This window comes from Bombus pascuorum, chromosome 12, assembly GCF_905332965.1.
Source record: "Bombus pascuorum chromosome 12, iyBomPasc1.1, whole genome shotgun sequence".
NCBI lineage: Eukaryota > Metazoa > Arthropoda > Insecta > Hymenoptera > Apidae > Bombus > Bombus pascuorum.
Genome location: NC_083499.1, coordinates 2,358,519 through 3,318,126, shown reverse-complemented (window position 1 = coordinate 3,318,126; position 959,608 = coordinate 2,358,519). Strand labels below are relative to the sequence as shown.

General features: G+C 31.8%; 30 protein-coding genes and 1 long non-coding RNA gene across 58 annotated transcripts; 16 read left to right on the top strand and 15 right to left on the bottom strand.

The window, feature by feature from the left end:
* The first annotated feature begins 477,371 nt into the window (after positions 1–477,371).
* Positions 477,372–774,005, top strand: LOC132912605 (neural cell adhesion molecule 1-like). Its single transcript, XM_060970151.1, has 14 exons — positions 477,372–478,451; positions 695,275–695,407; positions 696,766–696,974; positions 729,970–730,080; positions 731,314–731,517; positions 755,599–755,750; positions 760,266–760,410; positions 760,526–760,656; positions 761,618–761,777; positions 762,285–762,578; positions 766,111–766,419; positions 767,496–767,822; positions 768,425–768,612; positions 769,827–774,005. Exons 1-14 carry the CDS (start codon positions 478,328–478,330, stop codon positions 770,097–770,099), a joined length of 2,760 nt encoding a protein of 919 aa, XP_060826134.1. The 5' UTR covers positions 477,372–478,327; the 3' UTR covers positions 770,100–774,005.
* A 2,709-nt stretch (positions 774,006–776,714) lies between these two features.
* LOC132912607 (nucleoporin SEH1) lies at positions 776,715–780,046 on the bottom strand. Of its 3 annotated transcripts, none has more exons than XM_060970155.1 (7): positions 779,976–780,046; positions 779,245–779,458; positions 779,007–779,163; positions 778,683–778,944; positions 778,375–778,605; positions 778,015–778,302; positions 776,715–777,117 (listed from the first exon to the last, which is right to left on the bottom strand). In XM_060970155.1, exons 2-7 carry the CDS (start codon positions 779,353–779,355, stop codon positions 776,940–776,942), a joined length of 1,227 nt encoding a protein of 408 aa, XP_060826138.1. In that variant the 5' UTR covers positions 779,356–779,458; positions 779,976–780,046; the 3' UTR covers positions 776,715–776,939. The 3 variants fall into 3 exon arrangements, with proteins under 3 accessions (XP_060826138.1, XP_060826136.1, XP_060826139.1); XM_060970153.1 differs by lacking the exon at positions 779,976–780,046 and adding an exon at positions 779,641–779,946; XM_060970156.1 differs by lacking the exons at positions 776,715–777,117; positions 779,976–780,046 and adding an exon at positions 779,641–779,944 and having other exon boundaries at positions 777,708–778,302.
* A 387-nt stretch (positions 780,047–780,433) lies between these two features.
* LOC132912609 (dolichyl-diphosphooligosaccharide--protein glycosyltransferase subunit 4) lies at positions 780,434–780,689 on the top strand. The gene has a single exon (XM_060970160.1). It carries the CDS (start codon positions 780,434–780,436, stop codon positions 780,536–780,538), a length of 105 nt encoding a protein of 34 aa, XP_060826143.1. The 3' UTR covers positions 780,539–780,689.
* A 1,031-nt stretch (positions 780,690–781,720) lies between these two features.
* On the top strand, positions 781,721–784,531 carry LOC132912608 (protein PRRC1-B-like). 3 transcript variants are annotated; one of them, XM_060970159.1, is made up of 5 exons: positions 781,721–781,994; positions 782,414–782,845; positions 783,516–783,618; positions 783,695–784,052; positions 784,122–784,531. In XM_060970159.1, the coding sequence occupies exons 1-5, from the start codon at positions 781,904–781,906 to the stop codon at positions 784,233–784,235; spliced, it is 1,098 nt and encodes a 365-aa protein (XP_060826142.1). In that variant the 5' UTR covers positions 781,721–781,903; the 3' UTR covers positions 784,236–784,531. The 3 variants fall into 3 exon arrangements, with proteins under 3 accessions (XP_060826142.1, XP_060826141.1, XP_060826140.1); XM_060970158.1 differs by having other exon boundaries at positions 781,724–781,994; positions 782,366–782,833; XM_060970157.1 differs by having other exon boundaries at positions 781,730–781,994; positions 782,366–782,845.
* Positions 784,532–784,714: 183 nt separating this feature from the next.
* Positions 784,715–790,554, bottom strand: LOC132912606 (translation elongation factor 2). The gene is made up of 14 exons (XM_060970152.1): positions 790,405–790,554; positions 789,302–789,516; positions 789,043–789,236; positions 788,537–788,745; positions 788,215–788,448; positions 788,029–788,142; positions 787,676–787,822; positions 787,240–787,480; positions 786,885–787,052; positions 786,412–786,701; positions 786,128–786,337; positions 785,884–786,066; positions 785,543–785,800; positions 784,715–785,306 (listed from the first exon to the last, which is right to left on the bottom strand). The coding sequence occupies exons 1-14, from the start codon at positions 790,405–790,407 to the stop codon at positions 785,238–785,240; spliced, it is 2,535 nt and encodes an 844-aa protein (XP_060826135.1). The 5' UTR covers positions 790,408–790,554; the 3' UTR covers positions 784,715–785,237.
* Positions 790,555–796,964: 6,410 nt separating this feature from the next.
* On the bottom strand, positions 796,965–797,366 carry LOC132912493 (uncharacterized). The gene is made up of 2 exons (XR_009659218.1): positions 797,331–797,366; positions 796,965–797,238 (listed from the first exon to the last, which is right to left on the bottom strand). It is a non-coding gene; the product is annotated as an uncharacterized LOC132912493 (long non-coding RNA).
* Positions 797,367–797,373: 7 nt separating this feature from the next.
* On the top strand, positions 797,374–801,970 carry LOC132912476 (myb-like protein D). 5 transcript variants are annotated; one of them, XM_060969913.1, is made up of 7 exons: positions 797,375–797,510; positions 798,276–798,608; positions 798,680–798,810; positions 798,896–799,145; positions 799,208–799,323; positions 799,433–799,831; positions 800,276–801,970. In XM_060969913.1, exons 4-7 carry the CDS (start codon positions 799,000–799,002, stop codon positions 801,751–801,753), a joined length of 2,139 nt encoding a protein of 712 aa, XP_060825896.1. In that variant the 5' UTR covers positions 797,375–797,510; positions 798,276–798,608; positions 798,680–798,810; positions 798,896–798,999; the 3' UTR covers positions 801,754–801,970. The 5 variants fall into 5 exon arrangements, with proteins under 5 accessions (XP_060825892.1, XP_060825894.1, XP_060825896.1 ...); XM_060969909.1 differs by having other exon boundaries at positions 797,374–797,510; positions 799,433–801,970; XM_060969911.1 differs by having other exon boundaries at positions 797,374–797,510; positions 798,680–798,814; positions 799,433–801,970.
* LOC132912490 (uncharacterized) lies at positions 801,959–803,451 on the bottom strand. 2 transcript variants are annotated; one of them, XM_060969942.1, is made up of 4 exons: positions 803,337–803,451; positions 802,553–802,910; positions 802,364–802,482; positions 801,959–802,205 (listed from the first exon to the last, which is right to left on the bottom strand). In XM_060969942.1, exons 2-4 carry the CDS (start codon positions 802,554–802,556, stop codon positions 801,987–801,989), a joined length of 342 nt encoding a protein of 113 aa, XP_060825925.1. In that variant the 5' UTR covers positions 802,557–802,910; positions 803,337–803,451; the 3' UTR covers positions 801,959–801,986. The 2 variants fall into 2 exon arrangements, with proteins under 2 accessions (XP_060825925.1, XP_060825924.1); XM_060969941.1 differs by having other exon boundaries at positions 803,230–803,359.
* Positions 803,452–803,567: 116 nt separating this feature from the next.
* On the top strand, positions 803,568–806,630 carry LOC132912480 (adipocyte plasma membrane-associated protein Hemomucin-like). The gene is made up of 4 exons (XM_060969921.1): positions 803,568–803,709; positions 803,790–803,998; positions 804,230–804,515; positions 804,603–806,630. The coding sequence occupies exons 1-4, from the start codon at positions 803,600–803,602 to the stop codon at positions 805,708–805,710; spliced, it is 1,713 nt and encodes a 570-aa protein (XP_060825904.1). The 5' UTR covers positions 803,568–803,599; the 3' UTR covers positions 805,711–806,630.
* Positions 806,605–809,496, bottom strand: LOC132912485 (uncharacterized). Of its 6 annotated transcripts, none has more exons than XM_060969937.1 (6): positions 809,376–809,496; positions 807,743–807,851; positions 807,597–807,656; positions 807,324–807,525; positions 807,151–807,257; positions 806,605–807,084 (listed from the first exon to the last, which is right to left on the bottom strand). In XM_060969937.1, the coding sequence occupies exons 2-6, from the start codon at positions 807,812–807,814 to the stop codon at positions 806,821–806,823; spliced, it is 705 nt and encodes a 234-aa protein (XP_060825920.1). In that variant the 5' UTR covers positions 807,815–807,851; positions 809,376–809,496; the 3' UTR covers positions 806,605–806,820. The 6 variants fall into 6 exon arrangements, with proteins under 6 accessions (XP_060825920.1, XP_060825916.1, XP_060825915.1 ...); XM_060969933.1 differs by lacking the exon at positions 809,376–809,496 and adding an exon at positions 808,411–808,485; XM_060969932.1 differs by lacking the exon at positions 809,376–809,496 and adding an exon at positions 808,381–808,473.
* Positions 808,472–810,037, top strand: LOC132912484 (uncharacterized). Its single transcript, XM_060969931.1, has 3 exons — positions 808,472–808,607; positions 808,688–808,911; positions 809,163–810,037. Exons 1-3 carry the CDS (start codon positions 808,572–808,574, stop codon positions 809,902–809,904), a joined length of 1,002 nt encoding a protein of 333 aa, XP_060825914.1. The 5' UTR covers positions 808,472–808,571; the 3' UTR covers positions 809,905–810,037.
* A 17-nt stretch (positions 810,038–810,054) lies between these two features.
* Positions 810,055–827,532, bottom strand: LOC132912475 (RNA helicase aquarius). The gene is made up of 15 exons (XM_060969908.1): positions 827,015–827,532; positions 826,301–826,937; positions 826,028–826,206; positions 814,830–814,943; positions 814,380–814,483; positions 814,176–814,287; positions 813,880–814,093; positions 813,536–813,584; positions 813,227–813,462; positions 812,754–813,141; positions 812,422–812,670; positions 811,984–812,341; positions 811,638–811,894; positions 810,425–811,559; positions 810,055–810,346 (listed from the first exon to the last, which is right to left on the bottom strand). Exons 1-15 carry the CDS (start codon positions 827,096–827,098, stop codon positions 810,116–810,118), a joined length of 4,347 nt encoding a protein of 1,448 aa, XP_060825891.1. The 5' UTR covers positions 827,099–827,532; the 3' UTR covers positions 810,055–810,115.
* LOC132912483 (G-protein coupled receptor Mth2-like) lies at positions 816,213–821,670 on the top strand. Of its 5 annotated transcripts, none has more exons than XM_060969928.1 (8): positions 816,215–816,403; positions 816,810–816,897; positions 818,952–819,210; positions 819,598–819,890; positions 819,984–820,062; positions 820,141–820,301; positions 820,403–820,640; positions 820,773–821,670. In XM_060969928.1, the coding sequence occupies exons 2-8, from the start codon at positions 816,813–816,815 to the stop codon at positions 820,969–820,971; spliced, it is 1,314 nt and encodes a 437-aa protein (XP_060825911.1). In that variant the 5' UTR covers positions 816,215–816,403; positions 816,810–816,812; the 3' UTR covers positions 820,972–821,670. The 5 variants fall into 5 exon arrangements, with proteins under 5 accessions (XP_060825912.1, XP_060825911.1, XP_060825910.1 ...); XM_060969927.1 differs by having other exon boundaries at positions 816,216–816,403; positions 816,731–816,897; XM_060969926.1 differs by having other exon boundaries at positions 816,216–816,403; positions 816,726–816,897.
* On the top strand, positions 823,148–825,985 carry LOC132912481 (probable G-protein coupled receptor Mth-like 5). Of its 3 annotated transcripts, none has more exons than XM_060969924.1 (3): positions 823,148–823,518; positions 823,608–824,533; positions 824,658–825,985. In XM_060969924.1, the coding sequence occupies exons 2-3, from the start codon at positions 823,735–823,737 to the stop codon at positions 825,308–825,310; spliced, it is 1,452 nt and encodes a 483-aa protein (XP_060825907.1). In that variant the 5' UTR covers positions 823,148–823,518; positions 823,608–823,734; the 3' UTR covers positions 825,311–825,985. The 3 variants fall into 3 exon arrangements, with proteins under 3 accessions (XP_060825907.1, XP_060825906.1, XP_060825905.1); XM_060969923.1 differs by having other exon boundaries at positions 823,149–823,518; positions 823,603–824,533; XM_060969922.1 differs by having other exon boundaries at positions 823,149–824,533.
* A 194-nt stretch (positions 827,533–827,726) lies between the features above and the next one.
* On the top strand, positions 827,727–828,931 carry LOC132912492 (single-strand selective monofunctional uracil DNA glycosylase). Its single transcript, XM_060969945.1, has 3 exons — positions 827,727–828,426; positions 828,486–828,635; positions 828,709–828,931. The coding sequence occupies exons 1-3, from the start codon at positions 827,815–827,817 to the stop codon at positions 828,817–828,819; spliced, it is 873 nt and encodes a 290-aa protein (XP_060825928.1). The 5' UTR covers positions 827,727–827,814; the 3' UTR covers positions 828,820–828,931.
* A 106-nt stretch (positions 828,932–829,037) lies between these two features.
* LOC132912486 (tRNA-specific adenosine deaminase 2) lies at positions 829,038–829,791 on the top strand. The gene has a single exon (XM_060969938.1). It carries the CDS (start codon positions 829,046–829,048, stop codon positions 829,553–829,555), a length of 510 nt encoding a protein of 169 aa, XP_060825921.1. The 5' UTR covers positions 829,038–829,045; the 3' UTR covers positions 829,556–829,791.
* On the bottom strand, positions 829,614–832,107 carry LOC132912748 (probable tubulin polyglutamylase ttll-15). Its single transcript, XM_060970442.1, has 4 exons — positions 831,501–832,107; positions 830,239–831,410; positions 829,956–830,160; positions 829,614–829,883 (listed from the first exon to the last, which is right to left on the bottom strand). The coding sequence occupies exons 1-4, from the start codon at positions 831,513–831,515 to the stop codon at positions 829,785–829,787; spliced, it is 1,491 nt and encodes a 496-aa protein (XP_060826425.1). The 5' UTR covers positions 831,516–832,107; the 3' UTR covers positions 829,614–829,784.
* A 221-nt stretch (positions 832,108–832,328) lies between these two features.
* Positions 832,329–832,946, top strand: LOC132912491 (small ribosomal subunit protein uS14). Its single transcript, XM_060969944.1, has 2 exons — positions 832,329–832,481; positions 832,841–832,946. Exons 1-2 carry the CDS (start codon positions 832,420–832,422, stop codon positions 832,944–832,946), a joined length of 168 nt encoding a protein of 55 aa, XP_060825927.1. The 5' UTR covers positions 832,329–832,419.
* Positions 832,947–833,742: 796 nt separating this feature from the next.
* LOC132912488 (transmembrane protein 256 homolog) lies at positions 833,743–835,755 on the top strand. The gene is made up of 4 exons (XM_060969939.1): positions 833,743–834,102; positions 834,722–834,875; positions 835,127–835,245; positions 835,316–835,755. The coding sequence occupies exons 1-4, from the start codon at positions 834,016–834,018 to the stop codon at positions 835,457–835,459; spliced, it is 504 nt and encodes a 167-aa protein (XP_060825922.1). The 5' UTR covers positions 833,743–834,015; the 3' UTR covers positions 835,460–835,755.
* A 1,924-nt stretch (positions 835,756–837,679) lies between these two features.
* On the bottom strand, positions 837,680–855,679 carry LOC132912474 (E3 ubiquitin-protein ligase TRIP12). The gene is made up of 25 exons (XM_060969907.1): positions 855,374–855,679; positions 853,889–854,218; positions 853,449–853,757; positions 852,371–852,457; positions 850,078–850,429; positions 849,797–849,984; positions 849,527–849,700; positions 849,025–849,401; positions 848,667–848,951; positions 848,189–848,569; positions 847,943–848,115; positions 846,769–846,943; positions 846,451–846,679; positions 842,216–842,456; positions 841,725–842,130; positions 841,473–841,661; positions 841,198–841,383; positions 840,922–841,113; positions 840,624–840,829; positions 840,125–840,547; positions 839,798–840,050; positions 839,477–839,722; positions 839,066–839,395; positions 838,657–838,975; positions 837,680–838,568 (listed from the first exon to the last, which is right to left on the bottom strand). The coding sequence occupies exons 2-25, from the start codon at positions 854,187–854,189 to the stop codon at positions 838,372–838,374; spliced, it is 6,219 nt and encodes a 2,072-aa protein (XP_060825890.1). The 5' UTR covers positions 854,190–854,218; positions 855,374–855,679; the 3' UTR covers positions 837,680–838,371.
* A 1,659-nt stretch (positions 855,680–857,338) lies between these two features.
* Positions 857,339–860,756, bottom strand: LOC132912479 (zinc finger protein 525-like). 4 transcript variants are annotated; one of them, XM_060969917.1, is made up of 6 exons: positions 859,153–860,756; positions 858,995–859,080; positions 858,877–858,933; positions 858,618–858,765; positions 858,207–858,310; positions 857,339–858,148 (listed from the first exon to the last, which is right to left on the bottom strand). In XM_060969917.1, the coding sequence occupies exons 1-6, from the start codon at positions 860,318–860,320 to the stop codon at positions 857,426–857,428; spliced, it is 2,286 nt and encodes a 761-aa protein (XP_060825900.1). In that variant the 5' UTR covers positions 860,321–860,756; the 3' UTR covers positions 857,339–857,425. The 4 variants fall into 4 exon arrangements, with proteins under 4 accessions (XP_060825900.1, XP_060825901.1, XP_060825899.1 ...); XM_060969918.1 differs by having other exon boundaries at positions 858,618–858,762; XM_060969919.1 differs by having other exon boundaries at positions 857,704–857,854; positions 857,935–858,148; positions 858,618–858,933.
* A 64-nt stretch (positions 860,757–860,820) lies between these two features.
* Positions 860,821–861,866, bottom strand: LOC132912489 (follicle cell protein 3C-1). The gene is made up of 4 exons (XM_060969940.1): positions 861,725–861,866; positions 861,283–861,554; positions 861,104–861,175; positions 860,821–861,023 (listed from the first exon to the last, which is right to left on the bottom strand). Exons 2-4 carry the CDS (start codon positions 861,547–861,549, stop codon positions 860,913–860,915), a joined length of 450 nt encoding a protein of 149 aa, XP_060825923.1. The 5' UTR covers positions 861,550–861,554; positions 861,725–861,866; the 3' UTR covers positions 860,821–860,912.
* LOC132912747 (uncharacterized) lies at positions 861,726–863,599 on the bottom strand. The gene is made up of 4 exons (XM_060970440.1): positions 863,164–863,599; positions 862,919–863,086; positions 862,565–862,836; positions 861,726–862,519 (listed from the first exon to the last, which is right to left on the bottom strand). Exons 1-4 carry the CDS (start codon positions 863,270–863,272, stop codon positions 862,022–862,024), a joined length of 1,047 nt encoding a protein of 348 aa, XP_060826423.1. The 5' UTR covers positions 863,273–863,599; the 3' UTR covers positions 861,726–862,021.
* A 211-nt stretch (positions 863,600–863,810) lies between these two features.
* Positions 863,811–868,325, top strand: LOC132912477 (dolichyl-diphosphooligosaccharide--protein glycosyltransferase subunit STT3B). Of its 2 annotated transcripts, none has more exons than XM_060969915.1 (7): positions 863,811–864,239; positions 864,447–865,145; positions 865,219–865,529; positions 865,629–866,169; positions 866,263–866,724; positions 866,828–866,918; positions 867,039–868,325. In XM_060969915.1, the coding sequence occupies exons 1-7, from the start codon at positions 864,019–864,021 to the stop codon at positions 867,063–867,065; spliced, it is 2,352 nt and encodes a 783-aa protein (XP_060825898.1). In that variant the 5' UTR covers positions 863,811–864,018; the 3' UTR covers positions 867,066–868,325. The 2 variants fall into 2 exon arrangements, with proteins under 2 accessions (XP_060825898.1, XP_060825897.1); XM_060969914.1 differs by having other exon boundaries at positions 863,812–864,239; positions 867,074–868,325.
* A 1,246-nt stretch (positions 868,326–869,571) lies between these two features.
* Positions 869,572–874,639, top strand: LOC132912619 (INO80 complex subunit D). Of its 2 annotated transcripts, XM_060970188.1 has the most exons (3): positions 869,572–870,406; positions 870,891–872,405; positions 872,536–874,639. In XM_060970188.1, the coding sequence occupies exons 2-3, from the start codon at positions 871,028–871,030 to the stop codon at positions 872,700–872,702; spliced, it is 1,545 nt and encodes a 514-aa protein (XP_060826171.1). In that variant the 5' UTR covers positions 869,572–870,406; positions 870,891–871,027; the 3' UTR covers positions 872,703–874,639. The 2 variants fall into 2 exon arrangements, with proteins under 2 accessions (XP_060826171.1, XP_060826170.1); XM_060970187.1 differs by having other exon boundaries at positions 869,572–872,405.
* A 580-nt stretch (positions 874,640–875,219) lies between these two features.
* LOC132912620 (uncharacterized) lies at positions 875,220–877,758 on the bottom strand. 2 transcript variants are annotated; one of them, XM_060970190.1, is made up of 7 exons: positions 877,657–877,758; positions 877,145–877,275; positions 876,880–877,012; positions 876,298–876,805; positions 876,001–876,201; positions 875,700–875,938; positions 875,220–875,620 (listed from the first exon to the last, which is right to left on the bottom strand). In XM_060970190.1, the coding sequence occupies exons 2-7, from the start codon at positions 877,198–877,200 to the stop codon at positions 875,414–875,416; spliced, it is 1,344 nt and encodes a 447-aa protein (XP_060826173.1). In that variant the 5' UTR covers positions 877,201–877,275; positions 877,657–877,758; the 3' UTR covers positions 875,220–875,413. The 2 variants fall into 2 exon arrangements, with proteins under 2 accessions (XP_060826173.1, XP_060826172.1); XM_060970189.1 differs by lacking the exon at positions 877,657–877,758 and having other exon boundaries at positions 877,145–877,330.
* LOC132912622 (large ribosomal subunit protein bL9m) lies at positions 877,590–878,608 on the bottom strand. The gene is made up of 2 exons (XM_060970193.1): positions 878,466–878,608; positions 877,590–878,382 (listed from the first exon to the last, which is right to left on the bottom strand). Exons 1-2 carry the CDS (start codon positions 878,589–878,591, stop codon positions 877,660–877,662), a joined length of 849 nt encoding a protein of 282 aa, XP_060826176.1. The 5' UTR covers positions 878,592–878,608; the 3' UTR covers positions 877,590–877,659.
* Positions 878,609–878,911: 303 nt separating this feature from the next.
* On the top strand, positions 878,912–880,555 carry LOC132912621 (HSPB1-associated protein 1). Of its 2 annotated transcripts, none has more exons than XM_060970192.1 (4): positions 878,912–879,064; positions 879,257–879,543; positions 879,622–879,988; positions 880,074–880,555. In XM_060970192.1, the coding sequence occupies exons 1-4, from the start codon at positions 879,056–879,058 to the stop codon at positions 880,407–880,409; spliced, it is 999 nt and encodes a 332-aa protein (XP_060826175.1). In that variant the 5' UTR covers positions 878,912–879,055; the 3' UTR covers positions 880,410–880,555. The 2 variants fall into 2 exon arrangements, with proteins under 2 accessions (XP_060826175.1, XP_060826174.1); XM_060970191.1 differs by having other exon boundaries at positions 878,957–879,168.
* A 15-nt stretch (positions 880,556–880,570) lies between these two features.
* On the top strand, positions 880,571–881,625 carry LOC132912623 (ADP-ribosylation factor-like protein 2). Its single transcript, XM_060970194.1, has 2 exons — positions 880,571–880,753; positions 880,979–881,625. Exons 1-2 carry the CDS (start codon positions 880,689–880,691, stop codon positions 881,466–881,468), a joined length of 555 nt encoding a protein of 184 aa, XP_060826177.1. The 5' UTR covers positions 880,571–880,688; the 3' UTR covers positions 881,469–881,625.
* Positions 881,517–885,888, bottom strand: LOC132912746 (uncharacterized). The gene is made up of 6 exons (XM_060970439.1): positions 885,766–885,888; positions 883,711–883,950; positions 883,191–883,613; positions 882,495–883,002; positions 881,946–882,359; positions 881,517–881,885 (listed from the first exon to the last, which is right to left on the bottom strand). The coding sequence occupies exons 1-6, from the start codon at positions 885,886–885,888 to the stop codon at positions 881,641–881,643; spliced, it is 1,953 nt and encodes a 650-aa protein (XP_060826422.1). The 3' UTR covers positions 881,517–881,640.
* On the bottom strand, positions 885,792–942,242 carry LOC132912618 (protein jagged-1). Its single transcript, XM_060970185.1, has 6 exons — positions 940,999–942,242; positions 918,610–918,909; positions 901,421–901,712; positions 891,315–891,933; positions 890,035–890,675; positions 885,792–889,584 (listed from the first exon to the last, which is right to left on the bottom strand). The coding sequence occupies exons 1-6, from the start codon at positions 941,044–941,046 to the stop codon at positions 887,867–887,869; spliced, it is 3,618 nt and encodes a 1,205-aa protein (XP_060826168.1). The 5' UTR covers positions 941,047–942,242; the 3' UTR covers positions 885,792–887,866.
* Between the last annotated feature and the right edge of the window lie 17,366 nt (positions 942,243–959,608).

Genomic DNA, 959,608 nt, shown 5'->3' with positions numbered 1-959,608 from the left:
TATTAGCTTATAACGTATAACGTTATATAGTATTAGCTTATAACGTATAACGTTATATAGTATTACGGTATAACGTATAACGTTACGTACTATTACCTTATAACGTATAACGTTATATACTATTACCTTATAACGTTTGACGTTATATAGTATTACGTTATAACGTGTAACGTTATATACTATTAGCTTATAACGTATAACGTTATATAGTATTACCTTATAACGTTTGACGTTATATAGTATTACGGTATAACGTATAACGTTATATACTATTAGCTTATAACGTATATCGTTATATAGTATTACGGTATAACGTATTACGTTATATACTATTAGCTTATAACGTATAACGTTATATAGTATTACGGTATAACGTGTAACGTTATATACTATTAGCTTATAGCGTATAACGTTATATAGTATTACCTTATAACGTTTGACGTTATATAGTATTACGTTATAACGTATAACGTTATATACTATTAGCTTATAACGTATAACGTTATATAGTATTACGGTATAACGTATTACGTTATATACTATTAGCTTATAACGTATAACGTCATATAGTATTACCTTATCACGTATAGCGTTATATAGTACTACGGTATGACGTATAACGTTATGTACTATTACCTTATAACGTTTGACGTTATATAGTATTACGTTATAACGTGTAACGTTATATACTATTAGCTTATAACGTATAACGTTACATAGTATTACCTTATAACGTTTGACGTTATATAGTATTACGTTATAACGTATAACGTTATATACTATTAGCTTATAACGTATAACGTTATATACTATTATCTTATAACGTTTGACGTTATATAGTATTACGTTATAACCTGTAGCGTTATATACTATTAGCTTATAACGTATAACGTTATATAGTATTACCTTATAACGTTTGACGTTATATAGTATTACGTTATAACGTATAACGTTATATACTATTACCTTATAACGTATAACGTTATAAAGTATTACCTTATAACTTTTGACGTTATATAGTATTACGGTATAAAGTATAACGTTATATACTATTAGCATATAACGTATATCGTTACATAGTAATACCGGTATAACGTATTACGTTATATACAATTACATTATAATGAATAACGTTATATACTATAAGCTTATAACGTTTAACGTTATATAGTATTAGCTTATAACGTATAACGTTATAGAGTACGACGGTATAACGTATAACGTTATATACTATTACCTTAAAACGTTTGACGTTATATAGTATTACGTTATAACGTATAACGTTATATACTATTAGCTTATAACGTATAACGTTATATAGTATTACCTTATAACGTTTGTCGTTATATGGTATTACGTTATAACGTATAACGTTATATACTATTAGCTTATAACGTATAACGTTATATAGTATTACCGTATATCGTTTGACGTTATATAGTATTACGGTATAACGTATAAAGTTATATACTATTAGCTTATAACGTATATCGTTATATAGTATTAGCTTATAAGGTATAACGTTATATAGTATTATCTTATATCGTATAGCGTTATATAGTATTACGGTATGACGTATAACGTTATGTACTATTAGCTTATAACGTATAACGTTATATAGTATTACCTTATAACGTTTGACGTTATATAGTATTACATTATAGCGTGTAACGTTATATACTATTAGCTTATAACGTATAACGTTTTATAGTATTACGGTATGACGTATAACGTTATGTACTATTACCTTATAACGTATAACGTTATATACTATTACCTTATAACGTTTGACGTGATATAGTATTACGGTATAACGTATAACGTTATATAATATTAGCTTATAACGTATAACGTTATATAGTATTACGGTATAACGTATAACGTTATGTACTATTACCTTATAACGTATAACGTTATATACTATTACCATATAACGTTTGACGCTATATAGTATTACGTTCTAACGTGTAAGGTTATATAGTATTAGCTTATAACGTATATCGTTATATAGTATTACGTTATAATGTATTACTTTATATACTATTAGCTTAAAACGTATAACGTTATATACTATAAGCTTATAACGTTTAACGTTATATAGTATTAGCTTATAACGTATAACGTTATAGAGTACGACGGTATAACGTATAACGTTATATACTATTACCTTAAAACGTTTGACGTTATATAGTATTACCTTATAACGTATAGCGTTATATAGTATTACGGTATGACGTATAACGTTATATACTATTAGCTTATAACGTATAACGTTATATAGTATTACGGTATAACGTATTACGTTATATACTATTAGCTTATAACGTATAACGTCATATAGTATTACCTTATAACGTATAGCGTTATATAGTATTACGGTATGACGTATAACGTTATGTACTATTACCTTATAACGTTTGACGTTATATAGTATTACGTTATAACGTGTAACGTTATATATTATTAGCTTATAACGTATAACGTTATATAGTATTACGGTATGACGTATAACGTTATGTACCATTACCTTATAACGTATAACGTTATATACTATTACCTTATAACGTTTGACGCTATATAGTATTACGTTATAACGTGTAACGTTATATACTATTAGCTTATAACGTATAACGTTATATAGTATTACGGTATGACGTATAACGTTATGTACCATTACCTTATAACGTATAACGTTATATACTATTACCTTATAACGTTTGACGCTATATAGTATTACGTTATAACGTGTAACGTTATATACTATTAGCTCATAACGTATAACGTTATATAGTATTACCTTATAACGTTTGACGTTATATAGTATTACGGTATAACGTATAACGTTATATACTGTTAGCTTATAACGTATAACGTTATAGAGTACGACGGTATAACGTATAACGTTATATACTATTACCTTATAACGTTTGACGTTATATAGTATTACGTTATAACGTGTAACGTTATATACTATTAGCTTATAACGTATAACGTTACATAGTATTAGCTTATAACGTATAACGTTATATAGTATTACGGTATAACGTATAACGTTATGTACTATTACCTTATAACGTATAACGTTATATACTATTACCTTATAACGTTTGACGTTATATGGTATTACCTTATAACGTATAACGTTATATACTATTACCTTATAACGTTTGAAGTTATATAGTATTACGTTATAACGTATAACGTTATATACTGTTAGCTTATAACGTATAACGTTATATAGTATTACCATATAACGTTTGACGTTATATAGTATTACCTTATAACGTATAACGTTATATACTATTACCTTATAACGTTTGACGTTATACAGTATTACGTTATAACGTGTAACGTTATATACTATTAGCTTATAACGTATAACGTTATATAGTATTAGCTTATAACGTATAACGTTATATAGTATTACGGTATAACGTATTACGTTATATACTATTAGCTTATAACGTATAACGTCATATAGTATTACCTTATAACGTATAGCGTTATATAGTATTACGGTATGACGTATAACGTTATGTACTATTAGCTTATAACGTATAACGTTATATAGTATTACCTTATAACGTTTGTCGTTATATAGTATTACGTTATAACGTGTCACGTTATATACTATTAGCTTATAACGTATAACGTTATATAGTATTACGGTATGACGTATAACGTTATGTACTATTACCTTATAACGTATAACGTTATATACTATTACCTTATAACGTTTGACGTTATATAGTATTACGTTATAACGTATAACGTTATATACTGTTATCTTATAACGTATAACGTTATATAGTATTACCATATAACGTTTGACGTTATATAGTATTACGGTATAACGTGTAACGTTATATACTATTACCTTATAACGTTTGACGTTATATAGTATTACGTTATAACGTGTAGCGTTATATACTATTAGCTTATAACGTATAACGTTATATAGTATTACCTTATAACGTTTGACGTTATATAGTATTACGTTATAACGTATAACGTTATATACTATTACCTTATAACGTATAACGTTATAAAGTATTACCTTATAACTTTTGACGTTATATAGTATTACGGTATAAAGTATAACGTTATATACTATTAGCATATAACGTATATCGTTACATAGTAATACCGGTATAACGTATTACGTTATATACAATTACATTATAATGAATAACGTTATATACTATAAGCTTATAACGTTTAACGTTATATAGTATTAGCTTATAACGTATAACGTTATAGAGTACGACGGTATAACGTATAACGTTATATACTATTACCTTAAAACGTTTGAAGTTATATAGTATTACGTTATAACGTATAACGTTATATACTATTAGCTTATAACGTATAACGTTATATAGTATTACCTTATAACGTTTGACGTTATATGGTATTACGATATAGCGTATAACGTTATATACTATTAGCTTATAACGTATATCGTTATATAGTATTAGCTTATAACGTATAACGTTATATAGTATTAGCTTATAACGTATAACGTTATATAGTATTACGGTATATCGTATAACGTTACGTACTATTACCTTATAACGTATAACGTTATATACTATTACCTTATAACGTTTGACGTTATATAGTATTACGTTATAACGTGTAACGTTATATACTATTAGCTTATAACGTATAACGTTATATAGTATTACCTTATAACGTTTGACGTTATATAGTATTACGGTATAACGTATAACGTTATATACTATTAGCTTATAACGTATATCGTTATATAGTATTACGGTATAACGTATTACGTTATATACTATTAGCTTATAACGTATAACGTTATATAGTATTACCTTATAACGTTTGACGTTATATGGTATTACGATATAGCGTATAACGTTATATACTATTAGCTTATAACGTATATCGTTATATAGTATTAGCTTATAACGTATAACGTTATATAGTATTTGCTTATAACGTATAACGTTATATAGTATTACGGTATAACGTATAACGTTACGTACTATTACCTTATAACGTGTAGCGTTATATACTATTAGCTTATAGCGTATAACGTTATATAGTATTACCTTATAACGTTTGACGTTATATAGTATTACGTTATAACGTATAACGTTATATACTATTAGCTCATAACGTATAACGTTATATAGTATTACGGTATAACGTATTACGTTATATACTATTAGCTTATAACGTATAACGTCATATAGTATTACCTTATCACGTATAGCGTTATATAGTATTACGGTATGACGTATAACGTTATGTACTATTACCTTATAACGCTTGACGTTATATAGTATTATGGTATAACGTATTACGTTACATACTATTAGCTTATAACGTATAACGTTATATAGTATTACGGTATAACGTATAACGTTATTTACTATTACCTTAAAACGTATATCGTTATATAGTAATACCGGTATAACGTATTACGTTATATACAATTACATTATAATGAATAACGTTATATACTATAAGCTTATAACGTTTAACGTTATATAGTATTAGCTTATAACGTATAACGTTATAGAGTACGACGGTATAACGTATAACGTTATATACTATTACCTTAAAACGTTTGAAGTTATATAGTATTACGTTATAACGTATAACGTTATATACTATTAGCTTATAACGTATAACGTTATATAGTATTACCTTATAACGTTTGACGTTATATGGTATTACGATATAGCGTATAACGTTATATACTATTAGCTTATAACGTATATCGTTATATAGTATTAGCTTATAACGTATAACGTTATATAGTATTAGCTTATAACGTATAACGTTATATAGTATTACGGTATAACGTATAACGTTACGTACTATTACCTTATAACGTATAACGTTATATACTATTACCTTATAACGTTTGACGTTATATAGTATTACGTTATAACGTGTAACGTTATATACTATTAGCTTATAACGTATAACGTTATATAGTATTACCTTATAACGTTTGACGTTATATAGTATTACGGTATAACGTATAACGTTATATACTATTAGCTTATAACGTATATCGTTATATAGTATTACGGTATAACGTATTACGTTATATACTATTAGCTTATAACGTATAACGTTATATAGTATTACGGTATAACGTGTAACGTTATATACTATTAGCTTATAGCGTATAACGTTATATAGTATTACCTTATAACGTTTGACGTTATATAGTATTACGTTATAACGTATAACGTTATATACTATTAGCTTATAACGTATAACGTTATATAGTATTACGGTATAACGTATTACGTTATATACTATTAGCTTATAACGTATAACGTCATATAGTATTACCTTATCACGTATAGCGTTATATAGTACTACGGTATGACGTATAACGTTATGTACTATTACCTTATAACGTTTGACGTTATATAGTATTACGTTATAACGTGTAACGTTATATACTATTAGCTTATAACGTATAACGTTACATAGTATTACCTTATAACGTTTGACGTTATATAGTATTACGTTATAACGTATAACGTTATATACTATTAGCTTATAACGTATAACGTTATATACTATTATCTTATAACGTTTGACGTTATATAGTATTACGTTATAACCTGTAGCGTTATATACTATTAGCTTATAACGTATAACGTTATATAGTATTACCTTATAACGTTTGACGTTATATAGTATTACGTTATAACGTGTAACGTTATATACTATTAGCTTATAACGTATAACGTTACATAGTATTACCTTATAACGTTTGACGTTATATAGTATTACGTTATAACGTATAACGTTATATACTATTAGCTTATAACGTATAACGTTATATACTATTACCTTATAACGTATAACGTTATAAAGTATTACCTTATAACTTTTGACGTTATATAGTATTACGGTATAAAGTATAACGTTATATACTATTAGCATATAACGTATATCGTTACATAGTAATACCGGTATAACGTATTACGTTATATACAATTACATTATAATGAATAACGTTATATAATATTAGCTTATAACGTATAACGTTATATAGTATTACGGTATAACGTATAACGTTATGTACTATTACCTTATAACGTATAACGTTATATACTATTACCATATAACGTTTGACGCTATATAGTATTACGTTATAACGTGTAAGGTTATATAGTATTAGCTTATAACGTATATCGTTATATAGTATTACGGTATAATGTATTACTTTATATACTATTAGCTTAAAACGTATAACGTTATATACTATAAGCTTATAACGTTTAACGTTATATAGTATTAGCTTATAACGTATAACGTTATAGAGTACGACGGTATAACGTATAACGTTATATACTATTACCTTAAAACGTTTGACGTTATATAGTATTACCTTATAACGTATAGCGTTATATAGTATTACGGTATGACGTATAACGTTATATACTATTTGCTTATAACGTATAACGTTATATAGTATTACGGTATAACGTATTACGTTATATACTATTAGCTTATAACGTATAACGTCATATAGTATTACCTTATAACGTATAGCGTTATATAGTATTACGGTATGACGTATAACGTTATGTACTATTACCTTATAACGTTTGACGTTATATAGTATTACGTTATAACGTGTAACGTTATATAGTATTACGGTATGACGTATAACGTTATGTACTATTACCTTATAACGTTTGACGTTATATAGTATTACGTTATAACGTGTAACGTTATATAGTATTACGGTATAACGTATAACGTTACGTACTATTACCTTATAACGTGTAGCGTTATATACTATTAGCTTATAGCGTATAACGTTATATAGTATTACCTTATAACGTTTGACGTTATATAGTATTACGTTATAACGTATAACGTTATATACTATTAGCTCATAATGTATAACGTTATATAGTATTACGGTATAACGTATTACGTTATATACTATTAGCTTATAACGTATAACGTTATATAGTATTACGGTATAACGTGTAACGTTATATACTATTAGCTTATAGCGTATAACGTTATATAGTATTACCTTATAACGTTTGACGTTATATAGTATTACGTTATAACGTATAACGTTATATACTATTAGCTTATAACGTATAACGTTATATAGTATTACGGTATAACGTATTACGTTATATACTATTAGCTTATAACGTATAACGTCATATAGTATTACCTTATCACGTATAGCGTTATATAGTACTACGGTATGACGTATAACGTTATGTACTATTACCTTATAACGTTTGACGTTATATAGTATTACGTTATAACGTGTAACGTTATATACTATTAGCTTATAACGTATAACGTTACATAGTATTACCTTATAACGTTTGACGTTATATAGTATTACGTTATAACGTATAACGTTATATACTATTAGCTTATAACGTATAACGTTATATACTATTATCTTATAACGTTTGACGTTATATAGTATTACGTTATAACCTGTAGCGTTATATACTATTAGCTTATAACGTATAACGTTATATAGTATTACCTTATAACGTTTGACGTTATATAGTATTACGTTATAACGTATAACGTTATATACTATTACCTTATAACGTATAACGTTATAAAGTATTACCTTATAACTTTTGACGTTATATAGTATTACGGTATAAAGTATAACGTTATATACTATTAGCATATAACGTATATCGTTACATAGTAATACCGGTATAACGTATTACGTTATATACAATTACATTATAATGAATAACGTTATATACTATAAGCTTATAACGTTTAACGTTATATAGTATTAGCTTATAACGTATAACGTTATAGAGTACGACGGTATAACGTATAACGTTATATACTATTACCTTAAAACGTTTGACGTTATATAGTATTACGTTATAACGTATAACGTTATATACTATTAGCTTATAACGTATAACGTTATATAGTATTACCTTATAACGTTTGTCGTTATATGGTATTACGTTATAACGTATAACGTTATATACTATTAGCTTATAACGTATAACGTTATATAGTATTACCGTATATCGTTTGACGTTATATAGTATTACGGTATAACGTATAAAGTTATATACTATTAGCTTATAACGTATATCGTTATATAGTATTAGCTTATAAGGTATAACGTTATATAGTATTATCTTATATCGTATAGCGTTATATAGTATTACGGTATGACTTATAACGTTATGTACAATTAGCTTATAACGTATAACGTTATATAGTATTACCTTATAACGTTTGACGTTATATAGTATTACATTATAGCGTGTAACGTTATATACTATTAGCTTATAACGTATAACGTTTTATAGTATTACGGTATGACGTATAACGTTATGTACTATTACCTTATAACGTATAACGTCATATAGTATTACCTTATAATGTATAGCGTTATATAGTATTACGGTATGACGTATAACGTTATGTACTATTACCTTATAACGTTTGACGTTATATAGTATTACGTTATAACGTGTAACGTTATATATTATTAGCTTATAACGTATAACGTTATATAGTATTACGGTATGACGTATAACGTTATGTACCATTACCTTATAACGTATAACGTTATATACTATTACCTTATAACGTTTGACGCTATATAGTATTACGTTATAACGTGTAACGTTATATACTATTAGCTTATAACGTATAACGTTATATAGTATTACGGTATGACGTATAACGTTATGTACAATTACCTTATAACGTATAACGTTATATACTATTACCTTATAACGTTTGACGCTATATAGTATTACGTTATAACGTGTAACGTTATATACTATTAGCTTATAACGTATAACGTTATATAGTATTACCTTATAACGTTTGACGTTATATAGTATTACGGTATAACGTATAACGTTATATACTGTTAGCTTATAACGTATAACGTTATAGAGTACGACGGTATAACGTATAACGTTATATACTATTACCTTAAAACGTTTGACGTTATATAGTATTACGTTATAACGTATAACGTTATATACTATTAGCTTATAACGTATAACGTTATATACTATTACCTTATAACGTTTGACGTTATATAGTTTTACGGTATAACGTATAACGTTATATACTATTAGCTTATAACGTATATCGTTATATAGTATTAGCTTATAAGGTATAACGTTATATAGTATTATCTTATAACGTATAGCGTTATATAGTATTACGGTATGACGTATAACGTTATGTACTATTAGCTTATAACGTTTAACGTTATATAGTATTACCTTATAACGTTTGACGTTATATAGTATTACATTATAGCGTGTAACGTTATATTCTATTAGCTTATAACGTATAACGTTTTATAGTATTACGGTATGACGTATAACGTTATGTACTATTACCTTATAACGTATAACGTTATATACTATTACCTTATAACGTTTGACGTGATATAGTATTACGGTATGACGTATAACGTTATGTACTATTACCTTATAACGTTTGACGTTATATAGTATTACGTTATAACGTGTAACGTTATATACTATTAGCTTATAACGTATAACGTTATATACTATTACCTTATAACGTTTAACGTTATATAGTATTACGCTATAACGTGTAACGTTATATACTATTAGCTTATAACGTATAACGTTATATAGTATTACCTTATAACGTTTGACGTTATATAGTATTACGTTATAACGTATAACGTTATATACTATTAGCTTGTAACGTATAATGTTATATAGTATTACCTTATAACGTTTGACGTTATATAGTATTACGTTATAACGTATAACGTTATATACTATTACCTTATAACGTATAACGTTATAAAGTATTACCTTATAACTTTTGACGTTATATAGTATTACGGTATAAAGTATAACGTTATATACTATTAGCATATAACGTATATCGTTATATAGTAATACCGGTATAACGTATTACGTTATATACAAATTACATTATAATGAATAACGTTATATACTATAAGCTTATAACGTTTAACGTTATATAGTATTAGCTTATAACGTATAACGTTATAGAGTACGACGGTATAACGTATAACGTTATATACTATTACCTTAAAACGTTTGACGTTATATAGTATTACGTTATAACGTATAACGTTATATACTATTAGCTTATAACGTATAACGTTATATAGTATTACCTTATAACGTTTGACGTTATATAGTATTACGTTATAGCGTGTAACGTTATATACTATTAGCTTATAACGTATAACGTTATATAGTATTACGGTATGACGTATAACGTTATGTACTATTACCTTATAACGTATAACGTTATATGCTATTACCTTATAACGTTTGACGTGATATAGTATTACGGTATAACGTATAACGTTATATAATATTAGCTTATAACGTATAACGTTATATAGTATTACGGTATAACGTATAACGTTATGTACTATTACCTTATAACGTATAACGTTATATACTATTACCATATGACGTTTGACGCTATATAGTATTACGTTATAACGTGTAACGTTATATACTATTAGCTTATAACGTATAACGTTATATGGTATTACCTTATAACGTTTGACGTTATATAGTATTACGTTATAACGTATAACGTTATATACTATTAGCTTATAACGTATAAAGTTATATAGTATTACCTTATAACGTTTGACGTTATATAGTATTACGGTATAACGTATTACGTTATATACTATTAGCTTATAACGTATAACGTTATATAGTATTACCTTATAACGTATAGCGTTATATAGTATTACGGTATGACGTATAACGTTATATACTATTAGCTTATAACGTATAACGTTATATAGTATTACGGTATAACGTATTACGTTATATACTATTAGCTTATAACGTATAACGTCATATAGTATTACCTTATAACGTATAGCGTTATATAGTATTACGGTATGACGTATAACGTTATGTACTATTACCTTATAACGTTTGACGTTATATAGTATTACGTTATAACGTGTAACGTTATATAGTATTACGGTATAACGTGTAACGTTATATAGTATTACGGTATGACGTATAACGTTATGTACTATTACCTTATAACGTATAACGTTATATGCTATTACCTTATAACGTTTGACGTGATATAGTATTACGGTATAACGTATAACGTTATATAATATTAGCTTATAACGTATAACGTTATATAGTATTACGGTATAACGTATAACGTTATGTACTATTACCTTATAACGTATAACGTTATATACTATTACCATATGACGTTTGACGCTATATAGTATTACGGTATGACGTATAACGTTATGTACTATTACCTTATAACGTTTGACGTTATATAGTATTACGTTATAACGTGTAACGTTATATAGTATTACGGTATAACGTGTAACGTTATATAGTATTACGGTATAACGTGTAACGTTATATACTATTAGCTTATAACGTATAACGTTATATAGTATTACGGTGTGACGTATAACGTTATGTACTATTACCTTATAACGTATAACGTTATATACTATTACCTTATAACGTATAACGTTATATACTATTACCTTATAACGTTTGACGTGATATAGTATTACGGTATAACGTATAACGTCATATAGTATTACCTTATAACGTATAGCGTTATATAGTATTACGGTATGACGTATAACGTTATGTACTATTACCTTATAACGTTTGACGTTATATAGTATTACGTTATAACGTGTAACGTTATATAGTATTACGGTATAACGAGCAACGTTATATACTATTAGCTTATAACGTATAACGTTATATAGTATTACGGTATGACGTATAACGTTATGTACTATTACCTTATAACGTATAACGTTATATACTATTACCTTATAACTGTTTGACGCTATATAGTATTACGTTATAACGTGTAACGTTATATACTATTAGCTTATAACGTATAACGTTATATAGTATTACCTTATAACGTTTGACGTTATATAGTATTACGTTATAACGTATAACGTTATATACTATTAGCTTATAACGTATAACGTTATATAGTATTACCTTATAACGTTTGACGTTATATAGTATTACGTTATAACGTATAACGTTATATACTATTACCTTATAACGTATAACGTTATAAAGTATTACCTTATAACTTTTGACGTTATATAGTATTACGGCATAAAGTATAACGTTATATACTATTAGCATATAACGTATATCGTTATATAGTAATACCGGTATAACGTATTACGTTATATACAATTACATTATAATGAATAACGTTATATACTATAAGCTTATAACGTTTAACGTTATATAGTATTAGCTTATAACGTATAACGTTATAGTGTACGACGGTATAACGTATAACGTTATATACTATTACCTTAAAACGTTTGACGTTATATAGTATTACGTTATAACGTATAACGTTATATACTATTAGCTAATAACGTATAACGTCATATAGTATTACCTTATAACGTATAGCGTTATATAGTATTACGGTATGACGTATAACGTTATGTACTATTACCTTATAACGTATAACGTTATATACTATTACCTTATAACGTTTGACGTTATATAGTATTACGGTATAACGTATTACGTTATATACTATTAGCTTATAACGTATAACGTTATATAGTATTACCTTATAACGTATAGCGTTATATAGTATTACGGTATGACGTATAACGTTATATACTATTAGCTTATAACGTATAACGTTATATAGTATTACGGTATAACGTATTACGTTATATACTATTAGCTTATAACGTATAACGTCATATAGTATTACCTTATAACGTATAGCGTTATATAGTATTACGGTATGACGTATAACGTTATGTACTATTACCTTATAACGTTTGACGTTATGTAGTATTACGTTATAACGTGTAACGTTATATAGTATTACGGTATAACGTGTAACGTTATATACTATTAGCTTATAACGTATAACGTTATATAGTATTACGGTATGACGTATAACGTTATGTACTATTACCTTATAACGTATAACGTTATATAGTATTACGGTATAACGTATTGCGTTATATAGTATTACTTTATAACGTGTAACGTTATATACTATTAGCTTATAACGTATAACGTTATATAGTATTACCTTATAACGTTTGACGTTATATAGTATTACGTTATAACGTATAACGTTATATACTATTACCTTATAACGTATAACGTTATAAAGTATTACCTTATAACTTTTGACGTTATATAGTATTACGGTATAAAGTATAACGTTATATACTATTAGCATATAACTTATATCGTTATATAGTAATACCGGTATAACGTATTACGTTATATACAATTACATTATAATGAATAACGTTATATACTATAAGCTTATAACGTTTAACGTTATATAGTATTAGCTTATAACGTATAACGTTATAGAGTACGACGGTATAACGTATAACGTTATATACTATTACCTTAAAACGTCAAACGTTATATGGTATTACGTTATAACGTATAACGTTATATACTATTAGCTTATAACGTATAACGTTATATAGTATTACCTTATAACGTTTGACGTTATATAGTATTACGGTATAACGTATAACGTTATATACTGTTAGCTTATAACGTATATCGTTATATAGTATTACGGTATAACGTATTACGTTATATACTATTAGCTTATAACGTATAACGTTATATAGTATTACGGTATAACGTATAACGTTATGTACTATTAGCTTATAACGTATAACGTTATATAGTATTACCTTATAACGTATAGCGTTATATAGTATTACGGTAAGACGTATAACGTTATGTACTATTTGCTTATAACGTATAACGTTATATAGTATTAGCTTATAAGGTATAACGTTATATAGTATTACCTTATAACGTATAGCGTTATATAGTATTACGGTATGACGTATAACGTTATGTACTATTAGCTTATAACGTATAACGTTATATAGTATTACCTTATAACGTTTGACGTTATATAGTATTACGTTATAACGTGTAACGTTATATACTATTAGCTTATAACGTATAACGTTATATAGTATTACGGTATGACGTATAACGTTATGTACTATTACCTTATAACGTATAACGTTATATACTATTACCTTATAACGTTTGACGTTATATAGTATTACGGTATAACGTATAACGTTATATAATATTAGCTTATAACGTATAACGTTATATAGTATTACCTTATAACGTTTGACGTTATATAGTATTACGTTATAACGTATAACGTTATATACTATTAGCTTATAACGTATAACGTTATATAGTATTACCTTATAACGTTTGACGTTATATAGTATTACGTTATAACGTGTAACGTTATATACTATTAGCTTATAACGTATAACGTTATATACTATTACCTTATAACGTTTGACGTTATATAGTATTACGTTATAACGTATAACGTTATATACTATTAGCTTATAACGTATAACGTTATATAGTATTACCTTATAACGTTTGACGTTATATAGTATTACGTTATAACGTATAACGTTATATACTATTAGCTTATAACGTATAACGTTATATAGTATTACCTCATAACGTTTGACGTTATATAGTATTACGGTATAACGTATAACGTTACATACTATTAGCTTATAACGTATATCGTTATATAGTATTACGGTATAACGTATTACGTTATATACTATTAGCTTATAACGTATAACGTTATATAGTATTACGGTATAACATATAACGTTATGTACTATTAGCTTATAACGTATAACGTTATATACTATTACCTTATAACGTTTGACGTTGTATAGTATTACGTTATAACGTATAACGTTATATACTATTACCTTATAACGTATAACGTTATAAAGTATTACCTTATAACTTTTGACGTTATATAGTATTACGGTATAAAGTATAACGTTATATACTATTAGCATATAACTTATATCGTTATATAGTAATACCGGTATAACGTATTACGTTATATACAATTACATTATAATGAATAACGTTATATACTATAAGCTTATAACGTTTAACGTTATATAGTATTAGCTTATAACGTATAACGTTATAGAGTACGACGGTATAACGTATAACGTTATATACTATTACCTTAAAACGTCAAACGTTATATGGTATTACGTTATAACGTATAACGTTATATACTATTAGCTTATAACGTATAACGTTATATAGTATTACCTTATAACGTTTGACGTTATATAGTATTACGGTATAACGTATAACGTTATATACTGTTAGCTTATAACGTATATCGTTATATAGTATTACGGTATAACGTATTACGTTATATACTATTAGCTTATAACGTATAACGTTATATAGTATTACGGTATAACGTATAACGTTATGTACTATTAGCTTATAACGTATAACGTTATATAGTATTACCTTATAACGTATAGCGTTATATAGTATTACGGTAAGACGTATAACGTTATGTACTATTTGCTTATAACGTATAACGTTATATAGTATTAGCTTATAAGGTATAACGTTATATAGTATTACCTTATAACGTATAGCGTTATATAGTATTACGGTATGACGTATAACGTTATGTACTATTAGCTTATAACGTATAACGTTATATAGTATTACCTTATAACGTTTGACGTTATATAGTATTACGGTATAACGTATAACGTTATATAATATTAGCTTATAACGTATAACGTTATATAGTATTACCTTATAACGTTTGACGTTATATAGTATTACGTTATAACGTATAACGTTATATACTATTAGCTTATAACGTTTGACGTTATATAGTATTACGGTATAACGTATAACGTTATATAATATTAGCTTATAACGTATAACGTTATATAGTATTACCTTATAACGTTTGACGTTATATAGTATTACGTTATAACGTATAACGTTATATACTATTAGCTTATAACGTATAACGTTATATAGTATTACCTTATAACGTTTGACGTTATATAGTATTACGTTATAACGTGTAACGTTATATACTATTAGCTTATAACGTATAACGTTATATACTATTACCTTATAACGTTTGACGTTATATAGTATTACGTTATAACGTATAACGTTATATACTATTAGCTTGTAACGTATAACGTTATATAGTATTACCTTATAACGTTTGACGTTATATAGTATTACGTTATAACGTATAACGTTATATACTATTAGCTTATAACGTATAACGTTATATAGTATTACCTCATAACGTTTGACGTTATATAGTATTACGGTATAACGTATAACGTTACATACTATTAGCTTATAACGTATATCGTTATATAGTATTACGGTATAACGTATTACGTTATATACTATTAGCTTATAACGTATAACGTTATATAGTATTACGGTATAACATATAACGTTATGTACTATTAGCTTATAACGTATAACGTTATATACTATTACCTTATAACGTTTGACGTTGTATAGTATTACGTTATAACGTATAACGTTATATACTATTAGCTTATAACGTATAACGTTATATAGTATTACCTTATAACGTTTGACGTTATATAGTATTACGTTATAACGTGTAACGTTATATAGTATTAGCTTATAACGTATAACGTTATATAGTATTACCTTATAACGTTTGACGTTATATAGTATTACGGTATAACGTATAACGTTATATACTATTAGCTTATAACGTATATCGTTATATAGTATTACGGTATAACGTATTACGTTATATACTATTAGCTTATAACATATACGTTATATAGTATTACGGTATAACGTATTACGTTATGTACTATTAGCTTATAACGTATAACGTTATATACTATTTCCTTATAACGTTTGACGTTGTATAGTATTACGTTATAACGTATAACGTTATATACTATTAGCTTATAACGTATAACGTTATATAGTATAACCTTATAACGTATGACGTTATATAGTATTACGGTATAACGTATTACGTTATATACTATTAGCTTATAACGTATAACGTTATATAGTATTACCTTATAACGTATAGCGTTATATAGTATTACGGTATGACGTATAATGTTATGTACTATTACCATATAACGCTTGACGTTATATAGTATTATGGTATAACGTATTACGTTATATACTATTAGCTTATAACGTATAACGTTATATAGTATTACGGTATAACGTATAACGTTATTTACTATTACCTTAAAACGTATAGCGTTATATAGTATTACGGTATGACGTATAACGTTATATACTATTAGCTTATAACGTATATCGTTATATAGTATTACGGTATAAAGTATAACGTTATATACTATTACCTTATAACGTATAGCGTCATATAGTATTACAGTATGACGTATAACGTTATGTACTATTAGCTTATAACGTATAACGTTATATAGTATTAGCTTATAACGTATAACGTTATATAGTATTACGGTATAACGTATAACGTTAGGTACTATTACCTTATAACGTATAACGTTATATACTAATACCTTATAACGTTTGACGTTATATAGTATTACGTTATAACGTGTAACGTTATATACTATTAGCTTATAACGTATAACGTTATATAGTATTACCTTATAACGTTTGACGTTATATAGTATTACGTTATAACGTGTAACGTTATATACTATTAGCTTATAACGTATAACGTTATATAGTATTACGGTATAACGTATTACGTTATATACTATTAGCTTATAACGTATAACGTTATATAGTATTACGGTATAACGTATAACGTTATGTACTATTAGCTTATAACGTATAACGTTATATACTATTACCTTATAACGTTTGACGTTGTATAGTATTACGTTATAACGTATAACGTTATATACTATTAGCTTATAACGTATAACGTTATATAGTATTAGCTTATAAGGTATAACGTTATATAGTATTACCTTATAACGTATAGCGTTATATAGTATTACGGTATAACGTATTACGTTATATACTATTAGCTTATAACGTATAACGTTATATAGTATTACCTTATAACGTATAGCGTTATATAGTATTACGGTATGACGTATAATCTTATGTACTATTACCTTATAACGCTTGACGTTATATAGTATTACGTTATAAGGTGTAACGTTATATATTATTAGCTTATAACGTATAACGTTATATAGTATTACGGTATGACGTATAACGTTATGTACCATTACCTTATAACGTATAACGTTATATACTATTACCTTATAACGTTTGACGCTATATAGTATTACGTTATAACGTGTAACGTTATATACTATTAGCTTATAACGTATAACGTTATATAGTATTACCTTATAACGCTTGACGTTATATAGTATTACGGTATAACGTATAACGTTATGTACTATTAGCTTATAACGTATAACGTTATATAGTATTACGGTATAACGTATTACGTTATATACTATTAGCTTATAACGTATAACGTCATATAGTATTACCTTATAACGTATAGCGTTATATAGTATTACGGTATGACGTGTAACGTTATGTACTATTACCTTATAACGTTTGACGTTATATAGTATTACGGTATAACGTATTACGTTATATACTATTAGCTTATAACGTATAACGTTATATAGTATTACGGTATAACGTATAACGTTATGTACTATTAGCTTATAACGTATAACGTTATATACTATTACCTTATAACGTTTAACGTTGCATAGTATTACGTTATAACGTATAACGTTATATACTATTAGCTTATAACGTATAACGTTATATAGTATTAGCTTATAAGGTATAACGTTATATAGTATTATCTTATAACGTATAGCGTTATATAGTATTACGGTATGACGTATAACGTTATGTACCATTAGCTTATAACGTATAACGTTATATAGTATTACCTTATAACGTTTGACGTTATATAGTATTACGTTATAGCGTGTAACGTTATATACTATTAGCTTATAACGTATAACGTTATATAGTATTACGGTGTGACGTATAACGTTATGTACTATTACCTTATAACGTATAACGTTATATACTATTACCTTATAACGTTTGACGTGATATAGTATTACGGTATAACGTATAACGTCATATAGTATTACCTTATAACGTATAGCGTTATATAGTATTACGGTATGACGTATAACGTTATGTACTATTACCTTATAACGTTTGACGTTATATAGTATTACGTTATAACGTGTAACGTTATATAGTATTACGGTATAACGTGTAACGTTATATACTATTAGCTTATAACGTATAACGTTATATAGTATTACGGTATGACGTATAACGTTATGTACTATTACCTTATAACGTATAACGTTATATACTATTACCTTATAACTGTTTGACGCTATATAGTATTACGTTATAACTTGTAACGTTATATACTATTAGCTTATAACGTATAACGTTATATAGTATTAGCTTATAAGGTATAACGTTATATAGTATTATCTTATAACGTATAACGTTATATAGTATTACGGTATAACGTATTGCGTTATATACTATTAGCTTATAACGTATAACGTCATATAGTATTACCTTATAACGTATAGCGTTATATAGTATTACGGTATGACGTATAACGTTATGTACTATTACCTCATAACGTTTGACGTTATATAGTATTACGTTATAACGTGTAACGTTATATACTATTAGCTTATAACGTATAACGTTATATAGTATTACCTTATAACGTTTGACGTTATATAGTATTACGTTATAACGTATAACGTTATATACTATTACCTTATAACGTATAACGTTATAAAGTATTACCTTATAACTTTTGACGTTATATAGTATTACGCCATAAAGTATAACGTTATATACTATTAGCATATAACGTAAATCGTTATATAGTATTACCTTATAACGTTTGACGTTATATAGTATTACGGTATAACGTATAACGTTATATACTATTAGTTTATAACGTATAACGTTATATAGTATTACGGTGTGACGTATAACGTTATGTACTATTACCTTATAACGTATAACGTTATATACTATTACCTTATAACGTTTGACGTGATATAGTATTACGGTATAACGTATAACGTCATATAGTATTACCTTATAACGTATAGCGTTATATAGTATTACGGTATGACGTATAACGTTATGTACTATTACCTTATAACGTTTGACGTTATATAGTATTACGTTATAACGTGTAACGTTATATAGTATTACGGTATAACGTGTAACGTTATATACTATTAGCTTATAACGTATAACGTTATATAGTATTACGGTATGACGTATAACGTTATGTACTATTACCTTATAACGTATAACGTTATATACTATTACCTTATAACTGTTTGACGCTATATAGTATTACGTTATAACGTATAACGTTATATACTATTAGCTTATAACGTATAACGTTATATAGTATTACCTTATAACGTTTGACGTTATATAGTATTACGTTATAACGTATAACGTTATATACTATTAGCTTATAACGTATAACGTTATATAGTATTACGGTATAACGTATTGCGTTATATACTATTAGCTTATAACGTATAACGTCATATAGTATTACCTTATAACGTATAGCGTTATATAGTATTACGGTATGACGTATAACGTTATGTACTATTACCTTATAACGTTTGACGTTATATAGTATTACGTTATAACGTGTAACGTTATATACTATTAGCTTATAACGTATAACGTTATATAGTATTAGCTTATAAGGTATAACGTTATATAGTATTACCTTATAACGTATAGCGTTATATAGTATTACGGTATAACGTATTACGTTATATACTATTAGCTTATAACGTATAACGTTATATAGTATTACCTTATAACGTATAGCGTTATATAGTATTACGGTATGACGTATAATCTTATGTACTATTACCTTATAACGCTTGACGTTATATAGTATAATGGTATAACGTATTACGTTATATACTATTAGCTTATAACGTATATCGTTATATAGTATTACGGTATAACGTATAACGTTATATACTATTACCTTATAACGTATAGCGTCATATAGTATTACAGTATGACGTATAACGTTATGTACTATTAGCTTATAAGGTATAACGTTATATAGTATTACCTTACAACGTTTGACGTTATATAGTATTACGTTATAACGTGTAACGTTATATACTATTAGCTTATAACGTATAACGATATATAGTATTACCTTATAACGTTTGACGTTATATAGTATTACGTTATAACGTGTAACGTTATATACTATTAGCTTATAACGTATAACGTTATATAGTATTACCTTATAACGTTTGACGTTATATAGTATTACGGTATAACGTATAACGTTATGTACTATTAGCTTATAACGTATATCGTTATATAGTATTACGGTATAACGTATTACGTTATATACTATTAGCTTATAACGTATAACGTTATATAGTATTACGGTATAACGTATAACGTTATGTACTATTAGCTTATAACGTATAACGTTATATAGTATTACCTTATAACGTTTGACGTTGTATAGTATTACGTTATAACGTATAACGTTATATACTATTAGCTTATAACGTATAAAGTTATATAGTATTACGGTATAACGTATTACGTTATATACTATTAGCTTATAACGTATAACGTCATATAGTATTACCTTATAACGTATAGCGTTATATAGTATTACGGTATGACGTATAACGTTATGTACTATTACCTTATAACGTTTGACGTTATATAGTATTACGTTATAACGTGTAACGTTATATATTATTAGCTTATAACGTATAACGTTATATAGTATTACGGTATGACGTATAACGTTATGTACCATTACCTTATAACGTATAACGTTATATACTATTACCTTATAACGTTTGACGCTATATAGTATTACGTTATAACGTGTAACGTTATATACTATTAGCTTATAACGTATAACGTTATATAGTATTACCTTATAACGTTTGACGTTATATAGTATTACGGTATAACGTATAACGTTATATACTATTAGCTTATAACGTATAACGTTATATAGTATTACGGTATAACGTATAACGTTATGTACTATTAGCTTATAACGTATAACGTTATATAGTATTACGGTATAACGTATTACGTTATATACTATTAGCTTATAACGTATAACGTCATATAGTATTACCTTATAACGTATAGCGTTATATAGTATTACGGTATGACGTATAACGTTATGTGCTATTACCTTATAACGTTTGACGTTATATAGTATTACGGTATAACGTATTACGTTATATACTATTAGCTTATAACGTATAACGTTATATAGTATTACGGTATAACGTATAACGTTATGTACTATTAGCTTATAACGTATAACGTTATATACTATTACCTTATAACGTTTAACGTTGCATAGTATTACGTTATAACGTATAACGTTATATACTATTAGCTTATAACGTATAACGTTATATAGTATTAGCTTATAAGGTATAACGTTATATAGTATTATCTTATAACGTATAGCGTTATATAGTATTACGGTATGACGTATAACGTTATGTACCATTAGCTTATAACGTATAACGTTATATAGTATTACCTTATAACGTTTGACGTTATATAGTATTACGTTATAGCGTGTAACGTTATATACTATTAGCTTATAACGTATAACGTTATATAGTATTACGGTGTGACGTATAACGTTATGTACTATTACCTTATAACGTATAACGTTATATACTATTACCTTGTAACGTTTGACGTGATATAGTATTACGGTATAACGTATAACGTCATATAGTATTACCTTATAACGTATAGCGTTATATAGTATTACGGTATGACGTATAACGTTATGTACTATTACCTTATAACGTTTGACGTTATATAGTATTACGTTATAACGTGTAACGTTATATAGTATTACGGTATAACGTGTAACGTTATATACTATTAGCTTATAACGTATAACGTTATATAGTATTACGGTATGACGTATAACGTTATGTACTATTACCTTATAACGTATAACGTTATATACTATTACCTTATAACTGTTTGACGCTATATAGTATTACGTTATAACGTGTAACGTTATATACTATTAGCTTATAACGTATAACGTTATATAGTATTACCTTATAACGTTTGACGTTATATAGTATTACGTTATAACGTATAACGTTATATACTATTAGCTTATAACGTATAACGTTATATAGTATTACGGTATAACGTATTGCGTTATATACTATTAGCTTATAACGTATAACGTCATATAGTATTACCTTATAACGTATAGCGTTATATAGTATTACGGTATGACGTATAACGTTATGTACTATTACCTTATAACGTTTGACGTTATATAGTATTACGTTATAACGTGTAACGTTATATACTATTAGCTTATAACGTATAACGTTATATAGTATTACCTTATAACGTTTGACGTTATATAGTATTACGTTATAACGTATAACGTTATATACTATTACCTTATAACGTATAACGTTATAAAGTATTACCTTATAACTTTTGACGTTATATAGTATTACGCCATAAAGTATAACGTTATATACTATTAGCATATAACGTAAATCGTTATATAGTATTACCTTATAACGTTTGACGTTATATAGTATTACGGTATAACGTATAACGTTATATACTATTAGTTTATAACGTATAACGTTATATAGTATTACGGTGTGACGTATAACGTTATGTACTATTACCTTATAACGTATAACGTTATATACTATTACCTTATAACGTTTGACGTGATATAGTATTACGGTATAACGTATAACGTCATATAGTATTACCTTATAACGTATAGCGTTATATAGTATTACGGTATGACGTATAACGTTATGTACTATTACCTTATAACGTTTGACGTTATATAGTATTACGTTATAACGTGTAACGTTATATAGTATTACGGTGTAACGTGTAACGTTATATACTATTAGCTTATAACGTATAACGTTATATAGTATTACGGTATGACGTATAACGTTATGTACTATTACCTTATAACGTATAACGTTATATACTATTACCTTATAACTGTTTGACGCTATATAGTATTACGTTATAACGTATAACGTTATATACTATTAGCTTATAACGTATAACGTTATATAGTATTACCTTATAATGTTTGACGTTATATAGTATTACGTTATAACGTATAACGTTATATACTATTAGCTTATAACGTATAACGTTATATAGTATTACGGTATAACGTATTGCGTTATATACTATTAGCTTATAACGTATAACGTCATATAGTATTACCTTATAACGTATAGCGTTATATAGTATTACGGTATGACGTATAACGTTATGTACTATTACCTTATAACGTTTGACGTTATATAGTATTACGTTATAACGTGTAACGTTATATACTATTAGCTTATAACGTATAACGTTATATAGTATTACCTTATAACGTTTGACGTTATATAGTATTACGTTATAACGTATAACGTTATATACTATTACCTTATAACGTATAACGTTATAAAGTATTACCTTATAACTTTTGACGTTATATAGTATTACGGCATAAAGTATAACGTTATATACTATTAGCATATAACGTAAATCGTTATATAGTAATACCGGTATAACGTATTACGTTATATACAATTACATTATAATGAATAACGTTATATACTATAAGCTTATAACGTTTAACGTTATATAGTATTAGCTTATAACGTATAACGTTATAGAGTACGACGGTATAACGTATAACGTTATATACTATTACCTTAAAACGTTTGACGTTATATAGTATTACGTTATAACGTATAACGTTATATACTATTAGCTTATAACGTATAACGTCATATAGTATTACCTTATAACGTATAGCGTTATATAGTATTACGGTATGACGTATAACGTTATGTACTATTACCTTATAACGTATAACGTTATATACTATTACCTTATAACGTTTGACGTTATATAGTATTACGGTATAACGTATTACGTTATATACTATTAGCTTATAACGTATAACGTTATATAGTATTACCTTATAACGTATAGCGTTATATAGTATTACGGTATGACGTATAACGTTATATACTATTAGCTTATAACGTATAACGTTATATAGTATTACGGTATAACGTATTACGTTATATACTATTAGCTTATAACGTATAACGTCATATAGTATTACCTTATAACGTATAGCGTTATATAGTATTACGGTATGACATATAACGTTATGTACTATTACCTTATAACGTTTGACGTTATATAGTATTACGTTATAACGTGTAACGTTATATAGTATTACGGTATAACGTGTAACGTTATATACTATTAGCTTATAACGTATAACGTTATATAGTATTACGGTATGACGTATAACGTTATGTACTATTACCTTATAACGTATAACGTTATATAGTATTACGGTATAACGTATTGCGTTATATACTATTAGCTTATAACGTATAACGTCATATAGTATTACCTTATAACGTATAGCGTTATATAGTATTACGGTATGACGTATAACGTTATGTACTATTACCTTATAACGTATAACGTTATATACTATTACCTTATAACGTTTGACGTTATATAGTATTACGGTATAACGTATTACGTTATATACTATTAGCTTATAACGTATAACGTTATATAGTATTACCTTATAACGTATAGCGTTATATAGTATTACGGTATGACGTATAACGTTATATACTATTAGCTTATAACGTATAACGTTATATAGTATTACGGTATAACGTATTACGTTATATACTATTAGCTTATAACGTATAACGTCATATAGTATTACCTTATAACGTATAGCGTTATATAGTATTACGGTATGACATATAACGTTATGTACTATTACCTTATAACGTTTGACGTTATATAGTATTACGTTATAACGTGTAACGTTATATAGTATTACGGTATAACGTGTAACGTTATATACTATTAGCTTATAACGTATAACGTTATATAGTATTACGGTATGACGTATAACGTTATGTACTATTACCTTATAACGTATAACGTTATATAGTATTACGGTATAACGTATTGCGTTATATACTATTAGCTTATAACGTATAACGTCATATAGTATTACCTTATAACGTATAGCGTTATATAGTATTACGGTATGACGTATAACGTTATGTACTATTACCTTATAACGTTTGACGTTATATAGTATTACGTTATAACGTGTAACGTTATATACTTTTAGCTTATAACGTATAACGTTATATAGTATTACGGTATGACGTATAACGTTATGTACTATTACCTTATAGCGTATAACGTTATATACTATTACCTTATAACGTTTGACGCTATATAGTATTACTTTATAACGTGTAACGTTATATACTATTAGCTTATAACGTATAACGTTATATAGTATTACCTTATAACGTTTGACGTTATATAGTATTACGTTATAACGTATAACGTTATATACTATTACCTTATAACGTATAACGTTATAAAGTATTACCTTATAACTTTTGACGTTATATAGTATTACGGTATAAAGTATAACGTTATATACTATTAGCATATAACTTATATCGTTATATAGTAATACCGGTATAACGTATTACGTTATATACAATTACATTATAATGAATAACGTTATATACTATAAGCTTATAACGTTTAACGTTATATAGTATTAGCTTATAACGTATAACGTTATAGAGTACGACGGTATAACGTATAACGTTATATACTATTACCTTAAAACGTTTGACGTTATATAGTATTACGTTATAACGTATAACGTTATATACTATTAGCTTATAACGTATAACGTTATATAGTATTACCTTATAACGTTTGACGTTATATGGTATTACGTTATAACGTATAACGTTATATAGTATTACCTCATAACGTTTGACGTTATATAGTATTACGGTATAACGTATAACGTTACATACTATTAGCTTATAACGTATATCGTTATATAGTATTACGGTATAACGTATTACGTTATATACTATTACCTTATAACGTATAACGTTATAAAGTATTACCTTATAACTTTTGACGTTATATAGTATTACGGTATAAAGTATAACGTTATATACTATTAGCATATAACTTATATCGTTATATAGTAATACCGGTATAACGTATTACGTTATATACAATTACATTATAATGAATAACGTTATATACTATAAGCTTATAACGTTTAACGTTATATAGTATTAGCTTATAACGTATAACGTTATAGAGTACGACGGTATAACGTATAACGTTATATACTATTACCTTAAAACGTTTGACGTTATATAGTATTACGTTATAACGTATAACGTTATATACTATTAGCTTATAACGTATAACGTTATATAGTATTACCTTATAACGTTTGACGTTATATGGTATTACGTTATAACGTATAACGTTATATAGTATTACCTCATAACGTTTGACGTTATATAGTATTACGGTATAACGTATAACGTTACATACTATTAGCTTATAACGTATATCGTTATATAGTATTACGGTATAACGTATTACGTTATATACTATTAGCTTATAACGTATAACGTTATATAGTATTACGGTATAACATATAACGTTATGTACTATTAGCTTATAACGTATAACGTTATATACTATTACCTTATAACGTTTGACGTTGTATAGTATTACGTTATAACGTATAACGTTATATACTATTAGCTTATAACGTATAACGTTATATAGTATTACCTTATAACGTTTGACGTTATATAGTATTACGTTATAACGTATAACGTTATATACTATTAGCTTATAACGTATAAAGTTATATAGTATTACCTTATAACGTTTGACGTTATATAGTATTACGGTATAACGTGTAACGTTATATACTATTAGCTTATAACGTATTGCGTTATATAATATTACCTTATAACGTTTGACGTTATATAGTATTACGTTATAACGTGTAACGTTATATAGTATTAGCTTATAACGTATAACGTTATATAGTATTACGGTATAACGTATTACGTTATGTACTATTAGCTTATAACGTATAACGTTATATACTATTTCCTTATAACGTTTGACGTTGTATAGTATTACGTTATAACGTATAACGTTATATACTATTAGTTTATAACGTATAACGTTATATAGTATAACCTTATAACGTATTACGTTATATACTATTAGCTTGTAACGTATAACGTTATACAGTATTACCTTATAACGTTTGACGTTATATAGTATTACGGTATAACGTGTAACGTTATATACTATTAGCTTATAACGTATAACGTTATATAGTATTACCTTATAACGTTTGACGTTATATAGTATTACGTTATAACAAATAACGTTATATACTATTAGCTTATAACGTATATCGTTATATAGTATTACGGTATAACGTATAACGTTATATACTATTAGCTTATAACGTATATCGTTATATAGTATTACGGTATAACGTATTACGTTATATACTATTAGCTTATAACGTATAACGTTATATAGTATTACGGTATAACGTATAACGTTATGTACTATTAGCTTATGACGTATAACTTTATATACTATTACCTTATAACGTTTGACGTTGTATAGTATTACGTTATAACGTATAACGTTATATACTATTAGCTTATAACGTATAACGTTATATAGTATTAGCTTATAAGGTATAACGTTATATAGTATTACCATATAACGTTTGACGTTATATAGTATTACCATATAACGTTTGACGTTATATAGTATTACGGTATAACGTGTAACGTTATATACTATTAGCTTATAACGTATAACGTTATATAGTATTACCTTATAACGTATAGCGTTATATAGTATTACGGTATGACGTATAATGTTATGTACTATTACCTTATAACGCTTGACGTTATATAGTATTATTGTATAACGTATTACGTTATATACTATTAGCTTATAACGTATAACGTTATATAGTATTACGGTATAACGTATAACGTTATTTACTATTAGCTTATAACGTTTGACGTTATATAGTATTACGTTATAACGTATAACGTTATATACTATTACCTTATAACGTATAACGTTATAAAGTATTACCTTATAACGTTTGACGTTATATACTATTACGTTATAACGTGTAACGTTATATACTATTAGCTTATAACGTATAACGTTATATAGTATTACCTTATAACGTTTGACGTTATATAGTATTACGTTATAACGTATAACGTTATATACTATTACCTTATAACGTATAACGTTATAAAGTATTACCTTATAACGTTTGAGGTTATATAGTATTACGGTATAACGTATAACGTTATATACTATTAGCTTATAACGTATAACGTTATATAGTATTACCTTATAACGTTTGACGTTATATAGTATTACGTTATAACGTGTAACGTTATATACTATTAGCTTATAACGTATAACGTTATATACTATTACCTTATAACGTGTGACGTTATTTAGTATTACGTTATAACGTATAACGTTATATACTATTAGCTTATAACGTATAACGTTATATACTATTACCTTATAACGTTTGACGTTATATAGTATTACGGTATAACGTATAACGTTATATAATATTAGCTTATAACGTATAACGTTATATACTATTACCTTATAACGTTTGACGTTGTATAGTATTACGTTATAACGTATAACGTTATAAACTATTAGCTTATAACGTATAACGTTATATAGTATTACGGTATAACGTATAACGTTATTTACTATTACCTTAAAACGTATAGCGTTATATAGTATTACGGTATGACGTATAACGTTATATACTATTAGCTTATAACGTATATCGTTATATAGTATTACGGTATAACGTATAACGTTATATACTATTACCTTATAACGTATAGCGTCATATAGTATTACAGTATGACGTATAACGTTATGTACTATTAGCTTATAACGTATAACGTTATATAGTATTAGCTTATAACGTATAACGTTATATAGTATTACGGTATAACGTATAACGTTACGTACTATTACCTTATAACGTATAACGTTATATACTAATACCTTATAACGTTTGACGTTATATAGTATTACGTTATAACGTGTAACGTTATATACTATTAGCTTATAACGATAACGTTATATAGTATTACGTTATAACGTTTGACGTTATATAGTATTACGTTATAACGTGTAACGTTATATACTATTAGCTTATAACGTATAACGTTATATAGTATTACCTTATAACGTTTGACGTTATATAGTATTACGTTATAACGTATAACGTTATATACTATTAGCTTATAACGTATAACGTTATATAGTATTAGCTTATAAGGTATAACGTTATATAGTATTACCTTATAACGTATAGCGTTATATAGTATTACGGGATGACGTATAACGTTATGTACTATTAGCTTCTAACGTATAACGTTATATAGTATTACCTTATAACGTTTGACGTTATATAGTATTACGTTATAACGTGTAACGTTATATACTATTAGCTTATAACGTATAACGTTATATAGTATTACGGTATGACATATAACGTTATGTACTATTACCTTATAACGTATAACGTTATATACTATTACCTTATAACGTTTGACGTTATATAGTATTACGGTATAACGTATAACGTTATATAATATTAGCTTATAACGTATAACGTTATATACTATTACCTTATAACGTTTGACGTTGTATAGTATTACGTTATAACGTATAACGTTATATACTATTAGCTTATAACGTATAACGTTATATAGTATTACGGTATAACGTATAACGTTATTTACTATTACCTTAAAACGTATAGCGTTATATAGTATTACGGTATGACGTATAACGTTATATACTATTAGCTTATAACGTATATCGTTATATAGTATTACGTTATAACGTGTAACGTTATATACTATTAGCTTATAACGTATAACGTTATATAGTATTACCTTATAACGTTTGACGTTATATAGTATTACGTTATAACGTATAACGTTATATACTATTAGCTTATAACCTATAACGTTATATAGTATTAGCTTATAAGGTATAACGTTATATAGTATTACCTTATAACGTATAGCGTTATATAGTATTACGGGATGACGTATAACGTTATGTACTATTAGCTTCTAACGTATAACGTTATATAGTATTACCTTATAACGTTTGACGTTATATAGTATTACGTTATAACGTGTAACGTTATATACTATTAGCTTATAACGTATAACGTTATATAGTATTACGGTATGACGTATAACGTTATGTACTATTACCTTATAACGTATAACGTTACATACTATTACCTTATAACGTTTGACGCTATATAGTATTACGTTATAACGTGTAACGTTATATACTATTAGCTTATAACGTATAACGTTATATAGTATTACCTTATAACGTATAACGTTATATAGTATTACCTTATAACGTATAGCGTTATATAGTATTACGGTATGACGTATAACGTTATGTACTATTAGCTTATAACGTATAACGTTATATAGTATTACCCTATAACGTTTGACGTTATATAGTATTACGTTATAACGTGTAACGTTATATACTATTAGCTTATAACGTATAACGTTATATAGTATTACGGTATGACGTATAACGTTATGTACTATTAGCTTATAACGTATAACGTTACATACTATTACCTTATAACGTTTGACGCTATATAGTATAACGTTATAACGTGTAACGTTATATACTATTAGCTTATAACGTATAACGTTATATAGTATTACCTTATAACGTATAGCGTTATATAGTATTACGGTATGACGTATAATGTTATGTACTATTACCTTATAACGCTTGACGTTATATAGTATTATGGTATAACGTATTACGTTATATACTATTAGCTTATAACGTATATCGTTATATAGTATTACGGTATAACGTATAACGTTATATACTATTACCTTATAACGTATAGCGTCATATAGTATTACAGTATGACGTATAACGTTATGTACTATTAGCTTATAACGTATAACGTTATATAGTATTAGCTTATAACGTATAACGTTATATAGTATTACGATATAACGTATAACGTTACGTACTATTACCTTATAACGTATAATGTTATATACTATTACCTTATAACGTTTGACGTTATATAGTATTACGGTATAACGTATAACGTTATATACTATTAGCTTATAACGAATATCGTTATATAGTATTACGGTATAACGTATTACGTTATATACTATTAGCTTATAACGTATAGCGTCATATAGTATTACAGTATGACGTATAACGTTATGTACTATTAGCTTATAACGTATAACGTTATATAGTATTACCTTATAACGTATAACGTTACATACTATTACCTTATAACGTTTGACGCTATATAGTATTACGTTATAACGTGTAACGTTATATACTATTAGCTTATAACGTATAACGTTATATAGTATTACCTTATAACGTATAACGTTATATAGTATTACCTTATAACGTATAACGTTATATAGTATTACCTTATAACGTATAACGTTATATAGTATTACCCTATATCGTTTGACGTTATATAGTATTACGTTATAACGTGTAACGTTATATACTATTAGCTTATAACGTATAACGTTATATAGTATTACGGTATGACGTATAACGTTATGTACTATTAGCTTATAACGTACAACGTTACATACTATTACCTTATAACGTTTGACGCTATATAGTATAATGTTATAACGTGTAACGTTATATACTATTAGCTTATAACGTATAACGTTATATAGTATTACCTTATAACGTATAGCGTTATATAGTATTACGGTATGACGTATAATGTTATGTACTATTACCTTATAACGCTTGACGTTATATAGTATTATGGTATAACGTATTACGTTATATACTATTAGCTTATAACGTATATTGTTATATAGTATTGCGGTATAACGTATAACGTTATATATTATTACCTTATAACGTATAGCGTCATATAGTATTACAGTATGACGTATAACGTTATGTACTATTAGCTTATAACGTATAACGTTATATAGTATTAGCTTATAACGTATAACGTTATATAGTATTACGGTATAACGTATAACGTTACGTACTATTACCTTATAACGTATAATGTTATGTACTATTACCTTATAACGTTTGACGGTATATAGTATTACGGGATGACGTATAACGTTATGTACTATTAGCTTCTAACGTATAACGTTATATAGTATTACCTTATAACGTTTGACGTTATATAGTATTACGTTATAACGTGTAACGTTATATACTATTAGCTTATAACGTATAACGTTATATAGTATTACGTTATGACGTATAACGTTATGTACTATTACCTTATAACGTATAACGTTATATACTATTACCTTATAACGTATAACGTTATAAAGTATTACCTTATAACGTTTGAGGTTATATAGTATTACGGTATAACGTATAACGTTATATACTATTAGCTTATAACGTATAACGTTATATAGTATGACCTTATAACGTTTGACGTTATAAAGTATTACGTTATAACGTGTAACGTTATATACTATTAGCTTATAACGTATAACGTTATATACTATTACCTTATAACGTGTGACGTTATTTAGTATTACGTTATAACGTATAACGTTATATACTATTAGCTTCTAACGTATAACGTTATATAGTATTACCTTATAACGTTTGCCGTTATATAGTATTACGGTATAACGTATAACGTTATATACTATTAGCTTATAACGTATATCGTTATATAGTATTACGGTATAACGTATTACGTTATATACTATTAGCTTATAACGTATATCGTTATATAGTATTACGGTATAACGTATTACGTTATATACTATTAGCTTATAACGTATAACGTTATATAGTATTACGGTATAACGTATAACGTTATGTACTATTAGCTTATGACGTATAACGTTATATAGTATTACGGTATGACGTATAATGTTATGTACTATTACCTTATAACGCTTGACGTTATATAGTATTATGGTATAACGTATTACGTTATATACTATTAGCTTATAACGTATATCGTTATATAGTATTACGGTATAACGTATAACGTTATATACTATTACCTTATAACGTATAGCGTCATATAGTATTACAGTATGACGTATAACGTTATGTACTATTAGCTTATAACGTATAACGTTATATAGTATTAGCTTATAACGTATAACGTTATATAGTATTACGGTATAACGTATAACGTTACTTACTATTACCTTATAACGTATAATGTTATATACTATTACCTTATAACGTTTGACGTTATATAGTATTACGTTATAACGTGTAACGTTATATACTATTAGCTTATAACGTATAACGTTATATAGTATTACCTTATAACGTTTGACGTTATATAGTATTACGTTATAACGTGTAACGTTATATACTATTGGCTTATAACGTATAACGTTATATAGTATTACCTTATAACGTTTGACGTTATATAGTATTACGGTATAACGTATAACGTTATATACTATTAGCTTATAACGTATATCGTTATATAGTATTACGGTATAACGTATTACGTTATATACTATTAGCTTATAACGTATAGCGTCATATAGTATTACAGTATGACGTATAACGTTATGTACTATTAGCTTATAACGTATAACGTTATATAGTATTACCTTATAACGTATAACGTTACATACTATTACCTTATAACGTTTGACGCTATATAGTATTACGTTATAACGTGTAACGTTATATACTATTAGCTTACAACGTATAACGTTATATAGTATTACCTTATAACGTATAACGTTATATAGTATTACCTTATAACGTATAACGTTATATAGTATTACCTTATAACGTATAGCGTTATATAGTATTACGGTATGACTTATAACGTTATGTACTATTAGCTTATAACGTATAACGTTATATAGTATTACCCTATAACGTTTGACGTTATATAGTATTACGTTATAACGTGTAACGTTATATACTATTAGCTTATAACGTATAACGTTATATAGTATTACGGTATGACGTATAACGTTATGTACTATTAGCTTATAACGTACAACGTTACATACTATTACCTTATAACGTTTGACGCTATATAGTATAATGTTATAACGTGTAACGTTATATACTATTAGCTTATAACGTATAACGTTATATAGTATTACCTTATAACGTATAGCGTTATATAGTATTACGGTATGACGTATAATGTTATGTACTATTACCTTATAACGCTTGACGTTATATAGTATTATGGTATAACGTATTACGTTATATACTATTAGCTTATGACGTATATCGTTATATAGTATTGCGGTATAACGTATAACGTTATATATTATTACCTTATAACGTATAGCGTCATATAGTATTACAGTATGACGTATAACGTTATGTACTATTAGCTTATAACGTATAACGTTATATAGTATTAGCTTATAACGTATAACGTTATATAGTATTACGGTATAACGTATAACGTTACGTACTATTACCTTATAACGTATTACGTTATATACTATTAGGTTATAACGTATAACGTTATATAGTATTACGGTATAACGTATAACGTTATATACTATTAGCTTATAACGTATAACGTTATATAGTATGACCTTATAACGTTTGACGTTATAAAGTATTACGTTATAACGTGTAACGTTATATACTATTAGCTTATAACGTATAACGTTATATAGTATTACCTTATAACGTTTGACGTTATATAGTATTACAGTATGACGTATAACGTTATGTACTATTAGCTTATAACGTATAACGTTATATAGTATTACCTTATAACGTTTGACGTTATATAGTATTACGTTATAACGTGTAACGTTATATACTATTAGCTTATAACGTATAACGTTATATAGTATTACGTTATGACGTATAACGTTATGTACTATTACCTTATAACGTATAACGTTACATACTATTACCTTATAACGTTTGACGCTATATAGTATTACGTTATAACGTGTAACGTTATATACTATTAGCTTATAACGTATAACGTTATATAGTATTACCTTATAACGTATAACGTTATATAGTATTACCTTATAACGTATAGCGTTATATAGTATTACGGTATGACATATAACGTTATGTACTATTAGCTTATAACGTATAACGTTATATAGTATTACCCTATAACGTTTGACGTTATATAGTATTACGTTATAACGTGTAACGTTATATACTATTAGCTTATAACGTATAACGTTATATAGTATTACCTTATAACGTTTGACGTTATATAGTATTACGTTATAATGTATAACGTTCTATACTATTAGCTTATAACGTATAACGTTATATAGTATTACGTTATAACGTGTAACGTTATATACTATTAGCTTATAACGTATAACGTTATATACTATTACCTTATAACGTTTGACGTTATATAGTATTACGTTATAACGTATAACGTTATATACTATTAGCTTACAACGTTTGACGTTGTATAGTATTACGTTATAACGTATAACGTTATATACTATTAGCTTATAACGTATAACGTTATATAGTATTACCTTACAACGTTTGACGTTGTATAGTATTACGTTATAACGTATAACGTTATATACTATTAGCTTATAACGTATAACGTTATATAGTATTACCTTATAACGTATAACGTTATATAGTATTACCTTATAACGTTTGACGTTATATAGTATTACGTTATAACTTGTAACGTTATATACTATTAGCTTATAACGTATAACGTTATATAGTATTACCTTATAACGTTTGACGTTATATAGTATTACGTTATAATGTATAACGTTCTATACTATTAGCTTATAACGTATAACGTTATATAGTATTACGTTATAACGTGTAACGTTATATACTATTAGCTTATAACGTATAACGTTATATACTATTACCTTATAACGTTTGACGTTATATAGTATTACGTTATAACGTATAACGTTATATACTATTAGCTTACAACGTTTGACGTTGTATAGTATTACGTTATAACGTATAACGTTATATACTATTAGCTTATAACGTATAACGTTATATAGTATTACCTTACAACGTTTGACGTTGTATAGTATTACGTTATAACGTATAACGTTATATACTATTAGCTTATAACGTATAACGTTATATAGTATTACCTTATAACGTTTGACGTTATATAGTATTACGTTATAACGTATAACGTTATATACTATTAGCTTATAACGTATATCGTTATATAGTATTACGGTATAACGTATTACGTTATATACTATTAGCTTATAACGTATAGCGTCATATAGTATTACAGTATGACGGATAACGTTATGTACTATTAGCTTATAACATATAACGTTATATAGTATTAGCTTATAACGTATTACGTTATATAGTATTACCTTATAACGTTTGACGTTATATAGTATTACGTTATAACGTGTAACGTTATATACTATTAGCTTATAACGTATAACGTTATATAGTATTACCTTATAACGTTTGACGTTATATAGTATTACGTTATAACGTATAACGTTATATACTATTACCTTATAACGTATAACGTTATAAAGTATTACCTTATAACGTTTGAGGTTATATAGTATTACGGTATAACGTATAACGTTATATACTATTAGCTTATAACGTATAACGTTATATAGTATGACCTTATAACGTTTGACGTTATAAAGTATTACGTTATAACGTGTAACGTTATATACTATTAGCTTATAACGTATAACGTTATCTACTATTACCTTATAACGTGTGACGTTATTTAGTATTACGTTATAACGTATAACGTTATATACTATTAGCTTCTAACGTATAACGTTATATAGTATTACCTTATAACGTTTGCCGTTATATAGTATTACGGTATAACGTATAACGTTATATACTATTAGCTTATAACGTATATCGTTATATAGTATTACGGTATAACGTATTACGTTATATACTATTAGCTTATAACGTATATCGTTATATAGTATTACGGTATAACGTATTACGTTATATACTATTAGCTTATAACGTATAACGTTATATAGTATTACGGTATAACGTATAACGTTATGTACTATTAGCTTATGACGTATAACGTTATATAGTATTACGGTATGACGTATAATGTTATGTACTATTACCTTATAACGCTTGACGTTATATAGTATTATGGTATAACGTATTACGTTATATACTATTAGCTTATAACGTATATCGTTATATAGTATTACGGTATAACGTATAACGTTATATACTATTACCTTATAACGTATAGCGTCATATAGTATTACAGTATGACGTATAACGTTATGTACTATTAGCTTATAACGTATAACGTTATATAGTATTAGCTTATAACGTATAACGTTATATAGTATTACGGTATAACGTATAACGTTACTTACTATTACCTTATAACGTATAATGTTATATACTATTACCTTATAACGTTTGACGTTATATAGTATTACGTTATAACGTGTAACGTTATATACTATTAGCTTATAACGTATAACGTTATATAGTATTACCTTATAACGTTTGACGTTATATAGTATTACGTTATAACGTGTAACGTTATATACTATTGGCTTATAACGTATAACGTTATATAGTATTACCTTATAACGTTTGACGTTATATAGTATTACGGTATAACGTATAACGTTATATACTATTAGCTTATAACGTATATCGTTATATAGTATTACGGTATAACGTATTACGTTATATACTATTAGCTTATAACGTATAGCGTCATATAGTATTACAGTATGACGTATAACGTTATGTACTATTAGCTTATAACGTATAACGTTATATAGTATTACCTTATAACGTATAACGTTACATACTATTACCTTATAACGTTTGACGCTATATAGTATTACGTTATAACGTGTAACGTTATATACTATTAGCTTACAACGTATAACGTTATATAGTATTACCTTATAACGTATAACGTTATATAGTATTACCTTATAACGTATAACGTTATATAGTATTACCTTATAACGTATAGCGTTATATAGTATTACGGTATGACTTATAACGTTATGTACTATTAGCTTATAACGTATAACGTTATATAGTATTACCCTATAACGTTTGACGTTATATAGTATTACGTTATAACGTGTAACGTTATATACTATTAGCTTATAACGTATAACGTTATATAGTATTACGGTATGACGTATAACGTTATGTACTATTAGCTTATAACGTACAACGTTACATACTATTACCTTATAACGTTTGACGCTATATAGTATAATGTTATAACGTGTAACGTTATATACTATTAGCTTATAACGTATAACGTTATATAGTATTACCTTATAACGTATAGCGTTATATAGTATTACGGTATGACGTATAATGTTATGTACTATTACCTTATAACGCTTGACGTTATATAGTATTATGGTATAACGTATTACGTTATATACTATTAGCTTATAACGTATATCGTTATATAGTATTGCGGTATAACGTATAACGTTATATATTATTACCTTATAACGTATAGCGTCATATAGTATTACAGTATGACGTATAACGTTATGTACTATTAGCTTATAACGTATAACGTTATATAGTATTAGCTTATAACGTATAACGTTATATAGTATTACGGTATAACGTATAACGTTACGTACTATTACCTTATAACGTATTACGTTATATACTATTAGGTTATAACGTATAACGTTATATAGTATTACGGTATAACGTATAACGTTATATACTATTAGCTTATAACGTATAACGTTATATAGTATGACCTTATAACGTTTGACGTTATAAAGTATTACGTTATAACGTGTAACGTTATATACTATTAGCTTATAACGTATAACGTTATATAGTATTACCTTATAACGTTTGACGTTATATAGTATTACAGTATGACGTATAACGTTATGTACTATTAGCTTATAACGTATAACGTTATATAGTATTAGCTTATAACGTATAACGTTATATAGTATTACCTTATAACGTTTGACGTTATATAGTATTACGTTATAACGTATAACGTTATATACTATTAGCTTATAACGTATAACGTTATATAGTATTACCTTATAACGTTTGACGTTATATAGTATTACGTTATAACGTGTAACGTTATATACTATTAGCTTATAACGTATAACGTTATATACTATTACCTTATAACGTTTGATGTTATATAGTATTACGTTATAACGTATAACGTTATATACTATTAGCTTATAACGTATAACGTTATATAGTATTACCTTATAACGTTTGACGTTATATAGTATTACGTTATAACGTATAACGTTATATACTATTAGCTTATAACGTATAACGTTATATAGTATTACCTCATAACGTTTGACGTTATATAGTATTACGGTATAACGTATAACGTTACATACTATTAGCTTATAACGTATATCGTTATATAGTATTACGGTATAACGTATTACGTTATATACTATTAGCTTATAACGTATAACGTTAGATAGTATTACGGTATAACATATAACGTTATGTACTATTAGCTTATAACGTATAACGTTATATACTATTACCTTATAACGTTTGACGTTGTATAGTATTACGTTATAACGTATAACGTTATATACTATTAGCTTATAACGTATAACGTTATATAGTATTACCTTATAACGTTTGACGTTATATAGTATTACGTTATAACGTATAACGTTATATACTATTAGCTTATAACGTATAAAGTTATATAGTATTACCTTATAACGTTTGACGTTATATAGTATTACGGTATAACGTATAACGTTATATACTATTAGCTTATAACGTATATCGTTATATAGTATTACGGTATAACGTATTACGTTATATACTATTAGCTTATAACATATACGTTATATAGTATTACGGTATAACGTATTACGTTATGTACTATTAGCTTATAACGTATAACGTTATATACTATTTCCTTATAACGTTTGACGTTGTATAGTATTACGTTATAACGTATAACGTTATATACTATTAGCTTATAACGTATAACGTTATATAGTATAACCTTATAACGTTTGACGTTATATAGTATTACGGTATAACGTATTACGTTATATACTATTAGCTTATAACGTATAACGTTATATAGTATTACCTTATAACGTATAGCGTTATATAGTATTACGGTATGACGTATAATGTTATGTACTATTACATTATAACGCTTGACGTTATATAGTATTATGGTATAACGTATTACGTTATATACTATTAGCTTATAACGTATAACGTTATATAGTATTACGGTATAACGTATTACGTTATATACTATTAGGTTATAACGTATAACGTTATATAGTATTACGGTATAACGTATAACGTTATGTACTATTAGCTTATAACGTTTAACGTTATATAGTATTACCTTATAACGTATAGCGTTATATAGTATAACGGTAAGACGTATAACGTTATGTACTATTAGCTTATAACGTATAACGTTATATAGTATTACCTTATAACGTTTGACGTTATATAGTATCACGTTATAACGTGTAACGTTATATACTATTAGCTTATAACGTATAACGTTATATAGTATTACGGTATGACGTATAAAGTTATGTACTATTACCTTATAACGTATAACGTTATATACTATTACCTTATAACGTTTGACGTTATATAGTATTACGGTATAACGTATAACGTTATATAATATTAGCTTATAACGTATAACGTTATATAGTATTACCTTATAACGTTTGACGTTATATAGTATTACGTTATAACGTATAACGTTATATACTATTAGCTTATAACGTATAACGTTATATAGTATTACCTTATAACGTTTGACGTTATATAGTATTACGTTATAACGTGTAACGTTATATAGTATTAGCTTATAACGTATAACGTTATATACTATTACCTTATAACGTTTGACGTTATATAGTATTACGTTATAACGTATAACGTTATATACTATTAGCTTATAACGTATAACGTTATATAGTATTACCTTATAACGTTTGACGTTATATAGTATTACGTTATAACGTATAACGTTATATACTATTAGCTTATAACGTATAACGTTATATAGTATTACCTCATAACGTTTGACGTTATATAGTATTACGGTATAACGTATAACGTTACATACTATTAGCTTATAACGTATATCGTTATATAGTATTACGGTATAACGTATTACGTTATATACTATTAGCTTATAACGTATAACGTTAGATAGTATTACGGTATAACATATAACGTTATGTACTATTAGCTTATAACGTATAACGTTATATACTATTACCTTATAACGTTTGACGTTGTATAGTATTACGTTATAACGTATAACGTTATATACTATTAGCTTATAACGTATAACGTTATATAGTATTACCTTATAACGTTTGACGTTATATAGTATTACGTTATAACGTATAACGTTATATACTATTAGCTTATAACGTATAAAGTTATATAGTATTACCTTATAACGTTTGACGTTATATAGTATTACGGTATAACGTGTAACGTTATATACTATTAGCTTATAACGTATAACGTTATATAGTGTTACCTTATAACGTTTGACGTTATATAGTATTACGTTATAACGTGTAACGTTATATAGTATTAGCTTATAACGTATAACGTTATATAGTATTACCTTATAACGTTTGACGTTATATAGTATTACGGTATAACGTATAACGTTATATACTATTAGCTTATAACGTATATCGTTATATAGTATTACGGTATAACGTATTACGTTATATACTATTAGCTTATAACGTATAGCGTTATATAGTATTACCTTATAACGTATAGCGTTATATAGTATTACGGTATGACGTATAATGTTATGTACTATTACCTTATAACGCTTGACGTTATATAGTATTATGGTATAACGTATTACGTTATATACTATTAGCTTATAACGTATAACGTTATATAGTATTACGGTATAACGTATAACGTTATTTACTATTACCTTAAAACGTATAGCGTTATATAGTATTACGGTATGACGTATAACGTTATATACTATTAGCTTATAACGTATATCGTTATATAGTATTACGGTATAAAGTATAACGTTATATACTATTACCTTATAACGTATAGCGTCATATAGTATTACAGTATGACGTATAACGTTATGTACTATTAGCTTATAACGTATAACGTTATATAGTATTAGCTTATAACGTATAACGTTATATAGTATTACGGTATAACGTATAACGTTACATACTATTACCTTATAACGTATAACGTTATATACTAATACCTTATAACGTTTGACGTTATATAGTATTACGTTATAACGTGTAACGTTATATACTATTAGCTTATAACGTATAACGTTATATAGTATTACCTTATAACGTTTGACGTTATATAGTATTACGTTATAACGTGTAACGTTATATACTATTAGCTTATAACGTATAACGTTATATAGTATTACGGTATAACGTATTACGTTATATACTATTAGCTTATAACGTATAACGTTATATAGTATTACGGTATAACGTATAACGTTATGTACTATTAGCTTATAACGTATAACGTTATATACTATTACCTTATAACGTTTGACGTTGTATAGTATTACGTTATAACGTATAACGTTATATACTATTAGCTTATAACGTATAACGTTATATAGTATTAGCTTATAAGGTATAACGTTATATAGTATTACCTTATAACGTATAGCGTTATATAGTATTACGGTATAACGTATTACGTTATATACTATTAGCTTATAACGTATAACGTTATATAGTATTACCTTATAACGTATAGCGTTATATAGTATTACGGTATGACGTATTACGTTATATACTATTAGCTTATAACGTATAACGTTATATAGTGTTACGGTATGACGTATAACGTTATGTACTATTACCTTATAACGTATAACGTTATATACTATTACCTTATAACGTTTGACGACATATAGTATTACGGTATGACGTATAACGTTATGTACTATTACCTTATAACGTATAACGTTATATACTATTACCTTATAACGTTTGACGACATATAGTATTACGGTATAACGTATAACGTTACGTACTATTACCTTATAACGTATAACGTTATATACTAATACCTTATAACGTTTGACGTTATATAGTATTACGTTATAACGTGTAACGTTATATACTATTAGCTTATAACGTATAACGATATATAGTATTACCTTATAACGTTTGACGTTATATAGTATTACGTTATAACGTGTAACGTTATATACTATTAGCTTATAACGTATAACGTTATATAGTATTACCTTATAACGTTTGACGTTATATAGTATTACGGTATAACGTATAACGTTATATACTATTAGCTTATAACGTATATCGTTATATAGTATTACGGTATAACGTATTACGTTATATACTATTAGCTTATAACGTATAACGTTATATAGTATTACGGTATAACGTATAACGTTATGTACTATTAGCTTATAACGTATAACGTTATATACTATTACCTTATAACGTTTGACGTTGTATAGTATTACGTTATAACGTATAACGTTATATACTATTAGCTTATAACGTATAACGTTATATAGTATTAGCTTATAAGGTATAACGTTATATAGTATTACCTTATAACGTATAGCGTTATATAGTATTACGGTATAACGTATTACGTTATATACTATTAGCTTATAACGTATAACGTTATATAGTATTACCTTATAACGTATAGCGTTATATAGTATTACGGTATGACGTATAATCTTATGTACTATTAGCTTATAACGTATATCGTTATATAGTATTACGGTATAACGTATAACGTTATATACTATTACCTTCTAACGTATAGCGTCATATAGTATTACAGTATGACGTATAACGTTATGTACTATTAGCTTATAAGGTATAACGTTATATAGTATTACCTTATAACGTTTGACGTTATATAGTATTACGTTATAACGTGTAACGTTATATACTATTAGCTTATAACGTATAACGTTATATAGTGTTACGGTATGACGTATAACGTTATGTACTATTACCTTATAACGTATAACGTTATATACTATTACCTTATAACGTTTGACGACATATAGTATTACGGTATGACGTATAACGTTATGTACTATTACCTTATAACGTATAACGTTATATACTATTACCTTATAACGTTTGACGACATATAGTATTACGGTATAACGTATAACGTTATATAATATTAGCATATAACGTATAACGTTATATAGTATTACCTTATAACGTTTGACGTTATATAGTATTACGTTATAACGTATAACGTTATATACTATTAGCTTATAACGTATAACGTTATATAGTATTACCTTATAACGTTTGACGTTATATAGTATTACGTTATAACGTGTAACGTTATATAGTATTAGCTTATAACGTATAACGTTATATACTATTACCTTATAACGTTTGACGTTATATAGTATTACGTTATAACGTATAACGTTATATACTATTAGCTTATAACGTATAACGTTATATAGTATTACCTTATAACGTTTGACGTTATATAGTATTACGTTATAACGTATAACGTTATATACTATTAGCTTATAACGTATAACGTTATATAGTATTACCTCATAACGTTTGACGTTATATAGTATTACGGTATAACGTATAACGTTACATACTATTAGCTTATAACGTATATCGTTATATAGTATTACGGTATAACGTATTACGTTATATACTATTAGCTTATAACGTATAACGTTAGATAGTATTACGGTATAACATATAACGTTATGTACTATTAGCTTATAACGTATAACGTTATATACTATTACCTTATAACGTTTGACGTTGTATAGTATTACGTTATAACGTATAACGTTATATACTATTAGCTTATAACGTATAACGTTATATAGTATTACCTTATAACGTTTGACGTTATATAGTATTACGTTATAACGTATAACGTTATATACTATTAGCTTATAACGTATAAAGTTATATAGTATTACCTTATAACGTTTGACGTTATATAGTATTACGGTATAACGTGTAACGTTATATACTATTAGCTTATAACGTATAACGTTATATAGTGTTACCTTATAACGTTTGACGTTATATAGTATTACGTTATAACGTGTAACGTTATATAGTATTAGCTTATAACGCTTGACGTTATATAGTATTACGGTATAACGTATAACGTTATATACTATTAGCTTATAACGTATATCGTTATATAGTATTACGGTATAACGTATTACGTTATATGCTATTAGCTTATAACGTATAGCGTTATATAGTATTACCTTATAACGTATAGCGTTATATAGTATTACGGTATGACGTATAATGTTATGTACTATTACCTTATAACGCTTGACGTTATATAGTATTATGGTATAACGTATTACGTTATATACTATTAGCTTATAACGTATAACGTTATATAGTATTACGGTATAACGTATAACGTTATTTACTATTACCTTAAAACGTATAGCGTTATATAGTATTACGGTATGACGTATAACGTTATATACTATTAGCTTATAACGTATATCGTTATATAGTATTACGGTATAAAGTATAACGTTATATACTATTACCTTATAACGTATAGCGTCATATAGTATTACAGTATGACGTATAACGTTATGTACTATTAGCTTATAACGTATAACGTTATATAGTATTAGCTTATAACGTATAACGTTATATAGTATTACGGTATAACGTATAACGTTACATACTATTACCTTATAACGTATAACGTTATATACTAATACCTTATAACGTTTGACGTTATATAGTATTACGTTATAACGTGTAACGTTATATACTATTAGCTTATAACGTATAACGTTATATAGTATTACCTTATAACGTTTGACGTTATATAGTATTACGTTATAACGTGTAACGTTATATACTATTAGCTTATAACGTATAACGTTATATAGTATTACGGTATAACGTATTACGTTATATACTATTAGCTTATAACGTATAACGTTATATAGTATTACGGTATAACGTATAACGTTATGTACTATTAGCTTATAACGTATAACGTTATATACTATTACCTTATAACGTTTGACGTTGTATAGTATTACGTTATAACGTATAACGTTATATACTATTAGCTTATAACGTATAACGTTATATAGTATTAGCTTATAAGGTATAACGTTATATAGTATTACCTTATAACGTATAGCGTTATATAGTATTACGGTATAACGTATTACGTTATATACTATTAGCTTATAACGTATAACGTTATATAGTATTACCTTATAACGTATAGCGTTATATAGTATTACGGTATGACGTATAATCTTATGTACTATTACCTTATAACGCTTGACGTTATATAGTATTATGGTATAACGTATTACGTTATATACTATTAGCTTATAACGTATATCGTTATATAGTATTACGGTATAACGTATAACGTTATATACTATTACCTTCTAACGTATAGCGTCATATAGTATTACAGTATGACGTATAACGTTATGTACTATTAGCTTATAAGGTATAACGTTATATAGTATTACCTTATAACGTTTGACGTTATATAGTATTACGTTATAACGTGTAACGTTATATACTATTAGCTTATAACGTATAACGTTATATAGTGTTACGGTATGACGTATAACGTTATGTACTATTACCTTATAACGTATAACGTTATATACTATTACCTTATAACGTTTGACGACATATAGTATTACGGTATGACGTATAACGTTATGTACTATTACCTTATAACGTATAACGTTATATACTATTACCTTATAACGTTTGACGACATATAGTATTACGGTATAACGTATAACGTTACGTACTATTACCTTATAACGTATAACGTTATATACTAATACCTTATAACGTTTGACGTTATATAGTATTACGTTATAACGTGTAACGTTATATACTATTAGCTTATAACGTATAACGATATATAGTATTACCTTATAACGTTTGACGTTATATAGTATTACGTTATAACGTATAACGTTATATACTATTAGCTTATAACGTATAACGTTATATAGTATTAGCTTATAAGGTATAACGTTATATAGTATTACGTTATAACGAATAACGTTATATACTATTAGCTTATAACGTATATCGTTATATAGTATTACGGTATAACGTATAACGTTATATACTATTAGCTTATAACGTATATCGTTATATAGTATTACGGTATAACGTATTACGTTATATACTATTAGCTTATAACGTATAACGTTATATAGTATTACGGTATAACGTATAACGTTATGTACTATTAGCTTATGACGTATAACGTTATATACTATTACCTTATAACGTTTGACGTTGTATAGTATTACGTTATAACGTATAACGTTATATACTATTAGCTTATAACGTATAACGTTATATAGTATTAGCTTATAAGGTATAACGTTATATAGTATTACCATATAACGTTTGACGTTATATAGTATTACGGTATAACGTGTAACGTTATATACTATTAGCTTATAACGTATAACGTTATATACTATTAGCTTATAACGTATAAAGTTATATAGTATTACCTTATAACGTTTGACGTTATATAGTATTACGGTATAACGTATTACGTTACATACTATTAGCTTATAACGTATAACGTTATATAGTATTACCTTATAACGTATAGCGTTATATAGTATTACGGTATGACGTATAATGTTATGTACTATTACCATATAACGCTTGACGTTATATAGTATTATGGTATAACGTATTACGTTATATACTATTAGCTTATAACGTATAGCGTCATATAGTATTACAGTATGACGTATAACGTTATGTACTATTAGCTTATAACGTATAACGTTATATAGTATTAGCTTATAACGTTTGACGTTATATAGTATTACGTTATAACGTATAACGTTATATACTATTACCTTATAACGTATAACGTTATAAAGTATTACCTTATAACGTTTGACGTTATATACTATTACGTTATAACGTGTAACGTTATATACTATTAGCTTATAACGTATAACGTTATATAGTATTACCTTATAACGTTTGACGTTATATAGTATTACGTTATAACGTATAACGTTATATACTATTACCTTATAACGTATAACGTTATAAAGTATTACCTTATAACGTTTGAGGTTATATAGTATTACGGTATAACGTATAACGTTATATACTATTAGCTTATAACGTATAACGTTATATAGTATTACCTTATAACGTTTGACGTTATATAGTATTACGTTATAACGTGTAACGTTATATACTATTAGCTTATAACGTATAACGTTATATACTATTACCTTATAACGTGTGACGTTATTTAGTATTACGTTATAACGTATAACGTTATATACTATTAGCTTATAACGTATAACGTTATATAGTATTACCTTATAACGTTTGCCGTTATATAGTATTACGGTATAACGTATAACGTTATATACTATTAGCTTATAACGTATATCGTTATATAGTATTACGGAATAACGTATTACGTTATATACTATTAGCTTATAACGTATAACGTTATATACTATTAGCTTATAACGTATAACGTTATATAGTATTAGCGTATAAGGTATAACGTTATATAGTATTACCTTATAACGTATAGCGTTATATAGTATTACGGGATGACGTATAACGTTATGTACTATTAGCTTCTAACGTATAACGTTATATAGTATTACCGTATAACGTTTGACGTTATATAGTATTACGTTATAACGTATACCGTTATATACTATTAGCTTATAACGTATAACGTTATATAGTATTACCTTATAACGTTTGACGTTATATAGTATTACGGTATAACGTATAACGTTATATACTATTAGCTTATAACGTATATCGTTATATAGTATTACCTTATAACGTTTGACGTTATATAGTATTACGGTATAACGTATTACGTTATATACTATTAGCTTATAACGTATAACGTTATATAGTATTACCTTATAACGTATAGCGTTATATAGTATTACGGTATGACGTATAATGTTATGTACTATTACCTTATAACGCTTGACGTTATATAGTATTATGGTATAACGTATTACGTTATATACTATTAGCTTATAACGTATAACGTTATATAGTATTACGGTATATCGTATAACGTTATTTACTATTACCTTAAAACGTATAGCGTTATATAGTATTACGGTATGACGTATAACGTTATATACTATTAGCTTATAACGTATATCGTTATATAGTATTACGGTATAACGTATAACGTTATATACTATTACCTTATAACGTATAGCGTCATATAGTATTACAGTATGACGTATAACGTTATGTACTATTAGCTTATAACGTATAACGTTATATAGTATTAGCTTATAACGTATAACGTTATATAGTATTAGCTTATAACGTATAACGTTATATAGTATTACGGTATAACGTATAACGTTACGTACTATTACCTTATAACGTATATCGTTATATACTAATACCTTATAACGTTTGACGTTATATAGTATTACGTTATAACGTGTAACGTTATATACTATTAGCTTATAACGTATAACGTTATATAGTATTACCTTATAACGTTTGACGTTATATAGTATTACGTTATAACGTGTAACGTTATGTACTATTAGCTTATAACGTATAACGTTATATAGTATTACCTTATAACGTTTGACGTTATATAGTATTACGTTATAACGTGTAACGTTATATACTATTAGCTTATAACGTATAACGTTATATAGTATTACCTTATAACGTTTGACGTTATATAGTATTACGTTATAACGTGTAACGTTATGTACTATTAGCTTATAACGTATAACGTTATATAGTATTACCTTATAACGTTTGACGTTGTATAGTATTACGTTATAACGTATAACGTTATATAGTATTACCTTATATCGTATAGCGTTATATAGTATTACGGGATGACGTATAACGTTATGTACTATTAGCTTCTAACGTATAACGTTATATAGTATTACCTTATAACGTTTGACGTTATATAGTATTACGTTATAACGTGTAACGTTATATACTATTAGCTTATAACGTATAACGTTATATAGTATTACGGTATGACATATAACGTTATGTACTATTACCTTATAACGTATAACGTTATATACTATTACCTTATAACGTTTGACGTTATATAGTATTACGGTATAACGTATAACGTTATATAATATTAGCTTATAACGTATAACGTTATATACTATTACCTTATAACGTTTGACGTTGTATAGTATTACGTTATAACGTATAACGTTATATACTATTAGCTTATAACGTATAACGTTATATAGTATTACGGTATAACGTATAACGTTATTTACTATTACCTTAAAACGTATAGCGTTATATAGTATTACGGTATGACGTATAACGTTATATACTATTAGTTTATAACGTATATCGTTATATAGTATTACGTTATAACGTGTAACGTTATATACTATTAGCTTATAACGTATAACGTTATATAGTATTACCTTATAACGTTTGACGTTATATAGTATTACGTTATAACGTATAACGTTATATACTATTAGCTTATAACGTATAACGTTATATAGTATTAGCTTATAAGGTATAACGTTATATAGTATTACCTTATAACGTATAGCGTTATATAGTATTACGGGATGACGTATAACGTTATGTACTATTAGCTTCTAACGTATAACGTTATATAGTATTACCTTATAACGTTTGACGTTATATAGTATTACGTTAAAACGTGTAACGTTGTATACTATTAGCTTATAACGTATAACGTTATATAGTATGACGGTATGACGTATAACGTTATGTACTATTACCTTATAACGTATAACGTTATATAGTATTACCTTATAACGTATAGCGTTATATAGTATTACGGTATGACGTATAATGTTATGTACTATTACCTTATAACGCTTGACGTTATATAGTATTATGGTATAACGTATTACGTTATATACTATTAGCCTATAACGTATATCGTTATATAGTATTACGGTATAACGTATAACGTTATATACTATTACCTTATAACGTATAGCGTCATATAGTATTACAGTATGACGTATAACGTTATGTACTATTAGCTTATAACGTATAACGTTATATAGTATTAGCTTATAACGTATAACGTTATATAGTATTACGGTATAACGTATAACGTTACGTACTATTACCTTATAACGTATAATGTTATATACTATTACCTTATAACGTTTGACGTTATATAGTATTACGTTATAACGTGTAACGTTATATACTATTAGCTTATAACGTATAACGTTATATAGTATTACCTTATAACGTTTGACGTTATATAGTATTACGTTATAACGTGTAACGTTATATACTATTAGCTTATAACGTATAACGTTATATAGTATTACCTTATAATGTTTGACGTTATATAGTATTACGTTATAATGTATAACGTTCTATACTATTAGCTTATAACGTTTGACGCTATATAGTATTACGTTATAACGTGTAACGTTATATACTATTAGCTTATAACGTATAACGTTATATAGTATTACCTTATAACGTATAACGTTATATAGTATTACCTTATAACGTATAGCGTTATATAGTATTACGGTATGACGTATAACGTTATGTACTATTAGCTTATAACGTATAACGTTACATACTATTACCTTATAACGTTTGACGCTATATAGTATAACGTTATAACGTGTAACGTTATATACTATTAGCTTATAACGTATAACGTTATATAGTATTACCTTATAACGTATAGCGTTATATAGTATTACGGTATGACGTATAATGTTATGTACTATTACCTTATAACGCTTGACGTTATATAGTATTATGGTATAACGTATTACGTTATATACTATTAGCCTATAACGTATATCGTTATATAGTATTACGGTATAACGTATAACGTTATATACTATTACCTTATAACGTATAGCGTCATATAGTATTACAGTATGACGTATAACGTTATGTACTATTAGCTTATAACGTTTAACGTTATATAGTATTAGCTTATAACGTATAACGTTATATAGTATTACGGTATAACGTATAACGTTACGTACTATTACCTTATAACGTATAATGTTATATACTATTACCTTATAACGTTTGACGTTATATAGTATTACGTTATAACGTGTAACGTTATATACTATTAGCTTATAACGTATAACGTTATATAGTATTACCTTATAACGTTTGACGTTATATAGTATTACGTTATAACGTGTAACGTTATATACTATTAGCTTATAACGTATAACGTTATATAGTATTACCTTATAATGTTTGACGTTATATAGTATTACGTTATAATGTATAACGTTCTATACTATTAGCTTATAACGTATAACGTTATATAGTATTACGGTATAACGTATAACGTTATGTACTATTAGCTTATAACGTATAACGTTATATAGTATTACGGTATAACGTATAACGTTATGTACTATTAGCTTATAACGTATAACGTTATATACTATTACCTTACAACGTTTGACGTTGTATAGTATTACGTTATAACGTATAACGTTATATACAATTAGCTTATAACGTATAACGTTATATAGTATTACCTTATAACGTTTGACGTTATATAGTATTACGTTATAACGTGTAACGTTATATACTATTAGCTTATAACGTATAAAGTTATATACTATTACCTTATAACGTTTGACGTTATATAGTATTACGTTATAACGTATAACGTTATGTACTATTAGCTTATAACGTATAACGTTATATACTATTACCTTACAACGTTTGACGTTGTATAGTATTACGTTATAACGTATAACGTTATATACAATTAGCTTATAACGTATAACGTTATATAGTATTACCTTATAACGTTTGACGTTATATAGTATTACGGTATAACGTATTACGTTATATACTATTAGCTTATAACGTATAACGTTATATAGTATTACCTTATAACGTATAGCGTTATATAGTATTACGGTATGACGTATAATGTTATGTACTATTACCTTATAACGCTTGACGTTATATAGTATTATGGTATAACGTATTACGTTATATACTATTAGCTTATAACGTATAACGTTATATAGTATTACGGTATATCGTATAACGTTATTTACTATTACCTTAAAACGTATAGCGTTATATAGTATTACGGTATGACGTATAACGTTATATACTATTAGCTTATAACGTATATCGTTATATAGTATTACGGTATAACGTATAACGTTATATACTATTACCTTATAACGTATAGCGTCATATAGTATTACAGTATGACGTATAACGTTATGTACTATTAGCTTATAACGTATAACGTTATATAGTATTAGCTTATAACGTATAACGTTATATAGTATTAGCTTATAACGTATAACGTTATATAGTATTACGGTATAACGTATAACGTTACGTACTATTACCTTATAACGTATATCGTTATATACTAATACCTTATAACGTTTGACGTTATATAGTATTACGTTATAACGTGTAACGTTATATACTATTAGCTTATAACGTATAACGTTATATAGTATTACCTTATAACGTTTGACGTTATATAGTATTACGTTATAACGTGTAACGTTATGTACTATTAGCTTATAACGTATAACGTTATATAGTATTACCTTATAACGTTTGACGTTATATAGTATTACGTTATAACGTGTAACGTTATATACTATTAGCTTATAACGTATAACGTTATATAGTATTACCTTATAACGTTTGACGTTATATAGTATTACGTTATAACGTGTAACGTTATGTACTATTAGCTTATAACGTATAACGTTATATAGTATTACCTTATAACGTTTGACGTTGTATAGTATTACGTTATAACGTATAACGTTATATAGTATTACCTTATATCGTATAGCGTTATATAGTATTACGGGATGACGTATAACGTTATGTACTATTAGCTTCTAACGTATAACGTTATATAGTATTACCTTATAACGTTTGACGTTATATAGTATTACGTTATAACGTGTAACGTTATATACTATTAGCTTATAACGTATAACGTTATATAGTATTACGGTATGACATATAACGTTATGTACTATTACCTTATAACGTATAACGTTATATACTATTACCTTATAACGTTTGACGTTATATAGTATTACGGTATAACGTATAACGTTATATAATATTAGCTTATAACGTATAACGTTATATACTATTACCTTATAACGTTTGACGTTGTATAGTATTACGTTATAACGTATAACGTTATATACTATTAGCTTATAACGTATAACGTTATATAGTATTACGGTATAACGTATAACGTTATTTACTATTACCTTAAAACGTATAGCGTTATATAGTATTACGGTATGACGTATAACGTTATATACTATTAGTTTATAACGTATATCGTTATATAGTATTACGTTATAACGTGTAACGTTATATACTATTAGCTTATAACGTATAACGTTATATAGTATTACCTTATAACGTTTGACGTTATATAGTATTACGTTATAACGTATAACGTTATATACTATTAGCTTATAACGTATAACGTTATATAGTATTAGCTTATAAGGTATAACGTTATATAGTATTACCTTATAACGTATAGCGTTATATAGTATTACGGGATGACGTATAACGTTATGTACTATTAGCTTCTAACGTATAACGTTATATAGTATTACCTTATAACGTTTGACGTTATATAGTATTACGTTAAAACGTGTAACGTTGTATACTATTAGCTTATAACGTATAACGTTATATAGTATGACGGTATGACGTATAACGTTATGTACTATTACCTTATAACGTATAACGTTATATAGTATTACCTTATAACGTATAGCGTTATATAGTATTACGGTATGACGTATAATGTTATGTACTATTACCTTATAACGCTTGACGTTATATAGTATTATGGTATAACGTATTACGTTATATACTATTAGCCTATAACGTATATCGTTATATAGTATTACGGTATAACGTATAACGTTATATACTATTACCTTATAACGTATAGCGTCATATAGTATTACAGTATGACGTATAACGTTATGTACTATTAGCTTATAACGTATAACGTTATATAGTATTAGCTTATAACGTATAACGTTATATAGTATTACGGTATAACGTATAACGTTACGTACTATTACCTTATAACGTATAATGTTATATACTATTACCTTATAACGTTTGACGTTATATAGTATTACGTTATAACGTGTAACGTTATATACTATTAGCTTATAACGTATAACGTTATATAGTATTACCTTATAACGTTTGACGTTATATAGTATTACGTTATAACGTGTAACGTTATATACTATTAGCTTATAACGTATAACGTTATATAGTATTACCTTATAATGTTTGACGTTATATAGTATTACGTTATAATGTATAACGTTCTATACTATTAGCTTATAACGTTTGACGCTATATAGTATTACGTTATAACGTGTAACGTTATATACTATTAGCTTATAACGTATAACGTTATATAGTATTACCTTATAACGTATAACGTTATATAGTATTACCTTATAACGTATAGCGTTATATAGTATTACGGTATGACGTATAACGTTATGTACTATTAGCTTATAACGTATAACGTTACATACTATTACCTTATAACGTTTGACGCTATATAGTATAACGTTATAACGTGTAACGTTATATACTATTAGCTTATAACGTATAACGTTATATAGTATTACCTTATAACGTATAGCGTTATATAGTATTACGGTATGACGTATAATGTTATGTACTATTACCTTATAACGCTTGACGTTATATAGTATTATGGTATAACGTATTACGTTATATACTATTAGCCTATAACGTATATCGTTATATAGTATTACGGTATAACGTATAACGTTATATACTATTACCTTATAACGTATAGCGTCATATAGTATTACAGTATGACGTATAACGTTATGTACTATTAGCTTATAACGTATAACGTTATATAGTATTAGCTTATAACGTATAACGTTATATAGTATTACGGTATAACGTATAACGTTACGTACTATTACCTTATAACGTATAATGTTATATACTATTACCTTATAACGTTTGACGTTATATAGTATTACGTTATAACGTGTAACGTTATATACTATTAGCTTATAACGTATAACGTTATATAGTATTACCTTATAACGTTTGACGTTATATAGTATTACGTTATAACGTGTAACGTTATATACTATTAGCTTATAACGTATAACGTTATATAGTATTACCTTATAATGTTTGACGTTATATAGTATTACGTTATAATGTATAACGTTCTATACTATTAGCTTATAACGTATAACGTTATATAGTATTACGGTATAACGTATAACGTTATGTACTATTAGCTTATAACGTATAACGTTATATAGTATTACGGTATAACGTATAACGTTATGTACTATTAGCTTATAACGTATAACGTTATATACTATTACCTTACAACGTTTGACGTTGTATAGTATTACGTTATAACGTATAACGTTATATACAATTAGCTTATAACGTATAACGTTATATAGTATTACCTTATAACGTTTGACGTTATATAGTATTACGTTATAACGTGTAACGTTATATACTATTAGCTTATAACGTATAAAGTTATATACTATTACCTTATAACGTTTGACGTTATATAGTATTACGTTATAACGTATAACGTTATATACTATTAGCTTATAACGTATAACGTTATATAGTATTACCTTATAACGTTTGACGTTATATAGTATTACGTTATAACGTGTAACGTTATATACTATTAGCTTATAACGTATAACGTTATATAGTATTACCTTATAACGTTTGACGTTATATAGTATTACGTTATAACGTGTAACGTTATATACTATTAGCTTATAACGTATAACGTTATATACTATTACCTTATAACGTTTGACGTTATATAGTATTACGTTATAACGTATAACGTCATATACTATTAGCTTATAACGTATATCGTTATATAGTATTACGGTATAACGTATTACGTTATATACTCTTAGCTTATAACGTATAGCGTCATATAGTATTACAGTATGACGTATAACGTTATGTACTATTAGCTTATAACGTATAACGTTATATAGTATTAGCTTATAACGTATAACGTTATATAGTATTACCTTATAACGTTTGACGTTATATAGTATTACGTTATAACGTGTAACGTTATATACTATTAGCTTATAACGTATAACGTTATATACTATTACCTTATAACGTTTGACGTTATATAGTATTACGTTATAACGTATAACGTTATATACTATTAGCTTATAACGTATAACGTTATATAGTATTACCTTATAACGTTTGACGTTATATAGTATTACGTTATAACGTGTAACGTTATATACTATTAGCTTATAACGTATAACGTTATATAGTATTACCTTATAACGTTTGACGTTATATAGTTTTACGTTATAACGTGTAACGTTATATACTATTAGCTTATAACGTATAACGTTATATACTATTACCTTATAACGTTTGACGTTATATAGTATTACGTTATAACGTATAACGTTATATACTATTAGCTTATGACGTATAACGTTATATAGTATTACCTTATAACGTTTGACGTTATATAGTATTACGGTATAACGTATAACGTTATATACTATTAGCTTATAACGTATATCGTTATATAGTATAACGGTATAACGTATTACGTTATATACTATTAGCTTATAACGTATAGCGTCATATAGTATTACAGTATGACGTATAACGTTATGTACTATTAGCTTATAACGTATAACGTTATATAGTATTAGCTTATAACGTATAACGTTATATAGTATTACCTTATAACGTTTGACGTTATATAGTATTACGTTATAACGTGTAACGTTATATACTATTAGCTTATAACGTATAACGTTATATAGTATTACCTTATAACGTTTGACGTTATATAGTATTACGTTATAACGTATAACGTTATATACTATTACCTTATAACGTATAACGTTATAAAGTATTACCTTATAACGTTTGAGGTTATATAGTATTACGGTATAACGTATAACGTTATATACTATTAGCTTATAACGTATAACGTTATATAGTATGACCTTATAACGTTTGACGTTATAAAGTATTACGTTATAACGTGTAACGTTATATACTATTAGCTTATAACGTATAACGTTATATAGTATTACGGTATGACGTATAACGTTATGTTCTATTAGCTTATAACGTATAACGTTACATACTATTACCTTATAACGTTTGACGCTATATAGTATAACGTTATATACTATTAGCTTATAACGTATAACGTTATATACTATTAGCTTATAACGTATATCGTTATATAGTATTACGGTATAACGTATTACGTTATATACTATTAGCTTATAACGTATAACGTTATATAGTATTAGCTTATAACGTATAACGTTATATAGTATTACGGTATAACGTATAACGTTATATACTATTAGCTTATAACGTATAACGTTATATACTATTACCTTATAACGCTTGACGTTATATAGTATTATGGTATAACGTATTACGTTATATACTATTAGCTTATAACGTATATCGTTATATAGTATTACGGTATAACGTATAACGTTATATACTATTACCTTATAACGTATAGCGTCATATAGTATTACAGTATGACGTATAACGTTATGTACTATTAGCTTATAACGTATAACGTTATATAGTATTAGCTTATAACGTATAACGTTATATAGTATTACGGTATAACGTATAACGTTACGTACTATTACCTTATAACGTATAATGTTATATACTATTACCTTATAACGTTTGACGTTATATAGTATTACGTTATAACGTGTAACGTTATATACTATTAGCTTATAACGTATAACGTTATATAGTATTACCTTATAACGTTTGACGTTATATAGTATTACGTTATAACGTGTAACGTTATATACTATTGGCTTATAACGTATAACGTTATATAGTATTACCTTATAACGTTTGACGTTATATAGTATTACGGTATAACGTATAACGTTATATACTATTAGCTTATAACGTATATCGTTATATAGTATTACGGTATAACGTATTACGTTATATACTATTAGCTTATAACGTATAGCGTCATATAGTATTACAGTATGACGTATAACGTTATGTACTATTAGCTTATAACGTATAACGTTATATAGTATTAGCTTATAACGTATAACGTTATATAGTATTACGGTATAACGTATAACGTTACGTACTATTACCTTATAACGTATAACGTTATGTACTATTAGCTTATAACGTATAACGTTATATAGTATTTCCTTATAACGTATAACGTTACATACTATTACCTTATAACGTTTGACGTTATATAGTATTACGTTATAACGTGTAACGTTATATACTATTAGCTTATAACGTATAACGTTATATAGTATTACGGTATGACGTATAACGTTATGTACTATTAGCTTATAACGTATAACGTTACATACTATTACCTTATAACGTTTGACGCTATATAGTATAACGTTATAACGTGTAACGTTATATACTATTAGCTTATAACGTATAACGTTATATAGTATTACCTTATAACGTATAGCGTTATATAGTATTACGGTATGACGTATAATGTTATGTACTATTACCTTATAACGCTTGACGTTATATAGTATTATGGTATAACGTATTACGTTATATACTATTAGCTTATAACGTATATCGTTATATAGTATTACGGTATAACGTATAACGTTATATACTATTACCTTATAACGTATAGCGTCATATAGTATTACAGTATGACGTATAACGTTATGTACTATTAGCTTATAACGTATAACGTTATATAGTATTACCTTATAACGTTTGACGTTATATAGTATTACGTTATAACGTGTAACGTTATATACTATTAGCTTATAACGTATAACGTTATATAGTATTACCGTATAACGTTTGACGTTATATAGTATTACGTTATAATGTATAACGTTATATACTATTAGCTTATAACGTATAACGTTATATAGTATTACGGTATAACGTATAACGTTATGTACTATTAGCTTATAACGTATAACGTTATATAGTATTACGGTATAACGTATAACGTTATGTACTATTAGCTTATAACGTATAACGTTATATAGTATTACGTTATAACGTATAACGTTATATACTATTAGCTTATAACGTATAACGTTATATAGTATTACCTTATAACGTTTGACGTTATATAGTATTACGTTATAACGTGTAACGTTATATACTATTAGCTTATAACGTATAACGTTATATACTATTACCATATAACGTTTGACGTTATATAGTATTACGTTATAACGTATAACGTTATATACTATTAGCTTATAACGTATAACGTTATATAGTATTACCTTATAACGTTTGACGTTATATAGTATTACGTTATAACGTGTAACGTTATATACTATTAGCTTATAACGTATAACGTTATATACTATTACCTTATAACGTTTGACGTTATATAGTATTACGTTATAACGTATAACGTTATATACTATTAGCTTATAACGTATATCGTTATATAGTATTACGGTATAACGTATTACGTTATATACTATTAGCTTATAACGTATATCCTTATATAGTATTACGGTATAACGTATTACGTTATATACTATTAGCTTATAACGTATAACGTTATATAGTATTACGGTATAACGTATAACGTTATGTACTATTAGCTTATGACGTATAACGTTATATAGTATTACGGTATGACGTATAATGTTATGTACTATTACCTTATAACGCTTGACGTTATATAGTATTATGGTATAACGTATTACGTTATATACTATTAGCTTATAACGTATATCGTTATATAGTATTACGGTATAACGTATAACGTTATATACTATTACCTTATAACGTATAGCGTCATATAGTATTACAGTATGACGTATAACGTTATGTACTATTAGCTTATAACGTATAACGTTATATAGTATTAGCTTATAACGTATAACGTTATATAGTATTACGGTATAACGTATAACGTTACGTACTATTACCTTATAACGTATAATGTTATATACTATTACCTTATAACGTTTGACGTTATATAGTATTACGTTATAACGTGTAACGTTATATACTATTAGCTTATAACGTATAACGTTATATAGTATTACCTTATAACGTTTGACGTTATATAATATTACGTTATAACGTGTAACGTTATATACTATTGGCTTATAACGTATAACGTTATATAGTATTACCTTATAACGTTTGACGTTATATAGTATTACGGTATAACGTATAACGTTATATACTATTAGCTTATAACGTATATCGTTATATAGTATTACGGTATAACGTATTACGTTATATACTATTAGCTTATAACGTATAGCGTCATATAGTATTACAGTATGACGTATAACGTTATGTACTATTAGCTTATAACGTATAACGTTATATAGTATTACCTTATAACGTATAACGTTACATACTATTACCTTATAACGTTTGACGCTATATAGTATTACGTTATAACGTGTAACGTTATATACTATTAGCTTATAACGTATAACGTTACATACTATTACCTTATAACGTTTGACGCCATATAGTATAACGTTATAACGTGTAACGTTATATACTATTAGCTTATAACGTATAACGTTATATAGTATTACCTTATAACGTATAGCGTTATATAGTATTACGGTATGACGTATAATGTTATGTACTATCACCTTATAACGCTTGACGTTATATAGTATTATGGTATAACGTATTACGTTATATACTATTAGCTTATAACGTATATCGTTATATAGTATTACGGTATAACGTATAACGTTATATACTATTACCTTATAACGTATAGCGTCATATAGTATTACAGTATGACGTATAACGTTATGTACTATTAGCTTATAACGTATAACGTTATATAGTATTAGCTTATAACGTATAACGTTATATAGTATTACGGTATAACGTATAACGTTACGTACTATTAGCTTATAACGTATAACGTTATATACTATTACCTTATAACGTTTGACGTTGTATAGTATTACGTTATAACGTATAACGTTATATACTATTAGCTTATAACGTATAACGTTATATAGTATTACCTTATAACGTTTGACGTTATATAGTATTACGTTATAACGTGTAACGATATATACTATTAGCTTATAACGTATAACGTTATATAGTATTACGGTATAACGTATAACGTTATATACTATTAGCTTATAACGTATAACGTTATATAGTATTACCTTATAACGTTTGACGTTATATAGTATTACGTTATAATGTATAACGTTATATACTATTAGCTTATAACGTATAACGTTATATAGTATTACGGTATAACGTATAACGTTATGTACTATTAGCTTATAACGTATAACGTTATATAGTATTACGGTATAACGTATAACGTTATGTACTATTAGCTTATAACGTATAACGTTATATACTATTACCTTATAACGTTTGACGTTGTATAGTATTACGTTATAACGTATAACGTTATATACTATTAGCTTATAACGTATAACGTTATACAGTATTACCTTATAACGTTTGACGTTATATAGTATTACGTTATAACGTGTAACCTTATATACTATTAGCTTATAACGTATAACGTTATATACTATTACCTTATAACGTTTGACGTTATATAGTATTACGTTATAACGTATAACGTTATATACTATTAGCTTATAACGTATAACGTTATATAGTATTACCTTATAACGTTTGACGTTATATAGTATTACGTTATAACGTGTAACGTTATATACTATTAGCTTATAACGTATAACGTTATATAGTATTACCTTATAACGTTTGACGTTATATAGTATTACGTTATAACGTGTAACGTTATATACTATTAGCTTATAACGTATAACGTTATATACTATTACCTTATAACGTTTGACGTTATATAGTATTACGTTATAACGTATAACGTTATATACTATTAGCTTATAACGTATAACATTATATAGTATTACCTTATAACGTTTGACGTTATATAGTATTACGTTATAACGTATAACGTTATATACTATTAGCTTATGACGTATAACGTTATATAGTATTACCTTATAACGTTTGACGTTATATAGTATTACGGTATAACGTATAACGTTATATACTATTAGCTTATAACGTATATCGTTATATAGTATAACGGTATAACGTATTACGTTATATACTATTAGCTTATAACGTATAGCGTCATATAGTATTACAGTATGACGTATAACGTTATGTACTATTAGCTTATAACGTATAACGTTATATAGTATTAGCTTATAACGTATAACGTTATATAGTATTACCTTATAACGTTTGACGTTATATAGTATTACGTTATAACGTGTAACGTTATATACTATTAGCTTATAACGTATAACGTTATATAGTATTACCTTATAACGTTTGACGTTATATAGTATTACGTTATAACGTATAACGTTATATACTATTACCTTATAACGTATAACGTTATAAAGTATTACCTTATAACGTTTGAGGTTATATAGTATTACGGTATAACGTATAACGTTATATACTATTAGCTTATAACGTATAACGTTATATAGTATGACCTTATAACGTTTGACGTTATAAAGTATTACGTTATAACGTGTAACGTTATATACTATTAGCTTATAACGTATAACGTTATATAGTATTACGGTATGACGTATAACGTTATGTTCTATTAGCTTATAACGTATAACGTTACATACTATTACCTTATAACGTTTGACGCTATATAGTATAACGTTATATACTATTAGCTTATAACGTATAACGTTATATACTATTAGCTTATAACGTATATCGTTATATAGTATTACGGTATAACGTATTACGTTATATACTATTAGCTTATAACGTATAACGTTATATAGTATTAGCTTATAACGTATAACGTTATATAGTATTACGGTATAACGTATAACGTTATATACTATTAGCTTATAACGTATAACGTTATATACTATTACCTTATAACGCTTGACGTTATATAGTATTATGGTATAACGTATTACGTTATATACTATTAGCTTATAACGTATATCGTTATATAGTATTACGGTATAACGTATAACGTTATATACTATTACCTTATAACGTATAGCGTCATATAGTATTACAGTATGACGTATAACGTTATGTACTATTAGCTTATAACGTATAACGTTATATAGTATTAGCTTATAACGTATAACGTTATATAGTATTACGGTATAACGTATAACGTTACGTACTATTACCTTATAACGTATAATGTTATATACTATTACCTTATAACGTTTGACGTTATATAGTATTACGTTATAACGTGTAACGTTATATACTATTAGCTTATAACGTATAACGTTATATAGTATTACCTTATAACGTTTGACGTTATATAGTATTACGTTATAACGTGTAACGTTATATACTATTGGCTTATAACGTATAACGTTATATAGTATTACCTTATAACGTTTGACGTTATATAGTATTACGGTATAACGTATAACGTTATATACTATTAGCTTATAACGTATATCGTTATATAGTATTACGGTATAACGTATTACGTTATATACTATTAGCTTATAACGTATAGCGTCATATAGTATTACAGTATGACGTATAACGTTATGTACTATTAGCTTATAACGTATAACGTTATATAGTATTAGCTTATAACGTATAACGTTATATAGTATTACGGTATAACGTATAACGTTACGTACTATTACCTTATAACGTATAACGTTATGTACTATTAGCTTATAACGTATAACGTTATATAGTATTTCCTTATAACGTATAACGTTACATACTATTACCTTATAACGTTTGACGCTATATAGTATTACGTTATAACGTGTAACGTTATATGCTATTAGCTTATAACGTATAACGTTATATAGTATTACCTTATAACGTATAACGTTATATAGTATTACCTTATAACGTATAGCGTTATATAGTATTACGGTATGACGTACAACGTTATGTACTATTAGCTTATAACGTATAACGTTATATAGTATTACGGTATAACGTATAACGTTACGTACTATTAGCTTATAACGTATAACGTTATATAGTATTACCTTATAACGTATAGCGTTATATAGTATTACGGTATGACGTATAATGTTATGTACTATTACCTTATAACGCTTGACGTTATATAGTATTATGGTATAACGTATTACGTTATATACTATTAGCTTATAACGTATATCGTTATATAGTATTACGGTATAACGTATAACGTTATATACTATTACCTTATAACGTATAGCGTCATATAGTATTACAGTATGACGTATAACGTTATGTACTATTAGCTTATAACGTATAACGTTATATAGTATTACCTTATAACGTTTGACGTTATATAGTATTACGTTATAACGTGTAACGTTATATACTATTAGCTTATAACGTATAACGTTATATAGTATTACCGTATAACGTTTGACGTTATATAGTATTACGTTATAATGTATAACGTTATATACTATTAGCTTATAACGTATAACGTTATATAGTATTACGGTATAACGTATAACGTTATGTACTATTAGCTTATAACGTATAACGTTATATAGTATTACGGTATAACGTATAACGTTATGTACTATTAGCTTATAACGTATAACGTTATATAGTATTACGTTATAACGTATAACGTTATATACTATTAGCTTATAACGTATAACGTTATATAGTATTACCTTATAACGTTTGACGTTATATAGTATTACGTTATAACGTGTAACGTTATATACTATTAGCTTATAACGTATAACGTTATATACTATTACCATATAACGTTTGACGTTATATAGTATTACGTTATAACGTATAACGTTATATACTATTAGCTTATAACGTATAACGTTATATAGTATTACCTTATAACGTTTGACGTTATATAGTATTACGGTATAACGTATAACGTTATATACTATTAGCTTATAACGTATAACGTTATATACTATTACCATATAACGTTTGACGTTATATAGTATTACGTTATAACGTATAACGTTATATACTATTAGCTTATAACGTATAACGTTATATAGTATTACCTTATAACGTTTGACGTTATATAGTATTACGTTATAACGTGTAACGTTATATACTATTAGCTTATAACGTATAACGTTATATAGTATTACCTTATAACGTTTGACGTTATATAGTATTACGTTATAACGTGTAACGTTATATACTATTGGCTTATAACGTATAACGTTATATAGTATTACCTTATAACGTTTGACGTTATATAGTATTACGGTATAACGTATAACGTTATATACTATTAGCTTATAACGTATATCGTTATATAGTATTACGGTATAACGTATTACGTTATATACTATTAGCTTATAACGTATAGCGTCATATAGTATTACAGTATGACGTATAACGTTATGTACTATTAGCTTATAACGTATAACGTTATATAGTATTAGCTTATAACGTATAACGTTATATAGTATTACGGTATAACGTATAACGTTACGTACTATTACCTTATAACGTATAACGTTATGTACTATTAGCTTATAACGTATAACGTTATATAGTATTTCCTTATAACGTATAACGTTACATACTATTACCTTATAACGTTTGACGCTATATAGTATTACGTTATAACGTGTAACGTTATATGCTATTAGCTTATAACGTATAACGTTATATAGTATTACCTTATAACGTATAACGTTATATAGTATTACCTTATAACGTATAGCGTTATATAGTATTACGGTATGACGTACAACGTTATGTACTATTAGCTTATAACGTATAACGTTATATAGTATTACCCTATAACGTTTGACGTTATATAGTATTACGTTATAACGTGTAACGTTATATACTATTAGCTTATAACGTATAACGTTATATAGTATTACGGTATGACGTATAACGTTATGTACTATTAGCTTATAACGTATAACGTTACATACTATTACCTTATAACGTTTGACGCTATATAGTATAACGTTATAACGTGTAACGTTATATACTATTAGCTTATAACGTATAACGTTATATAGTATTACCTTATAACGTATAGCGTTATATAGTATTACGGTATGACGTATAATGTTATGTACTATTACCTTATAACGCTTGACGTTATATAGTATTATGGTATAACGTATTACGTTATATACTATTAGCTTATAACGTATATCGTTATATAGTATTACGGTATAACGTATAACGTTATATACTATTACCTTATAACGTATAGCGTCATATAGTATTACAGTATGACGTATAACGTTATGTACTATTAGCTTATAACGTATAACGTTATATAGTATTACCTTATAACGTTTGACGTTATATAGTATTACGTTATAACGTGTAACGTTATATACTATTAGCTTATAACGTATAACGTTATATAGTATTACCGTATAACGTTTGACGTTATATAGTATTACGTTATAATGTATAACGTTATATACTATTAGCTTATAACGTATAACGTTATATAGTATTACGGTATAACGTATAACGTTATGTACTATTAGCTTATAACGTATAACGTTATATAGTATTACGGTATAACGTATAACGTTATGTACTATTAGCTTATAACGTATAACGTTATATAGTATTACGTTATAACGTATAACGTTATATACTATTAGCTTATAACGTATAACGTTATATAGTATTACCTTATAACGTTTGACGTTATATAGTATTACGTTATAACGTGTAACGTTATATACTATTAGCTTATAACGTATAACGTTATATACTATTACCATATAACGTTTGACGTTATATAGTATTACGTTATAACGTATAACGTTATATACTATTAGCTTATAACGTATAACGTTATATAGTATTACCTTATAACGTTTGACGTTATATAGTATTACGTTATAACGTGTAACGTTATATACTATTAGCTTATAACGTATAACGTTATATACTATTACCTTATAACGTTTGACGTTATATAGTATTACGTTATAACGTATAACGTTATATACTATTAGCTTATAACGTATATCGTTATATAGTATTACGGTATAACGTATTACGTTATATACTATTAGCTTATAACGTATATCCTTATATAGTATTACGGTATAACGTATTACGTTATATACTATTAGCTTATAACGTATAACGTTATATAGTATTACGGTATAACGTATAACGTTATGTACTATTAGCTTATGACGTATAACGTTATATAGTATTACGGTATGACGTATAATGTTATGTACTATTACCTTATAACGCTTGACGTTATATAGTATTATGGTATAACGTATTACGTTATATACTATTAGCTTATAACGTATATCGTTATATAGTATTACGGTATAACGTATAACGTTATATACTATTACCTTATAACGTATAGCGTCATATAGTATTACAGTATGACGTATAACGTTATGTACTATTAGCTTATAACGTATAACGTTATATAGTATTAGCTTATAACGTATAACGTTATATAGTATTACGGTATAACGTATAACGTTACGTACTATTACCTTATAACGTATAATGTTATATACTATTACCTTATAACGTTTGACGTTATATAGTATTACGTTATAACGTGTAACGTTATATACTATTAGCTTATAACGTATAACGTTATATAGTATTACCTTATAACGTTTGACGTTATATAATATTACGTTATAACGTGTAACGTTATATACTATTGGCTTATAACGTATAACGTTATATAGTATTACCTTATAACGTTTGACGTTATATAGTATTACGGTATAACGTATAACGTTATATACTATTAGCTTATAACGTATATCGTTATATAGTATTACGGTATAACGTATTACGTTATATACTATTAGCTTATAACGTATAGCGTCATATAGTATTACAGTATGACGTATAACGTTATGTACTATTAGCTTATAACGTATAACGTTATATAGTATTACCTTATAACGTATAACGTTACATACTATTACCTTATAACGTTTGACGCTATATAGTATTACGTTATAACGTGTAACGTTATATACTATTAGCTTATAACGTATAACGTTACATACTATTACCTTATAACGTTTGACGCCATATAGTATAACGTTATAACGTGTAACGTTATATACTATTAGCTTATAACGTATAACGTTATATAGTATTACCTTATAACGTATAGCGTTATATAGTATTACGGTATGACGTATAATGTTATGTACTATCACCTTATAACGCTTGACGTTATATAGTATTATGGTATAACGTATTACGTTATATACTATTAGCTTATAACGTATATCGTTATATAGTATTACGGTATAACGTATAACGTTATATACTATTACCTTATAACGTATAGCGTCATATAGTATTACAGTATGACGTATAACGTTATGTACTATTAGCTTATAACGTATAACGTTATATAGTATTAGCTTATAACGTATAACGTTATATAGTATTACGGTATAACGTATAACGTTACGTACTATTAGCTTATAACGTATAACGTTATATACTATTACCTTATAACGTTTGACGTTGTATAGTATTACGTTATAACGTATAACGTTATATACTATTAGCTTATAACGTATAACGTTATATAGTATTACCTTATAACGTTTGACGTTATATAGTATTACGTTATAACGTGTAACGTTATATACTATTAGCTTATAACGTATAACGTTATATACTATTACCTTATAACGTTTGACGTTATATAGTATTACGTTATAACGTGTAACGTTATATACTATTAGCTTATAACGTATAACGTTATATAGTATTACCTTATAACGTTTGACGTTATATAGTATTACGTTATAATGTATAACGTTATATACTATTAGCTTATAACGTATAACGTTATATAGTATTACGGTGTAACGTATAACGTTATGTACTATTAGCTTATAACGTATAACGTTATATAGTATTACGGTATAACGTATAACGTTATGTATTATTAGCTTATAACGTATAATGTTATATACTATTACCTTATAACGTTTGACGTTGTATAGTATTACGTTATAACGTATAACGTTATATACTATTAGCTTATAACGTATAACGTTATATAGTATTACCTTATAACGTTTGACGTTATATAGTATTACGTTATAACGTGTAACGTTATATACTATTAGCTTATAACGTATAACGTTATATACTATTACCTTATAACGTTTGACGTTATATAGTATTACGTTATAACGTATAACGTTATATACTATTAGCTTATAACGTATAACGTTATATAGTATTACCTTATAACGTTTGACGTTATATAGTATTACGTTATAACGTATAACGTTATATACTATTAGCTTATGACGTATAACGTTATATAGTATTACCTTAGAACGTTTGACGTTATATAGTATTACGGTATAACGTATAACGTTATATACTATTAGCTTATAACGTATATCGTTATATAGTATTACGGTATAACGTATTACGTTATATACTATTAGCTTATAACGTATAGCGTCATATAGTATTACAGTATGACGTATAACGTTATGTACTATTAGCTTATAACGTATAACGTTATATAGTATTAGCTTATAACGTATAACGTTATATAGTATTACCTTATAACGTTTGACGTTATATAGTATTACGTTATAACGTGTAACGTTATATACTATTAGCTTATAACGTATAACGTTATATAGTATTACCTTATAACGTTTGACGTTATATAGTATTACGTTATAACGTATAACGTTATATACTATTACCTTATAACGTATAACGTTATAAAGTATTACCTTATAACGTTTGAGGTTATATAGTATTAGGGTATAACGTATAACGTTATATACTATTAGCTTATAACGTATAACGTTATATAGTATGACCTTATAACGTTTGACGTTATAAAGTATTACGTTATAACGTGTAACGTTATATACTATTAGCTTATAACGTATAACGTTATATACTATTACCTTATAACGTGTGACGTTATTTAGTATTACGTTATAACGTATAACGTTATATACTATTAGCTTCTAACGTATAACGTTATATAGTATTACCTTATAACGTTTGCCGTTATATAGTATTACGGTATAACGTATAACGTTATATACTATTAGCTTATAACGTATATCGTTATATAGTATTACGGTATAACGTATTACGTTATATACTATTAGCTTATAACGTATAGCGTCATATAGTATTACAGTATGACGTATAACGTTATGTACTATTAGCTTATAACGTATAACGTTATATAGTATTACCTTATAACGTATAACGTTACATACTATTACCTTATAACGTTTGACGCTATATAGTATTACGTTATAACGTGTAACGTTATATACTATTAGCTTATAACGTATAACGTTACATACTATTACCTTATAACGTTTGACGCCATATAGTATAACGTTATAACGTGTAACGTTATATACTATTAGCTTATAACGTATAACGTTATATAGTATTACCTTATAACGTATAGCGTTATATAGTATTACGGTATGACGTATAATGTTATGTACTATCACCTTATAACGCTTGACGTTATATAGTATTATGGTATAACGTATTACGTTATATACTATTAGCTTATAACGTATATCGTTATATAGTATTACGGTATAACGTATAACGTTATATACTATTACCTTATAACGTATAGCGTCATATAGTATTACAGTATGACGTATAACGTTATGTACTATTAGCTTATAACGTATAACGTTATATAGTATTAGCTTATAACGTATAACGTTATATAGTATTACGGTATAACGTATAACGTTACGTACTATTAGCTTATAACGTATAACGTTATATACTATTACCTTATAACGTTTGACGTTGTATAGTATTACGTTATAACGTATAACGTTATATACTATTAGCTTATAACGTATAACGTTATATAGTATTACCTTATAACGTTTGACGTTATATAGTATTACGTTATAACGTGTAACGTTATATACTATTAGCTTATAACGTATAACGTTATATACTATTACCTTATAACGTTTGACGTTATATAGTATTACGTTATAACGTGTAACGTTATATACTATTAGCTTATAACGTATAACGTTATATAGTATTACCTTATAACGTTTGACGTTATATAGTATTACGTTATAATGTATAACGTTATATACTATTAGCTTATAACGTATAACGTTATATAGTATTACGGTGTAACGTATAACGTTATGTACTATTAGCTTATAACGTATAACGTTATATAGTATTACGGTATAACGTATAACGTTATGTATTATTAGCTTATAACGTATAATGTTATATACTATTACCTTATAACGTTTGACGTTGTATAGTATTACGTTATAACGTATAACGTTATATACTATTAGCTTATAACGTATAACGTTATATAGTATTACCTTATAACGTTTGACGTTATATAGTATTACGTTATAACGTGTAACGTTATATACTATTAGCTTATAACGTATAACGTTATATACTATTACCTTATAACGTTTGACGTTATATAGTATTACGTTATAACGTATAACGTTATATACTATTAGCTTATAACGTATAACGTTATATAGTATTACCTTATAACGTTTGACGTTATATAGTATTACGTTATAACGTATAACGTTATATACTATTAGCTTATGACGTATAACGTTATATAGTATTACCTTAGAACGTTTGACGTTATATAGTATTACGGTATAACGTATAACGTTATATACTATTAGCTTATAACGTATATCGTTATATAGTATTACGGTATAACGTATTACGTTATATACTATTAGCTTATAACGTATAGCGTCATATAGTATTACAGTATGACGTATAACGTTATGTACTATTAGCTTATAACGTATAACGTTATATAGTATTAGCTTATAACGTATAACGTTATATAGTATTACCTTATAACGTTTGACGTTATATAGTATTACGTTATAACGTGTAACGTTATATACTATTAGCTTATAACGTATAACGTTATATAGTATTACCTTATAACGTTTGACGTTATATAGTATTACGTTATAACGTATAACGTTATATACTATTACCTTATAACGTATAACGTTATAAAGTATTACCTTATAACGTTTGAGGTTATATAGTATTAGGGTATAACGTATAACGTTATATACTATTAGCTTATAACGTATAACGTTATATAGTATGACCTTATAACGTTTGACGTTATAAAGTATTACGTTATAACGTGTAACGTTATATACTATTAGCTTATAACGTATAACGTTATATACTATTACCTTATAACGTGTGACGTTATTTAGTATTACGTTATAACGTATAACGTTATATAGTATTACCTTATAACGTTTGCCGTTATATAGTATTACGGTATAACGTATAACGTTATATACTATTAGCTTATAACGTATATCGTTATATAGTATTACGGTATAACGTATTACGTTATATACTATTAGCTTATAACGTATATCGTTATATAGTATTACGGTATAACGTATTACGTTATATACTATTAGCTTATAACGTATAACGTTATATAGTATTACGGTATAACGTATAACGTTATGTACTATTAGCTTATGACGTATAACGTTATATACTATTACCTTATAACGTTTGACGTTGTATAGTATTACGTTATAACGTATAACGTTATATACTATTAGCTTATAACGTATAACGTTATATAGTATTAGCTTATAGGGTATAACGTTATATAGTATTACCATATAACGTATGACGTTATATAGTATTACGGTATAACGTATAACGTTATGTACTATTAGCTTATAACGTATAACGTTATATAGTATTAGCTTATAAGGTATAACGTTATATAGTATTACCATATAACGTATGACGTTATATAGTATTACGGTATAACGTATAACGTTATGTACTATTAGCTTATAACGTATAACGTTATATACTATTAGCTTATTACGTATATCGTTATATAGTATTACGGTATAATGTATTACGTTATATACTATTAGCTTCTAACGTATAACGTTATATAGTATTACCTTATAACGTTTGACGTTGTACAGTATTACGTTATAACGTATAACGTTATATACTATTAGCTTATAACGTATAACGTTATATAGTATTAGCTTATAAGGTATAACGTTATATAGTATTACCATATAACGTATGACGTTATATAGTATTACGGTATAACGTATAACGTTATGTACTATTAGCTTATAACGTATAACGTTATATACTATTACCTTATAACGTTTGACGTTGTATTGTATTACGTTATAACGTGTAACGTTATATACTATTAGCTTATAACGTATAACGTTATATAGTATTAGCTTATAAGGTATAACGTTATATAGTATTACCTTATAACGTACAGCGTTATATAGTATTACGGGATGACGTATAACGTTATGTACTATTAGCTTCTAACGTATAACGTTATATAGTATTACCTTATAACGTTTGACGTTATATAGTATTACGTTATAACGTGTAACGTTATATACTATTAGCTTATAACGTATAACGTTATATAGTATTACGGTATGACGTATAACGTTATGTACTATTACCTTATAACGTATAACGTTACATACTATTACCTTATAACGTTTGACGCTACATAGTATTACGTTATAACGTGTAACGTTATATACTATTAGCTTATAACGTATAACGTTATATACTATCACCTTATAACGTATAGCGTAATATAGTATTACGGTATGACGTATAACGTTATGTACTATTAGCTTATAACGTATAACGTTATATAGTATTACCCTATAACGTTTGACGTTATATAGTATTACGTTATAACGTGTAACGTTATATACTATTAGCTTATAACGTATAACGTTATATACTATTACCTTATAACGTTTGACGTTATATAGTATTACGTTATAACGTATAACGTTATATAGTATTACGTTATAACGTGTAACGTTATATACTATTAGCTTATAACGTATAACGTTATATACTATTACCTTATAACGTTTGACGTTATATAGTATTACGTTATAACGTATAACGTTATATAGTATTACGTTATAACGTGTAACGTTATATACTATTAGCTTATAACGTATAACGTTATATAGTATTACCTTATAACGTTTGACGTTATATAGTATTACGTTATAACGTGTAACGTTATATACTATTAGCTTATAACGTATAACGTTATATACTATTACCTTATAACGTTTGACGTTATATAGTATTACGTTATAACGTGTAACGTTATATACTATTAGCTTATAACGTATAACGTTATATAGTATTACCTTATAACGTTTGACGTTATATAGTATTACGTTATAATGTATAACGTTATATACTATTAGCTTATAACGTATAACGTTATATAGTATTACGGTATAACGTGTAACGTTATATACTATTAGCTTATAACGTATAACGTTATATACTATTACCTTATAACGTATAGCGTAATATAGTATTACGGTATGACGTATAACGTTATGTACTATTAGCTTATAACGTATAACGTTATATAGTATTACCCTATAACGTTTGACGTTATATAGTATTACGTTATAACGTGTAACGTTATATACTATTAGCTTATAACGTATAACGTTATATACTATTACCTTATAACGTTTGACGTTATATAGTATTACGTTATAACGTATAACGTTATATAGTATTACGTTATAACGTGTAACGTTATATACTATTAGCTTATAACGTATAACGTTATATACTATTACCTTATAACGTTTGACGTTATATAGTATTACGTTATAACGTATAACGTTATATAGTATTACGTTATAACGTATAACGTTATATACTATTAGCTTATAACGTATAACGTTATATAGTATTACCTTATAACGTTTGACGTTATATAGTATTACGTTATAACGTGTAACGTTATATACTATTAGCTTATAACGTATAACGTTATATACTATTACCTTATAACGTTTGACGTTATATAGTATTACGTTATAACGTGTAACGTTATATACTATTAGCTTATAACGTATAACGTTATATAGTATTACCTTATAACGTTTGACGTTATATAGTATTACGTTATAATGTATAACGTTATATACTATTAGCTTATAACGTATAACGTTATATAGTATTACGGTATAACGTATAACGTTATGTACTATTAGCTTATAACGTATAACGTTATATGGTATTACGGTATAACGTATAACGTTATGTACTATTAGCTTATAACGTATAACGTTATATACTATTACCTTATAACGTTTGACGTTGTATAGTATTACGTAATAATGTATAACGTTATATACTATTAGCTTATAACGTATAACGTTATATAGTATTACGTTATAACGTATAACGTTATATACTATTAGCTTATGACGTATAACGTTATGTAGTATTACCTTATAACGTTTGACGTTATATAGTATTACGGTATAACGTATAACGTTATATACTATTAGCTTATAACGTATATCGTTATATAGTATTACGGTATAACGTATTACGTTATATACTATTAGCTTATAACGTATAGCGTCATATAGTATTACAGTATGACGTATAACGTTATGTACTATTAGCTTATAACGTATAACGTTATATAGTATTAGCTTATAACGTATAACGTTATATAGTATTACCTTATAACGTTTGACGTTATATAGTATTACGTTATAACGTGTAACGTTATATACTATTAGCTTATAACGTATAACGTTATATAGTATTACCTTATAACGTTTGACGTTATATAGTATTACGTTATAACGTATAACGTTATATACTATTACCTTATAACGTATAACGTTATAAAGTATTACCTTATAACGTTTGAGGTTATATAGTATTACGGTAAAACGTATAACGTTATATACTATTAGCTTATAACGTATAACGTTATATAGTATGACCTTATAACGTTTGACGTTATAAAGTATTACGTTATAACGTGTAACGTTATGTACTATTAGCTTATGACGTATAACGTTATATACTATTACCTTATAACGTTTGACGTTGTATAGTATTACGTTATAACGTATAACGTTATATACTATTAGCTTATAACGTATAACGTTATATAGTATTAGCTTATAGGGTATAACGTTATATAGTATTACCATATAACGTTTGACGTTATATAGTATTACGGTATAACGTGTAACGTTATATACTATTAGCTTCTAACGTATAACGTTATATACTATTACCTTATAACGTTTGACGTTGTATAGTATTACGTTATAACGTATAACGTTATATACTATTAGCTTATAACGTATAACGTTATATAGTATTAGCTTATAAGGTATAACGTTATATAGTATTACCATATAACGTATGACGTTATATAGTATTACGGTATAACGTATAACGTTATGTACTATTAGCTTATAACGTATAACGTTATATACTATTAGCTTATTACGTATATCGTTATATAGTATTACGGTATAATGTATTACGTTATATACTATTAGCTTCTAACGTATAACGTTATATAGTATTACCTTATAACGTTTGACGTTGTACAGTATTACGTTATAACGTATAACGTTATATACTATTAGCTTATAACGTATAACGTTATATAGTATTAGCTTATAAGGTATAACGTTATATAGTATTACCATATAACGTATGACGTTATATAGTATTACGGTATAACGTATAACGTTATGTACTATTAGCTTATAACGTATAACGTTATATACTATTACCTTATAACGTTTGACGTTGTATTGTATTACGTTATAACGTGTAACGTTATATACTATTAGCTTATAACGTATAACGTTATATAGTATTAGCTTATAAGGTATAACGTTATATAGTATTACCTTATAACGTACAGCGTTATATAGTATTACGGGATGACGTATAACGTTATGTACTATTAGCTTCTAACGTATAACGTTATATAGTATTACCTTATAACGTTTGACGTTATATAGTATTACGTTATAACGTGTAACGTTATATACTATTAGCTTATAACGTATAACGTTATATAGTATTACGGTATGACGTATAACGTTATGTACTATTACCTTATAACGTATAACGTTACATACTATTACCTTATAACGTTTGACGCTACATAGTATTACGTTATAACGTGTAACGTTATATACTATTAGCTTATAACGTATAACGTTATATACTATCACCTTATAACGTATAGCGTAATATAGTATTACGGTATGACGTATAACGTTATGTACTATTAGCTTATAACGTATAACGTTATATAGTATTACCCTATAACGTTTGACGTTATATAGTATTACGTTATAACGTGTAACGTTATATACTATTAGCTTATAACGTATAACGTTATATACTATTACCTTATAACGTTTAACGTTATATAGTATTACGTTATAACGTATAACGTTATATAGTATTACGTTATAACGTGTAACGTTATATACTATTAGCTTATAACGTATAACGTTATATACTATTACCTTATAACGTTTGACGTTATATAGTATTACGTTATAACGTATAACGTTATATAGTATTACGTTATAACGTGTAACGTTATATACTATTAGCTTATAACGTATAACGTTATATAGTATTACCTTATAACGTTTGACGTTATATAGTATTACGTTATAACGTGTAACGTTATATACTATTAGCTTATAACGTATAACGTTATATACTATTACCTTATAACGTTTGACGTTATATAGTATTACGTTATAACGTGTAACGTTATATACTATTAGCTTATAACGTATAACGTTATATAGTATTACCTTATAACGTTTGACGTTATATAGTATTACGTTATAATGTATAACGTTATATACTATTAGCTTATAACGTATAACGTTATATAGTATTACGGTATAACGTGTAACGTTATATACTATTAGCTTATAACGTATAACGTTATATACTATTACCTTATAACGTATAGCGTAATATAGTATTACGGTATGACGTATAACGTTATGTACTATTAGCTTATAACGTATAACGTTATATAGTATTACCCTATAACGTTTGACGTTATATAGTATTACGTTATAACGTGTAACGTTATATACTATTAGCATATAACGTATAACGTTATATACTATTACCTTATAACGTTTGACGTTATATAGTATTACGTTATAACGTATAACGTTATATACTATTACGTTATAACGTGTAACGTTATATACTATTAGCTTATAACGTATAACGTTATATACTATTACCTTATAACGTTTGACGTTATATAGTATTACGTTATAACGTATAACGTTATATAGTATTACGTTATAACGTATAACGTTATATACTATTAGCTTATAACGTATAACGTTATATAGTATTACCTTATAACGTTTGACGTTATATAGTATTACGTTATAACGTGTAACGTTATATACTATTAGCTTATAACGTATAACGTTATATACTATTACCTTATAACGTTTGACGTTATATAGTATTACGTTATAACGTGTAACGTTATATACTATTAGCTTATAACGTATAACGTTATATAGTATTACCTTATAACGTTTGACGTTATATAGTATTACGTTATAATGTATAACGTTATATACTATTAGCTTATAACGTATAACGTTATATAGTATTACGGTATAACGTATAACGTTATGTACTATTAGCTTATAACGTATAACGTTATATGGTATTACGGTATAACGTATAACGTTATGTACTATTAGCTTATAACGTATAACGTTATATACTATTACCTTATAACGTTTGACGTTGTATAGTATTACGTAATAATGTATAACGTTATATACTATTAGCTTATAACGTATAACGTTATATAGTATTACGTTATAACGTATAACGTTATATACTATTAGCTTATGACGTATAACGTTATGTAGTATTACCTTATAACGTTTGACGTTATATAGTATTACGGTATAACGTATAACGTTATATACTATTAGCTTATAACGTATATCGTTATATAGTATTACGGTATAACGTATTACGTTATATACTATTAGCTTATAACGTATAGCGTCATATAGTATTACAGTATGACGTATAACGTTATGTACTATTAGCTTATAACGTATAACGTTATATAGTATTAGCTTATAACGTATAACGTTATATAGTATTACCTTATAACGTTTGACGTTATATAGTATTACGTTATAACGTGTAACGTTATATACTATTAGCTTATAACGTATAACGTTATATAGTATTACCTTATAACGTTTGACGTTATATAGTATTACGTTATAACGTATAACGTTATATACTATTACCTTATAACGTATAACGTTATAAAGTATTACCTTATAACGTTTGAGGTTATATAGTATTACGGTAAAACGTATAACGTTATATACTATTAGCTTATAACGTATAACGTTATATAGTATGACCTTATAACGTTTGACGTTATAAAGTATTACGTTATAACGTGTAACGTTATGTACTATTAGCTTATGACGTATAACGTTATATACTATTACCTTATAACGTTTGACGTTGTATAGTATTACGTTATAACGTATAACGTTATATACTATTAGCTTATAACGTATAACGTTATATAGTATTAGCTTATAGGGTATAACGTTATATAGTATTACCATATAACGTTTGACGTTATATAGTATTACGGTATAACGTGTAACGTTATATACTATTAGCTTCTAACGTATAACGTTATATACTATTACCTTATAACGTTTGACGTTGTATAGTATTACGTTATAACGTATAACGTTATATACTATTAGCTTATAACGTATAACGTTATATAGTATTACCTTATAACGTTTGACGTTATATAGTATTACGTTATAACGTATAACGTTATATACTATTAGCTTATAACGTATAACGTTATATAGTATTACCTTATAACGTGTGACGTTATTTAGTATTACGTTATAACGTATAACGTTATATACTATTAGCTTATAACGTATAACGTTATATAGTATTACCTTATAACGTTTGCCGTTATATAGTATTACGGTATAACGTATAACGTTATATACTATTAGCTTATAACGTATATCGTTATATAGTATTACGGTATAACGTATTACGTTATATACTATTAGCTTATAACGTATATCGTTATATAGTATTACGGTATAACGTATTACGTTATATACTATTAGCTTATAACTTATAACGTTATATAGTATTACGGTATAACGTATAACGTTATGTACTATTAGCTTATGACGTATAACGTTATATACTATTACCTTATAACGTTTGACGTTGTATAGTATTACGTTATAACGTATAACGTTATACACTATTAGCTTATAACGTATAACGTTATATAGTATTAGCTTATAAGGTATAACGTTATATAGTATTACCATATAACGTATGACGTTATATAGTATTACGGTATAACGTATAACGTTATGTACTATTAGCTTATAACGTATAACGTTATATACTATTACCTTATAACGTTTGACGTTGTATAGTATTACGTTATAACGTGTAACGTTATATACTATTAGCTTATAACGTATAACGTTATATAGTATTACGGTATGACGTATAACGTTATGTACTATTACCTTATAACGTATAACGTTACATACTATTACCTTATAACGTTTGACGCTATATAGTATTACGTTATAACGTGTAACGTTATATACTATTAGCTTATAACGTATAACGTTATATAGTATTACCTTATAACGTTTGACGTTATATAGTATTACGTTATAACGTATAACGTTATATACTATTAGCTTATAACGTATAACGTTATATAGTATTACGGTATAACGTATTACGTTATATACTATTAGCTTGTAACGTATAACGTCATATAGTATTACCTTATAACTTATCGCGTTATATAGTATTACGGTATGACGTATAACGTTATGTACTATTACCTTATAACGTTTGACGTTATATAGTATTACGTTATAACGTGTAACGTTATATACTATTAGCTTATAACGTATAACGTTATATAGTATTACCTTATAACGTATAGCGTAATATAGTATTACGGTATGACGTATAACGTTATATACTATTAGCTTATAACGTATAACGTTATATAGTATTACGGTATAACGTATTACGTTATATACTATTAGCTTATAACGTATAACGTCATATAGTATTACCTTATAACTTATCGCGTTATATAGTATTACGGTATGACGTATAACGTTATGTACTATTACCTTATAACGTTTGACGTTATATAGTATTACGTTATAACGTGTAACGTTATATACTATTAGCTTATAACGTATAACGTTATATAGTATTACCTTATAACGTATAGCGTAATATAGTATTACGGTATGACGTATAACGTTATGTACTATTAGCTTATAACGTATAACGTTATATAGTATTACCCTATAACGTTTGACGTTATATAGTATTACGTTATAACGTGTAACGTTATATACTATTAGCTTATAACGTATAACGTTATATAGTATTACCTTATAACGTTGGGCGTTATATAGTATTACGTTATAACGTATAACGTTATATACTATTAGCTTATAACGTATAAAGTTATATAGTATTACGGTATAACGTATTACGTTATATACTATTAGCTTATAACGTATAACGTCATATAGTATTACCTTATAACGTATAGCGTTATATAGTATTACGGTATGACGTATAACGTTATGTACTATTACCTTATAACGTTTGACGTTATATAGTATTACGTTATAACGTGTAACGTTATATACTATTAGTTTATAACGTATAACGTTATATAGTATTAGCTTATAACGTATAACGTTATATAGTATTACGGTATGACGTATAACGTTATGTACTATTACCTTATAACGTTTGACGTTATATAGTATTACGTTATAACGTTTGACGTTATATAGTATTACGTTATAACGTATAACGTTATATAGTATTACCTTATAACGTTTGACGTTATATAGTATTACGTTATAACGTGTAACGTTATATACTATTAGCTTATAACGTATAACGTTATATACTATTACCTTATAACGTATAACGTTATATAGTATTACCTTATAACGTTTGACGTTATATAGTATTACGTTATAACGTGTAACGTTATATACTATTAGCTTATAACGTATAACGTTATATACTATTACCTTATAACGTATAACGTTATATAGTATTACCTTATAACGTTTGACGTTATATAGTATTACGTTATAACGTGTAACGTTATATACTATTAGCTTATAACGTATAACGTTATATACTATTACCTTATAACGTTTGACGTTATATAGTATTACGTTATAACGTATAACGTTATATACTATTAGCTTATAACGTATAACGTTATATAGTATTACCTTATAACGTTTGACGTTATATAGTATTACGTTACAACGTATAACGTTATATACTATTAGCTTATGACGTATAACGTTATATAGTATTACCTTATAACGTTTGACGTTATATAGTATTACGGTATAACGTATAACGTTATATACTATTAGCTTGTAACGTATATCGTTATATAGTATTACGGTATAACGTATTACGTTATATACTATTAGCTTATAACGTATAGCGTCATATAGTATTACAGTATGACGTATAACGTTATGTACTATTAGCTTATAACGTATAACGTTATATAGTATTAGCTTATAACGTATAACGTTATATAGTATTACCTTATAACGTTTGACGTTATATAGTATTACGTTATAACGTGTAACGTTATATACTATTAGCTTATAACGTATAACGTTATATAGTATTACCTTATAACGTTTGACGTTATATAGTATTACGTTATAACGTATAACGTTATATACTATTACCTTATAACGTATAACGTTATAAAGTATTATCTTATAACGTTTGAGGTTATATAGTATTACGGTATAACGTATAACGTTATATACTATTAGCTTATAACGTATAACGTTATATAGTATGACCTTATAACGTTTGACGTTATAAAGTATTACGTTATAACGTGTAACGTTATATACTATTAGCTTATAACGTATAACGTTATATACTATTACCTTATAACGTGTGACGTTATTTAGTATTACGTTATAACGTATAACGTTATATACTATTAGCTTATAACGTATAACGTTATATAGTATTACGGTATAACGTATTACGTTATATACTATTAGCTTATAACGTATAACGTTATATAGTATTACCTTATAACGTTTGACGTTATATAGTATTACCTTATAACGTTTGACGTTATATAGTATTACGTTATAACGTGTAACGTTATATACTATTACCTTATAACGTGTGACGTTATTTAGTATTACGTTATAACGTATAACGTTATATACTATTACCTTATAACGTATAACGTTATAAAGTATTACCTTATAACGTTTGAGGTTATATAGTATTACGGTATAACGTGTAACGTTATATACTATTAGCTTATAACGTATAACGTTATATAGTATTACCTTATAACGTATAGCGTAATATAGTATTACGGTATGACGTATAACGTTATGTACTATTAGCTTATAACGTATAACGTTATATAGTATTACCCTATAACGTTTGACGTTATATAGTATTACGTTATAACGTGTAACGTTATATACTATTAGCTTATAACGTATAACGTTATATACTATTACCTTATAACGTTTGACGTTATATAGTATTACGTTATAACGTATAACGTTATATAGTATTACGTTATAACGTGTAACGTTATATACTATTAGCTTATAACGTATAACGTTATATAGTATTACCTTATAACGTTTGACGTTATATAGTATTACCTTATAACGTTTGACGTTATATAGTATTACGTTATAGCGTGTAACGTTATATACTATTACCTTATAACGTGTGACGTTATTTAGTATTACGTTATAACGTATAACGTTATATACTATTACCTTATAACGTATAACGTTATAAAGTATTACCTTATAACGTTTGAGGTTGTATTGTATTACGTTATAACGTGTAACGTTATATACTATTAGCTTATAACGTATAACGTTATATAGTATTAGCTTATAAGGTATAACGTTATATAGTATTACCTTATAACGTACAGCGTTATATAGTATTACGGGATGACGTATAACGTTATGTACTATTAGCTTCTAACGTATAACGTTATATAGTATTACCTTATAACGTTTGACGTTATATAGTATTACGTTATAACGTGTAACGTTATATACTATTAGCTTATAACGTATAACGTTATATAGTATTACGGTATGACGTATAACGTTATGTACTATTACCTTATAACGTATAACGTTACATACTATTACCTTATAACGTTTGACGCTACATAGTATTACGTTATAACGTGTAACGTTATATACTATTAGCTTATAACGTATAACGTTATATACTATCACCTTATAACGTATAGCGTAATATAGTATTACGGTATGACGTATAACGTTATGTACTATTAGCTTATAACGTATAACGTTATATAGTATTACCCTATAACGTTTGACGTTATATAGTATTACGTTATAACGTGTAACGTTATATACTATTAGCTTATAACGTATAACGTTATATACTATTACCTTATAACGTTTGACGTTATATAGTATTACGTTATAAAGTATAACGTTATATAGTATTACGTTATAACGTGTAACGTTATATACTATTAGCTTATAACGTATAACGTTATATACTATTACCTTATAACGTTTGACGTTATATAGTATTACGTTATAACGTATAACGTTATATAGTATTACGTTATAACGTGTAACGTTATATACTATTAGCTTATAACGTATAACGTTATATAGTATTACCTTATAACGTTTGACGTTATATAGTATTACGTTATAACGTGTAACGTTATATACTATTAGCTTATAACGTATAACGTTATATACTATTACCTTATAACGTTTGACGTTATATAGTATTACGTTATAACGTGTAACGTTATATACTATTAGCTTATAACGTATAACGTTATATAGTATTACCTTATAACGTTTGACGTTATATAGTATTACGTTATAATGTATAACGTTATATACTATTAGCTTATAACGTATAACGTTATATAGTATTACGGTATAACGTGTAACGTTATATACTATTAGCTTATAACGTATAACGTTATATACTATTACCTTATAACGTATAGCGTAATATAGTATTACGGTATGACGTATAACGTTATGTACTATTAGCTTATAACGTATAACGTTATATAGTATTACCCTATAACGTTTGACGTTATATAGTATTACGTTATAACGTGTAACGTTATATACTATTAGCTTATAACGTATAACGTTATATACTATTACCTTATAACGTTTGACGTTATATAGTATTACGTTATAACGTATAACGTTATATAGTATTACGTTATAACGTGTAACGTTATATACTATTAGCTTATAACGTATAACGTTATATACTATTACCTTATAACGTTTGACGTTATATAGTATTACGTTATAACGTATAACGTTATATAGTATTACGTTATAACGTGTAACGTTATATACTATTAGCTTATAACGTATAACGTTATATAGTATTACCTTATAACGTTTGACGTTATATAGTATTACGTTATAACGTGTAACGTTATATACTATTAGCTTATAACGTATAACGTTATATACTATTACCTTATAACGTTTGACGTTATATAGTATTACGTTATAACGTGTAACGTTATATACTATTAGCTTATAACGTATAACGTTATATAGTATTACCTTATAACGTTTGACGTTATATAGTATTACGTTATAATGTATAACGTTATATACTATTAGCTTATAACGTATAACGTTATATAGTATTACGGTATAACGTATAACGTTATGTACTATTAGCTTATAACGTATAACGTTATATGGTATTACGGTATAACGTATAACGTTATGTACTATTAGCTTATAACGTATAACGTTATATACTATTACCTTATAACGTTTGACGTTGTATAGTATTACGTAATAACGTATAACGTTATATACTATTAGCTTATAACGTATAACGTTATATAGTATTACCTTATAACGTTTGACATTATATAGTATTACGTTATAACGTGTAACGTTATATACTATTAGCTTATAACGTATAACGTTATATACTATTACCTTATAACGTTTGACGTTATATAGTATTACGTTATAACGTATAACGTTATATACTATTAGCTTATAACGTATAACGTTATATAGTATTACCTTATAACGTTTGACGTTATATAGTATTACGTTATAACGTATAACGTTATATACTATTAGCTTATGACGTATAACGTTATGTAGTATTACCTTATAACGTTTGACGTTATATAGTATTACGGTATAACGTATAACGTTATATACTATTAGCTTATAACGTATATCGTTATATAGTATTACGGTATAACGTATTACGTTATATACTATTAGCTTATAACGTATAGCGTCATATAGTATTACAGTATGACGTATAACGTTATGTACTATTAGCTTATAACGTATAACGTTATATAGTATTAGCTTATAACGTATAACGTTATATAGTATTACCTTATAACGTTTGTCGTTATATAGTATTACGTTATAACGTGTAACGTTATATACTATTAGCTTATAACGTATAACGTTATATAGTATTACCTTATAACGTTTGACGTTATATAGTATTACGTTATAACGTATAACGTTATATACTATTACCTTATAACGTATAACGTTATAAAGTATTACCTTATAACGTTTGAGGTTATATAGTATTACGGTAAAACGTATAACGTTATATACTATTAGCTTATAACGTATAACGTTATATAGTATGACCTTATAACGTTTGACGTTATAAAGTATTACGTTATAACGTGTAACGTTATGTACTATTAGCTTATGACGTATAACGTTATATACTATTACCTTATAACGTTTGACGTTGTATAGTATTACGTTATAACGTATAACGTTATATACTATTAGCTTATAACGTATAACGTTATATAGTATTAGCTTATAGGGTATAACGTTATATAGTATTACCATATAACGTTTGACGTTATATAGTATTACGGTATAACGTGTAACGTTATATACTATTAGCTTCTAACGTATAACGTTATATACTATTACCTTATAACGTTTGACGTTGTATAGTATTACGTTATAACGTATAACGTTATATACTATTAGCTTATAACGTATAACGTTATATAGTATTACCTTATAACGTTTGACGTTATATAGTATTACGTTATAACGTATAACGTTATATACTATTAGCTTATAACGTATAACGTTATATAGTATTACCTTATAACGTGTGACGTTATTTAGTATTACGTTATAACGTATAACGTTATATACTATTAGCTTATAACGTATAACGTTATATAGTATTACCTTATAACGTTTGCCGTTATATAGTATTACGGTATAACGTATAACGTTATATACTATTAGCTTATAACGTATATCGTTATATAGTATTACGGTATAACGTATTACGTTATATACTATTAGCTTATAACGTATATCGTTATATAGTATTACGGTATAACGTATTACGTTATATACTATTAGCTTATAACTTATAACGTTATATAGTATTACGGTATAACGTATAACGTTATGTACTATTAGCTTATGACGTATAACGTTATATACTATTACCTTATAACGTTTGACGTTGTATAGTATTACGTTATAACGTATAACGTTATACACTATTAGCTTATAACGTATAACGTTATATAGTATTAGCTTATAAGGTATAACGTTATATAGTATTACCATATAACGTATGACGTTATATAGTATTACGGTATAACGTATAACGTTATGTACTATTAGCTTATAACGTATAACGTTATATACTATTACCTTATAACGTTTGACGTTGTATAGTATTACGTTATAACGTGTAACGTTATATACTATTAGCTTATAACGTATAACGTTATATAGTATTACGGTATGACGTATAACGTTATGTACTATTACCTTATAACGTATAACGTTACATACTATTACCTTATAACGTTTGACGCTATATAGTATTACGTTATAACGTGTAACGTTATATACTATTAGCTTATAACGTATAACGTTATATAGTATTACCTTATAACGTTTGACGTTATATAGTATTACGTTATAACGTATAACGTTATATACTATTAGCTTATAACGTATAACGTTATATAGTATTACGGTATAACGTATTACGTTATATACTATTAGCTTGTAACGTATAACGTCATATAGTATTACCTTATAACTTATCGCGTTATATAGTATTACGGTATGACGTATAACGTTATGTACTATTACCTTATAACGTTTGACGTTATATAGTATTACGTTATAACGTGTAACGTTATATACTATTAGCTTATAACGTATAACGTTATATAGTATTACCTTATAACGTATAGCGTAATATAGTATTACGGTATGACGTATAACGTTATATACTATTAGCTTATAACGTATAACGTTATATAGTATTACGGTATAACGTATTACGTTATATACTATTAGCTTATAACGTATAACGTCATATAGTATTACCTTATAACTTATCGCGTTATATAGTATTACGGTATGACGTATAACGTTATGTACTATTACCTTATAACGTTTGACGTTATATAGTATTACGTTATAACGTGTAACGTTATATACTATTAGCTTATAACGTATAACGTTATATAGTATTACCTTATAACGTATAGCGTAATATAGTATTACGGTATGACGTATAACGTTATGTACTATTAGCTTATAACGTATAACGTTATATAGTATTACCCTATAACGTTTGACGTTATATAGTATTACGTTATAACGTGTAACGTTATATACTATTAGCTTATAACGTATAACGTTATATAGTATTACCTTATAACGTTGGGCGTTATATAGTATTACGTTATAACGTATAACGTTATATACTATTAGCTTATAACGTATAAAGTTATATAGTATTACGGTATAACGTATTACGTTATATACTATTAGCTTATAACGTATAACGTCATATAGTATTACCTTATAACGTATAGCGTTATATAGTATTACGGTATGACGTATAACGTTATGTACTATTACCTTATAACGTTTGACGTTATATAGTATTACGTTATAACGTATAACGTTATATAGTATTACCTTATAACGTTTGACGTTATATAGTATTACGTTATAACGTGTAACGTTATATACTATTAGCTTATAACGTATAACGTTATATACTATTACCTTATAACGTATAACGTTATATAGTATTACCTTATAACGTTTGACGTTATATAGTATTACGTTATAACGTGTAACGTTATATACTATTAGCTTATAACGTATAACGTTATATACTATTACCTTATAACGTATAACGTTATATAGTATTACCTTATAACGTTTGACGTTATATAGTATTACGTTATAACGTGTAACGTTATATACTATTAGCTTATAACGTATAACGTTATATACTATTACCTTATAACGTTTGACGTTATATAGTATTACGTTATAACGTATAACGTTATATACTATTAGCTTATAACGTATAACGTTATATAGTATTACCTTATAACGTTTGACGTTATATAGTATTACGTTACAACGTATAACGTTATATACTATTAGCTTATGACGTATAACGTTATATAGTATTACCTTATAACGTTTGACGTTATATAGTATTACGGTATAACGTATAACGTTATATACTATTAGCTTGTAACGTATATCGTTATATAGTATTACGGTATAACGTATTACGTTATATACTATTAGCTTATAACGTATAGCGTCATATAGTATTACAGTATGACGTATAACGTTATGTACTATTAGCTTATAACGTATAACGTTATATAGTATTAGCTTATAACGTATAACGTTATATAGTATTACCTTATAACGTTTGACGTTATATAGTATTACGTTATAACGTGTAACGTTATATACTATTAGCTTATAACGTATAACGTTATATAGTATTACCTTATAACGTTTGACGTTATATAGTATTACGTTATAACGTATAACGTTATATACTATTACCTTATAACGTATAACGTTATAAAGTATTATCTTATAACGTTTGAGGTTATATAGTATTACGGTATAACGTATAACGTTATATACTATTAGCTTATAACGTATAACGTTATATAGTATGACCTTATAACGTTTGACGTTATAAAGTATTACGTTATAACGTGTAACGTTATATACTATTAGCTTATAACGTATAACGTTATATACTATTACCTTATAACGTGTGACGTTATTTAGTATTACGTTATAACGTATAACGTTATATACTATTAGCTTATAACGTATAACGTTATATAGTATTACGGTATAACGTATTACGTTATATACTATTAGCTTATAACGTATAACGTTATATAGTATTACCTTATAACGTTTGACGTTATATAGTATTACCTTATAACGTTTGACGTTATATAGTATTACGTTATAACGTGTAACGTTATATACTATTACCTTATAACGTGTGACGTTATTTAGTATTACGTTATAACGTATAACGTTATATACTATTACCTTATAACGTATAACGTTATAAAGTATTACCTTATAACGTTTGAGGTTATATAGTATTACGGTATAACGTGTAACGTTATATACTATTAGCTTATAACGTATAACGTTATATAGTATTACCTTATAACGTATAGCGTAATATAGTATTACGGTATGACGTATAACGTTATGTACTATTAGCTTATAACGTATAACGTTATATAGTATTACCCTATAACGTTTGACGTTATATAGTATTACGTTATAACGTGTAACGTTATATACTATTAGCTTATAACGTATAACGTTATATAGTATTACGGTATAACGTATTACGTTATATACTATTAGCTTATAACGTATAACGTTATATAGTATTACCTTATAACGTTTGACGTTATATAGTATTACGTTATAACGTATAACGTTATATACTATTAGCTTATAACGTATAAAGTTATATAGTATTACGGTATAACGTATTACGTTATATACTATTAGCTTATAACGTATAACGTCATATAGTATTACCTTATAACGTATAGCGTTATATAGTATTACGGTATGACGTATAACGTTATGTACTATTACCTTATAACGTTTGACGTTATATAGTATTACGTTATAACGTGTAACGTTATATACTATTAGTTTATAACGTATAACGTTATATAGTATTAGCTTATAACGTATAACGTTATATAGTATTACGGTATGACGTATAACGTTATGTACTATTACCTTATAACGTTTGACGTTATATAGTATTACGTTATAACGTTTGACGTTATATAGTATTACGTTATAACGTATAACGTTATATAGTATTACCTTATAACGTTTGACGTTATATAGTATTACGTTATAACGTGTAACGTTATATACTATTAGCTTATAACGTATAACGTTATATACTATTACCTTATAACGTATAACGTTATATAGTATTACCTTATAACGTTTGACGTTATATAGTATTACGTTATAACGTGTAACGTTATATACTATTACCTTATAACGTTTGACGTTGTATAGTATTACGTTATAACGTATAACGTTATACACTATTAGCTTATAACGTATAACGTTATATAGTATTAGCTTATAAGGTATAACGTTATATAGTATTACCATATAACGTATGACGTTATATAGTATTACGGTATAACGTATAACCTTATGTACTATTAGCTTATAACGTATAACGTTATATACTATTACCTTATAACGTTTGACGTTGTATAGTATTAAGTTATAACGTGTAACGTTATATACTATTAGCTTATAACGTATAACGTTATATAGTATTACGGTATGACGTATAACGTTATGTACTATTACCTTATAACGTATAACGTTACATACTATTACCTTATAACGTTTGACGCTATATAGTATTACGTTATAACGTGTAACGTTATATACTATTAGCTTATAACGTATAACGTTATATAGTATTACCTTATAACGTTTGACGTTATATAGTATTACGTTATAACGTATAACGTTATATACTATTAGCTTATAACGTATAACGTTATATAGTATTACGGTATAACGTATTACGTTATATACTATTAGCTTGTAACGTATAACGTCATATAGTATTACCTTATAACTTATCGCGTTATATAGTATTACGGTATGACGTATAACGTTATGTACTATTACCTTATAACGTTTGACGTTATATAGTATTACGTTATAACGTGTAACGTTATATACTATTAGCTTATAACGTATAACGTTATATAGTATTACCTTATAACGTATAGCGTAATATAGTATTACGGTATGACGTATAACGTTATATACTATTAGCTTATAACGTATAACGTTATATAGTATTACGGTATAACGTATTACGTTATATACTATTAGCTTATAACGTATAACGTCATATAGTATTACCTTATAACTTATCGCGTTATATAGTATTACGGTATGACGTATAACGTTATGTACTATTAGCTTATAACGTATAACGTTATATAGTATTACCCTATAACGTTTGACGTTATATAGTATTACGTTATAACGTGTAACGTTATATACTATTAGCTTATAACGTATAACGTTATATAGTATTACCTTATAACGTTTGGCGTTATATAGTATTACGTTATAACGTATAACGTTATATACTATTAGCTTATAACGTATAAAGTTATATAGTATTACGGTATAACGTATTACGTTATATACTAGTAGCTTATAACGTATAACGTCATATAGTATTACCTTATAACGTATAGCGTTATATAGTATTACGGTATGACGTATAACGTTATGTACTATTACCTTATAACGTTTGACGTTATATAGTATTACGTTATAACGTGTAACGTTATATACTATTAGTTTATAACGTATAACGTTATATAGTATTAGCTTATAACGTATAACGTTATATAGTATTACGGTATGACGTATAACGTTATGTACTATTACCTTATAACGTTTGACGTTATATAGTATTACGTTATAACGTTTGACGTTATATAGTATTACGTTATAACGTATAACGTTATATAGTATTACCTTATAACGTTTGACGTTATATAGTATTACGTTATAACGTGTAACGTTATATACTATTAGCTTATAACGTATAACGTTATATACTATTACCTTATAACGTATAACGTTATATAGTATTACCTTATAACGTTTGACGTTATATAGTATTACGTTATAACGTGTAACGTTATATACTATTAGCTTATAACGTATAACGTTATATACTATTACCTTATAACGTATAACGTTATATACTATTAGCTTATAACGTATAACGTTATATACTATTAGCTTATAACGTATAACGTTATATAGTATTACGGTATAACGTATTACGTTATATACTATTAGCTTATAACGTATAACGTTATATAGTATTACCTTATAACGTTTGACGTTATATAGTATTACGTTATAACGTGTAACGTTATATACTATTACCTTATAACGTGTGACGTTATTTAGTATTACGTTATAACGTATAACGTTATATACTATTACCTTATAACGTATAACGTTATAAAGTATTACCTTATAACGTTTGAGGTTATATAGTATTACGGTATAACGTGTAACGTTATATACTATTAGCTTATAACGTATAACGTTATATAGTATTACCTTATAACGTATAGCGTAATATAGTATTACGGTATGACGTATAACGTTATGTACTATTAGCTTATAACGTATAACGTTATATAGTATTACCCTATAACGTTTGACGTTATATAGTATTACGTTATAACGTGTAACGTTATATACTATTAGCTTATAACGTATAACGTTATATAGTATTACGGTATAACGTATTACGTTATATACTATTAGCTTATAACGTATAACGTCATATAGTATTACCTTATAACTTATCGCGTTATATAGTATTACGGTATGACGTATAACGTTATGTACTATTAGCTTATAACGTATAACGTTATATAGTATTACGGTATAACGTATTACGTTATATACTATTAGCTTATAACGTATAACGTCATATAGTATTACCTTATAACTTATCGCGTTATATAGTATTACGGTATGACGTATAACGTTATGTACTATTACCTTATAACGTTTGACGTTATATAGTATTACGTTATAACGTGTAACGTTATATACTATTAGCTTATAACGTATAACGTTATATAGTATTACCTTATAACGTATAGCGTAATATAGTATTACGGTATGACGTATAACGTTATATACTATTAGCTTATAACGTATAACGTTATATAGTATTACGGTATAACGTATTACGTTATATACTATTAGCTTATAACGTATAACGTCATATAGTATTACCTTATAACTTATCGCGTTATATAGTATTACGGTATGACGTATAACGTTATGTACTATTACCTTATAACGTTTGACGTTATATAGTATTACGTTATAACGTGTAACGTTATATACTATTAGCTTATAACGTATAACGTTATATAGTATTACCTTATAACGTATAGCGTAATATAGTATTACGGTATGACGTATAACGTTATGTACTATTAGCTTATAACGTATAACGTTATATAGTATTACCCTATAACGTTTGACGTTATATAGTATTACGTTATAACGTGTAACGTTATATACTATTAGCTTATAACGTATAACGTTATATAGTATTACCTTATAACGTTTGACGTTATATAGTATTACGTTATAACGTATAACGTTATATACTATTAGCTTATAACGTATAAAGTTATATAGTATTACGGTATAACGTATTACGTTATATACTATTAGCTTATAACGTATAACGTCATATAGTATTACCTTATAACGTATAGCGTTATATAGTATTACGGTATGACGTATAACGTTATGTACTATTACCTTATAACGTTTGACGTTATATAGTATTACGTTATAACGTGTAACGTTATATACTATTAGTTTATAACGTATAACGTTATATAGTATTAGCTTATAACGTATAACGTTATATAGTATTACGGTATGACGTATAACGTTATGTACTATTACCTTATAACGTTTGACGTTATATAGTATTACGTTATAACGTTTGACGTTATATAGTATTACGTTATAACGTATAACGTTATATAGTATTACCTTATAACGTTTGACGTTATATAGTATTACGTTATAACGTGTAACGTTATATACTATTAGCTTATAACGTATAACGTTATATACTATTACCTTATAACGTATAACGTTATATAGTATTACCTTATAACGTTTGACGTTATATAGTATTACGTTATAACGTGTAACGTTATATACTATTAGCTTATAACGTATAACGTTATATACTATTACCTTATAACGTATAACGTTATATACTATTAGCTTATAACGTATAACGTTATATACTATTAGCTTATAACGTATAACGTTATATAGTATTACGGTATAACGTATTACGTTATATACTATTAGCTTATAACGTATAACGTTATATAGTATTACCTTATAACGTTTGACGTTATATAGTATTACGTTATAACGTGTAACGTTATATACTATTACCTTATAACGTGTGACGTTATTTAGTATTACGTTATAACGTATAACGTTATATACTATTACCTTATAACGTATAACGTTATAAAGTATTACCTTATAACGTTTGAGGTTATATAGTATTACGGTATGACGTATAACGTTATGTACTATTAGCTTATAACGTATAACGTTATATAGTATTACCCTATAACGTTTGACGTTATATAGTATTACGTTATAACGTGTAACGTTATATACTATTAGCTTATAACGTATAACGTTATATAGTATTACGGTATAACGTATTACGTTATATACTATTAGCTTATAACGTATAACGTCATATAGTATTACCTTATAACTTATCGCGTTATATAGTATTACGGTATGACGTATAACGTTATGTACTATTAGCTTATAACGTATAACGTTATATAGTATTACGGTATAACGTATTACGTTATATACTATTAGCTTATAACGTATAACGTCATATAGTATTACCTTATAACTTATCGCGTTATATAGTATTACGGTATGACGTATAACGTTATGTACTATTACCTTATAACGTTTGACGTTATATAGTATTACGTTATAACGTGTAACGTTATATACTATTAGCTTATAACGTATAACGTTATATAGTATTACCTTATAACGTATAGCGTAATATAGTATTACGGTATGACGTATAACGTTATATACTATTAGCTTATAACGTATAACGTTATATAGTATTACGGTATAACGTATTACGTTATATACTATTAGCTTATAACGTATAACGTCATATAGTATTACCTTATAACTTATCGCGTTATATAGTATTACGGTATGACGTATAACGTTATGTACTATTACCTTATAACGTTTGACGTTATATAGTATTACGTTATAACGTGTAACGTTATATACTATTAGCTTATAACGTATAACGTTATATAGTATTACCTTATAACGTATAGCGTAATATAGTATTACGGTATGACGTATAACGTTATGTACTATTAGCTTATAACGTATAACGTTATATAGTATTACCCTATAACGTTTGACGTTATATAGTATTACGTTATAACGTGTAACGTTATATACTATTAGCTTATAACGTATAACGTTATATAGTATTACCTTATAACGTTTGACGTTATATAGTATTACGTTATAACGTATAACGTTATATACTATTAGCTTATAACGTATAAAGTTATATAGTATTACGGTATAACGTATTACGTTATATACTATTAGCTTATAACGTATAACGTCATATAGTATTACCTTATAACGTATAGCGTTATATAGTATTACGGTATGACGTATAACGTTATGTACTATTACCTTATAACGTTTGACGTTATATAGTATTACGTTATAACGTGTAACGTTATATACTATTAGTTTATAACGTATAACGTTATATAGTATTAGCTTATAACGTATAACGTTATATAGTATTACGGTATGACGTATAACGTTATGTACTATTACCTTATAACGTTTGACGTTATATAGTATTACGTTATAACGTTTGACGTTATATAGTATTACGTTATAACGTATAACGTTATATAGTATTACCTTATAACGTTTGACGTTATATAGTATTACGTTATAACGTGTAACGTTATATACTATTAGCTTATAACGTATAACGTTATATACTATTACCTTATAACGTATAACGTTATATAGTATTACCTTATAACGTTTGACGTTATATAGTATTACGTTATAACGTGTAACGTTATATACTATTAGCTTATAACGTATAACGTTATATACTATTACCTTATAACGTTTGACGTTATATAGTATTACGTTATAACGTATAACGTTATATACTATTAGCTTATAACGTATAACGTTATATAGTATTACCTTATAACGTTTGACGTTATATAGTATTACGTTACAACGTATAACGTTATATACTATTAGCTTATGACGTATAACGTTATATAGTATTACCTTATACCGTTTGACGTTATATAGTATTACGGTATAACGTATAACGTTATATACTATTAGCTTGTAACGTATATCGTTATATAGTATTACGGTATAACGTATTACGTTATATACTATTAGCTTATAACGTATAGCGACATATAGTATTACAGTATGACGTATAACGTTATGTACTATTAGCTTATAACGTATAACGTTATATAGTATTAGCTTATAACGTATAACGTTATATAGTATTACCTTATAACGTTTGACGTTATATAGTATTACGTTATAACGTGTAACGTTATATACTATTAGCTTATAACGTATAACGTTATATAGTATTACCTTATAACGTTTGACGTTATATAGTATTACGTTATAACGTATAACGTTATATACTATTACCTTATAACGTATAACGTTATAAAGTATTACCTTATAACGTTTGAGGTTATATAGTATTACGGTATAACGTATAACGTTATATACTATTAGCTTATAACGTATAACGTTATATAGTATGACCTTATAACGTTTGACGTTATAAAGTATTACGTTATAACGTGTAACGTTATATACTATTAGCTTATAACGTATAACGTTATATACTATTACCTTATAACGTGTGACGTTATTTAGTATTACGTTATAACGTATAACGTTATATACTATTAGCTTATAACGTATAACGTTATATAGTATTACGGTATAACGTATTACGTTATATACTATTAGCTTATAACGTATAACGTTATATAGTATTACCTTATAACGTTTGACGTTATATAGTATTACGTTATAACGTGTAACGTTATATACTATTACCTTATAACGTGTGACGTTATATAGTATTACGTTATAACGTATAACGTTATATACTATTACCTTATAACGTATAACGTTATAAAGTATTACCTTATAACGTTTGAGGTTATATAGTATTACGGTATAACGTGTAACGTTATATACTATTAGCTTATAACGTATAACGTTATATAGTATTACCTTATAACGTATAGCGTAATATAGTATTACGGTATGACGTATAACGTTATGTACTATTAGCTTATAACGTATAACGTTATATAGTATTACCCTATAACGTTTGACGTTATATAGTATTACGTTATAACGTGTAACGTTATATACTATTAGCTTATAACGTATAACGTTATATAGTATTACGGTATAACGTATTACGTTATATACTATTAGCTTATAACGTATAACGTCATATAGTATTACCTTATAACTTATCGCGTTATATAGTATTACGGTATGACGTATAACGTTATGTACTATTAGCTTATAACGTATAACGTTATATAGTATTACGGTATAACGTATTACGTTATATACTATTAGCTTATAACGTATAACGTCATATAGTATTACCTTATAACTTATCGCGTTATATAGTATTACGGTATGACGTATAACGTTATGTACTATTACCTTATAACGTTTGACGTTATATAGTATTACGTTATAACGTGTAACGTTATATACTATTAGCTTATAACGTATAACGTTATATAGTATTACCTTATAACGTATAGCGTAATATAGTATTACGGTATGACGTATAACGTTATATACTATTAGCTTATAACGTATAACGTTATATAGTATTACGGTATAACGTATTACGTTATATACTATTAGCTTATAACGTATAACGTCATATAGTATTACCTTATAACTTATCGCGTTATATAGTATTACGGTATGACGTATAACGTTATGTACTATTACCTTATAACGTTTGACGTTATATAGTATTACGTTATAACGTGTAACGTTATATACTATTAGCTTATAACGTATAACGTTATATAGTATTACCTTATAACGTATAGCGTAATATAGTATTACGGTATGACGTATAACGTTATGTACAATTAGCTTATAACGTATAACGTTATATAGTATTACCCTATAACGTTTGACGTTATATAGTATTACGTTATAACGTGTAACGTTATATACTATTAGCTTATAACGTATAACGTTATATAGTATTACCTTATAACGTTTGACGTTATATAGTATTACGTTATAACGTATAACGTTATATACTATTAGCTTATAACGTATAACGTTATATAGTATTACGGTATAACGTATTACGTTATATACTATTAGCTTATAACGTATAACGTCATATAGTATTACCTTATAACGTATAGCGTTATATAGTATTACGGTATGACGTATAACGTTATGTACTATTACCTTATAACGTTTGACGTTATATAGTATTACCTTATAACTTATCGCGTTATATAGTATTACGGTATGACGTATAACGTTATGTACTATTACCTTATAACGTTTGACGTTATATAGTATTACGTTATAACGTGTAACGTTATATACTATTAGCTTATAACGTATAACGTTATATAGTATTACCTTATAACGTATAGCGTAATATAGTATTACGGTATGACGTATAACGTTATGTACTATTAGCTTATAACGTATAACGTTATATAGTATTACCCTATAACGTTTGACGTTATATAGTATTACGTTATAACGTGTAACGTTATATACTATTAGCTTATAACGTATAACGTTATATAGTATTACCTTATAACGTTTGACGTTATATAGTATTACGTTATAACGTATAACGTTATATACTATTAGCTTATAACGTATAACGTTATATAGTATTACGGTATGACGTATAACGTTATGTACTATTACCTTATAACGTTTGACGTTATATAGTATTACGTTATAACGTTTGACGTTATATAGTATTACGTTATAACGTATAACGTTATATACTATTAGCTTATAACGTATAACGTTATATAGTATTAGCTTATAAGGTATAACGTTATATAGTATTACCTTATAACGTTTGACGTTATATAGTATTACGTTATAACGTGTAACGTTATATACTATTAGCTTATAACGTATAACGTTATATAGTATTACCTTATAACGTTTGACGTTATATAGTATTACGTTATAACGTGTAACGTTATATACTATTAGCTTATAACGTATAACGTTATATACTATTACCTTATAACGTTTGACGTTATATAGTATTACCTTATAACGTTTGACGTTATATAGTATTACGTTATAACGTATAACGTTATATACTATTAGCTTATAACGTATAACGTTATATACTATTAGCTTATAACGTATAACGTTATATAGTATTACCTTATAACGTTTGACGTTATATAGTATTACGTTATAACGTGTAACGTTATATACTATTAGCTTATAACGTATAACGTTATATACTATTACCTTATAACGTTTGACGTTATATAGTATTACGTTATAACGTATAACGTTATATACTATTAGCTTATAACGTATAACGTTATATAGTATTACCTTATAACGTTTGACGTTATATAGTATTACGTTACAACGTATAACGTTATATACTATTAGCTTATGACGTATAACGTTATATAGTATTACCTTATACCGTTTGACGTTATATAGTATTACGGTATAACGTATAACGTTATATACTATTAGCTTGTAACGTATATCGTTATATAGTATTACGGTATAACGTATTACGTTATATACTATTAGCTTATAACGTATAGCGACATATAGTATTACAGTATGACGTATAACGTTATGTACTATTAGCTTATAACGTATAACGTTATATAGTATTAGCTTATAACGTATAACGTTATATAGTATTACCTTATAACGTTTGACGTTATATAGTATTACGTTATAACGTATAACGTTATATACTATTACCTTATAACGTATAACGTTATAAAGTATTACCTTATAACGTTTGAGGTTATATAGTATTACGTTATAACGTATAACGTTATATACTATTACCTTATAACGTATAACGTTATAAAGTATTACCTTATAACGTTTGAGGTTATATAGTATTACGGTATAACGTATAACGTTATATACTATTAGCTTATAACGTATAACGTTATATAGTATGACCTTATAACGTTTGACGTTATAAAGTATTACGTTATAACGTGTAACGTTATATACTATTAGCTTATAACGTATAACGTTATATACTATTACCTTATAACGTGTGACGTTATTTAGTATTACGTTATAACGTATAACGTTATATACTATTAGCTTATAACGTATAACGTTATATAGTATTACGGTATAACGTATTACGTTATATACTATTAGCTTATAACGTATAACGTTATATAGTATTACCTTATAACGTTTGACGTTATATAGTATTACGTTATAACGTGTAACGTTATATACTATTACCTTATAACGTGTGACGTTATTTAGTATTACGTTATAACGTATAACGTTATATACTATTACCTTATAACGTATAACGTTATAAAGTATTACCTTATAACGTTTGAGGTTATATAGTATTACGGTATAACGTGTAACGTTATATACTATTAGCTTATAACGTATAACGTTATATAGTATTACCTTATAACGTATAGCGTAATATAGTATTACGGTATGACGTATAACGTTATGTACTATTAGCTTATAACGTATAACGTTATATAGTATTACCCTATAACGCTTGACGTTATATAGTATTACGTTATAACGTGTAACGTTATATACTATTAGCTTATAACGTATAACGTTATATAGTATTACGGTATAACGTATTACGTTATATACTATTAGCTTATAACGTATAACGTCATATAGTATTACCTTATAACTTATCGCGTTATATAGTATTACGGTATGACGTATAACGTTATGTACTATTAGCTTATAACGTATAACGTTATATAGTATTACGGTATAACGTATTACGTTATATACTATTAGCTTATAACGTATAACGTCATATAGTATTACCTTATAACTTATCGCGTTATATAGTATTACGGTATGACGTATAACGTTATGTACTATTACCTTATAACGTTTGACGTTATATAGTATTACGTTATAACGTGTAACGTTATATACTATTAGCTTATAACGTATAACGTTATATAGTATTACCTTATAACGTATAGCGTAATATAGTATTACGGTATGACGTATAACGTTATATACTATTAGCTTATAACGTATAACGTTATATAGTATTACGGTATAACGTATTACGTTATATACTATTAGCTTATAACGTATAACGTCATATAGTATTACCTTATAACTTATCGCGTTATATAGTATTACGGTATGACGTATAACGTTATGTACTATTACCTTATAACGTTTGACGTTATATAGTATTACGTTATAACGTGTAACGTTATATACTATTAGCTTATAACGTATAACGTTATATAGTATTACCTTATAACGTATAGCGTAATATAGTATTACGGTATGACGTATAACGTTATGTACTATTAGCTTATAACGTATAACGTTATATAGTATTACCCTATAACGTTTGACGTTATATAGTATTACGTTATAACGTGTAACGTTATATACTATTAGCTTATAACGTATAACGTTATATAGTATTACCTTATAACGTTTGACGTTATATAGTATTACGTTATAACGTATAACGTTATATACTATTAGCTTATAACGTATAACGTTATATAGTATTACGGTATAACGTATTACGTTATATACTATTAGCTTATAACGTATAACGTCATATAGTATTACCTTATAACGTATAGCGTTATATAGTATTACGGTATGACGTATAACGTTATGTACTATTACCTTATAACGTTTGACGTTATATAGTATTACCTTATAACTTATCGCGTTATATAGTATTACGGTATGACGTATAACGTTATGTACTATTACCTTATAACGTTTGACGTTATATAGTATTACGTTATAACGTGTAACGTTATATACTATTAGCTTATAACGTATAACGTTATATAGTATTACCTTATAACGTATAGCGTAATATAGTATTACGGTATGACGTATAACGTTATGTACTATTAGCTTATAACGTATAACGTTATATAGTATTACCCTATAACGTTTGACGTTATATAGTATTACGTTATAACGTGTAACGTTATATACTATTAGCTTATAACGTATAACGTTATATAGTATTACCTTATAACGTTTGACGTTATATAGTATTACGTTATAACGTATAACGTTATATACTATTACCTTATAACGTATAACGTTATAAAGTATTACCTTATAACGTTTGAGGTTATATAGTATTACGGTATAACGTATAACGTTATATACTATTAGCTTATAACGTATAACGTTATATAGTATGACCTTATAACGTTTGACGTTATAAAGTATTACGTTATAACGTGTAACGTTATATACTATTAGCTTATAACGTATAACGTTATATACTATTACCTTATAACGTGTGACGTTATTTAGTATTACGTTATAACGTATAACGTTATATACTATTAGCTTATAACGTATAACGTTATATAGTATTACGGTATAACGTATTACGTTATATACTATTAGCTTATAACGTATAACGTTATATAGTATTACCTTATAACGTTTGACGTTATATAGTATTACGTTATAACGTGTAACGTTATATACTATTACCTTATAACGTGTGACGTTATTTAGTATTACGTTATAACGTATAACGTTATATACTATTACCTTATAACGTATAACGTTATAAAGTATTACCTTATAACGTTTGAGGTTATATAGTATTACGGTATAACGTGTAACGTTATATACTATTAGCTTATAACGTATAACGTTATATAGTATTACCTTATAACGTATAGCGTAATATAGTATTACGGTATGACGTATAACGTTATGTACTATTAGCTTATAACGTATAACGTTATATAGTATTACCCTATAACGCTTGACGTTATATAGTATTACGTTATAACGTGTAACGTTATATACTATTAGCTTATAACGTATAACGTTATATAGTATTACGGTATAACGTATTACGTTATATACTATTAGCTTATAACGTATAACGTCATATAGTATTACCTTATAACTTATCGCGTTATATAGTATTACGGTATGACGTATAACGTTATGTACTATTAGCTTATAACGTATAACGTTATATAGTATTACGGTATAACGTATTACGTTATATACTATTAGCTTATAACGTATAACGTCATATAGTATTACCTTATAACTTATCGCGTTATATAGTATTACGGTATGACGTATAACGTTATGTACTATTACCTTATAACGTTTGACGTTATATAGTATTACGTTATAACGTGTAACGTTATATACTATTAGCTTATAACGTATAACGTTATATAGTATTACCTTATAACGTATAGCGTAATATAGTATTACGGTATGACGTATAACGTTATATACTATTAGCTTATAACGTATAACGTTATATAGTATTACGGTATAACGTATTACGTTATATACTATTAGCTTATAACGTATAACGTCATATAGTATTACCTTATAACTTATCGCGTTATATAGTATTACGGTATGACGTATAACGTTATGTACTATTACCTTATAACGTTTGACGTTATATAGTATTACGTTATAACGTGTAACGTTATATACTATTAGCTTATAACGTATAACGTTATATAGTATTACCTTATAACGTATAGCGTAATATAGTATTACGGTATGACGTATAACGTTATGTACTATTAGCTTATAACGTATAACGTTATATAGTATTACCCTATAACGTTTGACGTTATATAGTATTACGTTATAACGTGTAACGTTATATACTATTAGCTTATAACGTATAACGTTATATAGTATTACCTTATAACGTTTGACGTTATATAGTATTACGTTATAACGTATAACGTTATATACTATTAGCTTATAACGTATAACGTTATATAGTATTACGGTATAACGTATTACGTTATATACTATTAGCTTATAACGTATAACGTCATATAGTATTACCTTATAACGTATAGCGTTATATAGTATTACGGTATGACGTATAACGTTATGTACTATTACCTTATAACGTTTGACGTTATATAGTATTACCTTATAACTTATCGCGTTATATAGTATTACGGTATGACGTATAACGTTATGTACTATTACCTTATAACGTTTGACGTTATATAGTATTACGTTATAACGTGTAACGTTATATACTATTAGCTTATAACGTATAACGTTATATAGTATTACCTTATAACGTATAGCGTAATATAGTATTACGGTATGACGTATAACGTTATGTACTATTAGCTTATAACGTATAACGTTATATAGTATTACCCTATAACGTTTGACGTTATATAGTATTACGTTATAACGTGTAACGTTATATACTATTAGCTTATAACGTATAACGTTATATAGTATTACCTTATAACGTTTGACGTTATATAGTATTACGTTATAACGTATAACGTTATATACTATTAGCTTATAACGTATAACGTTATATAGTATTACGGTATGACGTATAACGTTATGTACTATTACCTTATAACGTTTGACGTTATATAGTATTACGTTATAACGTTTGACGTTATATAGTATTACGTTATAACGTATAACGTTATATACTATTAGCTTATAACGTATAACGTTATATAGTATTAGCTTATAAGGTATAACGTTATATAGTATTACCTTATAACGTTTGACGTTATATAGTATTACGTTATAACGTGTAACGTTATATACTATTAGCTTATAACGTATAACGTTATATAGTATTACCTTATAACGTTTGACGTTATATAGTATTACGTTATAACGTGTAACGTTATATACTATTAGCTTATAACGTATAACGTTATATACTATTACCTTATAACGTTTGACGTTATATAGTATTACCTTATAACGTTTGACGTTATATAGTATTACGTTATAACGTATAACGTTATATACTATTAGCTTATAACGTATAACGTTATATACTATTAGCTTATAACGTATAACGTTATATAGTATTACCTTATAACGTTTGACGTTATATAGTATTACGTTATAACGTGTAACGTTATATACTATTAGCTTATAACGTATAACGTTATATAGTATTACCTTATAACGTTTGACGTTATATAGTATTACGTTATAACGTGTAACGTTATATACTATTAGCTTATAACGTATAACGTTATATACTATTACCTTATAACGTTTGACGTTATATAGTATTACGTTATAACGTGTAACGTTATATACTATTAGCTTATAACGTATAACGTTATATACTATTAGCTTATAACGTATAACGTCATATAGTATTACCTTATAACGTATAGCGTTATATAGTATTACGGTATGACGTATAACGTTATGTACTATTACCTTATAACGTTTGACGTTATATAGTATTACGTTATAACGTATAACGTTATATACTATTAGCTTATGACGTATAACGTTATATAGTATTACCTTATAACGTTTGACGTTATATAGTATTACGGTATAACGTATAACGTTATATACTATTAGCTTATAACGTATATCGTTATATAGTATTACGGTATAACGTATTACGTTATATACTATTAGCTTATAACGTATAGCGTCATATAGTATTACAGTATGACGTATAACGTTATGTAATATTAGCTTATAACGTATAACGTTATATAGTATTACGTTATAACGTGTAACGTTATATACTATTAGTTTATAACGTATAACGTTATATAGTATTAGCTTATAACGTATAACGTTATATAGTATTACGGTATGACGTATAACGTTATGTACTATTACCTTATAACGTATAACGTTACATACTATTACCTTATAACGTTTGACGCTATATAGTATTACGTTATAACGTGTAACGTTATATACTATTAGCTTATAACGTATAACGTTATATAGTATTACCTTATAACGTTTGACGTTATATAGTATTACGTTATAACGTATAACGTTATATACTATTAGCTTATAACGTATAACGTTATATAGTATTACGGTATAACGTATTACGTTATATACTATTAGCTTGTAACGTATAACGTCATATAGTATTACCTGATAACTTATCGCGTTATATAGTATTACGGTATGACGTATAACGTTATGTACTATTACCTTATAACGTTTGACGTTATATAGTATTACGTTATAACGTGTAACGTTATATACTATTAGCTTATAACGTATAACGTTATATAGTATTACCTTATAACGTATAGCGTAATATAGTATTACGGTATGACGTATAACGTTATATACTATTAGCTTATAACGTATAACGTTATATAGTATTACGGTATAACGTATTACGTTATATACTATTAGCTTATAACGTATAACGTCATATAGTATTACCTTATAACTTATCGCGTTATATAGTATTACGGTATGACGTATAACGTTATGTACTATTACCTTATAACGTTTGACGTTATATAGTATTACGTTATAACGTGTAACGTTATATACTATTAGCTTATAACGTATAACGTTATATAGTATTACCTTATAACGTATAGCGTAATATAGTATTACGGTATGACGTATAACGTTATGTACTATTAGCTTATAACGTATAACGTTATATAGTATTACCCTATAACGTTTGACGTTATATAGTATTACGTTATAACGTGTAACGTTATATACTATTAGCTTATAACGTATAACGTTATATAGTATTACCTTATAACGTTTGACGTTATATAGTATTACGTTATAACGTATAACGTTATATACTATTAGCTTATAACGTATAACGTTATATAGTATTACGGTATAACGTATTACGTTATATACTATTAGCTTATAACGTATAACGTCATATAGTATTACCTTATAACGTATAGCGTTATATAGTATTACGGTATGACGTATAACGTTATGTACTATTACCTTATAACGTTTGACGTTATATAGTATTACGTTATAACGTGTAACGTTATATACTATTAGTTTATAACGTATAACGTTATATAGTATTAGCTTATAACGTATAACGTTATATAGTATTACGGTATGACGTATAACGTTATGTACTATTACCTTATAAAGTTTGACGTTATATAGTATTACGTTATAACGTTTGACGTTATATAGTATTACGTTTTAACGTTTGACGTTATATAGTATTACGTTATAACGTATAACGTTATATAGTATTACCTTATAACGTTTGACGTTATATAGTATTACGTTATAACGTGTAACGTTATATACTATTAGCTTATAACGGATAACGTTATATACTATTACCTTATAACGTATAACGTTATATAGTATTACCTTATAACGTTTGACGTTATATAGTATTACGTTATAACGTGTAACGTTATATACTATTAGCTTATAACGTATAACGTTATATACTATTAGCTTATAACGTATAACGTTATATAGTATTACCTTATAACGTTTGACGTTATATAGTATTACGTTATAACGTGTAACGTTATATACTATTAGCTTATAACGTATAACGTTATATAGTATTACGGTATGACGTATAACGTTATGTACTATTACGTTAAAACGTATAACGTTATATACTATTAGCTTATAACGTATAACGTTATATAGTATTAGCTTATAAGGTATAACGTTATATAGTATTACCTTATAACGTTTGACGTTATATAGTATTACGTTATAACGTGTAACGTTATATACTATTAGCTTATAACGTATAACGTTATATAGTATTACCTTATAACGTTTGACGTTATATAGTATTACGTTATAACGTGTAACGTTATATACTATTAGCTTATAACGTATAACGTTATATACTATTACCTTATAACGTTTGACGTTATATAGTATTACCTTATAACGTTTGACGTTATATAGTATTACGTTATAACGTATAACGTTATATACTATTAGCTTATAACGTATAACGTTATATACTATTAGCTTATAACGTATAACGTTATATAGTATTACCTTATAACGTTTGACGTTATATAGTATTACGTTATAACGTGTAACGTTATATACTATTAGCTTATAACGTATAACGTTATATAGTATTACCTTATAACGTTTGACGTTATATAGTATTACGTTATAACGTGTAACGTTATATACTATTAGCTTATAACGTATAGCGTCATATAGTATTACAGTATGACGTATAACGTTATGTACTATTAGCTTATAACGTATAACGTTATATAGTATTAGCTTATAACGTATAACGTTATATAGTATTACCTTATAACGTTTGACGTTATATAGTATTACGTTATAACGTATAACGTTATATACTATTAGCTTATAACGTATAACGTTATATAGTATGACCTTATAACGTTTGACGTTATAAAGTATTACGTTATAACGTGTAACGTTATATACTATTAGCTTATAACGTATAACGTTATATACTATTACCTTATAACGTGTGACGTTATTTAGTATTACGTTATAACGTATAACGTTATATACTATTAGCTTATAACGTATAACGTTATATAGTATTACGGTATAACGTATTACGTTATATACTATTAGCTTATAACGTATAACGTTATATAGTATTACCTTATAACGTTTGACGTTATATAGTATTACGTTATAACGTGTAACGTTATATACTATTACCTTATAACGTGTGACGTTATTTAGTATTACGTTATAACGTATAACGTTATATACTATTACCTTATAACGTATAACGTTATAAAGTATTACCTTATAACGTTTGAGGTTATATAGTATTACGGTATAACGTGTAACGTTATATACTATTAGCTTATAACGTATAACGTTATATAGTATTACCTTATAACGTATAGCGTAATATAGTATTACGGTATGACGTATAACGTTATGTACTATTAGCTTATAACGTATAACGTTATATAGTATTACCCTATAACGTTTGACGTTATATAGTATTACGTTATAACGTGTAACGTTATATACTATTAGCTTATAACGTATAACGTTATATAGTATTACGGTATAACGTATTACGTTATATACTATTAGCTTATAACGTATAACGTCATATAGTATTACCTTATAACTTATCGCGTTATATAGTATTACGGTACGACGTATAACGTTATGTACTATTAGCTTATAACGTATAACGTTATATAGTATTACGGTATAACGTATTACGTTATATACTATTAGCTTATAACGTATAACGTCATATAGTATTACCTTATAACTTATCGCGTTATATAGTATTACGGTATGACGTATAACGTTATGTACTATTACCTTATAACGTTTGACGTTATATAGTATTACGTTATAACGTGTAACGTTATATACTATTAGCTTATAACGTATAACGTTATATAGTATTACCTTATAACGTATAGCGTAATATAGTATTACGGTATGACGTATAACGTTATATACTATTAGCTTATAACGTATAACGTTATATAGTATTACGGTATAACGTATTACGTTATATACTATTAGCTTATAACGTATAACGTCATATAGTATTACCTTATAACTTATCGCGTTATATAGTATTACGGTATGACGTATAACGTTATGTACTATTACCTTATAACGTTTGACGTTATATAGTATTACGTTATAACGTGTAACGTTATATACTATTAGCTTATAACGTATAACGTTATATAGTATTACCTTATAACGTATAGCGTAATATAGTATTACGGTATGACGTATAACGTTATGTACTATTAGCTTATAACGTATAACGTTATATAGTATTACCCTATAACGTTTGACGTTATATAGTATTACGTTATAACGTGTAACGTTATATACTATTAGTTTATAACGTATAACGTTATATAGTATTAGCTTATAACGTATAACGTTATATAGTATTACGGTATGACGTATAACGTTATGTACTATTACCTTATAACGTTTGACGTTATATAGTATTACGTTATAACGTTTGACGTTATATAGTATTACGTTATAACGTATAACGTTATATAGTATTACCTTATAACGTTTGACGTTATATAGTATTACGTTATAACGTATAACGTTATATACTAATAGCTTATGACGTATAACGTTATATAGTATTACCTTATAACGTTTGACGTTATATAGTATTACGGTATAACGTATAACGTTATATACTATTAGCTTGTAACGTATATCGTTATATAGCATTACGGTATAACGTATTACGTTATATACTATTAGCTTATAACGTATAGCGTCATATAGTATTACAGTATGACGTATAACGTTATGTACTATTAGCTTATAACGTATAACGTTATATAGTATTAGCTTATAACGTATAACGTTATATAGTATTACCTTATAACGTCTGACGTTATATAGTATTACGTTATAACGTGTAACGTTATATACTATTAGCTTATAACGTATAACGTTATATAGTATTACCTTATAACGTTTGACGTTATATAGTATTACGTTATAACGTATAACGTTATATACTATTACCTTATAACGTATAACGTTATAAAGTATTACCTTATAACGTATAGCGTAATATAGTATTACGGTATGACGTATAACGTTATGTACTATTACCTTATAACGTATAACGTTACATACTATTACCTTATAACGTTTGACGCTATATAGTATTACGTTATAACGTGTAACGTTATATACTATTAGCTTATAACGTATAACGTTATATAGTATTACCTTATAACGTTTGACGTTATATAGTATTACGTTATAACGTATAACGTTATATACTATTAGCTTATAACGTATAACGTTATATAGTATTACGGTATAACGTATTACGTTATATACTATTAGCTTGTAACGTATAACGTCATATAGTATTACCTGATAACTTATCGCGTTATATAGTATTACGGTATGACGTATAACGTTATGTACTATTACCTTATAACGTTTGACGTTATATAGTATTACGTTATAACGTGTAACGTTATATACTATTAGCTTATAACGTATAACGTTATATAGTATTACCTTATAACGTATAGCGTAATATAGTATTACGGTATGACGTATAACGTTATATACTATTAGCTTATAACGTATAACGTTATATAGTATTACGGTATAACGTATTACGTTATATACTATTAGCTTATAACGTATAACGTCATATAGTATTACCTTATAACTTATCGCGTTATATAGTATTACGGTATGACGTATAACGTTATGTACTATTACCTTATAACGTTTGACGTTATATAGTATTACGTTATAACGTGTAACGTTATATACTATTAGCTTATAACGTATAACGTTATATAGTATTACCTTATAACGTATAGCGTAATATGGTATTACGGTATAACGTATAACGTTATGTACTATTAGCTTATAACGTATAACGTTATATAGTATTACCCTATAACGTTTGACGTTATATAGTATTACGTTATAACGTGTAACGTTATATACTATTAGCTTATAACGTATAACGTTATATAGTATTACCTTATAACGTTTGACGTTATATAGTATTACGTTATAACGTATAACGTTATATACTATTAGCTTATAACGTATAACGTTATATAGTATTACGGTATAACGTATTACGTTATATACTATTAGCTTATAACGTATAACGTCATGTAGTATTACCTTATAACGTATAGCGTTATATAGTATTACGGTATGACGTATAACGTTATGTACTATTACCTTATAACGTTTGACGTTATATAGTATTACGTTATAACGTGTAACGTTATATACTATTAGTTTATAACGTATAACGTTATATAGTATTAGCTTATAACGTATAACGTTATATAGTATTACGGTATGACGTATAACGTTATGTACTATTACCTTATAAAGTTTGACGTTATATAGTATTACGTTATAACGTTTGACGTTATATAGTATTACGTTATAACGTTTGACGTTATATAGTATTACGTTATAACGTATAACGTTATATAGTATTACCTTATAACGTTTGACGTTATATAGTATTACGTTATAACGTGTAACGTTATATACTATTAGCTTATAACGTATAACGTTATATACTATTACCTTATAACGTATAACGTTATATAGTATTACCTTATAACGTTTGACGTTATATAGTATTACGTTATAACGTGTAACGTTATATACTATTAGCTTATAACGTATAACGTTATATAGTATTACCTTATAACGTTTGACGTTATATAGTATTACGTTATAACGTGTAACGTTATATACTATTAGCTTATAACGTATAACGTTATATACTATTACCTTATAACGTATAACGTTATATAGTATTACCTTATAACGTTTGACGTTATATAGTATTACGTTATAACGTATAACGTTATATACTATTACCTTATAACGTATAACGTTATAAAGTATTACCTTATAACGTTTGAGGTTATATATTATTACGGTATAACGTATAACGTTATATACTATTAGCTTATAACGTATAACGTTATATAGTATGACCTTATAACGTTTGACGTTATAAAGTATTACGTTATAACGTGTAACGTTATATACTATTAGCTTATAACGTATAACGTTATATACTATTACCTTATAACGTGTGACGTTATTTAGTATTACGTTATAACGTATAACGTTATATACTATTAGCTTATAACGTATAACGTTATATAGTATTACGGTATAACGTATTACGTTATATACTATTAGCTTATAACGTATAACGTTATATAGTATTACCTTATAACGTATAGCGTAATATAGTATTACGGTATAACGTATAACGTTATGTACTATTAGCTTATAACGTATAACGTTATATAGTATTACCTTATAACGTATAGCGTAATATAGTATTACGGTATGACGTATAACGTTATATACTATTAGCTTATAACGTATAACGTTATATAGTATTACGGTATAACGTATTACGTTATATACTATTAGCTTATAACGTATAACGTCATATAGTATTACCTTATAACTTATCGCGTTATATAGTATTACGGTATGACGTATAACGTTATGTACTATTACCTTATAACGTTTGACGTTATATAGTATTACGTTATAACGTGTAACGTTATATACTATTAGCTTATAACGTATAACGTTATATAGTATTACCTTATAACGTATAGCGTAATATAGTATTACGGTATAACGTATAACGTTATGTACTATTAGCTTATAACGTATAACGTTATATAGTATTACCCTATAACGTTTGACGTTATATAGTATTACGTTATAACGTGTAACGTTATATACTATTAGCTTATAACGTATAACGTTATATAGTATTACCTTATAACGTTTGACGTTATATAGTATTACGTTGTAACGTATAACGTTATATACTATTAGCTTATAACGTATAACGTTATATAGTATTACCTTATAACGTTTGACGTTATATAGTATTACGTTATAACGTGTAACGTTATATACTATTAGCTTATAACGTATAGCGTCATATAGTATTACAGTATGACGTATAACGTTATGTACTATTAGCTTATAACGTATAACGTTATATAGTATTAGCTTATAACGTATAACGTTATATAGTATTACCTTATAACGTTTGACGTTATATAGTATTACGTTATAACGTATAACGTTATATACTATTAGCTTATAACGTATAACGTTATATAGTATGACCTTATAACGTTTGACGTTATAAAGTATTACGTTATAACGTGTAACGTTATATACTATTAGCTTATAACGTATAACGTTATATACTATTACCTTATAACGTGTGACGTTATTTAGTATTACGTTATAACGTATAACGTTATATACTATTAGCTTATAACGTATAACGTTATATAGTATTACGGTATAACGTATTACGTTATATACTATTAGCTTATAACGTATAACGTTATATAGTATTACCTTATAACGTTTGACGTTATATAGTATTACGTTATAACGTGTAACGTTATATACTATTACCTTATAACGTGTGACGTTATTTAGTATTACGTTATAACGTATAACGTTATATACTATTACCTTATAACGTATAACGTTATAAAGTATTACCTTATAACGTTTGAGGTTATATAGTATTACGGTATAACGTGTAACGTTATATACTATTAGCTTATAACGTATAACGTTATATAGTATTACCTTATAACGTATAGCGTAATATAGTATTACGGTATGACGTATAACGTTATGTACTATTAGCTTATAACGTATAACGTTATATAGTATTACCCTATAACGTTTGACGTTATATAGTATTACGTTATAACGTGTAACGTTATATACTATTAGCTTATAACGTATAACGTTATATAGTATTACGGTATAACGTATTACGTTATATACTATTAGCTTATAACGTATAACGTCATATAGTATTACCTTATAACTTATCGCGTTATATAGTATTACGGTATGACGTATAACGTTATGTACTATTAGCTTATAACGTATAACGTTATATAGTATTACGGTATAACGTATTACGTTATATACTATTAGCTTATAACGTATAACGTCATATAGTATTACCTTATAACTTATCGCGTTATATAGTATTACGGTATGACGTATAACGTTATGTACTATTACCTTATAACGTTTGACGTTATATAGTATTACGTTATAACGTGTAACGTTATATACTATTAGCTTATAACGTATAACGTTATATAGTATTACCTTATAACGTATAGCGTAATATAGTATTACGGTATGACGTATAACGTTATATACTATTAGCTTATAACGTATAACGTTATATAGTATTACGGTATAACGTATTACGTTATATACTATTAGCTTATAACGTATAACGTCATATAGTATTACCTTATAACTTATCGCGTTATATAGTATTACGGTATGACGTATAACGTTATGTACTATTACCTTATAACGTTTGACGTTATATAGTATTACGTTATAACGTGTAACGTTATATACTATTAGCTTATAACGTATAACGTTATATAGTATTACCTTATAACGTATAGCGTAATATAGTATTACGGTATGACGTATAACGTTATGTACTATTAGCTTATAACGTATAACGTTATATAGTATTACCCTATAACGTTTGACGTTATATAGTATTACGTTATAACGTGTAACGTTATATACTATTAGTTTATAACGTATAACGTTATATAGTATTAGCTTATAACGTATAACGTTATATAGTATTACGGTATGACGTATAACGTTATGTACTATTACCTTATAACGTTTGACGTTATATAGTATTACGTTATAACGTTTGACGTTATATAGTATTACGTTATAACGTATAACGTTATATAGTATTACCTTATAACGTTTGACGTTATATAGTATTACGTTATAACGTATAACGTTATATACTAATAGCTTATGACGTATAACGTTATATAGTATTACCTTATAACGTTTGACGTTATATAGTATTACGGTATAACGTATAACGTTATATACTATTAGCTTGTAACGTATATCGTTATATAGCATTACGGTATAACGTATTACGTTATATACTATTAGCTTATAACGTATAGCGTCATATAGTATTACAGTATGACGTATAACGTTATGTACTATTAGCTTATAACGTATAACGTTATATAGTATTAGCTTATAACGTATAACGTTATATAGTATTACCTTATAACGTCTGACGTTATATAGTATTACGTTATAACGTGTAACGTTATATACTATTAGCTTATAACGTATAACGTTATATAGTATTACCTTATAACGTTTGACGTTATATAGTATTACGTTATAACGTATAACGTTATATACTATTACCTTATAACGTATAACGTTATAAAGTATTACCTTATAACGTATAGCGTAATATAGTATTACGGTATGACGTATAACGTTATGTACTATTACCTTATAACGTATAACGTTACATACTATTACCTTATAACGTTTGACGCTATATAGTATTACGTTATAACGTGTAACGTTATATACTATTAGCTTATAACGTATAACGTTATATAGTATTACCTTATAACGTTTGACGTTATATAGTATTACGTTATAACGTATAACGTTATATACTATTAGCTTATAACGTATAACGTTATATAGTATTACGGTATAACGTATTACGTTATATACTATTAGCTTGCAACGTATAACGTCATATAGTATTACCTGATAACTTATCGCGTTATATAGTATTACGGTATGACGTATAACGTTATGTACTATTACCTTATAACGTTTGACGTTATATAGTATTACGTTATAACGTGTAACGTTATATACTATTAGCTTATAACGTATAACGTTATATAGTATTACCTTATAACGTATAGCGTAATATAGTATTACGGTATGACGTATAACGTTATATACTATTAGCTTATAACGTATAACGTTATATAGTATTACGGTATAACGTATTACGTTATATACTATTAGCTTATAACGTATAACGTCATATAGTATTACCTTATAACTTATCGCGTTATATAGTATTACGGTATGACGTATAACGTTATGTACTATTACCTTATAACGTTTGACGTTATATAGTATTACGTTATAACGTGTAACGTTATATACTATTAGCTTATAACGTATAACGTTATATAGTATTACCTTATAACGTATAGCGTAATATAGTATTACGGTATAACGTATAACGTTATGTACTATTAGCTTATAACGTATAACGTTATATAGTATTACCCTATAACGTTTGACGTTATATAGTATTACGTTATAACGTGTAACGTTATATACTATTAGCTTATAACGTATAACGTTATATAGTATTACCTTATAACGTTTGACGTTATATAGTATTACGTTATAACGTATAACGTTATATACTATTAGCTTATAACGTATAACGTTATATAGTATTACGGTATAACGTATTACGTTATATACTATTAGCTTATAACGTATAACGTCATATAGTATTACCTTATAACGTATAGCGTTATATAGTATTACGGTATGACGTATAACGTTATGTACTATTACCTTATAACGTTTGACGTTATATAGTATTACGTTATAACGTGTAACGTTATATACTATTAGTTTATAACGTATAACGTTATATAGTATTAGCTTATAACGTATAACGTTATATAGTATTACGGTATGACGTATAACGTTATGTACTATTACCTTATAAAGTTTGACGTTATATAGTATTACGTTATAACGTTTGACGTTATATAGTATTACGTTATAACGTTTGACGTTATATAGTATTACGTTATAACGTATAACGTTATATAGTATTACCTTATAACGTTTGACGTTATATAGTATTACGTTATAACGTGTAACGTTATATACTATTAGCTTATAACGTATAACGTTATATACTATTACCTTATAACGTATAACGTTATATAGTATTACCTTATAACGTTTGACGTTATATAGTATTACGTTATAACGTGTAACGTTATATACTATTAGCTTATAACGTATAACGTTATATAGTATTACCTTATAACGTTTGACGTTATATAGTATTACGTTATAACGTGTAACGTTATATACTATTAGCTTATAACGTATAACGTTATATACTATTACCTTATAACGTATAACGTTATATAGTATTACCTTATAACGTTTGACGTTATATAGTATTACGTTATAACGTATAACGTTATATACTATTACCTTATAACGTATAACGTTATAAAGTATTACCTTATAACGTTTGAGGTTATATATTATTACGGTATAACGTATAACGTTATATACTATTAGCTTATAACGTATAACGTTATATAGTATGACCTTATAACGTTTGACGTTATAAAGTATTACGTTATAACGTGTAACGTTATATACTATTAGCTTATAACGTATAACGTTATATACTATTACCTTATAACGTGTGACGTTATTTAGTATTACGTTATAACGTATAACGTTATATACTATTAGCTTATAACGTATAACGTTATATAGTATTACGGTATAACGTATTACGTTATATACTATTAGCTTATAACGTATAACGTCATATAGTATTACCTTATAACTTATCGCGTTATATAGTATTACGGTATGACGTATAACGTTATGTACTATTACCTTATAACGTTTGACGTTATATAGTATTACGTTATAACGTGTAACGTTATATACTATTAGCTTATAACGTATAACGTTATATAGTATTACCTTATAACGTATAGCGTAATATAGTATTACGGTATGACGTATAACGTTATGTACTATTAGCTTATAACGTATAACGTTATATAGTATTACCCTATAACGTTTGACGTTATATAGTATTACGTTATAACGTGTAACGTTATATACTATTAGCTTATAACGTATAACGTTATATAGTATTACCTTATAATGTTTGACGTTATATAGTATTACGTTATAACGTGTAACGTTATATACTATTAGCTTATGACGTATAACGTTATATAGTATTACCTTATAACGTTTGACGTTATATAGTATTACGGTATAACGTATAACGTTATATACTATTAGCTTATAACGTATATCGTTATATAGTATTACGGTATAACGTATTACGTTATATACTATTAGCTTATAACGTATAGCGTCATATAGTATTACAGTATGACGTATAACGTTATGTACTATTAGCTTATAACGTATAACGTTATATAGTATTAGCTTATAACGTATAACGTTATATAGTATTACCTTATAACGTTTGACGTTATATAGTATTACGTTATAACGTGTAACGTTATATACTATTAGCTTATAACGTATAACGTTATATAGTATTACCTTATAACGTTTGACGTTATATAGTATTACGGTATAACGTATAACGTTATATACTATTAGCTTATAACGTATATCGTTATATAGTATTACGGTATAACGTATTACGTTATATACTATTAGCTTATAACGTATAGCGTCATATAGTATTACAGTATGACGTATAACGTTATGTACTATTAGCTTATAACGTATAACGTTATATAGTATTAGCTTATAACGTATAACGTTATATAGTATTACCTTATAACGTATAACGTTATATAGTATTACGGTATAACGTATTACGTTATATACTATTAGCTTATAACGTATAACGTCATATAGTATTACCTTATAACTTATCGCGTTATATAGTATTACGGTATGACGTATAACGTTATGTACTATTACCTTATAACGTTTGACGTTATATAGTATTACGTTATAACGTGTAACGTTATATGCTATTAGCTTATAACGTATAACGTTATATAGTATTACCTTATAACGTATAGCGTAATATAGTATTACGGTATGACGTATAACGTTATGTACTATTAGCTTATAACGTATAACGTTATATAGTATTACCCTATAACGTTTGACGTTATATAGTATTACGTTATAACGTGTAACGTTATATACTATTAGCTTATAACGTATAACGTTATATAGTATTACCTTATAACGTTTGACGTTATATAGTATTACGTTATAACGTATAACGTTATATACTATTAGCTTATAACGTATAACGTTATATAGTATTACGGTATAACGTATTACGTTATATACTATTAGCTTATAACGTATAACGTCATATAGTATTACCTTATAACGTATAGCGTTATATAGTATTACGGTATGAAGTATAACGTTATGTACTATTACCTTATAACGTTTGACGTTATATAGTATTACGTTATAACGTGTAACGTTATATACTATTAGTTTATAACGTATAACGTTATATAGTATTAGCTTATAACGTATAACGTTATATAGTATTACGGTATGACGTATAACGTTATGTACTATTACCTTATAACGTTTGACGTTATATAGTATTACGTTATAACGTTTGACGTTATATAGTATTACGTTATAACGTATAACGTTACATACTATTAGCTTATAACGTATAACGTTATATAGTATTAGCTTATAAGGTATAACGTTATATAGTATTACCTTATAACGTTTGACGTTATAAAGTATTACGTTATAACGTGTAACGTTATATACTATTAGCTTATAACGTATAACGTTATATAGTATTACCTTATAACGTTTGACGTTATATAGTATTACGTTATAACGTGTAACGTTATATACTATTAGCTTATAACGTATAACGTTATATACTATTACCTTATAACGTTTGACGTTATATAGTATTACCTTATAACGTTTGACGTTATATAGTATTACGTTATAACGTATAACGTTATATACTATTAGCTTATTACGTATAACGTTATATACTATTAGCTTATAACGTATAACGTTATATAGTATTACCTTATAACGTTTGACGTTATATAGTATTACGTTATAACGTGTAACGTTATATACTATTAGCTTATAACGTATAACGTTATATAGTATTACCTTATAACGTTTGACGTTATATAGTATTACGTTATAACGTGTAACGTTATATACTATTAGCTTATAACGTATAACGTTATATACTATTACCTTATAACGTTTGACGTTATATAGTATTACGTTATAACGTGTAACGTTATATACTATTAGCTTATAACGTATAACGTTATATACTATTAGCTTATAACGTATAACGTTATATAGTATTACCTTATAACGTTTGACGTTATATAGTATTACGTTATAACGTGTAACGTTATATACTATTAGCTTATAACGTATAACGTTATATAGTATTACCTTATAACGTTTGACGTTATATAGTATTACGTTATAACGTGTAACGTTATATACTATTAGCTTATAACGTATAACGTTATATACTATTACCTTATAACGTTTGACGTTATATAGTATTACGTTATAACGTGTAACGTTATATACTATTAGCTTATAACGTATAACGTTATATACTATTAGCTTATAACGTATAACGTCATATAGTATTACCTTATAACGTATAGCGTTTTATAGTATTACGGTATGACGTATAACGTTATGTACTATTACCTTATAACGTTTGACGTTATATAGTATTACGTTATAACGTGTAACGTTATATACTATTAGTTTATAACGTATAACGTTATATAGTATTAGCTTATAACGTATAACGTTATATAGTATTACGGTATGACGTATAACGTTATGTACTATTACCTTATAACGTTTGACGTTATATAGTATTACGTTATAACGTTTGACGTTATATAGTATTAGCTTATAACGTATAACGTTATATAGTATTACCTTATAACGTTTGACGTTATATAGTATTACGTTATAACGTGTAACGTTATATACTATTAGCTTATAACGTATAACGTCATATAGTATTACCTTATAACGTATAGCGTTATATAGTATTACGGTATGACGTATAACGTTATGTACTATTACCTTATAACGTTTGACGTTATATAGTATTACGTTATAACGTGTAACGTTATATACTATTAGTTTATAACGTATAACGTTATATAGTATTAGCTTATAACGTATAACGTTATATAGTATTACGGTATGACGTATAACGTTATGTACTATTACCTTATAACGTTTGACGTTATATAGTATTACGTTATAACGTATAACGTTATATAGTATTACCTTATAACGTTTGACGTTATATAGTATTACGTTATAACGTGTAACGTTGTATACTATTAGCTTATAACGTGTAACGTTATATACTATTAGCTTATAACGTATAACGTCATATAGTATTACCTTATAACGTATAGCGTTATATAGTATTACGGTATGACGTATAACGTTATGTACTATTACCTTATAACGTTTTACGTTATATAGTATTACGTTATAACGTGTAACGTTATATACTATTAGCTTATAACGTATAACGTCATATAGTATTACCTTATAACGTATAGCGTTATATAGTATTACGGTATGACGTATAACGTTATGTACTATTACCTTATAACGTTTGACGTTATATAGTATTACGTTATAACGTGTAACGTTATATACTATTAGCTTATGACGTATAACGTTATATAGTATTACCTTATAACGTTTGACGTTATATAGTATTACGGTATAACGTATAACGTTATATACTATTAGCTTATAACGTATATCGTTATATAGTATTACGGTATAACGTATTACGTTATATACTATTAGCTTATAACGTATAGCGTCATATAGTATTACAATATGACGTATAACGTTATGTACTATTAGCTTATAACGTATAACGTTATATAGTATTAGCTTATAACGTATAACGTTATATAGTATTACCTTATAACGTTTGACGTTATATAGTATTACGTTATAACGTGTAACGTTATATACTATTAGCTTATAACGTATAACGTTATATAGTATTACCTTATAACGTTTGACGTTATATAGTATTACGGTATAACGTATAACGTTATATACTATTAGCTTATAACGTATATCGTTATATAGTATTACGGTATAACGTATTACGTTATATACTATTAGCTTATAACGTATAGCGTCATATAGTATTACAGTATGACGTATAACGTTATGTACTATTAGCTTATAACGTATAACGTTATATAGTATTAGCTTATAACGTATAACGTTATATAGTATTAGCTTATAACGTATAACGTTATATAGTATTACCTTATAACGTATAACGTTATATAGTATTACGGTATAACGTATTACGTTAAATACTATTAGCTTATAACGTATAACGTCACATAGTATTACCTTATAACGTATAGCGTTATATAGTATTACGGTATGACGTATAACGTTATGTACTATTACCTTACAACGTTTGACGTTATATAGTATTACGTTATAACGTGTAACGTTATATACTATTAGTTTATAACGTATAACGTTATATAGTATTAGCTTATAACGTATAACGTTATATAGTATTACCTTATAACGTTTGACGTTATATAGTATTACGTTATAACGTGTAACGTTATATACTATTAGCTTATAACGTATAACGTTATATAGTATTACCTTATAACGTTTGACGTTATATAGTATTACGTTATAACGTGTAACGTTATATACTATTAGCTTATAACGTATAACGTTATATACTATTACCTTATAACGTTTGACGTTATATAGTATTACGTTATAACGTGTAACGTTATATACTATTAGCTTATAACGTATAACGTTATATACTATTAGCTTATAACGTATAACGTCATATAGTATTACCTTATAACGTATAGCGTTATATAGTATTACGGTATGACGTATAACGTTATGTACTATTACCTTATAACGTTTGACGTTATATAGTATTACGTTATAACGTTTGACGTTATATAGTATTACGTTATAACGTATAACGTTACATACTATTAGCTTATAACGTATAACGTTATATAGTATTAGCTTATAAGGTATAACGTTATAAAGTATTACCTTATAACGTTTGACGTTATAAAGTATTACGTTATAACGTGTAACGTTATATACTATTAGCTTATAACGTATAACGTTATATAGTATTACCTTATAACGTTTGACGTTATATAGTATTACGTTATAACGTGTAACGTTATATACTATTAGCTTATAACGTATAACGTTATATACTATTACCTTATAACGTTTGACGTTATATAGTATTACCTTATAACGTTTGACGTTATATAGTATTACGTTATAACGTATAACGTTATATACTATTAGCTTATTACGTATAACGTTATATACTATTAGCTTATAACGTATAACGTTATATAGTATTACCTTATAACGTTTGACGTTATATAGTATTACGTTATAACGTGTAACGTTATATACTATTAGCTTATAACGTATAACGTTATATAGTATTACCTTATAACGTTTGACGTTATATAGTATTACGTTATAACGTGTAACGTTATATACTATTAGCTTATAACGTATAACGTTATATACTATTACCTTATAACGTTTGACGTTATATAGTATTACGTTATAACGTGTAACGTTATATACTATTAGCTTATAACGTATAACGTTATATACTATTAGCTTATAACGTATAACGTTATATAGTATTACCTTATAACGTTTGACGTTATATAGTATTACGTTATAACGTGTAACGTTATATACTATTAGCTTATAACGTATAACGTTATATAGTATTACCTTATAACGTTTGACGTTATATAGTATTACGTTATAACGTGTAACGTTATATACTATTAGCTTATAACGTATAACGTTATATACTATTACCTTATAACGTTTGACGTTATATAGTATTACGTTATAACGTGTAACGTTATATACTATTAGCTTATAACGTATAACGTTATATACTATTAGCTTATAACGTATAACGTCATATAGTATTACCTTATAACGTATAGCGTTATATAGTATTACGGTATGACGTATAACGTTATGTACTATTACCTTATAACGTTTGACGTTATATAGTATTACGTTATAACGTGTAACGTTATATACTATTAGTTTATAACGTATAACGTTATATAGTATTAGCTTATAACGTATAACGTTATAGAGTATTACGGTATGACGTATAACGTTATGTACTATTACCTTATAACGTTTGACGTTATATAGTATTACGTTATAACGTTTGACGTTATATAGTATTAGCTTATAACGTATAACGTTATATAGTATTACCTTATAACGTTTGACGTTATATAGTATTACGTTATAACGTGTAACGTTATATACTATTAGCTTATAACGTATAACGTCATATAGTATTACCTTATAACGTATAGCGTTATATAGTATTACGGTATGACGTATAACGTTATGTACTATTACCTTATAACGTTTGACGTTATATAGTATTACGTTATAACGTGTAACGTTATATACTATTAGTTTATAACGTATAACGTTATATAGTATTAGCTTATAACGTATAACGTTATATAGTATTACGGTATGACGTATAACGTTATGTACTATTACCTTATAACGTTTGACGTTATATAGTATTACGTTATAACGTATAACGTTATATAGTATTACCTTATAACGTTTGACGTTATATAGTATTACGTTATAACGTGTAACGTTGTATACTATTAGCTTATAACGTGTAACGTTATATACTATTAGCTTATAACGTATAACGTCATATAGTATTACCTTATAACGTATAGCGTTATATAGTATTACGGTATGACGTATAACGTTATGTACTATTACCTTATAACGTTTGACGTTATATAGTATTACGTTATAACGTGTAACGTTATATACTATTAGCTTATAACGTATAACGTCATATAGTATTACCTTATAACGTATAGCGTTATATAGTATTACGGTATGACGTATAACGTTATGTACTATTACCTTATAACGTTTGACGTTATATAGTATTACGTTATAACGTGTAACGTTATATACTATTAGCTTATGACGTATAACGTTATATAGTATTACCTTATAACGTTTGACGTTATATAGTATTACGGTATAACGTATAACGTTATATACTATTAGCTTATAACGTATATCGTTATATAGTATTACGGTATAACGTATTACGTTATATACTATTAGCTTATAACGTATAGCGTCATATAGTATTACAGTATGACGTATAACGTTATGTACTATTAGCTTATAACGTATAACGTTATATAGTATTAGCTTATAACGTATAACGTTATATAGTATTACCTTATAACGTTTGACGTTATATAGTATTACGTTATAACGTGTAACGTTATATACTATTAGCTTATAACGTATAACGTTATATAGTATTACCTTATAACGTTTGACGTTATATAGTATTACGGTATAACGTATAACGTTATATACTATTAGCTTATAACGTATATCGTTATATAGTATTACGGTATAACGTATTACGTTATATACTATTAGCTTATAACGTATAGCGTCATATAGTATTACAGTATGACGTATAACGTTATGTACTATTAGCTTATAACGTATAACGTTATATAGTATTAGCTTATAACGTATAACGTTATATAGTATTAGCTTATAACGTATAACGTTATATAGTATTACCTTATAACGTATAACGTTATATAGTATTACGGTATAACGTATTACGTTAAATACTATTAGCTTATAACGTATAACGTCATATAGTATTACCTTATAACGTATAGCGTTATATAGTATTACGGTATGACGTATAACGTTATGTACTATTACCTTACAACGTTTGACGTTATATAGTATTACGTTATAACGTGTAACGTTATATACTATTAGTTTATAACGTATAACGTTATATAGTATTAGCTTATAACGTATAACGTTATATAGTATTACCTTATAACGTTTGACGTTATATAGTATTACGTTATAACGTGTAACGTTATATACTATTAGCTTATAACGTATAACGTTATATAGTATTACCTTATAACGTTTGACGTTATATAGTATTACGTTATAACGTGTAACGTTATATACTATTAGCTTATAACGTATAACGTTATATACTATTACCTTATAACGTTTGACGTTATATAGTATTACGTTATAACGTGTAACGTTATATACTATTAGCTTATAACGTATAACGTTATATACTATTAGCTTATAACGTATAACGTCATATAGTATTACCTTATAACGTATAGCGTTATATAGTATTACGGTATGACGTATAACGTTATGTACTATTACCTTATAACGTTTGACGTTATATAGTATTACGTTATAACGTGTAACGTTATATACTATTAGTTTATAACGTATAACGTTATATAGTATTAGCTTATAACGTATAACGTTATATAGTATTACGGTATGACGTATAACGTTATGTACTATTACCTTATAACGTTTGACGTTATATAGTATTACGTTATAACGTTTGACGTTATATAGTATTAGCTTATAACGTATAACGTTATATAGTATTAGCTTATAACGTATAACGTTATATAGTATTACGGTATAACGTATTACGTTATATACATTTAGCTTATAACGTATAACGTCATATAGTATTACCTTATAACGTATAGCGTTATATAGTATTACGGTATGACGTATAACGTTATGTACTATTACCTTATAACGTTTGACGTTATATAGTATTACGTTATAACGTGTAACGTTATATACTATTAGTTTATAACGTATAACGTTATATAGTATTAGCTTATAACGTATAACGTTATATAGTATTACGGTATGACGTATAACGTTATGTACTATTACCTTATAACGTTTGACGTTATATAGTATTACGTTATAACGTTTGACGTTATATAGTATTACGTTATAACGTATAACGTTATATACTATTAGCTTATAACGTATAACGTTATATAGTATTAGCTTATAAGGTATAACGTTATATAGTATTACCTTATAACGTTTGACGTTATATAGTATTACGTTATAACGTGTAACGTTATATACTATTAGCTTATAACGTATAACGTTATATAGTATTACCTTATAACGTTTGACGTTATATAGTATTACGTTATAACGTGTAACGTTATATACTATTAGCTTATAACGTATAACGTTATATACTATTACCTTATAACGTTTGACGTTATATAGTATTACCTTATAACGTTTGACGTTATATAGTATTACGTTATAACGTATAACGTTATATACTATTAGCTTATAACGTATAACGTTATATACTATTAGCTTATAACGTATAACGTTATATAGTATTACCTTATAACGTTTGACGTTATATAGTATTACGTTATAACGTGTAACGTTATATACTATTAGCTTATAACGTATAACGTTATATAGTATTACCTTATAACGTTTGACGTTATATAGTATTACGTTATAACGTGTAACGTTATATACTATTAGCTTATAACGTATAACGTTATATACTATTACCTTATAACGTTTGACGTTATATAGTATTACGTTATAACGTGTAACGTTATATACTATTAGCTTATAACGTATAACGTTATATACTATTAGCTTATAACGTATAACGTCATATAGTATTACCTTATAACGTATAGCGTTATATAGTATTACGGTATGACGTATAACGTTATGTACTATTACATTATAACGTTTGACGTTATATAGTATTACGTTATAACGTGTAACGTTATATACTATTAGTTTATAACGTATAACGTTATATAGTATTAGCTTATAACGTATAACGTTATATAGTATTACGGTATGACGTATAACGTTATGTACTATTACCTTATAACGTTTGACGTTATATAGTATTACGTTATAACGTTTGACGTTATATAGTATTAGCTTATAACGTATAACGTTATATAGTATTACCTTATAACGTTTGACGTTATATTTTATTACGTTATAACGTGTAACGTTATATACTATTAGCTTATAACGTATAACGTTATATACTATTACCTTATAACGTTTGACGTTATATAGTATTACCTTATAACGTTTGACGTTATATAGTATTACGTTATAACGTAAAACGTTATATACTATTAGCTTATAACGTATAACGTTTTATACTATTACCTTATAACGTTTGACGTTATATAGTATTACGTTATAACGTATAACGTTATGTACTATTAGCTTATGACGTATAACGTTATATACTATTACCTTATAACGTTTGACGTTGTATAGTATTACGTTATAACGTATAACGTTATATACTATTAGCTTATAACGTATAACGTTATATAGTATTAGCTTATAAGGTATAACGTTATATAGTATTACCATATAACGTTTGACGTTATATAGTATTACGGTATAACGTGTAACGTTATATACTATTAGCTTATAACGTATAACGTTATATACTACTAGCTTATAACGTATATCGTTATATAGTATTACCGTATAATGTCTTACGTTATATACTATTAGCTTATAACGTATAACGTTATATAGTATTACGGTATAACGTATAACGTTATGTACTACTAGCTTATAACGTATAACGTTATATACTATTACCTTATAACTTTTGACGTTGTATAGTATTACGTTATAACGTATAACGTTATATACTATTAGCTTATAACGTATAACGTTATATAGTATTAGCTTATAAGGTATAACGTTATATAGTATTACCTTATAACGTATAGCGTTATATAGTATTACGGGATGACGTATAACGTTATGTACTATTAGCTTCTAACGTATAACGTTATATAGTATTACCTTATAACGTTTGACGTTATATAGTATTACGTTATAACGTGTAACGTTATATACTATTAGCTTATAACGTACAACGTTATATAGTATTACGTTATAACGTGTAACGTTATATACTATTAGCTTATAACGTATATCGTTATATAGTATTACCTTATAACGTATAACGTTATATAGTATTACGGTATAACGTATAACGTTATGTACTATTAGCTTATAACGTATAACGTTATATACTATTACCTTATAACGTTTGACGTTGTATAGTATTACGGTATAACGTATAACGTTATATACTATTAGCTTATAACGTATAACGTTATATAGTATTACCTTATAACGTTTGAGGTTATATAGTATTACGTTATAACGCGTAACGTTATATACTATTAGCTTATAACGTATAACGTTATATACTATTACCTTATAACGTTTGACGTTATATAGTATTACGTTATAACGTTTGACGTTATATAGTATTACGTTATAACGTGTAACGTTATATACTATTAGCTTATAACGCATAACGTTATATAGTATTACCTTATAACGTTTGAGATTATATAGTATTACGTTATAACGCGTAACGTTATATACTATTAGCTTATAACGTATAACGTTATATACTATTACCTTATAACGTTTGACGTTATATAGTATTACGTTATAACGTTTGACGTTATATAGTATTACGTTATAACGTGTAACGTTATATACTATCAGCTTATAACGTATATCGTTATATAGTATTACCTTATAACGTATAACGTTATATAGTATTACGGTATAACGTATAACGTTATGTACTATTAGCTTATAACGTATATCGTTATATAGTATTACCTTATAACGTATAACGTTATATAGTATTACGGTATAACGTATAACGTTATGTACTATTACCTTATAACGTTTGACGTTATATAGTATTACGTTATAACGTTTGACGTTATATAGTATTACGTTATAACGCGTAACGTTATATGCTATTAGCTTATAACGTATAACGTTATATACTATTACCTTATAACGTTTGACGTTATATAGTATTACGTTATAACGTTTGACGTTATATAGTATTACGTTATAACGTGTAACGTTATATACTATTAGCTTATAACGTATATCGTTATATAGTATTACCTTATAACGTATAACGTTATATAGTATTACGGTATAACGTATAACGTTATGTACTATTAGCTTATAACGTATAACGTTATATACTATTAGCTTATAACGTATATCGTTATATAGTATTACGGTATAACGTATTACGTTATATACTATTAGCTTATAACGTATAGCGTCATATAGTATTACAGTATGACGTATAACGTTATGTACTATTAGCTTATAACGTATAACGTTATATAGTATTAGCTTATAACGTATAACGTTATATAGTATTACCTTATAACGTTTGACGTTATATAGTATTAAGTTATAACGTGTAACGTTATATACTATTAGCTTATAACGTATAACGTTATATAGTATCACCTTATAACGTTTGACGTTATATAGTATTACGTTATAACGTATAACGTTATATACTATTACCTTATAACGTATAACGTTATAAAGTATTACCTTATAACGTTTGAGATTATATAGTATTACGGTATAACGTATAACGTTATATACTATTAGCTTATAACGTGTAACGTTATATAGTATTACCTTATAACGTTTGACGTTATATAGTATTACGTTATAACGTGTAACGTTATATACTATTAGCTTATAACGTATAACGTTATATACTATTACCTTATAACGTGTGACGTTATTTAGTATTACGTTATAACGTATAACGTTATATACTATTAGCTTATAACGTATAACGTTATATAGTATTACCTTATAACGTTTGCCGTTATATAGTATTACGGTATAACGTATAACGTCATAAACTATTAGCTTATAACGTATATCGTTATATAGTATTACGGTATAACGTATTACGTTATATACTATTAGCTTATAACGTATAACGTTATATAGTATTACCTTATAACGTTTGCCGTTATATAGTATTACGGTATAACGTATAACGTCATATACTATTAGCTTATAACGTATATCGTTATATAGTATTACGGTATAACGTATTACGTTATATACTATTAGCTTATAACGTATATCGTTATATAGTATTACGGTATAACGTATTACGTTATATAGTATTACGGTATAACGTATAACGTTATGTACTATTAGCTTATGACGTTTGACGTTATATAGTATTACGTTATAACGTGTAACGTTATATACTATTAGCTTATAACGTATAACGTTATGTAGTATTACCTTATAACGTTTGACGTTATATAGTATTACGTTATAACGTATAACGTTATATACTATTACCTTATAACGTATAACGTTATAAACTATTACCTTATAACGTTTGAGATTATATAGTATTACGGTATAACGTATAACGTTATATACTATTAGCTTATAACGTGTAACGTTATATAGTATTACCTTATAACGTTTGACGTTATATAGTATTACGTTATAACGTGTAACGTTATATACTATTAGCTTATAACGTATAACGTTATATACTATTACCTTATAACGTGTGACGTTATTTAGTATTACGTTATAACGTATAACGTTATATACTATTAGCTTATAACGTATTACGTTATATACTATTAGCTTATAACGTATAACGTCATATAGTATTACCTTATAACGTATAGCGTTATATAGTATTACGGTATGACGTATAACGTTATGTACTATTACCTTATAACGTATATCGTTATATAGTATTACGGTATAACGTATTACGTTATATACTATTAGCTTATAACGTATAGCGTCATATAGTATTACAGTATGACGTATAACGTTATGTACTATTAGCTTATAACGTATAACGTTATATAGTATTAGCTTATAACGTATAACGTTATATAGTATTACCTTATAACGTTTGACGTTATATAGTATTACGTTATAACGTGTAACGTTATATACTATTAGCTTATAACGTATAACGTTATATAGTATTACCTTATAACGTTTGACGTTATATAGTATTACGTTATAACGTATAACGTTATATACTATTACCTTATAACGTATAACGTTATAAAGTATTACCTTATAACGTTTGAGATTATATAGTATTACGGTATAACGTATAACGTTATATACTATTAGCTTATAACGTGTAACGTTATATAGTATTACCTTATAACGTTTGACGTTATATAGTATTACGTTATAACGTGTAACGTTATATACTATTAGCTTATAACGTATAACGTTATATATTATTACCTTATAACGTGTGACGTTATTTAGTATTACGTTATAACTTATAACGTTATATACTATTAGCTTATAACGTATAACGTTATATAGTATTACCTTATAACGTTTGCCGGTATATAGTATTACGGTATAACGTATAACGTCATATACTATTAGCTTATAACGTATATCGTTATATAGTATTACGGTATAACGTATTACGTTATATACTATTAGCTTATAACGTATAACGTTATATAGTATTACCTTATAACGTTTGCCGTTATATAGTATTACGGTATAACGTATAACGTCATATACTATTAGCTTATAACGTATATCGTTATATAGTATTACGGTATAACGTATTACGTTATATACTATTAGCTTATAACGTATATCGTTATATAGTATTACGGTATAACGTATTACGTTATATAGTATTACGGTATAACGTATAACGTTATGTACTATTAGCTTATGACGTTTGACGTTATATAGTATTACGTTATAACGTGTAACGTTATATACTATTAGCTTATAACGTATAACGTTATATAGTATTACCTTATAACGTATAGCGTTATATAGTATTACGGTATGACGTATAACGTTATATACTATTAGCTTATAACGTATAACGTTATATACTATTACCTTATAACGTTTGACGTTATATAGTATTACGTTATAACGTGTAACGTTATATACTATTAGCTTATAACGTATAACGTCATATAGTATTACCTTATAACGTATAGCGTTATATAGTATTACGGTATGACGTATAACGTTATGTACTATTACCTTATAACGTTTGACGTTATATAGTATTACGTTATAACGTGTAACGTTATATACTATTAGCTTATAACGTATAACGTTATATAGTATTACCTTATAACGTATAGCGTTATATAGTATTACGGTATGACGTATAACGTTATGTACTATTACCTTATAACGTTTGACGTTATATAGTATTACGTTATAACGTGTAACGTTATATACTATTAGCTTATAACGTATAACGTTATATACTATTACCTTATAACGTGTGACGTTATTTAGTATTACGGTATAACGTATTACGTTATATACTATTAGCTTATAACGTATATCGTTATATAGTATTACGGTATAACGTATTACGTTATATAGTATTACGGTATAACGTATAACGTTATGTACTATTAGCTTATAACGTATATCGTTATATAGTATTACGGTATAACGTATTACGTTATATACTATTAGCTTATAACGTATAGCGTCATATAGTATTACAGTATGACGTATAACGTTATGTACTATTAGCTTATAACGTATAACGTTATATGGTATTAGCTTATAACGTATAACGTTATATAGTATTACCTTATAACGTATAGCGTTATATAGTTTTACGGTATGACGTATAACGTTATATACTATTAGCTTATAACGTATAACGTTATATAGTATTACCTTATAACGTTTGACGTTATATAGTATTACGTTATAACGTATAACGTTATATACTATTAGCTTATAACGTATAACGTTATATACTATTAGCTTATAACGTATAACGTTATATACTATTACCTTATAACGTGTGACGTTATTTAGTATTACGGTATAACGTATTACGTTATATACTATTAGCTTATAACGTATATCGTTATATAGTATTACGGTATAACGTATTACGTTATATAGTATTACGGTATAAGGTATAACGTTATGTACTATTAGCTTATGACGTTTGACGTTATATAGTATTACGTTATAACGTGTAACGTTATATACTATTAGCTTATAACGTATAACGTTATATAGTATTACCTTATAACGTATAGCGTTATATAGTATTACGGTATGACGTATAACGTTATATACTATTAGCTTATAACGTATAACGTTATATACTATTACCTTATAACGTTTGACGTTATATAGTATTACGTTATAACGTGTAAGGTTATATACTATTAGCTTATAACGTATAACGTCATATAGTATTACCTTATAACGTATAGCGTTATATAGTATTACGGTATGACGTATAACGTTATGTACTATTACCTTATAACGTATAACGTTACATACTATTACCTTGTAACGTATAGCGTTATATAGTATTAGCTTATAACGTATAACGTTATATAGTATTACCTTATAACGTATAGAGTTATATAGTATTACGGTATGACGTATAACGTTATGTACTATTACCTTATAACGTTTGACGTTATATAGTATTACGTTATAACGTGTAACGTTATATACTGTGAGCTTATAACGTATAACGTTATATACTATTACCTTATAACGTGTGACGTTATTTAGTATTACGGTATAACGTATTACGTTATATACTATTAGCTTATAACGTATATCGTTATATAGTATTACGGTATAACGTATTACGTTATATAGTATTACGGTATAACGTATAACGTTATGTACTATTAGCTTATGACGTTTGACGTTATATAGTATTACGTTATAACGTGTAACGTTATATACTATTAGCTTATAACGTATAACGTTATATAGTATTACCTTATAACGTATAGCGTTATATAGTATTACGGTATGACGTATAACGTTATATACTATTAGCTTATAACGTATATCGTTATATACTATTACCTTATAACGTTTGACGTTATATAGTATTACGTTATAACGTGTAACGTTATATACTATTAGCTTATAACGTATAACGTCATATAGTATTACCTTATAACGTATAGCGTTATATAGTATTATGGTATGACGTATAACGTTATGTACTATTACCTTATAACGTTTGACGTTATATAGTATTACGTTATAACGTGTAACGTTATATACTATTAGCTTATAACGTATAACGTTATGTACTATTACCTTATAACGTTTGACGTTATATAGTATTACGTTATAACGTGTAACGTTATATACTATTAGCTTATAACGTATAACGTTATATAGTATTACCTTATAACGTATAGCGTTATATAGTATTACGGTATGACGTATAACGTTATGTACTATTACCTTATAACGTTTGACGTTATATAGTATTACGTTATAACGTGTAACGTTATATACTATTAGCTTATAACGTATAACGTTATATACTATTACCTTATAACGTGTGACGTTATTTAGTATTACGGTATAACGTATTACGCTATATACTATTAGCTTATAACGTATATCGTTATATAGTATTACGGTATAACGTATTACGTTATATAGTATTACGGTATAACGTATAACGTTATGTACTATTAGCTTATAACGTATATCGTTATATAGTATTACGGTATAACGTATTACGTTATATACTATTAGCTTATAACGTATAGCGTCATATAGTATTACAGTATGACGTATAACGTTATGTACTATTAGCTTATAACGTATAACGTTATATGGTATTAGCTTATAACGTATAACGTTATATAGTATTACCTTATAACGTATAGCGTTATATAGTATTACGGTATGACGTATAACGTTATATACTATTGGCTTATAACGTATAACGTTATATAGTATTACCATATAACGTATAGCGTTATATAGTATTACGGTATGACGTATAACGTTATATACTATTAGCTTATAACGTATAACGTTATATAGTATTACCTTATAACGTTTGACGTTATATAGTATTACGTTATAACGTATAACGTTATATACTATTAGCTTATAACGTATAACGTTATATACTATTAGCTTATAACGTATAACGTTATATAGTATTACGGTATAACGTATTACGTTATATACTATTAGCTTATAACGTATAACGTCATATAGTATTACCTTATAACGTATAGCGTTATATAGTATTACGGTATGACGTATAACGTTATGTACTATTACCTTATAACGTTTGACGTTATATAGTATTACGTTATAACGTGTAACGTTATATACTGTGAGCTTATAACGTATAACGTTATATACTATTACCTTATAACGTGTGACGTTATTTAGTATTACGGTATAACGTATTACGTTATATACTATTAGCTTATAACGTATATCGTTATATAGTATTACGGTATAACGTATTACGTTATATAGTATTACGGTATAAGGTATAACGTTATGTACTATTAGCTTATGACGTTTGACGTTATATAGTATTACGTTATAACGTGTAACGTTATATACTATTAGCTTATAACGTATAACGTTATATAGTATTACCTTATAACGTATAGCGTTATATAGTATTACGGTATGACGTATAACGTTATATACTATTAGCTTATAACGTATAACGTTATATACTATTACCTTATAACGTTTGACGTTATATAGTATTACGTTATAACGTGTAACGTTATATACTATTAGCTTATAACGTATAACGTCATATAGTATTACCTTATAACGTATAGCGTTATATAGTATTACGGTATGACGTATAACGTTATGTACTATTACCTTATAACGTTTGACGTTATATAGTATTACGTTATAACGTGTAACGTTATATACTATTAGCTTATAACGTATAACGTTATATAGTATTACCTTATAACGTTTGACGTTATATGGTATTACGTTATAACGTATAACGTTATATACTATTAGCTTATAACGTATAACGTTATATAGTATTAGCTTATAAGGTATAACGTTATATAGTATTACCTTATAAGGTATAGCGTTATATAGTATTACGGGATGACGTATAACGTTATGTACTATTAGCTTCTAACGTATAACGTTATATAGTATTACCTTATAACGTTTGACGTTATATAGTATTACGTTATAACGTGTAACATTATTTACTATTAGATTATAACGTATAACGTTATATAGTATTACGGTATGACGTATAACGTTATGTACTATTACCTTATAACGTATAACGTTACATACTATTACCTTATAACGTATAGCGTTATATAGTATTAGCTTATAACGTATAACGTTATATAGTATTACCTTATAACGTATAGCGTTATATAGTATTACGGTATGACGTATAACGTTATGTACTATTACCTTATAACGTTTGACGTTATATAGTATTACGTTATAACGTGTAACGTTATATATTGTGAGCTTATAACGTATAACGTTATATACTATTAGCTTATAACGTATAACGTTATATAGTATTACGGTATAACGTATTACGTTATATACTATTAGCTTATAACGTATAACGTCATATAGTATTACCTTATAACGTATAGCGTTATATAGTATTACGGTATGACGTATAACGTTATGTACTATTACCTTATAACGTTTGACGTTATATAGTATTACGTTATAACGTGTAACGTTATATACTGTGAGCTTATAACGTATAACGTTATATACTATTACCTTATAACGTGTGACGTTATTTAGTATTACGGTATAACGTATTACGTTATATACTATTAGCTTATAACGTATATCGTTATATAGTATTACGGTATAACGTATTACGTTATATAGTATTACGGTATAACGTATAACGTTATGTACTATTACCTTATAACGTTTGACGTTATATAGTATTACGTTATAACGTGTAACGTTATATACTATTAGCTTATAACGTATAACGTTATATAGTATTACCTTATAACGTATAGCGTTATATAGTATTACGGTATGACGTATAACGTTATATACTATTAGCTTATAACGTATATCGTTATATACTATTACCTTATAACGTTTGACGTTATATAGTATTACGTTATAACGTGTAACGTTATATACTATTAGCTTATAACGTATAACGTCATATAGTATTACCTTATAACGTATAGCGTTATATAGTATTATGGTATGACGTATAACGTTATGTACTATTACCTTATAACGTTTGACGTTATATAGTATTACGTTATAACGTGTAACGTTATATACTATTAGCTTATAACGTATAACGTTATATAGTATTACCTTATAACGTTTGACGTTATATGGTATTACGTTATAACGTATAACGTTATATACTATTAGCTTATAACGTATAACGTTATATAGTATTAGCTTATAAGGTATAACGTTATATAGTATTACCTTATAAGGTATAGCGTTATATAGTATTACGGGACGACGTATAACGTTATGTACTATTAGCTTCAAACGTATAACGTTATATAGTATTACCTTATAACGTTTGACGTTATATAGTATTACGTTATAACGTGTAACGTTATATACTATTAGATTATAACGTATAACGTTATATAGTATTACGGTATGACGTATAACGTTATGTACTATTACCTTATAACGTATAACGTTACATACTATTACCTTATAACGTATAGCGTTATATAGTATTAGCTTATAACGTATAACGTTATATAGTATTACGGTATAACGTATAACGTTATGTACTATTAGCTTATGACGTATAACGTTATATAGTATTACCCTATAACGTTTGACGTTATATAGTATTACCCTATAACGTTTGACGTTATATAGTATTACGTTATAACGTATAACGTTATATACTATTAGCTTATAACGTATAACGTTATATACTATTACCTTATAACGTTTGACGTTATATAGTATTACGTTATAACGTGTAACGTTATGTACTATTACCTTATAACGTATAACGTTATATAGTATTACCTTATAACGTTTGACGTTATATAGTATTACGGTATAACGTATAACGTTATATAGTATTACCCTATAACGTTTGACGTTATATAGTATTACGTTATAACGTATAACGTTATATACTATTAGCTTATAACGTATAACGTTATATACTATTACCTTATAACGTTTGACGTTATATAGTATTACGTTATAACGTGTAACGTTATATACTATTAGCTTATAACGTATAACGTTATATAGTATTACCTTATAACGTATAGCGTTATATAGTATTACGGTATGACGTATAACGTTATGTACTATTAGCTTATAACGTATAACGTTTTATAGTATTACCATATAACGTTTGACGTTATATAGTATTACGTTATAACGTGTAACGTTATATACTATTAGCTTATAACGTATAACGTTATATAGTATTACCTTATAACGTTTGACGTTATATAGTATTACGTTATAACGTATAACGTTATATACTATTAGCTTATAACGTATAACGTTATATACTATTAGCTTATAACGTTTGACGTTATATAGTATTACGTTATAACGTGTAACGTTATATACTATTAGCTTATAACGTATAACGTTATATAGTATTACCTTATAACGTATAGCGTTATATAGTATTACGGTATGACGTATAACGTTATGTACTATTAGCTTATAACGTATAACGTTATATAGTATTACCCTATAACGTTTGACGTTATATAGTATTACGTTATAACGTGTAACGTTATATACTATTAGCTTATAACGTATAACGTTATATAGTATTACGGTATGACGCATAACGTTATGTACTATTAGCTTATAACGTATAACGTTACATACTATTACCTTATAACGTTTGACGCTATATAGTATAACGTTATAACGTGTAACGTTATATACTATTAGCTTATAACGTATAACGTTATATAGTATTACCTTATAACGTTTGACGTTATATAGTATTACGTTATAACGTATAACGTTATATACTATTAGCTTATAACGTATAACGTTATATACTATTACCTTATAACGTTTGACGTTATATAGTATTACGTTATAACGTTTGACGTTATATAGTATTACGTTATAACGTGTAACGTTATATACTATTAGCTTATAACGTATATCGTTATATAGTATTACCTTATAACGTATAACGTTATATAGTATTACGGTATAACGTATAACGTTATGTACTATTAGCTTATAACGTATAACGTTATATAGTATTACCTTATAACGTTTGACGTTATATAGTATTACGTTATAACGTGTAATGATATATACTATTAGCTTATAACGTATAACGTTATATACTATTACCTTATAACGTTTGACGTTATATAGTATTACGTTATAACGTGTAACGTTATATACTATTAGCTTATAACGTATAACGTTATATAGTATTACCTTATAACGTTTGACGTTATATAGTATTACGTTATAACGTATAAAGTTATATACTATTACCTTATAACGTATAACGTTATAAAGTATTACCTTATAACGTTTGAGATTATACAGTATTACGGTATAACGTATAACGTTATATACTATTAGCTTATAACGTGTAACGTTATATAGTATTACCTTATAACGTTTGACGTTATATAGTATTACGTTATAACGTGTAACGTTATATACTATTAGCTTATAACGTATAACGTTATATACTATTACCTTATAACGTGTGACGTTATTTAGTATTACGTTATAACGTATAACGTTATATACTATTAGCTTATAACGTATATCGTTATACAGTATTACCTTATAACGTATAACGTTATATAGTATTACGGTATAACGTATAACGTTATGTACTATTAGCTTATAACGTATAGCGTCATATAGTATTACAGTATGACGTATAACGTTATGTACTATTAGCTTATAACGTATAACGTTATATAGTATTAGCTTATAACGTATAACGTTATATAGTATTACCTTATAACGTTTGACGTTATATAGTATTACGTTATAACGTGTAACGTTATATACTATTAGCTTATAACGTATAACGTTATATAGTATTACCTTATAACGTTTGACGTTATATAGTATTACGTTATAACGTATAACGTTATATACTATTACCTTATAACGTATAACGTTATAAAGTATTACCTTATAACGTTTGAGATTATATAGTATTACGGTATAACGTATAACGTTATATACTATTAGCTTATAACGTGTAACGTTATATAGTATTACCTTATAACGTTTGACGTTATATAGTATTACGTTATAACGTGTAACGTTATATACTATTAGCTTATAACGTATAACGTTATATACTATTACCTTATAACGTGTGACGTTATTTAGTATTACGTTATAACGTATAACGTTATATACTATTAGCTTATAACGTATAACGTTATATAGTATTACCTTATAACGTTTGCCGTTATATAGTATTACGGTATAACGTATAACGTCATATACTATTAGCTTATAACGTATATCGTTATATAGTATGACGGTATAACGTATTACGTTATATACTATTAGCTTATAACGTATATCGTTATATAGTATTACGGTATAACGTATTACGTTATATAGTATTACGGTATAACGTATAACGTTATGTACTATTAGCTTATGACGTTTGACGTTATATAGTATTACGTTATAACGTGTAACGTTATATACTATTAGCTTATAACGTATAACGTTATATAGTATTACCTTATAACGTATAGCGTTATATAGTATTACGGTATGACGTATAACGTTATATACTATTAGCTTATAACGTATAACGTTATATACTATTAGCTTATAACGTTTGACGTTATATAGTATTACGTTATAACGTGTAACGTTATATACTATTAGCTTATAACGTATAACGTCATATAGTATTACCTTATAACGTATAGCGTTATATAGTATTACGGTATGACGTATAACGTTATGTACTATTACCTTATAACGTTTGACGTTATATAGTGTTACGTTATAACGTGTAACGTTATATACTATTAGCTTATAACGTATAACGTTATATAGTATTACCTTATAACGTATAGCGTTATATAGTATTACGGTATGACGAATAACGTTATGTACTATTACCTTATAACGTTTGACGTTATATAGTATTACGTTATAACGTGTAACGTTATATACTATTAGCTTATAACGTATAACGTTATATACTATTACCTTATAACGTGTGACGTTATTTAGTATTACGGTATAACGTATTACGTTATATACTATTAGCTTATAACGTATATCGTTATATAGTATTACGGTATAACGTATTACGTTATATAGTATTACGGTATAACGTATAACGTTATGTACTATTAGCTTATAACGTATATCGTTATATAGTATTACGGTATAACGTATTACGTTATATACTATTAGCTTATAACGTATAGCGTCATATAGTATTACGGTATAACGTATAACGTTATATACTATTAGCTTATAACGTATAACGTTATATAGTATTACCTTATAACGTTTGACGTTATATAGTATTACGTTATAACGTGTAACGTTATATACTATTAGCTTATAACGTATAACGTTATATACTATTACCTTATAACGTGTGACGTTATTTAGTATTACGTTATGACGTATAACGTTATATACTATTAGCTTATAACGTATAACGTTATATGGTATTACCTTATAACGTTTGCCGTTATATAGTATTACGGTATAACGTATAACGTCATATACTATTAGCTTATAACGTATATCGTTATATAGTATTACGGTATAACGTATTACGTTATATACTATTAGCTTATAACGTATATCGTTATATAGTATTACGGTATAACGTATTACGTTATATAGTATTACGGTATAACGTATAACGTTATGTACTATTAGCTTATGACGTTTGACGTTATATAGTATTACGTTATAACGTGTAACGTTATATACTATTAGCTTATAACGTATAACGTTATATAGTATTACCTTATAACGTATAGCGTTATATAGTATTACGGTATGACGTATAACGTTATATACTTTTAGCTTATAACGTATAACGTTATATACTATTAGCTTATAACGTATAACGTTATATAGTATTACGGTATAACGTATTACGTTATATACTATTAGCTTATAACGTATAACGTCATATAGTATTACCTTATAACGTATAGCGTTATATAGTATTACGGTATGACGTATAACGTTATGTACTATTACCTTATAACGTTTGACGTTATATAGTATTACGTTATAACGTGTAACGTTATATACTATTAGCTTATAACGTATAACGTTATATAGTATTACCCTATAACGTCTGACGTTATATAGTATTACGTTATAACGTGTAACGTTATATACTATTAGCTTATAACGTATAACGTTATATAGTATTACCTTATAACGTTTGACGTTATATAGTATTACGTTATAACGTGTAACGTTATATACTATTAGCTTATAACGTATAACGTTATATAGTATTAGCTTATAACGTATAACGTTATATAGTATTACGGTATAACGTATAACGTTATGTACTATTACCTTATAACGTATAAGGTTATATACTATTACCTTATAACGTTTGACGTTATATAGTATTACGTTATAACGTGTAACGTTATATACTATTAGCTTATAACGTATAACGTTATATAGTATTACCTTACAACGTTTGACGTTATATAGTATTACGTTATAACGTATAACGTTATATACTATTAGCTTATAACGTATAACGTTATATACTATTACCTTATAACGTTTGACGTTATATAGTATTACGTTATAACGTGTAACGTTATATACTATTAGCTTATAACGTATAACGTTATATAGTATTACCTTATAACGTATAGCGTTATATAGTATTACGGTATGACGTATAACGTTATGTACTATTAGCTTATGACGTATAACGTTATATAGTATTACCCTATAACGTTTGACGTTATATAGTATTACGTTATAACGTATAACGTTATATACTATTAGCTTATAACGTATAACGTTATATACCATTACCTTATAACGTTTGACGTTATATAGTATTACGTTATAACGCGTAACGTTATATACTATAAGCTTATAACGTATAACGTTATATACTATTACCTTATAACGTTTGACGTTATATAGTATTACGGTATAACGTATAACGTCATATACTATTAGCTTATAACGTATATCGTTATATAGTATTACGGTATAACGTATTACGTTATATACTATTAGCTTATAACGTATATCGTTATATAGTATTACGGTATAACGTATTACGTTATATACTATTAGCTTATAACGTATAACGTTATATAGTATTACGGTATAACGTATAACGTTATGTACTATTAGCTTATGACGTATAACGTTATATACTATTACCTTATAACGTTTGACGTTGTATAGTATTACCCTATAACGTTTGACGTTATATAGTATTACGTTATAACGTGTAACGTTATATACTATTAGCTTATTACGTATAACGTTATATAGTATTACCTTATAACGTATAGCGTTATATAGTATTACGGTATGACGTATAACGTTATATACTATTAGCTTATAACGTATAACGTCATATAGTATTACCCTATAACGTATAGCGTTATATAGTATTACGGTATGACGTATAACGTTATGTACTATTACCTTATAACGTTTGACGTTATATAGTATTACGTTATAACGTGTAACGTTATATACTATTAGCTTATAACGTATAACGTTATATAGTATTACCTTATAACGTTTGACGTTATATAGTATTACGTTATAACGTGTAACGTTATATACTATTAGCTTATAACGTATAACGTTATATAGTATTAGCTTATAACGTATAACGTTATATAGTATTACGGTATAACGTATAACGTTATGTACTATTACCTTATAACGTATAAGGTTATATACTATTACCTTATAACGTTTGACGTTATATAGTATTACGTTATAACGTGTAACGTTATATACTATTAGCTTATAACGTATAACGTTATATAGTATTACCTTACAACGTTTGACGTTATATAGTATTACGTTATAACGTATAACGTTATATACTATTAGCTTATAACGTATAACGTTATATACTATTACCTTATAACGTTTGACGTTATATAGTATTACGTTATAACGTGTAACGTTATATACTATTAGCTTATAACGTATAACGTTATATAGTATTACCTTATAACGTATAGCGTTATATAGTATTACGGTATGACGTATAACGTTATGTACTATTAGCTTATGACGTATAACGTTATATAGTATTACCCTATAACGTTTGACGTTATATAGTATTACGTTATAACGTATAACGTTATATACTATTAGCTTATAACGTAAAACGTTATATACTATTACCTTATAACGTTTGACGTTATATAGTATTACGTTATAACGCGTAACGTTATATACTATTAGCTTATAACGTATAACGTTATATACTATTACCTTATAACGTTTGACGTTATATAGTATTACGGTATAACGTATAACGTCATATACTATTAGCTTATAACGTATATCGTTATATAGTATTACGGTATAACGTATTACGTTATATACTATTAGCTTATAACGTATATCGTTATATAGTATTACGGTATAACGTATTACGTTATATACTATTAGCTTATAACGTATGACGTTATATAGTATTACGGTATAACGTATAACGTTATGTACTATTAGCTTATGACGTATAACGTTATATACTATTACCTTATAACGTTTGACGTTGTATAGTATTACCCTATAACGTTTGACGTTATATAGTATTACGTTATAACGTGTAACGTTATATACTATTAGCTTATAACGTATAACGTTATATAGTATTACCTTATAACGTATAGCGTTATATAGTATTACGGTATGACGTATAACGTTATATACTATTAGCTTATAACGTATAACGTTATATAGTATTACCTTATAACGTATAGCGTTATATAGTATTACGGTATGACGTATAACGTTATGTACTATTAGCTTATAACGTATAACGTTATATAGTATTACCCTATAACGTTTGACGTTATATAGTATTACGTTATAACGTATAACGTTATATACTATTAGCTTATAACGTATAACGTTATATACTATTACCTTATAACGTTTGACGTTATATAGTAATACGTTATAACGTGTAACGTTATATACTATTAGCTTATAACGTATAACGTTATATAGTATTACCTTATAACGTATAGCGTTATATAGTATTACGGTATGACGTATAACGTTATGTACTATTAGCTTATAACGTATAACGTTATATAGTATTACTCTATAACGTTTGACGTTATATAGTATTACGTTATAACGTGTAACGTTATATACTATTAGCTTATAACGTATAACGTTATATAGTATTACCTTATAACGTTTGACGTTATATAGAATTACGTTATAACGTATAACGTTATATACTATTAGCTTATAACGTATAACGTTATATAGTATTACGGTATGACGTATAACGTTATGTACTATTACCTTATAACGTATAACGTCATATAGTATTACCTTATAACGTATAGCGTTATATAGTATTACGGTATGACGTATAACGTTATGTACTATTACCTTATAACGTATAACGTTATATACTATTACCTTATAACGTTTGACGTTATATAGTATTACGTTATAACGTGTAACGTTATATACTATTAGCTTATAACGTATAACGTTATATAGTATTACCTTATAACGTTTGACGTTATATAGTATTACGTTATAAGGTATAACGTTATATACTATTAGCTTATAACGTATAACGTTATATACTATTACCTTATAACGTTTGACGTTATATAGTATTACGTTATAACGTGTAACGTTATATACTATTAGCTTATAACGTATAACGTTATATAGTATTACCTTATAACGTATAGCGTTATATAGTATTACGGTATGACGTATAACGTTATGTACTATTAGCTTATAACGTATAACGTTATATAGTATTACCCTATAACGTTTGACGTTATATAGTATTACGTTATAACGTGTAACGTTATATACTATTAGCTTATAACGTATAACGTTATATAGTATTACGGTATGACCTATAACGTTATGTACTATTAGCTTATAACGTATAACGTTACATACTATTACCTTATAACGTTTGACGCTATATAGTATAACGTTATAACGTGTAACGTTATATACTATTAGCTTATAACGTATAACGTTATATAGTATTACCTTATAACGTTTGACGTTATATAGTATTACGTTATAACGTTTGACGTTATATAGTATTACGTTATAACGTGTAACGTTATATACTATTAGCTTATAACGTATATCGTTATATAGTATTACCTTATAACGTATAACGTTATATAGTATTACGGTATAACGTATAACGTTATGTACTATTAGCTTATAACGTATAACGTTATATAGTATTACCTTATAACGTTTGACGTTATATAGTATTACGTTATAAGGTATAACGTTATATACTATTAGCTTATAACGTATAACGTTATATACTATTACCTTATAACGTTTGACGTTATATAGTATTACGTTATAACGTGTAACGTTATATACTATTAGCTTATAACGTATAACGTTATATAGTATTACCTTATAACGTATAGCGTTATATAGTATTACGGTATGACGTATAACGTTATGTACTATTAGCTTATAACGTATAACGTTATATAGTACTACCCTATAACGTTTGACGTTATATAGTATTACGTTATAACGTGTAACGTTATATACTATTAGCTTATAACGTATAACGTTATATAGTATTACGGTATGACCTATAACGTTATGTACTATTAGCTTATAACGTATAACGTTACATACTATTACCTTATAACGTTTGACGCTATATAGTATAACGTTATAACGTGTAACGTTATATACTATTAGCTTATAACGTATAACGTTATATAGTATTACCTTATAACGTTTGACGTTATATAGTATTACGTTATAACGTTTGACGTTATATAGTATTACGTTATAACGTGTAACGTTATATACTATTAGCTTATAACGTATATCGTTATATAGTATTACCTTATAACGTATAACGTTATATAGTATTACGGTATAACGTATAACGTTATGTACTATTAGCTTATAACGTATAACGTTATATACTATTACCTTATAACGTTTGACGTTGTATAGTATTACGTTATAACGTATAACGTTATATACTATTAGCTTATAACGTATAACGTTATATAGTATTACCTTATAACGTTTGACGTTATATAGTATTACGTTATAACGCGTAACGTTATATACTATTAGCTTATAACGTATAACGTTATATACTATTACCTTATAACGTTTGACGTTATATAGTATTACGGTATAACGTATAACGTCATATACTATTAGCTTATAACGTATATCGTTATATAGTATTACGGTATAACGTATTACGTTATATACTATTAGCTTATAACGTATATCGTTATATAGTATTACGGTATAACGTATTACGTTATATACTATTAGCTTATAACGTATAACGTTATATAGTACTACGGTATAACGTATAACGTTATGTACTATTAGCTTATGACGTATAACGTTATATAGTATTACCCTATAACGTTTGACGTTATATAGTATTACCCTATAACGTTTGACGTTATATAGTATTACGTTATAACGTATAACGTTATATACTATTAGCTTATAACGTATAACGTTATATACTATTACCTTATAACGTTTGACGTTATATAGTATTACGTTATAACGTGTAACGTTATGTACTATTACCTTATAACGTATAACGTTATATACTATTACCTTATAACGTTTGACGTTATATAGTATTACGTTATAACGTGTGACGTTATATACTATTAGCTTATAACGTATAACGTTATATAGTATTACCTTATAACGTATAGCGTTATATAGTATTACGGTATGACGTATAACGTTATGTACTATTAGCTTATAACGTATAACGTTATATAGTATTACCCTATAACGTTTGACGTTATATAGTATTACGTTATATCGTATAACGTTATATACTATTAGCTTATAACGTATAACGTTATATACTATTACCTTATAACGTTTGACGTTATATAGTATTACGTTATAACGTGTAACGTTATATACTATTAGCTTATAACGTATAACGTTATATAGTATTACCTTATAACGTATAGCGTTATATAGTATTACGGTATGACGGATAACGTTATGTACTATTAGCTTATAACGTATAACGTTATATAGTATTACCTTATAACGTTTGACGTTATATAGTATTACGTTATAACGTATAACGTTATATACTATTAGCTTATAACGTATAACGTTACATACTATTACCTTATAACGTTTGACGCTATATAGTATAACGTTATAACGTGTAACGTTATATACTATTAGCTTATAACGTATAACGTTATATAGTATTACCTTATAACGTTTGACGTTATATAGTATTACGTTATAACGTGTAACGTTATATACTATTAGCTTATAACGTATATCGTTATATAGTATTACCTTATAACGTATAACGTTATATAGTATTACGGTATAACGTATAACGTTATATACTATTAGCTTATAACGTATAACGTTATATACTATTACCTTATAACGTTTGACGTTATATAGTATTACGTTATAACGTTTGACGTTATATAGTATTACGTTATAACGTGTAACGTTATATACTATTAGCTTATAACGTATAACGTTATATAGTATTACCTTATAACGTTTGACGTTATATAGTATTACGTTATAACGCGTAACGTTATATACTATTAGCTTATAACGTATAACGTTATATACTATTACCTTATAATGTTTGACGTTATATAGTATTACGGTATAACGTATAACGTCATATACTATTAGCTTATAACGTATAACGTTATATAGTATTACCTTATAACGTATAGCGTTATATAGTATTACGGTATGACGTATAACGTTATATACTATTAGCTTATAACGTATAACGTTATATAGTATTACCTTATAACGTATAGCGTTATATAGTATTACGGTATGACGTATAACGTTATGTACTATTAGCTTATAACGTATAACGTTATATAGTATTACCCTATAACGTTTGACGTTATATAGTATTACGTTATAACGTATAACGTTATATACTATTAGCTTATAACGTATAACGTTATATACTATTACCTTATAACGTTTGACGTTATATAGTAATACGTTATAACGTGTAACGTTATATACTATTAGCTTATAACGTATAACGTTATATAGTATTACCTTATAACGTATAGCGTTATATAGTATTACGGTATGACGTATAACGTTATGTACTATTAGCTTATAACGTATAACGTTATATAGTATTACCCTATAACGTTTGACGTTATATAGTATTACGTTATAACGTGTAACGTTATATACTATTAGCTTATAACGTATAACGTTATATAGTATTACCTTATAACGTTTGACGTTATATAGAATTACGTTATAACGTATAACGTTATATACTATTAGCTTATAACGTATAACGTTATATAGTATTACGGTATGACGTATAACGTTATGTACTATTACCTTATAACGTATAACGTCATATAGTATTACCTTATAACGTATAGCGTTATATAGTATTACGGTATGACGTATAACGTTATGTACTATTACCTTATAACGTATAACGTTATATACTATTACCTTATAACGTTTGACGTTATATAGTATTACGTTATAACGTGTAACGTTATATACTATTAGCTTATAACGTATAACGTTATATAGTATTACCTTATAACGTTTGACGTTATATAGTATTACGTTATAAGGTATAACGTTATATACTATTAGCTTATAACGTATAACGTTATATACTATTACCTTATAACGTTTGACGTTATATAGTATTACGTTATAACGTGTAACGTTATATACTATTAGCTTATAACGTATAACGTTATATAGTATTACCTTATAACGTATAGCGTTATATAGTATTACGGTATGACGTATAACGTTATGTACTATTAGCTTATAACGTATAACGTTATATAGTATTACCCTATAACGTTTGACGTTATATAGTATTACGTTATAACGTGTAACGTTATATACTATTAGCTTATAACGTATAACGTTATATAGTATTACGGTATGACCTATAACGTTATGTACTATTAGCTTATAACGTATAACGTTACATACTATTACCTTATAACGTTTGACGCTATATAGTATAACGTTATAACGTGTAACGTTATATACTATTAGCTTATAACGTATAACGTTATATAGTATTACCTTATAACGTTTGACGTTATATAGTATTACGTTATAACGTTTGACGTTATATAGTATTACGTTATAACGTGTAACGTTATATACTATTAGCTTATAACGTATATCGTTATATAGTATTACCTTATAACGTATAACGTTATATAGTATTACGGTATAACGTATAACGTTATGTACTATTAGCTTATAACGTATAACGTTATATAGTATTACCTTATAACGTTTGACGTTATATAGTATTACGTTATAAGGTATAACGTTATATACTATTAGCTTATAACGTATAACGTTATATACTATTACCTTATAACGTTTGACGTTATATAGTATTACGTTATAACGTGTAACGTTATATACTATTAGCTTATAACGTATAACGTTATATAGTATTACCTTATAACGTATAGCGTTATATAGTATTACGGTATGACGTATAACGTTATGTACTATTAGCTTATAACGTATAACGTTATATAGTACTACCCTATAACGTTTGACGTTATATAGTATTACGTTATAACGTGTAACGTTATATACTATTAGCTTATAACGTATAACGTTATATAGTATTACGGTATGACCTATAACGTTATGTACTATTAGCTTATAACGTATAACGTTACATACTATTACCTTATAACGTTTGACGCTATATAGTATAACGTTATAACGTGTAACGTTATATACTATTAGCTTATAACGTATAACGTTATATAGTATTACCTTATAACGTTTGACGTTATATAGTATTACGTTATAACGTTTGACGTTATATAGTATTACGTTATAACGTGTAACGTTATATACTATTAGCTTATAACGTATATCGTTATATAGTATTACCTTATAACGTATAACGTTATATAGTATTACGGTATAACGTATAACGTTATGTACTATTAGCTTATAACGTATAACGTTATATACTATTACCTTATAACGTTTGACGTTGTATAGTATTACGTTATAACGTATAACGTTATATACTATTAGCTTATAACGTATAACGTTATATAGTATTACCTTATAACGTTTGACGTTATATAGTATTACGTTATAACGCGTAACGTTATATACTATTAGCTTATAACGTATAACGTTATATACTATTACCTTATAACGTTTGACGTTATATAGTATTACGGTATAACGTATAACGTCATATACTATTAGCTTATAACGTATATCGTTATATAGTATTACGGTATAACGTATTACGTTATATACTATTAGCTTATAACGTATATCGTTATATAGTATTACGGTATAACGTATTACGTTATATACTATTAGCTTATAACGTATAACGTTATATAGTACTACGGTATAACGTATAACGTTATGTACTATTAGCTTATGACGTATAACGTTATATAGTATTACCCTATAACGTTTGACGTTATATAGTATTACCCTATAACGTTTGACGTTATATAGTATTACGTTATAACGTATAACGTTATATACTATTAGCTTATAACGTATAACGTTATATACTATTACCTTATAACGTTTGACGTTATATAGTATTACGTTATAACGTGTAACGTTATGTACTATTACCTTATAACGTATAACGTTATATACTATTACCTTATAACGTTTGACGTTATATAGTATTACGTTATAACGTGTGACGTTATATACTATTAGCTTATAACGTATAACGTTATATAGTATTACCTTATAACGTATAGCGTTATATAGTATTACGGTATGACGTATAACGTTATGTACTATTAGCTTATAACGTATAACGTTATATAGTATTACCCTATAACGTTTGACGTTATATAGTATTACGTTATATCGTATAACGTTATATACTATTAGCTTATAACGTATAACGTTATATACTATTACCTTATAACGTTTGACGTTATATAGTATTACGTTATAACGTGTAACGTTATATACTATTAGCTTATAACGTATAACGTTATATAGTATTACCTTATAACGTATAGCGTTATATAGTATTACGGTATGACGGATAACGTTATGTACTATTAGCTTATAACGTATAACGTTATATAGTATTACCTTATAACGTTTGACGTTATATAGTATTACGTTATAACGTATAACGTTATATACTATTAGCTTATAACGTATAACGTTACATACTATTACCTTATAACGTTTGACGCTATATAGTATAACGTTATAACGTGTAACGTTATATACTATTAGCTTATAACGTATAACGTTATATAGTATTACCTTATAACGTTTGACGTTATATAGTATTACGTTATAACGTGTAACGTTATATACTATTAGCTTATAACGTATATCGTTATATAGTATTACCTTATAACGTATAACGTTATATAGTATTACGGTATAACGTATAACGTTATATACTATTAGCTTATAACGTATAACGTTATATACTATTACCTTATAACGTTTGACGTTATATAGTATTACGTTATAACGTTTGACGTTATATAGTATTACGTTATAACGTGTAACGTTATATACTATTAGCTTATAACGTATAACGTTATATAGTATTACCTTATAACGTTTGACGTTATATAGTATTACGTTATAACGCGTAACGTTATATACTATTAGCTTATAACGTATAACGTTATATACTATTACCTTATAATGTTTGACGTTATATAGTATTACGGTATAACGTATAACGTCATATACTATTAGCTTATAAGGTATATCGTTATATAGTATTACGGTATAACGTATTACGTTATATACTATTAGCTTATAACGTATATCGTTATATAGTATTACGGTATAACGTATTACGTTATATACTATTAGCTTATAACGTATAACGTTATATAGTATTACGGTATAACGTATAACGTTATGTACTATTAGCTTATGACGTATTACGTTATATAGTATTACCCTATAACGTTTGACGTTATATAGTATTACGTTATAACGTATAACGTTATATACTATTAGCTTATAACGTATAACGTTATATACTATTACCTTATAACGTTTGACGTTATATAGTATTACGTTATAACGTGTAACGTTATGTACTATTACCTTATAACGTATAACGTTATATACTATTACCTTATAACGTTTGACGTTATATAGTATTTCGTTATAACGTGTAACGTTATATACTATTAGCTTATAACGTATAACGTTATATAGTATTACCTTACAACGTTTGACGTTATATAGTATTACGTTATAACGTATAACGTTATATACTATTAGCTTATAACGTATAACGTTATATACTATTACCTTATAACGTTTGACGTTATATAGTATTACGTTATAACGTGTGACGTTATATACTATTAGCTTATAACGTATAACGTTATATAGTATTACCTTATAACGTATAGCGTTATATAGTATTACGGTATGACGTATAACGTTATGTACTATTAGCTTATAACGTATAACGTTATATAGTATTACCCTATAACGTTTGACGTTATATAGTATTACGTTATAACGTATAACGTTATATACTATTAGCTTATAACGTATAACGTTATATACTATTACCTTATAACGTTTGACGTTATATAGTATTACGTTATAACGTGTAACGTTATATACTATTAGCTTATAACGTATAACGTTATATAGTATTACCTTATAACGTATAGCGTTATATAGTATTACGGTATGACGTATAACGTTATGTACTATTAGCTTATAACGTATAACGTTATATAGTATTACCCTATAACGTTTGACGTTATATAGTATTACGTTATAACGTGTAACGTTATATACTATTAGCTTATAACGTATAACGTTATATAGTATTACCTTATAACGTTTGACGTTATATAGTATTACGTTATAACGTATAACGTTATATACTATTAGCTTATAACGTATAACGTTATATAGTATGACGGTATAACGTATTACGTTATATACTATTAGCTTATAACGTATAACGTCATTTAGTATTACCTTATAACGTATAGCGTTATATAGTATTACGGTATGACGTATAACGTTATGTACTATTACCTTATAACGTATAACGTTATATACTATTACCTTATAACGTTTGACGTTATATAGTATTACGTTATAACGTGTAACGTTATATACTATTAGCTTATAACGTATAACGTTATATAGTATTACCTTATAACGTTTGACGTTATATAGTATTACATTATAACGTGTAACGTTATATAGTATTAGCTTATAACGTATAACGTTATATAGTATTACCTTATAACGTATAGCGTTATATAGTATTACGGTATGACGTATAACGTTATGTACTATTAGCTTATAACGTATAACGTTATATAGTATTACCCTATAACGTTTGACGTTATATAGTATTACGTTATAACGTGTAACGTTATATACTATTAGCTTATAACGTATAACGTTATATAGTATTACGGTATGACGTATAACGTTATGTACTATTAGCTTATAACGTATAACGTTACATACTATTACCTTATAACGTTTGACGCTATATAGTATAACGTTATAACGTGTAACGTTATATACTATTAGCTTATAACGTATAACGTTATATAGTATTACCTTATAACGTTTGACGTTATATAGTATTACGTTATAACGTGTAACGTTATATACTATTAGCTTATAACGTATAACGTTATATACTATTACCTTATAACGTTTGACGTTATATAGTATTACGTTATAACGTGTAACGTTATATACTATTAGCTTATAACGTATAACGTTATATAGTATTACCTTACAACGTTTGACGTTATATAGTAATACGTTATAACGTATAACGTTACATACTATTAGCTTATAACGTATAACGTTATATACTATTACCTTATAACGTTTGACGTTATATAGTATTACGTTATAACGTGTGACGTTATATACTATTAGCTTATAACGTATAACGTTATATAGTATTACCTTATAAGGTATAGCGTTATATAGTATTACGGTATGACGTATAACGTTATGTACTATTAGCTTATAACGTATAACGTTATATAGTATTACCCTATAACGTTTGACGTTATATAGTATTACGTTATAACGTATAACGTTATATACTATTAGCTTATAACGTATAACGTTATATACTATTACCTTATAACGTTTGACGTTATATAGTATTACGTTATAACGTGTAACGTTATATACTATTAGCTTATAACGTATAACGTTATATAGTATTACCTTATAACGTATAGCGTTATATAGTATTACGGTATGACGTATAACGTTATGTACTATTAGCTTATAACGTATAACGTTATATAGTATTACCCTATAACGTTTGACGTTATATAGTATTACGTCATAACGTGTAACGTTATATACTATTAGCTTATAACGTATAACGTTATATACTATTACCTTATAACGTTTGACGTTATATAGTATTACGTTATAACGTGTAACGTTATATACTATTAGCTTATAACGTATAACGTTATATAGTATTACCCTATAACGTTTGACGTTATATAGTATTACGTTATAACGTATAACGTTATATACTATTAGCTTATAACGTATAACGTTATATACTATTACCTTATAACGTTTGACGTTATATAGTATTACGTTATAACGTGTAACGTTATATACTATTAGCTTATAACGTATAACGTCATATAGTATTACCTTATAACGTATAGCGTTATATAGTATTACGGTATGACGTATAACGTTATGTACTATTACCTTATAACGTTTGACGTTATATAGTATTACGTTATAACGTGTAACGTTATATACTGTTAGCTTATAACGTATAACGTTATATAGTATTAGCTTATAACGTATAACGTTATATAGTATTACGGTATAACGTATAACGTTATGTACTATTACCTTATAACGTATGACGTTATATACTATTACCTTACAACGTTTGACGTTATATAGTATTACGTTATAACGTGTAACGTTATATACTATTTAGCTTATAACGTATAACGTTATATAGTATTACCTTATAACGTTTGACGTTATATAGTATTACGTTATAACGTATAACGTTATATACTATTAGCTTATAACGTATAACGTTATATACTATTACCTTATAACGTTTGACGTTATATAGTATTACGTTATAACGTGTAACGTTATATACTATTAGCTTATAACGTATAACGTTATATACTATTACCTTATAACGTTTGACGTTATATAGTATTACGTTATAACGTGTGACGTTATATACTATTAGCTTATAACGTATAACGTTATATAGTATTACCTTATAACGTATAGCGTTATATAGTATTACGGTATGACGTATAACGTTATGTACTATTAGCTTATAACGTATAACGTTATATAGTATTACCCTATAACGTTTGACGTTATATAGTATTACGTTATAACGTATAACGTTATATACTATTAGCTTATAACGTATAACGTTATATACTATTACCTTATAACGTTTGACGTTATATAGTATTACGTTATAACGTGTAACGTTATATACTATTAGCTTATAACGTATAACGTTATATAGTATTACCTTATAACGTATAGCGTTATATAGTATTACGGTATGACGTATAACGTTATGTACTATTAGCTTATAACGTATAACGTTATATAGTATTACCCTATAACGTTTGACGTTATATAGTATTACGTCATAACGTGTAACGTTATATACTATTAGCTTATAACGTATAACGTTATATACTATTACCTTATAACGTTTGACGTTATATAGTATTACGTTATAACGTGTAACGTTATATACTATTAGCTTATAACGTATAACGTTATATAGTATTACCCTATAACGTTTGACGTTATATAGTATTACGTTATAACGTATAACGTTATATACTATTAGCTTATAACGTATAACGTTATATACTATTACCTTATAACGTTTGACGTTATATAGTATTACGTTATAACGTGTAACGTTATATACTATTAGCTTATAACGTATAACGTCATATAGTATTACCTTATAACGTATAGCGTTATATAGTATTACGGTATGACGTATAACGTTATGTACTATTACCTTATAACGTTTGACGTTATATAGTATTACGTTATAACGTGTAACGTTATATACTGTTAGCTTATAACGTATAACGTTATATAGTATTAGCTTATAACGTATAACGTTATATAGTATTACGGTATAACGTATAACGTTATGTACTATTACCTTATAACGTATGACGTTATATACTATTACCTTACAACGTTTGACGTTATATAGTATTACGTTATAACGTGTAACGTTATATACTATTTAGCTTATAACGTATAACGTTATATAGTATTACCTTATAACGTTTGACGTTATATAGTATTACGTTATAACGTATAACGTTATATACTATTAGCTTATAACGTATAACGTTATATACTATTACCTTATAACGTTTGACGTTATATAGTATTACGTTATAACGTGTAACGTTATATACTATTAGCTTATAACGTATAACGTTATATAGTATTACCTTATAACGTATAGCGTTATATAGTATTACGGTATGACGTATAACGTTATGTACTATTAGCTTATAACGTATAACGTTATATAGTATTACCTTATAACGTATAGAGTTATATAGTATTACGGTATGACGTATAACGTTATGTACTATTAGCTTATAACGTATAACGTTATATAGTATTACCCTATAACGTTTGACGTTATATAGTATTACGTTATAACGTGTAACGTTATATACTATTAGCTTATAACGTATAACGTTATATAATATTACGGTATGACGTATAACGTTATGTACTATTAGCTTATAACGTATAACGTTACATACATTAACCTTATAACGTTTGACGCTATATAGTATAACGTTATAACGTGTAACGTTATATACTATTAGCTTATAACGTATAACGTTATATAGTATTACCTTATAACGTTTGACGTTATATAGTATTACGTTATAACGTATAACGTTATATACTATTAGCTTATAACGTATAACGTTATATACTATTATCTTATAACGTTTGACGTTATATAGTATTACGTTATAACGTGTAACGTTATATACTATTAGCTTATAACGTATAACGTTATATAGTATTACCTTATAACGTATAGCGTTATATAGTATTACGGTATGACGTATAACGATATGCACTATTAGCTTATAACGTATAACGTTATATAGTATTACCTTATAACGTTTGACGTTATATAGTATTACGTTATAACGTATAACGTTATATACTATTAGCTTATAACGTATAACGTTATATAGTATTACGGTATGACGTATAACGTTATGTACTATTTGCTTATAACGTATAACGTTATGTACTATTAGCTTATAACGTATAACGTTATATAGTATTACCCTATAACGTTTGACGTTATATAGTATTACGTTATAACGTATAACGTTATATACTATTAGCTTATAACGTATAACGTTATATAGTATGACGGTATAACGTATTACGTTATATACTATTAGCTTATAACGTATAACGTCATATAGTATTACCTTATAACGTATAGCGTTATATAGTATTACGGTATGACGTACAACGTTATGTACTATTACCTTATAACGTTTGACGTTATATAGTATTACGTTATAACGTGTAACGTTATATACTGTTAGCTTATAACGTATAACGTTATATAGTATTAGCTTATAACGTATAACGTTATATAGTATTACGTTATAACGTGTAACGTTATATACTATTAGCTTATAACGTATAACGTTATATAGTATTACCTTATAACGTTTGACGTTATATAGTATTACGTTATAACGTATAACGTTATATACTATTAGCTTATAACGTATAACGTTATATAGTATGACGGTATAACGTATTACGTTATATACTATTAGCTTATAACGTATAACGTCATATAGTATTACCTTATAACGTATAGCGTTATATAGTATTACGGTATGACGTACAACGTTATGTACTATTACCTTATAACGTTTGACGTTATATAGTATTACGTTATAACGTGTAACGTTATATACTGTTAGCTTATAACGTATAACGTTATATAGTATTAGCTTATAACGTATAACGTTATATAGTATTACGGTATAACGTATAACGTTATGTACTATTACCTTATAACGTATGACGTTATATACTATTACCTTACAACGTTTGACGTTATATAGTATTACGTTATAACGTGTAACGTTATATACTATTAGCTTATAACGTATAACGTTATATAGTATTACCTTATAACGTATAGCGTTATATAGTATTACGGTATGACGTATAACGATATGCACTATTAGCTTATAACGTATAACGTTATATAGTATTACCTTATAACGTTTGACGTTATATAGTATTACGTTATAACGTATAACGTTATATACTATTAGCTTATAACGTATAACGTTATATAGTATTACGGTATGACGTATAACGTTATGTACTATTTGCTTATAACGTATAACGTTATATACTATTAGCTTATAACGTATAACGTTATATACTATTACCTTATAACGTTTGACGTTATATAGTATTACGTTATAACGTGTAACGTTATATACTATTAGCTTATAACGTATAACGTTATATAGTATTACCTTATAACGTATAGCGTTATATAGTATTACGGTATGACGTATAACGTTATGTACTATTAGCTTATAACGTATAACGTTATATAGTATTACCTTATAACGTATAGCGTTATATAGTATTACGGTATGACGTATAACGTTATGTACTATTAGCTTATAACGTATAACGTTATATAGTATTACCCTATAACGTTTGACGTTATATAGTATTACGTTATAACGTGTAACGTTATATACTATTAGCTTATAACGTATAACGTTATATAATATTACGGTATGACGTATAACGTTATGTACTATTAGCTTATAACGTATAACGTTACATACATTAACCTTATAACGTTTGACGCTATATAGTATAACGTTATAACGTGTAACGTTATATACTATTAGCTTATAACGTATAACGTTATATAGTATTACCTTATAACGTATAGCGTTATATAGTATTACGGTATGACGTATAACGATATGCACTATTTGCTTATAACGTATAACGTTATGTACTATTAGCTTATAACGTATAACGTTATATAGTATTAGCTTATAACGTATAACGTTATATAGTATTACGGTATAACGTATAACGTTATGTACTATTACCTTATAACGTATGACGTTATATACTATTACCTTACAACGTTTGACGTTATATAGTATTACGTTATAACGTGTAACGTTATATACTATTAGCTTATAACGTATAACGTTATATAGTATTACCTTATAACGTTTGACGTTATATAGTATTACGTTATAACGTATAACGTTATATACTATTAGCTTATAACGTATAACGTTATATACTATTATCTTATAACGTTTGACGTTATATAGTATTACGTTATAACGTGTAACGTTATATACTATTAGCTTATAACGTATAACGTTATATAGTATTACCTTATAACGTATAGCGTTATATAGTATTACGGTATGACGTATAACGATATGCACTATTAGCTTATAACGTATAACGTTATATAGTATTACCTTATAACGTTTGACGTTATATAGTATTACGTTATAACGTATAACGTTATATACTATTAGCTTATAACGTATAACGTTATATAGTATTACGGTATGACGTATAACGTTATGTACTATTTGCTTATAACGTATAACGTTATGTACTATTAGCTTATAACGTATAACGTTATATAGTATTACCCTATAACGTTTGACGTTATATAGTATTACGTTATAACGTGTAACGTTATATACTATTAGCTTATAACGTATAACGTTATATAGTATTACCTTATAACGTTTGACGTTATATAGTATTACGTTATAACGTATAACGTTATATACTATTAGCTTATAACGTATAACGTTATATAGTATGACGGTATAACGTATTACGTTATATACTATTAGCTTATAACGTATAACGTCATATAGTATTACCTTATAACGTATAGCGTTATATAGTATTACGGTATGACGTACAACGTTATGTACTATTACCTTATAACGTTTGACGTTATATAGTATTACGTTATAACGTGTAACGTTATATACTGTTAGCTTATAACGTATAACGTTATATAGTATTAGCTTATAACGTATAACGTTATATAGTATTACGGTATAACGTATAACGTTATGTACTATTACCTTATAACGTATGACGTTATATACTATTACCTTACAACGTTTGACGTTATATAGTATTACGTTATAACGTGTAACGTTATATACTATTAGCTTATAACGTATAACGTTATATAGTATTACCTTATAACGTATAGCGTTATATAGTATTACGGTATGACGTATAACGATATGCACTATTAGCTTATAACGTATAACGTTATATAGTATTACCTTATAACGTTTGACGTTATATAGTATTACGTTATAACGTATAACGTTATATACTATTAGCTTATAACGTATAACGTTATATAGTATTACGGTATGACGTATAACGTTATGTACTATTTGCTTATAACGTATAACGTTATATACTATTAGCTTATAACGTATAACGTTATATACTATTACCTTATAACGTTTGACGTTATATAGTATTACGTTATAACGTGTAACGTTATATACTATTAGCTTATAACGTATAACGTTATATAGTATTACCTTATAACGTATAGCGTTATATAGTATTACGGTATGACGTATAACGTTATGTACTATTAGCTTATAACGTATAACGTTATATAGTATTACCTTATAACGTATAGCGTTATATAGTATTACGGTATGACGTATAACGTTATGTACTATTAGCTTATAACGTATAACGTTATATAGTATTACCCTATAACGTTTGACGTTATATAGTATTACGTTATAACGTGTAACGTTATATACTATTAGCTTATAACGTATAACGTTATATAATATTACGGTATGACGTATAACGTTATGTACTATTAGCTTATAACGTATAACGTTACATACATTAACCTTATAACGTTTGACGCTATATAGTATAACGTTATAACGTGTAACGTTATATACTATTAGCTTACAACGTATAACGTTATATAGTATTACCTTATAACGTTTGACGTTATATAGTATTACGTTATAACGTATAACGTTATATACTATTAGCTTATAACGTATAACGTTATATACTATTATCTTATAACGTTTGACGTTATATAGTATTACGTTATAACGTGTAACGTTATATACTATTAGCTTATAACGTATAACGTTATATAGTATTACCTTATAACGTATAGCGTTATATAGTATTACGGTATGACGTATAACGTTATGCACTATTAGCTTATAACGTATAACGTTATATAGTATTACCTTATAACGTTTGACGTTATATAGTATTACGTTATAACGTATAACGTTATATACTATTAGCTTATAACGTATAACGTTATATAGTATTACGGTATGACGTATAACGTTATGTACTATTAGCTTATAACGTATAACGTTATATACTATTAGCTTATAACGTATAACGTTATATAGTATTACCTTATAACGTTTGACGTTATATAGTATTACGTTATAACGTATAACGTTATATACTATTAGCTTATAACGTATAACGTTATATAGTATTACCTTATAACGTTTGACGTTATATAGTATTACGGTATAACGTATAACGTTATATACTATTAGCTTATAACGTATATCGTTATATAGTATTACGGTATAACGTATTACGTTATATACTATTAGCTTATAACGTATAGCGTCATATAGTATTACAGTATGACGTATAACGTTATGTACTATTAGCTTATAACGTATAACGTTATATAGTATTAGCTTATAACGTATAACGTTACATACATTAACCTTATAACGTTTGACGCTATATAGTATAACGTTATAACGTGTAACGTTATATACTATTAGCTTACAACGTATAACGTTATATAGTATTACCTTATAACGTTTGACGTTATATAGTATTACGTTATAACGTATAACGTTATATACTATTAGCTTATAACGTATAACGTTATATACTATTATCTTATAACGTTTGACGTTATATAGTATTACGTTATAACGTGTAACGTTATATACTATTAGCTTATAACGTATAACGTTATATAGTATTACCTTATAACGTATAGCGTTATATAGTATTACGGTATGACGTATAACGTTATGCACTATTAGCTTATAACGTATAACGTTATATAGTATTACCTTATAACGTTTGACGTTATATAGTATTACGTTATAACGTATAACGTTATATACTATTAGCTTATAACGTATAACGTTATATAGTATTACGGTATGACGTATAACGTTATGTACTATTAGCTTATAACGTATAACGTTATATACTATTAGCTTATAACGTATAACGTTATATAGTATTACCTTATAACGTTTGACGTTATATAGTATTACGTTATAACGTATAACGTTATATACTATTAGCTTATAACGTATAACGTTATATAGTATTACCTTATAACGTTTGACGTTATATAGTATTACGGTATAACGTATAACGTTATATACTATTAGCTTATAACGTATATCGTTATATAGTATTACGGTATAACGTATTACGTTATATACTATTAGCTTATAACGTATAGCGTCATATAGTATTACAGTATGACGTATAACGTTATGTACTATTAGCTTATAACGTATAACGTTATATAGTATTAGCTTATAACGTATAACGTTATATAGTATTACCTTATAACGTTTGACGTTATATTGTATTACGTTATAACGTGTAACGTTATATACTATTAGCTTATAACGTATAACGTTATATAGTATTACCTTATAACGTTTGACGTTATATAGTATTACGTTATAACGTATAACGTTATATACTATTACCTTATAACGTATAACGTTATAAAGTATTACCTTATAACGTTTGACGTTATATAGTATTACGGTATAACGTATAACGTTATATACTATTAGCTTATAACGTATATCGTTATATAGTATTACGGTATAACGTATTACGTTATATACTATTAGCTTATAACGTATAGCGTCATATAGTATTACGGTATAACGTATAACGTTATATACTATTAGCTTATAACGTATAACGTTATATAGTATTACCTTATAACGTTTGACGTTATATAGTATTACGTTATAACGTGTAACGTTATATACTATTAGCTTATAACGTATAACGTTATATACTATTACCTTATAACGTATAACGTTATATACTATTACCTTATAACGTGTGACGTTATTTAGTATTACGTTATTACGTATAACGTTATATACTATTAGCTTATAACGTATAACTTTATATAGTATTACCTTATAACGTTTGCCGTTATATAGTATTACGGTATAACGTATAACGTTATATACTATTAGCTTATAACGTATATCGTTATATAGTATTACGGTATAACGTATTACGTTATATACTATTAGCTTATAACGTATATCGTTATATAGTATTACGGTATAACGTATTACGTTATATACTATTAGCTTATAACGTATAACGTTATATAGTATTACGGTATAACGTATAACGTTATGTACTATTAGCTTATGACGTATAACGTTATATACTATTACCTTATAACGTTTGACGTTGTATAGTATTACGTTATAACGTATAACGTTATATACTATTAGCTTATAACGTATAACGTTATATAGTATTAGCTTATAAGGTATAACGTTATATAGTATTACCATATAACTTTTGACGTTATATAGTATTACGGTATAACGTGTAACGTTATATACTATTAGCTTATAACGTATAACGTTATATACTATTAGCTTATAACGTATATCGTTATATAGTATTACGGTATAATGTATTACGTTATATACTATTAGCTTATAACGTATAACGTTATATAGTGTTACGGTATAACGTATAACGTTATATACTATTAGCTTATAACGTATAACGTTATATAGTATTACAGTATAACGTATTACGTTATATACTATTAGCTTATAACGTATAACGTCATATAGTATTACCTTATAACGTATAGCGTTATATAGTATTACGGTATGACGTATAACGTTATGTACTATTACCTTATAACGTTTGACGTTATATAGTATTACGTTATAACGTGTAACGTTATATACTATTAGCTTATAACGTATAACGTTATATAGTATTAGCTTATAACTTATAACGTTATATAGTATTACGGTATTACGTATAACGTTATGTACTATTACCTTATAACGTATAACGTTATATACTATTACCTTATAACGTTTGACGTTATATAGTATTACGTTATAACGTGTAAGGTTATATACTATTAGCTTATAACGTATAACGTTATATAGTATTACCTTATAACGTTTGACGTTATATAGTATTACGTTATAACGTATAACGTTATATACTATTAGCTTATAACGTATAACGTTATATGCTATTATCTTATAACGTTTGACGTTATATAGTATTACGTTATAACGTGTAACGTTATATACTATTAGCTTATAACGTATAACGTTACATACTATTATCTTATAACGTTTGACGTTATATAGTATTACGTTATAACGTGTAACGTTATATACTATTAGCTTATAACGTATAACGTTATATAGTATTACCTTATAACGTATAGCGTTATATAGTATTACGGTATGACGTATAACGTTATGTACTATTAGCTTATAACGTATAACGTTATATACTATTAGCTTATAACGTATAACGTTATATAGTATTACCTTATAACGTTTGACGTTATATAGTATTACGTTATAACGTATAACGTTATATACTATTAGCTTATAACGTATAACGTTATATAGTATTACCTTATAACGTTTGACGTTATATAGTATTACGTTATAACGTGTAACGTTATATACTATTAGCTTATAACGTATAACGTTATATAGTATTACCTTATAACGTTTGACGTTATATAGTATTACGTTATAACGTATAACGTTATATACTATTACCTTATAACGTATAACGTTATAAAGTATTACCTTATAACGTTTGAGGTTATATAGTATTACGGTATAACGTATAACGTTATATACTATTAGCTTATAACGTATAACGCTATATACTATTACCTTATAACGTTTGACGTTGTATAGTATTACGTTATAACGTATAACGTTATATACTATTAGCTTATAACGTATAACGTTATATAGTATTAGCTTATAAGGTATAACGTTATATAGTATTACCTTAAAACGTATAGCGTTATATAGTACTACGGGATGACGTATAACGTTATGTACTATTAGCTTCTAACGTATAACGTTATATAGTATTACGTTATAACGTGTAACGTTATATACTATTAGCTTATAACGTATAACGTTATATAGTATTACCTTATAACGTTTGACGCTATATAGTATAACGTTATAACGTGTAACGTTATATACTATTAGCTTATAACGTATAACGTTTTATAGTATTACCTTATAACGTTTGACGTTATATAGTATTACGTTATAACGTGTAACGTTATATACTATTAGCTTATAACGTATAACGTTATATAATATTACGGTATGACGTATAACGTTATGTACTATTAGCTTATAACGTATAACGTTACATACATTAACCTTATAACGTTTGACGCTATATAGTATAACGTTATAACGTGTAACGTTATATACTATTAGCTTATAACGTATAACGTTATATAGTATTGCCTTATAACGTTTGACGTTATATAGTATTACGTTATAACGTATAACGTTATATACTATTAGCTTATAACGTATAACGTTATATACTATTATCTTATAACGTTTGACGTTATATAGTATTACGTTATAACGTGTAACGTTATATACTATTAGCTTATAACGTATAACGTTATATAGTATTACCTTATAACGTATAGCGTTATATAGTATTACGGTATGACGTATAACGTTATGCACTATTAGCTTATAACGTATAACGTTATATAGTATTACCTTATAACGTTTGACGTTATATAGTATTACGTTATAACGTGTAACGTTATATACTATTAGCTTATAACGCATAACGTTATATAGTATTACGGTATGACGTATAACGTTATGTACTATTAGCTTATAACGTATAACGTTATATAGTATTAGCTTATAACGTATAACGTTATATAGTATTACCTTATAACGTTTGACGTTATATAGTATTACGTTATAACGTATAACGTTATATACTATTACCTTATAACGTATAACGTTATAAAGTATTACCTTATAACGTTTGAGGTTATATAGTATTACGGTATAACGTATAACGTTATATACTATTAGCTTATAACGTATAACGTTATATAGTATTACCTTATAACGTTTGACGTTATATAGTATTACGTTATAACGTGTAACGTTATATACTATTAGCTTATAACGTATAACGTTATATACTATTACCTTATAACGTGTGACGTTATTTAGTATTACGTTATTACGTATAACGTTATATACTATTAGCTTATAACGTATAACGTTATATAGTATTAGCTTATAAGGTATAACGTTATATAGTATTACCATATAACTTTTGACGTTATATAGTATTACGGTATAACGTGTAACGTTATATACTATTAGCTTATAACGTATAACGTTATATACTATTAGCTTATAACGTATATCGTTATATAGTATTACGGTATAATGTATTACGTTATGTACTTTTAGCTTATAACGTATAACGTTATATAGCATTACGGTATAACGTATAACGTTATGTACTATTAGCTTATAACGTATAACGTTATATACTATTACCTTATAACGTTTGACGTTGTATAGTATTACGTTATAACGTATAACGTTATATACTATTAGCTTATAACGTATATCGTTATATAGTATTACGGTATAATGTATTACGTTATATACTATTAGCTTATAACGTGTAACGTTATATACTATTAGCTTATAACGTATAACGTTATATAGTATTAGCTTATAACGTATAACGTTATATAGTATTACGGTATAACGTATAACGTTATGTACTATTACCTTATAACGTATAACGTTATATACTATTACCTTATAACGTTTGACGTTATATAGTATTACGTTATAACGTGTAACGTTATATACTATTAGCTTATAACGTATAACGTTATATAGTATTACCTTATAACGTATAGCGTTATATAGTATTACGGTATGACGTATAACGTGATGTACTATTAGCTTATAACGTATAACGTTATATAGTATTACCCTATAACGTTTGACGTTATATAGTATTACGTTATAACGTGTAACGTTATATACTATTAGCTTATAACGTATAACGTTATATAGTATTACCTTATAACGTTTGACGTTATATAGTATTACGTTATAACGTATAACGTTATATACTATTAGCTTATAACGTATAACGTGATATAGTATTACGGTATAACGTATTACGTTATATACTATTAGCTTATAACGTATAACGTCATATAGTATTACCTTATAACGTATAGCGTTATATAGTATTACGGTATGACGTATAACGTTATGTACTATTACCTTATAACGTTTGACGTTATATAGTATTACGTTATAACGTGTAACGTTATATACTATTAGCTTATAACGTATAACGTTATATAGTATTAGCTTATAACGTATAACGTTATATAGTATTACCTTATAGCGTTTGACGCTATATAGTATAACGTTATAACGTGTAACGTTATATACTATTAGCTTATAACGTATAACGTTTTATAGTATTACCTTATAACGTTTGACGTTATATAGTATTACGTTATAACGTGTAACGTTATATACTATTAGCTTATAACGTATAACGTTATATAATATTACGGTATGACGTATAACGTTATGTACTATTAGCTTATAACGTATAACGTTACATACATTAACCTTATAACGTTTGACGCTATATAGTATAACGTTATAACGTGTAACGTTATATACTATTAGCTTATAACGTATAACGTTATATAGTATTGCCTTATAACGTTTGACGTTATATAGTATTACGTTATAACGTATAACGTTATATACTATTAGCTTATAACGTATAACGTTATATACTATTATCTTATAACGTTTGACGTTATATAGTATTACGTTATAACGTGTAACGTTATATACTATTAGCTTATAACGCATAACGTTATATAGTATTACGGTATGACGTATAACGTTATGCACTATTAGCTTATAACGTATAACGTTATATAGTATTACCTTATAACGTTTGACGTTATATAGTATTACGTTATAACGTGTAACGTTATATACTATTAGCTTATAACGCATAACGTTATATAGTATTACGGTATGACGTATAACGTTATGTACTATTAGCTTATAACGTATAACGTTATATAGTATTAGCTTATAACGTATAACGTTATATAGTATTACCTTATAACGTTTGACGTTATATAGTATTACGTTATAACGTATAACGTTATATACTATTACCTTATAACGTATAACGTTATAAAGTATTACCTTATAACGTTTGAGGTTATATAGTATTACGGTATAACGTATAACGTTATATACTATTAGCTTATAACGTATAACGTTATATAGTATTACCTTATAACGTTTGACGTTATATAGTATTACGTTATAACGTGTAACGTTATATACTATTAGCTTATAACGTATAACGTTATATACTATTACCTTATAACGTGTGACGTTATTTAGTATTACGTTATTACGTATAACGTTATATACTATTAGCTTATAACGTATAACGTTATATAGTATTAGCTTATAAGGTATAACGTTATATAGTATTACCATATAACTTTTGACGTTATATAGTATTACGGTATAACGTGTAACGTTATATACTATTAGCTTATAACGTATAACGTTATATACTATTAGCTTATAACGTATATCGTTATATAGTATTACGGTGTAATGTATTACGTTATGTACTATTAGCTTATAACGTATAACGTTATATAGTATTACGGTATAACGTATAACGTTATGTACTATTAGCTTATAACGTATAACGTTATATACTATTACCTTATAACGTTTGACGTTGTATAGTATTACGTTATAACGTATAACGTTATATACTATTAGCTTATAACGTATATCGTTATATAGTATTACGGTATAATGTATTACGTTATATACTATTAGCTTATAACGTGTAACGTTATATACTATTAGCTTATAACGTATAACGTTATATAGTATTAGCTTATAACGTATAACGTTATATAGTATTACGGTATAACGTATAACGTTATGTACTATTACCTTATAACGTATAACGTTATATACTATTACCTTATAACGTTTGACGTTATATAGTATTACGTTATAACGTGTAAAGTTATATACTATTAGCTTATAACGTATAACGTTATATAGTATTACCTTATAACGTTTGACGTTATATAGTATTACGTTATAACGTATAACGTTATATACTATTAGCTTATAACGTATAACGTTATATACTATTACCTTATAACGTTTGACGTTATATAGTATTACGTTATAACGTGTAACGTTATATACTATTAGCTTATAACGTATAACGTTCTATAGTATTACCTTATAACGTATAGCGTTATATAGTATTACGGTATGACGTATAACGTTATGTACTATTAGCTTATAACGTATAACGTTATATAGTATTACCTTATAACGTTTGACGTTATATAGTATTACGTTATAACGTATAACGTTATATACTATTAGCTTATAACGTATAACGTTATATAGTATTACGGTCTAACGTATTACGTTATATACTATTAGCTTATAACGTATAACGTCATATAGTATTACCTTATAACGTATAGCGTTATATAGTATTACGGTATGACGTATAACGTTATGTACTATTACCTTATAACGTTTGACGTTATATAGTATTACGTTATAACGTGTAACGTTATATACTATTAGCTTATAACGTATAACGTTATATAGTATTAGCTTATAACGTATAACGTTATATAGTATTACGGTATAACGTATAACGTTATGTACTATTACCTTATAACGTATAACGTTATATACTATTACCTTATAACGTTTGACGTTATATAGTATTACGTTATAACGTGTAACGTTATATACTATTAGCTTATAACGTATAACGTTATATAGTATTACCTTATAACGTTTGACGTTATAAAGTATTACGTTATAACGTATAACGTTATATACTATTAGCTTATAACGTATAACGTTATATACTATTACCTTATAACGTTTGACGTTATATAGTATTACGTTATAACGTGTAACGTTATATACTATTAGCTTATAACGTATAACGTTATATAGTATTACCTTATAACGTTTGACGTTATATAGTATTACGTTATAACGTATAACGTTATATACTATTAGCTTATAACGTATAACGTTATATACTATTACCTTATAAAGTTTGACGTTATATAGTATCACGTTATAACGTGTAACGTTATATACTATTAGCTTATAACGTATAGCGTTATATAGTATTACCTTATAACGTATAGCGTTATATAGTATTACGGTATGACGTATAACGTTATGTACTATTAGCTTATAACGTATAACGTTATATAGTATTACCCTATAACGTTTGACGTTATATAGTATTACGTTATAACGTGTAACGTTATATACTATTAGCTTATAACGTATAACGTTATATAGTATTACGGTATGACGTATAACGTTATGTACTATTAGCTTATAACGTATAACGTCACATACATTAACCTTATAACGTTTGACGCTATATAGTAGAACGTTATAACGTGTAACGTTATATACTATTAGCTTATAACGTATAACGTTATATAGTATTACCTTATAACGTTTGACGTTATATAGTATTACGTTATAACGTATAACGTTATATACTATTAGCTTATAACGTATAACGTTATATACTATTATCTTATAACGTTTGACGTTATATAGTATTACGTTATAACGTGTAACGTTATATACTATTAGCTTATAACGTATAACGTTATATAGTATTACCTTATAACGTATAGCGTTATATAGTATTACGGTATGACGTATAACGTTATGCACTATTAGCTTATAACGTATAACGTTATATAGTATTACCTTATAACGTTTGACGTTATATAGTATTACGTTATAACGTGTAACGTTATATACTATTAGCTTATAACGTATAACGTTATATAGTATTACCTTATAACGTATAGCGTTATATAGTATTACGGTATGACGTATAACGTTATGCACTATTAGCTTATAACGTATAACGTTATATAGTATTACCTTATAACGTTTGACGTTATATAGTATTACGTTATAACGTGTAACGTTATATACTATTAGCTTATAACGCATAACGTTATATAGTATTACGGTATGACGTATAACGTTATGTACTATTAGCTTATAACGTATAACGTTATATAGTATTAGCTTATAACGTATAACGTTATATAGTATTACCTTATAACGTTTGACGTTATATAGTATTACGTTATAACGTATAACGTTATATACTATTACCTTATAACGTATAACGTTATAAAGTATTACCTTATAACGTTTGAGGTTATATAGTATTACGGTATAACGTATAACGTTATATACTATTAGCTTATAACGTATAACGTTATATACTATTACCTTATAACGTGTGACGTTATTTAGTATTACGTTATTACGTATAACGTTATATACTATTAGCTTATAACGTATAACGTTATATAGTAATAGCTTATAAGGTATAACGTTATATAGTATTACCATATAACTTTTGACGTTATATAGTATTACGGTATAACGTGTAACGTTATATACTATTAGCTTATAACGTATAACGTTATATACTATTAGCTTATAACGTATATCGTTATATAGTATTACGGTATAATGTATTACGTTATATACTATTAGCTTATAACGTATAACGTTATATAGTATTACGGTATAACGTATAACGTTATGTACTATTAGCTTATAACGTATAACGTTATATACTATTACCTTATAACGTTTGACGTTGTATAGTATTACGTTATAACGTATAACGTTATATACTATTAGCTTATAACGTATATCGTTATATAGTATTACGGTATAATGTATTACGTTATATACTATTAGCTTATAACGTGTAACGTTATATACTATTAGCTTATAACGTATAACGTTATATAGTATTAGCTTATAACGTATAACGTTATATAGTATTACGGTATAACGTATAACGTTATGTACTATTACCTTATAACGTATAACGTTATATACTATTACCTTATAACGTTTGACGTTATATAGTATTACGTTATAACGTGTAAAGTTATACACTATTAGCTTATAACGTATAACGTTATATAGTATTACCTTATAACGTTTGACGTTATATAGTATTACGTTATAACGTATAACGTTATATACTATTAGCTTATAACGTATAACGTTATATACTATTACCTTATAACGTTTGACGTTATATAGTATTACGTTATAACGTGTAACGTTATATACTATTCGCTTATAACGTATAACGTTATATACTATTAGCTTATAACGTATAACGTTATATAGTACTATTACCCTATAACGTTTGACGTTATATAGTATTACGTTATAACGTGTAACGTTATATACTATTAGCTTATAACGTATAACGTTATATAGTATTGCCTTATAACGTATAGCGTTATATAGTATTACGGTATGACGTATAACGTTATGTACTATTAGCTTATAACGTATAACGTTATATAGTATTACCTTATAACGTTTGACGTTATATAGTATTACGTTATGACGTGTAACGTTATATACTATTAGCTTATAACGTATAACGTTATATAGTATTACGGTATGACGTATAACGTTATGTACTATTAGCTTATATCGTATAACGTTACATACTATTACCTTATAACGTTTGACGCTATATAGTATTACGTTATAACGTGTAACGTTATATGCTATTAGCTTATAACGTATAACGTTATATACTATTAGCTTATAACGTATAACGTTATATAGTATTACGGTATGACGTATAACGTTATGTACTATTAGCTTATAACGTATAACGTTATATAGTATTACCTTATAACGTTTGACGTTATATAGTATTACGTTATGACGTGTAACGTTATATACTATTAGCTTATAACGTATAACGTCATATAGTATTACCTTATAACGTATAGCGTTATATAGTATTACGGTATGACGTATAACGTTATGTACTATTACCTTATAACGTTTGACGTTATATAGTATTACGTTATAACGTGTAACGTTATATACTATTAGCTTATAACGTATAACGTTATATAGTATTAGCTTATAACGTATAACGTTATATAGTATTACGGTATAACGTATAACGTTATGTACTATTAGCTTATAACGTATAACGTTATATACTATTACCTTATAACGTTTGACGTTGTATAGTACTACGTTATAACGTATAACGTTATATACTATTAGCTTATAACGTATAACGTTATATAGTATTAGCTTATAAGGTACAACGTTATATAGTATTACCTTATAACGTATAGCGTTATATAGTATTACGGTATGACGTATAACGTTATGTACTATTAGCTTATAACGTATAACGTTATATAGTATTACCTTATAACGTTTGACGTTATATAGTATTACGTTATAACGTGTAACGTTATATACTATTAGCTTATAACGTATAACGTTATATAGTATTACGGTATGACGTATAACGTTATGTACTATTACCTTATAACGTATAACGTTATATACTATTACCTTATAACGTTTGACGTTATATAGTATTAGCTTATAAGGTATAACGTTATATAGTATTACCTTATAACGTATAGCGTTATATAGTATTACGGTATGATGTATAACGTTATGTACTATTAGCTTATAACGTATAACGTTATATAGTATTACCTTATAACGTTTGACGTTATATAGTATTACGTTATAACGTGTAACGTTATATACTATTAGCTTATAACGTATAACGTTATATAGTATTACGGTATAACGTATTACGTTATATACTATTAGCTTATAACGTATAACGTTATATAGTATTAGCTTATAAGGTATAACGTTATATAGTATTACCTTATAACGTATAGCGTTATATAGTATTACGGTATGATGTATAACGTTATGTACTATTAGCTTATAACGTATAACGTTATATAGTATTACCTTATAACGTTTGACGTTATATAGTATTACGTTATAACGTGTAACGTTATATACTATTAGCTTATAACGTATAACGTTATATAGTATTACGGTATGACGTATAACGTTATGTACTATTACCTTATAACGTATAACGTTATATACTATTACCTTATAACGTTTGACGTTATATAGTATTAGCTTATAAGGTATTACGTTATATAGTATTACCTTATAACGTATAGCGTTATATAGTATTACGGTATGATGTATAACGTTATGTACTATTAGCTTATAACGTATAACGTTATATAGTATTACCTTATAACGTTTGACGTTATATAGTATTACGTTATAACGTGTAACGTTATATACTATTAGCTTATAACGTATAACGTTATATAGTATTACGGTATGACGTATAACGTTATGTACTATTACCTTATAACGTATAGCGTCATATACTATTACCTTATAACGTTTGACGTTATATATTATTACGTTATAACGTGTAACGTTATATACTATTAGCTTATAACGTATAACGTTATATAGTATTACGGTATAACGTATTACGTTATATACTATTAGCTTTTAACGTATAACGTCATATAGTATTACCTTATAACGTATAGCGTTATATAGTATTACGGTATGACGTATAACGTTATGTACTATTACCTTATAACGTTTGACGTTATATAGTATTACGTTATAACGTCTAACGTTATATACTATTAGCTTATAACGTATAACGTTATATAGTATTACGGTATAACGTATTACGTTATATACTATTAGCTTATAACGTATAACGTTATATACTATTACCTTATAACGTTTGACGTTGTATAGTATTACGTTATAACGTATAACGTTATATACTATTAGCTTATAACGTTTGACGTTATATAGTATTACGTTATAACGTATAACGTTATATACTATTAGCTTATAACGTATAACGTTATATAGTATTACGGTATGACGTATAACGTTATGTACTATTACCTTATAACGTTTGACGTTATATAGTATTACGTTATAACGTCTAACGTTATATACTATTAGCTTATAACGTATAACGTTATATAGTATTAGCTTATAACGTATAACGTCATATAGTATTACGGTATAACGTATAACGTTATGTACTATTAGCTTATAACGTATAACGTTATATAGTATTACCTTATAACGTTTGACGTTATATAGTATTACGGTATAACGTATTACGTTATATACTATTAGCTTATAACGTATAACGTTATATAGTATTACGGTATGACGTATAACGTTATGTACTATTACCTTATAACGTTTGACGTTATATAGTATTACGTTATAACGTATAACGTTATATACTATTAGCTTATAACGTATAACGTTATATACTATTACCTTATAACGTTTGACGTTATATAGTATTACGTTATAACGTATAACGTTATATACTATTAGCTTATAACGTATAACGTTATATACTATTATCTTATAACGTTTGACGTTATATAGTATTACGTTATAACGTGTAACGTTATATACTATTAGCTTATAACGTATAACGTTATATAGTATTACCTTATAACGTATAGCGTTATATAGTATTACGGTATGACGTATAACGTTATGCACTATTAGCTTATAACGTATAACGTTATATAGTATTACCTTATAACGTTTGACGTTATATAGTATTACGTTATAACGTGTAACGTTATATACTATTAGCTTATAACGTATAACGTTATATAGTATTACGGTATGACGTATAACGTTATGTACTATTATCTTATAACGTATAACGTTACATACTATTACCTTATAACGTTTGACGCTATATAGTATTACGTTATAACGTGTAACGTTATATACTATTAGCTTATAACGTATAACGTTATATAGTATTACCTTATAACGTTTGACGTTATATAGTATTACGTTATAACGTATAACGTTATATACTATTAGCTTATAACGTATAACGTTATATAGTATTACGGTATAACGTATTACGTTATATACTATTAGCTTATAACGTATAACGTCATATAGTATTACCTTATAACGTATAGCGTTATATAGTATTACGGTATGACGTATAACGTTATGTGCTATTACCTTATAACGTTTGACGTTATATAGTATTACGTTATAACGTGTAACGTTATATACTATTAGCTTATAACGTATAACGTTATATAGTATTACCTTATAACGTTTGACGTTATATAGTATTACGTTATAACGTATAACGTTATAAACTAGTAGCTTATAACGTATAACGTTATATACTATTACCCTATAACGTTTGACGTTATATGGTATTACGTTATAACGTGTAACGTTATATACTATTAGCTTATAACGTATAACATTATATAGTATTGCCTTATAACGTATAGCGTTATATAGTATTACGGTATGACGTATAACGTTATGTACTATTAGCTTATAACGTATAAAGTTATATAGTATTACGGTATGACGTATAACGTTATGTGCTATTACCTTATAACGTTTGACGTTATATAGTATTACGTTATAACGTGTAACGTTATATACTATTAGCTTATAACGTATAACGTTATATAGTATTAGCTTATAACGTATAACGTTATATAGTATTACGGTATAACGTATAACGTTATGTACTATTAGCTTATAACGTATAACGTTATATACTATTACCTTATAACGTTTGACGTTGTATAGTACTACGTTATAACGTATAACGTTATATACTATTAGCTTATAACGTATAACGTTATATAGTATCAGCTTATAAGGTATAACGTTATATAGTATTACCTTATAACGTATAGCGTTATATAGTATTACGGTATGACGTATAACGTTATGTACTATTAGCTTATAACGTATAACGTTATATAGTATTACCTTATAACGTTTGACGTTATATAGTATTACGTTATAACGTGTAACGTTATATACTATTAGCTTATAACGTATAACGTTATATAGTATTGCCTTATAACGTATAGCGTTATATAGTATTACGGTATGACGTATAACGTTATGTACTATTAGCTTATAACGTATAACGTTATATAGTATTACGGTATGACGTATAACGTTATGTACTATTAGCTTATATCGTATAACGTTACATACTATTACCTTATAACGTTTGACGCTATATAGTATTACGTTATAACGTGTAACGTTATATGCTATTAGCTTATAACGTATAACGTTATATACTATTAGCTTATAACGTATAACGTTATATAGTATTACGGTATGACGTATAACGTTATGTACTATTAGCTTATAACGTATAACGTTATATAGTATTAGCTTATAACGTATAACGTCATATAGTATTACGGTATATCGTATAACGTTATGTACTATTAGCTTATAACGTATAACGTTATATAGTATTACCTTATAACGTTTGACGTTATATAGTATTACGGTATAACGTATTACGTTATATACTATTAGCTTATAACGTATAACGTTATATAGTATTACCTTATAACGTTTGACGTTATATAGTATTACGTTATAACGTATAACGTTATAAACTATTAGCTTATAACGTATAACGTTATATACTATTACCCTATAACGTTTGACGTTATATAGTATTACGTTATAACGTGTAACGTTATATACTATTAGCTTATAACGTATAACGTTATATAGTATTGCCTTATAACGTATAGCGTTATATAGTATTACGTTATAACGTGTAACGTTATACACTATTAGCTTATAACGTATAACGTTATATAGTATTACGGTATGACGTATAACGTTATGTACTATTAGCTTATAACGTATAACGTTACATACTATTACCTTATAACGTTTGACGCTATATAGTATAACGTTATAACGTGTAACGTTATATACTATTAGCTTATAACGTATAACGTTATATAGTATTACCTTATAACGTTTGACGTTATATAGTATTACGTTATAACGTATAACGTTATATACTATTAGCTTATAACGTATAACGTTATATACTATTACCTTATAACGTTTGACGTTATATAGTATTACGTTATAACGTGTAACGTTATATACTATTAGCTTATACGTGTAACGTTATATAGTATTACCTTATAACGTATAGCGTTATATAGTATTACGGTATGACGTATAACGTTATGCACTATTAGCTTATAACGTATAACGTTATATAGTATTACCTTATAACGTTTGACGTTATATAGTATTACGTTATAACGTGTAACGTTATATACTATTAGCTTATAACGTATAACGTTATATACTATTACGTTATAACGTATAACGTTATATACTATTAGCTTATAACGTATAACGTTATATAGTATTACGGTATAACGTATTACGTTATATACTACTAGCTTATAACGTATAACGTCATATAGTATTACCTTATAACGTATAGCGTTATATAGTATTACGGTATGACGTATAACGTTATGTACTATTACCTTATAACGTATAACGTTATATACTATTACCTTATAACGTTTGACGTTATATAGTATTACGTTATAACGTGTAACGTTATATACTATTAGCTTATAACGTATAACGTTATATAGTATTACCTTATAACGTTTGACGTTATATAGTATTACGTTATAACGTATAACGTTATATACTATTACCTTATAACGTTTGACGTTATATAGTATCACGTTATAACGTGTAACGTTATATACTATTAGCTTATAACGTATAACGTTATATAGTATTACCTTATAACGTATAGCGTTATATAGTATTACGGTATGACGTATAACGTTATGTACTATTAGCTTATAACGTATAACGTTATATAGTATTACCCTATAACGTTTGACGTTATATAGTATTACGTTATAACGTGTAACGTTATATACTATTAGCTTATAACGTATAACGTTATATAGTATTTCGGTATGACGTATAACGTTATGTACTATTAGCTTATAACGTATAACGTTACATACATTAACCTTATAACGTTTGACGCTATATAGTATAATGTTATAACGTGTAACGTTATATACTATTAGCTTATAACGTATAACGTTATATAGTATTATCTTATAACGTTTGACGTTATATAGTATTACGTTATAACGTATAACGTTATATACTATTAGCTTATAACGTATAACGTTATATACTATTATCTTATAACGTTTGACGTTATATAGTATTACGTTATAACGTGTAACGTTATATACTATTAGCTTATAACGTATAACGTTATATAGTATTACCTTATAACGTATAGCGTTATATAGTATTACGGTATGACGTATAACGTTATGCACTATTAGCTTATAACGTATAACGTTATATAGTATTAGCTTATAACGTTTGACGTTATATAGTATTACGTTATAACGTGTAACGTTATATACTATTAGCTTATAACGTATAACGTTATATAGTATTACGGTATGACGTATAACGTTATGTACTATTATCTTATAACGTATAACGTTACATACTATTACCTTATAACGTTTGACGCTATATAGTATTACGTTATAACGTGTAACGTTATATACTATTAGCATATAACGTATAACGTTATATAGTATTACCTTATAACGTTTGACGTTATATAGTATTACGTTATAACGTATAACGTTATATACTATTAGCTTATAACGTATAACGTTATATAGTATTACGGTATAACGTATTACGTTATATACTATTAGCTTATAACGTATAACGTCATATAGTATTACCTTATAACGTATAGCGTTATATAGTATTACGGTATGACGTATAACGTTATGTGCTATTACCTTATAACGTTTGACGTTATATAGTATTACGTTATAACGTGTAACGTTATATACTATTAGCTTATAACGTATAACGTTATATAGTATTACCTTATAACGTTTGACGTTATATAGTATTACGTTATAACGTATAACGTTATAAACTATTAGCTTATAACGTATAACGTTATATACTATTACCCTATAACGTTTGACGTTATATAGTATTACGTTATAACGTGTAACGTTATATACTATTAGCTTATAACGTATAACGTTATATAGTATTGCCTTATAACGTATAGCCTTATATAGTATTACGGTATGACGTATAACGTTATGTACTATTAGCTTATAACGTATAACGTTATATAGTATTACGGTATGACGTATAACGTTATGTACTATTAGCTTATATCGTATAACGTTACATACTATTACCTTATAACGTTTGACGCTATATAGTATTACGTTATAACGTGTAACGTTATATGCTATTAGCTTATAACGTATAACGTTATATACTATTAGCTTATAACGTATAACGTTATATAGTATTACGGTATGACGTATAACGTTATGTACTATTACCTTATAACGTTTGACGTTATATAGTATTACGTTATAACGTATAACGTTATATACTATTAGCTTATAACGTATAACGTTATATACTATTACATTATAACGTTTGACGTTATATAGTATTACGTTATAACGTGTAACGTTATATACTATTAGCTTATAACGTATAACGTTATATAGTGTTACCTTATAACGTATAGCGTTATATAGTATTACGGTATGACGTATAACTTTATGTACTATTAGCTTATAACGTATAACGTTATATAGTATTACCCTATAACGTTTGACGTTATATAGTATTACGTTATAACGTGTAACGTTATACACTATTAGCTTATAACGTATAACGTTATATAGCATTACGGTATGACGTATAACGTTATGTACTATTAGCTTACAACGTATAACGTTACATACTATTACCTTATAACGTTTGACGCTATATAGTATTACGTTATAACGTGTAACGTTATATACTATTAGCTTATAACGTATAACGTTATATACTATTAGCTTATAACGTATAACGTTATATAGTATTACGGTATGACGTATAACGTTATGTACTATTAGCTTATAACGTATAACGTTACATACTATTACCTTATAACGTTTGACGCTATATAGTATTACGTTATAACGTGTAACGTTATATACTATTAGCTTATAACGTATAACGTTATATAGTATTACCTTATAACGTTTGACGTTATATAGTATTACGTTATAACGGATAACGTTATATACTATTAGCTTATAACGTATAACGTTATATAGTATTACGGTATAACGTATTACGTTATATACTATTAGCTTATAACGTATAACGTCATATAGTATTACCTTATAACGTATAGCGTTATATAGTATTACGGTATGACGTATAACGTTATGTACTATTACCTTATAACGTTTGACGTTATATAGTATTACGTTATAACGTGTAACGTTATATACTATTAGCTTATAACGTATAACGTTATATAGTATTAGCTTATAACGTATAACGTTATATAGTATTACGGTATAACGTATAACGTTATGTACTATTACCTTATAACGTATAACGTTATATACTATTACCTTATAACGTTTGACGTTATATAGTATTACGTTATAACGTGTAACGTTATATACTATTAGCTTATAACGTATAACGTTATATAGTATTACCTTATAACGTTTGACGTTATATAGTATTACGTTATAACGTATAACGTTATATACTATTAGGTTATAACGTATAACGTTATATACTATTACCTTATAACGTTTGACGTTATATAGTATCACGTTATAACGTGTAACGTTATATACTATTAGCTTATAACGTATAACGTTATATAGTATTACCTTATAACGTATAGCGTTATATAGTATTACGGTATGACGTATAACGTTATGTACTATTAGCTTATAACGTATAACGTTATATAGTATTACCCTATAACGTTTGACGTTATATAGTATTACGTTATAACGTGTAACGTTATATACTATTAGCTTATAACGTATAACGTTATATAGTATTACGGTATGACGTATAACGTTATGTACTATTAGCTTATAACGTATAACGTTACATACATTAACCTTATAACGTTTGACGCTATATAGTATAACGTTATAACGTGTAACGTTATATACTATTAGCTTATAACGTATAACGTTATATAGTATTACCTTATAACGTTTGACGTTATATAGTATTACGTTATAACGTATAACGTTATATACTATTAGCTTATAACGTATAACGTTATATACTATTATCTTATAAAGTTTGACGTTATATAGTATTACGTTATAACGTGTAACGTTATATACTATTAGCTTATAACGTATAACGTTATATAGTATTACCTTATAACGTATAGCGTTATATAGTATTACGGTATGACGTATAACGTTATGCACTATTAGCTTATAACGTATAACGTTATATAGTATTACCTTATAACGTTTGACGTTATATAGTATTACGTTATAACGTGTAACGTTATATACTATTAGCTTATAACGTATAACGTTATATAGTATTACGGTATGACGTATAACGTTATGTACTATTAGCTTATAACGTATAACGTTACATACTATTACCTTATAACGTTTGACGCTATATAGTATTACGTTATAACGTGTAACGTTATATACTATTAGCTTATAACGTATAACGTTATATAGTATTACCTTATAACGTTTGACGTTATATAGTATTACGTTATAACGTATAACGTTATATACTATTAGCTTATAACGTATAACGTTATATAGTATTACGGTATAACGTATTACGTTATATACTATTAGCTTATAACGTATAACGTCATATAGTATTACCTTATAACGTATAGCGTTATATAGTATTACGGTATGACGTATAACGTTATGTGCTATTACCTTATAACGTTTGACGTTATGTAGTATTACGTTATAACGTGTAACGTTATATACTATTAGCTTATAACGTATAACGTTATATAGTATTACCTTATAACGTTTGACGTTATATAGTATTACGTTATAACGTATAACGTTATAAACTATTAGCTTATAACGTATAACGTTATATACTATTACCCTATAACGTTTGACGTTATATAGTATTACGTTATAACGTGTAACGTTATATACTATTAGCTTATAACGTATAACGTTATATAGTATTGCCTTATAACGTATAGCGTTATATAGTATTACGATATGACGTATAACGTTATGTACTATTAGCTTATAACGTATAACGTTATATAGTATTACCTTATAACGTTTGACGTTATATAGTATTACGTTATGACGTGTAACGTTATATACTATTAGCTTATAACGTATAACGTTATATAGTATTACGGTATGACGTATAACGTTATGTACTATTAGCTTATATCGTATAACGTTACATACTATTACCTTATAACGTTTGACGCTATATAGTATTACGTTATAACGTGTAACGTTATATGCTATTAACTTATAACGTATAACGTTATATACTATTAGCTTATAACGTATAACGTTATATAGTATTACGGTATGACGTATAACGTTATGTACTATTAGCTTATAACGTATAACGTTACATACTATTACCTTATAACGTTTGACGCTATATAGTATTACGTTATAACGTGTAACGTTATATACTATTAGCTTATAACGTATAACGTTATACAGTATTACCTTATAACGTTTGACGTTATATAGTATTACGTTATAACGTATAACGTTATATACTATTAGCTTATAACGCATAACGTTATATAGTATTACGGTATAACGTATTACGTTATATACTATTAGCTTATAACGTATAACGTCATATAGTATTACCTTATAACGTATAGCGTTATATAGTATTACGGTATGACGTATAACGTTATGTACTATTACCTTATAACGTTTGACGTTATATAGTATTACGTTATAACGTGTAACGTTATATACTATTAGCTTATAACGTATAACGTTATATAGTATTACCTTATAACGTATAGCGTTATATAGTATTACGTTATAACGTGTAACGTTATATGCTATTAGCTTATAACGTATAACGTTATATAGTATTAGCTTATAACGTATAACGTTATATAGTATTACGGTATAACGTATAACGTTATGTACTATTAGCTTATAACGTATAACGTTATATACTATTACCTTATAACGTTTGACGTTGTATAGTATTACGTTATAACGTATAACGTTATATACTATTAGCTTATAACGTATAACGTTATATAGTATTACGGTATGACGTATAACGTTATGTACTATTACCTTATAACGTATAACGTTATATACTATTACCTTATAACGTTTGACGTTATATAGTATTACGTTATAACGTGTAACGTTATATACTATTAGCTTATAACGTATAACGTTATATAGTATTACCTTATAACGTTTGACGTTATATAGTATTACGTTATAACGTATAACGTTATAAACTATTAGCTTATAACGTATAACGTTATATACTATTACCCTATAACGTTTGACGTTATATAGTATTACGTTATAACGTGTAACGTTATATAATATTAGCTTATAACGTATAACGTTATATAGTATTGCCTTATAACGTATAGCGTTATATAGTATTACGGTATGACGTATAACGTTATGTACTATTAGCTTATAACGTATAACGTTATATAGTATTACCTTATAACGTTTGACGTTATATAGTATTACGTTATGACGTGTAACGTTATATACTATTAGCTTATAACGTATAACGTTATATAGTATTACGGTATGACGTATAACGCTATGTACTATTAGCTTATATCGTATAACGTTACATACTATTACCTTATAACGTTTGACGCTATATAGTATTACGTTATAACGTGTAACGTTATATGCTATTAGCTTATAACGTATAACGTTATATACTATTAGCTTATAACGTATAACGTTATATAGTATTACGGTATGACGTATAACGTTATGTACTATTAGCTTATAACGTATAACGTTACATACTATTACCTTATAACGTTTGACGCTATATAGTTTTACGTTATAACGTGTAACGTTATATGCTATTAGCTTATAACGTATAACGTTATATAGTATTAGCTTATAACGTATAACGTTATATAGTATTACGGTATAACGTATAACGTTATGTACTATTAGCTTATAACGTATAACGTTATATACTATTACCTTATAACGTTTGACGTTATATAGTATTACGTTATAACGTATAACGTTATATACTATTAGCTTATAACGTATAACGTTATATAGTATTACGGTATAACGTATTACGTTATATACTATTAGCTTATAACGTATAACGTCATATAGTATTACCTTATAACGTATAGCGTTATATAGTATTACGGTATGACGTATAACGTTATGTACTATTACCTTATAACGTTTGACGTTATATAGTATTACGTTATAACGTGTAACGTTATGTACTATTAGCTTATAACGTATAACGTTATATACTATTACCTTATAACGTTTGACGTTGTATAGTATTACGTTATAACGTATAACGTTATATACTATTAGCTTATAACGTATAGCGTTATATAGTATTACGGTATGATGTATAACGTTATGTACTATTAGCTTATAACGTATAACGTTATATAGTATTACCTTATAACGTTTGACGTTATATAGTATTACGTTATAACGTGTAACGTTATATACTATTAGCTTATAACGTATAACGTTATATAGTATTAGCTTATAAGGTATAACGTTATATAGTATTACGTTATAACGTGTAACGTTATATACTATTAGCTTATAACGTATAACGTTATATAGTATTACGGTATGACGTATAACGTTATGTACTACTAGCTTATAACGTATAACGTTACATACTATTACCTTATAACGTTTGACGCTATATAGTATTACGTTATAACGTGTAACGTTATATACTATTAGCTTATAACGTATAACGTTATATAGTATTACCTTATAACGTTTGACGTTATATAGTATTACGTTATAACGTATAACGTTATATACTATTAGCTTATAACGTATAACGTTATATAGTATTACGGTATAACGTATTACGTTATATACTATTAGCTTATAACGTATAACGTCATATAGTATTACCTTATAACGTATAGCGTTATATAGTATTACGGTATGACGTATAACGTTATGTACTATTACCTTATAACGTTTGACGTTATATAGTATTACGTTATAACGTGTAACGTTATGTACTATTAGCTTATAACGTATAACGTTATATACTATTACCTTATAACGTTTGACGTTGTATAGTATTACGTTATAACGTATAACGTTATATACTATTAGCTTATAACGTATAACGTTATATAGTATTAGCTTATAAGGTATAACGTTATATAGTATTACCTTATAACGTATAGCGTTATATAGTATTACGGTATGATGTATAACGTTATGTACTATTAGCTTATAACGTATAACGTTATATAGTATTACCTTATAACGTTTGACGTTATATAGTATTACGTTATAACGTGTAACGTTATATACTATTAGCTTATAACGTATAACGTTATATAGTATTACGGTATGACGTATAACGTTATGTACTATTACCTTATAACGTATAACGTTATATACTATTACCTTATAACGTTTGACGTTATATATTATTACGTTATAACGTGTAACGTTATATACTATTAGCTTATAACGTATAACGTTATATAGTATTACGGTATAACGTATTACGTTATATACTATTAGCTTATAACGTATAACGTCATATAGTATTACCTTATAACGTATAGCGTTATATAGTATTACGGTATGACGTATAACGTTATGTACTATTACCTTATAACGTTTGACGTTATATAGTATTACGTTATAACGTCTAACGTTATATACTATTAGCTTATAACGTATAACGTTATATAGTATTAGCTTATAACGTATAACGTCATATAGTATTACGGTATAACGTATAACGTTATGTACTATTACCTTATAACGTATAACGTTATATACTATTACCTTATAACGTTTGACGTTATATAGTATTACGGTATAACGTATTACGTTATATACTATTAGCTTATAACGTATAACGTTATATAGTATTACGGTATAATGTATAACGTTATGTACTATTAGCTTATAACGTATAACGTTACATACTATTACCTTATAACGTTTGACGCTATATAGTATTACGTAATAACGTGTAACGTTATATAATATTAGCTTATAACGTATAACGTTATATAGTTATACCTTATAACGTTTGACGTTATATAGTATTACGTTATAACGTATAACGTTATATACTATTAGCTTATAACGTATAACGTTATATAGTATTACGGTATAACGTATTACGTTATATACTATTAGCTTATAACGTATAACGTAATATAGTATTACCTTATAACGTATAGCGTTATATAGTATTACGGTATGACGTATAACGTTATGTACTATTACCTTATAACGTTTGACGTTATATAGTATTACGTTATAACGTGTAACGTTATGTACTATTAGCTTATAACGTATAACGTTATATACTATTACCTTATAACGTTTGACGTTGTATAGTATTACGTTATAACGTATAACGTTATATACTATTAGCTTATAACGTATAACGTTATATAGTATTAGCTTATAAGGTATAACGTTATATAGTATTACCTTATAACGTATAGTGTTATATAGTATTACGGTATGATGTATAACGTTATGTACTATTAGCTTATAACGTATAACGTTATATAGTATTACGGTATGACGTATAACGTTATGCACTATTAGCTTATAACGTATAACGTTATATAGTATTACCTTATAACGTTTGACGTTATATAGTATTACGTTATAACGTGTAACGTTATATACTATTAGCTTATAACGTATAACGTTATATAGTATTACCTTATAACGTTTGACGTTATATAGTATTACGTTATAACGTGTAACGTTATATACTATTAGCTTATAACGTATAACGTTATATAGTATTACGGTATGACGTATAACGTTATGTACTATTACCTTATAACGTATAGCGTTATATAGTATTACGGTATGACGTATAACGTTATGCACTATTAGCTTATAACGTATAACGTTATATAGTATTACGGTATGACGTATAACGTTATGCACTATTAGCTTATAACGTATAACGTTATATAGTATTACCTTATAACGTTTGACGTTATATAGTATTACGTTATAACGTGTAACGTTATATACTATTAGCTTATAACGTATAACGTTATATAGTATTACGGTATGACGTATAACGTTATGTACTATTAGCTTATAACGTATAACGTTACATACTATTACCTTATAACGTTTGACGCTATATAGTATTACGTTATAACGTGTAACGTTATATACTATTAGCTTATAACGTATAACGTTATATAGTATTACCTTATAACGTTTGACGTTATATAGTATTACGTTATAACGTATAACGTTATATACTATTAGCTTATAACGTATAACGTTATATAGTATTACGGTATAACGTATTACGTTATATACTATTAGCTTATAACGTATAACGTCATATAGTATTACCTTATAACGTATAGCGTTATATAGTATTACGGTATGACGTATAACGTTATGTGCTATTACCTTATAACGTTTGACGTTATATAGTATTACGTTATAACGTGTAACGTTATATACTATTAGCTTATAACGTATAACGTTATATAGTATTACCTTATAACGTTTGACGTTATATAGTATTACGTTATAACGTATAACGTTATAAACTATTAGCTTATAACGTATAACGTTATATACTATTACCCTATAACGTTTGACGTTATATAGTATTACGTTATAACGTGTAACGTTATATACTATTAGCTTATAACGTATAACGTTATATAGTATTGCCTTATAACGTATAGCGTTATATAGTATTACGATATGACGTATAACGTTATGTACTATTAGCTTATAACGTATAACGTTATATAGTATTACCTTATAACGTTTGACGTTATATAGTATTACGTTATGACGTGTAACGTTATATACTATTAGCTTATAACGTATAACGTTATATAGTATTACGGTATGACGTATAACGTTATGTACTATTAGCTTATATCGTATAACGTTACATACTATTACCTTATAACGTTTGACGCTATATAGTATTACGTTATAACGTGTAACGTTATATGCTATTAACTTATAACGTATAACGTTATATACTATTAGCTTATAACGTATAACGTTATATAGTATTACGGTATGACGTATAACGTTATGTACTATTAGCTTATAACGTATAACGTTACATACTATTACCTTATAACGTTTGACGCTATATAGTATTACGTTATAACGTGTAACGTTATATACTATTAGCTTATAACGTATAACGTTATACAGTATTACCTTATAACGTTTGACGTTATATAGTATTACGTTATAACGTATAACGTTATATACTATTAGCTTATAACGCATAACGTTATATAGTATTACGGTATAACGTATTACGTTATATACTATTAGCTTATAACGTATAACGTCATATAGTATTACCTTATAACGTATAGCGTTATATAGTATTACGGTATGACGTATAACGTTATGTACTATTACCTTATAACGTTTGACGTTATATAGTATTACGTTATAACGTGTAACGTTATATACTATTAGCTTATAACGTATAACGTTATATAGTATTACCTTATAACGTTTGACGTTATATAGTATTACGTTATAACGTATAACGTTATATACTATTAGCTTATAACGTATAACGTTATATACTATTACCTTATAACGTTTGACGTTATATAGTATTACGTTATAACGTGTAACGTTATATACTATTAGCTTATAACGTATAACGTTATATAGTATTACCTTATAACGTATAGCGTTATATAGTATTACGGTATGACGTATAACGTTATGTACTATTAGCTTATAACGTATAACGTTACATACTATTACCTTATAACGTTTGACGCTATATAGTTTTACGTTATAACGTGTAACGTTATATGCTATTAGCTTATAACGTATAACGTTATATAGTATTTGCTTATAACGTATAACGTTATATAGTATTACGGTATAACGTATAACGTTATGTACTATTAGCTTATAACGTATAACGTTATATACTACTACCTTATAACGTTTGACGTTGTATAGTATTACGTTATAACGTATAACGTTATATACTATTAGCTTATAACGTATAACGTTATATAGTATTAGCTTATAAGGTATAACGTTATATAGTATTACGTTATAACGTGTAACGTTATATACTATTAGCTTATAACGTATAACGTTATATAGTATTACCTTATAACGTTTGACGTTATATAGTATTACGTTATAACGTATAACGTTATAAACTATTAGCTTATAACGTATAACGTTATAGACTATTACCCTATAACGTTTGACGTTATATAGTATTACGTTATAACGTGTAACGTTATATACTATTAGCTTATAACGTATAACGTTATATAGTATTGCCTTATAACGTATAGCGTTATATAGTATTACGGTATGACGTATAACGTTATGTACTATTAGCTTATAACGTATAACGTTATATAGTATTACCTTATAACGTTTGACGCTATATAGTTTTACGTTATAACTTGTAACGTTATATACTATTAGCTTATAACGTATAACGTTATATAGTATTACGGTATGACGTATAACGCTATGTACTATTAGCTTATATCGTATAACGTTACATACTATTACCTTATAACGTTTGACGCTATATACTATTAGCTTATAACGTATAACGTTATATAGTATTAGCTTATAACGTATAACGTCATATAGTATTACGGTATAACGTATAACGTTATGTACTATTACCTTATAACGTATAGCGTTATATAGTATTACGGTATGACGTATAACGTTATGCACTATTAGCTTATAACGTATAACGTTATATAGTATTACGGTATGACGCATAACGTTATGCACTATTAGCTTATAACGTATAACGTTATATAGTATTACCTTATAACGTTTGACGTTATATAGTATTACGTTATAACGTGTAACGTTATATACTATTAGCTTATAACGTATAACGTTATATAGTATTACGGTATGACGTATAACGTTATGTACTATTAGCTTATAACGTATAACGTTACGTACTATTACCTTATAACGTTTGACGCTATATAGTATTACGTTATAACGTGTAACGTTATATACTATTAGCTTATAACGTATAACGTTATATAGTATTACCTTATAACGTTTGACGTTATATAGTATTACGTTATAACGTATAACGTTATATACTATTAGCTTATAACGTATAACGTTATATAGTATTACGGTATAACGTATTACGTTATATACTATTAGCTTATAACGTATAACGTCATATAGTATTACCTTATAACGTATAGCGTTATATAGTATTACGGTATGACGTATAACGTTATGCACTATTAGCTTATAACGTATAACGTTATATAGTATTACCTTATAACGTTTGACGTTATATACTATTAGCTTATAACGTATAACGTCATATAGTATTACCTTATAACGTATAGCGTTATATAGTATTACGGTATGACGTATAACGTTATGCACTATTAGCTTATAACGTATAACGTTATATAGTATTACCTTATAACGTTTGACGTTATATACTATTAGCTTATAACGTATAACGTTATATAGTATTAGCTTATAACGTATAACGTCATATAGTATTACGGTATAACGTATAACGTTATGTTCTATTACCTTATAACGTATAGCGTTATATAGTATTACGGTATGACGTATAACGTTATGCACTATTAGCTTATAACGTATAACGTTATATAGTATTACGGTATGACGTATAACGTTATGCACTATTAGCTTATAACGTATAACGTTATATAGTATTACCTTATAACGTTTGACGTTATATAGTATTACGTTATAACGTGTAACGTTATATACTATTAGCTTATAACGTATAACGTTATATAGTATTACGGTATGACGTATAACGTTATGTACTATTAGCTTATAACGTATAACGTTACATACTATTACCTTATAACGTTTGACGCTATATAGTATTACGTTATAACGTGTAACGTTATATACTATTAGCTTATAACGTATAACGTTATATAGTATTACCTTATAACGTTTGACGTTATATAGTATTACGTTATAACGTATAACGTTATATACTATTAGCTTATAACGTATAACGTTATATAGTATTACGGTATAACGTATTACGTTATATACTATTAGCTTATAACGTATAACGTCATATAGTATTACCTTATAACGTATAGCGTTATATAGTATTACGGTATGACGTATAACGTTATGTGCTATTACCTTATAACGTTTGACGTTATATAGTATTACGTTATAACGTGTAACGTTATATACTATTAGCTTATAACGTATAACGTTATATAGTATTACCTTATAACGTTTGACGTTATATAGTATTACGTTATAACGTATAACGTTATAAACTATTAGCTTATAACGTATAACGTTATATACTATTACCCTATAACGTTTGACGTTATATAGTATTACGTTATAACGTGTAACGTTATATACTATTAGCTTATAACGTATAACGTTATATAGTATTGCCTTATAACGTATAGCGTTATATAGTATTACGATATGACGTATAACGTTATGTACTATTAGCTTATAACGTATAACGTTATATAGTATTACCTTATAACGTTTGACGTTATATAGTATTACGTTATGACGTGTAACGTTATATACTATTAGCTTATAACGTATAACGTTATATAGTATTACGGTATGACGTATAACGTTATGTACTATTAGCTTATATCGTATAACGTTACATACTATTACCTTATAACGTTTGACGCTATATAGTATTACGTTATAACGTGTAACGTTATATGCTATTAACTTATAACGTATAACGTTATATACTATTAGCTTATAACGTATAACGTTATATAGTATTACGGTATGACGTATAACGTTATGTACTATTAGCTTATAACGTATAACGTTACATACTATTACCTTATAACGTTTGACGCTATATAGTATTACGTTATAACGTGTAACGTTATATACTATTAGCTTATAACGTATAACGTTATACAGTATTACCTTATAACGTTTGACGTTATATAGTATTACGTTATAACGTATAACGTTATATACTATTAGCTTATAACGCATAACGTTATATAGTATTACGGTATAACGTATTACGTTATATACTATTAGCTTATAACGTATAACGTCATATAGTATTACCTTATAACGTATAGCGTTATATAGTATTACGGTATGACGTATAACGTTATGTACTATTAGCTTATAACGTATAACGTTATATAGTATTACCTTATAACGTTTGACGTTATATAGTATTACGTTATAACGTGTAACGTTATATAGTATTACCTTATAACGTTTGACGTTATATAGTATTACGTTATAACGTATAACGTTATAAACTATTAGCTTATAACGTATAACGTTATAGACTATTACCCTATAACGTTTGACGTTATATAGTATTACGTTATAACGTGTAACGTTATATACTATTAGCTTATAACGTATAACGTTATATAGTATTGCCTTATAACGTATAGCGTTATATAGTATTACGGTATGACGTATAACGTTATGTACTATTAGCTTATAACGTATAACGTTATATAGTATTACCTTATAACGTTTGACGTTATATAGTATTACGTTATGACGTGTAACGTTATATACAATTAGCTTATAACGTATAACGTTATATAGTATTACGGTATGACGTATAACGCTATGTACTATTAGCTTATATCGTATAACGTTACATACTATTACCTTATAACGTTTGACGCTATATAGTATTACGTTATAACGTGTAACGTTATATGCTATTAGCTTATAACGTATAACGTTATATACTATTAGCTTATAACGTATAACGTTATATAGTATTACGGTATGACGTATAACGTTATGTACTATTAGCTTATAACGTATAACGTTATATAGTATTAGCTTATAAGGTATAACGTTATATAGTATTACCTTATAACGTATAGCGTTATATAGTATTACGGTATGATGTATAACGTTATGTACTATTAGCTTATAACGTATAACGTTATATAGTATTACCTTATAACGTTTGACGCTATATAGTTTTACGTTATAACGTGTAACGTTATATACTATTAGCTTATAACGTATAACGTTATATAGTATTACGGTATGACGTATAACGTTATGTACTATTACCTTATAACGTTTGACGTTATATAGTATTACGTTATAACGTCTAACGTTATATACTATTAGCTTATAACGTATAACGTTATATAGTATTAGCTTATAACGTATAACGTCATATAGTATTACGGTATAACGTATAACGTTATGTACTATTACCTTATAACGTATAGCGTTATATAGTATTACGGTATGACGTATAACGTTATGCACTATTAGCTTATAACGTATAACGTTATATAGTATTACGGTATGACGTATAACGTTATGCACTATTAGCTTATAACGTATAACGTTATATAGTATTACCTTATAACGTTTGACGTTATATAGTATTACGTTATAACGTGTAACGTTATATACTATTAGCTTATAACGTATAACGTTATATAGTATTACGGTATGACGTATAACGTTATGTACTATTAGCTTATAACGTATAACGTTACATACTATTACCTTATAACGTTTGACGCTATATAGTATTACGTTATAACGTGTAACGTTATATACTATTAGCTTATAACGTATAACGTTATATAGTATTACCTTATAACGTTTGACGTTATATAGTATTACGTTATAACGTATAACGTTATATACTATTAGCTTATAACGTATAACGTTATATAGTATTACGGTATAACGTATTACGTTATATACTATTAGCTTATAACGTATAACGTCATATAGTATTACCTTATAACGTATAGCGTTATATAGTATTACGGTATGACGTATAACGTTATGTACTATTACCTTATAACGTTTGACGTTATATAGTATTACGTTATAACGTGTAACGTTATATACTATTAGCTTATAACGTATAACGTTATATAGTATTACCTTATAACGTTTGACGTTATATAGTATTACGTTATAACGTATAACGTTATATACTATTAGCTTATAACGTATAACGTTATATACTATTACCTTATAACGTTTGACGTTATATAGTATTACGTTATAACGTGTAACGTTATATACTATTAGCTTATAACGTATAACGTTATATAGTATTACCTTATAACGTATAGCGTTATATAGTATTACGGTATGGCGTATAACGTTATGTACTATTAGCTTATAACGTATAACGTTATATAGTATTACCTTATAACGTTTGACGTTATATAGTATTACGTTATAACGTGTAACGTTATATACTATTAGCTTATAACGTATAACGTTATATAGTATTACGGTATGACGTATAACGTTATGTACTATTATCTTATAACGTATAACGTTACATACTATTACCTTATAACGTTTGACGCTATATAGTTTTACGTTATAACGTGTAACGTTATATGCTATTAGCTTATAACGTATAACGTTATATAGTATTAGCTTATAACGTATAACGTTATATAGTATTACGGTATAACGTATAACGTTATGTACTATTAGCTTATAACGTATAACGTTATATACTATTACCTTATAACGTTTGACGTTGTATAGTATTACGTTATAACGTATAACGTTATATACTATTAGCTTATAACGTATAACGTTATATAGTAATAGCTTATAAGGTATAACGTTTTATAGTATTGCCTTATAACGTATAGCGTTATATAGTATTACGGTATGACGTATAACGTTATGTACTATTAGCTTATAACGTATAACGTTATATAGTATTACCTTATAACGTTTGACGTTATATAGTATTACGTTATAACGTGTAACGTTATATACTATTAGCTTATAACGTATAACGTTATATAGTATTACGGTATGACGTATAACGTTATGTACTATTACCTTATAACGTATAACGTTATATACTATTACCTTATAACGTTTGACGTTATATAGTATTACGTTATAACGTGTAACGTTATATACTATTAGCTTATAACGTATAACGTTATATAGTATTACCTTATAACGTTTGACGTTATATAGTATTACGTTATAACGTATAACGTTATAAACTATTAGCTTATAACGTATAACGTTATATACTATTACCCTATAACGTTTGACGTTATATAGTATTACGTTATAACATGTAACGTTATATACTATTAGCTTATAACGTATAACGTTATATAGTATTGCCTTATAACGTATAGCGTTATATAGTATTACGGTATGACGTATAACGTTATGTACTATTAGCTTATAACGTATAACGTTATATAGTATTACCTTATAACGTTTGACGTTATATAGTATTACGTTATGACGTGTAACGTTATATACTATTAGCTTATAACGTATAACGTTATATAGTATTACGGTATGACGTATAACGCTATGTACTATTAGCTTATATCGTATAACGTTACATACTATTACCTTATAACGTTTGACGCTATATAGTATTACGTTATAACGTGTAACGTTATATGCTATTAGCTTATAACGTATAACGTTATATACTATTAGCTTATAACGTATAACGTTATATAGTATTACGGTATGACGTATAACGTTATGTACTATTAGCTTATAACGTATAACGTTACATACTATTACCTTATAACGTTTGACGCTATATAGTATTACGTTATAACGTGTAACGTTATATACTATTAGCTTATAACGTATAACGTTATATAGTATTACCTTATAACGTTTGACGTTATATAGTATTACGTTATAACGTATAACGTTATATACTATTAGCTTATAACGTATAACGTTATATAGTATTACGGTATAACGTATTACGTTATATACTATTAGCTTATAACGTATAACGTCATATAGTATTACCTTATAACGTATAGCGTTATATAGTATTACGGTATGACGTATAACGTTATGTACTATTACCTTATAACGTTTGACGTTATATAGTATTACGTTATAACGTGTAACGTTATATACTATTAGCTTATAACGTATAACGTTATATAGTATTACCTTATAACGTTTGACGTTATATAGTATTACGTTATAACGTATAACGTTATATACTATTAGCTTATAACGTATAACGTTATATACTATTACCTTATAACGTTTGACGTTATATAGTATTACGTTATAACGTGTAACGTTATATACTATTAGCTTATAACGTATAACGTTATATAGTATTACCTTATAACGTATAGCGTTATATAGTATTACGGTATGACGTATAACGTTATGTACTATTAGCTTATAACGTATAACGTTATATAGTATTACCTTATAACGTTTGACGTTATATAGTATTACGTTATAACGTGTAACGTTATATACTATTAGCTTATAACGTATAACGTTATATAGTATTACGGTATGACGTATAACGTTATGTACTATTAGCTTATAACGTATAACGTTACATACTATTACCTTATCACGTTTGACGCTATATAGTTTTACGTTATAACGTGTAACGTTATATGCTATTAGCTTATAACGTATAACGTTATATAGTATTAGCTTATAACGTATAACGTTATATAGTATTACGGTATAACGTATAACATTATGTACTATTAGCTTATAACGTATAACGTTATATACTATTACCTTATAACGTTTGACGTTGTATAGTATTACGTTATAACGTATAACGTTATATACTATTAGCTTATAACGTATAGCGTTATATAGTATTACGGTATGACGTATAACGTTATGTACTATTACCTTATAACGTTTGACGTTATATAGTATTACGTTATAACGTCTAACGTTATATACTATTAGCTTATAACGTATAACGTTATATACTATTACCTTATAACGTTTGACGTTATATAGTATTACGGTATAACGTATTACGTTATATACTATTAGCTTATAACGTATAACGTTATATAGTATTACGGTATAATGTATAACGTTATGTACTATTAGCTTATAACGTATAACGTTACATACTATTACCTTATAACGTTTGACGCTATATAGTATTACGTAATAACGTGTAACGTTATATAATATTAGCTTATAACGTATAACGTTATATAGTATTACCTTATAACGTTTGACGTTATATAGTATTACGTTATAACGTATAACGTTATATACTATTAGCTTATAACGTATTACGTTATAACGTATAACGTTATATACTATTAGCTTATAACGTATAACGTTATATAGTATTACGGTATAACGTATTACGTTATATACTATTAGCTTATAACGTATAACGTAATATAGTATTACCTTATAACGTATAGCGTTATATAGTATTACGGTATGACGTATAACGTTATGTACTATTACCTTATAACGTTTGACGTTATATAGTATTACGTTATAACGTGTAACGTTATGTACTATTAGCTTATAACGTATAACGTTATATACTATTACCTTATAACGTTTGACGTTGTATAGTATTACGTTATAACGTATAACGTTATATACTATTAGCTTATAACGTATAACGTTATATAGTATTAGCTTATAAGGTATAACGTTATATAGTATTACCTTATAACGTATAGCGTTATATAGTATTACGGTATGATGTATAACGTTATGTACTATTAGCTTATAACGTATAACGTTATATAGTATCACCTTATAACGTTTGACGTTATATAGTATTACGTTATAACGTGTAACGTTATATACTATTAGCTTATAACGTATAACGTTATATAGTATTACGGTATGACGTATAACGTTATGTACTATTACCTTATAACGTTTGACGTTATATAGTATTACGTTATAACGTCTAACGTTATATACTATTAGCTTATAACGTATAACGTTATATAGTATTAGCTTATAACGTATAACGTCATATAGTATTACGGTATAACGTATAACGTTATGTACTATTACCTTATAACGTATAACGTTATATACTATTACCTTATAACGTTTGACGTTATATAGTATTACGGTATAACGTATTACGTTATATACTATTAGCTTATAACGTATAACGTTATATAGTATTACGGTATAATGTATAACGTTATGTACTATTAGCTTATAACGTATAACGTTACATACTATTACCTTATACCGTTTGACGCTATATAGTATTACGTAATAACGTGTAACGTTATATAATATTAGCTTATAACGTATAACGTTATATAGTATTACCTTATAACGTTTGACGTTATATAGTATTACGTTATAACGTATAACGTTATATACTATTAGCTTATAACGTATAACGTTATATAGTATTACGGTATAACGTATTACGTTATATACTATTAGCTTATAACGTATATCGTTATATAGTATTACGGTATAACGTATTACGTTATATACTATTAGCTTATAACGTATAACGTTATAGTGTATCACCTCATAACGTTTGACCTTATATAGTATTACGTTATAACGTATAACGTTATATACTATTAGCTTATAATGTATAACGTTATATAGTATTACGGTATGACGTATAACGTTATATACTATTAGCTTATAACGTATATCGTTATATAGTATTACGGTATAACGTATTACGTTATATACTATTAGCTTATAACGTATAACGTTATATAGTATTACCTTATAACGTTTGACGTTATATAGTATTACGTTATAACGTGTAACGTTATATACTATTAGCTTATAACGTATAACGTTATATAGTATTACGGTATGACGTATAACGTTATGTACTATTACCTTATAACGTATAACGTTATATACTATTACCCTATAACGTTTGACGTTATATAGTATTACGTTATAACGTATAACGTTATATACTATTAGCTTATAACGTATAACGTTATATAGTATTAGCTTATAAGGTATAACGTTATATAGTACTACCTTATAACGTATAGCGTTATATAGTATTACGGTATGACGTATAACGTTATGTACTATTAGCTTATAACGTATAACGTTATATAGTATCACCTTATAACGTTTGAACTTATATAGTATTACGTTATAACGTGTAACGTTATATACTATTAGCTTATAACGTATGACGTTATATAGTATTACCATATAACGTTTGACGTTATATAGTATTACGGTATAACGTATAACGTTATGTACTATTAGCTTATAATGTATGACGTTATATAGTATGACCATATAACGTTTGAGGTTATGCACTATTAGCTTATAACGTATAACGTTATATAGTATTACGGTATGACGCATAACGTTATGCACTATTAGCTTATAACGTATAACGTTATATAGTATTACCTTATAACGTTTGACGTTATATAGTATTACGTTATAACGTGTAACGTTATATACTATTAGCTTATAACGTATAACGTTATATAGTATTACGGTATGACGTATAACGTTATGTACTATTAGCTTATAACGTATAACGTTACGTACTATTACCTTATAACGTTTGACGCTATATAGTATTACGTTATAACGTGTAACGTTATATACTATTAGCTTATAACGTATAACGTTATATAGTATTACCTTATAACGTTTGACGTTATATAGTATTACGTTATAACGTATAACGTTATATACTATTAGCTTATAACGTATAACGTTATATAGTATTACGGTATAACGTATTACGTTATATACTATTAGCTTATAACGTATAACGTCATATAGTATTACCTTATAACGTATAGCGTTATATAGTATTACGGTATGACGTATAACGTTATGCACTATTAGCTTATAACGTATAACGTTATATAGTATTACCTTATAACGTTTGACGTTATATAGTATTACGTTATAACGTGTAACGTTATATACTATTAGCTTATAACGTATAACGTTATATAGTATTACGGTATGACGTATAACGTTATGTACTATTACCTTATAACGTTTGACGTTATATAGTATTACGTTATAACGTCTAACGTTATATACTATTAGCTTATAACGTATAACGTTATATAGTATTAGCTTATAACGTATAACGTCATATAGTATTACGGTATAACGTATAACGTTATGTACTATTACCTTATAACGTATAGCGTTATATAGTATTACGGTATGACGTATAACGTTATGCACTATTAGCTTATAACGTATAACGTTATATAGTATTACGGTATGACGTATAACGTTATGCACTATTAGCTTATAACGTATAACGTTATATAGTATTACCTTATAACGTTTGACGTTATATAGTATTACGTTATAACGTGTAACGTTATATACTATTAGCTTATAACGTATAACGTTATATAGTATTACGGTATGACGTATAACGTTATGTACTATTAGCTTATAACGTATAACGTTACATACTATTACCTTATAACGTTTGACGCTATATAGTATTACGTTATAACGTGTAACGTTATATACTATTAGCTTATAACGTATAACGTTATATAGTATTACCTTATAACGTTTGACGTTATATAATATTACGTTATAACGTATAACGTTATATACTATTAGCTTATAACGTATAACGTTATATAGTATTACGGTATAACGTATTACGTTATATACTATTAGCTTATAACGTATAACGTCATATAGTATTACCTTATAACGTATAGCGTTATATAGTATTACGGTATGACGTATAACGTTATGTGCTATTACCTTATAACGTTTGACGTTATATAGTATTACGTTATAACGTGTAACGTTATATACTATTAGCTTATAACGTATAACGTTATATAGTATTACCTTATAACGTTTGACGTTATATAGTATTACGTTATAACGTATAACGTTATAAACTATTAGCTTATAACGTATAACGTTATATACTATTACCCTATAACGTTTGACGTTATACAGGGTGCGCCGTTAGAATTCGGACAGAATTCAATTTGTAGTTCCCACCATATTAGAATTCAGATGTTTGTGCTGATTGACTCTGAAGTTAGTTAAATATGTCAATAAGTCTTCTATAACCTCAAAATGACAGAACTCGTTAAGCAAAACCCGGAATACGATAGAAGAGCGGCGATTATAGAAAGTCTTCGCGCCGGGAGAACGCCGGTCGAAATTATAAAATTCTTTAGCTACCCAAGATCGACGGTAATTTAATTTTGTTGTGGGCAAAACCAAATTTCCAGCAAGTGTTCACGTTTTGAGCGTTGTCTCAAGTGAGGGCGACGTCATGCCTCCGCACTTCTTCCAAAAAGGCGAAAGAATCACAAAGGAGGTTTATTTGGAGGTCCTGAAGACAGTAATAAAGCCGTGGATGGAAATTACGGCTTCTGGAAGGCCGTATTTATTTCAACAAGATGGCGCACCTGCTCACACAAGTCATCTTGTTCAAAATTGGCTCTCTGACAATGTGGACATGTTTTGGTCGAAAGATTTCTGGCCTCCTAACAGTCCCGACCTAAACCCATTGGACTATTACGTGTGGGGCGTTATCGAGAGACAAACTAATAAATGCAGGCACCCCAACGTCAACTCCCTACGAGCTGCTATCGAGTCAGAATTCGCGACAATTAAACGCGACCAGTTGAAGTCAGCGTGCTCGCGCTTTAGAGCAAGAATAGAGCAGGTCATAGAGGCAGAGGGTGGTTACATAGAATAAAAGTTCTCAGCAAGGACCCTTTAAATGAGATATAACAACATTTTCATGTGTTTTTGTGTATTGACTTAAATAAACAACTTTCTGCACAAAACTTCTTTTGTCCGGATTCTAACGGCGCACCCTGTATAGTATTACGTTATAACGTGTAACGTTATATACTATTAGCTTATAACGTATAATGTTATATAGTATTGCCTTATAACGTATAGCGTTATATAGTATTACGATATGACGTATAACGTTATGTACTATTAGCTTATAACGTATAACGTTATATAGTATTACCTTATAACGTTTGACGTTATATAGTATTACGTTATGACGTGTAACGTTATATACTATTAGCTTATAACGTATAACGTTATATAGTATTACGGTATGACGTATAACGTTATGTACTATTAGCTTATATCGTATAACGTTACATACTATTACCTTATAACGTTTGACGCTATATAGTATTACGTTATAACGTGTAACGTTATATGCTATTAACTTATAACGTATAACGTTATATACTATTAGCTTATAACGTATAACGTTATATAGTATTACGGTATGACGTATAACGTTATGTACTATTAGCTTATAACGTATAACGTTACATACTATTACCTTATAACGTTTGACGCTATATAGTATTACGTTATAACGTGTAACGTTATATACTATTAGCTTATAACGTATAACGTTATACAGTATTACCTTATAACGTTTGACGTTATATAGTATTACGTTATAACGTATAACGTTATATACTATTAGCTTATAACGCATAACGTTATATAGTATTACGGTATAACGTATTACGTTATATACTATTAGCTTATAACGTATAACGTCATATAGTATTACCTTATAACGTATAGCGTTATATAGTATTACGGTATGACGTATAACGTTATGTACTATTACCTTATAACGTTTGACGTTATATAGTATTACGTTATAACGTGTAACGTTATATACTATTAGCTTATAACGTATAACGTTATATAGTATTACCTTATAACGTTTGACGTTATATAGTATTACGTTATAACGTATAACGTTATATACTATTAGCTTATAACGTATAACGTTATATACTATTACCTTATAACGTTTGACGTTATATAGTATTACGTTATAACGTGTAACGTTATATACTATTAGCTTATAACGTATAACGTTATATAGTATTACGTTATAACGTGTAACGTTATATACTATTAGCTTATAACGTATAACGTTATATAGTATTACGGTATGACGTATAACGTTATGTACTATTAGCTTATAACGTATAACGTTACATACTATTACCTTATAACGTTTGACGCTATATAGTATTACGTTATAACGTGTAACGTTATATACTATTAGCTTATAACGTATAACGTTATATAGTATTACCTTATAACGTTTGACGTTATATAGTATTACGTTATAACGTATAACGTTATATACTATTAGCTTATAACGTATAACGTTATATAGTATTACGGTATAACGTATTACGTTATATACTATTAGCTTATAACGTATAACGTCATATAGTATTACCTTATAACGTATAGCGTTATATAGTATTACGGTATGACGTATAACGTTATGTACTATTACCTTATAACGTTTGACGTTATATAGTATTACGGTATGACGTGTAACGTTATGTACTATTAGCTTATAACGTATAACGTTATATAGTATTACCTTATAACGTTTGACGTTATATAGTGTTACGTTATAACGTATAACGTTATATACTATTAGCTTATAACGTATAACGTTATATACTATTACCTTATAACGTTTGACGTTATATAGTATTACGTTATAACGTGTAACGTTATATACTATTAGCTTATAACGTATAACGTTATATAGTATTACCTTATAACGTATAGCGTTATATAGTATTACGGTATGGCGTATAACGTTATGTACTATTAGCTTATAACGTATAACGTTATATAGTATTACCTTATAACGTTTGACGTTATATAGTATTACGTTATAACGTGTAACGTTATATACTATTAGCTTATAACGTATAACGTTATATAGTATTACGGTATGACGTATAACGTTATGTACTATTAGCTTATAACGTATAACGTTACATACTATTACCTTATAACGTTTGACGCTATATAGTTTTACGTTATAACGTGTAACGTTATATGCTATTAGCTTATAACGTATAACGTTATATAGTATTAGCTTATAACGTATAACGTTATATAGTATTACGGTATAACGTATAACGTTATGTACTATTAGCTTATAACGTATAACGTTATATACTATTACCTTATAACGTTTGACGTTGTATAGTATTACGTTATAACGTATAACGTTATATACTATTAGCTTATAACGTATAACGTTATATAGTATTAGCTTATAAGGTATAACGTTTTATAGTATTGCCTTATAACGTATAGCGTTATATAGTATTACGGTATGACGTATAACGTTATGTACTATTAGCTTATAACGTATAACGTTATATAGTATTACCTTATAACGTTTGACGTTATATAGTATTACGTTATAACGTGTAACGTTATATACTATTAGCTTATAACGTATAACGTTATATAGTATTACGGTATGACGTATAACGTTATGTACTATTAGCTTATAACGTATAACGTTACATACTATTACCTTATAACGTTTGACGCTATATAGTTTTACGTTATAACGTGTAACGTTATATGCTATTAGCTTATAACGTATAACGTTATATAGTATTAGCTTATAACGTATAACGTTATATAGTATTACGGTATAACGTATAATATTATGTACTATTAGCTTATAACGTATAACGTTATATACTATTACCTTATAACGTTTGACGTTGTATAGTATTACGTTATAACGTATAACGTTATATACTATTAGCTTATAACGTATAGCGTTATATAGTATTACGGTATGACGTATAACGTTATGTACTATTACCTTATAACGTTTGACGTTATATAGTATTACGTTATAACGTCTAACGTTATATACTATTAGCTTATAACGTATAACGTTATATACTATTACCTTATAACGTTTGACGTTATATAGTATTACGGTATAACGTATTACGTTATATACTATTAGCTTATAACGTATAACGTTATATAGTATTACGGTATAATGTATAACGTTATGTACTATTAGCTTATAACGTATAACGTTACATACTATTACCTTATAACGTTTGACGCTATATAGTATTACGTAATAACGTGTAACGTTATATAATATTAGCTTATAACGTATAACGTTATATAGTATTACCTTATAACGTTTGACGTTATATAGTATTACGTTATAACGTATAACGTTATATACTATTAGCTTATAACGTATAACGTTATATAGTATTACGGTATAATGTATAACGTTATGTACTATTAGCTTATAACGTATAACGTTACATACTATTACCTTATAACGTTTGACGCTATATAGTATTACGTAATAACGTGTAACGTTATATAATATTAGCTTATAACGTATAACGTTATATAGTATTACCTTATAACGTTTGACGTTATATAGTATTACGTTATAACGTATAACGTTATATACTATTAGCTTATAACGTATTACGTTATAACGTATAACGTTATATACTATTAGCTTATAACGTATAACGTTATATAGTATTACGGTATAACGTATTACGTTATATACTATTAGCTTATAACGTATAACGTAATATAGTATTACCTTATAACGTATAGCGTTATATAGTATTACGGTATGACGTATAACGTTATGTACTATTACCTTATAACGTTTGACGTTATATAGTATTACGTTATAACGTGTAACGTTATGTACTATTAGCTTATAACGTATAACGTTATATACTATTACCTTATAACGTTTGACGTTGTATAGTATTACGTTATAACGTATAACGTTATATACTATTAGCTTATAACGTATAACGTAATATAGTATTAGCTTATAAGGTATAACGTCATATAGTATTACGGTATAACGTATAACGTTATGTACTATTACCTTATAACGTATAACGTTATATACTATTACCTTATAACGTTTGACGTTATATAGTATTACGGTATAACGTATTACGTTATATACTATTAGCTTATAACGTATAACGTTATATAGTATTACGGTATAATGTATAACGTTATGTACTATTAGCTTATAACGTATAACGTTACATACTATTACCTTATACCGTTTGACGCTATATAGTATTACGTAATAACGTGTAACGTTATATAATATTAGCTTATAACGTATAACGTTATATAGTATTACCTTATAACGTTTGACGTTATATAGTATTACGTTATAACGTATAACGTTATATACTATTAGCTTATAACGTATAACGTTATATAGTATTACGGTATAACGTATTACGTTATATACTATTAGCTTATAACGTATATCGTTATATAGTATTACGGTATAACGTATTACGTTATATACTATTAGCTTATAACGTATAACGTTATAGTGTATCACCTCATAACGTTTGACCTTATATAGTATTACGTTATAACGTATAACGTTATATACTATTAGCTTATAATGTATAACGTTATATAGTATTACGGTATGACGTATAACGTTATATACTATTAGCTTATAACGTATATCGTTATATAGTATTACGGTATAACGTATTACGTTATATACTATTAGCTTATAACGTATAACGTTATATAGTATTACGGTATGACGTATAACGTTATGTACTATTACCTTATAACGTATAACGTTATATACTATTACCTTATAACGTTTGACGTTATATAGTATTACGTTATAACGTATAACGTTAAATACTATTAGCTTATAACGTATGACGTTATATAGTATTACCATATAACGTTTGACGTTATATAGTATTACGGTATAACGTATAACGTTATGTACTATTAGCTTATAATGTATGACGTTATACAGTATTACCATATAACGTTTGAGGTTATATAGTATTACGGTATAACGTATAACGTTATGTACTATTAGCTTATAACGTATAACGTTATATACTATTACCTTATAACGTTTGACGTTGTATAGTATTACGTTATAACGTGTAACGTTATATACTATTAGCTTATAACGTATAACGTTATATAGTATTACGGTATGACGTATAACGTTATGTACTATTAGCTTATAACGTATAACGTTACATACTATTACCTTATAACGTTTGACGCGATATAGTATTACGTTATAACGTGTAACGTTATATACTATTAGCTTATAACGTATAACGTTATATAGTATTACCTTATAACGTTTGACGTTATATAGTATTACGTTATAACGTATAACGTTATATACTATTAGCTTATAACGTATAACGTTATATAGTATTACGGTATAACGTATTACGTTATATACTATTAGCTTATAACGTATAACGTCATATAGTATTACCTTATAACGTATAGCGTTATATAGTATTACGGTATGACGTATAACGTTATGTACTATTACCTTATAACGTTTGACGTTATATAGTATTACGTTATAACGTATAACGTTATATACTATTAGCTTATAACGTATAACGTTATATACTATTACCTTATAACGTTTGACGTTGTATAGTATTACGTTATAACGTGTAACGTTATATACTATTAGCTTATAACGTATAACGTTATATAGTATTACCTTATAACGTATAGCGTTATATAGTATTACGGTATGACGTATAACGTTATGTACTATTAGCTTATAACGTATAACGTTATATAGTATTACCTTATAACGTTTGACGTTATATAGTATTACGTTATAACGTGTAACGTTATATACTATTAGCTTATAACGTATAACGTTATATAGTATTACGGTATGACGTATAACGTTATGTACTATTACCTTATAACGTATAACGTTATATACTATTACCTTATAACGTTTGACGCTATATAGTATTACGGTATAACGTGTAACGTTATATACTATTAGCTTATAACGTATAACGTTATATAGTATTACGGTATAACGTATTACGTTATATACTATTAGCTTATAACGTATAACGTCATATAGTATTACCTTATAACGTATAGCGTTATATAGTATTACGGTATGACGTATAACGTTATGTACTATTACCTTATAACGTTTGACGTTATATAGTATTACGTTATAACGTCTAACGTTATATACTATTAGCTTATAACGTATAACGTTATATAGTATTAGCTTATAACGTATAACGTCATATAGTATTACGGTATAACGTATAACGTTATGTACTATTACCTTATAACGTATAACGTTATATACTATTAGCTTATAACGTATAACGTTATATAGTATTACCTTATAACGTTTGACGTTATATAGTATTACGTTATAACGTATAACGTTATATAGTATTACGGTATAACGTATTACGTTATATACTATTAGCTTATAACGTATAACGTCATATAGTATTACCTTATAACGTATAGCGTTATATAGTATTACGGTATGACGTATAACGTTATGTACTATTACCTTATAACGTTTGACGTTATATAGTATTACGTTATAACGTGTAACGTTATATACTATTAGCTTATAACGTATAACGTTATATAGTATTAGCTTATAACGTATAACGTTATATAGTATTACGGTATAACGTATAACGTTATGTACTATTAGCTTATAACGTATAACGTTACATACTATTACCTTATAACGTTTGACGCTATATAGTATTACGTTATAACGTGTAACGTTATATGCTATTAGCTTATAACGTATAACGTTATATAGTATTACCTTATAACGTATAGCGTTATATAGTATTACGTTATAACGTATAACGTTATATACTATTAGCTTATAACGTATAACGTTATATACTATTACCTTATAACGTTTGACGTTATATAGTATTACGTTATAACGTGTAACGTTATATACTATTAGCTTATAACGTGTAACGTTATATAGTATTACCTTATAACGTATAGCGTTATATAGTATTACGGTATGACGTATAACGTTATGCACTATTAGCTTATAACGTATAACGTTATATAGTATTACCTTATAACGTATTACGTTATATACTATTAGCTTATAACGTATAACGTAATATAGTATTACCTTATAACGTATAGCGTTATATAGTATTACGGTATAACGTATTACGTTATATACTATTAGCTTATAACGTATAACGTAATATAGTATTACCTTATAACGTATAGCGTTATATAGTATTACGGTATGACGTATAACGTTATGTACTATTACCTTATAACGTTTGACGTTATATAGTATTACGTTATAACGTGTAACGTTATATACTATTAGCTTATAACGTATAACGTTATATAGTATTACCTTATAAAGTTTGACGTTATATAGTATTACGTTATAACGTATAACGTTATATACTATTAGCTTATAACGTATAACGTTATATAGTATTACCTTATAACGTATAGCGTTATATAGTATTACGGTATGACGTATAACGTTATGTACTATTAGCTTATAACGTATAACGTTATATAGTATTACCTTATAACGTTTGACGTTATATAGTATTACGTTATAACGTGTAACGTTATATACTATTAGCTTATAACGTATAACGTTATATAGTATTACGGTATGACGTATAACGTTATGTACTATTACCTTATAACGTATAACGTTATATACTATTACCTTATAACGTTTGACGCTATATAGTATTACGGTATAACGTGTAACGTTATATACTATTAGCTTATAACGTATAACGTTATATAGTATTACGGTATAACGTATTACGTTATATACTATTAGCTTATAACGTATAACGTCATATAGTATTACCTTATAACGTATAGCGTTATATAGTATTACGGTATGACGTATAACGTTATGTACTATTACCTGATAACGTTTGACGTTATATAGTATTACGTTATAACGTCTAACGTTATATACTATTAGCTTATAACGTATAACGTTATATAGTATTAGCTTATAACGTATAACGTCATATAGTATTACGGTATAACGTATAACGTTATGTACTATTACCTTATAACGTATAACGTTATATACTATTAGCTTATAACGTATAACGTTATATAGTATTACCTTATAACGTTTGACGTTATATAGTATTACGTTATAACGTATAACGTTATATAGTATTACGGTATAACGTATTACGTTATATACTATTAGCTTATAACGTATAACGTCATATAGTATTACCTTATAACGTATAGCGTTATATAGTATTACGGTATGACGTATAACGTTATGTACTATTACCTTATAACGTTTGACGTTATATAGTATTACGTTATAACGTGTAACGTTATATACTATTAGCTTATAACGTATAACGTTATATAGTATTAGCTTATAACGTATAACGTTATATAGTATTACGGTATAACGTATAACGTTATGTACTATTAGCTTATAACGTATAACGTTACATACTATTACCTTATAACGTTTGACGCTATATAGTATTACGTTATAACGTGTAACGTTATATGCTATTAGCTTATAACGTATAACGTTATATAGTATTACCTTATAACGTATAGCGTTATATAGTATTACGTTATAACGTATAACGTTATATACTATTAGCTTATAACGTATAACGTTATATACTATTACCTTATAACGTTTGACGTTATATAGTATTACGTTATAACGTGTAACGTTATATACTATTAGCTTATAACGTGTAACGTTATATAGTATTACCTTATAACGTATAGCGTTATATAGTATTACGGTATGACGTATAACGTTATGCACTATTAGCTTATAACGTATAACGTTATATAGTATTACCTTATAACGTATTACGTTATATACTATTAGCTTATAACGTATAACGTAATATAGTATTACCTTATAACGTATAGCGTTATATAGTATTACGGTATAACGTATTACGTTATATACTATTAGCTTATAACGTATAACGTAATATAGTATTACCTTATAACGTATAGCGTTATATAGTATTACGGTATGACGTATAACGTTATGTACTATTACCTTATAACGTTTGACGTTATATAGTATTACGTTATAACGTGTAACGTTATATACTATTAGCTTATAACGTATAACGTTATATAGTATTACCTTATAAAGTTTGACGTTATATAGTATTACGTTATAACGTATAACGTTATATACTATTAGCTTATAACGTATAACGTTATATACTATTACCTTATAACGTTTGACGTTATATAGTATTACGTTATAACGTGTAACGTTATATACTATTAGCTTATAACGTATAACGTTATATAGTATTACCTTATAACGTATAGCGTTATATAGTATTACGGTATGACGTATAACGTTATGTACTATTAGCTTATAAGTTATAACGTTATATAGTATTACCTTATAACGTTTGACGTTATATAGTATTACGTTATAACGTGTAACGTTATATACTATTAGCTTATAACGTATAACGTTATATAGTATTACGGTATGACGTATAACGTTATGTACTATTAGCTTATAACGTATAACGTTACATACTATTACCTTATAACGTTTGACGTTATATAGTATTACGTTATAACGTGTAACGTTATCTACTATTAGCTTATAACGTATAACGTTATATAGTATTAGCTTATAACGTATAACGTTATATAGTATTACGGTATAACGTATAACGTTATGTACTATTAGCTTATAACGTATAACGTTACATACTATTACCTTATAACGTTTGACGCTATATAGTATTACGTTATAACGTGTAACGTTATATGCTATTAGCTTATAACGTATAACGTTATATAGTACTACCTTATAACGTATAGCGTTATATAGTATTACGGTATAACGTATTACGTTATATACTATTAGCTTATAACGTATAACGTTATATAGTATTACGGTATAACGTATTACGTTATATACTATTAGCTTATAACGTATAACGTAATATAGTATTACCTTATAACGTATAGCGTTATATAGTATTACGGTATAACGTATAACGTTATGTACTATTAGCTTATAACGTATAACGTTACATACTATTACCTTATACCGTTTGACGCTATATAGTATTACGTAATAACGTGTAACGTTATATAATATTAGCTTATAACGTATAACGTTATATAGTATTACCTTATAACGTTTGACGTTATATAGTATTACGTTATAACGTATAACGTTATATACTATTAGCTTATAACGTATAACGTTATATAGTATTACGGTATAACGTATTACGTTATATACTATTAGCTTATAACGTATATCGTTATATAGTATTACGGTATAACGTATTACGTTATATACTATTAGCTTATAACGTATATCGTTATATAGTATTACGGTATAACGTATTACGTTATATACTATTAGCTTATAACGTATAACGTTATAGTGTATCACCTCATAACGTTTGACCTTATATAGTATTACGTTATAACGTATAACGTTATATACTATTAGCTTATAATGTATAACGTTATATAGTATTACGGTATGACGTATAACGTTATATACTATTAGCTTATAACGTATATCGTTATATAGTATTACGGTATAACGTATTACGTTATATACTATTAGCTTATAACGTATAACGTTATATAGTATTACGGTATAACGTGCAACGTTATATACTATTAGCTTATAACGTATAACGTTATATAGTATTACGGTATGACGTATAACGTTATGTACTATTACCTTATAACGTATAACGTTATATACTATTACCCTATAACGTTTGACGTTATATAGTATTACGTTATAACGTATAACGTTATATACTATTAGCTTATAACGTATAACGTTATATAGTATTAGGTTATAAGGTATAACGTTATATAGTATTACCTTATAACGTATAGCGTTATATAGTATTACGGTATGACGTATAACGTTATGAACTATTAGCTTATAACGTATAACGTTATATAGTATCACCTTATAACGTTTGAACTTATATAGTATTACGTTATAACGTGTAACGTTATATACTATTAGCTTATAACGTATAACGTTATATAGTATTACGGTATGACGTATAACGTTATGTACTATTACCTTATAACGTATAACGTTATATACTATTACCATATAACGTTTGACGTTATATAGTATTACGTTATAACGTATAACGTTATATACTATTAGCTTATAACGTATGACGTTATATAGTATTACCATATAACGTTTGACGTTATATAGTATTACGGTATAACGTATAACGTTATGTACTATTACCTTATAACGTTTGACGCTATATAGTATTACGTTATAACGTGTAACGTTATATGCTATTAGCTTATAACGTATAACGTTATATAGTATTACCTTATAACGTATAGCGTTATATAGTATTACGTTATAACGTATAACGTTATATACTATTAGCTTATAACGTATAACGTTATATACTATTACCTTATAACGTTTGACGTTATATAGTATTACGTTATAACGTGTAGCGTTATATACTATTAGCTTATAACGTGTAACGTTATATAGTATTACCTTATAACGTATAGCGTTATATAGTATTACGGTATGACGTATAACGTTATGCACTATTAGCTTATAACGTATAACGTTATATAGTATTACCTTATAACGTATTACGTTATATACTATTAGCTTATAACGTATAACGTAATATAGTATTACCTTATAACGTATAGCGTTATATAGTATTGCGGTATAACGTATTACGTTATATACTATTAGCTTATAACGTATAACGTAATATAGTATTACCTTATAACGTATAGCGTTATATAGTATTACGGTATGACGTATAACGTTATGTACTATTACCTTATAACGTTTGACGTTATATAGTATTACGTTATAACGTGTAACGTTATATACTATTAGCTTATAACGTATAACGTTATATAGTATTACCTTATAAAGTTTGACGTTATATAGTATTACGTTATAACGTATAACGTTATATACTATTAGCTTATAACGTATAACGTTATATACTATTACCTTATAACGTTTGACGTTATATAGTATTACGTTATAACGTGTAACGTTATATACTATTAGCTTATAACGTATAACGTTATATAGTATTACCTTATAACGTATAGCGTTATATAGTATTACGGTATGACGTATAACGTTATGTACTATTAGCTTATAAGTTATAACGTTATATAGTATTACCTTATAACGTTTGACGTTATATAGTATTACGTTATAACGTGTAACGTTATATACTATTAGCTTATAACGTATAACGTTATATAGTATTACGGTATGACGTATAACGTTATGTACTATTAGCTTATAACGTATAACGTTACATACTATTACCTTATAACGTTTGACGTTATATAGTATTACGTTATAACGTGTAACGTTATCTACTATTAGCTTATAACGTATAACGTTATATAGTATTAGCTTATAACGTATAACGTTATATAGTATTACGGTATAACGTATAACGTTATGTACTATTAGCTTATAACGTATAACGTTACATACTATTACCTTATAACGTTTGACGCTATATAGTATTACGTTATAACGTGTAACGTTATATGCTATTAGCTTATAACGTATAACGTTATATAGTACTACCTTATAACGTATAGCGTTATATAGTATTACGGTATAACGTATTACGTTATACACTATTAGCTTATAACGTATAACGTTATATAGTATTACGGTATAACGTATTACGTTATATACTATTAGCTTATAACGTATAACGTAATATAGTATTACCTTATAACGTATAGCGTTATATAGTATTACGGTATAACGTATTACGTTATATACTATTAGCTTATAACGTATAACGTAATATAGTATTACCTTATAACGTATAGCGTTATATAGTATTACGGTATGACGTATAACGTTATGTACTATTACCTTATAACGTTTGACGTTATATAGTATTACCTTATAACGTTTGACGTTGTATAGTATTACGTTATAACGTATAACGTTATATACTATTACCTTATAACGTTTGACGTTATATAGTATTACGTTATAACGTGTAACGTTATATACTATTAGCTTATAACGTATAACGTTATATAGTATTAGCTTATAACGTATAGCGTTATATAGTATTACGGTATGACGTATAACGTTATGCACTATTAGCTTATAACGTATAACGTTATATAGTATTACCTTATAACGTTTGACGTTATATAGTATTACGTTATAACGTGTAACGTTATATACTATTAGCTTATAACGTATAACGTTATATAGTATTACGGTATGACGTATAACGTTATGAACCATTAGCTTATAACGTATAACGTTACATACTATTACCTTATAACGTTTGACGCGATATAGTATTACGTTATAACGTGTAACGTTATATACTATTAGCTTATAACGTATAACGTTATATAGTATTACCTTATAACGTTTGACGTTATATAGTATTACGTTATAACGTATAACGTTATATACTATTAGCTTATAACGTATAACGTTATATAGTATTACGGTATAACGTATTACGTTATATACTATTAGCTTATAACGTATAACGTCATATAGTATTACCTTATAACGTATAGCGTTATATAGTATTACGGTATGACGTATAACGTTATGTACTATTACCTTATAACGTTTGACGTTATATAGTATTACGTTATAACGTGTAACGTTATATACTATTAGCTTATAACGTATAACGTTATATAGTATTACCTTATAACGTTTGACGTTATATAGTATTACGTTATAACGTATAACGTTATATACTATTAGCTTATAACGTATAACGTTATATACTATTACCTTATAACGTTTGACGTTGTATAGTATTACGTTATAACGTGTAACGTTATATACTATTAGCTTATAACGTATAACGTTATATAGTATTACCTTATAACGTATAGCGTTATATAGTATTACGGTATGACGTATAACGTTATGCACTATTAGCTTATAACGTATAACGTTATATAGTATTACCTTATAACGTTTGACGTTATATAGTATTACGTTATAACGTATAACGTTACATACTATTACCTTATAACGCTTGACGCTATATAGTATTACGTTATAACGTGTAACGTTATATGCTATTAGCTTATAACGTATAACGTTATATAGTATTACCTTATAACGTTTGACGTTATATAGTATTACGTTATAACGTGTAACGTTATATACTATTAGCTTATAACGTATAACGTTATATAGTATTACGGTATGACGTATAACGTTATGTACTATTACCTTATAACGTATAACGTTATATACTATTACCTTATAACGTTTGACGCTATATAGTATTACGTTATAACGTATAACGTTATATACTATTAGCTTATAACGTATAACGTTATATACTATTACCTTATAACGTTTGACGTTGTATAGTATTACGTTATAACGTGTAACGTTATATACTATTAGCTTATCACGTATAACGTTATATAGTATTACCTTATAACGTATAGCGTTATATAGTATTACGGTATGACGTATAACGTTATGTACTATTAGCTTATAACGTATAACGTTATATAGTATTACCTTATAACGTTTGACGTTATATAGTATTACGTTATAACGTGTAACGTTATATACTATTAGCTTATAACGTATAACGTTATATAGTATTACGGTATGACGTATAACGTTATGTACTATTACCTTATAACGTATAACGTTATATACTATTACCTTATAACGTTTGACGCTATATAGTATTACGTTATAACGTGTAACGTTATATACTATTAGCTTATAACGTATAACGTTATATAGTATTACGGTATAACGTATTACGTTATATACTATTAGCTTATAACGTATAACGTCATATAGTATTACCTTATAACGTATAGCGTTATATAGTATTACGGTATGACGTATAACGTTATGTACTATTACCTCATAACGTTTGACGTTATATAGTATTACGTTATAACGTCTAACGTTATATACTATTAGCTTATAACGTATAACGTTATATAGTATTAGCTTATAACGTATAACGTCATATAGTATTACGGTATAACGTATAACGTTATGTACTATTACCTTATAACGTATAACGTTATATACTATTACCTTATAACGTTTGACGTTATATAGTATTACGTTATAACGTGTAACGTTATATACTATTAGCTTATAACGTATAACGTTATATAGTATTACCTTATAACGTTTGACGTTATATAGTATTACGTTCTAACGTATAACGATATATACTATTAGCTTATAACGTATAACGTTATATAGTATTACCTTATAACGTTTGACGTTATATAGTATTACGTTATAACGTGTAACGTTATATACTATTAGCTTATAACGTATAACGTTATATAGTATTACGGTATAACGTATTACGTTATATACTATTAGCTTATAACGTATAACGTAATATAGTATTACCTTATAACGTATAGCGTTATATAGTATTACGGTATGACGTATAACGTTATATACTATTAGCTTATAACGTATAACGTTATATAGTATTACGGTATGACGTATAACGTTATCTACTATTAGCTTATAACGTATAACTTTACATACTATTACCTTATAACGTTTGACGCTATATAGTATTACGTTATAACGTGTAACGTTATATGCTATTAGCTTATAACGTATAACGTTATATAGTATTACCTTATAACGTTTGACGTTATATAGTATTACGTTATAACGTATAACGTTATATACTATTAGCTTATAACGTATAACGTTATATACTATTACCTTATAACGTTTGACGTTATATAGTATTACGTTATAACGTGTAACGTTATATACTATTAGCTTATAACGTTTGACGTTATATAGTATTACGTTATAACGTGTAACGTTATATACTATTAGCTTATAACGTATAACGTTATATAGTATTACCTTATAACGTTTGACGCTATATAGTATTACGTTATAACGTGTAACGTTATATGCTATTAGCTTATAACGTATAACGTTATATAGTACTACCTTATAACGTATAGCGTTATATAGTATTACGGTATAACGTATTACGTTATATACTATTAGCTTATAACGTATAACGTCATATAGTATTACCTTATAACGTATAGCGTTATATAGTATTACGGTATGACGTATAACGTTATGTACTATTACCTCATAACGTTTGACGTTATATAGTATTACGTTATAACGTCTAACGTTATATACTATTAGCTTATAACGTATAACGTTATATAGTATTAGCTTATAACGTATAACGTCATATAGTATTACGGTATAACGTATAACGTTATGTACTATTACCTTATAACGTATAACGTTATATACTATTACCTTATAACGTTTGACGTTATATAGTATTACGTTATAACGTGTAACGTTATATACTATTAGCTTATAACGTATAACGTTATATAGTATTACCTTATAACGTTTGACGTTATATAGTATTACGTTATAACGTATAACGATATATACTATTAGCTTATAACGTATAACGTTATATAGTATTACCTTATAACGTTTGACGTTATATAGTATTACGTTATAACGTGTAACGTTATATACTATTAGCTTATAACGTATAACGTTATATAGTATTACGGTATAACGTATTACGTTATATACTATTAGCTTATAACGTATAACGTAATATAGTATTACCTTATAACGTATAGCGTTATATAGTATTACGGTATGACGTATAACGTTATATACTATTAGCTTATAACGTATAACGTTATATAGTATTACGGTATGACGTATAACGTTATCTACTATTAGCTTATAACGTATAACGTTACATACTATTACCTTATAACGTTTGACGCTATATAGTATTACGTTATAACGTGTAACGTTATATGCTATTAGCTTATAACGTATAACGTTATATAGTATTACCTTATAACGTTTGACGTTATATAGTATTACGTTATAACGTATAACGTTATATACTATTAGCTTATAACGTATAACGTTATATACTATTACCTTATAACGTTTGACGTTATATAGTATTACGTTATAACGTGTAACGTTATATACTATTAGCTTATAACGTTTGACGTTATATAGTATTACGTTATAACGTGTAACGTTATATACTATTAGCTTATAACGTATAACGTTATATAGTATTACCTTATAACGTTTGACGCTATATAGTATTACGTTATAACGTGTAACGTTATATGCTATTAGCTTATAACGTATAACGTTATATAGTACTACCTTATAACGTATAGCGTTATATAGTATTACGGTATAACGTATTACGTTATATACTATTAGCTTATAACGTATAACGTTAAATAGTATTACGGTATAACGTATTACGTTATATACTATTAGCTTATAACGTATAACGTAATATAGTATTACCTTATAACGTATAGCGTTATATAGTATTACGGTATAACGTATTACGTTATATACTATTAGCTTATAACGTATAACGTAATATAGTATTACCTTATAACGTATAGCGTTATATAGTATTACGGTATGACGTATAACGTTATGTACTATTACCTTATAACGTTTGACGTTATATAGTATTACCTTATAACGTTTGACGTTGTATAGTATTACGTTATAACGTATAACGTTATATACTATTACCTTATAACGTTTGACGTTATATAGTATAACGTTATAACGTGTAACGTTATATACTATTAGCTTATAACGTATAACGTTATATAGTATTAGCTTATAACGTATAGCGTTATATAGTATTACGGTATGACGTATAACGTTATGCACTATTAGCTTATAACGTATAACGTTATATAGTATTACCTTATAACGTTTGACGTTATATAGTATTACGTTATAACGTGTAACGTTATATACTATTAGCTTATAACGTATAACGTTATATAGTATTACGGTATGACGTATAACGTTATGAACCATTAGCTTATAACGTATAACGTTACATACTATTACCTTATAACGTTTGACGCGATATAGTATTACGTTATAACGTGTAACGTTATATACTATTAGCTTATAACGTATAACGTTATATAGTATTACCTTATAACGTTTGACGTTATATAGTATTACGTTATAACGTATAACGTTATATACTATTAGCTTATAACGTATAACGTTATATAGTATTACGGTATAACGTATTACGTTATATACTATTAGCTTATAACGTATAACGTCATATAGTATTACCTTATAACGTATAGCGTTATATAGTATTACGGTATGACGTATAACGTTATGTACTATTACCTTATAACGTTTGACGTTATATAGTATTACGTTATAACGTGTAACGTTATATACTATTAGCTTATAACGTATAACGTTATATAGTATTACCTTATAACGTTTGACGTTATATAGTATTACGTTATAACGTATAACGTTATATACTATTAGCTTATAACGTATAACGTTATATACTATTACCTTATAACGTTTGACGTTGTATAGTATTACGTTATAACGTGTAACGTTATATACTATTAGCTTATAACGTATAACGTTATATAGTATTACCTTATAACGTATAGCGTTATATAGTATTACGGTATGACGTATAACGTTATGTACTATTAGCTTATAACGTATAACGTTATATAGTATTACCTTATAACGTTTGACGTTATATAGTATTACGTTATAACGTGTAACGTTATATACTATTAGCTTATAACGTATAACGTTATATAGTATTACGGTATGAGGTATAACGTTATGTACTATTACCTTATAACGTATAACGTTATATACTATTACCTTATAACGTTTGACGCTATATAGTATTACGTTATAACGTGTAACGTTATATACTATTAGCTTATAACGTATAACGTTATATAGTATTACGGTATAACGTAGTACGTTATATACTATTAGCTTATAACGTATAACGTCATATAGTATTACCTTATAACGTATAGCGTTATATAGTATTACGGTATGACGTATAACGTTATGTACTATTACCTTATAACGTTTGACGTTATATAGTATTACGTTATAACGTCTAACGTTATATACTATTAGCTTATAACGTATAACGTTATATAGTATTAGCTTATAACGTATAACGTCATATAGTATTACGGTATAACGTATTACGTTATGTACTGTTACCTTATAACGTATAACGTTATATACTATTACCTTATAAAGTTTGACGTTATATAGTATTACGTTATAACGTGTAACGTTATATACTATTAGCTTATAACGTATAACGTTATATAGTATTACGGTATGACGTATAACGTTATGTACTATTACCTTATAACGTATAACGTTATATACTATTACCATATAACGTTTGACGCTATATAGTATTACGTTATAACGTGTAACGTTATATACTATTAGCTTATAACGTATAACGTTATATAGTATTACGGTATAACGTATTACGTTATATACTATTAGCTTATAACGTATAACGTCATATAGTATTACCTTATAACGTATAGCGTTATATAGTATTACGGTATGACGTATAACGTTATGTACTGTTACCTTATAACGTTTGACGTTATATAGTATTACGTTATAACGTCTAACGTTATATACTATTAGCTTATAACGTATAACGTTATATAGTATTAGCTTATAACGTATAACGTCATATAGTATTACGGTATAACGTATTACGTTATGTACTGTTACCTTATAACGTATATCGTTATATACTATTACCTTATAAAGTTTGACGTTATATAGTATTACGTTATAACGTGTAACGTTATATACTATTAGCTTATAACGTATAACGTTATATAGTATTACGGTATAACGTATTACGTTATATACTATTAGCTTATAACGTATAACGTTATATAGTATTACGGTATAACGTATTACGTTATATACTATTAGCTTATAACGTATAACGTAATATAGTATTACCTTATAAAGTTTGACGTTATATAGTATTACGTTATAACGTGTAACGTTATATACTATTAGCTTATAACGTATAACGTTATATAGTATTACGGTATGACGTATAACGTTATCTACTATTAGCTTATAACGTATAACGTTACATACTATTACCTTATAACGTTTGACTCTATATAGTATTACGTTATAACGTGTAACGTTATATGCTATTAGCTTATAACGTATAACGTTATATAGTATTACCTTATAACGTTTGACGTTATATAGTATTACGTTATAACGTATAACGTTATATACTATTAGCTTATAACGTATAACGTTATATAGTATTACGGTATAACGTATTACGTTATATACTATTAGCTTATAACGTATAACGTAATAAAGTATTACCTTATAAAGTTTGACGTTATATAGTATTACGTTATAACGTGTAACGTTATATACTATTAGCTTATAACGTATAACGTTATATAGTATTACGGTATAACGTATTACGTTATATACTATTAGCTTATAACGTGTAACGTAATATAGTATTACCTTATAACGTATAGCGTTATATAGTATTACGGTATGACGTATAACGTTATATACTATTAGCTTATAACGTATAACGTTATATAGTATTACGGTATGACGTATAACGTTATCTACTATTAGCTTATAACGTATAACGTTACATACTATTACCTTATAACGTTTGACGCTATATAGTATTACGTTATAACGTGTAACGTTATATGCTATTAGCTTATAACGTATAACGTTATATAGTATTACCTTATAACGTTTGACGTTATATAGTATTACGTTATAACGTATAACGTTATATACTATTAGCTTATAACGTATAACGTTATATACTATTACCTTATAACGTTTGACGTTATATAGTATTACGTTATAACGTGTAACGTTATATACTATTAGCTTATAACGTATAACGTTATATAGTATTACCTTATAACGTATAGCGTTATATAGTATTACGGTATGACGTATAAAGTTATGTACTATTAGCTTATAAGTTATAACGTTATATAGTATTACCTTATAACGTTTGACGTTATATAGTATTACGTTATAACGTGTAACGTTATATACTATTAGCTTATAACGTATAACGTTATATAGTATTACGGTATGACGTATAACGTTATGTACTATTAGCTTATAACGTATAACGTTACATACTATTACCTTATAACGTTTGACGTTATATAGTATTACGTTATAACGTGTAACGTTATATACTATTAGCTTATAACGTATAACGTTATATAGTATTAGCTTATAACGTATAACGTTATATAGTATTACGGTATAACGTATAACGTTATGTACTATTAGCTTATAACGTATAACGTTACATACTATTACCTTATAACGTTTGACGCTATATAGTATTACGTTATAACGTGTAACGTTATATGCTATTAGCTTATAACGTATAACGTTATATAGTACTACCTTATAACGTATAGCGTTATATAGTATTACGGTATAACGTATTACGTTATATACTATTAGCTTATAACGTATAACGTTATATAGTATTACGGTATAACGTATTACGTTATATACTATTAGCTTATAACGTATAACGTAATATAGTATTACCTTATAACGTATAGCGTTATATAGTATTACGGTATAACGTATTACGTTATATACTATTAGCTTATAACGTATAACGTAATATAGTATTACCTTATAACGTATAGCGTTATATAGTATTACGGTATGACGTATAACGTTATGTACTATTACCTTATAACGTATAACGTTATATACTATTACCTTATAACGTTTGACGCTATATAGTATTACGTTATAACGTGTAACGTTATATACTATTAGCTTATAACGTATAACGTTATATAGTATTACGGTATAACGTATTACGTTATATACTATTAGCTTATAACGTATAACGTCATATAGTATTACCTTATAACGTATAGCGTTATATAGTATTACGGTATGACGTATAACGTTATGTACTATTACCTTATAACGTTTGACGTTATATAGTATTACGTTATAACGTCTAACGTTATATACTATTAGCTTATAACGTATAACGTTATATAGTATTAGCTTATAACGTATAACGTCATATAGTATTACGGTATAACGTATAACGTTATGAACTATTACCTTATAACGTATAACGTTATATACTATTACCTTATAACGTTTGACGTTATATAGTATTACGTTATAACGTGTAACGTTATATACTATTAGCTTATAACGTATAACGTTATATAGTATTACCTTATAACGTTTGACGTTATATAGTATTACGTTATAACGTATAACGATATATACTATTAGCTTATAACGTATAACGTTATATAGTATTACCTTATAACGTTTGACGTTATATAGTATTACGTTATAACGTGTAACGTTATATACTATTAGCTTATAACGTATAACGTTATATAGTATTACGGTATAACGTATTACGTTATATACTATTAGCTTATAACGTATAACGTAATATAGTATTACCTTATAACGTATAGCGTTATATAGTATTACGGTATGACGTATAACGTTATATACTATTAGCTTATAACGTATAACGTTATATAGTATTACGGTATGACGTATAACGTTATCTACTATTAGCTTATAACGTATAACGTTACATACTATTACCTTATAACGTTTGACGCTATATAGTATTACGTTATAACGTGTAACGTTATATGCTATTAGCTTATAACGTATAACGTTATATAGTATTACCTTATAACGTTTGACGTTATATAGTATTACGTTATAACGTATAACGTTATATACTATTAGCTTATAACGTATAACGTTATATAGTATTACGGTATAACGTATTACGTTATATACTATTAGCTTATAACGTATAACGTTATATACTATTACCTTATAACGTTTGACGTTGTATAGTATTACGTTATAACGTGTAACGTTATATACTATTAGCTTATAACGTATAACGTTATATAGTATTACCTTATAACGTATAGCGTTATATAGTATTACGGTATGACGTATAACGTTATGTACTATTAGCTTATAACGTATAACGTTATATAGTATTACCTTATAACGTTTGACGTTATATAGTATTACGTTATAACGTGTAACGTTATATACTATTAGCTTATAACGTATAACGTTATATAGTATTACGGTATGACGTATAACGTTATGTACTATTACCTTATAACGTATAACGTTATATACTATTACCTTATAACGTTTGACGCTATATAGTATTACGTTATAACGTGTAACGTTATATACTATTAGCTTATAACGTATAACGTTATATAGTATTACGGTATAACGTAGTACGTTATATACTATTAGCTTATAACGTATAACGTCATATAGTATTACCTTATAACGTATAGCGTTATATAGTATTACGGTATGACGTATAACGTTATGTACTATTACCTTATAACGTTTGACGTTATATAGTATTACGTTATAACGTCTAACGTTATATACTATTAGCTTATAACGTATAACGTTATATAGTATTAGCTTATAACGTATAACGTCATATAGTATTACGGTATAACGTATTACGTTATGTACTGTTACCTTATAACGTATAACGTTATATACTATTACCTTATAAAGTTTGACGTTATATAGTATTACGTTATAACGTGTAACGTTATATACTATTAGCTTATAACGTATAACGTTATATAGTATTACGGTATGACGTATAACGTTATGTACTATTACCTTATAACGTATAACGTTATATACTATTACCATATAACGTTTGACGCTATATAGTATTACGTTATAACGTGTAACGTTATATACTATTAGCTTATAACGTATAACGTTATATAGTATTACGGTATAACGTATTACGTTATATACTATTAGCTTATAACGTATAACGTCATATAGTATTACCTTATAACGTATAGCGTTATATAGTATTACGGTATGACGTATAACGTTATGTACTGTTACCTTATAACGTTTGACGTTATATAGTATTACGTTATAACGTCTAACGTTATATACTATTAGCTTATAACGTATAACGTTATATAGTATTAGCTTATAACGTATAACGTCATATAGTATTACGGTATAACGTATTACGTTATGTACTGTTACCTTATAACGTATAACGTTATATAGTATTACCTTATAACGTATAGCGTTATATAGTATTACGGTATGACGTATAACGTTATATACTATTAGCTTATAACGTATAACGTTATATAGTATTACGGTATGACGTATAACGTTATCTACTATTAGCTTATAACGTATAACGTTACATACTATTACCTTATAACGTTTGACGCTATATAGTATTACGTTATAACGTGTAACGTTATATACTATTAGCTTATAACGTATAACGTTATATAGTATTAGCTTATAACGTATAACGTTATATAGTATTACGGTATAACGTATAACGTTATGTACTATTAGCTTATAACGTATAACGTTACATACTATTACCTTATAACGTTTGACGTTATATAGTATTACGTTATAACGTGTAACGTTATATACTATTAGCTTATAACGTATAACGTTATATAGTATTAGCTTATAACGTATAACGTTATATAGTATTACGGTATAACGTATAACGTTATGTACTATTAGCTTATAACGTATAACGTTATATAGTATTAGCTTATAACGTATAACGTTATATAGTATTACGGTATAACGTATTACGTTATATACTATTAGCTTATAACGTATAACGTAATATAGTATTACCTTATAACGTATAGCGTTATATAGTATTACGGTATGACGTATAACGTTATATACTATTAGCTTATAACGTATAACGTTATATAGTATTACGGTATGACGTATAACGTTATGTACTATTAGCTTATAACGTATAACGTTACATACTATTACCTTATAACGTTTGACGTTATATAGTATTACGTTATAACGTGTAACGTTATATACTATTAGCTTATAACGTATAACGTTATATAGTATTAGCTTATAACGTTTGACGTTATATAGTATTACGTTATAACGTGTAACGTTATATGCTATTAGCTTATAACGTATAACGTTATATAGTACTACCTTATAACGTATAGCGTTATATAGTATTACGGTATAACGTATTACGTTATATACTATTAGCTTATAACGTATAACGTAATATAGTATTACCTTATAACGTATAGCGTTATATAGTATTACGGTATGACGTATAACGTTATATACTATTAGCTTATAACGTATAACGTTATATAGTATTACGGTATAACGTATTACGTTATATACTATTAGCTTATAACGTATAACGTAATATAGTATTACCTTATAACGTATAACGATATATACTATTAGCTTATAACGTATAACGTTATATAGTATTACCTTATAACGTTTGACGTTATATAGTATTACGTTATAACGTATAACGTTATGTACTGTTACCTTATAACGTATAACGTTATATAGTATTACGGTATAACGTATAACGTTATGTACTGTTACCTTATAACGTATAACGTTATATACTAGTACCTTATAAAGTTTGACGTTATATAGTATTACCTTATAACGTTTGACGTTATATAGTATTACGTTATAACGTATAACGATATATACTATTAGCTTATAACGTATAACGTTATATAGTATTACCTTATAACGTTTGACGTTATATAGTATTACGTTATAACGTATAACGTTATATACTATTACCTTATAACGTGTAACGTTATAAAGTATTACCTTATAACGTTTGACGTTATATAGTATTACGGTAAAACGTAATACGTTATGTACTGTTACCTTATAACGTATAACGTTATATACTATTACCTTATAAAGTTTGACGTTATATAGTATTACGTTATAACGTGTAACGTTATATACTATTAGCTTATAACGTATAACGTTATATAGTATTACGGTATAACGTATTACGTTATATACTATTAGCTTATAACGTATAACGTAATATAGTATTACCTTATAACGTATAGCGTTACATAGTATTACGGTATGACGTATAACGTTATATACTATTACCTTATAATGAATACCGTTATATACCATTAGCTTATAACGTATAACGTTATATAGTATTACGGTATAACGTATAACGTTATGTACTATTAGCTTATAACGTATAACGTTATATACTATTACCTTATAACGTTTGACGTTGTATAGTATTACGTTATAACGTATAACGTTATATACTATTAGCTTATAACGTTTAACGTTATATAGTATTAGCTTATAAGGTATAACGTTATATAGTATTACCTTATAACGTATAGCGTTATACGGTATAACGGTATGACGTATAACGTTATGTACTATTACCTTATAACGTATAACGTTATATACTATTACCTTATAAAGTTTGACGTTATATAGTATTACCTTATAACGTTTGACGTTATATAGTATTACGTTATAACGTATAACGATATATACTATTAGCTTATAACGTATAACGTTATATAGTATTACCTTATAACGTTTGACGTTATATAGTATTACGTTATAACGTATAACGTTATATACTATTACCTTATAACGTGTAACGTTATAAAGTATTACCTTATAACGTTTGACGTTATATAGTATTACGGTAAAACGTATTACGTTATGTACTGTTACCTTATAACGTATAACGTTATATACTATTACCTTATAAAGTTTGACGTTATATAGTATTACGTTATAACGTGTAACGTTATATACTATTAGCTTATAACGTATAACGTTATATAGTATTACGGTATAACGTATTACGTTATATACTATTAGCTTATAACGTATAACGTAATATAGTATTACCTTATAACGTATAGCGTTACATAGTATTACGGTATGACGTATAACGTTATATACTATTAGCTTATAACGTATAACGTTATATAGTATTTCGGTATGACGTATAACGTTATCTACTATTAGCTTATAACGTATAACGTTACATACTATTACCTTATAACGTTTGACGCTATATAGTATTACGTTATAACGTGTAACGTTATATGCTATTAGCTTATAACGTATAACGTTATATAGTATTACCTTATAACGTTTGACGTTATATAGTATTACGTTATAACGTATAACGTTATATACTATTAGCTTATAACGTATAACGTTATATAGTATTACGGTATAACGTATTACGTTATATACTATTAGCTTATAACGTATAACGTAATATAGTATTACCTTATAACGTATAGCGTTATATAGTATTACGGTATGACGTATAACGTTATGTACTATTACCTTATAACGTTTGACGTTATATAGTATTACGTTATAACGTCTAACGTTATATACTATTAGCTTATAACGTATAACGTTATATAGTATTAGCTTATAACGTATAACGTCATATAGTATTACGGTATAACGTATAACGTTATGTACTATTACCTTATAACGTATAACGTTATATACTATTACCTTATAACGTTTGACGTTATATAGTATTACGTTATAACGTGTAACGTTATATACTATTAGCTTATAACGTATAACGTTATATAGTATTACCTTATAACGTTTGACGTTATATAGTATTACGTTATAACGTATAACGTTATATACTATTAGCTTATAACGTATAACGTTATATAGTATTACCTTATAACGTTTGACGTTATATAGTATTACGTTATAACGTGTAACGTTATATACTATTAGCTTATAACGTATAACGTTATATAGTATTACCTTATAACGTTTGACGTTATATAGTATTACGTTATAACGTATAACGTTATATACTATTACCTTATAACGTATAACGTTATAAAGTATTACCTTATAACGTTTGACGTTATATAGTATTACGGTATAACGTATAACGTTATATACTGTTAGCATATAACGTATATCGTTATATAGTAATACCGGTATAACGTATTACGTTATATACAATTACATTATAATGAATACCGTTATATACCATTAGCTTATAACGTATAACGTTATATAGTATTACGGTATAACGTATAACGTTATGTACTATTAGCTTATAACGTATAACGTTATATACTATTACCTTATAACGTTTGACGTTGTATAGTATTACGTTATAACGTATAACGTTATATACTATTAGCTTATAACGTTTAACGTTATATAGTATTAGCTTATAAGGTATAACGTTATATAGTATTACCTTATAACGTATAGCGTTATACGGTATAACGGTATGACGTATAACGTTATGTACTATTACCTTATAACGCTTGACGTTATATAGTATTATGGTATAACGTATTACGTTATATACTATTAGCTTATAACGTGTAACGTTATATAGTATTACGGTATAACGTATAACGTTATGTACTATTACCTTAAAACGTATAGCGTTATATAGTATTACGGTATGACGTATAACGTTATATACTATTAGCTTATAACGTATATCGATATATAGTATTACGGTATAACGTATAACGTTATATACTATTACCTTATAACGTATAGCGTTATATAGTATTACAGTATGACGTATAACGTTATGTACTATTAGCTTATAACGTATAACGTTATATAGTATTAGCTTATAACGTATAACGTTATATAGTATTAGCTTATAACGTATAACGTTATATAGTATTACGGTATGACGTATAACGTTATGTACTATTACCTTATAACGTTTGACGTTATATAGTATTACGTTATAACGTCTAACGTTATATACTATTAGCTTATAACGTATAACGTTATATAGTATTAGCTTATAACGTATAACGTCATATAGTATTACGGTATAACGTATAACGTTATGTACTATTACCTTATAACGTATAACGTTATATACTATTACCTTATAACGTTTGACGTTATATAGTATTACGTTATAACGTGTAACGTTATATACTATTAGCTTATAACGTATAACGTTATATAGTATTACCTTATAACGTTTGACGTTATATAGTATTACGTTATAACGTATAACGTTATATACTATTAGCTTATAACGTATAACGTTATATAGTATTACCTTATAACGTTTGACGTTATATAGTATTACGTTATAACGTGTAACGTTATATACTATTAGCTTATAACGTATAACGTTATATAGTATTACCTTATAACGTTTGACGTTATATAGTATTACGTTATAACGTATAACGTTATATACTATTACCTTATAACGTATAACGTTATAAAGTATTACCTTATAACGTTTGACGTTATATAGTATTACGGTATAACGTATAACGTTATATACTGTTAGCATATAACGTATATCGTTATATAGTAATACCGGTATAACGTATTACGTTATATACAATTGCATTATAATGAATACCGTTATATACCATTAGCTTATAACGTATAACGTTATATAGTATTAGCTTATAACGTATAACGTTATAGAGTACGACGGTATAACGTATAACGTTATATACTATTACCTTATAACGTTTGACGTTATATAGTATTACGTTATAACGTCTAACGTTATATACTATTAGCTTATAACGTGTAACGTTATATAGTATTAGCTTATAACGTATAACGTCATATAGTATTACGGTATAACGTATAACGTTATGTACTATTACCTTATAACGTATAACGTTATATACTATTACCTTATAACGTTTGACGTTATATAGTATTACGTTATAACGTGTAACGTTATATACTATTAGCTTATAACGTATAACGTTATATAGTATTACCTTATAACGTTTGACGTTATATAGTATTACGTTATAACGTATAACGTTATATACTATTAGCTTATAACGTATAACGTTATATAGTATTACCTTATAACGTTTGACGTTATATAGTATTACTTTATAACGTGTAACGTTATATACTATTAGCTTATAACGTATAACGTTATATAGTATTACCTTATAACGTTTGACGTTATATAGTATTACGTTATAACGTATAACGTTATATACTATTACCTTATAACGTATAACGTTATAAAGTATTTCCTTATAACGTTTGACGTTATATAGTATTACGGTATAACGTATAACGTTATATACTGTTAGCATATAACGTATATCGTTATATAGTAATACCGGTATAACGTATTACGTTATATACAATTACATTATAATGAATACCGTTATATACCATTAGCTTATAACGTATAACGTTATATAGTATTAGCTTATAACGTATAACGTTATAGAGTACGACGGTATAACGTATAACGTTATATACTATTACCTTATAACGTTTGACGTTATATAGTATTACGTTATAACGTATAACGTTATAAACTATTAGCTTATAACGTATAACGTTATATAGTATTACCTTATAACGTTTGACGTTATATAGTATTACGTTATAACGTATAACGTTATAAACTATTAGCTTATAACGTATAACGTTATAAAGTATTACCTTATAACGTTTGACGTTATATAGTATTACGGTATAACGTATTACGTTATGTACTGTTACCTTATAACGTATAACGTTATATACTATTACCTTATAAAGTTTGACGTTATATAGTATTACGTTATAACGTGTAACGTTATATACTATTAGCTTATAACGTATAACGTTATATAGTATTACGGTATAACGTATTACGTTATATACTATTAGCTTATAACGTATAACGTAATATAGTATTACCTTATAACGTATAGCGTTATATAGTATTACGGTATGACGTATAACTTTATATACTATTAGCTTATAACGTATAACGTTATATAGTATTACGGTATGACGTATAACGTTATCTACTATTAGCTTATAACGTATAACGTTACATACTATTACCTTATAACGTTTGACGCTATATAGTATTACGTTATAACGTGTAACGTTATATGCTATTAGCTTATAACGTATAACGTTATATAGTATTACCTTATAACGTTTGACGTTATATAGTATTACGTTATAACGTATAACGTTATATACTATTAGCTTATAACGTATAACGTTATATAGTATTACGGTATAACGTATTACGTTATATACTATTAGCTTATAACGTATAACGTAATATAGTATTACCTTATAACGTATAGCGTTATATAGTATTACGGTATGACGTATAACGTTATGTACTATTACCTTATAACGTTTGACGTTATATAGTATTACGTTATAACGTCTAACGTTATATACTATTAGCTTATAACGTATAACGTTATATAGTATTAGCTTATAACGTATAACGTCATATAGTATTACGGTATAACGTATAACGTTATGTACTATTACCTTATAACGTATAACGTTATATACTATTACCTTATAACGTTTGACGTTATATAGTATTACGTTATAACGTGTAACGTTATATACTATTAGCTTATAACGTATAACGTTATATAGTATTACCTTATAACGTTTGACGTTATATAGTATTACGTTATAACGTATAACGTTATATACTATTAGCTTATAACGTATAACGTTATATAGTATTACCTTATAACGTTTGACGTTATATAGTATTACGTTATAACGTGTAACGTTATATACTATTAGCTTATAACGTATAACGTTATATAGTATTACCTTATAACGTTTGACGTTATATAGTATTACGTTATAACGTATAACGTTATATACTATTACCTTATAACGTATAACGTTATAAAGTATTACCTTATAACGTTTGACGTTATATAGTATTACGGTATAACGTATAACGTTATAAACTATTAGCTTATAACGTATAACGTTATATAGTATTACGGTATAACGTATAACGTTATGTACTATTAGCTTATAACGTATAACGTTATATACTATTACCTTATAACGTTTGACGTTGTATAGTATTACGTTATAACGTATAACGTTATAAACTATTAGCTTATAACGTATAACGTTATATAGTATTACGGTATAACGTATAACGTTATATAGTATTACGGTATAACGTATAACGTTATGTACTGTTACCTTATAACGTATAACGTTATATACTATTACCTTATAACGTTTGACGTTATATAGTATTACGTTATAACGTGTAACGTTATATACTATTAGCTTATAACGTATAACGTTATATAGAATTACCTTAGAACGTTTAACGTTATATAGTATTATGTTATAACGTATAACGTTATATACTATTAGCTTATAACGTATAACGTTATATACTATTACCTTATAACGTTTGACGTTATATAGTATTACGGTATAACGTATTACGATATATACTATTAGCTTATAACGTATAACGTTATATAGTATTACGGTATAACGTATAACGTTATGTACTATTAGCTTATAACGTATAACGTTATATACTATTACCTTATAACGTTTGACGTTGTATAGTATTACGTTATAACGTATAACGTTATATACTATTAGCTTATAACGTTTGACGCTATATAGTATTACGTTATAACGTGTAACGTTATATACTATATAACGTCAAACGTTATAACGTATAACGTTATATACTATTAGCTTATAACGTTTAACGTTATATAGTATTAGCTTATAAGGTATAACGTTATATAGTATTACCTTATAACGTATAGCGTTATACGGTATAACGGTATGACGTATAACGTTATGTACTATTACCTTATAACGCTTGACGTTATATAGTATTATGGTATAACGTATTACGTTATATACTATTAGCTTATAACGTATAACGTTATATAGTATTACGGTATAACGTATAACGTTATGTACTATTACCTTAAAACGTATAGCGTTATATAGTATTACGGTATAACGTATTACGTTATATACTATTAGCTTATAACGTATAGCGTTATATAGTATTACAGTATGACGTATAACGTTATGTACTATTAGCTTATAACGTATAACGTTATATAGTATTAGCTTATAACGTATAACGTTATATAGTATTACGGTATGACGTATAACGTTATGTACTATTACCTTATAACGTTTGACGTTATATAGTATTACGTTATAACGTCTAACGTTATATACTATTAGCTTATAACGTATAACGTTATATAGTATTAGCTTATAACGTATAACGTCATATAGTATTACGGTATAACGTATAACGTTATGTACTATTACCTTATAACGTATAACGTTATATACTATTACCTTATAACGTTTGACGTTATATAGTATTACGTTATAACGTGTAACGTTATATACTATTAGCTTATAACGTATAACGTTATATAGTATTACCTTATAACGTTTGACGTTATATAGTATTACGTTATAACGTATAACGTTATATACTATTAGCTTATAACGTATAACGTTATATAGTATTACCTTATAACGTTTGACGTTATATAGTATTACGTTATAACGTGTAACGTTATATACTATTAGCTTATAACGTATAACGTTATATAGTATTACCTTATAACGTTTGACGTTATATAGTATTACGTTATAACGTATAACGTTATATACTATTACCTTATAACGTATAACGTTATAAAGTATTACCTTATAACGTTTGACGTTATATAGTATTACGGTATAACGTATAACGTTATATACTGTTAGCATATAACGTATATCGTTATATAGTAATACCGGTATAACGTATTACGTTATATACAATTACATTATAATGTATACCGTTATATACCATTAGCTTATAACGTATAACGTTATATAGTATTAGCTTATAACGTATAACGTTATAGAGTACGACGGTATAACGTATAACGTTATATACTATTACCTTATAACGTTTGACGTTATATAGTATTACGTTATAACGTATAACGTTATAAACTATTAGCTTATAACGTATAACGTTATATAGTATTACGGTATAACGTATAACGTTATATAGTATTACGGTATAACGTATAACGTTATGTACTGTTACCTTATAACGTATAACGTTATATACTATTACCTTCTAACGTTTGACGTTATATAGTATTACGTTATAACGTGTAACGTTATATACTATTAGCTTATAACGTATAACGTTATATAGTATTACCTTATAACGTTTGACGATATATAGTATTACGTTATAACGTGTAACGTTATATACTATTAGCTTATAACGTATAACGTTATATAGTATTAGCTTATAACGTATAACGTTATATAGTATTGCGGTATGACGTATAACGTTATGTACTATTACCTTATAACGTTTGACGTTATATAGTATTACGTTATAACGTCTAACGTTATATACTATTAGCTTATAACGTATAACGTTATATAGTATTAGCTTATAACGTATAACGTCATATAGTATTACGGTATAACGTATAACGTTATGTACTATTACCTTATAACGTATAACGTTATATACTATTACCTTATAACGTTTGACGTTGTATAGTATTACGTTATAACGTATAACGTTATATACTATTAGCTTATAACGTTTGACGCTATATAGTATTACGTTATAACGTGTAACGTTATATACTATATAACGTCAAACGTTATAAGGTAATACTATATAACGTTTAACGTTATATAGTATTACGTTATAACGTGTAACGTTATATACTATTAGCTTATAACGTATAACGTTATATATTATTACCTTATAACGTTTAACGTTATATACTATTAGCTTATAACGTTTAACGTTATATAGTATTACCTTATAACGTATAGCGTTATATGGTATTACGGTATGACGTATAACGTTATGTACAATTACCTTATAACGCTTGACGTTATATAGTATTATGGTATAACGTATTACGTTATATACTATTAGCTTATAACGTATAACGTTATATAGTATTACGGTATAACGTATAACGTTATGTACTATTACCTTAAAACGTATAGCGTTATATAGTATTACGGTATGACGTATAACGTTATATACTATTAGCTTATAACGTATATCGTTATATAGTATTACGGTATAACGTATAACGTTATATACTATTACCTTATAACGTATAGCGTTATATAGTATTACGGTATGACGTATAACGTTATGTACTATTACCTTATAACGTTTGACGTTATATAGTATTACGTTATAACGTCTAACGTTATATACTATTAGCTTATAACGTATAACGTTATATAGTATTAGCTTATAACGTATAACGTCATATAGTATTACGGTATAACGTATAACGTTATGTACTATTACCTTATAACGTATAACGTTATATACTATTACCTTATAACGTTTGACGTTATATAGTATTACGTTATAACGTGTAACGTTATATACTATTAGCTTATAACGTATAACGTTATATAGTATTACCTTATAACGTTTGACGTTATATAGTATTACGTTATAACGTATAACGTTATACACTATTAGCTTATAACGTATAACGTTATATAGTATTACCTTATAACGTTTGACGTTATATAGTATTACGTTATAACGTGTAACGTTATATACTATTAGCTTATAACGTATAACGTTATATAGTATTACCTTATAACGTTTGACGTTATATAGTATTACGTTATAACGTATAACGTTATATACTATTACCTTATAACGTATAACGTTATAAAGTATTACCTTATAACGTTTGACGTTATATAGTATTACGTTATAACGTATAACGTTATATACTATTAGCTTATAACGTATAACGTTATATAGTATTACGGTATAACGTATTACGTTATATACTATTAGCTTATAACGTATAACGTTATATAGTATTACCTTATAACGTTTGACGTTATATAGTATTACGGTATAACGTATAACGTTATATACTATTAGCTTATAACGTATATCGTTATATAGTATTACGGTATAACGTATTACGTTATATACTATTAGCTTATAACGTATAACGTTATATAGTATTACGGTATAACGTATAACGTTATATAGTATTACGGTATAACGTATAACGTTATGTACTGTTACCTTATAACGTATAACGTTATATACTATTACCTTATAACGTTTGACGTTATATAGTATTACGTTATAACGTGTAACGTTATATACTATTAGCTTATAACGTATAACGTTATATAGAATTACCTTAGAACGTTTAACGTTATATAGTATTACGTTATAACGTATAACGTATAACGTTATATACTATTAGCTTATAACGTTTGACGCTATATAGTATTACGTTATAACGTGTAACGTTATATACTATGTAACGTCAAACGTTATAACGTATAACGTTATATACTATTAGCTTATAACGTTTAACGTTATATAGTATTACGTTATAACGTGTAACGTTATATACTATTAGCTTATAACGTATAACGTTATATAGAATTACCTTAGAACGTTTAACGTTATATACTATTAGCTTATAACGTTTAACGTTATATAGTATTACCTTATAACGTATAGCGTTATATGGTATTACGGTATGACGTATAACGTTATGTACAATTACCTTATAACGCTTGACGTTATATAGTATTATGGTATAACGTATTACGTTATATACTATTAGCTTATAACGTATAACGTTATATAGTATTACGGTATAACGTATAACGTTATGTACTATTACCTTAAAACGTATAGCGTTATATAGTATTACGGTATGACGTATAACGTTATATACTATTAGCTTATAACGTATATCGTTATATAGTATTACGGTATAACGTATAACGTTATATACTATTACCTTATAACGTATAGCGTTATATAGTATTACGGTATGACGTATAACGTTATGTACTATTACCTTATAACGTTTGACGTTATATAGTATTACGTTATAACGTCTAACGTTATACACTATTAGCTTATAACGTATAACGTTATATAGTATTAGCTTATAACGTATAACGTCATATAGTATTACGGTATAACGTATAACGTTATGTACTATTACCTTATAACGTATAACGTTATATACTATTACCTTATAACGTTTGACGTTATATAGTATTACGTTATAACGTGTAACGTTATATACTATTAGCTTATAACGTATAACGTTATATAGTATTACCTTATAACGTTTGACGTTATATAGTATTACGTTATAACGTATAACGTTATATACTACGAGGGTGACTCAAATATAAACGAGACTTTATTTTTAAAATAATTTTATTCAGTGAAATAACATAGCCAAGCACATATTATTTTTCAACATAGTCTCCTGCTTTGGAAATGCATTTTTCCCAGCGGATTGGGAGATTTTTGATCCCAGCATCGTAAAAAGAAGAGTGCTGTGTCAGAAGCCAATTGCGCACAAAGGCCTCCACCGCCGCGTCGTCTTGGAATCGTTGTCCTCCTAGTGCTTCTTTAAGCGGTCCGAAGAGATGGAAATCGCAGGGCGATAGGTCAGGACTGTAGGGAGGATGATCAAGTGGAGTCCACCTTATTTCCTCTAATGTTGTGCAGGTTAGAGCTGCTGTATGAGGCCTGGCGTTGTCGTGGAGGAGAATGACGTCTCGAATCGGTTGGTTACGCCTTTTCGAACGATAAGCAACCTTTGCCTCCCTCAAAAGCTCACAGTAATAAGCAGCATTTATTGTGCGAATGTTCTCCTCCGTAATGCTGGTTCGAGGACGACGATCATGTTCCACATTTTCAACCAGTTCACGTCCTTCCTTGAACTTCTTATGCCAGGCAAACACGCGAGCCCTTGACAGTATCTGATCCCCGAACTGTGCAGTCAATCTTTGCAGAATTTCTATTGGTTTGACGCCTTCATGTGTGAGAAATTTAATAATAATGCGTTGCGCAACTGAGAGGTGTACTTGTTGCTCTGACATCTTGAATACTACCGCCAAACGTGTCTGAACTGGACAACGGCCTGCTCTCCCCACTCCTGACATCCCAACCAATGCACACTAGAAGCGGCCGCTCGCTCCCTTTAAATTTACGCGCTCAGAAACAAAAGTCTCGTTTATCTTTGATTCACCCTCGTATTAGCTTATAACGTATAACGTTATATAGTATTACCTTATAACGTTTGACGTTATATAGTATTACGTTATAACGTGTAACGTTATATACTATTAGCTTATAACGTATAACGTTATATAGTATTACCTTATAACGTTTGACGTTATATAGTATTACGTTATAACGTATAACGTTATATACTATTACCTTATAACGTATAACGTTATAAAGTATTACCTTATAACGTTTGACGTTATATAGTATTACGTTATAACGTATAACGTTATATACTATTAGCTTATAACGTAGAACGTTATATAGTATTACGGTATAACGTATTACGTTATATACTATTAGCTTATAACGTATAACGTTATATAGTATTACCTTATAACGTTTGACGTTATATAGTATTACGGTATAACGTATAACGTTATATACTATTAGCTTATAACGTATAGCGTTATATAGTATTACGGTATAACGTATTACGTTATATACTATTAGCTTATAACGTATAACGTTATATAGTATTACGGTATAACGTATAACGTTATATAGTATTACGGTATAACGTATAACGTTATGTACTGTTACCTTATAACGTATAACGTTATATACTATTACCTTATAACGTTTGACGTTATATAGTATTACGGTATAACGTATAACGTTATGTACTATTAGCTTGTAACGTATAACGTTATATACTATTACCTTATAACGTTGGACGTTGTATAGTATTACGTTATAACGTATAACGTTATATACTATTAGCTTATAACGTTTGACGCTATATAGTATTACGTTATAACGTGTAACGTTATATACTATATAACGTCAAACGTTATAACGTATAACGTTATATACTATTAGCTTATAACGTTTAACGTTATATAGTATTACGTTATAACGTGTAACGTTATATACTATTAGCTTATAACGTATAACGTTATATAGAATTACCTTAGAACGTTTAACGTTATATACTATTAGCTTATAACGTTTAACGTTATATAGTATTACCTTATAACGTATAGCGTTATATGGTATTACGGTATGACGTATAACGTTATGTACAATTACCTTATAACGCTTGACGTTATATAGTATTATGGTATAACGTATTACGTTATATACTATTAGCTTATAACGTATAACGTTATATAGTATTACGGTATAACGTATAACGTTATGTACTATTACCTTAAAACGTATAGCGTTATATAGTATTACGGTATGACGTATAACGTTATATACTATTAGCTTATAACGTATATCGTTATATAGTATTACGGTATAACGTATAACGTTATATACTATTACCTTATAACGTATAGCGTTATATAGTATTACGGTATGACGTATAACGTTATGTACTATTACCTTATAACGTTTGACGTTATATAGTATTACGTTATAACGTCTAACGTTATACACTATTAGCTTATAACGTATAACGTTATATAGTATTAGCTTATAACGTATAACGTCATATAGTATTACGGTATAACGTATAACGTTATGTACTATTACCTTATAACGTATAACGTTATATACTATTACCTTATAACGTTTGACGTTATATAGTATTACGTTATAACGTGTAACGTTATATACTATTAGCTTATAACGTATAACGTTATATAGTATTACCTTATAACGTTTGACGTTATATAGTATTACGTTATAACGTATAACGTTATATACTATTAGCTTATAACGTATAACGTTATATAGTATTACCTTATAACGTTTGACGTTATATAGTATTACGTTATAACGTGTAACGTTATATACTATTAGCTTATAACGTATAACGTTATATAGTATTACCTTATAACGTTTGACGTTATATAGTATTACGGTATGACGTATAACGTTATATACTATTAGCTTATAACGTATATCGTTATATAGTATTACGGTATAACGTATAACGTTATATACTATTAGCTTATAACGTATAACGTTATATAGTATTACGGTATAACGTATAACGTTATGTACTATTAGCTTATAACGTATAACGTTATATACTATTACCTTATAACGTTTGACGTTGTATAGTATTACGTTATAACGTATAACGTTATATACTATTAGCTTATAACGTTTAACGTTATATAGTATTAGCTTATAAGGTGTAACGTTATATACTATTAGCTTATAACGTATAACGTTATATAGTATTACGGTATAACGTATAACGTTATGTACTATTACCTTAAAACGTATAGCGTTATATAGTATTACGGTATGACGTATAACGTTATATACTATTAGCTTATAACGTATATCGTTATATAGTATTACGGTATAACGTATAACGTTATATACTATTACCTTATAACGTATAGCGTTATATAGTATTACAGTATGACGTATAACGTTATGTACTATTAGCTTATAACGTATAACGTTATATAGTATTAGCTTATAACGTATAACGTTATATAGTATTACGGTATAACGTATAACGTTATGTACTATTACCTTAAAACGTATAGCGTTATATAGTATTACGGTATGACGTATAACGTTATATACTATTAGCTTATAACGTATAACGTTATATAGTATTACCTTATAACGTTTGACGTTATATAGTATTACGTTATAACGTATAACGTTATATACTATTAGCTTATAACGTATAGCGTTATATAGTATTACCTTATAACGTTTGACGTTATATAGTATTACGGTATGACGTATAACGTTATATACTATTAGCTTATAACGTATATCGTTATATAGTATTACGGTATAACGTATAACGTTATATACTATTAGCTTATAACGTATAACGTTATATAGTATTACGGTACAACGTATAACGTTATGTACTATTAGCTTATAACGTATAACGTTATATACTATTACCTTATAACGTTTGACGTTGTATAGTATTACGTTATAGCGTATAACGTTATATACTATTAGCTTATAACGTTTAACGTTATATAGTATTAGCTTATAAGGTGTAACGTTATATACTATTAGCTTATAACGTATAACGTTATATAGTATTACGGTATAACGTATAACGTTATGTACTATTACCTTAAAACGTATAGCGTTATATAGTATTACGGTATGACGTATAACGTTATATACTATTAGCTTATAACGTATATCGTTATATAGTATTACGGTATAACGTATAACGTTATATACTATTACCTTATAACGTATAGCGTTATATAGTATTACAGTATGACGTATAACGTTATGTACTATTAGCTTATAACGTATAACGTTATATAGTATTAGCTTATAACGTATAACGTTATATAGTATTACGGTATAACGTATAACGTTATGTACTATTACCTTAAAACGTATAGCGTTATATAGTATTACGGTATGACGTATAACGTTATATACTATTAGCTTATAACGTATAACGTTATATAGTATTACCTTATAACGTTTGACGTTATATAGTATTACGTTATAACGTATAACGTTATATACTATTAGCTTATAACGTATAACGTTATATAGTATTACCTTATAACGTTTGACGTTATATAGTATTACGTTATAACGTGTAACGTTATATACTATTAGCTTATAACGTATAACGTTATATAGTATTACCTTATAACGTTTGACGTTATATAGTATTACGTTATAACGTATAACGTTATATACTATTACCTTATAACGTATAACGTTATAAAGTATTACCTTATAACGTTTGACGTTATATAGTATTACGGTATAACGTATAACGTTATATACTGTTAGCATATAACGTATATCGTTATATAGTAATACCGGTATAACGTATTACGTTATATGCAATTACATTATAATGTATACCGTTATATACCATTAGCTTATAACGTATAACGTTATATAGTATTAGCTTATAACGTATAACGTTATAGAGTACGACGGTATAACGTATAACGTTATATACTATTACCTTATAACGTTTGACGTTATATAGTATTACGTTATAACGTATAACGTTATAAACTATTAGCTTATAACGTATAACGTTATATAGTATTACGGTATAACGTATAACGTTATATAGTATTACGGTATAACGTATAACGTTATGTACTGTTACCTTATAACGTATAACGTTATATACTATTACCTTCTAACGTTTGACGTTATATAGTATTACGTTATAACGTGTAACGTTATATACTATTAGCTTATAACGTATAACGTTATATAGTATTACCTTATAACGTTTGACGATATATAGTATTACGTTATAACGTGTAACGTTATATACTATTAGCTTATAACGTATAACGTTATATAGTATTAGCTTATAACGTATAACGTTATATAGTATTGCGGTATGACGTATAACGTTATGTACTATTACCTTATAACGTTTGACGTTATATAGTATTACGTTATAACGTCTAACGTTATGTACTGTTACCTTATAACGTATAACGTTATATACTATTACCTTATAACGTTTGACGTTATATAGTATTACGTTATAACGTGTAACGTTATATACTATTAGCTTATAACGTATAACGTTATATAGAATTACCTTAGAACGTTTAACGTTATATAGTATTACGTTATAACGTATAACGTATAACGTTATATACTATTAGCTTATAACGTTTGACGCTATATAGTATTACGTTATAACGTGTAACGTTATATACTATGTAACGTCAAACGTTATAACGTATAACGTTATATACTATTAGCTTATAACGTTTAACGTTATATAGTATTACGTTATAACGTGTAACGTTATATACTATTAGCTTATAACGTATAACGTTATATAGAATTACCTTAGAACGTTTAACGTTATATACTATTAGCTTATAACGTTTAACGTTATATAGTATTACCTTATAACGTATAGCGTTATATGGTATTACGGTATGACGTATAACGTTATGTACAATTACCTTATAACGCTTGACGTTATATAGTATTATGGTATAACGTATTACGTTATATACTATTAGCTTATAACGTATAACGTTATATAGTATTACGGTATAACGTATAACGTTATGTACTATTACCTTAAAACGTATAGCGTTATATAGTATTACGGTATGACGTATAACGTTATATACTATTAGCTTATAACGTATATCGTTATATAGTATTACGGTATAACGTATAACGTTATATACTATTACCTTATAACGTATAGCGTTATATAGTATTACGGTATGACGTATAACGTTATGTACTATTACCTTATAACGTTTGACGTTATATAGTATTACGTTATAACGTCTAACGTTATACACTATTAGCTTATAACGTATAACGTTATATAGTATTAGCTTATAACGTATAACGTCATATAGTATTACGGTATAACGTATAACGTTATGTACTATTACCTTATAACGTATAACGTTATATACTATTACCTTATAACGTTTGACGTTATATAGTATTACGTTATAACGTGTAACGTTATATACTATTAGCTTATAACGTATAACGTTATATAGTATTACCTTATAACGTTTGACGTTATATAGTATTACGTTATAACGTATAACGTTATATACTATTAGCTTATAACGTATAACGTTATATAGTATTACCTTATAACGTTTGACGTTATATAGTATTACGTTATAACGTGTAACGTTATATACTATTAGCTTATAACGTATAACGTTATATAGTATTACCTTATAACGTTTGACGTTATATAGTATTACGTTATAACGTATAACGTTATATACTATTACCTTATAACGTATAACGTTATAAAGTATTACCTTATAACGTTTGACGTTATATAGTATTACGTTATAACGTATAACGTTATATACTATTAGCTTATAACGTAGAACGTTATATAGTATTACGGTATATCGTATTACGTTATATACTATTAGCTTATAACGTATAACGTTATATAGTATTACCTTATAACGTTTGACGTTATATAGTATTACGGTATAACGTATAACGTTATATACTATTAGCTTATAACGTATAGCGTTATATAGTATTACGGTATAACGTATTACGTTATATACTATTAGCTTATAACGTATAACGTTATATAGTATTACGGTATAACGTATAACGTTATATAGTATTACGGTATAACGTATAACGTTATGTACTGTTACCTTATAACGTATAACGTTATATACTATTACCTTATAACGTTTGACGTTATATAGTATTACGGTATAACGTATAACGTTATGTACTATTAGCTTGTAACGTATAACGTTATATACTATTACCTTATAACGTTGGACGTTGTATAGTATTACGTTATAACGTATAACGTTATATACTATTAGCTTATAACGTTTGACGCTATATAGTATTACGTTATAACGTGTAACGTTATATACTATATAACGTCAAACGTTATAACGTATAACGTTATATACTATTAGCTTATAACGTTTAACGTTATATAGTATTACGTTATAACGTGTAACGTTATATACTATTAGCTTATAACGTATAACGTTATATAGAATTACCTTAGAACGTTTAACGTTATATACTATTAGCTTATAACGTTTAACGTTATATAGTATTACCTTATAACGTATAGCGTTATATGGTATTACGGTATGACGTATAACGTTATGTACAATTACCATATAACGCTTGACGTTATATAGTATTATGGTATAACGTATTACGTTATATACTATTAGCTTATAACGTATAACGTTATATAGTATTACGGTATAACGTATAACGTTATGTACTATTACCTTAAAACGTATAGCGTTATATAGTATTACGGTATGACGTATAACGTTATATACTATTAGCTTATAACGTATATCGTTATATAGTATTACGGTATAACGTATAACGTTATATACTATTACCTTATAACGTATAGCGTTATATAGTATTACGGTATGACGTATAACGTTATGTACTATTACCTTATAACGTTTGACGTTATATAGTATTACGTTATAACGTCTAACGTTATACACTATTAGCTTATAACGTATAACGTTATATAGTATTAGCTTATAACGTATAACGTCATATAGTATTACGGTATAACGTATAACGTTATGTACTATTACCTTATAACGTATAACGTTATATACTATTACCTTATAACGTTTGACGTTATATAGTATTACGTTATAACGTGTAACGTTATATACTATTAGCTTATAACGTATAACGTTATATAGTATTACCTTATAACGTTTGACGTTATATAGTATTACGTTATAACGTATAACGTTATATACTATTAGCTTATAACGTATAACGTTATATAGTATTACCTTATAACGTTTGACGTTATATAGTATTACGTTATAACGTGTAACGTTATATACTATTAGCTTATAACGTATAACGTTATATAGTATTACCTTATAACGTTTGACGTTATATAGTATTACGGTATGACGTATAACGTTATATACTATTAGCTTATAACGTATATCGTTATATAGTATTACGGTATAACGTATAACGTTATATACTATTAGCTTATAACGTATAACGTTATATAGTATTACGGTATAACGTATAACGTTATGTACTATTAGCTTATAACGTATAACGTTATATACTATTACCTTATAACGTTTGACGTTGTATAGTATTACGTTATAACGTATAACGTTATATACTATTAGCTTATAACGTTTAACGTTATATAGTATTAGCTTATAAGGTGTAACGTTATATACTATTAGCTTATAACGTATAACGTTATATAGTATTACGGTATAACGTATAACGTTATGTACTATTACCTTAAAACGTATAGCGTTATATAGTATTACGGTATGACGTATAACGTTATATACTATTAGCTTATAACGTATATCGTTATATAGTATTACGGTATAACGTATAACGTTATATACTATTACCTTATAACGTATAGCGTTATATAGTATTACAGTATGACGTATAACGTTATGTACTATTAGCTTATAACGTATAACGTTATATAGTATTAGCTTATAACGTATAACGTTATATAGTATTACGGTATAACGTATAACGTTATGTACTATTACCTTAAAACGTATAGCGTTATATAGTATTACGGTATGACGTATAACGTTATATACTATTAGCTTATAACGTATAACGTTATATAGTATTACCTTATAACGTTTGACGTTATATAGTATTACGTTATAACGTATAACGTTATATACTATTAGCTTATAACGTATAGCGTTATATAGTATTACCTTATAACGTTTGACGTTATATAGTATTACGGTATGACGTATAACGTTATATACTATTAGCTTATAACGTATATCGTTATATAGTATTACGGTATAACGTATAACGTTATATACTATTAGCTTATAACGTATAACGTTATATAGTATTACGGTACAACGTATAACGTTATGTACTATTAGCTTATAACGTATAACGTTATATACTATTACCTTATAACGTTTGACGTTGTATAGTATTACGTTATAGCGTATAACGTTATATACTATTAGCTTATAACGTTTAACGTTATATAGTATTAGCTTATAAGGTGTAACGTTATATACTATTAGCTTATAACGTATAACGTTATATAGTATTACGGTATAACGTATAACGTTATGTACTATTACCTTAAAACGTATAGCGTTATATAGTATTACGGTATGACGTATAACGTTATATACTATTAGCTTATAACGTATATCGTTATATAGTATTACGGTATAACGTATAACGTTATATACTATTACCTTATAACGTATAGCGTTATATAGTATTACAGTATGACGTATAACGTTATGTACTATTAGCTTATAACGTATAACGTTATATAGTATTAGCTTATAACGTATAACGTTATATAGTATTACGGTATAACGTATAACGTTATGTACTATTACCTTAAAACGTATAGCGTTATATAGTATTACGGTATGACGTATAACGTTATATACTATTAGCTTATAACGTATAACGTTATATAGTATTACCTTATAACGTTTGACGTTATATAGTATTACGTTATAACGTATAACGTTATATACTATTAGCTTATAACGTATAACGTTATATAGTATTACCTTATAACGTTTGACGTTATATAGTATTACGTTATAACGTGTAACGTTATATACTATTAGCTTATAACGTATAACGTTATATAGTATTACCTTATAACGTTTGACGTTATATAGTATTACGTTATAACGTATAACGTTATATACTATTACCTTATAACGTATAACGTTATAAAGTATTACCTTATAACGTTTGACGTTATATAGTATTACGGTATAACGTATAACGTTATATACTGTTAGCATATAACGTATATCGTTATATAGTAATACCGGTATAACGTATTACGTTATATGCAATTACATTATAATGTATACCGTTATATACCATTAGCTTATAACGTATAACGTTATATAGTATTAGCTTATAACGTATAACGTTATAGAGTACGACGGTATAACGTATAACGTTATATACTATTACCTTATAACGTTTGACGTTATATAGTATTACGTTATAACGTATAACGTTATAAACTATTAGCTTATAACGTATAACGTTATATAGTATTACGGTATAACGTATAACGTTATATAGTATTACGGTATAACGTATAACGTTATGTACTGTTACCTTATAACGTATAACGTTATATACTATTACCTTCTAACGTTTGACGTTATATAGTATTACGTTATAACGTGTAACGTTATATACTATTAGCTTATAACGTATAACGTTATATAGTATTACCTTATAACGTTTGACGATATATAGTATTACGTTATAACGTGTAACGTTATATACTATTAGCTTATAACGTATAACGTTATATAGTATTAGCTTATAACGTATAACGTTATATAGTATTGCGGTATGACGTATAACGTTATGTACTATTACCTTATAACGTTTGACGTTATATAGTATTACGTTATAACGTCTAACGTTATATACTATTAGCTTATAACGTATAACGTTATATAGTATTAGCTTATAACGTATAACGTCATATAGTATTACGGTATAACGTATAACGTTATGTACTATTACCTTATAACGTATAACGTTATATACTATTACCTTATAACGTTTGACGTTGTATAGTATTACGTTATAACGTATAACGTTATATACTATTAGCTTATAACGTTTGACGCTATATAGTATTACGTTATAACGTGTAACGTTATATACTATATAACGTCAAACGTTATAACGTATAACGTTATATACTATTAGCTTATAACGTTTAACGTTATATAGTATTACGTTATAACGTGTAACGTTATATACTATTAGCTTATAACGTATAACGTTATATAGAATTACCTTAGAACGTTTAACGTTATATACTATTAGCTTATAACGTTTAACGTTATATAGTATTACCTTATAACGTATAGCGTTATATGGTATTACGGTATGACGTATAACGTTATGTACAATTACCTTATAACGCTTGACGTTATATAGTATTATGGTATAACGTATTACGTTATATACTATTAGCTTATAACGTATAACGTTATATAGTATTACGGTATAACGTATAACGTTATGTACTATTACCTTAAAACGTATAGCGTTATATAGTATTACGGTATGACGTATAACGTTATATACTATTAGCTTATAACGTATATCGTTATATAGTATTACGGTATAACGTATAACGTTATATACTATTACCTTATAACGTATAGCGTTATATAGTATTACGGTATGACGTATAACGTTATGTACTATTACCTTATAACGTTTGACGTTATATAGTATTACGTTATAACGTCTAACGTTATATACTATTAGCTTATAACGTATAACGTTATATAGTATTAGCTTATAACGTATAACGTCATATAGTATTACGGTATAACGTATAACGTTATGTACTATTACCTTATAACGTATAACGTTATATACTATTACCTTATAACGTTTGACGTTATATAGTATTACGTTATAACGTGTAACGTTATATACTATTAGCTTATAACGTATAACGTTATATAGTATTACCTTATAACGTTTGACGTTATATAGTATTACGTTATAACGTATAACGTTATACACTATTAGCTTATAACGTATAACGTTATATAGTATTACCTTATAACGTTTGACGTTATATAGTATTACGTTATAACGTGTAACGTTATATACTATTAGCTTATAACGTATAACGTTATATAGTATTACCTTATAACGTTTGACGTTATATAGTATTACGTTATAACGTATAACGTTATATACTATTACCTTATAACGTATAACGTTATAAAGTATTACCTTATAACGTTTGACGTTATATAGTATTACGTTATAACGTATAACGTTATATACTATTAGCTTATAACGTATAACGTTATATAGTATTACGGTATAACGTATTACGTTATATACTATTAGCTTATAACGTATAACGTTATATAGTATTACCTTATAACGTTTGACGTTATATAGTATTACGGTATAACGTATAACGTTATATACTATTAGCTTATAACGTATATCGTTATATAGTATTACGGTATAACGTATTACGTTATATACTATTAGCTTATAACGTATAACGTTATATAGTATTACGGTATAACGTATAACGTTATATAGTATTACGGTATAACGTATAACGTTATGTACTGTTACCTTATAACGTATAACGTTATATACTATTACCTTATAACGTTTGACGTTATATAGTATTACGTTATAACGTGTAACGTTATATACTATTAGCTTATAACGTATAACGTTATATAGAATTACCTTAGAACGTTTAACGTTATATAGTATTACGTTATAACGTATAACGTATAACGTTATATACTATTAGCTTATAACGTTTGACGCTATATAGTATTACGTTATAACGTGTAACGTTATATACTATGTAACGTCAAACGTTATAACGTATAACGTTATATACTATTAGCTTATAACGTTTAACGTTATATAGTATTACGTTATAACGTGTAACGTTATATACTATTAGCTTATAACGTATAACGTTATATAGAATTACCTTAGAACGTTTAACGTTATATAATATTAGCTTATAACGTTTAACGTTATATAGTATTACCTTATAACGTATAGCGTTATATGGTATTACGGTATGACGTATAACGTTATGTACAATTACCTTATAACGCTTGACGTTATATAGTATTATGGTATAACGTATTACGTTATATACTATTAGCTTATAACGTATAACGTTATATAGTATTACGGTATAACGTATAACGTTATGTACTATTACCTTAAAACGTATAGCGTTATATAGTATTACGGTATGACGTATAACGTTATATACTATTAGCTTATAACGTATATCGTTATATAGTATTACGGTATAACGTATAACGTTATATACTATTACCTTATAACGTATAGCGTTATATAGTATTACGGTATGACGTATAACGTTATGTACTATTACCTTATAACGTTTGACGTTATATAGTATTACGTTATAACGTCTAACGTTATACACTATTAGCTTATAACGTATAACGTTATATAGTATTAGCTTATAACGTATAACGTCATATAGTATTACGGTATAACGTATAACGTTATGTACTATTACCTTATAACGTATAACGTTATATACTATTACCTTATAACGTTTGACGTTATATAGTATTACGTTATAACGTGTAACGTTATATACTATTAGCTTATAACGTATAACGTTATATAGTATTACCTTATAACGTTTGACGTTATATAGTATTACGTTATAACGTATAACGTTATATACTATTAGCTTATAACGTATAACGTTATATAGTATTACCTTATAACGTTTGACGTTATATAGTATTACGTTATAACGTGTAACGTTATATACTATTAGCTTATAACGTATAACGTTATATAGTATTACCTTATAACGTTTGACGTTATATAGTATTACGTTATAACGTATAACGTTATATACTATTACCTTATAACGTATAACGTTATAAAGTATTACCTTATAACGTTTGACGTTATATAGTATTACGTTATAACGTATAACGTTATATACTATTAGCTTATAACGTAGAACGTTATATAGTATTACGGTATAACGTATTACGTTATATACTATTAGCTTATAACGTATAACGTTATATAGTATTACCTTATAACGTTTGACGTTATATAGTATTACGGTATAACGTATAACGTTATATACTATTAGCTTATAACGTATAGCGTTATATAGTATTACGGTATAACGTATTACGTTATATACTATTAGCTTATAACGTATAACGTTATATAGTATTACGGTATAACGTATAACGTTATATAGTATTACGGTATAACGTATAACGTTATGTACTGTTACCTTATAACGTATAACGTTATATACTATTACCTTATAACGTTTGACGTTATATAGTATTACGGTATAACGTATAACGTTATGTACTATTAGCTTGTAACGTATAACGTTATATACTATTACCTTATAACGTTGGACGTTGTATAGTATTACGTTATAACGTATAACGTTATATACTATTAGCTTATAACGTTTGACGCTATATAGTATTACGTTATAACGTGTAACGTTATATACTATATAACGTCAAACGTTATAACGTATAACGTTATATACTATTAGCTTATAACGTTTAACGTTATATAGTATTACGTTATAACGTGTAACGTTATATACTATTAGCTTATAACGTATAACGTTATATAGAATTACCTTAGAACGTTTAACGTTATATACTATTAGCTTATAACGTTTAACGTTATATAGTATTACCTTATAACGTATAGCGTTATATGGTATTACGGTATGACGTATAACGTTATGTACAATTACCTTATAACGCTTGACGTTATATAGTATTATGGTATAACGTATTACGTTATATACTATTAGCTTATAACGTATAACGTTATATAGTATTACGGTATAACGTATAACGTTATGTACTATTACCTTAAAACGTATAGCGTTATATAGTATTACGGTATGACGTATAACGTTATATACTATTAGCTTATAACGTATATCGTTATATAGTATTACGGTATAACGTATAACGTTATATACTATTACCTTATAACGTATAGCGTTATATAGTATTACGGTATGACGTATAACGTTATGTACTATTACCTTATAACGTTTGACGTTATATAGTATTACGTTATAACGTCTAACGTTATACACTATTAGCTTATAACGTATAACGTTATATAGTATTAGCTTATAACGTATAACGTTATATAGTATTAGCTTATAAGGTGTAACGTTATATACTATTAGCTTATAACGTATAACGTTATATAGTATTACGGTATAACGTATAACGTTATGTACTATTACCTTAAAACGTATAGCGTTATATAGTATTACGGTATGACGTATAACGTTATATACTATTAGCTTATAACGTATATCGTTATATAGTATTACGGTATAACGTATAACGTTATATACTATTACCTTATAACGTATAGCGTTATATAGTATTACAGTATGACGTATAACGTTATGTACTATTAGCTTATAACGTATAACGTTATATAGTATTAGCTTATAACGTATAACGTTATATAGTATTACGGTATAACGTATAACGTTATGTACTATTACCTTAAAACGTATAGCGTTATATAGTATTACGGTATGACGTATAACGTTATATACTATTAGCTTATAACGTATAACGTTATATAGTATTACCTTATAACGTTTGACGTTATATAGTATTACGTTATAACGTATAACGTTATATACTATTAGCTTATAACGTATAGCGTTATATAGTATTACCTTATAACGTTTGACGTTATATAGTATTACGGTATGACGTATAACGTTATATACTATTAGCTTATAACGTATATCGTTATATAGTATTACGGTATAACGTATAACGTTATATACTATTAGCTTATAACGTATAACGTTATATAGTATTACGGTACAACGTATAACGTTATGTACTATTAACTTATAACGTATAACGTTATATACTATTACCTTATAACGTTTGACGTTGTATAGTATTACGTTATAGCGTATAACGTTATATACTATTAGCTTATAACGTTTAACGTTATATAGTATTAGCTTATAAGGTGTAACGTTATATACTATTAGCTTATAACGTATAACGTTATATAGTATTACGGTATAACGTATAACGTTATGTACTATTACCTTAAAACGTATAGCGTTATATAGTATTACGGTATGACGTATAACGTTATATACTATTAGCTTATAACGTATATCGTTATATAGTATTACGGTATAACGTATAACGTTATATACTATTACCTTATAACGTATAGCGTTATATAGTATTACAGTATGACGTATAACGTTATGTACTATTAGCTTATAACGTATAACGTTATATAGTATTAGCTTATAACGTATAACGTTATATAGTATTACGGTATAACGTATAACGTTATGTACTATTACCTTAAAACGTATAGCGTTATATAGTATTACGGTATGACGTATAACGTTATATACTATTAGCTTATAACGTATAACGTTATATAGTATTACCTTATAACGTTTGACGTTATATAGTATTACGTTATAACGTATAACGTTATATACTATTAGCTTATAACGTATAGCGTTATATAGTATTACCTTATAACGTTTGACGTTATATAGTATTACGTTATAACGTATAACGTTATATACTATTAGCTTATAACGTATAACGTTATATAGTATTACGGTATAACGTATTACGTTATATACTATTAGCTTATAACGTATAACGTCATATAGTATTACCTTATAACGTATAGCGTTATATAGTATTACGGTATGACGTATAACGTTATGTACTATTACCTTATAACATTGACGTTATATAGTATTTCGTTATAACGTCTAACGTTATATACTATTAACTTATAACGTATAACGTTATATAGTGTTAGCTTATAACGTATAACGTTATATAGTATTACGGTATAACGTATAACGTTACATACTATTAGCTTATAACGTATAACGTTATATTCTATTACCTTATAACGTTTGACGTTATATAGTATTACGTTATAACGTTTAACGTTATATACTATTAGCTTATAACGTATAACGTTATATAGAATTACCTTAGAACGTTTAACGTTATATACTATTAGCTTATAACGTTTAACGTTATATAGTATTACCTTATAACGTATAGCGTTATATGGTATTACGGTATGACGTATAACGTTATGTACAATTACCTTATAACGCTTGACGTTATATAGTATTATGGTATAACGTATTACGTTATATACTATTAGCTTATAACGTATAACGTTATATAGTATTACGGTATAACGTATAACGTTATGTACTATTACCTTAAAACGTATAGCGTTATATAGTATTACGGTATGACGTATAACGTTATATACTATAAGCTTATAACGTATATCGTTATATAGTATTACGGTATAACGTATAACGTTATATAGTATTACCTTATAACGTATAGCGTTATATAGTATTACAGTATGACGTATAACGTTATGTACTATTAGCTTATAACGTATAACGTTATATAGTATTAGCTTATAACGTATAACGTTATATAGTATTACGGTATAACGTATAACGTTATGTACTATTACCTTAAAACGTATAGCGTTATATAGTATTACGGTATGACGTATAACGTTATATACTATTAGCTTATAACGTATAACGTTATATAGTATTACCTTATAACGTTTGACGTTATATAGTATTACGTTATAACGTATAACGTTATATACTATTAGCTTATAACGTATAGCGTTATATAGTATTACCTTATAACGTTTGACGTTATATAGTATTACGGTATGACGTATAACGTTATATACTATTAGCTTATAACGTATATCGTTATATAGTATTACGGTATAACGTATAACGTTATATACTATTAGCTTATAACGTATAACGTTATATAGTATTACGGTACAACGTATAACGTTATGTACTATTAGCTTATAACGTATAACGTTATATACTATTACCTTATAACGTTTGACGTTGTATAGTATTACGTTATAGCGTATAACGTTATATACTATTAGCTTATAACGTTTAACGTTATATAGTATTAGCTTATAAGGTGTAACGTTATATACTATTAGCTTATAACGTATAACGTTATATAGTATTACGGTATAACGTATAACGTTATGTACTATTACCTTAAAACGTATAGCGTTATATAGTATTACGGTATGACGTATAACGTTATATACTATTAGCTTATAACGTATATCGTTATATAGTATTACGGTATAACGTATAACGTTATATACTATTACCTTATAACGTATAGCGTTATATAGTATTACAGTATGACGTATAACGTTATGTACTATTAGCTTATAACGTATAACGTTATATAGTATTAGCTTATAACGTATAACGTTATATAGTATTACGGTATAACGTATAACGTTATGTACTATTACCTTAAAACGTATAGCGTTATATAGTATTACGGTATGACGTATAACGTTATATACTATTAGCTTATAACGTATAACGTTATATAGTATTACCTTATAACGTTTGACGTTATATAGTATTACGTTATAACGTATAACGTTATATACTATTAGCTTATAACGTATAGCGTTATATAGTATTACCTTATAACGTTTGACGTTATATAGTATTACGTTATAACGTATAACGTTATATACTATTAGCTTATAACGTATAACGTTATATAGTATTACGGTATAACGTATTACGTTATATACTATTAGCTTATAACGTATAACGTCATATAGTATTACCTTATAACGTATAGCGTTATATAGTATTACGGTATGACGTATAACGTTATGTACTATTACCTTATAACATTGACGTTATATAGTATTTCGTTATAACGTCTAACGTTATATACTATTAACTTATAACGTATAACGTTATATAGTGTTAGCTTATAACGTATAACGTTATATAGTATTACGGTATAACGTATAACGTTACATACTATTAGCTTATAACGTATAACGTTATATTCTATTACCTTATAACGTTTGACGTTATATAGTATTACGTTATAACGTGTAACGTTATATACTATTAGCTTATAACGTATAACGTTATATAGAATTACCTTAGAACGTTTAACGTTATATACTATTAGCTTATAACGTTTAACGTTATATAGTATTACCTTATAACGTATAGCGTTATATGGTATTACGGTATGACGTATAACGTTATGTACAATTACCTTATAACGCTTGACGTTATATAGTATTATGGTATAACGTATTACGTTATATACTATTAGCTTATAACGTATAACGTTATATAGTATTACGGTATAACGTATAACGTTATGTACTATTACCTTAAAACGTATAGCGTTATATAGTATTACGGTATGACGTATAACGTTATATACTATTAGCTTATAACGTATATCGTTATATAGTATTACGGTATAACGTATAACGTTATATACTATTACCTTATAACGTATAGCGTTATATAGTATTACGGTATGACGTATAACGTTATGTACTATTACCTTATAACGTTTGACTTTATATAGTATTACGTTATAACGTCTAACGTTATACACTATTAGCTTATAACGTATAACGTTATATAGTATTAGCTTATAACGTATAACGTCATATAGTATTACGGTATAACGTATAACGTTATGTACTATTACCTTATAACGTATAACGTTATATACTATTACCTTATAACGTTTGACGTTATATAGTATTACGTTATAACGTGTAACGTTATATACTATTAGCTTATAACGTATAACGTTATATAGTATTACCTTATAACGTTTGACGTTATATAGTATTACGTTATAACGTATAACGTTATATACTATTAGCTTATAACGTATAACGTTATATAGTATTACCTTATAACGTTTGACGTTATATAGTATTACGTTATAACGTGTAACGTTATATACTATTAGCTTATAACGTATAACGTTATATAGTATTACCTTATAACGTTTGACGTTATATAGTATTACGTTATAACGTATAACGTTATATACTATTAGCTTATAACGTATAACGTTATATAGTATTACCTTATAACGTTTGACGTTATATAGTATTACGTTATAACGTGTAACGTTATATACTATTAGCTTATAACGTATAACGTTATATAGTATTACCTTATAACGTTTGACGTTATATAGTATTACGTTATAACGTATAACGTTATATACTATTACCTTATAACGTATAACGTTATAAAGTATTACCTTATAACGTTTGACGTTATATAGTATTACGTTATAACGTATAACGTTATATACTATTAGCTTATAACGTATAACGTTATATAGTATTACGGTATAACGTATTACGTTATATACTATTAGCTTATAACGTATAACGTTATATAGTATTACCTTATAACGTTTGACGTTATATAGTATTACGGTATAACGTATAACGTTATATACTATTAGCTTATAACGTATAGCGTTATATAGTATTACGGTATAACGTATTACGTTATATACTATTAGCTTATAACGTATAACGTTATATAGTATTACGGTATAACGTATAACGTTATATAGTATTACGGTATAACGTATAACGTTATGTACTGTTACCTTATAACGTATAACGTTATATACTATTACCTTATAACGTTTGACGTTATATAGTATTACGTTATAACGTGTATCGTTATATACTATTAGCTTATAACGTATAACGTTATATAGAATTACCTTAGAACGTTTACCGTTATATAGTATTACGTTATAACGTATAACGTATAACGTTATATACTATTACCTTATAACGTTTGACGTTATATAGTATTACGGTATAACGTATTACGTTATATACTATTAGCTTATAACGTATAACGTTATATAGTATTACGGTATAACGTATAACGTTATGTACTATTAGCTTATAACGTATAACGTTATATACTATTACCTTATAACGTTTGACGTTGTATAGTATTACGTTATAACGTATAACGTTATATACTATTAGCTTATAACGTTTAACGTTATATAGTATTAGCTTATAAGGTGTAACGTTATATACTATTAGCTTATAACGTATAACGTTATATAGTATTACGGTATAACGTATAACGTTATGTACTATTAGCTTATAACGTATAACGTTATATAGTATTAGCTTATAACGTATAACGTTATATAGTATTACGGTATAACGTATAACGTTATGTACTATTACCTTAAAACGTATAGCGTTATATAGTATTACGGTATGACGTATAACGTTATATACTATTAGCTTATAACATATAACGTTATATAGTATTACCTTATAACGTTTGACGTTATATAGTATTACGTTATAACGTATAACGTTATATACTATTAGCTTATAACGTATAGCGTTATATAGTATTACCTTATAACGTTTGACGTTATATAGTATTACCTTATAACGTATAGCGTTATATAGTATTACAGTATGACGTATAACGTTATGTACTATTAGCTTATAACGTATAACGTTATATAGTATTAGCTTATAACGTATAACGTTATATAGTATTACGGTATAACGTATAACGTTATGTACTATTACCTTAAAACGTATAGCGTTATATAGTATTACGGTATGACGTATAACGTTATATACTATTAGCTTATAACGTATAACGTTATATAGTATTACCTTATAACGTTTGACGTTATATAGTATTACGTTATAACGTATAACGTTATATACTATTAGCTTATAACGTATAGCGTTATATAGTATTACCTTATAACGTTTGACGTTATATAGTATTACGTTATAACGTATAACGTTATATACTATTAGCTTATAACGTATAACGTTATATAGTATTACGGTATAACGTATTACGTTATATACTATTAGCTTATAACGTATAACGTCATATAGTATTACCTTATAACGTATAGCGTTATATAGTATTACGGTATGACGTATAACGTTATGTACTATTACCTTATAACATTGACGTTATATAGTATTTCGTTATAACGTCTAACGTTATATACTATTAACTTATAACGTATAACGTTATATAGTGTTAGCTTATAACGTATAACGTTATATAGTATTACGGTATAACGTATAACGTTACATACTATTAGCTTATAACGTATAACGTTATATTCTATTACCTTATAACGTTTGACGTTATATAGTATTACGTTATAACGTGTAACGTTATATACTATTAGCTTATAACGTATAACGTTATATAGAATTACCTTAGAACGTTTAACGTTATATACTATTAGCTTATAACGTTTAACGTTATATAGTATTACCTTATAACGTATAGCGTTATATGGTATTACGGTATGACGTATAACGTTATGTACAATTACCTTATAACGCTTGACGTTATATAGTATTATGGTATAACGTATTACGTTATATACTATTAGCTTATAACGTATAACGTTATATAGTATTACGGTATAACGTATAACGTTATGTACTATTACCTTAAAACGTATAGCGTTATATAGTATTACGGTATGACGTATAACGTTATATACTATTAGCTTATAACGTATATCGTTATATAGTATTACGGTATAACGTATAACGTTATATACTATTACCTTATAACGTATAGCGTTATATAGTATTACGGTATGACGTATAACGTTATGTACTATTACCTTATAACGTTTGACTTTATATAGTATTACGTTATAACGTCTAACGTTATACACTATTAGCTTATAACGTATAACGTTATATAGTATTAGCTTATAACGTATAACGTCATATAGTATTACGGTATAACGTATAACGTTATGTACTATTACCTTATAACGTATAACGTTATATACTATTACCTTATAACGTTTGACGTTATATAGTATTACGTTATAACGTGTAACGTTATATACTATTAGCTTATAACGTATAACGTTATATAGTATTACCTTATAACGTTTGACGTTATATAGTATTACGTTATAACGTATAACGTTATATACTATTAGCTTATAACGTATAACGTTATATAGTATTACCTTATAACGTTTGACGTTATATAGTATTACGTTATAACGTGTAACGTTATATACTATTAGCTTATAACGTATAACGTTATATAGTATTACCTTATAACGTTTGACGTTATATAGTATTACGTTATAACGTATAACGTTATATACTATTACCTTATAACGTATAACGTTATAAAGTATTACCTTATAACGTTTGACGTTATATAGTATTACGTTATAACGTATAACGTTATATACTATTAGCTTATAACGTATAACGTTATATAGTATTACGGTATAACGTATTACGTTATATACTATTAGCTTATAACGTATAACGTTATATAGTATTACCTTATAACGTTTGACGTTATATAGTATTACGGTATAACGTATAACGTTATATACTATTAGCTTATAACGTATAGCGTTATATAGTATTACGGTATAACGTATTACGTTATATACTATTAGCTTATAACGTATAACGTTATATAGTATTACGGTATAACGTATAACGTTATATAGTATTACGGTATAACGTATAACGTTATGTACTGTTACCTTATAACGTATAACGTTATATACTATTACCTTATAACGTTTGACGTTATATAGTATTACGTTATAACGTGTATCGTTATATACTATTAGCTTATAACGTATAACGTTATATAGAATTACCTTAGAACGTTTACCGTTATATAGTATTACGTTATAACGTATAACGTATAACGTTATATACTATTACCTTATAACGTTTGACGTTATATAGTATTACGGTATAACGTATTACGTTATATACTATTAGCTTATAACGTATAACGTTATATAGTATTACGGTATAACGTATAACGTTATGTACTATTAGCTTATAACGTATAACGTTATATACTATTACCTTATAACGTTTGACGTTGTATAGTATTACGTTATAACGTATAACGTTATATACTATTAGCTTATAACGTTTAACGTTATATAGTATTAGCTTATAAGGTGTAACGTTATATACTATTAGCTTATAACGTATAACGTTATATAGTATTACGGTATAACGTATAACGTTATGTACTATTAGCTTATAACGTATAACGTTATATAGTATTAGCTTATAACGTATAACGTTATATAGTATTACGGTATAACGTATAACGTTATGTACTATTACCTTAAAACGTATAGCGTTATATAGTATTACGGTATGACGTATAACGTTATATACTATTAGCTTATAACGTATAACGTTATATAGTATTACCTTATAACGTTTGACGTTATATAGTATTACGTTATAACGTATAACGTTATATACTATTAGCTTATAACGTATAACGTTATATAGTATTACGGTATAACGTATTACGTTATATACTATTAGCTTATAACGTATAACGTTATATAGTATTACCTTATAACGTTTGACGTTATATAGTATTACGGTATAACGTATAACGTTATATACTATTAGCTTATAACGTATAGCGTTATATAGTATTACGGTATAACGTATTACGTTATATACTATTAGCTTATAACGTATAACGTTATATAGTATTACGGTAAAACGTATAACGTTATATAGTATTACGGTATAACGTATAACGTTATGTACTGTTACCTTATAACGTATAACGTTATATACTATTACCTTATAACGTTTGACGTTATATAGTATTACGGTATGACGTATAACGTTATATACTATTAGCTTATAACGTATAACGTTATATAGTATTACCTTATAACGTTTGACGTTATATAGTATTACGTTATAACGTATAACGTATAACGTTATATACTATTACCTTATAACGTTTGACGTTATATAGTATTACGGTATAACGTATTACGTTATATACTATTAGCTTATAACGTATAACGTTATATAGTATTACGGTATAACGTATAACGTTATGTACTATTAGCTTATAACGTATAACGTTATATACTATTACCTTATAACGTTTGACGTTGTATAGTATTACGTTATAACGTATAACGTTATATACTATTAGCTTATAACGTTTAACGTTATATAGTATTAGCTTATAAGGTGTAACGTTATATACTATTAGCTTATAACGTATAACGTTATATAGTATTACGGTATAACGTATAACGTTATGTACTATTACCTTATAACGTATAGCGTTATATAGTATTACCTTATAACGTTTGACGTTATATAGTATTACGTTATAACGTATAACGTTATATACTATTAGCTTATAACGTATAACGTTATATAGTATTACGGTATAACGTATTACGTTATATACTATTAGCTTATAACGTATAACGTCATATAGTATTACCTTATAACGTATAGCGTTATATAGTATTACGGTATGACGTATAACGTTATGTACTATTACCTTATAACATTGACGTTATATAGTATTTCGTTATAACGTCTAACGTTATATACTATTAACTTATAACGTATAACGTTATATAGTGTTAGCTTATAACGTATAACGTTATATAGTATTACGGTATAACGTATAACGTTACATACTATTAGCTTATAACGTATAACGTTATATTCTATTACCTTATAACGTTTGACGTTATATAGTATTACGTTATAACGTGTAACGTTATATACTATTAGCTTATAACGTATAACGTTATATAGAATTACCTTAGAACGTTTAACGTTATATACTATTAGCTTATAACGTTTAACGTTATATAGTATTACCTTATAACGTATAGCGTTATATGGTATTACGGTATGACGTATAACGTTATGTACAATTACCTTATAACGCTTGACGTTATATAGTATTATGGTATAACGTATTACGTTATATACTATTAGCTTATAACGTATAACGTTATATAGTATTACGGTATAACGTATAACGTTATGTACTATTACCTTAAAACGTATAGCGTTATATAGTATTACGGTATGACGTATAACGTTATATACTATTAGCTTATAACGTATATCGTTATATAGTATTACGGTATAACGTATAACGTTATATACTATTACCTTATAACGTATAGCGTTATATAGTATTACGGTATGACGTATAACGTTATGTACTATTACCTTATAACGTTTGACTTTATATAGTATTACGTTATAACGTCTAACGTTATACACTATTAGCTTATAACGTATAACGTTATATAGTATTAGCTTATAACGTATAACGTCATATAGTATTACGGTATAACGTATAACGTTATGTACTATTACCTTATAACGTATAACGTTATATACTATTACCTTATAACGTTTGACGTTATATAGTATTACGTTATAACGTGTAACGTTATATACTATTAGCTTATAACGTATAACGTTATATAGTATTACCTTATAACGTTTGACGTTATATAGTATTACGTTATAACGTATAACGTTATATACTATTAGCTTATAACGTATAACGTTATATAGTATTACCTTATAACGTATAACGTCATATAGTATTACGGTATAACGTATAACGTTATGTACTATTACCTTATAACGTATAACGTTATATACTATTACCTTATAACGTTTGACGTTATATAGTATTACGTTATAACGTGTAACGTTATATACTATTAGCTTATAACGTATAACGTTATATAGTATTACCTTATAACGTTTGACGTTATATAGTATTACGTTATAACGTATAACGTTATATACTATTAGCTTATAACGTATAACGTTATATAGTATTACCTTATAACGTTTGACGTTATATAGTATTACGTTATAACGTGTAACATTATATACTATTAGCTTATAACGTATAACGTTATATAGTATTACCTTATAACGTTTGACGTTATATAGTATTACGTTATAACGTATAACGTTATATACTATTACCTTATAACGTATAACGTTATAAAGTATTACCTTATAACGTTTGACGTTATATAGTATTACGTTATAACGTATAACGTTATATACTATTAGCTTATAACGTATAACGTTATATAGTATTACGGTATAACGTATTACGTTATATACTATTAGCTTATAACGTATAACGTTATATAGTATTACCTTATAACGTTTGACGTTATATAGTATTACGGTATAACGTATAACGTTATATACTATTAGCTTATAACGTATAGCGTTATATAGTATTACGGTATAACGTATTACGTTATATACTATTAGCTTATAACGTATAACGTTATATAGTATTACGGTATAACGTATAACGTTATATAGTATTACGGTATAACGTATAACGTTATGTACTGTTACCTTATAACGTATAACGTTATATACTATTACCTTATAACGTTTGACGTTATATAGTATTACGTTATAACGTGTATCGTTATATACTATTAGCTTATAACGTATAACGTTATATAGAATTACCTTAGAACGTTTACCGTTATATAGTATTACGTTATAACGTATAACGTATAACGTTATATACTATTACCTTATAACGTTTGACGTTATATAGTATTACGGTATAACGTATTACGTTATATACTATTAGCTTATAACGTATAACGTTATATAGTATTACGGTATAACGTATAACGTTATGTACTATTAGCTTATAACGTATAACGTTATATACTATTACCTTATAACGTTTGACGTTGTATAGTATTACGTTATAACGTATAACGTTATATACTATTAGCTTATAACGTTTAACGTTATATAGTATTAGCTTATAAGGTGTAACGTTATATACTATTAGCTTATAACGTATAACGTTATATAGTATTACGGTATAACGTATAACGTTATGTACTATTAGCTTATAACGTATAACGTTATATAGTATTAGCTTATAACGTATAACGTTATATAGTATTACGGTATAACGTATAACGTTATGTACTATTACCTTAAAACGTATAGCGTTATATAGTATTACGGTATGACGTATAACGTTATATACTATTAGCTTATAACGTATAACGTTATATAGTATTACCTTATAACGTTTGACGTTATATAGTATTACGTTATAACGTATAACGTTATATACTATTAGCTTATAACGTATAACGTTATATAGTATTACGGTATAACGTATTACGTTATATACTATTAGCTTATAACGTATAACGTTATATAGTATTACCTTATAACGTTTGACGTTATATAGTATTACGGTATAACGTATAACGTTATATACTATTAGCTTATAACGTATAGCGTTATATAGTATTACGGTATAACGTATTACGTTATATACTATTAGCTTATAACGTATAACGTTATATAGTATTACGGTAAAACGTATAACGTTATATAGTATTACGGTATAACGTATAACGTTATGTACTGTTACCTTATAACGTATAACGTTATATACTATTACCTTATAACGTTTGACGTTATATAGTATTACGGTATGACGTATAACGTTATATACTATTAGCTTATAACGTATAACGTTATATAGTATTACCTTATAACGTTTGACGTTATATAGTATTACGTTATAACGTATAACGTATAACGTTATATACTATTACCTTATAACGTTTGACGTTATATAGTATTACGGTATAACGTATTACGTTATATACTATTAGCTTATAACGTATAACGTTATATAGTATTACGGTATAACGTATAACGTTATGTACTATTAGCTTATAACGTATAACGTTATATACTATTACCTTATAACGTTTGACGTTGTATAGTATTACGTTATAACGTATAACGTTATATACTATTAGCTTATAACGTTTAACGTTATATAGTATTAGCTTATAAGGTGTAACGTTATATACTATTAGCTTATAACGTATAACGTTATATAGTATTACGGTATAACGTATAACGTTATGTACTATTACCTTATAACGTATAGCGTTATATAGTATTACCTTATAACGTTTGACGTTATATAGTATTACGTTATAACGTATAACGTTATATACTATTAGCTTATAACGTATAACGTTATATAGTATTACGGTATAACGTATTACGTTATATACTATTAGCTTATAACGTATAACGTCATATAGTATTACCTTATAACGTATAGCGTTATATAGTATTACGGTATGACGTATAACGTTATGTACTATTACCTTATAACATTGACGTTATATAGTATTTCGTTATAACGTCTAACGTTATATACTATTAACTTATAACGTATAACGTTATATAGTGTTAGCTTATAACGTATAACGTTATATAGTATTACGGTATAACGTATAACGTTATGTACTATTACCTTGTAACGTATAACGTTATATACTATTACCTTGTAACGTATAACGTTATATACTATTACCTTATAACGTTTGACGTTATATAGTATTACGTTATAACGTGTAACGTTATATACTATTAGCTTATAACGTATAACGTTATATAGTATTACCTTATAACGTTTGACGTTATATAGTATTACGTTATAACGTATAACGTTACATACTATTAACTTATAACGTATAACGTTATATTCTATTACCTTATAACGTTTGACGTTATATAGTATTACGTTATAACGTGTAACGTTATATACTATTAGCTTATAACGTATAACGTTATATAGTATTACCTTATAACGTTTGACGTTATATAGTATTACGTTATAACGTATAACGTTATATACTATTAGCTTATAACGTATAACGTTATATACTATTACCTTATAACTTTTGACGTTATATAGTATTACGGTATAACGTATTACGTTATATACTATTAGCTTATAACGTATAACGTTATATAGTATTACGGTATAACGTATAACGTTATGTACTATTAGCTTATAACGTATAACGTTATATACTATTACCTTATAACGTTGGACGTTGTATAGTATTACGTTATAACGTATAACGTTATATACTATTAGCTTATAACGTTTGACGCTATATAGTATTACGTTATAACGTGTAACGTTATATACTATATAACGTCAAACGTTATAACGTATAACGTTATATACTATTAGCTTATAACGTATAACGTTATATACTATTACCTTATAACGTTTGACGTTGTATAGTATTACGTTATAACGTATAACGTTATATACTAAAAGCTTATAACGTTTGGCGCTATATAGTATTACGTTATAACGTGTAACGTTATATACTATATAACGTCAAACGTTATAACGTATAACGTTATATACTATTAGCTTATAACGTTTAACGTTATATAGTATTTGCTTATAAGGTGTAACGTTATGTAGTATTACCTTATAACGTATAGCGTTATATGGTATTACGGTATGACGTATAACGTTATGTACTATTACCTTATAACGCTTGACGTTATATAGTATTATGGTATAACGTATTACGTTATATACTATAAGCTTATAACGTATAACGTTATATAGTATTACGGTATAACGTATAACGTTATGAACTATTACCTTAAAACGTATAGCGTTATATAGTATTACGGTATGACGTATAACGTTATATACTATTAGCTTATAACGTATATCGTTATATAGTATTACGGTATGACGTATAACGTTATGTACTATTACCTTATAACATTGACGTTATATAGTATTTCGTTATAACGTCTAACGTTATATACTATTAACTTATAACGTATAACGTTATATAGTATTAGCTTATAACGTATAACGTTATATAGTATTACGGTATAACGTATTACGTTATATACTATTAGCTTATAACGTATAACGTCATATAGTATTACCTTATAACGTATAGCGTTATATAGTATTACGGTATGACGTATAACGTTATGTACTATTACCTTATAACATTGACGTTATATAGTATTTCGTTATAACGTCTAACGTTATATACTATTAACTTATAACGTATAACGTTATATAGTATTAGCTTATAACGTATAACGTTATATAGTATTACGGTATAACGTATAACGTTATGTACTATTACCTTGTAACGTATAACGTTATATACTATTACCTTATAACGTTTGACGTTATATAGTATTACGTTATAACGTGTAACGTTATATACTATTAGCTTATAACGTATAACGTTATATAGTATTACCTTATAACGTTTGACGTTATATAGTATTACGTTATAACGTATAACGTTACATACTATTAGCTTATAACGTATAACGTTATATTCTATTACCTTATAACGTTTGACGTTATATAGTATTACGTTATAACGTGTAACGTTATATACTATTAGCTTATAACGTATAACGTTATATAGTATTACCTTATAACGTTTGACGTTATATAGTATTACGTTATAACGTATAACGTTATATACTATTAGCTTATAACGTATAACGTTATATACTATTACCTTATAACTTTTGACGTTATATAGTATTACGGTATAACGTATTACGTTATATACTATTAGCTTATAACGTATAACGTTATATAGTATTACGGTATAACGTATAACGTTATGTACTATTAGCTTATAACGTATAACGTTATATACTATTACCTTATAACGTTGGACGTTGTATAGTATTACGTTATAACGTATAACGTTATATACTATTAGCTTATAACGTTTGACGCTATATAGTATTACGTTATAACGTGTAACGTTATATACTATATAACGTCAAACGTTATAACGTATAACGTTATATACTATTAGCTTATAACGTATAACGTTATATACTATTACCTTATAACGTTTGACGTTGTATAGTATTACGTTATAACGTATAACGTTGTATACTAAAAGCTTATAACGTTTGGCGCTATATAGTATTACGTTATAACGTGTAACGTTATATACTATATAACGTCAAACGTTATAACGTATAACGTTATATACTATTAGCTTATAACGTTTAACGTTATATAGTATTTGCTTATAAGGTGTAACGTTATGTAGTATTACCTTATAACGTATAGCGTTATATGGTATTACGGTATGACGTATAACGTTATGTACTATTACCTTATAACGCATGACGTTATATAGTATTATGGTATAACTTATTACGTTATATACTATAAGCTTATAACGTATAACGTTATATAGTATTACGGTATAACGTATAACGTTATGTACTATTACCTTAAAACGTATAGCGTTATATAGTATTACCTGTATGACGTATAACGTTATATACTATTAGCTTATAACGTATATCGTTATATAGTATTACGGTATAACGTATAACGTTATATACTATTACCTTATAACGTATAGCGTTATATAGTATTACAGTATGACGTATAACGTTATGTACTATTAGCTTATAACGTATAACGTTATATAGTATTAGCTTATAACGTATAACGTTATATAGTATTACGGTATAACGTATAACGTTATGTACTATTACCTTAAAACGTATAGCGTTATATAGTATTACGGTATGACGTATAACGTTATATACTATTAGCTTATAACGTATAACGTTATATAGTATTACCTTATAACGTTTGACGTTATATAGTATTACGTTATAACGTATAACGTTATATACTATTAGCTTATAACGTATATCGTTATATAGTATTAGCTTAAAACGTATAACGTTATAGAGTACGACGGTATAACGTATAACGTTATATACTATTACCTTAAAACGTTTGACGTTATATAGTATTACGTTATAACGTATAACGTTATACACTATTAGCTTATAACGTATAACGTTATATAGTATTACGGTATGACGTATAACGTTATGTACTATTAGCTTATAACGTATAACGTTACATACTATTACCTTATAACGTTTGACGCTATATAGTATTACGTTATAACGTGTAACGTTATATACTATTAGCTTATAACGTATAACGTTATATAGTATTACCTTATAACGTTTGACGTTATATAGTATTACGTTATAACGTATAACGTTATATACTATTAGCTTATAACGTATAACGTTATATAGTATTACGGTATAACGTATTACGTTATATACTATTAGCTTATAACGTATAACGTCATATAGTATTACCTTATAACGTATAGCGTTATATAGTATTACGGTATGACGTATAACGTTATGTACTATTACCTTATAACGTTTGACGTTATATAGTATTACCTTATAACGTTTGACGTTATATAGTATTACGTTATAACGTATAACGTTATATACTATTAGCTTATAACGTATAACGTTATATACTATTACCTTATAACGTATGACGTTATATAGTATTACGTTATAACGTGTAACGTTATATACTATTAGCTTATAACGTATAACGTTATATAGTATTACCTTATAACGTATAGCGTTATATAGTATTACGGTATGACGTATAACGTTATGTACTATTAGCTTATAACGTATAACGTTATATAGTATTAGCTTATAAGGTATAACGTTATATAGTATTACCTTATAACGTATAGCGTTATATAGTTTTACGGTATGACGTATAACGTTATGTACTATTAGCTTATAACGTATAACGTTATAAAGTATTACCTTATAACGTTTGACGTTATATATTATTACGTTATAACGTGTAACGTTATATAGTATTAGCTTATAACGTATAACGTTATATAGTATTACGGTATGACGTATAACGTTATGTACTCATAGCTTATAACGTATAACGTTATATACTATTACCTTATAACGTTTGACGTTATATAGTATTACGTTATAACGTATAACGTTATATACTATTAGCTTATAACGTATAGCGTTATATAGTATTACGGTATGACGTATAACGTTATGTACTATTACCTTATAACGTTTGACGTTATATAGTATTACGTTATAACGTCTAACCTTATATACTATTAGCTTATAACGTATAACGTTATATAGTATTAGCTTATAACGTATAACGTTATATAGTATTACCTTATAACGTATAGCGTTATATAGTATTACGGTATGACGTATAACGTTATGTACTATTAGCTTATAACGTATAACGTTATATAGTATTAGCTTATAAGGTATAACGTTATATAGTATTACCTTATAACGTATAGCGTTATATAGTTTTACGGTATGACGTATAACGTTATGTACTATTAGCTTATAACGTATAACGTTATAAAGTATTACCTTATAACGTTTGACGTTATATAGTATTACGTTATAACGTGTAACGTTATATACTATTAGCTTATAACGTATAACGTTATATAGTATTACGGTATGACGTATAACGTTATGTACTATTAGCTTATAACGTATAACGTTATATACTATTACCTTATAACGTTTGACGTTATATAGTATTACGTTATAACGTATAACGTTATGTAGTATTACCTTATAACGCTTGACGTTATATAGTATTACGTTATAACGTATAACGTTATATACTATTAGCTTCTAACGCATAACGTCATATAGTATTACCTTATAACGTATAGCGTTATATAGTATTACGGTATGACGTATAACGTTATGTACTATTACCTTATAACGTTTGACGTTATATAGTATTACGGTATAACGTATTACGTTATATACTATTAGCTTATAACGTATAACGTCATATAGTATTACCTTATAACGTATAGCGTTATATAGTATTACGGTATGACGTATAACGTTATGTACTATTACCTTATAACATTGACGTTATATAGTATTCCGTTATAACGTGTAACGTTATATACTATTAGCTTATAACGTATAACGTTATATAGTATTACCTTATAACGTTTGACGTTATATAGTATTACGTTATAACGAATAACGTTATATACTATTAGCTTATAACGTGTAACGTTATATACTATTAGCTTATAACGTATAACGTTATATAGTATTACCTTATAACGTTTGACGTTATATAGTATTACGTTATAACGAATAACGTTATATACTATTAGCTTATAACGTATAACGTTATATACTATTACCTTATAACGTTTGACGTTATATCGTATTACGGTATAACGTATTACGTTATATACTATTAGCTTATAACGTATAACGTTATATAGTATTACGGTATAACGTATAACGTTATGTACTATTAGCTTATAACGTATAACGTTATATACTATTACCTTATAACGTTTGACGTTGTATAGTATTACGTTATAACGTATAACGTTATATACTATTAGCTTATAACGTTTGACGCTATATAGTATTACGTTATAACGTGTAACGTTATATACTATATAACGTCAAACGTTATAACGTATAACGTTATATACTATTAGCTTATAACGTTTAACGTTATATAGTATTTGCTTATAAGGTGTAACGTTATGTAGTATTACCTTATAACGTATAGCGTTATATGGTATTACGGTATGACGTATAACGTTATGTACTATTACCTTAAAACGTATAGCGTTATATAGTATTACGGTATGACGTATAACGTTATATACTATTAGCTTATAACGTATAACGTTATATAGTATTACGGTACAACGTATAACGTTATGTACTATTAGCTTATAACGTATAACGTTATATACTATTACCTTATAACGTTTGACGTTGTATAGTATTACGTTATAGCGTATAACGTTATATACTATTAGCTTATAACGTTTAACGTTATATAGTATTAGCTTATAAGGTGTAACGTTATATACTATTAGCTTATAACGTATAACGTTATATAGTATTACGGTATAACGTATAACGTTATGTACTATTACCTTAAAACGTATAGCGTTATATAGTATTACGGTATGACGTATAACGTTATATACTATTAGCTTATAACGTATATCGTTATATAGTATTACGGTATAACGTATAACGTTATATACTATTACCTTATAACGTATAGCGTTATATAGTATTACAGTATGACGTATAACGTTATGTACTATTAGCTTATAACGTATAACGTTATATAGTATTAGCTTATAACGTATAACGTTATATAGTATTACGGTATAACGTATAACGTTATGTACTATTACCTTAAAACGTATAGCGTTATATAGTATTACGGTATGACGTATAACGTTATATACTATTAGCTTATAACGTATAACGTTATATAGTATTACCTTATAACGTTTGACGTTATATAGTATTACGTTATAACGTATAACGTTATATACTATTAGCTTATAACGTATAGCGTTATATAGTATTACCTTATAACGTTTGACGTTATATAGTATTACGTTATAACGTATAACGTTATATACTATTAGCTTATAACGTATAACGTTATATAGTATTACGGTATAACGTATTACGTTATATACTATTAGCTTATAACGTATAACGTCATATAGTATTACCTTATAACGTATAGCGTTATATAGTATTACGGTATGACGTATAACGTTATGTACTATTACCTTATAACATTGACGTTATATAGTATTTCGTTATAACGTCTAACGTTATATACTATTAACTTATAACGTATAACGTTATATAGTGTTAGCTCATAACGTATAACGTTATATAGTATTACGGTATAACGTATAACGTTACATACTATTAGCTTATAACGTATAACGTTATATTCTATTACCTTATAACGTTTGACGTTATATAGTATTACGTTATAACGTGTAACGTTATATACTATTAGCTTATAACGTATAACGTTATATAGAATTACCTTAGAACGTTTAACGTTATATACTATTAGCTTATAACGTTTAACGTTATATAGTATTACCTTATAACGTATAGCGTTATATGGTATTACGGTATGACGTATAACGTTATGTACAATTACCTTATAACGCTTGACGTTATATAGTATTATGGTATAACGTATTACGTTATATACTATTAGCTTATAACGTATAACGTTATATAGTATTACGGTATAACGTATAACGTTATGTACTATTACCTTAAAACGTATAGCGTTATATAGTATTACGGTATGACGTATAACGTTATATACTATTAGCTTATAACGTATATCGTTATATAGTATTACGGTATAACGTATAACGTTATATACTATTACCTTATAACGTATAGCGTTATATAGTATTACGGTATGACGTATAACGTTATGTACTATTACCTTATAACATTGACGTTATATAGTATTTCGTTATAACGTCTAACGTTATATACTATTAACTTATAACGTATAACGTTATATAGTATTAGCTTATAACGTATAACGTTATATAGTATTACGGTATAACGTATAACGTTATGTACTATTACCTTGTAACGTATAACGTTATATACTATTACCTTATAACGTTTGACGTTATATAGTATTACGTTATAACGTGTAACGTTATATACTATTAGCTTATAACGTATAACGTTATATAGTATTACCTTATAACGTTTGACGTTATATAGTATTACGTTATAACGTATAACGTTACATACTATTAGCTTATAACGTATAACGTTATATTCTATTACCTTATAACGTTTGACGTTATATAGTATTACGTTATAACGTGTAACGTTATATACTATTAGCTTATAACGTATAACGTTATATACTATTAGCTTATAACGTATAACGTTATATACTATTACCTTATAACTTTTGACGTTATATAGTATTACGGTATAACGTATTACGTTATATACTATTAGCTTATAACGTATAACGTTATATAGTATTACGGTATAACGTATAACGTTATGTACTATTAGCTTATAACGTATAACGTTATATACTATTACCTTATAACGTTGGACGTTGTATAGTATTACGTTATAACGTATAACGTTATATACTATTAGCTTATAACGTTTGACGCTATATAGTATTACGTTATAACGTGTAACGTTATATACTATATAACGTCAAACGTTATAACGTATAACGTTATATACTATTAGCTTATAACGTATAACGTTATATACTATTACCTTATAACGTTTGGCGCTATATAGTATTACGTTATAACGTGTAACGTTATATACTATATAACGTCAAACGTTATAACGTATAACGTTATATACTATTAGCTTATAACGTTTAACGTTATATAGTATTTGCTTATAAGGTGTAACGTTATGTAGTATTACCTTATAACGTATAGCGTTATATGGTATTACGGTATGACGTATAACGTTATGTACTATTACCTTATAACGCATGACGTTATATAGTATTATGGTATAACTTATTACGTTATATACTATAAGCTTATAACGTATAACGTTATATAGTATTACGGTATAACGTATAACGTTATGTACTATTACCTTAAAACGTATAGCGTTATATAGTATTACCTGTATGACGTATAACGTTATATACTATTAGCTTATAACGTATATCGTTATATAGTATTACGGTATAACGTATAACGTTATATACTATTACCTTATAACGTATAGCGTTATATAGTATTACAGTATGACGTATAACGTTATGTACTATTAGCTTATAACGTATAACGTTATATAGTATTAGCTTATAACGTATAACGTTATATAGTATTACGGTATAACGTATAACGTTATGTACTATTACCTTAAAACGTATAGCGTTATATAGTATTACGGTATGACGTATAACGTTATATACTATTAGCTTATAACGTATAACGTTATATAGTATTACCTTATAACGTTTGACGTTATATAGTATTACGTTATAACGTATAACGTTATATACTATTAGCTTATAACGTATATCGTTATATAGTATTAGCTTAAAACGTATAACGTTATAGAGTACGACGGTATAACGTATAACGTTATATACTATTACCTTAAAACGTTTGACGTTATATAGTATTACGTTATAACGTATAACGTTATACACTATTAGCTTATAACGTATAACGTTATATAGTATTACGGTATGACGTATAACGTTATGTACTATTAGCTTATAACGTATAACGTTACATACTATTACCTTATAACGTTTGACGCTATATAGTATTACGTTATAACGTGTAACGTTATATACTATTAGCTTATAACGTATAACGTTATATAGTATTACCTTATAACGTTTGACGTTATATAGTATTACGTTATAACGTATAACGTTATATACTATTAGCTTATAACGTATAACGTTATATAGTATTACGGTATAACGTATTACGTTATATACTATTAGCTTATAACGTATAACGTCATATAGTATTACCTTATAACGTATAGCGTTATATAGTATTACGGTATGACGTATAACGTTATGTACTATTACCTTATAACGTTTGACGTTATATAGTATTACCTTATAACGTTTGACGTTATATAGTATTACGTTATAACGTATAACGTTATATACTATTAGCTTATAACGTATAACGTTATATACTATTACCTTATAACGTATGACGTTATATAGTATTACGTTATAACGTGTAACGTTATATACTATTAGCTTATAACGTATAACGTTATATAGTATTACCTTATAACGTATAGCGTTATATAGTATTACGGTATGACGTATAACGTTATGTACTATTACCTTATAACGTTTGACGTTATATAGTATTACCTTATAACGTTTGACGTTATATAGTATTACGTTATAACGTATAACGTTATATACTATTAGCTTATAACGTATAACGTTATATACTATTACCTTATAACGTATGACGTTATATAGTATTACGTTATAACGTGTAACGTTATATACTATTAGCTTATAACGTATAACGTTATATAGTATTACCTTATAACGTATAGCGTTATATAGTATTACGGTATGACGTATAACGTTATGTACTATTAGCTTATAACGTATAACGTTATATAGTATTAGCTTATAAGGTATAACGTTATATAGTATTACCTTATAACGTATAGCGTTATATAGTTTTACGGTATGACGTATAACGTTATGAACTATTAGCTTATAACGTATAACGTTATAAAGTATTACCTTATAACGTTTGACGTTATATATTATTACGTTATAACGTGTAACGTTATATAGTATTAGCTTATAACGTATAACGTTATATAGTATTACGGTATGACGTATAACGTTATGTACTATTAGCTTATAACGTATAACGTTATATACTATTACCTTATAACGTTTGACGTTATATAGTATTACGTTATAACGTATAACGTTATATACTATTAGCTTATAACGTATAACGTTATATAGTATTACGGTATAAAGTATTACGTTATATACTATTAGCTTATAACGTATAACGTCATATAGTATTACCTTATAACGTATAGCGTTATATAGTATTACGGTATGACGTATAACGTTATGTACTATTACCTTATAACGTTTGACGTTATATAGTATTACGTTATAACGTCTAACCTTATATACTATTAGCTTATAACGTATAACGTTATATAGTATTAGCTTATAACGTATAACGTTATATAGTATTACCTTATAACGTATAGCGTTATATAGTATTACGGTATGACGTATAACGTTATATACTATTAGCTTATAACGTTTAACGTTATATAGTATTTGCTTATAAGGTGTAACGTTATGTAGTATTACCTTATAACGTATAGCGTTATATGGTATTACGGTATGACGTATAACGTTATGTACTATTACCTTATAACGCATGACGTTATATAGTATTATGGTATAACTTATTACGTTATATACTATAAGCTTATAACGTATAACGTTATATAGTATTACGGTATAACGTATAACGTTATGTACTATTACCTTAAAACGTATAGCGTTATATAGTATTACCTGTATGACGTATAACGTTATATACTATTAGCTTATAACGTATATCGTTATATAGTATTACGGTATAACGTATAACGTTATATACTATTACCTTATAACGTATAGCGTTATATAGTATTACAGTATGACGTATAACGTTATGTACTATTAGCTTATAACGTATAACGTTATATAGTATTAGCTTATAACGTATAACGTTATATAGTATTACGGTATAACGTATAACGTTATGTACTATTACCTTAAAACGTATAGCGTTATATAGTATTACGGTATGACGTATAACGTTATATACTATTAGCTTATAACGTATAACGTTATATAGTATTACCTTATAACGTTTGACGTTATATAGTATTACGTTATAACGTATAACGTTATATACTATTAGGTTATAACGTATATCGTTATATAGTATTAGCTTAAAACGTATAACGTTATAGAGTACGACGGTATAACGTATAACGTTATATACTATTACCTTAAAACGTTTGACGTTATATAGTATTACGTTATAACGTATAACGTTATACACTATTAGCTTATAACGTATAACGTTATATAGTATTACGGTATGACGTATAACGTTATGTACTATTAGCTTATAACGTATAACGTTACATACTATTACCTTATAACGTTTGACGCTATATAGTATTACGTTATAACGTGTAACGTTATATACTATTAGCTTATAACGTATAACGTTATATAGTATTACCTTATAACGTTTGACGTTATATAGTATTACGTTATAACGTATAACGTTATATACTATTAGCTTATAACGTATAACGTTATATAGTATTACGGTATAACGTATTACGTTATATACTATTAGCTTATAACGTATAACGTCATATAGTATTACCTTATAACGTATAGCGTTATATAGTATTACGGTATGACGTATAACGTTATGTACTATTACCTTATAACGTTTGACGTTATATAGTATTACCTTATAACGTTTGACGTTATATAGTATTACGTTATAACGTATAACGTTATATACTATTAGCTTATAACGTATAACGTTATATACTATTACCTTATAACGTATGACGTTATATAGTATTACGTTATAACGTGTAACGTTATATACTATTAGCTTATAACGTATAACGTTATATAGTATTACCTTATAACGTATAGCGTTATATAGTATTACGGTATGACGTATAACGTTATGTACTATTAGCTTATAACGTATAACGTTATATAGTATTAGCTTATAAGGTATAACGTTATATAGTATTACCTTATAACGTATAGCGTTATATAGTTTTACGGTATGACGTATAACGTTATGTACTATTAGCTTATAACGTATAACGTTATAAAGTATTACCTTATAACGTTTGACGTTATATATTATTACGTTATAACGTGTAACGTTATATAGTATTAGCTTATAACGTATAACGTTATATAGTATTACGGTATGACGTATAACGTTATGTACTATTAGCTTATAACGTATAACGTTATATACTATTACCTTATAACGTTTGACGTTATATAGTATTACGTTATAACGTATAACGTTATATACTATTAGCTTATAACGTATAACGTTATATAGTATTACGGTATAAAGTATTACGTTATATACTATTAGCTTATAACGTATAACGTCATATAGTATTACCTTATAACGTATAGCGTTATATAGTATTACGGTATGACGTATAACGTTATGTACTATTACCTTATAACGTTTGACGTTATATAGTATTACGTTATAACGTCTAACCTTATATACTATTAGCTTATAACGTATAACGTTATATAGTATTAGCTTATAACGTATAACGTTATATAGTATTACCTTATAACGTATAGCGTTATATAGTATTACGGTATGACGTATAACGTTATGTACTATTAGCTTATAACGTATAACGTTATATAGTATTAGCTTATAAGGTATAACGTTATATAGTATTACCTTATAACGTATAGCGTTATATAGTTTTACGGTATGACGTATAACGTTATGTACTATTAGCTTATAACGTATAACGTTATAAAGTATTACCTTATAACGTTTGACGTTATATAGTATTACGTTATAACGTGTAACGTTATATACTATTAGCTTATAACGTATAACGTTATATAGTATTACGGTATGACGTATAACGTTATGTACTATTAGCTTATAACGTATAACGTTATATACTATTACCTTATAACGTTTGACGTTATATAGTATTACGTTATAACGTATAACGTTATGTAGTATTACCTTATAACGCTTGACGTTATATAGTATTACGTTATAACGTATAACGTTATATACTATTAGCTTCTAACGCATAACGTCATATAGTATTACCTTATAACGTATAGCGTTATATAGTATTACGGTATGACGTATAACGTTATGTACTATTACCTTATAACGTTTGACGTTATATAGTATTACGGTATAACGTATTACGTTATATACTATTAGCTTATAACGTATAACGTCATATAGTATTACCTTATAACGTATAGCGTTATATAGTATTACGGTATGACGTATAACGTTATGTACTATTACCTTATAACATTGACGTTATATAGTATTACGTTATAACGTCTAACGTTATATACTATTAGCTTATAACGTATAACGTTATATAGTATTAGCTTATAACGTATAACGTTATATAGTATTACGTTATAACGTATAACGTTACATACTATTAGCTTATAACGTATAACGTTATATTCTATTACCTTATAACGTTTGACGTTATATAGTATTCCGTTATAACGTGTAACGTTATATACTATTAGCTTATAACGTATAACGTTATATAGTATTACCTTATAACGTTTGACGTTATATAGTATTACGTTATAACGAATAACGTTATATACTATTAGCTTATAACGTATAACGTTATATACTATTACCTTATAACGTTTGACGTTATATCGTATTACGGTATAACGTATTACGTTATATACTATTAGCTTATAACGTATAACGTTATATAGTATTACGGTATAACGTATAACGTTATGTACTATTAGCTTATAACGTATAACGTTATATACTATTACCTTATAACGTTTGACGTTGTATAGTATTACGTTATAACGTATAACGTTATATACTATTAGCTTATAACGTTTGACGCTATATAGTATTACGTTATAACGTGTAACGTTATATACTATATAACGTCAAACGTTATAACGTATAACGTTATATACTATTAGCTTATAACGTTTAACGTTATATAGTATTTGCTTATAAGGTGTAACGTTATGTAGTATTACCTTATAACGTATAGCGTTATATGGTATTACGGTATGACGTATAACGTTATGTACTATTACCTTATAACGCTTGACGTTATATAGTATTATGGTATAACGTATTACGTTATATACTATAAGCTTATAACGTATAACGTTATATAGTATTACGGTATAACGTATAACGTTATGTACTATTACCTTAAAACGTATAGCGTTATATAGTATTACGGTATGACGTATAACGTTATATACTATTAGCTTATAACGTATAACGTTATATAGTATTACCTTATAACGTTTGACGTTATATAGTATTACGTTATAACGTATAACGTTATATACTATTAGCTTATAACGTATAACGTTATATAGTATTACGGTATAACGTATTACGTTATATACTATTAGCTTATAACGTATAACGTCATATAGTATTACCTTATAACGTATAGCGTTATATAGTATTACGGTATGACGTATAACGTTATGTACTATTACCTTATAACGTTTGACGTTATATAGTATTACGTTATAACGTCTAACGTTATATACTATTAGCTTATAACGTATAACGTTATATACTATTACCTTACAACGTTTGACGTTATATAGTATTACGTTATAACGTGTAACGTTATATACTATTAGCTTATAACGTATAACGTTATATAGTATTACGGTATAACGTATTACGTTATATACTATTAGCTTATAACGTATAACGTCATATAGTATTACCTTATAACGTATAGCGTTATATAGTATTACGGTATGACGTATAACGTTATGTACTATTACCTTATAACGTTTGACGTTATATAGTATTACCTTATAACGTTTGACGTTATATAGTATTACCTTATATCGTATAGCGTTATATAGTATTACGGTATGACGTATAACGTTGTGTACTATTACCTTATAACGTTTGACGTTATATAGTATTACGTTATAACGTCTAACCTTATATACTATTAGCTTATAACGTATACCGTTATATAGTATTAGCTTATAACGTATAACGTTATATAGTATTACCTTATAACGTATAGCGTTATATAGTATTACGGTATGACGTATAACGTTATGTACTATTAGCTTATAACGTATAACGTTATATAGTATTAGCTTATAAGGTATAACGTTATATAGTATTACCTTATAACGTATAGCGTTATATAGTTTTACGGTATGACGTATAACGTTATGTACTATTAGCTTATAACGTATAACGTTATAAAGTATTACCTTATAACGTTTGACGTTATATAGTATTACGTTATAACGTGTAACGTTATATACTATTAGCTTATAACGTATAACGTTATATAGTATTACGGTATGACGTATAACGTTATGTACTATTAGCTTATAACGTATAACGTTATATACTATTACCTTATAACGTTTGACGTTATATAGTATTACGTTATAACGTATAACGTTATGTAGTATTACCTTATAACGCTTGACGTTATATAGTATTACGTTATAACGTATAACGTTATATACTATTAGCTTATAACGTATAACGTCATATAGTATTACCTTATAACGTATAGCGTTATATAGTATTACGGTATGACGTATAACGTTATGTACTATTACCTTATAACGTTTGACGTTATATAGTATTACGTTATAACGTCTAACGTTATATACTATTAGCTTATAACGTATAACGTTATATACTATTACCTTACAACGTTTGACGCTATATAGTATTACGTTATAACGTGTAACGTTATATACTATTAGCTTATAACGTATAACGTTATATAGTATTACCTTATAACGTTTGACGTTATATAGTATTACGTTATAACGTATAACGTTATATACTATTAGCTTATAACGTATAACGTTATATACTATTAGCTTATAACGTATAACGTTATATAGTATTACGGTATAACGTATTACGTTATATACTATTAGCTTATAACGTATAACGTCATATAGTATTACCTTATAACGTATAGCGTTATATAGTATTACGGTATGACGTATAACGTTATGTACTATTACCTTATAACATTGACGTTATATAGTATTACGTTATAACGTCTAACGTTATATACTATTAGCTTATAACGTATAACGTTATATAGTATTAGCTTATAACGTATAACGATATATAGTATTACGTTATAACGTATAACGTTACATACTATTAGCTTATAACGTATAACGTTATATTCTATTACCTTATAACGTTTGACGTTATATAGTATTCCGTTATAACGTGTAACGTTATATACTATTAGCTTATAACGTATAACGTTATGTAGTATTACCTTATAACGTTTGACGTTATATAGTATTACGTTATAACGTATAACGTTATATACTATTAGCTTATAACGTATAACGTTATATACTATTACCTTATAACGTTTGACGTTATATCGTATTACGGTATAACGTATTACGTTATATACTATTAGCTTATAACGTATAACGTTATATAGTATTACGGTATAACGTATAACGTTATGTACTATTAGCTTATAACGTATAACGTTATATACTATTACCTTATAACGTTTGACGTTGTATAGTATTACGTTATAACGTATAACGTTATATACTATTAGCTTATAACGTTTGACGCTATATAGTATTACGTTATAACGTGTAACGTTATATACTATATAACGTCAAACGTTATAACGTATAACGTTATATACTATTAGCTTATAACGTATAACGTTATATAGTATTAGCTTAAAAGGTATAACGTTATATAGTATTACCTTATAACGTATAGCGTTATATAGTATTGCGGTATGACGCATATCGTTATGTACTATTACCTTATAACGCTTGACGTTATATAGTATTATGGTATAACGTATTACGTTATATACTATTAGCTTATAACGTATAACGTTATATAGTATTACGGTATAACGTATAACGTTATATACTATTACCTTAAAACGTATAGCGATATATAGTACTACGGTATGACGTATATCGTTATATACTATTAGCTTATAACGTATATCGTTATATAGTATTACGGTATAACGTATAACGTTATATACTATTACCTTACAACGTATAGCGTTATATAGTATTACAGTATGACGTATAACGTTATGTACTATTAGCTTATAACGTATAACGTTATATAGTATTAGCTTATAACGTATAACGTTATATAGTATTACGGTATAACGTATAACGTTATGTACTATTACCTTATAACGTATAACGTTATATACTATTACCTTATAACGTTTGACGTTATATAGTATTACGTTATAACGTATAACGTTATGTACTATTACCTTATAACGTTTGACGTTATATAGTATTACCTTATAACGTTTGACGTTATATAGTATTACGTTATAACGTATAACGTTATATACTATTACCTTAAAACGTATAGCGATATATAGTACTACGGTATGACGTATATCGTTATATACTATTAGCTTATAACGTATATCGTTATATAGTGATACCGGTATAACGTATTACGTTATATACAATTACATTATAATGAATAACGTTATATACTATTAGCTTATAACGTATATCGTTATATAGTATTAGCTAAAAACGTATAACGTTATAGAGTACGACGGTATAACGTATAACGTTATATACTATTACCTTAAAACGTTTGACGTTATATAGTATTACGTTATAACGTATAACGTTATACACTATTAGCTTATAACGTATAACGTTATATAGTATTACGGTATAACGTATTACGTTATATACTATTAGCTTATAACGTATAACGTCATATAGTATTACCTTATAACGTATAGCGTTATATAGTATTACGGTATGACGTATAACGTTATGTACTATTACCTTATAACGTTTGACGTTATATAGTATTACCTTATAACGTTTGACGTTATATAGTATTACGTTATAACGTATAACGTTATATACTATTAGCTTATAACGTATAACGTTATATACTATTACCTTATAACGTTTGACGTTATATAGTATTACGTTATAACGTGTAACGTTATATACTATTAGCTTATAATGTATAACGTTATATAGTATTACCTTATAACGTATAGCGTTATATAGTATTACGGTATGACGTATAACGTTATATACTATTAGCTTATAACGTATAACGTTATATAGTATTACCTTATAACGTTTGACGTTATATAGTATTACGTTATAACGTGTAACGTTATATACTATTAGCTTATAACGTATAACGTTATATAGTATTACGGTATAACGTATTACGTTATATACTATTAGCTTATAACGTATAACGTAATATAGTATTACCTTATAACGTATAGCGTTATATAGTATTACGGTATGACGTATAACGTTATGTACTATTACCTTATAACGTTTGACGTTATATAGTATTACGTTATAACGTGTAACGTTATATACTATTAGCTTATAACGTATAACGTTATATAGTATTAGCTTATAACGTATAACGTTATATAGTATTACGGTATAACGTATAACGTTATATAGTATTACGGTATAACGTATAACGTTATGTACTATTAGCTTATAACGTATAACGTTATATACTATTACCTTATAACGTTTGACGTTGTATAGTATTACGCTATAACGTATAACGTTATATACTATTAGCTTATAACGTATAACGTTATATAGTATTAGCTTATAAGGTATAACGTTATATAGTATTACCTTATAACGTTTGACGTTGTATAGTATTACGTTATAACGTATAACGTTATATACTATTAGCTTATAACGTATAACGTTATATAGTATTAGCTTATAAGGTATAACGTTATATAGTATTACGGTATGACGTATAACGTTATGTACTATTAGCTTATAACGTATAACGTTATATAGTATTACCTTATAACGTTTGACGTTATATAGTATTACGTTATAACGTGTAACGTTATATACTATTAGCTTATAACGTATAACGTTATATAGTATTACGGTATGACGTATAACGTTATGTACTATTACCTTATAACGTATAACGTTATATACTATTACCTTATAACGTTTGACGTTAGATAGTATTACGTTATAACGTATAACGTAATATACTATTAGCTTATAACGTATAACGTTATATAGTATTACAGTATAACGTATTACGTTATATACTATTAGCTTATAACGTATAACGTCATATAGTATTACCTTATAACGTATAGCGTTATATAGTATTACGGTATGACGTATAACGTTATGTACTATTAGCTTATAACGTATAACGTTACATAGTATTACCTTATAACGTTTGACGTTATATAGTATTACGTTATAACGTGTAACGTTATATACTATTAGCTTATAACGTATAACGTTATATAGTATTACGGTATGACGTATAACGTTATGTACTATTACCTTATAACGTATAACGTTATATACTATTACCTTATAACGTTTGACGCTATATAGTATTACGTTATAACGTGTAACGTTATATACTATTAGCTTATAACGTATAACGTTATATAGTATTACGGTATAACGTACTACGTTATATACTATTAGCTTATAACGTATAACGTCATATAGTATTACCTTATAACGTATAGCGTTATATAGTATTACGGTATGACGTATAACGTTATGTACTATTACCTTATAACGTTTGACGTTATATAGTATAACGTTATAACGTCTAACGTTATATACTATTTGCTTATAACGTATAACGTTATATAGTATTATCTTATAACGTATAACGTCATATAGTATTACGGTATAACGTATAACGTTATGTACTATTACCTTATAACGTATAACGTTATATACTATTACCTTATAACGTTTGACGTTATATAGTATTACGTTATAACGTGTAACGTTATATACTATTAGCTTATATCGTATAACGTTATATAGTATTACCTTATAACGTTTGACGTTATATAGTATTACGTTATAACGTATAACGTTATATACTATTAGCTTATAACGTATAACGTTATATAGTATTACCTTATAACGTTTGACGTTATATAGTATTACGTTATAACGTGTAACGTTATATACTATTAGCTTATAACGTATAACGTTATATAGTATTACCTTATAACGTTTGACGTTATATAGTATTACGTTATAACGTATAACGTTATATACTATTACCTTATAACGTATAACGTTATAAAGTATTACCTTATAACGTTTTACGTTATATAGTATTACGGTATAACGTATAACGTTATATACTGTTAGCATATAACGTATATCGTTATATACTGTTAGCATATAACGTATATCGTTATATAGTAATACCGGTATAACGTATTACGTTATATACAATTACATTATAATGAATACCGTTATATACTATTAGCTTATAACGTATAACGTTATATAGTATTAGCTTATAACGTATAACGTTATAGAGTACGACGGTATAACGTATTACGTTATATACTATTAGCTTATAACGTATAACGTCATATAGTATTACCTTATAACGTATAGCGTTATATAGTATTACGGTATGACGTATAACGTTATGTACTATTACCTTATAACGTTTGACGTTATATAGTATTACCTTATAACGTTTGACGTTATATAGTATTACGTTATAACGTATAACGTTATATACTATTAGCTTATAACGTATAACGTTATATACTATTACCTTATAACGTTTGACGTTATATAGTATTACGTTATAACGTGTAACGTTATATACTATTAGCTTATAATGTATAACGTTATATAGTATTACCTTATAACGTATAGCGTTATATAGTATTACGGTATGACGTATAACGTTATGTACTATTAGCTTATAACGTATAACGTTATATAGCATTACCTTATAACGTTTGACGTTATATAGTATTACGTTATAACGTGTAACGTTATATATTATTAGCTTATAACGTATAACGTTATATAGTATTACGGTATGACGTATAACGTTATGTACTATTAGCTTATAACGTATAACGTTACATACTATTACCTTATAACGTTTGACGCTATATAGTATTACGTTATAACGTGTAACGTTATATACTATTAGCTTATAACGTATAACGTTATATAGTATTACCTTATAACGTTTGACGTTATATAGTATTACGTTATAACGTATAACGTTATATACTATTAGCTTATAACGTATAACGTTATATAGTATTACGGTATAACGTATTACGTTATATACTATTAGCTTATAACGTATAACGTAATATAGTATTACCTTATAACGTATAGCGTTATATAGTATTACGGTATGACGTATAACGTTATGTACTATTACCTTATAACGTTTGACGTTATATAGTATTACGTTATAACGTGTAACGTTATATACTATTAGCTTATAACGTACAACGTTATATAGTATTAGCTTATGACGTATAACGTTATATAGTATTACGGTATAACGTATAACGTTATATAGTATTACGGTATAACGTATAACGTTATGTACTATTAGCTTATAACGTATAACGTTATATACTATTACCTTATAACGTTTGACGTTGTATAGTATTACGTTATAACTTATAACGTTATATACTATTAGCTTATAACGTATAACGTTATATAGTATTAGCTTATAAGGTATAACGTTATATAGTATTACCTTATAACGTATAGCGTTATATAGTATTACGGTATGACGTATAACGTTATGTACTATTAGCTTATAACGTATAACGTTATATAGTATTACCTTATAACGTTTGACGTTATATAGTATTACGTTATAACGTGTAACGTTATATACTATTAGCTTATAACGTATAACGTTATATAGTATTACGGTATGACGTATAACGTTATGTACTATTACCTTATAACGTATAACGTTATATACTATTACCTTATAACGTTTGACGTTAGATAGTATTACGTTATAACGTATAACGTAATATACTATTAGCTTATAACGTATAACGTTATATAGTATTACAGTATAACGTATTACGTTATATACTATTAGCTTATAACGTATAACGTCATATAGTATTACCTTATAACGTATAGCGTTATATAGTATTACGGTATGACCCATAACGTTATGTACTATTAGCTTATAACGTATAACGTTACATAGTATTACCTTATAACGTTTGACGTTATATAGTATTACGTTATAACGTGTAACGTTATATACTATTAGCTTATAACGTATAACGTTATATAGTATTACGGTATGACGTATAACGTTATGTACTATTACCTTATAACGTATAACGTTATATACTATTACCTTATAACGTTTGACGCTATATAGTATTACGTTATAACGTGTAACGTTATATACTATTAGCTTATAACGTATAACGTTATATAGTATTACGGTATAACGTATTACGTTATATACTATTAGCTTATAACGTATAACGTCATATAGTATTACCTTATAACGTATAGCGTTATATAGTATTACGGTATGACGTATAACGTTATGTACTATTACCTTATAACGTTTGACGTTATATAGTATAACGTTATAACGTCTAACGTTATATACTATTTGCTTATAACGTATAACGTTATATAGTATTATCTTATAACGTATAACGTCATATAGTATTACGGTATAACGTATAACGTTATGTACTATTACCTTATAACGTATAACGTTATATACTATTACCTTATAACGTTTGACGTTATATAGTATTACGTTATAACGTGTAACGTTATATACTATTAGCTTATATCGTATAACGTTATATAGTATTACCTTATAACGTTTGACGTTATATAGTATTACGTTATAACGTATAACGTTATATACTATTAGCTTATAACGTATAACGTTATATAGTATTACCTTATAACGTTTGACGTTATATAGTATTACGTTATAACGTGTAACGTTATATACTATTAGCTTATAACGTATAACGTTATATAGTATTACCTTATAACGTTTGACGTTATATAGTATTACGTTATAACGTATAACGTTATATACTATTACCTTATAACGTATAACGTTATAAAGTATTACCTTATAACGTTTGACGTTATATAGTATTACGGTATAACGTATAACGTTATATACTGTTAGCATATAACGTATATCGTTATATACTGTTAGCATATAACGTATATCGTTATATAGTAATACCGGTATAACGTATTACGTTATATACAATTACATTATAATGAATACCGTTATATACTATTAGCTTATAACGTATAACGTTATATAGTATTAGCTTATAACGTATAACGTTATAGAGTACGACGGTATAACGTATTACGTTATATACTATTAGCTTATAACGTATAACGTCATATAGTATTACCTTATAACGTATAGCGTTATATAGTATTACGGTATGACGTATAACGTTATGTACTATTACCTTATAACGTTTGACGTTATATAGTATTACCTTATAACGTTTGACGTTATATAGTATTACGTTATAACGTATAACGTTATATACTATTAGCTTATAACGTATAACGTTATATACTATTACCTTATAATGTTTGACGTTATATAGTATTACGTTATAACGTGTAACGTTATATACTATTAGCTTATAACGTATAACGTTATATAGTATTACGGTATAACGTATTACGTTATATACTATTAGCTTATAAGGTATAACGTCATATAGTATTACCTTATAACGTATAGCGTTATATAGTATTACGGTATGACGTATAACGTTATGTACTATTACCTTATAACTTTTGACGTTATATAGTATAACGTTATAACGTCTAACGTTATATACTATTAGCTTATAACGTATAACGTTATATAGTATTAGCTTATAACGTATAACGTCATATAGTATTACGGTATAACGTATAACGTTATGTACTATTAGCTTATAACGTATAACGTTATATACTATTACCTTATAACGTTTGACGTTGTATAGTATTTCGTTATAACGTATAACGTTATATACTATTAGCTTATAACGTATAACGTTATATAGTATTAGCTTATAAGGTATAACGTTATATAGTATTACCTTATAACGTATAGCGTTATATAGTATTACGGTATGACGTATAACGTTATGTACTATTAGCTTATAACGTATAACGTTATATAGTATTACCTTATAACGTTTGACGTTATATAGTATTACGTTATAACGTATAACGTTATATATTATTAGCTTATAACGTATAACGTTATATAGTATTACCTTATAACGTTTGACGTTATATAGTATTACGTTATAACGTGTAACGTTATATACTATTAGCTTATAACGTATAACGTTATATAGTAATACCTTATAACGTTTGACGTTATATAGTATTACGTTATAACGTATAACGTTATATACTATTACCTTATAACGTGTAACGTTATATACTATTAGCTTATAACGTATAACGTTATATAGTATTACGGTATAACGTATTACGTTATATACTATTAGCTTATAACGTATAACGTCATATAGTATTACCTTATAACGTATAGCGTTATATAGTATTACGGTATGACGTATAACGTTATGTACTATTACCTTATAACGTTTGACGTTATATAGTATAACGTTATAACGTCTAACGTTATATACTATTTGCTTATAACGTATAACGTTATATAGTATTATCTTATAACGTATAACGTCATATAGTATTACGGTATAACGTATAACGTTATGTACTATTACCTTATAACGTATAACGTTATATACTATTACCTTATAACGTTTGACGTTATATAGTATTACGTTATAACGTGTAACGTTATATACTATTAGCTTATATCGTATAACGTTATATAGTATTACCTTATAACGTTTGACGTTATATAGTATTACGTTATAACGTATAACGTTATATACTATTAGCTTATAACGTATAACGTTATATAGTATTACCTTATAACGTTTGACGTTATATAGTATTACGTTATAACGTGTAACGTTATATACTATTAGCTTATAACGTATAACGTTATATAGTATTACCTTATAACGTTTGACGTTATATAGTATTACGTTATAACGTGTAACGTTATATACTATTAGCTTATAACGTATAACGTTATATAGTATTACCTTATAACGTTTGACGTTATATAGTATTACGTTATAACGTATAACGTTATATACTATTACCTTATAACGTATAACGTTATAAAGTATTACCTTATAACGTTTGACGTTATATAGTATTACGGTATAACGTATAACGTTATATACTGTTAGCATATAACGTATATCGTTATATACTGTTAGCATATAACGTATATCGTTATATAGTAATACCGGTATAACGTATTACGTTATATACAATTACATTATAATGAATACCGTTATATACTATTAGCTTATAACGTATAACGTTATATAGTATTAGCTTATAACGTATAACGTTATAGAGTACGACGGTATAACGTATTACGTTATATACTATTAGCTTATAACGTATAACGTCATATAGTATTACCTTATAACGTATAGCGTTATATAGTATTACGGTATGACGTATAACGTTATGTACTATTACCTTATAACGTTTGACGTTATATAGTATTACCTTATAACGTTTGACGTTATATAGTATTACGTTATAACGTATAACGTTATATACTATTAGCTTATAACGTATAACGTTATATACTATTACCTTATAACGTTTGACGTTATATAGTATTACGTTATAACGTGTAACGTTATATACTATTAGCTTATAATGTATAACGTTATATAGTATTACCTTATAACGTATAGCGTTATATAGTATTACGGTATGACGTATAACGTTATGTACTATTAGCTTATAACGTATAACGTTATATAGCATTACCTTATAACGTTTGACGTTATATAGTATTACGTTATAACGTGTAACGTTATATATTATTAGCTTATAACGTATAACGTTATATAGTATTACGGTATGACGTATAACGTTATGTACTATTAGCTTATAACGTATAACGTTACATACTATTACCTTATAACGTTTGACGCTATATAGTATTACGTTATAACGTGTAACGTTATATACTATTAGCTTATAACGTATAACGTTATATAGTATTACCTTATAACGTTTGACGTTATATAGTATTACGTTATAACGTATAACGTTATATACTATTAGCTTATAACGTATAACGTTATATAGTATTACGGTATAACGTATTACGTTATATACTATTAGCTTATAACGTATAACGTAATATAGTATTACCTTATAACGTATAGCGTTATATAGTATTACGGTATGACGTATAACGTTATGTACTATTACCTTATAACGTTTGACGTTATATAGTATTACGTTATAACGTGTAACGTTATATACTATTAGCTTATAACGTATAACGTTATATAGTATTAGCTTATAACGTATAACGTTATATAGTATTACGGTATAACGTATAACGTTATATAGTATTACGGTATAACGTATAACGTTATGTACTATTAGCTTATAACGTATAACGTTATATACTATTACCTTATAACGTTTGACGTTGTATAGTATTACGTTATAACTTATAACGTTATATACTATTAGCTTATAACGTATAACGTTATATAGTATTAGCTTATAAGGTATAACGTTATATAGTATTACCTTATAACGTATAGCGTTATATAGTATTACGGTATGACGTATAACGTTATGTACTATTAGCTTATAACGTATAACGTTATATAGTATTACCTTATAACGTTTGACGTTATATAGTATTACGTTATAACGTGTAACGTTATATACTATTAGCTTATAACGTATAACGTTATATAGTATTACGGTATGACGTATAACGTTATGTACTATTACCTTATAACGTATAACGTTATATACTATTACCTTATAACGTTTGACGTTAGATAGTATTACGTTATAACGTATAACGTAATATACTATTAGCTTATAACGTATAACGTTATATAGTATTACAGTATAACGTATTACGTTATATACTATTAGCTTATAACGTATAACGTCATATAGTATTACCTTATAACGTATAGCGTTATATAGTATTACGGTATGACCCATAACGTTATGTACTATTAGCTTATAACGTATAACGTTACATAGTATTACCTTATAACGTTTGACGTTATATAGTATTACGTTATAACGTATAACGTTATATACTATTACCTTATAACGTATAACGTTATAAAGTATTACCTTATAACGTTTGACGTTATATAGTATTACGGTATAACGTATAACGTTATATACTGTTAGCATATAACGTATATCGTTATATACTGTTAGCATATAACGTATATCGTTATATAGTAATACCGGTATAACGTATTACGTTATATACAATTACATTATAATGAATACCGTTATATACTATTAGCTTATAACGTATAACGTTATATAGTATTAGCTTATAACGTATAACGTTATAGAGTACGACGGTATAACGTATTACGTTATATACTATTAGCTTATAACGTATAACGTCATATAGTATTACCTTATAACGTATAGCGTTATATAGTATTACGGTATGACGTATAACGTTATGTACTATTACCTTATAACGTTTGACGTTATATAGTATTACCTTATAACGTTTGACGTTATATAGTATTACGTTATAACGTATAACGTTATATACTATTAGCTTATAACGTATAACGTTATATACTATTACCTTATAATGTTTGACGTTATATAGTATTACGTTATAACGTGTAACGTTATATACTATTAGCTTATAACGTATAACGTTATATAGTATTACGGTATAACGTATTACGTTATATACTATTAGCTTATAAGGTATAACGTCATATAGTATTACCTTATAACGTATAGCGTTATATAGTATTACGGTATGACGTATAACGTTATGTACTATTACCTTATAACTTTTGACGTTATATAGTATAACGTTATAACGTCTAACGTTATATACTATTAGCTTATAACGTATAACGTTATATAGTATTAGCTTATAACGTATAACGTCATATAGTATTACGGTATAACGTATAACGTTATGTACTATTAGCTTATAACGTATAACGTTATATACTATTACCTTATAACGTTTGACGTTGTATAGTATTTCGTTATAACGTATAACGTTATATACTATTAGCTTATAACGTATAACGTTATATAGTATTAGCTTATAAGGTATAACGTTATATAGTATTACCTTATAACGTATAGCGTTATATAGTATTACGGTATGACGTATAACGTTATGTACTATTAGCTTATAACGTATAACGTTATATAGTATTACCTTATAACGTTTGACGTTATATAGTATTACGTTATAACGTATAACGTTATATATTATTAGCTTATAACGTATAACGTTATATAGTATTACCTTATAACGTTTGACGTTATATAGTATTACGTTATAACGTGTAACGTTATATACTATTAGCTTATAACGTATAACGTTATATAGTAATACCTTATAACGTTTGACGTTATATAGTATTACGTTATAACGTATAACGTTATATACTATTACCTTATAACGTGTAACGTTATATACTATTAGCTTATAACGTATAACGTTATATAGTATTACGGTATAACGTATTACGTTATATACTATTAGCTTATAACGTATAACGTCATATAGTATTACCTTATAACGTATAGCGTTATATAGTATTACGGTATGACGTATAACGTTATGTACTATTACCTTATAACGTTTGACGTTATATAGTATAACGTTATAACGTCTAACGTTATATACTATTTGCTTATAACGTATAACGTTATATAGTATTATCTTATAACGTATAACGTCATATAGTATTACGGTATAACGTATAACGTTATGTACTATTACCTTATAACGTATAACGTTATATACTATTACCTTATAACGTTTGACGTTATATAGTATTACGTTATAACGTGTAACGTTATATACTATTAGCTTATATCGTATAACGTTATATAGTATTACCTTATAACGTTTGACGTTATATAGTATTACGTTATAACGTATAACGTTATATACTATTAGCTTATAACGTATAACGTTATATAGTATTACCTTATAACGTTTGACGTTATATAGTATTACGTTATAACGTGTAACGTTATATACTATTAGCTTATAACGTATAACGTTATATAGTATTACCTTATAACGTTTGACGTTATATAGTATTACGTTATAACGTATAACGTTATATACTATTACCTTATAACGTATAACGTTATAAAGTATTACCTTATAACGTTTGACGTTATATAGTATTACGGTATAACGTATAACGTTATATACTGTTAGCATATAACGTATATCGTTATATACTGTTAGCATATAACGTATATCGTTATATAGTAATACCGGTATAACGTATTACGTTATATACAATTACATTATAATGAATACCGTTATATACTATTAGCTTATAACGTATAACGTTATATAGTATTAGCTTATAACGTATAACGTTATAGAGTACGACGGTATAACGTATTACGTTATATACTATTAGCTTATAACGTATAACGTCATATAGTATTACCTTATAACGTATAGCGTTATATAGTATTACGGTATGACGTATAACGTTATGTACTATTACCTTATAACGTTTGACGTTATATAGTATTACCTTATAACGTTTGACGTTATATAGTATTACGTTATAACGTATAACGTTATATACTATTAGCTTATAACGTATAACGTTATATACTATTACCTTATAATGTTTGACGTTATATAGTATTACGTTATAACGTGTAACGTTATATACTATTAGCTTATAACGTATAACGTTATATAGTATTACCTTATAACGGATAGCGTTATATACTATTACGGTATGACGTATAACGTTATGTACTATTAGCTTATAACGTATAACGTTATATAGTATTACCTTATAACGTTTGACGTTATATAGTATTACGTTATAACGTGTAACGTTATATATTATTAGCTTATAACGTATAACGTTATATAGTATTACGGTATGACGTATAACGTTATGTACTATTAGCTTATAACGTATAACGTTACATACTATTACCTTATAACGTTTGACGCTATATAGTATTACGTTATAACGTGTAACGTTATATACTATTAGCTTATAACGTATAACGTTATATAGTATTACCTTATAACGTTTGACGTTATATAGTATTACGTTATAACGTATAACGTTATATACTATTAGCTTATAACGTATAACGTTATATAGTATTACGTTATAACGTATTACGTTATATACTATTAGCTTATAACGTATAACGTAATATAGTATTACCTTATAACGTATAGCGTTATATAGTATTACGGTATGACGTATAACGTTATGTACTATTACCTTATAACGTTTGACGTTATATAGTATTACGTTATAACGTGTAACGTTATATACTATTAGCTTATAACGTATAACGTTATATAGTATTAGCTTATAACGTATAACGTTATATAGTATTACGGTATAACGTATAACGTTATGTACTATTAGCTTATAACGTATAACGTTATATACTATTACCTTATAACGTTTGACGTTGTATAGTATTTCGTTATAACGTATAACGTTATATACTATTAGCTTATAACGTTATATAGTATTAGCTTATAAGGTATAACGTTATATAGTATTACCTTATAACGTATAGCGTTATATAGTATTACGGTATGACGTATAACGTTATGTACTATTAGCTTATAACGTATAACGTTATATAGTATTACCTTATAACGTTTGACGTTATATAGTATTACGTTATAACGTGTAACGTTATATACTATTAGCTTATAACGTATAACGTTATATAGTATTACGGTATAACGTATTACGTTATATACTATTAGCTTATAAGGTATAACGTCATATAGTATTACCTTATAACGTATAGCGTTATATAGTATTACGGTATGACGTATAACGTTATGTACTATTACCTTATAACGTTTGACGTTATATAGTATAACGTTATAACGTCTAACGTTATATACTATTAGCTTATAACGTATAACGTTATATAGTATTAGCTTATAACGTATAACGTCATATAGTATTACGGTATAACGTATAACGTTATGTACTATTAGCTTATAACGTATAACGTTATATACTATTACCTTATAACGTTTGACGTTGTATAGTATTTCGTTATAACGTATAACGTTATATACTATTAGCTTATAACGTATAACGTTATATAGTATTAGCTTATAAGGTATAACGTTATATAGTATTACCTTATAACGTATAGCGTTATATAGTATTACGGTATGACGTATAACGTTATGTACTATTAGCTTATAACGTATAACGTTATATAGTATTACCTTATAACGTTTGACGTTATATAGTATTACGTTATAACGTATAACGTTATATATTATTAGCTTATAACGTATAACGTTATATAGTATTACCTTATAACGTTTGACGTTATATAGTATAACGTTATAACGTCTAACGTTATATACTATTTGCTTATAACGTATAACGTTATATAGTATTATCTTATAACGTATAACGTCATATAGTATTACGGTATAACGTATAACGTTATGTACTATTACCTTATAACGTATAACGTTATATACTATTACCTTATAACGTTTGACGTTATATAGTATTACGTTATAACGTGTAACGTTATATACTATTAGCTTATATCGTATAACGTTATATAGTATTACCTTATAACGTTTGACTATATATAGTATTACGTTATAACGTATAACGTTATATACTATTAGCTTATAACGTATAACGTTATATAGTATTACCTTATAACGTTTGACGTTATATAGTATTACGTTATAACGTGTAACGTTATATACTATTAGCTTATAACGTATAACGTTATATAGTATTACCTTATAACGTTTGACGTTATATAGTAGTACGTTATAACGTATAACGTTATATACTATTACCTTATAACGTATAACGTTATAAAGTATTACCTTATAACGTTTGACGTTATATAGTATTACGGTATAACGTATAACGTTATATACTGTTAGCATATAACGTATATCGTTATATACTGTTAGCATATAACGTATATCGTTATATAGTAATACCGGTATAACGTATTACGTTATATACAATTACATTATAATGAATACCGTTATATACTATTAGCTTATAACGTATAACGTTATATAGTATTAGCTTATAACGTATAACGTTATAGAGTACGACGGTATAACGTATTACGTTATATACTATTAGCTTATAACGTATAACGTCATATAGTATTACCTTATAACGTATAGCGTTATATAGTATTACGGTATGACGTATAACGTTATGTACTATTACCTTATAACGTTTGACGTTATATAGTATTACCTTATAACGTTTGACGTTATATAGTATTACGTTATAACGTATAACGTTATATACTATTAGCTTATAACGTATAACGTTATATACTATTACCTTATAATGTTTGACGTTATATAGTATTACGTTATAACGTGTAACGTTATATACTATTAGCTTATAACGTATAACGTTATATAGTATTACCTTATAACGGATAGCGTTATATACTATTACGGTATGACGTATAACGTTATGTACTATTAGCTTATAACGTATAACGTTATATAGTATTACCTTATAACGTTTGACGTTATATAGTATTACGTTATAACGTGTAACGTTATATATTATTAGCTTATAACGTATAACGTTATATAGTATTACGGTATGACGTATAACGTTATGTACTATTAGCTTATAACGTATAACGTTACATACTATTACCTTATAACGTTTGACGCTATATAGTATTACGTTATAACGTGTAACGTTATATACTATTAGCTTATAACGTATAACGTTATATAGTATTACCTTATAACGTTTGACGTTATATAGTATTACGTTATAACGTATAACGTTATATACTATTAGCTTATAACGTATAACGTTATATAGTATTACGTTATAACGTATTACGTTATATACTATTAGCTTATAACGTATAACGTAATATAGTATTACCTTATAACGTATAGCGTTATATAGTATTACGGTATGACGTATAACGTTATGTACTATTACCTTATAACGTTTGACGTTATATAGTATTACGTTATAACGTGTAACGTTATATACTATTAGCTTATAACGTATAACGTTATATAGTATTAGCTTATAACGTATAACGTTATATAGTATTACGGTATAACGTATAACGTTATGTACTATTAGCTTATAACGTATAACGTTATATACTATTACCTTATAACGTTTGACGTTGTATAGTATTTCGTTATAACGTATAACGTTATATACTATTAGCTTATAACGTTATATAGTATTAGCTTATAAGGTATAACGTTATATAGTATTACCATTATAACGTATAGCGTTATATAGTATTACGGTATGACGTATAACGTTATGTACTATTAGCTTATAACGTATAACGTTATATAGTATTACCTTATAACGTTTGACGTTATATAGTATTACGTTATAACGTGTAACGTTATATACTATTAGCTTATAACGTATAACGTTATATAGTATTACGGTATGACGTATAACGTTATGTACTATTACCTTATAACGTATAACGTTATATACTATTACCTTATAAAGTTTGACGCTATATAGTATTACGTTATAACGTGTAACGTTATATACTATTAGCTTATAACGTATAACGTTATATAGTATTACGGTATAACGTATTACGTTATATACTATTAGCTTATAACGTATAACGTCATATAGTATTACGGTATAACGTGTAACGTTATGTACTATTAGCTTATAACGTATAACGTTATATACTATTACCTTATAACGTTTGACGTTGTATAGTATTTCGTTATAACGTATAACGTTATATACTATTAGCTTATAACGTATAACGTTATATAGTATTAGCTTATAAGGTATAACGTTATATAGTATTACCTTATAACGTATAGCGTTATATAGTATTACGGTATGACGTATAACGTTATGTACTATTAGCTTATAACGTATAACGTTATATAGTATTACTTTATAACGTTTGACGTTATATGTATAGTATTACGTTATAACGTGTAACGTTATATACTATTAGCTTATAACGTATAACGTTATATAGTATTACCTTATAACGTTTGACGTTATATAGTATTACGTTATAACGTGTAACGTTATATACTATTAGCTTATAACGTATAACGTTATATAGTATTACCTTATAACGTTTGACGTTATATAGTATTACGTTATAACGTATAACGTTATATACTATTACCTTATAACGTATAACGTTATAAAGTATTACCTTATAACGTTTGACGTTATATAGTATTACGTTATAACGTATAACGTTATATACTATTAGCTTATAACGTATAACGTTATATACTATTACGTTATAATGTTTGACGTTATATAGTATTACGTTATAACGTGTAACGTTATATACTATTAGCTTATAACGTATAACGTTATATAGTATTAGCTTATAAGGTATAACGTTATATAGTATTACCTTATAACGTATAGCGTTATATAGTATTACGGTATGACGTATAACGTTATGTACTATTAGCTTATAACGTATAACGTTATATAGTATTACCTTATAACGTTTGACGTTATATAGTATTATGTTATAACGTATAACGTTATATATTATTAGCTTATAACGTATAACGTTATATAGTATTACCTTGTAACGTTTGACGTTATATAGTATTACGTTATAACGTGTAACGTTATATACTATTAGCTTATAACGTATAACGTTATATAGTATTACCTTATAACGTTTGACGTTATATAGTATTACGTTATAACGTATAACGTTATATACTATTACCTTATAACGTATAACGTTATAAAGTATTACCTTATAACGTTTGACGTTATATAGTATTACGTTATAACGTATAACGTTATATACTATTAGCTTATAACGCATAACGTTATATACTATTACGTTATAATGTTTGACGTTATATAGTATTACGTTATAACGTGTAACGTTATATACTATTAGCTTATAATGTATAACGTTATATAGTATTACCTTATAACGTATAGCGTTATATAGTATTACGGTATGACGTATAACGTTATGTACTATTACCTTATAACGTATAACGTTATATAGTATTACATTATAACGTTTGACGTTATATAGTATAACGTTATAACGTGTAACGTTATATACTATTAGCTTATAACGTATAACGTTATATAGTATTACCTTATAACGTTTGACGTTATATAGTATTACGTTATAACGTATAACGTTATATATTATTAGCTTATAACGTATAACGTTATATAGTATTACCTTATAACGTTTGACGTTATATAGTATTACGTTATAACGTGTAACGTTATATACTATTAGCTTATAACGTATAACGTCATATAGTATTACCTTATAACGTATAGCGTTATATAGTATGACGGTATGACGTATAACGTTATGTACTATTACCTTATAACGTTTGACGTTATATAGTATTACCTTATAACGTTTGACGTTATATAGTATTACGTTATAACGTATAACGTTATATACTATTAGCTTATAACGTATAACGTTATATACTATTACCTTATAACGTTTGACGTTATATAGTATTACGTTATAACGTGTAACGTTATATACTATTAGCTTATAATGTATAACGTTATATAGTATTACCTTATAACGTATAGCGTTATATAGTATTACGGTATGACGTATAACGTTATGTACTATTAGCTTATAACGTATAACGTTATATAGTATTACCTTATAACGTTTGACGTTATATAGTATTACGTTATAACGTGTAACGTTATATATTATTAGCTTATAACGTATAACGTTATATAGTATTACGGTATGACGTATAACGTTATGTACTATTAGCTTATAACGTATAACGTTACATACTATTACCTTATAACGTTTGACGCTATATAGTATTACGTTATAACGTGTAACGTTATATACTATTACCTTATAACGTATAACGTTATATAGTATTACGGTATAGCGTATTACGTTATATACTATTAGCTTATAACGTATAACGTAATATAGTATTACCTTATAACGTATAGCGTTATATAGTATTACGGTATGACGTATAACGTTATGTACTATTACCTTATAACGTTTGACGTTATATAGTATTACGTTATAACGTGTAACGTTATATACTATTAGCTTATAACGTATAACGTTATATAGTATTAGCTTATAACGTATAACCTTATATAGTATTACGGTATAACGTATAACGTTATATAGTATTACGGTATAACGTATAACGTTATGTACTATTAGCTTATAACGTATAACGTTATATACTATTACCTTATAACGTTTGACGTTGTATAGTATTACGTTATAACGTATAACGTTATATACTATTAGCTTATAACGTATAACGTTATATAGTATTAGCTTATAAGGTATAACGTTATATAGTATTACCTTATAACGTATAGCGTTATATAGTATTACGGTATGACGTATAACGTTATGTACTATTAGCTTATAACGTATAACGTTATATAGTATTACGGTATAACGTATTACGTTATATACTATTAGCTTATAACGTATAACGTCATATAGTATTACCTTATAACGTATAGCGTTATATAGTATTACGGTATGACGTATAACGTTATGTACTATTACCTTATAACGTTTGACGTTATATAGTATTACCTTATAACGTTTGACGTTATATAGTATTACGTTATAACGTATAACGTTATATACTATTAGCTTATAACGTATAACGTTATATACTATTACCTTATAACGTTTGACGTTATATAGTATTACGTTATAACGTGTAACGTTATATACTATTAGCTTATAATGTATAACGTTATATAGTATTACCTTATAACGTATAGCGTTATATAGTATTACGGTATGACGTATAACGTTATGTACTATTAGCTTATAACGTATAACGTTATATAGCATTACCTTATAACGTTTGACGTTATATAGTATTACGTTATAACGTGTAACGTTATATATTATTAGCTTATAACGTATAACGTTATATGTATAGTATTACGGTATGACGTATAACGTTATGTACTATTAGCTTATAACGTATAACGTTACATACTATTACCTTATAACGTTTGACGCTATATAGTATTACGTTATAACGTGTAACGTTATATACTATTAGCTTATAACGTATAACGTTATATAGTATTACCTTATAACGTTTGACGTTATATAGTATTACGTTATAACGTATAACGTTATATACTATTACCTTATAACGTATAACGTTATAAAGTATTACCTTATAACGTTTGACGTTATATAGTATTACGTTATAACGTATAACGTTATATACTATTAGCTTATAACGTATAACGTTATATACTATTACGTTATAATGTTTGACGTTATATAGTATTACGTTATAACGTGTAACGTTATATACTATTAGCTTATAACGTATAACGTTATATAGTATTAGCTTATAAGGTATAACGTTATATAGTATTACCTTATAACGTATAGCGTTATATAGTATTACGGTATGACGTATAACGTTATGTACTATTAGCTTATAACGTATAACGTTATATAGTATTACCTTATAACGTTTGACGTTATATAGTATTATGTTATAACGTATAACGTTATATATTATTAGCTTATAACGTATAACGTTATATAGTATTACCTTGTAACGTTTGACGTTATATAGTATTACGTTATAACGTGTAACGTTATATACTATTAGCTTATAACGTATAACGTTATATAGTATTACCTTATAACGTTTGACGTTATATAGTATTACGTTATAACGTATAACGTTATATATTATTACCTTATAACGTATAACGTTATATACTATTACGTTATAATGTTTGACGTTATATAGTATTACGTTATAACGTGTAACGTTATATACTATTAGCTTATAACGTATAACGTTATATAGTATTAGCTTATAAGGTATAACGTTATATAGTATTACCTTATAACGTATAGCGTTATATAGTATTACGGTATGACGTATAACGTTATGTACTATTAGCTTATAACGTATAACGTTATATAGTATTACCTTATAACGTTTGACGTTATATAGTATTATGTTATAACGTATAACGTTATATATTATTAGCTTATAACGTATAACGTTATATAGTATTACCTTGTAACGTTTGACGTTATATAGTATTACGTTATAACGTGTAACGTTATATACTATTAGCTTATAACGTATAACGTTATATAGTATTACCTTATAACGTTTGACGTTATATAGTATTACGTTATAACGTATAACGTTATATACTATTACCTTATAACGTATAACGTTATAAAGTATTACCTTATAACGTTTGACGTTATATAGTATTACGTTATAACGTATAACGTTATATACTATTAGCTTATAACGTATAACGTTATATACTATTACGTTATAATGTTTGACGTTATATAGTATTACGTTATAACGTGTAACGTTATATAATATTAGCTTATAATGTATAACGTTATATAGTATTACCTTATAACGTATAGCGTTATATAGTATTACGGTATGACGTATAACGTTATGTACTATTACCTTATAACGTATAACGTTATATACTATTACATTATAACGTTTGACGTTATATAGTATAACGTTATAACGTGTAACGTTATATACTATTAGCTTATAACGTATAACGTTATATAGTATTACCTTATAACGTTTGACGTTATATAGTATTACGTTATAACGTATAACGTTATATATTATTAGCTTATAACGTATAACGTTATATAGTATTACCTTATAACGTTTGACGTTATATAGTATTACGTTATAACGTGTAACGTTATATACTATTAGCTTATAACGTATAACGTCATATAGTATTACCTTATAACGTATAGCGTTATATAGTATGACGGTATGACGTATAACGTTATGTACTATTACCTTATAACGTTTGACGTTATATAGTATTACCTTATAACGTTTGACGTTATATAGTATTACGTTATAACGTATAACGTTATATACTATTAGCTTATAACGTATAACGTTATATACTATTACCTTATAACGTTTGACGTTATATAGTATTACGTTATAACGTGTAACGTTATATACTATTAGCTTATAATGTATAACGTTATATAGTATTACCTTATAACGTATAGCGTTATATAGTATTACGGTATGACGTATAACGTTATGTACTATTAGCTTATAACGTATAACGTTATATAGTATTACCTTATAACGTTTGACGTTATATAGTATTACGTTATAACGTGTAACGTTATATATTATTAGCTTATAACGTATAACGTTATATAGTATTACGGTATGACGTATAACGTTATGTACTATTAGCTTATAACGTATAACGTTACATACTATTACCTTATAACGTTTGACGCTATATAGTATTACGTTATAACGTGTAACGTTATATACTATTACCTTATAACGTATAACGTTATATAGTATTACGGTATAGCGTATTACGTTATATACTATTAGCTTATAACGTATAACGTAATATAGTATTACCTTATAACGTATAGCGTTATATAGTATTACGGTATGACGTATAACGTTATGTACTATTACCTTATAACGTTTGACGTTATATAGTATTACGTTATAACGTGTAACGTTATATACTATTAGCTTATAACGTATAACGTTATATAGTATTAGCTTATAACGTATAACCTTATATAGTATTACGGTATAACGTATAACGTTATATAGTATTACGGTATAACGTATAACGTTATGTACTATTAGCTTATAACGTATAACGTTATATACTATTACCTTATAACGTTTGACGTTGTATAGTATTACGTTATAACGTATAACGTTATATACTATTAGCTTATAACGTATAACGTTATATAGTATTAGCTTATAAGGTATAACGTTATATAGTATTACCTTATAACGTATAGCGTTATATAGTATTACGGTATGACGTATAACGTTATGTACTATTAGCTTATAACGTATAACGTTATATAGTATTACGGTATAACGTATTACGTTATATACTATTAGCTTATAACGTATAACGTCATATAGTATTACCTTATAACGTATAGCGTTATATAGTATTACGGTATGACGTATAACGTTATGTACTATTACCTTATAACGTTTGACGTTATATAGTATTACCTTATAACGTTTGACGTTATATAGTATTACGTTATAACGTATAACGTTATATACTATTAGCTTATAACGTATAACGTTATATACTATTACCTTATAACGTTTGACGTTATATAGTATTACGTTATAACGTGTAACGTTATATACTATTAGCTTATAATGTATAACGTTATATAGTATTACCTTATAACGTATAGCGTTATATAGTATTACGGTATGACGTATAACGTTATGTACTATTAGCTTATAACGTATAACGTTATATAGCATTACCTTATAACGTTTGACGTTATATAGTATTACGTTATAACGTGTAACGTTATATATTATTAGCTTATAACGTATAACGTTATATGTATAGTATTACGGTATGACGTATAACGTTATGTACTATTAGCTTATAACGTATAACGTTACATACTATTACCTTATAACGTTTGACGCTATATAGTATTACGTTATAACGTGTAACGTTATATACTATTAGCTTATAACGTATAACGTTATATAGTATTACCTTATAACGTTTGACGTTATATAGTATTACGTTATAACGTATAACGTTATATACTATTACCTTATAACGTATAACGTTATAAAGTATTACCTTATAACGTTTGACGTTATATAGTATTACGTTATAACGTATAACGTTATATACTATTAGCTTATAACGTATAACGTTATATACTATTACGTTATAATGTTTGACGTTATATAGTATTACGTTATAACGTGTAACGTTATATACTATTAGCTTATAACGTATAACGTTATATAGTATTAGCTTATAAGGTATAACGTTATATAGTATTACCTTATAACGTATAGCGTTATATAGTATTACGGTATGACGTATAACGTTATGTACTATTAGCTTATAACGTATAACGTTATATAGTATTACCTTATAACGTTTGACGTTATATAGTATTATGTTATAACGTATAACGTTATATATTATTAGCTTATAACGTATAACGTTATATAGTATTACCTTGTAACGTTTGACGTTATATAGTATTACGTTATAACGTGTAACGTTATATACTATTAGCTTATAACGTATAACGTTATATAGTATTACCTTATAACGTTTGACGTTATATAGTATTACGTTATAACGTATAACGTTATATACTATTACCTTATAACGTATAACGTTATAAAGTATTACCTTATAACGTTTGACGTTATATAGTATTACGTTATAACGTATAACGTTATATACTATTAGCTTATAACGTATAACGTTATATACTATTACGTTATAATGTTTGACGTTATATAGTATTACGTTATAACGTGTAACGTTATATACTATTAGCTTATAATGTATAACGTTATATAGTATTACCTTATAACGTATAGCGTTATATAGTATTACGGTATGACGTATAACGTTATGTACTATTACCTTATAACGTATAACGTTATATACTATTACATTATAACGTTTGACGTTATATAGTATAACGTTATAACGTGTAACGTTATATACTATTAGCTTATAACGTATAACGTTATATAGTATTACCTTATAACGTTTGACGTTATATAGTATTACGTTATAACGTATAACGTTATATATTATTAGCTTATAACGTATAACGTTATATAGTATTACCTTATAACGTTTGACGTTATATAGTATTACGTTATAACGTGTAACGTTATATACTATTAGCTTATAACGTATAACGTCATATAGTATTACCTTATAACGTATAGCGTTATATAGTATGACGGTATGACGTATAACGTTATGTACTATTACCTTATAACGTTTGACGTTATATAGTATTACCTTATAACGTTTGACGTTATATAGTATTACGTTATAACGTATAACGTTATATACTATTAGCTTATAACGTATAACGTTATATACTATTACCTTATAACGTTTGACGTTATATAGTATTACGTTATAACGTGTAACGTTATATACTATTAGCTTATAATGTATAACGTTATATAGTATTACCTTATAACGTATAGCGTTATATAGTATTACGGTATGACGTATAACGTTATGTACTATTAGCTTATATCGTATAACGTTATATAGTATTACCTTATAACGTTTGACGTTATATAGTATTACGTTATAACGTGTAACGTTATATATTATTAGCTTATAACGTATAACGTTATATAGTATTACGGTATGACGTATAACGTTATGTACTATTAGCTTATAACGTATAACGTTACATACTATTACCTTATAACGTTTGACGCTATATAGTATTACGTTATAACGTGTAACGTTATATACTATTACCTTATAACGTATAACGTTATATAGTATTACGATATAACGTATTACGTTATATACTATTAGCTTATAACGTATAACGTAATATAGTATTACCTTATAACGTATAGCGTTATATAGTATTACGGTATGACGTATAACGTTATGTACTATTACCTTATAACGTTTGACGTTATATAGTATTACGTTATAACGTGTAACGTTATATACTATTAGCTTATAACGTATAACGTTATATAGTATTAGCTTATAACGTATAACCTTATATAGTATTACGGTATAACGTATAACGTTATATAGTATTACGGTATAACGTATAACGTTATGTACTATTAGCTTATAACGTATAACGTTATATACTATTACCTTATAACGTTTGACGTTGTATAGTATTACGTTATAACGTATAACGTTATATACTATTAGCTTATAACGTATAACGTTATATAGTATTAGCTTATAAGGTATAACGTTATATAGTATTACCTTATAACGTATAGCGTTATATAGTATTACGGTATGACGTATAACGTTATGTACTATTAGCTTATAACGTATAACGTTATATAGTATTACGGTATAACGTATTACGTTATATACTATTAGCTTATAACGTATAACGTCATATAGTATTACCTTATAACGTATAGCGTTATATAGTATTACGGTATGACGTATAACGTTATGTACTATTACCTTATAACGTTTGACGTTATATAGTATTACCTTATAACGTTTGACGTTATATAGTATTACGTTATAACGTATAACGTTATATACTATTAGCTTATAACGTATAACGTTATATACTATTACCTTATAACGTTTGACGTTATATAGTATTACGTTATAACGTGTAACGTTATATACTATTAGCTTATAATGTATAACGTTATATAGTATTACCTTATAACGTATAGCGTTATATAGTATTACGGTATGACGTATAACGTTATGTACTATTAGCTTATAACGTATAACGTTATATAGCATTACCTTATAACGTTTGACGTTATATAGTATTACGTTATAACGTGTAACGTTATATATTATTAGCTTATAACGTATAACGTTATATGTATAGTATTACGGTATGACGTATAACGTTATGTACTATTAGCTTATAACGTATAACGTTACATACTATTACCTTATAACGTTTGACGCTATATAGTATTACGTTATAACGTGTAACGTTATATACTATTAGCTTATAACGTATAACGTTATATAGTATTACCTTATAACGTTTGACGTTATATACTATTACGTTATAACGTATAACGTTATATACTATTAGCTTATAACGTATAACGTTATATAGTATTACGGTATAACGTATTACGTTATATACTATTAGCTTATAACGTATAACGTAATATAGTATTACCTTATAACGTATAGCGTTATATAGTATTACGGTATGACGTATAACGTTATGTACTATTACCTTATAACGTTTGACGTTATATAGTATTACGTTATAACGTGTAACGTTATATACTATTAGCTTATAACGTATAACGTTATATAGTATTAGCTTATAACGTATAACGTTATATAGTATTACGGTATAACGTATAACGTTATATAGTATTACGGTATAACGTATAACGTTATGTACTATTAGCTTATAACGTATAACGTTATATACTATTACCTTATAACGTTTGACGTTGTATAGTATTACGTTATAACGTATAACGTTATATACTATTAGCTTATAACGTATAACGTTATATAGTATTAGCTTATAAGGTATAACGTTATATAGTATTACCTTATAACGTATAGCGTTATATAGTATTACGGTATGACGTGTAACGTTATATACTATTAGCTTATAACGTATAACGTTATATAGTATTACGGTATGACGTATAACGTTATGTACTATTACCTTATAACGTATAACGTTATATACTATTACCTTATAACGTTTGACGCTATATAGTATTACGTTATAACGTGTAACGTTATATACTATTAGCTTATAACGTATAACGTTATATAGTATTACGGTATAACGTATTACGTTATATACTATTAGCTTATAACGTATAACGTCATATAGTATTACCTTATAACGTATAGCGTTATATAGTATTACGGTATGACGTATAACGTTATGTACTATTACCTTATAACGTTTGACGTTATATAGTATAACGTTATAACGTCTAACGTTATATACTATTTGCTTATAACGTATAACGTTATATAGTATTAGCTTATAACGTATAACGTCATATAGTATTACGGTATAACGTATAACGTTATGTACTATTACCTTATAACGTATAACGTTATATACTATTACCTTATAACGTTTGACGTTATATAGTATTACGTTATAACGTGTAACGTTATATACTATTAGCTTATATCGTATAACGTTATATAGTATTACCTTATAACGTTTGACGTTATATAGTATTACGTTATAACGTATAACGTTATATACTATTAGCTTATAACGTATAACGTTATATAGTATTACGTTATAACGTGTAACGTTATATACTATTAGCTTATAACGTATAACGTTATATAGTATTACCTTATAACGTTTGACGTTATATAGTATTACGTTATAACGTATAACGTTATATATTATTAGCTTATAACGTATAACGTTATATAGTATTACCTTATAACGTTTGACGTTATATAGTATTACGTTATAACGTGTAACGTTATATATTATTAGCTTATAACGTATAACGTTATATAGTATTACGGTATGACGTATAACGTTATGTACTATTAGCTTATAACGTATAACGTTACATACTATTACCTTATAACGTTTGACGCTATATAGTATTACGTTATAACGTGTAACGTTATATACTATTAGCTTATAACGTATAACGTTATATAGTATTACCTTATAACGTTTGACGTTATATAGTATTACGTTATAACGTATAACGTTATATACTATTAGCTTATAACGTATAACGTTATATAGTATTACGGTATAACGTATTACGTTATATACTATTAGCTTATAACGTATAACGTAATATAGTATTACCTTATAACGTATAGCGTTATATAGTATTACGGTATGACGTATAACGTTATGTACTATTACCTTATAACGTTTGACGTTATATAGTATTACGTTATAACGTGTAACGTTATATACTATTAGCTTATAACGTATAACGTTATATAGTATTAGCTTATAACGTATAACCTTATATAGTATTACGGTATAACGTATAACGTTATATAGTATTACGGTATAACGTATAACGTTATGTACTATTAGCTTATAACGTATAACGTTATATACTATTACCTTATAACGTTTGACGTTGTATAGTATTACGTTATAACGTATAACGTTATATACTATTAGCTTATAACGTATAACGTTATATAGTATTAGCTTATAAGGTATAACGTTATATAGTATTACCTTATAACGTATAGCGTTATATAGTATTACGGTATGACGTATAACGTTATGTACTATTAGCTTATAACGTATAACGTTATATAGTATTACCTTATAACGTTTGACGTTATATAGTATTACGTTATAACGTGTAACGTTATATACTATTAGCTTATAACGTATAACGTTATATAGTATTACGGTATGACGTATAACGTTATGTACTATTACCTTATAACGTATAACGTTATATACTATTACCTTATAACGTTTGACGTTAGATAGTATTACGTTATAACGTATAACGTAATATACTATTAGCTTATAACGTATAACGTTATATAGTATTACAGTATAACGTATTACGTTATATACTATTAGCTTATAACGTATAACGTCATATAGTATTACCTTATAACGTATAGCGTTATATAGTATTACGGTATGACGTATAACGTTATGTACTATTAGCTTATAACGTATAACGTTACATAGTATTACCTTATAACGTTTGACGTTATATAGTATTACGTTATAACGTGTAACGTTATATACTATTAGCTTATAACGTATAACGTTATATAGTATTACGGTATGACGTATAACGTTATGTACTATTACCTTATAACGTATAACGTTATATACTATTACCTTATAACGTTTGACGCTATATAGTATTACGTTATAACGTGTAACGTTATATACTATTAGCTTATAACGTATAACGTTATATAGTATTACGGTATAACGTATTACGTTATATACTATTAGCTTATAACGTATAACGTCATATAGTATTACCTTATAACGTATAGCGTTATATAGTATTACGGTATGACGTATAACGTTATGTACTATTACCTTATAACGTTTGACGTTATATAGTATAACGTTATAACGTCTAACGTTATATACTATTTGCTTATAACGTATAACGTTATATAGTATTAGCTTATAACGTATAACGTCATATAGTATTACGGTATAACGTATAACGTTATGTACTATTACCTTATAACGTATAACGTTATATACTATTACCTTATAACGTTTGACGTTATATAGTATTACGTTATAACGTGTAACGTTATATACTATTAGCTTATATCGTATAACGTTATATAGTATTACCTTATAACGTTTGACGTTATATAGTATTACGTTATAACGTATAACGTTATATACTATTAGCTTATAACGTATAACGTTATATAGTATTACCTTATAACGTTTGACGTTATATAGTATTACGTTATAACGTGTAACGTTATATACTGTTAGCATATAACGTATATCGTTATATACTGTTAGCATATAACGTATATCGTTATATAGTAATACCGGTATAACGTATTACGTTATATACAATTACATTATAATGAATACCGTTATATACTATTAGCATATAACGTATAACGTTATATAGTATTAGCTTATAACGTATAACGTTATAGAGTACGACGGTATAACGTATTACGTTATATACTATTAGCTTATAACGTATAACGTCATATAGTATTACCTTATAACGTATAGCGTTATATAGTATTACGGTATGACGTATAACGTTATGTACTATTACCTTATAACGTTTGACGTTATATAGTATTACCTTATAACGTTTGACGTTATATAGTATTACGTTATAACGTATAACGTTATATACTATTAGCTTATAACGTATAACGTTATATACTATTACCTTATAATGTTTGACGTTATATAGTATTACGTTATAACGTGTAACGTTATATACTATTAGCTTATAACGTATAACGTTATATAGTATTACCTTATAACGTATAGCGTTATATACTATTACGGTATGACGTATAACGTTATGTACTATTAGCTTAAAACGTATAACGTTATATAGTATTACCTTATAACGTTTGACGTTATATAGTATTACGTTATAACGTGTAACGTTATATATTATTAGCTTATAACGTATAACGTTATATAGTATTACGGTATGACGTATAACGTTATGTACTATTAGCTTATAACGTATAACGTTACATACTATTACCTTATAACGTTTGACGCTATATAGTATTACGTTATAACGTGTAACGTTATATACTATTAGCTTATAACGTATAACGTTATATAGTATTACCTTATAACGTTTGACGTTATATAGTATTACGTTATAACGTATAACGTTATATACTATTAGCTTATAACGTATAACGTTATGTAGTATTACGTTATAACGTGTAACGTTATATACTATTAGCTTATAACGTATAACGTTATATAGTATTACCTTATAACGTTTGACGTTATATAGTATTACGTTATAACGTATAACGTTATATATTATTAGCTTATAACGTATAACGTTATATAGTATTACCTTATAACGTTTGACGTTATATAGTATTACGTTATAACGTGTAACGTTATATATTATTAGCTTATAACGTATAACGTTATATAGTATTACGGTATGACGTATAACGTTATGTACTATTAGCTTATAACGTATAACGTTACATACTATTACCTTATAACGTTTGACGCTATATAGTATTACGTTATAACGTGTAACGTTATATACTATTAGCTTATAACGTATAACGTTATATAGTATTACCTTATAACGTTTGACGTTATATAGTATTACGTTATAACGTATAACGTTATATACTATTAGCTTATAACGTATAACGTTATATAGTATTACGGTATAACGTATTACGTTATATACTATTAGCTTATAACGTATAACGTAATATAGTATTACCTTATAACGTATAGCGTTATATAGTATTACGGTATGACGTATAACGTTATGTACTATTACCTTATAACGTTTGACGTTATATAGTATTACGTTATAACGTGTAACGTTATATACTATTAGCTTATAACGTATAACGTTATATAGTATTAGCTTATAACGTATAACCTTATATAGTATTACGGTATAACGTATAACTTTATATAGTATTACGGTATAACGTATAACGTTATGTACTATTAGCTTATAACGTATAACGTTATATACTATTACCTTATAACGTTTGACGTTGTATAGTATTACGTTATAACGTATAACGTTATATACTATTAGCTTATAACGTATAACGTTATATAGTATTAGCTTATAAGGTATAACGTTATATAGTATTACCTTATAACGTATAGCGTTATATAGTATTACGGTATGACGTATAACGTTATGTACTATTAGCTTATAACGTATAACGTTATATAGTATTACCTTATAACGTTTGACGTTATATAGTATTACGTTATAACGTGTAACGTTATATACTATTAGCTTATAACGTATAACGTTATGTAGTATTACGGTATGACGTATAACGTTATGTACTATTACCTTATAACGTATAACGTTATATACTATTACCTTATAACGTTTGACGTTAGATAGTATTACGTTATAACGTATAACGTAATATACTATTAGCTTATAACGTATAACGTTATATAGTATTACAGTATAACGTATTACGTTATATACTATTAGCTTATAACGTATAACGTCATATAGTAATACCTTATAACGTATAGCGTTATATAGTATTACGGTATGACGTATAACGCTATGTACTATTAGCTTATAACGTATAACGTTACATAGTATTACCTTATAACGTTTGACGTTATATAGTATTACGTTATAACGTGTAACGTTATATACTATTAGCTTATAACGTATAACGTTATATAGTATTACGGTATGACGTATAACGTTATGTACTATTACCTTATAACGTATAACGTTATATACTATTACCTTATAACGTTTGACGCTATATAGTATTACGTTATAACGTGTAACGTTATATACTATTAGCTTATAACGTATAACGTTATATAGTATTACGGTATAACGTATTACGTTATATACTATTAGCTTATAACGTATAACGTCATATAGTATTACCTTATAACGTTTGACGTTATATAGTATTACGTTATAACGTGTAACGTTATATACTATTAGCTTATATCGTATAACGTTATATAGTATTACCTTATAACGTTTGACATTATATAGTATTACGTTATAACGTGTAACGTTATATACTATTACCTTATAACGTTTGACGCTATATAGTATTACGTTATAACGTGTAACGTTATATACTATTAGCTTATAACGTATAACGTTATATAGTATTACGGTATAACGTATTACGTTATATACTATTAGCTTATAACGTATAACGTCATATAGTATTACCTTATAACGTTTGACGTTATATAGTATTACGTTATAACGTGTAACGTTATATACTATTAGCTTATATCGTATAACGTTATATAGTATTACCTTATAACGTTTGACATTATATAGTATTACGTTATAACGTGTAACGTTATATACTATTAGCTTATAACTTATAACGTTATATAGTATTACGGTATGACGTATAACGTTATGTACTATTACCTTATAACGTTTGACGTTATATAGTATAACGTTATAACGTCTAACGTTATATACTATTTGCTTATAACGTATAACGTTATATAGTATTAGCTTATAACGTATAACGTCATATAGTATTACGGTATAACGTATAACGTTATGTACTATTACCTTATAACGTATAACGTTATATACTATTACCTTATAACGTTTGACGTTATATAGTATTACGTTATAACGTGTAACGTTATATACTATTAGCTTATATCGTATAACGTTATATAGTATTACCTTATAACGTTTGACGTTATATAGTATTACGTTATAACGTATAACGTTATATACTATTAGCTTATAACGTATAACGTTATATAGTATTACCTTATAACGTTTGACGTTATATAGTATTACGTTATAACGTGTAACGTTATATACTATTAGCTTATAACGTATAACGTTATATAGTATTACCTTATAACGTTTGACGTTATATAGTATTACGTTATAACGTATAACGTTATATACTATTACCTTATAACGTATAACGTTATAAAGTATTACCTTATAACGTTTGACGTTATATAGTATTACGGTATAACGTATAACGTTATATACTGTTAGCATACAACGTATATCGTTATATACTGTTAGCATATAACGTATATCGTTATATAGTAATACCGGTATAACGTATTACGTTATATACAATTACATTATAATGAATACCGTTATATACTATTAGCTTATAACGTATAACGTTATATAGTATTACAGTATAACGTATTACGTTATGTACTATTACCTTATAACGTATAACGTTATATACTATTACCATATAACGTTTGACGCTATATAGTATTACGTTATAACGTGTAACGTTATATACTATTAGCTTATAACGTATAACGTTATATAGTATTACGGTATAACGTATTACGTTATATACTATTAGCTTGTAACGTATAACGTCATATAGTATTACCTTATAACGTATAGCGTTATATAGTATTACGGTATGACGTATAACGTTATGTACTATTACCTTATAACGTTTGACGTTATATAGTATAACGTTATAACGTCTAACGTTATATACTATTTGCTTATAACGTATAACGTTATATAGTATTATCTTATAACGTATAACGTCATATAGTATTACGGTATAACGTATAACGTTATGTACTATTACCTTATAACGTATAACGTTATATACTATTACCTTATAACGTTTGACGTTATATAGTATTACGTTATAACGTGTAACGTTATATACTATTAGCTTATATCGTATAACGTTATATAGTATTACCTTATAACGTTTCACGTTATATAGTATTACGTTGTAACGTATAACGTTATATACTATTAGCTTATAACGTATAACGTTATATAGTATTACCTTATAACGTTTGACGTTATATAGTATTACCTTATAACGTTTGACGTTATATAGTATTACGTTATAACGTGTAACGTTATATACTATTAGCTTATAACGTATAACGTTATATAGTATTACCTTATAACGTTTGACGTTATATAGTATTACGTTATAACGTATAACGTTATATACTATTACCTTATAACGTATAACGTTATAAAGTATTACCTTATAACGTTTGACGTTATATAGTATTACGGTATAACGTATAACGTTATATACTGTTAGCATATAACGTAGATCGTTATATACTGTTAGCATATAACGTATATCGTTATATAGTAATACCGGTATAACGTATTACGTTATATACAATTACATTATAATGAATACCGTTATATACTATTAGCTTATAACGTATAACGTTATATAGTATTAGCTTATAACGTATAACGTTATAGAGTACGACGGTATAACGTATTACGTTATATACTATTAGCTTATAACGTATAACGTCATATAGTATTACCTTATAACGTATAGCGTTATATAGTATTACGGTATGACGTATAACGTTATGTACTATTACCTTATAACGTTTGACGTTATATAGTATTACCTTATAACGTTTGACGTTATATAGTATTACGTTATAACGTATAACGTTATATACTATTAGCTCATAACGTATAACGTTATATACTATTACCTTATAATGTTTGACGTTATATAGTATTACGTTATAACGTGTAACGTTATATACTATTAGCTTATAACGTATAACGTTATATAGTATTACCTTATAACGTATAGCGTTATATACTATTACGGTATGACGTATAACGTTATGTACTATTAGCTTATAACGTATAACGTTATATAGTATTACCTTATAACGTTTGACGTTATATAGTATTACGTTATAACGTGTAACGTTATATATTATTAGCTTATAACGTATAACGTTATATAGTATTACGGTATGACGTATAACGTTATGTACTATTAGCTTATAACGTATAACGTTACATACTATTACCTTATAACGTTTGACGCTATATAGTATTACGTTATAACGTGTAACGTTATATCCTATTAGCTTATAACGTATAACGTTATATAGTATTACCTTATAACGTTTGACGTTATATAGTATTACGTTATAACGTATAACGTTATATACTATTAGCTTATAACGTATAACGTTATATAGTATTACGTTATAACGTATTACGTTATATACTATTAGCTTATAACGTATAACGTAATATAGTATTACCTTATAACGTATAGCGTTATATAGTATTACGGTATGACGTATAACGTTATGTACTATTACCTTATAACGTTTGACGTTATATAGTATTACGTTATAACGTGTAACGTTATATACTATTAGCTTATAACGTATAACGTTATATAGTATTAGCTTATAACGTATAACGTTATATAGTATTACGGTATAACGTATAACGTTATGTACTATTAGCTTATAACGTATAACGTTATATACTATTACCTTATAACGTTTGACGTTGTATAGTATTACGTTATAACGTATAACGTTATATACTATTAGCTTATAACGTATAACGTTATATAGTATTAGCTTATAAGGTATAACGTTATATAGTATTACCTTATAACGTATAGCGTTATATAGTATTACGGTATGACGTATAACGTTATGTACTATTACCTTATAACGTATAACGTTATATACTATTACCTTATAAAGTTTGACGCTATATAGTATTACGTTATAACGTGTAACGTTATATACTATTAGCTTATAACGTATAACGTTATATAGTATTACGGTATAACGTATTACGTTATATACTATTAGCTTATAAGGTATAACGTCATATAGTATTACCTTACAACGTATAGCGTTATATAGTATTACGGTATGACGTATAACGTTATGTACTATTACCTTATAACGTTTGACGTTATATAGTATAACGTTATATCGTCTAACGTTATATACTATTAGCTTATAACGTATAACGTTATATAGTATTACCTTATAACGTTTGACGTTATATAGTATTACGTTATAACGTATAACGTTATATATTATTAGCTTATAACGTATAACGTTATATAGTATTACCTTATAACGTTTGACGTTATATAGTATTACGTTATAACGTGTAACGTTATATACTATTAGCTTATAACGTATAACGTTATATAGTATTACCTTATAACGTTTGACGTTATATAGTATTACGTTATAACGTATAACGTTATATACTATTACCTTATAACGTATAACGTTATAAAGTATTACCTTATAACGTTTGACGTTATATAGTATTACGTTATAACGTATAACGTTATATACTATTAGCTTATAACGTATAACGTTATATAGTATTACCTTATAACGTTTGACGTTATATAGTATTACGTTATAACGTATAACGTTATATATTATTATCTTATAACGTATAACGTTATATAGTATTACCTTATAACGTTTGACGTTATATAGTATTACGTTATAACGTGTAACGTTATATACTATTAGCTTATAACGTATAACGTCATATAGTATTACCTTATAACGTATAGCGTTATATAGTATTACGGTAAGACGTATAACGTTATGTACTATTACCTTATAACGTTTGACGTTATATAGTATTACCTTATAACGTTTGACGTTATATAGTATTACGTTATAACGTATAACGTTATATACTATTAGCTTATAACGTATAACGTTATATACTATTACCTTATAACGTTTGACGTTATATAGTATTACGTTATAACGTGTAACGTTATATACTATTAGCTTATAATGTATAACGTTATATAGTATTACCTTATAACGTATAGCGTTATATAGTATTACGGTATGACGTATAACGTTATGTACTATTAGCTTATAACGTATAACGTTATATAGTATTACCTTATAACGTTTGACGTTATATAGTATTACGTTATAACGTGTAACGTTATATATTATTAGCTTATAACGTATAACGTTATATAGTATTACGGTATGACTTATAACGTTATGTACTATTAGCTTATAACGTATAACGTTACATACTATTACCTTATAACGTTAGACGCTATATAGTATTACGTTATAACGTGTAACGTTATATACTATTAGCTTATAACGTATAACGTTATATAGTATTACCTTATAACGTTTGACGTTATATAGTATTACGTTATAACGTATAACGTTATATACTATTAGCTTATAACGTATAACGTTATATAGTATTACGGTATAACGTATTACGTTATATACTATTAGCTTATAACGTATAACGTAATATAGTATTACCTTATAACGTATAGCGTTATATAGTATTACGGTATGACGTATAACGTTATGTACTATTACCTTATAACATTTGACGTTATATAGTATTACGTTATAACGTGTAACGTTATATACTATTAGCTTATAACGTATAACGTTATATAGTATTAGCTTATAACGTATAACCTTATATAGTATCACGGTATAACGTATAACGTTATATAGTATTACGGTATAACGTATAACGTTATGTACTATTAGCTTATAACGTATAACGTTATATACTATTACCTTATAACGTTTGACGTTGTATAGTATTACGTTATAACGTATAACGTTATATACTATTAGCTTATAACGTATAACGTTATATAGTATTAGCTTATAAGGTATAACGTTATATAGTATTACCTTATAACGTATAGCGTTATATAGTATTACGGTATGACGTATAACGTTATGTACTATTAGCTTATAACGTATAACGTTATATAGTATTACCTTATAACGTTTGACGTTATATAGTATTACGTTATAACGTGTAACGTTATATACTATTAGCTTATAACGTATAACGTTATATAGTATTACGGTATGACGTCTAACGTTATATACTATTACCTTATAACGTTTGACGTTAGATAGTATTACGTTATAACGTATAACGTAATATACTATTAGCTTATAACGTATAACGTTATATAGTATTACAGTATAACGTATTACGTTATATACTATTAGCTTATAACGTATAACGTCATATAGTATTACCTTATAACGTATAGCGTTATATAGTATTACGGTATGACGTATAACGTTATGTACTATTAGCTTATAACGTATAACGTTACATAGTATTACCTTATAACGTTTGACGTTATATAGTATTACGTTATAACGTGTAACGTTATATACTATTAGCTTATAACGTATAACGTTATATAGTATTACGGTATAACGTGTAACGTTATATACTATTAGCTTATAACGTATAATGTTATATAGTATTACCTTATAACGTTTGACGTTATATAGTATTACGTTATAACGTATAACGTTATGTACTATTACCTTATAACGTTTGACGTTATATAGTATAACGTTATAACGTCTAACGTTATATACTATTAGCTTATAACGTATAACGTAATATAGTATTACCTTATAACGTATAGCGTTATATAGTATTACGGTATGACGTATAACGTTATGTACTATTACCTTATAACGTTTGACGTTATATAGTATTACGTTATAACGTGTAACGTTATATACTAATAGCTTATAACGTATAACGTTATATAGTATTACCTTATAACGTTTGACGTTATATAGTATTACGTTATAACGTATAACGTTATATACTATTAGCTTATAACGTATAACGTTATATAGTATTACGTTATAACGTGTAACGTTATATACTATTAGCTTATAACGTATAATGTTATATAGTATTACCTTATAACGTTTGACGTTATATAGTATTACGTTATAACGTATAACGTTATATATTATTAGCTTATAACGTATAACGTTATATAGTATTACCTTATAACGTTTGACGTTATATAGTATTACGTTATAACGTGTAACGTTATATATTATTAGCTTATAACGTATAACGTTATATAGTATTACGGTATGACGTATAACGTTATGTACTATTAGCTTATAACGTATAACGTTACATAGTATTACCTTATAACGTTTGACGTTATATAGTATTACGTTATAACGTGTATCGTTATATACTATTAGCTTATAACGTATAACGTTATATAGTATTACGGTATGACGTATAACGTTATGTACTATTACCTTATAACGTATAACGTTATATACTTTTACCTTATAACGTTTGACGCTATATAGTATTACGTTATAACGTGTAACGTTATATACTATTAGCTTATAACGTATAACGTTATATAGTATTACGGTATAACGTATTACGTTATATACTATTAGCTTATAACGTATAACGTCATATAGTATTACCTTATAACGTTTGACGTTATATAGTATTACGTTATAACGTGTAACGTTATATACTATTAGCTTATATCGTATAACGTTATATAGTATTACCTTATAACGTTTGACGTTATATAGTATTACGTTATAACGTGTAACATTATATACTATTAGCTTATAACGTATAACGTTATATAGTATTACGGTATGACGTATAACGTTATGTACTATTACCTTATAACGTTTGACGTTATATAGTATAACGTTATAACGTCTAACGTTATATACTATTTGCTTATAACGTATTACGTTATATAGTATTAGCTTATAACGTATAACGTCATATAGTATTACGGTATAACGTATAACGTTATGTACTATTACCTTATAACGTATAACGTTATATACTATTACCTTATAACGTTTGACGTTATATAGTATTACGTTATAACGTGTAACGTTATATACTATTAGCTTATATCGTATAACGTTATATAGTATTACCTTATAACGTTTGACGTTATATAGTATTACGTTATAACGTATAACGTTATATACTATTAGCTTATAACGTATAACGTTATATAGTATTACAGTATAACGTATTACGTTATGTACTATTACCTTATAACGTATAACGTTATATACTATTACCTTATAACGTTTGACGCTATATAGTATTACGTTATAACGTGTAACGTTATATACTATTAGCTTATAACGTATAACGTTATATAGTATTACGGTATAACGTATTACGTTATATACTATTAGCTTATAACGTATAACGTCATATAGTATTACCTTATAACGTATAGCGTTATATAGTATTACGGTATGACGTATAACGTTATGTACTATTACCTTATAACGTTTGACGTTATATAGTATAACGTTATAACGTCTAACGTTATATACTATTTGCTTATAACGTATAACGTTATATAGTATTATCTTATAACGTATAACGTCATATAGTATTACGGTATAACGTATAACGTTATGTACTATTACCTTATAACGTATAACGTTATATACTATTACCTTATAACGTTTGACGTTATATAGTATTACGTTATAACGTGTAACGTTATATACTATTAGCTTATATCGTATAACGTTATATAGTATTACCTTATAACGTTTCACGTTATATAGTATTACGTTATAACGTATAACGTTATATACTATTAGCTTATAACGTATAACGTTATATAGTATTACCTTATAACGTTTGACGTTATATAGTATTACCTTATAACGTTTGACGTTATATAGTATTACGTTATAACGTGTAACGTTATATACTATTAGCTTATAACGTATAACGTTATATAGTATTACCTTATAACGTTTGACGTTATATAGTATTACGTTATAACGTATAACGTTATATACTATTACCTTATAACGTATAACGTTATAAAGTATTACCTTATAACGTTTGACGTTATATAGTATTACGGTATAACGTATAACGTTATATACTGTTAGCATATAACGTATATCGTTATATACTGTTAGCATATAACGTATATCGTTATATACTGTTAGCATATAACGTATATCGTTATATAGTAATACCGGTATAACGTATTACGTTATATACAATTACATTATAATGAATACCGTTATATACTATTAGCTTATAACGTATAACGTTATATAGTATTAGCTTATAACGTATAACGTTATAGAGTACGACGGTATAACGTATTACGTTATATACTATTAGCTTATAACGTATAACGTCATATAGTATTACCTTATAACGTATAGCGTTATATAGTATTACGGTATGACGTATAACGTTATGTACTATTACCTTATAACGTTTGACGTTATATAGTATTACCTTATAACGTTTGACGTTATATAGTATTACGTTATAACGTATAACGTTATATACTATTAGCTTATAACGTATAACGTTATATACTATTACCTTATAATGTTTGACGTTATATAGTATTACGTTATAACGTGTAACGTTATATACTATTAGCTTATAAAGTATAACGTTATATAGTATTACCTTATAACGTATAGCGTTATATACTATTACGGTATGACGTATAACGTTATGTACTATTAGCTTATAACGTATAACGTTATATAGTATTACCTTATAACGTTTGACGTTATATAGTATTACGTTATAACGTGTAACGTTATATATTATTAGCTTATAACGTATAACGTTATATAGTATTACGGTATGACGTATAACGTTATGTACTATTAGCTTATAACGTATAACGTTACATACTATTACCTTATAACGTTTGACGCTATATAGTATTACGTTATAACGTGTAACGTTATATCCTATTAGCTTATAACGTATAACGTTATATAGTATTACCTTATAACGTTTGACGTTATATAGTATTACGTTATAACGTATAACGTTATATACTATTAGCTTATAACGTATAACGTTATATAGTATTACGTTATAACGTATTACGTTATATACTATTAGCTTATAACGTATAACGTAATATAGTATTACCTTATAACGTATAGCGTTATATAGTATTACGGTATGACGTATAACGTTATGTACTATTACCTTATAACGTTTGACGTTATATAGTATTACGTTATAACGTGTAACGTTATATACTATTAGCTTATAACGTATAACGTTATATAGTATTAGCTTATAACGTATAACGTTATATAGTATTACGGTATAACGTATAACGTTATGTACTATTAGCTTATAACGTATAACGTTATATACTATTACCTTATAACGTTTGACGTTGTATAGTATTACGTTATAACGTATAACGTTATATACTATTAGCTTATAACGTATAACGTTATATAGTATTAGCTTATAAGGTATAACGTTATATAGTATTACCTTATAACGTATAGCGTTATATAGTATTACGGTATGACGTATAACGTTATGTACTATTACCTTATAACGTATAACGTTATATACTATTACCTTATAAAGTTTGACGCTATATAGTATTACGTTATAACGTGTAACGTTATATACTATTAGCTTATAACGTATAACGTTATATAGTATTACGGTATAACGTATTACGTTATATACTATTAGCTTATAAGGTATAACGTCATATAGTATTACCTTACAACGTATAGCGTTATATAGTATTACGGTATGACGTATAACGTTATGTACTATTACCTTATAACGTTTGACGTTATATAGTATAACGTTATAACGTCAAACGTTATATACTATTAGCTTATAACGTATAACGTTATATAGTATTACCTTATAACGTTTGACGTTATATAGTATTACGTTATAACGTATAACGTTATATATTATTAGCTTATAACGTATAACGTTATATAGTATTACCTTATAACGTTTGACGTTATATAGTATTACGTTATAACGTGTAACGTTATATACTATTAGCTTATAACGTATAACGTTATATAGTATTACCTTATAACGTTTGACGTTATATAGTATTACGTTATAACGTATAACGTTATATACTATTACCTTATAACGTATAACGTTATAAAGTATTACCTTATAACGTTTGACGTTATATAGTATTACGTTATAACGTATAACGTTATATACTATTAGCTTATAACGTATAACGTTATATAGTATTACCTTATAACGTTTGACGTTATATAGTATTACGTTATAACGTATAACGTTATATATTATTAGCTTATAACGTATAACGTTATATAGTATTACCTTATAACGTTTGACGTTATATAGTATTACGTTATAACGTGTAACGTTATATACTATTAGCTTATAACGTATAACGTCATATAGTATTACCTTATAACGTATAGCGTTATATAGTATTGCGGTAAGACGTATAACGTTATGTACTATTACCTTATAACGTTTGACGTTATATAGTATTACCTTATAACGTTTGACGTTATATAGTATTACGTTATAACGTATAACGTTATATACTATTAGCTTATAACGTATAACGTTATATACTATTACCTTATAACGTTTGACGTTATATAGTATTACGTTATAACGTGTAACGTTATATACTATTAGCTTATAATGTATAACGTTATATAGTATTACCTTATAACGTATAGCGTTATATAGTATTACGGTATGACGTATAACGTTATGTACTATTAGCTTATAACGTATAACGTTATATAGTATTACCTTATAACGTTTGACGTTATATAGTATTACGTTATAACGTGTAACGTTATATATTATTAGCTTATAACGTATAACGTTATATAGTATTACGGTATGACTTATAACGTTATGTACTATTAGCTTATAACGTATAACGTTACATACTATTACCTTATAACGTTTGACGCTATATAGTATTACGTTATAACGTGTAACGTTATATACTATTAGCTTATAACGTATAACGTTATATAGTATTACCTTATAACGTTTGACGTTATATAGTATTACGTTATAACGTATAACGTTATATACTATTAGCTTATAACGTATAACGTTATATAGTATTACGGTATAACGTATTACGTTATATACTATTAGCTTATAACGTATAACGTAATATAGTATTACCTTATAACGTATAGCGTTATATAGTATTACGGTATGACGTATAACGTTATGTACTATTACCTTATAACGTTTGACGTTATATAGTATTACGTTATAACGTGTAACGTTATATACTATTAGCTTATAACGTATAACGTTATATAGTATTAGCTTATAACGTATAACCTTATATAGTATTACGGTATAACGTATAACGTTATATAGTATTACGGTATAACGTATAACGTTATATACTATTAGCTTATAACGTATAACGTTATATAGTATTAGCTTATAAGGTATAACGTTATATAGTATTACCTTATAACGTATAGCGTTATATAGTATTACGGTATGACGTATAACGTTATGTACTATTAGCTTATAACGTATAACGTTATATAGTATTACCTTATAACGTTTGACGTTATATAGTATTACGTTATAACGTGTAACGTTATATACTATTAGCTTATAACGTATAACGTTATATAGTATTACGGTATGACGTCTAACGTTATATACTATTACCTTATAACGTTTGACGTTGGATAGTATTACGTTATAACGTATAACGTAATATACTATTAGCTTATAACGTATAACGTTATATAGTATTACAGTATAGCGTATTACGTTATATACTATTAGCTTATAACGTATAACGTCATATAGTATTACCTTATAACGTATAGCGTTATATAGTATTACGGTATGACGTATAACGTTATGTACTATTAGCTTATAACGTATAACGTTACATAGTATTACCTTATAACGTTTGACGTTATATAGTATTACGTTATAACGTGTAACGTTATATACTATTAGCTTATAACGTATAACGTTATATAGTATTACGGTATAACGTATTACGTTATATACTATTAGCTTATAACATATAACGTCATATAGTATTACCTTATAACGTATAGCGTTATATAGTATTACGGTATGACGTATAACGTTATGTACTATTACCTTATAACGTTTGACGTTATATAGTATAACGTTATAACGTCTAACGTTATATACTATTTGCTTATAACGTATAACGTTATATAGTATTAGCTTATAACGTATAACGTCATATAGTATTACGGTATAACGTATAACGTTATGTACTATTACCTTATAACGTATAACGTTATATACTATTACCTTATAACGTTTGACGTTATATAGTATTACGTTATAACGTGTAACGTTATGTACTATTACCTTATAACGTACAACGTTATATACTATTACCTTATAACGTTTGACGTTATATAGTATTACGTTATAACGTGTAACGTTATATACTATTAGCTTATAACGTATAACGTTATATAGTATTACCTTATAACGTTTGACGTTATATAGTATTACGTTATAACGTATAACGTTATATATTATTAGCTTATAACGTATAACGTTATATAGTATTACCTTATAACGTTTGACGTTATATAGTATTACGTTATAACGTGTAACGTTATATACTATTATCTTATAACGTATAACGTCATATAGTATTACCTTATAACGTATAGCGTTATATAGTATTACGGTATGACGTATAACGTTATGTACTATTACCTTATAACGTTTGACGTTATATAGTATTACCTTATAACGTTTGACGTTATATAGTATTACGTTATAACGTATAACGTTATATACTATTAGCTTATAACGTATAACGTTATATACTATTACCTTATAACGTATAACGTTATATAGTATTACCTTATAACGTTGGACGTTATATAGTATTACGTTATAACGTGTAACGTTATATATTATTAGCTTATAACGTATAACGTTATATAGTATTACGGTATGACGTATAACGTTATGTACTATTAGCTTATAACGTATAACGTTACATACTATTACCTTATAACGTTTGACGCTATATAGTATTACGTTATAACGTGTAACGTTATATACTATTAGCTTATAACGTATAACGTTATATAGTATTACCTTATAACGTTTGACGTTATATAGTATTACGTTATAACGTATAACGTTATATACTATTAGCTTATAACGTATAACGTTATATAGTATTACGGTATAACGTATTACGTTATATACTATTAGCTTATAACGTATAACGTAATATAGTATTACCTTATAACGTATAGCGTTATATAGTATTACGGTATGACGTATAACGTTATGTACTATTACCTTATAACGTTTGACGTTATATAGTATTACGTTATAACGTGTAACGTTATATACTATTAGCTTATAACGTATAACGTTATATAGTATTACCTTATAACGTTTGACGTTATATAGTATTACGTTATAACGTATAACGTTATATACTATTACCTTATAACGTATAACGTTATAAAGTATTACCTTATAACGTTTGACGTTATATAGTATTACGTTATAACGTATAACGTTATATACTATTAGCTTATAACGTATAACGTTATATAGTATTACCTTATAACGTTTGACGTTATATAGTATTACGTTATAACGTATAACGTTATATATTATTAGCTTATAACGTATAACGTTATATAGTATTACCTTATAACGTTTGACGTTATATAGTATTACGTTATAACGTGTAACGTTATATACTATTAGCTTATAACGTATAACGTCATATAGTATTACCTTATAACGTATAGCGTTATATAGTATTGCGGTAAGACGTATAACGTTATGTACTATTACCTTATAACGTTTGACGTTATATAGTATTACCTTATAACGTTTGACGTTATATAGTATTACGTTATAACGTATAACGTTATATACTATTAGCTTATAACGTATAACGTTATATACTATTACCTTATAACGTTTGACGTTATATAGTATTACGTTATAACGTGTAACGTTATATACTATTAGCTTATAATGTATAACGTTATATAGTATTACCTTATAACGTATAGCGTTATATAGTATTACGGTATGACGTATAACGTTATGTACTATTAGCTTATAACGTATAACGTTATATAGTATTACCTTATAACGTTTGACGTTATATAGTATTACGTTATAACGTGTAACGTTATATATTATTAGCTTATAACGTATAACGTTATATAGTATTACGGTATGACTTATAACGTTATGTACTATTAGCTTATAACGTATAACGTTACATACTATTACCTTATAACGTTTGACGCTATATAGTATTACGTTATAACGTGTAACGTTATATACTATTAGCTTATAACGTATAACGTTATATAGTATTACCTTATAACGTTTGACGTTATATAGTATTACGTTATAACGTATAACGTTATATACTATTAGCTTATAACGTATAACGTTATATAGTATTACGGTATAACGTATTACGTTATATACTATTAGCTTATAACGTATAACGTAATATAGTATTACCTTATAACGTATAGCGTTATATAGTATTACGGTATGACGTATAACGTTATGTACTATTACCTTATAACGTTTGACGTTATATAGTATTACGTTATAACGTGTAACGTTATATACTATTAGCTTATAACGTATAACGTTATATAGTATTAGCTTATAAGGTATAACGTTATATAGTATTACCTTATAACGTATAGCGTTATATAGTATTACGGTATGACGTATAACGTTATGTACTATTAGCTTATAACGTATAACGTTATATAGTATTACCTTATAACGTTTGACGTTATATAGTATTACGTTATAACGTGTAACGTTATATACTATTAGCTTATAACGTATAACGTTATATAGTATTACGGTATGACGTCTAACGTTATATACTATTACCTTATAACGTTTGACGTTGGATAGTATTACGTTATAACGTATAACGTAATATACTATTAGCTTATAACGTATAACGTTATATAGTATTACAGTATAACGTATTACGTTATATACTATTAGCTTATAACGTATAACGTCATATAGTATTACCTTATAACGTATAGCGTTATATAGTATTACGGTATGACGTATAACGTTATGTACTATTAGCTTATAACGTATAACGTTACATAGTATTACCTTATAACGTTTGACGTTATATAGTATTACTTTATAACGTGTAACGTTATATACTATTAGCTTATAACGTATAACGTTATATAGTATTACGGTATAACGTATTACGTTATATACTATTAGCTTATAACATATAACGTCATATAGTATTACCTTATAACGTATAGCGTTATATAGTATTACGGTATGACGTATAACGTTATGTACTATTACCTTATAACGTTTGACGTTATATAGTATAACGTTATAACGTCTAACGTTATATACTATTTGCTTATAACGTATAACGTTATATAGTATTAGCTTATAACGTATAACGTCATATAGTATTACGGTATAACGTATAACGTTATGTACTATTACCTTATAACGTATAACGTTATATACTATTACCTTATAACGTTTGACGTTATATAGTATTACGTTATAACGTATAGCGTTATATAGTATTACGGTATGACGTATAACGTTATGTACTATTACCTTATAACGTTTGACGTTATATAGTATAACGTTATAACGTCTAACGTTATATACTATTTGCTTATAACGTATAACGTTATATAGTATTAGCTTATAACGTACAACGTCATATAGTATTACCTTATAACGTATAGCGTTATATAGTATTACGGTATGACGTATAACGTTATGTACTATTACCTTATAACGTTTGACGTTATATAGTATTACCTTATAACGTTTGACGTTATATAGTATTACGTTATAACGTATAACGTTATATACTATTAGCTTATAACGTATAACGTTATATACTATTAGCTTATAACGTATAACGTTATATACTATTACCTTATAACGTATAACGTTATATACTATTACCTTATAACGTTTGACGTTATATAGTATTACGTTATAACGTGTAACGTTATATACTATTAGCTTATAATGTATAACGTTATATAGTATTACCTTATAACGTATAGCGTTATATAGTATTACGGTATGACGTATAACGTTATGTACTATTAGCTTATAACGTATAACGTTATATAGTATTACCTTATAACGTTTGACGTTATATAGTATTACGTTATAACGTGTAACGTTATATATTATTAGCTTATAACGTATAACGTTATATAGTATTACGGTATGACTTATAACGTTATGTACTATTAGCTTATAACGTATAACGTTACATACTATTACCTTATAACGTTTGACGCTATATAGTATTACGTTATAACGTGTAACGTTATATACTATTAGCTTATAACGTATAACGTTATATAGTATTACCTTATAACGTTTGACGTTATATAGTATTACGTTATAACGTATAACGTTATATACTATTAGCTTATAACGTATAACGTTATATAGTATTACGGTATAACGTATTACGTTATATACTATTAGCTTATAACGTATAACGTAATATAGTATTACCTTATAACGTATAGCGTTATATAGTATTACGGTATGACGTATAACGTTATGTACTATTACCTTATAACGTTTGACGTTATATAGTATTACGTTATAACGTGTAACGTTATATACTATTAGCTTATAACGTATAACGTTATATAGTATTAGCTTATAAGGTATAACGTTATATAGTATTACCTTATAACGTATAGCGTTATATAGTATTACGGTATGACGTATAACGTTATGTACTATTAGCTTATAACGTATAACGTTATATAGTATTACCTTATAACGTTTGACGTTATATAGTATTACGTTATAACGTGTAACGTTATATACTATTAGCTTATAACGTATAACGTTATATAGTATTACGGTATGACGTCTAACGTTATATACTATTACCTTATAACGTTTGACGTTGGATAGTATTACGTTATAACGTATAACGTAATATACTATTAGCTTATAACGTATAACGTTATATAGTATTACAGTATAACGTATTACGTTATATACTATTAGCTTATAACGTATAACGTCATATAGTATTACCTTATAACGTATAGCGTTATATAGTATTACGGTATGACGTATAACGTTATGTACTATTAGCTTATAACGTATAACGTTACATAGTATTACCTTATAACGTTTGACGTTATATAGTATTACTTTATAACGTGTAACGTTATATACTATTAGCTTATAACGTATAACGTTATATAGTATTACGGTATAACGTATTACGTTATATACTATTAGCTTATAACATATAACGTCATATAGTATTACCTTATAACGTATAGCGTTATATAGTATTACGGTATGACGTATAACGTTATGTACTATTACCTTATAACGTTTGACGTTATATAGTATAACGTTATAACGTCTAACGTTATATACTATTTGCTTATAACGTATAACGTTATATAGTATTAGCTTATAACGTATAACGTCATATAGTATTACGGTATAACGTATAACGTTATGTACTATTACCTTATAACGTATAACGTTATATACTATTACCTTATAACGTTTGACGTTATATAGTATTACGTTATAACGTATAGCGTTATATAGTATTACGGTATGACGTATAACGTTATGTACTATTACCTTATAACGTTTGACGTTATATAGTATAACGTTATAACGTCTAACGTTATATACTATTTGCTTATAACGTATAACGTTATATAGTATTAGCTTATAACGTACAACGTCATATAGTATTACCTTATAACGTATAGCGTTATATAGTATTACGGTATGACGTATAACGTTATGTACTATTACCTTATAACGTTTGACGTTATATAGTATTACCTTATAACGTTTGACGTTATATAGTATTACGTTATAACGTATAACGTTATATACTATTAGCTTATAACGTATAACGTTATATACTATTACCTTATAACGTATAACGTTATATAGTATTACCTTATAACGTTGGACGTTATATAGTATTACGTTATAACGTGTAACGTTATATATTATTAGCTTATAACGTATAACGTTATATAGTATTACGGTATGACGTATAACGTTATGTACTATTAGCTTATAACGTATAACGTTACATACTATTACCTTATAACGTTTGACGCTATATAGTATTACGTTATAACGTGTAACGTTATATACTATTAGCTTATAACGTATAACGTTATATAGTATTACCTTATAACGTTTGACGTTATATAGTATTACGTTATAACGTATAACGTTATATACTATTAGCTTATAACGTATAACGTTATATAGTATTACGGTATAACGTATTACGTTATATACTATTAGCTTATAACGTATAACGTAATATAGTATTACCTTATAACGTATAGCGTTATATAGTATTACGGTATGACGTATAACGTTATGTACTATTACCTTATAACGTTTGACGTTATATAGTATTACGTTATAACGTGTAACGTTATATACTATTAGCTTATAACGTATAACGTTATATAGTATTAGCTTATAACGTATAACGTCATATAGTATTACCTTATAACGTATAGCGTTATATAGTATTACGGTATGACGTATAACGTTATGTACTATTAGCTTATAACGTATAACGTTACATAGTATTACCTTATAACGTTTGACGTTATATAGTATTACGTTATAACGTGTAACGTTATATACTATTAGCTTATAACGTATAACGTTATATAGTATTACGGTATGACGTATAACGTTATGTACTATTAGCTTATAACGTATAACGTTATATAGTATTACCTTATAACGTTTGACGTTATATAGTATTACGTTATAACGTATTACGTTATATATTATTAGCTTATAACGTATAACGTTATATAGTATTACCTTATAACGTTTGACGTTATATAGTATTACGTTATAACGTGTAACGTTATATACTATTAGCTTATAACGTATAACGTCATATAGTATTACCTTATAACGTATAGCGTTATATAGTATTACGGTAAGACGTATAACGTTATGTACTATTACCTTATAACGTTTGACGTTATATAGTATTACCTTATAACGTTTGACGTTATATAGTATTACGTTATAACGTATAACGTTATATACTATTAGCTTATAACGTATAACGTTATATACTATTACCTTATAACGTTTGACGTTATATAGTATTACGTTATAACGTGTAACGTTATATACTATTAGCTTATAATGTATAACGTTATATAGTATTACCTTATAACGTATAGCGTTATATAGTATTACGGTATGACGTATAACGTTATGTACTATTAGCTTATAACGTATAACGTTATATAGTATTACCTTATAACGTTTGACGTTATATAGTATTACGTTATAACGTGTAACGTTATATATTATTAGCTTATAACGTATAACGTTATATAGTATTACGGTATGACGTATAACGTTATGTACTATTAGCTTATAACGTATAACGTTACATACTATTACCTTATAACGTTTGACGCTAAATAGTATTACGTTATAACGTGTAACGTTATATACTATTAGCTTATAACGTATAACGTTATATAGTATTACCTTATAACGTTTGACGTTATATAGTATTACGGTATGACGTCTAACGTTATATACTATTACCTTATAACGTTTGACGTTAGATAGTATTACGTTATAACGTATAACGTAATATACTATTAGCTTATAACGTATAACGTTATATAGTATTACAGTATAACGTATTACGTTATATACTATTACGGTATGACGTATAACGTTATGTACTATTACCTTATAACGTTTGACGTTATATAGTATTACGTTATAACGTGTAACGTTATATACTATTAGCTTATAACGTATAACGTTATATAGTATTAGCTTATAACGTATAACCTTATATAGTATTACGGTATAACGTATAACGTTATATAGTATTACGGTATAACGTATAACGTTATGTACTATTAGCTTATAACGTATAACGTCATATAGTATTACCTTATAACGTATAGCGTTATATAGTATTACGGTATGACGTATAACGTTATGTACTATTACCTTATAACGTTTGACGTTATATAGTATAACGTTATAACGTCTAACGTTATATACTATTTGCTTATAACGTATAACGTTATATAGTATTAGCTTATAACGTATAACGTCATATAGTATTACGGTATAACGTATAACGTTATGTACTATTACCTTATAACGTATAACGTTATATACTATTACCTTATAACGTTTGACGTTATATAGTATTACGTTATAACGTGTAACGTTACGTACTATTACCTTATAACGTATAACGTTATATACTATTACCTTATAACGTTTGACGTTATATAGTATTACGTTATAACGTGTAACGTTATATACTATTAGCTTATAACGTATAACGTTATATAGTATTACCTTATAACGTTTGACGTTATATAGTATTACGTTATAACGTGTAACGTTATATACTATTATCTTATAACGTATAAGGTCATATAGTATTACCTTATAACGTATAGCGTTATATAGTATTACGGTATGACGTATAACGTTATGTACTATTACCTTATAACGTTTGACGTTATATAGTATTACCTTATAACGTTTGACGTTATATAGTATTACGTTATAACGTATAACGTTATATACTATTAGCTTATAACGTATAACGTTATATACTATTACCTTATAACGTATAACGTTATATAGTATTACCTTATAACGTTGGACGTTATATAGTACTACGTTATAACGTGTAACGTTATATATTATTAGCTTATAACGTATAACGTTATATAGTATTACGGTATGACGTATAACGTTATGTACTATTAGCTTATAACGTATAACGTTACATACTATTACCTTATAACGTTTGACGCTATATAGTATTACGTTATAACGTGTAACGTTATATACTATTAGCTTATAACGTATAACGTTATATAGTATTACCTTATAACGTTTGACGTTATATAGTATTACGTTATAACGTATAACGTTATATACTATTAGCTTATAACGTATAACGTTATATAGTATTACGGTATAACGTATTACGTTATATACTATTAGCTTATAACGTATAACGTAATATAGTATTACCTTATAACGTATAGCGTTATATAGTATTGCGGTATGACGTATAACGTTATGTACTATTACCTTATAACGTTTGACGTTATATAGTATTACGTTATAACGTGTAACGTTATATACTATTAGCTTATAACGTATAACGTTATATAGTATTAGCTTATAACGTATAACGTCATATAGTATTACCTTATAACGTATAGCGTTATATAGTATTACGGTATGACGTATAACGTTATGTACTATTAGCTTATAACGTATAACGTTACATAGTATTACCTTATAACGTTTGACGTTATATAGTATTACGTTATAACGTGTAACGTTATATACTATTAGCTTATATCGTATAACGTTATATAGTATTACCTTATAACGTTTGACGTTATATAGTATTACGTTATAACGTATAACGTTATATACTATTAGCTTATAACGTATAACGTTATATAGTATTACCTTATAACGTTTGACGTTATATAGTATTACGTTATAACGTGTAACGTTATATACTGTTAGCATATAACGTATATCGTTATATACTGTTAGCATATAACGTATATCGTTATATAGTAATACCGGTATAACGTATTACGTTATATACAATTACATTATAATGAATACCGTTATATACTATTAGCATATAACGTATAACGTTATATAGTATTAGCTTATAACGTATAACGTTATAGAGTACGACGGTATAACGTATTACGTTATATACTATTAGCTTATAACGTATAACGTCATATAGTATTACCTTATAACGTATAGCGTTATATAGTATTACGGTATGACGTATAACGTTATGTACTATTACCTTATAACGTTTGACGTTATATAGTATTACCTTATAACGTTTGACGTTATATAGTATTACGTTATAACGTATAACGTTATATACTATTAGCTTATAACGTATAACGTTATATACTATTACCTTATAATGTTTGACGTTATATAGTATTACGTTATAACGTGTAACGTTATATACTATTAGCTTATAACGTATAACGTTATATAGTATTACCTTATAACGTATAGCGTTATATACTATTACGGTATGACGTATAACGTTATGTACTATTAGCTTAAAACGTATAACGTTATATAGTATTACCTTATAACGTTTGACGTTATATAGTATTACGTTATAACGTGTAACGTTATATATTATTAGCTTATAACGTATAACGTTATATAGTATTACGGTATGACGTATAACGTTATGTACTATTAGCTTATAACGTATAACGTTACATACTATTACCTTATAACGTTTGACGCTATATAGTATTACGTTATAACGTGTAACGTTATATACTATTAGCTTATAACGTATAACGTTATATAGTATTACCTTATAACGTTTGACGTTATATAGTATTACGTTATAACGTATAACGTTATATACTATTAGCTTATAACGTATAACGTTATGTAGTATTACGTTATAACGTGTAACGTTATATACTATTAGCTTATAACGTATAACGTTATATAGTATTACCTTATAACGTTTGACGTTATATAGTATTACGTTATAACGTATAACGTTATATATTATTAGCTTATAACGTATAACGTTATATAGTATTACCTTATAACGTTTGACGTTATATAGTATTACGTTATAACGTGTAACGTTATATATTATTAGCTTATAACGTATAACGTTATATAGTATTACGGTATGACGTATAACGTTATGTACTATTAGCTTATAACGTATAACGTTACATACTATTACCTTATAACGTTTGACGCTATATAGTATTACGTTATAACGTGTAACGTTATATACTATTAGCTTATAACGTATAACGTTATATAGTATTACCTTATAACGTTTGACGTTATATAGTATTACGTTATAACGTATAACGTTATATACTATTAGCTTATAACGTATAACGTTATATAGTATTACGGTATAACGTATTACGTTATATACTATTAGCTTATAACGTATAACGTAATATAGTATTACCTTATAACGTATAGCGTTATATAGTATTACGGTATGACGTATAACGTTATGTACTATTACCTTATAACGTTTGACGTTATATAGTATTACGTTATAACGTGTAACGTTATATACTATTAGCTTATAACGTATAACGTTATATAGTATTAGCTTATAACGTATAACCTTATATAGTATTACGGTATAACGTATAACTTTATATAGTATTACGGTATAACGTATAACGTTATGTACTATTAGCTTATAACGTATAACGTTATATACTATTACCTTATAACGTTTGACGTTGTATAGTATTACGTTATAACGTATAACGTTATATACTATTAGCTTATAACGTATAACGTTATATAGTATTAGCTTATAAGGTATAACGTTATATAGTATTACCTTATAACGTATAGCGTTATATAGTATTACGGTATGACGTATAACGTTATGTACTATTAGCTTATAACGTATAACGTTATATAGTATTACCTTATAACGTTTGACGTTATATAGTATTACGTTATAACGTGTAACGTTATATACTATTAGCTTATAACGTATAACGTTATGTAGTATTACGGTATGACGTATAACGTTATGTACTATTACCTTATAACGTATAACGTTATATACTATTACCTTATAACGTTTGACGTTAGATAGTATTACGTTATAACGTATAACGTAATATACTATTAGCTTATAACGTATAACGTTATATAGTATTACAGTATAACGTATTACGTTATATACTATTAGCTTATAACGTATAACGTCATATAGTAATACCTTATAACGTATAGCGTTATATAGTATTACGGTATGACGTATAACGCTATGTACTATTAGCTTATAACGTATAACGTTACATAGTATTACCTTATAACGTTTGACGTTATATAGTATTACGTTATAACGTGTAACGTTATATACTATTAGCTTATAACGTATAACGTTATATAGTATTACGGTATGACGTATAACGTTATGTACTATTACCTTATAACGTATAACGTTATATACTATTACCTTATAACGTTTGACGCTATATAGTATTACGTTATAACGTGTAACGTTATATACTATTAGCTTATAACGTATAACGTTATATAGTATTACGGTATAACGTATTACGTTATATACTATTAGCTTATAACGTATAACGTCATATAGTATTACCTTATAACGTTTGACGTTATATAGTATTACGTTATAACGTGTAACGTTATATACTATTAGCTTATATCGTATAACGTTATATAGTATTACCTTATAACGTTTGACATTATATAGTATTACGTTATAACGTGTAACGTTATATACTATTACCTTATAACGTTTGACGCTATATAGTATTACGTTATAACGTGTAACGTTATATACTATTAGCTTATAACGTATAACGTTATATAGTATTACGGTATAACGTATTACGTTATATACTATTAGCTTATAACGTATAACGTCATATAGTATTACCTTATAACGTTTGACGTTATATAGTATTACGTTATAACGTGTAACGTTATATACTATTAGCTTATATCGTATAACGTTATATAGTATTACCTTATAACGTTTGACATTATATAGTATTACGTTATAACGTGTAACGTTATATACTATTAGCTTATAACGTATAACGTTATATAGTATTACGGTATGACGTATAACGTTATGTACTATTACCTTATAACGTTTGACGTTATATAGTATAACGTTATAACGTCTAACGTTATATACTATTTGCTTATAACGTATAACGTTATATAGTATTAGCTTATAACGTATAACGTCATATAGTATTACGGTATAACGTATAACGTTATGTACTATTACCTTATAACGTATAACGTTATATACTATTACCTTATAACGTTTGACGTTATATAGTATTACGTTATAACGTGTAACGTTATATACTATTAGCTTATATCGTATAACGTTATATAGTATTACCTTATAACGTTTGACGTTATATAGTATTACGTTATAACGTATAACGTTATATACTATTAGCTTATAACGTATAACGTTATATAGTATTACCTTATAACGTTTGACGTTATATAGTATTACGTTATAACGTGTAACGTTATATACTATTAGCTTATAACGTATAACGTTATATAGTATTACCTTATAACGTTTGACGTTATATAGTATTACGTTATAACGTATAACGTTATATACTATTACCTTATAACGTATAACGTTATAAAGTATTACCTTATAACGTTTGACGTTATATAGTATTACGGTATAACGTATAACGTTATATACTGTTAGCATACAACGTATATCGTTATATACTGTTAGCATATAACGTATATCGTTATATAGTAATACCGGTATAACGTATTACGTTATATACAATTACATTATAATGAATACCGTTATATACTATTAGCTTATAACGTATAACGTTATATAGTATTACAGTATAACGTATTACGTTATGTACTATTACCTTATAACGTATAACGTTATATACTATTACCATATAACGTTTGACGCTATATAGTATTACGTTATAACGTGTAACGTTATATACTATTAGCTTATAACGTATAACGTTATATAGTATTACGGTATAACGTATTACGTTATATACTATTAGCTTGTAACGTATAACGTCATATAGTATTACCTTATAACGTATAGCGTTATATAGTATTACGGTATGACGTATAACGTTATGTACTATTACCTTATAACGTTTGACGTTATATAGTATAACGTTATAACGTCTAACGTTATATACTATTTGCTTATAACGTATAACGTTATATAGTATTATCTTATAACGTATAACGTCATATAGTATTACGGTATAACGTATAACGTTATGTACTATTACCTTATAACGTATAACGTTATATACTATTACCTTATAACGTTTGACGTTATATAGTATTACGTTATAACGTGTAACGTTATATACTATTAGCTTATATCGTATAACGTTATATAGTATTACCTTATAACGTTTCACGTTATATAGTATTACGTTGTAACGTATAACGTTATATACTATTAGCTTATAACGTATAACGTTATATAGTATTACCTTATAACGTTTGACGTTATATAGTATTACCTTATAACGTTTGACGTTATATAGTATTACGTTATAACGTGTAACGTTATATACTATTAGCTTATAACGTATAACGTTATATAGTATTACCTTATAACGTTTGACGTTATATAGTATTACGTTATAACGTATAACGTTATATACTATTACCTTATAACGTATAACGTTATAAAGTATTACCTTATAACGTTTGACGTTATATAGTATTACGGTATAACGTATAACGTTATATACTGTTAGCATATAACGTAGATCGTTATATACTGTTAGCATATAACGTATATCGTTATATAGTAATACCGGTATAACGTATTACGTTATATACAATTACATTATAATGAATACCGTTATATACTATTAGCTTATAACGTATAACGTTATATAGTATTAGCTTATAACGTATAACGTTATAGAGTACGACGGTATAACGTATTACGTTATATACTATTAGCTTATAACGTATAACGTCATATAGTATTACCATATAACGTATAGCGTTATATAGTATTACGGTATGACGTATAACGTTATGTACTATTACCTTATAACGTTTGACGTTATATAGTATTACCTTATAACGTTTGACGTTATATAGTATTACGTTATAACGTATAACGTTATATACTATTAGCTCATAACGTATAACGTTATATACTATTACCTTATAATGTTTGACGTTATATAGTATTACGTTATAACGTGTAACGTTATATACTATTAGCTTATAACGTATAACGTTATATAGTATTACCTTATAACGTATAGCGTTATATACTATTACGGTATGACGTATAACGTTATGTACTATTAGCTTATAACGTATAACGTTATATAGTATTACCTTATAACGTTTGACGTTATATAGTATTACGTTATAACGTGTAACGTTATATATTATTAGCTTATAACGTATAACGTTATATAGTATTACGGTATGACGTATAACGTTATGTACTATTAGCTTATAACGTATAACGTTACATACTATTACCTTATAACGTTTGACGCTATATAGTATTACGTTATAACGTGTAACGTTATATCCTATTAGCTTATAACGTATAACGTTATATAGTATTACCTTATAACGTTTGACGTTATATAGTATTACGTTATAACGTATAACGTTATATACTATTAGCTTATAACGTATAACGTTATATAGTATTACGTTATAACGTATTACGTTATATACTATTAGCTTATAACGTATAACGTAATATAGTATTACCTTATAACGTATAGCGTTATATAGTATTACGGTATGACGTATAACGTTATGTACTATTACCTTATAACGTTTGACGTTATATAGTATTACGTTATAACGTGTAACGTTATATACTATTAGCTTATAACGTATAACGTTATATAGTATTAGCTTATAACGTATAACGTTATATAGTATTACGGTATAACGTATAACGTTATGTACTATTAGCTTATAACGTATAACGTTATATACTATTACCTTATAACGTTTGACGTTGTATAGTATTACGTTATAACGTATAACGTTATATACTATTAGCTTATAACGTATAACGTTATATAGTATTAGCTTATAAGGTATAACGTTATATAGTATTACCTTATAACGTATAGCGTTATATAGTATTACGGTATGACGTATAACGTTATGTACTATTACCTTATAACGTATAACGTTATATACTATTACCTTATAAAGTTTGACGCTATATAGTATTACGTTATAACGTGTAACGTTATATACTATTAGCTTATAACGTATAACGTTATATAGTATTACGGTATAACGTATTACGTTATATACTATTAGCTTATAAGGTATAACGTCATATAGTATTACCTTACAACGTATAGCGTTATATAGTATTACGGTATGACGTATAACGTTATGTACTATTACCTTATAACGTTTGACGTTATATAGTATAACGTTATATCGTCTAACGTTATATACTATTAGCTTATAACGTATAACGTTATATAGTATTACCTTATAACGTTTGACGTTATATAGTATTACGTTATAACGTATAACGTTATATATTATTAGCTTATAACGTATAACGTTATATAGTATTACCTTATAACGTTTGACGTTATATAGTATTACGTTATAACGTGTAACGTTATATACTATTAGCTTATAACGTATAACGTTATATAGTATTACCTTATAACGTTTGACGTTATATAGTATTACGTTATAACGTATAACGTTATATACTATTACCTTATAACGTATAACGTTATAAAGTATTACCTTATAACGTTTGACGTTATATAGTATTACGTTATAACGTATAACGTTATATACTATTAGCTTATAACGTATAACGTTATATAGTATTACCTTATAACGTTTGACGTTATATAGTATTACGTTATAACGTATAACGTTATATATTATTATCTTATAACGTATAACGTTATATAGTATTACCTTATAACGTTTGACGTTATATAGTATTACGTTATAACGTGTAACGTTATATACTATTAGCTTATAACGTATAACGTCATATAGTATTACCTTATAACGTATAGCGTTATATAGTATTACGGTAAGACGTATAACGTTATGTACTATTACCTTATAACGTTTGACGTTATATAGTATTACCTTATAACGTTTGACGTTATATAGTATTACGTTATAACGTATAACGTTATATACTATTAGCTTATAACGTATAACGTTATATACTATTACCTTATAACGTTTGACGTTATATAGTATTACGTTATAACGTGTAACGTTATATACTATTAGCTTATAATGTATAACGTTATATAGTATTACCTTATAACGTATAGCGTTATATAGTATTACGGTATGACGTATAACGTTATGTACTATTAGCTTATAACGTATAACGTTATATAGTATTACCTTATAACGTTTGACGTTATATAGTATTACGTTATAACGTGTAACGTTATATATTATTAGCTTATAACGTATAACGTTATATAGTATTACGGTATGACTTATAACGTTATGTACTATTAGCTTATAACGTATAACGTTACATACTATTACCTTATAACGTTAGACGCTATATAGTATTACGTTATAACGTGTAACGTTATATACTATTAGCTTATAACGTATAACGTTATATAGTATTACCTTATAACGTTTGACGTTATATAGTATTACGTTATAACGTATAACGTTATATACTATTAGCTTATAACGTATAACGTTATATAGTATTACGGTATAACGTATTACGTTATATACTATTAGCTTATAACGTATAACGTAATATAGTATTACCTTATAACGTATAGCGTTATATAGTATTACGGTATGACGTATAACGTTATGTACTATTACCTTATAACATTTGACGTTATATAGTATTACGTTATAACGTGTAACGTTATATACTATTAGCTTATAACGTATAACGTTATATAGTATTAGCTTATAACGTATAACCTTATATAGTATCACGGTATAACGTATAACGTTATATAGTATTACGGTATAACGTATAACGTTATGTACTATTAGCTTATAACGTATAACGTTATATACTATTACCTTATAACGTTTGACGTTGTATAGTATTACGTTATAACGTATAACGTTATATACTATTAGCTTATAACGTATAACGTTATATAGTATTAGCTTATAAGGTATAACGTTATATAGTATTACCTTATAACGTATAGCGTTATATAGTATTACGGTATGACGTATAACGTTATGTACTATTAGCTTATAACGTATAACGTTATATAGTATTACCTTATAACGTTTGACGTTATATAGTATTACGTTATAACGTGTAACGTTATATACTATTAGCTTATAACGTATAACGTTATATAGTATTACGGTATGACGTCTAACGTTATATACTATTACCTTATAACGTTTGACGTTAGATAGTATTACGTTATAACGTATAACGTAATATACTATTAGCTTATAACGTATAACGTTATATAGTATTACAGTATAACGTATTACGTTATATACTATTAGCTTATAACGTATAACGTCATATAGTATTACCTTATAACGTATAGCGTTATATAGTATTACGGTATGACGTATAACGTTATGTACTATTAGCTTATAACGTATAACGTTACATAGTATTACCTTATAACGTTTGACGTTATATAGTATTACGTTATAACGTGTAACGTTATATACTATTAGCTTATAACGTATAACGTTATATAGTATTACGGTATAACGTGTAACGTTATATACTATTAGCTTATAACGTATAATGTTATATAGTATTACCTTATAACGTTTGACGTTATATAGTATTACGTTATAACGTATAACGTTATGTACTATTACCTTATAACGTTTGACGTTATATAGTATAACGTTATAACGTCTAACGTTATATACTATTAGCTTATAACGTATAACGTAATATAGTATTACCTTATAACGTATAGCGTTATATAGTATTACGGTATGACGTATAACGTTATGTACTATTACCTTATAACGTTTGACGTTATATAGTATTACGTTATAACGTGTAACGTTATATACTAATAGCTTATAACGTATAACGTTATATAGTATTACCTTATAACGTTTGACGTTATATAGTATTACGTTATAACGTATAACGTTATATACTATTAGCTTATAACGTATAACGTTATATAGTATTACGTTATAACGTGTAACGTTATATACTATTAGCTTATAACGTATAATGTTATATAGTATTACCTTATAACGTTTGACGTTATATAGTATTACGTTATAACGTATAACGTTATATATTATTAGCTTATAACGTATAACGTTATATAGTATTACCTTATAACGTTTGACGTTATATAGTATTACGTTATAACGTGTAACGTTATATATTATTAGCTTATAACGTATAACGTTATATAGTATTACGGTATGACGTATAACGTTATGTACTATTAGCTTATAACGTATAACGTTACATAGTATTACCTTATAACGTTTGACGTTATATAGTATTACGTTATAACGTGTATCGTTATATACTATTAGCTTATAACGTATAACGTTATATAGTATTACGGTATGACGTATAACGTTATGTACTATTACCTTATAACGTATAACGTTATATACTTTTACCTTATAACGTTTGACGCTATATAGTATTACGTTATAACGTGTAATGTTATATACTATTAGCTTATAACGTATAACGTTATATAGTATTACGGTATAACGTATTACGTTATATACTATTAGCTTATAACGTATAACGTCATATAGTATTACCTTATAACGTTTGACGTTATATAGTATTACGTTATAACGTGTAACGTTATATACTATTAGCTTATATCGTATAACGTTATATAGTATTACCTTATAACGTTTGACGTTATATAGTATAACGTTATAACGTCTAACGTTATATACTATTTGCTTATAACGTATTACGTTATATAGTATTAGCTTATAACGTATAACGTCATATAGTATTACGGTATAACGTATAACGTTATGTACTATTACCTTATAACGTATAACGTTATATACTATTACCTTATAACGTTTGACGTTATATAGTATTACGTTATAACGTATAACGTTATATACTATTAGCTTATAACGTATAACGTTATATAGTATTACCTTATAACGTTTGACGTTATATAGTATTACGTTATAACGTGTAACGTTATATACTATTAGCTTATAACGTATAACGTTATATAGTATTACCTTATAACGTTTGACGTTATATAGTATTACGTTATAACGTATAACGTTATATACTATTACCTTATAACGTATAACGTTATAAAGTATTACCTTATAACGTTTGACGTTATATAGTATTACGGTATAACGTATAACGTTATATACTGTTAGCATATAACGTATATCGTTATATACTGTTAGCATATAACGTATATCGTTATATAGTAATACCGGTATAACGTATTACGTTATATACAATTACATTATAATGAATACCGTTATATACTATTAGCTTATAACGTATAACGTTATATAGTATTACAGTATAACGTATTACGTTATGTACTATTACCTTATAACGTATAACGTTATATACTATTACCTTATAACGTTTGACGCTATATAGTATTACGTTATAACGTGTAACGTTATATACTATTAGCTTATAACGTATAACGTTATATAGTATTACGGTATAACGTATTACGTTATATACTATTAGCTTATAACGTATAACGTCATATAGTATTACCTTATAACGTATAGCGTTATATAGTATTACGGTATGACGTATAACGTTATGTACTATTACCTTATAACGTTTGACGTTATATAGTATAACGTTATAACGTCTAACGTTATATACTATTTGCTTATAACGTATAACGTTATATAGTATTATCTTATAACGTATAACGTCATATAGTATTACGGTATAACGTATAACGTTATGTACTATTACCTTATAACGTATAACGTTATATACTATTACCTTATAACGTTTGACGTTATATAGTATTACGTTATAACGTGTAACGTTATATACTATTAGCTTATATCGTATAACGTTATATAGTATTACCTTATAACGTTTCACGTTATATAGTATTACGTTATAACGTATAACGTTATATACTATTAGCTTATAACGTATAACGTTATATAGTATTACCTTATAACGTTTGACGTTATATAGTATTACCTTATAACGTTTGACGTTATATAGTATTACGTTATAACGTGTAACGTTATATACTATTAGCTTATAACGTATAACGTTATATAGTATTACCTTATAACGTTTGACGTTATATAGTATTACGTTATAACGTATAACGTTATATACTATTACCTTATAACGTATAACGTTATAAAGTATTACCTTATAACGTTTGACGTTATATAGTATTACGGTATAACGTATAACGTTATATACTGTTAGCATATAACGTATATCGTTATATACTGTTAGCATATAACGTATATCGTTATATACTGTTAGCATATAACGTATATCGTTATATAGTAATACCGGTATAACGTATTACGTTATATACAATTACATTATAATGAATACCGTTATATACTATTAGCTTATAACGTATAACGTTATATAGTATTAGCTTATAACGTATAACGTTATAGAGTACGACGGTATAACGTATTACGTTATATACTATTAGCTTATAACGTATAACGTCATATAGTATTACCTTATAACGTATAGCGTTATATAGTATTACGGTATGACGTATAACGTTATGTACTATTACCTTATAACGTTTGACGTTATATAGTATTACCTTATAACGTTTGACGTTATATAGTATTACGTTATAACGTATAACGTTATATACTATTAGCTTATAACGTATAACGTTATATACTATTACCTTATAATGTTTGACGTTATATAGTATTACGTTATAACGTGTAACGTTATATACTATTAGCTTATAAAGTATAACGTTATATAGTATTACCTTATAACGTATAGCGTTATATACTATTACGGTATGACGTATAACGTTATGTACTATTAGCTTATAACGTATAACGTTATATAGTATTACCTTATAACGTTTGACGTTATATAGTATTACGTTATAACGTGTAACGTTATATATTATTAGCTTATAACGTATAACGTTATATAGTATTACGGTATGACGTATAACGTTATGTACTATTAGCTTATAACGTATAACGTTACATACTATTACCTTATAACGTTTGACGCTATATAGTATTACGTTATAACGTGTAACGTTATATCCTATTAGCTTATAACGTATAACGTTATATAGTATTACCTTATAACGTTTGACGTTATATAGTATTACGTTATAACGTATAACGTTATATACTATTAGCTTATAACGTATAACGTTATATAGTATTACGTTATAACGTATTACGTTATATACTATTAGCTTATAACGTATAACGTAATATAGTATTACCTTATAACGTATAGCGTTATATAGTATTACGGTATGACGTATAACGTTATGTACTATTACCTTATAACGTTTGACGTTATATAGTATTACGTTATAATGTGTAACGTTATATACTATTAGCTTATAACGTATAACGTTATATAGTATTAGCTTATAACGTATAACGTTATATAGTATTACGGTATAACGTATAACGTTATGTACTATTAGCTTATAACGTATAACGTTATATACTATTACCTTATAACGTTTGACGTTGTATAGTATTACGTTATAACGTATAACGTTATATACTATTAGCTTATAACGTATAACGTTATATAGTATTAGCTTATAAGGTATAACGTTATATAGTATTACCTTATAACGTATAGCGTTATATAGTATTACGGTATGACGTATAACGTTATGTACTATTACCTTATAACGTATAACGTTATATACTATTACCTTATAAAGTTTGACGCTATATAGTATTACGTTATAACGTGTAACGTTATATACTATTAGCTTATAACGTATAACGTTATATAGTATTACGGTATAACGTATTACGTTATATACTATTAGCTTATAAGGTATAACGTCATATAGTATTACCTTACAACGTATAGCGTTATATAGTATTACGGTATGACGTATAACGTTATGTACTATTACCTTATAACGTTTGACGTTATATAGTATAACGTTATAACGTCTAACGTTATATACTATTAGCTTATAACGTATAACGTTATATAGTATTACCTTATAACGTTTGACGTTATATAGTATTACGTTATAACGTATAACGTTATATATTATTAGCTTATAACGTATAACGTTATATAGTATTACCTTATAACGTTTGACGTTATATAGTATTACGTTATAACGTGTAACGTTATATACTATTAGCTTATAACGTATAACGTTATATAGTATTACCTTATAACGTTTGACGTTATATAGTATTACGTTATAACGTATAACGTTATATACTATTACCTTATAACGTATAACGTTATAAAGTATTACCTTATAACGTTTGACGTTATATAGTATTACGTTATAACGTATAACGTTATATACTATTAGCTTATAACGTATAACGTTATATAGTATTACCTTATAACGTTTGACGTTATATAGTATTACGTTATAACGTATAACGTTATATATTATTAGCTTATAACGTATAACGTTATATAGTATTACCTTATAACGTTTGACGTTATATAGTATTACGTTATAACGTGTAACGTTATATACTATTAGCTTATAACGTATAACGTCATATAGTATTACCTTATAACGTATAGCGTTATATAGTATTGCGGTAAGACGTATAACGTTATGTACTATTACCTTATAACGTTTGACGTTATATAGTATTACCTTATAACGTTTGACGTTATATAGTATTACGTTATAACGTATAACGTTATATACTATTAGCTTATAACGTATAACGTTATATACTATTACCTTATAACGTTTGACGTTATATAGTATTACGTTATAACGTGTAACGTTATATACTATTAGCTTATAATGTATAACGTTATATAGTATTACCTTATAACGTATAGCGTTATATAGTATTACGGTATGACGTATAACGTTATGTACTATTAGCTTATAACGTATAACGTTATATAGTATTACCTTATAACGTTTGACGTTATATAGTATTACGTTATAACGTGTAACGTTATATATTATTAGCTTATAACGTATAACGTTATATAGTATTACGGTATGACTTATAACGTTATGTACTATTAGCTTATAACGTATAACGTTACATACTATTACCTTATAACGTTTGACGCTATATAGTATTACGTTATAACGTGTAACGTTATATACTATTACCTTATAACGTTTGACGTTGGATAGTATTACGTTATAACGTATAACGTAATATACTATTAGCTTATAACGTATAACGTTATATAGTATTTCAGTATAGCGTATTACGTTATATACTATTAGCTTATAACGTATAACGTCATATAGTATTACCTTATAACGTATAGCGTTATATAGTATTACGGTATGACGTATAACGTTATGTACTATTAGCTTATAACGTATAACGTTACATAGTATTACCTTATAACGTTTGACGTTATATAGTATTACGTTATAACGTGTAACGTTATATACTATTAGCTTATAACGTATAACGTTATATAGTATTACGGTATAACGTATTACGTTATATACTATTAGCTTATAACATATAACGTCATATAGTATTACCTTATAACGTATAGCGTTATATAGTATTACGGTATGACGTATAACGTTATGTACTATTACCTTATAACGTTTGACGTTATATAGTATAACGTTATAACGTCTAACGTTATATACTATTTGCTTATAACGTATAACGTTATATAGTATTAGCTTATAACGTATAACGTCATATAGTATTACGGTATAACGTATAACGTTATGTACTATTACCTTATAACGTATAACGTTATATACTATTACCTTATAACGTTTGACGTTATATAGTATTACGTTATAACGTGTAACGTTATGTACTATTACCTTATAACGTACAACGTTATATACTATTACCTTATAACGTTTGACGTTATATAGTATTACGTTATAACGTGTAACGTTATATACTATTAGCTTATAACGTATAACGTTATATAGTATTACCTTATAACGTTTGACGTTATATAGTATTACGTTATAACGTATAACGTTATATATTATTAGCTTATAACGTATAACGTTATATAGTATTACCTTATAACGTTTGACGTTATATAGTATTACGTTATAACGTGTAACGTTATATACTATTATCTTATAACGTATAACGTCATATAGTATTACCTTATAACGTATAGCGTTATATAGTATTACGGTATGACGTATAACGTTATGTACTATTACCTTATAACGTTTGACGTTATATAGTATTACCTTATAACGTTTGACGTTATATAGTATTACGTTATAACGTATAACGTTATATACTATTAGCTTATAACGTATAACGTTATATACTATTACCTTATAACGTATAACGTTATATAGTATTACCTTATAACGTTGGACGTTATATAGTATTACGTTATAACGTGTAACGTTATATATTATTAGCTTATAACGTATAACGTTATATAGTATTACGGTATGACGTATAACGTTATGTACTATTAGCTTATAACGTATAACGTTACATACTATTACCTTATAACGTTTGACGCTATATAGTATTACGTTATAACGTGTAACGTTATATACTATTAGCTTATAACGTATAACGTTATATAGTATTACCTTATAACGTTTGACGTTATATAGTATTACGTTATAACGTATAACGTTATATACTATTAGCTTATAACGTATAACGTTATATAGTATTACGGTATAACGTATTACGTTATATACTATTAGCTTATAACGTATAACGTAATATAGTATTACCTTATAACGTATAGCGTTATATAGTATTACGGTATGACGTATAACGTTATGTACTATTACCTTATAACGTTTGACGTTATATAGTATTACGTTATAACGTGTAACGTTATATACTATTAGCTTATAACGTATAACGTTATATAGTATTACCTTATAACGTTTGACGTTATATAGTATTACGTTATAACGTATAACGTTATATACTATTACCTTATAACGTATAACGTTATAAAGTATTACCTTATAACGTTTGACGTTATATAGTATTACGTTATAACGTATAACGTTATATACTATTAGCTTATAACGTATAACGTTATATAGTATTACCTTATAACGTTTGACGTTATATAGTATTACGTTATAACGTATAACGTTATATATTATTAGCTTATAACGTATAACGTTATATAGTATTACCTTATAACGTTTGACGTTATATAGTATTACGTTATAACGTGTAACGTTATATACTATTAGCTTATAACGTATAACGTCATATAGTATTACCTTATAACGTATAGCGTTATATAGTATTGCGGTAAGACGTATAACGTTATGTACTATTACCTTATAACGTTTGACGTTATATAGTATTACCTTATAACGTTTGACGTTATATAGTATTACGTTATAACGTATAACGTTATATACTATTAGCTTATAACGTATAACGTTATATACTATTACCTTATAACGTTTGACGTTATATAGTATTACGTTATAACGTGTAACGTTATATACTATTAGCTTATAATGTATAACGTTATATAGTATTACCTTATAACGTATAGCGTTATATAGTATTACGGTATGACGTATAACGTTATGTACTATTAGCTTATAACGTATAACGTTATATAGTATTACCTTATAACGTTTGACGTTATATAGTATTACGTTATAACGTGTAACGTTATATATTATTAGCTTATAACGTATAACGTTATATAGTATTACGGTATGACTTATAACGTTATGTACTATTAGCTTATAACGTATAACGTTACATACTATTACCTTATAACGTTTGACGCTATATAGTATTACGTTATAACGTGTAACGTTATATACTATTAGCTTATAACGTATAACGTTATATAGTATTACCTTATAACGTTTGACGTTATATAGTATTACGTTATAACGTATAACGTTATATACTATTAGCTTATAACGTATAACGTTATATAGTATTACGGTATAACGTATTACGTTATATACTATTAGCTTATAACGTATAACGTAATATAGTATTACCTTATAACGTATAGCGTTATATAGTATTACGGTATGACGTATAACGTTATGTACTATTACCTTATAACGTTTGACGTTATATAGTATTACGTTATAACGTGTAACGTTATATACTATTAGCTTATAACGTATAACGTTATATAGTATTAGCTTATAAGGTATAACGTTATATAGTATTACCTTATAACGTATAGCGTTATATAGTATTACGGTATGACGTATAACGTTATGTACTATTAGCTTATAACGTATAACGTTATATAGTATTACCTTATAACGTTTGACGTTATATAGTATTACGTTATAACGTGTAACGTTATATACTATTAGCTTATAACGTATAACGTTATATAGTATTACGGTATGACGTCTAACGTTATATACTATTACCTTATAACGTTTGACGTTGGATAGTATTACGTTATAACGTATAACGTAATATACTATTAGCTTATAACGTATAACGTTATATAGTATTACAGTATAACGTATTACGTTATATACTATTAGCTTATAACGTATAACGTCATATAGTATTACCTTATAACGTATAGCGTTATATAGTATTACGGTATGACGTATAACGTTATGTACTATTAGCTTATAACGTATAACGTTACATAGTATTACCTTATAACGTTTGACGTTATATAGTATTACTTTATAACGTGTAACGTTATATACTATTAGCTTATAACGTATAACGTTATATAGTATTACGGTATAACGTATTACGTTATATACTATTAGCTTATAACATATAACGTCATATAGTATTACCTTATAACGTATAGCGTTATATAGTATTACGGTATGACGTATAACGTTATGTACTATTACCTTATAACGTTTGACGTTATATAGTATAACGTTATAACGTCTAACGTTATATACTATTTGCTTATAACGTATAACGTTATATAGTATTAGCTTATAACGTATAACGTCATATAGTATTACGGTATAACGTATAACGTTATGTACTATTACCTTATAACGTATAACGTTATATACTATTACCTTATAACGTTTGACGTTATATAGTATTACGTTATAACGTATAGCGTTATATAGTATTACGGTATGACGTATAACGTTATGTACTATTACCTTATAACGTTTGACGTTATATAGTATAACGTTATAACGTCTAACGTTATATACTATTTGCTTATAACGTATAACGTTATATAGTATTAGCTTATAACGTACAACGTCATATAGTATTACCTTATAACGTATAGCGTTATATAGTATTACGGTATGACGTATAACGTTATGTACTATTACCTTATAACGTTTGACGTTATATAGTATTACCTTATAACGTTTGACGTTATATAGTATTACGTTATAACGTATAACGTTATATACTATTAGCTTATAACGTATAACGTTATATACTATTACCTTATAACGTATAACGTTATATAGTATTACCTTATAACGTTGGACGTTATATAGTATTACGTTATAACGTGTAACGTTATATATAATTAGCTTATAACGTATAACGTTATATAGTATTACGGTATGACGTATAACGTTATGTACTATTAGCTTATAACGTATAACGTTACATACTATTACCTTATAACGTTTGACGCTATATAGTATTACGTTATAACGTGTAACGTTATATACTATTAGCTTATAACGTATAACGTTATATAGTATTACCTTATAACGTTTGACGTTATATAGTATTACGTTATAACGTATAACGTTATATACTATTAGCTTATAACGTATAACGTTATATAGTATTACGGTATAACGTATTACGTTATATACTATTAGCTTATAACGTATAACGTAATATAGTATTACCTTATAACGTATAGCGTTATATAGTATTACGGTATGACGTATAACGTTATGTACTATTACCTTATAACGTTTGACGTTATATAGTATTACGTTATAACGTGTAACGTTATATACTATTAGCTTATAACGTATAACGTTATATAGTATTAGCTTATAACGTATAACGTCATATAGTATTACCTTATAACGTATAGCGTTATATAGTATTACGGTATGACGTATAACGTTATGTACTATTAGCTTATAACGTATAACGTTACATAGTATTACCTTATAACGTTTGACGTTATATAGTATTACGTTATAACGTGTAACGTTATATACTATTAGCTTATAACGTATAACGTTATATAGTATTACGGTATGACGTATAACGTTATGTACTATTAGCTTATAACGTATAACGTTATATAGTATTACCTTATAACGTTTGACGTTATATAGTATTACGTTATAACGTATTACGTTATATATTATTAGCTTATAACGTATAACGTTATATAGTATTACCTTATAACGTTTGACGTTATATAGTATTACGTTATAACGTGTAACGTTATATACTATTAGCTTATAACGTATAACGTCATATAGTATTACCTTATAACGTATAGCGTTATATAGTATTACGGTAAGACGTATAACGTTATGTACTATTACCTTATAACGTTTGACGTTATATAGTATTACCTTATAACGTTTGACGTTATATAGTATTACGTTATAACGTATAACGTTATATACTATTAGCTTATAACGTATAACGTTATATACTATTACCTTATAACGTTTGACGTTATATAGTATTACGTTATAACGTGTAACGTTATATACTATTAGCTTATAATGTATAACGTTATATAGTATTACCTTATAACGTATAGCGTTATATAGTATTACGGTATGACGTATAACGTTATGTACTATTAGCTTATAACGTATAACGTTATATAGTATTACCTTATAACGTTTGACGTTATATAGTATTACGTTATAACGTGTAACGTTATATATTATTAGCTTATAACGTATAACGTTATATAGTATTACGGTATGACGTATAACGTTATGTACTATTAGCTTATAACGTATAACGTTACATACTATTACCTTATAACGTTTGACGCTAAATAGTATTACGTTATAACGTGTAACGTTATATACTATTAGCTTATAACGTATAACGTTATATAGTATTACCTTATAACGTTTGACGTTATATAGTATTACGGTATGACGTCTAACGTTATATACTATTACCTTATAACGTTTGACGTTAGATAGTATTACGTTATAACGTATAACGTAATATACTATTAGCTTATAACGTATAACGTTATATAGTATTACAGTATAACGTATTACGTTATATACTATTACGGTATGACGTATAACGTTATGTACTATTACCTTATAACGTTTGACGTTATATAGTATTACGTTATAACGTGTAACGTTATATACTATTAGCTTATAACGTATAACGTTATATAGTATTAGCTTATAACGTATAACCTTATATAGTATTACGGTATAACGTATAACGTTATATAGTATTACGGTATAACGTATAACGTTATGTACTATTAGCTTATAACGTATAACGTCATATAGTATTACCTTATAACGTATAGCGTTATATAGTATTACGGTATGACGTATAACGTTATGTACTATTACCTTATAACGTTTGACGTTATATAGTATAACGTTATAACGTCTAACGTTATATACTATTTGCTTATAACGTATAACGTTATATAGTATTAGCTTATAACGTATAACGTCATATAGTATTACGGTATAACGTATAACGTTATGTACTATTACCTTATAACGTATAACGTTATATACTATTACCTTATAACGTTTGACGTTATATAGTATTACGTTATAACGTGTAACGTTACGTACTATTACCTTATAACGTATAACGTTATATACTATTACCTTATAACGTTTGACGTTATATAGTATTACGTTATAACGTGTAACGTTATATACTATTAGCTTATAACGTATAACGTTATATAGTATTACCTTATAACGTTTGACGTTATATAGTATTACGTTATAACGTGTAACGTTATATACTATTATCTTATAACGTATAAGGTCATATAGTATTACCTTATAACGTATAGCGTTATATAGTATTACGGTATGACGTATAACGTTATGTACTATTACCTTATAACGTTTGACGTTATATAGTATTACCTTATAACGTTTGACGTTATATAGTATTACGTTATAACGTATAACGTTATATACTATTAGCTTATAACGTATAACGTTATATACTATTACCTTATAACGTATAACGTTATATAGTATTACCTTATAACGTTGGACGTTATATAGTACTACGTTATAACGTGTAACGTTATATATTATTAGCTTATAACGTATAACGTTATATAGTATTACGGTATGACGTATAACGTTATGTACTATTAGCTTATAACGTATAACGTTACATACTATTACCTTATAACGTTTGACGCTATATAGTATTACGTTATAACGTGTAACGTTATATACTATTAGCTTATAACGTATAACGTTATATAGTATTACCTTATAACGTTTGACGTTATATAGTATTACGTTATAACGTATAACGTTATATACTATTAGCTTATAACGTATAACGTTATATAGTATTACGGTATAACGTATTACGTTATATACTATTAGCTTATAACGTATAACGTAATATAGTATTACCTTATAACGTATAGCGTTATATAGTATTACGGTATGACGTATAACGTTATGTACTATTACCTTATAACGTTTGACGTTATATAGTATTACGTTATAACGTGTAACGTTATATACTATTAGCTTATAACGTATAACGTTATATAGTATTAGCTTATAACGTATAACGTCATATAGTATTACCTTATAACGTATAGCGTTATATAGTATTACGGTATGACGTATAACGTTATGTACTATTAGCTTATAACGTATAACGTTACATAGTATTACCTTATAACGTTTGACGTTATATAATATTACGTTATAACGTGTAACGTTATATACTATTAGCTTATAACGTATAACGTTATATAGTATTACGGTATGACGTATAACGTTATGTACTATTAGCTTATAACGTATAACGTTATATAGTATTACCTTATAACGTTTGACGTTATATAGTATTACGTTATAACGTATAACGTTATATATTATTAGCTTATAACGTATAACGTTATATAGTATTACCTTATAACGTTTGACGTTATATAGTATTACGTTATAACGTGTAACGTTATATACTATTAGCTTATAAGGTATAACGTTATATAGTATTACCTTATAACGTATAGCGTTATATAGTATTACGGTATGACGTATAACGTTATGTACTATTAGCTTATAACGTATAACGTTATATAGTATTACCTTATAACGTTTGACGTTATATAGTATTACGTTATAACGTGTAACGTTATATATTATTAGCTTATAACGTATAACGTTATATAGTATTACGGTATGACGTATAACGTTATGTACTATTAGCTTATAACGTATAACGTTACATACTATTACCTTATAACGTTTGACGCTATATAGTATTACGTTATAACGTGTAACGTTATATACTATTAGCTTATAACGTATAACGTTATATAGTATTACCTTATAACGTTTGACGTTATATAGTATTACGGTATGACGTCTAACGTTATATACTATTACCTTATAACGTTTGACGTTAGATAGTATTACGTTATAACGTATAACGTAATATACTATTAGCTTATAACGTATAACGTTATATAGTATTACAGTATAACGTATTACGTTATATACTATTACGGTATGACGTATAACGTTATGTACTATTACCTTATAACGTTTGACGTTATATAGTAACACGTTATAACGTGTAACGTTATATACTATTAGCTTATAACGTATAACGTTATATAGTATTAGCTTATAACGTATAACCTTATATAGTATTACGGTATAACGTATAACGTTATATAGTATTACGGTATAACGTATAACGTTATGTACTATTAGCTTATAACGTATAACGTCATATAGTATTACCTTATAACGTATAGCGTTATATAGTATTACGGTATGACGTATAACGTTATGTACTATTACCTTATAACGTTTGACGTTATATAGTATAACGTTATAACGTCTAACGTTATATACTATTTGCTTATAACGTATAACGTTATATAGTATTAGCTTATAACGTATAACGTCATATAGTATTACGGTATAACGTATAACGTTATGTACTATTACCTTATAACGTATAACGTTATATACTATTACCTTATAACGTTTGACGTTATATAGTATTACGTTATAACGTGTAACGTTACGTACTATTACCTTATAACGTATAACGTTATATACTATTACCTTATAACGTTTGACGTTATATAGTATTACGTTATAACGTGTAACGTTATATACTATTAGCTTATAACGTATAACGTTATATAGTATTACCTTATAACGTTTGACGTTATATAGTATTACAGTATAACGTATTACGTTATATACTATTAGCTTATAACGTATAACGTCATATAGTATTACCTTATAACGTATAGCGTTATATAGTATTACGGTATGACGTATAACGTTATGTACTATTAGCTTATAACGTATAACGTTACATAGTATTACCTTATAACGTTTGACGTTATATAGTATTACGTTATAACGTGTAACGTTATATACTATTAGCTTATAACGTATAACGTTATATAGTATTACGGTATAACGTATTACGTTATATACTATTAGCTTATAACGTATAACGTCATATAGTATTACCTTATAACGTATAGCGTTATATAGTATTACGGTATGACGTATAACGTTATGTACTATTAGCTTATAACGTATAACGTTATATAGTATTACCTTATAACGTTTGACGTTATATAGTATTACGTTATAACGTGTAACGTTATATATTATTAGCTTATAACGTATAACGTTATATAGTATTACGGTATGACGTATAACGTTATGTACTATTAGCTTATAACGTATAACGTTACATACTATTACCTTATAACGTTTGACGCTATATAGTATTACGTTATAACGTGTAACGTTATATACTATTAGCTTATAACGTATAACGTTATATAGTATTACCTTATAACGTTTGACGTTATATAGTATTACGTTATAACGTATAACGTTATATACTATTAGCTTATAACGTATAACGTTATATAGTATTACGGTATAACGTATTACGTTATATACTATTAGCTTATAACGTATAACGTAATATAGTATTACCTTATAACGTATAGCGTTATATAGTATTACGGTATGACGTATAACGTTATGTACTATTACCTTATAACGTTTGACGTTATATAGTATTACGTTATAACGTGTAACGTTATATACTATTAGCTTATAACGTATAACGTTATATAGTATTAGCTTATAACGTATAACCTTATATAGTATTACGGTATAACGTATAACGTTATATAGTATTACGGTATAACGTATAACGTTATGTACTATTAGCTTATAACGTATAACGTTATATACTATTACCTTATAACGTTTGACGTTGTATAGTATTACGTTATAACGTGTAACGTTATATACTATTAGCTTATAACGTATAACGTTATATAGTATTACGGTATGACGTCTAACGTTATATACTATTACCTTATAACGTTTGACGTTAGATAGTATTACGTTATAACGTATAACGTAATATACTATTAGCTTATAACGTATAACGTTATATAGTATTACAGTATAACGTATTACGTTATATACTATTAGCTTATAACGTATAACGTCATATAGTATTACCTTATAACGTATAGCGTTATATAGTATTACGGTATGACGTATAACGTTATGTACTATTAGCTTATAACGTATAACGTTACATAGTATTACCTTATAACGTTTGACGTTATATAGTATTACGGTATAACGTATTACGTTGTATACTATTAGCTTATAACGTATAACGTCATATAGTATTACCTTATAACGTATAGCGTTATATAGTATTACGGTATGACGTATAACGTTATGTACTATTACCTTATAACGTTTGACGTTATATAGTATAACGTTATAACGTCTAACGTTATATACTATTTGCTTATAACGTATAACGTTATATAGTATTAGCTTATAACGTATAACGTCATATAGTATTACGGTATGACGTATAACGTTATGTACTATTAGCTTATAACGTATAACGTTATATAGTATTACCTTATAACGTTTGACGTTATATAGTATTACGTTATAACGTATAACGTTATATATTATTAGCTTATAACGTATAACGTTATATAGTATTACCTTATAACGTTTGACGTTATATAGTATTACGTTATAACGTGTAACGTTATATACTATTAGCTTATAACGTATAACGTCATATAGTATTACCTTATAACGTATAGCGTTATATAGTATTACGGTAAGACGTATAACGTTATGTACTATTACCTTATAACGTTTGACGTTATATAGTATTACCTTATAACGTTTGACGTTATATAGTATTACGTTATAACGTATAACGTTATATACTATTAGCTTATAACGTATAACGTTATATACTATTACCTTATAACGTTTGACGTTATATAGTATTACGTTATAACGTGTAACGTTATATACTATTAGCTTATAACGTATAACGTTATATAGTATTACCTTATAACGTATAGCGTTATATAGTATTACGGTATGACGTATAACGTTATGTACTATTAGCTTATAACGTATAACGTTATATAGTATTACCTTATAACGTTTGACGTTATATAGTATTACGTTATAACGTGTAACGTTATATATTATTAGCTTATAACGTATAACGTTATATAGTATTACGGTATGACGTATAACGTTATGTACTATTAGCTTATAACGTATAACGTTACATACTATTACCTTATAACGTTTGACGCTATATAGTATTACGTTATAACGTGTAACGTTATATACTATTAGCTTATAACGTTTGACGTTATATAGTATTACGTTATAACGTGTAACGTTATATACTATTAGCTTATAACGTATAACGTTATATAGTATTACGGTATAACGTATTACGTTATATACTATTAGCTTATAACGTATAACGTAATATAGTATTACCTTATAACGTATAGCGTTATATAGTATTACGGTATGACGTATAACGTTATGTACTATTACCTTATAACGTTTGACGTTATATAGTATTACGTTATAACGTGTAACGTTATATACTATTAGCTTATAACGTATAACGTTATATAGTATTAGCTTATAACGTATAACGTCATATAGTATTACCTTATAACGTATAGCGTTATATAGTATTACGGTATGACGTATAACGTTATGTACTATTAGCTTATAACGTATAACGTTACATAGTATTACCTTATAACGTTTGACGTTATATAATATTACGTTATAACGTGTAACGTTATATACTATTAGCTTATAACGTATAACGTTATATAGTATTACGGTATGACGTATAACGTTATGTACTATTAGCTTATAACGTATAACGTTATATAGTATTACCTTATAACGTTTGACGTTATATAGTATTACGTTATAACGTATAACGTTATATATTATTAGCTTATAACGTATAACGTTATATAGTATTACCTTATAACGTTTGACGTTATATAGTATTACGTTATAACGTGTAACGTTATATACTATTAGCTTATAATGTATAACGTTATATAGTATTACCTTATAACGTATAGCGTTATATAGTATTACGGTATGACGTATAACGTTATGTACTATTAGCTTATAACGTATAACGTTATATAGTATTACCTTATAACGTTTGACGTTATATAGTATTACGTTATAACGTGTAACGTTATATATTATTAGCTTATAACGTATAACGTTATATAGTATTACGGTATGACGTATAACGTTATGTACTATTAGCTTATAACGTATAACGTTACATACTATTACCTTATAACGTTTGACGCTATATAGTATTACGTTATAACGTGTAACGTTATATACTATTAGCTTATAACGTATAACGTTATATAGTATTACCTTATAACGTTTGACGTTATATAGTATTACGGTATGACGTCTAACGTTATATACTATTACCTTATAACGTTTGACGTTAGATAGTATTACGTTATAACGTATAACGTAATATACTATTAGCTTATAACGTATAACGTTATATAGTATTACAGTATAACGTATTACGTTATATACTATTACGGTATGACGTATAACGTTATGTACTATTACCTTATAACGTTTGACGTTATATAGTAACACGTTATAACGTGTAACGTTATATACTATTAGCTTATAACGTATAACGTTATATAGTATTAGCTTATAACGTATAACCTTATATAGTATTACGGTATAACGTATAACGTTATATAGTATTACGGTATAACGTATAACGTTATGTACTATTAGCTTATAACGTATAACGTCATATAGTATTACCTTATAACGTATAGCGTTATATAGTATTACGGTATGACGTATAACGTTATGTACTATTACCTTATAACGTTTGACGTTATATAGTATAACGTTATAACGTCTAACGTTATATACTATTTGCTTATAACGTATAACGTTATATAGTATTAGCTTATAACGTATAACGTCATATAGTATTACGGTATAACGTATAACGTTATGTACTATTACCTTATAACGTATAACGTTATATACTATTACCTTATAACGTTTGACGTTATATAGTATTACGTTATAACGTGTAACGTTACGTACTATTACCTTATAACGTATAACGTTATATACTATTACCTTATAACGTTTGACGTTATATAGTATTACGTTATAACGTGTAACGTTATATACTATTAGCTTATAACGTATAACGTTATATAGTATTACCTTATAACGTTTGACGTTATATAGTATTACAGTATAACGTATTACGTTATATACTATTAGCTTATAACGTATAACGTCATATAGTATTACCTTATAACGTATAGCGTTATATAGTATTACGGTATGACGTATAACGTTATGTACTATTAGCTTATAACGTATAACGTTACATAGTATTACCTTATAACGTTTGACGTTATATAGTATTACGTTATAACGTGTAACGTTATATACTATTAGCTTATAACGTATAACGTTATATAGTATTACGGTATAACGTATTACGTTATATACTATTAGCTTATAACGTATAACGTCATATAGTATTACCTTATAACGTATAGCGTTATATAGTATTACGGTATGACGTATAACGTTATGTACTATTAGCTTATAACGTATAACGTTATATAGTATTACCTTATAACGTTTGACGTTATATAGTATTACGTTATAACGTGTAACGTTATATATTATTAGCTTATAACGTATAACGTTATATAGTATTACGGTATGACGTATAACGTTATGTACTATTAGCTTATAACGTATAACGTTACATACTATTACCTTATAACGTTTGACGCTATATAGTATTACGTTATAACGTGTAACGTTATATACTATTAGCTTATAACGTATAACGTTATATAGTATTACCTTATAACGTTTGACGTTATATAGTATTACGTTATAACGTATAACGTTATATACTATTAGCTTATAACGTATAACGTTATATAGTATTACGGTATAACGTATTACGTTATATACTATTAGCTTATAACGTATAACGTAATATAGTATTACCTTATAACGTATAGCGTTATATAGTATTACGGTATGACGTATAACGTTATGTACTATTACCTTATAACGTTTGACGTTATATAGTATTACGTTATAACGTGTAACGTTATATACTATTAGCTTATAACGTATAACGTTATATAGTATTAGCTTATAACGTATAACCTTATATAGTATTACGGTATAACGTATAACGTTATATAGTATTACGGTATAACGTATAACGTTATGTACTATTAGCTTATAACGTATAACGTTATATACTATTACCTTATAACGTTTGACGTTGTATAGTATTACGTTATAACGTGTAACGTTATATACTATTAGCTTATAACGTATAACGTTATATAGTATTACGGTATGACGTCTAACGTTATATACTATTACCTTATAACGTTTGACGTTAGATAGTATTACGTTATAACGTATAACGTAATATACTATTAGCTTATAACGTATAACGTTATATAGTATTACAGTATAACGTATTACGTTATATACTATTAGCTTATAACGTATAACGTCATATAGTATTACCTTATAACGTATAGCGTTATATAGTATTACGGTATGACGTATAACGTTATGTACTATTAGCTTATAACGTATAACGTTACATAGTATTACCTTATAACGTTTGACGTTATATAGTATTACGGTATAACGTATTACGTTGTATACTATTAGCTTATAACGTATAACGTCATATAGTATTACCTTATAACGTATAGCGTTATATAGTATTACGGTATGACGTATAACGTTATGTACTATTACCTTATAACGTTTGACGTTATATAGTATAACGTTATAACGTCTAACGTTATATACTATTTGCTTATAACGTATAACGTTATATAGTATTAGCTTATAACGTATAACGTCATATAGTATTACGGTATGACGTATAACGTTATGTACTATTAGCTTATAACGTATAACGTTATATAGTATTACCTTATAACGTTTGACGTTATATAGTATTACGTTATAACGTATAACGTTATATATTATTAGCTTATAACGTATAACGTTATATAGTATTACCTTATAACGTTTGACGTTATATAGTATTACGTTATAACGTGTAACGTTATATACTATTAGCTTATAACGTATAACGTCATATAGTATTACCTTATAACGTATAGCGTTATATAGTATTACGGTAAGACGTATAACGTTATGTACTATTACCTTATAACGTTTGACGTTATATAGTATTACCTTATAACGTTTGACGTTATATAGTATTACGTTATAACGTATAACGTTATATACTATTAGCTTATAACGTATAACGTTATATACTATTACCTTATAACGTTTGACGTTATATAGTATTACGTTATAACGTGTAACGTTATATACTATTAGCTTATAATGTATAACGTTATATAGTATTACCTTATAACGTATAGCGTTATATAGTATTACGGTATGACGTATAACGTTATGTACTATTAGCTTATAACGTATAACGTTATATAGTATTACCTTATAACGTTTGACGTTATATAGTATTACGTTATAACGTGTAACGTTATATATTATTAGCTTATAACGTATAACGTTATATAGTATTACGGTATGACGTATAACGTTATGTACTATTAGCTTATAACGTATAACGTTATATAGTATTACCTTATAACGTTTGACGTTATATAGTATTACGTTATAACGTGTAACGTTATATATTATTAGCTTATAACGTATAACGTTATATAGTATTACGGTATGACGTATAACGTTATGTACTATTAGCTTATAACGTATAACGTTACATACTATTACCTTATAACGTTTGACGCTATATAGTATTACGTTATAACGTGTAACGTTATATACTATTAGCTTATAACGTATAACGTTATATAGTATTACCTTATAACGTTTGACGTTATATAGTATTACGTTATAACGTATAACGTTATATACTATTAGCTTATAACGTATAACGTTATATAGTATTACGGTATAACGTATTACGTTATATACTATTAGCTTATAACGTATAACGTAATATAGTATTACCTTATAACGTATAGCGTTATATAGTATTACGGTATGACGTATAACGTTATGTACTATTACCTTATAACGTTTGACGTTATATAGTATTACGTTATAACGTGTAACGTTATATACTATTAGCTTATAACGTATAACGTTATATAGTATTAGCTTATAACGTATAACCTTATATAGTATTACGGTATAACGTATAACGTTATATAGTATTACGGTATAACGTATAACGTTATGTACTATTAGCTTATAACGTATAACGTTATATACTATTACCTTATAACGTTTGACGTTGTATAGTATTACGTTATAACGTGTAACGTTATATACTATTAGCTTATAACGTATAACGTTATATAGTATTACGGTATGACGTCTAACGTTATATACTATTACCTTATAACGTTTGACGTTAGATAGTATTACGTTATAACGTATAACGTAATATACTATTAGCTTATAACGTATAACGTTATATAGTATTACAGTATAACGTATTACGTTATATACTATTAGCTTATAACGTATAACGTCATATAGTATTACCTTATAACGTATAGCGTTATATAGTATTACGGTATGACGTATAACGTTATGTACTATTAGCTTATAACGTATAACGTTACATAGTATTACCTTATAACGTTTGACGTTATATAGTATTACGGTATAACGTATTACGTTGTATACTATTAGCTTATAACGTATAACGTCATATAGTATTACCTTATAACGTATAGCGTTATATAGTATTACGGTATGACGTATAACGTTATGTACTATTACCTTATAACGTTTGACGTTATATAGTATAACGTTATAACGTCTAACGTTATATACTATTTGCTTATAACGTATAACGTTATATAGTATTAGCTTATAACGTATAACGTCATATAGTATTACGGTATGACGTATAACGTTATGTACTATTAGCTTATAACGTATAACGTTATATAGTATTACCTTATAACGTTTGACGTTATATAGTATTACGTTATAACGTATAACGTTATATATTATTAGCTTATAACGTATAACGTTATATAGTATTACCTTATAACGTTTGACGTTATATAGTATTACGTTATAACGTGTAACGTTATATACTATTAGCTTATAACGTATAACGTCATATAGTATTACCTTATAACGTATAGCGTTATATAGTATTACGGTAAGACGTATAACGTTATGTACTATTACCTTATAACGTTTGACGTTATATAGTATTACCTTATAACGTTTGACGTTATATAGTATTACGTTATAACGTATAACGTTATATACTATTAGCTTATAACGTATAACGTTATATACTATTACCTTATAACGTTTGACGTTATATAGTATTACGTTATAACGTGTAACGTTATATACTATTAGCTTATAATGTATAACGTTATATAGTATTACCTTATAACGTATAGCGTTATATAGTATTACGGTATGACGTATAACGTTATGTACTATTAGCTTATAACGTATAACGTTATATAGTATTACCTTATAACGTTTGACGTTATATAGTATTACGTTATAACGTGTAACGTTATATATTATTAGCTTATAACGTATAACGTTATATAGTATTACGGTATGACGTATAACGTTATGTACTATTAGCTTATAACGTATAACGTTACATACTATTACCTTATAACGTTTGACGCTATATAGTATTACGTTATAACGTGTAACGTTATATACTATTAGCTTATAACGTTTGACGTTATATAGTATTACGTTATAACGTGTAACGTTATATACTATTAGCTTATAACGTATAACGTTATATAGTATTACGGTATAACGTATTACGTTATATACTATTAGCTTATAACGTATAACGTAATATAGTATTACCTTATAACGTATAGCGTTATATAGTATTACGGTATGACGTATAACGTTATGTACTATTACCTTATAACGTTTGACGTTATATAGTATTACGTTATAACGTGTAACGTTATATACTATTAGCTTATAACGTATAACGTTATATAGTATTAGCTTATAACGTATAACCTTATATAGTATTACGGTATAACGTATAACGTTATATAGTATTACGGTATAACGTATAACGTTATGTACTATTAGCTTATAACGTATAACGTTATATACTATTACCTTATAACGTTTGACGTTGTATAGTATTACGTTATAACGTGTAACGTTATATACTATTAGCTTATAACGTATAACGTTATATAGTATTACGGTATGACGTCTAACGTTATATACTATTACCTTATAACGTTTGACGTTAGATAGTATTACGTTATAACGTATAACGTAATATACTATTAGCTTATAACGTATAACGTTATATAGTATTACAGTATAACGTATTACGTTATATACTATTAGCTTATAACGTATAACGTCATATAGTATTACCTTATAACGTATAGCATTATATAGTATTACGGTATGACGTATAACGTTATGTACTATTAGCTTATAACGTATAACGTTACATAGTATTACCTTATAACGTTTGACGTTATATAGTATTACGTTATAACGTGTAACGTTATATACTATTAGCTTATAACGTATAACGTTATATAGTATTACGGTATAACGTATTACGTTGTATAATATTAGCTTATAACGTATAACGTCATATAGTATTACCTTATAACGTATAGCGTTATATAGTATTACGGTATGACGTATAACGTTATGTACTATTACCTTATAACGTTTGACGTTATATAGTATAACGTTATAACGTCTAACGTTATATACTATTTGCTTATAACGTATAACGTTATATAGTATTAGCTTATAACGTATAACGTCATATAGTATTACGGTATAACGTCTAACGTTATGTACTATTACCTTATAACGTACAACGTTATATACTATTACCTTATAACGTTTGACGTTATATAGTATTACGTTATAACGTGTAACGTTACGTACTATTACCTTATAACGTATAACGTTATATACTATTACCTTATAACGTTTGACGTTATATAGTATTACGTTATAACGTGTAACGTTATATACTATTAGCTTATAACGTATAACGTTATATAGTATTACCTTATAACGTTTGACGTTATATAGTATTACGTTATAACGTATAACGTTATATATTATTAGCTTATAACGTATAACGTTATATAGTATTAGCTTATAACGTATAACGTTATATAGTATTACGGTATGACGTATAACGTTATGTACTATTAGCTTATAACGTATAACGTTACATACTATTAGCTTATAACGTATAACGTTATATAGTATTACGGTATGACGTCTAACGTTATATACTATTACCTTATAACGTTTGACGTTAGATAGCATTACGTTATAACGTATAACGTAATATACTATTAGCTTATAACGTATAACGTTATATAGTATTACAGTATAACGTATTACGTTATATACTATTAGCTTATAACGTATAACGTCATATAGTATTACCTTATAACGTATAGCGTTATATAGTATTACGGTATGACGTATAACGTTATGTACTATTAGCTTATAACGTATAACGTTACATAGTATTACCTTATAACGTTTGACGTTATATAGTATTACGTTATAACGTGTAACGTTATATACTATTAGCTTATAACGTATAACGTTATATAGTATTACGGTATAACGTATTACGTTATATACTATTAGCTTATAACGTATAACGTCATATAGTATTACCTTATAACGTATAGCGTTATATAGTATTACGGTATGACGTATAACGTTATGTACTATTAGCTTATAACGTATAACGTTATATAGTATTACCTTATAACGTTTGACGTTATATAGTATTACGTTATAACGTGTAACGTTATATATTATTAGCTTATAACGTATAACGTTATATAGTATTACGGTATGACGTATAACGTTATGTACTATTAGCTTATAACGTATAACGTTACATACTATTACCTTATAACGTTTGACGCTATATAGTATTACGTTATAACGTGTAACGTTATATACTATTAGCTTATAACGTATAACGTTATATAGTATTACCTTATAACGTTTAACGTTATATAGTATTACGTTATAACGTATAACGTTATATACTATTAGCTTATAACGTATAACGTTATATAGTATTACGGTATAACGTATTACGTTATATACTATTAGCTTATAACGTATAACGTAATATAGTATTACCTTATAACGTATAGCGTTATATAGTATTACGGTATGACGTATAACGTTATGTACTATTACCTTATAACGTTTGACGTTATATAGTATTACGTTATAACGTGTAACGTTATATACTATTAGCTTATAACGTATAACGTTATATAGTATTAGCTTATAACGTATAACCTTATATAGTATTACGGTATAACGTATAACGTTATATAGTATTACGGTATAACGTATAACGTTATGTACTATTAGCTTATAACGTATAACGTTATATACTATTACCTTATAACGTTTGACGTTGTATAGTATTACGTTATAACGTGTAACGTTATATACTATTAGCTTATAACGTATAACGTTATATAGTATTACGGTATGACGTCTAACGTTATATACTATTACCTTATAACGTTTGACGTTAGATAGTATTACGTTATAACGTATAACGTAATATACTATTAGCTTATAACGTATAACGTTATATAGTATTACAGTATAACGTATTACGTTATATACTATTAGCTTATAACGTATAACGTCATATAGTATTACCTTATAACGTATAGCATTATATAGTATTACGGTATGACGTATAACGTTATGTACTATTAGCTTATAACGTATAACGTTATATAGTATTACCTTATAACGTATAGCGTTATATAGTATTACGGTATGACGTATAACGTTATGTACTATTAGCTTATAACGTATAACGTTATATAGTATTACCTTATAACGTTTGACGTTATATAGTATTACGTTATAACGTGTAACGTTATATACTATTAGCTTATAACGTATAACGTTATATAGTATTACGGTATGACGTATAACGTTATGTACTATTACCTTATAACGTATAACGTTATATAGTATTACCTTATAACGTTTGACGTTAGATAGTATTACGTTATAACGTATAACGTAATATACTATTAGCTTATAACGTATAACGTTATATAGTATAACGGTATGACGTATAACGTTATGTACTATTACCTTATAACGTATAACGTTATATACTATTACCTTATAACGTTTGACGCTATATAGTATTACGTTATAACGTGTAACGTTATATACTATTAGCTTATAACGTATAACGTTATATAGTATTACGGTAATACGTACTACGTTATATACTATTAGCTTATAACGTATAACGTCATATAGTATTACCTTATAACGTATAGCGTTATATAGTATTACGGTATGACGTATAACGTTATGTACTATTACCTTATAACGTTTGACGTTATATAGTATTACCTTATAACGTTTGACGTTATATAGTATTACGTTATAACGTATAACGTTATATACTATTAGCTTATAACGTATAACGTTATATACTATTACCTTATAATGTTTGACGTTATATAGTATTACGTTATAACGTGTAACGTTATATACTATTATCTTATAACGTATAACGTTATATAGTATTACGTTATAACGTATAGCGTTATATACTATTACGGTATGACGTATAACGTTATGTACTATTAGCTTATAACGTATAACGTTATATAGTATTACCTTATAACGTTTGACGTTATATAGTACTACGTTATAACGTGTAACGTTATATATTATTAGCTTATAACGTATAACGGTATATAGTATTACGGTATGACGTATAACGTTATGTACTATTAGCTTATAACGTATAACGTTACATACTATTACCTTATAACGTTTGACGCTATATAGTATTACGTTATAACGTGTAACGTTATATACTATTAGCTTATAACGTATAACGTTATATAGTATTACCTTATAACGTTTGACGTTATATAGTATTACGTTATAACGTATAACGTTATATACTATTAGCTTATAACGTATAACGTTATATAGTATTACGTTATAACGTATTACGTTATATACTATTAGCTTATAACGTATAACGTAATATAGTATTACCTTATAACGTATAGCGTTATATAGTATTACGGTATGACGTATAACGTTATGTACTATTACCTTATAACGTTTGACGTTATATAGTATTACGTTATAACGTGTAACGTTATATACTATTAGCTTATAACGTATAACGTTATATAGTATTACGGTATAACGTATTACGTTATATACTATTAGCTTATAACGTATAACGTAATATAGTATTACCTTATAACGTATAGCGTTATATAGTATTACGGTATGACGTATAACGTTATGTACTATTACCTTATAACGTTTGACGTTATATAGTATTACGTTATAACGTGTAACGTTATATACTATTAGCTTATAACGTATAACGTTATATAGTATTAGCTTATAACGTATAACCTTATATAGTATTACGGTATAACGTATAACGTTATATAGTATTACGGTATAACGTATAACGTTATGTACTATTAGCTTATAACGTATAACGTTATATACTATTACCTTATAACGTTTGACGTTGTATAGTATTACGTTATAACGTGTAACGTTATATACTATTAGCTTATAACGTATAACGTTATATAGTATTACGGTATGACGTCTAACGTTATATACTATTACCTTATAACGTTTGACGTTAGATAGTATTACGTTATAACGTATAACGTAATATACTATTAGCTTATAACGTATAACGTTATATAGTATTACAGTATAACGTATTACGTTATATACTATTAGCTTATAACGTATAACGTCATATAGTATTACCTTATAACGTATAGAGTTATATAGTATTACGGTATGACGTATAACGTTATGTACTATTAGCTTATAACGTATAACGTTACATAGTATTACCTTATAACGTTTGACGTTATATAGTATTACGTTATAACGTGTAACGTTATATACTATTAGCTTATAACGTATAACGTTATATAGTATTACGGTATAACGTATTACGTTGTATACTATTAGCTTATAACGTATAACGTCATATAGTATTACCTTATAACGTATAGCGTTATATAGTATTACGGTATGACGTATAACGTTATGTACTATTACCTTATAACGTTTGACGTTATATAGTATAACGTTATAACGTCTAACGTTATATACTATTTGCTTATAACGTATAACGTTATATAGTATTAGCTTATAACGTATAACGTCATATAGTATTACGGTATAACGTATAACGTTATGTACTATTACCTTATAACGTATAACGTTATATACTATTACCTTATAACGTTTGACGTTATATAGTATAACGTTATAACGTGTAACGTTACGTACTATTACCTTATAACGTATAACGTTATATACTATTACCTTATAACGTTTGACGTTATATAGTATTACGTTATAACGTGTAACGTTATATACTATTAGCTTATAACGTATAACGTTATATAGTATTACCTTATAACGTTTGACGTTATATAGTATTACGTTATAACGTATAACGTTATATATTTTAGCTTATAACGTATAACGTTATATAGTATTAGCTTATAACGTATAACGTTATATAGTATTACGGTATGACGTATAACGTTATGTACTATTAGCTTATAACGTATAACGTTACATACTATTAGCTTATAACGTATAACGTTATATAGTATTACGGTATGACGTCTAACGTTATATACTATTACCTTATAACGTTTGACGTTAGATAGTATTACGTTATAACGTATAACGTAATATACTATTAGCTTATAACGTATAACGTTATATAGTATTACAGTATAACGTATTACGTTATATACTATTAGCTTATAACGTATAACGTCATATAGTATTACCTTATAACGTATAGCGTTATCTAGTATAACGGTATTATCTAGTATAACGTATAACGTTATGTACTATTAGCTTATAACGTATAACGTTACATAGTATTACCTTATAACGTTTGACGTTATATAGTATTACGTTATAACGTGTAACGTTATATACTATTAGCTTATAACGTATAACGTTATATAGTATTACGGTATAACGTATTACGTTATATACTATTAGCTTATAACGTATAACGTCATATAGTATTACCTTATAACGTATAGCGTTATATAGTATTACGGTATGACGTATAACGTTATGTACTATTACCTTATAACGTTTGACGTTATATAGTATAACGTTATAACGTCTAACGTTATATACTATTTGCTTATAACGTATAACGTTATATAGTATTAGCTTATAACGTATAACGTCATATAGTATTACGGTATAACGTATAACGTTATGTACTATTACCTTATAACGTATAACGTTATATACTATTACCTTATAACGTTTGACGTTATATAGTATTACGTTATAACGTGTAACGTTACGTACTATTACCTTATAACGTATAACGTTATATACTATTACCTTATAACGTTTGACGTTATATAGTATTACGTTATAACGTGTAACGTTATATACTATTAGCTTATAACGTATAACGTTATATAGTATTACCTTATAACGTTTGACGTTATATAGTATTACGTTATAACGTATAACGTTATATATTATTAGCTTATAACGTATAACGTTATATAGTATTACCTTATAACGTTTGACGTTATATAGTATTACGTTATAACGTGTAACGTTATATACTATTATCTTATAACGTATAACGTCATATAGTATTACCTTATAACGTATAGCGTTATATAGAATTACGGTATGACGTATAACGTTATGTACTATTACCTTATAACGTTTGACGTTATATAGTATTACCTTATAACGTTTGACGTTATATAGTATTACGTTATAACGTATAACGTTATATACTATTAGCTTATAACGTATAACGTTATATACTATTACCTTATAACGTATAACGTTATATAGTATTACCTTATAACGTTTGACGTTATATAGTATTACGTTATAACGTGTAACGTTATATATTATTAGCTTATAACGTATAACGTTATATAGTATTACGGTATGACGTATAACGTTATGTACTATTAGCTTATAACGTATAACGTTACATACTATTACCTTATAACGTTTGACGCTATATAGTATTACGTTATAACGTGTAACGTTATATACTATTAGCTTATAACGTATAACGTTATATAGTATTACCTTATAACGTTTGACGTTATATAGTATTACGTTATAACGTATAACGTTATATACTATTAGCTTATAACGTATAACGTTATATAGTATTACGGTATAACGTATTACGTTATATAATATTTGCTTATAACGTATAACGTAATATAGTATTACCTTATAACGTATAGCGTTATATAGTATTACGGTATGACGTATAACGTTATGTACTATTACCTTATAACGTTTGACGTTATATAGTATTACGTTATAACGTGTAACGTTATATACTATTAGCTTATAACGTATAACGTTATATAGTATTACGGTATAACGTATTACGTTATATACTATTAGCTTATAACGTATAACGTAATATAGTATTACCTTATAACGTATAGCGTTATATAGTATTACGGTATGACGTATAACGTTATGTACTATTACCTTATAACGTTTGACGTTATATAGTATTACGTTATAACGTGTAACGTTATATACTATTAGCTTATAACGTATAACGTTATATAGTATTAGCTTATAACGTATAACCTTATATAGTATTACGGTATAACGTATAACGTTATATAGTATTACGGTATAACGTATAACGTTATGTACTATTAGCTTATAACGTATAACGTTATATACTATTACCTTATAACGTTTGACGTTGTATAGTATTACGTTATAACGTGTAACGTTATATACTATTAGCTTATAACGTATAACGTTATATAGTATTACGGTATGACGTCTAACGTTATATACTATTACCTTATAACGTTTGACGTTAGATAGTATTACGTTATAACGTATAACGTAATATACTATTAGCTTATAACGTATAACGTTATATAGTATTACAGTATAACGTATTACGTTATATACTATTAGCTTATAACGTATAACGTCATATAGTATTACCTTATAACGTATAGAGTTATATAGTATTACGGTATGACGTATAACGTTATGTACTATTAGCTTATAACGTATAACGTTACATAGTATTACCTTATAACGTTTGACGTTATATAGTATTACGTTATAACGTGTAACGTTATATACTATTAGCTTATAACGTATAACGTTATATAGTATTACGGTATAACGTATTACGTTGTATACTATTAGCTTATAACGTATAACGTCATATAGTATTACCTTATAACGTATAGCGTTATATAGTATTACGGTATGACGTATAACGTTATGTACTATTACCTTATAACGTTTGACGTTATATAGTATAACGTTATAACGTCTAACGTTATATACTATTTGCTTATAACGTATAACGTTATATAGTATTAGCTTATAACGTATAACGTCATATAGTATTACGGTATAACGTATAACGTTATGTACTATTACCTTATAACGTATAACGTTATATACTATTACCTTATAACGTTTGACGTTATATAGTATTACATTATAACGTGTAACGTTACGTACTATTACCTTATAACGTATAACGTTATATACTATTACCTTATAACGTTTGACGTTATATAGTATTACGTTATAACGTGTAACGTTATATACTATTAGCTTATAACGTATAACGTTATATAGTATTACCTTATAACGTTTGACGTTATATAGTATTACGTTATAACGTATAACGTTATATATTATTAGCTTATAACGTATAACGTTATATAGTATTAGCTTATAACGTATAACGTTATATAGTATTACGGTATGACGTATAACGTTATGTACTATTAGCTTATAACGTATAACGTTACATACTATTAGCTTATAACGTATAACGTTATATAGTATTACGGTATGACGTCTAACGTTATATACTATTACCTTATAACGTTTGACGTTAGATAGTATTACGTTATAACGTATAACGTAATATACTATTAGCTTATAACGTATAACGTTATATAGTATTACAGTATAACGTATTACGTTGTATACTATTAGCTTATAACGTATAACGTCATATAGTATTACCTTATAACGTATAGCGTTATATAGTATTACGGTATGACGTATAACGTTATGTACTATTACCTTATAACGTTTGACGTTATATAGTATAACGTTATAACGTCTAACGTTATATACTATTTGCTTATAACGTATAACGTTATATAGTATTAGCTTATAACGTATAACGTCATATAGTATTACGGTATAACGTATAACGTTATGTACTATTACCTTATAACGTATAACGTTATATACTATTACCTTATAACGTTTGACGTTATATAGTATAACGTTATAACGTGTAACGTTACGTACTATTACCTTATAACGTATAACGTTATATACTATTACCTTATAACGTTTGACGTTATATAGTATTACGTTATAACGTGTAACGTTATATACTATTAGCTTATAACGTATAACGTTATATAGTATTACCTTATAACGTTTGACGTTATATAGTATTACGTTATAACGTATAACGTTATATATTATTAGCTTATAACGTATAACGTTATATAGTATTAGCTTATAACGTATAACGTTATATAGTATTACGGTATGACGTATAACGTTATGTACTATTAGCTTATAACGTATAACGTTACATACTATTAGCTTATAACGTATAACGTTATATAGTATTACGGTATGACGTCTAACGTTATATACTATTACCTTATAACGTTTGACGTTAGATAGTATTACGTTATAACGTATAACGTAATATACTATTAGCTTATAACGTATAACGTTATATAGTATTACAGTATAACGTATTACGTTGTATACTATTAGCTTATAACGTATAACGTCATATAGTATTACCTTATAACGTATAGCGTTATATAGTATTACGGTATGACGTATAACGTTATGTACTATTACCTTATAACGTTTGACGTTATATAGTATAACGTTATAACGTCTAACGTCATATACTATTTGCTTATAACGTATAACGTTATATAGTATTAGCTTATAACGTATAACGTCATATAGTATTACGGTATAACGTATAACGTTATGTACTATTACCTTATAACGTATAACGTTATATACTATTACCTTATAACGTTTGACGTTATATAGTATTACGTTATAACGTGTAACGTTATATACTATTAGCTTATAACGTATAACGTTATATAGTATTACCTTATAACGTTTGACGTTATATAGTATTACGTTATAACGTATAACGTTATATATTATTAGCTTATAACGTATAACGTTATATAGTATTAGCTTATAACGTATAACGTTATATAGTATTACGGTATGACGTATAACGTTATGTACTATTAGCTTATAACGTATAACGTTACATACTATTAGCTTATAACGTATAACGTTATATAGTATTACGGTATGACGTCTAACGTTATATACTATTACCTTATAACGTTTGACGTTAGATAGTATTACGTTATAACGTATAACGTAATATACTATTAGCTTATAACGTATAACGTTATATAGTATTACAGTATAACGTATTACGTTATATACTATTAGCTTATAACGTATAACGTCATATAGTATTACCTTATAACGTATAGCGTTATCTAGTATTACGGTATGACGTATAACGTTATGTACTATTAGCTTATAACGTATAACGTTACATAGTATTACCTTATAACGTTTGACGTTATATAGTATTACGTTATAACGTGTAACGTTATATACTATTAGCTTATAACGTATAACGTTATATAGTATTACGGTATAACGTATTACGTTATATACTATTAGCTTATAACGTATAACGTCATATAGTATTACCTTATAACGTATAGCGTTATATAGTATTACGGTATGACGTATAACGTTATGTACTATTACCTTATAACGTTTGACGTTATATAGTATAACGTTATAACGTCTAACGTTATATACTATTTGCTTATAACGTATAACGTTATATAGTATTAGCTTATAACGTATAACGTCATATAGTATTACGGTATAACGTATAACGTTATGTACTATTACCTTATAACGTATAACGTTATATACTATTACCTTATAACGTTTGACGTTATATAGTATTACGTTATAACGTGTAACGTTACGTACTATTACCTTATAACGTATAACGTTATATACTATTACCTTATAACGTTTGACGTTATATAGTATTACGTTATAACGTGTAACGTTATATACTATTAGCTTATAACGTATAACGTTATATAGTATTACCTTATAACGTTTGACGTTATATAGTATTACGTTATAACGTATAACGTTATATATTATTAGCTTATAACGTATAACGTTATATAGTATTACCTTATAACGTTTGACGTTATATAGTATTACGTTATAACGTGTAACGTTATATACTATTATCTTATAACGTATAACGTCATATAGTATTACCTTATAACGTATAGCGTTATATAGAATTACGGTATGACGTATAACGTTATGTACTATTACCTTATAACGTTTGACGTTATATAGTATTACCTTATAACGTTTGACGTTATATAGTATTACGTTATAACGTATAACGTTATATACTATTAGCTTATAACGTATAACGTTATATAGTATTACCTTATAACGTTTGACGTTATATAGTATTACGTTATAACGTATAACGTTATATACTATTAGCTTATAACGTATAACGTTATATAGTATTACGGTATAACGTATTACGTTATATAATATTTGCTTATAACGTATAACGTAATATAGTATTACCTTATAACGTATAGCGTTATATAGTATTACGGTATGACGTATAACGTTATGTACTATTACCTTATAACGTTTGACGTTATATAGTATTACGTTATAACGTGTAACGTTATATACTATTAGCTTATAACGTATAACGTTATATAGTATTACGGTATAACGTATTACGTTATATACTATTAGCTTATAACGTATAACGTAATATAGTATTACCTTATAACGTATAGCGTTATATAGTATTACGGTATGACGTATAACGTTATGTACTATTACCTTATAACGTTTGACGTTATATAGTATTACGTTATAACGTGTAACGTTATATACTATTAGCTTATAACGTATAACGTTATATAGTATTAGCTTATAACGTATAACCTTATATAGTATTACGGTATAACGTATAACGTTATATAGTATTACGGTATAACGTATAACGTTATGTACTATTAGCTTATAACGTATAACGTTATATACTATTACCTTATAACGTTTGACGTTGTATAGTATTACGTTATAACGTGTAACGTTATATACTATTAGCTTATAACGTATAACGTTATATAGTATTACGGTATGACGTCTAACGTTATATACTATTACCTTATAACGTTTGACGTTAGATAGTATTACGTTATAACGTATAACGTAATATACTATTAGCTTATAACGTATAACGTTATATAGTATTACAGTATAACGTATTACGTTATATACTATTAGCTTATAACGTATAACGTCATATAGTATTACCTTATAACGTATAGAGTTATATAGTATTACGGTATGACGTATAACGTTATGTACTATTAGCTTATAACGTATAACGTTACATAGTATTACCTTATAACGTTTGACGTTATATAGTATTACGTTATAACGTGTAACGTTATATACTATTAGCTTATAACGTATAACGTTATATAGTATTACGGTATAACGTATTACGTTGTATACTATTAGCTTATAACGTATAACGTCATATAGTATTACCTTATAACGTATAGCGTTATATAGTATTACGGTATGACGTATAACGTTATGTACTATTACCTTATAACGTTTGACGTTATATAGTATAACGTTATAACGTCTAACGTTATATACTATTTGCTTATAACGTATAACGTTATATAGTATTAGCTTATAACGTATAACGTCATATAGTATTACGGTATAACGTATAACGTTATGTACTATTACCTTATAACGTATAACGTTATATACTATTACCTTATAACGTTTGACGTTATATAGTATTACGTTATAACGTGTAACGTTACGTACTATTACCTTATAACGTATAACGTTATATACTATTACCTTATAACGTTTGACGTTATATAGTATTACGTTATAACGTGTAACGTTATATACTATTAGCTTATAACGTATAACGTTATATAGTATTACCTTATAACGTTTGACGTTATATAGTATTACGTTATAACGTATAACGTTATATATTATTAGCTTATAACGTATAACGTTATATAGTATTAGCTTATAACGTATAACGTTATATAGTATTACGGTATGACGTATAACGTTATGTACTATTAGCTTATAACGTATAACGTTACATACTATTAGCTTATAACGTATAACGTTATATAGTATTACGGTATGACGTCTAACGTTATATACTATTACCTTATAACGTTTGACGTTAGATAGTATTACGTTATAACGTATAACGTAATATACTATTAGCTTATAACGTATAACGTTATATAGTATTACAGTATAACGTATTACGTTATATACTATTAGCTTATAACGTATAACGTCATATAGTATTACCTTATAACGTATAGCGTTATATAGTATTACGGTATGACGTATAACGTTATGTACTATTAGCTTATAACGTATAACGTTACATAGTATTACCTTATAACGTTTGACGTTATATAGTATTACGTTATAACGTGTAACGTTATATACTATTAGCTTATAACGTATAACGTTATATAGTATTACGGTATAACGTATTACGTTATATACTATTAGCTTATAACGTATAACGTCATATAGTATTACCTTATAACGTATAGCGTTATATAGTATTACGGTATGACGTATAACGTTATGTACTATTACCTTATAACGTTTGACGTTATATAGTATAACGTTATAACGTCTAACGTTATATACTATTTGATTATAACGTATAACGTTATATAGTATTAGCTTATAACGTATAACGTCATATAGTATTACGGTATAACGTATAACGTTATGTACTATTACCTTATAACGTATAACGTTATATACTATTACCTTATAACGTTTGACGTTATATAGTATTACGTTATAACGTGTAACGTTACGTACTATTACCTTATAACGTATAACGTTATATACTATTACCTTATAACGTTTGACGTTATATAGTATTACGTTATAACGTGTAACGTTATATACTATTAGCTTATAACGTATAACGTTATATAGTATTACCTTATAACGTTTGACGTTATATAGTATTACGTTATAACGTATAACGTTATATATTATTAGCTTATAACGTATAACGTTATATAGTATTACCTTATAACGTTTGACGTTATATAGTATTACGTTATAACGTGTAACGTTAGATACTATTATCTTATAACGTATAACGTCATATAGTATTACCTTATAACGTATAGCGTTATATAGTATTACGGTATGACGTATAACGTTATGTACTATTACCTTATAACGTTTGACGTTATATAGTATTACCTTATAACGTTTGACGTTATATAGTATTACGTTATAACGTATAACGTTATATACTATTAGCTTATAACGTATAACGTTATATACTATTACCTTATAACGTATAACGTTATATAGTATTACCTTATAACGTTTGACGTTATATAGTATTACGTTATAACGTGTAACGTTATATATTATTAGCTTATAACGTATAACGTTATATAGTATTACGGTATGACGTATAACGTTATGTACTATTAGCTTATAACGTATAACGTTACATACTATTACCTTATAACGTTTGACGTTATATAGTATTACGTTATAACGTATAACGTTATATACTATTAGCTTATAACGTATAACGTTATATAGTATTACGGTATAACGTATTACGTTATATAATATTTGCTTATAACGTATAACGTAATATAGTATTACCTTATAACGTATAGCGTTATATAGTATTACGGTATGACGTATAACGTTATGTACTATTACCTTATAACGTTTGACGTTATATAGTATTACGTTATAACGTGTAACGTTATATACTATTAGCTTATAACGTATAACGTTATATAGTATTAGCTTATAACGTATAACCTTATATAGTATTACGGTATAACGTATAACGTTATATAGTATTACGGTATAACGTATAACGTTATGTACTATTAGCTTATAACGTATAACGTTATATACTATTACCTTATAACGTTTGACGTTGTATAGTATTACGTTATAACGTATAACGTTATATACTATTAGGTTATAACGTATAACGTTATATAGTATTAGCTTATAAGGTATAACGTTATATAGTATTACCTTATAACGTATAGCGTTATATGGTATTACGGTATGACGTATAACGTTATGTACTATTAGCTTATAACGTATAACGTTATATAGTATTACCTTATAACGTTTGACGTTATATAGTATTACGTTATAACGTGTAACGTTATATACTATTAGCTTATAACGTATAACGTTATATAGTATTACGGTATGACGTATAACGTTATGTACTATTACCTTATAACGTTTGACGTTATATAGTATAACGTTATAACGTCTAACGTTATATACTATTTGCTTATAACGTATAACGTTATATAGTATTAGCTTATAACGTATAACTTCATATAGTATTACAGTATAACGTATTACGTTATATACTATTAGCTTATAACGTATAACGTCATATAGTATTACCTTATAACGTATAGCGTTATATAGTATTACGGTATGACGTATAACGTTATGTACTATTAGCTTATAACGTATAACGTTACATAGTATTACCTTATAACGTTTGACGTTATATAGTATTACGTTATAACGTGTAACGTTATATACTATTAGCTTATAACGTATAACGTTATATAGTATTACGGTATGACGTATAACGTTATGTACTATTACCTTATAACGTATAACGTTATATACTATTACCTTATAACGTTTGACGCTATATAGTATTACGTTATAACGTGTAACGTTATATACTATTAGCTTATAACGTATAACGTTATATAGTATTACGGTAATACGTACTACGTTATATACTATTAGCTTATAACGTATAACGTCATATAGTATTACCTTATAACGTATAGCGTTATATAGTATTACGGTATGACGTATAACGTTATGTACTATTACCTTATAACGTTTGACGTTATATAGTATAACGTTATAACGTCTAACGTTATATACTATTTGCTTATAACGTATAACGTTATATAGTATTAGCTTATAACGTATAACTTCATATAGTATTACGGTATAACGTATAACGTTATGTACTATTACCTTATAACGTATAACGTTATATACTATTACCTTATAACGTTTGACGTTATATAGTATTACGTTATAACGTGTAACGTTATATACTATTAGCTTATATCGTATAACGTTATATAGTATTACCTTATAACGTTTGACGTTATATAGTATTACGTTATAACGTATAACGTTATATACTATTAGCTTATAACGTATAACGTTATATAGTATTACCTTATAACGTTTGACGTTATATAGTATTACGTTATAACGTATAACGTTATATACTATTACCTTATAACGTATAACGTTATAAAGTATTACCTTATAACGTTTGACGTTATATAGTATTACGGTATAACGTATAACGTTATATACTGTTAGCATATAACGTATATCGTTATATACTGTTAGCATATAACGTATATCGTTATATAGTAATACCGGTATAACGTATTACGTTATATACAATTACATTATAATGAATACCGTTATATACTATTAGCTTATAACGTATAACGTTATATAGTATTAGCTTATAACGTATAACGTTATAGAGTACGACGGTATAACGTATTACGTTATATACTATTAGCTTATAACGTATAACGTCATATAGTATTACCTTATAACGTATAGCGTTATATAGTATTACGGTATGACGTATAACGTTATGTACTATTACCTTATAACGTTTGACGTTATATAGTATTACCTTATAACGTTTGACGTTATATAGTATTACGTTATAACGTATAACGTTATATACTATTAGCTTATAACGTATAACGTTATATACTATTACCTTATAATGTTTGACGTTATATAGTATTACGTTATAACGTGTAACGTTATATACTATTAGCTTATAACGTATAACGTTATATAGTATTACCTTATAACGTATAGCGTTATATACTATTACGGTATGACGTATAACGTTATGTACTATTAGCTTATAACGTATAACGTTATATAGTATTACCTTATAACGTTTGACGTTATATAGTATTACGTAATAACGTGTAACGTTATATATTATTAGCTTATAACGTATAACGGTATATAGTATTACGGTATGACGTATAACGTTATGTACTATTAGCTTATAACGTATAACGTTACATACTATTACCTTATAACGTTTGACGCTATATAGTATTACGTTATAACGTGTAACGTTATATACTATTAGCTTATAACATATAACGTTATATAGTATTACCTTATAACGTTTGACGTTATATAGTATTACGTTATAACGTATAACGTTATATACTATTAGCTTATAACGTATAACGTTATATAGTATTACGTTATAACGTATTACGTTATATACTATTAGCTTATAACGTATAACGTAATATAGTATTACCTTATAACGTATAGCGTTATATAGTATTACGGTATGACGTATAACGTTATGTACTATTACCTTATAACGTTTGACGTTATATAGTATTACGTTATAACGTGTAACGTTATATACTATTAGCTTATAACGTATAACGTTATATAGTATTAGCTTATAACGTATAACGTTATATAGTATTACGGTATAACGTATAACGTTATGTGCTATTAGCTTATAACGTATAACGTTATATACTATTACCTTATAACGTTTGACGTTGTATAGTATTACGTTATAACGTATAACGTTATATACTATTAGCTTATAACGTATAACGTTATATAGTATTAGCTTATAAGGTATAACGTTATATGGTATTACCTTATAACGTATAGCGTTATATAGTATTACGGTATGACGTATAACGTTATGTACTATTAGCTTATAACGTATAACGTTATATAGTATTACCTTATAACGTTTGACGTTATATAGTATTACGTTATAACGTGTAACGTTATATACTATTAGCTTATAACGTATAACGTTATATAGTATTACGGTATGACGTATAACGTTATGTACTATTACCTTATAACGTATAACGTTATATACTATTACCTTATAAAGTTTGACGCTATATAGTATTACGTTATAACGTGTAACGTTATATACTATTAGCTTATAACGTATAACGTTATATAGTATTACGGTATAACGTATTACGTTATATACTATTAGCTTATAACGTATAACGTCATATAGTATTACCTTATAACGTATAGCGTTATATAGTATTACGGTATGACGTATAACGTTATGTACTATTACCTTATAACGTTTGACGTTATATAGTATAACGTTATAACGTCTAACGTTATATACTATTAGCTTATAACGTATAACGTTATATAGTATTAGCTTATAACGTATAACGTCATATAATATTACGGTATAACGTATAACGTTATGTACTATTACCTTATAACGTATAACGTTATATATTATTACCTTATAACGTTTGACGTTATATAGTATTACGTTATAACGTGTAACGTTATATACTATTAGCTTATAACGTATAACGTTATATAGTATTACGGAGTAACGTATAACGTTATATAGTATTACGTTATAACGTATAACGTTATGTACTATTAGCTTATAACGTATAACGTTATATACTATTACCTTATAACGTTTGACGTTATATAGTATTACGGTATAACGTATTACGTTATATACTATTAGCTTATAACGTATAACGTTATATTGTATTACGGTATAACGTATAACGTTATGTACTATTAGCTTATAACGTATAACGTTATATACTATTACCTTATAACGTTTGACGTTGTATAGTATTACGTTATAACGTATAACGTTATATACTATTAGCTTATAACGTTTGACGCTATATAGTATTACGTTATAACGTGTAACGTTATATACTATATAACGTCAAACGTTATAACGTATAACGTTATATACTATTAGCTTATAACGTTTAACGTTATATAGTATTAGCTTATAAGGTATAACGTTATATAGTATTACCTTATAACGTATAACGTTATATGGTATTACGGTATGACGTATAACGTTATGTACTATTACCTTATAACGCTTGACGTTACATAGTATTATGGTATAACGTATTACGTTATATAGTATTAGCTTATAACGTATAACGTTATATAGTATTACGGTATAACGTATAACGTTATGTACTATTACCTTAAAACGTATAGCGTTATATAGTATTACGGTATGACGTATAACGTTATATACTATTAGCTTATAACGTATATCGTTATATAGTATTACGGTATAACGTATAACGTTATATACTATTACCTTATAACGTATAGCGTTATATAGTATTACAGTATGACGTATAACGTTATGTATTATTAGCTTATAACGTATAACGTTATATAGTATTAGCTTATAACGTATAACGTTATATAGTATTACGGTATAACGTATAACGTTATGTACTATTACCTTAAAACGTATAGCGTTATATAGTATTACGGTATGACGTATAACGTTATATACTATTAGCTTATAACGTATAACGTTATATAGTATTACGGTAATACGTACTACGTTATATACTATTAGCTTATAACGTATAACGTCATATAGTATTACCTTATAACGTATAGCGTTATATAGTATTACGGTATGACGTATAACGTTATGTACTATTACCTTATAACGTTTGACGTTATATAGTATAACGTTATAACGTCTAACGTTATATACTATTTGCTTATAACGTATAACGTTATATAGTATTAGCTTATAACGTATAACTTCATATAGTATTACGGTATAACGTATAACGTTATGTACTATTACCTTATAACGTATAACGTTATATACTATTACCTTATAACGTTTGACGTTATATAGTATTACGGTATGACGTATAACGTTATGTACTATTACCTTATAACGTTTGACGTTATATAGTATTACCTTATAACGTTTGACGTTATATAGTATTACGTTATAACGTATAACGTTATATACTATTAGCTTATAACGTATAACGTTATATACTATTACCTTATAATGTTTGACGTTATATAGTATTACGTTATAACGTGTAACGTTATATACTATTAGCTTATAACGTATAACGTTATATAGTATTACCTTATAACGTATAGCGTTATATACTATTACGGTATGACGTATAACGTTATGTACTATTAGCTTATAACGTATAACGTTATATAGTATTACCTTATAACGTTTGACGTTATATAGTATTACGTAATAACGTGTAACGTTATATATTATTAGCTTATAACGTATAACGGTATATAGTATTACGGTATGACGTATAACGTTATGTACTATTAGCTTATAACGTATAACGTTACATACTATTACCTTATAACGTTTGACGCTATATAGTATTACGTTATAACGTGTAACGTTATATACTATTAGCTTATAACATATAACGTTATATAGTATTACCTTATAACGTTTGACGTTATATAGTATTACGTTATAACGTATAACGTTATATACTATTAGCTTATAACGTATAACGTTATATAGTATTACGATATAACGTATTACGTTATATACTATTAGCTTATAACGTATAACGTAATATAGTATTACCTTATAACGTATAGCGTTATATAGTATTACGGTATGACGTATAACGTTATGTACTATTACCTTATAACGTTTGACGTTATATAGTATTACGTTATAACGTGTAACGTTATATACTATTAGCTTATAACGTATAACGTTATATAGTATTAGCTTATAACGTATAACGTTATATAGTATTACGGTATAACGTATAACGTTATGTGCTATTAGCTTATAACGTATAACGTTATATACTATTACCTTATAACGTTTGACGTTGTATAGTATTACGTTATAACGTATAACGTTATATACTATTAGCTTATAACGTATAACGTTATATAGTATTAGCTTATAAGGTATAACGTTATATGGTATTACCTTATAACGTATAGCGTTATATAGTATTACGGTATGACGTATAACGTTATGTACTATTAGCTTATAACGTATAACGTTATATAGTATTACCTTATAACGTTTGACGTTATATAGTATTACGTTATAACGTGTAACGTTATATACTATTAGCTTATAACGTATAACGTTATATAGTATTACGGTATGACGTATAACGTTATGTACTATTACCTTATAACGTATAACGTTATATACTATTACCTTATAAAGTTTGACGCTATATAGTATTACGTTATCACGTGTAACGTTATATACTATTAGCTTATAACGTATAACGTTATATAGTATTACGGTATAACGTATTACGTTATATACTATTAGCTTATAACGTATAACGTCATATAGTATTACCTTATAACGTATAGCGTTATATAGTATTACGGTATGACGTATAACGTTATGTACTATTACCTTATAACGTTTGACGTTATATAGTATAACGTTATAACGTCTAACGTTATATACTATTAGCTTATAACGTATAACGTTATATAGTATTAGCTTATAACGTATAACGTCATATAATATTACGGTATAACGTATAACGTTATGTACTATTACCTTATAACGTATAACGTTATATATTATTACCTTATAACGTTTGACGTTATATAGTATTACGTTATAACGTGTAACGTTATATACTATTAGCTTATAACGTATAACGTTATATAGTATTACGGTGTAACGTATAACGTTATATAGTATTACGTTATAACGTATAACGTTATGTACTATTAGCTTATAACGTATAACGTTATATACTATTACCTTATAACGTTTGACGTTATATAGTATTACGGTATAACGTATTACGTTATATACTATTAGCTTATAACGTATAACGTTATATTGTATTACGGTATAACGTATAACGTTATGTACTATTAGCTTATAACGTATAACGTTATATACTATTACCTTATAACGTTTGACGTTGTATAGTATTACGTTATAACGTATAACGTTATATACTATTAGCTTATAACGTTTGACGCTATATAGTATTACGTTATAACGTGTAACGTTATATACTATATAACGTCAAACGTTATAACGTATAACGTTATATACTATTAGCTTATAACGTTTAACGTTATATAGTATTAGCTTATAAGGTATAATGTTATATAGTATTACCTTATAACGTATAACGTTATATGGTATTACGGTATGACGTATAACGTTATGTACTATTACCTTATAACGCTTGACGTTACATAGTATTATGGTATAACGTATTACGTTATATAGTATTAGCTTATAACGTATAACGTTATATAGTATTACGGTATAACGTATAACGTTATGTACTATTACCTTAAAACGTATAGCGTTATATAGTATTACGGTATGACGTATAACGTTATATACTATTAGCTTATAACGTATATCGTTATATAGTATTACGGTATAACGTATAACGTTATATACTATTACCTTATAACGTATAGCGTTATATAGTATTACAGTATGACGTATAACGTTATGTATTATTAGCTTATAACGTATAACGTTATATAGTATTAGCTTATAACGTATAACGTTATATAGTATTACGGTATAACGTATAACGTTATGTACTATTACCTTAAAACGTATAGCGTTATATAGTATTACGGTATGACGTATAACGTTATATACTATTAGCTTATAACGTATAACGTTATGTACTATTACCTTATAACGTTTGACGTTATATAGTATTACGTTATAACGTGTAACGTTATATACTATTAGCTTATATCGTATAACGTTATGTACTATTACCTTAAAACGTATAACGTTATATAGTATTACGGTATGACGTATAACGTTATATACTATTAGCTTATAACGTATAACGTTATGTACTATTACCTTATAACGTTTGACGTTATATAGTATTACGGTATAACGTATAACGTTATATACTATTACCTTATAACGTATAGCGTTATATAGTATTACAGTATGACGTATAACGTTATGTATTATTAGCTTATAACGTATAACGTTATATACTGTTAGCATATAACGTATATCGTTATATACTGTTAGCATATAACGTATATCGTTATATAGTAATACCGGTATAACGTATTACGTTATATACAATTACATTATAATGAATACCGTTATATACTATTAGCTTATAACGTATAACGTTATATAGTATTAGCTTATAACGTATAACGTTATAGAGTACGACGGTATAACGTATTACGTTATATACTATTAGCTTATAACGTATAGCGTCATATAGTATTACCTTATAACGTATAGCGTTATATAGTATTACGGTATGACGTATAACGTTATGTACTATTACCTTATAACGTTTGACGTTATATAGTATTACCTTATAACGTTTGACGTTATATAGTATTACGTTATAACGTATAACGTTATATACTATTAGCTTATAACGTATAACGTTATATACTATTACCTTATAATGTTTGACGTTATATAGTATTACGTTATAACGTGTAACGTTATATACTATTAGCTTATAACGTATAACGTTATATAGTATTACCTTATAACGTATAGCGTTATATACTATTACGGTATGACGTATAACGTTATGTACTATTAGCTTATAACGTATAACGTTATATAGTATTACCTTATAACGTTTGACGTTATATAGTATTACGTTATAACGTATAACGTTTTATACTATTAGCTTATAACGTATAACGTTATATAGTATTACGTTATAACGTATTACGTTATATACTATTAGCTTATAACGTATAACGTAATATAGTATTACCTTATAACGTATAGCGTTATATAGTATTACGGTATGACGTATAACGTTATATACTATTAGCTTATAACGTATAACGTAATATAGTATTACCTTATAACGTATAGCGTTATATAGTATTACGGTATGACGTATAACGTTATGTACTATTACCTTATAACGTTTGACGTTATATAGTATTACGTTATAACGTGTAACGTTATATACTATTAGCTTATAACGTATAACGTTATATAGTATTAGGTTATAACGTATAACGTTATATAGTATTACGGTATAACGTATAACGTTATGTGCTATTAGCTTATAACGTATAACGTTATATACTATTACCTTATAACGTTTGACGTTGTATAGTATTACGTTATAACGTATAACGTTATATACTATTAGCTTATAACGTATAACGTTATATAGTATTAGCTTATAAGGTATAACGTTATATAGTATTACCTTATAACGTATAGCGTTATATAGTATTACGGTATGACGTATAACGTTATGTACTATTAGCTTATAACGTATAACGTTATATAGTATTACCTTATAACGTTTGACGTTATATAGTATTACGTTATAACGTGTAACGTTATATACTATTAGCTTATAACGTATAACGTTATATAGTATTACGGTATGACGTATAACGTTATGTACTATTACCTTATAACGTATAACGTTATATACTATTACCTTATAAAGTTTGACGCTATATAGTATTACGTTATAACGTGTAACGTTATATACTATTAGCTTATAACGTATAACGTTATATAGTATTACGGTATAACGTATTACGTTATATACTATTAGCTTATAACGTATAACGTCATATAGTATTACCTTATAACGTATAGCGTTATATAGTATTACGGTATGACGTATAACGTTATGTACTATTACCTTATAACGTTTGACGTTATATAGTATTACGTTATAACGTATAACGTTATATACTATTAGCTTATAACGTATAACGTTATATAGTATTAGCTTATAAGGTATAACGTTATATAGTATTACCTTATAACGTATAGCGTTATATAGTATTACGGTATGACGTATAACGTTATGTACTATTAGCTTATAACGTATAACGTTATATAGTATTACCTTATAACGTTTGACGTTATATTGTATTACGGTATAACGTATAACGTTATGTACTATTAGCTTATAACGTATAACGTTATATACTATTACCTTATAACGTTTGACGTTGTATAGTATTACGTTATAACGTATAACGTTATATACTATTAGCTTATAACGTTTGACGCTATATAGTATTACGTTATAACGTGTAACGTTATATACTATATAACGTCAAACGTTATAACGTATAACGTTATATACTATTAGCTTATAACGTTTAACGTTATATAGTATTAGCTTATAAGGTATAACGTTATATAGTATTACCTTATAACGTATAACGTTATATGGTATTACGGTATGACGTATAACGTTATGTACTATTACCTTATAACGCTTGACGTTACATAGTATTATGGTATAACGTATTACGTTATATAGTATTAGCTTATAACGTATAACGTTATATAGTATTACGGTATAACGTATAACGTTATGTACTATTACCTTAAAACGTATAGCGTTATATAGTATTACGGTATGACGTATAACGTTATATACTATTAGCTTATAACGTATATCGTTATATAGTATTACGGTATAACGTATAACGTTATATACTATTACCTTATAACGTATAGCGTTATATAGTATTACAGTATGACGTATAACGTTATGTATTATTAGCTTATAACGTATAACGTTATATAGTATTAGCTTATAACGTATAACGTTATATAGTATTACGGTATAACGTATAACGTTATGTACTATTACCTTAAAACGTATAGCGTTATATAGTATTACGGTATGACGTATAACGTTATATACTATTAGCTTATAACGTATAACGTTATGTACTATTACCTTATAACGTTTGACGTTATATAGTATTACGTTATAACGTGTAACGTTATATACTATTAGCTTATAACGTATAACGTTATATAGTATTACCTTATAACGTTTGACGTTATATAGTATTACGTTATAACGTATAACGTTATCTACTATTACCTTATAACGTATAACGTTATAAAGTATTCCCTTATAACGTTTGACGTTATATAGTATTACGGTATAACGTATAACGTTATATACTATTAGCATATAACGTATAACGTTATATAGTAATACCGGTATAACGTATTACGTTATATACAATTACATTATAATGAATAACGTTATATACTATTAGGTTATAACGTATAACGTTATATAGTATTAGCTTATAACGTATAATGTTATAGAGTACGACGGTATAACGTATAACGTTATATACTATTAGCTTATAACGTATAACGTTATATAGTAATACCTTATAACGTTTGACGTTATATAGTATTACGGTATAACGTATAACGTTATATACTATTAGCTTATAACGTATATCGTTATATAGTATTACGGTATAACGTATTACGTTATATACTATTAGCTTATAACGTATAACGTTACATAGTATTACGGTATAACGTATAACGTTATGTACTATTAGCTTATAACGTATAACGTTATATACTATTACCTTATAACGTTTGACGTTATATACTATTAGGTTATAACGTATAACGTTATATAGTATTACCTTATAACGTTTGACGTTATATAGTATTACGTTATAACGTATAACGTTATATACTATTAGCTTATAACGTATAACGTTATATAGTATTAGCTTATAAGGTATAACGTTATATAGTATTACCTTATAACGTATAGCGTTATATAGTATTACGGTATGACGTATAACGTTATATACTACTAGCTTATAACGTATAACGTTATATAGTATTACCTTATAACGTTTGACGTTATATAGTATTACGTTATAACGTGTAACGTTATATACTATTAGCTTATAACGTATAACGTTATATAGTATTACGGTATGACGTATTACGTTATATACTATTAGCTTATAACGTATAACGTAATATAGTATTACCTTATAACGTATAGCGTTATATAGTATTACGGTATGACGTATAACGTTATGTACTATTACCTTATAACGTTTGACGTTATATAGTATTACGTTATAACGTGTAACGTTATATACTATTAGCTTATAACGTATAACGTTATATAGTATTAGCTTATAACGTATAACGTTATATAGTATTACGGTATAACGTATAACGTTATGTACTATTAGCTTATAACGTATAACGTTATATACTATTACCTTATAACGTTTGACGTTGTATAGTATTACGTTATAACGTATAACGTTATATACTATTAGCTTATAACGTATAACGTTATATAGTATTAGCTTATAAGGTATAACGTTATATAGTATTACCTTATAACGTATAGCGTTATATAGTATTACGTTATAACGTGTAACGTTATATACTATTAGCTTATAACGTATAACGTTATATAGTACTACGGTATAACGTATAACGTTATGTACTATTAGCTTATAACGTATAACGTCATATACAATTACCTTATTACGTTTGACGTTGTATAGTATTACGTTATAACGTATAACGTTATATACTATTAGCTTATAACGTTTGACGCTATATAGTATTACGTTATAACGTATAACGTTATATAGTATTACGGTATGACGTATAACGTTATGTACTATTAGCTTATAACGTATAACGTTATATAGTATCACCTTATAACGTTTGACGTTGTATAGTATTACGTTATAACGTATAACGTTATATAGTATTAGCTTATAAGGTATAACGTTATATAGTATTACCTTATAACTTATAGCGTTATATAGTAATACGGTATGACGTATAACGTTATATACTATTACCTTATAACGTTTGACGTTAGATAGTATTACGTTATAACGTATAACGTTATATACTATTAGCTTATAACGTATAACGTTATATAGTATTACCATATAACGTTTGAAGTTATATAGTATTACGGTATAACGTATAACGTTATGTACTATTAGCTTATAACGTAAAACGTTATATACTATTACCTTATAACGTATAACGTTATATAGTATTACGGTATAACGTATAACGTTATGTACTATTAGCTTATAACGTATAACGTTATATACTATTACCTTATAACGTTTGACGTTATATAGTATTACGGTATAACGTATAACGTTATGTAGTATTAGCTTATAACGTATAACGTTATATACTATTACCTTATAACGTTTGACGTTATATAGTATTACGTTATAACGTATAACGTTATATACTATTAGCTTATAACGTATAACGTTATATAGTATTACCATATAACGTTTGAAGTTATATAGTATTACGGTATAACGTATAACGTTATGTACTATTAGCTTATAACGTAAAACGTTATATACTATTACCTTATAACGTATAACGTTATATAGTATTACGGTATGACGTATAACGTTATGTACTATTACCTTATAACGTATAACGTTATATACTATTACCTTATAACGTTTGACGTTATATAGTGTTACGTTATAACGTATAACGTTATATACTATTAGCTTATAACGTATAACGTTATATAGTATTACTGTATAACGTATAACGTTATGTACTATTAGCTTATAACGTATAACGTTATATACTATTACCTTATAACGTTTGACGTTATATAGTATTACGGTATAACGTATAACGTTATGTAGTATTAGCTTATAACGTATAACGTTATATACTATTACCTTATAACGTTTGACGTTATATAGTATTACGTTATAACGTATAACGTTATATACTATTAGCTGATAACGTATAACGTTATATAGTATTAGCTTATAAGGTATAACGTTATATAGTATTACATTATAACTTATAGCGTTATATAGTATTACGGTATGACGTATAATGTTATGTACTATTAGCTTATAACGTATAACGTTATATAGTATCACCTTATAACGTTTGACCTTATATAGTATTACGTTATAACGTGTAACGTTATATACTATTAGCTTATAACATATAACGTTATTTAGTATTACGGTATGACGTATAACGTTATGTACTATTACCTTATAACGTATATCGTTATATACTATTACCTTATAACGTTTGACGTTAGATAGTATTACGTTATAACGTATAACGTTATATACTATTAGCTTATAACGTATAACGTTATATAGTATTACCATATAACGTTTGACGTTATATAGTATTACGGTATAACGTATAACGTTATGTACTATTAGCTTATAACGTATAACGTTATATACTATTACCTTATAACGTATAACGTTATATAGTATTACGGTATGACGTATAACGTTATGTACTATTACCTTATAACGTATAACGTTATATACTATTACCTTATAACGTTTGACGTTATATAGTATTACGTTATAACGTATAACGTTATATACTATTAGCTTATAACGTATAACGTTATATAGTATTAGCTTATAAGGTATAACGTTATATAGTATTACCTTATAACGTATAGCGTTATATAACATTACGTTATAACGTGTAACGTTATATACTATTAGCTTATAACGTATAACGTTATATAGTATTACGGTATGACGTATAACGTTATGTACTATTACCTTATAACGTATAACGTTATATAGTATTACGGTATAACGTATAACGTTATATAGTATTACGGTATGACGTATAACGTTATATACTATTAGCTTATAACGTATATCGTTATATAGTATTACGGTATAACGTATAACGTTATATACTATTACCTTATAACGTATAGCGTCATATAGTATTACAGTATGACGTATTACGTTATATACTATTAGCTTATAACGTATAACGTCATATAGTGTTACCTTATAACGTATAGCGTTATATAGTATTACGGTATGACGTATAACGTTATATACTATTAGCTTATAACGTATAACGTTATATACTATTACATTATAACGTTTGACGTTATATAGTATTACGTTATAACGTGTAGCGTTATATACTATTAGCTTATAACGTATAACGTTATATAGTATTACCTTATAACGTTTGACGTTATATAGTATTGCGTTATAACGTATAACGTTATATACTATTAGCTTATAACGTATAACGTTATATACTATTACCTTATAACGTTTGACGTTATATAGTATTACGGTATAACGTATTACGTTATATACTATTAGCTTATAACGTATAACGTTATATAGTATTACGGTATAACGTATAACGTTATGTACCAGTAGCTTATAACATATAACGTTATATACTATTACCTTATAACGTTTGACGTTGCATAGTATTACGTTATAACGTATATCGTTATATACTATTAGCTTATAACGTTTGACGCTACATAGTGTTACGTTATAACGTGTAACGTTATATACTATATAACGTCAAACGTTATAACGTATAACGTTATATACTATTAGCTTATAACGTATAACGTTATATATTATTAGCTTATAAGGTATAACGTTATATAGTATTACCTTATAACGTATAGCGTTATATAGTATTACGGTATGACGTATAACGTTATGTACTATTACCTTATAACGCTTGACGTTATATAGTATTATGGTATAACGTATTACGTTATATACTATTAGCTTATAACGTATAACGTTATATAGTATTACGGTATAACGTATAACGTTATGTACTATTACCTTAAAACGTATAGCGATATATAGTATTACGGTATGACGTATATCGTTATATACTATTAGCTTATAACGTATATCGTTATAAAGTATTACGGTATAACGTATAACGTTATATAAATTACCTTATAACGTATAGCGTTATATAGTATTACAGTATGACGTATAACGCTATGTACTATTAGCTTATAACGTATAACGTTCTATAGTATTAGCTTGTAACGTATAACGTTATATAGTATTACGGTATAACGTATAACGTTATGTACTATTACCTTATAACGTATAACGTTATATACTATTACCTTATAACGTTTGACGTTATATAGTATTACGTTATAACGTGTAGCGTTATATACTATTAGCTTATAACGTATAGCGATATATAGTATTACGGTATGACGTATATCGTTATATACTATTAGCTTATAACGTATATCGTTATATAGTATTACGGTATAACGTATAACGTTATATACTATTACCTTATAACGTATAGCGTTATATAGTATTGCAGTATGACGTATAACGTTATGTACTATTAGCTTATAACGTATAACGTTCTATAGTATTAGCTTATAACGTATAACGTTATATAGTATTACGGTATAACGTATAACGTTATAGAGTACGACGGTATAACGTATAACGTTATATACTATTACCTTAAAACGTTTGACGTTATATAGTATTACGTTATAACGTGTAGCGTTATATACTATTAGCTTATAACGTATCACGTTATATACTATTACCTTATAACGTTTGACGTTATATAGTATTACGTTATAACGTATAACGTTATATACTATTAGCTTATAACGTATAACGTTATATAGTATTAGCTTATAAGGTATAACGTTATATAGTATTACCTTATAACGTATAGCGTTATATAGTATTACGTTATAACGTGTAACGTTATATACTATTAGCTTATAACGTATAACGTTATATAGTATTACGGTATAACGTATAACGTTATGTACTATTAGCTTATAACGTATAACGTCATATACAATTACCTTATTACGTTTGACGTTGTATAGTATTACGTTATAACGTATAACGTTATATACTATTAGCTTATAACGTTTGACGCTATATAGTATTACGTTATAACGTATAACGTTATATAGTATTACGGTATGACGTATAACGTTATGTACTATTAGCTTATAACGTATAACGTTATATAGTATTACGGTATGACGTATAACGTTATGTACTATTACCTTATAACGTATAACGTTATATACTATTACCTTATAACGTTTGACGTTATATAGTGTTACGTTATAACGTATAACGTTATATACTATTAGCTTATAACGTATAACGTTATATAGTATTACGGTATAACGTATAACGTTATGTACTATTAGCTTATAACGTATAACGTTATATACTATTACCTTATAACGTTTGACGTTATATAGTATTACGGTATAACGTATAACGTTATGTAGTATTAGCTTATAACGTATAACGTTATATACTATTACCTTATAACGTTTGACGTTATATAGTATTACGTTATAACGTATAACGTTATATACTATTAGCTTATAACGTATAACGTTATATAGTATTACGGTATAACGTATAACGTTATGTACTAAAGCTTATAACGTATAACGTTATATAGTATCACCTTATAACGTTTGACCTTATATAGTATTACGTTATAACGTGTAACGTTATATACTATTAGCTTATAACGTATAACGTTATATAGTATTACGGTATGACGTATAACGTTATGTACTATTACCGTATAACGTATAACGTTATATAGTATTACGGTATGACGTATAACGTTATGTACTATTACCTTATAACGTATATCGTTATATAGTATTACGGTATGACGTATAACGTTATGTACTATTACCTTATAACGTATAACGTTATATACTATTACCTTATAACGTTTGACGTTATATAGTATTACGTTATAACGTATAACGTTATATACTATTAGCTTATTACGTGTAACGTTATATACTATTACCTTATAAGGTTTGACGTTATATAGTATTACGGTATAACGTATTACGTTATATACTATTAGCTTATAACGTATAACGTTATATAGTATTACGGTATAACGTACAACGTTATGTACTATTAGCTTATAACGTATAACGTTATATAGTATTACGGTATGACGTATAACGTTATGTACTATTACCTTATAACGTATAACGTTATATACTATTACCTTATAACGTTTGACGTTATATAGTATTACGTTATAACGTATAACGTTATATACTATTAGCTTATAACGTATAACGTTATATAGTATTAGCTTATAAGGTATAACGTTATATAGTATTACATTATAACTTATAGCGTTATATAGTATTACGGTATGACGTATAACGTTATGTACTATTAGCTTATAACGTATAACGTTATATAGTATCACCTTATAACGTTTGACCTTATATAGTATTACGTTATAACGTGTAACGTTATATACTATTAGCTTATAACGTATAACGTTACTTAGTATTACGGTATGACGTATAACGTTATGTACTATTACCTTATAACGTATATCGTTATATACTATTACCTTATAACGTTTGACGTTAGATAGTATTACGTTATAACGTATAACGTTATATACTATTAGCTTATAACGTATAACGTTATATAGTATTACCATATAACGTTTGACGTTATATAGTATTACGGTATAACGTATAACGTTATGTACTATTAGCTTATAACGTATAACGTTATATACTATTACCTTATAACGTATAACGTTACATAGTATTACGGTATGACGTATAACGTTATGTACTATTACCTTATAACGTATAACGTTATATAGTATTACCTTATAACGTATAGCGTTATATAACATTACGTTATAACGTGTAACGTTATATACTATTAGCTTATAACGTATAACGTTATATAGTATTACGGTATGACGTATAACGTTATGTACTATTACCTTATAACGTATAACGTTATATAGTATTACGGTATAACGTATAACGTTATATAGTATTACGGTATGACGTATAACGTTATATACTATTAGCTTATAACGTATATCGTTATATAGTATTACGGTATAACGTATAACGTTATATACTATTACCTTATAACGTATAGCGTCATATAGTATTACAGTATGACGTATTACGTTATATACTATTAGCTTATAACGTATAACGTCATATAGTGTTACCTTATAACGTATAGCGTTATATAGTATTACGGTATGACGTATAACGTTATATACTATTAGCTTATAACGTATAACGTTATATACTATTACATTATAACGTTTGACGTTATATAGTATTACGTTATAACGTGTAGCGTTATATACTATTAGCTTATAACGTATAACGTTATATAGTAATACGTTATAACGTGTAACGTTATAAACTATTAGCTTATAACGTATAACGTTATATAGTATTACCTTATAACGTTTGACGTTATATAGTATTACGTTATAACGTATAACGTTATATACTATTAGCTTAAAACGTATAACGTTATATACTATTACCTTATAACGTTTGACGTTATATATAATTACGGTATAACGTATTACGTTATATACTATTAGCTTATAACGTATAACGTTATATAGTATTACCTTATAACGTTTGACGTTATATAGTATTGCGTTATAACGTATAACGTTATATACTATTAGCTTATAACGTATAACGTTATATACTATTACCTTATAACGTTTGACGTTATATAGTATTACGGTATAACGTATTACGTTATATACTATTAGCTTATAACGTATAACGTTATATAGTATTACGGTATAACGTATAACGTTATGTACCAGTAGCTTATAACGTATAACGTTATATACTATTACCTTATAACGTTTGACGTTGTATAGTATTACGTTATAACGTATATCGTTATATACTCTTAGCTTATAACGTTTGACGCTACATAGTGTTCCGTTATAACGTGTAACGTTATATACTATATAACGTCAAACGTTATAACGTATAACGTTATATACTATTAGCTTATAACGTATAACGTTATATATTATTAGCTTATAAGGTATAACGTTATATAGTATTACCTTATAACGTATAGCGTTATATAGTATTACGGTATGACGTATAACGTTATGTACTATTACCTTATAACGCTTGACGTTATATAGTATTATGGTATAACGTATTACGTTATATACTATTAGCTTATAACGTATAACGTTATATAGTATTACGGTATAACGTATAACGTTATGTACTATTACCTTAAAACGTATAGCGATATATAGTATTACGGTATGACGTATATCGTTATATACTATTAGCTTATAACGTATATCGTTATAAAGTATTACGGTATAACGTATAACGTTATATATATTACCTTATAACGTATAGCGTTATATAGTATTACAGTATGACGTATAACGCTATGTACTATTAGCTTATAACGTATAACGTACTATAGTATTAGCTTGTAACGTATAACGTTATATAGTATTACGGTATAACGTATAACGTTATGTACTATTACCTTATAACGTATAACGTTATATACTATTACGTTATAACGTTTGACGTTATATAGTATTACGTTATAACGTGTAGCGTTATATACTATTAGCTTATAACGTATCACGTTATATAGTATTACCTTATAACGTTTGACGTTATATAGTATTACGTTATAACGTATAACGTTATATACTATTACCTTATAACGTATAACGTTATAAAGTATTACCTTATAACGTTTGAGGTTATATAGTATTACGGTATAACGTATAACGTTATATACTATTAGCATATAACGTATATCGTTATATAGTATTACGGTATAACGTATAACGTTATGTACTATTACCTTAAAACGTATAGCGATATATAGTATTACAGTATGACGTATTACGTTATATACTATTAGCTTATAACGTATAACGTTATATAGTATTAGCTTATAAGGTATAACGTTATATAGTATTACCTTATAACTTATAGCGTTATATAGTATTACCTTATAACTTATAGCGTTATATAGTATTACGGTATGACGTATAACGTTATATACTATTAGCTTATAACGTATAACGTTATATAGTATTAGCTTATAAGGTATAACGTTATATAGTATTACCTTATAACTTATAGCGTTATATAGTATTACCTTATAACTTATAGCGTTATATAGTATTACGGTATGACGTATAACGTTATATACTATTACCTTATAACGTATAACGTTATAAAGTATTACCTTATAACGTTTGAGGTTATATAGTATTACGGTATAACGTATAACGTTATATACTATTAGCATATAACGTATATCGTTATATAGTATTACGGTATAACGTATAACGTTATGTACTATTACCTTAAAACGTATAGCGATATATAGTATTACAGTATGACGTATTACGTTATATACTATTAGCTTATAACGTATAACGTTATATAGTATTAGCTTATAAGGTATAACGTTATGTACTATTACCTTAAAACGTATAGCGATATATAGTATTACAGTATGACGTATTACGTTATATACTATTAGCTTATAACGTATAACGTTATATAGTATTAGCTTATAAGGTATAACGTTATGTACTATTACCTTAAAACGTATAGCGATATATAGTATTACAGTATGACGTATTACGTTATATACTATTAGCATATAACGTATATCGTTATATAGTATTACGGTATAACGTATAACGTTATGTACCATTACCTTAAAACGTATAGCGATATATAGTATTACAGTATGATGTATAACGTTATGTACTATTAGCTTATAACGTATAACGTTATATAGTATTACCTTATAACTTATAGCGTTATATAGTATTACGGTATGATGTATAACGTTATGTACTAGTAGCTTATAACGTATAACGTTATATAGTATCACCTTATAACGTTTGACCTTATATAGTATTACGTTATAACGTGTAACGTTATATACTATTACCTTATAACGTATAACGTTATATAGAATTACGGTATGACGTATAACGTTATGTACTATTACCTTATAACGTATAACGTTATATACTATTACCTTATAACGTTTGACGTTATATAGTATTACGTTATAACGTATAACGTAATATACTATTAGCTTATAACGTATAACGTTATATAGTATTAGCTTATAAGTTATAACGTTATATAGTATTACCTTATAACTTATAGCGTTATATAGTATTACGGTATGACGTATAACGTTATGTACTAGTAGCTTATAACGTATAACGTTATATAGTATCACCTTATAACGTTTGACCTTATATAGTATTACGTTATAACGTGTAACGTTATATACTATTAGCTTATAACGTATAACGTTATATACTATTACCTTATAACGTTTGACGTTGTATAGTATTACGTTACAACGTATAACGTTATATACTATTAGCTTATAACGTATAACGTTATATAGTGTTAGCTTATAAGGTATAGCGTCATATAGTATTACAGTATGACGTATTACGTTATATACTATTAGCTTATAACGTATAACGTCATATAGTGTTACCTTATAACGTATAGCGTTATATAGTATTACGGTATGACGTATAACGTTATATACTATTAGCTTATAACGTATAACGTTATATACTATTACATTATAACGTTTGACGTTATATAGTATTACGTTATGACGTGTAACGTTATATACTATTAGCTTATAACGTATAACGTTATATAGTATTACGTTATAACGTGTAACGTTATATACTATTAGCTTATAACGTATAACGTTATATAGTATTACCTTATAACTTATAGCGTTATATAGTATTACGGTATGATGTATAACGTTATGTAATAGTAGCTTATAACGTATAACGTTATATAGTATCACCTTATAACGTTTGACCTTATATAGTATTACGTTATAACGTGTAACGTTATATACTATTAGCTTATAACGTATAACGTTATATACTATTAGCTTATAACGTATAACGTTATATAGTATTACGGTATGACGTATAACGTTATGTACTATTACCTTATAACGTATAGCGTCATATAGTATTACAGTATGACGTATTACGTTATATACTATTAGCTTATAACGTATAACGTCATATAGTGTTACCTTATAACGTATAGCGTTATATAGTATTACGGTATGACGTATAACGTTATATACTATTAGCTTATAACGTATAACGTTATATACTATTACATTATAACGTTTGACGTTATATAGTATTACGTTATAACGTGTAACGTTATATACTATTAGCTTATAACGTATAACGTTATATAGTATTACGTTATAACGTGTAACGTTATATACTATTAGCTTATAACGTATAACGTTATATAGTATTACCTTATAACGTTTGACGTTATATAGTATTACGTTATAACGTATAACGTTATATACTATTCGCTTAAAACGTATAACGTTATATACTATTACCTTATAACGTTTGACGTTATATATAATTACGGTATAACGTATTACGTTATATACTATTAGCTTATAACGTATAACGTTATATAGTATTACCTTATAACGTTTGACGTTATATAGTATTACGTTATAACGTATAACGTTATATACTATTAGCTTATAACGTATAACGTTATATAGTATTAGCTTATAAGGTATAACGTTATGTACTATTACCTTAAAACGTATAGCGATATATAGTATTACAGTATGACGTATTACGTTATATACTATTAGCATATAACGTATATCGTTATATAGTATTACGGTATAACGTATAACGTTATGTACTATTACCTTAAAACGTATAGCGATATATAGTATTACAGTATGACGTATTACGTTATATACTATTAGCTTATAACGTATAACGTTATATAGTATTAGCTTATAAGGTATAACGTTATGTACTATTACCTTAAAACGTATAGCGATATATAGTATTACAGTATGACGTATTACGTTATATACTATTAGCTTATAACGTATAACGTTATATAGTATTAGCTTATAAGGTATAACGTTATGTACTATTACCTTAAAACGTATAGCGATATATAGTATTACAGTATGACGTATTACGTTATATACTATTAGCATATAACGTATATCGTTATATAGTATTACGGTATAACGTATAACGTTATGTACCATTACCTTAAAACGTATAGCGATATATAGTATTACAGTATGATGTATAACGTTATGTACTATTAGCTTATAACGTATAACGTTATATAGTATTACCTTATAACTTATAGCGTTATATAGTATTACGGTATGATGTATAACGTTATGTACTAGTAGCTTATAACGTATAACGTTATATAGTATCACCTTATAACGTTTGACCTTATATAGTATTACGTTATAACGTGTAACGTTATATACTATTACCTTATAACGTATAACGTTATATAGAATTACGGTATGACGTATAACGTTATGTACTATTACCTTATAACGTATAACGTTATATACTATTACCTTATAACGTTTGACGTTATATAGTATTACGTTATAACGTATAACGTAATATACTATTAGCTTATAACGTATAACGTTATATAGTATTAGCTTATAAGTTATAACGTTATATAGTATTACCTTATAACTTATAGCGTTATATAGAATTACGGTATGACGTATAACGTTATGTACTAGTAGCTTATAACGTATAACGTTATATAGTATCACCTTATAACGTTTGACCTTATATAGTATTACGTTATAACGTGTAACGTTATATACTATTAGCTTATAACGTATAACGTTATATACTATTACCTTATAACGTTTGACGTTGTATAGTATTACGTTACAACGTATAACGTTATATACTATTAGCTTATAACGTATAACGTTATATAGTGTTAGCTTATAAGGTATAGCGTCATATAGTATTACAGTATGACGTATTACGTTATATACTATTAGCTTATAACGTATAACGTCATATAGTGTTACCTTATAACGTATAGCGTTATATAGTATTACGGTATGACGTATAACGTTATATACTATTAGCTTATAACGTATAACGTTATATACTATTACATTATAACGTTTGACGTTATATAGTATTACGTTATGACGTGTAACGTTATATACTATTAGCTTATAACGTATAACGTTATATAGTATTACGTTATAACGTGTAACGTTATATACTATTAGCTTATAACGTATAACGTTATATAGTATTACCTTATAACTTATAGCGTTATATAGTATTACGGTATGATGTATAACGTTATGTAATAGTAGCTTATAACGTATAACGTTATATAGTATCACCTTATAACGTTTGACCTTATATAGTATTACGTTATAACGTGTAACGTTATATACTATTAGCTTATAACGTATTACGTTATATACTATTAGCTTATAACGTATAACGTTATATACTATTAGCTTATAACGTATAACGTTATATAGTATTACGGTATGACGTATAACGTTATGTACTGTTTCCTTATAACGTATATCGTTATATACTATTACCTTATAACGTTTGACGTTATATAGTATTACGTTATAACGTATAACGTTATATACTATTAGCTTATAACGTATAAATTTATATAGTATTACCATATAACGTTTGACGTTCTATAGTATTACGGTATAACGTATAACGTTATATACTATTACCTTATAACGTATAGCGTCATATAGTATTACAGTATGACGTATTACGTTATATACTATTAGCTTATAACGTATAACGTCATATAGTGTTACCTTATAACGTATAGCGTTATATAGTATTACGGTATGACGTATAACGTTATATACTATTAGCTTATAACGTATAACGTTATATACTATTACATTATAACGTTTGACGTTATATAGTATTACGTTATAACGTGTAACGTTATATACTATTAGCTTATAACGTATAACGTTATATAGTATTACGTTATAACGTGTAACGTTATATACTATTAGCTTATAACGTATAACGTTATATAGTATTACCTTATAACGTTTGACGTTATATAGTATTACGTTATAACGTATAACGTTATATACTATTCGCTTAAAACGTATAACGTTATATACTATTACCTTATAACGTTTGACGTTATATATAATTACGGTATAACGTATTACGTTATATACTATTAGCTTATAACGTATAACGTTATATAGTATTACCTTATAACGTTTGACGTTATATAGTATTACGTTATAACGTATAACGTTATATACTATTAGCTTATAACGTATAACGTTATATACTATTACCTTATAACGTTTGACGTTATATAGTATTACGGTATAACGTATTACGTTATATACTATTAGCTTATAACGTGTAACGTTATATAGTATTACGGTATAACGTATAACGTTATGTACTATTAGCTTATAACGTATAACGTTATATACTATTACCTTATAACGTTTGACGTTGTATAGTATTACGTTATAACGTATAACGTTATATACTATTAGCTTATAACGTTTGACGCTATATAGTATTACGTTATAACGTGTAACGTTATATACTATATAACGTCAAACGTTATAACGTATAACGTTATATACTATTAGCTTATAACGTATAACGTTATATAGTATTACGGTATAACGTATAACGTTATGTACTATTACCTTAAAACGTATAGCGATATATAGTATTACGGTATGACGTATATCGTTATATACTATTAGCTTATAACGTATATCGTTATATAGTATTACGGTATAACGTATAACGTTATATACTATTACCTTATAACGTATAGCGTTATATAGTATTGCAGTATGACGTATAACGTTATGTACTATTAGCTTATAACGTATAACGTTCTATAGTATTAGCTTATAACGTATAACGTTATATAGTATTACGGTATAACGTATAACGTTATAGAGTACGACGGTATAACGTATAACGTTATATACTATTACCTTAAAACGTTTGACGTTATATAGTATTACGTTATAACGTGTAGCGTTATATACTATTAGCTTATAACGTATCACGTTATATACTATTACCTTATAACGTTTGACGTTATATAGTATTACGTTATAACGTATAACGTTATATACTATCAGCTTATAACGTATAACGTTATATAGTATTACCATATAACGTTTGACGTTATATAGTATTACGGTATAACGTATAACGTTATGTACTATTAGCTTATAACGTATAACGTTATATACTATTACCTTATAACGTTTGACGTTGTATAGTATTACGTTATAACGTATAACGTAATATACTATTAGCTTATAACGTATAACGTTATATAGTATTAGCTTATAAGGTATAACGTTATATAGTATTACCTTATAACGTATAGCGTTATATAGTATTACGTTATAACGTGTAACGTTATATACTATTAGCTTATAACGTATAACGTTATATAGTATTACGGTATAACGTATAACGTTATGTACTATTAGCTTATAACGTATAACGTCATATAGTGTTACCTTATAACGTATAGCGTTATATAGTATTACGGTATGACGTATAACGTTATATACTATTAGCTTATAACGTATAACGTTATATACTATTACATTATAACGTTTGACGTTATATAGTATTACGTTATAACGTGTAACGTTATATACTATTAGCTTATAACGTATAACGTTATATAGTATTACGTTATAACGTGTAACGTTATATACTATTAGCTTATAACGTATAACGTTATATAGTATTACCTTATAACGTTTGACGTTATATAGTATTACGTTATAACGTATAACGTTATATACTATTCGCTTAAAACGTATAACGTTATATACTATTACCTTATAACGTTTGACGTTATATATAATTACGGTATAACGTATTACGTTATATACTATTAGCTTATAACGTATAACGTTATATAGTATTACCTTATAACGTTTGACGTTATATAGTATTACGTTATAACGTATAACGTTATATACTATTAGCTTATAACGTATAACGTTATATAGTATTAGCTTATAAGGTATAACGTTATGTACTATTACCTTAAAACGTATAGCGATATATAGTATTACAGTATGACGTATTACGTTATATACTATTAGCATATAACGTATATCGTTATATAGTATTACGGTATAACGTATAACGTTATGTACTATTACCTTAAAACGTATAGCGATATATAGTATTACAGTATGACGTATTACGTTATATACTATTAGCTTATAACGTATAACGTTATATAGTATTAGCTTATAAGGTATAACGTTATGTACTATTACCTTAAAACGTATAGCGATATATAGTATTACAGTATGACGTATTACGTTATATACTATTAGCTTATAACGTATAACGTTATATAGTATTAGCTTATAAGGTATAACGTTATGTACTATTACCTTAAAACGTATAGCGATATATAGTATTACAGTATGACGTATTACGTTATATACTATTAGCATATAACGTATATCGTTATATAGTATTACGGTATAACGTATAACGTTATGTACCATTACCTTAAAACGTATAGCGATATATAGTATTACAGTATGATGTATAACGTTATGTACTATTAGCTTATAACGTATAACGTTATATAGTATTACCTTATAACTTATAGCGTTATATAGTATTACGGTATGATGTATAACGTTATGTACTAGTAGCTTATAACGTATAACGTTATATAGTATCACCTTATAACGTTTGACCTTATATAGTATTACGTTATAACGTGTAACGTTATATACTATTACCTTATAACGTATAACGTTATATAGAATTACGGTATGACGTATAACGTTATGTACTATTACCTTATAACGTATAACGTTATATACTATTACCTTATAACGTTTGACGTTATATAGTATTACGTTATAACGTATAACGTAATATACTATTAGCTTATAACGTATAACGTTATATAGTATTAGCTTATAAGTTATAACGTTATATAGTATTACCTTATAACTTATAGCGTTATATAGAATTACGGTATGACGTATAACGTTATGTACTAGTAGCTTATAACGTATAACGTTATATAGTATCACCTTATAACGTTTGACCTTATATAGTATTACGTTATAACGTGTAACGTTATATACTATTAGCTTATAACGTATAACGTTATATACTATTACCTTATAACGTTTGACGTTGTATAGTATTACGTTACAACGTATAACGTTATATACTATTAGCTTATAACGTATAACGTTATATAGTGTTAGCTTATAAGGTATAGCGTCATATAGTATTACAGTATGACGTATTACGTTATATACTATTAGCTTATAACGTATAACGTCATATAGTGTTACCTTATAACGTATAGCGTTATATAGTATTACGGTATGACGTATAACGTTATATACTATTAGCTTATAACGTATAACGTTATATACTATTACATTATAACGTTTGACGTTATATAGTATTATGTTATGACGTGTAACGTTATATACTATTAGCTTATAACGTATAACGTTATATAGTATTACGTTATAACGTGTAACGTTATATACTATTAGCTTATAACGTATAACGTTATATAGTATTACCTTATAACTTATAGCGTTATATAGTATTACGGTATGATGTATAACGTTATGTAATAGTAGCTTATAACGTATAACGTTATATAGTATCACCTTATAACGTTTGACCTTATATAGTATTACGTTATAACGTGTAACGTTATATACTATTAGCTTATAACGTATTACGTTATATACTATTAGCTTATAACGTATAACGTTATATACTATTAGCTTATAACGTATAACGTTATATAGTATTACGGTATGACGTATAACGTTATGTACTGTTTCCTTATAACGTATATCGTTATATACTATTACCTTATAACGTTTGACGTTATATAGTATTACGTTATAACGTATAACGTTATATACTATTAGCTTATAACGTATAAATTTATATAGTATTACCATATAACGTTTGACGTTCTATAGTATTACGGTATAACGTATAACGTTATATACTATTACCTTATAACGTATAGCGTCATATAGTATTACAGTATGACGTATTACGTTATATACTATTAGCTTATAACGTATAACGTCATATAGTGTTACCTTATAACGTATAGCGTTATATAGTATTACGGTATGACGTATAACGTTATATACTATTAGCTTATAACGTATAACGTTATATACTATTACATTATAACGTTTGACGTTATATAGTATTACGTTATAACGTGTAACGTTATATACTATTAGCTTATAACGTATAACGTTATATAGTATTACGTTATAACGTGTAACGTTATATACTATTAGCTTATAACGTATAACGTTATATAGTATTACCTTATAACGTTTGACGTTATATAGTATTACGTTATAACGTATAACGTTATATACTATTCGCTTAAAACGTATAACGTTATATACTATTACCTTATAACGTTTGACGTTATATATAATTACGGTATAACGTATTACGTTATATACTATTAGCTTATAACGTATAACGTTATATAGTATTACCTTATAACGTTTGACGTTATATAGTATTACGTTATAACGTATAACGTTATATACTATTAGCTTATAACGTATAACGTTATATACTATTACCTTATAACGTTTGACGTTATATAGTATTACGGTATAACGTATTACGTTATATACTATTAGCTTATAACGTGTAACGTTATATAGTATTACGGTATAACGTATAACGTTATGTACTATTAGCTTATAACGTATAACGTTATATACTATTACCTTATAACGTTTGACGTTGTATAGTATTACGTTATAACGTATAACGTTATATACTATTAGCTTATAACGTTTGACGCTATATAGTATTACGTTATAACGTGTAACGTTATATACTATATAACGTCAAACGTTATAACGTATAACGTTATATACTATTAGCTTATAACGTATAACGTTATATAGTATTACGGTATAACGTATAACGTTATGTACTATTACCTTAAAACGTATAGCGATATATAGTATTACGGTATGACGTATATCGTTATATACTATTAGCTTATAACGTATATCGTTATATAGTATTACGGTATAACGTATAACGTTATATACTATTACCTTATAACGTATAGCGTTATATAGTATTGCAGTATGACGTATAACGTTATGTACTATTAGCTTATAACGTATAACGTTCTATAGTATTAGCTTATAACGTATAACGTTATATAGTATTACGGTATAACGTATAACGTTATAGAGTACGACGGTATAACGTATAACGTTATATACTATTACCTTAAAACGTTTGACGTTATATAGTATTACGTTATAACGTGTAGCGTTATATACTATTAGCTTATAACGTATCACGTTATATACTATTACCTTATAACGTTTGACGTTATATAGTATTACGTTATAACGTATAACGTTATATACTATCAGCTTATAACGTATAACGTTATATAGTATTACCATATAACGTTTGACGTTATATAGTATTACGGTATAACGTATAACGTTATGTACTATTAGCTTATAACGTATAACGTTATATACTATTACCTTATAACGTTTGACGTTGTATAGTATTACGTTATAACGTATTACGTTAACGTATAACGTTATACGTATAACGTATTACGTTATAACGTATAACGTAATATACTATTAGCTTATAACGTATAACGTTATATATTATTAGCTTATAAGGTATAACGTTATATAGTATTACCTTATAACGTATAGCGTTATATAGTATTACGTTATAACGTGTAACGTTATATACTATTAGCTTATAACGTATAACGTTATATAGTATTACGGTATAACGTATAACGTTATGTACTATTAGCTTATAACGTATAACGTCATATACAATTACCTTATAACGTTTGACGTTATATAGTATTACGTTATAACGTATAACGTTATATACTATCAGCTTATAACGTATAACGTTATATAGTATTACCATATAACGTTTGACGTTATATAGTATTACGGTATAACGTATAACGTTATATACTATTAGCTTATAACGTTTGACGCTATATAGTATTACGTTATAACGTATAACGTTATATAGTATTACGGTATGACGTATAACGTTATGTACTATTAGCTTATAACGTATAACGTTATATAGTATCACCTTATAACGTTTGACGTTGTATAGTATTACGTTATAACGTATAACGTTATATAGTATTAGCTTATAAGGTATAACGTTATATAGTATTACCTTATAACTTATAGCGTTATATAGTAATATGGTATGACGTATAACGTTATATACTATTACCTTATAACGTTTGACGTTAGATAGTATTACGTTATAACGTATAACGTTATATACTATTAGCTTATAACGTATAACGTTATATAGTATTACCATATAACGTTTGAAGTTATATAGTATTACGGTATAACGTATAACGTTATGTACTATTAGCTTATAACGTAAAACGTTATATACTATTACCTTATAACGTATAACGTTATATAGTATTACGGTATGACGTATAACGTTATGTACTATTACCTTATAACGTATAACGTTATATACTATTACCTTATAACGTTTGACGTTATATAGTGTTACGTTATAACGTATAACGTTATATACTATTAGCTTATAACGTATAACGTTATATAGTATTACGGTATAACGTATAACGTTATGTACTATTAGCTTATAACGTATAACGTTATATACTATTACCTTATAACGTTTGACGTTATATAGTATTACGGTATAACGTATAACGTTATGTAGTATTAGCTTATAACGTATAACGTTATATACTATTACCTTATAACGTTTGACGTTATATAGTATTACGTTATAACGTATAACGTTATATACTATTAGCTTATAACGTATAACGTTATATAGTATTACGGTATAACGTATAACGTTATGTACTAAAGCTTATAACGTATAACGTTATATAGTATCACCTTATAACGTTTGACCTTATATAGTATTACGTTATAACGTGTAACGTTATATACTATTAGCTTATAACGTATAACGTTATATAGTATTACGGTATGACGTATAACGTTATGTACTATTACCGTATAACGTATAACGTTATATAGTATTACGGTATGACGTATAACGTTATGTACTATTACCTTATAACGTATATCGTTATATAGTATTACGGTATGACGTATAACGTTATGTACTATTACCTTATAACGTATAACGTTATATACTATTACCTTATAAAGTTTGACGTTATATAGTATTACGTTATAACGTATAACGTTATATACTATTAGCTTATTACGTGTAACGTTATATACTATTACCTTATAAGGTTTGACGTTATATAGTATTACGGTATAACGTATTACGTTATATACTATTAGCTTATAACGTATAACGTTATATAGTATTACGGTATAACGTACAACGTTATGTACTATTAGCTTATAACGTATAACGTTATATAGTATTACGGTATGACGTATAACGTTATGTACTATTACCTTATAACGTATAACGTTATATACTATTACCTTATAACGTTTGACGTTATATAGTATTACGTTATAACGTATAACGTTATATACTATTAGCTTATAACATATAACGTTATATAGTATTAGCTTATAAGGTATAACGTTATATAGTATTACATTATAACTTATAGCGTTATATAGTATTACGGTATGACGTATAACGTTATGTACTAATAGCTTATAACGTATAACGTTATATAGTATCACCTTATAACGTTTGACCTTATATAGTATTACGTTATAACGTGTAACGTTATATACTATTAGCTTATAACGTATAACGTTATTTAGTATTACGGTATGACGTATAACGTTATGTACTATTACCTTATAACGTATATCGTTATATACTATTACCTTATAACGTTTGACGTTAGATAGTATTACGTTATAACGTATAACGTTATATAGTATTACCTTATAACGTATAGCGTTATATAACATTACGTTATAACGTGTAACGTTATATACTATTAGCTTATAACGTATAACGTTATATAGTATTACGGTATGACGTATAACGTTATGTACTATTACCTTATAACGTATAACGTTATATAGTATTACGGTATAACGTATAACGTTATATAGTATTACGGTATGACGTATATCGTTATATACTATTAGCTTATAACGTATATCGTTATATAGTATTACGGTATAACGTATAACGTTATATACTATTACCTTCTAACGTATAGCGTCATATAGTATTACAGTATGACGTATTACGTTATATACTATTAGCTTATAACGTATAACGTCATATAGTGTTACCTTATAACGTATAGCGTTATATAGTATTACGGTATGACGTATAACGTTATATACTATTAGCTTATAACGTATAACGTTATATACTATTACATTATAACGTTTGACGTTATATAGTATTACGTTATAACGTGTAGCGTTATATACTATTAGATTATAACGTATAACGTTATATAGTATTACCTTATAACGTTTGACGTTATATAGTATTGCGTTATAACGTATAACGTTATATACTATTAGCTTATAACGTATAACGTTATATACTATTACCTTATAACGTTTGACGTTATATAGTATTACGGTATAACGTATTACGTTATATACTATTAGCTTATAACGTATAACGTTATATAGTATTACGGTATATCGTATAACGTTATGTACCAGTAGCTTATAACGTATAACGTTATATACTATTACCTTATAACGTTTGACGTTGTATAGTATTACGTTATAACGTATATCGTTATATACTATTAGCTTATAACGTTTGACGCTACATAGTGTTACGTTATAACGTGTAACGTTATATACTATATAACGTCAAACGTTATAACGTATAACGTTATATACTATTAGCTTATAACGTATAACGTTATATATTATTAGCTTATAAGGTATAACGTTATATAGTATTACCTTATAACGTATAGCGTTATATAGTATTACGGTATGACGTATAACGTTATGTACTATTACCTTATAACGCTTGACGTTATATAGTATTATGGTATAACGTATTACGTTATATACTATTAGCTTATAACGTATAACGTTATATAGTATTACGGTATAACGTATAACGTTATGTACTATTACCTTAAAACGTATAGCGATATATAGTATTACGGTATGACGTATATCGTTATATACTATTAGCTTATAACGTATATCGTTATAAAGTATTACGGTATAACGTATAACGTTATATATATTACCTTATAACGTATAGCGTTATATAGTATTACAGTATGACGTATAACGCTATGTACTATTAGCTTATAACGTATAACGTTCTATAGTATTAGCTTGTAACGTATAACGTTATATAGTATTACGGTATAACGTATAACGTTATGTACTATTACCTTATAACGTATAACGTTATATACTATTACCTTATAACGTTTGACGTTATATAGTATTACGTTATAACGTGTAGCGTTATATACTATTAGCTTATAACGTATCACGTTATATAGTATTACCTTATAACGTTTGACGTTATATAGTATTACGTTATAACGTATAACGTTATATACTATTACCTTATAACGTATAACGTTATAAAGTATTACCTTATAACGTTTGAGGTTATATAGTATTACGGTATAACGTATAACGTTATATACTATTAGCATATAACGTATATCGTTATATAGTATTACGGTATAACGTATAACGTTATGTACTATTACCTTAAAACGTATAGCGATATATAGTATTACAGTATGACGTATTACGTTATATACTATTAGCTTATAACGTATAACGTTATATAGCATTAGCTTATAAGGTATAACGTTATATAGTATTACCTTATAACTTATAGCGTTATATAGTATTACCTTATAACTTATAGCGTTATATAGTATTACGGTATGACGTATAACGTTATATACTATTAGCTTATAACGTATAACGTTATATAGTATTAGCTTATAAGGTATAACGTTATGTACTATTACCTTAAAACGTATAGCGATATATAGTATTACAGTATGAAGTATTACGTTACATACTATTAGCATATAACGTATATCGTTATATAGTATTACGGTATAACGTATAACGTTATGTACTATTACCTTAAAACGTATAGCGATATATAGTATTACAGTATGACGTATTACGTTATATACTATTAGCATATAACGTATATCGTTATATAGTATTACGGTATAACGTATAACGTTATGTACTATTACCTTAAAACGTATAGCGATATATAGTATTACAGTATGATGTATAACGTTATGTACTATTAGCTTATAACGTATAACGTTATATAGTATTACCTTATAACTTATAGCGTTATATAGTATTACGGTATGATGTATAACGTTATGTACTAGTAGCTTATAACGTATAACGTTATATAGTATCACCTTATAACGTTTGACCTTATATAGTATTACGTTATAACGTGTAACGTTATATACTATTACCTTATAACGTATAACGTTATATAGAATTACGGTATGACGTATAACGTTATGTACTATTACCTTATAACGTATAACGTTATATACTATTACCTTATAACGTTTGACGTTATATAGTATTACGTTATAACGTATAACGTAATATACTATTAGCTTATAACGTATAACGTTATATAGTATTAGCTTATAAGTTATAACGTTATATAGTATTACCTTATAACTTATAGCGTTATATAGTATTACGGTATGACGTATAACGTTATGTACTAGTAGCTTATAACGTATAACGTTATATAGTATCACCTTATAACGTTTGACCTTATATAGTATTACGTTATAACGTGTAACGTTATATACTATTAGCTTATAACGTATAACGTTATATACTATTAGCTTATAACGTATAACGTTATATAGTATTACGGTATGACGTATAACGTTATGTACTATAAGCTTATAACGTATAACGTTATATAGTATTACGTTATAACGTGTAACGTTATATACTATTAGCTTATAACGTATAACGTTATATACTATTACCTTATAACGTTTGACGTTGTATAGTATTACGTTACAACGTATAACGTTATATACTATTAGCTTATAACGTATAACGTTATATAGTGTTAGCTTATAAGGTATAGCGTCATATAGTATTACAGTATGACGTATTACGTTATATACTATTAGCTTATAACGTATAACGTCATATAGTGTTACCTTATAACGTATAGCGTTATATAGTATTACGGTATGACGTATAACGTTATATACTATTAGCTTATAACGTATAACGTTATATACTATTACATTATAACGTTTGACGTTATATAGTATTACGTTATGACGTGTAACGTTATATACTATTAGCTTATAACGTATAACGTTATATAGTATTACGTTATAACGTGTAACGTTATATACTATTAGCTTATAACGTATAACGTTATATAGTATTACCTTATAACTTATAGCGTTATATAGTATTACGGTATGATGTATAACGTTATGTAATAGTAGCTTATAACGTATAACGTTATATAGTATCACCTTATAACGTTTGACCTTATATAGTATTACGTTATAACGTGTAACGTTATATACTATTAGCTTATAACGTATAACGTTATATACTATTAGCTTATAACGTATAACGTTATATAGTATTACGGTATGACGTATAACGTTATGTACTGTTTCCTTATAACGTATATCGTTATATACTATTACCTTATAACGTTTGACGTTATATAGTATTACGTTATAACGTGTAACGTTATATACTATTACCTTATAACGTATAACGTTATATAGTATTACGGTATGACGTATAACGTTATGTACTATTACCTTATAACGTATAACGTTATATACTATTACCTTATAACGTTTGACGTTATATAGTATTACGTTATAACGTATAACGTTATATACTATTAGCTTATAACGTATAAATTTATATAGTATTACCATATAACGTTTGACGTTCTATAGTATTACGGTATAACGTATAACGTTATGTACTATTAGCTTATAACGTATAACGTTATATACTATTAGCTTATAACGTATAACGTTATATAGTATTACGGTATGACGTATAACGTTATATACTATTAACTTATAACGTATATCGTTATATAGTATTGCGGTATAACGTATTACGTTATATACTATTAGCTTATAACGAATAACGTTATATAGTATTACCTTATAACGTTTGACGTTATATAGTATTACGTTATAACGTGTAACGTTATATACTATTACGGTATGACGTATAACGTTATGTACTAGTAGCTTATAACGTATAACGTTATATAGTATCACCTTATAACGTTTGACCTTATATAGTATTACGTTATAACGTGTAACGTTATATACTATTAGCTTATAACGTATAACGTTATATACTATTAGCTTATAACGTATAACGTTATATAGTATTACGGTATGACGTATAACGTTATGTACTATTAGCTTATAACGTATAACGTTATATAGTATTACGTTATAACGTGTAACGTTATATACTATTAGCTTATAACGTATAACGTTATATACTATTACCTTATAACGTTTGACGTTGTATAGTATTAAGTTACAACGTATAACGTTATATACTATTAGCTTATAACGTATAACGTTATATAGTGTTAGCTTATAAGGTATAGCGTCATATAGTATTACAGTATGACGTATTACGTTATATACTATTAGCTTATAACGTATAACGTCATATAGTGTTACCTTATAACGTATAGCGTTATATAGTATTACGGTATGACGTATAACGTTATATACTATTAGCTTATAACGTATAACGTTATATACTATTACATTATAACGTTTGACGTTATATAGTATTACGTTATGACGTGTAACGTTATATACTATTAGCTTATAACGTATAACGTTATATACTATTACCTTATAACGTTTGACGTTATATAGTATTACGTTATAACGTGTAGCGTTATATACTATTAGCTTATAACGTATCACGTTATATAGTATTACCTTATAACGTTTGACGTTATATAGTATTACGTTATAACGTATAACGTTATATACTATTACCTTATAACGTATAACGTTATAAAGTATTACCTTATAACGTTTGAGGTTATATAGTATTACGGTATAACGTATAACGTTATATACTATTAGCATATAACGTATATCGTTATATAGTATTACGGTATAACGTATAACGTTATGTACTATTACCTTAAAACGTATAGCGATATATAGTATTACAGTATGACGTATTACGTTATATACTATTAGCTTATAACGTATAACGTTATATAGTATTAGCTTATAAGGTATAACGTTATATAGTATTACCTTATAACTTATAGCGTTATATAGTATTACCTTATAACTTATAGCGTTATATAGTATTACGGTATGACGTATAACGTTATATACTATTAGCTTATAACGTATAACGTTATATAGTATTACGGTATGACGTATAACGTTATGTACTATTACCTTATAACGTATAACGTTATATACTATTACCCTATAACGTTTGACGTTATATAGTATTACGTTATAACGTATAACGTTATGTACTATTACCTTATAACGCTTGACGATATATAGTATTATGGTATAACGTATTACGTTATATACTATTAGCTTATAACGTATAACGTTATATAGTATTACGGTATGACGTATATCGTTATATACTATTAGCTTATAACGTATATCGTTATATAGTATTACGGTATAACGTATAACGTTATATACTATTAGCTTATAACGTATAACGTTATATAGTATTATCTTATAACGTTTGACGTTATATAGTATTACGTTATAACGTATAACGTTATATACTATTAGCTTATAACGTATAACGTTATATAGTATTACCTTATAACGTTTGACGTTATATAGTATTACGGTATAACATATAACGTTATATACTATTAGCTTATAACGTATATCGTTATATAGTATTACGGTATAACGTATTACGTTATATACTATTAGCTTATAACGTATAACGTTATAGTGTATCACCTTATAACGTTTGACCTTATATAGTATTACGTTATAACGTATAACGTTATATACTATTAGCTTATAACGTATAACGTTATATAGTATTACGGTATGACGTATAACGTTATATACTATTAGCTTATAACGTATATCGTTATATAGTATTACGGTATAACGTATTACGTTATATACTATTAGCTTATAACGTATAACGTTATATAGTACTACCTTATAACGTTTGACGTTATATAGTATTACGTTATAACGTGTAACGTTATATACTATTAGCTTATAACGTATAACGTTATATAGTATTACGGTATGACGTATAACGTTATGTACTATTACCTTATAACGTATAACGTTATATACTATTACCCTATAACGTTTGACGTTATATAGTATTACGTTATAACGTATAACGTTATATACTATTAGCTTATAACGTATAACGTTATATAGTATTAACTTATAAGGTATAACGTTATATAGTATTACCTTATAACGTATAGCGTTATATAGTATTACGGTATGACGTATAACGATATATACTATTAGCTTATATCGTATATCGTTATATAGTATTACGGTATAACGTATAACGTTATATACTATTAGCTTATAACGTATAACGTTATATAGTATTAGCTTACAAGGTATAACGTTATATAGTATTACCTTATAACGTATAGCGTTATATAGTATTACGGTATGACGTATAACGTTATGTACTATTACCTTATAACGCTTGACGATATATAGTATTATGGTATAACGTATTACGTTATATACTATTAGCTTATAACGTATAACGTTATATAGTATTAGCTTATAAGGTATAACGTTATATAGTATTACCTTATAACGTATAGCGTTATATAGTATTACGGTATGACGTATAACGTTATGTACTATTAGCTTATAACGTATAACGTTATATAGTATTAGCTTATAACGTATATCGACATATAGTATTACGGTATAACGTATAACGTTATATGCTATTACCTTACAACGTATAACGTTATATAGTATTACGGTATAACGTATTACGTTATATACTATTAGCTTATAACGTATAACGTTATATAGTATTACCTTATAACGTATAGCGTTATATAGTATTACGGTATGACTTATAACGTGATGTACTATTACCTTATAACGCTTGACGTTATATAGTATTACGGTATAACGTATAACGTTATGTACTATTACCCTAAAACGTATAGCGTTATATAGTATTACGGTATGACGTATAACGATATATACTATTAGCTTATATCGTATATCGTTATATAGTATTACGGTATAACGTATAACGTTATATACTATTACCTTATAACGTATAGCGTTATATAGTATTACAGTATGACGTATAACGTTATGTACTATTAGCTTATAACGTATAACGTTATATAGTATTAGCTTATAACGTATAACGTTATATAGTATTACGGTATAACGTATAACGTTATGTACTATTACCTTATAACGTATAACGTTATATACTATTACCTTATAACGTTTGACGTTATATAGTATTACGTTATAACGTGTAACGTTATATACTATTAGCTTATAACGTATAACGTTATATAGTATTACCTTATAACGTTTGAGGTTATATAGTATTACGGTATAACGTATAACGTTATGTACTATTACCTTATAACGTATAACGTTATATACTATTACCTTATAACGTTTGACGTTATATAGTATTACGTTATAACGTGTAACGTTATATACTATTAGCTTATAACGTATAACGTTATATAGTATTACCTTATAACGTTTGAGGTTATATAGTATTACGGTATGACGTATAACGATATATACTATTAGCTTATATCGTATATCGTTATATAGTATTACGGTATAACGTATAACGTTATATACTATTACCTTATAACGTATAGCGTTATATAGTATTACAGTATGACGTATAACGTTATGTACTATTAGCTTATAACGTATAACGTTATATAGTATTAGCTTATAACGTATAACGTTATATAGTATTACAGTATGACGTATAACGTTATGTACTATTAGCTTATAACGTATAACGTTATATACTATTACCTTATAACGTTTGACGTTATATAGTATTACGTTATAACGTGTAACGTTATATACTATTAGCTTATAACGTATAACGTTATATAGTATTACCTTATAACGTTTGACGTTATATAGTATTACGTTATAACGTGTAACGTTATATACTATTAGCTTATAACGTATAACGTTATATAGTATTACGGTATGACGTATAACGTTATGTACTATTACCTTATAACGTATAACGTTATATACTATTACTTTATAACGTTTGACGTTATATAGTATTACGTTATAACGTATAACGTTATATACAATTAGCTTATAACGTATAACGTTATATACTATTAGCTTATAACGTATAACGTTATATAGTATTAGCTTATAGGGTATAACGTTATATAGTATTACCTTATAACGTATAACGTTATATAGTATTAGCTTATAAGGTATAACGTTATATAGTATTACCTTATAACGTATAGCGTTATATAGTATTACGGTATGACGTATAACGTTATGTACTATTAGCTTATAACGTATAACGTTATATAGTATTAGCTTATAACGTATATCGACATATAGTATTACGGTATAACGTATAACGTTATATGCTATTACCTTACAACGTATAACGTTATATAGTATTACGGTATAACGTATTACGTTATATACTATTAGCTTATAACGTATAACGTTATATAGTATTACCTTATAACGTATAGCGTTATATAGTATTACGGTATGACTTATAACGTTATGTACTATTACCTTATAACGCTTGACGTTATATAGTATTACGGTATAACGTATAACGTTATGTACTATTACCCTAAAACGTATAGCGTTATATAGTATTACGGTATGACGTATAACGATATATACTATTAGCTTATATCGTATATCGTTATATAGTATTACGGTATAACGTATAACGTTATATACTATTACCTTATAACGTATAGCGTTATATAGTATTACAGTATGACGTATAACGTTATGTACTATTAGCTTATAACGTATAACGTTATATAGTATTAGCTTATAACGTATAACGTTATATAGTATTACGGTATAACGTATAACGTTATGTACTACTACCTTATAACGTATAACGTTATATACTATTACCTTATAACGTTTGACGTTATATAGTATTACGTTATAACGTGTAACGTTATATACTATTAGCTTATAACGTATAACGTTATATAGTATTACCTTATAACGTTTGAGGTTATATAGTATTACGGTATAACGTATAACGTTATGTACTATTACCTTATAACGTATAACGTTATATACTATTACCTTATAACGTTTGACGTTATATAGTATTACGTTATAACGTGTAACGTTATATACTATTAGCTTATAACGTATAACGTTATATAGTATTACCTTATAACGTTTGAGGTTATATAGTATTACGGTATGACGTATAACGATATATACTATTAGCTTATATCGTATATCGTTATATAGTATTACGGTATAACGTATAACGTTATATACTATTACCTTATAACGTATAGCGTTATATAGTATTACAGTATGACGTATAACGTTATGTACTATTAGCTTATAACGTATAACGTTATATACTATTAGCTTATATCGTATATCGTTATATAGTATTACGGTATAACGTATAACGTTATATACTATTAGCTTATAACGTATAGCGTTATATAGTATTACGGTATGACGTATAACGTTATGTACTATTACCTTATAACGTATAACGTTATATACTATTACTTTATAACGTTTGACGTTATATAGTATTACGTTATAACGTATAACGTTATGTACTATTAGCTTATAACGTATAACGTTATATAGTATTACCTTATAACGTTTGACGTTATATAGTATTACGTTATAACGTGTAACGTTATATACTATTAGCTTATAACGTATAACGTTATATAGTATTACGGTATGACGTATAACGTTATGTACTATTACCTTATAACGTATAACGTTATATAGTATTACGGTATAACGTATAACGTTATGTACTATTACCTTATAACGTATAACGTTATATACTATTACCTTATAACGTTTGACGTTATATAGTATTACGTTATAACGTGTAACGTTATATACTATTAGCTTATAACGTATAACGTTATATAGTATTACCTTATAACGTTTGACGTTATATAGTATTACGGTATGACGTATAACGATATATATTATTAGCTTATATCGTATATCGTTATATAGTATTACGGTATAACGTATAACGTTATATACTATTACCTTATAACGTATAGCGTTATATAGTATTACAGTATGACGTATAACGTTATGTACTATTAGCTTATAACGTATAACGTTATATAGTATTAGCTTATAACGTATAACGTTATATAGTATTACAGTATGACGTATAACGTTATGTACTATTAGCTTATAACGTATAACGTTATATACTATTACCTTATAACGTTTGACGTTATATAGTATTACGTTATAACGTGTAACGTTATATACTATTAGCTTATAACGTATAACGTTATATAGTATTACCTTATAACGTTTGACGTTATATAGTATTACGTTATAACGTGTAACGTTATATACTATTAGCTTATAACGTATAACGTTATATAGTATTACGGTATGACGTATAACGTTATGTACTATTACCTTATAACGTATAACGTTATATACTATTACTTTATAACGTTTGACGTTATATAGTATTACGTTATAACGTATAACGTTATATACAATTAGCTTATAACGTATAACGTTATATACTATTAGCTTATAACGTATAACGTTATATAGTATTAGCTTATAGGGTATAACGTTATATAGTATTACCTTATAACGTATAACGTTATATAGTATTAGCTTATAAGGTATAACGTTATATAGTATTACCTTATAACGTATAGCGTTATATAGTATTACGGTATGACGTATAACGTTATGTACTATTAGCTTATAACGTATAACGTTATATAGTATTAGCTTATAACGTATATCGACATATAGTATTACGGTATAACGTATAACGTTATGTACTATTACCCTAAAACGTATAGCGTTATATAGTATTACGGTATGACGTATAACGATATATACTATTAGCTTATATCGTATATCGTTATATAGTATTACGGTATAACGTATAACGTTATATACTATTACCTTATAACGTATAGCGTTATATAGTATTACAGTATGACGTATAACGTTATGTACTATTAGCTTATAACGTATAACGTTATATAGTATTAGCTTATAACGTATAACGTTATATAGTATTACGGTATAACGTATAACGTTATGTACTATTACCTTATAACGTATAACGTTATATACTATTACCTTATAACGTTTGACGTTATATAGTATTACGTTATAACGTGTAACGTTATATACTATTAGCTTATAACGTATAACGTTATATAGTATTACCTTATAACGTTTGAGGTTATATAGTATTACGGTATAACGTATAACGTTATGTACTATTACCTTATAACGTATAACGTTATATACTATTACCTTATAACGTTTGACGTTATATAGTATTACGTTATAACGTGTAACGTTATATACTATTAGCTTATAACGTATAACGTTATATAGTATTACCTTATAACGTTTGAGGTTATATAGTATTACGGTATGACGTATAACGATATATACTATTAGCTTATATCGTATATCGTTATATAGTATTACGGTATAACGTATAACGTTATATACTATTACCTTATAACGTATAGCGTTATATAGTATTACAGTATGACGTATAACGTTATGTACTATTAGCTTATAACGTATAACGTTATATAGTATTAGCTTATAACGTATAACGTTATATAGTATTACAGTATGACGTATAACGTTATGTACTATTAGCTTATAACGTATAACGTTATATACTATTACCTTATAACGTTTGACGTTATATAGTATTACGTTATAACGTGTAACGTTATATACTATTAGCTTATAACGTATAACGTTATATAGTATTACCTTATAACGTTTGACGTTATATAGTATTACGTTATAACGTGTAACGTTATATACTATTAGCTTATAACGTATAACGTCATATAGTATTACGGTATGACGTATAACGTTATGTACTATTACCTTATAACGTATAACGTTATATACTATTACTTTATAACGTTTGACGTTATATAGTATTACGTTATAACGTATAACGTTATATACAATTAGCTTATAACGTATAACGTTATATACTATTAGCTTATAACGTATAACGTTATATAGTATTAGCTTATAGGGTATAACGTTATATAGTATTACCTTATAACGTATAACGTTATATAGTATTAGCTTATAAGGTATAACGTTATATAGTATTACCTTATAACGTATAGCGTTATATAGTATTACGGTATGACGTATAACGTTATATAGTATTAGCTTATAACGTATATCGACATATAGTATTACGGTATAACGTATAACGTTATATGCTATTACCTTACAACGTATAACGTTATATAGTATTACGGTATAACGTATTACGTTATATACTATTAGCTTATAACGTATAACGTTATATAGTATTACCTTATAACGTATAGCGTTATATAGTATTACGGTATGACTTATAACGTTATGTACTATTACCTTATAACGCTTGACGTTATATAGTATTACGGTATAACGTATAACGTTATGTACTATTACCCTAAAACGTATAGCGTTATATAGTATTACGGTATGACGTATAACGATATATACTATTAGCTTATATCGTATATCGTTATATAGTATTACGGTATAACGTATAACGTTATATACTATTACCTTATAACGTATAGCGTTATATAGTATTACAGTATGACGTATAACGTTATGTACTATTAGCTTATAACGTATAACGTTATATAGTATTAGCTTATAACGTATAACGTTATATAGTATTACGGTATAACGTATAACGTTATGTACTATTACCTTATAACGTATAACGTTATATACTATTACCTTATAACGTTTGACGTTATATAGTATTACGTTATAACGTGTAACGTTATATACTATTAGCTTATAACGTATAACGTTATATAGTATTACCTTATAACGTTTGAGGTTATATAGTATTACGGTATAACGTATAACGTTATGTACTATTACCTTATAACGTATAACGTTATATACTATTACCTTATAACGTTTGACGTTATATAGTATTACGTTATAACGTGTAACGTTATATACTATTAGCTTATAACGTATAACGTTATATAGTATTACCTTATAACGTTTGAGGTTATATAGTATTACGGTATGACGTATAACGATATATACTATTAGCTTATATCGTATATCGTTATATAGTATTACGGTATAACGTATAACGTTATATACTATTACCTTATAACGTATAGCGTTATATAGTATTACAGTATGACCTATAACGTTATGTACTATTAGCTTATAACGTATAACGTTATATACTATTAGCTTATATCGTATATCGTTATATAGTATTACGGTATAACGTATAACGTTATATACTATTACCTTATAACGTATAGCGTTATATAGTATTACAGTATGACGTATAACGTTATGTACTATTAGCTTATAACGTATAACGTTATATAGTATTAGCTTATAACGTATAACGTTATATAGTATTACAGTATGACGTATAACGTTATGTACTATTAGCTTATAACGTATAACGTTATATACTATTACCTTATAACGTTTGACGTTATATAGTATTACGTTATAACGTGTAACGTTATATACTATTAGCTTATAACGTATAACGTTATATAGTATTACCTTATAACGTTTGACGTTATATAGTATTACGTTATAACGTGTAACGTTATATACTATTAGCTTATAACGTATAACGTTATATAGTATTACGGTATGACGTATAACGTTATGTACTATTACCTTATAACGTATAACGTTATATACTATTACGTTATAACGTTTGACGTTATATAGTATTACGTTATAACGTATAACGTTATATACTATTAGCTTATAACGTATAACGTTATATACTATTAGCTTATAACGTATAACGTTATATAGTATTAGCTTATAGGGTATAACGTTATATAGTATTACCTTATAACGTATAGCGTTATATAGTATTACGGTATGACGTATAACGTTATGTACTATTAGCTTATAACGTATAACGTTATATAGTATTACCTTATAACGTTTGACGTTATATAGTATTACGTTATAACGTGTAACGTTATATACTATTAGCTTATAACGTATAACGTTATATAGTATTACGGTATGACGTATAACGTTATGTACTATTACCTTATAACGTATAACGTTATATAGTATTACGGTATAACGTATAACGTTATGTACTATTGCCTTATAACGTATAACGTTATATACTATTACCTTATAACGTTTGACGTTATATAGTATTACGTTATAACGTGTAACGTTATATAGTATTAGCTTATAACGTATAACGTTATATAGTATTACCTTATAACGTATAACGTTATATAGTATTACGTTATAACGTGTAACGTTATATACTATTAGCTTATAACGTATAACGTTATATAGTATTACCTTATAACGTTTGACGTTATATAGTATTAGCTTATAACGTATAACGTTATATAGTATTACCTTATAACGTATAGCGTTATATAGTATTACGGTATGACTTATAACGTTATGTACTATTACCTTATAACGCTTGACGTTATATAGTATTACGGTATAACGTATAACGTTATGTACTATTACCCTAAAACGTATAGCGTTATATAGTATTACGGTATGACGTATAAAGTTATATACTATTAGCTTATATCGTATATCGTTATATAGTATTACGGTATAACGTATAACGTTATATACTATTACCTTATAACATATAGCGTTATATAGTATTACAGTATGACGTATAACGTTATGTACTATTAGCTTATAACGTATAACGTTATATAGTATTAGCTTATAACGTATAACGATATATAGTATTACGGTATAACGTATAACGTTATGTACTATTACCTTATAACGTATAACGTTATATACTATTACCTTATAACGTTTGACGTTATATAGTATTACGTTATAACGTGTAACGTTATATACTATTAGCTTATAACGTATAACGTTATATAGTATTACCTTATAACGTATAACGTTATATAGTATTACGTTATAACGTGTAACGTTATATACTATTAGCTTATAACGTATAACGTTATATAGTATTACCTTATAACGTTTGACGTTATATAGTATTACGTTATAACGTATAAAGTTATATACTATTACCTTATAACGTATAACGTTATAAGGTATTACCTTATAACGTTTGAGGTTATATAGTATTACGGTATAACGTATAACGTTATATACTATTAGCATATAACGTATATCGTTATATAGTGATACCGGTATAACGTATTACGTTATATACAATTACATTATAATGAATAACGTTATATGCTATTAGCTTATAACGTATATCGTTATATAGTATTACGGTATAACGTATGACGTTATATAATATTTGCTTATAACGCATAACGTTATATAGTATTACGGTATAACGAATAACGTTATATACTATTAGCTTATAACGTATAACGTTATATACTATTAGCTTATAACGTATAACGTTATATAGTATTAGCTTATAAGGTATAACGTTATATAGTATAACCTTATAACGTATAGCGTTATAAAGTATTACGGTATGACGTATAACGTTATGTACTATTAGCTTATAACGTATAACGTTATATAGTATTACCTTATAACGTTTGACGTTATATAGTATTACGTTATAACGTGTAACGTTATATACTATTAGCTTATAACGTATAACGTTATATAGTATTACGGTATGACGTATAACGTTATGTACTATTACCTTATAACGTATAACGTTATATAGTATTACCTTATAACGTTTGACGTTATATAGTATTACGTTATAACGTATAACGTTATATAATATTAGCTTATAACGTATAACGTTATATAGTATTACCTTATAACGTTTGACGTTATATAGTATTACGGTATAACGTATAACGTTATATACTATTAGCTTATAACGTATATCGTTATATAGTATTACGGTATAACGTATTACGTTATATACTATTAGCTTATAACGTATAACGTTATATAGTATTAGCTTATAACGTATAACATTATATACTATTACCTTATAACGTTTGACGTTATATAGTATTACGTTATAACGTATAACGTTATATACTATTAGCTTATAACGTATAACGTTATATAGTATATAACGTTATATAGTATTACCATATAACGTTTGACGTTATATAGTATTACGGTATAACGTACAACGTTATGTAATATTAGCTTATAACGTATAACGTTATATACTATTACCTTATAACGTTTGACGTTGTATAGTATTACGTTATAACGTATAACGTTATGTACTATTACCTTATAACGTTTGACGCTATATAATATTACGTTATAACGTGTAACGTTATATATGATTAGCTTATAACGTATAACGTTATATAGTATTACCTTATAACGTTTGACGTTATATAGTATTACGGTATGACGTATAACGTTATGTACTATTACCTTATAACGTTTGACGTTATATAGTATTACGTTATAACGTATAACGTTATATACTATTAGCTTATAACGTATAACGTTATATAGTATTACCTTATAACGTATAACGTTATATAGTATAACCTTATAACGTATAGCGTTATATAGTATTACGGTATGACGTATAACGTTATGTACTATTAGCTTATAACGTATAACGTTATATAGTATTACCTTATAACGTTTGACGTTATATAGTATTACGATATAACGTGTAACGTTATATACTATTAGCTTATAACGTATAACGTTATATAGTATTACGGTATGACGTATAACGTTATGTACTATTACCTTATAACGTATAACGTTATATACTATTACCTTATAACGTATAACGTTATATAGTATTACCTTATAACGTATAACGTTATATAGTATAACCTTATAACGTATAGCGTTATATAGTATTACGGTATGACGTATTACGTTATGTACTATTAGCTTATAACGTATAACGTTATATAGTATTACCTTATAACGTTTGACGTTATATAGTATTACGATATAACGTGTAACGTCATATACTATTAGCTTATAACGTATATCGTTGTATAGTATTACGGTATAACGTATAACGTTATATAATATTAGCTTATAACGTATAACGTTATATAGTATTGCGGTATAACGTATAACGTTATGTACTATTACCTTATAACGTATAACGTTATATACTATTACCTTATAACGTTTGACGCTATATAGTATAACGTTATAATGTGTAACGTTATATACTGTTAGCTTATAACGTATAACGTTATATAGTATTACCCTATAACGTTTGACGTTACATAGTATTACGTTATAACGTATAACGTTATATACTATTAGCTTATAACGTTTAAAGTTATATAGTATTACCTTATAACGTTTGACGTTATATAGTATTACGTTATAACGTATAACGTTATATACTATTAGCTTATAACGTATAACGTTATATACTATTAGCTTATAACGTATAACGTTATATAGTATTACAATATAACGTTTGACGTTATATAGTATTACATTATAACGTATAACGTTATATAATATTAGCTTATAACGTATAACAGTATATAGTATTACCATATAACGTTTGACGTTATATAGTATTACGGTATAACGTATAACGTTATATACTATTAGCATATAACGTATATCGTTATATAGTGATACCGGTATAACGTATTACGTTATATACAATTACATTATAATGAATAACGTTATATGCTATTAGCTTATAACGTATATCGTTATATAGTATTACGGTATAACGTATGACGTTATATAATATTTGCTTATAACGCATAACGTTATATAGTATTACGGTATAACGAATAACGTTATATACTATTAGCTTATAACGTATAACGTTATATACTATTAGCTTATAACGTATAACGTTATATAGTATTAGCTTATAAGGTATAACGTTATATAGTATAACCTTATAACGTATAGCGTTATATAGTATTACGGTATGACGTATAACGTTATGTACTATTAGCTTATAACGTATAACGTTATATAGTATTACCTTATAACGTTTGACGTTATATAGTATTACGTTATAACGTGTAACGTTATATACTATTAGCTTATAACGTATAACGTTATATAGTATTACGGTATGACGTATAACGTTATGTACTATTACCTTATAACGTATAACGTTATATAGTATTACCTTATAACGTTTGACGTTATATAGTATTACGTTATAACGTGTAACGTTATATACTATTAGCTTATAACGTATAACGTTATATAGTATTACGGTATGACGTATAACGTTATGTACTACTACCTTATAACGTATAACGTTATATAGTATTACGGTATAACGTATAACGTTATGTACTATTACCTTATAACGTATAACGTTATATAATATTACTTTATAACGTTTGACGTTATATAGTATTACGTTATAACGTATAACGTTATATAATATTAGCTTATAACGTATAACGTTATATAGTATTAGCTTATAACGTATAACGTTATAGAGTACGACGGTATAACGTATAACGTTATATACTATAACCTTATAACGTTTGAGGTTTAATAGTATTACGGTATAACGTATAACGTTATATACTATTAGCATATAACGTATATCGTTATATAGTGATACCTGTATAACGTATTACGTTATATACAATTACATTATCATGAATAACGTTATATACTATTAGCTTATAACGTATAGCGTTATATAGTATTAGCTTATAACGTATAACGTTATAGAGTACGACGGTATAACGTATAACGTTATATACTATTACCTTATAACGTTTGACGTTATATAGTATTACGTTAAAACGTATAACGTTATATACTATTAGCTTATAACGTATAACGTTATATAGTATTACCTTATAACGTTTGACGTTATATAGTATTACGTTATAACGTATAAGGTTATATACTATTAGCTTATAACGTATAACGTTATATAGTATTACCTTATAACGTTTGACGTTATATAGTATTACGGTATAACGTATAACGTTATATACTATTAGCTTATAACGTATATCGTTATATAGTATTACGGTATAACGTATTACGTTATATACTATTAGCTTATAACGTATAACGTTATATAGTATTAGCTTATAACGTATAACATTATATACTATTACCTTATAACGTTTGACGTTATATAGTATTACGTTATAACGTATAACGTTATATACTATTAGCTTATAACGTATAACGTTATATAGTATATAACGTTATATAGTATTACCATATAACGTTTGACGTTATATAGTATTACGGTATAACGTATAACGTTATGTAATATTAGCTTATAACGTATAACGTTATATACTATTACCTTATAACGTTTGACGTTGTATAGTATTACGTTGTAACGTATAACGTTATGTACTATTACCTTATAACGTTTGACGCTATATAATATTACGTTATAACGTGTAACGTTATATATGATTAGCTTATAACGTATAACGTTATATAGTATTACCTTATAACGTTTGACGTTATATAGTATTACGGTATGACGTATAACGTTATGTACTATTACCTTATAACGTTTGACGTTATATAGTATTACGTTATAACGTATAACGTTATATACTATTAGCTTATAACGTATAACGTTATATAGTATTACCTTATAACGTATAACGTTATATAGTATAACCTTATAACGTATAGCGTTATATAGTATTACGGTATGACGTATAACGTTATGTACTATTAGCTTATAACGTATAACGTTATATAGTATTACCTTATAACGTTTGACGTTATATAGTATTACGATATAACGTGTAACGTTATATACTATTAGCTTATAACGTATAACGTTATATAGTATTACGGTATGACGTATAACGTTATGTACTATTACCTTATAACGTATAACGTTATATACTATTACCTTATAACGTATAACGTTATATAGTATTACCTTATAACGTATAACGTTATATAGTATAACCTTATAACGTATAGCGTTATATAGTATTACGGTATGACGTATTACGTTATGTACTATTAGCTTATAACGTATAACGTTATATAGTATTACCTTATAACGTTTGACGTTATATAGTATTACGATATAACGTGTAACGTCATATACTATTAGCTTATAACGTACATCGTTGTATAGTATTACGGTATAACGTATAACGTTATATAATATTAGCTTATAACGTATAACGTTATATAGTATTGCGGTATAACGTATAACGTTATGTACTATTACCTTATAACGTATAACGTTATATACTATTACCTTATAACGTTTGACGCTATATAGTATAACGTTATAATGTGTAACGTTATATACTGTTAGCTTATAACGTATAACGTTATATAGTATTACCCTATAACGTTTGACGTTACATAGTATTACGTTATAACGTATAACGTTATATACTATTAGCTTATAACGTTTAAAGTTATATAGTATTACCTTATAACGTTTGACGTTATATAGTATTACGTTATAACGTATAACGTTATATACTATTAGCTTATAACGTATAACGTTATATACTATTAGCTTATAACGTATAACGTTATATAGTATTACAATATAACGTTTGACGTTATATAGTATTACATTATAACGTATAACGTTATATACTATTAGCTTATAACGTATAACAGTATATAGTATTACCATATAACGTTTGACGTTATATAGTATTACGGTATAACGTATAACGTTATATACTATTACCTTATAACGTATAGCGTTATATAGTATTACAGTATGACGTATAACGTTATGTACTATTAGCTTATAACGTATAACGTTATATACTATTAGCTTATAACGTATAACGTTATATAGTATTACGGTATGACGTATAACGTTATATACTATTACCTTATAACGCTTGACGTTATATAGTATTATGGTATAACGTATTACGTTATATACTATTAGCTTATAACGTATAACGTTATATAGTATTACAGTATAACGTATAACGTTATGTACTATTACCTTAAAACGTATAGCGTTATATAGTATTACGGTATGACGTATAACGTTATATACTATTAGCTTATAACGTATAACGTTATATAGTATTACGGTATAACGTATAACGTTATGTACTATTAGCTTATAACGTATAACGTTATATACTATTACCTTATAACGTTTGACGTTGTATAGTATTACGTTATAACGTATAACGTTATATACTATTAGCTTATAACGTATATCGTTATATAGTATTACGCTATAACGTATTACGTTATATACAATTAGCTTATAACGTATAACGTTATATAGTATTACGGTATAACGTATTACGTTATATGCTATTAGCTTATAACGTAGAACGTTATATAGTATTACGGTATAACGTATAACGTTATATACTATTAGCTTATAACGTATATCGTTATATAGTATTACGCTATATCGTATTACGTTATATACTATTAGCTTATAACGTATAACGTTATATAGTATTACGGTATAACGTATAACGTTATATAGTATTACCTTATAACGTATAGCGTTATATAGTATTACGGTATAACGTATAACGTTATGTACTATTGGTTATAACGTATAACGTTATATAGTATTACCTTATAACGTTTGACGTTATAAAGTATTACGTTATAACGTGTAACGTTATATACTATTAGCTTATAACGTATAACGTTATATACTATTACCTTATAACGTTTGACGTTGTATAGTATTACGTTATAACGTATAACATTATATACTATTAGCTTATAGCGTATAACGTTATATAGTATTAGCTTATAAGGTATAACGTTATATAGTATTACCTTATAACGTATAGCGTTATATAGTATTACGGTATAACGTATAACGTTATGTACTATTTGCTTATAACGTATAACGTTATATAGTATTACCTTATAACGTTTGACGTTATATAGTATTACGTTATAACGTGTAACGTTATATACTATTAGCTTATAACGTATAACGTTATATAGTATTACGGTATGTCGTATAACGTTATGTACTATTACCTTATAACGTATAACGTTATATACTATTACCTTATAACGTTTGAAGTTATATAGTATTACGTTATAACGTATAACGTTATATACTATTAGCTTATAACGTATAACGTTATATAGTATTACCTTATAACGTTTGACGTTATATAGTATTACCTTATAACGTATAACGTTATATAGTATTACGGTATAACGTATTACGTTATATACTATTAGCTTATAACGTATAACGTTATATAGTATTACGGTATAACGTATAACGTTATGTACTATTACCTTATAACGTATAACGTTATATACTGTTACCTTATAACGCTTGACGTTATATAGTATTATGGTATAACGTATTACGTTATATACTATTAGCTTATAACGTATAACGTTATATAGTATTACGGTATAACGAATAACGTTATAAACTATTACCTTATAACGTATATCGTGATATAGTATTACGGTATAACGTATTACGTTATATACTATTAGCTTATAACGTATAACGTTATATAGTATGACGGTATAACGTATAACGTTATATACTATTAGCTTATAACGTATATCGTGATACAGTATTACGGTATAACGTATCACGTTATATACTATTAGCTTATAACGTATAACGTTATATAGTATTACGGTATAACGTATAACGTTATGTACTATTACCTTATAACGTATAGCGTTATATAGTATTACGGTATGACGTATAACGTTATGTACTATTAGCTTATAACGTATAACGTTATATACTATTACCTTATAACGTTTGACGTTATATAGTATTACGTTATAACGTATAACGTTATATACTATTAGCTTATAACGTATAACGTTATATAGTATTACCTTATAACGTTTGACGTTATATAGTATTACGTTATAACGTATAACGTTATATAGTATTACCTTATAACGTTTGACGTTATATAGTATTACGTTATAACGTATAACGTTATATACTATTATCTTATAACGTATAACGTTATATAGTATTAGCTTATACCGTATAACGTTATATAGTATTACCTTATAACGTTTGACGTTATATAGTATTACGTTATAACGTATAACGTTATATTCTATTAGCTTATAACGTATATCGATATATAGTATTACGGTATAACGTATAACGTTATATACTATTACCTTATAACGTATAGCGTTATATAGTGTTACAGTATGACGTATAACGTTATGTACTATTAGCTTATAACGTATAACGTTATGTACCATCAGCTTATAACGTATAACGTTATATAGTATTAGCTTATAACGTATAACGTTATATAGTATTACGGTATAACGTATATCGTTATAGAGTATTACGGTATAACGTATTACGTTATATGCTATTAGCTTATAACGTAGAACGTTATATAGTATTACGGTATAACGTATAACGTTATATACTATTAGCTTATAACGTATATCGTTATATAGTATTACGCTATAACGTATTACGTTATATACTATTAGCTTATAACGTATAACGTTATATAGTATTACGGTATAACGTATAACGTTATGTACTATTAGCTTATAACGTATAACGTTATATACTATTACCTTATAACGTTTGACGTTGTATAGTATTACGTTATAACGTATAACGTTATATACTATTAGCTTATAACGTATATCGTTATATAGTATTACGCTATAACGTATTACGTTATATACTATTAGCTTATAACGTATAACGTTATATAGTATTACGGTATAACGTATTACGTTATATGCTATTAGCTTATAACGTATAACGTTATATAGTATTACCTTATAACGTTTGACGTTATATAGTATTACGTTATAACGTGTAACGTTATATACTATTAGCTTATAACGTATAACGTTATATACTATTACCTTATAACGTTTGACGTTGTATAGTATTACGTTATAACGTATAACATTATATACTATTAGCTTATAACGTATAACGTTATATAGTATTAGCTTATAAGGTATAACGTTATATAGTATTACCTTATAACGTATAGCGTTATATAGTATTACGGTATAAGGTATAACGTTATGTACTATTTGCTTATAACGTATAACGTTATATAGTATTACCTTATAACTTTTGACGTTATATAGTATTACGTTATAACGTGTAACGTTATATACTATTAGCTTATAACGTATAACGTTATATAGTATTACGGTATGTCGTATAACGTTATGTACTATTACCTTATAACGTATAACGTTATATACTATTACCTTATAACGTTTGAAGTTATATAGTATTACGTTATAACGTATAACGTTATATACTATTAGCTTATAACGTATAACGTTATATAGTATTACCTTATAACGTTTGACGTTATATAGTATTACCTTATAACGTATAACGTTATATAGTATTACGGTATAACGTATTACGTTATATACTATTAGCTTATAACGTATAACGTTATATAGTATTACGGTATAACGTATAACGTTATGTACTATTACCTTATAACGTATAACGTTATATACTGTTACCTTATAACGCTTGACGTTATATAGTATTATGGTATAACGTATTACGTTATATACTATTAGCTTATAACGTATAACGTTATATAGTATTACGGTATAACGAATAACGTTATAAACTATTACCTTATAACGTATATCGTGATATAGTATTACGGTATAACGTATTACGTTATATACTATTAGCTTATAACGTATAACGTTATATAGTATGACGGTATAACGTATAACGTTATATACTATTAGCTTATAACGTATATCGTGATACAGTATTACGGTATAACGTATCACGTTATATACTATTAGCTTATAACGTATAACGTTATATAGTATTACGGTATAACGTATAACGTTATGTACTATTACCTTATAAGGTATAGCGTTATATAGTATTACGGTATGACGTATAACGTTATGTACTATTAGCTTATAACGTATAACGTTATATACTATTACCTTATAACGTTTGACGTTATATAGTATTACGTTATAACGTATAACGTTATATACTATTAGCTTATAACGTATAACGTTATATAGTATTACCTTATAACGTTTGACGTTATATAGTATTACGTTATAACGTATAACGTTATATACTATTAGCTTATAACGTGTAACGTTATATAGTATTGCCTTATAACTTATAACGTTATATAGTATTACGGTATAACGTATAACGTTATGTACTATTACCTTATAACGTATAGCGTTATATAGAATTACGGTATGACGTATAACGTTATGTACTATTAGCTTATAACGTATAACGTTATATACTGTTACCTTACAACGTTTGACGTTATATAGTATTACGGTATGACGTATAACGTTATGTGCTGTTACCTTATAACGTATAACGTTATATACTATTACCTTATAACGTTTGACGTTATATAGTATTACGTTATAACGTATAACGTTATATACTATTAGCTTATAACGTATAACGTTATATAGTATTACCTTATAACGTTTGACGTTATATAGTATTACGTTATAACGTATAACGTTATATACTATTAGCTTATAACGTGTAACGTTATATAGTATTGCCTTATAACTTATAACGTTATATAGTATTACGGTATAACGTATATCGTTATATACTATTACCTTATAACGTATAACGTTATATATTATTACCTTATAACGTATGACGTTATATAGTATTACGGTATAACGTATAACGTTATATAGTATTACGTGATAACGTATAACGTTATATACTATTAGCTTATAACATATAACTATATATACTATAACCTTCCAACGTATAACGTTATGTAGTATTGCGTTATATTAAATAACGTTATATGGTAATACGTTCTAATGTGATACGTTAAATAGCATAATGTGATATGGTACTACGTTATAACGTATTACATTGTGTAATGTAGCGTTATATTGTATTATGCTGTAACGTATTACGTGATAAGTTATAACGTTATAATGTGCTAGGTTATAGAATATAACGTTATATTGGATTATGTTATCACGTATTGCGTTGTATAATATAATGTTATACTGTAATACGCTATAACGTATTACGTTACATGGTATTACATTATATGGTATTACGTTATAATGTATTACGTTATATAGTATAACGTTATATAGTAATACGTTATAAGATATTACGTTATATAGTATAACGTTATATAGTAATACGTTATAACGTAGTTTGTTATATAGTGTAACGTTGTATGATACTACGTTATAATGTATTACGTTACATAGTATCTCGTTATATGTAATTACGTTATAACGTATTACGTTATAGTATAATGTTATATGGTATTACGTTATATAGTACAACGTTTTATATTATTACGACATAACGTGTTACGTTATTTCGTATAACGTTGTACAGCATAACGTTACATGATATAACGTTGTAAAGTGTTACTGTATATGGTATCACGCTATATCGTTCACGTTGTATGGTGTTACTTTATGACGTATTTTGATATATTTTATTATGTTATATAGTATATTGTTATATAGTATAACGTTATGCGGTATAACGTTATAACGTGATACGTTGTATGGCATTACGTTATAACTTATTACGCTTTGCAGTATTATGATATATAGTACAACGTTAAAATGTATTACGTTGTAACGTTATACTATATAACGTAATTCGTTATAACGTAATACCATATAACATTGTACTGTATAACTTAATACTCTATAGTGTAAGTCGTTATAACGAAATACTATATAACGTAATACTTGTCAACGTAATACTATAGCACGTTTTACCATATTGCGTAAAACGTTATAATGTAATACTATATGACTTAATACGTTACAACTTTGTACTATATAACATAATACTGTATAGCGTAATATTTTATAACGTTATACGTTACAGAGTTTTACTATATACCGTAATACTTCATATTGTAATGTTATATAGCTTAGTAAGTTATAATGTTATACTATATAGCGTAGCACAATGTTTCGAATGTCTATATAACGTAATTCATTGCAACGTAAATCAGTATAACGTAATAGAATATATCGTAGTAATATATTATGTTATTCAATTTAACTTTATGGAATGTAACGTGTTATAATGTAATATAACGTAATATTATATAACGTATTACCTTATAATGTAATATAATATGACTTAGGAGTATATATTTTAATATGACACAATGTAATTAAATTAGATGTATTAATTTATACCGTTGTACAATGTAACTGAGATGTATAACGTGAAATGTTCCACAGGTATAGTCGGCGTTTTGTCCAACAGTTTGTTCATTTTCTTGACTTGCAACTTGTGAACAATTCTCGACATGTTACTCCTACTGACGATTGCTTAACTGCAGTTTTGATTCACTTGCTTCCCTTGTCTTTGTCATCTTTCGATATCTCCATTATGCCCGTGTTGATATCCGTCTGCGATCATGGTATCGTACGTCTTCAGCGCAGTATTTGGTGGAAGTTCAAAATCTAATATGATATAACGTGTTATGATATAATATAATGTAATATAGTATAGTAAGATATGATATAGCGTGTTATGTTATAATGGCGAGGTGAAATAAGAGTGAAAAATGCGATGACAACAGGCGGGTTTCTGGAGGCCAATGTGGGTGAGGTCAAGATGTAGGCGAAAACGGTGGATATATGAGTAGACAAGAAGAGAGTGGTGAAGAAAAAGGAGGAGAACAGTGAAGAAGTGGAAAGAGTAGAAGAATAAGTGGACGGGTGCTTGCGGCGCAGCGTCGCGACCACTGACGTTTTCTTTCGTCCGTTGGAAGCTTCCGTTCTTCCTCGAGAACTTTCTCGTGCGAGTTCTTTGTTCGTTCTTCGCCCGTTCACGCTGCACGTCCATCCAGTCCCGTAAAAAGCTCATTTCACCAACGTCACATCGAGCATCGTGTCGCAAATATCTCGTTCACTTTTTTCCTCTTCCCTGTCCTAACATTTTCTATGTCTTTTTTCTTCCGAGGTAGTTTTTTCTCTTTGCGAGTCGTTCGCCGATGTTGGGGTCGGAGAAGCAGAACGAGAAGTATCGAGAAGAAAGAAGATTTTTCGCGTTTAGAAGGAAATTAAGGCCGAGTTGCTGGTCTCGCCTCTATTTAGCTATACTTGAAAAATATTGTTACATGTTACATGAACGCATTAGAGATATTTAAATATTTTTGGGGTCAATAATTATACCTTTGTCTTCCATAAAACTTTGTCATTTTACACATTTTTAAAGGACATCCGTCAATTTAATAGATTATCTTCGTTTTGAATGATGTCGCATTACAATTCGTTTATTTAATCATAAACTAACTATTGAAATACGAAATTCCCTCCGTGGTCTTCGATTATTTATTATACATAATAAATGCATTGACTCTGATAGTTATACTTTCTAATATAAAGTTACACAGAATTTTTCATTATTTAGATTGTTAATCGGGCTATATGGAAATAAAGAAGGGGACAATTTCATTGAAAAATTAAATAGTCGTCACGTATTCCGCTAGAACGGTGAAATTTCCAGTAAATGAAATTACTCAATTTAATTCTTGATTGGCTCGATTGTATTAGAAAATCTGTCCTTGTTATCAAATCATGTCATACAATACTCGAATTTGTCTAATAGATATTATTATCGTTTATTCCGGCATTCAGACAAGAATTATTAACGTTATACAGTTTCTGTTTTCTATTCGTTACTGGCAAATAGATGTTTTATTGCGATCAGCAGACCGCGACACAAAGAGACGAAGGCGCAGATAATTGCGCTACAGGAAGTGGGTCAATTTTCGCTTCGATTGACAAACACATGGTCGCGATTCGACTGTTTACCATGGGAGTACCCGTAACACGTGAACTCAATAATTCAACTATAGTCAATCATCGTTATTAATCGCGCTTTGTCGTCTATAAAAGAGACTTGAAAACAGTGATGAACACGGAGAGAAACAATCATACAGATTCACCTTTTACTACATACCTCTAATTTCTTTTCATTGTAGAATGGTATAAAACTTTATTTCACGTACATATACTCGTTATCTTTCTAGAATAATGATTATAAAATAACTCTAATTTGCAATATAGTTTGACACCTTTTTGGAACGATGATTACGAGATGATTTCTATTTTATCTCAATATTTTTCTTCATTTATATTGACGTGTATAAAAATTTGATCAATGTATTCGATTTAAAATCCAGCTACGGAAATGTTACTTTGAAAAGAATTCGACCGTATCTCAACTTTATCGCACATCTCTCTATAAAATCATAGTTGCCTGTTTATCGCAGGTATTAAATTTTTAATCATATTTTTCTTGACCGAACAAAACAGGGTGATTCGAAGGAGCATTTTCAAACAGAGTCAAACAGAATTAATTGTTAGAGAATGAAGAGACACGAAACGAGAGACAGGAAAGACAGGTTTGCAGAGCCGCCTCGTAAAGTCACTGCCACGTACGAATAAGGTATTAGGGAAACCATTAATCCAGGTGCAATTAATCCCAGGCTGCAGGCCGTGGAATCAAGGACAACTGAAATTCCAGCAGCGTTATTCGCATTGGTACAATGTGGTTATTCAAGGAGACGAGGTTTAACATTTTCGTAATCATTGGTTCACAGCTTCGTTTGATCTTGGATTTCCCAGGCGAGACGATTTATCTCGACGAAAAGCTCGGAAAATCGGTCGTAAATACATAATTGTTTTGCCAACGAATAAAAATTAACGCAGTTAATTAATCTAATGCGAAACGATGAAACGGGGACTGTCAAAGTCTTCCTTTCGAAGTACTTCAATTACGCGTAATCGTTGTTTCTACACGTTGCAAGGAATAATCAATCCAATCAAACGTGTGTATTTCGAGAATACGATCGAATTGAAATTTAGCCGCTTGCATAAATTTGAAAAGGGGGTCAAACGATGAGTCGGATGACAGGCAGGCAGAAACAACAATAACAACGGTGTATAACAATCGCATTGTTTCATACTTATTCAGTGCCTTGGCGGGTACACGACCACTATCCTCGGAATCGAGATCCTAAACCAGTCGAAAGTTCACCTCGGTTTCAGCTGCGGAATGTTATTGGCTTTCTGCCCAATTACAAACAATTGTACCGCGCTTCTGCACGTGGCAGCGCACGTACGCGAGGTCCTTCGTTTCAAAAGTTTCGCAAAACCATCGTTCAACTACCCGTACTCTGCTGTTCCATGCGCGTGTGCACACGAATCGTGCGCTTTCACAATTCCAAACCTTTCTCTTATCTGCTTGATATACGCTCGGAGACGTTTCGTTTTTAGAAACCGAACGAGCGTGCTACGCTTTCAATCGACAGAAACAGAACTCTTAATGTCTAGAATTTGTGTATGTGTTTTATTGTGTATGTATATGTGGGTATAAACTAGGCCACTTCATATACTTCGTTCATGTTTCGATGAATTATCACGGTTCGCTTATCTTTTTTATTTTTTACGTCACAAGATACACACGATATTCTGTACAAAAAAGATTCGCAACTCATCGACACAATGATCGACAGAAGCATTAATATCTGGAATTTATGCGTATAAACAAGAACGCTTTATATTCTTCTTGAAGTTTAAATTATCAAAGATTACTAATCTTTTTGTCTTTCAACATCAAAGAGTCTACGCAATGCACGATACAAAGAAGGTTTCGTAATTTATCAGCACAACGAACATTTTTACTACCATGAATCAAACGAACGTTCTATCTTTCACAATACCGAGCGGTATTTTTGTAGCATCAGTAGTCGTCGAGTTTTCAACGAGGAGAAGCACAATAGCGCGGCGATATTTCGCGTGAAATGCAAACGACAGAGCTGGACGTATTGAATATATAAAACAGGGAATCGTGGCTGGACAAACGTATCAGGTCGTAGCTTCGCAACAACAATCCTGACTCTAATTTAGAGTGGCTAGAGAAAAATTGCAGCTTAGTCTGGCTAAACTCGCGCTAAACCATGTTCCTCGCGAGCGCAACTTCAACTGTGGCCGTCACAGACCGTGGTGACGCGATGACGAGATGCCAGAGATACGCAATGATTTCTGACAGGTCGAGCAAACCAAGGGGACTTTACGAGGGACTGTCGCTGGATATTTTTCGTTAAATCCTGTACAAGCGTGAACGCGTTCAACGTCGTCATTTCTGTTTGGTATCCCAGCCTGACGTGGAAACCGGCCGATCTCTCGTGGAAAAGTCGCTCCACGTGGCGAAATAAATTGTTTTTATAGAGAGAGGGGGAGCATCGTTTCGGGTTTGATCGTAAAATTTTGTAGGTTAAACGTTCGTGGTTCCGGCCAGATCCTGTAATACGTTTCGGCTATGTTTCGTGAGAATTGAATTTGACAGAGAACCAAATAGAAGATTTAACAAAATTGAGGCGCAGCTGTTAAAATAACATCGATGTTCGATATAACTTTATTTATAGATAGGATGTTTTTATGTTTTCGTTCAATCAATGATTCCAAAAGATACGGAGATATAATGCGCATTATTTAATCGAAGAATTGCAAGTAATCCTCCGACGTATCGTCTGTCCGGTTTAATATGTATAAATAAAACAATATTCTCCTTCTGCACACTTTCATAAATTGATCTTAAAAAGATAAAGGACAAATTTTAAACTAAGAATTCAGTTACGACTAATAATAATCCATACTAGTTCCTTGTGATACGATAATTGATATCAGTTATTAAAACACAGTCGATTAACAATCAATAGGATTTCTGAACGGACGACAAATATCAAGTTCCTGTTTCGCCAAACAATTTCACGAGGAATACGAAAACGTTCCATACGCGTATACGTTATAAAATTTCAAAGAGTCTCAGGCAAGAAAAATGGTATACGTTCAAAAATTTTGACTTTCGCGACTATACGACAGATTTTTCGCGTCTCTCGCTGTATTATAGGTTGCCTTGGGCACAATATCTGTCAGAATACCATTGGTATCGTGTCTGACATCGTCCGCGACGTTTCTTTGATTCAACGATCGATCGCGCGTGTCTCTGCGTGCAACACGATTCACTTTTGAATTTCAAACGCGCATTACTCCCTATTCTCCGTGTCACGTTCCCCTCGATCCGATTCACCGGAAATCGGTGTCGCGACGCGTCGTTCCGTGAAAGAATCCATTCGATGGAGAGGCAAGATTCGCAAGAACTCGAATACGACGTTCCAGGTCATTTTAACCAACAATTTACGATTACAGTTCAAATAATCCTTGGTATTTTAACCATCGATTGGTATTGACACTTCATTTTATTTTATTTGATTTCAAACGTAGATTAATTTTGATCATAATAATTCTTTAATTTGTTTCATTTACATCTTATATCGTCTTCCGTATATCTACTTCTAATGTACATCCGATTTTGGAGTTAAATAAGTATATATATCCACGGGTAGCAATCAAAGAGTAAGTTATTTGGCATTTCATTTGGGTGGACGTTTATCAAGCAGCACGAAGTAGAAGAATTAAATAAATTCCACGTTCGTTCCCGTTGCTTCCTTACTTGAAATCGTTTCTCAGTTCAGCGTGAAACTTACTAAATTGGAGCTCTTGGCAAATGTACATTCCACTCTTCTTGTGGGTAATAAAATTAACTAATAGAGAAAGACCGTGAAGAAGTTAATGCAACCGTCGGTTCCTCGACGTATATCGTGTAATATTATGCCGCTAGTATTTAATTACGAATTTAATGGAATTAATCGTTGATGATCAAATGAAACGTTTATAATATTGACTGGAACTATTCAAGAACACGTTCCATTGTGTATCAATCGTTCGATTACCATTCATTGTGTTGAAAACGCTAAGTTGTATGGCAATGGTAGTTCCCATGACAGGTGCGCAATAAATTCATCGAAGTTCGCCATGTCTCATTAATATTTATTGCACTCGAATCTAATTCCAGATCGCGAGCAGCCATCATTTCACCGCAAACCACAATAGATTTTTTCCTGAAGGAGTTTTTCCTGCTGTTGCAAGCCATCGTGTAAACGAACATTTGCATAAACGAGAATAATACTGTGAATAATGTCGACGCCTTTTTCCATCATTCAGCAAGACCACTTAGTCGCGATCGTAATATCGAATGTCATCTGTCAAACATTCCTCGATAAATGTAAAGCTTGGTGGACAAATTCCATGAAAGAAAAGTATTTGCTTTTAAATGAAAGGAATATAGGAAGTGACAAGTAACATCGGTCTTTATTGATCTGCATAATTTATAAATTCATAGATAATAAGAGATCAATAGACTGTGAATAATACTAACGTCTTTTTCTTTTTTGACATTTACCCAGACCACTTTACGTGAATGTAAAAAGCGGGAGATAATCTTTATATTTAAGTCGTTCAGAAACTACGTTGACCAACTGAGTAAATCCTAAGGTAAATTTAAACGACAATTTATATCATATCCGTGCGAAAAATGAACTTGCAGAAGTAAGTCGTTTGTTTCTTGAGAACTGGTCATCAATCGTAATGAAAGTAGAAATTAGCACTAAGTGAAATTGATCAATTCAGCCCCCGAGAGGTTCATTTCTCGATTTGAATAATTTACAAAAAATAAACGACAGTGATATCGTGAATTTTATTATTTTATTTTATTAATATTTTAGCATTTTAATATTTGTGAAAACTGTCTTGTATCAACGAATCAAAAAAATGCAGACTCCTGAAACGAAGCTGTCACAGGTTTATCATTCAGAATTGTATATTCGAAATAGATTATGTGTAAAAAGATTATTCTGGTAGAGCGGACAATGCGCCTAGCCTGTCCCAAATGCAAAATTTCAGTTTTCGGACAACTTGGAGTTACTTCACGACTTTTCCCTCCAATTTCGCCGCGAAAATGTTTTTCCCTTCGGTAAACCATCCCGTGTCCGTTGTTTTACAAGCATAAATCTAGATTCCATTGCTAAACGACACTTTGCCAAGTCATCTTCCGTCGCGTTTCGTTCTTGGAAAGCAAAGGCTGACCATTTGCACGCATAAATCATGCACATTCCCATCACGCGCCCGCAACGAAACGGACTAATCTTTATTATTTACGCCGAGCCCCCCGATAAACAACGATTTTAATTGCATAAATATTCATCATGGCCCGGCGTGTCCTAGGTATAATATGTAATTCATGGAACGTTAAAAATGCATAGGATTCTGTTTCATCCACGCGATTCGTCAGCTGCAACTGTATCGTGGGACTCGTTCGTGACAATTTTTGCGCGGATTTGCACCACGCCGTCATTTATACAGGGCGACGCGTGATGATCACGGCCTGTTCTCTGCGAATGATGCTTCCAGCCATTTCCGGTTCTGCGATAACGCCAAAATTCGAGACTAAAACCGCATCTTTACGATGATTGTTTAGCGAACTCGAACGCGCGCCGTCGTATATCTCTCGTTCATAAGTATCAGTAGGCGCGGATATACCTTGATGCTAATGGCACTATAAGCGTTAAGTCCTGAAACGCTATGAGGGCTCCGAAAATGCTTACCAAAGGGATTAACAAACGATTATCAGAATTGCGTAAAATGCGTGCATGTATTAATGTGCAAAGCCTGGGATAAAAATTTTAGTTTGGCTGAAACGATGTTTGTCGGATCAACATGTATAGTTGTTCGAGACTTGGCTCGAGCGCATATTGAACTCATTCTGAAATGTTCGGGAACACTCTTGCGTTTTCTAGAATGCAAAAACCATTGAATGCTCTAACGAAACTCCTTTTACTATAAGAGTTTTGAAAGTAGTTTTGGACCATCGCGTAGTGCGTATTTCAATTATTACACATGAAGTTAATATTCAACGTCTAAGTCGTAAGTCATATTCTGACAGATTAGGCAAAGGATCTCTGGAGGTATATATCAGTTTCCTATTAATTTTCCTATATATAATTAACAAACATCGATTTAGCTAGGCTGAACTGTTTCTAAATGAAACTAAACTAAACTAAACTAAACTGAAACTAAATTTGCTTCAACTTAGGGATCGCAAAATGATTAGTAGCTTTAGGCTCCTAAAGGATTAAATCTGTCACTGAGCATTGGGCTTTTCTCTGGTTTCATCTAAAGGTACACAGAAGCGCACAAAAGGCGTAGGATGAACAATTTGGAAACTTCGGCTGTGGAACTTTTACGAAGATTATTTCATATATTTATGATACTTCCGGTTTCAATCGTGTTTTTTAGGTTTTCCCTGAGAAAGTGAATTGGAATGTTCACGATACGTCAAAACAAAGTCCGAGAAACTAATAAAAGACAGTTGGAACCTAAAGAACCACAAGTATATCAGTTCTAAAATTCCATTCCTCGTGTTAAAATATCGAAATTGTCCTTTTGAATTGGTCGTGGGATTAAGTACGTATTTTGCATCTTATGGATCATTAACTAGTTAACTGTTACAGCTTAACCTGGAACTTTTTAATAAATTCCTAACCATTAATAAATTCAACTAATAAATTCCTAATTATTTCTGAGGTTAAACTTACTTTCTGTAATACCTGCGAACATAAGTGTAAGTGGTCGCAACGCTTCATTGTTTCCATGAAAGTAGGCGAGGAATTAACGCGTCGTAATGGCTGTAGGTAACAAACCACCGTATTTTCTTTGATTAAATATATGAGTAACGCCGGAACGTTTTGAGTAGTTGGAAACACAATGAAAACGGCTGATTGCCGCAACCTCGATATTAGCACGCGATATTTGCATTCTGTGGACAGATCATTATTTAGTAAGAAGTTGAGCCGAGAGAGATCATGAGAAATAGAAAGAGAGAGTGAGGAGTGGAAGAGCGAATTATAGTTTTCGAAGTATGACACCGTCGAGCTCCGACACGTATCAGCCAAAATTTGTAAGTTCGCCAGGTCGCGACAGTACACGCCACCCCATAAATAAGACTCCGCAACTCTGCCAAACCATCAACCCTTATAATAGATACGGTGACTCCATATGAAACAGTGGTTTAGTAACTGGGTCAGTTTCTTCGATCGCGTAGCTACTTCCTTTGTCATTTTCAAAATCCGGATCAATCACGTCATTTGCACATTGGCTATATAGAACAAAATATCTTGTTAATTCGAGATAAGAAACAGGAACATAGAATTTGGAATAATTTGATTTCAAAATTCTGTTGATGATCTTATAAATTACTTTATTGAATTCACGTTATAAATTAACTTATAACTAATTAATAAAACCAAATTTCAAGGAAATTTATGTATTCATTCACGCAGTTCGTTTTTGTAAATTAACTTGGGTATAGATAGAGTTACATATGTAACGTTAATCAACGTTAACGAATTTTTCTCCTATAGAGAATAAGCGACAGAAATGAAAAATTCATTATCATCGATATCCCAGCCGGCAAACGTGACACAGAAGCTGTTTAATTGAGTATCGCTTTAGGATTTTAAGCGATATTTTCTGTTTAGCAATACAGTTACGTTTAAAGGAGCTATCTATGAGGAATGATTGTAGATTGTTGGCAGAAAAGAACGGTGTACTAACGAGATTCCACGAGTCTCATTGTCAGCTACGACGATACGCATTGTCTGTTCTCTGGCACTACGCTGGTATATACATCGGATTGGAATGTCTCCTGAGGTGCGTATGCGGCCGGTGTTGTTATCGTTTACCAGGAGAATATCGCGCACGTCCCATGTAACCAGTGAATCTATGGCTGCAAGCACAGACGTAATTCTCGTAACCGAGAAAATGAAGAATGTGTATGCGTGAACTCGAGGAAAGAGAGAAGTTTTTATAAACGTTATCTCGAATCAGTAGCGCCAAGCTGCTTTCAGAAATGAGTGGAAAAATACTAAACTTTTAATGGATCAGAAATAGTTGGAGATCGATGGAATTTCCTGAGGGTTTGGAAGCGTCGAAACTTCCGCAAAGTTTCAAACTGCTCGAACATTACAGTACACTCGAGGAGTTTCCTCGACTTCAAACGTTACACGGTACATTCCGAGTGTCCTCAAAGATTTAAAGGTTCCAGGAAAATCCGAATGTTTCAGAAAGTTCAAGCATTGCAAATTATTTCCAAAAAGTTTCAATATTCGGAGAGTTCAACGAATTGCTGGGAAGTTCGATAGTCCAGCGAGTTTGAAGACTCGAAAAAGTTTTAAGATGGTTCAAGAAGGTTGTAGTTGAAGGTTGAAATTTTCGGAGAACTCGAAGGAATCGAAGAGTTCCGAGCGGGGAAAGTTTCAGGGAACTCAATGAAAAGGAGAATATCGAATATTCTGATAAACACAAAGAATTCTTGTAGGACTCCAAGACAGCACACAGAGAGAGAGAGGAGATTTCGAAAGTTCTAAACGATTTCGAGATACCAAAATTCCCCCTAAACTCACGTTGGAAATTTATTATTTCAATCAAAGTTGCTCAGAACCTTCATCCCTGTAAATACGAAACATAAACGCAAAACATACCATATATGAAGGGTTAGTGTCACACGAACTTCGGAATTGAATTCACCAATGCCTCGTCACGTTTACAGATCATCCATTTAACTGAAACTTTAGCTTCGATATCGTGTTTTCATAGTAATATCTTACTGGTAATTCATACTTCGCATACTGCAACGTGTTTTAAACGCTTCACTCTCTTCCCTGTTCACTAATATTCTGTACGACTCTGTGCCAAACAAAATTTACGTTCATAAATTTCACATCATCCATGGTTGTACAATAAACCTATAATTACAGGTGTCGAGCAATCTTCTAAAAGATGAATTTATTCAACGGTGCATTCGCGACTTCCTAATAAATGGAATATACCGTTTTTCAATGTCACTGTTACGATATGGCGAGAATTTACGTAATATTTCTCCAGATTTATTGTTAGTTCTGACATAGAGTTGCGGTCATTTTTCATAGTTACGAATGCACCTTCTTTCCCAACCTCCGTACGATTCTTCGCCGTTGTACCATACTTCGTATCAATCGCTCGAAAATGTTCGATTACTTCTGAATACTTTTTTCCCATCCTTTCTCTTCTTTTCACTGTATTTATATTTATATTTATAAATATATATATATAATATATAAATATACTGATATATACTTAAAACTACTACTACTATATTATAATACTAACTAAAGTACACACTACTATATACTAAATATATATATATATATATATATATATAATATATAATATATATAATATATATAATATATATGTATATATATATAATTATTATATATATTATATATTATATATATATATATATTATTTATATAATTTCCTTTTTATCTCGATTAAAGGTAAAAGATAAAGCACTGTAACAAGCTATTGCCGAGATTTATAGTACGATAATTCACGAAAACCTGCTGTAAGTTTCACGAACAGCTAGCATTAGCGCCTAGTCAGCGAAATTAATATTTTAGCCGTATTAATTATTACGATATTTGCTGGAATTCGTTTTGTGTGTACTTAGGTGCTGTACGAGAGAAACAATGCTTCTTCGGTCAAAATTGTTATTAACTGAAACACACGCGCGCACACACTAATCTCGATGTTGCCACCGAAAGCGATTAAGACGATGATTCATCATCCGTAATTACCCTTCACGCGGCAATTCGTCATATTTCAAAAGGTAATGAGCTGGTCAGCTGCAACGTATTTCGCGTGGCCATAACCAGGTCTCCGCGATAATCGAACGTAATTCTCTTTTCTTTTACTCGCAATCAGGACAACTAAGGTTTAACGTTAGTGCAACGGAACTGTGACGTGTAAATATGTACGTTATGTTATATATAGATAACCAAGATTATAGTTAATATATGTAAGCAAAAATTAGATATCCAAATTTATTAGGTTGCTATACATGAAATGTCGTTTTCCCAAACAAAATTTGAACCGTGTTCTCTGTGAAGCATCGTATATTTGATCAAAGTAATATCCATATCAGTGACTAATTATACCGTTATTCCACGTTTGAACAATTATCGATTCTAAAATGTAAAAAATTCGTAAAATAGCTGTTGCAAATTTATAGTTTGATTTGTAGCAAACTCGAGCAATGATCGTGTTAGTCAAGTCTCGTAATAGTGCTAATGAAATTTCAAGATGTATCGTGTAGCACACGTAACATATTCATAAAATGTGTCCACAGATATATTCGAATACTTGCGTGTATTTACATTTTCACTCTGAAATTAACTTGTCTCTGTTAATTTTTAATTTCGTAATTAACTCTTTCTGCCTAAAAGATGACCAAGCCAGCAGGTTAATATCGCAGCAGCCTATATCTCGGAAATTAAAAGTCGGCTTAATGCATTTCGATTCAAACACGCGGAATTTACGACCCGGATACGTTATGGAACCAACGATTTTGTAGTCGAGAGAGTTAATCGCGGGAAAGCACGTGTCCTGGTTTCCTCTAGTCAAAGTTCGACCCGAATTCGTCAAGAATTCCACGTGGGAAGGCAAATTTTCTTGAGAAACGGGATATAACAGCTGGGACGTTTGTCGACGATGCTGCTGCTCCTTAATAACCTCCATTCACCACAGCTTCTTCTAAAGTTTTTCATAGAATCAGGCCATTCCAAAAGTTCGTCGGTGGCTGTTCGACTCGCGTTGAATCGTTCGAGATCTCGATAGACTTTCTAACTATGCTTGTTTGTCTTCTCTTCTTTCCTGGATAAACTGTGCTCGTTCTTCGATCTTTCATGTTGCCACGAGTTTTTTACAATTTTCCTCTTCCTAATGTGCTTCCTGAAATTTTTGTACGTGTTAGAAACGATACGCCTCGTTTCAATTTACTTCGATTTTTTCAAAATGAAACTTTGAGGGGATTTAACATTATCCGTAATGTTAATCACTTTGATTTTGCGCGAATATAACTGTTAATTTTTAACAGACTTTAATGTTAAGTACTCTTTCATAAAACCATATTTAATTGTTCTTCCTGTTACTTCCATGGTAAATTCGTTATCCGGTAACGAATGTGTCGGCATGTACTATGTAAATGCGAAGAATGAATAATCAATCGTCCTGTACATAATTTTCAAAAGACGCTTTCGTTCAAAACTTCACGCATAATGAACTAATTTCAAATTTCAGAGAAATAATGAATTTAGATGTCTACAAAGAGAATTTATTACTTCACATAATTTTGGAAAATCGTATTTTATTTAAAATTCTATGCATAATAAACTCATATTAGGTTATAACGCAATAATGATTTTAAGCGGTTGCAAAGAGAATTTTCCTGCTATACTTCACGCAAATTACAATCCAAGAAAGAATAAACATAACGATAAAATTTTATGCACAAATTTTTGTGAAACGTTATACACAACACCAGTTCAAACAAAACAAAAACGTGCTCATCTAGCATTGAAATTCTAATTGTAAGACTAATAATAATTCTGTTAAAGCAATGAGATAAGCAAGAATAAAAGGCAGAATAGTCATCGCGATAACCACATTCCAATGTTAATCTACTCAGCATAGTTACTTCTCAGCATGTGCAAGAAGAAAATATACTAAACCTTAAAGTAACACGACAACGGAGAAAATTTGCAAGCGAATAGAATCCGATGAGGTAAATTGTTTGTCGTAACGCCACGGCGATAGTTTTGTTCCTGGCACCATACCCAAGAGTCTCCAAATTTTTAGTTCCGCGTTTATTTGACGCCGATGCAACGTAAATAGTTCGCTTCGCGTGTTTCGTTTCGACATTCCACGGTTCCAAATAAAATTACACCGAATCCTGGCGTTCTAGGCGGGAGTGTGATTTTGACGGGCCGTTTTCTACTGAAATTATATTCCCGTGCAGCGTATTACCACATTTCGAGTATTTTCGTTCCATTCGCCGCGTGACCAAACTCACGTTCGCTATTTTTTCCTCCTATTTTTACCGCACATCACACATGTTCGCTTTCTTCACGCACGTAGACAAACACATAGACGTTGATTTTAACGAAACACACGGACACATGAGGAAAGATGTATTATGTTATAAAATACGACAAAACTTATTGTTTGGACAGTCTCCATCGTTTCTCGTTAGGGGAAAGAGAGATTACTGAAAAACTTAATCCGCAAGGTCTTCTAGGGAGTTTCATTCCGTTCGACAAATCACGTTCCACCGCTATCACCACCTCTTTCCTCCGGCCATTGAATCAAATTTAATTAATGTTATTGCGAATAATTAAGAGGAGAACTAGTTTCGCATTCTGCTCGCTTCTGGCTGGAAATTAGAATCGCGAACGAGCCGTCGTTCGACCGCTATTCATTAAAATTTAACGTCACGTCAAACGTCTGAATGCTTTATTTGAAACCGGCGGGTATTGTTTCACGATGCGAAAATATTCGTCTGTTCAAACATTTGTTTATTCAAACAATGCGCTAAATAGCTCTTTCTTGACTGGTCAAAGGGTAGCTGCGAAACTAGTCGCTTTTCGTATATTCTTTGTATACACTATTCATATCGATTCTTTGATTCAATAGAAGATTGAATAATCAGGCGTGAATATATTAATTTTTTAACCACGTAATTAATTTCGACGTATATCTTCATCATGTATTAATTTACAAAAAGGGGGGAGTAAAGGAAAATGTTAGAAGGAGTAAAACTCTTCAGTTCTTCTTGTAGCATTTTCTATGTTACTAAGTAAGAGGAAGATTAAAGTTGAATACCGTAATGTACGAGTATGCAGCGAATTTTCCAATATAAATATGAAATTAAAAACTCTCTTTGAAATTTACCATCGTCAAGCCTCAGCGATGAATGTTTTTGAATCATGCTACAGTGAAATTCGCAACATTGGGTTAGACATCACCAAGTATCATCGTGTAACAATTTTCTAATATATCCATCTGACATTCGATTTCGATTGACACAAATTTTCTGTAAATTTCATTCGACTCCATCGAACTTTTAAAAAAATTATCAACAAAAGATTCAGGAAACGAAATTTTATACAAAATAAATTTCAAAATTTTACAAAATAAAATCGGACACAAAATTTCGTCCTTTTACTCGTCGGTTTCATCGCTCGAGCTTGTAGTATCGGGAAGCATCATTTTTCGACAAAGTCCTTGGAAAAATAGACGCGATCCTTGACGACCACTACAACACTAACTGGGACGGTATCGCGCTGACGTGCGAGAAGAATTTTTGTAACGATCACACGTGTACCTTCAAACGTTAACTCTCAACTTCACTGATTTTTACGAAACTTGTCGATTAGATAGTGGATCAAGTATTGCTTCTTCGAGACGAGAATTTCCTCACTTCACCTTATGATTTGTTTAGAAAAATGTTTTTTCACTTCTTCACTAGGTTATTCTTTAGCAAAATGTTTTCGTAATCATAAAATTAAGAGCTAATGGAAATAAATCAATTTCAAATAAATTCATTTTAATTCATTAATTTTATTATATTTCCATGAGGCATTTTCAAATAACAATGAAACAATTTGGGATCCAGAGATGAAAAAACCATTATGTCGTTAATAGGTTAATATAATAAAATTTGGAATCTAGGTTTATTCTATAAGGTCATCGAATAAACGTGATCTTCTGAGTATAATGTTATTTTAAAATTATATCCCTCATCATAAATGATTCAAGTGAGTGACGAACAATTTCGAGTGTATGCAAACTTGTATAACGATAAATTGAACGTGAAAGAGACGAACTCGTTTTCTGCTGGAAATTATCGTCATTTCTACCGGTTGGCTTTCTTTCTCTTTCTCTCTTTTGTTGAAAGTTCGTGTTTTTAAAAAAAATTACTTTTATTTACCCAACCTCTTTAATAGACCCGCTATTAATCCTGTTGACGTTGAAATAATAGTGAAATGTAAATGTAGGAATACCGGAAATGAAGCAAATCCTTTTTGCACAGACCCACGTTCTTTTCTTGCTCCATGGGCCACTTTTTGTATGCATGAGTTACGGTTTAAGTTTCACCGCGGGGAAGATATGCTATTGAGGTGAAACCAAGAGAAACAAAGAATGGCGATACAGCAAATTTAAAAAAAAACAACACGAACGAACAAGTTTTATTTTCTATGACCTGATAAAATGTTTCGTAAAAGGCAATAAATTTTTCGATGGGATAAAGATCATAAAATGCTTTCTGTAATTTCCTTTCCAAACCGAGAATAAATTTATTCTACACCTCAACAATTATTTCGGCAAAATTCGACATTCATAAAAGAGTTATTGTTCGTATCGAATTACTCGTTTCAATTCGTCTGTATTTTTTATTTTCAATTCTTTTCTTTTTTTACTTGGATTCTGTGCTAGGCGAGGAATTCTGTATCGATAAAATTTCCAGCTACGGCAGAGGCGAGATAAAAAGACGACAAAAAGAGGGTCGAGCGCGGAAAGAGACACGGGCAAGTGATCACATAAAAATTGAAGTGAGATCCTGCAAAGGTGATCGAATAAAAACACATGTCATGTTTAACCCTCTCCTCTTTTTTTCTGCTTTCACCTCCGGGCATCTCGTTTTTTTTTCTCCCTAAAGTGCTTCAATTTTTGTCGATATTTGAGTCGCAACATAAACACGCGAAAATTCAAAATTCAACAGTGTTCCTCTTTTTTTCTTTTCTTTTTTGTTTTTTAGTTGGAGTTCGATCGTATGTTACCTCTTTTACGAGTGGATTTTTTCGTTCTGTTCGAATGACATGTCATTTGTCAGAGAGAAGTTTCCGATGAATTATGAAAAAAGGAGAAAACACGTGAATGTTGTCGTATACATAACAAGGAAAAGTATAGCCAAAGAAAAAGTCTTCATCAAATTCGCGATAACAATTTTTTTCATCCTTTCCCTTACACTTTTCACTTTGGTGTTCAAAAATTTTACGGCAGCGTGAAAATTATTTCTTAAGAAGAAAAATATATATGAATTAAGAATTATGACGTTAAAAAGTTTCTAGAAGAAAAGAAATAAAGGGAAAGTGGAATGGAAAAAAATTGGCGTGCTTCACTCCGGGTAATTGAACAGCATCGCTTGTTGTTTCAAGGAAATCGCAATGCAAATGTGGCCATAGTCAAAATTAAAGGAAATCCTTTTCCTGGCCGTGTAAGCGAGTATTCCGAAGGAAACGAACGCAATCGAGTAAATTCTCCAAGTTTCGTTCAAAATAAACATTCATTGGGTCTCGCGAAGCTTAACATAACACGATTCTCTTTTAAACACTTTTCCCTATATAAAGTTGCAAAAGTTTCCCTGAGCATTCACTACGATATCAACTATATGATTATAACGAATGCTTGTGATTTATTACAAAACATGTATTCAGTAGAATACTTTATATCTTTCAATCTAATTTAAAATTATTCTTCCGCATAATATAGGTATTGTTAATATCATTTTATATGTATATATTTATTTCTACCGAATACTATTAATTTATTAAATACATTTCTCTTTAATTTCCCTATATACTCAATTACATACAACAATTTAAATAACATATTATATTATATATAGGAATCAATAAATATGATATTATATGTACTATATATACATTATTCTATAATACATTAGTATATATTATGCAATGCAATCACGATAGCTGTAATTTTAAATAGGTTTCCAAACTTGGGAACCATAACTCCCGTGAATAGTACACAGCAATATCTGATGAAGCAAATTTCCCTAAAGCCTCGCGAGTATTAGTGGAAGGGAGAAGAGAAATGGAAAGGGAGGGGTATTCATCTTTCGATGCAACGTTCTCATTAACTCATTCACCAAGTCATACGTCTGATCTAGAGTCGTCATTGGGATTATGATTACGCTGTGTATAGGTCTCGTTTTCACTGGTGATTTTCCGATACATTCCTCCTCTATCCTTCAAAGCGCGTTTCGCCAACGATATTTCGAGCTGCTGCATTTATTTGCAAGAACTGGCAAAGGTGAAATTTAAAAGTACCTTAAAATACTAAAATACTAAAATAATTGTCGTACAAGTATTATAAGCGTCACTAAAACATTATTATGAAAACATAAATTATTGTCTTGAAAAGATATTAAAAACATGTATTAGAGTAATAGATACACTGCAAAAGCCCACAAATTGGAGGAATAAAAAAAAGTTCTATAATTTGAAAAAAAAGTTTATTGCAGTGCAATAAAATATACTTCGATTGCACCAAATTTCATAAGATTGTTGAACAAATTTTTGGATTCGTACTGTGAATTCAATGGAAATGAATAATATGAACTAACTAAAAAGAAATTATAAATGAAACGTTCCGTTAACGCATCGTTGGCCTTTACCGAATTAGAAAGAGACGAATAAGGACGAGGAAACGAGGCGAAAATGATGAAAATGGTAAGAAGGACGGGGAAAGTAGACGCTGAAAATCAGTAGTCGTGTTAAACACCGTAAAACGTGACCAGGAAGTCGAGGAGTTGTCTCAGAGCAACAAGAGCGAAAGGGTGCGAGCGTACACAGCGACGTTAAAGCAAATTTCGAAGGTATTTTTCCAGCATTGTTTCGAATAATTTATAGAGAACCCATTCTTATGGAGGAAAAATAAAGGGGACAGCGAAAGGAAGAAAAAGGAAAGAGGAAGAGATAACGATGGACAAAAATGATAAACTGACCAGACAAAGAGAAAGTATCGTCAAAGCAACGAAGAAAAAGAGGACGAAGTGACCATGAGGTCTGAACGAAAGCATAAAACCGTGTACCACAACGAAACTGAGCATATGACCAGTTAACAAGGGTGGGAAAGAGAAACGTGGATGAACCGAACCGGGGTTAGGTTTCTGCTATAATTAAACACGTTTGTTTGTGGTTTTTTTACTTGGGGAGATTCTAAACTATCTCTGGTTCATCAAATCCTATTCCCCTTGTATCAGTAATTTTTCTTTCGCTCTCTCTTTTCTCATTCTTTCTTTTTTCACCGATACACGCTTGTCCACGTCCTCTCTCCGGATCTCTCTATTTTCTCTTCCGATAAGTTTCGTGACGACGACAGAAAAAATTTAGAACGAAGAAAGGAGGAAAAAGAACGGTCGACCAAAAGAAAGGCAAAGAGAGTTTCCGCGAAGAAAATTTAAGACGAGAGCCACGGCAAAGCGGGTCGAAGCCCGCGGATGGATTAAGCAAACTAATTTAGAAGAAAAAAAGCAGGAAACGAAGAGGGTTGGGGAAAGAAAGAGGGAAGGAAGCCGGAAACTGGGTAAAAATACGATTAACGTAGCAAAGAGGCCACCAGAGAATCGGGCCTGAAGGAAAAAAGCCCGTGACCAGTTACGAAGGAGCACCGAAATCACAGGGAAATGACTGAATTTGTTTCCTTGTGTAATTAAACACTGTCAACTGTGTCTCTAGCCAACATTGTACGAGAAAAGCAGAGCAGTAAGTTAGAAGAGGTCTGGACATCTATATCTGGAATTAATATAAACGCAAACCTTTGTCATTTCTATTCATGACTCTTCAATATCTTCTCGTCTCTCTGAAAATTTTTGCATTCCAGCGCGAACACCGATACAAAGACCCGGCTTCTGTGCCGCGATAAAGGAAAAGAAAGGGCGATGGCTGGTTCGACAGGGGTTACAGGGAAAGATAAGAGTGGAGAACGGGCGAGAGCGGAAAAAAGGCGAAAGTATGCAAAGGGGAATGGAAACAAGCACGCCTGGACGACGATGGAACGAGGACGTTCGTAGTTGTTAAAAAAAAAAGAACTGACAGAAGAAAGAGAAGAAGAAAAAAGAAGGAACAACACCGGAGAAACACGAAGGAATTTGTATTCAATTCCCAATATAATTAACCAATTCGATTCGCACTTCTATTCGAACATTACAGAGAAAAATGTCGCTTTATTTGGAATTAACAGGAATTCCGTCTTGGAGAGCCACATCGCCCGTTCTGTAACTCACCCTTTCAAACCCACTCCTGTTTTCTCGCCGATCCACGTTTTCCGGTTCACATTCTTACAAGTGCGCGTGCAGTAGCCTTGTTGCAGAAACTTCTTCCATCAGTTTCGAACGAATTTAGTCGGGGAACCAGAAGACGAAGGAGAAGGTGGAAAGAAAAACGATTGCCCAGAGAGAATGACGAAAAGGACCGGGACAGAGAAGAATGTCGGAAGGGGGATGATGATGGACGAGAATATTGATTAAAGAAACACGACGAAAGGAAGCGAAAGACGCAGTTCATGCGATTAGCGCCATTAGCGAGTCCATTACGTGGCCATCACAAACCACAAACGCACGTATTATTGAAATTAATAGTATCTATATATACGTTATAGAACTATGACCTAAATCGCGGAAATCAATAGTAATTCTCTCGTGTAACGAATTATCCTTCTTTTTTATAGATACGTATCTGATATTCGAGTAACAAAGAGGATCAACCTCGTTACACAACCCTTGACAGATCATGAATGAATCATTCGAAGCTAATAGTACCCAACGAATATTCTTGTATGTTAAAAAATCTACGTATACAAGGAATCCATTCGGCCCTACCTCCTTTGTTAGATACTATGTAATCGTCACGCAGTAAAGAAACAGAACCAAAAGCGAGAATAGAGAATACACGTAAAGGAACAAAGAACATGAGGCTCAAAAAAAAAACGGGGAAAGAGCGCGCAGTTCCGGTTCCGCTCGATTCCCTTTACAATCAACTAGCGTCGCGCCTAACTTATATTCAAATCGTGCCGCGGTGCGATACTCGAAATTAACATAAATTCCCCTCTTCATTCATCTCCATTCACGGGTGCGGCTTTTCTTTTTCCAAGAGACCTTCTCGGCTAGTCTTGATACGCGATACTGCGCTAGTAGAGACGAGAGAAGCAAGCGAAAGAGCGAAAGACGAGCGGAGAGTGCGAATGAGACAGCCCTATCAACGAGACTATGCAACCGAGAAAGTGAGAGAAACCGTGCGTTCAATACGCATGCGAGGTAAAGCATGTGCGCGGGCGCGTACAACGCAGGCTCTTTTCGATCGACGTAGTACCACGACTGTGGCAACGACGTCGCGGAGCAGGAGGACGACGTAGACGACGGCAGCAACGGCGACGATCCACGACGTCGACGTCGGCAGCTGGCTTCGCTGTCGTGGTGGTGGTACTAGTGTCATAGCGAGCTGGCTGGTTCTATGGTGGGGGTAGCGCACAGAAGTGGGGCGCGAGTGGTGGTGGAAGGGGAAGCTGGAGTAGTGGTGGCAGGCAGAGCGACAGTGGCGACGTTAACGTCGGCCGTGGCAGCTTAGCGTAGCGGTGTGCACCGCACGGCCCGGTGTTGCTGATACAGTGTGGAACAGCGAAATCTCGCCGAGTGCGAGTGGCGCGCATTACATCGTTCCCGGTTGACAGTCGAAATCATATCTATCGAACGTGAATTGAATCGAGAACGTGTCGCGTACATCTACGTATAATAGCGTAAACGGAATAATTCGCGCGGAAAAGTTAGAAAGTTGAGAGTTAATTAATGTTAAAGATGTTATAAAGTAGTGTGATATGAAATCGAAAGAAAGATCGGGAGAGAAACGTGTCGAACAATCGCGTGCGATCGTTGCACCGTGAGTGATGTTACTATCGTTTCGACAGTGATCACGCGTGTTCTAACCGCTTGCGTGGCTTCCTAACCCGTCACGAAACCTCTACGTAGTTGCATCTGACGGAGTTTAAAGTGATTTTTCTAGTGTGCTTCTTTGCTATTCTGCGTCGCGTTTTCGTGTTCGATTGCGATCTATCATTAGTGTCGATTAATTTCAATCGTCGTGTCGGTTAATTGTTACTCCATGTTACACTGAAGAAGATGTGGGAACAGTGTGTGAAAGACACGCAGGACGAGGATACAGGAAGACAGTTCCCGTGAAGGCGAGTCAAGCAGAGATCCTTCGATCTCGATTAATTCGAAGAAACATACGGTGTCGGTGGAATTGGTGGATGATGATGCTTGACAATCGGTTGCTATGATCGAGCCGCGGAGAGTTCACGTGGAACGATCATGATTTACCTTAGGCTGCACGTCGGGAGGAGTCTACGGTGCAACACGAATGCAAGACACTGGACCGTGTTCATCGTGCCACTCTTCCCACTCTGGATTATCGGCGCCTTTTGTGTGAAGGACAGTGAGTACAATACATAAATATCTCGATATTAAATGTTATGTTTCGTTTGTGAATTGCGACGCATTCTCGAGACAAGTCGATGTTTACTAATCATTCTCGGAATACGAAAGCCGTGTTTGTATACGTGAGCTACTCAAAATTTATATTGATCAACTTCGTAAACAGAAAGTACGAAAAAGTGATGATCGTTACAAATACTGTTCTTTTTTCTTTTTTTTTTTAATTTACGTTACGATTTATGTTATCCTTATGTGACGAATAAATCTTATGGAAGTTCGTCGCTTGTTTTTGAGAATTGGATATGAATTATCTACTTATTTAAAGAAATTATGAAATTAATAAGAAGTGCGGAGTGTTAATCAGTTTGGCCTTTGAGTGGTTGATATTCGTTTATCCTTGAATTTCAAATGTAGCATGTACTTACTTACGTTTAAGCAGATGTTCTTTTATAAGGGAACATTCCATTATGTGATTTACTAAATATCTGAATAAATGATAGAACTTTAAAAGGAAATATGAGAAGGAAAAGTTCATTCGTCATTCTACATTGGATTTCGCATAATGAATAACAAATATACGCCTTATGCAGGTTATGTGAAAGGTATATCGATATGCAATTTATAGATGCCACTTTTATATTAAGATAGAAAGAAGATACATTGAACGTCCTTCACAAACGTGAAAACAAATTTCCGCGTTTTTCGACGGAATGATTGATTTGAACTATTTCGTGAATATCGTAACTTCACAAAATATCAAAGCCATTTTTACCGATGTTCTGTATATTCAAACAACTCAGAACGCGTGTTGTATCGCTAGAAGCATAAATACTCATGTTTCATACTCGCATTGCCTTCTGTCTCGAACGTAATGGTCTATGTCCTTAATGCTATAGGTTATCTTCCTTCTCCGCTCGAGTAACTTCTCGATACAAGTACTTCGAGATCCACCATACTCTCTACCTCACGCGAAGCGTCCAATAGTTCGATCATTAAACTCTTAGCGCGATAAAACCAAAAAGCCATCATTAAATATATTGAATTAAATACTTTAAATTAAATACATTAAATTAAATACATTAATTAAATTAATGGAATTAAATATATACAGCGATGAAGGGAAGTATTGGCACAGACCAGATTTTCATGTAAATCCTGTATAAATTTACGATACTTTATCTAATTTACTTGTAAAATATCGCTTTCCAGTTTGGAGCTTAAGTATAACACAAGAATCCATCATAGTTAAGCAGCTCCACGATGAAGCTAAATAATACGAAATATACAATGGACTAATTTTAGCAACATATAAAATTTCAGTTATTTCAAATTTGATGCTGGAGTCTATTCTAGAACAAATTTATAAGTTAAAAATAATTACGTTAATAATAATCGTTAACAATAATAGCAATAATGAGTTAAGATACAGGACTTCACCTATAGATAGATAAAGAAAAGATGTAGAATATACGACTATATATACGGATATATTCTTAATTTAGAAAAATTCCACCTGCTCATAACCATTATTCGGAATGACGCGTATTTGTTTCAGAAACCGAGATCTATGTCATAACCATTTACTTTTAACGCTCAAAAATGATGTTCTTGAGAAAAATTAAATAAAGATCGCGTCTTTTTGCAAACTTACACAGTATTTTACAAAAAAGAAGCTAGTCTGTGTCCATACTGTTGTCCATTAATGTATATTTGTAAGATTCCAATATTTTGACATAAACAAATTAAAGGGGAAGCCGCGTTCTTTTCCAAAAGATTGTCGTTCCAAAAGAAAACATTATTTCCTGTCGAGGGATAGGGATGTATCTGCGGGAAATCTTCCAAGGGATGAATTCGATTGTTGCTTCTTACTTGATATTCCGGAAGCATCGTCCGATAATCTCGTCGTTGTCGCATCGGACTTCATTTGGTAGGTGAGACGCCAGGGTAACGTCGTTATTTGAAATTGCTCGTCGAAAGAAAAGACCATTCTCTGCAGCTCCTATTTTGCATAGAGTGGGATTCACCCTATAGGTAATGGGATCGCGACAACCCAATTCCCTACAAAATTTCGACGTTCGTTCGATACGTGAAACTTCTCGCGCTTTGATACACGAGCCCGGGTGATAAAATGCCAAGAAAATTGCCAAGTAAACCTCAGGCTCGCATTAACTCATCTATAAGATCCATGGTACAGTAATATACTTTCACTGTATAATCCGATCGCATATAACTGGTCCATTTCGTTAACCTTTCGTTCTTCTAACACGACAGAGCAATTAACGGAATGCTCGTCAAAATTCAACAGCAACTAAATGGAACGGTCCATCGAATGTTTATTGCGGGTTCAGATATATACTAGAACTGTAACACGATACGTCACAGTGCTTTTTTGTTGTTTCCGGATTTGATCTATACTACATATTAAATAATAAATGATAGACTATATAAGATATAAAAGATAATAGAACTTCGTTTTATATGAACTTGTTGGGAAATAAATAGTTTACACATACATATAATTAGAGTTCTTATAAGTAGAGTCAATTGATATTTTCCAATACCTATGGATTTTTTGTTCATATAATAGGAATTTACGTTTACAGTTAGGTAACTGGATTGTAGATGGACCAGTAGAATTTCATTTAATCCGGTAACAACCAAAATTTCGTTCAGAATAAATGGGATTCACATAAACGAAGTTCCGTTCTATTGTTATATAAAACAAAGCTGCAGTGAATAAAGTAACAGTAATATTTTAGCCGCACAACTCTTAATCTCGGTGGTTTAAAGTTTAAAACATTCGATTTGTCTTTTAACTGCATCGCTGACCTTTGGCTATTACTTGAATTTTCATTGATTCATGCACTTTTCACAGCTGTATATGTGCTCTCGCATATACACATTTACCTTTTCTATTTCTTTTTTCTCTTTTTTTTTAATTCACCCCCTGATTTATTAATAATCGTAGACCTCGAAAAGTTTGTATGTGTATTCTTCGCTTAAATTATTCTCCTGGCGAGTTCAACAACCTATCTAGTCCAAGGTAAACAAGTTTCCCTGAACGTTGCTTCAAAAGAAGTAGCCAGACTCACTTTGACCCGACCCGTCCGTTCAGGGTTAATTAAGATCCCGCGAATCGATCAGTGTTTTCCACTTTAATCGGCGTCGAACGATCCAGCGGAAGTCCTGCCGCGCGTTACATATTCATCGTAACGCCAGTGGTGGACGCAGTTGAACGCGCGTCCGTTCAAAGACAACTTTCCGCTTTGACTCGGTTCACAGCGTCGTATTAAGCCGTGCATCGGTTCTGGCTGACTTCTAACCGGAAACAAGACGAACGTCGCACGATTGCCTTCGTCTTAGTTTGATATTCAGCTTGTTTCTTGACGTCGACGATATATAAGCTATATACACATATAGAAAGTTTCCAAACTGTGACCGGGATTGAACAGAGAGTAATAAAGAATGTTGAGAAGAACATGTTTCTTATTTAATGTACGTATGGTTTTATCCTTTTTAATAAAGTTTAGAAGATGCTGGTTTGGTATGCCTATAGATATGCAACCTGTTTGCAACGGTCGTCTATGTGGAACTTTTCTTAAATTTTGAATAGAAAATTGATATGATCGAGATACGAAACGAAGTAACATAGTGCTGAGTATTACGGAATTCAGAGATTACGTTACTGTGATTTTACGTTTTAATGGTTTCGAGATATTCCGATATCACTATGGAAATGATGCGTGTTGAAAGGATTGTTCTTAAGTAGACGTTTGTCAATTCACGTTAGTAAATTCTATTAAAATCAAACTGTGGATATAAAAAATAAATTCTAAAAGAGAGGCTCTTATAGTGATAAATTCTAATGCGAAAAATAATGTTTGTAATATCATCACTTTTATTTACCTATCAATTTATAGGATTGCTGTGGCTTCTGAACAGTTCATATCTTATTGGTCAGGAAATGTTGCTTTTTCGCTTTTCTCTTTGTTACGTTATATTTCATTTAATCCACAATATCTAAACACTCTATACTAAACAAACTCTGATTTATCTACGGAAACACGAATTCGATCCTGTCGTCGCAATTTGTTTCGTTCATGTCGACCAACAGAGGGTCTCCGAAAGGGACAAACAATTTGCTAGTCTTGAAAATCGCAAGAGCACTGGGACGCGTTTCCCGCGAAGATTTAACGCTCCGTGGAGCCGGTGCAAAAAATAGAGACGCGTGGAAATTGCCAGGTCACAAAACTTCGCGGACGTTGTATACGTACGAATTGCGTTTCTCTTGTCGCGCGATGAAGTTATAGAAGTTGGATGCAACTAAGTCTGTCGGGGAAAGTTTTTCCAGAGCCAAGCTCGTCGTACGTTTTGGAGGCTTGCGTCAGAAATATGTGTCGTGTCGATTCGTCGCCTGAATTTCGACGCCGGAATCGATGGAACGGAACCGCTAGCGGTCCTCAATATCTTCCCCCAGTGGGGATATTGCTTTTTAAGATTTCGAGATTACGCAGCTATTTATTACACGTTCCGCGACGAAACAAGCCATTTACGAAATACAGCCATAAACAGCTGAGATTAAGCACAAGGCAAAGCTTCGAGACGCAGGTCGAGTCAAGTATTACTATGTACTCTGTTGAAAATAATGGTTATACTTAGCGTGTATCGCCAATATTCGCCGCAATATCTCAAGGATGATCATTTCAGCTTGTTGAAGGAATAACAATAATACAAGGATGTAGTGTATTAGCGAACACTATATAGTCGGATATAGTATTATATCTACGTCGTGAAATTTCCTAACGCATCGTGTTAAAATGGAGAGATGATGGAAAGAAAAAAGAATGAGAAAGCAAAGGAAAGGGAAATAGTTCAGTGTTGGATAGTGGATTCGTTGATAGGGCTTCCCAATAAGCTCATGCCTTAGGCGAAAGGATAGTAGAGGTTGGCTCGCAGGATGCACTTGTGTGAACGGCATGATTAAAGAGGATTTTCTAGGATATTATGTCCGTGTAAATTCTTGGCGAGAATCTCTTAATTAAACATTATGGTTCATTTGTCCAAATGTGAGAGATTCGTATTTGAGAAATATCAAATTCGTTGGTGATTGATGACAAAGCTTTGAAAATTTTCTTTGAAAGAATTTGAGGAACGTATCTTTCTTAATCTATAGTCTACGTTATTTTAGAAATTAGTACGATAATTATTATAAGTTGAATATAACGCAATAAATATGTTAGTACATAACCTTTATTAGTCGAATTGTTACATTTTATCATTAATTAATATTGTCAATGTCAATATATCCATTTTGTAAATTAAACTGTATCATAAATATGTACGTACATTGTAGTTTTCACAATATATCTATAGTTCGAGGTATTTGCGAAGTAAGTTGGACTCTATACGAGGAGCTGTCTATACTATAAAACGCCTTAAGAAGTGCCACCTAATTACCTATCAACCCGTTTCTCATGTTTTCTTACGATCAGCTCGTTGAGCTCGACACGAGGTTCATTTTCTCCGAAGCCTGTTGAACCTCCGTCCTATTCTTCTTCCTAAAACTTCACCAGTTTCGATCGCTTTCGTGCGATATTTACCACACAATGGTTATTTATTCAGGGGCGCGGTTTCACCAGGCAGCTCAAAGTTCGGAGGACAGCTTCTGTCGACTCTATCATAAGTCAAAAAGTTGTGACATCGTTTACGCGTTCATCATTCTACATCTCGCAACTCATCACGTGGACAGATCGCGCGTCACTTCGTTGCACCCCTCTTCACGCTCATGTTTCATCCCCACGGCAAACAGATACCAATCTGTCCTCGGAATTTTGAGCCGAGCTTACCTCGAGCAAAGCGTTCTTCTGCTAATCGCGCTGCAAATTTACCAGTTAAAGCAGATTGCTCTATTCGCTGTTTGCTTTGGGATTTTGGTGCTTGAAATATAGAATTTTGATCGGTGGCGAACTCTCCATCGATCGGACCAGGACTAAAATAGCGAATATTTTTATGATATTTAAGTTTCGCGAAATCTTAGACTGGATTCCTAACATATATTGTAGCATCTTATTCTAGTCATTCTAATTGCCTATGGAACAATATAATAAATGACATATATGATATACAATAAAACTATTTAGAGTGTGAAACATTTTTATGTTCATACATAAAGTCTAGATGAATGAATATATTGATCAAAGAATAAGTTACTTCCTTTGTGAGGTTGATTTAACCCTTCACTAAAAATGTCAATATCTTCGCTACTAGGATCACAATCTCATGAATTACCTGATAATTTTAGTCGTACTAAATCACTGTCTTACAACGACGAACCTAGTATAACTATTTTGATCAATGAAGTATATATTTACTTGATAAGTCTTTATAATTGAAGATCTTCAAATGTTGAATTTTTCGAAATTCTCTGTTAGATTGTAATAGTTAAATAAAAGTTCGGATTTCTTTTAAAGACGAGTGGTCTATAATTGAGAGTCAAAATTAAAAGAGAAGTTTAAAGGACAGATTGGTCAATTTAGGAAATGATAGATACAAGGAATACATTGGGCAATTTTAGAAATAACAGACAAGATAAAATAAGGGAATAAGATACAAAGAACATTTCGAAAATTTTAACATAGACAGGTGATCTCCCGAAATCACTAATCATTATATGGATAAATCGTTTGTCAAATATATTACTATCGAATTACTCTAGTAATTCTCGTTTTATTTATTCTGTTTATTTATACCAATCCTTCACCATAGACGACGTATTGCAGCCGAGTAACAGAAACTTTCAAGCAACGTGAAACGTTCCATAAAATATAAAATGTCTGTCCCCGTTTCTCTCGCGTTTCTCCAAAGAAACGACGGAAAACGTAGCCAGCCAGCGATTACCCGGATATTCTGTCGCGAAAAGCAACTTACCGGTGACGCGTTTCGCCAGAGTCGTACACGACAACGAGTCGTCGTTTCGTCCCCATAACGCGGATATCTCCAACATGTAGAAACGTTCGCAGTCATCTTATTATCGCATTATTAGAGTAACACGAATTCCAATTGCGGCCTTTACGCGCGTAGGTTTCACCGTAGGATACGTTCGCGATATTATTCGGACAATTCGCGCGCGATGTAGATGTTCATCGTTTTGGAAATTCCTTTGCGTGCCCTTCTGATAACCGAATTATGGATGTTCACCGAATCTCGTTACACAAGGCCATCGAAATCGCTGGAGAGATCTCCGCGCTCGTTACCAAATATCTCACGTAATATCGCGCGTGTAGAACGATTGATTTTCGTGATTCGCGCTACCTTCGTTCCATCTATCTTCTCGCTTCCTTTCCCCGTTTATATCGGCCGAGAGTAATTAGGACAATTTTCATGAGCTACGATATACGGGAAATCATTGGAGAAATATTCCGTCCTTCTTGTTTAAGCGTCCTATTTAACATTTCGGAATATTCGAGGAAAATTATCATTGAAACGAAAGGCTGGAGAAGATAATTAATGTTATGAACAGTAGGATTTCTATTAAAGGAATATCGAATAACGTACGCGTTCTAGAGTTAAGGAGATATACAGTTAGATAGAATTATGACATTTTGTATAATGCTGAACTGAGTTAAGATTCCTATATTTTGACACTATTTGACGTTTATCCTCTTCAAACATAAATTCTCACACAAAAATGGGGATTTTTTTTAGACATCAACTCAAGCCCACCCGATAAGTGGGCATGCTATAAACGTTTTATTAACTTCTACACCTAATATGTACGAGAAATTCAATACTGTAGATTTAGCAAGAAGTAACCAATTACTCTTTTTACGAGAAGAACTTTTGTGAACCGTTTAAAAGCCGTTTAAAAAGTATCAGAGGTTCAATAATGACCCGAAGTCGCGTGACTCGTCACGTGTGTAAAAGTTGCAGGTCAATTAATCGACGTCGGGGCTCGCTCACGCTCGATGAAAAAGCTGTAAAGCGAAAACATCGGTTTCCCGGGTCGCGCGTCGCCTGAAAGGAGTTCAATTGCTCACGTTCGAGCGCGTGAGATTGCACCGGCGCGTAATTATTCAAATTGACCGGCCGCCGTCATTGTTATCGATTTACGCGGGCAAAAAGCGAAGAATTATCTCGACCTTTCACAAAGTTCAACCAGAATGTTACGTGCGTGCGAACGAAACCATAATCGTCCTTGTAAATCCGCGCACATTAATTATTTGATTTAATTGTAAGGATAATTAACGCGAAAGAATTTTTCTTTTCTGCTTCTGTTCTCATGGAGTTTGGTAATTGGAAATGTTTATAGCTGAAAATTACAGAGAAGTAAAGCAGCGATTGTTGGCCACGTTTGTGATTTAATAGCAGCAATTGCTCGATCATGGGATTACACGAGACTTTATCGCCATGCCGACGTCCAGTTTGTATTTTAGCTCGTTCGAACAAACGACCATTATTAATTCTATAAAATGTTGATCGAGCTTTTTATGTCTCTTTATCTTTTTATGTCTTTTTATGCCTATGAACATCTATAAGCTTTTTATAAGTCGCTGAAAGATTTTAGTTAGTTTATTCGATCGATCAATATTCATTTAATTGTTTTTTTTAATCATTCCGATATTCCATTTTCTGTATTCTTTTCAATATGATTGTAAATACACGTATCTCTGTTTCTCATAAGAAAATATTCTCTACTAAATAGCATAATATCAAATTTTTATACACATAACAATATGATCCTTTTCTGAGTTTTACGATTGTAAGAGATAAAATCTATCTTTAGTATATCCTACTATAATATAGTAGCATACATTTCACACCTTAAATATCTGCATACATTACGCGATTATTAACATTCATTTCCTACGCTAAATGCGTTTTTCTGTAAAATATCTTTCAGTCAAAATTTTTGTTCTATCTGATACCAGAAATTATTTCCAAATAATTCATCCTATATTTTTCCTCACTTTACTACGTTCTCGAAGGATAAATGACATTCCAAACGAACTCTATATCCCTTTGAACCGACGTACTTGAAACTAATAGCCGACGATAGGATTCATCCTGTTTATCATTCCTCTTTTCACAGATCCACACGAGTTAGAGTCGCTAAACATCCTAGAAGTACGTCTTTTCAACACGAATGCCAACTTACTAGAGACCAACCAACTTAGAAAGGTCCCTTCGCCAAAGTTTGGCAGTTTCTCCTCTGAATTACCGTGGAGACTCACAGATTGAACGAATCTCGCGCCCGGAGTGTAACGTTTCTGAAGTCCTGGAGGCAGCCAACCCTAGACGCAATGTTTCCGCGTGTTACGCGTCGATTCAGCGTATCTGGCGCATAAGTCGCGATCAAAGGAAAGCCCTATTGGCAATTCTCGCGGCTATGATCGCCGTCCTGCCATTGTGTCTCCTCGGGACGTTAATTTGCACCGTGACAATGGACACGTGGTTTTTCTTTGTTCGATATTAGGTGAATTTCAAAGGGTAGATAAAAGGATGGAGATAAAAAAAACGACAGGGGAAAAAGGAAATGAAGGACCGGTGAGAAACAAAGAAGAGGTAGCGAAATTACCGAGATGAGAGCCACATGAGACGGAGTGGAAGCATAGAAACGAAGGAAAGGGATAAACAAAGAAGAAGGGAAAAGTAGGAGAGACGCAACGAACCATCGTGGTCCTGAAGTACGATCGCTACACCGTATACGGAATGTTCCGTGTTCGCTTTTATGAGGCTCTCTAGCGACGATAACGTGCAGTTTCGGGATCGAAGCTCCCAATGAATTGTCTGACGCTACGCAAACCGTGGAGGTCTATTCGACGTTGATGAAACATAATGGGTATCCCGCGACGACTTTTATTATACACTTGGAACTAGGTAGAGGGAGGCACACCTAATGTATGTGAAAAACGTACAGGTCTCGATAAGACGCGGCAGAAATTTACGAGGCTCTTAAACGCGAGTCGCGAACAAACTTTAGGTTAGAGTTTGATACGAGCACGATGAAGAGTGCGGATAATTGGCCTGAAAATGCGGTGTTGTTCACCGATAAAGCGTAATCTCAGAAAACCTGCATTCGGTTAATAATTGGATCCATTACCCCGTTATTACTTTTATCATGATACGTGAGAATAGCATTAAAAAGAAGGAAAGGTATTTATAAACGACAATTACCAGATAAATATTATCGGACGAACGAATTTGATTGAAAATACAATTAAAAGACGGGACCGGGTATTATTTGAGTGAGAAGGATATTTAGATCGACCTAAGTAATTTCCCTTATAAGTTGCTAAATTCGGATGGGGACGATTTTAAATGATCTATATTTGAAAACAGACTATTTAACTCGTTATTAGCGATATAACGAATTAACGGCCATAATTCTCTACGAGAGTAGAGTTTCTTCTAGAAAGTGGTAGCTTCTACTCATCAGAAGGGAAGAAATTTGTCCAACTGAAACTAAAGTACGCGATATTTTCTCATTCTTTTACAATTTTCATATTAACAATTAATGGAAGTCCATAATATAGAAGAAATTTGATTATTCCATGCAAAGCTCAAGATTGAATTTTAAAATGATGAAACTTAGTTACTATACGGGTGTCTACACCTCGGAAACAAAGTCACTTAGGTCATATGTTTATGTGAACTTGTTTTATCGTTTATATGTGCCAAAAATTACTCATAAAATATTTTTTTACTTATTTGTACTTCTACTTATTGTATAGAGAACACCTTGTACAATTAAAAGTTCGCAATTCGAAAGCGAAGGGAGTGGTTTTATTTCTATACTTGGACGTAAAGTTTGATTTCAATAGAACGGAAATTATGGACTAGGAGTGTTGTAGTGCGGGATTACGCGAAGGGATGTTCCGCAAATTCCTTGCGCAGTTCCGGAAAATCTTCCAGATCATAAGTTTTACGGACGAGCGAGGTTTACACGATCCTCCGAGCGACGTTAATTGCGGAAGATTTTGCAAATGGAGCACTGTGTGAATTATCGTGGTAGATAACGCATTCCTTCTTGGCTAAAATTTCATTCGCCCTTCCTCTGCCGTACCTATCACCGTTAATTTTGCGTAAAAATAGCCGAAGAGAAAATGTTTAAGCATGGCAACGTTGATTTAGAGAATATTAATCAGAACGTACGGGCCACCGTTATTGTTTAATATTTATGTCCGACGCGTATTTCACAATTTCGCAGAAATTTAATAAACGCCACAGGGCAAATGTTACTTCGCTGTAAAATGACGCTAGGACGTTCCACGCAAGGTAATAGGGTGTGGAATATAAAATGCACTGTGAACCTCTGTAAAGTCCATTCACTTATCTCGTCAAATTTCCACGAAATAAAATTGAGTATCCTTTTTCTCTTCCTTCTCTTCGATTCCTCTCTTTCTCCTTTTTTATTTTTTCTTTTTTTTATCTGCAAAAGCACCTTGGCGAATTATGTAAATGTAGCCAGTCAGCGAGAGACGCGACCGATCTGCGGAAATCCTCATTTTTCGTGCGAACGACTCACGGATCCATCCTTCATCGTCGAATTGCTCTCCGGTACGGCGTTTCATCGTTCTAAAATCTATTCACGAAACGCGGATTGTATTTTATCTCTCCCCTTTCACGAGTACTTTTGATACTTCGAACTTTTGGTTATTCGAAAAATTATATACACGATTACGTTGAATCTTAGAGAAACTATCGGGATAAATTTTATGCGCTTCTATATTTTATTAAACTCGATGAGTTTTCCGATCTGCGTAGAATTTTCGTGGTTTGAACGAGAAATGGTTTCGCAGGACGTTTTTAAGGACTCTCCGAATTCTATTACTTTTCTTCGTTAAGAGAATCTTGCAACAGTTTGAATAGATGATAACCAGATGGTGTTAATTCTAAGTCCAGGGGATGTAGTAGATATTTCATAATTTTTCGATTAATATCTTTCATTTCTATCGAGTTAATACGAAGTCTATAGTGTTATGTTCATGAAAGACAACGAAATTAATCAGAAAAATTCTATACCTATTGGAAAGCTTGTGGAACATTTTGAGAAAGTAATAGAGATTTCATAAAATTACGTTATTCATTAAACTATAAGGAAAGTTTCTGTTAAAAATAAAAAGCATTCGTCCAATCTAATAGATTGTAAAATACACATGAAATTGAAATTTTCGCGAAGAGCGTTTAAAGAAAATTTCAACACGGCATGCGTACGATGCGTATCACTAATTACCCACACCACTTCTGGCTGCACTCCATGTAATTTACCGAGGGGACTAGGCCAAAGTGAATGTTAAGAGCGCTTCCACACCACAGAGACACCGCGTGACGAAACTTAACCAAAAACATATACAGAACACAATTCGTCGGTGTATAAAGCTTGTAGTTATATATCACGGTGGATACCTTAATCTGTTGCGGATCCGTCGAACAGTAAACGTACTTCTTCCTCTTTATTTATTTAGAAATATACGATTGTGATACAAGCGAACTCCATTGCTTTTGCATCCTGAAAACACATGATGGTGTTAAGCCGTAAAATCGATATGCTCACCAAATCATAATATGAATTGATCCTTCAAGCTTGTCAAGTACGGTAGAACTTTCTATTTACGGATCAATAGTTTACTTGTTGTACGATGTCCTCGGTTTCATAGTTACTTCCATAGTTTGTTTCTTTTACTACTTCTTGATCAATTATGAGAGTTCTGCACAATGTTGGATATATTGAAAGGAAAATCTATTGTGTCGTAGGTAGATTCACGTAAGCTTCGTGCGGTAGACATCAGTGAACGACGAGTGACGAGTTTAATGTCGAAATTATTTGAATAAATCTATCTTCGTGAGTTATCCGAGATTATGAAAAATTTGCAATTCGATACTAATTAGCCTCGGTTAACAGCGACTGTTGGCTAACCTATTCGCAAAAACAATAGTCGCGCACTGCCTGGACTTAAACACTGGACACAATGAGACAATGTTACGAGTCTAAACATTTAGTCTGTCAAATGTAGTTGCAGCTATGTAGGTGCAGTTCAACAAAAACTGAATATTTATCTATTACAGTCAATGTATTCAATATAGCCAATAGAAATAAGAAAGGTGGTTGCAGGATAATTTTGCTACCAATTTTTAAATTTTTGGAACCATTCGAACTTCGCTATTCTCTTTCAAGAAGAATGATTGTAATATAATTTATGTAGCCATTTTGCATCTACAGCAGTAACGTTTGCATTCAACGTTGTACTTGCAGAATACAAAAATCTAAACAATAAATCTAACTTAAAATTGAAATAAAAGGAAAATTACTTCTCATCGAGGAATATTATAAAAAAAATCGAATTCAAAATCGCACATAACAATTGTCAGTGAAGAGTCGTGACGATATTTCAGCTATAAAAACTGCCAATAAGCTTTTGACATACCGATACGTCATTCGTTATAAATGGATTGAAACGTCATCAGCTAGCGTGAAAATTTATTTACGTACAGGACCTCGCGTTGGATCATTGATCTATCATAGATGAAAGATCGATGAAATTGTATGCTCGATCGAAGTTCCACGAGGCTATCGGTCGAGCATATTTGAAGCAGGAGAACGCTCAGGGAGAATTGCAACGGGAACGCTCGCGCGTGGTTAGGAGCGACCTGGCGAAGCGCTTGTGTTCGCGTAATGCCGTTTCCTGCAAGTTGAATACTTAAGCATTCGCAGTCGGTCGGCAATTTTCATAAAACTCCGTTTTTTACTTCGGGGATTGAGGGTATGTAAGTAGGGACTGGCTAAAAGCCGCTGGTACCGTTAACCGACGCCGGATGTAAAAGCATCCGGTATAAATTATTAGCGTGGCAACATTATTACTATTCCTAATTTAACACTGCCTAGCCGGCCTGGCCGAGCTCCAATCTCGTGGCTTGCAGAAATTAGCGTCCATTTCCCTCGTAAGGGAGGGTAAATCCTAGCTTCGATCTCGCTAAGGGATTCTCGATAATTGTATACGCTGTACATAGAGGAGTTTTCTCCTCTTCGCTTCGTTATTGTTTTTAGTTTTTCTTTTCCGAACTTCTGGATTTGTAGAGGCGTGTTATACTTTGAGATAATATAGCATGATAGTAGATTGAATTGTTGAGAAACGACGTTGGTTGGTGTCTCGGGTTTCGACTGGATTCATTTAGATTAATTAGGTTAATTGGTCTAGGTAAGATTGGTCAGTTATTTAAGTAGCTAGATTTCAAATTGCATTAATACTACGTCTACCAGTTTCTTTAACATGTGTCTAAATATATCGTGCATAATTAATTAGAATCGAAGTAATATGAAGAAAATGAATAAATATATGGATCATATTTCCGTGTGATTACAAGGAAACATTAATAATATTAACAACATTTGCATGTTCTTAATACTTAATTATAAGAAGAACAAATTTGATACCTGTCATTTTGACCGGTTTTGGTAACTCTAGTGTTAACACGCTCTAATGAGATGGTAGATTGAATTATTGAGAAACATAGTTGATTGGATACCAAAGAGCTAAAGGTTTCGACTGGACTCGTTTAGATTGATTACGTTAATTGGTCAAGTTTGATCAAGTTTACTATTCAAGTAGCTTGATTTCAAATTACGTTATGGTATTATAGCAACCTGATAGGTTGAGCTACTGAGAAGCAGCATTGATGGATGTCTCTGGGTCGAGAGTTCATTTAAGCTTCGTTTAGATTGGTTAAATCAATCGAACACGTTTAGATCGGTTAATTATTCAAGCAGTTTGATTTCAAGTTTCATTTCGTGTAAGTAAAGTTACTTACTATGATCACCATTCACGATGGAATGGAAAGCAACAGAATAACTCGGTTTCAACGAAAAGGAGTCGAAAAGCGAATCTCAAGAAAATACTATTTTACTTAGACTCTTAACGTTGCTCAAAAGCCGGTCGAACCAAAAAATGAAGTTACACCCGACCCAGAACTGTTTCACATAAACGAATTGATAATTCAGAAAGAGATTTTTGGTAGCAAATTTCCTCCTTTCCTCGGTTATCATTCTTTATCATGTTGCGCTTCTATATATCATTTGGAATATGGCGGAACGTCAAAGAAGTTTCCAACCACTAGTTTCCCCACTTGAAAATATCTTCCTCCGCTCGTATATACATTTCCTCGTCCTTATCCATTATTCCCGTACTCTAGTTACATGACGACGACTACTTCCAACACGTAACGCGTGTGTACACGAGGCGCCCTATATCATCGCTCGGTGGAATGCTCGACGACAAGCCGCCCGCTTCTCGCCTCGACGTGGAGGATCTTCCTCGTTTAATGCACCTTCCGCTGACAACGGTGTCGTACTTCCCGAAACCCTCTATCGGGTATTGTGTTTTGCCGTTACGGAAACCGCAGAAGCTATTCTTCCAGCCAGTCTTCGAAGTCACTCGACCTATATATGCACACCTACCCTGACGTTCAAAAGTATCCAGGCACTCGCTTACTTTTGACAAGGTGTATCTTAATTACAAAATGTCGGATGAATCAGATTACAGCAATTTAAATTCTTTTAATTCATTTTAACCATTAATCCTGATTAAATGAACGTTTATAATCAATATGCAATAATGAAATTGACGTTTGTTGTTGTTAAATTTTATAGAGTTATTTTGCTACTTGCCGAACTATTTATCCGTGGATTTCTTAGTCTTTTAATTATACGATAGACTAAGAGAAGTTATAGAAATTGATAAAAAAGTATTTAAATAACAAGTCAATTGTTGTAATGCATACAGTAAATGATTAAATGCGTCATTGCTATGTTTTCTAATATGTATGCAATTAGGCTTGCAGTGTACATAATTCGTACACTTTGGCAAAATTTGCTTACTGTTATTACAAATCGATCAAAACGTTCAAATACTTATGAGTGGTACTATACATTCGTGATTCTTCGCCATAAATTGAACGGTGTTGGCCCATGAAATCGGTCGATGCATACGTATGGCCAAAAATTACGTTATTTAATGCGTTACCGGCGACATAGTATCGTCAAATGTCACGGCAGCCGTGCTGGAAAAGAGAACGCACGCTACCTTGCTGCTATTGGAAATATGGAGATTACACGAGAAGCAGAGGAAATTGAGGCGTTCGAAAGTTATTAGTATAATTTGAAAGTCTTTGAATGGATTGGAAGTGTTTCGAACCGTGAGGCGGAAGATGTTTGACTGGGTAAATCGTGTTGGTTGCGGTTCGTACGTTAACGTTTCACGAATATCCGAATGCTCTTGCGGAAACTTAATACCATGAGAGTGCTTGGTCAATTAACATTTCAACGAGGAACATCAGTTAATGTTCTGTGTTAAATATTCACGCTTCAAGATGAGATATAAGTAATTGTAATATAATATTAAACAAATATATGGAAATATCTTCGATATATATTTAAATTTGTATATTGATATCATCACATGTAAAGGATACAGTTTGAACAAAAAGATTGCCCGCAAAGTATGTCAATAAAGTATTACTATGGCGATATGATACATGGCTATTTTATATATTTATATATTTTATATTTGAAACACTATTTTTAGGAGCGTGATATGTATCATCATTGTAGCATGTGATATAACGCTTCACTGACTATTTGTAATTTAATTTTAATTCTCTTCTAATGTTCCTTTATTTTACATTGTAGCGTAAAATTACATAATATATATCACGTCATAATTCATTGAAAATTGCGAGGAAACATAAAGAGGAAGTCGAAATTCAAGATAAATGACTGGATATTAAGTGAAGTTCGCGATAAAAGAAAATCCTCTTAATAAAGGAAAGTAGAAATTTGAGCAAGAATTGGACGGTTAAAAGGATGTAAGAGCAAAGGAAGGAGAAGAAGTGTGGTAAAAATGTATTGATGCTTTGATTATGTATGAGATGTATGGACGCTTGATTTATTAAAGTGGCTAGTTATAGGGCTTAGTTATTATTGAGATTCCTGTTTTGTCATTACTGGCTGTACAACAGTGAATACGGAATGGAGATAAAGTAATGCAATATTTTCTTAGCATATTAGCTATAATGTCTCGAAACAGTTCCATCATCCTGTGAATTACCCTCAACACTTTTACGCTAAGTTGATGGAGTAGCTGGCTACCACCAGTGGCTATTGCGTAAACAATAGATGGTGGCTGTGTCCACAAGTAATAATCGAGTGGATTCTGGTCAAGGGATCATGGAAACCAGGCAATTGATTCTCCGTGTCCTATCCATTTACCGGGAAACCGCTCATCCAAGTAGTCTTTAGCTTCTCGATTAATGGCAGGGCCAGAGCAAACTATATCTTAATCATAACCTCGTTCCATATCGAGGGACAGAACTAAAGCACACCGGTACTATAAATAGCAATTTCTGTCAGTAGGTACTTCCGTACGTCGAACCCATTTTCGTGAATATTACCTTCATTCACTTACATACAAAAATTTTACTTTTCTAATCATACGAAAAAGATATCTCGCAGTGAAAACGTTTATATTTATACTTACGATACGATGCCATTTGGAATGTTCAAGTTCCTAATAGAGGCATAAACGCTAATTAAGCTAATGCCAGTAAATGGAATCTTACAGTCAAAACAGATTAAAAACAAAAAAACAAAGCTATAAACTATTGTTAATTGTCTTAGTAATTAATAAGAAAGAAAGCTTCAGAATTTCAAAGAATTTTCTTACGTTTCTGAATTTAACACAACGTATGGAAAATATTGAAAGTATGGATAACCAGAAGTTATATAATATTAAGAAACAGCCGCATTATTTCACCCCTGTCGTTACCTCGAAACGGACATATTTTTCTGGGGAAATACGATTCTCATATCATTCGACGAGTTTTACGTCGAGACGGTGGCGCAATACACGCGTTTCTGATCGTCACTTTCGACGAAATGGATATACTTTATGTTGTTTTCAACGATATCGATGCTCGTTCGAGAGTCTCTTACGGATATTTTCGTTCCTTTATTCCCTGAATAACAATTCCTTCTTCTTCGACCGAACACCACGGGCCTTTATCGTCCTGGACGATATCGCCGTCGCGGATCTCACGGAAATGCTCTGAATATAGTTTCTCGCGTTTCGTAGTTTTATTGCAATTGCTCTATATATATGCTGTACTATATATAACGCTATATATGAGAAACACATAAAATATTTCCTTATAATGAATCCTATGATGCTCTGAAGTTTTTCAAAAGCAACTTTTAAATTCAATATGTTGTCAATTTCGCACCAAAACTATTTTTGTATTTTATTTTGAAATTGAATACGTGTTTTTATCAACCTCTTGTACCTCTTCTTAAGAAATATTAACAACAGTAGTTATATAGATCATTATTAATCAAATTGAACTAACGTAGCAACTAAAAAAATATTATAAAAGAAAGAAACAATGCTCATCACTTGTCAAAAATCTTATATCTTCCAACTTATGAGATTATTCCCTTTTTCAATCACTTCGTACAAATGACACAAAACTCGAAAAATCAATAGAAATGGACTTGCCCTATTTTTTCCATGTGGTTTTTGTATTTGAACATATCTCAAGTCAGTAAATTTGAAAATATGGAAAGACGTCAGTTCGTCCCTTTCCAATGCAACAATATTCACGATACCATAAAAAATATCCAACTAAATGACCACTATTACGTTATCAAATTACTCTTTTTTTCCGCACGTCCTCCCATATCGGGCGTAGCCTTCCGATTTCCGGAGTAGAGGTTGGTCCGCATTTACGGATGGTATAACATTCCGATAGACAGATAACTAAGTATGTTTCGAATCAATCGGCGAGTTTTTTCCCAATCGTCAAAGGGATGCGTTGGACAACCAGAACGATATGTAAAATCGCCGTGGGCTCTATGATTATTTTTATTGAACCGCTCGCTGACAGGATGCCAATTTTGCATTAATAGATTGTCTGAGTGCTGAGTCAAAACGATATCAAGGATCGTCGACACCAAGTCTTTTTCATAGTGGAACGGTCGTTCTTCTAAAAGAAATACGTATATACTTACTCGGAATTTCTTGTCGTCCAACAATGAGCATTGTTAAACTGGCGCGCAGGTCGTCGCCTTTTGATCGTAAAAAGAGAGATAACGGGACACGACGGGTCGTAGATTCGACGCTAATGCGCTTGCTATTCGCACGCGACTTACAAAGCCGGCGTCGTTTCAAGCTTCTGACTATAATGCGTTCAATAATGTTGTGGATGAGCTCTCAAATTCGCAGGAAATTGATATCGTAAATATGAAAGACTCGTACATACGGAGTCTTATGTCTTGTTCTGCAGTATATGTTATGTAGATACTCCATAAAAATGTACAGACTGCTTTATATGTATGAATAAAGATGTACGTTAGGAAGGACGAGTAATTGGACTTTACTTGTTACATTCATTGGGAAACTCCAACTTTCATTTTATATCTATATGTATATGTAGCATTTTAGGAATTGTGTCACAAATATTATACTATTATTTCATTTTTAGTATCAACATAAAATAACTAGAAAATGTAAAATGCTGTGAAAAATTTGTAATAAATGTTTTCGGGTGTGTTGATACTCATATTCGATGTAACTTGGAATTTTTTGGAACGAACTCTTAAAAAGGAATTCCTTATTACCTTAATTATAAAATTACATATCATTCCATTTCCATATATACAGAATTTTTAATATCCAATTTCATTTTGATGTTATTATAACAGTAGCTTGATCTGACTCGATGATTAACGATCAGCTAGCTACAAGTGATTTAACAATAACAATATTTAATAATAACGACTGCAATATAAAAATTACCAGTACAAGAACACATAAAATTTAATCAAGCTTTCTGCACTGTCTATCCAAAGTGCCTAATAGTACTCAAAGTACTAATTTTCAAACATCAATTCGATATTTACCCGATTGCCAGAAGATCGCTATCGGCGATTCAACGGTATGTCGACGAACACGAGACGTTAGTCTGACAACAACAAGGAAAGGGGATCCTTGTCGGTAATTTACGCTCATCTAAGGTACTTGAAGGTCGCCGAGGACACTCGAGGATAACGCAACGCCGCGGGTTCTTCGACGTAACGCGATAACGGTTGTCAGCCGACTAAGCACCTTTCGTGCGTTCGTAGCCAGAGTTCAAGAGCACTCGCAGGATATGAAGATTGCCGAGATTAACGGCGTCTTTGTCGCGCCATTACGCTCCGTTCGTGCTGTGCTGCAGTTCCATCGAGATCAGAAAACATTGTGTTGTCGTTGGAAGGAAAATGTGGCGATCATGGTGTAACCAATGAAAAAACTTGGCTGATAGGTTAATCCTAGTGAATTGTGTTTAGATATTTGGTAAAGTGCTGTCTTTCTCCTGTGGTAACTTCCTAACTCCGATATCGAAGGAATTCGATCTGGTCTTTGAAAGAAAATCGTGTCTGGTGACTACCTTACGGATTTCTTAAAATTCTTTTCGACGAAAACGTCGTTGTCGATACACTCGATTGCAAAGTTTCAGGAAAATGTGGAATGGGAAGAAGAAAATGTACATTGCTCGCGACTTCGACGTATATTACAGAATACTTGTACGTATATATGTTTGAGATTTCATTTACATTGCTAACGAGGCTCAATTGATATAATCATCTGCTTGAGAATAACTAGTGTTTTGGAAGAATGCTTTGTAATTTTCTTATTGTTTAGGTTGTTACAAATGAAACATTCTGAAGAGAGGAGAATTCGTCTGATGTAATACCATACATCTTCAGATTTGTTTAAATTTTACCGATATAATTACGATAGCCGAGCCTCGTAACGGTGCTAAGGGAATTTCTGAATGCTTCATACAACACGCACAATACATTCGTAAAAGCTATCCACGGTAGTTGAGCGAGTCAAGTGTGGAAAGATTTTACATACGGGTATCGAATTTTAGATACGAGAGAAGGAAGGAAGGTCGATCGTTAGTTGGGATTCCAGCAAGAGCTGAAGAACGTATTAATTATGACAAGTTACTAGCGATGATAGGAGTTTTCGGTGAATGTGAAATCACTGGCCGCGCGAGTACCGACAAATTAGTGTTAATGGAGTGTCGTTACGTTCGAGACGAGGCTGAATAATTTAGGCGACCGTCGGCCTCGATCGTGGACCGAGAGAATTTTAAGACGATTCCTCCGGCTGGGTCGAATTATCCAGGTCTCTTCGTGCTCGGAATTTCTGTTTAATCTCGACATTAATCTCATTTATCTCTCATAGTCCTTTCTATTAAATTTCGACTTTCCGATGATACGTAAAAAAGGGAATTTTCAACGCTATATAGTAATTATTCGTCCATTAGTTGATTCACCGTTACGTTAATTTGTCAGAGTATGGAACAATATTTGCTGGATGAGAGTAAATATTGACTATGTGCTTCAATCTATTTTATTCTGCAGAAGCTGTTCGTGATGGTATACTCGAAACAATGCTCCATTATGAAACAATGGCTGTGGAAACTTTGTGTGACTTATGACAGTCTGCTCCGCTCTCGTCTCACTGGCCTGACGTTGCTTTTTACTACTGAAATTACGCGACTAGTAGTAGAGAGCGGTACGGGTCGGTCATTAGAGATCAGAGACAACTTTAGTCAGGTACAGCACTCTCGTCAATATATCACCCAGCCAAATTGGAAGTTTCTTTGCCGTGTCGGAACTAAAACACAGTGGCTCATAGAAGTTTTTGGGTATTTGTAGAAACTTTTTATGAATGTATTATACGTGTCAAACAAATCTGAAAATATCTCGTAACTTTTATATTCGTTTTCAGACTGGTTTCAAATTCGATCGGCATAATCATGACAGTCGTATTTAATTTTTATAAACTAAAATTTTTACTATTAAATTATTATTAAAATTAAAACATTTTTTAAAATAATATATAAAATATATACATGATCATTCTGTATGATAAGTGTTCAAACATCACAGTGACAGCGAGTCACTGTATCTATTACAGTACAATTTGGCAATATCTCCAATTACTTGAGATCAAGTCAACTTAACTAGTCATACACTGAAGCTTGGAGAGATATTTCAAGTCAAGTAAGTGACAAATAAAGAGTCATCACATTACATTTATTTATCTGGAATCAATGCAGACGTCCCAATTAATTCAGCCGAGTCTAACTTCAATCCTACACAAGCGATTGTAAATGAAGATCTTTCTTCTAAATATTCAACCAACAATTACCTCACCACTTCCAGGCACTTGATGCAAAATTGCCATTCTCAAAAACAGCTTAAAGCGCAGGTAACAAAACAAATCATCTCATTGTGGCGTGGAGCATACTAAATAACTTGGCCTTTTCCGCCGACAAAACACTCGTCGCCATTCGGACAATTAGCCCGGCCGGTAGAGGGAGCGAAAGGTTGAACGAGAACGTCGACCTTTCGCGGACCGGGCAATTAGAAAACGTGGGACAACGTTTTCTTGCCGGGTCTCCTTTCCCTCCTCTCGTCTCCCGTCGTTCTGTTAATGCACCTCGAGTATTCTCAAGCGGTTGTCGAAGTTAGAAGGTAACCAACCAACGGCCACGTCGTTTCGACGCGTTTAGCTAACGAGCGCCGTGCACGTCCCTCTATTTTCGATGGAAACCGAATTAGCCCTGTCGACTGGTCGGAACAGACGACAGTTCCGACTGGTCCGTGAGTTCCGCTAACTGGATTTCGGGAAATCGCGAAGCTGTCTCGTGATTTCCGAGCGCCAGACGCCTGTTCTAATTCTTCCAGCCGGCTTTCTTACTAATTCTTCGAACGACGACTCTCGAGTAATACCTGGTTCGTGACGCTGCACTAATTAGAGGCGTCTTCCCTGCTAGACTAACCGTTCCGTTTCCTTTCGTTTTTACTTTTTGTTTTCAGAAATGGACGTTTTAATTTAGTAATTAGTTTCGGGTTTTTTTGGTGATTATTTATGAGAGAAAGAGATTTAGCTAGTAACGATATTTCTGTTCAATTAGGGGTGGTTTGATTGCAACTTGGGTATTTTGTAACGTTTGAATGGGTGTTGATTCTGATGGGAAGGAAGTTTCAGAGAGACTTCTCAAGTTGGAAATTTCTTTTTACTGTACCAATATCAGGATAATCAGGAGGGAAGGCAAAGACTATCTGGGAGAAAGCTATCTATTTAAATTAATAAATTAACAATATTTCAAAATATTATTCAATGGAAGGGAGATTAAAAGGAGAAATAAAAAGTGAATATTTTAATTTTATAGATTGTACACTCGTTTTAGTATAAAATTCTCCATTCGATAATATCGATGGCGAGAATTGATTCGCGCCTTCTTTTTAATCAAAGAGCACATTGTTCTATCATTTTTTACATAAACAATCATAAAAATAGGACAAAAATTTTCCCTATTCGAAGTGTCAGATTTAAAAATTAAACTAGCATCATACATCACGCAACAAGAAAAAAGGAAGAGGAAAAGAGAAATAAGATATATAAAGACTAATTGTAGACTTTGATCATCTTGACCATAATCCTAATTCTCTGGAAGCTCTGAAATTAGACCGAAGTTTAGGAATTGACGAAAATTTTTAATGAAACTATTTCAACTGTGACGACTCCGATGTACTGTGAATCCACATTCGTTTACATAAATTTCTAGACCAACTCTAGCTCACTGATCTCCAATTAATAAAATCGTCCTCCATGTTTCTTTTTTTTTTCAATTTCGACAAGTTTGATGAAATCTCTGGTCGCTGGAATGAACTGGTCGCAATCATGTAACAAACGACGCTCGACGAAATCAATGTGCCGGCACATGCCGCAGAAGGATGTCGCGTTACGCAGGAACAGCGTGTTCGCAGGAACAGCGTGTTCGCAGGCGGAAGAAGTGAGACAGAGAGACAAGCGTACGTAGCGTGATTGACAAATGCACTTGACTGTGCTTGATGGAAATTAGTCTGGCGCGTTGCATCCACTGCAAAATTGTTTCATTCGCCGTCGAGTTCTGTAACTGGATTTACGCGATCCCGTGGAGTTACCATGGCGTTTCAACACGACGAAGTTGCGTCGAGGAAACGTCGTTAGGGACAATACGTCGTGCTCTCAGGCAAATTTTTTCTCTCCTAATTGTCATTTCATAAAACGCGCATTCAATTATTTATATACCGTACAGTGGCGGACAAAAATTTAAAGTTGCTGAGTGTATATGCGCGTGTTAGTAACTTTTTTATGCAATATTTTTAACCACAGCTTGCTAGCAGTCGTCTATTCTGGAGCGTACATTATACTTATTCATTGCTTTTTCCAAATATGATTCTGTTTTAGAAAATTATAGTATTCTTCGCACCACTTGTATTTAATCTAGCTATTCTCGCTTCTTCGTCGCGTTTCTATCTCTTCAGATATTCTGAATTCTTTTTCTTCTTGAATTAATTTATTTGTAGAAAGCATAGAATACGCGAAAGATAGTAAAATCATATCAAATACTAAAACCAAATATTGAAAAACTCTCCATAATTTAATAATATCCTAAATATTGAAATATAACATCCATTTCGGACCGTATAAACCCGAGAAGAATATCGATGTTAAACTTTAAACTTTAAAGGTTACAATATTTCTACTATGTATAAAAATTGCAAATATTGAAATGGATGGTAGATAGACGATACACGAGAAAAATTTCCCTCGATGATGGTATTGGAACTGTGTATGTCCACGTTAATAATAACGTGATCAAGCATTCGTTCGAAGAAGGATATAAGGATATGAAAGGCGTCCTTAATTCCTCGGTGAAATGATTTAACCGCTGGAACTCGTAACTCTGCGGTGCTTGTTACGAGAGCAAGGGAAAAAAGAAAGAGGGTAACTAAACGTGAAAGGTTCGTTAACGGCACTTTGATTTAACGATAAACATACGAGAGGGGCGGCTGGCGCTATGGCGCGCGCGAATTCTGGATTTAGTTGACTAGTTTTGTGGACAATAAGCTTAATTCAGCGGTACTCGCCAACTTGAAATGACATTATGAATTATTACATAGCAGATTAAACTACGCAAGGCAACACGCTGGCTTTCAGACTCGTAATAATTCTCGATTTTCACGCAACTAGCTATTTTTCGTAGCAACGAATTAAAATGTACGTCTCGCCGAAAAAGTGCGAATTTGATTGGTTCTGGCGTAATAAATTCGTCTTCTATCATACGATCGTAAAGATGGAGATAGAAGAATAACAGCCATTCTTGTTATTGCGCGAATTTACTATTTTATTTAATATAATATACAAATCGCAGTAGCGTGATCTGTAGATACTGTAGCGCTCAAAGTAATTAGGAAATCGCTATTACGTTCGGTTCTATCGTAATCGACCGAGAAAACGAAAGCGAAGAGCTGTAATAAAGATACTGTAATAAAAATTTTGGCCTTAAAGTAGTCGTTAAAACAAATACAAGTAATGATTATAAAAATCAAAATCGTAAGGAAAACTATTCCCTTATTATTTTGAAGAATCTACTATCGTGTTACTGTACCACAGAAAACTTAACCATACTGCGTTATTTCGATCATTTCCAGTTCAATTGTATGTTTCTAACGTTAAGGAACATGTAAAAAAAATGTCAGCAAAATATGATTTCTTATTTTAATTATATGTTGAACATCCTGAAACAATTTTCAACAACAAATCTTTTTTGTCCGCCAACGCGAGAGCAGGATTGAAATATGAAAATTCATGAATCGTTGCAACATGCAAACTACTAGCTAGACCTCTTTCCACCTTTGCATAGAACACTTGTCTCGTGTTCGTACGAGATCAAAAGGAACGATTATTTAAAATTACCGCTACAGGTTTGTTTGCCCGTTATTTCAACGACAGAGCACTGAAACAGGGATGGAAAATATCGGGTTGCAGTTGCGAAGACACCACCTGTTAAGTGTTGCCGACGCGAGCTGCAAACGAGACCGTTTGAAAGTCACCTAGTGTTCGCGTGTTCCTTTGGCTCAAAGGCACGTGATCGTCTCGTGTTTCTTCTTGTCCGCTTCTTCTTCTTCCTCGTGAAGTTCTCGACTTTGAGGGCTGGCCTTGCATGTCTCCTTTCTTATGGCGGAAGAACGCGTAGAAATGCAAGGAAAGTGAGTTCAAAGTAGGGAGCGTGATTCTTGATTCTTGAGTATCAATTAATGTGTTTGTTAATCGATAATTGAAATAATTGAAATATTCTTTTTTAATTTTAATTTTTTAAAATTAATTCTTGTTTGTTTTAATCTTTTCAATTCTTCGTTAATTAATTCTTGCTTAATTTAAATCAACGCACCTTTAGATAGTGTTTGTGGTACCAATTTGAATAAGAGATGCAAATTGAAAATGACAAAGGTGAAGAAGCATTTATAGTACAATATATCTGTTCGTAACCAGTATAATAGTAAAATTATTCACATATCGTTTATTTGCTGCGACAATGATTCAATTAAAACTTTGCAGTTTTTAAATTATTATTATAGTATAGAAACAATGGTTGTATTTATACAATGTAGTTAAACTCATTTTCCGTAAAATTATATTTTGAATTATGTCATAATTATGTCTTCGTACAAGAAATTAACGATACGGTCAATTTTATGGTATGGAAACGGGTATTGTATTAAAATTATCCGTTATCACACAGTATTGTAGGTAATGAAAATTCGTTTCATAATGAACGTATCAACGTGGAGAAGAAATGCAAATGAATTCACATGTTATTAGCTCGATGAAGCTCACATCTACTGAATCATCCTGTCTCCAATTTAGTTTGAAAAAGATACTTCCACAAGAACGTTTCTTCTCTCAGCTTCTGAAGACGGACCTTTGTTTATGGATTCTACTAAAAATATCCTACCATTATTTCCGGGAACGTCGTACGATCTATCAAACTTGAACAAATCCCAAACCACCGGATTCATGAATGCCCAAGCACAGCTCATACACAAGAAATCCGTTTACTTTGCACATTTAATCAACGCGTACGTTATTCGTGCATTCGAACGTTCCAACCCTGGTATATAAAACTTGAGCTGCTATTCGAATTTCGTCTGCAGCCTCCAGACATCACGTCCAGGACCCTCGCATTTCATTAAATAATTAACCATGGCGGCCATCTATCCCCTTGCCGATTCCGTTCGCCTCCGCGACGAACTCGAAATGATATTCCACGAAACGGTCACGGATCGTCGTGTCGAGGACCGTAAAGCTCGAATTTACAGCGTCGTATTTCGTTTGGAAAGGGCGGACACTGGCCTCGTAATTCTCGCGCCCCTTCGTGGCCCCCTCGAGGATCGACGATGCCTCGGCTGACACTTAACGGCATAACGACATCGCTTTTAACCAGTAAACGCCTCGCGTAACTGGCACCGAGCGCGATATAAACGATAGAATAAGCATCGTGGCGTTTGCGACGCGAGACGCGAGTTCCGGTCGACGACATGGAGAACTCGTCGCAGGAATTTCAGCTTGTAGCTTGGAATTGCAGGGGCGGTAGAAGAGAGGAGGATACGAGAGAACGGGAAAGGAAGGATTGATACTGTGTTCCGTTTGGGGTCTGTTAATGCAGTCGTCGATTGGAATTCCTGGCTGATCCGTGCTTTAGATTACGATAAAGACGGTATACAACTGAGATTAGGATAAAGATTGCATAGTTTTGCATAGGAAGATATTTGTGTTGTTTAGTTGCACTCGTCGTGTAACCCATAAATATCATATTATATAGTTAAGAAGTTGATTTCTGAAATTGAGAAGTTGTATACTTTCGACAGGGAAATAGGATTATATTGTGTGTCTTTATTTAATAAACATGATATTGTAGTGATAAATGTAGTTACGTCAAGTGTAAAATTTATTTCTGCAATTTGTTACAAAAATGGATTATGGGTTTATGGCGAATGTATTTTTTAGTCAAACATTCATCACACAATTTTGATTCATTTTGTAAATACTTTGTAAAAGAAATTTTGTAAAAAGTCAAAGTTCTTTAAGGTAATTGCTATCAATTTAAATGTAGCTAATACTAAGAAGCAGAATTAAACCGATGTAATTTATTCAATTCACCATTTTATCTTGCGAACTCATTTTCCAGAAACATCCTTAAGTTGGCTTTTAATTTATTCAAATAATTCCTTCTTTTTCTTGAAATTGAATCTTTTCTTCCATTCTTTCTGGAGACAAATGTTTTGTATCGATAACGGGGAAACAAAATATCCACTTAGAGTTATTTATTCAATCAAAAGTTTTCTGCTTCTCTTTTTATACATTCTTTAACTCTAGATTCTTTCATTAAACTTCTAGAACAATTTAAAGGACGAAAAATAGAGAAGAACGTCTTACAAAGAAACGGAAAGAAAAGAATTAAATACAATTCTTTTTCGGATCACGACAAAGGCTGAACGAATTTCCCTACAGCGGCTGTGTTAAATGTAGAACTTCGTCGAACAGAGCAGGTGCAAATACAACAGATTCTTCCGTTGCGCCGCAGTACCGAAACTTGTAGAGAAACCTCGTAGAGAAACTCACCGAATACTTTCTCTCTGGTCCAGGAAACTTTCGTGCCGCTCGTTGTTTCCTGGAAAACTCTCACTCGCCACACATTGTTCCTTCTTCAACACTTCAACACCAGCCCCCATATGGTCACACACATACTCTAACCCGCATTCCTAGAATCTCCTGCCTCCAAGCCTTCTATACACACAATCATTGCAACCACCTTTTCTAATAGCTTCTGAAAAACTCGGATAGATCATTAAAAATATTCACTTAGCTAGGAATTTTCTAATATTTGTAAAAGGGGATTGCATATATACACGACGTAGCAGAACACCAAGGTGTTAATTATTTGGGACCAAACTTCTTTTTCGTAGAAAAAAGTCTTCAAGAAGATATCTAATCCCTCTGAGTCTAATCGAGGGGAAGTTTTCACCATGAAACTAAGTCTAAGTGGACCATGACCTTCACTTAATGAGATTTAAAACAATAAAGAAATAACATTAAAGTAAAATATTAAAATAAGTAAAAGTGGATCTTCTCATTTTGAGATGATTTTCCTTCGATTGCCCCAACGTCTTTTTGAGTGTCCATCAGAAACCTAAATTGTATTTATATATAAATATATATATGTATGTATTATATATAAATATATACATACATACACGCAGACACTAATGCACAGTCTTACATTTTTCTCTTTCGCAAGTTCTTTTTCATTTACCAGCTCTTAACTCTAGAAACTCTCGTTTATCAGAGATCTGACGTACGTTTCATGTATCGCGGAGCAAATTACGAGGAAGTCGCAGTACGAACTGATTGCGCAATCGTTGAAACCAGCTTTCGACGTCGACCTTATCCCCTGGCCACGCGCCACCCTTATGCAAATTACCGGCTGTGCTCGCCAATAAAACTGTCGAGACTGCTCGAACTTAATTATCGCCGGAACTTACGTAACGAATTGCATCGTACAAAAAGGTGGACGAAGGAGGGCACGTGTTCTTTCGCTGGAACGCTGAAATTAGCACGGGAAAATAACGATACCGAGGCAGAAGCGAGATAATTAAGGGTGGAAGCCTGCCGCCTTGTGACCAACCGTGTAACGTTTAATTGATTCCCGTTGCCTTCGAATTAACCATGTTTGATTTATGAGTCGAGGGTCTCGATTCGTTTACCATGGAAGAATTAATAGCCTTCGAGTTTTGGTTTGGATGCTTCTTTGACTTCGTTGAACCGAGACTTTAGAACTGTAGAACTTTGAATAAAATCTTTTATATTTTAGTTTTTGAAATCTTGGAATTATTACGGATTAAACTTGGGCAATAATTTAATCGACGGCTTGGCATTTTTAAAAATAAATCAATGGTTTGAGAAAGGCAAGACAGTAAAGAATGACGCAGTTCAAAATTTGGAAAAAAGTTTTTAAAAAAATGTAATGAGATTGTAATTTGGACATCCATATAGATTGCGATATTTTTTAGATTCAGTTTTAATCACGAGAACGTGAAATAAAATTTTTCTTAAAATGGAATTAGTATAGTATGAGACAACAATAAATGGTCTTTTTGATTCACTTTTTACTTTGTTAAAGCAAATATTTTCGAAGGGAGAAGAAAGGAATTGACAGTTAGAATGAAAATTTTGTATGGAATCGAATGAATATAGAATTTAATATGAAATGGAAGTTGTCACGTGATTCTTAAGGTGGTTTCTAATTTGTCCAATTGCAAAGCGAAGAAGGTGACAAACGCTGAATGCGTTTATTCAAATTGGGAAAGCTAGGGCACCGTGCATCTAACAGACTTGTGCGGATTCAAGCAAGTGCATCTAACGGACTTGTGCGGATTCAAGCAAGCGCATCGTGGCATTGAAAATTAGCATTTCAGATGTTTCATTAGCAGCATATTGGGCTTAACTTCTTAACTCAGCGGGCCAAGTTACTCGAGCACCACGTTTCCTCGTCTTAAATTATATTCGTAAAACCGTCCTACGTACTCTCCTCGTAGCTGTCCTATGTAAAATCTACAATTACTGTTGTTTCAAAAAATATTCTGTTTCGTATCAAACTTATCACAATTGGAAAATAAACATGAAAAAATTGAAGCTAATACCTGGAATAAACTACAAAATATTGCACACGAAAATTCTATAAATTCATCCTACAGAATAGAACAAACACGCACGAATTCCGAAAATTTTCACAAAAATTCAGGAAACATTAACGTTTCAAGAAAGGAAGGAAATAAAATTGAATAAGAAAGGGACAAATATCGGAAAGTTGAAATCTTTGCTTCAAAGGAAATACAAAACACCTCAAATAAAGGTATTGTAGATCATACACGCGTGAACTTTAAATTTTTTGTAAAAACGTATAAAACATGAACGTTCAAGTAGTGATAGAATTCGTAGAAAATTGTACCTTCACCGCACCCTAAAAAAAGAAAAAGATGAAGTACTTCAAGTAGAACTTCTGCAAATGCACTTTGTAGAATACAATTCATTCTGCAAAACAAACACTCCGTAGGAACTCGTGAAACATAAAGTTCTATGAGAGAAAGTTTCAAAGGACAAAAAGTATTGATATTGTAGAAAACTAGAATCTCTACATCAAACAAAGTATAAGGTATTTCAAATACCGAACTCCCGTAAATCCACCTAACAGAATGCAAAGCAAATATTTGATGAAACCTCGCGAAACATAAAGATTCGCGAAATGAAGGAGATAAAGTCGTAGAAAACTGTACCACCTTCTCGAATGAAATATCTAATGTATCAAAGAAAAGTTCGACACAAAGTTAAATTCAATCTACAGAATACAAAAGAAATACTTGGCAAAACGCAAAGTTACAGGAAGCAAAGCTAGCGAGGTAGAAAAGGAAGAAGAATGTACATAGATACCGTACAAAGGACTCGAAACGACTTAGGTCGACTGTAATTTCGCTGCGCGGCTAATAAGTTGAAAGTAGCAGACTGCGTCGTACACCTGGCGGAACAGAGGGTGAAACAAGGAGTCGTGTGCGTGTCGTAGCTTGTTGATCGCATCTTAATATCCCTGCGGCTCGAGTACAGCAGAGAGAGAACAGGCAGTCGGTCGAGTCACGTTCTCGGCCACTTCGTGCTAAAACTTGAACTTTATACAGACGCCCCGTGGCCGGCGTTAATCTTCCTTTTAACGGTGGAGGCCAAACCGCGTCGCACCTGCTGCTCGTAATCGGCTCGCGGAAAGTATTTTCGTCGGGCAGTCTGCCGGCGCTCGGATAAAATTGGTTAGGTCGATTTATTTTCTTGGGAATGGAGTGGGAAATGGCACGAGTCGCGATGTGTTTCCTAAAGTTTTTCCTAGCTAGCAGAGTAATTTGTTTGATGAGGAGATATTCAGTGTTCTTATTTCGTTGCTCGAGTTTTCTTCCTTTAAGACGGTGGATGATGAACAGGTACAGGAAACCGCGCGACACGATGTAAAGAAAAAATCGAGTTTAAATGCTGTAGCTTGTAATCGTTAGGCGAAGTTTATAATACGATTGGGAATGATTATTGTTTTTGCAAGCTTGCAGCGTGATTGTGTAAGTTTGTATTGAGTGGATTACAATTGACATACTGAAATTAAAAGGAAAGAAGTAGAGTGGGGTGAACTAGTAGACAGCTAATTTTTTCTTTTTTTTTTTTTTTGCAAGGTCCTAGACAAAATACTCTCCACATGTTTCGAGGAGAAAGTTATAATATATTCAATTAGAAACTTGATGGATTAAAACGCCACGGAAGAATAGACATCTATAAATTATGTGCATAAATATTGCAGAGCAGCACAAGAATGCAATATCAGTTAATATGTTAGCAATCAAATAAACGATCCACCTTTTGGTCATCCTGATAGTACGACTTAAAATAGTTAAATTTTTTGCTCGAACTAGTAATAAACTTTAAACTGGACGATTTGTTTTAATTGAACTAGTAGTACAACTTAAAGTAGTCGAATTTTTTTATCAAATTACTGTACAGTTTTACTACTTTTGGTTGTACTACTATACAACTTTAAAAAGTAAAGTTTTTGCGATCAAGTTAGTAATATAACTTAAAACAGTCCAATTTTTTGGTTCAGCTAGTAGTACAATTTAAAATAGTCGCAGCAAATGACTTAGACCAGATTATTTTAAAAGACAAGTGCACAATACCTGGAGCAAATATAAGCAAACAAACGATTTGGTTCACGAATTTTTTGATCGATCTGCTGGTACAACCTAAAACATCCACGACGTGTAAATAGTGTCTGGAACCTGATTATTCTGAAACGAGATTTCTGAGAGACAAGTATACAATATTTCGAGATAGATTACGAGATACATAGAGCTACAGAATTTAAGCGTACATGCACATCAATCAACCACGTTTAGTGACTACATGCACTCAACATCATTCAACATGGTTCCAAAACTGTCAATATCTGGATGATCCTTCCATTAGGGCGAAAATTAAGACATAACTGTGCAATAACCAAGCTCGCCAGGTGACCCCGTAATCCAGTAATAGGAAGAGAAAATTTCGATTTCGACGTGACAGTTATATTGAACATATGTAGGTAGCTACTCCGCAGAAACTGTTAATTAATCGACTGATTTAATGGATCGGCTTGCAATTTGGAATTCATCGTTCGACTAACCTACTCCAACCAATTGATTTATCTAACCTATCAACGGACTCCTTCGCTCTATCCTAACGTTCCAACTGGCTGCCTACAATTATCCCCGGCTGACAAACGCGAACTCGCCAACTATACACACCATTCGAAGTACAATACGAATTAATTCTTGTCAATCCAAACCGCGCGCAAATTCCCAAAAGGTACAGTAGCGGACAAAAGTTTAAGACGAAATGGAAGAAATAAATAATTGATTTACTTTCCATAAAAAATATAAATACGGTGTTCTACTTTTGGTATTAACTAATTGTACATTTGTTTGTACACTTAGAAAAAAAATTTCATTTTGATATTTTGCTCAATAGCTAAGTTATAAAAAAGGAACGAAATCTGTATAATATTTCGTCGGTCAAAAGTTTAAGACTATACAAAAAATATTAATTTTTGGTTAAAAAATATACACAATTTTTGTTTAAATTCAATATTTTGTTCAATATCCGTTATTTCTTATCCCTTCGGTACATCTTCTTGGCATAGAATCTATTAATTTTTTATATTAATCTACCGTAATATTATTCCAGGCTGTTTCAATCGTAGAGTAAAGTTCATTTAAATTTTTCGGTTTATAACCTTGTACTGTCTTTTTTATGATGCTTCACAAATTCTCGATTGGGTTAATGTCTGGTGATTGCGACGGCCACGGCAGCACGGTGATATTTTCTTCTTGAAAAAACTGTTTCACAACCCGAGCCGTGTGCTTCGGATCATTATCATTTTGAAAAATAAAATCATCACTCATATTGTTGCGTGCAAAAGGTAACATTGTGTTCTTGAGTATGTCCTTGTATTGAAAACGGTCCATAATTCCATTGATACGACATATCGGACCAGGGCCGCTTCGAGAAAAACACGCCCACACCATAACGTTGCCACCACCATGTTTAAGAGTTTTTAAAACGCACTGTGTTTTCAAACTTTCGCCAATTCGACGTCTAACGTACCGTATCCCGTCAGAACAGACGCGATTGAATTTCGATTCGTCAGAAAACAATACCTTTTGCCAATCTTCACTTGTCCAATGCTTATGAGCTTTAGCAAATGCAAGTCGTCTTTTTCGATTCCTAGAACTCAGCAGTGGTTTCTTTTGGGGTTTTCGTCCTCTTAAGTTAAAGTCTTCTAATCTTCTCCTAACAGTTCTAGCACTAATTTGTGTATCGTTTTCATAGTTTATCTCCGCAGCAATATTATTTGCACTACGAAAACGATCCTTTTCGCTCAATCGATGAATCCGGCGATCCATTTTCGGTGTTGTTTTCCGTGGTCTTCCGTTTTTCGGTTGATCGCAATACATGCCTGTCTTTAAACATTTATACCAAGCTTGTTTACAAGCTGTTTCTGACCTGTTCACTATATTTGCTATTTCGGTGAAGGTTTTACTTTGCTTTCGCAGCCTTACGATTTGTTCCCTTTCGTTTTCAAGTAAATTCTTTGATTTACCCATAGTCTGTTCCTACCTAAATGAATTTTAAGCAATAAAAGGTACACTAAACAATGATTTTGACATTCCAGAATCAAAATGTTCAAAAACTGTACTCGTACTCACGTTTTACACAGATCGTCTTAAACTAATGTCCACTGTTTCCAAGTGCTAGGCGGTAACTAACTGTTGTAACTCCTACATTGTTTGTATTTAACAACTGACTGTCTGAGGTTACGAAGGTCAAACATACAGCTACGTTATTCCAAAGAGACAAACCGAATAGAAGAACAATATGCGTATAAGATGTTTGTAATCCGGTTTACAAATCATCGTCTTAAACTTTTGTCCGCTACTGTATATCCAATATTTGTGTTCTACTCATCGTGTTCTACTCATAATTCTATCGAAACGGATACCAGACGTAACAGTATCTACGTTCACTACATCATAGAGCACTCTATGACACCCTGTTGCACTCCATATTCTACTGTGTGATTTTCCGAAACAATAAAATTCATCGAAACAGTTTCCGATATGCACGAAGAAACGGGAATTGCAATTTTCGTGTGTGACAAATTCTCGAAAAATCCCAACGACGGTTTGAATTGAAACACATAGTATATAGTATATAGTAACAAACGCATATTTTTATTATATTATATACTCTACAGGACCTTATAGCAACCTATAGTGAAATATCTAAAAATTGAAAATTTCAAAAGTGATAAAATTTAAATGACACAACTTCCTATTGTATATGTATATGCGCAGACATGCATAAGATTTTTCATAAACGATAGCTTTTCGAGAAATTCAATTTACTCCTTCGATCGAAAGACACTAGATACAACAAACACCCATCGTCCCTATTACTTACCATGCAACACCCACAGCACCCACAACGCACCCCCATAGCGCCCTCCAGTACATTGCGCAATTTCCAAAACGATAAAACTCGACTCGACAGCTTTCCATTCGCAATTTTTGTATGCACCAGCTTTTCAAGAAACTCGGAGCGACCTTTTGATGGTTACTCTAGCGGAATAGTGGTGGTGAAGGGACGACAGATCTCCTTCAGCCAATGTAAACGCAAGGCACTACGAGTCCAGACGATCGTAGCCCACGATTCATCTTTGACCACATACAGTAACTCAAGGAAGTATTTGAATACTCAACATGGGAAACTTTTATGCGTTATACAAAACATTTTAAGATTTCATTAGTACTGTAACGAGACACAGCTATCACAATTATAGTAGAACTTGGAATCAGTCTGAAAGTGTATGTGTTATACAAAACATTTTGAAATTTCCTTAGCGCAATGTTATGATTATATTGACAAAATTTCAAACCAATCTGAAAATGTATATATCGTGTAAAATATATTATACACTGATGCGTTAGAATGTATCGTACATTATATATTGCATAAAATATTTTGAAATTTCATTAGCACTGTGCCGATCACATTACATACATCTTCGTATCTATTTTAGATTTTATCAATATAACCACGATACTCGGATCTCATTACGGTATTAATGAAGTTTCAAAATTTAAAAATTTCTTATAATAGTTCATAAAATGTTTCTACTACTGTTGGGATATTTTTGTGGGCTACTGTATGTGTACACAGGTGCACGAAAAGAGAAGAAAGGCGCTATCACACGTGGTAACCGCTGAAAGTTAAAGGGCTCGGGATCGTATCGAGCAAGTGGCCCATGAAATCAACTCCGTGGTATGCGGCTAGGGGTTGAACGAACCCGCGGTCGACACGCTTTAAAAATATCATTTCCCGTCGAACGTCGCCACAGCCCCCTAAGCTATTAAATCGAGCGCGGTCGAGAGAAATAGGGGGATGTTCGACGCGTGTTCGATAAAGCTGGCTCGTTTCGCGTAATTTCGTTCCGATTCGGTTTCTGAATTTAAAGAATCAGTAGAGAAAAATTCGAAGGGTTTTCCCTGGTTTTGTGATTGCCACAGGGAGTTTTAGTAACAAGTTATTCTGTAACACCTCGATCTGGTGCCGGATGAAAATTTTCACAATTTTTCATTTGACTAACGCTTTTGATAATAAAACGACTGACGTACGAAGTTTGTATCGAAGAAATTGAAACGAAAGGTATACGAAACATTTTACATATAATGCGAAGGACGAAAGAAACCTTTATTATTATGCGATCAGTCGCAAAAGTCTCTAGTACACGAAGTCTTATGGCACAAAAGGCCATAATTATTTAAATAAAGCAAAACGCATAATAAGATATACGCGACGTATAATAAAATATTTATTTCTTAATGTATGAATTAATAATAAAACAGTTTTTATTATTAGTCGCTTTGGCACAGAACGTGTTAAATTTCCGGTGAAATTTTGTAGGAGACATATTGTAAATTTAATATTAAAAAACTGATTTGTAGGAAATTCTATGAATTACTGAAAATTATTCAAATGCTAAAAAATGCTTTAAAAAAGTTTTGCCGTTAAAGTTAGTACTCTCTAGTGTACCAGTTATATACTTTAAAACCTCCGGCTAAGAAGTGCACAAAGAAACGCTCGTTGATAAAAATTTCATACAAATTCACGGATCTTCTCTACGCCAAGCTCTTTTTCCTGTTCATCTTATTACAAGAACATCCAGCTCCTTCCTCTCTATTTTCTTAAGACACGATATACAGCTTCATAGTATGATAACCTGAAACGAACTTTCCTCGAATGAACCAAGGATGAAACTCAAGTACGTGAACGTTTTAAAATTTCACGATCCATTTCATCCGTGGTAGCGTCATCCTTATATTTGCAAGGTTTATCGTGGCTTCTTTTTTCGAACCTCCGAATTCGAGTTACTACCAAATTGATAGCAAATTTATCGATTTCCCTCTACATTCTGCCTAGAATATCCTCCCAAAGAAATCAACCGTACGTTTATTTTTCTAATCGTTTTCTCCCCGAATCTTTTTCGTTTTCGGGTAAACATTCGTTCGCAGCATCCAGCGTTCTTCAAACTTGGTACACACGGAACCGTGGATATTTCCCAGAGCGTTCATTAAACGGAATCCGCATCGACTTGCATGAGATCGAAAAAGATTGTTTTTAATTTATCCGTGAAATGAGAAGAGGCAACGTTTGCGGACGATACGAATAACTCATGTTTATTCTGAGATTGTTGAACTCTAGATTAGATTGAATTATAAATTTGCGAATTTATATCGAAGGAATAAAAATCGAACGTATATATATTATTATTATTATATTATATATTATATTATATATTTATTTTGCATTATATATATAATGCAAAATAAAAAGTGCATAATATCTTTATTTAACAGCAGGTTAGACTGAATTCTACAAATTTGTAAATTTTTATCGAAAAAATAAAATTTAAAGATATCTAAAACTATATAATTTTCATCCATGTATTGTAGGAAAAATCTATCTAAACTCTCACTAATTACTTTAACAAAATTAATAACAATAGAATTAATAATGAAGCTTCTTTGGAAGATCATTGATTACTTTGATCATTCTGGCTTTACCGTTAATTTCCTCCTGTTAGTTGATTTTAACCGGTGAGCCGGATGCGTGACTTCTGCTGGGAAACTCGCGTAGCGTACCTAGTTCATATTCGACATTAAATTATTAATGAGCTATCGATCTGGCATTGACGAAGTTCGCCGAGTAAGAAGTTGTATAAAGTCACGATGGCCGTCATTTATGGTCGACGTCCTATACGATATGCAGAAGCAGAATACGATAGGCAAGTTATAGATTCGGTTTGTGGTGTGCCGACGCACATTAGTCTTGACACAGATTCAGTCTTCTAGGCATGTGTACTTTCATATACAATAAATGGATAGTATAGCGATACTGGATAAACGTTTTTCTATTGATTTTTGTATTCTTCTTTTATTCTTAAGCATGATTAATGATCAATGGAAGATCTGAAATCGATTGTAGTCAATTTTTAGGAATATACATTTCATTTTTAATCTAACTTTGGAATTAAAATTTGATATATAATATAAAATTAAATGAGACAGTAAAATTGAAATCACAGAAAATATATTTCGTTTGGATCACTTGCCCTTTTCTTCTAACGTTTTTCTCTAATTACAATTAGAATAAAGTTATAGCTTGTTCAGTTAAAGTGGATCACTCTGAATATTGCGTGCCAAATATACCAACTCAGAAAAGAAAAATACGAGGTAATTCCCGAGAAAATACAAGCAGAAGGAATAAAAAGTATGATCTACTTAAATTACTTCGTTTCTTTGTTAAGAATAGCAGCATTGGTAATTGTGCGCGAAATAAAGCGTCGGAGAAATAAAAATGCACTATCTAGAGGCAAGGAATAAATATAGGTTCAATATCCAGATTCATACTAGAGCTGTCCTTATATCTGGCTAGATTACTACCTCTTAAATCATCCGTCATTGTTCTCCATTTTCATAAATTACAGCGGCGTGTATGATTTGAAAATTATCGCCTGTATCTCGGATTACTGCGCCTCCAGGCACCATAATTATAACGAACGCGACACACGTGTGGGAGACTGGGTCACTTAGATTCCATACCACGGTATGATGTCTACGGAATATATTATACGAAGGATTCGGTAGGAAAGTGATACAACTGCATTTTCTTCTGCAAGAATGGGACAACTACAGGAAATGATACATACGAATAAGAGACTAAGATATTTATTGTCTTATTATCTTATTGACTAAATAATTATTCGACAAATGAATAATCATATTAACAAAAATTATTAGAAGGAATTAACGATTGAATAGTTAATTCCAATCCTTAATTAGGGAAATTTGTACGAAAAAAGTTGTTATGACATTTGTATTCATCTTCTAAATATAAAAGGAACTTTAAGATCCGTTATAATTAACAATTTAAACATAACTAATATTAAAAAATTTCAACTAAAACTTTCAACACAATCTTTTTAATTCACCCCTTCTGAACTTCTAAAAAGTTCTTCGATTACTATCAATCGTGATTGATAAAAATAAAATATCTCCATTGTAATCATACAAATCTTGGCTGTATTAAATTCTAAAGATTAAGTGTTTGTCTATTAAACTTCAACTTTTACCAACGCTTTTTTCAAATTAAAGATTCTACCTCTGCGTCGTATACTCCAAATATTGTTCAAATTCAAGTTCTTTTATTTCATCGAACTCGAACAATTTACTTTAATCAACCAATTAAACTATCCATAGACTCGGTCCAACTTATTTGAATACTTATTGTAAGTTACACGGTGCATGTAACCACAGCTGGATGCCCCTATCCAAACAAAACCAACATCACAGTTCTGTACACTTTTAAAATACACAGCGAGCAGAAAACGGGTCGAAGTTCTGGTCAATTTAACTTCAAAAGACCCGGAGAGCAGACAGCGCAGAAAGCATCAGCAACAGCGTACAAACCAACAACGAGAGTGCACTCGTCTGTATAACAAAGTGGTTCAAACTGATTCCATAATTGTCCAAGGCAGCAGCGTATCCGCGAGGGTTACACGATTATCGTAGATATTCGAGCGTTTTCGCGATAGTTGGACGTCCACCGAACAAAGGCGAACTGGCTTACTGACCGAACTTCCCTTCTTGCAGCGTTCGATCTTCAGTTACTTCCACCTACACAATGTACAAACAGATATAGCAAGGTAGAGTTAGGTTTATGGTAATAACCATGTTCAACATGCAACGTAACGCTAATACGTTCACACCCCATCATTTTCAACCAGATTGTATTTTTCCAAAGTTAACAAACATCTCGATTTTGAGTAAAAAAATTATTATTGACATATATGATATTCTCGTTTCAATTCTACGTCAAACAACTACATAGACCAATACGAATCTTCTCTGTTTGCTAAAACGAGAGGACGATTGAGATATAAAAATTCGAGGATTACAACGGTGTTAACATTCGATCTTGAACTTTGCACAGAATGATCGAACTTGTATATATTATAATACACTGTTGGTTTTTTATATAACGAAAGAACGAGAAAATATCGTGTACTTTAGCAAGAAAAAACATGAAAGATATTTATAAATTTTCGCGCCGTTGCATCACGTGCTTCTAAATTTAAAGGAATTATTATATCTTATAGGAAATCAAAAACTGCTTTAATACTCGTGAACAGGAGTGTACGTGATCCAAAACTTTTTCGTCGAAAACGTTTCCTCTCGTGATGGGGTCTCGAACCACTTTGATCCAGTTATTTCGGGAGAACGATTCACCTCTCCGGGGGTTGATCGAAAATTCCCGCTCTCGAGACTTCTTTGTACCCGCTTTCCTTCCGAAATACTCTTTTCCATTTCCGAATCCTACCGGCTATGCGAGATCCTGGTCGACGATTAACCCTTCCGCGGTCGGAATCCCCGCTAAGAGACTGTTCTCGGGATCGTGAACACAAGAGACTGTGCCTTTTCCCTCGGATTTGTTAGATCGTTTTAACGTGAAGAGCAAATTTTGAAATTTAATCCGGAGTTGGAAGAGAAGGAATTCTTGACATTATTGATTTGTCAGTTTCAGAGATATAATGAGTTTCACAAGCCTCGCTTTGAAGTCTCTTTATCCCCTTCAATAACAAAAAAAAGATCTAAACGCGAAATATTTTTAAAAAATTGCATGAAAATTAACGACTGTCATTTCAAAGGACAATAGATAAGGAACATATATGTCAAATATTTTCAATAGAATTATACTTTAGGGAAATTGCAGCAAAATCGGCGATTGACAGTTCCCTATGATTTCTTGCGATGGACGTAGGATCCATTAACAGCATTACTGATTTTAACATGTTTCAGACTGTTTGTCTTTACAGTTACTAAAAATACGTACATACGTGCTTTCGACAAAATTCGTTAACTTTCGTCCAGATAAAAATATGAATTTATCTTCTTCATTTTATTATATCATTTTACGTGTAAAAACAAATTTTCCTCCCACCTTGTGATTAAGATTTAAGATGTAATAGGAAGGAAATTCAAATACGAAGATTATAGGCGATTGGAGTGAGTTTTCGGGTAATTGTTTAGTAGTTTCGTTTATTGAGCATCGATTAAATTTCCGTTTCAATTATGTTGATATTGATCAGTCATCGATAACCAGCAATGCTCGACCAACTGTGCAATTAACAGGTGGTCAAGAGACTCGTAAGAGTGGTAGTCGAATGGAGCAGCGGTAGCGCAATTTGCGGCCCTCACAAAAGATCGACTTTTATCGTTCGACCTGATCCTTAGGTTAAGATAACGGCGATCGATTCGGCGGTGTGCATGCTGGAATTAATTTCCGCGAAGCTTTTCATCAGTCGAGGTGTGCAGAGGATCCGCTGAAGCGTACTCGAAAACGTAGCAAGAAGACTGAGAAAGGAGGTCGCTGAAGAATGAAACTTATCTCGAAAATATCTTCTCCGCCGTGTAATACTCGATACTTCTATCGTATCTCTGTATATTTCTTGTCTCGTGTTTTCCCCGATAATTTCCTCAAGCTCCGTTTAATACCATCTTCACGGTATTAACACTACAAGCTGATCGATTTTCTAAAAAGTAAGTGGAAGAAAAATACTTTAAAAAAAGCAAAGATCTGCTATCTCCAGTATGAATGAAAAACGCATAATATTTCCTCTGAAATATCATATAAATTTATACGACGCTACAGCGTTCACAGTAGGAGAAATGTTAACCAACTTCCATCTTCACTCAGCGAAACTCTCAACAAGCGAGCAGGTTCGTTATCCAAAACAGCCATACACGTTCACCAGAGCGGTCCGTCGATTTGGCGAAACGCGAAGCACCGCGACGCTGCTCGAGTAGCGGCATCATAGGCGTGCAAGCCTATTCAGCACCCGGGAGATAATTAGGCGCGTGCATTAAACGAGCATCCATAGCGTCGCGTCTGGAGGAAGTGGCCCATGAAACCGTTGTCCCGTCCCTTCCGTGCTCTTTCTCTCTCACTTACTCTCACTCTCAACTAAAGTTGCATATACATGCACAGAGATACCTCGTACAACTTGATAAGAAACACGGTATTGTCAAAATTTTAATCGAAAGATAACTCGTCTAGAGTTGTTCTAAAAGTAAATATAAAAAATCCAAAGCCTGGTAAGAAAAAAAGAAAAAGGCAAGCTTCAAAAATAATCTCGAACTCAAAGTTACTAATCTCGTTGTAAAATTAATACTATTCTCAATCTTCGTCCGCCTTGTTCTATCGCGGTAACGAGAAGACTTTCATTTACGAATGCAATCCCGCTGCAGCGAGAAACAAATCGGTGTGCGGGAACAACGCGGCTCCATCAAGAATGATGACCGTAAGAGAGATTTGCCGTAACAAAACGAGAGAATGAAAAATAATAATAATAAAAAAAAAAAACAGAAAAGAAAAAAGAAAAAGAAAACGAAGTTATTGTTCGCTCTAATACATCATCGAGGTGGGCAACAACCGTAACCACAGAACGATCTATCATACCCGTGAGCTACGTTCGTTGCCGTGCTAGCGCGCTCACACGATTCTGGCCGCATTAAAATTAACCAGAACGACGAAGAATTAATCGCAACGGCCGCATGAACACGCTCGTGCGAATAATTATTTCGCGGCGTTCGCAGACAACGCGCGCAAGCGGACACGCGAGAGCGGAATTCCAAAGCGAGTGAAAAATTAATTATACCTCGAAGTTAGACGTGAAAAGGGTTGAAGGGAAGAGTACCACACGGCTAAAGCGCGATTAGGCGAGAGGCTTAAATTCTTCATAGGACCTCGTCATGCCACTTGGTTGCTCCGTTAGCCACAGCCATACCACTTTTCATTATAGGGACGCTTTAATCCGGTTTTCGATCCTAATTACGGTACCATCCATTTGCACAAAATTTGCTCCAAATTGTTATAAATATACAGAGGAAAGTATTTGAGCGCTTGTCACGCTTCTGGTTTATTTAGAAAATGATCGTGTGACGAGCTGCGCTTTTACGCCATCGTTTTACGAACATTACGGTTCGCTTTTTCAGGGTGAAGCTGAAACTGTTTCAAAAAGAAACAATCGCGGAAGCTTAAAATCTAATATTTGTACGTGTATCATAGAAAATTTTAATGTGTATATTATGTGTTATATAAAACATTTTTAAATTTCATTAACACTAGCACGACACACGAGTGTCACGATGATAGTGCTCAAATTCGAAACCAATCTGAAAATATATATGGAAGATACAATGTTACTCGGAACATATATTCGATAAAGAAGTAGTATATAGCATAAACAGTTGTCTGAAACATATAGTAAATATTCGAGGTGGTCTCATCGAATATTGCGATCTATTAATAAAATATTAAAATACTTTTATGACATCCGCAAAATACATCCTTGCACTAAATGTCTTGTAGCTTCTAAGTTCTATGTTTTAAAGCTTCAAACTCTGCTAGTATAATCATGATAGTTCGTCTGATGCTCACGAAATTTCAAGATGTCTCGTATTAAATATATAATATTAATAGCAATCTTCTACAAGTGTTCGAATTTTGTATCGCAGTATTTGATCAATCAAAATTCTTCTCGTGTAAATTCTTCTCCAAGCTTCAGTTGCAAACGAAAGATTGGGGAAGCGATTTAACCTTCGTAAATTGGTATAATACAACTCGGACCCTCCTGAAAAACACGAGATTCACATTTTCTTCCTCTTGAAATACGTTCTCGACGACGTTCCGCGAAGTAAGCCACTTACACCTCTCATCCGTGAAATTCATTCGTTACCGACCGATCACGTACTTCCGGGCTGGTAGGTTACCAAGTAAACGACCAGCCTTTTCCGCGAGAACGGGACACAAGTGGTGGAGAAGGCCGAGTCTACGACACTTGGGCGCGTCCGCCAGTTGATTTTTCCACAGTGGAACAAAAAGGGAAGCCATTGGTTAAGTAAAAGTCACGTTCGACGGTTAGGGTGAGTGGCACTCGTTCGAAACAATCACGAATCGGGGCTAGGAGCGCTCTCTTGGATCGAGCAGGTAGCCTCGTTTAATCGCTCTCGAGTGGCCTGGACCAGATGCGCACGATAGACACTGTGTACAAGAAATAGCAATTTTCTCGCCGAAAACTGTCTTTTCAAGAGCCCTTATATAACGCTTGTGTAACCTTAAATCGTTACGGTCACTGCGAATATCACGTGGACATTATATACACGTTGTATTATATACACTGACAAACTTGATCTCTTTCGGTTCTTCTCTTCGGCCTTTTAGAAACCATATAAACTTTATGTTAAGCGATACGTCTTAGGACTGTTTTCACATCCTGTGTATGTATTACTCTTTATGTAGATTATTATTCGTTCGTTTCTTACCGCGTTAACTTTCTCGAGAGGTTGCAAGCGTTAAAATAAAGAAATAAATATAAATACGTCAGATTAAAATCTATATAAAATATGTAATCACGGTAAATGATCTGTAAAATTGAAAAAATTGTCCGTGGAATATCTATCTCCTTTGGAGGTTTCCTTTGTGACGAACTAGAAGATATAAAATTGAAAAACTGTCCATTAAATATCTATCTATTTTATATCTTCATTTGAAAAGGAGAGGAATATCATTGCAGATTGAATATATCAATTATTCACGAATTAACGTACATTAAAAATCTCCACCGTGTTTCGTATAAAATATCGACCGTTGTTTTCGTACATTTTATCCTTCCAATTTATTACATTATATATATTTCCAATCTTTTTTACGCAATATTAAAGATTCAATTCTGCGTTATACCGACTATTCTCCTAATCCTCGCAGCAATTTTGACGTAACAAAGACGAAAGACAAAAGCAACTTAGCTTGGAAAATTAATTCAAACGCTAACCATTTTGCCTCGCGGAATAAAATGCCGATTATCTCCTTCGTAAACATTATTCCGATTTATTACTCGTATCCAATAAATTGTATTATATCAGCTAATTACACCGCTTAATCCTTCCCGTAATTTCCATAAAACGAAAAAGCGAAGCAGCTGTGAAAGTCATTTCGAACGTCAGCCATTCTGCTCGATCGCGTAGATTGCAAAGGTGATGTGTGTTCACGTAGAAAAGAGTAGCACACATGCGAGATCAGAGCCCAGCGATTAGTCAGAAATTAAAGCGGCGCGCGTATTCAGCTGCTGGAGAGCAAGCAGCCACTAAATACATATTCCAGGATGATTAAAAGCCGACCGTCTAAAAGCTTCCTAAACTAAGAAGCTTAAATCTGTACGATCCTCGAGGGTGCAATGAAAGGAAAGCAGAGCTGCATTATTTTATCACTCCTCTTCTGGGACCTATCGCTCGACGACGCACGTAATAAACTAAGAAACTCTGCTGCTGGCTAACATGTTTCGGGGACCTGATTTTCTACGCCGATACATTACGATATCTGTAAATTTTGTCATCGAACCTGAGTCCACAGTAAATGACAATCTTCGAAGTTTAATCAATCGACGATCTTAAAGCTCTTCGAGGTTTTTATTGACATGTTGAAGAATACTGATCAGAAGGAACAGGTGAAAACATTGAAAGAAATTTTCACAAATGTAGGAATACGATGGTAAATGATTTAAATACGACAAAATTAAAGAAGTATTTTTCTTCTAGTAGAAAATAACGTAATTTCATTCATAATATTGTGAAAGATGTTTTATGCCCTGGAGCAATTTGTTTTAACTTTTGGACCCATTGTAAGATGGAGCTATCGTTGCAAGATCCTCTTTAGAATAAAATAAAGTTCTTATAAAACTTACGCGACACATGTAGAGTACATTTTTATGTATTTTTTACATTTATATACATTTATATGTATTTTACTTTAACCTGTTGTATATTAGATAAGGCTCTATCTCTACAGAAAATAAGTAGTATAATATAAAATATGAAAAGGTAATAAATACTAAGAATACATAATATTCACGTAATAAATTATATAAGTAATAATATTGATAGAAATGCAATTTTTATTTCTATTGGAAATTTCCGCTTCCGGTATTTACATTGTTTATAATTTCAACTCGTCAATTTGTTAGCGAAACTTGCTGAATGATAAACAGTAATTTCCGAAATTCCTGGTATGACTATCTCGGAGATCATCCAAATCCTTTGTCGAGAAGTCGACGAGTAGTCGAGGCCTTGTAAGGAATGTCGAAACAAATGGCTCGGAAAGGGAGAACCTTATGAGAAAGGGTAATAAACAGGCTTGTACTTGTAAAACTCGAAGATTTTACGACGCAACGCGACTTATCGACTTATCGTCTATGTCGCCGATCGTATGTCGCGACATGTATCGCTTAAGTTTCAACACTGCAACTTCCCGAGTTTTACGAGTCATACCTCGATACGATAAACCGAATTCTCTTTTGTTATTTCGATTCGTTCACATTTGTTTACTTATTTCCATTTACGATGCATACAGGATGTCCCAATTTCTTCCGGCCAAACGTTGTTCTATAGGTCAAGATAAGGAAATAATGTTGTATTATAAATATATGTCGTTGAAAGCATCGTTAAAGAGTTATAATAAAAAAAAAACGATATGTTGACCTATATACTGATAACGTATAGCCTGAAAAAATCTGGGACATAAATTTCATCGATTCAATTATAGTAAAAAAGAATCTGAAATCAATAGTAGTTTCATCATTAGCGCCTAAAAGATTTATAAAAATTAGGTCGGAATTCTGCTATGTCTGAAAAATATTTCGTGAAATGTTGATCGAATTGAAGGAAATTATTATTAGCATTTATAGCATTAATTCGAAATTAATAATAACATTACCAGATGATTTAATGTAGCCAGCGTTAAAAAAGCAGGTGTCTGAATTTTTATTTCAATGATGTACATCTAATATTTAAATGACGCAACTATTACGTCTTCGTGCATCTTAGCAAAACTTTAAAAAATCAATTAAGGCATATATTGCACCAAATGTAGAAATCTCTCTGACAAGAAAAATATGCGGCCGTATGCTACCAAATGTGTAAAATTCAGTCCTGAGGAAAGAACGTTGGTTCGTGACGTATATTACTTTTCCGTAAATTTCGATATCGGGAAGATAAATCGTACAGATAAAATACAGAACGGGAAAGGATTTAGAGATCGTGGGTATGGCAAATTGTTGTGGATGGCTGTCGTCGAAATATCGAGTGAAAGTACAGAAAGAAGAATGATTTTCGGTGCTTCGTTTTCCATTAGATGGAACGAGTGGATGGAAGGGTGAAAAGAGGGGCAAGAAACTATCGTACGAGCTTTTTCAATGCGACTGGTCTCTCGGGACGTTCTTTCATTCCGCCGTATAAGGGGAATCGGGGTCAACGGGAGAGCTGGCCGAATAAAACCTCGGGCGACACCTTCGGGATCACCGACCAACACAAGGATCGCTAATTAGTTGATTAACGATAAAGAGAAGGAACGTGGAAATTTACCGTTCTTCCGTTCGCTCGTCGACCTTCGAATTCCCAGCATCAAAGTATCGAACTTTCGTTTGTTCGAAATTTAACGTCGGTTCGTTGCTTTGACGTGAAATTCCGAAATTTCAACTGTATTCAGTCGTCCGTATTCTAAACGTTAAAATTAATTATTTAAATTCCAAATTCACTTTCTCATTCTCTATGATCATATTTCCGTTTAATTTAAATCATGGAAAATCGCTGTTCGTGTAATTGTAATAATTCACTCAGTTTCTAAGAGAAAGAGAGAGAGAGGAATTTGACGTTTTAGATCTGAAAATATTACGCTGTAGAGCAAGTGGACTGGGATAAGCGAACTTTTATAATTAGATGAATAAAGATGTATTTAATAATTGTATAAAATTAAAAAGCTTTACGACAACTTTAATAATTCTGTAACTATACTTTAATAATTCTTTGATTATTCTCACTCGGAGATCCGATTAACGAATCGATACTAGTCAACTAAAGACTTTACATCGTTACATTGTAAATACCAGATTAGTAGAATAGACTTGCTACGGAGTTTCATTAAAGACCAGTAAAGAACAGTTTATCAAAATGTTAGAAATACGTCAGTTTCTTTAAACTTAAGAAAATTGTAAAATCTAAGTGAAAATAGAAAAAGAAGATAAGGACGAAGAAAGATAAATTACAAATTCTCACAATACGCCACGATATCGCTCAGTTTTCCAGTTCATTATCGGGATCGAGTTCAATTTGAAAATTGCAGGCCATCGTCCTCGTGTATCTCAAGCCGGACTAATTGATTAGATTATGCCGGTCGTAGCGTGGCATGTTCGCCAACGTGGCTTCATTATCACAATGACGATGGATAATAACGAGGCTGGAAGATCGTGAATCCCGAAATCCCGAAAATCGCGGTCCATTTCGCCCAAGAAGCACGTCGACAAAATTAATTCGCTTCTCGTCGTGGAAGCTAGTAAAAAATGCAACTGGCGATGACCGGTTGCCATACGCCAGAGATTCGGAGAAGAATGTTCGTCCACCACGAGGAAACAAGAATATGGGATTCACGAATGGCGTAATCAATGATAGGGCCATTTCAGCCATCAATCAAACGTTTTCGATCAGCGTAGCAGTGGAAATTGTGAATTGCGGTTCGAGTGGAGTTTGCATTGCTACGAGCCAGTGATTATGAGTGGGCATTGCACGCGAATTGCTTTTTCAAATGTTTCCTGGTAATGAAAGCTATGTGATGTCCAATATACGGAATACAGCAGTGGATATTCTTTTTCGTTTCTTGTGTTTGGAGGATAAAATAGAAATTTATTAGTGTTCTCTTACGATAACAGTAATCATTTACTGTAATATCCAATGGAAACAGCGATGCGGTAAATATTTTTGTTTCTTTAGTCTATCGTTTAAAAGAATAAAATACAAAGCGATACTAACGATAATAGTTTACGGAATTTAATCAGCAAAATGGAAATTAAAATTAATATAAGTAGTAGAAACGGGTTGAAAGATCTAGCACAGTTTGAAAGACATACGTATGTATGGCGTGGGTATTTATTCATAGACGAAAATGGGTCATCCCTTGTAACATCTTCCGATATAACAATGTCACGTGTAAAGCGGTACTAATCAGCAACGCACATGGTTCTATTAGACATTATCAGCTTACGTTAATCAAGATTAAAATTTAATGTAATATACAAATTTTATTTAACATGTAAATTTAAAAAGTTTTAATTAACCATGGAAATAGAATCTAAATAAAGATTTCATTCACTCTCTAATCAGTATCCTACTTTAAATACTTAATATGTATTCTAATATTTCACGTGCATCGTAATACATTTCTGCAAATTTAAACGTCCCTGTATATATAAAAGCATTATACCACAGTATTCTTGTGATAAACACGAATTCTCCACGTATACTTCCCTTTTCGACACATCCTCTCCCGAAAACCTGTGGTACCTACTTGCTGAAGTTCATGTAACGAATATCGGTGCGAAAGCGCGTCTCGCAGGAAAGAAGAAACTACAAGCATCGATAGTCCTGTGGCTGTACACATGACACACCTACCTTGAAGTGTATAGCAAAATAGTCCACCAGCGCGCATGTAGAAAATAGAAATGTTGTGCGCAAGCTAAAGTTCGCCTACAGTTAGCCAATACGGTGTAGAAAGGATAGTTACACGCGTGGATGTAGGTGGAATTCTGTGGTAGAAATTGCTGGTTTCACAGGTGATCGAACGAACATTTCTACGTGAAAACGAGAACGAGTAGAATTTCCCAGTTGCGAAGGGAGAAAATCCGAACGATGTAGGGGTTTAGCTTGTGAACGAAAGCAATGGCGCGCTTATGACTGCGTTTGCCAAGGAGCGTAGATTCAATGCTTCCGAACGATGCATCGAAGTCTACGAACCGCAATTATTCCGTTCTCTTGCCGACCGAAGCGCTCGGTTTTTTTCAATTTTTTATTTTTCATTCTTTTTTTCATCGCGTTCGCCAATACACGCGCGCGAGGGTGGAAGCGAATTAAATTTCTACGCGAGCGAGTGTAAACACGCCGATGTTTCCCCGTTCATCGGTGATCGATCGTAAAAAATTGCATTTACAAAACTGGATTGAAAAAAAAAACTCTCTACCCAGGCGGACGGCGTAATGAAGATCCCCTCGATATTAATTAAAATCGTATTAAGCACTGCTCGTCGTGCGTTTCGAGTTACCCGATCGAATGTTTTTCCCCAAATTTCATTCACCCCCCTTGCCGCTGTTATATCTGACACACTTTTTGCATCGTTGATGAAACCACCCCTCTTTGTTTCTCCGCTGTCTACTAGTTTCGAGCAGACTATACATATATCCAATGCGCGCGGAATTTACTCACGCGACTCTGCCTCGGTGCCGGTCCATAAATTGAATACGTGCAAATTTCCGTGTTCATTCGATCTCGGCCGCTGGCAAAAGGAACCACTTTATACCGAAACGGGGACGAGATAAAACAATTTCGCGCTCGGGAGTAAAAGTCAGCAGGGGCAGGGGGAATGTTTTTTCGACGGGCGCCACTCGTTGTTACTGACCGTGTTAACGATCGTGAATTATTGTTATTAGATTGTAGAATGAGTTGAACGAAAACGATTCCACGAGGAACTGCATCGAGGTTTCGATGGTTTGAAATCACATAATAGAAATAATTTCTTTCTCTTAACAACTTTCAAGAATTCTGTAATAGCGTAATTTCACGCACAACATAATTTTTCTGACAGCGACTTGGGAATTTAATTAGCTTTGAAAAGCTGTAATGCTAGAAGATGAATTTTAGAAGATATCAAAGTTGTTTCAGTTGTTGAGAATGTATGATTCATGAATTTACAAGTAATAAGTTTGTGATAAACGCTGCTTAATCGCTTCTCGCTTCGCTTCTACATAGGAAAACCCGAAACTTAACACTCCCGTTCAATCACAACAAGTAAACAAGATACAGCCTCAAGCTAAATCAAATTGAATTATAAACAAGACAGTATTAATCGCCATTATCAGATCGAAATGGATTCAGGTCCTGGCAAATAAAATACATCGGATCTGTGTTATTTGTTATTTGTTATCGAAATAATATATTTGTCTAGATAATCAAATTCCATCCACTGCGTCGTATTATCTGTCAAGCAATCGAAAATTGTCCTATCGAATCTACAATTTATTGTTCGAAGATTCATCGTATGCATACAGCACGAAAGTACTTATTATATTGACAAAATTTGAAACTAATTAGAACATACATGCACATAGAAGTTATAAGATACTACAAACATATATTTAATTAAAAATTATTACACAGTATATTAAACGATATAATCAATGCTATAATCGATGGTGTCGCTATCTTACAGGTATAATAACTAATTGAGATTCAGACTCGTTGTTACGACCGTTCGCGAAGAGACGCGGTCGCGAGGAAAACGCGTCAGCGAGAGGCGTAAATTCTCACTACGATTCGTATAATCGACGCCGCGAATTAGTCGTTCCCCTTATTTCGATTAAGATAACAGAGGTGGTTCAATGAATTTAACACTGTATTAACAGGTTAATATAGCTTGTATATTCAACAATAAATTGTATAATAATAAAAGCGTCACAAATTATTTTGCGATGAATACAGTTAATGCGTTACAGAAATTCGACCCGACTTTACGATATCTCTCAATGAATTCGTTAGACTAAGCGACTTTAATTTCAATCGTCAGACTTCTCGATGTATGTCGTTTGAATCTTCAAATGAGACTGATTGCCCCTAGATCAATTCTTTGTCTTCTCGGGGAGACAACCCCCACTACGCTCGGATCACGCCACCGCTCGTGCCGATGATCACGTAGGCCGCCTTCTTTGTGAGAATAAAATAACGGACCGAAATCGACGTTTCTAGAACTCGCTGCTGGGTGACAACTATGTGCTCGTCGATACATTGTATATTTTTCGTCGGGCAGATAAGATGATTCGTCTGAGACGCTGTAGGACCGCGAGCGACGGTTAGAAATACGATCTATGTATAGTAAGCCTCGTGGCATAACACTCATTAAATTTTACTTTTTATAATCGTGTCTCATCAAGGAAATTTGGAAACGTTTCGTATGAGACACACGATCTCTGTAACCACTTCTGTAACCAAATTGATCAGATACTTTGCTGAGCCACCGTATACAAACCCATAGAATTTGAAATTTCTAAGTTACGATAATGCACAGCACAAGGGTATCATTCTGAATGAAGCAAATTAAGGGAAACTGCGCATAGTAAGTAAACGAGCTATTAATTTTTAGCACCTCGAGTCAATATTCGTCTGAGAATGTTTCTTGCTGTACTCCGGTGCTAAGCCGAAAGTTCGTATTGTCTTCACGCGCAGCTGAGAATCGGTGAATTAAAGGAGACACGTACACGCGGTCTTTATACGATGAATTATGGAAATACCGAGGCAGCGAACGGCGCGTGTTCTAAACACGATTTTAACGAACTTAATTAAACAAGAACTCTGGATGTAGAAGTTTCCGTCATAATTCTCCGAGCATGGCCTCTACGCGCTCAGCTATTCACTCGAATTCAGCTCGTGGACTTTGCGTTTCGAATAACTTTGCGCCACGGAACTGTCCTATTTTCTTTTCGTCGCCACGCAATTTCACCAACACCGAGTATGCTACTGGAACACGTTTCTGAGTATGGCTTGCTGTTGAGATTAGTTGATCGGATTAACTGACGATTTAGTGACAAATCACCAACGATGGTTATCGCTCGTACAAAGATAAAAATATCCAAAAATTTCTATGAGTTACTATTTCATTGACCGAAAGTCTATTTTATTGTAAAAAGAGAAATTTTCGAACAACTACTGTATTTGAAAATTTAAAAAAATCGTGTAAGAAGTGGTAAACGTTCAGAAACTATCATTTGTTTATCAACGAGCAGCTATGAAAACGAGCGATGTTGTACAATTTCACTTAATGACTCAAAAATTCATATGAATCTTTCTCATCTAATGCGTTGTATCAATTCGACATCAACTTATTAAGATACCAGCCTATATAGTAAGATAGCTGCATTTTAAAATTCGTAAAGCTCGATGAAGATTGCCTATCAGAGCTAACAAACTTTGAAATCTTTTAGATAATCATAGAATTTCCACCGTTGTCGAAAGTTGTTAGTAGACCTTGCGAGAAACTGATTCCACTTGGTGGATACTGTCGGATTATAAGAGTTCAAAAGTGCTTGAAAAGTTCTTAAGATTGCGACATTCTAGACATGTCCGACTAACATTCCTATTCTACTTGGTTGATCAAACGGAGCCTGGCATTACTCGTCTGACCAGCGACGATCCTCTACTACTGCGCGTTGATTAACTGAGAGTGATCTGCTATATCGCCTGTCTGACCACGTACGCCTCTCATCTACTTACTTATCTCCGTGTACTTAATCTATTATTCGTGTGCTAAAACAGAGATAGATTTAATTGGAGGAAAAATTACGAAAGCTTGTGTCGTAATAAGAAGAGTGGCGTCTATAGCGAAAAATAAACAGTAGTGCGGGAATTATACGCAGAATAAAACGATGGTTGAGTGTTACGGTTATTTTCAAAGCGACCCACTTTAACCCTTATAATTTAATTACATCACCGTAAGCGACCTGTATTAATTTTATGGCGAGTTATAAAAAGCGCGCAACGCATACACACGTTGTCCGTCTGTCTCCTTTGCTCTATCTGCAAGCGAATGCACACCGCGGTTTAATAATAGAGGGAATTTTATTCGAAAATTTTCTGCCGCCCCTAATGAGGGATTAATTGGATCTGTTTAGCGGACGAGTAGTAGTTTCGAGATTCCGGGAATACTAATCGCATGGATAATTGAATAGTCGAATTAAATTAAATGAACGCGTAAGCGTGATCGGATTCTCGATAATGAGACATTCGAAGAAAATCCATTATCATGGGAAATATAACACTCCTATCCATGCATATAATGTACCTATGAATATGTGGATATTCTAAAGGAGAAATTATGTAGTACTACATAAGTATTATATAATAAAATTAATTGAATTTCTACGGCCGATATCCGTAATCAATTCCAGACAACGTTTATAAATAATTTGTTATCGATAATGGATTTGTCATACATTACAGAAATTCAATTTTTATAATCAATACAATATATAATCAACTCTAGACACAATATTCGTTACCAATTTAACATCGATAAATGAGCCACTTAAAAGTGAAAGGGATTAATAATACTCCTTCTCGTTAAAATTAAATTAAAGAAGAAATGTTGATGAGTTTCACTTTTAACAGTGGCTCGTTTATCATCCGTGATAAACTGATAACAAATATCGCATCTGGAGTTGATTATTTTAACCTGAATATATGAAATTTTTTCTGAAAAGAAACAAGATGATTTACCTTCTGTGTAGAATTGATCAGCTTGGTTTTCGTGCGATTCGTGTCTCGTGTCTCGTACATATCATAGAAATACTCGATTTCCTCTAATCGAATATCACGGGACTTCCGTCCATAAGTTCCTCATCCATCGCAGCTTATCATCTCATTCGTCAACACCTCACGCTCTCCGTACGGAAGCACAACCAAAAAGGAATCTCCGTTTCCAATCGATCACCACGCACCCCGTCATTCACCCCGTCAAACGTACACGCTTCCTACTTCCCTGTGTTGTACGGAAAAGGGTCTCAACTGGGTACAAACGTTTCATCCCACAACACACGAAACAGTTTTCCACGAAACGTTCGATCGAACGAAAACTCGTTTCGCCAGGTTCTCTCGCTATTTTTTCTTTTTTTTTTCTTTTCTTTCGGCAACTTTTTTCGAGCAATTACGTCGGTACATTCATTCGTTGGACACTGACGGAAAATCAGGTAAACTTAAAAAATTATTGAGTATCTATTAAAAGCTTTAGGATTGTTCTAAGTCTTAAGATTATCACAATTGTTAAATTTATTACAAAGCCTAGAGGATTATACTTTATATATCTTCACAACTAGGATTATATGTAGGCCATTGCAAAACCTAGATTCTATCCTTTGTATATCTTTTAAAAATGTCATGAATTTTCAAAAATCAAATTATTTTTTAATTATCTGAACTCCCTAAAGTATCTTGGATCATTATTTCGTTTAATTCGTTTAATTTCGTTATTATGTCTGATGTATGTTACGAATGTATTTATACTAAATTTAAAGTTACAAAGATACACGTAATGTGCAAGAATGTATATGATTTTCAAAGTATGATACCGGTTATAATACTCATTGAGTGAGACGAGTCTTTGCCTGGGCTCGTATATTTCCTTTACTGTATTTGCGAAATTATAAAACCGCATAAATAGTCTTTTTTTAATCTTAAGTAAACCAAAGACGTGACAGCGGATCCTATTGTTTCCTTTCCTACGAGCAAATATCGATCTCGATTTGAATTTCCAAATGGCGCGTTTCCGGCAACCCGCAATACCTGCCAGAGATATTGCAAGTTTCAGAACATGCAAACGTCCACCTTATACACGGTGGAGACTGCACGCCGGAACGTCCCCGCGCTTTCCGGAATTCCTGCTGCGCTAATCCGAATTCTCCAAGCTCCAAGCTGCGGATCCTTTAGAATGACGCTTTGAAACGATGCTTTTGTTGTGAACAGCTCGATTGGGGGAGGATCTTAGGAGACTTTGCTGAGGAACATCGCTTGGCCTTTCTTTTGAAAGAAGTTAGAAGGTTGATCATTCGTTCCCACCGTTTTATGGGAAACATGTAATGGTTTGGGTGGGTTTAGATGGGTTTAAGTAGATTTGGATGGAAACTAGGACGAGTTTCATTTTCGCAGATGTTGGTTTTTGAGAGTATAAGTTTATAGAGTATAAGTATATAAGTAAGTTAACTGTTTACAAATATATTTCATATTTTTAACGAAGATTGTGTTCCAAGTCGTGTGTTTATAAATCCTTTATTGTTAGAATTATAAATTATGAATTATAATTGACTGTTCTAATTTTAAGTAGACGATATTATGAATTTGAGGCTTTATGTAAAAATCTCTAAAAACATCACTGTGTCTGATCAACGACGTTTTTATTCTACTTAACGGATCAAATATAGTCTCGTTTAACTAGTAACAATCCTCTTCTAATGCGTGTTGATCATCTAACGAAAATCGATCCATTACGTCCTATCTGTTACAGAAACTTTTTATTGTCAGAAACTTATAACACTTGCAATTGTCTGCGAGAATTGACTATAATCGATATAACAGAATTAAAAAAAAACGAAAGATTATTTAACCTAGAAATTACTAAACTTCTTCAACATTTACTAAAATACTTTATACGATATATTTATTGCATCATATAATTTGAATAATCGAGCTAAATGCAACCCACGCGTCTCTTTTCTCCACAATTCCCTTCAAACATTTCAGAGACATGTCCCGCAGTAGAAATTCCGACCGGTGTTTCGCAGTCAGCTGCAAAGCAATGAACGCCAGCTTATAGAGCTCTCGTCGAAGGAAGCGTGTCGTTTCTAGGGCGTTTTCATCGGAACTACATCAAGGCTGCGCCGGTGCGCGCTTCCGAAAGATGAAATCTGTTGTGTTGTCAGCGAGTCTGACACCGTGGAAAGTTTTAATTGCTCGCCGCGTTTCACGTTTCGAAAACGATCGCCACTGTATGCCGTGGAACTGGTTCGTTCGAACGTTGACGCACTATTTTATCATCGCGATCATTCCCTTTCAGGTAAAAGGTAGCTTCATTAAAGCTTTTCCGAACTATCTATTTTCTTCCTCGTAAGTAACCTTTTTTCAACAAGCTGATCGTAATATAGTTTCCAGTCGTTTTTTAAATTAACGAAAGTCGCTAGATTAATCTTTAAATTAACGAAAGTCGATTTCCGTGGATCGTTAGGATTAGGTAAATCTGATAATTGCTGCAAGTGGTCGAATTTGGATGAGTAATCATAAGATCATCGGATAGAATCAAAGTATGAAAGGATTTTCCGGAGATCAACCGCAGCATCACGTTTCCACGTTTTCGAATTACGTTTCGAAATTACTCGATTTATAACTCTCGGATCTCTCTATGCAAAAGTACACAAATGAAACGCAAGATGCTGTCTGCATTCGTGATTCCCGGTCGGGATGTACTTATTTATACGAATTTCCACTTTAAAATGCCAGATTTCCTCTCGATTGGAGGGTTAATTTATTTTATAAAATACATATATCTTTTTGTTTATCAATCAGATAAATTAATAACCTGATTAAAGTCGGAAGTATTTATCAAAAACTTTCAGTTTAAAATATGTTTACTTTACAGGATACTATAGTACATCTTTTGCATTTTATACAAGTAAATTAATTTGTGAAATTAAACTGTATTATGTAATATGTTATATTTAATAATTAATATGTCAAATAAGTGAATATCATGATTCCAATTTAACTGGTATTTGATAGATGTTTAACATGAAACTTTATTAACTCCGTCGAATCGGATCTCTCAGTATACTTTAATCAGAATGTTTCCGCTGTAACATAATTGGCCAATTAACGAAATATCATGTCCAGTCAATGAAACGTTATTAGAACTATAAGTCAACGCCATTCCTGAATAGCATTTACGCAATTCTTTGCTTTTGTTCTGTTATATTTTACCACCAAGAAATACATATAAATTTCAAATGTAAAATATTTATATCAATTACATATATATGAAGTACACGAAATATATATTACTATAAATATTATATATACTTATAACAGGTGATACAAATTCACTGCTATTTTTAAATTTATTTCTCGAAAATGTTCGGATTTATTTTAAAAATTTTGTTATAGATTCGATATGGCTTAATATCTGGAATCATAAATGTTTTCCTGATTAAAATTCACCTGCCTGAAGATTTTCTCTTTTATCGCTTTCGAAACGAAACACGTGACTTCCCATCTCCGTCGAAATTTAAAAAATATTATTCGTCTCAGTGTTACGATGTTAAAGGTATTAAAAATAATTACACCTCTGAATCTCATAAAACATTCTTCCAGTTGATCGTACAGTTTCATTAAAATCAGAAAATGAACAAAAATTAATTCCGTTTCTCTCCTGAGAGTGAATATTTCAACTTTAATTATAGTTTAATTTTAATTTTCGTGTATAAAACACAAGAAATATACAATTTCTATTTTGTTCTTAAAAATCATTTTACAGTATCGTTTCAAATTTATTTGAACAGTATAGTTTTTTACGATACGATGAAGAACATTAGCATGGCTCGTCGAAACGACGCAAGTATCAACCTACTGTCTAACAAAAAGTGAACAGTGTGTATAAATAACGGAATGACGGGAGATAAAAGATATATTACCGGTTCGATGGAGTAACGAGGACACGGTAAAGTGGTTTTATAGCAACGTGCTGTCGGGAATGGGCGAGTCTGTTCGCTCGCTAACGCGGTTTATCAGTTTCCGCGCGCGAAAACCGACCGCGTCCCGATGAGACATGGACACCGGGGTTTTCGGTGTCGCCGCGACGCCGGGCAACTCGCACGAGACACCACGAACTCGACTCCCATGGAATCGAATTAGTCACGCGGCCGCCCGTGAAACGTCGTGACGTTAATCGACGCGATGCTTCGAAATATGAACACGTGAAAATTCATGAACGTTCGTATCTTTCGAAACCCAAGTATAGACGTGTTAGTTTCGTACAATCTAAATACTGTCTTGTGCTTATGAATATTTTTAGTGTTTGAAGCGTCGAAAATTATAATTAACGTTTGCTGTTAATACGATTTCTATTGGATCCACGAAGCTGTATTTGATACATTTCAGCGGTAGAATGCATACATGTGTAAAAAATTAGGAGTTTTCGAAAGCGATTAGATATTTTATTTCAAAAAACACTACTACTTTCAGAAGTATTACAAGTATACAAAACGAAGAGTGGAAAGGATAAAATAAAAGAGTTAATAAATAATAATTGATAGAAAATATCTTTATGAGTGGAATATTTTGCATTATGAAATACAACGCGTTTCGCTGGTCAAAGAACATTATAAAAATCTCGAGAATATTGTTTCTTTAATTTCTAAACTTTTACGATGTCTCTAGAATGACGGCTTGTAAAACTTGTTCCCGTGACTTTTTAATTTAATCACTGTTGTTTCGCGTAACTCGACGAAACAGCTGCGAGATAGGAAGCAAAGAAAAAAAGATGATTAAACGAAAAATGTTATGGAAATATAGTACACAAGATAAACACGCCAGCGCGATTTACTATAGAATTTTTTAATTGTTTAACTTAAATCTGTTACGTTTTTTCTACTCCTTCCCAGCCTGAATTCTTAAAACCAAACTGAATTCTTATATAAGAAAAAGGGAAGATTTAAGTTTCAGTCGAAGATTGTAAATCCCAAAGAATGAGAACGAAAGATCGACTAAGTAAGAATTACGAAAGAACCGAAGCTTTTCTGTCTAAGGATTTAAGCCTATTAACTATTATCATTATTAACTATTATTAAACCGCTATTGAACGCAAAATTTTACTTCAAATTCCATGAATAATAGTGGTCAAAATGGCCACAATTTTTTTTGAAAATCGGCTACCTTTGTTACATTTAATTTAATATTAGGACTATCGACTTCTATTATACGTGATTACTTAGAATTCAATCAATACGAAGGAAATAATTAAATTATATAAAATTATGTTTTTATCTCGGTAAAAGTAAATATTAATATTATCAAACATACTTGCATGTTCTTAGAAATTACAAAAACAAAATAAGTGATACCAGTCATTTTGATTGGTTTGGTATTGTTAGTCTTAATTAACAGCAATAATATTTTATGGGTACACTTTTCCATTCAATTACACACATTCAATTCAGTAACACATTCTTGCAACAACGTAACCTCCAAAGCAAATTTTAATGAATGGAATCCAAACTATTTTCTTTAAAAATCAACACCCTGTTCTACCTTTTTTCACTTGGTTTAATCGACACTAACGAAAAAAAGGCACTGAGTATATTTATCGTTTTCATTCAATTACAAAACATTCCTTTTGCAGCAACATTACCTCCATAGTAAATTTTAACGAACAGAAAGCAAAGAATTCTCTCTAAAAATTAGCATCCTGTTCCATTCTGTTCCTCCTTGTTCTACTCGATCTAATTGATGCTGATAATAGCATGTCACGAGTACATTCCTCGTTTTTAATTCAAGTACTTCGTAAAACATTCCCTTGGAACAACATAACCTCCGTAACAAGACGTACAAGAACCACAGTATGTTTTTGTTTTTTAATCAACACCACGTTCCATCCTGTTTCATTTGATTCGATTAACACTAATGTCAACATGTCACGAGTATATTCATCGTTTTCCATTCAATTACTTCGTAAAACATTCCCTTGGAATAACATAACCTCCAAAGAAGAAGTTTTAACGAATCGTTTACGTGTTCGAGCTCCAATTAAAACAGCCCAGAGGCAAAGAATCTCTCGTTTTGCGAATACACGTGTCCTCGTAGAATCAGGGATGAAAGAAACGATGCGTTTTGCGAGCTTCGACTATTCTCGCTTCTGAATATTCATGGCGAGCAGTAATTGACAGATATCGCTAGGCCTTGTCCGCATGAAAATTTATTAAGAAACAGTCGAATAAGGGGATTCAGATCGAACGCCGACGCAGTTGGAAAGCGTTATGGACCGTACGAATATTCATAAGGATGTTGTTTATAAAAGCCCGATGATCCCCGCGAGAGGAACATGTACTAAAAATAAAATTTCCATCGGCATCCCGTAGAATTGATTTCGTTCTCCTGGTTCCCGATTCACTGCAGCTTGTTCCACGAATAATTCAAACGGAGGAAATACAATTTTCATTGCGCGATGACGTATAACGAGTATCGCTCCTCGAATATTTATCATTTACTCTCTAATCATGCGTGCTATGTTTAAATTCTGTTATCAACTCTTCAAATTTTGTTATTAGTATTTTCAAGTTCTATTATTATTAGAACTATTATCCTTAAGAGGTAAAATGTTCTGTCTATCAATTTAATATATTTCAGAAAGCAAATATTTTATTTTTATTTCTGCCGCCTTATTTTTTCTAGTCATTGTTAGTTCTTATTTAGTAACAATTTGTGTAACATACATTTGCTTGGAAGATAAAAAGTATGGGAAACTTTAATTGTTTCAATGTATCTCATAAAAATCAAACAATATTAGAATAGTTTACTTAAGAGTTAAATAAGTACAATGTTATTTGTTTATAATGTAATTTACGTAAAACTGAACGTCAAAATTGTTTCAAATTGCAGTTGTAGTTTGCAATAATGCAACCTCTACAGAATTTCAATTATTTTCTTTTGCGAGTTTAAATTCAATTATGCTACCAACTAATCCAAAAGTTGCCAACCATGTATTTAAAGCCAATCATCCCTGACGCAAACTCTCGTATGCACAAATTTTATTCTACATTTACGATTCATTTTTCCCATTTATATTACCGATTGCAAGATACTTTATATAAAATTGGTAAATTTAATTAACCCCTTTCATTCGGAAAATCAAATAAGAATAATCTAGTTGCCATTCCAAATTTTTCATTTAAGCCACTCTCTCCACCGTTCGTTTGAAATTTAATTTCCACTAAAAGACCAACGAATATTTTCAGTCCACCGACGGTTCAATCCGAGAATCGAAATTTAAAACATACCAAATACCCTCAAAAACTACTTACTTTAAAAATTGCGCGTCAGTAAAATGCAGCTATTTTCGATCGAAAAATTCCCAAAGCTCTCGTGCGGTCCACGTGTAACCAATTCTGTCGACTCCCACAGGACCTTTCCAATTTCAACCTTCGATAATCGATTGGAAATATCGTTGGAGCGCAAACTAACGATACATCCACCGATCGAACCTGCATCGTTGCATCATTCGATCCTGGGACAATTAGTATTAAGGCTCTCATACGATTTCTAGGGTTAAATATGAATTTAGCGAATAGATGAAATTTGAAAAATAAAAATAAATCGTACTTGAAAATAAAACACATTTAATCGGATCGTTCGCTCTTCTAGAACCGCTAGAACTCCGTTTATCTGAACTTTTATAGGAACGAAATTTTAGTTAACGTCCGATCAACTGAACTTTTTCCGGTTGAATTCATTTATCTGATCATAAACTCCTGTTATGCGAACGAAAAATAACAGGTAGTAAGTAAAATTTGATGAACTCGTATTTCATTATATGAACTCCAATTATATAAATCGTTTGTTCCCCGAAAAGTTTAGATAAATGAAGTTCTACATAAAATTTTGTATAAATACTTGAACTACTTTAGACATAGCAACTATTTCGACTTTCTGGTCTTTTGGGCTTCGAACAACCCTTGAACATTATTGCATTTTGAATCATTGGATTGTTGCATTTTAAAAGTTTCCGCACTTTATAAGTTTAGAACTTTGTATTTATACAGGGTGCGCCGTTAGAATCCGGACAAAAGAAGTTTTGTGCAGAAAGTTGTTTATTTAAGTCAATACACAAAAACACATGAAAATGTTGTTATATCTCATTTAAAGGGTCCTTGCTGAGAACTTTTATTCTATGTAACCACCCTCTGCCTCTATGACCTGCTCTATTCTTGCTCTAAAGCGCGAGCACGCTGACTTCAACTGGTCGCGTTTAATTGTCGCGAATTCTGACTCGATAGCAGCTCGTAGGGAGTTGACGTTGGGGTGCCTGCATTTATTAGTTTGTCTCTCGATAACGCCCCACACGTAATAGTCCAATGGGTTTAGGTCGGGACTGTTAGGAGGCCAGAAATCTTTCGACCAAAACATGTCCACATTGTCAGAGAGCCAATTTTGAACAAGATGACTTGTGTGAGCAGGTGCGCCATCTTGTTGAAATAAATACGGCCTTCCAGAAGCCGTAATTTCCATCCACGGCTTTATTACTGTCTTCAGGACCTCCAAATAAACCTCCTTTGTGATTCTTTCGCCTTTTTGGAAGAAGTGCGGAGGCATGACGTCGCCCTCACTTGAGACAACGCTGAACTTTTCTCGCCGGAGAAGGAGAACCCTTCTCGAACCACTCTGAGGCTGCGTATCTCTTAGCAATGTCGTATACCGTCGATCTTGGGTAGCTAAAGAATTTTATAATTTCGACCGGCGTTCTCCCGGCGCGAAGACTTTCTATAATCGCCGCTCTTCTATCGTATTCCGGGTTTTGCTTAACGAGTTCTGTCATTTTGAGGTTATAGAAGACTTATTGACATATTTAACTAACTTCAGAGTCAATCAGCACAAACATCTGAATTCTAATATGGTGGGAACTACAAATTGAATTCTGTCCGAATTCTAACGGCGCACCCTGTATATGTCTGACTGTTATATTTGCAGAGCTCTGCAGCCAATTAACGTAAGTCAGTTTTTCATTAAAGGTGACGAATATTACTCAAACAGATTCTCGCAAGATACACATTCAGATTTCTCAACATACTTTTCGCGTAGAGCACAAGCGTATACAATAATAAAGAAAAGGAGAAGGTATTCTAGTATTAAATATTCTAATTCAATTTACTATGCTCATCTATGACTCGATGATAACAATGACGTGTTAATATTCAGGCCTTGCAAAATAACAATAATTGCAAGTGTCCTCGCCATAACATTCAGTTGTAGTTCTAACTATATTTTAAACTTCAGAATATCTAATTCCAAACAATTATGATTACGAGGTGAGCTTCGAGGAACGATTCGCAAAGGATCGCGACGATGGAATTACGGCGAAGGAACGGCGCCAAGGATCGTAATTACGTATTTCAGCCATTAGTCGGGCCGATCGTTCGGATTATCCGCCAGTCGATGAATTATTAAAGCGGGAGAAACGGTCCACTGGCGCGATTCGTCAGGTCCCGAATTCGAATTCAACGAAAACCCACTCGATCCGCCACTGTAAAAATCGGAAGTCGAACCGGTTATCGTTTCCACTTCGCTCTTCTTTCTAAATATTCGAAGGTATATCGCCGAGCGCACAGAAACGGGCTTGTTAAAATTCATAAGGAATAAACGAGACTTCGAGCAGAGACCAATTTTTTCCTCGTTTTTCGAACGATCTCGATGCAACGTACATGCCAGGTTTGTACGATGCGGTTTCTGGTGAAAAGTGGTGTTTTTATGTGGTGGAATCGATTCTGTTCAAGTCGCCTGGAGGGCTGTATCGGGAGAATCTTATTGCAAATTTATTTACGATAGTATATTGTTATCGACCCTGGTTGTTGCTATATAAATGTGGTCAGACGTACCGTATAGTTATGAATTTTTACTTTGAAAGACCAAATAATTGTAGCAGTTATATTCAATAAATTATAGTAAGAAAAAAGGAAATTATTCTTCTCGTGTAATATCTTTGCATCCCCTTCTTTGTACAAATCTCATACAAGCTTCAAACTTCACGAACATATCGGCCCGATTATCACAAACTGATCACCAAACGAGAAACCATCGGAGACATATCTGATGTACGATTGTTTAATTCACTTCACAAGACAGTTTCAATTATCTTCTTAATTAAAAATTACAAACGGTCGTCGTAGTTCGATCAAAGTACTCTCTGTCCAATTAACGGTGGAAACATTCCCTCGGCGGTTGGCCAAGTTTTATTTATAATGCTTCGTGAATAACAGGACCGGTTCAATTACATGACAACTTATGGAATAAGGAAACATTGGGTCTCTGGACGTTGAAGGCTAATTACACAAAGTAGTCTTGTAACCGCATTAAACGGAACGCGGAAGTCCACTGGCGTCGCGGTGGCGGCGTCTTAAGAAAATCTCGAGTAATCTTTCCATTAAGGGAGTGGCGTATTCCCAGCGCGGCTGCGACAAATTTAATCGCCGCAATGCCACGCCGCTCTTTGTATCGAGGGAGTAGCTGCTTCTTCCTGTTCGAGAAAAACATGCATGGAATATATACGATTTCTTAGAATATCTTATTAAAATATTTGCAACATTAATAAGCAAACTGTATTTGTAATCGAGGAGTTATCTGGAATAAGGGCGTGTCTGCTAAAATCGTCTTCCGAGATATTTAAAGTTGAGATCGCGATATTTACGAGACGCCTATAAAATCAGTAGTACGTAAACTTCATTTAATATATAGTAATGTGATACCAAACATGATGGTTACTTCTAGTAAAAAAGCTATAAAGTTTCTCGATACGTTACTACATGAATTCAAATTAATTACACATGTACGATATCTTATTAAATGTGTATTTAAGCAGATGTAAAGTAAAAAAAAACAGATGTAAGAACTTTTATATCGGAAGCTAAAATATCGAGTATGAGGTAAAGATTACGTTTTTAGCGTAATTTAATATTAAGAGAAATATTTATACACTCATTTTTTATGTATTAAAATTCAAATTTCAATAATTCCATTTTACACGTTAATTCTATTCACACAGGCATCTATAATCACGTGGACAAAATTAATGCGTGACAAAATTAATTAAACTAAATATGTATATAATATATATGTGTATATAAAATATGTATGAAATAAAATATTAATTAATTTTGAACATGAACTCGCAATGCATTACGCATCGAAGTTATTGTTTATTATTAAAGATACAGGAGATAGATTTAAAAAAGGAAATGTTTACTCAAAAGTATTAATATCAAAATTGATATTCTTTGTTGATCCTTCGTAAAAGTTAAAATGTCTTTAGGAATGTCCTTCGTATTATAAAAATATTAAATCAAAGAAAGGCGTTTCTCAAGAAACGCCCTTTCTCCATTTAACTCCTTTGTACCTCGGTGAATTATTACAATACAACATTGGTAATTTGGAAACATATATGATAAAGTTTGTAGATCATAAAATTGCGATAATCGGAAGAAGAGGATATCTCGAGAAAATTCCATAATTCGAAGAGCTTCTCAATTGCGGAAAGATAAAGAATATTACCGTAAATGCAGAAAAATACGAAGCAAACCAATTGCAAGAAATATTCTTCCAATGAAATATTTTATCTCCAAAAGAACTTACCGGGATGATAAAGTTGCTGAAAGATGATGGTTATTCCTCCAGATGGAGATGAAAAGTATAAAAACTTCGTTCGAAAGAAATCAATTAAAAATATATATTCTTAGTTCGAGCAAATTCAACCTTTTACTTTGAGGAAAGTTTATTTAAAATATAATTCGATTAAAATATTTAGGATCTTAATAAATGAATAATTCTTATGGTTGATGAACGATGAATATTAATTATTACAAATGGGAATAGAAATATGTGAAAACATAAACTAGCCAGATTCTTTGTGGAAAATAAATCAATTTCAAGGAGTATTCTCAGATTAAAATCTTTCAGTTTGCCGCAAGGCTGGTTTTTATGGTATAAAGGGAAAGTATTGTGGCGAACGAGGATTAAGAACTGCAATAAAGTGAGTAATTCGACGGTGAAAGTAATTTGCGAAGAATGTTCTTAGATTGAAATCTTTTCTCGGTATTTTTATACCGTGAAATACGAGGTACGGTCGGGAGAGAAGGTATAAAACCAAATGATTGACTCCAGGATGAAAGAACGTAGGAGTAGTTGGCTACTCGTGTGGCGAAGTATGTCGTTACCACCGTGATGGATCGCAATTTATTTATCAAATTATGGGCAGTCTTCTTTTACTGATCGATCACCGTTATATGGCACGGAAGATGCCTTAATAATCGAGCATATCGATGCCCGAAAGAAACCCTCATCAATCCTTATATTCAAATTCTTGAAGAATACAAATAGCCTGCTGAAAAAATAAAACTACACGATAGACGACAGAATGAAATGAACCATATATTGTACATATATTATTCCAAGCGTTTTTTTTTTCTTTTTTTTTTTTATCAGACTCTACATTTCACTTTTATGACATTAAAATTTTGTAGTGAATCTAATTAATTGTGTGGATAATTTAATAAATAAAATGGTATGCAAATAATTTTGCAGTCACTGTAATAATGTAACTATTTAACCTGAAAATACCTACATGATCCATAAGCTTCTTTTTAGAAAGCTTCTCGATTTTCCGCTAAAATAGGATTTTAATTCTTCGAAATTTAATTCCTTGAATTTCCAATTAAAACGAGATACCAATCCGATAAAATTTTCTATTAAAATAGCATATTGATTCTATGAAATTTCCTATTAAAATAAGATGTTAATTCCATGAAACCATGTTGCCTTTAAATTCTCTTCAATTTCAACACGAGCCTTCCCTATGATCCAATACCAGCCGACTCACCCCTGTCTCGAACCATATTGCGGTCGATTCATCATCGTTCGATCGTTCCACGCACCGAGCCGAATAACGAGTTTATTCAAGAACAGGCAACGAAGTCATCAACCTGTTCACGACCCTTCTCCCCCTCGATCAGGAAGTAACGAATTAATTTCGGCCAACGGGTAGGACGAGCCTCACGGGAGACCAACAACCTGTAGACGCTCGGTTTCTCGCCGAGACCACCCTATTTCTGTAATCCCATCACGTCCTTTGCGACCGCGGATGCGCAACGCGGAACGTGGACAAAGGCGATCTTCTGAGCCACGTTATCCGAAAGACAAGCGTGATCAGTAGGCACGTGTTGCTGTGCCGCAGCAAATCGTGCTCTGCATCTCTACATGTCCCGTCCTTAAGCAATATTAAAAAGACTTCAGAAAGCGTTTCCTCCTTAAGTCAAATATTATCGACATCGGTCCTCCGAGTGCGAGTAGCACAGTAGCAATGCACAAACCCAATTTTTCAAGGAAAAATGTCTTAGTCGAAGACTCTCGATTGTCCACGTAACGGTGAAATTGTCCTCTTCCATTGGACCTCTAACAAACATAAACGAGAACACCTTGGGAGGAGTTTGCAAAGAAAGGAACCCGAAGAAGGGAATCAACTCTACTGCGTAGCTTTTTGGAAAATAAGAGACCACGCGAAATTCCTTCGGGTGGATCTCGACAGCTTATTACGCGTGACTCCAAGGTTATCTCCCTCCAAGGTTACCTTGCCCCGAAGCTACCTCTTTTCCTCCAAGGTCATCTTCGTGTTTCTTTCCTTTTTTTCTCTTTTAACCCCCAAGTTCACCTTCTCACGAGATTAGCTTACCTCTGTTACCTCTGACTTGCCTTTACCGCACGCAAGAGCAACGACGCGCGTACGCTTCGAACGTACAAGTTCACGCGTACAGTCGACACACTGTCCAAAGTATCTTCTCCTCACCGTTCGAAGGAACGATTGAAAATGGATACACAAGGATGGAGATCGAATTAGGTCGGATTACTGTCCACGATAATAGAGGACGAGCTGGTGGTTGGCCCCATACACTGGTAGCTCGATCCTAGATACATCGTTCGTTGGAAACCATGAGTTTCGTGTGACTCGGTCAGTACTCAGTACTCGTGGGCAACGATCGAAAGGTTGTCGCGAGGGTTCGTTCGTATTGTTCGGCCAGGCTTTCGGGTTTACTTACTGCTCGTTACTGGTAAGAGGTTTACGGGAACGTGATCGTGGTCGAGTCCCTAAAAGTATTTCCGTGTTTTCCTCGGGTTAACCAAAGTCGTATCATTGGATTAACTGTATATGATTTTCGTTCTTCTTCGAACGATTCTTTTTAGAGAGCTCGAAATTTGCGGTTGAGTACCTGCTTTCGCAGAGAATCAAATTTAATAACATGATAAAATGTTCCGTTTACATGATTCAGTGAAATTTTTCTTGTTGCGCGATATCAAGATAGGAATTCCGTAATGAAAACTCGTACAAGGTAGTTGCAACTGAAGAAAAATATAATAACAGCGAAATTTCTTCGTTCTTCCTTTTTAATTAATTCGACCGGCCAGTATTTAGGACAATATTCAAGTACGTGAAATTCCTTTCTCGAAACCACACTGCTTTCATATGGAAGAATTTTTCACCGTGGTATTTCGGAGTTATTCAGGCGCAATGCTACCAGTTCTATCATATTACAAAATGTGGTACTTCTCCAAATATACGGATTATATACAGAATAGACATCGTATCTCTCCTGTTACTATTCGTCTGTGAATAATTTTGTACAGAGAAGGTAAATTTGAAAATTTTCTTATACTCTGAAATATTTGAATCTAATATTGGAAGCAAATATCGATCTCCTTATTCCTATTTATTGCTTGCATCCTCCAAATATTCCATCGCTATAGTCATCTCTGACGTAACAGCAACTACTTACACATCCACCAATTCTTCGAAAAATCACGAAAATGGAACGTTCCTATATTCCAATATAACATGTGCAATATACGTACCAAAAGTAACCAGTCTCCGACTTGCAAGCAATAATGTACCCGTGTGCATCGAGCCACGACCAATCAGATATTTTGCCCGTGGAAAATCGCGTTCGTGTGCAGGCACTCGGTGTTATCCGCGCCGATAGGAAGAAAAGCGGACCCGGTCTCATTCATCATGACCGTCTTACGCATGGAACGATAGGCGGGGCAAGAATAGGAAGAAAAACGTTATATAGGTTACACTAGAAGGGAACCGAATAACTTTATCGCTATGTTTTTGAAAACTTAATCCAAAAGCTTAATAAAAACACGTTGTTGCTAACATAAAAATGATAGACAGTGTACTGAATTTTAAATTGTTTTCTTAAAAGGACCTAAAAACCTGTTAACAAAGCGTAATTTATCACGTTCCAGTCCAAAAATAATTGATAATGAACTGAATTTTATATCGTTCTCCTAAGAGCCCTAAAAACTTTGCCGAAAAATGTGGCTTATCATGTTTTGACGTAAAAATAATTGATAACGTACCGAATTTTTAATTGCTCCCTTAGAAGATCTTAAAAACTCTCCCGAAAAGCGTAGCTTACTATGTTCTTTCCTTGTGGTCTTCGTGTAACCGGAAAAAAAAATCTAAAGAAGTCAAGTCCGATAATTCTTGAGTAAAGTAACGAATAATTAGGTATCTCGAAAACGAACGAACCAAGATCCATGAAATGGCATATACTGAGTGCGGCCGAATAGTATTTACAAGTAAGGTGATTCCTTATAAAAAAAAATAAAAAGAAATTGTGGGATAAATACTTTTCCTATGACATTCCGTTTTCGAGAAAATCGAGTTCGACGATTTGTCCAGTATATCATACTTGTACTTGGCTAATTACCCACTATGGCATGAATAAGTATTGAGGAGAAGGTTATTTTACGTGCGAAGATAAGATAAAAATGTGGGATAAAATTTCTCTGATCGAGACATTTTCAAAAAGATAAAGTTCGAACGTCTTCAGTTATAAGTTGATACTTTTTTAAATGTATATTTTTCAGAGACAAAGTGTCTTGCAAACAAAATTTATTTTACATCTTCGACATATTTTCACGCATAGAGTAACGTCCTATCGATTATTTGCTCCCTCCCAATCCGAAATTAGCCGCGTCTAACTTAATTAATTTTCAAAGTCGATTTTCTCGAAACCGCTCCGTCGTATGAGAAAATTGTATTCTATGTTTTCTCCTTATCTTTCCATAAGGAATCGCCTCAGTACATGTTATTCGCTCACATCCTGTACATCAGTAAAGCTACACGGTTTACTGGAACGTCCCGTATAGCAATCGAAATTCGAATTTCTGAACGCCGTTGAGGCTATCGAGTTGGAAGAACGTTCGCGAGAAATCTTCCGGAAGTGGATACGGTAAATATGCGGTATATATGCAAAGCATGCTTTGGACAAAATTCAGCGGCAAACTAACGGCCTTTTAGTGGCGTATTTTCAAGCATTCCTTCGCATCGATGCGGTCGTTGATCGCGAAATATCGGAAAACTATGAAATTTCTCACGGAGGGATTTCAAATGGGTATATATATCAGAGATTTCGGCGGGTAACCGCGACGCGTTCACGGATTACTAGGGAATTTGTGTATTCACGATAATGCTGGCGAAGGCACGATCCGAGCCGAATGAACCATCGCGAAACCGTATCTTCCGGCTGAACTCCGTGGCTCCTGCAAAATTTACTGTTGTGCGGATCTTAGATCCATATGTAGGGACAGAAATTCGATTCGATGGATATTTTAGAAAGAGAAGTCGGACGAGTGATCTATAGATGACTATTTTATTATGCGTATTTTATAGGAATCGACAGACGAGTTTGATGTATCTCTTTGATAACTTCCGTTTTGAAATTATTCTGTACCGCCTTCCAAATTAATTGATGCTATACACAGAGTTGTTTACGTTTCAAGCGAAACTTCATTCCAGTATTTCTTTCCTTCCAATCTCTATTTTTATTTTTAAAAAGTACCTACTTATTTGTTCGGAGTTTTTAAAGTTGTATTTAGTGTATTCGCATGTATGATATTTACGATACCTGAGATATTTAAAGTTGGTCGAGTACGTAGTTAGAAAATATTTATTTTCCGATATTTACTCCGTAACTAACCAGGATAATGGATTATTAAATTGTTGCAATTGATGTTTGTATACCAAGTTGTTCACGTTTCGAGCGAACTTTCATCTCTGAATCTTTTCTCCCGAATTTCCCGACATAAAGGTACATTTCTTTCCAAGAGACGATAATATGTATCTAGATCCATGTTTATCCACTATATTTTGTTATAAATTTTCCAAATCTTTACGAGAACTAATAATACCTAATGTGTTTTAATATTTCTAGGTATACAGATTTTTCTATTAGAGCTTAACTTCGACGGTTTGCTGAAATTAAAGATTTTATCGCCGCCGCCACCTCTTCCTCTCCTAAGACCCTCGAGTGAAACTGCAAGTACGTACAAACACGCATTCTCGATTCGGTATTAAAGTTACACTGACGCGTTCAGAGCCGGAATTCCAATCTCTGATTCTCAAGCGAGTTCACTCGATAAGAACGAATTAATTTTATCAAAAGTTCGCTACCGAGTGGAGTCAAGAGTACGTTTGATAATTCGCGACTAATTGCGTACACTCGACGAGGCAGAAACACAAAATTGAGCCAGACTGCCGCTGGCAACGACACGTTTTTCCGTCCCCACTGGGCAATCCTTAATCCTGCCGTTGTTTATCTCTGACCTCGATGCCTGGGTATAATACGGGTCGACGAATATTTGCGACGTAAGCAACAGTTTACCTCGGCCAGCTTCCGCCGCTTTGTCTGTATTAATTAATGATGGGATAAAGTATATCACTAGAAGATTCGAATTTATCTGTAAATAGAAAGTAAGTTACTCTTTTAACAATTTGTAACAATTTGTAACCAAAATTTACGTCTGAATTGAATTTTTTCATAATCCCAAGCTCCTGAAAACTTCGAAAAAATTTTAGAATACCTATGAATAGCGTCTCTACTATTATGTTCTACGATTCATTTTTATGGTAAATATATGAAATCTTTTTTAATAGAAATAAAAATTCGATGAAGAGAACAACCTAATCTACATTCTAATACTGCCTTATCTAATCTAATTTAATACCACACAACTCAAATTAATAATCCAGTGGTCGAGTAAATAAATAATTTTCTGATACTGTAGTCAAATAATTCCAACCAACGTTAATGTTCCAAATATCACTCTAAATAATTAATAATAATAATACAATAATAAAAAATACTTTAAATATTCTAAATATCCTGAATACTCCAAACAAATTTATATACCGATGTATTCCTAATATTCTAACAATGTGGTAAGTCCATATATTCTCTGACTTCTATAACTAAATTAATAAATAACCAAAAATCCCACAACAATTTCGTCATTTCATTCAACAGCGATTTACCGCTGCCGCATGTGTATACGTGCTCCAACGTTCAGCGTTAATCCAAGGAATAACGCAATCGGAGTCGTGTCTCGAATTCACGACGGCGAAAGCTAATCACCGTGGAACAGTTAAACGATCGAATAACTCCCTTTCGGGAGGCACTCGGCGGTAATTATCATGTGAAGGTATTCGAGATTGAACTGGAACGATCAATCATATAAACTATCTTGTAGTTGGTTGCTAAGTTTCATGAAGTTCTTGGTGTGCGCCGCTATTGCCAAGGGTGTCGCGAAATCTTAATCAAAGGCAGGGAGCAAACGGAAAGCGGCGGCTTTACAATTGCGTGGGGGTGGTTATGGTGTGTGATTACACTGATTTCCGTTTTTCGTGGTTTCCAGAATTGAACTATACAGACGAAAGAAAATCATGTAGGAATATAGTAGAAATTGTTATTAGCTATTAAAAAATCATATGAATATTCTAGTTACTCACGATGATCATTAAGCGGTGGTTATAATGTTTGTTATAAATCTTCTTAACATCGAATATAATATTTACAAGATATTTCTTCTTCCTTAGCGTGATTGATAATTGAGTTGGTCAAAGGTCTCAATGATCGATATCCGTAATTTCAAAAGTGCAAAAAATGGGGATGTTACAGACACAGTCTTTTAAATTTACCTTAAAATTTATTATTATTTTATGAATGATGTCCAGTTGCGACGGATGAATTTACGAATTAAATATAATTCGCGAGCTTATGTACTGAAATTAAGAAATTAATAAAAAGTACAGTGGTTTCCGTTCAGTTTGGCTTCTGGAAAACTCAATAATTGTCAGCGAAGCACTTAATTCGCCATCCGTAGCTGGGCATTTTAGAGACAAATATTTTTTGAATAATAGGTAGAAACATAAAAATTGTCTACGGTAACTGTTCAAATACTTTCGTGATACTACACAGAAATAAAATCGGGTATTTACGAGGACAAATTATATAAGTTTGAATCTACTGGTACTGTCAGATTGAATCGTACCGAGACAAAAGGAACGGCTCTCTTCGTTAGAACTTTGTAGCAATAAAACCGCAACTCCACTATGGAAAAGGGTAACAAAACTGGCAACAACCAAACAACGATCAAAACACGATGCTTGGTCCGTTTCGAGTCGTACACTCCGATGTCGATTTAACACTGGTTTCTATCGGTTTGACATTGTTACTCGATCCACTTTTAATGCTTCTCGCTCGTGCCACGATGTTAATAAAATATCGTGACCATTTTTTCGATATCGACTCTACGTCATCGCCGTACTAGTTTCGTAAACTGGTCACGATGAACGAGCTTTTGTTGTCGAGTTACATTTAGCTCCTTTGTTTTCCAACGTGTGCCAGAAAAACGAACAAACGGCATTATGTTCCGTGTGGCGAACGGTCGCCAGCGTTCTCCAATTTACGAATCTGGAAAAAATGTGCAGCTCGTTAAGCTTAATCTATGAAATTAATTGGAAAACGCTGCGGTGTAAAGAAACGTGGATGAAAGCTACGGATATCCATTTCCTCGTTCCGAATTCTCGATGCATTCTTCATTGTATTATTGGAGTGACAAGAGTGAATTGTCATCAAATTTCCAGTACCTCATGAACTGGTTATTTTAATGAGTCTGTCGAATACCTTCGATTTAGTTTCGTTGTAATTTTATTTTTTCAAGTGTGCAAATATTTTCCATAATTTCTTAGTTTTTATCTGCTAGTTTCTTCATTTATGAATTTCTTAATTTTTTATTTATATCCCATATCCAGTGGAGAAAATTTTAATTCTTCATTTTCGTAACATAACATCTCATTCCCATATTGTATAGTTTAAACAGGGCAATACGGTTTATAACATCGAAACACACACGTGATCGTTCAACACATCACGTTCTATCAGAGAGTTCAGTTTGTAACATCAAAGTACATGAACATTGAATACGTCATGTCATATCAGGCAATTCATCTTGTAGCATTCGACGCACGCACATCACATTATGTCTATTAGGATGTAATAAAATAACAGTTAAAAATTAAACTACTCAGTCAATTACCACGCTATGTTAATTATCCGTCTATATTCTGTTACTGCTACAACATACATCGATAGTATGAAAATTTTATGTATACTGGTAGAACTTCACCGGTAAATACGAAAGACTAGTTCATAAATAAATTTATTCACGTTTATGCAAATTCATATTTTTAGTTGAATAGAAATTTTTTCAACGGCTGCATATTTTACACATTTTTGCATATTGTATGTATTCTGCAAATTTACCATGCCTTTTAACTTACCCATAAATTTTTTATCCCAATATAAAAATCCACTTCCAAATATTTCCATTATAAAAATATGCTGAAGCTGCTTGTCGATCGCGCCATAAAAATGGTTTAATACCGTGTTCTCACACTATTAGGTCGTCACTAGAGCATTGGAAATTCGTTCAACGTAAAATAACGCGACGCGTGTCATCAACATCATCATATACAGACACTTATGTCCTCGATTTTTATCGACATCGGCTGTTTCGTAATTATAGTTAACCAATAGCGATAGTCTGGTGTGCATAGAACTCGCCGTGTGCACACAACACGGCAGGCAACAGTAAAAATGGGAGAGAAATGGCGACCGAGGATCGGCGAATAGATGAATGAATAGACACAAAAACGAGCGTTTCCCTCTCTTCCTTCATCTACACTGGCTATCTATCTTTCTCCATGTCTTCTCTTTTCTCACCGCCTGTTATTCCAGCCGTTCCTCTCGAATCATCCATCTACCCGCTCATCAGGCTTTCAGCGAATATTACAAACTTCACCTTTTCATACGTTTTCTGGCCCGGCCGAAAAGACGACCTGCAAACGTTTCAGAGCGACCACAGTACCATCCAGTCCGTGATTGTGACTCGAAATGCTATTGGTCGATGGTAAATAACGACCAGAACTTTTAGAATTTAGTATACGGTTTCGAAATAGAGGGATAACGAAATGTTTTCGTTTTAAGAGAATTTTAATTTTGATTCTTTAGTTCGAAATTATATCTCACGCGACATTCTGCTCTTCGTAACGCGATACTTTTTGCAGTTTAAGGTCGTAATTGAAAAGTGGACTCGGGAAAAAAGAATTATATCTTTGTGAATATAAGTAGAGGAATGAAATCTAAATGAAGATTGATTTGACTTTATTTAGATTTGATTTTAAAGAGTAGGTATTTTCCACTGAAACTGGAATTATTCATATTTTTTAATGTTTTCACTGGGACCAATAACACCGACGTCCGAGACAAAATAAATTGGATCGCGTACGCCGGCTGATCCTCCTATCAGAAAGTTGTCACCGGCAATAAAGTTATCAGAACTTAGAAACATCGTAACAACTTAAATTGCTTCGCGTTCGATTACGCGGTAAACGGAACGTAGGCATGAAACAACGTTAAACATCGACCGCTGTGGTCTACCTTTAATTTCCTCGCCGCAAAAGAATTATTCTCACGCGACGCGTGTCTCGAGCCTGCTCTCTAATGTGCAATGAAACTTACGCAACAAACGACACGCGATATTAACATTAAACTTGATATCAAATCTTTGTCGTACGACTCCTTTTACAGCGAAGTTATCTTGTTAAGACGAAAATCATTACGCTGCCTGAGGTTCGACGCAATTATAATTTATGAAGGAGCGTGGCATTAACAAGACCAGTGCAATATCGCGCTAAAAATATATCAATTTGTCTGTCGATGATCGACTCGATTTGATGAAATTGTTTGAAACACAAATGCATATTTTTGGGTAGTCTAGAATAAATCTCGAAATGACTAACTTCTTCCGAAGTTTTAAAAGTATCTGCAAGTTCTTTTGAATATACATCTCAACATGTTTCTGCAATAATAATATTCTTGTTTCAAATTTATCCCAAAATTCTAAATTTATAACATTCGAAATCGATCAGCGTAATCGTGTGTCGATTAAAATACGAATAATCCAAAATTTAACGAGAATAACTGAAACTTAATTTAATTCAAAGAGATATAAATCGAATTGGGATTTTCATAACTCTCACAAATTCATTTTCGCCATTCCTACTTAAAACTAGTCGACATGAATATTTTTATAACTTTCCCACTTTATTGAAAAATAAGAAAACCAGCGTTTTTCTGAAATTCAAAGCATTTCTAAAATACATAGAGTAATAGATAGACGAAGCAAAACCGCATAACATCCCTAACCGCTCCATCGCCAATTTCCACTTTCAACCACCAAGACAAATCTGCGTGTGACGCACAGGTGACGGTTCGCAATCGGGTTGAGAAGATTACGCGTATGCAAAACATCTAATTAGTCAGAGAGAGAATAGCGACGTAACCGGCTCTAAACACGGCGCGTAGCTCGAATTTTAACACGACCACGGGAACAACGTAATTCACGCGAGATACTAATTTCAACGGCCATTACAAGTAACCGCAGCGTCGTCTAGTCTCGTCTGTAAGTGACTATTACGTAGCCGTCGCTAATGGAGCCAACGGGCAACAGCGACTGCAAGGACGAACGTCGACGAAATTGCATAAAGACGTTTCTGGCTCTTCCAACGTTCCAACCCTCGTCGTCCCTAATCTCGTTCCGGGTCGTCGTCGCGGCGTTTCGCGAACGACCTCATTAACTTTAGAGGTTTGTTAACGTGAATCATAGAATAAACAGTTGCGCCTTGGCTCACCAATTCTATCTCCGGTTCAAGATCGTCGCTAGCCATCGCGACGTTTCCATTAATTTCACGATTCCGCATCAACGAAGCAACCATTCTCGCTGCACATTTTTCGGCTACGCTAATTACAATGATCTGCGCGGATTCTGTTTGCTCGCTTACTTCGATTCGTCGTGGCACAGAATTTCTTAATAATATTAATTAACATTTTTAGAGAACCGTTGAATGTTTGAAAGTTCTGGACGTAAGTAAAGATTTGTAGACAGATTGTCGTTTATTAAATGTGAAATGAAATGACAAGAACTATATTGAAATACAAAACGTAGAAATAAATATAATAAATTGTATTCCATCTTCTCAAATTTTATCTCTTTCAATTTTTACGTGACTCTTTTAATTATTCAACAATTCTCACAGAACTCCTTAAATCTAATTGAGTATTTGAATTTTTAAGAGTATCGTGCCTTCAGTTTCTACATTGATTACGTAACATCTTTAATCTCTGCTGACACACGTTTTCATGATTTACGAAAATGTAATGATTCCTTTATGAGAGCTAAATGTGGATTAGCTTGCATCATAATGATTCTTAACCCTTTCTGCGTTTCTACGTTCTCAATTGAATGCATAAATAACGAAATTTGTACATATTACGTAATCAGTAAATAGTCAAAAACGTACTCTTAATCATGGATTTCGATTTAAATCGATATCTCGATTGGTTCTGAAGATATAGCACTATTAAGTGCGTATAAGTATATATAGGTAAACATAAAAGTAAATATAAACACGTACAAGGCGCAAAATTTTTAACTATTATCTATTCAGAAGATAGTGAAAAGCATACCTTTAATAATGCATTTCGATTTAAATTAATATCTCAATTGGTTTTGTAGATATAGCACTGCAAAGTAGAATAGACGTAATTAATCACAAGCCTATAAGATTATGAATGGCAGCTTGCAGCAGTCTTGACCTACATTTTTTTCAGGAAATGCGTACGGTTATTAATAGTAATAGTAGAAGAACGCACATGTTGCCTTTTACTGACCAGCCTGTTATTAGCGACGTTGCGATTAGTCAGTAGCTCGATAGGACTGAGAGGTTCGAGCGTGCTACAGAGACAGGAATAGAGAATCGCTGAAAAATTCGGTCCTATTCAAACGACGATATCTCAACAACGGAAAGTCGGATTGAAACGAAATAAAGTACATTGTACAGGGTGGGGGGAGGTTATTCTTTCTGATAACTCTAAGTTGATTAAAAAATTTCCATTAGTTTAGTAACAGCAATCGTTTAAAGTTTTAGTAGTTTTCATAGGTGCAACACGTCTATTTGAGGTTTATTGGGCGAAACGTGTATTAATTTCGTTTATAACAATGGCACCGTTAATAGATTTTGTACCAATTACAGTGCAAAACTATGTACATTTTGCGAAATTACGAATAAAAAAATTTGATATAACAAAGCACGTATTAAAAACGGATATCGATACATGCAATCATCTGCCTGCATTCAAAACACATTGTACACGTTAAAGAACGATATGTTGAAATACAAACAATTAAATTCTATCATAACTAAACTGGAGCGAAGGTGAAGTTAGCCAGTGAATCTCAATTATCGGAAATACTCCTATTCAAATTCTCGTGACCCCCGATCTCTTCCGACACTGTAATGCATTTCACCAAATTTGTGTTGTTAAATAATGGTTTCTTAACTATTCCTTATAGTTATGGTAAATCAACTTTACGAAGTTACGTTTAACACTAGAAAAATTCAAACAAAACAAAATTCAACTTCGGAAGTACCATCCCTTCGATCTTCTTATTTCTCCACACTCTATTTTCTCCCCCTCCCCCTCTTCATCCAACGTCTAATTCTCTTCGAATCAACTGCACGACGTTCACAAGCGTAGCTGTTCGAGCGTAACGAGCATGTTCCGGTAACGGAGGTAAATCCGCGAGATTTGCCCGGAGCAGTCGACCGTAAAGACAAACGTATCGCGTTAAGGAGCGAAATAGAGTGAAACTAGCGACCTAACCTATCCGTGCAACCAGGTTGTTAATAACGAGACCCCCGGAAACAGCGTACCGGTTGGCACGCGAGGCCGAAATACGCAATCTCGCTGACGCCGGTTCGTCTTTCATAAATGCGCTGCCCGCTTTGTGCCACTTCGCTCAATAGACACCCCGACTACGGCTGGGGCAATATCGGCAGCGTTATCACGGGGAACAGCGTGCCGGTCAACGAGCTCTCACCCTCTCGCAACCCCCGTAATAATTACGTAACACCAGCGTCGCCGGTTGATTGATTTCTTCGGCCGGCCGGAAACTAGGCCGCGGCAATTACTCGATCTACCCTGCAAGACACTCGACAACCCGTTTCCTCCCTCTTAATTCAAGCTTGTCACCTCTTGTGTTCCCAGCCCTTAGCTATCAACCTTTCGATTATTTCTTTCGCTCCACAAATTCTTTGTTTTTCAATCTTCTTTTCTTCTCTTTCCATTTTACGATTCGTTGGTTGGTTCTAAGGTTTCTCGGGTAATCGCATTCAGGTCTTCTTTCGTTTTTTCTTCAGTGGGGTATATGGAAGGTAATTTTTATTTATGAAAGGAGTACAGCGCTAGTCGTACAGTTAAAATCTACCTTGGATGGAGATAGGTTGTAGGGAATGATGAAATTTGGAAGGAGATTTGAGGTAGTTACGTTACGGTGATTTGTCCGAAGAGTAGTTACGAGTTATTATTGACATATATTGATGTAAACTGGAACTGGAGATTTGAGACTGGAGATAAGACGATTCTAGATATTGAATGGATATCTAAGGGATGGGTATCCCCAGCCAAGTCGGAGGCCATATGGTTTTAAGACTACCGACGTAGGGGGACTCCTCAGCCTGGCCTGTGTTTAGACATAAGCGGGGAGGAGGTTGAGGTAGGGCTTTAGATAAAATATCTTGTCCTCACTATTGACAGTTAATGGACGTTCGAGCCGCACTTCAAGCTCCTGGCTCCCAAAGTGACGACGGCAGCCAAAGCTTTATGTGGCCTGCTGCCGAATATCGGTAGGGCAAAAGTCGGAGTGCGCCGACTATATGAGGGAGTCGTCCGTTCTCGGGTCCTACACGGGGCTCCGGTGTGAGCAGGGAATCTGATAACGAGTCGTCGCAGTCTACTCTTGCTGAGGAGAGTTCACAGGACGACCGCCATCAGGATCGTAAGGGGATACTGGACGATATCATATGCGTCGTCGACTGTCCTAGCGGCGTCTCCTCCGTTCGAGCTCCAGGCCTTGATGCTCCGACGAGTGTACAGACGGCCCGAGCCGTTCGGAGGGAAGCTAGACGAGAGGTGTGGGAGCGGTAGCACTCCGACCTACTCGCCCAAGATCAGGTCCGTGGCCACCGGGCCGTTAGATCGATCCTGCCTAATTGGAAGGCTTGGAAGAACCGCGGAGGGCTTCCGCTGTCCTTCTGGATGACGCAGGTGCTCGCAGAACATAGAGTATTCGGGGAATACCTGCAGAGAATCGAAAGAGAGGTGACGAACACCTGTCACCACTGCGGAGAGAGCGAGAACACAGCCCAGCACATGTTGGAATTTTGTCCGACATGTGAGGTCCCACGTCGAATTCTACGACTAGCGATTGGCGAGAGATTAGACCCCTCGTCAGTTGTGAAAGCGATGCTGAGGGGACAACAAGAGTTCCGCGCAATTCGCTCACATTGCGAAGGCATAATGCTCGTAAAGGAACGAACAGAGCGGGAGAGGGTGAGAATATCCCACCCTTGCAAGGTTCCGCGCCGAAGAACGGCTCTACGCCGCCCTAGGTGGTCATAGGGGCTGACACGCCAAGGAGGATCTGGATCTCCTCAGACTTGCATGACGGCCCAGGGGATAGCGTTGCGAGGGGTGGTCCCTCCCAATATCCGAACTAACAAAGGAACGACTCCCTCAGACAGGAGAAGTCGCAGGAGTGCTCCGGTAGTGATTCGAAAGAGGTCTGACGGCATCCCAGCTGAACGTCAGGCGGTCCACCATGCGGTTTTTAGTCAGTAAAGTCCCAGAATAGCGGGGGGGGGGCGTCCATAAGGATTTCCTCACGTATAAAAAAAAAAAGATATTGGATAGATTATTCCAGGCACATATTTTTCACGCGATATATCCTAACATCCGCGTGTTCTCCCTTGTTCTATTTTACGATATTTTTCACATACTTCGGCCAAAATATATAGGAATTCTCGGGATACATTCAGTCACGTCTGCTGTAAAATGTAGATAGTTACGCGCTTTACAGTCGTATCCGAATCTCGAACACACGCGATATTAAATAGTTTGAACACGAACTAAAATATATTATATTGAGATAATCTATAAAGACTATACTATAAATAATAAGATACATATATATTATACGCATATATTAAGAGATACTGTTAAGTGTATCACGAATACTCTAATTCTGCAATTTTAAGCGTCTAGCGATTTCAATTCCACGATTTCCACTCACGATAAACAATCGGCCAAAATTCCCATTCCCTTAATATCTCTCATACTTGTCCGTATCACATGTATTCTATACACTTGCACATCCCTAAATACATAAACATCCTTCATTCACTCATCACCATCCCCATTCAATCCCGTCCACCGTCTCTCAATCGGGACTATCTCCTCACTTCTCGAAATTGCAACCGATAAAAAGCGCCGGTACTCGAATGCGAAAATTCCCCATTCACCATCGCCTCTCCCTATTGTGCCCGAAGCGGAAATGACCAGCGGAAGCGGCGGAACCGGCGAGGCCGATTCGGTCACGAAGAGGAAGGGAGCGATGGCATTAGGTAATCGCGTAAATGGACGGAAGAAAATCGAAACTGAACTCGATTACGTCGCTGTCAGACCGATTCCGTACACGTACCGCGCGGCCTGTTGAATTTATCGATGTTTTTATGGTGGTCACCGAGTTGCCGATCACGTTCTTTTCCTCGTTTACGCGGCCGTTCATTCTTAATGAAAAATGTCGCGAGCGACGAACTCCGCGACAAGAAAACGAGGAAAGACCAGCCTGGACGCGTCACCCGCGGAGGAAACTGCCTTTTCCTGGCATGACGTGGCTGGCTAGACACACGCCCATGGAAACGTAGTTTGGGGTAAAACGTTGCGGCGGATGGAGGATAGTCGTATCTTTTCTCGCGGCCAGGGAGATTATGTCGTTGTCCAGACTGCCCTCCTCGTTTGTGGGACAAACCACTGGGGAAAAACTCGATTTCAGTGTATGTTCCACGAGTTTGTGTGCAGGGGTTTGAGTTGATGGGTTGGATAATTCGAACGTTTCTGAGAACTGTTTCTGGCTGGTTTTCTAGGCTTGTGCAGGGTAACTTAAATGTAAATATTATGTGAATGAAATTTTGCTGCGAGATAGAAGAGAGGAGAGAAAAGTGTGTCACTAAATGCATTTGGTATACGTATAAGCAGGTTAGAGTTGATGAGTTGAGTAATTCGTGTGTTTTTGGGGCCTTTAGCTTGGCTTTTAGTTTGGCTTGGCTGTGCAGGGTATCTTGATTTTATTAACTGAATGAAATTGTGGCGTGAGACGGAAGAGAGGGCAGGAAAGGGGAAAGGGGAAAGGAAAGTATGTTACATTTAGGGTTTGATAATCTAATGTGTATATAAGTATATTTGAGTTGATGAACTGGGTGATTCGCGTGTCTCTTGGAAGGTTTCAAGTTGGCTTCTAGAGTTGTAGAGGGTAATCAGAATTTATTAGTTAAATAGAGTTGTGGCATGAGACGGAAGAGAGGGAAGAAAAGGAGGAAGAGGAGAGGAAAAGTGTGTTACATTTAGGGTTTGATAATCTAGTATATATATAAGTAGGTTTGGGTTGATAAGATAGGTGATTCGCGTGTTTCTTGGAGCTTTGAAAGTGGTTTTAAGGGCTGTGAAGGATAACTCGAATCTATTATTTGAATGAAATTTTGGAAGTGGAAAAGAGAAAAGAAAAGGAGAAAGAGGAATGAAACGTATGTTGCAAAGTACATTTGCTGTGTGTAGGTGGGTTTATGTTGATGAGTTGAGTAATTCGTGTACTTCTGGGAATTTTCAAATTTGTTTTCAGCATTCTGAAGAGTATCTTCAATTTATTGTTTTAATAAAATTATAACGTTGAATGCAGGAAAGAAAATTGTATGTTTTTTTCAAGGTCTGTTGATGAATTGAGTAAAGTTCATCAGTGAGATTCGTGTAGGTCCTTAACTTAGATGTTAGGATAACGCAGGCCAAGTTAGATGATATATTTATGAGAAATGGGTGGTTCAAGTTGAAGACTCTGGAGTATTGTGTTTAGTTTTGTTTCCTCTTAACGCAAGTCTAGAAGAGCTCCCACAGGATATTCTCGAATGACTAGATGAAGTGGTAGAATTAATAAATGCAAGAATTTATATAATATATAATATATATATAATATAATATTTATAGAACATTACAAAACACTACTCTAGTACGAATATAATCGAATGTTCTTGTTCGTGATGCAATTAACCTAGAGATACGATTGTATATAAATTACTACATATGGTATATTATTTCAATGGATAAATTCCAAATCAAGATACGTAACATCAAACTCAATAACTACGTGTCAAATCACGCTCTACCTAATCAAATCCTCGTGTATCATATCAAAACACAGTGTTCTATTTCAAAAAGCAAGATCCACCTGGTACAGAGCAAGAGCAAAAGACAGTTATGGCCGAGCATTGTTTGGCGAGATCAATCGTAATGGGGGGAACTGAATAATTCCAACACGATGCAGATGGCACGGGTTCAATTAAGCGAGCTCGCGTTCAACCCTGAAAGATTTATTCGTATTTTGTACGCAGCGTGCACCATGGATGGAAAGCGAACAAGCAGGACGGAGAATCGACTGGCTGGATACGAGTCGGTTTTGCACCAGAACAGGAATGGCTGGGTAGTAGAACAAAAAAAAAAAAAAAAAAATAGCGTCGCAAAGGCGCGGTAAAGGCTTTTGTACCGGCGACGGTTTTTTGTACGTCTAACGAGTTGGAAGTGTCGCGGCCACGTTAACCCGCGACTCCTCGATGTGCGTTCACGCTCGCCGCGAGGCGAACGAAAATCCGCGAGAAGTGTCCCCGAAAGAAACGGGGAATAGCAAGAGCAATTAACTTTAATTGAGAACAACACGTAGACGTACTCCACAAACCACTGGGGAAATCCCAGTTTTTTTCCTTTTTTCTCCGTTTTCGTCTTCCTACCTTCGTTTTTTCTTTTCCATTTTTATTTCTAGTTCGTAAACGACCGCCCTCCACGACATTGTCGCCCGCCACTTACCCCCATTTTTGATAGTCGCTAACATTGATTCAGTATGTGGAAGAAATATTTTTTATTTTGAGATGGAGATTTTTCTGGATGATATCGAACGATTTTTGGAGGTAATTATTTTTACGCTAGACTTGCTTCTTGATATTTAACTCTTCTAAGATTGGATGTTTCTTGAATCATAAAAAATAATTTTTGTAATGAACTTATGACGGAAGTTCTCTTTGAAAGAAATTCTTTTCGGTATTGAATGTTAATTATGTACCTACTTGTGATGTTGGAGACTCACCGATTGGCTTAATACGAGATCGAACGATTTCTTTAGACGCAATTTACGATGTCGATTGGGCCGCAACACATGACACAATCGCACTCTGACTTCTCGAATGTCATTCAGTGTCCTGAAATCCAGCTGGAGCGTAAATCAAACAACGTAACGTCAGCCAACAACGCGCCGGTACATTCGTACAGCATCGAATAATATTTGATCGCTGGGTGACTGGCAGTGCAAATCGAGGCGACCGTGTCAACGATCGAGCAACTTCCGGTTGTCGTGAGTTGCCTCCGCGAGCAAACATTCGAACGCGCGACAAACGATGCCAACTTATGAATCGATTCTCTTTTCTCCAACTTTTTTCCACCGTTGAACTTCATTAAATTTTACTCAAGTTTGTATTTAAAAACTTTTCGAATTTATAACCTAGTTCCGGGAAGTTATACTATCTGAACTTTTTATATTGTTTTCCAAATATTTGTAAATTATATTCCGATCGATTTAAATTTTTCATAAATTCAGATTGATTGTTTAAGAAAAATCGAACAGGGAACGCAGGATATTCCAAAATAGCATAGTTGATTCTTATTTAAATAATAAAAATGATGTAATTTAATTCGAAGCATTAAGGTATAAAACTTTTGCATAAATCGTAACGTTGAAACGCACGAAGATATTGGATATCTTTCTGTTATGAATAGCCCAAATTCCTATTTATTACATCATGTCAGTGACGCCGACAGCGAAGTCTTAGAAATTGAGATAATCCAAAAAATTGTGAGAAAAAGAACGATTGTTTTAATTTTGTAATATAAAGTAATTGTTCTATAACTTTATCTCAATTAAACTAAAATCAAAGTTTCATCATAATTTTTGGTCATATTGTACGAACCATATAGTACGAGTATCAGGTTGTTCAAGGATTAACCATATTTCTTCGTGACACGTGTGACGTAAGAAGAAAATCGAATTAATAGTAACCAAGGTGTTGAGTTATTCGACCAGTTCGTTAGTCCGAGGTATTTCAATCAACATAACTGGTTACCTAGTATTAAATTCGGAGGTCGGTCGTTGGAACAACCGACTTATATAGTTGGAAGATTAATCTTGGATCTTACAAGACTGTTCGCAGTGCTGAATGGATCTTATGATACGGACAGGAATGGTTCGCCGCTGTTGGGATATCAAACTTCATGCATATAAAGAGAATTACTGGTCCATAACCCGAACAAGTCTAAACTTTCACCAGAATCCTGCCCATTTAATTTTTTCACAAGATATATAGTATATAGATCTATATATAGATATATATATATATATATATATATATATATATATATATATTATATATACATTTATAAATATTTGAAAGGAAAATAGTCTAGAAGAAACAAATGCGAAAAAATTTTGTAACGGGACCAACGGGGAAAATTTAACGGATTTAAAGAAATCGGCGAACATACATATAAAATAAATATATATTTATATTTATAATATATAAATTGCTGTGTGCAGACGTAAAAGTAATAATTAAGTGAATTAATTGAATTAGGGATTGCTATGCAACTATCCAATTATGGTCACGTAGATAACCCTCACTAATCAAATTACACACACACACACATATATAATATATAACCCCGTAATTAGAGATTGCAGGATAACGTTTGCCAGTCAAATCAGAAATTAATGAGGATAGTACCTATTGTTTTGATGTTTTTAGGCTTACTTAAAATGCACAGGTACTTACGAAAAGATTAATTCCTATTTTCGAATTTGTGGGACAGGTGGTTCAGACAATAAGGCCTTTCTGTACAATGATTACACAATGATTTACCAGTTAAATAGTAGTCGTGAATCGACGATTGATGATATTATAACTCTATAATTGTACAATATATGTGTGTGTATATATATATATATAGGCTATACTCTCTGTTCAGATTCATATTAAAATTCTAGTATTAAATTCGCAATGATTTTACACGGAGGTTTTATCGATTGCCGCTTGTCAATGGATATAGGCGATCAAAATATTATGGGCGTTGAAATTCCATTTCGCCAAACAATTGTCCAAATAGAGACCGGGCTGAGATTGCAGAAAAAACTCTCGGCGAAGCGACGAAACGTGTTTTAATTGCGGTTAATTAATATAATCGCTGGGAGATATTTTGTATTTTCCACGCTATTAATTTCCCTGGCTATGCGGCTGGCCTCCTTTTATTAAATTAACCTATACGGCCCTTCAATAAAAGTACGACGGCAGAGTGCAACGATGCGCCAGCTATTATTGTGTAATTAAATCTCAACTGGCGCGCTATTTTATGATCGTTAATAACGAATACTAGGATAACAAAATGTGTACTGATAGAGTATACAGCGTATACATAGCGTATACAGCGAGAAATATAAATATATGTATATAGGTATCCGCGGGTGTGTTACAATATTCGTTATCGAGTTTCGATGTCGACCATTTTACATGAGAGATACGAAAAAATGGGACAACGGAATGGAAACATATATGACGCCGAATTTTCGTCGAGCTACGCTGTAACTCATATTGGTGCTGTGTATAATCTAACACAAGTTAAGCATAATGATCCCGGAAAAATTTATTCTTCCTGAAACTGAAGATAAAAATAAACGAATTTCCTAAATTCTTCCTATAATAAATTCCTTTTGTAAAACGATTTTGTAAGGAAGACATCCTGATATACACATATCATGTATTTATAAGTAACACTTTGTTTTAAATCACGTGCTCAGACGTCTCGCTACGTTTCACCGGCTGTCTTCTAGTCATTCTCACTCACTTCCTAATTTTATCACACCCACATTACATAAATATTATGGAAATCTTTTTACGAGAAGAATTAATTTTCGTAAGAAAATATTCCACGTTCCGTTTCTAAGCTCAGCATGGCTGTTGGCAACGAAGGGATCGTGAAAATAATTAATACAAAGCTTCTTATTCGACAAAGTTTCGCTCTGAGACGAGGTGCAAGAGTTTATCTACCCCATACAGACGCGTTTCTGAATCGCTGTTATCACGTTAATTGAAGCACGGTCTTCTAACGATAACTTTTGCTTGATATTTACGTCGAACGATGCGTTAAAAATTAATAGACGCAAAGATGAATATCAGACTGGTTTTAATGAAATAATTCACGTTTAGAAGAGTTGCGCGGCAAGCCTGACATTTACATCGAGTAAAATCTTAACCAACGAAGTTTCTTAAGCTAATAGGATTCTGCGATGTTAAGGTATGGCGAGTAAAACTCGCTTGCAAATACTTAGCCGTGCCTCGTTCCTAGTTAGTTGATGACGCAGCTGGAATTTCGAATGATTCTGGATTAATTGTGCAACTTGTAATACGCTATGCAACTAAAGTACTGACGTTATCATCGTAAATACGATATTTCTTGCAACTTTCCGCTAATTTCACATAGCCATTTAAACGCGAATCGTCTGGCGCAACCTTAAATCCGCTTAAATGCGAATCATCCAGTGGAAATCTACGGTACAGCATCTTGCCTAATTACCGAGGAAAAAGAAACGAACGATGGGTTCTTCGAAGAGTGGAAGGAATACCAAAGTAGCTAGAACCGCGAGCATAAATCCTACCCTTCCTATCTGCGATCTTATCGTTCTAGTTCTCGGGTACTTTCGAACCAAAGAGTACAGGAGTTAAAGAAGCGTAAGAAGTAATTAACATAAGGTTCTTAACTCTCGAAAGTTCAAGTAGACCGATGAAGATTCGAAGAATAGCCGAATTCACCCTCTGTTCGTGGTTCGTGACGTAAGTACGCTATTGGCGCATTAAAATTCGTCGGGAGTTCAGAGTACGAGATTGAATCTGACGGAGAGTGAAATGATCGAAGTATTACGCGGTGAAACTTGCTGGAAAATTTTTACGGAGTCGGAAAATATTTAAATTTAAAAATTTGTAACGTTTTAATACCGAAAAGTAAAGATTCCCAGACATATTTATATCGCTTTATTAATAATACTTTCTTCTACCATTCTCTTACCTTTAATTTGGCTCCATTTAATCATTACCTTGGAAGCTTGACAAATAAAATTTATTAGAGATTCAGAATACTTTCAAATTTACAAGCCTGCAAATTTTTAAATACCGAGGAGTAAGGAATTCCGAAAACAAATCTTATCACGAATTTGCGATCTTCTAATATTAAGAAGTAAAATATTGTTCGTTCCTCGAATCTTCGATATTTTCTTTACTCGTAATGATATACTGAAAGGATCGCAGGGAAGAGACAGTTCCAGCAAACGTTTCGCGCGATTTCGTCGTCGTTAGCTGACCAAGACGAACATTGCAGTGCACCGAGACGGAAAAAGAAGCATCGAGACGAAGTACGAACGAAGTTAAATCGAAATCGTTTAGCTATAAAGAGAAGCTTTATTGAAGTTCGATAGGATATTAACCGACTGGCAAGCGAGAGAGTTCGCGAGCCGGTCGGAAAATCGAATCTGGAGAATTAATGGACGGAACTGATCGCATTTTTTGACAGGCTCCAATGAAATAAGGGAACGATCTGGATGAACAAGTGTGAAGGATCAGTAGGGTGAGATTACGACAAGAAAATAGTTTCGTCGCGAGAAAAGCTGATTTTGTGTAATTCATGAACGTTCAATACAGTTGATCGAAATTAGAATTTTATTCTGCGCGACATAATAACAGGGAAAGAACAATTTGAGCAAAATGGTAATTAACATTACAATTACAATTTAAATTACAATTAGTCCGGTAGCAAATAAAAAGCGCGTTAAACGTTCATCAAATTGAACACGTTATCTCATATGAATACCATATGCATACCTTTCGAAATCGATAATTATTCGAAGGTTAATATTACATTTAATATGGAAAAATTATTAATACTAGAATTATTATATATGACGAAAATTAAATATGAATATACCCATTATAAAAGTAAACAACTATAATTTTTCTTTCTACTTATCTTTGCTCCATCGCACAACCCATTCTGAAAAAACCTGTGCATCATAAACTACGAAACAAAATCTGAATATTGCTCGATATGGCAAAAATTAAGTCAAACTAAAATACTACTTTGTATCTCACAAGTTGGAAGAGGAAAAAAGTAACAAGTTAACCAAAGACCAAGCTAATTTTATAACCACATGAAGATGGATTTATATTAATCGTATCCGACACGAAACGGTTTAGTATCGACATTGTTGTGACACGGATATTCATATCATACGTTCGTTTAACGATAGCATCAGTCAGTCAATCAACAGAAAGCGATTCGTGGAAAGATATAAAACCGAACAAAAATGTTTTTTTACTCAAGCATGCATATAAATATGATATACGTTAACTCATGTTGCTTCTGTCTCTATCTTTTATTTTTCTTTTATTTATTTATTTATTTTTTTAATTATTATCATCATATGTTTACTTGGTTGGTCGTACAAAAGAATATAATCCTTAACGAGCTCAGTCAATTTTTCAGAATCCATCGTTAGGGTTCTCTTGTTGTCGAAGCGCACTTGTTTGTGTTCGAACCGCACCGAAACATACGCAGATTGAGAGCATCAACGTGTGCCGGCAAAATATTCGACAAAGTATTTTTCGCGAAGATATTGGATAACTGGACCGATATTTTGCTGATGCATGTCTATGCTGATATCTGTGCGGCTAATATAAATCGATCTGAGTATGTAGATTCAATACACGCCAATTCCACTCGTGCATATGATACACGTTTCAATTACTAATTCAGCACAATTAACAAAGACCGAAATTAACTCGCTGGTTGCTTTTTTAGGGGTTTCTCTTTTCACCTCGAGACTCGAAAGATTCCTGTCGTTTTATTCATTAGCAGCCGTCCGTGTGGGTCCGATCTATCCCGACCGCCCCTATTACCTAGCTGCTAATGAATTCACCGAGTATGCAGAGAGTGTGCACGTTGGAGCGTTTAAGCGAGGTGGCGAAACAAAGGAGCGGCTCCTGGATATGGCCGCACAAAGGCAGACGTCCCGCCGGCCGATCTTATAATCCGTCCCGTGCTGTATAAATTATTGTTCCCTTCGACCGTACATGTCGATTTCATGCCGTTTTTAACGTCCACGCGGACCTGTGACCAAGGAGAAGCAAGGGTTTCAATGATGAACGACGAGAGTGGATTTCGACTCGCTCAATTCCCCTCAAGGATGCTTTCTTTAAAGTGTGAGCCAATCGTTGGTTTTTTATTAGGCGACTGATACGACGATTACATTTGTGGGAACGTATAATTTCGTGACGAGGAGTATCACTACGAAATTTCAGGGTTTCTTCTTTGTCCTGCTTTTTCTGTCTCGAATCACTCAGTTCCTTTTACTGGCTAGTTTATTCGACGTGTGGCTGATTACTGGTCTTTTACCAGGCGAGCGTGTGGTAGAAGAATTACGTTCGTGAAACTGTATTTCACAAAAGTAAGCGTCACCAGAGAATTTCAGAATTTTTTTTTATGTTTGCAAAGAATTATACGTTACGTTATATTAGATGAAATGACATACACGTATGTCTAGGTATGTAGGAAACGTCGACTCATTGTTACGCTCTTATTAGTTGAGTGTAAAAAACGAGAACGATGTTTGTACAAGATATTTTGTAAAAAGTGAACGACATCATATTTTAGGATGTTCTTTTACTTTAGAAACAAGTAATAGGTAACATGTGACAGCATTCATCAATCAGACTTTCTTTGTCTACATACACAATGACGAAACGAAGAAAGAAATTAATCTATGCAAAAGTACCTATGCATCTAAATGCATCTAAAAGTTTTAATTACATCTAATATAATCTTCTACAAACCTCAAGGAATATCCCAAAATTTTATGGTAACATCTTGAATATAGCCGACTGCGCTATTAAATTCTGAGGTTAACGAAATTGTATTTCTGAAAAGAGAACCCAATGGAATTCCAGTATAAATTTCTCGTAATACCCGCGATAAACGATAAAGTAATAACCGCGAACTCCCGTTAATATCAATATTGGCACGACGAAGAAACGAGAAGAAAAAGGTATAATCATGTGAATAGTCCGATAGACGAAAGTGTGAGGTAGGATAGCGGAAGTTCACGATTGGAGAGGGACATTGAGCGTAGGTGCTCGAATCGAACACTGAAACGAAGCGTCGAATTCGAGCATTCGCGGATCTGGGCGATCACTCGATGCCTCTACTGTTTTGCATTCAATCTACTCGGATGCCTAGCCACTATTTGCCCCAGGGCCGGTGTACGCATACGCAGAACAGCAACCCTCTTGCACAGACTGTAACACGTACGTGCGAAGCCTTTCGATGGTTCGCCGAAATGTCGATTATGGGCGAGATGCGGTTTGTCGTAGGTTCGCCAGAATTCTCGTCCGTGTTCGTTGCACAGTTTCTGCGACAATCGTAATGGAGAAGAAACGTTTCAACTCTGATACTTTCTTTTCAACAATTTCGACCGGTTCGTATTTTTCCAAAGTTAACATATTGTTCATCGATCACGAGTGAACTTGTATCTTCATGCACAAATTTAACTTAGCTTTTGTATAAAACAGTTAGTCAGTAGTAATATATTAAAAAATATGTCAAGTTTGATTACAAATTATTTTGACAAATTGATTTATAAATTGCGAAAAGTTCTTATCGGCGTGTATATGGTTCTTGGTCTAAATTTTGGACGTACGTTAAACCTTCTTTTACATTATATCTAGTACATCTTCTTCTAAACATTAAATATTCTTTTTGTTCGTTGAAATAAGAGCAAGACTGAAACATATAAATTTGAGTATAGCAGCAGGTTTAAGTTTGGTTATTCTCGGTTACCCCGTGTTTCGAGTTTCGAGAATCGTTGCAACGAAGTTGCAAATAGAACCGTGCACTCGAGGGATATTCAGAAGGTTTTTTTCTGAAGACGAACCAATCAGTTTTTACGTTCGGGTATTGTAAAGCGTGCGAGAAAATTTTATCGACACATTGGGAGACATCGACCGATTGTCATCCACCTTTTTATTCGCTATCTGATATCGTTCTCTGTTTTTACCTCGCCTTACCTTGTAGTGTAGAGGAGATGTTTCTTTCAAACAGAAATCGCAATGGGAAATGTGTGTATGTTGGCTTGAATTCGATAATACAATGTTACTTTCGTTGTCTGGTTATGGCGGTATGTTTCTACTTGAAGTTTCAATGCGCGGCAGTAGAAAAGAAAGGCAATAATCTGACGCAAGGGAAACATCGTATATGAGACATTTAGAAGGGAATCTGTCATACTTTTGGTTACACTATACTATGTAGTATAAACCTGTGATTTTGGTTAAATTTATATATGAAAGAAAAGTGTTTGTAGAATATCTTCAATAGCTTTTCTGCCAAACAAAGGCAAACTTACTCCATAAGAAATTACTTTAACACTAGTAGAACGCTCCTACAACTGAGTTGCTTCATTCTATTTTTCGTTAATCCTTTTCATCCCCGCTAATATAGTCTTTGAACGTCCAAGCAACGAATTCAACGCAATTAATTCTCCATGACGATCTTGATAGGATTCTTGATCAAAATGAAGATTGAATATCTCTCTCATCATAAATTCCTCTATCCAGTAAACACCCACAACTTCCATTTCCCTTGCCATAAAACCTCCTATCCTGCGCCAAAAATATCGCCATCAACAGCCAATACTCTCTGAACCACGGACCAACCTGTGACCGACGAAATTTCCACGTACCTCTAAACGCCACGATCGCCTATGAACGACGAAATTTATTCAGCACATAAACAGAAATCCCGCTGACGAGATCTAAACGCCGCTATCGACGAGCGTGCTCGTAAAAACGACGATGTTCGAGCGAACGGCAGATAGAGAGGCGCGATGCTCACGCGGCGTAAAACCGCGCGAAAACGCGTCGACACGACTCGAACCGTGGATAAAAGCCCGCTGTCACGCGATCGTCGGCCGAAGGCGCGGATGGATAACAAGCGTTTAACGTATTTTCGCGAAAACATCGGTCGGTCACGTACTCGCCGGCCTGACGCGCTCGTAACCGAGCAAAACGAACGAGTAAATGACGTGGACGCGAGAGAACCGCTCGCCATTACCTTTGGCTACTTCGTCCTTTTGTCTTTTGTACTCTTTCACTGAATTTACCATGGAAAAATTTAGTCCTCTGCTTTCCCTCGTGGATCTCCACGGAGGTAACTATCGGGATTATGTTTCTGGTTCTAGGTCTGCATTATGCTTGCGACAGAATAAATTATAAAATGTATAAAGTAAGGTAAAATAGAAGGCACAGCATTGTATTCACATACTATAGCATTTACGTGTTAATTAAGTCCAAGTATATTAAATTTCGTTTCATTTAGTGACACTCATACGACTAAATTCACACGGCAAAAATTTAATCATACGAGAATGAAATGCAATGGCTGATAAAAAAAATGTTTCGAGATAAGAGACGTGGCAATACATTTTGTGACCGCTGTGTATTTTAAGTTATACAGGGTGAGTTATTAGAAAGGAAACAATGTTTGTGGTTATATGAATAATTTGTAGATATAGATTTATGTGTTTGATTTAATCGGCTTATTACGTGTGGATCTAGATTCAAATTTGTGTGAGTGGACTTAGAAATGGGAAAGTTCTTTACTCGTGTTTTCAATAGTTAGACTGACGTGTCGGTACTTTCTATAATTATGCAAAGTTCTAGATGTGTTTCCTGAGAATTCTTGATATTCTACCAAGGTATGTACATACCTTTCATAGAAATAAAAATTATATTTCATGAAAACGAAACTTCGTGTAACAAAAATTAGTTCCATCGTTTCTTTTTCTTCTACGCCATAAAACTTTCTTTCGTTACATTCGTACTACGTATTGAGGCCCACGCTGCATTCCACGCAGGCTTTAACAGAAGGACTATTTACTTTCTGAGGAACTAGCAATTTTAAAAAGCACGTTTCTCCACATTTCATAAAGGAATTCCAAGTATAAACACGCGTTACTTTGTACCTTCTCGAAAATTTGTCGCCGCGAGGACGTTTTAATTCCGAGCTCCACCCCTGCCCCTCCGCCCGGATTCTTTTAATTTAAACACGATCTTTAATCTCGAAGATCCCGACACTCGTCACTCGTTAATTCTTTCGTCCGCTTACCGTCAAGCTTGGAAAAAAATTCCATGTTAATTCACCTCACGTTCTCTTTTACCGACACTCGCTTTCTTCAAACATTCGTCATTCTACATCTACGCCGACGATCTCGCTGCAAGAACCTTCTATCCTATCTACGTCCAACATTTTTATTCTCGTGTTGACACTAAGCCAGTTGAGATACGGGGGAAAAGAGGATTCCACTGCTGTGGAATTCGAGTCGCTTATTTGCCAAAATCGGTTAATTCTACGAAACAAAAAGTAGAAAAATTTTGTGAGATCCTACGAAGATAGACATAAAAGACAAGCGCTTTAGCAGGAAAAATTTCAAAGAGTGGAGTTGCGACAAAACGTAGAGAAAATTGACGAGATTATAGAAGATAATATATGCACTTATAGGATGTTTCAAAGTGCAAGATTGCACAGAATGCATACAACACGAAAAGATACGTAAAATGCCCAAAGTATAGTGCTTTCTATAGTACTTGGTAAGTAAAACAATTTTATACTTTTGTACCATGTTGTTCTACTTTTCTAATCATATACTCAGGAATATGAATTTGCATAGAAATCCGCAATCTAAAGATAAGCATCGGTCAAGTGCTTTGACCCTAAAATTTCAAAAGGTGAAGTTAACCACTTTGATTCGTGAGTGGCACGTTTTTGGAAAGAAACTCGACGATAGCGAGGAGCAAAGAGCAATAATTAGAGACGTGCCACGTTTCGTAAACAGACGGAGTATCGTTTCACACGGGCGAGACTGCAGGGTGGAAAATTTCACCGAAGCTTAACAATTACACGATCTGTTACGCAATTTCACTCTGGGGATCGAGCGTTCGCTGGCCCGGGAAATCCATTGGCAAGCCGCTCGTTAATCAATTCTACGCGCCGATTGCGAAGCATTCGTGGCTTTAGAATAAAATCCTGGGGCCTGTGCACAAAGGTAGCACTCGGTTTAAAGGGTACAATAGCTTCTGTGGCTCATGAACGGGATTACGTGCTCCGAAATGCCTTCTGCTTCTTACTTACGAACGCGTGCAACTCGTTAAGCCTGCCGACGTTTAAGATGTGTGCACATAAATCGAAGGTGTAAATAAGAAATTCTATGTGGTACGCGACCGAATGTATTTTGCTTTTCAATACGAGGTGGATTTCCAATTCGAGGTAGGCTTTATGAGAGCTTAACTTCTCCAGTTTGTGAGTTCTTATCTACTCAGATTGGCCAATTTAGTTCGGATAGCTTAAAGTTACACGAGGATATAATATTGTTATTGTTGAATATTGTTTTAAGATATGATTAAACGGAGGAAATATTTGGGTAGATGTATAAACTTTGGTGTTATAGCGATTCATTAAACGAAAGAAACAAAAAAGAAAATAATTGGAATGTGAGAACGGAAAAACTCACGACGACAAGATAGAACAAACTTTACATAAGGGAACTTTACACAGTGAATGTATTTTAAAATATCTTCCAATGAAAATTTCGGTGCCTTGTCGATTTATTAATAACTTATTCAAGAATACTAGAAAAGAGCTAAAGAGTACAGAAAAAAAATATACGGAGAAGAGATACAGTAAATTTTACATATGCATATGAAATACAATGAAGAAATTCCAAGTTATCTTTGAACGAAGGCAACTTCCTAATTTGTTGGAGATCCTAAAAGTCATGAGAGAATATTGCAAGATGTACACAAAGTGTATACATGGAAACTTAACTTCCTGTTTTTCGTAATGTAGTTACCAAAGAGAAATTTTCGAGGGAAACCTCGTCGTTTAAAGAGGAAGAATTCGAGGGGTGCGTGTGCATGCAGGTTGGAACGTTAACCGGACGTGTGTGCAGATCGGGGCGAGTGCTCTTGAAGAAAGACAATGTGTGATGAGAGTGTAGCATAAAAGAGGCACGGAGAACAGGAAGAGACTGGAGCTTTAAAGTGACTGACTTGTTCACACAAACACTGTTGTATTTGGCACGATTCGTTAGTTACAGTCTGCTCAAAGTCTGTTGCCGCTCAAGGCCACTTCCCCCACTACTATCAACATTCTAATTCATCTCTCTCTTTTATAAATCTATTAAATATTTCGCATTTGACAATTCACTGTCAACTGACAGGAAAAACGGCTAGAATTGCAATTAAATAATACAGAAATCAGTAACGAACATTGGAACGAATTATGAGTTTTAAATAATATATTAGTCATTTTAATGTACAAATATGAATATGTACGAATTAACAAAAATAAACGGGAAATATAATATTATATAATCATATTATGCAACATAAAACTCTATAATCGACATTATAAAAAATAATATAAAAAAGAATTTAAAAAGGTATCACGTATTTTCCTAATAAATATGAACTTAAATATCGTAATGAAAATAACTTTAAAAAAGGATACATTTTGTGACCTATTAAAATTCATAAGAGAACCAATGATTTATCAATCCAAAAAGTAATCCAACAAGCCTTTTTCCCGTCACCAATAACCATGCTGCTGATACGATCAAATTTATCGTTAATCTTCGACCAACCAATAAGAGAATAAAAAAAGGAAAAAATAACAGTATCTATGTCGACGAAATAAATCATACGACGGTAGAACGTCGATTCGTGGTTTTTACAGGTTGATTAACCGTCTTTCGATATTCGATACGCGGCCATCTTTCACGCGAGACACATTTAATAAAAAAAAAAAATCTCCTTACGATTCGCACGAGCTCAGCAGGCCTGGAAAGTCGGCTCCCTGTCATTATAAATTTTCACGGGACAGCTTTTCTCCGACTATTAACTGGCTGCTTTTAGAGCGACAGGCCGCCCTCCCAGCCAACTATTAACCGCCACGTCCTTTTACTTCATTTCGTAGCCACCCTCTAATTTCGCTCGGTCACGTAGTTACAATTCCGCGTGACTAGGGTCCTCGTCGGCAAACGCCAGCCTTTCCCCTTCTCCGCGAAGGTCATCGTCTGAGAGTCCCACCGGTCGCTCGAACCTCTGTTCGACAAACCACACTTCGTATTCGAGTCACCCTGAAAAAACGAAAATTCTAGCCTCCTCCTCGCCCCTACCGCGATTTTACGGGCTCGTTCCTCTTTGCCCATTTTCATCCGACCTTTCACGCGAGATGTTTTATTTGTTCTGCGAGCTTTCACGCAAGAGGGTAATTTCAATATGTTCTACGCACTCCGAGTGTTGAATTTTTCCTCGTTTTATTATTCTTTTCGCCTGTGAACTTTTTTAGCGTTTCGATAAATTTCGAGCGGAATAGAACACGAAGGTTAAAATATGAAGCTGCGGCGATAAAGCACCGGAGAATTTAACTTTTGGTCTTTAGTTTCCGCATCCTTTTGCGCTATCCAATATTTTTATAATGTAGATGTCCTCGCGTTTCTAGTTCCTCATATTCATTTCTATGACATAGATATACACGCATTTGCAATTTCTCCGTCAGAGGTTTCGCCCGTTTTTTCTTCTGCAACATTTTCGCGTCCCGTTCCCACTGTCTCCATTTATCTTGGCAACAATTTTTTGTTGCCCAACGAGCAGACACTTTTTCACCCCTACCCCGTTTGCCCTTTCTTTTGTGCCCGTTTCTTCCACCGTTCTATTATTTCCTCAAACTTTCTGGCGCGACTTGTTTTGTCAATTCCTGCATCCATTTTAACTTATTCTTTACTGATTCATTTCCTTCCTCTCGGTCGTCCATTTCCCTTCCAAAGTATTATCCCTGCTGCACCCTTTGTTACCCTTGCATTTTATTTATCATTTCCTCTTTCCGCTTCGACTTCTGTTTTTCCTTCTATACTTGGCCACTATAATTTCCACTTCTCTTTCCATTTCCTGTTCTAATTTTTCCCCGAATCTACCCATCCTTCGTCTCATCGCTTTCTCTCTTTTTCTGTCCGATTCTCGCCACCTTCTTTTTCTCCCTCGTACTTCAATTCTTCCCTCATTCCGCTCTCTATTTTCCTTCCTCTTTTCTTCTTCGACCGTCGACTCTTTCCCTTCTTTTTCCACCTGTGTTGTTCGCATTCTTTTTTTTCTCTTTCAAGCTCCGCTTTCACCCTTTCCTAACTCCGTCGGTTTCCCTCCCACCGATGCCTTGTTTTCTTCATCTTCGCTCTTTTGTTTCGTCCGGCTCACCCCCCACGGCAACGGTGCACCGTCGTGGCCAGCCTTCTGCGAAATAAATTTCCCCGTCCTCTGGCTTCTCTGGAAGCCGCGTATCGATGCCCGAACCGGTGCAATTTGAAATATCGAGCCGATCGAAAAACTCTGCCCTCTCGTACACCAGAGAGGCATTGTCCTCTGAAAGCTTCTTTCGTAAAAGGAGAAAAAATACTAGCTTTTCTCGGCACTTTTTTTTTGCGTGATTTGTAAGTCTACGATCTCCCAGGGAATCTTTTTATGGATATATACCGTCGAAGGGTATTTTGCGAGAAAGAATTTTTTTATGGTTAAATAAAAAGGTGTTTTGTGGAAGCAAGGAACTTGGATCCTGACAATTAAGCAGAATCATCGATGAGAATTATTTTTTGGAGATTTGTGCGATTCGAATTTTCCGGGGTTTTATAATCATATTCAATGTTTCGATCAATTTTCGACTTTGCTCGTGTTTTTTGGTATCTAACAATTGCCTTTATATTCGAAGAAAATATGGAAAAGTTCTACTTAACCACGTTTTTATCTTTAACAATTTTCTCTCTGAAGGAAATTTAAAAGATTTTGAAGTTTTTCTTCGGATATTGAAATTTTTTTGTTAAAATAAGAGTAGAATTAAAGAGTAGAATACGAAATTCAAGGCACGAGGTTGAATCCTTTAATGAAAATTTGATGTTTCATCTCATAGAGCAAGAATAATCGTTTTTATCAATTGTATCGTTAAATACATGTACCTTTTGCTTAGCTTGAGGTTGCTTGAAGTTGAAACTATTTCTGACGCAATATTTCTGCTACGTCACGAATGCAAATGTTTCGAAACGAAGTGTGAACGTGATGTTTAGGGAAGGGCTTTGGTAAACGCACATCGTGAGTGTGCATACACGTAGATACAACTGTAACTTTTCGAACGATGGTGAACGAGGGTTTTAGCAGGAGAGTTTAGAGAGAGTTTTAGAGTCGGAATCCCACCCAGAGATTTCGGAGTTAGAGTTTCTCGAGAGGGAATCGAACTTCGGTAGAACAACTGGCAGCCTTATTCGCAACCATTTTATTATCGACACTTTTACTTAACGCGTGTTACCCATCAAAAACTAATACATAAAGAAAGTTTCGTAGTTTGACGAAACTTTGAGAAACTTTCCTTTTCCGGCAAAGAATCATTTTCGTCTTTCTTACGCGCGTTAAGTTTCCACCTATTCTTTCCATTCCGGCTTTATTCTATGGAGAGAACAGATCCTTCGAGGTTTAAGACTATACCGCAGAATTTCGAAACTTTGAACTAAATGGTAAAGAAACAAATGGAGAACATTTAAGATCGCTGTTTATCCAAGAACACAATGCAAAATCGGCTTTTGAAAAGTTTTTCATCTAAACACGGATCATTGCGTAATTTTTTATTATTGTGCGTTGCGTATGCAACATACGAACATCATTAGTTTCGTATGAATACGAATCTCAGAATCGATACTAAAATCTCCAATATACCAAGAGCCACGAATCTCTTCATTATTCTTTCTCTAGTAGAGCTGCTTGATAATAATACGTGTGATTATGATACATCGCTCAAAGGAATCGCTGGGTCAACCAAAATGTTACGTTCACGCAATTTAGAACGTATTAAATAAGCAATCGCAAAAATCTGAATTACAAAATTATTTATAATACGACATAATAAATAGGATCGTAAAAAGTAGATCGAGTGTAAATATTCATGAAAACTGCGATCGAGGAACGTGACCAGTAAATACGGAAGACAATCAGTTTCATATTGATATGGTTTTCATAATGCCCTAATCGTTTGTAAAGTTTGCTTTTCTTTAATGTGTCCCAATACACATGAAGAAGGATATACAACGACGTGATATCATTCATCAAAGTACCGTTAAAGCGAGCAACAGCCCTAAAATCACTGATCATTCCTCGTGTATTTCCCGGTTTAATCGACCAGTCCTCGATCGAACGTAAGTTTATGCAACCGTAGGAGTCGGTCGTAGCATCCCCGAGGGAAGCTGGAAGGGAGCTGGTGGGAAGTTTGCCCGGGTAATTCAATTGGTCGTAGAAATTCACGGAGCGAGCGTCGGGCGAAATTAAACGTCTCGGTGCATGTCAAAAGATCGCCCGTGCTCTCTGAAGGAGAGAAAGCGAGATAAGGAGAGAGTGTAGGCATCCAACGGCTTTGAATATCGTCACGTGACGTGTCTCAGGCTCGTTCGACGTGAAACCACGTCAGCCGGCTTCTTCGTTCTAGGTGTTCGCCGAGAAGAAAATTGCCGGTTCCATTCGACGTAAAATTCAATCTCGTCTCCCGTTCCATTTACAAATTACGTCCGAGCCGCCTTCGTGCTTTCCCCTTCCTTCTGCCAGCCTTTTTCCGGTTCTCTTTCCTTTCTACCCCACTGTTGAACCGCCTCTGTCGATTGATGCGCCGCAGCCTGGTCTTGACGCTGAATGCAATCTTTATGGCTGCTTATTAGCGGTTGTTGATAGCTCGTTCAGATTCCTTTCAGGCAATTAAGCGGGAAGATTGAGTGTGATGTGATTAAGAAGCGAGAGAAATCTACGGCTGCAGTTTTAATTTTGGATTTGGGGCTAATAATGTTGAAAATTGCCCGAGAAATATAATCGGTGGATAAAGTCGTGTGGTTTACTCGTGAATTGTTTTTCTATGTGCATTTCTGTACTGTTAGTTCGTGTATTCGCATTCCTATTTACATGCTGCTTATTTATTTTCTTGAGCTGTTGCTCCATTCGCTGTTTCGTACTTTCTGCTCTTGGATTGTTGTTTGTTTTCATTCCTTGATTTTTTCACGATATTTCTTGCTTATTTTTAGTTCTGCTACATCGTTTGTGCATTCGTATTCTTGGGTACTTTGTTTCTTTACACTCATTATCAGACTCATTATCTACATTCTTGCGTCCCTTGCTTGCTTACTCTCTCCTTTCTGCCTTCATATCGTCAGACTGTTTATTCAACAACTTCGGCTCCTCCACTTCCTTGATCTTGAACTTGAAGTCTATCACCATATTTTTTGTTTTTTTTTTTTTCTTTTTTACCTGCATTCCTATCCAGTCAATAAACATGGCCCGCTTATTTGTTGAAACTTTGTACCTCCAAATCTTCCGATCCACCGATTGCCAAAATCTTTCACTTCTCATGACAAAACAAACATAGACGCTACATATTCGCAAGCGAATCTACAATCTCGGTCATTGAAAAACCTGCACAGCTAGCAGAGTCACGACTATCAACTCACACGAACAGCTTGTTATTCGTTATTTATTAAACTCCACATCACGTCAATAAACCTTTGTCAATTAGTAGACAGCGGATTTTTACATAAATTGGCAATTTTGAGAATATATTCAAACAAGTAGTATCTTAGTAAAAAATTGTTTTCCTATCAAGTATTATAAAAAGCGCTATACTTTGGATATTTCGTATACTTTTTCATATTACGTGCTTTTTGTAAAACTTTGCGCTTCTGAATCTTCTGTAAATTCGTAAAAATCCGTGGTCTATGAATTATCTAGCTTCCTGTCGATTCGCGGCACTCGTTACGCAGTTGACCGGCGCAAGCTTGAAATATTCAACCGGCTAAAGCGGCGATAAAATTTTAATCGTGTGGCCGATGAAAATGCTACAGTATCGCACAGATGGCAGTGGTTTCATCGATGGTACAAAGGAAAAATCGTGTCCCAGGATTCACAAACTCTCGCTACCAATATCTTTCTGGTAACGTTACCTTCTACGAGACCTCCCTTATCATCGTTTCCTTTTTCTCCGTTATTTCGATTGTTCTCGCTACTTTCTCGGTGAATGTTCCAGATCTCTGGAAACTGTAAACGAGAGAAGCGTGGTTTTTCGCCTGTATAATACCTCTTTTTAGCCTTACAATTGTACGAATGAGAGAGGTTACAGACGACAATACTTGGTAACGAGTAGTTCTAAAAAGGTGTTTTTGAAGAGAAATTACTTTTTATATTGAATATAATGAAATATAATAGAATGTAATTAAATAAATAAAATGTATATAATGAATATACAATAAATAATGTAAATAAATAGAATGTAATCTTATTTCAGGAGGATTTTAGCTAAGAATTTAGAAAGATGTTAGCTTAAAGTTTCTTCATCTTAAAATACGTCTAATCGAGAATCTATTGTCAAAGATTTATATTTTTTTTTTTCACATTAATCGGAAAATATAACTAACAAATTTCCATCACGGCACATTAAACGACGAGCATAGTCTTCTTTCTAAAAAGTAAAAGTAACGTAACCCGCGTGGGCACGATGAATCGCAGTCGTTGTAAAATCAGCATTAGAGACTTTCCAAAAAAATTCGCGGTTCAAGGAAAACAAAGATCTATGAAGACGAATCAGAAATCAAAGCACAATGAATCCGAGTTTATTAGTAAAGTCCAAAAATACTCGTTATCGCTTCACACTCGTGATCCACTTGTTATCCTTTCCGCGACATTAATTTCACAGCGGATAGCGAATGATACAGAAAGCATTAGTGCGCGTGTATTATTACGCATGTCGCCGCGATTTTGCAAGCACACCTCTAATATGAACATCGAACCGATGACACAGTAACCGAAATATCGCCGCAACATCGCGGTTTACTCACTCGTCAGCTTCCATTCCATACAATAGTTAGGATGTCCGAAATAACCACAATTCATTCGAACGGCCAGCGCGAAGCTACGTCCTGTTCGGGAAAACGGCCGAGGAAATTAAAACCGTTTCACTAAACTACCATTTTCATTGGACGTGTGAAACTCACTGTACAGCCTGTTAACAGGTTTCTCTTTAGAAGAAAAATTAATGTTACCGGTAGAGTTACCGCGCAGTCAGAATTTTATCAGGATTTCTATAGAAGGTGTAATAGGTTAATGTCAACTTATCTGAATGGCCTGATAATGCAACTCGCGATTATTTTTATCGAACAACATCGCGTATTTTTCAACTTCTCCTATGACAACTTAGTGACGCGATGATGCGATCCTTTTCAGAGAACGTGGTAGGTTTTAAATAATTCGAATATTTGCCACGTAATTTTTTGTACTTTTACAAATGTTCTCATTGTCCTATACGCGTTCGTGTTCGACCGTGTTTCGACTTTTGTGTTTCTTGTTATTCTCAGATGATTTTTACGTGTCGCGATTGATTCGATTCTGCATGTATTGCACGATACAAAAGTTTTGTTAGTACCGTTATTGATAAATATATGGAAAGAGGAAAGATGAGTTCAAAAACTCGTAACAATTAATTGGTTAGCAGAGACAGTGCAAAGACAAAATGAGAAAATAAGTTTCGAAATTTGTAAAATATGCGAAAATAGAACGATGCATGAAAAGCCTGGGAAAAATGTTGATGAAAATGAACTAAAGATTTTGATTGGCTTATAGCGATGAGTTATGCCTTGGGATTTCATGAAAATATTTCCCTTGATCATTTTTTATAATCTCGTAGTACTGATTGACAATTGTAGAATTGGCTGAATATTATTACTACGTTTTATTATTACATCTAGAATCCAATCTGTGTTTTCTAATGAAGGAAATGAAGGAGGGAGCGAGAAAAATATTAAATCGTGTGTTACGACCTTTCGCGGAGAGACGCGGTCGCGAACAAAACGCGTCAGCGAGAGGCGTAAATTCTCGCTACGATTCGGATAATCGACGCCGCAAATTAGTCGTTCCCCTGTTTCGATTAAGATAACAGAGGTAGCTCAATGAGTTTAACACTGAATTAACAGGGTTAATACAAACTCGTATATTTAATAATATTTAATATTATAATAAACACGTCACAAATTATTTAGCGATGAATACAATTAATGTGTTACAGACTAATGTGTTCCGACTTTATGATATCTCTCGATGAATTCGTTTGTCTAAGCGACTTTAATTTTATTCGTCAGAACCTCTCGATGCATTCCGTTTGAATCCTCAAATGATACTGATGCCTTTCGATTTTTTCTTTGTCTTCTTTGGGAGACGATCCCCACTACGTTCGGGTCACGCCACCGTTCACGCCTATGATCACGTATGCCACCTTCTTTGTGTTAAATGAAATAACGGACCGAAGGCGAATCGACGTTTCTAGAACTCGCTGCTTGATGACAACTATGCGCTTGTCGCTACATTGTATATATTTCGCCGGTCCTATAAGACGATCCGTCTACGACACTGTAGTACCACAAGCGGCTGTTAGGGACACGGCCTATGGTAAGCCTCGTGGCGTAACATCGTGAGAGCAAATTACGCTGCTCATGCGAACTGCAGTCTTATTTGAAATATTGCAAACAGAATTATACCTACACATCGAATACTCTTGCCGATAATTCATCAAACCGTTCATTTTTCAACCAGTTTCAAAGTAGCTACCTTCCTTGGACCTATTCCACTCAAACAGCCGAGTTTTCTTCAAACGGTTCTCTACAGGCATTTATCATACATCTACAACGCGAAACTGAGTTTTCCGACGAAACGGACACGGTGGAATGGGTTTAATCGCCATTTCAACGAGTCTATCGCGAACCAGTTGAAACTTTTCCGTAGTTTAATTAGCAATGCATCTTCGGTCGACTGACACTCGAACCTGATTACTTTCCGTCCGCATTGTCTCAACCAGTTTTTTTTCACCCTTCCTCATTAAACACGTTGGGTCAGTGACGATTTGCGACGGTGAATACAGATGGAACTTCCATTAAATGAAATGAAATATTCTGGCATTCATTTCACGAGGTAGGATCGTTTAAAAAAGACTTAATTCGAGAAAATTCTGTGAAAACAAATAGTGACGCCAAAGGGGGAATTTTTAAATTAGAAAGAAATGATAAAAAATGTATTCTGAGATATTTATTGAAGCATAGAGTATCTTTGTATGCATTCATATAATATAATATAATATCATAATGTATAAAGACATTTTCTTATATTATGTAATACATTTCTAAGGTAGTATGGTCTCTGACTATCGAATTAGAACCACAAAATATTTCTAACATTTTTTTATTTCTTCAGTAAAATTGAAACAAGTGAGCGAATTTTACATAGCTTTTACATAACTGTATATATAGAAGCTGATAAGTTGTTAAAAACTTTTGTGAAGAATTTAATATTAGATAGTGCAAGAATTTTAATGCCGCAAAAATGTACAGAGTGTCCGTAACATGCAGAAATATATAAAATATTGAAAGTGAAATATTCGTTATAATAATGGTAAAACAGATGTCCATCTAAATCAGATTTTTAAATCATATGTTCATAAACATCCGTAAAAAATAATTTCTACATATATATATATACACATATTATGTAGCAATAATTTGTGCAATCAAGAAAAGCTTTAGGTATCCATAGTTCGTGAGATACCAGCTGAAAATTTCCCAAAATCGTACTTGGACTTCACTCTTAGTAAATTTCCATAATATATCCCATGAGCATCGACTTCATCCTTACATCCTTCGACAGCAGGTTGATATTACATCAGCGTTTGTAACACCTTCCTTTAGCTTCATCGAACGTATCGCTTGTAAATCAACTTCCACTCGACGTCCTTCGACAAGCATGTAGATAGCTTATGATATATTAAACCAATGTTCCCTAATACGACCCTTAAACTTTAGTGCCAGTGAACGTTCTAAACGTGTCGTGTATACATTATCCTCTGCCAACTATGTGGACTAGGTCACGAAATATTAAGTTTTCCCCTTCAACTATGTTAGCACATCGTATTAAATTTCCCAAAAATATAAAGTTGGCTTGTCTTCGACGTTAACTGGCTTCAGTAGCAATTTTCTCTAAACTCGTTAAACCCTGCTAACATCATGCTCTGTTCTTGATATGTTCAGTTTTGGCTTACTGAAACTACCGTAGTTGCACAATTTCCACTATACGTAATCGAAACTACCATGTATTACTTATAAATTCGTGGTTAGTAATTTTATCGCAATTAAAACGTAGAAATTCGTATGCCATTCTGTTAAAACAAGAATAGCAAGATAATGTTACAAGTTAAATCTATAAAATCATATCAAATATCTGGAGATATAGTATTTGTAACAATATTCAGTGAATAAAACCATTCTCTACTTAATTTTTATTTCTTACATATTATTTACAGGAATTTGAATTTTCGTGAATATCTAATGCACTATTTGTAAAATATTAATCCAAATAAAATCACGAATTATAGTAGATCGAAGAAAGTTATTGATTCAACAAAAACTGTGTCGATACTCTCTAGTTAGCTACGAAAATCTGTACTATAGAACTACAACATATCAGGTATCTGTTCTCTCGAAAATCATTTGAAGACCAATCTCCTCCAAACCTTCAATCTCATTTCTGCTCTTCCATCCCTCAAACGATCATGAATGCGTGGAACATGAAAGCATTGAACGTTTCCTTGCAACGAATTGTTTAATGAGACGTGTAACGCGTTCGAGATTAGAAGTTTCGCTGTTCATAAGGGCAAAGAACAGCAACGAGGGGAAAGAGACGGAAGCCTTCGCTATTTCAGAGCTCCCTGCTTGTGGAAACACCTCATCAAGATTCCCCGCCGTTGCCCTCGCTGAATGTTCGCCTGACTCGCAACGTTGGTGTCCCAATGTCTCGAGGAATTGTTCCTCCGCGAGGTAACGCCGCTCGAATTACGTTTCATCAGTGCGAGTAACGTGCAATATTCAAATTATCCTGCCGAGTACCGCCGCCTAATGAGAATGTATGCAAATAACGCGCGCGCGCGCCCACTGGCGTGGCTACAGCGCCGCTCGAAGATGCCTGACGTAACACGCGAAACCCAAACGCCAATTATTTAGCTTGGCTAATTGTTGTTTGTCGGGCCGCGACACGCTGCGATCTACTAACCGGTTGAATTACCACGTTTTAAGGGTTGCGGATAACTGAGCAGCCGTGTTAAGAAGGTTTGGAGATCATATTGAGAGTTGAGAAGAGCAGAATAGAGAGTTAGAGATTGTGTCTCATATATTGCAAGTTGTACTACTGATTTTCGAGTGTTTTACGTATTTCCTTATTCGCTTTTTTGGGGTTTTTTGCGTTGTTCTTACCAATGAAGATCGCGTCTTCTATTTTACACTGTGTACTACTTGTTTTCGAGTGTTTCTACTTCTTGAATAGTTTTCTATATACTTTCTATTTTGTTCTGCTACTGCGGTAAGAATTATGTCGTTTCTATTGTACTGTGTACTACTTATCCCTTCTTTCAATTTCTTGAATATTTTCGTATATACTTTCTATAGCATTTTGCTACTGCAGTGGAGGTTATGTCATCTGAATTATATTGCGTAGTACTAATCTTTAAGTATTCGTAATTTCTATTATTGCAATTCATTATAATATACATATATTCAGTATTATCGAATATTTAAAATTACTAATATATTAGTAATTATTCAGTAACAGATTTGGATTTCGAAAGTTAGTCTGTACTAACTATTATTTATAGTCTTGTAAAAACAGGGATAGTCTTCTTCTTTTTGTAATTTCTTTTATTAAAATTCACTAGTTAAAATTGAAATTGTTCGACTTCCTGATTCAAATTCTTCATGGATCAAGATTTATTTTTTTCGTGTAAGTAAAACAGTATGGTAAAGGACATACATATGTATTTGCACAAATGCAGCAGAAAGTGGTAGAGAAGGAACCCAGTAGGTACTAGTAAATCGTTGGTAAACCGAAATCGGAGAAGCAAGTTGCTTCCTTCTATAGTTGTCCAAATAGTTGGCTGGAATGCTGGCGCCGCGTGAGTTACAGCACAATCGCTGATGATGCTAATTCGTGTCACTGCAAACCATTCGACAGTACTTTGATGCATCGCCTGTATTGTACCTTTTAATTGCTAAGCTTCTAACGATGAGTGGAGAGTCTTATAAAAGGGATATTTCGAAAAGAACAAAATCAAAGACACATAATTGAGAATCTTGGATAACTTCAACTGGAAGAATAGTAAAGCTGCAATATTTCTAATTAAAATGAAACGGGCATTTTTTATTAACCATTATAAAAAATATTTTTGTAAGAATATTTTTAAAAGAAATATCTTCAAATATGGAAACTTATTAGAAGCTTCGATATTAGTATTTGTCTGACTACAAATGAAACATATTACTGTCACAAGTTCTCCATAGTAGGTGTTCAAAATACTTACCTTTTGTAAGTTACTGTAAACTTATAATTCTTTAAAGCAATCTCTACACAGTTAATATAATTTATATAGAAAGTCAAATTATAAACGCCCGCCCTGTTTGTTGCGCTGAGTTAAATATTTGCACCGTGACGACAAACTAGCAGGAGCAACAAACAAAGTTCAAAGCGAACGTTGCGTGCCATACGCATCGATTAAATCGAACAAAGCAACGAGGGCGATATTCGATAACGCGAAAGTATCGGCGTACGTCGACACCTATTCCATAGCGTGTGATCGATCCGAATTCTCTACGGTACACAGGGAAACGCGAAAGTGTGCTCTGTCGATCGTCGAAAAATAGTGCGGCGACGAGGATGTAATAACAATCGGCTATGTTCGATGTTCTGCTTCTGCTAGTCGCTTTTTCGTTGGTTTGATTCATTCCATTAGTTTCGTGCCTTGTTCTATCTCCGATTGGTTCTCTGTCCCATCGATATCAAGTACAAACTCCGAAATCATTCACAATCGTTCATTATATAACAGCGAGTGTCACTGTGTATAGTCCTCATATGATTTGAAAAATGTTGTAACTCTCGCATAAAAACCTTTGCGTGATCAAATTTTGATTAATCATGATCCAGATGATTTAATTGCTTAGAACTAGTCTCGTTGACATGATGTAAATGTTGCGCTGATTAAGATTAGGCTGACGTTGATTAAATTTTATTAGATTTATGGCAGTGATATAATCTATGCGCAGTCGGACAGAATGATCCGTCAAAGTGAAGCTTCTGTTAACGATAACTCGTATTTTTAACATTCCAATGTTCCACGTGATTCGCTTACTTCGGTTTAGGAATCGTTTTAATTCCCAATTACTAACCTAACCCCAATTACTAAAGTATTCCAAATTTTCACTGATTAAAGCAACTATGTCTGTTAACCTGTACCAATGTTAATTATCCCGACAATGTTATTTTAAGTTAATTAGTCGACGAAGAGACGGTCGTATTTAAATTACTCGCCGACCAGTGTCGATCGAACGTACAAATACGCGATTGAGGCGAGAACTCGATGAATTAATTATGGTGGACAATCGAAACGCGGTGACAGCAAATACGCGACGATGCTCCTTCCAAGATCGTTGCTCGATCACCGCTGATCCGATGAAACGGTGTTCGGAACTAGGAATTATCACGTTATGCATGGCAAGCCTGTAACTTCCATTGGTGAACCGTTTAATTCGACCAGGCACTAGATTTATGCTCGTTACGTATGAAATCGTGCTTTTAAAGATGTTTCAATGAAAACTGTCGAGCGATTGAATCAATACATACGTTCTTAATTATTGACTATTTGAGCACTGAATATTTGCTTTCCTTTATACTTAATAATATGAAACGTATCATCATCCATGAATTTGTTGCTAAGCCGGTACCTCGTAGTTTGCTTTTAGGAACGATGTTTTATATGCAAACATTTGCGTATTTGAATTAATACGTATATACGTATATATATTTTGAAATCATAGACTGTTTGGGAGCTGAATATTGGCTTAAATTTTTATATTTAATATTAGCCAGTGAAATGAATGATCTATACATTTTTCGATAACCAACGATTTACTCTGTGTGCATGGAATATATTTACTTATATATTTATATTTAATTTTAATCGATGAAGTGAATTATCGACCAGATGTTTGGTAATCTGTAATTTGTCTTTAGAGAAATACACAAAATTATTTGCGCGTTTAGGTTGTTCTATCCTCCTGTTAATTATTGACTCTTCAGACTCAAACTTTGATACTTGATATTTCGAATCTCAGAGGTTGGATTCGTCCTCGTTACGCACGAATGGTGTTAGAAAGTTCCATAAATCGAGAATGGTGGTATCGAATTTCGCAAGACTTTGACGTTAAGTCCCAAGTGTCCAAACTTGCCCGGTATCGGATTTTAGCGATTCGTGGTATCGGTTACCACCAACTGAGAGAATCGGTAACACTGAGTCTCATAATAAATCCAGTAACTTTCGTAGCAACTCTCGCGAGAGTCTAAAGCCATCAATTAGCCAATCACTTTACCAAAGCCCTTCCGTCAACCACAATTATATCTCCAATCTCTTCGACGTTCCTTCATTTAAATATACTTAACAATCTTTATAAAGTACACGATCCAAAGCATTCTGATTCTCCTTTACTCGATAATTCCCTCGTCCAATCGCAGCCGAGCTCGTTGCAAGAGTCGAAACCGTGTCTTTTCTGTCCAAAGAGGAAAGGGAAAAGAGGAAGATCCACCAAGAGTTTCGAAACGGTTTCCTTCGCTTCTTTAAACATTCAACTAATCCCTCTGAAGAGGCCGCACACATAAATAACCGGAAATCAGTTCGAATCGATACACTTAAGCCCAAACGACCGGCAATTAAACGATCCTTGCCTTAATGAAACGTATTTTTATTGTCTCATCAGACGTTGTACGAAGTGTTCAAGTTATCCGAGGCTTCATTCGAAGTGTTAGAGGAAATGTATGCAAATAGTCGAGGAAAGAGAAGGAAGAAAGGTGGTAGGAATCGTTATGAGGACCAATTATCCAACCCTGTTAACGCCTGACTCGTACTAACGTACGAATGGTATAACGATGACGATTATTAGCACACTGACCCGCACTCGTTCGACCGGAAGGAATTATTGGCACGTTGCACGTGATAATGTGTCCGCGACTGACGGATCGACACGTGTATATCGTTTGGTGAAAGTGATTTGTGGTGCGAGTTCGTAATGCGTTATAATTGCACGCTTTTGTGTGAAAGTTAATTATGGTGAAAATTTTGCTTCTAGAAAGAAGGTTTATTTATTAGAAAGAGATTTAAAGAGGAATACAGTTTGGAATCTCGTACATTATTATTATAATATTACACACTGTAACAATGGAAATTTCTTATCTATTGCAGGAGTCTGATTTGAAATTGGAGGGTGAAGTAATTCTCAATCTACCTAAGCATAATCTGATTTGACGTTGCAATTATTTGGTATAACACAGTTGCGGAATATACGTATTGTAGTATCGTGGACGAAAGGCCTAAGAGATATCGAGTGAACCATAAACAATGTCGCGAGAGAACCGAGGCGCCATCAGGCCCGTCAATGTGTCGTCGGTCCTTCAATTGAATAGTTTCGTAGAAAAGGCCTACGTGACCCTGGCCACGAGAGGATGCGAAACACGTGCGTGGTGGAGCTAAGAAAAGACAAAGGGATGCTAAAGGAGAAAGACGAATTAACAGTCAGAGTGTCAGTGGAGAAGCCAGAGAGTGTGAATCGAGAAGTCAGAGAGTGCGAGTTGCGTTGTAGAGAGAGTGTGCTCCGCGTGAGAGAGAGTGTGTTGGATCCGTGGTGACGAGAGTTGCAAATTAAATATTGAGTTGTCTAAATTATAGTACGTTATTGTATTTAGTTCGCGTTAAACAACCATCGTGTCCTGTTTAATCAACATCTGTACAATCCTTTCATTGTAAATAAAATATAATAGTTTACGATACTACAGTATATTGTAACGAAAGTATGTAAAGACAGAGTTGAAAAATGCTGCATAAAGTAATCCTATCGATACGACATTCGGTTCAAACAAGCTCAAATTACTACTAAAGCACAATTATTAAATGCCAAGTATACAATATTAATAATAAAATGGCATTACTAAATATAAATCATTTCTTGTAAATACATTAAACGGAAATAATTACGAAATATAATATTGTAGTATCGTATTGGTATAACACAAACATTCTGAATTGCATGAAGATTCTATGGGAAAAAGCTTACCCCTTCTTTAGACTCTATGTCTAACCTATTAAGAACCGTTAAGTTACAAGAGGCAATTTTCCAACAATACGACTCCACACCTAAAACCTCCCAACTTGTGTAACGATGCTATAACGACACTCTTAGTCCCATTACGGTAAACAACCCCTTGAAACCACCAAAACGAACCGTACACATTGAAGAACTCCAAGATTCTCTCATTTGACGACAGAAAAAAGCGGTGTTCCAATGGTCGATCGTCGTCGGTTTCCGGTTTGAGAACAAGACTGCACGATTCGATCGCGCGTCAAAATGGCGGATAAGGAGAAGGGGAAAAAAGGAAAAGGAGAATACACAGCCGTGTGCATTGTGCGCGACCTCGACTGCATCACCGCGGCGAAAACAAAAGTTTCGGCCTATGTGCAAGCCTCTCTTTGCTGGCTCGCTCGAGGGAATAGGTTTCCGGTGAAGCGTCGAAGAGATTCCCGTATCAACGCGGCTTCAACGCCGAAATTGCACCCAATGCACTCCCTCCTCCTACATCCTGCAACCCCTTTCCACCCTCTTTTTACCCGTATTCCCCCTTTCTCTTCTCTTTTTCTTTTTTTCTTCTTTTTTCTCAGTTTCGTTCGAAGTATTCACCCCGTTTTCGAAGTGTTCTCGGTCTTCGGCTAGTTCCTTTTTTAAGCTTTCGTGTTTGCATCGATGGTGCTCGGAAGGAAGTAGGTTTTGAAAGAAACGGTTGGATGAAAGCTGTAGATTTAATGGTTCGGCAAAGGTCACAGGTTTAATGGTTGTTAAAACATGGGAAGGTAGGTGTTCTGAATTTTGGAAAGGATTTGAAGACTTAAAGGTTTTCAATGAATTTTGTAGTGTATCAAGGAGTTTCGGAGTCTTTCCTCAAGAACATCTTATTCTAGAATTATGAGATCAGTTTCTCTTTTAAATCTGTAACGTGTTACACGTGTGTTGTTACGTTATCTTTAGACTGAAAAAATTTCGAAAAGATCATGAGATATAATGGAGCAGCATCTTGGAAATAGCATTTTTTTGAAGTGGTGGTAATTATATTGGAGTTATTATTACAAATATAGGGCAGTTAAAATTTCTACAAAATTTCAGAAGATTAATCTGTTTTTTCATTCAAAAATATTTGATTTATTTCAATTTGTGACGGTGGAAACAAAACCGGTGTAGATCTGTACGACGATCACGCGAATTTCTCAAAGATATGCCGTATAAATCTCTTGGAACGTCGCGTGACGAGTGATTTTTCTTCTTTTCCTCTATTTTCTTTTTTCTTTCTTCCTCTTTTTTTTTCGTTCTTCAAGTGGCAAGAACACGGTGCGAAGCGGAAGTCGTACGAGAAATGTCGGTACGTGAATTACGAGTGTCCGATATCTCGAGTCCGAGCGAAATATTCAAGTTAACTTGGAAATTCCGAAGAAATCGACCACACGAACGAGTGACGATCAAAAGTTTCGAGAGTCTGTAAGTTGGGACGGAATATTTTTTTACGGTTAACAGAAGTGAAATATTGCGAAGGGTGGGACGGTCCGTAAAACGAGCCACGGAAAGCGTTGGCAGAGGTGTGTGCGGTAAACACGTAAAGTACAGAGATATTTTGAAATGTATTTTCTCTTTTCTAACACCGCGGCACATAAATAATTTATTATCCAACAAGAAGAAGTCGGATGTAAAATTATTTATTATTCACGGAGTCCTTCCTCGATTCGGTGCATATTTCGCCCGAATAAATAAAGATGAAATTTTTTTAATTATTCGCACAGGTTACACGGTCGTTTAATAAAAATTTATTAATATTCATATTGTTCAGGAACCATAAAATCCGATTATTTTTTACATTTGATACGGATATTATGGCCCGTAAGTAAATCTGTTATTTGGGATTTACACGCTTTAAAAATATATAGAATTTTCAATTTTGGAAGCTAGTCGAAAGATAGGATTTCTGTGAAAATTCGTGGTCCGTTTAACAAGCTTCTAAAATCCAGGATATCCATTGGAATATTTTAACTGGCATAGTATAGAGATTATTAATTCGTGCAACAGGTAATTGATTATCATAGGAGAAATTTCATTGCCGGTAAATTAAGTCCCTTTATAGCAGTGACTGCAATTTTATTTTTCCTCCCTGTGAAAGCACCGAAATTGCTTCTGGAAACTTCTCCAAGATTGCCAAGTCAACGTATTCACAAAAGAATTCCAAATGCTTGGGGAACAAAATACCCAAGAGATTGCACAGTTCCTGGATAAAAACAAAAAAATGAAGAAAGAAAAAACGAAAGAAGACAGACATTGTACGACAACACGCTATGAAATTCTATTCTTTCGTTTAAAAATAATCTAGTCATGAACTTTCATAAGCTCGTGACTTTCAAAATACAATTTCGAAAGGAAGAAAAAAATTACTTGCAAAATTGTTCCACGTGTAAATTCACCAAGCTCAAACAAAATCATCGAATACTCAACGATCTCTCATCATTAAAGAATCTTGTTAGAAGGAAATATGACGCACATAGCGCTTCATTAAAATACACAGTGTAAGTGCCCCGCAATAGTCAGAAATCCGCGTCTGCACATTTTCCATTGAAAAGAGTGTTCACGCCTAAGGATTTCCTATTGCTACAGACGCTTTCTTACTACACTGCGTTTATAGAAAATTCGGACTGTGTTTCTATGGATCTATAGAAAATTTATAAATAAATATTTGTGTAAATAATCACAGTCAATCCGTCACTAATATTCCTCTAAACGATTTCCAGCTGTCGATTCTTATAAAAGATCACGTATCTAATGCACGTGTATACTTGCACCGCTAAATCGCAAACGTGTTAATGTGCAAACATTGACCGTGAGGACCAAGAACAGAAACAACCGTTGGAAACCGTAATCAAGTAACCGGCAAGTTGAAAAATTCTTTCGTCCGGCACCCAAGAGCGGTGTATAGTGTTTCTATTCGCAGCAACCCATAATGCGGTTGTTATAGTACTGCACAGGACGTTCCGGATCCATCCCCTTGAAACTCGGTAATTAATCTCCGGACGGCAACTCAGTTTCCGTTCCGTGCATCGCGCGAAGTCCCTTGATGCCTTTGAATAGATCCTGCACACCGTGTGTGCTCTGTTTTCTCCCCCTGGCGCGGCCGAACAGGCGAAAAAGAGATAGAAGCGGAGTGGCTGGCAGGCATTTTCGGCTCCAGCCTTCCCCATTCGTCGCTTCTTTTTCTCCACTTTTTATCCCTGCGAGGGGCGAACAAGCAAAACCGACGACAGGACTCGCGCTGATGATACAATGCTCCATCTACCCAGCACCGACCCTTTTTCGATGTCTCTCGTGGGTGAGTTCAAACGATATTGTGCGTCGTTGCTATGCTGGATGATGAGTTGTCAACGAGTGGGTGATGCGATTGAGGGGATCGGTGGTTAGCGATGATATATCGAACGTTTACATTATAGCGAATAACTTATAATTGTCGTTAGATGATTCTTCAAACACGAGCCAATTAATACCATTTTTTGTAGGAAATAATAAAACGTATCGATAATATATAAACAAATCAAATGGATCTATTTAAGAGAGGAATTTATTTAAAGCTCTTTTTAAGACTACCTTAACATATTCTTTTGTAACAAGAAGATAATAAAATGCATCGTTTAGGATAAACTCAAAAAAGTTGCAGCGTGCGTAAAATGTTCAAAATCTCTTCAGTTCTGAAGCGAATGAATATAATATTATAGTATGAATATAGTATTATAGTATCTTGCATGATACGAAGCTATCGAATTTCACCTCATGAAATTTGCCTTTATTCGCCATCGTTTTGTAGCTAGGGAACACCGTATACATGACTTTCGATCTGGTCTCTACTATCTTAGTGTTTGAGACGCGACTAAGTTACCCACTGTCGACTCCACTAGCAACCTCCAAACCTTTCTTTGCTCTTCGTATCATCACTATCAACAAACGTATGAATTTTTTTCTACATTTTCAAATCATGAAACCCGTTTATCATATTAAGTTTCGCTTGAAAAATTCGAGCCATTTGAAACAAAATACAATGTAATTTCTACGATTGTGTGCAATTTGTCATCACCGTGCTGATCTTTCAAGTCACTTCTAAAAAGAAATTCAATGAAATTCCACTGACAGGCACCCTTGTAATTTCTTCGCATAGCATAACGCCTCCTGCAACCATGTTAATTACACGTCAAATACATTTCCGACGCAAGGAAATGTTTCTTAAGTTTGAAGAAGGAATCTGAGCGGAGAATCTCTGGGATAAAGTGGAGATCGCGATGCGGTTGCGCGTCCCCCGTGGAACGTTCGCTCGTCGTCGCTCGATAAGACGCCGGGGACGCAGAATCCCATAAAAAATGCAGTTGACATCCGGCTAGCGGTTACCAGTTTCCATCCGAATCCAGCACGATTTCCGGATAAACGGGCAAGGAACATACCGGATGAAAGGAGTCATGATTCGGTTTAAGATGCACCGTAAACTGTGCAATAAGAGAATTCTTGCAAACAATGAGGATAGGTTACGTTTTAGAACGCGATAAGAAGAAAGGGGCAGAGTTTTCAGGACAAGGGAATACCGATGGGGTTTACGAGAAAAGATTTGAGACCGCAGTTTGATCGGAAAATTGCTGCATAAGGCAGAAATGCAAACGGTTCAGGTTTATCGAACATCCGTTTCATTCGACAAGATTGTAGAATTTAGAATGTCATGGTGGAACGTTGAAAGAGATTGGTCGGACATTAAGAACAAATATAGTTCTAAGTCGGAATATGTAAATAGTTTCAATGCTTTCTTATCTTTTAAATTTCATTTTATTTATATAGCCAACGTTGAAGAATTCAACTATCTCTTCATTGATCAGCGCTCAACTAGATAATTGTGTAATAACTATCAGGGATCGTTCATGCATCTTATGACCTTATGGAAAGGAAATGAGAGTGGAAATTCAATTGATGAAGATTGAGAAGAATTTGTTTAATCATCGCAGAAGTAGAATTGAATAACCGATCATAAATTGATTATTTAGTCGTAGCAACGTTATATAATCTAGTGTTGTATTTATTGGTCATATAGTAAGCACATAACTTTAATAAATCATAAATCATAATAAATCTATTTAAAAATGACAAAGAACTGAACTACTTGTGCGGTAATACAACAAAAATTGGGCCAAATTATGCAAAAAACATGCCAACCATCAAAATGACCAAATATTACACACAGTACGGATCTCATAATTATGTGCTCTTTATTTTGCAAAAAATTGCCAATCTATAGAACTCTTAGATTATGTAATTATTAAAACTACCAAGTCGAAGTTCTATCTTAAACTTATAATTACTTTGCAGAAAACATCCCAAGCCACATATTAGTTATACTGTTCGCTATTAAATAAGCCAATGAAAAGTATCGTAAAACAACGACAAGAAATAAAATATACCAAATAGAGATAAAGCTACATTTCTCTTTCTAAATTGAGATCCTCAAACTAAATTCACTTAATTTCAGATCATCGAGGATCGTGGTAGCTTTCTGTATAACTTGGCCCAATCACAGCTGAGAAAAATAAAAATTGCAATTTTGTTTCATCCGTGCAACGTAAACACATAAAGCAGTAATTCCGAATATTTTGTTGAAATGGTGGAAATATAGAGGCGCTGATGTTGAAGCGATAGTTGGTTGGAGATTGGTTGTCGACCGATCGTCAGAGTTAAGCTACGCTGGTCGCGGTTAATTGTTGGATATGTGCCCGCTTTCGAGGTTGAGTGGCCATGATGTTACATATTAAACACGACGTTATCGGTGCTTGTTGGCTTTTCGATTATGTTATCTAGTTTAAAGTACAATGTTCGAAAAATAGCATCTGTTTTACGATGAAAAAAGAACGCAGAATAAAAAAGAGCTACGAAGTATCAAATATGTTCCGCAATTATTGTGAATAAAAATCGTTTGAAAATACTTGAAATTCGTAATTGCAGAATTAACTAACCGGAACATATCGCTCAGGTTTAAAACTATCATTTCAAGAATATTTAGAAGAATACATATACATTTTTAAGAATATTTTCTAATTCGTAACGCCATTTACATTCCATGCGAAAAGCAAGTAGTAGATACCGTGTAAAATAAGGAAGCTGTTGTTTCGCGAATTAAAGGAGAACGAGTTGAGAAAAACTTGCTCAGGTAAAAACTCGTTGATCCATTGATTTATCTGCTTCCGAGGGATGTTTAAATTATGTTTACGTAACGTTCTCTAGCGGAGGTCTGTAAAAACAAGAATTATTACCTCTTTACCTTAGGACAGTTACCGGACTGCATACTTTAGCTTTTTTGCGCCGGATCTAGTCGCATCGTCGTGTCGTTTGCGTCCATTTGAGAAAAAAAATCTTGTTTGAACAACAAGCTGGGGAAGATCCACTAAAATTTTGTTCGTTTAATATTGTCCAACGCAAAGAGAAAAAACTGAAACCAAAAATTTGTTTCAAATTAAGATCGGTTTACATTTGAACGAAGAAATCCAGAATAGGAAAGTTTGGAGAGTCATTTACAGATCATGGCAACTTGAATGTCATTCTAAGATCTTTGGAAGGATATTTCCATATCGCTTGAAGATCATATTTGAGTTACTTAAAGATGGTTTCTCAAATCATTCGAAGGTTATTGCAAGTTTTGTTTTGCAACATTTGAAGCTTAATCAAAATCATTTCAAGTTATCTTAAGGCAACTTGAAGACCATTTTGTAGACCAATCCAAGGCCACATGTAAGTTTACATCTTCAACAATGGACAGAAGAATATTGCAATTAAATACATCTGCGATTCGTTGATAAACACTCGAAATTACGTTCGGTTTTACTTCTGTAGGATTTATTGAACGCGAGAAATCTAAAGAGCAAAGAAGAAGGAAATTGCTGCGTATGCCCAGTCGATAATATAACTTAATCTCGTTCAAAACATCTGAAAAAGAATAAAAGGAAGGAAAAGCCGTGCTCGCATTTGCGAATCTTTCGCACGAACCACGAGCTATTGTTTTACATCTGGCTCATTGTACCTCGTTGTCGGTGTAAATAATTTCGCAGGCAACCGCGTAACGGACAAAAGTATCGTGAATACTTCACAAGCCGCTTCGACCAGATAATCGACCACGCAATGGAACATGATCAATTAACGAGCACACGCTTTCCCCGATAAACTTCTCAATTATCCCGTGTCCCGGCTGTTAATTAAAAAAGTACGCCCACCGAATGCGCGAACAGATAATTTTGTTTCCCGTCCATTTCATTTCCATACACTCGCGATCGATAACTGTGCTAACGTTTAAGAGATTTTTCATCTACGATCTTTCTTTTTGAGCTTCGCTAATCATTTTTTTACGAAGTTCGATTCTTCGTTAATAATTAATTCTCGTCTGACGAAGACTACGTTTTTATTGTTATCGGTGCCAAACGTCCAATCTTGTAGCAGTCTTTCTCAATCCCTTCACATTCACCACTTCCTTTTATACTAGTCTTATGTGATAATAAAACGTGCTTAAAAGATACAATAATTTACATATCTATAGATAGAATGCTAAAGTAAATGAGTAAGAAAAGAAGTAAAGTAAAGAAGAACGGAAATTTAATAAAGAATAAAATTGTTTGATAAAATAGCAACGCGGAAATATATCTTCGAGAGTAGGAAACTTTGTGTCAAAGTTATCCAGTTTCCACCGTGCCATTCGAATAATACATTTTCTAAAATCAATTTCTCGCTACTCTCGGTGAAATACGAAAAGACGGATGCCCAGAAAATTTAATTAAACTCGGAGAAAGAGGTATTCGCATTGTCAGCGTGGTTCTCGCGTACTCCGATCCCGAGGCTGCATACAAAACACGGGACGCTGTTCAACAAACTCTTTATACGGCTGAATAATTGTACGCGTTGGAATTATCCGAAATCCAGACTCGCAATCGCCAGCCTCTGTGGAAACAACAATTCAAGCAACTAATTACACGAGCCTTAGCAAATCCGCGAAGAAGCGACGGATGGTAATCAAAATGGACCCAGTGCTCGCGTTAAACATCGTCGACCTCTGAATCGCTTAACGTGATTGCCCTTAATTCGGTCGAGTGGCGAGTGTGGACTTTCTGCTCTTCGCGCTGCCAAACCTTGTCCGCGGCAAGTTCTCACGCGATTAAAAGCTGCTGGTTGGCCAACGTCATCAAACTTGCAACTGTATCGGCAAGGAAGATCACGAAATATATTTGAGGTAGTGTTCGACGACTTGGACGAGATGTTCCTCGACCAGACTTCGTACAGCCCCTGGAGCTAGACAGCTCTAATTATCCGTAATTTCCAGATATTAATAAATGACTTGTATTAAAATGATTCAAGTTATTTTATATTCAAGTTGTTTTTAATTTTGTTTAAAAGTTATCGATGATGAAAATTATATATTTAGTCCAGTGTACTTTACACAAATTTATATTAGTGACGACTCTGAAAGAACCAGTCCAGAGGTTTTTCAAACCACCGCAGTAACAATCTCTAAGCTAACCAATGCCCGCATCTCAGCTATCCATCCGAAACAGTTGAAACAAGTTGGCTCGTTTTGACGGTTTCTAGGGTGCTCCATAATCACCCTCGTGGCGAGAGTTCGTACACAGGACGCCTATTAGGGGTCATCTTCGTCCTTGTCGGTCAAATTAGCAAAGAACCATTCCCCTTTTACCGGGGGAGTCGACTAACTGACGGGTGCACGTCACTAGCCGAGTGAAAATCTTTGATGTCTCCCCTCGCGGATGAAAGTTTGATTTAGAAAGCGGCGTCACGCGGCCCCGAACAGACAAAGTCCCGTCGTGGTTAATGCAGCGAGTCATCGTGTGCATGCACCAGCGCAGCCAGTGATTCCCGTGGGTTCTCCAGCTTCCAGCTACGCTCTCTTTCCCCTGAAACTTAAATTTGAAGCGGCGCGACCCTCGAATAGTCACTTGCCCGTTTGTTCGACCTGCCATCTCACTAACGATGCCATCTAGTTTATCAAGTAGATATAAATCATACAGGAAAATACGAATCGAACAGTAATCGCAAAACAGCTTCGAACAACGTTGTGCAACTTACTAATGACAGAGAATATGGATTTTTACATATTTATGAGGAATTAAAGAGTCCGAAGATGTACAAAATAGATATAATATGTATGAAATATTCAGTAATATGTACAATTTTTACAATTAATTTTTACAATTTGCTCGGTATTTGCGATTTACTTCAGACTTTGACATATGGAAATGTGTTATTTAAGAAGGTAATATATTTAGAAGGTAATTTAGAATTGTTTATAATTTATTTTTAAAGCAATTTAGAAGGTATATATTACCTTTGTAGATACTTGTAATTTTAGTTTTACTTTATATTAATTAATTTTATATTGAAACTGAACATAAGACTAACCTGAGACAAACTATATAATCGTAAACTCAAATTAAGTGACAGAAATTAACCAGTTAAGAAAGAAATTTATTAACAATAAATTGAAATAACAAAAAGTGACGGATAAAGAATAAATGAACAAGAATGGAACTTAGTAGTAATTTCGACTGCTCTCAGAATCTTGTTCGTTGCTCCTACTCGACAGTATTCCAATTTCTGTATCTAAGTTGAGTTTAGGTTTAATTTTAATATAAAATAAAAGACACTTATTATTGTTTGCGAGAGTTTTTTAAATGATATTTTGCCTTTTCAAGTTTTCGATACTGGCACTTGCTTGCACATTAAACGAATTTCTAAATAAAAAATTCTAAACAAAAAAATAAGATACAAAATTAGTCGTAAATTCAGCTTTAATATAAAATTAATTATACTTAGAGTAGTTTACGATACTTTTCTTTCTGCATGATATTTTACCTTTTTAAACAGCTTTTAAATAGCCCTGAATTTCAAAGAAAATTAAAGATACTGATGAAATTGTAAAATATTGCCGAATATTCGAAACAATGCTGAAATAATTTTCTAGTTACGTCTTAGTTTGTGAAAGTTTATAAAAGGTATTCGTAAAAATATGAGTTTACATAAAAATCCGCAGTCTGCTAATGATAATATAATTTGACTAGGAAATTGTAATTGCCCATCACGCGTTTGCTGAGCACGAAAATAAAAATCGTCGAATCGTCAAAAAAGCGACGAATGGTCGAACTGTTGGCGAGCCGAGGCGGTTCGATCGATCGAAGGTGAACGCGCGGTGAATTTTATATTTGGCCATTTTTCCAGGAACGTGTGCGCCCGTCCGCGGTCTTTCCCTCGGCCCGAGTTAATTTAATTTGAATTTCAAGCGGACCGCGGTGGCGGTTCGATAAAATTCGAAATAACGATCAGACGAGGATATGACCGCGTAAGAAGCGCGCAATTTAAGCGAACAAACTTCCCTGGAATTTTATTCACTCATTAAACACATCTTATTCACTGATGTGCAAGAGGGAAGAGGAAGGATGACTGTTCCGAATTTTCACGTAGGACTGTCGAATCGGCTGTTTTGTCGCAGTTTTACGAGCTCGTCCTCTTCGTTGTCATTCGAGTACTCGTGGAATGCTCTTTCCGCTTTCGAATTTTCGTTGTCTCTGAGTAGAATTCTGATTAAATTGGCGAGAACGTTCGACGTCGTTTTGACTTGTCGTAAAAAGGAGAGAAGATCGAGTTTCGGTCTTTCGATTCCTGCTGGTGTCTTTGATTCGAATCGTTCGCAGATTTCTTTGATTATTAAGTTTGAGTAGTATATTTTTAAGTACACTTAAATGTTCTTAAAAGTATCGAATGTGAGTAAAATATTGATATTGTTGAAGTAAACGAATGAAAGGTCGCTGTTCCAACATTCAGATATTTAATTAGAAAGATAGGATAAAAATAAGAAGTGAGGTACACCAAAGACTAAGCGCTCGTCACTAACAAGGAAACTCGAACAGCTCAAAACTTCAAAACAGGAGTTACACGAAATTGCAAAGTTGGGAATCCAAAATACCATAAGTTCGATCGTTGAGAGAAGCTTCAAATCGATAGAACACAAATTCCTCGAAATTGGGCAGCAAGCGCAATTTTGTCCGACAAACGGGACCGCTAAAATCGACGATGTCGACAGTCAACTTTCTCTGAATAAACGTTACATGAAGAGAGTTTCGAAAGGACTCGAGTGGACACACGAGCGAGTGTGCAAGCGCAATATCCACTTTGGAGTGGCGTTCGCTGCAACGAAAACTGGTAATTTATAAAGCTACTCGAATTTCAAGGAGCCACGTTAACGAACAACGTTGCATGCGATCGATGTGACTCCTGTTACGTAAATATATATGTACATCGGGACGTTAACTGAAATGGGCTGGCAGCTTTCTAACTAAGTGGAATTCGCGATTAGCTAATCAGCTAGAGGGTGGTAACGGACACTACCGAACCAAGTAGCGAAGGGACAGCGCGAACGAAGTTGCCAACATCGGCTACGGATACCAAGGCGCAACGTGTACCGAACAACTTTGAACTTTGGACTGGCAAATATGCATGACCATAGACGTGGTTGTAATAGCGACACTGTAATGTAATAGTTATCGTGACTGAACGGCCAACTTTTGGCACAGCGATCGGTTTTCTACAGCTCCCATGGAATCATAGTGATTCGCGGTGAAACACAGGCTATGAAACATTTTCCCTCTTGGTCCCCATTTTGTTACGTGAGAATGGCCAGTAAACTGTTGATATTTGTGGAAATTCATATTTTTACGAATATAATTGAAAAAATGCAAATCAGGTAAACGATTGTTTTATCTATTGAATATTATTAAGAGTACTGTGGGTTGGATATTTTTTGCATATTTTTACATATTATGAGCCTTCTGTGTGCTCTTGTATGCTCACATTTTCTAGAAATATGTGAAAATCCGCGGTGTAATGATTGCGGTTATCGAGAAAGCGTATTTTTAATTTTTTCGCTTTTTTCGCTCTAATGGATAATTATTTCATGGGACATATAAAAATATTGACTGCATGAGCTTATTCTGTTATCAGAAAAGAAATTTATGTAATTTGTTGAAATTTCATTATGAAAATTTAGAGTGTACGATATTATTAAATATATAGCTGTACGATTTTGACCATTCTAGATTTACGACTGTCCATAGATTCTGTGTGAACAATTTACACGAGCTATCCTAGCGAAGAGAATATTTTCAGACTGAGGCAGAAATTTAGATCAAGACAATTTAATAGTTTCCCCGTAAACATTGTGGATGGTATCCCGATTGCGCGTGGTCCGACGATCATTTTCACGGAACGGTTGCCGGCGAAGTTTTTGCTAATCAGCCACGTAGAATGGAGATAATGCCGGTGGAAATGCCGGTTCGGGAGATCCGCGCATCGGAAAACTAATTACACGGGAATTGAAATTGTTTACACGTACGTGCACCGCTGGATCGTTGACAGAATTAGGTATAAGCGCGCCAATTACACCAATTTTCTGATCTGTAATCCAGAAACGGGAAAAATGCGACAGCAATATTTTTCATTTAAATTATCGTTCATTTTCATTCTTACGTAAATATTTCCAAATCGAGAATAACAATCATATAATTCTAAATATCAGGTAAATCTCAAATTCCTATCCGCGTACAAAAAAATACGTTCTCGCTTAACAAGTAGAAGAGAACTAATAATTCAAGAATCTCAAATCTCTCTCCTTACATGATACTTACAAGGGAATACTTAAACTGGACGAAACTTTGTCAACATCTTTACGAATCCCCGTTGCATAAAACCCGAAAGAACGTTTCGACCATAACAGTCTACAAGAGCGTCTCTTACATTTCTCAGTGTTTCATATGGAGCACTTATATCAACGCATAGAAATATGCAAATCTTGCCGCGATTCGAGGCCGGTCGCATTGTTGTTCAAGCGAATTCACAAGTTGTTAGTAATTGTATCTGCAGCGATGAAAACTTGGTTCCTTCGTCAGTTCACGTAAATCTGGTCGACGCAAAATTCCTCGGACGCCTTTGATCTCTCTTTCTTTCTCTATAACTCTCTCTCTTTCTCTCTCTCTCACTCTCTCTCCCTCTCTTTCTCTCTATCTCTCTCTCTATCTATCTATCTATCTATCCATTTATTTATCTATTTATCTATCTATCTATCTATCTATCTATTTATCTATTTATCTATCTATCTATCCCTCTCTCCCTTGTTCGTAAGCTGAATTCGTCTACCATCGAAATTTCGCTCAGCCGTGCCACGGAAAATTCGGTTTACGCGAACCACTTTAACCGAAACTCGAGCAACTTCTCCTCGCTGCGCTAGTTAACGCCGTGGAAATCTCGAAACGGAATCCATTATGCGCCGCGAACACGAGAGATTGCCGTGTTCCAAGCTCCAACTATATTCGCCCGACACGTTGTAAACTCGATATTGCCTGTAAAATCGAACGGGCATCCTTGCGAGATATCCTCGTTTTTTCTTGTTCGCTACGCTAATCGATTCCATTTCGATTCGAGCAGAGGCGATTCAATTTTAGGAACGCGATAATGTTCCTGCAAATTGTTTTCCCGTTTTGAAGAAACGAATGGTGATTATCTTTTGTGATGGAAACTGTCACTTTGCCAATATTGGTTTTTGTGTTTTAAGCCAAGAAATTTATTGTTTACAGAAAAATTTGTTTCGAAATTTGATAATGGACGACATAAACGACTACGCCTTGCGATTGAGTTAATTAAGCAGATAGGTGACTTTCGAAGACTTGTTCTACCGAAATAAAATGCCTTATAAAATTTACATCTAGGTTCACTAGGTTTTATGAAACAGAAATTAATTCAAATATAGTGTTACGTCCGGTGACTGTCCACAAACCAGACCCCACGCCGCGGGCAAGATGGCAGCCAGATTTCTACACATCTTTACTGCGTACCCTCAATCGCCTACCATAAATCTTGGCATTTTCATGGTTAAGATCCTTCAGACCAAACAAGTATCTTTTATTTCAAGTGTTCCTTGCATTTATTATCTACTACGGGAAGATACGTGGTTTTTCTCACGTTCGGTATCTTCCGCTAGCAACTTTCTCTCGGGGGCGGCTAAAACCTTTCCTAGTCCACCAACCTTCTTGTTATACAATCAGAACCAATGTCCATTGCCCTCACTTTCCTAGCCAAAATTGTCATCAACAAATCTGATGGTCCCGTGCGCTAGACGCACCCATCGCTAGCTTTCCTCTGCCACAGCATCGTCACTGAACTTCACTGATTCTCCAACCTTAGAACAGTCAACATCTCTTTACCGGGTTTTCATCCATTAATCATTCACTTACTTAAGTTATATCTACGCACCAGCGTAACTATCTTCTATATAAAAATGTTGGAAATATATAATATTATAACCTGTTAAACTCAGTGTTATACTCGTTGAACCACCCGTATTATCCTAACAGAAATAAGGGGATCGATCATTTCGTGGCGTCGATTGTGTAATCGTAACGGGAATTTACGACTCCTGTTGACGCGCTTCCTCGCGATCGCGTCTCTCCGCGAGTGGTCGAAACATATAGCTTATTATTATAATAAATGTAGCCAATGAAGAAAGTAGCACGAAGAACTATCTCACGCGAGTATTTCCAAAAAATACTTAACGGGGAAGAATACTTAATGGTGAATTAAATAAATAGTACTCTACACCGTTATACGTTGTCACAGTGCCTGGATCCTATTTATCAATTTTCTTAATTGAAAATTACTAGTCAATAAATCAAGAAAAATTATAAGACACGAAAAACATTTCTCACTTAACTCATTCGATACTACTATCCTACAAATCCTACCATCAATTTCCCCCAATAAAAGTTTACATTTCCTCCACAAATTTCTGAAAAATCGATCATCGAATAATTCGTTGTTTGCTTGTTGATCGTAAAAATCAGCCGGCCTACACAGAAATGGAGAATTGCACGGATCAATGGTCGTCGTTATTATGAACCAGAGCGAGAGTTTCGCGTGGAAAGGGGGTAGTAAAAGGGGAGAATTACATCGAATCCGGGAGAGTGCAATAGCGTATCGTAAAATTTTAATGCCATCTCCAATTCCTCTCGCCGACCCTGAACGCTTTCTGTGCACCTTGGAAGGATTTGATGACACATTTCGAAGGACCACGCGAAAAGATACGATCACGCGACTCCTAATACAACGAAAGAGCATTAATTAAACCTAAACGAAGGTTTGGGATTATCGTTGTCGGATTAAAATTCCCAGCCGTCGAGTTACTCGGTTTAACGCAGTTAAAATTGTTCGGGAGACAGTTGACGACGATTCCGGAAATTCTTGTATGGTGTAAAGGAAACAAAACTACGATTTCTTGTCTTCTTTGATGCTCGTTCTTTTATTGAAATTAGATCTTTAACATTTTATGCGTTTAACAATCGGAACTTTGGTGGATTTTGTTAAAAAAGAATATCAAGAATTCTTGTTTAACTCGCTATGCATTATCCTGCTAGCAAGAAGAAAATAATTGAAATTAGAGATTAGATAGCTGGAAAATGTAATTCTTTTAATGCAGCAATCATTTGAAAGAAGTTCATACATACCGAGTATACTGGTAATAATATTGATGATAATACAAATCTATTGATAATATTATACATGAATAATTTTATCGGAAGTATATCGAAGGGTATAAATAAAAAGTGATAACGTCTGTTAGAAATAGCTAAATCATTATGGAGAACGATACTCTATGCAGTATTTCATGGTTAGATATTTTTATGATGTTCTAGAATACGCCAAAAATTATAGCAATATCATAATATCGCTCTCATAACTCTAAATATCTCAGCAATCTTTTGTAACAATCTTTTATACTACGTCTCATATATATATATATAAATATAACGTCTCAGAATCTAATCAGACAGCTAATACCATTTATTAACATCAGCTACTTTCATTCTACCATAGTACTTAAGAGTTAAGCAGGATGTAATGCACGTTGAAAAGCGCAATGTAGAGAACAGTCGAGTGATACCGTTGAAGTTTCATGAAACTCGACTGATTGTGACTGAGTGGATCGGCGGCACTCGTCTGACTGGATTCGATTTTATTCTACTTGGACCGATTGAAGAGTGTTCTGTTCTACTTGGCTGTCGGGACACGATTCCATTCCACTTGTCTGGTGTCAGCGGATTCTGTTCTACGTACTTCCACGTCCATATAACCTCTTAGTCTGACAAAGTAGTGTCTTATTCTACTCGCGCCAGTAAAATTGACGCGTTGCCGTTATTTACATAATTAAAAATTATTTGATTCTATGTTTTATAGGAATACCAAAGAATTATACAGATACGAAACTTCAACAATCGTTGAACTGCGAATTACTGAACTACAAGAAAGATGAATCGATAGATTAAAAGTTTGTGTGTTTCCATTTTATTTCATTCCGCTGTGTTGCGTTTATAGCTACAGAACTTTTTAATCGACTGTATAATTTCTGTTACTCTCTGTTATTTTCTTCCGACGTTCTACAAGCTTTTCAATCCCGTATTTGTAGGATTCATGTGGTTTCAGAAAAGAAAAAAAAGAAAAGATTCCTCTTCGTAGTGAAGTTTTTTATTTTACGTAGCATGAATACAATATGTATCCATAGTGAAGTCTGTCGACTTTTATGCGTTAAGATTATGCAAGTAGTATATTTTATCGAATAAATTCACTCAGCCAGCTTCGCGACGGTATTTTTCGGCAAGCTTCTCTATACGCAACGAGAGTATGAAACGCAAGCCGAGTATATGGAAAGGAACTCGTCTCATAAGCGAATATTTATGAACGCCGGTCTGAAAGTCGTCGTCGCAGACTGCAAGCCCTTTTATAAGATCATGCGTAAAATATATTCGAGATTCTCGAGGACGATATCGAGCCGGGGAAAGAATTGGAAGCTCGTCGTTGCGCTACGACAAATCGAAACCAGTCTCCGTTACGTCACCCAACATTTTGCTTCCGGCTAAAGGTAAAATTACGCACGCATAATTTTCTTAATGCTTGCCTTCGTCGTCTTTTTCTTTCTCCATTCATTCTCCTGAACACCAATCTCGACAAATTCAATATGGTTCCTATGTAAGATATAGATAAAGGAAGATAAAGTTTCTCCTCCTTCGAGTACAACGCGAGACGATAAGGAAATCGTCGTGTTATACTACCATTGAGATCGAAAATTGAGATTGCATGTTACAGTGGAATGTTCGAATGAAAACCAATTCCATCTATAGTAACAGCTTTTTCAGTTTCCACGGTTCTCTTCAAGTCTATTCCTTAAAAAATTTCCATTGTACTTGAAGCTATCATCCATTTCTACAGCATAACTTTCTATGCTTGCGATCGAAGAAATGCACGTTTTTAGTGGGACAACTTTTTTACGCTTGCCATTAGAGGAATGCACATTGAGAATAAAATTCATGAAGTAATCATTTAACTATAGTTTCCAGCAAATGTACGCTCTGGTTTTCAGTATACTAACGTCTAACGTCATTTCAATTACAAAAGCAATGTAGCTACGTTCGTAAGAATCCATGTACTTGACTGTTTGCCAGAAAGCGCATCCGCTATAACCATAACCTAAGATGCAAATCTGTTAAGTATAGTTGATAGAACATATATATAACGAAGCTGTGAAATCGTGTAATTAACGAGGCAAATTGTAGCTTAGTGCACATGCAACATCTTAAAAAATTGCAGGGAGAGATCAGTTTACGGTGAAGTTCGCGGAAGTTCAGTCAAACAAGATTAATAAACGACCTATTCAAACACATAATCAAACACTCTCTGAAAAATGTACAAACCCCTGCTTAATGCATTTCGAAGTAAGCGAAACAACTCGTAATCACGAGTCGTCGCGGGCTTCTTGAAAACTCACGGAAAGAAAGAGAATAGGAAAACTCGTGGTCGAAAGAAGAGGAAAAATATAGAAGCGATGGAGGAGAATGCGCCGTCGTTCTGCCGCAATTAGTGCCGCTTGTGTGAACGCTATTTGCGCGGGAAAAAATGCAATATTCCTGGCAACAAGGGAACGACCGCACCGTCGCCGGAGCTGAAGCTGCATTTATTAACGTTGTCGACGATTGACGACAGTTCTTTCCATCCTGTGCTCTTCGCGTTTGACGCTGTTACACTTTACATTGTTACACTTAACACTGTTGTGTTTGAGGCTTCCTGATAATCCATGTTCAACAGTAAGAGATTAGACATTTCGAGGTTTGCATTTGGAAGCATCAAATAGCGTTGAATCCTGACACTTTTAACTGTTTTCTACCTGACTGTATTTTTTTCATCGTAAAAAAGGAACATTTTTAGTTAGGAGAAGAAATCTCATTAGCACGCGTGATTTTCTTATTACAACTTTACGTTAAACGTATTCTTAAAGTATTAAATTCTTTCTGCTTGGTAAAAAGCGAGAGCCAGATTGAAATATCAAAATTGCAGAATTGTAGCAGGGTTAAGCGTAACAATGCAAAGTGTGATAACGTTAAGCGTGATAACCCAGGCCATGAAAGTATCAAGATTTTCATCTTTTTTCTTTCTTGTTTCTTACATTTCACCGTTGAGCGAAACCCTCGTGTTACGCGGATAAAAAGGTAGGCCAGCGCGTCGTTTAATTAGCGCGAGCAAAATCAACTGAATGTAAACGAAGTAATCAGGGGCGATTGAAGTGGCTCGGCTCGTCGCAACGTGACCCGTTCTCCCGGAATCCAATAACCATTCGTGTATCCAGTGTCATAAATTTCCATTAGACTGTTTGCCACGTTATTTTCTCGCAGCGCGAGCTGCACCTCGGTGATTATTTACGCGAGCAAGACCGTCGACTCGATGTTTACCACGTCGAGCTGTCCGAATTTAGGATCGTTACTCTTACGTGGAGTATTTCCCTGGCGCAATTAGTAATCGCTTCGTTGTGGAAACTGACGGATGCCTTCTGAAAGGTGGTGAGAAATATGTGAAATTTGCCCGCAATATTTGTCACAATTTATGGTAGCGGTTTTATGATAATGGTACGACAGTTAGAGATGTTTTATGATGGAAAGAAGAAAAGAGAGAAGAATGGAAAGGCAAAAGTGTGTTCTTGAACCCGCGAATGAACTCTCATCGGTATATCTATTTTTGGTAGAATCGATAAAATGAAGCCATAAATTGAAACACTGATGATACTGATCGATCAAGTCGGACTAATCTCTTCTTCTTTCGTTGTGATTTAAAATAACCATAGACGATGGACACTGGCCATAAAATGTCCCGTTCTTCGTTTATACACTTTTCTGAAATGTATTATTACGTACTTCCTCTGCTTCTTTCTTTAATTTGACATGAGATTTATATAAATTTAGTACAAAATTGATAAATTTAATTCCTCTACAATTTTTCAGAAATTTTCTCCAGACGAACTATTTTCTTAGTAGGAGATTTCATTAATCGGTAGTTTAATATTATATACATTGTTACGACCATTCGCGGAGAGACGCGATCGCAAGGAAAACGCGTCAGCGAGAGGCGTAAATTCTCGCTACGATTCGTATAATCGACGCCGCGAATTAGTCGTTCCCCTTATTTCGATTAAGATAACAGAGGTGGTTCAATGAATTTAACACTGTATTAACAGGTTAATATAGCTTGTATATTCAACAATAAATTGTATAATAATAAAAGCGTCACAAATTATTTTGCGATGAATACAGTTAATGCGTTACAGAAATTTGACCCGACTTTACGATATCTCTCAATGAATTCGTTAGACTAAGCGACTTTAATTTCAATCGTCAGACTTCTCGATGTATGTCGTTTGAATCTTCAAATGAGACTGATTGCCCTTAGATCAATTCTTTGTCTTCTCGGGGAGACAACCCCCACTACGCTCGGATCACGCCAATCCGTTTATTATTTTATTCTTTGTTAGAATAAAATAACGAACCGAAATCGACGTTTCTGGAATTCGCTGTTTGGCGACAACTATGCGCTCGTCGATACATTGTATATTTTTCGTCGGGCAGATGAGACGATCTGTCTGCGACGCTGGAGGACTGCGAGTGACGGTTAGAAATACGATCTATACTAAGCCTCGTGGCGTAACATACATATTATAATATTTTATATTTATACAGCGCTTTATTATCAAGCTGAATAGTTTACCATTCTTCGTTATTACTTTTTCTTGTATAGTTCTGAAAATCGATGTAATCGCCCGAAATCGTTAGGAAAATGGTTGCCGCGCTGTTAACGTTTGAATTCGAATCTAATACGACTTAACAAACAGACAGGGTAATCGAATTTTAGAGTTTACGCATGAATGGAGATTAGTCAACGCATTACGGTGCATCGTAAATGCATAACTAAAATTCGTGTATAGCCCCGGGGCCGCTCCACGTACCTATCCGCTACGATTCAATCAGAACTAATTACTTGGTTCAGCCGCACTCTGCAGATTTTGGCATCTGATGCATCGTTAGCGAATTGAATAATTCCCCGAGTCCGAACCTGGACCGGCTCAATTTGTAAAACCGTCGAGTATCGTAGCACAAGATTTATTTGTTTCAGGTTGCGCTAGTCACCATTTTACGGCGCGAATCACGAATATTTCCGAAACGAATTGTTTCGTCTGTAATCTCCACTAACCGAAGGTATTACATTATTTACGAAATGTTTCAGATTTCTAATTTTAACTTTGAACTTTGTCGAGTTAAACGAGTCTCGTTTCTTCTTGGAATATTTGTAGATACAAATCGGCAATAAATTTGTGTGAATCAGAAGGTTGATAGTACCGATCATAGTGAATGGAGTTGATCAGTATAGCTTCTGTACGATTCAAATATCATAGTGAATACCGTACTTTAGATATTTTATACATCATCGTACGTGTACATTTTTGTACCTTTAGATTTTCCTTTGACTTGGATATTCTTGTATCGTTTAAATGAAGATTCCTAATCTAGTTTTAACATACATACATATAAAATATATTTATCTGTTTCTTTTCATTGATTTATTTAGTACTTAACTTTAATTATTATTTTAATTAGTACTTAACTTTAATTAGTCAGTTACTTTCAGAGCAGAATATATTTGTTTGTATACTATGATACATTAATATATCATAATTACACGTTACAATGCATTAAAATAGATACTGGAAGTCGTTTATCGCGTACGAACCATCCAGGATACCAAATGCAAGATTAATCTAAATTAATTCACTTGCGAAGGATTAAGCCAAGAGTAATCCTGGCTTTGTGCACCCATCAAATTATTATTTATTATGTATAGTGTAGAACATAGTATCATACATTTCAATCCATATCAAATTTATTACACACGCTAAGCTCCAAAGCAAAGAATAACAATAATAAATAAGAATGCCATTCTACGTAGAACAGAGAATGATGCCATAAAACGACAGAAATAATTTCTGATATTTTATCTGGCGAACAGAGCGACAAAAGGGAATAATAAAAGGCTTGGATTGTAAACGAAGTTCGTTAAATATTTGAAGAGTCGACACGTGAACGTAACGCGTTATTATGGGGGCTGATTACTGTTTACAAAGTTAGAGCAAACGGTGAATGTTATACCTGGGAATTTCGTTGGACAATGCATACGCGGCTAACTGGACATTCAATCAACGATACCTGTTACGCTTACATTCAACTGCTAATTGCAACGCGACACACACGCTCACGAGCACACCGCTACACGTTGAAACGCTTGCCATAACACGGAGGATCGCATATCGCGAAAACTTTTAACGAATTGGATTTCAACCGAGGCGTAATCCTCAAATTTCGCGCGCTATATATAATTAATCCGCTAACTGATTCACGAAGGTGCCAATATATATCTACTCTGTTTATTTTATTATCAAAGTAGAAGAGACAATAACCGTGTATGCTTTAAATCGAATGATTGGATGAGTCGTGTTCTTCGAAATTGAAATTTCAATTGAAAGCTGGTAAAACGTGAATTTGACAGTGTGAAATCGTAACATCTGCGGTCACGAATTTATATAACATTTATTAACTTTTACTTTACGTTATTATCACTAACTGACTATCTTTTAAGAAGATTTTCAAAACCTCGAAAGATTACAACAAAACGAGGATGTCCATTCGCTTCATTCTATGATATATTCCAATCACTATAATATCACTTCAAAGGGGATATTAAGATATTAAGAAGGTACTAAACAAAAATACTGACATAATTCTCTCATTATATCGTATCTCATCGACATTCTCTCTGCTCCGCCATAAAACATGTTTAGTTCAATTTTATATAAGATTTGACACGTCACAACTAACTTATGCTATCTATTATCGTCTCACCGTTTCAAAATTGCATTCTTTATCGTATTATCATTCGAGAGCAGGCGCAGTACGTCGCGGTAAATAATATCAGTGACTGAAACGCGAGCAGCTCGCGATAACACGTTTTTCCTCCGGTAAAGTACCAAGTAATCCCATCGTGCGTTCGTGATCCCCTCATGCGTACATAAATCATCATTGTTTCAAGCGACGAACCCGGTTCGCGTGCCAGCCCTGGTAAATATTTAAAACGTGTCCCAGATTTCCTGAAATCCGTAACCGCGACTCGATCCGACCCTCTCCAATGAAGCAGCTCGACGATTCGCGACCATCCGTAAAGTGCAAAAATAACTGTCGATCACGAAGAAGTCGTTGGACTCAGACAATGCGGACAAACATCGCCTGATACCGAATTAGTCGAGTTACTGTATCTATCTTTGTCTTGAAGAAAATTATTTATTAACACAAACATAATAGAGTTAATCGAAACTGTGACTTTTCTCGGACAAACAGTCGCTCTAACGCAGAGTACTCTCGAAAAGACAAACTCAACGATTGTCCTGCCGTTGCAAGACCAGATTGCTCGAAATCGTACTAGATTCGAAAGGGCGAAATTCGACGACGTTGCAATCAACGAACGTTCGATCTTCCTTCGTGGAAATTCCTATCCGTATATCGACGAGAGACAAAGGAAAGTTTCAGTAGGGAAATTCCGTTCATTCCGACAACTCACCGAAGCCACCACGAGAATGAACTTTTGCTACGATGCATTATACGTATATGCCGATCCACAAGGCTGTTTTTGCTTGACAAACTGAATAGATGTTTTGGTGACGCGTTTTAATTTCCCTGGTGAAAGAGACGGTGCGGCTTTTTTATGATTCAATTCTTGTTCAGAGTAATATTACTTAGTATCTTTTTAAATATATTGTTATCGTTTGTATCGTCCCTCGTTCGGAATCCTATATAAATGTTAAAGTAATAAAAATTATGCTAATTAGATGAAATAAGCCTCGTTGATGAATTCATAAAGCTTGAGGAGAGGACAAGGGTAATTTCATAACGCCTATTTATATATTAATTTTACAGCAAATAATATAACTATACGGAATGTTCTAAAAATGTTGGGAACGAACTGTAGCATGTAGTAGGTAGTTATCGGAACAAGCAAAAAGATCTTAATAAGCATGGGTCTAAAAACCATTAGTTTCGCAGTTACCATATGTTTTTGTTCGTGAGACATTATCTCCGTAGCATATGTTCAATATGTCTCCCGTTCGTTTCAACACACACTACAGCACGTTTTCTCATACAAGTACGCATGCGTTGAAAAATCGCCGACGTTTCTCTTATCTCTTGTCAGCAGTTTTCGATTCGTTGTATCAATTCGTTTAACGAAGCAACTGTTTTACAATACACTATACTTTTATACAGTAAACGTCTCGTAACTCTGAAACTAATGGTTTTTCGATCCATATTTATTCAGACCTGTTTGTTTGTCTCGATGAGTATTACATGCTTCTAGAATTTTCCCCAGCATTTTACGACACCCTATATACAATATCAAAGAAGTACAGATAAATTTTATTTTTCTATTTTATGAACATGAAATAGAGAGATGGTATTGATGGAGTTAAATTATAGTCCATAAGCGTTATCGATCTAAAAGGACAGTAACGAGGGATGAAAACGGACAAAACGATATTGGTAGACAAGCTAGGAAGACTAATAGCAGTTGCGTGGAGGCGTCGTGAGCGCGCGGATACATGGAAAGGAGACAATAAATCGTAGGAATATCTTTTATTACGTAAATCGATCTACCGAAAGCGTCCCAGGAACTCGCCGTTAAGCATTCGTACGCCATGAAATTTTCTGTAGGGCTGAAGCTTTCCGAGCGTGGAAGAATGTTTTCGTCAGTCGTGCTTTCTCGGGATGCACAAGCGCTGAAAGATGATCGCAATTCATTTCGCTTTCCTCTATTATGTTGGAGCCCGCTCTGATAATCTGACGAAATCGCGCAACGATGCGTCTTGCTTATTGTTATTCTAGAAAAGAAAGATAGGAATTTTCCTGAAAAAGGAAGCGAGAAAATTGCTTTTTGTTCTTCTTATATGACCATAAGTACAGTAGAATTCTACTTAGCCAGAGTTTAGTTGGTATCCGATTAAACTATTGTCGATTGTTATCGACTTGAACGTAAACTCGCGTTGTAAGATAAAAAAAATCATAAATTGTGAAATGAATTTAATTTAATAATTTCCTATGTAAAAAATCAGTTATCTAAGCTGTTTTTCACCTGACAGTTTCAGAGGAATGAAATAATAATAATTCAATGATAATTAAAAAATAGAACACTAGAGGTATACATAAGTAAGCCATTAATAAATATTCCAGTAGAACGAGCGTATATATGTCAGACGTTCTTTGCGTGTACGTAGAATTGTTAATTTTAGATCTTATTTGCTTATTCTAAAATCTATTCGTTGGATTATTGATTTAATTAAAGAAACAAAATTCGAAAATGTTTATTCGTTGAACTTCTCGTTCTCTTGGAACAAATTTCCTTGGAAAGTCAATTGAAAGTGCAACATTGTTGGAAAACGAAATTCAAAGTTGGAGCGTATCTGGTGTAGCTCGTACATGATCGAAGAATAACTTCAGCGAACAGATTGGAATGCATTATCGAGACATCGACGTTTACTTTGGACTTCGTGAGAGTGGAAGTTATCGCACATATCCGGAGGGCTAACGTTCGTCTTACTCGTAATCTCTGACGAGCATTTTATTCATCTGCATGACTGATTTCGATTAGTGTGAAATCGAGTGAGATCTGATGAAATCTTTTCCCACTGTACTTACATCGGAATCAGAGTTAGTATAGTCTATTTCACATCTTACGATATTGTAGAAAAGTTTGATGCTACAATTATTGATCGTAACCAATTCCGTATGAAGGTGATGATTTATGATGAACTCCATTAATATAATGAACATTCATAATTAGTAACCTACAGCCAATTTCATGTAAGTCTATAGCAGAAGCATTATAAATTCTATTAACTAATTCTATATTACGTAGACTGTCTTTCTATTTTGTTTTAGGATTAACATTTTCAACGCTTGGTTATTTTATAGGTAAATTCATTAGCTATCTTCTAGAGAGGTACATATATCTTTGTATCTAACAAAATCATATTACAACATTCCCTTTATTTAGCTCCTGTTATATTACGCCAGAAATACTTTCTTTCAACGTAACGCGTAAAATAACATATAAATTAAAAAATCAACAAAGATAAACCTATTGTGTTTTCCCCGTTCAGTCCTCGTATATCGTTATACAATTAAAATTATTGAATTAATAAATAACGTAAATGAATAAATAACTCAGCTGATAACAAATAACCAAAATTAATAAATAACCCGATCTTTATCAAAGTGCTATACCAGAATACATTTTCCAATTATTAAAAAAATTCTCCCAATATCGCTGACCGATAAATCAAAACTCCTCTATATATCATCCTGATATACAGGGGAAGGAGAAAAAACAATGATTAACCACCCGTTGAAACAATCACTAGCACGAACCAGGTCACCAAGATCGAAACACGCCTCGGTGAGCCGTGGTGTACGTGTCGCGGGAGGAAGTCCAGGGAACAGGAAGTCCATGTAATCTGACGCCGTTAAGCGGAAGGCGAAACGGGGCGACACGGTTCAACCGTTGAATCGACGTTGAACACCGCGGACACCGCTGCGAACTTTTTTATTCATCGGCAACTCCGAGGGTCTCGATCACGTGTATGCTTACGTGTGCGTGTGTGTGGGTGCGGGCACGCGCGCATATGTATGTTGGGCCAACGGTATTAAAAGATAATCGATCTCGTTCGATGCACTCTCGCGGTCGGTCCTCTTTTCGCTTAACTTCCCGACCCTACATAGCGCGAGCGCGCGCACACGTCCCTATTTCGCTTCCTCCTCGAAGATGCAATGCGAGGAATCCTATCGGGAGAGCTCGAGATTCTGGGTCAGACAGGGTCGAATCGCTGATGTTGAGATAGATTCGTCGAAGGGATCGATAAAATTGATTTCGATTGAATTTTTGAATCGCTGAGCAACCGGTGGAGAAGATTGTGAGTTGGGCATGACGAGCATTTGAATGGAATGTTGCAAGTGGCTATCCTGTATCTGGCAAGATCCAGACGGTTGCGTGAATGTTTTCTTATATAGATCCGGAAGTAAGATGTGGCGTGTCTTCTCTGGGATTTAATTTTTGGATTATGGTGGAGTTCGCGGCGATTTTTAGCAAAGGGACGGGATGTTGGAATTTATTGTAGAATAAATTTGGGAAGATTGGCAGGGCTGTGAATATTTTCTTGGGCAGATAAGAAGGAAGGCAGTGTGTCTTCTGTTTCGGGTTCAATTTTTGAGCCGTGGAAGGATCTCATGGTAATTTGGGAAACTCGGTGGATGTAATAGGTTTGGAAAGATCGCAAGGTTTGTGAATATTTCCTCGTAGAGATAGGAAGCATGACTGTACGTCCTATTTGCGTATGGAAATTTTTATTGGAATAACGAAAGATTAATGCACCCTGGTAGGAAAAATTCGACGGTATATATCGATGTTGCAGGATCGTTTAAGGGCACGGTAGAAGCCTCAAACTTTTAGATCAAAACCAGACAACCTGTTAACCATGCTAGAAATAATCGATCTTTCGTATTTTCCATACTTTGTATCAACCCTTTCCATTCTTAAAACTACGATCGAATTTCAATTTATCTTCCGTTGACGATCAGAGGCGCGACCTTGACTATCTGTCAGTTCCACTCAAACTATAATCCGATCATTGAAAAAGCATTTCATCGATCATCCACCGTACCGAAAACACGACACAATCGTAAGCAATTTCGGCGTGCCGTCAAAATCGGGGATATTCCTGAAAATTTTGTCAGTGGCAGGGATGAAGGATTGTCCTGGCGGACGATGACGAGGCGATATTTAAAATCACGAACGATTTTCAAACCTGGAATCGTTCCCTCCGCCCTCTCGGCTGCCACCACTCATTGTTCATTTCCAACGATTGTCCCGTTCCTGAAAGGTTAACCGTACGCGGTATTTGCAAGCCCGGTCCGTTTGTTTGCGAATCGTGTCGTGTCCACCGACGCGATCATATTTCACGCTGATAAGCACACGATAATCCGCGCTCGACAAGTATTCATTAACCGAATCAAACGTACCATTGTCCCAGTACCGGCTTTACACGCTGTTTTCGCCGTGGATACGCTTCTCTCATTCTCCCTCTTTATCTCTCCTCCTCTCCCTCTTCTCTCTCCCTCTCTTTCCCACTCTATGCGACTGTTTAGGTCCACTATTTCCATCGTACGAGTAATATCGCGATAACGCCATCCCATCCTACTAATTAGCCGATCGGAGGATTCGAGAAATTTCCGCAAGATCGCCAGCGTTTCGCTCGATGGCCTATTATTTAGTCGTTTCGATGGATCTGTTTGCGTGGATAATACCCGGATTTGAAACGTTACACATATAGTTTCCATGTAATTTCGTGATTAAGGTGTTATTATTGACTCGTACCTACTTGGGTGAAATGTGACGCGTGGAATACGGGAATGATGGCCTCGTTTGTCTTATTTGACTAGTACGATTGCGGTTCGGACGCTTTAATAGGATATTATTGAGTTTCGTGTAATATCGTTGAACTATACCACTTACATTAAGACACTTTGTGCATATAATATCAAGATGTCAGATGATCGTGTTTTAGCTATTTGATCAAATTGATGTCCTTTTCTACTTTATAGGGATTCGTTCGTAACTTAACACCAACCTGAAACATTGCAATTCAATTTGAAACATTATATTTTGGTTTGAAACATTATTGTTGACTCCTACTACTTGAATGAAATGTAGCGTACAATATAGAGAAATTTAGTGGCATTGTTTGTATTGTATTGTTTGACCGATGATCGCACGCTTATAATTGCAATTGTTATACCTCTGGTATACTTCGATATAACATCATTAAGTTTGCTACAATATTATCGAACCCTATTACCTGGACCATATACAACAGAAGAATCTGATTATTATGTTTGGAGTGTTTGATCAATGGTTCCCTTATTATCGTAATATAGTTTTGATATATTATATAGATTTGTCTATATTTTGGTACGCAATATTGTTATTGATTCGTGCTACTTGAAACACAACGTGTAGAATAAAAAAATCCGATAATATCACTGGACATAGCTGACTGATGATTTTCCAAACATTATGACGTTCCATTGAAATATTTTAATGTATAATTAAATTTAATATAACATCATTGGCCTTTATTACTCGAATGAAATAAACAGACTTGGATATGAAAGTCTGATCATTCTGGTTGCGTTAATTAATCAATGATCTCGTCGTGATTATAGTACGAATTGAATATGTCATGCAAATTTATTTGTATTTTAGTCTACGAAGTTATTATTGATTCATGCTACTTGGGCGATATAATAACCAGGAATTTTTATTATAAGATAAATTAGTAGATAACGGAGGAACAAAACGAGAAGGAAATCTTTTATGTCCCACGTAAAGTACTCTTTTTGAATTGCTCTTAATATCTGTTAAAAGGAAAGGAAATTCGATGCACCAAGAAAAGATAGTCTGAACACCGTTATATGCTTGAGAAACGATGGAGAGAACTTACAGTAAAGTACCCGCATAATACATGTTCCTTCATGTATTTACCATGCATTTCGCATACGGTGCCTGAGAATAAAATCACGAAGAACTTTTCGCTTCGCTTATTCTTCAATTTGCTACGAATAATTACTTCCGATAATTAATTTACTAAATCGAGTTCCATGATAGTGGCTAACTCGGAATGTTTTATTACTCATTCTCGTGTAATTCCCCGTATTGTTTAAATACCATTAATACTGTAAATATGTAAAATTTCTTCGTAAGTAACTGAAGAGCAGCTTTCTGGTAAGTGGTTTATAAAACGTAACGGTTAATCTGCATACGGAGCTTTAATTCTGGCTTTTTTTTAAATATTAGCTACATTCAAATTAGTAATTATAATGATTATAAAAATTTCATAATTATATAACAAATCAAATAAGGGCATACGAAATTGCGTTAATCTTTAATACCTTAATAAATAAATAATCTTTAATAGGAACCGTTATATCAAATTATATATTTAACACGCTAGAATTTTATACACATTTAAAACTAATTGAATACCAACTTCGCTGTATGTAATCAAATTTTGCAGCCCAATATCGAACGTATTAAATTTTACCTATTAAATTGAACTCCGGGATACCTTGTATATTTACATAACTATATACATCTACAGGGCGTGTTTTTTCAGCAAACTACTCAATTACGACCAATCAACGAAGAATTTAACCATGCCCGCTCGCTCAAGTCTTCCTCTTCCGTTCTCAAAGTACACGCAAATTATACGCGCACGTGTGAAGCGTCGACGTGAGTTAACGTTCCGCGAGGAGAAAAAATTTACACCGATCTAATCTCGATAATAATCAATTAGAACGCGTGGACATAATCGCCCATTAATTCGCCCCTAATAAATGGAAATTTATGGAACGACAGCAATGCGCAATAGAGCCCCGATGCAAGGATTAAAATATCGCGACGAATTTCCGGTAACAATTTGTCATCTTCGCAAAACTTATCCGTTGTTTGTCAATGCACCTATTCTTTATTGCCGCCATTACTCGTTCTCCCTCGTGTCCACATTCTACGAACGTAATCTAATCTCGCGGCACGATCTCGAAATTCCCATTCGTCGTAAATACGTTGAATCATCGTCATCGGTGAGTATAATACCTTTGGAAACGGCTAGGGGAACACTTTTCGCTTCCGCTCCAATAACGAGCATGCCCCTAATCATCGTTAACAGCCTACAATTTTTCACTTCGCTCGAAACTCCCGCCAACCCAACACGAACACGCGACAGTGCGTATCCTGATCTCGTTAGCTTCGCATCGAAGCCATTCGACGTCAAATACCTTTGCCGAGCTTAGAATTAAAAAAATGTATGTTTTAAGCTATTACATGGAGATATAGAAACAATTCGTTGTTCTATGTAAGAGTGAATCAGCTTTTTATGGTTTCTATAAGATTTAGAAAGAAATGAAAGTATTATATTGTTTGGATGTTCGGAGAATTCATAGTGAAGGTGAAGAAATATTTGTTTAGAATTTATGCTCTCTGTTGTTAATAACTTCATGGTCCTCTTCTTGAAAAATTTGCCTACTTTTTCGATAACTAGCTCGAATAGCTTTATAGGCTTCTAATTTATAATTTCTTGCCTGTGTTTCTTGGATTTTGCGATAAAAATGGAAATATCGTATCATTCCATAATTAATGTAATTTTTTAACGTATATCTATATTCTCTCTGTTCAAATCTGAATGAAGGATAAAGATTGTATATTCTTCCAGAAACAGAAACATTCAAAAATTTATAGATTTTCAGTAAAAAAAAAAAAGAAAAAAACGACGACTACTCAAGTTATTAGATTTCATTGTGCGATGTGTTAAACTTTTCCAATCGCGGTCGAAATTGAGAAAGCATCGACACCTAACTAAGAACATCTAAATGATGAACTTTCATGTTATAAATCTGAGAAGAGATCAAGGGTCCGCAGGCTCATTATAAAATCAAGTCTCGTCGCCTTCACCCGTTCAAGCCGCTTCGAAAACAATTCAACTTAGTCTTCGCTGTAAAACTTTTCCACGCTACTTCTCCAAACTTTTGTCTTGGCTCGTTTCTAAAGCTCCGAACGGTCCAAGATTTATCAGTGGCTCAACATTTATCATCAAACTTCGCGGACTAAAGTTATGGTTCATCGCCGTGTCAAGCTCGAACGAATCGACTCGGCCAATTAAAATTTTCTATCTGCCCTATCAATCTTTATTTCGAAATAGTGAAAGTTGAAATCTAAAGTTTTTGTCGTTGAACACGATACCATTTCGTTTGTGGCACGAATCGTATAAATTGTTTACTTTTCTGATTAATGGAGATCATTAATTTTATCTTACACTTTAGTTCCTGCAACGATTCATGAAGTTTTATGAGTTCCAATCACTCTTTCATTCTAGGGAACAAAAAGAAGCTTAATGACTAAAGAAAGACTTTAGCATAAAATGAAAACGAGGAATCAAGGATATTATTAACCCTTATCACTGTAACTGACAGCTGCGCCAAACGCAAGCCAGACTTATATTATAAATGGCATGATTGAAATGATAAGGGTTAACAACGAGTTTTTCATATTTTTCTCGAACTGAAGAAATTATACTGTAGATTGAAAACAATCTAAAGGAAACCAGCTTCGTGGCAGAATATGATTTTTTACGTTTTTAGATTTTCACAGAGTACTGTTGTTATTGTCTCAATTTTTCTTTATCCGTCGTTTACTGTTCTTCAATATTTAGTTCTTTGTTCAGTTTTTGAAAACTTCCCTTTATCAATATTCTCTCGAGGGCCGATTCGCAATAATAGAAATGGAACGAAGAAACTTCGAACGAGGAATAACAAAGCGCTAAATGGTACAGCCAAGTTGGCCCCTTTGATGAGTACAGGCCACTAAAACTCAGCCTGTAATCAGTATCCGGGATAAACGCCACCACTTACGACGTATTACGAGGCGTCCTAACCCCAATTATCGCACAGATAATGATCGTCGGTGCTTATGCATTTCTGAATAATTTAAACATAAGAAAATAAATAAAATACTTATAATACGCAAAAATATTGAAAATATTCAAATATCCGAAGTACTATTTTCCCTTTTTTTTCCACCCAATTTACTTATCAATCCGATAGGTAACGCTTTTAAATAAAATAAATCTCTGTTTGCCGTTCCATACTTACTATTTATAAAAATATAAATTTGCATAAAAATCGGCAGTTTAATGATCACGATCGCAGTTTATCCTCGTCATGTCAAAGCGAAAATTTATATCCGGTCTTTCATAATATCCGCGTGTTACCCTCACGTTCCTGGCTGTCATGGCGGCGACCGGATCTCCATGGGGGTGCGATCCGAAGCAAAGACGTGGCTCGATTTATGGTACTCCCCCCATGACGTATAGTTGTAATTTTTTCGCGTTATTCATCCGGCTGATTGAACCCCTGGCCAGCGAAAACAGAAGCTCAGACATGACTGTTTAACACGCTGCGTGGTTGCTTGCGATAATGCCTCTACTATATTAGTAGGGCGAACGTAACGGTAATGGAAGCTCATCTGGAATATGGGATAGTATATGGGATTTCGTGGGCTGAATGGGATACCAGATTTGCGTGATTTGTGGAGAATTTTTAAGGCGTGAATGCGTCTGATTTATGTAGAGAAATTGAAAAGTCAAGGGAAGGAAAATGAAAATCTTTCGACATTGGAATTTGTGTGGTAAAAACAGTGTTGTACTGTTGTTACAGTTACTGTGTTCTGCCTTTATTGTATTATTGATTACAGGTACCATGCGTTATAACCAATATTTGTTTTATAAAACTAACACAACATGAAGGAGTGAAATATGCAACAACATAATTTGGAAATAATCAAGTATTCAATTGAAATATTACGTTACAATACATAAAATGCTATTGAAAGTTAATTATATAGAGATCATAAAAGTGTGTATTATAAAACTAACGCAACATGAAGGAGTGAAATATGCAACAAAATAATTTGGAAATAATTAAGTATTACATTGAAATATTACGTTACAATACATACAATGCTATGAAAAGTTAATTATATAGAGATCATAAAAATGTGTTTAATGTAACCGGATATTTTTAAAAAGACGGATTTCAATTTCACGAAATTGACTGACAGCCTCGATAGAAATGTTCAAATATCTTAATGTAAAGTCGAAGTAAATAAAATCTTTATACTCTTAAATAGTAGAAATGAGTATAGGAACATATATCAGTATGCATCGATAAACAGGAAACAGTACAATTACGAGTGGAAGTGATTATGGTTCAATTTTTAAAGACGCACATTTCTAAGCGAGAACGTTCGAGCAAACTAACCGCTAATAAATTAATTCCCTGGATATAACGCGCACGTATCGAAATTAGAAGCTAAAGTTTGCTACGAATTCGACCTCGCCTTCTAATTATAGCTCCTAACTAATTGCATGATCCGTTACGGAATATTAGCTACGAGATACGACTTTCCAATATCGTGCACGAAATTTGAAACTTGTTTCTCCTGACATCAATCGTCTTCTGTTTCCTCTGAAAACTTACTTAATTACCGCCGATACATAACTGCGACTTTTTCTCGTCTATTCCATCTCGAATAATGCTTTGCAACTCTATATCCAGTACGAAGTAAGATAACATCGTGTATCGATAGTTGCTTCAATAAGCCTAATATTAATATTATAATATTCAGCCATTAAGACTTAATAATAATATTAGGCTATAGAATATTGGAAACGTTGTTTTTTTTTTAAATTTAAATTTGAGGAACGAATCGATATTAGTAAATTTTGTCTTTTATCGTCGATTGTCAGTCACGTTAAAGAAGAATGAACTTACTATAAGCCAAACATTATAAAGATTTATAATAAAGATATGAAAATCTCATTATTGATATCTCACGTGAGATGATCATAGTGCTTTTATGTGAGATGAAGCTTGGGAAAGATACATGAAAATTGTTAGAAACATAAATTTACCAACTTGTGGAAGCTTAAAAGTATCCTTTATTCTATATGGACAATTTTTTAATTGGTTATTTTTAAAAAAAACTATAAATGAAGGAACCGTAACTTCTGTGCATCAGCTCAAGAAATTTTCATTTCTGGAATCTATAATTCTTATGGATCTGGAATAATGAAACCAGTTAATGGTTGGAGAAGTAGATGCATCGAATCACGTGGAAATTGCGCTAGATTATAAAATACGACATTCTGCAAAATTTTATTTGAGAAAATGGCACTTTTTACGCAGTGATCAAATACAAGACAGAATCCGATTAAAAACCGACTATATTTTTCTACGCTCATCTTTGAACGAATTTCAGTTTCCAGATGGAGCGGCTATTATCGGACCAATTCGATAATACGCGCATTGCGTATATCTGTCCAGGTTTGTTAAAGGGTATTTGCGGTTCTCTCGTGAAAACTAACGCGGAATGATGAAAAAAAGATACAGCACCGACGAATGAAAACCGAATTTATCGACTCACTGGTTGGTATCTATATTAAAATCCTATACGATCGTAGTTCTATTCACATCACGGAGAAAAGGGTAAAAAAAGTGGAAAAGAAAAGATAGAGAATTGAAACACAAACATGTTCAATTACGAAATTTTCATCGGAACTTCGCTGTGTGTAATTCGTTTGTAAATACGGAGAATCCTTTTGTAAACGCTGAACTGAAATTAATGGAGAAAGAAATAAGAACAAGAGAAATAGTTCAGATATATATATATATTATACATCGTTTATCCTGTACTATAAATTTAACGTTAACTGATCCTCTAGAGATAATATTTCCTATTATACGTATAACCAGTTACAATTTAAAAGAATATAGTATGACATCACGTCAACTACAAAGAATTCATTGATTTTAATATGTCATGAGAAAATATTTCATATTCTGTTCTATGTTCTCTCGATTTTATTCTCTTATCAAATGTATAGAATAGAATATTAAAAAATTTGTGATACGGACGGAGGAGATTTACTATTTTTCAGGGCTTGAATATTTAACTTATTCTGGACATGTGCAATTTACAGCCAAAACAAACGTCGAAAACTAAATTGCCGCTATATATTTATACTAACTATCTTGTCATTTCTACATATATTTTCGGATATATTTCAAACTTTACCAACACAATCACGATAATCAAATCTCCTAACAATGCTAGTGAAATTTCAACGTGTTTCCAACGTGTAATCCACATAGATATATTCGTGAAAAGTATGTAAAGGTGTCCGAATACTTTCACAAACACATGTATTTATCTTTCTGCAATAAGATTCATTCGTTTGCTAAATACTCGACTTATTTGCTGAATCCACGAAATCCACGTGCTGAAATCTTAATATGACAGAAGATTGTTAACGAAGTTACCTGCGAAGTTTTACATCTTTCTCGCTCGTTAACTCTAATAATACAAATTGACATCGTTGACGAGGGTCTAAACGGGTAGAAAATCAAAGCCAATTCAATTAACTCTCTTAGAAAATAAAAAAGAGAGGGCAGAAGGAGAGGAGAAAAAAAAGAAAAACCAGAGCGGACCGGAAATATGCGACTAGGGGCCACGTCGTGCGCTAATCCGTAAGAACTTAATAAGGAGAGAATCCCCGGACGCCCTTCGCTGTAACCTCTTAACGACCTTCTTTCCGCTCGATGTCCGGCTGTTGAATCTCTCACGGCCACTGATTTTCACGAGGCGCTTCGACCGGCCTCCATCGAGCCCCACTATTGTAAAAAACAAAAAAAAAACAACCAAGCTCGAAGATCTTCACGCGATTTTCACCAAGTTGGATCAGGTGATCCCTGTGCTTCGTAATATGTCCACGAGATAAGAAGGAAGACGTAACGAAAAAGAAAAAGAAGCGGCTCAAACAGGAGGAACATGGTTTTTTCGGTCAATTTAGAAAGAGAATCCTTTTGTGGAGAATTAATACGAAGGGAGGTGACGCGTGGACACAGGAAACTGTTAAGTGTAATTTATCGCGCTTTTAGCGAGGGTTACTCGAAGTGAGGGTGAATATTAAGAGGGAAATTATCGAGTGTTTATTTCATGGTTACGTACAGGAAAAAGTAGAAACCGTAAGTAAATGAGAGATAATTCGTATTCGCGCTACAAAGGGATGGTGAAATGCGAGATAATAACATTTGTATGATGTATTGGAATTGCTGAATTTGGTAAAACGAAGATCTTTGTTTGTTTTTGCAATGATTAAAATCATGCGAATGTTTTTGATAAAATTAATGTTGGCTTTTATCGGGATGAGAACACGAATTATGTGTAGTTCCTTTTCTTTTTTCGCCAGACGATTTTAAACTTATTGTAATATTCAAATTCTTATGTCGAATAAAAGTAAATAAAACAGGAAGTGAATAGGGACTTTTAATTTTTAATTTAGCTTAACTTAATTGTAAAGAGAGATTTAGGAAGGATTTTAGCGCAAAACTGAAGCTATTCGCAATTCTTCCATGTCCTCGTTAAAAATATATTCAAAGAATTTCTGAATAATAAATTGAAACGTAATCGAATTTAAGATAACTCACAACTCAATTACCACAGATGAATTACAATCATCTACGTATATTATGTTTAAATATTGCACATATAGAGATAGGTGCTAGGTCAAGTGTTAATTATTCATCCGTATCTCCACTAATAGAAATTTCATACTGTGATTATGCAAACGTCCGATTCAGGATAGAATAGCAGGCTGAGAAAATTAACTAGCAGTCCCTATCGACCACTTAACACGCCAGATTACTGCCACTTCCTGGAAACAGTCTTTCCTATCGAGATCGGCACCTCTCCAGTCTTCAACCAAAGGTGTTATGGCTTCCCTTTGTACGTTTATCGCAAAATAATTAACCGGATCAGACACTTGCCGAAATTGAACATTTGATGTAAAATTTTCAGAATATCGGGCTCTGCCCTTTAATCTCGAAATGATTGTTACCCATAAAATACCAAAGACATGATATATGGTAGAGATTCATATATTTCTGAAGATGAAATTCCGATTTTTATGGGTGAAATATTAGGAGACTCGAGGAATAATCTAAAATTCCTAAACTTTAATAATTGCAATCCGAAGAGCGATGTAAATCACGTTTTATTTTTCAAATATTTCTACGCGTAACATGGTTATATCGTTAATGGTATTTATGATACATTTATATTAGAAATCCTCAGAATTTGATAAAAATCCTAAAATGATGGTGAAAAGAAGTCGTAGAAAGACAACGATTACAAAATACATGGTTTTCTTTTCCCCTTTGATATAGTCTTTTAAACATTTCTCAAACTATTAAGAACAAAGTAGATATTTAGATGTTTGGTTTCTGCTGGAACCTCCTACTAAGTATCATGCTCATTACACGTCATTGCATACGCGTACCTTTAAAAGTTAACGCTGACTCGTAGTTGGAGGCTATCGGTCCTCATAGTTGGCCAAGTATTTCACGAGTATCTGCCGACTTGGCGAATTCTTGAAATATCGAGATTAAAGGAGCCACGACGTATTAAGCTCACAGTGCTACGTTCTACTTGCTCTGGCTGGACTAGATTTACGGCGGATTTACTCGAAAATTTCCTTCATCTACGAAAAATCGAGAATTCTCGTGGAATCATCTTTGCTACGCCGCATTAACTGCATCCCTCCGCTCGATTCTCAATAAAATTGCCCTTAAATTTTCTCCGGCTATCTCTTCCGCGTACGATGCATCCCAATCTCATCCCACGATTTAGCAAAATATATTCACTCAAATTAAGTTTCAGTTCAATTGAAGTTAGTTTAAATAAAATCATTCATCCCATAAATATCTAGTTGTTTCCATACAAAACAATGCATTTCCGAATTGTCAATTTACGTATCGCAAAAGCATACAGAAACTCGTTAGGTTGTTTCGTAGTTTATTCGAGGAACACTTAATATTTATATGCATAATTTTTTCAAGCAGAATGGAACATTTCTGAATTGCCAATTTATGGACTATAAAACTATAGTACTCTCTCTCTCTCTATATATATATATATATATATATATATATATATATATATATCTGTATATATACTCTGTACATTTTTAATCGAAAAAAGTGTTGCCGAATTGTAAACAAATTATTTCCAAAATAAAGTTAATAGTAATTAAAATAGTAATTCGAACAATATAAATTTTCTCACATTACAATATATCTCTATGATATCACGGAATATGCCTAAATTTTCCAATGATTCAAAATATTCCCTTTTCTAATAGTTCAATTGCAACATTTTTTAATATTTCCACGACACTTGCAAATCTTCCACTATTTTAACATACTTCTATACGCGATTTGTTGCGATTACCATACATACCCTGTGAACAAAAGACAGAGTAAAGATTGCAAGACATATAAGAGACGAAACTCAAGTTGCTTTCGTCGAGATAACTTGCGCTTCTTTCAAACACGTGCCATCGAGCTTCAAGATCCTAAAACCGGAAGACCATGGAGTGGCTCCAACTCCACTTTTTGGATCGTTGGACAATCTTCGAAGTGCAAATCCTGCGAGAGGTTTCCGCGTTCGAGTTCTGGGCGTTCCTGCACCGTAATTTCGCGAGGGGCAGCGTGAAAGTTCGAAAGCGGAGCGCCGGCAATAAAACGCTTTGCATCGGTCGCTCTTCTCCTTTCCCCAGGGCGAAATCTCATCTGGCCGCGTGGTTTTCCGTCAGCCAGAAATTTCTCCAGTTGCCTCTGTTCCTCAGGCGAAAGAAACGAACAAATGAAAAATGAGCGAACGCGCTGAAAGAAATCCTGGCGAAAAAAGCGACCGGATGAAACGCGTTCTACCTCGTTGTTGCCTGGTGGAAAAAAGATCGTCAACGTGGTGCACCGGCGAAGTGCAATCACTAGCTAGACTAGGGTCGGTGCAGCCGACTCGAAACTAATTTGTGTCGTATCCCGAAAGATCTGGTCGCGAAAGATCGTGACGAAAACGAGAAACCAGTTAGGCGATAAAGAATCGTGCTGTTCGTGTCTTTTTGCAACTGTTATAGGTAGATTATGTCTATATGTGTTTACTATTATATTATATGTATACTATTTTGTACTGTTATGGATACTAATGTATAATTTATCGTGTAATTGGTATTCGTTTTATGGTTACTCTATATTATAATATGTATATTATAATGCGCGTATAAATTTATGTCATTAATATTTAATACGGTGTTTACCAGCAATGAGCGTTATTTAGATTAATTAAGAAGATACCTGCAATTCATGCAGAAGCATCGACGTACGATGCTTTTAACAAAGAATGCTCGTGTTCGGGGTAGAAAGAACATTTACAAAGAATAAAAATGAACGGAAAGCAACAGAAAGTGGTTTTTCCAAACATGGAAGATGTTTATATTCGATCTTCAAAGAGGAAAACATAGAAAAGATACCTTTTCATCTTTATTTCTAGTTGTTATTCCGCAAAGTATCCATTCCGTAAAAATCATAGGGGAAAATTGTCAGAAAAATTTGAAAAATCAAACTTTTAAAATCTTTACGATATAATATTTTACACGCACATGTCCCGTAGAGATTAGAAAATATTTAATTCACGTGAGGGATACTGGGAATTTTTCTCTTCGATCAAAATAGATCTACGAAGAAAAGGAAAAAGGGATACGCATCGCCAGGTGTAAAAGAACAGCGTTGGGAAATCTCTCTACATTTAGGATAGATAGTAGATCCCCGGATATGATGGCGAAACGAAAAGTGTAGAGGGAAGAAAAAAAAGGGGAGATCTCCCGAATCCCGAGGGAAAACTCCCCGAAATTCTCTTGCGCTTCTTCCGTGAATTTGACGTTTATATCGTGAGAATCAGAGACGTGTGTCTTCCATAGAGAATGAAAGGAAAGAGAGAGAGAGAGAGAGAGGATTCGCGCGAGCAACGGCGAAAGGACAGCCACGAAAAGTTTCTCGACGATGATAACGCTTTGGACCACGCGATAACGTGCCAGCCAGATATTCAAAAATCCCCGGAGAAAACGCTCAAAAACTCCTCCCTTTGGATCTTGCGAACCCTCGTAACGTGACGCTTTAACGTTGCTGATAAAGTCTGTACGATGGATCGTTAGAAGTTTAACGACAGCACGAGGGAAATCGAGTGATGAGACACTAGAATCTTGTTTCTTCTCGTAGCATCGAGATGAAAATGAAAACTGATCTACCGGTAATTATAAAGTTTTGAGGAACAAACAGTGGAGAAATTAGTAAGAAATTTAATAGTGATTTAAACTTCAGGATCGGAAGAATCGCGAATATAATGAATTTTAATATTCTTTGATAGTGTACTTTAATAATTCAAGGATACTCAATCGTTAGTCGATGACAATATGGTACCACTAAACATACAAAATCTTGAGGAACGAGCAATGACAAATTAGTAACATGTTTTATCGTGACTCGCACTTTGAAATCGCAAGAATTATGAATATTGTAAATCGAAACATCGTTTACTTCTACGCGAAGCTTTCGATAGAATCACCAAAGTAATCAGTCTCTATTTTGCTGATCTGATACCATCATTTCCTCGGACGTGTGTCACTTCGCTGACTGCTATCGCGACAAAAATACACCATCGAGGAAAGACGCTATCTCCATATCATCGCAAAGCACATATTCTCGAATGTTCGTCAAGTTTGCACCGCAGAATAAATTACTCCAAGACTATCTCATTTTTTTCCAAACTCATTCACCATTACCTAGATAAATAAAAATTTCCTACGAAATTAAAAGTCCTATATTTCATTCGAACTTCCGTCATCGAATATTCGTTCCATTCACCGTATACGCGATAGACTCGATTCTATCGTTGGCAAACAAACTTGGTGGCAGCGGGGGAAGCTGGGGAAACGATGGCAGCCGTTATTTACCAACTCGCATAGGGGACAATTTTCGAGGCGTTGGTTTTCTCCGGTGTCCAGTGATTAACCGATCTCGCGGCTCGTATCGCAAAAGGAGAGCAAACTGGATTCTCTCTCCCCTCTGATTCTCCTCCATTCTGCCCCTTTCCATCTTCGTTCTTCTGACTCCAAGCAAGTGCACACGTTTCGAGATAATTGCCGTGACAGCTTTGTCACCGTGGCTGGTCCTCTTTCGGGCACGAAATTCTCGCAATTACAGAAGAACGGAGGAAGGCTGACCGGCAGGAAGGAAAAGCTAGAGCAGAGACAAGGGCGTAACAGTGTCTTCTGGAACGAGTTGTTTTCCGTAGCGAGTGTGGATTAAGCGCCACTACACAATATGTTGAAACGGTTGACCGGAAAAGAATCATAATTTTAATCATTTTCTATAACCTAATATTATCCTTTTTACATTTCTCAATCCTCAATGATCCTTAATTGGAATATTATTTATTTAAAAATATCGTTTTATTATATTATTTAACTGAAAATTGTTTAGTTAGTGATAACAGATCGATACAGATCCTATAGTTTGGCTCCAGTTCTTTGGTTCTTATAGAAATCAAGCGCTACTTTTTAGAACTCTTTTGGTAATCTAAGTTTGAAGTTCTTGAACATTACGAGCACTGCACACATTAACATCTAACATTAACATTAACGTCTATCTTTCAAACTATTTCAATCGCTATATTACGCTATGTTTGCGTCCTATATAGCAACTATAAGCGTATATATATATATATATATATATATATATATATATTAAGTGCTTGAAAAAATAAATGCAGTAACCCGAATAGTCAAACACGAGACGACGCTAGCCTGCACACAATCCATTGACGTTTTCACGATTATTTAAACACATCGTGTATCGTTGGAAAACCCGAACCAGTTTGTTTACTCGAACACGCTTTCCACCCTCTGGATGGGATCCGCGAATGTTTTTCTCCCGTTTAAATCGTGTCTGTCCCTAGAAAGAATCGGAACAAATATTGGAAGATTATACGAGGCGACTGAAACGGGAGCGAGAAAGTTTTAATGGAGAATAAGTTTCCGCGAGATTCAGTGGGAAGCATACGTGATATCTCGTGGAGTTTCCAGTTAGATTGTTCGGTATTTCTTCTTCGGGAAAAGGGAAAGAAGTTTTCGAACGTACTGACAAATGGAAAGGTTAGAAGGAGAATGTAGAGTTTCCAGTCGGTGACGAAACAACGGTAGGAAAGGAGACTGTTTCGCGCAACGACGAGAATTACAGACGAAAGTAACGGAGACACGATAAAATTACAGAGGTTGAAGTTACATCGGCAGAGTTAAGGTCTAGAGTAGAAAGGAGAAACGAAAATGGTCGAAGTGCATGAGACTGGACGAACGAGGGTGGAAAACTTCGGTCCACTTCACGGAATACTAGGAACTCGAACAACTTTCCACCCTGATGATCGTTCTTGTAGCACAGAAGTTTCCAGCTTTCTTGAACGATCGCGTGACACGCACGCAACCCCTGCATAGCCTCGTTAATACAAAATACAAGCTCTAAATACTAGTCTCGGCTATTGCTGTCGAGAATGCATTTCCTACGTTAGATCCGTTAGGTTTTAAATAGTACGATCACTTTTCAGTAGATGTTTTTTTCGGTAGCGGAAAAAAACAATCTACAGGCGGAAAATCATAGCGGTATAAGTCAACATTTCGAGAATTAAATCGGGTCATGTGTTTAAGATCTTAAAATGATTAATCAACTTTCATTGCAAATGGGTTAATCTAACATAAAGATTCTGACTATTTCTACGAATGCCAATACTCAAACCCAGAAACAAAACCCGAAAATTTCAATACCACTAGCAAAAATATGCCTCGTATGCAAACAGGAATTCACGATCAACATATTCTACAAATAATTCACCATAATTCACGTGCCATCAATACGTACCGCTCATACCATTCACCGAAAACCAGTAACCTAATGTATCCCAATATTTCCACGTTCCTCAAATCGTTTTATACGAACATAAATTCTCATAAACTAAAAATTCTAGCCTGAAAAATTCCCACCCAACAATCTCAGTTGGAATTGTAATCGGACGCAGCATCAACGTAAAGCTTTCGAATGTTACGAACGTTCCGTGCGATCTCGCAATCGAACAACCAATTCATAGCGAAAAACTGTTTCTATAAAAAAAGAGAAAAAAAAAACGAAACGAAAACAAAAAAGAATTCTCACAAACTAGAAATTCTACCCTGAAAAATTCTTACACGATCCGAGCCAAAACTCCAATTAGATGCAACAACCGGATCCATTTGAAAGCCATTCCCATCTACCGTTGCATTGCCGTAACGCGATCGAATCTTAACGTTGCGAGCGATCTCACCATCGATTCGACGCGAAAAACTGTTTAAATCTCGTCTGGATCGCACTCGAGCCGGAGAACCGGGCTGCAATTAATCAGCCGGTGCGGATGACGGATTGCGCGATGTCATGGACGTCGGGCTGTTTAAGCTGGCGAACATCCGGACACGCGAAGCCCGTTGCCCGTCCGAGCCACTCGATAAACGAGAATTGCGTCGAAACTGTGCGGGCCATGAATCGCGATCGAGCACGAAATTTCGTTTCGAGGAAAGAAAAAAGAGGATAACAAGAGGGTTGGGAAGAGGTTGGAAAGGGGTAGCAGACAGGGAACTATTCACAGGGGTTCGGGGGGTTCTCTGTTTCGACCGCGAGTTGGCGCGTGCAAATAAAACGCGCTCTGATAGATCGTGTTTGGCCAAGTTAATTCTTTTTTTTTTCTTTCCCTATTTCTCTCTCTCTCTCTCTCTCTCTCTCTCTCTATCTATCTATCTATCTATCTATATATCTATCTAGCTCTCTTTTTGTTGTCGGTTATATCCCTTGGAAAAATTTCTACGATTGGATTTGGTACCGTTTAACTCGACAACTTCTCTCCCCTCGCCTAGAAATGCTATTGAAGGTGATTTATCGATGCGTAATTTGTTTTGGCTTTTGGATTTGGTTAACAAGTTTCATCAGTGATATCGTGTTTCGGATCAGATTTTCAATGCTGAATGATTGATGGTCGATATTATTTAAATAGAGCGAGTTTAAATTGAATTTTCGATAGAGACGAGATTTATGGATACGAATTCTTTGTTATTTACGTATCTTAATGTAAAAAGGTACGATGAAGAAGAAGGAAGGGAAATCGCAATGTGACACGCGTCTCTTCAACTTCCGAGACTCACAGACGGCCACTTGAGCTGGTTTACTTCGTGACTTCTGATTTTAATTAAACAAACTGTGAACGCAAATGGAATGAAGTTTGTCGACCGTTTCGCTAACTTCGTCTCTGTAAATGATGAAACGGTAACAGGTAAATATCGACACATTCGAGTCTACTGTTGAAACAAACAACTTCTCGCGTTGAATATTCCTTCACTTCGAGCAATAAATTTTCAATATCTACACCGCTCCAAAAACGTCATCTTTGCTTTCTTTCATCTTAATTTTCCATTCAGGAAAAGGTAATTAAACAGCATTATCGAAATACTGGTAGTGCTTCTATTATCATTAAATACGCGTATCAAGCAACATCGAGCTAAAATAATTTAAAATTGCTAATAATTCTCATTCCTGCATTAAAACGAAGTTCATTAGTACACGTATTGATCTTAAAATCTTTTCCTTCCTTTCATCTTCCACAAAATTAGAAAAAAATTTCCCTCTGTTGTTGATAACTCATAGAGGAAAATAATCTTTCAGTACAAAAATATTTAATTCAGAAAGTTACAAATGAAGATCTTGATCTTTATTTATAACTTCATCCATCAACAGCACTTCCTCTCGCAATAATCATATTCTCATCCCCAATTCCGACGCTCTCTCATTCACGCGAAGAATCATTAATCTACGCGGCACAAATAGGAACCGTGTGTCCCCGGTGCATATCTAGGAAAGTGACGGAACTTAAATCGATAGACAAGGAGGGCGATAAAGCAAAAAAGAGAAAGAGAGACTCGGGGTCAAACGGAAGCGCGAGTTCTTTCCAGCAGAAAGCAGTTGGAACGAGGACGTAGAATCAGCGGGGCAAACTCGGCCGGTGCATTAGCTCGTTCCGACAGATAGAAATCTCGTTTCGCCGTGGCGGTCGATGCGCTGCCTGCGAATTGCTACTCCGTCACCTAGAATTGCTCTGAAATTGAAGCGTCAGATGGCAGGAAGAAGAATGGGCGGTCACATATATCAGTCTCTTCTTCGACTTGAAGAAATGACTCGTCCCTGCGTCCCGAAAACGGAAGAAACGCGGCGGACATTCCGCGATCGCGTCTTATGGAATCACGAAATTTTCATCTCGAAGCAAACGTAAGAGGCTTGGTTATCGTTTCACGTCTGTTTGTTTTTATTTTATATCCTTTTTTATTTCTTTGTTTTATTTGACGGCTAAGTAAAATGAGAAAAGGTGTGGTAAAATAAGGATGAAAATGTGATTAAATCAATTTCGAAATTTTTCTCGCGGATTTAGGTGGATTTAGTTGTGCACAAAGAACTATAAAGTTGATGAGCTTTGCTTCTGGGAATCGTTTCTCGATTAAAAACTGCAAAGATTGTACAGATTACAAAAGAAGAATTTATATATGGCACTCCATATTCTTAAATAACACGAATCTACAGATTCGTTCATCAAAATTAAATCCTAGTGATAACCAGTAAAGGACAAAAGTGGAGCTAACTCATTCGATGATTCACTTTGACGAATATAAAGCATCCTTCTCGATTCCAAGTCCCGTACACAGATTTTCCTTGAAAGAATAAACGCATCACTCGTAAAGTGTCTTCTAAAGTAGACAAGCTTCTCCGCCGCATGATTTCTCACCGTCTTTCGTACGATATATCGTATGACAACGTCGTACACAGTCGAGAAAAACGTGGCTGTGGTTCGTTCGCTTTGGCCAGGATCCAAAGAGCGTCGAGAAAGGCGCGAAGGCAACCCCTCGTTCCTTAAATCAAAAGCGCTATAAAAGCAGGAAACGTTCGACGATCGAACATCTGTATTTTGAACGGTTAAAAACGAGATTCGACGTAATCGGGAAAGGAGGAAACGAAACCATTTCGACACAGGGTATTTAATTAACACGAGCTCGGAATCGCGTTCGACATTCACGCAGATACAGAGCTGCGAATCAAAAGTTATCGCAACCGCATTCGTTTCTGATGAAACGAAACTCATGGCTCTTTTAGAACGACATGCAGAATTTCATGAAGTTCAGGAGTTTTCATAAAGTTTGGGACGCTATTTGTATCGACGATTACAACGGAAAGGGTAGCTACAATAATGAGAAGTCTAACTCGTTACTTACGACGATAATGAGGATATTTCTTTGTCTCTACGGAGAATTATAACTGTATCAAATTGATAATTTGAACGTTTAATTTCAACTCGGAACTAATTTCTTGCACTTAATTGATCGAAAATATTACATGGAAAATATGGAACATATGGGAAATCATGACTTGTGAACATAATAAGAAATTTTCTGTTTCAAAGCAGAATTATAATTTCATCTACAAGCAAGGTGAGAAATATATCAGCAATATGGAGAAGTATTACTTGCCAAAAAAGGAAAAATGAAAAAAAGAAAAATTTTTTGTTTCTATATGGGTGACATAAGTCATGGATTGGCGGCTTAATCGTTTGATTCGAACACAATACTTGTTTTGCTTACTTGTGTTTAATTGATAAAAAAAAAGAAATAAATAAATGGAAAATAATGAAAAACCTGCCATTTTCGGATGGATATTGTTTAATCGCGATTCATGTTTCGTTGCAATACATTTAGCTGAAACCCATCGCGGTTTTATATGCGTCGATCTAATAATATTAATAATAATTCATGCAGTTTCATTTCCGCGGTTGTCGGGAAAAAAAATAGCCGGCATTAATTCATGGGGGAAATGACGCGGATAAAAATACAACATAAGCTTCTCGTTGTTTGATAACCGGCGATATTTCACGTATTTTCTTGTCGAAACAAATACGTACTTCGGGGCGTGTAAAAATTACGCGCGCTTTTATAAATTGCGCAGCAAACAACGCTGAAACTGTATTCCAGCTGAAACAAAGTAAAGGTGGCAGAAAGGAAACATAAAATGAAGAAAAAATCACTTGGAATCGTAGTTTTCCGGTTCCATTCTGTACAAAATGGAGTGTACGAATATGTACAGGGTGCGCCGTTAGAATTCGGACAGAATTCAATTTGTAGTTCCCACCATATTAGAATTCAGATGTTTGTGCTGATTGACTCTGAAGTTAGTTAAATATGTCAATAAGTCTTCTATAACCTCAAAATGACAGAACTCGTTAAGCAAAACCCGGAATACGATAGAAGAGCGGCGATTATAGAAAGTCTTCGCGCCGGGTGGATGCCAAAGTGAATCGGAGGAACGACCGTTGGCTGGCCCACAATCTCGAAGATGTTCCTGTTGTGGGCAAAACCAAATTTCCAGCAAGTGTTCACGTTTTGAGCGTTGTCTCAAGTGAGGGCGACGTCATGCCTCCGCACTTCTTCCAAAAAGGCGAAAGAATCACAAAGGAGGTTTATTTGGAGGTCCTGAAGACAGTAATAAAGCCGTGGATGGAAATTACGGCTTCTGGAAGGCCGTATTTATTTCAACAAGATGGCGCACCTGCTCACACAAGTCATCTTGTTCAAAATTGGCTCTCTGACAATGTGGACATGTTTTGGTCGAAAGATTTCTGGCCTCCTAACAGTCCCGACCTAAACCCATTGGACTATTACGTGTGGGGCGTTATCGAGAGACAAACTAATAAATGCAGGCACCCCAACGTCAACTCCCTACGAGCTGCTATCGAGTCAGAATTCGCGACAATTAAACGCGACCAGTTGAAGTCAGCGTGCTCGCGCTTTAGAGCAAGAATAGAGCAGGTCATAGAGGCAGAGGGTGGTTACATAGAATAAAAGTTCTCAGCAAGGACCCTTTAAATGAGATATAACAACATTTTCATGTGTTTTTGTGTATTGACTTAAATAAACAAATTTCTGCACAAAACTTCTTTTGTCCGGATTCTAACGGCGCACCCTGTATGTGGAAAAATATTGACAGAATCAGAATTACTAAGGTTCTCGTTTCCACGGTCACAGTTGCATGATTATGCGTTTAAAACTCTAATGTAAAATGTTATTATTATCACAAAAACGAAGTCGGCTTAAAGAAATTACCAGAGAAGAATTTATCATATTCGTTGCGAATATGATTTTGATTACTAGACTTTGCATATTTACACGAATTCGTGGTTTTACGATCACAACTACAGAAATACAATTTTAGCAGAAATTTCTCTCATCCATTTATTATTACGACAAGAATTATAATTTCAACATTTCATAATATATCCTCGTATATTCTGGTATCTTTGAATTTCTTATAAAAGCATAAAAATATACAGTAATGAAACATCTAGAATTAATACGAAATATCTAAGTGAAAACGCTGTGACTCTTCTGCTCTGCAGCTAATAACGTAGTCTACCTGTAATATTAACTACGATCCTCTATGCTAATAAATAATTTCTTTGCAATAATATAATAACACATTTGTGCCTATGTTATAAAACTTCTCTTTTATTAAATATCTTTTCGCAATTCGCTGCATTTTATTCATTTATAGGTACTATTCAAGTTGCTACTATGCACGTGATTTAAAAATACGTACTCACTTATATACATGTAGCACGCTATTGATTATAGAATATCATTAAGAACGTTAATATTGTCAATGGTGGTTAACATAACGAACAAAAGCGAACTGAAGAATATAAAATAATTAACCTAGCGAGACAAAGTATTCGCATAAATCCATTTTCCGACGGACAACGGTAGGTCACTAAATGAAAAAGTTTGCTTTCACCGAAATTCTTTTTCGCGTGTTACTCCAAAAAAGGATAATAATGATAACTATGCTACGGTAGTATGAGCCACTCGACGAAGAGTTTTTACATAGTTTTACGGCCGAATATCTCGCTGCTGTACCACTTCTTGAATCACGGATTTATCATGTCGGCCAACCGTTGATGAGCATTCCGTGTCCCCATGGCATTACATTTTAAAAGCTCCGCTAGAGTTTACGACTCATTCGGCTCTGAGAGATTACCGGTGACTAATAGTACGGTGGTTACGAGGATAGTTTTCCGAGATTTCGGTTTTCGGCTTTCCGAGGATTATCTCTGAATTCCATATCTCCCTAAAAACCTCGCCAGCGAAGATAAAAATGCTACGAAACATCGCGTGACCCTTATTCCCATCATGATGCATTGATCTGCATTTTTTAATTCTATATCTTAAAATTAATAAGAATTAATAATAGGGTTAAAGAATCGTGTGAAATATATTCTTTCACTTTATTTTGCAAGAAAAATATCGCGAATCGGTACTCTTTACTTTTCGTAATCGATACGATGGTATTATATGTCGATTTGTATTTCGAACTACTGGTTATTTCTGAACAATGCATCTCGTTAAAAAAGACATAGAACACAATTTTTCATTTTCTTCTTTGTCAAAAAAACAAACTTATAAAATATTGCGAATTTTTGTTCTCCTCGTGATATGTCGATTGTATCTCCAGCTCTTCGCAAATTGTTCCTTATGCCTGTATCTCATTGAAGAATGTAACGAAAGATAATTTTACAAGAAAACAATGCTATAACAAAAATGGAAGTGCTTAGACAATTATTAAAAGACGTAGGATCATTAATTTAGCTCTATAATCTTTACACGAAGAAAATTAAGAAATCAACCAAATTTATCAAATTCTCTCCAATCGCCAATTGCAAAATAATTTAACTAACGGTTTATCTAGTGGAAACGATCGACCACGAATCGCAAAGGAGAAAATCACAGCCAGCCGTCCGACATAAAAGAAATCAGACGTTACGTAGTTCGATTCGAATGTTCGAATCGAATCCAGTCGGCACTCGAGGGTATTCGAGCAAAACGTCAAAGAATCGACAAAGAAGAGAACGTGAACTGGCGGAAAATAACAAAACAGAGAAGCCCAATCAATCGTTGCCCTGCCTTCGTAAAAGGTGGGAAGAGAGTAGAGCGAGGGTTGGTGGAAGAGAACGAAAAGTAAAAGAAAGAAGAAGAAGAAAGCACATACACTGCTTTGCCATCCCGAAGAAAGCCGATTTTTAGGTAAAAAGTGACGTTCGGGAGCTAGCTTATTTGTATGCAAACAAAGGCCAAGGGAAATAGAAACGCCGCTAGATGTACAGGTTAAGGAAGATGAATATCTTTGATGGGATGTTGTCACAAAGAATCTTGTGTCACGGGGGAAAGTAATGGAACGTTCTTGTCGAAGAACGGAACGTAATCGATAAAAAATACATGACATGTTAATGGAACGTTTCGCGTCGGGTTTTCTATGGTCTGCGATTCTATCGTTTCATTGTACCCACGTTCGTGGCACCCTACATTTGCGATTACATTGCTTTAGGACGTTTACGTCCTCTGTGTTGTGCTCTCGCGGCTCTTAAATCCTGAATTGGATTTTTCCTACATGTTTTGATACATCTTTATGAATTTAAATTTTTTTAGTGTGCACGATAGTGTATATGACTTTTTTCAAATACAGAACTCCGTCAAAGCACTGGAAATTCGAGAAAAGTAAAAAAATCGAGTCAGAATTCACTTGTGCCCAATTTGTATACCATCGATCAATGAAATTCATGTTAAAGAAAATTTGATACAACTATAGTAACATTTGGAACATACCAATGACATCCAATTATTAAAGTCGCCTTTCGACTATTTATATCGTCGATTACGATTTAAATAACCGACTTGCTCGAAATATTTCCATATATTTTCTATTTTCGATTACACTGATTCGTGAGCATCGTATATATTCGATGATATCGGTATGAAATATTTATAGCCGCGGTTACATCGGTTCGAAGCGTGTATTCATATTCATATCGGTTCGGAATATTTATATTCTCGACTACATCGGTTTCATTCATATTCTGAGTCAAATTCATTCAAAACGTTTATGTTTTTGATAATATCGAAGCAGTTAGCTACCGTAGTCGTATTGAAACAGAATTATTCATACCATTGATCAAATTCGATTCGAAGTACTCGCGTTTCCGAATAATCGACTTCCAAACCATAAACTTGATCATTCTCAGATGAGTACTCACGCGTATCATATCAATAGTATTTAACACATTCGGCGTATCGTATAAACCACAAACGAGAAGTGAAAACTGATAAACTTGTACAATTTCTGAACATGTTTATCGAACTCCCAACATGTTTGTTGGAATCTTCGTAGTCGTTTCTTTGACTATTTTCTTTGTAATGAACAAATAACGATACACGATATGAAAAATACGAAGATAAACGGTTCGATTGTACGAAGTCCGTGTAAAACGCTGAAACAGTGAACGTGTTTAAATAATTTACGCGATGTCATAGGAATAAAGAATCACGAAACTGATTCAAAGTATAATTTTTAACAAAAACGGGTAATGACAAGTTAAATGAAAGGAATAATGGAAAATGTGAGAGAAATCGGGATAAATCGTTTGATTCGTCCGGACAAAGGTCCAAATTAAAAAGGCGGAACAGAACAGGTTTGATGGAAAACCGGCGAGTTTGTCGAAAATTCGGGAGCAACCTTCCGAGCGAGCGCGTCAGCTTCGATTCCTCGCGAGCTGACGAGCTTCGCGCAGCTTTTTCCACCGCAAAGCTGTCACAGATTTCTCGCGATCACAGCCTGATATTTCATTGAAACCAAGAGGAAAGGGAACGACTGTTTAGCGTGCTCCTCGTGATTTTATTTCGCTGTGGTCTTGGCGTTGCTTTATGGCGCAAAAAATCACAACGTTTTATCGTGCTTCCACCGTGTCCAACAGTCTACTTTTTTTTTTCTCCCGTACTAAATTCTTTATTGCTTTTTGAGATAATGTTTGCTTTTAGTGTACTATTAAAAATTGGGAATTAAAAGTTATAATACATAGCGAAGTTGTAACATCAAGCGAGCTTTAATGTTCATGAATTTTAAAAGTTGAAACAGCAATGTGATATGTGTAGGGGAAATGTTTCGTTCTGTGTAGCATATTTTTAAAGTACGTCGTATGACATACTATCTGGGAAACAGGTTCCATAAGTATGTAATTTGCTATTTTCAACACAGCGTACACGCTAAAGTACTTATTTTTCCAAATATATTTTTCAACAATCAAATGAAGAAACGAAGAAATTTATTCTGTGCTTAACATACACACAATCTAAAAATATTGCTTAGTAAATGATTTCAGCAATCTGAAAATTCAAAATACTTCCATAAAACATGTACGACTCCGAGTGTTTTATTTAATGTTTTTATTTATAACCTCGCTACGCCGCCGCCACATCGGCTAAGCTTTTACGTCATCGCCGAAAGCGAACATCCTCTGTAAGAGCACAAACCACGTAACAGGACAATAAAATGAAATTCCCAAGGAAGTCTGAAAAATGCCTGAGAAAGATCGCCCTATTCGGAAGTTCCCTAATAATTTGAAACGCATCTGTTGATGGAATGAAATTCTAATTTATTGCTTAATAAAATCCTTAAGACGGCAACGTTCAATCGCGGGTCAGAGGGAAATCATGGTACTGCCTCGAAGCAGATCGACCTGACATTCCACTGGAAAGTTAGAAGAGCCTGCGTTTCGAGGGGACGTTCCAATAACCAAAAAAGCTGGTGATTTATAGCCGCTTGGATTCTTCGATGTACCTGCCGAAAATATTTCACGGTTGTAATGTTCATTGTCCAATGATTCAAGCATGGATCCAGGAAATATTTCGTAACTCCTATAACAGAGGTTTCTCTTAGTCTCCCATAACTGCCCGTACGCACTGCCTGGCTTCCGACACGAGCCAAGCGGTTTTTTAATTTGAATTTCTGAAAAAAGTCGTGTAACACGGTCGAGTGAGCTTGAAAAACTTGCTCCTTGATCTGGGTCGAGAACGATTGTAGGAGAGAAAAGAATCACACGGGAGGAAGAGCAAGAGAGATAGAAAATTTTGGTAGGTTCAAGCGCAACAAAGTTATCTTTGAAAAATTATAGTAATTACGAGTGGCGTGTGCGTTATTTCTGTGAAATACCTTGTCGCTTTGTTTCGACGCGGTCTCGGCACACTACACAATGAGCAACGCGACGATATTTCTCGACAGCAACCGAATAATATTTCTCGCTGATACTCCGCGCTTCAACGCTGCCGCCAGAGTGTCTCTTCAAACTTCAAACGCTTTACATCTAGCTGATATATAGGATAATTCCGAGAGAGATGGATCGCGTTTTCAGAAACGGCTGAAAGTGAAATATTTTAAAGATATTGAATATTATACTTGCCACTTTGTGCAGTGAATTATTCCCTCTGAAAAATTTTCATCGCAACAATTATCTACGCGAATAAGAAATAATTAATGTTCAGAAAAATTCGTTTAATCCTTACATCGTACAACTGCTATCGAATGCTACAAAATAATATCCAACTTCTTTGTAAGTAAATCTTACCAATTATTCCTTCCGCTGTGAAATTTCGATTAAAATCTCATCTCTTCCATCTGGGCGGATCTATTTTTAATTAGTAACGATACAAAGAAAAATTCCTGTATTATTCACCGGAGAAACTGCAGAAATAAAACTTTGCTCATAAGTTCCGACGAATCTTCTGGACGATTCGATGCGGAAATCATTGACTCGTACCACTTACTTGGAAGAGAAAGTTGTTCGTTCGCGACGATAATGGTTTTAATAGCCTCTTCTCGATGTCATAGGCGATCGAGTTCGTTGGCCCGTTAATACGTTCGGAAAATAGGCGAATGGCTTTCTGTCTAAACTTTCCAAGCCTGGAACTCGGCTAGCTTCTAAGACATCATGGTCGAGGCTGCGCTCGAAATTACCGAACCGCTTAAATCCACGACGTATAATCAGCCTCCATTCATGGTCTCCAGCTGCGCTTAAGCGCCGTAACGAATATATAATTTACGTGGATTTCGCGTTCTGAGAAATTGAGCTGCGGAAACGAGACAGCAGCCTGTGGAACGATCCCTCGCAATAATAAGATGAATCTGTATATTTTATAGCCCTTTATTCGCTATACAGGGAAAAATTTGTGAGGAACGATACGTTGGTACTTGATACTTAAGCTTTCGAAGCTTCTCTTTTGACAATGGTAATTTTTCATTTATATTTGTTGTGGAGGAGTACAATATTTCACATAAAATGTTCATCAGGCACATACTTTTAGGTTACATGTATGACACCAATTTGATTATAAATAACATGGAATAGTATCATGAAGTTCTGAGAAAAATTTCATAATAATTAAGAAATATTGTAATGTGATAACGACCAGTTATTATATGAAAATTATTAATGTGCAGGAATGTAGATAATGAAACGAGCCCGCAGTGAATAGATATGTTAATTCAGAACTGCAGATTCTGTGAATCAGGTCAACTAAAATCATGCACTGTTATGTACGATAATTCGGAATGTCATAAAATTACGATCCTTATTTTATTTATTTTATTAATATTGATCAAAATATTGCTACGTAGGATTACCAAAGTCCCAATAATCAACCAACTGTCGTCAAACTTTATTCTCGTAACTAAATACCTTCATGAAGCGATTCCAAGCAAATCTCTTTGTCTAGTCAACCAATTGTTACTTGAAAAGAAATAAACTACAATGTATCTTTGAACGTGTAATATTTCCCAATTCAACTCATCCGAATCGTAATTTTTTAACAATCTAAAGATACAGTTACCTCTATACTATATCAATCAGCTGTCAGGACTTGCACTTCCAGTGATTGCATTCATATTCTCGGAAATCTTACGACGCTTAACAAATTCCCCAATGCACAAAACAATAGAGAACATAGTTATTACCATCAACACCAAATTCAGAAAATAAAACGAGATCTGCGAACCAATTTGAATTTCCATGCACATTGATCGTTCGCCGGGGGTGCAATGCAAACCTAACAAAATAACAGGAATCGATCTGGAGAAGGATCGAGAAAAATGAATTCGTGGTGTTCGTGGTGGGAACGAGCCACGAATAAACAAGCCGTCGGTAAGCCGCGAACCGAATGAATCGTCGTTGACGATAGAGGGAGAGAGCGGGGAAAAAAGCGCGGTTTCCGGAAATTGCGAGATGTTGCCGCACGGCAATCTGCTCGGAGAGAAAGTAATTGCTGTCGAAAAGCCGCGTTAGAGAGGCTGCGCCACTTGGTGTTCGTGTTTTCCATCGATTCCCTCACGGTGATTCGACGCTCCATTAACGAGCGCGTGGCGAAGAGGATAGACGTTCGTGTACAAAGGTGCGGAGAAACACGGCCAGATAAAGATCCGGAATTTGTCGGCAATCGGAAACGGCCACGCCAAGACCATTGAACTTAGAATTGAATAGATTTGAATTCGCGCGATCCTTCGATTCCGCAGAGAATAAAGACTGATCCACGTCTTTTCTCTATTCGCTGTATCGTCACTATCCTTTGACAATTAATAAGAGAGAAAAATTGTAACTGGGTTATGGGTGTCGATGGAAATTTCAATTCTTACGAGTACAATTAAATAAATAGAATCTACACAAATACTGCAGTACTTTAGATATTCTATGTTCTATTTCATATCATTAATTATTAAAAACATATCGTGTACATTTTTTCAATTTTTCACAAATGCGTAGAAATCCGCGGTCTAGTCGTAACTCTATTCTCTGCCACGGCATGTTCCCATGACTCGAACGAATATAGCCAACTTTTGATAGCAATAATAAATACAGAACGTTACTTTGTAGATGGTAACCATTTGAAACTTCGGGGTTTGGAAAATATTCGCCGACGCCCGTCTAGCTAACTAATAGCTTAATTGCGAAAGCACTCACTCGATAAGCCAAAGATCCGGGTTCGAATCTCGGTCCAGCAATCGTACAACCGAATACTTTTTTCTCTACAATTTCGTAGAAACTAAAACAGTGGACCACTATGAATCCTCAGCTATTCGATTTTCCCTAATTGCTCATAAGTCATTCAGTCTTCCAGGATTTTTCCTCCTCATTTTCGCTACAGAAACGGCATTCGAGGTTCCAATCCTGAAACTACTCGCCACACAGGATCTGCACTGCGTAACATTCAGTCTTCAATACTTCATACCAGCTCCTTCCGCCCTTTCTCCTCCCCCCCTCAATATTCTCCACCCTTTCCTTCAATCCTTCCTTTCAATTTTCTTACCATGTTTTAAAATCGCGCTGATCGCATCTCGCGAAACAAAATATCTCGATGAACGCTGTTGTTCACGGGGCTATCGCCGGTTGTCGATGCTGTAGGTGACCATGGCTGTTGAGGGGGTGACGGATCGATAGGTGGGGCGCATGGCCGCAGAGAGCCACGGCCGTGGCTCTTCCATGGCCCCGAAAACTTTTGCCTCTGTGTTGGCCGTTGTTCCCACCGTCCCGTTGCCGTGTTGTCTTCGTCAAGCCGCTGTGAAAGGACAACCCTCCACCTCTGCGACCCTTCTGCGACCCTTCTCCTGCAACCCACTGCAATCCCTTGCACCCTCACGAATGCATCCTCGTCGCCTACCTTGCTTTTCCTGGCTGCGTCACACTCCTATTGCGGTGCACACGATTTTAATTACGCGACGAATGCAGCTCGTACTCGTAAGGTTTCTTGTTGCTCTCCGAATAGACGAAGAGACGCCTGGTAGTTGGAAATGGGTTAGGCACGCGAGCAGCGATCGAAATTGCTGTATTCTTGCTGGCCGGGATCGATTTGATTAGTGGAGTGGCCACGAAGGGATGGGATCGAGTGGCTGTTAATTGATGGTCGTCCCGCTGTTTGATTTTTGCCTGCCGTGTTCCTCCAGTTCCGTGTTTCCTACGTGTTATCTTGCTTGAGGAAATTAAAGGTGTATATCGGTGTGATGAAGCGTTGATTAGGCGATTAGGCATTTATAGCAGCAGGTGTTTTGAAAATGAATCTTGGGATTGAATAGCAAGTAGTAAACGCTGGAGTGGGGAAGAATAATTGACAAAGAATATTTTGTTACAGAACGACGTTCACTTTAGCGAGACATTAGAACAGAAAGTTGTGATTACTGCTAAAACATCTTGAATATTATATTTTCGAATATTATCTTCCATATCGTTTAGTATTATTAATTATAGTGAGTAGGAAAAATTCCATGTTTTGCCAGAGTTAATTAGAATTGGGTTAATTCGTATTGGTCAGGAGATAAGAAAATGTAATACTGTTTTAAAATAGAGTAGATTTTATATGAGATTTACTTCCACTGAAAAAGGAATACTTAGAAGATTATCTGCCTCTACACGTCAAGTGTGTTCATTAATCAAGAAGTCAGTCTGCCACGAGATTCTACTACAAAAAGTCGAGTCTTGAGAGAATCATATACTTCATAAAATGAACGGTTTACCGTTTACTTTATACGTTATCTTGCTCCAATGTATCCAGTCGTTTGAATATTTTATATTGGCAATTAATTCTTGAACCTGCACTGTACATCCTTTAATCTGGAATATAGTAATAAATATTTATCAAAAATAAACTTCTCCCTCTTTTGCTTCTATAACTTTACATAAAATATATCACACCACTACAAAATTGTGTACTATAAATTCTTCCCCTTTTTCCATTTATATAACAAATATAAGAACAAGACCTCCAAAGAACCACAACAATATTCCTAATATTCCCTTCTGTGAAGCTGCGCGATCAACGTCGGAATTTATAACTGCACCGAACGATTAGGAAAGCAATTAAAAGCTTTCCCATATCTTTTGACCGATTGTAAAATCAGAAGACCCGAAGCGACCTTACAAGACCTTACACGAAAATTACAGGGGAATTCCGTGCCCCAGAAACTCGAAATGAAATATTCGAGCGTAATTATATTAAGCTTCATCGGGTGCATCCGGGCAGAAAAAGCGATCCCTCGGGCCTTCTTTCGTTTGCAACCGCCGCTAATTGATTTTTTACCTCGATGCTGGTTTTCCGTTGGCAAACTTTGCCCGTTTTTTTTTTTTTCGCCCGGTTAAAGGATCCTCCTCCTTTCCCTCCTGACTGGAAGAATCTCTAGGCGACTAGCCAAGCAGATCCTCCCTTGTTCCGCCGCTCGAAACGATTCGTTACTTCCGTGATTTTCTAAGCTGAGAAAATCGAACAGATTTTCCACGGTACTTCGACTCGTCTAGAACGTTCTACGAGGAATCAATTAAATCGTCGTAATTGCCAGTTATGAAGATACGTCTCAATGGTCGAATGGTTGGAGAATTAACTAACGAATAAAAAAGAAAGAAATAAATAAATGAGTTATGTGTTTAGTCGAGAAAAGTGCATAGTGAGAAGTTCGGTTAAAATAGCAAAAATAGCAAAAGGTTGGTTCTTCAACAGAGAACTCTCTCGTGAATTAATCATTATGATCAATCGCTGCAGGGCTGATGGATACAATCTTGATGCGTCTGTCACTCTGGTTCGCATGATTAACAACTAGAAATACTCATGCGCACATAGAAATCAAGACTATATCATGTAGATCATATTATATAGTAATGCTTTTGTTTCATACTCAAAAAACGAAATTAATTCCATAACGTCTGAAACTCAAGTATCTGCAACTGCCCCCGAATTTGACTGTCTTATTCGTCAAATCGAATGTACCCGCGTGCAATTGTTCCCTGTCTTTTCTCAAAGACTGTAATATTAAAGTATAAAATGTACTTGTATACTTATATTCATAATGTATAGCAAGTAAATCTGTATAGGATTTGAAAGCTTAAATAGGAAAAAAAGCTTCCCAGGGAGCAGCGAAACAAGAAGATAAATTAACACGAATATACCGCGACTGTATAACTACGACGACGCATAAATAACTTGTTTGCCTGCAGAACCCATTAAAGACGTTTTTTTCAGCTTTTAACGTTAATTAGAAGTGGGAAACGTTGTCTCACGATACTCCCTGCTGTACTGGTAATGTTAAATAGTTTGCTTAGAAATGATAAATCTTTCCCTCGCTCGACTTAGAATTAAAAAAAGAAAGTAATGCAAGCAAACTTGTTCATACGAGACGATATTAAATTTTCTACTAAAGCAAGAAAATCTTTGGATTCCCTTTTACAGCAGAGTCTACACATAATTTTGATAGCAGCATAAAACGAGTATTATGTTTATTTCGCGCAACATACCCTCTTTCTCTTTCCCACTCTTCATTAAATTTAATGGAAGTTTAAAGATACAAATGTAATATATTTAATTTCCATTATCTTATCGTGTCTACGTACACATTTTATATCTTTATGCACAAAAATGTATTAAATATTTATGAAGCTTCACTGTTTAACCAATATATTTGTTTAATCGATTTACTTATTCAAATGTATAATTGTATTGCAAATTTTATCATCGTCGAATTAATATTATCCTCTGTCAAATTGCACGAGACAGTCGTTACCATCAAAGAGTAAAATTTCTTTGCCTATTAATTTCATTCGCAGTCAAAAAACACAAAACAGTCGTTATAGGCGGAGAATAGAATTTTCTTTTCCCCATTAATTTCTTTACACGCCGTGGCTTTTCGAAGATTAGAGAAGCAAGAACAAACAAAGCGAATCGTTAAGAGGCTCGTAAACCAAGAATGGCACGATAAATCCTCGAAATATTTGCTCATCAAGCTAATTTTCGTAAGGATAACACCGCGAGAAAATACCTCGTCGTTGCTTTTTTTCAGAGAAATTCCAAGCACGTTCGAGTAATCTCAAGGGAGAAAAGATCGGGAACCTGGTCGAAACCACTCAACTTCCTCAAAACGAGTTTTTTTTCGCTTCACGGACCGTATGATTCATCGAGCCAGGTGGAAATGATCTTTGCTACTTGGCGAACCTTCGTTCGTTCGTTCCCGTGGCTTTCGTCTGGCCATCGTGGACTTGAGAACTGAAAATTCGTCCGGTTGCTTGAGAAAATCGATTTCGACATTCCACTTTCATTTTAGTTCCAGTCGTTAGATCCTCGATATTCATTTCACGATCAGGTTATTTTTCTGACTTTTTCTGAAGGATCCGATGAATATCTTTCTTAATACTTTATGGGCAAAAGTTTCTCTCGTTATAAGACAAAAAATTATGAACGAGATTTCTTACTTTCGGCCTTTTAAATATAGCAGGACTTAAAAATTTCTGTACATAAATATCTACATATATTGAATGTTGTCTTAGATTTCTGAACAGACAGATAATTTTCTTCAAAAAGACTGTCGTAAATACTATCAAAAATAACACCTTCATTTACGATGTTTCGATTATTTTCGCAATAAATTTGAAACAGAATAATGAAACAATTTATCTAAACCTAATAGACAAAGGTTTCCTTATACAGCCGTCTTTTATTCTGGTAAACTAAGCCAACACAAGCGTTAAGTTTGAATACGTCTTTCAAATAAGACCTAATTTTACTAAACGCTACTTCTGGCTAAGGAAATATTTCGGAAGAAAGAGGTCTCTCGCTGTTTATTAAAGCTTTCTTCGTTCTTTTTTACAAGTCCTGCTAACCCAGTTACCTTTGTACCCACATTTCTGAACGCCTCGTAGATGTTCTTTCCTCTTTGAAGTTTGCATACTAATTCCAAATGTCGACAGCGAGAATATCCTGGTGTTTCAAAAACAACGAAAAGGCAAAGATAAGAAAGAGATCTATAAAGTTTATTCGCAGTTGCTTCATCTGCCTCCTCTGCTCCTTCTTTGTCATTCGATGTGCGACACAAATTTCGCACAAAGATGGCCGATAGTTGTGTAGAGTAGTTTCAAGGAATAAATAGCGCGCCACCATTCAAAAGCGCATTTATACTCGACAAGAACAGCGTGGGATTTTAATGGGACACATTAAATAGGGATAACTACCTCGGATATCTTTGTTACACGAAATTAATGTAAGGGTTGCAAGCGAAGCGGCGGGACCAGCGCGGAAAATAATCGTTTGTTTATGCAGAAGCTACACGTATGCAAAACCTGAGCGTACCAGGATAAGAACTCAAAAACTGTTACCTTGTTCCCAGAGAATATTCACCACGGACAGGTTGGACGCTAGAAAACGTACAATTTTACCTGATTTATGCACTAGTGGTGATAAAATGTCCGAATATATTTTTTTATCATGGTTATTATCATATGCATGGTCATTGTTGGACATGATGTGGAAATAATTAAAAATTTTCATTTTTTAAAGTTAATCTCTCAATATACCATCCAACGGAAATACATATTACTAACTGAAATAATTGAAGTAGGGTTTCCAATAAATTGGAAGAATTCTTTTTACCTGATGTGTATATTAGAAATTAAACAACCTAGGAATAAAGAATTTTCTAAACGAAACAATACCACAGCGTTTTAAGATTTACTTATTATAATATTTAATCCGCGTATAATTGCGTATACATAAATATTTCTACTTAAATATCAGTCTATAAAGATCGATTCATGATACACGTATAAAGATAACAATAGAGAATAAAATCATTGCCAATCTTTATCTCAATCTGTAACTCTCGAATCGTTATACTTCGTCGAAAATAATCAGAAGTTCGAACAATTTTAAGCGACTATACTACGCACATTATATGTATTCTATCCGATCGATTCATCGAGGATTTCACAAAAAATTTATCGTAGACTATCGAACAGAATGCATCGCGATTTAATAACGGAATTAATGAACTGCGGAATATAGAATTGAAATGAAATGGTTCTCATAAATTTATGAAAAATAATAAAAGTTCACCGTGATTCAGTCGATGATCACAGGAGTGGCAGCGATCTTATTGAAAACAATGGCGATGCTGGGAACTTCTGAGTAGTCCACGGAACTGTTCTCGATATTCCGCGAACCCTTCAACGATAAGTTGATAAAATGGGAAGGGACGATTAAATAACCGATGAGAGTATGCTCTCTTTGCGATAAGCCTCTCGACTCTAGAGGATCGAATAAAGTTAACTTGGTGTTAAAGCAATTCTTATTGACTAACCACGAGGGCTTGCACTCGCTCGGTGCTGTTTTCTTCGATCTAATAGCAAAATCAAGGCAGCAAGTGGACTTTTCCGTTGATTCCTACGAAAGTCGAAGTGGATGCGAACGCAGCTCGTGGAACTCGTCGTGAAATTTCTATAATTCAAAAAGCTTGAATTACGAGAACTAAAAATAGCTTAGCACTGAGTAAATACGATAGAAGTTGGTACATATGGAAAATGGAGTTTTCAAAGATTTACATTCGGCTCTTTGGGAAAAGATTTTTAGTCTATTTCCATTGATGAAACATTCAACGTTCCAATTTTTTACTTAAAATCGTCGCTCTTGGAATTTCCAACTCGATCATTTTTTTTTCTTTTTTTTTTTTTTAATTTCTCCAACCGAAAGCTTCTAGAATAGAATCAAATTCGTTTATCCAGTAAATCATCGGAAAACAATGGAATATTTACAAAAGTGATACTCCGCCAATTTTTATTTTATGTTTCCCTACGTTTGTTTGCTTTGTTGCTTTTTCTAATTATCGTTATGACTCATCCCTCTGATGCCTTTTAAAAGGATGATTCGACGTCTGGTTTAACCAGCCAGCTGCGTAATATTTGTGTCGCCTCTTGTACACAAATTAATTAACGGGCGACACTGAAAGCCAGCAGATGGAAAGTTCTTAGTGCCTTTAATCAACCGTAAGGAAGAGAAGCGAGGTCGCCCAATGGAAATTTAGGTTGCATTCGAGCATTCGAGACGCGCCTCGAATAGTCTTATGCGCGCATTTTCAATTGCGTAACTTTATGCGCCGTATGATTGCGGCGTGGAACGTTCCAACTCGAATACAGCATGCTGTCGAAGCGATTCTTAAATCGACGCGAATTCATAAAACTTCTTCCCTTATGTAAAATTACAAACGTTTCATTTCATTAAAAATTTACACCGCAGGTAATAAACATTTGCATATATTCTAGACAAAGTGAACAGTTCAACTATTGTGTAATTAGATGAATGCATTTATCTTCGAGATTGATAAATATATAAATGAATGAAATTATCTTCTGCGATATGATTTCGTTAGTGTCGCATCTAACTTCTGGAAATGCAAATTGTCTAAATATCGTATCAACGCTGGAAGATTTTCTAGATACAAATTAATCATTGAATCGAAACGAAATTCTTAATAATACCCACGAAAGTTGCAGAATAAGAAAAAAAAAGGAAAAAAGTTGTGAATTCGTGTCCAAACCTCGCCGATCGATTTTCCAACGCTACTGAAACCAACCTAACTATCGATGAGTGTGATTTGCAAGAAAGAATTAAGAGAGTATGTGCGTTGGCAGCTGGGTCTGCTCGTAACATTAAATATACAGAAGCATGCTTTTACATTTTATCCCTACGCACGATGGCACAAAAAGAATTTATCAGTCCAACATGCCCTGGCTCGAGCTACAATTTTCTGCATGGCGAAAGGAGAAAAAGACAGGAAAATGAACGCTATGTTTTTTAGCGACTGCACAATCAGTAAAAAGGAGAAATGTAAGGAAGGTGGGAGAAGCGTCTCCATTTCACTGAGACGCTGGCCAAGGAGACCGAGTTACAAATATTTTCGAATGGAAACACCGCAGGAACGGTATTTACGTAAGTTGTCGATGAACGAGCTACGATTGATTGGATTGCATTGAAAACTCTTTTAACCGAATATATGTGCGTATATATATATATATATATATATGTACATTATTGTACATGCATGTGGAAACGTAATATATGATACGCGTCGTATAAACGCGAGCATTTTTGAGCAGCTGTCGAGAGATTTTATGGAATTCAAGAACCGCGATACACGGCGAATCGTTTTCAACTCATTCTCGCTGGAAATTCAACGTAGCGAAAAAAACGTCCCGGGAACGTTTATGATATTAAGTTTTGAACGCGACTCTCGATAGGAAGCACGGGCGAAGGAGATTGGTAAGAGGACACGCTTCACTTTCTTGACGGGTTTTTCGTCGAGAGCTTCACAGAGTTTATGAAATACGTGAAATTGTTCGACGTTCATGTCCTTCTAATTTACTTCGTGAAAAAATTATTGGAAAATCAGGGAACGCGTTTACCTGTGAATTTTCTATAAAATTTTGCGTTGAAACTTTAGCCTCTCTCGTCCGACTGTTAGAACGTATTAATTTGACGCACGTAAAGCGTCATTTACCGGAAATTTGAATTTTTCTCCCTCTTCCAGTAAATACAATTTGAATATTAGAACTGTCTCCTTATCGCAACAGCTTCTTCGATATTTCTTCTTCTGCAATATAACTTACTATTGATGATAGAACTGTTTGTTATTTGCTATTATAATTTCTTATGTTTCACTTTGTGTAGTGAAAGATACTAAAGCCTAAATAGAAAGATTAAATCTCAAAATGATCGCGATGAAATCATATCGGTTCGTAACACAAATCACCTAAAATTCTCTGCAGAGGGAATTGGGAATGTCGAACACAGAATTAAGTCCCGCGAATTCGTCGCCAGCACGGCACTCAGACCCTCGGCCATATTGGTCCGGAAATATTTCGGGATTTACGGTTCCATATAAATCCCGAGGTCAATGGGGAAAGTTTCCCTATTATTTTTGTCGCCAACCGTCGCGATCGAGCCCCGGGCAACACGTTCCAACGGTGTAATCCACTGTTCCTCTATCTGCTACCATGCTCGAGATCGTCGATCTTTCTCACAGATCCGGATGAAACGAGCAGAATGCAATATAAAATGGTTTCGATGGCAACTGCTGTACAGACATGATCGTGTAGCAATTTTGAAGCTGATCATAGTTTCCAATTTCCTCCAATATGTTCTATTTCCATGGAGTTTAATTTGATCGATCATTTCAAAATCACGCGCGTGTCGAATTATTTGCCACATTACGCGTATTTCCATACGTAAAATTCTCAATGTAAATATTAAACAGCAACCTGTACGTTTGTCTATAAGTGCATACATATATGTATATTATCCAAGTAGCTGTCTGTAAATTGTCCAAATGTATCAAATCCCTCATTTGCTATTATACTGTTGAACTGTAGAGAAAGGCAGTGTTTCTTTCTCTTTTTTTTTTTTTTTTTGTTTTTTGAATAATCGATTTGTACAAAATAACATAAGTCGTTACAACTTGTTACGTTCAGTGTGTTTTGTCTAAAACTAGCAAATAAATTAATATATAGAAACTTTTCTAATATCTATATAAAGAGACAACCGAGTTCTTACTACTTTCGTCCGGTACCTCGAAACGATTAAGAGAACTTATCTTCTCCTTTTGTAGCACCTTCCACAAATATAAATACCACAAGTATAAATACATCTTGTCTGTCGACAGAATGAAGCAATTAAATCTCGAAGGAAGAATACTTGGAATCTATCCAACAGTCTCTAAATCTGCTCATCGGTCAACCGACGACAAGGCAGTAAATAGCGGAAAACTCTAACTCGTATAAACGGAGAAGTTCGGTGGAGAAGTAAAAATGGGTGGATCTGTCGAAACGTCTCGGCCGGGACAGGAAGTTCGCCGGTGGACGTTTGAAAAATATTCCATCGAGGGGATGAAACCGCGTGGTGGTCGAGACTATTTGGTCGTGAAACGTCGGAAGCCGTGAGAGGATTATCAGAGTGTCTGTGAAGAAAAACGTTATCGGGGGCTTCTTGCTGGCTGGTTCTCGTCGCCGCGAGCGATTGCCCCGGAAAGTTTTCGCGAGCGCCTCCGAAACTTCCCTTCGACTTCTCGTCCCGTCCACCCACTTTTTCTCCGAGACACGGAGTCCACATGAAAGTTGCACGAGTCACGGGGGCGACCTCTTAATAAAATTTAAGTGGCTTCGGGGACCTAAAGTCTATCGAATTGTTTTTCCAGAGGAGACGTTGAACTTCTTCCTTAAGGAAGAAAAGGTTCGTTAAAGCTTCTTCTTGACGTTCCGATCGCGCGATACGTCGTTCGATACGTGTGATTATTTGTCGAGGAATTAGGTGGAGGAAATGGAGCAGAAACCTTTAGAATCTCTGAATTGCGCGAGAGTTCTAATCGCAGAGAAATTGTACTTCTTACTTATAACTGTAGAAACAATTTCTTGTAAATAATTATTGAGACTGATGATCTGATTCCTTGCGATAAATTGTCCAGTCTTTATATTGTGTAAAGCAGAAATTGTTGAGTTACATTTAACGAATTGTAAGAAAACACCTGAATTCGTCAAATTCATTTTGACCAAATTAAGGAAGCTAAATTGACATTGTGCGAAGATTTGAAAAAATGGGGAATGAAAAGTCAAATACTAAAAGAATTTCCAAATAAAAGTAAAAAACTTGAAAATTTTTCAGCGCTGTAATTGTCCAAATTTAAACTTACGTGATAAAAGAACATCGCAACTACGCGTGAGTTCATATAAAAAATTCATATAAAAATTCGTGTATTTACGTATAATTATAACTTTTTCCACAACCAATTCTAAAACACGAATATTCGTGTGTAATTACGAAAATAACGAGTACAAAAGTTAATAAATACATATCTCCGTGTACCTGTGTAAACCAGTATGTCTACGCGCTTCTATACACGTAAATTAAACCTCTTCTATGATTTATGAAATAGAAGAAGAGCAGAAACATAGAAACTTCCTTTAAATTTTAACTTGGTCTACTCGCGAATGAAATGGATCTCAATTTATCCAGGGTTCGCTGTAAAATAAATCTTGGCACCTATTCTGTTCCTGGAAGGGAAGCCACGTTTCGCCGTAGCCCTCGGAGACAGAGAGACGTTATTAATGGATTATTTCGAGGAAATTGTGCGACAGCGATCGGCCGCTCGAGTAGTACGAGCGCGTGTAGAAAGGGGGATACGACTAATCCGTGGTACGAGCGGCGTCGTGATACATCGCTCGCGAAGTGTGTCGTAACACGAGGCATATTTCTGTGTAGGAACGGTGTATAACGCGCGAGCGCTCTCGCGGCATCCCTACGGGAATATTTAATCCGCTTTGGAACGCAAACAAGGATTTTATCGTGGATACACGTTCAGACATCCTTCGGCTGTATTAACTGCGACACCGACGACGTGATTTGCGATGCACTGCGTGGAAAACGCGGTCGATTGAACGTGTTTCGTGCGGAATAATTTTCCAAAGAGATTTTCGAACGCGCTCGGACCGAATTCCGTTTGAAATCGTGCTATGTAAACGGACGAGAAAGCACGTGACGGATGTGAAATAAAATTAAAGAGGATAAAATCGATTGATGTTGTGTAAAATGAATTTACCGTAAAATGATCGAACTATTAGCTGGATTAAAAGGACACTGACAGATCTGTAGTTTACGACATCTTTTAGTATTTCCATAAATGCACGTATGGTTCATCTAGTCGCTAATACTTTCAGAAAATTGAAATTTACGTGAACGTTACGCACGTCAGTTGCAAAAACGTCGACTTCTTTCATGTTCGTGACTGAACTTGAATATTTGTTTGCTACTCGTTATACGTTCGAAAGCACAGAAGCCATTATTTAAACGGCAATATAGAATAACCTGGCTGACGTAAAAGAAATTGAATTTGCAAACGAGAGAGAAAAATAAAAGATACATGTGTGCATAGAAGAAATAGTATCAAAGTAGCACAACCATCTTCGGCGAAGATAAAACCGTCTCCGGCGGGAATAAAATTTCCAAAAGTTTCATATGTCTTCCCAAAACGTCAAAGACATCTGCGCTGTCGGTTAGACAGTGTCTACTAAAAAATATCCCGGCGAAAGCTCCGACGTGAACGAAATATAACGGCGAATACGGTTTGACGTAAAATCACTGAGAGTTAGTATTAACATTTAATATAAATTCATAATGCCTATACGTAACGTTTCTACCGACACAATGTAAAGTTTTTAATTTTTCATCAAAACGTTAAACGACATCCATCGTCAAGCCCTGCGTTTCATATCAAAATTCTACCATTCCACGATATTACATTGAAATGCCATTGCATAATTAAAAACTTCCCTATGCGCGCGGTTTTTTCTAAAAAATATTCCAGAGTAAGTAGGAAATGAAAAGATCCGACTTTGACTGGTTACCGGAAACGCGGCAGGTATTACACGCTCAATAGGAATCAGTTAGAGGTTGCGGGATCTCTTCACGGATGAAACCACCGGATCGTGTCGAGGATACCATCTTGACCCCAAGATCCACAGGAGACTATGCATTTGCCAGTCAGCAACATTACTCGGTGCATCCCTCTTCGCGGTTTCCTCTTGAGCTCATGATACCACGCACATATATACCGACACACTCGTAGTCGAATCAACCGACCAGCTTGTTTTATTATACTCAAAACGTCATCGAGAAAGTGGATGCATACCTTTCGTGGAACACTCCCGGATAAAATAACAAAAGGTGAGTTTTATTTAAGAATACGTTCGAACATTATTCCAAGTATGCTCGAAGAGATAATTCGCTTTCGAATGAAATAGTCTCAACCAGAATCCGATGAATGCTAGAGCAGTTCTCCGAATGGTGGAAACGCGGGGAAAATTCGATAAATTTATTGCACGTTCTGCTTGCGTCTACAGAAGAAATTAGAAAGAACGTCCTCCAAGAGAACACTTTAGCCTGAAAGAGATCAATGGGTCATCAGAGGCTTGTGAACGAATCACGGTCTTCTTCTTCCGGTTGATCGATTCATTGGATCAACTCGATCTTCCAAAAATTAAGCGCTCGAGAAGGTCGTCGTTAAGGGAAGATCTTATCTTGACGAAGATTCCATTGTACAGAAATACATAGCGCTCTAGACATTGCAAACTTAACCGCAGTTTCCGACTGATCTAATTTCGGATAACATACATTTTCGGATTTAATCTTGTCCAAAAATACATCTCTTATCCCGGCGTCCTTGGCATTTAATTTCTCTCATGAGCAATCGAACTTTTTGGCAGAAAATGGATACAAATGTTTATCTTCCTGAAAATCAGATAATTGCGGCAAATAATACATAAGATCTAGGGTGTTGCATTATAAATGTTTCATTTGTTATAGATTTATAAATACACATAATAACGAGTGTTAACCAAATAATAATGAACGTTTTTCTCCGATTAAACACTTTACCGCACGTTTCAATTCTCCGTCGAACTCCTCAATTAGTACAAGAAAAATCCTAATTGGTTAATCTTACACAAAATTTCGACTTTCGAGTAAAACGGAAGAACATAGCTCGGGAAATCGGTATCCTGAATATATTTCTGGTATAGACTGTACAAGAGGATATCGATCATCAAGGGCGACGTTTCGAGGTTACGCTCGGTACTCTTACGATCACGTTTCAAATCCACCGGCGTCCAGCCATGGTATTCGTGCTAAGCATCGCTGGCATGCTGTTGCAGGACGAGACAATTCGAGGGATTCCGTTAGCAAGCAGAAAATTGCGCTTATGCCGTACGCACGATAGAAGCGGCGTCGTTTTCCCTCGTTCCGCGCCTCCGAACCAACGAAATTCTACGCGAAATTGGGGACACGAGTCGTCGATCCCGAGCTAGTTGACGAGTTCCGGGATATTTGATGTTGCGTTATATTCACTTGCCAATTCGTATCAAGATTGTAATTCAGCTTCATCGAAATTTAGGTAATATAAAGGACTATGCGTTCGAGTGATTCGTGGTTGACAAATACAATTACATTTGATGGAAATTGTACGGAATGAAATTTCTGTGTTCTGTTCAATGTGCGACAATGATAATAATATCGAAATGAAAATTATATCGAGTAACGATGCAATGGTAATATAAAATAACTTTATAGATGTGAATAGAAAAATCAATAAAATATACGTGAGATTCCTTGTTGAAGGTATCTCACATTTTGCATTGTGTGTACTCATTTATTAATGATGAAAATTTTATGTAAATGTTAACTTCGCCAAAATTTAGCTAATGACATAAAGATCCATTATTTGTACTCAAATAATTCGTGTTTGAAGAGGGAAAATATGGTCGATGGAAGAAAAGTGGATCTTATTATAAGGGTTGATAGATTCCTGTGTTTCTTCAAGTATATGAAGATCGCATGATAATTATATGAAGCAATACTTCGATAGTACGAAACGAATACCTTAACAGTAGGGAACAGCGATTTCCTAACTAAAGAAAAAAAGTACATGAGCGTCGCGTGAAACGCTGTACAATTTGTACAGTGTGCGAGTAATACGAGAAACGTCACGAAGAGTGATGGTGGTCCCTGTCGTGACGGATAAAAGCTGTATTCTTGTCTATAATAACGTTGCAACGATGTCGTTCCAAGATATCCATCTTACTTTCCGATTTCTCCCTCTAAATGGGAGAATCGTCATTCTCGTTCTTCTGCACAAAAAACAGAAAAAAAAGAAACAAAGATTAACTACGAAAGATATTCATCTTTCGCGTTTTAGTTATTTTTCTGCTAAAATCAGACCGAGAACATTGGTCAGAAAGAAAATTCAGAATGTTAGTACGTAATATGTTAATTGCACATGACACTAACGAAAAAGGATCGATTAACAGAAGGGAGGGGGAAAAAAGAGATACAGGGAAGAAAAGGTGATTAATCGAAATACAATGCCGCGAAAGAGGCTCGCGTGCAGCCACCGGAAACGACAATTATGCACACTTTCCGTGCGCGACCGAACCAAATTGCATAACAATGGGCGAAATCGATTTTCAATCTAGCGGACGAAACCAGATGAAAATCCTGTGCTGGCGTATCGAGAATACGGAAAAACAGTCTGCCCGGGCAGGTTGTGGACACGGCCGTTAATGTTCCCTGAAATTCGCCACTTTGAATATGGAATTCGTATAATGAATTCTCCGCCGATTCATATATAACCGAATATTCACTGGATTTCCCACGATCATTTCCACAGGCGTTAATAACCGTAAATAAAACGCGCGAAATTTCCTAAATCCGTATAATCGCTTTTCAAGCTATGAAAAGCGTCAGCCCGAAAAATCAAAAATATTTTCTCATATCCTGGGAATTCTCCAATCGACTCTATCAAATGAAATTGCATCCTTAACCATTACCTTACACACCGTAACAATATACGCGAACCTTTCAACGAACAATGCAATCACTTTAAGTCCACGGTCAATTTTCTCACGAGAATCGCCCTTCTCCTCGAATATCACACGTTCCAAAAGTTGCTCTTCGAACTTTCTTCTCCGTGCCACCTTTATACGCGTACGGCAGCACTCTCATTGGCCTCCAGGGTCGCTTTTGTTCAGTTTTCCTATTCGCTGGGAAAACTGCCTCGCATTCACCGGGATTACGTACCGCGAAACTGCCGGGTACACAGAAACTAGCGATGGCGAGGTGGACCAGCCGGGGTGAAGGTGACGCGGCGGCGGTAGTTCACGGGACGTTACCGACTCCTTAGCGATGCTGGAACTGTTCGGTAATCTGGTTACAAAACCGTGACTCGAACCTCCGATATAAATGGATTCGCAGGGAAATTAAGTGGCCTATGTTCCACGTTATCTCGCGATGTTCCTTCGACCACGGAAACGAGAATATATATTAACTATTGACGATTCGTGTCGTATTTTTCTTCGTTTAAAGTGAATTATTTTAGTATTGAATTCGTTGCTACTGTCACAGTCGTATTAAAAATCGTGTGTCTTCGTTAATAATTTACTTTATACTAGCATTAACGGGTAATGTTAGAATTGTTGTAAAGCACATTGTTACGAACCATACTATTATGAATTGCTCATCAATTAGTAATTGTTTGTATTGGAGCGTTATTATTACGGATTGAAATTATTACGCATATGTTGCTATGATGTATGTGATGGTGATTAAAGGTATAATTTCTTTTGTATAGTCGCGAAGGTACTTCAATAATATGAACAAGTATTTTTGAATTTCTGGAGAAGTTTTGATAGTTTACTTTGTGCTTCATTACCAATGAATAATTCGGAAGTGAAATTGATCAATGTTGTTTGCATAAATTTCTCAATATTAGTACCAGATCGTAATATCGCTCTTTAGCTTATCGGAAACTTTACGGTTTATTTTGATAGACTTGATCAGCTTAATATATCAATGTAGTATTTCGAAGATAAAATATCCTCGTTTTTCCACGAGATTTTTATCCAACACAGGAAATCTGATAAAAAATACACAAAGCAACCTTTCCACTTTGTTGACCACCGAATTTCTAACTTCGCGTTCTAAAAAAAAAAGAACAAACAAAAAATCTGCCTCACGAAGTGAATTACACGAAACACTAATTGATCCAAAACACACAATTAAATCATCCAATAAAAAGCACCTACCACAAAAAAGTACCTATTCTATCTCTAGTCACCTTCGACGTGGCATCCCGCAACAACAACAACGCTGGATCCAATTACGAGATCAAAAAATAAAAGGAGGAAAAGGAAAAAGAAATTTGTTCGCGAAAGTGAATGAACCGAGCTTCCTGATTCAAAATTGTCCAACCAGCATCGTTCGATCATTAGCGACGTCCTATTTTTTTAAGCGTCAATAAAACGTCGATCGAGTCGATCAACATCGGTCGAAATAACTCCGGGTTAAAACAATCGTGTAGCGTGTATCGAAGAAAAGGGAAGGCGGAGTTAGGTGGAGAAAATTCACGGTAAAATTCTTGAGAAGGAAAAATTTCGTCGTTGTCGTGGCACCTGTTGGTCGTAGCCGCACCGCGTCGCGACGCCTGGCATTGCGTCACAGTGCTTGACCTCATACTCTCTGTTCTAACTCCCGTCGAAACTGCAATTTTAATCGAACGATATTTTCGATGTTATTCCATTTCCTTGGAAAACATATCGAAATGGAATTTGAACGATAAATAATTTTTTGAATTAACGATAATTAAGTAGAGTAGAATACAAATTTCGTGTTGAAAGTTTTGTGGGATTTTTCTATATTTTATATAATATAAGATTAACTGTGGCAAATGAAAAGTTTAAGGAACGTAAAAGATCATTGGTTTAACATCTGCATCATCTACCATACCTGAATTTTAAATGAAATATTTACCGATCGTATCTGTGAATGTAAATATCATCCAAATTTTATTGCTGAAATTTCATTTGAATTAAAGTTAACAAATTTAAAAAAAATATATAATGCGCTTGTACGATGGACAGAATTGAAACTGGCTTTCCACGTGTCGTGTAAACGGTATAGAGCAATGCATCAATACGTATGCGTTTGTCATTCGGGATTCTCGATGGGCGAAACATCTGTAGAACACGTGTACAGATACGCTAGGGAGAATCGAACGTCAGCAGATATTTTGAATAATGGAATAAGGTGATTAGTGTTGCAAATAGCGGTATTATTCAAAGCAAGTACGACGTTCAGCTTATTGTACTGGGAAATTCTAGGTCTACTAGTTCTACGTCTCTACCTAATGTTTATTCTGAAGGAAAAATACATCCTGCAACTTCAAGCATCTACAAGATACTTTGCAAATCTCAGAAAAACAATAATTAAAGAATAACAAATTAAAATCACGTTAACTATTCCGGTCGATTCTAATCCATGTAGATATAAATACGTACAATGTAATGTATGTGTATTAAAAATATAGTGACGTGTCAGAAATAGCAGATCACATGATAAGTAACTAATTAAAATCAAAATATTGGCTAACTGGGTGACAAGTTAATTCTTCGTTTCAAAATTTTTTCGACGTATATATGGATCATTCTAGACCTTTGTAGATATTCGTAGACCTTCGTAGATCTTTAGAGACCTTTGCAAACCTTCGTAGATTTTCATAGCCTTAACATACACAGACGCAAACATGGAGAATCGAAAAGGAAAAATTATTTTTGGATCGTTTTGAAACTGCCCAAAATTCTACTAACGAATTTCTGCCAACTCAACAAGAAACGAGACGAATATGTCGTTGAAGAACTGCGTATCCACAGGTAGTCGGTTGACGTGACGTTCTGAGGTGCGACATTACCAGATTCGTAGCAGCCGACCCGTGAATGAGCCGAAACGAGTTTCCTCTCGGGCAGCTTGCAATGAAACGATTGAATTTCCTCGTGAACGAGCGGGACAGGAGAAATTCGCCCGTAGACCGATCTACGGTCACACAGTGCATGTAGGGCCAAAGTTTCCAGAAAAGGTGACCCGGAAAGCTACAATCGGCTCGCCATTCTCGTGCTCCAGGTTCGTTTGTCTAATCCCGAGATTATGGGATTGTATTCTAGTACGAAGAAATCGGTTGCGAAACGTGACAGGTTCATTGTCGGGTGACAGGCGAAATTTTCTGGTTCATTGAAATTCCGGTGTGTCGAAATCTTTCGAATTTTTCTTTCATTCTATGGAACAATATTATTAATTGAAAGGTTCAGAAGCAGATATTTAATTTGAAAAAATGTATAGTTTGTAGGTAGAATTAAATTTAAACAAAAATCTGTCCGATTCTTTCCTAAATAGATTTTGCGCTTCATATTACTACTATACTATTTGACACAACAGGAATGCACTTGCGCTATTTTTCCATCGACTCTTTCGATCAGTATCAGGTTCTATAAATGACATGATTAGTAGAAAATTTGTAAATTAGTCAGGTAATGAAAATAATAATATGTACAATTCACAAAGTGGTCAAACAAGGAACTTCGGTTATTGAAGCATGAAATTCGTGAGTGTTAAGGTTCTTTGTCCAATCCCACTACGTGACTGACATACATGTACGATTAATAATCACACTGTATGCAGGTGATCGATATCCGGCACAAATCTAGCCCAGTTATTACTACATTTACCTTTCGTCAAATTAACATTCAGGGTCAAGAGAAACGTTTAAGGCTTACTTCATCCCCCATAGGAACATACTTTATAGGAACAGACATGATAGAATATGAAACACGCTAAAACCAATTTAAATTGAATAAAACGAAGAATCAACAGGGGCAGAAGAAAAGCATTTCTTATGCACAAAAGGTATGTCTTACGAAGAGAAATACCTGCTACCAAAAGAAGTAAGCAAGCAGCGTCTAGCCGAGAGAATAATCGAAACAGCTCACGCACGATTGTGGATAGAGTACGCGTATGTATAATAATAAATGGACAAACGAAATCAAAGCGTATGATTAGCGGGAAGAGGGCGAAATTGTTCAGGATTTATTGTAATCTCTCAGAAGTGGAAGTGTATGCTCGCGATGCACGCGATGTATGCATAATATAGCGTAACACGTAACAATTAGCAGGGCCGACACTCGAACGTGGCGTTCCGGGCTAATGTTGGACGTTCGTAATATTGGCAGTAATCCTGCAATAACGAGATCACCGGTAGAACACAGCCACCGTCGCGATTCCGATATTACGAATATCCTTAGCTTTAACGCGCGTTTGCTCTATCCACCAACTAGAATCATTCCAATGGTTTTGCATAGATGTTTGTTGCTGTTGTTCTAACGTTTCCTTTCTGGCTTAACGTCCCGTTGAATTACACCTGGTTTATAGTATTACGGTTACATGGTCAATATACGTTCAACATTATGTCACGCGGTAACGGTGACGCCGTGTCAACGCTGAATGGCTCAAGTGCGCGTTCGACATATCTATATTGTAAGTCAGCAGGCGTTTGATACCTAGTAATGGCGATCCATTATTTCCAACCGCTATTCTTCCATCGACAAAGGGACCTTATAAGTCATGCAACTCCAATGCGTAGATATACACATTTTATTTAATGGTCAATGTTGGTTACAGACTTTGTTCTAGCTGATCTTGTGCAATTATTTATGTTTGAAAGGGGTTGGTATAGGTGGAATGGGAATTTTCCGTGATTGTTTATTACCTGTTTTAATTACTCTGGTTATAAGTAATATAACCGAGTATAATTGAGTTATGTTGGAAAGAAATTAATAATATTGGAATGATAATTTTGCGTTAATTATTTATCGCTAGTCACTATGCTTCGTTTTCGGCAATGTAGTTAAGTTATATTTGGAAGGGGTTAGATTTAAATATATCTAAGCATATATGGTGTTAAAACTATTCCATATTTGTATCTTTTCGCCCTTTCAGAGATCCTACAATAAAAATTCCTGGAATACCGATACGTTTAGAAGTGGGGAATGGTAAACGTGAATAATTCTGAAATAAATCTAGAGGATTTGAACGAAAGATTTTTAAGATTTATAGGCAACCAAAAGGATACCGTTTACCACAAAATTAGATGCGAAGATCTTTAAGCACCGTTGAAGTTGGTGCTCCTGTGTCATGATACGTGTCAGAGGGTTGAAACTTCGGTAAAGTGAAAGAATCACACGATACCTACACGACAAAGCTTCAAAGCAGCTTTGTTCGAAACCTGTTCCCAATATCGTTAAATCCATTTATCCGACCACCGACTGCGCCGACAAAGCCCTGGAATCGTCCATTGTTATCAGAGAAATTTGTAAGCTTTTTCATTTAACGACGTGAAACCTTGTACATCTAAACTCGCTGCGTTTTCTGCTCGTTGTACTACCTTGAATACCAATTCTACAAAAATCTCGCGGTCTGTTACACACAAGCGTTTTCAATTCTGAATCCATCGTCAAAGGAGAAAAGACCCGAAAAAATAAATACAATACTATTCCAATCCTTGGACCTAGTTAAATTTCAAAGCAATAGATAACAAATACAGCACTGCGTTGATTGATTCACGCGATCGTAACTATTCATTCTTCAAAATATCACGATACTTGATACCTACAATACAACGGAATATACAAAAGGAAATCGTGGATCCGTGTTACTGTTATCAGAATATCATACACCTTCGTGCATTCAACGACCCAATTCCAAAACCATGAAGCTTCGCTGTCAGTTGAACGCCACGATGCGCTCCGCCTCGAACAGCAGCGGGCCAGATCCACTCGTGTTTCCTTCCGAATAAACACGACAAGACGCACAGATTCATCGAGGGGGTCAGCCGATGCTGTCATATCAAACTATCGTACAAAACCTTCGAATCCGATCCAATGCCGCATGAACAAACGTGGAAATCTGGAATATGTAGAATCGATGCCTGCTTCGTAAGAACGTCGACTTTCACAGAATTTTATTCATTAAATATAAAATAAAATGACGACAATAATATTTAATCATGAAATAGAAATGGAATTCCATGAATTGAAGTTTCCATGTTCGAGTGTAGGCATGAACGACGTTAGGTTGTGAGATACGAGTCCACATATGAAAAAGAGTTAACACATGGCTGTTCTACAAACCTTCAGGTTCTTATTAGGTACGAACATCAGCTCGTTATCGAGTGTTCGTAGTGCATCAGACATTTATAGGGACGTTTCTTAATTAGGTTACTCCTAATAGGCACACGGAGACAATTAGGTCCTGTTGTACTAATAGCATCACGAACGTGTCGTGAACGTTCTCCGTTCGAATATTGGCTGCTGATTCGAAGCGTTCATAATTCCGTACTTTCTCGCGAATTTAGAACAGAATCTGATCGTTTCACGTTTAATTTAATCTATAAACGCTTTTAAAAGTCGATAAAAAATTTAGTTAAAATAAAATTACCTACAATTCTCATTCTCAACTAGAGTTCCGTATTTTCCTCTAAATTCTTGATAAAACTGATAGCATTTAATTCCACGTACATACATATGAATAATATCTTTTTCATTTGTAAATATGTCGATCTTTCAAATCAACAAATGACTAAAAATTTCATTCAAATAAAGTTACCGCTTGTCGGATGAAACGAATCCTCGTCATCCCACGCTTATTAGAGGATTCAACGAAAATGTACCACAATCGAACGTCAAACTTTCCCCTGGATTAAAGTAGATCACTCGCGGCGTAAGCTTCTTTCTTCTAAACTACTCCAATTAGTTTCGATAACACAGCAGAAGAGATTCGAAACAAAATTTCGCGTATTCTCAACGAAAGCTTCCTACGAAAATAATCATATTTTTGCGATAAATAGCAAGATTGAAATTATAAAAGAATTATAAAATCGCAGTGCATACAAATTTAGTCCTCGTTACTATATCTATCGATCGTACAGCCACTTCTACACTCCTGTTGACGAAAAAAACAAAAAGGCAATTAGTCGAAGATCCGGGCGCGTCGATGCGAGAAAAAAGCCACGTTTCCTGGATTTATTCAGGATCTACAAAGTCCTGGGTGAAAACATCAACAAGATACGGCCGTGGGGATCTGTAAGGGCATCGTTGGGCAGAGGCATCGCTGTCGAACGCCGCAATAGAGCGCGGAAACGACCGTCGGAACGAGTAACGAATCGACGCCGGTCGGAAAAGCTGCGATTTGTCGATGCTTCCGCTTATATTACGCTCGTTTGTCTAATCGGCCGGGCCGGGTTGTTACGCGCAGATAACGAAGCAATCGCGAACAGAGCCGACCAAAAAAGTGACCTACTCGATCGCCGCTGGGGGATTGCCGATATCGATATTCGAGAACCGCCGTGTTTCGCGGTTCGGTGAATTTAAGAATTCGCTTCGGATGGATTTTGCACCTTGCGAATGGCTAAAAAAGAGCATTGAGCGAGAGAGAGAACTAAATATTCGTTTCATTATAAATACTCTGGAGGTGCATTGAATTATACGAAGTGTGCGGAAGAATAGGAGTTTGGAGGATCGACATTGTGGTTGTTAAAGTTTGAAGATTATTGGGTTTCTTCTAACATGTTGGGCTACTAATGGAACACGTATTCATGAATAGTATCAGTAACAGTAATTATCAAAATGGCTGAAGTGACTAGTACATAGAAATTTTCTCTTGAATGCATTTTAGTGAAATATATCCATTTTCCCCTTACTTATTCGTACACCTTCAATTCTGATACCTTTGGTACAAATTTTATACCTTGGTATGAATAGTTCCACCGTTAACTTGTTATCCGGATTGTCTTTGAACCAGCGAATTCGCATAATCGCTGAATTAAAGCTTACCAAAGACAAACTAATTTCAGCTCTTTGCTGCAAAGAGCAGAGTGCCTACTTCATTTGCTTGGATCTGATGATTTCATCATCATGTATTCTGTAATCCGTTTGAACCCAAGCTTTCGTTATAACATCCTCGGAAGCTGTTCAGTTATTTATATCACAGCGCAGCAGCAAGATCTGACAGGTCTTAGCAATCTCGATCTTCATCCATTATTCTTTATGCCATTCATTCTACTTCTCTACCTCCTTTTACTATCTTCGATCATCATCTCACCATCTCTTGCGATCGTCCACGAAGGTATGTGTTCTGCTAGTAGGAATTACGTGGAGCTATACTGGCAGACCGTACGAAACCCTGATAACAAACGAGCAAAGCCACGGCGAGAGGGTGCACGCTTGCACACGCATGATCGCGACAGACGCGAACATATTACACGCGTACGCACACGTCGCTCGCACACGGAGCAATTCGATTCGGTATAGGGCATCTGCACGTCGTCGTCGGTGATCGATCGGGTCGAACGAAAGCCCCGGATACGTCGATCGGGCTTGGCTACGTTTTCGTTTCGCCGGTGGACCAGCCGGCCACCGCATTTAATTTATTCCCTTGCTTCCGGTCTCGCCCACGCCGATGGTGAATCTAGCCGACGTATTTCGACGTCGATGCATGTACGTACCGCTCACCCCGTCCGTTACTCGGTAATCTTGAGCTTTGTTGGGTGGACGAAGCTTGATTGAAGCGCTCTCCTGTCATAGTGAACGCTGCGATGCTCGCAGAAATTATGCTGTGATAATTTTCCACATTTGAAAGTGGGTGATGAAACGATCGACGCGGAGAATAAAAGAGTAAAAATAAGAAGATAAAGTTTGCTTGACGAGAAGATCTTTATTCCTTTTTTGTTAACTGAACAGATCGTCCTCAGTTAATTTGTAATTTAGATCAGCAATTTTTTGGGCATAGTAATTTGTTTATGTAACGATTCTCTATTCTTTGTTCTATTTTTGTTGAAAATAAGTAATATATTTTCGCGTATGTTAAAGCTAAAATCGATTTTACTGGCAGTACTTCTTACCTTTCTCCTATTTTCATATTACATATGTGTTTGTTGTCATAACGTTAATTATGTTTCTAATTTCTCAGAAAAGTACGCAGCTTTGTCATTTGCTTCTATGGTCTTTACTCCACCAAGTCTCAAAAAATGATGATTGTGACAACATTAATTATACGCTTAATTTCTGGGAAAACTACGTAGCTTTGTCATATATGTAATTCTAAAATCTACAATCCTCTACGAGCCTGACAGAAATAGCAAAACCGACAAAGATAGATTTATTACATTCCTGCAATATTAACTTCAAGTCGCACGATATCGAAAACTATCCGAAAGCTCGGTTGAAAAGAAGATAACAAGTATTTTGGGAAAATTTGAAAATTCTTGAAATTTATACATATATACATATATATATAGCGGGATCTTTATTGAAGAGCCCGAGGCTAAACGAGGGCATGGATTACCGTGTAATCGCTTTCGTTCGCGTATTTTCGAGCGGAAAAAGATGCCAACCGTAATCTCCGCGTTTCCATTCTGCTTCTACTGGAAAGACCAGAGAAAGTTCGCCGGTGAAGGGGCATTAAGAAAAGCGAGAGCATTGTATTGAAATTGGAGCCATCCAGATAATCCGAACTTACGCTCAAGCTTTTCCCAAGTTTTTCCAGCTCGTTACAATGATCGCTTTCTGTTCTTAGTTCACGGTGGCCCCGCGGAGAATTTATGGCATTCGCAAATCCACTTCGAGTCACTGATTACGAAGCATTAAAACTACTGCCAACCGGCGAGAAAAAGTGCGAAACTGTGTTTCAAATTCGCTTTATAATTCGCATTCAGAGTGTGTCGAATGAAATCGTCGAGCCTCCCACAGTAATTTCTCAAATTATAATCTACGATAAGACTCTGTACGATATTTTTTTAAGTGAGTAATCGTTCGAAAAATTTATTTACGATCGTTTTGTCTTGTTTTGTTCTTTTCTCGTATTGGATAAGATCAAAAAGATGTTTAAAAATGAACCAGAATGTGGTTAGCGACGAGAATAAAGTCTATTCGGAAGTTGGAAAGCTTGTTCTATGAGATAACTAGAAGGTTCAGGAAATAGATGTACCCGGAGAAGAAGCAGTCTAACAAGAAGTTTGATGTGGAGCGATCAGAGTGCTTGAGCACAAATCAAACGAACAAAGTTGTAATCCCTCTTAGCTGGCAATTAGGTTTTTCATCGTCGAATTTTCTTTCCTGCTGGATTCTGTTTTGAAGAATTTCCCGTCGAGGCATTAAGGTTACTTCAGTTGCGGAAAGATATTACTAAGGAATGAAGTGCTTCGATATTTTTCAAACGATCTCGAAACTCTTGAAACTTTCTGACATCTTCTACAGTTGATATAATGAGGAAAGAAAAAAAATTCGAGTCCGATTTCATTGAATTTCTAGTAAACTTTAATCAGTAAAAAAGTTCTCCGATGGGAAGCTAGCTCTAAGGCAACGAAACGAACGAAAAATGAAAATGAGAAATTCCTCCAAGAAATTCTATAGGATATTCTTAGCCCTTAGCACCGGAGACCTCATTCTCACGTATACTAAAAGTTGCGTCTGAAAAAACTACATCAATCACGAGACATCCAATCACGGTGACACGATCGAACGTTTGAAAGGAGTCCTTCGAAAGTGCCCTTTTCCTATTCACAAAGGAAGAACGATCTTGCGTTAAGAAACTCCGTCGAGTGTTCCACTGAACATCTACGATAAGACACACGTCATTTCAAAACTGTTACGACTCGATATAATTCGAACATGCGTACTGGAGGAACATAAAAATCGTTCAAGGACTAAGAATTGAAAATTATGAAAATAATATTTCACCGATGTTTCCTGCTAGATCGTTTAAAAAACTCGGATAACTTCCTAATAAAATGCTCCAGATAATATTGTTGCAAGTATCCAAATAACCTTTTTATCGAAAAAGAAAAATAGATCGAAAAAGAAAACCTTTAAATTTTACCCGTTTAACGAACCACGGGTTCAAGATTTTCACAATATTGCAAAAAAATCGAGTCGATGGTAAACCGACGCTAAAGAACCAATAAACTACGCGATGTACCAAGTAGGACTCCACATAAGAGGCGAAAAGGCTGCAAACAACCGCGTATGACGTTGGTATTACCGTAAAGCGAGAAGAAACCCTGCCGCGTTGTAATGTAATCGAGTGGACTGACGCCCGTGGGCGAGAATGGAAAGATGGCTGGCTATTGTAGCGGAATGCATCTGAGTTGAGATCAAAGTTTGGTCGCCGATATGATAGAAAGAGAAAGAGAGAGATAGAGTGTCGCCATGAGCATCGAGACGGTCTTCTCATCCTTTATCCCATTTCCAGTCTGGCTCTTCTTCGCTCGAATAGCTGCGAATCTGGCTAAGACCGAATTGGCGAATTCTACGAGCTGAATCCTGAGCCTGATCGCGCCGATCAATGCCTTCCTTGTGCCTTTCCTTTACTCTTCGTTTATACAGTCAAAAGGAATTGAAGTGTTGAAATGGCAAATGATGCGAATGGCTACGATGAGCGAAGAATAAAGAAAAAAGGGAAATTTTTTATCAATTCTGGACATTAAATCGTAGATTACTCGAGTGATATGGATTTCTAATGATCGCTAGATTTACGGTTTTAGAGAGAAATAAAAATTTGTGGTAACTATAAGTGGCTAAAAATGTATTCGATTAATTAAATTAAAAAACTACCGACACTATCGTGTCTTTCAACAATAACAAAATTAGTTCCTCTGATTTCGAAAGACTAGAATAATTTATCGTAGTCTTTGTAGCATTTCACACCATATATCACGAAAAATTGAGCTAATTCTAATAGCGAAAAGATATTGACGTAAAGGTTAGGTCTGGAATATCGATATTGTGAATATCGTTATCTAATCAGTCGAATAATTTTTCAAGATATTTTTTCATCGATCACATCGAATGGCAACGATAACGGACGGCAACGGTCACAAACACCAGCACCAATGAGCGTTATAAATAATCCTGAGTAAGAGGTCTTTGGGATACTAATGAAGAAACATCGCTGAAGACTCGCTAATACATTTAAAGTTCATATTAATGGGGCTGGTTGTTGATCAAATTCATTAATCCCTTATAAACGGTGCCAGCGACACGAGAACGAGTTAATCGGCTGGGCTGTTCCGATCGCACTTGATGGATGGCGTGATACTGTTACAAATTGGCGATTTAATTAGACGAATTGTTATCCACCGCGCCACTGGTTTGCAGCAGAATGTGTTTGATTTGAATCGTCGATATAATGAAGCGTTATATTACTGAATGCATTAAATTCTGAATGCATAATGATATTTCTTTCTCAAAAAGTAAATTGAAATATATAATGAACGATAATTATGCTACTGTACGTATTGAATTTCGAAATGATAAGTTCTTTAACTTTCTGTTTGTTCTTTCACTGGAAGGATTAATTGATCGAAATGTTGGATAATAATTTCAACTCTACTCTATTTTGATTAAATATTTTATTTTGCTGTGATACTGGGTCGTACTCGGACTTATTGCACCACAATATCAACCATGTACTGTGATCTCGCAAAAAGAGGAAAAGAAAATTTGAGAGACAAGCAAGAAGAACCAGCGCAAAAGAAACACTTCGTACGTGCATGCTGGTTCAGCCGTGTCTCCCACCGTCTGGCTTCTTTCATTTCGCGTTATTGCAACGCGAAAACGACAAACTGTTCTTTCTGCTCGCGAAGAACGATTCCGGACTACCCCGGAGAAATTTACAGGTCTCAGTGTTTCGCCGTGACATCTCGCGACTACTTTCATGGCTCGTAAATATGTCAAAAAATATAAAACACTTATTACATGCGATAGATAACGAACTCGTTCATCAAATGTCGGTTACAAATCGGTTAGTTATTAAACTGTGGCAATTCGCATTCATATTGAATAATGAGCGAGTATATTTTTCAGTAAATTTATAGAATTTCCCCCTACTATGGCATATTATAGGTTCCATGCTTTGAAACAATTTACGTATGTCATGAATAATTATATTATACGTATATATATATATAATGTTCTTCCAACACAGTATTCACATTTTTGATGATTTTAATGCAAAAGCAAAAAGAGCGAATCATGTTAATATCGCATATACGACACACGATTATGTTTATAAATGATACAATAAACAATGTTAATTATAGAGAATTTTTGTTGAAACGTTTATTTAGTTTGTACAAGGCGAAGGATAACAATTACTTGCCTGTGAATTAAATTTTGTAAGCCAAACTATTTTACACTCGCTTACATATTCAACTGAATACTTTATAAAATAAATAGTTAAAAGTACTATCAATGCAACTGCGTCCATATTACGCGATTGTTTCTCGGTATAGATAGTAATACTGAAATAATTAATCGCACTAGCTCGTCACTGGAACCTTCTTATTCGTCCTGCTATTCATACAATGCTTCGTCTTTTCGTATATCATTTATAAATCGTTTTCCTTGTTTTTTATAAAATAGGTATAAGCGCGAGCAAGCAAATTCCGCCGCTGCATGAAATTAATTATTTGCCAGGAATCAGGCGTATAATCATGTCAACTGAATGTACGCTAATTATACCGCGATCACGTTGCGAAGACGCGATGCAATTTCACCAGGCTGAAGCCATTTGAAACCGAGCTGCTCGCGGTTAAACATCCACCAGCCACTAACCAACGGATTAACAGAAATTTGACAATTAATTTCGAAAATTCATAGCAGGCTATATCATCATCTGGCGCTATGATAATCCTTAACGAAAATCATTAAAACAAAACCTCTTTAACGATCGAACTGTAAAATAAATTGCAAAGTAAAAATTCACCGTTCTAATAAAATTGCCAGCGTACTATCTCAATAGCTATAAAATGTAGCACGTGTAAACAATTAAGCGTGCGATTAAACGTGTTCCAGTTGATAAAACCGGTAGAACAGCTACATAGAAAGCTCCAGCAGTACCGATACCAGCCGTGAAACGCGGAGATACGAACGCCACTTTTTTGCACCGCTTTATTCGTCCGAGTAATTTTTATAATTAAAGCGCGCACACTCGCGGATCTCTGCCGTTTTTCTCTCGCTAGCCCGTATTCGAACCAGTTGAATGCTCGTGTTTTGCCCGAAGTATTCAAAGCGTAACTGGTTCTTGGCGGATTAAATGGTAATTTCCCTGACCTGTCTGACCTCCTGTTTCTTTTTCCTCTTCTAGCTCTTAATTTCCTTAATTCTCTTAGTTTTTAATGTGTAAACGAACCAACGCGCTAACGATCGTAGATATTACACACAGGATAACAAAATTTATGGAGCGATATCTATAAAGTCGAATCTAAATATTAAAATAACGAAGAAAATTTATATAAGAAATATTGTTTGAATCTTATTTTTCAAATTATACATTTTCTATCTATTTCGTATTTATCCCCCATTTTTCATAAACAAGATATTACAAAATTTGAAGAAAGATATTACAACTTCGGAAAGATACGAACACAAATTAGTGAGAAAGCCCATAGAGCTAATTTTCTCGACATTCGGAGCGCCGACTCCTGAATATCATAGGCACGTACAATTTCGCGATGGTTTTCCTGTCGATTACACTAGAATTCATGACGATTTTGGACTAGGACAAGAGCGGCAGCGTTTCATAGCAAATCGGGCAGCGCAACATCTCGCAATGGCGCGAGGCTGGTTGCATATTTAAGGGGCGAGCTTGTTAATGCGACAGGAGCGCCACAGCCGGTGAATCACGGGCCACCGCACCCAACGGTGCGAATAGGGCTTAACGCGGAACGAGCGGAGGAAACGTGGAGCAAAACAGGAAGCAGCCGTTTCCATGGACACGCCACTGGTATTGGCTTAGAATCGGCTTTTCTCCGGCTGCATTTTCATACCTCGCGTATGCTTTGTCACGCATAAAGGCGAGATCTACCTCTCATGTACGTATTGAATATGGTCAAGCCCCGGTCGTGTTTCAGAAACTGGCGAGAAAACGAAAGCTCTCGACTAATTACAATGCTAGAAATTCTGTAATATAGCTGGAATTCTACGCGTAACAGACCACCGATTCCACATCCGAGGATAATAACTTGTGCTCGATTCCGGGAGGGGAAAAAACAAAAGAGAAAATTGCTACACTATCTCTATTCCGAGCCACCGCCGTCTTGGCGGAATCTCCGTAAGAAAGTTAGAAACATAATCTCGACGAAGCTGAAGGCAGCCGTGCGAACGTGCTGCGTGAACACCACAACAAGAGTTTAGGAATTTTACGCACACCGAATATCCTCTCTTGTTTATTACTTCCGTTTTATCGGGTACACCTGTTTTTCCACAGTTAATGGGATCTACTTGTGCTATAAGTTTCATACAAGACATCGTTTCCCAAGTTATTCGGGCTACGTGTAGGATATGAAGAGAACATGGAGGTTAAAAGTATCTGGCGGTTTTGGTATAGCAGATTGAGTTCTTCCTTACCAAGCTGTGACCTAGAGTCTGATTCTTTACGAGTCAAAGAATTTTCTATCGCCTTTTAGTTCACATTCTTGGTAACTAGAATAGTAATAGAAGCTTAGCTGCGACGTAGCGTTATTAACAATTCGTGACATCAACAGAAAACGGTAGGGAAATAAAAAAAAAAGCAACAGTCAAGAATAGAATTCTTTCCAGTAAATACAGAATTTCCTTCGTTTTTCTCGTAACCTTTACTTTCTGCCTTGATTTCGTAAAACTGTGCGTGACAGTGCGGATATACAAGTATGAAAGTATCAGCGGAGAGAAATTCTCTGTATAAAACTGAGATTTCTCAAGTTTCTTAAAATAACTCCAAAAATTTCTCTTCGCGGGAAGAAGCACTTGCAGAAAGAACATTATATATGTAATATGAAAAACAAGAGGAAAGGGAACAAGTATTCTTGCCCGAAAATACACCGCTGTATGCGTTCCTGTAAGTTCTCAAACAGAGCTGCAGTGCTACGCAAATTTGCTGTAAGCTGTCTCTCTTCGAGGGCGAAGTTGTGCATCAAAAATACTTTGGAAAGAAACAGAGGAAACATGGTGTAAAGCTGGTAACTTGGACCAACCGCTGCGACGAGAAAGGGAAAATAATCTCTTCGTAAATAACCAGATCCTCTCTCCTGTATCTTTGAAACTCGACGTTTCAAACAGAGGAAAGGTGAGTTTCCAGGAATCTGGTGGTCCAAAAACAGAATCATAAAGCATGTCGCGTGGCCGTACGCTCGAAACAATCGCGGCCAGCTGAATTCGAGGATTAATGGGAGCCGATGAAACATCGAAACCGCGAACAACGGCGCATGAAATATAAATTCCGTATCAACGGGAAGCCAGGAGAAGCAGCGGCGAGTGAATCGGAGCGTCTTCGCAACGGGATTATTCCCGGCACAATGAATTGCACAGCGAATTGAGAGAATCCCCCTTTTGAACTTCGTTGCATCGTACGAATGCGAGAACAAAGGGACATCTCTGCACAAAGGAGCCTGCAGAGAGCACCTGAGAACACCAGATCCGCCCCCTCTCTTTCTCTCTGTATCTGCCTTCGTTTCAAACGTCTCGGGGTGTCTTACGGAGGAAAAATATTTATCTTCTACTCGCTGAATGGCCGGAAACATCCGGTCAAAATCGATTAATAAGAGCGAGGGATAGAGACTTCCGTATTCATCTCGTTGTTCTTGCGACGAGTCTTCCTTTGAAAAAGAAGCACCTCGTTTATTTGACGAAACGTATCGTTTTACTTCTTAAAATTTCTACATTCTGAATAATATTGCCCATCGTGGAAATATGTTAATTAACAAGGCAATATAAATTTAGGAATATCTCAAGGTTCCTCGAAGCTGCTGGAAAATGGACGCAAAACGTGATTTACGGAACTCTGTATTTTATACTTCTCCGAATAATCGTGCAGGGATAATTCTGCTTGAGATATTTAAGCAAATGGTTGAGGATCTATTAGATCCAGAACGGAGGAACGTTCAAGGCGTAGAATAAAGAATCTATCGAAGAGAACGTTCCGAGGTGAGAACAGAACAAATGGAGTCGAGGATGATTAGAGATCTAATGGAGTTACAACTTCTTCAATTTGAAATCTAAAAGCTCTGAAAGGTGTAAAAATCGGACGATGGAACTTTAATTCTGCTGTGGAAATTTAATTCGACACGATTTTATTAACGCCACTACGTCAAAATATATCGTTAGCAGAGTGTATTTTGAATTTACGAATGAATTATAGTCGCATCGCGAACAAGTACGATCTCGAATGGTTTTCGCCAGGGAAACAAACATGATTAAAACGAACGCGACGCCGACTCGATGGAATGAACATTCCGAAATGCTATAGCCAGCCGCTGCCTAGTAAGCCAGAATATCCCTGCCGTGTGTTTCACGATATCGAATAAGAGCGGCCGAGAATTCGTATAAAATATTGCGGACGTTTTATATGAGTTCAGCTATCAGACAGGCGGCAGACGTAATATACGCAGGAGACGCTTTAAAAATGCACATCGGTATCGTAGCAGATAAATCCGGAATGCAATAGACGAAAAATAAATACCGTATACTCCTGTTGTCTATGAAATATCAATTTAAGAAATCGCGACGTTTCATACACCGTGGAAACAGAGCACAAATTGCATTCCATCCGAGCGTTGTCTTTAAAAATTCCCTCGCAGATATTCAGTACCATGGGATTAAACGAAACATAGGATTAAATCAAATTGGTATTACTTCGTTATAATATCCACGTTGCGTTTCATTATACGATATGATGTTGCAAGAACGTTGCGTTGCTGACAGACTTTGATTCGTGATATGCCGAATAATAAAATGATAATTAACACAATAATAATTTAACTGTATAATTACACCCACTTAAAAAGCTTTTATTCTTAATTCTTTCAAAAAACTAACTTGTGAACGCATTTTTTCCAACGATCTACTCTTGTTCACGTACTTACATTTTCTATCTCTTTGCTCTTCTAGCTCTTTTTTTCGTTCTTTTTTTCTCTTTTTTATTCCTAATTGTTAAAAGCAAATAGTCCCACCTCTCTTACGATAACTAAATTTTCGCTTTACTCCGCCAAATTTCTCTTACAACAACCCCAAGAGGTACTGCGAACAACCTACACGATAACGTTCGGTTAATAACTAACACTTAACGTCCTTTCCACGAGATTTCTTTGGAACGTCGGAGATAATGGGAAGAAGAAACGAAGAACGGAAGTGGCGTGTGGTATGTAGTGAGAAAAATTGTCTAGCAAAGGGATGAGCTGGAAGTTTGAGCACGGGCGTCCCGCAAAATTAGTTTCGTTCAAGAAAAATGAACCGTGCTCTCTGCTCTGTAACGGCTCTACCGTCTACAGTTTCTATAGCTATGGTTGGTTAAGCCATCGCAAAAGCGTGTAGGAGAATGCCGATCGATACATACGACAGAGGACGATTCGATTCCGAAACGGTATCAGTCGTCCCACGGTTATCGTAATTAACCAATTAAAACTTCCGGACGCGCAATTTCCGAAATAATAACCGGCCGTTCCGCGTTGTGATTATATTCGACAGTTCGATTAATGCTCTAATTAAGCGGTCAACAACACGTCAAATGTAACAAAGCCGCCATCAGTTCGACTTCGCGATTCCACTTTGACTCCATCCGAGAACAGTTGGAAAATACGTCAAAGTTTCGACTCTTAGTCAGTTCGTAGGCGATGGACGAAGCCTATAGTTGCTTGCAGCGTATTCAAAAGATGCAACTGGAGCGCTGAAATTCCTTGCGAATATTAACAAGCAGCGTTAGAAATATTTTACACCTCGTAGATAATTTTCATTATTTTCATCGAGTTGAAAATTAATCAACGCCTTCTTGTGTTCTGCCAGAGATCCAGGGAATATAACACCTGCGAAATTGATTTAATTTCTAATTTGCTTCCCAATCCGTTGCTCGTTAAGAATTCAATGAAGCTGACAATAATTCATTCATCATCGGTTCTAAATTATTTGGTAAAAGAAGCCTGTGCAGTGGTGTGCAAAAGTGTTGGAACCATTCAATTAACTTCTAAAATGAAAACTATATTTGTGGTGTTATTTTAATTCTGTCCTTACTTCCAGAATGTTTTCAATTAATTTCGCATAAGTAATGTTTTATGGAACCCTCTTTCCTCGTTGAATAATTCTTCGGTAATCTCTTCTCATACGTATTATCCATTATTCTCATTTCTGCCTTCAGTCTCTTAATATTTCTCGACATTCGAGTTTTCACTACTTAAATCATTCCACATATGTATATTTTGTAACGTTCAATCCAGAACTATCCATTGGATGATTTCTGAGAAATAGCTTCTGTACAGTTCTACGTATAAATATTTCCTAAAATTATTCATAGAAGAAACACGCGTTTATCACTTGTCGAAATAAAATACATGAAGAACCAGAATGGAATATCACGAGTTGAATCAGTAGCGGATCTTGGACGACACGCGAGCCAGCAAATTCGGTTTATTCGGATATGAGCAATAACCGCGCATTTCCATGGGCCGGGGCCAGCTTTCCTATCATTTTAAATCCGATTGCTCGTATCCACGCTCATGTCGACCAAGACTGCTCGGAAGAGCAAATATCATTCGAAGAGGATCAGATTTCGCGTTCTCCGGACAGCCTGCGTCCGATACATACAGGCTTATTCTCCTTTTTATTCGTGCCACGCGAACGCTTCAACCCTCGCGATAAGCCCGGATCATACGCTCCCTTTTTCCGATGAACCACGATAATTTTATGACTTTCCCCAGCGACTTCCTGTCGTTGCAACGACGATATTCAGACCATTTGGGACGCGTCCTTGCGGATTGACAAATTTTCTTGGTCGATTCTCTCGGGTTTAATTCAAGAGGAGAGATAATGGATAAGCAACAAGCAATTCTCTGTTAAATTGGAAAAGTTAAAGTCGTTGTGTAGATGAAATCGAAAACAAAGTTGCAAGTGAATATATGTCATGTGGGTTGAAGGTGTGATATCGGTGGAATTAACTCCGAATGAACACTCTGTGTAGGTGTTATATAAAAGACTGAAATTTCTTTGCAATGGGACAAAAATATCATGATTATGTTAATAAAATTTCCAACCGTTCTGAAAATCTACTTATAATTATTTATTAATATAATAAAATAATAAAAATATTTATAAATATTTATGGCACGTTGTTTTAAATCGTAGAGACCTCGATTGCATCTCTGACGTGTATAGTGGACTTCTGTAAATGTATCTGATATGATATGATATAAATGACGCTGATATATGTTTTTTTACCTCGAGAACACAATAATGTTAAATTCATGCAATTTTATTTCACTATCTCAATGTGTTAAGTAATTCGTCCATTTGTATTTCCTTAATGGATGATCTCTTTCTTCCTGCTACTGAGATCAAGTCGAATCACATCGATTTCCCAAAAAATCTCGTATATCCTTGACAAGCAGAAGAGCCATAAACGCCACACTGTACACGCGAATGTGCTCGAATCACACTTCGTAGATACATTAACGCCTCGAGTAGAAGCAAAATCTGGTTAGCAACAGCCAGGAGTGCAAAAGCCCTGGGAAGCTCCGGGAAACTTCTTGTCCTATTCTGAATAGTTACCATGATTGTACGAACACATACACGTCGGTGTGCACGTCTATATACACATATACGTAGGAATAAAACGTTTCAACGTTGAATGGTAACGAAACGACGAACGAAAATTTACGACACATCCATTGTTTCTCTGTATCCCGGGTTGAATTTCAATATTTTATTATCAGCACACAGAGAAGCCGGTTGGTTATTGTTAAAGGGAAAATAAATCGTCGTTGAAACGAGATTGCTTTTGATAACAGCGTTGCAGGTGCGCGGCAACGTTCGAGATTTGAACTTATGAATTTTCCTGGTTTCATTAGCCAAGTAAATCCGACCGATATTCTCGACATTCTCGCTAATGTGCACGGTTAGCTAGAATACGCGATGCCAATATAGCCGCAGTTCTTACTCGAAAACCGCCGATGATATTATTAAATTACAACTCGCCGAAAAACGCAAAAAAACTCGATATCGCGTTTCGTTGGTGGAATATCGCGTGCATCGTTCGCGTAATACCGTTGCAACATGTCTGCCATTATTATGTAATGAATATTTAATAATATAGATACACACGATGTTACGTTGTATCAGTTTCAGGGGAGGGCAGATTTCCAGTCGTAAACGATTTAATTAAGCGATCCTATCTCGGCCGCGAACTACTTTCACATAAATTATCGTTGCCGAATTTTCTCGTTAATCCATAATAAATAGCACACACGAAACAAATAACAGTATTTTGCTCGATTAACATGTTGCGGCTTTGCGTTTGATCGGAATTAGCGCACGAATTTCACTAGAAATGCTCGGTTCTATTCGTGACATAGGTTGGTTGGTTCATACTACAGCGAATTTCCATTTTTTATGTTTTGGGAATTAGTTGATGGAGTTAGAAACAGTCGATATATTTTGCTGTTCGTTATTTCTTATGAACTTTTTCAAAAAGAAAATGTCGTTTGATAGACGATACTTTTAATTGGACATGAAATGCATCGTTTGATTCTGATGCAGTCTTCGAATTTTTATATCCAAGTCTCGGTCTTTTTTCAATAAATAAGAAGGCTTTTAATGTTTTATAATACATAAAAATATTAGATTGTAACATAAGTTTATTTTTGTGTAATCCCTTAATATTTAGTCAGCGGTGGAAATTAGACGAATATATATTGCAAGGTAATACACATATCTTTTAATCTTTCTTAAACCCCGTTATTACTCTTTTGAATAAATCAACGTTTTGAATATGTAATCTTCTGCTTTCTTTTTTCTTCTTTCTTTGAAAGATATATAAGTACTCTGTGCATGTAATAAGTGAAAATTACTGCAAATGGTTTCGGTGTTCGAGTAGGCGCACTCTAGAGAATTTCTCTAAAAGAAGTCGTAGCGAAACGACGTGTAGGAATTAGTATACTGTGCAAATTGGCGAGCCAATTTACATTTGTAGAACGAACTTCGCGATGTGTACACCTACTCTCTTGTGTCCGCTTCAAACGAACTGTCGTTTGCTTATTTCCCCTATCGGTGGCGATGGTTCGTTAACCCTTTCACCAAGCTTTTGTTGTCACGAATGTAAAAGCTCGAGATTATATGGCAAAACACTTGTACCTTTATATTATGCACATAAGCTTCTGCATACTTTTTTTATGCTTGTTAAAAATACGCGGGAATGTTATAAAAATCGCTTGAAATTATTTTCAAAAGCTGGCATCAAGATAGCAAGCAATTGTACAAAATAACGGCGAACGCGTAATAGAATGAAATAAATTTTAATTTCGTATCTTTTTACCATTTGTTCTAAAAGGTAAATTATGTATCATAATTATCATATTAATTTAATGAAAATTGTCCAATTACAATAGACTATTGTAAGCTTAAAATATACATGAATTCTCTTACTATCTGATTTTATATTTTACCGTTTAATATTGTCGTTAAATGAGCAATTGAATAATTTTTTGTCTATTATATAAATCAAATATACAATTTGATCTTATTTATATGGAATGGAATTACTAGTATTGATTCACATTAAACACGTCAAATTTTGCGCTTTCAAAGGATCAGTAGTGCTGATAGAATATATCATAATGGAATAACAGAGGCGTATGAAATTTATCGAAACATCCGAAAGGACTTGTTTTATGGCTGCACCGCAATACAGTTGAACAAACAGGGGGATCAAAAAAATTTATGGAAGCCCTCCATTTTACGAGCAAATTAAACGTTTCTTGGAATCGGGAGGGCGTCGAAAGAATAGAATCGACAAGCATAATGCTGGTGGCAATTCTATAACGTGTTCGTAACAATCGTCGTTTGTATTTTTTACAAAGAAATTTATAATGATCTGATAATGACGAATTTGAAAATCAACTTACAACGAAAATGACATAATCGTTACTAAAATTTCCGATTTGTTCTATATTCGCAGGACTTATCGTGAAATGCGTAACCGTTCGATTAATTATACTAATACAATACAGTAGGTATATTCCCATAATACTCACACCGTTATAATCGAATGCTAATGCGTTTCTATGATTTTTGTTCGACTAGTTGGTTTCGAAGTTTATAGGCAAAATAACATGCCGGAAATTTCCCTTGAAACACACAAATCCACTTTCGAAAATTCATCGACGGAACAATGACGTGATCGTATTTCATAACCGTTCCGACGTTTCATTTGCATCCCTCGAAACGCTACACATCTAGAAACTTGCGTATTTGACTCCATCTCAAGTAGAGATTGAGAATACATTCAGTGACAAATATGAGCCTCGAAGTCTCACAAAACGTATTAATTTCAATATCAAAAAGTTCAAATAACTATAAACTCGAGTGCAACAATTGTACAACTTGTCCAACAATTTCCCCTCAGAATTATACATGCAATTATAACTACAAATCCATAACATTGCATTGTTTCTACAAATTAGAAGAATCAATTCTAACGTCTACCGGTCTTTTACACGCCGACAAAACCGAGAACAAACTTTAAAGCCCTCGAATCGTGAATCAACCAACCAGATAAGGAAACCCATAATTTCTCCGAAATTTTCATCCAACACGACGACCACCTTCACGATGCACGATCCAACACCTATCCTTCATCCGCAGCCGCAATCATGCCTGGTGATGGTCAAACACGGTGATTCCGACGCGGTGCGTTAATCAAGGGTCCAACTAGCGTCTGATACGATAAAATCGGAGCTAGAGCCTAAGCGGAGGCGTTTCTCTCTCGGCTGATGTTATCGATTCGAGCAGCCGACGGTGCGCTTCTAGCTGCCATCGCGACAGCCGTTTATGTACACGTTTCCCGCGATATGACAAACAGCATGACGCCGTGGCGGCCATAGTGTACGCGGCTCGTTGATACGCCGTGAAATGTCAGGCCAGCTTTTCGTGTGTCCATGCGCACGGCCAGATGAACGAGCTTCGAGGACGTGAGGACTCGAAACACTTAGATAATTATTATTACAGTGACTCATGAAAGTACACTCCTCGTCAAAGAGATAGCCCAGGTGAGCTAGCTTTAATTTCTCAATGACGCGTGTAAAATTTTTCGTCTGTAACGTATAATATCAAAACATTATGAGTTCAGGATATGCGGTTCGTTGAAAATAATTAAAAATATTATGAGGTTTAATGTGTAACAAAACAAAATTGTTTTATTTTAAGAACGAAATGATGGCACATGTACAATAAAAAAATAATAATCAACATAAATTATAACTAACAATAATTACTTATCAAACGTATATACTTATTTAATAATGGGTACACCTCCCTTTATTTTCTGTTACTTCTATTGTACGATTTGGTACCGATTTATATAGTTTCTGGATGTAATTTTGACTTAACGATCCCATTCGCGTACAATTGCATTTTTTAATTGTTGTACCTATTGATACTGCTTTCCATTCGCGTATATGCCGTGAACAAGTTCTTTTCAATAATATTAAAGTCGTATCTCAAAGTATCTCTTTGACGAGGAGTGTACTTTCAGCTTACCATAGAGAATTTGTATTCTGTATCGTGCGTGTTATATGAAATATTTCCAAGTTTCATTAGGGCTGTAACGAGACACGACTGTCGTGATTAGATCGCGGATATTTATGGAAATTCATATTTTTAGAAATGTAACACGAACAGCGAGATGATGACTAGGTAGATGATAGTTTTATTTTATCAAATAATCGTGCCGTATGTATCGTATCGTTTGCATTATAGATATAATGAAAAGGGATAGAAATGTTTACAGGTGTTCGAATACTGTCGCGTGCCACTGTACGTTCAGACAGCTGTCCGATAAAAAGAATCATGGCTTCCGTGCAAAAAACGACACTATGTAGTATATCGTTCGATGGAAAGAGATCTTTTCGAACTTCGTGCCCTTTTACCGCAGCTGTTTCAAGGCTGATGGAGCAGAGCTTTCCACCGAATGGGAATACTTCGATGCTGTGTTTTAAGATGTTTGAACGCGGAAGTTGTTCGGGCAGTTTTGAGTTGAATTTTTCTGGATTTATTAGGTCATCCAATGAGTTCGTGCAGTTAGCAGAAATTTTCTGCTAATATCCGTGCCTTCTTCTTGAAATATCAATGAATCGATATTGAAATATTCATTATCAATTTTGATAAAATTTATTTTTAGAGGTCACGAATTCTATTTTCTTCCAGGATGGCCAGTAAGTGCCGATCTTCAAGATCAAAATTTATTTGCTGCAGAAAATCGAGTCAATTTACGCAACTACAACAGAATGAAATACTTTCACCGTAAATAAATTTTCGATATATGTAAATTAAAATACCGGCTCTCGATTAAACACGAACAAATGTTACGGGAGATGTGTTAAAACTCATCGCGGTACGAATTTATTGGACAAACTAACGTGTTAAGGATTTAGTTTGTCGTAAAATTATCCTGCTCTGGGTCAAATTCGATTTTGAATGATCAATTTCTGGTAGAACTGAGACGAATTAAACTGACTGATCGTTCAAATGATCTCGTGCGTCACGAGGATCGTGAAAGCCTCGAAAAAATAATAACCATGCAGTTCGATGAAGAAACGCGATCGCGAATTTCTCAAGCAAAGTGAAACGACGGACGGTTTATGGTAAGAGGTTCTACTGGCCTGTTTTATTGTTATAGAGGTCTCTTAACTGCGGCATTCCTCAGGCGCAATCCTAATCCTCGAGACGCATGCGGCAGCACGGGTTATGAGAATGAAACCGAAGTATGCTTATTCCATTAGCTAATGGTCATTTCTGAATTATTCATAAAATAATAAACGAATTTTATTTAATTTTTATATTAATACAGTCGGCTTCGTTCTGGATATTATATAAAATTACCAAATACCTTTCAATTCCCTGAATGATTCGATGAGATTATATCGCAGAGAGGACTTCGTAGTTGCGGTTCAGCGCCACAGGAATATTAATAATTGCGTCCATTAGAGGTCGCTACTAAATATCTCGAAAAGCGAGTGAATTTCTGTTTCCGATTGAAATTACTTCCACATAATAGAATATCCAAAATAGAATATCGTGTCTTATTTTCCGTCTTTTACTATACTTTCTATGTTTTCTATATTCCATTTTGTTTCTTATTTTGTTACGTTCGTCTCCTTATTATATCTCCCAAGTTTTAATTAAGGCTACTTTGTAATAATTCAAAAATAATTAAACCGTCCAATGGTAAATGAAAAGGTCGAAAAGGTTCAGAAGCCAACAATAACTGGAAAACGTAAACTCTAAAATTGAACAGGAACCAAGTAACAAAGCATTCTCGGAAGTTTCTGCACGAGCAGACACTTTCAACAAGCTGGGACTTGGAAGCTGAGTCGATCTATTTGCAGTGTCGCTCGATTAAATCGCATCCTTCCGGGGGTAATTATAATTCATTAAAAGGGAGGAGCTAAAAGGAATTAAACCGGTCGTTCGTGTCTCACGGTTAATTAAAAAAGGAGAAGCGTAAACGGTGTTGATGAAACAGAGAACGCGGGCGGCGTTCAGCCCAGAGCACGAAGGTCCACTTTAAATTAATTGAAGCACGTAATTTCGTAACTGCGCCGAGTCTTTTACAGGCTACGTATGCAATTATTTTGTAGCTTATTTTTTAAAACACTACCGGTTATCTCTTCATGCCCCTCGCTTTTTTTCCATCCCGTGAGGCCATAAGATCTTTGGGCTATGCTAAATGTTTTCGTAATTACGTGTAGATTACATCATCTGCCAGCATTTCTTGGTCCATTTGCGACCCAACACCCATCCGCCTCTTTCCTTTAATTAAACATTTGCATCGAGAGTAGAGTGAAATACTTGACGTCTACCCTAGAAAATTGCAAAGAAGCAATTATACGTTCCTTCCAGAGGAGTGAAAATTAATTAAAAATCTAATTAAAGTGCCTTTAAAGGTAACAATTCCTTGAAAGAGTCAAACGATAACAATAAACGGCAACTATATTTCGTCCGCGAAATTCCATCCCTCTCGCTACCACTGGGTATCATATTGGTTCACCTGATCGGATATCCTTCCTCCACGTGACAAATGTTCCCATCAGACGCTACGTTACGCCACTACATTTGCCTCGCATCTGAAATGAAGCCCGCAGAACGGACGCGAGGGAAAAAAGAGGTCGCGGAACGCGAAACGCGTTACATCGATCCAACCATTTTGCACGAGGCAGAAGGCGAGACCGACCGGCTCGTGTCGAATGTCACGCTGGCATCCCATGGAACATGCTCGAATATCAATAAAGCAACGCTCGAGTGTAATCATATTTCACCGGCTGACAGAAAGAACGAATTCGAATCGAGGATTCGCGACCTGTGTCCCCTTTCTTCCTCAACTCCTGTGTATTTCTATTCATTTTGCTTCTTTGAAATCCGACAAATATAGCGAGGATGATAGACGTCGGTCGGATAACGCGTCCGAGCCGCAACCTCCATCCCGATATTCTCGAATGTGACACATCTAGGCGGTGAACAAGCTTTAGAAAAGGGAGCACGAAGAGAAAGTAAAGAGGTGGTATCGTCTGAAAATCGACGGGGTTGGATCGAAGAATGAATCTTCTCGTCAATTTCCACGGCGAATGTTTCGAATTTCCTCTTCCACCGCGGAGTCGAAGAATAGAATATTCGATGGGATTGCGCGGCCTAATTTTCCATGGGAGGGGGGTCCTCTTTATACCTGACAGGGCGAAATTCATGAATGTTCGATTACTTGATTGGATCTCGTGGAGATAGTAGCGGAGATTACGGGGAATCAGAATTCGCAATTTTCTGTCAGAGAAGATTGCATTATACTGTCCCGAAATAATTTATTCCACGGTGTTGTTCAGTCGTTGGAGATCAGGATCTTCCGAGTTACGTTTGAAATAGGGTATTCGTTTAAGATAGAAATTTGAATTCTTAGTTAATAACACTGATAAAATTCAATTCACAAATTGCAGCGAAGAAAATTAGAACAGACAAATTGAAGTGCTCGATTAAGGAACAAACAACGGAGTAATGTATAAAATTTGAATTCTCTATTCTAGCTATGCTGTCGAGAAAATCCAATGATATAAATTGACTTAAAAAATTACAGATTAATTATTGCGTTAACGCGTTCATACTTCGTGAGATAATCAACGTAATCCAAATCCCCGTACATTGTTTGCAACTTAACAATTCCAACCAGGAATTAAATCATCGCTGTCTGACAGAAGCTCGTCCTGTTCTTCTGCGAGACGTCTCGCCAAGAAAATCAACACACAGAGCTGTGCTTAATCCCACACCATTGCGAGCCTTAACAAACCGTGTCGCTACTCACACAGCTTCGTCACTGAAGCATAATAATCCACGCACTGGTTCGACAGATACGGATCTATTCTACTTAATCTCGGCAGCGAGGTGTGTAGTTATCGTGCCGCTAATTATTGACACGTACTACTTAATCTATACTACGAACTCCTGCGCGCGCCTGTTAATTACACGACCTGCGCTGCTTAATTCTCGATATTATACGCATTAAGACGTCGCGCCGGCCGACTAATTACCGAGTCGCGCCACTTGATACGAAAGTTACGAGGTCACGATCGAATCTGCCGACTAAGTGCCGGCCTATACCACTTAATCCCGGTATCTTAGCCTGCTTAGGTGTTGCTCTCCGCCACTTCATTCAGCCGCTTAAACACGCCCGTCGTCGTTCTGCAAACATTCGCACGGCTCGCGTGTTCACCTGGCATGTTCCACGCGCGCCCTTTATGCTCATTACCAGTTATTCCCGTGGCGACCCGATTATGCGAAAAGAGGCGGCCACACGTTCGAGAAAGAGAAAGAAAAATTGCAGAAAAGAAAGCTTGCAAGTAGAGGATGATAACGTTACATCGCGAATCTTCAGTGGTCAGTGCAAACGCGATAAGCGTATTACCTTTCTCCGAAGCTTGCTTTGCTGAAAACCACGTTCTTTTCTGGCTTCACTAGATACGGAAACAGACGTAGAGGCTGAAGGAACCCAGCCAGAGCTCTCAGGCAGCGAATGCGAATCTCTGAGTAAAACGATACCGCTTTTTCCTTTCTAGTGATACGATAGGATCTCTTTTACGAATCTGGAATCATAGTAATGTTATATCGTTGAATGTGAACACTGGGGATTATCAAAAGTAATGAATGTGTTTGCTAAATCCATAAACTATTAATTAATTGACGATATTAGTACATTGGTGACTAGTCGTTATAGTAGTCAGCTATTTTTTCTACGTTGTATACTTTTCGTATAAAATGAGAGATACACACAGTAGCAGATGCGTTAACTGGTCAAACTTGTCGAGATGATTACACTCGTGTCTCTCAAAAGAAAGATACTTGGAATTTCCTAAAAATACCTCTTTCTTTCTCTCTCTCACCGAGTAAACAGTTAAATTTGCTCATCAAATCTACTCATATTTCGTCAGTCAAGTTATAATCAACTAATGTAGTGAAACAAAAAATGTAATAGCACGAGTCAAAAGATAACTAAAAACCTAACAAATAGCTTCAAAAGAACCATTAAATCGCGTGTTTGGCGTAAACAAACTTCGTTCCAACGTTCTTAACAGGCTCGTCCCAGTTAATCAGAAAATTGGCTACAAATTGGTACAGCATCCACGCGATTAAAGCCATTCACGCGATAAATAACTCGCGTCCAAAACCAACCAATAGCTACCCTTTGTTTCTATGCGTGTTTCATCATTGCTGTAGGGTACAGTATTCATTTGTTTCGAAGATAATGCGTCGATCGCGAGGTCAATGGTACCACCGCCGCGAGCGCAACGTGAAACGATGATTTGTCATTTCGTACGCTCGTCTTTAATCGTAGAATGCTTGCATCTGGGTCACTGGAGGACAACTGGAAACTCGTTTTCCCGACAACGACGACGAGTACAGCGTCTTCGTTTTGTTTTATTTCATGTATTTCTTTCCTGTTCCTCCACTTCATTTCTTTTCGTTTTTATTTTCGGAACAACTGGTTAAGTAGGAGGGTTTTCATGCGGACCGCGGAGCACAGAGGCGGCATTTCGTCCGAGAAACGAGCTTTCAGAAAACGCGCATTTCCGTATGGTATTGCACTGTTCGAGAGACGCGTGACTTTCCCGGCTCGTCGGGAAAATCAACTCTCGGAATTCCTAGCCGAACGTCGCGATGGAATTTTCGAGAAATTAATTGTCGTATATAGAGCGTTGGAGAAGGAACGTTCGAAACTTAGAGTGGTCGTAATAAGCGCCATGAAAGAAATACTTCTTCTAAAATATAATTTTGCATCGGCCTTGCAAAGGCTGTAAAAAATTGCCTATAAGGAAAACGCAGTTAAATTACAGCAGCGAATAGAAATTGTGACAAATGGAAAAAAAGTTCTGTGAATAGAGCATTGGAAAATTTATATATGTTAACTATCTGTAGTCAAATAGAAACATGTTGGGAACTATTAAAAATGTCCGTGCTTATTTTTAAGCTATTTAAATATACGCACTATCAGTTTTCAAGTTTGAATTTTCTGAGAACAAAGTAAAGATAAAATAAATCGGAAACCGTAAAATTCTGTCGAAGTCCCGACAGTTGTTATCTTTTCCCATAGTTAGAATAACCGGTTTAAACTAAATACATTACCATTTACAACTTTCAAAGTAAAACATAAATCGCGATTATTTTCTAGAAAATACGTTCTCCGAGGACGATGCCTTTTGGATCGGTTTTCTGAATTTTGCATGTGGTCCGCGGCACTCGGCCGCATAAACATGCAGGTGTGCATTACGCGAGTCGCTGCTTTTGAAGGAGACGGCCCATAAATCTTAAGTTCGTTCCTTCATCCGAGCCGAGGGACTCGCAAAATATAAATCATCATTCCGGATTACGTGACTGACAAGTTTCCACCAGAAAGTTCTTAGCCTTTCAACGCGCTTCCTACAATACTATCTCATTGACGTATATTAACATACAAAAAATCATGTATCTCTTACTCCAACATCTCTTAGTAACTTCAAACACAAGCGTCTCTTGTTGTCATTGCAAAACAATTATTCCAGTACTCAAAAGTTACATATACCATTCCATCGATGATACTGTGGAGGAAGCGTTAGTTTGCGTTGCCTTGAAAGTTAAGGAGCATTAAACCACGAGCCATTAGCTCACAAGGATAGTAGAAGATCTTAACTTAGTTCAGATTTAGTATTGGTTCTTCGCCATAGGTTTCTTCGCTCAAGATACTTAACATTTTTCGAAATATACCTATTTAATACGTCATACCCGAATTTGTTATATTGTTCGTTATTTAAACTCTAAATTGAATATACTGATTAAATTTTCTAAAACTGTCATCGCCAGATCTTTTTCTAAAAAATGGTTATTCTTCTTTCAGGCGAATTATGATATATTTATCCAAATTAATGAGAAATCGGCATCGCCAGTAAAAGTTTCGTATTTTTCTCTGTTTCAGTCCCGATATCGCACATCGTGGCGCTTGTCGGTGATCCAACGTACCTTCCCTGCGACATATCAACCACTCACGAAGGGGATTCTGTACACCTAGTACTGTGGTACCGCGAGGACCTCGGTACATCCGTTTACAGGTAAGAAGCAAATCAATTTGTACACAATCCTTTATGTGTACGATCAAATAGCCGTGGATCGTTTCTCTATCTGACTACTACAGCCTGGTAAACCAGGTCGTCAACGAGGCGCAAGGTTAGTGTGGCCGATATCGAGCGAGGCAAGCAGCAGCCTGGTCGCGACAGAAAATTTATTCTACGTCGAACGAGTCGCGACGGTCAACCGGAGTTTCTCCTTCAATGATTCGCCGATGTGACTTCATTGATTATGTTTTAAAGTTAAAGCTGCCGTTCGTTTAACAGCATAACGTATAAATGACATGAAAACGACATAAACGTGTTTGCATTTTCAACTTTCTTATACAATTGAACTGATATTATTATATTTAACGAGTCACAAGTTGGAATTAATCAATTCCCTTGCATAGAAGAAGTACATTTCATAAATAAAATTTACATTATGCTCGAAATATCTATACTCTATGCGCCACAGTTTTTCTCAATAGTTCTTATTTTGCAGCCATTAATTTTCTCTATTAAAATTTTCTACCTCTATCGAAAAGATAATAAATACATCCATACGATGCCTCTTCGTCACCGCAGTTAAATCCTATGTTCTAAATAGTACTAGAAAATTCATTATACGTATTTAGAAACGAATGAGGGGCGCTCGCGTTATAGTTTATATGCATAAGTCCGTTTTTATCGCGACTCTGCCGTGCGCTGCTTTTCAAATACGTCCACCTTTTGTACGAAGAAACTCGTCGCACTAACGCCAAAACTAATGGGAATCTTAAAACGCGCACGTCTGACGTTTACATTTAAAACTGTCTGATTCATTCGCGCTACCTCACGGTAGTTTAATTTATTCAGCATGATACTCTGGGCATACGTCTATCTGCTTGTGACATTAATTAAAATAATTATGATAAAACTTCGGCACCGTTTTCTACACTCGTCTTCAGTGCTCTGCAAACTCTTCATACAAAATCTGGTGTCCTGTGTCTCGCTCGAATAAACGGATCATTGTTAAAAGACCACTACCATTGTTAGATAACGTTCCTACTATATTATCACAAAGACGGAACGTCGTATCTAGAACCTTAATTTTGCACGAATAAATGATATATAAATTTGAGGATTGATTCGAAGGAAATGCGTGTAGACTGGTATGTATAATACACGTGAAATACAGTTGCGTGTGTGGTAAAAATGTGCTTATGAAATCTTTAAAAACGTAGAGCGATTTGCTGGAGACTTCAATATGAGTCGTCGTATGGGAACAGCCGTTTCTTTTTTTTTTTATAATAATTAATAAGTCACTGTTACTGTTTTCTCATTCAATCGTTTTTCTTTCAAATTGTCGTATTTTCATTTAGTGTCGATGCGAGGGATCGGGATTTTGGTATTGCCGAACGATGGTCGGACGACACTGTGTTTTCGAATCGAGCATATTTCATGCCGGACAAGAAACCGGCCGAACTCGGCGTGGACCACATAAGGGAAGAGGACGCTGGCATCTACAGGTGTCGCGTCGATTTCCAGATCGGCCAGACGCGAAACTCCAAAGTCAATTTAACGGTGATAGGTAAGTACTTTTCATCCTTTCACTTTATATTTTTTATCCTCGATATTCGCCACTAGGCTAAATTTATATCTGATGAGGCAGATATTACTTTTGAGGATTAGAATTTCGTGGTGCAGTCAGAATTTCATAGGATCATTCAAAGTCTAACAGAATATATCAGAGTATAATAGAACGAAGTTTATACGAACTTGTTGAGGAACACATAATTTATATAATTGTAGTTGATGTAATGAGGGTCCATTGATTCCTCTCACTACCTATAATTTTTCGTCCATGTAATAGGACTTCACGTTCGGGTGAATAGATTCATTCAACAGTTCGTTTAACCAAACCGTAACTAAAATTTCATATAACTAAAATAAATGAAGTTCATAAAAACGCGATTCTATTATATTGAAAACGCAGCTGCTGGAGATACGTAGAATAAAAAGTGGAAATACTATAGCGCCGATAACAGGCACAAGGCTCGTACAGCGAAACTAGAAATACACTAATGAACGAAGCACACTAGTCACCAATCATTCGCACTCACTCATTCGATACGTTCCATTCTCGTTCTGAATGGTCCTTCAAATTATAGAGAGAATTTAGACAACACTATCGTTCAACATTCGGGCTCGATACTCGGTCACAAAATCTATTTTTAATGGTGGTAACACTGTGCGTATGGAATGAAAAAAGAGTCGATCGAAAGAGAAATACTCGTAAGTAAATAATAAAAATTAATTCGTCAAACCGCGATACTGTTTCTGTAGAGAGATTTTCTTTTCATTCCATTAGAAAAATTGCAAAAAAGGGGGAAAAGGGGAAACAAGGGTGGCTAAAACACGGTCGATACACAGCATCTGTTTATTCACGGGGACGTCATGTTGCGTGAATACCTGTAGCACGTGGAACGCGATCGAATATTCGCCAGCACATATTGTTGTCAAATGGCAAACAGAATTTCCTGTCGGTAGACAATAAAGAGATCTATCAGCTATCGTTCGAAATCGTGCTTCACGTTTGAAAATCCACGAACAATCGACACCCTACCGGATAAAGAACGTCTGTAGCGACGATACTGGCTTCGATAGAATATCGCTATTCTGCGTTTCCATAAATCCACGATGCCATTTTTCCCACTTGGTGTTCGTGAAACTCAAGATACGCGTAGTCTCGAGTTTCAGCGGGTTTTCTGCGCTTACAACTCTATCGTTCAGCTAAGTGTCAGGAAAGAAATAAACGAATAACGGTGGACGCTTTTGGCCACTAACCGAGCGTCTCCGCTAAGTGCACGCAACAACACGAAAAGAGAGATATGTATTAAGATAAAACTATGCCAGCTGTCGTGGGACAATGGCGTGTCGCGCCACGTAGTAGCATTCTCCGAGAGTTGCATGTGTTTTATCTGGCCGGCGTATCGCCGCGTTTCGAGCTTTTAACGTTCCTCGCTGTCGTAACGATCTATGCGCCAGAAATTCGGCGCATCCTAGGATCGTAGAGAATCACGTGACTTTTTGAAGCACGTGCTATTATTATGACGGTGGGAATATAATCCTTCGATATTAAAATCGATCGAGAGATCAGAATGATATACGATGAAAATTATTGACGATTTAGAAATCAGCTTAACAAGAATTTTAATCAATCTATACGTTGTCACATGATCCAACAATGATAGACATTTGGAAGGATATTTGTTAGATAATTTGATAATCAAAAACAAATCATTCACGGGAAATATATCTGAGTGTGTAAAATTTGCCTTCAAAGGAATTAGCTTTCCAGGAACTTCAGTTAAAATTTTCGAACTAAGAAAAACTAGAATCGATCAGATGAATTCTCGATAGTTCTAGTAGTCTAACCAAACACAGCCCTATTCCACTTGTTCAAAACTACTGCCAATAGTTACTCGAATCGATTAAAATATATCCTTCTTTCTTCTTTAAATCCTTAATATTTCATTACACACAATATATATGTGTTTGATCCAGTGATCAGATACGAGTTCACTTTGCTGGTCAGACCAAACGCTACGTCGTTCTACTTATCTAGATTCACTGCCAACAATTAGTCAAACCTATTATCAAGTTTCTTTTTTAAATATCCAATATTTTATATACACACGAAATGTATGTGTTTGACCTGATACTATTCGATTCTATTAAACTAACCAAACATGCTCTTATTCTACTTATTCAGATCTACCGCTGACAATTTAGCGAAACCGACTATCTTCCTTTTTTCTTTCAAATCAGCGTTCTATGTACAACATGTACACGCGATATACATGTCTGACCAGACACAATCTGATTCTACTAGTCAGACCAATTACCGGCAATGCAGCGAAACCGAACAAAGATTATCTCTCGCTATTCAAATCTCCCATTTTCCTCGCGCATATTGCATGGAACAATTCCACTAAAAACGATATTATTTTACTTGTGGCCTGGTTTGGGTATATTAACGACCATCCGTTTCCATCGAGGCACGTGATGTCCACGAGGATTGAAATCGGCCGATTAATGCTCGCGATACGCCGAACAAAGGAACGATAATATTTATCTGCTACCCGGGTAGGCCGATTCGGTCAGAATTTTACGAACGAACGGCGGTAAAAAAAAGACCGCGGGACGCGTTTAAATAAAACGCGATATCGCGTAACGTTTTATTGCGCGAATGAAATCGTTAAAGTCGTAGATATCATAGAAACGCGTGACTTGCCTTTTTCGCTCATGAACACAAGCACGATTCTTTATTCTCGTGATTTCATTAATCATTGGCGATCATTAGCACGAATATTTATAGAACGAAATAATCGGACACGTATCTATTTAGGAATTAAACATTTGTATTCTCGATACTTGTTGCATATCCATACGTTGAAGTTCGCATAGAGACGACCGCTCTAAATGATCGAACGTGGTGAGTGTTTATAAACCGCGATCCTCCGAATTCGATAACGCGGTTAGGTTATGCTCCAAGTTATTATTTCTCATGACCACAAATATTGAGGATGTGAAATGTAATCTACGATTCCACAACCGTTATAAATTGATTCGATTCTTTATTCAACCTCTTTGATCCGATAAAATGACGATAAATGTATTTGTTTCTTGAATGAAAGATATGCGACGCAAACGCGATACATAAGGATATTCGCAGTGGAATTATATCTCAAATAAAATTGAAGATTTTCAGTTACAGATAACTAAATTCGACGATAAATGTTTACGCAAATCTATATTTCTTCAGACCTTGAGGGAGAAATGATTACTTGAACGAAACACATAATAATGGACAAGAGAAAGTTCGTTTTACTCTACTTTAAAGACAACTTTGAAAAATAATAGAATATGAAATTATGTTTGACAGGAGCCACGAATAAATATATACCCTGAAATAAATGACTATTACCCACACGATAAAAAATATCTAATACAAATGTTACCAGTACTCATGCATCACACATAGCGATCGCAAGATTTCTTTTGTCCACTATTGTACATCGCATCTCCTATATATCACAACATGTGTTTTACTTCTGCTAACCCCTCTGCTTAACCTTCTTTACAAATTTAAATTTTTCATAAATGGATTTGCGGTTTAATCGTACATTCTCGTGTAAACAAATCTAGAAAATAGATTGTGCCATGAAACCTCCGTTAAAACACGTATAAACATATTGGGAAGATAGTTTGGTTCGGACAGCTTCGAAGTATCGATCACTGGGCCGGCTAGTGATCTTTGGCACGGATATGAAGTCTCGTCGACTTTAACGAGGAACTTCTCCGTTGATTTCGATTTTCTTTCTCCAACCGGGGAAGAGATGCACGTCGACACGAATATGGTTTCCGGAGATCTTCGTTTCCAAGAGACGCGTCTCATCGTCTGACTACCATCACAGCTCTCGTTCTCCGATTTTTGCTTTGACGTTCATTTCCTGAGTCGCAGCCGGATACGAGGGAATCGAAGTCGGTGCAGAAACACGAACAGACCGATATACAGTCTGTATGCGATGTAATTTACGTTCCTTTGGCACGTTTCTCTGGTTACGGGTGCTCAAGCACACGATACTGTTACAAATCGTTAGTTGCGTAAGTCGCTTTGAAGCCGTGCCGATTTCGATGTTGTTACCGTTAAAGACTTAGCGAATACAGGACTGGGATTACGTAATTGGCTATCGACAAACGGAGGAACGTTAAACTCAATGGTTTGGTCGAGGATAGTTACTCATTACGACGAACAGTCAGAGTAAGATGTGCACAGAAACTTGCGCTGATTAATCGGCTTACGTAAAGTAGAGCTGTTTGAAAAGTTAAACGTTTGCAAGAACAATATTAACTTTACTTATATACAGAATTTACAGTGGCTGCAAAAAGTATTTACGTATATCTTTCGTTCCCAACGAAGCGCTTCTTTATCGGGTTTATGTGTATCTCGTTTGAATAATATCCAATTTTTGTAAGATCAATTAATTAATGTAAAATATCATTTATTTTAACAGAAACGAGACGACATTTAAAAAAAGTGCAGCTCTTAAATAAACAGGCTATTATGTCCAAAACATGGACAATAGAAACGTTACTTGTCCTCGTCAGCTATGAAACTAGTTTATTGGTTCATGGAAAAAGAGAAACACAGGTGCAGTAACCAATATATTAAGAAAAGAGCTAGGAAGTAATGGAGTTTCCTTTACAGCATAATAAACCTCATACATGACATGATATAAATCATTACAGGAAGACGTAAACCAGTCCCGGAACAAATCGACGTTATTCCCAAGCGTCTCACATTGTTTCGAGACATCCTTCCTACTTTATGTCTAGGGATACGTGTGCTCCTGCAACTAGCCTATGGTAGCACAGCTGGAGAGAATTCTTCGTACAATTGGGGAACGAACGGGTTGTCCCTAAGAGTTTCACAGTCGTTGCAAGCTCAGCTTGGTTACCTATGTCTATTGCTCGGTTCGTTTCCGGCTGAACGTCACCGCTATATTCCACTTGACGTTTCTACGCGCCGACGTGTCATTACTGAACGAACAAGAGGAAATGACAACGTCCGAAGAAGCCGCGACGCGTTCCACAGACACACTGGTAATAAAAGCGCGCGGCTGAGGTGAGCATGAATAAAGAGGTATGAAAAGGAGGAGCTGTTAAAAGGAAATGGTCGAGGAAAACCACTATCAAGTGAACATACGGGAGGGAGGGAAAAGAAAAACAGCTGCGATGGACAAATAGTTCAAGAAAAGAATCAAAAGGAAGACTGTATGGAGGACCAATGAAAAATGAGTAGACGCCAGAAGACAGGAGAATGGGGAAGATGTCGGAGAGCAGAGAACAAATAGGGCAAAACAATTGCCAAGAAAGAAGAACGAGGGGTTGGCGGAGAGAAGGTTGAGCGAGACAGAACGAAGAGGAGGCGCTGGAGTGGGCGTGTTATAATGAAACGCCGTGGCGTGGTGAGGAGAAAAAAAAATCCAATTAACAATCCCGTTCAAGAGTTATGGAGATGCTGCCCCGCCGAGAAATGTTAGAACATTCGTTGCACGTTACCGTTTTCCCCTTACTCCCTGTGTCCCGTGGAATTTTTCCCGCGGGATAATTAGCTTCTCCCCTACCAGCCATTTCGCACGATCATCCCATCTGACCTGACCCACCTCTTCGGTGCACCCTCTTACTCAACGAGAGTGTTGCTAGTCGCTGGTGTTGGTAAACCGTTTCCAGATGAACGCCAATTAACGTACATTCCTCCTTTTCTCACTGCGGAGGAAATTACAAGGCTCGTATCGGTCTCCCTCGTCTTTCTCCCGCTATTTGCCGAACGGACCTCCGCGTCACGAACAACTCGCCGTTTCCACTGCACGTATGCCGGACACCGGACGCCGCAATACCGCTGTGTTTCCGTTCCGAGCTCCGGAATTTTTCGGAAAGACGCCCTTCGACCAGCGCAAGGGTCAACGAGGCGTGGTTCCTGCAGTTTCCTTCCTTCGAACGGGAACGTCCAGTCGTGGGAGTAATTGACGATAATTAAATTAAGAATTGAAAATATCCCGATAATGGCGTTGACAGACAGGTTTCGGCTGTATAGAAATTCGTATTTGGCAAGAATACGAACAGGTAAAGCAAGAGATACGGTTGTCTGGATGATGTAGGTAGCGAACGAGGTTTCGGTTTTTCTACAAACAGGTAGGGCTGGATTTCTCGTGGGGCCACAGAATTTTTCATTGAGTCTGCTCGTGCTATAAAATTTACCTTGCAGCTGGCAATACGTGTTACGTTTTACGCAAACAAGTTGAAACATTCTCGAAGTTGAAAGCTGGATAATTTGATCGTGTGACACGCTAAAGAATCCTTCGAGTTTCGATTGTAGAATCGTGTAAATGTTCGAAGACAACATTCAACTAACAGTATAGGATATTGCTATTCTCTTAAAATGAAAAACTGAAGGCATTTCTACGAAATAGAGAATCTTTCAAATTTCAAAATAAAATCTTATATAGAAGTTTCCACTAATAACTAGAATACTAGATATACTAAATATTATTACCACTCAAAATACTAAATATGGAACAGCAAAGTAACTGAAACGCAATGGCTGCCAAAGTTTTGTCCGTAAGACGAATACTCGCATAGTGGCCGGAGCGTTGGTAGTTGTAAATTAATTACGCGATGATGCTAAATTAATTTTCACAAGATTCCGATCGTTGTTTCTGACCTTTGTCACGGGTTTAAGCCCAGAGAAAGAGGTCTCCTTTGTGCACCTTTGGGAATACAAGTTGCCCGAACACACTTCTCCGAGACTCCTTCTGTGTGCGGCAGCTTGCTGTTCTGTGTAGTGCCGCGGAGCTCACCGTCTCTTTGTGATCCGACGTTTGTTCAAGTTCAAACGGTGCTAGACGAAAGCGAACACGTCTGTGCTCGCTTGGTCTCTCGAAACTGTAGTTAGACACAGTGCAAACCAAGCGTCTACGTCGGAAGAACATACAAGAAGGCAATGGCTTTCGCGTCGAGTGTATACGCGCGAGAGATTTAAATCGTCGCGATTCCTTCGACTCTTTGGGTTGACTTTGGTCCGATCGTTTGTACGACGAGAACAGAGATGCTGGGCAGGGTGTACAAGGGAAGACAAGGGAGAAGACAGAGAAGGAGTGCAGACTTGGGTCGCATTCCGGTCCGATACACCAGCCCGTGTATCAAACGAAGAGGAAGAAGCTAGAGGAAAAAAGAACCGGCAAGAACCATCAGCGGTAAAGAAGCTTTTTATGAACGCAGCCGACAATTTTTAAACGAGAGAGAGAGGAAGTACATAAGATGCTTCGGGAAGATCCGGCTTCACGGAGCATGAATTTTTATTAAACTTTAAACTTTCATAGTTTCTACCTATGCATATGGGATAGACAAGACGCAAAGGAATGGAGAGACACTGGAAACCGTTTAAACGTACCAATGAATGACGCGGAATTAACATTAGACATGCCGCTTTTCCTCGCCAAGTTTCTTTTAGAACTTTATCCCTCTGTTTCATAATATATGGTTGGCAGTCGTGTGTCGTTGATAAACGTTTATACGTTCACAGGAAATTTAACGCTATACGGATCTCTGATTATCGAAGAATTGTTAAAAGTCTGCTGCTTTGATTACAATTGACTTTTATTCAACTAGAAACATATCTATATGACTATTGTCTTGATTTTATCACTAAAATTGTAATCATTTATGTAGATGCAGGATTCCATTTACAACATTGCGTATTACAGGTTAATGGTTCTAGTATTAAGAGCTCAGAAAGCGCAGAAGAGTGTAAAACGTACTCGTTATAACACGCAGTAGGTAAAACAAATTTTTATGAAAATCCCATTTTTTACTTACGTTCCATAATCATATGAATATGCGTAAATATTCCTAGTCTACTTATTCTACTATGACCAATCTGTAACTTTTCATCTCATTAACCTGTTGGCAAATACGAACTAACAGTTTGTGCAAATACGAACTCCACTTACTCTTGCGTTTTAAAATTCCGCTTCGCGAGAATAAAAACGATTCGTAGAACCCACAAGCTCAGAGAAATATAAGCGAACCTGAACACGTGCTCTCGTCATGAAGTATCAAAATAGTATTCAGCGGCGTGGCTCCATCGAAGTTGGCAAAAAGATCCCCAGGTTCTTTTATCAAAGAGAACGCTGTGCCGAGCCTTCTCTATCGAGCTCGGATTATTTCCTTGCGAACAGAAGAGGGAGAGAAGGGTCGTCCAGGAAATACGAATGCGTTTCACGAATTTTTCATCGGCCACGCGAACCGAATACCGACGACCGTTCACGCCGTGATTTCTACTGGGAATTTCCACGGGCCAACGGATATCATTCTGATAGTCATTTCGTCGTCGATGTAACCACGATCGAACCATGCAACTCGAAAACTCGCGATCTCTCCTGGTCGATGGAAGCGGAGGAAACCTGTACAATCTCGACTATCAAGATGTAAAATCATATATCGTACTAATAATTAGAAAAAACACAGCTACGGCTACTTGTCAGTTACTTTTCATTGTATCGAAGTAGTTTTCAATAAAAATGTATTACAAAATACATTAGTATTATTATAAAATAATAGAAAAGGCTAGAGCGAACAAATGTAAAAGACATAGTAACGAAAATTACTTTTAACTGTATCGTCATTGGAAATATGATGTACATCTTTCGAAAATACTTTATTGTTCATCCGAATGTTACGTTTGAATCTTAAAATCATATTTTTATGTTATTTATTTTATATTCATTACGAAGACATTTAAAAAAAATACAATTTCCTTTATGCAATTTGCTTCATAAATTAAAAAATTATAGACAATCTTATGTACACGGTTTTGTACGGATTTTCCATACTCTTAGAAAAGAGCAGTCCTGCAAATTGATAGACTCGCCGTGTATTTGGCGTTACACGTGAAACAGAGGGCGGCGCTTCCGTTGCCGGGAAACTCGACGCGATCTGTTTCCACCGCCGAGTCCGCAATAAAGCTCGACGTCGTGAGAAAACGTAAAAGTCGAGGCTCACGGAACCGAAGAAATGTCAGCGAAGGACGAACGAAGAAGAAGAAGAAGAAGAAAAGAAAAAAGGAATAAATCGTTGCCACTGCACGAGCACGAACGTTCTTTAAAGACGATCGGATCTTTCTTTAATAGATTTCCGAGTTCCCGCGGTGAATTAAAGTTATTTCTTCCAAGTTCCTACGCCAATCGAGAACAAAAAAGGCGGACGCGACGTGCCGCCTGGGAATTCTATAAAACCAAAGCTACCCGTGGAAGTTAAAACTTCGCTACAAGACGTCATTTGTCGCTTCGAATTGTCACTTCCGTTCGATAGCGACGAAAGAAACCCTCGCCAAGAGAGAAGATAAAAATAGCTGGAGATCCCTTAACCGAGCTTTTTGCTCGTTATTGCTATCCCGATATCTCCTGCCTGAAATATTTTGTTCGGCATATCGACGCTGTAACTTTCACGAAATATTTTGAATTTTCCTGTAATTTTAGAAAAATTTCATTGCTTCTAGTGCAATCAGAAAGGTTTTATTCTTGATCTTCTAAAGCCGACCTATATCGACGTACTCGCTTTTCTCGGAGAGCTGACCAAGAAGAGAAAGGAAAATAGATTACCAACAAGGAAGTTCGAAGAAAAACAGACGAGAAACGAGTGGAACAAATTGTAAGAAGATTGTATCGCCAAACGAGATTATACGGAACGAAAAAGGTACACAAATCGATCTCTATCTCTGGCAAACTGTCTTCATTATAATACGTCAATTCTACGACTGAAATCTAATAAATTGATTCGCCTATGCGAGATAGAGAACCGCCCGTTATCCATCTCGTCTCGCAATACAGTGAGATAGAAAAAAGGACGAAGAGAAAGAGTTTCGCCTTACGTCAAAGTTGCTGACTTGGCGAGCGGATGGCCAGCCTTTTGGGCGTTTCTTTGCCTTTAGAAACTCGCTAGAATTCAATATCGCTTTGGCTAGTCGGGACTTTCGACGCGAGCATAGGTACACACCGCGGTTAACGATACCGTCGACCGAGAAAGTAGAACAAGAACGGGGTCAAAGGAAGAGGAAGAGGGACGAAGGAGAGAAAGAAGTATCGTCCCTTTGAGGGAAAGTCGGTCGTTCGCTTTGAATACGGTAAAAGGTGAAACGTATTTAGATCGACGCTGCTTAAGTCATTAAGGATCGAGCAAGGAAATAATGCGCCAGAGCTGCGTAAACATCATTAGGAAACGTAAAAAATAACGGTATATCGTTGCATTGTAATTTAAGTGGAAAGGGAAATAGTAACAAGAGAAATATCGAACAAATTCTTGAAATTCCTTTCTATAGTTACAGTGTGGAGAGATTCGATAGGATTTAATAATCTAAATTTATCATAAAGAAAGTACAAACGGAACGTTGTATTAACGCAACATTGATCCGCAATCTGTTAAATCTATGTGAAGAAACAGTGTTTAAGTTTCGCGGGATTTCTCACGATCAGAGCTAGCTCGTGGCTTTCCAATAGCAAATTATCCGCGACACAAACGAGAATGGAAAAATTCGAAAGGAAAATACCGAGAAGAGCTGTTCAGAGACGCGCGTTTATACACAGAGAGTCACCATTTATCTTTTCGAATGGAATCTGTCCCTGTTAGGAGGAAACGAAAACACTAGCTGGCTCGGTTTTTCGGAACCCGGTGACTCGCTGCATTTACTCGTGAAATTGGACGAAATCTTCCGGAGTACCTATTACCAACCGTACGATAAGTTAAAAACGATCCATCACAAACGCGACCTAAATCTATCTAACGTGAGAATTTCAGACGTATAATGGTATAATGGAATTTGTTAAGCAGACACACTCAGAATATATGCAGTGGCGTGCGTTAGTAATTTCGCTATGGAACAGAAAACAGTCGACGATCTATTTAAAATCATAGAGATATAAAGATAGAGTAAGCGGGCCATATATTGCCGTGTAAGTGGATGCGATATGAGAATAGAAAGTGAGCGTTGTATAGAGGCCTCGTTCGTCTTTGTCGAATCAAATATGTATGTCGGGTTAACGTTATGATTAAGGGTAAGGGCGTGTAATGAATCTTCACTGGAATTGGCCATCGTTGTTATACAATCGAGGTAATGTTGATTAGCACAAGTGTGAGTATTACAGAATCGACAAGTAACCGCGGTGATTAGACGCTGATGACAATGGTCTTAGGTTCGATAACGAATCCGCGGTCAACGGGATAACAAATATACTTTCTTCCAAAGTCTAAGTCGGACTCGTGATTAAAACTTGAAGTATCCACTGATCGTAAAAGGCGTTGTTTCCTCGCTAATGAGATCGCACGAGAATGTGTCTCTCTGTCACGGTGATGCTGCAAAGGAAAACTATGATGGGGTGTGTCTCAGGGCACGAGATCATCGGATTCATCGAAGACAACCCTCGTTCAGAAAGTGAGGGAAATGGACGTTGCTGTTAATGGTTAATTTCCATGTTGGTGGTTAGAAAAGGATGCTAGCCGCCCTTGCTAGCGGGAAGCGTCGTTCGTGAGGAAAGCAGATCTCCCGTATCTTCCCGTAGTAGGTGACAAATTTACGGACTGTTAGGATAAAGACTGTTTGTCAATTTGAAGAACCTTAGTTAACTAAATCCTAAGATTTATAGCGGGTCCTCAGGCTAGCTAAACATATACTGTGAATGATGCATCGACATCTGGCGATCATCTTGCCCGAAGAATAGGGTCTGTGTTGGCGAGCCACGGAGCAGAGGCCGTTGGACATGTTTACTGTTAGGTGTCGGTACAACTATTTCTTTTTAAGGAGAGCTATGTAATTCTATACCTCTGTTAGTAAACGTTCATCCCGTGACCGCGGCTACGTTTGGCGACTAGTTGTCGCCTTGAGCCCATTATCACAAATCTCGGACAATTATAATCGGGTTGCTTATAAGATTAAAGCGTTACGGATATTACTAAGAATTCCAAAGGGAAGGCCCGGTGTACTTTCATCTGCGACACGTATATTGACGCCGCTTGTTAATCAATCTTACATTTATATATTTACCGTATGAAACTGCATGAATTATCAGACAAGAAAACACGGTGCCTCTATGGAGCGTTCACTTTCTATTTTTATTTCTTCTCTTTTCCTTTCTATCTCACTTTTTAACTCGCTCAGACGCTCTATCTTTATATCTCTAATATATGTTTAAAGTTGACTTCTAGAATTGGTGTGTTTACGTTACGTCGAATAAATTAGTCTGATAATTGACAATGACAAAGTCTAAACAATAACGAAAACTTAAGTTATGTACGATAATAGTGAGATTATTAACCGAACAAGTGCCCTTACAATAGCGCACGTACAAACACAAGAAAAACTCTGTGTATTAGCACTGAGAGTGAAAAGCAATTGAACGTTTGAAGAGGCGGACGAGTTGAAAGTGTTCTATCGACGTTGCTCTACCATGGTCAGCCGAAAAACAAAAGCTTCTTTCCGTTCGCTCGAACAATTCGAAGAGGAAGAGAAAGTTTATCCCTCGAACTTTCGGGATAAATGTCCCTAGGTATATTTAACAGTTTTATCGTATTTTATTAAAACCGCTGTATTAATAATATTGTTAGTGAAACTTGACAAGTAACAAGTCGCAAATATTTGGTATCGATAAATTCTCTTACATCGTAGTAACAAAACCGATGATGAAACAAATGAAATTTTGGGAGTAAATTTTCAAAACGACAAATTATCTGATTATCTTAATCGAAAAAAAGTTGTAAAATTATGAAAAACTTGCAACTCGCATCTTGTCAGATCGCTGACATTATTAATTGGTAAATTATCGTACAGGAGACCTCAAATCTTGAAATAATCCACGAAAGTTCCTCTTTCCACTCAAACCTCGTAGTTCGATCGAATGGAAAGGTCCTGCGCGTCATCGTTGTTGAGAAATATCCCCAGGCGTAGAAGAACGAACGAACCGGCCAGTGAGAAACAAAAATAGCCCGCTTTTACCAGCGACTTGAAATACCCAACGGGATTTCCTATCGAACTGTTGATTTCCAACGGAAATGTAAATTTCCTTCAATATTAACCGCACCGGACCGAACCGTAACTCGTTGAATTCCGTCAGTCGGAAGCCCCGACCAGTTCCATATTTCTACCGGGAATACTTCGAACATTGTAACATTCATCGTACAATATACCCGACGTTGTTCTCGTCACCTCGGTTCTTCGTCTCGTCGAAGCTCGAACATCGAGTTAGAAACAACAAAACACTGTGTAAATCCATTGAAATGATCCACCAGTCACCACCGAGGAGATCCGCGTTATTGGACGCTCTAAATAAACCCTAGCAATTGACCGGAAGCGAGAGAGACCGGTCGAACGTTCCGGATCTTCACGGTGAACTTGATTACTCGTGCTCAGCTGGCGTTGTTCAATCAGCAGCCAAGATGCTACACTCTTCCCCCGTTTCCTCTTTTTGCTAGGTGAATCTTATCTTGTGGAGGTAAATTGATGATGTTGCAGAGTAACAGGTACACGTACCCACTTTGGACAAGATAGTCGAAAATAAGCGAATTTTGCAAGCTATCGGGAACAAAAAATTAAAAAGTTTTACAGTATCGTTCGACGTGTGCTGTGAAATGAGAGACGATAATAGTTATTTATAATTTCTTATAGTTTTTCTTCCATTGCTAAGATAAAGGAATAGCACTGCTTTTTATTCCTTATGACAACGAATTTTGTTATTATTTCCAATAACGTTAGGTAACCAAGAAGGTTTTAGTGTTACTTTTATGATGGAAACGAATGATACAGAAATATAAAAGAACATAATTTTGGTAAAGAAAATTGTGTTTTTCTGTGTATTTCTACGTCGTTCTTTTCCATTCATAAAGAGGAAATTTCCTTGCGATTAGTTATCTAATAGTTAAGAGTTCGTTGTCACGCAATAAAAATTCAATCCTGACTTAGCTATTTAAATGTTATTGTTATAAACGTCTTAGGTTGCGTTCGAAGGAATATTCGAGCCTCGAGTGTACCGTGCTCGAATCGTTGGGCGGAATTAAAGGAGATTAGAATCCCCATGGGAATGTGTTTATAAGAGAACAGTAACGCTTAAGATGTCCAAACGAGCTGTTCCCATTTCCCTAATCTCATTAATAAACACCAGTGAGATTCAAACAGAGAGTGAACACACGAGCTCTCTTAGATCGCAATAAAAATTAGCCAGAACATTAAAGAGAAAGCGAAATAACGGTAATAAAGCGGATTAAACGATTTAAAGTGACTTCTTCCCCGCTTCTGGTCACGAAAATTACTCGAACAAATACGGTTCTGTCTTGTTCCCTGTAAATCTGCAGCTTTCGTTGTTAATCTGACAGCATCCTGAAAGAGTTTCTTCAGTCACATTTAACGACCAGCTTGCCTTCGCTTTGTCGGTATCTTGATAAATGCGCCGTAGATTCTTGGAAAAAGTACCTCAAAGTCCGACGATTCTTGCTTTCGTGGCTCTTTGACGATCCTGGCGAAACGTGCATAAAAACGTTGCCTCTATCTTTCTTTTCCAAAAGCGCGACGAGTTTTTAAAGATGATTTCTTTTGGGAATACGCATGAAATCTTCTTTTGTAAAATTACTACTCAGTTACCATTTAAAATATCGTTTCTAAAATTGTTACGACTTCAAACACCGAGTTGCCTTTGTGCCATATCAGAAACGCAGATGCTTTTAGTCAGCCTGATTTAAAGCAGCTTTTGACAGAAAGTATACTTTGTATGCGATAGCTGAAGGTATATTCACTTTTGTACGGGGTTTTAATTCAGATTAAAGTTCGATCGAATTTCATTGAAATAGTCGTTGGATGTTTGGCGCAATTAACGAAGCTAGAGTTATTGGATAGAAGCTGCTCTATACGTATCATAATCCACGCGATAAAATATCCAACTCGGTTCCATTCGAAAGTTTCTTCGGTGAAATTCTCCCCCAGCCGTCGAAGTTCTCGGCCTTAAAGCTGAATTGTTCTCCCGAAAGGTAATTGATCTGAATTTCCTGCTTCCCCGTAGAACTTTTAATAGTATTTTACCGAAAGAAATACACGCTCGGAGGCTGTCTTTTATGAGTGATGCAACTGTGTCTTGCACGAATATTTTGTCGATCAACTGCTGAATCTTCGTCTGCACGAAATAAATATACGAAAGTTGGCGAAATTACCAGTTAACAATATTTTTTTCCAGCATTCTATATTGTTAGGCCTTGCCACTTCCCGTTCCTTTTGTTCGATAAACTTTTTTAACTTTTCCAATTTTCATGCTTTTTTCGTGCCTCCTTTGCCCGTCCGTTCTCTTTTTAACTTTCCCCAATTTTTACCTTGGTTATTTTATTGTTTTTCTCTCGTCTCTTTTATCTGTCAGCTTTTTCTAGCTTTTTTCCACTTCTATTCTGGTTCTGTGCTACGCTTTCTGTTCGCTCGACGAGCTTTTTTAAATTTTTCTGGATTTTACTTCAATTCTTTTTAACTTATTTTGCTTGTCAGCTATTTTTTAACTTTTCCTAATTTTTATGCTTTATTTGTCTTCTTTTCTTTCTTTTTTCTAACCGTCAACTTCTCCTAGTATTTCTCGATTGTTTAGAATTCTCTTCTAAACACATTTTTCGTACTTTTTACATATCCAACTTTTCTACCCATTTCTTTATAACCCTCTTTTCCGACTCTATTTTTAGTGGTCGACAGTCCTTTTTAAAATCTTACCCATTTTTTACACATCTTTCTCCATCGCATACATACATTCTTTTTCAGTACAGTTTTTACCTACAAATCTTTTTAATTTGTTTTTCAGTCTGTCTCGTCCCTCTTTGGAATTAATACCTGATTCTCTCTTTTTCTTTTTTTTTTTTTACAAAGATCCAAGGAAACTTAATTACAAAAATTTTTGACAATTTAAGCGTAACATACGTTCAAGAAGAACAGCTTGATTCCTTTCTTCTGTGAAAAGCTAGCCTATTAAAACGCTCCATGGTTTAAGATCAATATCGACAAAGTCCAATTTCTAATTATTATTTATTAAGAATGTTACTCAATTTTTATTACGCGGCGGTTGTCTTTAGGGAGAAGAAATTAATTGGAATTTTAGGAAAAATCTGAAGGAAAATTTCCTAACGATCTGCGATCCAAACCATTTCGCTTATTATTTATATTTCTCTCTCACCGTCTCGTATTCTTATTTAAGATATTTTCAATCTCTTAAGTATCTCTACTAAATTAGTTTCATCACGAATAACACTTGCCAGGATAAAGCGTTCTCTTGTAAATTGACTTTTTAAAGGTCAATTCCCACTTCTTTTCCCACTTCATCATATTATTCTGTATTTTACTAAACACAGTTACTAAACGTAATCTTTCCCTACTGAAATAAATTTGAGGTACAATTTTCAATTATTAAAGGTTCATCTTCCAAAGACAAAAGGACTGCCTTATGAATATCTTACAAATGGCAACAATCCCAAAATATAAATACTAAATACAAGTATCAGATGGAATTCTTATTACTACTGAACAGAATTTTTAATTATTTAATTCTCACCTTCTTTATGCAATATGTCAGGAAACATTTTGCCAACAACAACTGCTGTTTCCATCCGTAACGCCATGCATCCCATTACGAAAGCCAAACTGAATACCTACTTTGCAACCTTTCCCTCGAGTAAACAGCAGCCGAACGAAATTCAGAGAGAAAGCAGCATTTTAACGAAACATCAGCGACCGTGCGTGTATGTGCGCGCGTTTTAAACATCGGTTCTGTACCGGTAGCAATTGAGTCAACTCAAAGACACGAATGGACGAACGAACGCAATCAAGTTTTTGCATGCAGCGAGGTTGTTCGCGCGACGTTATTTGCCGAACAATCGTGTTGTCGCAAAATGTGGAACGTGTACAAGATGGATGCAGTTAATTACGGCGGTTTTAGCGCGGGACAATTTGTTCCGTGGAAGCGGAATGCAATAACTGAAACGTTTCCGGCCATCTTATCGTGGCCGCAGCTGGAATTTTGACCGTCAGGCCGTCCGAGTTCTTGCGTGCTCCGCGAAATGTTACCAGTCGCAATTATAAGACGTACTCCTTCGTCGTACCATACTGCCACGCGTGAAATCCGCTTAAAGAATGAACACAGAAATAACAAAAACGAAGAAAAAAAGCTGGAAGAACACGGAAAGAAGCTGTTTATTCAGCCGCGCGTTTATTCAACTCTTTGTTCCGCGCGTAGCATGCGAACAATGGCCCGTGTCAACGTTCCATTATGTAAACAGGGAAATAATGACGTTCACATGGAAAGAAAGAATGGAGGATATAGAGAAGAGAAATGAGTGGAGTCGTCATAAGTAATAACAATACATAATTAAACAGTCGTCGTCGTCGTTGTCGTCGTTTACGATATAGTTAAAGAAATTCGAAAAAGTACTCCGGTTTGCTACTGTTCGTTGTATGAAGAATCTCTTTAATCACTGCTTAATGCTAGGATTGGCAAGTTTATGAATATCTCGTTTGAAGATTATTGGGAAAACGTTAGTGTGTTTGTGAAACTTGATACTGAATTCTATCGGAAGATAGCTGATTTATATTTCAATTGTTAATAGAAAGCGAATATGTCATACAGTAATTCCTAGATATAAGGTAGCTGGCAAAAATAAACCATAGAAACAGAATCCTTTGTAATCCACAAAAAGAACAATAAAAATACTATCCATCTATTGAATTCTTTTGCAATTAAGAGATAAGGGACGAGTTTTGGGAAACTTATTATATAAAAACAAAATGTACAATGGTATTATAAGTTGATTGCTCTTTACAGGCTTGTTTCTCGGATTATTTTATTGTAAATCCATAATTATAATTACAGCAGAATTTATAGAAATTTTTCAATAAATGCAACGAGTATATCTTTTAATGTTCTAGTGTGTTACTAGTCTAATTCTAGTGTTTATATTTAATAATCGTAAAAAGGGACGACAAATTAAAAAAACAGCAACTAAAAATCAACAAGATAAATATCAAGTCAATGCTTCAGTAAAGTAATCGCAACGTTACGAAGCAGGTGCCTGACGCTTGATGAATGTTAACTTTACTGATCGATATCCCAAATGGGATTAAATCTACCATCAAATAAGTCTTAGCAGGTTACAGGATCCATCAGAACGCCCTGGGATTTCGTGGTAAGGCAATAATGCCACGAGCTACGCCACCGCTTCGAGCGCGTGGGTGAAAAGGCAACAATCGACAGAGCGGTAAAAGGAATTGCACCTTCAATTCTAAACATTGACCTAAGACACGTATCAGGCTGGATCGATAGAGTTAATCCCTCCACCTTTCTGCCACGAGCCACGGTTACGAGAAAAAGCGTTGGGGATTCTCTCTGAAACCATTGTGGAACAATAACAAAAACATGACGATCGTCTCAACAAATAGATTCCATTAGAGGAAACTCCAGTCGAAAGTTATTTTCTTGTTCATCAACAACCGTAAATCCTTCGATATTTAATATCGTGCGATAGATTGTCACTAAAAAATACAATAGCGTAGGATAGTTAAGATACAAGTACGAATATGTCGTATAATACAAATAACGAGTTGCTTCGTCGATGGTTCTGAAGGAAAAAAAATTTCTCGCAGATCTTGCTAAGAAATCCTTACTAAGAGGATCTTGTGAAACAAAAATAGTGAAAAATCGAAGGCAGTTCGATAACAGAAGCATCACGAATTATTTCGAAAACGAACAGAAGGATTTATATCGAGAAGAGAAGCTGCAAGTATCCCATTATCGGTCAACTCCAGCCATTGATGTAATTAACGGAATAAGGATTTAACGTCGTCAGCGGAGTGAAGGACCCGGATCACGTTCGCTAAATTAGTTACCGTATCTGTGAAGGAAATGCAGTAAGCGTAATTACGGATTATTATCAGCTTAAATTGATATCCTTGATACTCCACCTTCCTTGTTCAATATTTTCGCCGTGATAATAGGCTAATATTTTGTGACTAATCCGTTCTCAAATTCTCATGGATCAAAAAGAACGATGCGGTTGAGACTCGTTGAGGAAACGAAATGCATATTCGAGATACGAAGATCTCTATAAACTCGGTTCCGGTGCTTATTGGCATCGATTCGTTTAGATAAACGTCGTGGAAAGATTTTCATTTGTTTCCGCGGAACATTGTTTGCGATTGCTTAATAAGATTCCGAGAATCCTGAATGCCCTACGGCCGCTTAAAGTTCCAAAGCGACGTTTTCAAGAAGAATAAAGTACCACTGATCAGGTTTCATATAATTTCTTTTCCCTTTGATATAATTTCTTAACTCTGGAATAATGCATTTGCCGCTTGTTTTCTTTCGTCCGTTTGTGAATAGCTCGGTAGAGAACCGAACTTCTCCCAAGTGGTTATTTTATGTTAATAAAATAATATCGTTTGCATCGTCTGAATCTTATTCTCATTTTCATCGTTGCTGCATTTAGTTTCCTCTTAACGTAATATCGCAAACACAGAATGGAGGAATTAAAAAGATAAAAATGTTCATCGTGCAAGATAAGTAAAACAACACGACGCAGACATTACCTTTCCTCGTAAACGTTAAGGAAAATGGATTTACCACGCGAAAACTTCGCGGGTTCTATCAAAAGTTCCACAAAACTTTCTCGGACGACTGATGAGTTCTCGCCATAAGTTCCGAGCCTATCTGGTTCTTAAAAGCGCGACATCGTTGGACTAACAAAACAGGCTGTCCCCGAGCCTGGAAACGCGTGGTAAATTACGGTCACTGTCTTGTGAAACAACCTGAGGCCTGGTCTCGTTTAAAAGACACCGATTTTTCAGCCGATAGGGACTGAATAATTCGTGCACGGCCGTGGAGTCTTCGTTCTGGCGCAACGAGTCTATCAAAACTCGCGGGAAACTTGGCCAAGCCCTGATGAGTTTCTCTCCTCGTCTACTCGACTTATCCAAGGCCCTGTACAAGGAGAGCTACAAAGCTATCGAGACATTCCACGGAATCCAGGCCACGGTATTGGCGAACAGTGGGAGAAGGAGAGGACGAACAAAGATGCGAACGTCAGCGCGTCTATCGGCGACGACCGCAAAGAGACGCCTTGTTGTCCGCAAATTAGAGCACGCGACTCGCTTTGCAACTAACCTCAGACGTTGCTTCTTCTTTTAAAAGACCAACGGCGACAAGACGAACGTTCGCCATTTGGAGCCACGGTGAGCTTTGTCGACGAACGCGGTAAACTTTCGACGAGTACGATCGAGTACAGTGTTAACGTTGTAACGAAAAGTCTCACGAGCTTGGCCAGGAAGTTTCTCCAACCGAGACTCTCGTTCTTGGATTACTTTCGTGCGATGAGAGGGCAGGGACGATTCTTTTAAGTGAGAATCCTACTCTTCACGGCGGGCAGGGAGAAGCTTTAAAGAAATTGCTCGGATAAAAAATTTAAGTCTCTTCGGACCTCGTAGAAACATATCGGTGACTTGTAGGTAAGCTACTTGTAACACGTGTGGTATGTAAGAAGCTTGCTAGTCTCGTATAATACGTGATAATTGATCCAGATTGTCGGATAAGCGATTAATCGATCAAATCTTTACTTTTTGTATATAAATGTACTTTTGTATGTTTTGTATGTAAAATGAATTACCTGTTAATTTCGAAATGTCATGTATCAGTCAGAAATGAGAATTATGACGGAAAAACTAAAAGTGATCCAGGAACGTCGGTATCTTCATATAAATAAGACACAACGTTTTATATTACGTAAGGGTGTTAATACTTATGTACAAGGCGTATACTGTATATACTATGTAGCATACTGTGTTATTCTTACATAGACTTACTTACAAAAGGATTAACATAACTGCATACTCGCGTGATCAAGTTCAACGTGGTACTATTTTAAAAATATCGAGTAAGGCCTCTTTGATCGAACATCGTACAATTGTCTGATAAGACACCGAGTCATTCCACTTAGGTTGTCCATTCGAAATATTCGGATATATCGATTATCTGATTACACAGCGAGCCACGCAAAGGGGTTGTATTAGTTATCCGATTTTATATCAGACCGTATCATTCTGGTTGGCTGTGCACCAGGGTTATTTTACTCCCATAACCGTATCCCAGAATCATATTACTTCCCTCTGACCATGTACCACGCTTATACCACTTGCTTGGCTATGTACCGGGATCATACTACTTATTTTGACCGTGCACAGAGTTATTCCACTTATCTGACCATATAGCAGGTTATTCCACTTGTCTAACCATGTACCGGGATTATACACCCTTGTCTGACCAAAGCATGACCTATTTCCCTTGCCCAACCGCATATCGATCTTCTCCTATCTCTGCACGCTATTATAAACAAGACACGTATATTCCTTTTTTCTGGATAAATTCCAAATATTTTGCAGCTCGTGAAACGAAACGTTGCGGCATCGCTGAATAAAAAGCAAAATATTAAAGTTACTCGCTACGTATCGATCTTCGATGTTCGTTTACCAGAGGGTGAGAGTTACACGTTTCAAACGAAAACTTCCTATATACAACGATCCACTTTTATTCCTCGGCTTTACAATGTAAAGAACGCTCTTGTTTATCGTAAATGCACGAAAGAATGGTCGTGCACGGCGTAATGTAAACAGATCACTCTTTACAAAAATGTAAAGGAGTCTTCTTGACAAACGTTTCGATCCAAATTTGTTATTTTACTCATTCGTTCGATATTACTATATATGTTATAAAGTAAAAAGAAATATAAAACAATTTTGTTTGATACGCAAGGAGAAATATTAAACGTCGAAACTGATTAAAAATAATTATGCGCCGTCCGTTACAAAAACGGGAAGAACGCTCGAAATGGAAAATGTTTCCCCAATGTTGACACATGAAAGAGATTTTTTCAGAGAAGCCGTATCGTTAGATACAATACGCTTTCGCCACAAAGCCGCATTGATAGTCGACCCATGACGTGCGCTGTGAAACACATAAATGCCTTTGTAACTTCATGCAAAGATGCCACAATCCCATCGTATATCCCTTGATACAAGCCTTCCTATATGAACTCCTATACGCTGGAAATGTTGCGAAAGGAACAATGTTACTCCAAGTCTCGAACCGTTAATACTACTCTGAATATTCTTTACGGGGATTACTAAAACATTCATGATATATTTCAACAATTTTACCTTGTTCGTAAATAGAAGCTTCCTCTCAATTTACAAATGAGAATTATGCGGAGAAAATACGACAATTCAGTTTTGTTGATTTTCTGTCTTTTCTGTCTCTAGATGGTTAAGAAAAGATATTTTAATATAAAATAACTGAAAAAGATAATAAGCAAAACCTTTCTGTTCAATCATAGAGTGGTATTAAAATGAGAGAATCGGCAAAAATGTATTTGTCACGTTTTTATCCCGTGAAATTCGTATTCTGTCCCAAAATCAAACGAAAGAAGAGTTTTGATATAGAGATTATCGACAGCATATTGAATTCTATAATTGATTTCTATGAAAAAACAAAAAATATGACCTATCGTATTTCTCATCTGTAGTCTTCAAGTGTACTAATGTTTAATTGAAAACTTTGGTACAAGAGGATTAATTTGAATGAATGGATATTTGTGTCTCAACGTTACATCGCACTTGCATCGCGCCATAATAGTCATAGTTCCCGTTTTGTTGGCTTTGAAATTTCCATTCGGGGAAAGAAGCGGCTACGTTGAAAGAAGCTTGTGAAGGAAGCAGGTGGAATCTTTCTTGGCCAGCGATAAACTGTAAACAACTTTTAGTCAATCTCGGTATTCCAGGGACCCTTTCGAGGAAGAAAAAGCAATTTTGCTTAAAGTTTCGGAGCGTTTTCGTCGGCATAGAGTCGTCTCAATGCTCCGTATTCGGAATAGCTGTCTCTGTGCGCGTATGTGTGCGCGTCCGTGTGTATGTAAACTACTCGAAACTCCCTCCAACTAAGGGCAAACAATTTTTAAAGAAGCACCGACAAATAAGATCCTTTCATCGCCCTAATTTCGCCATTAAGGATTGCCCGCGATTCTTTTACACGCGAAATCTGTTGGATTACTTCGTGATTTTAAATGATACAACTCTTACCGCACTTCGAGTATTTTAAAATTGAATTTCACAGCCGAGTAGGATGTTCAAAAGCTCAGAAATTGTTAGATTTGCCTAATCGATTTTTATAATGGAAAATTTATTCTTTTTATTCGTGGAAAAATATAATAGAGTTGTGAGTGGATAAAATAAGACACGGAGAGATGGAAAAATATCGCATCTTATGCACGTTTAATGAACGTTAATAGTTTTATAATTATATTTTATCATATGCGTATTTTTATAACACGATTCTATGTCTCTAAGTCCGTTTCACAATAACTCAATCAAGCCTTTTAATTGTAAACTGAGCTTCTTACAAAATTTTTACTATTAATACGCTCCCAATTAATCGTACGAACCAGTTACTTCTACAAATCTAAATTATAAAGCTAACGATAAAATTAGGAAATTTTTACGAAAGGTAGATTACAGCAGTTTGACTTCTGAGAAGCTCGATCGTATAGTATATCAGCGAGGAATCATTTAGAAGGATTTACTTTCGACTGTTAGGCCCGTACCTCGATTCAATTATACAAACGCAGACCGGATTGCAGGCGAAACGAATTTCACGCGATTCGATTTGTCTGGTCGCGCGGATGATCCGCGCAAACCGATCCAATTCATCGCCGGCTGAATTTACTTAAACGACATCGAAGGAAGGATTAATCTAATCCGGCTGATTGGTTATGAGACTTATCGCTCGACTCCGCGTTCCACGTTTCGCAACACGGCCCTCCACGATTTGCATATTTGCAACCACGATACGACGGTACACGCGCCTTGCAACGTTCCAGCTCGTGTTTCCTGTCAAGTATTAAGCCGGTTTGCTTTGCTATCCTCCTCCTATCGCTCACCAAACTTCTGGTAATGTTATTATTATTGCTTTATTCCCCGGAAAATCCTTCGATATTCGGCGGAAGCCAAGTTTTCTCATAAAATATCTTATTTCTAGTAAAATCAACCTGACATTAGAGTCCCGTTTATGCCGACCAACTTTTGAAAGATCGACCTAGAGTCGTTCGACCATGCGAAAAACATTTTGATTAATCGGAAACGATCTTAGATCCGTCGACTTGGAATCGAACTGAATTTGTAGGTGAAACGATTGTTTACCGTCCAATTAATGATCCAACTTTGTCGAGGAACGATTTTTCTTCGAAAACTTCTAAAACACTTTTGCGATACTGTCTGCACATTTCTGCTTCTTCTCGAAGTTCTCTCGCAAGTGTCGCAATTCGTTGCAACTCCGAAGACAGGTAATCTTTGTTACCATTCTCTATCCTATTAACAACGTCCTATTCTGTTAATCTTTGCTTTAACGCTATACTTACCAACGTTACACAAAATTTCTTTACCAAGTACATTAATCGTCTTTAAAAATAAAAATCACTCAGATGATAAAAGTCTAGCGTAGTCCTTTCACCAAAGTAGTACGAGAACAACCTATTAACGCAAACGCGACTTAACGAGTCAGAAATTTGGTATTTCACAAGAGTTTAGGAACTCTCAATGTAGGATCATCAAAACATCGTAGATTAGACACTCCAGAGAATCAAAGTTTGTGTAGCTCTCCTTCGAAGCTCCTAGCAACTCGTCGATATGAAGTTTACCGAGTCAAAGGTTCCTGCTATCCAAAGCAAGTACACGAATCCACGAGGGTTTGTATCAAGCATCTCTATTCGAAAATCATGCATATCCAGTCATACGAGTACAGAGAGGTGACGAGTGATCGTAAGAGAACTTAACTTGTGTTCAAGTGTAATTATCCCATGTTAGAGAACGTGAAATCAGATACAAAACTAATTCCTTGTGTACGTATCGTCGCGACTGGATCGCTCGACGCTTCCCCATCTAATCTCGATAAACTCCTTATCGAGCAGAAGGTTTCTCCCTTTTGCAGAGAGGCGACGGCTTTCTTTCTCTTCGAGAATTCTATTACACGAGAACACAGCTCGTATTCCTCTTACGGATAGAGAGACTGGCCCTGGTTCTATATCCCAATGGCAACCGAATCGGAAAGTGGGTCTCTCGACACGCTAGGACAATCTTATCCCAAGAAGAAAGTCCAAGACGAAGAGAAGAAGACACCTACGAGCCTCTGAATGCTGCAGTTGTCCAATCCATAAGAAGGTTGACCTGCAGACGAGTATATTTTCTGCTGTCATAGCGAATTTACGTTGAAAGGAAGATATTAAGTCGCATCAAGAGTAGCGTTTCGGAAATCTGATTTCTGTAGCAATAATAATAATAATCGTTCACGCATCAATTGTTATTTGCGAGGAGATAAAGTAATAATCCTCTTTTCAGAAGGTTTCTTGCCTATCTGTTTTAGAAGCCCGGTTTTTGTGTAAATAATATTGATCGATGATACATTTTTCAGAGTGTTCCTTATCCGTTGAAATATAGAAGAGCGGGAAAAGTTTTTATCTACTGGATTGATTGCTGTTAGTAAGTGTGTTTAGAATTTTCTGGGGAATTTCGCGAAGTTTATGAATATTTGAATTCTTGGGAAAGCACTTTTTCTATGTGAAACTGGCCTCGTACCTTTCTCCTACACCGCTATGAAATTTTTATTTTCTACTTGTTTGGAAATAGTATTTCACGTCTGTGATCATAAAAAATTCAATGTGCTCAGAGTGATGCGATGACGTAGTTAACTATGCAATTAAACGAACGGTACTTTTAGAAGTTGAAATACATGATTAAATTGGAATTATCGAATAATTGACTTTTAACTGACAATTAACATGCCGCAAGTAAGTGTAAATATAATTAAAATTGGTCTTCTAAAGGAACATTTCTTATGAAATAACCCAGCGTAAAGACTCGTCATTCGATAACCGACCCCATAAGAAATGCATCGAAATGAGATAATGTAAAACCATTGTTCCTGAATTTTCTTAAACGACAATGGCAGTGTTAATTAATCTGTTTTATCGTTTTAACGGATGAATAGACATGTTGTCCGACTCTGGAACACGCAGTAATCTTTGTACGATTCGGTGTCTTGAAATCAGTCGGATCAATATGTATACCTTTTTTCCATTTGCTTTTCTCAAAACATCGAAACGTGCGCGGAATAGCTGTGAAAAACGAGTCACAATGGAATATGAGCAGTAATATTGATATCGATGGACCGTGTGTTACACGAATAAATGAATCCCAACGAAATATCCCTGGAAGATATCGAAATCAGGTGTTCCCTTCGAAGTATTCACAATACACGTTTCATAAATATTTCAGAGAATCCAGACGACAAATAATATAACACGATACTACATCTGTTTCTGAAACTTTTATGTCGTCCGTTTTGCGCCAATATTGTGAATGGCCAATTCTAGATAGATCATAGAAATTTACAATAAATTTAGGAGGGTATAAAATAACAAGATGATTTTGGAAATGACGAATCAGGCGATTACTAAACTGCGTTCACGCAAGTTCAGAGCTTTGTGAATACAACTAAAGCTTCGTGAAATAGAAGCTAAACGAGAAATTCGCTACGTTACTTCGTAATGTTTCATATTTCCTATTTTATACATTTTCACACATTTTAATTTCCCACGAACGCATGAACATTAGCAATCTCATAATCACCATTGTTACGCCACATTCGTCGTTTTAATTCAAACTACCAAGAACAAAAACAATATAAAATATTCGGCTTCGCTGGAAAAGGTGAAGATTATTACATTCGATATTTTAATGTAAGCAAGACGACGTAACGAAGACGACGTAGTACTAATTCGTCAAAGATTATTTGTCAATGGAAGACAGCTTTATCTGGAACGATCTTTACACTATCCCTCGAGAGTCTATAACAGAAAATCCGAGCAAAATTCATGACATTGCCTTGAATTAACTTCTCTGGGACCGAAACCCCAAAAAGCAGGGGATTCTTGCAGCGGCGTCCCATTTTGCCCAAGATTCGTTCACACTCTATTTCCCTTTCATGACGGAAAGAAGAATCCACGGCTCTCGTCCAACGTCTGAACCAACACGAATGAATCTCGACAAGATCTTGTCCCGGAGACCTTTCCAGATCGGCGCTGCTTTCACAGAAACGACGAAGGGAAAAGGAGGGAACCGACATCTGGGGAATCGGGTGTCCTGATCTTACCGAAATTCTCTACTACGAGCCATCGAAACGTAAAAAGATTACGGACGTGATACGTTGTTGGATGATGTTTAGAGGGATATTCGGTATTAACCGTGGAACAACGTGAAGAAACGGAGTTCTATAAAGTATTTGTGGAAATTATGATTTAAAACACTAAGATAATCTGCCCTTTGTTAAAATATCCTATGTATCTACCTTTTCGAAATCAAAGAAAGCTCAAGTTACGTAATTTTTTGTGACATTTTCATTTTTTTTCGTCTAAACTTAAAACCTCTGAACCTGTATATTATGTTTACGAAACATCTTTCAAAAGTAGGAAGAAGTTATTCAATTCTTAAGATTTGAAGATCATGCGACAGAATAACTGCTTAAATTTAATCTAAACTTAATTCTTAATTGTAATTAATTATATATTGGCGAAATATCTTTTAGTAATAAAACGGAATTGAGTGAAAAATGTTGATAATCCCTAAAATAAAAGCACCTGACGAAACAAACAGCATAGCATTCTGCGTCATAACTTGTTTGACGGTCCTATGTCTTGAAAAAATATAAAACGCTGTTTCTGAACGAAATTCTGTGAAAAGTGAGGATCCGTTCAAAGAAACGGAATTAATGAAGCAACCTGTCAGCTAAATAAACGAACATGGCAAGGAAAGAGTCGATATAAACAGTTAAGTGGTGAGGGGCGAATGTGGAACGTGATGGAATCGAGAAACGCGAAAGTAAAAACGAATTGAATCACCGGTATTCATTGATGCGGCGTCGACGAAAATCCAGGATGGCCGTGCCGGCTCTTTGGAAAATTCGCGTGTACAGAAAGCGTAGCCTGTAACATGGACGAATATCGATCCCAACAGCTCTTGCAACTGACGCGGAATGCGTAAGGAAGCCGTTTACATATCCGGCAATAAATGTCCTGCCTTTTAGAGAAAATATTTCCACACACACCCTGTATCCTTACGCTGTGCTTCAACATATGAATAATTGAAGCGACGATGGTATACAAAGCTGAAAAATTGGCTCCAACATAAAATATTTCTTCATTGATGAACTGAAATTTACTGATTGAAATATGATTTGAAAAAGATATTTTCATATAATGTCTTCGATGTGTTAATGAAAGATTTTTGCAGATTTTCCTGCATATATTAATTTGTACGGAAATATTAATTAGTAGACTGCGAATGTTTGTATATTTATGAGGAATTTAAAAAATATGGTCTGAAATATTGCTATTTCGACGCAGCTAAGATAATTCCAGAGCCCCTTATTCTTCATGTGACACGAGAGAAGAGAGCATCCTTCTCATATCGTAGGATATTTGTATCACAGAAGTGAATCAGTTTCTCATATATATCATACGACTGAACCTTTTTAAAGAAAGAGAGGAGCAACCGAGCGGATACTAGAATAGAAAACTCTGTATCCTGAACGAAGTATCGCATTGATAGATTTCACGCGTATACAAGGACTTACCGAACAGAACAGAACGTAGGAAACATCCCTATATCATATAACCTCTGACGTACCAAAAGAGCAATAAATCTAAGTCTTCGAAAGCAGCCCCAATCTCTCTATTCCACCTCTTACAACTTACAAGATGAAAATACAACTTGTAATTCACACGACTCATTTCTAAATTACAATTGCATAAAAGAACAGAAAAATAGAAAGGAAGTAGAGTTCTGAAATGGTCAACACATACAGTAGAACCTTATAAGACGAAAAGAACAATAAATCTGTCTTCGAAGGCACCTTCGATATTTACAAAATCAAATTCCAACCTGTAATCCTCGCAATCCACTCCCAGTCCCAACCAAAAAAAGAATGATATTATGTACAACCAACGAGATCCTAAAGAGCAATAAATCTTCGAAAACAGCCCTCGAAAACCCCCAAAAACAACTCGACGTCATCATCCACAAAACCTGCAGAAGAGATTCGCAAGTTAGGAAACAAAACTACAGCCAGCAAACCACAGAACTCGCTCCCAATTTCCAGCCAAACAAAGGAACGGAAAAACAGCTAGCAAAAACAGGAAAAACAGTTGGGAAGACTAGAAGCTTTGGAAGAAGTCGCGCGAAATGGAGAGAACGGACGAAACAGCGGCAAGGTCTAAATTGGAGGGGCAAGTAAGAAGGTGGAGTGCTCGTCGAAACGAGTCCTGTTGTTTTGCTCGTTGCCCTAACCTTTCGGATTATACCAGATGTGTGTCTTTCTCCGTCACGTACATGCATGCATCCGTGAAGGCTAACACGTAGCAAGGCAAAGCTTTCTATGTACACTACCCGTACGTACACTACCGCTCAAAACTTATTCGGACACTTGTCTTTGACTTACTTATTCTTGATAAGAGTTAATCATATTGGATTGTTCGGAAAGTTTGTAGCGTTTCTGGCATTTTTATATTCCGAGTATGAAATTATATACAATTTTTATTATTAGTCTGAATAATATAACCTTTATATTCTGCCATATTTTATAAATTATATATTTACGAAATTCAAAGAGAATGATTTATCATGTACTCTCGCAAGATACTACTTAACAAATACTGCTTGTATCTACTTGAACATGAAAAGCGTTAATTAAAAAAAAAAAATCTATCGTTGATGAATGGAAAGCGTCGTTCTTCGACAACAAAGGAAGGTCTCGTTATTTCCGTGACAAGTAGGTAAAAGCTGTTCAATGCTCAGCGACAATTTGCCTGACCTTACGCATACTCTCATCTTTACAAAATATTTGTTGCATGATAACAAAGGCTAGCCGCGAGTATCGCAACTTTTTCCTCGGTAACAAGGGAAGACGTAGCGCGGTTTCGCGAACGAACGAAAATCGAGCTGCCGAACCAATTATCGTAATGAGATGTTCGGACTGGCTCGACTAGAGAAACGAGACAAGCCGTTGTCTGAGTCAGCTTTGTCTTTGAAATTCTGTCTTGGTATTCCTCGACAAGGAAAAGGGAAATGGTAAAGAAACTGACTCGGTCTTGCTTGGTTTAGGAATTCAGATTTAACGGTTCGTTGGATAAAGTAGAAAAGATTCTCGTGAAGGATGAAAAGATGATATTGGCAATGGTTTAGATTTAATGTGTGTAAATAGAATTTGGTGTTTCGGTCGATCGGTTTATCGGTTGGAAAATCTTGTAACGGGGATTATTCTCGCACATTACGCAGATTCTGAGGGTCGCGTCTATCAGAGAGAATATCAATGCCGCCTAACGTACTCTTCAAGCAAGCTCAAACAATCAAATATTGGCTTGGTGGGCGTACCGCGACTGCCGCTGGAACACCGCTGATACAGTTCAAATAGTCTGAGTTACAAGGGACAGTTAATCGATCCCCCTAATGTTACCTTGCGCGTTGCGGTTCGTAGCCCATCGCAAATCTGCCAGGAAACTCATTAATGCTGTAATTAAATTACCACGTTTTACTATGTCGGAATAAATCCAACTGAAATTCAATGTAATATAGGGCAAAACTCTAAATCTTCTGGAAGAGACACAAAGTAAGACGAAAGTATTTATTTAATCGCAAGAATACATAAATCGCTTAGAAATCTTGGAACAGTTATCATATTTGCAACAAAACCGGGAAGATTAAATAATCGTTAAAACGTGTGGAGAAATATCATTTAACATGATACTGATGATGTAGATGACAATTAAAGTGTTTAGCGTGTATTATGTTGCTGAATTAGAAAAATAAAACAGATTCTTGTAACTTTTAAACAGGAGTGTACAGGTATAGTTGATCGAAATTCTTAATTTCACAGCGAGACGATATAACTCAACGATCAAAGTACAGCACGTTTAACAACGATATTTGTGCCAAATAAATAGCCAGGAATAGCTGAATTAATAGCATTTTCGTCAGCAATTCCTATAAGCGACATTTCGAGTTGATAAAAGTTAGTGTACGACGATGTATCACCGTGTTCGAAGACGCAAGCCAGGAGGCGCATTATCGTTGTGCATCGTATTTCCTCGAGGATTATATATCCGGTGATTCAAGAAATGTGCACCGTTATACAAAAGTTTAAGATAACTTGCGAAATGGATATTCGTCTGATGAATGTATACAAGGATAATTATAATTAGCGTTATTTTAATTCTGTCTACCTCAAGAAAAGTATTCTATTAAAAAATGAGTATCTGTCTGGAAACGTATTATGTATTATACGTTTGCTTCCACGATAAAATCCTCTCTTCGATATTTCAAAAATCTGATATGCGTTCTTGACTTCCTTTTCTCTTCCAACTTGGTCTAATCGCCTCCATATATGTTCTCTCCTATTGAGATCAAGGCTACATTTATGGTAGCATTTTCAACAGAATAAACCAAGGAAACTACAAACTAAAAACTACTACTACGGTAATATGTAAAAATCCTATTTCCATGTAGCGATACACAAAAACGTTTCCTAAAAATAAGCTCACGGATTAATTTGCGTTGGTAAGAGCAGTATCATTAACGATCCAAGACTTACGCACAGCGTTGTGTAATACGTACCACGTGAAATTATGATACAGTAAGTGCTACAAAAGCTAATAACAATAAATGACGCGTCCTCCCACCGCTCCTCCCATGTCATTTATCAGAATCACGAGGTTAACGTCATCCAAACCCACGAACCACGAGCCACCGATGTTCATCAACGAACGAACGACAACATAATGTCGCGGATCGACTTTCCCGGCAGTAATTTTTCAATTACTTTCCCTGCAATACCGTTGGCCAGCGGATCTTCTCTTTTTCCATGCAAGAGCTGAGAGGAGTCCGCGCCGTATCGATTTCAGATTCCAATTTAATGGCGTCGCGGTATCCGAGCCGCGATCTTCCAATACCAATTTCGCGTTATCGGCCTCCGTTCGACGACGACGGCTTCCGTCTTGCAACTGCCAGACGCGGGTCGCGCGATCTTCGAACCCTACAAGCGACTCTGCTCGCGATTCGAATGGTCTTAGAACGCGATTCTACTCCTAGTCTAGAGAATTTCAAGGCAGACTGTGTATTCGAGGTCCGTGAGATTTTTGGAACGTTGCATACTAGCGTGTTCGGGGTAGAGGAATTTTCTACGTGACTGTGTGCGTTCGCTTTGAAGCGAAGGGCATGGGAGTGGTTAAGCATAGATTTCGGAAATCGAGGGTGTGATCGTAGAGTAAGCTTAGCATTCTGTACGTAAATCGTATATATTTGTAATCTTATAAAAATATTCAATGCGACGTTGAATAATAAATGCATTGAGAATATTTTTTCTTTAGATGGTACTGCACTAGAGATTCTACAATTGTTGGTATATCCAAGATACACATGTCTCTATATCGATAGAAAAATACATCGCGTTGGAAACTCTTTTGTTTCATATGGCACCCCATTTAAAATTTTAGAACTCTGAATATATCTAGGATACAAATTTCTCTATATCGGTACGAACACAGTATTGCATTGGGAATTTTTTCATTTCGGGTGACACTCAACTAGAAATTTCAGGATCCTGGATATATCCAATATACAAATTTCTACATATCGATTCCAAAGATGTATTGCATTGGGAATTTCTTCATTTTGAATGATACTTTACTTGAAATTTTAAAATTCTGAATGTATCCAAGCACCATACGTATCCAAGACATCAATTTCTTTATATCTAGGATTTTCTCGTTCTAACAAATATCAAGTGGTAAATGCTCGGTGGTTTGCTTTGGTGTTACAGTTCCGCCGCACAAAATCGTGATCGTCGATGATTCCGGAATCGCACGGAACTCTATGGTGGGTCCGTACATAGAGGGCGACACTCTGCGGCTCTACTGTGATGTGTACGGCGGTAAGTACAATGTAACGTCACATCGCACCGTGTTCCCGTGGTTCGGTCGAGAGGGCCGCTGGAACGTCCGCTGCAATTCCAAAAACGAGCACGGCTTTCGTGGATCGTTGAAGCCTCGTTTGCAACGGGATTTACGTGACGGTGTTCGTGTATGTGGCAAGGAACGCTGGCCACGTCCAGAAATTCATTTTAATCGCCACGTTAGGTAGCTCCTTTACCAAGTAATGGATACAATCCTGTGCTAAGGTCTTAGAGTATCTACTAAACGAAATCATGCTTTTCGAGTTGGGAAATTACGAAACAAAAATTTCGATAATGTTGAAAGTAAAAGATAACAAATATCAGCCATTTGCATAGAGATTGCTTTTAATTTCGTAAATGAAGAACTTGCAATAATTAAATTGTAGTAGAGTTATGTATTAAGAAGCGTGCAATATTAAATCGATTGTTTTCGATATTAATAACAATTATTTTGTTAGATACGCTTAATTTTTGAGGAATTTCTAATTCTGAAAATACACACAAAGAGTATCTTAAAGTGTATTTAGTTTCCATCCATTAAAATTACCAACGTAGATGGTCTAAGACTTTTTCACGGTACTAAGTCTGAAGAAAGATAAGAAAATTGGTAGTGATTTAAAGAGTACACAAAAGTACACTATGCTCTAGATTATTCTGCATGAAGGCAAATTAATTCGATTATAGTATTTATGATCGTTGCACTGCAGTATTGTGTACTTAGAGAAGAAACGATAAGTAACTACAGTTTTACGAGATTCTAGGGTTAAAATACCGGGAAACCGTGGAATATAAGCTACGGCAATACAATTTTCATGTGTACTAGCAGTATACACGCATTACGTACGATTTACGGACTAAAGTACCTGGTGTTACCGTGAAAGATTGGTAGTTATCATCGTGACAATTTATTTCAATTACTGTCGCGGATATTGCTCGCCCTTCGCGACCAATTCTTCATTATAAATGATTTTTACAACGCAATCTCGAATTTTTATATATTTCCCACTAAACCACAATAACGAAACGAACGAACAATTCTATGCAATTTTTAACTGACAGGGGCGAATCGTTAACAAAATAAAATTCATAACTACGACCCACTGCTACCTTTTAGAATGTTACCGTCAGGCAAAAATTCTCGTTCCCAGCGAGAAGAAATTCAGGAAATAGTTTGAAAATTGCGTGAAAAATGGAAGTGATGCGTTTCCACAGGTAAGCCAGCGCCGACGGTGTCCTGGCACCGCGACGACAAACTCGTCAGCAACAAAACCGTAACAGTGAGGAACGGCGTGACGCGCAACGAGCTCGTTATAAAAAATTTAGGACGAGACGACGTCCGCTCCATGCTAACCTGCAACGCAACGAATAACAATAGGTCCATCCCGCTCTCCTCCACCGTTTACGTCGACATGAATTGTAAGTATCGCCCCACGGTCACAACGATAAAAACTCCCCGAATGCTTGGTTTTGCACGAAACTATCGTAAACTGGAGAAACGTTGGTGGCATCAGGTAATAGTCGCAGATACGAGTTCGTACCTCGTTTAGCGACAGTTTTACACTTTCGACAAGACATTTAGTTTAAGAGTGTAACAAAGACAATATATCAGAAATGACTGGTAATCATAAAACTAAAAAAATTTTTTTGTAAAGGTCCGAAGCTCTCAAAATAACGATTAGAATTTGGTAATTAGGATGTAAATACATGAACAAAGGATTAATTCGTAATAATTAAATATCCGATGCCTTTGATTGCAACATTAAACCAATTAGTAAGAAAATGAATTAATCTTTCAAATAAATCAAGAATACAGCGAAGGAATGTAGAATTATGAAATAAACGAATTTAAATGCCAATATAAACCCGATTTACGACGTTTCGCCTATTTCTCACTGTCGTTCTCTTTTCACAAAAAACATTTTGATTTCTGCTCCTTGATATCCCGCGAATAATAAATCCGAAAGATCGCGTGAAATATCGATCGTAATAAATAAACAAACGGGTTATAAGTCGGCCTATTAAAACCACACGTCAAACGAACGAATACTAAACTTATTGAACAAAGTGACATCGATGCGGTTGTTCACGGAAGAAAAACTGGGTTATGAAATTTCTCACCGCGATGAAACTCCATCGACGCTACAGCGCGTCTTTGCGATAGCGCTTTGCTATTGACAAGCCATCGCTGCGAGATGTTTATCGATATAATAGAAAAGCCAATGGCCATTTTTCTAGTGGCGTTTCGCGTGCCACGCTACGGAATCCGAGCGAAATACCTTGTCGATGGGCAGAGATGAAGTTTCCACCGAGCGAGCAACGAAGTTTAGATCGACTTCGATCCGACCTCTGAACAACATTGAGGATCCGATTGATTCTCAGAAACCCAATAAATATCGAGTTGTTTGGAGAGTTCGTAGTACTTTTAATCAGCCTATTATATCTTGCATATTCATTATGCACTTTTATAAAAAAAAGGTATGCTATCAACAAATGTACCAATTAATAAAAAATATCTGGCATTAGTTAATGCAGAGTGTGTGATTTTCGAAACAAAAGAGAGGCCTTCGAATTCTTCCTAAATTCCATCATGAGCTCTTCGAACAACCCAATATTATAGACTCACCGTCTCTAAAGCAATTCTAAAACAAATAGAACACACTTGACCGAGTCAAGTGATTCAAAGTAGATGAGGACTTTACTCGACAGACAAATATCTTCTGTATTCGAATGCTAAGATAACAACTGGCAGTCAATTGACCATACTTACAATAATAAATAACATCATCGTATTGTTTGCCAATTTCCTAAAGATACAACATCGTCAAGTTTCTCTTAAATCTCGCGACGTCCTACATAAACTTTGCTGACAAATCCAATAGTAAAACAGAAACACTGATCTCGACTTTATCACCGACTCCTAAATCCATAATTCTAACCCCTAAATTGAATCATCCTACACATATATTACGGAGAACAAAAAATACAGAAGTTATGATGGGAAGCTTGTTCGCTCGTCATTCAGGACACGTGACCGCGGTGGCAAGACCGATCTTTTGAATCTAAATTATCAGAGGTTAAGCCAATAAAACGTAGGGCATAACGAGAAATAATAAGTTTACGCGTCAGGTTGGAATCAAGATGAACGATAAGATCTTTTGAAAGGAAGTACACAAGGACGGAAATCCTTGGAGCTTCCTCTGGGGGATCGTCCTATATTCTTTACAAGACCGAACCCATTTTCCAGCCACTGTGCGTAAAGGAAGCGAGAGATAGGAGGTAGCCACGGGCGTGGTCATTACAGGATGAATTACGTTCATGGGGTTGCCGAGATACCCTTCGTCCTTTCGCTTCATCTTTTCCCCCTTTGGAAAGGTTTTCGATTATCTATACAATGATTTAAAATATTCCCCGATAACGTTCACGGATCAGGAAGTGACCATTTCCACTCAACGACCTCCGATCTAGCTGACTCCTCGCCTTTACCCTCTTGGAAACAAAGCGAGAACTGATATAACGTTTATACCGTCATATCGTTTGAGGATACTTAAGAAGGATGATACTCAAGAATGGTTAAAAGGAACGATGGCCGATGAATCTGATCGGAGAGAGCAGATATTTTAAATCTCACATATTTTTTGAAACGGAGCACAATGGAGATCCTTTTTTAAATGGTCTATCCAGAATTATGTATTCTTCCCGCAGTGAATAGGATCTCTTGAAATTAACGTTTCGGCCTGTAAATCGGCAAACGAAGACTTTCAACTGAATTCAAGCCCCTAATTAGCGGCTAAGTAGATCTTAAACTAGGTTACGCAAAGTTTTACCTTGCACTTTTTTTTGTAGCGGAGATATATGGTTTGACGGGAAATATAGAGACAACAAAATCCTTTTATGCGGTAGGAATTCTATTAAAAAGTGCTGAATGGTCGAATTTGCTACGGATTCACGAACTTCCGAACAATCAATCGGCTACAATCCGAACCCTGTTGTTTGAGTACCCAATACCGAGGACGCTGGTAACAATTATTTCTGACAGGATCCAACAGGGTTCTATCGATAAGCGGAACATTCGGCTAGGAACAGAGTCGATGCACAACAGATGACTAGACCAGATTACCTTGTCTTTGGCCGTACCAAGTTCCGCGAGATCGTGCCGCAATTTAGGAGAATGGCAAAGTTTTGGCTGATAGCCTCGTTCCACGTCACCCAGTTCTTAAACAAAGTTTGACCCTTACCGGTGTAGTAGACTCTACTACGTCGTTTTCTCGGCATTCAATCCTACCAACGGTCACCATTCTCGCTTCGCTGTTCTCAAATTATCGTCTCTCAAATGGTGGACTGTGAAACTCTGCTGATCAGCTAATTTTTTTCAAGTACTGGAATGAAAGGAGTACAGCACGTCATTTCGTACATTTGCGCCATTACGAAATGGTAATGACATTAAAACACGAAGAACCATTTTTAGAATTGAATCAATTAGATCTCGACGATGTCGTGACTCGAATCTCAAAGGCTCTGGTTTAGATCGATCATCGTGACAAATTGTAGGAAATGAGTCATTTGATTTCAGACGAATTTATCATGTCTTGTAATTTCAGGAAAAATAGAACCTAGTCGGTTTGGCTTCTGAGAAACTCGAGCAAATCAGATATTACTATGTAGTATCGTCGCTAGAAACTTTGTATATATATAGAAAATACGTTTCAGGATCCGTTTCAAATTCTTCTTAATTTGAACCGCGTTTTAAACAAGAGTTTTCAGAGTTTTAAACATCCCGGAAGCAATCAGTTCCATAGGACGCAGCAATTCCGATCACTCTGTTTCGCTATAGCTTCTCGATCCGCGAGCAAAACTTAAATAATTTAACCGCGTGTAATTCCCAGAAGTGGTAAGTGAAATGCCAGACTGGCGTTTCACATTGTCGTGGCGCGACTTTATGCCACCGGGTATTCTAATCTCGGTGGAATATCGTTCGTAATAACGTAGCCAATGTCATTCGCTCCTATCCTTTATTCGCCAGCTTTTTACGAGCTTCCTGTTTGTTCCTTGTAATTTTCTTTACGACTCTATTTATGCCGGTAGTAATAACCTAATTGTGACTAATTTCGGCACGTTCAATGTGCGTGAAAATAATTTTCTTACATTCTATGCACGAGGTCGTAAATCGATTGATGTTGAAATAACTCAACTGTAAGGATAGAGACTAAGTTTCCATGTTTCTATCAGTCAAATTATGTAGGTTTATTATAGCAAGGAAGTTTCTTATAAACTTCCCATTCGTTCCCTTTAGCCATCTTTATGACTTTATTCGCCATTATAGTTTCAAGACTCTTACGTCTGAAAATTATCAGTGAATAGCTGTATCACATGCGGTCGTTGCGATCATTAGAAACGCGTGAGATAGTTTTTGAAAATATGTCGTTTAACGATGCGAAGAGGAAGACTGCGTAATTTCATTTGTTCGATCTATTAATTCTCTAGTATTTATTTCCTGCATACAAAGTTTATTTTCGACGATATCGATGAATCGAATTCGTCATTTTCCTATTGACTGCTCGTTTCGTCTGTAGAAACTTTTGTCCACCGTTCGATATCACGTGTGAAAATTCATTACGAGATCTCGTCGGGAAACTTCATTAAAGAGAAGATCCGGTGCTGATACATAGTCGGGATTAGCATCATGATATCGCTTCTACTACTAAACTGGCTATGATGTCGGGCAAATCATCTTAATGAATCCGCAACATCACTGAGATTCGATATTTCGCGAGGTTCCAACTTAAACATCGTTGTCCCATCTGAACAACGCTTACGCCATTAAAATTTATTAGTAGTAGGCTGACTATTTGTTTAAACGACCAGCTTCTAAAGTTCTCGCAGTAGTTTATCGCATTCACTCGTAAAAACTTTTTCAAATGGTTCTGGCTAGATATCGCTGTTTGTACGCGATAAGTCGAAATTTATTTAATACTGGAACCACTGAAAACTAAAGTTTGTAACAAAGAAATCAAAGTGGGTGATATATAGAAAAAATATATAACGCAGAAGAGAAAGCTTCTATCTATATATCACGTTGAGAATCATTGAAATTCCTGAAAGTACACATCATCGTAAATTGGCAAAATTTCATAAGATTCCAATGAAAACTTGCAAATTGATCAGTTTCGTTATTATCCCTATGAAAATTTGCGAATTGGCCACTATGACTACTGTAATAATTTTAACCGATTAAAGATGAATAAATCTAACTGTTCTGTACTAGATAAAGAGAGATTCGAAGTTTTGAAGAAGCACACAGAAAAAAATAGAGAAAGTTTGCATGAACTCGAAGCAGTTTGTTACCTCGTTAAATTACCATAACGCTGGCGGTAAAGAGCACTATTATTTTCCCATCGCGACAAATCGCACTCTCAAGAGCAGACTGTCTTTAATTGAAGCTTCCGGTGCTCGAGGTCACCATTTCCCTCGCGATTCTTCCCAACGAGAAGTCTCCTCCACGGAGCAAGCTACGAATTCAATTTAGAACGATCGATTGGACGAGTAATTGAGATGCACCAAAAATAATGCGCCGGGAATGAAGATGGGGGATAAACGGAATATTAAGAATCTTATGAATCGGACCAGAATTGGGAAAATTATTATCTCGAGATGCAATTACTTTAAAAACAGGTGATTCAACAAGGCGATTCCAAACGGTATTACTATTTCTACATTATTCAATCTAGGATAACCCTTTTACACTAAAACCAGCGATCCACTATGATGTATATACACTACCGTTTATAATTATTATTTGAACGAAATCAATGATCGATAAACGTTTCTCTTGAATAATTTATATTTAACCAATAATATTCAAAACGGTGTTTATTATTTCAATAGGGATTTGTATGCATAAATAATATCAAGAAACCCTTGCTTAGCTTTTATAATAGCAAAGAAAACAACATACATCGGAGAGGTACATCGGCTAATTATGAATAATTATGTGCAGTACTATGTATGTTCTGAGTTTTGCTATACACGAATAACAAGAGACAACAAAAACAGCTGCATAAATTTTAATAATAGCAAAAGCTACAAGTCTAATACAATTTGCAGATCATTTTTGGTTGTTAAACCGTGGACAGATATTATTCTTTCATTATGTCTGCATGCTAACGAATACGTACCAATGAAGAAAGATATACCACAAAATGGTTTCGATAAGAAACTGTTGAAATATCATATGATCAAGTATGAGCAATAGATATACCAGATAAACAGCGAAGACAGAAAGACTAGAGTATTTATCGGATACACCGGATCTATACTATAGAATTCTTGAGATGGCGCGATTGCAGGTTATAAGAAGGTTTCACACGAACACGAAGGCCATTCGTATGTTTGGTACGTGAAGCTCGAAACGAACGTCGAGGCAGCGACCTCGAAAGGCTACAAAGTAAATTCCATCGTAACACGCGATGTGGCCTAATAACTAATTATATTCCCGATAACGCTGGATTATCGAGTAATTATGCGTATCGCGATGAAGAAAGAAGAATAAAAAAACGCGAACCCGAGAAGAAGGTAATTTCTTTGTGTGGAGCGGATCAAAAAGCTGCGAGTCGTTCTCAATTACTTCGATTCATATCGTAATGAACCACGAAAAGACCTACGGCTCAAACGCTGTAAATTTCGTTTAACGTTCGTTTGTAATTGGCATTTTTGAGCGGATCGAAGCTTACGGAGACGTGTTACGAATATTATTCGAATGGAGAAGCTCGTGTAACAGAAAATACCGCAAAGGAATTTGCATTAATTTTTTTGTTCTTCTTGCTGAATGAATACTTGCTCACGAATACTCTGTCATTTTAAAAAATCGAATCTTATATACACTGGTAACCATAAGTATGCTATTAAATATAGCAAAATTTATTAGAGTTTTCTAAGAAATGTAAGTAATAGGTGTCCTAATATTTATGCTTGACGGAGTATTGTGTTTCAATGTTTACTATAGATCGGAATTTTCAAACCATTCCATCACTGCCAGATTTGTATCTAAACCTTGTGAAACAGTATTTCTAAATGTTAGTGAACGTCAGACCGTGTATTCATTAAAACGATCAATCATCGAAATTCCTCGATTTACCCAAGGCACAGCAGAACAAACCCGTAATTCGTCACTCCATAATGGTGTTCAATTATCTACAAAAGCAACGAGCCTATTCAACGATATATAAAATAAGAGAAGATAGTGCTGATAGAACGGGTTCAAGCAATGTAGTTTATTAGAGGGAATAGCGAAACAAAGGACAGGTCCATGAATCATAGGGCAAAGTTTAGAAAAGGACGAAACTAAAAGAAGGAAGAAAGGACGAAAAACCTGAAATATATTATCCCATAAGGCTACGCGGTATTTCAACGATGTTAGCCGTAACCGCGAAAAAAAACAAACACGATATCCTGTTTCTATTGTCTCTCGATCCTGCACTACCTCGGAGTCCACACCAATTTCGCACGACCCTGCCCAAACCAGCCACGAGGCACCAAAAAGCCCTAAAAAATTCAATAGACAGAAAGAATTTTCAGCTATGTTCACCTAAAAACCTACTCTTTTGGCATCTACCACCGTAGATCTCTTCTAGTGCGCACAATTATCCGTAAGGAAGTTAAAACAATCACCTTGGCAAGGCAGGAGTTCGTGCGCTTTAAAGCTTCAGAGGAATATTAACCGCCTACAGAATTTACAATCAGAGACATTTATCTCGTGCACCGTATGGCTCGTACAAACGATCGTTACGGTGTTAAAGAAGAATAGATGGAAGTAGAAGGAAAAGGAGAAAAAAAATTGAGATGTTGAAAAGGAGAAAATATGAAGAGGGGAAAGAAACGCGAGAAAGAAGAACAAAATAAGCTATCGAGTCGCTTTATGCGCGACACTGTGCGCGTATCACAAAAGACGAGCGTGGAAACAAGTTCCAGGGGAGCTGGTGGCACTCGTCGAGTTAATAATACGTTTCCGGTGTTTTTCACGGCGAAAGGTATCGTGGTACAGGCGAGCTGCCCGTGCGAAGCTTAAAAAGGAATCGCCGCCCTCAATGGCGACCCGAGAGCTTTCTTATTTGCCTTTCGGCCGCACAGATACGCGGCAGTCGGTGACACGGATTTCCTGCCTGATATATGTGTATCTCTTGCCTCTCGTGCAAAAGCGTGACCTTCGGTACGACCCGATTTTCCAAAGCCCCGTTGCCGAGACATTCTTGCCAACTGCGACACGATTCGTTCCGGTAACGGCCGTAAAGAAACTGTTCGACGGCCTTTCGCAAGGCAGACGATGGCCATTAAAGACACTCGCCGCGTGCACCGAACTCTCTTGGCTCGAGATGTGTGATTTGCCCGGCTCGATGGAGCCTGCGCTTGAATACAGGAATTTAAATACCGAGTTTTCGGAGTTCTACTTTGGTGCAGTGTTGTTCTTTTTCAGATCGTTAAGATGTTTTAGAAGAGTGATGACAACATCATCTTATTTCTGAGAGTATCATTGACGTTTCATAGTAAAAATTCGTCGACCGTTTGAAATGATAAATAAATAGTAAATAGGAATAGCGAATATTAATTAGTACATTCGATTCAAACTGTAAAACGTGAGGATTATTTCAGTAACTTTAGTAAAGCAGATATATTCGAACTCATGTAATACACTCACAGAATTGCTACATGATGGCATTTTTGTATAACCCGCGTTATTACAATTAACCTGTCTTGCTAATTATTGTATATGTTAGATAATTCGTGACTTGTATTATCTCGAAATACGCATACAACGATGTAACTGAATTCGTTGAGATTGGAAAAAATATTTACTTAAAACTAGCGATACTTGTTTTAGAAATTTAGTTAAGATGTCGACCAACGTTTTACAAGAAGAAGATCTAAAAGTGAAACTGACTCGATTAAGCAACTTTCCCTGCAGACGTGTCTTATCTTTTCGCGACAAAACAGAAACTTTAATCACCTCGCGATTAAACGGAAACTTTAATTACAGGAATAACACAGAGCTCCTTCTTTTCCTCAAATAGCAAGATATTTCGTCTTCTTTTTCTATCATAAATCTAAATCTAATAAACAACAAGGAATCTTAAGCATCCTCGTCTAGAAGCTTCCGAACAACCCGCATCCCTAAATTCTCGGACCCCTCCATGAATCAGCCCGTGTACGCAAGCACATTTATCAGTTCCTGCGTGTCTGTTGCTTCGTGTTTTCCATTACGGTTTCACCGTGGAACGAAACGCAGACTTTTCGCCTGGGCATTTGTTATTCGAAGACAATAACACTCGCCTTCGACGAACGATTAAAACCAGATTTAATCCGCGTGATTTCCATCGCCATTCGTCTTTAATACAGGATAAATGGAGCGTACCAGCTGAACCATTCACCAGCCGAGAAATTATGCGACTCTTTGTTTTCGGTTATACCGGTCCGGTTGCTCGTAATAGATTCACGCTTAAACTGTACATAAGTACGTCCATTTATCGCAGTTTACAGAAGCCTGAGCCCGCCTATACATGCCGGTACCGGCTATTTGTTTCGAGCGGTCATCGCAGACGCGCCGTAAGCCGGCTGGAATTTTCGCGGTTCGTGGCTTTTCGTTCCAACTCGTCGACACCACGACTTTCTACTCTCTGCTCGTGGTAGCGCGGAACCAACGTACGAGTGTAGTTTTGGCTTCGTTTAAAGTAAGGAAATGAAAATTTCGCGCATCGCCAAGTTGCCTCGAGCATGCCACGATAAACATTCGCTGTTTACAAATCAAATTTTACAGTTTTAATGCTTAGTTTCATCTGCAGGCGAGATTATTTATTTGGTTATTTATTCGCGGCATAAGCGTAGATACATGTAATTCTTTTTATCTCATAGAGTTAGTTTAATAGAGATGTACGAAATTGTGTTTCGCAATAGTATAGCGCGAACGGATCTTTGCCAATTTTATATACACGAAACGTTTCTTAATTTTTACCAAACTCTGGTATAAATTCTCGTAGCGAAGAAAGCAGAGAAATTTAGGAAAATTTTGTAAACAGGAAACTTCTGAATTTGCCAAGTATTGGCGTTTTTTTACAAAATCTTCAAAAGAAATACGAAACACTTAAGAAATCGTAGAGACCTCGGAAATTTTAATATCGTGGATATTTCAACATTAAAACAAACGATATTTTCACAATTCCTAAGAAGATGAAAAGGTACGTATTTAGCCTCAAAATCAAACAACTTGGAAACATGCGGTTTCTCGAGTTCTTTTGTAATCTCCATACGCATTCTCCATACTTTTACACACTCAACTTACCCGCAAAAGTGCAAACATCGCCAGACTACCCACAACACAATACAACGCCGAGAAAGGAAAGAAACTGTTTCAATTCTGCAAGTTTCAATCGGGCAAGATTTTCAATTGGCCCGCTATTTTGTTGCGTCTCGTCAAATCGAAGAAGGTTCCAGCTGGATATGTGGGTCGGGGGAGCTCCAGAAATTCGCGCGAAAATGGAATAAGAACGATTATAAGACGAGGAGAACCGTCCCGTTTTCTCCGCTGAATTTCATTATGCCGGGCGAAATTGGATCCCGCCGATCAATTACCCGGCTCGAGAGAGACGTTCTCGCGAGTCTGCAGCCACTCCGGGATCTGAATGGTTCTCACGGCCGATTAACGTTCGTCGAAAATCTTGCCGGTTGCAGCCGCGTATCCGCTTCCTCTCCCTTAGCTTTCCCTATACTGAAGCGCCTCACGTTCGCCCTAGACGTACGCTGCAACGTACGACTAGGCACGATGTTTCGTCACGTTCCTCCTTTCGAAACGCTCGGTTAGAATGCTTCGAGAGTCTGTAAGCGAAGGAAAGAATTCCAACAGTTTGCATAGAAGGTTAGATGGAGAGTAACGAGACGTGCTTTGGAAAACGACGGCTGCACTTGATCAAAGTTGAATCAGATGGGCTACTTGGTAGCAATACAGGTGTATAAATTGAATCTTTTGATGAGTATACAGTGGCTCGTGAAGGTATTCAAACAGTTACCATAGAAAAATTTTCGGGATACATTTTACAATTCCATTAGGAGAGCGAGGAGACAGAATCGTACTGAGTATATCAGAAACATGTGAAAACAATATGGAAATGTAGTGCCAATAAAATTTCAAATTGTTTCGTGTAATACACGTAATATGTTCGTAAAAAGTTTCTGTAAATGCTCGACTATCTTCGTGAAAACCTATACGCGTGTGTATGTTGAGTACACGAACATTTAGGAGAAGTTTAGTTAACTCTTCCATCTTAGATTCTTTCGTAGAAGGTTCTGTTGTGGAAGTATAACACAAAAGAACAATAGAATAACTTACACCGGAGAGGAAGAACAATGTTAATTTGAAGATGGTCAAAGATCGTGAGTGAGCCTATGGACTAGAAAACTAGTAGATCATAAATTCGTATCCTGATATTTTGACCTCTCTCATAAAATATTTCTCACCTTTTTACGTTACTGTACAGACAAGAAAGAATATGTCACATAGTTGGCTTATATTTGTCGACATACGCTGTTTTGTATCCTCAACTTCGCGATAAGAAACACAATAAACCACTTCCCTCAGTTCCGAAAGAATGTGTGGATGTACGTATATCTTCGACAATTTTTGTCGTATGATATTTTAGGTATAAAGGAACGTGCTATCTCTAGGAAAAGAGTGGCAAAAAGCAGGAAAAATCCAGAGAAGATGGGAACGTAGACACCGTGGTGTAACGCCGCCGCGATTCCGCCCATCGGTGGCTCTTTATTCACAGAGTTTGGTTTTCATTCGCTTTGCAATTCAATCCGTCGAATCTCGCGGGATATTCTCTGTCTGTCTCCGCGTCCCTTTCAACGTTCTCAATCGTCGTTCCAACGGCGGCAAGGTTACAGCCCCCGATATTCGGGAACCTAACACCGTTCAGCTTATGCCAGCAGCCAGAGGCATCGAATTAATGATTCCCTGCAACACTCCGTTCAACTCTGAGACACACATATAGCATCCGAGAGTATGGTAATTTGGTATCTCCCGTGATATATCCAGTCTCGAAATGACAACAAGACAATTGCCTCGCGGTTTCATCTAGAATGTAAACCAGCCTCCGGAGAAACTGGAGAGAAAGTTTTATATCGTTTTTGTAAATGTAGAATACTTTTTTAAAATTGAAGTCGTAAAAAAATTTGATTAATATTTTTAGGAATCGAATATTTTTAAGGTCACAGTAGGTTTAACTTTAGAATAGTTGCTTATTAGTTCTTATCACTATTTCTTGACCAATTGGATTGTACAAATTTTCTGAAGAAGTTTGGAGAGTTTGGAGTATTTATAACACTATGAAAGGCTGTCTTTTTTCTTGAATCTTGTAATTTCTTTCTTGTCCCTGTTTTGAATAATTAAATTTTATGACACATCTACTATTTTAATACAATTTTTGTATCTCGACAAAGCAATATGTAAATTGCTTTATTTATGTTTTTCAGTAATTCTGTGTTTCATATAACTTTTTACATTTGAGTTAATATGGATCAATTCGTGTGAATCGTAAGTGAAGTTAAAGAACATATAACAATAAAAATAAATATCGCTTAACACATTGAAGACCAATGATATAGCATATATACCATGCAGTATCTCGTCGTAATGACCGACAACACCTGCATGTCATTAGTAATTTCAATTAATTCTCAGACAACAGTCAGAAACATCATAATATAGGTATTAATTATTTTTGCAGTGATTGTAGATATAATTCAGATTTATGTTTGAGAGAGTGTTTCAAGAATTACCATAAGTATTATTTATGATTTATATTACTTTAACAAATTTTTTTTATTTAACTATACGTATAAATTTTCATATTTTAGAAAATTTTTATATTTTGTATGTATGTGTGTCTGTTCTGCCTTGTAAGTATAAATAATGTTTATACTTTTGATTCATACTTTTGATACATACATGTTATATAATTTTCTCATTCTTGAAATAAGTATCATTACATTACATATACACTATATTTCATGACATGTTTTTCAATAAAAATGATCTAAAATGGGCTTTTTCTTTATTCCTACATTAATCAATTTCACTTATTTTTTATTATAAACTTGTAAAAGTTTTCCATCATTCGGAAGAGTTTTGTTCAAAGTCACCGGTCTCGATCGTGAAAACTTATTTCAGTATGTAACAGAAAGAACCATATGTACTAACTTTCATTTCATAAAAATGTAGGAAAATATTGCACACCATTGTTCCGGAACAAGGCCACAAAAAAAACATACCATAAGCCAAAAATTCAATGCTGATGAAAGTATAATGAGAAGTACACCAATGAAATTCCAAGAACAGACTCTTCTTTCTCTCACTTTCCATCCGCCTTAGCTTAACATCTTACTCAAGACTTACGACGCAGCAATTCTCGAAAGTGTTCCACCCCAGTCTCTTTCCAAGAACTGATGCAGAATATCCACGGTCGCATTAAGTATTCTTTTACGTACAAATTTTGCATACAGAAACGCCGTGCCATTTTATCCATGACGTTTACGCTATCTTCTGGTATTTCGACCAGACCTAACATTCGACGTACGTTAAATCGATACCTATTCGTACAAAAACAGTTTGCATTTAAAATTCTGTTTAAAAAAAAGTTTGTAATCACTATGCTTCTGTTTCACAGAATCTACAAAAGTAGAAAGACGTCAGCTTAGAATACTGTTTGGTAAAAAAAAATCTATTATAATGAAAGAAACGGTACATTCGTATCTACGACTAGACGCTAACTATATTAATACAAATTCGTATTTTTATGAATATAACTAAAAAGATGTAAAAAACCTAGGTACTAAATTCTTTGTCCTACTATGCATTATAGAAAGTATTATTTTTGATATTCTATACATTTTCGCACCTTTCAATTTCCTAATAACGTCGTACCTAATAGTCTACCTAATAACGTTAATTCTGAATTAATTTTAGAATTAACAAAATATTTATATAATCAAAAAACTGGTTCCAGACCCTCCATTGCAAGTATCACAATAAAGAAACGCACGAAATAACGTCAGCTTTGTCCCCGATCCGCCACGATGTAATCCTTAAAACGCATCTTCTCGGTCATCAACCGAGTTCTCTCGAATACAGAGGTTGCAAACGGTTGAATAGACAGGCTGGTTGGAGGTTGGCCTAAATTTCCCACGACGAAAACGCCAGCTACGGGCCGTGCTGGCTAGAAACCGTGCGGACGAAAGAGTATTTAGCCCCGGGCGACAGAAAGTCTAGGATCGGTACTACATCGTCCAAGGGAAGAAACCGCTCCCTATACAGTCGCCTACACGTGCATGCATGGGACAGGAGAACGAAAATACCTGGCGAGCCTCGGGCTACGGAACACCTATCGACGGCCCTTTTCACCCTCGCAAATTTCCCTGCCAGAACAGAAACCCGACCGAAGACTAAGATCCTTCGATGAAAGGAAATGCCACTGTGTGGTTCAAACAAAACCGTTTGTATATCTCCCGTTTACTTTGTGCTTTCGTTTCTCTGTGTATTGTGTGCGTGTCTTCGCACGAAAGAAATGAAATGGGAAGTTTTGTTCGATGCTTCGTTGCTCTTGAGTTGAGTATTTATCATAGAAAAGTTTTATGCGCATACGATGTGTGTGTTATATAAAAAATTTCGAAATTTTATTACTGCTGATAAGACACAAGTCTGAAAATGTATGTGGCAGATACAAGTCGCTTATTGGAAATATATATTTAATACAAAATTAGTATACAGCATGAGCAATCATTTTAAATATATAATAAGTGTCACAGATGGTTCAATTAAATATTAAGGCTTATTAATATAATGGACTGTCGTCCAAGTGTATATATTCCTGCAGTAAATAACTTCACGAATATTTTACGAGCCATTATATCTACATTGAAGCATTGAAACAAGGTTACTTTTCTTTGGCATAGAACAATTGTGTTTGCGTGATGGAATAAATAATCGATGGAAAAAAAGCGACAAAAGGAAGTAACAAAAATTTAAAAAATATCGTCTCATCCTGTAACATCGCAATCGTCTTGTCTATTCTTGTTACGTGTATTTAAGCTTACGTATACACCGATGTATTATCGAACGAGCCTCCAGCAAGAAGCCTGGGTTTCTGCAGGGAAACTATAGGAAAAACTAGAGCACAGTTTGATCCCTCGTGACGTAGTACACGATGTCTTTGCCAGTGACGAAGAAAATCCGCTTCCGCGGTTTCACGAATCTCCGAAATGCAGTTGATCTTTTTTTTGTGAATCCTCTGATAATGTTTGCGTAATGTACGTGATAAATCCCGTTCGCTCGATCATGGATTAACCAACGAGCTGGTCGTCCAGTGAAAACGACACGCTTGTTTGTTCAACGTTCTATCCACTCCGCGATCCATAATCGCTTCTTTGCCAATCGAAAATTGCGATACCATCGTAGAAAGAAGGGATCGTAGATAAATATTGAAGGACACAATATTGTACTATCCAAAAAATTATTTCGAGATCATCCTGAGATTGTAAAATTAAAAATATCGGTTATACTTCTGTGATATCTCTCCTTTATCTCGTATTAAGTAAAAAGAACGACAAATAGGCAAAGATCCAGAGTAAGATATACAATGATCTAAAGCTCTCAACACGTTTGTACACCTGATTTAGGACTTTGACCCAACATCTATCGGAAGCATATGCCCTTGATGATTCTGATGTGCTAACAGGTGCCTATACACGTAGCAAGCTCGTCCATCAACTATCGTGACTGAATACTTTCTGATCCCCTATTCGAACACGACTTTTGCTTCTTTTTATAGATCGTATGCTGATGGACCTATACAGTGAAAAACTCGATCGAACTTTTAACAAGAAGGGGTCCTTTTCAACGGGCCACTTTTCTAGTCGACTCTATTGAAAAATTCTATTCTGGTGCCTCTAAATCGACAGAAACTGACTTCGATGAATAAAGTCAGGATACTTCATCTACGTTCTTACGTAACTCGGTCGATTTTTGCAAATTTTATCTTTATTTTTTCGATCGATCTTAACAACTTAAGTAACAGGCCTTTTTCAAGCAAAAGAGACATATTTCACAAACACCGTCAATTCTCTTTGAAATAATTTTTCTGGACATGCGAGAATCCCAAGCCTCAAAGCTTACAAATATTTTTCTACCGTAATGTATCCTCGTGAAAACTCTCTAATATGAATTAAAATATATTCTACGATTAATTTTAATCCTTCATAGGATTATCGTATAGGAACATCGTAATCTCGAAATCTCCCTAATATCCTCTCCATATACGAATTTCGTCGTACAATAACTTGCCTGACCACGCAGTTCGACGAACTAAATAGCATTTTCATTCTATTGCCTTAAGCTCGGCAACTTCTACAGCAGTTGTTAGCCACGGCTTTCATCCGATTTCCTTTTGTCTCGAAAAGAACCCCGTTCGCGACTTGACTTGCGACCACCACTTAATCCAAGTGCTCATTCTCGCGATGTCCAACATTCACGAGACACATTACAGGCCTCAGGATCGACAGCACTTGTACATCGCCGCTGATTTTCTTTCATCTTTCAGAAGCTGTGTCAACGTTCACGATCCCTTACCAATTGTTTTCTTTGTTTAAGACAAAGCGCTCTCCGGGGATTCGGGGATCCGGGGGATTTCATCAAATCAGAGTTCTTTTTAAGTGTAATAAACTTCGACATAATAAATTCACAAATTTTCATTGAAAGTATGCAAGTTATAAATTCCATTTAGCGTAAAATAAAAGAACGTAATATTTAAAGGACAGTAACAAGCGGCACGTGGATGTAAATGAAAAACTGAAGCATCGCAGTTTCGGAATGATGCGAAATGGAACGTGAGGGCTTCTGTTGCGAAACCATAGCGCACGTACTTAAACAACTACAATACAGCGGAATCTCGTATTTCAAAGAGTATCTACATTTCAACGAGCACGGTCGCGTTAACGCGACGAGCGTGCACGAGCAACCGAAATTGCGGTATTAAATTTATTTTGGGCTCGTAACTCGGACAAACCGCAACGAGAGCACCGAAGCAGTCGCAACAGTGGCTGTAGCATCACTCAGTGACAAAGCGGAAAAGAAGAGAACCGGCTGATTAAATTTAAATGGCTCGCGACGGTGGGGTCAATCGAGATTGTTCGAATAAAATAATACCAAAGAGACGGAAAACCGCAGAAAAAGAGAATACAGATATAGAAAAGGAGGGGGGGGAAAAGTAATGTTCGACCGTTCGCGGAGAGACGCGTTCGCTGTAGATCGCGTCAACGAGAGTCATAAATTCCCGTTACGATTAGATCATCGACGCCACGAAATAATCGATCCCCCATTTCGTTTAGGATAATAGAGGTGGTTGAACTGATTATAACACTGAAGTAACAGGTTACAATGTACACTTTATTCCAACAACTTTATGAACATAGACAGTTACGTTCGGTGCGTATAGATATCAGTTAAATAGATGACTGATCTAAGGGTGGAAAATCAGTCAAGAAATGTTGACTGATCTAAGGATGATAAACCAATAAAGTTCGGTGACGATGCTGTCGTAGAGGAAAACTATTGCTGGGTGTTGGTCGCCCCACCACCGGTCACTTAGGAGTGGAAATGACCGTCGATCATGGGAAAACCCGACCTTCCCATTTTTTATCTGATGGAGCAATAACGATAAGGAACGTCTCGACTTAAACATATTTTATAACAATTAAGGGTCCTAACAGTAAAATACAAATGCTTAGTTTTATGACACTTCCTTAGGATTATTGCGATCCGACTAATTATATTTCCACAGCTAGTGGCTGCCTCGACCGAGGGATGGATTCTGGGTTACGTAAAGAGTCACCGGACGTAACAAGTAATAACAATTTTTAACACTCGAAAAAATTGCGTCGTGTGAAAGCTGCACTTTGCACTTTCAACACTTGACCGACCTTTTCATAAAATTCACATTCTCGTTTATTTTACTGAAACACAAACGGATTTTTGTGTGTCATCAACCACACTTCAAACAGGATGAAATGCGTTCGGCTCTTTGTTTCATTAAATTTTATTAAAAACGATACTACGTGTGTTCTACGAATGTTTCCATCAATTTTTCGTTTTAATCCTGTCAAATGGATATTAACTAATATGTTATCAAATAGGTATTAAATAATAATAACTGTACTCAATGGCGAGGTGGTCTCTATAGTTATAATTTGTATTTCAATAAATTGCTGGTCCTGGAATATTCATCTCCGAATTATCTGGATTTTAGAACCAGCGATTATTTTATACTGTGGACACTTTATTGTAGAATTCGCTTCTTTAACTGAGCGACAATGAGAAATTATTTAAAGCTGAAATTAATATTATTGCGACGATGAAAGTTATTTCGATGTTCTTGATGCTTCTTATCAATGTCTTCGAATTAAGCAGAGATTCAAATCTGGAAGAGATTGAGTGATTTCATTCGTTACTCCCTGGAGCGTTGGTTCGAGATTACGGATGAGAATGGATGGCCGTGTCCTGCTAAAGTTAACAGAGTGTCCCTTTTGCCACAATGAGCCTCAATCGCAAAATGCAGCGTTTTTAATCTTCCATCATCGTATATTTCACAAATTTGTCACGGATACTGGAAAATATTCATTTTAATAAGACTTTAGTTGATGCACTACGCTCAACTATTATAAGTCAGAAGGTAAAATACATCAGAATAGACACAATTCATTATTTAAGTGTTTGGAAAAATTCCTTCTATCTTACTAAAAAGAATTTTGATATAAAGAAACTTTTTAAATCGAAAGAAAATTTATAAATGAAGATTACGCCATCCTCCGAATGAAGTCAGGAAAATTTATTAATTTTACTGTTAGAAATACACGTTTGAAGTTTGATTTTCTTAGAAATCAAACGAATAATCTTTATATGGCTCGTATCTCGATATGCAAGTGGTACAAATCAGTGTCCTGCCAGGCTAGTAGAATATGACGTTGCCTCGCCAGACAAGCAAGGGATATTCAACATTTATTTACATTTCTAGTTTGTTCGTTTATATCCGAGGCTCCTTTGTCTACACTTTCCACTTGTTTATCTATATTTTCGTTTTATCTCTTCGTATTTTCGCTCGTTCAATCTTTACGTAAGATCTTTACATAAGATTTCAAACACTTTTTACGGTACAAACATACGAATTCGCAGTTGCAACAGAATAGGTATCACGTATATGTTACTGGACTGCGGATGCGATTTCATATTTTCATAATTACGAAATACCATAATCAGCGCTTTACTTTAGATGTTATATATGTATTGTACATATATTTTTTTGTTTAATCTCGATAGGTAAGGTCAAAAGAAAAATATTAATATGTTTCTTTAGAGATGCGAGATATAGTAAGATGAATTCATCATGTCCAAATTGCAAAAAATGTATGATACGTTTCATCGTCATTTGCTCTAATAGACAAACATTCATATTTCACGTTTCCATCGTTGTTGAACGAAGAACGAGCGCTTTGGTGATCCTCAAGTGACTATCAGGCGGTGGCTGAGAGAGTTAGCCAAACAAAAAGGAGTTTGGTTAACCGCACGAATGTGACGCGACACAGCTGGATCGACCAGCTGATATTTCAAATATTCCATTCTGTCAGCGACAACGGTCAAGGGAGTAGGCTTGCGTCCCTTCTGGGTTGCGGACGTGGCTAATTTACATGACTTGCATCGGGCTAATTCGAGCGACGGTCGATAGCGCCAGCTAAAAGGGTTGAAACGATGTTTACTTTATTATGTAATCACAGGGAAATTCAATATTGACGGAGGCATGCCGGAAGTCGCTTTAGGAACACCTTATGGCTCTTTTAAACACCGCTGGCTACTATCTTCGTCCCATTCTTTCGTATACCAAACGATTCAAACTATTATTTCCTGAATATTATTTATGATATTACGAATGTGCGAAATTAATAATGACTTTTCAATTTTGTATATTATTAGAATACATCATTAAGAGAAAAATTCTTGGACCATTATCATTGAGATTGTCGTCAAACGAATTCTTGAATCGCGATAAACAAAATTATTGACAGAAAATTCTTCGATCGTTATAATCGAAGTTATTATCAGAAGAATTCTTCGATCGCTATGAACAAGATTATCGTTAAGAAACATTCTTGGATTACGATAAAAAAATTATCGACAAGAAATCTTTAGATCGCTATAAACAAACAAAATTATTGAGAGAAAATTGCTGCCAGAAAAGTTCTTAAATTATTATTAGTAAGATTATTAGATCGTTGGATTTTTGTTCGTTTGCTAAGGATAATAATCGAAATAGCCAATTATCTTTATCCTTATTTAGTCTACTATCTTTGTATTCATATTTATCATAAAAGGAAAAGATTAACAGAAACAGTATGCTGTATTAGAACTTATTTCACGACTCAGTGGACGTCTCGACCCCGATAAATTAATATCTCCAAGGAAGGGCATCTCGAGGGACTGCATTAAGGAACTCTGAGAGAGAACTCGTAAGACCTTCATGAGACTTTATCGTTTCGGAAAGGGACAATTCCGAATCCTATAAACGAATGAAGTGAACCTACGAACATGAAGCTTTTGGTTTCGTATAAGATTCAACTACTTTCGAGCTCGTTCGATAGCTCTTCCTTTCCAAGTTATCGTACATCTCTGCTTTTCTAAAATAACACGATTTTATAAAAAGCTTATTTTATTTTTCTCGTGGATATAAGAATAAGAAAGATTCGGTAAATTCGAAATCTCGATGTTTTAAAAGAATTCGTGGCACAAGAAAATACCAGAAGAGCGTCCTTTACCCGTTACCGATAAAGAGGTGTGTTTTCTGCGTGCAGGCGTCTCGCGAGGAGAACTCACTCAAGCACACAATGGCCTCGAAGCTACAAAAGGAAAAGTTGAATACGAAATGTCACGAAACGACCACGATACGGGCCGCTGCGTAAAACGAATTTCCTCGCCTCTGTCGAGGACAACGGCTTCGGCCACAGCAACGACGTTTTAGTGGAACAATAGCCGTTATACGTCTCGATTTCCCCGCTTTGTCAATGTATACGTTTCCACGCGAACAGATAGAGTATCTGCACGGAAAGTCGTGGACGGCCTGTTTTCCGCTTTATGACATTTCTGACGAGCTGGACATCACACGAGTTTAAGGAAGATACGAAACAATTATCGTCAGTATACATAATGTTTCGTTTCGATCATACGTTAAGATCTCCCTTATTGTTGAAACATTAAAATTCCTGCTTATTAAAACTAAATTGAAATTGAAACATAAGCATTCGAAGCTGTTCTTACATTTATTTCTACCTTAAGGCTAACTGCAGGAAATAACAAGGCAGTAGAATGACTTGGCTTATTGATTTATGGAGATATATATATATATATATATATATATATATCGGGTGGTCGTTAAGACTTGGGTTAGGGGTGTGAAATGAATCTTCACCGGAATTATTCATCGTTGTCATATAATCGAAGTAGCGTTTATTAACACAAGTATGGATGTTACAAGATTGGCAAGTGGCCGCGGTAATTAGACACTAATGACAATGACCTTAGGTTCGATAACGAATCCGCGGTCAACGGGATAACAGATGTACTTTGCTCCAAAGTCTAAGTCGGACTCGACTTACTTCTCGCAATACAAGGATTACTTGACTGGCTCTTTATTGAAACGTAGATTATTCACCGATCGTACAATACACTAGATAACTGATTAATGAGACTGCAAAAAATGGAATGACTTTCCATCACGAAGACGCTGCTGAGGAAAACTATGATGGGGTGTGACTAAGGGCACGAGATCATCGGATTCGTCGAAGAAAGCCTCCGCTCGGAAGGTGAGGAAAATGGACGTTGCTGTTAATTGGTTAATTTCTATGTTGGTGATTAGAAAAGGGTGCTAGCCGCCCTTGAGAGAGAGTTCCTAGCGGGAAGCGTCGTACGTGAGGAAAGCAGATCTCCCGTATCTTCCCGTAATAGGTGACAGATTTACGGGCTGATAGAATAAAGACTGTTTGTCAATTTGAAGAATCTTAGTTAACTAAATCCTAAGATTTATAGCAGGTCCTCAGGCTAGCTGGACATATACTGTGAATGCATCGACATCTGACGATCATCTTGCCCGAAGAATAGGGTCTGTGTGTGACGAGCCACGGGGCCGTTGGAATATTTACTGTTAAGTCGTATCTCTTATCTCAAATCTTGAACAATTGTGTTTAGGTTATTTTGTAAAGGCTACGGTATTGGGGGTTTTCCAAGTAATTCCAACGGGAGGGGGGGCGGTGTCCTTTCATCTCCGACATATATATATTATACGTACAAATGTAACAGCAAGCTAACATCTTTAAAGTCAGTGAAATTAAAATAATTCGGAATTCATTTCAACGTGAAAGTTCAGAAAAGTATTTCTCTCTCTTTTTTATATATATACATATAGAGTGTTCTACAATGTACTGAAAACACATCCTAAGAAACGTATGTAATCATAGTCTTATTTTATGTTTTACGATGAAAAGTTTCCTTTCGTTAACAAGTGATTCGATCGCATCGAGGAACGATCAAAGCGATGGTTCTCGCGCGCAAATCCAAGAGCACCATATCGTTGTTTCCAACAAACGAAAGACTTGGATATACGGGTAAAGAGAATTTCGAGGACAAAGAACTTCCTGACTAATTCTGAATAATTTAATAAGCGAAGATCAAGTCTGCGCGACCTGGCACCAATGACGTATCGCTTTATAACAAAGAAAATTTATCAACGTCAATTTGTCGCGCTGTTGACTATAGATACGCTTCTAGCGACGCGCACGAGAAAGAAAAGAGGAAAGAAACAGAGAAAGAAAAAGGGAAGAGAAAAAAAGAAAAAAAGAGAGTGGCAGAAGGATACTTAAATCTCGGCGCACAGCCGTTATCGTTCAATTATGTGAGGACATAATGGAACGAGGATTAATTACAGATCTTTTTCCCGTCCGTTTCGAGCAGTGTTCGTCGAGTCGCGTTCTTTACCAACGCGTGTGGAATTATATAATTTCAATCTGTCGTGACGTGAACAGATTTTTTGTTGCGCCGCGCTGGGTGAAATTTCCTTTCAAATTCGCTCTGATTACGTGTCGTATGGAAAATAGACCTGTTTTGTATATACAATGGAATTGTTTCAACGATTTACTCTCTTTTATTATGGCGATACGTGTATATGCGAAACAAAAGAGAGAGAAGTACTTTTCTGAACTTTCACGTTGAAATGAATTACGAGTTATTTTAATTTCACTGACTTTAAAGATGTTAGCGTGCTGTTACACGATTTGTACGTATAATAAGTACAACGTAACAAGAGGAGATTGATTAAGCTTAAATTGAGTTATTACGTTATCCAACTGTATCTGAACTGGCGTTTCACATTGTATCTAGAGCATAATAAAGCCGCTCAAAGCTGAGAAAAAATAATAAAGGACAACGAGGGGAAAGAAAAATCGATGCTTCGGACTTGATAAAGCAAACGATTATCCGTGTAAAAAAACAACCATAATGCGAGTAGGGAGTCCAGTATAAATATACCAGGAACTTGGAACGAACTATTTGAATCGCGTTACCTATTTTTAAAGCGAAAAATTACCAATTTCTTCGAATACTGTTCGTAGAAGATTAAACGAGAATTAATTATCAGTGATAATCCAAGCGATTATTCAGCTTGTCTGACCACCTGCTATCCTATTCTACTTGTCCGTCCAAGTACACTCCCGCTGTTCGTGTAACCCAAACACAATCCTATTCTACTACCTGTTCACACGCAGTCCTATTCTACTCGGCTGGCCAGCCACCATTTCTACTCCTTCCGTCTGATAAGATACTGTCCCATTCCTCTTCTACGCTCAGCGGAGACACCGTGTTCCGCTCTAGTTTTCCACTCTTTCAGGTGACCCAGTAACCGAAATTTATCTCACTAATCTAAATCATCCTTCATACGTAATTCCACATCCGTTGAAACAAATTAATCCAAAACTCCGACCTGAACAACTTGTAAATAAATATTTTTCCCAATTGTTCAATATATAAAATACATTTAACTCATCTATCGATTTGAATATTTCCAATTAAAAATTTTCTCTGGCTATTCAATATACGATATAAAAGACAAAACCGACTTATATTTAAGAAACTTATACTAAACTTAAACCTAATCATACAGCTTACAAAACTATTATCTTGCCCATTCAATTGTTCGGTCTTCTGCTAAGACTAAAACAAATCAACGCGAAAATTCAAACTGAACATTTCCAACCAAACATTTTCCCAATTACTATACTCATAAAGGATGCAAAACCAGCCATTATCTTCTTCTTGCGTGAAATACACTTCTTACGATACTAATACCGTGCAAACGACCGTACTTGCAGTTCCCCCGTTGGAAGTGAAGATAATCGGGTCGAACCAGCCGTTGTCGGCGGGCAAGAGGTACGAGCTGGTATGCACCACTTCCGGCTCCAGGCCACCGGCTACGGTAACCTGGTGGAGGAACGATCAGCGTTTGGTAGAGACCAAGGAGACTGTAAGTAATGGTACCAAGACAAGTAAAACAGTATGGAACGTTCGCGAAGATCGAGTTGGCTATTCCCTGGTCGAGCGTAAATCGAAGTCAGGTCTCTTAAATCAGTGAAATATCTCGCGAATCGAAATATATACTTGTCCAGGGAAACCGTTTGGAAGAAGGAAACGGAGGAAGAGAGAGCATCGTTGAAATCTCAAGTTGTTCGTGAATCGATATAATCATCCATAAGTATTCGAATACTTTCGAATTATTACAAATATATAAGATATACTTCAAACGAATTTAATTTAATTTTGATCCGTGATCTTGTCTCGAGCAAACAATATGTGATTGGCAAATATTGGTAAATAGCTGATACTGATTAGTATAAATAAAAAAGTAATAATCGAAGGTAGATGAAAATTAATCCTGCGGAGACACCTGAGTCAAGTTTTTGATATATTTTCTTCCTGGGTCTAGAGTATATGATATTGAAATCTCATTCTTTCGCTATTATATTAAAGACTAATACTGTCTCGTAATATACAACAAATTTGATTATTTGCTATTCAAAATTGGATTTCACTCAAATAACTCTACCTTACTTGAACTTTCAAGATATAATAAACGTATTAATCTTTTAATCAAATTGAACCAGATATCGAAATACACATGGACGGCAGTGTATCTGAAGATGATGTACCGTGAATATCGCTTTTCTGTGGGAGACTAGTCACGCGGGAACTCGTGTAGATGGAGGAAGTAGAGAGTCGAACAGAGTAAAACAGGGTGGACGTAAGATTCGATTTAGCATCGTCGAAGCACTCAGCATAACTTGTAATCCCTACTTGGCGTGGCCTCTTAGAGCAGCTGTAAAATACGTTGTTCTCCGCGTGCGTGTACTTGGCGCGTGTTCCGTCGTCGTGTACCGGTCCGTTTGCGATAGCGTGCCAGGATATCGTTATCACGAGCTCACGTGTGCCACGGCTTAAGCCACGTTAAAAGCGCCATTAGACGGCGAATAATTTAAATCGAGAGCAAACCAGCGACGTGATAACGCTGCTGCTACCCTCGCGACTCCATGCTCTCGTTACGGCCGCGTAATTAAGGGAAATCGACCGGGTCATGAGAATCGGGAATATACAACGACCCGACCATTAATTAGCCCCGGACGGAATGTCCTTCGTTGAAAAACAATGGCCAGCCTCGGGGATTTGGACACGATTTAAGAGACGTTTCGCCTCGTTTCGGATACGAATACTCGATGTCCAACTCGGTGCACGAGTCGCGATTGTCTCTAAGCGATTACCGAATCGAAATTTATCGAGAGTATTTGGAAATTTTTGTAAGACATGGGTAAGATAGAAAAAGTTTGAAGAAAATAGGAGGACAATAATCAGCAGATTGTTTATAGATTTCTGCTTCGTGCATCTGTAAACGAAATGTGACAACAGAGGTTGGTCGAATATGTATAGTAGTACTTCACTATCTGGCTATGAGTTGATATTTTATCTAATAGTTGTTATCGGGACAGATATATTTCCAAAAAATGCTGAGTACAGCATTTTCTCTTCATTAGATACAAATGAGATACGAATACTTCTGAACTAATATTATTAGTAAAATTTTACAACCCTCAAGTACAGCTCGCCAGTATAAATTCTATCGAATAGCAAGAACTGTTAAGGTTATTCGGTGTGTGTGGAATTAAAGAAACGCGTGGGTAAATTGTAAGGTATTGTAAGTATATATATTGTGAATATTAAAGTACAAAGTGTGGAATACAATGTAAGCTGGTCCAGATCCTCACGCTAGCACTGTTACCCTGAGGCTAAAAGAACCCTGAAGCCAACATCGCACGTGTACCGCTTATGGTCTGTCATCGACGCATTCTTTTGTCTATGCGCTATCGATGACCTTAGCGCTTGAGAAAACCGAAGACCAGATGTAGAGTTTTCTTAGAAGTGGCGATCACTTCAACAAGAACAAATTAGTTACCAACCCAAATAAAATTTTACTAGCAACATGTTACAATCCATCTGGCTAACTACTCGACCTAAAATTATAATAAACCTCTAATATATCACTTGCAAATTCGCTGATATTATTAATCGAAAAATTATCGTACAAGAAGCTCACTTCGCAATATGAACTTCAAGAGTTGGTGAGGCAAACGATGGTCAGATAGTACGAAGAAACTGTACCTTACGCGTAAAGATTATTGAAAATAGTTCGTTCGTTCGGGTGAAAAATATCGGTGCAGGACGATGTAAAACGTAAGGCGCGTTAGTAGAGAAACAAAACGGCCGGAACGAAAGTTTCCAAACTGCGAGATTACAGGAAGAGGAAAAGGAAGAGGAAGAAGAAAGAGAAGTTGAGGAAGAAAAAGAACGATCTCGTTTCCTCCGATATACTTCTATAGATTATACTTCCTCCTCGTATTTCTTCTTACGTCTCATCCTCTTTTGTTTAACTTTCTTATATACGCGGCAGCGCAAAGTCGCGCGGAATGAGAAGCATCAACTTTAGAACAATATTTTTTCCGTTTCCTTCCTAGCTAGTGTCCTTCCCTTCGCTTTTATTTTGTCAGTCTCTCAATCTCCGCGTCTCGAATATTTATATGTTGATCGGATGGAACATCGAAAGAAAAAAGAAAATTTAAATTTATAACTCGAGTCAAGTTCGAAGTCACGAGATTACGATCAAACCGTAAAATCAATATTCTGTTTGCCACGCGATATTAATCGGCAGTTTTCGGAGAGGAAGACGAGTTTTTGCAAAAATGGAGAATAACTTCAATGCGGAGAACACGAGAGACATTTGGTAAATTCAGAATTTTTTTCGAAGATTCATCGAACGATAAGCATTATAATTGTTACAAGTAGCAAAAGATACTGATTTAAAGTTGACACTCGAAATTTACAGAATTGAAATCTTTTAATCCTTATTTAACATTAGAACTACCACACCAATCAAAATAGCTGGTTCTACAATTTTATAAATGTGCCAACCCTCATTTATGGATCGTGGTCCCAGATGGATTAATAATACTAAAAATGTACTACTACAAAGCATAGAATTCCTTTTGTAAGAATATAATAAATCAACAAATATAAAAATATTTGATTATTGCGTATTTTTTAAAGACCAGTCATTTTGGCTGGTTTTGATAGAAATACTTCGTCTTAACTGTTGGTAATTCTAGCATTACATACAAAGAATTACATATTTTTTCCATTAAAAAGATCTTTTTTGTTTACTGTTTCACCTTTTACAATGATTTTCAACTTTCCAATTTTATCGAAAGACCATTTGTGATTTCGTGGAAATCACCCTTCCATGCATCAATGGTTAATAACAATATATCGCTATTGTTATCATCAGGAACACTAATGAAAAAGTGGCAAATAGGTTCTAAACTTTATCTCGACGATAAATTACTGATGGTGCTCTTCGTTTCTTATTTCTCTTTGCCTGATCTTCATGGCGACGCTATTATTAAAAGTAATCAACTTCGTCAAAATCTATCGACCCAAAGTTAACATCCATCAACGTCAGAATCTTTAACTCGTTAATTATATAATTCCTGAAAAATGATAACGGAAGGAGAAAGTTAATAGACATGACATTAAAGTCAGGAACTTTGATTCGAAAACAAATGGAAGGGATATTAAGAAGTGCAAAGACAGTAGAGTCTTAACAAATACTTGAAAACTTTCAGATGCATATAGCTTCTTCAATAAGTCAGATATAAGATAACAACAAGGCAAGTGCAAGGCGCAACTCAGCTGCTATAACAATATATCTTGTGCAAGTCAATTTCAGAGTTCAACGTCGTAAAGTTTACCATAAAACTGAACAGATCCGCGAGAAAATATCTGAGTCAATGGACATTTTAGACTAAGAAAACTCCGCGTTAAGCTATTTCTGCAAGATAATGCACTCAAGGCGTTCCTCTCTAAGCCTGTTACAGTAGATTGACAATTACATTGGCGTAGTATTTCAAAGTTTACTACTGAGTAGCCAGGGATGTACAACTACCAATAAGAAGGAATACGGCTACGTTTTGTGATGCATAAAGTCAAGAGAGAAAAAGTTCCATTCAAAATTTCTTCGATTTTTCATAAAAGTCCATATCCACGAATGCATGTCAACCCTGAAATTATTTAACAGCCAGGAAATTCTATTTCATAATTGAGGCTCTCAGAGACTTTGCTAATCAATTTTATTTGCTATCACATAAATCTATCAGAAAAATTACAAATAATACGTATAAATAATAATATATTCTAAGATGAATTTGAGAAAGTCATGTTTTTATCTTCTATGACTCTCCCCCACTTTGAAATTCGTCAACTATCTTTCAATTATCGTAGAAACAAGTCTCTTCGTTTCCTACATCTCGAACTCGCTTCAATCCAAACAAAATAACGAACGATAAAATTAAACCAGACGTAAGAAAGAAAAGACAGAAAGTAGAAATAAAAGGAGGAAAACATAGTCGCGCAAAGGGAAGTTATGATAATGCTGTTACAGACCTCGAGCGATGGGAACACGACCACCAGTATCTTATCTTTCATGGCGACCAAAGCAGATGCTGGTAGACAATTGTCGTGCCGGGCTGAACATCCAATCATGGGAGCCGAGTCGATAAAAGACGACTGGGTGCTCGAGATACAGTGTAAGCGTATTAGAGACACATTCCTGCAGAAGCCATAATGCTTCCAAAGCCCGTGTCGATCAGTTACGATTATTCACCGCGGCACCATCGACATATTGACGTTTTCAATTTGCAGACACGCCGGAAACGCGGATACAGCTGGGCACCTCTTTGAATCCTAACGCGATCCGCGAAGGAACTGACGTCTACTTCGACTGTCTGATTCATGCCGAGCCACCCGTTTACAAGGTTGAATGGCGACACTTGGTAAGCAATTTTGTAATCGATTTAATCCAGTTCTTACGTTTGATATCAGTCGTATCTATCTTCTGTCGTAAAATTGTGAAAATTTTCACTCCATTCGCGCTTAAGCAATTTATAATACTCGGAATTGATATTTAGGTACTGAAACTTCGATTATTATTTTCGGTTTCGATTATTCTAAATTTAGAATTTTTATTTTTAATTACTTCTACGTAAGAAATCTTTGCAGTGACTTATTGTTAGTGGATAATCGAGATTTAGCTCTTCGTATTACCGTCTTCAGCATTCGAATTCATCTACGCTTGCTTGGGGCTCTAAGCCCCAAAAGTTACAATTTAGTTCAGTGCTCTCAGAATTTATAATCTAACTGATACTTTCTCTTATATTCATAACAATTTCAAACGCACGCTCTTCGTGCGTTTGAATGCTTCTTTCATTTTCCGTGATTACGAACGGAACAGTCTCGGCATGTCAGCTTAAAATTAATTTAAACAAAACCTGTTTTCTGAGGATCAAAAAGTTTCGCAAGTAGCCCGTTCTCGGATTTTACGAAGTTTCACGAAGCTTCGCATGTGAGTCGAAAGAGTATAGAACCACAATGCCGCCACCCTATTAGTACAGAAGTAAGGGAAGCGATGTGAAGTTCGACCGAAACAAGGGTATTCAAAGTTCTGTAACAACGTCGATCACGAGTACCAAGCTTACTTCGTTGTATTTTTCAACAACGTTGAAAAATTCACGCTGATATTTTCTATAGACTAGGAAATTTATTTGCAACATTCCGTGTTCAGAATTCCATTTTGGCGTAGGATTATTAATATTTGGAAATTAAATCTTAACGCTGAAAACCATGTTGCTTGGATATAATTGAAGCAAAATTTCGTATTACTTTGCATGGATTATATCAGTCGTAAGTGTACAATCTGTGACTCATCAGCATTGCATCAATCACCCTTTGTTCCAGGAAAAAACTCTTCATCTCAACATCACACAGGGTATCATAATCAGTAATCAAAGCTTGGTGTTGCAAGGCGTCGACCGTAAAAGCGCAGGCAATTACACCTGTGTTGGATACAACACGGAAGGAGATGGGGAAAGCTCTCCGTTTTATTTGAACGTAATGTGTACGTGTCACCCACCTAAATAAATGATCAGACGGTCCGCAAGACAATTTCCGTTCTCTTAGCATCGGGCAATTAAACGTCGTTTCCCGACAAATTAAGACGTTTCTATTAGTAATAAAACAAACGTTATAAACGCTAATAAATAAACACTGCAAGAATAAAGTGTGATAAAATGAAGAAGATAATGTGATAGAAAGTTATCGAAACAAATGAACCATATATCATTCAACAAGATATAAATCTATAAAAATATATATTACCTCCTGAAATTTTGCTACTGAACTTTTCATGAAGCCTAATATTTCCTTCTCCTTAATTATTATATTATACGATACAATAAATATATTTGTTTCTTCTAATTATTAAATAAAATAGTCGCATACGAAGTCTCTACGGAACCATAAAATAAAATCAAAAGAAATCTCGATCTCTTCTGAGAAAATTCGATCAAAATCCTAGAATAGACGCGTAGAATAAAACTGAAACGATTCAAATCTTGAATTCCAGTCGCGCCCACCTGCAAACCGAATCAGACGAAGGTTCATGGAGTGGCGAAACAAGAAAAGGCAAACATATCTTGCCAAGTGGACGCGAACCCGCCTGAGGTTCAATTCCGCTGGACCTTCAACAACTCCGCCGAGAGTATCGACGTAGCCGCGAGTCATATCGCCAGGGCTGGCACATCCTCGATCGTCTCTTACACACCCATGACGGAATTGGATTACGGCACGTTGCTCTGCTGGGCCACCAATCGAATAGGACATCAACAAGTGCCCTGCGTCTATCACATCATACCGGCCGGTGAGGTATCTTTATGTGGTAATTCGATCATGGAAATTCCTCTCGACCATGAAACTCGATATTCGAACAATATAACGCGCGCGATTCCCTTATTTCGTTCGTTTCGATCTTTCAAGATTTTACCGAGATTCGAGAAATTAGAAAAGATTTGCGATGAATTTCTTTAACTCTTGGAATTTTAGTGGAAGGTTTTTTTGTATCTATATCGGGGGTATTAACATATTTTCTTGACAGAAAACGAGAAAACTCATTTTCATGCAGCTTTCGGGCAGAATTTCTTTAATAACTGCGGACTTTATATTTGAAATAAAATTAAATAACTTCTTTCTCAGACGTGAATTATTATAGAGCCAAAGGGTCAACACATTTGAATAAAAATACCTTTATAATTTACAGTCCGCAAGTTTTGACCAAGCGCGCACTAACTAAACTGAGAAGAGTGTGAATTCTACTTTCTCTTGACTTTTCCACAGGAAATATTTATTGTCGCGCAAAGAAATGTCAGCGTATAAAATACAAACAATTCTGTATGACGAGTTCAGATAATTACGCGTGCAACAAATATAAAATACTTGAGTTTCTTTACACTGATTTAATATTAAATCATTCAAAGGTATAATTCATAATTCATAATAGAATTAACAGAATAGTAATATTTTTAAAAAACTTTACTCATTAGTAACTAGTTAATAAAAATGAAGAACTGCAAGATCTACTGCCAAGGAAACCATGATATATCCGTAGAAATTGTAGAGAATTCTGTGACAGGTAAGTAACGAATTGCTCTACTAGTAAGCACAATACCGTGTCGAAAGATGCATCGAGAAATGCAAATTACTTAAAATATTACGCTGGGATAAGCTTGTGCCATTCTAGTTGGTTGACTAAACACGGTCCCATTTCACTAGTCTGATACGATACCGTCTCAAGCTACTTGTTCGATCAGATACCACGCCTGGTCTATTCGTCTGACAAGATAGCGTCCGATTTCACTTGTCCGGTCAGTCGTCGTTCCATTTTTACTCGTCTGTGCGATAACTAGCATAAAATTTTCCTAAGTTTCTCCACCGCCTTAATCTCTCGACCAAAGCATTAACATAAATCGTTATTACCGGCTACGTGGTAACTTTTCCTCACTTTTTTCGAAATACGAAGAACACGTATGCAAGTTTGTCGATCGAGGAAAATTTGTAAGCTGAAAATGGACGAATAAAACTTGAAATGCAAGGGAAAAAATGAAACGTGCCCGCGGTCTGATGGTAATTACAAAAAAAAATCCCCACCTGCTGCTATGCTGACTTTTCAAAAGCGACAATCCCGCCGTGGAAAATCGAGGAGTTCCGGGATTAAAACGGAAGTTCGTTATCACGTCTGTGTATGCGTGGGAATCCATGCATGGATGGCCCTTTTTTTACGACGAACGCGGCCATCGAACTACTGAAGCGATCCAATTGTTGCGTGACAAAAAAGAATGGCTACTCGAATGTAACGCCAAAAAGCGTGTCGAAAAATAAAGGAATTCCGAATGTTCATTACTCACAAATCACCAAACAAACGGAGATATTTCACCGGTGTTATACTATACAAAAACAAAAACTTACGATTATCACTAGAGGATCTCTTAACTGTCTATAGAAATCATGAAAACTTTTTAATGCGAGAGCAGAGAATTAATTACTATATTCAAAGGAAAACTCGGCCAGTTTTCAACAAAAGAAAACTTCTCGGTGGGGATAGACGCACGAGATATTTCAGGAAATTAAAAGCAAAGGGACCAAATGGAAATTCACACCGAGTGATTATAACAAATTGTTGTTTTGCTCTTTTCTTTTGATGACAACGAATACCAAGCAATTTTTCCAGCTGCTCCTTTGATGCCATTTTTGTCCGCTTTTCAACCGTCCCGTCGCATTTTCGTCAGCCCCCTCCCTTTACCCCGCTAATTATTCTTCACCGTCAACAAAATACCACGAGTTCGTGGTAAAAGTCTGACTATCTAATATTTGCATAAAATCGCGCCGTCTTTCGTAATCGCGCGAAGCTTTATTTGACGTATAACGCAACCGCGTTACGAAGTTTTCAAATATTTCGCAGATAGCACGTTTATCTTACGTTTAGCGGGAATATGATAATTTGCGAAAAAAGAATTCCCCGAGAACGTTTCCTCCGTTTACACAGGCATTATCGAACGTTGTATTCGCGACGTTGTTGCCTCGAAAAACATTTTCATTATTCGGGAATTTTAAGAAGACGCTAGAACAAAGAATGATAGTTGGGAGCTCCGGTAAATAAGTTTAAACAGAATCCACCTCGCACCTTGTTTATGTTGCCATAAAGGAAACGCGTTTCTAGTTGCAGAACGAAACGTAAAGTGCTGCACTCTGTCAATCTAATATATCCCAACGAAATTATTCTTTACCGTGCCGCCGTTACACGAACATATCCTCACTCTACCTTTTTTCTTCTATCCGTCTCCTTTTTTTTGTAGTATTTTTAATTACTCTCCATTAAAGTACACTGTATCTATCCATTGCTTCGCTCCATTTACCGACATTAAGCACCTTTAATGCAATAGCTTCCTATTCTATCAATAGAGCAGGCTAGAACGAATTTCACCCTTCTTTTGCTCCTACTAATTAATCTCTGAACATAGGCATGAAAATATGTTAGAAAAATGAGATTAACCATTTTTAATGTAGCAAGTAATTAGTTCTGTGGTCTTAATGAAATGAAAAGATAAATAACTAAATTGCATATACGAGAGAATAAATCGACAAATAGGGGGCTGCAGGTTGAAATTTTGTTAATTTCGTCGCTGTCTTATTAGTAATCTATCTTCACTTGTGAAATCCTCGAACGTATCACGAATCTAGTTCGACCCTTAGCGTATCGTCGTCTTTTCAGGCGGTATGATCTCCTTTTTTTATAAAATTCGAACAATTCGCTTCCAACAAAATAAGAAGCGTGCGCAAGATCATCGCAATGTTGCAAACATAGGCGCCAGATTACTTGCGTTTCATCGTTCAGAGGAATTTTTAAACTTTAACTGTATTACGTTCAAAACGTTCGATTCCCTTCATGTAGAACGGAATAAAAGCTGTCTCGAAGTTATCATAAAAAACTTTACGACGTGCTCATGATTTCCACGCGATCCGTCTCGATAATTCATGTTGCCCCAGAAAATGTTAAGTGCCTGTTGAAAACAAGATCACTCGAGCTTTTACAGTTAATCGTCCAAATCCTTAAATTCGTGCATCGTTCAACCTGATATAACATTTTTTTTCCACTTGAAGTCTTTCGCAATTTCTCTAAAACCCTAAAAGTTGCTCGTGTAAAGATTCTGGTAGAAGCAAAAAAACACGAGCAAACAAACGTAAACTATCGAGATTAAAGATAAGGTCTCACGACGACGATTATTTTCGCGTATTACGATCCAGCAATAACAGAAGCAATACCAGCGTAAAGATGATTTTTTAAGACGCACAATATTGAATGTACTACGTAAAAATTACCTTACCGGTCTCTGTACCAGGTCGACCGGATATGGTTCACAATTGCACCACTTCCAACACATCGACGAACTCGTTCTCGGTGCGATGCGCTGAGGGGTTCAACGGAGGTTTGCCGCAGTCCTTTCTTCTGGAAGTAAGAGAAAGCAACAGCCAAGAATTGCGTGCTAATCTGACATCGATGGTGCCGCGTTTTAGTGTTACTCAGCTGGAGTCAGGCGCCCTTTATCAGGCCTGCATATACGCGTACAACGATAAAGGGCGCAGCGAGGCGATGGTAGTGCAGGCTGGAACCCTCAGGCTACCTGAAAAACAATTAACGTCAGAGTCAGGTGGGTATAAATCATACGTTCTGTGTTATTTTACTTTACTCTCCACCTTTGTCCCTGTAATAGCTTGTCTTTTCTCTTTCTTTTCCTTTCTTTCTTATATTGTATAACAAGTTGCTGATACAGTCTTTCTTGATTCACGGTGTTTTTGAGAATTATGGTGGCTTTCAATGAAGAAACTTTTTGTTTCACGCTTTAAATCCTTTTTAAAATGGAGATTTCTCTACCCAACTGCCTTTTACGATGCTATTTGCATTTTAATCTGTTCATTTATTTGAGAAATTTCGACTTTTATCCGTTTATAGGAAATTCTCGGAACTTTTATAAAATGCTACTTTCATCTTTGCGCAATTGAGCTTAAAGGCTGCACATGATATATTTTACGATCTGCAAGCTCTTCCATATGAAATAAAAGGAAACTGAGCCAAAAATTTTTCGGTGATCCATAACTATGAAAACGAACCACCCTGGTACCGCGTACGGATAAATGGAACGAATTTGCGAAACGACTTTGAACAAAGAACAAAAGACAGGGCCAGTGGAGAGGATAAATTTCAATTCATGTTCGCAACAAGATCTTTGTACGCGAAATAATTCATCCATCGCAGCGGGAAATTGTTTCATTGTGCCGTGGAACTAGTTCGTTCGCTTTACTGCGTAGATGACTTCGCATCCATTTCGACTAATCGTAATTACTGCTCTCGTCCTTACCCACGTATCTACCTCCTTTTTACTATCCAGAAATTGATAGAATTAAAAGAACGTTAAAATTGGAATTGACATTTGACAACAAATTTCTAATCTTTCCATCTAGAAACTGACAAAATTGAGAACTCTACAATTTCAAGGGAAAATATTGCTCGATCTTAACTTGTAAATGTGAAGTTTATTCCTTTGAAACCCTGCAAGTCATTAAAAGGAAACAACAAACTTTCATTATCACGCCCAAAAACTGACAGAAATGAAAAGCTTAACATTTTAAAAAGTATATTGCGCAATATTAATTTCTAAACGTGAAATCTCTTGTTGCAAGACGTTAAAAAAAGGAAGAAATTATACATTTATAACTGTAATTTTAGAGAGACCAAGACAGAATATAAGACTAATGCCGATGGTGAACGTGATGATTGGCGTGGTGGTCGCTCTGATCATCGTCGTGGCGATAGTGGTGATCGTGCTGAAACTTCAGCACACGCAGGTAGACGAGCAAAGTAAGTCTCAGATGGAGGATCATGGCAAACAAACGAAAACGATCCCTATCCAACGGGAGCTGAGGTTTCGCGAGGGAAGCAGTCTGCTCACGGATGAGAAACATCCTAGCAGTCCGTTCAGGAAACTCGAGAGTAGCGGTGACATAAGCGAAAACGACGAGAAGAATCCAGACATCATACCTCAACAAATCACAGGTTTGTGTGCTTTTATCGATTGATTCAATCAGATCGACTACGTATAAATTGACTTAAAATTTACAAAACGTTTCTTGCCATAACTCTTCTTTTCTTACCAATTCTGTATATACTTCACTTTTAAAGTATCAAACACGCTCCTCGACTTTAAACTTTGCAGGATTTTGCTTTCATAATTCAAACGTTGTGAGATTAATTTTAATACCAGAGTAGGTGATCGATTAAATTTTTCAAATCAAACAATGGAGATTGAAATTGGCTTTTACGTGGCTAAATCTTATAAATTTATAGGTTCTTTCGTGAAGTTAACAATTCGTTATTGAAGTACCTTAACAGGAAATTTAAAATTGCAAGAATGCACACAACGTGCAAAAATATGTGAAACATCCGAAATATAGCACTCGTTGTGATATTTACCGAGCGAAATAAATTTCTGCTTAAATTCCCTCCACTTCATTTAAGTTTACAAAAGCACGACTTTACGCAAATATCCTGCAGAAATATTTATCCATTAGAGAATAAACTTGTTTCCACTTCGCTGTAGCAATTAAGGATTAAAGCGAAGTATCTAAAAGCAATTTGAAAATACTATATGTACACAGGCGACGAGCCATCGGAGTACCTGAGAAAGAGGCGGCTCGTGTCGACGATCGAAACGTCACCGTCGAGAAGTTTGCTGGAGCAGTCGACGGTTACTTCCGTCAGCGGTCACGGCAGTTACGTTGGCTACTGCACCATTCGTAACGGCATGCCGTTGCACGAATTCTCGAATCTGACGAAACATAAAAGCGTAAGTTCAATTTTCACTAATGCGTCCCCTGATTATCCCCAGTTACACGTTCGCTTCTACTCTCTAGTTCCAACTACATATTCCATCCTAAAACTAACTTCCAGCCAGGTGTTTCAACTTTTCCGTTGCTTTAAGCGTCTAGAAAACGAGGCGGGTTTGCGTGGTACATGCGACTGGTCAGGATACCATTCCACATACGGAAATAAGGCGAAAATGTAGAACAAAATTGGTTCATTTAATGCTTCATTTTCAAGAAAATGAAATTTGAAAATTCATCGAGCACGCGTGTACTGAATTCTATAATTCTTGATTAAGTATATTCAAATTCAATATTCTCGAAATCGAGGCTTTCAACGAACAAATTTTATTCTACATTTCGTATAATAACCTACGGTCATTCTCATCTAGTCGGGAATTAGTCGAGTTCATATGTGCTTAACAAGCTTTCAAATTCAATTTTCTTGAAAACAAAGCTTCCAACAAAAACATCTCATTTGAAGCTCTTATCTTATTTTTCCATATAAAATAATCTATTCTCATTCTGTCATACTCGCCGTAGCAATTTCTCTCTGAATGCTTATGCAACCGTCTACACAATCAATTTTATACGTCTAACGATCAGCTTCGTCTCTAAATGGCAGTAGAATAAAACGATCGCAATCCCATCCACCTGTAATAACGATTTCAAACTAAAACATTCGAAAGGCATCAGTCATCTACATTTTGTTCCACATCTTTAACTCGTTGTTGTATATAAAATAATCTACTCGCATCCTGTCACACTCTCCATAGTAATTTCTCTTCGATTGCTTCCACAACTGTCTATACGATCAACTCCATTCATTCTAAATAACCTAAACGAAAATATGATAAAACGATTAGTATCCTATCAATTCTTAATGACAATTTCAAACTGAAACGTTCAAAGCGTATCGTTTCATCCTATCATCTACATTTTACTCCACGTTTTTAACTTAGTTTTGCATATGAAATAATCTATTCGCATCCTGCTACACTAACTATAGTAATTTCTCTCATAATGCTCATAGAATCCTCTATATTCTATACTGTATACGTACAATCGACTCTAACGATTAGCTTCGTTCTAAATGACACTACAATAAAACGATTACTATCCCATCCATACTTAATGACCATAATTTCAAACTAAAACATTCAAAAAGCATCGATCACCCAGCACGCATGAACTACAGTTTCAGCCGATAGTGGGCGATGACTATCAAAGCGGCGTTTGCACTTTGCCGAGGCAACACTGGCCGAGTCAAAGCGTTCAATCAATGTCGATGACGATGAGCCCGCCGATACTCTACACTGGTGTCGGTGTCGTCAGCAGAACCTGTCCCAGCGGCGCCTTGATGACCAAGGACATGGAGGCAAGGATTCCAGCGCAGTGTTGCATCCAGTCGCAGAAAGATGGCAAGATAAGCACACCGATCGTGATGGCGAAAAGGGAGAGCTCCGTGTGACATTTTTGTCGCTCGCAGACCAGCCACGTGTGAGCAAGCATCGTTCGACGTGTTGTTTCTCGAGCCGCGTATCAGTGCCGAAAGTTTTCTGGTAACAGGTACACACAGTTGACGGCATCGTTGGAACGTACGGATGAATAATTAAAGTTATTCCGTGTCGAACGTGTTCTCTGTTACAGTAATCGGGAGCCACAGACGAAGTACAAAAGGATCGCTGATCCTTCCGATTACACCGAGCAAATCTTTTCACGAATCTAGCGTTATTAATCTTTTTCCTCCTACTATCGTGTATCGTAAGCAAGTAAACAAATGTATAAATAAAGGTAGAGGGAGGTATAGCCAAATGGCGGGGGAGAATTACGCGACCTTGAAAATATCAGAAGAATCGTTACCTATTATAACAGGGTACTTCACGAAGATCGTTAATTTTGAGAGACAGATCGAATAGTTAATGGTATTCTTCTTCGACAGTTAACGAGTAAAGAGCATGGTCGTATCATCGATCATTTACGACAAACAGACCCTGTACATTCCTCGACCAAATCAAGCGCATCGTTCGGGAGTCTAGGAGACGTTCGACAGTTGCGTGTACGGATGCGATGCGAGCAAAGAATGGAGCTGATACATACAGATTCGCACGCAAATCGGAAACGAGGCCGGTTGTATTTCGAACGAATTTATTTCCTCTCCAGCGATAGCATCGCGTTTGCGTCTCTCTGTTCGATCAAGTGCCCTTTTTACATTGAACGGACGATTCTCGAGCTAGTGTGAATACATTGAAACAAAAGAGAGAAAGAGAGGAAGAGAGAGAGAGAGAGAGAAAAGAAAAACAAAAGAGGAGGAAAGTGAAAGAGAAAAATGTCGGAGATTACCGTGCGTTGTAAAAGGCGTGCATGTGCAACCGGGAACGAATTATTGATAGAAAATATACTTATACATATGCACGGATTTCGTGCGTGCTGTACATATACCTTGAATACGGAGGATATTTTATACAGATTGCTATAGTATAAAGATGAAACAAATAAAAAAATAGATATGAAAAAAAGATAACAATTTATTCCCACTTTTATTATGGTAAAAAGGGGAAGAAAAGAGAACAATGAGGGAGGAAAAATACACACTGTACAATTCGTTTAGTCGTTGTAAGTATAAATAATGTACATGAGTATAAAAATCGGTCGAGGCAACCAGAATAACGTACACTGAGGATGCCCCACGACGTGACGAGATAGGAAAATTAAAACAGTCAATGGGAACAAGAATTTCGTGTGAGTGCGTGTTCGATGTTAAACAGGGGTGGGGGAGGAAAAAAAAGAAACGAGGACACAGAAGACATATCGTTCAGCTTTCCATCACCGAAAAAATTGAAATTAACGACGAGACGTTAGAAACAAGTTGTATCGAGCGCGAAAGGAAGAAAAATGTAGGAAAAAGAAAATTGAAAAAAGAAAGAAGAAAGTAGAACGAACATAAAGAGATCCCCCGTTGCTTTCGTCAGTATGCAGTATTCTGGATTTTATTGTAAAATTACGGTATCTGTATGATGTATAAAGTAACGATTTTCCCTCTGCGTAATGGTTTGAGGTGAAAGAAGACAGAAAGAGGGGGAAGGAAACGAATAGAAGCCTGTCTTGTTCTTAAAAATTGTACTATTATCTGTTTCGATACTTGGTAAAAATTTCGAGTTGCTTCTTCCTTCGGAGATCGTCGATATTTATTTATGGTAACTTACATCCAGAAAGTTTGACAAATTTCATTATTACTTTTATTATTTTTTTATTGAAAGAATGAATAAATTCAGCAGAGGAATAACAGTTCTTTTTTAACTCGTAATACGTAACTCGTAATATTTCTAATATTATGAAAGACCATACACGATATATTTTACGAGCATCGTCGCGAAATTTTCTGACTGTAAGTTATACCATGACGATCGAACGGAAAGGTTAAAGAATATAAAGAATTCTCCATACAAGATTAACTCAAGAATGGTACACTTTGACAAGTGGTAAGGAAAGTTTGTTACGAGTATCGCTTTTATACACGGATCGCGACTAGAAGCTCGTGAAAGAGGAGAGAAAACAAGTGTGTATAGCTTCCTTAATTGTTAAGCTCTTAAAACTGCAGAAGCGAGGAAGAGAAAGCTTTCCGCTTCGCTCTGTAAATGTCTGCACTTTTCCCTAATAAACAATAAACACATCTGTGTGTATGCGTGTATTTAAACGAAACCAAAGAAAAGATTAGAAGAAGAGAAGGAAAAGACGCAGAAAAACCTGGACACTCAGTATGTATAAATAATTCGGTGTGACACGGTGATAGGAAATGGCGGACAGTGGTTTTTCACGAGTCATTCGTGTAAATACAATTATCGAAAATTAGACGTTTTCTCGAGTCCTTTAGATGAATGTGTTCTTTCGATCGCTAGTCGTTAAGTTTTATCCTCGAAGTCACGGTGTCTGACTTTAATATTTAAAAAGATTTAAGAAATAAAAAAAGAAGGATGAATATGTCTCGCGCCGAAAGTGAAACGCGCGAATCTCGTTATTTATTATTGCCATTGATGGAATTGATGTTGGCGCATAGCCAGTGTACTAAGGGGAACTCTACTAATCGTTACGAAACGCCTATTTCACCTTGTATTAAACGTTTAACGCTGAAAGGCTGAACAGAAAACAAAAACAATCTACACGAACTCATCCCGGCACGATAGTGGCGAGCTAGTATCGTTTCGACGACAAACGATCTCGGGACCTTAACGAGTTTCGCTAGCAGCGCAATAAATCTTCAAAGCAAACTGCCAATAAACCTTTTGATAATTTATTCGAGTACAATTCTCTGTAATTATATCGACGAAACGGTCTAAACCGGACAGTATCGGTATTGACTGGAATTTCTTTTCACCATCATGTTCTATTGTTCGAGAAAACGCGTTACTGTAGCGAAAACAAATCGCTTTCCGTTCTCCTTTTCATTTTTCTTTTTTAAGGTCGACCAACATGTATGCTGCGTTGCTCGGAAAACAGGCATTCCAAGTCGATAACCAAATTAACCAAATGAAGTTTTACAAATTTTTAACGTAACGTAATCCTGCGTGTATAATGCCTTTGGTTCGTCGAATCAATACTATTACGATCCTCCTTCTCGAACCCGGTACAGAACATCAAATCACGAGGCGCCGGCCAGATGGTATCTGCAAGATAATCGTCGTCATTCTGAATGTTAAAGACGTTTCTTGGTATTGCGCGAGGCTGCTCTTCAAGCGCAGAATCATTTGGTCAGTTGTGAAACATCTTGTGGTCCTCGTGTATGTAAATTGTATAAATCGTCGAGACTCGGAAAAGTAGCTCCCTCGAAATGACTGTGTAATACATATATCATTCGTTTAGAAACCTGGTCTTTGTTTCGGTTATTAATTCGTTGTGATATTTGTAAATGGTAAACACTTGCTTTCGTTTGTAGGAAATGAAATGTGACGAGAAATGAATATTCAAGTTATAAAATACGGTTCTCTTGTTGATTTGCGCTTAACTGTGTGTTATACAGAATGGGAAGTAATTCGCCGGCAGTAGAATCCAAAAGGAAGTGATATCTCGAGCAAAGACCAATTAATGACTTTGAATTTTTGAGGAAATCGATCGTAAAAATTCAAATAGGTACACGTGCACTTAATGAACTTTCGATTTGAGTCCACGTGTATTTGGTAAATTTTACGAATAATCAACAAGTTTTTAAGCCATTCACTGCCGGTCAAATTTAGAGCATGTTATCCTGAGTGCCAAGATTTTATTTTAAAGAAAACATGGAATTTCATAAAATCTATATATTATTATATAAATATTATTATGTATAAAATATTACTATATAAAATTTTCGTTTATCCTTTCTGATAATTCCAAACCCAAATTTAGTCCGTCACCAATTGCAATCCATCTAAATTTGTAGCGCGAAGTACGAGATATCTCGTAGTTGGCAGTGAATGAGTTAAACTAAATCTAGTGTAAAAAATCTTTACCTCGGAAACTTTTTACGAGATACCATCTACTTTTCTACACCGCGAATCATATTCCATTCTCTTCCACGAATAATGAATATATTATAAACGATCTAAGAGATGCTACATTACAAGTTGTATGTTACTTTATACCTGTTAAAACGGTAGGATATCCCGTTTAAAATGAGAAATTGGCGTATTATTTGTTAGTTAATGTATGAAAATTTGATTGCGTTTCCACAGAGAAATGTTTATTGGAATTCGCGTGACGATCACAAAATATCCAATAATACCGACCAGCGTTTACACACCAATTTGCTTCGTTACTATGTATCTTACAGTAGCCAGGGATAAGAGCCAAAGAAATCTTTTTAGACTAATAAGAGTAAATGAAAGCACCGTTTCAGCCGTATGTCGCCTGTACATCTTTAACAATCGAGTCTGACCAGCTGCTTTCGCGAAGGGAAACCAAAAGAAAAAAAAAGTGAAACCATTTGAATGAAGTTTGTATATGTAATTAGTTTAGCGATATCCAACACAAATTTCATGTACCCCATAAAAAAAGACGTTTTTTTGATATTGTAAATACTCTGAAATAAATAATCGTTTTTATTCAATCAAAATTCTTCTTTCTGTTAATAAAACTTTGCTAGAAATTTATACTATATATAAAAATTTTACTCGTAAATTATCAACAGACAATTAATACAAATGATGTTATTACCTGAATAAAGGTTAATGAATGGAACTGTGGAATATATGTTCAAATACTCTTCAACAGTTAAAATCACAGGGCTTTCTGCATTCAATAAATATTCTAACAACGTACTCTCGGGATAAAGTCGTGTAAGTTTGTCACTCAACGATCTTATAACATCCTGTATCGGAACTGACTTTTTAAGAAAAAGATTTCTGTTAATTTTAAAACCGACCAATAAACTTAATCATCGCATCTATGAAACGAGCAAACTTCACCTATTAGTTCACTAACAGAAGAACTTACGCGATCGTGATGCGTGTTCGAGATATGATCACACAACATATATACTTTATTGAAACAATTTAACATCTGCTGTTGGATATCATCCAATTCGTATGATTTTAACGGTTGTATCAAAGTAGGTGGTATTATATGCGCGTGGTACCACCCCGTAAAGAATCTCTGTAAATTCCAATCGAAAAATGTTATTCCCTATCTTTTTGATTTATTGTAAAAGTCTTACTTGATGGACATGATGATAAGTTGGAAGAAAAATTGCTTTTCCTATTTTACAGTCCTCTGTTTGGTTATTGTACAATACTTTGAAATGCCTATAAATTATATCTTCTGGCGCCTATGTTAAGAGAATCTATTTTTTAGTTTTAAGTTAGTTTTAAGAGAATCCACTTTTATTTGTGAAATCGCTAATGTGTCTAACCAAATTCAAATCTTGAAATTTAATTTAAAAATTGAAATTCCATTCACACACCTCTAATGCGTGAACGTAATAATCCGGATAAATCAGAAATAATCCACTGATGGAATTATTCATATAATCTGCTTGCAAGTCCTGTATTATAGATTCCATTTTCTGGAAATTATATTTTTTATACGGATAGTAAAAATACTGTATAATATTACACTATTCAACGTCTCCTATAATTAACGTGTATGTCATAATCTATACTAACTCTACTAATTTCATACCTTTTCTATACTCGTATCTGTACCAATATATGCTCCGACATACACAACGCGCGTTATATATGAAACCTACAAATAATACAATGTTCTTAAATTGTTCTAGAATGTACAGATTCGAAAATTTGAATCGATGAGAGTAGATGGAGCTTCGGTATGAATTAGTATATTCAAACAACGAGAACACTAACTTATTTGTTCTTTGACAAAATGCATAACTGTACTGTTATCTTCATATTCTACGTAAATACACTAAAGGATTAATAATTAAATTAAGTCGGATCTTTACCTTACCAGCAGCACGGAGATTTTTCCTGATGACGTCCAACAAGCTCTTACGAACAGGTTCAGTTACACGTTTCATAGTGTATGGTGATTTAAATGAATTCTTTTAGCTGTTACTTATAACACAAAACAAAATTAAATAACTTTACGGATACTTTGAACATATACAACTATAAAACTGCTTTGAACCGTTAAAATTTCGCGCACGTACAAATCTCGCGACATAGCTACCAAACACTTCGAAGTCAATTGACGGATGTTCGTAACTACTACGTTAATTGTTCAACTATGTTTTAGTTACTTTTTTCAATACTTCTATTTTATTAAGAAATGTCGTTTAATTTAAATAATAAATTAATGAAATAAGGAATTTCTATGTATATAATTAATGTATGCTAGTGCAAGAGTATAATAATTTTTTAAATTTTAGCTTCTAATTTGACCAAGGTTGTCTTTCCGATTTATAAATTCAATATTATTTGAATTGAAGAGTTCATCGTATTTTAGTTTAGAGGAAAGTGAACTTCTTTATCTCTGTCGTGAATGTATTTTATTTTAATTAAATACGAACATGTCATGTGGTAATAAAAAGTAATGTTCGCTAAAATCAGTCAAAGTGTATATATACAAGTTTTATAACAGTGATACTTACGCATAATTAACTATTGCTGTTTATTACCATATCATTATAATGACGGTAAATACATGTCTGGAAATGTCTTAGTTTTATGAACTCTCCTTAAAATAAAAATATTATTCTCAAGTGCATAAAAGATAGCATATCATATTCTTTGAATTAATTTTTTAAATCATTAAACATAAGAATATAAAGTCATTTGTCTTCGCATTTTTTAATGTTACCAAAAATTGAATAACTGTGTTACTTTTTTGCCTTTGGATACTCTAAGATTGGAGGTGGAGGTGGTGTTGGTTCACTAGGATTTCCCAACCAAACAGATTTACTAAAACGACCTTTTATAACAGGTGCCTGCCATTTATTGCTGCACATAACTGTAACTGTAGGCTTCTCTGCAGTGACAGTTGCTATAGTTACTGCTCTGAAAGCGAAATAAAATTTATTTAAACATTAGTCATCAATATATAATTAAAATATACTATAAACAGAACATAAATCTTGATTAAAATAACAGTAAAAAACTTACTGTAAGGTAATCTACTATTACCAAAAACGTAAAGGAGTTATCAACAATTATTTTCCACTGAGAATTATTCGATACTCCAAGGTAGGTAAAAATAAAAAGGTGTATTGTAATATATTCAGCATTTATTAATGAAAAAAATACGTTACAAATTGAATGAAATATATGTCTTTTGTAAAATATTTTTCAAAGTGTACATATATAATAATTCAATATTTACAATAATTTTAATGCTGAGCAAAACTATATATATATGAGATTAACACACCTAAAATTTATCATTTAATGAATTTTGTTATATTACAAAATATAAAATACTCTCAATTAATAATCTCTTTAACGATATATTTCTTACTAATTCAAAATAGCAAGGTACCGCTCTTTTTGAAGTAGCAATTTGTTTCAAATGGATATGAATAGACAATAAAGTTATTTTAATAGTTATTATATATAAGATAGGATTTATTATAAATGTTTCTAGTGGAACATACACTTTATACTTATTTTATTCAACAAAAAGATACAAATTACTAAATCAATAGGGTAATGTACGATGCTATGAAATTATAATTAATAGAAATCTATTTAACTACTAAAAATAAAAGATGTATAATTTTGTTAAAAAACAAAAGATAATTCTCATGATAGAAATACAAATTCACTATTTCTCACAAAATGTGTGCACATTGTACGAAATAATAAACATGAAACGACTAAGTACGTTAAAAAATAAATCATTTTCTCTAATGCCAAGGCACTTGGTTTGGATGACTGATGGAACCCAATTTGTAGTACCTTGTTGTAGAAGATGTTTGTTGTATTCCTGTTGAATGATTGGGTGGTGTTGCCGCTGTAGAAGTTTCAGCACTTTGAGCAGAGGTGCCATCACCTTTCAACACAGCAACACATTTCCAATTATTAATATAATTATCTTTCCATAATCGAACGCAACCATCATCTCCCGAACTTGCTAGAATAGTTCCCATAATGTTCCAACACACTCGCCATACAGTAAAATCATGATCAGAGAATTGTGCTGCTACATTAATTTCAAAACGTGATGAACCACTTTGTGCATTATCCCTATATTAATAACATCTTCATGTAGTTTCTTATACACTTCATGTTTGTACGAATTTTAAAACTTATACTCACACCATAGGTTTTAATATAATTATTTGCACATCTTTTGATGCAATAGCTAATGTGTGAAAACTTCTACCTAAATTTGGAGCAAATGCTATATCATGAATAGGATCTATAATATTTAATGTTTGAGTTTTTGTCCATCTTCTACTACTTTCAGAATATTCATATATAAAAACTTTTCCCTCGGATGATGGATTTGGATCATCACTTCCAACTGCTATCATTGGATGATGTAACCTAATGTGAAATAATGGAATATTTGACACCTATATCTATAACACATATTATAGGAATTCAGTAGCAATTTATTATACCTTGAGAGAGATGGGTTCCATGAAAGACAACTGCATTGAAGTTTACAACTAATATCATGTTGTAGAGTCCATTGACTTAGATTCATAACATCAGGTGCTTCATATATCCTAATTACACCATCTTCACTACACGTAGCTAACAAAAGTCCTAAAGTTTTAGGTGCAAATTTCACATCTGTAACAGACTTTCTGGAATCTACTAAGTTCGTTCTCCTAACCCAATGTCTCATGCCACGTTCTCCTGGTCCTGATCCTTCTCCAACTAAGTAAAATTAATAACATAGTTATTTGTTTATTAATTAATCGCAAAAATAATAGTTCTACCTATCTCTTCCCATACAGCTGCTGTCCTATCAAAAGAGCATGTTGCTAGAACTTGACCAAACTCTGGATGTGCCCATGTTACTTTCCACACAGACCCACTATGTGCTTTCCAAGATGCAGATAAATGCCAATTTCCATGTTCGTCTTCATCCCAGACCTGTACAAATTTCATAATCCTCATATATGACTATGATAACGTTGCATGTATGAATACAAACGACAAAAATATAAATCTCACTTTCACATATTGATCACTAGAACATGTTGCCATTCGTTGTCCATAAAAATCATAAGCAATATCATGAATCAAGTCTTTATGTTCCGCATTGATACTGTGTGCTTCGAACATCTTTGATGCGTTTTAGTATTACAGAATAAAATAGTATCCAATAAATATTTATGCGTGCATCGATACACGTAGAGGTTAGGAGGTAAAAACTTGGGAAACTTTCCTATAAAAAGAGTCCACTGTCAAAATATCGGAAAACTAAATTCTTATAATTCAATATTTTATAAACATCAAAATTATATAAACATTATAATTCCAATTCACTAATTTTTTTTACAATATTTATTTAGCGTGTTTGAATTAGGAAGGAGAAAAATACTGTACAATACAAGTAATATTACTAACATTCTTTACAACTACTTTAAGCACATAAAGAAAAAGTACATTAAAAATTTTTGTAATAGTATGATTAATGCTAAATCAATCGAAAACCTTTTCTCTTATTTCTTAAGCTTTGCGTTTTCGGTATATTATTTGAATGAATTTCAATGAACCGGTGCACAAAAGCACACTCACTAGTATAGTGAATCAACATATTGTCTTTTGTCGTGTATATTGTTAATGTATTTAAAAATACTTAAAAATTGACTAAGTATATTTGCTACGCTAATGAAACATAACAACATATCATAATAATTGTAAATATATTCTAGAAAAAATTAGAATAATCGCGCGCTCACGTTTTATCAGAGAGGAGATTTCCTTTTTGGTATTATATTGCTAGTTATATTTAGTTCTCACTAGTAATATCTGGTAATATTAATTTAAAATATATATAAAATATAATACATACTAATAATATGTATTTATCAATCCATTTTTCAAACACAATTTTATAATATTTTGTTATTTTATAGTTTTATCTCATAGATATTGACAAGCAAGTCTTTCAGAAAATTCTGTTACAGGTAAAGAGATTCATGACTACACTCTGTGATACATAATCATCGAGTTGTAGAGTATAACGTGTCAAACCACGTATGTCATTTAAATATATTGAACTGTGTATTATAAAATAATTTTTCAAGGTAATTATTTATTAATTTGTCCTTTAAGTATATTTTTTATTTAATTTTAAACATTTTTGTTATTAAATCAAAGATATAGACCGGTAAGAGTTAATCTCATAACCTTTCAGATGATCACAGATGTACAGTTGGCTGTATTCTGCAACATTCTTGGAGCAACATTATTTTGCTTAGTATTTCTCTTTCACTACGTATATGCTAATTATTCGAAATAAAGGAGTAATATGTTGCTGAACATAACCTTAATCCGCTTCATCAAACACTAATGCATATATTGATACATTATGTATTGTTTTTAATATTGATAAATATGGTTACTTAAAGTAAATGATATCATGGTGGTAAATATATTGTTTATAAAATAAATTTTTATTTTCTTCATTCCTTGCATAAATAGCATGTAAAACATATATTAATTGTAAAATAAACATTAATGGGTATATAATCAATAAAATATGTGTAATATAATCAGTAACTATGATAATATATTTTTTTCTTTTTTTATCATAAATGTATAACCTCAGCTGTACTTCGGTTTAGAGAACATAAAATTATTGACTTCTTTTATACATTATGATAGTTTTCGACATGTGGAATCCAAAAATGCAAGTCTTAACTTTAGGACTCCAGTGGTTCAAGAATTATGTTCTTTTTTTTTTTATTTTATTTTGGTTTTTACAATTTGTCCTGAAGGACATTTGATAAAGTGTTATATCTTATTGGTAAATAAAAAAATAAAATAAAATAAATATAGCATGTGGGTGGCTACCCCCAGCGATGCCAGCTTCGTGTTTTCTAAGTTATATCTTTTATGAAAGAATTATGTGTATATAAAATCGAGTGTTTTTAACGTACTTTTAGCGTATGTGTTACTTTGACACTATGTTGGCTTCTATGCATGATTGGTCCAATAACTGGAGTCGCTGTATGCATACAAATGAACGTGAGTGCATTTGCAGCGGGATTTTGAATCGTGAGCCGTGAGTATTGGATTAAGTTTGGGCAGGTTTAGGTTATGCTCCACTCTTCTGCAGCCGTTACGCTAGTATAAGCTAATATTCGACGAAAGACAATACTCATCTGTACCCGTAATACGGATTAATCAGATAATGGATAGAAGTAATATAGCGTCATGTTAACCTATAAAATACGCTAAAAACACTCAATTTTACGTACAGATAACTCTTGAACCGCTTGATTTCTAAAGTTAAGACTTACATTTTTGGATCCTACGCATCGAAAACTATCAAATAACGAAAAAGATCAATAATTTTATATTCCCTAAACCGAAGTTAAACCGTAACTTCTAACTAAATAAAATTTTCATTCACTCAAATAAAGTAAACAATAGATGTAAGATATAGGAATATATGTGAATATGTATACATGTAGACTAGTTCCTATCTTCAGACTGTTTCAAGATGATGAAGTTGGTAACTTGCAGCTTACAGCTTGCAGCTCATAATTGTACATAGTCAATCCATGTACATATTATGTCTTTTGCATACATAGCTGCGTATAGAAAATTCACAATATAGTTTTGGACATTTAACGTGTAAATTAAGAAAAGTTAAACAACAATGACTGACGATTCCAATGGAGAATCCACATTCGAATTTGTCGAAAGAAGGACAGATGAATCGTCTACATCTGGAGAAATTGTAAAAACAGGTAAGAATGAAAGGCAAAACATAAACACCTGCGTATCTGTCAAATTCCTTCGCAAGTAAAAAGATATATATTCATTCTAATTGGCTGCTAGTTTTCCGTGTAGTGCAAAAGATTTTAGGAGAAAACTATAAAAAATTAATTCTTGAGAAATATAACAAACATAAAAATATTATAACATAAAATGAATATAATTATGTATCTTATGGTAAAACATTCTATAATATATTATTTAAACGAACAATAAATTTTATTTGGTAAATAGGACAAAAATAACTTATTACTTGATGAAGGTTTTTTTATTTATTTAGATACACTAATATATCAGGACAATGTGTCATTTATATAAATAATATAAATAATGTAATTTCCAGATTCTTTTAGCAGTTTGTCTTCATCAACATCTTTATTAATGCCATTAGGTGTGTCAACATCTACAGGAAATTTGTTATCAAATGTACCACCACCTAGTGCACTGCCTATTTTTATTTCAAACCCTGGAACACTGTTATCAGAAAGGCCTAATAATTTAGAATCATCTTCACAAAAGAAACTTCATGAACAGGAACCTAATAAATCAATGTTAAATACTGTTATTCAATCTAAACCATTACAGCAAGAAACACATCAAGTAATTACAACTCCTATTGTTACTCCGTCCATACAAAATGTACAAACTACAGTGCCATCAGAAAATATAATCCAGGATTCAGGAATGGTTGGAGGTGGTCTACTATCATGGGTTAAAGAAACAGTAGTAAATAGTAATGTATTAAGCAAAGTTGCAGAAAAAGCAAAGAACAGCGTTAATACTATGATCACAACATTAGATCCTCAGATGCGTGAGTTCATTTGTAAGTAAGAAAGCTACTAATCCTGACATGCAAGTAAAAGCAATCTAATCCTTTTCTATTTTGTAAATTTCTTGATCATTTCTCCTTGCTTGAGTGTTTTGTCAATTTCCTATCTAAATGTATGTCATTGTATCTATTAGATTATATTATTGCATCATATCTGAAAGGAACATATATATGTGCTGTGTTATTTTTGGATGATCTAAAAACCAAACTTAATTTAGTGAACTGTGCTGTGTGCTGTTTATCTGTCATTTACAAAATATTTTTCCTCCTTATTTTTCATTTATTAAGTAGCTGAAATTATAACATTTGTATATGTGAAATAGTGTTCCAAATCACACATAAAATAGAGTGATTGTACAATTTGCATTACAAATTAAGTGATAATTTAAAATAGTAATTAAAGTAACTTTATAAGTAAAATTTTCATTAACATATGCCTATGCACAGTGTTATGAAGAAGTAATTATTGAAAACAACTTGTAATAATACAAAGAAGTACATTCTATTTCATTGTGTTTTAATAAAATGGCAATTAAAATTTGAGGAACAATATATAGATTCCACACTATTTATATGTGAATGTAAATAGCAACATTGTGACTGTGCAACATGTTAGTTCATTTACAAACATATATGCAGGCTCTGTGGAAAATATACTTTTCAGATTCTGGTGGTGATATGGAGATTGTAGTTGCATCAGACAAAGATGTTAAAATAAGTTCTGTTCGTCAGGCTTTCCAAACAGTTTTCGGGAAGGCAACAGTAACGTGAGTAATAATATGAATTGTATTCATTTAATTCTATACTGCTATATTTTCATCAAAAGAGTTGATTATTTTGTAGTGGTATATCAGTGGAAAGTTCAGCTGTAGCTGCTCAACCAGTTGGTTTTGCTGCTGGTGTGAAAGGAGCAGAAGAAAGAATTAATTCTGCTCGAAATATTCCGACTCTTCCAAAAGATATACCTATAATTGCAGTAGAAAATTTTCTGTTAGAAGTTGGTGAAGATAAATGGTATGATTTAGGGGTGATACTTCTTAATGATCCGAAACGTAATGTGAATTTGCAAACGTTCACTCAAATGACTCCAGTGCCAAGTCAAATAGTAACAATGGCACAAGAAGCCACACCTGAAGATTATCCTCTTAAATGGTCTGGATTATCAGTTACTGTTGGTAGTTTAATGGCAAACAGTTTACAGGTTGGTATAAATAAAGTAAGCAGGGTAATTGTATAATTACAATTCTAAAAAAGTAATATATCTTTGAAGGTTTCTCACAATGAATGGCATCATGCACTTACAGGAATTTCCAGAAGAGACATTATACTTTTAGCAGCTCAATCACTAGCTGGCATCTACAAAAACACAATTAATCCCATCTAAATTTTTATGAAAAATACATCGATGCAATTTATCAATGAATTGCGTTTTTGTAAATGCAACCATAATGATTTATAGAGTAACTTGAATCAATTATCAAAATTTATTTCTTAGACTTACTTTTTACGAGTAGCTAACATTTCATCACATTGTTGAAACAAAGATCCAATTCAATTAACGTGACATACTTATTAAATTAGTATTTATAAATTAAGAAAATGTATTTTAATTATATGTGGTAATATGTACAAAAAATTAATGGAATGAAGTCGAAATATATCAAAAAAATAGGTTTGGTATGTTGAATGTGATTATTTCATCGCATATGAATTATTAATATTAGATGTATTGACACTATAGTATATTTTATTAAAATAAAATCATAATTTATACACTATTTGAACATAACTTCTTTTTTACTTGTCCTAATTCTATCAGATTTTGGAATGGTTGGGTATTTTTAACAAAGACAATAAAAACACTTCCTCTCGTAATTTCACTTTTAATTTCTTGATGCATTTCATTTCAATGAGTACATTGCTATTGTAGATTTTTTGTTATTAATAACTTCGAAATTCGTCCAATCGTTTGAAAATATCAACAAAAAATTAAAACTAATTGTGATAAAAAAGCAATGTAAAAAATTACAATCTTTTGTTTTCATTTGTTTTGTGAAATTGGCAATAAGTTACCACCACAATAAAAATAATTGAATTCTTATCTGATGCTGATATGCTAAAAACATAAAGCCACCGGGATCTTGATAACGTGTGGCATGCTTAATTAAATAAATGTATAAAATATTTCTCCTTGCGCCAACATGCGTACTTTCCATCATAATTACAATTTATTGTTTTTTTTCATATTTATAATCATGTATTTCTCATGTTTCTTTGCGCAAAACAAAGTTCATAATAAACCGATGTAGATTGTATACGGTCCGAGCAATATTAATTGAATTACAATATTTAAATAGATATTTAAATATGGTGTGCGAATCTATGGTTACAATTTGTCAAGGTATGCATTCAAATCTGGGAGACCTTCCTTCAATCCTTTTCTTTTACGTGTTTCCTGTAAGAACAAAAATTATTACACTTAATAATAGTCAAATGTATCGCGTATCACAAAAGGAAGATATCAATTTGTATGTTTCCCTATTCAGGTATACGTGAATATGTCACTAGAATACCAAAACAAAAAAACAATTTCTTTTCCACGAGATTAAAAATGGCAATGTATTGACATTTACTCATTACCATCAGTTATGACCGTGGGTAGTTATAAAAATTTCAGAACAGATAAATTACCTGCACAACTTGATAAGGTCTAGAATTAGGTTCCATTGGATCACCGGGCAAGATCTGCCAATGATCGAATACACATTGAGGGAAAGCTTGTCCGCCGGTGTTAGAACGCAAGTCGGCAGTAAAACCAAAGGACTCATTAACTGGAAGATATGCTTTAACTACAAACATAGGAGTACCAGCAATTTGTTGTTCCTCAAATACGTGACCTCTTCTTCGGTTAAGCACACCATAGATACCACCGACAGCTGTTTCGGGGCACTATGACAATTTTATTACATTAGAATACAAAAATTTAACATAGTAGTTATAAATTCTTCAATAAATCATAAAACTAAATTTACCTGAATTTCACATAAATAAACTGGTTCCATAAGTCGAGGAGAGGCAGTGAGAAGACAAGCATAAAGGCAACGTCTTGTGGTAGGAATAATTTGACCACCACCTCTATGAATAGCGTCAGCATGTAACGTTACATCGTGAATGTTGAAACGCACACCTCTCAAGTTTTCTTCCGAAAGAACACCCTGTGAAATGAATATAAATAAACTATTTCTGAATATCTTTCTCATTAATCTGATATTATACCTCTTTCGTGGCCCATTGGAATCCAGCAACAACAGAATCCTTGATTTCGTTAAGATACTGTACTCCTTTCGTACAATCTACAAGAATGTTGGGTCCAGTTCCATCAGGTCCAAAGCACCAAATCTTCCTAGCTTCGGTTACATCGTAATCATACTTCTCGTTCAAATAACGTGCACGTACTTTGAAGTCATCCCTTGGATTAACTTCACCCTATAAGATTATAAACATTAAATAGAAACAAAACAAGAATATCAATTATAAATTTTTATAGAATGGAAACATACACTATCGATATCTTCAGCGAGACCATCAGGCATAGGACACGCCATCATGAATAACCGATTATGCTTATTAGGTGATTTTGAAAGACACATCTGATTCGATTGTTCCGAAATTGTTTCCCTGTAAGAAACAACGGGATCCGATTTCTTAATGGGTATACAGGCATGATCTTCTTCCAAATCCTTTAAACAAATTTCAAGGTGAAGTTCTCCAGCACCAGCAATAATGTGTTCTCCTGATTCTTCGATAATACATTGTACCATAGGATCTGATTTCGCCAAACGTTTAAGACCTGAATACGAATTATTTTGTTAAAAAATAGTAACACTTTTATTAAATGAAATTTAGATGACGATCACTTTCAGATTTTCAATTACAATCACGGTTTATCATAACCCAATGCTCAAAATAAGGTTTCATCCTTATTTAGACATTAAATTATAGCAAATTATATTAAATCAATAAATAAATATACCTTCAACTAATTTAGGTAAATCTGCTGGATTTTTAGGTTCAACAGCAACACGGACGACAGGTGAAACCGAAAATTTCATAACTTTCATATTGTGTGCATCCTTATACGTGGTAATGGTACCAGTCTTCACTAAGAATTGATCAACACCAACAAGTCCACAAATATTACCTGTTTTGAATGATAAAAATAATCTGTTGTAATTACATTTTTATACGAAACAACATTTTAATATTATCAATGTAAGCGTCAGTTGGCCGTTCTATTGTCATTCAGAAAAGGTCAGAACAGGTCTGTGAACAATCATCATTGTACTATTATTTGAAAAGATTTGAAACCAAATGAAGGATTTACTGACCAGAAGGCACATCTTCAATCGCCTCAACGTAACGTCCCATCATCAAAATTGTACGCTGGATAGCTTTCTCATAAAGATCTTCTTTTTTACCCGGTTGGAAATTAGGTCCCATAATACGTGCTTTCATTCCAGTGCTTACTTTCCCAGAGAATACACGACCAAAAGCATAGAAACGACCTTTGTCGGAGGTCGGTACCATTTTCGAAACATACATCATAAGTGGTCCATTCGGATCGCAGTTCTGTAAAATAAGATTTCAATTAGATATGAAATTAACAAGTTCACTTTAAAGCTGAATTAAAAATTGAACTATACATATATCGATCAGCTACTACTCATATCTACCATATATAAGTCAGAACAGGTCTGTGAGTATTTCATCATATATAATAAAACTAATTAATATTTTTTGTCTTAAAATTATATTTATACATACCTTAATACCAATTGCAGCCTCGTCATCAAGCGGACCTTCATACAACATTTCCATACGATATTTCTGCGCGGTAACAGGGGATGGCAAATGAATAGCAATCATCTGAAGCAAAGCTTCTCCAGCTGGTAACCATGTTCTCATGACAACCTAAAACGGATTATTATGCTGATATATAATCACTCATAATATTTATTGATTAGTTAATTAAAACTAAAGTATTATCAGAATAAAATATTATCGGTCAAAGAAATTCTGTAGAGATGTCAGAAAAGTTTTTTTTTTAGAAGTCATCATAAATATTTCCAAAACATTGAAATGAATTAAAATGAAAAGTTTAATATAGTAAAAGTTACCTTAAGAAGAGCTTTACCATCCTTATCTTTATCTTCCGGTTTTAAAACAATTCCTAATTTTTGCAGCAGGTTGTCCGCTTCATCTTTTTTGTAATTCATTATACTATCAAATACCTGTTAATTTTGTATTGTTATTAGTAAAAAAAAAATTAATATTTATTTATTATAAATAGTTGATTAACATACCTTATAAATTGGATCTAAGACGTACATGCAAAAGGATCGTTTATTGTCTGTTTCCTTCTGCTTGCTCCACTTCTTAGTTTTGGGGTTAAAGAAAGATTCTCCCCATAATCTATTCATAAGTTTTACAACGTCAATTTTGAATTTCTCAGCATACATTTCAGAAAATTGTTTTAATGTAAACGCCCAACCATGAAGACCAGAACCAAAACCGACTGAACCTTTACTAGGATCTACCTATTTGCAACAAACATAATTAATAAGAATATTAATATAAAAGTAAGGAACAATGTTACATAAAAATAAAATTAATTCATCTACTTACTCTAACTTCACCCATAGGACCATCATCATCCGAATATGTTGCAATAATAACGTTAACGTTTTCAACAATACGCTGGAAAGTTTGATAAAGATCTTCACTGTCAAGCTGAAGTTCTAAAAGTGCTCTGTCCATTTTGTTCATGAACAATACTGGCTTTATACGTTCAGCAATAGCTTGACGAAGTACAGTTTCCGTTTGCACACAGACACCTTGACAAAGTATTAAAAAATTATGATTTTCACGAAACTATAAAAAGAAAACAAAATTCTTTCAAGTAAAATTGTAGCAATTGTGTCGTAGCGTGCTAGTCTCGGACATAAGGATAGAGGTCCACTAACAGCGTTTAAACACAGCTGCTATATCATTTTAATCTTCTTCCATTGATGCACCATCAACACTGTCCATGTGCATCAGTCAGTGTAACCAACTGATATACTACAGAGTAACGCTTTTTGTGCTGGAAGGGGTATTAGTTTAATTCAAATTACATCATTTAAAGTACATACCAGATACACAATCAACAACCACAAGAGCTCCATCAGTTACTCGAAGAGCAGCAGTTACTTCACTGGAGAAATCAACATGGCCAGGTGAATCAATAAGGTTAATTAAGAAACCTTTTTCATCCTTGTCACGTTGATCAGGGTTTGTAATGAAAACTAAGTCTTTCTCTTCAAGTGCAAAGAACATAGAAATAGCTCTACAATTAAAAATATTACTTGTAGGTAGGCAGTTAAGAACACCAACTGATAAGATTAAACTTACGTGGATTTAATTGTAATACATCGTTCCTGCTCATCCTTGCGAGTATCTGTAAATCTGGTTTCACCAGCTTTAGCACCAGCAATAATACCGGCCTTAGACACAAGGGAGTCAGTCAAAGTTGACTTTCCATGATCAACATGCGCAATGACAGACATATTTCTGATGTTTTTCTTTTTGTCCATCATAGCACGTATCTCATCTACCGTGAAGTTCACCTGTAACAAATAAAAAACTTTTTAATACTAAATATATAGGTTTAACATGATTATAACTGATTACAGTTAATGAAACTGATTACAACATACTGATTAAAATTTTCTTAATCTAAAATGACATTCTACAAATCATTTTTTAATTTTATGCTATCAAATATATTATTTTTTTAATATGTTCTCAATATTTTCCTAAAATATGGAATATAAAGTTTGAAAAACAATTTTATCTCAGATAAAGGAAAAGATAAAATGATTTTCATACTGACCATATTGAAATCAAAGCTTCATAAATCTTCACAAATATGATCAATATTACTTAGAATAGAGAGAATTATATTCCTGTATGAATACTTTTTTTTTGTTATAGCTTGACCCTAAAGTGTCACAACTTCTTCATTTTCTATATACAGTGTGCAAGGTATTCGACGTGTTTTTTTGTGCAATGATGTTCGTTTGGATTGTTCCCGCAAAGTTTCCAATTCACCAAAAACCGTCGAGAACATTTTCTTCAAGACTCACGATGTTTCGAGAGCATGCTGCGATTTGTAACAAGAGACTACAAAACTCCATGACACGTTGTCTCTTGAACAAGAGACGAAACATATTTGAACTTCGAACATAGGGTAACTTTGAAGCATTGTGTCGGAAAATTTTTCAGGAATATTTCGCCAGAATTTTTGCTGAACCTTCAGAGATTTTAATCTTGGCATATCCATCGCGAGCCTCAAAATTTATCTTCAAAGGGAGTTGCGCAATCCCAAGTAATCCGCCAGTTTTCAATTTTTCCAAACCCAGGTGACACTCGGTCTTCAAAAATATTCATACCTCTGCACTCCACACATCGTACAGATTTACAAGTTCGTATTACTTTGGAAAGATTATACTTACCATTTTGGATGTAGTCCGATTTCCGTTGGCCTTAACAGAAATATACGTGCACCAACAATGGCGGACTCCCTAGGAAAGAACAGGAGTTCTGTGAAAGGAACGAACGTTTCATACACGATAGAGGGCGTTCCTTGTCACGCGTATTTCGTGTTATGTACAGGGCCAATTGGAATTTTGTAATCCCTACCACGTGGCTTAATTTGCGCGCGCAGGTTACAACCGATTGTAGATGAATTTAAAATGCAATCCGTTAATCTGTAGTAGTATAACAGCTATTATTGTGCTCAGTGCTGCCATCTAATAATTTAAATTAAAATTGAAACAAAAAAAAGATTGATAATGAAACGAATGTTCTTCTAATTTGTTTTTTTTTCTTCGTTTGTTGTAAAGATTATTGAAGTAAAATTGTTTTATTTAGTGTTAATAAAATTTTCGTATGAAGAGAGAAGGACAGGGAGAAAAAGAAAGAAAACAATTCAAAGATTACGAAAGAAACATCGCTTAGATATGAATACGTTTATCATTGAATATTATTTTCTTATTCTATCTTAGATGAAATATTTATATAAAATACTGCATTGGTTCAACAATAAAAATTATATAATCTATTGTATTAGACATAGACGAGTGCACAAAAGACATATAATTACGTACATATTAAGAAAATAGTAACGATTGTGCGTTTTCTTGTAAAATGATTACTCTTAGAAACATTAATTTCGGTACAGTGTACATTACATCGTATATATTACATAATATGATCTACTCTTATAAAGAATAAATACACCGCATTTCTATTATTAACCTCTTTGCTCTATCTATATTTTTATGCCATTAGATACTTATATCGATTTAAAAACTATATATAAAATTTATGTGCAGTCTATCAAAATGTAATACTTTAAAAAAAAAAGGGAAAAACATAAATAATAAAATCAATGTTAATTATTCTTCAATGTATGCGTGCATTTGTTTCCTACGATGTATTAAATCCTTACTATTTTTCAAACAACAAAAACACATTTTTATTGACAGTTAAAAATAATTAGAAGATCGCTTATTACAACTTCATTAATTAATAAAAACATCCCAATTGCACTTATTCAAATATCGATAAAATTATTCTAAAAATAAAGTTATAGTCGTAAATCTTCTAATTTTTTACGCCGACTAGAAGCTAGAAGTTAGGTTGGACAAATTTTTGGAAATGGAAATTGAAGTGGCTTGGAAGTATCGAGAAAGTTTGCAATTAGAAAACTTATGAAGATATCTTAGATCACAGAAACCTTTCGACATCAGTTGGAACCATAGTTTATACTTTGGAGAATAGATGGCAGCAATCTTTTAAAATCGGTAAGTTCGAGTTATATTTTAGAAGGCATTTTTCTATCGTTTTCATCAAACATGGAGAAACGCGAGCCAGTGTGCTCCACAAACTAGGAATTAAAGCGAATCGGAAGCGACGAGAAGATAGGCTCTCGCACGATCTACTCTCTTGGTGCTATGATCTCGTTACGCGATACCCTCAGCTGTTAACATCCCCACCGCGTGTACAGCCCTTCGTCAGTCTCCGATTGGGTATCGTGTATAAAAACATACGGTGGAGTCGCGCGTTTCTCGTTGTGCACGTGAATCAGCACGTGGCCAAAGGCGATGGCCATGGTAATAGGTTTTTCAGAAACTTGTCAATGGCTATCAGATTTTCTAACGAAAATTGTACCACGATAAATGGAAATAGGCGATTTCTCATGCGTGTTTTTTTATGTTAGAGCATTTTTCCTTCAAATTGGAATTATGGGCTTCAATGAAAATAGGATTTCAGAATATAAGATTACAATATAGATAACTATCACTATTCTATACTACTAGAATATTTGGAGATTTCTACTATTTAAAAATAGTAATTTATCAATTACACCAGATAATAGCAACATTTTATACAAAATATTGTTTAAGTACCTACGCTATGTAACTTAAAAATGGCACACCCACACGTTCACATTTTGTCGATATTATTTTCCCTTTATTATTATTTATTAGCGAACTATCTGTATAAGATAAAACCAAAGAACAGGCTTAGAGAAAGTTGAAAAGACCAGAGTACAGCAGTTAATAATAAAATAAGCAGATTAGTTTCGATGCAGAGCATGTGTATGAAAACGCGAAGAATATGGTAGGACGTGTAGAAAGAAATGTAAACCCAAATCCTATTTCTAAGCCGAAAAATCCGGAATAAACTAAGATACCAAATTATTTGTAGTACTTGATCTCGCTCATATTACATTCTTCCAACTTGCGATCCGTTCTAGATGCCTTTACTACACTGTATTTCGTGATCCATTCCTTTGTTTCCATTTTGTTTTCGTCCTAGTTGCAGGAACTTTTCTATCGCGCTATATTAGATTTTATTATACCAGCCAGTTTGTGGTTCCTTCCAGATGTTACCCACCTATTGGTCACCTACTAAACCATTTGTATCTTGTATCAACATACAATTAGTTTATTTATAATGATCATTGTTCGGAATTTTGAGTGGCCGTCCGTTTATAACACAGACAGGCCCAATCCCTTCTTTAGGAAATTCCGAATTACATGTCCTCCCCGAGCTGTAAACCTAATGACTCCGAGGTCAGGTAAAAAACCCCGGGAAAGGACCAGCCGGAAGGCATGATGGACAGATGAAACCCAACGGCTGGTAGGGAGAATCAGCAACGTAGGAGGACAGTTCATCAACATTCGTACCGTGCGGGTGAAATACTTCACTTCTAACAAGATCCTACCACCGCCGTGTTCATAACATTAAACGTTACTTTTATACAACAAGTGTAAATAAAGTGCTAGATTGCACTAACACTCGATCTATTAAACCTCCTCCACCATGAGCGTTAATTCATTCGAGGTACGCGATATCGATCGATCGGTATGATCTGACCGGTTGCTCTTTAATGGAGAATTCGCAACAATCATGATCTTGTTCTCCTACATATAAATGAAATTCTTTTTAGACTCTCCTTCGTTAAAAATAACAAGTTTATAGGAATAGCAAAAATCACGTTCAAATAATCACTTTGTCCAAACGTAATCATTTTGATTATCATTTTCAAATAAAAGTTGCCCAATTAGTTGGTTGCAATGCAGCGGAAAGTATCGTTAGTTATCTAGGTTGTTTTGTGGTTGTTTATTGAAGGGTGCGGGGTATTTAGGGGATGATATTTAGAGGCAACAGAAAAGTGGTGGCTTTCGATCATGGTACTTCCCGCTACGAACACCTCTCGATGCCAGTATCGGTTATACACACTTTACCTGCGATACCAGGAGTACAAAACGTGGCCGGGGTGCGTTGAGGGACCGTTTTAATTATCCACCGAAGTAATTACAAGGGGCCGACGGACTATCGGTCGATAAGTCAAGAATCATTTCACCGATACTTCATATCTGTTCCGTTTCTTCTTCGCTTCATGTGTATAGAAATACACTTACTCGCGCGAAGTAAACTACTGGAACAACGCTGGAATACCTTCAAGTTTTCTATTCTTCTTTCCCGAAACGGCTTCTCTTCTTACTTAAAGGTTTTTCCGCATGCGAAAGTTTTAATTACCGCGCTGGATGGAAGTAAAAATTTCGCTGTTTTTATCCACCACGATATCTCTTAAGTTGCAACAAGATGTTTATGAAATTTCACAAACAGGAATCATATTTTAGTATCTTGGAATTTTTATATCGATCTTTCAGACGCTTAAGTGGAAGCTTTCTTTAGTTCTTATTCTCGTAACAGATTATAATTAATTCATGATTCGTGATATACAATCTCTATTCTACCTACCATAGAAGTATGTCATTAATAATAGTAATTCATAATAATACCACAGAGAATAATAAATCAAACTTTCTTCCTTCGCAACCAAACTACCCACAAATCGTTCTACACTCGTTTCAAACTTCTACGCCAAACTTTACCACACCAAAATCTTCCTCAACTTCCATTCTTACCATCGAAAAAGCACTATCATTGATCACCGCGAACGATAATAGAACTTCTCCTTTTAACCCAATCGTTTGCGAACCTCCGCGAGCTAATCTACGCTGCATGATCTTTAAATTTGTACATTTCGAAACAAACAACCCTCCGTACTCGCATCCAAAGAAGTATCGCTAACTATCATAGTAATTAACAAATCAACCTCCCTCTTCGTTCATCCGCACTACCCACGAACCAACCTCCGTTCCACAACTTTAAACTCGCACAACGCGTCCTGTCCAAACCAAAACTTTCCTCAACTTTCATCTCGTCTCGTTACTTTGCAACAATGTTCATCCCCGAATCCACGACGTGTACACGTATATCTACGATGTATAACGGATGTAACGTGTAGAGGGGCGATCGAAGGCGACGAAAAAGCGAGACATGTGCGAAAGTAAGGTGACAGGACGGATGGTAGACGTACGTAAGTACAGACATACAGACGGCCGATGTCGATGGTGGAAAACTCTCGGAGGCACGGAGGAAGATGAGGTCGGAGGTAACCCCACACCTGGCCGCACCGAAGGTAACATAAGAGCCCCTTTACCCCCCTCTTTTTTTTTTTTTTTTTTTTTAACGTGGGGAAATCCTCATGGACACCCTTCTCCCAATGGGAGTCGGGTAGTGTCGGACTCTTACCGACTAAAACCACCACGTGGCTGCTCGTACGCACAGGGAAGAGGGCCCAGGGGTATCACGGTTGAAAGTCTCCTGTAAGCCCTCCTCTCAGCGTCTTCCCCTCCTAGTGCGGAGGGGATGCTTCGTTTGTGACTCCCGGGGCAGCCAACCCCGGGGTCATCGTCATCTTTTTTGCCGGCTCCGTTGGGGGAGATGGCGGCCTCTCCCCGTTGCGTCTGCTGCTTTTTCTCGCGTCGTATTCTCTTGCCGGGTGGCCGGCTCGGACCCCCAGCCGCTCCGCCTCTTCGCGAGCATGATTCACCCGCAGAAGTCCCGGGCTGCTGCCCGCCTCTTCGCGAGCATGATCCGCCCGCAGAAGTCCCGGGCTGCCTCGTAGTCCGACCGGCTCCGTAGCAGCGCCTGAAAACACCAACACCACACGGAGTTCCAAAGCGGCACCCATCCCTGGGCCCTATCCGTGCCCAACGTTGCTTAACTTTCGTGATCGGACGGGAACGAGTGCACTCAACGTGGCTAGGGGCGTTGGTCCCTTTACCCCCCTCTGTTCTTTTTCCAACCACCTCTTGGAGCCTCCTCGCCGGCTGCTCGTCCTCCCGTGGCCACGATTCATCCTCTCGTATATTCATCCGTGGAACCGTGAATTCATTGGAAGGACAGTGACGAGCTTACACTTCTTCGTCGTCCCTTATCTACCTTCATAAAAGAGTCCCTTCGAGGTTGGGAGGCGCGGGAGAACTCAATTATGTCCCATGGGGTGAAGATTGACGACAAGCTTTTTTGCCTGGAACCTTCATTACGTAGGTAATTAAGAAGCCTGACTTTTGGATGACTTGAGGATGATGGTTACGTTGGATCTGAGAGGTGGAAAATTTAGGGTGGTTTTGTGATGTTGAATTTTCTAGGTATTTGTCGTATAGTATGACGACAATAATGTAATGTTTATTTCGGTTTCAAGTTGCACGGGAGTCATGTAACGGACTTGGTTTAGTAAGAATACCTTACGATTTGTCTTTTCTCCAGGTCGCAATCTTATCACGGTCTGTAATACTTGTTGTATGTATGGATGGACTGCAGTTTTTTTTATGAGAATTTGTATTTTTGTAAATACTTAGTTACGTAAATGGGAATTCAAGCAGAAAATTATTTCATCCACTGAATTAGTATTCATAGTGTCTAATTCTATAGTTGGAGAGTATTGTCTTTTTTGCGTTCAGTGAGTAATTTTAGTTATATCGTAGTTAGTTAGGACTAGTGTTTATATTTTGGTATATCTATGGTAATAAAATTTTGTTATGAGATTAGTTAATTGATGTGTACAATTGCTGTAAGAGAATATGTTGACGGTGGAGCAGGAAGTTAAATTAGTTTCCGTAAATTCAAGAGACAGTATTTGTTCTTAATGGTGGTTAGACTAGCAAGAAGTGTTTTACGGTCATTGAAGAGGCAAAACGATAGATTGCTTCGTCGTTTCTCATCGTTTTCAGACAACATTAAGTTATATCGTGTAGTAGAACTCGTGTCTAATATAGTATTTATAAATATTGAAATTATGAAATATAATAACAGTCGCATATAAACAGTGGTAACATCTCTTTCGCATTTCTTCCTTAAGAGCAACCTTAGTTTCCTTTAATATATTATACTAATTCAATACTTATCCTTCATTATTGGTGTGTTGTATGATTTTCTATTAAAACTATTTTACAATACCAATAAAACATCGATATTTTACGCCATGAAAACACAATTTAGATACAGAAGTCTCGAGCAAGAACTATATTAACCCTTCGCACTAGGAAGACTCCAGCAACGGCAACGTGTATGTAAACATATGTTCAGAATAGATAGATATTGCTTTAAGGTGATATATATACGATAATATATATACGATAATAATATATACGAAGGGCAAAGAATTATATTATCGTTAGATAGGGAGAAATATTTTTCCATTTGCTTCTCGATGCATTTTGCATCTTTAAAAAGAAAATCGAGAACCATAATCATTTCTCTGTTTTTCACACGCTTTCGAAGTCTTATCGATATTCTTCATCGTTTTGGAACATAACAGGAACTTAGAATCCCTCGGTCAATCCTCAATCATTAATTTACTAAACACTCATAACCTCAACAATCTCTGGCATGGCAACGTCTCCTGTTCTGCAAAGCTGTATCTTAATATTTTTGTAATCAATAAAAAAGAAAACAATTTATTTGTAATCTTCAGTTAAACTTTTAAGCAATTTTTATGTTTTTTCGGCCTTACCCATCACTAGTTTCTACACCGCGCTTCTTATCGTATGTTTCTCCCTTCAAGAGCAGTGGAGGAGAAATGTGTGTATAGTTCGGCCGTTGCTCTTATTTTTAGTGTACATTTTTTGGCTGACTTTTTAACATTGCATGAATTGCATCGCTGATCTCCCGACTCATCTCTGCTGCTACATGCGTAAGTACAACATGTGTACATGTATACATTCAAAGAAAATTACTTGTCATTTGAATGTCAAAAAAGAAAATTTTCCTTTTGTAATAAATTCTTTCGTAGAATGAGAATAAATATTTCCGTAAGAGAGTATTAATCCAATATGTAAGTTACTGATTTTTAATACTGATTTCTAATGTATATATATATTCTTAAGTTTTAACTAGATGAATTTCCACTAACTACATATATAGTTGATTATATTTATATAATACATTTGCTATATTTTATTACTTACCAATCAGGGTTTTGAATATTTCTATTGCTATTTTTTTTTCTTGAAAGTAAAATATAAAATTAGATTTATGTACATAAATGTGTTTGTAAAAATAAAATCTACATTATATATTGTATTAACTTCCCAACTGTTTATTTCTAACTGTCAGTTTTGACTTTAATCAAGCATAAGTTCATTTACATAGCAGTTGTTTTTTGATTATAATAAAGATTTTAATTTTTTCCTTTTATTATTTCAATTAAGTGTGTACAAGATGTAATAAAATATATTTTTACATATTCTCATATAGAGGTTATGTAGATAAATTTGTATTAGTTATTATATGTATATAATTTTTATTTATAAACATAAAGAACTAAGTTATATATTTCTAACACTTTTAGTACAGACCTACACTTATATTGTAATGTTTTTATCATGAAGAATTTTTCATTAATATGTACTTAATGTTTATGAGGTATTATAACTTAAATATTCTTTCTTTTATCTAGAAAAAGTTCATCGATCAAGTTTCTGGTATTGATAATAAAACAACAAATTCTCATTAATGTCGCCCATATTCCCTAAAGATGCGTCTTCAACTGAAATGTTTTTTCGAACTGTAAATGGAAGTAAATTAAAGCTCATTGATAAAAGTACAAAGGCTAGAAATGTAATGAAATTTGTTTTATATAAGAACATACAGTTGAATGTGAATAAAACTCTCCTTTTGTTATTTGTAACAGTAGTTTTATGGAAGACATTTAATATCTTCGTACCCTTTCTTGCATGTGTATTAGTATTGATACTACAACTCATCTGTTTTGTTGCTTCTGTAAATAAAGGTCTGTTAACTAATTATAATTACTATAAACACTTAATTTTCATTATGTTAATTTCAATATTTTATTTACAGATACACTAACAGTGATAGAATTTGTTGGTATATATACTGAAGGTAAAAGAATATTTCATGGTCCTAGTTCTTGTGAATTTATTCCCTGGGATATAGTGGTGGATATATTTATTAATGAAGTTATAACAGGAGTTGGTATTAAAAATTCATAATATGATATAGTAAAATAATTTATAAAAATATGTTATTTAAATAAATGAATATATGGTGTTTCAGCAAAAAGTATTGTATTATCTTACAATTATAATAAGAGATTCACTTGGTGGAAAAGATTCGATAAAATTAGTCCCTTTATTTCAAAATTTAATACCTGAAAGAAAATGCCTGGAATATATCTACGAAAAACTAGCTGGATTGATTGGACCCAAAAAGAGGAAAATCTAACTTTAACAGTGCCTGGCTCATACTGGCTGTGTCATAAGACCAACATATACAAATTTATTTTTAGGTATCACCGCACAAATAGGTAAATATTGCTAATAGTAAAGCATTAGTAAGAAAATAGATTTCTAATTTGTACATTTGCAGAAATATAAAACAATTTAATTATGGAAAAGAATTAATGAAAGTTATTAGAAAGATTATCAAAAATCCACCTTCTCAGAAACAACAATTTGGTACAAGTCATCTTTTAGTTACTTTCGGTATCCTTTTCTCGATGTGCAAGATAAATATAATTTTTAACTTGTCACTAATATTAAGTTTTTTGAACTTATTATTAAAATTTTCTTAACTATAATTCATAATACATAGAACATACACCATGGACTAGACAAGATAAAATGTTTGCATTAATGAAGTTTAGAGAACGATCAGTTGTAGCATTTTCTTGTGCATTTATATTAACTATAACACCCATTGATTCTTTAAGAAGAGAACAGAATTCAGAAAATATAATTTCTTCTGATCGTTCTTTAATCTATCAGAATGAAAGTTCAAATGATACATATGAATGTGAAAATAAAAATGAGAAAGAAAGTAAAAAATGTTTAAAGAATTCTTCTAAAGATGATTCTTCAAACACAGATGCGCAATGTGATAATACGCAAGAAATTTTAGCATATGAAAATAAAAACATTCAAGCAAATAATAATATAGGAAATACTAATTTAAAAAAGTTATTATTAAATGAAGAAACAGTAAAACAAACAGGTAACAGTGAAGATACAAAAAAATTCTGTAAACATTTAAATATGTCACCTAAACATAGTATAAAACTAAATGATAAAATGAAAGAAAGTAACGTTAACTATTTAGAAGATAGTAATATTAAACATCAATTATCGGATGATAAGATAAAAATCAATAACTGTAATATTAGAAAAGACAAAAATAATTCTGTATCAAATAATAGTAAAATGTTAAATGATAGTAGCGTTGTTGATGATATAAATACAGATTCTGTTAATTTGCCATATCAGTACTTGATAGAAAAAGAAATAGAAGCTACAAAGCAGAATATGTTAGAATTGAATGCAAAAGATATTACAAACCATATAGAAGCACATTCAGATATTACCAAAATACAAGATTTATCTTGTCCTAAGAAAAAGAACTATGTATTACATAATGTACCACGATCCTCTGATATTACAGATTTAGTAATGGAAGGATTAATGTTTACAATTCGTCAAGACCAAGATACTGTAGCAGTTATAGAACAAAAAACTAAGTTGGAGGTAGATGAAGTATTGGAAAATTCTGAAAAAATTGAGACAAAGGAAGGTGAAAAGTGTTTACGAAATTCTAGTTTACTTGGCTTGGAAAACTTAATAACAATGATTGAATTACCAAAAGGAAATGAACCTGGAGATAAATATCAAAATATAGTTAGTCAGAAACCTACTTTGACGAATCAGTCTACGAGAAAACACTTATTTAACAATGTAAAATATCCTTTAGCAAATAGTAAAATTAAAGAACAAAATAGTACAATTGAGTTAAAACACACGCAATTGTATCCTTTTAATAATTCTATTTCAGCTAGTACTAGTTATTCAAATAATGATAATTTAGATATTACAAATAAACGTCGCTATTCCGAAATATATGATAATTCTAAAGATGAAGAGGATGCGAAATTTATAAAATATAAAAATTTTAAGTATGAAGAAGAAGAAGAAGATATAATACCAGAAGCATTACAAGATGAAATATTTAAATTATCTACATTATCTCTTAAGGCAAATAAGTCTAAAGATAAATTAAACTTTATACCAAATAAAGATTTATTAATGGATGACGTTAATATTGAAGAGTCAATAAAATTTGAAATAGATAAGAATAAACTCAAATCTTATTTTAATAATAATTTACATCCCAAAAGATGCACAAAAAGTGATTGTTCAAATTCAGTATCTATTGATTCTCAAATAAACGAAGCACAAAAATTGCATAATAATGCAGTATGTGAAACTAAATTTAATGATACAAACAAGTACAAATCAAATGTTCCAGTAATTATCTCAAATCAAATTATTAGTCTAAATGAAATACCTTTGCCCTTACAGAAAATACTTAAAAATAAATTATCAATAAAACATAATTCCTTAAATGATAAAATTAAAATAAACAAAGATAATATTGAGATTCACGAGACACAACCAGGTCAAAATGCAAGTAGTATTTCCAATACACAATTAAAAAATCAAATTTTAAATAATCATACACAGACATCATCAAAAGATCATGAAAAATTTGTACAAGATAGTAGAAAAACATATAATGAAAGCATATCATCCTCAATATTAAAAACAGAAGAAAAATGTTCCAACAGTTCCAAGAACATCACGGAGTTAAAAGAAGAGAAATCACAAAACCAGAATAATTATATTGACAAAACAAGATTGTCATCAAATAAAATAAAAGATGTTACACAAGAATTTTATAAACAGTTTTCACATTTGCAGAAAGAAAAAACTCTAGCAAATCAAAAACGCCTTAGGTCAAGAAGAAAATCGTTGAATTATGCTAACAATGGTGAAATGCACATACAAATGGCCAAATTTTTTCAAGATATTACAAGAGGAGCCAAGGTTGTTGTAACACGTATAAGTGTAAATAAATATTCATAGTTTAATAATAAAAAATTTATCTTCAACAGTAGAAATATGTCAAATTTTCATATTTATCAACAAGTTAATTTATAGATTTAGTATTGTTATATTTAGAACACAAAACTTTCATATTTATCTATCACTTAATTTATACATTTAGTAGTAATAAAAATAGGATTTTTTGTACACGTATTTTATTCAATGACTAAATTGCAAATAAATATATATGACACTATCTAGAATGATTTATTTTAGCTTTCCAATAACTTGTTGACCCAACATGTCTTTTCTCGTTCAATTTGATCCATGACAGCTTTTAAATTATTCAACTTGTTTACAACATCTTGTAATTTAAAATCTAAATGGTCAAGGCACATTTCATTTTTATTAAAATCAAGATTCAGATATTTATTTTGACTCAAAATAAATGGTTCATTTGTTGCAGTTGATCTTTTAAACACCTTCAGCATCTGCAAAATATAATGTGTTTATAGTTGCAATAATTTTTTTTAATTTTAAAGCACGTAAAACTTAAGTCATTATTTCAAGTAAAAAAAAATAAATATAACAAATAAATTCATTATATAGATATATTTAAGATATAGAATCCATTATAAATATTTATTACATTTATCTCATTTTTTAATTTGATAGATTTTTGAAGTTCGTCGGCACATCGTGACGGATACCGTTCTCGAGCATCACATAATTCAAAAAGTGCGTCTTCGCACTGCTGTTCGACGTCGTCTAAAAGATAAAGATAAGGAGATAAACAATTCTTGCTTGTTTTAACCTTGTTCAAGTTCCTTGCACTTACCCATTATTGATAACGTTTAGACTGTAGTATCTCAATTAAAAATGATGTTATATTAACAGAAAGAAAATTTCCTCTCTAGTATTAATTTAAAAATAAAAATGAGCGATAATAAACGAACTTGTCTGTATTAATATCTTCAACGCCATCAAGTAGCAAATAATACTACAAGAAATTTAAACGGAAATGTTCAAATCAATTTGCTCCGTTCTCAATTTATAACTCTTTTTTACATAATAATAGTTTTATTTATATGATACTTTTTAATATATAAAAGATCACCTGAATGAAATACTTATATTTGATCTAACGTTTTTGTTTTCTTTCTTTTAAACTGACATCAATCTTGTTTTGATCTAACCTAGATAAACATTTATTTAATATCACTTTTACGTATATAATAATTTTAATGAATTATAATAAGCATTATATGTTAGAGAAATTCATTGTACTATAAGAAAGATATAAAGATTTCCATTTAGATGTGAATAAAAATGCTACTGTTTGTTGTAAATGAGTCGAATATTATATACTTTTCTTAATATATAATAGTTATTGATACAATATTATCAATGATATAAATATAATTCATTCGAATAATTAATAATTAAAATTATAATTATTGTGTCATTCGAAAGTTAAAATTAGTTCATAAGAAAATATTTAAATCAAAGGTTAACCATTTAATCAATTGATGATAAGTAAGAGATATAAATAACTATTTAAAATTTTGCTGAGTTGTCAGTATAAATAAAATCTTCAGGTCAACGGAAATTGTTATTACCACCTTCCGTCCGCGTGGCATTTATTTGATCCAACTTTTGCTGACATTGGCAAAGATACATAATTTGGGGTACATACCGCCATTAAAATTGTGAATGCCGTTATTTGCAGTGGCAAGAAACACATAAAACGTAAAAGTAGTAATTCTTTTTTCTCAGTGCAATAGATGTTACGATGAAGGAACATTAAAAGAGCCTCTTAGTGTTTTTAAAGTTGCTCGTAGAATATATCATATCTTTAAAATATTCATAGCCGATTGTTTAAATAATGGGGTACTTAAAGTCAATCGGTACCGTAATAATATATGTTAGTTTCTTCTTAGCTGTCATTACCTTTTTACCAGGTATACCCCCAGAAGCAGAATATTCCGAATATAGGTATGGTATTTATTTTATTATAATTTAATTGTCAAATAGGTAAAACAAATAATTATGATTTTTTACTATAAATATTTCAGTATGAAACTTCCTTGGGATTTACAAACACTAAAATCTGTAACAAGGATTCGACTACAAGATCCTGAAATATTATTCTCTGGAAAAATCAAAGGTCCAGAAGCTTTTGCATCGTTTAATGGAGAAATATATACTGGTATACGTGGTGGTTATGTTGTGCAAATTGAAGAAAATCGAATTAAGCCTATTGTAAAGTTTGGACAAAAGTGTGGTATGTTGTAATAATTATTAGAAAATATTTATATTAATTTATTTACATTAAATATTTATTATTATTTTTTCTTTGGAATTCTTCTACATATTGCTTTCACAAAGATAACAAATTTAATAGTTTAAATACAAACATACTCAGATAATAAAACTAGATTTTATTTAAAAAAATTAACAAAATTACTGAAATGTTTAAGTAAATGTATATCTTGAGTAAAAGTGGTACTTACAGATGGGTTGTGGCAAGAACAAAAATGTGGTAGACCTTTGGGTCTAAAATTTAATGATAAGGGAGAACTGTTTGTTGCTGATAGTTACTATGGTATTTTCAAAGTAAATGTTAATACACGACAGTACATAAATATAATCAACAGTTCTGAACCTATTGATGGAAAGATTCCAAGAGTGGTCAATTCATTAGATATTGCAAAAAATGGAGATATTTATTGGACAGATTCATCTATAGATTTTCCACTTCATGATTCAACCTATGCATTCTTAGCTAATCCGTCAGGAAGGTAAGTTTCAAATTTAGTTAATATAGTTTAGTTTTGTATTTAATAAGTGTAATATTTATATTTATATGTAAATACTTCTTTATTTAGGCTTATTCGATATAATGCCGCAACAAAAAAAAATGAAGTATTAGTAAAAAATATAGGATTTGCAAATGGTGTCTTACTAAGTGATGATGAAAGCTTTCTGATTGTACTAAGTAGTCTTAATTCGTGCATTATTAAATATAATATAAAAGGTTCAAAAGCTGGACAAAAAGAAATCTTTGCAGAAGGTTTACCTGGTCTACCTGACAATGTACATAGTGATGGGCAAGGAGGCTTTCTAGTAACTTTTATTTTTACTGTAGATCCTGAACATCCTCTTTTAGCTCAATCTCTGATACCACATCCACATATACGGAAAATGTTATCAAGACTACTTTATTCAATAGAAGCTCCATTTAAATTATTGCAAGATATTTATCCAAATTACTATTCGGAAAGAGTTTTATATACAGTAGGTTCATTTGAACTTTCAAGAAATATATTATTAAAGAGTGATTCAATAATACTTAGGATGGATAAAACAGGAAAAATTTTGAATGTTTTATACTCAGAAGATACAGATATTACTGAAATTTCTAGCGCTTATATACATAATGGATATTTATGGTTTGGTTCTCCTTGGAAGGAATATATTATGAGGGTCCCATTGAAGCAAGCATTCCCAGATTTAGCACTTAATACGAAACCTTCAGCTAAGAAGGAGCAAAAACAGGAAGAACCGCTTTTAACAGTTTCAGCTACACCAAATATTAAAGTAGAGGCAAAATCGACAAAATCAACTGTTAAAAAAGAAGCAACTACAAAACTACCTCCGAAATCAACTGTTAAAGCACAAACAACACAAAAACCAAATTCAGATGCAACAAGACCAAAGGAGACCATACAGAAGTCTACAACATCACAACCTACTACCACCAGTTCCACTACCACTCCAAAACCAACAACATCATCACCCAAAGCATCTGAAAAATATTCAAAGGAAATTAAGAAAGATAAATCCAATTCACAAGTTAAACCTGAAACATCACAACAAAGCAATGAAGCAAGAATAAAAACAAAATCTGAAGATTCTGTCAAAAAAAATGATCATGAAACTCAGACTGCAAAATCCAAACCTATGAAAAAAAATGAAGATTCTACTAAAAAATAAACCAATGTGTACAAGTTGAAACATCAGTCCAAATTTAAATTAATACTCATTGTATTATTCTATTCCATGTTAAAAGTTCTACATATTCCAAACATATCGATTTAATTGTTAGGTTTTATGAAATTATAACGTATATATTTCATACACATTTCATTCTTTTACCGGTGTAGGATTTAGCTTTTACTTATACTTTCTAAACAATGTTCCAAAAAAGGTGATATTTAAAGAATTCTTTTATTTTATTATATATTAGTTTTCATATGTCAGATCTGTATATAAGATTAGGAATGGTGTTGTTTCTGTAAAACATTCCATATTATGATATATATACTAATATAATATTTAATATAAACACATACATATATACTGATGTATATATATGTATGTGTATGTATGCATTTTGTAAATTCTGATTTTATTTAACTGCATAATGAAGATAAGGTCCAAATAAAAAGAAAAGAGAATCCATTTTGTTATAGGCAGTTATATTGTTTTGATATGAATTAACATTCCAGAACAAATTGTATAATAAAACTATTAAAATAATTGTTCTATAAATAAAATAATTTATATTAGAGATCACATTTGCTTATAAATTACACATTTAATTAAAATGTTTTCTGTGATTATAAAGATATCATGTGTGAATCTTCCATTAAATTTTTAATTTCTATTTTTGTATGTAATCTAGGATATTTTTCTACTTCGAGTATAATACATATTATACACAATATATGTTTGAAAATAACAATAATGCATTACTGATGCAAAATGTTTGCAGATATATATTTGTCTTTAACTGGGTATTATATATGCAGATTAATTTTGGACATAAATGGTGTTAAACAATGTTCTTAATTTTATATAGAATTTGGTAAGGTTGTATAACTGATATAAAAATAAATGTTTGCTTTTTTAAATATTGTCTTTTACTTCTATGATTTCGGTTATTGCTTCTCCAGGAACAAGCTTAAAATTTGAAACCTTTAAGTACATATTTAAGACTACTATGTTTACTATTACTATAAATATTTTTAATATATTACAAAAACGTATATCAGCTTTTTTAAAATTAAGATTTATAGAATTAGAAGAATTAAAAACCTGTAGTTAAATATTAAGTTGTTGTGCTATAAAAGTAGGCAGTATTGATTTCAATTTATTATTTAAATTCTGTTGGATTCGCCATAAAATCGTAGGATTTTGAACAAAATGCCAGTGTCCATTTCTTTTATTTTGTGCCCATTTCTGTGCTTTCAATAAACACTTATGATAGCTTACGATGTCTTTATCTTGTATTAATGTCTTTGGAGAATCTTTTGCTACTATAGCAAAACCAAGTTTTGCTAATTCTTCACCAATTTTTATTTGTTCCTATAAAATTTAATATTGTGAATTGGTGAACTGAAAAAAAGAGCAAGCTTAACAATTCCTATTTACCTTATTTCGCTCTATAGATACTATACAAGTTACATAGTCTTTTTCTGTGGTTAAAGGTATGAAAGTTATTTCTTTTCCACTAACAATTGTTTGCAACCAACTAATACCTAAAAGTATATTTTTTATTTTATTAGAGTAATACATTTACAGATGTTTAATTCATTATTACCTACCATTAGCTGTTACATCAAGACCAGCTACTTTAATTGGTAAATATGTTGGACTACTTAGTCGAGGCAAAGATATTAATGGTTTGTGATCAACCATTAAAAGTGTACCATAACTAGGTTCTATATGTATCACAGTACCTTGAAGTTGAACTTTTCTTTGTAAAAAGCGAGATGGTATGCTGGATGGTTTTCTAAATTTAGCAAACTAAAAATACAACAATAAAAGATACAAAACGTAGAAATAAATGAAACATTATTAGTATTTATTATACATACAGGTCTAATTCGATAGAGTGCAATCACTAAGCTCATACTAGCAATTCCATAACTGAATATCTGAAATTAAAAATCAATAAATATAATTATATTATATACATAAAAATAATGTTTGTGTGTAAAATAAAATGTAGGTTAGAACATACCTTCAACGTCTTGGTATCTGTTTCGCTAAAAATGATAAATCTTTCTAAAATAGTTGGCTTTTTCTCTGACATTATTGCTTTTATTTTTTCTTTGAAGGTTGTATGGTACCTGAAATACGTCTATATGAAAATACTTTATTGCGTATATATTTAATGAAATATTTAATCATCAGTTATTTCTACATAAATTCTTCGACTATGAAAAGCTTAAAATAGCGAATGTTCGTACATTTCTCATATGAAAATGTTTAATTTCGCAGATACGTATATAAAATTTTAAATTAACATAAAAGATACAAACATTTACGTATTATTTAGTTCCATTAAGATTAATATTTCTATGAGAAATATATTATTAATAATTCATATTATACCAAGTAATAATATTGAAATTAAACCTAATTTAATGCATGAAATAACGCTTTAAATAATTTATGTATGTATCAAAATTAAATTTCGACGAAGTGATATTTCTTTATAAAATAAAAATTATTTTAAATAAATGATACAATATGGTTTTATCAATTTTTCATATATAAATTTTGTATGCTGTATAAGAATTTATGCATTCTGTTAATAATTATAAGAGAAATTTTTCTTCTTTTTACACAAATATCTTAGTTAACTTTCATATTCACATATCTGACATGTGTGAGTCGGTGCATTACGTTGACATAATACCGGAGCCAAGGTGACAAGCGGCTATATTAAAAAGATTATCGATAGAACTTCTTGAATAAATTGAAAACGAAAAGCTCGTGAAACAATAAGAGCAAGTAACTCACGAAAAAATAATCAAATTATTAATAATTTACAATATATTTTAAAAATGTTTCGTGATGGTCAATATTTGGAAGTAATTAAGGTATCTCATTTAACAGCTGCTAACAGCTGTCAATAGACGATCTTGCATCTGCACAAGTAAAACAGAAGCTGTGTTCGTAGGCTTCGAATGATTGTTTAGTTACAGCTGTTGTTACTGTTCAAGAGAAGACTATCAAAATTAAGGAGAAAAAGGTTTCAACTAATAAATGGCTTGATCTTGAGGATTGGGTGGCACTATATAAAATTTTGGAGAAAGCAATTTTGCGCAATGTTCAAACAGAAGGATCGCCTCAAAATTTTAAGAAATGCAAATGTAAAAAATCTACTCGACAATTGGAAATCACGTAAGCAAAATCATTTTATGTTCGATATTAATTTCAATTTTACTTAAGTTATGCTATTTTTCACATATATTTATTTATATGAAATATAAATAAAGTAATTTATATAAAAATTATATTAATTTTTAATATTACATATAAAAATATTGCCTTTAACCTATTACATTACAATTTAAAAAATATGTACATTAATGGTTACATCATGATATATAATTATTGTTAGTTATTTACATAGATATTTTTACAAACTATAGATATACATTTGAACCATCAGAAAGTATAAAAGATGTTACATCGTTACCTACTATTAGAGTAAATGTTTCTCCAGCAAAGAAGAAATTAGAAAAATCGGAATTACCCAAAGTAACAATAGAGAAAAAAGATATTTTGAATCAGATAACAGAAAAGCCAGTCAGGAAGACTTCCAATCATATACATCAAAAAGATAGTAAGAATACTTTACTCACAAAATCAGGAAACAATGATTTAGTAGTGAAGGAATCGATTAACACAAAAAACGAAAGAGTTAAAAGATGTCTACCAGTTGACAATCTGGGAAATGATATCTTAGAGGAGTATGTACCAAACGCACCTGTGACGAAAAAGTCATGCACGAACTTGAACTATATACCAAGTAGAAAGAGTACATTGGAACAAATCCAAGTATTTTCAAATGAATATTCTCCTATAGTATCGGATAATAAGAGCGTAGCGGACGTAGTTCGATATGTACCAAATTCCATGGATTCATCAAAAGTATCTTATGAAACGTATGAACCTAGTGGTACAACCATTCTAAAACATCCTGAAGAATACATTCCCAATTCAAAGGGAATTAAAGCATCTATCGAGGAATATTATCCAGATTTTACTAGTAAGACAATGAAATTTGATGATAGTTATGTGCCATCAAGTGTTCAACTAACTAACGAAAATTCGAAAAAGTTACTAGAAAGGCACAAAAAATTACAATCAGAAAAGCACACGTTAAGATAAAAATCTTTAAAATGGACATGAAATACATAAAATATATGAAAATCAGAATGATATTTATAATAAATATAAATATTTTTTAATCTTACTATAATAACTTTCGACATCATGTTAATGTAATAATAATGTATAATTTTAATAAAAAAATGCGTATTTTCAGTAAAAATATTTGTTTATTATTACTTAGTGCTCATTTATAGATCTGAGCTTGTCTCTAATGATCACTGCCTTCATTTTCCGAAGTTAGGTCCTCAACTAAATTTTTAATTAATTCAAATTTTGGTTCTTTATTCTCTTCTTCTTTGGTATTTTCCTGCTCATCCTCCATTTGATTAATTTCTTCATCATCCGTATCATCATCTGCTCCAGGATGGGCAGGAACTTTGTAAGATGGACTGTTAGGTGTTTGCATCATACCTGGTTTCTGCCATACTTTTTGTGATTCCTGTAATTAAATGTTATTTATTGCTCTTTACTTAATTATGATATGAATGAATATAAAGAAAGTTTCTATATAACTTACTTTCATACCACTAACTTTTTCTATGTAATAATCGTAGACAAATTTAGCCATATGAGGCATATCTTCAATTTCCATTGGTGAAGTAGAGAGATTAGCATCATTAAGTCTTTCGGTAGGATAATGTTCTTGAGGAAGGAGTTGTAGTTTTAATGGCCGCTGCATTAGCTGAGCAAATGCGGGTGTTAATTCAAAACAGTTGTTAAAAAGAGACACTCTAGCAAAAACATAAAGGCCAAGACGCGCTCTTGACATAGCGACTACTAATCTTCGTGCATCTCGTAAGTGACCGACAGCTCGAGTTTTCACGAGAGATAGTAATATATAGTCGTTTTGTTGACCCTGATATTTGTCAACTGTTGTTACTTTATTTGGTCGACCTATCAAAGGATTGCTAGCACATCTTATGTTTATTACATCTCTTATTAAATGCTTTTGTCCATTATAAGTAGTTAATATACTAATTTTGTCAGCTGGATAGCCCAGAAGACGCATGTACATAAATACAGCTACACAATACTCAGCTTCAGCGAGATTTTGATAAAAGTACGCACTGGGTTCACTTTCACCCACTCCATTGAAATCTTCGACATTAATAAGTTGAAAATCATATAAAAATCCAGCATTTGCCACTAAGTATTCCGGGCTATTTTCCACATGTGCAAGATTGCCCAATTTTTTATAACGCCAGTTGTATAGATTGCAGATGCTGGGTCTTGCACGACCTTGACCATCGAGGTCAACTGTAGGAACACCCAATCGTACAAATCTTGCAAAAAGAGACTGTTCCATATTTGAATATTTCTGGAAAGCCATGTTTTTAATAACAGGTGGTAACTGATGATGATCTCCTATCATTATCCAACGTTTCAATCGATTATATCCATCTTGTGGATTCTGTAGTAATAACGGTATAAAAGTTTCAATTTCTAAAATTTGAGCAGATTCTTCCATGAGAATGTTGTCGTATTTAAATCCCATGTCTACTAGTTCACGTCTTTTAAGAGCAGCATGAGTACAAGTCATAGCAATAACTTTTGCTTCTTTGACTAATAAATATTTTGATCTGTCTAAGCCAGATCGTAATAACTCGAAAGCTCTAAACTCTTCTAATTGAGCAAAAATCCGCTCTATATATCTGCAAGAATGATATTTAATAAAAATTTAGTTATAAATATAATTTCTTATGCAAAATCTTTATTTGATATAAATTTACCGAAAACAACTGCATGCTATTTCAAGATCTTCTTCATACGAATTTCGTTTAAATAACGGTTTTGGCGCATTATCAAAGAATTTATGAAATGGAAATTCTTCATCTATGATAAAAGCAGCAGGTGCATTATTTCCTGTTCCCTGTCTTTGCTTAATTCTGGTTTCAAAGCGTTCCCATCTTGTTAGTATTTGATACATGAAAAAGTGTCCTGCTGTTTCGCATGTATATGCGACATCACCTTTTACGTTTAACGATTCCTAAAACCATTAATTTTGTACATTTTATACATGTAAATTATATGTGATAGATATAATACATATTGTAGTTCATATTGTAAATTACAAACCTGTAATCTTTGAACTTCCATTAAAAGATCCAAACGTTTAGCTAGAACATAATTAACTCTACCGTATCTGCTGAAATCTTTCTCAGTTTCTAGCGCTTCTTCGCCATGACCAAGACGCAATAAATGTCTTTCATCTATATCAAGTGCCATGATTTTCTCAAAAAGTTGATTCAGTGCTTGATTAGAATGTGTAACTATAAGGGTTCTCTGATTCGGGAAATTATGATAAAGATTTGATATAATTTGAACAGCGACATCCGTTTTACCAGTACCAGGAGGACCTACAACAAGCGTCAATCCTGGTTGCATACCTGCACGAATGGCTTCGACCTGCGTTGGTGTAAAAGGAATCTGATTTCTGGAATTAAATTGTATGTAAAATTATTATACATAACCTTTGCTTTATCATTAAAGAAGGAAAAAAATAGTTCCTCATACTTTTTTGGTTCGTTAGCTTTATAAGGGCCTCTACTGGGTGGCACATGAGGTTCAATTTTGATAACTTTCTTTACGGGTTCAACATTATGTTTCGCAAGTACATCTTCAAATGTTAAACGAAAAGGACGTACTAATTTCGATTCATCATTGGTAGAAACCTTAATTTCATATTGAGGGAAACTATTTTTTAAATGATTTATATCAAGAAATGTATCATTGAAATCCATTGACGCAATTTCATTTGGCATTCTACAAGAAAATAAAAATGTGAAATATCTAGAGACTTCTAATATTATTGTATATTTCAAGTATAATATCTATATCTGATGTACCTAGAATAACGAGCAGCACCAGGATCGCCATATCCAAGAATTATGTCATGCAACCAATAGGGTACGACGCATTCTGTATTCATAAGCTCTCTTATCGTTTCCAAAACAGCTTTGAAATTATTCTCTTTAGGTTTACGTCTCATTATGATGTTAAAACTTTCATATACATCTTCACCACCATGGCTAGCGTTATCCATATCAATCCTATATTGATTACAATCTAGCCAAACTCTATACGTGCGAGTATCTCCAGGTAAAATCGGGCGTGGTTCAGGTCCATCTTCGATTACTCTACCGTTTGAATCTAACATACCTTCAACTTCACATCCTCGAACAGTTGTTAATCCAACTTGTGGTACAAAAGGTAGTTTGTGACTGTATTTTGTACCTGTATGTTAAATTATTGACTTAATTGCTTATTTTAATTACATAAAGTACAATAGAATAATTAAAATTATTTGATGAAATCTTACCGATTGGGTTTTGTGGTTTAACTGTAATGAGGAAACAGACATCGTGTTTCCGGAGGTTTTCCCATTCAGACTTAATTTCTTTACGAACACTTAAATTTATTGTGACATCAGCACGTACTCTGGATGGTCTTTTCTCGCCAATATTAGGTTTCGCTACCTCGACTACAGCAAACTGTGTAATAGGTTGAGCCATTCTAGCCCAACCGCCGAAGTAAACACCACCATCTTCGGCTCGCCTAGATAAAATACATTATACTTTTATTAATATACTTTTTAATGGTTTCAATTTATTGAAATATAGTAATTTACCAAGGGCTTAGTCTGCTCACAGCATCTTCGATATCTTGCCGTATTTCATCTATAAATATTTCATATCATTATTTACTGTACTATGTTACAGGGTGATTTTTTCGCCAGTTGATTCAAATGAAATTCTTCCACAGTGATAACATTATGCTAATCTATACATATGATTTAACATCGCAAATCGATAATGGCTCTGTGTTAGCTCAGAGACGACTATGTATGTGTATATCCATGAAATAAAAATGAGAGTGTTTATCCGCGATATGATTGGCGACGCTGGTTTTGTATCAACTAGTGAGAAGATCACCCCATATTACTTCAATTAATTACATTTATTCTATACATACAAGTTGATTCAAGTCGAAATAGATTGAAGTTTCTCAGTAAATAATCGTGCAGAGTAAGAAATTGTAGATTCAATTTTGGTAAAGCTAAACAACCTTCGCCAGAAAAATATTCTGTCGGTACAATACTCTCGTTCCAAATGATCTCTTCTGTTGGATAAAGTGGCATTTCATTAAGCTCCTCTAACTGAGAAGCTCTACGCTCGTGACGTGAAATCTAAAGTTTATATTATTCACAATGTTAAATCTATATTTTCTATTTCTCTTTCTTTTACTAATTTTCTTTTTACTTAACTTACCAAAAGTTCTCGAAGAAAGTCTATATCATACCGGTACCAATTCTCATCTTTCTCGCGTTCTTCCGATGGTACCAAACTGAGATAACTCGCAATTGATCTTAGCTTCTCTTGACTGAAAATTCGCATAGAGATAAAATATGAAAATGATTTATAATTCTTTAGAAAAGCGTACAATAAATAAGATACAAATTGTCAAGAGATTACCTGAGCAACCCGAAGTGTTTATAAAGAGCTTCTCTCGTATCAACGCTCGCCACATTCGCCAACGCAAAGCTTCGTAAGTCTGGGAACTTCGCAAAAACTGCTTTCTGTGCACAGTTCGAATTTTGTTTGTTGGTTTATGCTTTTGTACTCCTTTGGTTTTAATATGTGAATGCCCATTCTAATGAGAACGTTGATGATTTGACAAATGATGCGGAAAAATCATTTCAATAATACATAACTCGAAAGTTGAATACTTAGTAACAAGAATTAAAATATCAATTAATAGCAAAACAAGTAATTTTGTCATTTTCATTATTTGATAAGAAAGAATATTTTATTTCTTTTCTTGAAATTGTCTACTTCTTTTCGATAAAAAGAAAGATAAAAAAGAAATTTAATTTTTAAAGCAATAGTTTCTTAAGCGTTCGAAATATATGTTATATTTTATACCTGAAGCGAAGTAATTTTAGTGTAATGCAATTGTGTCATATCGTGATCGGTGAGGGGGTCGCCGCTTTCTTCATTGATTTCAAATCTCGCGTAAAACTTCAACATTTCTAATAGCTGTAAATCGAACAAACAAATATAATCATATATATCAAATATAATCAATGATATTTATCACGCCATAATGTGATAAATAAAAATAAATGTGTATGATAAATAAATATGTAGACTATTAAAACTATGCAGATACGTAATACGTTACTTCGTTTGACACTATAACTATTCACAAGTGATTTCCGAGGTCATTTGCTATTGTTCAACTATTTTTTATGTTTTATTATGCATATATCGAATACTAATCCATATATTTAATATACAGCCTATCCCTTGATCAGCTTTCCGCTGTTTCTATCAATAATTACTTTATAAATACACATATCTATGTCCATTCAAAGTTCACCTCGGTAGAGATTGATGAAGCAATAAGACTGCTTAATCATTCTCCACGACGAAAATATTACGCAAAAAAAAATACCATTAAAATGAATGAAGAGACGCCTGCAAATCAATTATGTTTGCGAATGCCAATGTGGAGTAAATGTAACATTATTCAAGGTTGTGTCAGTTGTCCAAGGTTATAATAAACCATGTCTCGTCAGAAAGATCCTGTGAATATATGCGTAGCACATATTCTACATTGTAACGTATGAATAAAATCAACATGACAGTAATTTCTTATTAACGTATTAAACGTATCAAGTTTTGACTTTGACTTCGGTTTCTCTGTAATTTATGATAGGTGGATGATGGATGACTAACGAAGAATACTGCCCTTCCTAATTAATATTTCCACCTACCATCTCAAAATTGGAAGAAACCTAAGTTTTACCGTTAAACTGCGGTTGTTCATGCGTTTATAGAAAATTTTAAGGTGAGACAATTTTTTGGATATACGAAAAATATACAAAATATCCTAGGCAAAGCATGCGTTACAGTAATCAGTAGATGAAACAAATCTTTATGTAAGTTTCGCTTTTTTTTTTCAATTATATTGATAAAAATATGAATTTATAAATGTATAATTATACATAAACATCCATTTTTCTATGCCATCTTATTTATCTCTTTCTTTGTTCATTTTGAAATACTGTATTTTGTTACTTTATACAATATAATTTTACTTAAAAGATATTAGAGATTAAATATCAATTAAGAGGGACAGAATAGCTAAAGAAACGTAGAAGATGGGAAGAGGATCGTAAATTAGAATAAAGGCATCGGTGAACCTGTTCGACAGGAACCCATTCTCCTCGTGAGGATACAAAGGCACACTGAACACTGCACTGGTTGTAAGCCAGCCAAGAAATCTCTACTTCGACCGCAGTGGGAGTATCTTATATCTCGGACCGGCTCATCAATGCTTCATCTACAATTGTTCAGTACCACGCGTAACGCAAGTGTGTCAACGTGTCTGTCTGGTTATCTGCCACTTCTTCGTTTTACAATCTTCATTTGTCGTACGAGTAGATCGAGTAATTCGTTCTAATAGTGAATGGATAAACTAGTGGCTATAGAAGGTGACTGTTCTTTCTTCTTTTTCTTTAAGAACCGATCGAGATCAGTTTTTCGCCGATACGAAAGCGCTTCGTGTTTCGGTACAGTTTTTCTTAAATCAAGAATCCAGATGATGAAAATCTATATCCGCTGATAATTTACATTCTAACGATGTATGTTTATCAAACGGGATAAGAGTATAAAATTAGACAAATTAATATGCTAAGTCGAGTTTAAATAGCGAAGGCTGTTTTTGATCGGTCCCAAGATTGATCTCTAAGATTTTGTTTCAATCTTTCATCAGACAACAAAAAAGACGATCCCTGTTTTGAACTTCTGCGACAGTGAAGATTGCCAGGTGTATATGATTAATGGGATTAAATTGATTGGCTATTTAGTGAATTTCACTGAAATAAGCTCGTTTTGCAGTAGATGAAAAGAAATGTATTAATAAAAATCGGAAAGATGATGCTGAATGTGAATTATAGCAGGCGTTCGGGCACATTGCCAGTCAAAGGTACGTAAAGTTCTACTGATTGGATTATTCTGATTTTTATTTCCCTTTATTCTTTGTTTATTTCCCTCTGTGTGTGCGTGCAAACACACATACACGCACACGTATATTTTATTTAGCTATGTTAAATATTAACTCAACTACTCGTCGAGTTTTTAATTCACTGTTCGTGATATATTTTGAAATTTCGTCGTGTCTTCTAGATTTTATTGAGGAAAAATATGTTGTTGTGAAGTACGTCGTAGGCATTCTGAAGATGAATACTAGTTAATACTTGGATTCAAATAAATACTAGATATTAACTTAATTACTCGCCAAGTTACTTGGAAATTTTGTCGAATATACTGAATAGATTTCATTGAGGGAAGGATATGTTGTTGCAAAGTACGTCACAGATATTTCGAATACTAGCTAATAGTTTGCCTTAGATAAATAACCAAACAGGCCTTGAATTCGTAATAGATTTTACGTTGTAACGAATGTTTGACGCGTAACACGTTGGGAGATTTTGTTTATGATAGATTAAGACGCACGTGTGTTTTCAGGAATTTTCAAAGAATTATTCGACGGAATGACGATGTAGATTTTCTCCTTCGAGAAAGAAGCATGAAATTTTACATGCAAAAACACGTGTTGCATCACGCGAGAAAAGAAAAAGAATTTACATGTTTATTTCACTTCTCTCGTCGATCACGGTTGAAGCGACTGATAGAAGGAAAGTGTCGAAGCCAGGGGCAGTAAAAATCATAGATACGCTCTATGTGCGTCAGATATATTGAAGATGTATGGCAAATAACGTTATCACGAATGATTAAATCGTTTTACATTACTAACTTCCGTTACTTCATGAAACTATCTCTAATAAATAGGAAATTCTATAAATACGAAGTCTGCAATACTTGATTCTGCCATTCTCGCGCGTGTTTAGCGAACTTTTCATTCATCTTTTTTATGAGAACCCGATGTTTATTACTGAATGATACAAATGAAATACAAATGAATACGAACGTGTATCAATTTTGGGATATCGATAAAATTTTTTCTGATTGTACTCATTTAAGTAAAATATAACTTAACATTGTAAAGTATTAGAAAATGACGATACAAATAATACTTCATTAACATAACTTTATAATTGAATAAATTGAATTAACCGCATTGATACCATAGGAATCGTAAAAAACAAGAGAAAACACGTGATGCACATGGCTCAACGAAAAAGAGCAATGGTTCGTGCAGGCATTGAGGAAGCCAAGAAAAGGGCATAAGGAGCATTCTCGCTAACAGAAGCACAAACATCCCTTTTCTTTTTTCGATCCAGTCATTTCATACTGCATACGTGCATAACAACCACCATTGAACTATATTAATACAACTGCGTCTTTTTAAACGCGAATCTCTTTGTTTCCCAGACCGAACGTGCTCGATATTCAATTACCGATAACGAGAGCAATTTTCTACAATATATCATATCTTATCGAGAACATGGAATTAATCATTTTGTTAAATACATTGTTTATAATCCTTTACGCGGGCAGAAAAAGAAGTATCGACCTACAATGGATATTATAATGAAAGAGATGTTCTCTCTCGTCTTATTCCTTTTATGAATTATTTGCCTTCATTCTGACATCGTTAACAATTTCATCATATTATCACTCATTTTGCTACCAGACTAGTAAGCACTTCCTGAAACATAGAAAAGATAAAGTATTGGAATCGTTGTGATATCATAGCGATATTCGTGAAATCCCTTTCAAGCTTTCAGATTGTATCGATACATTCGTGATATTCGTCACGAGTGCCACGAGTTCGAAGTAAATGGGCGCCTTTACGTATCAAATATAAATACGTTTCTAATACTCATTTATATACACAAAGATCGTACGATGGAGATTCTCGCTAAAAGTACTTGAAAACGATCTTTATAGTTCCATATATGTAGCAATAACAAGTGTGTGCTTCGATATATAATAATTGATATAATCTACTTAGTTCTCATTAAGAGCGAAACTTTCATGGTCGAATGTGAATGAGGATGAATTACCCTTTTCCAGGGTTGCTATGGATCAGTATATTAATGTTGGCGATCACATGGAGTCAGGCGAAAGACAACAATTGCTGTTCGGATGGTCTCATGTGGTTACATACGCTGAATTGTTCTGATGGCAAGGCGATTAATCTCGCGTGCTCATCTGGTTGGTACATAGTCAATCCTGAGATGCGCACGTTCGATAACTTCACTATAATCGAGGAATACGGGAAACCGTGGCTGCAGTTTGTAGACACGGTATCCACAAAAATAGAAGCAGAAAGGTAAACGATGTGTTTCAGTTGCATTTCTTTCAGTGACGTTTGCAAATCTTTTTCAAGAAGTTTGTTTAATCTTCAACTGTTATCGTTGGGTCATAGGGGTCCATAACAGTTCGCTCATATATCTTAATTTGTGTGGTGTTTATCACTATACAACACAGAATGAAAATTAAAATAAATAAATAACTAAATTCTCGTGGATCACGATCCAGCGACATTAATCGAGGATTAAAGATAATCCGTGCAATCGACATAATACTGTTTGTTAATATTCTTCTTTCTATTCTATTTTTAAAATATGGATAAAACAGGATTTAAGCTTATTTGACACTTAAATATGTTAAATTTCATTCATTTTTTTTAATATTCCTAATTTAATTAAATATTCAGATTCTGCGTGGCAAGAAATTCGAACAGTAGTGTCAAAATTGCTTTGGTATGCACGGATATCGAATACGACAATATTCAATGGAGAAACACATTGTTCTGCACCCTGTGTATCATATCGGCCATATTTTTGATCATCACCTTGGCAGTTTATGTTTTGCTACCAGAATTAAGAGAGATTCAAGATAAAGCAATGATGGCTGTAGTCACGTCATTAACAGTTAGCTATATCATTCTTACCATTCAGATGTTGAGGCAGCAGCAAGATGATGATTATCATATATGTGTCTCTCTAGGTACGACATGCTGATAATCATTTGTTTATTCATATCACAATTACTCATTTACATTGTACGATTTTTAAATCAATAATTCATTTATTTTTCTAGGATTCATTCTATATTTCGGTTTTATGGCTGTTTTCTTCTGGTTAAACATCGTCTCATTCAATATATGGAGAATAGTTTGGTAAAACCAATAAAGTCGATAAAAACATTTAAAGATCTAGTTCATTCATATTCATCATTTGATTTGTTATTCCTACAGGTTTAAAGATTTCATGATCGGAGATAAAATGCTTTTTACTATTTATTCTATTATCGGCTGGGGTGGACCATTATGTTTCTTAATTGCAATTTTGATTACTCATCACTTACAAGGATACCATCTAAAACCCGGTTTTGGAGAAAGTAGCTGTTGGTTTAACGGTAAGAACAATATCTTTCAAAACCTAACGATCTTTTAATAGTCTCCGTTATTATATATTAATCTTGTTATTGAATAACGACTATCGTCTATGTTTTTATAGGATATGACCAAACGTGGGCGTATTTTTATGGGCCAATCAGTATTTTATTGACATTAAACGTTATCTATCTCGGTCTAACTGGTTGGCGATTGTGGCATCAGTATCGTGACTATAGTGGAAGCAAATTACGAGTACTTCGTTTTAAATGCCTGCTTTACGTCAAACTGATATTTTTCATGGGCGTAACATGGATTTTTGAAGTGCTTTCATATGCTGATCATAGTAAACAAGATTTCTGGTAATTTCCATCATTTTTGTTTATATACAAAATAAGTCACAATCTCGTCAAAGAAATTAATTTTCTCAATTGCTAAGATATAGTGACACGTTGATGCTTGATTACATACTTTGATTCTTAATTCCAATTTAGGATACCAATGGATATACTGAATGCGTTACAAGGCTTTATAATATTCCTCTTGTTGGTTGGGACACGAAAACGAGTGAGAAAGTTATTGGCAAAGAAAAGACTTTGTGGGATTGGCTTTCCAAAATCTTGGGCAGCTTATGAGGATGAAGAGTGCGAGGAGGTACTACCTGAAGAAGTCGAATTATCGCAACATGATTAGTATTTATAAAAATAACTTTGTTTCTTTTTCGTCGCTAATAACGTAACGTAATAAGACGTGTAGTTTCTTTTTATACTAATATATTCGACTAGTCGAAGATAATCATGAATAATGACAACGAGACAAAGAATTACTTCTATTTAAGTAACATAGTCGTATAAAGATTGTATAGAATTTAATACTCTTTTAATGAATCGTCGTAAAATACGTTTTCTAAGAATCTCTACAAACATTGCCCAGCAACAAGTATCGTGTTAATTATCGTGTCATTTATTATCATACGATTTTTGCCGATCTCTAGATTAACTAAAGAACAAGAAGGTTCACAACTCATCATGGCAATTTCGTGTAATCTAGTAATTTTATTGTTTTCTTCGTAGGCGTCCGTATCAAACTTTCTCATTCTAATTGACTGACGCGACACTTCCGAGGCGACGATTCACCTTACATCATCATGTACTTCTGACGTCTTTGAGTCATTAAAAACGTGTTAGTCGACAGATATCGCAAACGTTAAAACTACGAACGCTGGAGCACACGAAATATGAGCATAAACATTCAAAGTTGCCAGAATACTTTTTATTACCATAACGAACAAAATGGAAGTGTTCTATCTTAAAATAAATATAAGAGACAGAAAAATAAATTATGTGAACAACGTCAATTAAGTATGATAATAAAATTAAGCGTCATTTTTAATTTAAGCATTATATCTATTGGCATAAAAAATCCAGCTAATTTTAATAATAATTCACGTAAGTTTTATATCTTTTCCTTTATAGAAATTATATTTATGTCATGTAGAAATAGATAGGCAGAATTTTCTACAAATTAAAAAATTTTTTAATTAAAAAATTTAAAATAATCTACGGTGTGCAAAAAGAAGTAGAGTAAAAACTAAATTATCGTTGATACGCTGCATTGAACAATCGTATTTCTCGTTGCGTGAAGCTATTACAATGATTAAACAAAGCAATCTGCGCGAGTAACCAATTAATTTGTGGCACGAAGACATGATAAATGAGAATAGTGCAAAACAACAATGACGTGTGTGGTAGTTACCCACATATTACTATGAGTAATGCTAGTATCGACATTGCAAAGATGAGGATTTGCATTGTCGTGATACATACACGAATGCAACGTGACGTTTTCCATGGCGACGGAACATGTTACTGATCAATATTTTAGCAACGCAAAGGTTGCTGCTACAGCGAGAAATGCGAAACTTTTAATACCTTAACAGTGACTTGTGTGCAAGACGATTCTTTGGACTTCAAGTTCGAATTACCGACAATTTCAGAATATTTTTATTCTTTAATTTATATAGAGTAATATAATATAACAGACAGTGAATTATTTGTAAGATGCTTTAGATCTTAATTTGTACACGTATAGAATAATTTTCCGTAGAAAGATGGTTATTTATGTAGAGATTGATTGTTTGATTGATGCTATCCGTAACATTTGTAGCGTAGTCTATCTTGTTTATATATTATACAAATGCGATAAGTTGCACTGTAAAAATAAACGTGCAAATAATAAAATAAGTATGTCGTTAGCATAAATAAACGTATTATGATATATGATAATCGATTTCTTACATTGAAAAAGATTTCGTACGTCGATTTTCGTTGTAGTCAACGAAAATAATAAATAATAATAAATAATAATAATAATGCAAAAAAGGAGGAAATTTTATGAACTTCCAATTATGATTATTATATCTCCTACGAATAAGATTCATAATTAGAAGCTGTGTGAAATCAAGAAACGCGTTGTAATTTCAAGGAGCGATTGTGCAATATAATACAGATATATACATATGTATGTATCTCCAGCATGCGTCTAGACCTGATTTCATTCCTAAACTATACTATAATAAACTATACCTAACAATTACAATCTTTTTCGTATACATATAGCTATTAAAATGTCATTTCACTGTTTCAAACTTGCTGATTATAAGTGATATGTCACTATACTCAATTCCAGGGCCTGTTCTAGAGGCATGCCTCAAGATAAGTTTCATCCATAAGTTTCATTAAGTATTTAGAGGCCGCTTAAAAACTGCGAGACAAATCGCGCGTATATAACAAAGCATCAGTTAATCGTATAAGTAATACCAGTAATAAAGTATGAAGTAATACCATTGCATAAATGCCGATAAATGTACTATAAATAATTATATTATAGATGATTATATCATAAATATTCGGATCATACAGCAAGTCGAACTTTTACAAGTTAAATTAACACGAAGATACGAATATCGGAAGAAGAAGCAACGAAGCCAAAATGCAAAGTAAACGAGAAAGGTAAAGATGAGTATACGAGAGGAGGGAGAGCGATGAGGCAGCCATAGGGAAAGGGGAAAGAGAGAAAAAGATAGTAAGCAAGCCAGCGTGCGAGTGAACAAACAGAAGAGAAAGAGAGATAAAAAGATAGTGCAACAGAGAATGGGAATGGATGTGATGCGATGGCGGCGAGTATGGCAGGGGTAAGTCTCGCTAGGCGGGTAACTACTACCGCAGGCGGCATTGGCAGGTATGACGATGAACACACGAGAAGTCCTATTATCGTTGCGTTAAAATGAACGAGTGAATAACAACGCTGTTGAAATAACGTCAGGGTAGCCGTCACGAAATCGATCACGAGCAACGCTAAACTCGGCCACGGTGGAAAGTTGGTTGACGAATGAATGCACGGAACCAATGTATGGAAACAAAGACACGAGAGTAGGAACGGTGCCGATTCGATGACATGTATTATCTCGTGAGTACGTTGCTTATCATCGTTGGCATATTGGGGAATCATCCCCTTCTTGCAAACACAGACGGGAAAGCAAATTTGATCAGCGTGGCAAAGTGTTGCGAGCACAACGAGCTTCTTGTAGACGACACGTGCACGCCATTGACGGAAACGAACGAGACAGAGTGGAGACCGGAATTCATCGAGGAGAAGGTCAATGGTATATCAAGGAGTAAACCGGTTAAACCGAATTATCAATTGAAGATTGGAAGACCTAAGTGTCAACCCAACGAGCATCAATGGAATGTATATCATTATCGATCAGGCGAGGATCGACTTGCGATACTGACAACTGGCGTGTTGCGACACTACACCACCGATTTGATAAAGGGAAAGCAAAACGAATATAATGGTGCATTTGGATTCGATAATGCAGATTCAATGGACGAAGATGATCTCGAGACGGTTTCGATTCATTATGATTATCCGTTCGGACATTATTGCGCTGACAAAGCAATTTTGAGCAGAGATCGACTGGTAGCGATGTACGCGATGATTTGCGTACCCGACGTAGTTGTTACATGGTCCGATACAAATTATTTGATGAAACACGCCATCGATCCCACCTTTCATGCTATATCGATAGCTAGTTATCTGGTTGTCGCGGTTGTCTATTTTGTTCTACCACAACTGCGTGATCTTGTGGGAAACATGATAACTAGTATGACTCTGTGCCTTATAGCTGGGCAATCTGCGTCTACTGTCAGGATTTTCACGGAATTCGGCAATCACATCAGTTTTATGATTGCCGGTATGAAATACATGAATATTCATAAATATTCAAGCTGTTCGTGGAAAATTAAACTTCAATTCCAATTAGGATATCTTCGATTGAAAAATGCTTAACTTTTCACGAGAATATTTCTTTCTTTCAGATACCGTCATGTATGTCTCCTTGCTAGCTGCATTTTTCTGGTTGAACGCCTTGGGTTACTACGTATGGAGCACTTTCCGTTCGCGAAACGTATTTTTAAGAGTAACTGATGGCAGAAAGTACTGTTACTATTCTACGTATGTTTGGGGTTCAACGGTTTGCATAGCGGGCACTGCAATTTTTGCACACTTTGCCTTAGAAACTAATAAAGCTGTCGTTGGCGGAAAGATATATCCACCTCAAGAAACAATCGGTTGGCTCGGTATTTCCGTACTATTTACATCGATCGCATTTACGATAATGATTGATTTATCTTTCGTATTAACAACCGCGAACAGGATTAAAAGAATGAGCACATACGGTCGAATTCATCATAAAATGAAATACAGCTTTAGAATGTTCGTTTTTTTGTTTGCAATAATGAGTACCGGTTGGCTATCATTCCTGCTATCACGACTGAATTACGAAGCGTTAGAGTATTGTCATATCGTTATTAATTTACTACAGGCAATTTTAATACTATACGTTTGCGTATTTGGACAAAGAAGAGTTACATTCTTACTTGGTAAAACATGCAATTGCTGTAATTCAGGCGAAAATATCGAGGGCCTTGATTGGGGCGAAGAAATGACTGCCATTAACGCGGGATATTAAACAATTTTTAAATCATATAATCGATTATGAAATTCGATCTCAAATGAAATAATTTTGTTCTATGAAAGCATTGTATTTTGCACATTTGATTGAACATATCAAGTGAGAAGCATATTTATAATGATAGTCTGTATCATAAACCAGTGCTCGACAAGGAATATATCATATTAGTTAATATTAACAAATACATGTTTTATTAAGGCAGGAACATAACGCCCATAAATAGTAAGCTAAGGCATTGTATATAATGGTATTTAATTAAAAGAATTTTTAAAATCAACAAAATTATATTATTCTAGGAGAATATAATATTTATATGTATCATTGTTGATAGATTCGTTGCTTTTTACATACAAACTTAAATATATCTATACTAAATACGTATTTATCTATTTGAATAATTTGGAATTTATAATCATAAGTGCCTTGAAACAAAATTTTATATGCCTTACGAAAATCTGCACTTATCTGTATAAGATATAACATTAATCGCAAAATATATAAACATCCATAAACATTATCATTGCATCTATCATTTCTTATAAAAATATCATTTTCTAAGGAATTTTTTACTTTTAAGATATTCATATAATATTTATATTTGTACAAACATATGACTTTTGTAAATGGTGTATCATTTTTATAAAATCAATTTCAATATATCCTTTTATACTAGATATTTCTATTTATTTGAAAAACTTGAGAAATAAAACTTACCTGGCCAAACAATTCACCTTCCGGACGATGTAATAAATTGGATAGCTGACATCTCACTACCAGATGACAATCATCCATAACAGTATTGAAGAAACGTCTAGTTGGTAATAGAGCTTCTAAATCTATTACTAACTCAAGAAACCTTTCACAATATCGTACCTTATCTGGTAAGAGTGGCCCTATTAAGAAGTGAATACCAAATTATAATATTGTACCACAAAAATATTTTCGAACAATATAAAACAGATTAGATTTTTATTTGGTTTAATTTACCTTCCTCCGGTACTGTTTCCAATATTGTCATAAATTTTATCATTAATCTGTGTAAAAATTTACGTTCCCACTCTAACTTTTCTTTACATTCAGGATTATCTTTTTTCATTATAACCTTCCAGTACTTTCTCCACTTTGGATATTTTCTAAACTCTAATTCTCTACGACCTTGTTGCAGTGAAATCCACATAGATAATGACACCAGCCGTTTTACTTCTTCTCTAACTAATAATACTTCCATAGAATTAAAACAATGATTTAAAAAAACAATCAATGCTGTTTGTTCTTTCAAATCAAAGTCCATTATACTGTCTTCAAGGCATGTCTCTAAGACTTTTTGGAAAAATTCAGAAAAATATTCTGGAAGTTTCTCAAATACTTTCCAAACTTGAACACGTTCTCGAAATTTTTCATTCACCATAACAACAATGGACATGGTATGAGCACGAGTTGCAATTTTTGTATTGTAATATGGCCATAGAAAATTTTCTAAATACTGACTGAACTCTAACATCATAATTCTTCGAATAGAAAATTTAGATGCACATATTTCTTGGATATAAATATCTTCTACTATTTGTGAACTGAATGGAAGATGTGAATCCATAGTATGTGGTGCCCAATATTTATTTGCAAGCTGTAATTATTTAATAAAATAGATGTAAAGAAAAATATGTGTAATTCATGTAATAAAGTATGTTTAACTATAAATACCTGTGTTATACGATCAGCATTAATCTGTTCCACTGTGGGAGCAGGATTATTGCTTTTAACTGTCATAGCGTTTTGATTTTCCATGTTGGGTCGTTGACTCAATTGATTTTAAGGTTAAGTTTAAGTTCAAGGTTAAGATTAAAAATTAACCAATGTTAGACATGATAACAAGTAATATGCATTTGTGTAGTAAACTGTATACAGTCATATAAATCATTTATTTCACTTTCTTTCCAAATAAATCTGTACTTACTACAATTATTCAGATTTACCAGTAACTATCAAACAGCACGTACTCATATAAAATTTTTATATTTTCATACACACAGTACCACGATTGTCATTGGCTAAGATGAAGATCCAATCATTTCTATTGGTTAAAGAGAATATTTTAAAGTGAAAAGTTAAGTCATATGATTGGTACATTTGCAATTGTTAATTCCTTTATTATTATAAATAATATTGTTAATAAATTCATAATTTTACAATCAGATATTAATATAAAAGAGGATAGTAGAGGTAAATTCATATGTCTCTTTCATTTTTATATAAGATGCGCATTTTGTTATTCCTTTCACTATATTTTTCTTTGTCTATTAATGAATGAAGAATGAACAGACTTCCTTGCGAACGTTCACTGTTCAATTCAAATAACTATTGTACATGTGTGAGTGTTTCCTAAGCACATTGACTGCATTTTTTAAATATATTAAATTGAATTTATATGTGTAATTATATGAATTTTTAAAAACAATTTATAAAAACAATATAATAAAGTTTTTATTGAAGAGATCATTATAATGTCGAATTCTAGAAAAACCAAAACAAGACGTAATAGTGATTCAGTAGATATTAATCCTAAAAGAATGAAATCAGAAGACGAAGATAATTCAGAAAACAAGGAAAATAGTATAGTTAAAAGTGATACTTTACTTGAAAACATTTCTGAACAATTATTGTCAGTGGAGCATAATTTGGCTACTGAGTTAAAAAAAATTACATTCCGTTTGCCAGTAGAATATGTTTATAGTCCACTTGAATATGCATTTAATATACACACTATGTATGTACAAAAGTATTGTAATACTGTTAAGAAAATATTGTTTCTTGGAATGAATCCTGGTCCTTGGGGTATGTCCCAAACTGGTGTTCCATTTGGAGAGATAAGTATGGTTCGCGACTGGTTAAAAATTTCCGGACCTGTTGGAAAACCAGTCAAAGAACAGCCAAATAGAAAAGTAGCTGGATTTCAATGTACTCGTAGCGAAATCAGCGGGAAAAGATTATGGGGTCTTTTTCAAGAATTATGTAAAAGTCCAGAGAAATTCTTTGAACATGCATATATACATAATTATTGCCCTATTGCATTAATGAATAAAAAAGGCTGTAATATTACACCAGCAGAAATAAAGGCAATATATCTATTTTTTATTATAGTCATATTTATATATTAAATGTCTTACTTTTTTAGGGACCAGAGATACAAATCTTACATTCTGCTTGTGACAAGGCATTAGCAGATGCAATTAAGATTTTAAAAGTTGAAATTATAATTGGCATTGGTGGATATGCAGAGAAACGAGCTCAATTAGTAGTTCAATCTTCAAAATTACCTGTGAAGGTAATTACTACTTATTGAAATTTTGTTTAAAATAGATATAGAAGAAATATATGTAATTCTTTTACATTTTTAGGTTTTATGTTTACCTCATCCAAGTCCACGTGCTGTGAATAATAAAAATTGGAGTGAAAAAGCAACACAAAAGTTAAGTGAGTTTGGATTACTTGAATGTTTTACAGCTTAAAATACCTTGACAAGAAAAATAATTTTTTGCTCTTTATCAGTACAATTTTATGTTACCTAACTGTACTATTTATGTTACATATATTATTTTATAAATTTGTGGTAATTTCTAATATTATCTTTTTATGTATTATTGCGTGCGTGTATATGTGTGTGTATATGTGTATTTGATAATTTTTCTATGAAAATTTGTCAAATTTAAGTTATTAAAACATAAAAGAAATACAATGGATTTTTTAAGTTGGATGAATATTGCTTTACAAAAGGCAAATGATTCACTAAAATCTGGTGAAGTACCAGTTGGATGTTTATTTATATATAACAATAATGTCATTGCTACAGGTAATAATACAGTTAACGAAACTCGCAATGCTACTCGACATGCAGAAATAAATTGTATAGATCAAGTTTTAGAGTCCTGTAACATAAAAGATTTAAGCTATAAAAATATTTTTTATGATACTGATGTTATTGTTACTGTAGAACCATGTATAATGTGTACATCTGCATTATGTCAACTACAGGTACGTAACATTATATATGGTTGTGGAAACGATCGTTTTGGTGGATGTATAAGTGTTTTTGAAGTACCAAAACTTTATAATTCAAGAACAAAAATAATAGGAGGTATCAAAGGTACTGAAGCAATGACATTGTTAAAAGAATTTTATAAAGGTACAAATCCAAATGTACCTGAATCAAAATTTAAAAAAGACCGTAAAAGGAAGGACACATAAATATTACAAATTTAATAAATTCATTTTTTGTTTAATTATAATTTATTACTAAAAAACATTTTAGTTTCTATTCTGATTTATAATATGATACATAAACAAATCAATTTTATACAAAATATTATGTATTAATAATTGTACATTGCCAGTAGAGCAAATTGTTTTATATACATATAGTGGCCTTGTTTATTTTGTACTTATTTATGAAGGAATAAATTCCAAAAAAATGTAGTTATGAACACCATGAATGATCTAATTCACACTTGCCTTGGTACCATCTGACAAGTAATTGATTTTTTAATGTGTAATCTTTTAATATCATATCTTTTGTCTGCAAATGATGATTAATATTTATTTAATCCACATTAAATAAAATGAATATCTATTCTTGAAAGCAACTTACTATGGGAGGTGGAAAGATTCTTTGAAAATCCATTTTATTCTGATTTTCCAAATAACTTTGAGATAAAATCAGTTTAGTTTCAGGTGTGAAACATGGGCTACATAACTGACATTCTACACGAAAACAATCATTACATTCTATGCAAAGTTCTGGCAAAACCATTATATTCTTCTCAGCTACTTCCATTTCTTCCTCCATTCTGTTCCTGTAAATGTAAACATTAGTCAATATTATATTATTTTAAAAGATTGTTAATTTAATTGTAATATAAAATTTATAAGACCTTATTTCCAAAGAATCTTTCCTGATTCTTTGTCCTATGCCAACTAACGAAAATAAGTTAAATATAACTTGTTCGTAAAGTAATTGATTTGGCAGATAATGCGCTGAAGATAAATTTGGAGACATATTTGCTTCCATGGTATAAACATTTAAATTTTCATCGAGTGCAAAATCGATTCTAATTAACTCGAAAAAATTTCTTCCATTTCCGAAACGTTTTATAGCTTCTCTAATATAAATCTCTTTTGACAAAGTAATTTCTCTGATTGCTTCGCGTACACCACTCCAAACTTTTTCAGGATCTTTCGCTTGCATACGTACATATGCGTCGAACGAATCTTTCATTGAAAACTTCAATTTAGTATAATAATGTTTCAAAGATGGAACGTTCCAAATCGGCAAGTAATCATCGCCAACTACGTATTTGTCTAAAACTTCAGGATCAAATGGATAATATTTTACAGGACAAAATCTAAAGAGCACATCGCCTTTGTATATATATACTCTAAGAGGATCAACGGATGTGATCACGGTGTATATTCCAATATCAAATTTATATCCATCTATGAGAAATGGTCGCTGTATAAATTCTTGTACAAAAGATCCAGTTTCTGTAATATTTATATCGCTCACATTTTTTATGCTAATACCCCGATGATCATTTGATTTTTGTACAAACATCTTTTCTGGATGCTGATTAGCATACAAAAGAAATTCGCTGCTTTGTTCTGGTATCTTAAATGCTGGTAAAATGTAGCGACCTTCCGCGGTTGATAAATCCACCTTATTCGTAATATATCCGCAACCGGGAATATGATTAACACGTTGATGAGCTTTTAACTTCTTTAAGCTAGAACTTAAACTTCTAAATGGATAGTCATGTGCCCACAATAAATCCCAATTAAATGCATCATTGGTTTGTTTAAATCCCAAACGTTCCAATACAAGAAATACATGTTTTAAATATTCAGTATCATTACTTTTCGTGTATACTCTATATAATGGATTCTTTTCTTTTATTTCTGCCGTTTTTCTTAAGTTTTCATGGTAGTATAAAAAGGACAAGAAACAATATAAAATTATTGGACCCGTTATAGAATATAAAAATATATTTAAAAGTGTTTTCACTTTTAAGTTCATCATTTGGGTATATATTGTACATTCATTAACATTCTGTAAAAGTAAATGAAGTTTTTGAACTGATTATTTCAATTTGTCAAAGTAATTTAAATAATCATGCAACTATTAAAAAAATGTACAAACCTGTTTACTAGACATGATTAAACATATAATTTTAATACCATTTGTTAATAATAGTTCGCAGAATGGTATGGCTCACAGTATATTTGTATCCCCACTACTGAGTTCTAGCTTGATGTAAGTACCGTTGTAGTTTTCCCCGCTATACTACCTGTTTTTTTAATAAGAACATACTTTCTTAGTACCGGTTTCTATACATAGAACCTGTGTTAAATTCTATTTTTCAAATACCTTGCATTTTGTAAATAATTTAAAATGAAATAAAATGCGAAGAAATTTACTTTCCAATAGTAAATGTTCTTTAATTTACAATTAAAGTATATTGCCTTAATAACTGGCCACGAGACCGAATTTGGTCACTTAGCAAACGAGTACCGTTCTATATACATACGAAATTCTGGTTCAGTATGAATAGGATAGAGAAAAAATTCTGGCAATGGTTAGTTAAAAGGCAAGAAAATAGTTAGTTAGTAAGGCACTACTGTACAACGAAATCGTACACTTACCTTTTATAATATACATATACTAAATGTACATATTTTTGTATAAAAATTAGACTGCGGTTTTTTATGTATTTATAGAAAACTTAAAAATGTAAAAAAGTACGGGATACTTACAATGTGGAAAAGTCTCTAATAAGTTCCATTATTATAAATGACATTCCATAAAAGTATAAATTTACATAAATATCCGCAGTTTAATAATAATAATAGTATATATGTATATTATAACAATAAAGACATGTAGTAAATACAAGTTCTTTTTGATGTTATGTGATGTTTATATTGAATAATGTTTAAACATTGGCGGGAATCATTCTAGAGTACGCTAGTGTGCGTAACGTTACGTCGCAGAGGTTTTTGACCATTTCTTGCCAATTCGATTTTTGATACGGTATTGTAAATAGTTCGCTAAACTAAAAATGGGTTTTCAAAATATTTGGTACTCGCATCCACGTAAATATGGACAAGGATCTAGATCCTGGTAAGTATTACTATTTTGTATTATATTTTTAAATTGTAGACAAATCAATTTATACCATAAAATTACATACATGCAATAGACCGTGTGTCCACGTTTATGTTTTTCCAGTAAACAAGATATTTGTATAACTTTTAGTGTACGTTATTTAAAATAATTTAAAAATATGAATTACTTTATTATCATTATAATTAAAACAAAATTGATATCTTGCTTAAAAATATCATTTCTACATTTTTTGAACATAACCTCAATGTAGTATGTATTATGCATAGCATTTATAACTTATTATTAGACTGCCGTAGTCTATTTATAATAGTGTTTTTTCAATGTGTAATTTATCAAATTATGCTATTTTACAGCCGTGCTTGTGCCAACAGGCACGGATTAATTCGAAAATATGGGCTGAATATTTGTCGCCAATGTTTTCGTGAATATGCTGCTGATATTGGCTTTAAAAAGGTATAAAATTTGAATTCTTCTATGTTTGCAAATATATTTCTAATATATATAACGATTAAATATTATGTCTGAATCAATCTCTTTTTATTTACAGCTGGATTAACGTTGGGAATAATGAAATGAATGTATGAGATACAATAAAATTAATTTTTTCTACTAAATATATTTGTATCATTAATTTTAATATATTATAACTAAATTAAGATTAAAACATTAAATTTTCTAGTAAAATATTATATAAGACTATAATAGATATGTGATATGTTACCTAAAATTAGCTAATATCTTTTATAAAATATAACTTTTGATACATTTATGCTTTTTTTTATTTTTCCATGTCTAGCGATCTTTAAATATATCCGTTCGCGTTATGGTATATGCAGCTATTGAGTGGTAGTTATTAGTTTAGGATTATGGTTTACGGAGATTGTTGCTAACCGTAATAAATAAAAATATTTGATCTCAGCTATTAAATCTGATGAATTTAATTAAAATGTACGTGTCGAATCCAACTCAGATAAATCTTCGAATAGTAAGTTTTTATTTCATAATTTATCAGAATTATAAATATGAAATATGAATTAATTCCTCTAGATTTTGATCATATTAGGGATATAGGAATATATGGACCGACGTGGTATGTGAAGCCACTTCCGGGGAGCGGGAAGTATGCTCACATGATGCTAGGAATACATCAATGTTGTATATCAGAAGGAGTAAATATACCAGTTACACTGATTCACTTTTACTCGATGAAAATAAAATTGCGCTTGCGTGAACACAACCAATCACTAATGTGATTCCAAGTATCACGTTCCCCGCTCGCTGGTAATTGCTCCATCTCCCGTTGCTGAGTTATTGTTCGGCTTCTATATTCCTATGCCCATAGATCACATAATGTTGTTTACTTCTGACGATGGTGTATTCTGACCTATCTGATTTTTTGACTCGATTCAGTACGTAGGATACAAATTAATAATATAAACTAAATAGCTCTTATAACTTAGCAGGATTGTGTATTGATATAAATTTTAAATAAAATAAATAGTATTTGTATACTTATGTTAGTAAATGCATGAAAGTTATGTACTATTTAAATACGCTAACTCATGTTAGTTTAATTGGACAAACAGCATCGTACATTTGGGAATCGATTGAAGCAGTAAGTTATAAACTCTTATAAAAAAAGATTAACAATAATAAGGATAAAGAATAAAGATAATAAAGATTTATAGTGCTTTACTACAATTAAAATGTTTGAATGCTATTAAATTAATGACATAACTAAAGCATTAAGTTATAAATATTTGCAATACAATGTAAAAGTACTAAAACATTTATTTTATCTATTGTAAATTATAATAGATTAAATTTTTAACCTATTGAATGCCTATTTTATATTCATATAATAATTGGTAGTTGTCAAAATTGCAACTTCATAATTGAGAGCAATAAATTATCGATATGAAAAATAAGTTAATAGTTATTTAACATTTCTAGCATTTTCTTGTTATAAAAATTTTTCGGATAATATTACATATTATCATGTAATATTATTATTGTGATACATTATCATTTTTAGGATACTTTTGTTAAATAAAGTGCAATAGATCTTTAATTTTGTATAATTACAGCTTACATTAAACATTGTTATTCTTTGCTCTAATAATATGTAAATCTTTGTGTATAAACTTAGCTTTATAATGTGTTGGTTTCTGTCAACACAAATTTTTAGATTTATATAAGATGTAAAACTTTTATCAAAGAGAAATTGTTTTCAGGTACCAAGACAATTAGGTTTAAAACCAAGAATAGAAGTAAAAATGCCACCACCAGTGCCCTTATGGAAGTTGGTTGCAACTACAGGACCATTTGTTAAACTTGCTGCATTTAGTGGTGCTGCAGCCACAATTTTGGGTGCTTATGGTTCTCATAGTAAGATTCAAAAAATTGTTGCAATTAAATATTTATAAAATTTTAAAAATATTAAATATTTAAAAATTAAATTTTTATTTAATACAAGTGCAATATTCTGCATGTATTAAAGAAAACTTATATTTTAATTAATTCCACGAAGAATATTTTATTAACAAGTTTTTTAAGCATTTTAAAGAATAAATTTATATTTATATTTTTCAGTATGGTTCTTATAAACAAAATAATTTTTTGATTCATCACGATTTCAGAGGAATATCCTGAGCATGAGAAAGTAGATCGAAAGCAAGTATTTGAAACTGCAAGTCGTTATCATTTTATTCATACATTAGCAATATTAGGATTACCTCTTTGCAGATCACCTTATGTGGTATGTTCAATTTTTGTGAAATATTAATATCAATTATTTGTATTATTATATTTATTATTATATTATTTAGGCTGCAACATTCCTATTTTCTGGAATAGTATTATTCTGTGGGACTTGCTATTATTCTGCATTTACTGGTGACAAACAATACAATAGATTAACACCAATAGGTGGTATATGTTTCATACTAGGATGGTTAAGCATGTGTATTTAAAATATTAAAAAACATAGGAATGTGATAATATATGTGAAGAAGAGAAGGAAGTTAACACGCATAAAAAAAGTTTCTAATTACTGTATATAAAAATAATTACTAATAATTGGATTTACTTTGAAATAAACTGCTTTTTCATAAGATGAAACCATTTTTTATATTATGCATGTTACTTACGAAATATTGTTAATTAGAAGAAATATTTCGTCGGCAAGCAACATTTGTATTTTCATTTATTGAAAATTGCTAAAGAAATATAATATGATCTAAATAAAATTAAAATTTGTTTATGCTAATGAATTGATATAAATGTACCTTTCATTTATAATATTACTGATGTAGGTTTAGATAATACCCTAAATTATTATACATTATAATTATATTCCTAACTTGTATCCTGCATACTTTATGAACGTTTTTTGTTTTATATTATGTATACATTACCAGTTATAATCCATCGTTATTTGTATTAGAAATGTAATGCAAAAATATAACGTTTTACGTTTTATCATAAAATACATAAAAATTATAAAGTATAAATATCAGATTGTAAATAATTTTTATAATATAACGTTAAAAAAATATTGTAAAACTGAAATGGAACTTTAAAGTAATCCTGCTACTTTTAACACTTAACCAACCGAATAAGGAGATCTTCCTTCTGTGAAGTACATCGCTGCATGACCGAACGGGGAGATCTCCTTTTTGACTTTAGCAATGCGTTTTCTTTCTTTTTTTTTTGTTGTTATTAACAGTCATTGTTTACTTGGAATTATTCTTAATTAATTGCACTACTTTTTCTGCTTTTATAAAATACAGTATATAATAAAATACACCAATTTAGTGGTGTTAAAATTAATTAAAAGTTACACTATCAGTTATGACTAAATAAAGTTATAATCGAACGATAGCACATTGTACAAGAATGTTAAAGTCCATTATGAATTTTTAATTTCACGTTCAAATCGTGTTATTTATCCTTAGTTATCTTTAACCGTTTGAGTCCCAAACAGCCCCATCGGGCTGTTTAGATTTTGTGTTGAAAAGTTCCAGTACATTCGAATGCTACGGATGACTGATGGTATTTTGTATTTCATTGTTATTTTCTCAATAATTTTTATTAAACAAAACTTGAAATACTTATAAACTAATACTACGCATATATAATAATATAGATGTATTTCATAAAAATAACAAATATGATTGTTTCTCTGCCGCTTGTTTCTCTTCGCAATCGATTAAGACCAGCATTGTCGCGCTGTTCGGGATTATTCGACCCTGTTTTTTTAAAGATCCCTGGGACTCAAACGCTTAATATTTTTAATTTTACCTATATTTCTTTATACCTTTAATATATACTTTTAATTTAATATTTTGTATAAACAATATATGAAATCGTTAAACAAAATCATTATCGTAAAATATAATTGACCATTTAAATAATTTTTAGATTTCTTTGATTTTTAAATAATGAATATTAGTCTTTGCTTCGATACTTCAAAAAATGCGCGGTGGACAGCGTATAGGTTGGCTTGTCTACTGCGGTGTGAAACGTATGGCTCGCTGTGGCGCGCGCTGTTGGCTAAGTGTTCAAAATCAAAACAATGATTATATATAATATCAATTAATGTAATCGCTAATTCACCGATTAAGTTCCATGTATATAAAAATAAAAATCAAAAAGTGATGTATGTATATATTGATCATCCCAAACAATGGTACAAAATATAAATGTAAAACAAATAATTGCGTCTTATTCCTTTTCTACTTTTGATCAATTCATATTTTTATCATTTTTGTATAGAATCACATTTCTACAGAGACATAAGAAAGTAATGTACCTTGTATAATCCATTTGATACACCAGCTTCGCTGATTTTTATATCCATTCTATTTCGTATTATACAGTTGTCGTACATGTTTCATAAATAGATACTTCGCCTGTAAATAAGTGGATATAAGAATTTTCTTCGATTCATATATCATTATGATGACTCGATCTGACGATGTTGGCTGCATTTTTACACAGCTAAGTAAAGTATTAATTGGACTATCTTACCTAGAATAAAAATATCAAATAAGTTTAATTAGTGATACATCGAATAAACTTAAATATAGGAGTGTTGCACGTCAATTCGCGCAGTGCTCGCATACTGAAAACTAAGCAGCGAACACAAAGAGATCGATTATGAAATTAAAACGATAATCGTAAACACGCAATTATATTCGGAGTTATTATATTTCTATGATGATGAAACATGAGTTACATCATTAGCGCAGTTTTATTTTTTCATTGATCTCGATTTGTGATTTCATTGCAAATTGCAATGAGGCATGAGATTGGCGATTTATGGCGATGCTAAATGCACCACTGATATAAAATTTACTTATATCTAATAGATGTCCCCTCAGACTAAATTATATTTAATTAGCATGGTGTCTCATAGCAATATCATTTTTTTGTCACTATTATATAATATAAAGTATTTATATAGACTTGCGCATATTAAACTATATTTACAACTTTTATTAATTATTGTAACACATCAAAGATAAGTTTCCTAGAACAAGGCTGCTCCCACGCTACCTGGTTCATAATACCACAAGAGAAAACTCATATGGTAGAGCTAATATCTTTGCACTTTTTTTTGATGAGAAAATATATCACAATCTATGTTTATAAGTAAAGAGATAAACATCAAATTAGAATTTATTTAAATGAATTTCACTAAAATCAAGAAAAAGATATCTTCGAAAAAAGCTTATATAAAGTGCAAATGTACGATTACTGAGTTTCGAACAAAACGTAGCCTTTTTTCTTTCGATATTTTAAATGGTGTTTGAAGAATTTTGTTCAACCTGGACAATGTGATAGCAAAAGAGCAAATGGCGCGCCGGTTTTCCATCCGTTTCTAGGAAAGGTGGAACGAATGTTGTCCTTCTTGTGCAGCTATTCGCAACTTTTCCCGCATTATTTCTAATGTTGTGTAATCAGGCAGTTTTAAGTAATTAACACAAGTCATTACGGATGGTAAGAAATCGTCTGTGTTCATAGACGGATCGAACGTTTTACGCACTATCGTTAACGGTGGTGTTAAACTCTTGAAACCTGTAACATAACATTTTATTTTTTATATTTTTCTTTCAAATTTATTTGAATATAGTAAATATCATTACATGAAGTAATAAGAACTTACCTCCAACTGGTAACCGAGGTGAACCTGTGACGAATTGAACGAACTGTCTTTGTTCTTCACTGTTGTATTTTGACATAACTTCAAATAGAAAACGAATAGCACGAGAATCTGGTGTATAACCATGATCAGTCCTGCAACACTCTGAAAGCGTTTTCACATCCCATTGTCCACCTGATTGCGCATGTCCACAGAACACAGCTTCAAGTTCTTCAGGGAAGAATAGTTTCAGTTGTGATGGTGGGAATACAGATTCGAATCCTTCCCTAAATGCTTCCATTTGTCTGAAGACACCTTCGTATAAGAACCAATGTACCACCAACTAAACAATCAATTTTAAAGTATGAAATTAATAATAGAAAAAAATATCAAATAAGTTCATACATTAACGTTCAAATCATTATAATAGAACCTTGATATATTGATCCAAGTTATAAATGGTAACGGGCGCTTCGCCTCCACCTTTCCTCAATTCGATGTTCTCATAACCCGGTAATTCAAAAACAAGGCTAAGATCAGAAATTGAACAGCCATCTAAATTTAATGAGTCTATTAGTTTTGCTTTCTCATGTGGCCTTAATGTTTGATCCTTCTCAATCGTTTCCTTTTGTCTAACAACTTCTTGTAATCTACTAAGAGTTCGATGTACATCAGGACATACATGTGCTAAATCGGCTAACGTTAGCATATGTTCTTCTCCCAATAACCATCGATAGAAGGTTAAACTGAATGGCAAATCCAACTAAAAAATTATACAAATAAGGATGTAACTCGATGGTAACGTCACAAGTCCTAACTTAATCAACGAAATAAAAATTTGTACCATTCTTGAATCATATATCGCTTTCGCCATAAATTTTCCAAGGAACTTGAATTTTGTTTTAAGTTTTGCAAGATGGGACACTTTAGTATTCCACGCAATCGGCATTGGAAAAAGTCCTTGTGGAACATTAACATATCCTGTTTCTGTAGGATTAGAACTACCAAGCCAAAGATCAAGGTCAGCACGCTGTAATTCCTGGGAGACTAGAGCATAGAATTCCAATGTTGGACCAAGACCAGTACCAACCTGCAAAACAATAATTATAAAGTACTGTGAAAATAATATGAAAAATAAACTATATAAAAAGTATACAAAATAAACCTCATTGACATATTGCACTTCAAGTAAGGCTTTGCTAGATGCTAAGTCTTGTATAACTAATTCTGCTTGCTTGAGAATATCAGTTCTGGAAATAGTTCGCTTTCTTCGTTCTAAACGTGGAGTAACACGTTCTTGACTGTCAGATCCCGATAATTCTGGAGCGGAATCTAAAAGACGCTGCAAAGCTCTGTCTCGATCAAACGATGTTGCGTAAAGTAACAACTGTCTTGTCTCAAATGGAAACAAGAATGGACTGTAAACGATTGAAAATATAATAATTGAACAAAATTGATATTAGTAAACTATTATGAATTTTGTAGTACTTACCACACTGTAGCAATTTGTTGTAACCACAAAGGTAAGTTTCCAGTCATGATCACTAAAGGATCTTGTAGCTGCCGACTTGCTTTTGCGGCTATTTTATTATTAATAAAGTCTTGTGGAGAAAGTAAATTTAAACCCTTTAGATAAGGAAACAGAACACTCCAATGACGATTTAAAGCGTGTAGAAGACGTAATAGACATAAACCATCCAATGAAGCATCAGTAATAGTAACTGAAGATGGTAAAGTAGGTAACAAATAAGAATCAAGTGGACATCGTTGTGCAGGGACTACTCCTTCAAGCCATAAACTATCCTCTTTTCGTTTTGAACTGATCTTTGTACTTTTTCCTTTGCCTTTGCGGCTACTACCCTGTGAACTTGATCCTGGTTTTGGCGACGTTGTAGTTTCTTCCTCGGGTACAGGTCTAAACGAATAAAAATTATTTGGATCATTTACTTTCCTTATTTGCTTTAAGAAGAAGGGGTAAAAATTAAAAATACCTATAATAAATTGTATGAGTTTGTACCCATACAGCATCGTGGCCAAGTGGTGGTTCACCATCGGCTTCTGCTTCAGAATGATCCATACCAGTGCAACCAAATTGCCTAACAGCTTGATAAACAGTCATATTAAAAGGCAGTACTTCATCTCCAATTAAAAACTGGAGTTTATGTTTCGCTGACCCTTGACTTATAACTACTGCTGCCTATAAAATTAATAATATAAATTCAAAATATTGTTACTTATTAATTCAAAAAAGGGTATAAATGTATATATATATATATATATAAATATTACCAATGTATCATCTATATCATCTTCACTGTTATCGTCGTCACTAAGCATAGATTCAGCCTCTCGTATTCTACCATATCCACGAACCATTAAATAACGTTCAATTGCTTGTACTAATGCAAGAGGATCTATCTTAACAGTACCTCCTTTCCACTGTTTTAAGTTGTTACAATCTGGATGTCGTTGAAGATTACACTACAAAAACACAACAATTCAAGTTAAATTATTACTGTTATACAAGTTAAAATACTATTATTATTTGAAAATTAAATACTCTACCTTGAGTTGATGTGTATTGAAAAACTTAAGAGCACTAGTGCCTCCACGACCAGCTCCAGATCCTGCTGGTAAATCATGTACTTTTACAGGAAATTGTTCCAACTGTGCAACACAACTATTCAATTTTGTTACTAGAGCACCAAATGCTCCAGGATTAAAGTCGGTAATGTTATTATCTTGACACATCTAAAAATTAAACATTTGTAATAAGAATGTTCCTCGAAGGAAGTCTCCAATATAAACTATAAAAATGTAAAATAATTCATTTTACTTACTGTTGATTCTGCAAATAATTTCCAGAACATACGAAGGCGATCATAACGATTACCAGGTGCATCCGTAGTTGTGAGGTAGTTTAGCAGAGCTTTAATGAGACCGCTATAATTCATTTCAAATGGAGATATATCACTTTCCAGTACTATATCTCGTAATTCAGTAAGTGCTGATAACATTTCATCCAATTCCTACGAATGCATTTTCAATTAATGAATGTTAAATATTGTATACTTATATCGAAAGATACTTACATTTGATTGTAGCCGTTGTATGGCAGCAGTAAGCCTTGAGAGGACTGTCATTGCAGGATGTGTACATGGAGCATCATCCTGGTATCGAGCCAAAAATTGAGCAGCTTGATCACGTACCCATGCTTTAGCCTTGTCTCGGTTACCTCCTGTTAAGCTTGAATTACTAGGCGGCTTTGACAAACTTGTCGATGAACTTGTATCCCTTTTATCGTTAGCAGAACTTGAAGACGATGATTTTCGACCCCATCTAGCAGGATTAAGATTTCCTAAGAAACGATTATTTTTGGGAGCGAAACCAGTAAAAAGCGACTCGGGTTGCTGAGTTTGTTGTGGCGTAGTACCGCCAAGTCTAGAAAATCGACCCTTCTTATTGTGTCGTTTCCTTTTCAGGACATCTCCAATTCTCCTAATAAAATATTTAATGTAAATAATATACTACATCCACAGTATAAGATATTTTTTCAAGATATTTTAGTGTTGCATACACGTACAAATGAGCACTTTGCGGTGTAGTTACATCATCTACCGTAGAGTTTAATTCATTTCTAGTATGTGTTTCCATCGATGCAGAGAGATTTGATTTCAACTGACATGTTGCAATCGTACCGAATAATATATTACCATTTGTTGATGGAGAAGCAATTGGAGATGTAGCATTACTAGAAGAATACATCGTGGTGGAACAAAGCGACGTATTAGACGGACCTGGCTGTGGGCTTGGTAATGATGTACCTAAGAAAGGTAAAAATGAAAAATATAAATGTTAAATCATATATTTTGTAACGTAATAAATAACTATAGTAATATGTAACGGATTAGTAAACTATTTTAATAATATATATATATATATATATATATATATATTATTATATTATTATATATATATATATATATATATATATGTCGGAGATGAAAGGACACAGGGCCTCTCCCGTTGGAATTCCTTGGAAAAACCCCAATATTGTAACCTTTACAAAATAACCCAAACACAATTGTTCGAGACTTGAGATACTGAGCTTAGGCTCAAGGCGGCAACTATTCGCCGAACGTAGCCGCGGTCACAGGATGAACGTTTCACCTAACAGAGGTATAGAATTCCATAGCTTTCCTTTAAAGAAATAGCCGTACCGACACTTAACAGTAAATATTCCAACGGCCCCGTGACTCGTCACACACAGACCCTATTCTTCGGGCAAGATTATCGCCAGATGTCGATGCATTCACAGTATATGTCCAGCTAGCCTGAGGACCCGCTATAAATCTTAGGATTTAGTTAACTAAGCTCCTTCAAACGGGCAAACAATCTTTGTCCTAGCAGTCGTTAAATCTATCACCTACTACGGGAAGATAAGGGAAATCTGCTTTTCTCACGAACGACGCTTCCCGCTAGCAACTTTCTTTCAAGGGCGGCTAGCATCCTTTTCTAACCACCAACATAGAAATTAACCAATTAACAGCAACGTCCATTTCCCTCAGCTTCCGAGCGGAGGCTTTTCTCGACGAATCTCCCGATGATCTCGTGCCCTTAGGCACGCACCATCATAGTTTTTCTCTGCAGTGTCATCGTGACGGAAAGTCACTCCCTTCCTTGCAGTCTCATTAGTCAGTTATCTAGTGTCTGTACGATCGGTGAATAATCCACGTTTCAAAAAAGAGTTAGTCAAGTAATCCTTGTATTGCGAGAAGTAAGTCGAGTCCGACTTAGACTTTGGAACAAAGTACATCTGTTATCCCGTTGACCGCGGATTCGTAATCGAACCTAAGGTCATTGTCATTAGAGTCTAATTACTGCGGCCACTTGCCAATCTTGTAACATCCATACTTGTGTCAATAAACGCTACCTCGATTGTGTGACAACAATGAATAATTCCGGTGAAGGTTCATTACACGTTCCTTAACCCAAGTCCTAACGCCAACCCGACATCAGAAGTGGCGTTTGTAACGATGGAGCAGCTCATGGCCATCGTGAGCCAAATAAATCAGCCGAAGGAGCAAAGGAAGAGGCTGACGCCTTCGTCACGAAATCCATCAGCGGGCCCCGAAGTTAAACGACAGAAGCTACCTGACTCCCGGAATAAGTGTCGTTACTATGGTGCCATGTTTCGAGTGTCGCGAGGAGGACCATATCGTGCCTAACTGCCCGTTATTGCGGAAAACAAACCGTGATTCTAATAACGAACGTCGAGTCGATTCCTGCGTGGTGGAGTCTCCAACTGGTAAATTAAGCCATCTGGGTGAGTCGTTCTCGTTTTATTTCGATTCTGGAGCCAAATGTTCGCTAATTAGAGAGTCCCCATATAAACAAAATAGAAACAATCCAAGCCAAAATCCTTAGAACAATGGTAAACGCCCCATGGTACGTTAGAAACGAGGACATACGGAAAGACCTGGGAATACCAACAGTCAAGGAAGAGATTACCAGATTCGCAACAAGATACAGAGCAAGAATAGAAACACACCCGAACCAGCTGGCAGCTGAAACGTGCAACACAACAAATATCGCAAGAAGACTAAAAAGGAAACACCCAATAGACCTCATAAAAGATATAACTTAGAAAAAACGAAGCTGGCACCCCGCTGGGGGTAGCCGCCCACATGCTATATTTATTTTTTATTTATATTTTTTTTTTCTTCACCAACAAGATATAACACTTTACCAAATGTCCATAAGGACAAATTGTAAAATAACCAAAATAAAATAAAATAAAATAAAAAAAAAAAAAAAAAAAAATTAGAGAGTTCATGGCCTCGAAATTTTCCAGCAAAAGAATGACCGACGTAGTAGTAATGCGAGGGATAGCAAACACTCGTGTTAACTGTACGTCTCAAATTTCGTCCATAGTATGTATTAACGATTTTACGTTGGAAATAATTTCCCATACCCTTGCTGACAGCTATTTAAAATAGGACATCATGATTGGCCGCGAAATTTTAAGCCAAGATTTTGACATAAATATTGCCCAAGATAGCCTCACTATTTGTAGAACAAAAGCTATCAATGTTTGTAATAAAACCGCCGAAAATAAGATCGATATTAATGAAGTCGACGCTGAGGTTTTCGGTGATGATAAAAACCGATTGATTTTTATTCTCGAAAAATTTAAAGGTTCGTTTATTAAGGGTTTCCCACATACACCCGTAAATACAGGACAGCTAGAAATACGTTTAATTGGTCCTAACATCACCGTACAAAGAAGTCCCTATAGACTTAGCGAAGAAGAGCGAAGCATAGTACGTGAACGAATTAATTAGGGCAGAAATCATAAGGCCTAGTAATTCACCGTTCGCGAGCCCTATGTTACTCGTAAAGAAGGACTGCTCGGGTAGGCTGTGCGTGGACTTTCGAGAGCTAAATAAAAATACGGTCGCGGATCGGTATCCCCTACTTCTTATTGCGGACCAAATCGCGAGATTGCAAAAGGCGAGATACTTCATTAGCCTGGACGTGGCCAGCGGGTTCCATCAAATCCCCATTCATCTCAATTCTACAGAATATACAGCGTTTGTCACCCCTGACAGGCAATATGAGTATATGATGCCGTTCGGATTGAAAAATGCACCGTCCGTTTTTCAAAGGGCTATTCTCAATGCCTTGGGCGACCTCGCCTACTCGTACGTCGTTGTCTACCTGGATGACGTTCTAATTATTGCTGAATCGGTAAACCAAGCTCTAGAGAGATTGCACATCGTATTAAATACCCTCGTAAACGCCGGGTTCTCCTTCAATTTTTCGAAATGTTCTTTTCTTAAGACGTCGGTATTTTATCTTGGGTACGTAATTCATAACGGAGAAGTTCGCCCCAACCAAGGTAAAATACAAGCCTGCGTTCTTTACCTGCACCAACGACCGTCACCCAACTTAGGCAGTTCATAGATTTAGCCTCCTATTTTCGAAAATTCGTCCCTAAATTTTCGCAGGTAATGAAACCGTTGTATGCACCTACCTCCGGTAACAAAAGTTTAACTTGGGCAGATAGACACGAAATTATAAGGCAAAAAATAATTTCCGTCCTGACTGATGAGCCGGTGTTAATAATATTCGACCCGAATTACTCGATAAAATTACATACTGACGCTAGTTCGGATGAATATGGGGCTATTTTAATGCATAAGATTAACGGCAAAAACCGGGTAATAGAGTATTATAGTAAGAAAACTAGCCCCGCGGAATCCAGGTATCATTCGTATGAACTAGAGACGCTGGCAGTTGTAAACGCCGTTAAACATTTTCGCCACTATCTACATGGACGGGAATTTCTCGTTGTCACTGATTGTAATTCGTTGAAGGCAACCCGCAATAAAGTAAATCTGAGTGACAGGGTTTATAGGTGGTGGGCTTACTTGCAAACACACACATATATATATATATATATATATTTTTTTTTTTTCTTCACCAACAAGATATAACACTTTACCAAATGTCCATAAGGACAAATTGTAAAATAACCAAAATAAAATAAAATAAAATAAAAAAAAAAAAAAAAAAAAAAATTAGAGAGTTCATGGCCTCGAAATTTTCCAGCAAAAGAATGACCGATGTAGTAGTAATGCGAGGGATAGCAAACACTCGTGTTAACTGTACGTCTCAAATTTCGTCCATAGTATGTATTAACGATTTTACGTATATATATATATTTACGTATATATATATTTTATATATATATATATATATATATATATATAATATGTGTGTGTGTGTGTGTATATATATATATAGGCAGATTACCAGTATTAGAAGGACACTTGGGTGGTGAAACACCAAGAGGTACTTCAGGATCAGCTAGTTGACGTATTTGATGTAAAACGCCCTCACGATGAAAATGAACTCCAAATACTTGTGGTAGTCTTTTCATTAATATACTTGCCATCTGTAGAGCTCCAATAACAATTCGTAAATCTTGGGAGGCTAACATACCCGCTATGTGTGATGATACTACTTGATTTTTTAAGACGTCCTGTTTTAATAATAATAAAGGAGATTGTAAACAATGATGAACAATTTCAAAAATATAATAGTATTCTCATTTAGCTCATATACACTTACTTTAAGTAAATCTGTCGAGGCATAATAGACCATACGTAACAGAGCTCGGAGACATTTACATTTTACAGCAGGACCAGCAGAACTACTGTAGACTTCATATAACACAGAGAATAACGTTCGAATAAACGATACTAACCATTCATTTGTTTCAATTACTGGAGGTACAACATCCATGCTACAAGAATTTATAATACGAATTATAATAAAATTTGTGAAAAATTCATTTTGAATATTAACACTCTAGAGACCAGTTGCACTAATAACCATATAACCTGAATTCCCAGGTGTTTTTTTTGAGCGATTGGAAAAGATTCAAAACGAGCAATATCTAATATATTGTTAATGGTTTCATATTATTCAAACATGCAATATAAGAACACTTTCATAACGTTTCGTTTCTAACATCCATTGCATTCTTTACTGTTTTATTTAACAATAGTTAACATTTTTATAGGATACCGTATGAAGTATGAAAGACGCGAATTCGTGTCTCTGGTCCCCAGAGTGTTAACACTTAGCCAACTGCGTGCGCTACATCGAGCTATACGTTTCTCACTGCAATGGACAAGCCAACCTATATGCGCATTTTTCCAAGTATCAAGGACTAATGTTCACTACTTAGAAAACAAAGGTCTAAAAATGATTTAAGTGATCAATTTTGCGGTAATGATTTTGTTTAACAACTTCACATATTGTTTATGCAAAACATCAAATTAAAAGTATATATTAAAAATATAAAATAACATTAAAGATGACTAAAGATAAATAAATTCAATTAAAAATAAAAATAAAATGAAACTAAAAATTCATAAAATGCATTTAAATATTTTTTTTACATTGTGGTATCGTTCGATTATAACTTTATTTAGTCATAACTGATAATGTAACTTTTTAATTAATTTTAACATCACTAAATTTATTTTATAGAGTGTATTTTATTATACACTCTACTTTATAAAAGCAGAAAAGGTAGTGCAATTAATTGAGAACAATTCCAAGTAAACAATGACTGTTAATAACAACAACAAAAAGAAAGAAAACGCATTGTTAAAGTCAAAAAGGAGATCTCCCTGTTCGGTCACGCAGTGATGTTCTTCACAGAGAGGAGATCTCCTTATTCGGTTGGCTAAGTGTTAACATATCTTAATTCATAAAGATATTAATATATCTTTACTTAGATGAACATGTAGGACTTTTGCCTTCTGTAGAATGCGCATTCACTCTGCGAAAAATGCTCCTTGCTAACCCAATATCTTCATTAATTTGTTTCATCACAGTCAAATCTATCGTATAAGTTCGTCCTAAGGAGGACAAGCAAATCTCATCCTCGCCATTTTGAAATGCCATCTAAAGAAGACATTGTTATTTTACTCTACATATTTGATTTTTTATAATGTTTAATCAAGTATGATTACAATACCTCAATGATTCTAGAATCAATAGTGCTAAATGGATGACAGCAATGTCTTTCATCGCGCCATTCCCAATGAACATTTTCTTGTTGATTACTGGTCCTTTCAAGTAAACTATTTACACTAAATATGCCATCTGTTGGTAAAGAAGGCATGAGTTCTTCAATCAAACAAGTGATTTCAAACCACTCCTGCGGAGATCGCGGCACTAATTCTACATCTTCCGTTTTCACTTCTAATGATCCAGTTAAAAGATAACTTAATGTGAAAGCTATATTCTGTTGCAGAAGCAGCTGTGCCAAATCAGGACAGCGATTTGATATCACAGAGAGCATTCGCAACACTGTTATGAAATTACCAATGCTGTTAACAGGTGGGGTAATCATAAGCTAAAATATAAAAAAATGCATATATCTTTAGTAATAAAGTTTATAAAACATTACATTATTAGGAAAAATAATAATACAAAATAAGTATTTCTCTTACCAACTGTTGTAAGTTTTGAAGAAGTTCTGCATTGATAATTTTATGTAAAGTCACTGGATCGTGTTGAAAACTATCAACTAATCGACTAAATGCTTGACAAACACACTCAACACTTTTCTTATCTTGGTTTGTCAATCTACTTGTTAATAAAGGTAAACTATCAGCTACTAAGTGAAAATCATCAGGATGAAGATTTTGACAACAGTTTGCTGTAATCGTTAATGCAGCTCGTTGTGCTGTGATATTAAAAAAATCGACAAATTTTAAACAAGCTGATACTCCTCCCTAAAAATAGACGTGTTAATAAGAAACAACATTCGTTTTAAATCGATCGTCAATTAATTAATACTACGCATACCGCATGTAAAATGGTTTTGCTATGTCTTCGAGAAAGCATGGCTAGCGCTGTTAAACACTGTTCTGCTACGTCCATACATTCGATAGATTCTAGTTTTTGTAAGAACACTGGAACAGCGTCAACCACAACTGTTGACGATCGGGGTAAAGCTTCCATCATGTAAGTAAGAGCACGACATGCGTGTGTCATTATTACAAAATTATGTTCTATTCCGAGTAAATTTATTAATGCTGCAACCACTTGTTTCACAGGGAAGCCAGCCAATGTATCTTCATTTCCCATAACAAGAATTTCACCCATTCCAATAACAGCTTGTAACTGTTCTCCTTCATCATCAACAGCTTGCAAACCAGTCAGTAACTGTTGTGCTTTAGCAGCTAGAATTATAAAATTATTTTCTAAACATAATACTTATTTTAAGAATTGCTTTTAATAAAAATGAAAATATAAAATGAAAAAATGAAATAAGAGAAAGTAGAATTTGCAAAGAAGAGAACATTACCAGAACTTGCACCCATACTTCTATTTAACAAATGTTGCATTCGTGGTGCTAATGCACCAAACACATGAGGAGGTAAACCTCTAGCTTCAAGTAATGCTTGCAACCTTCCAACTTCCCCATCATCACTTTCACTGTCTCCAGTAGTCCCTGACATTCCGGATGGTCCTCCACTTGCTTAATAAAAAAATGATATTGTAACACTAACTTCTTGAAAAAAGAGTTATGACTTATAACATTTGTTGTGGACCATCTTGTATATGAGGAACTTACCAGTGGCAGACGTAGCAGTTGATGCCAATTCGTCTTCTCCAGTTGTGGATACTAATTGACTACTAGAAACTGTAGATGAAACAGTTGTCGGGGTGGTACTATTAGTCAAAGAGTCAGTACCTGGCATTACACTTCCTCCCGAACCTCCTTCTATCACTGCTTTTCTTGCACGTGATGAAGAGCGATGCCTGGTCGAATAAAACGTTATATTTGTGATAACATATATTAAACACCATGATATTCAAAACATAACTAATAATCATTTTTAAGCAATCAATTACCTGGAGCTTGAACAGCTGCCTGTTGAAGTATCTTTTTTATGATGTTTTGTTGTAGTTTTGTTAATACTTGACAGATCTTTATAGTCACTGGATAATTTTGCGCGAGAACGTAATATATGCTTGTGCGCAGGATGAGGGTGTGCAGGGTTGGCAGTGGCGGTGGCAGACACAGGTGGATTGGCAGTGGCTGTGGCGATGCCACTAGTGCCTGCCCCGTCATGTGCCAACGCCCCCCCACCACTCTCCACAGAATTACTGGCTGCGTTACCCACTCTGATGCTGGACTTCACACTTAAAACTTGACTACTCGCACTGCTACTCGCGCAGGTTGTACCACCGTGGGATTTTGACCCTAAAATATTGAAACATTTTATTATTATTATTATTATGATTTATATATATAAAGACTTCAATACTTGCAATGACTTTTAAATGTTCTAAAACTTTATTATCGTTGAAAATCATTACCACTTTGGATAACAAGAAAGGGAGAAATGTTAACATACATATATAATGTTTTAGTGCACATAAAACAAATTTTTTAAATATCATTGTTTTTTGTGCATAATTATAGGAATCAAGCATTTTCACAAGTTAAAAGTTGATAATAAGTACGTTATAACTTATAATACTATATGTACATTGTCTTCTGTGCAATCTACAACCTATTCAAGCATGTATTTTCTTTTTATACGTATTTATGTTAATTGCATACATATTCGTATTACACATGTTCATGGGATAATCCTGTGCTAAACCTAAATAGATGTACAACACATGCTTTTATTCATTTTACAGATTTCATAAATTATCTTAAGGATTAAAAAGTATGTATAATATCACATATTGATGATAATATTACATTTATAAATATAGTAACAAAATAGATTGGGAGGTTATGTTTATATATGATAAAAATGATAAACAATGGATATTAGGATAAATTCCACAGAAAATCAAAAGTTAAAGCAAAATACAAATTAAATGCCTTCTTTATATCTAAATATTTATGAAGGAACAAACATGTGATTTATACAGACACTGTTTATGCTTCAGTAATTATAAACATTTTTTACTTTATAAAATAGATTATTTCATTAAATTTTCAAAAAATTATAGTATTTAATAATATTTAAATAAATATTTGCAGTATTATTATAAGATCAAAATATGATTATTGTATTAAATACTATTCAATAAGTTTTATATTATTACTGGAAAGAAATATTAGAAATAACACTCATGTATAGTTATATTATATAGGTATTTTCCATATCTGCATGTAAGGCTTTGTACATCTTTTGTAGAATATACAAAATGTGTTTATATATATATGTATATATCTCTTTTAACAAAGTGCATATACAAAATATGTATTTTTACTCAACATTACCACAAGTGAACTATATTTACCTTATTAATTTGACACTATCCATCCCATTAAATTAAATGAAAATATTGCACATGCTATATTGCACATTTGGATACATAAATTTAATATACTTAGTAATTTTCAAAACTGAAAATAATAATTATTTTAGTAAAAATTTGGATCATTAAGATAAGGTTTATAAATCTATAGAAATTGATACATTTTATTAATGATCATTACTAATTGTATGCATATTATAGACATAATTATATATCTTATTATATGTATATATATTATTTAATACATACATAAATGCTGCATTTTGTAATATGAGAAAAATGTCTTTAATTGTAAGAAACTCTGCATTAGATAAAGAAGTAAAATTGTATATTGTACAATGTATATGTATGAGTATTAAGGCATGGTCTTATTTGTGAATAACTAAATTGTTTTTATAATATTCTACTCAATTGTTATGCTAATATTTTTGATCCATTTTCATACCTCATAAAGTATTTGCACATCAAAATCTCCAAGTAATAAAACAATGTTGAGTGAGTGTTTGAATTTATATGTATATATAAATTTCATACAAACACACACACACACACATGTATGTATATAGATATATATATATGAAATTTCACCATGAAATTTTAAATAGCACAAACATGTATAACTTACATCAGAACCATATTTATTTTATATATGTCTGGAGAAATAATGTCATGCATAAATCATATTTGACACAAACAATTTGATCTCATTTATATATGACATACTTGCATATGGGTATGGAAAACCAATTTAGAGAGCAGATTTATAATGATTTGTATTTGTTTAAAGAAATCTACTCATGAATTTTTAAGAGAAAATAAGGGTAAGAAAATGTAGTACGAAGTGTGTACTCCTTAGGCTTACCTTCTTGATGATACGTTTGTGTTGATATTGGAAAAAGTGCTTTGACAGCAGACACAAATCCTTCCAGACATTCGCTCATCCTCAGGCCTAATGATACAGTCTGATCTATGACTCTTATTTTGGTAATACTTTCTTTCTTTAATTTTAAGATATTTGTGAATCAAATCCTAGTTTTACTACCCTATACTTTAGCCTACTACTCCATTAAATGAAGGTTGCAAAACACGTTCTTTTAATATATGAGCAAAGATTTTTTTAGTTGATCATGATAATAAATTTATATGATATTATTGTATCAAATATATGTTGTGAATACGAACATTATTGTTTTCACTCTTGTGTGTTTAAAGGTATTATTATTATTTAATTTGTTTATAAAGATTTCTATTTAATTTTATTTGAACAGAACATTTATGTAGTTAATTTTAATTGTTTTGGAACATTTTAAAAGGTTAGTTCTTCAAAATTATTATTGATTAGTTCCTTTAACAAATAATTACAGTTGTTTAAAAAATGTATGTTAGAAAAAATAAAAGTATATGTTGTTAATAATAAATAAAAAGATATTGCATTTTTTTTTAACAAAACAAAATTTTCAGAAAATATTTCTTAATTTAAGTATTCTGTTAAGCAACTGATAATTATCATATTTCTTATTAATCGTTACAAATTATAAAACATTATAAATAAAAAAATTTAACACAATAATGAATTGCTAGTACATAAGTAATTAAAAAGTAATGTTAATTATACATATTATATAAAACCATAAGTTCATTGTTCTTAAAATAATAAAATCTTATTTATATTAAAAGTGATTAATTTTTTAAAGTAAAAGAGCCCATTTACAGAAAATGCATATTAATTAATTATAATTGGTAATGTGTTAATTAATTAATTATTACTTACTGTTATTATTGTTACGATTTATGCATTTATATATGTTCTTAAAATAAAAATTATTAAAATAAATGCATTTTTAGAGTTGGTTTAATTTGTATTATGTGTTCACTCAAATCACACATCACATCTCATTGCAACCAACACTTTTTAATATAAAACCAATAAATACACTAACCTCTTGTTCTTGATGTGGATGGGTGACTAGTAACTGGTGTAGTAGTTGATGTTGGTACCAAATTGTTATATGTTAAGTCTTCTTTACTATCGTAACCACTGGACACTGATAAATTGTAACTATTATGTCCTTGTGATATGGCTTGTGGATTTTGTGGCGTACGAGAACGAGTCCTTGATGCAACACAGTCAATAGCTGTTAAATTTAACTCTGGCAAACTTGTTCTTGCAACACTACGAGCTCTTGTACTGTTCGCACTAATATTATAGTTTGATTGCTGAACTTTATGTTGTGGCTTCCAATTATTATCTACAGAAAATAATATAGACTATAGTTACAATTATGATCAATTTTTAATAAACATGACATTTAAAATAATAGTAAAAGAATGAAACAATATATAAGGATTATGTTCAATTGTTTTAAAAAAATATAATTACCTAGATACGATTCTAAGCCACTGCCATGACCTTTAAATTCACCTCTTGTTCTAATTCCTGTTGATTCACTTGAATGTTTACAAGAAGTATTATTAAAAACTTCAGATGATTGTGGATCACCAATGGTTTGTCTACGTCTTTTTTCTTCTAATGTGACAGGAATAGAACCAGTGCTTTGTCGTTTTCTATAACCACTACTACCACTGCTAGAGCTCTTCCTTCTAACCTTAGAGGTGTCTGCTGAAGCACTGGCCGTCTCTACAGACCCCCCTGATGACGACTGATCTTGTTGATCTGCCATAGATTAATCGACTCATGCCACTATTCTGTCTGCAACAAAAAAGAAAATATTTCTTATAATTTTTTAAATAAAAGAGAAACTAATAAAATATCATGTAAAAATTCTATAACATATAATCATTTTAATGAAACCCAAAGTGATTATAAAATAGTGAATATCCTTGGCACCACATTCATTATATAATAACAAGAGTATAATCTAAGTTAAGATTGAAATTAGAATTAAAAATATCAAACAGAATAATAAATCTAAATTAAAAGTAATTCTAATTTTAACATTTGTCATGAAAATAAGGTTTTATAACATAATAAAAATTAAAATTAGAAGATTTAGTTGAAATTACAACTATCCTAAATTTTCTTTCATAAACATTTTTTAAAATATTTTATTATACTTAACTTTCATTATTAAAATATAGTTTATTTAAAGAGAAAAATATTAAGAAAAAACACATTAAATATGTTCATTACGTAAAAGCCTGTACAGATGTTAAAAGAGTAATGTATTATTATTTAAAAATGTAACAAAGAAATATATATATCTACTTACAAATAATGCATTAAAAGTAAGAAAAATACATATGTGTATGTGTGTGTGTGTAATTTCAACAAAATAGATCAAACAGAAATCACTTATTACGATAAATCAATGGACACTTGGATAAGAGAAGCGTGACTAAATAATACAGCAGAGGCGATGCGCAATTAATGTTTTCCTTCACGGTGAAAGAGATAGTAACAAACCCAAGAATCATAACAAACAGTACAACTGGTGTCCGTTTATAATATCATGGTCAATGCAAAATTGTGCCGTTGACATCATAGAACCTCTTCTAAGAATACTAGAATTACATAGTCGCAACAAAGCCACGAATAGATTCGGTACAACCGTAAGGTATTCAACGAAAGACGTAAATAATTACAACAAAGACTCGTAAGCAAGCAAGCCACCATTTGCTTGTGAACAAGTAATGGAGGACGAGTTCTTTCTTCGTCTCTTTCTATCTTTCGTTTCTCCACTCTCGTTACCGTGTGACCTCAGGTTTAGATCCTCGAAAAAGAGAATCCTACTTAGGTATGCAGGTCCTCGACAAAAAGGAAAAGAAGGAAAATAAGAAGAAGAAAAAGAAGGAAAAAAAGAGTAGAAGAGAGGAAAAGAATTTTCAATTACAGAATAAAGATTACCTGAATGTCGGATAAACATGCCCAGGGCATCGCGAGGAAAATGTCTTCTCGTCGATGATTTTTATGAGCACAAACGTTTCTTGTTACATACGACACAAAAATGGATTCTCGCACAGAGCACGTACGTTGGTGAGTGGCTATGTGCACTAGCACACACCAAAAAACGCACCAAACGCACTGCCGAGGCACACTGAAGCAACTCAGCGGAATGCGACAGCTATCGGGATCGGGTTGGTTAGAATTGGGAAGCTGGAGAACGCTCCGCCCCCATCAGGAAACGTCACACATGAATTCAACGTAGGTGCGTTCGAAAACACGGTGCCCGCATGGAGTGAAATCGCAATTCATAACGAAACAGCAGATGCAAAACCGGCGCGAATAGCCATCTTGCCGCAGTTTTTTCAAACACCAACTTTTACTTTCTCTTCGTTTGTAGTGCCAAATTAATCGCAAACAATTGATCGAATATCAATGAGAAATCTTCAAATACATAATTATTCCCTGGTTAAAATATATGTATGTGTATATATACATGTATTTATATACACATACTATAATTATATACACAATAGTATACGTGTAATAATATATAGACACGTACTATGCGTATGCGCGTGTGTATTCGTGTGTGTGTGTGATTCAATATGTTGTTCTGTAACATTATATACTATGTTACAGTACATCAAAAGAATTTTTCTTTTTATGTTTTTCAAACTAGTACAATGAACTTATATATTTTTATAAATAAACATAAATCTGTCTATTAGATAAGAAATCATGACTCAAACCTTAAACACTGCTTGGATTCAAAATAAATATGATTAGGTTATCATAAATAAATGTGTTAAGCAGACAGAATTATAGAGCGGCGATAAAACAACGTATATAAAATTAATATACGTTGATGATAATATGGAGGTGTAATAGATTAAACCAAAAAGCTTGTTATTCGTTGTTCAATACTTTTAAAAAATTCTTATAGTTTTGTCAACCCAATCTTAACTATTACAAACGCATTTGCTGATAACGTGTTAAATGATAATTATAAAACGTTTTTGAGATTAAACAGACAGAAAATTGAAACAATTATAGAACTGTTATTTCATCACTTTTTAAATCTTCTAGGAAAACACGTAAACTTCACAATTACGATGTCGTAACGAATGTCGAATTCTGGTTCTATTGTTTGATCACGGCAAGTATGTACACATCGTTACGATTGGTTGAAAATTTGATTTAGTAGTATCCAATTGGCCGATAAGTTAAAATATTTCTCAACCTATGTCAAAACAGTTTGCGATAAATGAAGTATACTGATAAAATAAACAGAACAAATGTTTGACAGAACCGTAACAGATGTTATAATTATTAAACGTTTGTTGATTCATTTAATTTTATTTGAAATAATTACTTACCGAAAAAGGGAGCTCCTCCCTGGAAGTCGAACTCCAGTTACGCAATGCGATGTATAAGAGGACACGTGAAAATACAGACTGTGCTGTCAAGTCGATTAGAGCGTCGTCTGCTACGATATCTCGACCGAGGATTATACAGGATGCAGGTTGTATGGTGATTCAGCTGAAGCATGTGCGTTCCTTTATGTAGCCATACTGTAACGTTCTCTGAACGATGATTGGTTAATGTGTATTATTCGATTTTTATTAGCCAATCAGCAACGAGAATAATATTATCGCTTTATTTCGTAAAAAAGATTAGTTAAAATACATACTATTCGTCTATAAACATTAATAAAAGCTGGAAAAGTGATTTAAGCATTTTGGTTGAACATTTGTACTAAAATATATTTAGCGAAATTATTAAATGATTCAAGGTTAACTCAGCGATATTAACTATTATGCCACTTTTTTGAAGAGGTAAACTTTATGTTTCAAAAAATAGGTACATATTAAATAAAGAAATTTTTGTTAGTATTTTAAAATGTCCGGGAAAAAATTCATTATAAACTTTTATAATTAATTTTTCTTTGAAAAATTCTTATTTATTTATAACGATGATAACTAATAAAGCAATTTTTTATAGCGAATTCTCTAATCATTTCTCATTAATACTATACAGTAGTTGTTTCAATGATTCTTCGTTAATAGTTTGCAAATTATTTGCGTTGTTATCAGCACTGCTAAAACTTTGTTCTATATCAGTATTAAACATATTCATTTCTATGACATGTGCTGTATTTCTAAAAGTATCATAAGATTTTGATGTATCTCCTTTTTGTGTGGGAGATGATACTCTTAAGTGTTCCATTTCAGCAGTGGGTGAAGATAGTCCATTTTCAAGGGGAGACATTACCATTGAAAAGAAATCATGTGTATCTTCTTGAAATAGTTTCTCATTTTTTGATTGTATTGCTTTACAAGTGTCAAAGGGTTTCTTAAATATAGAACTATTAGGAATGTCAGATTTCCACATATTCCCTGTTTTTTCATTATCATTGTTTGTCCCTGTACATTCTTCTAACTTCTGTTTTTTATTTGTAATGTTAGTATTTGCAATAGTTTGTATTTTTTCAATGTTAGACTCTTTTGTTAAAAGATGCTGACCTTGAGTATTTATTATTAACACATATTTGTTTTCTTCATTATTTACAATATCTAGCATCGTTTGATTTTCCTTTAAAAAGTCCTTTTGAGTTTTACATATATCATTGTGTATACCTTGCATATCTGGTAAATTTACTGACTTCTGGTCCATGATATTTGTTTGTTGTACATTTCCTGTTTGTTGTGCTGGGCACTTATGAGTTCTTTGACTTACCTATAGTAATGGATAATTAATGAAATCATAAAAATATTTTTTTTTTATTCTGATATACCTTGTATCTGAAGTTTTTTCCACATGTTGTGCATTTATAAGGCATTACACCTGTGTGAATTCTACGATGAACCAAGTATGAAACACGTTGACGAAAACATTTTCCTAAAAAGAAAGCATCTAAATTATAAAAAAGATGATGTCATATTTATCCATCTATTTTTTCATTATAGGAAGGAGCTTTTAATTATAAAATTATCAAAATATATGCTGTATGAATATAGTTATTACATACTTCTAAATATAAGCAGTATTTGTAGTAGATATAATAAACTACAAAACATTGTTATACATACATTGCAGAAACAGAACAATCCATATTAAATTGTTAGTAATAACTGAAAACAAAACATGCATTATTTCAGTTTTTGCAACACATTTTTAAATAAAATTCTTACAAAAGTTAACATACCACAAGTTTCACATGCAAAAGGCTTTTCTCCTGTATGAATTCGTTCATGATTATGCAAAGTAGATAATTCTTTAAATGATCTGCCACAAGTCGTACATGTATAAGGTTTATCATCTTTATGATATAATCTATGTTTATGATATGACTGCTGGAAAGTAAACGTTTTATTACATATGTTGCACTTATAAGGCATTTCTCCTGAATGTAATCTTTTATGTTTCTTTAGAAAATATTTCGTTGTAAACATTTTATTGCATACATCACATTCCCATTGTTTAGCTTCATGTGTTTTTAAATGCTGCATTACATGTTGTTCCTAAAATAATAAATTTATTTTATTTTGTACAAAAAGATATTCAAAGAAACATATTTACCACCTTTTTAAATTTTTTTCCACATGTGGGGCAGCTAAATTTATTTTCATTAAGTATGAGTTCTATTTGTCCACCTCTGACCAAAGAACCTGAAAATATGTTTATGTTAATGTCTATTAAATAATAGATATTAATATCCTTTCAATGTAATAATAAATTACCTAAATTATATCCCGTATGTGCTACTCGCATATGCACCATTAAACTACCTCTCATTTTAAATACTTTAGAGCATAAGTGACATGAATAATTCTTAAGTAAATTTTCAGGTATAACATTTAAATCTTTTTCATTGATCATATGTATTAATTGCTTATGTAAAAGCAAGATATTATGATCAGGAAAATGAAAACCACATATATTGCAACGCTCAGTCTTTTGTTTTGTTGATAATGTTTTTATAAGTTTTAATTGAGGTAATATCTCATTATGTTCAAGACTTCCATTTTGTCTTTTATTACATACAACAGATGAATCTTCTTGTATATTCTTATCATTAGCTTTTTCCAATGGTATATTGGTACATGTACTTATAATATTTGGAAATTTATTTGTTATTATCATTTGTTCATTACTACAAGGTTTATCTACAGATCTTTCCATTTTGTCTGCTACTTCTTTGTTTGGTTGTTCACAATTTTGATCCTCTACCCAATTTTTAAATGTTTGGACATTTTCATATTCTGTTTCAGGATAATTTTGTACAAATTTTACATTTTTAACATTTTGATGATTAAAGTATTGTGTAGCATAATCTACTTTTATTGTTTCTTGTAACATTTGTTGAGGCAGTTTTTCTGATTCTACTTCTTTATTCCTTTGAAGTGTATGTATCTCTTTATTTCCACAAATTGAATTTTGTGGAAATGTAATTTGAGATATATGATTCAATGAATTTTGATTTTGAATAGAAACTTCTGGATTCAAAATTGAAGCTTCATCTTTTGCATTTTGCAGACTTTGTGAAGATATTAAACTATTTTGAATATTTAAGTTATTCTGTGAAAGTTTATTTGAATCTGTAATTTGTATTTTAGACATATTCCAATCTTGAAAAGTAATACTTTCTAAATTATTTATTATTTGTGGATTATGAGTACTGGTAATAATATTTGTATGTTTCAATGACTCTGCTGTATTATTATTACTTAAATTAATAGTGTGGCTGAATAAATGAATAGTAAGCTTATCAATACCAAGCAATACTTCATTACACACAGGGCATGTAAGAGGTCGTGTTGCTACGCTTATTAATCCTGCTCGCAATGCATCCAATGTTAAAAAACCTGGCTGTGAGCACAAAGGACATGCTAAAAGTCTTGCACACATGTTTCTTACCAATTTTTATTTATAATGTTTTTATTTAAAATAATATTTATAATAGAGCTTCACATTGTTTTCTTAATAGTATAAATGATAAATAATCTTTCCATCTTTTTTGTATCAATAAAAATGAGCTTTTATACAGACTTAATGTTGGCTATAAAAGTAGAGTGTTTGAGATACAAATTTAAAGTAGCTGATTAATTTAAATTTAACATTGTCATCTGTAATATTGGGGTTATGCCTGAACTTGACCCAATGGCACAAATTAAAAATCAAAATCATACCTCATATGTTAATAAGTATAGAGAAGAACTCAATGTAAAGCGAAAGCTTTTCTTTTTTAAAGTGCACAAAATAGAACAAAGTTTTATATATGACAATTTAATTATAGAATGAAGATTTCAGATATTTATCTGGGATTCCTTTGATTCTTTGTGGAGTATATGTGATGTTCTTGAAGCTATATTTAGACAAGAAGCGGGACATTTAAGAAGAAAATGTGGTAGAATCAATAATGGTTTTATTAAATTAAAAAAGTATAAAGCTTATACATTTATAACAAGTGAGAACATATACATAATAAAAGATATTTATTTTAATATACTGGACATTTGTATGGTGTGCCATCCTTACAACAATATTCTCTTCCAGCAGAAAGATTCGTGCTAATCCATCCACTGTTACAATTTTTAATAAATAAGTAAGCCTAATATAAAGAAATTATATAATATAATGTTGTTTAATAATTAATTTGAAGCTATTATGAAACATTAAAATAGAACTTACCCTTTCCTTATGACAGTCATATTTTATTGAATTACATAGTATTTTAGGACTGTTTGGCAGATGTTTAATAATCTATAGTAAATATTTCATATTTTGTGTTACTTGAGATAAGAAATTAACTGTATCATCAATAAAATATACGTGTGGTAATAATTTTGTATTTTTATAGATTAACTCACAGTGTCCAAGCATTTATTTGTACACAGTTTATTTCCAGTTGGAGTACATGAAAATGCTCCAGGCAAATCATGAAGAATAGCAGGTTCTCCTGTAGGTGGTTCTTTACCATCCTTTTTAAATTGTCCACTTAAAAAAATTCCACAAGCACAACCAATTGGAAATTCAGTAGTTACAATTTTAAGAGTATCATTTAAAACTTTTATTTTAATTTGATCTGCTGATGCAGATAAGAAATGGAGAATTGATAACAGAAATGCCAAATTCATCTTTTCTGTAAAAAAAATATTTCAGATTTCCCTTATGAATAAGATTAGTTTAATTAATAATAACCAATAAAAGAAAGCTGTGTCTAAGTATATTAAGAATATATGAAAATCTGTACTCCAAACTATAAAGTATTAATAAAGTATACAAGTATATATTCAGTTTACTGATACTTACATTAATCAAATTGTCTGCATTACTTGCATGAAGTAATGAAAATCAATAAGTCGTGCAGGTTTTGTTGAAAGTGCTTTGTTTTGTAAAATCAGCAATTAAAATAGGTCACATTCATAATAAGCAATATTTCATAATACTCCAGTACTGTAATCATATTGTATTTAAAAAAAAGCTTGTTTTATTCTTTTGATATGAATATAATCTTAAAATACAAATAAATACATGTACAACAATAAGATTTAGATTACTTTCTTGTTGATAAGATTATACATATTCACTTTATCATGCATTGATATTTTATAACTTTTTGATAAGTTTTGCATTTCCTTTTAAAACTATTTTTTTGCCATTTGCAATACAAATATATTCACATTTCATAATTTTTCTTATAGAAACAATTTGCACTTTTATTTCTATTATATCTCCAGCATAACATGGTGCTGGAAATGTAAAGGTTTGTTCAACTACTATGGTTCCTGGGCCTGGCATTTTTGTACCAAGTACTCCCGATACTAAGCCATTGAGTAGAGCACCATGAACAAGATTATTTGATGTCACAAAATGTATTGGATTATAATCACCAGTTAATTTTGCAAAATTTAGTATGTCATCTTTGGTAACTGTTTTAAAAACTGATATTTCATTTCCAACTTTCATAGTGTTTAGAACATCTGAAGATCCTGTACAATATTTTTGCACATACCTTTTTAGCAATTTAAAGAATGGCTCAGAGAACTTCATTTTACTCCACAATTGAATTATAATATATAATTTTTTAACTACTTCTTTTTTTATATATCAAGGTATAATTAGGTATGTATTCTTCAAAAATATTTTCTATGTATTTTTAGAATTTTCAACTTTATCCTTTATTTCAGTGCAATCATTTAAAAACATTGCTGCTAAATTTTTAATACGATTACTTTCATGATTTGACAAATCAGATATTTTTCCAATTAATTCAGCTGTTACTTCACTCTTATAATCAGGGGTAATTAAAAATATTAAACTAGTAATTACTGAAAGTATGATATCTTCATCTTGTGAAGAAATTAATGATGTTAATAGACTAATGCCTTGGTTACGTAAAATGTATAGTTTATTTATTGGATCTAAAATATAATACTTTTGTTAATTAATAGTTATCACGATATATTTTTCGAAAATAAATCTTTCAAACCATTATATACCTACCAGCACATACATTACAAATACCTCCTGCTGCAAAACGTACTAATTTTAAATTATTTTCTGACAAAGCGTGAAGAAACAAATCAATTATTTGTAGTTGTCTTATGTATCCATAATTGATAGGGTCATAAGCAAAATTAGCAAGGTTTGCTAACACTTGTTCCCTTGCTTCTGTGGAAATAATTTATTTTCTATAATTATGCAATATAATAATTATATAAGTAATTATATTTTTTTATGCAAATTACCTTTAGATTTAGTGGTCTTAAATTCTGTAGCTAAAAGTTTTAAGAAATCATAACGACCAATAGAATTTTTCCCAGTACGTTTTATTAATTGCTCCTTGCTAGTAAACATGAGAGAATAATTTTCATTTATATTACTTAACGAAATTTCTCACTATTCCATTACTTTATTTTAAATTTTTTAATCACTATTTTTAAACGGTGGACGTGGTAAAAAAGATAATTTACAGTTCCTTATGTACAAAAATTTCACTTTCTTAGGGATTTCTTTTGCTCATAATATTTTCTACGATTACATACCAAAATTTTTTAAATTTCTTGTATGTTGTAACGAAAACAGGAAATATTAATTTCGCAGCGTATTATGTTATAGCAAGCAGTCGTTAAGTAATAAGATTATCCGGATATGATGGTTTAGGATAAGTGTCAGTAAGTACATTATATGTGACTGCATCTGTATTTAGATCATAGTCGATGACCGGATGTGATATTGATATAAAATTAATGCCATTGGTAGACAAACTGTTTCTATTTTATGTGTTGTTAATGAAACCAATCGGCAGCTTGATATTCATAACGAACGTGGTGTGCGTTTAAGCGCATATTCGAACATACCATTCCTGTACCCATATTCCTATGAAAGTAGGTAGAGAACGTCATTGCGAAGTCATGGTTAACACGTAGCCGGTGTTCAACGTGTCTTAAACTTCTAGCTTAGGAATAGTGATTTGATAATTTGTTGCAAGCAGCTTGATTTGCAGCGTGTTGAATAGAAACAAATGTTAATATGTTCATGGCAAATGTCTGTTAAAATTTCACGGAAATATTTATAATTACATTCAGAAATTTAAAGGAAATATGTTGTCAAATAAAACATCCATTACAAATACTAGAAAAGATATGTTTCCTAACAGGAAATCGACGTCTAAGCAAATGAAAACTTCTACGTTAACAAACGCCGCTGGTCTTAGTTCTCTTATTACTTTTACTGTTTTGCTACTTGCTTGGATCTCAGGATTTGCTTCTCGGTTATTCGCGGTGATACGTTTTGAAAGTATCATACATGAATTCGATCCCTGGTACGTATTTTTAATTATTGCTAATTTATAATAATTATTTAATTTAATATTTTTCATTTAATATTTACTTAACATTTTGTTCACAAAACATAATTTTCATATTTATTAATAATTTAATTGATAAAGTAAATTAGCTTTACATATATGTGTACATATAATATCATTATAAAACATTACTATAAAATAAAATATTCTTCCATAACATAGGTTTAACTACAGAGCTACAGCATATATGGTACAACATGGATTTTATAATTTTTTAAATTGGTTTGATGAAAGAGCATGGTATCCGCTGGGTCGTATTGTAGGTGGAACTGTTTATCCTGGATTAATGATAACATCTGGATCTATACATTATATATTACATTCTTTAAATATCCCAGTGCATATAAGAGACATTTGTGTATTCTTAGCTCCAATATTTAGTGGTCTTACAGCCATTTCTACGTACTTATTAACAAAAGAAATATGGAGTGCAGGAGCTGGTTTATTTGCAGCGTGTTTTATTGCAATTGTACCTGGTTACATTTCAAGATCTGTAGCAGGAAGTTATGACAATGAAGGCATTGCAATTTTTGCACTACAAATTACATATTATCTGTGGGTTAAGTCAGTTAAAACTGGCTCTATTTTTTGGGCTTCTATGACTGCTCTGTCTTATTTTTATATGGTATCTGCATGGGGTGGTTATGTTTTTATCATTAATTTAATTCCACTTCATGTTTTTGCATTATTGATCATGAATCGATTCAGTAATCGTCTTTTTACAAGTTACACTACATTTTATATTCTGGGACTTTTATTGAGTATGCAAATACCATTTGTTGGTTTTCAACCAATAAGAACATCAGAACACATGGCAGCTGGAGGTGTGTTTGGATTATTAATTTTTGTGGCAACTCTCAGGTGTGTTGATATAATATGTTAGTGTAATTTTAATATATCAAATTTTGTAATACAGTATATTTTATTATTACAGATATCTAAGAACTGTACTTACAAAATCTGAAATGAAATACTTTGGAGGAGTAGTTGCAGTTACAGCTGGTATTCTTTTGTTTATTTTAATGTGTTTGACTTATGCCGGTGTTATTGCACCTTGGAGTGGAAGGTTTTATTCACTTTGGGATACTGGTTATGCAAAGATACACATTCCAATAATAGCATCTGTTTCTGAACATCAACCTACAACATGGTTTAGCTTTTTCTTTGATTTACACATTCTTGTTACAACGTTTCCTGTGGGCTTGTGGTACTGCATTAAACGTATCAATGATGAACGTGTTTTTGGTAAGATTTAAGAAAAAAATTCTTTATTAATTTACTACACAAATATATTAATTATAATTACTAAATATATTAAATATATTAATCATAATTATTTTACAGTTATATTGTATGCTATAAGTGCTGTTTATTTTGCTGGAGTAATGGTGAGGCTTATGCTCACTTTAACTCCAGTTGTTTGTATGCTTGCTGGAATTGCATTTAGTGATCTTCTTGAATTATTTTTCAAAGAGGAAGACAATGAAAGAAACGATCGAAGTAATAATGGAAGTGAAGAAGAAAGTGAAGAAGAAAGAGAAAGAAGTCCTGGTAGATCACTCTATGATAAAGCTGGTAAACTTCGTAGAATGAGACATGAGAGACCTAGGGGTAATGGAGATGGATTAGGTGTTAATCTTCGAAATGGTGTTGTCATTGGTGCATTTGTATTAATGATGATGTTTACGTTGCATTGTACTTGGATTACAAGTAATGCATATTCTAGCCCTTCGATTGTTTTGGCAACATATACTAACGATGGAGGTAGAGCTATTCTAGATGATTTCAGAGAAGCTTATTATTGGTTAGCACAAAATACACCTACTGATGCTAGGATTATGAGTTGGTGGGATTATGGCTATCAAATTGCTGGAATGGCTAATAGGTATATATTATTAGAGAATAAAATGTGCTATTAAAATTTTTTGTATATATAATACAATATAATACAATATGAAGCATTTTCATTTTAATATAGAACTACGCTTGTGGACAATAACACTTGGAATAATTCACATATAGCTCTAGTTGGAAAGGCAATGAGCTCAAATGAAAGTGCTGCTTACGAAATTATGACATCATTAGATGTAGATTATGTATTAGTTATTTTTGGAGGAATGATTGGATATTCCGGAGATGATGTTAATAAGTTCCTTTGGATGGTACGAATTGCTGAAGGTGAACATCCACAAGATATTCGTGAAAGTGATTATTTTACTGAAAAAGGAGAATTTCGTGTGGATTCGGAAGGTTCACCTACCCTTTTGAATTCACTAATGTATAAATTAAGCTACTATCGATTTGGGAAAGTAAAGATTGATTATCGATCGCCCTCTGGTTATGATCGTACGCGTAACGCCGAAATAGGAAATAAAAATTTCAAATTAACATATTTGGAAGAAGCCTACACGACTGAACATTGGCTTGTTAGAATTTACAGGTAATTTTATAGATAATAATAACAAGATCATAAATTAATTTTATAAAATTTATAATTTTTATACTTATAAATTTCAAACGTCCTTATTCAAATTCAATTTTAGGGTGAAAAAGCCAAATGAATTTAATAGACCAAGCATTCCAATATCTAAACGAATTGTTGCACGAAATGCTAATTCGTATGTTAGTAAAAAGGTGAGAATTCTATTTCTTATGTTAAACAGTTAAAGCAGTTAAAACATTTACTTTTGTTGAATTCTTAATCGTATCGTTTTCCTTCTTTAAATCATAACATTGTGTAATTTTGAAATGTAGTTGAAATCGTGGGGTGGGGAACATTAATGTTACAGACACCACGTCGCAAGAAAGGTTACATAAAAGGCCGGCCAACTATTATTAAAGGACAAAAACCTCAACGAAAAACTACGTAACATACATTTATTATCTAATTCATAATAATTTTCAAATACAACTTTTATAATAAGGAAAAAGAATTATACACCGTCCCTTGGGTCTACCACAAATTATACCTCAAATTAAGATTTTAATATCATTAAAACTCGAATCAATTAAATATAGAATAAAAGAAATTTTCAACACCGAAAGCAATTGGGACAATTTTTTAACAAAAATGATCTTTAAAAAAGCGATCATGTTTTCAATTTTATTTATTACACTACGCAAATTTCTTACTTTTTCAAAATTATGAAATATTATCTATGTATGACTACTTTACATATCGATTAAGTAAAATATAATTTCTATATGGTTGCAGTATATGGTGAATTTCTATAATTAAATTTACATTATTCATGGAGTGGAAAAATTCTATATTCATACAGTTTAAATCTTTGTACTTAAGTAGTCTCTAGCTTTTTGCTTACGTGATTTTATGCATATTATATTCTGATTACAAATTACGAAAATGAGCTTTGAATTATCACATGAGAAATATGATATAAACTTTTCTTATATCTGTGTAATGCACACTAAACATCAATAAGAAAAATTCACTAGTCAAACTGAACGAAAAAATGGAAACATTTATTATAAATATCAAACAGGTGAGATCAGAGGGATTAAATATGTGTTATGTATACACAGTTATACAGTATTGTATACTATTCTTGTTGAACATTTGTAAGAAGGAACTTGTCACTTAAAAGCATTGTACATTTAATATTTGATTTATTTTTCCCTTTTTTTTGTATAGAATTTAAAAATATAGAAGACAAATTGAATTTTATGCAGTGGAAATATGCTTTTAAGTGTACTGTATTATTTTATCTTATAAATTTTGACTGTCCATTGTTCTAGCACTTTTTTTAAGTACAGTGCTATAGTTCACATGTTTCATTCAAATTTGAAATTTATATGTTTGTGATCTACATTGTAATCATTCTTCTTATTATAAAACATATTGTTTATTTATAATATGTACATAATCCAATTACTATTTTTAGCAATTGTATGGATTTCAAAGATCACAAAATTATAGTTAAAGCAATGTTAAGTACGCAAAATAGCTGTGTACACAATCATTGTGTATATTTGATTATAAAAAAAAACAAAAAAATATAAATGAAACAAGGTTGTAATACATATCACTGACAATATTATTTTATTTCCTATATAAAATTCGGAGAACTAATGCAATTATATTAGAAAAATGGCAAGCATTAAAAATTATATAATAATGAAAGAATTAAATATATATGTATATTGTGCATATTTAGTATACATAAGAGAGTAAAAAGATTCGTTTATATAATTTGCATACTCTTATTTTATGCTATTTGACAAAATATGATATTAATATAATATTTGAATTCACTTACCTTTTTTTTAAATAGTAGAATATTAATAATTAAGCAATTACAAATTTTTTCGAAAAGGATGGACTATATCAACAGGTGGTCTTCTGTAATATATTAATAGGTTATAGTCTTAAATGTCAAAATCAGCTGATCACTGGTAACAACTTTTTAAAGGTTACTAGATTTATGAATTTTGATTGTCTTTTATAATGCCTTATCACACAAATATAAAATTTAGTTATTTATTAATTCAAAAATTAAATGTTTGATTAAAATCTCGAAAATGATAAATATAAAAATATGGTTTGGTTATGTGGCAATATGAAAATTATTGCTCTTGACATTGACTTCATCGCTCGATTTTATATTTAATACATGCATAATTTATCTTATCTTCATTATTCTTTTTACGTATTTACGTATTTTTAAGTAATATTTATGAGATTTATATATAGATTTTCTACATCTACATTTTTTAATTAAGTATAATATCATTTTAAAGCATGTCAATTATATTTGAATAGATATAGATCACGCACTGTTTATTACTTATTAATTATCAAAAGACAATATCTTTTTTATGCACTTCATATTCTACAAAAAGATAATAATTCTATGTTACATGAAATTTTAAATGTTTATTGTAAGAGGTTAATATTTATTTAAAATCAACTATTTCAATATTTCTCGATACATTATATTAATTACTATCATTGTAATTTAATCAATTATATAATTTATTCTTTTAATATTAATATCAAGAAAGTTGGGTAAAATGATGTTACTAAATAACATAATGTAATATTCTATACATGTCATGTTATACATGCCATATTTTAAAATATTAACGAAAAGCTATACATTTATGTAAATCAAATATAATTACTCTAAATACAATGTAGCATTAAGGAAATTAGATCATACAATGGATGTTTTAAAATTGAAAAATGAAATATATTTGTCGTTTTATTCATACTATCCTATTTTCTAAAAGAAAAGAAGTAGAAATGAAATTAGGTTTATTATATACATAAAACAGTTAAAAGGTTATGTCAAAATGAATAACGAAGAACAATCTAAACATTTCCAATAGAAATAGTCGAAATCATGTAAAAATATGTTTTCGTAAATTATCATTTAAATTTAGTTAACACTTAAAGTGGACATAAATTGTTTGTATATCAAATTCATAATGATAATACAGTGAATTCAAAGATTTTTCGCATGAGAAACTGTTCGTGTGTGCAGTTTCCGCCATTTTGCTTTCTTTACATCTGACATGTCTTTCTAATGTTATTATCGATGAATGCTAAAATTTGTGCGTGAATCTTCAATCTCGTTGGAGTGTATTTTGTACGAAAAAGGTCGGATTGCTTCTGATTGGGCAACAACCTCCATTACTGTTGGGAGTAATTTCCATTGTCCCAACCTCGGTTAAACTAAATGAAACGAGTTCATAAAGAGGATTTCGTGATAATATTTGTGAATAGTTTACCTTTGTTATAGGGTATAAATATGCTGCAAGATTCATCTTATGAGTTTTTCTGACTATATTACTGAAACTTGATTATAGTATTTTGCAAAGTGTCTTATTGCCTATATAAGGAGTGAACATAACCAAACAGTGTTGATATCCAACATCATGTACTCATGTCAACACTAGAAATAAAATGTTTATTAATATGGCTTTGAATTGTCAAAGTTTGTCAGAACTTTTAGAATTCACATTCAATGCTTTAATATTTCATGTAATGAAATTGTTTGAAAATGTATAGGGTATATTTAATGTGAATTGCTATGCGAGGCAAGGATTGTTTTTATCCTGATCTAGCCATGGACTAAGTTTACGCTTATTGTTTGAACCAGGTGACTTTAGTAATCATCTGATACATATATGTACAGGAATATGTGAATTTAAACTTATACTGATAGTGATATATAGCTTTAATTGATCTAGATATTATTGACTACTAAAGTATTATTTGCACTTTTAAAATTGTCTTGACTTATTGTCATTTAACTATACAAGATTTTTTGTAAAATTCCACTATAAAATTTAATACTAAATAATAGGTAACCAGTTTTAATGTTTCTATCAAAGCATAACCCATGACAAAACTAAGTTTTGTACATATGCAGATACATGTATATAAGTTGGATGCGTATTAATATTATTAGCATATGTAGTGAATATGACTATTTTATAAGTTATTATACTTTGTACAAAATTTCATTTTGTTAGTTGTATTACCTTGATGCATATGTAAACATTAATGTCTAAAGCAAATACAAAAACAATCAAACTGTGATATAATACAATAAAAATAACTTTTTATTTTTTTATTCTCAGTATTATGAATTCAGAAATATTTATGTATGGACTTGGATCTAGGCACATGGCTTGAACTAAGTTTTATCTAGATAGGAAGAAAGATTTAGAGGATTTGAGAATGCAGGTGGAACAAGATACAAGGAAAGCGGTAATCAATGAAGGTCCCTATATCCGAAAACTCAAACATGGACAATAAATTGAAGTTTTCGGATCGGTTGAAGGCTTTGCTGAAAACTGAGGCTCGTCAAGATGTCGATCCATATATTTTCAGTGAACCAGAGCCATTTGGTACAGCGACAGGAAGAAATGTTTCAGTAGTGTCGTCTAAAAATTCTAAAGTAATGCAAAATTGCAAAAATAGTAAGACTAAAGAAAAATGTATGAAACAAAGAATAAGGATAACATCCGTACCAGATGCGGAATTCAAAGCTGTACAAGACCGTGCTGTAGAATTAGATGCTGATTGTAGTGTTGGTGGTGGTGGCAGTGGTAGTGGTGATGGTGAACATATAGATTATAAATTTGCAAAAGCAATTCAACAGAAGCAGCGTCATATTGAAAATTTACAAAGACTAAAAAATAGAAAGCAGAGTCGGGACCATACACTATTGTATTATCCTAGAGCTGGGGATGAAATATCAGATAGTGATTCTAGTGGAGATGAAATGACAATTTATCAACGTTATTGGTTTTCTGGAGAAAGCACTTCAACATTGAATCGTTCTGCACGCCTTTCTCAATTGCGTTCCCAACTAAGAAGAAGATTACTACAGTTACATAAAGGTGGGACAGACTCAGAAATTTTGTTACGTGATAGAGCTAGATGTCTGTTAGAAGCTGCTTGCAAGGATCCTGCATCTACAGCAAGAGCTTTAAGTGGTTCTCCAAATACAAATAAAGTGGTTGATGGGCCACTTCTAGTTGGTGGGCTTTGTGGAGCTGAAGGATGTCAACAGATATCTCTGCCCTGTACTCGCCATTGTTCTCGTCATATTATGTTGAATGGAGATCAACTTTTATTCGAACATTGCACTGCCAAATTTAGTGATAATACACAATGTTGTATTCCTGTGTTTGATGTTGCACATGAATTACCTCTTTGTCCAGAACATGCAAGGAAAAGAGATAATTATCATCGTAAAGCCCAAGAGTCTAAACCAAAGAAAGCTCGTAAAAGACCAACATCTCCTACAATTCCCAGGCCTAAATCAAAATCTAGGCCAAAGAAACGAAAGCGGCCTCTTGCAAATAAACTTGAGATTAAAGATCCTACTCTAGTACATGAAGAGAGTCAATATTTGAATCAAATAAACTCTAGTGAAAATCAGACAAAAACTTTGAATAATTTGAATACTGTAGCACAAGGAACTTCAAATTCTGCTAACTTAAATTTAGGATTAGGACTTGGTCTTGGAGGAGGACTTAAAGATCTGGGAGATCATGAAGTGTTTCCTTCTTTGGATCCTGCAGAGCATGATTTTGGCAATGTGCTCAACAACTTACCTGCTGATGCTTTTAATGACCTCTTTATTGGTAATTATAATGATATTGTCCTTTTTGTATTGTGTGATATTAATTTATATAAATGTAATATAACATGTTGTGTGAAATATATTTATTCTTATGAATTACTTTAATTTAAAAATAAAATTTATGTTTCCAGAAGGCAGAAATGGGGAATATGAACCATCAAGAGAAGAAGAAGAAGAATTGGAGCGAGCATTAGAGGCAGTGGATAAGGATGTACGAAATTTGGAAAGAATGGGGCAAACACATGGACTTTTAGAGCCAGCTTTATTGGCTCAACTTATGTCAGATATTGCTTCGTAGCCCCGCCTATTTTAGTAATATAATAATTTGAAAACGAGTTCACGTGTGTTCCTTACAATATAGAAAAGATACTTTTTGTGTATGTGCTGCTAAATGTAAGATTGTGTTATTGATTTTCGTTATGTAACTATAAAAATCCGAGATAATGGCAGGGATTGACATACAGAAAGTAACAAAAAATAGTTAACTATTACTAATTTAATATAAATTTCATTGGGTACAATTATATCATATAGCTAGATTCCCATAAAAAGGAAGAAAAGAGATCATATTTCTTATAAATTCTACAAATTCCATCCTTGCTAAAAAAGTAATCACGACAAAATCGTAAAATCATCTTGTTCTTTTATACATTTGCGAATTATTTTGAATACAATTTAAAAGTTCAGTTACAGTGTTGTAGCTATAATGGTATAGCAATAAATACTTTTTGCTTATGAAAGATACAAAAGTCAAAAGAAAAAGCAGTCCTACAAAGTAATTCTACTATATTTAAATTTTTCAGGGCATATAAATTTATTTTTACATATTGCTTTATTCATTATTAATGATTTTTATTTTGTTTTTAAGTACCCTGATATAGCTGCAAATAATAGTCATTAATATTTTGTAAAAATATAATCAAATGATTTTATATAACTTCTCTAAGTTGTATAAAGTTTCTATTTTAAACAGAGGTAAAGTCTTCTATTAAAAGTCAGTATATTATTCAGTTCATTGTACATTTTGATATGAATATAACTTAGGTTTTGTTTAAACAGAAGTTAGAAGTTTTAACAGATTATTTTCTACTAAGAAACTTTATTTATAAAATAGAATTGCATGGACACATGACTGAACTTAAAAAAACTACATATACATATAAATGGTCATATTCATTTTTTATCATCTGCCTGCTGTAATAATATATGCGAATAATCGCAAATAATCTTATTATTATATGCATAATCATCACTATCATCATTTTCTTCATTTTGTATTATAATCATATAGATAAATGTTCAGTAATAGATAACTGTAAGATATAATTAAAGATTCAATTTAATAAGAAGTGCCGAAATAGTTTCATTTTTGATATCTTTAGTAATTGTAATATGATTCAATTTCTTTTGCAGCCTATAAGAAAAGATGACACGTGATATATTATTTTATTATTCAAAGTAAAAATATATAAAATTCAGATTAAAGAATTGTAAGAGGGCACAGATTCTGAGAAAAAAAACTAGATTCCTCTGGTTAATTATAAGGACAACTAAATCATTTACTGCCATTTAACATTTAAATGATTACAACGTAGCTATAGTATTGACACTAGAGTTATCTACGTACATGTAATATTTTCAAATGTACACAATATATTTCAAATTATCATAATTTTAATACATATCGTAATCGAAACTAAAGAAAAAGAACTATGTTGAATCACTTTGTAGACTATAAATAAATGTCATTAGAGAGTAAAGCAGCAGAAAAAACAACTTACTTGTGACACTAGAATTGTACAGATTTTTGTGAGATCTAGTTTTTATTATCAAAGTTTCTGTGCCAAATGTACTAGTTAAGATATTAATTTTTGTACGTTACATGTGCGTGTCATTATTCATAAATAATAGGTCGCAAGGAAGTATATCTTGAATAATAAATGTTTTAAATGTAAACCAATGCAAATGGACAGTAATTTGCCACTTGTAAATGGACAGAAATACAATATAATTTACAATTTAACCCATATTGGGATTAAATTAATGTCGTATATATATTGTTATTATATATAATGGTAGTAAGTAGGTACAGTAATTATTTATATAAGAACAATGCAAAATTTAATCTTAAAACAATGCATTGCTTCAAATGTACCTATATATGTATCTCCTTGTAAAATATCAGCATTAGTACGCATTATTAGGCATTAACAATTATAATAAGCATATTTTTTACATTGTCTTATTGTACTCAGTTTATCCACCCTTGTCACATATCCTAAAAGCGTTATTTTTGAAATATGTGTCTATGTTTAATATCTTATGCGATAAAAAAATTATCAGTATTTTTCTTTCTAAATTTTTTCAATGCGCGTTACGAATAATTTTAAGTAGTTTTCCATATTTTATATTAGTTATTAACAATTCTCTTTTTATATAATTAAAAATATAAATACTTTGTATTTCTTTATTCATTATTACTCAATCTCACTGAATAATATTAAATGTAAAGCAATTAAATTATTGCATGAAGTAAATTTTTTAGGAAACCAAATATAGACACATATTTTCAAATATTTAATTGTTACTAATTCATACTAACTTTAAGTAATTACACGAAAAATAAAACAGTCTTGAAATAGTAATCAACATTGATTTGTGTTCTATTTATTTTACTTTAGTTCAACAAACATACTCAACAAAAATTTGTTATTTGTTATTATTTGTCGTGTCATAACGAAATATTTGTATATATTTGTATATCTTTTAATTTGTATTTGTATATATTATATATATCATATGTTTAATTCAAATACAAATTTCAAAATTTTATTTATTTAAAAATATAACTAACATAAACTAAGAATTCGTAACATTTATATTTGCTCACATAATAGCATAGAAGAAGTTTATAAACTTTCAATTAAAAGAGAATGTTATTCAAATTACGATAATTTATATTATGATACAAATATGCTTATAGTTTCTAATTTATTTTCAAAAAAATAATTAATCTATCATTGTTGCTATTGAGTATGTATCCGTTTCTTTATATCCTTGCCGTTTAATTTCTCTAATCAACCACTTTTTCCTTGCTTTTTGACGTGGAATTTTGTAGCCTTTTGGTGAAATATTAATTGTTCTCGTTGAAAAGTCTTGTGTTAGGTCGGGTTTGGTTTGGAAAGATGGAAGTCTTTGTACTTTTATAGATATTTGCTATGATATTAAATGTAAAGAATAATACATTAATATTTCATAATAAATGCATGTATTCAGAATATTTTTAAAAACTCACTGTATCTTGCATTGTATCCTTAATACTTTTTCTTTTTTCATGTTTTCTTCTATCAGATAATTGAGTTTTGTCTTGTTCTTCGTTTTTTTCTTCCAGAGGCATTAGTAGGATATCATAATTAGTTCTATTTTCTCCTAAAATTCCTACTTTTATTCCCAGTTTATGTAATTTATCTTCTTTAGCAACAAGTGCATACTTCAAATAAAGAATGCGTTCGTCATTTGAATTGTCCTCTATACCTGTAAGCTATAATGCATTATTTTGTTTCTTTTATAAAGAAATATATAAGTATGTAATATACCTAAAGATAGAAGACGATAGTCAGAATCTGAGTATATCAATCCTTGTATTAAGGGTGAATTTCTTAATAATTTTCTTTTTACTTGTATTTTGTGACCTTGTAATACTTGAATATCATTAGGTAACATATCTTGAATGATATGACTTCGTCTTTCTGCTATATTATATGTTTCAGTTCTAAATAATCTGTGCAATTCTATTTCTAGAACAAATATTCTATTTTTTGTTTGAATATAATTATATATTTATTATTTTACAGATAGTTTATGTTTTCTATTTTATTATAGTTTTCACTCACCAATCAAACTGAAATACTTGCGTTCTAAAGCTATCCAGACAATACGATGTGTCATACAGATTAATACCTCAAATATTCGTAAATCCTTTTCTCCTTGAGATTGTGTCACAGATGGAGCTCCTTTTTTACCACCAGTCATATGATGATATTGTATAACATCATGACAACCTACTATTAAATCAGCATATTCTCTACCTAAGACACAACGAAGAATTTGCATTTCTTCTGCATATCTATATCTATAGCCCTGAGCCAAAGGATTTGGTGCTTTTTTCATAGTAGCTGTACGTTCTTTCATTAATTCTTCCCATGTTATCACATAATATTGAAAATAAAGTATTGCAGCTCTCAAAAAACGATCCACAATTGGTAAATAGAAGAAATTCACAAATTGAGGACTTATGTGACTGATTAATAAATACATCACAAGATCCTTTATATCTTGTAAAATAATAACATTTGGTTCATTTGGAGCTACCTTCCTTAAATAATATTTCCTAAATCTGAGCTAAAAAAGATATATTTTTGAAATAAAGAAATTACAGATATTGTAATTAAATTCCTTTTCTTTTTATTATTTACCTTATCACGTTGACTTAAAGTTTCATGGAAATTTAAAATCAAGTATGAATGCGGACAATATACCTTTGATACATGATTAGGATCAGATTGTAGTTTAGTCTTTTTGGTATGTTCATCCTCAGTCTTTTGTGTACTAATATTTAAATATAGAAAAAGATAATAAGTAAAATAGTTATTTGTTGTATTTTATTTATGAATAAATTATCTTTTGGGATGTAGTTTATACAAAAATATGAGGTATTTGAATTTCTAAAAACTTTATTACCTTAATAAAAGTAATCCATCAGAAATTTCATCCCATCCAAAATATCTTTCTTCCATTTCTAAATATCAATATAATAAACTAGAATAATACGTTTTATTCATAATAATGGAATTAGTAGGAAGTCAGGTTAACTAAAAGAAAGATGAAGAGCAAATTAACACTCAATACTATATAAATTAATTATTGATTGCATATACATATATATATGTATACGTATTTTATAAATACAAATGTATGATAAAAAAGAAAATTACATTAATAAGGAAGATGTAAATATACATGTATGTATTGTTAGCAAAATAATTATCATCGAAAAAAAATCATTTAATTTTTAATTCAAATTTGTAAGACTTAAAATACACACGTATCTACACATATGTACAATGAAATTATTTAATTATAATTGTATTTCACATATTAATAAAATATAGATATAACAAATTAATTAATTTTTTCGAACTATTTCGAAATATTTTATTTATTACAATATTTATAATACAATTATTATTTACTTTTTATTTTTCTACACTTTCTTTATCAGCCAAAGGATGTTTTGGGAGGGAATTTAATATTGATTGATCTTCTGGGAAAATTGCTATGCTTGGTAGTAAGTAATATGGTACATCATATTCAATCTTTTTTTCTGAGTTAGAAGTGTAATGATGTACTTTACATCTGACTTTAACTTCTTCAATATTATTAATTTTGACAATAACATAAAATTCTTTATTTTCAATGGATAAATCAGGTCCAGATATAGTCTTCTCTGGAAGAGTTATAGCGTATTCAGGTACAATGTATCCTTCATTACGAAAAGCTACTTTTACATGCCATTTTTCTATAGTCCATGGATTGTCCATGGACATTGTTACTGGTAAATAACATTGAGATAATGTGCTTATTGTATTTTCTACAAATTGAGAGCTATATTTAGATGATCTTTTCTTGACATCTACATCTTCAATTATATATTTTTTAAGATTTTCAGGAGTTGCATATACAGCCAATTTTGGTAATATCAGACTTTCATAAGCTTTTTGAGAAGAGACTGATACCTTCTCACCTTTTTCACCAATGTTTTTTACACTCTCTAACAAAACTAAATCAATTTTTTTTTGTTTCCTTTGAGATGAATGCTCTACGAGTTCATAAATGAAATGTTTATGTGTTAACCGTGGTTGCCTCTCATATTTTTTATGAAGTGGTGCTGGAAATTTCCTTTTTAAGATATATGTGTTCTAAAATAGAAAGCAATAAATTGTTCACCTTTAAACGCTTAGTCTTGTATTAATTTTCTGCAAAATAGATAACAAAATATTACCCGGTTTTGTTGCATTAATATATTATTCTGACAAGAAAGAAATGTTGATTTTAAATAATACAAGCACAGTTGCGTATACTTTAACATATTTACTTGTTTGTGAGGTACAACTAAAAAACATGCCATACAAGTTGATATTTAATTTTAAACTACCGTGATGTTTCTGTTAGGTTAGAATAGGCCATCAAAAAATAATGTTAACTGACCACGAATCGGAATTTGAGTAGTAGCAACGCACTATTGTACGTGCACATAACCTATAATTATTGAAGCTAACCAAAGTCTTTAACTTTTGTAAACAACTTTAAATTTATTATTTACAAAAGCTCCTTTGATCTTATTAATGATATGTATCCTTATTTATAAAAACTTGCATAAAAACATAGATATAGGATATTTTTAACAACTTAAAAAATAAAGTTCAATTTCAGTTTTAAAATGGAACAGTTTGTAACCTGATCAAATTTTATATTTAAAAAAGAATAAATAATTTTCAACGATGGATAAATTAAAGTCACCATCGGATAAGGTTTTATATCAAGCTATTATGGAAATGAAAGAGCCAGTAGTATTTCAACATATGTTACAAAATGAAAAAGGTGAATATTGTTGGAAATTATTAGAATGGAATTTATCTGAACTCGCTGAAAAATTCGGCGATATTAAATTACCGTTTCGACTTGGTTATAATGCTAGATCTATGGTAAATTATTATTTTAATTAATCTTTTCTTTTTATTTATGTTTGGACATTTTTGTGACAAGCTTTAAAAACTATTTTACATATTTCAGACTCCACAATGGGAAATAAATTGTTCAATAATTTCAATCACACTATCATACTTTATTCAAAATATGAACCTCCATGAAGATCATGGACAGTGGTATTACTTTGATTATAAGTATATGCAAGAGTGGTTTAAAGATAAACCGGAAATAATAAATTCAGTAAATTGGAAAAGGTTTGATATTGATAAAACTGGCGATGATTCTACTCTTTGGATTGGAAGCAAAGGAGCTCATACAAATTGCCATCAGGATTCTTATGGTTGTAATTTAGTTGCTCAAATTCATGGAAGGTCAGTTATATGTATGAAAATAAAAACAAAAATTTTAACATAAAAGTGAGACTGTTTGTGTTCATATTATTTTTTTAGAAAACAATGGTTATTGTTTCCTCCAAGTTCAAGTAATTTTCTCCAGCCAACAAGAATTCCTTATGAAGAATCTACAATATATAGTAAATACAACTTTTTCTGTCCTACTAAAGAAGATGAAATTAATATATTAAAGATACAAGATACAGCAAGATTAGTAACATTAGAACCAGGAGATGTATTATTTGTTCCTCCTGGTTGGTGGCACTATGTTGAGTCACTGGAATTAACTGTTAGTGTCAATATATGGCTACCCATAATAACAGATAATATATCAAGAATGAAAGAAGCTATTGTTAAATTAATAGTGACCAGAATTGGGAAAGATGTTAATAATGTACCTAATGACACTGATTGTATAGATTTGGTAATGTATAATGAATGTTACATATCTGTAGTTTATATTGATATTAATTATAAATATTTAAGATTAAAATCAAATTATTTAACAGCTCAACATTGCTATTGGGGAATGTAAAACTATGACAAATGTAGAATCACCTTCTGGAAAGATAAAACGTAATATATGGACTGCTAAGGATTTAGTAACAGAATATCCAATTTACGTAAAGTTGCTTCATGAACTTAGTCATACAGAACTAAAAGAATTTCTGAGAATGAAGAGGGAGAGATTTCCTGAAGTCTATATTGAATCGGTGAAAGAAGATTCTAAACCTCATATTGATATCCAAAATACTTATGCTTCTCAAGATTTGACTGAAAAAGTTGTTAATGCACTTTGTCATCCTGATATTGTTAATAAAGTTTCAGAATTACTTTTATCATAATATGTTGTATAATTTATAGTATATATTTTAATAAATTATTTGATATATTTAAGTAAATTATTTGTTAGTATTTAATTTACTATTAATATTGAATATATAAATGAATATATTGTATATTATCGAATACATTTTATATTTAACAGATACTCATTCGGTATTGGATTTGACTTTGTTGTTTTCGATAGAGGTTAAAGTTGTCACGTTGAATAGCTTTACATTTTCCGGGTACATATTATGTTTATAAAATAACGACCAGTGATATTCCTAATGTAATTAACAATGGGATTGTTAACAGTGCTTAAGAAACTGAAGCAAAAGGAGAAAGAAATGCGTATTTTAATGCTGTACGTATTTTTGCTTTTTTATGTTTCAATATTTTTAGGTTATGGTATTATGTACGTTGATATTATCCACTTTTTAAACAAGATTATGCAACTATGTTAAATACTTTATTATATATTTCTGTTTCTTTCTTTTTATACTTTAATAATTGTAGTTTTTCATATATATTTTAAATCTTTGTTTTTGTACACTTTCTTTGTACACCTTCTTTCTTTATATATTTACAGAGGTTTAGATAATGCTGGTAAAACAACAGTTTTAAAGAGACTTAATGGAGAACCAATTGATACAATATCACCAACTCTTGGTTTTAATATTAAAACTTTGGAACATCGTGGATACAAACTAAATATATGGGATGTGGGTGGACAAAAGTCATTAAGGTCTTATTGGAGAAATTATTTTGAGTCCACAGATGGTCTTGTGTGGGTAATTGACAGTGCAGATAGAAGAAGATTGGAGGATTGTAAGACAGAATTATATAAACTTTTACAAGAGGAGAGATTAGAAGGTGCGAGTTTATTAATATTTGCGAATAAACAAGATTTGCCTGGAGCACTGTCTGCAGTTGATATTGCAGAAATTTTGGAATTACCTAATATTAAAACCCATCATTGGCAAATATACAAATGTTCAGCAGTTACAGCAGAAAATCTTGTGGAAGGAATAAATTGGATTGTCGATGATATTTCTGCTAGAATATTTTACATAGATTGATATTAAGAAATGCATCAAATTTTAAAATCTATATCGCTACTATTACAATTCTTTGTAATTTTTTGTATTATAACATTTATTTCCTATTCATTAAAAAGCATAAATGTAATATAATTATATTTTATTTAAATTAATAAAGTTAAAGTATTGTAATAAACTGTAATATTCATTTTTATAGTCTATATTTGTTCTTAGTTTTTGTTTTTTCTTCTTTTTTCATATTTGCGCCTCTGATTTTTCTTTTTTTAGTAGGTTTTTCCAGTGGAAGTTTTGTATTCGGAAAATGTTTCATGTAAACAGATTTTAATAATCCTTGATCGACGGTATGCCTTACACCGGCAAATGCATGCATTAGTTCATTTACCAAAGATTGAGATAACTTCAGTTGGAATTCTTCTACCAGTTCTACAAATTTTCCTGTAACATTAATTTTATTTCAATAGCAGCAACTACTGTATCATTTTTACTTTTTTATACCTCTTGAGATGGGATCATCAGAAAGTGATAACACAAAGTGACCAAAATTCCTGCGATGTCGTTTCTTCTTTGGTTTCATGGCCTCATAGTTTGCTCTTCTCAAAAATATTGCTTGTACATCTGGACCATCGACTTTGTAATTACTAAGTATCCCTCCTAACTTAATATCGAGCCATGGTCTATTATTTCGAATTGTTTGAAGCTCTGGTAATATGTTTTTGTTCGCCCAAATATTCGTAAGATCCAGAATACGTAGTGAACTATCAGGCGATTTTTCGGAGGTAACTGCTTTAACGAGATTAAATACACCTTCAGCTTTTATAGGGTTGTTACCTAAGTATAATTCCTCGAGTTCTTTATTCCTCGATAATCCTTTCGCTATGATCTCTATATCTTCATCGTAAAATCGATTTCCTGAATGTAGTTGAAATATAATATTGATATTAGACATTAAATTGGTTTCTGAATATCGAGATTCACTGTTCTGATCTAGTAAAGGATTAAGAAATTTCTATATTAGAAGAAAAGTCTTTATGATTTCTATATTACCATTCAGATGCAACTTTTTCAACGGCGAAGAACGCATTAATAATCGACGAAGATATGGAACACATTCTTTCCCTAAAGCGTTCCAAGATAAATCAAGATCGATTAAAATTTCATTGTTATCGAATCCTTTGATCAGTTTCTTCCAAGTTTCCACGGTGTACAAAGAATTCCATGACAATTCTAAATGCTGTATGGTCTGCGAACAGGAGAGCAATCTTTGCAAAGCCTCCGAGCAAGATTCATCGAAATTATTGTCATTAATTAAAAGAGTTTCGATGGTTTCGTTATCGCACATTGCCTGTGTAATATAGTCCAAACCTTCTTTACGAATATTACAATCCGAGAGATCTAATGTCTTTAGTGTCACATTCTCCGAAATTCCATCGTGAAATTTCGCGGCACCTTTTGGACCAATTTTGCATCCTGATAGTATCAACGTGTGTATCATGTTGTTTTTCAGTAGCAATTCATTCAAATGATAACAGGCATCCTCTGATAACCAATTACCCTACAAAACAATTATTTCGGGAAAAAATATTAACATTCTTATTCCTTTTTTCCAACTTTAATCAATTTTCGTTAAAAACAATTGTCGATCGAAATAATTCTAATAATTAAGAAATTGCTTTTAATCATATTAACGTTATTAACTGATATTTGTTAATCTATATCAAAGGTTATGGATATTTATCTTACTGTAAGATTGATTGTATGAACGAAAGGATTTTTCATCAAGGCTTCGCAAAGAGGTCGAACGGCGCGGCAATCGATTCCGTAATATTGCAAATTGATTTTCTCAGATAGCAACATATCTTCCAAGGCCTGTATAGGTCTGATGCGAGATGCCTTTACCAAATCGAAAAATTTCAGCACGCCATCATCTGGATAAGACTCGATTTTACGTTCGTGAATGGTCCAGAACTCGGGTACCAAGCCAGGATCATCAGGAATCGGAAACACCGTGTACAGATTTTGCAATTTCAGTTGGGAATCGCTGATATCTATATCTTTGAGGCAAGGATGGATTGAACTTTCTGCGGACGATTCGGCAGAAATGATGGATTCCCCGTTTTCCGGAGTGATTAGAGTTTCTTCTGACAGACCTCTCTCCCTTTTTATCTACATATTCAACGCCAATACTCCTTATATTTTTTTTGTGTATGAGAATGAGAATCTTTTTATCGAGTTACAATTACCAAAATGGAATTACACCAACCATTTCTCGTAGCTTCTCTTTTTCCAGTTGGATCTCGGCTGCTTTCTTTTCGATCGTGGACTCCTGAAATTGTGTCAGCAAGTCTACAGAAATATCACCCTCTTCTAGTTCTTTCTCATCCTCTTCTTCTACCTCCTCCATTTTTTCTTTCTCTTCATCGTCCAGAAATTCCCATTCGCTCTCGTAATAGTTCAAATAATAATTCGATATTCCGGTAACATTTTCGAAATTTATATTTTCCTGAAACGTAAGTTTCTCTTGGCAAATGAAATTCGAAGGTGGTAAGAAACATGCAGAATTACTGGAAACACTTCGAGAGGTTCCATTTCCATTGTCTTGTTTCAGTTGAACCTTTTAATTTGACTTCTTTTTGCTTTATTTTACTGATAGATTGATAAGGGACTAACTTCATATTTTGATAACGTGAAGTTATCATGCGCAGACAATAAAATCGAATCCCTTCATTAAACAGATTACTTATTACGCAAAAGAATAATTATCAGTACTAACTAGTAATTCATGGCCTGTAAAATTTCGAAATAAACTAATATTAGTTCAACTGTGCAAGAGGATGCAAATCAGATAAAATGATTCATCACAATTTTATTTATTTATCTATGTTTTATCTATATTATATTTATTCATATTTTATTTATTTATTTATTTATCTCATCCGTGATGACGTTCATTCTCCTTGATCAGGTGAGATTTCTCGCGTCAGGTGTCAGATATTCGCTCGCGGAGTGTTTACGTTAACTGTCTTGAACCGTAAATGGCATTCATAGCTGTTAAAACGCGTCATATTTCTCCCGATGGTATTACAGAGCTGATCTGTAACCTTGGTTTTTGCGCTTTCTCAAGGTATCCCATTTACACAGTGACGGCGCTCTTGGACTTGGTGGTTCACACGAGCCTTATTCGACTAAGCAACCGGGCTGACTCATTTACTGGGTATTCGTCAAGTGGTTCTTCTGGGCCATTGTATTGTAATTTTGGCAGATCGTTCATTCAGCAGTCACGCGGTTGTATACGCGGCTCGTGTACCGTGGTCAAGATCGCCACGATGGTCACCGATCCTCGTCTCGGCGTCTCACGAAATTGCCTACACGAGGCCCTTTGTTAATCTCAGACGCGCTTTCGATGATAATGAACACTGTATTATCCTCAATGAAACGATCTATTGAAATCCGTGGCCGGTTTGCCAGTAACGAGATCCGGATCCGACGACCACGTTTGTTCTCCGGCGATTAGTTTAGAGTAAGTGCCCAGGATGGCTCAAAAAATGATGCCTGACACGTGGAATATTTTATTTGTAGAAACGAGGACATAGAAATGAGACGAGAAGTTTAATATACTGTTTGATGAAACCTTGTATCGTCTTGTCTGTACTGCATAATACTATTAAAACAAGCGTCTCCAGGTTGGACCTTTGCTTTTCATATAGTAATTTTACAAGTAAGCAGACTGAACGTGTTGATTAATAAAAAGTGTAAACCAACAAGTAAAGTACAGAAAGAAAATATACCGACGAAAGAAAATATAGATAAAAATAGCAAGGAAAGTTGTAAGGATTCCAAACTTTCTCTTTCAATTTTGTCCTCGTAGTTCCTGAGTCTATGTTACGATTATAACATTCTCGATCAAATTTACTACTTTATGGTTCGTACGAAACCTTTATCTATGCTTAAGAACCATCTAACCATATAATGTATGTCCCATCCAATTAGAAATAAATTCGATCGAACAGAAGAAAAAAACATCGAGTCTCTCCCTATTCGTCACGATTATACAAAGCGTAAAGTACACGAAGAAAGTCTTTTCCACGCTTTCAAGGAAACTTTTTTCTCTTCGTTCTTTAATGCGATCAAATGAGTCGAAACCAAACACGTTGTTCTGTCCCGTTCTGCCTCTCGTCTTGTTAGCTTGTGGCGGTTGCTCCCGGAAGGCACGTCTACCTACGATTCTGCGTTCCCGGTGATTTGAATGCAACTTGCGCGGACATCGACTCTCACCACGTGAGAGAATTCGTTCGGCCAGTTGTGTTCGGGTATATACAATAAACCAGTGAAAACCAGGCGGTGTTGTAAGGGTTGTACTTTTTATTGAAACTTGTTCATCATCATCATCATCATCATCATCACCACCATCATCATTGTTGTTTGTCATAGTCGTAGTCATCGTCATCGTCGTTGTCGCTACCTTAGACGAAAAAAAAAAAAAAGAAATGATTGCGGGACCGGAAGGAGCTTAACTTTATTTACACGCACTCATTCACGCTTCCTTCGCGCTTATCTGACACGGGACTGATCACAACGCGTGGATTATCCATTAGCTATCTAGATTAGGGACCAAGGACATTAGTTCTGTTAATTGGAAACAGAGAGAAGAAAATCTACGAGATCGTTTTTCCGACCGATCGTACTATAAGCAGAATTTCGATTTGGGGGAACTATTGTCCGTGATCTCTCAACAATTAATACAAGGCAATAAAATAAAAAATAATATAATATAATATAATATAATATAATATAATATAATATAATATAATATAATATATATATATATATTTATATATATATATTTTTTCATCGCTTTTATATATTTTGTATAATAATATAGCTTTCTTTATAAAATAAACTATCTGTTATAAAAATTTCTCCCGCTACAGCTTACGTACGCCTAATACGAATTTATGCGATCTCTTCGTCGATAAAAGTCTAGTAATACACGCGTTTCGCGCGCCCGTTGTTGATCGTTCGTCGTCATACGCTTGGAACGATACTAAGAGAGAGAGAGAAAAACAAAATAAAATTGCACATCTAACAGGGGAAGATAGGAGGGCATAGGTAAGGGAGATCCAAAAGAGGGACAAGAAAGTATCTGGATCTATGTACGTGGGTCTATTTACATCATACATCGCTCGGATCATGCGATCGTAGCTGTGCTATGTCGCTTCTCGTCGATCGATCGATCGCTTTCGTCGATCGCTTTTATCAATCGCAAAAGTTCTCCGCGCACCCTCCATACAGAAAAAAATACATCGTTTTATTAATTCGCTTAATTGTACTTTCATGAATATTATTGATTAAATAATCAATTTTCATTTAATTAAAGCAATACCGTGTCGAAAATTTAGATGAAATTCTAAGAAGACCAATATTAGGATTGAAAGCAAAATTGACGGCAGAAGTAAATTTGAATTAATTAATTGATAAATTTAATTAACAAGCGAGCTTGAATCGTGATTCGAAACACCGATTGACTTGTAATTTTTCCAAGAGGGTGTCACGGAAGTGGTTAAATCTTACGCACGATATTCTCTCTCGCACTCTTTCTCTCGTTCGCTCTATGAGTATCACAATAATATCGTCCGATGGAACGTCCGAAGCCTGCGTTGACGCAGATTAATTCGCCTACGTGCTATAGCTCTACGAAACCTACGGTGGCTGCTCGCCGTCACTTGGCTATGTTCTTGACTTCGGATCGCTTGTGAATGCCTACGATTGTAACGCGGATACACGTCGATAGTTACACCTTAAGGCTGGCCATTGGGACGACGGCGTTCAGAGGTGATATAGGCTTAGCAAAATTAATAAGTACGGGCTATGTACATATGTACAACGATAAAACAACTCGGCGTTGCTAATATATAATTTTAGACTGTCGATTATTGTCGTGGAATAGCGAGGGGTCCATTACAGGAAGATAGAGAACGATGCTTCTTACGCAAAAAATTTTTAAAGTTCCGTTAAAAAATCATCTCTTATCTATGATTAGCAGAATCTTATTAAAAAGGAAATACAATCTCTTTCTCTAGCCTCCTACGTCGTTTTGTATTTCCCAGGAAGAAAAAATAATCTATAACGTAAGATGTTTCTCGAAATCCTGATTTTAAAATACAATACACAATTTTTCACAACTTCATTTCCTAAAAGTGATTAATGATTCATGCTTTTAATAAGAGGCAATAGTCATGCGATTCATCCTTAAGTCTGTTTGTTAAAATTACCCTCATTACAGTTCGATAATCATTTTTCACTTCATTTCTTCATACAACGTCCTTTACAACCGCTTTTTTCATCTTTGTTTCTGTCATCTAAAGATAGATGATTTTCCTTAGAAGTGGATATCTTCGAACATTTGCGACTCTATCATATTACACGTGAACCGTGAGTACTTGATGGGGTGCTGAAGTCTGGCTGGTGCCCGGTTGCTGATGAGAGGAATACGTCGGCTCTTGTAGTCTGGGTTTGCTGTATGGTTTATGGGGTCCTTCCTCGTACGTGAAACTGGCAGTATTATTTCTAGCTTCTGCGCTGGGAGGTTTATAAAGCGGTGGCAAGCGATGTCTACTGTCCTCAGAGACCATCTCCAAGCTTTCCTCTGTCGTACCCAAAGCACCCAGCGAAGTTCCAGACAGAGGTCTCACCACAGAGACTCTTGGTTCTCCTTGGTCCTGGTCTTTCAAAGGATTTGCGTATCTTCTCAAGTTTTCTTCGTTCTGAAGATTGTTCGACTTCTCATCCAAATCGCTACGATGTCGATGCAACGAAGTCTCGCTGCTAGTTGTTGCAGTTAAACTCGATCTCTGTCTAACCATTCTAAGATACCACAATCCACCAAATAGTGCCAGGACCAGAACAGTCGCCAGGGCTCCGCCAAGAACGGCCACGTAGCTTCCGGCGCTGCTGGAGTTCGCGGAACTCGGTTCACTGAGCAAGGCCGTCTCCACTTTGACCTCCAGGACAGAGGCCAGAGCGAGAGGTCTGCCCAGAGGTCTGCTGAGAGCTTCGCCTAGATCTCTAGCCGCATCTGAGGCTGCCTCAGAAAAGATAGTCACTTCTACTGTATCGTTATCTCCAGGTTTAAGATCACACAAAAGAACAATGGATTGTGGCCTTCTTGGGTCGGCCAGGAGCTTCCTCAGCCGTCTACAGAGGATCTCAACGGACGTGCCAGCAGCGAGAGTATCTCTTCTGAGCAAAATAGTGAGTCTAGAGCAGGTTGGACCTGGCGTAGCCTGTCCAGGCCAACAGGAAGGCGGCGCGGGCAGAGCAGGTGGTCCTACACGTCTTCCGGTTTCCACGGGACGACATTCACCCCAGGCTGGACACGACGGAGCCAGACAACTCTCGCTTGGACTAGGTACACAGACCTCGTGAGCTAGACACGATGTACCATTCAGACAGTTCCCTGGACCACACCAGATATTGCTGCACTGATTCTTCCCGTTTCTACACTCGCAGACGTTGCAATCGTCGTCCCAATTGGCTACGGGACACCCTAGACCGCCCGCGGTACGGATTTCGCAGCGAACTCCTGTCCTTCCTGGCGAACAGATGCAGGAATAGCTCGCTATACCGTCTACGCACGTCGATCCGCCCGTGCAGGGATCACTAGCGCATTCGTTCACGTTTATTCGACAGTCCGGACCGGTGAAACCTGGCGCGCATTCGCACCTAAACCAGTTGATTCCATCTACGCATTTGCCACCGTTTAAGCATGGCAAAGGTTGGCAGTCGTCCACGTCTCGACGACAATTTGGCCCTTCGAAACCTTCGCGACAGACGCATCTGTAGTTGCCATCGGCGGTGTTCACGCAGGTCGCTCCATTCTCGCAGGGATTACTTGCGCACGCAGGTGATGCTATGTGACAGGCAGCACCTTCCCATCCTGGAGGACAATGACAAGTGAATCCGTCGCCGCGATCTTGACAGGTTCCACCGTGGCGGCAAGTACCTGGTTCGCAGTGGCCGGCACGAAGGGTGCATGTTTTCCCTTTCCAACCACCCCTGCAGATGCAGGTGAAGTCTGCGACTCCGTCCACGCAAGTGCCATTGTTGCGACAGGGAGCTGTCGTGCACTCGTCCACGTCTGGAAGACAATCGTGTTGGATTTTAGTTGGTAAATCGCTTATTTCTTTAATATTTTTTAATAAATCTATCATTTTGAGTAACACAAATATGAGGTCGAATATTTGGAAAATTCATAGAATCGTACAGCAATTTCGAAGAAAGATCGACAATTAATGGATCGACACGAATATTAATAATTGTAATCATTAAACTATGAATGCCTATATAAATTTACATTTTTATAGACTGATAACGAAATGGAACTTGAATGATCGTAAACATTATACGCATATCTGTATGTTATGTATAGTTTTTAATTTGTATATATATATAATTCATTTTTGATATTTTATACACTGAACTCTTATCATTTCTCGATCATTTTTTCATATTTACATTTGTACTTTATTATAGTATAAAGACATTGTAACTTCGAACGAAGCCAAAAGAATTGAACGTGATCACTCACCTTGGTCACACAGATCTCCAGTCCATCCCTCCCTACAGATGCACTGGAACGAGTTAACCAGATCGACGCATGTTCCACCATTCAAGCAAGGACTTCCTCTGCAGTCGTTGATATTCTCGTGGCAATGCATCCCGGTGTAACCAGCATCGCAAATACACCTTCCGCCAGTGCATTTGCCTCTGCCTCCACAAGGAGTACCTTCGCTACCACAGCCAGATTCTTCATCCATGACGCCAAATTGTGGATTGTGAGCCGCTGGCTCGGAGCAGTTCTTCCCCTGCCATTGTTCAGGACAGTGACAGTAGTAATCCGTTTGCGTGTTGAAACAGGGTGCGGAATTTCTGCATGGATTCGGACTGCAGTGATCTCTGTCGATCTCGCATTGGAATCCGGTGAAACCGACTGGGCAAACGCATTCGTAAGAGTTCACCAGGTCTCTACATTCTCCGCCGTTTTGACAGGGTTTTGAGGCACACTCGTCGATGTCCACGTCGCAATCCTTGCCCGAATATCCTGCGGTGCAGCTGCAATGGTAGTCGTCGACTAGGTCGATGCACAGTGCCCCATGTTGACATTGGCCGATGCAATCGTTGATGTTCTTCGTGCAGTTCTTCCCTGTGAAACCACTCCTGCAGCGACATCTGAGATCAGACCAATAGGATTGAGTTAATGATCGAGAAAAATTAGTAATAAATTATAAATGTTAGTATTTTTCTTTTAAAGTTTACTGTTGGAGAGAAGAATTATTTATGTGAATATTTGCGGAGGATTACACTATTGTGTTGGCTTGCACAGTTGTGCTAATATTATTAGTGAAATTTTGCAAGTTAAATACATTCTGTAGCGTAACAGCAACAGGTTTAGCAATAAGACAAATGAAATTTTACGATAAATTTTACAATTCATAGGGTTCCCTCAGGCGAACAATAATATTGCCCACGTTTCGAACTTCTCAAGGAAAATGTAGTTTGTCAATAAATATGAACAATACATATTGATTCTTTTAGTTGAGAAGTTTGAAATATTAAGAGCAACTATAAATTGTTTGATTAATCTATCCGACGTAAAATTGTGAAAGTTCGGAAGAAATGAAATTACTTTAACTCTTGAGCACAAAATGTGAAAACTTCGACATTATCCTAATATTAGATCAGGTATTTAATTCATGCGTTATTAAGTTTGTAACAATTCTAAAGTTATCTGTACTAGAAGCAGAACTTGCGTCAACGTTCCAAGTTCTATATAAGAATGAAACAAAGTACAATAAAAATCGTACTCACTTGTAGTCACCAGCAAGGTTCACGCAAGTCAGCGAATTTTTGCACGGAGATTCCTTCAGAGCACATTCGTCCACGTCGAACTGACAAAGGATACCTTGCCAGGCTGTTGGACAGTTGCACACGAATTCGTTCTTTCCATCGACGCAAGTGCCTCCATTTTGGCAAGGTTGAGACGCACATTCGTCGATATCAGTGCCACAGTAAGGCCCGGAGAATCCAGGAGCACATTCACAGTGAGCACTCTCCCCGAGTTCTCTGCAGGTCGCTCCATTGGCACAAGGATTGGAGGCGCAGGGATTGTCGACTTTTTCGCAGGTTGGTCCTGAGAATCCTTCGGGACAGGTGCACTTGTATTGATCCGGCGCCGTATTTTCACACGTCCCACCGTTTTGACAGGGCTCGTGCGTGCCGCAATAATTGAGATCCTGGTCGCAGAGGATACCACCCCAGTTCGTGTCGCAGATACACTGCCAGCTGGAACCGTTGCAGTATCCGTGCTTGCAACCTGGATACGGGGTACACTGGTCGCAGAGTTCACCGCGCCATCCGTGTCGGCACTTGCACTCGCCGCTCACGTTGCAGTGACCGTGCACGGGGTGGCAACCCTCCTTGCAAACGGCTGAAAAATAGTTTGAGCGATGGTTAGTTCGATATATTATTTAGTTTCCTTTTTATTACTATCAGAGTACGAATGTTTATGAAAATTGGTATTTTTGTGAATATGACTAATGGAAAACTAGAATGGAAATCTAGATAAATATTTGTCTCCCCTCTATATTATATTATATTATAACGAGTGGTTTATTTTGGACATGCATCTTTCCATCCTTGCATTTTTTATAGACGCATAAAAATTCACAGATTTAATTATCATAACAGGTGGTGTACATGGTGGTTTCTGTAGCTTAGTCGCCTCTAGTGTGTAGATACCGTCGGAGATCAAAAGTGGTCTCACTAAATATCGTAGCCTGCTGATACAGCGAATAGTTGACTGTTCAAATATTTTGACCATCTTTGTGCAATATATATCTCATAGTTTCTATATACATTTTCAGATTCGTTTCAATTCTTGTCAATATAATCACGATGTGTTTCATTATTCCTAAGAAGATTTCGCAATGTTTCACATATCACACATAATGGCACCATAACTATATCAACTCTAATCTACCTCCACTTGTGTGCTGTTTAAAAATCCAACATTCCAGCTTCCCCAATTCCTTTATCAAGCTACTTACAATGAAAAACCGTGTACCTCCTTATTACAATTCATGAACATAGTATCGCGAAGATATTTTATTTTCATCTATCCGTTTCCCCGGTTCTCTCGAGCGTCACATACCGGGATTTCAATAACGTAGAAAAAGAAGAGCCACCGGCAGCCATAATTCAAGGGACTTTCCAAAGGAATAATCTCGTCGTGACGAACAATAACCGGCGCTCTATAACGCGGTACAAAAGGTGTCCGTGAATGAAAGTTAAAACACAAACGATTAATCCGCCCACGGTCACGAAGGCATAAGTGTCGGATTATTTTCCGCGGTCGCGTTCATCCGCCGGATTATACGATCACCGACGTTTCATATATCTCCTCTGGGAAGCATCGGCGTGTCCTTCCATCTGATGAAAAGATGGAAGGAGAGAAAAGAGACGAAAGAGTGGAGGAAGAGGACGGATGGCGGGATATAACAGGTACGAGTTCTCCTTCTTACAGGTGGTAAGAATGACGAAATCCAATTTCGTCTACGGTCGAACAGACGTACACCGTATCCGTGGAAACGACAGTTCCGTCGTTCGGACGCTGACGGTGAAACGGAGACGGGAGAAAATGAAACGTGACAGAGATCCGTGGCCGGAGCCGGAGCAACTCAATTAGCCGGGGGGACAGAAAGACGGATGAGAAGTGACAGAGAGAAGGATTATCCTTCTGACCATGAAACGAAAACTCACGCCGTGGCGACACACGCGTGTGCACACACGTATCCGCACGACTTTTAGCCGACTCTTGCTGACTCTTTACCGTTAACCGTGGCCCCTCGAACCGGAGGAGGAATCGCATATTACACCGACTCTCCACTACGCTATATATATTCTACGAAGAAATAGCTGAGTGATAATCGCTTCGATGTCATTTCGATGAATTTGATTCGGCTTCACCAACGATTTTCGAACGGGATGACGAACAGCTATAGAGTAGGCAGATACCATTTAATATATGGAATCCTATATAAATAGTAATTCCAATCACCATTACTATTAATAGAGATTACTACTAGAGATAATTATTTTATTCGAAGAATTGATAGAGCTGTGAGAGTAGATATCTCAAATTAATTATCATCTATAATAACATACATTGACGATGATATTTCAAAGTTTATTTATTTTTCACGCAACAACTGCTACTTAAACGATTCGTATGCGAAACCCTCTGTCAACCGGTGTCTGCTTAAATCTAGGACATCTTACGCTTACACGCGGCTAACAGCTATTTTTCAACCTTAACCACAGGGTACACCAATCACGACGTGCAGCTGCATATTTTAACCTGTTCAAGATAGGTATATGTGTGCATACATTCGCACGTACGGGAGAATGTATATAAACGAGGGACTCACACTGGCTCGCAGAATCTTTAATGATTAATGGCCGAGCTTTCTCGTTCTCGCGCGGACAACGAACGTTTACGTATATTTATGCGACTGCAGCGTGACGTTCGTGGCCCGTCGGATCCACGTAATGATCCATCCGGCCGTTTTCTTGCATCCACTGAGCGCCAATCGATTCCGTGCTATCCGGCTTCCAATTGTTGCGTGGAAGATGGGAACGCGAAGATTTCCCTCGCGGGCAACTCGCGCCTGGTCAATTACGGCGCAGAGATCAAGGGAAGAAGCGAGTGTGCTCGATCTACGGTGGTTAGATGAACTCACCGTGGAGCCCTCTTTTTCTTCATCAGCGACGCAACAGGTGCGCGAGGGTTGAAAGAGAAAGAGGATCGCGCTCTCGTGACCGACGATTTGCGCTTCGTTTAGGCAAGTCGATTACTGGGGATATGCCTGGGAGTTCGATCGACTGCAACACGGTATGGTGCGCTAATTGCGCTAGTCTGGCCGTGAAATCGAGCAAATCGAGTAAATCTACCGTGATGAATGCGCTACGGCTTCGTCTGGTTTGTCTCAGATCGAATGTTTTTCGTGGATCAGTTTTGTGGAAGAATACATGGCTGGTAAAGGTAATTTTGATTAGCGGAAGTTTTCTAACGATTGTGACGATTCTTCATACTTCAATTAATAGTAATAGTTTAGTAGAGATTCTACATGTATGTAAATCCCTAAATTTTTTGTTTAGAGATTTAGACGATATTTGATCATTACAAGTAGTGTAAAGATTTAGTCCTATGAATTTAAATGAGTTTTTTTTTATAAGAAGGAAGTTGTATAATTTGTATAAATGACGAAAAAACAGTGGTAAAACATGTTCACTAGCAGTCACAGAATGCGTCAGAATGGATCAGTGTCACATATCGCACCTTAACTTCAAAACTGACACGATCCAAAGGTATTAGTTTTTCAACAACTGCAAACATATTTATCATTCTCAATTTATACAGAACTTTCTTGTAGCGAGTTTTCATTTTCAATCGATATAGATTTTTCTGGTGTTTTTTGAATTTTGTTTCTTTTTTGTCGTATCAAGTTGTGACGATTTCGTGACAATTAAACTAAATAAAATCTAACAAAGATGCTTGTGTACAATATATCGTACAGAAAGTAACAAACTACACGTGCTTTACTGTTGCAACAACGCGTATCATATTGCGTAAAAGGCTTAAAATTTGCGCACGGTCTGTAATGGTCGGATTTCTTGGATAAAGAGCGGCAGAAAACGTGTTAATTGAACGCAAGTCGTGAAATTTTGACGAATTTGGCAAGTTGGTCGTGCGAAAAGCAATTAACAGAGCTTTCACTGTGGCTATTTCGTCGAAGTAAACCGTTTCGAATGTAGGATCCTCAACATTAACAACGCTTCGCGTACAGTACCGTTCTCTCGTTGTTCAGGCTCTATAAATCTACCCGGGAACGTCTACAGTTACACGTCTGTGGAATTTTTTGCTAATCCGCCGGCAGTAGGCGAATTAACCCGCGCAATTCATCTTCGTACACCGTGGTTTCTTTATTTTCGTATTCCCCCGATCTGGTGAACGGAACAGATGCGCGAAGAATCGGATTACAGGTGAAGGTTCACGACTTTCACGCGCAACCGCTTCAACCGTTTTACCTTTGCCACCAACGACCGATAATCTCTCCATAAAACGACCAACATTTAGCTTATCTTGCGCTATTAGCCACGATACTGTACAATTCATCATCCGCCAAATAACACAAAGACTGTGCATAAAAGCGCACTCTCATATGTACATCTCACCCACCAGCTACTTTTACTATAAATTTACATATCGGTTAATTTTCCTATAAATTAAACTTTCTATGCGAAACATCCTCTGTTTCAACTAAACTTTCCAATTCCTAACGAGGAAGTAGATGACGTAATAAATAATATCGATATTCTTCGACTTGATTAAACTTTGTGTCTCAAAGCAATGAACGAAGTCAAAAGTTCGTGATTAACGCAGCATTTAATTTCACGGCGATTCTGCGTTATATTAAACGCGGTCTTCCTTCCAACGCTTTCTTCTAACGCTTCTGATCCTCGTAAAAGAGCAGTATGGAAGGATTTTACGATCGTGGTGAAAAGGGGTCAAATGCAAACGAACGTTCGCGCTACGAGCCTAGAAATACGCTGTACTCTCGACAAGGAACGGTGTGTTGCATGATGCGGTCGGTGCATAGAGCTCGTGTGAAGACGATGCACGAGTGAAATTCTCGTATTGACCTTTCACAGCGCGACAAAAATGCCGGAGCCAGTTCTCTACCTCTCCATCTCTCTCTTTCCTCTCATCTCTCGTAAACGACCGACCGGCTCGTCGTCTCACGAGTACACGATTTCCACCGATAGTCCCTAATTGGGATCGTTTGTCCTTTCCTTTTTCCCTTGCGTTCGACGAAAGTGGAACGTGTCTAATTGTGATACCGATAATATGATCCTCCTGCATCGTTAAACCGTCGCCGCAATAATTCCGTGTCAAGGGGATGCGACCCGGTTCGTTCCACCGCAGAGATAACGGAATTTCTCTTTTTATAGACTGCTATTATTTTTGATAGACTCGATATAGATTACTGTTATTTTTATTACATATCTATCGTGAACTTGTTTACGAATTTAGCAATTTGCTTCATGAAATATTTGTGTTTCTTTATAGATTATTTTTCATTTTCATAAATTCGCTGTAGATTATTATTATTTTTACGTGGATTATTGCGTGGAATTATTTAAATGAATTTCACGATCAGTACTTAAAATATTTATGTTTCTTATGGAATCGGAGTCTAGGTGACCCTTTTGATCTTCTTTCTTAGCGATTTTAATGAACGTTTTCTGTTTTTAGAAGCATGTAGCTACAGAAGTACGTATATAAGTTAAACTAGTTGGAAAAATTGTATCACAGCTGTAAAAAAATGTGTATGATTGCGTGAGTGGTTTGCCTCGCACTGTAAGGTTTTAAGGAGGCCGAGAAGATCGAAGTGTCTCTTCATAAATTATTGTAATTAAATTTTTTATAGATTCGAGTTCTATCGCTTTCGATACGTCGTAAAATTCTGTCTCCTCGCAAAGCCCAGCATATGCGTTCTTATATCAATTCTTATGTTAACTTGGAAATTTCTGTCATGGCTATGGAAAGTCGTGTTTAATCACGTGAATCTTTTACTGTGCACTTTGAAGTTAACGAAGTCGAATGACCATAATCTCATCGATAAAAGGAGCATTAAAACAGACGTTAAGCAAACGAGAAGATCTTAAAGTTCACAGTGTCAAGGGAAACCGGCTGCGTCTTCGAGGCAGCCACTGTTTTCTGTTAAAGTTGAACGAGCAATTTAAGAGATTCTTTGAATTTGACGAGCATCTTGTCACAGTTCCTATTGCCCTCGAGCACCGCAAGCCCGAACAGTTCGGTTTCACACGATATCACAGCGGTTGCTAATTACTATACCGCAGAAAAGCCTAATAGTGCTTCGTCCTACTTTCTCTAGCTCGTTTTCAACTGTTCCAGCACATTTAAGCCTTTCAAAAAATCCTACGAGCCTTTTGTTATCTATGTTGGATAGATAATCGGTCTTAATGGATATATAATTAACGAACGATTATACTTGGCATTTGCATATGAAACGAAAGATAAAAAATGGAAGATATATGACGATTCTTGAACGACGCTTAGATAAACATCGTTAATGATATATTCATGCAAAAAGGAATAAATAGACTTATTAAAATTCTTTATCGAAGGACAATCGGAAATTAAAAAAAGCTTTTATAAATAGTTACTATTAGAGTTACTCTCATTTTTTACATTCTGAATATATAAAAATACTATTTTCCTGCGATCTAATTCTCTATGATTGGAATTTTTTTCACTATTATGAAGATCACAGCTGTTCGCTGTTTCACACGTTTTTCTAAGAACTTAAAACTCGCAATATTGTCGTAAACAGATCGATTCGTATTAGAACAATTATACAATAACAAAATATAGAAATAATATGGAGATATACAAAAGACTTAAAATAACGCGAGCAAAGTAAAATGAAACAAAATATAAGTTAAAAAATATAATCTCTAATTATAAATCATATATTTTTACAAAGGATTAAATAGTTTATACGTTTTTAACTTTACTAATATGAAACACGTATTTCCAATTATTAAGCGACACACAAGAAATTAATTTCTAACCATAAATCATTTATTCTTACAGAGAACGAATAAAGATTAAACAGTCTGAACGTTCTTAACTTTACGAATATGAAACACACTTTTCTAAGTATCAAGTGACACACAAAGTTCAATTTTTATCATTTCGTTTTCCTATGATACGAAATATGAATCCCTTTCAGTGACCATTAGGGGACCATACCTTCTCGAACAATGCTACGAGATTCGAGGATGATTTAAGCGTTTACATAGCTGGTGCCTTTCGAAAACGATGTTCTCGAAGGGGGGATAAAACGTACCACGCGGATAAACAGCACACACACGGGGAGGCGGAAGTAACGATTAAGCAGCGAAGAAAGAGCTGGCGTATTAGCCCAGGCAGCATTGTGCTAGGGGATCTGGCGTGATGCTGCTCTCTACCTTTATACGATCGTACGACATGCGTCTAACGTCCGCCCATTAAGGCACGCTTCGAGATAATTCGTGTGTTTCGCTGTGCCGCGTGTTTGCATCTTTGCCTATCAGACACTTGCGAGACTCGCGCTTTTCGTCTCGATAAAAGCTCCACGTGGAACGAGCTTCTCGCATCTAACAGCTTGATGCTTATCTTTTTAGCCATTGAACTCTAGCGAAAATCTCTCCACATTTTCCAAACTTTTATTCAATCTCTTATCAGTTTTGAATCTTTCCTTTTTCTCCAAGTTCGAAAAGGAGATAATTTCTCTATCGTCGAAAGTGGGAAATTAGAGAGGTAAGATTGATTCATATCTGCGTCAAATCTACTTTTCGAAACTTTTTTCATTTTTCTGCTAGAATACTCGATTAGAATAATGTTAACTCTGGAAATCAAACGATTATCCCTGGTGGAATTATAGTTACAAGATAGGTCTTACTTTTGAATGATTTACGTAACATATCTTTGGTATATTTTTTGCAATATTTCGGAAGTTACAACAACAATAAAATATCTGATGGAGAGCTTTTTATTATAATGTAATATCGATCCTCTTGATTAGTGGCTAATATGAACATTTAAATTCTATTAGCAACTCCACCTTAGCAAAAATCCTATTAATAAATAATTTACAAATGACTATTCATTACTTGTAATAGACGTATAAGTACGCCACTTCAATAAATGAATGCTAAACAAGGAAAAATAAATTATTCTGAAAACGATCGAAAACAGATCGGAGTGCGCTGTAATTAAACGGCCTTTTCCATCACCGTTAAAACAATGTACCTTCGTAACCTCAGTCATTAAATTATCGAACGATTTTCAATTACCGGAATCATTAAAACCAGACAAAGGAAGAGAACGTGTTGATCGTAGTCGAGCGGAACGACACACGATCGAGGGGATGGAGAAGAAACGAAAAAGTAGATTACTATTTTATAAAAATCAGAGCCATAGCAAAAAGCTGGCATGAAACGACGGAGTAACACGCTTTTGTCGTCGCTAAGATCTCGTTACGTATGCAACGAAGCGTAAGGTCTTTGCCAGGATATTGGCGGCTAAACGATTCCACCAGTCTTTTTTTGTTCGCCACGTCTGGCTGAAGGAATAATTAATCGATCCTCGAAGCGTAAAACCTCGCGTCTCGAGTAGTCGCGCGACTCGCGCTCTGCTCCGCTCGCTTTTCTCACGGACGGCTGCCGCTACAACCAAAAAAAAAAACCGCGTTTATATTAGGCATCTAATGATTCGAGAACCAATTAAATTATTTTCCATTTGTTCGAAATTGTAAAGGAAATTTTAATCGAATATTTTACAAGTAATTTTTAATTCTCTCCCTCTGATGGTATAATAAAATTAGGAAGAATTTAAAATGAGCCATTTAGGAATTAATTATTTCTTCGTCGTCAAAATTTCTTCCATTTTTAGTAACAGAAATTAGATACATAGGTGTAATTTTTTAGGAGACATGAATATTATAATTATGGAAATATACAGAGGACGTGTAATATTGAAAAATATGCGGACCGTCCAAAATAAAATATTCGTTATGAAATTTATAATTTTTATATGTATTTTAAAATTGTTTATGTGCGTTCATGAAGATATGATTTTACATGAAAATCCAACTTAATGGCAATATTTAAGATGTGAAATTTCCGATATATTATATTTGCTTGAGTCTCTCTTACGGTTAAGGTCGATCAACTTGGTCGACTAATCAAAACTTCTCTAAAGCAAATACAGTTAAAGCAAATCACCATAAATCGATAAATTCGAATTCTGAGCGGAGAAATATACATAAATTCTTCTTTTCCTTGGCTTTTCACGATGAAAACGTGCGTTCGATTAGCAAAGACGATGGGATAAAATAGTGGCGGCTTTAGATTCTAATTCATGATAATAATTATTCCTAACGGGTAAGATGGTATATACGTAAGAACGATTCTTTAAGTCGAATACAACCGTTTAATCGGAGATACCGATGCGACTCGAAGCTAAGTAACTTTTCTGTGCTTCCTCGAGGTACATTTGATTAATTAGACACGTAGCTTCGCCGCCTCTTTGCAATAAATATAACCGAGAAACTGACCGTTTCTGTGTACAGTGTATTCGGAACCGAAAAACAATTACGCTTCTCTCTGGCTATAAATGCCTATCCAGCAATCCATGGAACCGATCGTATGTATGTTTCCCAGCGTGCTTGTCAAGTCGTGTCAAACCGCGAAGGGGAAAGCGAAAATCTTCCGGATATTCGCTCTCTGCATAAAATAATCGTATATGGATATTTATGTACGTGCATCTTGAAATGTCTACTCTAAAACAGCTACGAACGCTAATGTCGAAGTGAATTAACGTCGGTCCCACTTTTTTAAATTTTGCGTTACGAGTATTTGAAATCAGGAAGAAGAAGCTAATATTAGCAGAGTATTCAGAATTAAATTTCTAAGAATCTAAAGTGTGAATTCTTCGTCCTAAATACAAAGCGGATATACTAGTTCCAGGTGATAACAAAGGGCTGATATATAGTAGATATTGATAAAGCCTTTAGAATTAAATTTATGCGAGTTTAAAATGCTACGAATAATATTTCTAACTGCAAACGCAAAGTGATATGATATTAGCTTCCTTTTCTCAAATTTCAGTATTTCGATCTTTCGAAATTTGGAAAAGGAGGAATATTGTAATGTTCAATGGACATGACAATTGTCTCAACGTTAAGTTTGAGATACTTTCTTTTAAAAACAACGATAAGCTTTTTTTTAATGCAATCAGACTCGCAATGTTAATACGTTGAAATGAAATGTGAGAATTGACTCACCTATTTCACAATCGGCGCCTTTCCAACCCTGTATGCACGCCTTATCGCCATTCTCGTCGCAGGTGTAATGGCCGAATATGTCGTTCCTCGGCCTGCAGAACTTCGTGCAGGTCGCGTTGTAATAATGGTCCGCGCACTGGACCCGAACGCGATAAGCTAGATGAGCGTTTCTTCCTTCATGATTGAGAGTGTGCCACGTGGGTCCTGGCAGGACAATGCCGCTGAAACTCGCTTCCTCGATCACGCCTGTGCTCGCCTCGTCTCTCGCTTGCAGGATCAGCGTGAATTGCCTCTGCGAGCCAAGAAAAAAATTCGATAACGAGGCTGGGAATCTTCTAACTAAGGATTTTAGGAATTCTGGGAAATTTCCCAGAGCTCTTGGAAATTAGCAATTATAAGATAAAAATAATCCTTTATTTATATTTCCCGCTTTACTTTGTTCTGCTATACTTTACTATTTTATTATACGAATAAATAATTCTGAAAAAAGTTAATTGTAAATTAAAATTAATTCTCCTTTCATAGCTTTTAGTTTATTTTATATCTGGTTTTTACTTTCTTTTACGTTATAGCCTTGTACCTTATATTATTCATATTTTACACTGCATTTTACGTTATGTTACTTTATACGTATTTTGTAACCAGTATATGCTGAATAGTCGTGTTCCGGCAAACGCGAATCGAATACGGAAAGATGACGTCACGCTTGTCTAGGGCTGCTTCGAAAGAGGAAGAGAGGTGGTTTGATGAAGCCAGCAATTAACCCTTGGCCAGCTTGAATAATTCCTTAGCCAGTGTGGCCTCTAAGTGGAACCTTCCGAGATGCACTTTTGCAAATTTAACACAGGGCTTCCTGACCCTCGGTAACCTCCCGTATTACGCCACAATAGGATTATCAATTTTTTACTTCCGTTTTCCACCTCCAGATACTTTATAAATTTAATTCTGCTATTTTCATCGTATCTTCGGGCATACGATCATCGATCACGGATAAATCATTCCTAAATCACCCAGTTTACGATTCATATGTGTCCGATCAATCTACACATATATACATACGTTCGTATGTTCCATCAATATCTTTTGATTGGCGTCGAACCGAACTCGAATGTTGAACGTCTACGAAAGATTAAACGCAACATTCAATCATCCCTCCACTATACCGAGACACCTTGAGAGCTCATCGATAATCTAGTAAAAAAGTAGCCGAGCTACCCGAGGAGGAGGACGCGACGTCCGACCACCGGGGATGCAACACAACCAGCAGGTATTAAAACAAATGTTCCATCAAAAGGTGGCCACCGTGTCTCTGATAATTACTGATCGTCGTTGTAATCAGAGCACCGGCGTATTTTTCACCCGTGACACCTGTGTTCAATGTGTCGCCACAAATCAGAATAATTACAGCCACAGAGAGAGTTTGCGTGCGTTCGTTGGTCTACCGATTCTTTGACCAACGTTGCCTCTTCTCGAACGGCCGTACCTGATTGGTACCACCAATCAAGGCCCGTGAGTGACGGTCGGCTAATGCAATAAATAAATTCCAATCGCGCTGTCGCGGAAGACAGCGGCTATCTGTTCGTCCGGAGGCTGCTGAAACGGAGACAGAAACGGCAGCAGCAGCAGCAGCAGCAAACGCGACCAGCAACGGATCCCAAAGGGGTGTCCAGGGGTCTGGGTTGTACGATAGAAAGCTGGAAGTGTTCCCGATGGAACCGGTCTCGTGGAGGAGAAAAAAAGAAATAAATAAAAAAGGATCAGCGCATCGAAGATCTCGCGTGTGCTCACTCGTGTGTGCGCGCGGTTTAATGAACTCGGTTGGATTCTCGCTGGTAGACAATGAGAGAAGGGACGAGTCCAAGCACTGTAGCTCTTCGTTCGACTTTTTAATTAGAACCGCAGGTGTTTCGCGTGATCACTCAGACCACGGGGGTGGCTGAGTCGATGGAACTGGTGGAAAGTGAAAAATAAGCTGCGAGTTGCCGTTCCGCCGCATTGAGATCCGAGGATAATAAACGACGCCGAATAATAGATATCTTCCGTGCTTTTCAACGATCCACTCTTTTTCTTTCTCTTATTTCTCTTCTGGAGCCTACTTTTCGATTAGCGAGCCAGTGGTACGCCACGCGGGGTTCCGCGCTGGAAAGAAGCGTTCCGTGTCACGATACATGTGGGAACCGTGTTGTTTCCCCTCGTTGATCGATTTCCTTTTCTGTCCAGGACCTATTCAATATTACCGGCTAACCGTTCGATCGTGACTGAACTGTCGATCGACAAATTAGCGAAAACATTCTCCCCCGCTGGCAACCCAAATACTTAGATAACGCGGCTAATGTCGCGCGCCTTTCTTGCGGACAAATCGCTTCCTAAAGCGGCGCGACACTTCCACCGTTGGAAACTCCACGTTTTTGCTCAGCTTCGACCGATTTGGCAGCGAACGATCGTGGAACCTGTTCGACGGTGATTCCCAGTGATTTTCAGTCACCCACGAGAGACAGACCTTTGAAACGAATTCCGATTGTTGGTTTCTTTTTTCTTCCTTTCGATACAGTTAGGATTGTGTGAAAGTGTGTCTTTAAAAGCTATTAGCCGATTTTTTTGAATTTCTTAAAGACATTGAAATTAATAAACGTTGGTTGCTGTCTAATAATATATATCGTTTTATGGGTAAAGTGAAGATTATTTCTTTTTATGGTTGAAGTAAAGCTAGACAGGCTAATTCCTTGTATTCGTTCCGACTAACAGCGATAAAAAGTATATAGTATTTATAAAGAATATATTAAATTAATAAAAATATTGCGAGTAAAAGTACGATATTGTCTATATAATACGAAACTACCATATTTTCTCCCACTAACCGTAGAAAGTCGTGAATTTCAAACAATATTTAATACAATTCAAAGTGCGAGTTATTCTTTGAGTTTGGTTCAAATTAGCCAAGTTACCGAGTCCAAGTAGCTTGAAATTATTTTGCAAATGTGAACCTGTTGTTTCTTGACTTAAAATTTCCATTTATCCTTCTCATTAAATCAAATCACTCCACGTCAAGTTGTTTGAATTCAAATAACTCGGCTACATAAAAGAACCTGACTGCCAGAAAACAGTAACTGTTATTCTAAAATTAGTAGCTGCTTACGATTACTCTAAAAGCTTCTTTGACAGGAAGGGTACAACGGAAGGAGCGCTAAAAGCAAAAAGACAAAAAGGTAGAATGATGGAGTAGCTAAACGATGCTGTGTGATATAATCCGAAAAACGGCCTTGAGCAGCCGATCCATCTCGCTCGAAGAATAACTCGAATCTGTTCAGCTGTCATTTTCTATTTACCATCGATCGGATCGTTCTCTTTTAAGGTTTCGAAATTCATCGTTCCATTCGTTCCCTCTTCCATCAACTGTCCCGTTGAAGAAAGGAAGAGAGAGAAAGAGAGCGAGAAAGAGAGAGAAAGAAAGAGAGAGAGAAAGAAAGAGAGAGAGAGAGAGAGAGGGAGAGAGGGAGAGAGAGAGAGAAAGAAAGAAAGAAAGAAGAGAAACGTTTCGATCCGTACGCCACGAAAATGTCAGAATAATAGAAATTTTATCTGATCGTAATCCACGCGCTGACTCATATCGATTAAGACGGCTGGACAATGAAGAAACGTCGGACGGTTCGCGAGCTGCAAAGGCACAAAGAACCGGCTGGATGCTGCGACGTGTGGAAGTGAACGCGACGGACGAACGAATTAGAATATATGTACGAGGTGCGAGAGAAAAAAAGGCGAGCATGAAAGTCGCGGGCGTGGGAACGACGGGCCCCAAGCGAGCCACCAATTAACACCAATTAGCGCTCATCTGCTCTAGGTAGTGGCAGCGACGAGTGAGCCGACTTTACATTTAGCACGAGACACCCGGCTCGACGAGGATTGGCTACAACGGTGCTCTTTGTGCTGTCCAGGTCGGCCCCGGGAATTTTGCACTTCCGCGAAAGGTCGGGAGAAATGGATTAGGGGCACTCAATAGAGGAAATGTGTCTTTCTTATTATTTTTCAGGTTATTTAACCTTTCCAATTTTTCTCCTCGATTTTTACGAACATATTATTTGTATTATACGAAGTTTTTGGAAAATTCACGATTCTTGCAAATTGTATACTTGCAATAAATATCTTGTAATTTCTAGTATATGCATTTTTACATTCGTTTCAGATTTTATCAATACACGCAATCGCGATAGTTTGGTCTCATTAGAGTTTCCATGAACTTTCCAAATGTTTTCATAAATAAATTAAAGATAATATTCATAAAAGGTTTCTACATTAAGTATTCAAACACTTTCGCGAGCCACTGTATTCCTATTTATGTATTCCTATCCATTATGCCTATGTTCGTCACAGCATACATCGCATCTAAGTTCTAAAATTTGCATTTCCTTGTTCCATCATCGAGGAAAGTATCCACTCACCACTCTGTCACAATACGGCGAACGAAGTATATACAAACGAAGCGTCTAGGAATTTGCGTGGGTGTCCCGCAGAAAACCGCGTTACGAGCGAATTTCCCCTTTCGCCTTTCACCGAGCAAAACAACGGGCTTCGTTTTGTTCGGACGCGTTTAAAGAGCGCGGCCGCGTCCTCGCACAGGCGTGTAATAAATTATCGGATGGATCGCGGGTAAAAGTCACGATCCGACCACCGGCGGTCTCGATCATCGATCGATCCATCCATGGACGTGGGTCGTCCGGTTTCGTGGGCGTAGGAAATTCATTAAGTCGGATATTATTCCGTAAGATGCGGTTCCAGGATCAATTAATTAATTTCCTATGGCTTCGCGACATTAATCGTCACGAGCACGCGTGTTTCTTAAACTTGATTTCAGACGCGTTATGGTAATGTGATTTTGCACCAGCAATATCGTGTCATTCGACAAATCCATATATCTAATGATACAATGCAGACAAGTATGCAATAACGGGATAGCACGACGGTGTGCATTGTGTTATTAGAAATATAAATCAGACATATGTGCCGGTGATTATAAAAGCGGTCCGAGTCGAGAATCTAAAAAGAAAAGGAGTTTATCACTTATTTCATCTTGCGTCTATTTATACTACAATAATCTGAAACGATCTTCCAAAATTATTAGAAGCTAAACCATAGGATTGAGTTGATTGTCACGTCGTTAAATGTATTTCAGTGTATGCTTCAAAACCAAAATTTTAAGTATCTCAAAATGAAAAATAAACGACTTAGATCACTTTTGTAATCGCTGGCATATATGTTGGTACATTGTCATCGATGCGATATTGTAATTATGTCGCATAGCTCGTTCATACCAAATCTTAATTGGATTGCTATTGAGTTAGAAATTTCAAGATCTCGTGAAGTTATTTACAATGTTAGCGAAACATCGGAAATAGCTTTCTGTTAGATACGGTTTACGGTCCGGAAGCTTCAAACAGTATTAAACGTAAGTGTTTGCAGTGTTAAGTATAACGGTGTAAAGCGTACCAAACAGTGTTAGGTGTGATAAGCCAGGCTATAGAAGCATCAAAACTTCAGCTAATTTTATGATAGAAACTGAGAACAACGTCTTATAGTTTGTCTACAGATTTCAGAATCAATTTATCTACATTTTATAGTCACGATGAGTCAGCGTTTTTATCATTTTGGTAATGGATCAGAGCATCGCAACGTGGAAATCAGGTGTATTTGCTGGGAGCCGAAAAGGACGGATAAAAGCCGTAGCGGGCACGTAGAAATGGTTGAGGAACCTCTATCTGACGTTGACTGTCGTTCCATCGCATCGTGGCGCTCGTCGATGGTAGACGCGTACACGTCGATCGTGTGGCTCGGTAACTACACGTACGTACTTACGTACGCCGAATAGAACGCCTTCTCTTTCTCTATGTCAGGCGACGTGTCTTTGGTTTCGCGGAAAAGATCGAACGAGCGGTACGTGAGGACGCGTACTAAGCAGAAACGAACCTCCAGCACGCCCGCCACCGATCCGGGAAGCCGTGAATGGTTTATGTCTTTTGTCGATTTATTCCGCGAGGCTTCCTACTTTCTTTCTTTCGACGACCCTCGTCCCGGCTTTATGTCTTTCCATAAACACTCGGTATGGAAAATTTGAAATTAAAATATATTTCAAACGTGCAGTTGAGCATATAGCGACAAATTGCGGGTTTTGTTATGAGATTTTGCGAATGTAGTGTTCTGTATGTGAACCGCGCATTTGGAATGGAAGGAAGATCGTATTGGTTTTGGAAGAAGCGAATGTGATAAATCACGTCTTTTCTTCTGTTATAGAAGAGCAATTTTCGAATCCAATACATTGCGAACTAATTCGTCGATCAAATTTTATTTTTGCATGTTTGTATTTTATTTTGAGATCAAATATCTGTTTTTGTCAGCCACTTGAACGTATAGAAAATATTAGTAACATTAATTATATACAAAGTAGTCATATCTACAGCCTGCCCAATATTTAATCGGTTTCTTTCTTTTACCTTTCTCCTCCAAAAATGTGTTTCGAAGGGTGTACACATTCGAACGAGCCTCCGTGTTCAAATTTCGGCTCAGATCCACACGACGATTACGCCAATTTATTTCGTGAAAGTTCCTTACGTAAAATCGTTGCGATATATTATTATTCATTGTACTGTATCATCTCGGCGCATTCGTAACTCCATACTTAACGGTAACACAATGCCAATCGCAAACCATTCTCCAAAGGTTGCTTTATGAAAATTTGCCATTCTCCTCGCTTCTTTATGTTCGTATCCCATCAGATATGTTTCTCCTTTATTATACTTTATTCACAAAGAGAATGGAATAAACAAAAGATCGAGTAAAATTATATTAGATACCATAGCCAAATATTTACTAATATAAACTATCTAAATTTTAACATCTATCTATATTTTAATATAAAAAAATCTAAAACTCGAATTCTAAAGTCGAAACTATCTACATTTTAATAATACCTATCGATATCGATGTAACATCCATTTTGGGTCACATGGATCCGTGGAATTTGACGAATTACAAGGCAAATTACTTAGCTCAGCTGAAGCATCCTTCTTATTCGAATAACCCCGCCTTACCTATTCCGAACATCACCTTTAAGCAGACCCACCTTTCAGCGGCGCGTCGCGATAAATTCGATTCTCTCGCTATAAGACGGTTTGCAATGGAATTCCAGCGCTCCGTTCCTCCCAAAAGCTGCATTCCAACAGCTCCTCCGTTCAATTACTTTCGAAAGCGATTTCCCAGGAACGCGAGGCGCGGACGAGGTCCCTGAATCCTTGTGGAATTCCGACTTTTGATCGCTTTCGAGCACCGCCTGGCCGTGGTTTACCCTTGACCCTAAATCTCGCCGCAACAATCGGGGGTCTCGAGGTCAGGCGTCGCGATGCGATAAATTCGCAGACTTATTCCCTCTCCTCTTATACTTCGGAAGGAACGATTCATCTGACGGTGGGCCAACGTAGAAGAGGGTTGTTCTACGTCCCCTTGAAAATTCCAGCGAGCACCGAAGGGGAAGTTTCGTTCTGGAATCCTTTCCTGCGTCCTCGGTTCCCAATTAGCCGGCTGGCTAATAAATCTCGCGTTGTCCCCGACGAGAACCGTAGAGCGAGAGGATCGGCAGCGCGCAAGGAGAGAAAAAAAACGAACGTCCGTGAGGAGGAAGCGGACACGCGGCCAGAAAGGGAAGGAAGAAAGAGTTGTGGGGGGATCCTCGAGCGACAGAGGACGTAGAGAATCCTCTTGCAGCCGGTGGTAGCCACTGTTCGCAGGGGTACAAGGCCAAGAAGCCTTCGTACGATGTCGCGACCAGCCTCTTTCCTCGCTTCGAGACGCTCAAAGGAGGAGCTCCGTGAGGAGTCAGTACCTCGTGATACTGATGGTTGTGCTGTATGCTGGTACCTCTACCTGCATATCGCGGGGAACCTGGCATTCTCCGCGTTAAATGCCTGCTCAACGAGCGAGCCCGACTCTCGCGCCCATTTACATGTACACGAGTTCGTTCTTCTCTGTGTATATGGATGGCTATAAGATGAGCTTGGAAACGAATGGAAGTATTTCGTACGAGAGATATTGGAAGAATAGAATTCTAGATGCACAGGTGTGTCGAGTGAGACCGTTGGACATCTTGAAGTAGAATGATGTCTCTTGAACGTCGTCTGTTTCCCAGACCAAAGTGTACAATAGCGTGCTGCAGATTCGTTTGATGTCAACGGATTGGAGAGTAATTTCGTTGATTTCAAGATGATGTAAATTGATTTTCTTTTGATCAGTGCGTATATGGAGATTCGAATGAAGCTTTTCGCTTAATCATTAGTCCTACGTCGAGGGGTAAATTTCGTATTATTAAAAACATATATAGATGGTGCGAATTTTGGAGTTGTATTGGAAGAAAGAACGATTGATGGATGCTGAAAGTAAAAAATATAAAGTAAAACTTGGAGGATTTTATTTTGATTGGTGTATATTCGGTCAGTGAGATTCGAATGAAATTTCTTTTAATTCCATCGTAAATTCTACATCGAGGGATTAATTTCGTACTATCTGAAAGATAAAGTCTGTAAAAATTGCAGGCTTTATAAAATAGAATGGTTGATTCCACGTACAATGCAGATATACAATAGCTCATCTTGTTATTCTATCGTATATTTATATAAGTATCACAATGTTCCACTTTTACGTAGATTATTAAACTCTGTAACACGATGCAGCACAAAATATCGGAACGTTCCATAATTCACAGAAGCCAGCGAAAAAATTCTTAATATCCTATCGCCATAATTCTTGCGGCCATAAAATGGTCCCACTAAACATTCGTATTACAATCTCCTCTGAACACACCCGGGAATAATGGCCATATTTCAAGCAGGAACGATAGCGCATTCTTCATTCAAAAATTACCTCTAAAATTCGCCGACGTACAATACGTACACACATTCCCCTCCCCTAACTTTACACACAATCACAAGCTGATATCGGTGTACGTGCACGCGAGGTCGCGGCGAAGAATCGAGGCCTGTACAGGGAACAGAAAACGTGGTTCGGGAGACACGACGGCAGCGACTCGTACACGGGCTAACTAGCGATGGAAGAAGACGAAGAGGACGAAGAGGAACGATTCTGCTGGTGCGGATAAAAGAAAAGGAGGAGACGATCGAGGAGATTGGTATGCGGTCCGCGCAGCGGGTTCACACACGACCTAAAGGCGGCCCAAAGCCAGTCTAAAGGCTGAGCAAGCGGAGACGAGGAGAAGAAGAAGACGAAGGAGTCGTAGAAGGGGGTAGAGGACAAGCTCGCGAGGCATTGCCCAAACCGGGGCGACAGTTTCTTCCTCCCCTCTTTTCCTTCATTTGCATACTCGCGATGCGGTACACCTGTGTGTTTCGTTGGCTGTGTGTCCGTCTCTGGCCGCGTACACCTGACCAATAAGTTCCCCGGTGAGCGTAAATCTACGTTGTAAACGTGAATACTCGGCTGGCTCCCCTGCCGCGTCAACGAGGGCAGTTTCGTTGGCCCGGGATTAATCGATGACTTTCGCCTTTCTCTCAGAGAAATAATTAATAATGTTGATCCGTTCTGCACTTGCGGCGAATTATGGAGATTCCTTATGGAATTAACGAGTCACGGGGAGCAATATAGATTGAATTCACACGTGTGGGAACGCGGAAACGCGCAGAATCCCTGAGACATCGAACGATATAGAAGCCTCGGGGACTTTATTTCTACGTACGTGCGTAAGTAAGTATATAAGTTCACGTCCTGGGAACAGGATCGTGCGGAAGCGTAGACAAATCGATGGTTATATTACTTCGTTGAGCGTTTAATCGATGTCCCCGGTAAATGGTGTGTCGTTAATTCATGGAAAAGGAATGATAGCAAAACCTAGAGACTAGATGGTCGCTCGACAAAATTTGTACGCTAATTGTGGGACGTTTTATAGTTCTCGAATTATAGTTCATTAGCGGGACATCCGCGAGGTGCGTCGTGGAATTTGAAAAAAGGCTCGATGGAAGTTTTTCATTCGTGTTGAACGTAAATCTCTCGTGTTGGCCGACGACCAACAGGCAGCCTGATTGCGATCCCCGCGGGCGACCGAGAGCCGGCGGAACGATTTTGGAGCCGTTCGGTCGATTAACGACCGGTTCGCGTACACTTCTTGACAAATCGATCCTGCTTCCGTATCTGCGCCGCTGCGTGATTTATATGCGCTTAGAATCGGCCGCAGTCCCCAACGAAAATATAAATGACACGCCACGAATATCTCTATTGGTAGATCCACCGTCTACCTACGAAGGGTGATTTCGTTTACATTTGTAAAATGAATATCGACGTGGCCGATGAACAATGGTTTAGATTGTAAGATGTTGTTCCCATTTGAAACGTCGCTTCTCAAGAGCCACACACATTTGGTTTCAGATTAATCAGCTTAACAGTTAACACAAAGTAAAGTATGTAAGCAAAAGCTACAAACCATATTAACAAAATCAAGAGACAAGTACAGATAGCATTGCCGAGAGCGTTATGATTGTAGAATGTTAAATTGAAACATTATCTCCAGGGATATCAAAATACACCAAGAACCACGTCAGACCGTATCCGAAAGCATAATCGCGATAGAAAATTTATATTACCAGACTCACTTAGAAATACGATTGAAAACGATTGATGTGATATAAACTGTTCTGCTGCTGTTTTAATTCTAGACGAAACTCTGTTCGCAGGTAATTCTCGAAATGAGGCCACGTTCCTCGACGAAACGATACAGCCGGATGGAATGTGATATCAACAAAGATGAACGAGAGATTCGATGGAGGGTCAGGAAACGAGTCTGGGCCCGAAAAGTATGCAGAGAGGCCATAGAGGAATCGTTGGAGGACGCAAAGAATACACCTGTTGGATTCTGACTCACGACGATGATCCCCTGCGGGGATTCGAGGCGTGCCTTCACGGGCTTGACTCCTTCATTTTCGTTCTCCCGCGGTTTTTATCCGTCGTTCGTGCGGCGAACACCGTTTAGACGACTATCGTTTATCATTACACGGGTTATTATCGAAGCTATAATTATCGGAATTTATCACGCGCCATGGAGAAAGGAGGGTAAAGCGTTTTCGTCTCTATTTCTCATTGGATTTCGACCGAGAGCGATTTTCACCTCTGTCTGGCCGATCTCTGAGCCGAGCCGAAGTCGTTTAATACGCTGGTGCTAATTATGCCAGTGATATTACCTGGGAAATTTAACGCCTACGGATTATTTGTGCTCTAGGCGGGACGAGAAACGGTGCTGCGTTTGGTCTCTGGCTACTCCAGTTACGTCGATCAAACGGTTTTAGCCATTAGGCTTCCAGCCACGGCGAACCGTAACGACGAACTTTATTAAAGCGTGAGAAAGTCCCCTCCCGGAGGTGATTAAAGCCGCTCGACTAATCTACTTACGCGACGCCGCGGTTTGGAACTCAATAGCGACCCGGCTAAATTGAATGATGCCGTTTGACGCGTGACACGGCCGCTTAAACGTCGCATCGATCATCCGACGTCCTTCGGCCACACCAACTTCAAGAATGAATCGGTCATTTTCTTTCTTATATTCTTCGTGATTATGTGACATGTGTATGGACAGAATCGATGAGAAGCTTGAAGGGAATTGGACTTTTAACGAGTGAATTGTAAATGAATTTTTGGTTCTGGTGATAATTGGTTATTTATAGTTAGTTTCGTACGATAGTTCAATAAGATGCAATTTTATCATCTAGTAAGATTATTAGATATTGTCGTTAAGGTTATATAATGTCAATGAAAACTTACGACTTTATTTTAAATTACTAGACTAAATTAACAATTTGTAAAAGTAGCGAATCGATGAGTTACTATCCTTCGATAATAAAAACGTTAAACCAAAATCTCATATATTATTAGCTCATTTTATATTTAGGTTATCCGAAACTTTTCGTTAACTATGTATGATTTATGATTCAGTCAATTACGATTCAATCTCGACGCTGCCAGTAGTTTCCAACAACAAAGTAAGAATATTACTCATCAAATTCTACGCGTGTATCTCGATGTTATTACAAACTCTACCTTATAGCTTACACTTAGTCATCGACGAATCGAGTTTCCGATTAGTATATTAAAAATTACTATTTTGAGATACGTCAATATCGACATATGATTGATTTATTGAGTCGCAATCAAAATCACGCTCGAATCTTTCTCTATGATGTGCGTACCATTAAACTCGCACGAGAAATAAGAAACAATAATCCAACTATAAACGTTTTATATAAAATAGATTCAATTGGTTACTATAACAATTTCATCGCTTACCAATTTTACTAAATTCTACGGATACTATCTTTCATAAGTATTTCAAAGATACAACGAAAAAACTTTTCTCGACAATTATTTGGAAGTGTTGAAATACTTAGGAACGTACATACTTGGTACTATACGATATAGTATACCAGTTGCCTATACTCCTCGACCAACAACGTCCAATTGAATCATCCAGCAGTTTTCAATCTCGCCACCCTCGAGCGAGCGAACACGTCGAGCGGGCGACTCGCTAATTCAGTCAACATAATGCCCGGTGAGCTCCACGTGGGCCCAGCGATTGTGACGTCACATCATTGATAGAGGTGCCCACACTGGATGCTTAGAAGTCGCGGATATTGTGTCAAGAATAGATACGCCAACGGGTTTGCTTATTTGCGACTCGTTGTCCGTGTATGGAAAATGAAAATGAAAATCGACGAAAGTTTGCGATTCAACGGACGAGAGAAAATGATCATTGTGGGAAAGAGCGAAGACTCTGGATGAAAATAGCGGGAAAGCGATCGAGGCTTTCGATGAGATAGAGTAGACAAAGATGCCTCGAGGAACACGACGACAAAGAAGACGCGTCTATATAACGTAGAACGAGATGAAAAAGGATAGAAACACGTGGCTGGAGAAAGGAAAGACGCGAAACGTGGTGTTTGCTCAGAAGATACACACAGACGTCAGGATTGTGCAAAAGCTCGGCTAACTCTCATCTCACTGATCGTTTCCTGTGCCATTATGCTACCGCTGAAAAGGCGGCTGGTACTCCCTTCTTATGTATGCCTCTTTACGCCGCTATTGAAATCGCAAACGGAGAAAGTCGAAGGACGATTACTCGCCGTGCCAGATGTATACATATATGCCTGTTTGTTTCTTTCTTTGGTCGTAACCGGTATCGAGTGCCGTGCTTATTAACTGGAAGACTATAGTCTTAAGCGTGGTTTCGACCGAGCGAAGTGCATGCGGTATTCCAGAGAGGAAGATTATCCGAGGGTCTACGGTCGATTTCACCAGTCTCGAAATATTTTATCGGATGGCGGTGGTTGAGAAAATCTGTATGCATTGGATAGTCTATGGATTCATACATGAGGATGCAGCTTTTAAGAAAATAGAGGTTGCTTTGGGAAAATTAGGATCTCTCAAATTATCCGTCAAATGCAAATTCAACGTTCTAATTTCTAGTAAGAATAATAACCTACTGCGTGGTCGTAACAATTAATACTTATGCTTCTGTTCAACGAGATGATTTGTCATTGTTTTAACAATACGTAGCTGTAGTTCTACTCTGTAATGGGCACTTTAACCAAGTGTATTAAATGTAAAAGTATATTAAATTATTTAATCGTAATTTCATGTAACTAGAAAAATTTGATATTATGAGGATGAAATTGAGAGCCTTATGAGGATGAAATTGGTAGGTGTAGAACGCTTCATTGGAAAATAAACATACGTGCAACCATATATTGCAAAATAATACAGTTTCTGACAATTTAAAAATATCTTTCACGATTTTCGTTCTAATTTATAAATTTCAAAGTATCTAATTGTAAAATAAGTTCATCTAATTATTCTTCAGTTGAACAAAAATCCACCCCATACAATAGCCAGGTTCTTCGCTAAAAAGAAATAAAGAATTATCGTGTGTAACAAACAAATTTCTTCCCATATGGTACTTGGTGCGAAGCAACAAGGTTTCAAGGCGGAAAGAAAGGAGACCATCCGCGTTCCTCTTCGAGCTAAAATCGCGCGAAATCTCATTTGGAGGCGGCGCCCGTGGCTCTATTAAACGGCGGCCTCTTGTTCTCATTCTCGAAATCGTTGAAAGGCAACCGAGTGAATCTCTGCCGGGCGGGCCGGCAATTTCGCAACAATACAGAGGGCTCCGGTCGCTCCATTGGAAAAGGACTTCTACGGGAGCATTGTATCGCGACGTCGATCGCAAATTTCTAGCCCCGATTCCTTTGTCGATGCGGGGCGCGCGAGAGCTATCGAATCCAAAGGATTTCCGGTCTGTTGCTCCTCTATCGACGAGTCGTTACGTAGAATTCCAGTTCGGTTCCAGTCGCTTGGCAACGTCTCTTCGTGTTCCTCTGCCTCTCCTTCTTCTTTCTTTTTGGCTGACCTCTAACTGTGGAATTCTTTTTCAAATCGTCCATCTTCTTTGCCAATAGTCTCGTTTTCTTTGGAGCAACAAATGACTATTAGTGGAATCGTGTGGAGATTTTTGAAGTAAGAGGTTTATAGAAGCGTAGGAAGAAGCTCTTGGGGAACACTGGAATAGTGTAAAACAAGGGCAGCCATAAACTGGAGAAAACAATATCATATGAACAATATAATATCAACGATACAATATCTTCCGATAATCTTTTCAAGTTGTTTCAAGTTCATTTTCTTTGACAATATGTTCGCTACCTTTAGAACAACAAGTGATTATCAATGGAATCCTATCAAGATTTTCAAAGTAAGAAATTTGTAAAGTTCTGGAGAGAAACTATGGGGAGAAATTGAGGAACACTAGAACGATGTAAATTTCTCATTAATGATAAATCTTGCACTAAGAAAGACAGACAAAGTAGTAGAGAAAGGTGGTCTCTCAATTATTTTCCTTAATAATACGTTACTCTTTTCTAAAATTACAAATAATTATCGACGGGTATGAGCACGGGGACTACAGGAGTAAGAATTTCCTAAGATAAAATACAGAAGCTCTTAGAGAATCTCAGAGTGGTACATAATAAATCCTCAACTAAAAGAGACAGCTACTAATTGGAGAAAACGTCTTCAGTTTACGAATTCATACGATTCACCAAACTTCGTAATACCATACGAACTAGAAGCCGCTTTCCAATTATTACAAACTCCTCGAGGAACACTTGATTCGAGATGCCTAGCAATATATCTTCGCGTAATGAAAAAGCAGTCGTCGAATCTTTAAACCCAAACAGCAGCAGTAGTTCCAGTGAACGATTGCCAACATCCCACCCACGTGATGTGTCACCAGGCCCGGTCAGGCGGCTGTCGAGCGTAATTACGTCGAGACGAACGGCCGATTTCGACGAGTGGTACCGAAGAGATCCTCTGAAGATCCTCGAGAGCAACCATGACGACGTGTTTCCGCGCGCAAGAGGTATACACATCGGCTGAACGTATACGTCAAGGGCTCTCCACTGGAACCTAACGGACCAAATCGAGGCACAGCTCTCCTTTTGTACTGTGCCTGTGTGCGCGCATTAAAACTCGCGAGGTACGCGTTCGCACGCAGACAGGCAGACACGGTCAGTAGTGGATTATTTGAAGAGCACTAGCGTGTTTGTATATTTCATAACTCGCTCGTGAGGCTCTAAGAAGATCCATGCCGGGGCCCGTTTCTTCCGAGGGCGACAAAGGGTGGGACCGATGCGTTCCCTCTTTCCTCGTTCCGTTCCCACTCAAGAGGAGGGCATAAACAGAGGCCCTTAAATTGCTTCCTTTCCGTGAAGGATCTTTTCTCTCCCCTGTTCTCCCATTCCACTCGCTTTTTCCTTCGTTTTTCTTTACCACGAGCGACTAGGTTCATGGGTGTGTACGCTTTTTCAAGCATTTAGCGCTCCCCGAGCTAATTCAATTATGGGGGCCATGGACACGCAATAAAAAAATATATGGAAAGCAAATATAGGTGTAAGCCACCCCGCTGTTTTTTTTTTCTTTTTTTTTTTCGAGGGTAAGCGTCAAGCACGGAAAACCGTGTTGCGTTATGTGCATATATGTAGCTGTACGATATCGTGGTCAGGAATTTAGAAAATATTATAGATCTCGTACTATGTTTGGGTTCGTTGGTTTGATTTCCTGGTATTATAGTAACTATGAAATCATTTTTGCGGCGCGCGTCTTGAAAAACTGCTAAGCTTGACTTTCGTTACGGTAATTAAATACGGAGAATATTGAGTATATGGATATTATCTTTCCCGACTGAAGCCATATTGAAATATTGACTGCATTTAACGATCTCTTAGGAATTCCCACCTCGACTGAATTCTTTAAAGTCTCACCATGATCAATGGACAAAGATTTCTATATCCCAATGACAAAATCGATCGCTACCAGGCGATTATTTGAAATTTTCAATTAAATTTTTTACTTACAATTAGCGTTAAAATTCTCAGCTCATGTTAATAAATAGTCGTACAGTGTATGATATTTAATTAGCCCACGAATGGCACGTACTTTAAGTATTCTTACTTTTGACAGGTTAATCCTGTTCGAATATTTCACACTTTCGAACACGGTCGTCTTTTTGCCTGAGAAAATATCATTATGCTGTTTATGATAATTCGAGGCTGGAATGAGAGAAACGCGTGTTTGTTTAAGACGTAATGGAGGATAAATATTTTCTTCTGTCAAGGTTCGTGAAACTGCGTGATTCATTTGAAAATTATTTTTTCTGGACATCATTATTTTTAGTATCGAACATGTTATATATTTGCAGAAATTTATTCTATTCTTCAACGAAAATTTATTTTTCTTCATAATTGCAATTTGTTTGAATGTATACAACTAATAAAATGAGACAGCGGTTTTTAACCTGTGGTGCGCGAATCTTCGGAGGCTACGAAGTTCTCGCAAGTTGTTATTGTATTATTCGAATAAAAGATATTTAGTATGTCTATTTGCTTATCTATAATGAATCTTTTCTTCCCCAAGAAGTTGTTGTTCAGCAGTTGATGTGTGTTTTAATTACTTAATTATTAGTGGTTAAATGATTATTTAATTACTTAACATACTTGGCACACTGAGGATTTAAGTCTTTGGTGTCCGCGATAACAAGAATTATTTAAATGGGGTTTGTGGTAAAAAAAGGGTTAAGAATCATTGAAATAAAACATTTTACTCACCGTCCATCGGAAGGTGAAATGAAGTTGTAGGGTGACAGGTTCGCTTAGGGTGAAGGTGTTCTGGCCGAGGGCGTGACTAGATACGTTGCCAAAGCTGCAGGAGCCGATGGCGGTGACATTCGACTGGTATTCCTTCAAGCAGAGCCAGAAGGCTGTCGAGCACGGTGTCGTGCACGGTGGTAATTCTCCCTTTCCTCCGCCATCACCTCCTCCGCCGCAACACCTACCGTCCACCAGGGTGCCCCTGTTGTTCGTTAGCGAGAGGATCTGTACCTCGAAGAATCCGCTCGCGTTCGTAGCCTGTGACAATCAACAGAAGTATATTTACAATACTGTTCATAAACTTCGATTATACTATCGAAGAATTAATCTTTTATTCGAGTTTATCAATTAGAAATATTATACGATATGAAAACAAATTTTTCTTCGAATATTTATTCTATATTATTGTATTTTGGAGGAAAATATTGAATATCATATAATGAAACATAAGTAATGGATATTAAATATACATAATAGAATTCCATTTATCCGAACCTGTCGAGGGGAACAGTTTATATAACAGGAGTTCACATAATAGGAGCTCACCAATTCTCCTCACTACCTATTATGTTTCGTTCACATAACAGTTCACGTTCAGACAAGTGAATTTAATCAACAAAAGTGCAGTTAATCGGGAATTAATTAAAAGTTTGTTCCAATAAGTGAACTTGAGATAAATGGAGTTCTACTGTGTTATATTTGTTGGAATTATTTCTGAAAAGAATAGGAAAGCGTTAAATATTATAGTTATCTTATATTATAATTAATATTATAGTTATCTTTTGTAACTTCTTTCTTACGGTATTAAATCACCAGATTATTACTGAAGGAAAATGTTATTGCAATTTAAAATATTATATTTTTAAAATTAACATCTGTGATTCTATCATTTATTGAAACAATACATTGAATAGATCATCGAAAAAGAGTCCAGTTAAGTCGCGGCAATTTATATTTTGATCCGTGCACATATCACTTTTACATCTGACATTTGGATACCCCTAACGGCGCATTAAACTCTATCAGTGCGTTAACATTAGCGACGAAGCTGTCGCTGTTTTTTCGTTCAATATGAAGGCGAATTTATCGGGCTCGTTACGCGGAGAAAACGGTCCGCATTAAACACAGCACGATTTCATTCGGCTCTTTCTAATGGGCATAATAAAACAGCAGGATTTTCCAGCTCGGGTCCCGCGAAAACGGAAGTCTCCGCGGCCTTAGGAGGCGAAAGGCCCCTCGAGTATCTATTACGAACGCTTCGCCAACTTCGAACCGATTCGCTGGAAAAAGTCGAACTATTTCAAAACTATATTCGTGCTCTGGCAATTTTTCGATGCTCCCTGTTCACCTTTCCATTCTGACATTATTTTTTTTTTGTACTTCATCCCTATGTTTCGTGTGATACCACGTGATTCGGTGCAAAAGAATGTTTCTCCAAAAATATCCTATAGTTTAGTATTGTAAAAATTCCTTACGATAGGATAATACAACTTAGTTCTACAAGATTTGAACACAATATAATTTCTCGATGCTTCCTTTCATCTTTCATGTTAATATCCCAATTTTGTATTTCACTTTGAAGCTGTCAGTCGTCAGAAATTAGATGGTAACACGAATTCCTAATAAATACAGTTTCCTAAAAGTCTCTGATTAAACGCGTAACTAGCTCCAGGAATATTGACGCTTTTTCACGCTACTTTCTGTAGTTGTAAAATATACCAAAATATTTCCTATGCTTGTCATTCTCAGCGATAGCAGAGAACTGAAATTTCATAATTTAGCTCTGCAAGAAATTCATTTGCCTAGAAAGGTTCTTTAATCCGACTCTCAACTTTCAAGAGATTTAACTCCGATACCTTCTATAAATTGGCAGTCCAGGTTAGTCTACACGAAAGTCCATCTACTTTCCCATTCACGGTCAAAATTGCGCGGGGGATCTCGCAACCGCGCCGATGCCGCAACCCGTGGTGAATTTACATCGGCCTCTCGCTTTTGCCCACGTACGATTAACAATAAAAGCGGCACGAAATCGTCTCGTTTCAACGGCGGAGAGTCTTCCTTTCGTTGCAGTTACGAAACGCTCTATGTATGTATGCTTCGTCTATACCTATCGGTTTCTAATGCATTGAGCGAGCACGTGTATTCGACGTACTCATACACTAAATACTACGTACTATACACACTACTTATGCACGTATTGATATACGTATGTGCCTAGACGTAATACGTAGATATACAGGGTGTCCCAGACTTTGAAAGTCAAACTTTGTCAGTATATTTTATGAGTATAACCGAATAATAAATATCGTATAAACTTAGATCATTAAAAAATTTTATTAGAAAGTTAGAATAAAAATATGAAATACGAAGAGAATTTCTCGAATTCTATGCCAGATAGATATTAATATTCGTGTGTATGATGAATTAGTACAAGGAGAAATTGGTCCATTGAGACGATGCAAGATCAAAATGATCTTCATAGAGCAATAAATTCGATATTCTTATCGTTCTAAATTCGTGGTAAAAGTAAAGCCAGGGAGATTGTCTGGTCAAAATAAGACAAAAATCAAGAGTAACGAAGTTGCAGGTAAATTCACGTATACTCGACAAGACTCGATTTCCTTGAGAACGTAGATTTTATAGCAATTTTCTTATTCTCCACTTCTGTCTTATTTTCAGCCATAGGATCTCTTCAACTTCGCTTGTACCGCTAATTTAAAACCACGATGTATTTTCGTTTATCATTTGAAATAATGAAGACACCCTGTACGTATAAGTGCATCGAGCGAACGAGCATACACGGACGAGCCCTGGGGGCCTATGTAATTATCGTAAGAGTAAGATCGAAGGTAGAAAGCGCAGAGGATCGTCTGCTGGCCTTTCCACGACGCGCTTCCTACTATGTTATATAACGTCGTCTCGCGAGTGACATTTTCGCTCTTGCTAGAGCCAAGCTTCTGTGGTTTCGTGCGAACACCGTGGAGCAGTAAGAAGGGTAGAGGCTGGCAACTTCGCCAGGATGAATCCCGCGGAAATTGAAGAGTAAATCACGGATAATGTCCGGCTGTGGCGCACGGGAAATGGAGGAGCCATCAAGCGAACGTTCGCGCGAGGGACAATGCAGTGTTCCTTCCCTCGAACGAGGAATCTTCGTTAAAACGAAACGTGTCCTCGCATTATCGTTACCGCGAATAGGCAGTTTGTTCAATGATGAATCTTCGGTTGGAATTTCTGCGATCGTTTCGAACATATTGCAGAAGCCAGTGAGGAATGTGTAGATATATGCATTCGGTGTCTGCTTGTTTGATAATCTCTTCTTATCTCTTTGTACGTTTGATTTATACCAAGTAGTGCGATCTTGTGAGGCAAGTTCAATTTTTAGATCTGTCGATAACACATTGATCATTAGAATCTTGAGGAAAGATAAAGTAAAAGTTATATTTGATGCCTGTTAAATTCTTTTTTATACGTTGCATAGGGCAACGCGGACAATTCTGTCCGATATTTGGATTAACTGATGATCCATTAATTTTCAGAATTATGAGGATAAAGAAAAGATCAAGAGTGTGTAGTATTATAATGGAAGTGATAATAATGTATCAGTAAAAAGACAAGTACAATGAGAAATTCTGTTTAATATTTGGAACGCCTGATGCAAAAAGCTACTGTTCAACTAATTTACATAGGATACTCCACATATATTTCATAATATTTGTCAAATTAGACTCTCGTATTTATTATATTCCATAATCCAGAGTTATACAATAGACGTTTCACTTACCAAGCAGTTTGTTCAACCAACCTATAAACCTAAACTTTCCTGCCAGATAATAATCTACATCGAAGTTCGTCGAGTTATCAAGTTCAACATCAAGATCCTCAAACTAAACTCTCTCTCTCTCTCTCTCTCTCTCTCTCTCTCTCTCTCTCTCTCTCTCGAATCTTCTTATTAACAAACATATTTTTTCCATACATATTTTCCCACATACACAACCAGCTTGCACAACACTGGTACACCCCGTACGCGATTCTGAAAAGATCTAACCGAGCTAAACGTCGATAATATGCAGCCTGCCGGCAATATCCGTTAACGGCGACGAGAGTCTTTCTCCTCGAGGGGAATATATCAATCGAGCGTGGAAACGGCGAGTATGTCGTGGCCGTAAAACGAGCAGCGTGCGTTTGCTCGAGCGGTTGGTATAAGTTGGTACCGCGGGCGATCGTCGTCGTCGCGTTTACGACGCTTGGACCTTCACTTGGTCCAAGAAGCGGTGTGTTTCCGCCCTGTTCCGTGGCTGTGTTTGACCAGCCCGGCAGTGTAACGACCGTTCCTCTTCTCTGTCGTTTTATTAGCCGTGTATACTTATTCTGGAGGCACTCGCCTCTGGAGTAACCCGTTGCCTCCGAAAGCAGCTGAAAACCGTGAACGACTGTGACCAGGGTACAAGGGAGATTGCGTTTGCGTGGCCAAAGTTTGCACAGTCCGCTCACGTGCCGACGTGAAATTGCTCGGAGCCGCGGAGATGGCTTTCAGGCCGCCGACACGGAAGAACATGGCCTTCTTCAAAACTGGCATCGGCCAGTACGTTCGATGATACGTATACGGATGGGTATCGTCGTGGATACGAGGCTGGAATTCTTAACAGCCGATCGCTGTGCCACAACGCTACTCTTTCTCACGCGGCCGAACCGGTGAACTATGCGCGCCAACGCGTGATCTGATTCTCTTATGTCGGATTAATTGGGACGATTAGACGTCCCGTAAGAAATTTGTGGTTTCTTTTAAAATTTGCTCTTGTATTTCAGCACGCGTTTGACTGTGTTCCTAGTTGTATATAATTAGTCGTGTTTAAGCTAGGTCGTCAAGGAGTCATACGATGTTTCATTGTTGGACTGTATATATTAATATACTTAATCTGACGCTGAAGTTTCTCGGATTTTTTGAAAGTCTAAAATAACCTTCCGTTTAACTCAAATAAATTCGTCGTAAATAAAACGTGTCCAACAATGCGCGATCGATTAAGCTTACACTTATCAATGTGCGAGAGAAAAGATCTTCAACAGATGAATATCAACAGTCAAACAGTATTACGACCTTAAGGAAAATTTTTATTAAAATCGAGAATTGTCTAGGCTGCAAAGAAATGTTTAAAATCTCTGTACGGAAAGATTTACTGTAGTTTAAGGATCTTTATGACTGGAATTTATGCAAAGAATAAAGCCTGGCATAAAAACGACATTTGTGTCTCTGGATGGTGCTCGAGCATCGTGAAGAGGCTCGATCCGTTGTTTTCCCACAAGGTCGGGCTCCACCCAGGGATAATTGAAGTCTCTCAGAGCTGTCGAGAGGTGTAATAAAGGTGGACACCTCGTATTAACGTCCACTTCCCATCGTGCTCCGCGCCTCTCGGCCACAGAACAATCACTTTGCCCGTGGTGCTCGCTTTCACGGTTATTAGGTCAATTGTGCGAAAGCTCATCTTTCACTGGGTACCTCCTTCGTGAAGTCGATTGTTCTTTCGGTAACATTGTTTCCTCCCGACCGTGTTCTATAATCCTATTCTTCGAATCTTGTATGCGTAACTCCGCTTGACGATCAATTTTTACTTTCGATGCAGATGAGTGCAATATTTTCTTGTATATTTTCGTAATATTATAAAATTGTTTCACGTACTAAATACATATGGGTATCACAAAATGTATGTTTTATTATAAAACAAAGTAACGTAAGTATCGTTGCGATAAAATAACGCTTATGGTCAGATATGTGACAACCGTGTAAGCGTAAGTATAAGAAAAAGGATTTGGAATTTAAGAGTAGATATTTAAATATAGAAAAAATCCTAATAAATAAGAGTTAATAAAAGTTAATATTTTCAATGTTATACGAAACATTTCGCTTCCAATCACGTGTCAATTTGCATCCATCGCGAGCACTCTATAAATCGTCATAAATACACGAGAATCTGAGTATGTTCACTTGTATGCATTCCCCTCTATTTAATTCTATTCTATGCGTTCTCTACATAATGTACATATTAGTAAAACAAAGTTCGCTATGGTATATCGAGTGTCATTGGATTCGAATTGCTTATGAAATATTTGCTAATACGATAAAACATTCTGATAATGTACTCCTTCCCATAATACGCATGTCACAATGAAAGATATGTTCACTCAATTCTATTGATCGTTCCTGGTAACGTTTCGCAGTTATGAAAGATTAATCCGCTTAGGAGGACGTTTAGTAACTGTCAAGCCGTTTGTCGGAAGTCCAGCGAAGTCATACAGCGGTCGATGCAATGAGCCAAGTCTTGTCTACGATTTTTCGCGTCCGATTCGTGCGAATACATGCACGATCATGGCAGTAGTACCGTAATATAAACAGGCATTAACGCAGCAACCGGTTAAATGCGTAAGAAAACGATGCACAGAGTCGACGCTGCATCAGTCATTAAAGTGTCAACTACCTCCAGCTGCTACTTAAAACCTTCCACTTCGTCAGGGCATCGTCTGTCTTTCGAATGACTGAAATTACCGTGCTTTTTCGAAGTTCCCTCCGCGAGTTACTCTTTCTTGTTACATTGTCAGACACGTTATTGCTACGGTCTCCTAAAAGACTTTCTAGATGAAGATGTATTTAAGATGACCTCTATTTGAAAGGCTTATGACTTTGGAATTGGAATTCAATGAATCTTTAGTAAAATTGGAAAAAGTTAGAAATTTATAACGTCTATCAAAACCTAACAGTAAATATACTATCACGTACTGTTACTAATACACATATACTAGTCAAATTGTACTGTAATTTTTACTATAAGAGACTTGAATAATATATATATAATAATTATTATTATATATATATAAATTCTTAATTTGTAAAACTATATTCTTCATTATTTTACGCTACTTCTTTTAATTATCACGTAACTTATGTTTCAATATAGAAATTAAACAAATCCTGTAGATCTTTAGTGTTTACTATAAAGCAATCAATTCTGAATTTATAAGATATACTCTTCAATATTTTACATTTCACGCTTTCTTTACCTGCCACGTAGTTTATAACATAACAAAGAAATGTAAAGTCTTACAAAACTCTAACGTTACAAAATTCATTCTGATAGTGTGAGTCTGTAGGTCTGTTACGTTACACGCCATTCCCTTAGCCTATATCGTATCCTAACAATATCAAAAATATTTATCCACGATATGATCCACGGAATGATTACCATTACATTCTTCATATTTTTTAAATAGAATTTCTCAAAGAGATTAAAAATTTGAGCAACGAAGCTTATACTTTGTCCAATGCTGAAAACATCGTCATGTCGGTGGACCACCAAGGATCTGCGTAAAAAAGCGATCGGTCGCTGACACAGGAAAACAAAGGAGCGGCGTTTTGTCACCAGATTGATTTCTGGACACCTGGTACACGAGAGTAGAGGGTTTTACGCGCGTTTTAGGGCTCCTTTCTGAGAGCATTACCGTGGCCGTCGACGCGTATACACCTCTACTCGTGACTTGTTACGAGTTTGCCGGGCCTCTCGACGTGCACGACGAGGATGAGTCGTTTCTCTCTGCCGTCCGTGTGCCGATTCGCAGGAGAATAGCCTTTCCTTTCCGCATAGCCAAGGTGCAGCGAGCCATACCTCGCTTCGGCTCTTAGTCTTCTGCGCGTCGAACATCGCGGGAGTTAATACGAATAACTCATTCGACCGAAAAAACGGCCACGGAACGCATACTGAGAAACGATCCTACCGTATCCTTGCCGCCGGTTCTCATGGAATTTTCTACGCCTGTCCTGAAGGATATCGACGGAAGTCGGTACTGTTTCCGAGCTTCCTTTCTTTGATCCCATATTCACAGTTCTTGTGTCTACTAATAAATTTTAATAATAATTTATTTGATTTTGACAAAACGCGAACCGATTATAATTTTTTCAACTGCTTCCTCATCTGATCTTCTAACTCGTCCTTCCATATTTTATTCGTATCCTTAACGTAGTTGTTATATACTAAGAGTGTACGTTGGAAGTTCTTCCTATTCCAATGCTACGTCTTCCTTGTATTAGGTTGTCCAAAATACTTCTTTCGTTTTATAAGGAAATAATAGACGTACAATGTTTTTTGTTTTATATTAGTTTATTGAATTATGCACGAACATAATAATAGAGATAGAACGAAATGGACCATACCTAATTCAATAAAATAATATAAAACAGAAATTGTTGTTCATCTATTATCACCTTATGAAATGAAAGAAACTTTCCGGACAACCGGAATAATAGTTTTATCTTGATTTGTTGTTCAGTTCAAAAAATTAGATATTAAATAGTCAGCTGCCGGTAGTGTTTGGATAATTGGATTTAAAGTGGGATTAGTCAGAGTGGATATACGAATTCATAGTTTCTTTTCATCCTCCTTTATATGCTAATGCATTCATGCGAAAAGACATTGATTGATAGGAAGAGCGACATTTTCTTAATTAAACATTTTACTCACATTCTGTGTTTAATGTTCCGTATTTAACATTTAATCTCTAGCTATCTGGGTTACAGGTGGTTTCGACATAATCTCGAGGAAATCTTAAAAATCTTAAAAATTTCCAATGCTCGACGTAATTTGCAATACAAAGAAAGTTCGAATGCACACCTCTCATTTAGATCTTGAATTATTTTTATGTGATCAGCGCGTAGTAAATCAACCTGATCAATCTTTCCTATGAAAATGTAATTAAAACGATTCGATGCTAACAAAATTACCAAACATCCTACCAATCCAAAGATACTATCAGAAATATTCCAATTTTATATCGGAAAGAATTAATTTAGCAATTATCCTAACTCTTAACTGTCTGGTGATTGATCGAAGAAGTAGCAAAGAGGCTAGAATAATCTATTCCATGGACTTCGGGAAGATATTAAATGGCTGTGTTCTTCCTAGAAATAATTGAGCACTCGAGTTGGAACAAGAAGGAGGTCGAAGAGGAGGATCATCGAACGAAACAGGTTGTAAGTGACTCATGGGAATGGATTATCGATAAAACCGTATTCCTCTTTCGCTGTTGGCGGAGTGCTCCTCAATCAGACGCCTTAATAACAGCATGACTCTCGAAAACGCGGCGATCATCGTCGATAATCGAGAGTAAATGGTGCACGGGGACGTTCGTTTAAGCGGGTTAATTGTTATCAGCAATCTCATTAGCGCGTATAAAGTTGGGGGCGGGGTAACGTTTATACGGAATACGTATAATTATGTAAATGCCTAATTAGAACTGGATGCAATTATGTAAAAGCAAGTGTGTGTTTAATATCTTAATTGAAAAGCAGCTAACCGGCCAAGCTCGTTATGGGGATGGATCAATGAAAGTATCATTATCCTTGTTCGTGCATGCTAATTAGCGAGTTCCAGTTTCGTTTCTGATACTTTAAGATTAGATGTACGTACATAGAAGTATACAAATCAAGCGGCGACGGTGAGTAAATCTACGCTTTGGAAATCCAGGAAATTCGAGAACGAGGAAATGAATGCTGGACGTGATTGAAGCGGAGGAAATTACGTATTCGAACCGGGAAGTTTCAGTTCAAAAACTATGCCTCTTTCATTTATTTAACTTATTTTTGGAATACTTGTGAGAATAAAATTCGCTTCACTAAAGTTATCTGATTCGAGAACTTGAAATCAATAATGTGAACCCGTTATTTTACTGGTCTTGATATATTCTTTCAGTTTGAAGTTGAATATTTCTCAACTATTTACTGATTTGGAAGAAATGACGAATGCTATCCAACGAAATGATGATTCCACTTTTGCACTTGTAAACCCTTGAACCAATCTGAGTTTGGCTTTTTATATGTTTTATGGATATCCTCAAATACTTCTTCTTTTCCTTTCTTTCTTCCAACTGATTTATATCTACAAGTTGACGCTTGTCTTCTGCTTGTTTCGAACAAGTCATTAAGAAGATTTTTTGAAGAAGTCAGATGCAACATGTTCAACATGATGACTTCCAGTGAGCTGGGTATTATTTACCCCTTTACGAATTGATATGTATTTTAATGCTGTTTTTATACCAACGAGCAAAAAGAATTTGCATCGTTCTAAGATGTTTCAAGTACAACTCCACCAAGAATTCATACACACCAATTAGAATTCTTATCTCGTTCAAACTCGAGATATCCTTTGAATCCGGCTAACCCGATCAATCTACTTCCTCTGCGCATCCAAACCTAATCAACCAGCTGATCACCTAACGAACTTCCTCCGTAACAATGCATACAGTGGATCAATCGTCCCATCTTCGACGACCATCGTGATCCTCGTTCTTCCCAATACGATGCAGAGAAAAAGAAAGAAAAGAAAGAGAGAAGGGAAGAGGGCCAGTTGCTCACGCGACCTAAGTCGAACCGGAAAAGGAACAAAACTTCAAAGTCTGCGGAGGGTGCACGCTGCGCTGGTTGCGCGATGGGTACACGATGGGTGCCTCTACGGGCTCTATGGCTCGGGAACGGCAACAACAACAACTGACGCGAATTCGATTTCGAAAATCGTCCGGGCCCTTTCATTTTATCTTTGAGCTCCTAAGTCGTAGGTAGTAATTACCGGTGGCCGCTACCTGCCCCGCCGAAATAGACTCGGACGGAGCACCATTTAATTTTACACCGTAGCACGGACGAATCGTTGCTCCGTGAAACACGTTGCTCGAATCCTTCGTCCATGTATTCGCGTATATACGTGCGCGTGTGTATGTTTCAACGACCATATATCTCTCTGTTTTCGCGGAGAGGTCTATACTTAATATCGCTACCCACTCGATCTCATCCGCAGCCGGCTCGATCAGCCACAAATTACCAAAATAATTAAAAACTGTTAGCTCGCGTGGGAAGTCCTCCCGGGCTGTTCCGTTCTTCGACTACCGATCATCGAGCAAGGACGATTTTAATCGGTCCGCTCTTTCAACCCGCCAGTAGGTGGAGAGAATAGAATAAATTAATCCGGTCGTTTCTTTTCGTTCGTTCCTCCTTTCTCGTTTTCGAGTGAAAGTTCGTATGGTGGATAGGGAGCAGAAGCTGACGGAGGCGTTGTTTCGACGACGTTGATCGAGTGTATTGATCGTTTCACGCCTTCTCTCGCTCTTATAGAATACCACTGCTTCTCGCGAAAAATTTATACTGTAATTCGTGATAGGAACGTGATTTGGCGCAATCGAGTTCGGGTTAATAGAGTACTGTGTCTATAGAATGACTAATTACGTTTTCGACACGGCAAAATCTTCGAAGTTAGCGAAGATTGTAATTAGTTTGAGCAATAAACTCTGTGCTCTGTGCTTTCAGTGAAATGCTGGCATGTAATGCGCGCCATTTTCTAAGAATACCAAATACATCGAATATCGAACAGAATGCTAGCGAAATAGATATTTAATGAGTAAACTCTTGGAAGATCAAATATTCTAAGTTTTAAATATTTACAAAATGTCCGAAATTCTTCAAAGGTACCACTACGTGCAACGTTAAAAATCCATCAAATCCAAAGGATATCTTTAGAAAATCCTTGGAAGATTCTCCAAAAATTTCTCACAAAACACACCGGCCAACGTCTTACCCTCTACGGAGGGATTTTTTCTGTTTACCAAATTACCCAGCAGGAATTTCTTCTGTGTACACAGGGCAACCCGACGCAATTTTCTGAACGGTCGTCTCCAGACGCACAGCAGAGCCGGAGGACGCCGACGGATGAAATTTTTACCGGGTCGATCGGCATTTTCTCAGGCGATTTAAGAAGTAATCGTTGCGTGGGTGTATCGTGTTCCCCGTGGGAAGAGCCATGGGAACTTGTCGCCGCTACTAAAAACGGCAGGCTGTTATCGATGAGCTTTTGTTGGCCCGGTCAAGGGTGGATGAAACACGATCGGCGAGTAAGCCCGGCGTACGGAGGGGAGAGGATCATCCAGTTTCTTCAACCTGATCCGTCTACCTGGCGGGAATCGAACGTTCGAAACAAGAAGAACAGGTGTGAGTCAAGACACTCGAAGGACTAGAGGCATCCGACGTCGATGCAGACGTTAGTCTCGCTCTATTAACTAATACCCTTGGTATCCCAAACTTCGTGCCACGCAGAGGTCTCAATAACAACCTGTTTCCCTCGTTGCTCGCCGGCTGCTGTCTTTCGTTGAGCTTCGGTTCTGCTGGAGATGAATGATGCGACGTTGTTGTGATTTTTCAATGCCGATGTTGTGATCTGCACGCTTTGGTTCGTTTGAAAATTTGATATATAGACGACGACGCGTTATGATTTTGTAACGGTGATGTTATACGATTCACAGATTTATATTTTTAATGATTCGACTGTGAATTTTTATGAGTTTATGGCAAATCTGAAGGTGTAAAATACACAGAACGTATCATTCTTTGTACGGGTTTCGTTTTTGTTAATTATAATATGCTTATCGAGGTATGAATTTCTATAATTATACGCAATTCAATGATCGTGTAATACATGTAAATTTGAGGTTTCGATATTGCGAATATAAAGGTGTCGAATCGTATAACTATATCAGTGTAAATTATTTTATTTCCTTGTACTAACGAAATCGTACAACTGTGTGCACTGTATTATTAAAAAATTTAGAATTGTTGAATGTACAACTTACCGGTACAAAATTACACCGTTAATTTTCATTAGGTTCTATATTTCTAATAACGGTATCGCGTACTTTGTATTGTATTCTTAGGAAACTGCATTATTGTCAAAAAGTACAGAGTCACCACTAGGAAATCGCAACGCTATGGCATCGTTGTGCCTTATATACACAGTATGTATTTCTAATAACGGGATCGTGCTTCGCGTACATCGCGATTAGAAATATAAACTTGCCAACGTCACATACGACATCATTATTGCAAAGTCACAACAACAGCACGTTTTATTATTCGTTTGTATCGAGTCCAAAATGCAACGATTAAACGGTTCCAATATCAACATTTAATGACAATTTCAATTGTATTTAAATTGTATTTATTGGAAGAGTAAAAAATGTCACTACTACGAATATTAATCGACTATGAATTTATAGCAGAGTTCGAAAAAGTAATTTGATTTTGGATCGATTTTCAGTTAGTTTCTACTGATTTAATCAAATTACTAAATTACTGTCTCGTCAATTGATATCTCCAAATGATAACTATCATCTTCGCAAAATTTTCGTTCAATTGGATCCAATCGATTAAAGTTAATCATGCGACGAAGTAACGAGGATCAAAGTGTCGCAACACTGACAGTGATCAATGCTTCGTAATCAGGTGCAAATTTCGCGTGCAATTTCCTGTCGTTTCTTAGCCTCGTTTTTTCGGCACGCTCAATGGCGAAGACGCGTTGGGACGCGTAAAACAATCGATCGTGTCGCCCAGGGCGTAAAGAGGGCTGTTCGTCGAAAAAGACGCGGCGCGCCAAGTCTCTAATCAAGCGACCATAGATCGTTCGGTCGATCATCGACGATTACACGTTGCGTAAGCACGCGTGACAGTGGCTGGTTGTGTACGCTATACGACGTTGGCGAATCGAACGGTGTGACAATAAATTAAATGGATATACGGGCTCGTTGATGGGTGTCAAGCGTTAAGGCGTACACTTAGTCACGATCGACGATGGTCGTGCACGGTGAACATGGAAATGAGCGTCGATGATGCTACGAGATATCGAGAGGTTCGAAGAAAAAGTGGCACAGGCGACTAAATTTATAATAACGTAATAAATATATAAATATCAATTTATAAACAGAGATCCTGAGCAAAATTGAAATCGTAATTGGGGAATCTGTATGTTATTAAATATCGAAACATATTATTTAAAAATATTTGAAAATTGATATTTAAACTGAATTTCTATGCGCTTGTGGGAAATTGAAAGATGCAGAGAAATATATGAAATATCTAAAATAACATATTTGTTATAACATTTAATAAGCGAAGGAAACTTTTATTTAGGTACTTCTTTTGTAATTACGTTGATAAAAATATGAATTTAAATATTTGCAATATATTTTATACCTAACAAAATCCTCTAGATAAATACGAATGTCGTGTTTCTTGTATTTATTTCACTTCTAAAAAAATTACACTTGCACGATTTTTCCACTGAATCCTGCAATTTATTGATATTCGATAGCCAGACTTGTGCATGCTTGACACTCTGTCGAAATTTTTAGTATGACATATAATCGACAGGATACGAACGACATTGTTAAAAACAAAGAGAAACTGGAACGCTTCTGACGTTTGGAGACTCTCTGGATCCAAATGGTCTCTTTTGTTCAGGCGTTATTATTCAAGATTTTTGTTCTCGATAAAATGTTTGTAGGAAGTATTTGAGAAAATGGGCATGCTATTCATCGAACGAAAGCTAAAATGTCTCTGGTGAACGAATGACAAGAATCGTGGGCAACAAGAAACGTCACCGGAGCAAGAGCAGGCTTCTTTGTTCAGAGTGCTACCGTGGAAACTGCCTTGGTAATTCGCTGTTTTGTCACTCGTTCCCGTCGACACCCGTGAAATTACCGCGCTTCTGCTCTCAAAGTTGATAAACGACGGCCGAGGTGGAAAGAACAGGCCACGGTGAATGTAACAGCTAGCTAAACATTGTAACTGCGACAGTAGCATTTGTCTTTAATTTGCCTAACATACCGTACCCTTCTCTTTCAATCTTCAATGCGATAAAAAGTTCAGGCGAAGAACTTAACGTTCGACTGTAATTAGTTTCTCTACTGTAGTAGAATAAATATGAATCTGTTACCATTTTGAAAAGAAAGAAAGAAAGTCAAAGAATAAAAATAGGTGTTTCCTTCCTTTTACGTGTCGACAAACAAATTTCTATCTCTCTAAAAATTATCTGTAAAATTTGTTATAATTTGGAAGGAATATATAGAATATCTACAAACTTTCTACTACATCAAAAACAGGAAAAGAAGACTAAAAGATAAAAGAAGGATCTAGAAAGTTTTCTTACGTGTCGACAAATAAAATTCGTGTTCCCCACGAATTGTCTCTGTTTATTCCAAATTACTGCAACAGCCACAAACCTACAATAGCAAAAAAAGAAAAAAGAAGCAAAGAGATTAAAACCTCAGAAAAGGACCAAAAAATTCTTTCTTTTCACGTGTCGACAAACGAACTGCATCCCACCAAAAATTGTCCCTGTTCATCACAAATTGCTCGAAAGCTGCCCCCTTCCTATCCATCCTGTTCCCCGAACTCGTAAAACCCCTGGCTACCTTCCCGTCAGTCTGTTCTCTTTATTCGTTCGGCCACCGCGTCGTGGACGACTGAAGAACAGCCAGGGAAGAAGGACTCGCAGGCACGCACCTGTACGCCACGGTGCACAACAGGGTAGAAACGCACGGGGCTAAGAAGAGAGCACACAGGATCACGGCGTGTAACACCGCCACGAGACGGTATTATCTGTCTATCTGGCCGAGCATCCGGCGAGTCCAGCCTCAGGGCAGATTTTTATAGGAGGTTCGCGTGACCGCCAGCTAAACGCTTCGCTTTAACCCGCCCAGCATTGCCTCGGCAGCGGTTAACCTGTCTCTGTTTCTCCCTGTTTTCACCTTCTTCCCGGTATTACCTCTTCTCGTCACTCTCTTTCTCTTCACACTCGACTTTACTCGACACTACACGACTCGTCGACTCGTATATATCGCTTCTTTTTCCATCTACTCCTCTAGCGTTCGCGTGGGTCAGATTCTCCGCCTCTCGCTTCCTCGCGATCGCTTAACTCGCTCGTCTTTCAGTCACAGAACACGCCTGTCGTTCGATAGTCGACGAGAATAAATTTATCCCCCGCTTAGAGCTGATTTTTTTTTTATATATATTCCACGTGCAACGCGTGTATTTGCATTTTGCTTATCCAGAATAGGGATCGATTCGACGCTTTTCTCAACGGTACTTTCGCGACTCAGCATCCGTGTTACCTATTCGTCCTTGCGTTTCCACCTGTTTCACGTTCTCGCCGCGTTTATCTTTCTCGTCACGCTATTCACCCTTCTTATTTTTCCAATTCACGACCATAGGGTACATGCGTTATCTGGCTGACTGCATCCCGCTGCAACTTCCTGCGAGCAACGAGACGGCGCTCTCGCTCGTTGATAATTGGCCGCGGCGATAGCGGCGCAAGAAGAGGAACAAGAACGCAGCCGGGCGCCCGTACGGCCAGAGGGAACGTGTATGCGTCGGGAGAGAGAGATCGGTTCCCAGGGTAAAAGCGGAAGCGACGCGCTAATGCGCTAAACGGGTCGTCGTCGAACGCCGCGGGGCATACGCGCGTCTTTTTCTCAACCCTTTCGCGTGGGACGGCTCCGATCATCCGCTCGTTGCTTTTGCAACTTCTGGATCTAACAACTTTAATGTGCACTTGCCTTTTTTTCTTTTTTAGAATAGCTCGCTTGTGATTTACGCAGTATTATCTTTTTCTTTTTTTTTTTCTTACAATAGCTTGTTCATATTACGTCCACGTGATTTACGGAGTATTATCTTGGAATATTTCTTTTCTTCGTTGTTTTTCCGTCTGTTTTTTGGATGATTATAGCACACGATAAAGGTGTGTTATTACTGTTATTAATTTCTAGCCGCGGGCTGACGACTCGGTTCTATTTGTTTCGTACGAAGTCGAGAAGTGGATGTTCTTCCAGGAGGCTAGATCCAGGCTATTTGACAGGGTGTTTCGAATGAGCCGAGTACATTAGTTGGACGATGATTAATTGTGTTGCAGGTTTTCCCCCGTTCGGTTTGTTTCGTTTGGGAAAGATCGAGAGACGAGATTTCTCGGACGGTAGTTGAGACGTTAACTTTTGCGTAAAAACCCGTTCGAGGCGCGATTTGCACGCGCTTGCTCCAGCTAATTTTCCCTGACAGGGTTATTGAGTTCACTCGAATGAGTTTCATCCGCTGGCGTTGATTAATTACGGTCCGTGTTTCTTTAGGTTCCTCGGCTTCCTTCGTAACGACTATGAATGTCAATGTTTGCGGAAAAAAATTCCTCCACGTGTACCGTTCGCTCGTGTTATGTACTCAACATGATTGTCAAACACATCAGACGATGCTGTTCCTTATAATGTTTACTAAAAACCGTTCCATTAATGCGTTCCTCCAATTCTACTTTGCTCTACGCACACATTACCTTCTGACTTACAAATGGATTTGAAAACACCAATTTACTCCTACGTGTCTCTAAAATCCACGACCATGATCTAACTTTCAAATTCACCATCCACTTTAGTAAAAAATTTCACCCTCGAAGTCGACAAACGTAGAATAAAAGAAGATACATAACTAACGAGAAAAATAGAAGATCGAAGAGCACGAACCGAATCAAATACACTTAGAAATCACGACATGCAACCCATATATATTCCTCTGTATACCTCTATATATCTCCAAAGTTCAAGATCGAGATCATCTCTTAAATCTACCATCGATTCTAAGGAAAAACATGTTTATTGAATCTCAACAGGAATAAATGTAAATAAAGAATACAAAATAAAATGGAACAGGATAAAAGATTGTTGAGGTGGAATCGAGTGAAAAAGGTCTTGTGTCTCTCGGTAGCTCTTGCCAAAGTATCGATATATCACACAAAGCAAGGTGAAAAGTGGTCGTGACCGTCGTGATTTTCCTCACGATGGAATTTGACGAAACGACTCGATGGAATTCGACGCTCGTCGACGAACGTCGGCCAGCCCATTAAGCTCGAAATTGCACGGGATGCTTGTAGCAATTATCGTAAACCCCCGTTATGGAGGTTGGTACGAGAGATCGATCTGTGTCTGGACGTGGAATCGCGCACGCGAAATCCGACTCACTCGTACACGGCGGGGATTTTTCTCGGACCGACTCGATTATAATTCATCGTCTCCACCGTCGGCGCGTCTTAATTATCCGGCTTGGACGTGCTCGAAGGATGGATCGAGAGTCGGCTCTCTGGAAGAAAAAGCACACAGGAGAGAGCTGGCTTGAGATCGGTCACGCCTGTGCACAGTCCTCCGCAGACGAACGATCCCCTCCGACTCGTGGTGCATGAATTCCTAAATGTATTTTTCCAGTCCTGGCTATGTGTAAGATTGCAGATTCCCTTGGATACTCGAGGATTTTTTGAGCTTGTCATTAATCGGTAAGAATGAACAGAAGAAGTCTTCACGAGCGGATTATTTTGCCTAGAAGATGAACTAATAATCATCATTGTAGGTGAATTTTTTTTCTTTACAAGTTTCAATTTCAATTCTCGGGACATGGAGAATTTTTAAAGCTTCTAATTGTTCTTAGAGAACATTTCTTGAGAAATTATATACGTACACATATACATTGTAATAATAAATACATGTTAAAGCAAATTCCATTAAAAAGAATTGAAATTCTAACCCGTATTCTACGATTACCCTTCACCCTCTAAATTCAACCTTCCGCCAGCAAATTTTCCGTCCCCCAAACAAATAATTGGCAAATAATTACATACGTGAGGCAAAATCCCCATTTCATAAGAAATATCATAAAGATAATGAACACATATAGTGTTCCCTCTATATGTTTACACCTTTTGTTCCATCAAGTCTACCGTGATATTAAACGTTAGAAATGATCCGTGGTCGAAAAGTGACAGGGCGTTCTTCATGGGGACTAAGGTATCGGTTTCTTGGAATACTTTCGGCGAAGTTTTTTCGGATGGCAGCCACCGTGCGTTATAACGGTAATTCCAGCTCGGACTGTAATTGAAAGAGAGCAGCAAAGGCGCTTAATTGCGCTAGGTTGAAATCATCGAGGGAACGACGCGGCCAGGCTCCAGCTTCCCGCGCACCACTTCTTCGAAAGTCATTTGGTAAGGGCCTCCCCCTCCATAACTCGTGGCCATTGTGTCCAACTCTTCGCTCTCGAGCTCCAATTACCCTCAAGTTCGGGGTTGCTTCGCTTCGAACGTCTCGAGTTGTACGGAGGCTGTGTTTAGCCGTCAACGAGATTGCGCTTCGCGAGCCTCTTTGGCAGCTTCTGTTGCGGATGCTTTTCGTGAACGAGACTTTTCGAGATCTGGCAATCGTTTGGCTATCCATGTTTTCAGTCAAGTGGTACCAAGTCAAGTGTTTAATTTATTGGCTTGTTGTTTATGCAGTTTGGATCGAGTAGAAAGAGCTTCGCTAAGTGATCTATTTGGAGTATACATATGCCACATTTTCAGAGAATTCCGAAGAATTTATGGATCGTCCTTAACTTGTTTATAGGGCTTGCATTGAGTACAAAAAATCTTGTTAGACCTCGTGATGCATCTCGAATATATATGATTTTTTTCGGGAAGTACTGAAGAATAATTCATGGTTTGTCTTTAACTTGTTATTTATGGAGCCTGCAGTATGAAGAGTTTTCTCGGATCCTGTGACGTGAATAGTAATTGAAAGATTATTCTATATATCGCGCAAACAGCTCTACGATATAATGGAATAATATGTTTCGTGAAATCGTGGAGAACAATTGGTCAAGTTTGTCTTTAACGATAGTTAATATGAAACTTTTGGTTCTTCAGCTACCGTCTTTACATCACAAGGGACGATGAAAATATCTAACAGAATTTTCGCCAATAATAAAAAAGTATTTAAAATAGAAGTTGATTATCATCTACTAAAACATTTATTGAACCGTCTTAACATAACATAATACATCCTGACCTGATACCAATGGTTTAGAATTCGATAAAAAATTCTATCATCAACAGCTTCGATAATTCGAATAACTCTGCCAACATTTCAATCGATGAACGATATCATCCCTTCTCAGCTGGAGAAGCCGCGCGTTCTCGGCGGAGGAGGCACGCCGTGTCCCGGCCACACTTCCTGAACACACAACGCGTGCACGAGAGCGTGTAATAACCGCGCAGGAAGATACAAATAAGACGGTCCCATTACACTGATGTAACGTGTTATACATTTTTCGACGGGACATCGCGGCGCGGACAATAGCACGATACACGGAGCCGGCTCTGCAATAATGCCAACGCGTCGAGCAAAGAGACGACAAAGATACCGAGGCGAAGCCAGATGATAAGTGTGGGTGACGAGGCAACATCGGTGGTAAAAAAGGCCGCGGTTACACCGTAACTATGTATACGCTTGATGAGAACGAGCAGAAGGATACGGCGCGTGTTCTCCTATTCTCGTGCAATGACACACGACCGGGAAGAAACCAGCAGAGAGAAGAGACAGTGGAAAGGCCGGGGAAAACTTCGAGCGGAACAAGAACCGCGTTTTGACGCACGGTCTTCAAGAATAGCCGTGTGACTGAGAAAAAGCCATGATTTTGATCATTTTCTATTATTTAAATTTCTATGTTCTTTGGGATTCTTAATTAGTATGTTATTTGGCTGTGAAAATGGTTAAAGTAGGGTAATGTTTACATAGAAGTCAGGAATCTTCGTCGTCTCAAAGAATATTATTTAGTGGCTGTGTTTTGTAGTTTCGGTCGTGTAGTGACGTTATATTTTCTTACAAAAGGTAATATTTAAAATGAATTGTTATATCTATTACAGATACTATATTCGAAGACAGTTCTGAATGGTAGACGTACACAAAAGTAGATTTTTAAACGCATTGTATTTTGATTTTTTAAGTAAAACCATCTGGATCGTTACGAAGACGATCATAGCTACGAAGAATCCAGAATTATCTGGTTAGAAGTTTAGTGCTTTTATATAGATTCTCCTGGTTAAGCGTAATTTATGGTGGAAAAACGCGAGCGGAAGAGCCGATCACGTCAACAATGGAACAATTTGGTAACTATGTAGTCCTGGGAAAGCGAGAGTATGTATATTAAATGGTAATGTATGTGGATGTTTTTCGTGGCTTATTGTTATCAGAAATTATTATGAATTTTGAAGAGTATATTGTATGTAGAATATTAATGATACGCGATTGTTTCTACTGAATTACAATTACCAACCGTTAAAAATTTGGAAGAGTATGCGATAGATCGAGGTCACATAAGGACGAGGTATATTCACGAGCTGTGAAACGTAATTTGATAGTAAACAATATAACGCGGAAACTGTCTCGTTAATTGTCGTGTTACGAAATGTATACAAATTTCTTTCTATAAGCTTCATTTATCAAAAATTGTAGCGACTAACAGATTCAATAAAAAGAAAATATGAAAAAGCATTAGAACAACGAAACTGTTGGAGGAAATGGAACAGAAAAGAATACCCGTGGTTATCAGAACGAAGATTGGAAATAAGGGAAAAGGAGTATGGGAAGGAGAGAAGAAACGACGAATAGAATACATATGGTACGTCCAGTCGTCCGACTGTCTTTACGCGTTCATCGAATTAGCGTCTAAGATAAGTTAATAAACCTCGTCCCAATGATTCATCGCCGAGCCGGCCGCTACTTATCTAATCGTTCCACTTTGCGACAGTTTGCGCTTCGTTCACCCTGATGCATGTAATTAATATGTAATCGTTTCTTTTCTTTTTATTTTCCTCTCTCCTTTTTTTGTATCTTACACCGATACATCAAGCTCGATTCATGGCTATGGTTGCCAGTAATTACGGCTTATCTAGCCCCGCGACCTTATCGTTCAGCATCGGCGAGTAATTGCCCCGTCTCCCGTGGTTTGATTATCGGGTATCCAGTTCGACTTTTTTCCAAATGCGAAGCAATTTGATGGGGAGATTGCATCGGGTGTCTCAAGTATAAGCGCACGCCTTGTCCAACACGTACGACGTGCTGTTTCTCCGGTTTAATAATAACTCTAGACGCTCTGCCTGTATTCTAAATAGTTACAGGTTCTCCATAAATAATCGTACTTAACCCACTCGTTTAACAACCACAAACATCTGTTTATAATATCTATTTTATCTATTAGATACACGATAAATAATCGACTCATATCAGCTCCAAATATTTTGCCGTCATTTCTCTGTCTATCAGATACGTGATAAATGATCGATTTATACGAGCACGTTTGAGTATTGTTCGCAAATAGGATAAATTATGTTTACCTTTTAATGAGATTAATATTCTATTTTTTTCATATACCATAAGGAGAATCAATTTCTTTTTATAAAAAAAGAAAAAAATACTCGAAGAAACAAATTTGTTCAAATTAAAATCGCTACAAAGTAAATTAATCTCTATAAAGTAGCGAAAAATTTACGAGATTCCCGAGCGAAAGCGATGGAGGCAAGTTTACGAGAAGAACAAGACGGTACTCGTCGGCTCCATTAAACGCCTGACAGGATACATGTCCGTATGAGTCGAATACGGAAGAGAATCCGCGGTCCGTTGTCGCGAATAGGGCAGATAAAGCGTACACGTTACCTGTATGAGGTGGGCAAGGAACAGGACGTAGGCGGCGGCCGCCCTCATGTCTTTCCTCGAGGAATCCCTCGACTACCGCATCACCATTCCCCGTGGGTCACCTGCGTTCTTCTTCAGCCACTCCTAACGATTTGAAATCGAATAGATCTGTCGTTCCTCGTCAGTGCTGCTGAATATATCCGACGTTATTCCACGGATCGATCGGTTCAGAAAACACTGTTCACACCGTACATACGATCGACCGGTTTATAGATCCTGCCGTTCGTCGATCACACTTCACTTCTCCGATACTTATTACTATTACTTCCGGTCCGCGAGCACACACCGAATGAAGAGCCACTGTTGTCGATATATCTCGAATCTCACGGTTCTCCACTTCGTAGATACATCGGTCGTTGTACAAAAAATATGATATTCCCTCGAGACACTTTTCAAACACTCATTCAACACTGTTTTAGGAATTATCGTTTGGAAACTGAAATTTCTTTATGAAAATCCAAAAACACACAAGGTTCGAGGTAATATAGAGTTTCGATTGCGTTTCTCATAGATCTTCTCGGATATCGTTAGACGGAAGAGGTACAAGGATCGCTCGTAGCAAAGAGGACGACTACGCTTTCCAACGAGGACGTGTGGATCCAGGATACGGGACGAGCTCGGAGATGTTTACGTGCACTCTCGCGTCGCGACAGGTACCTTTCCCTCGTACGGTTGCCTTTGATCGTGCGATATCGGTAGGTCGTTACGATCCTCTTCGTTTTCCCTCCTTTCTCTTCTCGTAGCCTTCTTCTTGCTCGGCCGTTTCACCTCGATCGCCGGTAATTAATCGTGTCGAGTCGCGTCGTTGTGTGCACGTGACGTACACTCGACAACACCAGGCGTCTGTTCCTGGATCCTTCACGAATTCACTGCGACCCACTTCCACGACTACACGAATTGTTTTCCAAAAGACGTGCGTGAATAACACGTGATCGAGACGATGCGCTCGCTCCCGTTCCCACCTGTTCTCCGACGCTGTCTAAACCGTTCACGGAGCACGTGCTCACCGATACCGGGAACAATTTACGTGAAATTCAGACTTCGTCTGAACTCGTTGGACGCTGTCCTAATTTCAGATTCGCCTCGCACTTCGACTGAAAATCCACTATACAAGCCAGGTAGTTGGACGTCTTTTTATTATCTAACACACGTAAAGTCGAGCTCGAAGGATAAATCGAATATCAGATTCAATATGATTGTAAATCGTACGGGAATTTGAAGTCCGACGTTAACCTCCGCAACTAATTATTTTTCATGCAATCCATCAACGAAACTTCTATCGAATTCACTGGACTCCACCAAAAACACGCGTTCCAATTATGTTGTGTTTAACATCCACGCTCGAGAACTTGTTCCTCCAAGGGGGATGATTTCGCCCTTAGTTGTCGATGCGGTGTAACCACGCAATGGTCTTGATAAACACGCGCGTCGTCGAACTGTCGCGGTTGTCTCTCGTCGCGAGATATCGGCGTGTCTCTCGACCGAAGGAACAGGTGTGTGGACGGTGGCACACGCGCGCCTACCTTGTGCACGTACGCGCACCTTTCCACGGTTCTGCAGATGTGTAGGTGGGCCAGGCGTGCGTGCACGGCCACGTAAAACGTATCCGTGTAAATATGTATAAGGCTTGGAGTCGCGTGTACGTGTGCCTGTATGCGTGTTACGGCTGTGTCGTGCACGCTGGAGCACGGAAACGCAGCACCTCCGCGGGGTACACGAGACGGTCGCTCCGGGGATACTGAGTCGGAGCCGCAGGCCGGCCTGCGGGCCTCCCCCCTCCCCCTCGCTCCGACCACACTCTCGTTCGCTCTCTCTCCCTACCCTTCGTCTCCGTTGCACTCAAGCCACCTGTCTCCTTCGCTCTTTCTCTTTCTGCCGTGAGAGAGAGAACCCCCTACCCCCGTGAAGCCCCCCTTCCCGCCTCCATTCTCCACCACCTCCACCATCGGGAGCATCGATGACTCCCACCACCATCACCGGAGGGGCCGCTCTTCACCCCGACCCTATGGATACACGATCTATGCATCTCTCTCTCTCTCTCCTCTCTTTCGCGTCGTTGCCTCTCTTTGTACACGCTTTGCGCGCTTGGCCTCTCTCGTATGTCCAGCGCGGCAAGCTCGTCCCGCGCGTTGTATATACGAACCGTCGTGGATACGCTCGCGGTGCACGCACGTACGCTGATCTAGTCTCCCCCCGTCCCTCCCATGGATGCTTGGTGCAACACGTTCGTACGTAAGTATACGATTGTGTAAGGAGAATTGGCCGAGACCACGCTGACTCGTGTATTGGTATTACATAGCGTATGTATGTATGTAAGTGTGTAGACGGCCAGAGACTTTGGATTTCTATCTCTGTCAGGTTAAAAGAGGGATCTCTTCCCTCGCGATACCTTTCTAGAAGGCATTACACGATCGTACACTTGCTGCCCCGGACGGTGGATGCTGGATCCTGGTGCACACGCTGGATACCCGCGACGAACCGCTCGCGTATATCTTAAGATCGGTTTCATCGCGACCGTTCGTAAACGCCGTTTGTGTATTCTCACCTCGTTGAACGCGAGAGGAGATCGAGTTCCCAGCTTGTTCCACGACACGACAACACGAGAAACGTTTACGTACTTTCCATCGAGTTCGACGGCGCGGATTTCGTCGATCGGGAGTCGGATTCCCGTACGATGGAGAATTTCAGTACGGAAGTTTCTGACGATGTCGAGATCGAGTTGTCGAGCAGTTGTTCAGTTTTCGTTCCGTTTTTCTGCCTTCGGGAATTAATGCTGTTTAATGTAAGGTTACGCGACGAGAAGCGTAATGATACGAGGATAAAGGGAGAGAAGGGAAGAGAGGGAAAGAAAAAGGGAGACAAGAGGTCTCGACTGACGAAATTATATATATTCCGGAAGAATGATTTTGGACGATGAATAATGGATGAATAAGTGGCTGTCGCGTGTCCACCGTCATTATATTGCGGATCGGGAGGCACGGTACCGTGGCTCCTCGGCGAGAAATGCCATCGGCGCGGTTCGTCATTGAATTTCTGCCCCCGTATACGATGTTCCGCGTAATTCCCTGTGTCGAGTTATCGCGCGGGCCGAAGGGACGGCCGGTTAAATGGCAATAAATTATCAACGGTAACCGGGCCTCTGGCGAGCTTGAACTCCTTTCTAGTCGTGTCTCGTAGCGCTTGTTGCGCGTTATTCCGCGAAACGGAACATCGCAAAGAAACTTGTAGCGCCTAACGTCGGCCGATTTTCACCGACGCTTTAAATACCTTCTAAATCGATTTACCGTAATGTGTTCCACGTTTACAAGCAGTAATATGGATGATAAAATTAATTTCCCCCTGGTAGAGAACCGCTCGATCGCGTTAGCCTAATTGCGATCAGCCGCGCTCGATCTCGAACATTTATTTCCACCCCCTGCGTCTCTCTCTCTTTCTCTACCTTTCTCTCTCTCTCCTGCTATTCGCGGAAGAAAAACGAGCGTTCATTTAACGATCCCCGCGGCGATCGAAATTAAATTTTCGCGATCCTCCCGGCAGCCCTGATCTCTTCCACTCGTTACACCGGCGAGGTCAGCTCTGGCTTGAAAGAACCTGTACAGCCGAGAGAGACGGTACGGCGCAACATCGGAGTCGCCTCTGGTTTCCCTCTCCGTCCGACCGTCTCCGCGAAGGCAGCCCCGCGATACCCGACGAAGTCGAGCTACGATGCTCGGATGGTAGCGTGCCAGTATGGTGCACCGTGGACCACGAACGGACGGATGGACGGACGGACAGCCAGTAGTAGTGGGATACTGCTGCGCCGGTGATGCTGCCTGGACCGCGTCTCACCGACTTCTCTATCTTTCTTCCTCTCGCGTATAATCCCCTTGGTCCCCTTGTATATATGGTTCTTCGCGTCTCTTTCCACCGTAGCCTCTCATCCTTCATCTTTTTCCCGTCTGCCTACCGCAGCCAGAGAGCAGTAGGTACTTATATCCTACTCCATCTCTTCGTCCGTTGGCGCGTTCGGTCTTCGTCTTCGACTGGCTTTACCTCTCGAGGGCCCCGAAGAGAAGTTAGCCGGCGGGCATCATGGTGGCTACACCGCTGGCTTCTCGCGTCTCTCGAAGCGCTCGCAACACACAGAGTGTGCCCCCCGAGGGTCAAGGAACTCCCTCGGGAACAGGTTCACCTCCTCCTCCTCCTTCTTCCATCCATGCCGCGCTGTACTCCCTCTTCTCTCCTCCTATCGTTCCTTCTTCTCTTCGTGGCATGGTCCTCCCTCTCGCCCCCTTTCCACCTTCAGCCGCCCTATGCCCCCTCCGGTTCGTACCTTAGGGTTTTACTTATTTTCTCTTATTACCGGCTGGTGGGCATGTGGCCACGCTTAACGCACTCACACGCCTTACCTCGCGGAGTCATTGGTACACGTACGTGTGGTATATACACACGATGCGCGCGTTGGTCCAGCTCGGGGCCCGTCAGTCTTCCTCCGACCCCTCTTCTTCTCGGGAGCATCTTCTTCTCCGTCCTTCCCGCTGTTTTCTTTGAGCTGTTCCCTCTTCTCTCGGCTCTTCTTGGGTACTCCAATATGTGAGCACATTATTACAGCCGCAACAGAGGCAAGAGCAAGCGCACACGGGGCTTTTCAAGGGGGTTACACGGGACTGGGGGTCTGTAAGGATGGGGCTAAAACCCAGGCAAAACGCACACGCGCTTCTGCCTGCCTGGAGAAAACGCGTGTGCGGTACACGCAAGGGTGTTTAGGTGCAGCCACCACTGCTCTCCGCTCTCATCGCCAGTTTCTTTTCTTCCTCTCTCTCTTTTACACATTCCCGTTGTATCTTCTTGTCCTCTTCTCCACGTTTCTTGCCTCGCTTCTTCTTCGCTCTTCCTCATCCTTCTCCGTGCCTCGCTGTCCCAGGTCTGCCTTTTCGTCAGATACCAGATTCCACCTGTGCTGCCTGTGATATCTTGCCCGTTGCTGCCGTGCTCATCCGCCTTGTCTTCGTTGTCTCCCCTCGTGTCGTGAGATCGTCTCGGATTCGTTCACTTAGGGTGTTTCTACTCTTTCCTCTCCTGCCCGTTCGAATATACACTGTCGAAATAAGAGAAATCGTTCCATAACGAGGATAATTTCGTCGTTCCTTCCATATCAAAGATTTTCTTTAAGGAGATATACGGTTTCTTCGGTTGTTTCAATTTCTTTGAGACGAAAATTTATTACCTCGTGATGGTTCTTTTCCCGATTTCTCTTCTGGTTTTACTTATCGAGATGCGTTTCCGTAGATGCGTTTCCTTGCTCATTTCCATTTCGATTATTCCCGCGAGCATTATTCGTGAGTCGGTTTACCGAAAGGCCTTCGCGAAATTAAGGCGTAATGGATACGCGACGGGATACAAACCGCGCGAGCGTATACGCTGAGGGATTTTAATGATCTTTCTTCAGGTATTCGTCGGTTGGCTATAGATACCAGATTCCAGCTGGGCCGCCGCCGCGCCGCTTGAAAATCCACTGCGTCTTCCCGTCGTCGTCATCGCTTCGCCGACCGAGAGCTTCTTGCCTCTGGCTTCTGCGTTTGATACACGCTGTCGCGAAATTACTATTCCCTGTTGACGTTCCTAAAGGAACTCCTACCGGTTATGTGACGGAAATACGCGCCACGTCTAGAACGTAACTCTTCTCGGTGTAAACAAATTTACATTGGGAAATTGACTCTAGGTTTGCAAAAAATGAATAAATCGAGAATTTACTTTAAATTTATTTCGTGGAAAATAACACTATGGATGCGAATTTTGTGGCCTAGGAAAACTCTAAAGGGAAGTTGGACACATTATCTGATAGTAATTTAGGTGGATCTTACACAATCACAGAAGAAGAGTTTCTTTTTGAAAAATTATTTGAATACGAAGCAAAATATGACTCTAACAGAGTAATGTCTCTTGAAAGATAAATATAAAATTTTGTAGGTTTGTTCAAAATGAAATATCTGTAGATTTTATGAAATTTTCTACAGTCGTTTCTTGGTAGAGTCAAGGAATCTCATTGTGTTTAATTTGTATATCGTTCACTGTATTTACAGTACCATTATTTATTATTAAAAGATCTGAGATTCGATTTCAGATTCATCTCTGTTTATTCCTATCCTATTATCATTACAGTCATTATCTAAACCTAAAGATTGTCACATGAAACAAGTACAAAAAGTACAACCGTACAAATATGAGTAAACAAGCGTATCAGATTAATTTCGTTTGCTTCGTTTTAATTACTTTATTTATTCGTTTTATTTATTTATCAGGAAAAGAAGAAGAAATAAAAAACGAGAAAAACTACTCAGGACGGAGTGCTGGTTGATCGATTCCAGGGAGAATTTGCATGCGTATCACGAAGCACCGAGGAACCCGGTGTTCTTCTCGGTTCCGTTAACCACGAACACACGTCAGTTGTCCTTCTGACACGGCACGTTAATTGCTCCGGCTGAAATCGTGTACCCGTTACGTAGTCACGAATTAAAAATCGCATACCGCGCTGTGTTCGCTCGTCTTGCGCGTCGAAATCGCGTCGACTCTCGCTAAATCTAAACGGAGAACGCTTCCACCGTGGCCATGCAAATGTTCGTGGCAGGATGGTGCAATTAGTATCGGTTCGATGGCGGCGAACTACGCGGGAAACAAGAAAAAGGTAGTGAAATCTTATCGCGAATTCTTAGCCAGAATCGGCATCGTAAACTCGCGCAATTAAAATCGAAGGACGAAGAAACGGCGAATTATTCATCGAATCGAAAGGCTCGAAAGAAAGCGAAAAAACGTCCGTTGCTTACGGCTTCTATCTTATTAAGTTACTCCAGCGGCTAACAACGTATTAATTCTCGTTCGAAAACAGGCACAAAACGGTAAGAATAATAGCCCCGTGTATTCAACCGTTGTTGAATCGTTAAACAGCGAGGACTAATAACACGTCGAGCCTTCTTCGAACGAGTGGACCCATCGAAGAATAAAGGGAAAAAACGGAAGAGAAAGAGAGAGATCCTTCCGCCATCAATAATGTATAATTTTTCTGCGCTGCTTATTGAACGCCTTTTCATCGATGCTCACGCGAGGACACCGCGATTTCATGAATTAATAACCCGTGGCCTGGCTAAACATATTATTCAGTAAATTACACGTGCCCGTGGCTCGCGCTAACTCGCGTCACGAAATGGGATACAATGCCGATTCCTTAGGTAATTACGTTCGTGCCTGTGAGACACGTTTCGATTAAAACGCGTTAAAAACGTTTGATAAGCGTTGTATTGCGTTGACGTATATGTACGTCGCTAAGTACTTACTCTATAGGTATACATACAGAGTAGACTGCGATTCGAGGTAAAAAGACGAGACGGTTTCTATGCCTGAAAATAAAGTAAATAAGAATAAGAAAATTGCGTTGGAAGCTTCGTTCTTGTGAGACTGACGTTTGAAAATCAACAGAGTATTTAAGTCTACCTTAACAAATTCAAAGTTGTAGGACTTTTCTTTCACAATCTTATAATTTTACTTTAAATAAGATAATCAAATGACTTTTCTATTGAATCAATTATGCAGAAAGGTTATCTGATGTTATGAATTCCACTACAGTCCACTTTGTTCTCTTTGTACAGCTGTTAAATAGCATCCAATTATCATATATTGTCGTAATTTGTTTTTAAATGAATACGACGCACGTGTCAAGTAATAATACTGAATAGTCCACCTTACTTTTACTCGAGTGTGCTTTATTCTTTTCATTGAGATATTGCTTAAAATATGGTAGGGTTACAAGAGAAATAAAACTCCCAATATAATTTTATCATCCTTAATTTCCATTTCATATTAACTCATACAACCATACTCCTACCCCCATTGTAACACAATTTACGATCCACCGTGTATACACGACGAGTACCTGCTCTATGAGCCTCTAATTCGTCCTTTGAGAAGGCGCCTTTCAACCGTGGGGAAACGTGGAAGGAAGGATCCGCAGCCGGGCTCTCGTACCGTTAATTCACTGACGTTGTCAATAACGATCGAAGACGGGCGAAGATGTATAGATAGACGGCCGGATAAAGCGGAGATTTATCGTCGTGGTGGAGGCTCGGATCCTCGATAACCGAACCAAGAAAAATCGACTAGCGGACGCTGTTTAATGTTCGTCGCCAAGTAAAAAACCACACCGGAGCCTAACTCCAAAGCCGAGCGGTTTACTATTGGGTGGTCGTGTTGCGTTCGTTTTGCGGGCGTAATGCGCGACCACTACGCGAGACGATTTTGGGCGCGGCGAAGAAAAAACTTTGTAATTACACGGAGGATCCCGTGATTTTCTTTCTGGTTGTCTTGGTCGTTAAACGGGGCGGGTCAAGAACGTTTTGGCCCGTAATAATCGAATCATCGTCGATGACGTTCCGGTGTGGATACATCGAGGACGCCGCGAACTGGCTGATCGTTCAATTTTCTACGGGCTGACCAGTCATCAGGGTGACCAGCAACATCGAACAGACCACGAGCGTGTGGCTACGTTCGAGCCACGGTAGACCAGGCAGATAAAAGCAGGCTCGGTTAATTAATGGCAGAGAAAAGGGGGCGAGATAAGCAGCGTAAAGAGGGTTTCGTGGTGCGTGCGTGATTTCGCGTGATGCCGGACCTCCTTCGTAGCACTGGCTCGAGCTTCGACGCGACACAAGCCAACGTGTATGCATATTGTGCTCGTTAAACGAAATAATCTAAGCCGAGATCGGAGTAAAAACTCGAGTAAGGACCTATCTAATCTGGCGTGACGGTCGTAGTGCAGCTGATCGGCATCCATGGGTTCGCTCAGCCTCGTTGGTCTCCAGGGTTCGATCATTAGGAACTCCCTTGCTCCGCCGTGGAGCGAGTCTCGAGATATTCTTCGTTATCTCACCGCTTCCAGAGACGTGCTCTCCTGACGCGTGGAAAGGAAAGAGGCATGGGAGAAAAGGAGTGGGATGGAAAGTCGATCAGCGAATTTTTAATTGAAGATTTAATGAGACTCGCCGGATTGACGTCGAAATCGCTCGTGCAATTCGGTAATGATTTTCGTGATATTGATGGGAACCTGATCGCGTGCTTGATTCGTTGTGGATTTATAAAGTGCATGGGAAGCTGATTTTGATAGTAGCACGGAGACGGCCGCCTCGTGAAAACTTGGGCGGAGAGAGCTCGATTAATTCCTTGATAGCGATCTCTCGGCGAGGTTTACGAGACGAGAAGGTGATTCGATTTTTTCGGATCTGTGTTTCTGAGATGTAACTTTCTCTGGTAGGGCGAGAAAATAAAATTCTTAATGAAAATTGAAAATTTTGTCGGTGTCGGCGTAGAAAGCGGCTAATAACTATAACGATGATGGCTGAGTATTTAATTAACCTCTGACTATGAGAAAAATAAAAAGCAAAGCACGTAACGAATGACGTGATTGAAAAAATGTAGACAAATGAGAGAGAATACAAATGAACGCAGACGCAACCAAGAAATAGAAAGAAAAAGAAATATGTGGAAAAATAAAAGTCATATTTCATTCTCGATTATTGCATTAGGTCACATTTATTGAAATACCGATTATAATTTTATTACAGAAAAGAATATCGTTGTATATATTAATATTATCAACACAAACCAAACAACATATTGCCAACACTAATCTCTTAATTATAATTTAAAAACTCGACAAAATCTTCAACCGTCAATTTTTGTTAATTCCAACAGTTACAGACAGCGAATATTCGATTCATGATATAAAAGAATTCAATTTATTGCCGTGACACATTATTCCTCGAAGCGAGAAGAGAGGTGAAGAAAGAGCGTAGTATCCTTAATTCCAGGGAGGCAGCGATCGATCGATTTGGTGCGTCTCGTCGCCAGCTCGGTTCTTGTCTACTGATCGTTAGTTAAAATCCCATTAGTCCGAAAGATCGCCGGTTTTCTGGAGGAGCCGTCTGTCCGTGTCAGCGGTGTAGCTGCCACCGCCGTGATATATTGAGAGCGAGCGAACCCTGGCTTTTTAACGAGTAACCGAGTGTCTTGCCTCATGGGAGACGATTTTTGGGATAAGCAGAATCAACAGGTGTCTCTTCTACCTGTTCTCAGATTTTCGTGTTTCATCGAGCTTCGTTTAACAATTACGGAAGCAAATATGATCATCGAGGTTTGTCCACTTTCAAGGAAGGTCAAAGGCGAGCTCCCTTTCATGTCGGATATATCAACGATAAAATGCTTTTTACGAATTTCTCTTTTCTATTTTGCAGTACGGTTATGAACGATACATTTATTTGCATAGACAAAATAATTGAAACCTAGGAAAGAAGGGGAAAAAGAAAGGAAGAATGGAAGAGAAGTATTACTTTCAGTCCTACTAATCCCAGAATTTGAATAGGAATGACTGAATATCTGTCTGACAAGAATATAACCTACATGTACACCAGGAGATTTTAAATTTGTTTTTCCATAACTCGATCAAGATTTTTAACTATAAACGATCACCGTATCTTGTTCGAGGTTCCTACGAATTTTTAGCTATTAAAACACTTTAAATATTAAGTAATTAAAGCAATCAAATATTAGGTTGCCCTAAAGGTTTCTTTCGTTTTATAGGGAATTTTGTTCCAATTGAACAAAATGGATCATACATAATTTAATAAAATAATATAAAACAAAAAGTATTATGCATCTGTTATTTCCTTATAAACCTTTTATAATATAAAATAATATAATAAAGAAAATTTTAGGACAACCTAATATATCCAATAATTGCTACAAAGCTTAATTAAAACCCTGTCTTATTGCATGGGTCGGTATTACCTTTTACTATAATTTTATCTTGTCAATTTGTGTATTTTAAATAAGCTCTTAAATTTATCTTCTCTTTACATTTTTAAAATTGCGAAATTTGAGTTTCGTTTCATTTTAATCCATACAAATGATTTCATTCAGAAATTTACCTAATAATTAACGAGAGGTCGAACCACAGTAAAAAGAAAGTGAAGAGAAAGCGAATCCACAGGAAGAAGCGAAAGCAAGACCAACGCCGGATACCAGTGGCCAGACACCCACTTTGGGTGTTCTAGTCACTAAATAGAAACACTTGTCCCATCAATTACGCAAGTTCATTCGGAAAATTGACCATTTATCCTCCCAAAACGTCCTTTGTGAAAATTTAGGAAGACCTTCTAGATATACACGATAAGTTATTAATGACTTCTGGTCCTCCTTCGTTAAGGCTCGGTAAATCTTTGGTTTAAGGAACCCAAGAAGATCGTACATGATAAAGGATTACGGTTGGGACTCTCAGTTTGACGACGCGACGAAGTATAGATGTTAGATTAACGAGCGAAATTTGAGAGTCCATAGAGCCATTCTACGATCGTTCGAAAGACCTTAAGGAATGTTTTAGGTATTCTTTTTCTATCTTCTAATAGACGAGTGTACATAGCGAGGCACGAGGCATAAATTCCAAAAATATTTCGAATATCCTGTCACACGTATGTGTGTAATATAGAATTCCACTTTTGAACTTCGTTCGTTAAAATGAAATTTTACTGTTCGATTAATTTAACTTCTATCGATTGATTTCATTTACCTAAGCTTGAAATCTTATTACTCGAAGAAGCAATCAAAAATAATAACAAAATGTTAATCTTCGATGATTAAATAAATGCATAAATACAGTATAATTGCATAATCTTTATCTCCTGTCCAGTTATAGAACATACAAGTGAAGAACTTGAAAAGAAATTAAAAAGATTCCCTTATCTTAAAATGTTCTACGGTAAAAAATTTATCAAAGTGCCGGAAATCGTTACTTATGTTAGTAGCAATAATTTTTAGATGTAAATCGTGGCTAAAAAATGAAAAATCGCGTGATCCATAGAAGCAAAGAACTTGAAGGGGAATTTAACAATTTTCTTATCTTAAAATGTTCTACGCTAAAATACCTATCGGAGCGCAGGAAATTGCTATTGATATTCGCAGTAATAATTTTAAATTAGTAGCAAAATGACTACAGGATTCAATGTAGATATAATCAGAGAAATGATTGCAAGTTCTTCAACAATAATCATCTGTACTTGCACATACGTAGAACATAGCGAAGTAGCGAAGATAGTAGCGAACACGTTAAATACCCCGAGCAGTTAACACAGTCACAAATGTACATAATAAACGCCCTGGAATACACCTGTTAATTACGACCAGAATTTCCAAGGGCCAAAGGAAAGCTGCTGAAAGCAAATCGTGCGTACTTCCTGCGACACAAGGGCGCCATCATCGGAATCCCGCAGATCCTTGAGAAATTCCCGGAATGTCTGCGCGTGGAAAAGTCGAGATATACACACGCCGCACCAACGAATTCCAGGCAGTTAATAAGCTTAGAATAAACAGCTCGAATCTCGATGATATTATTTATAGGAGGAAGCGTGGTCGTTCGACCGCGTCATTTTCACTCCAATTGCGTTTCGTGATGCCGAACTCGAATCGATAATGAACTCTTGTGGATTTTTCGTCGCTATATACTCCAGAGAATCGTCTCGAATATCGCGCGTATAAATTATAACGACGGTCGAACACGGATCAGTACGTAATTGGCGGAAAAATTATTACCGTTTCCAGATTAAAATCGTGAAACGGCGGCAGGATGGGTTCGAGCGGTATTGAAATTTCTTGAGGTAAACGCGAAGCGTTAGAGCGTTGCTCGCGGGAGAAACGTCGCGATTGCTAGCAAAGATTGCCGTAATCAAGGCTGGTAAACCGAGCTGGCCTGTTAAACCGAGTTTTGTTAGTCGGTGTTTAACGCGGCTCGAGTCAGAACGTTTGGCACCTCGTTCTCTCGTTTCGCTATAAATTCTCCCGCTGGTTTATTGAAATACAGGAGACCGCTGATTAGTCGGGATATCGTGATTAATTCGCGGAATTACAATTGTAAAATGGGCTCGCATGACGTCCAGGCGTGTACGCTCGAGCCGCGGGAAAGAACACGGGAAACGTTTGTTTGTTCTTGCTGCAAACTTTTTCCTGGATTTCAAAAATATTGTTACTTATGGTTCAACGATTCTTGAAACGAATCGCAATCATGGCGTGATGATAAATTGCTTTTAATTTGTTGCAGTGCGTATTGGAATTTTAGTCTCAGATAAATCGACGAGATGCTATTGATTTATTGAATTACGATAAAATGAAAAGTAAAATTAGAAGTCTCGCTTCTTACTAGAATCAGCTTGCACGCAGCAGTAAAATTCTACATGTTGAATATAGATTTCACTAGGGATGGAAAAATTAAGTACAGATGTAATTATTGTTATTGTTGACAATAACAAGTGTCAATCTGATTCTTTAACCGTTCTTCTTTCAAGTGTATTACATTTATAAAGAGACATTATATGGTAACAGAAAATATGCAACAACTACTATGACGTAAAGTAAATTCGCCTAAATTGTCGAGTAGAAAGCTTGTCACATCTTTATGATGTAGCTGCCTATTCTGTACTCATCCTATTTGGGAGTCACAAAAAGAAATGTCACAACCTCAAAGATGATCTTCAAACGAAGATTTCATTCGAACTTAATTAAAATTACACATATTTAATATTCTACAAACATATTCTCCTTAAATCCATTTCAAACCACTAGAAATCCCTACAATTGTACATATAGTAATCTTGGAAAGAAAGCTACTAATTAATATGTGTAACTAGACATATCAAATCTAACAACTAGTAGTATACGTCTATGTAAGTACGTCCATATATATACTAATATATCCATATCCATTAACGAAGTCTTTCATCCTGGCACCAGATTTCTGTATCTCCATACGATTTTTCGAATCCGGGAAAGTGCATGGATGGGAGAAAAATCGGCTGACATCGATGACGCCTAAATTTCGCTGAGGACAGAAAGCCCGATTTTTATGAATGCCTTTCGGGTACGTGAATGGCGTATGTATCGGCCCAATGGCGACTGGCATCAAGTACCAATCAAAGAATCCCATTAAATTGCAGGAATTTCTTGCCAACCGGCTCCTCTCTTCTCCTTTTCCCTCCCCCGCTCTTTCTCGATCGGTTGCACTCGCTGCGCCGGCAAACTTACTCGCGCGCTCCCTCGCGTGCACACCAACACTGCCGTCAGTTTTATTACCGCTGCGTGTAAGTTTTCAGAAATAATACCGTGGCAAAACTGAATACGTACGTATATAGGATGTCTCAGAAAGTTGATACTAAACTTCAGAACCATGCAGTGCTCAAAACAAGCAAACGAGTCTTGATAAACGCGTGTCGAAATATTAATTTCGCAGTTATAAAACGTTTTAAAGTACGAGTTTGTAACAGTCTAAGAGACTTTATTGCGCGAAGAAGTTTTCGGAAATCAGAACAATTCTAAGCACTCGGTCATCATTACGTTTGATAAGATAGGTTGATAAGATGAGTATGGAAAGTCGAAATTAGATCGTATTTTTCATCAGTTTCATCAAGAATCTACGAAAATTCGGATGTAATCTGTTGAAGAATAGCGTACATGAAGAGATTGTTAGCTGTATGTATCACTATATGAAGAATTATGAGACTACCAGTTGGTATCTTTTTACCATGTAACAATTCTAGGTAACTCTGAAACTAATGATATGTGGTTCCATGTACACTCCCGCTGAAAAAACTTACGGCATGTTTCACTCTTAATAAAACTTTAGTACTTTTGTAGATTATCAATTTTAAAATATATGCACGTTATTGTACACATTTTAATACGCTAGTACTCTATATACTACAATATATACACAGTATATACAATTAGGTATTTCTGTGTCATATACAGTGTCAAGATAGATGATATTCACAGGAATATCGTTTAATAATTATTTTACTGTTTTTAGTTCTAAAGTAAATATAACAACTGTGCCAAGATCTTTGAGCGAGGATGTAGATCTTACTGATTGTTTCTACTGGTACCATATGCTTCTGAATTTTTGTACCAACTTTTTGAAACGCCATGTATGGAACGTTCGTATGGAACGCGCGAATAGCGACGAAATAAAGGAGTCGAGTACATTCCTCCGCTTGCTGGTTCCTTTTCGAAACGGTTAACAAGTATATGCTTTAATAAAGATAAGGAGAAACATCGAGCTTATCGGCTTGCTCGATGCTGCGGAATAGTCGCAGTGTTGCGTGAACCTCGGGTATCTGAGAACGGTGGCGATTAAACGCGTGAAAATGCAGAAAAAAAATCATTGCACCTCGTTGGTGAGAAGCGTTCCATTACGCGGGCGATATTTTAGCGGGGAATGCTCGGAGTAATAAAGTCGAACGTTCCGTATCCCGACGTTTCGCGTGTTAAACGAACGCTGCCCTTGCGTGCAGACGGGTGTAACCCTTTTTGCGTGAACGGCCGCTATATGAAGAAGCACGTAATGTATCGGAGAGAATGTATCGAGCACGGGTATTTAATTACAAGGACGCGTCTTTGCGACTGCTAATAGGCACAGGAAAAACAACCCTCGCGGATGAATTATCTTGAATCGGCTTCGTATACCTTATTATGAATCGCATTTATTATTTCTTATAGTTCTGGCCCGATTTCTTGTTAGAAACGACGATTTTGAAACAGATTACTATTGGTGTTCTTCCAAGGGTTTTTTTATAACTGTGGATTGTAGCTAACTTCTGATTTGAAATAGATTGGATCGTTCGCAAATGAACATTCTCATATTGGTAGTTTATAGAAATGTTGATTTTCTGCACGTGTAGTTAGTAATTTATCGAGTGCACTGGAGGGAACATTTTAGGAACGACGATTCTGCAATTCAGTTCTCCCTCTATTCTATTACCCCTCATTTTACTTTTTAAACTCCTCCACTCATTCTGATTTCTGTCTTCTCCTGTACTACTATTTTTCACTGCACGCACCCCAATTTTTTAAGCGAACTAGACTAGATTTTCTATTAACAATGTTCACTCTGCAACTGCAGTTACTTCGATTTATTAAGTCGGTCAACTCCGCAAAGAAAAATGCAGGGAGAATTGATGAAATTGTATAAGATAGACATCAGCTATATATGAATGTACATTAAAACTGAAAAATTTCAACAAACGAAGCTAGCTATTTTGGACGGCCCATATATTATTCCGAAGATTAATTTCATAGAATTATATTATCGGCATAATAATGGAATGTACTTCTATCATGATAGAAACGTTCCGTTCGAAGTAGCAAATATAGCTTCATTAGCGTGCACAGCGACAACACATTCAACTTTCAAACAGTTCTCCTTGAATCTGAAAAACGGAGAAACGTTCGAAGGCGGTTAGCTAGAGGTGGTCGTGGACATCAATGACAATCGCGAGAAAGCCACGTACGAATAAAAGGCGAAGGGGTCGTCAGAGCATTATTCGTGACGTCTAGACGTTTGCATTGACGCGACAGTCGTCAGGATCCGTACGCCTTCTCGTCCCATCCCCGTTTCCCTTCTTCTTCTTGTCTTTCTTTCTCCTTTCTCTCTCTTTCTCCGGTTCTCCATTCAATGGACCGCTCTTCAGGGTCTTACGGTGGTACTCACGCAAAACGCCGCCACGTGACGGGCATCCGGATCGTCGATGACCGATGGAGATTCCTCCCCGTGCCCCGAACAGGATCGACGAGTAATTGCTTTGGTGGAGCACGGGACACGGTGCATTGGCCCACGCAAATCTGGTCTTTGTCCTCCCTGGGGAGGCCATCGGGACGTGGACAAGCTCAGCTACCTTCGGTTTCAAGCTTGTGACTCTGTTTCTACGCGATGAGACAGGGTGTTGAACTTGAAAATCTTGGAATTGTACAACCATGGTGGGCGAGATAGGGTTTCCAGAGTTTACGCTTTTACGCAATTACGCTTTGAAATTCTATTGTGATACTATGATACTAATTTTAGGGTAACGAATAATATTTCTGATTACGGTGGAGATTTTGTTTTATGTACGTGGAAACTTCAAATTAGTGATTTTATTTGCAAAGTAGTTTGAAGCTTCTGGGAGTGTATTTGCGATAGTAATTTCGAGATAAAGAACAATGTTTCTGGTTGCAATAATAATATGAAATATCTGGTTACAATGAGGTTCTTGAATTTCATGTTTCGTATATAATGGAATTTCCAATTGGTAATTTTAACTAGATTTTTGAACCGTTTGTTATAATGTGATAATATTAAGAGGCTAAAAAAACAGTTTCCGAATGTCGATTAAATCGCGTGGCGATTGAAAAATAGCAATCTACGTTCTAACGAAATGATAATAATTCGAGAATACAAAGTACGATCTATGATAATAATGGGATTCCTTGATTTTGCTCTGCTATCAGTTAGGTCTAGCAATCGAATTTACGATCTCGATTTTCAATATTAAATTCGTTCGGCTTCAGGGTTGTGAAAATGTTCATACGTCGGTATCTCGAATATCTAACCAGCGAGCGTATGCAAGAAAATATAAATACACTTCGCCACTCCACAAACACTCGTGCTTAACCGTTTGCGGCTTAACATGCTTCTCCTGTTTCACGTCTTGCAACCTGACTTACTCATTCCAACACCTGAAACATCTACACGTGTACTTTCTAATGCCACAAACCGATACTTTACACCGCTAAACGTTGTCGTTAAAGCAACTTCAAAAAAAGGAATTATGCACATACATTATATTTCATCGGACGATTCGAGTTTCCTGGACCACGACCTTTCGACTTTGCTTGTTATCAGCTATTAGCTATGGATCGTTTAGCAGACCAAAATGAATTCTCAAGGAGATGTTAGAGTTGTAAAGCAACGGGAAAACGAAAGTTTCGTAAAACATCTCCGATAAATTGTTGATTGAACAATTGTAATTTGAATTGCTTGGTTTTTTTACTATACAATACGGAACTGATATATAAAATGAGATTTTTCAGAGTATTTCGTTATTACATTAAACATCAATAATCGTGCTTCGTAATTAGGAAGTTTAAAATTACAGGAATTCAGGGAATACGGATACTTGAGAAATATTCCAATAAGAAGTAAGATTCTTGAAAAATATTCGATAAATAAATACAAGTAATCTTCAATTTCTAGAGATGTACTGCATAAAAAAGAAGAAGAAGAAATCGTGATTTTTATCGGTAAGGATTTTTTCCACACCTTTAGGATCTACGTATTGATCTGGTGGATTAATCTACGGTTAATCTGGTTGAAAAGTAATGATCGATGATAGTGAACCATGTCGAGTGTTATCCGCGATCAATGTCAAGATACCGATCGTGGCTCGTCGCGATTTTCAATAACGACCGAGCATGATGCAAATGCCACGGCTACGTAATAGAGGCACGCATAATACGCGGTGGGATAATCACGTTATCCTGCGCGAGAGAGCAGAAAGTGTGTCTCGAGCTTTGGTTAGAGTACCAGTGATCACAAGGATCCCATCTGTTCACGATCCCCGCTGTCGGATCTAATCGCTCGACTCCGAGAACAGATGAAAGGAAACGGCACGAGGCCGTTGTTGCTCGCGTTCACGGTCGTTTCGATCGCGGATAGATTAACCCTTTCAGCGGTGGGATTCCGTTGTGG

Coding starts and splice junctions, on each gene's coding strand:
- LOC132912490 (XM_060969942.1), bottom strand. Junction 802,206..802,363: donor AATTAAAAAATGAGATAAAT/GTAATAAATATT, acceptor TATATTTTGCAG/ATGCTGAAGGTGTTTAAAAG.
- LOC132912623 (XM_060970194.1), top strand. CDS start 880,689: ATGGGATTGTTAACAGTGCTTAAGAAACTGAAGCAAAAGGAGAAAGAA. Junction 880,754..880,978: donor GAAATGCGTATTTTAATGCT/GTACGTATTTTT, acceptor ATATATTTACAG/AGGTTTAGATAATGCTGGTA.
- LOC132912609 (XM_060970160.1), top strand. CDS start 780,434: ATGATCACAGATGTACAGTTGGCTGTATTCTGCAACATTCTTGGAGCA.
- LOC132912748 (XM_060970442.1), bottom strand. Junction 830,161..830,238: donor AAAGATTCTTTGGAAATAAG/GTCTTATAAATT, acceptor TTACATTTACAG/GAACAGAATGGAGGAAGAAA. Junction 829,884..829,955: donor GAATCTTTCCACCTCCCATA/GTAAGTTGCTTT, acceptor CATCATTTGCAG/ACAAAAGATATGATATTAAA.
- LOC132912476 (XM_060969909.1), top strand. CDS start 799,000: ATGCCTGGAATATATCTACGAAAAACTAGCTGGATTGATTGGACCCAA. Junction 799,146..799,207: donor AGGTATCACCGCACAAATAG/GTAAATATTGCT, acceptor GTACATTTGCAG/AAATATAAAACAATTTAATT. Junction 799,324..799,432: donor TCATCTTTTAGTTACTTTCG/GTATCCTTTTCT, acceptor CATAATACATAG/AACATACACCATGGACTAGA.
- LOC132912474 (XM_060969907.1), bottom strand. CDS start 854,189: ATGGCAGATCAACAAGATCAGTCGTCATCAGGGGGGTCTGTAGAGACG. Junction 849,985..850,077: donor GGCAGCTGTTCAAGCTCCAG/GTAATTGATTGC, acceptor TTATTCGACCAG/GCATCGCTCTTCATCACGTG. Junction 841,114..841,197: donor TCAATACACATCAACTCAAG/GTAGAGTATTTA, acceptor GTGTTTTTGTAG/TGTAATCTTCAACGACATCC.
- LOC132912485 (XM_060969932.1), bottom strand. Junction 807,657..807,742: donor CAGATACCAAGACGTTGAAG/GTATGTTCTAAC, acceptor TTTTAATTTCAG/ATATTCAGTTATGGAATTGC. Junction 807,085..807,150: donor TATCTATAGAGCGAAATAAG/GTAAATAGGAAT, acceptor TAAATTTTATAG/GAACAAATAAAAATTGGTGA.
- LOC132912492 (XM_060969945.1), top strand. CDS start 827,815: ATGTCGAATTCTAGAAAAACCAAAACAAGACGTAATAGTGATTCAGTA. Junction 828,427..828,485: donor TTACACCAGCAGAAATAAAG/GCAATATATCTA, acceptor TTACTTTTTTAG/GGACCAGAGATACAAATCTT. Junction 828,636..828,708: donor CTTCAAAATTACCTGTGAAG/GTAATTACTACT, acceptor TTACATTTTTAG/GTTTTATGTTTACCTCATCC.
- LOC132912475 (XM_060969908.1), bottom strand. CDS start 827,098: ATGGAAAATCAAAACGCTATGACAGTTAAAAGCAATAATCCTGCTCCC. Junction 813,585..813,879: donor ATTTCGACTTGAATCAACTT/GTATGTATAGAA, acceptor AAATATTTATAG/ATGAAATACGGCAAGATATC. Junction 812,671..812,753: donor GGTGCTGCTCGTTATTCTAG/GTACATCAGATA, acceptor ATTTTCTTGTAG/AATGCCAAATGAAATTGCGT.
- LOC132912621 (XM_060970191.1), top strand. CDS start 878,965: ATGGATAAATTAAAGTCACCATCGGATAAGGTTTTATATCAAGCTATT. Junction 879,544..879,621: donor GTTGCTCAAATTCATGGAAG/GTCAGTTATATG, acceptor TTATTTTTTTAG/AAAACAATGGTTATTGTTTC. Junction 879,989..880,073: donor ACACTGATTGTATAGATTTG/GTAATGTATAAT, acceptor ATTATTTAACAG/CTCAACATTGCTATTGGGGA.
- LOC132912484 (XM_060969931.1), top strand. CDS start 808,572: ATGTTTCGTGATGGTCAATATTTGGAAGTAATTAAG. Junction 808,608..808,687: donor AATATTTGGAAGTAATTAAG/GTATCTCATTTA, acceptor CTGTGTTCGTAG/GCTTCGAATGATTGTTTAGT. Junction 808,912..809,162: donor ACTCGACAATTGGAAATCAC/GTAAGCAAAATC, acceptor TACAAACTATAG/ATATACATTTGAACCATCAG.
- LOC132912489 (XM_060969940.1), bottom strand. CDS start 861,549: ATGAATTTGGCATTTCTGTTATCAATTCTCCATTTCTTATCTGCATCA. Junction 861,176..861,282: donor CAAATAAATGCTTGGACACT/GTGAGTTAATCT, acceptor TATTTACTATAG/ATTATTAAACATCTGCCAAA. Junction 861,024..861,103: donor ATGACTGTCATAAGGAAAGG/GTAAGTTCTATT, acceptor TCTTTATATTAG/GCTTACTTATTTATTAAAAA.
- LOC132912479 (XM_060969916.1), bottom strand. CDS start 860,320: ATGTGTGCAAGACTTTTAGCATGTCCTTTGTGCTCACAGCCAGGTTTT. Junction 858,311..858,617: donor TTTTGCATGTGAAACTTGTG/GTATGTTAACTT, acceptor CTTTCTTTTTAG/GAAAATGTTTTCGTCAACGT. Junction 858,149..858,206: donor GAAAAAACTTCAGATACAAG/GTATATCAGAAT, acceptor CCATTACTATAG/GTAAGTCAAAGAACTCATAA.
- LOC132912491 (XM_060969944.1), top strand. CDS start 832,420: ATGGGTTTTCAAAATATTTGGTACTCGCATCCACGTAAATATGGACAA. Junction 832,482..832,840: donor GGACAAGGATCTAGATCCTG/GTAAGTATTACT, acceptor GCTATTTTACAG/CCGTGCTTGTGCCAACAGGC.
- LOC132912477 (XM_060969914.1), top strand. CDS start 864,019: ATGTTGTCAAATAAAACATCCATTACAAATACTAGAAAAGATATGTTT. Junction 865,146..865,218: donor ATTTTTGTGGCAACTCTCAG/GTGTGTTGATAT, acceptor TTATTATTACAG/ATATCTAAGAACTGTACTTA. Junction 866,919..867,073: donor ATTCGTATGTTAGTAAAAAG/GTGAGAATTCTA, acceptor TTAATGTTACAG/ACACCACGTCGCAAGAAAGG.
- LOC132912481 (XM_060969924.1), top strand. CDS start 823,735: ATGTATTATCTCGTGAGTACGTTGCTTATCATCGTTGGCATATTGGGG. Junction 824,534..824,657: donor CATCAGTTTTATGATTGCCG/GTATGAAATACA, acceptor TCTTTCTTTCAG/ATACCGTCATGTATGTCTCC.
- LOC132912747 (XM_060970440.1), bottom strand. CDS start 863,272: ATGTTTACTAGCAAGGAGCAATTAATAAAACGTACTGGGAAAAATTCT. Junction 863,087..863,163: donor TAAGACCACTAAATCTAAAG/GTAATTTGCATA, acceptor TTATTTCCACAG/AAGCAAGGGAACAAGTGTTA. Junction 862,837..862,918: donor TATTTGTAATGTATGTGCTG/GTAGGTATATAA, acceptor ATTATATTTTAG/ATCCAATAAATAAACTATAC.
- LOC132912622 (XM_060970193.1), bottom strand. CDS start 878,591: ATGGCATGTTTTTTAGTTGTACCTCACAAACAAGTAAATATGTTAAAG. Junction 878,383..878,465: donor TATTAATGCAACAAAACCGG/GTAATATTTTGT, acceptor TTTCTATTTTAG/AACACATATATCTTAAAAAG.
- LOC132912607 (XM_060970155.1), bottom strand. CDS start 779,355: ATGTTCGAAGCACACAGTATCAATGCGGAACATAAAGACTTGATTCAT. Junction 779,164..779,244: donor CTAGTGATCAATATGTGAAA/GTGAGATTTATA, acceptor AAATTTGTACAG/GTCTGGGATGAAGACGAACA. Junction 777,118..778,014: donor CAAACATCTTCTACAACAAG/GTACTACAAATT, acceptor TTTCGCTTTCAG/AGCAGTAACTATAGCAACTG.
- LOC132912618 (XM_060970185.1), bottom strand. CDS start 941,046: ATGAGGGCGGCCGCCGCCTACGTCCTGTTCCTTGCCCACCTCATACAG. Junction 901,713..918,609: donor ATTTCACCTTCCGATGGACG/GTGAGTAAAATG, acceptor CTTGGCTCGCAG/AGGCAATTCACGCTGATCCT. Junction 891,934..901,420: donor AGGCGCCGATTGTGAAATAG/GTGAGTCAATTC, acceptor ACTATTTTTCAG/CCGTTTGCAAGGAGGGTTGC.
- LOC132912619 (XM_060970188.1), top strand. CDS start 871,028: ATGAAGGTCCCTATATCCGAAAACTCAAACATGGACAATAAATTGAAG. Junction 872,406..872,535: donor TTTTAATGACCTCTTTATTG/GTAATTATAATG, acceptor TTATGTTTCCAG/AAGGCAGAAATGGGGAATAT.
- LOC132912620 (XM_060970190.1), bottom strand. CDS start 877,200: ATGGAAGAAAGATATTTTGGATGGGATGAAATTTCTGATGGATTACTT. Junction 877,013..877,144: donor GATGGATTACTTTTATTAAG/GTAATAAAGTTT, acceptor TTTAAATATTAG/TACACAAAAGACTGAGGATG. Junction 876,202..876,297: donor CAAGTATTTCAGTTTGATTG/GTGAGTGAAAAC, acceptor TATTTGTTCTAG/AAATAGAATTGCACAGATTA.
- LOC132912486 (XM_060969938.1), top strand. CDS start 829,046: ATGGATTTTTTAAGTTGGATGAATATTGCTTTACAAAAGGCAAATGAT.
- LOC132912605 (XM_060970151.1), top strand. CDS start 478,328: ATGATTTACCTTAGGCTGCACGTCGGGAGGAGTCTACGGTGCAACACG. Junction 730,081..731,313: donor CTACTGTGATGTGTACGGCG/GTAAGTACAATG, acceptor GCGTTTCCACAG/GTAAGCCAGCGCCGACGGTG. Junction 755,751..760,265: donor TGGTAGAGACCAAGGAGACT/GTAAGTAATGGT, acceptor ATGCTGTTACAG/ACCTCGAGCGATGGGAACAC.
- LOC132912488 (XM_060969939.1), top strand. CDS start 834,016: ATGAAAGTTATGTACTATTTAAATACGCTAACTCATGTTAGTTTAATT. Junction 834,876..835,126: donor GGGTGCTTATGGTTCTCATA/GTAAGATTCAAA, acceptor TCACGATTTCAG/AGGAATATCCTGAGCATGAG. Junction 835,246..835,315: donor TTTGCAGATCACCTTATGTG/GTATGTTCAATT, acceptor TATATTATTTAG/GCTGCAACATTCCTATTTTC.
- LOC132912746 (XM_060970439.1), bottom strand. CDS start 885,888: ATGACTACGACTATGACAAACAACAATGATGATGGTGGTGATGATGAT. Junction 883,951..885,765: donor CTGGTTTTCACTGGTTTATT/GTATATACCCGA, acceptor CTTACGTTTCAG/GAAAATATAAATTTCGAAAA. Junction 883,614..883,710: donor AAGAGAAGCTACGAGAAATG/GTTGGTGTAATT, acceptor TTGAATATGTAG/ATAAAAAGGGAGAGAGGTCT.
- LOC132912480 (XM_060969921.1), top strand. CDS start 803,600: ATGGGGTACTTAAAGTCAATCGGTACCGTAATAATATATGTTAGTTTC. Junction 803,999..804,229: donor AAAGTTTGGACAAAAGTGTG/GTATGTTGTAAT, acceptor TGGTACTTACAG/ATGGGTTGTGGCAAGAACAA. Junction 804,516..804,602: donor TTAGCTAATCCGTCAGGAAG/GTAAGTTTCAAA, acceptor TTCTTTATTTAG/GCTTATTCGATATAATGCCG.
- LOC132912608 (XM_060970157.1), top strand. CDS start 781,904: ATGACTGACGATTCCAATGGAGAATCCACATTCGAATTTGTCGAAAGA. Junction 781,995..782,365: donor TGGAGAAATTGTAAAAACAG/GTAAGAATGAAA, acceptor TGTAATTTCCAG/ATTCTTTTAGCAGTTTGTCT. Junction 784,053..784,121: donor TAATGGCAAACAGTTTACAG/GTTGGTATAAAT, acceptor ATATCTTTGAAG/GTTTCTCACAATGAATGGCA.
- LOC132912483 (XM_060969928.1), top strand. CDS start 816,813: ATGAAAAGAAATGTATTAATAAAAATCGGAAAGATGATGCTGAATGTG. Junction 816,898..818,951: donor GGGCACATTGCCAGTCAAAG/GTACGTAAAGTT, acceptor ACCCTTTTCCAG/GGTTGCTATGGATCAGTATA. Junction 819,891..819,983: donor TCATATATGTGTCTCTCTAG/GTACGACATGCT, acceptor TTATTTTTCTAG/GATTCATTCTATATTTCGGT.
- LOC132912606 (XM_060970152.1), bottom strand. Junction 787,823..788,028: donor ATGGTAAAGCTCTTCTTAAG/GTAACTTTTACT, acceptor AATCCGTTTTAG/GTTGTCATGAGAACATGGTT. Junction 786,067..786,127: donor TCCAATGGGCCACGAAAGAG/GTATAATATCAG, acceptor TTCATTTCACAG/GGTGTTCTTTCGGAAGAAAA.